General features: G+C 41.5%; 2 protein-coding genes across 13 annotated transcripts; one reads left to right on the forward strand and one right to left on the reverse strand.

Annotated features, from left to right (window-relative positions):
* The first annotated feature begins 11,141 nt into the window (after positions 1-11,141).
* Positions 11,142-131,731, forward strand: LOC119652917 (rho GTPase-activating protein 100F). 4 transcript variants are annotated; one of them, XM_038057300.1, is made up of 13 exons: positions 11,142-11,626; positions 29,610-29,838; positions 91,054-91,278; positions 105,641-105,763; positions 105,822-105,959; positions 113,282-113,555; positions 113,626-114,626; positions 114,811-115,909; positions 115,966-116,045; positions 116,113-116,335; positions 116,732-116,949; positions 117,007-117,118; positions 128,388-131,731. In XM_038057300.1, the coding sequence occupies exons 2-13, from the start codon at positions 29,755-29,757 to the stop codon at positions 129,950-129,952; spliced, it is 5,142 nt and encodes a 1,713-aa protein (XP_037913228.1). In that variant the 5' UTR covers positions 11,142-11,626; positions 29,610-29,754; the 3' UTR covers positions 129,953-131,731. The 4 variants fall into 4 exon arrangements, with proteins under 4 accessions (XP_037913228.1, XP_037913227.1, XP_037913231.1 ...); XM_038057299.1 differs by having other exon boundaries at positions 11,142-11,352; XM_038057303.1 differs by having other exon boundaries at positions 11,142-11,352; positions 116,728-116,949; positions 128,388-128,519.
* Positions 131,732-206,971: 75,240 nt separating this feature from the next.
* Positions 206,972-809,516, reverse strand: LOC119651223 (polypyrimidine tract-binding protein 1). Of its 9 annotated transcripts, none has more exons than XM_038054679.1 (13): positions 808,386-809,516; positions 779,489-779,570; positions 482,389-482,484; positions 334,554-334,674; positions 305,634-305,905; positions 291,773-292,030; positions 286,866-287,139; positions 286,345-286,538; positions 281,585-281,618; positions 249,452-249,544; positions 230,199-230,415; positions 219,795-219,872; positions 206,972-219,720 (listed from the first exon to the last, which is right to left on the reverse strand). In XM_038054679.1, the coding sequence occupies exons 1-13, from the start codon at positions 808,391-808,393 to the stop codon at positions 219,588-219,590; spliced, it is 1,860 nt and encodes a 619-aa protein (XP_037910607.1). In that variant the 5' UTR covers positions 808,394-809,516; the 3' UTR covers positions 206,972-219,587. The 9 variants fall into 9 exon arrangements, with proteins under 9 accessions (XP_037910607.1, XP_037910606.1, XP_037910608.1 ...); XM_038054678.1 differs by having other exon boundaries at positions 286,854-287,139; XM_038054680.1 differs by lacking the exons at positions 779,489-779,570; positions 808,386-809,516 and adding exons at positions 535,105-535,147; positions 589,757-591,261 and having other exon boundaries at positions 286,854-287,139.
* Between the last annotated feature and the right edge of the window lie 343,917 nt (positions 809,517-1,153,433).

The raw sequence follows: 1,153,433 nt of genomic DNA on the forward strand, positions 1-1,153,433 counted from the left end.
ATACCATATGAGTTCGTGTGGTACACGGTCAAACGCTTTCTCTAGATCCAGAAAGGCAATGTGAAGAGGGCGATGCTTCTCACGGTGTTTCTCCGTGAGTAACCGCGCAGCGTGTATTGCGTCAGTAGCTCCGCAGTTCTTGACAAATCCGGCTTGATTCACGGTTATTTCAACGATTTCGCGAATACAAATACGAATTCAAAAATCTTCATGGTATGGGAAAGTAACCGGATCGGGCGGTAATTTGAACATTCTGCTGGACTACCTTTCCTTCCATATTGGAACAGTGGTACTTTCTTGCCAGTCAGATGGTGTTCTTCCTTCCTGAATAACCCGGTTAAAGAATTCACTGAGTCACAGTGTTGGGTCCCAGCTCTTCGCTTTCCAGAGCTCAGATGCGATGTGGTCAGGTCCCGTTGCTTTCCCCGACTTCATTTGTTTTATTGCCTCCTCGATTTCAGTTGCGCTGACTAGTGAAACTGCTCCAAATGTCGGCAATGATTGTGGAAGTGGAGGATGAGCAAATTCTTCAGTTGAAATCTGCTCGAAGTATTCTCGCCATCTATCCGTTGCGCCTCGACGGTTGGTAAGCAAAGTACCGTTCTGTGTGTTCGATATCCTGTGTGCGTTCATTACGACTTTTAGCAAGTCGATACAGATCTCTCTCGCCATCCCGAGTGTCCAGTTTATCGTAAAGATTTTTGAAATGGTTGGCTCGGGTGACTGCGACCGCTTTCTTTGCTTCCCGGTTGGCATTCTTATAAATTTGCCAATTAGCAGGCTTTTTATCGTCGAGAAAATTGTGGTAGAGGCGTTTCTTTTCTCGGACCTTCATTTCAACATCATCATTCCAAAGCCAAGTATCTCGATTTCTCTTCTCACCAAATCGCCACCATTTAATGCGCGGCGGGCCAGTGCGTTCCTCACGCTGTTTTATTAGTGGCTTAATTCGCAGGACGGCAATCAACGGCCAATGTTGAGGTGCGATGGTCTCATAGGGAACGACTTTGCAATCAGTGACGGTGGCAAAATGTTGGCGTCTTATGAGAATATAGTCGATTTGCCTTTTACTGCTCCCACTATAAAATGTAGGAAGATGAGACAATGGTTTGATGAACCATGTATTCATAAGTACAAGGTCATGGGTGTCCGCAAAATCGATTATACGCTCGCCACCTTCATTGCGCGCTCCGAACCCCTTTCCCCCATGGCACCTGTTACCGTCTGCCTTTTCACCCACATGACCATTAGCAGGCACGTGACAAGTCTTTTCATCGAGAAGTTGCCCGAAGGCATCTTTCTCGCCATCAGGTCGACCTTTCTGTGGTGCATACGCGGTGAAGAAGTGAATAATGCGTTCAGCTGATATAATGGTGAGCTTCATCAGCCGATCATCAAATCGTTCGACTTCTTTAATGGCCTCACGGAAACCCTCTGAGATGGCAATGCCAACACCATATTGAGTGTGTGGATTACCAAAATAGAGACGTGTGTAGCCATTTTTACCGCGTTCGCGTTCAATGTCGCAGCTTTTGGCACTAGACCATCGGGTTTCTTTCAGAGCGCAGATATCAATGCGTCTTTTCCGAAGGGCTCTTGCGAGTTCCTTGGTCTTTCCAGCTAGGGTACCAACATTTAGCGTGCAGACACGTATTTTGTTTTGTTCGTTGTGTTCGGACTAACTTGCTTACGTCCTGATGCCGTACATGAGTCAAGAACCCTTGCCCATTTCTCGACAGGGCCGGGTCCCGTCCTGCCGCGTCGATTGAGGTGGACGCCCTAGCATTTCTCCGAGGCTTGTGACTCAATCCAATCATCATGTTTGTAACGACATTGTATGCATTTTTTTGGTCGATCTGTCGCGGGGCCTGTTACCAAGAGAGATCAGGTAGGATTTAGCACAGTAGAAAAACTTCAACTATACTCTATTTATCTCTTTCCCTGATCTCAGCATTTTATTTTTGTCTTACTGAGGATAGTACAGACTACGTTGCCTCAAACCCTCCTCCTTTACCTGGGCTTGGGACCAGTCTAATCAGGGTAATAATCTCGGGCGAGCGTAATGCTGACTACGTTGCCTCCTACAGTGTGCTGTAATGTATTGTTACGGTCTTGAATGAAGTGCTGTAACACAGTCCAAGGCGCTGATCCAATATGGATTGTTGCACCATCGATTATTATTTTTCCACGAGAAGATATTGATATCCGTATGAAATACGTAAATATTCACAATAGGAACAAAAGGAATTGTATGATTTTTGTGTTTTTTTACAAAAACGTAACGGACCGGGGTTTTTGGTACTCAAATATTATTTCCTTATCAGGACACAGAGATTTTACTCACGTGCCGTGATTCAATACTAAAAAAAACCAAACTCACCAAGGAAAATTACTCTAGTAGAGACGAAGTTTCGAGGCGGGTTGATACCACCGAAAATTTCTTCACCAAAGGAGCTAAACTGCCAAACGGCTTAATAAGAGAGGGGACACAAACCAAAAAAAAAAAACGAACGCTCGCGGGATCGATGAGGAAGTACCCCCTGAGCGATTCTGGTACCTGTGCGACGGGTGGCCCCCGTCTTCCTTTCTTCTCCATGAGGGGCCAGACAACCCTACGGCGGTCCCCCTCAACCTAAATATTTGCCCCCTGTCGCTTCAAATATAATGGGCGGAACCATAATTACATAAGAAGAGAGGAGGAGGATGGTCGAAGCGCGGCGAGCCGGCCCAAACCATCACGAAGCCCGGATTGAGAGCCAGGAAGGTTTTGCTGTGTGTTTGGTGGGGTTGGATGGGAATCATCCACTATGAGCTGCTCATCTATGTCCACACTCTCAATTCGTTCCTCTACTGTGAGCAACTCGACCGTTTGAAGCAGGCGGTTGACCAGAGGCGAATAGAATTGGTCAATAGGAGTGGTGTTGTGTTCCACCAGGACAACGTTCGGTCCCACACATCTTTGATGACCCCCCATAAGCTACGGGAGCTCGGATGGGATGTCCTATTGCACCTACCGTATAGTCCGGACCAGGCACCAAGTGATTACCATCTTTTCCGGTCCATGCAAAATGCTCTTGGTGCTACTAAGTTCGCCTCACAGAAGACTTTCGAAAACTCGCTGTCCGAATTTTTTGCAAATAAGGAGGGGGGTTTTATAGGGGGGGGGCAACAAGTTTGCGAACAAAACGGCGCATATTTGATTTAAATCGGATAATTCTAAGTATGTTAAATAAAGCGTCAAATTTGAATCACAAATACGATATTTCTTTTTCCCCAACCCAATACATACATCTTTCACTGGGCACTGGCATGGATTCGTTTAAATGTTGGACACATTCGGGTGGAATCTTTCTCCATTATTCGAGACGGCGTTCCATCAAGTATCTTTTGCTCTAAATAGGACCTTTACGAAATATATCGTCGACGTAATCCCCCAGGTTTTCACTAATATTGCGGTCCGAGTTTGGGGCGAGTTTTTGATTAGTTTCGGACAATTGAACAATAACCACATGCGCGTTTTTTACGCTTTGCGTTTCGGGTCGCAGTTTTGGTCTTTCATGTCCCACATGACAATATTCTGCAAAAAAAAAAAATTTACATTCCCCCGCATATATGGGGAGCGCACTTTCAAAATCCACCTAAATTTATGTCTATCACTGTATGTCAGTGAATCGGTTTTACACAAAACCTTAAAAAGTTACCCACTGTTAACTCACGTATTGACTTTGTCAAGTAATAAATCTAATATTAACCCAACTAGAATCTCCACTAATGTCACCAAATTGATGGGTAATGGCAAGCGTTGCCTAATATGACGATCGAATGCCCATTATACATTAGCTTGTAATAAGTTTTTAAAATCCAAAAATAAACTTGCTCTTTTGAAGGATCACAATATTTGACCCGTTTTTGCCGGGATAGAATAAAAGTTTCTATTTCAGAAAATCACTCCGTGTGTCGGATCCGCGGAATCGAATTTTTTTTGGCATCAATTGTATCTAGATATAGTCACAGTACAATATACGGGCAAAGTGATTTTTTGATATTCGCAGTCGTTCGGAAATGATAGTGTTAAACACGTAATAAGTCAAATGCCAGATTTATGTCGATCGCCGTAATGAAGCGCGTATTTATGTTATCGGTCCGAATGACGTTCGAATGACTTCGCTGAAAGGACAAGAATTGAAGCCAAGGCTGTACATGTGTTTCTTGAGGAAATCTAAGGTTGATGGATTATGTATGGCAGATTAATGGTCAGTTAAGGTTTTATGGCAAAAATCGCATCCTACTTTTTCAATGCGTTTTTCTTGAAACCGCATGTTGAAAATCGACTCCCACCATAACCCAAATTCTATCCAGTGAAATTCTTTGAAACTTTCAGGATTTATTCAGAACATATTTCTACAGTCCGCAAACTAGGATAATTGCGATTTATTTGGTAGTTTTTTTTTATTCATTAAAGAAGCCTCAAAAGAAAATCAACAAAAAAAGTTTAACACGGCGCCAAAAATTTAGTTTTTAGTATTTTTTAATAATCCTAGTTTGCGGACTGTAGTTAAGTCTGCACGTTAAAATGCCGTTTTTCTTTAAGATGATCGCAGCGCCCTCTAGCGTGGCAACAGAAGAACACCTTTTTTTGGAGATGGGTGATAAATTGCTCTGTATTTCAATAATGAGCTGTGCTGAAAAAAATTAGTATGCATGCGTAAGATATACGGTGAAAAATTCGTATTTGCATCATTACCCAGTTTTTCACAAAAAATTTCTAAAAAAGCGTAAAAAACGGCCTTCATACGGGATGACCCCCTTAAGGCAGAAACCACATTAAAAGGCCTTTTTTCATGTAATTTCTGAGATTTTTTAGTAGGAAGAATTATTTGGAATTCAATCAAATTCAAAAATTATATTGTTCATATTCCAAGCAACTTGTTGGAATTTTTTCGAAAATTTAAGCTAAAAATAAAGGAGTTATGCGACAATATTCAGCTGTGGGATGTGTAGCGACTCCAATTTTTATCTGAAACCAAAAAGCTTTTCATTTTACATCACTGACTTATATTCCAAGAATATAAACCTCAATGCAGTTCAAAATAATTAAAATCAAAAATTTTGCAGGTGTTCCAAAAAAAATATTTCGGTTTTCATCATTTTCTTCTACTAATTATGCAAAAAAGGCACCTTTAAGAATATGATATCCCAAATGTTGATTCATATTCTTGATAATTTTGTAAAGAATTATAACTCCAAATTTCACAATGATCGATTTATAGCTTTTGAGCTGGAATTCGCGCAAATATGAAAAACATCGTTTTGAGAAAAATACGTTTGACAAAAAATTGCTTGAAAAATCTTCTTTCGGATATCATCATCATCATCATCAACGGCGCAACAACCGGTATCCGGTCTAGGCCTGTCTTAATAAGGAATTCCAGACATCCCGGTTTTGCGCCGGAGTCCACCAATTCGATATCCCTAAAAGCTGTCTGGCGTCCTGACCCACGCCATCGCTCCATCTTATCTTTTTCTACCATAGATGTTGTCTTTCGGATATGAAGACATTTATCACACTTAACTCATCATCATCATCGAACAAAATATAGTTTCAATAAATACAAATTTACCGAAGCCAAGTATTTATAAATACACTATTTATATAACGCTAGCAGATTTCGTAAGAACGTAAAGGGATCACCTCCTGGGCGCGTCTACGCGGAGTTGATAAGGTTGTCTTGCCCACCGCAATTGTTTACGCGGATAACAATTCATAGGAAGCTTTTCAATTACAGAGTTTTAATTGATCAATGCTCGCAAAGCACTTATAATATATTATATACTTAAGGCGGAGTCCTACTGCCAAGCGTAAATTTCAGGCCTATTTTTGGGAATTAATTACAATGCAGCCACTGAAGATAAATGAATTTGTTTTTTATTTAATTTGTACGTGTACGGAGTCAAACTTCTCAAAAATATTTTTGGAAAATACCCATCGTTTTTCTTATGTTCTTGAAATGTCCTTGCCATAATCCTTGTCGAAATGTCATGGACAATTTTTGGGGACATGAATGGTCAATTTATCTATGCGAAATAAAAAAATATTTATAATTGACACAATCTCGGCAGATGCTGGATTTTACCTAATACTAGCACTAAGTGCCAACTATTTAGGCTCGGACGAGCCTACCTACTTAAATTATAAAGGGGCGCTGGTGGTGGTGGCCGGTAGGTCAGTGGTTGAATCGGTCGAGAACTCCCGAACACGTATGCAGAATGGGATATTTCTGCATGGTGTGAGTCCTAGGACATTAAGGGAAGCCATGAGGGAGTTTATAGGTATGAAAATCGGTAGAAAAGTCTCAGAGATATTCCATTTCGAAATTCCAATTTGGCAAGATGATCACAGGTTTGTTAATACTACGACCAAAACTGACGTCATAACTAAAATTTATTGTTAGTAATAAATTCAATTACGAACAACAGAACAGCTCAGCTCAGAAATTCAAAACAAAAAATTGCAAAATTCATTGATAACAAAATCAATCGATCATGTTTATGTTCAATAAAGAGCATAAACGTAACATAAACACATCAAATTAATAAATTGTCTTAATAATTTTTCTTTTTTTAGGGGCCGGTTGTGGAAGCAAATAATTTAGTTGCTAGCCGTTGGTCTTATCATACTCAAAAGTACTTCTGATTTTCATCCCGTCAAAAGATAAAACACACACCATTTCTTTAGTGTCGACACGGCGGGCAGTGCTACTTTTCTCTTGTATAGAAGTCTGTATGCTCGTGGTCTAGTAGAGTAAAGAGAATAGGCAGAAGAAATATCCTCACTACTCCAACGCATCTTTTTAGTCTGGTTTCCCATTTTCCGAATGTGCCCTTCCGTAAAAATATCCTTCAGTGAAGACGTCTAAGTATTTAATGTTAACTTTCTCTGTTTGCACCTCAGCGGCTTATCGAGTCGATTGAACAGACGAAATACTTTCTACTTCGCTTTGACAGTTTGAAATCTCTCCTTGGCTTTAATATAATAACCGGAAATTAAGTTTGGGTTAACTTATTTTTTTATTTGACAAGTGCATTAAGTGCACAGCAACTTGCTGTGCCACTTTTTATGCGAGGACCCCTCGTTCATGGGCAAGCACCCAACGAAAGAAAAAAAGGATAGACGGTTTCGTCCAAGAAGGAAGCCCGACGAATAAATATAAGCAAAAAGCAATACTTAGCCACTGCTTTTCGGCTACGCTAGTCACAAGATGAAGACGAGGTAGCGTCTGTTGAATTATGCCTCCATCTTGGATGAAAACGTCCATCCTTTTTATATTCTTTAAATTTCATCTTCAAATTGGGTAACATTTTACGTCTCAAAAGATGATACAGCAGTACCACCTTTTTTTATCTTCTCAGCTTTACGTTTTTAGGTGGGTCGCTTTCCTTACCCTGCTGCCGTAAATACTGACTCGGAACAGCGTCGCTCTTTAATTGTCTTTTGCTTTCTACAGTCTCCAGAAATATGTCTTGGAACTTATAATCGTCTCTCTTAAAATGTTTTCAATACACAGCATTTTTGAAGTCGATCTTCCTACACTTTTCATAAAGTTTTCTCCATTCCTCGCAAATTGTTTCATTCTTCGGAAAACGAAAGAATCTTTTGGTGCTTCCTCTTTTGTCTTGATAGTTATCGTGACCATTTGTCGCGCACCTCAATTTTTCTCAAAAAATTGTCTTAAATATGATTGATAGAAAAAACCACAAATTTTAACACTTCTCAATAAAATATTCGCAACGATTTTCAAACCGAAACGGACTAGTATAATATCACGACCCAAGTGACGTCACCAAACTCAAATATGGTGGACATGATCTTCGGATGATATTACCTAGTCTGTGTACACTGGAAAAGATCGATCTTTCAAGTTGAGTAGAATCAGCCCACAGTTTGTCTTACAAACAGTCGCATGCATGGGACTTGGCTGCTCTTTGTTATAAAAATAAGCGCCTAGCTAGTCGCCTTATCAATGACGTCAATCACACCGCTGCCTCCGATGTCACGACGCAGATTCTTTCACGCCACGGCAGAGTTTGGATGATGCATTCAAAATTTGGACATAGTAGTCCGTATCCTCTGCTGGACGTTTTCCAGATCGGTTTTGGTCCACGGCAATATTTCGAATGCATAAACCAGTGAAGAGATAGCGAATACATTCAATGCGCTTATTTTATTCTTCCCCGAGAGATGCGATTTCAGTTCTAGCCTCACACGTCGCAGGAATTCGGACAGCAGAGCATCCTTCAGATCACCAACTCGAGCATGGGTTCCTTGCAGAATACCTAAGTACTTGTAGAAGTCTGTCTAAGTCATAGCTTGTATGTGGAGGTCATCAATGCTATGTTCGGCATGCGGCTCGTGATGATCTCCAAACTCCATCCGAATATTCCGGCTGAACATGTCTACTATTCGCAACACACTTCTAAAGTGGTCGTCAGTAGTAGCATACAACTTGATGTCATCCAAGTACATCAAGTGTCTCAGCTGGCACTTAGCACATAGGTCATATTTTATTGCAAAACCAGACCACTTCATTCAAGACTGTAACGGTACACTACAGGATTACAGTGCCCTATAGGAGGCAATGTGGTCAGCATTGCGCTCGACCGAGATTATTACCCTGATTTGACTCAGGTATTCATTCACAGCTGAGTCGATTGGTATCCGACGTCAAATCATGATACAAATCCCACTGTCACCAGTGAATCGCGATCTTCCGTATGACAGCCTTGCGCTCTAACCACTCAGCTATTCGGACACGCTGTGGTATTGGCACCCTCAAATTACCGCATTGATAAAATGGTATGCCACCTTTCCACAACTAACGGCAGGAACTTTATAAGCTTCGGGTCAATGCGATACGGATGTAGGACATCGAGTAGCCAGGTATGTGGGACGCTATCGAAAGTTTTGGGATAATTGATATATGTAGGAATTAAAGAGGTTTCCTTGGCCTCTAGCTGTTAATTTGCACTTTTCTTGAACCCTTTAGAGGTTGTAAAAAATGTAACAAATTAACATTTCACAGACTGAAAACTGATAATTCGAAAAATATTTCTGGTAGAAGTCTTCTTCTTTTTCTTCAACCTTTGTCCCGTTCACAAGTGGGGTCGGCTCGTCGTGATCGGCTTCGCCATTTGGCTCAATCGAATGCCTGATCTGGGTGCAATCTCGAGGCTTTCAAATCCCCCATCTAGCGTATCAAGCCACCGTTGTTTAGGTCTGCCTTTTGGTCATTTACCATCGACTTCGATGTTCAGATCAATCTTGGCAAGTGAATTCTCGTTTGCACGAATTGCGTGACAATACCATCGAAGACGCCTCTCTCGCAACTTTTCCACGATCGGTGCAACCCCATAACGATCGCGGATATCCTCATTTCGGATGTGATCTAAACGTGTGACGCCACTAGTCCAACGTAGCATCACGTCGCCTGCTAGACATAGGGCCCCAATATCGACCGACTCCAGCTGCACCATTGTTCGCTGCTGCTTTGATTTGCCCTGATTTTTGAGTCAAGAGTCAGTCCAGTTTTGATTGATATGGGACACAGGGTCGGCATTCTCTTCTTAGTTAGGATGATTACTTCAGTCTTTTTTCAATACAAGGTTGAAACCATGGGCATCCTCTTACCCGTCGGATCAATAAGCCAAGTCAACAAGGGCCACGCCATCATCTATATAACCGACCAGGCGCGACTCTTCTGGCATTTCGAGTTCGAGACTAGCAAAGGAAGCGTTCTAGAAGTTCTGCCCTGCGCTACCTCCGACGTGACCTCCATCCTCCTCTGACTAGCTTCTGATAGAGCAGAGAACGGTTCCTTAGATAATCCCTCAATATTCGTAAGAAATAGCTCAGCACGTGGAAAGCAGCGCAGCGGAGGCAGAGAAGGGAAGCTACTACAATTAACCCCAAGCAAAGCGGAAGGAGCTAATATAGAGTTAACAGTTGCTTTGTAGAGGTTTAAAACTGGACAGGCCCGTGAAGCAGGACCATAAGGGTGGCCCCGTGGAAAGAGTGTGGAGAATATGGGAGGTTTTAGTCGATAAGCGTCCTGTATGCGTAGCCTGGATTGATTGATGGATTTCCCCCAACCCATAAAAGAGAGACAGAAGGTGGACCCATTTTAATAAGGTGTCTCGTAGCCTAAAAGAAGAAAAGAAAGAAATTATCGAGCGTGCTGATTCTCTTAACCTACTCAGTCTAGCGGGTGTCTTTTAAAAAGATTTTCTTCTTCAAAAAAAGAAAGAAAAGAGACATGAGCTTGTGACATATCTATTATTTTAATAACGTTTTGTTTTTACACAAAATTTGCAAAATCTGCTTTTGGATCGATGACGGGATGAATGGCAACTCGGTCGATTACTACACATTTACCGGCATCTAGTAGATACTCGTAGAGTGCACTCGACAGCGAACCATCCCTTCCCGCGGACCTCCACCCTAACCGCATTCTCGTACGCATGCAATTTCCATCGTCACCCCAACAAATATGTATAAATTTCATCCAGTTAGTCAATGAATCTGGGCCACCTCTAAACGGTTAGTGGTTGGATTTACCACCCTTCGAAAGCTCCTGGTTCGGCCGAGAAAAGGGGCGCCTTGTATGTGGTTAGTGCTTGCACACACAACATGAACTCAGGCAAACCTACATGACGCTGAGGCGCTTATACAGCCTGATATCGCCGCGCGCAAAATGTATCTCGTTCACTGGACATGTGTTAGCAGGACAACGGCAAACTAGGGGTGGAAGGGAGGCCCGGTCAACGGTCATCCTTGAGGTGGGGCGTGAATTCGGTGATAAGAAAAGCGGAGAGCCTTTTGGATGTTCTACGGGAAAGCATTGGAAAGTTCAGTGTATTCTCGGCAATACAAATGGGGGCTGGAAGCCTTAGGGTAGGATGTATACGAGCTCGCGTATCGAACGTGGACGCCCGCGCACTGAGTTTGCTGCCCCCACACTGCTCGCCCTCAAATCGCATAACTAAATGGCGAAAACGGAGGAGATAAGGTTTGTACCTACTTTCCCACGAGAGGAAACTCTTCCAACTTGCCTTTCGCCTGTAATCGATTGTTAACAACGCGACGACGACGACGATGTTGGAGCTTTTTTTAAAAAATCAAATTGTCGAGTATTTTCTTTGAGAAAAAGTGATTTTGGTTTTCCTTTAGAAAAAGCGTAGAAATTAGTGTCTGCGGAGTTACGAGTTTCGCAAATTGATCCGAAAATCTCGATGAAAACGTAGCAAGCTCCAGCATTAGGCGCAGCCATTTCGGAATATACACAGAGGAAGGAAAATGTGAGAAGAACGAAAAAATTACAGGAAATTAGTTTTTGAATCGGTGCGAAGGAATTTTTCCCGTGAGACATGAAAAGCGTTCAGTGTGCGTGGTTTGTGAGTGGAGAAGGACAATTTCCTCGAATTTAGAATGGCAAAGTGAACGGGGTCGATTGCCGTGGGTCCGAGGAAAATTGACGATGATTCCATTGATGCTAAGATACTATGGTGCACATAACATCTTCCAAGTGATTTCGGTTTATCTTAATTTTCAAGAAAGTTGCCTTTGCGAGAAGTGAGACTGAATTTTGTGTGTGAGAGATGTGCATTCCTTCACATCGAACTTCCGAGCGAGTCCTCGCATCGAATTCAACGGCTGAGAGCTATTTCTGTTGGCAGCACCAGGCATCGGAACCCATTTCCTGAAATCACCCAAATGAAGAAGGGAAATTGAGATCCAAGCTTGGCAGGAATCCTTAGGAAGGAAACTTTAGGTATTCTTGGCTTGAACTTTTTTCTTTGCTTCGGTAATAAAGTAGCCAGGAGCAATTTTATCGATCGATAAAGAAAAATACGAATTCCTACGATGATAGTACACGTGTATTTGTACGATTGTGATGTCATAAATTTCACGCATGTGTATTGGCTGGGGAAGAGGATTATCACCCTAGTGGCGATATAGTAGTTCGCTAGGGCTACGTAGTTGGTGCCTCTGATAGTACAAAAGTTCACACACAGGCGGGTGGACTGATAAGGCTTCCAGTAAGACGGAGGCGGGGGACCGACGGCCGGCCCATCATGGGGTAGGGCGCCAGGAAGCAAACGGGAGCAGCCGACTATCGAGAGTTGTAGAACTGGAAAGCGCTCTTGAATGCAGTGAGATTTTTCTTAATAGTACTACTGAGTAAAATTTTATTAAAATGTTGTTGCATCTCCTTGAATGCAAAGTATTCTAGAACTTATTGCCCTCTACAGTGTTATTGTTCCTGCGAAGGAGCTTAAGATGCGAAAGAATCTTATGAAACCCATTATGAATGGGCGAGAAGGGGGCGTAATGGGGTGGGGTTGGTAAATATGAGTGCATAGTTGGAGAGCTGCCGAACGAAATGAGGGGTAGTGGGCTAAGCACATTATCTAGGGTCAAAATTCTTATTGCCTTGGGTCAGGATCTACGAGCATCTACTAGCCTTTAAAATTGGTGCATGTGGAATCGGACTCAATGGGGGATTAAGCTTGCAATTTGGTTTCGTTATCCATTGAATTAATAGAAGATTTTCCTATTCCATTTTCAAGCAAATAAAGTTGGCATTATCCGGAAAATGGGATTATTCAGTTCTCGGGAACTTCTTTTTTTCGAATATTGCCCTCACGATTGTCATAATTGTAAGCACATTTTTTAATTGAAATTGCATCTTGAATCCATTCACAAATTAGGACATATGATAGGGGATAGCACGCTTTGAACTATTTTTAATTACAAAGATATGGTGAGGCTTTGCTTTTTCACTGGAACATCAAAGGAGATCAAAGGAGATATACGTCTGCAGGCGTTTTTGCGTAGTTTCATGAGAGCTAAGGTAGAACATTATAGCAACTACACAATTCGTGGTTCCACTGGACTGGCTGCTCTGTAGATACCCTTTCCCAAACTGAAATAACTTTTTTAAGCATAATCTTGAAGGCATGTTCCGGATTAAGATTTTGATAATTATTGGGATTGCATAGTGCTATTTTTAATTTACAGGGAGTAGTTCTGCTCAATTTTTCCTTTTAGCCTTTCTTTGTTTTGGTGTTTGGCAGAGCCCTTTGATAGACATTTACTATTTATCGTATGGCTAACTCTCATCGGGAACCTGATTGCAGCATTCCATGAACTAGATACCTAATCAATTTTTTTATTCAAATCTTCTATTTTAAATAATATTATTTACATTATTAATAAAACATGCGTCTTCCACGATCTTCTCATTACTATTTTACCTTCTTGTTAGATGATGTACCTGAATCGCTGTTTGAAAACGAAGAAGACAAGGTATTTCTCCATGTTGGTGTATTCGCAGCTCGAAACTCGACCATTCGGTTTTTTGTTTTGTAAGAGAGAAGAAGAATACTATATGTATAACTCGCATCGTTCAACATGATATTTGAAGTTGTTAGACCCCTATTCCATGGTTAATACATTATTGCGCTTCGAAGCAGCACTTATTATCTGTACGGGGCAACGTTGGGTTTCGTTAACAGGAAACCTTAGCCCCCATCCATCATCAACAACGGCGCAACAACTGGTATCCGGTCCTAGCCTGCCTAAAGCTCAGCATCCACGCACAGTTCGGTCAGTCAGTTACGCCTGAATAGTCCGCATTTGACCGGCGGGATAGGACCCTCTGGCCTATCAGTTTGGAGTCTTTAAGTCGAATAAAAAATGATTTCTTGTTTGTTAAGGGTGTGAACGAGAATTTTATGGGCATTTTTATCGCTAGTGAATGTTTTTGTTAAATGCTTACACGCAAAAGTACAATATATGAATTTCTCGTCTTAAGGCCGTCCATGTCCAAAGTTGAAGTAATGATATTGCGGCTTGCCAGTACGCGGACTCTTCCGGCGTAACCGACAGGCCGAACTGAACGTGGATTGTGGGCTTTAGTAAGGAGTTTTGCGCCGAGATCCCCATATTCGATCACCTTAAAAACTGTCTAGCGTCCTGGCCTCAGCTGAGGCAGGGTCTGCCACGTCTTACTTTTCTAACAAAGATATTGCCTTTATAGACGTAGTGGGTTGGATCATTCTCACCCCCATTGCAACATGTTAAGCCGAATTTTATCAACAACAAGACAATCGTGGCTAGGGAATCGTTCATGGCTAAGAATTCTTCGAGGGATTGTTTTACTAAAAATCGAAGTCTCCGAGGAATACTTGAGGGCTGCAAGATCATTGTTTTGTATAGTAAGAGCTTTGGGCCTATGGAGGGGGTTTCGAATGAAACAGCTTTTGCAGGCTGAAATAGGTTGTTGACTGCAAACAACTATGCGTGGTTTTCATCATCGTAGCTGTTAACAGTTGTGATTTGCGACTTTAGAAGCCATACGGGACGCCTATGGTGCTTCTCCAAAACTTGTGCCCCCTCTTTAATTGAAATGTATAAACGCGCATATATGGGCGCAAGCGACGCCAGCATAGAGCAAATGCGGTCGGTAGTCTTTGTGGTCGGCTTTATGTGCCTCAGATTTATCTGCAGATTTTAGCCAGGATTGACCTGGATTTCCCTCCCGAGGTTACAGCAGGGGTATCTTCTTGCATATAGTGTTTGTTCTATTATCAAGAGGGAGGGAGAACAGTGATATTTGGGAGAAGACTTTCGTTACAGAAAACTTTCAGATAGAAGTTATTTACAATCGCAGCCTTTTTACCAACTTTTGTATCAATAGGAATAACATTCTTTGGGAAAAGTGCATGTGGCAGATAGTAAGTAACCGATTTTGATAAGAATTTGCTTCCACAAAATTTGAAACTGATCGAAACAGATCATGCAAATCTTAGAAAAGTGGAATAATCGCCTCATGCAGTATTATCTGCGACTAAATATGAATAAAACAGAGTTTTTGACGACCAATCCTAGTAATATAGGCAATCATTGTAAGAGACTTGCTGACAATTGAGTGATTTTCAATCGGTACTATAAGCTAACTGCTCCATATAATTGCTTGACGCAGTGGCACAACACGTTATGATTATGCCCCGAATGAGGACACCTTTGGTCGATATGGGATTGTCCCATCAAGAAGAAATTGTGGAAAATGATGTCTTGGTGGTTGGGTTGTTTGAGAACAATGGCGAAAGTGATCTAGAGGGCCCGATTCCGGGAAGAATGTGTAATTACTAATTTGGATTGGGCGATGTTCGAAAGCCAACTTAGTTCGCCGAAGTCGACTTAGAGGAGAAAGCGATTGAAAAAAACCTGAAGAAGTTCGGAAAATAGGCTAGGCCCCTCCGCAAATACTGACATATTTTGTACGCCTTTGTGCGAGCTTGGCTCGGGAATATGGGGAGGGAGCGTCCCTGCGAATACTCCAGTATCTCATGTGTAGTTAACCCACATTTTACGTGTTCTTTCACCGACGTGTGAGATTACACCGGAATCTGAAATACAAGCAAGGAAATATCTTGCGAACCTATTAGAAAATACACGTCAAGCTAAAGTGAAAATAAAAAAATACCGGCTCAACTATGCCCAAGGAGTCTGACTGCCGCAATCGAGAAGGAAGGTTCACGACGGTCTTTGGGGTTCCCACCCTTCCTTGGTATCCTAGGGCCTAGAAAATGGGGGATGCCCATTCGTTTGCGGAAGTTAGGGACGGAAATGAGTAGAAATATAATAGAATAATATAATAAATTTAATATATTCAATTCAATATTGGCACCGTCGGATCGCGGGTGTTGTGCAATCTGTGGTTCCGGGACTACACGGGATCAAATTGTAATTAATTTAAGAACTTCGCTGCGGAAACTCCGAAAAAGACCTGCGATGCTGTCGATTGGTTTCGAACTTCTGCTTTTTTTTTCCCCTTTAAGTCAATTCCAATGTTTGCAAAAGTTTTTATCAATGATTGTGTGCCGGAACGATCAACTTGGGTGTCGAACGAACGCAAGTGTGGATCATGGCGGACATGATATCGAAAACCAATTTTCGCTGTCAAAAATTGTTTTTCGTGCGTTCGACACGCAAGCTGTTCGTTTTATAGTACAATTGATATTTATTACTTATAATTCCAACCGCTATGAAATTCCCTAAATAAATTTCGGGACACATTCTCTGTTGTTCCTCTACAATGGTCACCGAAGCAAACATTTTTTCAATTTTGATTGTTTTCTTGATTTTGTTTTCCTTTGGTCTAAGGAACTAACTCGCTTTTAATTAATAAACTTCATTTGACTCGTCACTCAATTATAAATTTATTTAACCTCTGTTTGCATTTTTGTTCGAATTAGAATGAATTTTCGGTATCGGGAAATTTAAAAGGTCTAGGGGTTTTGTGATTAAAATTTGAATAAACAATTAATATGATCATTTATTATTTAATATGTAAAATACTTTAATGTCCTGTTATAAGCAGTGAACTTCCCTGACAAAATACAGTCTTCCAGAAAGCCGAGCCCCTTGAGGGGCAGGGCAGTTTCTTCCATTAGCTTCCTCTACTTTGCGCTTTATCTTTTTGTATAGAAAGTCAAATACACGAAAGAGTGGAAAAGATATGCTAAAAGAGATGTGTTCATGTTTTCTGCAAAGCAAAGTATCATTAATATTCATTCAAGATACCAAAGAAAAGGTCCTAATAACCGCTTTATGAAAACTTATTTTCATTAAATTCCCTTTTAAGTTCATTGTTTTAATTCTGGATTAATGCCGGCGAAACGATCAAGTCAAGAGCAATTTTTTGACTAATGTTGTTCGCCTGTATAAAAAAAAACCAATTAAATTGGAAAGTTTGGTGACAGTTCTACTTTTGATACTATTATAGAATCACAGCGAGTTAAAATTATATTTCAAATGGTTTGATTTAAACATTGAATGAGGGAACTAGTGAGGCGGAACGATATACCGAAAAGTAATGCATTAACACTATTTTGAAGTGAAGATACCGCAAAAGGACCATATACCCTTTTGCCTCTGAAGTTCCACTTTGACGTTATCGCATTGAAAGTTTGCGATAAACTCTATACCATTTGATGGTGTGACAAAAATTTTACAATTAGCGGCACATCAGTAAAATTTTGTTAATTCATTTAAATGTAAGAGGTTTGATTTTTCAACAGGGTAGGGTATACAGAATAGTGAGCAGACCGTACTTACAAGCACCCAGCCTCCTATAGGTCCATTGTTTGTCCTCTACAGCATCAATTCAGACAATTACCACTCAGCAGTTATCATAGGTCCTTCGCCTAAAGACAGAGAACGTGTAGATTCTTTATTTTAAAGGTAATTATAAAAACGTTGCACACCTACATACATTTGCCGCTCCCTATATTGAAAAGCTCCCTATATTGAATACAATGAACCAATTTCCTAAGCTCGATTTTTGTAAGGTAATTGTTTAACGACAAGACAAAGAGGGAAAGAGGGGAAATCTGATTTCCGACAGAATGGGCATATTGGAGCGATGAGTTGAGTACTTAGATGAGCTACTGAACAACCAGACCATCGGCGAGTTTGAGGCCCCGCCAACTGAAGACGACGGACAAATACTGCCACCACCAAGTATAGAAGAAACAGTCCGCGCAATTTATCGGCTAAAAGTCGCCAGGAGCCGATGGAATTACAGCCGAACTGGTAAAATATGGAGGCGACCAGTCACACCAAGTGGGTCATTACTGATGCTCATGGTATGGAACAGCGAATCAATGCCTGACGATTGGGAAATATCACACAGTGCAACAATTATAGAGGTATCACGTAGCTGGGTATCATCTTTAAGATATTCTCCGCCATCTTGCTAGGTTGGAAAGCCCCATACGCCGTCAGGCAAATCAGCCTCACTCCAGGCAAATCAGCAACAGATCAGATTTTCTCTCTGCGGCAAGCGAAGGAAAAACTGTTGGAATATGGACATGAGTTGCACCATCTCTTTATCGATTTTAAAGCCGCCTATGATAGCATAGCCAGGGTAAAACTGTACACGGTCATGAGAGAATTCGGTATCCCAACGAAACTGATAAGACTGACTAGGCTGACCCTGACCAATGTGCGAGGCCAGATAAAAGCAGCAGGATCACTCTTAAGACCATTCGACATCAACAACGGTCTACCATGCGTCGTCTTTAACCTGGCCCTCGAGAAAGTGATCCGTGATGCTGAGGTAAATGCAAGAGGTACGATCCTTTTTAAGTCCACCTAACTACTGGCCTATGCTGATGATATCGACATCATGGGAAGAACCACCCGAGACGTACAAGCTGCCTTCATACAGATCGAGCAGGCAGCGCGAGATCTTGGGCTGCACATCAATGAAGGCAAAACAAAGTATATGGTGGCAACGTCAGCACCGAAAACCAACCAATCGACAACATCAAACCGCACTGGTCAAACGGGAAGAATAAGGATAGGAGAATAAAACTTTGAGACCGTTGATAATTTCTCCTATCTAGGGTCGAAAATCACAACCGATAACAGCTACGATGATGAAATCCGCGCACGGTTGTTGTCAGCCAACAGAGCCTATTTCAGCTTATAAAAACTGTTCCGCTCGAAATGTCTCACCATAATGTCAAAGCTCTTACTGTACAAGACTATGATCTTGCCAGTCCTCATGTATTCCTCGGAGACTTGGGTTCTTAGCAAGAAGAATTGCGAACTCTTGGCCGGGTTCGAGAGAAAAATCTTCCGAAGAATTTTTGGTCCCCTACATGAGGATGGACGGTTCCGTAGCCTCGAAATCTATGAGCGATACCATGACCATCAAGTTGTGGATAAAATCCGGCTCAATAGGTTACGGTGGGCGGGTCACTTAATCCGAATGGATGAGGATGATCCCACTCGGAAAGTCTATAAGGGCAATATCTATGGTAGAAAAAGAAGACGAGGCAGACCCTGCCTAAGATGGAGCGATGGCGTAGGTCAGGACGCCAGACAGCTTTTAGGGATATCGAATTGGTGGACCTCGGCGCAAAACCGGGATGTCTAGAGTTCCTTATTAAGGCAGGCCTAGACCGGATATCGGTTGTTGCGCCGTTGATGATGAATTGTTTAACGAGTAATGTCATGCGAGCAGGTTTGACGAGAATGAGAGGGGAGGAGGGTGTTTCTCGAGTCCATAGTTTTGTTTAAAGTGGGGACATACAACGAAATTAGCTAATGTGATAAAAAGAAGCCTGTATAATTTTTACCTGGAGCACAGATTTTCTTTTTATGGCCCCCTTTCTTGGAAAATCTACAAGTGATCTTCGTTTTTGAAGTAAATAAGAATGCCAATCCAGCGGGTTCAGATTTTTTCAGTAAACTTTTCGCTTGTCTCATGGAATTCAGAATATTCTATTTGTTTGTGTGAACATTTTCTAGGTCACCCCTCAGAAGAGTATTGACTGTGGATGCTATAATGATCCTCCATCCATGACTGACACGTTGCTTAAGACTATGATGTCTGGAACAACAAACTATATCTGGTCAATGGACAACGACCTTTTGTAGTTGTTATATTTTTCATGTGCTGAGCGGTCAATAAAAGCCTCTCCCTAGGAACCAGTGGAATACTATACATCAAATCGTTGATACAAACCAAAATGTAAGAGTCAAATGGAGTCAGGTCTAGACATTTTATTGGCCAGGGGATTGACCATCGCAACTTATCCAATGCTTTGGATAGTTTATCTCCATTCTTTTTCGCAATCTCCGATGTATTGATCTGAATAGCCCTCATGGTTGGAGAGCTCATCAGGATCAATGGGATGTTGTGAAAATGGTAGATCCATATTGTTTAAAGAGCATTACACACACTTTTCACCGCTTAAACGAAGGTTAAATTAGCACTAAACTCTTTTTCGTTGTTTGAAGTCAGATGACGTATTGAGGACAGTCAGGTCCATCTTCATGAATACTCACAACCAATTAACCTACTCCTTACGATAATTTATTGAAAAGAAATTATCGTTACCATTACCATTCCGATCACAAAACATGAACATGTTTACTCTCATGTGTGACAACCAAACGTATGTGTATTATTGGGGACGGGCAGGCATAGTACCCCACTATAGTCCTCCGTTTTCAACCTAATACTTGCAGACTATCAACCAAGAGAAAAATCGTAACCACATGTCGATAGTTACGAAAAGAATCATCATTCACATAAAGGCAACTGTCCCCCAGTTCCCTTACTATCGGGAACGCCACGTCACCTTTCAGTCCATAGTCGACAAGGTGTATATTTCACAGGCCCATGGAAGGCTGTCTTGTGAGAACCAAGACCTGGAACACGATTTAAACGAAGCGTAAGAGAGTTCCCAGCACATGGACGCATCATTAGAGACATCCAAGAGGATTTCCTTGTGAAGTCCACAGTTAAATTGCAAAATAATATTAAACACACACTCTAGAAAGACCATACTTTAATTGTATGCTACTCAGGAATAGATAGGGAACTCTATTTCATAAGGTGTAATGGGAATGAAGCAAAGGGATACGTGAGGAAAGGCGTGTAACCGGTAACCGGTCGCTTTTTAAGTTTGAAATAATAAAAACTTGTTGTTTCTTTTTCGTTGGTGTGAATATTTATTCTTGCAAATACCGATATTTCGGGAACCACTGGTTCCCTTCATCAGTGCTAACAAGTTTTCAGTCGGACTCCTTTTAAGGTTTTGCGTAAAACAAAACCTCCTTAAAATCGGTTTACTGTCTGTCTGTCTGTCCATCACACGCATTTTTAGCGGAGACTGTAGCTGCGATTGACACCGAAGGTGGGAACTGTGAACGCTCACTCATACAGTAAGTTACATGCTATCACGTAGAATTTAAGGGAGGGTCGCCATACATGCAAAAGGAGGGTGTAAATTTCTTTGTCATCGAATATAGTCGAATATAGTCAGGGGTATCAAATGAAAGGTCTCGGTTAGTATTTCCGAAGCTCGTCTTAGTTCCGACATTTGTTGAAAACATGGGGAGCGCGGGGGTCGAAAGTGATCATTTATTTAATGGAGCCATTCTCAGAAACTGCCTAACCGAAAAATCTGAAAAAAACCAAGAGGCTGCAACTATATGGTGCCTAGGCTCCGAAATACCTTCCATACCGATATCCCTTCAAATAATGTTAATAACAGTATATATTACTAATGTTAATAATAGTTATATTACTATAATTTTAGCAATTCGTTGGAGAACATCCCTTAAGTTCATCCTAGCAGCAATTTAGGCTATAATGTATAGCTTGATCCTACCAAGTTTGGTGGAAATCACACTATTACTAACAAAGTTATAATAGGTGAAAGTTGTCACTTCCTTGGAAATTCAATATTTTGAATGTCAATATCACCCGAGAATGGATACTCCCACAAAATATATGCGTATATTACGGGACAAATTCACACTCAAATGTCTTTATAAAGGAAATACACAAAACCTTTGACCTGAAGCGCCCAGCTTCCGGTTTTCCGACTTGTTTTTCAATGAGTGTAGATGTTGTAGAAGGCCAGAAGGACCACAGTGATTGATCATAGTGAACTCGAATAGTCATTCTAGGTAATGGTATCATGTATGAAGTCTGCAAGTCTCTAATGACTGCAGAAGTGTTGAATGATTTAACGATCATCCGAGTGGATTATTGTCAACTACGGGGTAGGGCTGTTAAACCTCTCTCGGTCGGAGGACACGTCCGTTTTCGAATCTGATCGCAAGCCGAGAGACTCCAGATATGCATTGGCCAGTTGTCGGCGCGCGCGAGGTCCGAATAAATTCTAAATGGATGCATGGCTGAAGGGAAAAAGGGGCCTTGGTGTGAGCCCGAAACTAATTTGAGTAGAGGAGGTGCCCTCGAGTGCTACTCGCAAATTGTGAGCAGAATGATACCCGTAAGTTTTCGTGTGTTTTCTCCTATTGTGGGGCGCTGCGCGCTTTTTGGACGTTAGTAGAAAATGGGCCTTTTACGAATGACGACGGAGGGTTCGTATCTTTTTAGTTTGCTGAAACAAAGAATTCGTTCTATTCTTTGAACGTTGTTCCGAAAACCATCCCGTCTTGCAAGGTCTGGAATGTTGTTCATAGACCAAGGAAGATTGGTAGCATTAGGTCGGGTCAAGGTACTTGTGGGTTGCAGATGAGTGTTTCTGTCCTGTTTCTGTCGAGGAGCTTAGCTAGCTTAGTGAAAATCAATGACTCGAACTGCGCACCTTGTATTAACGTCAGAGCGAGCGGTGAACTGAAAACACAGATTCATTCCGAATACAGGGCGTTCGCGATGGTCGTAGCTCGCTGGTCTGGTAGAGGAATTGCGAGTGGTTACCTAGCATATGGGTTGATTGTAGATAGATAATATTGTATGTACGCGTGGCGGAATTGGCTTGCTGGAGCATTGAAGTTTCAGAGGCCGTGGCGTTTGTGTCGTTGCCCTTGGAGTGTTGGCACGGTTGTCATGGTCGAAATGAGCATATTGAGGCTCTCACGCTGCGATGAGTTAGGTGACAAGGTGCGTCAAAAGGTAGAGTCTAACCTTTCGAGGCGAGTTGCCGTATATGATAGAGTGTCTGTAAATGTTCAAACGCTGGAATGTCGGTACAAACTCTGGCGATATTTGCAAGTCGAAGAGGTAGGCAAAGTGACAAACCATTTTCTCAGATTAATTTCCAGATCGTTGAGAACTCGAACATCTGTTTGTCGCTGAGAGGGCCGTGTTAGGATCTTGTCAAATGTCTTGACTTCTTGAGTCGCATTGATGGTAGCTGATTGTACATTTGCGATGATACACTGCCGAGAGCTGTTCTCATTGCAGGCTCAAGTTGAGCATCATGGACTACGTACTCAACGCGACAATCGTCTTGGCGTTGGCTGCATGCAAGGCGAGAGCCTGGCGTCGAAGTCCTCTTCTTAATAATTGTCATTGGAACCAATGAAATTGTGGTGCCTGCGTCAAATGGAACTGATGGAAGTATTTTAGCCGTGTGTTTGTGGGTGTTTTTTTTTGCGGGAATTGAGGGCTTTATCCCTGGTTGTTGATGCTTGGGGAGTATGCCGCCCTGCTGGTTCTTAGGCTGCTAGCCGTTAGTCTGATAATACCTAATAGGATAGTCCTTTTTAAGATTTTGTGTAAAACAAAAACTTATTAAAATCGGTTTTTTGTCTGTCTTTCTTTTTTTAATGATGTGGAAATCTCCAAAAGACACTGGTCTGGACACACCAGCGTGTGGGAGTTTTACCCACTAAAACCACCTTTGACTCCCTTCCTGCCACACGGAACCACCAAAAGGTATTACATCACAAGGTGGAGTCAGCTCGCTCTAGCTTAGTCATCTTTCTTCTATACGCGGCGCGCCTATCGCAGTTGAATAGATGCGATCATGCAGTTGACCGCATCGTAATTCTCTTGATGTGCTTCCATTTTCAGCACCAGATTTTCTGGTACCAGCACCTCTCCTAGAGTCTCTTCTAGATTCCTCCTTTCTTCCATAAATCTCGGACAGTGGAAGAATGTATGTTCTGGTTCCTCTGGGACTTCATCGCAATTTGGACAGTCGGGTGAGGTCTAAAATTTAAACCTGTGTAGGTATTGGCGATATCCTCCGTGTCCCGTGAGAAACTGGGTGAGATTGTAATTAATCTCACCGTGTCGCCTCTCCAACCACTCCTTAATGGCAGGAATGAACCTGTGAGTCCAGCGACCCTTTCCAGAGCGTTCTCACTGCTCTTGAAATCTATTTATGGATCTCTCCCTTCCAGCGTTCTTCGTCTACAATGAGGGAGAGATTGGTTTCGCATTGCATATGTTCGCCATCTCAACCTCCAAGATGTCAATGGGCACCATTCCAGAGATGACGAATGCTGCATCATCTGAGGCAATCCTGCAGGCTGATCATACCCTCAGGGCTGCCCTCCTGTAGACTGCACTCAGTTTGTTAGTATTTCCTGATATTCGCAACGCCTCTCTCCAAACTGGGGTCGCATAGGGCATGATTGAGGTTGCCACGGGGCTATAAGCAACCTAGAGGTATATCGTGGCCCTTCCACGTTCGGCATCATCCTTGCCAGGGCTATACTTGCAGTGGATGATTTGTCGCAAACATACTGAACTTGTTGCCTGTAACTGAGCTTCCTGTCTATCACCACCCCCAAATATTTGATGGTCGGTTTGGAAGTGGTGATATGATTCCCGATCCTAATACCGCCTGTAATTTTTCTTCCGGCGCTTAGTGATGAGGACCGCTTCTGTCTCTTTCTCCGCAAGTGTCAGACCAGAGCTATCTAGCCAACTTTTAACAGCAATTGATGAGGACCGCTTCTGTTTTTTCTTCCGCAAGTGTCAGACCAGAGCTCTCTAGCCAACTTTTAACAGCACTGATTGCCTCGCTTGAGTATAACTCAGCATCTTCGAGATGCTTTGCGACAACGAAAAGCGCGATGTCGTCTGCGTAACTCACCACCGTGGCTTCCCTCGGAACGTTGTACGTGATGTTCCATAGTAGTGGGCCTAAAACGAACCTCCTTTCAGTTAAATAACTATCGACGATAGTAGTGAGATAGGCGGGAATACCAACCTTCGCTAGGAATTTGGGTATTAGATTCCAATTGACCGAATGGAATGCATTTTTCACGTCCAAGGTTACTACCACACAATATTTGTTGGTACTACCCTTTCCGTAAATTGCATCTTCGGCCCAGCCAGTAACCAATTTGATGGCACGAATTGTTGGTGTGGCTTTACGGAACCCATACTGCCGATCTGAAACGCCGCCTTGGCTTTCAACAACCGGGAATAATCTATTATAGACTACCCGCTCTAACATTTTCCCTACAGTGTCCAAAAGACATATGGGTCTGTATGAGGATGGTTCACCTGGAGGTTTACCAGACTTAGGCAGAAGTACCAATTTCTGCCGTTTCCATGCCGCTGGAAATGTCCCCTTGGACATGCATGCTTCGAACAAGTCAGTGAACATGTCCGGTCTGGATTTCACTGCAAGCTTACGGGCCTTATTCGGTACTCCGTACAGGGCCGGCGCTTTATTGTCTCCTATTCTACCGCAGATCTTCAGCAGCTCGTCTCTGGTGACTGGAGGAATTGCCGTCTCATTCAGAGGTGGTTAGAATGTGTCGGTGAACTCCTCGCACTGGGGGAGTAATTCCGGGATGATTTTCAGCAAGAGGGTAGGACACGTGATCTGCGGAGATGAAACGTCCCATCACGATTCTATAAGCACTGCCCCACGAGTTTACGTACGCTTCTGAGAAGAACTCCGTAAAGAGTTTCTCCTTGCTCCGTTGGATTTTGCGGGCTACCTTATAACCGCACTCTTTTTGCCCCTGATCGACTCTACCAACTGCTCTCTGAGCCGCTCTTCTGGCCGATCGAAAGCCGGCCAGTTCACCATTCCACCAGTAGTTTCGTATTCTACTGGGGAATGAGCACCTCCTAGGTAGGGACGCGTCACATATCCTTGGCGATGCATTGGGTCACATGAACGGCTTTTTCTGTAGAGCCGCCTACTTTATCACGACAGCGCAGGGCTGGCAAAGGTCAGGTCTACAACTGAACCTGACCCCCCTTTTTGAAAATTGTTTATAACAACTTCCTTAGCCAAAACAATGCCTATCTGCGCAAAAGCTTCTAATAAACTGCGCCCCCTGGCATTTGGTGCTCTGCTACGTTGAAATCACCAGCAATCACTCCCTTTGCGTCGAGAACAAGATTATCCAGCTTGGTGGGGCGTAGCAGCTATATACATATGCACCACTTATTTTTGCTCACATAAAGCCACTGGCTGCCTAACTTGCAGAACATTGTATGGCCTGTCGACGCAAGCCCATATCGCCGCTCCATCAGTCGAATCTGGGACCCACATGCCACCGTGATGGTTTCAATATGGTTCACATATGATGGCAATTTCCATCTCTGATTCGAACGTTGTCTGCTCAACTAAATCCTGAGCAACCCTGCAATGATTGAGGTTTATTCGAATAAACAAAAGACATACAGCCCATCCAATCCCTACTTTTCCGGTAGCCAACAACTTCTGGGCTGCTTCCGCTGGTACTTGTATACTGCCATAGGATTTTCGTAAACCCACAACAGATTCCTCGGCAAGTTCTCCCAACTTGAATTGATTCTTCAGAGCAGTACAAATTTCTGCTTTCGATGTCATTTCATAGAGATCCATACATTGTATGCAGATCTTCTCTTTTTGGAGACGCACTGCGGCATTCTTCCCAAGTGAGATTCTGACTTGAGTGCGAAAGTAATCAGTTTTGCCTAAGCTAGATCTTTTCAGCCCGAACAAGAGGTCCTCTTTCTCTTTGCGCTCAAAGTTTTTAGGGATTAGCTTTGACCTTTCTGAGTAAGGTTATACTTCGCTTGAACACCTGCTTCTTCTGATTCAAATCACTTGTAGTATTAAATGCCAAGGTAGTGAAGTTGTCCACCATTGAGGCACTGCGGTCGAGGGATATCCACGACCGGGTGCCGCCTGCTCATTCCCAAAAGCCGTCGGTATTGGGGTTTCGAGCCTCTACAAAGTAAGTTTCTTCCTTCTCTCGTCTTCCATGGTGGTTTGATGTTGTAGGTATCCTTCCCATAGCCATTTTGGTCCGCTCACCAGAGATGAGCAAACACTACACATCAATAGGTATGCCCTATTGACCAACTGTGGTGGCGCCTGATGGGAGATCTGGGAACTCCTCCCAGGCTATCTGTCCGTCTGTCATGCCGTCCGTCACACGTATTTTTCATGGAGACGGTTATAGCTATTGATACCAAATTGGGTGGAAAGGTGGGAATTGTGAACGCTCACGCATACAGTGAGTTATATTCTCTTTCGTCGAATTTAAGGGGGGGGGGGGGGTTCCCCAGACATGCAAAAGGTGGTTGTAAAATTTTTTTCCACTAAATATACCCTTGTGGGGTATGAAATGAATTAGTACTTTCCGAAGGTGGTCTTAGTTTTGGCATTTGTTGGAAAGGTGGGGAATGCGGGGGATTGAAAATGATCATTTCTGTATTGGGCCCATTCCTTTTAAATAGAGTTAATAATAGTATAATACTATAATTTGCAGTAATTGGCTGCAATACCCACCATTTTGCAATAATATAGACGAAAACATAGAGCATAATCCCACCAAGTTTGGTGGAAATCGCACTACTACTAGCAAAGTTATAATAGTTCAAATTTGTCGCTTCTTTGCAAATTCAAGACTATGACTCTCATATAATATATGCATATACTCTCATATAATATATGCATATATTACGTGCTACTTACTAATGGGGCAAATGAACACTCAAATGCCTTTATATATGAAATATACAAAACCTTTCATACCTGTAGTGCCCAGCTTCCGGTTTCCCGACTGGTTTTCGATTGCATGTTGTCGGTCTAGAGCATTATGATAGGGTGCCTCACAAGTGGGATCTGTTGAAGATGAACTCACCTGTTAACGAGGAGGTCTTGAGAACCTCCTGCGATGGTGTGCAGCTGCCTGAGGAGCTGTGAGGCCCTGTGAAGCTGTCCTTCGGCTGAGTCTCCAAGGCGATCAAGGATCAAGTGTCGCTGCCTTAAAATGACTGGTGTCGGGTTTAGTAGACTATCGGTCATTTTCTAAATGTGTTGGAGTCGAAGGCCGAGACAACTAAGTCGTATTTGCTTTGGTCTGTCTCCGTCGGTACGTATTAGATGGCCATTTAACGTCAAACTCATCTTTTGAAACGACAGCCTAGCGTCTTCTAGGGGGGTTCCGGGAATACAGACTCAGAGACCACGTCCTATCTCTTTGCTGATCGAAGATTGGAGTCCAGAAACCAATCGCGTCTGAAGAATAAATGCGCCTGAGGTTCGAATAAGCCTTAACCGGGCACATTGCCAGCCACGAAGAAGGATCTTGGTGTGAGCTGGTGCTTTCTGCGTGAAACTGATTTGAGTGTCCCACATTCACTTCTATTTTTGAATTGATTCCTAAGTTTTTCTGAATTTCTCAGCATTATTTCTTAGTATCTAATGAAACGTGCAATTAACACTCGCTTTCATTAACTTTTGATGATGTCGGGAAAATGAAATTGCAAAATATTGTTAATGATCTCAATCAAATGAGAAGCAACGAGTAAAGGACTTCTTGTTGAGGCTAGTGGCAGTGAAAATGAAAATGTAAAGAAAATTTAAAAAAAAAAATGGTCGGGTAAAAACAAAATTGATGTTTGGACTTAAAATTTATTATGCCGTGCATTCGCCACTTGTCATTGTTGATCTGCATATTCGTCAATTGGGAATTTAGGGCAACGCTTTCAATTTTTCGCCCCCAGGAGCCTACTTGAAATAAAGAAAAGTTCCGTTTGTTTCCGAATGCTTTCATTGGTTTTATCTGGGGGACTTTCTTCATCATTTCTAGAATATTAAACGTTCCTAATATACCCCTTTCTCGACTTTCTATGTAATTGACAACTATTAACGGCTGGACTTTGCACTGTCTGACATAAACTTGCAAAATCTACATCAACTTCAAAGAAAAAGGCGGTGGAACTTTTAACTACCATTTCTAGGGAAGACTCAGTGGGAGTTCAACCTAACAACTGCCATTGTTTTCCGAAACACCTCCTCGTAAAGGGTATTGAATTTCTTTCGCTCATAATTCATCAAGGTCTGTACCAGCCACCCTAGAATAAGTTGAAGGATTTCGAGCTGAAAATACCTCCAACAATTTAGTATAATTCAATTCTCAATGAATGTAGGCTGGCTTGATCCTACGCCTGGGATAAAACTCCACGCTCTCGCCGGCGTTATGCAATACGCACATCAATACCCCCACGCTATTCTGAAATGTCGCCGGGGCAATTATAATTCGCCGGAACGAATGTGTGGGATACCACGAATCGCATTCAGGTTTGACCATCAAATAATTAACCGGTTATAGATCCAGAAAAATCTCGGTATTCTGTTTTTGAAGACAGAATAAAAGATCAATAGTGGGGACAGGAGCGGGCTGGAGGAGCGGAGACGAAAAAAGAATTTTCAGAAAAGAATTTCTATCCTGCTGTTGCCCCAATTAAAATGCATTTATGCCAAGCATAAAAATTCCGCTATATGGCAAATAATTCCAGCCCAAGGACTCAAATAGGGGGTAGCAGGGGATGAAAGCGAGTCATGGGCTGGATGAGGAAAAAATAAAAGAGACGAGGCCGGCGAGGAAGGAAAGAATGAGGCCAAATTCCCACGCCAATTGAATATGCTTGAAAAATCACCATCTTACGGTGGCATCGTTCTACCCCGGAAGGGATGAAAGCTCCCGCGCGCAGTTCTCCCCATTTCAGTCTACATACAGAATGCCGAAGATCTCCGACGGTGGGACTCGACAACTATGAGATGTATATGGACCAATGAACCTTTCCGTTATTATGACGTCACATTCACAATGAATTTTCTACTTGATATCTAGGGGGTGGGGAAAAGCAGTGAGATGCTATGCATGGTGTTGCCGTTCTGACTCAAGGGTAGTTGCAGCCGTTGAATTCGCTATTAACGGACAATTTCGCCAAAACTCTTCAATAGTTCGGTTACATTATTTTGGTTTTGAAGTTGCCCTCAATGCCTTTTTCTTTCGTCAGAATTGTTTCGCGGGCTGAAAGTAAATAAATGTGCTTGAATGTGTCGTAAAATCGATGAGAGAAGGACTTGCATTAGGCAGGCCATAGCGCCTAGTACGGAGCGTAGCGAAAGGGCCAAATCTATAACGAATAAGATTGCATACTAATGCAGTGGAGGAAGTTTACACGATTGAAAGCAGCTACTGGACATTCGCGTACGCGAAGGATGCTTTGTTGCGGACGAAGAAAGGTAAGTTTCTTTACATACATATTTGATCAAATATTAGATTTCTTCGCATTTTTGATTTTTAGGCTGCCCCAATTCCAAATATAATCCAGTTTTATTATTGTGAAAGCCTATTAAGGTTTTACCTAACCAAAAGTACCAGATTTTCTCGAAGATTTAAAAATAATAATGTCGCAGGACGTTTCAGTGTTCATAATAACGAACGAATTTAGGTTGTGATTTCATTTGAGATTATCGTCACTTTTGAAATTGATCTAATGCTTGTTGTTTTGTGCTCCGGATAGGTAGAACTCAGTATCAAAAGTTATTATAAACGCAGTCCTCTAAATCTTTCTGGAACTATTGAGTCCTTTTCGTACATAATAATAATCCTTTTGATATTGAGGTTGCTAATGATAATGATGAAATCACTCCTTCTTCACGTCGGAGAAAGATGGACCTATTTTAATCGTTTCGTAGAGGTATATGGAGTCGAATGGCTCTTAACTGATCAAGCTTGCGCTTCCTAGTGAATAGTACTGTGGTGGCCTTGGATCGAGTGATGCGCATGTTAACATATAAGGAATGTAAGGGGTTACTTGTTAGAACGTTAGTTTTAATCGTTTTTGCCCGCTATAAGAATTATACCTGGATGCTTCTGTGAATTGTTTAATTCTGCTCGCCTCCATGCCTTGATATATATCTTAAGGTTATGCTGCCCTCTAACACCCTTAGGGGTGATTGTCCTATCCTTGGCTATCGCCTTGTATAGCCTGGGTGCTTCTGTGGATTGTTTAATTCCCTCATAGAATTTTCTAAAGTTATTTTGCTTTGCTTCTCTGATCGCGTTGCTCTAGGTCGTCAGTTCGTTTTTGCCAGTTCCCCGTTTGTTTTACCCGGATGACGAGCTTTTGACCCTCTCTCTTCATTCTGGCCATCTTCCTGTTCCACTAGGGCTTGGCTGGACAGCTGGCCTTATATGCGCCAGAAACGACTCGATTGAAGCCTTCCAATACTGGCTCAAGTTTCACTCACTTCTAGATGAGCTGCTCAGGTGTCTTATATATTTATTTACTATGCTTCAGAGTTGGCCTCAATGGCGTGTCTTATTATTCTGTCATCCGGCATAAAGAGTTTATGTAACGCCTTGTAATTCCTGACTGGCCCATTCACAATAGTATTCTCTAGGGTAATGACTAGTCTCTCTTGCCTGGTGCGACTAATTGCGTTGGTGTTCAGGTGTGGTCTCCTGGGAAGTAGCTTAAGTGCTCCGATTGGCTCTTCAGTTCTGTTGTCACCTTCCAATAGAACTTGGACAGGCAGGAACTCTGAAAGACATGCATACTTTAAATTGGATTTAAGGAAGATGCAAGCTCCTGTTTTATCACAAGAGGAATCCCAAATTACCTATATGCTTCTTCGTTGCAGAACACGAATCTGCTTCTGATGTTTCCCTTGGAAATCGCTCATGCAATTACAGTATGGTTGTTTACATGGGCTATCTTGGTATTGGCTCCATTACTGCGTAATGATTTTTTCAATGTCGCCCACGAATCTAGAATTGATGTGGCATTTATGGCTTTTAATTGCATCCATGGATTTCTCAGAGAGAAAGTGATCCGTAATGATGAGGTAAATGCAAGAGGTGCGATCCTTTTTAAGTCCACCCAACTACTGGCCTATGCTGACGATATCGACATTATGGGAAGAACTACCCGAAACGTACAAACTGCCTTCATCCAGATCGAGCAGGCGGCGCGAGACCGACCAACAACATCAAACCGCACTGGTCAAACACGAAGAATAAGGATAGGAGAATACAACTTTGAGACCGTTGATAATTTCTCCTATCTAGGGTCGAAAATCACAACCGATAACAGCTACGATGATGAAATCCGCGCACGGTTTTTGTCAGCCAACAGAGCCTATTTCAGCTTACAAAAACTGTTCCGCTCGAAACGTCTCACCATAAGGTCAAAGCTCTTACTGTACAAGACAATGATCTTGCCAGTCCTCATGTATTCCTCGGAAACTTGGGTTCTTAGCAAGAACAATTGCGAGCTTTTGGCACGTTCGAGAGAAAAATCCTCCGAAGAATTTTTGGCCCCCTACATGAGGATGGACGATTCCGTAGCCCACATAACAACGAAATCTATGAGCGATACCATGACCGTCTGTGGGCAAAATCCGGCTCAATAGGTTACGGTGGGCGGGTCACTTAATCCGAATGGATGAGGATGATCCCACCCGGAAAGTCTATAAGGGCAATATCTATGGTAGAAAAAGAAGACGAGGCAGACCCTGCCTAAGGTGGAGCGATGGCGTAGGTCAGGACGCCAGACAGCTTTTAGGGATATCAAATTCGTGGACCTCGGCGCAAAACCGGGATGTCTGTAGTTCCTTATTAAGGCAGGCCTAGACCGGATACCGATGATGATGATGGATCTGTCATCCACCCCGATTATGAGGAATTTACCTTTGCCTTTCACTTTGGTTCTGGAACCTCTCTACAATCGTGTATAAATCTTCGATTTTAACGATTAAATATTCTGATGGTTATTCCGTATTCTTCACTTCGGCCTTGGTAAAGTAGGCTGCCACACATTGTGTAAGGTACTGTATTATCTGAAGCCCATGCAAATTTGATGTGGTTCTAAGCCATTCTGCCGTGTTCTCCGTCACGTAGTGTACTAGTATAAGACTTGGTGGAAACCGTAGGCCGGTGAAGACCAGCACTACACTCTACTCCTTAGGCATCTGGCGGATATTAATGTCGTTAATGATTTTCAGTTAGATGCCCTTCACTAGTGGAAGTGCGACTTTCCGACTCGAAGAAAAAAAGACAATTGTAATCATTTTAGACAAGAACGCGCCACTTGGTGCATACATTATTTCGTTTAGTATTTTCTTTTGTTTTCCTAAGCCCATCTCCGTGATTCTCATATTCTCCCTTCAACTTTGCTAAGTTCCCCTCGTTCGTTTCGGATCGTGGCGTAGCCTTCTCTTAAAGCCGCTAAGTAATATGGGAGCAATGCATGGGGTATTATCATTAGTGTTACCCGAAAGTTTCAAGCTTCAATCAATTTATATCTACGTCGCGTCATCGGGGTATTCGGGCCTGAGAAATAGGAAATGAAGAACTTCCTAGGGCGTAACACTTCTACCAATGTGTCTAGGGTTACCAGGCATTAGGAAGGGGCTACAACTCCATTGCGGATTATACATACTATATATAGAAACTACTATCCTAGAATGGCTCATAAGTGGGTCACTCTGGAGCTAAGTGGAACAAAACGTGAAGGTGTAGTTGACAACTATATATTTTGTCCATTGCAACTTTATAAACAGCACTTCAAGGTGTTATAGCTTCGTTTGCTCTTTTGTATGATATTTTCAAGTCTAGTATGACAATCCCGGTAATCTTTCTCAAACTACCGGTTTTTCCGTTTACATTTTACCATTTAACAAGGAGAGATTGCCACTGTGGATGCAGAGCAAGTTTATCTGCCAAACCGCCCCTTATAAAGAAGGTACTCTGATATGTCTGGTCGTCATTAAGTTTAACTATCTACTTTGGAAAGTGGTCTCACATTCAACGCTGGCGAGTGCGATGTTCTGGTTCGCAAAGGTAGGATTTAGGGGGTATCACGCGCCCTCCCCACTGGAATGTCCACCCCACCACGCGAATTTGAAGCATTCGAAGTATCTCAAGATTCAACTTGTTCTTATTTTCTCATTGTTTTTGCTGACAAACCAATAATAAGAGTCGATATACCTCCATATGCTTCCTTTATCTTTTCTGAGCCACGATATATTGTATATCGCTAAGATCAACTCGTTCTCCTCCTGTGAAATAATCTCATCTAGGTCCTTGTATTTGGTTGTTCTCTCCTGCTTTCAGGTTTTAACCTCAGCTTGTTCCCTCAATATCCTTCCCGTCTTATTGCAGAAACTACCCGCTGGCTTTTCACTGGATTTATTTAATTGCAGAATCAGATGTTTCTTGGAAATAATAACTATTTCCAAGTGGATAATCCTTTTATTCTTTTCCTAGTTGAGGTCATAATCAGAAACTATTGTTTTTCTTTTCCTTAATATAGGATAGCCCTAGATAGCGTGCTTCCTCTATCCCCAGAAATATTCTGTTGGAGGTAAACAGGGTGTTCATTTGCGAAGATTCTCCCAACTTTGGTTAACGTATTTTCAGGGGTCAGAATGGCTTTCCCGAGGAAACAGAAACTGTGAGTATTGCAATTTCAGCCCTTGTACAAACGAAATATTCGTATATCAGCAAACACCATCTGTCTGGTCGACGCTGGAAGGATGACTAGTGGGAAATAAATGTGTCTTTAATGTAGATACTCTTATTTAGTTTTCGAAATATTTCCTTCCAAAACATATGAAGCGGATTGGAAAAAATTAATCTGTACAAATTATCAGAAGGATCATACATATGTTTGTTTTGTGTATATTCTTCGATATTCCCTTTTTGTTCATATCATACTGTTGGGCTGAAATGAAAGTTGCGCCCTAGAACCCACAATTAACTTTGAAATTTTATTAAAAGAATATTGTTATCTCTGTCCGAGATGATTCCCAGGGCCATATTCCCAATACATCTCTAGTACTTTCTTCATTGATAATATCTAGTCAATCGTTGATTTTTCACATTGGAATCTTCCTTGATATTCACGAACAATATGTATTTTTTAAAAAGAATTCGAGCCAAGTTCTCATCTGCTCCTGCTTCATAAGATTGCTTGATTCGTTCCTGTTAATTTGGTTCTGGGTTGGAATCCTGCCGTTGTTCTTTTCACTAAGATGTACGGACATTTTAAATGTCTGTTAAAGTTAATTATTCAATTCGCAGATCTCGTCTTTTATCTGCTTGCACTGGACAAAATGCGGCCCATGGCTCAGAACCTCCTCAAGGGAGGATACAAATCAGCCGAAGGAGAACCACTGATTCCCTTTGCATTGACGCAGAAGGTGGACATTGTGACGCGTTGGGGGTTTGACACGGCATTGCGAAATGCTAAAAGTCCCGTCATGATTGATGAAGTGGATTTGCTCCTCGAAAATAGATATTTGGTAATGTCTTCCAGAAAGGGGTGTATGAATCCTAAAGCAAGAAGAAAGTGCATAAAGAAGTGCGCTTTCTCGCCAGCTTAGGTGAGAAGAAGTCATAAAAGAGAGAAAATAAAATCATAAAAGTGGTTTAGGTTCGGTAAAGCCTCGTGTGGGAAGTCAGCTTTCCAAAGACAGTGCCACTTTTCATGCAGAGAATTCATCGAATTTGTCTTTTTCTAGTGATAGTATATCATGCTAGCGACAAAGGATGGGCAGGAAAACCCTTGAGCGATATCTCGTCAATCAGGGAAGCCAGAGTAACTATCATATTTAATTGAGGATTTATCCAAAAGCTTCGCCTCACGAAGCGTTCCTTTACAATTGGAGAATGTTTTCTGTAAATTTTGCAACGAGTAAACATGTCCTAGTTTTGTGTGGTTCAAATAGAAAAAAGTAGAAATCGTTGTTATTTTTTTTCATCAACGTCAACGGCGCAAAAATCGGTATCCGGTCTAGGCCTGCCTTAATATGGAATTCCAGACATCCCGGTTTTGCGCCCAAGTCCACTAATTCGATATCCCTAAAAGCTGTCTGGCATCCTGGCCTACGCCATCGTTCCATCTCAGGCAGGGTCTGCCTCGTCTTCTTTTTCTATCATAGATATGGCCCTTATAGACTTTTCCGGTGGAATTATCCTCATTGCCTACCGCAACCTCTTGAGCCAGATTTTATCCACAACCTGACGGTCATGGTATTGCTCATAAATTTTGTCGTTATCTAGGCTACAGAATAATCCATCCCCATATAGGGGGCCAAAAATTCTTCGGAGGATTCATCTCTCGAATGCGGCCGAGAGTTCGGAATTTTTCTTGAAAAGAACACAAGTCTCCGAGGAATACATGAGGAGATCATAGTCTAGTACGGTAAGAGCTTTGACCTTATGGTGAGACGTTTCGAGCGGAACAGTTTTTGTAAGCTGAAATAGGCTCTGTGGGCTGTTAACAACTGTGAGTGGGTTTCATCATCCTAGCTGTTATCGGTTGTGATTTTCGATTCTAGATAGAAGAAATTATCAACGATCTCAAAGTTGAAGTCTAATATCTTCATTGTTGTTGGTTGGTTGGTTTTCAGTGCTGACCTTGCCACCATATATGTTGTCTTGCCTTCATTGATGTGCAGCCCAAGATCTCGCACTGCCTGCTCGATCTGGATGAAGGCAGTTTGTACGTCTCGGGTCGTTCTTCCCATGGTGTCAATATCGTTAACATAGACCAGCAGTTGAGTAGACTTAAAGAGGATCGTACCCCTCGCATTTACCTGAGCATCACGGATCACTTTCTCTAGGGACGCATGATAGGGCATCCCCTTGTCGTAGACAGTTGTTGATTTTGAGTGGTCTCGAGAGTGATTGTCCTGCTTTTATGTGGCCTCGCATATTGGTCATGGTGAGCCTAGCCAGTCTTATCAATTTCGTCGGGATACCGAATTCTCTTATGGCCGTGACCAGTTTTACCCTGGCTATGCTATCATAGGTGGCCTTAACGTCGATGAATGTCCATATTCCAACAGTTTTTCCATTGCTTGCCGCAGAGAGAAAATCTGATCTATTGCTGATTTGCCTGGAGGGATGCCTCTTTGGTCAATGATGTTCTATACGTATGGGGCTATCCGGCCTAGCAAGATAGCGGAGAATATTTTATAGATGGTACTCACCAACGTGATTGCTGCACTGTGTGATATTTCCCTTTTTATTTATGAGACAGATAATGCCTTGTTGCCAGTCGTCAGTCTTTGATTCGCTGTCCCACACCTCTTTGTCTCGGTAGGATGAGCATCGAGATGTAGAAGGCTTCATCCTGCTGATTTGTTGGCAAAACTTGCGCGCCTGGTGCGGTTGCTCCCTGTACTTTTCGAGTTCACAGACCTGTTGATTCTCCCAGGCTTCCTTTTCTCCGTCTGTGAAGTCGCTTCTCCACTCGCTGGAGTTCGTGATAAGTTTCCGCGTGTGCCCGCGTCCTTTGAGAATGCAACATTACTCGGTATGCAGCATTTTTCCTTTCCGTTGCTAGCTTACAGTCATCGTCGAACCAGCTGTTCTGACTCTTTTTGTGGCTGGGGCCAAGGATGTTTGTGGTTGTATTTATGATAACGTTCTTGAGGTGATTGTGAAGATCATTTGTTGATGCGACATCTCCAGGACCTCTGTTGACTGCGGCTTTTACGGTATCCATTTCCCTCTTATAGGTGTTGCGGAGGGCTGGATGGTGTTGTTATTGGTATTTGGAGCACCATGCCAACGAAATAGTGATCTGAGGCTATATTGGCTCCCCTATATGTTCTGACACTCATCAAGGCTGAGAAGTGGCGGCGTTCGTTCGTTCGCACAAACCAGGTACTTCCAACAGCCATTTCCTATGACACTGCTAATTAGATAATCCGCAGTCCCTTTGTATTTTTATGTAAGCTATGGGAGTCGACGGATGAATACGGGCTCCCTCCCTACTTGCCTGTTAAAATGAATTTCATATCATATCTGGGATAGGCTTCGGGGGTTTGTTCTACTGCTTCGTAGAAGGTATCTTTCTCCGACTCTGTCGTCTCATCGGTAGGGGCGTGAACGTTAATGAGGCTTATATTTTTAAATTTGCCTCGTAAGTGCAAAGTGCATAGCTGTTCATTTATGTTTTCAAAGCCGATAACAGCAGGTTTCATTTTTTGGCTGACTAAGAAACCTACTCTGAGCACATGGTTTACTGGATGGTCGCTATAATATATGGTGTAGCGGCTCTTCTCCAGGAAACCGTTCCCTGTCCAACGCATCTCCTCAGCCGCTGTTACATCAGCCTTATATTGGGACAGGGTATCGGCTAGTTGCTTGGCAGCTCCATCTCTGTACAGCCAGCGTACGTTGCGCAATTCGTTATTCTGTTGTCGTTAGCGGGTTTTTCGTTGTATTATTAGTCCAGTCCGAGGCTCCTGTTGTGGCTTTGTAACAAGTTATTTTGCATGTAGGGTTATCAGCCCTACCCAGCCCCAATCTGGAGGACCAGTTAGTACAATTTGTCACGTTTTTAGGCGCGGGAGATCCGTCTACAGCTTTTCGTTAGGAACCAGCTCCCAGCGGTCACCACGTGGATGTGGAGATAAGGTTTCGTAGTAGAGCTGTTGGTGTTGGTTCAGCAGGCGTTTTCTAGGTTTTATGCTCCATCCACGTTTCGCCCTGGGACCTATACTACCCTTTGACCACTATTTTTTTGCTCCAAAAGAAGAAGCTGGTATGGATAGTGTTAGAGCCGGCTGAGTGTCCTGTTTCGAAATACAATCCATGTATCAATGGAGGAACTAATATTATGTTCCATACTTAAGTGTATTATATATGAACGCCACATTCACCAACCTGCATGTATTCAATGAGCTGAGTTCGTCGCCAAATGAGATTTCACTGAGGTCCACCCTGGTCCGAAATTATAGAACGGTTTGCTTCATATCGTGACTAGAATACGTGAGTTTAGGTTTGTGTTTTCTGGTGACATCATAAAAATGTATAGACCGAAGGACCAGAATAGGTTTCGAATTTGTTTGAGAGCAAGTCATGAAGAACCGTTTGTGAAGTACTTCTTGAAGGGGTTGTTTGGATGGAGGGTGTTTGGATGGGTTGTTAAGTAAGCTTCCTGCATGGTTTAGTTGCTTTCTGGGCAGCCAGCGTAAAGAAGACCCGAGCCATTGTTGAAAAAATATCAGAAATTTTGGGAAAGGTACAAATTTAGTCAACAAAATGGGCGATCAATGACTCTGAGGTTCCGCAACATGTCGACCGATCGAGTTATATATAGAATTTGAAAAATCAAAAGAGAGGTATTAACACTTTAGGGTTGCATTACAGGCCTAGGGAGGATTGTTTCTGCTATGGTATCAATTCTTGCAAAAAATTGTGTATACCAAACGGGAAGTATTGAGTCTGGTGGCGGGCGTATACGATACAATCCGCTGGTTTTCCAGATTTAGTGGCTACGGCTAGGCCAGCTGAAAAAAATCATATGTACACTACATTTTTCGGTCGTATCCTGCATCGGACTTTGTACTCAGCGGTGCCTCAGGTGTGGGTGTTTCTCAATAAGATCGTAGTAAATCTGATTGAACATCGTTCCATTTAGTGAGGTCAACGTTCTTTTGTGGATTATATATATCATATATGCAAACGAAATCTATGAGTGTTTTTCCGTTCTGGTTAGTTATATTGTGTCGACTTTGGCCCTCAGTAGTTCCACGATGGTCCAGCTCTTTCGTTTAAGTCGCAGAGTTCCATCCTGACGTCGTTCGACGATAGTGAAATAAACGGGATTTTTGCGGAAAAAAATCGACTAATTTATTATTGCACAATAAAAAATATTTACAAATTTGAAAAAAAAACTCTCGAGCCTTATCTTGTAAATTGTATACAGAAATAGTGCTCAAAATTTCAAAAACATTGGTGCAGTAATTTTGGAGTTATTAGGGGCACCGACTTTGAAAGCACGACTTTTGGGAAAAACGCTATGCAGTTTTGAACACTACAAAATTTGGAATAAAACCGTCATAAGCGGGTAGTATCGGTTTAGCTCACACTGAATAACTGATGCTAGGTCCATAAGGGATGCTCCATTCATGATGTCTAAAGAATCCTTTTGCTTCAGTCTACGACAAATTCTGCTTTCTTTAGTCTGTTTTTCAGCTCCCGGTTCCGCTCGGTCTCTCACCCCCATTTATGTGCGCTTGGTCCACTATTGATTCTCACGCTTTGCGTGTAGGTTAGAAAAGCAAGGAACCTTCATTAAAGACCCAGGTTGCTGCATAAGCTGCAATATCAACGGTTATAGAGGTCCCACTCAAGTGCTTTGGAGAGATTTTCCAAATATGTTAGTTCGATTTCTCATTATTGTTGCTCCAGGAATGCATCTTTACTCAGACTTTCATAGATAGGCTTCATTGCATCCAAAACATCCTTAGAAAGGACACGTGTGTTGGAACGAATCCAATGCTTTAGCATTTGCAGCTTTTTGCCATTCGAGCTACGAGTCTGCGCTGAGTCAGGTATGAGATCTTTCTTAGTTTTGCTCCGATTTATCTCAAATTTCCTCACAATATTCTTGGAAGGTTTTCCATTCAGAACATCGAAAAGAAGAAACAAAAAAAAAAGGTTAGAAACGTTACCTCCATGATTACTCAGGTTTAGTGCAGATTTCTTCATTGTCTCGATATTCGTCAATGTTGTTTTCGTAATAAGTTTGAATTTGTCTCTCACATATGTTGCATCAAGGTAAAGTATTAGAGGAATTTAAAATCTAGAGTTTACGAAGTCGCTTTCTGCGTCCAATACCATTTCAGTGCTAAGTGAGACACTTTTGGAGGAAACAAGATAAGGAGTGCTGGACGGAAGGTTAAACATTTTATTAAATACCTACTTGAGCGACCTCTGCTCCTAAAAATTCCCAAATTAGGAAAGGGGAGATTTCCGTCAGCGCTTTAAATTGGAAGTACCAGGCTACGTCATGTGCAAGCTTGACTTCGGCATTGCATGTATCTGAGGCCTCTGTCATTCGGTAGCTGAATCCGCTTATACGTAATCCAATGCTGAGATCAATTAGGTATGAGTACGTGTTGATTAGATGGCAGAATTGATAGTGGATAGGTCACAAATTACCGCGGCAGTATTATTCAATGGAACCCATCATACGAGCCAGATTATTGAGTGGTGAGAGTTGTATATTACAGAGTAGAGAAGGAATGTAGAATTCTTGGAATGTCTTGATGACACTTGAGTAATATTGTCCAAGATCGACAGCGATACTTCCTAAGCGTGGTTGAAATACTATGCCTCACTTCCACAATTCGCTCCTCGAGTCTTTTTAAACAATAAAGTTAGATGAAATTCTCTAATAATTCTACTTACTTTCCAAACCATTTCATATCATCATATCGGTCACAATATTCCATGTTAATTAACTTGACGTGCACGCACTCATGAGTCGGCCGAACAACTTTGTCTATCGTACGTGTTCCATGCATGATGTACAGAGTTGTATGTATGTCATGGCTCTAACTTTATATTGTTCCTCTCTTATCCCCTTTTCCTATTCAGCAGGTTGCAGTCTTTCACTTGTGACAGACTAACAGACAACTGACTAATCTCGAAAAGCTTTCTCATTTCCCCTAAAACATGAGGACGGCGAGGCCTATAATTTGATCCGGAGTCAAGTTCCCAACTCTGTAACATTTTAATGAATAACATTTCAACTCAGTGTCTTCCCTCCTTCAACTCTGAACTTCTCTAATTTGTTTTTCGCCAACAATTAAAATTCATATTAAAGTTATGCAGTAGTTAAAGCACTCTCATGATAGTAAGTAATACGAATTAAAACTTGAGCCATAAAACTATTTTATTTTCAAAAAACTATTTTGCTATTTTTTCGTCCTCGTTTTTTCGCGTTGGCTCTTTCACTTAATTTTTCCGTCCTTTTGGACAAATTGAAAATCTTTTCCAGCTGCATCGGTTCACAGTAATTTGTTCTTGGGAGAACCCCCTTCGAGGCAGTAGACAGAGGCAGGCACTCAATTATGAACGAGCGAATGAAAGAGCTGGAGACGAAGAGGAATCTTCAAGTTCCTTTCTCATCGTCTTCGTGTTAAAAAATGCAGAACTCTTGAATTAATCACCCTATGGAGTGTAATAAATGTTCTCAATTAGAAGTGCAAACAAACTTAATACGTAAAGGGGGTTGCGCTAGTGGCGGTGGGAGCGCAGATAGTGCAGCACGGTGGATAAGTTTGAAGGAGGGGAGGGTTGTCTGCAATTATGCTGCTCAAGTTGAATGTAAGGATGAGAAATCTAGATTGTGGCGGTTTTTGATATACTCAGGAAGTTGATGATGGAAATTTCCCGATAATTATTTTATAGTGTCTTGCAGTGGATGTCTATCATCAAGGAGTCGCTGCAGGTGCAAAAGTAAGCTTAAGAAAATGTCAATAAAAATACAGAAATATGTAGGTTGGCGCCATCAGGGTTTTCTGGACAAGGTACATGAATTGTTGAGAAACTGAGCACCTGACATGTTTTTAATCCAGGACAGGGCAAGACGAAGTACGGAATGAAAAAAAAACTATGACAGTATAAATTTGAAAAAGTCAGACCTTTCACACCAGCGTACATCAGTTCGACAATGGCAATGATGGTTTTTTGGAATGCTATTCCCACACAAACTGTTTGGGGTACACTCTCTCTTAAGGGAACTATAACAGCGGGATGGCTACGTAGGTTAAGCGTCAGCCTTTCGATCACTTTGCCGTGTGTCCGAATCCCTATCTGTCAATGGATTATTTAGATGTGCTATACACCTCAAAGGAGTGAACAGGGGGACATCCGATACTTTGTTAATGTCACAGTTATTCACATAGTTAATCACTTCTCCCTGGTTCATAGCAGTGCCCAAATAGGAATCGTACATATGATTCCCCATTCAGGGGTTGAATTCATCAGTACCGTATTGGCGTCCGTTGCGAGGTATAATTTTTGTTAGATATGTGCTTACTCCTTACTGCCTTTTCGTGGACATATTACATGTATCTCTTGAAAATATATACACTTCGGCTTGCACTAAAGCGTAGCCCCCATTAGGTTTTTTTCTTCTTCGTCAGTTCGGGCTTTTTCGCCAGTCAAATCACCCGATCGAGGAACTCACTGTGCCACAGTGCTGGGTATCAGCACTTCCCTTTTGACAAATCGATACAAATCTCTTTTGCGGTTCTGATAAAGATCTGTGTTTTGTAAAGGTTCGCTTGGGTAACAGCGATAGCATTCTTTGCTTCTGGTTGTAAATTTGCTAATTGGTCATCGTTTTATTGTCGAAAAATTTATGACAGGGGCGTTTCTTTTCACATTTGTTCCAAAGCTAAGTATCTCGGTCGATGAACCGGTAAGCCTGAGGTCGTAAGCTTGATTTCAAGATTGTTCGACATTCGTAATGGTTGTCGATTGGGTAAGTGACATCACTTTTTTCTCGTGAAATCGCCACCATTTATCAGAGGTTTGATCCGCAAGAGGTCGCGATGGTCCCAAAGGGAACAGCTGGTAGTCAGTAACGGTGATAAAACGTTGATTTCTTATGAGGATATAGTCGATTTGCGTTTTACTGTTCCTACTATAAAATGTTGGAATAAGAGGGAAACGTGTGTATGTATTGACAAATGTAATGGTGCGAGTGTCTGCAAAATCGACTGCCACCCTCACTGCTTGCCCCAAGGCAATTGTTACCGTCTATCTTTTGACCCACATGATCATCGAGGTTGTCCACAATGGCGATATAGACATCGGCAGGTTAAAGGACTTTGTATCGAGAAGTTGGCAGAAGACTTCTTTCTCGATATCAGGTCACCCTTTCTGCAGTGCGCACGCGGTAATGAATTGCATCGTGCGATCAGCTAATATAATAGTGGGCTTCATTAGCGGGTCATCAAATTGCTCGCATTGTTTGATGGATTAAAGAGAGATGGCAATACCAACACCATATTGAGTGAGAGAAGTTTATGAGCCACCTTTACCGCGTTTGCTTTTTATGTGGTAGTTTTTGGCACCACACAATCGAGTTTCTTGTAGATTGAAAATATCAATGCGCTTTTTCTGAAACTCTCTTGCAAATTCCTCCGTATTTTCAGTGAGGGTGCCAATACTTATGTTTTGTTTGAACTAATTTACTTATGTTCTGACGCCGTCCATGCACCGAGAACCCTTACCCATTCCTCGACAGAATAGGGTCCCGTCCAATCGCGTCGACTGAGGTAAACGTCCTCCGAGATTTTAGATTTCCTCTCGACATGATCATTCTTGTTTTTAACGATATTGGTATTGATTTTGGTCGACTTGTTGCGGGGCTTGTCAGCAAGAGAGACCAGATAGGATTTAGCATAGTGAAATAACATACTAACTCCAACTATACATTATTTGTCTCTTTCCCTGATCTAAGCATTTTATATTTGTCTTACCGATGATACTACAAAGTACGTTCTCTCAAACGCTTCTCCTTTATGCCAGTATTTTCGCTCCCATTTCCAGTACACCTGATTTGCTAGGTAGCATCGTGACCACAATGTATCGATTCCTCGGTTCCTAATCACTTTTCAGTAAACACCATTTAAGCATTTCAGCGTTATTTATTACGTGAATTGCAGTTATTTTAACATCTTTATCAGATGCAGACTCTTTCATACCAATGATAGCTGTGGCATTTCAATCTATCGAACATTTCCAAAAGTCAGGATATCAATACTTTGGTTGGTTGTATGCTATGTCATACGTAAGGGCCTGTACCATGCTTATTCATATGTATCTATTTATGTCAGGGTAGATTATGTAAGTTCAAATGGCACAGTATCATTCTCTATTGTTTGAAGCATAGGAATGGATTGAATTATTTAATTTATTTTAGATGATTCTAACATCGAAAGATTGTCTATAGACACGGAATAAATTTTAAGTATTTGCGTTAAACCGTCAATAGGCAAATTATTCTTTCATCGTAAGTTCCTCGTCTATAGAAGATCTTTTGTACATCTTAAAAGGACGATATTTTGAACGTACTTTCTTCCAGTGACCTGCCTCCTAAAAGTGTAGCAATTATATCATAGAAATATCCCGTTGCTGCGTATTAAGATATTCTCCGCTATCTTGCTAGGCTGAATAACCCCATACGTCCAGAACATCATCGGCCTATACCAAATACCATCCTTTTCAAGTCTACCTAATTACGCGCGTATGCTGACGATATTGAGATTATGGGAAGAACAACCCTGCTTTCATTTAGATCGTGCAGGCGGTGTGAGATCTTGGGTTGCACATTAATGAAAGCGAGGCGAAGTACATGGTGGCAGCGTCAGCGCCAAAAACTAAAGAACCAACGACATCGAATCGCACTGGTCAAACTAGAATAAAAAGGATAGGTGACTACAACCGTTGCTAGACCGTTGCTAATTTCTCTTCTCTCTTTCAATCTTTGAGGTGAAGTCAGACAGGGCGGATCGATGAATGGAAATCGAAGGCAATTCACGATAAACATGTGAATTGACTTTGGCAGCCATTTGTGAGTTTGCATTTGTCCAACAGATAGCTGTGTGCTGAAGGGCTTTTTGCTGAGATTGGAAGATTTATGTGTGGCATCCAGGACGGCGTTATCCCCATCAGAGATTATAAAAAGCTCATAATGAAATAGCGGGTGGAGGATGTCTAGTTCGGTGTTAAAAACGTTGGACCATTTCTGCCTGCAATGTAATGACACCGATGCAATTCATGAACAGGCACAATGCTGTTTGTAAGGTGATTCACCAAAACCTTGCATACAAGCATGGGCTGATCACGGGAACATATCCGGTTTACCGATATGAGCCGCAGGAAGTACTTGATAGTTGTACTGACAATATGTATTGGGACCTGTAAGTTCCAACTGATCGCCACATACCGCTCCGCGTATCTTATTGATGTTGTTATCCCCATATTAGCAACATTAAACGGAAATACTTAGAGAAGAAGGTGAATTATAAGCCACTGGCTCGGGAAATCAAAGAAATTTGGCGTCTCGAGTAAGTGACTGTAGTCTCCACAATATTATCAGTTACAGGTATTGTATCTAAATCCCTTATGGCTTCCCTTGATGTCCTGGAATAGTCTGGTTCAAACCATGCAGAAGTATACCATTCTGCCTACGTGCTCGATGGATTCTCCCACTAACCTAACACCGGCCACCACCAGCAGAGTCCCTTTATCTTTTAAGTAGGTAGGATCGTTCGAGCCCAAATGCTTAGCATTTAGTGTCACTCGGAAAAGAAATTACTATATAAATATACTGGAAAAATCCTTTTAAGTTTATCCTGAAACTACTATATTCTCAACAATACACTATAAATCATAACTTGGTGGACAATACTAGAAAGTTTGGTTGAAACCGTAATAATAAGGCAACGTCAAGGACGTCACCGATAACAAAGAGAAATAATATTGGTGAAAAGAAGCAGTTTTGGCGGACTTTTCTTTGGACCTTAAATTCCTCCGTATATTATGAGTGTGTGGTATACAGATTTGACAATTATGCTATTTTGTTGTGATATCAACAAGTGTCAGGAAAATGTGTTTACATAGTGTTTCGTTGTTGTGTTCAATATGGCGAAATTTGCACTAAATAAGGAGTATTCGTCGACAGTTTTAATTTTTTGTTTTTATTAGAAGAAGACTGCTACTGAATCGTACCGATTACTTTGAAAGGGCTACGGTAAGCACGCTTCATCGCAAGATTCGTGTAATTGGCGATTTTGGCTCTGTTTTGAAAGTAATGACTTCGATGTTGCAGATAATGAACGTGGAAAACCGCTAAAGAGACACCGATGAGTATCACATGAGTTAAATGAGAGGCAGATGGAGAGGCGCAAAAACAACTGTGAAATTTTGTTTTCGCAATAAGAAAGGAAATCATTTGTGTCTCGCATCGTAGCAAAAAGAATCTAAGACGAAAAGGAAGCTAAGACGGAAGGAATCCCAGTACCCCACGGAAACATTGCCCCGCCTGTTGTTACTTTCGACAAAAGAGAGTGCTCGAAGCAGTAAAACAAAGCAAACTAAGTAAAAATAATGATTATGGTAACCAAATATTGAAAAATATGTATTTTGGATAGACGTAACATTTTAAATAAAGGACTTGACGAGCAAAAGGTCATAAACGAAGAAATTTTGATAAACTTGGACAATATGACGTAAAGTGATAAAATATAACAAGAAAAAAAAACGACAAAAATAGGAGGTAAAGACGCTTACGGTTTTGTTCAGGGTAGAGACAACTCAGCAGACGCTGCCTTGAGGGTAGCGTGATTGAAGCACCTCACAGGTGTTAACGCTCTTCTTATATACATATATTTATGTTCATTACTTGGGTGAACTGAGAGCAAGTTGCCCTCCAATTGGTCCGGTTTGATATGAAGTGGAAGCGTACTTAGGATCCCTCATCCACTCGCAATGGAAGGGTGCGAAAGATCAGAAAAGTCCTAGGCAACAGCTTTCACCAACTAGTTGGTTTTGCATAAAACTAGAAACATCTAGAAAATACATTGCAGCCAGGTTAATCCCAATCGAAAAAATTGACAATAACCCAATACGGCGTGTAAAATTAGAAGTGGTGGGGTCAAAAATTAAGACAAATAGCCATCCTAATAAAGTTTCAGACTACGAATTCATTGCAGGGAGAAAATTTGAAATTTGAATTAAAACATGACCGCTTAATTACGCCTTCTTTTAACCAAATGCTACAAATAATCAATGCAGTATTTGAAACCCTAGGTTATAATGCTCCCTAAAACAAAAAAGGAGCCAAGTAAAATCGAATCTTATCGCCCAATATCGCTACCGCCAAGTCGTTTGAAAGGCTACTCCTCAAGATATTTAAACAAATCATTTTGAATTTTAAATCAGTTCATCAGTTTGGTTTCGATAAGGTTTTGGCATCAGGATGTGTTGTACAAATGGCATGAGAACTCGCGAAGAAACTTTGGAGATGCTAAAATCGTATCTAACTGAGTGAAATTTATTCTTAACGGACATGATGTTTACATGCGAATGAAGTTAAATATTTTGGTATGACACTTGATGATTATCTCGGCTGGAAAAGACAGATTCTAAAAGGAGTTAAATGCCAGATGCAGACTGCTGTATCATTTGTTGGGGAGGAATGGATTTCACCATTGACAACAAGTTATTATTTTTTAAAGATGAGCCCATATGGATGTACGGCATGCAGCTTTGTGGATGTTGAATCCAACATCTCTCAAAGGTTGATCAATGTATTGAACATGAGACCAATTTGTGTAAAAATAACCGATATCCGGTCTAGGCCTGCCTTAATAAGGAACTCCAGACTCCCGGCTTTGCGGCGAGGTCCACCAATTCGATATCCTTAAAAGCTGTTTGGCGTCGTGACCAACGCCATTGCACCATCTTAGGCAGGGTCTGCTTCGTTTTCTTTTTCTTCCATAGATATTGCCCTTATAAACTTTCCGGGCTGGATCATCCTCATCCATACGGATTAAGTGACCCGCCCACCGCATCCTATTGAGCCGGATTTTATCCACAATCATGGTACCGCTTATAGATTTCGTCATTATGTAGGCTACGGAATCGTCCATCCTCATGTAGGGGGCCAACAATTCTTCGGAGGGTTCTTTTCTTGGCGCGCGGCCAAGAGATCGCAATTCTTCTTGTTAAGGACCCAAGTCTCCGAGAAATACATGTGTAAAAATAATTCCAATAGCCTTTCGAAGTACTAAATGAATGTTTTCTTTCTACTTCTAGGTTGCTTCTTTTGTTATTTTTGTTTACCTCTTGTGATCGGTTTAGAGTATATAATTGCTGGAATACTTGAAAAGCTTCAAATTACTGTAAAGGTAGCAGGACCTTGTGGTGGACTGGAAAAAAATGACCTTTTTAACATTTTGAAAATCTGCGGTCAAAATCTCAGATTAAAATCTAAAGGACTTCGAAATTTATAGCGCAAAGGACGGTGTCCATTCTAGGCTAGCCTTAATAAGAAGCAGCAAACAACTCGGTTTTACGCTGGGTCCACCAATTCGATATCTCTAATAGCTGTCTGGCATCCCAGCTTTCGTCATCACTCCATGAGACAGGGTTTGCAACGTCTTCTTTTTCTACCGTAGAAATTGGTCCTATATGACCTTATATGAGGAATGCATGCATGACTGACAGGACTGGTCGTTGTCTTTTACAGTAAGAGCTTTGATCCTATGGTAAAACGCTTCGAGCGGAACAATTTTTGTAAGCGGAAATAAGTTTTTTTGGCTACCGACAATCGTGTGCTGATTTCATCATCAAAGCTGTTATCGGGTGTGACTTTCTACCCTAGATAGGAGAAACTTTCAACCACTTCAGAGTTGATGCTGATGTTTCCACAATGTCCTTGGCCTTGCCTTCATTGATTTGTGACCCAGGTCTCGCGTCGTCTACTCGATCTTGATATAGGCAGTTTGTACATTTCCTTGGCTGGACATAGAGGATAGTGGCTCTGGCATTTACATCAGCATCGTGGTTTATTTTTTCCAAGGGCAGGTCAAAAGGGATAGTTAATTGTGGAAGGTTTAGAAAGTGATCCCGTTGTTTTTATCAGGCCTCGCACATTGTTCGGGGTCAGCCTAGTCGATCTTATTAGTTGTGTCGGCTTCTCATGGCCATGTATAGGTCTAACCTGGTTATACTATCATAGGCGGTCGATGTTGGAGTTAACGACAAGTGCAACTGATCAGCATGTTTCAACAGTTTTTCCATCGATTACTGTAGAGAGAAAATCTAATCTAGCAAGCAACGTAATACCTCTATAATCGGTGCATTGGTCCTTGTTTTGTTTTCAACAAAACTTTATTTAAATCGGTTGACTGTCTGCTAATCCGTTTGTCTATCTGTCTGCTTGTTCGTGTTCGTTTTGACATTAGGTGCCACTACCTAACCGAAAAATCTGAAAAAATTATGATGACTCATGCGCATGGTGTTTAGGCCTCTGAGTATCCTAGGTTCTGTTCAAATAAAATTAGTAATTGACAAAAGTCCTGGATAAAATTTTGCAGTAAAATAGGTTTTAACAGGGAGCATCATGTCGGAATACTGGTGAAAATCATTCTATTATTAACAAAGTTATAGTAGTCCAAAGCTGGCTCTTTCGTGCCAAATTAGCAATCTCTAAGAAATAAAATGTCAGTATCAATTCGAATATCGGCTACATTTAACATATACAGTGTGTGTATTTAACATATGCAACGTGTATAGACTAGGAAATACATAAAAAATCAACAACACGTTTCATATCTGAAGCTTGTTTATGTTTGAGGCAGAGAACGCCTCGTTGAAAGTCATTAGATATTGATTTGCTGTCCCATACCTCAAGTATAATTTGATGCACTGTTTAGTGTAGTTTGTCGGCTCATATTTTCATTCATTCATATTTGACGAATTTAGCTGTAATTCAATCGGGTCCTGGCGTCTTCAGTCGATGGAACCTCCAACTTGCTGATATTCTGGTTGTTGAGCGGTTCATTAAAACACTCAACCCATTGCTCCAGTTCACAGGTGTCGTCCGCCATGCCGAGTATCCGATTTGTCTTAAAAAATTTTGTAACGTAACGGTCGATTGACAGCATGGTTTCTGTTGCTTCCCGATGGGCATTCTTTTAAATTTGTCAATTGACCACTGTTTTATCGACGAGAGACGAGCGTTTCTTCTCACGGACCTTCATTTACACATGGTCATTCCAAAGCTAAGTACCTGGGTTGATGAGCTACTCACCAGGTTTGGTGACCCCGAGGACTGCATAGGTCGCATTTTGGATTATATTTTAAGCTTGATTCCAGGATTCTTCTTTGTTGGCAAATGTATGATTCACATCATTTCTTCTCTCGTAGAGGACGTTTAACAGTCAGTAACGGCGATAAAATGTCGGCGTCTTAAGAGGATATAATCGATTTACGTCTTACTGTTCCCACTATAAAATATAGGAAGATGAGACAATCGTCTCAATCGTGAAATCGACTATTTGCTCTACATCCCCATTGCGTGCTCCAAACCTCTCCCCCATGGGATCTGTTGCCATCTGTCCGCAATGACGAAGTAGTCCTCGATAGGTACGTTACAGGTCTTTGTATCATGTGGTTGCCAGCTCTTGCAAGATGACCCGTCTTTAAAATGAGGGTACCGATATTTTGTGTGCATCTATCTAATCTAAGAAAAAAATGGTTTTGACATTTTTCTTTGTCAAAAATTTGAATTTTTGTTATTTTTTTAAAATAAAATAAATTCGCATATTCGAGGTTTTACACCTTGTGACAAGTCTGCAGAATGAAAAGAAATAAATCAATTACGGTGAAATTCATTTTAAATTTCGTTTTGTATATTTTAAGATTCTATCAAAATCATATTAAAATTCCAGACCGTATTACTTTTTTGCTAAGAAAAAGATAATAATAACGTGGAAATTTCAGGGTTTTTCAATATCCCTCTTCCAGCACTGCTGTGAGGTTTGAAAGAACCATTCCCAGCCATATGTGTTTTCCTAAGGAAGTTATAGTAGGTTGGGGCAGGCGACATTGAATTGTAGTTGTTGGAATTAAAGAATGCAAACAAATCAAAGTCCCCACTTAATTTATTCATTCCGTACTTTTATTTATGGGGGAATGTATGTAGAAGCAAATGGTAAGTATGTACGTAAAAATCTGCATTTCTCAGTAGGCGCCCCATGCTCGAAGTTGGTCCATACATCCATGCTGACATATTTCCTTATAAAAATCTTTTGAGGAGCTGTCTGGTTATCAACTATTCCGTCTGTTGGTGACTAGGTATGACAGGATTCATTCTGGAATCACCTGCTCGCCACCGCAAGTCAAAGGAACTCTCACGCTAAAAGCTTCACTAGAATATTATATCAATGCTTTCTCATGAATTACTTATAACTGTAGCTTTGTGAGGAGCTAAGGAGCGTCACTTCAACTACACCTCGTTATTTCTGAGCACTTATCCGCTGTACCGAGGGAAGTGTTTTTTGAGCGGAGGATCCTTGGCGTAATTCACTGTAAACTCTATCAGAGTTGGCAGCCAGTTCACTTTACCGCAACTATAATATAATCGACTGCTAACCTGTTCAGAGCAGCATCAAGGATGTGAATTCGACCTGGCCATCGATTCCCCGAACCCGTTCGCTCTTCAAGCAACCCCTTCGCGAGCTTACTTGTTCGCTACTACATTCCAGCGTATGGCTGCTGCATGCCCGCCTGACGCGCTCCCTCTACAATTATCCTTCGTCCTTGCAATATGGCGGCAGGCGCTCATTCCATGTATAGTAAACGTGCGTACTAGAAAACACTACGATATGAAATACAATTCGCTTAGTATGAATGAGCGATTGCCGGATTTTCCACTTGGTATTGTCGTCGGCTACGAAGTGGACTGGCTGGACATGGAGGACATTCGTTGCTCTGACCCTGTTTTTGACGTCATGTCCTACTTTCAAAACGGCAAGTAGTTTTTAATTAAAGGAATTTGATTTGCGGAATGGTTACGCCGTAAAGTATTGCATTTAAATTGTATGGAAGTGACGTGGGCGAGAAGTTCGTTGATTAAAGTAATAACCAATTTGCCTGGCGTTATAGGGAAGTCGTGATGCCGTCATTGTGGTCGTAGAATATTCAAGTATAACAGGAATTATTGTTTTTGATAAGAATATTCTCATTCTAAGAAATAAAATAAAACCTATGTGGGCACCTAAGGACCAAATATTCACGGGGAATGGAATTGAAATAATATTTAGGTGTATTCAAATTTTCTTCAAGGCTCCTTATTGAAACTTTTTTGGATACTTGTTAATGGGATAATGTGGTAGTATTAACAGGAAAATGCTTTGAGAGATAAAAGATGTACTTCTTGACATGAACTCTTTCTTCGCTAAGTGTGGTTACCCACAATCCCTGGAAGTAGGAGATGTTATTCAATTTTGGATTTTCGAGGTGCCAAAAATAAGGATGTAAGGTTTTTCAATGACTTGCCTATAAAAGAAGTCAGAAAATTGATACTACACTTAGTTTAAGTCTGAAGGGCTATAAATGGTGGCCAGAATATTTTTACTGACCTTTCTTTCATTTTGTAGATCCTTTTATACTGTTTCAAATTTATTTTAGTAATTTTATTTATCTTCATTAGAGTTCTCTTTCCAAATCCCAGGACTGCCTTCTTCGCATGTGGTGCGATTTATGTACATTTCGTCAAATTTTCAAAGTGCCTTTCGAATTTATCGGTTTAGTTCATGCCAGAGGGGTTTAATGGGGTTCAGATCACGTACCCGATGCGCTTTTTTGACTCGTTCCAGTTCTAATAGTTTATTTTGGATCGTAGTTATTGCGGTGTTTACTCTCGATCTCGATCTTTTGCCCTCATCCATTAACGTCGCACAATGAAACATAAGGTGCTCCGAGGTCGCGAGTGTAGTGACGCACTCGGCATAGTCGGGACACTCGTCCAATATGAACTGATGTAAATACTTCCTATAACCACCGTGAGGAACTGTGTCAGGTGGTAATTCAATTCCCTATGCTGCCTTTTAACCTATGTCTTAGCATATGGGACTCGTGATTTTTAAGGTTTTGTGTAAAACAAACCCTAATTAAAACCGGTTTGCTGTCTGTCTGTCTTTTTTTTGAAAAGGTGGAAATATTCAAAAGACCCTGTCTGGACACACCAGTGTGTGGGATTTGTACCCATTAAAACCACCCCCGACTCCCTCCCTGCCCAGCGGAATCACCTTAAGGTATTACATCACGGGGCGAAGTCAGTTCACTCGAGCTTAGCCATCTTTCTTCTATACGCGGCGTACGTGACCGCGCTTTTCTCCTCTCCTCTGCTTTTTGCAGTTTATTTTGGATAGATGCGATCATGGAGTTGACCGCATACCAATTCTCTTGATGTGCTACCATTTTCGGATTATACCGTGTCGTCTCTGCAACCACTCCTTGATGGCAGGAATAAAGCTGTGAGTCCACCGACACTTTCCTGAGTATTCCCATCGCTCTTGCTATCTATTTTTGGATCTCTCCCTCTCAGCGTTCTTCGTCTGCAATGAGGGAGAGATTGGCTTCGCATTGCATATGTTCGCCATTTCATCTGCCAAGACATCAATCAACATCATTCCAGAGATGACGAATGCTGCATCATCTGAGACAGGGCTGTCCTCCTGTAGACTGCATTCAGTTTGATAGCGTTTGCTGACATCCGCAACGCCTCCCTTCAAACTGGTATCGCATAGAGCATGATTGAGGTTACCACCCGGGCTATAAGCACCCTAGAGGTATACCGTGGCCATTCCACGTTCGGCAAGATCCTTGCCAGGACCATACTTGCAGTGGATGATTTGTCGCAAACATACTTCACGTGTTGCCTGTAACTGAGCTGATGATGGTCGGTTTGGAAGTGGTATGATTTCCGATTCTCATGCCGCCACGGATGATGCTGAATATTGCAGGCCCAAGATACAGCCGCAGATTATTTATTGTCGCACTGATTCGCTTCACATTATTATAGGTGGCACTGGCCTACTGCTTAGTGGCACTAAGGATGTGCAACGCCTTTAGCACAATCTCAGGCAAGGCAGCGTGTGTTATTGCGGGAAGGGTCGTGATGCACATTCTGACAAATAAGGCATGCAGTCGGTACGAGAAAAGGCGAATGAATCTACCTGAAAAGGATGCGGAATATCGAAGGGCGGCACGGGGGAATCACGGTGGGATAACTCATAAGGGGTCATTGTACCCACATTCTGATTCCCCGTATTGAGGAATGGATTAACCGACGAGATTGACTAACATATAACCCAATTTCTATTTTGGCATGCTGGTAACAGGAAGTATCTGCATCGATTCAGGTTGGACGGTTCTCCTTTTTGCCCTGAATGTAATTGCAAATCCAAGCAGCTAAGCAAATATTGTTTTATACAAAACTTTAAAAAAAGAATATCTGTGGCTTTGTCCAGGACCGAGGCAACTGACAAGATGCTTCTACCTTCCCTTTTTTTGTGTAAAACAAAACCTTCTTAAAATGGCCTTACTGTCGCATTCTTCTCGGAAACGGCTATAGAGATTGAAAACGTGGGAACTATGAACGCTCACGCATAGAGTGAGTTGCATTATTCTATGTCGAATTTAAGGGGGGGGGGGGGGGTCGGTAAGGGAGGTGTAAATTTGTTTCTCACCAAATATAGTCATGTGGGGTATCAAATGAAAGGTCTCGATTAGTACTTTCCGAAGCCGGTCTTAGTTTTGTTAGCTGTTGGAAACATGGAGATTACGGGGAGTCGAAGTTGATCATTTCTTTCGTGGACCCATTCTCAGAAACTACCCGACCGAAAAATCTGAAAAGAATCAAGAGGCTGCACTATATAGTGCGAACTACCCTCCATACCGGTATCTGTTCAAATAAAGTTAAAAATAGAATGTAACTTAGATTTTTAGTAATTGGCTGCGAAACCCCCCTTAGGTTTATCCTAGAAGCCAATGCAAGAATTTAGGCTATGCCATAGAGCATCATACTACCAAGTTTGGTGAAAATCGCACTATAACTAACGTGTTAGGTACTAATGAGAAAGATGTCCAGTCAAAGAAATGGGTTTATATTTTCATACTTGGAGCTTCCAACTTCTGGTTTCCCGACTTGTTATATATTGCATTTGTTTCGTTTTGGGTTTAAGGGTTCTTGAGTGCACTCCATGGTGGATCGGCTAAGGTAAGCATCTCAAATAGAGAAAAACCGATCAATCAGGGTGGGAACGGCACACTGAAAAAGCTAATATTCAATATCTCTCAGGAAGAGCATGTTAACTATGCATACGCACCGTTCCTGTAGGTTTTTTGCGATATGTTTCAGCTCTTTCCAGGACATCTCAGAAAGCCTACGGTTCCCCCATACTATTTTAGGGTATAAGCTTCCAAAGCGATTGACTCGGCTATTTTGGGTCAGTGGGTTTCACTGCATAGTATAATCAACAAAGAAGTTCTCGCCCTTTTTCAAAATGGAACCTATCTATCCTCTTTTACTTTCCCTTCTAATCAATCAATATGTCTTCGTCAATCCAGCTTACACAACGACGTAGATCCTTGCTCAAGATTGTCCTAGGCTTGAGAATACCGATGGCACGAGGAAAACCAGTGTTATGAAACCTTGGAACTTTAGAGTAATAATGATGGTCACCTTCCACAGCAGGACAGAGATAATATCGACGTCAACCTTATGTTCGTTGAGAGATATCAAGTTGGATGAAGCAAACTATTCAAAGCCTTCTATAATCTGCCGTTAGAGGTATATAAATAGAGAGATGGCGATGACACCTCGTTTTCCAAACCCAGAACATTTAGGGGAATTCTTATGAATAGTAAGAAAGTAACAATCATCAGGGTGGCCGCGATATTTCAGGTATGATGTCATAGTCCAAATAGTCCACAAAATTCTGCTCCTTTTAACCGCCTTCAACGGCCAGCCCGGAATACTTCAACGGAATAGTTAAGACTAGCTAACTGGGGTCATTGTTGTCTTGAAGTAGTGGTCACTTCTAACATTAGCAGAGATTTACTTCACTTACTCTCTGAGATGCCAAATTTTTTACCACCATTCAGAGCGTGATAGCCCGGCCGACCTCCCTTCACAAGCGGACTTGGAACTAGCCTTGTGCCATTTGTTTTGTATTGTTTTGGATTGATGTTCTTAGTATCTTTTTTCAATCAAATCATTAATTTTGGATATGTCTTTAAGTGAACATTTTTTTGTGTACTTGACTCCAAATGGAATGTATCCCATTTTATATATTGATTAATTTCACCTGAAATCTAATGTCTTACTCCTGTCAAAATTGAACAGTTGGTCTGGGGAGTCTCTGCCATTTAAAATATATTTTTCATCATTTTCTATTCCTTATTTTCCACGAATCTACATGAAAATTCCACTTGAAAGATAATGTGAGAATGCTTTCATGAGAAAATATTTTTCTAGATTGCTTGTAAGCAATGCAAAGTGCTTTTAAAATTTAATGAAGACAATTTGATACAAGAAATCTTCCTAAGTTAATAATTAAGATAATGATGTCTGGAAATCTGTGAGTAATTATTTCAAAGCTCAGGAAGGATATGTGGGGAAGGTGCACAAACGTCTGTTAGCTTATTAAGTGTTTTTTGGTAAATTTAAAGGTTGTGCTGCTTCTTTGTTTTGTTCCTCTGCTTTCAAGTTGCTCACTTGACTACATGACGAGCGGATAAGGACCTAAAACTGGGTTACTATCCATAATGTCTTTACAAAGTTTATAAATGCGCCGATATTTATAATGAAGGCTTTTTACTTACAACGTGTATTGGCCTCAATTAGATTCATTCAGATGAGAAACTCTCCTTGTCGTAAATGTCAAGGTCAAGTCTTAGAGGAAGATGCGGTTTGAGAAACTGAAAGCATATTCTCTGTGATGGAAGTTACCATTAAACAATGACGTTTTTATGCGAATAATTGTTTCAGGCAGACGGCATTCCTTTTTTCCGACTTGCTTGCCGGGGAGATACTTAAACCTCCTTGCTGTTAGATATGAGTCTACCATTATAAATGGCTTCGATTTCGATCCTGATTCTTATTCCCGGGTAGACACGTTCGCAATATGTTGGGTGTTTGGAATCGGTTTATTTGGGACTAAAACAATGATGTAATTTGAGAAGTTAAATGATTTTTTTTCATATTCCTTCCTCAAATGAGTTTACTGATTCAATAAAAACGATATTAGCATATCGCCGCCATGTTATTTATATAGCAAGCTGGTCTCAAACTTAGAAGAGGAGCTTTTGAGGCATTGTACTTTGTATTATCTTCAGTAAAGCAAAAATAAAATGCTACAGTCAGGGTTAGCTCTTTATCTTATCTCAGCATTTTATATATAAAATAATAAATAAAGTATAGATGGAGTTATTTCACTATGCTAGATCCTACCTGACTTTTCTTGGTGACAGGTCAAGCGATAGGCTGAAGGCAACACATTAAATGTCGCCTCGGGTATAAAGGTTTTGTGTTCACCTTGTCTAGGAAATTTCCTATTCACATTTTTCGATTCGTACATTGCTAACAATTCAAATGGTTCCTTGATATATTCAACTCAGCCGTTCATATGAGTTCGCCTTTTATGATGATAACATGCATGTCTTAGATTGCGATAAATTCACATGAAGTACACAGTTTTGAGCTCCTATTTTAATAATAGTTGCAACTCCTTCAAGTATGTGTATTATATTAGGTTGGGGAAAAAGTAATGTGGTATTTTCTCAATAGATGGCGACATTTAACATATTTTGTGTTGTACTTATCGCATCGGGTCATACTATACGGCGATTTGAAGACGACAATCTGTGCTACAAGTGTCTCTTTGACAGTGTTGTGATCGTACGTTTCAGTCTCAACTTATAGCGCGTCAAAAGTGGAGTCCACTAAGCAAGAATTTCGTTATATTTTACGTTTTTACTATTTGAGAGGTTAAAATGCAACGAAGGCGGCCGAAAAAATTTGCGAAGTTTATGGGCCCGATACTGTAATGATTCACACAGCACAGCGTTGGTTCGATCGATTTCATTCTGGTGTAGGGGATGCCGAAAATACACCCCGTACTGGTAGGCCAATCGTCGTAGAAACCGATAAAATCGATTGGCCAGGAACTGGGTATAGACCATAAAACCGTTTGGAACCGTTTGCAGAAGATTGGATTCCAAAAAAAAGCTGGATGTTTGGGTGCCACACGAGTTGACGCAAAAAAATCTCTTGGACCGAATCAACGCCTGCGACGCACTGCTGAAACGGAACGAATTCGACCCATTTTTAAAGCGGATGGTGACTGGTGATGAAACGTGAATCACGTACGACAACCTCAAGCGAAAAAGATGGTGATCGGAGCACGGCGAGCCGGCCCAAACCATCCCCAAGCCCGGATTGACGGCCAGGAAGGTTTTGCCGTGTGTTTGGTGGGATTGGAAGGAATCATCCACTACGAGCTGCTCAACTATGGCCAGACCCTCAATTTGGTCCTCTACTGTGAGCAACTCGACCGAATTGTTCAATAGGAATGGTGTTGTGTTCCATCAGGACGACGCTCGGCCTCACACATCTTTGATAACCCCCCAGAAGCTACGGGAGCTCGAATGGGATCCTATCGCACCTAGCGTGTAGTCCGGACCTGGCACCAAGTGATTACCATCTCTTCCGGTCCATGCAAAACGCTTTTGGTGCTACTAAGTTGGCCTCAAAAGAGGCTTGCGAAAACTGGCTGTGTGAGTTTTTTGCAAATAAGGGGGGGGGGGGGGGGGATAATGGAGTTGCCCTCTAAATGGCAACAAGTTTGCGAACAAAACGGCGTATATTTGACTTAAATCGAATAATTCTAAGTATGTTAAATAAAGCGTTAAAATTTCGATCACAAATACGACATTACCTTTTCCCCAACCTAATATTATTATTTATAATGAGGCCAAATTCGAAACAGGATGTATTTGAGGTTTAGATTTTGCATAGGTCTACCCTAGTGATTTTTTTCAGATTTTCCGGTTAGATGAGAACGCGGCCTGTTAACACTTTTCGGACATAAATTTTGAGCTCTCACTCCCCTACGTTTGACCTAATATCAGAGATAAGATCAATTTCGAAAAGTACTACTACAGCCCCTTCATTTGATATCTCACTTGTGGAATAAAAGTTATACCCTTCTTTCTCGTGTATAAGGCGCCTCCCTGAATTTAACCGAAAATGACGTGACTTGCTATATACAGGGTGCGGCAGCATAACTTCCTTTTTTCAAAACTCAATAAAAACTATTGGTTCTTGGACGGTTCACATAAACACGGGATTTCAAAAAACCCCATAGAAAAAAATCACAAGGGGCCAGATCGGGAGAGCGTGCCGGCCATTCCAAATCGCCTGTAATTGAGATAAGGCGCTCTGGAAAGTGTTCCCTCAAAACAGCCATCGATGTTCTTGGAGTGTGTGCTGTTGCACCGTCTTGTTGGAACCAAGTGTCCCCCAAATCCAAATTTTCTAGCCGTGGGAAAAAAAATTCTGTAACATATTTACATACCGGTCCGAATTCACTGTCACTGTAACCTCATTTTCCTCAAAAAACCCAGGACCAATAATTCCAGCTGAGGAAATTGCACACCACACTGTGACTTTGGGTGAATGTAAAGGCTTTTGATGCAATTCTCGAGCGTTGGTGTCAGCCCAGTAGTGCATGTTTTGTTTGTTAATCGACCCACACAAATGAAAATGGGCTTCATCGCTAAAAAAACAATAGCACCCTCGGGAACGACATCAAGAAGAAGCTCACACGCGTTCATCCGAGAATTGAAGTCACGTTCTGAAAGTTCCTGCACTATCGCCATCTTATAGGGATGAAAATGAAGATCATCACGAAGAATTCTTCTCACAGAACGATCGGATAGTCGAAGGGCAGATGCGTGTTTGCGCGCAGAACGCCGTGGCGATCGCAACATTGACGCTGTCACTGCTTCAATGTTCTCAGGTGATCTAACGGGCCGAGGGACTCCAGTTCTTCCTTTTGTCGCACTTGCAGTTTGCCTGAATGTAGTGACCCATGTAACAATTGATTTGCGGTCTGGGACGGGAGCCAACGGGGCTAAATTAAAGCGATTCCGAAATGCACGCTGTGTTGCAATAACCGAACATCCGCTTGAAAAGTAAACCTCAACGGCAAAGGCACGCTCCTCACTATTCCAACGCATTATGGCGACTGAACCGTATCGGGACAAAACTTTACAGTATCCACTCTTGAATGAGACCACTAGCCCTCCGCTATGACATCAACTAACTGAGTGGCGCGCATTTTAAAAAAGGAAGTTGTGTTGCCGCACCCTGTATAAAGGGAGTTATATGTTCTTCCCAAATTTCGAGAGATCGGGTGTGATGGACGGACAGACATTGAATCGATTATAATAAGGTTTTTTTCAGAAATTTCTGCATTCCTGAACCTGGAGAAACCATTTGACCGTCTACAACCCATCTGGTATGCACTACGCCAACACCTAGTACCAGAAGAACTCATGTGCTGGTTTAAATTGCTCTACCACGATTCGGAAAGTAAAGTTTGAAATGTGGCGGGTGTATCAAAACCGCTTCGTGTCTCTATCGGTATTCATTAAAGAGTCGCCCTCTCACTCTGTTTGCTGTTGTTATGGACATTGTTACATGGGACATCCAATGTTGCTTTATGTAAATGATGTCTTTCTAGCGTCTCATAGCAAAGCCGATCTTGAACAATTCGTTCAAAAATGGAATAGTCGCTTTATGCAACACAAATTGAATCTGAATAAAACTGAATTTTTGACGCTCTCGTGAGGCACCTACCCGAAGCTGGGCGATTTAAATATCTAGCATCAATGCTCAACCAATGGAAAAGTGCATATGATATTGCTTCACGCATTAACGCAACCTGGATGAAGCGGTGTTCCACAACTGATGTTCTTTCTAATCGACGTATCAACCAACGCCTCGAATCTAAAGTTTACCGTAGTGTCGTCGACTCTGTCGCCCTGTATTCTGAGTGTTGACCGACCATTAAAGACAATAAACGGGGTCACTTTCGAAATGAGGATATCCGCGATAGACATTGGGTTACATCGATCGCGGGAAAATTGCGAAGATTGTCTATGATGGTATGGTAATGTAATTCGCGCTTCCGAGAATTCATTTGCTAAGTCGATGGGAAACATCTATAAGGCTTTGATGGTTTGATGCGTTGGAGGGGAATTTGAAAGCCTAGCGACTGCATCCAGATCATGCCTTTGACCGAAGAAAATGGCACTGGACAAAGGTTGAAGAAGAAGAAGGAGATTCTTCGGAAGGATCTAGGAAACGGGTGGAAACCACTGGTATGTTTAGTTGAAGTAATTTTAGTCCTTTGTTTAGAATAATCAATCTAAATTCTTTGTCCAGTGAGCCAGGGTTTAAGAATACAATTGAAAGGTTTCTTCTTTTTCGTTGAAACCACCTAAAATTTTTTTGTTACCGAAACATTAAAAACTCACAGCTATGGACGACGACTGGAGCGAGAACTCCAGGGATATCGTTTGGATACTGTGCTTTTCCACTCTGGAAAACCTAGTGATAACAGAATCCTGGGTTAAATTATTGCTACGGATACCACAAGGTATACTTTCTCGGCCAAGGAGCCAGTTTCGGAAGAGTCTCCACTGCGAGATACTGGCTAAAGGTCATCACAATTGTGCAACGCTACACGCGAACGGAGATTCCCCATATATATATTAAGAAATAGGCTTTCAATGAATAATTACATGCAGTTAAGGAGGTGCTTTCCTAAAGGTGACATTGTGGCTCTGACGGGAGATTGCCTAGCCATGTGATGGAGAGGCATGGTCTTAGTGGCTGTAAGAATCATTGTGAACGGTTTGTAGATTTCTGCAACTTTCAAGGCCTCATCATCGGTGGTAGACTATTCAGTACAAGTTTTACCGAAAGGTGAGTTGAACAAACGACGTAACAAAAGAGGTGCTGTTTTCGATCTCGAGATTGATCATCATCTGATAGTCGTTGACTTTGCTTGTTTGTTCCTACTGCGTCTGCTTTTAGGGAAACAGGGTGTCGATCGCCAAATTCAATAGGGGACACCCATATGGGAAAATTTTGTCGAGCAGACGATACAACTTCTGGTCAACCCACCCGCGGATATTGATGAGCACTGAGTCGCCTTCAAAAACATCTTTATCTCTGGCGCAGGTGAGGTTGTCGACCAAAAACCAAAAGGGTGTGATAAGATTTACTTAATGCGGAGACGTGGAGGCGGATCTCTATTAATGGCTGCGAGGGAAGTTGATGAAATGATTGCATTCCGCCGTAAACTATTCGATGGTCCTGTTCCCCACAAGGGTCATTTCTCATACACAATGATAAGCAACTGAAGAGGTGAAAGTAACATTTCGTTACTATTTGGAATCCAATAATATTCAATGAAAACATGCGGACATGGACCGCTCCTCCAAATGGAAACTATCAAACGAAGTAAAACGATCGGTCTTGGTCTCCCCGCGGAATTTTTCTATGCAGCCCGTACAGGAAAACAATCGAAATGGCCGTAGATTACAGATTGAGAAAGAGCAGCAGCTCCTTTGTGAGTTACGCCGTACGATAGAACTCACTAACCCTGAATGTCCGTTCAGTGGATCATTCTTGAACTGCATGGCATAGAGTAGTAATAGAAAAGGGCAACCTTTTCGGAAAAAAACCTAGTTAAACCAATCGCCAGGAAGCGGTGACGATGGCCCAGCGTTGTGTTGATGATAATGAGTTTTCGAAAGGTTTTGTCTAGATTTACCTTTTTTGTTTTTCTTCTCCTTGGGAAGGCTCTTTCTGGCTCAGTTCCTTTAGGTTTTTACGGTGTCCCGGAGTTTTGTTATCGCGTGGGCTCTATGCATTGCTGCATTTATATACTCGTAAAAGTTGAAACAACATTTTTATTAATAAATAAGGAATCCTTATATGTTAAATTGCTTACTTAACAGAACCCTTAAATCCTCACTTAATCAAAGGTCTACATCTAGAACCTACACTGATAAATTTTTTGGATCACCAAAAAAATCTCTAATCACTATTGTTAATTTAAGGTAACTGAGGAATGATTTGGGTCTGGGGTGATTATAGGTCAGATAAACTGCTTATGGCACCTGATGAAGCAGCGTTATTGAAATACAGAATGGGATACATCAATTTGAAGGCGCCGTTTTAGAATCTTATTGATGTGAAAGACAGGTTTGAATTTATAGTGATGACAAAGTGGATAACCTGGTTCACTATGGGGATTGTGAAAGTGTGGATTTTTAAGGAAAGATTTTTTTATATGAGGAAACCACTTTTGAAGTCATCTTCATTTTCACGGAACCGCTGAAGTATTGATAAAGCTTGTTTTAATATGAATTCGCACGAGCCCCGCCGCGTTTAATATTTTGATTAATGAAGTAAAAGATGAGGGACCGTCATATATCAGACTCTTAACTGGATGGCGGAAAAGACGAAGCCTTGTCGGATTCTGTGGCGCAGCAGGGTTGACAACATTCGAAGTAAATTCGTTGATGCGGCAAACAGATGCCCTTATAGATTTTTCGGGCTGGATCATCATCATCCATACGGATTAAGTGACCCGGCCACCGTAACCTATTGAGCCGGATTTTATCCACAACCGGACGGTCATGATATCGCTCATAGATTTCGTCATTGTGTAGGCTACGGAATCGTCCATCCTCATGTAGGGGACCAAAAGTTCTTCGGAGGATTCTTCTCTCGAACGCAGCCAAGTGTTCACAATTTTTCTTGCTAAGAACCCAAGTTTCCGAGGAATACATGAGGACTGGCAAGATCATAGTCTTGTACAGTAAGAGCTTTGACCCTATGGTGAGACATTTCGAGCGGAACAGTTTTTGTAAGTTGAAATAGGCTCTGTTGGCTGATAACAACGTACGTGGATTTCATCATTCTAGCTGTTATCGGTTGTGATTTTTGACCCTAGATAGGAGAAATTATCAATGATCTCAAAGTTGTATTCTCCTATCCTTATTTTCCTGTTTGACCAGTGCGGTTTGATGTTGTTGGTTGGTTGGTATTTGGTACTAACGTTGCCACCATATATTTTGTCTTGCCTTCATTGATGTGCTGCTTGTTGTAGACCGTTGTTGATGTCGAATGGTCTTGAGAGTGATCCTGCTGGTTTTGTCTGGCCTCGCACATTGGTCAGGGTCAGCCTAGTCAGTCTTATTAATTTCGTCGGGATACCGAATTCTCTCATGGCCGTGTACAGTTTTACCCTGGCTATGCTACAATAGGCGGCTTTAAAGTCGATGAATAGATGGTGCAACTGTTGTCCATATTCCAACAGTTTTTCCATCGCTTGCCGCAGAGAGAAAATCTGATCTGTTGCTGATTTGCCTGGAGTGAAGCCTCTTTGGTATGGGCCAATGATGTTCTGAGCGTATGGGGCTATCCGGCCTAGCAAGATAGTGGAGAATATCTTATAGATGGTACTCAGCAACGTGATACCTCTATAATTGCTGCACTGTATGATATCTCCCTTTTTATGCATGAGACAGATAATGCCTCGTTGCCAATCGTCAGGCATTGATTCGCTGTCCCATACCTTGAGCACAAGTTGATGAACCACTGGTCGCCTCCATATTTAACCAATTCGGCTGTAATTCCATCGGCTCCTGGCGACTTATGATTTTTTAGCCGATGAATTGCACGGATTGTTTCTCCTAAACTTGGTGGTGCCAGTATTTGTCCGTCGTCTTCAGTTGGCGGGACCTCCAACTCGCCGATGTTCTGGTTGTTCAGTAGCTCATCAAAGTACTCAACCCATCGCTCCAATATGCCCATTCTGTCGGAAATCAGATTTCTCTCTTTGTCTTAGCAGGATGAGCATCGAGGTGTATAAGGCTTGTTGGTAACACTTCCGCGCCTGGTGCAGTTGCTCCCTGCACTTTTCTAGTTCACAGACTTGTTGCTTCTCCCAGGCTTCCTTTTTTCGTCTGTGAAGTCGCTTCTCCGCTCGACGGAGTTCGTGATAAGTCTCTGCGCGTGCCCGCGTTCTTTGAGAATGCAACATTACTCGGTATGTGGCATTCTTCCGTTCCGTTGCTAGCTCACATTCATCGTCAAACCAGCCATTCCGACTCCTTTTGCGGCTGGAGCCAAGTATGTTTGTCACCGTATCAATGATAACGTTCTTCAGGTGGTTGTGAAGATCATTTGTTGATGCTTTATCTCCAGGACCTCTTTTCGCTGCGCTTATTGCGGCATCCATTTCCCTTTTATAGGTGTCGCGCAGGGCTGCGTTGTGGATGGCTTCAGTATTCACTCTCACCAGATTGTCAGAGGGGATTGTAGGTGGTGTCGTAATTCGAGGTCGCAGCACCATGCCAACGAGATAGTGGTCCAAGTCTATATTGGCCCCCCTATATGTTCTGACATTCATCGAAACTGAGAGGTGGCGGCGTTCAATCAACATGTGGTCAATTTGGTTGAAAGTGGTCTCGTCTGGAGAGGCCCACGTATGTTTGTGGACCGCTTTCCGCGCAAACCAGGTACTTCCAACAACCATTTCGTGCGATACTGCTAACTGAATAATGCGCAATCCGTTATCATTGGTATCCCTATGTAAGCTATGGGAGCCGACGTATCGCCTGAATACGGGCTCCGTCCTTACTTGAATGTTGAAATCTCCAAGTATGATTTTGATATCATACTTAGGAAAGGCTTCGAAGGTCCGCTCAACTGCCTCATAGAAGGTATCCTTCTCCGACTGCAGTCTCCTCTGTAGGGGCGTGAACGTTAATGAGGCTTATATTTCTAAGCTTGCCTTGCAAGCGCAGAGTGCATAGCCGTTCGCTTATGTTTTCTAACCCGATAATAGCAGGTTTCATTTTTTGGCTGACTAACAAACCTACTCCGAGGACATGGTTTACTGGATGGTCACTATAATATATGGTGTACTGGCTCTTCTCCAGGAAACCGGTCCCTGTCCAACGCATCTCCTGTAACGCTGTTGCATCAGTCCTATATTGGGACAGGGTATTGGCTAGCTGCTCAGCAGCTTCATCCCTGTACAGGGAGCGCATGTTCCATGAGAAAATGCGCAAATCGTTATTCCGTTGTCGTTGCCGGGTTCGTCGTTGTATAATCCGTCCAGTCCGAGGCTCCTGTTGTGGCTTCGTAACAAGTTGTTTTCCGTGTAGGGTTGTCAGCCCTACCCAATCCCCACCTTGGAGGGCCAGTTGGTACATTTTGTCCCATTTTTAGACGCGGGAGACTCGCCTTCATCCTTCTCCGTCTGCACCTTTTCGCTAAGAAAGAGCTCCCAGCGGTCACCACGTGGAGGTGGAGATAGGGTTTGATAGTAGAGCTGTTGGTGTTGGTTCAGCAGGCATTTCCCAGGTTTTATGCTCCATCGTGGGTACCAATCCACGTTTCGCCCTGGGACCTATACTAGCCTTTGACCACACTTACTTGGGACCTCCCCGCATTTTAGGAATATCGCTCATTTATCTGGTGGGGGAAATTGAGAGGATGGAGATAGGCGTGTAGGGTTACGGAAGGAGTGCATTTTTGTTCTTTTTTTTGAGAATGAACATGTTCTGAGCGCACCTACAGCTCTTGGATAAGTATAGATAGGAAGAGTGCGATTTATGCATAGCACAGAATTATGAGAGGGATTTTGTTTTTTTAATTCTGGTGTTTTTATGGAAGGGGTTAACGTAAGAGTGGTTTATGTTTGCATTGGAAGTTGGAAATGCATACTTAAGCGGGTGATGTCACGTGCAGTGAGATGTGTCGTTAGCCAGTGATGTAGTTCGTTATACTTATTATTAACATGAGTGTCCATCCAGTAGGTATGTCTGCCATTTAAGTCTCCCTTCCAAAAGGATTCCAGTGTGACTGGGATCACAACGTTGGTTAGAACAATAGAAGGGGACGACATATGGCCGGTGGTCGTGGTTTCGGGCTCGTAAATGTTCCGCCTAAGTTCAGTGGATTTTCTATCAATTTTCGATTCCCAACAAACTTTGAGACAGGCAACTTTCTTACGAGTAATTGCTCGGTATACCCTATGTCAAGAAATCAACTCATAAGTTTTTTAATCTATGTTTTAAGTATATAAGAATCAATGGTTTGCACTAGATACATGATCTTCGCTGCTGCTAGGTTTTTCTGTTCAACGGGTTCTTGACCCCTGTTGACCATCCATTAACCTTTTTACTACTAAAGCAGTCTTCCGGTGCTTGCAGCACTGTCTGATGTGAGACGTGATTCAACTTTATCCAAATAAATACTAGAGTTGACATCTATTTATCTGGCAAGCATCTTCGAGGAGTTAGACCTTAGTAGCAGAGCTATAGCCGGTGTTTCTTAGGATCTGTCTTGTGACCTGTACTGCCCTTTAGCTGTTATCCCAAGACTCGCTGTAAAGTATAAGGCCATGAGACTCTCAATGCCGAACCCCACGTTGTCCGCCATTTGTAGGGGTCCGGGTGGATCTGTTGACTACCCCAAGAAAACACATTTTGCACGATAAATTATCAGTATATGATGGCTGCTGCACATCTAGAATATTTAAAGCTACGTCGACTATAGTTCAAACACCAGAGCAGATAAACGGTAAAAGTTGAACAACAATAAATAGTAATTGACAGCGATGATGTATATACGTGACATTTTCAGTAGGAGTTTTCAAAGGCCACTCGCTGGCTTTTTCAAGCAATCAAGAACTGTCAATGCCTTCCCATGATGAGGAATGATATCTCTATTGATAAAACTAACTATCCTATGGTCCCTGGGCGGAGTTCCGCAAATCGGATCCCCTTCCATTTTCCACCGATATGTTTCTGGCAAGTCCTTCAAAGTGTGGTTACCCTTCTTTTAAGCGGATTCAATCCAATTTTGAAAGGTTTATGGTCTAACAAGCTTAAAACCTAATTCCGCAATCTCTGATTCCCTAAAAATTTCACTGTCTACTGCCCCAAATGTAAACACGATGGTGACGAGTCCATCCTTTTGTGGATGCAACGTTGCATTTTACAATTCCATTATGCGAGTAGACATTGCGACAGGGATATGATGTCGTTTGCGCGACATGAAGACAGCGGGAGGCTTATACTTACGTAGGTAAATATCTAATTTGAATTTGACCCCCGCCACATGAGAAAAAGGCTCACATGTGTGCCACTGATTATGGAGTATTGTTTGTTGGGAAATGATGGTTATGACGACGGCGTTGGCGATGGGTGGAAGTTCAAGGAGAAATAAGGACGAAATTCGCTGAGCAACAATCATGAATTGTGTGACATGCGCGCTATAACAATTTGTTGCTAGTTAAGGATTCTTAGCCCCTTGGACGAGAGTAGTACTCGCATGTCTGTCTCCCCTTAGTCACTTGATTTCGTTATTGTTTTTCCAGTTTTCCACTGTGTTTTTCTTGTGAATCAAATCAGTGGGTGAACCTTATGGCGTTGTTCGCGGAGAGGGAGGCGGTGGATGTTTGAATGTGTTGCGGGAGCTTTGAGCGTGTATGTCGGCCGCTGCTAGAAAGGATACAAAAATGTATCAAGATGACGACAGGCGCCATATTTGCGTTCCACACATCGCACACATATCGACTTCGTAACGGTCAGGACGAAGGCGACGAGACCGACACCGACGACCAGCACGAATCCTTGGCAAAAGTTGAAAGAGTTTTGCAGTAGACTCCTTAATTAGCTCTTTGGGTGAATTTTTCCTTAATTTTGGCATCGCTTCCTCGATTGAATTATTTTGTCGCCTAGCGAACATCCTTGAGTGTGTGAAAATTGCGAAAGATAAAAATGATAAGCGCAAACTAATTGGCCGTGATAGAAGTGTAGTGTCCATTAATGAAGTCGATCAAACAGATAAAAGTAGGTGTTAAGTGAAAAGTGTGTTCCTTTTTAATGCAGTTCTTGCCGTTTTTCCGATAGTGAAAATAAAATCTGTAAAATTTCAAGTAGGACGAGTAAGGGAGGAGAGTATCATGTCTGGTTTGCTCAAGAGTACCAATTTCGCCGATTTGTTCGTTCGTATGTATCCATTAATACATGGTACGGAAAAATACTGAGCCCTTGAAAAGGTTGGGAAAATTATTTCCAGACAACTTAAAGTGACATTTCGACATTATTTGTGGCTGATTAATGTGCGATAGTGCGACTACAGGGTGCTTTTTCACTAGCAACAACACTAAGAAGGTAGGGCGGCTCGGTAATTTGAAAACTTTGACTTTCAGACCAATTTAAACGCCTGCAAGAACAGATAGTTGTCTGTGCCTGGTGTAACCTCACAGAGGAGTTCTAAATTTAGGTAAATGGCAATTGTATCTGTAAGAAAGTTAGAAGCTGTGTTGTGACTCAAATACCTTTATATGCGCTTTAATTAGTCATCTGATGCTTTGTACCTGCCCAGGAATGGTAATGAAATTATACTCCATGAGCAGAGAAGATACTTACCTATTCTCTTCGACTATACATAAACTATCCAAAGACCCCTCGTATCAAGGTAAACTATCCTCTTCATTCCTTACAAGCTGCACACATTTCTTGGAACTTATTTGGAAGGATTAGTCATTAAATGAATGAGACACGGTTCAGAGGGTGCAGTGTCGACTACGACCGAGGGAGCGCTTGTTTCAGCTTTAAACCCCTTCAAACACTCTGTTTTAAGTTTTTATATGGTTTATTTCTGGATTTCCCAATTGAGTCTAACATGCTATATAGTACACAGGCGGTGAGTACGACATATGTGCTTTAGCCACGGTGCAATGGTAGTGTGCTACTCAGACGGAAAGAAGAAGTTTTTGAGTAATCCATGGAAAGCCTCTGAAAAGAAAATTAATCCGCCAGTGAGATTATGTGGGCTTTGAGGGGGTGGGACGGTCGCTTTAGTCTAAGGTGTTGGATGACGGCTTTGGGTTGGATGGGAATTGGTAGAGCGGTCTGGGAGCACATGGACTGGTACACATGTTGTACAATAATTTTTTATTCATCATTCATGTTCTGTGAAATGCATTGCAATTGAATTTGCTGCGTGAGTTATAGTGGCACGTGCCAAGATATTGAAGCGGATGAGTTATATGCTAGCTACAGATATTTTTATCGTTGATTTTTGTTGGAGGAACCGTTCTCAAATATTAATAAGAACGCGAATGTAATTTTTAAAAGCTGAAGATATTGTATAGAAGAAGGGAAAATGGTAACCGAGATACTGTATACCCAAAAGTACTTTTATAGTCATTAAAGGGAACTGCTTTCTTTGAATTATATTCATTTTCAAGGTTCTTTTTAAATGATTCAGTGGCTTTTAGATTCCCCTGGCTTTAATGCTATTAAATACAGGTCCATATAAAACCAGATACCCTTTTGGTTAAGATATATTGGTATATCTTTTGTTTACTCCTTGGTGGAGATACGACCTCCACACAGTTTTTCGTTGACATCATCATCGTGCCGTCTAGGCCTATAAAAATCGCAGTTTTTATTGACTTACTCTCAGACTTACTCTCTGATATCAAAAGATTATTGGATAGCTTTTTGCGCGATATCCTGTTTAGCACGTAAGGGCCAAATGGCTGAAAAACAACTCTTTCGTGGTGTCAACGGGAAATGCTTTTTCACACAGTATCCTGGGCAGCATAAGCTGGCTGAGGATCCACCACTGAATTACAAGCTTCTTTGTGGAATGTTGCCTTAAACTAAGCAAAGGGTTAATATTACACATCCAAGTTTCGAATCCAGAAAAGGATGATTTCTTAAGGAAATGCACTTAGTACGATACTAAATAAAATAGAAATAAAGTGCTGCAAACAGGGAAAGGGATGAATATAGTTGGAGTTAATTGATTATTCGAAATTCCGCTTGATTTCTTTTGGTGACAGGTGTAGCATCAGGCCGATCAACCAGTCCATGAAGTTTTCGGGAGCCTAGTAACAAAAACGACATCGACATAAAGAATTCTAATGTAAATTCCGACCACTGGATCGTCATTGTGGCTGATCTGATATCGTTGATTTTGCCGACATTCGTGATCTTGTATTTATCAAGCATTCTCTTACATGCAGGATATTTACCGGGTCCTGGAATATGCCCGTCATCCACACCTAGTTTCCCGTTGTACAGCATGCACCGCACTTCTTATCCTTATTGAGTTATCTCTTTTCTCCGAACTTTCTTCACCTTTTCGACATGTGGATCCTACTGCAAATTCATCAAATTCATCTCTATATGGATATCTTTCTCATGAGTTTACACAGCGATTAGTTGCGGCGCTGATTCTGCTGACTTGGATGACTTTGCCTTTTCTTCCGCAAATGACAGTCCAGCGTTCTATAATCAAACCTTAACAGCACTAATTGGTTTGTATGAGTAACAACTTAGCACCCTTCAAATGCTTTGCGACTACAACCAGTGCTATGTCGATGGCAAAATCTGCCACCATGGCTTCCTCCGGAATCGGAAGATTAAGTACATCGGTGTACACGGTGTTTCACAGTAGTGGGCCCAGACCGGGGCCCTGTGGGATACCCGCGGAGACAGTCAATTCCTTGGGCCTATCAACGGTGTCATAACAGATCCTCCGTTCTTGAAAGAAGCATTCGACAATAGCAATCATATACAAGTATGTGGAAGCGCTAATCGCGGTCAGCTACTTTCTTATGAGATTTCAAACGACCGAATTTAATGCATTCCCTACATCTGCCAAATTTTTGAAAATGTTTGTCATCAAATGGACATGGGTGTCAACTGATAGGTCTCGATTTGAACTTTTCGCAATTAGTCTCGACGTTAGTTGTAAAGAGGGAGAATGCTTGGGCTAGAAATTGAGTACTTATTTCACAGGCCCATTTTCGGAAGCGACTAACGCGAAAAATCTGAAATGAACTATGAAGCTACGTCTATATGATATTTAGTCCTCAATTATTTGATCGATTTTACAAAGTTAATAATATTTTTTAGGAATTGACTGAAACCTCATTTTAAGTGCATCCTAGAACCGTAGGATATTAGAGTAACGTAGGTACAACCTGGAAAATGTATTAGAAGGTTCGGTGCAAATCCTTCTATTATTAACAAAGTTATCGTAGATTTAATAGGAATACTTATTTGGTGTCAATTTAATATAACTAAACCTAAAGAATGCCAATATTACATTAAAGTGAATAGTGCCACTCACTAAATTCATATACATACATACCTTCGAACATTCTTTCATAAGAAATACTGACCGTTGATAAGATAATAAGATCGGCTAACGCTTTCATCCCTTCGGTTACGACCTTATCTATTCCTTCCTATTTTTTTACTCGCTGGAATTTTCAAAGTAGCTTTGCTTGTGTAGAAGCTCGCATTCCTCTGCGCCATTTTGATGTTAGTATTAACAATGCTAACCAAAGATCTTCCAACTTAAAACCAGAGTTTTGTTGGTATTTATTTTCATTTTTTCGGTAAGTTTGGGTGGAATTCAAGCACATTGCCAGGAAACTTTCCCTGTAGTACCCGGATAGCTCAGTGGTTAGAGCATAAGGCTGTCGTACGAAAGGTCGCTATTCAAATTTCTCTGGTGGCAGTGGGATTTGTATCGTGATTTGACGTCGGATACCAGTCGACTCAGCTGTGGATGAGTACCTGAGTTGAATCAGGATAATAATCTCGAGCGAGCGCCATGCTGACCACATTGCCTCCTATAGGGAACTGTAATCATGCAGTATACCGTAACGGTCTTGAATGGAGTGCTCTAACACACTTCTAGGCCATGATCCAATTGGATTGCTGCGCCAAAGATCATGCGATCCCCCCTCAAATTGTAATTGTAACCAATCTAATTTTGTTAAATCCTCTATTAGTGGGCCTCCCTTGTTAGGAAGATTCATTACTTCCTACATCTCTGCCCTCTGCAAGCCTCCCCAAGTGTCTTTTGAGAAACTTGTTTTGAGTGGGCGACTGGGGAGCCTGTTTGCCTGCGTGATTTCCACAAGTACAGGCGCTAATGGACGTGCATTATTCGGTTGTGCAGGATGTGTTCGTTGCTTTTTGGCGTTTTGAGTATCGAAATTAGGACAAGTACCTATTCTAAACTCACCATCCAATTCGTCACACGACTCTGAACGATTGCTGTCTTCAATCAAATAATATTTACTACATTTTCCTCCCGCAAAGAAACTTTGCAGGCTTAAAAGTAGGACTTGTGTTGAATGTAGTTGTCCCCAAAATCTACAAGAGCAGCTCTTCACTATTTGTAATCCGTAGCATTTCTCGCGAATGTAGAAGACACTTAAACACAAAATTCCTTTTCGCAAAACAAGAACGTAAAGTGTTGTACTACAGGCCGAAGGGAAGTTTCTTGAAAGTTGTTTATCCTGTTGCAATTCGCAAACGGCAGTGAGTACGAATGAAAAGCAGGAATCTACATATGCATGTACGTCCGCTATATGTGTTTTCATTGTTATATTGGAAAACTATGTATAAAATTATTTTCCTCACAAAAGGGCGTCGTTCACTTTGCAGGAATTTTGCGAGAAATTAACCAAAGAGTCTTGTATACGTGAAGGAAGTGTGATAACAGGACCATATATGTAATTGTTTGTATATGTGCATTTGTGTGAACGTAGCCACTATGGGAAAGATGGCTTAACTTTGAATTTACTGAAAGGAAAACTTGCAATATTTATTTATAACAGCTAGTGGTAAACCCTTGAATGCAGTTATTGTTTTTATGTTATTTTCTTTCACTTTTTTAGAGCAGCGAAAGGCAAATACTCATTCCCTTCTTTTTCATGATATTTCTGGTGCAATAGAATTTTCAGAAGAAAATCCTTTCAGGCATCTACATTGTTTTTCTTGGTGGACTTCTCTGTCAATAGAGAATGTTTGACAATATTATCCTTCCATACAATAGAGGAGCGAAGGGACAGAACCCGGGGAAATAATGGTATGACTACAGCCATTCCTTATCGAAGATGGAAGGAATTTTCAATTTACGTACGTGGAAACGTTATTGAAGACATGCTGGAACACAAGTCAAGACGTGGTACGCTTTAAACAGTTGGTGAATGCTTTTGGTTGAACTCTTCTTCAATCATCTTCCTTCCTTTTTCACTTGAACTAGTATTCCAATGAATACAAACAATTTAAAACAGTTTTTATATCTACAGAGTTTAATATAATATATATGCAGTCCTTTTGGGCCTTGGCTCCCTTCGACACTTGCCTCCAATTATTCCAGTCCAGTGACCGTGTCCTCCTTTTGCGACCTAGCAGCATTTCAGCTTTTGCAGTCGTATAACAGTTGAAATTTCTAGCTCACCATAGATTTCATAGAACTCGTCGTTGTACCTGATGCTCCACTCATCTCCGACGCGAATTGCTCTCAATATTCAGGGGAAGACCTTCCTTTCAGAGATATTCAGTACCTGTTTGTGATCTGAGTTAAGGTCCATGCTTCGCTGCCGGTACATATGAGTAGTGCAGGTCTGATATTCATCCTACTAAGTAGTTGTTGTGTCAAGGTTTACCACTAGTGGCAGAGGGATCTGGATCGTAACTGGAAGTCGGATACCAATCGATTTAATTGTGAATGAGTACCTGAGCCAAATCAGGGTAATAATTTCAGGTGACGGTCTAATTGGATTGCCGCGCCAAGGATTATTATTACCAGCAGCTCGTTTGTACTGAGGAAAGATCAACACCAAATATTAATATGTATGAAAGCATACGGGCTTGCTCGCAAATCGGAATACCTCGACTTACGCCGCTAATTGGTTCCAGACAAAGTATATGATGGCAACGTCAGCACCAAAAACCAACCAACCAACAGCATCAAACCGCACTGGTTAAACGGGAAGAATAAGGACAAGAGAATACAACTTTGAGACCGTTGATAATTTCTCCTATCTAGGGTCGAAAATCACAACCGATAACAGCCACGATGACAACACCAGAGATTATTTCAGGTTACAGAAACTGTTCCGCTCGAAACGTCTCACCATATGGTCGAAGCTCTTACTGTACAAGACAATGATCTAGCCAGTCCTGGTGTATTCCTCGGAGACTTGGATTCTTAACAAGAAAAATTGCGAACTCTTGGCCGTGTTCGAGAAAAGAATCCTCCGAAGAATTTTCGGCCCCCTACATGAGGATGGACCATTTCATAGCCTACATATCGACGAAATCTATGAGCGATACCATGACCGTCAGTTTGTGGATAATATCCAGTCCAATAGGTTGTGGTGGGCGGGTCACTTAAATCGATGAGGATGATCCGGCCCGGAAAGTCTATAAGGGCAATATCTATGGTAGAAAAAGAAGACGAGGCAGACCCTGCCTAAGATGGATCGATGGCGTAGGTCAGGACGCTAGACAGCTTTTAGAGATATCGAATTGGTGGACCTCGGATGTCCGGAGTTCCTTATTATGGCAGGTCTAGACCGGATGCCGGTTGTTGCGCTATTGATGATGATGATGAAAGTGCGTTGTAAGTCGAAAATGACGTAAGTCGAAGCGTAACAAATACTAGTATGTTGTTCATGACATGTGACATCTATTAAGAATCAATTTAATTTCAAATATTTAAACGTTTTTAGTATATACATACTAACACCATAATAGGATTTATTGTAAAGTAAACATTGATATAACATAAATATTAATATTTATGGATTAACCCTCATCACTTGATGACAAATTTGGATGAGTCGCTTTTGAGATTTATTTGTGCAAATATCGGAGCGAGACATTTTTTTAGACCTAGATTTCGTACAGACAAACGAATTTAGTTTTTTTCAGATATTTCTGTTGGATAGATTCTGAGAACGGGGCATGTTTCACCTTTCGCATGTAAAGATTCGCAGGCCACACTTCTCACCAAATTTCGTGACAATAGCTTCAGCAGTTTCCGAGTAATTTGAGTGTGCTATCTCTCTGGCAGAGAGACCGATAGACATTGAATCGTCTTAGTAAGATAGTAAGAAACCTTAAAGTAAGGTTTACAGAGGTTTATTGTCTACCTTTGAATCTCATGTTAAGAATCCATTTTGAATTTGAAATATCTGATACATTCAGTCCACAAAGGGTCGCAACGTTTAAAACGTAGTTTTGGGTAGATAGTGTGCCAAATAAATTTTTTTTTATATACAGTATTTCTCGGTTAATTGCGTCCCTTTTAATTGATTTTCCCTTTTTATTGCATTAAAAGTAAGAGCAAATTTTTGTCCCTAAGAAAATGTCCACATGTCTTCCCGCTTAAATGCATCCCTTTTTATTGCGTTTCCCCTTTAACTGCGCGACCATTTTTAGATTTTCGTACAAATGTACATTTAAAATTTCCCGGTTTTAATGCACAGCTAAAAATTGGTTGAAGAAATCGTAATAGACTTAAATGAATATTAGTTGTAATACAGAAAACCCAACAAATGTATATGGCATCACTGAAATGTTGTTTTCTTTCTGTCAAATGTGTCACTTAAGCTTCCAGCGTTTATAAAGATTCTGCAAGTTCATAAAGCAAGTTAAGTGTTTAAATTTCTTGTGAAATAACGGAAAAATCTAAAGTAGGTACGCATTTAAGAAATGTACACATGGTGATAATATCTAAAGTGCAAAACTTTGCATATTTTTCAGAAACGAATGAGTCCTAATAGACACGTAACCTTATCTTTAAAACAAAAGATCAAAAATCATTAAGGAAATCAAGTGTAAGGAAAAAACCAAATAGGAAGTGTGTGTCAAATACAAATGCTCAATGTCTACAATCAATAGAATTATCCAAAATGAAAAACACATTTTAGAAAACTCCAAAATGCATAACCTGTCAAGCAAGCGAATTAGAAATGGTGCATGTTACGATGTTGACCGAGCTGTTTCAATTTGGTTTGATCAAATGAGAGCATCGGGTGCAATCATTTCAACAAATATGATTTTGGAAAAATCAAAACAGTTTGCTGTGACATTGAACAAGGATTTTAATCCCACTACCGGCTGGCTGTGGCGCTGGCAGAAACGTGAGGGAATATCCTTGAAAAAAATTCATGGAGGAGCTGCATCTGCCGATTCGGAAAGTGCAAATAATTTCATCAACACACTTTTCCCGAATTTGATTGAAGGTTACAAATCATCAGATATATTTAACGCCGACGAGAGTGGTCTGTTTTTTAAAGCTTTACCGGTATCAACCCTAAGCAGAAAAGAAAGTCATAATAATGGATTTAAATCGTCAAAAGATCGTTTAACTTTGCTTTTCATATGTAATGCCACCGGTGATTATAAAAAAGTAATTATCATAGGTAAACCGAAAAATCCACGCTGTTTTAAAAATAAAATTGTGCCTCTTAAATACTATAATAATAATAATAATCGTTGGCACAACAATCCATATTGGATCAGGGCCTTGAAGTGTGTTAGAGCACTTCATTCAAGACCGTAACGGTACACTACAGTAGACTGTAGGAGACAATGTGGTCAGCATTGCGCTCGCCCGAGATTATTACCCTGATTTGACTCAGGTACTCATTCACAGCTGAGTCGACTGGTATCCGACGTCAAATCACGATACAAATCCCTCTGCCACCAGCGAGATTTGAACCGCGACCTTCCGTACGACAGCCTTGTGCTCTAACCACTCAGCTATCCGGACACCGGACTTAAATACTATCCCCACCAAAAAGCGTGGATGACGAGGGAAATCTGGGAAAGTATTCTAATCTCTCTAGACGAGGAGATGGCCAAACAAAACCGTAAGATTATTCTGTTCGTGGATAATGCTGCATCTCACAAAACAACAAAAATTCTGAAAAACATTAATATTCAGTATCTACCGGCCAATACTACCTCCTTGATCCAACCATTGGATCAAGGGATAATACACTCTTTTAAAGCGTATTATAGGCAAATTATAATACGAAAACAGATTTCTGCTATTGAAAGTGGAAAGACTATTGGAGAATTTGCGAAATCTATAAATATTTTTAATGCATTGCATATAATTAAACATGCTTGGTGGTTAGTCAGACCATTGTCTATAACAAGGTGTTTCCAAAAGGTAAATAATTTCAGTAAGTTGTGCGTTTGAATTAGCTAAGTATCATATTATACTTTCAGGCTAAATTCATTTCCGAATGTGACGCAGCACCATCTGCAGAAAATGAGCAGGAGGATATCACTGAAACCATCAGTGACTTATCAGGGGATGAATTCGACAACTACATCCGTTGTGACGACAATTTGGTCTGCTGTGGACAACTTACAGATGAAGAGATAGTTAAAGAAATTTCATTGGAAAAGGAAGACAATGAAGACTACTCCGATAGTGATGCAGAGGATGAAATTCCTGATGAAATTCCTAGTCTTCCGAATGTGCTAAATTCCCTAAAAACCGTCCTAAAGTTTTTATTGCCTCAAAATGAGGAGGAGCTGGAAAACATTGAGGAATATGTTTATAAAAACTATTTGAAAAAAATTACTCACTCGAAAATTACCGATTTTAAAGAAACTCCTTCCTCAGAATGAAATTTTTGACGCATTCTCCTTTATTTTATTAAATCTTCATATCCCTTTCTGTGATTTTTGAATTCCTTTATTTAATATGAATTTTTATGTCTTTGAGTTTTTAAATTTTTTAGTTTAAAATTAATGATTTGTTGTTGGATTTCTTTCCTTTTTGTTTATGTTAATTTTTTTCATAAAATAAAATAAAACACAGGTAGTAAAGAAGTGAGTTTACTTCAAATCCAGTGACCTTATTGAAAATGTTGTTTATTGCGTTAGACACGCAATTAACGAGGATTTCCATAATTGCGTCAGGTAGGCAATTAACCAGGATTTCCGTAATTGCGTTAGGTATGCAATTAACCGGGATTTCCGTAATTGCGTTCCCCGCTTAAGAGGGTTGAAATTAGTGAAATTTTGCTGGCTCAATTAACCGGGAAATACTGTACTTCGTAAAAATATCCAAAAGAAATTTTGTTCACAAATATAAGTTTTACAAAATAAAATTGTGTTTCATCAGTTTTTAAATAAAAAGTTTCCTTAAGCCACAGTAATAAGATGCTGACAGCATAAATAACGAAAATAAATGTCATACTAGTGAAATTTTAAAGCCTCATATTTGAAGCAGGTACTTTTCCCCAGATTTTTTTGGTATCGCTTTTGGTGAACTTCTTTTCACTTCCTAATATTGTGTGAAGCTTATGAAGTTGGATGTTATCGATACATTACTCTCCAGATTAAATTATTTGTGTAAATGGCGCTTGAAATATAGTGCACAATTGAAATTGTAACTATTTACAAGTCCAACATGCACTCGCGATTTTTCATATAAGGAAACAAAAATATTTCTACAGCCGAAGTGTCCAGTCAAGATTTGCGACTCGTTCCCTTGTAGTGTTGCTTGCCATTTATTGTCAAATCACTGGTTTCGTTTACGCCGGGTCTGGATATTTTTAACTGCATTTTTAATTTTCGTTGAATTTTCATTGATGGAGAAATTAAGTAAATCCTTGCTTGCCTTTGCCTTTGTCCCGTTCACAACCGGTTACGCCATTTTGCCCTATCATAGATCTGTTCTGGATGTAGTCCCGAAGCTTTGAAATCCTCATCCAGGGTGTCAAGCCACCGCTGTTTGGACCGGTCTTTTGAGCGTTGTTCAGATCAATCTTGGCAAGCGTTTCTTGTTAACGTGAATTACGTATCCATACCATCGAAGACGCCTTTCTCGCAATTTTTTCACGATCGGTACAAACTTATATCAATCCCGGATGTCCTCATTTCGGATGTGATCAAGGCTTGTGCCGCTAGTCCAACGGAATATTTTCGTTTCCATTACCTCGGGATGCCATCCATTGTCTTTTATAGTCGACGAACACTCAGAATCATAGAGGGAGACTGGGTCGACGACATTGCGGTAAACTTTAGACTTTCGTTAATACTTTGATCACAAAGAACAACAGCTGTGGAACTTCATTTCATCCGGGTAGCGCTAATGCGTGAAACAATTTCACAATGCAGTTCTCCATTGGCTGATAGCGTTGATCCGAGATATTTAAATCGCTCAGTATCGGGTAGGTCACCGCCACCGACAGTGGTAGGGCCTGTTTCATGGGAATCGTTCGTCAAAAATTCTCTTTTATTCAGATTCAATCTGACACCCTGTGACCCCGTCCCGTGTGACAGTGTCTATAACAAAAACAAAGAGGAGTGGTGAGAGGGGGTTTCCATGATGAAGCCACACTTGGAACTGTACTTTCCAGATCGTGGTAGAGTAATTGAATCCAGCGCACGAGTTCTTCTGGTACTAGGTGTTATCGTTGAGCCAGAGAAATTATGTAGATAAGAACTGAATTGATTTCCCTTTCCAGAGATAGCAGATATACGTTTGTATTATCGGTTCCTTTTTGGAGTCTAGACTGGATGACTTTTTTCCATTAGTTGTAGATATGTGACATCCATTTGTTAGTGGTCAATTTGGTTGAAGGGCTTTCCATCCAGTGATGCCCAAGCTTTTTCTGAATGTGAAGATGTTGGAAGCAATGCGGGCTACTGGTTACAAAGTCAATGTGAGCTGGTTGTTAGCAATATTCTCTCCATGAAGGCTGCAGCGTGCATCCGCCACATGCACTTTTATCAGAAACCTGTTAAAAAATTGTGGGAAAGTTGAACCTGTGGACCCCTACCTATGCTGTGAGTAGCATCATGTTGATGTTATCAGGAAAGGAGGACCCAGCCTGGATACAGCCTGCTTCAAGATTTCAAGGTTCTCGGATTATTTTATCTATTCACTCTCCGACCACTGGTTCACTCCCTGAGAAAGATCTCAAAATCCCCGGGTTTGGAGGATAGGCGGACTTAGTAATTACGCAGAAATTACAACACACGATCCGCAGCACTTTGAGGGTAAAGATGATTTCAGTTTTGGTCGGATGACTAGTTCGTATTCGCATGGTACGATGACTAGTAATTTCTTCTACTCCCACCTTTTGCACTGCTCATTATCATGAATGAAGTCCCTACCTTTAAGTTCTTGATGAAACAATTGAGATCCATGCAAGCGTCAGCAAGCTGTTTCGTGATGTGGAATGCGGTTCTGAAATAGTCATTTGTAGCAGCTTCTGCTTCCCTGATCAGCGCAATAATTTTTTATCCCATCGTACGCTAGGCTGCACTATCCGGCATTTTGCACAGTTTTGGAGCTCGAGCGCCCACTTTCACCAGTGTTCTTCAACCCACTTACATAATTCCGAGTTCAGACAGGTCTTGCGATACCTCCTCGGAGACCGTCGATTGTGGCCCAATTCGATGAACAAGATGGTTCTGCCACTGTTGAATGACAACTGGATCATGTAAGCTGTAAGTATTGAAATTGTGCGGCACTGGAAATTCTTTAACCGTACGAAAAACATCGGAGGTAAAACGCAAGCGAATGCAATCGACCATCAGGAATTGATGATTTTTAAGGCTATAGATCGATAGCTCAACCGATAAAATAGATTGGGGAACCGATAGGATAAAAACTGTCTAACTCGACTGGATTTTTCGAGTTCAATTTGGCTGTCTGCTTTTAAGGGGAAGGAATAATATTGCAATAAAGGTTCAATATTTGTAATGACCGCAATAAGAAGACGACGACGAAAAATTGGGAGCAAATTAGTGTTTTTTGAAATGTCACGTCTTCGAGACTATGTTCCCATTCAGATCTCATATCAAGATCACAAAGTTTAGATTATCTTAATTTATTCCATTAACCAGAAGTGGCTTATTGCCGATAAATTATCTATAATTGTCCCACGTCGGGTCAGGGAGTTTCCATTTTACGCAGTGGAATCCTCCCATTATGACAATTACTATATTTATGATTGTTTTTTATTGTACCTTTGTATATGCTTTCACATATTCAGTACTCCGTTGGAAGCGGAAACAGAAACAAACAGCAGGAGAACTTAGTAGTAGAGTATAAAACAAAACCTTATGAAAATCGGTTTACTGTCTGTCTTTTTCTGGGATTTGTACCCACTGAAACCACCCTTGACGCTACCCGTGTCCTGTAGAACCCCCATGAGGTATTAATTACGGGGCGGAGTCAGTTCACTCTAGTTTTGTCACCTTTCTTCCCTACGTGGCGTACGTAACCGCGCTTTTCTCGTCTCCTCTGGATTTCGTACTTTGCTGTGGGGAGAGGTGATAATGGAGTTGATCGCATCCCAATCCTCCTTTTGTGCTAGCATTCTGCGCATCACCTTTTCTGGTACCAGCACCTTTGATAGAGTCTATCTAAGTTCTTCCTTTTTTCTATAAATCTTGGGAGTGGAAGAATATGTGCGCTGGGTCGTTTGGGACGCCATGCAATTTGGAAAATCGGGTGGAGTAACCAGTTTAATTAGTTAGTTAGTTTAGTTTACTGGGGGGAACCTCAGGTACGAGCAATGACCCTAGGCTCTTTCACAAGGATTTTCGCCTGCGGCAAGAGTCCAAATTTCTCCATTCGGTTGCGTGAATCCTTGCAATTTCACCCTTCAGAGTAGACTTTACAGGAGATAGTCGGATTCCAAGAGCTGGTTCTGGCCCGACCATTGTAAATCCAGACCCTCGGCGAGCCAGTCTGTCGACTGACAGCGATGTTAGAGTGCCCCGGCACCCACATCAGGAATGTTTCGTTCAGTGGGCCAAGTTTCAGCAGCACCTGATGACAACTCCACGCCAACTGGCTTGCTATGTCGTTGTCGTTTAGTGCTGATAATGCCGCCCGACTGTCGGAACAGATTTGAATGGTGCGACCCCTTCATTTTTGTCGCAGACATTCTTCTGCTGCCAATGAAATGGCATATATCTTCGCCTGGAACATGGTCGACATTTTTCCGAGGGGTCGGGCCAGTTTTATAATCGGATTCCTCGAGAACACCCCTGTGCCCGATCCGCCCTCCATGACTGACCCGTCGGTGAAGATGATAAAGTCTGTAATCTGAAAAGACTCATGGCCATTTGTCGACCATTCTTCTCTTTCGGTGATTACGATAGTGTATGCCTTTTCAAAGGCGAATCTGAAAATCATATGATCGGTCGGCATCAGGGCTACCGGATGTTTGTCAAGGAATTTCCAGATAGACGAATGACCGTGTGATTGGCCGCCTTTCCAGGCCCCAATGGTGTCGAGTCAATATGCGTCATTGGTTGCTTTACGTTTCACCCTCAAGTGAATGGAGGGTAAATTTAGGATAGCTTCAAGTGCCGCAGTCGGCGTAGTACTCATTACGCTAGTAATATTTAGGCAACCAAGTCTCTGAATCTTCGTTAGCAGTTTTCTTCTATTTGCAAAATTCAATCTTGGCCAGAAGACGATGCATGCATACATCAAAATGGGTTTTATTATGGGTATATACATCTAGCATATCCATTTTTGTGAAAGTCCCCAGGTTTTACCTATCGCATTCCTACAGCACCAGAGCAATCTGCAGGATTTCTGATATTGTTCCCGAATATGGTGCTTCCACGTTAACTTGGAGTCGAAATGTACTCCTAAATACTTGACTGTTTGTGCCAGCTGGATTTCCGCCCCTGCTAAGGTAGGTGGCGTATAGCCGTCCGATCTGACTTTGCCAGTGAACATAACTAGTCCAGTCTTCCTAGCGTTCACCGGGAGTCCATTGCAGAGACAACAACTGTGCATTTCATGCAGATTTGGATTCAAGCGGTCACACACTGTGTTCGCAAACTTGCCGGTAATTATTATGGCTAGGTCGTTCGCAAATGCTTGCGCGAAGACTTTTTTGTCCTCCAGGAGCCACAGCAGGGTATCCATTAGCAAGAGCCATAACAGTGAAGAAAGAACCCTTCCGCGTGGGCAGCGACTAAGAGCATGTGAGTGTTGTCTCCGTGGATTTGCCTTTCTGGTAGGCGTGTTGCCTATGGTGAAGTGGCCACTTAGGTATGTGTATATCCCTTATGAACCGATCTACTACTCTTGCTAGTCCTTTAAGTAGAAAGGAACTTAGACTGATCAGTCGGAAGCTTTTTGCGTCTGTGTAGGTGGTTTTCCCTGGTTTGGGAATGAATAACACCTTCACATCAAGCCATTTAATTTTAATATAAGCATGTGCTAGGCATGCGTGATATATATTCCGAATATGTAGACTCAGGGCATCCATTCCCTTTACCATTAGCGCAAGAATGATGCCATTCGGACCTGCAGACTTGTATCTATGGAACAAGTTAAATGCTCATTTTACTCGTTCCAGCGATACTCTCGGTTGAGGGCTTTTAATTAGATTAAATTTTGGATGCTGCCTGGGAAGTGCATTTCCGTTCTGTAAACGTAAATTACTCAGTTTCTGGCTACGTTCTTTAACCAGAATCCACTTCAGCTTTGAGGTTGCCTCAAGAGAGTCAGTTTCTTTGCAAAAGCGTCTCCATGATCGTTTAGCCGGTCTTACGCTCTTCTTTAGAGCCTTCTGTGTCTCTTTATAGCGATTCAAGCTAGCGCCTGAATCACACGTCAGAGTACGATTGAGGAGCATCATTGCCGTTCTCCTCTGTTTTGCCAAATCCGAATTCTACCATGGTGTTTTAGTCTTCTTTGGCATCTTGAGTGGACAGCTTTCTTTGAAAGCTTCTCTCATGCTAGTTACGATCATCTGGATTGTCCTCTCAATTCCAACAATGGATTTGATGCACTTCCCATGGATCGTGACTCGGGCACTCAATTCTACTTTATACATCACCCAATGTGTCTTCCGCGGATCCCAAAATGGAGTGGGTGGAGGAGGATCCATGCCTATTACGAAATCATTGCGTTTGAGTTCCGAAAGTGTGATATCATTTGATACTCCACTCTCTAACCAGAGCCGCGATATCAGGAGATGCCACCGGGATATCGGTGACCTTTCGCCTGACCACGTTGAGGAAAGTGGGTTCATTACCCAAAGTGAGGATCTGAAAATCGGTTCCTACTAGATACCCCAGTAGTCTCGATCCTCTTGCATTGATGTTGGTGATGTTGGAAATTCCCCAGCATATGTGGTGAGCATTGACATCACATCCTGCTATAACCCCCAGGTCTCTACTTTTAGTATATTGGATAGCTCTGATGAATATTCCACTGGGAACATCTTCTGCTTCATAGGGGAAATATGCAGAGCACCATAGTATCTCTATTTCCCTATTGGCTTGGTTAGTTTAGCCGATGTGGTGTCGCCATTACATAGGCCGTTAACCAAATTAGCCTGGAAGTCTTTTGAGACTACCATGCAGCAGCGGGGTCGATCACTTCCATTGGCATTCAACAGGTCAGCCTGCTGGAAGACTACCCCACCAACAATCCACGGTTCTTGTATGAGGTATATAAATGTCTTGCAGCTATTGATGAGTCTGGGATCAGGAGTGCTGACAGAAGGGGCCTGCTTCGGCTCGTCCGTTAAGGACTGGGTCCCAATTAGATTGGTTCCCACCTGAGTAAGTGGAGAATCTGAATCTAGACTCAGGTTCTCCCTTGATGAGCTTACGATTGCCCTTCACTCGGGGTTGGATCGTCACGATCGAGGTTTAATTGCGTTTGCTTAATAGGTTTATGTTTTTTTCTTTTTCATAATTGGGTGCCGTGGCCTCAGATTTATGGGGGAAAGTAGGTCAATCTCATCAGAGCCCCTTTTTGCCGAGGCAAGGCTAGTTGAAATTGGGGGTCGCGTGGAACCCAGATTTCAACGTTTACGGCCACATCTTAACTCCTGTGACCATTCAGCCCTCGGCACGGTAGTCAGACTTTGGCCTACCTTGGTCTGGGGTTTTGATTACCGCTTAGCTTCAGGTCTAACCTCCCGGTTCCTGGAGAATCTTCCGTACTGAGCTCCCTCACCACGGCAAGGTAGGTAATCGTCGAGGAAGTTTAAAAATGTTCAGGTACTGGCGATATCCTCCATGCCCCGTGAAAAACTGGGTAAAATTAGAACACCATGCCGTCCCTTCAACCACTCTTTGATGGCAGGGATGAGCCCTTGTGTCTACCGACCTTTTCCCGAGGGTTTCCAATGCTTTTGCCATCTATTTATAGATCTCTCTCTTTCGGCGTTCTTCGTCTGGGATAATGGGCAGATATGCTTTGCTTTGTATTCGAGCCGACCCCGCTTGTGAACGGGACAAATGCTGAAGAAAAAGAAGAAGAAGATGCTTCGCTTTGTATATGTTCATCATTTCATCAGCCAAGCTGCCAATGGGCAACATTTCCGATATGATCTGATCATCTAAGACAGTCCTAAAGGCACAACACACTCTTACGGCTATCCTTCTGTAGACTGCAATCAGTTTATGAGCGTTAGCTGGGGTCTGCAATGCCTTTCCCCAAACTAGGGCGGCATAAAGTAAGATAACGCTACCTTGACTATAAGGAACCTAGAAGTATGCCTTGGCTCTCCTACGTTCGGCATCATCATTGCTAAGGGCACATTTGCAGTGGATGCTTTGTCGTAAACATACTGCACGTCTTACTGATACCTGAATTTCTCGTCTATCGTCACTTCCAAGTATTTGATGTCAGGCTTGGAAGTGATGATATAATCTGCAAAGTGAGTGCGAGCATAATTTCTTTTAGGGAACTTGATAATGAAAACCGAATCCATTTTTTCTTCAGCAAGTGTCAGACTCTAGCTAACTCCTAGGAGCACTGATTGCTTCGTATTCGTATAACTCAGCCACATCAAGATGTTTTACAACTAAAACCAGTGCTATGCGGTTGTCATAAGCCACCATCGTGATTTGCTCCAGGAATGGAAGGTTAAGCACATCAATAAATACAGGGTGCGGCAGCATAACTTCCTTTTTTCAAAACTCAATAAAAACTATTGTATGCATCGGAACATATTTATTTATTTTTTATAATGTAGGTACATGTCTAAAGTTTTTATTTACATTGTTTTGAAGATCAAATCTGTTAGGTGACGTCCTCCATTCTCCATACATTGCGTAAACCGATTTCTGGCATTTGTCATGACTCCTGTTAGCATAGCAGGTGTTATGTTGGCAATTTCTTCTTGGATGTTGGTCTTCAAATCTTGTAGGGTTCTTGGACGGTTCACATAAACACGGGATTTCAAAAAACCCCATAGGAAAAAATCACAAGGGGACAGATCGGGAGAGCGTGCCGGCCATTCCAAATCGCCTCTAATTGAGACAAGGCGGTCTGGAAAGTGTTCCCTCAAAACAGCCATCGATGCTCTTGAAGTTGCACCGTCTTGTTGGAACCAAGTGTCCCCCAAATCCAAATTTTCTAGCCGTGGGAAAAAAATTCTGTAGCATATTTACATACCGGTCCGAATTCACTCTCACTGTAACCTCATTTTCCTCAAAAAACCAGGGACCAATAATTCCAGCTGAGGAAATTGCACACCACACTGTGACTTTGGGTGAATGCAAAGACTTTTGATGCAATTCTCGAGCGTTGGTTTTGTTTGTTAATCGACCCACACAAATGAACAAAACAATAGCACCCTCGGGAACAACATCAAGAAGAGAATTGAAGTCACGTTCTGAAAGTTCCTGCACTATCGCCATCTTATAGGGATGAAAATGAAGATCATCACGAAGAATTCTTCTCACAGAACGATCGGATAGTCCAAGGGCAGATGCGTGTTTGCGCGCAGAACGCCGTGGCGATCGCAACATTGACGCTCTCACTGCTTCAATATTCTCAGGTGATCTAACGGGCCGAGGGACTCCAGTTCTTCCTTTTGTCGCACTTGCAGTTTGTCTGAATGTAGTGACCCATGTAACAATTGATTTGCGGTCTGGGACGGGAGCCAACGGGGCTAAATTAAAGCGATTCCGAAATGCACGCTGTGTTGCAATAACCGAACATCCGCTTGAAAAGTAAACCTCAATGGCAAAGGCACGCTCCTCACTAGTCCAACGAGAGACCACTAGCGCTCCGCTATGACATCAACTAACTGAGTGACGCGCATTTTAAAAAAGGAAGTTATGTTGCCGCACCCTGTATAATGTTCCACAATAGTGGGCCTGGTATGAAGTTTTGTGGGACACCCGCAAAGACAACGTATCCCTGGGGTCTGGCGTCGATGTCATACCAAAGCCTCCGTTGTTGTAAATAGGTATCGTTAATAGCAGAGACGTAAGCGGGAATACCAATCTTTGTTCGGCATTTCCGTATTAGGTTCCAATTGGCCGAATTGAACGCATTTCTCACGTCTAGGGCCACCACCACTGGGCTCTGGATAACCGGTAGCAATCTATTGAATATAACCTCCACCTGTATTTTCCTCACAGTGTCCAAAAAACATATCGGTTTGCAGGATGCGGGTCAGCCTGGAGGTTTGCCAGCCAAAAGCAAGAGTACCAACTTCAGCCGCTTCCATGCTGTAGGAAATATCTCCATGCAGGCTTTGAACAACTCAGCGAACATGTTCAGTCTGGATTTCACGGCAAGCTTAAGGACCTTATTGGGCACTCCATCGAGTCTGGGGACTTTACTGACGCCTATTCTATCGCAAATCTCCAGCAGCTTCTCTGGTGACTGCTGGAATCGGTGTCACACAGTTGTGCCACTCTCTTGCTGATGATTTGCGACAAGAGAGTAGGGAACGTAATTTGATAAAGAGATGAACGCCCTTTGAACTGTTCTATCACGATTCTATAGGCGCTATTCCACGGGTTTACGGAAGCCTCTAAGTAGAGCTCTTTAAGTCATTCCTCCTTGCTCCGCTCTGTTGATGGCAGCGTGGAACTCGATGTCGGTCCATGTATTGACAGCGATTAATGTCCCTCGTTAACGTTCTCTCTGTGCTGCTATTTCCGAATAACAAATGGAAAAAATTTCAACTACTACTTAAAAGTTCCCAAAAGTTTTCTTTAACACATGGAACTGAGGAAATATCAAATGAAAAAAAAATCGCATATGGGCCAAATACCCATGGACGCACATAGACATAAGCACAACACCGTTTCTGGTTACGACTATACACAGGAGGAGCAGCGTCAGTGTCAAAGGGGGGGGGGGTGTCAATGCCGCCTAGATGGTTTTCTTGTGTGTTTCTTCATTTTATCTCAGTAGGAAACTGATGCATCTGAACGATTGATCTTTGGTGCATCTACTTATTTCCTCCGGACTTCCTAGCACAGCTTCCACCAAGCTTCCCATAGGGAAATTTTGAAGCACCGGGGTCGGACGTGTGCAACAATTTTCGTCTCGATAAAATTTCAAAGAATGTGCTGGGAGTTGAATCTTCTGTGTATAGTTTCCTTGCTACCATTTCAGCACGCACATGGTCCTGATTTCTCGGGAAATCGTACGGGAAACTGAAAAATATTTCCAAGAATTCACAATGGGAGTTAACGAACTATGCTCCACTTAGGTATCTAATTATAATATGTAAGTTAAACTGGGGTTCTAGTCTGTGCTTCTTTGAGAAGTTGCAAAATGTAAATAATAGAGGGCTCAGTATATGATCTTAGGAAACTTCATAGAAGGAAAAATAAAGGAGATCGAGGTCTTCAAAAGTAATGTCTCAATTGGTGCACTTTAAGTTGAAACCCTGGTTGCGATCATGAATGTATGTGTGAGCCTTAGTACCACTGCTGTAGGTTTATCTTTTGCGTAGCAATGGATCCGTTGATCGTGAAGCTGAAGAGTAGTCTCATTAAAAATTAGCTTGGAAGAAAAAAGCCATAAACTAAAGAGTGACTATAAATAGGGTGAAGAGGAGATATAAAGAAATATTAGATTGGCTGGAAAGGTAGGAGACAACTTCCGCGTTTATCTACGGTAATGAGAAATCTTATTAACATGAATCGCAAAGCAATAACAATCGCCTCTTATTAGATAATAATAATAATCGTTGGCGCAACAATCCATATTGGAACAGGGCCTTGAAGTGTGTTAGAGCACTTCATTCAAGACGTCAATGGTACACTACAGTACACTGTACGAGGCAATGTGCTCAGCATTGCTCGCCCGAGATTATTACCCTGATTTGACTCAGGTACTCATTCACAGCTGAGTCAACTGGTATCCGACGTCAAATCACGATACAAATTCCACTGCCGCCAGTGAGATTTGAACCGCGACCTTCCGTACGACAGCCTTGCGCTCTAACCACTCAGCTATCCGGACACCCTCTTATTAGAGGGTAAGGATAATCTCGGAGACTTTTTGGGGAAGGAGAATCTAATGTAATAGAAAATGAGGCAATGTGATATAAGGTTGCCATACACCTCTATATGAAACTGTCGGTTTCTGGCAATGTGCTTCAACTACCCCACAATTTTCCTAGAAACGTATACTCCTCATCCATCCGACAACGTTCTAGGCAATTGATTTATTGCTCATCCTGAGATAGTTGATGTCATCGCGATACATAACCCTCAATTGAGGTGTCACTCTTTTTTAATGCGTGAGCTATCCATTGCCATTTCCGCTTTCTGATCAACACGTCCACACGTATTTGGCTCGTGTCTTTCCTCTTTTCCATTCTTCTTCTTCTTTTTCATCAGCCTTTGCCCGTTCACAAACGGGGTCGGTTCGTCGTGATCAGTTTCGCCACTTGGCTCTACCAGATTTTCAGGATTTACGAATGAGTGGGAGTAATTACTCTGCTGAAGCATGGAAAACGTCTGCATGGAGCAAGAAGACTACATATTTTTCTCACGTATTTACTGAACATGTGCAATGATTTTTTCCCATCACATAATTTCGAACAATGCACTGGAAGATAAATCTCTTGTATTTAGTCTTCTTGACATGGAGGGTGTTTGAAGGCTTTATTGGTAAACATAATTTCGCTTTTATTTGGAGGAGCAGTCCCTGTTTTGGGTTATATCTTATAAATAGATTGAGCGTGGACGGCAATATCAGTCGTCTGATGCTGCTAAGCAAACAGCCATTTTAAAATACGTAGAATTTTACCTTCTTTTCATTTTGATAAACGATATTATACGGGAATAGCTTTCTTTTATGTCGCTTAGATTGCGCAATTAAAATTCGTATTTTTTAATTACAGGAAAATGGAAGATCAGTTCCTGATGTTACAGCAAGTCCGGGTCGAGCACCCCCCGGACCATTACCATCTAGTCAAATGCAAACGATGCCCCAACGACAAGGTGCTAAGGAGCCTGTATTGCTGCAGGGTGATTTTCGTAAAGTGTCCGGTATTAGTTCAGAGATATTTCGACAGATAGAAGCTGTTGAAAATGATCACGACCCGAGCACAGCAGCTGCCTTGGAGGTTAGTATACATGTGAATATATTATTATAATATTGCAAGAGCGAATGCTCCTCAATGTTTGCAAATGCAAGACATTTTTAAATTGTTTCTGTCAAACAGTTTTCGTCTGGCAAATTCAATATTTGTGAAAATTATAAGAATGCTGACCTTTCTAATGGAGGTGACCTTAAATCGATGTTTCATTAGTTTAGAAATGTTAGGGATCAAGTAGGAAGAAACAGAAATAAATGAAATAGCGCCCATTGTTCCTTTCGCTAGCGTGTCTAGTTTTAAGTACTTATATTTCGGGAATTTTTGCTCTAATTTCTAACTTTAATTGCCCTCGATCGAGAAAAAGAAAAATTGGTTGCCAAAATATTGATATTTGCAACTACAAATGCCAGCGGAAGGAAACGGCAGCTGTAGTTTCATTGATCTTTAAAAACAACAAGTACAAAAAGTAGTTGTTGAAAGTAGCATGTCTTACCTTAATAGATAGGCCGTTCTATATTAGAAACGTAAAAAGGGAAAAAAAACTTTATATTGATTCGTCCAAGTTGAATTCATCCTCAAATACAATCATAATCATCTTGCCTCCCCTGAAGCTCAGTTTGGCATTGGTGTAATTCTTGTTTACATTTCTTAAACTTGTGATTTTTTGTTCTTTTCTCCCGTTCAATAGCGGGATCGGCTCCCTTGGATTCATTATTTTGCTTGGCCATGGGCTTGATCGAGAGAATTCAAATCACCATCTAACGTATTGAGTCCTCACTGTTTCGGTTGGCTTCTGGGTGGTCTTCAATCCACTTCGATGTTCAGACCAATCTTAGCTTATGAGTTCTCGTCACAGGCAATTACATGGCCATACTATCGAAGACATCTTTCTTGTAATTTTTCCATTATAGATCGCGTATATCTTTATTTTGGATATAATCATAGCGTGTTCCGCAACTGATCCAAGACAATATCTTCGCCTTCACTACCGCGAGGCTCCGTTCATTGTCTTTGGTAGCCGGACAGTACTTGGAACTATAGAGGACAACAACAGAAAGTCACTACCATAGATTTTGGATTTGAGACATTCCTTAATGAATGAAGAAATCTTAGTGCAGATCACCATTGGCTGAAAGCGTTACGTAAATAACTGACTGACAGTGATAGTGCCTATTTTATTGGGGTCGGTCATGAAAAAATTCTGTTTTATCAACATATATTCGCAGACTGTACTATATGAGATGCTAAGAAAAGATCATTTCTATAGAACAGTGTGTAGGGCGCTGGACGCTGGATGTCCATAGCAACAACTAAATATGCAGGCTACACTTCGAACATTGAGCAATGTGAAACCTATCTACTTTTACTTCCGCCTTCTGATGAGTAGGTCCACTGGTATCTCGCCCGTATGTTCACCAAGCACTTCATTTGTTATTTTCTCAACTACAATTACCCCGTTGACGCGATGCGGACATGAATTCCCAAAAGCTTGAAGCTTTGGTAATTTTTAATGTAATTTTTTATACTACTTTTCTATATGGTATTTGTATATTGACGCGAAACAGTCTTAACTTGATGTTTGTGTTGAGGTGGCTGCATTTATAAATTTTAGAAAAAGCAATGAAGGTGGATTGAGCGCTGTGAATGTGACGAGCGATATCAAATTTGATGGCCCGGCGACAGTAACAATGCTACCTAGATATACAAATTGTTCCTCCCTTCGGTGTTCTGTCCATTAATTCAAATAGGAAGAGTGCAATTATCAGTCAGACTAAGAACATTGGTTTTGCTGGACTGTATTTATCTTCAATCCTACATTACCTACATCTTTTATCAAGTCCAGAGCCATTTGGGCAAGTACAACTACTCGGAGATATAGCAAGCTGATGTCAAAAATGCAGTCGAACTGTTTGAGGAAAAATGGCATCGTCAATGAAACCTCTTCATAGTCTCTCAACCAGGGTAACATGAAGAATGTTACGGATTACGAACAGAAAAATATCGATAGCAAGAAGCAACCTTGGCGGACTCCGCTTTGGATTCCAAATCCGCTGAGATTTTATCTCGATTCAGTACGTGACATTTTGCGCCATCATATATTGGCCTGATAGCTTTTACTTTCTTTGGAATGCGTCTCTTATGTAGAACATTCCAGATGCGCTTCCTTTTCACGTTGTCGAAAGCCTTCTCGAAATCAATGAAGAGCAATTGGAACACTGATCTAAACTTCGCACACTTCTGCATAGTGTTACGAAGGGCGTTAACGTGACCAGTACAGGGGGATTCAAAGCAGAAACTAACCGGGTCTCTAATGATCATGCTTTCGAGGTCGGCGTTTTTACTCTCTTTGAAAGCGTTGTTGGAAAAATAATTTCACTTCACTTCTTTTTGGAGGAATAGTCGGTATCCAAATGATATGGTGTCCCATATTATCCGCAACAGGCAGAGCTTCACCGGATGTTATTCGATTTAGATTCGAAGTGAAGCGCTCCTTCCATCTCTTCATCGTGAATGAAAAACTTTCCGTTAACGTCTCCCAAGGGACCATCGAAAGATTTACGAGAATCTGCAAGCTCTTTCGCGATTCGATAAAGTCGTCCCTATTTATTGCAGCTTCTGTTTCCTCATCACCTTAATTTTGGAATTCTTTTTTTATGGCGCATACTACATTGCGCTTCTAGTACTTTTTCACGGCATTGTAGCTGCGGTGCGTTGAGCTCGCCATTGCTCACAGCCATTAGCTCCTTAATTGATTTTCAACATTCCCTTTTGGGGTGTAGCCGAATTTGCAATAAAAGATGACTCTATGACAGAATATTTATATTAATAACTTTGTTTATAAAATTGCACATGGACAGGTAATGATCGGTATGAATAAGTTTGTTTATACTTTACAATACAATTCACAATACAACGTTCTAAATATTGAGCATTAATGATAATGTTCGGGATCAGGTAACATCCATGATCGGAATCATTGACTATGTCCGTTCTGGCCATCTTAAATTTTGTGGGAGTTCTGTTAGGCTATAAAGGACGTAACCCTGATATCTTCATTCTTACAAGGGATAAAGACAGTTTTGATGGTGGCCAATGTTCATCAACATTCTCGTAGTTCTTCGGAGTTAATGTCGACTTCAAAGCAAGGAAGTTATCCTACTGCTTAACGAATAAGCCGAGTGATACTGTCCTCCATGCTGTTGCGAAATTCGATACTCCTAGGGTGAACTTAAGGAAGGCTTTTCAGTTAATTTCAAAAAGTTGAAAACATACTATTATTAAGTTTAGTTGAGCAGATATCGGAGTGGGACAAATTTTGAGGCTTAGATTTCATATACGGCTCGTAAGCGTATTTTTTTTCTCAATTTTTTGGTTTGGGTAGTTTCCGAAAATGTGTCCTGCCTCACTTTAAGTGTGCCTACTTCGGCTCGTTACTTAATTTTACATCCCTCCCTTAGCACGTACGGGAAGCTCCCTTTTAAACTCGACATAAAAAATGTATGCCACTCACTGTATGCGTGCGATTTGATAGTTCCCATATGTCCACTAAATTTCGTTTGAAACAGTGTAGCTGATGTCTGGATTTAAGGGGGTCATCCCGTGTGTCGGATCCGAGGAATCGGATTTTTTTGGCATTAATTGTATCTAGATATAGTATAGAATATATGGACAAAAAAGCACTTTTTAAGAACCGGCACACCTTTTCTTGAAACATATTACTATAGGATTGAGGCTCCTATGTGTTGTTAGTAGCGAATTGTTATGCTTGGGTTCTATTGGCAAAATGATCATTAAATTTTTCAACACTCTATAAAACATAAATTTGTCTTCCTAAATATGAACGAAAATATGTAAATTTCAATGTTGTAAAGATTCCAGGTCAATTTATCACCATTCTTGTCACGCCGCATAACTCAAAGTACTCTTCATGGAAACTATCGAGGTCTTCCGGCATCAATGAAGAACACTATGTACTCACACCCTAACGCCAAAGCTTAATATCTGCGATAATTTATCTATTATATTTCGCACTCACAAAGCAGGTAAATGGGGATCAGACGAGAATATTTCTGGTGTTTAGAGCGATGTTGTACTCGAATTTCATTTCGTCGACGCTCTTTGTAATTAACTACTCGAGAACCAATTTGTGGGGATTTATCGAAAATATTCGCCTCTGTTACCATGTGCATATTTAGCAGAAATGTTTATCTACTGACTGACAATACGGCATGACTGCTAGACAAGTTCTGGAGATGCTAAATGATGAGTGATGAGGCACATTTTACACTCCAAGGATGAATAAATAGATAAAAGTGCTGTTTCTAGGCACTGAAAACCATGGAGAAATGTAGGAAGAATCTTCAGGTTAACCACGTGTATATCCTTTCACGATATAATTGAGAATGTCATGTGTGGTTTATTACTCATAAATTTTAAAAAAATGTAGAAGTACTTTGCCTTTGTTTCAAATTATATACTTATTTCTGTGTGTATATTGCACTTGTAAGTTTCAACTTGCCGTTGACAATATCCAGGTTTAAGTAAATTTTCCAATGAGATCAAATGGGGTTATCCTTGGTCTTAAGCAAAATGAAACAGCCTGAACTTGGTATTCTTTTCGTATGATTGTTTGTATCCATAGCGGCGAATATTTGTAGTTATACTCTTTTGTCGCTGGATGGATATTGTATCTTAGCTCGTCTGGGGGGTTCACTGTTTTTTTGACGAAAGCATCTTTTATTTTATAGTTAATTTTTCAAATGATATTTCTATAGCTTCTAAATTCGGTTTCAGCCAAGTGGCTATAAAGTTGTAAAGCTAAAAATATAGAAATGCAGTCATACCCACCCTGAGTTCACCAAGGTACCAGTAGTGTTATCAATGTTCTCTTTATATTTCGTGATACGTTGATAGTAAATTAATTCCGTAAAAGACGACTTGAAGCCGGTTTGAAAAATTAGCGGGGATGAGTCATTCGCGGTCGAGTATGAATGTTCGGGTCATGCCCGTGGAACCCCTCCACATCTTTCATCCAGGAGGATCCAGAGCGAAAACCAGTCTGCTCTCTCTCGATAAAGACTTCGAGGTGCCTTTTCATGCGTTCCAGCATGTCTGTCTGTCACACGCACTTTTCTCTAAAACGGCTAAACCGATCCGAACGAAATTTGGTGGATAAATGGGAACTATGAAATTCCACGCATACAGCGAGTGACATAAATTTAGGTGGAGTTTAAAGGGGGGCTCCCCATACTTGCAAAGGTAGGATTTAAAATTTTTTTCACCAGATATAGTTGTCTAGGGTATCAGTCTCGGTTAGTACTTTCTCAAACTGATATCAGTTTTGACATGAACACTAAAGTGCGCGAGTAAGGAGTAAAAATGTGCACACTTAAAGTGAGACAGGGCGCATTTTCGGAAACTACCCAACCCAAAATCCGAAAAAAATCAGGATGGTGCGCTTGTATGAAATCTAGGCCTCAAAATATGTGGCATTTCGATATCTGCTCAAATAAACTTACTATTAGTATATTACCAACTTTAAGAAATTGACCGAAAAACCCACCTTAAGTTCATCCTAGCAATATCAATGCAACAGCATAGAGGGCAACATCTTGCATACACATGCCAAATTTCATGGAAATCGGGCCATTAACACCAAAGTTATAATAGTTCAAACTAAGGAATTTCGCGCGAATTTTCTGCTTCTAAAACCATGCAAATAAGATACTGATGTCATAATTAACGAGAATAATTCGCGTGAAATGTTAAAGTCACATTTATGAGGAATCTACTTCTCAGCAGCTCTTTTTAAGGTTTTGTGTAAAACACTTATGTGAAATCTAAACCTCGAAACATGTCCAATTCCGATATTTGCCCAAATAAACATACATTACCAACTTTTAGAAATTTACTAAATTTGGAACTGGCATAGAGGCATGTCAAGTTTCATGAAATTCCTACTGTTTGGAAAACAAAACTTTATTAAAATCGGTTCAGTGCCTGTCTGTCTGTCTGTCACAGGCACTTTTCTCAGAAACGGCTATACCGATTGAAACGAAATTTGGTGAGAAGGTGGGAACTGTGAACGCCCAGACATGCGATGAGTGATATCTTTCTACGTTGAGGTTAAGGAGGGGTCAATCAAAATATCAATATCACACTACAGTGAGTAGTTTGACATGCTAAATGCATATGTATAACGGACTACGTACAAATGGGATAGTTCTGCATTCAAATATGCTCTAGAAGAAGCAAACAAAACCTTTCATACCTGAAAACTTCTGGTTTCCCGACTTGTTTGTATTTGTTCTAGGTTAAGTTCTTCACATTTGTTAATAATATTAAACTCAAGTGTGACTCGTACGAGGTTGACTATTACCAATACAGTGTTTTCAATCAAATGATTTATTTAAATGGCTTTCAAAAAATAGAGAGCAATGGAATCTTTAACTATGTGCACACAGAACTGCCATGCACTCCTCGTTCCTCACATAGGGACACAACAATACCTTTTATACTTGAAGCGTATAGCTTCCGGTTTCCCGATTTGTTTTTAATCTTTTTTGCGACAATAGGAAACATGCAACTACCGCTCCAATTATCGCAGCCAGATTCGATGCCTTCTTTCGGAATATTAACATCCATTTCCTCTTAGAATGACCATTTCCGCTCATTTTTTGTTTTAAGGCGATTCGTTTTCTACCCAGAAGTTAGGTAATACAAAACCTTGCTAAAATCGGCTCACTGTCTGTCTGTCACGCTCACTTTTCTCAGAAATGATTGTATCGATTGACACCAGGGTGCAAACTGTGAACGCGCACGCATGCAATAAATTACATCGTTTTATGCGGAACCTAAGGGGTCTCCGTGTATGCAAAAGTGTGGTGTTAACTTTTTTTACCAAATATAGTCATGTGGAATATCAATATCAATCAATGCTGGCCTCAGTTCTGACATTTAATGCAAAAGAGCGGAGAACGGGGGCTGAAAGGAGTTCACTTCTTTCACGAACCGACCAATTTTAAAAAATTATAATTTCGCACTATACGGTGCCTAGGCTCCGAAATACCCTCTATACGAATGTCTGTTTAATAAAGTTAATAATAGTATATTACTATAATTTTTAATAATTGACTGTAAATCATCATTAACGGCACAACAACCGGTATCGGGTCTAGGCCTGCTTTAATAAGGAACTCCTGGTTTTCCGCCGAGGTCCACCAATTCGATGTCCCTAAAAGCTGTCTGGCGTCCTGACCTACGCCATCGCTCCATCTTAGGCAGGGTCTGCCTCGTCTTCTTGACCTACCATAGATATTGCCCTTATAGACTCTCCGGGCAGGATCATCCTCATCCATACGGATTAAGTGACCCGCCCACCGTAACCTATTGAGCCGCATTTTATCCACAATTGACTGTAAAACTCCCCTTAAATTCAATCATGAATTTTTGTAGTAATATAGACTATAATATAATGCATGATGTTACCAAGTTTGGTGGAAATCGCACTATTACTAACAAAGTTATAGTAAATCAAATTTATCTCTTCAGTGCAAGTTCTACGACTTTGAATGTCAGCATCACGCTGAAGTGAATATTCTTACATCATACACTCGTCCACAAAATTATACGTCCACCCATTTTTGAAAATTATTAGACTAATTTCTTTTATTTACGAGATTTTGACGTATTTAATTCAAGTACTTGGACAAATTTTGTATACGTTAAGCACATTATAACAATATTTTACTAGAAAAAAAAGCAGTTTTTGCAAAATGTGCCTGTACAAAATTATACGTCCACTTTGCATAACAACCATTTATTTTTATAATATTAAGAAGTGAAATTTAATAATGGGTAACATCTACTTTTCGGTTAATTATCCGAAAAAGACAGTTATGCGGATTAAGTTTTGAAACAAATTATTGTCTAATTCGCCCCAAGTAAGAGAAATTGGGATCTTAAACCCTTCAATTGTTTGGGTTTAAAGATAATTAGCGTGGGCACGTTTAACAAGGATTGTCCAATTCTTCTCAATAAGATTTAGATCAGAAATGTGTTGGTTAAGTTAGTAGAGAAATCTGAGAAGAAGAAAATTTGTATATAAACTGTTATACGCAAATTCTAATCTGTAATCTTTGTTAATGAAGGTGCTTTGAATATTTTAGATATTTAAATAATCTTCCTTTAGCAATCTGTCTTACAGTCTCAGACAGCATATCGAGTTCGGAATTCACATTCGTAATGCAACATTTACCGCGTGTTTGATGTTGAGCTGAATGCTTTTTGAACAAGGAATTACTGTACGCTTTGTTTCACTATCCTCCGACTGGAATATGTATATATACGATGACCAAGAATTTCAGTTTTCTAAACTTCACGGAGAGGTTTACATCATCCCATCGTATGCAGGACGAAAGTATATACTTCCTTGAAAGGCAATCCATACAGTATATGTATAGTATATCTAAAATACGAAAAACCATAATGGACCTATAATTTTGTGGAAGTTGTGTTTACAAAAAAAAAAAAAATCACATATCTCTGCAAACCAATATTGAGTATTTTCTATAATAATAAAGTAATTTTGCTTTAGGTACTAGTAAAATATCTCAATAAACAAATTTCAATAGTTTCCGACGATGACGTCATACAGGCTGTAGAGTGCACGAAATTCACAAAAAATGGCAAAGTTTTACCCCCTATAACTTTGTTAATAATAATTGGATTTTCTTCTGTGCATTGTGTTATACCTTATACCCATGCCCAATTTTGTACTTCTGGTAAGGGGGGTGCCCGGGTAAATTTCCAAAATGTGGAAATATACCATTATTAACTTTATTTGTGTAGATATCGGAACCGGATGTATTTTAGATTTCGCAGAGATACACCATTGTGATGTCAGATTTTTCGGTTGGATAAGTTCTGAGAACGAGACCTATTACACTTTTTGATGGTCATATTTTGGACCCTCCCCCCGTATCCGGATAGCTGAGTGGTTAGAGCACAAAGCTGTCGTATGGAAGGTCCCGGTTCAAATCTCACTGGTGGTAGTGGGGTTTGTATTGTGATTTGACGTCGGATACCAGTCAAATTAGGGTAATAATCTCGGGCGAGCGCAATCCTGACCACATTGCCTCCTACAGTCTACTGTAGTGTACCTTTAGGGCTTTGAATGAAGTGCTCTTACACACTTCAAGGCCAACGATTATTATTATTTTGAACCCTCCCCTATGTTTCACCCAATATCAAATATGGAACCAGTTGCGAAAAATGCTAATTGATTTCGTTTGATACCTCACATGACCACATTCTGTGAAAAAAAATTTTGCACCCACTATTCACATGTATGGGGAGCCCCCCCTTAAAGTTAACACAAAAACGTGTAAAGGGAACAGCAGATTACATACTCTCACCATTGTGGTTTTGTGGGAGTTGTTCATCTACACCCATACGGATTATATGACCGGCCTACTGCAGCTTATTGAGGTGGATTTTGTCCAGAACCACACGGTCGTGGTATGTCAAAAATAGGAATGGATTTAGTCACGAGCGTAAGGTGATCAACGTCACGGTCGGTGGCATGGTGTCTTTCCACAGTAGTTTGACTCGACCATTTTCCAAGATTTTCTAGTTAGCATACTTATAATGAAGGTCGTATTTGCCACAAAGTCATACCAGTTATACCAGTCGCCAGGTTTTAATGGAGACGGAACTATGACGACTGGTGCACTCAGTACTGCTCAGTATACTGCACGTAGATTTCATGTGCTAGGTGGTATCCTTTTCCGAGTTGTTTAATCTACAAGACATGAAGAACGTACCGTTGTTGTTTGCGAGAACTACACTTACTCGTCATCCGTGTTTACAGACTCTAAAATGGGTATAAAAAGAGCGGAATGGTGAAAGTATAGATTGCCATGCATTCATATTTGCCGAACACCTCAGCTTCCAGGATAAGATCGCTCAAATTCGGCGACAAATTACACTTATTATTGCTACAGCAACTGTTGTTGCTCACAATATGTCAAGGTGTGTGTATGTTATTTGATTCTATATCGTTAATTTGGCTGCCATTTTAACTATATCCTGCATTGACTATGAGTTTTTTTCTGAATAATTGTTTTCATATGACATTTCTTCAAATCCAATTGCATGTTGAGGTTCCTTCTGATCTGCAAGGTGATGTCCATCGAGGAGTCAAACTCGTTTTCATCCTTAGCTTAAAATTTAATATGTCCAATATACTCTACATTTCGTATTTGCTGGTACAACGGTTTCAAAGCCAAACAAAACCACAGCCGTCTTAGAGAATTGCCTTGGTAGATTCGACCACTTAAGGGATACCTCTCCTGATTTTTGTGAGGATCCCAATAGCTTCAAGTTCCTATTCTCCCTTGCTGTTTTTAGGAGAATTACCGCATTTGATTGATTTTGCACAAGCGCACCCTTAAACTCAACACAAAATGGCGCCACGCACTGTATGTAAAGGAATTCACTGCACACATGTTTTCATCGAATTTCGTAACAATAGCCTTAGCCGTTTCCGAATAAATCGGGTGTGACACACGAACTGACATTGAATCGATACTAATAAGGTTTTGTTTCGCACAAAACCTTAAAAAGGAGACGTAATTCAGTGCAGATATCTTGGGAATCAGAAGACCTTTATTAGAGAGTAGAAAAGGGAGATGACCGTTAAGATTGCAAAGAAGAGCACCCGTTTTAAGTGTGACATTTCGAGGTTATCTGCGTATTCCCTGCGTTGCAAGACATTTTTCGTTGAAGAAATTCTGCAACGCATTAACGAGCATTTCAAAAGGTTAATCAGTAGAAAGCAGGTACGTTTCCGCTGGGAATACTCCTGTATTGACCATATGAACACCCTACAGATAATTTGGCAACAGTGCGCGGAATTAAGATCTTCGCTTCACCTGCGCGCCATCGATTTGTCGAAAGCTTTCGATATCATGAACAGGAATGTATTTGGTATGCTCTCCGCACTAGGAGCGTTCCAGAGAAGATAATAGCTCACTGATATTATTTCTTCTTGTTACCGGTGACGTTTTTCATTTTGCCTTGTCCGAATGGCGTAAAAGAGTTCAATGGATAATGACATCTTTCCTCAAATACCTCGACTACTCTGAAGGTATCTGTTTGCGATCTCACCGAGTCATCGAACCTGGGCAAAGGCCTTTGGATTTGCAAAGCGAGGTAGGTAGATTGAGAATGAAGGTAAAGTCCAACAATCAGTTTGGCGAATCATCACGTTCTCTTTTTCTGTATTAATCGATAAAACCTCGATGGCGTCAACCAATTTTTACATCAAGGAAGCAGCTTGGTTTTTGCCACCGGTGACACCGAGCACCGCTTTCGCTGCCCTGGCTAAAACCTAAAAATGCGGTCACCTCAACACTAACATCCAGTTGACACTGTTCTGTGCTAGTGTGCTTTCTCTGTTGCTGTATGGAAGTAACACGTGGAAAGTGAACCCCACTGTTATTTAAAAACTCCAAACCTTCATCAACATTTGTCCGCATAGTATCATCGGGGTGCACTGGTCTGATACTATTTCCAGCAAAGAATTTGGTCGACGCATAATGGATAGGACCGGCTATTATGACGTACGAAGGAGTAAATCATCATCATCGACGGTGCAACAACCGGTATCCTGCCTTGATAAGGAACTATAGACATCCCGGTTTTGCACCGAGGTCCACTAATTCGATATCCCTAAAAGCTGTCTGGCGTTCTGGCCTACGCATCTTTCCATCTGAGGCAGGGTCTGCCTCATCTTCTTTTTCTACCATAGATATTGCCCTTGTAGATTTTTCGGGTGGGACCATCCTCATCCATACGGATTAAATGACCCGCCCACCGTAACCTATTGAGCCGGATTTTATCCACATGATATTGTTCATAGATTTCGTAGTTATGTAGTCTACGGAATCGTCCGTCCTCAAGTAGGGGGCCAAAAATTCTTCGGAGGATTCTTCTCTCGAACGCGGCCAAGAGTTCATAATTTTTTTTGCTAAGAACCCAAGTCTCCGAGGAATGAGGACTGGCTACCAACAACAGCGCGCGGGTTTCACCATCGTAGTTGTTATCGAGTATGATTTTCGACGCTGGATAGGAAAAATTACCAACGGTTTCAAAGTTATAGTCTTTATTTTTCCTGTTTGATCAGTGCGGTCTGATGTTGTTGGTTGGTTGGTTTTTGGTACTAACGTTGCCACCATATATTTTGTCTTGCCTTCATTGACGTGCAGTCCAAAGTCTCGCCGGAGGTAAATAGCAACCATATGTTCAGTGCGGTAGTTATGGTAGTATAATGTTGGTGACAAAGGAATACCCTATCATGCATCCTCTTTAAACTTACTCTGGAAAAAGTGATCCGCAGGGCACATGTTAATACAAGAGGTACCATCCTCTTCAAGCCCTCCCAACTACTGGTCTATGCTGACCATATTGACATTATGGGAAGAATAACCCGAGATGTACAGTCTGCCTTTATCCGGATCGAACTTGTAGGGATTGATGCATGATTTTGGGCTGCACATTAATGAAGAAAGCATTAACAACATTAAATGGTGCTAATCAAACTAGAACAATAAAGATAGGAGACTAGAATTTTGAAATTGTTGATAATTTCCCCTGTCTAGGGTCTAAAATCGCAATCGATAACAGTTATGGCGACAAAATGGATGGAAAATTCCGTAGCCTCCATAACGATGAAATTTATGAGCAATACTACTATCGCATGGTTGTGGATAAAATCCGGCTCAATAGTTTTGCAGCGAGGGGGTCACCTAATCCATATGGGTGAGGATGATCCTGCCCGGAAAGCTTATAAGGGTAACATCTATGGTAGAAAAAGAACACGAGGCAGACCCTGTCTCAGATGTAAAGATGGCGTAGGCCAGGACGCCAGACAGCTTGTAGGGATATCGAATTGGTGGACTTTGACGCAAAACCAGGATGTTTGGAGTTCCTACACAGGCTTGGACCGGATACCGGTTGATGATGTGTGTTGTTAAATGCCATCTATAGATAAGATTTTCCCCGCTATTTTACTAGACTGGGCAACTCCAGAGCATCATCGGCCAATAAAAGGAGGAGGATTGCATGAAGATAAATTTGTAACTGGCGGTATTTGGTGGGTCCTTGTAGATTTTTGGAACTAGGTGTTATACGAGTATGGATATTGGGGCACATTGCTTTATGATTAAGGATGGAATTTCGTTAGGATCAATAATTTCTCTTTTTTGGACAGCGCGATTGTTGTCGCAACGATATCTGTTCCGGTGGAGTTAATGAGGAGACTTGCTGACTTTGTTTTTCTGAGCGCATGTTTGTTTTGGTGGCAGCTAAGGTTAGAATATTTTCACTGATTGATTTGTCGAAGATGAAGACATCACTTATGAAGGGAGGGGACTGCAGAGAGTATCCATCCGTTGCACAGGGGTTATATTTGATACCATTTTATATACCAATGCAGAGTGAAAAGAGATTTCGATAGTTCAAAGAGAGAACTGGGTTAACTTCTTCTCAAACCTTGTTTGTGGTGAACTGACCTGGGTTTGTCATTTTTTATTGTTTTGATACAGAAATCTAGGATTGTCTAGTTTGAATTTCAGGCTTGAGTTCATGAATTTTCCAAATTTTGAAAGCCCGAAGCAGAGAGTTTCATTCGACGTATGATTTTGTTAGCAATTCGGACAAGATCGCCGTTGCAAACTGTTTTCAGGAGAAGATAGTTGGTTGGGTAGGTCGAGGTAGGAGTCGTCATCTCTCTCGTTGTACTCGTTCTAAGTGGCATCCGATAGGTTGCACTTTACGAAAAAGTAGCGAATGCATTCCTGGCTATGCCATATAACGGAATCCACTTTCCCAGAGTAGCCGACAAATAGGCCGCCCACATGCCACGAAATATTAGAGGACGAGTGCAGGGCTTCTAGGGAAGACTTGAGGAGAGGTGAAGCTCATTTCATCGAGCTGGAAATGGTGGCAGGTGGGCCTGGTGGATGCGTTATGCTGAATTTAGCAGATATTGGTCACCATATATTGTATTCATTCTACGTAGAAGGATTACACTGAAAGTGGCAAATTATTGCTTGTGTACGAGTTGTTTAGGCTGTTCAGAGGTTGTAGAGACGGTTTATCCACGTATAAAACTAAAAAAATCCACGTATAAAACTATTAAGTACCAGACTTATGCGCTTGTTACGTGAACCTATTGAAGGCCCAATGTACCTAGGGATTGGTTCATATATGTTAGTAGGAGATAGCAACAGACTGAGGAGGTTTTGTTTTGAATGAATCAATTATTAATATAAAATTAGTATGTATTTCCAATAATTCTAAATTGGTTTTATTTTCATGTTTCCAGGCGGTTGAGAGACGAGGTGAGATGATTGTTCGTATATTGGAACCGAGATGTATAGGTGGAAAACAAGCGGTTGAAGCTGCACAAAAATTAATGTCTAAAGGTGATGCTCGACATACTGTACAGGTAACCGTAGCTCTTGTGGTAAATAGTAAACACAACTCTAACGATATTGCCTTTGTAGTTAGTAGAAATTGTTAAACGGCCCGGACAAACGCTAGGACTTTATATTAGGGAAGGTAATGGTGCCGATCGATCAGACGGTGTTTTCATATCACGAATAGCTTTAGAATCAGCGGTATACAATAGCGGATGTCTCAGGGTAAGTAGAAATACTGTCCCGATAATCTCTGTGTCAGCATGTTTGCGTTAGATATGCGTCAATGTGCGCAGATTACATATTTTATTAGTTCTTTTTGCATACGATGCATATGCAAATGGTATTATCTGAGTGCTTCCCTCTAGTTATCAACGTTATATACGACTTATTGTCCTCCTTGATGTGCGGGTGGTAAATGCAAATTATTGGAGCTTAGGGAAAAATTTGTATCTTTGGCTCGGAACCGCATTACGTATGCAGCAAGAGGAGCTCCAATCCTCCGATATATTTTGCATAGTCTCTAATAGGATAACTGCAAAAAGTTCGTTCAATTGGAGTAAATAAACGTGTAGGTACGCTTACAGAATTCGAAGCAGCCTTACTGTAAGCCAGCCTGCAGTCGACTTATATTATTCGGAGTCAACTTATAACGAAACGCACCTAACATGTATCGTCAATATTAAATTAGATAAAAAATATTAATCCACTTGGGAACAAGCAATTTAGATCCATTTCTAATATAGGTTGATAATTTCATATTATAATTACTAATGGAAAATCCTTTCCGAAGTAAAGCCAAATCAAATTGGTATCGATTTCCAAGTGAGCAGTATCAAATGGTTGGTAATTAATACAAGAAGAGAGAAGGGTGAAAAATCCTATCACTCATTTCCTCCGTGCATTAACTGTGTATAGGAATACGATGGAAATATTGAAACCTTAATTTTTCCAATGGCAAGAATATTTCCTTCCTCTGTAATTATTTGTTCGTACAATCCATTGTTTCTAATGTCTATGTACATGCACTACAATGGAGACATCCCCGCTCCCAAGTTTCCTTTACCGGTCATCGGCTTATGTATATGCGGTTATCTATTACAGTTTAACTCAATCGAATAAACGTTGATTGGAACAATTTTTTTGACTAAAGTATGAAAGGCATATTTGTAAATACTCACATCCTTGCTATGGGAGTACTGTTTGCACATTGCGTATAAGAAAGCTAGCAGTTATCCTTTCAACATTGTTCAGCAATGAACAAATGATTAATGCAAGCAGAACAATTGCTTATTTAATGGGACACACGATAGGTTATAGATATTTTTGAAAATAATATAGAATAAGCATAACACACTTCGCCTGTCAACTTGTCTTTTCGAGTCATTGCAGCTTTTGATGTTGATAGCTATAATAGCTGCTTAGTAGCATGAATTTCCGGTACCTATAGCGCACCCCTCATTCGAATCTCATGGCTGGCTTGCGCAGCCACGGAATTGCTAATTGAAGGTGCATATTCTGGTTCTATGATTAGTGAACAAACGTTCGCCGCATTCCAACCCCACTGACATGTTAGCTTTCTCCTTATCAGATCTTCAGGTACCAGCATCTCTCCTACAGTTTCTTCTAAGCTCCTCTTTTTTTTCACTAATATTGAACAGCAAGAGGACACGAATTGAATGCATTTATCACGTCTAGGGTCGCCACCACCCAATATTTGCTAGTGCTATCCTTTTCGTAAAAGGCGCTCTTGGCCAAGTCATTAACAAATGTGTTGGCATCAATGGTTAATCCGGCTTTGCGGATAGTAAACTGCCAACATCTCTTTCTCAGGTTTGAAATAATTGCAGCCGAGCGGAAAACTGACCGCATTTACTCCTGCAGGGTACTGTAATTCTGTAGTGTACCGTCGGTCTTTAATGAAGGGTTCTCACACACATCAAGACCCTGACCCAATTGGATTGTTGTGGCAACGATTAGTACTTTTATACTGTCGATTTAAAAGGCCTCCTTGACCCTCCGAAGCCGGTATCAACTTATTGTCGATTATCAGCTCATAGTGTGCAGTTACATATGGGCATATGGGTCTACATATAGAGATGACTCACTTAAAGGTTTATTCGTTTTGGGCAGCCGTACCAATTTCTGCCGCTTCCATATTGCAGGAAATATTCTGTCGGATATGTCGAGTCTAGATCTCACGACAAGCTGAAGGGCCCTATTTGGTATTTCATTCAGGCTCTGAGCCTTGTTGACCCCTATTCTATTTACATGCGCCGGAATTGCCGTTAAAATAAGAGATCTGATGGATGATTTTCAACAAGAAAGTAGGTCACGTGATCTGCGGAGATGGCCGGCTTGTGGATCGTTCCATTACAACTCTTTAGGCACTCCCCTATGGGCTTACATTCGTCTCAGAGCAGAGTTCCTTAAAGCGTTCCTTTTACACCCCTCGATGGCGAGCTGCGCTGCCTGTGGGTTCAAGTGGGGAATCGTGCTGTAAGACTCGGATGCCGTACTCCTTAGTTACGAGAGCGATGTTGGATAGGCCTTGCATCCATTGGTATGTATATAAACGAGTACTGTGGTGCTAGTCACAGCGGGGCTCTGATTATGGTCTCCAAATCAATCCATCCTCTAAGAGGACCGTGAGATTATGTCTTCACGGCAGCACTCTTAGTTGGTTATTCTAGCCACACCTCCATGTAAGTTTGGCCATCTGAAGCTTTTGGAGTAGAATTTGATGTCCTTCTTGACTCTGGTATGCTGTTACTCTATTGTGAGGATCTCTCCATAGTTCAGGGATAATAGCCTGGTGAACGCGGTGAATATAACCTTCGCTATCGTGAACCAGTGCAAAGCTGAGCCCACACACAGCAATCTCCTTTGGACTTCATACCCTCGCATTGAGAAAAAGGTTGTCCATCTTCAAATGCAGACAATCTGAGACTGAGTGATAGATAATAGCTTTCAGATCGTTTATTTTCGCCCACAAAAGCAACTGGCCAACTGACTCATGGAGCACTGTATACCTTGGCGATCATAGGCGAATATTGCCGCTCCATCGGTAGAATCTGTGAACCATACGCCGCCGTGACGAGTTGGAACTGTGAACCTCAGGCATGCAGTAAACTATATCCGTACACGCTGAACCTAGGGAGGGCCATATACGAAATACTATTTTACCGAATATAATTATGTCGGGTATCAAATGATTGGTCCTTTTCGAAGCAAATCTGTAAAAAAATTATGGTGTTTTTAGGCCACGCACGGTGTCTGTTCAAATAAAATTAAATTTGGTATGTTTAGGTAGGTTTAGGTTTTGGTTTAGGAGATTAGGCACTAGGACTGAAGAAGGAGGCACGTGGTCTCCGAAACGATCGTATACGGGGAAAAATAAAAATATTTACAGGATAAGGAAAAAAACCTAGTTCTCATTTTTCAACTTATATGTTTTTATATTTTGTAAAATTACTGTGAACTTCCCTTGAGTTTATTTTATATCCGAAATTTTTCGCAGTCATATAGGTATTAATATGGAACAACATAGTGGAAATAATTATCAAAGTTATAGCATATCAAAATTCGTTACTAATTGGGTTGGGATGATCACAGCTTTTAACGCTGCGTGATTATCGGGAAGAATATGAATTTTGCCACGCCTGTATGTCCACGTTCAACTTTTTATATACAGGTGTATGACATGCACTTTTGTCTGGTGTTAGTCAGTTAGGGTCACTTAATCCGTATGGATAAGGATGATCCCACCCGGAAAGTCTATAAGGGCAATATCTATGGTAGAAAAAGAAGACGAGGCAGACCCTGCCTAAGATGGAGCGATGGCGTAGGTCAGGACGCCAGACAGCTTTTAGAGATATCGAATTGGTGGACCTCGGCGCAAAACCGGGATGTCTGGAGTTCCTTATTAAGGCAGGCCTAGATCGGATACCGGTTGTTGCGCCGTTGATGATGATGATGGTAGCCGTAGGGTTGTCCATATGTCATGTTTTCATTCATTTCTCTGTCCCTGCCGCATTTATTACACCGTGCACTACAATGCCGGCTCCTCAGATGTATGTTCCCAGAGGAATCCCAATCCTCTCTTGATGTGTTTACTTTGGAATCCTGGTAGAAATTTGGCAACGTAAAGTCACATATTTCTTTGTTTGAGGATTGAAAGATCCTAAACCCGCATCCACTTGATGTCGGACCGGACCAAATGGGGAGCAACTTAATCCCTCTTGTTTTGGTCCATGCACCTTTCGTTTGGGTTTAACAATCCTAGCTCAAAAAAAAAAAAATAAAAAGCGAAGACGGCTTCATGGTTTCGTACCAGGACAGAGGCAACTCGTCAGACGCTGCCTCGCCTTTGCCCAGGGAAGAGCGTGACCAAAATCACAGCCCGTTTCTGAGTTTTCGCTTTAATTTTATGGATAACTTTACTGAACCTGTGTGTTAAAGGTACTCATATGCCATTTAGTGTAGCCTTCATTGCATTCATAACACAGTGCCTATCTAGCTTTTGAAGCCAAGATAGTGCCTTTAGCGGCTATCCTTTTCTCTACTTTTTGCCATCATACCAGAGCTTCATAGATAAGCATGAGACTTGCCACAATGCCACAACTTAACATATTCAGTGTACCAAGTATAGTTTTTATTGCCTTGTTTTACCTATGGTGTTTATTGTGCCCCGGCCGCTGTTGATTATATGCTGAAGATTGTAAGTCGTACCTGCGTATATGCGGTATTCACCATGAAGTTGAAAATCAATCTCTGGGTCCGTTAGACCTTCCCCTGCTCATGGATTGTTCTTTTTCGAGGTTTTTCAAGTGCCATCAGAAAAAGAACTGGGCTTATCGCAGATTCGTGTTATTTTACCGGTCGAATTGCCGATCAGAATCATTTCAGCTGTCATGAGAGTCCGAGACGTTTCTGAAGCCACAGTAACCTACAGGTGGCCCTCCTTTAAATCGCTTTCATCTTATCAGCATTACATGTCGTATCCCATGCCATTTCGCAAATGATCACTGCCTAGAACAGTATGCAGTTTACCATTCTTCATAATCTTTGTCAAAAACCACTTTATTAGGATTGAAGTGATTAAGTCAAGTGCATTTTCCACATCGAGGATAATCACTGCTAAATTTGTAAATTCTACCTTTTTCTTGTATTGTATTTTCATCTAAAAAAGTAACCAGCTAATGGCGTCGATGATTGATCAGGCTCTACGAAAGTCAAATAATCGGTCTGATAATCCTTCCACACTCTCTATAACAGGGTGCAATCTGCAGTAGGTTATTAATCAAAATAAGCACCAATAGATTCGACGTTCGGTCGTGCGTTGTCATGGAGCAGTATCACTCCACCTCTCTTAAGCAATCCAAGCCTAACACTCAAGTCCCGATGCATTTCATCGAGTTGGGCACAGTACTTGTTTGCATTGCTCGTTTCACCATGTTGCAAAGTAATAGTGGATAACTTCGGCTGCAGACCACTGAAGAGTCACCATTATTTTCTTTGGATGAGGGTTCAGTTTTGGCTTTTGTTTTGGTGCCTTACCGATGTCTAGTCATTGTGCTGAGCTGCGACGATTGTCGTACAATATCCACTTTTCATCACATTTCGCTATTCTGTGCGAAGAGGGATACTTTCTGCTACGAGAGAGCTGAGAACTGCACACTCTACTTCACTCAAACCGCCATGTTTAGTTCTGTAAGTTCATGCGGAACCCACTTATCAAGCTCTTGACATTCTCAAGCTGTTAAAAGTAACGGGAAACTATAGAATAATGTAGGCCCTATTTCTCTGCAATATCTTTTACAGATGCATGTATGGGAGATGCCACCATCAAGCGCAGCTCGTCACTATCGATAGATGGTGCTGGATGTCCTCGTGGCTCATCTCGTGCGACCAACATTTTTCGAACCACCACTGTATGGTTCGTTCGTTTACCGTATCAGCGGCAAATACCTTGCAGATGTTTTTGGTTTATTATTATTGTCAACAGCGCTGTCTGGTGGCATCTTGACACATCAAAATCGCAGTTAACTTGACTTCCTTGTCAAATCCGACATTTCATCGGCAACAAGCTAATACATACTTTTGGCAGACCCACCTGACGTGCTCTTTATTCTTCGACGTGTAGGTTCCCAACCGCTTGGCTTGTTTTTCAAGTGGAAGATGGTTGCCTGATAATCGCGTGAACGAAATTCACATCCATAACCGAACCGGGTACTCCTTTCCAGTATGTATTAATCTGACTATGGTCAATTTGATGTCCAACTATGCGAAGGGCTCCGACAGACAAAGTTCTCTTGGATCTGCCAATATACCCCCTCATTCTGTGGCTCACGTATAAAAGTCACCGAAAATGATTTTTGGTCTGCGGCCTTTCGCGTCCAAGACACTCTGTCCAACATGTCTTCGAATTTGGATTCTCCAGCAGCAGTGAAATATGCTCTTCATTGTTTTCAAGAAGGCTTCCAATAGAAACAACGGAGAATGTACCTGGAGTGTTCTACCCAGGGAAGACATTCCAAGAAGACTAATAGTTATTACTGGAACGACATATGACCGCGCAGCCTGCTTGTAGGCGGAACTGAGGTATTTAAAGTTGAGAGTTTTTTTTACCGTGCTTCAGTCTTAACCTCAGGCTGCTTGTTCTCTCACCGAGCCAAATGTGGACATTCCTATACCTCCTCCCTCCCCCCCAAAAGTGGCAACTAAAGTCATGAGGAAGCTAGAAGTCAGCGCCTGTCTGCAATTACCTATACAGATTTCAGATAATGGATCTAGGCCTTGAAGTGTTTTAGGGGATTTAATTCAACACGGTAACGCAATCAATGTGGTCAGCATTACGATCGCCTTTGATAATTACTGAATTGACTCGGGCTCATTTAGAGCTTAGTCGACAGATGCCATATCCGTTATCCAGTCACGATACAAATCTCGCTGCTGTCAGGTGCTGCTGCTGCGATAGGTGCCTATGCCCTGGGAACTTTCATCACGTCGTAGTGCACATACACTTCCTACTTTAGAGTATGTATGGATCGCCTGGAGGTCAATCCTGGACTTTACTAACAGAAGCAATTCTAAATTGAAAGGATAATAGCTAATGACGCATGTAGCGTTGATACTGATTCCGCATGAAAAGAGGAACAATAGTACGATTTCACGTCCATCTGGAAATCCCTGTCTTTGGGAAGACATAATCACTAAAGACAAGAATGGTAGACAAATGACTACGAGTCTTTTCACCGACGGGTCAATTATGGAAGACGGACCGGACTCAGCGGAAAATAATGCTTGGAAGATCAGATCAGTTGACTATAGAAACATTGAAACTACCGCAGACAAAGGAGTTACAATTAAAGGCTTAGATACACCATCAAAGAAACTTTTATACTGTTATTTCTTTATCTTTTCAGACATTTTTTTCGTTACTTTCGTTAAAAAGTCCTAATACATATTAATAGTGTTGGATAAATTTACGTTGCTTGTCCTTGTTTATCTACAATTGTTTTCATTGCTCTTCTATATCCATTCAGGTTGGCGATGAAATTCTGGCTGTTAACCTGGTAGACGTAACACATATGTCACTCGATGATGTCGTTATAATCATGTCAATTCCTCGACGTCTGGTATTAGCAATAAGACAACGACGTGGTAGTCGTGGGGCCAATTCGCCTGGTCCACCACCACTTACACGTCCTGAACAGAAACCACCACCAGTAGTTGTGATTAAAAGAGATATCAGAGAAGAAGACTTAGATGACACGGATCGCATACCACGGTCACGCTCATCTCGTGAAAGGCGAACAGGTAAAGTGTTGATTTGATTCATTTTGACCTGAAGGAGTAGTGGACGTTATTGCTTTCTTCAAATTTTCAGGTGATGGGAGGGAAATGACCGAATCACGATCACGTCTTGGACTCGGCCTAAATAACTATAGCCCGCAGAGTGAACAACTGGATTTATACTACAACAGTCGTCCAAATACAATAAGTGAACCACCAAGCTGGGGTTACAAACCGCCACCTCCACCGTCTGTTATAACTGAACAGCCAAAGAGTCATGCATTCGCTCCCACACATGCCTACTATCAAAATGCAGGGACATTAGAAAGTTTAGCTGAAAAAGTTCATTCCTTTTATCCAACCCCGTCGCGGCGAATGTCGACGGGTACGGGTGTGGGAATAAGTCAACCGCACACACGTTTCCCGCATAGCGGGTCCGAGCAACATTTACCTCGCGTCGACTACAGTTCAGACTATTCCTCATCGTTAGGAAGACATTCATTGCTGAGATCAAGCCTGAAACCGAGTGCGATGACAACAGGGGGAACTCTGGGTCGTTATGGTCGCTACGAGCCTCCTCGGACATCGAAGTATGGAACACCGCCCAGTGGGTCAGCGAGCTTGACGCGAAGAGCACGTCCTACGTTAGACTATTCAAGTGACACTGAAGCTACAATTGGCTCACGTCCTAGCTACTATTATTACAATCGACCTGCAATAAGTAGCATTCCACGTGGTACATCTTCTGTACTTGGTGCTGCAACGGATTTGGCCAAATTCAACTCATTGCCACGAGAGCGGCCGGGGGTGCGTTTAGGCGGAATCCGCCCGAGAATTGGAGAACGTCTTATGGATGACAGTGACGGTAACTTGTCGGCTCCAGAGCTACCGGCTCGAAGGGATCGCGATCTAAGATCACGTTTAACAGCCAGCCCATCGATTTTCACTTCTGATGAATACCGAGCTTGGCTACGACGAGCACCAAGTAGTTCAGCAATCTGTGACCAAATGAGACTGACACGTGATATTTTAAGTCAGCCGCGTAGTCACCGATTTTCGTGTAGTGCTGAAAATATCCATGATGCTCTGAAAAATGTGAGTAGTTTTTCAACTATTTGTAAATTTAAACTAAGTTTGACGGGTATAATTCTCAACATCACTCAGAATACGGCCGAGTGCTATTCTGAAAGGCTTTCTTATTTTTGAAAATGTGCCTTCCATATTACTATTGCTTGAATGGTCAGTATTCAAAATGGGCACCTAATTCTCTATTTTACAGACGGAAAGCATATACAGTAGCCGCACGGGAACATTCACAGGCACCTTAGATCGCCATTTAGCTGGCGCCCCACGAGGTCTTTCCGCATTACCAGTTCGATCATTGTCATCGCAGCATATTTCGGGGCCATCTTCGATACGATCACCGAGCATAAGAAGGATGCGACAACTATTAGAACTTTCCACCGGTCCGGCAAGTCCAGCAAGTATTCTAAGTGGACATCAGAGTCCAGCACCGACACCAAGCGCAACACTTCCACGAACGCACAGACAAATTGATATCAATCCTGCTGAATTTATTAAATATAAATTAGATAAGCCAGTACTAGACGTTGGGGGAATTTCTGGAATGCTTTGGATACATCTGCTGGCTGGTCGAGGGTTGCGGTCGACACCTGAGACAGCAACACAAACAGGCCAAGGACAAATGCGGGATCTGTACTGTGTACTGGAATGTGATCGGGTCCATAAAGCGCGGACAGTAGTTCGATCTGGGGACTTACAGTTCGATTGGGATGAATCGTTCGAGTTGGATTTGGTGTGTAATAAGCAATTAGATGTGTTAGTTTATTCATGGGATCCTCAACATCGTCACAAGCTTTGCTACCGTGGTGCGATTTCATTAGCATCGCTGCTCAGACAATCACCTCTACATCAGTTGGCACTGAAAGTAGAACCTCGCGGAACCATCTACATTCGCCTTCGTCATACTGATCCTGTTACGCTCTACCGACGACGAGGTCTTCCTAGCTTACGTGCAGGTTATCCGCAACTATTCGGAGCCGATCTGGAGACAGTAGTGAACAGAGAGTCGAAAGGGGCACCTGGCAGTGCTCCGGTTCCGGTTGTGTTGAGACGATGCGTTGAAGAAGTAGAGCGACGTGGTTTAGACATTATTGGATTATATAGGCTGTGCGGATCGGCAACGAAGAAGCGCCTTTTGCGTGAAGCCTTCGAAAGGAATAGTCGAGCAGTTGAATTGAGCCCCGAACATGTTCCTGATATTAATGTAATAACTGGGGTATTAAAGGATTATCTCAGGGAACTTCCAGAGCCTCTATTTACTAGATGCCTATTCCAAATGACTGTAGATGCATTAGGTTTGTATTGGCTTCAATAGGTAATGAGATACATCTAACATTCGATTTGCTTTTAGCTGTATGCTTACCCGACGATCCAGAGGGCAACGCAAAATTAATGCTTAGTATTTTAGATTGTCTCCCTAGAGCGAATAGAGTAACTATGCCATACTAAAAGCAACATAGGCTGTAGAATATCTTTAACCATTTCTACGTTCTTTCAGGCCACGTTAGTTTTTCTTCTGGATCATTTATCATTAGTTGTATCGGCTTCAGAACGTAACAAAATGTCGGCGCAGGCTTTAGCTACAGTTATGGGGCCACCATTAATGCTACATTCATCAAATGCTCAACCTGGTTCGGAGATTGACCATGCACAACCAATAGCTGTGCTAAAGTATCTACTACAAATTTGGCCTCAACCGCAATCGTCGACCGGTGTCTCAGGTAACGTCTTCAAATTTATCGTAAACTGCAAGATATAATTCAAACAACCTAGCTAGATAGATTTCAAAAATTATAGTAAAATTAAGAATCCTCGGCGAATTACCAATTTGTTCATTTGTCTGTTCCTAAAAAAGAAGCAGCGGATTATTAATTAACGGTAATAACGGGAGGGCTCTCTTTTTTGCAATACCTCAATACCCTGAGCTGTTCTGTTTTAGGGTTGATTCATTCCATACTTTAATTAGATCCGGTGAATTCCATTCAAAATACACTGAAAATGGAACCGAATGGTATTTGACTATTCACAAGACTAAACGCAGATACTGTCGAAAACACGTTTCAAAACACTATTTCTTTAACATCCTATATGGTTAATACAGAGTCGTATGTAGACAGGTCGTCGCGGCGAGCCAATAGGGCAGCGTGGAAACAAAGCCAGTGCATTGCAAGTGGGCAAACTCCACCAATCCAGTCATCGTATATCACCTTCAATAGCCAGCAATCAATCGCCCGGCCAACTTCATCTCTCAGCCATTCCCAGCAGTCATCAGTATCAATTAGTAGTGGATCAGTTAGCTCAATCGCCTCGAGTCTCGCCACAAGTGGGCCAACAGGTAAGTGGCAGCATGCCTTTTGTAGAAAGGATTTCTAGATCAATATTGATTTTGCAGCCCCATCAATTGGCGGTCTCAGCGGACTCGGGAACGCGCGACCAATCGCCACTGCCCGGCACACCCTCCCCAGACAGTAGTTCAACGTCAACAGGATCTGAGTCAGGATCAGGTAAATCAGAATATGAAATTCTCCTTTTCGAAACCTGGAAATGAATGAAGGATGTTTTGTTCAGAATAATAATTTGGATGCGTACTATATTTTCCAACAATTACTATCTTGCATATCAGCGACTATTACCTGAATGGGGTAATGCTTGAAAGAATATCCTCTTCTCCCATATCAGTATCCTTCTGGTCAGTGTTTGTGTCAAATAGCTGTCGACCGTCGCTTGACACCTTCTTACTAGGGTTCAACTTTGGGAATTAAATGTATTTCTTACATCTAAGGTCACTACCATTGTTGGTACTATCTTTTCCGAAAATTGGGTTTTAGGCCTAGTTAGTATAAATTTCAGGACGTCAATAGTTGATTTGACCTCATGGAGACCACCCTATGGGTCTGGTGTAACTACCTGGAGCTATCAACTTATTAATAACTAGCTGATCTTGCGAACTATGCTCCGCCTTAGAGGCAAAAACTAAGCAGATTTTCGATTTTATTAAGTAAATTTTTTTATTTATCAAGTATTTCAATGATTTGTTAATAGGTGGCACTCTTTTTATTATCAGACGCAAGAACAAACAATGCAGATGGTCTTCCGATCCATGAACATGCCGTATATAATTGACCATGTGGAAAACATTGATTTTCCAGATTCAGACCGCAAACTTTCAAGGATTGACCTTGTGATTTGTTAATGGTCATGGCGAATGCAAAACGGATCAGAAATTGAAGCCTTTTAAACTCAAACGGCATATCGGTTGGGATCATCGGGATCCTCGGAATGAGAACTTCCTTACCTTCGAATTTCCCTTTGAGTATCGTCGCGTAAATCACATTGTTCATCAATTTACTTACCACCAAACGCGTACCATTGCCAAGTTTTGGTGGGTTTATGTTTCGAAGCATGATTACTACGGAGTCAAACTTTAGGCCTAAATGGTGCGGTGGCAAGCCAGGCCCATCCAAGGAGTTTAAAAATTCAATTGGTGGCTTCATCTTCGTTTGTTACACAGCCAACTGGTTTGAATAAATGCATTGTTCCAATGATATCATTCTGAATGTAGTTTAGGTCATCTACATCTTTATTCTTAGCCACTAAAATTGTTCGCTAACTCAACGATTCATTATTTTTCTAGTTAGTTATGATGTTGAGGAATACTTTGTTAATAGTTCGTCTTTCGATGAGACAATGTTACAGAAATTCTGAAGAAATTAAGTCAATCCGCTCGATTCGTCGACAGGTACTCGACCAGTACCGATAGTCAGCAATTGCTCAGAGAAATCTTCAGGAGATGTGTCATTGAGCAATGCAACCCTCATGTTTGTTGTTAGTTGAAGTTTCTTCACATAGCGCCATAGATTCGATGATTTGAGGCAAGCGTTTATTTCGTCGGCAGCCGTTGATCTTGGAATTACTGGCAGTGTTTGGCGGAAATCGCCAGACAGTAAAATCATTGCGCCTCCATTGCGCGTAGATGATATTATGATTTTCGATGCTGATAAAACTTTGGCCATTGCGGAGTTTTTTGAAATATTACATGTTGGTTCTTCAATAGTTTGAAGATTTAACGGCAATTTTAATGCTGAATGAGCCGTACGGCATCCTTCTAACAATGTGGCTGCTATTCCAGAAGAAGCAACTGCAAGCGCAATGTTGGATCTCGCACGAACAGTGGCTAAAACTACTGATATGACGAATGTCTTACCAGTTCCACTAGGAGCATCCAGGAAATATAAACCACCATTTCCATTATCAATTACCTTCATTAATGTATCACAAACTTCCTTTTCTTGGGGATTCAACAGTAGTACATTCGTTTGAACTACTAAATCTAATTCCTGGTGATCATATTCACGTTCCCGTTCCAATTGTCGATAAAATGCGTCATTAATTTCACGATTTGGCGGTGGCATTCCTAACCTGACTAATAAACTACCGCACATAAAGTAGCCCATGTCTTCGATCAAGAGTAGCCCGATTATGTATCTCTTAATTCATCTCAAGATCGGGATTTCTGGAACTGTCACGTATTTGATGTCAAATATCTTCTGACATATTATCCTTGTATTTATGCCACAGATTAGATGAGTCCGATGGAAATAATGTGGAAATGATGATAGCCAATAATTTGCGTATCTGACTTGGAGATGCAGAGATAATGGCTTCAACGATTGTCGTATCCCAATGGGTATCGTTTTCTAGTAAATTGAGTTTTTCACTTGTAGGACGACATGTTGGCAATATTGTACCATTAACAGTCCGTAGTGGCTCAAATGACGTTGGCCCACGTACATTTGCCAGCAACAACCGCACATAGAAGCATTCATCATTCTTTGGATGAACTGTAACGCACATCCGGATAACCAGGAACCGTATCGCCTTCCTTCCGTCGTTGAAAATTCTCCGATGAAGCATTCCAAGTGTAATAACATGGCACCTCCCAGTAAAGCAAAGTTCGTGCAAATGGATCGCTTTCGCAGATCGCAAAGAAACTGGTCAATGTTGTCGCTGGTGGTGTTTCAGCACGTTGAACAACATTCGAAGCCGTGAAATATATTCGTTGACCATTCTCCAGATGCACCGCCAAATGCACAACAATAGGATGACGTTCGTGAATAGGGAATGCGAATATACGCCAAATCGCTTCATTGCAATTTACATAACGACCAACTTGATAACGCGCAATTTCATCGTTCGTATTGGAGGATTGGATACCAAAAACCGCCATATCGCTGTCTCTCATGACATATTTGCAAATGTATTTTAAGAACTTTAATGAATTGCAATACTCAACGTTGCAATGTGTCTTGATCGTTTTGGAAATAAGTGTCGAATATGGAACAATCCAACTGTTGTCGACAACGAAATCCATTCTTTTCACTTTTGTTGTGACAGTTCGATCGTTATCACCGGGTGATCGACGGCGATACAGTAGATAACCATCGTTGCCAGTGACGGTCTCCGCCGTTAATTTCCATGGTTATCGTTTGGAACACTTGCCGTCGATCCTATCGAAACGCTGCTCGATTCAAATCAGCACTTGATAAATCTTTTTTTGCGCGTCGAAAATTATCTACTTGTTGATCTCTGTTATTCGCTCGACGATTTCGCATTACCAACCGAGCCGTTTCACGGGCTGCCTCGCTTTGCTGTTTTGAAGTCGAGCCATACTAACGGGGTGCCTTTCTGGGCAATTCCTTGTGCTTCTTCAGTCACTTCATTTGCAATGTTTCGTATCCTTCTTGCATTACGGCTTTGTCGGGAAAGATCCGATCGTCTTGGTCCCGGCATTGTTAATAATGATTTAAAGAAAATACAGATTACTGATGATCATATATTTCTGACAAAATTTATATTATCAAATTTTCTACTTAACCATAGACAAAATTACGTTTAGCTGTCAATTGCGTTTTGTTATTCCATGTCAGATGCGTCTTTGTTATATCATGTTTTATAGGGATTTCACGGAAACGCGGTCGAGCGAGATAAAAAGTATCCTATGTCCGCCTTCTGGTTCTAAGCTACTCTAAGCTCTCCACCAATTTTCGGCCAGATCGGTTCAGCCGTTCTTGAGTTATAAATAGTGTAACTAACACGACTTTCTTTTATATATATAGATTAATTATAACTTAGCTCTACGATTTTCTCTAGAGTACCTAATAAACATTTGGGTTCATAGGACGATGGCTAGTTTAGAACTCAATTTTAGATACCAGCATTATCTTCTACCGCATCTATAAGGCAGAAGGTATTCATTCTGATATGTATGTACCAAGTCACTGTGCAGATGTATACAGTTTACTCTTCACAGATCATCTCCAACATTCCAGATTGTTACACACTTAACCCTGTTTTACGATATGTAGACTATCTGAGGCCGCCTTCTAGCCCAAAGAACAGATTTATTACACAGTTTATCTTCAGAAATTCTCGAGTGCTCTGGCACCCACAGTTTTGTTCATTGAACCGAGTTTAGCAGCATTCGTTTCTTTTTTGATTTAATGCCGATATAGTGTCGTATACCTCCGCTTAGAATCTAATTGTTTTATTTTCGAAGGGATCTTCCCCGCGAGATATTTCTAAAACATCCCTGACTCCGAAATAATACCCCTAGATTCATTACCCACAGTTTCAAAGGACTACCTACTACTACCTACTACTACCTTGGAAGTTTTGGCAGGATTCCTTTTACATTGTTTTTTTTCGGTCGTTCGCTCAGATCTATAAAAGTAGTCGTTTTTTCTGTAACCATTGACGATATATCCTTTTGTGATTCATTCCGTATGTAAGAAGCTTCTTTCGTGGGGGTGCTTGGCAAACATGGCTCTTCTAGACAGTATTGCAGAGATTTTGTTCAAATTTTTTTTTTATGTTAGCCTTACACCTTTTTAAGGTTTTGTGTAAAACAAAACCTGTGTAAAACAAAACCTGTGTAAAACAAAACCTCATTAAAATCGATTTAATCTCTGTCTGTCTGTCACACCCAATTTACTCAGAAACGGCTGAACCACTTGTCACGAAATTTGGTGAGAAGGCGTGGTTTGTGAATCCCTCCCCCAACATTCGAAAGGGGGGTGTTATTTTTTTTCACAGAATATGGTCATGTGTAGTATCAAATGAAAGGGCTCGATTAGTACTTTATATATTGAGTGAAATATAGAGGAGAGAAGGTTTGGGCCCCAAAAAGTAAAACAGGTCTCGTTCTCAGAACCTATCCAAACGAAAGATCTGAAAGAAATTCACAGTGATGCATCTATACCAAATTTAAGCCTAAAAATATTTGTTCCGATATTTGCTCAAATAAAGTTAATAATAGTACATTATCATATTTTAGAAATTTACCTTAAAATCCCCCCTAAGTTCATCCTAGAAGTTCAAAATTGAACGTAGGCCACAACATAGGATATAAATCTAGAAAGTTCGAAAGTAATCCAACTATTTCTAACAAAGTTATTGAAAGTCAAATTCACGGAAAACTATTGTCCTCTAAGACGTGTATGAAGCCATCATCGTGTTCATCGGGGACGTTTTAGTTTTCCCTTTTATTGGTTTTTTTAGTTATTTTCATATCAGTATGAGTTACTTGAAACAGACATGTCTATGTATATGTATGTGCTAATTAATTACTTTTCTAATATGATTTGCTGCCTTGCATTCGTTGCTCTATTTCTCCAAACTAATGCCTGAAAGCCGAAACACAACAGCGGAATGGCTGCGTTCGTGCAGAGTGAGAGAGTTGTCAAATGAAATTCATTACACGGACTTATGTCAAGCAATACACAACAAGTCCGATGCGTAATGAGGCATGCAAAAAAGTTCGGAAAATTGAACTATGCGATGAGTGACAGATAATAGTTTGGCACCTCACGCCATTTGCAATATGATGACTCTTTTCGTTCTCGCCTGTTACTTTTGAATGTAATTAATTTGAATGAATTTGTTTTGAAAATTGCGGTGTGCTAATTATTGATGCCACTTGCATTAGTCCCGTCGCTTCCATTCATACAAACTGAATTTAAGCCGGATATATGTATGTGCACCCTTAGTGACATTGATTGTATGATTTTCATAACATGAAATATAGGAAGATGCATACACTAATTGCATAAACTGGAAGATTATATGTAATGCCGTGATTTTGTGGGCAGACAATCGACCTGCATGCATATTTTATGTTATGAAAATCATTCAATTAAATGCCACTAAGAGTGCACATACATACCTCTGGCTTAAATTCAATTTTTACGAATGGAAGCAATGGGACTAATGCAAGGGACATTAATAATTAGTACTTGCTACGCAAATAGTGCCTTCCGCAGTTCTCAAAATAAATCCATTCAAATTAATTACATTCAAAATGGCAACCGAAAACCAAAAGCGCTGCCAAATGGCTCATTTTCTGGTTGAGCGTCGAAGTACTTAACCATTGGTTTCTCCTTTTAGTCAAGACTTTTCTGGTATATATAGCGTCCGGATAGCTCAAGTAGTTAGATACCAGTCGACTCAGCTGTGAATGAGTACCTGAGTCAAATCAGAGTAATAATCTCGGCCGAGCGCAATGCTGACCACATTGCCCCCTACAGTGTACCGTTATGGTCTTGAACGAACACACTTCAAGGCCCTGATCCAATATGGATTGTAACGCCTACGATTATTATTATTACTCTCTGGTACGCCCAGTCTTAGCGCACCGTAGTATGACGCATTTCAGAGGTCCGGCCTTAAGATGGGTCCCGCTGACGGCGTAATCTTCATCTTCCTCTGGACGTCTACCGTCCCATAGAGTAGGGAGCGGTCTCTCAAATAATTTTTAAATATTCACAAGAGGCTGCTGGACGCGTGGAATTAATTTTTAATTTTTCGGTATCGAAGGCGAAATGAAGCGTTACGAGGGGAACTACGCATCGTGATCAATGCTGGGTACCTCAGCTCGATGAAAAGCATTCACGATCTTGATGACAGCATCCACTCTAAATCTCCCTGCTTGTAGATAATTCCCCGACAGGACGTTTCGTTTCGGCGAGTCTACTCGTCATGGACATTCTCACTCGTTTGCACGAGCTTTGCCACCTACGAAAAGTAAATATGCGTCTTTTCAAGTGAGCATTAAATGCGCGGTAGGGTTGATGGTGAACCAAGATTTTTCATATGTCCGCGGCATACCTTTTAGCTTCAGGACCTCCGTATTTTTCATAGAAAAGATTGCTTCCTTCGCCTCTTTCATAGTGAAAAGTGTGGAACCTCCGATACCTTCCACAAACATCATCATCATCAACGACGCAACAACCGGTATCCATCTTAGGCAGGGTCTCCCTCGTCTTCTTTTTCTACCATAGATATTGCCCTTATAGACTTTCCGGGTGGGATCATTCTCATCCATACGGATTAAGTGACCCGCCCACCGTAACCTATTGAGCCGGAACCGTCCATCCTCATGTAATAATAATAATAATCGTTGGCGCAACAATCCATGTTGGATCGGGGCCTTGAAGTGTGTTAGATCACTTCATTCAAGACCGTAACGGTACACTACAGTACGCTGTAGGAGGCAATGTGGTCAGCATTGCGCTCGCCCGAGATTATTACCCTGATTTGACTCAGGTACTCATTCACAGCTGAGTCGACCGGTATCCGACGTCAAGTCACGATACAAATCCCACTTCTGGATTTTTTCGCTGCGCTCCTACATCCTCTCGACATTAGGACGCCGGGTCGGATTGTTCCGTAAATAGATCCGTATCCACAACCTACATTGTTCTGGAACTTGTATGTGCGTGAATTTCTCTCCGCCCACCTTCCTCATCGCGCTCTTCGATTTTTTTGTAAACGACGTATATTTCGTGTGAAATGACAAGCACAAACTCGAGACGTAAACACAAAACTTTGGCCATAAAAGATAAATGGGACATCATTAAGAGGAGCGACTACGATTTAAAGATGCCGTGATATCGGAAGAGCAACAGTTTATGACATTTTAGAAAAAAAAGGACAAAATCGGAAAAATTGTGGGAAAACCTAGGAATAGAAAAACCCTGAAAACAACTGAGTTCCCTGACGGTGAAGATTCCTTTTACATCTGCTTCAAACAGCAAAGAAGCAGATACGCTCCGATTTCAGGTGACCTGTTGAAAAATCAAGCCAAATTTTTTTTATCAGAATATGACAGAAAAAACTGGCAATTTTCTGCAAAGACGTTCGTGAGCCAAAAGAAAAAAAAATTTTGGTAGAAAACTTCCGAAGGAACGCCTCACACTCTTAGTCTATACGAATGAATCTGGGACTCATAAATTAAAATTACTTGTTGTGGTTAAATCCAAAAAGAACCGTGCCTTCAAAAATGTAAATATTAAGACGCCATCGCTCCATGTAAGGCAGGGTCTGCCTCCTCACCTTTTTCTACCCTTATAGACTTTCCAGGCTGGATTATCCTCAACCGTATGGTCAAAGGGTAGTGTAGGTCCCAGGGCGAAACGTGCAGTGGTACCCACGATGGAGCATAAAACCTGGGAAATGCCTGCTGAACCAACACTAACAGCTCTACTACCAAACTGTATCTCCACCTCCACGTGGTGACAGCTGGGAGCTCTTTCTTAACGAAAAGCTGTAGACAGAGAAGGATGAAGTCGAGTCTCCCGCGCCTAACAACTGGACTTCCAGGTTGGAGGTTGGGTAGGGTTGACAACCCTACACGGGAAACAACTTGTTATGAAGCCCGAACAGGAGCCTCGGAATGGACGATTTGCCCATTTTCTTATGGAACGTGCGTTCTCTGCACAGAGATGGAGCTGCCAATCAGCTAGCCGATACCCTGTCCCAATATAGGGCTGATGTAACAGCGTTGCAGGAGATGCGTTGGACAGGGACCGGTTTCCTCCAGAAGAGTCACTACACCATATATTATAATGGCCATCCAGTAAACCATGTGCTCGTAGTAGGTTTCATAGTCGCCAAAAATTGAAACCTACTGTTATCGGCTTTGAAAACATAAGTGAATGGCTATGAACTCTGCGTTCTGAGATAAATTGAGGAATATAAGTCTCATTGACGTTCGCCCCTACAGAGGAGACTGTAGAGTCGGAGAAGGAGTAGAACGAACCCTCGAAGCCTATCCCAGATATGATATGAATATCATTTTAACAGCCAAGTAGGGAAGGAGCCCGTATTCAGGCGATACGTTGGCTCCCATAGCTTACACGAAAATACAAATGATAACGGACTGCGGATTATTCAATTAGCAGTGCCATACGAAATGGTTGTTCGAAGTACCTGGTTGGCGCGGAAAGCGGTCCGCAAATATACGTGGGCCTCTCCAGACGGGACCACATTCAACCACATTGACCACGTGCTGATCGAACGCCGCCACCTCTCAACCTTGATGAATGTCAGAAAATTTAGGGGGGGGGGGGCAAAATAGACTCGGATCACTATCTTGTTGGCATGGTGCTCCGAGCCCGAATAACAACACCACGCAGAATTTCCTCTGACAATAAGTGAGAGTTAACACTGAAGCCATCCACAACACTTCCCTCCGTAACACTTATACGAGGGAAATGGATGCAGCATCAACAAATGATCTTCACAATCACCTGAAGAACGTTATCATAAATGCGCCACAAACATGCTTGGCCCCAGGCGCAAAAAGAGTCTGAACGGCTGGTTCGACGATGAATGTAAGCTAACAACGGAACAGAAAAATGTCGCATACCGTGTAATGTTGCATTCTCAAAGAACACGGGCACGCACAGAGATTTATCACGAACTCCGGCGAGTGGAGAACCGACTTTACAGACGGAAAAAGGAAGACTGAGAGAACAAACAGGTCTATGAACTCCAAAAGTACAGGGAGCAACCGCACCAGGCGCGGAAGTGTTACCAACAAGTCAGCAGGATGAAGCCTTATACACCTCGATTTTCATTCTGCCGAGACAGAATGGGCATATTGGCTTAAAAATCATTAGTCGCCAGGGGACGATGGAATTACAGCCGAATTGGTTAAATATGGAGGTGACCAATTACACCAAGTGGTCCATCAACTGATGCTGATGCGAGGGGTACGATCCTCTTTAAGTCCACCCAACTACTGGCCTATGCTGACGATATCGACATCATGGGAAGAACCACCCGAGACGTACAAACTGCCTTCATCCAGATTGAGCAGACGGAGAGATAGGAGACTATAACTTCGAGACCGTTGAGAATTTCTCCTAACTAGGGTCGAAAATCATAACCGATAACGGTTATGACGATGAAATCAACGCACGGTTGTTGGCTGCCAACAGAGCACATCTCAGCTTACAAAAACCGTTCGAAACGTCTTACCATAGGGTCAAAGCTCTTACTGTACAAGACAATGATCTTGCCAGTCCTCACGTATTCCTCGGAGATTTGAGTTCTTAGCAAGAAAAATTGCGAACTCTTGGCCGCGTTCGAGAGAGGAATCCTTCGAAGAATTTTTAGCCCCCTACATGATGATGACGATTCCGTAGTCTACATAACGGCGAAATCTATGAGCGATGCCGTTAGATTGTCGCCGGCCAAGAGGTTACGGTGGGCGGGTCACCTAATCCGTATGGATGAGGATGATCCCACCCGGAAAGTCTATAAGGGCAATATCTATGGTAGAAAAAGAAGACGAGGCAGACCCTGCCCGAGATGGAGCGGTGGCGTAGGTCAGGACGCCAGACAGCTTTTAGGGATATTGAATTGCTGGGTCTCGGCGCAACACCAGGATGTCTGGGATTCCCTATTAAGGAAGGCCTATACCGGGTACCGGTTGTTGCGCCGTTGATGATGATGATACGGAATAAGTGACCCGTCCACCACTACGGAAATGTCCATCCTCATGCAGAGGACCAAAACTTGTTCGGAGGATTCTTCTCTCGAACGCAGCCAAGGGTTCGTAATTTTTCTTGCAAAGAATCCAGGTCTACGAGGAATACATAACGTACTGTACAGTAAGAGCTATTTAAAACTTCCAGCTCCGTTCTCGCCACCATTATTAGAAATTGTCCTGCCATTGAAGTTAAAGTTAGAATCCACATGTTTTGAAAGTAGGGGATTTGGATTTGGACTGTACTGCAATTGAGATGGAAGATACTTTTAAATCACTGCGCCTAGAGCGCTGTGATGAAGACAAAATTGCATATGCTATTCTACGACTTAGACAAACAAAAAACTGTTCAAACTTCTTGATCATGAGTTTTTCGAATGGTAGAACACACGATTTAAGGATTCCTGATTCTTTTAAGAAACAACGGGTGTTCAGGTCGAAACATGGAATGACGATATTATTGACCAAAGTTAAATTCATGGACTAGCTGCGATTCCCAGGACTATCAATTGAAGATTCGCATAGACTAAGCAAAACTATTAATCAGTGCGCACAATTATTGCCGTACAGAATCTTATCTTCCATAGCCATAAGCTTGGCTTGCAAAAGGTGGTAAAAGGCAATCTAAACTAAATGATTTTTTCATTTCCTAATCTTTGTAACTTACTTATATATAGAAATTCTTCGAAAAAATATAAATAATAATTAAACTTATGTGAAATTCATTTGAAATGTGAGATCACGGACTTTACTTTCGTCGTTATTAAAAACGCTTGAGAAATTAGAAATTATAAGAAATTACAATTGACCAAAACTCGCTTGTGAACATTCGCAAAAATTACATTGAAATATTGTCCTGAAGGTACTTAACTTGGTGACTTTACTCTTCAAACTACAGCGACCAAATCGTGACTGGATCTGACGATATTCTTTCTTTTCTCCAGGTACTGATACAGTTAAACGCGGTGCATCGCCAGCCATTAGTATTACGTCAACGTCAAATCTAAAACTTCAGGAGTCGACTAGCTCATATTCATTTAAACAATATGATTCAGCCGATATCGTGAACAAATCGAAAGAGAGCCTCCTCGAGAAGGCAAGAAATGGTGGAAGCAGCATCGGTAGTTATGGACCAACTATCACGTTAGATACTTTTCCATCCGTTAGAAGTGTTCTACCCCTAACTAGTGAATCAGCATCAGTAACAATAGCATCTGGATCGACTGCAGTGACCACATCATCTCCATCACCGTTATCAATTCGCTCATCCAATGGAAGTGGCTCACCGTCCCTATCCCAATCGCATTCATTTTCTACGTACTCATCGAGGACAACAGCAGCCACTAGTGAATCGAGATCCCCACAAACAGTGACGTCTGCGGCAAGTACCGCGGCAGCCACGACCGCATCAGCAGCAGCACATTCATCACTCTATTCGTCAGCAGCTTCACCAGCATCAGCGCGAGATTATCTCTCACAACTACGAGGAAACAATAATAAGAATAATTATAGCGACAGCAGCATAAGGAATCATCTAGGTAAACAATTGCAACCATCATATTCGTCGGCGCTATCGCCATCTTCATCCCCGTCAGCGACCGCAGCAACCACCACGCCAACCATTCGTACAGCAGAACCTACTAGCCATACATATAGGAGTCAGTTAAGTAGTAGCCCATCCTCCTCTTTAGGTACCTACCAATTTCCCTCGAGCAGTGTGAAGACTACCTACGGTGAATTGACCACATCTTATGGTGGATCAGCGGCAGCCACTACATCCTCTGCGTCGCCGAGTTCGCCAACGGCTTCAACATCCACTTCGTCAACCTCCGACGCCTCAGCTCCGTTATCCGATTATAGGGGGTCTTCGCCGTCTAGACAAATAACTAATACAAATAACACTATACCTACAAGCGTAGCTAGAAACCTATTATTATATCAATCAGACTCAAGCTATTGTATAAAGAATCAGCAGCAATTGCAGCAGGATCAATCCGAGAAAACCAATAATTTTGCAAGTTCAGGTCATTTGATTGAGCGCCAGGCGGGGCCAACCCCCTCCTCTTCGACGTACTCGAATGTAGGGTTTAACGGTTCGCAATTGACTAGTACAAGTATGAATATTTACGGCACATTGCCGAAGACATCGTACGGTAGTAGTAGCATTTCGGCGACACTGGCCGGTGTCGGTGCAGCTGCATCCTATTCGCATGCATCCTACTCGGATGCCCAGCAATCAGGCTCAACGGCAACAGGTACAGGTATGACAGGTAATGGTAATGGCACTAGCAGCATTAGTAGTTACGATTTGTACAGTAATACTAGGCAACAACAACAGTTTGGTACGTCGGGTAACGGGTACCACACGTTAGGTTCGTACAGAGTGCAGTATTCGTCGACAAATCCTTTCTTACCGAGTTTTGACCCACCAACGGGCGGTGATGTCACATCGCCCGTAACATCTTACAATTTAGATACGAAAGATAACGACAAATTTGATTTAAAGTAATTTTTTGATAAATATTACTGCAAAAGGATAAAATGAATATGGACACAATGAAAAACTCCAAAAATATTCTAAAATAATAAAATAACAAATAACAATGAAAAAAGCAAGGTTGAGTTGCTTGAAGCCACTCTTTGTGGGCTTGTAATGGAGAATATGCTGTTGTCGCTTGCTTTTCAGTGACATGAACGGTTCTTTTGGGGGAAAAGTTCCTGCAACACCTTTTTCTCTTTTTTTTTCTTTTTCTTTTCATTCACCATCTTCAATCCCTTCTGATTTCCAGATAGTGTGAATTCAGAAATTTTCATAGTAAAGTAAAGAAGTAAGGCGAGGACGTCGTTTCCTATTTTACTATTTTCGCAGTTTGTCCAGGAGCTAAGATAGTCACGCTCGTTATATTCTTTGGCTTTTCAGCTTCTTTCAAATTCTGCTTATTCACTGGGTTTGGCTACTTTGGTCACCCATTCGTTTCAAACTTGTTCATGGCTAGAAAGAAACTTCTATACAACGAAGATTTTATACTAACTACATTAATGGGCATTTCGTAGAAGGATCCGAGAACCAGAAGAATTCATTGATTTCCGTCTGCCACTTGTCGTACTAACATAATTTATGAAATGTATATGCATGTTCGGTTGCGCCACCGTTGTTGCAATCTTCGACGCGTATCTCAAGCGTTCACTCAATTATCTAAACGAAAGGAAATTTCAAACGTAGACACAATCGTTTTAAATGATGTTCAGAATGTGATGAAATAAATGCGCTTCCTCTGATAGAAAAAACGAAGCAGCATCAGAGTTCTTACGATATCCGTTATGCTCTGGCCTGGTGGGGGGTGCGAAAAAAGGATGACTTCTTTCAAACGGGGAGTTATTTTGGCGGCCCGGAATGGCGACTTTAAGATTAATCAGAAACATAGTTTCATAATAGAGATGGGCTCCATTCAGTCTGGGTCCGGATATTCTCTCTACGGCCTTGCTCATATATCAATATTTCGAGAAGGAATGCAAAGGGTGTTGATCCATCTGTTCGATGCCGAATTTTTGGGAATAAAGGACATACTGTCAAGAAGTGGGCCAAACATTCAAAACTTTGATAAATGTTAACTGGGACCGAAAAAAAGTTAATTTGATCGCTACCTTTTAAGAGTTCCAAGTAAATCCTGCAGGAACCTTTGCAAAAATGTATAGTTCGCGGATTAGACAAGTGAAGTCATGATATCCGCTGGATTATGAAGCTTTGTGTCTGCTATGGTTTGATATGTAACAGCTACGCTCCTCCTTTTATGTTAGCAGCGCTCGAAAATATGTCTCAGTTGTTTACTTTCTTATGCTCATCATTGCTGATGCTTAAAGGAAGCGTAGCTCGTTGTTAGGTTGTGCGCATTTGGACATGCAATTGGCCAGCGAAAAGGATATGAATAAGTATTGAAAATTCGGGTTTGCTTAAGTCTGCTGGTTGACATTTCTTAGCGCTGTTCAGGATCATAGCATGCCTTAGCAATTTTATGAAAATCACTTCCACATCGCTCCCTGTGCAATCTTAGGAAACCTAAAAACCTAACATATAGGAAACCGTCAGGTTGTTTGGCGAGAATTAGAATCTAGCAAACTTTCATAGAGGTGTGGTTAAATCAGGTAGAAACAGAGAGAGTTCTTTCGACAGAACAAAACGCCATTCATATGATTCATATTCATCATCATCATCATCAACGGCGCAACAGCCGGTATCCGGTCTTGGCCTGCCTTAATAAGGAACTATAAACATCCCGGTTTTGCGCCGAGGTCTACCAATTCGATATCTCAGGCAGAGTCTGCCTCATATTCTTTTTCTTTCATAGATATTGCCCTTATAGACTTTTCGGGCTGGATCATCCTTATCCATACGGATTAGGTGACCCGCCCACCGTAACCTATTGAGCCGGATTTTATCCACAACCTGGCGGTCATGATATTACTCATAGATTTCGTTGTTATGTAGGCTACGGAATCGTCCATCCTCATGTAGGGGGCCAACAATTCTTCGGAACGCGGCCAAGAGTTGGCAATTTTTCTTGCTAAGAACCCAACTCTCCGAGGAATTCTTGTACAGGAGCTTTGACCATATGGTGACATCTTTCGAGCGGAACAGTTTTTGTAAGCTGAAATAGGCTCAGTTCGCTGCTAACAACCGTGCGTGGATTTCATCGTCATAGCTGTTATCGGTTGTGATTTTCGACCCTATATAGGAGAAATTATCAACGGTCTCAAAGTTGTAGTCTCCCATCTTTATTCTTCCCGTTTGACCAGGGCGGTTTGATGTTGCCAATATATATTTTCTCTTGCCTTCGTTGATGTGCAGCGCAAGATCTCGCGCCGCCTTCTCGATCTGGATGACGGCAGTTTGTACATCTCAGGTGGTTCTGCCCATGATGTCGATATCGTCAGCATAGGCCAGTAGTTGGGTGGACTAAAGATCGTACCTCTTGCATTTACCTCAGTATGACGGATCACTTTCTCCAGTGCCAGGTTGAAGAGGATGCATGATATGGTATCCCCTTTTCTTAGACCTTTGCTTAGACCCATGTTGAATGGTCTTGAGAGTGATCCGGCTGCTTTTATCTGGCCTCGTACATTGATCAGGGTCAGCGTAGTCAGTCTTATCAATTTCGTTGGGATATCGAATTCTATCATGGCCGTGTACAGTTTTACCCTGGCTATGCTATCATAGGCGGGCTTAAAGTCGATGAAAAGATGGCGCAATTGATGTCTTTATTTCGATCGCTTGCCGTAGAGAGAAAATCTTATCTGTTGGTGATTTGCCTGGAGTGAAGCCTCTTTGGTATGGGCCAATGATGTTCTAGGCATATGGGACTATCCGGCCTAGCAAGATAGCGGAGAATATCTTATAGATGGTAGTCAGCAACTGCGCTTGGGACAGATAATGTCTCGTTGCTAGTCGTCAGGTATTGATTCGCCGTGCCACACCTTGAGCATAAGTTGATGAACTGCTTGGTGTAATTGGTCGCCTCCATATTTAACCAATTCGGCTGTAATTCCATCGGCTCCTGGAGTGGTGATAAATGGAACGTTAATTTATAATCAGCTCCTGCAGTATTCTCGTTACGAAACATCCAATGACAATATATTCCAGACGACCGTATTTTCCTGGTTTAGAATCTATTGTCGTTGGCAATAGCTATGCTGCGTTATTCATGCATGGAGAGAGAAGGGGGCGATATTTTATTGATGCGGAACTTTCTGGGGAACAACGGGAAAATAGCTAACGCTAATAGGGACAGTAAAGTGACCAGATAATTCTCCCCCATGGTCTGGATTTTCTCTCAACCGCCCTAGTTATGCTCTAATCAGCTCTAAGTCTTGAGTTCCCGATTATCAAACAGTGGACAGTTGAATAGAATTTATTAGTTCGCAGATTTTACGGTCACTACGGACAGCGTGGTCTTTAATCGGACAGTATCCGCTAGTATGGTGACTATCATTGGGCATTGTCTTTTAGGAACATCTATAAGCCTTGGTGCTCTCTCTGTCGTCCGATTTATGAATTGTTTTGGATATTCTGTAGTTGGTTCGGCCCTAATATGCAATTGTCTTGTTGTGTACTTGTGGTGGTGTTGGCAGTTTTACAGTTCTCGTGCAGTTAAGATCGCTTTTTATGATACCCAGTTTGTGGTGCGCTAGTAGATAGCCTTCAATGTCACAACTCTAGATAGGCCTGACCCCAAGTAATTGATATTTCTGCGACCTAGCTTCGACAGCTAGCAGCACGGATTTTTTCTTTACAATGCTGGTATTGTTGCAACGGTTATCGCAATCGATTAAAATCCATTGTTTCGCTCTATGAACAAAGACGGGATTTATCGGATCCTATATGTTTGCAGTCACCAGAGCTTTATTTCACTTGTGAGGTTATAAAATGTACCAACTTTTTCCAGAATAATTTCTTTTAATTTCTTCGGTTTATCAGAAAAGTTGATTTTATAACCGAAGATTGCTAGATGATCCGGTACGGCGGGATTTATCTCCACGGGTGAAGATTGCACAGTTCTTTAACTGCATTTCGTTTGCTCCTACGGATCGCTTTTCGAAACTTTTTTCGGGAAGCTTTGTATGTTCCCTTTCTCTGATAATAAATTGGCTTATCATTTGTGCATTGGTAATTCCTTCTTGCTTGCATTCAAGCCGCAGTTGCTTGGTTTTGTCACACGCAGATTGTTGTTGATAATTTTCCCAGAGTTTCATCTCGCTTTGCCTATTGGGCAGGAAACTAATATTCCCATACACTACGGGAACGGTTACACTTGAGTATATCAACGGAACACTCTGCAAAAATATGTGCTCCCATATAAAATCTGGGCCCCAAATTACGCATTCTGATATCTGTTGAAACGAAGTTAATAAAATAACATTAGTCAACTTTGTAAAGTGAAAAAATCCCTTGTATTCTTTAAACATTTTATCGTTATAACAGCCACAATATTGAACACGATATTGGAAAGTTTGGCGAAAATCGTACTATTATTGAAAGAGCTACATTAGACCGAAGCTGCCTCTTTTGTGTAAATTCGATGTACATTAAGCAATTATAGAGTGTCATAAGTGATACTAACACGCAAATTTATATAAATGTAACGACAGTTGCAGACCTATCGCATGCCCTAATGGTAATTGGTGGAGTTGGCCTTGTAGATCCGCCAACACCTCACTGTAGCTCTACTCTCTTGGGGCCACTTCCATCTACACGCGCTTACATGCCTTTTGACGCCTGAATTCGTCTCATATCGTTAGCATTTTGCATGTTATGCATCCAGTGTATTGAAAAATCGAGGGATGATTGCCATTCGCGGTTTCAAAAGATGAATAGGGAGAATGAGTATTTGAAGAGCCGATGGAATCCCTGACGGGCATATATGAAATTTAGTTAGAGAAGGGTGTCTGAAAAACCGCTGAGAACTTTCGATTCGTGTATTTGTGTCTACTTTCGTTCAAACAACACTTAGTTTTAGTTATCCATTTTTTGTCGCACAGATTTTGGCTGGCATAATTTGAGTTGTTAGTATTTGCAAATGGTTTGGTTAGTATTCACAATATTGTGAAAATACAGCTCAATTTATTACATTTGGAACTATCACACTGAAAAGCAAGGGGCGATATTCTACCAAAGCTATAATATAGTGTAAGATAAATCAATATAAGACTTGATTAATGCAAAGATAACAATACAACAATAATTAAAGGACAGGAACAAACATCATCACTCGACATCATCACGAACATCGGAAAAACACCCATGAAACGTTTCACTATGTAAAAGGTTTTGTTTTCCATCAACAATAATATAACACTCTATCTCTTCTATCTCTGTGTAAGTCTAAATATATACAAACGACGAAACAAGTATTATACAAGGAAACCTTTACAACAATACTATGACAGAAACAAAATATATACATCTTGAAAACACTTTGCATGTTTTTACGATAATACTTTTCGTTTATTACACTCGTTTTTATAAATACAACCTACAACTTTTTCGAATTTATATTTAAAACAGAAAGACGGGATAAATTTTTCATAATAAGATTAAAAAAAACATACAAAAACACACAAAAAGAAAATAGAATTGAAATCTAAAAAAGTGAAAAGTGCATGCATTTTTTTTAATATGACACCTTCAACTATATAACTACAACTTAAAAATATACTGTAGGAAGGAAGATTAAAATCCTATCCTGAAAGAGGACTTTCAGATAAAACATTTTTTTAAAACTAGCAAATTACTCAATCAAATTTGTATGAGTTTCATTAAATTAAATGAAAACGTCAAGAAAGAGAAAAGAAAACAATGAACGCAAAAGATGCATAACAACTACAAACTAACATGCAGAATTATGAAGAAAATAAGCAGTATTCTACCAAGGGAAGGGAAATTATCTTTAGGCTGATATTTCTATTATAATTCAATCTAATATTCGTACGTATTTAAGATTGTTTTGATGAGTTTTCAGAAAGGAGAGTTATTATGTATGTATATGGTTCCACGGAAAAGAAATGTGGTATGATTTAATGGAATCCAGTTATGTAATGTTATTAGTTTTACTACTTTAGAAATTTATTGTTGTTAAAGACAACGTTTCACCGGTTCTGAAGTAAGACATCAATTTGGAATTTTGTTGATTCTGTGAAATTATCAATTGAAATAAATAAGACACTATCATGTTATTGTGCCACATTTTTTTTCTACGATTTAACGATGTTGCAATATTTCTATATACACAAAGAATTGAATAAGAGACTTCGTATATACAATATGAGAGTGTATTAGTTTTCAAGAGAATAAGCTAACTGACAAATTTATAAATAAGAAGAAACTAGAAAAAAAAGTTTGAGTAATACAATGAAATTATACTTAAAAAAAATCAAGTCTAAAATGAACTTAGCGATACTGAACTCTAATAAATAATAATTTTTCTCTCGTTTTTGTGATCTTAAATATACATACAGCATTACACTTTGGAAGAGACGAACAACTAATACAACGGTTATAGTAAACAATAAAGAGAAAGAATTCAAGGAGTTTAATCGCGCAACTATTTACACTAGTGGGGGTTTACACGAAACTGAGTTGAAGTAATTGACGGCGAATCGATTAACTAGATATTTATAGAAAACCATAGTTGATCATCATTGCGAAATTCGTAGAATTCTTTTTGTGAGAAAGTTTAATTTTTAGTTAATAGGACCAGATACATTCTCCTCCATCACGCGTGCGTTACAAAGATACTTATGTATATATACAGGTGTAGATATTATATTTTTTTCTAAGGCAATTCCAATAGATTTCTTCCATCAAAGTTCCGTTTCCTCCTGATGTGCATTTTCGCAATGTGTGATGATTTACTTCAATATATAGTAAACAACTAACTGAGTTGAAGACGACCACCTTAGTCGTAGCAAGACTTTTGTTCCTTTGTAAAAACGAATTGTAATAACTCCCACTACGAACACACAAATAATGGAATATTTCCATACAAAAAACCTCCACAATCAGTAAATATAGGAAATCATGTCAGTAGCCTGTAAAAAGACAAACTAATAATATTATACTATACGAATATCATGTGTTTTCAACCGGCTTTACTAGATTAAAGAAAGTATTGTAGTATATACATGCGTTTCCTGGAGAAGGCAGCGGGAGCAGAATAACCTTTTGTTATACTATATTTTCCCTCAACTTGAAAACTTACGGAATAAATATGGAAAAGCCAATTCTGTTATTAAAAGTGCAATGAAAATCAATAAACATTAGATTAGTGGAGTGTTGCGCTTTATGTATACTCTTACAAAAAAATAGGAAAAAAGGAAAAAAATTTAGGCGTATTTAAGTGGCGAGAATGATTTGTTCCACTTCTCCAAAATGCCTTACACACTTTAACCAATACAAATTGAAATTTTTAATATTTGAAAGACTAATTGGCTACTAACCGATCCTACGAGATTCTAATTGGCTACTAAACGCCTCCTTATATTGTACTTCCTCATTCTCAATTTATTTTTGTCATTTGTTACTATAACAACACTTGTAGCTTGTAGAAGTAAAGTTGATTTCAAAGCAAAACCATCACGATTGCTCGTGCAATTTGTAGAGTTATTTCAATTGAATTCGAGAAAGCTTCAAAAGTCACTTAAAGAAAAAAGTGTCTACCGACGGTTCCGTTCGTCAGGGCAGAGGAAAACTCGTCAAACGCTGCTTCACCTCTCTCAGAACCTCAATTCCTACAGAAAATGGAGTTATTGCCATTTTAGGACTTTGACTCGGTGGTCTTGTCTTAGAAATTTATCACTCCTTACTATTGTCAAGCTTGTTCTTTGGACAATTTTTATAGGAATGTGAATTTCTCTAAATGATAAATTAAAAATTTTTGAAGAGTAAAGCTAAGTCGCAGTTGGTTGGCCTCTGTCTCGTATACTGTATTTTACTATTCTATGCATTTGGCGGTCATTCTGTCGACCTCTATACCCCAAATTCGAATCCGACTTCGTCATGGATGTTTGCATTCGTCCTTGTCTTGCCCCACTGTTGTAGGCTTATCACTTGCACAGCATATACTCCACAAAAGAAGTGAAGAGGAACTATACATTCTTTATAGGGGTCTTGCTCTATTTTCCCTCACGTGAGACTGCTGTGAGTTTCCGGAGTAGACCTTTACGGATGTTCACACTGGGCATCCAAGCTGATTTTGTTAACTATGAGGGCAAAACGATCCAAGAAACTGGATAAAGTGACTAATTTTTACCGATTACTTACCACTTAGCTACTAATCGACACACACTTGCAGACCACCTCCAGTTTAGGAAGGCAGATTGGGTTTGAAGTTCTTCAGTTCAAAATAACACGTCTTCAAATTCAGGACATCTGAACCTACCCCATAATAGAGCAACGCTAGCAAAGCCAGAACTGATATGACATCTTGATCGCTTTATTTACAAATTAAGAGAGAAAAAAATAAACGGTTTGACGGCGTATGAAGATTCGAACTAGTCATAATATGGATGTCATGATCCAGTCCGGTATAAACCACGACAGATTACATTGCCACTTGATATTCTCGTCTGTCTTGTTTTGTTCGTCCTTCTGAGAACCAGCCCTTCTCTGGGATCTTCTGGCCCATATGAAATGAATGCGCCTTTAATCCATGTTGATTTCCTAGTGTGTGTTCCGGTGGAGATGGCTGAAGTTGAGAATGAATGTAGTTTATTGCACTCATTTCTCTAATAATCTTGGAAGTCCTCTTGCCGGCAAATTGAAAACTGATTCCAATCTATGACTACCATACCAAACCGAAAAGTGACGACTTTCGTGACTACAAGGAATTCCGAATTAGCTTTACAAACATTAATTTGGTCGTTCGGAGGAATTTGACCACGAAGTACAAGTAAAGTACCGATTTTGTTCGTTAATACGATACCTAAAGGGTTCAGCCATGGTCGAAGCGTAAACTTTAAGCTTGCGTTTGCCCCTGCCTGCCTGTAGAGCGCACCAACGGTGGTCTCCTGCAATATACGAAAAATGAAAAGAGCGATTATCACTTTCAATCTTAATTTCCTAATGATATCACGCCGAACTTTCCTTGCATTAATTGTAAATCTAGAACTTACGAAAAGATTTGGTAAAGTCCGAGATGTATGGAAAAATTATGATATCTTGCAGGTAAACGTGTCAAGACTGTCTGGCTGGGACTAATTTGTCGGCGATCAACTGCAAGAATTCCATATCAAATAAACCTTTTCCTGCCTTGCTTTCTGGCAAATCTTTATCCTAATTTTAAACTCATCGTGGACGCCTGCTGTAGGCCTAATTAACAACCAATGGGCGACGAATATTGCTACGGAGAGGATAAGAATCCCTTTCATACCAACGTCTTGATGGTTCTAATATAAAATATTCAACAATTCTCCTTAGCCTATAATCACTGCTACCGAATTATTTGGTTTTCCAATGTCACATAAGAACTAATGCTCTATGTACTTCAGTAAAGTTGTATACACGCTGTAAATGTTCGCCCAAATTCCTCTTAATAATGGTGATTTTTCCCTGATTGTACTAACTTCTTTTCCGCTACCTTTCTATCAGGTTTCCCGCCGTTCCTTAAACCATTTTTTTCTATTTCAGCATAGCTTTTCCACACGACACCACTCTTTCACAGTTCGCCAATCAATCCCTTGAGTTCACACGATGAAACGTCTTCTCTGGATCTCTCTGGAGAAAGGCAATATAGAGAAGATGATATTATTCCATGAGCAACTGAACGGCGCAGAGAGCGTTGGTAGTACCTTTGTTTTTGACAGAACCGAGAAACATGAATAGTCAAACCGGTAGAGTTTGTGTGGAAGGGAAATATGAAATATGTAAACAGGGATTATTGAACCGTTGATAATTTTTACGATTTTTAGTGATTTGTAACATTTTTGTAGCTTCAGTTGAATGATTCCTCCAGGCACTTTTTCTCAAATAAAGTTATTTCGTATTGAGGCGTACTTCGTTCTACTTCTGCTCACGCAGATTCCAGCGATTATCATTTCAAGTCGATATTTGAACTAGCTTTAATCACTTCTAAACTGCTAACATCGATCGGTCGATCTTTGCAATCGCTTTCTTTTTATGCTTCCAAAAACGTTGCCTTGGTTTTCCAGTTATACAATATATTATATATGACAAATCTCGTATTTAACTCCCGAATGTGCATGGCACCGTCCATCTTCTCCAGTGACTTTGGGTAGACAAAGTCATCCTTACATCACTGATTTTACGCCAGCTGGTAAGTGTTCCAAGAATTATGTTTCATTAACGAATTGTTTTCTTCAGTGATCTCATCTATCCACAGAATGGAATGGTATCTCCAAACTCAATTGCGGCTTCGTAAGATGTTGGATTTTTCGTTTCCTTCAAGCTAATGCATCCTCAAACTCTTCTGTCTTAATAATGAGAGAATTAACTTCAGCGTCAGATTTCTTTGAATGCTCTTTCGAGGTACACAATTTCTTGGTTCTCGAACATGTGTTCTTGACATTTAGGGCTACATATCTAATGCAACCCATTATCTGTTCTGGTGTCTAACTTGGAAATTCGTTTTTTTTCACAACGTGTTACCTAAGATAAGGTCTTCCCCTACTCCACATTTCATAAGAAGCCCTTTTGAAGTTGTATCACTTTTTTTCGAACGTATACCGCGCTGTAGATAAGTTCAAGTAGTTTTAGGAAGCTTTCATAAAGTGTCGAGTTGACGAAACTCAAAAGGATCCTGTTGAATTTTTCAGATGTTTTCAGATTCATCCGTAGCATAGAACAAAACTCCAGTCTGTTGTGTGTTCTCAAAGGATTCAATTTCCGCCCTGTTTGTTTCTTAAGCTCTATTTACGTATGTTTCGAATAAGAAATAAACTTATTGGCATCGTTCACACTGGCAAATACATATCTACTTCCGTTCCAAATTGCCACCTTGGAGGTTTCATCCAATCTCAGCAACTGGGTTCTAGTAACTCTGTTTTCTATACGTTGCTCTTTGACGGGTTGACTCGCCTGACAAATTATTCTCGCAAGCAAGATGACCAACTTCATCGCTTCAACTCTAGTAAACACAGGACAGGAAGATTTCATAAGGCAGACGCTATATTATTATAATCGATGGGTAAACCATGCGGGGGGGGGGGCGGTGGGTTGATCTGCAACCAAACGCTCATAAACACAATAGAAACGTCTATTCTCTTCAAGGATATCGAAAATTTGCCTCATAATTCACCTCTCGAACGCGGTCGGAATAACTCTTGCTGTCAATGTTACTGTCTGCAGCGAGGCAGTTCGATGAACTTGCGCTAGGCGCTTACGGCACATCTCTTTACTGAGGGAGTTAGTCCTTACTTCGGAACAGTGGAGAATCACATACTCAACCGCATTATCAGTAAACTACGCTATTGGATAAGGGACCCACAGCATTGGCCATCAGCTGGCAAATTGCAAACATTCTATATAGCTGCAGTCTTGTCTTCGGCGTTGCGAATCTGCTCGAAAAAGTTCATCTTTGTTTCTACCATGACACCTTCTTAGTTAACCCATGCTCAGCCATCTATCTGCTAACATACCACATCACCATTCCCAGTGTGAGCTGAGCTTGTTTAATCGTACGCGCGGCAACCAGAGCCTCAACATCATCCGTGTATCCGACGAGATGCATTGTATAAGGCGTTCCGATGTGACTTTCATTTGGCACTGCCTTTCCCAGATCAGATAGAGCAGAACGTGGAGCATGGGAACGATTTCCCAGCGCCTGAAGCATGTCGCACGACCTCACAGAATTGAAGACGTATCTTGCATCGAGCGTCACAGGGAGCACCACTCGTCAAGCTAGTTTAACCGCTTGGACCACTTCTTCATTTCAGTCAAATGTGGCCCGCTCCGGCCTGAAACTATATTGTTTTGGTGAGTAGTCGCCTAGTATGTATTGTGTCAGTCAGTCTAGTCTTTGGCGTTACTTATCAGCACAAGTTTCGCAACTTTTCAGCGGGCGGTAAAACACCTGTTGTCAAACATTCATTGAATGTGCTGAATAGTAAGTCCAGCTTATACTTGCATACAAGTTTCAGTACTTCGCTGGGAAAATCATTCTTTATTGGTCCTGTTATTCATGAGCAAGGCTGCATTATCTAATTCCTTTACTGTGAAGAATTGTCATTCTTCAGTCAGGTCGGTTAGCGCGAATTGGGTGAACAGTGAAAAGTGCCTCCATGATTTCTTTTATCTTCACTACTTTCAATGAAACAGGGTGATAGATGGCCAGCGAGTTTTTTGGTAACCAGCTTATACACGAGGTGGCATGGCACCCGGTTGACATCGCTGGTTAGCTCCTGCCGGCAGTGTACTTTTTGTTTATTGATTTCGTGGCGGGTTTCTTTCCGCTCTCTTGTTTGTCTCTGCGGATCTAAGGGCTAGCTCAAGCCCTCTTTCAAGCTAAGCAATCCGGCGAAATCTGAGGCAGTTTCTTCATAGATTTGCGATTTTGGCCATCCACCAATACACAGGTATCTTCCTTTCGGGCGCCCATTCATTGCAAGTTGCAGTGATGGCGCTCATTGTTGAATGAACTAGCGGTTCAGTCGCCGTTCTTCTGTCTGCGTCCGGGTTTTGCCGCTCATTCATCCCTTTTGATGATGAAGGTGTTTGGGAGGAACCGTTGATCACTTCGAAGGAAATATATTAGTGATGGCTAGCCGTGAAATCTTTCAGTATTCTGCATCGTTGGACTGCTGACATTAAAGAGTCCGTAGTAAAACGTACGTTAGGGTTAGTGCCCTTGTGACCAGGACGTCGGAATGTCGGACTGCTAACGATATTTAGGACAGTAACATCTTCAAAATTTGTCTTCCTCGAGAATCTAGTTGGGGCATGTCTCCATTCGAGGGGTTTAAAGTCTTTTCGCTCCGTATTTCGAAACGTGTTCTCAAAGGCGCCAAGCCTATTCCGAAAAGCGGATATTTGTTAGGTGTAGACAAAACGCTGAAGAAAGTCTATTCCACACAACGAACCCTCCTCGACCATGGGTCGTACTCGCAAGTTAACCATGTCTCCAATCCAGATGACAGTAATTACAGATATACGGGTATACCACGATGGTGAATCCCTATGCGGTACTGCTTGAAGAGGAACAACAAGTCAGCTTTTCTTACTTGCACCATCTTAAATGTGGATCATGGTACTCTTCTTTTAAGACTTCGCACCGTATGAAATCGGGAACATGGGCCACATCTATTTTCTTCATCGTGGTCCTTGCAAAGAACACATAAGTTTTGGGACTTGCAAATATTGGCTTTGTGACCGGGTTCGCCACGTATGTAATACAAAGTGTTTCTATCCTACCCTTTGCAACCCACTAGGTGCCCATAGACCCAGCACTTAAAACAGGGGGTTGGAACCGCTCCTTGCCTTCTCGTATAAACATCCTCCCGATCTTTATTTTTCCGCAATGAAGAGGTTGGTTCACTATCTTCTCAGGGACAGCGACAACGTCAATTTTTGTCCTTTGGAGTTTGCGGATGTAACTTCCAAGTTGAGGTTGCTCACAATTGGATAATGCTTTTCTAGTGCTCCTATTTCAAGGAAGTACATGGGATCTAGCAGTTAGGTGGATTTGAAAACGGTAGCGCGTCTAATAGTTGCCTCAGCGTCACGTAATTTTTTCTAACATCAGGTTAAAAAGGCTGCTTTTCATAATTTATATGAATTGACTTAGGTTCTGACGTCGCTTTGCATCAAAAACTTTTCTTAGTTATCAGCACAACTGGGACTCACCCTGCCCCATTGATTCAGGTGGATTATTAGCAGATTTCTCATAGGTGCACGACATAAGTAGATATTCCAGGCGAGCCTGTCAATACGATAGAGCAGTTAAGATGTAGCTTAGTGGAAATATCCTAGCCTCTTTATTTATCTATTCTATAAAGAACGGGACTGTTAAAAATTAATATCTGGACACTTTCAACTTTTTTTTAAAATAACTTCGTTCGAGTTTTACCATTTGAAGATGACACACAAATTACATTCTTCCTGAATACTTCAATCTAATTTCAAATTATTATGGGATAATTAATTTCAGTTTCGATAATTCCAGACCGAGTTACTCGTATGACTTTATGTTCCAAAATTTATGCTGGTTCACTTGCGGAATGAACTTTACTTTCAAATCAAGTCTCAGAATATCTACATATTGGTTTTTGTTTTTATTTGAAAAATTCGATTTTTTCTCGGTTATTATTTAGAATTTGAGGATTTGTGGTACATTTAGATACTCCTTTGTAGTTTATAATGTCTTTTCATGCATAATTGAACGCCGTAATTACATCATTACTGCCCGCTGTATAGAAGATACATTTTTTTTTTATCTGAGTCCCACAAAGCTGGGAGATTTGTTTGTCCGTTTTTGCTCCTCAGTTCAAAACGCAAAAGTAAAGCTGTTAAGGCTATAAATATGTAAGTAGTTCATGCATGCGTGAACAGAAACGCGATATAGTAAACGTGGAACTCTGTTTCTTGTTGTTTTTTTATTGAAAAAGTAAAATTGGCATTCAAAGTAAGCATGCAAAAATATGCGATCTCGAGCTTTCCGTAAGCTTTTGATTGGTTTGTAAATTGTAAATTTCCATAATAATTATATATATGTCAATTAGATGCTAGGTAAATTGATGCTCTCAAGGGTCATTGGAAAGAAAATTAATTCTGTTCGATTTTATTATATATATATAGTGTTTTGCTGTCCCCAGGCCCTTAATAATTTTCAAATGATTAAATTTTTTAAAAAATGTCCTTTTGTTAAACATTGTCTTGTTTCCTTCTTTAAATTCTAAATTCTTCTAAGTTTAGGAATATTTTCAATTGTTTCGACTATTCTTCCAAATATTGCTTTAACTTAAAATTTGTGAAGCGTGTAAAAGTTTCTGGCTTGTATCTCGTACATGTCCATCCCTACTTTGCTTGTATATAGTTATTTGAAACCTCCAATCCTTGTTGTTGTTATTGTAGCTTTAAAGAGCTGAGCGCGAGCTGAATTCAATAAATACACCTACTTCTACTGTTCAATTTAAATAATTTTTTTTTTCCCAATTATGTTCCGTACTAGCAAATTCTTTAAGAAAACAAGAAATTAAAAAACATATTGGCTTTATGAATATTATTGCGGATCTTTACGGAGTCTTAACTTGAAGCAAGAAGGAGAAGGAAACTTATGAAACTTAATACTATAATGAGCTAAAAGAAATTAATAAATTTATTAAGTAGGAAATTTAGTGGATAGATATAAAGATGCCTTGTTTGGAACATATTAACCGTGATGATTTCCTTCAACTCCACATTCATCAGTTAGTAAAGGTATTATGTGTGGTTTATTTTCATTTCGTTAGTAACCATTCCACAAGAATGGATACAGATACATTTAAGGGAAAAGGACAAAAGAAAATATTCAACGAATGATTAAAAAAAATATGAAACCAATAGTATTTGTAATGTATATAAAATTTATAGATGAATACATAGCAATAAGTGTAATTGTTTGAATTTTCTTCAGTTGCGGAAATTTCACTCTTAATTGATTTTGGTCTTGAGAATGTCGCCAGTTAGCCGTTGGCGCTGAATTCACGTGAATCTTTTTCGACCAGCAGAACTGACGCATACGCGTTAGATTCGACCTAATTCAGCTTTTGGAGTTCATCTGCTTTTCAGGCTTTTCATTTCATGGCATTGTTTTCAATTAAAACTCGAACTAGGTGCTTTTTACTAGAAAATATGTAAAGTAGTGTTTATACATCGTATATGAGAATATTTGTGAAGGCATTGAAAAAAAGACAATTGAGAAAATTACCCAAATTATGAAGCATTAATAATATTTACACCATCTCAGAACCCGGAAAAAGAAATTTTCGTTTGCAACAATTAATTGTGAAAAAAAGATTCATCCTTCCTAGTAATAAGTGCAAGATTGCAAAGAGTAAGTTAATATGTTGTTATGTTCTTAGTAATTTTATTCATTATGAAACTCAAAGAACGAAGTTGTTTTTTAATTGCATTTCAGATTGATTGATTAATAAGGGGGAAATATAATTGTATATCAGAGCTGATTTATGCAAGGAAATAACAAGAACACAATCCCTTCGGAGGTTCCAATTATAATTCAATGGATGGATGAAGTGAAGGCGTAAAATACCTATGTAAACAGTATCTTAGAAAAAGGACATGAAATCATATAAAATTAGTAAATTTGTCTATGTCAATTTTATTATTACGACCAAAATGTTTTTATTTCAACACCGATTCTCATTTCTGCTTCAATTTATAAGAGAAAATACCAACGCTTTGTCATTAGTTAAGAAACGTGTAAAAATATATATTTATGTAAATTTTCAATTATTTGTAAATTCTGCCATAACGATTACTGCATTCTGTACGAAATTAGCTATTTTATGAAGTTTGTTGAAAGGAAAGTTATTAGGCGTAAAGCATAAGCTATGCTTTGAAAAGGGCGGGTTTAGCAAGGAGAAATTTGGGTTAAGTGTTACAATTTGTGAATCTAAAGCATTGCAGAATATTTTAATGAAGTTGCTGATACCCAGTGCTTTTTGCGAGTTGATTTTAAGCAATCTAACAGGTAGTATAACGAATTCAATGCTGCAATAGTAAGTACCAGCCAATTCCCCATTTTCTTGGAGCATCGAAAATACACCGTCCTAGAATACATATACGAAGAAGTTATAACTCTTGAATTCCCGATTGGAGGGATTGAATAGTAGTTTTCAGTATAGTTTTTATTGAATTTGTGCATCAATGCAGCTACCAAGTGTTGTCTATCGCGATAATTTGAAAATTTGTCAACACTCAAAGAATCTGCGTTATATAATCATGGAATGATCTATCGATTCTGTTCCTAGTATTTACTACTAAGTTATGTTCTCGAATTCGACATCTTCTATTTTTTTAAACCTTCCTCTCCCTCTTTGGTTTTTGACCCGATCAGTAGCGGGTCGGTTCGCCTAGATCGAATTCGCCCACTTTTCTCGGGAGTCGAAAGGCTCGCAAATTACCATCTAGTATATCACGCCATTATTGTTTTGATCGGCTTTTTGGCCATTTCTCTCCGACATCGAGTTTCTAGGCTGTGCGAAAAGTGATCGTGTATGAATCTGGCTGCCTGAGAGCACATGGCCAAAAATACTATGTAGAGTGGGTTCTAGGCACGTTTTTGATTTTGGTATTGCTGTGCTCTTATGTCGATAACGCCTAGATCGTTTTTTTGTGCGATGCTTTTCTTCCATCATACAAACTCAAGCAATGCGCCGGGATACGAACCTCCTGTATGCCTTCTTGATATTCATCACGGATGTCTTCATTTCGGATATAATTATAATATGTTATGGCATTTGATTAAACGCTACGTCTTTGTCTCGATTAATGTGAGACGGCTTTTATTGTCAGGGTAGTGATAATGATAATACTTGCTTGGCTTTGGACGGCTCTCAAAAATTCTGTTTCATTGACGTTTAGTTAGAAACCATGCTGTATGAGGCGACCATTCCTGTTTTAGATAAATTGCTCGAGGTCATCTGCATAGAGTAATATGTAGGACGCTGGACCTTGGGGGTCCTGTGGTGGCACTTTTTTAATGAACACCAACAGAGTTTTTATGGCACACCGCCAAACGTAATATTGAGGGGTGGTACTTCTCGCGGTGTTTCTCTATGAATAATCACGCGGCGTGTGTTGCGCCAGTTGTTCCGAGTTTCTTTTTCTATATCAGTATGGTTATGCTTTCTTGTCATTCAGATACTGTTCAACCCTGTTCAATAATGTGTGTTTACTTTTAAGAGCTCAGCTGTATTTTCATTCGTTTAATTGATTCTTCAGCTTCTGTGGCACTACCAGGTGAAATTGCTCCGAATGTGGTCAACGCGTGTTAAAGTGTTGGATGAGAAATTTTTCCGCTGAAATCTAGTTGCAGTACTCTCACCAGCTTAGCGTCAAGCTATTGACGGTTTAAACTTGGATATAATTCGCAGCCTTGTTGTGTTTTTGAAATTATATAAGGGGGGTTTTCCATCTATTGCCACTTTCGCTCACGCTGCTTCCTGGGCAGAAGTGAGGCAACGTCTGATAAGTTGCCTGTGCCCTGGACGAAACATTTAGTCTTTCCTTTTGTATACTTGGGTGCTAATGTCCCAAACGAGGGGTCCGTGGACTAAAAAACGTGGGAGTAAGTTGCTCTCTATTTAGTCCAGTCCAACATCAATCCCAAACAAAAATCTCACCATCTCTTTGTCGCAGCGATACAGATCTCCCTCGCTACCCCTGTTCAGGTAACACATCGTTTTCTTTGTCTTCTAGTTCACATTCTTATTTTTGGCCAATTGATCTGCGTTTTTTTCAACGAGAAACTCATAATAGAAGTGTTTTTTTCTTACGGATCTTAGACATGGTCGGTCGGCACTGTCGGCAAAATCGCCAATATACTTGTCACTATCATTGTGCCTTTTACCTCATGCCATCGATCACCGCCTGCCTTTTTACTCACATAACCATTAAGATTATGTGATCATCGGCAGGAGTGTTACAGATTTATGTAGTTGCCAGATGTCGTCACAATCGACATTATGTCGCGTGCTATGGTGCGTACGAGGTAAAGAAATTAATCGTTCCGTCAGTTGAGATAATCCCAACTCTTGGTATTACGACATCGAGTTTCTTCCAGAGGGTAGATATCATACACCTCCTCCAAAGGACTCACAGATTTGTGGTTCGAACTGGTGTAATTTCGTCCTAATGCGGTTCATGTGCTGAAGTTAATTCAAAAAACTGTGATGCACCGAGTAGTATGTGCGGGACAATATTAAGATTCTGCGCGAGGCGGACGAAGAAATCCATTGCTGTCCGTACTCTTTGAGTTTGTTGAAGATCCAACGACCATTCTTTGGATTTTGCAAATGGCCTGGGTTTTCCTAGAGTCTGGTGCAACACATGTTTCCGCGGGAACATGAAACTATCCCCCATTTTAGATTAGTTTGCCGCAGCTTGAACAGACCCCAAGAACAAACATGCTACAGCCCTAAATACTTTTCAGTGATGGGGGAAAATCCCCCACCGCGAAATATCAAGAACACAAGCACCTAAATATTCAAATATTCAAATTATGAAAAACTGGAACGCTAATAGCGAATTTCTAGCCAACACACTGAGCAATGCACAAAATTGAAGGCAATCTAGAATGACTAATGTAACCAAGGTTTATCATTCAGCTACAAGCAACTAAACAGAAACCCACCGTCAAATATGAACCCATCAAAATTATAACCAATTCTTTGCACCGCAACCCAAAAAAAATATGTAGAATTCTTTTCCCATGTAATCGACTACAATAAAATTAGTTGAAACCCAAAATAAATGGGAAATTTCCATCATCAACTAGAATCTAATGTTGTCAGGCAACACTGTGGTTTAAATAATTCCTAAAACTAATGAAAAAAATCAATATCAATTGAAATGGGAATGGGGAAAAGGAAACCTTACTTCATAAAGCCCGCCATCTATGTACAGTTCGCCTTGTCAGTTACTCCTGGATAGCCCGCATTTCACCGGCGGCCGTAACGTGGATGGGATGCATTTCGCTACTGCACAAAATTATCTCAAATTTGTATCCCAACGCGTTCCACGTCCAGAATTGAGCTAATGATCTTGCGGTTCGCCGGTACGTGGATGGTGCATTCAGTTCTACTGGTGGATGGGTACATTTGGGGATCTTCATGCGTAACCGGCAGGCGTAACTGCACGTGGATACAGGGCGTTAGTACAACAAACCTAAAAAGCGAATGCCATCTTTATTCCGTAAACTAAAAATGAAATTTGTAGAAGGAATAAAAAGTTTCGGGAAACCTAATGAGCTTAGGGCATCAAATTTAGGAGTCATTTGCAATGATCCGTAAACTTTCGCATTCCTTCCTTCAATACTGCACGGAGGAGAATGGTAGTAGTTCCTTTAGTCAGGATCACCTATCTAGACTTAGGGAGAATCAGTGATCAGTCGTACATCCGCTAACTATCCGCATCACCATTTCCAGTGTACGCTAGACTTGTTTGACCGAATGTGCGGCGACTAACACGACTACATTATCTTCGTTTCCCACCAAGTTAAGTTCGCCGTCCATCTCGACACACAGCAGACCATCATATGAGGTATCCTAAAAATGCCAGCCAAAGATAAAACGCTTCGACGCGATCTTCATTATCCTTTGCCCTACCTGGGTCTCGCAGAATAGGGTGGCGTACTTATACTACCAGGTGCTATTCTCCTGTGCTTTGCGCACTCCGACAATGTTACCAGAGTCCCAGCACTTTTAATAACGGGTCAGAACCGCCTTTCTCCGCATCCTGAAGATAGTTCTTATGTCTTTATTTTCCCACCATCACCAAGTTGTTTCTCAATTTTCTTGGGGACTGTAGCCAGTTCCTACCCTTTGGATTGAGGTAGGAGTGGCAGCCATTCCTTGAAATTGGTCACATCTGAATAACCTCGTCTGACGGTTTTTCCCACCTTCTCTCTGTTCCCAGGACAATCCAGTTACACTCCTTAGAATGCTCTGGATTGCTTCATGCAATATGGTTTTCCTGGCCAGTTTTCGACCTAAATTCGATCCCTACACCTATCCGGGGACTTTGGCGCCGATGCTAAATAAAATCCAGGAGTTCTATCATAGCGGTTATGCATTTTTGACGTCTATGCAGATATTTAACTGGACAGTGGCCGCTTCTATTTTCTTTAAATAGACCCGTCAACTTTTTAAGCAGCGTCTTTTAGTGACAAACTTGCGCCTGAAACTGATTGACGACTTTGTCAGTATGTTTTCCTTACAAAGGAGCATCATTCTCCCCGTTGTTCCACCTCTGGCGCAGGGGCGTCAAGGATGCGAGGATCGGTGAATGCAATATACTACTGCTCATACTAAAAATTTCGACTGTTGCCAGTTGTATCACTGTTATTGTTATTATCATTAGATCTATGGGTCCCAATTAGAAGCCACTATCTTTACTAGAGCGTGCAGTCGCCTTTGATCATCCCCATGATTGTCTATGCAAGCAAGGAGTTTGTTCTAAGTATATCAACTAAGAGGTGTGAGCCGACTTGGTTCGGAGCTAAAGTAAAACAAAATAACAAACAACGGTCAAGGCACTATACGTAAATACCAAATGACCATAGTCATACGAGCCATGCTCCGTTACGATAAAATTACGAGTATTTGTAGACCAACTGAGTTGGGGGATTTTTTAATAAATCATGGAGTTTCTATAGCTGCCAATGACCAGCCTTTTCTTATAATTTCTACTATTCCAGTTCGTTTCGAGAGGCTGCATCCTGTGTTTTTCCCGTTTATTCGTTTTGCTTACAAAAAACTAAAACTTCCTCCGCTGGAAATTTAGTTATCCAAAAGCCAATTGAATAATGAATAGATAAATTTTGTAACCTATTTCAGGAGATCTAATTTTAGTCTATAAAAGGCCGGGAAGGAAGATTCTAATATTTCTATCCATGATTTTTTAATATATTTTATTTTAGTGAGAGTTATTTCGACATGTTTTTACTTTAATCGTTAACTCAAAATATCCGAAAGAATGTACTGAGATTTTTCGCTAATAAAATAAACATGTTAATCGAATTTTTATTTTGGACTTTGGGAAAATGATGCTTCAATATTATGATTGAGAGCTTATTCGAATTTCATGGCAGGTCTTAATGCCTAGCCAAATGGTAGCATTCACAGACTTTCAAATTCTTTAGAATGAAAACTTCATTAAACAATTTTAGCTTGAAGCTGGCTTTCAGCATCCATTGCAAATTAAACAAAAATGCGGAAAATTAGTATTCATTCCCTTTCTCGTCTTGTTCGAAAATTATTTTACTTTTGCACTATCGTAAAGTTCCTTATAGAGACAAGCATCCTAGTTTTTTTCTTATCTAAAGACCTACTACCCAACCATCCCTTGCCGAAATGTGTTTGAACTTCCTTCGTGTAAACTGGTAGTGAAAAATATACTTGTACTAGAAAATATCTATTTTAATACTGATACAATATTTTGAACTAAGGTTTGTTGCAGATTTCATCACAGTATTAGTACCTCCAACTCAAAAGCAAGAAATGTATTGAATCTTAAGAAACTATAAGACACCTATCCTGCACCTTTCTATAAAGATATCATCTGACCTGGGCTTGCTTTTATATCACTGTTTCATATCGTATATTTAAAATATATTTGAAGAAAAATAAAATAAAGAAGATAGCGTATATGTAAAATTAGTTGAATGTATGCACAATTATATTTAAAGTCAAAGAAAGAAAAGTATAGAAGCGTTATGTATAACGTAATGTATTTAATACTATCAAGTTTATATAATTACAATTATAACAGTTGAGGAAGAAATAAGGTAAAAATATGAAAGGAGAACGATCAAAATCAAGTATGACATTTTTATATTATCTTTTCTCCTAAGTAAGCGTCTACCATAATTTTGTAAGTATTTCGATGTAGTTTATTTGCTTTTATGTACGCGTTATCCAAGTACTATATTTGGGTTTGTAGTTTCAAAGTGTCTCTTTTACGGGAACTCTAAAAAAATATGGAATTTACCGCTGAAAGCGAAATATGAGAATAACTTTTGTGAACATACATATGACATTAAACCATTTTGAAAGTGCAAGTTTGCATTATGTTAGGTTATTCATCATTCTATGTGCATTTGTGGTGGAGTTAATTTCATCAAATATATTTCGAGGTGCCTCGACCTGTTATTGTAAGCCTTTAGTTTTCCTTCAGCAGTTCTTCATATTTCGTCTTCAGAACAACCGTCATTATGAGAAAATATTACCAAACAAATTTCTTGAACTTTTGCTTATACTCATCTCTACATATTAAAAAGGCTGCAATTTTTCCAGCAACTTGTTATCATTTAATCAAATATTTCAAAATAATAAACGGCAAAACCATATAAAAATTTTACATAGTAAAATCCATATTATTATATATATCACAACTTAATAACAACAATGAGAAGAAATGGAATTTAATATTATATATAACAAATGAAAAGCAAACCACAAATTCTATTTAAGAATTCAAAGGATAATAACAAGAAAAGTAATGAACTAACAAATCTTTGCAATAATACACAATAAAAGCAAACCAAAAAACCTAAAACTAATCTAGAAATTTAAAGAGAGAATCTACTGCGATTGTTCTACTAATTATTATTCCTCTCGTTTTCATTTCGTTGATTCGACATGCGCGTGAAAACTTTACAAGGAAAAGAACAAATAAAAGCTTTATAAATAGTATATATCGCGGGGCAAAATATCCACTTTGATATCCTGCCCTCGATGAAATTTCTATGACTTTACATTATTACATTTATCATTTTCTCAAACGTAACTTTATTAACGACGGCTTATCTATTCACGTTTCTTTTCTTTTTACAAGAAAAAAGAAACAAGCAAATAAGATAAATGTTTACATTTAATAACAAAACAATAAATATACATTGTATGCTATTGTTAAAATTAAATATTAAAAACCTGTAACGTAAAAACTGCAAATCAACAAAACAAACGCAAAGGGCGCAAGGACAAAGATAGAAAGTATCTTTGGTGAAATTATGTATATTGGAATAAGCTAATATAATAAGGAAATCTTGGATAAACGGCGTTTCAGAAGTGAAAAGTCAGAAAAGTAAAATAAGCGAAATGAAGCGTAAAAGAAGGACAAAGGCTAAATATAATTTCTTTGAATTTTTCGTATTTTGTTTAAAAGGAGAATTTTTTTAGTAATGTAAAATGTCATGGACAAATACTCTGATTTTACCACTGCCACAATATAGTATAAATATATAGTTCTTTGGGCGAAATAAACGATGTTAATCTAAATATCGTTCGAGTATTTTCATTCACGCAAAATGTTTACCACCGCGGGAAAATTACTGTTCCATACTGCGTGGCATGAAACTTTTGTTAAGCGGGGTCTAATGTGTCATGATAAAAAAATAGATTCTTTTCTTGTTCTGTTTGATAGGACTAAAACATGTGTAGAAGACGTAAGTAAAAGGAATTTTCGAAATTCGAAGTCGTTGAAAAGTTACGGCCACCACCGCAGCAAGTGTACCGAGCGCTCTTTATATACAGAATATCAAAGTTAAGAGGGTCATCCCGTGTGTCGGATCCGAGGAATCGAATTTTTTTTTGGCATCAATTGTATCTAGATATATGGGCAAAGTGATGTTTTGATATTCGGAGTTGTTTGGAAATTATAGCGTTAAACACGTGATAAATCACATGCCAAATTTATGTCGATCGTTGTAATAAAGCTCGTATTTATCGGTCCGAATGACGCTCGAATGATTTCGTTAAAAGAACAAGAATTGAAGCCAATGCTGTACATGTGTTTCTTGAAGAAACCTAAGGTTTATGGACTAGGTGTAGCAGATTAATGGTCAGTTAAGATTTTATGGCTAAAAATCGCATTCTACTTTTTAAATGCGTTTTTCTCGAAAGTGGGGGTTGGAAATCAGCTGCCACCATAGCCAAAAATCTATCAAACGAAATTCTTTGAAATTTTCACGACACATATTTCTACGGTCCGCAAACTAGGATAATTACGATTCATTCAGTAGTTTTTTTTTTATTCATTGAAAAAGCCGTAAAAAAATGCCAAAATTCAAAGAAAAGTTTAACACGGCACCAAAAATTTAGTTTTTAATATTTTTTAATAATCCTAGTTTGCGGGCTGTAGTTAAGTCTGTACGTTAAAATGCCGCATATTTTTTTTCTTTAAGATGATCGCAGCGCCATCTAGCGTGGCAGCAGAAAAAACCCTTTTTTGGGGATGGGCGTATAAATTGCTTTGTATTTCAATAGCGAACTATGTGATCGGGCTGGAAAAATTATTATGCACGCTCAAGGAAAAATTACTATGCACGCTCAATTCGTATTTATATCTTTATCCAGTTCTTCACAAACAATTTCTAAAAAAGGCCAAAAAAACGGCCTTCACACGGGACGACCCTGTAAAATGGAAAAACGTGTATTAAAAATTTCAAAAAGGAAAAGTAAGTGAAAGAACTTATTTCCTGAAGTAATTCGAATATATTCTTGGAACTTCATTTGTTAGTATGAGAAAAGTACAAAGGGAAATCTCTAAATTTAATTTCTTCGTAGCTCAAAAAACAACAAAGTGAAAAATGGCAAAAATCAGTCTCTAGGATCAAATAGAACACACCAGAAATGCTTAGTAACTTCTACGCACATTTATCCATCCATATTGCGCCAAAGCGAACATACTCCTTCATATTTTTCCAAACTACAAGAGATACGTACATATTACAGCCATAGATATTATCTTCATCCTAAACAAACAAACCGACGATAACCGATAACCGCACATATACACGCATGTATATAAACTGATCGTACCCACATTTTCAATTTATCTCGTGCACAAAAGCATACATATGTGCATATATAGTACGTATATCGAATACCGCTGGTTTAATGTACAAATATTTTGTATCTACCTGAATTAAACACTACCCGCAAACTTCATTAGAACGTATTTATGCATACATACACACATATATCTAACTGCAGTAATTGATAACTTTTTATAATTTTGTTAGTAATGGTGCGATTTGCACCAAACTTGGTAAGATTATGCTCTGTGTTATACCCTACATTTTTCGTGGTGCTAGAATGAACTTAAGGGATCCGCAGCCAATTACTTAAAATCATAGCAATATACTGTAATTAATTTAATTTGAATATGGGGAGGGGGGATATGGAGGGTATTTTGGAGCCTAGGCGCCACATAGGAGCAGCTTCTTCATTTTTTCAAATTTTTTGATTGGGTGGCTTCTGAGAATGTGTTCGTTAAAGAAATGATCGATTTCGACCCCCCGCACTCCCCACCTTTCCAACAAATGTCAAAACTAACCGACCAGCTTGGGAAAGTACTAATCGATACCTTTCATTTGATACCCCACATAACAATTTTTGATAAAAAAATAATTTACACTTTCCTTTTGCATGTAAGGAGATACCCCCCCCCCCTTTAAATTCGACGTAAAAGGATGTAACTCACATATATTTGATTAAAACAAAATTCACACACCCTTTTGCATAATTGGGACCCCCCTTAAATTCGATGTAGAATTATGTAAGTCACTCTATGCATGAGCGTTCACAGTTCCCACCTTTCCACCGAAATTGGTGTGAATTGTTACAACCGTCTCCGAGAAAAATGCGTGTGACGGAGAAACAGACAGACAGATATTAAACCGATTTTAATAAGGCTTTGTTTTACACAGAACCTTAAAAAGTAAAACATTCATATAAGCTCATTTTGTGTGGTATTTACGAATTTATATGTAATATTAACGTCATACACGTTGTAGAATGAAATGCACAAAAAAGTTTCACCTTCAACACTTTTGTTAATAATAGTTAAATTTTCTTCAAACTTGACCAAATTGTGCCTTATGTTATCACTTACACCAATGCCATATTTTGTACTTCTAGGATGAACTTAAGGGGGAGGCGTTTGCTGGGTGAATTTGTAAAATGTGGAAGTATACTATTATTAACTTTATTTGAGCAGATATTGGAATCGGATGTATTTTGAGACCTAGATTGCATAGAGATGCACTACTGTGATTTTTTCAGATTTTTTGGTTAGATAGGTTTTTCACTTGTTCCCTTCATCACTTGGATTTGTTAGTACTGATGAAGGGAACAAGTGGTTCCCGAAATATCGGTATTTGCAAAATAAAAGTTAACACTAGGGAATAGGAAAAACAATTTTTATTATTTCAAATTTTAGTAGAGGGTTTTAATGCCGCCGGACGTGGCACCCCGTCAACATACTTTTAGGCGCTCTTTTCGGCCCAATTTGAAATAGAATTTTAAATTATAATAGTAATTCCAGCCGGCATAGTACGCGAGGAGTTGTCCTAACCCCCCAGATCTAGCAACGGGTCGAGCAAAGCAACATCGAACGTTTCAGGCTCGCAGTTACCCATGCCACCATAACTGCTGTGGTAAGAACAAAGAGACACGGTATAGTCGGATCAGATCTTCAGAGTCATACTATAAGATATACAAAGAAAAGCAGCTCTGCCACCCTGGAGCTAGAGATCTCTCTAAGGTACTCAAAGAGTAATTTACCTAGTGTCCGTAGCATGGCTCTAGCAAGAGTTGGGCAGTTGCAAAGAAGTGCTTGAGGTTTTTTTCGCAGCTTCGGCAATGCGAATTGTAGGATATGTCGAGTCTGGCGGCATGATCACCATAGGCCAGCGACGTAATCTTGTATTCATTTACACGCGTCTCACACAAGGGCTCAGGCAATCGCGTTCTGTTGTAAACGGGCCAAATCCTATTTGCCTTGGTACATGCAGGGAGCCGTCGCCATCTTAGGTTCGCGGCTACAAAGTAGTGCGAATAAATTCCACCCTTCACAGTCGCCAGCGAGATATAGATTGTACCCTCTTGGAATTCGGGTACCCTTGGCTAGGTGGTGAATAGCATTCGTTTTCTTGGTTGGATTTATACCGAGATCGCATTTGGCGATCCACTGGAACACTTTTACAAATGCTCCTTCGATATCGCCAAACCGTCGCCATATGCGACCACCTTCACCCCGCTCCTGACCAATATTCGTAAAATTTCGTCCAACACTATTAACCAAAACACTGGAGAGATGGCGCCACCTTGGGGGTGCCTCGGATCGCAGCTCCAGTCAAGTGGCTACATCCCAGATCCCAGAGAACGTTGTTGAATGCTCCCTCTATACCCAAGAAGGCAGTATCCTGCCTGTGCTGCAGTGACCACTCAACCGTGCCAATTACGTCGTGTAGAAGGGTTTCTGTAGATTTGCCTCTGACGTAGGCATGCTGAAATTAAGGAAAAGGCGTTCTCTCCATAATAGTCCTTAAGTAGATGTTCAGGACGCGCTAAAGGGTTTTCAACACGAAAGAGGTGATCCTGAATGGTCGAAAGTCCTTCGTGGTCTCACGCGCACCTGCCTGCTGTTGGTATGTCTCTAAGACCGTGGTGCGTATCCCTAAGGGATATAGCTCCGGTAAATGTCGGCAAGATGCAAGCTGTTTATTGGCCAGGCGATCTTATCTTCGGTAATTACGATTTGATAGTCTTACACAGCTGGGGCGACGGTATACCCTCCAAGTAAGGCTCTAACTCACAGTTCTCCTCAGTGGCGGGGAAGTGCGTGTGAAACAGCTCTAGGGTTTTATCTGAAGATTCCGATCTTCATGAGTCTTCGAGTGCTGCGAATTTATTTGCACTACCCTCAGCATGATCTGCTTGTGTAGGAGTTTGTCTGTCCCCGTCGGAGCATCGATCCTGATATCCTCCAACAGTTCGTTGGCGGAGTCGACTGGATCCAGCACATCGTCCGGTCTTGCGGGGAGGAACAATTTCATTTTTGCGTTCCTGATTCCGAACCGCACATTATAATCCACCTTTTCCATTTTCATCAGTACAGTCTCCAGTTATTCGGAGCAGAAAAGTTTTGCTGTTTGCCCGGGGTCGTGTCGTTGATGGGAATCCTGGATTTGGGGATTGGACGAGCTTGTACTTATCCACCCATGGTAGGGGGTGAATTTGGGCTTTCTCCCAAGTGTAGCTGATATTAACGACACACGAAGCGAGAAAGTCCCTGGAGAATTGGTCCTCGCATACTATAACGTGGCACCCGCGACCCACCTGAGAAAAATCAAAGCAGAGAATGGATCCCGTGTGTCGTCTTTGTCGTCCAGGAGATGCTTGATTACCATCTCCGACAGCCTGGCTTCAACACTAGTCCACACCTAGGGCGCTAGTTTGCCGCTAGCAAAATTGACATCGCCAGTGCATACGTTAGTGACCCCTGGTAACGTCACTGAAAGGTTTCGCAGTTCGTTGCTAGCCAGCTGGCTGTTATTGTTTATCTGTTTGCAGACGTTGCTTAGTGTCCAAGTCCTTGCACACTCTGCTCCGTTTGTGTACAGGCCTCCTTATTCTTCGCAATCTGGTTCAGAATATATGTGACCTTCTGATACTGGCTCTTGAGCAGGATACTGTGGACCTCCGCTTCTTAGCCGATTTTCGGTGACCGACATTGTTGTCAGTTTTCCTCCGGATTAAATTCGGTTTTTTGCGTGCTGCATTGCGTATCGGACTTGTTGTATATTGCTTCATTTAACAGCTCTAACTTCGCACGCGCGCAATCATTCCCCTATTGTGTTTCGACCAAAACAGGGCAACTCTGCAGAGGTGCGCGAATCGATACGGATCATACAAGACCTGTGAGAACTACCGGTAGTGAAGAGCAACTCTTTAATTTCACCGTCCATGGTCCAATGTATAGCACTAGGTGAATATTACGAGAAATGGTTCTTTCAATTTCGACAAGACACGTTACCACTTTTCTAGGGTGCAAAACCATCATCTTCAAGAGTACATATTGTGAATTCTCTTTTGCAATTGGGTGCAAAAACGGATTAGATTAATTCGTAATTTTACTAAGAATACCTTAGTCACTAATTACTACAATAATTACTGGTGGAGTGAATCGAATCCCCACATAGTGTGTAAAGTGTGTTATCAAAATCGGTGGAGTTTAAACTTAAAGGGCTTTATATTGTCCCAAGCCGACTGGCAGTTGAACGGTATAATTTCTTTTGCAGGATAATGTCACTGTAGGTGTTAGCTTCCAGTAAAATGTCCATCCGTCCTGGGGTTCCACACGTGGGGTCAACTAAATTTTTGGCGATTAACATCACTGGAGGTTTAACTAGTGCCCCGACGCTGGACATAAGTTAGTAATATTTGGTAATACTAGAGTTGGTATATTGATTGTGGAGTCGTCTGTCTCCGCTATTATTTTCAACTCCACACTGCCTTTAGTTTGTAAACTAGAATTTGCTCCTACTCCGCATATTTGGTCCTTTGCATGCCGCCAACACCCACAATCGTGGAGATTGTTGGTCTAATTTCTGCCTTGTTGAGTAGATGATCAAAAAGTCCCAATGATCCGTGTTGACACCGATGCTGTCCATGTTGGCAATGAACTCTGCAGTGACATCCATTATTTGATTGATGGAGGAATCGAATTCCTCGTTAGTCACTGGCAGTTTGTGGAATTTATGGAAGTAATTCTATGCCATTGCCTTCTTGTTGTAAAAGCGCTCCTGCAACATACGTATTGCTGCGGGGTAATTCTCATTGCTCACGTTAAGGTATCGAATCACTCTCGCAGCATCACCTTGCAGATGCGTCTTTAAGTACTGGAGTTTTTCAACCGCATATTACGCTTCGTTACGGAGAATCAGTAACGTGAACATGTCGTTGAACATGTGCCACTCATTGTACTTCCCATCACCATCGAGATCGGCAATCGCTTCAATTGTACCCGAATTGTTGTTGATAGACCACTGCTGTCTATATTGTGCCTGATGGATTCGTGCTCCACCATGCCCGTTGTTTGCAAGAATTCCCGATTGAAATTCTTTCCCGTTCATTACATAATTGACCAGCTATAACGTTCCAATATTGGCAAGGTCATAACGTTATTGCGGTAAACAGCAGCCGCATAAACAGGTATGCTGCACAATACTTCCGCTGAAGCAGCATGTTCCGTATTCCGACACACACGATCGGCGACCTTGCATGTATTTACTTCCGTATGATGTTTACATACCAACAGAAATTATAAGAGTTCATACTGCTTAATGAACTCCGTCGTCGCAGCCACAGTAGACCTACTATAGGCAGTACCCTTACAAAAATGACCCCACTTGCAAATCTGCTTGCAGGAGCTTATCTGTACACATCAGAGACCCTAAACAAGGAAAAGGCATAATCTTCGTCAAAACGTATTGGTAAGAGAGAGATCGGTGAGCTTTTGCTATTCTGGTACTACGGCGTGCTCACCCATATAGCAAAAAGTTGTTTCACGTATTCACTTATACATAGGCAAAAACTTACCAATCTCACCAATACATTGGCAAGTCCGGGCGGAATGTCAAACACAGCTGATCGGGTTTTCGGTACATCTCGTTCATGCTCAAGGGTAAAACAATTTGAAATCGTGTGTACTCGCACTGATTTCCCCCTTGAGGGGCAAGGGGGAGTGAGGTAGCTGTCTAGTATCTAACTGTGGTCGCAGCTTAGACCGAGAACGAGACAGACGAGCGGGTACCAGAGAACGAGCCAGACGAGTGAGTACCAACGAACGAGCTAATTAAGTTACGATTTTGGCAAATAAAGTAGTGAAGTGTTAATCTGTCGTTGTCGTTTTTTTGGAAAGTGCAGCTAGAGAAGTTGGTTACTTTTGGTAAGGAACTTATTCTAACGAGTCGGATCAGCATTCGTTACTTCTCCCAAACACCCGTTTTAAATCGCGTCAGCAGACCCAAGTATGTTTCCTCAGCGGTCTCATATTCCCAATGATGTCCCTGGCTAGCCTGCCATAGCTCTTTCAAACGCCAAATAACCAAGGGGATGGCGATCCTTGTTATTTCAAGAACCTTGCTATTCAAGAACGGTCTAGGCAGCCTGCTCAGACTGCTCAAGTGTAGTTACTTTTGCTTTTCTCAACGTCGGAACCTAGTATTTCGTTTGCACGAAATTAGAATTATTCTCAATTTAACCGGTGGAAAACTTGAGTTCAATAATGGCGACACAAATGAATTTCTTCATGAGTATATCCGCTAGACGGACCAAAAAATGTTGACTTTTCTTAAAATCAAACTGTGCTTAGGCAGTCTTACCTAAGCTTTAAACCAAATAAGCGACTTGTGTGCTTGAACAATATTAACTGTTTATTGTATTGAACACAGCATAGTAAACTAAATTCATAAAGTACAAAGAAAAGAAAGGCAAAGTACAAAGAACAGCGCTAAGTCAACCTTGGGTCATTGCCCAGTTTATAAATAATTTCCCATGCAATGCATTTATGCTATACGTAAATATGAGCTGTTATGTTCAGTTTTGTCTGGAATTTCTGAAATACATTTTACCATGAGGATGTGGCTCGGCAGGATTCGCGGTATTCGAAACTTATTTCGAATGTCGCGAATACCAGCGGACAGGTGACGTCACCGGCGCTCTGCACTCAGTTCAGACATCGCTACAAGAGTGAAGAACAGAGTAGGTGACGAGAAACGTCAGATAAAAAAATAATAGAATAAAAAAAAGACAGTTGGCAGTCATTGTGAGGAGAACGAATTTTGTGCAGAAAGAAAATAGTTACGGACGGAAATCAGTATAATTTCTAATATCTCGGAGTTATAATAGGAGTACTTTTTTGAAATTGTGTATTGAACTTTGTTAAATACGAGAACTTTGTTAAATACGAAAAACATGTCAGAAACCTATTTCGAATTATAAAAGAATACAAGCTCCTAAAAGTTCATTACCATCGTTGTTTACAAAATCAAATCTAATACCTTGCAAGCAAATTACTGCAAATAGATATAGATGCCGTTAAATAGATTGTAATGAGTTATTCTATGAAAAAGGACTTATTGTATGTTAAACAATTTTAAAGACGATTTTTTTTAATTAAAATGCCTGTGGCAGTTGAAGAGTTAAGAGATCGAAAAAAGTCACTTTATATTTGAGGAATCAGCTTGTATACCGTTTGTGCGGTTGTTTTGAAACACCCTATATATTCTGAGAACGAAAAAATGTTGAATTTAGACTCGGGTTTTCCCGTTTTGAAGGTTTTATGTAAAACAAAACCTTATTAAAATCCATTCTGTCTGTCACACCCGATTTACACGAAAACGACTGATGCAATTGTCATGAAATTTGGTGGGAGGGTGTGGTCTGTGAATTCCTTTACATATAGCAGGTGGCTTAATTTTGTGTTGAGTTTGAGGGGAAGCTCCCCATATATGCGAAAGGAGGGTGTATCATTTTTTCAACGAATATAGTCATGTGTAATATCAAAAGGAAGGGCTCGATGAGTATTTTTCGAAACAGATTTTTATTATCGGGTGAAATATAGCGGAGTAAGGGCTCAAAATGTGTGTTCCAAGAAGTGAAACAGGGTTCGTCCTCAGAATCTATCCAACCGAAAATCTTCCTCCTGGTAAAAGGCATCCACAATGATGCAATTATACGAAATCTAGGCCTCAAAATATATCTAATTCCGATATCTGCCCAAATAAAGTTAATAATAGCATATTATTATTATAATAATAATTTTACACGAAAACACCTCTAAGGCATGTGTATAAAGGATAATTTAAAACATAAGCAAGATAAGGCAGATGCTGTATGAGAACACCAGATTGAGTGGCTCGCTGCCACCGGTTTATCTCTTCCGAGCCTTTTTTTTTTTTTCGATGAAAAAAATGTTCACTGTTGATACGAAAATTAATTGAGATAATTAAGAGGTTGATTTGAGAGTTCTAGAAAATTCTATCAGCCCATGGATGGAAGATATTGCATTCGGAAGACCATATGTTTTCCGACAAGACGCTGTTCCGGCCCAAACGAGTGATTTATTCCAGAATTAGCTTTCAGTTAGCGTTAACATGTCCAAGGAATTCTGGCTTTCAAATTTAAGTCTTTTTGACTTTTATGTTGTTGTTATGAGCGTAGTTGAAAGGTACACTAAAAAGTTTCAGCATCCCTACAAAAGCAGAAATGGACAGATATACCTTGAAGAGGGCGTGTGACCGTTTCAGATCAAGGATAGAGGTTCTCAGTCAGGTCATCGCACTCTCTCTATCTGCATTAGTTCCTGCCGAACGCGGCACCGAACTAGATGCTGCCCGACGCATTAATAGCGCTAGATTGGCTTTCGCTGCCCTGCCTAAAATCTCTAAATACAGTTATCTCAACATTAAGATCAAGTTGAGATTGTTTTGTTTTAGTGTTCTTTCTGTGTTGCTAGATGGGAATAGTAAATGAAAAGAGAACTTCACTGTTACTCAAAAGCTCCAAGCTTTTGTCAATAACTGCCTGTGAGGAGTACCCTGGCCTAGAGTCAGGCCTCATAAAAACTTATGGCGGTTACATGGAATAAAAGTGATCTGGTTTAGATGCTATAAGAAGCATTTGGTACCACTTTTGTCAAAAAAAATTCTTCTAATAAAAAAAGGATCCCAAACATATTGTTTTTTTCGTTCAGATTTAGGTGGCGTAACCTGTATATGGTTTTCACTCTTCGTAGCATCGATTCGATCAAACGCTGAACATATTAGTCTGGATTTGTTTTCCATTCTTCCAGAAGACGTTCCATAAAGTATTTTTTACCCGAAATGGGACTTTCGTGAAGTCCATCTTCGACACAATCCCGCAGGTTCTCAAGAATATTGCAGTCCGGGGGTCGTACGGAGGTTTTGAGTAGCTTCGGAGAATTCAACACTATCCCTTCTAGTTTTTTCACGCTTTAAGTTTTAGATAGCCAAGACAATGGCTTATCTCAAATAGTGGGCAAATTCCCAAATTTTATGCGTTGACATGTAGATTTTTCAAAAATATCAATGTAGATTCGTATCCATTCTCCTTCACGATTTCCACATTTCCCACGACGTCGCCCCTTAACAGCCGGCCGGGGAAACGTAAAATCCTGTCCTGTACAGCGAAACTTATAATTCGCCTTAAGGCTGATTCATGTAATTAATGACTTAATAACCCTTCAAATCATAACTGGAAGCATGTATGTATATATATAACAACTCATCAAACGCTGTCTCACCTCTGCTTTGGGAACGTGGTCGAAAGTGACGAGTTGTGTGCCGTGTTTACGATTATATAAAAGAAGCGACGCGGCGTCTGATGAGTTGCCCTGGACAAAACCGTTAGTCATCTTTCTTTCTCTCTTTGAATACTTTGGTACTATACCTAAAACGAGGGTTCCAAAAAAATGAGAGTAAGTTGCTCTTAATTTGGTCCGGTCCAATCATCTATCAAGTAGATGTGGAATTAGGATCGCTTATATCCCAAAGGAAAAATTTCGTTTAGATCGGCTTAGGTGCTTAGTGCGGCGTCGTCGTGTTTCCGATTATATAACAAGTCGGAATACCGGAAGCTCGTGCTTCGGGTATAAAGGTTTTGTGTTCATCTTATCAACGCACATTTTTCTACCCGTATACAGCTACAAAATTACGAGACATACGTACATATTACAGCCGTAGATGTTACGCTCACCCTAAACAAACAAACTGCCTATTTTCGAATACTGTACATACGTGCATGTGTATATAAATTGATCGTACCCATATTTCCGATTTACTTCTTATATCTGAATTAGGCTCTACCCGCAAAGTTCATTAGCACGCATATACTATATACCTACATACAAACATGTCTGGTTGGAGTAATTGATATATGCAAATGACTAAAAAACTAAAACAAAATAATTCTTTGCGACCCCATTCTTAAGAACTCATTTCGTTGTGATATTGACGAATTGATATGTAATGATGACGTCATTCAGGTTAGGTGTAGAGTGCATGAAATTCACGAAACATGGTAAAGTTTTACCCCCTATAACTTTGTTAATAATAGTTGGATTTTCTTGAAACTTGACCAAATTGTGCACTATATTCTTCATTATACCCATGCCAAATTTTGTGCTTCTGGGATGAACATAAGGGGGGTGTCGGGTAAATTTCTAAAATGTGGAAATATACTATTATTAACTTTATTTGTACAGATATCGGCACCGGATATATTTTGAGGCCTAGATTTCGTAGAGATGCACTATTGAGATTTTTTTCAGATTTTTCGGTTGGATAGGTTCTGAGAACGAGACCTGTTACACTTTTTGTGGGTCATATTTTGAGCCCTCACTCCCCTATGTTTCACCCCATATAAAATATTGAGCCAGTTTCGAAAAGTACTAATTGAGACCTTTCATTTGATATCCCACATGGCCACATTTTATAAAAAAAAATTTTGCACCCTCCTTTCACATGTATGGGGAGCCCCCCTTAACACAAAATGGCGTCAGTCGCTGCATGTAAAGGGAACGGCAGATTACATACTCCTACCAATTTTCGTGACAATCGGTTCAGCCGTTTCCGAATAAATCGGCTGTGACAGACAGACAGACAGACAGACGGACAGACAGACAGACAGACAGACAGACGATAGGCAAACTTAGGGACACCGTGAAGAACAAAGTCTATTTTGAAGGCAGTATTTTCCGCTATGTCGAATAAGAAAACCCGTTCAAGAAAGAATGAAAAACAACAGCTCAGTAAAAAAAGTTTCAGTGTCTCTCCTGCGCCGAAGGCCTCGAAGCTAAAAGGAGAGTCCCCCAATTACAGCATATAATACTTGAAATGGACACTAAAGTCACGACACTGGGGGCCACACCAAACTTTTTTCACTCATTAAAGAGCAAGGGCTTAACCAATACAACCAAACTTTCATCGGATATAAAAGAAGGAAGGAAGGAAAGTGATCCGTAAAAGATTATGGTGGGACTCACCTCTGCTTGACTGCAAATTTTGTGACTAGGAAAGATAGTTTTTCTACAGGGCGAATCCCTCGTTCCCTTTTAAATCTCAATCTGGGCAAACTTTGAGCCTTTCCAATAGTTTTTCAGGTGAAGAACATTCTTCACCAAAAAATGACTATCGAGCGGATGGAACCCGTGGATCAAGTGCAGTGTTATACTGCACATTATTGCTCGACAGTGCAGAGGTGCGTGCACAAAAAGCCATCCGCCTACGAAATGCTTACAACCCCTTATGAAAGTTCATTGTTGCAAATGCGGCTAAAATAAGAACCCTATGAACTACCGCGGGTTTCTAGTTTAAAAGGAAATGATAGCCAGGCGTCCAATTAGAGTTTAAGCAGCCAACCAATGGCTTTCAAGAATTTGTTGGAGTTCTCGTTTCTAAACCCAGCTAAAGCAGTCTCTGTCTACATCAAAAGTAATTCTAAAAATGAGCAACTGGTCTATGGGTAATCTCCAGTTAAAGTTTCAGTGTTCTTCCTCGGGGGCAACTTTATATTGAGGCACACCTCCTGGAGTGATAAAGCAACCAATATACCGGCAAGTCCGAGTGGGCAGCCTATCCTCGAATGTTTCTATCTAACGAAATTAAACAAAGTTTTCAGTCTTCTCAACTACAATAGTCTTTACTACTATCAGATCTTTCGCTCACGTAGTCCCGATACATAAATGGAACCCAGCATGCACTCCAGACGGCACTGTCTTTTCTAGACTTAACGTCCACAATAAACCAACCGTAGTCTGTGTAATAGATCTACAAAAGGTTTTCGGCTTCGTATGAGTAAACGGACTTATATATAAACTTATTCAAACAGTTTCCAAATTCCGACTACCAGAGCTACGATCAGCTTCTTCGAAAATGGGGGGTTCTGTATCTATTTTCCGATCTCTTGTCAGTAACATTAGGAGTACTGCAAGGGTCAGTTTTAGGACCTACCTTATATAACACTTTTACGGCACCGGTCGCATTCCTGAGATCAGAACTGACGTTATCCAATATGCCGATAATATGCTTATCCTCGCATCAGGCCTCCGCTCCAACAAGAATGCAGATAGTTTTTAAGAAAGGAAAATGAAACCTAGCGTTTTTTTAAAATAAAGTTAACGGTTGCAACTAAAAAAATATCAAGATTGGTACATGTATACGAAATATACAGTAAGGTAAATTCACACAGAAGGGGGAGGGAGGCCACGTCAAACAATTATAATAGCAGAATTAAAATAATTACGTTCAACTTAAGCTGAGAGTTATCAATCAAAAGATGCAAGTTACTATTGGAAAATAAAAACAAAATCAATTCTTAAACGTACGCTAACCGTTCAAAGAAAGATACATCGGGTGGAAATCAACTGAGGTCCCAGTAGGAATCGGAGGAATCATAGAAGTTTATGGAGCAGGACCAAGCAGAGAAGTAGAGACCCTGGTAAACCAACTAACCAACCACCATGTAAGAACTGCATTGCAAGGTCACATTCTCCTAGAAAAACATTGGAACTGCCTGACTCAAGGACCCTGGGTATACAAAGGGCAAATTCGTGATCTGCAAAGAGGAAGTATTCAGGTAACATGGGAGTGCTCTTACGACAAACCAAGAGCTTGCATCATTATTAAATGCCACTTAGAATTTATATGTGTTTTAGAGTTCCTGACTGGAGACCTTGTGGCTGTCCAAGCTCCGCTGGAAGTCGGGAGGCAGGCAGACTATTTCCCAGGAGACGACATCTGGATCTCACTGAGCCTAGTCGCTAGATTGGTGAAGTGTTGCAAGACCAAGGTGTTACCACTTATCCCTGGCTATCATGCTACCACCCATCACGAATTCCGGGAATCAGGGACATTAATAAAAGATTGAGTACCTTTAATTTATTATGCGCAATAAGTTAGCAATATTTAGAAATACGCAATACAGGGAACACTCCAATATTCGCAACCAGCACTATATCATAGCTACTAGACATAACTCCAGGCAACATCAGCCTCGTGAACGCTCATGCTCCTACAGTGATACATTCCAATAGACATAGGAACGATCCCTCGAAATGTAATAAGAGATATTTTTGTGCCAGAAAGACTGTAGTGCAGTTAATTACATGATATGGAACATCCAGTATACGCTCAGTAAAGTGAAGGAGACCAGAAAGGTGAGAAGCAAGTTTACTAGAACTAAATGCACCCCGCGACTAAATAGTTTACAAAAGCTTGAATGGGAAGAAGATGCTGGTGACATATGGGCCGGTGCCTTCGGGAAAACTATAGTCTGATGTAGTTTTCCCGAAGGCACCGGCCCATATGTCACCAGCATCTTCAGGATGTAAGGAAGTTAGTCCGAACACAACGCACGCTAAATGTTGATACCCTAACTTGAAAGACCGAGCAACTCGCAAGAGCCCTTCGAAAAAGACGCATTGATATCTGCGCTCTGCAAGAAACCTTATGGTGTGGTGCCAAAAGCTACGACATTGAACGCGAATGCGGTAAAAATGGCTACACACTTCTCTATTTTGGTAACCCACACACTCAGTATGGTGTTGTCATTGCTATCTCAGAGGGTTTCCGTGATGCTATTAAAGAAGTCGAACGATTTGATGATCGGCTGATGAAGTTCACCATTATATCAGCTGATCGCACTATTCACTTGTTAACCGCATACGCAGCACAGACAGGTCGACCTGATGCCGAGAAAGATGCCTTCTGGCAACTTCTCGATGAAAAGACTTGTCACGTGCCTGCTGACGACTATATAATCATTGCCGGCGACCTTAATAGTCATGTGGGTGAAAAGGTAGACGGTAACAGGTGTGGCGAGCGTATAATCGATTTTGCGAACGCCCATGACCTTGTACTTATGAATACATGGTTCATCAAACATTTGATAGTGGGAAGAGTAAAACGCAAATCGACTATATTCTCATAAGACGCCGACATTTTACCACCGTCACTGATTGCAAAGTTGTTCCCTATGAGACCATCGCACCTCAACATCGGCCATTTATTGCTGCCGTACGAATTAAGCCTCCGATAAAACAGCGTGAGGAACACACTGGCGTATTAAATGGTGGCGATTGGGTGAGAAGAAAAAAGAAACGATCTCACTCATACGATTGCCGACCATTACGAATGTGTAAGAATCATGGAACCAAATGAAAGACACGATCCACATAGCGGCCTCTGCAACCCTCGGGGTCACCAAGCCGGGTAAGCGGTACATTAACCGAGATACTTGGCTTTGGAGTGATGATGTTGAAATGAAGGTTCGTGACAAGAAATGCCTCTACCACAAATTTTTCGACGATAAAACGCCTGCTAATTTGCATATTTATAAGAATGCCAACCGGGAAGCAAAGTAAGTAGTCGCTGTCACCCGAGCGAACCATTACGAAAATCTTTAAGATAAACTGAATACGCAGGAGGGCGAGAGAGATCGAAAGATCGACTTGCTAGAAGCCTTAATGAACGCACACAAGATATCGAACACTTCTGTTGCGTTAATGACAAGAACGGTACTTTGCTTACCAACCCTCGAGCCACAACGGATGGATGGCGAGAATACTTCCAGCACATTTCAACTGAAGAATTTCCTCATCCTCTACTTCGACAATCATTGCCGACATTTCGGCCAGTTCCACATGTCAGCGCAACCGGTGCTCAGAGACCTAATCAGGGTGATCAGACCCGAGTCTGCACGGGGACTCATCTGAAGTGGCAGATTGGTCACGAACCAGGGTATACTGGTACCATGGGAACCGGGAAAGCCCCTGGACTCACATACTTCGGGTGAACTCCTGTTGTATGTGAGGACAGCTCGGTTATTTGCGGTTGGCCCTCCTAGTGGGAGTTTCATGGTGGTTGTGGTAGAGATTTAGGTAATTCTTGCATCCATCAGTATGAATGCTAAGCCACAAACTCTCGGTGTACGCCACCCCAGCGATCTTTCTGTGTATGGAACGTCGCGAAAGTGAACACCGGGAAGTTTCTCGAAACTCTGGGAACAGGTGGGGCCACGCTAAAGAGTACTCCTGGGGGCGGTGGCGCCGCTGCTGACACTGTCGTAAATTCAGTTATGAACCTGATAACGACGGTCTGCGGAGCCTCCATGCCCAGGAAGACATCGAGGCGCGGCAAACCTTCCATGTATTGGTGGACAGTGGAAATCGCAGAGCTCCGGAAGGAATGTCACAGGCTCCGCCGCTTAACACAACGTCTAGGCGACCGGGAGGAGGCATGTACCACAATGATGGAGTACAAATCAGCCAAAAGGAGACTCCGCAGCGCAATAAACAAGAGCAAAGTTCGCTGCTGGCAAGACTTGATCGACGAGGTGAATGGGGATCCGTGCGGACTCGGTTACAAACTTGTAACCCGAAAAATCGGGGCACTGCGGAAACCCTGTTCACTTAAGACCGAGCAGATGGACCGCATTTTGAGGGCACTCTTCCCTGCACACCCCGCATGGGATGGTGACGTCGGCGCGGAGAGCGCAGAGGACTGTCCACTTTTCTCTGTAAAAGAGTTGGAACAGGCAGCGCTCTCTATGAAAAACAAGAAGGCGCCAGGACGCGATGGTATTCCAGCAGAGGTGTACAAACTGGTATTCGAACACCGGTCAAACCTACTGCTCGGCGCATTCAACGCTTGTCTGAAAGAGGGTATTTTCCCTGCTCGTTGGAAAGTTGCGAGGCTTGCGCTGATCCCTAAAGGGAAAGGCGATCCCGAACTGCCGTCTTCATACCGCCCACTATGTATACTTGATACTGCTGGGAAAGTGCTCGAAAAGCTCATCAGAAGTAGACTCGCTAAAGCGATACGCGCTGCCGGAGATTTATCTCTCCGGCAGTTTGGTTTTAGGGCAGGGAGATCGACAATTGATGCTGTCATGCAGGTCGTGGACGCAGTTCGACGAGCGGAGGCACATAGCCGCCGAACTCGACGGGTGGTGCTCCTCGTAACGCTTGACGTCAGAAACGCCTTCAATTCCGTAAGATGGAAGGACATTCTAGGCACACTAGAGAATACCTTCAACGTGCCGAACTATCTCTTACGGATATTGAGGGACTATCTGAGGAACCGCTCCCTGCTCTATGAAACATTAGAGGGTCAAAGGTGGATGGAGGTCACATCGCGGGTAGCACAGGGATCCATCCTAGGGCCGGACCTCTGGAACGCTACCTATGACAGTCTGCTTAAACTCGACATGCCAGAAGAGTCGCGCCTGGTCGGCTACGCAGATGATGTCGCAGCGCTTGTTGCTGGACGCACTGTCGAACAGGCGCAAAGCACACTCGGCATATTGATGCGACGGGTAAGCGGATGGATGACTACTCATGGTTTTAACCTTGCACTGGAAAAAACCGAAGTAGTCATCCTGACTAAGAAGAGAATTCCGACCCTGCGTCCCATATCGTTCGGCGAGTCGATAATCGAGTCAAAATCGGCGGTAAAGTACCTCGGGTTGACTCTTGACTCGAAGATGAGTTTTTCTGAGCAAATCCAAGCAGCAGCGAACAAGGCTGCGGCTGGAGTTTCGGCGTTAAGTAGGCTAATGGCAAACATTGGGGGTCCTACGTCTAGTAGGCGACGTCTCCTGATGAGCTCAACGCAGTCTGCCCTGCTCTACGGCGCAGAGGTATGGGCTGGCGCTCTTGACAAGGAGATATATCGTAGACGCCTCGCGCAAGTACAGAGACGGGGAGCTTTACGGGTGGCGTCTGCGTACCGCACAGTCTCTGAACCGGCCGTGATGGTGATCGCCGGAGTTATCCCCGTTGCCCTTCTTGCTAGGGAGCGTCAGGCCATATACAAGCGCAAGGGAGATGAGCCAAGGGAGGTGGTTGCTCGCGAAGAACGGCAACACACTCTAGACGAGTGGCAGCTCTCTTGGCAAAATGAAACTAGAGGCAGATGGACTGCGCGGCTCATTGGCGGTGCGTGGCTGAATCGGAAGCATGGTGAGACTGACTATTTCCTTACCCAATTTTTAAGTGGGCATGGAAATTTTCAGTCTTACTTGCACAAGATTGGAAAGGCGCGTTCTCCGGATTGTGTGTTTTGCAATGGAGTTATGGACGATGCCCACCACACTTTTTTTTCTTGTGGAAAGTGGGATGGGGTTCGTCAGCAGCTCTATTTAAACACAGGGGATCTCTCTCCAGACAACATTGTGGAAGAGATGCTGAGGACTGCTGATAGCTGGAACCGTGTTGCCTATTACGTTCGGGCCCTTCTCGTTGCTAAGAAGATAGAACTCGACCGGTGGAGGAGCCGGATGGCAGGGGGTTCCTTGAACTGACAGTTCCCTTCCTCCTCTCCCCTCCCGTTGGTGAAAGGAATTCCCTGATTTGAAGGCTCCGCAAGGCGGGAGAGTTCGGGGGCTGGCCCGAAGTAATGTGACAAACGGTTCCAGGCTAGCTCTCTGACGATGGGGAGGTGTTTAGTTGGTAGTCCGATGACGTACCGAATCGGGAGTCCAACACTGTGTGCGTAAATGCATTCACCTACCCTACCCCAACAAAAAAAAAAAAAGCCATGCACTTGGTATAGACTGGTACCGTTGTTGCTTGTCTCAGCGGGGCTCTGATTGTGGTCACAAAATCAATCCGTGTTTTAAGAGGACCGTAGGATTAAGCCTCACGACAGGTGCCTACGTAAAACACTATGGGCTTCACTGTCAGCGCATCTGGGTGCTCAGAGGTGGCGATGAGGAAGACAGGGCGGCAACCCTATCGGCCAAACCAAAACCAAGTGGCCGAGGAGAACCTCCATAGTGGTGGCACCAAGAGACGCTGTACTCACTTTGGTTCGCCGGCCGTGATACTGTAGGCGAATGCTCCAAAGGTCTAATCAGGGCGATCAGACCCGAGTCTGCACGGGGACTCATCCGAAGTGGCAGATTGGTCACGAAAGCTTACCAGGGGTATACTGGTACCATGGGAACCGGGATGGCTCCTGGACTCTCATACTTCGGGTGAACTCCCGTTGTATGTGAGGACAGCTCGATTATTTGGGGTAGTGGGAGTTTCATGGGGGTCGTGGTTATGCCCAAGCGAGAAGAGCCCTTCGGGCCTCGGCGTGGTGCTGCGTTTCAACACGGGTGCCGTACTCCTTAGTTCGGTAGAGATTTAGGTATGTCCTGCATCTACCAGTATGAATGCTAAGCCATGCACTTGCATAGACTGGTACCGTTGTTGCTTATCTCAGCGGGGCTCTGATTGCGGTCCCAAAATCAATCCGTGTCTTAAGAAGACCGTAGGATTAAGTCTCCATGACAGATACCTACGTTAAAACCCCAACGACTTAACTGCCAGTGCAACTGAAGTCGAGGAGGCAATAAAACGAATGAAATCGGGAGACGCCACAGGACCTGACGGCATCGCATCTGACCTCTGGAAAACGAAAAGCTGGGACCCAACACCGTGGCTCAGTGAATTCTTTAACCGGGTTATTCAGGAAAGAAGAACATCATCTGACTGGTAACAAAGTACCACTGTTCCAATATGGAAAAAGAAAGGTAGTCCAGCAGAATGTTCAAATTACCGTCCGATCCGGTTACTTTCCCATACCATCAAGATTTTTGAATGCATTTTTGGCAACCATATTCGCGAAATCGTTGAAATAACCGTGAATCAAAGCCGGATTTATCAAGAACTGCGGAACTACTGACGCAATACACGCTGCGCGGTTACTCATGGAGAAACACCGTGAGAAGAATCGCCCTCTTTACATTGCCTTTCTGGATCTAGAGAATGCGTTTGACCGTGTACCACACGGACTCATCTGGTATGCTTTACGACAACACTTCGCCCCAGAAGAACCTGTGCGTTGGGTTTAATTGCTCTACCACGATCCGAAAAGTAAAGTTCGAAATATGGCGGGTGTATCAAAACCGCTTCATGTCTCTGTTGGTGTTCATCAAGGAAGTGCCCTATCACCACTTCTCTTTGTTCTTGTTATGGACACCGTCACATGGGATATTCAACGTCCAGCGCCCAGCACACTGCTTTATGCAGAATATGTTTGCCTAGCATCTGATACCAAAAATGATCTCGAGCAACTTGTCCAAAAATGGAATGATCGCCGAATGCAACACGGTCTCAGATTGAATTTAAACAAAACTGAATTTTTGACGACCGATCCCCATGAAACAGGCACAATCACTGTCTGCGGCATTGATCTGCCCAGAACTGAGCGATATAAATACCGGTCAATGCTATCAGCCCATGGAGAACTACGTTCCACAGCTGGTGTTCTTTGTGATTGATGTATCAACGAACGCCTCAAATCTAAAATTTACCGCAATGTTGTCCGTCCAATCGCTCTCTATGGTTCTGAGTGTTGGCCGACCATAAAAGACAATGAACGGCGTCTTGCGGTAATGGAAACGAAAATGTTACGTTGGACTAGTGGCGTCACACGTTTAGATCACATCCGAAATGAGGATATCCGCGATCGTTATGGGGTTGCACCGATCGTGAAAAAGTTGCGAGAGAGGCGTCTTCGTTTGTATGGTCACGCAATTCGTGCTAACGGGAATTCACTTGCCCAGATTGGTCTGAATATCGAAGTCGATAGTAAACGACCAAAAGGCAGACCTAAACAACGGTGGCTTGATACGCTGGATGGGGATTTGAAAGCCTCGAGATTGCACGCAGATCAGGCATTCGATAGAACCAAATGGCGAAACCGATCACGACGAGCCGACCCCGCTTGTGAACGGAACAAAGGCTGAAGAAAAAGAAGAAGAAGAAGAATATTGCAGGAAGTTCTGGGTTTTTCAGGAAAGCATCAGATTCTCTACCTGTCAGGATATATATTTTCCTAGTTAAAATGAAAAGGATGAACCGCACATCCTCATCACAATTGAACTTATCCTTTCTCAAGTTCCGAAGCACGGATGTCATGGTGTCCTTCGCCTTACTGATGGCACTTGGGTTCTGTGGTTCTGTGTAATCTGAACAAGATCTATGAGAACCAGGACCTCCTTTTCTATTAAAGCATGGCGATTACTGTACTGTTATTTGAGGAGATCCCAAGTTAACCTCGAACATTCCAAATGCTTCATGACTTGTTTCGCATCACCCTTTAGTTTACTTTGCGGCGTCATGAGACTTTCTGCGCATCCGATATCCGAACATTCGTAGACAGAATTGAAGATGCCGCAGAACCACTCAAACTGATAAGAATTTCCTATGAGACAAGCGATGTCTGGGACTGGAGGACATAGTTTAGGCCAATAGATACTGTTTTCCATGAGGATGTCAGCATGTACTTGAGCCATGAATTCCTTTGCATTCGCATAGACCTCGATCATCCACGATCGCTAATTTTCCCTGAAGTAAATCAAATCCTGTGGAAAGTTGTGACGCAGAAGTCGCTGATGATTCGCCAAGAATAACTTCCTAATTGAGATGGTGGATTTTCTGCCATGTTGACTTGAAAAGCTCTTGTGTTCTTTTCTAAGCTTGACTGGGGCTTCAGATCCTCAATTTGATTAACCCCTTCAATAATCATCTGAATCTCCATGATGTTTCCAAGGTGACCGGTAAGTGCAGATATATTCTTGTGCACCTAAAACTCATACTTTTTCACCATAACGGAGTTCGAGCAGTTTGCACTCACGTCCGCTCACAGTTATCAACAGAACTCTCAGCTCCAAATATTCATTGATATGTCTTTACAGTGCTCATCAATATTCGGGGTGGGTTGTTTAGAAACTTGTTGTGTCGCCGGGGTGCACACCTTGTTCTAATGCAAGTTGACGCAGTAGTGATACTCAAACAAGTGTAAACGATGATGGTGGTCTTTTCGAGTCTCGCGAGTCTTCGCTTCTGAAGGTTTCTAGCCTCGTCCTTCATTTACGCAATACACTTAGTTTATCCTAACAGACGACACAAAGATTCAGATGAATAAGTACCCTTGAAAATGTCAATTCGAATGTTAATTCCCTCATAAAATCTTAGGCATACATATATGGAGAAGGGGCCTTTCCTCATCTATCTGGCATGCGAATTGCCCTTTACCATTGGCCTAGATCTACCACTTGTCTAACTAAAAGAAAGTTTGTCTGAATGTCACCGCTAAACATTTTATAAACCCTATGAGGGCATGATGTCATTCCGCCTATTCTCTGAGACTGTAACTTAGATTGTAGCGCTCTCTCCGCTTTTGCTTTTTAAACCAAACTTGAGCTTGCATCGTCAATTAAGTCCTTCGCCTTTTTTCTAAAGAACATTTAATAAAACTTGAATTCGGAGATTTCTCGGTGCTCTATGTGGACGATGCTGTCTGGGCCTCATATTCCGAATCCAATATTATTTGCATTGTACATTTATTATCAATTATCTCACTCGAATGAAACATTTTGGCGAGCGTTTTCCTCTAATGGGCAAACTTAATTTGTATCTACGCATAACAGGACTCAATTCAGTCCGTTTATGCTCTGTGGCGCGAGTGAAACTATCGTTTTCCCAAAACGTTCTTGAAAACGAATCCACCCCCACCGGATTTTCCATTTAATCGACAGCAGTTTTGTTGATACGCAAATTTAATTGGCGACCATTCAAAAGCAGAAAGGACATGTTTTCCCGGTGGTTGTATATGCATCCGCTCGTTCATTACAGTCGTTCCGAAGGCACAATTGAGAAATATTTTGGAAGCGAACAAGTGGTTGCCAATAAAATCAAAGCGCCGCGGTTTGAATGTGTGCGGCCAGCTCGAAATGGGTCGATTCGAAAAAGGTTTTATTGATAAAATTGTGTCTATTTTCATGGTCGTTCGGGAACAGTGCAAGTTTATAGGATGCGCCGAAACACGATATTCGAACTATTTAGCGGCCAGCGTTTCACTCGATTAATTTAAGGGACACCTAACCTAATTGCCGGCCGAATAAGTAATTTGCTTTTAATACACGAGCAGAGATAGCTGTTTGCTTCTGCTGCAAATGGGCCTTGCCTAATTTGATCTCAAATATTTGCAAAACAAACTGCCAGATGCGGTTGCACAGCCAACAATGCTAATACTTTTAGATTTGCTGAATAGGTTTTACCACTTTAAATGGTTTCATCGAATTCCAGGACTAATTTCATATGTAGCGAGAGGTTTTCGAATTGAAATGTTGTAATTAACTTGGGGTGACATGCAGGTACATGCAGGAACCATAGCACACACCAATTCGAATCTCTGCCAAAAGGTTTGACTTCCGCAGTGCACTTTCCAATGTCCGAATGTCGTGGTGTTACTTTTCGAAAAATTCACATTCGCCTTGGCTCCAATTTAGTGTACGCTCCCAAATATCTAGAGTCGGTAACTCCTACAGTTCTTTGCGATCACATTCTCACTCACCTTCTTCTGATCCTGTACCACGGACAACTATGGTCTGAGTGCACAGATGCTATGCCTCTTCGTCACCTTATATTGGAACATACATTTACACAGTCTCCATGATTCTTAATCGATTAATATGAGGTAAGTTTCGTCTTTCCTGGGTGAAGGTGAACTAGCAAATCATCGTAATATACGCATACAAACTCTTCCTCAAAATGTCTGCCGCCAATAACATGAAAAGAAAAAAGCTTAATCACTCTCACGCAAAACTATTCTTTGTAAACCCTGCGTTTTTGGCAAAAATGTTTCATTCCATCAGCCTAAGAACGGCGAAAGCTGAAAACTTTTATACCAATTATGGCAGTTGGGGATGATCAAAATGTGCATCCAGATTAAACAGTGTCGCTGGGTTAGAACTATAACCTGAAAAAGTGACGAAGATTTAGCTGAGAAACAGTGCGACGCAGAAACCCTGAAGGCGGAATTGCCTGCGCGCAGGTAGGGCGAAAGTTGAGGCGTGATTCTACAGCAACTGCGTGCATTACAGGGTGCCAGCATGGGGACAATTGTCGGACTGATTGTTGCATATCAAGAATCTTGGTTAAGTTCCGAATTTGATGGGGATGACGTTGATGACATGATCGGAACAACATTTCGTAGAAACATCCCGAAAAGCGGTTATTTAAAAAAAGAAGAACCCACGGGCAACTTATCCTCAAATATAACCCATGAACAGTTTTGTGAATTGCTTAAATTCATCAAAAGGGAAGGATGCCATGCGTCAAAGCCTATCTGAACCCAACCAAAAGTGGCTGCATTTTTTAAGGTAGGACATTTATTGATTTGCTATGGTATTTTCTTTTATTCAGGAATGAAAAAATAAGTGAATAATTACTTTTTACTTACATTTATTATTACTGGAAACTTATATTTTATTGCTAATTAAATAAATTGAAAATTAATAGAAAAACCATATAAGTGCTTGCAATACAAAATTAATACTACTTTTTCGTTAGAAGAACAACTATTGATGAGAATAACCAAATCGCTCTCTTCTCAGTCTACAGGTGTACCATCGCCAGTAGTCTGGCTTCGGGAAACTGGAAGCTTGACGCTTCAGGTATAAGAGGCTTTGTGTTTTCCTGTTCTCCATTGGCTGATAGCATTGACCCGAGATATTTAAATCGCTCAGTTCTGGGCAGGTTATTGCCATTGCCAGAACTGAGTGATTTAAATATCTCGAGTCAATGCTATCAACCAATGGAGAACTGCGTAAGAAAATTGCTTCACGCATTAACGAAACCTGGATGAAGTGGTATTCCACAACTAGTGTTCTTTGTGATCGACGTATCAGCGCAACGTCCCAAATCTAAAATTTACCGCAATGTCGTCCGTCTGCCGCTCTCTATGGTTCTAAGTCTTGGCCGACCATAAAAGACAACGAACGGCGTTTTGCGGTAATGGAGACTGCATTGCACTGGTGGCGTGACACGTTTTTATCACGTCTGAAATGAGAATATCCGCGATCGCTATTGGTTTGCACCGATCGTGGAAAAACTGCGAGAGAAGCGTTTTCGATGGATCAAACTTGGGAATAATATGCTTCATATTATACTTTATACTATAATACTACCAACTCTTATAACTCAGGAATAAAATTAAGGGGGGCTTTACTCAATTTCCCCAAAAATATATTAATATACTATTATTAACTTAATTTGAAAGGATATCGATATGGAGAGTATTTTGAGGCCTGTGCACCATATAGAGGCAGCTTCACGATTTTTTAAGAGTTTTCGGTTGGGTAGTTTCTGAGAATGGGTCCGTTGAAGAAATCATCACTTTCTACCCCTCCCCGGCTTTCTAAAAAATCTCAAAACCAATACTGGCTTCGAAAAGTACTAATTGAAGCCTTTCATTTGGCGCCCCATATGACTATATTTGGTGAAAAAAAATTGTACAACCCCCCTTTACATGTAAATCTCAACGTAGAAGGATAACACTCACTGCATGTTTGGTCGTTCACAGTTCCCACCTTCTCACCGAATTTCGTGTCAATCGGTATAGCCATTTCTGAGAAAAGTGCGTGTGACAGACAGACAAGCAGATGAAGCAGACGCCTCTACGGAAAAAGCCGTCCATCTGGCTCAATGCATCGTCAAAGCATGTGACGCGTCCATGTCTAGGAGTGCTCATTCCCCAGTAGAAGACCAAATTACTGGTAGAATGATGAACTGACCGGCCTTCGATCAGCCTGCCACCGAGCCAGGAGATCGACTCAGAGGACGGTAGGTAGAGTCGATCAAGAGTAGAAATAGTGCGCCTATAAGGAAGCCCGCAAAACCCTTAAGCTCGCCATCCAGCGAAGCAAGAGGAAATACTTTAAGGAGCTCTGCGGATATGGGGAGTGCTTATCGAATCGTGATGGGACGATTCAGAGGCCGTTCATCTCCGCAGATCACGTGTCCCATCCGTTTGCTAAAAATCATCCAGAGGTTATTTCCCCAGCAAGAGGAGAGCACCAGCACATTCCAACCACCGCTGAATATGATGGCAATTCCGCTAGTCACCAGAGACGAGCTGCTGAAGATCTAGAATAGGAGACAATAAAGCGCCGGGCCTGGACGGGGTACCGAATAAGGTTCTTAAGCTTGCCGTGAGATCCAGGCCGGACATGTTCGCTGACTCGTTCGAAGCGTGCATGACCGAGAAAATATTTCCAGCGGCATGGAAACCTGGTAAACCTCCAGGTGAACCATACTCATACCGACCCATATGCCTTTTGGTGGGGAAAATGTTAAAGCGGGTAATCTATAATAGATTACTCCCGGTTGCTGAGAGGCAAGACGGCCTTTCAGATCAGCAGTATGGGTTCCGTAAAGCCAGATCAACCATTGATGCCATCAAATTGGTTACTGGCTTGGCCGAAGATGCGATGCACGGAAAGGGTAGTACCAGCAAATATTGCGTGGTAGTAACCCTGGACGTGAAAAATCAGCCAATTGGAATCTAATACGGATATCCCTAGCGAAGGTTGGTATTCCCGCCTATCTCGCTGCTATCGTCAATAGTTATTTAACTGAAAGGACGTACGTACGTTGTTTCCGCGGGTGTCCCGCAGGGCTCTGTATTGGGCCCACTACTGTGGAACATCATGTACAACGATGTACTTAATCTTCACCTTCCGGAGGAAGCCACAGTGGTGGGTTACGCTGACGACATAGCGCTGGTTGTTGTCGCAGAGCATCTGGAAGATGTTGAGTTATACTCAAGCGAGGCAATTAGTGCTGTTCAAAGTTGGCTAGAGTACTCTAGTCAGACACTTGCAGAGGAAAAAACAGAAGCGGTCCTCATCACTAAGCGCCGGAAGAGAAATTACGCCTTTATTAGAATCGGGAATCATATCATCACTTCCAAGCCAGTCATCAAATACTTGGGGGTGGTGATAGACAGGAAGCCTGGCCCTGGCGAGGACGATGCCGAACGTAGGAGGGCCGCGGCATACCTCTAGGTTGCTTATAGCCAGGGTGGTGACCTCAGCCATGCTCTATGGGACCCCAATTTGGAGCGAGGCGTTGCAGATGTCAGTTAATAGAAACAGACTGAGAACAATCTACCGCAGGACAGCCCTGAGGGTACGCTCTGCCTTCAGGGCTGTCTCAGATGATGCAGCATTCGTCATCTCTGGAATGATGCCGATTGACATCTTGGCAGATGAGATGGCGAATATATACAATGCGAAGTCAATCTCTCCCCTATCGCAGACGAAGAACGCTGAGAGGGAGAGATCCATAAATAGATGGCAAGAGCGGTGTGAATGCTCGGGAAAGGGTCGGTGGACTCACAGGTTCATTCCTGCCATCAAGGAGTGGTTGAAGAGACGACACGGTGAGATTAATTATAATCTCACCCAGTTTCTTACGGAGCATGGAGGATATCGCCAATATCTGCACAGGTTTAAATTGGCGGCCTCACCCGATTGTTCAAATTGTAATGGAGTCCCAGAGGACCCAGAGCATGTATTCTTCCACTGTCCGAGATTTGTGGAAGAAAGAAGGAATTTAGAGGAGGCTCTAGGAGGCCGAAACGGATAGCACATCAAGAAAATTTGGATGCGGTCAACTGCATGATCTCTCCCCTATCGCGCGAAACGCAGAGAAGAGGAGAAAAGCGTGGTCACGTGCGCCGCGTATAGAAGAAAGCTGACAAAGCTAGAATGAACTGACTCCGCCCTGTGATGTAATACCTTATGGTGGTTCCGCTGGGCCGGGAGGGAAACGGGGTTTTAGTGGGCAAAAATCCCGCACGCTGGTGTGCCCACACCAGTGTCTTTTGAAGATTTCCACCTCCTGAAAAAAAGACAGACAGATAGACGGACAGACAGGCATTGAACCGATTTTAATAAGGTTTTGTTTTGCAAAGAAAACCTCAAAAAGTGCTGGGGAGAATTAGATTCTTCTTGAATGGAATTTTAATATTTTACTCGAATGTCAATTATTCTCGTTAATTATGACGTCAGCATCTTATTTGTATGGCTTAGGATGCTGTTGATTCGCACGAAATTGATAAGTTTGAACTGCTATAACTTTGACACTAATGCTTGGATTTTCATGAAACTTGGCATGTGTATGTACGAGGCTGTCCTCTATGTCGGTGCATAGAGTACATAGTACATCTAGACTGAACTGAAGGGGAGTTTTTTAGTCAATTTCTAAAAGTTGATAATATACTATTAGTAAATTTATTTGAGCAAATACCGGAATGGGAGATCTCTCGAAGATTAGATTTCACATAAGTGTAACCTTAAACAGTGCTGCAGATAAGTAGATTCTTCATAAATGCGACTTTAATATTTCAGGCGAATGTTAATTATTCCCGTTAATTAAGACGTCTGCATCTTATTTGTGCTTTAAAATTTAAATAAGTTAATTCATGCGAAATTACTAAGTTTGAACTGCTATAACTTTGGGGTTAATTTCCAGATTTTCATGAAGTTTAGCACATATATACGAAATATTGTCCTCTATGCCGATACAATTCGGAAGTTCTAGGATGAATTTAAGGGGGATTTTCAGCAAATTTCTAAAAGTTGGTAATACACTATTATTAATTTTTTTTGAGCAGATATCGGAATGGGACATATTTTGAGACCTAGATTGCATCTAAGCGCACCACCCTGATTTTTTTAGGATTTTTAGGTTGGGTAGTTTGCGAAAATGAGTCCTGCCTCACTTTAAGTGCGTACATTTTGACTCCTTACTCACGCACTTTGCAATTTACGCCAAAACTAATGTCAGTTTCGAAAATCACAAATCGAGACCTTTTAGTTGATGCCCTACACGACTATATCCAGTAAAAAACTTTTTTGAATCCCCCCCTTTGCATGTATGGGAAGCCCCCCTTTAAACTCCACCTAAATTTATGCCACTGCATGGGAGATATCTATAATACATTTGTTGTGATTATATTGTATACGTTGCAGGTACCTAGTTTCAGGAAGCAGCTATAAAAGTATCTGTTACGGCTATCGAATGGGTGACTGAACAGTTTCGAAAATTGTAAAACAAGTAACATAAGATAGCCCCAGATATCATGCAAACGGTTCATATGCCGGAATCGAAAAAAAAACAATGGGGGACAATTGCTCATGGTTGTGAAGAAAAGTACTACCATAAAAGTCTTGAATTGAGATTTATAATTGACCGTTTATTTTTTTTTAACTCATTGAAAAGTAACGGAAAAATCTGCAATTCGAGTCCTTCCACGCCATTATTGGAAGTAAGGCTTAAATGCAGCGGCAGCAACAAAAAAGATACGCGAAGCTGAAAGTGAGGGCGTGGTCTCCGATCGTACTGCGCGAAATTGGTTCAAAAAGCTCAGCGAGGGACGGTCAGTGTCGTCGAAGCCAAAACACGTTCAGATCGACGAAAAGTCAATAGGGGTTGCCGAGAAGTTCCTCTCGAATAGACTGAAATCCAAGCTGAACGACGTGTCGAGACCTGCTAAAGATTGCCACGAAATCCACGTGACAATCATGGAATCGTTACTTGCGGCGAAAAGGGGGTCTATGTTAACTATCCAAGTAAACAAAATCAATGGTTGGACCCCAGACAAATGGTTGGACCCCAGACAAATGGCGGAACCAGTAGCAAAACGGACACTTTGCGTTTGGCGGAATTTCGAAGGTGTAATTCACTTCGAGCGGATTCCAAATAACCGAACTATCGGCGCAGACCTCTACTACGCCCAACTTGATCAAATGTATGATGTGCTCGGCAGAAAATACGCGGGTTTGATCAATCGAAGGCGCGTTCTTTTGCAGCAAGACAGCGCAAACCACATACCGCCAGACAAACCCCAGAACAAATAAAAACCTGCGACATCTGATCACCTTTCTCGTTCCATGGCGCACTTATTCATGGCCGTAACTTCAACTACCTGGGTGACAACGAAAACGAACGCCAACTATAAAAACAACGAATGGTGCCGCAGTGATATTGAAAAACTTGCTAATGGATGGATTCGAGCCATACATTAAAATGGTCTTTACTTTGAAATTTAATCCTTTTTCGTTTGTTATAATTTTTTTAAAAAATTTTTAATGAAAAATCGGGTGCATTTCTTTTATAAAGTCGTTTGAGTTTGCATTTGTCCCATTAGTGCCTAGCACGTAATATATGCATATATTATGTGAGAATATGCATTTTCGCATGATGCTGGTTTTAAACACCAGCATTTAATTTGTAGAGAAGCAACAACTTTGAGTCATATAACTTTGTTAATAATATTGAGATTCCACCAAGCTAAGTAGGATCATGCTCTATGTTATTGCCATGTATGCTGCAAAATTTCGTGGATCTAGGATGAAACTCAGGGGGTCTTGCAGTCAATTATTAGGTTGTTGCACATGAAATGGCCAATTTGGCAATCAAGTGAAGTTAGTTGCGATTTTGCTGTATCAAACCACAACCAGTTGGGGCTGTTGGTGTTAGATAATGAAGTATAAATAAACAGGAAAAAAAGGATGGAAAAGAGCTAAGAACGTATACTTTTCCTGTATGAGTCCAAATTCGGTCATAAAGCAGCGGAGGCGACCAGGAACATTAACAGCAAATCCGGAGCTGATACGGTAAGCGAACGAATCACACGGCGGTGGTTCGAAAAATTCCGGTCAGGTGATGCAAACCTTCAAAGTGAGCCACGTGGACATCCAAGACCGTCGATTGACAACGATGAGCTGCGCTTGCTAGTCGAATCCGACACACGTCAGCCTGTGACATTGCAGAGAAACTGGGCGTACACTAGTCGACAGTTTCCCAGCACTTGCAACAACCTGGAAAGGGGAAAAAGCTCGATAAATGCGTTCCGCATGCCCTTGCGAAACAAAACATGGCGCTTCGAATGGAAATTTGCAGTTCTTTACTCACCCGTAACAGAAGCGATCCCTTTTTGCACAGAATAGTGACATGTGATGAAAAGTGGAGATTATACGACAATCGTCGCCGCTAGGCTAGATGCTAATGAGCCAGCGAAGAATGTAAAAGTGATTGTTTGGTGGTCTACAGCTGGAGATATCCACTATTCTTTTTTGGCACCTGGAGAAACGATAAATGCACAGGAATACTGTGCCCAACTCGAGGAAATGCACCAAAAATTAAGTATTCAACGGCCAAGATTGATCAACAGAGATGGTGTGTTACTCATTCAGAACAATGCACGACCTAATGTATTCAGAACAATGGTTCAAAAGTTGAATGAATTGCAGTATGAGACTCTGTCTCACCCACCATATTCACCGGACCTTCCGCCAACTCGCTATCACTTTTTTAAGCATTTGGATCATTTTTTGGAGGAAAAACAATTTAGGAACGAAGAGGTTGTCAAAATTGCCCTCGACGAATTTATCAACACCCAACAGTTGGACATCTACGAAACTGGCATAAATGCTCTTGAATCTCGCTGGGAGAAGTGTTTTGAATCGACTGGCACCTATTTTCATTAAATAAATAAATGTTCGTAAGCTTTATAGTCGTTTAAAATTTTAGTATCAAAACGGCCATTTCATTTGCAACAACCTAATACTAAAAATTATAGTGATATACTATTCTTAACTTTCGTTGAACACATATCGGTATGGAGGTTGTTTTGGAGCTTAGGCACCATATAGCGGCAGCCTCTTGATTTTTTTTTCAGATTTTGTGATGGGGTAGTTTCTGAGGATGTGACCGTTAAAGAAATGACCAATTTCTGTCGAAGCATGTGAACTAAAGAAAAGGAGCCTCGCTGATACCACTTCGCCCATATTATATATCAAGTCTACGCTACACCAATGATTCTCAGAGAAATCAAACACGAGGGGATCGAGTCTGTGGCGCTATAGTGTAGTGTACTAGTATAGTGTCATACGTTCCTAACTGTTTTCCATTACACATTAGACTAAGTTTATGTCGGAAATTATAAAGATTGGTCAAATTAACCTGCAACCCCTTCAACAAGTGTTGCAAGGTGAAGTGGAACACTGCAAAAGCGGTTGTTACCAATGAAAACGTGAGAACTTCCATACTATCCTTTGAACACTTCAAAGTACCTGGGATGAATGAAAAGTATAGAGAACTGAAAGTGATTACTAAGAGTACGTGCCTACCTCTTGGCAGAATGTTAAGGGAGTCGAAGGTAGCTTCATACCGAAGCCTGGGAAAGATAATTACTCTAATCCAAAGAACTTTAGACAGATCAACTTGACATCATTCTTGCTGAATGGTTTGGAGAGACTGGCGCTAGGATCCACCCACTAGATGAAAACCAACATGCTTCCCAGCGTGGAAAGTCGTGCAAGTCTGCTTTTCTTTCTTTGGTTTCAAAAGTAGAGGATGCAACTCTGAAGGGCGAGTACATGATGAGGGTGTTTGTGGACATTGAAGGGGCGGTTGACTGTCCCCTTTTCCAAGAACTTTTTAATGCCGCCAGATCGCATGATGTTGGTGATACTTTATTTAAGTGAATCTATGCTATGCTAACGTAGAGATTGCTGTGTGCTGAAGTGGGTGTCGATCGCTACCTGACAGGAGAAGCAACGAAAGACTGTTCCCCAAGAGGTGTGCTATCGCCACTTCTGTGTAGTCTGCTGATCGACTGACTATTATGCACATTGCAAAACTTACTTGCTGTTGATGGGGATCTTGGAACGGTTTATAGAAATGTACAACGAGGCGCTGATTTGACTGACAGTGGTGCGTCAAGCATAGACTTTCAATTATTCCAAATAAAACTACAATGGTATTATTTTCATAAAAGAGAAATCTGGATGGAATTTGCCTCCCAGAGATAGGGGCTACAACCATTCAATTCTCCGAAGAAGTCTTAGTAGTAGAGCTAAAGTTTAAAGAAGATTTTCCCTTATGCATCCGTGGTGTGGTGGATTAAGGTGGGACAAAAAATGTTGCACCGTAAACTGTATGCTACTCAATTTGCGGCCACTAGATATATTCACTTAAAGCACTACAATGAGAACATTTCACAGACTAATTCGATTAGATCTATGAGGAAATAATGGACTTGGGTGATACAGCATTTGAAGAGTTACTGACAGAACTGAATCCGGTTCTTACAATGCCTTCTGATTCTCGGGTCGGCATACATCTATTTGATAGAAGATACCAATTTACCCTGAAACGTAGAGAGAACTGAGAAGTCCCAGAGGAATATTTGGCGGGATATACGAAAATCGTTCAGGAACGCAGAAGCCATTTGAACTCTACCTCTAGATTCAATACGGTGGAACTACTCTGGGTACCTGGTCACTGCGGTGTAGAGGGAAATAAAGTCTGGGACGCCTTAGTAAAAGAGGGTTCAATCTCCCTCAAGCAGGACCCCAACCAGCAACTGGAGCATTTGCTATGTACATATATGCCCCGCTTATGGACGCATCAGATTTTGGGTGCCGATGTGTTCGAGTTGCAACGGATAGCATCACATCCACTAACGGAAATTCTGCGATACATTAACGAATCGGGGATGTTCCGTTACAGGGGGAGTCGAGTACAATGGGCCACCACGATCTGAATGCTCAGAGGCTATAGCTTCTCTCTCACCACAGATATACACACACACACCTTACTAAATATTAGGGGTCAAGCAGTGCACTGCAGGATAGACTGACGCGGAACATAGCTACCTGAGGCCAACCTATCTCTCTCTGAGGATGAGCTATCTCTCTTCTGGCGCGGTGCGTGGCTTTTCAGCGGCCAAGCTCTCGTCTATCAAGACCGTTAGTGACTGTTGATAGCCACAGCCTGTACGAGGTGACCCTACTATTAACAAAACGCTACGGATCTAGACTGGGGAGTCGAAAAAAATCTCCCCCTATCCAGGGTGTTGTGCGAACCGTGCCCATTGGATAGTATGCAGTCGGGGTAACTGACTGTATTCGAACAGAGCCTCACTAATACCAGGTCGCCTCAATGTAAGTTTGACCTTACGGTGCTACGGGGGGCTATGGCACGGCGGACCTCCTAACCGCCATACTCATGGGAATCAAATGAATACAAACAAAAAAGAAAAGAAAACGAAAACCAACAAAGCGGGGCCCCGTACCGCACAAAAACTGGTTAATCAGGCGGAGGCACATCTCCGAATAACTGAGAGCCAGGTGATTACACCCAAGAAGGGAGAAGTTGGGACGTCAAGCAGTTGTTCCAAGGTTAACATTGGTATACTGTGTGGACAACAACCAACGAACGCCACTGCTCAAAGAGCAAGGTCGCCATTAGCTACGCTGCAAGGGTCAAGGGCATTCGACTGGCCATACTTATAAAAATGTCCCCCGAGCAAATACTCACTCGTGAGGATCAGGAAACCATTGAGGAACTTGTCGTGCAACGGAGGACGCTGCAGAATAGATTAGAACCATAGTTCCTAGATTCTCAGGCTGGAAAGGTGTGGAACTGTCAACATGTGCTGGGGATGATATACCAGGAGCCCAAATGGCAGTTTTTCTGCCAAATGCCGCGACAATAGAAACGGAAGACCTTGTTGGCCTCCTAATCGCCTAGAATAAAGATCTCCATATCCGACTATGGAGAGTCTTCAGAAGCAAGGTGGAGAGCAAGGGTAAACTCCTTACGATCGGGGTAGATGATCAATCCCTAGAGGCAATCAAACGTCGGAGTTGTCATAACAACTACCGATTTGGCAACATACCCGTGGATGTGCACACATCTGAGATAATTGCAAGGGCGGTAATTCCAAGGAGAACATTGGAATAGTGCTGGCTCAGGAGCCCCTGGGTGTACCCGGAGCAGATTTGCGATCTGCAAGGAGGAAGCATGCAAGTAATTTGGGACTCCTCTTGTGAAAAACCAAGAGCTTGCATAATTCTTAAATGTAATTTAAAATACATATGTCTTTCAGAGTTCTTAACCGGGGACCTTATGGCTATCCAAGTCTCATTGGAGGCCGGGAGGAGCACTCGAGAGGCACTCCTGGCATCGGGATACTTCCCAGGAGACGAAATCCGAAGTTAGAAATATATAACTTAGAGAACACTCCAACATTTGTGACCAGCATCAGACAGGGGGTACTAGATATAACTCTAGGAAATACCCTAATGAACGGAATGGTCAGGAATTGGAGGGTGTCGGATGAACCCTCAATATCTGATCACAGGATAATCAGATTCGGCATTGAGGGTAACTCCGGAATTCCAGGAGAACGGATTGGAAATCCTACGCAACGCACTTGAGCAACAGCGTTGCCCACCTTTAAGGGGGCGGTGACATCAGGAGCGAACTGGAACTAGAAACAGTGGTGGAAAACCTCAACAAAGTCGTCATTGACGCATATGAGGCCAGCTGTCCGGCTAAGACAGTTAAGTCATCAAGGGATGTACCATAGTGGAACAGGAACCTGGCCAGAATCAGAATATTGGTACGGAAACTCTTCAACCGGGCAAAACAAACTAACTGCGTATAGCAACGTGATCAGGGAAGCGAAAAGGAACAGCTTCAGGGAATTCTGTGAAGGGATCGAACAGATCACAGAAATAACCAGGCTGTACAAGGCTGTAGCTAAAGACGGGGGAATATCCTCTGTCTGTTTGAAGAAGGAAGATGGGACATTTACCGAGAATGAGGAGGATAAGGTACACCTGCTTCTCAGAACTCATTTCCCGGGGTCCTACCCTACGATGGCAGGCGACAACATTCTGCATGACACCCCAACAACGAATAAAAGGGGAAGAAAGGAGAACTGGAAAAGAGGTATGCTCAGAAGTTAGGCTAAGGTGGGCAGTGGGAACTTCTATGGCATTTTCCCAGCACTAATCCAGAGAGGCCTATGAATTATCTTCGAGTCTCTTGTGAGGGTGGTAAGAGGGAGCATAGCACTGAGATACATACCAAGGGCATGGAGACGGACAAAAGTGGTCTTTATTCCAAAAGTGGGTAAAAACAATCCTTCTCACCCTAAATCTTTCCGATGAATTTGCCTAACATCGTTCAATCGTATTCAAAACGGTGGAGAAGGTCATAGAAAACTATATTAGAACTAACGTTCTAAAGCGTAATCCTCTACATCACTGTCAACACGCTTAGCGGGCAGGACGATCAACTGAAACTGCTCTGTATCAACTGACATAGGTACTACGGGATGCCATAGAAACAAAAGAAATTGCAATGTGCGCGTTCTTGGATATCAAAGGAGCATTCGACAACACACCGAGGTACAAGATGCCCTGAGCCGCAAAGGAGTGGGAAACACCCTGGCATTCTGGATGGGCAAAATGCTAGAAAGCAGGCAAATAGAAGTACCGACAGGTACAAATTCTATTATCATTAACATCACTCAAGGCTGTCCACAGGGTGGGGTACTATCGCCGCTGATGTGGAGTATGGTAGTGGATGAACTCCTGGACATGTTAACAAATATTGGAATACAAGTCCAGGGTTACGAGGACGACATTGTTTTATCTGTAGGGGCAAATATGAAGAAACCCTATGTGATAGAATCCAAACTGGACTAAGAGTTACTAGTGCCTGGTGCAGGAAGGTGAGACTGCGGATCAACCCAGCCAAAACCACCATAGTGCATTCACTAGGAGGCATAAGCTTGATCTGAGAGCCACAACATTACATGATATCGAGGTCAAACCAGAAACAGAGGTCAAATATTTGGGAATTACGTTGGACCAAAAATTACTCTGGAAGACACATGTCAGAAAGCCACGAGGGCTCTGATGACTTGTAGATCTATAGCAGGAAGAAAATGGGGTTGCAGCCGGAAGATACTACTTTGGATATATACTGCAATAGTAAGGCCAATGATTACCTATGGAACGGCACAAGCCAAGGAATTACATAAGCTCCAAAGGCTGGCTTGCGTGTGAATCAGTGGGGCAATGAGGACATGCCCAGCGGCATCTCTGGAGGTCCTCCTGGGATTAGCCCTCTCCACCTGCACATACAGATGCAGACAAGGAGATCAATATTCAGGATGACTGGTAGTATGAGTGAGGCGAAGGGGGGAGGGAGCTGCCTAAATCGAAGGAAGATTGATAATCTTTCTAGGCGGTATTCCGAATTACTGATACCAAGGGATAACTTGACAACGAGGTTTCACTTCGATAAGAAGTTTGAAGCACGTTGGAGTAACAAGGCAAACTGGAAGAGCGTGGCTGCGACATACGGCTTAAACCAGCAACTGATTACTTGGTACACTGACGGATCCCTCACAACAGAGGGAGCGGATGCCGGTGTCATTGGTCCAAGGAAAACGTACTTTGAGCCAATGGGCAAGTACACTAGCATATTCCAGGCGGAAATATACGCCATAAACAAATGTGCCTCCTTTAATCTGCAAAGGAACTACAGGGGGCAGAACATAGCTATTCTCACCGATAGCCAAGCAGCGATCAAGGCACTTAGGTCCAACCAGGTGAACTGTAAACTAGTATGGGAATGCCTTGAGAGACTGAATACACTCGGCTCGTCCAAAAAGGTCTGGATACTTTGGGTTCCAGGCCATGCTGGGTAGGAAGGCAACGAGTCAGCGGACGAACTAGCCAAGAAGGGAGCAGGGACGCCTTTACACGGGCCACAACGCTTCTGTGGAATCGGACACGGTTTCATGGCTATGAATCTAAAAAATGAAGAGAAACGGTTGAGGGAACTATACTGGGCGGGCCTACCAGGGATGGAGCAGTCCAGGGTGCTTATTGGGGGATACGAGCCCATGCGCACAAAGGAGTGCTTAAACCTCACCAAAAAGAACCTCCAAATCATAGGGGAAATTCTCACTGGTCATTGTCGGCTGAACTATCACCTAGGGAAGCTAGGGATATCGACGGACACTGCCTGCAAGTTTTGTGAGGAGTATGACGAAACCTCTATACATGTCCTGGGACAGTTTCCGGCAAAGTAGGTCGAGGAATCTAGGAGAACACTTAATACCAGATGCAAAGCTGAAAAATCTGGAAGTAGGGAACATACTAAAGTTCCTAACGGTTATAGGCCTGGTTGAGATACTATGATCAATAGTTACACTATAACCAGTAAAAGGGGCACAATAGTTCTTTAAGGACGCGGTGCGACTTTCTCTGAACAGAATAACGATACTAAATATTAAAATGACGTACTAATCGGGTCAATTTTTTATTGAAAATCCAGAATAAAAATAAGAAATTATTAAACGGAGCTATGGATGTGTAAAATATTGTGTAAAAATTTCAACTCGATCGGTTAACCATAATTGTAGTTGTGCTTCTTACAAATTGAAAAATATAGTTTTGAGAAAAACGCGTTTAAAATTTTTGTTGTGTATGCACGTCAATTCGGCCTGTGCCGTACACTGCCAACATATTCTGCTTTCAAAATATGTATAAAAGAAAAATCAATTTTTGGAAACGGTTACATAGGAAGGTCTCCTTGCGTCCGGCGCGCTGGCCAGTCGCATTGAAAATTATGATTATGTTGGTGTGTATATTCAGTTCGACTCTCCTTGTTCGAATCCAGTTAGCGAAGGTGCATAACTTGGTGAGAGATCAAGCTTATATTATTAGTGTTGTCGCGGTGTTTGAAGAAAGATAAAATCATTTATTAGAAGATAAAATCATCTTTTGATCGTCCTCAAGCCAAAGCAAGATGAAGAAGATGCCCAGCAACAATAAGAAATAATATCGGTGACAAGATGTAGTCCTGGCTTCTCGAGGTAGTCCGTGACATTTTGTGCCATCATATGTCACTCCGATAAAAGCTATTAGTTTTTTTCAGAATGCTTCTCCTGGGTAGATAATTCCAGATACACATGTGTTGACGCTGTCGAAAACTTTCTTGAAATTACGATGAACTTCTCAGGTGTTCTTTGATCCCTTCTATTATCGTTGAGATAGTAAAAAGCCGCTTTTACGACAGGGTGCCCTTTTTCGGAATTTTAGGGATTCTCCCCTCCCTCTACTCGTTGGAAAAGATTTCAGACAGCCAGCATTTAAGAATGAGACGTAGTATCAACTCTGCGGAGATAGGAAGGATTGCCCAGCAAGGAGGCGGAGGTAAAACCACCTCCACCTCTGTTTGATCATATTGATTGTTTGGAGAAGCAGCCGGCACACATGTCTTACGTTGGGTTTCCATATCATTGACAAGAGCTAGCAAATGTTCCTTCCAGCACTTTAACTGCACATCATCTTGGATGAGAAGCTTACCGTTAACATCCCTCACAGGACCATCGAAAGATTTACAAGAACCTGCAAGTTCTTGCGACATACGGCATTGAAATCGTTTCTATTTGAGGCAGTTTCCGCTTTCCTCAACAACGTAATGCTGGCTGCCATCCATAGAGTTCCCGATTCCTTACGTTCATCAATCCGCCAACATGTTTCTTAAGTCAGCCAGGTATTGTATAATAACATCTTTTTGAAACGTAGCCGACAACCCCATTCAGACCGAAGCTAAAGGCACACCCTTTTCCTCTATGTCGGAAATATTCGTCACAATGTTGCAGTTAATATCCTCTAACGGGGGAATCCTAGCTCAAAGCGAGCATCCTGTGGATCCTCGATTCACATTCCAAAAGGTAATCATCAATCATTTTCGATGGCCATAAGTCGTGATCCCATAATATCGCTTGGCATAGGCAGAAATTGTTGTATTTTCCATTTTGAAACAAATTAAACTGAAACATCGGCGAAGCAACAACATTTCCATCTGTAATTGACTTTGTACAATTTCAAGAATACAATTGGTAAGCTCACCATTATATCAGCTGATCGCTGATATTCACTTCTTCACCGCGTATGCACCACAGACAGGCCGACCAGATGTCGAGAAAGATGCCTTCTGGCAACTTCTCGACGAAAAGACTTGTCACGTGCCTGCTGACGATTACATAATCATTGCCGGCGACCTTAATGGTCATGTGGGTGAAAAGGCAGACGGTAACAGGTGCCATGGGGGAAAGGGGTTCGGAGCGCGCAATGAAGGTGGCGAGCGTATAATCGATTTTGCGGACACCCATTACCTTGTACTTATGAATACATGGTTCATCAAACGATTGTCTCATCTTCCCACATTTTATAGTGGGAACAATAAAACGCAAATCGACTATATTCTCATAAGACGTCAACATTTTACCACTGTCACTGATTGCAAAGTCGTTCCCTATGAGACCATCGCACCTCAGCATCGGCCGTTGATTGCTGTCCTGCGAATTAAGCCACCGATAAAACGGCGTGAGGAACGCACTGGCCCGCCGCGCATTAAATGGTGGCGATTTGGTGAGAAGAACGAAGAAACGGTCTCACTCATACGATTGCCAACCATTACGAATGTGGAAGAATCATGGAACCAAATGAAAGACACGATCCACAAAGCGGCCTCTGCAACCCTCGGGGTCACCAAGCCGGGTAAGCGGTACATCAACCGAGATACTTGGCTTTGGAATGATGATGTTGAAATGAAGGTCCGTGAAAAGAAACGCCTCTACCACAAATTTCTCGACGATAAAACCCCTGCTAATTGGCAAATTTATAAGAATGCCAACCGGGAAGCAAAGAAAGCGGTCGCTGTCACCCGAGCCAACCATTTCAAAAATCTTTACGATAAACTGGACACTCGGGATGGCCTCTCGCCAGATCTGTATCGACTTGCTAAAAGCCGTGATGAACGCACACAGGATATCGAACACTTCTGTTGTGTTAATGACAAGAACGGTACTTTGCTTACCAACCGTCGAGCCGCAACGGATAGATGGCGAGAATACTTCGAGCAGATTTCAACTGAAGAATTTGCTCATCCTCCACTTCCACAATCATTGCCGACATTTGGAGCAGTTCCACCAGTCAGCGCAACTGAAGTCGAGGAGGCAATAAAACAAATGAAATCGGGGAAAGCAACAGGACCTGACGACATCGCATCTGAGCTCTGGAAAGCGAAGAGCTGGGACCCAACACTGTGGCTCAGTGAATTCCTTAACCGGGTTATTCAGGAAGGAAGAACACCATCTGACTGGCAAGAAAGTACCACTGTTCCAATATGGAAAAAGAAAGGTAGCCCAGCAGAATGTTCAAATTACCGTCCGATCCGGTTACTTTCCCATACCATCAAGATTTTTGAACGCATTCTTGACAACCGTATTCGCGAAATCGTTGAAATAACCGTGAATCAAGCTGGATTTGTCAAGAACTGCGGAACTACTGACGCAATACACGCTGCGCGGTTACTCATGGAGAAACACCGTGAGAAGCATCGCCCTCTTTACATTGCCTTTCTGGATCTAGAGAAAGCGTTTGACCGTGTACCACACGAACTCATCTGGTATGCTTTACGACAACACTTCGTCCCAGAAGAACTCGTGCGCTGGGTTCAATTGCTCTACCACGATCCGAAAAGTAAAATTCGAAGTATGGCGGGTGTATCAAAACCGCTTCGTGTCTCTGTTGGAGTTCATCAAGGAAGTGCCCTCTCACCACTCCTCTTTGTCCTTGTTATGGACACCGTCACACGGGATATCCAACGTCCAGCGCCCTACACACTGCTTTATGCAGATGATGTTTCTAGCATCTGATAGCAAAAATGATCTCGAGCAACTTGTTCAAAAATGGAATGATCGCCTCATGCAACACGGTCTCAGATTGAATTTAAACAAAACTGAATTTTTGACGACCGATCCCCATGAAACAGGCACAATCACTGTCAGCGGCAGTGATCTGCCCAGAACTGAGCGATTTAAATACCTCGGGTCAACGCTATCAGCCAATGGAGAGCTGCGTTATAAAATTGCTTCACGCATTAACGCAACCTGGATGAAGTGGCGTTCCACAACTGGTGTCCTTTGTGATCGACGTATCAACGAACGTCTCAAATCTAAAATTTACCGCAATGTCGTCCGTCCAGTCGCTCTCTATGGTTCTGAGTGTTGGCCGACCATAAAAGACAATGAACGGCGTCTCGCGGTAATGGAGACGAAGATGCTACGTTGGACTAGTGGCGTCACACGTTTAGATCACATCCGAAATGAGGATATCCGCGATCGTTATGGGGTTGCACCGATCGTGGAAAAGTTGCGAGAGAGGCGTCTTCGATGGTATGGTCACGCAATTCGTGCAAACGAGAATTCACTTGCAAAGATTGGTCTGAACATCGAAGTCGATGGTAAACGACCAAAAGGCAGACCTAAGCAACGGTGGCTTGATACGCTGGACGGGGATTTGAAAGCCTCGAGATTGCACCCAGATCAGGCATTCGATAGAGCCAAATGGCGAAGCCGATCACGACGAGCCGACCCCGCTTGTGAACGGGACAAAGGCTGAAGAAAAAGAAAGAAGAAGAATACAATTGGTCGTTTCCCATCGATTTCAATGTTCAGACCTATCTTGACAAATAAGTTCTCAACATCACCAATTACTTGCGCACACCATGGAAGACGGTTTCCAATTTCTCCAACATAGGTGCAGCCTCACATCGATTGCGAATGTCCTCAAATCGGATGTAATCATGGCATGTACTGGTTCGGCGCAATATACTTGTCTCCATTACCATGAAGCGCCGTTCATTGCGAAGCACTCCGAACCATATTTAAGACGTTCATTAATGCGTTGATCACAAACATGCAACGCCATTTCAACCAGGTTGTGGTAATGCGTGAAGCAATTTCATAACCCAGTTCATCATCGGCTCATAGAGTTGATCCAAGATATTTAAATCGCTCAGTTGTAGGCAGGTCACCGGCGCTGACAGTGATAGGTCTGATTTATTGAAGTTGGTCATCAACAATTTTGGTTTTTCAGGGTCAAACTTAGACAATTCTCCATGTAGCGATCGTTCCATTTTTGGACAAGTTGCTTATGATTAGCCTTATTTCGACAGCAGTGTATAGGGCCCAGAAAGTTAGGTCTTCCGTGTGATAGTGTACAGAATAAGAACAAAGGGGAGTGGCGAGAGGACACTTTCTTAATGAACACCGATAGAGACAAGGAAAGTTTTTAATATACCTCTTACTCTTCGAACTTTACCCTTTGGATTGCGGGCGAATAGTCAAAGCAAGCGCATAAATTCCTCTGGCATTAGGTCAACTGCCTTCTGAAGAGCAAAAAATGAAAAGTAAAAACGGCGATGTTTTTCAAGTGTTTCTCTATGAGTAACCGAAGGGCGTGTATTACGTCAGTAGTTCCGCAGTTCCTCGCAAACCTGTTTTGGTTGACTATCCTTTGAATGATGTCGCGAATATGCTTGTCGATAAAATGGTATAGCTCGTCAATTGGGTCGAACGGTAATTTGAACATTCTGCAGGACTACCTTCCTTTTTTGATATTGGAACAGTGGTGTTTTCTTTCCAGTCAGATAATGCTCTACCCTTTACAATACCGTTGACAACAATGCCAATGTTTTGACAATAGTGCCATTAGGACCGTTTCCTGCCAGACTTGATAACTATCTTATACTAAATCAGGCAGTCCTTGCATGGGCACTATTATTTGCGGCACATTTCTTTGTGGGTCTCTCTTCAAATCGAGCGCGGCGCGAGATCTAGATCTGCACATTAATGAAGGCAAGATGAAGTACTGTCGAAGTGTTAGCCGCGCTCAAGAGAAAAACTTTTGAACATTGTTTGGTCCTTTACAGGAGGATAAACGATTTCGTAGCCTATCAAGAAGCAAATTATGAGCGATATCGCGACCATTTTATTATGGATAGAATTCAGCTCAATTGACTACGAGGAACGCGTCAACTCATCAACCCTTAGGGGCATCCAATTAAGGGACCTCGGCGGGAAAATGGGATGTTTGGATTTTATTATTAAATCAAGCTTAGATAGGACACTGTCGCTGATGATGACTATTGTTACAGTTTGGAATTTTGTGAATATGCGTATCCTTGCTTTGTCTGAGGATCTTCCACGTTCTCAAATCCGGACCCCCTTCCGTCCGCTAGTAAGGTTCTTAGATTGGTGTTACATCAAGTTAGCTAATATGCTGAAAGTCCATCTGATGTGCTTAGCAAAGGTGCTAACAAGCATTAAAACACACCCTGCTCCCAGGGCGGATGTGAGGCAGCGTCTAACGATTTGCCTTTGCCCTGGTAAGAAACCGTAAAACTATCTAATATTTTTAAAGTTTGGGTTCCAAACTCTAAATGAGGCCCAAAAAAAGAGGGAGTAAGTTGCTCCCCATTTGGTCCAGTAGTAGTCTGTAGGGCACAAAAACAGAGAGTGTTGAGAGACAGGAAGAAAGAGTCCGGTGCGTCTAAAGGAACGGTCTATCCTAAGTCAAGACGGATACGAATTGTATAGAGAACAACAACCGTGGGAAAAATTGGTTGTCGCGAGGATACCTAGAAATAAATTCAAATGTGGATATGGGCATCCGGGACTCTGTGAATTCATTATAGAGGGGCAGAATATCTACCTCTATATCAGGACTCTGATACTGGGCATTAAGTCGTCCTATATTAGGTCACTAGAGGAGAAAAACGCCTCCATTCTTGTAAATAGTTTCTTATTAACTTCTAATTGGCCGAATTGAACACATTTCTCACGACTAGGGTCACAACCAATACCTGCTGGTACTGCCCTTTCCACGAAGTGCATCTTCGGCCAAGCCAGCAACCAATTTGATGGCATCAATGGTTGGTGGCTAAGGGAGTAACCCCTTAACAAGAGATTGGGCACGTAATCTGCGGGACATGTATGTTCTCTGAACGGTTCCATCACGATTCTGTAGGCGCTTCCCTACGAGTTTGCGGACACCTCTGAGCAAAGTTCTTTAAAGCATTTCCTCTTATAAAAATAATAATCTTTGGCGCAACAATCCAATTGGATCAGGGACTTCAAGTGTGTTAGAGCAATTCTTTCAAGACCGTAACGGTACACTATAGAGTTAGGGTACTCTATAGGAGACAATTTGATCAGCATTACGCTCACCCAAGGTTATTACCCTGATCGACTCAGGTACTCATTCAGAACTGAATTAACTGGTATCCGACATCAAATCACCATTCAAATCCCACTGCCTCCAGTGAAATTTGAACTGCGACCTCCCGTACGATACCCTTGTGCTCTAACCACTCAGGTATCCGAACACACACATTTCACTTGCTCTGCTGAATGGTCAGCTTGTGGGTTTTACAGGCTTCATTAGAGGCGTGCTGTTTCGACCTCTGATCGATCCTACTTGTAGCATTTGTCTGGCTCGGTGGCAGGCTGATCGAAGGCTAGCCAATTCATCATTCCACCAGCAGTTGGATTTCCTATCAGGGAATCAGCGCCTCTTGGGCATGGACGCGTCACGTGCGTTGACGATGCATTGTGCCAGATAGAGACCTGTTTCTGTAGGAGTGCCTGCTTTATTGGGTTGGTCTAAGCAAACCTCTTATGAAGATCTGATCTTGTAAAGGTTTTGCAGGCCACCCTGACATCTTCCACGGTTTCAAGTATAATGGTTTTCTGTCCTGTAGCTCCCCCCATATTTCAGAGATAATCGCCTGTTGGTTGGTGTTTATCTTCAGTCCAACTCTACTTACGTCTCTTTCCAAATCCGGAGCCATTTGGTCAAGGACCATGCCCCGGTAAGAGAGCAAATAGATGTCACCATCGATATTCTCAGGCGCGTTACTCAGTAGATCTGCCGTTCGATCAGCAAGATAACTCTCCCACCGTCGAGCGATAGCTGGGTCGTACAAGCGGTCGATGTTGAACTTACGGTGTCGCAGCCCCGCAGCCCTGCAAGAAGTGACCATCAAATGGTAATCCGCACATGCAGAAGACAATTCCTAAATCCCGAAGTAGTCGATCTGCTTGCTCGTAGGGCATGGTTTATTTGAAACTCAACTGACCTTATGGCAGGATTTGTGCTCTAACAATGTGTCACTAATAACGAGGTGATGGAAGTTGCAGAAATCCACGAACCTCCCACCATTATCGTTATGTTCGCCAAGATCACGTTTTCCCATCTTATGTCCTAGCAAAGTGTTGTCAAATCACACTTTGGTATTCAGATTACCCATCACGATCACAATGTCACATTTAGGAAGCTTCCCCTGAACCACGTTTAATTGCTCGTAAAAAGCATTGTACAATTGTGATGCTCCTTAACCTGAATCGATATCTTACAGTTAGAAGTCTGACAGAAATCTTGCAGTAGCCGTTAGAAGCGACCAAACACAGGATTCGTGTCTGCTACCACTTGACTTTCCTGAGTACAGATTCCCTAGGGAATTCCCTTCTTTTCCCGTATTCTTTTATTAGACCGTAATTTGAGAACAGTGCAGGTAGGGGTCACTTGAGTGACCTGTAACACGGTTGGGACAGCAAGATTCGGTTTCTCCTTGGAATTCCTCTCATAGACCTCACCATATTCTTTATGACTTGGTATAAGTAGTGCTTGTTCTTGATAAACTCAGACAGCTTAATTATTTTTGCCCTGAGCTGGGTGAAGGGTAATTCTTCGGGTTTAGGGACCTGTTCTTTATGAGCCCCGATGGGATTATTCATTTTTATACGCTCTTTCAGCTTTGACTTGTATTTGACATGCCAAAGTTGACGAGCTCCTTCCTCCTTTTCTTGGTCCTGGAGTACCTCTTGTTGTCGTTGTTACCGGTTTTGTAATTCAGCGATCTACTTATCATTAACCTTTCTCGTACAAAATCAGATAAATGGCAAAAGGAAAAACATCATAGTTGCATCCGCTTATTTACCCTATGATTCTTTATATCCCCCACCCGACGCAAGATCTTAGGGATCTGGTGGCGTATACAGAATCAAGCGGTCTCAAACTCTTAATGGATTGCGATGCGAATGCTCAACATATTTGTAGGGGCAGTAGCAAATGCAATCCAAGAGGCAAGAAGCTATTTGTTTTTTTATCACTTCAGCTGGTCTTATGACTGCAACCGTAGGATGCGCCCCCACGTTCGTGGGACCGAGCAGAAGCGAAGTAATTGACCTAAGAATCTGCACCTCAACAGTGTTAGAGTTGATTACACACTGGTGAGTGCTAGATCAGGTCTCTGTCAGATACTTTGAATTCAATCTGACTACTGCGGGCAAACAGTCTGCAGTACAAAGGCGGAACCCTTGGAAGACGGATTGGACAAAGTTTAATGAACTCCTTGGCAATAAAGTACAGTTCATTAGGCGACTAAGGACTCCTCTGGCGCTGGAAGATGAACTGAAAACTCTGAATTGGCCACTTTCTGCAATGAAGAAGCTAGTCCTATTCCCCGAGGCCAACGCGGTAAAACCCTGGTGGAATCGGGAACTACAGAAACTCAGGAAATCAACCAGGCGACTTCTGAACTGTGCATGCGAAAGTAATAAGAACGAAGACTGGTTAAATTTCAGGAACTCAAAGTGTGAACATAAAAGGCTCGTTAGGTGTTCGAAAGGAAACTCCTTTAGAGCGTACTGAGAGAAACTGGAAAGTGAAAGAGCGACTCCAAGGCTATGCAGAGTCGTTAAAAGGGATGAGTTGGCCAAGTTGGACTCTCTTAGAAAACCTGACGGTATTTTCACGAGCTCGAGACTGGATTCAGTACAGACCCTCTTGGAAGTACGGGAGAACGGGTGAGAGAAGCGGCAAGGGAACGTTTAACGGTTCTTGCAACCCCTTCAACACGCAGGTGCTGCAAGAGAAACTGGAACACTGCGAAAGCGGTTGTTACCCATAAAAAGGTGAGAGTTGCCATACTGTCCTTTGAACCATTCAAAGCACAAATATAGAGAATGCAACTTTGAATGGTGAGTACGCGATGGATGTCTTCGTGGACATTGAAGGGGCTTTTGACCGTGCGCATTTTCAAAACCTTTGTGACGCCACCAGAGCGCATGGTGTTGATGATGCTTTCCTTAAGTGGATCCATGCTATGCTAACGCAGAGATAACTGTGCACTGAGGTGGGTGTCGATCGCCATCTCACAGCAGAAGCAACGAAAGGCTGCCACCAAGGAAGTGCGCTTTCGCCGCTTCTTTGGAGTATGCTGATCGACTCACTACTATGCGAACTGCAAAATTTGTTAATACACGCTCGAGCTTATGCTACACCGTGCCGTTGATTTGATAGACAGCCGGTGCCTCAGACATGCCTTTCAGTTAATCCAAATAAAACTCCAATGGTATTATTCACAAAAAGGACAGAACTAGATGGACTTTGCCCCCCTGAGATGAAGGTAACTCCCCGAAGAAGTGAAATATCTGGGAGTCACTCTAGATAAAAAAATTCTTTGGAACAAACAAGTAGAGGTAAGGATGAAGCGAACTATCACAGCTTATAGGCTGTGCAGACGGAACTTTGCCTCGATATAGGGACTCAGGCCTCATGTGGTAATGTGGATATACGTTGCTATCATTAGGTCGATGTTCGTTTATGCTTTCGCAGTGTGGTGGGTTAAGGTGAGACAAAAACGTTTTCAGCGTGAACTAGCCGCACTGCAAAGAACTGTGTGTCTGGGCATCACTAGTGCCATGAGCACTACATCCGGCGCAGCTCTAAATTCACTAAATTCAGCCCCTCAAAGCACTGCAATGAGGGCAGCTCATAGACTAATTTGATTTGATTTGAACCTCTCCATCGTAAGTTCACTCCTACTCTCGTCTTCCATGTTCTGGGTACCCTTTCTATAGCCATTTAGGTCAACGCACCAGAGATGAGCAAAAACTAGCCGATGTATAGTCGGAAAAAGTATATGAACACTTATTTACACATCAATCGGTATGGGGCGGGGGGGCGTACCTGATGGGAGATCCGACAACTCTTCACTGGTCTATCTGGCTGTTCCTTGTCTTTTACACGCACGCTCCATACAGGTAAAAGGGGGATGTAAAATTGTTTGCCCCAAATATAGTCATATGGGGCACCAAATGTAAGGTCTCAATTAATACATGACATTTAATCTAAACTGGCGGAAGACGGGGCTGGAAAGCGAACAATCTGAAAAAAAATCACAACACTACCACTATATAGCGTCTAGGTTCCGAAATATTCTCCATTCCGTTACCCATTCAAATAAGTCAAGTTAATAATATTACTACATTTTTTAGTAATTGATTGTAAATCTCCCTTAAGCCCCTCCAGCATGATCCTATCAAGTTTGGTGGAACCCGCAATATTATCAACAAAGTTACAACACGTCAAAGCTTTTACTTTAGTGTAAATTCTAAGACCTTAAATGTTAGTAGCACGCGAAAGTAAATATTTTGATATAATATATGCATATACATTAATTCACTATAATCATCAACGGCGCAACAACCGGTATTCGGTCTAGGCCTGCCTTAATAAGGAACTCCAAGCATCCCGGTTTTGCGCCGAGGTCCACCAATTCGATACTCTCAAAAGCTGTCTGGCGTCCTGATCTACGCCATCGCTCCATCTCAGGCAAAGTGTGCCCCGTTTTCTTTTTCTACCATAGATATTGCCCTTATAGACTTTTCGGGTGGCATCATCCAGATCTATACGCATTAGGTGACCCACCCACCGTAACCTATTGAGCCGGATTTTATCGACAACCGGACGGTCATGTAATCGCTCATAAATTCTTCGAAGGATTCTTGTCTCAAACGCGGCCAAGAGTTCGCATTTTTTCTTGTTAAGAACCCAAGTCTGCGAAGAATACATGAGGACTGACAATATCATAGTGTTGTACGGTAAGAGCTTTGACTCTATGGTGAGACGTTTCGAGCGGAATAGTTTTTGTAAGTTGAAATAAGCTCTGTGAGCTGTCAACAGCCGTGTGCGGATGTCATCATCGTAGCTGTTCTCAGTTGAGATTTTCGACCCTAGATAGGAGAAATTATCAACGGTCTCAAAGTTGTAGTCTCCTATCTTCATTCTTCTCGTTTGACCAGTGCGGTTTGATGTTGTTGATTGGTTGGTTTTTGGTGCTGACGTTGCCACCATATACTTTGTCTTGCCTTCATTGATGTGCAGCCCAAATCTCGCGCCGCCTGCTCGATCTATATGAAGGCAGTTTGTACGTCTTGGGTGGTTCTTCCCATTATGTCGATATCGTCAGCATAGGCCAGTAGTTGAGTGGACTTAAAGAGGATTGTACCTCTTGCATTTACCTCAGCATCACTGATCACTTTCTCGAGGGTCACGTTAAAGAGGACGCATGATATCCCATCCCCTTGTCGTATAGCGTTGTTGATGTCGAATGGTCTTGAGAGTGATCCTGCTGCTTTTATCTGGCCTCGCACATCGGTCAGACTCAGCCTAGTTAGTCTTATTAATTTCGTCGGGGTGCCTAATTTTCTCCTGGCAGTGTACAGTTTTACCCTAGCTATGCTATCATAGGCGGTTTTAAAGTCGATGATGCAACTGATGTCTATATTCCAACAGTTTCCGCATCGCTTGCCGCACAGAGAAAATTTGATCTGTTGTTGGTTTGCCTGGAACGGATGGGCCAATTATGTTCTGGGCGTATAGGTCTATCCGGCCTAGCAAGATAGCGGAGAATATCTTACAGATGGTACTCAGCAACGTGATACCTCTATAATTGCTGCACTGTGTTATATTTCCCTTTTTATGTATGAGACAGATAATGCCTCGTTGCCAATCGTCAGGCATTGATTCGCTGCCCATACATTGACCACAAGGTGGTTCATCACTTGGTGTAATTGGTCGCCTCCATATTTAACCAATTCGGCTGTAATTCCATCGGCTCCTGGCGACTTATGATTTTTAAGCCGATGAATTGCACGGACTGTTTCTCCTAAATTTGGTGGTGACAGTATTTGTCCGTCGTATTCAGTTGGCGGGACCTCCAACTGGCGGATGTTCTGGTTATTCAGTAGTTCATCAAAGTACTCAACCCATCGCACTAATATGCCCATTCTATCGGAAATCAGATTTCCCTCTTTGTCTCGGCAGGATGAACATCGAGGTCTATAAGGCTTCACTTCACTTCACTTCCGCGCCTGGAGCAGTTGCTGTTTTTGGCCGTATTTATGATAACGTTCATCAGGTGAATGTGAAGATCATTTGTTGATGCTTCATCCCCAGAATCTCTGTTGACTGCCGTTATTCCGGCATCCATTTCCCTCTTATAAGTGTTGTGGAGGGCTGTGTTGTGGATGGCTTCAGTGTTAACTCTCACCTGCTTGTCAGAGGGGATTCTGGGTGAGGGAGCTCGAACGAAATAGTGATCCGAGTTTACATTGGCCCCCCTATATGCTCTGACATTCATCAAGGCTGAGAGGTGGCGGCGTTCAATCAACACGTGGTCAATTTGCTTGAAAGTGGTCCCGTCTGGAGAGGCCCTCGTATATTTGTGAACCACTTTCCGCGCAAACCAGGTACTTCCAACAACCATTTCGTGTGACAATGCTAATTGGATAATCTGCAGTCCGCTATCATTTGTATTTTGATGTAAGCTTTGAGAGCCAACGTATCGCCTGAATACGGGCTCCTTTCGTACTTGGCTGTTAAAATCCCCAAATATGATTTTGATATCATATCTGGGGCAGGCTGCGAGGGTTCATTCTACTGCCTTGTAAAAGGCATCCTTCTCAGACTCTGCAGTCTCCTCTAGGGGCTTGAACGTTAATGAGGCTTATATTTTTAAACTTGACTCGGAAGTGCAGAGTGCATAACCGTTCGCTCATGTTTTCAAAGCCGATAACAGCAGGTTCCATTTTTTTGGCTGACTACGAAACCTACTCCGAGCACATGGTTTACTGGATGGCCACTATAATATATGGTGTAGCGACTCTTCTCCAGGAAGCCGGTCCCTGTCCAACGCATCTCATGTAACGCTGTTACATCAGCCCTATATTCGAACAGGGTATCGGCTAGCTGCTTGGCAGCTCCATCTCTGTACAGAGAGCACACGTTCCATGAGAAAATGCGCAAATCGTTATTCCTTTATCGTTGTCGGGTTCGTCGTTGTGTTATCCGTCCAGTCCGAGGCTCCTGTTGTGACTTAGTAACTTCGGTTTTCCGTGTAGGGTTGTCAGTCCTACCCAACCCCCAACCTGGAGGACCAGTTGATACAATTGGTCCCGTTTTTAGGCGCGGGAGACTAGTCTTCATCCTTCGCCGTCTGCAGCTCTTCGTTAAGAAAGAGCTCCCAACTATCACCACGTGGAGGTGGAGATAGGGTTTGGTAGTAGAGCTGTTGGTGTTGGTTCAGCAGGCGTTTCCCAGGTTTTATACTCCATCGTGGGTACCAATCCACGTTTCGCCCTGGCACCTATACTACCCTTTGACCTTCACGTACATTGATTGCTAGATATAAATGCAGCAAATGTTCACCCAAATGTTTTTGTATAAGAAATACACAAAGCCTTTCACACCTGAAGTGACCAGCTTTCAGTATTCCGACTTGTTTTTTTAGATTATCCAAGGATTAAATTAACAAATGTTTATGCACGAAGTACCCAATACTTCCACCGGGAAATGTAAAATTCAGAAAATTTTCCATTGTGCGTTTTTTCTGGCCGCTGGGTTCTTGTTTTCACGAAGAAGATTGAAGTTCCTGGGCTGGGTAGCAGTGGGTTCTTTGGATCATTCCATGGTGCGAGAAGCGATCTCTTGGGCAATATTATAATCAGGTCACCTTTCAAAGGTTTCTATCACTCCCGTCTCATTAGAAGACTCATGCAAATGAATAAAACATTGAATATTTGTTTTCTTTTTTCAATTATTATTTTTATTTTTCTCTATAGCATTTACATAATAATAATAATAGCATGACATTAATCTAAATTGATTTGTTCTTGTTACCTTCCTTTTCATTTAATGCTATTTTCTAATTGTTTTATTTTTTCTTCTTACTCTGGTTTTTAAAAGTTTCTTTTTTATTTATATTCTCTTTTTAATTACCATTAAATATTACTCGAGGATTGTCTGAAAAAATTCATTTCATTATCAGTGATTTTTTTTTGTTATTTATATTTAATTTTTTAAGATTTGTTGTTTTTCTTTTCTTTTGTTTTGTCCACAATTCACACCTTATTTGCGCTTCTACTGATCTTGATTTCTTGGCTACATATTAAATAACCGTTTTGTTTCAGTGTTTGTTTTAAAATATTCTGCATATACGTTAAGTAATGATTTCTTAAAAATAGATATTTTCCGTATGTTGATTTGTTAGGTTTTTGTTTGCGTGTAGATTTCTTTATCAATTGGTTTTTATATTTATTTATATTTAGGTTGATTGACTTCATATCTGCCCATCGTATATCGATGCACAAATAAGTTGATTGTGTTTAAATTGTTTTCTCTTGATATTTTTTCCTAAATAACAAAACATAAATATAATCAACTCTTGTTTTTTTATTTAATATTTGCATGTTTTTATCTTTTAGTACCATTTTAATCTTTATCTTTTATTTATATTTAATTTTCTTGTTAATAAAAATATTTAACTGTCTTCACAATAAAAATAATCTAAATATATTCAGTTCGAACATTTGAGCTACACGGAAAACAAATAGATAAATAATTGATTATAACAATGGTTTTCCTTTGTTCTCTTAATATAAATATTTGCTTACTTGCATTTGCATTGTTTTTGTTTGCTTGCTTTACACCGATTTTATATAATTTTTACATGTGAAATACTTTAGCGATTACGGTTTAGAGATTAAGAAGGTGAAGCTACTCATTTATAGAGTGGATTTATGAAATATTACTTGTGTAAAGATATCGTGAGAATATGAAAAATACGTTAGTTAGGTAAATAGTTGGCGAGTCCTGGTACTTTCTGTTTTCTGATTGATTACATAATGCGCGCCGCTTGGGGAGGAGGTAATCATAGGTTTGCTGGTGGTTCTGGAGTAATTTGAATGCCACCCGTTCATAATCAAGATAGAAAATGTTTGATATGTATGGTATTGTAATTATATATGTGGGTGAAGAAACCTTGCTATTGTGGACGCGGATGGAAGGACTTCATTGGATTGCCGTCTGCTATCAACATTACCATTACCTAATGAGCACTCCGGCTGATTGCACTACATTAGGTTGCAGTTTGCTCCTCCTAATTAGAAAGGGCACTTGGATAACACTTCTGTCAATTTCCGGATAATTGAAATCATTACTACTTTCTGAATAATAAATACACACGAGTACATAGGGAATCACTACTCCATTGAATTTCAATAAACGATGAACGACTAACATGCAACAGGACAATTTATTATAAACGCAGATTGGTGTGGCTTAATATATTTTACGGACAATACACTACTGCAAAGGACATCGTGGCCAAATACCACTATATAAAGTAAAACGGTTTAATTACTATGAGGTAAATTAAATTCCACATGCATTTCCGGACTGGGATGTGTGGACTTATCTTACTTGCTTATGGGTTCCGCTCTTTATATTATAAATTACAATAAAAATAAATGTTTCGAATGGAATTGAAACATTACGGACTACGATGGTCGTATTTCAGCACCATTTGGACCGAATGTATTGAGCCGTGTTCGAGTTTTTATGACAATATACATACAGTGGCCTTGAAAAAAAGGATGTAGATGGGAATTAAGCGGGGGAGCCTTATAATTATTGAAAGTTTTCTGCTAGGATGTGGATTTGACCCAACAAAAAAGGAAAAAATGGTCCCTCCTCTTGTTGGAGAAAATCTATCATCCTCGACAAATATGTATGTCCCATATTTCGGGAACTAGTTTCTTTCAGTCTCAATGCAAATTAATCCATGTTTGCGAAGGAAGCATGTACTGACAATGCATAACGTCATTATGTGTCCTTTCGCAAGTTTTTTCATGAGTAGAGCTTGTAATAATGCAATAATCGTGACATTGAAGAGGAAAACTTCCACAAATAAAGGACTCATTTTTTTTGTTAGCTAGTTTTGCATATTTACCCGACAGAACGCTATCTTCTGGAAGGAGTCCTGTGCACATGTATTCTAAACAAAGAACAGAAAACTACCAACACATCGATCCCAGCATTTAGTATATATCTACTACTATATGAAAATTTGATAGCGAAAGATTGCGGTATGAGTACAGTACGATAGAATACACAGAACGAAGTCAATTAGCAACTAGAATTTAGCGATTTTAGCACGAATAAAAGCAGATTAAGATTTATGTAGAAATGCAGGAGTAGCAGTAATATCCTATAAATGCTTGAGTGTGTTCGTACTATAGAAACTGAAATTACTCAATTTCACAACTGGTTGTCATCACCATCGTCATCGCCATTGTTACGGCCCGTTTTTACTTTTTACTACTAACGTGTTTATAATTTATTCTAGGCAATACACTGCAAATGTGTATGAAAATTTACTAGCGTCAATTAGATCCTTAATTAGTCGCGCGTCGAGAGCCCCTTGAAAGGCGCTAGTTTTAAGTGTATATATTTTCTAAAAAATTCCTTTTTGCTCCTTCTTTTACTTTCTGACTATGTAACTTTTGTAACTTAATTTCACAGATTCCGAATGGGGATTTTTCCTTTGTAAACCTATGATTGAGTTGTTCAGAATCTATTCGCATGAAATCACAATACGAAGTCGAAATGTTCACGTTTGGTAGCGTAATAAATTCTTGTTTTATAGTTTGTCTCGTTTTCGCCTTATTTTTAAAGTTAGAGTCGTTAAAATAGAAATAGAACTCAATGACTAAATTAAAGATAAAATGAAACCAAAAAATAATTAAATATATTCAATTCTAAAGTAAGGAAAATCAAAATGTGAGATATATTCCTTTCGTAGTGTTACTAATTGTGCACAGCATGTTTTCAAATTAAATATACATTTCCGAGCAATAGTCAATTGTTAAGGGGAGTGGCCTCCATGAGTTTTCATCGGGTTTCAAGAGGGTGACAACATGAACGTGTAGTAGTCAAACCATGTGGAATTGCATGGAGTTTGTTTGTTTTTAGTATTTTAAGTATACGGAGTGAATAACTGCGAATGAGATCCACCATGACGCTATCCGGGGCATGAACTTTTAAATATTACTGAAAATATTTGAAGAGCCAAAAACAGTGCGGAAAATTGAAGGGACCACCCTACCAGGTGTAGAATTTTTAATATATAAAATTGTGCGGTGGAGCAGATGAACTTGCCCCATGATATCCGAGGGGGTTGGTTGACGTAGCGACGGAAATTATCGCCAAGCCGACTCATTTCTATTTCTATCTAGGATGCAACTACTTGTGAAGTAGATTGCTGACTGATTCTATGCCGACTGCCTGATTTCTAGCAATACTCTGACGCAATGCTTTATGTAAGGTTATTCATCATAACCTTCCAGTCAAATCTAGGCTTATCACAGAGACGTGGTCTGCCAGTATGAACCACACGGAGACGATAATTCTGCTTACTCCATGTATTGGTGCTGGAAAGTTTCCAGTAGTCACCATATATCATACAATAAACCTGTCATTGTGATAGACGCTTTACCTTTCGATGTTGCTCTCTCTCATGATGGCAATATTGCACGGAAATATGTGCAGGGGAAGGGGGAATTGTGAACCATTTCCTCGAGTAATTAAAGAAATTTGGCTTATGTGAGTCGGGGCTATGTAACTAAATTCCATTTAGTTCCTCCAAATGTCGTGGGACTCTCACAGTCTGCCTCAAACCAGAAACCAGAAGAACGCCATTCTGCATACGGGTTTGATGTTGCCAGGAATTCCTAATACGTCGATTTGATAACCTATCACAGACCAAATTACGAAAAGTAGATATTTTTTTTATAGGTGAGACCATTGAAGCCTAACTGTCTAGTACTTGGTCCCCATAGCAGGCACTATTTAGACTATGTTGTTTTTAGAACGTGACATACATAAGCTCACTTAATTCCTGCAATTAGTCTTCTCTAAATTCCAGACCATGCATCACTTAATAATGTAGAAGCGGCTTAATAAACATTTGCGTAGGGTACCGGGATGAGGAAATATTTCGAATGATTGTAGGCAGGACAAACTCTTATATGTGATGCAATAATTCTCACAGGGAGGGACAAACACAATTCGTACTATGAGAAACGATAATTCCCACGATAAAAAGAAGGATGCAATCGCGAAGTTTACCAGACAACAATTCGACATTCTACGATGAGAAATGCTAAGGCATAAAGCTCAGAACCAGAATTTTGATACTTTTGGCTTCTCAAAAAACCATTTGAAGGACTGAGTTTCAATGGTGGAGGCGTTTGTGCTTTAGTAATTACATGAGCAACCATAGAATTTTTACCGCGAAGGGTTTAAAAGATTCCCAATTGGTGGTTTTCTCAGGAGCCCGGAACACAAATAAAAATAATTTTCTCACCGATCCCATATAATTTTCATCTTGGGCCCGAACTTAGATGAACTTTATGAAGTAAATCTGCTCAAATTAAATTCATAACAGTATATTACTAATTTTAGCAACTGACTGATGAAAACTGCTCTTGAATTTATCTCAGGAGCTCCAAATTTTGTAATGATGATGATCTTCAGCGGCAGATCCCAAAATTGAAATGAACGTGGTTTCTGGACGCGCCACACGAAACGCTAGGCCACACATTGAAAGTGCAAGCACTGAGAATTTGTTAGTAATTATGAAGTAGTAGGGAAGACAAAACTATGTATTTTCCGTCGTAGCGTGACCATTGATCAACCTCCTTCTTTATAAAGACCTAGAGTTAAAGTATAATAATAATGATAATTGGGGCAAGAGTGCAGTTGGATTTGGGCCTTGGAGCGTGTTAGAATACATCATTCAATACCGTTACAGTACACTACAGGACGACAGTAGGCTATTAGCATTGCCTTCACCCGTGATTATTAGCCTGATATGGGTCAAGTACTCATTCTTTTCTGAATCGACTGGCATCCGATATCTAGTCCCCACACAAACGCCTCTGTCACCAGTGAGAATTCAACCATGACCTGCCACTGTGACATCCCAGCAATCTAATCATGAAGTCATCTAGAAAACTTACAGGTTACAATATGGTGTGCAATTTTCGCACTTACCTTCATATGAATTCATTTTTTCCGATAGTAAATTTGACAAAACTGTAACTGTAGTTTTAGATAAAAGTGTGGAGATGATAGATGACCTTTCTTGTGAGGAACTATAGAATACTTTATTTGTGATTCCACCGGGACTAGTTTACAGCTCATACTGTTAATGTGTCCATGGATGCAGCGGAACAGTTGCTTTGAGAAAAAAACATATCCCGGCACAATACCATCGTAACATTGGTCACCAGATTTGATCTGTGTGACATTTTCTTATGAAGATACTCAGAATTCATCATTTACAAAACAAATCTCTTCTGTCGAAATTAGCAGGCTTTCCCAGTCGCTATGTAATCGTATTTTTGAAAATATACATGCTGTGGGGGTGTGTCAGTCCCAAGAACGGCCTTTGCTTTTTCAAAATCGAATAAATCGAATTTTTTTTGTTTGAGTCAAACAAAATATGTTAGGGAACTCGAAAGACAAGATTGGAGACGAACTTGATTTCCGTCTTTGACTTCACTGAGCCAATAAAATTTATGGAAAAAAGTCAGTAACGCTCTTCAGAGCCCTGGACACAAAATGTGTGTTAACTATGGTTTATACGCATATCAGGAGGATAATTATATTCGTTCTATAGTCAACAAAATCAAAATGCTGAGGGGTACCATTGTTTTAGATTATGGCTTAATACTCAACATTCAAAAAAACTTCATATTAATGGTGGGTTGGCATAGTTGCCAATGTCTACGCCTTTCTTCTTGATTCAGCTTCCTACAATACTCCGTAAGAATTCAGTACTCTGGGCCAGGAGGTGGACCGACGACCCATTCGTCCTTCGTTGCCGGATGATGAGTTCCACTTCTAGCATAGCAAACAATGAAATTATTCCCATTTCTTAAGGTGTGACATTTCCACTGCAACTTTCCCTTTTTCAATCGATACGCCGAACCTGTAGACCAGAGCAGATACTCGATCAAGATTGTGTCGAGCTTGGAAGCTCCGATGACGGATATTGTCTGAGACAAAGATACTGCGATGACATGTTATAGAGAATCATTGATGATGGATTAGAGCTTTCAAGTGATATGTTCATATCTTGGAAGTATTTCTATCATCATAAATTGTATATAACTGCAAAATTTACGATCAGTTTGTATGTCAGGATTGCTTCATTTTACGAAATTTCGGCAAAATAAGCATGCATGCATTTAGTACTCAGAATATTTCTCATAAAATAACCAACTGAAGAGCAAACTCAAAGCGTATTGAACAAATATTGAGATCAGCAATCAACCTGGATGAAAATCAAAAATACAAAAATAAAAATCACTTTTATTTTTCCAACCTCAATTATTTTTCCTTTCATTTATTATCATTATATTTATGTTTTGTTGTTGTGTGGTAAAATTAAACTTAACTCTTATTTCGTTCTCTCCTATCATGTTGTGTTCATCTAAGAAATATAGTAGAATATAAATTCTATAGTAATAGTAATACGAGTCGTCATCGTTTGTATTTCATAATAATAAAAATATTTTTTTTAGATATTCAATATAATAAAAGTAATAATAGTGATAAAAAACATTTGTGTGATTTATAATCTTAACTGGGGCATTCTTAAAAAGCATATTACATACATGAGATAATTTTAAAATCATAAACCATATACAAACATGATGTACGCGATTAATGAAGAAATTGTAGTAATAAAGCAAAAGTGCTCAAGGGGCGAGAAAATAAGATAAGGTGTAGTCGAGTCAAAGGCGTTTGTACAAGAAAACATAAAGGAAAAATATCAAGTTTAATTCTTTTATGAACAAATAATCAATTAACATAATTTTGCGCAACCTATAAGGTCGTGACAATTATTTGATTTTTACGCAATTTTGATTGAATTTCACAAAAAACACTCAACTCAAAGCCTATTCTCTCGTCCGCACTTACTTTTAAGCATGTTTGCAAGCACGATAATAGTTTGATGCCTTCTAATTATATTTAGCTACCGCGTTTGCTATTTCATTCTTTTCCATACATTTACATAATGTTCTGCTTTTGAAATTTGCGTATTAATATTTTTGTCTTCGTTTCTTAAATATCCTCTGTTGCGTTTTATCTTTTTTTGTCTAATTGAATCGCATGTTAGAGGCTTAGTTATGATCTGATGATGAGAGGTTTCGGATTGTATGGTTTATCTTGAATTTAATTTGTTTCTAGATGGTTTTCAATAAGCCTTAGATTCTTAGATTAGCGTAGAACAATTGTGTAAAATATAAGAGGAAAAAGTTTGAATTGTTTCTTCTTTCAAAAATAAGTTTCTTTTTTCATTTTACTTCTCAATATTTAAATAATTTTTTTTATATTTCTCTTATCACGTTTTATGATATACATGTATATATATATTTCTTAATTTTTTCACAAAATGATTAACGTTTTGGACCCTTTTTTCAAATGATTCTCACCAAAGTCTTTCGACTTGGCTTTTCAATTGCAAAGTTAAGCTTGGTTTCGTGTGAAAGAAAATGAGAATCAACGAAATTTGACACAGGGAGAATAGGGGAACTGCAAAAAGTGAATGGTAACCGACTAATACACTTTTTCCAAATGACGAGCAATCAAGTACTTTTAAAAAAAAACGAAAAATTTAGGCCACTTATTTCAAATTCAGGTTTATTTCACTCCCTAGGCATGCAATTTCTGTGCCTCTTTTCAACAGATTTTAAGTAAAAGGAAGAGCCACGTTCGAGAGACGAATTCTCCAAAGAATTTTTGGTCCTCTAGAAGAGGATGGACGATTTTGTAGCTCATACAACGAAGAGATTTATGAGCGACATCACTACCAGTTGCTGTATGCAGTTGAATAGGCTGGTGGACGGCTCACTTAATCCGTATGGGTGAAGTTGATCCAGCCGGAAAGTCTATATGGATAATATCTGTTGTCGAATAAGAAGACGGGGCAGACCCAATCTCAGTTGGAGCAACGGCATAAGTCAGGATCCCAGACATTTGCTAGGGATATCGAATTGGTGGACTTTGGTGCAAACCACGAATGTTTGGAGTTCGTTATTAAAGCAGGACAGACCGGACCTTGCCTGTTGTTCCGTTAATAATGATGGAAAGGATAGACATCATGATATTTTCGAGGCAGTTCTTGTAGATAATGTTTTTCTTCTTGAGCTTGTCCCGTTCCTGTGAACTTATCAATTGCGCAACATTAGGTGTTGTTGATTAGGACTAACTACATATAATAGGCCCACGGCGCCTTAAGTTTTTCATGACTGTATGGAAATGTACCGAGTGACCTATATTGATTCGCTCAAACTTAAGCTCCCGGGTTCAGATGGTACGATCTTATGGAAGGAGGGGTTATGTTGTTTGAGATTTTAAATTGTTTTGTCATCCTGTATTATACGATGGTGAAATTTGAATATTAAGATTCGTCCCGCTATGCTTGTTTGAGAAATCATGGCAAATACCCCAAAACAAACTAGAAATGAAACTACACCATCTATGGCCATTTGTGAAAACTTGAACGGTGTCTTAAGTTCATCGATTGAAGTTTCTGACTGGTAAGCTAAGTTCACTTCCTTAGGGCGAATGAAGGATATCTTATAAGGTGCCTTACGTCCATTATAGTTAGAGCTGTAGGCTATAAGGTTACCCAGTAACTAATTTTTTTGACAGAAATTTTAGAAATGTGAAAATGTATCCTGACGCCCATATATATTTTTGTCCTACTATAAATTAGTCAATTTAAACAGTGGCAACATTCACAGTTGACAAAGGGAACACAATTGACCAAATATGTAATTTATGCACTCGTGGGTACGGATTTGAGAATGAATTTGATAAACTTATCTGTACACGTCATAGGCTCCAAATAAGGACATCTTCACAAATCTTCGCGAAATCCTACTGGTAAGACCAAAATGGAAAAACAATTTCTGTAGCCATCCATACAGTCAAAAGTTGCTATAGAAGCCTTCACGTATTTACTAATGTGTGGGCAAAAAAGTACGGATGTCACCAATATATTGGCTACTCTGTGCGGCTGATCAATTATAGCTAATTTAAGTTTCAATATATCTAGCTCATACTCATGGCCAGAGCAATTTGAAGTCATGTGTATTCGTGTCGATTGGATTGCTTTACGCTTGCTTGGGCACAAGAAAATACTAACCCCGACTGAAGTGACATGTTTTTCTTCCGAGAAAATTTCTTTTTGTGGTTCTGTGGCGGTACCACTTGCTTGCGCACTTTCAATCATGCATCTGGGAAGCTGCTTCTCATCAAAGGGTTGGTTGAAATTTAAACGAAAGCATTGTTATCGATTGCCAGATGGCAATCCGTTACAAAAAAGCGAGAACTGGATTTGGCAGAATGACATCAAAAATCGTGACCGGCTCTGCACAGAATGTAAGCAGATTACGCCGGATTGGCCTGCACAATCATGCTAATTCAAAAATTGTATGCATTTGCAAGTTGCTTCTCTCGCCAAGCGATTATCGGCGCAGGTGGAGTTTGGACTCTTCAGTAATACCACTGCACAGTTCCTCGGAACACCTCTCATATATGCAAATATGAAAAAAAACGATTGTTGAACAATTTTGTATAACTTTTTCAATTGACTGACTATATGTTAAGGTTTAAGGAATATCGAAGTACTGAAGAAACACAGCAATAGGCAACTGGAACGAGCATTCTAAAATCAACGCATGGGGGTTGGTCGAAGTAGCTAAGCATTGACTGCCGTCCAAATTGAATAAAATAGAAATCAATTACCGTTTAGTAACTGAATAGAATTGGAAGAGATCGTTCAAAGTGTTCTCCTCAAACTTATTTTCAACAATCATTGGCAATTATTGGTGCAGTCAATATAATTGTGTTGATATATCAAAACAAAACGGCAATCCCCCAGTGAAAATGAACAAGTAGGGTGTAATCTTGCACTTTTTGAAACAATTTACATATAAATAAAACGTATAAAAAACTAATGGTGTATTGATAATTTCTCTCATCTTGAGGTCTTTGACACATTTATATATGTATATATGGTGAGAGTATTGGAAATGAAATTTCTTAAACACTGAATAAGATGCAGACATTGCAGTGGTTAAATGCATGCTTCGAATGAGTGCCCGAACAAGGCCTGATTCTCAAAATCAGTGCACAAAATCGAACTTAAAAAATTACCCGATAAAAACCGAATTGAAGCTCTTAAGGTCACACTTTTTCCTCTTGTTTGCTTGATATTTATTTGAATGTTCCATCTTCAACCATCCTGTTCTGACATAGTTTCATTAAATATACATAGACTGCTTTTCCCTTTTTACTTTACTCTCCACATTCCCTCTTCCTTCTTTTGATAAAACACCGACTAGTCTTATACTATACAAAAACTGGTCACTACGTCTGTATGTAAGGGAATACACATTTCAACAAAAATAATTATCAACTGGGAAATTTAAACATAAACACAAATTCGAGGAATAAAAACTTAAATTGCTGCCGATTTTAGCAAACATTCTGTAAACTACGAAAAACTTTCTTAGGTCAAATGTATCTCATAGTTTGATATCGATATTCTACTTCACCGTCAGATCATGAATCAATAATAATACTCATACGCGAACGAAATATATTTCAATAGCTACCTTAAGGGGAAAACACAAAAAAAACATCTTTCTCTTCCGTCCATTAATTACATATTAACGATAACACTAGAAATATAGTAATAAAATTGTAAAATTGAATAAAAATCATATCATTTTGATTTGTTGTTTTTTCACTTCATTTCTAAACTAATTTATATTTTTTATTTATAAACCTTAAAAGAGAAGTTCAAAACTTTGTCTTTGTGTCCTTTTGCGAATATGCAATAAGAAATCTAAGTAGTAGTGATAACGATACAAATATACGAATATTATTTTATAGAACAGAAATACAATAAAAAAAGTTTTAGCTAACTAGGTGCACGTTTTCGAATCTTTTGTGTTGGATAATGCTGCAGATTTGTTTGTTTGTGTCTTAGTTGTTTATCTTTCAGTTCTATTGTTACCTTCTATTGTACATAAGTGCGTTATGTGGAAAGAAAGCCGTCCAATCTTGGAATTGAAGTACGTGGAATAATTTTGAAGTTGACCCGCTCATTCCACGTTCCCTGGTTCGCAGTTCTCTTCCCACATGTCCCGTACTTAAATAAATATTGTAGAGTCGAATATATGATTGTTATTATAGCTTATTTATTGTTGCAGCCCTCACGGCTGGATGATGATATTTGTTGAAACTTTCAAGTTGTTCACATGCCTCTTTTGTCCGTTATAGATTTTAGTTTTTGAACTTGGGCTTTTTGTGTTATTTATATGATTTTTATCAAGTTTTAATGGTAAATTCATTTGTTTGTTGCAAAGTTATAAAGTTTGTGGGGTTTTGTGACTACGAGTTAAATTTATTTGCTTTCTATTTCTTCATTTTCTAAGCGTTAGATATGCTTTGTGAGAGTAGAGGTGGTGAAGAGAATAGTATCACGTGCTTCTGTGTTTGTGTCTCTCGGTTGTCCTTAATTTAGTTTCCTTTCTTGAGGAGATTAAATGATTTGCGAATCGTTGGGTTTCTTCTGTATTCTCCTCTGGTTTTTGTTAGGGTTGTTCTTCTTTCCCAGCTAAAATTCTTCTTTTCGTAATAACTAGTTTTATAATTATAATTAGATAAGTTCAATGATTAAATCATCACATTCCTATTAGGTATATTTTTATATACGATTGTGTAACTCCTAACATTTTCTTTTACTTTTTAGATCTCTCTTAATTAACTTAATTCCATTTTTATATATAAGATTTGTTGATTTTCTCCGTTCTTTCATAAAAATCTTCAAAAACATCTCCATTATTGTTTATTTGTATTTGCTTGACCCAGTTGCTTTCATGTATTCCATTCTCGTTTAGATTTCTTTGAAAGATTGTGGTTTGTCACTTCATCAATTTTTGTGTTTTTGTTGTATTTGAGACTAAGAGCGTTTGTGTGTCCGAGTGTGTCATTTCACTCAACTCTTCTAAAATATTAGCTGCGTTTATTTATACATACTCAAAGAACGTTAAATTTAAACTTTAATAATAATAATGTCTTCTTATTTACTTTAGGCTTAATCAATTATCATCTTGCTGTTGCTGTAGGTATCTTGTTGCGCATTACTTAAGTTTGGTGTGCGCGGGTGACAGTTTTCGCCACTTTGAAATTACTGTTTTTTTCTCTGCTACCTGTTTTCCTATGTAGACTTCCTTATACACAATAACATACATTCGATATCACTGTTTTTAAATGTTTGATTTCGAGAAGCTTACGCGTAAGTGATTTGATTCGGATAATTGATGATTGTGCATTTTGATGAGAGCCAGGACTGCTTCTTCGACCGACGAAAGTTGAAGTAAAGCCATTTTGCGATCTTTCCTGTAATTGTAAAAATGAACTTGGTAGGGATCCATGGAAATTATAACGTCTTTGGATGAATTCGGGGTACTTACGGGAAAAATTTGAATGCCTTTACTTCAAATCCATTTTTAGTGAATGCTTCTTTGATATCTTCTTCGGAACAGGATGATCTATGGAAAATATGAAGAAAGAGGTTAATGGAGTAACTTCTCGAATGTTTTATAAATAAGGGGAATAATTGCCGATAATCAAATTTTTATTTTACGATTTATCAAACAGTAATACCAAAACATTTTTTTTTATTTTGAAGTGTAAGTAGGTTCTGCTAGGGGGTGGCAAAAGTAAAGTCGGTTTTTAGGTAACCCAATACCCAAGGTGCCACATCCTATCATATCAGTTCCTCCTCTTGTGGAAGAAGTCGCTAGTCACCGTAATATGCGGATACGGACTGTTCCTAGAAGCAGAAGAGAAATAACTTCGGCAATAAATGCACTCAAACTGAGTAAAGGCGCTGAACTTGACGATCTCGGAGTTATTTATCGTTGCATCTGCACTCCCAGCAGATCTGCTGATTCCAATCGTACTTAAATCTTGGGAATCCCAGACCTTTCCCAGAGAGTGGAAGAAGGGATGACCGTGAAGGTCCTTAAGAAGGGGACCCGTTTTGAGTGTGAAAATGGGTATCTGCGTGCTCTCTACCGTCGCAAAGATAATAGCTAAAATAAGTCTGGAACACATCAAAGATTATCTCGAAAGCTTGATCAACAGAGAGTGCAGCCTGGTTTCCGATCTGAATACTCCTCCATTGACCACAAGAGCACCCTACGGACCACTTTGGAACGGTGCGGGGAGTTTAGATCTTCGCTGCACTTGTTCTTCTATTGATTTCGAGAAAGCTTCTGATAGTGCGAAAAGGCAGTGTATCTGGAGGGCACTACGCAGGAGAGGCATTCCGGAGAAACTAATAGCTATTATTAAAGCGACATATGATGGCACAAAATGCGCGTGCTGCACCGCGGCAAAATCTCGGAGGATTTTGAAGTCCACATCGGAGTTCACCGGGTCATGAAGAGGCCAAAGGGAGGCCACTAGAGTGGGACTGACGATAAGCGCACTCTCCCTATCTGCATTAGTGGGCAGAGCATCGAAAGCGTCGACCAATTTGTATATCTAGGAAGCGTGGTTTCTGAGGGCTTTGCACCGAACTGGATGTTGCCCGACGCATTAACAATGGCATATCCGCTTTCGCTGACTTATCTAAAATCTGGAAATGCAGATCAAATCAACAACAAGATCAAGTTGAGACTGCTCTTTGCTAATGTTCTTTCGGTGTTGCTATATGGGAGTAGCACATGGAAAGTGAGCTCCACTGATACCCAAAATCTCGAAACTTTCGTTAATATCTGTCTGCGTCGTATCATCGCAGTACGAACAACTTGGTCGGCGTACAAGCCCGCCACTCGTACACACTGTGATGGGAAGATGAAAGTGGTAGTGGATAGGTTACACTTTAAAAAGAAACAGCAATTGCATTGCAGCCTATGCCATGCAGTGGAATCCACTCTGCCAAGATGACCGAAGAGGGGGTCGCCCCGAGGGCACTTGACGCAGAACAGTAGAGGAGGAGTACCAGCTTCACGGGAAGTTGGGGGGTGTGCAGAAGGGCAACCACGAACGATGGCGCATATGTGTAGTTGACGCCCTATACCCCACCAAGGGGTGAATGGCAGCCATATAATACGGAGCTTAAAACTCGCGACGTTAAATTCAGGCTTAAAAGCGATTACAGGGAATAGATTTGTATTTATTCACTAGAACATGAAAAGAGAGTATACTTTAATGTTTTGTGTTTTAATTTGTTACGAAACGCCACGTTAGGCATAGAGCACCCGTTTTTCTTCCAATATTACAACAATTCCTAGTACACTTCCTTCCCAGCACGAGAATGGTTATCGTATAGTGCCCTATGTCGACTCTATAAGCCACCGCAAACGGTAAACCTCAACCTGCTTGAACATCTGTATAATATACATTCTCAAAAAATGATTTCCGGAAAGCATCGTAGGAAGCCGGAAACGAAATTCTCCCGATGTGATTCAATAGCTTTAAGAAGAAAGCTCAGTTTGGTTGGTTTTTAATTAGTATCAGTTCAGTTTTGTGTCTGTCTGTCTATCACATGCATTTTTTTCGGTAATGTTTGTAGCGTATTCCGGTGCGGAATTTGGTGGAAAGGTGGGAACTGTGAACGCTCACGCATACAGTGATTTGCATCATTCTATGTCGAATTCAAGGGGGTTCCCCATACATGCAAAAGAGGGGTTTACATTTTTTCCCACCAAATGTATTCATGTGGGGTATCAAATTAAAGATCTCTGTTAGTTTTTTTCCGAAGCCGGTTTGTTTTGAAATTTGTTGGAAATGTGGGAAGTGCGGTGGTTTGAAATTAAATCATTTGTTTCACGGTCCCATTCTCAGAACCGAAAAAACGAGAAGGTGCCACTATATGGTGCCTAGGCGGCAAAATACTTTCCATACCGAATTCTCTTCAAATAAAGTTAATAATAGTATATTACTATAATCTTTAGTAATTGACTGTAAAGCCCTCTTAAGTTCATCCTAGAATCATGGACCATTTTGCAGCAAAGTAGACTATAATATAGAGCGAGATCCTACCAAGTTTGATGGAAATCGCACTATTATTAACAACGGTATAATAGGTCAATTTTGTTGCCTCTGTGTAAATTCAAGACTTTGAATGTCATAATGGAGTGCAATTTGCCATTTTATAGTTTGAAAGACGCATGTTTTGATACAATCTTTGAAGTATTTAGACTTCGAGGTGATACTCGTATTCTGAAATTTCTATTAAAGTTTTTACATACTTATACATCTGTTACTGAGTTGGTCGATGATTTTGAAAAATATGTTGGTATATTTGACATTTTTTGACGGTCGATAGGCCCCTCTATACCAAATAGCGCTATCGAATAGGCAAAAACTGCCGCAGCTACAAGAGCTGGATTCCTAAAATCAAAAAGCAATGTGGAAAAGTTCGAAAGCGACACGGTCAAAGTGGCTTACAAGTCCACAATAAAGGCACATTTCGACACACTACCTGCTGTGGTGAAAAATAAGGAGTGATATCCAGAGTGCAGCCAAAAACACCCTAAGCATGCCTGCCTGGAAGCGATTAACAAAAAAAAACGCAGCTTACCGATTACTAATCGAAAGACACACGACACACTTGAGCTAGCGTGGACAAGTATCACGAACTAAAGCGATACGCTAAGAAGATCTGCAGACGAGAACAACGAAAGTCCAATAATAACGAAATTTTTACACATGACGGCAGCTTGAAGAAAATTACAAATGAGCAGCATTTAGCACAGTGAAACAAATGAGGATAGGTTGTGAAGCGCGAACCACCCTTTATAGAGATCAGAATGGCAATATGATCAGCGACGCGATTCAAATAAAAGCAAGATGGGTGCAGTATTTTTAAGACTTCTTGAACCAAATGTCTCGTCATTTCCACCCCTTTGTCATTTCAGATGATCCAAACAGAGAAAAAGCGCCTACACCTCGACTTTGTACGAAATAGATCGCATCCAAGCCGAGCTCTTAAAAAAAATCTACAAACTAATCAGCAAAATCTGTGCAATTGCTACCTGATGACTGGGGAAAGGTGTAATTTGTCCAGTGTACAAAAATGATGATCGTATGCTTCGCGAAAGCTACAGGGAGAGGTCTCATTACTGTGCACGTGCTTCAAGGTGCTGACGAATACAATCGAACGGCGACTGAGAGAGAATACCGACAACATCATAGGGAAATACCAAGATATTTTGAGGTCCAGACGATCTGACACGTTATCGATCGTGCAGTTAAGCAGGTGCTTGAAAAGTGCTGGGAATATGACATCGATGTGCACCAACTGTTCGTTGACTACTGTCAGGCAGACGATAGTGTAAATCGCAATGCTCTGTGCAAAATAATAATCGAGCTAAAAATTCCACCGAGCTAGTCCGAGCCTGGTAAAAATCCAAAACCAACTGACACAAAGCTTTTCTATAGTGTCAAAACTCAAGCAAGGGGATGTCTCGGCCCACCCTCTTTAACTTGGTGTTCGAATACATCATTAGAAAGGTGGCCGCAATTGATACCAGAGATACGCTGCAACTGGTGACGTACGCAGGCGACTTGGATATTCTTGCCCGATCGATACTTCATCCGAAGGAAGTACTCGAGCAGTTCGAGTCAATAGCGAGTGAGGTGGAACTTCGAGTCAATGAATACATGACCCAAACTCGAACGGCGGTTGCTAATATACATAATACTGCACTGGGCGAGCATAATTTCGAACAGGAGCGCCAATTTATATACCCAGGAGCCCTGCTTTCGAAGGAAGGAAATGAAAAATACAAAATCCAAAGGCCGATAATTATGAGAGCATGCGGTCCTTCCCAGAATGAGGTAGAGAAAAGTACACAAACACAATAAGCTACGCATCTACAAGATATATGTTCCGTGCTGCTACATGGAAAATTAGAGAAATTCCTCGACACTAGTTAAAATCGGGGAGGCGAAGGCTCGATTTGGGCTGCAGCGCCATCGAAGAAGGAGAAGGCCACATGTTTTCACATGTACTGCTCCTAATAGTACCATCTCTAGAACAATGCCGCGAACAACCTGACCTTAATCCAGCTGAAATAGCTGCAGGCAGAATAGCGGACGGCGATTTTCCGGCTCGATATTCTACTCGTTCATGAAAAAGCAAGATGGTTGGTCAGACAGAAAAACTTAGTGTTGCTGGTATGAACTTCAGTCTCACTTTATTTGCTTCCTTTTCCAAATTCAGAGTCATTTGGTCAAGCTCCACCGAGAAAGCAAGCAGATGTGATCAGCGCAGTCGCGGTGTTTAAGGAACAACGATATCGTCCATTCAGAGAGATTTTACCCCGATGGAACAAATGACTGATCTCAAAATAAGTAATTTATTTGCATTTTCGTTGTTCAATTTCATATTACTCTAAATAGCATTCTGTGCATCAATACACCGCTGCGGGTTTTCCAAGCTTTAAAAGTTTTCCGGAACTCATATCGAAGTGACTTGAACTTCCGCTACGTTGTCCTTCCATGTCCATGTCCATGAAATCCAGGAGAACAAGAACAGGGCGAAGGGATCCACGTCAGAACTAGCGGGGGTAGGAATGGTGTGGAAGCGCTGCTATCCTGTTTCTGGCCAAAACTTCGCGAGCAGCAGACAACGTATAAATCGACACGGTCAGTGGTCCCGATTTTTCAAAGTATTGTTCGGCAACAGTCTCTCCGCAGGTAGATACTCCACGCGAACCCCTCCCTTCGCATCGAAAAAGACAATGAAGCCTGTTCATGCGAGCCTATGTATTCCGTCTCCGCAGATTAATCGGTTTGCCCACAAGAAACTTTTTGTTTCACGTATTTCATTACGCACTTCCACACGCTGTGCCTTCTGATCGTCCGTTAGAGCTTTGCGCACCAGTTTCGTGCATATTTTTCTCATATTGAACTCTTGTACCATGACGAGTTCGTGTATTAGATTCAGTTTATCAGCCATTAACTGTCCGAATCGCTTCATTTTATTGTTCACAGTTCACAGTTCTGGATCCATTCTCTCCAGCAAACTGTGGATTTTTTCTCGCTTGGCTAGAATCGCTCTATTTGACAGTGTAGCAATGAAGGGACTATTGGTACTACGGGTTAGGATAATCAGTAATCCAATTGTCAAAACAACTAGGAAGCGAATTCTTCATTCTTCCCTGGTAAACCAAGACGTTGGGTGTCCAACTTTCATTTGCTGGAGCGAAATTCAAGGTCTCCCTCAAGCACAACTTTTCTCTTCCGCACTATGAAAACTGACTTTCCAGTAGATAACAAATGCGGAGACATTGAATAACCAGCATTTCTGATCTGAGGTGAAAGCCTTGGAAGGATCATAACTTCATGATGGTGCTAATAAATTAGGCAGGTGACTCATATAATTGGCTAGGGGGCTTGTTTCGAGTTTATCTAAGGGAACAACTTTTTCTGTTTATATTGATTATTCACAATGTTTTAAATGAATAGTTTGGCTTGTGGGAGAAATTGTCACAATTTTCTATGCAATTCGATTCATCTTCTTATCTTTGCCAACCGTCTCAGGCCGTCCCCTTTTCAATTTGCGGTTTGTGGAACAAACTTCCAAAGCTTTCAGGCTTTCTATATTTTAGCTTTCTTTCGAGGCGTTTCTTCCTTTATTACTTGCAGGAGTTCCATTGGTGAACTCAAATGTTTGCAAAGGCGTGGGCAATACAACATGATACTGATACTGATGATTTTCAACCGTCTTTAAACCAAAAAGCCACAACTACTAATCATGCAACATGATAGATATAATTCGATAGCTCTGATCGATTCCCAATTATCTTTTTACGAGAAATTCAAATCCTCAAGTTGCGTTTGGAATATGAATTGAATTTATCTAGCAAACTTGGACCTCTTTATCTTGACCTCTTTTCCATTGTGAGTGTTGACAATTTGCAACTAAATACTTGGCGTTATCTACAAGAAAACACATCACAAAACTGTCTTGTTTCACCATAGCGCCATTGTCTTCTTGCGAGCTCACACTAAGAAAGATTACAAATAACTCCACGCTGAAGGAAGCAGGAAGTCAAAGGCTCTTTACTTTTACGAAATGCTTCTGGGCGAAAAGGATTGTTACGAAGCGTATGTGTTAAGCAGTTGTGCTAGCTTAGGGAAAGCGGGATACAGAGCATAGAAGAAAGCTCCGTGTTGCATGCATTTTCCTTCCACGTATTCAACGGAAACTTGCAGAGAAAGAGAATTTACTAGCATTTTGAACGAGAAGGATTACGTCGATTTCAGAAGTCTTATAAGAATCTTTAAGCAGTATTTGCAAAGGACGGACTTTGGAGCTATCACCTAATTCTGTAAGTGGGTTTTCTGTTTGCTTCATTGTATTCGGCTTCCACGAAAAGTAGCCCTGTAAGCTTATCGTAATTTGTAATCTAGTTAGAGAATTTGCCGATGGATCCAGAGAGGTTATTATTAAATTATTAAAGTTTAAAGTCTGCTTCACGGTGACCCGCGGCTTACTTAGGCATAGCTGAACGAGATTGTTGGGGTTGTTATGTGTGCAGTGATAAAATGATTTCATACAAGTTGCAAGTATCTTAAAGTGCCAGATATCGTTCTTAATAAGCGAAGTGGCCGAATTGATCAACCTGATGGACAATATTAACTCTTTAACAAACTCGCTTTCGTTGTTCTCCCAACATGAAGTTAAGCTGTTCAATATTAGTGTTTCATATGTGCTTCTATATAGGAAACCCACTTGACAAATGATATCCTCCGCCGCATAATAGCATTGTCTCCGCAGACATGGTATAGCCACTCATTTTAAAATGCTGAAAACTGGCATCTTGATATGTAAATCAAAAATCGTACTCGCATCGGATGCAGTGGACCAGGTGAAGCAGAATAGTTAAAAAGGATAATAATATATGGTTACCAGTCGACGTAGCTCTTCGAAATTGTATCAAGCCAGAATACTCCGGTGACACGACAGAGGAAAGTGTTAGAGAAGGCTTGAAGCCTTCGAGTAAAAGTGGTCGTCTCTTTGCATTTCCATCGGCAGCAGGGTAAACAAATTGATCGATACCTTCAACGTTCTTCCCCTTAATGCATACTTGGTTTGGTTGGTATTTATCTTTAGTCCGACTATACTTGTCTCCTTCAAATCCAAAGCCATATCCCTGATTCAGTGAGAGAGTAAGCAGATGTCATCAAGGTTGTCAAGGTGTTTGAGGAAAGATATCCCCCTTCACACACAGAAGGAATCGTATCAGCGACAGAATACAGCCCTGCATGACCCCGGTTTCAACTTTAAATTTCTCTGAAATTTTACCTGAATAAGCCTCGTGACGTTTATTCCTCTATTAACATCTTTCACTGTTAATCAGCTTTTTCATTGGTACTTGTTGTTTGAACAAATTTTCTTTTAACCTGATCGGAGGCAGATAGTTTCCCTCGTGTTTTGGATTTGTCTATTTGATATACGCTAACTTTTCCCCAGTGGGGCAGCTTTTTATAATTCCTGTAAAAGCAAACCCTGCACCCCGAAGATATTTAAATCTAACATTCTCAACAAATGAACGCGCGGTCGTAACGATTCATGGACGATTGTGAACCGGATGTAATAACACTTTTAGTTAAGGAAGATATTAGATGTTTGGAAATTTTGACCCGATTTAAAACAAGGCTTAGTGATTGGAACGCTATGCAGGGAAGATTGCGACTAGTGAGAGAGGATGTGTATCGTGCCTAGATGTCGGAAGCCAGTCGACTCAGCTGTGCATGAAGTTTTGAGTCGATGCCGGGGGAACATGTTCGAGAGACAGGCGTTCAAGCAAGTCGGCGAACGAACCGGTAACGCTGGTAAAACTCCTGCGATTGTTTTTTACTGAATCGAAGTTTAACACATTATCGTTCTTCCTGGTGGCCGTAAAATGGATTTCACATTCGAATAACAAATATTGAAGTCAGTGAAGACCGCATAAAGAAACTAAATACAGATAATCCTTGTCAAGAATATTATTCTTCGCCATGAAAAAAGGAGGCATCACCACGTGATACTGACACAAGATATAGTGAAGGAAATTCAATGGGAAACCTTCAAACAACGTTCTTTCTGACTTAGACATTAGTTTCCCTATCATCAGTTTTTGAATTTTAAGAACATTTTATACATACGAAGTTATGTGATGGCTTGTTCTAAAAGTTTCTCCCCCAAAAAAAAAAGAAATTTATTAGCTATACATGGAAAAATATCCGTTAGAATTATCCGATTTAAATCAAATATGCGCCGCAAACTTGTTGTCATTTAGAAGGCAACTCCATTACCCCTCCCCCCCCCCCCCCCCCGCCCCCCCTTATTTGCAAAAAAATCAGACAGCCACTTTTCGCAAGCCTCTTTTGAGGTCAACTTAGTAGCACCAAGAGCGTTTTGCATGGACCGGAACAGATGATTATCACTTGGTGCCAGGTCCGCACTATACGGCCGGTGCGATAGGACACCCCATCCGAGCTCCCGTAGCTTCTGTCGGGTCATCAAAGAGGTGTGAGGCCGAGCGTTGTCCTGGTGGAACACAACGCCATTCCTATTGACCAATTCTGGCCGCTTGTGGTCAAGCGCCTGCTTCAAACGGTTCAGTTGCTCACAGTAGAGGACCGAATTGAGGGTCCGGCCATAGTTGAGCAGCTCATAGTGGATGATTCCCTTCCAATCCCACCAAACACACAGTAAAACCTTCCTGGCCGTCAATCCGGGCTTGGCAATGGTTTAGGCCGGCTCCCCGTCCTTCGACCACAATCTTTTCGCTTGAGGTTGTCGTACGTGATCCACTTTTCATCACCAGTCACCATCCGCTTTAAAAATGGATCGAATTTGTTCCGTTACAGCAGTGCATCGCAGGTGTTGATTCGGTCCAAGAGATTTTTTTTCCGTCAACTCGTGTGGCACCCAAACATCCAGCTTTTTTTGGAATCCAATCTTCTGCAAATGGTTCCAAACGGTTTTATAGTTTATACCCAGTTCCTGGCCAATCGAGCAAATGCTCATATGCCGGTGTACTTGGATGATTTCGACGATTTTTTCGGTTTCTACGACGATTGGCCTACCAGTGCGGGGTGTATCTTCGACATCCACTACACCAGAACGAAATCGATCGGGCCCATAAACTTCACAAATTTTTTCGGCCGCCTTCCTTGCATCTTTACCTCGCAGGTAGCAAAAACGTAAAATATGACGAATTTCTTGCTTGGTGGACTCCATCTCTGACGCGCTATAACTGACTGAAACGTACGATCACAACACTGTCAAAGAGACACTGTAGCAGAAGATTGTCGTCTTCAAATCGCCGTATAGTATGATCGGATGCGATAAGTACAACACAAGATATGTTTAAGTGTCGTAATCTATTGACAAAATACGACATTTCTAAATAAGGGCACAGAGTGATAACGTGAAAGCTGGATTCTATCAGAAACAAGCCGGTAAACCGGAAGCTGGACGCTTCAGGTATGAAAGGTTTTATAAAGCTTAGAGGTTTCAGTCTACTGGCTACTTTAAAATTGGTTTCATCAGTTGTAGCATCCTCTATTGTGGTATCGTTTATCATCAACGAATTCACGCAACCCGTGCTTATGCGAGGCATCCGGAATTGAAAAAAATAGATTCAGTCTCGGAAAGAAGCAGCATGGACCTAGCATTGATCGCATGACTGGATTTAGAGAGCAAGTTCTTCATTCCTTTCAAAAATATAGAGCAGATTGAGCAAATCATAATGGAATATAATCAAATCCTCTGACCATAAATTTCCATCCCCAAACATCCTTTCACTATTTTATTTACTAAAATGAAATTCAATTAAAACTCAATAAAATTGTTTACTTACGGAATGTTACTTAAATGCAGTGTCGCTGATGGCGGATAGATATTTTGATAGTTTTTACTGCCGGGTTTTTTGAAGCGATGCAATGGATTTTGTGAGTAGTCACGTGTAAGACCTGCATCGGGTTGTCCTTCTTTCGGTAGCTGTACAGCTTGATGTTTACTCGCCATAACACGTATCGATTTACCCCATAAGCGCAATTTATCCAGATGATTCATTGCTGTAAAAAAATAATAAAAAAGTGGAACGATAAATAATGCAGAATTCATACAGGGATAAGTATAGAATGGTGAACCTAAATTTAGGATGCAACCCACAAAAACTTTGATGTAATAATGAATAGAGCTTCAGGGCAACTATGCTTCGGGGTTGCTGGCAGTCGACTGCCGTGAACATGGCTTGGCAATAAATAAACATTAAGAGCTGTGTCGTTTTCGAGTATATCCATGTATCTACCGGAACTGTAAATAATTCAACTTGGATTTGCAAGAAATCACAAAACACTTTTCCTTCGATACACAGATTCTGTGAAAACTGGAATAAGGTAGATACTTGTGCACCGACGTTGTATTATTTGAGCTTCCAGCTTCCGACATTCGACAGGGTAGTGAATTTTCAATATTTCTTGCATTTGGAGAGGATTTCACCGTTTCTAGTTGGGATTCGTCTATATATACATCACTCTCCGCTAGGCAATGACAAAGATATATGCTGCAGGCTTTGAAATCGTTTCAATGACGGGATGCTTACTCTCATCCCGTCCCTAATGCATATTTCTGTATGTGTAGCATCCCTGCTTTGTCGCTTGGCCCCCGATTGAATTCGCAATCATTCCCGACTCTTGTTCGGTCTCGACCTTCTTCTTTTCAAAATGAAATGGATAGGAATAAATTCTAAAACCTATTTAGACAGATGCGTTCACCGTATGTTACGTCTGATAAATGTTTTTCGCTTTAATCTACTTACACCTTTTAACTAATGCTACCCTGGGCTTTTAGAGAAGCGGAAAAGCGGGAGGAGACATCGATCCGATCTGTTCTCAATACTTTGGGGCCCGGTTGCTATTCAGCAATACACAAGCGGGGATGGAAAGGACATAATTTCCTGTAAACAAGGGATTCAGTGTAGTCCCTCAGGAGCAACAGTGAGATGACTTCCAGTGTGGGATGTGAAAGGTGAATTGGGTGTGAGGAAAGATACGTCTCGGAATGATTTCTTACCGTTTTTCTGAACGGAAAAGGGATTGTTCAATTAAGGAGCAATTAGGGATGAAAATGTCAAAGATAACAAGAACATAGTCATTGATTGAACGGATACATGTCGTGGTGTGTCATTTTGATTTTCGACTGAAGAGGGTAAGTGGTGCATAAATTGTTTGGTGACAAATCTTTTTCCTTCGGTTGATAGCGTTTTCCATTAGATAGGTAAGCAATCACAATGTACCTGGGGAAGGGGCTTTGTCAATTTTGCCGTTAGAGCAAAAACAGATGATTTGAAAATGATTGAAAAAAAATTGTTCAAATATTACTAATATTAAACTATATTATATTAGCAAGTTCACTGTCTGTAAACATTTCGTTGGCACGTGAAATTCCATTTTAACGGATTATATATGCATAATTCTATTTTTATTTCCAATTCTGTTGCTGCATATTGAGCTTGTAATCCAGTAACTCCAGCGCAACATTTGAAAATAAATGCATACCTTTATGCAAAGTAGTGAAGTATGATATACGTGTTCAAAAGGTGAATTTTAATTTATATAAAAAATATTTATTTATTAATCAATATTTATGTTTTCCCTTCAAAGTAAACCCCCCAGATATAATACACCTGTGCAAACATTTTTTCAGTGCTTGAAGCATTCCTGATAAGCACTTTTTCATATAGCCTTGAGCTCTTTCACCGATGCAGTCTTTATCTCGTCAATCCTTGCAAATCTCCGTTTTTTATAGGTCTCTTCAGTTTTGGGAACAGGAAAAAGTCGCAGGGTACGATATGATCCTGAGCATATCTGGATTGTCGTTGACGTCATTCAGGAGTTCCTGAGTAATACTCATGCGACGCTTCTTTTGGTCAAAACTCAGCAGATTTGGGACAAAATACGCTGCCACACGTCTCATGCCCAAAATATCCGAAAAAATTATACGACATGAGCTGGCTGATATGCCAACATCTTCGGCAACTTCTCGTTTTCACAACGAAAACTAAAGTGAGGGAGTCATTAAGATCTGAAATACATACGCAATTCAATTTCTGCTTGAATCAATGATTAAAACTTTAATCAGTTATCAACAATAACCATTGTACACTGTATTCACCAGAAGCTCCTCCCGATGCTTTCTCCCTTTTTTCGCAATCTATCCGAGTCTTACAGCTTCTAAGGTTACCTATGATGTAATTATGTCCCGTTGTGGTTGTCAATAATAGAACCATTATGGTTACTAACTTTCAGCATTATAAAATTTTCCCCCGAAACAAGACCCGGGAAAATGATGGAAATTATTAATGACAGGTGAGATTTCTTTGCCTCATCGCCAAGAAATAATTAATGTTTTCATTAATGATAGCGGAAGCATATTTTAGGTGTCTCGCTCCCCAAACATTATTTTGGGGTTAATAAGCATTGTTGAAATTATTATTAGAAAAAATTAAATTAGGACCCGTCTTCGACCTCTCGTAAGTTTGATAGCAGATTTCTAAATAGAAGTAATTAACTGGGGGCATTATTAATGGTGAAAACTGAGCAGGATTGAAGGAAGTATAAAAGGAGAGCATTCCATTCAGCAAGAATGGGATAGGGCGGATGTAAAACGATTTCCTTTTCTTGCTTTAAGGAATGCGATGATTGGTGTGGAAGGATATTATGGTATTAGAGAATTACAGTAACAGGGAGAAAGCGAACACGGGCTTACTGAAAATTTGTCAGAACTAATAGATTCCATAGTGAAATACTAAGATGTATTTCTATGTGTATTTAGTGTTTATGTATTTTTACTTAAGGGCATCTGCCCGTTGGTTTGGCAAACTCTCAAGATTCAAAAAATAATTTTCAAAGCTTTCATAAGAATTCGCTTTCATAAGAATTCCCCTTAACAAGCCCTAGCTGTTCAGTCAAATGACTTGATTCTGTTAGCTAACTCTTTTGTTTACCAATAGTAGAAGTACTTTAATAAAGGTAACATGCGATTCTTAGACTTCAGAATCTTTGCATAACATGTGGCTTCTCGATTTGAACTTGTAGGGTTGTAGTTGTATCTACACGAGCACCAGCCTTGTCAACAGTTAAAGGACGGCCGCGGATCTCCCGGACGAATTTTCCCTCTGCAACCCTAATAAACACTATTTCTTTCTAGATTTGACAATAAGACGTTCGGATTTCATAATACGAAAGAAGTTTATGTGAGTTCCGATATTTAAATGCCGATACCCCATGTCCAGATGCGCAATTAAGGTAACTAATCCGTTTAATTTACTAGATAATTTCTTCTTTTACGTTGAAAGTTTTTATATCTTATTATTTATATCGTAGTGTAATTCAGATGCAATTTAAGATCCACACGTTGTGGTATCCGTGGTTTCGCGGCATCAAGATCCTTTGTTTGACAGCATGCATGCATTTAGAATTATTATTGTTGTGGATTTTTGGTTTGGTTTTTGAAACCGAATTAAATTAAAAATGTATACATTTATGGTAGTTCCATTAGGGAATTCCAGAGACATCATCGCCTATGAATGTGATCCGGGTCTTGGGCTTCAAGTAGGTCTAGGTCGAACTGACTTTTTTTTGCCTACATTTTCCACTTCACTTCCGATAAGTTTCATTTCACATTCCGCATCGAATGGAAGGACACGCAAAGTCTTTGATAATAAAGTGAGGGGGACCAAAGGGACAAAAGAACCCCGCCTCCACATTCCCGACCCTAGCCAGCAGATAGATACACAAGCGCGTGCCAAAGGGACACTTTAGTGACGTTGCATTATTTGCACACGGTGCTTTACGGTCAATTTCGCCATTTCTTCAGGTTTTGGGGGATAGCTCTGGCAGAACGGCCACGCATAGGTGGAGCAAAACGAGAAGGATTGTTTTCAAAGACAAGTTACTGCTCGCTAATATTGTTGATGTTTGAAGAAGATTTTATGAGTTTTTTCAATTGCGTTCTGCGTTAAAGTTGATTCCGAAATAAACTACCGAATTTATCCTCCCTACCGTGCGTCGTATTACGTGATGTGTTGTCTAATACACTATCTAAATTGATAGTTTCACTGGTAAAGGAATTCTGAAATTAGATATCATCATCATCAACAACCGATATCCGGTCTAGGCCTGCCTTAATAAGGAACTCCAGACATCCCGGTTTTGTTCCGAGGTCCACCAATCCGATACCCCTAAAAGCTGTCTTGCGTCCTGACCTACGCCACCGCTCCATCTCAGGCAGGGTCTGCTCCGTCTTCTTTTTCTACCATAGATATTGCTTTATATACTTTCCGGGCTGGATTATCCTCATCCATACGGCTTAAGTGAGCCGCCCATCACAACCTATTGAGCCGGATTTTATCCACAACCTAACGGTCATGGTATCGGTCATAGTATACGGCCAACAATTCTTGGGAGGGGTTCTCCTCTCGAACGCGGCCAAGAGTTCGCAATTCTTCTTGCTAAGAAGCCAAGTCTGCGAGGAATACATGAGGAGCTTTGACCCTATGGTAAAACGTTTCGAGTGGAAGAGTTTTTGTAATCTGAAATAGGCTCTGCTGGCTGCCAACAACCGTGCGTGGATTTCATCATTGTAGCTGTTATCGGGTGTGATTTTCGACCCTAGATAGGAGAAGTTATCAACGATCTCAAAGTTCTTCCAGTTTGACAAGTGCGGTTTGATGTTGTTGATTGGTTGGTTTTCGGTGTTCACGTTGCAACCATATATTTTATCTTGCCTTCATTAATGTGCAGCCCAAGATCTCGTGCCGCCTGCTCGATCTGGATGAAGGCAGTTTATACGTCTCGTACGTAGGTAAGAATCTAAATTATTCAAGTTCGTCTTTAAGAGAACCAAACATGTGATACTCATATGGAGATAAATTACGGCTCAACATTTTTCGAATACTTGTAGAGTGTTAAAGAGCCTTGCAACATCTTTGAGAAAAGGCAATTGATGGGTCGGCAGTGCACTTGCTCTGGCAATGTGTATACTTCACCGAATCCAAATAACCGTATTCATGAAGAAAATCAATAAAAATTGCACCTTTGAAGAAGATAGCACAAGTTACCATGTAGGATCAAAAGTCAGTTCTGCTTATAGGTGCAGTCCACACTTTTGTTTACAGAAGTGAATTGACTGGGACGAGATACTTCCAAAGGAACACTTCATACTTTTGTATTACGGCTGTTATAACGTAGTGAACGTAAGAGGAATTCGATCCACAACAGCAAGTAATAAATCATCAGTTTTAAGCATTCCATCTAATCAAATGACTAAAACCCAGAAATAATTTTCTTCTTTACAGAGTTTCGTCAGTTCTTATTTTATAATTTTCAACTTGATTCGGACAGCTTTTTACTGGAAAAGCTTGTCATTTAATTTCCGCAGGGTGAATGGCGTTTAGGTAAAATTCGCTTCATGTGACTAATATAGCCAAAGTTTTTCCAATATTCAAAAGGTTTATTTAAAAGAATATAAGCAACTTTGGAACTCGAAATTCACTCACTGACTCGTTCGATTCACGTAGCTTTTTAAGGAATATTGCCGCATTTTATTTACTTAATGAATCCAATTCAGCAGAATCCCGATATTCGTATGGTCAAAGGACCTGCGATTCGGTACGAAAAATCGGGATTACCAATTATTGCGAATGCAAAACAAAGAAAATTAACTCTGGGGACCGGCAAATTTTTACGAATTAGCCGGAAATATGATTAATATATGAACGGGTTATTGGAATTTCACTGTATTTGGATACATATGTTTGCAAACGATCGTCTCCTACTCAGTTCAGAACTGATATTACAAAAGATTGAGATCCGGAGTTGTGGAAACCACCCTTTCACTGTAAATCAGGCACATTTTCGGACATAGTCAACTCAAATTTTTATTTCCTCGTGTGAATTAAATGCTGCTCGAAAGTCCCTGACGCATGGAACGAAACTAGTGATGAGCTGATTCTATCAACTGCATACCAAAGCCCTTTCCGTGGATAATATATTTTGTTTATGATTTTAATAATTAGTGTGGATCAATCCATCGACCTAGGTGCTGTATGGCCAGGGTATAATGAATTTCCCTAATCTTTCCTTAAATGGGCTTGGACTACATATGGCGCAGTTGAGTCGAGTTAGACTAGTTCATTTCAAGATCCTAACGGCGAGGTAAATATAATCAGAAATGCGTTCGACAGTGACTATCACCCTACTCCACATCCACAGCAGCAAGATCTCAACCGCAATCTTCTTTTCCAAAAGCTTAGTGCTCTAACCACTAAAATAACAGTACATTACTATGGTAATACTAGTTTGTCAATACAAAAGTCAACCGGACTAACAATTTTACATAGGATTTTTGAGGTGTTCCCTAGTTCTTTTATTGCCAAATGAAGAGTGATGAAGGACGATAATAGAAACCTGAATCTAAGACCCTGGATCGGGTTGAAAGTCATTTTTTGGCAGATCCCATACGATTAAATGCTTCTTCTTTATAAGAATGTAACGTGTAGATGGAATAATATAATGCTAGCAACTTAACGAAAGCGGGAGACGCTAGCATTGCACCTGATATGGGGATTTCACTACAATCTCTTTGAGATAATTGGCATCTAGGTATATAGTTTGCTATTTTTCATCTGAGCTTCAAGTTTATATGATGGGATTTGGCTTCCAAATTTTAAACTTAAAGCTTCCAAAAAATCAGTAACCTAACCATTGCGTCAGTCTATTAAACTGCAGTCGCAGTCCCCAATGGGATTTTGAAAACTCTGGAAAACTGGTTTTCATTGTATTCGTTTCATTAAAACCTCAAATTTGTTTTAAACAAACGTGCATCATCCTTTCAATTCGAAACGTTTTTCTTCCGCTCAACTTCACCATTTTTCATAGCCGTTCCATTTCGAATGGATAAAATTGCAGCAGCCATCTATAGTCGTGAATTGATGTTTATATATATGTTTTTGTATGTAAAGACTGCATGCATAGGTATCTTTTACAAAGTGCTTTACATTTATATACATACATCTATAATTTATTGCATTTGTGATTGATGATATAACTTTTCAGGAGCGATTGCAGTGAAAACTTTACTTTTCAACTATTTAATTTCTCAAAAGGGAATATTTTCATGAAGGATATATGCACCGCTCCTTCTATGTGTTGGCAATGTAATACCATCATTGGAAGACTTGTCCTCACCTCTTTAACTGAGACGCCAGCTCTAACTAACAGGACGACAAAAACGACGTCAGATGCTGCTAAAATATTTCGTTTTAATTAAAATTTTCCAAAGTGATTCGAATGGGTCTTCATCAGGCGGTCCTGAAAAGTTACATCTACTGCAAAATGTGTACAAATGCTCGTATGTGAGCCTGTTTCGTCTTGTAGACGATCTTTTCTTATTGCTTATCTTCTATTCACATAGTCATTTGCATGGGCGTGAAAGTGTATACAGTTAGTTGAAAGGAAATATATACATATACTTAATATGTGTGATGTTGATAACTGCTCTGCACCATTGCTTGGGGATTTCGGATGCATTTTTATTCATAATATTGAATGGATGTGGAGATGAACTAGGACAACACTCAACAAAATTTAAGGTGTTGGAGAAGATAAACATTCGATGGACTGAAAAATCCTTGGAAAAGTGGGATCGATGTTCTTGACTTCTTGAATTGATTGAAGTTAAGAAACACCAATATGAAAGCTCCTGCACCAGTATTGAAAAATAAGGAACAAAGGTATCAATTACTCTGAAAATTCTTTTTAAAACATGGGTCCAATTTGCACGACCCCAACTTTGCACACATCTCAAAAAAATGTACAGGTGATGTCAGCAGAGACTGAGTAGTCCATCAGTAGACATTTTAAAGAAAGTACGCATATCAAGGAAGGTTCTAGGTAGGAGAAATTGAAAGTGTGGAGGCGGATTAGATAATCCTATGGGGCAAGTTTTTCTTAGAGAAGAGGGATCGGATCGAGGGTAAATCAACCTCAGCTGCGGGGAGGAGACCATATAACGGAATAATACTCAAAAACGCTTTGAACGAGAGCATCGAAGAATGTTAAGAAAGGTCGGACAGAATCAATGTCAAGTATTGGCTCAGGTATAATAAAGGGTTTCGGCAAAACAGAATGGGGGAGGATTTCACAAAGTATCACAATCAGTGGTATTTTCTTACATTTCGCGCCAACTCATCAACAGAACACTAATGAATCAGAGTTACGTTCGATTGTAAAGACACACAGTCTATTGGAGAAACTACTGAGGAAAACAGTTTAAAATTATCAGCGAAGGGAGTCATGTAATGAGTGATAGGAGAATTAAAAGAGGCGAATTCAGAAAGAAGAATCGTGTGATTGTTGGAATTAAGGGCCTCAGTGAATTCTGCGAAGATAGTGAAATCTAATTGGTAGCAGTGGATCGACGCTTCGTGTTGTTTAGCTATAAGGTAGTCAATGAGGCATTGGTATCTTTCAAGGATTTTGAAACATAAGAAGAGAGCGAAATGAAACGGTCGTTTCTGACGAGAAATAATTGCCACTTTGATTGACCTTTAGAAAAAGTAAGTTAGGAGACTGTCGAGAAGGGATCCAACATTGGCGACAATGTTGCTAATGTCCCTAAAAGCAAGATATTGCAAAAGATAGGTATACTAGATGCATTCGCGAGAAAGAAGAAGGGGGAAAAGGGGAATTATAGCCCGCGGAAAAGTAAGTAAAGTAATTTATGGGGGCCAGCAGAGAAGTTTCAGAATATGATGGAATTTGGAAAGGAATAGTGATATCTGATGAAGATTAACTGAAGACTGGTCTAGGTGTTCCTGAGGCTGTATAAGGAAAGAGAAATGGAAGGAGTCGAGAGTGTGGAACATGAAGCCACGTGATGAGAGGGTAAAGTTAACGTTACCAACAGGGGTAAATATATGTACACCGGAATTAACAGGCGGACATACGTTTGGCGGAAAAATACCTAGGATAATATAGTCCTACGTCAGCGAAAATGAGTCCGGTGCGGAAGGGAGGCTTAACAGCGATCAGGATACTTCTGCCAGTTGCTCACCCGCAAGTCTCTGTCGCACACAAAAGCCGAGAGAAGTTCAGAATTCAGAATCTCATCATAAAGCCAGATTTCAAAAATGCAAATAATTCAGCGCTGGAAAGCCAGAGTAAATCGATTGAAACGCGGCAATGTTGGTGCCTTCTTATAAATTTTTCCTACTGCAGCCTTTGACAATACCTTCCTAGTAACGGGGCCGAATGTTTTCCTTTGAGCCAGAAACTCATGGTGAAATACTGTAAAAAAAATTGAAAAATTTGCAGGCATCACTGTGGCATTTGAGCGGAGCCGTCATGCTTTTCGGAAGTAAGACTGCTTTCCCGACAAACTATAACGATTTAGCTTATCTTTCAACGCCGTATCCAAAAGTCAACTTTTCCTTATTTGTTACAATCCTTTGTATGAGCCCCGATTATGATATTGGTGCCCTTTACCTGGTTGGTAATCATGTTTGATGCAATCAGGAATCACATCTTTTACTATCACCATGGTTGAATTTGGACATTTTTAAGTGTTTTACGGTAACCAGCACAATCAAGTATTTTAGGGGCAGCCTATTGTAAACGACTATCTCTAATAGGATATACAGTTAAATGATAAAACTAGGAAAATGAAATAAGTGGGAAACTGAAAGATCAACACTTTGTTTTGTGTATTTAGTAGTTTTTATTGTCCTAGGGCGCGATGGGCAATTCTGACCTACTATAACTCTGTTAATAATTGCAGGATTTCCTTGGAACTTTCCAATACCGATTTTATACCAACCGTAGGATGAATTAAAATTTAGTACATAGCACATATCATTTATTCATTTACATTTAGACATAAAAACTGTACATATACATTACAATCATCATAAATATATTTAAAGACGCTAGCTAATGAGGAAAAGATGCGTAAACTTCTCTTTTTAAGGTTTTGCGTAAAACACAAACAGTAAAACGAAGAAATAGATAAGTTTCGAGGGGCTCTTCATAAAGGGATCAAATTTAACAAAAAGAGCTTAAAATAAGAAAGCGGAGACGTCAATCAATATCTTCCTCCTTAAGTTTAAGTTCCAATCCATGCTAAATAAACTTTTTATATCCAAGTCGGTGGATGCTGGTTCTATCTTATATCTCCGCATTTATTGGGTAACCGGCACCTAATTAAGAGAAAAATTAAAAGGTCTTCCAAGCAGTTTGGAGTTTCATCCATAGCCAGCGCAACACTCCTACAAGAAGGCTTACCTTAAATAGACCGATATTTATAAGAGTATCGAACTTCACCTTGAGGGGACACCGTGCTCCGTGAGCTATCAGACCTAGTCTCTGTTCAAGAATCTACGAACTAAACTCCGTGAAAATTACAAAGCATGCAGCACATCGGTTTTAATGTTTTTCGAAAATAACTTTCTAAACAATAGGAAACTGATGGATCTAAATATGAACTCTCCATCGCAAAACTAGCAAATTTGAAACCATCGAAAAAAACCTCAACCGTAACAGCTTAATGAAGGGACGAAAAAATCTATTTTTATCGTAAACAGAGTGTATGATAGATACACTGCACACATTTCTTTAAAATATTAATTCAAGCATTTGCTTCTAAGGCAGAAAGGGCTGTTGGTAGAACTGAAACAACATCCATTAAGGAACGAATAAATTTTACTCTTCCTTCCCAATTTGATCACCTTAAATGTAAAACCGAGAAACGGAGAAAAGCAGAGAGAAGAGTCATAAGCTGAAAATGTTCAATAAGCCTTAAAGCTAGCGTCCACAATCATCAAACCAGGAAACACTGTTTAATTTTTCATTTTATCCTTAGCTAATCTGTGCATTCCATTACGTTAATAAACTCGACGTTCCCATTATCTCGGCCAGTTCAATGTTGATGTAAAGACTGACTTGATGGTCCAATCGATGGAATGAGGTTAGTCGGTTATTCGCGCTAACGATGTGAACCGCTTAAATATTTAGCCGGTCGATGAAAAGCTACCCATTCTGTTGGATTCACCAGAGTTTCCAACGGTTCCTACTGATTCACATCCACATCCTAAGCTCAAATATTCTCCCATCTATTGTGTTTTGGTTAACTCACTTAGGCATGCAAAAACCTTTAACCTTAATGAATCCAGTGCGTTAATTTTTACTTCTCTTCATGTCCGTTCGAGGCTGCATCCTTCGCAACCCGTGTATGGCTACCTCTCTCCTAGCTGTTCCTTCCTACAAATCACTCTTTCCAATTTTATATTTCCTCGTTCACCTCTCCATACACTAATCCCCGAGGCTAACATCAGCCACAAAAACAATATCCCCTAAATCCTTATCCACCATTCCCGTTTAGGTAGCGGGTTCAGGAAACGCTGTTGCTCATTACAAAATCAACAGCGGGGATGAAGCCAGTGGCTTTCGACGGTGCTGAGACGGGGTGGATGGAATTTGGTCGCAGGTGGATGTAGCGGGCAGAGTGAACATTAGTTGAATGCTTTCTATTTTCCCCAAGCTTTCCGCCGCCGAGCGGAGCCCTTCTTCTCTCCAGTATTCGTTTTGATATTTTGCAGTTATTTGCCAGTCACCAGCGCTACCGCTTCCAGTGCAACTGAGGTGATATTTGTGGATGGCTTTCAGGAATTTTAAATAAATAATTAAATTCCATTAAATAGAAGTTTCATGACGCTGCTGCCAAATTCACTGTAACGTAAAATGAATGGTATCTCGGACGCACGGTCGCTGGCTTTCCCGGCAGCTCGCATCTTGCGCCCGTGAGTGTTACAGCTCACGTTACAGCTTTGTATCGTCAAAAGTTTAAAAGAACCACTTGCTCGTCTGCCAATCCTGCTAAATGTATAATTTTTAATAAGTTCTTCGACATCCGTTGAAGTCCTGCTGTCACTCTTTCTTTATCCGATTTCTAAAATGCCAGTAAGCTTCCCAGCCCCGACTAAGTGAAATTTGTGCATTTTAACTTGTCCTTTCCGCTACGGCAGCACATAGCCAGGTATTTTACCTATCCAAACTTATTTATTCATATTTCAATTTCTGTTTTTATTAATCCATCAGCAATGATTCTAGCCTACTCTCTCAAACTTGCAGTCTCTCGTTTTCCCGTTCAGCATTCATCCTCTGTTGACCCCTTTTCCTGTGTTCAACCCCCAAAAAGTTTCACGCAAAATGAAAATATTCTATAGATTTTTAAGCGGATATTTCAGATGATTTTCCGTAGAAGAACAGGCGTATATTGGGGTCGGAGACAGGGCATAGCGGCAATAGTGGCATGATATGCTATTTTTCTGCTGCCCCCGCTGTGTATGGCCATCGAGCTGAGGCTGTGTGGCTTATTCTCGCTGAACAAAAACATAAATTATTAATTATGATTCTACAATGGATTGTTTTAACGTTATTTACTCGTCAGTTTTAATTCGAAATTGGATATTAATACTTGAGGGATCAAGTATAAACTGATATTTGAAAGAGAATGTCAAGGCTACAACGACAACTGCCAAATGAAACCAGGCTAAAATCTGCATTTTGGCATCAATCCATTAAAGGACAATGCATAATTAAACAGGTCCGTTGTGGGAAATTGAGTGTACGCGGATTAGTTAGTTTTTACAGAGCATTGCTTAATCCCTTTCAGGGATCACTACGACACGGTTCTATAGTAATATTGTCAGGTAGGCAAGAATATAGACCAAACCAACCCAGAATCAATTGTGAGATTATTAGGCGCCCTTATGAACTTATGACCAGATTGCCACTGTATTCTTACCACGTACATGGCACAATGTTATTCAGATTATGTATATCCTTAATATAAGGGAGTTGGAAGTTCCTCTTTCGGGATTGAATTGTATCTGGCCAGAGTGAACAATCTTTACTGTTTTAAATTAAATAAGACGGTGATAATTCCCTCATAATGGAATCCGCAAGGAAGCTTGTAATTTGAATAGCATTAAGTCTATTGATATGAAACTGAAGCAGTTTCTTTAGAAGTAAAATGGAAAAAAATCCTGACAATTCTCAAAGGAGTGAGCAGGAGAAAAAGGAAACTATGAGGAGTCACGCATGTTCATTAAGAATGCATGGAAATTTTATTAAGGCGAGTTTGCTGTTAAAGACTTTCTGGTCATTATCTACACATTATTGGCCCCGGAACCTTTCTACAATCCTTATCTAACTCCTCTTTTCTGTTTCTTCGTTTGCAAAGATTTTTGAAAGTATTGTGAAAAAAATTGAAAATTTGAAGCTCCCCCAGCTTCTAAAAGCGTATCAGAGCAGGATGGATGTAACCAATAATTTTTTTTCAGAATTTGCTTGCATTTCTTACGGAATGCAATCTCATAGCCATAACTGACAAATCCAAAGGATTCCACGAATCGGGCCTCTATATCAATCGAGTATTTCAAGATTGACTGGAACGGCCCTGTCCTGAATTGGATGTAAAATTTTTGATACAAAGCGTTCACCAGTATACAGTCATTAGTCGACAGGAGAAGTTTTCACCCTTCCATACTGCGGGGAATATCTACTTCTTCCTCGAAAAGGACACAACCTCAAAGACACAATACCGATTACCAGCTTGTTGACTCTCTATAACTTCATAACATCCGTTATTGATGAAAGGATCAACGTGCACCTCGAAATTAAAAACATTTTGTCCGAGAAGCTGAAGAGCAGGTGAGTTAGATCGAGGGTTTGCAAGACCAACTCATTATCGGCAGTGGTCGGATAGGAAGCTAGAAGGTAGAGAAGCGTGATTCATTGCTATTCTCATTATGCTGAGACTTTTGACACCGGCATGTCACACATAGCATCGATGACCTCGACATCCAAGCTATGACCCAGCTGCATTTCTATAAGTATCTAGGATTCCCATGCTTAAGTTGGTGGTTTGAAGGATGCTGTGCTACAATTTCTGTGGCATACGAAGCTGATGCTAAAATTGTATCTAGAATAAAATAAACGCATCACTGTGTCCGCTTTTCCTCCACAAGCCTATGTAGTCGGAAAACTCAATTCAATTCTATGAAAATGCTCGATGCTGCGAAGGTGTTCGGTGGATTGCCTACTGATGTATTGCCGGCCTTTGCCACCAAAGACTTTCCGACTCGTCCGAGGCTTCTCGGCGCGGAGAGCTAGCGTTAGATTAAATCCAGCATCATCCAAGATTGTAACATCTCGGGAGAAAATAATCCAATCAAATTTGAATTTAACCTTTGACCTTAAACCACCAGTAGCTTCTCCCAAACTCAAATGTTTTAATTAGACCTGTAATTGTACCTATAGGTGAGAAAATGTCGGCTTACATCAAGTTTCAGAAATGGTAATATCTGTACCTTTAAAGAAACGAACTAAAGCCGGCGGTCTTGAGAGTCTTCGTGCAGAACTTTCTCGAGGAGTCCCCGCAGTTTGTAAATCCTAGGAATCTGATATCTTTTCCAATGAGTGAAAGGAATGAATCATCGTTGTATTTATGTGCTTCCTACTGTCGTGAATTAGGAAGGAATACTTCGAAAACTCAATCGAGAAAGAGCAGGCTGGACCCGCACTTGATCCTCTTGTACTGATCATATCAAAACACGCCTGATCATTGTGTAGGTGGTATGTGCAGTTTAGATCACCGCTCTACGTGTTTCTCATCGATTTCGGGAACGCTTTCGACAGCGTGAATGAGGAGTGTATCTGGAATGTCCTACGCAGAAAGGGCTATTGACTCTACTTATTATATCGCATAAGTACGACCTCAAATAGGAAGGAACAGAAGGTGAAAAACAGCCCGAACTGAGCTTCTTGAGCAGGATATGATCAAACGCTTTGGAAAAGCTAGTGTAAATTGAATGCTCGTTTTTCGTTCCATTGAGCGATTTAGCGATAAAGCTGGCAAATTCCATAAGTTATTTCTAATCCTCTTTGAAACCGACGCTTCCTTGACATATTTCTTTAGGCATAGAACAAAAGAGTGAAATGGGCCGGCAGTTTCTCGGGAAATATTCTGTTAGATTAAACAAGTCGGAAAACGGGAACTGGATCCTTCAGGCAAGGTTTTGTGTTTCCTTATGTGAGGAACTTTGAGTGCACGCGGGAACATAGTTAAAAATTCAATTACGCGCTATGAATCCATTCTAATATTGAAACAAAACCTTAAAAAGGACTGGGGAAAAGTAACATTTTCATATATGGGACTTTCAAATTTCACTCGTATGTCAGTTATTCTCGTTAATTAGGAAGTCAACATTTTATTTCTATGGCTTAAGACATACCTTTAATGCTAATAGCCAGATCTCTACGAAACTTTTTATTTGCAATTTGCTACTCCCAGGATCAATACAAGAAAGTTGGTAATATACTATTATTAAGTTTATTTGAGCAGATATCGGAATAGGACATATTTTGAAGCCTAGACTTCCTATAAGCGCATCGCCCTGAATTTTATGAGATTTTTTGGACGAACCGAAAATGAGTGCTGTATTGCTGTTAGTTTGCAATCAAGACCGAAACTAAGATCTGCTTGTTAAAGTATTAATTGAGACTTTTCATTTGGATACCCCATACGGGTTTACTGCTTGAAAAAAATTTCATCCCGCCTTTACCTGCCCCGCCTTAAGCTCCATGAAAATTGATGTCGATCTCTGTATGCCTGGGATTTCATAGTCCCTACATATGCAAATTTCATCTGAATCGATGTAGCCGTTTTGTAAGAGATAGACAAACAGACAATAAATCGATTTGAATAAGGACTTCTGATGAGGAACTGCGAGGGTTCAGAAGAGGAATAGGAGAGGGACAGGGTCAAAGAATATCGAATTTATCGGAAAAGTGAGAGGAAAGCGAAGCAAATGACGCGAAGTGATTTCGGAGACGTTCACATGCAGAATTAGGGGGGAATGGAATTCATTCATGGAATTTAATGTTGGCGACAAGCGGACCTGAAACTGTAATAGATGGGTTTAAATCCTCGTCGCTTGAGACTATTGATAGTTATTCGGGATAGCTGTTCCTGATTGAAGTTCTTGGTGACCAACATAGGACGTTAAAGTTGCCAAGATCAACTGCAAATCGACTGCAAATTCCATTCGGGTTATTATATACATTATATACATCCCCAAGGTTACCGACGAATGAGTCGTCCTAGAGTAGAATAGTGGAAGTTTGTGGAAAATCGTGGAAGGAATTGAAGCACATTATTAAGAACCGACAGGAATGATGCTACGTCCCACTTACGGATATATCGCAGCCAGAAATAAAATATGTTAAAATCAACGAATAGGAAGTGGCAAACCATATAAGGTAGGGTCTCTTAAAAAGCAATGAATAAGGATGGGGATAACTAACGCTCTTTCAAATAAAATTCCCTCCAATTATCGACGTAAAATTTAAAGAAGCAATCTTTTCCAGTTTCGTAAGAAGATGAGAGTTAATGAAGAATGCAAATTTTGGGTATAAAGTTGGAGGAAACAAAAGAGAGAAATAGAGCGTGGACTACTTATGTAGAAACAAACCATCGTTTTCTTGAAATCAAATAGCTGATTGCTACCAGGAAGTCATTCAACTTCTTTCTTCTTATAAAGCTGTGAAAATAAAGGCTCCCGTTTAGATTTGTTTCCAGTAGATGTTAGTACAGAATTAGACGACTATGATGGGAAGTTCCACTAGGTCATATTCCACATAAAAACACGAAAAGGCGCAATATGACCAAAAGAAAACTTGCAAATTTCCAACAGTCGATTAATCGCAAAATTCCAATGGCAAATTTGAAAATAAAGGAAACCACCAACTGAGATGCTCCTGCCGTTCAACAATCATTGCCCTTTTTTCACAGATTTCGGGTTTTAATTACTGTTTGATAAATGCGCTTTATTAAAAAAATCGGTTATAAAAAAAATGTATGTGCGTTTACACACTAAGCCACATGCTACATACTATAATTCATTAGGCCGGTACATACATACTACTATATGTAACTCGTTCGACATTAAGTAAACCACAAATAGGAGAAAGAGTTTTATAGTAATATATTTTCATTCAAGCAGACTTTGCTACCGGTCCCTCTTTTAAATTGCGGATGCATTACATTTCCACTTTTATGGTATATTCGTTATATCCTGGTAGTCATTATTACTTTAATGGTTAGAATTGAATGAAAAGTACTAAATAAAGGGACAAAAGCACCACAAAACAAATTGGGATTTAAGCTATGAACATTTTAGTGGTGTTTTTTTATTTAAAAAGAATTATCATTCGGCTTTTGCTATGTACATATCAATGCAATCAAATTACATATCAATAACAAAATTAATATTAAAACTCCCATCAAAATGACACCCATCATTTTACGATGGTTCGAAAGGAGTTAATTCCCCAATTTGATATACTGAAAATGTGTAATAATAATTGGATTCGCACTAAACTTGCCATTATCATTGTCTTTATGTCTCATATTGTTCCTAAGATGAAATCATTGAGCATTCCCAACTAATTTCCGACATGTGGCGAAATACTTTCTTTAACTTTATTTGAGCAGATACTCAACTGTTCTGTATGCTGCGACTTACCGACAGATTGTTCTGTTGAATTTATTCTGGGAAAGTGACATTTTACCTGTTGCATGTATTAATGAATACCACAGGAAGATGTGTTTCAGTGTCTCACCAGGTCTTCTTTTTCTAGCGTAGATATTGCCCTTATATGTATACTGTGCCGGCTGGATCATCCTCACCGATATGGGTTAAGTGACCCACCCGCCTATCGCAATTTATTGAGCCGAATTTTACCCGTAACAACGGAATCGTTCATCCCCATTCATTCGGAGGATTCTTCTCCCGAGCGCGGTCCCCGCTAAAAACCCAAGTCTCCGAGGAATACATGAGGACAGGCAAGATCATTGCCTTGTACAGTAAGAGCTTTGACGCTATGGTGAGACGTTTCGAACAGACCAGTTTTTGTAAGTTGAGATAAGTTGTGTTGACTGTCAACAATCATGCGCGGATTTCATTGTAATAGCTATTATCAGGCGTGATTTTCGCCTCTAGATAGGAAAAATTATCAATGATTTCAAAGTTATATTCTTCCATTTTTACCGTTCTTAGTTGACTTGAGTCATTTGTTGTTGTTTCTTTCCTTTTTGATGCTGGTGTTGCCAGCATGTTTTTCGTCTTGCCTTCATTAATGTGCAGCCCAAACCTCGCGGCTACTCGATCTGAATGAATGAGTTTGTTCATCTCAGATGGTTCTTCCTATGATGTCGATGTCATCAATATAGGACATTAGTTAGATGTAGTTGAAGAGGATGGTGACTCTGGCATTTACCTCAGCATCACGGATTACTTTTTTCAACGACAGGTTCAAAAGAATGTACGTTAGGGTATCGTCTTATCTTAGACTGTTGTGGATGCTGAAGAAAGGGAGTTCAGTGCCATACAGAACCAAAGAGAACTCAATGAATCCCCCTGGAAGATGCCCCTCCGTATATGGATGGGCTCTGAGATATTAGCTCCCTCAGATGTACGCACTGATAAGGTGGTATGCCACCCTTCCATGACTGTTGCCAAAAACTTTCTGTTAGTTTCGGATCAATGCGATACAGATATAGGATATCGATTAGCTAGGCATACGGAACGCTATCAAAAGCCTTGGCATAATCGATATAGCAACTAAAGGGGTTTCTTTGGCCTCTAGTTGCTTGTTCTACAACTACCGTGCGCATTGATTCTTCCACCAATAATGGACGCGATGCATTATTATTAAAAATTCTTCATTTCTTAGTTGGAAAATTGAAGAAAACAGTGACTACCGATGGGTAATACCTTAACACCTGCATCTATTTATTTCAATAAATGCCGGATTTAAAATAAAATTGGAAACTTTTCGCAATGTCAATACATATGCTGAGTTCTATTTGACTTTTTTCATAACTTGTTTAATCTAGATTTATTTTCTTTACGGATATAACTCGAACTGGGAATGTAAAAAAATGTTAAGGAAAACAAAAAGAGAATGGCCAAAAAACTGTACTTACCCAAATAAGCTTGTTGTGGTTCAGCCATTTGTATCAAAGCTGAGTCCTTTTTATTATATAGAATTTTTACACGCTGTACGTCGCCATATACGCCTGTTGATTAAATATAGAGAAAATAAAGCAATTAGATTAGACACAGTATTTGTTGGTGTGGTTTACTTGAAATGAAAAACGGAATAGTTCAAACAAATCCATTTACATAGTAAAATAGAAAAAAATACTCATCCGTCTTTAATACAGACAACACAAATATGATACACAGGAATAACAAATGGACAGACAAAGTAGAGGTATCAAAAGGATCATGCAGCGTGCGCTAGGAAATATGGTAGCAGAACGTATGTATGCAGATTTTATTCAATTTCCAGACATAGACACATCCACACTGGCACACTCTAATAATATACAAATAGAATATGGAAATCTACGACGAGATAGCTGGAATATGATAGATGCATTTATACATTCACAATTACACAAAATTGTGCTTTATCATCTGGAAGGAATGTGCTCGTGGGAGTTCATCAATGTATTCTACGGTCCACGCTCCGGGTCGCCGGATTGGTCCTCTAGTTCCGGATGTTGGGGTCGTTTACCATAGCAGTCCTGGGGCACTATTCCCGATGCTATCATTCGTTTCTGTCGACATCCTCGTCATAGGTTGCCCTTTCTTCTCTGCGCCGTAACCACCATCTACCGCCACTACTAAGGCGGCTTTAGTTAATGGAAACAGGACAAATCCGACCGTTAAAAATTCAAAACACCAGGTTTTATTTGTTCAGAGGATTTAATGCTGTTATATGTACACGAAGCAGAATTACGTGGAACTGGGTAGCCAAGCAAAAAAAAAATAATCGTGGTATAAACTTGTAAAGCAGCTTCGTCGTCCTCTTGCAATATTTATTATGCTATACGTCTTTGACGGAAGCGGGAGACTATGTTAATACTTCTTTTTGAAGGCGAATATAACAGTTTCTTTCCGATAAGTATTGAACACGGAAATAATGTTTAGTTTTCCTGTCCAAGTACTGAATCTAGTGCAATACATATAATCCGAGCGGAAGGGAAGGACTGTTTATGGAGCTGCGGAAATGCATGAATTATTTCTCGACCGGAAATGTAAAGGGGTTGAAGAAAGCTTGAAAGACGAAGGAAGGAATAGTTAAGTGATGGGTTTTATATTTAGAATATTTGAATAGACTCGGTTTTAAGAGAGAAATATAAGAATATATTGTAGCAGGGAAACTAAAATATTCATTGTAGACTATAATCATGAAAACCTCAAACCCTCATCATCATGAAACCCTCACAAACATATAGAATTTAGATATTATTACATAGTCCTTGGGTTTTGCTACCTACAGCTTCAGTTCTATCTAATAATCACTTTTTCGGTCCTCGAAACAAGTTAGATTCTTTCGGATGATAGTGAAATAATTCTTCAGAGAAACTCAGATTACAACATTTTGCAAAATCACAACATATAAACAAATTAAAATTAAACGAACCCAAACGTTTGCTATAAAAGAATGAAAATCGTTTAGTTGACTTTTCTTATGCGAAATTGAAGAATGTTAATCCTATGCCTAATGGAGGGACAAATGTCTTCGAAGTATGAATCCCGGACGACCACATTTATTGCCTCCATTTTGGTGTACCATAATGCACCCATCATTTTCTAAACATTCATTGAGATGAATTTGATAAAGATGTGAATAGTAGTTGGGAATGATAATGCCATTGAAAATTTTTTGTCCGAAGATCCTTATAAAGCTTTTAACAGCGTGTTGGCTTGATAATCCAATTTTACTTCTTCTATAGTGCGCGAAATTTGCTTAACCCCACGCAGTTTTTTATCAGTATGAAATATAACAGAAACGCATTGATAAAGTAAATTTACAATTTATGATACAATTACAAAATTTAATTTTAATAAAAAAATATGCTAACATTTAAAAAAAATCATGTTCTAATTGGAAGCAAAACAAAAATAGTAGCAATTTTTGAAAATATGAAGCAAAATTTGAAATGTGATCGATAGTTTTGCGAATTTTGCGTTTCTAGTAAATACTTGGGCCATATCTTTTGTTAATTTTTTTGAAAAATTCTGTTTGGCAGTAAATTAATTAATTTTCCAAATCAACCACCCTTGCACTCTTGCTAAAATGCCCTAAAGATATCGATAGGAATAAGACTCGGACTCCTGGCTTGCCAAAAAAAAGAGTATTGAATGAGAAGAAATTTTTTTTTACGTTTTTGCTATATGAAACTCTCATTGTCGTTCTGACATAATCCAATGTGACAACTTTGTGGAAAAATGTAGACTGGAGTCTTTTGCCAGCTTTTCCGATTTGATAATTTCGTGCTTGAAATATATTGCACTCGATGCTTTCTAGTTAAAAAAATGTTAGTGACTTTTTGCTTGAATATGTGGACTTGTCGGCGGTGTGCCTTCGTGTTTTCTGCAAATTTGAAGTGCCTATGCCATTGACAACAGCACGATACTGCTGTAATTGCGATCGGCTGCTCATCCGGCGAATTATCAAGGATTGAATTGGCAAAAGCTAAAAAACTGCAGCTAAAACTACAAGCAACGTAGCAATAGCCCAAATTAGTAAAAGCAGTTAATACTTGACTTCTACCTGGTGTTTGTAGGAGCTAGGCAGATTATTCAAATAAGAACAGGAAACTCTCTATATCCGTATTGGATCATTTATTCGTTGAAATGAAATTTTGTACCCAACAACCCAAAAGATGACAGCATACCACTGAGACGACAGGAATTTAATCTAACAAGTAAAGTCATAAACACTACTAAATACATAACATAAAGTTGTCTCCTTAAATGCTGATCTAGGTCAGATAAATCTGATGAAGGAACCTTATAGCATTGTTTCAAAAGCATGAATTGAAAATCAACGCCCAATATAACTTACTACTTTTCTGCATTAACAGCATGAGCACTTTAATTCGGGAGATGGTGATTAAATTCTACAACAAGGAACAACAAGCGCCACGATTTCGTTCTGGCTAAGAACAATGAGCCCATCTATGAGAATGCCAGGCTCAAGTGTTCAACTTTGTTACTTCCTTCGTTCAGGAATCAGAGAGCTGGACGCTTCCAATATTCACAGAATAACGACATTTTTACCCGCTAATCCTTCTCCCAAATTGACTGATCTCTGAATCTGAATATTATCAAGCTTAGAATAATTGGTCTCAATTGTTAAATCCTGCAATAATAGGAAGTTTACAGACCCAGATAAGATTGCTAGCTCAGTAACTAAACATCAGCCTGTACCAACAATGGATACTATCCAATTGAAAATTTGCAATAATGTGCCAGTGCATAAGAAAGACAAATATTAGAATCCTTACAATTTCAAGCCAATCTCTTCTATTTAAATTGAGAACAATTTTTAAAAAAAAAAATATCGAATATTGATATAATCAAATATTGCGTGCTCATCTCCGAACATCAATTCGAGTTCCGCGGTAAACACAGGATACAGCATACTCTCAAGTTCTTTCACCATAACAATCGTTCACATCAACAATAACCCCACAAACGCATGTGCACTTGATCTTCAAAAGGCCTTTGACTTCTGGACAAAATATAATAATTCTCTACGAATGCCCAGTGTCTATAATTAAACTGGTAGCATAGATGCTTCTATGTTAGTGTAGTAGAAAAAATCTGGTATCAGTATTCTGTGAAAAAATCTGGTATCAGTATTCTGTTACATTCTCAGGGTGGTATCTTTGGACCTACATTGTAGAATTGTACATATTCTTTTTTTGTTCGATGACCTTTTGAAATCTTTTGATGAGCTCCACAGGTTCTTTTCTTCGACGACGTCCTGCTTTTCGTCGTTTGAGACGGAACGTTGGAAGCAAAACCAGTTGTTTTACACATTCTTGTAAATGATCCACTTCTCATCACCAGTTATTAACCTCTTCAAAAAAAGATCGTTTTCTTGACGTTTTCGCAGAATATGACACATGTCAATTCGGAACGTCAAACAAACTTCTTTTGTCTTCATAAGGAATTCAAATATAGAGTCTATTTAAGTATCCAAATTTCTTTATATTTAGGTGAGCACTTTTTTTCATTAACTTGGGTTTGACTTGATCGCTGCCCCAATTTCGTCGCCATCAATCTCGGTGAGCTGTTATAACCCAAGAGCATATTTAATATTAAATCTCCCAACGCGAAACCAGTTTTGGCACTGACGTCTTTTTAGAACATTGTTACCGTAAGCTCCGTCAGCACTAAAATCCAAAGAACCAACAGCATCGTAACTGGAGTTCTCCTAACTACGGGATGTGTAGCGACTTAAAATTTTATCTGAAACCAAAGAGCTTTTAATTTAACATCCTTAACTTATTTTTTAAGGATATGAGCCTCGATGCAACTAAAATGCAAAATTTTATAGATGTTCAAAAAAATATTTCAATTTTGGTTTCTCCCATTAATCCGTATGGGTAAAAATTATTCAATCCCGAAAATTTATAGGGGCAATATCTAAGACAAAACTTTTAGGGTTATCGAATTGGTAGACCGCGGCGGAAAACCGGGATGTCTGGAGTTCCTTACTAGGGCAGGTCTAGACCGGAAAACGGTTGTTGTGTCAATGATGATGATGGTGATTATTACCGTAAACTTCACACCAGTTTTTGACGGGCTTCTCACCCGTTCTCCCTTTTATGGAGGAAAAAGATAAAATATGGCGAACATGTACAGTTTGGTCTTTTCAAATTTTTATGGAATCCCTAAAAACCTTTTTTCAAGTAAGAAGCCTAAACTGTCAGCTGTCGAACACGCCTGTTGCCGGAGAGCAACAATCAATATTTTTAACTCTTAGATGATTCTAACAAATTTATTATTAACTTCATTTGAAAAGATATTAAAATGGGATGCAGCTAGCTTCAAAGCTTACACTAGTTGATACTTTTCTGCGATAAAAAAGTGTACGCCATCTTACGATTATTTGGAGAGCGTCTTTCTAAACTCAATATCAAAATATGGTATTCGCTACAGACTACATACACCGCCAAATTTCGAGACAATAGAGCTGACACTTATCGAGTAAATTGGACGTGGTAAAAAAACTATTCATACCCAATAATCGACGGAAAAGAAACGGGGTTTTGGCTTCCAGTCATTGAAGCAACCAAAATAATACACGACATAATCCAAAAAATTCCGAAGTATTCCGCAGTATTGCAAAGTGGTGACACTCACAATCAAGACTGCCTTCTCTTCCGCAATTAGCACAGCTTAGAACAATTCAGCAGGTGGAGAACAAGAGACATAGGCATGGGCATTTCCTAGGAATAAATTCTCAGCCCTCTGCTACAGAACTTAATATACATTTCACGGTTGTAAGTGGCTCATCAAACCGTTAGCATTAGATTCACAAAGAACGTGGCAGTTGTCATAACATGAACATTAGCAGGAACTTTACCAAGCAAAGGTGACCCAAAGCAAAGCCGATAGCTAGCTTTACCACGAGAGGCGAAGAAAGGTTTTTCTTTAAAATGGTTATTATGAACATCGATACTAGGCACTATGGAACGGAGGTGGTTGGATACATGTCCTGTGTAGGTGCGTCGTTCTGTTTGCTACGCTCAAGATTCGATTGGATACGCTTGATCAAACCACTTTTCAGTGTTTATTATTCTCTAGTGCGCAAATGTGGACCATACCAGTATGCTAGAGAACGCCTCCTAACATTGTTTGTTGCTGAAGGCTGGCAAGTACTGATCGTTGAAACATGCTTCCGCAATCATGTCTCATTTTAATTTGAATTAGTTCCGAGATTTCGGCTTTTCGGTTTGATTTAGCTGTGCAGAGCTAGAGGAGGAAACTACGTTCTGAAACAATCTGAAATTGCAAGACAGTTAAAGTCATGCCAAATAAGTGAACCATAGGAGGAGCAGTTAAAAAGTGCCTTAGGCAAAACCTTAAAAATTGCAATCCATTCATATTTCATACAGGCACGAATCTTTCTAAGATTAAACGTGCCGCCATCAGGCTATCCATTTAAATATACAGGTATATTGTTGATATGGGATGTCCAACCCTTCACGAGGTTGCATAAATTGCTAGTTCTTTCCGCCATTCCATTAGAAGACTTTCCATAAGAGGTACTTTCAACAATAGAATGGAGACGATTTAAAGATACCTAGCGAACAGATCGAGTCGTAATCAATGACAGTTACACCCACGGAGGACATATTACATTATCATACAATGTTGAAAAAGAAAAACTGAATCCAAAAACCTGAACCAGCAGAAAAGCGGATGACATTGATGGAACCACACCAACACAGTTTGACTCTTCTTAAAACGACAAGTACTTCTAAGTTTCACACAAGCGCAATTTGATATCGGGTAGAACAGGAAGCGAATCAAACGATGACTTCCTTTGAGGGGAAGCGCTTTTTAAAGAGATTGCAATATTGCATTGAACAAGCAATATGTTTTATCTGTGTCTCACGTGAACCACTTGCAGTATTGTATCTATGCTGGTTGAAGTTATACGTGTTATTTTCTGCGATAATTCTAAATCATCAAAAACTTTCAGACGGTTGCCAAACTATCCCAAAACAATCCGTTTCAGTGAAACCATCATCTGCCCTACAAACAGAATCAACCTGGTTTTAAGCTTTCAATCTCTCCTGCAAGACCCTTATCTATTCTGTCATCGAACAAAATTACAATTGAAATTTTATTGTACCAAGTCGGCCGCAAGCCACATTACATGCTTTATCAATCCTAAAATGTGGCTTACGGTGGCAATTCCATTGGTAGTTATTCACAGCAAATTTCATGGCAGATAATCATCTGCCATTGCTAGCCTAAATGCTATAAACAAAAGTCCTTTGGGTAGTATTGTCAACTTAATAACGGAGACCATAACAGACAAATAGCAAGGGGACAAGATAAGAGGCGAAAGTTGGAAGTAAAAGGTCTTTCACTGTCGGCACATGTAGGCATTATTGTCCCTAAAATTCAATTTTCGCTCGTAGAGGAAGGGAATGCAAAGTTGTTATCTTTTATCAACCCATAAATATTTATTAGTTCCTCTAGATCATAAAATGTTAATATCAATAAGTCGATACACTATTTTGCATAGGATTCGAAGGATTCTATTAGGAGGCAAGCACAATAGGCAATACCGACTGCATTAAGTGCCACGCACGTCCTTTGCGTCTATACATCGCACATTGTATGCGATCAACGGTCCGAAGGGGATGGAAACACATAGTCTCCAGAATCACTATTCTAACTGAACCTCGTTATTCGAACGCTAGTAGCTGAAGATACTAAATACCCAGAGAAAATTCATAATCTGTAAATCCAACTAGATACAATTTAGTCTAAGGAAGATCTATGACTGCTACCTTCTAATGTCCGGGCAGGCGGTAAGTAGGCCTATCAGGCTAGGTGGAATTCGCTCCAAACGAGCTCTCGTGCAAATTCAAAAAGGGAAAGAGGGGAGCAAATCTGCTCTACACATACACTCCATATTACAATTCAGAATTCGCAGTCAATTTAATATTTACATACTCGCCGTATTAGATTTACATGATGGCTCCTTGGGGACTACTTCAGAATCAATATATGTAAAATGTATGTCTACGGCACTCCACACATGCCTCGGCAACGGATATGCATTCAACCTAGCTATCGCATTACGTACACACACAGCCGTACGCTCAAATCATAGATGGAATCATTCACGAGATCGGGGCCGATGCTGATGCTTCCAGGGCTCCAGCGGAAAAGGAACAAGTCCTATTTTAATATAAGAGGCAGGAAAACGGAAGGCCGAGAGGAGCAGTCACAGGGATGAAAAAGAGCAGAAAAACCCAGTCATATTGCTATCACAGTTTCTTTCTTTATATTTAAATGAATTATTGATCTATAAATATTTTTATGTCTGCCAATAAAATAGGTTCGAGATCCTAGGAGAGTTTTCTGTATGTGTGATCCCTACGTACATAGGGATGGACTTTCTTCATATTCATTTGGCCCAAAGTATGTTGGCCGACCTATAAGCCCTCCCAGCATCCCCCAGTACACACGAACGAGTCGGGCCTAGATTGAGCCTTCGTTATTTTTCAATTTCGATAGGTGAATTCCTTCATTCGTCCCACAATTCTCTTACGGGCAATGTTCAGCCAAAAACGATGGCGCCATTACGTAATGATTCACTCATGACTTTTGGTAGGCAATTTTTCCTTTCGCTTCTTTAGGGTTATTGTTATGTACTTGGTATGTGCGCTCAATATGGACCCTACTCAGTGATTGCGAAGATGGGCATGGAATATTGCATGCCATGTGTGTATAATTGAAATGAAATTGTGGGAGATTGGGTCTGAATTCTGATGTTCTTTTCAGGGAAGACCGTATTTGAATAGTGTGCTGTTGATTGAGGGTTCTAGTGGTTTTCAACTTCTGCAAGGTTTACAGTTTAGTAAATACCCACGTACTTAGAACTTTTCCCCAAGAGACTTGGTCTGTCTGTTAGAGAAAAACCGAAGTTCGAAAATTTTTCTGTTCTCAGTAATCCGCCGATTTCATCAATGTGTTAGGAAAGAAGCAATCTAGATCATGTACGCATTTGAGTTAGTCTGACTGTAAGTTGGCTATCAAAGAGTCTTCACCCTCGGAAAACAAAATATGTTCTAAAGTCCGTTTGGATGGAAGGTTCTCTAAGCAGGAGGAAGGCCGCTACAGCTCTGTCACCGCGATACTATACAGAATAAGGAGCAGACAAAATAAAGTAATAGTAGACAAGATTACGGCGGATAATATGGAAAGATGAGAATTAGTTCGAGAATGAATTAGAAGGCTAATAACAATAATGGGCGATGACAACGGATGAAAATTTAAGAGACTTCTTTCATGTGAGGTTCGTCTTTTATGCATCATATAGAATCCACCATTTTAGGAAGTAACTTTTTTCAAACCAACTTTTATTTATATCCTAATTGCCAAAGGCAAATAGTGCTTTAAAATAAAGTATCCTAGCATTTTGCCAACATAAGTACTTCTAGAAGATCAACATATTTTTCCAAACAAATTCATATAAAAAATTGTAGATTCTTTAAAATTGGACAAAATTGCCGAGAAGTAAAAACAAATCGGGAAACCGGAAGCTAGACGCTTCAGGTATTAAAGGGTTTGTGTATTTCTTTTATGAAAAGATTTGAGCGTGCATTTGCTCCACGTTCGCGGTCAAAATTTCACTTGTGGCAGTGGAATTTGTATCGTGATTTGACGTCGGATACCAGTTGACTCAGCTGTGAATGAGTACCTGAGTCAAATCAGGGTAATAATCTCGGGCGAGCGAAATGCTGACCACATTGCCTCCTATAGGGTACTATAACCGTATAGTGTCCTGATCCGGTCTTGAATGAAGTGTTCTAACACACTTCAAGGCCCTGATGCAATTGGATTGTTGCGCCAACAATTATTATTACTATTTGCCCCAAGTAATATGCGAAAATGCGAAAATATCCACATTTAAGCACATTCAAAGCCTTGAATTCGCAAAGAAGTGACAGCTTTGACCTATTATAACTTTGTTAGTAATAGTGGAATTTTCACCAAATTTGGTAGGATCATAGAGCATATGTCAACTTTGCTTCAAAATTTCGTGATTCTAGGATGAACTTAAGGGGGGTTTCCTGCCATATACTAAAAATTATAGTAATGTACTATTATTAACTTTATTTGAACAGATACCGGTATGTAAGGTATTTCGGAGCCTAGGCACCATATACCGGCAGCTTCCTGATTTTTTTCAGATTTTTTGGTTGAGCAGTTTCTGAGAATGGATCCGTTAAAGAAATGATCACTTTCAACCCTCCGCACTCTCTACCTTTCAAGTAAATGTCAAAAATAAGACCGGCTTCGGAAAGTATTGACCGAGACCTTTCATTTGATACCCCACACGACTATATTTAATGAAAAAAATGTACACCCCCTTTTGCATGAATGGGGACCCCCCTTAAATTCGACATAAAAGGATGTAACTCACTGTATGCGTTCGCAGTTCCCACCTTTCCACCAAATTTGGTGTCAATCGCTGTAACCGCCTGCAAGGAAAATGCGTGTGATGGACAGACGACGATTTTAATAAGGTTTTTGTTTTACAAAAGAATCGTTGTTGCTTTCTTTATGGTAAATTGGACACTCGGGACGGCGAAATAAATCTGTATCGATTTGTCAAAAACAGACTTTAACGATTTGTCAAGAGTTAATCAACACTTCTATTGGTACTTTAGTTAGAGATCGACAAGCGGCGACGAACAGCTGGCGGGAATATTTAGAATAGATTTGAAGTCATGAATTTAATCATCCGCCATTTACGCAGTAATGGCTGATATCTGGAGCATTCCATTCCAATTGAAGAGGCATATCATTTGATTAGAAAGAGAACACATAACCGTAATAATACGGAAAAAACGCAGTTCGGTTGAGTGTTCAAATTAGCATTCGATTCGGCTGTTATTCCATACCACGAAGGCTTTTGAGTAAATTCTTGATGAACGTATTTGCGACGGAGATGATACTGAGAATGCTTTCTATGAACGACGACTCGCATTCTGAGAGAAGCTTCCTAAAGATGACATTTTGATCATGAATGCTCAGACGAGCTCTTTTAACAACGTGCTCGGTTATGTGATCATAGCACCAATGGTTACTGCGGAAACGTGGGTGAATACTAAACACTAGAGCGTTATTGTTATACCATATGATGAAAGAGCTTACCAGTTTTTTGGTAGTTTCTGTGAGGGAAGTTAATGGTAGGGTTCTCATCCACGATGATGAACGATTAAGATGTGATAGGAGCACTCTACGACGAGCTTCAATCGTGTAACAGCAGGTCAAGTTCCACCTCTTGTGCATGATATATCAAGCCAACATAACATAGAAGCATGTGGGTTATGCCATGCAATGCAACTCACCATCCCAGGGTGCCTGTTGAGTGGGTCGCCCTAGAACTACATGGCACAGAACAACGAAAAAAGGATACAGCTTTCCAGGAGCGGAGGCATTGCCAGGAACGGTCATAAGCGTGCTTGACGTGGTATGCCAACAAGGTAGGCCTATGGCAACCACATATAAATATAGTATTTTATGAGGGCAGCAAGCCTGTGATCTTCAGGAAACAAGTTGGGAAACCAGAAGCTGGACGCTCCAAGTAAGAAAGAGTTTATGTATTTCTTAAATAAGGATATTTGTGTGGATATTTGTCCAATTAGTATCCAGCATATAACACATGTACGTATGTCAGAATATACACTTTTGCGTGTCACTGACATTCAAAGTCGTAGAATTTGTCCCGAAGCGACAACTTTGACCTATTATAACTTTGTTTATGATGGTGGTACAATTTTCACCAAACTTAGTAGGATCATGCTCTATACTATAGCCTACATTGCTGCTAGGATGAATTTAAGCGGTTTTTCTAGCCAATTACTAAAAACTACTATTATTAACTTTATTTGAACCCGCAGCCTTTTGATTTTTTTCGGATTTTTCGGTTGGAGAGTTTCTGAGAATGGGTCGTTAAAGACAACTTTCACACAAAACCTCAAAAAAGCAACCGACTAACTTATACTGGAACATGGAGAGCGAAGTTCCGTCAAATTGGCAACCTTGATTTTGTCTCTATTTCTCGACCTTTTCTTCAATATCCATTATTCGATAAGAAAGCAAGTACATGCGGTCAAATTGTTCAAAATCAATGTTGTCATTGTTTATTGAGCCCCATTATAGTCTTGTTGAGCTCCGTTTTCAACTTCAAGTTCCTGTATAAATTTACTTCGATGTATTTCAGAAGGCACCTTCTGAGTAGAATATGCCAATTGCATATACCCTGTTAATACTATGGATATGCTTCTCTAAATTCGAATCGAGGAGGTATTTAAGGTACGCGCATTATTCCACTATGATCACCTGGGTGTTGATGCGATCAAAACAAAAAGATACTGCGCCAAAATCCGGCGACTCTTTTCAAATCAACCCTGTTATATGTTCCTACTTTATATAACCCCCTGCAGAAACTGGCAGAAGTGCAAGAAATTATTTCAAGAATAAATAGCGATGTGCGTATTTATTTTCTTATACAGGACCTCTCCCACTTTCTCCCTGCTCCTGAGTAACTTTTCTTTCGATAGTTGTAAAGTTGTTTCATACAAAACCATAAAAAGCCCTAAGGTAAAAATACATTGCTAGGGTTTTCCTAAGAGATGCTCTTAGATTTGAACAGGCCTGAGATCGAGGCAGGTAGGAAACTGTCTGGATAGACTCACTACATAATAATACAATGTGACCTGAGTGTTTGGAACATAGCGCTCCATCTGCAGTGATTATAAAAGAATGCTTGAATTGTAATGAGCTGGCGGCGTGAAACTCATGGATGGCGTGCGAATTTAATCTAATTAATTTAAGACATTGTACAGAGAAGAAAATTTCTAATTACATATTTTCCTTATAGGGAGGAGCAAGAAAATGGCTTAACTTATGCTTAAATCTAAGGAAGGAGGCAGAACCAAGGAGAGCCAAGCTGAAGGGCGTTGTAGGACCGGCATAGCTTCGAGATCGTGGAGGGAAAGTAGATGTTGAGCTCCACGGCGGATACTTCGAAAATGTCCGCACTGCGTGTACTACGAGAGGCGATGCGGAAAATAATATTTGGCAGAACAGTCCATCAGGCAATTGAAAATGGTACACACGCGATACAGTCACAGTGGCAGAAGGGGGAGCAGATTATACAGCAGTAGGACGTTTTCGGCACAGGAGTTGAAAAGTTTTAAGGAGGGCTGAATTGAGGTAAAGTCAAAGGAGGAACGCAGGATAAAACCAGTTATTTTCGAAGCTCGATTGATGTTAATGAAATGAGAACTGAAACAAAGTTTGCCAGCGAAGATTACAACCGCGTCTTGAAAGGAGGTCAGTAGTGCAAGGTGTTGTCCGCCAAGAGATTAGGGAAAATAATGTTGCGGAGGGTATAAGTGAATGGCATATCCAGTGGCGTTTTCTGGACGGCAAGAGGGCACAGTCCAGCGGAGACGAAACATAGGCAAATAATTTGAGGTCGCTAGTGTGCAACAAACACGCACAGGTGAGGATGGAGGGGAGGCGATTGATAAAAAACAGGAATAAGAAGCGCTAAGTATGGTACCTTGGGGAACACCAGAGGGAGAGAAGGAACGGGTTAAGTGTCCATGAAAGGAAACAGGAATGGTAAAGAAAGTCAGGAGATGATTGAGGAGGGGAAGTTAAGTAGAGAGAGTTTGGAGAGGCGAACATTGACTCACAGTGGGGTGCGTAGCCTTGAAAAGGGTAAGGTCGACGCCATTCTTTGAAGTCTGAAACTTCTACCCCAACACATGTTTCAGCCGGATATTATTAAGGATCTCCATGATAAACCAAGTTAGTTAAGAACGAAGAAAATTAGCAGAAGAACGGACATAACAGGAGGAGAAAGACAGTATATTATTAAAAAGTGGCAAGATTGATGCTAAGGCTGGATTGAGATCGTCAAAGTTGGCTTTCCGGAACTTGAACTTGAACAGAACGCAGTTGTTGAAACTCTGCATCAAATTCAAGTAGAAGGTGGTATTCAAGTAAGGTGGTGAATTTGGACATAGGGCGCGAGGAAATAGAGGGAGGTGGCACTCGGGAAGATTGAAAAATGAAGGGAATAATATCAGTCCCAACTGAGAAAGCAAAGCTAATATGTATCACACTATGCCCCCACGCTATCAAATCATTGATTGTGGTTGTCACCTACTCAACGTATTCTTTAATACTAGTTTCAAACGCTAAATTTAAAAATACAATAAGGTACAGCCATTTTTGACACTGCCCCGGATATTAAAGCAGCATAAGGAACTTGGAGGATACAAACTTCGTTTCTCTTTATTTCTCCTGGCTCCAGCCTCGTCTCCCAACTTTGGGAAAAGTTAACTTTCAATTTGCATTTGGAAATTCAATTGCACTGTTATATTTGACCACTCACTTTTGTAAATATGCACCTTCTTACGTGACTGTCTTATTACAAGTGAATAAGTTGCTTGCATCAAACTCCTCGCAACGTGAAAAAAAACAACTACGCGTATTTAAGTGAATATTTGGAGTGAATGGGCTATACACGTGAAAAACAATTGTAAATTTCCCTTCGAACTTAAGTGCTTCTAAAATTCTCCTCATTTTCGACATTACTTCACAGGTCATAGGCAACTAAGCATTTAACATTTGACATTTTGGACAGGTCCACAAGAATCGAATGAGTTCTACGCAGCATCACTGTTTTCAGATATCTCAAAAGGAACGGCAAGAAAATTTTCTTTAAATTGTTTGAAGTAGTGAGGTTGCTGTAAAACCTGCCTTTAATAACCAAATCATTGGGAGCCCGAAACCTAGTTTAACGGGGAATCAATTCATTCTGAAATAGCTATTGGAGTTGATGCGATGACTTATAAGAAAACGTATTCAATGTTGTTTCTGATTATGCACGTTTTGAACAAAGAGAAAGTAAATCTTTAATTTTACGTTCCCAGTTCACAATTTATTAGCATACGTAAGTATGATTAAAGCAGTATTTAATTTTAGTAAAATGAAAAGTGAGCAAACTACCATTTATCATTGGATTAATCACAGAATGAAGAAAATATTTTACCGTTCAATAGAAAGCCTTCAAGTTTTCATGAATACCGACTCATCGTTTTAAATAACCTCTTCTTTCCTTTAAATGTTCATTTAGTCTTAGTTGCCATGAAAAGGCACAGAAAAGCAAAAAAGCAATCTACTTGAGCGGAGAAAAAACAACCCCCAAAACAATTGCAACTAAAGAATTGTCTTCACAGTTGCAGAGAAGATAAAACTAGAAGACCAGAAAATGTATATATTTAGAACTTATTTATTCAACAGCTCCCCCGACAATAGAGAACAGACCCTTCACTCAATAAAATAGTAATAACTCGGTATACATTCAAAAAACATTTGATCCCGGCTTCAATCTCTCTATAAATTACCAACAATTGAATATGAGGGTGCATGTGTGGGCAAGCTTACTTCCCATTTCATGAAATATGCATTCGCTAATTAGAAACACACATATCGTCGTCGTAGTGTATTGAAATTGAGCAAACAATTACTCTACATTAATCATTGATCTATCCTTCTCCAATCAAAAGATTTGCGTGGCTGCCCCTATTAATCGATGCACTCAGTTGAGTAGCTAAATGCAATTTAAATGTCTTATTGATTGGAAATTTGTGGGGACTTTTCCGACGGAGCGTTTTAAAGTGTCTCCATGGTATTCTAGTAGAACTTTCAGTTTATATGATTAGAAAATAATAATGACTAAATAATCCTCCCAAGAATTGACATCCTTACTTTGCAGGCTATATGTATGTTATGTTAATCCTGAATAAGAGCCGTAAGCTTTTTACGCGTTCCTTGGAGAGCAGCCACAAATCTTATGAATTTGATAGATCCTACCTTAGAAAAACAGAGCAGCAGGGTGACTCTCAAGACCATTCGACATCAACAACGATTTACAACAAGGAGATGCCCTATCATGCGATCTCTTCAACCTAGAGAAAATGATCCGCGATGCAGACGTAAATGGGAGAGGCACCATCCTCTTCAAGTTCACCCAACTACTGACCTACACTGACGATACTGATATTATGGGAAGAACAACCCGAGATGTTCAGTCTACCTTCATCCAGATCGAGGAGGCGGCGCGGTGGCAACGTCAGCATCGAAAACCAACCAAACAACAACATCGAATCGCTCTGGTCAAACGGGAAGAATAAAAATAGAAGACAACAACTTCGGGACCGTTGAAAATTTTCCCTATCTAGGGTCGAAAATCACAACCGATAACAGCTGCGACGATGAAATCCGCGCTGTTGTTGGCTGTCAACAGAACCTATTTCAGCTTATAAAAATTGTTTCGCTCGAAACGTCTCACCATAGGGTCAAAGCTCTTACTATACAAGACTATGATCTTGTCAGTTCTCATGCATTCCTCGGAAAGGAATACTCTTTTGGAGCATTCATGGGTATCGAAAGTGCTTTCAACTGCACTTTGCTTGCAGCGGTTTCGGACGCCGAAAAACAGCATTTGATCGATGTGCTATTAATCAGCTGAATTCTTCGAATACTGGAATCGAAGAAGATTCACATAGGGGCCCTTCATTTAAGTGAGCGCTTTGTAACTTCGAAAACAATACAGAGAAAACGCAAAACCACTTTATATCCCACTAGAATCCTTGAAAAGATCTGATCATGTTCAAATCCACCCTTGCCAACTAAGCCAGATTAGTCAACTGTCATACTACCGATGCTTATAGAGGAACATTGCCTCTCTAAATTTAGAGAAAGCGTTTGAAACTAAACTCATCTGGTAAAAACTGCGTAAATATTTAATGCCAGGAAAACTTGTCGACTTGATTAAATTATTTTACCGTAACATAAAATCACGCTTTGAAGCAACTCCATTAAAATGTCACTTTGCATTTGCCAAGCTCTGGAATTCTTCTTCTATTCGAACACTTCAGCCCCTCAAATATCATATAAAAAACCACGTGTCTTAAGTTATGGTGCTTCTAAGGCTCGCAAACAGCATGGATATTTGGTCCACCTACATCGGGGTAAACCGCGAAACATACCGACAGAAGCTAAAATTTGGATTCGAATGTGCGCAAGTACATAGGTGAACTTTCATAGAACCGGAGCCTCGATCGAGTGACGTAAATTCAGGATGGATTGCATCCTCTGTCTTGTACCTGTTTTATGCTACTTTTGTTCTTCAAAGGGAATCAACAACTGAAATATGTTGAAATTAGTTTGTTATTACGTTGCTATGTCAGAGGTGTCTGGATAACTGATTGGTTAGAGCACAAGGCTGTCGTACGGAAGGCCGCGGTTCAAATCTCACTGGTGGCAATGGAATTTGCATCGTAACTTAACGTCAGAAACCAGTCCACTCAGCTGTGAATGAGTACCTGAGTCAAATCAGGGTAATAATCTCGGGCGAGCGCAATGCCGACCACATTGCCTCCCACAGTGTACTGTGGTGTACCGTTACGGTCTTGAATGAAGTGCTCTAACACACGTCAGGGCCCTGTCCAATATGGATTGTTGCGCCAACGATTATTATTATTATTATATATTTCAGAGGTGAAAATAAAATTTCTGACTCAAGTATTTTGATGTTTGCCTAGGCGCCTTTTGTCTTCTGAAAGGGTTGTGGTGGACAAAGTAGTCCCATTCCACCAACAAATTTTGTGCATCAAATTACACAGAAGTAAAAATCACCGAAAATATTTGACATCATCTATCAACTCTGCAAACCCTTCCCTGACTTTAGAAAATATCCCCCATTCTCGAATTGGTGATTGGACGAATTTTCAAGTTTAAATGCCGAAGTGGGAAAAATAACCTCAGTATGATAACTTCGTTAAGACAAGTGCGACTTTTACCAAAGTTTCCAATATGATTGAGCTGTATCATCATAACAATCGCTATGCTTCCAGCAAATTTAAGGTGCAGAGAGGAGGTCTAGGCTGTGGAAATGAAACTTGATGCTTGTATACTTTGCACCGCTACATGAAAAATCACTTAAAACTGAAATATAGCGATTTTTATTTTTATTTTGAGAAACGTTTGTTGTTGTTGTTTTCCAAAAGAGACAAATAAAACTTTTTTGATCGGAAATTTGATTAGAAGCAGAAGGGTAGAATTTTTCAATCCAAAAAGTTTGCAGCCAACTGAATGCCATCGTGAAGTTAATATTCTTCGGGCGGCCAGATATTATCTGCTTTCTGTTTGGGAGGCCTTACCCAATTTGTCAATTGTAGTAAAATGGTAACAAGTCATCACATTTCGACAAAGAGGTAGTGGTAACAATTAAGAAAAATTTGCTTTTTGACGACTGAATACACTGGGTAAATAGGACTTCATACAATGACTAGGTTCACTTTAGAAACCATGGATGCAAATAGAGGATATTAATATAAGCCGATATCGATGTTTTATATCTATCTTATATGCATATAATAGATATCCAAACTTGAGGAAGCCTTAGGCTAAAAACATTTTTCAAGCCGAAAGAGCACAACAACAAAAAGAAGTTCATTTCCGAGGCACCTCTATTAAACTTAGCTAAATCACTAAACGGTTTAACTATTGAAAAATGTAAGACATCCTCTCCAAATCAGATAACATTTCATCATAAAAAGCGAAACGAAGCAGTATCACGACAGATGTTGAGACGACATATTGAAAGTGATACATATTCACTGATCCCTCTAAACTGATGATTTATATCCTTACCAAGTACTAAAAGTAACATCGACAGCGACGACAACAGCAGTAATGTCAGAAGAACATTTTGACTAGGATATGACTAAAGGATATAAGATGAAACCTTTCACCTTAGAACTTACAGAGGGGTATATTCTCAAATCACCACCTATTGCTTCAAGTCCATTCTATAGTGTGAATTCCATCTTGTAACGACTGCTCCTTTTTCGGTATCTAGTGGTAAAAAGGAAAATCTGAAAGACACATTTCTTTTCATTCATCCATCCAGTCAGTGTTATAGGGCAACGGCATTGATGACAAAATTTCGTCTCCTACGCTCGTCTACGGACATGGTAGCAGTGGAAAGGTTCTTGTTCTTTCTTACTTCTGCTTTCTCTACTGCTCCTTTACCTGTGTTCGCTTTAAATGATTTTTATGAGCAACGTGGTCGTCATTGTCATCGCACCTCTTTTGTAAATAGCATGATGTTCACAGAATACAAAAGGCTTTCTAGCAATATTTTGATTCACACCTCGGGTTTGTCGAGATAGATTACACTTCAAGGAGTCTAAATATCATCACGTGAAATGATAACAAAATCTCATTATTTCATTATCTAAAATATTCAATTTACGATTGAATTTGACATCAAATGCAACATTAATTATTATACTTACTTTGAACTAAAAGATTCACAGATTAATAAATTTCAATAAGACCCCAATTTTCCGTTGCTGCTTTCAAATTTTTGAACTGACGACAAGGAGATTAGTAGCTAGATGTTTCAGACATAAAGGATTACATTCCTACCTCTCCTCTCTGGAAATGCATTAATTCATTTTAGTGAGCTACAACGCAAAAATTCTCCCATTATGACTTTAATGTTCTGCAATTTTCTTTAAATAATTGTGGGATCTGTACCAGACTTTCCAGATTTACAATACAATTAACAGAAGTATCTAAATTCTTCTTAACAATATGGAAAAATGACATTTGCAAACTTTATGCTGTGGTATGTTATTGGAATGTGTTCGAAATATAACAGAACCACAATGGCATTCTATATATACATGACTTTAATATGAAATAAGTTTTTTGAGGATCGCATGTCTCCGCTTCAGTTCAAAATGAAGTAAGCATTAAGTACTAACAAGTTAGCAGAAAAACGAAGTGCTGTTTTCTTCCTAAACCCAAAAAGTGACCCACTAAATTCCGCTCTTCCTGTGTTCTTTGAAAATTCTAGGACACATCTACAATATTTTCAGTTCACCTGATCACGCTTTCATATGATTATCGTTAACCACCTAATCGACGTCAATAAAACATCCCTGAATGTAACCTCAAACAAATTTATAGTCAACCGTTGATGGCTGCGTTACATCCTTTCCTACTAGCAAATACTCTTTAGTCCTAGCCCATAGAAGTCCCTGCCGTGCAAACACGCACATGACATGGATAAATTTTAAGCAAATGCTAAAACATAACATATATCATCATTACAGCGATTACAAAAGCTTTTCGGCGTACGATTTAAGTGCTTGACGGTAAAATAACATTGAAATCAATTCCTTAACAGTTGCAATACGCTCTGTGCCGTCGGAGGGGATACTACCTCACGTGTGAATTGTCGTTGCTGACAGCCCTACGAGCAAAAGTCCTTTCTCAAGAAGCATGTACCACTGGATCCATCCAACTTGGTACGTCGGGAAGGTTCTAGGCACGAAATGCACGAGGATATATTCACTTTGGCGTGGTATCTTTCACGATTTTATCTTATGACTGGCTTGGGAATTGCTTCGTACAAGGATATACGATTTTTCGTTGGTTCCCTGATTCCCAGCCGGGACTGTGCTGTTGGGCAGTAATAAGGCATAGGGCATCATCGTTCCGTTTTGAGAGTGTGTAGCACCCTATTAAAAGGGATCGTAAAAGGGTTTAATCATTGCAATTTGTTTAGTGCGGTTGCAGTAGGAGTATTCCAAATATCTAGAGCGTACAGCAGTCTCGTCGTCATCTCCGTTTCACTGTCTTGTTACGCGGTCGTTTTCGGTTTCCACAACATTGTTCCGAATTGATTTGAAATTTATAACACTTCGTTAGAGCACAATTTGTGGCGGAATAAAAATAAAAATTTCTTGTTGTGTGTGGTGAGTTTATGATTTGTTGTTGCTGTTTCGAGGATTTTATTTTCGATTTTTATTAGATCGTAAGTAATGGAAATTCAATCATTTTCTTTTGAGATTTTATTAAGTCATTTGGTGGTGAGGAAGAGTAATATGCCAAAGGAACTAGTGGATTTATGAACAAATAGAAGAAAAATTGTTATTTTATAACAGCCTCCAATTAAAGATTTTCAATAGCTCCATTATCGATGAAAATCTTAACATAACAGAACTGAATATATGACGACGCAATTAAAAGTTATAACAGAAAGTTATTTTTTTGGAATTTTTAACTTTTCAAATTATGTGATAGTTTAGTTTCTTATATAGATGATCTTCTTTATTGAGGATGTAATCCAACTGAGGTATCTTTACTAATCCATAAGCCCAAACCCCGGGAGTCAAATTGATTCCAATTATCGCGACCGATGGCGACCAGAAACAAGCCGGAATACCGGAAACTCGCGCTTCGGGTATAAAGGTTTTGTGTTCATCTTATGTAAGAAATTTCAACGCACATTTTTCTATTCGTATATAGCTACAAATCCAACATAATCCTTCATATTTTTCCAAACTAGGAGACATACGTACATATTACAGCCATAGATATTACGCTCACCCTAAACAAACAAACTGCCTATTTCCGAATACTGTACATTGATCGTACCGATATTCCCGATTTACTTCTTATATCTATTTTAATTAGGCACTACCCGCAAAGTTCATTAGCCCGCATATATTATATACTATATATATATGGTGGTCAAAGGGTAGTATAGGTCCCGAGGCGAAATGTGGATTGGTACCCACGATGGAGCATAAAACCTGGGAAATGCCTGCTGAACCAACACCAACAAGTCTACTACCAAACCCTATCTCCACCTTTACGTGGTGACCTCTGGGAGCTCTTTCTTGACAAAAAGCTGCAGACGGAGAAGGATGAAGACGAGTCTCCCGCGCCTAAAAACGGGACAAATTGTACTAACTGGTCCTCCAGGTTGGGGGTTGGGTAGGGCTGAAAACCCTACACGGAAAACAACGTGTTACGAAGCCACAACAGGAGCCTCGGATAGGACGGATTTTAAAACGACAGACCCGGCAACGACAAAGGAACAACGATTTGCGCATTTTCTCATGGAACGTGCGCTCCCTGTACAGAGATGAAGCTGATAAGCAGCTAGCCGATACCCTCTCCCAATATAGGGCTGATGTAACAGCGTTGCAAGAGATTCGATGGACAGGGACCGGTTTCCTGGAGAAGAGCCACTACACCATATATTATAGCGGTCATCCAGTAAACCATGTGCTCGGAGTAGGTTTCTTAGTCAGCCAAAAAATGAAACCCGCTGTTATCGGCTTTGAAAGCATAAGCGAACGGCTATGCACTCTGCGCTTGCGAGGCAAGTTTAGAAATATAAGCCTCATAAACGTTCACGCCCCTACAGAGGAGACTGCAGAGTCGGAGAAGGATACCTTCTATGAGGCAGTAGAAAGAACCCTCGAAGCCTGTCCCAGATATGATATCAAAATCATACTTGGGGATTTTAACAGCCAAGTAGGGAAGGAGCCCGTATTCAGGCGATACGTTGGCTCCCATAGCTTACACGAAAAAACAAATGATAACGGACTGCGAACTATTCAATTAGCAGGGTCACACGAAATGGTTGTTGGAAGTACCTGGTTTGCGCGGAAAGCGGTCCACAAACATACGTGAGCCTCTCCAGACGGGACCACTTTCAACCAAATTGACCACGTGTTGATCGAACGCCGCCACCTCTCAGCCTTGATGAATGTCAGAACATATAGGGGGGCCAATATAGACTCGGATCACTATCTCGTTGGCATGGCGCTCCGAGCTCGAATAACAATACCACCTAGAATCCCCTTTGAAAATCAGGTGAGAGTGAACACTGAAGCCATCCACAACACAACCCTCCGCGACACCTATAAGAGGGAAATGGATGCCACAATAACCGCAGTCAACAGAGGACCTGGAGATGAAGCATCACCTAATGATCTTCACAACCACCTGAAGAACGTTATCGTGGATACGGCCACAAATATACTTGGCCCCAGCCGCAAAAGGAGTCGGAACGGCTGGTTTGACGATGAATGTAAGCTAGCAACGGAACGGAAGAATGCCGCATACTGAGTAATGTTGCATTCTCAAAGAACGCGGGCACGCGCAGAGACTTATCACGAACTCCGTCGAGCGGAGAAGCGACTTCACAGACGGAAAAAGGAAGCCTGGGAGAACCAACAAGTCTATGAACTAGAAAAGTACAGGGAGCAACCGCACCAGGCGCGGAAGTTTTACCAACAAGTCAGCAGGATGAAGCCTTATACACCACGATGCTCATCCTGCCGAGACAAAGAGGGAAATCTGATTTCCGACAGAATGGGCATATTAGAGCGATGGGTTGAGTACTTTGATGAGCTACTGAACAACCAGAACATCGGCGAGTTGGAGGTCCCGCCAACTGAAGACGACGGACAAATACTGCCACCACAAAGTTTAGGAGAAACAGTACGTGCAATTCATCGGCTAAAAAATCATAAGTCACCAGCCGATGGAATTACAGCCGAATTGGTTAAATATGGAGGCGACCAGTTACACCAAGTGGTTCATCAACTTGTGCTCAAGGTATGGGACAGCGAATCAATGCCTGACGATTGGCAACGACGCATAATCAGTCTCATACATAAAAAGGGAGATATCACACAGCGCAGCAATTATAGAGGTATCACGTTGCTGAGTACCATCTATAAGATATTCTCCACTATCTTGCTAGGCCGGATAGCCCCATACGCCCAGAACATCATTGGCCCATACCAAAGAGGCTTCACTCCAGGCAAATCAGCAACAGATCAGATTTTCCCTCTGCGGCAGGCGATGGAAAAACTGTTGGAATATGGACAACAGTTGCACCATCTGTTCATCGACTTTAAAGCCGCCTATGATAGCATAGCCAGGGTAAAACTGTACACGGCCATGAGAGAATTCGGTATCACGACGAAATTAATAAGACTGACTAGGCTGACCCTGACCAATGTGCGAGGCCAGATAAAAGCAGCAGGATCACTATCAAGACCATTCGACATCAACAACGGTCTACGACAAGGGGATGCGCTATCATGCGTCCTCTTTAACTTGGCCCTCGAGAAAGTGATCCGTGATGCTGAGGTGAATGCAAGAGGTACGCTCCTCTTCAAGTCCAGCCAACTACTGACCTATGCTGACGATATCGACATCATGGGAAGAACCACCCGAGACGTACAAACTGCCTTCATCCAGATCGAGCAGGCGGCAATCGCGGCGAGATCTTGGACTGCACATCAATGAAGGCAAGACAAAATATATGGTGGCAACGTCAGCACCGAAGACGAATCAACCAACAACATCAAACCGCACTGGTCAAACTCAAGCACGAACAAGAATAAGGATAGGAGGATACAACTTTGAGACCGTTGACAATTTCTCCTATCTAGGGTCGAAAATCACAACCGATAACAACTACGATGATGAAATCCGCGCACGGTTGTTGTCAGCCAACAGAGCCTACTTCAGCTTACAAAGACTGTTCCGCTCGAAACGTCTCACCATAGGGTCAAAGCTCTTACTGTACAAGACTATGATCTTGCCAGTCCTCATGTATTCCTCGGAAACTTGGGTTCTTAGCAAGAAAAATTGCGAACTCTTGGCCGCGTTCGAGAGAAGAATCCTCCGAAGAATTTTTGGCCCCCTACATGAGGATGGACGATTCCGTAGCCTACACAATGACGAAATCAATGAGCGATACTATGACCGTCCGGTTGTGGATAAAATCCGGCTCAATAGGTTACGGTGGGCGGGTCACTTAATCCTTATGGATGAAGATGATCCCACCCGGAAAGTCTATAAGGGTAATATCTATGGTAGGAAAAGAAGACGAGGCAGACCCTGCCTAAGATGGAGCGATGGCGTGGGCCAGGACGCCAGACAGCTTTTAGGGATATCGAATTGGTGGACCTCGGCGCAAAACCGGGATGTCTGGAGTTCCTTATTAAGGCAGGCCTAGACCGGATACCGGTTGTTGCGCCGCTGATGATGATGATATTATATACTTTCATACCCACATATCTGGTTGGAGAATTGATATTCATATACAAATGACTAAAAAACTAAAACAAAATAATTATTTCCGACCCCATTCATAAGAACTCATTTCGTTGTGGTATTGACGAATTGATATGTGATGATGACGTCATGCAGGTTGAAGAGTGCACGAAATTCACAAAAAATGGTAAAGTTTCACCCCCTATAACTTTGTTAATAATAATTGAATTTTCTTCAAGCTTGCCCAAATTGTGCATTATGTTCATCATTACACATAAGGGGGGTGCCGGGTAAATTTCCAAAATGTGGCAATATACTATTATTAACTTTATTTGTGCAGATATCGCAACCGAATATATTTTGAGGCCTAGATTTCGTAGAGATGCATCACTGTGATTTTTTTCAGATTTTTCGGTTCGATAGGTTCTGAGAACGAGACCTGTTACACTTTTTGGAGGTCATATTTTGAGCCCTCACTCCCCTATGTTTCACCCAATATCAAATATTGAACCAGTTTCGAAAAGTACTAATCGAGACCTTTCGTTTGATACCCCACATGGCTACATTCTGTGGAAAAAAAATTTACACCTTCCATTGGTATGTATGGGGAACCCCCCCTTAAACTTAATAGAAGATGGCGCCACTTACTGCATGTAAAAGGAACACCAGATTACATACTCTCACCAATTTTCGTGACAATCGGGCTAGCCGTTTCCGAATAAATCGGGTGTGACAGACAGACAGACGGACAGACGGACAGACCGTTCAGGCTGGATGATTCTCCCTTGTGTCCTGAATGTGGTTGCACACCTGAGGACCCGGAGCATGTTATGTTCCACTGTCCACGATTTCTCTCAGAAAGGAGGAGTCTGGAAGACTCCCTGAAAACCACTCTAAGCCCGCAGAACATCGTCGGGGAAATGTTGAAATCGGAGGAAAACTGGTGTGCGGTGAACACCGCCATCAAACGAATACAATAAGAACTGGCAAGAGCGGAGCGCGCAAGGAGGACGCGAAGAACGGAAGGCGTGGTCGCGTAAAGCACAGTCCACCCCGCGAAGTAATGCTTTGCGGCGGTCCCGCGGGGAAGGAAAAAGGAGAAAGTGGGGGTGGTTTTAGTGGGTGAGAATCCCACACGCTGCTGCAACCTGGCGCGGCAGTGTCTTTCTAAGATTTCCACCTCCATCCATAAAAAAAAAAAAAAAAAAAGACGGACAGACCGACACCGTCCACTGAGCTATCCGGACACGGATTTGTACAAAGCCAGAGTACAAGTTCAACGGTTTAGCGAGGAACATTACCTGTTGAAGCGTTGACTTATTGGCGCAGAAGATGGGATACACTGCCGAAAGGTTGCCCTAGTTAATCTCAAAGTCTTAGTTGAAGGGTAACCTTAGCAAAATAAATTACCCCCATGCAGTTCATCAAAGGGCATGGCGGTTATAGGAACTATTTAAATCGTATCGGATGTGGCAACAGTCCTCCTTGTGAAACATGCGCGGATGCTTCAAGGGCAAAATGCACCTCTTGTTCCATAACTTAAGGAAGGGGCTAATTGTTTAAGGGTGGGAGAATTTATGGCTCTCATCCGCCCCGTAAAGCGATGCCCTACGGCAGGGGCAGTCTAAAAGGAACGTTACTTCGTAATGTCTGACAATGATTCCTCAGGGAGTTCACGCTAAAAAGTTTCTTACTTAAAACCCCAGAAATTATTTCCGCTAAAAAAATACGAAGCATATAAATCAGTAATGAAATTGCACATTTACAAACTCTTTAAAACAAGGGAGGCAAGGGTTGCGTTTAGATCGTCAGTCGTGATATTACGGTAGTTGGGTTCATATCTGCGTACCTTGCGTACGCCATTGGAACGTTTCGTCTTGGTCTTTTCGGTCACTAGATTTGACCTCCACAAACTTTTCCCAATGGGAGTGCATACCTAACAGGCAAAGTTTACCTTAATGATTAGGAAATATCTAGCTGCAGGTAACAGGCCGAGTGTAGACAATGACCAAACTAAATATGTGGTGTATGTAGTGGTGAAAAAGCTCGGCAGCAACGTTTGGAATTGTTATGAAACAATGTCTGCGAGGGCCCACTACTGCCCCAGGAAAGATGAAGATTATAAACAAATCGCGCAATCTGAGTAATTGTATTGGGATCTTTGAAAGGGACTTAAGCAAGACACACAGAATAGCCAGACCTTGTGTTTTGAGGTAAATATGAACACGTGCGATACTGCTTACAAAAAAAATCGTATCACGTGCACACAGTTTTTGTCAAATATAATATTCAGGTTACGAAAGAAATAGGAAGATGGACTGATTAGCAATACGTTTTATTAATACCTGTGGTTACTTGCCAGGAACTAAAAAAGAATTGCATTAGGGATAACAGAGCTTCCATATTGAACAGAATTTCAAACGGAGCTCCCAAGCTGGTAGGATAGAGCCGGATTGCTCATTAGCACTTTTGAAGCATACGTGATAGAAGGAATGTTTTCTGCCCATTGGTAAAAAAAGATGATGATACCAAACCGCAAGTATTTAGTATTTTTCTCATATCGCTTTGTTGATTTAATATACAATCATCGGGGCCTACCTACTGTACTGTACCGTTGAGCGTAGTGACGCTGAATTATGGCTTCAATTCGGCTGAAAGCTCTGGAACCTGAGGGAAAAGTGTACATTATGATGGTGGGAGTGCCTCAAGGTTCCGTATCAGAACCTCTTTTGTGATATATGATGAAACGCTTCCTAAATTTCAAATGCCAGAAGAAGCAAAAATAGTCAGTTCTGTAGATGATTTGGCAGTTTCGAAGCAAAGTCGTCGAATTGCACACAATGGAATCAAAGAAGCCATGTAATTATGTTTACAAACAGATTAATTGGATTTGCCGGATGAGAATGCAAAGGCGAACTTTATCCCCAACCGTACGAAAAACTGCACTACCAATATGTGGGTACCACCAAGCCCTCTGGAAATCGAAGGAATGAGATTGAATTGTAGGTTTCACTTCGATTATGCACAGAGATAGCAGCATAACATATCAATTCTAAGAGAAAGAAAGATGAAGTTAAGGTTATTATTAAATTTATCGACGAAATTAACAATTGTTTGCGATTTGATAATACACCATGTACCAGCAGCGTCTATGTTGATGGTTTTGCGGCATGCAGATCACTTCGCTTCACCCCTTTCCTGTATCGAGCTAATGGAAAACCTATTTGCTTGTATACAGCATTTTTCATTTTCCCACTATTCAGCATTTCTTAATACCTCCAGTGCGCACTTTACTAATTCCTAAATCCCATCCAAACTCAACTGCATAAAAACATTATTTTACCATGAATATGCCGTTCTAGATGATTACTTTCATTCCAAAATCCTATTACCATAAAATCCCCCCTTAACCATAAAACCTATTTAACCATTTACATATATTTTTAAATATCTAAATCTTCACTGACTTCCTACCGCCTTCCGCCCCATAAATTGCATTGCTCGGACATCTGCGTGCCCATGTTCATATGCCATTTTGCATTTTTACCTAGGGGTCGGTGCAGGCAATTGCGAGACATTTATTAGGTAATGTATTCGTGTGAAACAACTGAACGCATGCAGGCTGGAATTTTTGTTGTACGTGCAATGCAAATTTTCGGGTTACTGTTTGAAAAAGGTACCCCTAATGAATTTATTTGTTTCTTGCAGGCGATCGGGAAAAACTCGGTTGAGGCGGAAAAGAGGGAGATAACGAGTTAGGGATAAGGAATGGCTGATTAGTGATGGAGCCTTTTGATTTGGACTTTCAGATTATTGATCGAGTCTTCCCAATATCGAGTGCCTCGACATTGAGCTGTTTTATATATGGTTTACGAAGTATAAGGTTATTCAAAGAAAATTATGGGTATTCCAATCCAAATCGAGGAAAATATGAGAAGTTTAGATCAAACTGACCAATTTCTGGTAGTGGCAAGATCAGATGGTACATTTCCCTCAGCGTTGAACCGCCGTTGCCATTCAAATAAATCTGAAATTTCTCGTACTACATCGCTTGGAGTGGCATCAAATTATGTGTAATGCAGACAAGTGGAATTTAATTGTTTGCGGTAACGGTCTTTCCAAACGTCTGTCTGTCCGTTTCTCTATGTGTCTATCCCTCACACCCGATTTACTCGGAAACGACTAAGGCTATTATCATGATTTCGTCTGTGAATCCCTTTACATACAGCGCGGCGCCATTTTGTATTGTGTTTAACATGTGAAGGCGGGACTCAAAACTATTTTCACACAATGTGGTCATGTAATTAGTATTTTCCGAAATTGATCCTATTTCTGATATTGGGTGAAGCATAGCGGAGAGAGGGCTCAAAATATACTCCAAAAAGTGTTACAGGTTCCGTTCTCAGAACTTATCCAAAATCTGAAAAAATTACAATGGTACACCTATACAAAAGCCTCAAAATACATCCCGTCCCCTTCCCAATATCTACTAAAATAAAATTAATAATAGCATATTACCATATTTTAGAAATTTACCCGAAAACCCCCTTAAGTTCATGTTAAAGGTACAATGGTGTCATCATAAGTAATAATGGTACACATAATTTTGGAACTATTATAAACAAAGTTATAGAAGGTCAAAATTTTGAATCCCACCTGTACCGTGTAAGACGTCGTGATCATATAAAACGACAAACGACAAAAACCATTTGTTTCATATATTTAAAGATACGAACCATTCGGACGTCTTGATTCAATTAACAACACATTAACCACTCAACTTATCATTAGCCCAGCCAGATTGGCCGATTTTATTTAAAAATTTACATTTTCATCAGTCATGTGTGTGTCTAGACGATCAGTTTGCCATAATTTTGTCATTTTGACTGACGCCAGACTGATAAATTACAGATCGTCTAAGGTCAGCCATATGAACGGCGGAGTTCAATATATCAAGGAATATTTCGAACTTTTAGCTAAGTACGAATGAAGAAAAGGGAATAGGAAATTTCTTACACACGTCAAAAAGTACAAATTGAAAGTGAGACAGTGCTCATTTTGCCAACTACCCAACTTGGTAGCCGAAAAATATCACCTGATATCTGCTAAAATCAGTCTGCTAAAGTCGTCTTCATTGCTCTTTAGTGGATTGTGTAAAAATAATGCATTATTAAATCAGTCTGCCCGTCTGTCGCACGCATTTTTCGCGGAAACAGCAGACATTTGAGATGCAATTTGGTAGATATAGTATGCAGTCTGTGAAATCCCAAGCATGAGATGAAAGGCACGATTTTTGCGCAGTTTAAGGTGGTCCTGTACAACCGAAAAGGTTATGTACATTTTTAACAAATATAGCCGTTTAGAATATCAAACGAAAAGTCTAGACTACTGCTTTACAAAACCGGCCTCTGATTTGAAAAATAGGGAAAAAATCATGATAATGCCTCAAAGTAAAATCTAGACTTCAAAATGCCGAACGCTTTTCAGATAAATTAGTTGTTAGTATACGTATTTACCATATTTTCGAATTTTACTGCAAAGCCTCCCTTTAATTCATCGTAGGATAACAAATTTTCGTAAAATCTAAAACATATTGCGGAGGATTTCCGTATATTTGGTAAATAATGTTCAATTCTTACGTTGACGTGTTTGCAGAACAAATTACTTGTGGCTCCTAAAGAATAGTGTACAACTGAATTTTCACCTTAAGGTTCCTCATATAAAGTCTTCCATGCATGAAGCAGCCAGTTTCCAGCTTCCCGATTTGTTTTTATTATTATTTCATATTTATTTTTTTGCTGTCACTAATTTCATTCGGATTACTATTTTATTTATTTATTTTCGTTAGTTTTATTTATTTATCTTTATTTTTTTTCCATTTCCAGTTTCGTTCGTATGTTAATGTAACCTCATGCGACATTCTGTGTTCGTATTTCGGATCCTGACACAATTTCGCACACAGGTTTGAGGAGTCCCGACATTTTTTTAATTGTCATAAGAGCAACTGAACACCACATCACACTCCCGAGCCTGGTTAACACACACGCGCTATGTTTTTAGGTTTTGGGTTAGTTCAGCCCCCTTGCTTGGTTCGAAATTACATCAGTCATAACAATCGGAATTCAAACTTCTTGGAGAATAAGAAAATCAAACAGCTTTCCGAGTAATTCATGCTAGTCAAAAAAGTCACGTCACTAAATCGTTAGTTGATCAACGCTACTGTTTTGAGTTTAGCTCCTTAGGCTTAACTCAAGTAGTAAGAATGTATTAATTGCATGAACTGATATCACTTGGTAATATAATCAATATTCTATGTCTATTCTTCCGTTCTGTGTATTCTTCTAACCATGCCACGTTGGCCAGACGTAGCATCTACCAGATACGGCACACCGAGCTGCCTTCGACGAGGGAAAGAAATGAAAATGACAGTCGTATAAGGAAAGCAGCTTTGCGGTCCTGGGAAGAATTAATGGTAAGGATTTTTCAACAGTCGAGTCTTCCGATTGCCCATGTCTATAGAACATATTATAAAACTTTAAACACTTTACTTCTCGAAATTTTGTTGATCGAAACGGAACACACCTTTAAAATAACTTTCCGTATTTTTATTCTTTGGGGTCATTGATAAGTTGATTGTAAAAAACTATGTTTACCTGCCAGCTACACAATAATTAATACTTTCAAAGTCCCCTACTTATTTCTCAAGCTGCATTCATGTGGATTAATATGTAGTATTATGTCTAATAACATCCTTTGAAAATTAGTTCTTTTAAAAAAAAGATCACAAAATCCCTTAACTTTAAATGAGGATGATACTCCTGAAATTATCTTTTTATGGAATGAAAAAATGAAAACCTTGTTGTGAGTTCATGTCACAGCGATTCTTTGCTTATTTAGATATTTTTAATTTACTTATGTACTTCTAAATTGTTTATCTTTTGCCTGAGTAAGAATATCTTTCAGCACAATTTGGTGAAATTGCTGAAAAAAAATTCGGTGGATAACAAGAAAGGCATGGCTCCAATACAAGAACACAAATATTTTGGCTCTTTTAAGGATAAGAGCTAAGATATTTTCAAAATTCAAGTATATCCCACATCAATTTCAGGTTCTGATAGAAACAATTATGCGATTAGATCGAAACACGGAAACACAGTTTGAAAATAATAAAAATAAATTTTAACATTAAAATAGAAACGCCTTTAAAAATACAATCAAATAAAACGCACACTAAACACGTCAAGCACACTCATCCCCACTATCTCATAGACATGAGAAAACAAACAGCTTTGTTTTATGCGTTTGCAATGTATAAACAAACAGGACATAGATTTGCCTAAGTAGTAGCGCTTTAAAAACAATGAGCAGTAAATGAGATAAACGAGTATAAAAATAGGATAAATAAAATACTGCAAATCAAAAGTAAGACGTAAATTAAATTGGTAAAATTATTTATAAAAATTAGGAAACATAAACATAAAGATAAAAACGAAATTAATTAAATAGTAATTAAAAATGTGCAGACGTACCAAAGAGGGTAAATAGAGCATCAGGCGTGACCATCTACAGAAAAGAGAAATAGAAGATCAGTTAGCAGAATTATAATCTTTCTTTTTTGATTGGTTGTATTTTTTAGTTATTATATTTTTTCTAGATTCTTTGAATTCAACACTAATGGAAACTAATAAAAAACGTAAGGGTTTACTGGAAAACTGTAGAAACGGGAAGGAAATCCAAATGAATAACTAACTTTTTGGGGTTTCAAATAAATGTTTTCGGAAAATAAATATGTCTCTCTCTTTGTTTCTCTGCTTTTGTCTATTAAATACTTTCTTCTGTGAGGACTTCTCCGAATATCATATCACAGACAATCTAGTGAACATTTGTTATCATCACTGAAGTAATTTTCTTTTCGCATAGAAAGTTTATTTTCGTTTTGTTTCCAAGTTTCGGAAGATACGAAAAATTAAATTAAATTGGGATGAAATGAAAAAGAAACGTAAAACATTATTGGGAAGAAAACTTTAGATAGGCATCTGTACACATTTTGGACTGTTGGCGTCATCTCTCCATCTGTTATCTTTCTCGGAGATTTAAAGAGGATTTTGGCGCTGTGTTTCGCCTCTTTTATCTAGTGACAAATTTAATGGGATAGATAACAGATAATGAATAGAGCTTTTGCAATGCGCGCGTTCAGAAATGTGTGTAAGAGAGAAATATCTCTAACATGAATCTTGTGTCTTTTGTATTCTGTTTCCTTGCGGAGCTAAATAAGTCTGAGACTATTGGCTTTCATATTTGCTAGGGCAACAGGTATAGAGAAAATTGATACTGATCTGAAGAAAATGAGAGTTTTGTGTTCTGATGCAACGTTTTCATGGTATTGTTGCCGATGAGTAGCTATTAGTACAGAAATATCACCGACAGGGTAGGCAGGTTTTCCAGGACAAGCTTAGTCGATTTTTATATGTACAGATTCTAACCACCCATCAGAGCAGTTTAGGCTCTAAATCTCTGTGAAATCAGAATTGAAGTGATGATCAATCAGCGCATTATATTAATCCATCTTTCTGGTACAGTTTACATAGGCAATTGCAATTAAATGCGTGTATCCATATGACAACTGCCCATCATTAAAATGCATCAAGCAAATCGAAAGTATTCTTAATATGCTCCCCGCCACAAAAAGAGCACATGTCCTTCCAAAAATAATTGGATTTTGAAGATCCCACTTGTAGAGCCCAGCCGCCAGCGGCTTTATTTTCAGGGAGTTGTAGACCATACCGACGCGACATCATTGCCGGTTTAGGTAGATTGCAATGCATGAATGAATCGTCACTTTTCCGCAAGGTATGACCTATGCCTTGCCAATGTGGTGGAGGATTGCTTCTAATGAATGGAAGGAGCTCTGGTATACTGAAGGACGATTGGGGCACAATACATCTAACTGCAGCAGCATTTGTTTGGGGGTTGTTTTAGAGCAACTTGAAACAAGTCAATGCAATTCAAGTTTTGATATAATGCAGGTGTTGGAGACAATTTTTCTCCAATTCTAACCCTTGCTTTCCCTCCAATTTGGGTAATTGTCAACTCTCGAGTAGATGACAACTGACGCAGCCATTAGGGCTAAGAGTAATTGATGTCAAAATGAAATAATACGGATAAAACGAAGCTTTCAAATGGTTTATTGCCGTATTTTGTGTGTGCGACCCAAAGTGCGATACCTACTAGAAGGCGCAAATATGCGCGGATTGAGCTAATAAATACATTTATTAGCCTTGATTGGATTTTTTCTTTCAATAGCGTTGAAAAGTAGTTTTCAATATCGTCAGAAATATTCTATTCCTTCTGGTGGGAAAGGCAGAAATCAATATTACTCATCCATGGTCTATTTGAGTGCTTGTGGATGCATGAAATATGGCTGTGGACCTAATGAAAGTCGCAGCCAGTCCAAGGTTGCCTACTGGCAACAAATAAAACGCATATTAGTCCTGAGTGATTGAAGAAGATAATCGATTGGTAGTACTACGGTACGAGCCCAAAGAGTATGTAGTCACAACGCAAAGATCGATACTAGGTCCGTCTCGGAAGATGGCATGATTGTTAGGTTTGTTTAGGACTGAGCTGTTTTTGTCATCGCAAAACAATGAACGGAAGATGTAAAGATGATGAAGTTCCGGGCGCAGAAAGCCGAATAGATGACAGAAAATGAGGTATGGGACATACGGTTACCTCGAATTCAGTCTTCGAATATTTGATGAGATATACGACTCAACATTGAGCTTTAGGAAGCTTCCTAATTTACCTCTAGAAAGGCGGCCAATACCATTACGGCATTTGCAAGAACGATGTAGATTGTCGGTGGGCCGAAATATAACAGGAAATCGACCAAAGTCGAAGTTAAATAATCTATATCGCTGTATGCGCAGCAGCATGTGATAACGAAAAGAAGATATAATTAGTTTTACCATTTGACGGTTTTAAAGGTTTGTTTTTATAATTAATACTAGTGACGGTCAGGTGTTACAGAGGTTATATCTGAGAAGGCGAATAGAGACATCTACAATGACTGCAGAATATAGACGGGCGGCAAAAAAGGGTCACTTGAAGCGCATATGTCAGTCAGTCTCTAAATATTGATGGGAGCACAAACTTATCTCTAATGTGAGAGAAACTTTTGAGCAGAGCCATGTTCCAATGAACCGACATCCTGTCTAAGATACTGATGCTATTACATATATGTAGATAACATCTGCATTACTTTGGAATGAATGAAGACCAATATATACTTCCACGCCTATTAAACGACCTTCGTACGGAAATGAGATTTCTGGACGGGGATGGTTGTTTCCATATACAAAGAGTTCAGTTTGAAGTCACATCTCCTCTCGATTTGCTGTCAAATATAATATACAGGGGAATGAGCAGCTCCACGGACTGACCAGGGACTCTTGACATCTCCTCGTTCAACGGAATCAGTAGCGTTGACACCTGCGAAGGACTGAATTTTCTCGGACCATTCACTCAGAGCTGCTGACTCCAGAAGGCTCAACATCTGCGCTCTGGAAGATCTAGATCTGGCCCTCCTCCGACAATAGCCGAACATAACAGCTTTTGGGCCAGAAGTATACTTTCGTATACAGGACTACGGAGGATTGCACGGGACCCTGCTTTATAGGGGACCATGACGTCAAACATAACATACCCTGCATTTCGCATTTTCCAAGTTGCCAAGAGGAGGTAAAGCCCCTTTGCGATTGCCCAGCTGTAGATAAAGGCAGGCTGTGAACACTGGGTAAACTGTGCTTTGGGGACCAGTTGAGTCTAGCTCAAGCTTCAAGGCTGAGAGAAAGAGAAAGCATGTTCATAAAGTGTAGTTTGTGCTATTCAGTCAGTCTCTGTAAGTGCAAAAATACGTGATCAAATTTTTTAAGGAAGCAAGAACAAGAAATGCTGGAAGAACCCTAATCATGAGGTACGGTAGGGAGCTGTAACCACCCGGGCCAGCTCAGACGCCTGTGGTAGGCAGACATGGATAGACACCAATGAAGCTCAGGAATATGGAAATTTTCTGAAAGCTTGGCTTATTGCCAACAACGTTATTAGCATTGTAAATCGCGTAAAAGAGCTTCGCGCAGCTTTAAAGTGGTATTCAACTGCCTTCCCACTTGTATTTATTGTTTCGGCGTCATAATATCCAACATGGTCATACTGTCTCTTCGTATTCTTAAGGAAGAACTTATTTATTTATAAGGAGTTCTGTATCCAGACGAAATTGATAGATTCAACCATTCACTGTTTTGTACTAGAATCGACGTATGAACACTTGTCCTGATAATAACCCTGCCATTCTAATTTCTCGCACGATCGAAAGCCAATCTTCTGTTAGGTTGATAATATATGTTATTTTTTCGCAGAAGTTAAGCGAAAATCTAACATGATCAGAATTAAAATTTCACCCTGAGCGTGTTTTAGTTAGACGTTTTTTAACTTTAGTGTGCAGAAGTTGGAAGTTGTTATTACTATCAATTAACTGTTGGAAATTTTAATGGTGAAAGTGATTGCTCAGAAGAAGTTTAGACTTATTTGACAGGCATTTGAAGAAGCAGCTTTTTTAAAGTTGTTTATTTAATTCTCGTTTAGGTGGAAAATAAGTTTGCAATGGGAAAAAGAGAGACACATGAGGATAGAGGACAAACAACACAAAACAAATAAAATAAATATGTATATATAAACAAGATATGCTGGCTTATGAAATCAACGGGAAGACATTGAATGTTAAGAAAACTCAAAATAAAAATATTGAAAGTAAATGAAAGAAATCTTGTTTGTGAAAAAAAATTTAAAAAGTATCAGAGCATAGTTTGGATTTATTTCTGAAGGAATTTTTTGTTGTTTCTTTTTAAGCTAAGGAAGTTTTTATGAATAATGCGGCTGTGAAAGAAATGTATAAGATTTTTTCTTGTTTGCAAAGGAGATTGATTAGGGAGAGAAAAATATTTATCAAAACAAACAAAAGGCCAAACAGATGAAAAGACTTTCGTCCTATTTCAATAAGAAAAAAAACTTCAAACAATTGTTAATAATGATGATTCGAAAGAAGGAAAAATGAAAAAAAACGATACTTAAGTATAACACTTTTAAGGATCATTCAGCAAAAAAAGAAATGATCCCCAAAAAAACATAGTCTCCGCTTCACTGGTCGGATATTGGGAAGACACAACCAATGAATGAGATATATGCATGTGGAAGGAAATGATTGTGTTATATGATGTTTGTTACTATTTACCTCCTCATTCAAGTTCGAAACCAGTAGTACATTGGATAGTCCTCGCAGGGCAGGCGTTGCCGTTCCTAAAGCACCTGTATTGGCTAGAGCGAAAGCTCCTAAGCTAGGTATGCCGCTGTTGTAGGCACCAGTTAGCGGGGCACCGATGCCTAACGCGAATGGCGGCAGAACGCTGGGAGCACCTAGTCCATTTACTGCAAGAGAATAATAAAATTAAAAATGCAGGATCGCCTTAATTTGTATGAGGACAATATTCCAATAAGCCAATGAGACTTTAAATTGGAGAAAATTCTAAAAATAACAAAATATTAAATTATCTTTATAATATTCAGATTGTTTTTTCAACTAAAAACAAAAAATGCAAATATTAATTGGAAAAAAAATACTTCCAGAAAACATAAATGACATAAATAACGACGTTCATTCTCCTTAGAGTTGAAAAAAATGTGACCAATATATTTAATTAAACGAAACTAAAATAAACAATAAATAAAAAACTCAAAAGTTACCTAGCCTATCACCTGTTAATGCCGGACGTTGTCTAGCAGCTATTAAAAGTAAATCATTGGTGTTCACAAGACCTCCCGCGCCTGGTATAATGTCAGCTCCAGGTTCGCCAGGTGGTAATGAGGGATTTGTGTAATCTCTTGACTTATCATTATTGTATTTCACATTTAAAGCTGTCAGTTTACTGTTATCAATTCGCAATGTACAACAGCCATTGTAGATATTTTGTCCATCTAATATAGCCTTGGCATGTTGTGCCGTTTGTGAATCAGGATATTGTATGAGAGCCTGGAAAGAAAAGCAGGAAATTAGTTTTGTGTATTATGTCGTGTACAACTAAAAGTTATTCAATGTGAAACTTCTTATACTACATTCTTAATTAGCTAAAAGATATTCCGTGATTATAAAATTAAAACAGTTTATGAAGTATAGAGCATTGGCACATGGTCATTTTATTTTTCTTGTTTGATCTTCAATGAGACTGTGCTTTTTTTTATCATCACATTTAATGCTGTGCAAATGACAAGCCTACAGCACCAGGATGACACAAAGACGATCCCAAACATCCATAACGGCCCGAGATTCGAACCCAGGGTAACGAGATGAAGAGGCTGACCCTCGCTCACACAGTCCATCGCACCGTCAATTCAGTGAAGCATGAGTTATAATTAGATTATTAGAAATGGTATCAAAGTTCGTGAGAAGAGGATGTCTATAAGTTGGCTCTTGGTATATTTACATCACTAAAAGTAATTCCGGTAATTACGCCGCCATGATTTATCGTATACATATTGTATTTCACACCTTCATTCAACTAATCATTCACGGACCCCGCCATGTTATTGACATAGCATGATGATTCCAAGCCTACATAAAGGAGGATGGTTTGAGGCATCTTGCTTAGTAAAACAAAAATATTGAGAACGAGCACAGTGCAAAATGGACAAGGGTTTTTAACGCATGGACGACGTCAGGGCGTTAATAAATTAGTCCAAGCAAAACACCGTTTCGAAATTCGATGGCATGGTGTGGTGCCAAAAGAAGCGAACGCTGTTAAAATAGCTATAAACTCCTCTATTTTGGCAGCCCACAAACTCAATACGGTGTCGACATTGCCATCTCAGAGGGTTTTCGTGACACCATTAATGAAGTGACGCGATTTAAGACCGGCTGATGAAGCTCACTATTATATCAGCCGATCGCACGGTTCATTTCTTCACCGCATAAGCACCACAAACAGGTCGACCCAATGCCGGGGAGGAACTTCTTGACACAAAGACCTGAAACGCGCCTACCGATGACTATATCGTCATTGCGGACGGTCTTAATGGTCAAATCGGTGAAAAGGCAGACAGGCAGCAACATGTCTTATTGGGAAAAAGGGTTTGAAGGATAAAATGAGGGTGGCGAGCGTGTAGTCGATTCTGCGGACACTCACGACCTAACACTTGCCAATACATGATTTTTCAAACGACTGTCCCATCTTCTAACATTTTATAGTGGGATCGGTACAACACAAGTCGATCATATCATCATAAGATGGAGGCATTGTATCACTGACTCCAGAGCCGTTTCCTATGAGCTGGTCGCAAATAAAGCGTTGGCGATTTTATGAGAAAAGAGAACAAGTCGGGAAACCGGAAGGTGGACGTTTCAGGTATGAACGATTTTGTGTATTTCTTGTATAAAGACATCTCGGCGTGAATTTGTCCGAGTAGTACGTAGCGCGTAATATATGCATACATTATATGGGAATATTTACTTTGGGGTGATATTGATATGAATCATGAGTCATGAATTTGCAAAGAAGCAACAACTTTGACTTATTAGAACTTTGTTAGTAATAGTGCCATTTGCACCAAAGTTGGTAGGATCATGCTCTATATTACAGCCTACATTGATATTTCGTGGTGCTAAGATGAACTTAAAGGGGGTTTTGCAGCCAATTACTAAAAAGTATAGTAATAAACTATAATTAACTTTATTTGAATAGATATCGGTGTGGAGGGAGCCTAGATACCATATAGTGGTAACCTTTTGTTTTTTTTTTTGCAGATTTTTCGGTTGGGTAGTTTCTGACGATGGGTTCATTAAAAAATGATCACTTTCGACCCTCCGCATTCCCCAGCTTTCCAACAAATGTCAAAACACTGAAAAGTACCAATTCAGACGTTTTATTTGATACCCCACATGACTATATTTCCACCAAATTTGATGTCAATCGCTATAACCGTCTCCGAGTAATGTGTGTGACAGACAGACAGTAATCCGATTTTAATAAGGTTAGGTTTGGTTTGGTCGGATGTCCGGACAGTTGAGCGGCTAGAGGGCAAGGATGTTGTGCGGAAGGTGGCAGTTAAAATCTCGCTGGTGACAGTGGAATTTGTATCGTGATTTGACGTCGGATACCAGTCGACTCAGTTGTGAATGAGTACCTGAGGCAAATCAGGATAATAATCTCGGGCGAGCGCAATGCTGACCATAGTGCTTCCTGCTGTAGGTACCGTTACGGCCTTGAATGAAGTGCTCTAATACACTTCAAGGCCCTGATTTTGTGCCAACAATTATTAGTATTACCATCACCATGCATTTCCACCAGCTAAAACATATTTTTCCTTTTTTTTATAACTAAACTACGAAAATCGATCACTGGAGACGGTTGAGCGCCAATCGTTACCCGGATTCAATTCTCGATCATGAACTTTCGTGTTCATCTTGTGCTGTCTCACTGCTGTAGGCTTAGTACACATTAGCACAGTGTTGGATCTCGTTGAAAACTGAGAGTGCGTGGATGCTATGTAGTCCACAAAAGAGTCCACAGGTGGGATGACTCGATTACTACTCTATTGGCGGATTGCTGATACCAATCAAAATTATACTCGCATCCGACACAGTTTGCATGGCGAGAGTTCTAACGTTAGTGCGATATTTGCAAATGTGTAGTATGAGAAACTGCTGCTATTAGGTGAGTATATTATGACAAATTATTATGACCCAGCGAAATAGAAATGAGTTGGAGAAAAGGCGGTAGAAAGTTCAAAAGAACTCCGTTGAAATCAGCAAAAAAGAAAAAGTACTTGAAAGATAGTAAGGATATGGCTAACTTAAGCGAGGGATAGGTACGGTGGACATTGTCCTAAAATTTTCTCCGCCTTTACTGGGTGAAATATCTATGTCACCCGTGACTGATCTCGCAAAATGTTTAGATTCCGTATCAAATCTAAGTAATTAAGTGCCGAAAGGTGAAAAGGACATATTTCCCCATTGCGTGATGAATAAACTGGGCGAGTTTCATATCATACAATCAGCCCCATAGTGAAGAAAATTTAGAGAAGAATTTCAAAATAAGTCGGGAAACCGGAAGCTGGCCGCTTCAGGTATGAAAGGTTTTGTTTGTTTCTTCTGTGAGTATATTTGAGTGTAAAACTATCCCATTTGTATGTATGGTAGCCCGTTAGATATATGCATTTAGTATGTCAGATTTATTATTTCGGGTTGTAAATTTACACGGTAAAGACAACTTTGAGCTACTGTAACTTTGTTACTAATAGTATGATTTTGATCAAACTTGGAGATAATAAGCTTCATATCATATTTTATATTACTACCAACTTTTATAACTCTGGGATAGACTTAAGGGGGCTTTTACTCAATTTTCCCAAAAATATGGTAACTTAATTTGAACAGATATCAATATGGAGAGTATTTTGAGGCCTGGGCACCATATAGAGGCAGCTTCATGTTTTTTTCAAATTTTTCGATTGGGTAGTTTCTGAGAATGGGTCCGTTAAAGAAATCATCTCTTTCCACCCCTCCCACTCCCACAACTCTCAAAACTAAGACCGGCTTCGAAAAGTACTAATCACCTGATACTCCACACGATCATATTCGGTGAAAACAATTTTTACATCTCCCCTTTTACATGTATGTGGACCCCCCCCCCCCCCCCCCCCTAAATCTCAACGTAGAAGGACGTCACTCAGTGTATGTCTGGGCGTCCACAGTTTCCACCGTCTCACCAAATTTCGTGTCAATTGGTATAGCCGTTTCTGAGAAAAGTGCGTGTGACACACAGGCAGACAGACAGTGCGATTAACGCAAAATACCCTGAGGATATGAAGTATTAGCGATAGAGTTCGAGAAGTCATGGAACGATCCGTGTAAGCAAGTCGCACGCCGACAGCAGCACCATCGCTTAATAGGTTAGAAAATCTCATTCTTTGTGTTCAGTGTAATTGCCTAGGGTATCTCGCGAGCGAGTATCTGCGGGGAATACGCGCTGTAGAAAGTATGGATACACCGCGGGAAGTTGGACGCAGCAGACGCACTCAGGGTCACACGCAGCAGGTAAGGCAGGTGGTTAATTTCTTTGAAGCGGCACGAACATAGGGTTTATTGGGATCATAATTTGTTCAATTGCTTGGCCTGACCGAATAGGAGCTGAGAAAAAACGGATCGCCGTCGAGTTAGGAAGTAAGAACATAGTATCTAGGATCCTCAGAGCGAAATTTTCGACGACGACGTGGAAGCAGCGTGCGTCATTGAAATTTCCACTATTGAGGATTTAAAAAGGGGTCTTTCACTCCTCGTGGACACAGGGACGGTATGTGACTTAATTCAGGAATCAGTGTTAAGTGAGGGCATAACGTTAGGGGTAGATAAATAGACTAGTATCAGTAGGAGAGTTCTTTTGTTCTTGTAGTCCTTCTCTCAAGTCTGGCTCGTAACGCAACAATAACTTCCTACAAATAAGGTCTTCCTTGCTTCCACTTTTAAATTATCAAAATCCTTCGTCGTTTAGACGTTAGCGGTTAGCCACGTTTGGAGGACCTCTCCAAATAATGTATTATGATTTATAATCACTTATCGACTACATGGCACGACTAAGTCTCTGGCCATCAATTAGAAAGTGTTCACTTACTTGGAATGAATTGTTTTTTGTAAATGTGACAATTTTCAGTACTTTTCCAAAACGTTGGAAAATTTGATGCAATATATCCAAAGACACCGGATATAATAGAGATTCTACGATAACCCTGAGTACAGTATTTGGACCCCCTTGGGAGTTCAGAACACCCTGTGATGTTGTTGTAGTTGTCGAATCTGTTACCGGCAACGGTGAACCGGATGTTGGTGATTGTATTTGAAAATCTTGGTTTTGTAGTGCAGCTGACGCATTCTGAAAATAAGAAAAGAAAATAAAAATTATTTTATATTCATATAGCCAGGAAGACATAGTTTATCAGAAAACTTGAAAACAATTTTTGTTCCTAAAACTAAAATTGTAATTTATGGTCAACCGCTGTTGATGAAATCCTAATTGCTATGTGACCCAACTACGGTAGTAGCTTGATGACATACCAATAACACGGAAATCAAATCCTATTTTATTTCCCAAGCATTTTAGTGGCAATCAAATGGACGGACCAACAAATTATCAAGCAATTCCTTCACAATAGATAAATAAAATTAGTCCATAACTAATAAAAGCAAAGAATAGGACAGCATATGTGTGCCTGTACATGGGGTGGCTTTTTTATGTTGTCCATGAATAACCATTTTGGATACCGCTTAAGACGAGAGTTTATGTGGCGATAGAACAATATTCGGTAAAGGCAGCTTAATATATTTATCAACCTTCCCGAGGTGGCGGGTATTTACTGTCAGCATTTGCCCAAGGGAGTACGTACAATAGTAAGGAGGGAGAAATGTATCATCATGAGCGAAAGACACGCAAGCCACACTACCGCTTACCTTCCACTCGGGTTTCTTTGGTAGCAGGCAGTGGCGAGACCGAGTCGAATATAGGAAGGATACGAAGAGCTAATTTCAAAGCCACTTGAATCAGACAAAAATCATATCCTGTTGCTTACATATCGCTTGGTAAGTTAAACAGGAATTCTTTGTTAATTTTAATTAAATTTAGCAGCAGCGGAACCGACTGTTGAATAGGAATCAACAGGTGGTAATTCTGGCGCGAATTGGGGGCTTAGTTCAGTTGTTCTCTTGTCCAAGCGCCCCGTCGTATTCACTTCATGGAGTCATGCTATGTAACCCTACTGCCTGGGAGCAAGCAATACTTCGTTTGACTCGGAATAAGACATTATGTGGGTATACATAGACACTCTTCCGGGGTCCCGCTCAAAACGCATTTCAAAACCAGGGTGAATTTCGCACAAGACTAATAACATGAAATATTTCAAATGGCAGAGCTAAACTCTTTGAATAAGGGCAGACCTGATTGGCTTTTGCACTCCAGGATTCCTTATTGTTTGTGAACATTCATATCATTTCAAATATTAGCTTTGTGGATTTAATTCCTTGCAGGCTATCTGCCGTCATTGCAGACCGAACAAAAGGACCAAATTGCATGCCCGGCATTCTTTCAATTGAGAGAGTCTTTATTCCGATCAGATTCGAACTGGATAATGTACATCCACTATTCAGGAAAATGCAGTCAAGAGTGACTGAGTGCTCAGAATATTCCGGAAGAGAACAGAGAACATGAGAAGCCTGTGTTGAAAAGATAAAAAGTGGATGTTTAGGCTCCAGCTTCAGGGAAGAATACATATGTATTGAGCGTAGTTTTGAGAATCCAAAATATAATACAATGTTCCCGAAAATTCCCGAAACATGAAAAGCTCGAAGCTCTGCAGCATATGATTCAGAATGCACTACCCCATATCCGACACGTGTTTGTTCTGTTAACCATTTTGAATCTTACTCTTCCATCTTAACGCAGATTATTTGCTTTCTAATCCCCGTCGGCACATTTGCCTTTTCCCTTTCGCCAAAGCAGTTCAGAGAATCAACGTTCTTTCCACCGTAGGCAAAACATACAAACCTGCACGTACATATGTGCGTATGTGAGGCCTAAACTGGTTAATCCTCGTGTTCACTTGCTACCCGGGTCCTCAAGGCGAGCTGGAAGAAGGCTCTCTTTCCTTGCCTGCATGTTTCTTCCTGTATAAGACAAAAGCCTAAGATTGTGGCGTAATCCTTTTCGTAAGTGGTGTTTTCTGCTTAGACTTGTTATTGTTGCTGCTACGCCCCTTCACGTTGCTCGTCCCCAAGTCACTGTGCAGGTATATCTAGGGGGTGTACTGCATCATTTTCGATAAGAATAGGAGCAAGCGTTTCTGGTTGCTATTCTACACAAAATCCATTTGCCTTTTTACGGTCTCTTAGCATGACACGGGCTGTTGCCATACGTTATTCAATTCCTAGACGACAGGTACATGTACACAAATACACACTTACGGAGTGTATGTAGCGAAAGTGGCAGCCCGCTTCTAGCAAGCTAGCTCGAAGATTTTCGTCGTTAAGTACGTCTGATTCCACCAATATGTGGGGGATAAAGTGCGGGAGAGCACCTTTTATTCCATTTGCTTGTAATCCTTCATCCTGTTATTTGTTTCTGGCATTAAAGTATTTTTGCTAATATGCTAACAACCTGCGGACAGATCGACCTTTTTCCCTTTTCGTCTATTTACGTTCCAACGGTGGGGTGAAACGAACCTTCAAGGATTTACGTTTAGAATCCTTTTTCGTTCTATTTGGCTTCACATCTTACAATCTTTGTCGTATTGCTTCCACCATAGCTCATGTTTGTCCTTTTTTGTTTCCTCATTCGCCTCAAGGTTGTAGTCTTATTACAGGTGGTTGTTTTCGAAAACTATCGACCGAGTAAAGGTAAGGCCACGTCCACTGATTTTAGTTCAGATCCATCTTAGATTCAGGAAGGGATGATTCAATTAAATAATGATTGGATTGAATGGATTAGTTTTTAGCTCTTTACTATGAGTCTAAGAAAGACAAATGGAATTATCAAATCGAATCAAGGTTTCAAAAAGAAAGGTGCTCGCCTGATACCGACTGACCTTAAAATATTTAGCAGTTTTGATTCCACCGAATTTCTTTGTCACCTGCCTATTATATCTCAGTCCGCGATCCTTGGCTGACTCTAACCACTAGGGAATAACCTCAGCTTTCCTGGTCCAGAACTGAACGAACAGGACAGCTTAATATTTTCGTTTGCATTTTTTCGGAGTTTGTGTACGCATCGCACTGAAAAACTCCTTTCTGGTGGAAAACTAGAACAAAACGGTCGTATACTTTGGTCCTCCCCGGTCTACCTTCCCTGCTCACCCTAGTTTGTCATCGATGTATCCTTTGGTATTGCACCGTTATCCGTATCTGCGACTCCCTTGCTGCCATCAAAATCTACAACGATTTCGGCGACAACTTCTATATATGGTATATAAGTGAAATAAGTTATAAGGCCCGAAAGGATTACGATGGAACCGTACCAAGATTACGTAGTCAAGCCATCTTTTAAGCTTCTGTCAAGTAAAATTATAGTGTTTGCAGCAACGGAAAAGTAGCAAGAAAAACTTTCTCTTGATGTGGTGGTTTAGAGTTTTTACATGACGACAAACTGGAGGATGCTTTTGCATATCTTCCTTTTGCTTTTTTAAGTACCCTTCCTTGGCATATGGGGAATGGTGATTTACGACGCGGCACAGTAAAGAGATGCGTCATAATAGTTTTGTTAATGCTCAACAAAGTTTTTCAGCGTTTGTTGTGTCGTTTTTATCACAAACGTTTTCGTCTTATTCTCATGTTGCCCGTAATGATGTCTGATGTTTGATTATTCAAGAACGTAAAAGATGTTGTGTCATTATAACTAATTCCTAGAAAAGAGTAAGAAAAGAAAACAGGAAGCTGCAGTATCCAATTAGGAAAAGCTTTAAAACTTATTCTCATACCTTTCTCCTATAAGAAACTAATAGAAAACCAGAAGCGTAGCGCTTCAGGTAGGAAAGGTCTTGCGTATTCCTAATGTAAGAATATTTGGTTGCAGGACCGGTTTATAAGTTTGTAGCTCGTAATGCATTTAGTACGTTAGACTGTCCACATTAGTGTGATAGTAACATCCGATACATGATAACTCAGTATTGTGGTTCATATACTGATGTACATTATAACGATTTCATGATATTAGGATCAATTTAAGGGGTTTTCCAAACAATTCCCAAAATTTAGTAATATATTATTGTTAACTTTATTTGAAGAGACATTGGTGTTATGACTTTTTAAGGTTTTGTATAAAACAAAACCACACCCCACACCAAATTTGGTGAGAAGGTGGTCACTGTGAACGCTCACGCGTACAGTTAATTATATCATTCTAGGATGAACTTAAAGGGGGTGTCCACATAAGCAAAAGGGGAGTGCAATTTTTTTTTCTCACCAAATGTAGTCATGTGATGTAAAAAATGAAAGGTTTCGATTAGTACTTTCCGAAACCGATCTTAGTTTTGACATCTGTTGGAAAGATGGGGAGTGCGGATAGCTAAAAAAAAACCCAAAAATCTGAAAAAAATCAGGAGGCGGCCACTATATGGTGGCTAGGTTCCGAAATGCCTTTCGTACCGATTTCTGTTCGAATAAAAGTAATAGTATATTACTATAATTTTTAGTAATTGGTTGCAAATCCCCCCTAAGTTCATCCTAGAAGCATTAAATTTTGCATGTAATGTACACTATAAGAAGCATAATCCTACCAAGTTTGGAGGAAATCGCACCATTACTAACAAAGTTATAATAGTTTAAAGTTGTACCTGATGTGCATATCCACGACTTTGAATGTCAGTATCACGCGAAAGAGGATATTCTCACACAATACATGCATACATTACGTGCTAGGTAATGGGGCAAATGTATTTTCACATATGGAATACACAAAACCTTTAATACCTGAAGCGTCCAATTTCCGGTTTCCCAAATTGTTTCAAATTTGTGAAAACTTTGGACCCAATGGGCCTCATGGGAAAACAAGATGCTGCAAACGTTACTGGCATGTTTCTTTCCGCAGGCGACTTCGTAAACTTAAATTATATTATGTTTCTAATTCAAACGAACGTCTGCGCCCCGATAAATCTGGATCATATTGTATAGAAGCCAAAACTTTCTACACGCTCTGGTCTTTACTGCAAAATTCCATGGGTTGCTGATTTGCTTCACATTCAATTTCGACCCCGCCTCCTCACGAATTCCCTGACCTATTTCTACGCTGGGACACTAACTGAAGTTGAATAAATCATATTTAAATAACATACATCTTACATCTGCACACGCTGAAGCTATAATAAAGGTCCAATATGCAGGCTTTGTAATGAAGAGGACAACACATGCCCTGGAAATATATAGGGATTAACAAACCCTTCATAAGGGGTCAATCAAGTGCATCTAGTGAATTTTCTACTTAGCCTCGACGACTTGAAGCACACTTTTTGCATACATGAATATAGATAAGATAGATAGATATAGATAAGACCCCAACATACATAACATAACCCAATTCTGAATAAAGCAGCCCCATCCATTTTTCAACACGGGTTCTCAGAAACTTAGAGGGGCAGTTAATCTAAGGAGGGAAAAGAAAAAATCAGAGATAGAAGAGGAAAGACGCTGCATTTCATGCAGATTCTTCAGACGCAAGGTGAAGACACTTTGAAAGGGCCGCTTAGAAGAGCAGACCGCGAACTTTTCTTGTTCTCTCCTTATTTTTCAGTTCAGTTTGCTTATTATCACAGTGAACGAAGATGCCGGGTTTTACTTGGTTCTAGCACCAATTGCCAAGCATTTAGGCTCGGAAGATCTTAAATGCTTTGCAATTTAGAGGGTTATGGCGACGGTGGTGTTTCGAGCACGTTTCAAGAACGATGTGAAATCCCAGAACATCTAGGGCAGCCGTTGAAACTCACCGGTACTGATACATGCCATAAGCAAAAATATCGAGCGCTGCTTCCGGCTTATATCGGTAAACCGGGCATATTCCCGCGATCAGCCTCCAGCCTGATATGTGAAATTTAGATGAACCACCTGAAATCAGATAGTCAAATGTCTCTAAAGTCGAATCCTACACTGGCTTTTCTCTTATCATCTAGCCCGGATGGTGACCATGTTGTCCAGAATGCACACATAAATTCAACCATCTTATTAAAGGGTGGGTCTACGTTTTCCAGATCGGTCTTCGTGCAGGGCAATATTCCGAAAGCATACGAGAATGAAGAGATAGCAAATATTTTATTCTTCTCCAAAAGACACGATTTCAGCACCACCTTCACACGTCGTAGGAATTTGGACAGCAGAGCAACCTTCAAATCACCACCTCAAGCATGGGTTTCCTGCACAATTCCTAGGTGGTATAGAAGTCTGCCTCGGTGACAGTTTGATGTCCAGGCAACTAATGTTATGTCCGCCATTACCTGATGACCTTTGCGGATGGCTTAGATTCACTGACTCATTTTAATTTGAGAATAATAATAAAACTTCACCGTAGCCGATCCTAAGCCCGGTAGTGAAAGGAGGAGGGATGGATAACTTCAGTCTGAATGGCTGTACGCTGTCTCAGGGGGTAGCTTAGGAATGTTCAGGAACTTAGCAGAATTGCAGATTACTCACTGAGGAAGCTATCTCCACACTTGGCAGTTAGGTATAAAATGCAAATCCACCTAATGAGAAGAAGGAGAAATTTGAGGTCCGGTACGGATAACCGGCGGGTCGAGCTCCAGTAATGCACAGCATTGCGTCGAAACCGCTAGTCGTGGGGTGATTCGACGTCTAGGCGCCACGACGGCCAGGAGCATAGCTCCGCCCGCTGCAGCTGTTTCGCCACAATCTGTGGCGACCACTTCAGCAGGTTCGTGTAGGCAGCGGATGAAATGGACTGAAGAAATTAACCTCTCCATCATCCGCTCCTACTACGAAATAACGGCGGGGGCGGGTACAACATCTTACCGCACCAGAGATTCGCCGAGTTTCCCGCAATTCGCGCACATGACTGTGCAGGGAGACGCAGACGATGGAGGCAGAGACGGCATCAACAAATTTTCGTACTCGCCGAAGCACTCTTCTCCACCGTCCAGCTGAGGTTTTCGCTGAAGTTCGGGATGAATTCCAAAGAGCGTGTATAGACTTCTCGGATATGGATCGTTTGCATAGACCAGGTATTCCCAGGCTCTATGCATTTCCAGCAACTCCGGGAGGTCTATCTCAAATCAATGATGAGATTGCATGTCAGCTGTTTGCTGATATCTCGCTGCTGCAACTACAATCACTTGTGTATTGTGGTGCAGTTGCGGCTATCAAATTGCACGGTCAGAAGATTCGCTTTCGTGTTATTGGTTTTAATGACCAAAGAGATCCACCATGGAAAATTCGTCTGGAACGTCGGCGGGACTCACTAAGGCAGGACATTGTTAGACTGATTCAGATCAGCACTGGCAATGCAAGCAGACGGGTGAGAAGTAAAGTGCAGAGGGTTTTCCGGAACTATGCCATCCCCAGTGAGACATCCCTAGTTGAAATTCTGAACACACTAAAGCAGCAATGTTCTGTCATATGCAGTCGGTTACGACGGTATGGCGAGAGTCATTCCAGACGTGTCCAGAATGCAACATACGCGAGGAACCAACGGAGCTTTCTCAGATCTCTCAACGAATTCCAACAGAGCATCCAGACAGTACAGTTTTCGGCGACGAAAGCGGAAGAATATTGGGGTGGACTTTGGGGGTTACTCGCCCAGAATATTGAGTGGATCACCCGAAGGTACCCGCCATGCCAATACGCCTGGCATGAATTTTGCGGATGTTACCGAAGAGGAAATTCGACGAGCCATAAACAGCTCGAAGAACTGAAGGGATCCAGGTCTGAATCGGGTGCAGAATTTCTGGTATAAGAAATTTACCAGCGTACATAGTCGTTTGGCACACAACAGAAATCAGGTCATGAGTCGGCCTGCGGGGGTTACCTACCTTATCCCTAAAAAGGACATGGTGCAATACCCCGCAGACACAAGACCGATTACACACTTCTACAAGTACCTAGGAATTCTGCAAGGAGCCCATACTCGAGTTGGTCATCTAAAGGATGCTCTGCTGTCCGAATTCCTGCGACGTGTAAAGCTGGCGCTGAAATCGCATCTCTCGGGGAAGAATAAAATAAGCGCATTGAATGTGTTCGCTATCCCTTCACTGGCTTATGCATTCGGAATATTGCCGTGGACGAAGACCGATCTGCAAAATGTCCAGCGGCGGATAGGGACTAAGTCCAAATTTCGAATGCATCATCCGAAGTCTGCAGTGGAGCGGATGAACTTGCCTCGTGACATCGGAGGTAGGGGCGTGGTTGACGTGGCGGCACAACATCATCGCCAAGTTGACTCGCTGTATTCATTTTTACAGCAAAGAACAGGCGAGTCCCTTGCATGCGGGTGTCTGTAACGCACACTGTGGGCTGACTCCACTTAACTTGAAGGATCGATCTTTCAATCCTCTGAGTGGCGTGAAGTCGGACCAAGAGCGGATCGATGAATCGAAGTCGAAGGCAATGCACGATAAACACGTGAATTGTCTTTGGTAGCCATTTGTGGATTTGCATTTGTCAAACAGATGGTTGTGTGCTGGGGAGCTCTTTGCTGAGAGCGGTTCATGTGTGCCATTCACGACGGCGTGATCGCCACCCGAGCTTATAAAAAGCTCATCATGAAAGAACGGGTGGAGAACGACCAGTGCAGAATGTGTGGTTCGGCGTTAGAGACGTTGGATCATCTCATTTCTGGCTGCACTGCTATGGCACCGGTGCAATTCATCACCAGGCATAATGCTGTATGTAAGGTTATCCATCAAAATCTTGCATACCAGCATGGTGGTCAAAGGGTAGTATAGGTCCCGGGGCGAAACGTGGATTGGTACCCACGATGGAGCATAAAACCTGGGAAATGCCTGCTGAACCAACACCAACAGCTCTACTACCAAACCCTATCTCCACCTCCACGTGGTGACCGCTGGGAGCTCTTTCTTGACGAAAAGCTGCAGACGGAGAAGGATGAAGGCGAGTCTCCCGCGCCTAAAAACGGGACAAATTGTACCAACTGGTCCTCCAGGTTGGGGGTTGGGTAGGGCTGACAACCCTACACGGAAAACAACCTGTTACGAAGCCACAACAGGAGCCTCGGATAGGACGGATGTTAAAACGACGGACCCGGCAACGACAAAGGAACAACGATTTGCGCATTTTCTCATGGAACGTGCGCTCCCTGTACAGAGATGAAGCTGATAAGCAGTTAGCCGATACCCTGTCCCTATATAGGGCTGATGTAGCAGCGTTGCAAGAGATGCGATGGACAGGGACCGGTTTCCTGGAGAAGAGCCACTACACCATATATTATAGCGGCCATCCAGTAAACCATGTGCTCGGAGTAGGTTTCTTAGTCAGCCAAAAAATGAAACCTGCTGTTATCGGCTTTGAAAATATAAGCGAACGGCTATGCACTCTGCGCTTGCGAGGCAAGTTTAGAAATATAAGCCTCATAAACGTTCACGCCCCTACAGAGGAGACTACAGAGTCGGAGAAGGATACCTTCTACGAGGCAGTAGAAAGAACCCTCGAAGCCTGTCCCAGATATGATATCAAAATCATACTTGGGGATTTTAACAGCCAAGTACGAAAGGAGCCCGTATTCAGGCGATACGTTGGCTCCCATAGCTTACACGAAAAAACAAATGATAACGGACTGCGGACTATTCAATTAGCAGGGTCACACGAAATGGTTGTTGGAAGTACCTGGTTTGCGCGGAAAGCGGTCCACAAACATACGTGGGCCTCTCCAGACGGGACCACTTTCAACCAAATTGACCACGTGTTGATCGAACGCCGCCACCTCTCAGCCTTGATGAATGTCAGAACATATAGGGGGCCAATATAGACTCGGATCACTATCTCGTTGGCATGGTGCTCCGAGCTCGAATAACAATACCACCTAGAATCCCCTCTGACAATCAGGTGAGAGTGAACACTGAAGCCATCCACAACACAACCCTCCGCGACACCTATAAGAGGGAAATGGATGCCGCAATAACCGCAGTCAATAGAGGACCTGGAGATGAAGCATCAACTAATGATCTTCACAACCACCTGAAGAACGTTATCATGGATACGGCCACAAATATACTTGGCCCCAGCCGCAAAAGGAGTCGGAACGGCTGGTTTGACGATGAATGTAAGCTAGCAACGGAACGGAAGAATGCCGCATACCGAGTAATGTTGCATTCTCAAAGAACGCGGGCACGCGCAGAGACTTATCACAAACTCCGTCGAGCGGAGAAGCGACTTCACAGACGGAAAAAGGAAGCCTGGGAGAACCAAAAAGTCTGTGAACTAGAAAAGTACAGGGAGCAACCGCACCAGGCGCGGAAGTTTTACCAACAAGTCAGCAGAATGAAGCCTTATACACCACGATGCTCATCCTGCCGAGACAAAGAGGGAAATCTGATTTCCGACAGAATGGGCATATTAGAGCGATGGGTTGAGTACTTTGACGAGCTACTGAACAACCAGAACATCGGCGGGTTAGAGGTCCCGCCAACTGAAGACGACGGACAAATACTGCCACCACTAAGTTTAGGAGAAACAGTCCGTGCAATTCATCGGCTAAAAAATCATAAGTCGCCAGGAGCCGATGGAATTACAGCCGAATTGGTTAAATATGGAGGCGACCAGTTACACCAAGTGGTTCATCAACTTGTGCTCAAGGTATGGGACAGCGAATCAATGCCTGATGATTGGCAACGAGGCATAATCTGTCTCATACATAAAAAGGGAGATATCACACAGTGCAGCAATTATAGAGGTATCACGTTCCTGAGTACCATCTATAAGATATTCTCCGCTATCTTGCTAGGCCGGATAGCCCCATACGCCCAGAACATCATTGGCCCATACCAAAGAGGCTTCACTCCAGGCAAATCAGCAACAGATCAGATTTTCTCTCTGCGGCAGGCGATGGAAAAACTGTTGGAATATGGACAACAGTTGCACCATCTGTTCATCGACTTTAAAGCCGCCTATGATACCATAGCCAGGGTAAAACTGTACACGGCCATGAGAGAATTCGGTATCCCGACGAAATTAATAAGACTGACTAGGCTGACCCTGACCAATGTGCGAGGCCAGATAAAAGCAGCAGGATCACTCTCAAGACCATTCGACATCAACAACGGTCTACGACAAGGGGATGCGCTATCATGCGTCCTCTTTAACCTGGCCCTCGAGAAGGTGATCCGTGATGCTGAGGTGAATGCAAGAGGTACGCTCCTCTTCAAGTCCACCCAACTACTGGCCTATGCTGACGATATCGACATCATGGGAAGAACCACCCGAGACGTTCAAACTGCCTTCATCCAGATCGAGCAGGCGGCGCGAGATCTTGGGCTGCACATCAATGAAGGCAAGACAAAATACATGGTGGTAACGTCAGCACCGAAGACGAATCAACCAACAACATCAAACCGCACTGGTCAAACACAAGCACGAACAAGAATAAGGATAGGGGAATACAACTTTGAGACCGTTGACAATTTCTCCTATCTAGGGTCGAAAATCACAACCGATAACAACTACGATGATGAAATCCGCGCACGGTTGTTGGCAGCCAACAGAGCCTACTTCAGCTTACAAAGACTGTTCCGCTCGAAACGTCTCACCATAGGGTCAAAGCTCTTACTGTACAAGACTATGATCTTGCCAGTCCTCATGTATTCCTCGGAAACTTGGGTTCTTAGCAAGAAAAATTGCGAACTCTTGGCCGCGTTCGAGAGAAGAATCCTCCGAAGAATTTTTGGCCCCCTACATGAGGATGGACGATTCCGTAGCCTACACAATGACGAAATCTATGAGCGATACCATGACCGTCCGGTTGTGGATAAGGTCCGGCTCAATAGGTTACGGTGGGCGGGTCACTTAATCCGTATGGATGAAGATGATCCCGCCCGGAAAGTCTATAAGGGCAACATCTATGGTAGGAAAAGAAGACGAGGCAGACCCTGCCTAAGATGGAGCGATGGCGTGGGCCAGGACGCCAGACAGCTTTTAGGGATATCGAATTGGTGGACCTCGGCGCAAAACCGGGATGTCTGGAGTTCCTTATTAAGGCAGGCCTAGACCGGATACCGGTTGTTGCGCCGTTGATGATGATGATGATGATACAAGCATGGGATGATCACGGGAACACGTCCGGTTTACCGATATGAGCCGCAAGCAGTACTTGATAGTTCTGCTCACAGCATGTATTGGGACCAGCAAGTTTTGACTGGTACTCTACATAACAAGCCTGACGTACTGTTAGTTGACAGGACGGGTCGCTCCGCGTACATTATTGATATTGCTATCCCCCATAATAGCAGCATTGAACGGAAATACGTGGAGAAGAAGGTGAACTATTGGCTCGGGAAATCAAAGAAAGTTGGCGGTTGGGTGGTTGTAGTTCCCATAATATTGTCAGCTACAGGTATTGTACCTAAATCCCTGACGGCTTCCCTTGATGCTCTGGGACTTTCGCACAGTCTGGTTCAAACCATGTAGAAGTACACCATTCTGCATACGTGCTCGATGTTGCGGGAAGTTCTCGACGGATTCTCCCATTAACCTACCACCGGCCACCACCACCAGCGCCCCTTTAGTTTTTAAGTAAGTAGGATCGTCCGAGCCTAAATGCTTGGTACTTAGTGCTAGTATTAGGTAAAATTCGGCATCTGCCGAGATTGTGATAACTCGGAAATAATAATGTTTGGCGCAACAATATATTGGATTAGGGCCTTGAAGTGTGTTAGAGCACTTCATTCAAGACCGTAACTATACACTACATTCAGTACAGTAGCATATAGGAGGCCACGTGGTCAGCATTGCGCTCGCTCGAGATTAATACCTTGATTTGACTCAGATATTCATTCACAGCTGAGTCGACTAGTATCCGACGTCAAATCACGATGCAAATCCTACTGCCACCAGTGAGATTTGAACCGCGACCTTCCGTACGACAGCCTTGCGCTCTAACCACTCAGCTATCCGGACACGAAAGTCCTTTTCTTTTAGTTCACAGCAAGGGAGGGGGGGGGGGGGGATTTGGCTTTTATTAACAAATGAATGATCGTTGCCGTGATAATTGGATTGGATCTGGGCTTTAAAGCGTGTTAGAGCACTTCATTCAAGAAGGTAACGGTAAATCATGATTATTATTCATATTTGACTTAGGTACTCATTCCCAACTGAGTCGACAGGTATCTAACACTCAATTACGATACAAATCCCTCTGCCACCAGTGAGATGTTACGGCGACTTTCCACTACGACAACCTAGTGCTCTAACCTTTAACGAATAAGGACACACCATTTTCAACACACCAATCCACCGTGGCTTTTCCTCGTATCGACGATGTTACCCGTTCGCGGTGCAATCATTAAAAATTTGGTTAGGATTTGGGTTGACATTGGAGTTGCGATTTGATATCCACTGACATAAGACATGTCTCATCACTTTGTTAAATTACGTATGAGGTTCTGAAGTGTTAAGGATTCCCCATACTCCCAAACATATTACCACAGTAACGTACAAGCAGATGACGTCGGACGCTTCTCTTAAACGCAGGTGCACCTTGATGATCAATAGTAGTATTGGTCTGTCCTCGGGGTTGACAAAAGTCAACTTAGACTGGGTCTTTGATCACCCGCACGCATCCATGCCAACGCCATTCGATACTTCTTTCAAAAGATATGACTCTATCGAATAATCGCCTCTTATTTGAAGGGGTGTTTGTCAAAGGAAAGATAGTTTATATGTCTATTCTGGAAAAGGTTTAAAGTTTGGTATTCATGTGAAGGAACCACGAAATTCCCACTACAAACATTTTTAAAAACACAAAACCAATTTTTTGTACTTACCACAATCGAATGACTTTGATCTGTTTTCAATTCACGATGATTTGAAAATTGCACATAAACAATACGACCTCGGACCTGTGGTGGATTATTATTGAAACATGCAACCATTGCGGTCGCAGAAACTTCATCGGCCATTTCAAGGAACGCTTGATTTTTCCCTTTCAGCACCAGGACATTTGTAACACGACCGAACGGTACGCCCAATTGTATAACGTCTGCTTCGCCCGATTCGGATGGAATGTTTCGCAGATGAATGACTCTTGATGGTTTGCCTGCAATGAGAAATCGTAGGAGAGAAAAATCAGAAATCAGGAAAACAACGATAATATGTAATAACACGTAGTCCAGCCAACAGTAATAACAACAAAAACATGGCAGCATTGGCAATGCCGATAAGACGGGAGGCAAAAACAATAATAAACACAGAAATGGCTAAAGTTGGCCATATTTTCAAAATACGTTTGGATTGGGCTGGAATCACAGGTGATTTTTCCAGGTTGAGAGTTTTCTGTGGACGGTCCAAACCGAGGAAGGTGATTGTGGTCGGAGTGGAAATGATATTGTTTGGTTTCGGTGTATTTTGACCTTCGACGGAAAGAACTAAATCCTGGCAAAGAGGCGAATCGAACCAACTGAGGAAATGTGATTGGCACAGCTCCGTGTGTTTATTTATTATGGATACAGCACCGAGTTCAATCGACGGAAGAAAAATGACGAGGGGGCAGAGTACATACCCTCCTTTCACCATGAAGTTCCCGAGTAACTGATCGATAGGAACAGGAGGGTTAGATTCACCTATGGGGACATGTTGAGTTCCCAATAGTCATCGTTGCCTGAAGCGCATTTGGCAGATTCTTTCCGAATTTGCTACCAAAATGAAAACAGTTTGCAAGCTGTCGTATTTATATCAATTTGCATTTACCGCCGCCATATATAAACAAGCCGATATCAATTAATTATTAACGTGTTTCAGGATTAAATAAGACCATTTGGACATGCAAATTCAAAACATTACAGCTCGCCTGTTCGGTGTTCCGGCAAACCCATTTCCGTCATCTGGTCCAATGCGGGCATGCTGGAATTTAGCCATTAAAAAGAGTGTCCAGGCCTCCGGGGTCACCCCGCTCCCAAGCCGGGGCAGACAAACTCGCGGGTAAATTGCCTTGTTCGAGTGAAAAGACTAATTAACTGATAATGCTGATACAATTGTTTTTCAATGTACACAGTACACACACTAATAATGTTTTCAACTTGCGTAGCAAATTTGCTGATGATACGGCTCGGTCTGCCGCGAACATTGGGGGAGTCGCAACCCTTAATTATTATTTTCAGACTAATTATTTACCTTAACGCTTCGCGGCTATTGTAATTCGGGGCTCGGTGTTTTCGCCTCTGTTTATTTTGATTTTACATTCATTTTTGAATTGGCCTTTTATTAGCAAACTCCCATCGAATTGACTAGCTTAAGGGAGTACGCACACAGACCAGGCACGCACGTAATCTTTTTGCCAACTCACCGCGCAGCAAATGCTGGTCTGAACCGATATTAATATTTATAATGAACAAGTCCCGATTTTAATGTTGTTTCATTTATTTCATTCGAATTCCAAGCGATACTGCGAGCGAAAGCCGCAAACCACTACGTGTGCGCTAATGTTATGTTTAATTAATACATAAATGTTTTGTATGTTTCATTACAGAATTCTTGATGCCATCAAGTTAATTGCAAAATGTATTACAAAAGGGTGCAATTTGAGAATATCGCTCGCTCGATGTTTGCGTCCGTGCGAACACTACGTGCAGGCATCGGGGGCAGCGCTGAACAGGAAAATTCGTTTTAATAACAAATTGCACCATTTCACCTTGTGTGCGTTATAATTTTTGATCATAAATGACGTTCTTCGGGACGCCTATAAATTTAATTGGCAGAAATTAGAAGCTAATGGTGAAAGATGCGAGCGAGGCTGATTGAAAAATATTCGTTTATGGGAAAATATTTCATTGAAAATTGCATGTGTCATTGATATTGGCCGCAAATTTCCAGTTAATGGACTATTCAGGCAAAAGGATCATGAAAACTTCCACTTTCTTTTTCCAGCCGTATTTTAACAGTCTATCTACTATGTTGGGATAAAGGGTTTGGCCCTTGGAATGAAATGGGCGGGTTATATTTATTAAACATTGAAACTGGTGCTTTTATACAAGCTATCAGAATTGCTCCCAACGAACTATGTGTCCAGTGGTGATCGGCGAGGTATTATCGAATCAAAACCAATGGGTTCCTAGGATTGGGCAAATAAGAGCAGCAGCAGACAATCATCATCAACGGTGCCACAACCGGTATCCGGTCTAGGCCTGCCTTAATAAGGAAGTCCAGACATCCCGGTTTTGCACCGAGGTCCACCAACAAAGATGGTGGCTTTTCAAAGACACCAACATTGACTGAAGGAGCCGTCATTCTTTTCGAAAAATGAGTCAAGAGGCAGATGAATTAAGTGACTTTGGGAAACAGGTCCGCAGGCGATTCGAAAACATAATGATATTGATTTGTTTCATCACGCAGCATGGGCATGATTGATTTTGGTATTACCTACTCAAGATCGATAAGGCGTATCCCCCCGAGTGTGTGATGAACGACGTAGATTCTTCGTTTTCTTGTAGAAGGGCCGATGAGATCCGTCAGCACTTATATACAGATACAGGAGTGCTCTTTCCGGACAACATTCTTGAAGATCTGATCTGATCTGTTTCTTTTTCGGTGGTGTGGATATTTATTCTTACAAATACCGATATTTCAGGAACCGCTTGTTCCCTTCATCAGTGCTAACAAGAAAGAATTTTTTTATTATTTTAGATAATTAATTGGAAACACCGCATAATTACACTCAGATAAACATATTTCTCAGCGAGATGCTGAGGTGCGCTGGCAGAAAGGGCCGTGTCATGCTTTACGTTCGAGTTTGTCCCACAAAGAAGATTGAGTTCGATCAGCGAATAGACCCGAGCTAACAATTTTCCTTCTTTCTCACCTCCCGTAGCTGCAAGGAATATCTGACTTGAAGGTACTTCAATATTAGAGACCTGAAAGTAATATGTTAAACGGCTACAGGTAAGTTATCTGATGACGGGGAAGTGTTAGGTTGTTGCATATGAAATGGCCGTTTTGGCAATCAAGTGAAGTTAGTTGCGATGTTGGTGTATCAAACCACCACCAGTTGGCGCTGTTGGTGTTGAATATTGAAGTATAAATACTCCTACATTTAATCAAGGAGTCATTTTAGTTTCGACTATCGTTGGGATAACTCCGTCCAGCGGAGAAGCGACTTCACAGACGGAAAAAGGAAGCCTGGGAGAACCAACAAGTCTGTTAACTAGAAAAGTATAGGGAGCAACCGCACCAGGCGCGCAAGCTTTACCAACAAGTCAGCAGGATGAAGCCTTATACACCTCGATGCTCATCCTGCCGAGACAAAGAGGGAAATCTGATTTCCGACAGAATGGGGATATTGGAGCGATGAGTTGAGTACTTTGATGAGCTACTGAACAACCAGAACATCGGCGAGCTGGAGGTCCCGCCAACTGAAGACGACGAACAAATACTGCCACCACCAAGTTCAGGATAAACAGTACGTGCAATTCATCGGCTAAAAAATCATAAGTCACCAGGAGCCGATGGAATTACAGCCGAATTGGTTAAATATTGAGGCGACCAGTTACACCAAGTGGTTCATCAACTTGTGCTCAAGGTATGGGACAGCGAATCAATGCCTGACGATTGGCAAAGAGGCATAATCTGTCTCATACATAAAAAGGGAGATATCACACAGTGCAGCAATTATAGAGGTATCACGTTGCTGAGTACCATCTATAAGATATTCTCCGCTATCTTGCTAGGCCGGAAAGCCCCATACGCCCAGAACATCATTGGCCCATACCAAAAAGGCTTCACTCCAGGCAAATCAGCGACAGGTCAGCGAAAGAAACACTGTTGGAATATGGGCAACAGCTGCAGCATCTATTCATCGACTTTAAAGCCGCCTATGATAGCATAGCAAGGGTAAACTGTACACGGCCATGCGAGAATTCGGTGTCCCGACGAAACTAATAAGACTGACTAGGCTGACCCTGACCAATGTGCGAGGCCAGATAAAAGCAGCAGGATCACTCTCAAGACCATTCGACATCAACACCGGTCTACGACAAGGGGATGCCCTATCATGCGTCTTCTTTAACCTGGCCCTCGAGAAAGTGATCCGTGACGCTGATGTAAATGCAAGAGGTACGATCCTCTTTAAGTCCACTCAACTACTGGCCTACGCTGACGATATCGACATCATGGGAAGAACCACCCGAGACGTACAAACTGTCTTCATCCAGATCGAGCAGGCGGCGCGAGATCTTGGGCTTGCACACCAATGACAAAATATATGGTGACAACGTCAGCACCGAAAACAAACCAGCCAACAACATCAAATTGCACTGGTCAAACAGGAAGAATAAGGATTGGAGAATACAATTTTGAGACCGTTGATAATTTATCTAGCGTCGAAAATCACAATCGGTAACAGCTAGGATGAGGAAATCCGCGCAAAACTGTTCCGCTCGAAACGTCTCACCATAGGGTCAAAGCTCTTACTGTACAAGACAATAATCTTGCCAGTCCTCATGTATTCCTAGGAGACTTGGGTTTTTAGCAAGAAGAATTGCAAACTCTTGGCCGCGTTCGAGAGAAGAATCCTCCGAAGAATTTTTGGGCCCCTACATGAGGATGGACTATTCCGTAGCCTACACAATGACGAAATCTATGAGCGATACGATGACCGTCCGGTTGTGGATAAAATCCGGCTAAATGGGTTATGGTGGGCGGGTCACTTAATCCGTATGGATGAGAATGATCTCACCCGGAAAGTCTGTAAGGGCAATATCTATGGTAGAAAAAGAAGACGAGGCAGACCCTGCCTAAGATGGAGCGATGGCGTAGGCCAGGACGCCACGCTGCTTTTAGGGACATCGAATTGGTGGACCTCGGCGCAAAACCGGGATGTCTAGAGTTCCTTATTAAGGCAGGCCTAGACCGGATACCGGTTGTTGCGCCGTTGATGATGATGATGATCGTTGGGATAACAGGGAATAGAAAGGAGGATGGAAAAGTACTAACGTATATTTTTTCTGTATGAGTTCAAACTCGGTTATAAGGCGGCGGAGGCGACCAAGAACATTAACAGCGCATTTGGAGCTGATACGGTAACCGAATGAACCACACGGCGGTGGTTCGAAAAATTCCGGTCAGGCGACATAATCCTTCAAAGTGAGCCACGTGGACATCCAGGACCATCGATTGACAACGACGAGCTGCGTTTGCTAGTCGGATCCGACACACGTCAGTCTGTGAGGGACATTGCAGAGAAACTGGTCGTAAACTATTCGACAGTTTCCCGGCACTTGCAACAACTTGGAAAGGTGGAAAACTCGACAAATGGTTTCCGCAAGCCCTTACGGAGCAAAACATGGCGCTTCGAATGGACATTTACAGTTCTTTACTCACCCGCAACAGAAGCGATCCCTTTTTGCACAGTATAGTGACATGTAATAAAAGATGGATATTATAGGACAATCGCCGCCAATCAGCACAATGGCTAGATGCTGATGAGCCACCGAAGCACATGCCGAAATCGAGCCTCCATCCGAAGAATGTAATGGTGCGTGTTTGTTGGTCTAGAGCTGGAGTTATCCACTATTCTTTCTTGGCACCTGGAAAAACGATAAATGGACAGAAATACTGTGCCCAACTTGATGAAATGCACCAAAAATTGAGTATTCAACGGCCCAGATTGGTCAACAGGGATGGTGTGATACTCCTTCACGACAATGCACGACCTCATGTTTTCAGAACAACAGTTCAAAAGTTGAACGAATTGCAGTATGAGACTCTGCCTCATCCACCATATTCATCGGATCTTTCGCCAACCGGCTACCACTTTTTGAAACATTTGGATCATTTTTTGGCGGAGAAACAATTTAGGGACAAAGAGTCTGTCAAAATTGCCTTCGACGAATTTATCAACACCCGACCGTTGGACTTCTACGAAATTGGCATAAATCTCGCTGGGAGAAGTGTTTTGAATCGACTAGCACCTATTTTGATTAAATAAATAAATTTTTGTAAGCTTTACAGTCGTTTCAAATTTTAGTACAAAAACGGCCATTTCATTTGTAACAACATAATATTTAGTTCAGTGGCTTACTGCTACAGGAATCAAACACTCGGGACAAATCGAAAACCGGAAAATCGGCACTCCCGATATGAAAGGTTTTGTGTGGACCTTATGTAAGAATGTTTCAGTGCCCAGTTGTTCTTTTGGCACATACTTTGTAATATACATATATGCATTTTGTATGCCTGGTGGCTCGCAGGTGTACGGAGAGTCTGTGGACACTCAGCCCGTTGTGGACAATTGTGCTCTGCCACCTGTCAGTATAGGAAGCTTGTTCGCAGCTTTTGATAGCTGCATTAACAAATGCTATTCGAACACCAAATGCTAATTCCGGTCACGGCATGAGTGAACATTAGACTCACCAGGTACTATTTTGGATTCCACCATATTGAATCTGAAGTAGTAGTAAGTAAGCTCAATCGGTTTCTACATTCTTTAGTGACTTTTGAGTTGAAATCTATCTAGCAATAAGTCGGGAAACCGGAAGCTAGGCATTTCAGGAATAACAGATTTTGTGTTCCCCTATTTGAGGAACCATGAGCGTATAAAAAAAAATTCAATTGCGCTCTAGTTCTTGAAGATCCATTTACGCAAATAATTTGATCTGAAAAGCACTGCATTGACAGGCAACCTCATACGCTCCACACAGCAAATGTGAAGAAGTTCACCTACAACAGATAAAAACAAGTCGAAATGCCGGAAGTTGGTGCTTCGGGTGTAAAGGTTTTCTGTTCAGCTTATCTTATATATGGCTAAAAACTTAAAATATACCTTTATATTCATATTACAAACAAACATTGCCTATTAATTATTAACTATTATATTGTTCCAACCTTCATAAATGGAAATCTAATATTTCACTCGAATGTCAATTATTCTCCTAAATAATAACGTCAGCATCTCATTTGCATGACTTAAAATGCAGTAAATTCGCGCGAAATTGATAAGTTTAAATTATTTTAACTTTACTACTAATAGCTGGATGTCCACGAAACCTGCCAGTCTTATCCGCGATACTATCCTCTATGATGCTGCAAGTATCAATATCATCAACGGCGCAACAACCGGTATTCGGTATAGGCCTGCCTTAATAAGGAACTCCAGACATCCCGGTTTTGCGCCGAGGTCCACCAATTCGACATTCCTAAAAGCTGTCTGGCGTCCTGGCCTACGCCATCGCTCCATCTTAGGCAGGATCTGCTTCGTCTTCTTTTTCTGCCATAGATATTGCCCTTATAGACTTTGCGGATTAAGTGGCCCGCCCTCCGTAACCTGACGGTCATGGTATTGCTCATAGATTTCGTCGTTATGAAGACTACGGAATCTTCCATCCTCATGTACGAGGCCAAAAATTCTTCGGAGGATTCTTCTCTCGAATACGGCCAAGAGTTCGCAATTTTTCTTGCTAAGAACCCAAGTTTCCGAGGAATACATGAGGACTGACAAGATCCTAAGATCTCGCGGCGCCTGCTCGATCTGGATGGAGGCAGTTTGCACGTCTCGGGTTGTTCTTCCCATGATGTCGATATCGTCAGCATAGGCCATTAGTTGAGTAGACTTAAAGAGGATCGTACCTCTTGCATTTACCTCAGCATCACGGAGGCTAGGTTAAAGAGGACGCATGATAGGGCATCGCCTTGTTGTAGACCGTTGTTGATGCCGAATGGTCTTGAGAGAGTGATCCTGCTGCTTTTATCTGGCCTCGCACATTGGTCAGGGTCAGCCTAGTCAGTTTTATCAATTTTGCCGGGATACCGAATTCTCTCATGGCCGTGCAAGTATGTTACTCCTAAAATGAACTTAAAAGGGGTTTCTAGTCAATTTCAAGAAGTTGGTATTATACTATTAGTAAGCTTATCTGAGCAGATATCGTAGTTTGACATATTTTGAGGCCTAGATATAAGCGCATCACAATTTTTTTCCGATTTTTGGGTTGGGTAGTTTCCGGAAGTGAGTCCGGTCTCATTTCATGTTTACACATTTTGACTCCTTACTCGCACATTTCACAATTTACATCAAAGCCAATATCAGTTTCGGAAAGTACTAATCGGGACCTTTCATTTGACTCTCCCACACGATTATATTCAGTGAAAGGGAATTTATATCCCCCTTTACATGTATTGCGAGCCCCCCTTAAACTCCACGTAAATTTATGTCTCTCAATGCATGTTCAGTTCTGCAGCCACTTTCCAAAATCCTTAAGACATTTGTCAACATCTGACTGATTACTCAATTCAGTCACCTAGCTAAAGTAGAACACGACTTAGACTTCACCGGGAAGTGACTCTTCTGCATCATAGTTTTACCCGAACGCGTCTGACATAACCATCCCCGATGACTCATTCCGCCACTGGCTTCCTACCTGTGTTACTAATCATGCAGTATTTTTTTTTAACGGTTACATATTTTTTCCCTTCCTCCTAGGACCAGATTATCGGGTAATTCTCAAGTATGCTTCCAACAAGGGAGTTGAGCAGTGTTCAGGTGGGTTGGGCAGAGTCAAGGTTAAAAGAGAATGTAATATGAAGCCAGACATTTTGGAAGGACGTTTGCTAACATCACGGCAGATTATTCTGAAAGTTACATTAAGATCTTAGGTGGATCTTTGATGCGCTGAAGGGTGGGCGTCAAAAGAGAAGGAAAACAGATCAGGTGGGAATTTTAATGTTTAGCACATCGAATGACGTTTGTGCACTTTTAGTGCCAACTCATTTACAGAACACCAGTGAAGCACGGTGTTCATGAGCTCATTCGTACGATGCTCTAATAGAAGAAGCGAAACGCAGAAATGGTATATACAAGCCACATTTTCAGGGACTCAGCAAATGGCCACTAATATCCGGATCTCAGTCCAGTGTACTAAGATATGCAGTTGGGTTTGGAGAGCAGAGCTTATTCAATTCCTCATAAAAGTTTGTTTTATTTGATTTGTAACAGAAATATCCAGTAGAGGCAGCCTTTTCAGTTTAACAACAAAGTCTGAGACAGTTATTAAAGAGTTGACGAAGCTACAATGTTTACTGTTGTGTCCGGATACCTGATTGGTTAGAGCACAAGGCTGTCATACGAAAGGTCGCGGTTCAAATCTCACTGGGGCTCAGTGGAATTTGTATCGTGATTTTGACGTCGGATACCAGTCGACTCAGCTGTGAATGAGTACCTGAGCCAAACAAGGTAATAATCTCGCGCGAGCGCAATGCTGACCATATTGTCTCTTACAGGGTACTGTAGTGTACCGTTACGGTCTTGAATGAAGTGCTCTAACACACTTCAAGGCCCTGATCCAATATGGATTGTTGTGCCAACGATTATTATTAATAATGTTTGCCCTTTTCAAAACTAGTCTCAGTCGTATTAACGCTGCGATGAAATTCAAAATTAAAAAATTCTTCTTCGATAAATTTATCCGTTGAAAAAGTCAAAAACTTCAGGTGTTATAAAAGGGACCAAGTGACCTATTTTTTTGCCATACCGTCTAAGTGTAAGAAAGTTCGATATAGCATTTTAAACTAAAAGTCTTCTTTTTCTTCAGTCTTTGTCCTGTTCACAAGCAGGGTCGGCCCGTTGTGATCGGTTTCGTCATTTTATTTTATCAAATACCTGATCTAGATGCCATCTCGAGGCTTTTAAATCCCCATCCAGCGTATCCAGCCATCGTTCTTTTGGTCGTTACCATCGACTTTGATGTTCAGACTAATCTTGGCAAGCGAATTCTCGTTAGCGCGAATTACGTGACCATACCATCGAAGACGCCTCTCTAGCAGTTTTTCCGCGATAGGTGCAACCCCATATCGATCACGGATGTCATCATTTTGGAGCAACATCTTCGTCTCCGCAAGACATCGTTCATTGTCGTTTATAGTCGTTCAACACTCAGAACCATAGAGAGCGACAGAACGGACGATATTGCGGTGAAGTTTAGATTTGAGACGTTCGTTGATACCTCGAATACAAACAACACCAGTTGTGGAATGCCACTTCATCTAGGTTACGTTATTGCGTGAAGCAATTCTCCATTAGCCGGAAGCGTTCACCCCAAGTTATTTAAATCGCTCAGTTCTGGGCAGGTCAGATTCAATCTGAGACCGTGTTGCATGAGGCGATCATTCCATTTTGCTTTTTTGCTCGAGATAATTTTTGCTATCAGATGCTAGGTAAACATCATCTGCATAAAGCAGTGTGTAGGACGCTGAACGTCGGATGCCACCGTCACACGGGACATCCGTAACAAGAACAAAGAGGAGTGGTGAGAAGGCGCTACCTTGATTAACACCAACAGAAACACGAAGCGGTTTTGATATACCCGCCACAATTCCAATTTTACTTTTCGGATCGCGTGAGAGCAATTGAACCCAGCGCATGAGTTCTTCTGGCACTATGTGTTGTCGTAGCCCACACCAGATTACCTCGTGTGGCACACCGTCACACGCTTTCTCTAGATTCAGAAATGCAATCTAAAGAGGGCGATACTTCTCACGGTGTTTCTCCATGAGTAATCGCGCAGCGTGTATTGCGTCAGTATTCCAAAGTTCTTGACAAATCCGGCTTAATTTACGAAAGTCAAACTATTTAGTTATCTGTGCAAACCCATTATTACGGGCAGTCGGTTTTTAGTGTTGAACATTTCACTGGAAATAAGGATCCTTCTTAATGCACAAAGCAAATGTACGATATCCTCTAATATGATGAATACTATCTAGCTTAGTAGCTTGCACAGAAAAATTAAGATTCACTTTTCTGGTTTTTTCTACGTGGATGTGAGTATTTGGGATGCATTTTCTCATTTGCATTTATTTCGCAACACCATTTCGATAATTATCTAGCACTGTTACAAAAAAGCCTCATTATTCTTTCATTCTGACGAAAAACTGAATAAACGGAATGCAACAACACGAATGAACGTGAGATAAATGAAAAAAAAATACCCCCTATAGATATGCCAATTCACTTGACAGCAACGAAAATGACCATTGGAGTCCCCGTTTCTGGTACTTACGAATCCAAACCAAAAAGGATTACGATAATTTGTTTGATCATCGGCACGCGAACAATTTCGAAGCACTTTTTATGCATCACATTATGCCCTGAGCATAAGCAGCTTCAATAGTGCTGACACAGAAGCAACAGTTGGGCTCTATCAGCCCCATCCGAACACAATGACGCTTTCCTGCCGTTACACAAAAGTACTTGGGAATATCCTCTGGCTGCTCTCGATTCACAACTCCACAACACCATCAGCTTCAACACCATTGCGAAACATTAATCCTTTACCAGCCTCACCCTAGTTATAATGGCGATTGGGCACAGTGTTCAGATAGCTGTCACTACACCCCATCCAAAGTGGTGCTTGTCATATAACAACAAATCGAACGAAGATAAAGATATTTTCGTTCGTTTCGGATACTACTGGCACTAGTATTTACCCAATGTTATTGCTTTTAAGTTTCATTTCCGCCTGGGAGTAATCAAAAGTGTAATTTCCGAATGACCCCGGACCAATCTGACGCTCCAAGATTTAAGGGTGCAAAATAAAACATGGGAAACCGGACTCCAGCCCCAGAGCAAGTCTATTCAAACGAATGAATTCTATCCTTCTTCCTTAAGTAAGCATAGAGACAGAGGTAGAAAAAATAACGATAGAAAAGGAATTTGATTGATTATCATCTTTTTCACTGAGGAGGGTCCTAGATATAAGGATCCTATGGAAGAATCAGCCCCTTGAGTTATCATCTCGGCAGCAACATCAGTATCATCGTCTCAATTTTTTCGGTCTATTCTTTCCTCCTTGGACTATGTTATTCTATTTTCACAAGTTATCACTCAAAAGGAAGCGAATGACGAGCTGTAGAAACGGTCAAGGAGAAGGACGAACGGCGGTGTGGATGACCGACTGATGACTGATATACCGGACGATTCAATAATCAATATGTTGAGGAATATCGCTGCAATATATATCGAGAAAAAGATGCTTTGCGGATTACGGGAGCAGGCAAATTGAACAGGTACAATGGCCTGTCTTTTCTGGGAAAATTCTCTTTCATTTGGTTTTATGTTTGGTTGGTTCGTCGAATTTCGTCGATACAAAGGACTGGTTAGCAGGGAAAAAATGTATTCACTTGGCTCTCAAGGCTTTGATTTTTTTTTCGAAAGAATGTTTTTATACAAGTAGTATCTACTCATTCTCATGATTGGCAGATTTAAGTATCTTTCTCTTTTCTTTTTGGATGGTACTTTTATTCAAGTATATTGAGAAACATTCTTAGTAACGTCCTATGTATGCATTACGCCTTAGGAAGCGGAAGAAGAATATTTTTACGGTAGAATTTTAAACTAACTCCCTTTGGTCTCAACCACATTCAGCTGATCTAGAACGAGTACAGAAACAACGATCAAGGGAAGATAGAATGTTAAGGATAGTTAAGGATATTTACATTATCTGCTTTCTGTGAACCGTAAGCACGATTTCCATTTTGTGCTTAGGAATCGAAGGAAAATATTAACATTTCACACTTTTCTAATAACAGAGTGACCTAGGACTAAAACTCATACAATTATATTATCATAACCATTTAGGGAATCTGATGTATGCACTTAGAGGCGTCAGCATTCCAGGATACTTGCACTCTATACGTTTCCATGCATGACTTCATTATATAAAAGAAATGTGAACATAAAGTCAAATTAGCCTAAGCTATTGTAGCCCTATTACAATTTTAAATAAATCTCAAGGATCGAGAAAGGTTTCGAACAAATCAATAAAATCCAAGGATGAGATGTAGCCACTGTTATCTGTAGCCATGGAACATAGAATTGGAGACAAATAGGGAAAACTGAGGAAGAGTGAAGCGATTTGAACTATTTTTGTAATCGCTTCAACATTTCTACTTTCTATGAAACAAATTAGAATACAGTCCAAATTCCTTCACAAAATTTTGGGTCATATAAAAATCTCCGCGGGTTTTTGTCACTATGCGGTGTTGATGCCCATGACTCTGGCAGAACTTTTCCAATTGCGTCAAATTGACGTGCATTTGGATGGTAACATTTTAGGATATATGAGGGTATGAAAGATCTCGATCAATACCTTCGGAAGTAAATATTAGTTTCGACACTGATGTGCAGGGGTCTGAAAGGGGTCAATTACTTTAAGGATTCGTTTTCAGAAACTACGGTGGCCCATGCACATGGTAACTAACCCAGAAAATACGTACATTGCGATATCTGCTCAAATAAAGTTAAAAATAAAATATCATCAGATTTGAAAACCTTGCTACGAAGCCCTCTTCATACTTTAAAGTTTAGTGAAAATCTTACTATTACTAACAAAGTTATAGTATGTCAAAATTTACCACTTTCTCACCAAATTACCACTCCTTGAGACATCAAATGTCAATATCGGGTATATTCAACGTCCGTGTCAGGACAGTTTAGTGGTTGGCGCTAACCTATAGTAGAAGAACTTTGTGGTTCATATCTCACTGGTGCAAAACGATTGTTTCGAGACTGGATGTCAGATACTAGTCGACTCAGCTGCGAATGAATACCTGAGTCAAATCAGGGTAATAATCGCGGCGAGCGCAATGCTGACTACATTACCTCCTACAGAGAATCGTGGTTCTGTAGTCTTCGTTACGTTTCTGAATAAAGTGTTCCAACACGTTTCAAGGCCCAGATCCAATCGCGTCAACGATTATTATTATATTCAACGTATATACACTATGATCTATGTGTAAATGAAGCCATACTGTACCCAAATAATCTTACATAAAAAATAAATAAAATCTTCCATACCTGAAGTGCCAACCTTCCGGTTTCCGATTTGTTTACTATAGAAAAGACGCTACAAAACCATATCGAGAAATGTATACGATGAAAATACTGAGTGAATGCCGGACCCAGGAGTGGTTTGCCCGATTCTGTTCCGAAAATTTGGAAGTCGAAGATGAACCTCGCTCTCTTTGGCCAGTCGCTGGAGAAGTCGATGAAATAATTGAAATGAGCAAATCCAGAATGCAAGCTATCTCAATGCTTGATCTTTGGGTGCCACATCAATTATCGGAAATAAATTTGATTGACAGAATTACCATCACTGAAATGCTCCGGAATCGTTTTTGAAACGATGAAAAATAGATTCAATGACTTTTCACGAATTACAAGGCTTTGTTTGACGACAGGCAAGATTATGTTAGGTGTCTGGTGGGATTGGAAGGGAATTATCCATTATGAGCTGGTACAACGTACCGAAACGAGGTAATCAAGAGTGACCAGAATTGGCCAACAGAAAAAGAGCTGATTTCCATCGTGACAATGGGGTCAAGCAGTGTACTGCAGGATAGACTGATGCGGAACATAGCTCCCTGAGGCCAACCTATCTTTGTCTAAGGATGAGTTGTCTCTCCTCTGGGACGGTGTGTGCCTTTTCAGGGGCCAAGCCTCTCGTCTACCAAGACCGTTAGTGAGTGGTGATAGCCACACCCTGTACGAGGTGACCCTACTATTAACAAAACGCTACGGATCTAGACTGGGGAGTCGAAAAACACCTCCCCCAATCCAGGGTGTCATGCGAACCGTGCCCATTGGATAGTTTGCAGTCGGGGGTAACTGACTGTATTCGAACGGAGCCTCACTGATACCTGGTCGCCTCAGTGAGTAAGTTAGATCTTACCGTGCTACGGGGGGCTATGGCACGGCGGACCTCTTAACCCCCATACTCGTGGGAATCAAATGAGTACTAAATTGGAAAAAAAAACAAAAACCAAAAAAGCGGGGCCCCGTACCGCACCAAAACTGGTTAATCAGGTGGAGGCACGTCTCCGAATTACTGAAAGCCAGGTGACTACACCCAAGAAGGGAGAAGTTGGGACGTCAAGCAGTGGATCCAAGGTGAGCATTGGTATACTGCATGGACTACAGCCAACGAACACCACTGCTCAAAGAGCAGGGACCAGCAAAAGCACGTCTGAGATAAACATAACAGACGTCAGGAAGGAGACAGGTCTCAGTGGCGCCGGGGTTAAATGGTACCTGCGCTATCTGAAGGAAGGCCTGAAACCAGAAGAGGCCCTTAAGAAGGCTCAGGACAGACCTAAGCCATCTCTACCGGAGCCGAGAAAGCGGGGAGCAGCAGAGATCAGCCCGCATGAAGGGAATGCCCCCAAAAAACCCAGACCTGAACTCACGGGAGGAGAAAACCCGGGCAGGTCAGGAGTGAAGGCAGGACCCAGGAAGCCCGGCATAAGCTATGCTAGTGCGGTCAAGGGCATTCGGCTGGCCATACTGCCAAAAAGGTTTCCCGAGCAAATACTCACTCGGGAGGAACAGGAAACCATTGAAGAACTGGTCGTCAAGCAGATGATCAAGGGATGGACGTCGAAACTGGTGTTCACCGGGATACGCTTTCGACCAGGCCTTATACTGGTGGACTGCGCGACGGAAGGTACCGCAGAATGGGTCAGAACCATAATTCCTAGATTGCCAGGCTGGGAAGGGGTGGAACTGTCAACATGTGCTGGAGATGATATACCAGGAGCCCACATGGTGACAGTTTTTCTCCCAAAGGCCGCGGCAATAGTAACAGAAGACCTCATGAGACTCCTAATTGCTCAGAACGAAGATCTCCATACTCGACTATGGAGAGTCTTCAGAAGCAAGGTGGAGGGAAAGGGTAAACTCCTCACGATCGGGGTAGATGACCGATCACTAGAGGCAATTAAACGTCGGAGTTGTCATATCAACTACCGATTTGGCAACATACCCGTGCATTTGCACAAGGAAAAGCCAAGGAAAGAAACCTCGGAGGAGGCATCGGGTGGAAAACTTACCGAGGTCCCTGAAGAAGTCGCGGAAGCCATAGAGGCGGAAAGAACGGGATCAATCAGGGAAATAGACCTGCTGCCCAGTGAAGAGCAGAAGCTGGACGACCTAGACCTAGGACTGCTAGGGCTCGGGGTGGACAGCGACGCGCAGGAAAGCGCCATGTCGCAGGAGGAGGGTGACACTCCGACAGTGGAGAAGAGCTCCAAACAATAACGGAGCCAATGGCCAGCACTAGGATAGCCCAGATAAACCTCCACCATGCGAGAGCTGCATCTGCAGTGATTGCAAGGGCAAATTCCAAGGAGAACATTGGAATAGTGCTGGCTCAGGAGCCCTGGGTGTACCGGGGGCAGATTCGCGGTCTGCAAGGAGGAGACATGCAGGTAATTTGGGACTCGTCTTGTGAAAAACCAAGAGCTTGCATAATTCTCAAACGTAATCTAAAATACATATGTCTTTCAGAGTTCTTAACCGGGGACCTTGTGGCTATCCAAGTCTCATTGGAAGCCGGGAGGAGCACTCGAAAGGTAGTGGTAGCATCGGGATACTTCCCAGGAGACGAGAGCCGGGCTCCACCGGAACAAGTCGCAAAGCTGACGGAGTATTGCGAGGAGAGGGCGTTACCACTTCTTCTCGGCTGCGATGCCAACGCCCACCACGTAGTGTGGGGAAGCAGTGACACTAATCGTAGAGGTGAGTACCTTCTCGAATTTATTCTTAGTAATAAGTTAGAAATATACAACGTAGGGAACACTCCAACATTTGTGACCAGCACCAGACAAGAGGTACTAGATATAACTCTAGGAAATACCCTAATGAACGGGATGGTCAGGAATTGGAGGGTGTCGGATGAACCCTCAATGTCTGATCACAGGATAATCAGATTCGACATTGAGGGTAACTCCGAAATAAAAAGAATAATAAGGAATCCCAAGAGGACGGATTGGGAATCCTACACAATGCACCTGAGCAACAACATTGCCCACCTTCAAGGGAGCGGGGACATCAGGAGCGAATTAGAATTAGAAACGGTGGTGGAAGACCTCAACACAATCGTCATTGACGCATATGAGGCCAGCTGTCCGGCCAAGACAGTCAAGTCATCAAGGGATGTACCATGGTGGAACAGAAACTTAGCCAGAATGAGAACGGAGGTACGAAAACTCTTTAACCGGGCAAAACGAACCGGGGACTGGCGGAGGTATAAAAATGCACTGACTGCGTATAGCAACGCCATCAGGGAAGCGAAACGGAACAGCTTTAGGGAATTCTGTGAAGGGATTGAACAGATCACAGAAGCAACTAGGCTGTACAAGGCTGTAGCCAAAGACGGGAGAATATCCTCTGTCTGCTTGAAAAAGGAAGATGGGACATTCACCGAGAATGAGGAGGACAGGGTACACCTGCTTCTCAGAACTCATTTCCCGGGGTCCTACCCCTCGGCGGCAGGCGACAATAACCTGCCTGACACCCCAACAACGAATAAAAGGGGAAGGAAAGAGAGCTGGAAACTAGCAAAAGAGGTATGCTCAGAAGCTAGGCTAAGATGGGCAGTGGGAACCTTTCAACCAATGAAATCTCCCGGAGCAGATGGCATTTTCCCTGCACTTATCCAGAGGGGCCTAGGAATTATCCTAGAGTCTCTTCTGAGGGTGGTAAGGGGGAGCATAGCACTGGGTTACATACCAAGGGCATGGAGACGGGCAAAAGTGGTCTTTATTCCGAAGGCGGGTAAAAAGGATCCTTTTCACCCTAAATCTTTCAGACCAATCTGCCTAACATCGTTCGTACTCAAAACGGTGGAGAAGGTCATAGACAACTATATTAGAACTAACGTTCTAAAGCGTAATCCCTTACATCACTGTCAACACGCTTACCGGGCAGGAAGGTCAACTGAAACTGCTCTGTATCAGCTGACAGAGGTACTACGGGACGCCATTGAAACAAAAGAAATTGCACTGTGCGCGTTTTTGGATATCGAAGGAGCATTCGACAACACATCGCACACAGAGATACAGGATGCCCTGAGCCGCAAAGGAGTGGGAAACACCCTGGCACTCTGGATGGGCAAAATGCTAGAAAGCAGACAAATAGAGGTACAAACAGGTACAAATTCTATTATTATGAACACCACTCAAGGCTGTCCACAGGGCGGAGTACTATCGCCGCTGATCTGGAGTATGGTAGTGGATGAACTCCTGGACGTGTTAACTAATACTGGAATACAAGTCCAGGGCTACGCGGACGACATTGTTTTAATCTGTAGGGGCAAATATGAAGATACCCTATGTGATAGAATCCAAACTGGATTAAGGGTTACTAGTGCCTGGTGCAGGAAGGTGGGACTGCGGATCAACCCAACCAAAACCACCATAGTACCATTCACTAGGAGGCGTAAACTGGATCACCTGAAAGCCATAACATTACATGATATGGAGGTGAAACGAGAAACAGAGGTCAAATACTTGGGAATCACGCTAGACCAAAAATTACTCTGGAAGACACATGTCGGAAACACTTGTCGGAAAGCCACGAGGGCTCTGATGACTTGCAGATCCATAGCAGGAAAAAAATGGGGTTGTAGCCCGAAGATACTACTTTGGATATATACTGCAATAGTAAGACCAATGATTACCTATGGAGCGGTAATCTGGGCAGAAAGAACCCAACTCAGCACACAAGCCTGGGAATTACATAAGCTCCAAAGGCTGGCTTGCGTGTGTATCAGTGGGGCAATGAGGACATGCCCAACGGCATCCCTGGAGGTCCTTCTGGGATTAACCCCTCTCCATCTGCACATACAGATGCAGGAAAGGAGATCAATATTCAGGATGGCCGGTAGCATGAGTGAGGCGGGGAGCTGCCTAAATCGAAGGAAGATTGATATCCTTTCTAGGCGGTATCCCGAATTACTGATACCGAGGGACAACATGACAACGAGGTTTCACTTCGATAAGAAGTTTGAAACACGTTGGAGTAACAAGACAAACTGGGAAAGCGTGGCTGTGACATACGGCTTAAACCAGCAACTGATTACTTGGTACACTGACGGATCCCTCACAGCAGAGGGAGCGGGTGCCGGTGTCATTGGTCCAAGGAAAATGTACTTTGAGCCAATGGGTAGGTACACTAGCATATTCCAGGCGGAAATTTACGCCATAGACAAATGTGCCTCCTTTAATCTACAAAGGAACTACAGGGGGCAGAACATAGCTATTCTCACCGATAGCCAAGCAGCGATCAAGGCACTTAGGTCCAACCAGGTGAACTCTAAACTGGTATGGGAATGCCTTGAGAGACTGAATACACTCGGCTCGTCCAACAAGGTCTGGATACTTTGGGTTCCAGGCCGTGCTGGGCTGGAAGGCAATGAGGCAGCGGATGAACTAGCCAAGAAGGGAGCAGGGATGCCTTTATACGGGCCAGAACCCTTCTGTGGAATCGGAAACGGTTTCATGGCTATGAATCTAAGAAACGAAGAAAAACGGTTGAGGGAACTATATTGGGCGGGCCTACCAGGGATGGAGCAGTCCAGGGTGCTTATTGGGGGATACGAACCCATGCGCACAAAGGATTGCTTAAACCTCACCAAAAAGAACCTCCGAATCATAGTGGGAATTCTCACTGGTCATTGTCGGCTGAACTACCACCTAGGGAAGCTAGGGATATCTACGGACACTGCCTGCAGGTTCTGTGAGGAGGAGGACGAAACCTCTATGCACGTCCTGGGACAGTGTCCAGCACTTGTGCAAAGTAGGTCGATACATCTGGGAGAACACTTAATACCAGATGCAAAGCTGAAACTTCTGGAAGTGGGGAACATACTAAAGTTCCTAACGGTTACTGGCCTGCTTGAGATACTATGATCAACAGGTACACTATAACCAGTAAAAGGGGCACAATAGTTCTTCAAGGACGCGGTGCGACTTTCCCTTAACAAAATAATAATAATAATCGTGACAATGTCAGGCGACACACATGCTTGATAACTCAGAACAAATTGGCGATACTTGATTGCAAAACTCTCTTGAGGGGGTCTTCTACCGTCGTCGTTTAAAAACATCGATTTTTTGCATATTATAAAAGTAAATGATAGGATTTCATGAAAAGCTCATCAAGTGGTGTCAGGCCAAGGACTGACTTATTTATAAAATGATTCATATTCCTGATAAATTCCAAAATAATAAAAATCCAGAAAGGAACAATTATTACTAACAAAGTATAATTTTTTTGGCTTCCGGTGCTCCGACGTTTCAATGATACAGAAAAAACCATACATAGAAAAACAATTCACCACATTATCTGCAGTGTAATTAATTCCCACAAACAGACCTGGAATTTATGGTTGTGGGTAGAAGTCTCCCTTCGTGGTAAAAATTATCGAGCGAAGAACCGCTCAAAGTCATTTGGCCAAGCTTTCGTCAATAAACCACAGCAATGCTACACCGACGGAGTTATGTAGCTACTCGGAAAATGGAAAAAGGTCATATATAATAATGGACTCGATTAAAATTTAAATTGAATATCTCACTACATCTCCACCAGCTGACATAAATAATATCTTTTCCATAATAGTTGACCAATTCCTGTTCTACAAGGAGGCACACATTTCTTTCAGTCAAGAGTACTTTTCCAAATACCATCACTCGGTTGGATAGATCAAATAGTCCTCCTTTCGTAAGGTTCTTCGTGATTAGACATTTTTTATTTTAAAGAAATGCCCTTGAAGCGATTCAGCTAAAACATTTCTTAACACAAATCCTGAGTTGATTATTGAAACCAAACGTGTGGACACGGTTGCGAACTGCGCGGTTGGTGCTGTAGGTCCTGTCCTCCCCTTTATAAAGTACAAGCTATTCATGCAGCCCCCTCTTTCCTAATATTTCTCAAGAAGGCGACCTTTACCCCCTCGCAATTCGTGCCAGCCACAGTGCACCAAGTTCGAGCGGGGGCAAAAATTCAAAAACACTTCTCTCTTCGACATTTCACAACAATTTAGAGACTGGAAAAGCAAATCTTCGGTTTGGTGAACTCTGATTTGGTTTGCTGGATTAATCGATTGGTTAAACGTTTAGGGTTGTTTAAACTGATGTCGAGCTTTCTGCTATACCATCTATACCGAGTATCGCATCCCAGACCGTTAAAAGCCTTTTTGACTGGAACACACAAGGAGGTTTGAGTGTCTGACGTCAGTGATGGGATATGGCTTTCGCTAGAACACCAAAAGTCATCGTTTAACTCCAAAATGTTATTTACATACCATGCTGGTCTCAAGCCCAGGTAAGGAGGAGGGTTACTTTATACTATCCTACTACTACTCAAGACGAATGTAAGTTAGTTCAAGCAAAACAAATAGGTATCTGCACGCTAAATATTGGCACCCTAACTGGAAAGACAGAGGAAATCGCAAGAGCCCTTCGGAATAGGCGTATTGATATCTGCGTTCTATAAGAAACCTGATGGTCTGGTGCCAAAAGCTGCGACATAGAACGCAAACGTGGTGAAAATGACTACAAACAACTCTATTTTGGTAACCCACACACTCAGTACGGCGTTGGCATCTCAGACGGTTTTCGTAACGCCATTAAAGAGGTTGAACGATTTGGTGAAACTCACTATTATATCAGCTGATCGCACTATTCATTTCATCACCACGTATGCACCACAGACAGGTCGACCTGATATTATGTTTTAATATGTCTCTGTTTGGACAGAGTTGAAGATGGTGGGGAGGGGTGTGGGTTGTGCGTCTTATGTATCTATGCGACCATAGCACTTCAACATCGGCCGTTAATTGCACATTAAATGGTGGCGATTTCGTCAGATGGAAGAACGTTACGCGATTACCAACCATTACGAATGTGGGGCGACCCAGTTACTTTCTTTTACCATGTAGATTTTTTAACCCATTCTTGACGACTATATTCGTGAAATCGCTGAAATAACCGTGAATCAAGACGAGTTTGTCAAGAACTGCGGAACTACTGATACAAAATACACTACGCGGCTGTTCATGGAGAAACACCATTTCTAGATTGAGAGAAAGCGTTTGACTGTGCGCCACAGACCTACGACACCACTTAATGCCAGAAGAACTGCGCCGGGTTCAATTGCTCTACTACGTTCTTAAAACTAAAGTTCCAAGTGTGGCGGGTGTATCAAAACTGCCTCGTATTTCTGTTGGTGTTCATCAAAGAAGCCTCTCACCACTCCAATTTGTTCCTGATATGGACACTTTCACACGTTCCTAACGTTCAGCGCCCTATACACTGCTTCATGTAGATGATGTTTTCTTAGCGTCCGATAGCAGTCAGTTGTTTGACTTGTCCAAAAATGGAATCGCCGATTCCCATCAAAGAGAACTGAGCGATTTAAATATCCTGGGTCAATGCTATCAGCTAATGGAAAACTGCGGTGTGAAATTGCTTCACATATTAGCGCAACCTGGATGATCATAACCAATCATCATCAACTGCGCAACAACCGGTATCCGGTCTAGACCTGCCTTGATAAGGAACCCCAGACATCCCGGTTTTGTGCCGAGGTCCACCAATTCGATATCCTTAAAAGCTGTCTGGCGTCCTGACCTACGCCATCGCTCCATCTTAGGCAGGGTCTGCCTCGTCTTCTTTTTCTACCATAGATATTGCCCTTATAGACTTTCCGGGTAGGATCATCCTCATCCATACGGATTAAGTGATCCGCCCACCCCCATTTTATCCACAACTGGACGGTCATGGTATCGCTCATAGATTTCGGAATAGTCCATCCTCATGTAGGGGGCCAAAAATTCTTCAGAGGATTATTCTCTCGAACGCGGCCAAGAGTTCGCAATTTTTCTTGCTAAGAATCCAAGTTTCCGAGGAATACATGAGGACTGGCAAGATCACAGTCTTGTACAGTAAAAGCTTTGACCCTATGGTGAGCTGAAATAGGCTCTGCTGGCTGACAACAACCGTGCGCGGATTTCATCATCGTAGCGGTTATCGGTTGTGATTTTCGACCCTAGATAGGAGAAATTGTCAACGGTCTCAAAGTTGTATTCTCCTATCCTTATTCTTTTTCGTGTTTGACCAGTGCGGTTTGATGTTGTTGGTTGATTCGTCTTCGGTGTTGACGTTGCCACCATATATTTTGTCTTGCCTTCATTGATGTGCAAGCCTAAGATCTCGTCCCGATTGCCGCTGCTCGATCTGGATGAAAGCAGTTTGTACGTCTCGGGTGGTTCTTCCCATGATGTCGATATCGTCAGCATAGGCCAGTAGTTGGGTGGACTTGAAGAGGATCGTACCTCTTGTATTTACCCCAGCATCACGGATCACTTTGTCGAGGGCCAGGTTAAAGAGGACGCATAATAGGGCATCCCCTTGTCGTAGACCGTTGTTGATGTCGAATGGTCTTGAGAGTGATCCTGCTGCTTTTATCTCGCCTCGCACATTGGTAAGGGTCAGCTTAGTCAGTCTTATTAATTTCATCGGGATACCGAATTCTCTCATGGCCGTGTACAGTTTACCCTGGCTATGCTATCATAGGCGGCTTTAAAGTCGATGAATAGATGGTGCAATGTTGTCCATATTCCAACAGTTTTTCCATCGCTTGCCGCAGAGAGAAAATCTGATCTGTTGCTGATTTGCCTGGAGTGAAGCCTCTTTGGTATGGGCCAATGATGTTCTGGGCGTATGGGACTATTCGGCCTAGCAAAATAGCGGAGAATATCTTATCAACGTGATACCTCTATAATTGCTACACTGTGTGATATCTCCCTTTTTATGTATGAGACAGATAATGCCCCGTTTCCAATTGTCAGGCATTGATTCGCTGTCCCATACCTTGAGCACAAGTTGATGAACCACTTGGTGTAACTGGTCGCCTCCATATTTAACCAATTCGGCTGTAATTCCATCGGCTCCTGGCGACTTATGATTTTTTAGCCGATGAATTGCACGGACTGTTTCTCCTAAACTTGGTGGTGGCAGTATTTGTCCGTCATCTCCCTTTGGCGGGACCTCCAACTCGCTGATGTTCTGGTTGTTCCGTAGCTCATCAAAGTACTCAGCCCATCGCTCTAATATGCCCATTAATAAGAGGTCTGAAGCCAGTAACGGTTTCGGGAATAACCGGCTTATAGGCGTCAACGAAATTTAAGAACGTTTGCCACTTCTATCCTTTCGCTCAATTGAAAATGAAATCCATTCTGTTGCATTTCAGCCTGGTGTTCTTTCAAGAGCTATAAGCTAAGCAAAGTGTCACCATGGAACGCAATTGAACATGAAAATTTCAAGGTGATGCAAAAGCTATAATAGCAGATCATTTCAGATCTGGTCATGGTGGGTTCACCCACTTATCCAACGTAACAGCAGTCTCCATTGCCTTGAGGCACTTTTCACTGTCTTTTATATCGGCAAGAACTAGAATCATAGAGGACTTACTGCGCCCTAACACCTAATATGCAGAATGTCTTTATGATGTGACTCTAAGTCGTCTAAAGTTTCCTGAATCAGCATCGTGTAGCTAGATAAGCCGGATTTAAGTTCACAGCGTTTGCAGATATTCTCTTCAAATTTCAGGGTAATACCTCGACAGTTGTGAAAGTGTCATCGTGAATATATCTGACTGTGTAGGTCTTTTCAATTTCTTACAAGAGAAACAAAGAGTTTGCACCAAAGTTTATGGGACGAAAATATGATTTCCATGGTTGATTTCGACTGTCTTCAGTAAAGGCAAGACGTGATAATAAACCAAATCCTGAGACGAATGAAGAGGCTGCTACGAATGAGCCGAGATTGAAAAAAAGCTATGCAGTCTCCAGTGAAAGGGAAAGATGGCGCTCATAATGTTCATCGATTACAATGGTATTGTTAGTACGAAGTATTTGCTGGCAGATAAAGTTGTAGCTAGCGGTTTTCCAGCATATCATAATAACAACTCCAAAACCCAAAGCTCGACGCTTCATGACAGGTTTTGTGTATTTACTATTACTCAATTCAGTATGATATTGATATCCAGTGTTGTGGATTGCAGTGAATTTATTCGATGTTGACCAAACTTGGAGATATCGCGCTATACATTATCATTTATGATATATTAATTTTTATGACTCTAAGATAAACATAAGGATAAGATGCTATTAACTGTGTTTGAGTAGATATCGATATGGAGGGGATTTTGAAGCCTTGACACCGTATAGAAGTAACTTTTTTCAGTTGAGTAGTTTCTGGGAATAAGTCTGTGAAAGAAATGATCTCTTTATAATTCTCGTCATTCCAATAAATGTCAATATTAGGACCGGCTTTAAGATCTTTGATATAATACCCCGCAAAACTATATTAGATGAAAAAATGTGACACTCCCTTTTCAATGTACGGAGATGTCTCTTAAATTCAACGTAGAACTATTTAACTCACTGTATGCATGTTCACAGTTCCCAGATTCCTAACAAACGATTGATACCGTTTCATCTGAGGCAGGGTTTGCCACGTCTTCTTTTTGACCATATGGTGGTATGCTATCATATCATAGAACCGCAAGAAGGAACTGTGGGGAAGCTTCATGCACAAACGGCAGCCCAGGCGTCATTCTGGGTTCACTTGCGACAGCTTCATCAGCACTCTCAGAATCGCTGCGGAAGAATACTAAAAAGTTTTGTTTATGGGAAATTGCACCCTGTCATCCAAACTTGCCTGCAATATCATTAAGGTACGTCCATCAAATACAATCAATCAATCAAGGAATGCACGGTCATCAGTTACTTGATGGTATGTTGATGAAAAAATGAGAACAAAGTAAATAGATACAGTAAAAAGCTCTGTCACTGATTAAGGCTTGCAGTAGAATTCATTCTGCCAACAAGACAGGCTGTATGACGCAGGACTCTTTACGAAATTTACACCCCCCCTTAAATTCGACGTAAAAGGATGTAACCCACTATATGCGTGAGCGTTCACAGTTCCCACCTTTCTACCAAATTTGGTGTCAACCGCTATAAGCGTCTCCAACAAAAATGCGTGTGACGAACAGTCAGACAGGCAGACAGGCAGACAGACAATAAACCGACTTTAATAAGGTTTTGTTTGTTGCACAAAACCTTAAAAATGATCTAAAAACATAGTTGTATACTATTTAAGTAGATATCAATATGAAGGGTATTTTGGCGCCTGCAGACTCCATGACTTTTTTTCGGTTGGGTAATTTCTGAAAGTGGTCCCGTAAAAGAAATGATCATTTCATGGCTTCGCCCCCACCTTTACAATAAATGTTAAAGTTAAGGCCGGCTTCAGAAAGTACTAATAGACCTTTCATGATACCCCTACATGACTATATTCGCTACAAAAAAAAGTGGTCAGTGTCATAATAAAGAACGACTTGCACTGGATTTGGAGAGGCTGTGCTGATTCCAGATCATTACAAGTTTTTGAAATTAATAGCATAGGAACACACAGGAACCAATACAGAAGAAGTATTATAGAATTTTAAATTTAGACTGTAGTAATACGCGACTCAGTTACTCAAACCTGGAAGATAAAGAATTTCGTTATTGAAACTTCTTTATTGAAATTTGAAATTTGGAGAGGAAATATTGTACTGACTTACATTTCCTTCTTAGGTCCAGCTAACTAATTTGTGGTGAATGTGTCACTTTTGTATACCTAAGTAACCATACAATACAGATAAATTTCTTTGATTTTTTTTCGACATTGTTAATAGTAGGTTTATTCAGGACCTCATGTTACAAGAGTATAACCAACTCTATTATTGTATATTGAATAATGAAACCGAAATCAAAAACAGACACGGCATTTGATTTTAGGATCCACATTCTTTTCAATTCCTTCGAACTCCCCTCAATATTCATCAGAAGTTTATTAGAAGTACTACATATTTTTAGGCTAGGGGATATCATAAAGGCCATGCCTTCATTACATCTGACGTAGAACGAAGTATAAGGTGAAAATCAGAGAGCAGGGAGATCCCTAGTTGGTGCTTATCATCGAGCATAGGCATATAGCCAATGACCTCGACCGGTGGTGCTCCCCATAACGTTCAAGGTCAGAAATGCCTTTAATTTCGTAAGGTGGAAAGACATTCAAGGCACAGTAGACCATACTTTCCACGTGCCGAGCTATCTCCGACGAATATTAAGGAATTATCTCAAGAACCGCTCCCTGCTCTATGAGACGCTAAAGAGTCAGAAGAGGATGGAGGTCACGTCGGGGGTAGCGCAGGGATCCATTCTAGGGCCAGACCTTTGGGACGTTTCCTATGATAGTCTGCTTAGATTCGAAATGCCAGAAAAATCGCGCCTAGTGAGTTATGCAGATGATGGCACGGCGCTTATTGCTGGACGCACTGTCGAACAGGCGTAAATCGATATTGGCATATCAATGCGACGGGTAAGCAGATGAATGACTGCTCGTGGTTTCGAACTTGCACTGAAAAAACCGAAGTAGGCAGAGAATTCGGACTCTGCATCCAAATTAGGGGTCCTACGTCTAGCAGCTCCTTCTGATGAGATCAATGCAGTCTGTTCTGCGCTACGGCGCAAAGGTATGGGCTGGCATTCTTGGCAAGGAGGTATATCATAAGGGTCTTGCGAAAGTACAGAGGCGGAGAGCTTTGCGCTTGGCGGCTGTGTACCCCACTGCCTCTAAAATGGCCGTGATGTTGATCACAAGAGTAATCCCCGTTGCCCATCTGGCTAAGAAGCGTAAAGCCATATAGGAAGAAGACCAATGTGAGATGGTTGCTCGTGAAAAACGGCAACTTATACTAGATGAGTGGCTACTTTTTTGGCTCATTGACAGCTTAGGTGAGTGCCTGAATCGGAAGTATGGTGAGACCGACTATTTATTCACCCAGTTCCTATGTGGACATGGAGGTTTTTTGTCTTACCTACATAAGATACGAAAGGCACGATTCCCTTGCAATGGAGTTGTGGGCGATGCCCATCACACTTTTTTTTTCTTCTGGGTGATTCGTCAACAACTCTATTTACACACACACACACAGGAGATCTCTCCAGGCAACTTTATCGACGAGATGGTGAGGACTCCTGACAGATGGTGCTGTGTTGCGCATTACGTTCCCGTTTTTTCGTTGCAAAGAAGAAAGAGCTCGACGGATCCTCTCTCCTTCCGTAGGTGAAAGAAATTCCCTGATTTGACGGTTCCAAAAGCGGAGTTGTTTATTTGGTAGTACGACGGCGTACCGTTCCGGGAGACTAACGTTATGTGCATAAATGCATTCACCTGCCCTAACTCCCCAAAAGAAAATCATCTGGGTAGAGAGATGTTCGGTTTCACTCGCATAGCTGACTCGCTGATTTTCATTTTTCTCTAGCTTTCCTCCGACGCATATTTTTTTATTTGAAGATAAGCTCTGTTCTCATGACTGACAAAAGTTAACTTTGATATTCAACTCAGATTCCCCTAAACTTCCCGATCTTTACACAGTTTAGCCAAGCATAAGTACGTTTATCTAATGATTTATTGGGAAAACCTCTTTCGTCCACACAATTACTCAATGTGGATTTGTTTTCTGTTCTCGAAAGTTATCAGGATAGGGATATTCCCCTTTTGCATTCGGCATGTTACATTTTCAGCTACAAGTTGATAAGATAAAATATAGATAACTAACAACCTGAACGCACGATCTCGTATTGATGATCACTGCGGAACCAAACGGATGAGGGAAAATACTGCATCGGTCGTTATTAAGAAAAAGATGGGATTTGTTAATATCTCTTCCCAAAAATTTAAGAAATACATTTTAAAAAGTTCGTTGTTTAAACTGAAACTGATAGTTATGTTACACTGGGTTGACAATCTAGTAAAATTAAAAACTGAGTACAAGGATAAGCTAATATTGTATAGAAAAATCAGCATTTACTTACCGACACCACCTAAGACCGAGTTCGAGTCTAGTTTAGCCTTTTTTGTGGCCAGGTCTTGATTGTTATTGTCTGATGCAGGTGCCATGACTGCTGCTTGACTTAAAAGTTCGTCACTGCCTCTCTGTAAAAAGAAAGGAAGAAGATTATTAACTAAATTGCATTCTAACTGAGTAGTTGTGAATTTCTAAGCAAAACCACGTAGGTCATCCACACACCACACAAGTACTAAAACACTAAATCACTCAGAGCATGGAGGAAAACAGAAAATCATATAAGAACTGAATGAAAAAGCAAATGAGTTAAAACACATCGTACGTGATCCCGTTTCATAGGTGCATGTTTACCTCTTCAACAAAAGTTTATTATTCGCATATATAATAAGTTTTAAGCTCAACCGAACATTTTTAACCCAAACTGGAATGGTACAAATCGGTCGGTGGAGGCTACCTCAGAAGAATCTGCTCCTTATTATCCAAGACAAGCGATACCAACATGATACGCCCAGCCAAGAGATAAAGCATGAAAAGCATCTCAAAATCACTGTTCGGTTGGTTTCTATTATCCTGTTTCCAGTGTGGTTAGGAGTACTTCCATATATGGCCAATGTACACAATTCTGATGGTACTTCTCCTGAAAATGCTACATAAGATGCCGCATTCAAAGAAAAACCACAACTCGAACCAGAAACCGCTTGATACTATGTAGCAGTTTGTATTGTACACTTGTCGAGGAACCAAGGGAAGACGATACGCAAGGAGGGGAGATTAATACTCAGGTAAAGCGAAGTTAAGTAGAATTTCGAGGAATTAAGATAAGGAGAGACAGGCAGGTTTCGAATGAGGACGTAATAATTGAAATTTCGCGTAAAATACGAAAGCTTTTTACAGCCGGGGCCCTTCGTCATCGTCAAACGGATGCCGCCTTAAACGAGTTCACTGGCTTTCGCAGGATTAAGGTGCACATGTTTTCGGCACACACAATTTATCTAATTTTAACTTTGTAGGAATATTTTTGACTAGAATTTCCTGGAAAACAGCCGCAATGAGCTTCAAGACGAGAAGAAAGGCAATAGGCCGAGTATCATCAAAAGGCAAGCATACGCATATCCCCGCGAGCATATTAGAAGACGACCTTTGAACTTCAATTAACGTAAGTAGGCATCAACAGCAGCAGTAAAACTAGGCAAGCTCGGGACCAAGCCTAAGGAAGAGGTGTAAAAAGCAGACATAAACGCACCTTCGTGATGGGAATACAATAGGAAAGGAGTCTTGAACCGGATACTTTTGAAATGACATAACCTGAGACGATTTTTTCCTCTCTGAAGTCAAATTACACAAAATCACCCCTAATCCACTGTAGATTTTTTTTTACTCTTTCTTCTGAAACCAGAAGCGAAAGGTGCCACCCATAAGCTTTTAATTTCTGCAGGAGATTATTCTCGAGCGGGCTCTTCAAATATAAGAAAGGGTGGTTGGTTGGCTGGTTGACTCCAGAAGTATGACGTGAATATACTCAAGAGGTAACCACTGTTCATGCTGTAGTCATTAGGCGAGGAGTTCTTAGTAGGCCTAATGTGTGTGCAATTAGAATATGAATATGTATATGCCCTCACGTCCTAGTTAGTCTCTCTTTCGCGAGTGGCAGTAATGGGGAAGGTGATGGAAAGTGCCGGGAAGTAGAACAATCTTAAGGAATTTTTCTGCAGGATTTTCCAGACTGAAATTAAAATTGGAATATAACTACCAAGGATTAAAATGTGATTTCAGCTAATGGAGTTATATATTATCATTTCTAGCGGTAATTAAGGATTTTGTAGTGGATTTGGGAATCTCAGCATAGCATGATGATGGGGTAAGTCATTATATCGTAATTGGATTAACATTTCGTGTTAAGGAATTTATTTATAGGGTCAATTCTGGCTATGGGAATGAGCGAACTTGATGCTGGGTCTCCAATAACTTAATTAAACAAATTCAAAGTAATGATGAAACACTGTCTGTCCTATATATTAGCTCCATTTCTATGAAATACCACAAACAAAGCGCAATGAAATGGATTTACTTGTAGAATTTGGCTGCCGTCGCGGGTGCAATAATAATAGTAATGGTTGGCGCAATAATCCATATTGGATCCGTGCCTTGAAGTGTGTTAGAGCACTTCATTTAAGACCGTAAGGGTATACTAGAGAACACTGTAGGAGGCAATGTGGTCAGCATTGCGCTCGCCCGAGATTATTACCCTAATTGGATTCAGGTACTCATTGACAGCTGAGTTGACTGGTATCCGACATCTCTCGAAATCTCTCTGCCACCAGTGAGATTTAAGCCGCGAACTTACGCTACAATAGCTCTCCTTTCTCGCTTGAACCATTTTGTTGACCTTGTTTTTCATTCCTTCTTTCTCTTACCGTGGTATTGCGTTATAAATATGATTACCAATAGTACATATAAATTTGATACGATTTACATTCACGCTACAAATGAATAAGGGCATAAGCATAGGGACAATCAAAAGAAAAAAATTACAGAGTCACAAAAACTCGAATACATAAGCCTGAAAAAGTATATTTTGCCCGAACTAAATTTCACAAGAGATCACTTTTCTAAAAACAGAAGGAAACACCAATTCCGGCAATCAAGGCTTCAGCAGCACATTGTAGTGTATATCTACCTCACTGGCTAACTCTGAACTAGTATCTCGTTAGGCATTCCCAGCGAGGAGAAAGCGCCTATAGTATAACTGTCTCGAAAGCAGAAATCAACTTCTCAGCATACATGATTTACATATATGCTGTTACCTCAAACCGCATAATACTACTGTTACAGAAGCAAAAATCAAAGAATAATGTTCCTTCGTGCCTGGTGGAGACCAATACCAAATACATAGAGACGCGGACGGGTAAGGGATCATGAATCCTCGGAATTTATTAAACTAATCAGTCTTACTATCGTTATGTTTCAAACCCACGGATTTTAAGGCTCGTTCAAAAATAGACTCTTTCCAACTGTCAAGAAATCTACCTCAAGCGCATGTATATGGAGACTGCTTCCCATGAGATAATTAGAGCCACTCAACGAACGGTGCATCGAGGTTTCAAGAGGTTCTAAGGAAAATAAATCTTGGTGTGATCCTGGGTGCGAAGTCAAATTTTGGTCTAAATATAGAACAACAGTTTAAGGTAGCCGGCATAACTTCAAATATAAAAAGTCCTTCGTGAAAAGTGTGGTCCTCGTCCGCCATACAAGACAGACAGACAAGTTTCCGCTCTTTCCTTTCATATAGACCGTTCCCGTCCTTTTTAATGTTTGACTGTCGTGAATGGAGTGTAGCCTAGTTTACCTCAAGGAAACTCCTGAAATATTACGAACGACCTACAAAAATGCTTGTGTAAAAACCCAACTCTTCCACATGCATAAATAGGGTTTCAGAAGCGATAAATAATTTATGTCAAAAAAATGAAAAACCGGGAAATATAAATCTGCAGAAGTCTATTGATGATGTTGCGGAGCTGCCTGGATTGGCTAGGAGTTCAGTTCAGCGAATTATGATGCAAGTTTTAGTTATGACAAGGGCGACTACTAAATCCGCACTTCGACTTGTGACTATATAATAAAAACAGAAAGATCTAGCTTGAAAGAAGAGTTCAAAAACAAATTCAAACTATCTTTTAGGACCATCACAGTTGACAAGTATGATGTTAGCTATGACAAGAGTCAAGTGTAGTTTGACACTGAAATAAAGTTGATTCATTTTCAATGTGAGGAATGTCATCCATTCATAGTTTGTTTCATAAAGACAAACAGCAAACCAGGGAAGCTTCAGAAATCTTTCTCAAAAGTTTGCAGCAAATTAGGCCTGCCTTATTTGAGACAGAGCGCGACTAATTTTCCTAGCACAAATACACCCTGTTCACTCAGATCTACCTACTGCTAAACTTTTTCTAAAACATGGCAAAGTTGAGACCCTGTTCCTCTCATTTGATCTTGCCATTTTATTCCGCACAATTTATTTCCGCACAATGAATAAAAAACATGGACGAGAATCTTTTGGGCACGTGGTTAAGATCTGAAGCAAAGCATTGTCAGGCATAACAAAAGGCACATTACAAAATGCGAACAATGAAATACAATTTTGAAGGATATTATGAAGAGGATGGAAGGATTAAGTTAAAAAAAAATAATAAAATAAAAACAGAACTAAATAAATGTTTGAAAAAATTAATTCGATTTTTGTAATATCGAATGATATTGGTGATTTTCGTATGCTCACTAACGCATGACACGACAATGTGTTGCGACAGGCCAATACCGTCCATGCGAACCTAAGTTTTAGATTTCGTGAAAGGCAATCGTGTGTGAAGTCCACTAAAATGGAAATAGACAAAGATTTTACATAAAAAATGTAAAGATTGCCAATCTTGCAATCTTTGTAAGTTGTACTTATTAATTGAAGTTTAAAACGATTAAAATTCCAGAAGACCCATTTTTGAGGTTTTATGTGAAACAAAATGTTTTTTCATAAAATGTGGCCATGTGGGGTATCAAACGAAAGACCTCAATTAGTACTGGTTCCATATTTGATATCGGGTGAAACGTAGAGGAGTGAGGGCCTACAATATGACCATCAAAAAGTGTAACAGGTCTCGTTCTCAGAACCTACCCAACCGAAAAATCACAGTGGTGTATCTCTACGAAATCTAGGCCTCAAAATATATCCGATTCCGATATCTGCACAAATAAAGTTAATAATAACATAGTTCTACATTTTAGAAATTTACCCGGCAACCCCCCTTATATCCATCGCAGAAGTACATGGGGCATGGATGTAAGGGGTAATATAGTGCACAATTTAGTTAAGTTTGAAGAAAAACCAACTATTATTAACAAAGTTATAGAGGGTGAAATTTTGCCATTTTGTTTTAATTTTGTGCATTCTACAATGCGTATGACGTCATCATCACATATCAATTCGTCAACACCACAAACAACAATATTTTGTTTTACTTTTTTAGTCATAGATGTACAGTATTCGGACATAGGCAGTTTATTTGTTGAGGGTGAAAATAATATTTATGGCTGTAACATGTACGTATGTCTTGTAGTTTGGAAAAATATGAAGGATTATGTTGGATTTGCAGTTCTATACGGATAGAAAAATGTACGTTTAAGTTTCTTACATAAGATGAACACAAAACCTTTATACCCGAAGCCCGAGCTTCCGGTATTCCGATTTGTTGCTGTTATCATGATACATTGATTGAAATGTAAACGATGAAATCTAACCGCAAATTATAATTAAATATAATTAATTTGCAGCTCTTCAGATAACCCGCTTAGTAAGTTGAGTACAATACCTGGATTGTGAAACTGTAAAGAGTTGGAATCTGTTAGACGGAGGTCGGGATTTAGTGATTAAACAGCCATAATCGCTGCAGCCCAGACACTGCTCTACCATATTGAAATTATCATCATTCTTTTGGTCCCCACCTTCCCCCAAGTTTCGTTGAAAATTAGCGCTAAAAAGTCTGCAGTGCTTCATTAAAGTCCCCGAAAAATGGCTCTTTCCTAAATGTCAACATTATTGCTTAACCCGCTACCCAAAGATGAAAGTAAAAAACCACTACTACCCCTATAAACACCTATTGTATAAACCCTAATTATACCACAATAAACAATAAAACAAATGGATTCCCGTGCCTAGGAGGAAGGCAGATAATTATTTAAACTGAAAAAAGTATCCGCACCCCCCGAACAGTTATCGCGGCTACGCTCCTGTCTCTTTTCCAAACCGTATTGTTCTAAAGAATTATGGTGAAATGAACAAATGAATTACGAAACGCAGCGGCATCATTGTGTGGTAGAGGCGCTGGAATTACATGACAAATTTATGCTATTTACTTCGCATCCTGGGAAAGACAAACTCTTGAATTAACCTAACCACCAATCCACTGTTTTTGCTCGTTCTCCTACAAAGTAGTCCGCGTGCTCTTCATTTCAAGAGCAGATTTTTACACAGAGCTTATTCAGTTCGAGAGGCTCTGCTTGTCTCGCGGTAGCGCAATCGCCCACCCTTCGTCTCGGCCCTTCCATCACCGCTGTCCTTGCTTCTGCTGTTTAGTATTCGATACTACCAGATCCGGGTTTAGCCGGGACCACTTTCCGTAACGAAACATCTTAGTAAACTATTTGAAATAATTTATCCTTTTGAATGACGATGACTGCGATGAGGACGACGACGATGATGAAGAGGAAATCGAAGGGAGGGATACGAAAGGACCAGAGAAACTTACAACCCTCTTTGAAGTTTGAATCTTAGAAACGACGAAGGTAAATCCTGAAATGTCAGAACATAGGCGACCGCGGTGGTGTCGAGCATCCCTTTACAGCGTCATGTCCTATTTCGGTTTCACCCTAGTTGATCCCTTCTTCTCTCATCTTTTAGAGTACCATGTTCAGTGAACCGGGTTAAAAATGTTTCGGAAACCTCAAGTTAAGGTGATAAATATATCAAAAAGCTAAAAACATCTCGGGATATCTAGAAGAGTAACTGACTCTCTATTCCAGAAAGCACACACTTCGTCATTCAAAGAGATTCCTTGTTTCCAGGCTCCTTCATTTCCCCCACCTACGTAAAAGATTGAGAAAGCCATAATTTATACGTTAAGAGTCAGAGGTGGTCGAAGCTAGTCGGAGGAAAGTGGAGGAGGGCAAAAGGGTTTCTCAACGAGATTGATGAACAACATTCAGAGTTCGAAAAGCAATACCTTCTGACCAGGGAAAGGTAAGTGACGGCTACATCACAGAACCGTAGCCTTCGAGAAATCAGTGAACGATATCAAAAGATTATCCCTGACACGCTGCTCTCCCACCACGGCCTACTATATATTCGTCATTACACCATTCCCATTTCACCTTAACGCTTTTTTCAAAACATCAAACGAATTGCTAAGCATATGTTTCACATCCTTGCGGAGCGTTCCTGTTCCTGTGAATTTCATTCGTGTGTTAGAAATGTTTAAAGGATTTTCAAAATCTCTACCCATCATCTCGTCACGCCACCTTCCATTCCCCGGGGATGACGCCAGCCAGAAAAGAGTTGAGCTGTCCTAGTTAGTAGATGATGGGAGATAACGGATAGCATTAAATTCAGCGCGCAATTTGAGGGAATCGCACGATTCTCTCCTGGTTTTTGACCTTTTTTGCGGGATAGCCTACCTTTTGCCTGTAAGTGTTGTTTGATTTCTGTTTCTAGCTAAAGCAACCACCCTCAGAGTTGCTAGCTGCCCCTGAATTCCAGTTGAATTATTACCGAAATGTGTTGATTATTAGCGGACGGATCAGTGGACGGGGATTTGGTCCTTGTTTAGAGGCCTCACTCTCTGGTGTGTTGTAGCGTTTGTTTATGAAAATGAAGCCTGGCTGAATGGTTGAGCTGGCCGGAGGGACCGAAATGCATCACTTGTAGGTGTTTGTGTGTGTTCGCTTTACAGCAAAGAAGCTTAGAAGAACATCATAATAGAGTAGCGGAAAAGCATTTTGGCTCATTGGCTTGACTTCCATTTGACTGACAGCAACCGGACGGACGGATCAGCACTGGTAATTGAAATTTAGGGAGGGGTTAGGGTCAATTTATGGATTTCTCACTTTTGAAAGCAGTCGAGCTCTGTTTGCGTCTATAATGCGAATCGATGGAATACGAGAAAAGAGAACTGCTTCCACCGAACTTTTAGCCAAAGAAGCAAAGGCTGAATTTCACACTTTAATCCACAAAGTGAATTTCCAGTGCGGAAATACTACGTTAGATGCTTCAGGTGGTTGATGCCGAAGTGCTACTTCGATGGTATTCATTCTCCTTCGAGTTTTCCACTTTTTCTTCTCAAAAGGTGGTTTGTGCTGCCTTGTTGACGGCGGAAATCCTTCCGCCCGTAATAAAATTTCATTTTTAATTTTACCTCCATGCCTCGAATCGTTGCTTTGTACCTTACATACTTACAACACATACACGTGCAAATTTGATACATGTTTCAATTTCCGTTGATTTTGTTGTTTTCCAAACAGGATAAAATATTCATGAAAATTCTCCCATATTTAATCTTCCGAATTTTCGCGTTACCCACTTTTTATAAATAGATTTCGAGGCGGAATTTTGAACTATAAGTGACGGCGTAGTGTGTGTGTGTGTGTTGCGAGGTGCTCGGGGTGTGTAAAAAATGAAAATTGAAAATCTCATTTGAATACTGCTTGTTACGTGTAGAAAAGTCATTATATAACTGCCACGTTGGCGGGTTATAGAGGGTGAGATTGAAGTTACCATGAATCTACGACAGGCAAATGGGGGCGATTGATGTGCGTATGAAAAGATACTTCTGGAGGTATGATACTCCAATAATTTCAAAGATGCTCTGCTTAAAGTCTGCAATTACTGAAGTTTCCTTTTTTGCATAAAAGTGAGTATTGGCACAATACCCTAGAATCGAAAAGGGAGAAATCTCATAATTAAACTCACAAAGTAGATTAACTCAATAAAGCTGCAGGTTCGTTTGATTTCGCCTCAAATTTCTGGGATGAAATCGACATCGAGTCCATTTGCGTTCAATCTATATGTTATATACCGGAAAAGGCAAGCGCCTAGCATTTTACTTTTTACTGTTCTACTTTATTCTCTCTTATGTTATTACCAGGATTTCGTTTGCCAAGTATCCGGCGCATTGAGACAACACCGGAACTAGGAGTGTAAAATATATATAAGTATTGTGAGGAACTTCCTATGCACGTTTTTCTTCCCGCAGGCAAGTATAAATTCAAAATATCCCTTCATATATGTATTTTCAAACTTTTAGATGTATATATGTACATATTGAAGACATAAATCTAATCCTTACCCTAAACAAACACTATCTATTAACGCATTCTGATGTTAGCATATAAACACTCGTATACGCACACAGCTATCTAGATTGATAGCACGCATCTGAAAATTTCCATTTTATTCTACAACGTGCACCAAAGACTACATATTTACAAAAGTTGAATTTCGCTGGTACTAACGTAGATACCTATCGATCTGGATGGAGAAGTTCCCGCAAAAGAGTTTTGTGCCTGCTCAGTTTCGTCCTCATCAGATGCTGCCTCGCGTCTCCACCCTGCAGAACAGCGGGACCGAAACCGGCTACAGGCTCATTTGCTCAATTTTGAGCAATTTATTAACTCGACCGGGGTATGAATTATTTTTCGAAAGCGCCAAATTTGCACTAAGACTGGTTTGAGCTAATAAACTAAGCATGCCTCTATCTGGATAAATAAATAAATAACCAAAAACAATCGGGAAAGGAAAACTAAAATACGCCCCGCGTCCATATGAGTTCACTTTATATGAAGGTGACGCCACATACGTCTTGAACTACAATGAATTGGAATACAAAAAATTGACCTTCTATGACTTTGTTAGTAATAGTTGGATTGCCTTCAAACTTTCCAGAATTGTGTCTAATATTGCCAATTATACTGATACCAAATTTTGTACCTCTACGAAGTATACAGCTGGACATAGAGATGGCGGTAGTTGTTTGAAAAATGGCACTGTATTACAAACTAGAAATTTGTAAAGCATATGTTTGAAATTTAAAGACACCATGTCGTTTACAATTTTTTTGGCAGCTATCAATAGTGACCGATCAGTCAATTTGCGAAAATGGAGAAAATTTGTGATCGTTATGTGAAACAACACAATCTGGATGAGTCGGCTCCTTCGTTTACAACAGTGAAACATTGGGTAGCAGAGTTTAAACGAGGCCTTAAGAACTGCCATGATCTCAGAAATGATGAAGAAAATCCGCAAAGCGGTACTGGATGATCGTCGATTAAAAGTGCGCGAGCCAGCAGACATAGTTGGTACTTCAAAAAGCGCAATACATCGCATATTAACTGAAAATTTGAATATGAGAAGCGCAAAATGAGTGTCGGGTTGGCTCACACTGAAGCAAAGCATCACTTTTGCGCGGTTTCATAACCATGGAGGAAACACTCAAAAGGGACTCCAAGGGCTCCAAACAAGGCGAAAACCGTTTTACTTGCCTGCAGGTTCCTGCATTGGATAATTTTCATTGACTGTCTTGGGAAAGGAATAAAAATGTACGGCGAGTATTATGCAAAATTATTGCAACGTTTGAGCGAAGAAATCAAGAAAACACGGTGGCATTTGGCTAAGGAGAAAATGTTGTTCAATCAAGACCATCTATCAGCTCACAAATCCGTTATTGCAATGGCAAAAATTAATGAATATGAAGTTTGAATTGCTACCTCATGCACCATATTCGCTAAATTTAGCTCTTATTACAAAAAGGGTATTGAACATCGCTGGGAGAAATGTATAGAGCTGAAAGAAGATTATGTTGAAAAATAAATACATTTTTTTTTACAAAATTTTTGTCTTTCCTTTGTGAGGCCAATTACTTCTGAGACAACTTAAGGGGGTTTTCGGGCAAATTTATAAAATATATTAATATGCTATATTTAACTTTATTTGAGCAGATATCGTAATGGGATGCATTACGGGGTTTGGATTTTGTATGCGATATTGTGATTTTTTCAGACTCGGTTGATTGAGAACGAAACCTTTTCAGTGCATGGAATACGCACCAATATCAAAAAAAGATCATCAAAACTAATTGAGCCCTTTTGTTGGACATCCTACATGACCATATTCTGTGAAAAAAAATGTTGCGCCCCCCCTTTCGCAAATATGGTGAGTTTTACACAAAACCTTAAAAAGAGGGAAGATTACGACGGATCGCATCCCCCACTCCCCGCCACTCTTGCCACAAATTTTAAAGAGTTGCGGCGTTTAAAATCCGCTCCCTACCTTGACATTTCAGGCTATATTTTCCATCGCTTTCCCATCTCCTGGTACGCTCTGAAGAAAGTCACTGAAGTGCCATCGCTGAACAGACGTTCTCTCCGGCATCCAAGAAACAGAATTGCTCAGAAGTTCTAGAAAATTTCGTAGCGCAGAATATCCCCAAGGCCTAGATGCAGCCTAGGCAACAGATCGAATTGTGAGCTGTCGGTTTGAGATTACCCCAACTATCGGCTTTCGCGAAATGTATGTAAAGAAACTTCAGACGCAAAACTAGTGAAGAAGATACGCAGTCCACGGCACTTTTGTCTAAAGTGCTTGCAAACCATAAGGTCAATTACTGCAAGGCATCTTTCTACTTCATCCAAGAAGGGTCGATTGTTAGTATGGCGTCAGCTTCTGACAAGGAATTAACTGTGCGCCAACGAAAACGCTAAATCTCGTTTTGATGGTTTGTTTGAAAAAAATCGGTTCACTATCTTTCTATCCGTCTGCCACATGCACTTTTCTCAGAGATGGGTGACAAGAAATTCGGTGCGAATGTGGAGACTGAGAACAATAACGCATGCAGTAAGTTATATTATTCTACGTTGAGCTTAAGGAACAGGAGGATCTCCATATACGTAAAAGATGGGTGCATTTTCCTTCACTGAATATAGCCACGTGAAGTGCCATATGAACGTTCTCCATTAGTACTTTAATTTAGTGTAATGGTCTGAAAAGGATCATTTACTTCAAGGTCCCGTTCTCAGAAACTGCTCAACCAAAAAATCCGAAAAAAATATGATGGTCCATGCACATGGTACGTAAATATCGAAATAACCTACGATACGATATCTGATCAAATAAAATTAATAATAAAATCACACTATGTTAAACATTGAACATTTTCTGTGAATCCTCTTTAAGTTCATTCTAGATCAGTATAATTGCAGTCATATAGTCTTTAATATGAAACATCATGCTGAAAAGTTTGGTGGAAATCCCATTATTGTTAACAAAATTACAGTAGGCCAAAATTGCCTCTTTCGGAAAGACCCCTCCCCTCAAGTTCAACATGGAACAATGTAATTCACCGCATATATGGGGGCTCATAGTTCCAACCTTTCTACAAAATTTCATGGCAGTAGGTATAACCGCTTCCGAAAAAAGTGCGTGTGACAGACAGACAGACAAAGAATCGATTTTAATTAGGTTTTAATTTCAACAAAACATTAAAAAGAAGACGTGCATCAAAAAGTTAATTTTTTTCCAGAAATTTATAGAATCGAGAAGAAAGTTTAAACGCTACAGTTAAGCGGACCATGAAACATTGTATGATGTTAGGTCGCACCATCATTTCTTAAGTGTTAGATCCTCTGTTAGTTTGGAACTCTATTTGCATCCTGCGTCAAACCTGAGTCAAACCATGGTAAAAATCTCGGCCGGGCGTAATGCTGACCGCGTTGTCCACTATATGATACTGTAATCCTGTAGTGAACCGTTACGGTCTTGAATGTTAGAGCGCACACACTTCAAGGCCTTGATCCAATTAGATTGTTACGCCAACGATTATTATTATTATTATATATAAATGTAATGAAAAAAAAACAAATTTAATTTTTTAGATGCCGAATAGTGCGTTTTTTATTTCTCATATACCGGTATTTCGAGGACCAGTTGTCCTCTTCCTCAGTGAGTTTTTGTCTGACAAACGTCAACTAGTCCTCGATATATCGGTTTATGAGGAATAAAAAACGCACTATTCGGCATTTAAAAAATAAGCTTTGTTTCTTTTTTTTCATTATAAAATAAGCCGAAAAAATGACACACATGATTAAAAAACTAAAACGAAATGTTTCCCTGTGACCTCCCATTCACGTTCGCTCACTTTGTTGTGGTACTGACGAATTGATATATTATGATGACGTGACACACGTTTTAAAATGCACGAAATTCACCTAAAATGTAAAAGTTTCACCTTCTATAACTTTGTTAATAATAGTCAGATTTCGTACAAACTTCTTAAAGTTTGCCTTATATTATCGCTTCACTTTATTTGTGCAAATATCGGAACGGAATGTATTTTCAGGCCTAGATTTCGTTTAGATACACCACTGTGATTTTTTCAGATTTTTCGGTTGGGTAGATTCTGAGAACGAGATCTGTAACACTTCCTGAGGGTCATATTTTGAGTCCTCACTCCCCTATGTTTCACCCGATATCAAATATGGGACCAGTTTCAAAAAGTGCTAATTGAGGTCACATTGTGTGAAAAAAGATCTCACCAACTTTTGTGACAATCGATCCAGCCGTTTCCGAATAGGCCGGGTTTGACAGACAGACAAACGGACAGACAGACATCGACTCGATTCTAATAAGGTTTTGTTTCACACAAAACCTTAACAAGCACACTCAGTGGAATATTTAACCAAAATATGAGCCGATGCGAAGCAATCAAGATCTTCGCAACCGGTCGCCTTTATAATAAAGAACTAGTTAAGCTCCAGTACTGGTGAAAATTGGACGAAAATCAACCTTTTGGCGTTCAATATGGTCTTTTGCAGCACTATTCACAAATGTACTACGGGCGCACTAATGACACTGTGCCTACATAGTGCAATGATTCTCAAAGCATGGTGACGCGATTAATTACTTTCTAATTTGCTTCTCATAAAGTTAACATGTCGGCACAAAGTCTACCGTTTAAAATATACATCACATATTCCGTTCTCTCGAAGAAATATAGGTCAGGAAGTGCATACAAAAGTACGTCAAGTTTCGCTATAGCAGTTTGCGTTTTCGCTACTACAACTTCTTGGGGTGTTCTAAATGGTGGTACTTTGGAAACTCTTAAACTAATTCATCCTTCTTTCCTCCTTTTTCTTTACGCTGAGCATCCTCATTGTCATTGTTGTCGCAACTGGAAACGCTCACATTCGGAACTTCATAAACAATCCACGGACGGCAAAAACCTAAACAGCAAAAGTTGAAATAATATGCATGAGGGAAAACGATTCGCCGCCCCTGCTACTTATTAAAGTAGTCATTGCCACGTCGGTCGGCCGGCGCCACCCTTAAAGTGAAAGACTTGCATACATCTAAGTAGAATAACACATTCCTCGTACCATGCAACCGTACAACCTTCTATGTTGCTCCTCTATTATACACAACGACCCAGTTTTCATCAGCTACATTTATTTTGCTACCTTCAATATGGCTTTTTTAAGTTTTAAAAAATAAAGTATGGAAACCACACGTCCTCGAATTCACGACCCTTATACCGCTCTTTATCGCGAGAAGGTATAAAAGCGGCAAGCGAATGTTGTAATGATATCTCATAGTTGTTCGTCGTGGGTTCTCGGTTGCAGTTCTACATAGACGTCCTCATTTATTATATTCAAAGGACAACAACAGGTGGAGGGCGAAGAGTAGAGGGAATACGGTTGGCAACGTTCCGCTGCACAGTAGAAAGACATGTCTCGGGAGACGCAGATATCTTTCCTAGCGAAATTGCACTGTCGCCACTAACTACTGTCTGCAAACAAGACGATGACAGAACTCGGTAGCAGTTGAGTTTAAAAACTGCCTTCCGGGTGTGAGATGACCTGCTTTTATTCCACCATGGTGTGGCATCCTGGGCAATGGATTTTTTTTTGGCTTTTTGTTTGATGTGTAGATTGATTGCTTTGTAAGTGGGTGGCGGGCGTTTCCTATTCCCTTTTCCTCTTCTAAGTTTTTCCAAGAGATCAACGTTCGAAGGGAAGTAAGTTGTTAGTGGGAATAGCTTTTGCGTATTGGTTGAGTGCTAATGTGAATGTTTAAGTAATAAATTGTACTGCTTTTTTGGTTCTAAGATATGAAAGAATGGCTAGTGGGATTTTAGTTTAAAAATCAAGGTTATCCTAGTAAATTTACTGCTGACCCACGCCGCATGATAATCCTCATTTACTGCATTTTGTTTGAGAAAAGAATGAACTTCAAAACTCCATTGTTTAAAACTTTTGCAATGCAGCCGACGTAAACCTGCCAAGCCTGCCATTTATGTCACCTTCCCTCATGCGTCCTGGATCATTTCATCATTTAACCAAAGCCCACTAATTTGTCAATCATCAATAAGCTCAGTGGCAAACGAAGGACCCACCCTTTAACGTACACTGCTACGACCATTGGGTGAATTTCTTTCATACGCTGTCGCTTCATTTTGTGTCCCTGCTTGAATTCATATCATCCATAACCATCAATAGCCGCCGTTGTGGACTTACACTCGTAATACACACAATCATAATCAATTATCTTTTTGAAGCTACCGGGCAAACGTTTAATTCCAAACAACTCCATTGAATTGCCATAATCGGATTGTCAAAATTTAATTGAACAGCCATTTGAATGCGAACTGAGTAGATGGCAGGAGAATGCCAAAGCGCAACGAGAAGGTAGAATGGTTAGAGGAATTGATAGAATTGACACATGCAGTTATATCATACTAAGGGTTCGATTGGCAGGAATTTGAAATACTTCGTTGTCAGTTACATATGCTTCGCATTCATCCGGCATATTATCGTCCTGCAGGTATGCGCATACATGCCGGAAGGTAATACCACAGGAATTATTTCATTATAAAAATTCCATCGTCCGCTACTACCGCTTTTAGTCTTTATGAAATTATCTGCCTGCTATTGTCATCCCGATAATCCACAGTTCTCTTGTTGATTTCAGAATAAGTTCATGGTTGGCGAAACGGGTCTTTGACGCTGAGATAATGATGACAATAATGGCAATGTAACCAAAGTGTATTGTCGCTCTGGCCGGTTGATGTACCTCCTGGCATTTGACATTTACACAAAAGATAAATTTTACCTTGTCTGACTTGACATTGCTTCCGTCATGTCGACAGCATGTCTCCTAGCCAGCTGTACTGCCACAATGCTCCATGCTCCACGCACCCTGCATAATTTGAGTCAAATTTCAGTTGAACTTTTTGTACAGAGAAACAATTTGTAGCTTTTGATGAGCAACTTCACCATAGCTCTCGGTTATCCTTCCATCTGTGAGATATTAAATTTTTGCGGTATCAGAGGAAAGGGTCTTTGTGATTTTGTTGGAAAAATTAGGAAGATGTTACCTTACATGTGACTTTTTCAGCAATAGGAGAATTTTCTCGGATTCATTTTCTACGAAGTATTGCTGCAAATTTACATAATTTTGCTGAAGTTGCTTGCAAACGAATGGCGATCTGCTTCTTAGTGCTGACTACCTGGTTAACCGTCAGATTTTGTGAGTCTGCTCATCAAATGGTGGATAGAATTTCGTTATTGAATTTCAATAACCAAAATGACAATTGACATTTTTTTTCCTTTCCTCAAATTATTGAAAATTAGAACCAGCAACTTTGAAATTTGATGTAAAGCACCGAGATAAGAATCTTATACAGTAATACTGATTTTTAACCCCGAGCCAACTCTGCTTGTCAACGGGACAAAGGCTAAAGAAAAAGAAGAAGACTGATTTGGATCCCTGAGTTCAATCAAAATTTTGTATGGACCACAACCCACATTGGGCGCTAAGTGATGAAGATTTTAGTTCGTCCATCCAATAGTGAGCCGACAAATGAACAAACTTCAGGAATACTTTTCATGTCTATTTGTCTGTCTATAGAATTCCAACAGTTACTATTCACCCCATTATTCGTAACAAATCTTCTATCCAACCAAAAAGGGCAACTAGAATTGTAACCTTTAATCCGTCCAGGAAGGCTTTTCGCTGGGAACCTCCCATTTCCCTTCTCGTAGTCCATTCTCTCTTGTCCCCATTTTGCTTTATAATAAATGCAAATAACACTGAATGGACGAATTTCAGTAAACTAGAACGTCTGGTCCATGGCATCGTCTCCAGGATTCTCGTGTGTAAACGACGAATGGCACACACCAGGATCGAGAGAAATGTCCCTGTCAAGAATCAGGAGTATACAAATCCTGAAAACGGGAGGAGGAGAAGGCTGAACCCTTATTTCCCACCAAGCCTTTTCCCTTGAATTGTCTACAAATTATTTTGTCATGGTCTAGGGAGAAAACAATTTCTGGCCAAAGGCACTTTTCCCATTTTACGCTACAACGACAAAACTAGAAGAGCTATAATGCCAATTCGTTTTGTTCATTTCGTTTGTGTGCGCTTGTTTTTATTGTACTCCTTATCGGATATGCACACACATACAAATATACACGAAATGAAGTTAAGTTATTAAATCAACAGATTGCTTTTGCTTATGTTCTTAAATTCAATTGACGTTTAAATGCGAATGGATTTCTCCATTTTCCTCCGTTTTCGGTTTCGGCATTTCATTGGATTGTGGACTCAATTCGGAATTGAATTGCTCGACAAAGTTTTATTCATATTTTCGATAATTCCCTAAGAATTAAGCTATGAAATGGGATTTTTAGGAGAGAGATTAGCAGCGACTAGCAACATCAGGTTACCCTGACTAGTAGCGAAGCAATAGAGACGACTGCCGGCAGAAGAAATTGCTAAAATGGGAGGATTTTTCCTAGGATTTTAATGTCACAGCTGGTGGCGAATTAGAAACTAATTACTCAAGTGCTTGAGTGGTTTCAAAATGAATTATTCAATTGATTTTCGCAAGATTGCTAATTTAGTTACAAGTCAAGCGTGCTAAGGAATTCTCGCTAGTCGAATTCGTTTTCCGGCAGAAGACAGAATGACAATCTATTCAAAAGTAGTAGTTAATTTCTTGACACGCTCCCTCCCATACGAAATGTCCGGAGATTGTTTATAAAGTTTTAATATAGGAAAATGTCATTTGAAAAATCCGCATATAACGCGATAGCGATTTGAAGGTCCACAAAATGGCTTCTTTGCCTCTATAGATACGAAAAGTTTTGCAATTCATTCATGGAAAAGGGTGTGATACTTAAGACTGTCCGATATTCCACCCAATAAACATAAAGAAGTTGAACTGAATTGTGTGGTCATTGGGCGGAGACAAGCAAAGAGCACAGCAAGATTTTGGTATTATAGGGAAAGATGATTGAAAAATAATAGTAAACTTATATATACAGCAGCCATAAAAAATAAGAAAAATGTTTGCATCTACACCCACCACTCACTAGTTATCAGACACATTCAAGAAACACATAAAGAAGTCGTGACTTCTACTGGCTACATTTTTTTGAATACCAATCCAGCAGGTACATTGAGAAAGAAGCAGGTAACGGCAACTTCGGTGTTCGTAATATATATATATTAAATAAGTCAGACCATTCAATTTAATGTGATAGTGATATTCATCATATTCTACACATGATGTTTACTCGTAACTGGTAACAACAGCATGATTTCTACTAAACTTTTCAGTATGATACTCTATATTATAGCCTATATAACTGCTTAAGATTCTGATATGAAGTTAAGGGGAGTTTCCAGTCACATTCCAAAAAATACCAACAACTCTATTTGAGCAGATATCAGTATGGAGCGGTATGGTATCTAGGCGGCTTCATGATTTTTCTCTGATTTTTCTGTTGTGCAATTTCTGAGAATAGGACTGTCAGAGAGGTGATCACTGTCTAACGTCATCACATACTAACTTAATATGTGATCTCAAAAAAAAGACATACTTAAAAAAGTACTAATCGAGACCTTTCATTGGACACCCCACATGGCTACATGCAATAGGGATGGTTACGTGTTGAATGTAATATCATCTTAAAGCGCGATCCAAAGATTACGCCTTCACCAAATATTACAACATCACCACATTACCTAACATTGCCGCCTTACCTAACATTAACTAACATCACCGCATTATCAAATGATGGTGATATTTTTTTTGGGATAGGTAATGGAAGAAATCATCAAACGTTATTGCTCTTCGTAGTACAAGTGGCGACGACAGTTGTCGAGTGCCGGCACCGAATATTGCTTGCCAATCTACTATTGTTATAATTGCCTGTTCTTTTGACTAATTTTAGGTTGGTTTCCCGGCTCTACGCTAGAAAATGATTTCGAGTGTATGTTAATGCGGGTATACAATATAATGATATAACATCACCTACTACAGTGGACATTTCGCGCCCCTCTAATATTCAGCGCCGAAAAAATCTAACACACGGTCCCCAGTCCTTCTGAGAGAGGAGTAGCGGAGGCCACTATAGTGTCAATCTAGGACTCAACAAATAGGTGTAGTCAATCTTATTCAAAACCCCTATTTAACATAAAACCGGTAAGTCGGTGATCCGCTTGGACGGTGACTCCCCAGTGAGCTGGGGGATTACAATCCCTTCAGAGTGTTCCCCGAGTATCGTAAAAGGCCACGAATGGGACAAATTGCCCCCCATTGTAATTTTCTAACTGCCTTATATTTCGAAAACGGAAAACACAAGTGCACAGTTACGCCCTTTTGCTTTCGACAACGATTTATGATTGTATTTGGAATGTGTGAGAAAGAGTTGCTCCATCTTCAGCGAGATTTTCAGCGATAGATGGCAGACTGCTTTCCGGTCTGGATTCCTCTTGCACTGGTCAAATCACCACCTTCAAGTTCAGATCTCCGTTTGGTCTTTATCGATTTGAAGAAGGCGACAGAGTCGCGGTTCAAATCTCACTAGTGGCAGAGAGATTGCTATCGTGACTAGATGTCGACTCAGCTGTGAATAAGTACCTGAGTCAAATCAGGGTAATAATCTCGGGCGAGCGCAATGCTGATCACATTGCCTCCTACAGTGTACTACAGTGTACCGTTACCGTCTTGGATGAAGTGTTCTAACACACTTCAAGGCCTTGATTCAATATGGATTTTTGCACCAACGATTATTATTATTATTTCGACAGAGTCACGAACGAGCGCATCTAGAATCGTTCATGCAGGAAAGGCATTCGGAGAAGCTAATAGCGACACAACGTCAAATGGTTCACGCTACCCTGCTCGGACGGTAACAAAGGCTTCAATGAACCATAACATCTCTCCTCTGAACTGAAAATAAACACCATCAAAACCGATTTTCTCAGTTTGACTAGCATTAATAGACAGAACATCGAGGGTGTCCATCTATCTTTGTGGTCTTGTTTCTGCGCCAGATCTGCCGTGGTAATAGTAAATGTAGGTACACCAGCATCAAGTTAAGGTTGTTCCACACCAGTGTTCTCTTTATCCTTATATCCTATATGGGAGCAGCAAATGGAAGGTGACCACCACTGTTATTCGCCTTAATACCAACCCAACGCACTCTTGAAAGAAAATCTGTGTCTTCGTACGAGCCAGACACCGGTAGACGTGTCGCTGAGAAAACGGAAGTGACAGTGGATAGGCGGTACTTTAAAAAACGGTGACAATTGCTGGTAGTAGTATACAATGAAATCCACTTCCGCATAATAGTTGAAGAGTGAGTCGCCCTAGAAACAAATGACGCAAAACGGTAGAGAAGTGTAGGCTTCTCGGGACATTTCCGCGAACTAACAATAATTCCACCTAGACGGGAATGATACACTGTGCCCCACTTCGAGGATAGGACAACTATATATAGTAATTATGAATGACACTCATTGCAAGGCAACATCTCTGGTAAACAATTTACTGCATAAGGATTCAACCTGGATGTGCTTTAAGCGGTATCGTAGAGAGATCCTTGCACCAAAAAATCGTTTTCAGATAGTCCAGAATGACCTTACAGAAATCAAAATAGCCAGGCTAGACAGATGGCACTTCGTTGGATGTCTGCTCTGGATCAGCGAAATTAGGACGCCTAGACACACCCATAGAAAGCTTATATATCCTTATAGACTCTCAAAGTGGCGGACACGATATTTTTAACGCTGGACGGCAGTTGAACTTTCTGAGTTTTCCATTTCTCATATCTTCGACAGGAAGTAGTGCTTTCTAAGGAAAGACATAATTTAATTCTGTCAACTTTTGTTATAGAACATCATGTAATCACTGGATTTACTTCATTCTCATCTATCTAAAAATACTTCCTTGAAAACAACCATACAATCTTTCTGATTTCGTTAACTTTACACCACACACAAAACCGCGATGATAAGACAATAACCGCGGAACAAGAGATACCCTTTCCTTTCATATCATCCACTCCAAAGCGGAATGGAATTGTACTCGACACAAAAAGCATGCCGCAATCAAGAATATGTTTTCTAAATCTATTCTCCTCCTTCCCCTCGCCCATGTTTCCTTAAATTCGTTTCGAAAATCAAATATACATACGAAAAACGTACGTATTGTTTCACAAAATAAAATTTGATAGATGATAGTCGGTTTTGCGGTGGCGGCAATGGTGGGAGAGCACTAAGGAATTCAAATTTTTGGCCACCCCTCCAGCAGAATAGGAAAGAAGCTCAAGTGACTTGTTGACTGACTGCTAGAAGAAAACTTTGTAACATACGTGTACAGCCTTTAGAGGCACATACACATATTTTCCCACACCCCACATTGTCAGGATGGCTGAAGCGACGTGAACGTGAGGGAAACTTTGCATGCTAAGCACGAATATCGATAAAATGAAGAAAATGTCAGGCGAACAGAGAATAAAATACAAAAATAAAGACGTTCATTTGGAGGCAGGCAGGCGATGAATTCAACAGGTTAAAGTGAATATAAGTATAAATGTGTCTACGTATGTATGTATCCCACTCGATTCTTCAATGTGCCGGATAAGAAAAGCAAGTTCCCATACAACGTGAAGAGATTGTGGAGGAGTGAGTGGCATGAAGTGGCAGCAGGCATAGTGGATGGCTATGATGACGACGCCGCCAGAATAGAAAGCAATGGAGGTCCTGTTTGAGAAGTAGCACCACCGAAGCATCCAAGCCGAAACCTGAAAGTTTCTTGAGAGTGTTTACCCATAAACAGTAAAAGTGAAGAGCTTTATGTAGTTAACAAAACATCTTGAGGAAAGTGCTCCTTACCATTGGCAACGATTGTCGATCGACGACGAAGTTGAAAGCGTCCAAGGAGCCCGAAGGGGATGAAATATTATAGTAGTATCTCAAGGACCGCGAATCGATAGAAGCAGTCGTATGTGTAGACGATAAGGATATGAGGGAAGGCACTTAGCCTGGCTGGCTAGCACTATATCATGCGACCATATTATCCTTTCTCTACCTCATTTTCATTCTCGACTTTATAGTCTGTTTACATTTATGCGTGTGTTTTAATGCATCCATTAAACTGGCATATTAAATTAGAAACTGTATTAGAATATGTTCCAGAGGAGGGCGGGTTGAGCTGCTCGGTTAACTGTCGTCATTATCGCCCTCGTCATCATAACCGCCGTCGGTGGAATGACTATTCTCCTCTACCACATGGAGCCGAAAGGCGTTCAACATAGACCTGTTTTAAATACACAATCTCTACCTCAGAGTGATCCAACATGTTATCCTTTCATGCATTGTCGTCATATTGTTCACTGCCTGTTCCCCGTACTTCAGCGTCTTTCACGATCCCATGGAAGTTAATGTTTAAAAGGCACAATACACGCAAGAAACATCAGAAAATATTGAACTGAATTAAGTGAATAGTTTCACATCTGCTTTTCTAGGGACTATTTATCTAAAGACTTTCCACACGCTCTTTATAAGGACACAATCTACAATTTGGCGTCAATTGAATACCAATAAACCAACCCTCCACTGAATTCTCCTATACATGATACACTTTATCCGTCATGCTCGTTGTCGTCCTTGTTTTCCCGCTATTGCCGATATTACTGTTACTGTCTTGTCTCACCATCACGATGTCTATAATCGCTAATGCTATAATTTCGTCTACAACAATTCTTCCGACCGCTAAGTACCCTATCATCTTGTTCTTGGATGATCCTTGCTGTAAAAATTTTACCGTCGCACCCACCCCTTTCAATCCCACAACTAGGAATAGGACTTTATTTTATGACCAACACCATAGACAAGCATGTCGGGGAACACGAAGATAGAAGCACCCCAATTATAGGTATGTATGTATTATATCTTAGATACACGCCAGTATAGACGCAGAACAGGAGATGCTCAGAAAGGAAGAAGTGCGACACCGACGAGAAAGCAAGCAACTGAAAAATTGATGAACACGCGGTGAATGAGATAGGAAGCAGCGGGAGGAGGGCGAAGGCGGAAAAGTGCCAACAACGAAATAGGATTTAAAGCGCTTCGGGAAGAGTGTACACAGCCATGCTTGATGCTACCCTGTAAAGAGTCGAGCCTTTTTGCGTGCCCGCTTGCTTTGCATAAATCAGAAAACTAATTGTTGTCTTGCTGCTATGAAAAACCATTTGAAAGCCGTATATTTTCCTCGGGTTTTCGGCTGGAGAGAAATCCTGGTTCAGCTCGAGATTAGCTCTTGGTGCGGTTTAGAAATAATGTTGTGCCAACACAATTCTGGAAATGGTTTGGTTTACTTCATTTTTGACTGCGTTTCGTGTTCATTTCGGTTTAAAAATCGTATTAAATTGATCATGAAGATTTTTAGGGTGTTGTGATGGAGGTGAGATGATTTTATGACAGTGAATTTTTTTAATATCAGTAAATTATGAACGTCTGCTCCTGGAATGGAGGGGGAAACGGCAAGCGGAAAGGTTTTGTACTATTTCTACGGAAAACCTGAGAGGAAGCTCTTGTTGAGCACATCTTCAGTTGCGAAGATTTCCTATAACAGAAAGAAAAACTTGGAAATGGATCGAAATCCACAAGTAGGTACATATATACCTTCGTAGAAGCAAACCGCAGTTGCGATATTATCCATTGAAGTAGAATACATCACGGTTTCATCAGAAGAATTTTTTCCGTGGCTTACGTAAAAATGAAAATTATTAGCTACACCACGATCCTTTAGTTGTGGATGTTCGTATGACTGAAGATGATCTAGCGCGGAAACTCTATAGTAGGAAAAGCCTACCCTGCCACGGTATAGGCCAGCATGGCAGACAGCCGCTAGGAATTTTTTCTAAATGTCTATAATGGAACCCTCTACCGTCCATGAGGGCAACCGATATGAGTGTCATGGCTCCTTAAATGAGGCACAGCACATCAACCACATCTGCGTGCCACCGCTGCCGCCTCTTCGAAATGTGCTTCAGCTCCCTCTAGATTTTCCCCAGGATCCTATACTATGCTACCGAATAACATAACCAGCAATGAAATTGTCACCATCCCATCACCAAATCCACGGCATGTCGACTTAGTTCTCCGTTCGCAATGGTCTCGGGCTAGAGCATACTGTTGACATGGTGGAAAAGCGGTATCAGAAGACTTGTGTCCTTCGATTAACAACGGTTCCTTTCCACGTGCTGCTGTTGATATATAGACGCAGAAAAAATTACTGGTGCGGAACAACCTCATCTTGATATTGGCGTTGAGGTATCTGCATTTCCAGATTTCGAACAAAAAGCGAAGGCAGACGTAGCGCTGTCAATGTGTCGGGTAACATCAGTAGAACCAATGCTCGCAAGATAGACAAATTGTTCGACGCTTTAGATATTTTGCCCATTAACGCAAATAGGAAGAGTGCAATGACCAGTAGACTAAGAACCTTGGATTTGTAAGTGTAAATCTCGTGTTCGCCTCTGCTTAACTCTTTCTCCAAAACTGGAGTCATTTAGCCAAGATTCAGAGTTTGGCAGGCGTTACGGTTCATTGGAGCTTTTCACATGTTCCGGACAAAGTAGCGACAACAAGACGGGATGCTATCAGCGACAGAATACAATGTGTTCGACTCCGTTGTGGACCTCAAATTCCTACAAAAATTCATTCGATACAGCGATACGTGACAATAAACTCACTCAGCACTAAATTTTTAGTAATTGGTTTAAACATCTAGGGAGTCCTAAGTGCGCCATCGACTTGATGTCGGAGCGGACCAATTGGAGAGACACGTTTTGCACTACCTGTCGTCCACGGGCCCTTTGGTTTTGCGCAAGCCTTCAATTTTTCACGCGCCCCTTCATCCTGGGCAAAACCAATTCATCAAACGTTCCTTCACCTCTGCCTTGAGAGAAACATGACTGAAGCCGTTACAAGGTCTTTCTCATTTTATAAATATGACGTATGGGTTACGTTCAGAACGCCTGTTAGGCTCACTCTGAGACGAGCTGACTTCGCTATGCAGCAGGACAAATATACATAATAGGATTAAAACCGAGTTTTTGGCGTGACAATATGGTAAAGATTCACATAGTCCAATGAAGAAATTTGAACTCCTCTCAGAAGGCCAGAAAGCTTCTTGAGAATGAGAACGAACATTGTTACTTTAACTCCAATTTGAAGAAAATCAAGTGAGATCGTTAATACACAGAACCGTGAAAATCGGTGACGAGGTATGGACTTCTGGCGTCTCCTCTCCTTGCACTAACGTAGACTTATTCTTCTTCTGCTACTGCTTTGAAATTTAAGACTGGGAATTTGAACTTGCAGCAATTAGTCATTTAAATTACAAATCAGAGGTCCCTTAATTGTGGTTCCCCTAAAAATTAAAGTTAGCCTACTCACTAAATAGGATTGCCAGTTTTAATGACCTCTAGAGAAAATATACTTGCGCTGCTAGATTTGAAGGCTTAGTGGTTAGAATGCTAGGCTTTCGCAGTGGAAGGTCGTGGTTTAAATTTCGCTGTTGACCGAATGCATGTCGGATACCCTTCGATGCAGCTGTGAATAAGTACCTAAGTCAAATCAGAGTAATAATCACGGGCGAATGGAATCTTGATAACAAAGCTTCCTACAAGGTACCGTAATCGTGTAGTGTACACGAAGTGCGCTAACACGCTTCAAGGCCCAGATTCAATTGGATGGCTGCGCTAATGACTTTTACCCTCAGAGGTGTCCGGATGGCTCAAGGGGTTAGAGTGCTGGGCTGTCATAGCGGAAGGTCTCGATTCAAATCTCAATGGTAGAAGAGGGATTTGTTACCGTGATTGGATGTAGAATACTAGTCGACTCAGTTGCGAATGAGTACCTGAGTCAAATCAGACCATAGAGAAAATATGGACGAAAAAGGCCAAGAAACGAATTACGTAGACGCGATACACAAACTGCGGAACTTGTCCTTTTTCCAGATGGTTCAAGAAAGAAAAATTATAAGCTGGGTCGTCTGTCGCATCTACGAAGCGGGGATGATTACAAAGAGCTTGAAATATTTGGCACTTGGACACTGGGCCAAAAACTGTAAAATTGAAGAGGTTTGCTCACTGCCTGTGCGCTCGAAGCATCCTGCATAAACTATTGCGAACGAGAGACGTCGCTCTAATCTGAAAGACATATAAAACTTCCGATAATGCATGGATTCAACAAGCACTCGAAGCGATTAGGGAAATTCGTCCACACTAAAATAAACGACATTTACTTTTGTAGCTGATTGGGAAAGCAACTATACCAACATTAGATGCCATAGACTACTCGAAACATTTACATATTTGGAAAAGGAATTGCGGATAACACATTTCGTAGAGCTCGCGTGAGTTTGATCATTGACATCACTTTTGCTTCGTTTTTACCTCTGCCTAGATAAGGTAATGTGCTTGGAACAATATCCCTCTATATACTTATTATAGGTACTACGTAAAAAAGCCTCAATAAAAGGATGTTCCCAAAAAAATGGAAAGCAACGTTTGGTTTTGTCATCAAAATGAAAAAAACGACCGGGAGATCCCTGATAATATGGAAGGTAATATTCTAGTAGGAACAGTTGTCAACAGATTGCTAGAAACAACTGAAAGTGAAAGAGGACTATCTGGTATGCAGTTTGAATTGGCCAGAGGTCACTTGGGAGGGGAGGTTCAAGTGTACTATAAAGTGGTCACGCTATATGTAATGAATACCTTCAACTAGTTAAACTGATTCTTCAAAAAAACTTAACGGACTGAATTCTACGCGTTTCCTTGGAAACATAGTCGTTAATTACTTCACCAACAGTAAGCTCGAATGGGGGAACAATGAAGGAATAAATCCCCACCGTGTCTGAAGCGGGGAACTTCAACATAACGTACGATAATCGTGCGTTACATCGCCTGCTTCTGCCAAAAAGAGTGCAAGTACGTGGTTCTGGCGATGATATTATGTTGCACTCTGGGAGATCAAAGCCTGTCTCGAAACTGCCAGACTAGTACTTGCAAATCAGAAAGCGGTTCTAATAATAAATCAAAAGAGCCTGGGATAAATCAAAACACGAGATGGAAACCACCCCGAACAGAAGAAAGCAGGTAGCCAATACCTTGGAGTAATGCTCCATTATAGATTAAAGTGAAGCTAGGGTTCTTAAAGAAAAAAGTGACACTGTTGCAGGCAGCGCTCTCCAGAATGCTACCAAAAAAATCGAAGCAATCAGATACGTCAGCGAAGTGTTGGTCTCTCGGGTCATTAGCTTGATCTTTATTGTACGCCGCTCCACTATACACTGCAGTATTAACCACACCCCAATATCGTGTAAAAACGACCAAGAATGATGGGCTTTCGAGGAATGATCTACAATATACCAGAAACATATAAAATTCAAAAATTAGCAGGTTGTTCAATAAGTTTTGCGGTTCGATAAGAGAGGGCGCTGCTACTAGTCCAATTTTTTTTCGTTATTCTGGTACACTCTTCATATGAACGTATGTGAAGTTTCATTTCAATCTGTCCATTCATTCTTTGTTTAGAAGCCATTTAGTATCGTCGTGTCAGAGTATGTTTTACAATGGAAAAAATCAAGAATCGTGCCGTGATTGAATTTTTATTTTTGGAAGGAAAGGAAATTTATGAACGAATGCCAATATTGAGTGTATAGATACTTTTTGCCTTCAATTAGTACAGCAGAAAGATGGTTGCTGAATTTAGACGTGGTCGTACAAGTCTTGAAGACAATCCACGTCAAGGTCATCCAAAAACAGCAACAACACCTGAAATCGTAGAAAAAATACAGGATATCGTATTGGAAAATCATCGAATGACTGAAAAAAAATTACTAGAAGCCCTAAGCATCTCATTGGGCAGCGTAAGCAATATTTTCATTGAAGTATTTGGTTTTAGAAAGCTGTGTGCACAGTGGGTGCCGCACTCGCTAATAATGGAACAAAAACACATCCCAATGCGAATTTCTCCACAACATTTAGAGCGTTCTCGAAAGGATAAAGTGGATTTTGTGGGTTGATTCATCACTATGGATGAAACTTGGGTCTATCAACATGATCCTGAATCAAAACAAAAGGCAAAGAGTGGAATGAATCTGGTTTTTCGGCCTCGAAACGAGTTCGCGTCCGGAAATCGGCCAAGAAGGTGTTATCATCAATTTTTTGGGATGCGAAACGATTTTTTTTCTGTGGATTACTTGCAAACTGGTAAAACAACAGATTCTGAATATTACTGTAACCTTTTAGACCAGCTGAAGGAAAAAAAATCGTGAAAAAAGACCAGGTTTGCAAAAGAAAAATTCTTTTTCATCAGGACAATGCACTGTGCCAGAAGAAGATTTTGTCAATGGCTAAAATCCATGGATTCAACTTCGAATGGTTGGAGCATCCACCGAATTCACCCCTAGCGACTTCACCCATTTGTTTCCAGTCGTAAAAAATGCATGCGTGGAAAGCGTTTTTCATCAAATAATGAGGTCATAGCAGCTGTGGAAGCGTATTTTCCAGCCCTTCAAGATTTCCAATTCAGGGATAGAATTCATAAATTGGAATTTCGTTGAAGCAAGTGTATTGATGTTCACGGAGACTACAATGAACAATAAAGTGTATTTGAAACCATAAATTGTGTTTTTCTTATCGAACCGCAAAACTTATTGAACAACCTCGTATATAAAGAGATGTTGAGAGACTCAATTTCAGAACAAAATTCAAATAAAATCGTGCATAGCTCTACACCTTCAGGAACTAAAGATGCGGAACATGAGTTTTCCCTGAACGATAAAGAGCGGCGTACCTTGTATGGGTAGAAGGCTTGTAGTATTTCACATTCACTTAAAAATTTTCCGGAAGAAATGTGACCCTTCGGGTATGTGTATTGAATATGGTGTATTATGGGGGATAAATGTCCCACGTTGGGCGCTATTTGTAATAAAAATGAGTGAGATCAGGATCGCTTTGTGACCACATCAGCGTCACACTTAAGTTCATTATAAGGTCTAACTTTACCATATTATGTTCTCGAAAATAGAGTTTCATCCCACACCCGCTTTCACACTCAGAAACAGTAAAGTAGTCCATAATAAGCGCCAATTAAAATTCTAGTTAATTATCTTGGGAGAGTTGCATAAAATCAGTCTCCTGTCCGGTTCATAGATAAGAACTCGCATTAGTATAAAAGCAAATGCCGCCGGACTTGGTACCCATGAGTCGAAAACCATAAACCTGAAAACAGAAAAACTTCCACGTTGAAATTCGTAATTATTGAATTTCCTATAACTGTGGTGAGATCAGCCTAACCGCGAGTTCTGATACCCTAGGCGGCTTCCACATTCCAAATGCCCCTCATCCCTGCATCTAACATAACAACATTCCTAGCCAATCATTAGTTTGTTTTAGTACTTCTTGTTTATTATCATGTGCTGTCGTTAAATTTTCAGTCCTTTCATTTCCCATCCCAGCACCACCCCCTTTGTACTTGTTCTAATTAGGGAAAATACTACAAACCAACTAACCTATCTACTACCTATGCCATCAGTTCTCCGTCTCATATTATCTCGTCTATTTTTATGTAGTGTATTCTAAACCGCTGGAAAGCAAAACAGAGAAAGCTCGAGCATCACCGTCAACAACAGGAACAGGAACGAAAATAACAAAGCAAACACACGACATGACGATGAAAGCAACATTGCCAGACATGACATTTTCCAGCCCTCAGGATTACAATATATACACGTTATCCTCCACACGACATGTTGTGTAACAACTCGTTACTAAATATTATATTTTCCAACGTTCCCACATTTAGCCACCATATTGTGGGGATGTGATGGTTACATGTTGCATTGTTAGACGAGAGGAACAAGAAGCAGAGGTCTTGTATGTTGTTGCTGTCATTATTTCTCTGAAAAAAAGAAACATTGGCTCAATTAATATCCGAGAAATATGGTACTATTGCTTCCCTTCATTGAAAGTAAGGAAATGGATAGGAAAAGCAAGTCGATGGAAGTTAAAGCTCCCAGCAATTCGTAGGATTTGCCGGCTTCATCTCGTTACGAACTCAGTTGCTACTGGAAACTCCGATTCGAAAATTGTTTAATGGTCTCTGCGGAGAATAATGTAACAAATCTCACTCACAAATTTTCTACTAGCTCAGCATTTCGTATGTTTAACTACTCCTGAAACCCAACTCGCAACATAAAAAAGCACGGCAATATGAATACTCCTCGTAATCACAGCACACCACCTTCATTCCCCTGAATAAACATTGTACACTTTTAATGAGAGTAACGCGACACATGCCTTACAATTTACTATCTTTGTATCTGACGTTTGCTCAGAATAACCCGTGAATGCAGGGAGATAGGACCATGACGCAAGCTTCCCCAGCAACGAGGAGATGTAGTTTGTGTCGTTGGCTGTAACGAAATGAGGGTTCAGGCTCTTCAAAATGAGTCAAGACAAACATCATAAAATGTAGATTTAAGCATGGAAATTTCGATTGATAAGGCATGCACAAACTTCCTTGCTTTTGATAATGAAAAAGGACGAGAAAAAATACGCTGGAAACATGCGAAATTTGATTGCGGGCAGATGTTAGAGTGCAAGCCGTAGATAGAGGAACTAAATGCAAATCAAGGAGTCTAATGAAAATGAATATTAAAACCCAAGGAAAAAAGCCCCGGGAAGTTACGCACACACAATTAATTTTAATTGTTTCTTTTTTGTCCCATCTCTCCCCCAATGCTGCCTTACTCATCCACCTCGCGTGGGAAACCTCGAATCAACAATAGTAATTATGATAAATTAGATATTTTTTACCTGGCGCCTTTACTTTATTCTTTTCCAAAACGGTTTCCATTGTGGCCACAGCCAAGCAGATGAACCGCGGCGAAGGGAGCAACCAAAGAAATTCTTCCCCATCATCTTGGCTGCTCCTAGTTGAGAAGTGTTCTCGCCCATTCTCGGTAGGGCCATAAATCTTCGTCACGTTATTACATTGTGACGAAAAGTGTAGAGTATAATATGTGGTGCTTCCCTGCTTTTATTATTCTATTAACGTAGATAATTAAAATTGCAATTACTCATATCTAGTCTGCGGTCGTCGTGGAAACGTGGAGTGGATCGTTCAGGGAGCAAAATAGAATAATAGAATTTTAAAAGAACGTTATAATTAAGATTGCGATGGTAAAGAATGGGTTTATGTTGTACTTCTTCTGAAAGTGTGGAAGATGTTTCATGTCTCGTCAAACAAAACTACTCCGTGTATAAAGGATACAATTTGCCAATATTAATATAAACCAGTTTCAATTATATTTTTCTTAAGCCTCCAAATCTTTTTGTTGAAAATCCTACAGCGAAGTCACACTGAAAAGTCATTTTTTGACCTTATCTTCTGGCGTACGTTGGACTAAATTTCTTTCGTGCTAAATATTCCACAATGGCGAGACATATCAATAATTCTGATGGTTTTCAGAGCATATAAGGCAAGCTCCAGGAACAAGTTCATCACTTTTCTCTTTAAATAAGAGAAAAGGATACGGATGAGCACATAAATAGGAAAAACATATTAAGAGACACCTCCCTGCAAAAATCTAAAAATTTTAAAAAAGTTTGGTAGAGATCGCAAAAAATTTTACGAGTTATGAGAGAATACCTAATACATATAAGAAGAAGAATATCTTATATACATATAATGACTGAGCTGGTCAAGCATTAGCCTTCATACCCCGTTTTCGAATCCTGATCGTGTCATGGATGTTTGTATCTATCTTCATGCTTATTTCGCTAGTGTAAGCTTAAAACCTCTCTTATCTTGCCTTTATTTCTTGACCATTTGAGAAAATTAACACGGTTTTAGCAAAATATAATGGCTAAAATAACACTTCCATTATGAAATGTACAACAGTGTACATTAATATGCCGAAGTGAAATAACGAGACAAATTTTTATCAAAGTCGTCGTGGACACCACGAGCATAGAATTAGGAAGCAGAGATAGCACCTGGCCCTGGCATCAATTCTGAGTCAGACCAAGACAATAAATGTGGTCCTGGGAGACAAGGCTGAGATGAGAGACACAAGAAACGAAAGAAACGAATTCAAAATTAACGAAGCCTCATGCTAAACTACTGAAAAGGTGTCGGAGAATATAATTTGTGTTAACTGCACAGAAAAAGCAAACTTTGAATATAATTACCTTTATTTGATGTATCCGAGACAATACATAAAGGAGTCGGTTCGCGACCCGGTGGCGAAGAAGATTCATCAACAATATGATTTTCTTTTGTTGTAGTTGCCTCTGCCCTGGACGAAACCGTCAGTCAACTTTTCTGCTTTTTTGAAGACTTGGGTTTAACTCAAAAAAGAGGAGTCCGTGAACTACAAAAGAGGAAGTATGTTGCTTCCCAAGTGGTTCGCTCCGTCACTAAGTGGGTGCGGACTCAGGACTCCCAGCATCCTCAATAAAAAAAATTTACTTCGGCCGGGTTTAGGTCTGGACTGATGACGGATTTCACGTGAATATAATTTGTACCCATTACGTGTTTGCGATTATATTTAAGTGGAGCAATTACCATCTGTCGTTATTTTCGGTCACGATGCCCCCAGGGCAAAGGTGAGGCAGCGTCTGATGAGTTGCCTTTGCCTTGGATGAAACCGCCAGTCAAATTTTTTGCTTTTTTTAACAATATAATTACACCATAAAGAGCACCTTTACTCAATATATCTTCCGTTGTTCTAATCATCACGGTCATTCTCGGTTTGAAGTATGCGCAAGTGTGTCACGGTATATATCGATGAATTCCGCTTCAATAGTGGCAATGATGCGACATTGAGATCTCAGTAACTCTCCACGTTAACTGACAAAGAATTCTGCCCTATGACTGATGAGTCGATTGAAAATTCACCAGAAGTACAACCTAGGTTCGTCGTAGAGGGCATCAAAAGAGATAGCGATTGATAGTACAACATTTTCAGGTATGCCTTCTGCTTGCGGCAATGGATTAAGATTGTATTTTGGAATACAAAAACGCTTCACGACGATAATATCGAGGAACCCAGAATACTCGCTTACTCCAACCTCAACGTTACTTCCTGTAATACAATCTGGACTCTTTCGGGCTAAGTGATAAAGAACGATAGAACTCTGAGGACAACTCCCCTCCCTCTTGTGCCACTGTGTAGTTCTATTTTGGTAACCTTGTTGGAGATCATGTGAATTCTGTGGCGGAATAATGTTTAAAGTACCCGCAAAGCACACTCTCATATCCAGACAAGGTATACTTGCTGAAGTGAGTGCCAATAGGTGTCAACGCAGGAGTTACATTCCGCAGAAACTATTATACTAGCTAGGTATATCAGAGGGTACAAATATCAGATGCTACATCGCTGTGCAAATTTAGAAGGAGTTTGAAGTCCAAAATGGTCGTTCTTTTCTGAAATACCTCCACTATACCGATGACTTCGGCTTGCTCTCATATTGACTCATGAATCTTGACAAATGGGTCTGAATTTAGAGAAGGGAGCATACCGTTTCGGATTGAAGATAAATACCTTCAAAATTAAAGTTTGCAGTCTAACTGGTGACTGGTGATCGCAATTTTTCAACTCGATTATTTGGCACATTAATTGATTTATCCAAAATCCGAAAATACAACTACCTTAGCACCAACGTTAAATTGGGACTGCTCAGCATCATTGTTTCCTCTGTGCTATTTTATGGAGTAATACATGAAAAGTGACCGCCACAGTTATATGGTAGCTCCAAGCTTTCATCATCTCATGCCTGCATCGTGTCATCGGAACAGTCTAGTCCGACACAGTCTTGGACGAAGAACTTCGTCGGCGTTGATTAAAAGACAGAAATGACCATGGATAGATCATACTTCAAAAAGGGCGATAGTTCCATATAGTGGAAATCGCTTTCTCTGAGCTGCCGAAATATTTATGTCTAGAAACATCTGATGCAGAACGGTGTAGGAGAAAAATGGGCTTCTGGGAAAGGCCTGGAGTGAGTTGGTCCTTCAAGACGAATGATCTATGGGACGGAAGTCGCCATCTTTGCGACTTAGGCTTCAGTCTGAAAAGTCCTGTCTGAAGAGAATATGATCTAATGGAGTCTACTGCAGTATTCGATCGTCGCATTTGCATTTGCGTGAGCTTGCACACATTATCACCATTATCGATGGCAAACATCCGATATTTGATCTAGGCCTGTTTTATTAAGACATCCCGGGTTTGCGCTGAGGTAAACTAATTTACACCCTGTACAATAAAATACATCCTCGTTGTGATGCGAGCCTTTTGAGACTTTCTTCAGGCTTCATACTTTGACTGGTGACCCGTGACTTCATTTAGACGGAAGGAAAGGTCGTAGAATTTTTGCTCGTATGTCTTTTCTTTACTCCTTCGTGGAAAAAACGATAATGCGCTCATCAGTAACTCATAACCGACAACTTAGACCCAATAAAGTGTATGATTTCTTCCCAAAATATTTAGGGGAACATTTCTGAGCAAAGTGAGACTAAAATAACTATACTCTATTTTATAAAGCCGGAAATGAGCAAGGGAATACTCCACATGAGGGAAATATCTAAGCTTAACAAACGGAAATTGAATGTTCCTGGGGGATGGGCCTGCTGATGACAAATAGTCTCCAAGCGCACCTTTACAAGATCCGCAAAAGCTTTTATGTGTTTCGATATTCATTGTCCAGTCATTTAATGTGTCCATGATCGATTATCATCAGAACCTTCTATTGCTCTAGGTTAGCATTGGATTCAATACGTTATAGAATTATATAGTCCTGAGACTACCCCATCAATCCAATAATAAGTCCATTCCCATAGCACTCTAATTACAATAAAACCTCAGTGAACTGTTCCGGAAGTTCACAAGCTTATATTATATTCTGCAAACAAACAGAGAATTTCAACTAATACACTACGAGTGGTTGCTATACATACACACGATTATTGACCAAATGAAAATCCAGCCACCTACTAGCCTTGCATTGTCGTTGACATACCACCAGCACCTGGAACCGTCCCCAAAACCTCCCCCCACAAACAGACCGTCGCGTCACCGCCAACGCCAACAATAATGGCGACAACGACCAGTTGGGTGATTCATTTAATTAAAACAATTAAAGATAAACAAAAGCGCGTGGTATATTCTCTCCTTCGGCTGTGTGTTGCGAATACTGGAAATTTTCGCTCATCATACACAGAAACGATTCGATGGTATGTGAATGTTTTATAGATGTGTACATATTTCATGCTAGATCCTGGGGCCAGCTAACAGGTCCTCGGATGGCTCGTCTAGGATGTATTTACTTTAGAGTCGGAACAAAGCTGGTCGTTCCACAGACTATGATCAGAAAATGGGCGAACTGCAGACTAGTGGACTTTTCCGTGTGCTGAGTCCTTTTTAAGTACCTATTTTTGAATGTGAACGAGGACAAAAGAGAACTCAAAGAAAATCTTAATCCTTTAACATTATTTCCGGCGTGAGAGTGCTGCCTTGAAAATCTTTTCGGTTAGTTTTTGATCCATTTTTTCTAGGAATGTAAAGGAAGAGAGAATAGGTCAACGGGAAGTATTCAAGAGGAACTTTCTTATTCCTGGACGAAGGAGCTTAATTTGGTAAAAGAACTTGCTTTACGTTTGCTTCCGACTACCGCAAAAACAACTATTAATCAATCATAAAGAAGATTCGCTAAACATCCCAAACGTCTTTTGTCTTCACGGACATCTGAACCGTATGTACCTTGCGAGAGAAATACATAACGCAGAAGCCTTAGTCGAGCTTTCCTTTCTGCTTCCTATCCCAATATTTTTTTCCACGCAAAACTAATTTTCGTTACCATCTGTTGGCATTTCTGTCCTTGGGTGTTTTTAAAAATTGAAACGTTTTCTACTTTTTCCACCTCTGTACGAGTGCGTTTAGCAGGGTCTTCGGGCATGCTTCCCGTGGAGACTGCATCACACTTGTTCTCAGCGTGGACTCATTTCTACGCTCCGCCTCTGCTCTGGCTCTCCACAGTCGTTACCTTTTTCGTTACATCGTTTCGCATATAGAAATGATTTATATATTGTATAGAAATGTAAATGCACGTGATCTCCACGAGATAATATTGAAATGGGCATTTAATTTCCGCAACTAATTAAAATGACGCCTTTTTAATTTTTCTTCTTCTGAAATCCCATTTCATACCACATATATTTTTCCGCTATTTAATTTTTCAACGTAAAATTGTTTATTTTTATATGAAATTAAATTCAGTTGAAAAATTCATAGCAAATAGGGAAGGCTTAATGTAAAATTAAAAGGTTTTTTCAACGGCGGGGCTTTATGGTAGCCTCTATCGAGAACTTTCCTATTTGACTGGGAAAAATTCTTGCTTCTCATGGGCACAATGTTTGGATCACGTGGAAAATATTCGTGCAATTTGAATAACCGCGTCTTTTAAATTTGGAAAGGATTTAATCCTTTAATCCGTTTCCATTGCTTTTACTTCACTTTGAATAAAACATATAACACATTAGTTACTTTTGCGTTAACAAGAACATTTCGTCATTGTTTGTAAATTTGTTAGGTTACTGTTGTATTTGGTGTGGTATGTTAACTAGCACTTGAATAAGATTAGTCATGGGATACACTACAACCTCAATAATTTGCTAAGTAAGGTAAATGATTTTAATTTATTTAAATTGACAGGCGGTGTATCACTTTTCCTATTGGGATATACCTAAAGTTGAATTGGGTTAATAGCTCTTGTATAATGCCATCTGCGACACGTTAGGGCGAACATCTGCTCCGAAGTAGCTGCGCCTCACGAGCATGTTTTCATTTCGTGCGTGGTCCTAGATCAGGATCGCGGATTCGTGAGAAAAGGAAGTTTGCGCAGAAGATATCAGCTAACATCAAAGCGTCGAGATCTTACGTTAAATGACTTTCTGGGAAATGGTTTATCCCCTCTGCACTGTTAGATCAATCGCTTAAGTTATTGCATGCAGTATCTATCCAATCTCAATGAGGACATATTCGGATTGGCACTCTAAAGAAGGATGTAGGATCCATATTAAGGGGGTCATCCCGTGTGTCGGATCAGCGGAATCGATTTTTTTTGGCATCAATTGTATCTAGATATAGTGTAGAATATATATATGAAGTGACTTTTTGATATTCGGAGTCGTTCGGAAATTATAGTGTTAAACACGTGATAAGTCACATGTCAGATTTATGTCGATCGCCGCAAAAAAGCGCGTATCGGTCCCAATGACATTCGAATGACTTCGCTAAAATGACAAGAATTGAAGCCTAGGCTGTACATGAATTTTTTGAAGAAACCTAAGGTTTGTGTACCAGGTATAGCAGATTAACGGTCAGTTTTTATGGTCAGATTTTATGGTTGGAAATCGCATTCTACTTTTTAAATACGTTTTTTCGAAACTGCATATTGAAAATCGGCTGCCACTATAGCCCAAAATCTATCCAACGCAATTATTTGAAATTTTCAGAACATATTTCTACGGTAAGCAAACTCGAATAATTGCGGATCATTCAGTAGTTTTTTTTTATTCATTGAAGAAGCCGCGAAAAAACGCCAAAATTCATAAAAAAGTTTAACACGACACCAAACATTTAGCTTTTTATTAATCCTAGTTTGCAAACTGTAGTTAAATCTGTCCGTTAAAATGCCGTTTACCTGTTTTCTTTAAGATGTTCGCAGCGTCTTCTATCGTGCAGCAGAAAAACACCTTTTTTTGGAGATGGGTTTATAAATTGCTATGTATTTCAATAACGAACTATGCGATCGGACTGGAAAAGTTACTATGCAATTCTTCACAACAAATTTCTAAAAAAACCGAAAAAACGACTTTCACGTGGCATGACCCCCTTAATAAAGAATGATTCCCATATTATTGGGGTGAGAATTAGGAAACTATATTCCCTCCAGTTTGATCTAAATTATAATTCTATACTACTACTAGAGATCTGAGTCCTGAAATGAATATATGTATTGCCAGGTTCGCTTTAAATTAATACACACAAAGTTGCCTCCTTTTTAGTTGAATTGAACTTAATTTTCAAGGTTTTCTGGAAAACAAAACTTTATCAAAATCGGGTCACTATCTGTCTGTCTGCCAGATGCAACAGACACACAGAATAGATTAGAACCATTAAGACAAAATTTGGTGAAAAGGTCGGAACTGTGAACCCCCACACACGCAGTGTATTGTTCTATGTATTTTTTAGCATTTTGTGGGTTGCGTGAATTCAAAAACGGTCAATTATTGTAAAGACGCATTCTACCCAATCCAAAAATTAAGAAAAAAAATATGTTCCATGAAGTAATATAGCTTTTAATATGGAACATTATTCTGGAAGTCTGGTTGAAATCCTACTATTATTAACAATTATAGTTATAATAAGTCAAATTACCCCTTTCACATCGAATTATCGCTTCTTAGGAGTTAAAATACCAGCATCACATCAAATTAATTAATTAATTAAAATTTTTCCGCCAAACTCGTTCGACTTTTGTCGCCAAATATAGATGTCGCCTCATGTTGCCCTGTTGTAAGATGACAGCTTGATATTTGGTTAATTTTGGACCTATTTTCATGGTTTTGTGTGAAACAGAAACTTATTAAAACCGATTCATGTCTGTCCGTCTGTCACACTCGATTTACTCAATTAACTTTAGTTTAAAGAAAGGATGGAGGGGTGGACATTAGTTCTGAATTAGTACTTCCTCAAACTGATTCTAATTTTGATATTGGGCGGAACACAGGTTCTGCCCCAAAAAATGAAACAGGTTCTCAGAATGATAGCCTATCAAATCGAAAGATCTGAGAAAAAAAAATCATAATGACACAGCTATATGAAATCTAGGCCTCCAAATGTATCCCATTTCGATATCTGCTCAAGTTACTAAGCTATTAATAGCATATTACCACATTTTAGAAATTTACCCGGAAACTTAAAATGTTTCGCTTTAATATGTGAATATATTTTGAAGTTTAGAAATCTATCAAGAGATGTTTTGAGCTCTTAGCAAATTACGAATTTAAAAAAGTCCTCTTGTAAGATGAACACAAAATCTTTATACCTAAATCACCCAGCGTGTGGTATTCCGATTTATTCAATTTTTGAAAAGAAAACAGAATATTATCACTCATTCGGGTGATCGAATATTGTCTTTTTCGAGAATCTCAAGATGGCTAATGGCTGTGTATAATAAGATATTAGCTTCCCAAGAATAGAGCACAGCTTAATGGGCTATTGTGAAAACGGCTGAATAATAATTCGGGAGTGATATAGCCCATTTACAACAAATCAAAAAGTCCCAGGTCTCTCCGGATCCACTACCGCTCATGGGGAAGTCGTCCACAAAAAAGCTTCTTGGCAGTATTCTGTTACTTCTGCACGTCAGCCTTTAAGTAAACAGTAGAGTTCTGATGTCCTCCTTACAATGTTTAAACGGTTCATCGAATGATGCGAATGTTGTCAGAACATATATTGTGATAACGACACAAATTTGGTAGGAAAATAGCGTCAGTTGACGGAACTCGCGCCAACGATACATTCTCACAATCCGCAGGAGAGGATTTTAAAGAAATACAGTGCAAGACAAATTTCCCACTACTTTATCTCGCCCCGAGGAATTCTCGAAACCGCACAATACGCACCGTATTTAATGCCATCTTGGTAATAGTAAAGGCGAACCGAGGGGAATGTACTCACGACAATTCTGGTCACTTCCCTGTTAGTTTTGCTAGACAAAGGAAGGAACGTCGATTTAGTCGAATTCCCCCAAAAACCAGAATTTCACCTCGAAAACCAATTCAGATTAAATCGGATATCCAGTTACTAGAAGTTGGTGGTCCTCTTTGATTTGCAAGCATACAGGTCCAAATTCTGAGTGGTGAACACTAGGATAATCCTTCAATAGCTTGGCCAGAAGCTCGTAAATAAAGATGTATCAGACTAGATAACGCTACTTATATGAAGACAATGAGCTGCTTTTTGTGAACCAAATATTTGGAAAAATTAAATTAGTTTTAATCTTACCAGCACGAGCGCATCACCTCTTTGTTCATCAGCCTCAGTTTTAGCGATTTGTCAATGAGCTTCTGTGAGATGTTGAGCTTCTTAAAGAATCGAGCCGCAAACGAGCGATTAAAGCAAGATAAGTTATCGTTTCCGATGATTGTAAATTGTAATTGTTGTAATCATCGTTTCCGATAATTGTAAAAGTATTACAAGCAGTGAAAAAGGGAGGAAGTAGCGCCCAAAATAACTACTTACTTCCGAAAATCCCTTAAACCCCCTTATAAAGGAGGTTAAAGGGAGCGTTTATCACACCTCTTTACTAGCCAGTTCGGAAAGGTGAACTGAGTCCTTTACATGTCATTAACAAAATTTATGCGCCTTACCATCAGTACACTGGACGTTGCCCCGTAAAGGGTAAAAATTCCAATCATTCGTAGACATCGTACCAAAAATTACTCACATGGACTGGACATGGAATGAATTGAATGAAAGGTGATGCAACTCAACTGCAAGCGATCAAACGACGCAAAAGCCTGATGGATTGGAATCTCGTCTTTCAGGCCCCAACTGTTCTTTTCCATGACATCTCAAGAATTGTAGTAGTGAAAAGTTCTTTTCCAATGTTTATTTGTGAAAAATTAACGTTTCCATTTTATAGGCACCCTAAATCTATTGCTCCTCAATTTGCTATTATAAATATTTGCTGGTATTTCATTCCGCTGCCTATTCTGGCTGTAGTTCAGGTGCTATATATGTCTATATGTTCAAGGCCCCACTGGCTAATACGATGGTTAACTATGCTCCTGTATGATCAATTAGTTTTGAGAGGAAGCTTGAGTGACAGCGCTTTGAGTGGTCGGTCCGCAAAAGATGATAACTTTTCCAACGATAACGCTCATAACTAGTTGAAAATGGTGAAGGAGAGTGAAATGATTTCGTAACGTATATTTAGCCTTGGCGAAAAAGGTTGGAGGTATTTTGTGAAATCTGAAACGATTAAGCGGTATTGCTAGACCTTCAGGAGCATTTTGTATGTATATCAGCTTTATGCCAAAAAAAAGATCGCTGAGGTTTTTATGAAGTCATATTTCAAGGGCCGCTGGCAGCAAGCTTTAGCCTATGGACCCAAAACCACAGAATGAGAGAGAAAAATCCATTGCATCAATAGAAAGCTAGAAAGAAAGTTTAAAGTGCTTGAAGCTGCCGATATCCATCTCAGTATGTGAGGACCCGCTAAGAAGTTGAAACCATAGGCTTGAATACATGCATGTATAGTATTTAATTATTTAATTGTCGATGCTCCAGAGCACATCCGATACTTTCCGATAGTTTCCAAAGGAATTAAACTACAGTAGAAGGCGCAAATTCCAATTTTCATTGTGGAAACTACTCAATCAATTTCGCGGCTTAAGTTGAGATAAACGCCATCCAATTGGCAAGATAATTAGAACTACAGTTCCTAGCAATCATTTTTAACCATAACAAAATATATATAATTATATTTCTTCTCTATTCGATAACTTGGATTTAGACAGGTTCAGGAAGAGGACCTTTTCTGTGGTGGCTTTGAGAACCTCCACTGAAAAACGCTGTCTTCACATTGACTTGTTGGTCGTAATACAATGCCCTAAGTCTGTAGGAACTATATATGTGATAAAAAAAGACGATGTGGCAGACAAGGACTCAAATCGAGGATACAGGCCGAGAAGCTAGCTGTCAAATGATGGAGTTCAGTGCGAAACCGGGGCGTTTGGAATTCAGAGGCAACCTTGGACCAGACATCAATTTTATGTCCTTCTTCCTAACTCCCAGTAGAACTTTAGTAATCAAGGGGTCCTTGATAAGCCCAAGGAAAAACGGAACCGGCTTCATAAACAACTAAGACCTGACAATGTATTGAATGACGATGCCGCAACATCCGGATTAATATATTTGGCTCTGTCCGCGTGGTAGACCAGATTTCTTTTTTTGTCCTTTTTATTTTGCCACCAAGCTGTTAACATTTCATCTCGATTTCGAATTTAGGTCATAAGATCGCTTTTAATGCACGAACGAAAAACAGCAAACCCTAGATCGATTTTTCTTTTATAAGTTGTAATATATCAATTGGAGAGAAACTCTCTCAAACTTTTCTGGTCCATGGGTTCCAGTTTACAAACTTTTTACAGACGGCCACCGTTTCGTTCAAGGACAGACGCTGCCTCCCATACATGCGAAAGGGAGGTGTACATTTTTTTCATCAAGTCACGTGGGGTATCAAATTAAAGGTCTCATTTAGTACTTTTCGAAGTCAGTTTTAGGTTTGACATTTGTTGGAAACGTGGGGATGGGGGGTTGGAAGGTGATCATTTCTTTAAGTGGGCCATTCCCAGAAACTACCAAACCGAAAAATCAGAAAAAAATCAGGAGGCTGCCACTATATGGTACCTGGGCTCCGAAATACCTTCCATATCGATATCTGTTCAACTAAGGTTAACAATAGTATACTACTACAATTTTTTGAAATTGGCTGGAAACCCCCCCCCCCTTAAATTGATCCTAGCACAACGCAATTGCTGTGATGTAGGCTATAATGTAGAGCATGATCTTGTCAAGTTTGGTGGAAATCGCACTATTACTAATGATACGTCAAAATTGTTGCTTCTTTGAAAATTGAAGACGGAATGTCAATATCACCCGAAAGTGGATACTCTCACATAACATATGGATATATTACGTGCTACGTACTAAGAAATACACAAAACCTTTCGTACCTGAAGCGTCCATAGTTTCTCTACTTGTTTAATTAATACCCTGAATCTAAGATTTTATTTATAACCAAGCGGGCTTTGGACTTATACTTATGAATTATCAAATTGAGAATAGAAAAAGTCAATTTTGGTAGAATAACTGATTCCAAGCAATAAAATGTCACAACTAGACTTCGGGGATCGCGACTATGACCGAGCAAAATAGCGCGACTGATCAAGATAACCCCGCTTTTTAATGAGACAAAGGCTGAAAAAAAGAAGTGAAAAGACGAACAGATAAGAAAAGGGCAAACGTAATAATAGCACTTGATTTCATAAAGGTGAAGCAGCCAAATCTTGGGCAATGTTTTAAGAGACATAGTCGTAATGGCACACTTATCCACCATTCCACACACATTCCGGAACCCTTGTCAAACGTCATTGACAATCAAGCAGACGGTGTCAGGAAACCTTTAAGGTCATGACTTCCGTCCGGTTTTTTGCAAATAGTAAATGGGAGGAAACTATGTTGGATCAACTGGCATAAATAGTGAGCTTGCATTCAGTAGGGTACCAGAGATGACATAAACTCTCTGGGGCCTTAATTAGACTAGATATTGAAATCCTTTAATCCCATGTCGTCAATTTTATCACAATTTTAACATGGAGGAAATGCGTTACCAGCTAGAGGGTCTCTAGACTTGATATTGTTATATGGTTATCCTACTATTGAGCGTTGATAAATATATATCTAAAATTACTCAAGGTCAAACATGTAAATGGAATCGAACTACTCTTTTACTTTATTTATTGACGATTAAATAAACTGGTAAAGTTAAGTGAGGGTGCTCTCGAAAAATTGATGATGCTGTGTGAAACCAATTCCTTTCAAAGTACTTTTTTAGTCGATTTTCAGCAATATCAAAAAGCAATTACACAGAATTTAAGCAATTTCCATTTTCAAAAAATAAATAGTCATTGCTCAAGGAAGGTCTCTCATTTACCCATCACAGTTCCAAGAAGTCTACGTATATCTATCAAGCCAGAAAAAACTTTGTTTGCATTTAATTCATTTTATTCCACTCAATCGGGCAGGACGAAAATATAATTTATCGACAGAGCCACGAATTAGTGTTCGAAACCGAATTTCAATTAGTTCAATTTTATGATTTTTTCCACCCTTCCTTGGGCCATCAGTAAAAAAGCGAATTCGAATGAATGCAATGAAAAAGTGAACCCAGCAAAAAGAGTTCCAGAGCTGAAAAGGACTTTTTCGTTTTGGTTCTTTCTTCCACTAAGTCAATAGGACATACGTTATGGTTTTTTTCCTTTTTGTTCCCCCATTGTTGAGCAGACGTGACTTCGCGAAGGTGAGGTGGTTGATAAGAACAACGTATTATGTGTACAAAAATATGAAAAGCCCTGTTGCGTTGGAAGATTGTAATTCGGAAAATAAACCGAAACCAGTCGGTCAATTTATAGGAGCTATTTTTCAATTTCCGTTGTGACCTCGCTGTGTCCTATTCAAAATTCGCATTCTTGGCAACGGGCTGCCTGGATGCTTTATGATTTTTCTGTATAGATCCGCTATTAAAAAGTTATGACAGTAAGACGCAGGTTAAAGGCTAATATGAAACATTGTAAGGGCGTTTCGAATATGTAGGTTCACCGTTTCTCCTATTCCATTTTGAAATACATTTGGACACGTTCGTTTGTTTCTTGTGTACAGCCAATTTGAAATCTGAGCCCTAACCAAGTCGCAATATTGCCTGTTTTTACAATGAAGGATGAGTGGCATGATGGGGTAAAGGGGAGGGGCGGCATATGAAAGAATACAATAAGGTATACGTATGTAATCGCTTTCAATGCCCACTACGAACCATTAGTCCAGAAAAATATGTGGTCTGGCATCACAGGAGTGAAGGATATTTCTTAAGGTTTTTCTTTTTTGATTTGATATATGCCTTTTTTATGTCACATTACGAATTTTCTCCCCTGACTTTGCCATTCAGTTCAGAAGGACACAGGGTGTGGGTGATTTTTCTTATGTTTCAGCGTAATCCCTCTTGCCTTTCATCGGCTGCTGCTATGATGCTGGTGAATTCAAACGAAAAAGGGCTTGGAAATGTATAGGGAAGAAATGCTTAAATGCAAAGAATGAAAATGCATACGTTGGAGGTTGAAACTGTAATTATGGGAAAAGCTGCAACAGCAACAACTGTGACAACAGCGTTTATGCGTTTTGTTTAAAGAAATGAAGAAACTGGATTGATTCTGGAAAGGGTGTAAGGGTTCATATGCCCCCAACAGGCAGGAGTTATTTAGCCGTAAAATGTCTGCTCACGTATTAATCAAAAATAATCTATTTGAAGTGAAGCCATCATTTCTTTCATTAAGATCGACAATCATTTAGGAAAGAACGACGGTCTACGAAGAAAGGAGTATTTAAAAGTGCTTATTTGCATTTATTTACTAAGTAAGCACGTAATAATGATTCGTTTCATTAAATTGTTTTTTTTTTTAATTAAAACTTTTCAAGCCAATCGACCAACGTTTCAAAAGAACTCCGATCATCCCTAATTGTCAGGTTCTCTATATTTGCACTCCATAAAAAAGTCGGGGAACCGGAAGCTGGGGACTTCAGGTAAGAAAAGTTGTGTGTATTTCTTTTATAAGGGCAATAATTTTAATAATTCCATTAAAATCTTTTTTTATTTACTCCTGGTAGAGGAACGTTAATTACAATCTCGTCATCATCATGACTTAATGACTTAGAGTCTGAATAGGAAATTAATCTACTATCATACTAGCGAAATTTCCTCTCAAAATGAACTCAAGAAATCTACTCCCGAACAATCAACCATAGACCTTGTTACCTCAACAGAAAGATAAAATTGCCCAGAAAAAATCTAACGTCCGATATTGAGGAAATTGAAGTCAACCAAATATGTCTAGACTAACGTTATTTGAACGCCGTGTCTACTACAACGGATATTCGGCTCGAAAGCAGGCTGATATATTCAGTTGGTTTCGGTTTTTCATCAGTGATAAGTAGATCAACAAAGTATACCACGGACACACAAAAACTCACACTTTGCGAACGACAAAGTTAGATACGAATTACAAAGTTACGTGACAGGAATTCATTGCGTAAGTAAAACAGTATTTATATGAAGGGCACAGACTTTTTGACTTCGCGCGGCCCTGGGATAAACTTTTGAGGTCGACATTTATTGAATTTTTGTCTTCCTCGAACCACAGGGGGATTGAATTACTCTTCCAGCTTGTCACGATCTCCGAAATTGAAAAAGAAACCCAGATAATCACTGCCAGTATAAGAGAAGCAGGTGAAAAATGGTGAGACACCATTGCGAACAAATGACACCGACCAGCTGGACACCTGAACCTAGGCGCTTTAGGTATGAAAGGTTATGGGTATTTCTTATATAAAGACATAGGAGTGCACATTTGCCCCATTAGTACGTAGCACGTAATATATGCATATATTGTGTGAGAGAATTCACTTTTGGGTGATATTGACATTCATAGCCTTGAATTTGCAAAGAAGCGACAACTTTGCCTTATTATAACTTTGTTAGTAGTAATGCAATTTTAACCAAACTTGGTAAGATCATGCTCAATAACTCTATATTAAAGTCTACATTACTGCCAAATTCCGTGGTGGTAAGGTGAACCAAAGGGGAGTTTTTGAGCCAATTACTAAAAATTACAATAATACAGCGGTATTGCGGAGCCTAGGCACCATATAGTAGCAGCCTCTTAATTTTCCGATTTTTCGGTTGGGTAGTTTCTGAGAATGGATCCTTTAAAGAGTTGATTAATTTCACCCACGCACTCCCCATTTTTTCAACAAATGTCAAAACTAAGACCGGCTTCGGAAAGTACTAAATGAAACCTTTCATTTGAGACCCCACATGACTATGTTGGGTGAAAAAAAATGTATACCCTCCTTTTGCCATATATGGGGACCCCCCCCCCCCTTAAATTTGATGTAAAATCGTGTAAATCAATGTATGCATGAACGCTCATGCATACTTTTCCTACTTTTCCGCAAAAAATTGGTGTCAATCACTATAACCGCCTCCGAGAAAAATGCGTGTGACAGACAGACAAACACAAAACCTTAAAAATATATCAACTGGGGACTGGAAACGGCACAAAGAGGAGCAGGAGGTGAAATGAAAGCAGCAAAATATTCATTAAAGGCTCTGAAGAGTTCACAAGGGCAACGAGGAAAATTTGAATTCAATTCCCTAGGATGACTTTAACGGGACATTGTTGAATACGCTGCCATATGCAGAGAATCACAATAATGGTTTCTGATATACACAGCCAATGTGAGGAAGAAGAGGTGATCCTGTATTTCATACGCAGCAATCCGGCTTCCTCTGATCTTTTTCAGCGAATAATTCGTGCACTTTTTTTGCGGGGAGCGACCACAGATGCGTAAAAGCTGCCAAGCAAGAGCTCTCAATCACACATTGAAGAGCAAAACAAGGGAGCCACCAATTAAATTCAAGAGAACTTAGGTGATATGGATAGTAGTCACTGAAAGATTCTGAAAGCTAAGACTGATTTCTAGCAAAGACCTGCAGGCAATAGATGAGAGGCTTGCAAATAAATATTGAAGAGAGAACTAAATAAGAATTACACTAACCAAACTAGTGCTTCTGATAGATGACATGAATGGATTAGCTTTAGTATCTTCGGTTCAAGGATTTTTAAGTTGAATAACACGTGAGTAAATCGAGATATTCCGAAGACGCTATGCTATTTATACCAAAAAGAGGCAGTAAGTAGTAAGGGCCGGTGCACTCAGGGTGGGGAATGCATTGAAAAAGGGAAAATATATATATAACACCTAAAGAAGTTTTCGAAAAGCCATAACATTTGGATTGAGGGCCCAGCGCCTCAAAAGCCCCAACTAAAATGTTGGACGGTAACCCTTATAGGAAAGCCGTAATTAAGATACTGCTTCATTGATATTGAGGACAAAACTTCCATCTCACTAGCTTGAAACAGAGATGTAAACCCTTTTTAAAACCGGCATTGTGCTGATTAAAGAATTCTTATCATGTTCTATCGACTCATCCACTTTATATATTTCTGAGAAAAATACATCTTCATAAAAGAATTTGAGCAAGCTAAGATGATTGATACCCGATCAAGGTACAATAGAACGATCAATCTACTACGCATACTAAGTTCGCGCATCAAATACATAATTTATGAAACAGATGACGGTAGAAAAACACAATTTTATTTTTTAACTGCCGAACAATGAGTTTTTATTGCTCATATACCAGCATTTCGAGGACAAAAACTCACTGAGGAAGAGGACAACTTGTCCTCGAAATACCGGTATATGAGCAATAAGAACTCATTATTCAGCATCGAGAAAAAAGTGTCTTTCTAATTATTAAAATCGGTTTACTGTCTGTCTGTCTGTCCGTCACACGCATTTTTCTCGGAAACGGTTACAGCGATTGACACCAAATTCAGTAGGAAGGTGGGAACTGTGAACGCTCACGCATACAGTGAGTTATATCCTTTTATGTCGAATTTAAAGGGGGTGTAAATTTTTTTTCATCAAATATAGCCATGTGGGGTATTAAATTAAAGGTCTCAATTAGTACTTTTAAAAGCCGATCTTGGATTTGACATTTGTTGGAAAGGTGGGGAGTGAGGGGGGTCGAAAGTGATCATTTTTTTAACGAACCCATTCTCAGAAACTACCAAACTGAAAAATTTGAAAAAAATCAAGAGGCTGCCACTGTATGGTGCCTAGGCTCCGAAGTACCATTCATACGGATATCTGTTTAAATAAAGTTAAGAATAGTACATTACTATAATGTTTAGTAAGAGGCAGAAAAACCCCCTTAAGTTCATCCTAGAATCAAGAAATTTTGCAGCAATATAGGCTAGAGTATAGAGCACGATCTTACCAAATTTGGAAAAAAGCGCACTATTACTAACAAAATTATAATAGGTCAAAGTTGTCGATTCTGTGCAAATTCAAGACTTTGAATGTCAATATCACTTGAAAGTGGATATTTTCACATAATATATGCATATTTTACGTGCTACATGCTAATGGGACAGATGTACACCCAAATCTCTTTATAAAAGAAATACACAAAACCTTTCGTACCTGAAGCGTCTAGCTTCCGGTTTCCCGACTTTTTTTCATTATCAAATAAATTGAAAACGACAAGAGATTACGAAATGATTGCCGCTTTTGCCTAAATAGGCCATAGCGCGTCAACCACGTCCACTCGCAGGTTTACATTGGTTGTCAGAGATTGCCCAAATATTCAGACAAAAAAAATAATGGAAAAAATAGTGGTTGACAGTTTCATCCAGGAGACCTGTCTCATCTCGGGACGGGGAGCAGCATGACCGAAAGCGATTCTCAAGTGTCGGTTCTCTATATAAGTTTACAAACACATATGAGTGTGAATTATATTGGCCAAAACCCTCTAGTTCGGATTTAAGCTGGACGAAAACAATATAATTTCCACTCATGTTGAGTTTAAATACATATCTATATGAGGAAACGACCAGCCACTGGCAATGTTAAGTACTATCTCAAAAATGGATGGTTTGCCCAAAATGAGTTTGCGACCATGAGCCAAAAAGTAAAAGGCAGTTTCTTCCTAATTGGTGAGGAATCAAACAGATCATCAAACAGATAGAAGCTCATTCATTGCACAAAAAAAAAACAACCGGAAGAGGGTTGTATCATCCTGACGAAGCAAAATGATTCCCTTAAGCACAGGATCACGAAAGCAATGGCTAAAAACAGCGAGATGACAGAGAGTGTGTGCTAGGTGGTAACCAGTGTAGATTGAACGTTTATACCGCAAGTAATATTGTTTAACTTCATTTAGACCAACGCCACATCTTCCTCTTTACGAAAGCATATCAAATTTAAATGCAATTCCTGGTCTGAAGAAAACTGTTCGGTCATTTATTCCCACAAAAACTGACAATGCCCTGGAATTTCCGTAGCAAAAACAGTAGATTCCAAGTTATGTTAAAAATTCCCTGTTTTGAGTGTCTTTTAACCGTCAAATTTGTTCCATTAAAAATCGTTCTGTTGGATAAAAGTTCAGACTGAAATTTATTCTGTAACTGACGGTTACCAAGGGACATTTCAAAAGTTTAGTCCAGTGTCACTCATCCCTGTTCCTCTATTCCTGGAAGCTTAGATAATTATATATTAGTGAAAGCTGAAGCTGTACGAAGACATTCCAATCTTCACAAAAAAGATACTCTCTAATTTATTTACTACTTCCTAATGACTGATTGATTACGCACGCTGCAATTTTGGAGAGAGCTCCGCAATTGAGATGTGAAAAAAGAAAAAAATCATATATTTCCGCATCGACATGACATTGATAAGAACTCGATATCAGTTTGGAACACGGCTGTGCGTCACCTTGATGATATGCAATGGTGATAAAACGCCACCATATGTACCGATACCGGGTCTTTGTTGGCACAACTTTACACCTTTTTTTATGCGCAAAAGATAGTTTAAATGACTACAGTGACTTCCGCCCGCTAATAAATGAAATGTAAACGCAGCAGAAAGTTGATGTCAAGATAATAAAAAACGAATATTTAAAGGATAGGATGAGAGGAAAGAATGATTTCGATGTCCACGAAACGAAAGATAAATTTCAGATCACCCTCATTCATTCCGGATGACGGTTCCTTGTCCCCCGGAGAAGAACAAAAGTCAGGAGGCCAACAAATGCCCTAGGAACGGAAGTGAACTTCTCTCAAAAAGAACGAATAAGCAACATGTCACAAATTAATTAAAGCACGTCAGACATTGGTAGTAAATTGAAAGAAAAAGTCTGCCGGCAGTTGAAGATTACCAAGAAATAGAAAGTTCAAAGGCAGCAACGCAGAATATATAAATAGGATACACGATCCTGTTCCTGATTTTTTCTATGTTGCGAAAGTCCACCTGACTCGTCACTTGGCCAGGTGTGTTTGGGTGATTTTACCTTCATATAATGTCCGGGTTGCCTTTTGAAATTCATTGCAGAAACGTGAAGGACTTGCTCTCACACGGATAACAAGGACATCAACAAGAAAAACTGGCACGGAATTTTCAAAAGAGTTTTTGACGGCATCGGCTAGCCACAACTTTGAAACATACCACACGATAACGTGACAAACGTGTCAGGGCTTTTGTTGAATGGCTGCCGCTTTATGCCGAGGAAATAGCGACAAGGGAAAGTAGTGGGTATTGTGCAATTCTAACTCGTAGCAAACTCACCACCCTTGACTCGATATAATAGTGAAGATGACGCCATAAAGAGAACAGCGTCTAAACAACAAAATAACAGGTGGATTGTGGATTGCTCTGGCGAACTAAAGGCAATGAAAAACGAGATGACTGAACATGGCAGAGTTCATGATTAGGTATGGGTTAGAGCTCGTTTGTGTTTATTTTTGCATCTTTTATCTTTTCAAGTCAGATAAATACAAAGTGTCTATGGGATTACACACACAACAATGAATCGTGGAGGCTGAACTTTCTGGTACTACTGGTTCATAAGTGCATTCGGAAATGCAAAAAAGATTTGAAATCAACTTGAAATGTATTTTCGGTGAATATATTTGGCAAAACTTCAGACTTTGTTCCTGACATATTAGGCCCATAATACCTACATCTCCATTCTCGTGGTGTTTAGCCATTGGGATTGTACCACAAGGAACGCAAATTAACTATGTAAAAATTAAGATATATTGCCTTCTGCCTGGAGCATCCTCTGAAATTCGACAGTCACCCTTCGCTCTCTGCTCTGCCCCCCCCCCCCCGCCCCCCTTCTTTCCCCATCGCAATGACTCTTGATTGCAGAAAAGAACACTCTCATTCTTCTCGCCTCCTAATCATGTCAAGTTAACGAAAACAATTTGTTTTATGGATTGTGTTCAATTTGCGGCCTAACCGAGAATCTAACACGTCATGTCACCCCAAAGTAATTATTTGTATAATTCAAGTGAGTATGTGTGTATTTTACCTTCGCTTACCTCCTTGTAGTACCAGCCCAGTCTCACCGGCGCAAAGATATCTGGGAAAGAGGCCCTTGCCTAGTAGATACACATGTACACATAGAGAAAAGAGTGCAGATGGGGTGTGGGCCGGCGTACATAGTTTGAGCTTCAAGTGAAGCGAAATGCGACCAGGAGAACGCAAAAATCGATTCTATTACTAATTCATTAGGATCCAGGTACGTGCTTATCTAACGTTTGCACCTTCCCAACAACAAATAAACAAACGGAAATCAGCCAGCGTACAGCACAGAAAGCACAAGCATTATTTAAGCGTATTGTACTTTTTCGGGCATTTTTCGGTAGGCATAATGTTAAAGGTAATCTGAAGCCTATGTAAATGTAATACTATCTGCCGAAAGTCTAGTTGGGCTTGCGGAGCCACGTGAGGCGGGAGGAAGCGAATGGGTTAGTGAGCCTTCGTGTGTAAATAAATCAGTACCAGTGAAGGTAAATTTAAATTTCATTAGTCCCAAATTGGCTTGCGTCGTTGTATATTCCGCGAAAGATTTGAATCTGAAAATTTGGGTGCCATGAGTTCAATATCCTTTAAAAGTCTATAATGGGTTAAATGGAATGTGTGTAGTAAACATGAGATCCTAGATCAATAAACACCATAATAAATAAATTATTTTGAAATTTTTGGTTAATAGGATTGTCTAAAAAATATTGAAGTTGATCAAGAAAAATTTCCCAAGGTACAAAGCCTTAATATAATAAGAAGACCTTGAGATTTCAGCAGTAAAGAAAATTAAGTTTTTCAAAAGAAATTCTCTAGAAACCAGGAACAGTGACTGGTATAATAATAATAGAGATTGTGACAACTCGGGAAAAATATTAGTAGTTGACGCAACAATCCATATTGGATCAGGGCCTTGAAGCGTATTAGAGCACTTTATTCTAGACCATGTGATGGTACACTGCAGTGCACTGTAGGAGGTAATGTGGTCAGCATTGCACTCGCCCGAGATTATTACTCTGATTTCACTCAGGTACTCATTCACAGCTGAGTCGACTGGTACCTGACATCCAGTCACTGAAGTGAGATTAGAACCGCGACCTTCCACTGTGATAGCCCAATGCTATAACCACTTGAGCCATCCGGACATCCTCTGTCAGCACAGTTTAAACACAACATATCCGTTTTTGGCTACGATTAAATGTACGAGTTGAAATTGGAGCATATCATTAAACCTTACCTACGAACCGACATGGATAACACATGAGCGCAACTAACAATATGTCTCAAAAAACATACTCTTTCTGCAACACATAACGAAGCAAAAGAACATGCATATTTTGAACATCCGATGGCCCCTGAACCTTTCATGGTTCAATCTCTCACACTGAAGAAACTCCTTAGCGCCCTTAATTGGCACTACACTTTTATACAGTGGTCCCATTAAGTCCCATGACCAAAAACTCAACTCAACTCAAGAATCACCACTGCCATCTCATGCCTTAACCAGCTTCTATTACACATCTCATTAGACAAGAGCTAGAAAAAACACGCCATCGCAATGTGTGTCGACATAATTAAAGCGCATGAGGTAGTGGATCTGTTCCTTCTCAAAGGCACGATCTCGGACTACAGCATGCAAACCAAAACCATAATGTGGATTCAGACGCTCATGTGAATTATAATTAGATGATTAAACGGGATCAAATCATAATGAACAGTAATTTCTGGTCATCGCTGCAAGACAAAATCTTAGAAAAGATGCGAACGACTCCACCTGGTTCCTATGGGAATTTGATGAACTGAAGTCGACAGTGAACCTGCAAAAGTCAAAAAACATCTTGCAGGAGATTCCGATTCTTTCAGGTTGACCATCAACTACACGGTCGTATATTCCAGATTATGACCTTTCTGCGCACAATTGCAGAAATGCTGTCTATAAACGGCCACGTTGATTCTGTTACGAACAAGATCCAGAAATACCTATAGCCTAAGCATCTTAAGAAAAAAAAACAATCTCTCCTTACTCCTTCATAAAAGGTGGCTATCTCACGAACAAATAAATATATAACTAAATAAATAAAGACCCTCAAAGTCTTCACAATTTTATCGGTCGAACATCATTATGGAAATGCGCATTCCTATAACATAGCCATTCTCAAATCAAGATCTCAGTCTGGATACAATATTGAATTCCACAAACTTTTCTATTCTGTCGGTAGAACAACCCACCAACTGGCAAATTGACCAGGGACAACAATGGTCGCCAGATAGTGATCATCTCTAACTCTCTTCATGCTATAAATACCCATATCAGCGAGCATTCGCGCGCCGATGTTATACGAAAAGTTCGCGTGACGCACATGATCACTCTATGGTGTCCCGGGCATAGTGGTTACTACCACAATAAAAGGGTCAAATAGGCAGACCCACACAGTCCTATGTCAGATCTATTTGCTGCCCTCAAAAGCTCTGAGATAACTTGTACCTGGTTTAAGCCTGGCATGGTAAGGAACTTCAGAAATTTCGACTATGCACCGAGGGCCACTCTTTCCTGGACCTAGAGTGTTAAGAACGCATTGCACTGAATTGAGCACAATCCTTACGAATCTTGATGTTGAAAATCCATAGGAAATTACGTGAATAATTTAGCAAAACTCTCAAAGTTATTACTCAACACAGATGCTTTCCACATTTAAGGGGGTCAACCCATGTGTCGGATCCGCGAAATAGATTTTTTTTTTTTGGTTTAGAATCTATGGGCAAAGTGATTTTTTGATACTCGGATTCGTTCGGAAATTATGTTAATGTTAAACACGTAATAAGTCAATGTGTTTTGCTCGAAACTGCATATTGAAAATCTGCTGCCACCGTAGCCAACGTAATTCTTTGAAATTTTCATGACTTATTCAGAACATATTTCTACGTTCCGCAAACTAGGATAACTGATATTCATTTTGTAGTTTTTTTATTCATTAAAGAGGCCTTGAAAAAACACCAACAATCACAAAAAAAAAGTTTAACACCCCACCAAAAACTTTGCCGTTAATATCTTTTAATAATCCTAGTTTGCGCGGACTGTAATTAAGTCCGCACGATAAAATACCGTTTACTTTGTTAAGGCTTTTGTGTGAAACAAATCCTTATTAGAATTGATTCGGTGTCTGTCTGTCTGTGACACCCGTTTTATTCGGAAACGGCTTGACCGATTGTCACGAAAATTGGTAAGGGTGTGTGATCTGTTGTTCCCTTTACATACAACAAGGGGCGCAATTTTGTGTTAAGTTTAAGGGGGGCTCCCCATACATGTGAATGGAGGGTGCAAATTTTTTTTCAACAGAATGTGGCCATGTGGGGTATCAAGGGCTCAATTAGTACTTTCCGATACTGGTTTCATATTTCATATTGGGAGAAACATAGTGGAGGGGGGCTCAAAATATGAAAAACAAAAAGTGTAACAGGTCTCGTTCGCAGAACCTATACTACCGAAAAATCTGAAGAAGACCACAGTGATGTATCTCTACGAAATCTAGGCCTCCAAATACATCCCGTTCCGATATTTGCACAAATAAAATTAATAATAGCATATTTCCACATTTTAGAAATTTACCCGGCAACCCTCCTTATCTCCATCCCAGAAGTACAAAATTTGTAATGAATAACATAATGCACAATTTGGTCAAGTTTGAAAAAAATCCAACTATCATTAACAAAGTTATAGGGGGTGAAACTTCGCAAATTTTTGTGAATTGCGTCCATTCTACAACCTGTATGACGTCATGATCACATATCAATTCTACAATGCCACAACGAAATGAGTTCTTATGAATGGGGTCGGCAAGAATTATTTTGTTTTAGTTTTTTGTACATGAATACCAATTACTCCACACAGACATGTGGGTCTGTAGGTATATAGTATATGCGTGCTAATGAAGTTTGCGGGTGGTGTCTAATAGATAGATATGTTTGTACATAAAACCACCCGTATTTAATGTACGTATTATATATGTACATATGTATGGTTTTGTGCACGAAGTAAATCGAAAATTTATATATGTATTCGGAAATAGGCAGTTTTTTTGTTTAGGGTGAGGATAATATCTATGGCTGTAATATGTGTGTACGGCTTGTAGTTTGAAAAAATATGAAGGAATATGTTGGATTTGCAGCTATATACGGATTGAAAAATGTGCGTTGAAGTTTCTTACATAAGATGAACATAAAACCTTTATACCCGAAGCGCGAGCTTCCGGTATTCCCACTTGTTTCCTTTAAGATGATCGCAGCGCCCTCTAGCGTGACAGCAGAAGAACACCTTTTTTTTGGAGATGGGTGTATGAATTGCTCTGTATCTCAGTAATTAACTATGCCATCGGGCTGGAAAAATTACTACGCATGCCCAAGATAATAGTAAATATATGGTGAAAAATTCGTATTTGTATCGTTATCCAGTTCTTCACAAAAAATTTCAAACAAAAGCGAAAAAAAACGGCCTTCACACGAAGCTAGGAAATGAGCATTCAAATCTCAAAATCGATCAACTCCGCCCATACAAATTTCATTTCAGCCGGTGGTTACTCGTTACGTTCACGCGGAGATGAAAATATGAATAATCTTGCCAATTCCTAAATTCTATCACTTTCCTGAGGTCACAATGAGTAAAACATGCGATGCAATTAGAAACGTTCATTTGCAGAACATTAATTCTGAGCTGAAGGACACTTCACAATACTTGCTCTACCGTTAGAAGAACACAAAGTGCGAAATTTACCAACAAGGAAAGGTAACTTCACTTGGAAAATACGTTCGGAATTTGACAGAAAGTTTCCCAGACAAAAAAAGGGAATCATTAGATATCTTCATTTCAAGCTAACACGTGTTAGGTAAAATATATTTAAGGAAAGGTAAAGGGAAAAGAAACGGGAAAATAAGTAAATTTTTTAAAAAGAGTTTGTCCCTTATTTTTTCCTGACACTGAAGACGTGGGTTAAGAGTTTTCTATTTTCGACTTATCGCATTAATCCCCGGGGAGTAATAAGATATCAATTGATACAAATGCCACAAAACTGGAAATTGAAAAGAAGAATACCTTTTGTAACGCAACTAAGCTAGGACTGATGGGAGAATTAAAGCGACTTTTTTTAGAGTAGTAGACAAATAAGTGTTCTATTTCATTTAGTTAATAGCTAACTAAAATGTAAAAAGAATTGTGAATACTTTTGAAATTTTATGAACTCAATTTCCAACTGATCCAACGTTTGTATGTATTTATTTTTTTGAGCACTTAGCCCAGGCTGAAATGAAAATGCGATTGCAATCTTGCTTTTATACTAGAGGGTTCAAATCCTGATTACCTCCTCTCTATCCTTATAAAATAAGGAAATTAGGGAACACACTGTATAAACGCACATTTGAAAAATGACATTTTCCAGACTAACTTTTAAATATTATAAAAACTGAGGACGAATTATTTTTAGCTTCGAATTTATATAGTTTCCGGTTATAGTTTTAGATTTTTAACGAACAAAAATATTTCTATATTTTTTATATAAGTTTTATAAATTTTTGTACTAAATTAGGCCACATACATATACATACGTTTAAACGCAATTACGAAAAGACAATGAGCAGGTTTACCATTTTCTCAGATAACTTCAAATATTCGGTTTGGCATGGATTTCGCTGAAATTTGAAGAAAACCGAGATCTGCTTGATCCTATGTTTAGTTTCAGTTGCGTTACAGTACAGAAAATGGAATTTTGTGTTTTCTTTATATAAATATTGTGTTGCATGTAAACCCACTGATTTGTCCTGGGATTCAAATCCAAATTGCATGCTTCCAAATGCAATATTGGTATTTTCCGTTTTTTAAACCACAATTGGCGTCTTAAAAACATTATGCTGAAAAACGCAGTCTTCACCCATTTTCTCGTCTATGACGCGGAATTAATTTTTAGGGGAACAAAGCAAATAGTCGCTTTTTCAGGTGCTGAAAATGCTTCCCAAACCATAATACTTCCCCCTCGACGAATAGAAATCCGCACATCTTCTCTTATGTCATGACAATAATAGGTGGAGGAGCCAGGACTACAAACTAATTTTTTTCATTTCAGGAAAAATGTTCCCCTCTGTAGTCCTTGAAATGTGCTTTTTGCCAAATTCAAGTTTAGCGTCTCTAGGTTGACGTTGAAGGAACGACGAACGAATTGATTCTAAGGCGTGTGTAAGGTAGATCTAATATTTTCTGTATTTAAATTTTTATGCATAACGTCATATCTACTGACATTCATTTGCTCATTAGACAAAACTTTTGCCTCCCTTGCTCGGAATTTTCAATCCCATAATTTGCTCCTTTTTCCAAATAATTTAACTCCACAATTTCAAAACATCAAACAGGATTGATGTCCTGCTTCTAGGCATGTAAAAATTCAATTTCGATTTTTTCTGGATCCATGAAGTGCTTCCCCTTAAACATATTCAAAAGGTAGGAAAATATTTCAAAACTGATCCACGTAAAACTTATTATTTTTAAAAAGTACTAATTTTGTGAATAGTATTGCTTAAAAACTGCCCAATCGTCAAATAAACAAAAAAAAAAACAAAAGAAAATTATTATTCGCATTCAAATAATATAACACAAACATCTTTTCGAGCCATAAAATGTGTCCCTTGCATATCAGATAACAAAAATGGGAAAACTAATGAATACATTCTGAATCCTATCCCCACCAAGTTTTGCGATAGCAGTATTGTTATCGCCAGTTAATGTGGAATTCGCATTCGACTTAATATTGGGCCTAGAAACTATTTCTTGGTTTTACGTAATTTTACCCGGTATAGTAGAAAAATCAATTCATTAAGCATTATGCTTGATGATTAGAACTAAAGTTTCGCCATTTCTCGGTTGGGAGATAGAGCGAAAGCGTTAAAAGAACCCTGTGCTGAGTCGAAAAACTAAATCAGGTGGTTTTCATAAACTTCTTTTGCAGCCAGAGGAGTGGGGGTGAAAGTCAAATAGTGCAATTTCTGGACTATGCGGGGGATGGCTCAATACAATTTTTTGCTCAATGTCTGCTTCCATAAAAATATCGGCACTGGCAACATTTTAAACAAGTTCATCAATTACTTCTGAATAGAAGGATGTGAAAGATCAAAGGTTGTTACCAGAATGAAGCCAAGCAAACTATTTCTATACAACTAATTGTAACAGAACGCCTTCGTCATAAGAAAACTCCAAGCTTACTCTATCGTATTTAAGTAGAGAATTTTAGAATTGTCGAACGATTTTAGGTGCTTCCCAACCTCCTATAACCAGTTACAAATGGAACCCATTTGAGATAATTTCAAAGAATCTTATATACAAGAAATAGTTTAGCATTAGCGAACAAAGTAACTTAATTCCTGATATTATATTCAGTCTATTTTCGAATTGACATTCGAAATTCCTTCAAGTTTATGGTTTTAACATTGATTTTCTCGGAGCTGTCAATCTCAACTTTTCCCTGCTGCAAATTGTCTAAACCAATAATGTGCGACCTACTCGTTAAAATATTATTAATTACCATAGAAATAGTTCCGCGACTTTCATTAACGCTCCCAAAATATTTCATTGACACTAATAAATACTCTCCTTCCATAACTCCTCGCCACGACGCTGCTTACTGAATAAGGAATAGTAGGTGTACCTTCACCTAATTCATAAGATCCCATAACTTTGCAAGGCCGTCGGCGAAATTCGAAAACTCATTATGAAACCTAGAGATCGATGGTAGCTTTCTGCCACCAACGAGAATACGCTTCACCCTGAAGTCAAGTTGTAGGTATCCAACTTTCCCGTGCGCCTCAAATACTATGTATATTCTACCGTGACTTTCCAGGAGATTAGAGCTTGCTACTTTCGTCTGTTTTACACTCTATTTTGCTAAGGATTATCCGTGTAGTATTCATAATGTTTTTGACTTAAAACACAGGATAGAAATTAAGACGAGGAGAATTTCATTGTACTTGACGAGTTCCTTCTTTACGACGGGTGCCGTAACTGCAGGGATGTTTATGAGAGTAGCACATTTCCATATTTCAAGCCGATTCCTCCTCTGTTTTGTCCATCATATAAACCTGAAAACTGGGAAATAGCAACCAGGCAGGAAGCGTGCAGAGCAGCCAATGGTACGAGGAAAAAATTAACTTTCTAAAAGAAGGATATATTTAATTTGCCTAATGGTAAAAATTAAAAACGAAAGTTGTAAGGCGGCCTGGAGGGAGCTCCCAGTCAATATGCTTGCAGCTACAACTTCACACCGGCCGGGTATGAGGGAAATGAAGAGAAAATTTTCATCAGGCAACTGGCCAACCGGTTGGGCAAACGACGGAGGGCAAAGTTTTAATAAATGAAATGTAATGAGTTTAAAGTCCAACCAATTAACTGACTCTACACAAGTACTTTGCTTTGTTAAATCGAGAAAGCCCTCCCCAAGCCCCTGTTCGGATTCGTTATTCCCGTCTATGTATTTAGACTACTCTTTATGGGAACTTATGCAAATATTTCTGAAGAAAAGTAGGAAAGTAAGGAAGGGGTTGAAATGCTGAGCTGCGACGGCAAGGGTAGATGTTGAAAGAGTATGTTATCAATACGGTTAAGCGCAATTTAATGAACTTATTTCGAGTGGATTTTAGAATTTTGCAGGAACTTTTTGGAGGTTAAAATTCATGGGAGAAGGAAACAGGTTTAGTTAGGTAACTTTGTGTTTGAATGTAAATTGAATTTAGTTATGAGAGTCGAATTTATCGCATGATTGATGACTTTTTTGATAAGTTTCTATTAGCTGAAATGTGGGTGCATTTGGAATATTATGACGAAAGCAAAACCTGCTATTCGCAATCAAAACCACCATAAAGTTTTTGAACGGATCAATGTGCAATAGCTAATTGGAGGTTTGCATTCTTTAGACATGCATTTTTTATAAAAGGAAGTATTACTCTTTTGGATCCCGCTCCTTTGGCCGAAACCTATTTTTCCAACCACCCAGAAACCCCCAGCAAATATTTTAAGATCTTAAAATGAAACCTTATGTTTGTACTTTTAGGGCATGATCATATCCCCATCAGTAAAAGTTCCAACCAATGTGGTTCAAAAGTATTGTATATTTCTATTAAATAGGACCTCTGATCTGCATACGAATGCCTGAACGAACAACCCAGAAGTTAGTGAGAAATAAAATGATCCCCGCTAATCAGCCATTGACATTTTACAATAAAACTTGTCCAGCAAGGTTAGCTCATCTAGATCGGGCTCGTTCGTGGAGTTACTTGGGTATTTCACCTCGGAAAATTGTCAATAATTAAAAATTTATTTATGGGTTGTTGAGATTTTGTATAATAATTCGTTAATGTACTTTTATTTTTTTCAAACAAAACAAGAATAACCAACCATTGGGTTGAAATATACTTCAAATTGATTGGGAACTTGCTATAATTTTTTCCTAGAAATGAAAAGAAATTATAGTCATATTGACCATACCATACAGTATGATATTGGCAAGTTTAGTGGACCCCCTACCATTACTAACAAATTTATAGCACGTGAAAAATGTTTTATGTTTTTTTATGTTTTTTATATGGAATTACGGCTTTTAAGATTTTCTGCACGTCAGACGATTAAAAAATGGCTGAACGTATTGACAAATAGTTATGCATACAGTAAATTAACTAATTTGGTTTCGATTTTAAATTAGGCACTTTCGCCTAAGGTCTTTAAAGATCGGAAAAAAAATTATTGTGCTGCTTCTACATAAAGTCTAGGTCTTAAAATGCAGCCCAAGTAGACATTTGCGCAAAGAAAATTAGCATATTTTATTTCTAAGTTTACAATAGTTTCGTGCAAATTGTATTATATGATAATTAACAAAAGTACAATAGATTAAATTTGTACTTTTTGCGTGAAATTACTCCAGCTTAAAACGACAAATGTGTATTATAGAAACAGTTAATTTTATCAACGTAAAATAAAACAAACATGCTTTTATTTTGGTAAACATTGTACTATATATATGTATGATTCACTATACATTCCATTAATTTATTAAATTCATAATTTCGAGATTTGCACGTTTGTAGTAACCCAGTAAGTATAGATAGCAAGAGTTGTAAGATGGAATATCACAATTTTCCCCAGATTTCTTTCTGAAGTAGTGAAGGTTGGCGAGGTACTCACTGTCGTCAAATTATCTATAAAATCTAACTCTACAAGCGTCTCTCAAGGGATTGACATAAAAACATTGTCTGTTCAATATTCAATGAAAGAGATAGACTCTGTGATATAAAGGAATATTTTTTTGATACTTGTGCTAGAAGAATCTAAAGAAAATGGTTGAACATAAAGAACAGCTCAACAATCAAACAAATATCAGAAGTGTTGGAAATACAACATTGAATAATACCAACACTTGGAGTTAATTTTCGTCCATAGGGTCCTTAAATAATCTTAACTTCATTTACATGCAAGTTCTATCATGTCCAACCGAAATTCAATTGGAATTTGCTGAAAATTTCTCTGCAGAGGTAGGCTTCATCTTTACTCTTTTTCCATCCCCTAATACTTTCACGTTCTGGTAACGGGCCAGAGTACTCCCCAGAGCATTTAACTCGAGAAACTAAACGAGAACTTATGAAAGCTTATAGTCTTTGTGTGATATTTGTTCATTTTGGGTATGTTACTGTCACGCGTGAACCAGAGAGGCTTCATGATTGGTGTTATCCAATTCGATCAAGGCCACCTGGAACGAAAGCAAACCCTAGTCGAAACAAAATAGAAGTTAAAACAGAATTATAATACGAAGTGTGTACTGAGGTAAAAGCGTTTTCCGAAAAGCCTGATCAATTTCTACCTGGAAAGGGGGATCCTTCAAGTAGCTCATGCACTCATGTGGGTGGGACGTTTTGAACCACCCCTGGCTTAGTCCATTCGAATTACCACCTACCAACTTCCCTGAAGGCACACATGAGTGGAAAAGGGCTTTTAATCAACGAAAAAATGAAGCGAGAGGAAGTGAAATGAGTGAAGGAGCAACTTCTTACTTCTCTCTTTGTATTTGCCACCGAGAAACGGGTCCACCTCAATCCCATTTTGACGGCATAAATCAGACAAAACAAAAAAAAAACCTTTTTTAAAATATAATTTTCTCTCTTAGTAGGTGAAGTGACACCACATTACTTTTCGATAAAACTGATGAAAGTCCTGGGGGTTTTACTTGAGTACCTCCCATGTAGGCATAAATCCCACGGTCGTCTTCGGACACGGATTGATTTTGGGACCACAATCAGAGCCCCGCCATGACTAGCTCAGCGGTACTGGTATATACTAAGTGCAGTCTTAGCATTCATACCAGTGGATGCGAGGCCTATCTAACAACTAAGGGGCCTATCTAACAACTAAGGGGTACGGCACTCGAGTTGTATAGCGCAACTCCACGCTTTAGCTCCGAGGAGCTCTGCCCGCGATGTAGGCATAACCACAACCACCATGAAACTCCCACTAGGGGGCTAACCGCGAATAGCCGGGCCGAGAACACATCCTCCAAGAATTTTCCTGGAGCGTATGCTCTCAGAGGACCATCCCGGTTCCCATTGTACCAGATAACCTCCGGTGAGGCTTCATGGCAGAGCCAATTCAGATGAGTTCCTTGCAGACTCGGGTCTGATCGCCCTCCTCGAGTACGTGGGTCGATAAAACTGATATTACGACGAATATCACAAATATCAGTTTTCATTACCGCAACCATACAGTTACATATCACTAACATCACATATTACATTCAGCAGCCGATATTACCAAATATTACTAGAGTGACATGCCCGGTATTTATCACATTCGCAGCGTAAAATTTGCGATGGGTGAAGGAATAAAATCGTCCTTCAATGATCTATGTAAGTATAGTAAATCCGTCAGATAACGAAAAGATGTACTATATGTAGAAAATGTTTGAGCGCCAGGGCTGGTATGCGATGAAATTTCCGCGACCATACACTTCTTCCAATTCGTTATCATGGAATTATTATGTCGATTCATTAAACTACCTTGCCGCTTCGAAAATAGCCGAACTAATGCGTCTGAATACCTTAGCGAGTAGTTCATAGACGAACCTTTGAAATTCCAAGACATTACGCATCGCGTCTTTATTTGCGTCAAGCATTGAGTATCCTGGAAATAATGTAACGGACAATTGACACCGCATTCGATGTCGAAGGCTAGGCTTAGGTTATGAAGGATACATGAAGGACAGTTCCCTGCCTCTGTCGCAAACATGGAAATGGATGTACCAAAGCTAAGAATGAAGCATACCACGGAAGTGCTACTTACTTTGAGCAATCCGATTGATGGATTTCAACCGAGCTCCACGTGTTTTTTCAAAGGAGTTTGCAATATTCTCTTTAGCTTCTGGAGGCGTAGGGGTTAGTGCATACGGACATAATATGGACTCTGCAAAACGCATACTGTGTGATGTTAATTTTACACTTCACTCCAATTTTCTACCACTCTTTGTAAAATGTAAAAATTGGTTTATTCGTTGCCAATCACTGTCAATCATTAAACCTTGAAACGTTTTTTTTTATACTTTTACATTTATTTACGAAACTTGTAGTTCCCAGTTCTCATTATTTTCAAACGCTAAGGACGACATTTGGAATAATTGGTACACAGATTACATAACTGCGCCATAAATTTTAATAGTAACTTTCCCATATGTGTTCAGACAGAATTGCCATGCATACTTTATAGGATCCGTAAATTTGTGGGCATTATTCCCTAGTAGTGCCGCACATGATATTCTATATTTTCCTCTTAGTCTCACCTAAAACATTTCCCTAATTACTCCATTCTTTTCCTAAATGCACACATGGTTTATGATTAGTATTGGAATTTTTGCTCAATAAACAGGGGTCACTGCTTTGAAGCCATAAAGTTGTTTTCTCTCTTTCACCAGCGTGATTTTTCCACACTATCTATTAAATACTGATATATACATATATAAAAATGTTTTTTGATTTTATGGATACAAGTTTTTATTCGTGAGATAAACGAAAACCACTTTTTTGTTTAAATTCGAGGTAAATAAAGAAGCTACCAAGAACACATCAAATACTTCTTCATCAGCTACTTTTCCAGCAGAACTAAACACATGAAATATCGACAGTAAAGTGCGAGAAGAAGCGCAGAAGAGATTGGCAGAAGCCACAACGTACATACTAACCGCCAGTTGTAGTTGATCAGCATTTAGGAGTCATGTGGCTGGTCATGTCCAGCTCAATTCTTTTGTGATTTTGACAAGTGACTTATGCCCTAAGTAGTGAACGTCCAGAATTTCTCTTCTTAGGGTTATGTAAAACAAAACATTATTAAAATCGACTCACTGTCTGTCACACACATTTTTCTCCAAACCGACTAAACCGATCCGAATGAAATTTGGTGAACAGTTGGGAACTATGAAATCCCACGCATACAGCGAGTGACATAACTTTAGGTGGAGTTTAAAAGGGAGTTCCCCGTACATGCAGAATGGGAATTTAAAAAAATGTTCACCGAATATAGTCGTGTGGGGTATCAAATTAGAGGTCTTGGTTAGTACTTTCTGAAACTAATATTAGTGAATTGCAAAGTGTGCGAGTAAGGAGCCAACATGTACACACTTAAAGTGAGACAGGACTCATTTTCGGAAACTACCCAACCCAAAAAATCAGGAAAGTGCGCTTAGATGAGATCTAGGCCTCAAAATATTTCCCCTTCCCGTTCGCAAATAAACTTACTAATAGTATATTACCAACTTTTAGAAATTTACTGAAAACCCCCCTTAAATTGATCCTAGAGCTACCAAGTACCATTCCGGTCCAGCGTCAAGTTGATGCGGACTTAGGACCCAACAATTCTCAAAAAAATATAATTAACGCGAACGTTATAGCAGTTCAAACTTACCAACTTCACGCGAGTTTACTCATTCTAAAGTCACGCAAATAAGATGCTGATGTCATAATTAACGAGAATAAACGACATTCGAGTGTTGTAGGTTAAGTTCTTCACATTTGCTAATAATAATAAACTTCGGGTGTGAAGCGTATGAGGTTGACTATTATCAATACAGAGCTTTCCATCAAATGGTTTATTTAAATCGTTTTCTAAAAAATAGAGGGTAATGGAATTTTTAATGTAATCAGGAGGCTTTTAAATCCCTATCCAGCGTATCAACCCACCATTGCTTCGGCCTGCCTTTTGGTCGCTTACCATTAACTTCGATGTTCAGAACAATTTTGACCATTGAATTCTCGTTAGCGCGAATGACTTGACCATGACTTGACTTAACGCCTCTCTCGCAGTTTTCCCACGATCGGTGCAACTCCATATGGATCGCGGATATCCTCATTTCGGATGTGATCAAAATGTGTCACGACACTAGTCCAACACAACATCTTCATCTCCATTACCGTAAGACACCGTTCATTGACTTTTATAATCGACCAACATTCACAACCATAGAGAACGACAGGACGGACGACATTACGGTAAATTGTAGATTTGAGACGTTCGCTGATACGTCGATCACAAAGAACACTAGTTGTGGAATGCAACTACAGCTGCAGGCAAATATAAATCAGTATTTTTTTTTTTTAATGTAGGACCCAACTCATGGGAAATGAATCTTCCCAGCTTACGTTTATCTCATCCTTCTGAGCTTACAATATTATCAGAAACGATTTGGATACGCGAATACCACTTCTACAGCTTTGAACCCAGTCAATTGTAGCGCTTAGCCATGATCTAATATGGCAATGGGGAAAACCTCGGAAAACAAACTTTCTCGAAATAGTGAATGAATTGGATGTGGAATTTTGTTTTTTCTAATCGGGTACCCATGCCCACAAATAACAGGGTCTGACATAGATCAGTACAGCACAGACGACTCCTCTGCTCTATCATCGGTTCATTTTTGAGCGGTGGAATTGGGATTTAAGTAGGAACCGAAAAATCTTTCCATCTCTTTTTCTTTGATTAACTTAATTTCTGCATAGGCGACACTATAGTATAGTTTTCTCGGGATTGCCTCATCGTGTCGGATTGTAGTCTATGCTGAAAGAAGCTCGATATTCTTGTGTTGCGTTGTGTACTGTGTTACATCAAAATAGTAATCGCGAGATACATGACTATAGTATCTTATTTTAATAAAAGATCTGATATTTGATTGAGATTAGAAGGTAATGAAGTCGCAAAATTACTAGCAACAAAGAAGAGGGAACGTTACTCCTGGGGTCAAAAGCCTTCTGTAGAATTAGGAAGTGACTCTTTGTAGAGAAACTTAAGAAGGAGAAGGACGAGCAATGAAGCGCCCAGTTTGGCAGAAAACTCCTATGAACGTATAAGCCGAAGCGCTCGCGAAATTCTCTAATCCTTAAACAAACGAACTTTGGAATTTCAGGATACTGCAGGCTAAATCAAAGCCATCGAAACTGGAGATATCCATGGACACGAGGAAGGCAGTAAAATCTTCACCCTTGTTGATGTTGATTTCATGAACAGCAAAAAATTACACATGGGGGACTAGGGTAGGTGACATTCTAAAATGTCTACCATTTGAAGGACTTAACGACATAATATAATTGAGATAGTTCTTCTTGGCATGGTGCACGTCCCCCGAAGAAAATTTGAGACATCCTTAACAGAATAAAGTGAACTCTACTACTTGAACTAGCAGATAATACTGCCGTGAAAATCATATAAAAATCGTTTTTATAGACTCATTGCATTAACGAATTTACCACCTATCCGTAAACCTAATTATTTAAACATGATTCCCACAAAACATTCACTTTCAAGCCATTGGTATTATCAAATCCTACAAAAAGATACTTTTTCATCTCTTAATGAATCTCATTACACTTTTTGTATCTTATGTTTGTTTGGGATGCTTGTCTCCTTGGCCTTACTGGATTTTTCTCAAGCGTCGTTTCATTCTTCATTCCATCATTGTCGTCAATTATATAAAAAAGGAAAAATGTAATAATATGCTTGAGATACCATCATAAATATAAAGTTTGTTCTGCCCTGTTGCCCCTCTGGAAAGCGAGGTCCACGAGTCTTCAATTGTATGGTATACGAGCTCCGCAGACTTGTGGAGGTGCTTTTAGTTAATTTCCCTTGTTTTATCTGTTTTTGTTCTTTCTTTGACTGAGACGACTTTGCCTTGTTTTTTACGCTTTAAGTTTCGTCTAGGTTCTATTTAAATTTTCCGCGAGAAAGGAAGGCTTCGGTAGAATAGAAGAGGAATGAAGAACATCGGAAATGGATGGTTTTCAGGTCAGTCATCTTCATAAGCAATCATCGCATTTTTCCCAGTGGAGAGTGCAAGAAGGCAGGAGAAAATAATTACAAATTAGTCAGAAAGCAGATATTTTAACCCCTTTAACATTTGTATTTGGCCAAGGTTACCCGAGAAGTCATTCATACTTGCATTGTTGTAATTCATTTTTTTGGAGGTTCAACGGTTATTGGTGAGAAATAGACAACAAAAATCTGGTTCAACTTTTTCCAAGTCATTAAAGGCAACGATAATAAGTGAAAATCCCTCCGAATTTACGATACTTATATTTAAGTTCAAGTCTAAACTTAAGAAACCAAAGTGACACAACGGATGAAATCCCTTCACAATCACATGCTTACTTTGCACATTAAAAGTTTGCCTACTCATCTAATAAAATCTAACAGAAAATGACAAGGTGTTCAAACACATGTAATCACACGTAACCGAAAACGACCCTTCGTCTTCCCTTCCTGTAAAAAGCACAAACTCATGGTAATTAACCTGAGAACTACCTGCTGTTGCTGCTGCCACTATTTGCGTTTATTCTCAAATAAAACTCGACATTTAATGCTTAGATATTTCCACACAGATTTCCTTACGGGTCATTACACTCATGGGAGAAAACGAGCAAACTACGCAGATGAAAGGAATAGAACCAGGCAGGACAAACAGCAAACAACGTTACAGCACATTTACTTGTCACATTCATAAATCATAGTCAGAAAGAGCTTTAATGGACTTTTTGCATCGATTCAGATGAATCTCTTCCTCAAGTGGCAGTTCTTCTTCGTCTTTTCACCGTCCTTCCATCTATTTCTCTCCAGCATCCTTGCATTGTCGTACCGTCTAAAATCTCATCTACACATATGGAAAAACATGACATATGTACGCTCGCTTACGTGATTGTATCAAGCGTGAAGAAAGAAAGAGCTGGGTATGATCCATCTACGGACAATTCATATGTGACATTTAGGTACAGCATGTTGGATGCGTAAAAGCTCAAAGTGATCCCCTGAGAAAATGTAAACAAATTTGTTGTCATCCTGGCTCTGCATTCAGGGACGAATTGCGACATTAGCCGTAGTAATAGGATAAGATGGACACAATCACATGATGTGGCGCTCCGACGCCCCTCTTTGCCGATATATGTATGTACTTGTATAAAAGACGAATCTCCTTGGGGCCAACTAGGACGAACCCAGATAAAATCAACAAAAGGCGTGCGACTAACGACTCTGCACGCTCTGTTCGGATACTCTTGTGGGCCTAAAAGCCATTTCTAATGAATGAAACCTGAGCAGCAACAGAACCAAATGCCACCACAGAATCCCAAAGTGGAAATATCCTTCAATAAGGAGTTGGTTTGTGGAAAATGGACTCGGCGCGCACTATTCAAACGTGTGCCCTAGTAATGCGTCGTGTGTAGCGAGTTCGTTGATGAAGTGCCTTTGTACGAGCGACGAGCGGTTCGAGGTTTTAGTTTATTTAAAATTCAATTACTGAGGCGCTACTTTCATGACGTCTCCTTTAGACGAACTCGACCTGTTAAAGGTAGTAGCAGTTCCATTACAAGCATTACAAGAACGGGATAAGGTGAATTTGCTTAGCTCATTCAGTGTATGCACATATGACCCTACTTTTGCACCCTCACTTACTTCTGAACCTTTCCCTTTAGCTTTTCGACGCCACGTAGAGAACGGGTAGTTACTCTATTCAGAACGAAATGCTGAATGTGTGTAGGAAGGAAGGAAGGAAATGAACGAAGGGTTTGAAAACGTTTATACTATGCTTTGAAAAGTGAATATCTTGTCGGACTCGTAAGTGCACTCCAGCGATATCATCAAGGAAATATGTGACTAACATACATACAAGTATGTGTGTGGAAAGTTCTGCACTATGGAAAGGTGCAGGCACTGAAGGTAATACACTCTCCGTCGAAAAAAATTGGTTAGCTATGTCGGAGGTAACCGATAAGAATGACATGTACGTGTATGTAGCCAAGAAAAGTCTCAGTAAATTCATGTGAAAACGGAAATTTATTTTGCCTGCGACGTATATTACCTATCGAAATAGACTCTACGAAAGAACGGAATAAGGAAGTGGTGCTTAAAACTACTCAACTTGCCGCTTCCTCTGCCTTCAACGTTGGCTTAGTCAAAAGTGGTTTCACACCAGAGAAAATACAATTCTGGCGGAGACGAAATTCCAGGGTATTGGTATACGACACAGGAAGCGGAAGAGAGATATGTATATGTTGACAATTTAGACAGTCCTAGAGCTCATATCAACACCTTTTATATATACCTGCTCTATATGATCAATTTAAAATTGAGTTTGAATATAGAAAATTTCAACTGCTTGCCTTTACGTTCAGAAATTTGGATAGATATCTGATGGACAACAAAAATATTGATCAGCTGGACAAAAATCTATCTTGAACTAATCTTTCCCATTGCATGTACGCTTCTGTGAATACTGTTTAGCAACATATCCTAGAACACCCCAACGCAAGCTCCCCACTATATTGTCAGTCTTGGTGCCGGAAATCTGGCCTACTAAAAACTTCTGTGTGTAATGTGCATGCGCTGAACAAAGTGAACTCAAAAATCACCTAGGATGGCCCGAATATGCAGAAGATACTACGTTTCTAAATGCAGTTTTGATACCCGTTACCACGCTGGCTGCAATTCCAACATTTAAAATGATGAAATCTCTGTATTCGACGTCGGTAAGACAGAAACTACAGTTTCAAGGCATCTTAAATGTGAAGGAGAAAAGGAACAGACATTCTAGAATCGCGACACCAAGCGATCCTGTTATCACTTTCAAATTTACGGATCCACATTTCCAGCCTTGCAATTATATAAGGGATACTGGAAGCAGAACTTGAGCCTATACACCAGTTCGTTTTCAAGCATCCCGATCTGGTAATCTATCTCGACATTGCTCACAGATCCGCTCAACGTCCCTTTCCTCGGAGTCGACTAGCGCCCAAAACCAAATTAGCTCGTCATCCGTACTAGTGGTCGCCAGTATCCCCGAGACTGCAGAGCTGAGAATATTTGAGGTGCACTGCGGTTTTTTTGTCTCGCTAAATGAGGAGCGAGGTAATTTTGAAATGACTACTCGGGGTAGACAACTCGAAGCGGTGTTCTGTAATTCAGGGTACAATAAGTAACTCGAACTGTAACCATATCAAAATACGCGAAAATATCGTGTGTTGCTACAGAATCGAGAATTGTTTCAGGCGTCTGTCTTCCATTCCATTTAACTCATAGGTTCACTTACAGCAAAGCATTACAAATGAAATATTACCGCCATGGGGTAAGAGAAAAAACACACCAGAGACAAAGACGAAATGAGAGAGTTCAACCCTTTTCGGTTAAAATCAGAGAACAGGAAGAGGATAAAACAACGACGGAGAAGAAATCACCATTCCAAAGCCATTTATTTCTTCTTTAGGATGAAGAAGAATGAATATACAGCAATCAATTCTTTAACAAGAAATACTTATTTACACATAAAGGAGAATACACTCCTCTGGATTTCAGACGACAATATCTTCCAGCCTGTAGCCATAAAGCCATGTTTTTCCAGAGACTTCTGGGGAGACAATTACCTACGGAACTTAAAGTCACAAGGGGAATGACAGGTTTCCTCCTAATGAAGGAAAGGATATGTGACAGATCAGGGTGAGATAGGAAAGAAGCATAGGAACACTTGCTTCACAAGGAGGCGTGAAACTGAAAACTAAGCCAGGAAACGAGCTGAAAGTAAATATTTGTAACTTTGGGACGAATGTAAGATCCATTGACCAGTCTTCTCATACTAATAAACCGCACTGGTCTGTTTCTTTTATCAAACCCATAAGCGCACCCTTGGGTAAATTGTATACTCGAGTTGGCAAGCAGGATTACGACCCCCACAACCCCGTGCCAAGACTTCATCATAAGCACATTGTTGCATCTGATGAGAATGTGATTAAACATCGATTTTCTCTCCCTCGGTTGCGGCTATAGGACTGAGTTTTCAGGCTGCTGGTGCGATCGGGTTGATGTTTTTTTAAAAGTTTTGTGTCAAGCAAAACCTTATTGAAATCGATTCACCGTCTATCTGTCTGTCACATGCACTTTTCTCCAAAACGGCTACACTGATCAGAATGAAATTTCTTGGACAGATGGGAATTGTGAAATCCTATGCATAGTCATTGATATAAATTTACGTGGAATTTAAATTTATAAAAAAAAAAATCATATAGGGTGTGAAATGAAAGGTCTCGATTATTACTTTCCGAAACTGAGATTAGTTTTTACTTCAAATGTAAAGTGCGCGAATAAGGAGTGAAAATGTGCACACTTAAAGTGAGGCAGGACTCATTTTCGGAAACTACCTAACCCAAAAATGGTAATTCTGAAACTACCCAACCCAAGAATAATGCAAATTCACGCATGATTAATGCACAATATTACTGCGTCAAATGGCCTTCTCGAAGGAAAAGAAAGGTGCGTGTTAGAAATTTCAGCCCTTCAGCATACTCGACAATGTTGCGCCTTATTCAGCGAACGTCTAAGGTCACTTTGTGAATTCCATTTTTCGGGGCCCCTCAAAACTCATTGAGGCCCAGTTTTTCGCCAATGAAATAAAATGACTTCCTGATCCCCGAAAAATAAATGATTCCGCTTGACCTAGCTCAACAATTTAGTCCATGTTGTACGAAGCATAATACTTGGAAAGCAATGACTCTTTCATTAATTTAAACAAGGGAGTATAGAGCACAGTTTTGAAAAGCAGAGCCCTTTATCTTTGTTTCAGAAGCCACTGGAGGTGTCAACTACCATTGGAAGTAGTTTAGCCCGCAGAGAACGGAGGCAACAATATTCGCCAAAATCTTGGTTGTCACCTATGTGTAGTGACCTGCTTCCTCTTTGGCGCTTGTCCCGTTCGGTAGCGTGATTGGCTTGCCTAGACCGAGTTCACTTTCTTGATTGGCCTTTGGTCGTTTCTCTTTAACTTTGATGTATTGATCTTAGTGACGATGCCGCCGAAAAAGCCTTTCATGCAATTCTGCTACGATTGGTGAAACCAAACAAAATCCACAACTTTCAGTCAGTCGACAGTCGAACAGAAATGTTCTAATCACGTCTACGAGCTACCATGATCAGGTTCTTCCCGAGAAAAGAAACTTATTGGTCTATAGTTCTCTATTATTGCATTTGGGGCTAAGAAATTCGTTTGTTATATGCCAGCTTAGAAATCAGAGCTCAAGAAGCTTATGTTCCTCACTGCCACTTTCCAAAGAGAGTTACCTTCCCTTCCTTGGATTTCACTGTTACACATTAGTCTCAGAATATACGAAAATGGATGATTAGAGTTTGTCTGTCTATTTGCGCAGACAGTATTCTCGAAACCAAACAAAGTTAAGCAATGTAAGCGTTCATTAACACTAGCAGCAGGCTGGCAACATCTTTCAAGCTTAGCTTCACATCGTCGCCGTTTGTGAGCGCCAAAGAATGAAGACTTTCGAAAGTCATGAATTCCAAAGAGGTTGAATGTTCCAAAGAGACATTTTTTTCTGGAAGATATGTTGATACCTGGGTAGAACCGTAGTATGTACTTGCTACTACGAAAAGTTTTAAACTTATCTTTCTGCATTAATAAAATGTGTGGCTCTGAAATGCAAAACAGTTGTCGGGCCCTACACCGGAATTTGTTTCAACCTTAGCTTAGCGCTAGGGATCAACAGAACGTTTAAAATTAGTTGTTTACATGGTAATAAACCCTGTCAGGCGGCGAATACCGAATTTCTGACTAATGATTGATCATTTGCTATCTCTAGATAGCTAACAAATGAAAGACGGTGTGACGTTTTTGACAAAAACAAGTTTCAGCAACAGAACAAGACGTGATACACTTAGATACCTGAAAACTATCAAACAAGTCAAATCACCCCATTGTAATCGCTTAATTCTAATCTACGATTCATCATCCTTGAATGCACATTTCACCGATGACTGTGTACTTTTCCGACAATTTTGGTATTCAGCACTTGTTACACGTTTCGGCGGTCATGTGTGTGGAAATCATAAGAAAAGCTCAGTGGAGAATAAACGCTCTATTTGGGAGCAATCTTTCAGCTGTCTTTTCAAATTTTCCTCTCGCTTATTTGCCCTGTCGTTCCCTACCTGATCCCTTCTCCATCACTCATTCAGTCATACTATTCTGCTCCTTTGTAGACTATTCAAATCGCAGAATTTCATAATCATTGCAAGTAGTTGTACGTATTCACACTTCCGACTCGTCGTCCTCATCCATCCGTTGGATGCATTCAGGTATGAATATATCACTTAATACGATTAAGGATTACATGATGTGTAAGCGTGTGTATGTAACGTTCGGAGCCTGAAATGCCACCTATTTGAGGGCCAATGAGAGTTGATCGTTCGAGATAGAGTGTTAGATGTCCTGCGTTGTGTGTGTATATGAACCATGCATACGTCCGTTTTCCTTACATCCTTCCCGAGTAGGAGATTGCCGTAAGAATCCTTACCTGGAATGAAGCATATAAGGGTATCATCTTGGATGGAAAGATGACAACGTCAATGATACAACAAATTCACTTCGAACTATTGCGGAAACTTGGATTTATGACACCGGGGGAATTGAATTCAATCTAATCCTGTGATTCTTGACATGAGGGCATCAACGAATCTACCTTGCCAGAACACACGCCACACAGATGCTTGTATAGCAGTTGACTGTGGATAACATTAGGATGAATTGATTTGGATTGTACGTTGAAATGTGATTTTCGGCAAATCAGTTTCGGAGTTGTATATGCATTCAGTGTGCACTCAGCATCCTGACGAAGAGTGTCTTGTATCCCAGGCAAATAGTGTTTATGCCACAAGATACATGGTAGAAAACCATAAACAAATGCTCAAGTTATTAAGTTATTATTATATATAATATTTGCATGAAATCTTGTACAATTTCTAAGCAATTAACACCCTTCACCAAGTAATATAGTACAGAAACCAGCTTTAGATGCAAGGAAATTATCGAAGGGAGGGCAAGCTTTGAGTAATCTCATTCATCGCCAATCTAAGAATCACTCTCCAAGTGTAATAATCTTTTATTTGAATAAGTAATCAGTGTTGATCGAAAGCATATTCTCTAACATGCTAGGGGACGTTAACATTCGGAGCTGCAGGGATAGTTGGTCCAAATCAACTAATGACCTAAGATTTTTGGTGGGGGATCCATTTTGTAACGAGATAAAGGTTAAAGTAAATGGAAATCGATTTGAAGCGCTAAGAACCAAACATGGGCCACACCATTCAAACCAAAACGCTACTACACGAACGAAAGGGAAGGATTCAATAAATTCGCGAAATAGATAGGATAGCAGCAGCTATGATCGCTGTTCTTTTCCTGGACTTGAAGGGAATCATTGAGAGTATAAACACACAAGCTGTGTGAAAATCGTGTATTAATTGAGTGAATGACCTTTGATCAAAAATAGACTTGGATCACTACTTCGTTGGCATTACAATACCGCCAAGAATCCCCTCTGACAATCAGGTGAGAGTGAATACTGAAGCCATCCACAACAAAGCCCTCCATAACACCAACAGGGGAGAATGGATAACCGCAACTAACAGAGGTCCTGTAGATAAAGCATCAACAAATCATCTTCATAGCCACCTGAAGAACCTTACCATTGATAAAGTCACAAAAATAGTTGGTTCAGCCGCAGAAAAAGTCGAGACGCCTGGTTCTACGATAGATGTAAACTAGCAACGGAAGGGAAAAATGCTGCACTTTCAGAGAATGCGGGCACGTGCAGAGGTGCATCACCAACTCCGTCGAGTAGAGAACTTCACAGACAGAAAAGGGAAGTCTGGGGGAACCAACAAGTCTGTCAACTCGAGAAGTACAGGGAGCAACCGCACCCGCTAAGACAAAAAGGGAAATCTGTTTTCTGACAGAATAGGCATATTGGAACGAGAGATTAAATACTTTGATGAACTGCTAAAAAATTATATCATATTTTATCGGCCAGTTGGAGGTCCTCCAATTAAAGACGACAGACAAATGCTGTCACCATCAAGTATAGAAGAAACAGTCCGTGCAATTCATCGACTTAAAAATCATAAGCCGGCACGAGCTGATGGAATCATATCCGAATTGATCACATATAAAGTCTACCCAAGCGGCTCCTCAACTGATACTCAAGGTGTACGGCAGCGAAGCATTGCCTGACGCCTGGCAGCCAGCATTATCTGTCACATACATAAAAATACATCACGTTGATGAGCATCATCTATAAATATCCTCCGCTCGGATAGCCCTACACGACCAATTCGATATCCCGACCAAATTCGTGCGAGCCCAAATACAAGCAGCAAGATCACTCACCAGACTATTCGACATCAACAACGGTCTAAGACACCCTGTTATGCGTCCTTTTTAATCTGACTCTGGAAAAAGTTATCCATGATGCAGATGTTATTGTAACCATCCTATTCTAGTCCACATAATTACCGGCCTATACTGATCATAGTGATATTATGGGAAGAACTACCCGAGATGTACAGTCTGCCTACCAGATCGAGCAGACGGCGCCAGATCTTGGGCTGCAAATTCATGAAGGCAAGACGAAGTACATGGTAGCACGTCAAATGAGAACAATGAAGATATGAGACTACAACTTTGAAGCCGTTGATTATTTTTCTAAGCTCCAAAATCACAACTGATAATAGCTATGACGATGAAATCCGCGCAGGGTTGTTTGCTGCCAACAGAGCCTATTTCCGCCTACAAAAACTGTTCCGCTCGAAACGTTTCACCATAGGGTCAAAGCTCTTACTGTACAAGAAAATGATTTTGTCGGTCCTCATGTATTTCTCGAAGACTTGAGTTCTTAGCATGAAAAATTGCGAACTCTTGGCCAAGGTCGAGGGAAGAATCCACCACAGAATTTTTGGATCGCCCTACATGAAGATCGGGGATTCCGTAGCCTCTATAATGATGAAATTTATCAGCGATACCACGACCGTCTGGTCAGGGTCAGGTTGTAATGGGCGGACCAACTAATCCTTATGGGTAAGGATGATGCACCCGGAAAGCCTTTAAGGGCAATATATATGGTAGAAACAAGTCGGGAAACCGGAAGCTAGACGCTTCAGGTATGAAAGGTTTTGTGTATTTCTTTTATAAAGAGATTTGGGTGTGCATTTGTCCCATTAGCATGTAGCACGTAAAATATGCATATATTATGTGAAAATAGCGACTTTCAAGTGATATTGACATTCATAGTCTTGAATTTGCAGAGGAGCACAGATTTGACCTAGTATAACTTTGTTAGTAATAGTGTGATTTTCACCAAATTTGGTAGGATCATGATCTTTACTGTAGCGTACATTGCCGCAAAATTTTGTGATTCTAGTGTGAACTTAAGGGGGTTTTTCCTGTCAATTGCTAAAAATTATAGTAATATACTATTATTAACTTTATTTGAACAGGTATCGATATGGAGGGTATTTCGGAGCCTAGGCACCATATAGTGGCAGCCCCCTGATTTTTTCCAGATTTTTCGGTTGGGTAGTTCCTGAGAATGGGTTCGTTAAATAAATGACCACTTTCAACCCCCCGCACTCCCCACTTTTTCAATTAAAGTCAAAACTAATACCGGCTTCGAAAAGTACTAACCGAGACCTTTAATTTGATACCCCACATGACTATATTTGATGAAAAAAAAATTTAGACCCCCCTTTTGCATGTATGGGGACCCCCCTTAAATTCATCGTAAGAGGATGTAACTCACTATATGCGTGAGCGTTCACAGTTCCCACCTTTCTACCAAATTTTGTGTCAATCGCTATAACCGTCTCCGAGAAAAATGCGTGTGACGGACAGACGGACAGACAGACAGACAGACAGACAGACGGACAGACAGACAGACAGTAAACCGATTTTAATAAGGTTTTGTTTTACAAACAAAACCTTAAAAAGAACACGTGGCAAACCCTGACACAGATGGAGCGATGGAGTAGGGCAGGACGCCAGAAAGGTTTTAGGGATATCGAATTGATGGACTTCGGTACAAAACCGCGATATTAGGACTTCTTCACTAAGGCAGGCCTAGACCGGCTATGGGTTGTTGAACCGTTGATGATGATGATGTCATAAATATGACGTACATCTAGTGGTCCTAATTTCCCTTCACCCCAAGATCTTAGTCTCTCTACTCCCTATCAGAATTCATAAAAAATTATGTTTTGCTTTCGGCGAGCATTTATTTTAGCAGTTAATTCCGATTTCCTTTTGTTGTTGTTATTTTTATTTTCTATTGCTAGCAGTACGCTCAACTAAGATCAGCCCTACCTGATCATGAGGGCAACTTGCATCAGTGATTGTTTTACGTAGGTGGCCGAGGCAGCAACTCGTAGGGAACAACTGATCCGCGTGAAGTCAACGATCAACTAACTTAGTAATAAACAAACATCAGAAACAGCAATTTTGCAAGGATTTTAATTTTACCTATTAGCTAAGTAGATGCCGTTTTGAAGCAACAAAATCGTAAGATCGTGACTGCTATGGAAGGGACATGGGGATGAGGACGTAGCCAGCACAGATCGTTAGCGCCAACCCAGAGAGACAAAAATGGTTTACTTAGTGTCGGTAGAGCTTGGCAAGCGCAAGCGCTAGTGCTGGAAGGAATGGAAGGGTATGGCGACATGGTGTCCCTTATTAGCACAGGTTGAAGGATTTAATTTCCGAATGTTACAAACCGCGGCTAATAAATAAAATATTTGTGTTGTGTGGTTATGATATTATCTGCATTGGCATATTAGAGGAAAATTGGGCGTCAAACGTAAACGTTACAAAAGAGAAGTCAGAGTTAGAGCTGTTGATGATACAAGAAACAAACCGATTTTGTGTCGTTGTTGCGCCAATGATTATTATTATTGACTTTTCATAAACCGATTTCAATATTCATTTTCGATTCGATTTTGTGTCGTTGTTGCGCCAATGATTATTATTATTGACTTTTCATAAACCGATTTCAATATTCAGTTTATTGGAAAATCGTTTTCGACAAAATTATGAAACCAACCATATTCCAGGAGTGGATTGTGTAAAATCAGCTTTAAGACCGCACCTTTCTCAAAGGATCATGTAGAATATTTCACTTGTTATACCTGCTACTGATAAAGAAATCATACGTAACTTGTTTGATAATTTGGAGGTAAAGTTAAAAGGTATTCCTACGTGTAATATGTCGAACTATGATAAAAGTAATATTGTCGATGAACCAGAACAGGAAAAAATAATAACTAAAAGAGAAACAAAACCTTGTACTTCTTTAAGAACATGACCCCCATAATGGCAGACAATTGCTCCAGCCACTCGGAGTGGCCTATGAAAGAGAGCAGCATCCTTTATATTAGACGACAAATTTCCTAGCCTTCTAAAAAATCTGCTGAATCGCTTGCAAGTTGTGACAATGTGAAATCAAGATTTAGAAAGGCAGAATTTTTTTTTAGACCGGCAATAAGTATTAGACCATTTATGAAATACAATGCATGCAATCAAATGAGCCCGTTTTTTACTACTTTCGCGTCGCTGAACTTTTGATTTTCTGGCCTTTTATAGTTATCATTTGCACTTGACCGATCACAAGGATAATTTAGCAAGTGTTTCTCCTCGAAATTCTCCTCAACACTGCTATTAACTTGGCGCCTTGGTCACCCAATCATGATTGACAATGAAATTGATCGAGTCGCAATCAATGATCAATATAAATAACAATGCTCAGAGTTGGACGAAGTAAAATTCTTGGAGTGATGCTGATCTGGCCATTTCCATTTAGATTCCAAATTCTACAGCCTGACATGTCATTATTCGTTGAGCGCCATCAGGGACAAAATAGAAATTGCAAATCACTAAACGCCGCCCCTTGCTAGATCGTAGAAATTGTTGGGCATAGCTCCTCCTTTAGAACTCCGCCCCTGAAAGTTTTATAATTTTTATAATTAAAAATTGCAAAGCGTTTTCTTCCTCCATTGTCTTAATGCTTTCTATGTGAACCATAAAATGCTCAGTAGCATGCCATGTAATATGAATTATTGCCATAGAATCGTTATTTACCGTAATCATCTTAAATATATGTAACTTATTGCAATTAGACATTGATTTTGAAGTCCTAGAACAAGCAGCTGCACTTTCCCTTCAATGAAGAAATGTAGTTGTAGCGAAAGTTGGAAAAAGTTTTCAAGAAAATTATTATCGAGCTGAAATGTTTGAGAAAATTGGCAGAGAATACCCGTTTTATCAATCAATCAATTAAATCCTTCGATTTATCAGTATCATTTCTCACATGAATTCTTGATGAAGGTATGATAGAATGGCCTCATTCTAATTGTATTAATTATTGCATTAGCGGCTCATTTGTAGTCGAATAAGGCTTGTGTGAGGCCAAAAATTCTGGTAACACCTGTTAGGTTGATTGGTAATGATAGTTTATTGCTATTTTATCTCTGGTAAATGTCGCGAACCGTTCAGCACAATGCAAATTTAATGCATGGAGCAGCTCCAGGATACGATATCGCTCCCGGATTCGAATCCCGATTGTGTCATGGATCTTCGTGTTTGGCTTGGGTTCTATCGCAGCCTCAAGTGTGTCGTTTGGTTAAAGTTAGGAGCGATAATAGTGAAATTAAAGCAGTCTCATTGAAAATGAGGTATAGAAAAACTAGTAACAAGAGAACAACAACTGCGTTCTACATCCTAGAAATAGTAGAATAGACCTACTAAGGCGATGATTTTTGGAACTAACAATGCCACCAAAAAGAAAAGGAAAATCATTTGGAGAATATTTCCCTTTTTGGCTGCTTTTCTCTTCCCAGGCACACTGTTATAACTGCAACAAAAAATTTAATCAAAAACAGAAATTTGCTCTATTTTTTTGTCTTTTGTTCAATCGCTGAACTGAAAAACTGCCCATTGAAAAATCATGGCCGTAACTATAGACGATTTATGCCTCAAAATACCATTCATCCAGATATTGAGTTCCTTTGTTGCAAAATCCCTCGTTAAATTCATCCCATAACCAGAAAAGTAATATAAAAAATATAAATATAATATAGGCCATAATATGGAGGACCATAATGGAAAGTTTGGTGGAAATCCCTTTTTCTCTTGGTATGAATTTCTAGCACCCTAACATAGAAAATGTCGCAAGTTGATATTTGAACGTTCTCAATGCATGCATTTGAGTATGAACAATCTGATCGCTACGCAGGTGCAATTCGTTACAGAACATAGAAGCAGTACCTGAAGAATTTACCAGGTGGTACTCGATGAATTCCGCAGATAAATATTTTTACTCGGCATTCTGTCTGAAATATCGAGAGGCGGCGAAGACGGCTTACGGTTCCGTATGCCCTGGTCCGAAATTGTAAGCCGTCTCCGTAGCGTCTAAATTTTCGACACTAGGATACCAATCTCGAAAAGATCGGTGGACCAACACAATTTTTCAGTAAGTTTCTCTCCATTTGACGCGGTCCGACATCAAATGGATGCGAATTTGGGACTAACTCCCCAATCTGTAAACACAACAATATTTGTGATTACAGCCTACTTTTGCTAAACTTCAATTTGACAATAAATGAGACACTCGATTTGGAGGGGCTCTAGTTGAACCTGCGGCATTTCTTCGATATTGAATTTTAACTCGCCATCTTTGTTTTTGAATGCGTTCAAAAATAAGTGGAATTAATTTCGGGCAATGGTAGGTACTACATTATAGCCAGGACTTTTGTAAATCTTCTGGTAATCTCAAGGGCAAATGGAAACGTTGACAAAATTATGTTTCTTGTGTGTTAAGATTGTGAGCCCATCGAGGAAGAGTTGAATCTGGTACATCGTTGATCATATGTTCACTAATAAATTTAGTATAACGTAAATATGTGCAAAAATGGCCCTAAAAATGCTAACGGGCTGAAAAATATCAGATTCGAGAGTGTTTTGACTTCTCAGAATGAGAAGCCAAATGCATTCTGCTTTGAATATTCGGTAATTACGGACCCTCAACGGGCAATTAAAAAACATCCAAAATGCTGTAATTGACCCGCGGAAGTCTATTCCAGCATGCGACTTCAATGGGGCTACTGAAGTGATAAGCCAACAGCAGCCAGGCAGCATAAAGATGAACCGAGCTTCGCACCCGGGGCCACGATGTCGAGAGTTTGTCGCTCAGCTAATTCGGATATCGTGCCGTGATATGATATGTAGAAATACAGAGCAACACATGTAGGATGATAGTCAAAAGTTTGGTGAAAATCCTACTATTATCAACAAACAGTAACAGTAAGTCCAAGTTGTGTTTTGCTTGTGAATTTACTGCTACATACACATGGAGAAGCTACCTATAAAGGAGTATTGAAATATAGTCCAAAGAAGAATTTTTAGCTGCGTGCACATGGAACAGTCCAACAACCGAAGGATCTTTGACTTCTAAGGTCTCCACTTACTGCTTTTCTTTTTTTTATTTCTACAAATTTTGTATTACAAAAATTTTTAATTTCAAAAGTGGGCCTAATTCTGGCCAGAATATTTACGTCCGGTTCATTTTTGGCTTGGACGTAAAGTACTTAATAATTTTGAAGTACAAGGCTCAACAGACTCCGACTAAATACGCGAGGAAACCCTGTGGATCGGAATGGTACTACAGTGTGGGCGGATACCTTTATTGCAGTACGAGCTTAGAAATTGGGGTCCCCTCTCAGAATGATTCCAATTTTAAAATTAGAATATGTATCGGATCTAAATACGCCTCGAATATAAATTGAATGTGAATAAACTTTTTCATAAGAATTATAGAAAGGGATTCTACGAGTGTTGAGAATTGATTACGAAGTCTGCGAGTTTCTCATAAAGGGGGAGTGGTAAAGTTCCGTTGGGGTAGAGCAGAGCTGATGTTATCATTGGGGAACGTAATTTACAGTGTGGTCGTGCATGGGCTATTTAGGGTCGTGAGGAAGTAGCAGGAGCGATGGACAAGAGAAAAACTTTCAGGAAAGATTTAAGTTATCATTTGAAGAACTGAGCGAAATCACAAGGAGAATCGAGTGCCGAAATTCAAAACCCCTATTTATGACAAAACAAAGTTGTTTACTATTTCTGAACTTTTACTGTCGTCTCATCATAAAAGTGACGGCGATTAGTGAAGCCCTAGAAGATACAGCAGCAGAAGCATTGCGGGTGGTTTTAGAAGAGGAAGTAAACAACCGTCATAGCAACAGTCCAATCCAAATATGGAGACGAACATACAAAACAAGTCCTCCAAAAGGAAGCAAGGAGTAGAAATAGTGGGAGAAGCACTGCAGGACCTTGAAACAGAAATAAAAAAGTTTGGCTCATATGGCATTGGCAAACCGCTTACCAGACTATATCCAACGACGATGGCGTTTGCAAGTGGATTATCGTTAGAAGTATTTGCCGTAGTCTGTCGAGATTGCCGGAAAATATCTACATTACCGAAACCACAAATTGGAGGAGTTGAAAGAGAATCCTTAGACAAATGCGAAGCTAAACCGTCGACAAACTAGCGAAATTCTATTTGAGGGAGTATGTGTTGACTTCTCAGAATATACACAGGCTAACGGAAGTGTAATTTTAAGAGGACAGAGAGACTGTGTGAAAAGGGTAAAGTATGAACATGCCGATTTGGAAAGGAAGATTCAAAGAATTGTAAGTTTAATACGAGCCACCATTTTTGTAGATAAATATTACAAATAAAATAGGGAATAACCTATAAAAGATACAGGCCCCCAGCAAGGACAAACGAAAAGGAAAATGAATGGCTTTTAAGCAAGTGGACAATACAATACAAATGACAGAACTCAAGAAAAATTAGTTTGTGGGTGACAACCATTGACGTTCATTTATTGCGAATAAGCCAACATTGGGGCAAATGTGCAAGATGAAAGAAATGATCAGAAGATAGCGAACGTTAATAATCCAAGAAAGCAACATCGGAGAAAAAGGACAAATGGCATGAAAGCAGCAACTCAAATATCGAGAGGTTGCTGATCGGAATAACAGTGTGCACGACTGGAGGATGGAAAGATAGAGAATATTATTATGAAAAATCCCAAAAGAGGAAGCAAAGAGCATTTGAGCATCACTAACTCTATGGGGATGCAACGGCAGTTATATTTGACGGGATAGCAGAGTAGAGGAAATCCAAGACACGGAGGCATCCTGATATTCTCGATTGCTACGTTGGTTCTCTCGTGTAAAAGAACTTTGAACGTCCCAGGTCTATACGAAACGATAACGAGTTCAGATAAAGAAGTTTTGTTATCCACGTAAAATTATACTTATAAGATTCTTTACTAATGAGAAGACAATATATTAAAGTAACAAGTAGGAGGAAAACAAATCACTGGATTGTTCACTACAATATTTAAAACTTAGTCTGAAAAAAGTGGCGCTATCACATATGAAATCATTGAAAATTGTCTCCAGGATATTCCATCTTCAGGAATAACTCCAATTTTGGAATTTGATAAAACAGGAGCATTTGATAAGGAAAAGTGAGCGCAAAACGGGGAAAAATCATCAATTAGATCGTAGAAAGAGTCGCCTGACTTAATCAGTATTTGATCTAGAAAAGCACCTCCCAAAAAGGAAGAAACTGATGGTAAACATAGATACTGTTTGTTAAGATACTCAACTATTTAAAAACCAAAGAAAATGACAAGCAAATCATCTACTGCGATTTCAGATTGCCAGTGGATGATCAAGTTTAGAACCCTTCAAAAATAGCTGCTTCTTTTCGCATCAAAAAAATAATTTTTATTTGGATTATTTGAAAGAACATTCTTATTTTCCCAAATGTCGCAAATAGACGTTCACTACTCCTATGTCCATTACACAAGCCTTTCATTTTGTAGCCAATATTAGATAATTCCTCGAGACCTTCAGTTGTCCTCCTTAGAAATCTTCACTTTCTGTTTACTTTTCAAGGAAAGAAGAGTAAAGTTCTCAAGAGAGATTTTGTATCAAATTATATAGGCTGACGTTGCTAACTGGAGGGCAGAAGAAACTGTCGTGATAGTATAAGAAATCTTTAGTTCTGATGTGTCGAAAATTAGACTTTCACATCTGGCTTCTTTTTAACCTGAACCTAGGAATTTCCAATTCAATTTTGCGCAATAAGTGTGACCTGACAGCTGGGGAAAACTTATATAATTCATAGGTATAATGTACCTTATGAATTGGACACTGGACGCAACCGGTAGATAGGATACCTTTTATTCAAAAGGATCTGAAATTTGAATGACAAGATGATCACGGTCTAAGAAGTTACAAATCGCAGCCCTTCGATACCACCCGAGATTTTCCATCATACTGATTTATTATAGTTGATAGCCAACACATCATCAGTTGTTTACTTAAAAATAAGCTAAACTACCTCTACACCACATACAACATCGAGGAAAATGAACTTAAGGAAAATAGTAAAATTAATAACGAAAACCACCGAAAACACCTAAAAGTACGCCAATCAGAGCAAATCAAGACAACAAAAATGGAAGAAAAACGGAAATATACCTTGTTAGAAGAGGATAGTTGGTGAGAACAGGATGTCATTGAACAATCAGAAGTTTCAGATGCAGGAGTAGTAGATGCAGAAGAAAATGTTGTAGCGGAAAATGTAGTAAGAGCAGCTGCAGGCACTATAGCTATGAAATTGTTATTAGAATATTTTAACAGTGTAGCATTCATGTTCATATCGTAACTCGGCGATATATTCATTTGTTGGTGAAACTGTTGTCGAAATCCTTCTTGTTGGTGAACCGATTGCAACTGATGATGTCTCCGATTCGGATCAAACGAATGTTGATATTGCTGAAGGTTTTGATGTGATTGCTGAGTGTATGGATTGTGAAGATGGTGGTGATGGAGATGCAAGGATTGATGATATTGACGCATTGATTTTAGTTTTCTTAGCTTCCTGAGATACGGCGTTTGGAAGCCCTTTTCAGGTTTATCTTATTCCGACGAATTCAGCAGAGCAAACAGTTTAACCTTGGGTTACTTCGCCAGCAGGACTTTCTGAGTTTGCACTGGTCTTTCTTAGTGTAATAAATGGAGGAACTCAAACAACTCTTACCATAATTTCTTTGTAGTTTAGCGAGTGTGTTGTCGCGTAGTTTACGCCGCTTGAGTTGATCAGCTGCTGATGGTGTTGATTATGGAATTGATGTTGCTGTTGTTGCTGCTGCTGTTGAGCTTGGTGTTGCTGATAGTTCCTCAACGAGATTGTATCACACAAATTAATTTCCGTGTAACGACTTAGTATCAGCGTTGGCGTAACGGCACCCACGAGTGATGGCGGCGGGCAACAATGTCCACAATAGCACAAAGCAGGTAACGCGGGATTATGGTGGGGTTGATGGTGTTGCAACTGAATGTTAGCGGTTGCGGCTGCCGTGTGGGGGTGATACTGATCTTGTCCGCTTAAAGCACTGGCCGCGTTTGTCGTTGGAAGGAGGAAATTTGATGCGGGAATCAGAGAATGTGATAGGAGCGAAGGATTGTTGGGATTCAAGTGTTGATGAAGGTTTGTATTAGTTGGTGGCAGCGATGAGGAAGATGATGTTGATGTTGTTGTTGAAGATTGAAGTGTTAATTGATGTGAAGGAGGAGCCAAAAAGGGGGGGCAAATTGCGAGGCCCGGTTGGAAATACGTTGTGGATAGAATTATGTATGATTTTTGTTGTCTTCAGTTATAATTGAGAGAAAAACAGTAGACGACCAACTTTTTAAAAAATAAACAAATATTTTTTCTTTCTGTTTGAGTTATAAATATTCAAAATTGCACTCTATATTTCACTCTAAAACAGTTAGAAAATTGTTGTCTTCCACATATGTGGCTTTACTTTACCTAGAAGTATCTATATTTTCTTTAATTATATGTACAGCTTCTCGATAATTTTCTACGCGTACTAAGAATAAGTTTTATGATGAGTTTATAGATTTCTATACCGAGTAATACGCTAAGATACGATCTAATAAGCTACTCAGTTATCCAGTGTAGATGATTGTTTCCGATAGAATCACATACGACAGAGAATGTATATCTATAGCGCAATTCACTGCTTGTCGAAGTTAAATGGTATTTGATATTTCAGTAAATACTTTTGAAGTATAGAGAAATAGATAAAATGTATATATAGAATGTGTAGAGAAAAAAGTATCTACGTCTTTATGTGTATATATATTTATATATAATATATTGTATTGTACAGAGTACCTAATTATATACTGATTTGTCTAAGAAGATTGTCAAAGATTGAAATTCGAAAGTATCCCCTGCACTACTACATGCGTCGGCGATGATATTTTTACAGGAAGATTAGGGCAGACGAAAAAAATTGAATTTTTTCCGAGAGCGAATAAGGTAGAATAGAAAAACTTGTAAAATTTTCAGATAGATAAAGTATATGTAAAGATTGATTTGATTGTTTCAGTTTCTTCTACAGTTCTAATACTTTTGATTGTCAAAACGCTTATTCTCGTTTTAGATTTTAAATTTTCATTCACGTAATCTTAAATCTTTTTTGATTATTTAATTCCTTTTCGCTACCTTAAGGTAAGAAAAAAAAACCGAGATAATGGAAATAATTGTCTGATGTTTCTCTTTCTCAGAATTCCCTAATTTTAGATATATAAATATATTGTTTTATGTATATTTCCTTATTTCTTTGATTCACTCAATATCCCTAAATGATTGTTCTATATTGTTTGCTTCCCGAATAGTCGTTGAAACAAAACAAAGTTTAAATAATTTGAGGACTTGCTTAAATTCTCATTGATTATTATTATTTTCAATATTTTTATTATTGACTCTGTTTTCACGACTTTGATTGTTCTCTTGCTCTAGTCTAGTTTGCTTTTATGCTGAAGTTGTTACGAAATCACACATTTACCTACGATTTTTACACAGTTACTTCGAAAAAGACATGAAAAATATATTCATAAAATTATTTTTTCTCCAAATTTGATTGATATGTAGACGGTAATTGCCTATTTTTTATATATTTATTTTCTCACGAACTTACAACTTTATTTCTACCCAAAAATATATATACATATATATTTGTTCATATATATAGAATACTTTTATTTATATTAAAAACTTCTAGATGGAGTTCGCGCTTCGCTTGTTTCCTGTTTGCAAAGATATTTATCTTGTGGTCACGAATTTGCACTGTTAGCTAATTTCCCTTCTAGCCTAGCTTGTATACGAGGGCGAAAAAATATTGCACAAAACTGGATATTTGAAGTTAATTTCTTTGGTACAAAAAACAACGACTGTCCTGATTGTCGAATTTCGCTAATTTAGAGAAGTTGTAAATATTAATAAAACTAATATCCGTTTTTGCTCCTTACGTTAAGTTTCAATAAAATGTTACGATTTTTAAATATCTCTTTTTTTTATTTTAAATAAATGTCTTTTTTGTGCCTGTAAAATTGTGCAGAATGTGATTGACGATTTCAAGTCTTTTTGATTGCAATTTGTTTTAGGTCTGTTTGTCTCCCGCAGTATCTGACAAAATTCACTATTCGCATTAAATTAAAGATTCAAAACGACATAATAATTTGAGGTTAATTTATTATTTTGCAAATGGACTAAACGATAACAATCTTAACAAAAGACTCGATTTCTTTTGTTGTTCTTTTAAATTCTATCAGTTTGGGAAACAACCTTCACTGCCTCTAATTTCAAGTGCCTTTTGTTGATTTTCTAATTGTATCTTTTTGCTTCCTCGTTTTAGGTTCATTAATAGAAAAATTCCAATACAATTCAAACTCCCTTTTCTAACCTATTTAGAGTGCTTTTTCTGTAACTTACGTTACTTTCTCTGGCCTGTTTTCATTTAAAAACAAAAACGATATAACAATATCTTATAAATATAAATTTATTTAACTTTTAGATCTTTCGCTAGTTTCTCTAGGTCAAGTTACCTGTTACCTCTTGCTCTAGCCTAAGTTTAACTTTTAAATATTCTCTCAATGCTTAGAATACCCAAGTAATACTGATAAAGATTGAACACCGAGTTGGTCGCCTTTTTATCTTTCCTCCGGAACAATTAGAACTTTTTTTTTATTTTTTCTGTTTTCAATGGGAATTTTCGGTTGTAAGGAATCTTGACTTGGTCAAGAAGGATGAAGAGGATTCTGGCTCGTCTTTCTTTTCAAATCTGAAGTGTTGTTATTGTGTCCAAGTTACTAAGGAACGGGTGGAGCTGAGGAAGGTGGATGTGCCGGTACTTATATTTTCCGCAAAGTTTATGGCCGCCGTTTCAAGATGAGAGGGAGAGTAGTTCCAAGCGAGATAGTTGGAAGAGAATTCACTATACGTCACCACTACGTGTAGCACGATAACAATACACAAATATATATATTTATCTAAAAAAAAGTCACCACACACCGAGAAACTTTTTTGTTTGTTTGTTATTTTTCAATTAGACGAAAACTAGAAGCGCTTTCAAGGTAGTTGCTGTTTACCCAACTTTGGTTTAAGCCACCAAAGTCCTTATTTATTGACGTTTAATATTTCTAACGCAATCGAGAGGAGGGAGGACGAGTGCTGTTGCTGAAGTTCCCGTTATTGTTAGCCGTATTCTGGTTAAAGGTATTATTAGAACTGGGAGCTTAGTGGACACGATACGAGTTGCTTCTTGTTGCCGCTAAAACTTTGTTATTTGTCGCTTCGTTACTTCTGCGGTCGGTGTTGATTCATACGGTCGCTCGGGGTTTCTTAAGCTGAGACCTTGTACACAGAATGCCAGCGAGAAACTTCTTTGCCGAAAACTTGTTTGCGTGTCCCAAGACCAGACAACAGATAGAAATGTTGAAGCAAAGTTTCATATATTCGAATCAGATAGAGCAAGTGCCTGACTCAGAGGTTAGTCGAAACTAAAAGCAGAGATGACGCGATATGCTGCTTTTCGAATTACGATGATGTTTGTTAGGATTTCGTATGTATACTTCCCGAGATTTTATTTATTTATGCTTTTTATATAAATGTTATTATTATTTCAATAAATGTGTGTTACAAGAGCGGCGGATAGAATTGGAACGGGTTAAAGCAAAGACTGTACGAAGACTGAAGTGAAATCGACTGGTATTCGAAGGTAATATACTAAGACTGCTTGGGTGTTTTTGGAGAATATAGGCAGCAGGCCACACTTGCAAGAGGAGAAAAACCATAGCCATATATACACAGTCAACACAGGAACAGAACACTGAAGACCCGTAGAACGAATGTATGAACGAGCCAACAAACGTAGGAACGAACTTCTATAAGATTCTTGAACCTGGCGGATGACTAGCTGGATGCCAGGCACAAAATATGTATCTTTCTATACATAAAGTTCCACTATAGCGAGTCAGTGAACAACAAAAGCCAGGCAGAAGCTTGGACAGCGCGCGCGAAACGTTGGGATCGAAAAAAGGGGAGCGCGTCGTGGCCAAAGGTGTGCGAAAGAAAGGTGAAGAGTGTAACAGAGAGATGATATGGAGCTGGAGCAACAACCTAGCCAGCTATATCTAACTATCTATCGGTATAAGTAGGCCTGCACACGTAGAAATTCTTTCGCCCGATTCCCCGCATTGTAACCGCGCAAAGGTAGCATGCCAGGCCCGAGTCGAGTCTCACGGTCAGAGTCAGAATTGTAGTCAACTGAATTCCTCCTGTCTTTCCGGTCTTCTTCTCCAGACTCTTCTCCTCGTTTCTCGTTTTTGCTATCTGTATTACTACTACCTCTTCTTTGAAAAAGTCGCAAGCGAGTATCATCAGAACGTACTCCACATTTCACATCGAGGAGAAGATACGAAGGAACATTCCCTCTGCGCCGAATCGCACTAAAGACGCACAGAATGGGAGCCTATGATGCTTGTAGTGGTATTGTTCCGAATGAATAACCATCAGCCTTCGCGTTACCCTATATTCGACTGAATCCAGTGCGCAATGTCGTCCCATTTATCGTTCGTCATTACTACGACGGTGGCTGGCCACCCTCGATGTGAAGTAGTCGTGCAGTGCACATCATGACCGCAGTATATGCTGTTCAGAACTGTCGCAAAACTATACGCAACACAGGACACTTTATTCCTAGCATTCACGGCCAAGTGCCTCCCAGTCACTAAAGACCGAAGTCAATAGTCTTGATGTAACAAAAATCTTTTTCTAATGTTCCCGAGTTCAACCACGGACACTACACACAAGTAATGCCGGCAAAATAAAACAAACTTGATTAGAATTTCCATATTCAATCGGAGTTCTCAATCGGACTCGTCCGGCCTCTCTCTGATCCGCAGCTCGTTCACCAATTGAGCCTCATTCGAAGCCTGTGTATCTTTGCACGGCCGGTGCACCAAACATATACCAGTTGTAGCCTATCTACATTCGATAACCGGCAAAGATGCACACCATGTGTGACGTCCACGGTGTCGAAGCAACAGCATGAATGCCTGCCTTCCTCAAACAACATTGTGGCGTCATTGTGGGACACATTATGGCCAAAAGCAACAGATTGCTCCCGCCATACATTCGTATGCGTGCCTCTAACAAAAGCCTCTGGTTCTTTTTTCTCTGAAATAATAAACGTGCACATAGACGAAACACAAAACAGAGAGGTGTGATTCGAAAACACACACTATCGCAGGCAATTGCCGTATGTCATGCGACGTGAAACCAACCCCGCGGTCGGATGGCACAACGCTGCTTCGAAATCCCACTTGCTTAGCTAGGGCAAGAACCTCACACCATGAGTGTAACAGGTTGGCAGGCAACCAGGTAGCAAGTGGCCAAAGCAGCTTCGAACGCAACTAGTGATCACATGGATGTAACCCAGAAGCGTATTCACATAATATGTTCATACACATAAGACTGGAACCGCGCATGGAGTAATCAGCGTTGGAGTTGTTCGGAACATTGGCGGAGAATCTGCACAACCGAGACCATGCGCACCAGCGAGCACCTGTCCATGTGTTGGAGAAGTTACCTGGCGGAGGTGCACAAACACATGGTTCGCAGTGAGGAGGTAAGCAACACCTGAGCGACATATCCCAATGCTACCTGTTTGCTGAACCGTCCCGCTCGCACAACAATCCGATAAAACATTGAGGAGTTGAGAGCTCATTGTCGAGCCGGAGAATTCACCTGCAGCACTATGATAGCCACTGCCGACGAGAAAGGTAAGTTCAAGGCAAGCCACGAGTATCTATCAGACGGCGGCAATTTTATAGACTGAATCGGGTTTAAGGTGAAAATATGTAAACATTGGGTGATAACATTGAAAGCTTACACAAAGGCCCAAGTAACCAAGCAAAGAGGTGTTGTTTGAAGTGAAACATAAACTATTATCGAAACTCTTATCAAACATTTCATTGATTCTGACTTTGAGTTTTATTTGTAACACAGATTCACTAGATTGCAAGCATCCTCACCAACTCTGGGTGTCGAATTCTCCTCTATGTGATAAATGGAAGGAATGAACGTCCTGACATGTGACTAATGATGTAATACTAAGTGCAAACAAGTTTGAACGATTATTACGAAAAGGAATGATCTGCTAAGCACGTACATATATTCCAATTAAAATATGCCCCCTACAGAGCTAGCTCAATTATTTATCCATAACTCAGGTGATAACAAGGATCCATGCTGATGGAATTCTTGTATGTTCTGAAGCAATACTAAGATTATGATAATTCCAGAATTCTACAGCGGCAGCGGTACCTGAAATCTCTGTGTTCTAAGAAAAAGTTGTAGGAAAATATCTGGTCGTCTTTAATCCTTCAAGATCCTTAATTGTTTTTTTTTGTAAAATTAGTGATGCCTTGAGCTAAAATTGCGTTTTGACTGCCGGAAGTCCAAACGGAATTGGAAAGCTGCTTTAAACTCATGGATATTGCGGCGGCTGTAAATGATTATAGCTGCCTCTCTTTCAAAACGAATTAATATTCTCGTCGTTGGCCGTACTCAACGGGGTACGATCATTTGAACATCCCTAAACTCCCTTGATCTTTATAAACGGCACCTAATATAGGACCGCGAAGCGTTCAGTTTCACGAATGCGAAACTCTCAGACCTAGCGTATTCAGGCTCCAAGTTTTGCTTTTGAATCGTCCGGAAGTGATGACTAGAGGCTCTCAAAACTCCAATTTAGGCTAGACATTATGTTCACTCGTATTTAGACCAGTATCTTCAGAGATTAACGGATGTACGTTTTATTACCTTAGGAAGCAAGTGTGTTTTAGTCATATTTCCTTTCCCGCGTTTCAAAGTAATCTTTCCTGTCCCCTCCCTTCCTTTATATAAATTAAAAGTTCGCCACTTTTGTGTTACACAACATCTACCCGTGGTAGTGGGCGTAGACGGGTTATATTTGTCCACTTCATACTACGAATACGCTTCTTGCAACTGCAGTGGCAACAGGCGTTGGCCTGTTCGGTACAAGGGACCAGGCTAAAATAGGTAAGCGCAAGTTTCCAATTATGTTGATGATAAGTATGGATTAAGCTGATTCGTTGCCTACATTATAAATATCGCCCTTTATTTTGGCTCGACGAGCGAAAGGAGGAAATCGCCCCTAGAGGAGACTTCATCCAGTCAGAGTCAAACAAGTCGGGAAACCGGAAGATGGACGCTTCAGGTACGAAATGTTTTGTGTATTTCTTAGTACGTGACACGTAATATATCCATATATTATGTGAGAGTATCCACTTTCGGGAGATATTGACATTCAATTTTCATAGAAGCAACAATTTTGACATATATTGATATTTGACATATTTTGTTAGTAATAGCGCGATTTTTATCAAACTTGGTAAAATCATGCTCTACATTATAGCCTATTATTTTCAGATTTTTTCGATTTGGTAGTTTCTGAGAATGGCCCCTTAAAAAAAAATTATCACTTTTAACCCCCCGCACTCCCCACCTTTCCAACAAATGTCGAAACTAAGCCCAGCTTCGAAAAGTACTAACCGATACCTTTAATTTGATACTCCACATGACTATATTTGATGAAAAAAAAATGTACACCCCCCTTTTGCATGTATGAGGATTCCCCCCTTAAATTCAACGTAAAGGGATGTAACTCACTGTATGTGTAAGCATTCACAGTTCCCACCTTTCTACTATTTGGTGTCAATCGCTATAACCGTCTCCGAGAGACAGGCAGACAGACGGACAGACAGTAAACCGATTTTAATAAGGTTTTGTGTTTACACCGTACCGAAAGGACATGGTCTGACTAAAGGCGAAGAAAGGAAAGAGGACACTCCCACAAAGTGTACAACATTCGGGTATGGGCAGCTCCCACAAATCTTTACAAATCTTTGGATTATGGGCACACATCAACAAAATGCCGAGGGTCTGAACGGCGAGCAACATGTCCTAGAGGTGGGCAGGTAGTGAAACCGAACCGAAGAAAAAAGGCCAATCGCATGCAAAGATTGTGACGGGTCTGGTGAAGGCGCTGCACAGACTGCAGGCTCGGAGGGATATCCAGTCTTCAGGGCTGTTGGACTAGGGCGCATCTAAAATACAAATTACAAACCAACATACACCGAAGTGGAATCATTCGCAAATTGTCGAGTTCGTAATTCTAAACATTGGATCCATGCTAACGTTGTAGCACTCAAGCTACAAAAGGAGCACTCTAAAAGAAAAGTAAGTAACTTTTTCATCGGAATCACGACTGTCGTTGATAGTCTAGAGGAAAATGGATTTTGAAGATGGCGGCAAAGACGGGGCTCGTAGTCTTAATCATCAGATCCAACTAGGCCGTGAAGAACCTTCTATGTATTAGGTAGATAGCGGATATTGCTGAAAATTGGAGTGTCATAAGCTCCGCCGTTTGGCATAACGTTCAAACGACCGGGAGGTGGCATATACCATAAAAAATTAGCTAAAAGATAAGCGTAATAAACAAGGGCAGACTTCGATGCTGGCAGCAGTTCTTGATGAGATCGATGGGGTGTAGTCAGAATCCTCTTCACTTTATATGGAACAGAAAGACTGCATCGTACGGCCATTATTCCCTAACTATCTTATTCAATTTAATGTCAACAGCGTGGAAGCTATCAAGGAATACCGTTTCACCAGAGCTGCAAGAAACGTCCTTTCCTATGAAAAATGAGGAGGCGCCAGGTCCCGACGGTGTCCCAGCAGAAGTAATATATATAAACCGGCATTCCACCATTGACCGGCGTATCCAATGCTGAATTGAAGGGTTTTTTTCTTTGACGCTGGAAGACAATAAAGGTAAAGCAAAACCCTGAATTGTCGTCTGCATATCAACCACTCTGTATGTTTTACACACCTTCCCAGGTGTCATCAAGAGTACAGCCGTCTAAGCAATATATGGTGCCGGCGGGTTATCTTCAAGCCAGTTCGGTGTCAGAGTAAGAAAATCCACAGTAGGTGTTGCCATTAAAAAAGAGGATACGGTTCGTGGAGCTGAGGCCAACACTCGCTGATCTCGATGGGTAGTGCTCCTCGCAACGCTCAAGCTTAAGAAATATTTAAAATATCGCAAGATAGATAAGTCAGGCACACTAGAAAATTATTTCCATCTTCTGAGTTACTTTTGCAAATATTGGGGATTACATCAAATATCAAATTAGGTAATAGAACTCTTGGCACATCAAACTCACAACACTGTGGGATTCCATGTTGGTATATTTTTCAGATCGAAACGCTCGCTTGCAGTCCTTTATAAGAGAAAATGACACTAGTGAGTCAAAATAATCACATGTTGTTTCCTTGGAATTCCGCTATTTAACATTGTTGACATTACCCGAGTTGGGTTGGTCCGCTTTGTACTCTGTACTGCAGACCCAATCAAGGCATCAAGTTTTGGACACAAACTGTAAGTTGAAGGTGTTTTGAGAAGTTTCGGATAGCTGAGTGGTTAGAGCACAAGGCTGTCGTACGGAAGGTCGCGGTTCAAATCTCGCTAGCGGCAGTGGGATTTGTATCGTGATTTGATGTCGGATACCAGTCGACTCAGCTGTGAATGAGTACCTGAGTCAAATCAGGGTAATAATCTCGGGTGAGCGCAATCCTGACCACATTGCCTCCTAGTGTACCGTTACGGTCTTGAATGAAGTGCTCTAACACACTTCAAGTCCCTGATCCAACATGGATTGTAGCGACAACGATTATTATTATTATTAAAACCGAGGTTTTTAGTCGGAGAATGAAGTACTCCCTATTAACATTAACAGCAGATTATTGAGCCGTTGAACAAATTCAAATAGACCACGAAGGCATTGAAACCTAAATGAAAATTTGGAACTTGGAACAAATCAGGTATCTTATATAGGTACTGTAAAAAACAATAGTTCGATGAACACCAGAATCTTTAGCGCTGATTTCTACACACTATTTCTACTGAGTCCACATTGCACGTGATATAGACCCTTAAAACAAATCTGCGTACAATCGATGGTCGTTTTTGCCTTTTGCTTTGTTATCTACCATTTACCCCTCTATTGAGAGTATAGCGCGTCAACCACATCTATGCGCCTGCTTTCACGAATTGTGGAGACACCCGCACTCTACCCCTACTGTTCTGTGCCAAGGATCCTAGGATCTAGGAAGAGTGAATTCCACTGTATCACGTAGCCATCAGTTCAATTGCCGCGCCTCCTTCATATGTGACTCATCCACTCCCACTTCCGCCTTTCGACCACAGTGCATACTAGTGTCAGGCCTTTGCGCCGACCAAGTTCTTTGTTGCTTGCTTTGTTGTTGATGATACGATGTAGACAGGTGTTGACGATTCCATATAACAACACAGAAAGAGCACTGGCACATAACAGTTTCCACCTGATCTCAGTGTTGAGATAAGAACATATGCAGGCTATAGGCAGGGCAGCGAAAGCGGCTCTAGCGCTGTTAATGCGTCGGGCGATATATAGTTCGATGCCACCTTCGACAAAAACCACGCTTCCTAGATATACAAATTTATCAACGCCTTCGTCCATTATATAGGGTGAAGGAATAGTAAATTTTTGGCCAGGGCCTATGACCCGGTGATAGAGCAAACGGATGTCATGAGCGTAGTCGAGGTGTTCAAGGAAAAATGTCATGGTCCACTGAATTCCTCAAAGTCCTCCGGATAAGACAGCGTGTAGAATGTCATCGATAACAGGAAGAAATAATACCGGTAACAGAATGCAACCCTGGCGAACTCCGCTTTGGACCACAAAATCTTACGAGATTTTACCTTGGTGTGTCACGTGACATTGTACGCCCTCATATGTCGACCTGATAATAGCTATTAGTTTCCCAAGAATACCCCTCCGGCGTAAACCACTGGATACACTCTCTGTTCACACTATCGAAAGCTTTATCGAAATCGATGAATAGGAGGTTCAACGAAGATCTAAACTCCGCGGACTGTTCCGAAACGATCCGTGTGATATTGATGTAGTCAAGACAGGAGACTACAGAGCGCCCTCTGCCGTTGAAGCCTCCGAGTTGTTTTTTGATGGTTCCGAGATTATTTTAGCTATTATCTTCGCGACGGCAAGGACCACGCAGATACCTCTCCAATTGTCGCACTTAAAAGGTGTGCCCTCCTTGGACTCTTAACGATCATTCCCTTCTTCCACTCTCTGGGACTCTGGGAAAAGTTTCGGATTCCTAAGATTTCCGTACGCGTCGAAGCAGAAGTAACTGCAAGCGCAACGATAAATAACTATGCGATGAGATCGTCAAGCCCAGCGACTTTATACCCTTTGAATGGATTGGTGGCCGAAATCATTTATTTTTTGTTTGGAGGAACAGTCCCTATTCGCATGTTAGAGCGACTAGCCATTGCATCCGCAAAAGGAGGAAGGAGGTTAAGAACCATAGTGGAATGTTCTTTCGACCTCGTCAGTTGCTCGTCATCGTAGATGAGAAGTCGATCGCTGACGTCCTTCACAGGACCATCGAAAAGTTTGCGACCACATGCAAGCTCTTTCATAACTCCGCCATGCTATTAACATAGTATGCTGGTCCCAAGCCCAGGTAAAGGAGGAGGGTTTGAGGCAACGTACTCTGTACTATCCTCAGTAAAACAAAAATAAAATGCTGAGATCAGGGAAAGAGATAAATAGAGTATAGTTGGATTTATTCTACTATGCAAAATCCTACCTGATCTCTCTTGGTGACAGGCCCCGCGACAGGTCGACCAAGAAAATGCATAGAATGTCGCTACAAACATGATGATCGGATTAAGTCAGAGGCCTCGGAGAAATGCTAGGGCGTCCACCTCAGTCGACGCGGCAGGACGGGCCCCGGTCCTGTCGAGAAATGGGCAAGGGTTCTTGACGCATGGACGGCGTCAGGACGTAAGCAAGTTAGTCCGCACACAACGAACAAAACAAATACGTGTCTGCACGCTAAATGTTGGTACCCTAACTGGAAAGACCGAGGAACTCGCAAGAGCCCTTCGGAAAAGGTGCATTGACATCTGCGCTCTGCAAGAAACCACCTCAGTCGACGCGGCAGGACGGGCCCCGGTCCTGTCGAGAAATGGGCAAGGGTTCTTGACGCATGGACGGCGTCAGGACGTAAGCAAGTTAGTCCGCACACAACGAACAAAACAAATACGTGTCTGCACGCTAAATGTTGGTACCCTAACTGGACACCCACACACTCAATATGGTGTTGGCATTGCCATCTCAGAGGGTTTCCGTGATGCCATTAAAGAAGTCGAACGATTTGATGATCGGCTGATGAAGCTCACCATTATATCAGCTGATCGCACTATTCACTTCTTCACCGCGTATGCACCACAGACAGGTCGACCTGATGCCGAGAAAGATGCCTTCTGGCAACTTCTCGATGAAAAGACTTGTCACGTGCCTGCTGATGATTACATAATCATTGCCGGCGACCTTAATGGTCATGTGGGTGAAAAGGCAGACGGTAACAGGTGCCATGGGGGAAAGGGGTTCGGAGCGCGCAATGAAGGTGGCGAACGTATAATCGATTTTGCGGACACCCATGACCTTGTACTTATGAATACATGGTTCATCAAACGATTGTCTCATCTTCCCACATTTTATAGTGGGAACAATAAAACGCAAATCGACTATATTCTCATAAGACGCCAACATTTTACCACTGTCACTGATTGCAAAGTCGTTCCCTATGAGACCATCGCACCTCAACATCGGCCGTTGATTGCTGTCTTGCGAATTAAGCCACCGATAAAACGGCGTGAGGAACGCACTGGCCCGCCGCGCATTAAATGGTGGCGATTTGGTGAGAAGAACGAAGAAACGGTCTCACTCATACGATTGCCAACCATTACGAATGTGGAAGAATCATGGAACCAAATGAAAGACACGATCCACAAAGCGGCCTCTGCAACCCTCGGGGTCACCAAGCCGGGTAAGCGGTACATCAACCGAGATACTTGGCTTTGGAATGATGATGTTGAAATGAAGGTCCGTGAAAAGAAACGCCTCTACCACAAATTTCTCGACGATAAAACGCCTGCTAATTGGCAAATTTATAAGAATGCCAACCGGGAAGCAAAGAAAGCGGTCGCTGTCACCCGAGCGAACCATTTCAAAAATCTTTACGATAAACTGGACACTCGGGATGGCGAGAGAGATCTGTACCGACTTGCTAAAAGCCGTGATGAACGCACACAGGATATCGAACACTTCTGTTGTGTTAATGACAAGAACGGTACTTTGCTTACTGATCGTCGAGCCGCGACGGATAGATGGCGAGAATACTTCGAGCAGATTTCAACTGAAGAATTTGCTCATCCTCCACTTCCACAATCATTGCCGACATTTGGAGCAGTTCCACCAGTCAGCGCAACTGAAGTCGAGGAGGCAATAAAACAAATGAAATCGGGGAAAGCAACAGGACCTGACGACATCGCATCTGAGCTCTGGAAAGCAAAGAGCTGGGACCCAACACCGTGGCTCAGTGAATTCTTTAACCGGGTTATTCAGGAAGGAAGAACACCATCTGACTGGCAAGAAAGTACCACTGTTCCAATATGGAAAAAGAAAGGTAGCCCAGCAGAATGTTCAAATTACCGTCCGATCCGGTTACTTTCCCATACCATGAAGATTTTTGAACGCATTCTTGACAACCGTATTCGCGAAATCGTTGAAATAACCGTGAATCAAGCCGGATTTGTCAAGAACTGCGGAACTACTGACGCAATACACACTGCGCGGTTACTCATGGAGAAACACCGTGAGAAGCATCGCCCTCTTTACATTGCCTTTCTGGATCTTGAGAAAGCGTTTGACCGTGTGCCACACGAACTCATCTGGTATGCTTTACGACAACACTTCGTGCCAGAAGAACTCGTGCGCTGGGTTCAATTGCTCTACCACGATCCGAAAAGTAAAGTTCGAAGTATGGCGGGTGTATCAAAACCGCTTCGTGTCTCTGTTGGTGTTCATCAAGGAAGTGCCCTCTCACCACTCCTCTTTGTCCTTGTTATGGACACCGTCACACGGGATATCCAACGTCCAGCGCCCTACACATTGCTTTATGCAGATGATGTTTTCCTAGCATCTGATAGCAAAAATGATCTCGAACAACTTGTTCAAAAATGGAATGATCGCCTCATGCAACACGGTCTCAGATTGAATGAAACTGAATTTTTGACGACCGATCCCCATGAAACAGGCACAATCACTGTCAGCGGCAGTGATCTGCCCAGAACTGAGCGATTTAAATACCTCGGGTCAACGCTATCAGCCAATGGAGAGCTGCGTTATGAAATTGCTTCACGCATTAACGCAACCTGGATGAAGTGGCGTTCCACAACTGGCGTCCTTTGTGATCGACGTATCAACGAACGTCTCAAATCTAAAATTTACCGCAATGTCGTCCGTCCAGTCGCTCTCTATGGTTCTGAGTGTTGGCCGACCATAAAAGACAATGAACGGCGTCTCGCGGTAATGGAGACGAAGATGCTACGTTGGACTAGTGGCGTCACACGTTTAGATCACATCCGAAATGAGGATATCGGCGATCGTTATGGGGTTGCACCGATCGTGGAAAAGTTGCGAGAGAGGCGTCTTCGATGGTATGGTCACGCAATTCGTGCAAACGAGAATTCACTTGCAAAGATTGGTCTGAACATCGAAGTCGATGGTAAACGACCAAAAGGCAGACCTAAGCAACGGTGGCTTGATACGCTGGACGGGGATTTGAAAGCCTCGAGATTGCACCCAGATCAGGCATTCGATAGAGCCAAATGGCGAAGCCGATCACGACGAGCCAACCCCGCTTGTGAACGGGACAAAGGCTGAAGAAAAAGAAGAAGACATGCAAACACTTTCATGATGCGGTGTACACTTCTGAAACCGTTGTGATCTGCGACATATTCCGCTTCCCTGACCAGCACAATAGCAAATTTTCTCCTGTCACGCCGTATACTACTCTGATTTTTTCGGATTTCGTTTGGCTTCAGAATCGGGAGTGTCACGCCCATCCCTCGCAGTGGTCAGTAGAGACTTCATGTCTTAAGATGCCCTTTCGGCACGTGGCTGACGACCTGTGCAGTGTCCGAGAGAACAGCATTTTTAATGTCGGCTTTTGTATTGTGCACATTCAGGAGGCAGCTCCTAAATTTACTGCTGATTGGGAACCTTTCGATCGGATTACTCATACGGTGTCAGTCAATTGAAACCCAACTGACCTTATGATAGGCTCTGAGCTCATGGTAAAGTGTCTTTAATTAATCAGTTTCGAAGAGTTCTTAATAAACATCCTGGAACTTCTCAATTATAATAATCGTTGGCACAACAATCCATATTGGATCAGGGCCTTGAAGTGTGTTAGAGAACTTCATTCAAGACCGTAACGGTACACTACAGACCACTGTAGGAGGCAATGTGGTCAGCATTGCGCTCGCCCGAGATTATTACCCTGATTTGACTCAGGTACTCATTCACAGCTGAGTCGACTGTTATTCGAAGTCAAATCACGATACAAATCCCACTGCCGCCAGCGAGATTTGAACCGCGACCTTCCGTACGACAGCTTTGTGCTCTAACCACTCAGCTATTCGAAACTTCTCAAAACACCTTCAACTTACAGTTTGTGTCCAAAACTTGATGCCTTGATTGGGTCTGCAGTACAGAGTACAAAGCGGAGCAACCCAACTCGGGTAATGTCAACAATGTTAAATAGCAGAATTCCAAGGAAACAACATGTGAATATTTTGACTCACTAGTGTCCCTCGGTCTTGCACACGTTTATCTTCTGATTCTGATTACCTCCTTCGCCCGATGCCGTCCGATGAGTCATTCGGTCAAGGTCTATAACGTGGTAAAAGAGTAAGTAGATGTCATCAGTGTAGTCAACGTCTTTTCTTCATCATCGTAAATGAGAAGTCTATCCCTGACGTTCTTCGTAGATTATCGAAAGGACGTGCAAACTCTTTCCTGATGCGGATACGGTACCGAAATCGTTGTTGGCGTTGTTGGCAGATTTTACTTCCTTCCGATGATGAAGCAATAAAAATTGCAGAAATTGCGAAGCCTGTCATAGTTATTACGTCCATCAAGGCCACACCTCCCCATCACAAGCTCAAGTAAGATATTATCAGGGCCATTCTTGACATTAAGATCACCGTTCACAATTTTACTTCTAGGAAGCTTTTTTTGAATCAGAGGGGCATTCTATATTCTGCAGGCTGGTTTCATAAGTCCGACTGTTGAGACCAGCTAGGAGGCGGCGTTAAAGCACAGACAAAGACAGTTTTTGATAGTGGTTTCGTGAGTAACGACGAAGCTCATCTCAATGAACGTAACAAGATGCCCGATTGATCAGCCGAATGAACAATTAGAAGTAAGGCTGATTCGGTAATGCTTAGGGAAATTTGTTCTATCGTAAAAACTTCAAGGTCGGTGAAAATGTGAAAACCGTTGCCAATTCTACGGTTATCAATCAATCTTATTGACGAAAATGTGGTACATTTCCTTGATTTATAGAATTCCGACAGTGAAATGAACATGTGGATGATTGAGAGAGAACTCAACTTTCGAATTGCCGCTTTGCATACCATCATGACAAGCGATCTTAACATATTTCAAAAAGCGAAATAATTTTTCAGACAATATTATTACCCGGCACGCAGCCATTTAAGGACAATCTGTAAAAGAAGTGCCAGAGTCTTAAATAGTACAATCAGGCATTCTTCGAAATAAAAAATAAGAAAAAGTGTTGGTCTCTCTGCAGGTCGGCTTTTTTAAGCATAGAACTTGGCTTTATAGGACGCAATACTTTTAGGCACACCCATCTGTGCGTTCGTGAGCCTTGATGAAACACAACTTACCAACAAGGCCCCAGCGCTCTTGGCGCGACTGAGCTCCGATAGCAAAACGACATCAAAGACCACCATTTCGACGAACTTGCCCTACCGGTCAATCTGGACGAGGCTGCTGCCAAGGTGTCCTAGGATACGAATTGTGCATGCGAGAAAATGTATATATGCACATATATAATATGTACATGAATAACACTTGAAACTACATAAGTATACTAAGTTACTTTTCGAAGAGAATACCTGCATACATTATGAACAGTTGTAGCTTATGTGGTAATATATTCCAGGAATAGCAGGATTCCCACATACAATCGAAGAGCAAAGCCACGTCATTAATTCAAACAAAGGAGGAATTAAGTCATTTATACTATTACTAATTGCCAGATCTGGCGGGGTTTACCTCTCGATAAATGCTGTTACTGGTAGCAATCCACTTACAAACTGTTGCTCAATTACGCACAAAGAGCAACCTTCATATTCAGGAGCTGCACATCACATGTGTAGAAACGTTTTGTGATTAATATTTTTACTGAGGGTACTTAGCGATACGCCTCAACAACTGATAAATCAGTGTTTGCTGAGTAAATCGATACGCGGATCAAATCGAAGACGGTCGTTCGGGTTACAATGTTTTATCTGTTATTCACTTTTGATAGAAACTATATCATATTCCTCGCTGTGAACTCAGTAAAACACTCCCGTGTACGGCATGAGTATATTACCGCCACTCAGGCACAGAAACCTCTATCTATCCGCACTGCCCACATAAAAGTAAAAAATATTGTTTTAACTTTTAGCGCTATTACAACTCGTATGTCATCCGCTAAATACAATAGAATATCTCCGAAGGTAGAACGTGGGGCGAAGTGCACGCAAAAGAAATGAAGGGGTGTAATGGCCTCATCGCGAAGGTGATGGCGATATAGCATTAGCCCCGGCAACCGGTAATGTATTCGCTCTTTATTAAATATTTATAAACATTTGCGATGGTAGTGGTGATGGCAGTAGTGAAGCGCGAAAGGTAGTCATTAAATGATGCATAAGGCAGGTAACGTCAGCGAATAAGAATTTTTCTTTTCTGAGAGCGACGTGCATAGAAAGTATGCATAGGTTAGAAGCTAGAAATGGAGTTAGCACTGCCAGATGTATTCGAAGCCTCGAAATGTGGAATGCTATTCGCTGGAATGACGGGAATACTTAAGTGTTTCGTGATAGTCTGTAAGAAATAGGTTTAAAGGGAAGGATTACTCATAATCGACTTCAAATGAGAGCGACCTTCTCAAAAATATGCACAAAATCTTCCTCCAGAATAAAAAACTTCTGAACTGAAGAAACAAACAAGATGGATACCTGTAGCAATGCCGAAGGAAGGAATCTAGTTGGCTCTCGGACTCAGTGTGGCAGAAAAAGCTCAAAGACGCCGAGGCGTGCACCCGAGTCATAAATAGATCCAAAACATGGATACAATGGGTCGACTTGATATGTATGCATAATTAACCTTTATGATTTAATCGAGAATCGTGCAGTTGCAGACATGACCGGGTAACAACGCTCCTTGTCGTGTTGTTCGTTTTTGTGCTTTATGTTGCCAGTAGATCTTCGAGCACTCAATTTATGCATGTAAGGTTCGTTCCATGTTCTTTAGGAAACCTGTTTCCCAGATTCACTTTTGCATGAAATTTTTGGAATGAGTATAAGAAATGAACGGGGGAATGTTTCTATCTAGTCAGACGAAAAATTATAGTCAAAGAACTTTGTCGTGCAGTTTATGAGAAGAAGTCATACTTGAAGAGTTTGACAGTAAGAGCAAATACGTATTCACATGCTAAGCGCGCATTAATTTGTTAAAATTGTATAATGGTATCATGAAGCCCTTTGCCATCGAATTGCTTTAAACCTTTCAGTCAAGGTTCAAAATGTTTGCTAGTTAGTTGAAAGTCGGCCGGTGTGAACGGACGACATCATCACTACTATTACCATTTTTAATTCATTTCGATTTTGGTAGTACTGACCCCGGAGTCTATAAACACGTACTTCCGTCTACTCCCATCGGACACAACCTTGACATGGTGGTGTAGCCTGAAGAAGTTCAATACTATAACTGAGGTTGTCCACAACATGTACTTTGCAAGTGGCAAAAATTCACAAATTTCGAATTTACCCTAGACATCGAGCATTCAAGTCGGGGTCAAAACACAGATTTTGGAGACCCCACCAAGTGGAAAACTACTTCAATGGCAAAAATCAGCCAGAAAAAAAGAGCACAACAATCCTCATAATAGACTAAACTGCAAACTGCGGTCTGTCTAAATTTTCCAGAAGATAGAGAAAGATGCGGCAGATTGAAATTTAAGCCATAGGGAGAGGGAGACTGCGGGTTAAGTCTTGCCTTCCTCTACCTCTACTAGGAAAATTGGTCTAACACCGATATGCAAGTAGGGATCTATACGCCCTCGGACACGCCAATCTCTGCAGGCGAAAGAAGAAGCCATTGCGAAAGAAGGCAAAGCTCCTTCGGAATAAGAAGGGAGTTGCTGCACCTACACTTAAGGGTGGCGTGTGTTTGAGGTGAGGGAGAAGCATAGCCTCTGAGCACTCAATCCCTAATGGTCCATTGTACTCGATTCACCCGTCTAACGGAATGTCACGGATTCGTTTATTTATCGCAGGATTTCTATTAGTGGATGTGATGTTATCAGGTGCAGTTGGAGCAAATAAACATAACAAATTTGATTTTCGATGCGTTCATAGGCGGGGCATTCACATTGAAAATCCTCCATGGATTCTGTTTCCTCACTACAGGAGGGCCACGTATCATCTTGAACAATTTCTATTCTGAACATATGTTCAGCTAGTGGACTATGGCCAAGCAGCTTGCCCACAACACTTCTGTGAGTCTTCCTGCTTTTCCAAAAGATAAACTTTGCCAGATGTTTGTTTGGTTCTGACAAAAAAAGAGTTTTGTGTATTTAACAGCTTATTCCCAGTTTTCGGTGTAACTGACACTCCAATTGCTGGTTCCGGTCCGGGTATGGGGGAAATTGAACCCTGTTTTGCTAAATCATCCGAGATTTCATTTCCCGCCACAATGAGCGGATATCCAAAGTAGTGCCATTGAATTGAATCTAGAAACAGAGTTCAAACAATTTTTAGATTCCTGAACGATTTTTGAAGTGATCGAAGGACTGCTCAACGTCGCAATACAGCTTGAGTGTAGATTGGGATGTGCCTGACCTTTAACCGCTCGTCAATCGTTCACGTTGCAGCCCTTACGATCGCATACACTTCAGTCTGAAAGACCGTCGTCTTTTGTTCCAAGCGAAAAGTTTTATTCGAAGTAAACTCCTGCTCCAATTCCTCACAATACGCTCGACAGGAATTTCATTTCGACCGTTTTACGACCCTCTCCTTATACTGGTGGCAGAAGTATTTGTTGTCGTGACTGGATCTCGGATACCAGTTGACTTAGCTGTGAATGAGTGCCTCAGTCAAATCAGTTCAATAATCTCGGATGAGCACAATGCTGACCACATTGCCTCCTACAGTGTGATGTAGTGTATCGTCACGGTCCAAATGAAGTGCTCTAACACACTTCAATGCCCTAATTTAATACGGATTGTTTCGTCAACGATTATTATTATTATATTCACGCTGTGGGTTCCGGTATTTAAACCAGTTGTCGTTCTTATTGCTTTTGCAAGCACGATTTAGAAGTTATCTGATTGATTTGCTAAGTCTTTTTAGCACTCTGATCAATTCTAAGAACTTTGAAGTGCAGATTGTTGGGTTAATTACTTCACTTTTCCTTTGCCCCACGAACGGAGGGTGCACTCCCGCAGAGACTAGCTGAAGTGATATAGTCAAACAGGATTGCATTTGCTACTATTCCCACAAATATGCTGACCGTTCGCATTACAAACTATTAAAAGTTCAAGGCCACTTGATTCTGTGTACACTACCGGATCCCTTGACGTGGCTTCCTCTAATAATTTTTATATCAGGACGCATGCTGTCGATATCGAGGATCTCTCTTCGAAGAAGATCCTTATCGCCTTTACTGATCCAATGTTACAAATTTTGTTAAAACAAAACCATGTCTCTTGGCATTTATATGAGGACAGACCTGCAGCAGTGCCAGATGACGTCTCCAACATTCGTGCCACGGCGACAACTTGATTTTTCAAAGTAGTGGATGGGTTCGAAGTGTATGATCTCTTACCATTAGGAGAGTTACAATTCGTTGCTTTCATCTTCATGTATTTTTGGACACCTCTAGTGTAGTAGTAAATTACCACAAGCTCCTCTACCTAGCGCCTAGCTGTGGTCATCCCACAATACCAATTTCATAGCAAGAGGAAAAATATCATAGTTTTCTCAGCAAATACCTTGAATCTAACTTACGCGGAAGATTATCAAAACGAAAACCAACAAAGCGGGGCCCCGTACCGCACAAAATCAGGTTAATCATGCGGAGGCACATCTCCGAAATGCTGAGAGCCAGGTGATTACTACCAAGAAGGGAGAAATTGGGACGTCAAGCAGTGGATCCAAGGTTAACATTGGTGTACTGCGTGGACAACAACCAACGAACACCACTGCTCAAAGAGCAGGGATCAGCAAAAGCACGTCTGAGATAAATATAACAGACGTCCGGAAGGAGATAGGTCTCAGTGGCGCCGGTGTTAAATGGTACCTGCGCTACCTGAAGGAAGGCTTGAAACCAGAAAAGACCTTTAAGAAGGCTCAGCCATCTCCACCGGAGCCGAGGAAGCGGGGAGCAGCAGAGATCAGTCCGTATGAAGGGAATGCTCCCAAAAAATCCTGAACCCAAGGGGGAGAAAACCCGGGCAGGTCAGGAGTGAAGGCAGGACTCAGGAAGCCCGCCATTAGCTACGCTAGTGCCAAAAATGTCTCCCGAGCAAATACTCACTCGTGAGGAGCAGGAAACTATTGAGGACCTTGTCGTCAGGCAGATGTGCAAGGGATGAACTTCGAAGCTTGTATTCACCGGAATACGCTTTCGACCAGGCCTTATACTGGTGGACTGCGCGACGGACGACACTGCAGAGTGGATTAGAACCATAGTTCGTAGATTGTGAAACTGTCAACATGTGCTGGGGATGATATACCAGGAGCACACATTGTGACAGTTTTTCTACCAAAAGCCGCGACAATAGAAACAGAAGACCTTATGGACCTCCTAATCGCCCAGAATTAAGATCTCCATACCCGACTATGGAGAGTCTTCAGAAGCAAGGTGGAGGGCAAGGGTAAACTCCTCACGATTGGGATAGATGACCGATCCCTGGAGGCAATCAAACGTCGGAGTTGCCATATCAACTTCCGATTTGGAAACATATCCGTGCATGTGCACAGGGAAAAGCCGAGAAAAGATACCTCGGAGGAGACACTGAGTAAAAAACATACCGAGGTTCCCGAAGAAGTCTCGAAAGCCATAGAGGCGGAAAGGACTGGATCAACCAGGGAAGTAGACCTGTTGCCCAGTGAAGAGCAGAAGCTGGACGACCTAGCCCTAGGACTCCTAGAGTCAGGGTGGACAGCGATGCGCAGGAAAGCGCCATGTCGGAGGAGGAGGGCGATACTCCGACAGTGAAGAAGAGCTCCAAACAATAACGGAGCCAATGGCCAGCACTAAGATAGCCCAGATAAACCTCCACCATGCGAAAGCTGCATCTGCGGTAATTGCAAGGGCAAGTTCCAAGGAGAACATTGGAATAGCGCTGGCCCAGGAGCCCTGGGTGTCCCGGGGGAGGTTCGCGGTCTGCAAGGAGGAAGCATGCAGGTAATTTGCTACTCCTCTTGTGAAAAAAAAGCTTGCATAATTCTTAAACGTAATTTAAAATACATATGTCTTTCGACAAGGGGATGCTCTATCATGCGTCCTCTTTAACCTGGCCCTCGAGAAAGTGATCGGTGATGCTGAGGTAAATGCAAGAGGTACGATCCTCTTTAAGTCCACCCAACTACTGGCCTATGCTGACGATATACACATCATGAGAAGAACCACCCGAGACGTACAAACTGCCTTCATCCAGATTGAGCAGGCGGCGCGAGATCTTGGGCTGCACATCAATGAAGGCAAGACAAAATATATGGTGGCAACGTCAGCACCGAAGACGAATCAACCAACAACATCAAACCGCACTGGTCAAACACGAAGAAGAATAGAACTTTGAGACCGTTGACAATTTCTCCTATCTAAAATGGCCCCCTACATGAGGATGGACGATTCCGTAGCCTACACAATGACGAAATCTATGAGCGATACCATGACCGTCAGATTGTGGATAAAATCCGGCTCAATAGGTTACGGTGGGCGGGTCACTTAATCCGTATGGATGAGGATGATCCCACCCGGAAAGTCTATAAGGGCAATATCTATGGTAGAAAAAGAAGATGAGGCAGACCCTGCCTAAGATGGAGCGATGGCGTAGGTCAGGACGCCAGACAGCTTTTAGGGATATCGAATTGGTGGACCTCGGCACAAAACCGGGATGTCTGGAGTTCCTTATTAAGGCAGGCCTAGATCGGATACCGGTTGTTGCGCCGTTGATGATGATGATGATGATATATATCAAGGGCATGGAGACGGGCAAAAGTGGTCTTTATTCCAAAAGCGGGTAAAAAGGATCCTTTTCACCCGAAATATTTCAGACCAATTTGCCTAACGTCGTTCGTACTCAAAACGGTGGAGAAGGTCATAGACAACTATATGAGAACTAACGTTCTAAAGCATAATCCCCTACATAGGTGTCAACACGCTTGCCGGGCAGGACGGTCAACTGTCTGTCTGTATCAGCTGACGGAGGTACTACGGGATGCCATAGAAACAAAAGAAATTGCACTGTGCGCGTTTTTGGATATCGAAGGAGCATTCGACAACACATCGCACACAGAAATACAAGATGCCCTGAGCCGCAAGGGAGTGAGAAACACCCTGGCATTCTGGATGGGCAAAATGCTAGAGAACAAGCAAATAGAAGGTACAAATTCTATTGTCATGAACACCACTCATCCTCTGTCCACAGGATGGGGTAGAGTATGGTAGTGGATGTACTCCTGGACGTGTTAACAAATACTGGAATACATGTCCAGGGTTACGCGGACGACAATGTTTTAATCTGTAGGGGCAAATATGAAGATACCCTATGTGATAGAATCCAAACTGGACTAAAGAGTTACTAGTGCCTGGTGCAGGAAGGTGGGACTGCGGATCAACCCAGCCAAAACCACCATAGAATCACTAGGAGGCGTAAGCTTGATCGCCTGAGAGCCATAGTATTACATGATATGGAGTCAAACGACAAACAGAGGTAAAATATTTGGGAATGTCGGAAAGCCACGAGGGTTCCGATGACTTCTAGATCCATAGCAGGAAAAAAATGGGGTTGCAGCCCGAAGATACTACTTTGGATATATACTGCAATAGTAATGCCAATGATTACCTATGGAGCGGTAATGTGTGCGGAAAGAACCGAACTGTGCACACAAGCCAGGGAATTACATAAGCTCCAAAGGCTGGCTTGCGTGTGTATCAGTGAGTCAACGAAGACATGCCCAGCAGCATCCTTGGAGGTCCTTCCGGGATTAACCCCTCTCTATCTGCACATACAGATGCAGGCAAGGAAGGCAATATTAAGAGTGGCCGGTAGTATCAGTGAGGCGGGGAGCTGCCTAAATCGAAGGAAGATTGATATTCTTTCTAGGCGGTATCCCGAATTACTGATACCAAGGGATAACATGACAACGAGGTTTCACTTCGATAACAAGTTTGAAACACATTAGAGTAAAAAGGCAAACTGGGAGAACCTGGCTGCGACATACGGCTTAAACCAGCAACTGATTACTTGGTACACTGACGGATCCCTCACAGCAGAGGGAGTGGTGTCATTGGTCCAAGGAAAATGTACTTTGAGCCAATGGGCAGGTGCACTAGCGTATTCCAGGCAGAAATATACGCCACAGACAAATGTGCCTCCTTTAATCTGGAAAGGAACTACAGGGGGCAGAACAGTGCTATTCTCACCGATAGCCAAGCAGCGATCGAGGCACTTAGGTCCAACCAGGCGAACTCTAAACTTGTGTGGGAATGCCTTGAGAGACTGAATACACTCGGCTTGTCCAACAAGGTCTGGGTACTTTGAGCTCCAGGCCATGCTCGATTGGAAGGCAACGAAGCAGCGGACGAACTAGCCAAGAAGGGAGCAGGGACGCCTTTACACGGGTAAGAATCCTTCTGTGGAATCGGAAACGGTTTCATGGCTATGAATCTAAAAAATGAAAGGGGAACGATTGAGGGAACTGGGCGGGCCTACCAGGGATGGAGCAGTCCAGGGTGCTTATTGAGGGATACGAACCAATACGCACAAAGGATTGCTTAAACCTCACCAAAAAGAACCTCCGAATCATAGTGGGAATTCTCACTGGTCATTGTTGGCTGAACTATCACCTAGGGAAGCTAGGGATATCTACGGACACTGCCTGCAGGTTTTGTGAGGAGGAGGAAGAAACCTCTATACACGTCCAGGGACAGTGTCCGGCACTTGTGCAAAGCAGGTCGATCCATGACATGCCTTCAAGAGACAAGTATCAAAGCGAGGAGAGATAGTACCCTTATTTTTGCTGATTAGCAGCTACTTTTAGCAAGTATATTAAGTTTTATCTAAGAGAGAGAGGTGAACATCTTCACAAGCACGGCCTGGAACCTAAGCGCTCAAGCCCTCATTAGCTTTTATCAGCAAAACAAACCCACCAGCGGATATAATCACAGGCCTCACAATGAAGCACCTGAATTTGCGTACAGGTTTTGATCAAAAAAGCCAAGGCTCCCCCTATGCTTTCAACGCAGTCTCAATCGGTGCTATTTATTATTACTTCCAGACCCACTCTGGGGTACAAAGTGAAGTACATCCTTGATCAGAGGACCACTCGTCATAAAGCCAGGAACATAACAAGTGCATTGTCACAAATGGTAGAGTTTCGAACTTATTTCCGGGATATCCGGCGTGGATTTTCCCTTTCTCGATTGTGGCAATTGGGTAGCGAGATGTTTGACTCCATGCAGGCGAACAAGTCATTAGTTATCAAAGTATTGTCTTCTGTCCAAGCATGATTTAACGTGATACACTTCCGAAGACTGTGATCGCAAACCCAGTCCGGTGCAAGATTCAACGCACCAGGCTAAATTTTGGAAGACTAGTAAAGAAGGTAGATGTCAAGGGGTACTTCGGAGAAGTTACATTTAAGTGGGGGCAGATCCGAATGAGTCCTTTACTCACTTTGTTTGAAATACTTGACATTGAGCTAGTTTGGATTAAATGCTTTTTAACACAGAAAAGAATGAACTTAATGACAGATGGAAGGCGTTATATGGCTGCTAGCAATTCTTGATATTTTTTTTGCCAAGCGCCTAACACTTTAATCTTTTTTTTCATATCATTATTCGAAAAGTCATACATCTTTAGACAATTTGTGTGAGCCTCGAATGTGGTAGAAATTTAGAAATGATAAATGAAAAATAATAAATCACAAACAAATAATTCAAACTGAACCAATCGCATGGCTTGCTAAATTGATTCATCTCAAAATATATTATTGCCAAATTGATTATGAGTGAATTTCCTGGTTATGGTAAGCGCTTTAGTCCTTAACGTATACGAATCAAGTATCATTAGGATTATCATGTGATTATCGTTCAAGGGATGCCAGAAACTGAATATCGTGGAACAATGTTTGCTCCCCGCTGTAACTAATCTAAGCTATCAGCATGAATTCGGTTAAGTGCTACTTTGTGGTATTTTCAGTTAATTGAACGAGATAATTTGATAATACTCGTACTGTTCTCATGTATTTAAAGTTACATGACTTGCTAACCAGGTTTCCTCCGTCATCTGATGTGAATAGAAACTTTTAGGAAGTACATCTACCCTAATTAACGACTTTATCATTTATATGATACACTTTTTCGAAAATGTTATTACAACATGAAGAGGATAAGAAAGACCGACCTGTATGCATAATCTTTTATTTATCTTACCAGATTTTTGTTTAGAAAACTAACTTTACTTCTTTCGCCAATATCCAAGTTTCCACATAATTCGTCGAAGTCAATCGACACAGAAAATATCCTTGAATGCTTACCTGCAAAAAAGAAAAATAAGACATTTTAGTAGTTGAAAATTTTGGAATCTTAGTGATTTTATTATGGTTTGGATCTGTCAGCACCTATGTCCAGTTCTACTGAAATGGATGCCAAATTATTGACGCACAGGACATACTGACTTATGATAAACCGAAGTGCCAAGGACTCTGTTGAAGATCTGGCTAGAAAAGAAAACGAAAGGGAAGACATTTGCAAGTAAATTTTTGTGCGGAAGGAGAAAGGAACACTAAAATTTTGAGCAACTAACAGCTACGTCAAAAACAAAAAGAGTCACGGGTGAAAGTAGGTTTACCGTATCACAATCAATGCGGAGCATTTTGATATTTGATGGTCAGGACGTTGAAAATTTTTGAGCTAAATACCGTAGAACCAAAGAAACTCTGAAGAAAACACCTTCTAGGCTGAACAATAAAACGTCAAGACGACACGAAAGGGAACATTTCTATGAGGAAAGCGCCAGAGTAATAGTTCCTTAAACCAGATGTTATTTTAAATACGGTATTGAATAAAATATAATAATATAAACAGGATTCATTCTAGTAAATTTTTATTATATTTCTGTTTGTTTATGAAAAGGAAAATTATTGTGACACATAATGCAATATGCACAACCACAGTTTTTGTAAGCTGAAATAGGCTCTGTTGGGTGCCAACAACCGTGTGCGGTTATGATTTTCGATCCTAGATAGGAAAAATGTTCAACGGTCTCAAAGTTGTGGTCTCCTATCTTTATCGTTTTCGTTTGACCAATGCGATTCGATGTTATTCTTTGATTGGTTTTTGGCGCTGACGTTGCTACCATGCACTTCGTCTTGCCTTCATTGATGTGCAGCCCAAGATCTCGCGCCGCCAGCTCGATCTGAATGCTGCTTTTATCTGGCCCCGCACATTGGTACCGACAAATCAGCCGTTCTTACCAATTTCGTCGGCATACTGAATTTTCTCATGACCGTATATAGTTTTACCCTGGCTATGCTCTCATAGGCGCCTTTAAAATCGATGGAAACATGGTGCAACTGATGTCCATATTCCAACAGTTTCGCTTGCCGCAGAAAGAGAATCTGAACTGTTGCTGGTTTGCCTCAAGTGAAGCCTCTTTGGTATGGGTTAATCATGTTCTGGGCGTATGGGGTTCATCAAAGTACTCAACCCATCGCTCTAATATGCCCATTCTATCGGAATTCAGATTTCCCTCTTTGTCTCGGCAGGATGAACATCGAGGTGTGTAAGGCTTCATACTGCTGACTTGGTAAAACTTGTGTGTCTGGTGCGGTTGCTCCCTATACTTTTCGAGTTCACGCACCTGTAGGTCCTCCCAGGCTTCCTTCTTCCGTCTGTGAAGTCGCTTCGACGGAGTTCTTGGTGGGTCTCTGCGCGTGCCTGCGTTCTTCGAGAATGCATCATTACTCGGTATGCAGCATTTTTCCGTTCCGTTGCTTGCTTACATTCATCCTCGAACCAGCCGTTCCGACTTTTCTGGCGGCTGGTGGCTGTGAAGATCATTTGTTGATGCTTGATCTCTGTTAGCTGCGGTTATTGCGGTTAGCCCTCAATTTCCCTATTATAGGTGTTACGGAGGGCTGTGTTGTGGATGCTTCAATATTCACTTTCACCTGATGAAGAGGGGATTGTAGGTGGTGTTGTAACTCGAGCCTGGAGCACTATGCCTACGAGATAGTGATCCAAGTCTATATTGGCCCCCCTATATGTTCTTACATTCGTCAAGGCTGAGAGATAATGACGTTCGATCAGCACGTAGTCAATTTGGTTCATACTTGTCCCGTCTGTAGAGATTCACGTATGTTTGTGGACCCCTTTCCGCGCAAACCAGGTATTTCCAACAAACATTTCATGCGATACTGCTAACTGAATAATCCGCAGTCCGCTATCATTGGTATCCCCATGTAAGCTACGGGAGCCGACGTAACATCTGAATATGGGCTCCGTCACTACTTGACCGTTGTATGATTTGGATATCACACTTGGGACATGCTTCGGGGGTCCGCTCAACTCCCTTGTAGAAGGTGTCCTTCTCCGACTTTGCAGTCTCCTCCGTAGGGACGTGAACGTCTGTGAGGCTTATATTTTTAAATTTATCTTCCAAACGCAGAGTGCATAACCTTTCGTTTACATTTTCAAAGTAGGTTTTTTTTTGGCTGACTAAGAAACCTACTCCGAGCACATGGTTTAATGGATGGCCACTATAAAACATGATGTAGTGGGTTTCTCAAGGAAATCGGTCCATGTCCAACGCATTTCCTGCAACGCTATTACATCAGCCCTATATTGGAACAGAGTATCGGCTAGCTGCTTGGCAGCTTCATCTCTGTACAGGGACTACACGTTGTAGCTTCGTAACATGTAGTTTTCCGTGTAGGGTTGTCAGCCCTACCCAACCCCAATCTGGAGAACCAGTTTGTACAATTTTTCCCGTTTTTAGGCGCGGGAGACTCGCCTTCGTCCTTCTCCGTCTGCAGCTTTTCGTTAAGAAAGAGCTGCCAGCGGTCACCACGTGGAGGTGGAGATAGGGCTTGGTAGTACAGCTGTTATTGTTGGTTCAGCAGGCGTTTCCTAGGTGTTATGCTCCATCATGGTTACCAGTGCACGTTCCGCCCTGGAACTTGTACCACCCTTTGACCCCCTGGTCAAAAACACAATTACGATCCGTTGTCTCACGGAAGCCTGAACTTCTTTCTTGCTCATAATTTTCTCAATAGTCAGGAGACCCAATAGAAGCGGAGAATCAATTTCACTTAGTTTATAACAGTACTGACAACTTGCAAATCAGCTCATATCTCAAGTGCAGACGCATAAAACGGTTTACTGGTAAAATCTAGAACTGCAAAAATAAGGAAATCAATCATATGGCTTCTGGATCCTGCTTGTACAAGCACGGGTTTTCAGTAGGTCCAAGCAAAACGACAACGGTATTAACAAGTCTAAGACCTGGAGCTACAAGTTTCAAGTATGAAAGGTTTTGTGTATATTTTAGTGCAGACCTATTTGGTTTGTATGTATCCAGTAATGTATATCCATTTAGCATGTAAAATTATTCACAGTGTGATTTTAACACTAAGTTTTCTACAAATCTAAGTGACCACTTTGAGCTAACGTAACTTGAGCACTTATAACTTAATTTGAGTAGTTATCGGTGGGGAAGGTATTTTAAGGCCTCGACACCAATACTGCCTTTAAGTTCACCCTAGGAGTACTAAATTTTGCAGTAGCATAGAGGACAGTTTTACTGAAACCCGTCTATTAGTGTTGAAGTAATACCAGTTCAAACTTATCACCAATTTACACCAAATTTGCTGGGAGGGTGGAACTGTGAACGCCCACGCATGCAGTGATTTACATCTTTCTATGTGGAACTTAAAGGGACCATATACGCAAAAGAGGTATGTACATTTTTTTTTTCATCGAATATAGTCATGTGTTGTATTAAATGAAAGGCCTCTAATAGTACTTTCCTAATCAATCACGAGGGGGAATAAGGGGGTCATAAAGAAAACATTTTCGGAAACTACCCACCAGAAAAATCTTAAAAAGATCATGATGATGCCTCTATATGACAACAAGGTTCCGGAATCCCCACCATACCGATATCTGCTAAAAATACAGTTAATAATTGTATTATATAATATTATAGTATTTTTAAAATCTACTGCGAACCCCCTTTAAGTTTATTCTAGATCCGAAAGATAGACTTTAATATGGAGAAACTTACTGGAAAGTTTGGTGAAAATCCTACTATTACTAACAAACTACTCCGAAAGAGATAAAATGTCAATATCGAATTGAATATCGACTATGTTCAATGTATTACGAGTTATGTATAAATGAACACATCGTTCACCCGAATATTATTACATGAAAGATCAACAAAATTTTTCATACCTGAAGCGGCGAGCTTCTGGTTTCCCGACTTGCTTGCATATATTGTAGGTGAACTTCTTCACATTTGCTAACAATATTGAACTCCTAGTGTGAAGTGTTTGAGGTTGACTATTATCAATACAGTGCTTTCCAGGTCAAACTATTTGTGTAGGGTCTCTTTAAAAAATAGAGGGTGATTGAATTTTTAACTGTTGAACTATTTTAACACACGGAACTGTCATGCACTCATCGTTCTTCACATAAGGAAACATGAAATCTTTTATATCTGAAGCGTCAAGCTTCCGGTTTCCTGACTTTCAGATTTTGGCGTAATTCCTGAGGTCGGGCCCGTTAAATAAATGTTCAATTTCCAACACCCGCACTCCCTGCCTTTTCTCCAAATGTCAAAACTAAACCTGGGTTCTATTATTAACTTTATCTGAACAGATATCGGTATGAAGGGTATTTTGCAGCGTAGGAATGTAGTGGCAGCCTACTGATTTTTCGGCTGGGTAGTTTCTGAGAATGGGTCCGTGAAAGGAATTTTTACACCCCCCTTTTACATGTATGGGGACCCTCCCTAAATCTCAACGTAGGAGGATATTACTCACTGCATGTCTGGGGGTCCACAGTTCCCACCTTCTCACCGAATTTCGTGTCAATCGGTATAGCCGTTTCTGAGAAAAGTGCCTGTGACAGACAGACGGACAGACAGACATTGAACCGATTTTAATAAGGTTTTGTTTTACAAACATCAGCATCGTAAGCAGAAGAGACTTAGGCGATAATCACGGCTCCATCGTAACGTGTGTGGTTTGAGTAAACATTACGCTCGAAGTGATCACCAGGCCATTCACTTCGACACTAAAAACAAAGGATCGACAAAGGAAACCCCTTCCTCTTAACTTATTTGGCTCGTATGCCAGGATTTTTTTTCATGGCCTCAAATTTGATGATCTGCAAGGGTCATAATTTACCATAAGCGATGACATAGGAAAAGGTTGATACGAATCCATGAAATAAAGGGAATGCCATTACCAACAGGTACATTTTCCGCAGCAAAGGGAGGATGAAGCTTTAGTTTCTGACGAGCTCCTATGAGGCATCTTTGCGAACATGTTAGAAACTTCTTCCGGTATTGGACAGAATTTCGAACAGAGCTTGAAAAGAGACTATTAAAACTACGTTCAGCTGGTTCACTGCCAAAGTAGGTGGAAGGTAGGTTTCCACCAAGTGGAAATAATCAGAAAAGAACATTCGAAGGACCCTTATTTATATTATATATTATGAGGAGGAACTTGGTGAAGAAATCGGTGGTTTGAATGGTAACACGGAGCACAATGTACAATCAACGCAATAATAACAGTCGCAGATTTAGTTCGGAATATAATATACTTCAGCAAGGCAGGAGCTAAACTAAGTGAACTTTGCTAAAGCTAGATGGTTACAGTTACTTAACTAGTTTAATCGAGAACAATGGTTAAGTTATTAAGTAGACGTGAAGCTATTAATATTAACAAAACAAGATTACGAACGGTCAAAGCTGGCAATAAGATGGAGGCCGTCATTTTCAATAACCCCTAAAAAATAACCTTGTTAACCTCTGGGCTGATGACCTTGCATTCGTCTTGAATGAATAAATATCTAAATCAATGATCGATGACAGGCTGAGTATCAAGGGACACTTGAATTGTGCGCGGGAGATGGCGACAAGGGCTAGCTCATAATTCGTCAAGACGATGGTAAAAGTCAGGACAACAAGGTGACGGCACTGCTGGTGCCTGGAGTAATCTAACGTCCTTAACGGCAGTGGCACACTTCCTGCCTGGATAGGAACATTGATCAGCGCCGGCAATCGCAGAGATCAGTCTAGCATATCGTATAAGTGGGTGATAGTGTGCAGCACATTCAGGACATTGCGAAGATGATGCATAGATATGTGCAGTGGTTGAGGCGCGCTATGCTTGCAAGAAAAATCGGACAAGTCTATCTGAATATGACTGCTGACTTGAATCGTATAGCAGATGGCAGCAACAGTGGGATGATTGTGAAAAAGGGCGGCAGATCCATACAAGATCTGGTATATTAAGAAATAGATCGAAGAAGACCACCGAGAAATAAATTACCAAGTGACATTCACAGATCACATATACAGGTTACAGCTTATGGATGAATCTCTTGAATATCCTGAATGGACTGCTAAGTCCGAGTGTTATGTTCCATAGTTTGAATTTCACGGTGGGGGGACAAGGTTCAGAAATCATGAATGTCGACATATGATTCTATAATCTGATAAAAGAAATGTCGTAGTCACAGGAGAACCAAACATGAGTAATGACGCGCACCGAAAGCAAGGCATGACACTAATGTCGCACTGCTTCAAGCTAGAGCAATCCCCGTTAACTAATATTTCCTGATGGTCGCACAGGAAGAGCAGGAGAAAAATGGAAGTGAGAGGGGCTTTGAGAGTTGGGAACTTCGTACAATGTCTGTCTTGCCAAACAGCAACTATAATTTCAACTCCCTGTCAAAAGAATAGGATAATCACTGTGGGAAAAATCGTTTAGGAGGATAGAATAAACTTAGAGTCTTTTAATCCGTCTATACTAAAACCCTTTACTTTCTGGTAAATTACAAAACAATCTACTACTCCAGTCATATATCAGGTAATATGTGAAAATGTATCTATGCCTTTTCTATTTATATATAGCTTCCCTCAAATGGTAGAAAATGCAACTCTCACTGACATAATTTCACTGCTCTTTCAGAGCATATAAAGGCACTCCACCTACCTACTTCGCATAATTTCCAATTGAAATGAGATGAAATTAGAGAAACAGCAAAGCGAAACTCAACAGATCCTTAACCTCGACTTCATAACATCTTCATTCGCTCCCTTGGTCGCCAATAGTCGTGAAAGCATTTTTTTCACGCTAATGTATTAACACTCATCGTATTAAATGAAACGACACAGTAACGAATGGATTCTTCCATCTACAATAGGAGCAGCATCCCCAGCATCAGCAATAGCAAGAAAGTAATAGAATAAATTCAGGCACAGGGAACACAGGAGACACCTCCATACAACAGCATAGAGCGTTAATCATAAATGTTAAATCAGAGAGAATAATAGATCACATGACAAAATTATTCTCACTGCCACTAAGTAAAGTTGTGCAAAAGGAGGAGCAGAAGCCTTGGCAAGGACGAGCTCGCCCCCTGGAAAAGTGCCGAGAAGCTAACATTACGTTTGTGAGGCAAAAACGAGGAGCAAGGCCCGAATGATGAAGTGAGAAATGAGAAACGTAGCTCAGATTAAGGCAAGTATGCGACGTCCTGGGATTAACATTTTACCTTTAATCTGGTTGTATAATGCGATATAGCTTCTCGACTAGGCCGTATTACATGATTGCTTTTCTCGTCCTGTTCTCTGGGTGTTTGTCTGCAATCTAGGTGGATCCTAAGTGAAAATCTTCGAAAAAGACTATAATCCCTCGTTCTTGTCGAGTCATCATTAAATATTTAGTTCGACTGTGCGCTAAATAACGGTCCCTTGCTAAATTTTCTCTCTTCTCCTTTATTTTTGCTTTTTTCGCCTCAGAACCAAGCCAGATCCAATATATACTTTCATCCCCTTCGCCACTTAGTGCTGGAATCAAACGCCTATAATTTTCAACATATCTTACGGACATTCGTTACAGCAAATACAATTCCCTGCGAGATGCGAGAGGCCATGAGGTGTGGATGCGGCGCAACAGGGATACACCCGTAGCTGTATAGACGAACATGTAACGAGATACAAACCGTTGCACAGTTACTTATGTTCTCAATCTATACTAGGAATGAATTTTTCAGCGAATTCATTTCAAATACAAACTACCCTGTTGTCGGCCCTAATGTATGGTCGTATTTCTCAGCCAGTTCAGTAGCGCAGAGGCAATTATTTTTGCACAAGTAGCACTGGAATTAGGATGGATTGTACCGATTAGACCTCGCATGGCGTGTTTTATTTATTTGTAGGACGTTCTACATTTCGCAGAGGAGGGAGTTGTACTGACATTTCCAAGATTACCAACGAGTGGATAAGCTGCATGATCTGGAGTTTATTGAACGTGAATTAAACTTGAATTTGACCAGGAATCCAACTTAATCTGTATCGACTTTTGAGGAATACTTTTGCCAAAATGGAACTGCATATGGTAGAAGATTACTTAATACTACATTCAATATTCAGCGTAACCCGTTCCAATAAATTCCAGAGAAAAATAATGAAACTCCATAGATCACTTTTTTTAGTAGAGAACAAGTCGAGAAGCCAGAAACTGAACGCTTCACGTATGTAAGGCTTTGTGTATTTCCTGTATAAAAACATTTGAGCATTCGGCCCATTAATAAATAGCACGTAATGTATGCATATACTATGACAAAATAGTCACTTTCGCGTGCTACTCATATTCAAAGTCTTAGACTTGGTAAGATTTTTCTCTATATTATAGCCTATATTCATGCTTAGGCACCGTATAGCGGCAGCTTCGTGACTTTTTTTAGGATTTTTCTGAAAATGTCCACTTTTTAGCCCCAGCCCTCCTCTCCTCACTGTACAGGTGGGCGTTGACTGTTCTTTCCAATCAATCGGTACAACTGATCTTGAGAAAACTGCGTGCGACAGACAGGCGAACAATACACCGATTTTAATAAGGTTTTGTTTTACACAAAACCCTCACACAAAACCTTAACAATGACGGTTCCAAGATGTTGAGCGTAAATCTCTTGATCCTAGGTCCGAATTTAAATTTTGAGTTAACTTCTCAAACTGAGAAGGTAATATTCGAGAAGAACCTGCAAACATAAACGTACAAAGTAGCATTGAAGTGATCCAGTTTTCATTATAAGTTAGAATGGGCAGATCTCCGGAATATTATCAGAAGGAAGCCCACAAATATTCAGGTTCAAGAGGATGGATTTTTCGCTTGGTCATGGGAGCTTGCGTTCGACATCTTTTCGCTATTCTCCAAACTGAATCTACACTGGATTTCTTCATATATTTAATTGAGAACCAATCAAATTGGGACTTGGTTCTTAACGGTTAGCTAAGAAAGAAGCTGGAGAAGATCCCTTACGTTAATGCTTTTGATGAAAGGGCGAACGATAGATAACTCTTGTATGATGACACCAATTCACCATTCTACTTGTGAGGACTCCGTCATCACACGGCAAGTTTTGCTTTTAGTCTATAGGTCTATACCGAAGAATGTAGCAGTTAAACTTTTCCGAAGGAGAAAACGAACGACTGATTTAGAAAGCATTCCTCCTCTCGTAGTGATGTGGGGAAGAAAACGCGATTAATATTAAAGAGAACTGTTCAACAAGAGGTCCTGTGGCTTTCAGTACACCAAATATCTTGGGCACCTTCGATTTCAATTAAGCACTTATCCTGATGGCCGCGTTAGCCAAGATAAACTTTTCCCGGGATTACTCCTCGAACCAACTCATCAACTCAAATTTTAAAAAAGCGATGACGATAGAAAAAGGGGAGATGCTGATGCCAAACGCATTCTCGGAAGACGAAGGCATTATCGGGTGCCAGCCAGCAGGAAAGCGCTCGAAAGCGACTACAAGCTATAATATACCTGCTCTACTAATTCTCCTTTGCAAAACCAGCAGAAGACGAAACCTACCGCTCTCAAATTCCCTCGTTCTGGTATGGTATGGAGGGTATTTCGGAGCCTAGGCACATATATAGTAGGAGCCCCCTGATTTTTTTCAGGTTTTTTCGGTTGGGTAGTTTCTGAGAATGGGTTCTACATGACTATATTTGGTGAAAAAAAATTCACCCACCCCTTTTGCATGTGTGGGGACCTTTTGTCAGCCCTGCACTGGCACGTGAAATGTCCCGGCAAGTTAGCGAGGACTTCACGCACAGCGACCACCAGGCAATCACCTTTGAACTAAGCACGGAGTCACAAGCCAAGATATCCGCACCCCGGAAGCCGAAAACCAACAGAGCACCAAGATGGTCTGTAAAAGCTATGGATGAGCAAACATTCATGGAGGTGTGGCTAGACTTGCCCAGCAAAGCAGGCACCTCCACGGATAGAGCTTTCCATGTTACACAAAGCATCTCTAAGGCATGTCACGCGTCGTTGCCTATGAGATGGTCATTCTCCATTAGAAGACCCAATTATTGGTGGCCAGCCTTCGATCGATTTGCCACAGAGCCGGACGAACGGCTCAGAGGGCAAAAGGTAGGATCGATCAAGGGCAAAAGGAGCATGCCTATAGGGAACCTCGCAAGAACATCAAGTTCGCCATCCAGCGTAGTAATAGGAAATGTTTTAAGGAGCTCTGTTTGGAAGCGGACATAAATCCGTGGGGTAGCGCCCATATAATCGTGACAGGGCGATTCAGAGGCCGATCATCACCGCAGATCACGTGCCCTATGCTCTTGTTGAAAATAATCCAGGGGTTATTTCCCCAAAAAGAGGAGGGTACTGACACTTTCCAGCGTCCCCTAAACGTGATGCCGATTCCACCAGGGATGAGCTACTGGCGATCTGCAGTCGAATAGGCGACAGCAAAGCCTCGGGTCTGAACGGCTTACCGAATAAGGCCCTCAAACTTGTCGTCAAATGTAAACCGGATATGTTCGCGGAGCTGTTCGAAACGTGCATGTCCGAGAGTATCTTTCCAGCACCGTGGAAGCGGCAGAAGCTGGTGCTGGTGCCTAAGGCTGGCAAACCTCCGGGGGAACCGTCCTCCTATAGACCCCTATGTCTTCTAGACACTATGGGGGAAATGTTGGAGCGGGTTTATTTATAATAGACGGGTTTATTTATAATAGCCTTTCAGATAGGCAGTATGGGTTCCGTAAAGCCAGGGTCAACCATTGATGTCATCAAAATGGCTACTGGCTTGGCCGAAAATGCAATTCACGGAAGGGGTTCTACCAGCAAATATTGTGTGGTGGTGACCCTGGATGTGGGGAATGCATTCAACTCGGTCAATTGGAACCTGATTCCAAAGTCTCTGGCGACGATTGGTGTTCCCACCTATCTCGCTACTATTATCGATAGCTACTTCCATGAGCGAACACTCTGGTATAATACCGTTGATGGATCCAAGGAGTACGTTGTCTTCGCGGGCGTCCCACAGGGCTCTGTACTGGGCCCACTACTTGGAACACCATGTATAATGATGTGCTTAACTTTCCGGCTCTGGAGGAGGCCACGGTGGTGGGTTACGCCGATGATATAGCACTGGTCGTGGTCGCAAAGCATTTCGAGGATGCTGAGTTGTACTCAAGCGAAGCAATCAGTTTTGTTAAGTCTTGGTTAAAGAGCCCTGGACTGGCACTCGCGGAGGAAAAGACGGAAGCGGTCCTCATCACTAAGCGCCGCAAAACGAATTACGCCTGCATTAGAATCGAGAATCATATCATCACTTCCAAGGCGACCATCAAATACTTGGGGGTGATGATGGAGGGAAAACTCGATTTTAAGCAGCACATAGAGCATACTTGCATAAAAGCATCCACCACGAGTATGGCTCCCGCAAGGATGATGCCGAACATAGGAGGACCGCCGGACACTTCAAGGCTGCTCATAGCCGAGGTGGTGAGTTCTATCATGCTGTATGCAGCCCCAGTTTGGGGAAACGGTTTTAGGCAATGCACATAAACTGAGTGTCCTGCCTTTAGGACCGTCTCAGACGATGCAGCATTCGTCATCTCGGGAATGATGCCGACTGACATCCTGGCAACCGAAATGGTGAACATTTATAACACCAGGTCCATCTCTCCCTTATCGCAGGTGAAAAAAGCCGAAAGAGAGAGATGCATAAGCAGATGGCAACAGCGATGGGATGGGGTGGTTTTAGTGGATACAAATCTCACACTCAAAATCTTAAAAAATGGAGGAATATTTTGGGTTTTTAGCCATGTACGAATGATAAAATGTGCGTAGAGAGGCCCGAATACCGGAACAAATCATCATGGACAACAAAGTTGAACCAAGAGGACGTATTCTTTGATTAGATCCCGCGAATATCACATCGTAGTATGCGAGCACCAGTTCTCCAGGCGTTTTCTAAGTTCTTGCATCGCTAAGATCTGTACACCTGGGAGAGCCTGAAGCTCCAGGATATGCGTTGAAATTCCTAGGAGATCTCACCCTGCCATTGAATATGTAAGTGGAGAAGAGGCAGTCTTTCTTATTTCCATAAATGGACAGTGCATGAATGCACTGGAGAAAGCAGACTACGAAAAGCGATTTGGAATTAAGTCAAAGTGTTCCACAGTTCATGCTGCCGATGATCGATGATCTGATAAACCTTTACATAAACAGAACACCCTGAGTAGTCCGCGTCGACTAACTTGCTGGAGCAAGTTGCATGAGAAATCATCGACATTACGCTAATGCAGGAGCTTTGGATCGGACGAGGCCAAATCATCAAAATGGTTCAAAACGCATATTACAATTTATTCCAGAAGGCGGTTCAACCAGGTCCTCAAAATCAAATTTACGAATGCCCTCACTTGTAACGTCCGCATGACAGACGCACTATAATCAAATGTCGAGGCCCTAGAGGCGACATTTGAAATTATCGTTTGGCTCTCGTGCCCAGTCAAGTAAAGTAGAAAAACATTGCCGCCATTGTGAAGACCTGCCCAATTCCAGAAAACTGACTAGAAAGGTCCTTAACATCTGATGCAGAAAGAAATCCTAGTAGTCACACAAGGACAACCTGAAGCGGTGTAAAACGGCCATAATGACGCCTTGGATGAGGACGATCATAGAGAGGTCGCACTTTTAGAAATTTCAACAAGTTTACCTTATGCCACTTTTACAGTATACATGATACATGATGTCCTACGAAAAGAATTCAACACACATTCAACAACGTAAGCTAGATTTTTTTTTGTTTTTGTAGGGATTTAGTTAACTCAGGTCCACTTGATGTCGGCCTAGACCAAATGGACCCCTTTTTTAAAGTTTTATGTAAAACAAAACTTTATTGAAATCGGTTTACTGTCTGTCTGTCCATCAGACGCATCGGAGACGGTTATAGCGATTGACACCAAATTTGATGAAAAGGTGGGAACTATGAAAGCTCACGCAGAGGGGAGGGGTCCCTCTACAATGGAGTGTGTAATTTTTTTTCACAAAATATACTTATGTGGGGTACCGAATAAAAAGTCTCGGTTAATACTTTCGAAAGCCGGCCTTAGTTTTGACATTTGTTGGAAACGCGGGGAGTGCGGCCCATTCTCAAAAACTACCCAACCGAAAAATCTGAAAAAATCAAGAGGCGGCCAATATCCTTTCAAATAAAGTTAACAATAGTATTTTACTATAATTTTTTGCAATTGGCTACAAAACCCCCCTTGAGTCCATCCTATTACCATGAAATTGCAGTAATATAAGCTATAATATAGAGCATGATTCTATCAAGTTTGGTGGAAACCGTACTATTACTAACAAAGTTATAATAGGTCACAGTCGTCGGTTCCTTGCAAATTCAAGACTATAAAAGTCAATATCACCCGAATGTGGATACTCTCACATAGTATATGCATATATTACATGCCCCATACTTATGTGGCGAATGCACACTCAAATGTCTTTATATAAGAAATACACAAAACCCTTCATACCTGAAGCATACGGTTTCGAATGTGAAAGGATCGTAGATCCAAGTTAAAGACAGAATTCACAAAACGGCCTATGCAATCCTCGAGACCCCCACGCCTATTAAGCGGTTCCTCAGCCGAGATCAGTCAGAATGAAGGTCCGTGAAAACAAATGTCTCCAGCTTAAATTTCTCAATGATAAAACTGTTACAAGAATACCCACCAGGAAGGACAGAAAGCGATCGCTATTACCGAGCGGCCTATTACAAAGATCTTTACGATAAATTGGACACTCGGGACGGAGAGGAGGAGATCTGTGTCAACAAGTGAAAAGCAAGCACCAACTCAGACAGGATATCGAACACTCTTGTTACATTAATGACAAGAATGGCACTTTGCATGTGCATCGACGACCAGCGACGGATAGTTAGCGGGAATATTTCGAGTAGATTTTAACAGAGGAATTTGCCCATCTCGCACTTCCAAAAGCACTGCCGACATTTGGAGCAATCTGTCAGCGGTAGTGAAGACGAGGAAGCATCAAAACGATTGAAATCGAGGGAAGCAACAATACCTGGCGACTTCGCGTCGGAGCTCTGGAGACCGAAGAGCTAGAACCCAGTAATGTGCTTCAGAGAATTCTTTAATTGGGTTATTGAGAAACGCAGAACACCAAGAAAGCATGAACGATTCGATATAAAAAAAGAAAGGTAATCAAAAGCAATGAAAGCATGTTCCAATATGAGAAAAGAAAGGTAGTCGCAGTACAATATTCAAATTAAAGTCCGATCCAATTGCTGAAGATTTTTGAATGTATTCTTGATAACCGTATTCGCGAAACAAGCCGGATTTACCTACCCAGAACTGAATGATTTAAATATCTGGAAACAATGCCAATGGTGAACTGCGTTATGAAATTCCTTCACACATTAGCGTATCATGGATGAACTGGCGTTCTTTGTGATGGATGTATCAACGTCGGCGTCCACCTCGTCGCCCACTATGGTTCTGAGTGTTGGCCGATTATAAAAGACAGTGAACGGCATCTTGCGGTGATGGAGACGAAGATGTTGCGTTGGACTAGTGGCGAAACATGCTCTCACATTCGAAATGAGGATATTCGCGAGCGAAGCGTCAAATTCACTTGCCAAAATTGGTCTTCTGAATATCGAAGTCGTTGGGAAATGATCACAAGACCCGCGGAACCAACGGTAGCTTAATATACTTCATGGTGATTTTAAAGCCTCGCGAATGCATCCTGATCAGCCGTTTGAACGAGAAAGATGGCGCAACCAACGAAGATGAGCCGACCCGCTCCTGAACGGGACAAAGGCTGAAGGAGACGAAGATTCTGACGTTTTCCGGATGGCTGGGGCATAATCCGAGTCGCAGGCGTAACAACTAGCCCGCCACCAACACCTTTTACAAAATGGCGACAGTCGCCAACCGCCAACCGATTCGACGACACGCTCAAAGTCACACCCTCTGGGTTCCCGATGTAGGAACAGCAGGCCGACGGACTGGTCAAGAGGGACTTCTTTCTTGACTTTCTCTTGGTCGGCGTAGTTTCCACTTTATTGGCGACAGTGAACGCTGAGATGTATTCATACTAATTGATAGCCACTGTCTCCAGCTAGCGAAGGCTGAGCAGCTGTCCATAAATTACAAACTGTAGATAACAAAATGGAAATCACGTGCAAAATGTTCATTTTGTACCATAATATAATATGTCTGAACGTATTCTAACGACTTTTTTAGAAGGCGGAACATAGCTATTCTCACCGATAGCCAAGCAGCGATCAAGGCACTTAGGTCCAACCAGGTGAACTCTTAACTGGTATGGGAATGCCTTGAGAGACTGAATACACTCGGCTCGTCTAACAAGGTCTGGATACTTTGGGTTGCTGGGTTGGAAGGCAACGAGGCAGCGGACGAACTAGCCAAGAAGGGAGCAGGGACGCCTTTACACGGGCCAGAATCCTTCTGTGGAATCGGAAACGGTTTCATGGCTATGAATCTAAGAAATGAAGACGAACGATTGAGGGAACTATCCTGGGCGAGCCTACCAGGGATGGAGCAGTCCAGGGTACTTATTGGGGGATACGAACCTATGCGCACAAAGGATTGCTTAAACCTCACCAAAAAGAACCTCCGAATCATAGTGGGAATTCTCACGGGTCATTGTCGGCTGAACTATCACCTAGGCAAGCTAGAGATATCTACGGACACTGCCTGTAGGTTTTGTGAGGAGGATGATGAAACCTCTATACACGTCCTGGGACAGTGTCCGGCACTTGTGCAAAGTAGGTCGAGGCATCTGGGAGAACACTTAATACCAGATGCAAAGTTGAAAGATCTAGAAGTAGGGAACATACTAAAGTTCCTCACGGTTATAGGCCTGCTTCAGATACTATGATCAATAGGTATACTATAACCAGTAAAAAGGGCACAATAGTTCTTCAAGGACGCGGTGCGTTATCCCTTAACAGAATAATAATAAATAACGAAATAAAGAAAAAATCTTTATTGGGAAATGGGCTAAAAGAAAATTTGGTTACGCTGCTATTCTCATTAGAAATAAGCGTTCATTATTCTAACCTTTTGAGCTTCTTCTCGTTTAATTTTACTGCATGGGTGACGTAGTATTGACATGATGTTATCTTGAATAAGTTTTATGTTGCCTACATTGCCTCATTTTCTAGATGTTTACAAACTTAAAAATTTCCTCCCGTTTGGCCTGTGCTAGAGGGCGTCCATTGGTATATCCTTTTATTTATAAAATCAACCCTCTTCTTATTGGATACTTCAATCAACCCCGAACCATTGCTCACCTGTCGAATTGATTCGAATTGGCCTCGCTCCCTCCGTTCGCTATACAAAACCTATTACTCACATTCCCCCATCAATTTTTATTATTATATTTTACGCTTTAGCAATCATCTTCAAAACTGCATATCTGGTTTGATTTTTTACAATATTTGATTCAAGACGTTCGCTACCATAAAAAACCCAGTTATTGAACTTTGTCCGTATAATATATCTTCCGTGGATAGAGTAGCTTCCATACAATGGCAAATGGCCGTCATAGTCTAATAAATTTTCATTGAAAGGTCATTTCAGCGAACACAATGATAGCGAAAGGAAAGCATCCGTGGCGAACGATATGCTCAGATACTCTTCAGGAATTATCGGCAAACAAATATAACAAAGGAAAGTACGACGACATCGACAACGAGGCAGGAAAGAACCAGGTGAAATCGGGAGCCTATCTGACCTCCTTCATACTGAAAATATATAAAAGGATATAATACCGCTAGCACGGCTGCGAGTAAGATAGGAAAATATTTAAAATTCCAGCTACAGATAATCCACGTAATAAATCAGTCGATATTGAACGATTTTGTGACTCTTGTCATCCCGTCCCACCTCTGGAGTTGCTTCCGGGCGTAGCGATCCAGCAACAGGCTTGCGAGGCGAGTAAGTTCCGGTGATGCATCTCGCACCTCTTCCCGCACTCCAGGACTTAAAGGCATAACGGTAAGAACGCTAACCGTAACATAAAACCGTGCGTAAATAAAGCTCTTGTGTCTTACATTTTTTATTTTTATTAGCGTTTTATAGGTGCATAAATCTTCGCGGGCGAGCAACAACAATAATTTTCCATGCGAATAGAATAGAGAGACTTATTGTATTGTATTGCATGCAATGGCCGTAATATGTATTATTGCTGTGTAGCCAAACGTAACATCTGGAATATAATGCCTTGTGCACATAGTCTAATGCCGGCGTGTATCCGCAGAAGGGGGTATAGATCTTAATACCCTTCAAATGTCAAGGGACATGCGATTGCTGAGATAGGGAAAAGAACGGCACCTAAACCAAGCACCACAACTGATCCGATGATAAGCCTTTTCTTCGCCCCAAAAAGGATTTGTATTGACAACTGTAATGACAAATATCGTACGAGGGGCCTATGAATGTCCTCCGCATTTCAATTTATTCATTTCTAGAAGATTACCGAGATATACTTAGTGACAATGGGATGAAGGCAACGTCTCAGGACCGGCGAGGAGGGGATCAATTTGTTAGCAAAAGATTGTGCGGAACCGGTAATAACTTCAAATCTTAACGCTTTAGTATACAAACTGCAGGCTTTCTGGTATGTAAGCTCCTGCCTTATATTTGTACTGGCAACTTACTTATGCCTCTCCACAGTGGATTCACGACACTATTTCCTTCTTGAACCTGCTGAACATTCACAACCCTTTGCTATTACATTTATCTCAGCTATTGACAGAATGTCAGTCAACAAAAAAATATAATAAGCCTCAAAAGGATGTCGTCACCTTTTGAAATCAGTGCGCCGGCAAGCTCCCTGGCAGGAAAGAAGAGAAAATGATGAACGAATTCGCACATAATGGGCACCTATTGTAAGCAACCAACAAGTATTGTGAGTGATCTTAAGTATTCCGAGCCTAGAATAAATATCCTATCATATGGGGAACGTGCGAATTGAAAAGTTTCCCAACGAGGAGGGATGGGAAATTAACTTTTGCGTTTGCAAGGATGCTAAGCCGGAAAATTCAAGAGGTGCCGATCTAAGAGTACTTTGAACATGCAAACCCTTCTACTCGCGCCCTAGAGTCTTTCCTTGCTTCCTAGCGAGGTCCTCCCCCTTAACCATCGAGAATTCTTCTGATGCGGCGGGTAATTGTGTTTAGGAATTTTTCCTGAGATTCAAGTTTATCTGCTGTGATTCCAGTGATTCTACTTTCAGTTTTTTTGCGGGTGTGCACGCTTGCTCTGCTTTGCACGGAACAAACTTTTTTCAAGTTGGTAAATATTTCAGCATATCCAACCGCTAAGCATCGCACAATCGTGCTTTATGCGTGCAATAAGAGCGTCTACGTACCTAGTGCAGGCGTTTGTGCAAAGTTTCTGTTTGTTGTTGCCTAAAAATCCACAACATACGACGGCGGTGAACGGAAAGCACCACATAATCATCATCGTCACCATCATCGCCATCATCATTGCCACCATCGTCAAACAAAGCGATGACAACGAGTACAAACTTTTGAATTATCCCATTGACTCCTCCTGTTTTGTTGCTGCTGCTATTGTCGTGGATGTTGTTGTTGCGCTCGTGAAAACTTTCACAGCAATTGTCTAACGTGCGAGATACTTGTATATGTATCTTTGCAGAAATCTAACAAACAACGTGCGGGAGAGAAAATCAAATGTAAAATTTCAGGAAAACATTTTGTTTGGTCGCTTGTTCCTTTATTGACATTCAAAATACAAACGAAAGGAGCGCTTTTTGCCAACCCTTGGTGCTCTAATTGAAAAGTTCGAGGTGTTCTGATTTTTCTGACTCCCCCTTCCAAGTTAGGCATGAATAATTTACGTAGAATCGGTAGCTACATAGGAAGCAATTATTGAAAGTTTCAATCCCTAGGCGCTAGGTAAATGCCACGAAAAAAATCATATCCTTGGCACTTTGTTATTAAGTCAGTTGCCATGGAGAATTCTATAGACAGGAAGAAGATTTCAGATAAGTGCTAGATTCGATTAACCCTTAGCATCAGCATAACGAACGCCTTCCGCTCAAAAATACCATTGCCTACTAAACCTGCTGCAGAATGACTGCTGATTGCTACTTTGATGATTCATCACCTTCCATGTGGTCGCTATGTGATAAATTGAACATTTTCCATTTGCTTCAGAATTAATATTCGCTCTATATTTCACATCCAGGTTGCTTTTTTAAGTTTATTGTTTTTTCCAAATAAATTCCTTTCAGTCGTAGCGTAGCCAAATTGCAGGCTACATTACACGTTTGGGAATATAAGGAATATGATAAACCCTGCAAAAGCATTACACATTTTAATAGAAATAGAAAGCCGCCCAGCAGTGACTATTACCATACATCCCCAAGGAAAAATGAGCTGCAAATTGGGAAAGATGCGGGCATATTAGCTCTTAGTTCTTTTTCACCATAATTGAATCCTTGGCTTGTGCTATTGCTATCACTATGGACAACTAGGTGGACGGTGAGTGGAATTAATGATTGCAATATCGATAGTTAGTGGTGTTAACAATTTTAACATAAATGACATACACAGAGGAAAACCAGACGAAAAGTTCTAAAAGGCCGAATTTAAAACGTACCTAAGGCTACGTGAAGCTCCATGTAAAATACCACAGAATCATTAGAAGGTAGTCGAGCAACTGCTTCCAGCTGTCTACACACACAGCAAAGATTTAGAAATAAAGGAAAGTAGGTACCATACAAATCGAAAAACAAGCTGAAAGATACCTTAAAGGCCACTTCTTTTCTTTGTCGAATTCTTACAGGAGGTGAAAAATAGATTCACTGCATAATCCTAAGCAAAAAAAATCCATGGGTTGATCCAACCAAGCATTACCATCCCAAGTTCAATGTCAATATCCGCTGATGCAGTTAGATCGGCTGGTGTAATATTCCACGTAAAAAACTGGCAAAATAACAATTAAAGATAGTTAGTTATAACAAAGGATATTGGACGAAAACTTGTAGAATGAGCTAATAGAGATGACAAATGATGCAAGACTATAAAAAGCCATGACCACATACTGCGAAACCTGTCCAGGAAAACAAGGTGTTAGGTTATGACGGCCCCTGGAAGGAAATATTATAACTGAGTATCCAAGTTGACTATTGACTAAACCATCTCGGACATTAGCTTCCGCCCTGCTTCTGACAACCCACACCGCGGATATCTTCGAGATTTCCCTAATGGAGCCTGATATTCTCGTTCAATCAGGAGTGGCGAGATTACTCCGGAAGTACATCACTTTACAATTTAGTTCCTTTGACTCTCTTTGTTTTCCCGTGAGTGACAATACATAACTGAAAACGCAATCTTTCAAAGAAGAACGCACTGACATGCACATGGTGATGAGTGACCTAAGGAGCCATCACTTCTCTCCTGCACCTTCTGGCCGAACGTCAGAATTGAACATAATTTAGCATTAATCACGAAATATTACTTTCCACAGGTAAACTTCGCGACATTGACGAACAATTCGGGCGTAGCTATTTTTTAAGCTTTATTGAGAATGAAATCCGAACCCGTGCAGATGTTCCATATGCAACAAGTACTGCTGAAACTTGCACCAGAAAGTTTCTTGAATGATATTCTTTTTGTTCTTGGCATAGCTTGCTTATGTTCATCCCCAATGCGAATGTATGCATGGTTAGTGCTCATCCAATGTCACTTATATAATGTTTAGTATATGTACTGAATCCGGTCAACAGAGACCCTGGAGATGATCAATAAATGACCTTCACAATCACCTGAAGAACGTTATTATAAATACGGCTACAAACATACTTGGCCTCAGCTGCAAAAGGAGTCGGAACGGCTGGTTTGACGATGAATGTAAGCTAGCAACGGAACGGAAGAATGCTGCATACCGAGTAATGCTGTATTCTCAAAGAACTCGCGCACGCGCGGAGAATTATCACGAACTCCCGTGAGCGGAGAAGCGACTTCACAGACAGAAAAAGGAAGCCTGGGAGAACCAACAGGTCTGTGAACTCGAAAAGCACAAAGAACAACCGCACCAGGCGCACAAGTTTTACCAATAAGTCAGCAGGATAAAGCCTTATACACCTCGATGCTCATTCTGCCGAGACAAAGAAGGAGATCTGATTTCGACGATGGGTTGAGTACTTTGATGAACTACTGAACAACCAGAACATCGGCGAGTTGGAGGTCCCGCCAACTGAAGACGACGGAAAAATACTCCCACCACCAAGTATAGAAGAAACAGTCCGTGCAATTCATCGGCTTAAAAATCATAAGTCGCCAGGAGCCGATGGAATTACAGCCGAATTGGTTAAATATGAAGGCGACCAATCACACCAAGTGGTTCATCAACTTGTGCTCAAGGTGTGGGACAGCGAATCAATGCCTCGCGACTGACAAAGAAGCATTATCTGTCTTATACATAAAAAGAAAAATATCACACAGTGCAGCAATATATATATTCTCCGCTATCTTGCTACCCAGGATAGCCCCATATGCCCAGAACATCATCGGCCCATACCAAAGAGGCTTCACTCCAACCAAATCAGCAACAGCAACATCTGCGGCAAGCGACGGAAAAACTGTTGGAATATGGACACCAGTTGCACCATTTATTCATCGACATTAAAGCCGCCAATGACAACATAGCCGGGGTAAAACCGAACATGGCCATGAGAGAATTCGGTATCCCGACGAAATTGACAAGGCTGACTAGGCTGACCCTGACCAATGTGCGAGGCCAGATAAAAGCATCAGGATCACTCTCAAGACCATTCGACATCAATAACGGTCTACGATAAGGGGATGCCCTATCATGAGTCCTCTTTAACCTGGCCCTCGAGAAAATTATCCATGATGCTGAGATAAATGCAAGAGGTACGATCCTCTTTAAGTCCACCCAACTACTGGCCTACGCTGACGATATCGACATCATGGGAAGAACCACCCGAGACGTACAAACTGTCTTCATCCAGATCGAGCAGGCGGCGCGAGATCTTGGGCTTGCACATCAATGTAGGCAAGACAAAATATATGGTGGCAACGTCAGCACCAAAAACCAACTAAAAAAGCAGCATCAAACCGCACTGTTCAAACGGGAAGAATAAAGATAGGAGACTACAGCTTTAAGACCGTTGATAATTACTCCTATCTAGGGTCGAAAATCACAACCGATAACAGCTACGATGATGAAATCCGCGCACGGTTGTTATCAGCCAACAGAGCCTATTTCAGCTTACAAGAACTTACAAAAACGCTCGAAACGTCTCACCATAGGTCCAAAGTTCTTACTGTACAAGACAATGATTTTGCCAGTCCTCATGTATTCCTCGGAAACTTGGGTTCTTAGCAAGAAAAATTGCGAACTCTTGGCCGCGTTCGAGAGAAGAATCCTCCGAAGAATTTTTGGCCCCCTGCATGAGGATGGATGATTCCGTAGCCTACATAAGGATGAAATCTATGAGCGACACCATGACCGTCAAGTTGTGGATAAAATCGGGCTCAATAGGTTACGGTGGTGGGGTTACTTAATCCGTATGGATGAGGATGATCCAGCCCGGAAAGTCTATATCAGCAATATATATGGTAGGGAAAGGTCAGGACGCCAAACAGCTTTTAGGGATATCGAATTGGTGGACGTCGGCGCCAAACCGAGATGTCTGGAGTTCCTTATTAAGGTAGGCCTAGACCGGATACCGGTTGTTGCGCCGCTGATGATGATGCTGATATGTACTGAATTCACTCCTCGGGAATTTATCTATATTTCTCTCTTCGTCTAACTCCGTGAATGTTTCCAACAGATACTCATACGGATAATTTTCAACGACTTTTGCTGAGCTTCGATTCCTCGCGTCTACCGTTTAAGTACTCGGCATCTCTGGACGCTGTAATAGTGTTGCTCAAGGAAAAAATGTAAATCTGCACTCCGTCCACTTGCTTCCTTATGATATCGACTCCAAAACGCCAAGCTGATATGATAGAGCTTAACGCCGGATATAGACTGCATTGTGTTTCGCTTCTCCTCAGGGCCGTAGAGACAAAATCCGGGTCCGAGGTGAAAACTATTCGGCGCCCCTCTATTTCCTGAAATTCCTACTCCGACCCCACGAGAAAACTCGGGTCCCCCGGAAATGAATCAATGTCGTCAAGCTTAGTTCTGAGAATATTCGATGGTATGACAATACGCAGCCCTGTAAGTGCATGACATTCTCGATTGCAGCGGGGACTATTTTCAGAGCATTTCGTTGCTATGTGACTAAATCGAAGGCTATTATCAAGACTTTAACACTCCTCCTTTCCCAATAAAAAATGAAAAGAGGAGACATACCTATTTACCTTAGTAGTTAAGCCATACTTTCGTTTAAAGTCAGAGTTGACTCCGAGCTTAGATATGGCCAAGCTTCCGCTTTGGTAATTCTGCGGCGACGAACATGCGACTGTTCACGTAAAATAAATACTCCAATGAGTGTATAATTACTGTAACTTTTGCTTTCATCTTATGCCCTCATAATATTGTCATTACTAAATTATTGAGCAGCAGCAATCAAAGTACAAAATTCATCAGGACTCCAGTTTTTACAAGTAAATATCTACGTAAAAATTGATTTCGACTATTTCGTCTATTTCGATCAATGGAAATATAATGTTACAGTGGAGGGGGCAGTTAATTTTGATGACCAGTATCAAAGGTGAAACTGGCATGAATAAACGATTATAAGTTGAATAGCTAAGGTTTTTAGGGCGTGAATGGATATGCACTCAAGATTTCGGATGGTGTTATGAACGAGAATACAGGGCGTCATTTTGGGAGGTTATACAACAGCCATTATTCGCAAAAAGTTCAAGCTTAAGATAGGCTAAAGCCCACTTATACTCAAACAATCGGCAATTTTAAGTTATAAGAGTTATTATCGCTGCATCTGCAGTTTCTGGACACGACATCTGTTTACTTTTCCACCAAGTCATGTACATTGGCTAAATGATTTACATTTGCATAGGGAAACAAGTAGAGTTGGACGAAGGTCACCAAAACCAAAGTTCTCAACCTCACGGATCATAGTACTCTTCCTTTCTGCGTCGATCAATTTCTAGCTGGTGTGGTTTTTGATGTCGGTTGCACTGAGCTGGATGTCGTTCGACGCCTTAACAGTGCTACATTTTCTTACTCTGCCATGTCTAAAATCTGCAAATGTAGTTGTCCCATCGCTAAGTTCAAGTTAAGGCTGTCCTATGCTAGTGTTCTTCCTGTGTTGTAATATGGGAGTGGAGCATTTCAGCCACTCAACACTCCAAGCATTCGTGAACGCCTATTTGCGGCTTATCATTGGTGCACGATTGTCTGAAACTATTTCAAACGAAGAACTTGGTCGGCGCACAAGTCTGTTCCCGTATGCGATGTGATCGGAAGGCGAAAGTGATGGTCACACATTAAGGAAGGGCGACAATACCATGCGGTGGGACCTACTCTTCCAAGATGACTGACGAATGGATCGCCCCAAGAGCACTTGGCACAGAACAATAATGGAAGATGCGAGCGTCTCGCGAAGTTCTGGTGGAGCTGCAGCGTATTTCAACGAATCGTGGACGACGGCACGTAGGTGTGGCTAATGCGTTATACCTCACCTAGAAGTGAATAGCAGCCATATACATATTAAAAATGAAATCAGTACGGCAATACAGTACTGTGTTCATAAACACCGCATATTACGGTTCGATGACATCAAAAAAAGCCAGAGAAAGCCAGTATTAAAAAAGATGAACCTGAAATGCACATTTACCTCACGAGCAAAGCACCGAATGGAAAAGCAGATGTGGAAGGCATTAGTGAAATCTGCTGACTAGCGGCGCCCAAAGTAGTTATGGGACCAGATAACCTAATCACCTGGAATACTTCACAGCAGACAAATTGAAGACCATGTAGTTTTTCTGACACCCTTTTGGAATATTTAACGATGTATAAAAGATCCTTAATTAAATGCATAAATATTGTACGAAAGATGTAAATGTCACAATTCGAATCACCGAAATTTTTCAACGAAAACCGTTGTTTACTATCCGTGTTAAAATTGGTTCATATGACTTAACAGTGGTAATTTTGACGTAAAAGGCAAAGCACGTTGTGGGTAGCTAAAAAAGGTCCACAATGCAGAATCGCAGGCGTTACTTGAGGAAGACTGGACCCAAACATGAGAAGACCTCGCAGTGCCATTGGAAGTTACTCGCCATGCCATTTCTAAGCGGTTACATTCACTAGAAACCAGAACCTAATTTATTTGTCAACATGATAACGCTGGACCACTGGTTGCGAGCCCAGATGGGAAGAGAGAAATCCTACCCCTCCCGTTGTATTCACCAACAATCACTTCATCGGGCTCGCTTATTTCAATCGATGGCGAGTGACGTATGTGTATATGGCAGTACTTCTATTTATGTGAGCAAATAAAAAATTGGGTCGATACACCGATAATGCCAAAGAACCAAGCCTTTCTCCAACGTGGCATCTGCATGCTGCCAAAAAATAGGAAAATTTAGTAGCTAGCGAGTGATTTATTTATAATTATTTTTAATTTCATTAAAAAATACGCAATTTTTAATATGCGCAAGTAATATATTTACCAGCCTTAAGAACTGCTTTTGCCGGTTCTACAGGAACCTAATTTTCATGGTACAAAGAGACTTCAGCCGTGATTTCCAATTGAAAGTGTGTAGCTAAGCTTCCAAGTCCTGATGTGTGCGTGCTGAATAAAGGACTGTTCACATCCCTCAATATGCTTGCCTCACTACATCAAAGCAAACAAGTCTCAGAGTTGTTGAATCCAATATACATATTTACTGAAACAATTTTCTTAGGAACAGTAACGTTGAGCTACCCCACTCAAAAATTCTACAACAAAGAAATATTTGTTGACCATTTATTCTGTTTTTATTTAGTCGTTTAAATCAGAAAAGAGGAACAAACTAAAGAAAGCAGAAAAACCTTCGTCAATGTCATCGGATCATTGATATTATTCTCCTTCGCAGTCGACTCTATAAATTTCCGTTCATAAATATTAAACGGGTTACTAGGGGTTATTCTCCAACGTCCATGTTTTTACACACAATAGACTCAACTGAATTGGACTGAAGTGAAATCGAGCTACGGAATCAATCATTTGTCTGGTCGTCGGGGGCCCAGCGGGCAATGTTTACGTTCCGGGGTACTGAGGAAGAAATTAGCTTTTCCAACGAAACAATAAAAAGAAGTTTTAAAATAACGTCCATCTGATTGTAAATTTTATATCCTAGATCATAGAAAAAAGTGGATGTTCAGATAATGTTATTCAATCGTACGGTGCACACGCAACCACCGCCGGGGAGGAAAATGGATTCGGATATAAAGCGGGAGGTATAGCCAGTTGATTTATGTATTTTTGGGCCAGCTTTTCCTTGAATATTTCAAGTTAAATTTTATTCAACATGTAACATATAAATACAGAGTTGATAACACGCTGGATCCCACGTTCAGATGAGGCCAGCTACCGATTTTAATTGGCACTTATGGAAGTACAAGTTACCCAATTGGCCCAATAGAAACTAGAAGTACTTGTTAACAAAAAACGGCAGTATGACAACAAGCTGAGCGGCATTTACAACCCTACAACCCTCTATCAATACATAAACATTTCCTCTTTTGCCGTCATCAATAATCCGTAAATAGTAAAACTTTCTGAAAACTAACTTTCCCGTGCTGGTCGAAAGAGCAGTCCGCAATAACATCTTCTGAAATAAGACGCCGGCATACCCCGCTCCGCATCCTCCTCCTTCCATGATGCGACCAACGGAAAACTAATAAAATGGCCATCAAAAGAACGACATTTTAGTTTTTCCATAACGACGGGCGGTAGTACGGAATCAGCTTGAATAGACGAGAACCGAAGGACTTCTGAACAAGTTTTGTACAACCACATCGTGGCTAAGGAGCTTTCTTCTTACAGTTTTGGTTTTTGGTGCTACTGTCGGTTATTTTTGGTCGTCCCAGTTCCTGGTCTCGGTCTTTTAGATACTTCTGGCCAAGTGAGCTCAGGAAAACTTTAAGTTAGGGATCTTCCGAGAGAGTAGTCAACATACATATGGCATTATAAACAAAATATTCGGGCAATGGAAATCTACTTAAGTTAGTTGTCTTTTTGCGATTTTGTCTGGTCAATAGTAGAAGCAAGTTTGGAGAAGGGAGTGCAGGAAAATTATTCTTCTATGCTGTTCATATCCACATATTTGTAGATATAATTCAGGCATTAATAAATTAAAGTAATTAATTGAATCAGTTTCTCTGCAATCTAAAGTCGCTAATTCCATTAATGGTCATCTAAACGTAGATCACGACGGGGTTCAGATGAATTCACTACAAATGTGTTTTTTTAAGATATTTCACTCCTTCTTCAATAATGAATGCATACCAACCATGTACTTCACAATGCAAAAAAGAATACTTGGTAACATCATCAGAATGAACAATGATAAATTTGGGAATTATAGGACGACTCCTTAAGATGGTTTTGATGATATTTACATATATTTATTATGACCCTATTCACCTTCTTTTCCAAATATAGAATCAATTGACAAAGTTCGTATTAAAAATAGATAACTTGCTGTTTCTCCAGCCCTGAGATCGTCTTGACTGGAATGGTTAAAAGTTGTTGTCTCGTTATTTGCATTCGTAAGCGCGAATTAGATTCGGAGGAAAAACCACCACCAGCTTAAGCTGGCCAAAGCAGAACTAAATTTTTATTCAGGGATTGACTGGGTCAATATCTATGGTAGAATAAGAAGACCCGGCCTAGACCGGATACCGGTTGTTGCGCCGTTGATGATGATGATGCAAGCCGCCCACTGTTATAAAAATTTAGTGCTAGCCCAAAACATAGGGGACAAAAACAGTGGAAGAAAGTTTTACCTAATTGGTTAGGTCCGGTAACAAGTACACGATGAACTCAAGAATTACTCAATTACCAACAAAAAGAATAAAGTTCGTGGTGTTCGACAGATAATGCAATACAAATTCAGGGTACTATATAACGAGCCAGGATAGAATCGTTTACGCAGAGCCAAATCAGAAAAAGTTAAGAACAAGTCACAAGCGGGAAGATTTATTAGACACAAACAGCTTGCTATCTAAACAAATTTCGGGAGCATCTTTTCGTGTCCCTTGGCCAAAGTTTGAAAGGTGTGACACATATTATTCTTGGCAGTGGGGGCATATCGCATCAATCGCATCCACCCGCTATCGCTGTAGATTTTCCAAAAATGCACTTCAACTGCCTTAACGACGTACCGAGAAGCTTTCATTGCTCCTAAATTTCTACGGTAAGTCTTTCTAGGGCAACCCACTTGTCGGTCATCCTGGTACAGTGTCGCCTTCCTAAATATGTGATCTATCTATTACCACTTCCGCCTTTTGATCAACACGTCTACGAGTATCTGGATGGTACACAATATATTCATTCGGACTCTCCTTACTCCTTTTCCAGATCCAGAACCACTACGTCGAAATTCATGACTCGGAGAGACAGCAAGCAGATGTCATCAGTGTATTCGCGGTGTTTAAGGACAGATGACACAATACCAACGGGTGAGCTGTCAACCCCGCGAATGGATGGCACTGATACTCGAGTCTGGTAGTGTTCACCAAGGAAGAGGTCTTATGACAACTTAGGTATCGTCGTTCTTGTCATGGCGCGGAAAATCCAACGTCAAATGCCCAGTGCTTCACGATCGAAAACATTCGTAGTATTTAACAATAAAGCAACAAAATTCCAATCTGAGGAAAGCTAAACTTCTGATTATCGACCCTAATGAAACCTACAAGATGAATGGCAATGTTAGGCTTGAAATAGCAATCACCACGCCAGAATTCGGCTTACAACTAAGAACCCAATCCAGGGCAAAGACTAATAAGTCGGGAAACCAGGAGCTGGACGCTTCAGGTATGAAAGGTTTTTCGTATTTCTTTTGTAAAGATATTTGAGTGTGTATTTGTCCCATTAGTACGTAGTAGGTGATGTATTCATATATTATGTAAGAATATCCACTTGCACGTGATACTGACATTCAAAATCTTGCAAGAAGCGAAAACTTTGACCTATTGTTACGTTGTGGTTCTACTACAAACTTAAGGAAAGTTTTGCAGCCAATTGCTAAAAATTATGGTAATATACTATTAGCAACTCCATTTGAACAGACATGGGTATGGAGGGGATTTCGAAGCCTTGGTACCAAATAACCTCTTGATTTTTCAGTTGAATAGTTTCTGGGAATGGGTCCTTTAAAGAAATTATCATTTTCGACCTCAGCATTCCCCACCTTTTCAACAAATATCTAAACTAAGACGGACTTTGGAAAGTACTAACCGAGACCTTTCATTTGATATTCCACATGACTACATTTGGTGCAAGAAAAAATTATACCCACCTTTTGCATGTATGGGGACTCCTCCTTAAATTCAACGTAGAAGAATGTATATAACTGTATGTGTTAGCGTTCACAGTTCCCATCTTTCCACCAAATTTAATTTCAATCTCTATAACCATCTCCGAGAAAAATGTGTGTGACAGCCAAACAGACACTAAACCGATTTTAATAAGGTTTTGTTATGAACAAAACGTTAAAAACATGCCAAAAAACAGTAGGGTTAAGCTTCCACGTTCGGGCGGCTGAAAACATAGATTATATGCAGCATATAAGGAACTTGTCTGAAATCCCATCATAGACTGTTCGATATCATAGGATCGGGGGTACTGCTCTGAAAGCCTAGGCTCTGATTTGCAGTTGGGTCCATGCTGGGAGTTTTATATATACATACATATATATTATCTTCGCGTCACTTTGTGCGGATAAGAAAACGCTTGGCGGATGCGCTATGGGCATGCATATATACGTTAAGAAGATGACCGCGAATGGGGGTACTGATGCGCAAGTCGGGTAGGTGAGAGCAAAATGCCCACTCGTGGATAAAAACTGGCTATGGAAAATAAGGGTGAATAAACAGGCTTCGCCCGTCGATATTCAGCGTCCGGAGTGCCCCATTTGTGGGGAACTTGCCTTCTGTCGCACCTAAGAATGGACTGGAAATGAGATCTACACCGTTAAAAGATCATTACCGAGAAAAACAATGTTGAGATTCGTTGGGGAACAAAGAGAAGGAAACGGAGAGTCCCCCGATCGAGGACAATGCTTTTGAGGTGAAAGGGGAATGTGGAAAACATCAAACCGGAACAGCATCTATTTCAGTAGAAGAACGCATAAATGAATTATGTAAGTTCGTCAAGGTAAAATATCTTACAAAAATCATCATATTGTTTAAATTGTCGCACAATAAGTCACTGGAAGACAAAGCATCAAGTAGCAAAGTACCGTGGGAAATGCAGGGGACACCTTCTCAAGATAAAGTAGGTGAAAAACGGGGAAACGGAGTAGGGACAGCATTAGTGGGTCCTCTAAGTCCAGTCAATCAATCCCGATGAATGGGTAAAGGTTAACAGCAAAAGTTCGTCCTAAAACAATAATAATTTCAAAGAAAGGAGATATGTACTACTAGCCATCGTCTTTCGAAAGATGAAAGCCAAGAGGAGCTTAACAGTAATTAAATTGATTACCGTGGCCAAGGTGGAAAACGGTAGGGTTGTGTGGCGTCCCAAGAAGCAAGTATCTCAAAGGGGGTGCTTCAGATGCCTATTTCCCAACCATTTTGCAGCAGCATGCACCCTTTAATAAGATAGATCGAAACGATGTAGGAAGTGTGGAAAAGAGAGGTATCTTATCAAAAATTATATTGAAGATCCACAATGCATGTTGCGTAAGGGGAAAGAGGATGTGAGCAACCGGTACATTGTAGTGGATGCATATGGGAGGGAGCCGAATCTAACAACTATGATAATTAGGTTGACACAATCGCTCGAGCTACTAGAATTAAGGTTGTGCGCTGCTCTACTGGGCCCAGAAGAAGGCCCCGGCAGGATGGGGACTATAATGAAAAAGATAAGTCTGCTTTCAACAAACGAGGCATGTGACGCCACAATGTCATAAGAGCGTTTCCGCCTCAGCTTTAAACCATTTTTTTTCGCAACAAAAACTATGGAAAAGTCGTTGGAAATAGTAATGTACAACAGGCTGCTCAAGCTCATCGAACTAATAGGTAGTTTATCGGTACGGTAGTACAGGTTTCGGGGAATCTGTTCTACTCTATTGCGATAGCAATGGTCGTATATCTGGCTCGTTAAATGTTGGCGGTTGGAAAGTACTGCGCAATAGTGCCGCCAGATGTCAAGAATACCTTTCATTCAGCCAACGGGGATTGAATTGAGGACACCACTGGTTGATCCAGGTTATTAAGTTCTAATATGAAGTGGATGACGAGCGTATTGAGATCTCTGTTATGACTCCACGTGCAGGAAGAGGTGACCCTGATTGTTTTTGCAGACGACTTAGTGGTGAAAATTAAAGCATTCATAAAATGTTAGATATTGCCTTCTGTTTGTAGTTAAGTCTAAAATTGATAGACCAGTAGCTTACTCCAAACTACAAATTTATTTTATTATTATATTATATTTCGGGAGCAACTTACTCCTTTCATCAGTACAAAGCTACTGAAAAAAAAAATTTTCAGGAGCTTTGTACTGATGATGGGAGTAAGTTGCTCCCGAAATATATATATACATAATAAAATAAATTTGTAGTTTGGAGTAAGCTACTGGTCCATCAATTTTAAAGCATTCATGCCGTCAAATTATGGTTGCAAGTGTTCAAACTGAAACTGGCGAAGAAAGAGCGGTTTTTATTATAGATCGTAGAAAACAAACAATTGTAAAAATCACGCAATCGTTTCAAAATCTGGGGGTCATTATCTTGAAGGGCACTTGCACTGTGCATGAAATAAGGCAGAAAAACGACTCCATCTCTAACAAGGATGATGCCTAATATCGGCAGTCCATAATATATCACCAGAAGCTGCTTATGGTAGGGGCAATGAAATTCATCCTACTGCGGAAATACAGTGAATGCTAAAGGTGTACAGTACATATACGGCAGAATCGGATCATTGCGGGAGTGATCATTTTAGCCGTCCTAACGAACTATGTCGACCAGAGACCGAGGCCGAACCTGTCCCAGGTGAACGTGTACTTCCAAAAAAACACTTTCATTTTAAGATTTCCACTGCGATTGCAGCAGATATATTGGCATTCTAACCAGGTGTTTACAGCGAAAAATACTCGATCTTCCGACCAGCGCGAGTTTTATCCTATGAAACTGAAAATGCTTTTTAAAAAAATCATGCCTGAACATTGCACTAGAAAACGTGACCGTAAATATATATACATGAGTTTAATCGCCACAATTACAACCTACCCCACACTTCCATTCTCCAGAGCATGCAAACACCTAAACTCCAACCATCCTTCACGATTTCAGATAATAGCGCTAATAATAGTGTGTTAACACACTCAACATATAACACATTTTACCTAAAAGACATAAATTCTACATACGACAGCAAATTACCCCAATAGCTGGAACGTAATCGGGACGACTTCCCAGCATACGTGCCTGTCCCTACGACAACCTTTTTTTCTCTTCTGCAAATTTTGCCTAGGCTCGAATTGCAGATGAACCTGAGAACTGAAGACGAAATAAAACAGGGGATGCGTTACGCGATAACTACACGGAATATTTTATCCCGGGAGTAATCAAGAATGGATGTGACCGTCGGAGTAGGACGAGCGTCACACAATCTTATTTGCATGATAGAGAAAAGGTTGGTCTTCGCTAGCTCATCGCCACCGTTGTCAGCCAAACGAGCCTTGATTACGGCCATTTATCCCGTACATCGTCGTGTCCCTTTTCAGGTGTGATGCTATTTGAATGTCCTTTTTCCATGGTCCCATTGCTAGTATTATGTTGTGTCCCATTAGTCTTTCATTCCGTTGACCGTTTTTTCTGTGGAGTCGTCTCGCGGGACAATTGCAATGGCTGCAAGTAAGAAAACCATGCGATGGAGCAATGAGGCATGAGACGAAAAGGACGTGTTGATGACGATATTAGGGAAAATTCTTTCATTTTTATAGTAAAACAAATTAAAAAGTCATTTATCCTCTTTAAGAAATGCTCATGGGTATTATCAAGATGTTTTTCCATAGAGAAAATAATGATAAATGCCTGAACGCCCCGTTCTTTAGCTATCGTCCAAGTTGGAATGGAGTCGTTGCGGAAATGGAGCAATACTTCGACAGATAATAGATTTGTTTCAAAAGGACTAGCCCGCCTCGGCCAAGTTAAGGAAGATAGGCAGTGAGAGCCAAACTACAGTTATATCGAGGATATTTTTTAAGAGAATTTTTACTGATGATAAGTAAGCTGAAGATCCAATACGCCCACTAGGTTTGCTCCTCCGTTCTGCAAAATATTAAAGGAGGAAAAATTATCATAACGCAAAAAATGAATCTTCTATGTCGCTACTTTCAACAGACAAGGAAATTCGATATTTGGTTACCATGACTAATTTATTTTTGAAACCCTCAAAGTCATTTATTACACAAATGAATAAGAACCCAAATTTTTTAATGAACATTGAAAGGATAGCAGACGCCTACGTGTACAAAATCTGTAATCGAAACTCCTTTTTCAAGGTTATGACTCCTGAGCCCACAACTGAGTGGCTGATCTGATGTGTATGAAAAAATGTCATTCTGGTCAATTTCGAAGATGATACATATCACAGTGAAAATGACTAAGGAAATCTCGAAATTCTGTTTCGGCAGTCCAGACTGCTGACCTGACTAGGATAAAAATCACAAAATGCTCTCAAGAAAAGCAGAAATTCATCCCACGCCTCTCGAGCTTCAATGAGAAGCAAAAAATGGGGCCCACGAAAGTGAGAAAAAAGTAGCCACGCCAGACAAATCTGATGGGGGTTGAAGGGCGCTTAGACGATTTCCAACCGCAACACAAGAAGATGCTGCTACCCTGCGTGGCCCATTCATTCAAATTTATGTGATGTAAAACTTACCTTAACACCGATGTGAACTGGAGGAAAGTCGCCGTGAAGTGTTGAAGGAAGTAGTGGTAATGGCAGGGGAAGGGGGCAGGTCATCATGGCCGCTACCTGTAACAATAAAAAACAAGCAAATAATAGATATAATAAAAGTGAAATATTGCAGGCAAATAAATATAAAAAAACATGGAATGTGCGCGATGCAAAAACTAACCAAGCCAGAATTAATTTACTTTTAATACACTCGCTGAAGAGCAACTACCCGTTACACGGCGTTTTGTTTTTACTACAGGCAGTCATACATAGAGTTTTGTATCCGAAGGATATAATCAAACGAATGGGCGTGTAGTCCCGACCATGAAAATTTCGTGCGCGAAAAGTAACGAGAAAGTTGATAAAATTTATGGGTTTATAACAACGGGAATTTAGGAAATATTTACAAAATGGATGGTGGCATATTGAAGTGTTAACAGGACAAGGACACGGTGGAACCCATAAAGTCTTAGAATTTAACTCAATATATGATACTAGTGATGACGTTCCATAGCATGGAGACGTGTTTCAATTATATTCGGGAAAGCATTGAGAGGGAAAGATCAGTACCGATGCGAAAAAGCGGAGATAATTTGAAAAGCTCTTGACTGACTTTCCTACCGAAATGTAAAATGCACAATCTTTAAAGAAATCACTCAAATATCACACGAATTTACGCGGAACCTTTCTTTCTCGATGGCTTTCTAATTAGAATGAATGTTTTACAGGGCAGTAAATCACGCGGAAGATTCGTCTTCCGAGCGGTACTTTTCGTTTTACGTTTGCCAAATCGTGCGAACTCTTATATTTTTGGGCATCTCTATCTGTTGCTGACGAGCTCGTAATTCAACTAAATGACCCTTTTTATATGGAATAAGAGCTATTAATGTCCGATACTACTCCTTGAAGTGTAATGGGTAGCGAATTGTAAAATATGGTGTTATTGAAAGCTTTTTCGAATCAGAGGGAGTTTTCGGAAGTGCATTCGACCATTTGAGTTAGAAGTCAGGTTAAATAGAGGACACCCAATGAGGGTCAATAGAAAGGTATTTAACTTTGACGAATTTCAGGTTCATATGTTAGGTACCATATGAGTGGTTACACTACTAAATACAATAAGTGGGTGCAAACTAGTTCAAGAAATTCATTCTCCGGGTTATTACAATCAGCGCCCTGGAAATAAGCGTAAATCTTCTTTGTGGCGGCTTTCTTTTAAGTTGGTGTGGTTGTACTATCAAATATTTATTTAATACGCATTTTCAATAAAGAAACTCACGGATAGCATAATTTGCAAGTCTCTACCATGTAAGGGCAAAAATCCAAATGCCCACTGTGAAACAAGTACTCTCTATCTACAACAACGGCTATGTGTTAAGGGGGGACTATAGTCGTGCAAGTCTAAGAGAAGCACTTTTTGGCGTTTTTGAACTTTCGCGAAAAAATGACAATGATATTTAAGCGAAGGTCATGTGAAAAAAGGCGTTGTGCACTGTCCAAGATTACTCGGCAAATGGTTGGAAATAAAGATTAAGTTGGAAGTAAATCTAAGCCGCAATGGCCTCCTCTTTTTTAATTTTTTTTTTATTTTTGCCAAGTGGTTGAAGTAAAATCCACGAATTTGACCCTAAAAATTCCGCCATTTCGTATCTGTGAAATCAGTTTAAAGCGAAAAAAAGAAATAAAAGACCGTTTTTACCTAGCAATGTATTTTAAAATTGTGTTCAACAAAGTTTTTGGGAAACCGAGTCCACTGACTTGAAAAAAATCGTTTCAAGAGAAAGGCTTTTAAACTATGGATGCGACTGTACGCACGTGTTAACTAAGCGGAGTTTGCAGTCCTAAATCTTAGTGGGTTCTACTCGAAATAACCTGAAGTTTGGGGAAAATATTATTTGTAAGATGTTGAACTTTCAAATGAAAAATTTAAAAAAAAATGATTTTTTCAAGTTGCAAGATTGTAACCCCCCTTAAATTACAATTGATTTTTGTTAATGATATGATCGAAGCTGAAGTACGAAGAACTGGTATCTGCGGACGAACCTGAGCGGTCAAATCTCACCAATTTATCAAATTGTCTTACGCTATTGTTTGTAGTTGGCAGTTCTGTACTGTAGTGTCGTTGTAACTGCACACCAGCGATGTCATTCAGTGCACAATGCATAAAGACTTATATCAATCCGTACATCATCTTTCATATGTGGTTTGTATGTTTTCTGTTCGCTTCTTTACGGAAAATAGGGCATTGACAGTCTCAATTTTTAATGAGAAAATCCTAGAGTTTTATTTTGATCACACTTAATGCTGTGCCTTATAACCTTCACATCGAAACAGACGAAAATGTACCCCAACATCCGTGACGGTGGATTCGAATCCGGTCAAGGCGCAAGAGAGGCGCTCCACCATCTTGACCGACTTGTCCTTATTTGATAAGCGCCCAAAATTAAGTCAGAATCCTTTGAACTTTAGACAAATTTCGGTGTTCCATCTGCAATAACACTCATCCAGATCAAGATTTCAAACGATCGAAAGCAATGATAACTGCAATCGGTTCTAATGCTTTTCACAATTTTAGTAGCCGATAAATAACTCCAATATCCCAGTGTAAACATGAACTCGGCCACCGAGGCAATAACTCACGGGAAACATAATATGCATTCGAGTGTCATGATTTGTTTGAAAAAAAAAACAAGAAACTAAGAACACGGTGACATATAGTGCACTTGCTGGAAAAGACCCCGCTCAGACAGAATTTTCCAATCTGCCTGTCTTTGTCGGAACCCCGCTGTTCCGTTGCAACTCCAAATTCCAGCTTCAACCCCGTCAGCGCCGCTTCAAAATCTTTTCTTTCGTGCTTGTTCACTAAAAGCCTCATAAGCGTAATTCTGGCTTTACGCGTAGCTTTGCTTGCTCCAAAATTGCGTAGCTAATAGCGCATCGTATTTCAGGACAAAATCTAATGTGGATTGTTATACAAATAATTCATTCCATCGATGAAGTAAAGTTATTTAAACTTCATTTTTCATTCATGCAGAACCGAACATTTTAATTCTCGATGCGGCTGAGGTTTCATCTTACCTGATATACGCCAAAACGATAAACATATTATCCACAGTAGGCAGATGTTTCGGGATTCAACGACCATCTCTTTTTAAAGTTTTGTGTGAAATCGATTCGATGTCTGTCTGTCTGTCACACCCGATTTATTCGGAAACGACGATTGGTGAGAGCATATGATCTGCTGTTCTCTTTACATATAATAGGTTGCGCTATTTTGTGTTAAGTTTAAGCTGAGGCTCCCCATACATGTGAGGGTTCAATTTTATTTCACAGAATGTGGGCATGTGGTGTATCAAATGAAAGGGATCAATTAGTACTTTTCGAAACTGACACATTTGATAACGGGTGAAGCGTAGGAGAGTGATGGCTCAAAATATGACCCCCAAAAAGTATAACAGATCTCGTTCTCAGAACCTATCCATCCGAAAAATCTGAAAAAAATCACAGTGATGTATCTAAATGAAATCTAGGCCTCAAAATACATCCCGTTCCGATATCTGCACAAATAAAGTTACTAATAGTATATTACCATATTTTAGAAATTTTGCCGAAAATCCCCCCAACTACAAAATTTGGCTCTAGCATAAGAGATAATACAAGACATAACTTTGGGAAGTTTGATGAAAATCTAACTATTATTAACAAAGAAAATCCAACTATTATTAACAAACTTACAGAAGGTGAAACTTTTACATCTATCCTGGAAGAGGCCTACACAAGGAACTACGCTTTCATTAGGTCAAGATACCAATTTCATTTGTCTTGGACATTGCTGGAATCTACCGCAATCGAACGAATATCGCGGAATGGATCACTGAGAGCGCCCACTTCCCTAAGAGATGAAAAAACTACCAAAACGACTCGGACGCACCTCCCGCAAACAGTAATGTGCGAGTTCGCTTAACAGGTGAAAATTCCATTGAAAAATGAACAGGGTGGTAGAATGCCAGGGTTATTGGCGAGACCGGAAGAACTTGATGGGATCTACGATCCGACGCAGGTCGTGTTTTCAGGGTAGAAGTCTGTTGCTCCTCCTTAAGAGCAATAACGCACTGCACATCAAACTAAAGAACAGCATACATAAAACCTGCTTGATACGAAAAATCATATAACGCACAACCTAAAAGATAAAGTCAAATGGACGTAGAGGTTAGCCCAGAATAAAGTTGAGAGACAACGAGTAGCGGAGGTATTATTTGAGAGCTAAATAAATATTATTTTGGGTGTAGTGTTGTCAACATAAGCGTTTAATTTAGTTATGCGTATCCATCAGAAATCGAACACCCACAGATACGGAATTTCATCTCACATGGTCGAAATATATTGAGCACATTTTTGTGCGTAACGACAAGAAATGCAGTAAAACTTTGCATACTTGACAACGCCAGCGAATAAAAAATGGAAAAGTGTTTAAGACCAAATAAAGGTCGAATACGTCTCGGGTATCAATAAAGAGCGGCCTCATTAGTTTCGAAAACCATGTACATCCTTTTATCATCATTTGTAGAACACGAATAACATAAAATTGCTGTTAAAAATCAGTAAAGAAATCACCCCTGCTTTAATTTCACACTTCCCCGTATAATCAAAAAATAAACGCGACAGGAAATTACACCTCTTTAATTCGAATTCTAGCTAACGCACTCAAGTATTAAATGGAAACAAAACACGTCAATCAACTAATAACACTACTCTGCTTACCCTATAAACATGCTCCTACACTTATCCCCAAATAAACCTGAATTCCTGAATGCCTACGGTGGCGGAACACGCTACCAAGCAAAACAACAAAATACCAATAATACGCATTGACATCTATGAATAAATAAATTGAAAGTTTTACAAATTGTCCTCCTTTGAATTGATAAATGGCCACGAGGAAAACAGAATGTCCCGGAAAATTTTTCAACGAACCGGAGACACATTCTGGAATCCGGTGTCAAAACATGAAGCCCATAGCTTCCGGGCCCAAAGTTGCGTACCAAATTTCATTTGCGTGACAAACACACATTTCCTAACCATAAATTCCATTTTCACGACTGACGCTGTTAGGGGATGTATACAGAGGCAACTAACTGTTGATGGGAAATAGAAAAAATATTATACAAAGAGCAAGTAGGTGAAACAGTAACTAATTTAATTAGTTTTGACGTTCGACTAATAACATAACGAAATTCATACACGAAAGCCATTTTTGGCTAGTTCCATGGTTAAGAGCCATTAAGGCTTTTAGAGGAAACAAGGGTAAAGGGTTGACGGTGCGATGATTGAGTTGATTTTACGTCAACCTCTTAATCTCACTACTCTAGGTTCGAATCGTGGTTCATCATGGATCTTTGGGTTTGTCTTTGCACTATCGTGCTGCTGCGGATTTCTTACCTGTAATAAAACTGAAGCATATTCTTATCGAAAATTAGGATTGTGCGAATACCCCGTACTGTCGACATATAAGGGGAAGAACATAAGTTTCATATTCAAAAAGACACTCTGGATTAACCAACTAAATTTGATAACGTCTATGAAACTGAGCAAAAATGATTCACTGAATAGTGATTAAAACTTTTTCTACCCAAACGTGGAGTGGATATCCTGTAGATAAAAGTACGACAATTGCTGTCCCTATGACCAAATAAGGACGTTTAATATAGCGGCTCTCAACCAGTTTCAATTTATAGGAAAAAAAACAGACGAACAAAAAATTAGAGGTTTTTCGTTTTGGCCATGACTTTTATAAATTTTAGTCCTTTGTGCTCATACCTTTCTAAGCACGACCCCATTTTTAACCCAAGTGTTTTGGTACAGCAACTAATACTTCTTTAACAAAATGAAGCGAAAATATCGTTTTCGCTCCAATTTTCACTAGAATATTCCTCAAAGTTGCCTTAAAGAACAGAAGATTAGACGACTAGAAAAATTATTGTTAACAAACATAATGACAGCGACTTGCTCTAGTTGTATATCGTGTTTTCACATCTTTTTCCTGGTTTTCTTTACGGGCACGTTGCCTTAAGTTTTACTGTTCAGTGCACTTGGGGATTCTTGCGTTACCCATACGCTCCATATGGTCTATCCAGTTTAGTTAACGAAGAACTGAAGAACTGAATAAACTGGATCATTAAAAAATTCCTACAACTAAGTGTTGATTTTAGAATGGAGAAAACCGAATATCATCAGTTATTTGCCTCTGAGTTTCGTAGTCTTCCTTGCTCTCCTTTCTCAGATGTTCTTGAAGTTATCTGAATCTCTCTCTACTTTCAAGGTTGTGTTCGCCTAGTGTCATGTCCTGTCATCGCTGGTTTTTTGAGTCATAATCTTTTTTGTATCTCGATGACCTTTAAACCATGCCATGGTAATATCATCCGCGTAAGATAACTAGGTTGATTTATTATAATTGAGCGTTTGTGTCCATAGGAAATTTTCAGATGACTCGTTCCAGCGTTCTAGTGGCGATAGTGAGAGCAGTACCACCGTCCTCTCCTTGCTTCAAACTCGAGTTTGCGCTGAAGCTTTACGAGAACTATCCTTGGATCTTGACCTGAGAATGTTTCTTGCGTCATCTATCTTTGGCTGTTAAGCTGAGATTCTGTCTTGTACATGATTAGGTTCGCCATTCATTCCAAATTCCGTGGGATTTTAAACCAAGCAAAACCATAAAACTTCTTCAAACATTATTCATTCATTATTCAGAAACATTTTTTAAGATAGACGAATGACCATTAATCTTTTTAAGGTTTTGTGTGAAACAAAGCCTAATTAAAACTGATTCAATGTATGTTTGCCACACCCGATTTACTCGGAAACGGCCGAACTGATTGTCACCAAATTAGGTGAGAACATGTGATCTGTATGATCAAATCAGTGTTGTATTTATACGAAATGTAGGTCTAATACATCCCGTTCCCATATTTACACGAATAAAGTTAATAATAGTATATTATCATATTTTGCAAATTTACCAGCCGATCCCCCCTCCTCAAGTTCATTCTAGAAGTACAAAATTTGGCATCATCTTCTAAACGATAACATAGGACATAGCTCTGACAAGTTTGACGCAATCCAACTATTATTAACAAAGTTATTGAAAGTCAAAATATTGTATTTCTCGTAAATTGAGCGCACTCTAGGATATGTATGACGTCATCACTATATGTATAAAGTGAACTTTTATGAACGGCGGGATCCATGGAGACATTTGCGTTTTTGTTTTAGTTTAGGAAACGTGTCAAAATGCATTAGATCAATTTACATATATGTGTATGCATCAGTACACGGTAATAGGCAATGTTTCTTTGTTTAGGATGAGCACAATATTTATGTCTTTAATATGTATATTTTGTTTGGTAATATACGATTCGCATTCTTAGCTATGTACGAATGTGGATAGAAAGTTCCTCCCATGAGATGAACACAAAGCCTCTATACCTGAAGCGCCAAGCTCCCGGTAATTCGACTTCCTTGTTCTTGTTTTCCCTATATTTTGTATGGCCTGGCCATTTATATGTATATGACAACGCTGTATGTTAGCGACTGCATTTTTTGTAACGATATGTCTCGGGAATACGAACGATTGGCATATTTTCGATTGCAGTGAAATAGCTGATCAAATGATGCGTGAAGGATGTTTGTAGGTGTACCTGCGAGGCCTGCTCGATGGAACTACCTCTGAGCCTTTCTTTTTGGAGTCTTTGTTCTTTGCCGGGCGACCGGCGGATTCGTCTCCTTTTGGATTTGTGGAAGTGGATTGAAGACTAAAATTTTGTGGTTAATAGAACGGAATCGCTTTAGTGGAATGGGGAAAGGGCTTATGGAGGGACGAGATAATCACCCTCTTGCAGGAACTAGAGAAATTGGATCAGATATTAGAGGTGTGAAATAATAATTTGTGCGAGGAATATCGTAGTTTCTCGATTCATTGCGTCATGACACATCACATCATTAAATGTGACGATATTGGAATTAAAGCAGTTTCATTTAAAAATACACAAATATGAATACGAAACGAAAAACAGGCCTCACATATACCATAATCTATGTACCCTAAGACGCTTTCTCGAAATGCATCTAACATGTGAGCGCCTTTTTTATTCGTCGCATGAGAAAGATACTGTAAATGGATAATTTTGCTAGAAAAAAGCATACCGCCTAAGTGTCTAGCATTCACTGAGGAAAACCGCCAGTTACGGCAAAGGAAATCTGCAATCAAGTTAATTGCGTTGATTAAATCATCTAGGACAGAACATCATTAATAATAAACGGCTTAATGAGCACACGATCACGGTCCTCTCTCGCACGTCTCCATAATGTGCCGCCTAAGAAGTTAACGATATAAAAATTGAACCTGATCGTGACTAGATCTGCAGAATGATTTACTTACATACATTTGCCTGTAAATATGTTCATGTAAAACTTTTTCCGTACTCCAATAACTGATGCGAAACTTAGTAAAACAAGTGCTGCCACAAACGGCGTCATAATACGGATAGTTAGCTATCCACAAACGCTTCAGATGGCTGATCAAATTACCATCACCAGAGCCCAGCATCTAAAAAGAGCGTTGGTACAAGATTGCTGCTCCCATTGTTCCGCAACCCTCGAGCTTTCAACCTTATCCAAGTTATTTTCCTTGTTCTTCTGGTTCCGTTTTTTTTCTGGAACAACTTCTCTAAAATGCTCCGGCGATTAAAAGAAACGCACGAGATCGTGCTCAAATCTGCAAAACCAACAAATGCACAAACCTAGAGTGATCAAGCCTCGAAAGTTCCACGCCATAGAAGAACCAGCACAAGAACCGACTAACCAATTTCAGCAGCAAAAAGTATGAGGGATCATCGCGGCCACTTTACTGGTATTGGTCTGAAATAAATGCGGCACTTCGTTGCGTGTGAGCGGTCACCATCCAGATACGGATTGAAAAAAAATCACTCTCGCTAGTATGTATGCCCCTTTGCCAAAACCACACCGTCACCATCACCTTCACTTAAAATTTTCTCAAAAGTATTCACTTTGCTTGACCTTGAACGTGGTCGACGTCTTGAAAAATAAGACATGGAGCTGAAACGTGGAAGGCGACTACAAAGCCAATCCAGCAGTGATGTAAGTGGGAAATGGGATGACTTAAGAAGAAGCCAAAAACCAGTTTGGGATCTAGTATGCTCTTGAATTGTTGAATTCGAGTCAGCACGATGTGGACGAATTTTTTAGTTGTTTTCGTTGGGCTCTTGGTTGCCGCTTATACATGTGTGCTGTGGCGGGTTAAACCAATGTCGCTCTTCTTAATACAGTTTCGTAGAGGGTCGGAAACGTGTTAAGCCAATGGATATGATTAAGACTCAATCGCGCTACATTACCGTGAAATTCAATGAATCTTTTCAGAGTGAATCTATCAAAATGGGAATGAATTCCTCCAATAAAAAGAACTATTCCATCAAATTGACATAGACCAACGTCCTAGATAAAAACATAATAATTTAAAAACTTTCCATCCGACCCATCCCTTGTTCTTCTAAGAATTACCAGCACTCCATGGAACAACAAACAAAAGCAAAATTTATTCAAGAATTACAAATATAAACAAAAAAAAAACATAAATTTTAAAAACTCTATAATAAATATATACATGTGTATATGTGCGAAAACGTTTTTCTGCATTTTTGACCCAAAATATAGGTTAATATGAAGTATGAAGTAGGTGGTCAAAGGGTAGCATAGGTCCCAGGGCGAAACGTGGATTGGTACCAAAGATGGAGAATAAAACCTGGGAAACACCTGCTGAACCAACACCAACAGCTTTACTACCAAACCTTATCTACGCCTCTACGTGGTGACCGCTGGAAGCTCCCTGTACAGAGATGAAGCTGTTGAGCAACTAGCCGATACCCTGTCCCAATATAGGGTTGATGTAACAGCGCTATAGGAGATGTGTTGGACAGGGACGGGTTTCCTGGAGAAGAGCCGCTACACCATATATTAAAGTGGCCATCCAGTAAACCATGTGTTCGGAGTAGGCTTCTTAGTCAGCCATAAAATGAAACCTGCTGTTATCGACTTTGAAAACATAAGCGAACGGCTATGCACTCTGCGCTTGTGAGGCAAATTTAGAAATATAAGCCTCATTAACGTTCACGCCCCTACAGAGGAGACTGTAGAGTCGGAGAAGGAGTAGACCGAACCCTCGAAGCCTGTCCCAGATATGATATGAAAATCATACTTGGGGATTTTAACAGCCAAGTAGGGAAGGAGCCCGTATTCAGGCGATACGTTGGCTCCCATAGCTTATACCACAATACAATATGTGTCAGACGAAATGGTTGTTGCAAGTACTTGGCTTGCGCGGAAAGCGGTCCACAAACATACATGGGCCTCTCCAGTTGGAACCACTTTCAACCAATTTGACCACGTGTTGATCGAACGCCGCCACCTCTCAGCCTTGTTGAATGTCAGAACATATAGGGGGGCAATATAGACTCGGATTACTATCTTGTTGGCATAGTGCTCCGAGCTTGAATAACAACACCATCCAGAATCCCCGCAGACAATCAGGCGAGAGTTAACACTGAAGCCATTCACAACACAGCCCTCCACGACACCTATAAGAGGGAAATGGATGCCGCAATAACTGCAGTCAATAGAGGACCTGGACATGAAGCATCAACAAATGATCTTCACAACCACCGACTCCACAGACGGAAAAAGGACGCCTGGGAGAACCAACAACTCTGTGAACTCGAAAAGTGCAGAGAGCAACCGCGCCGGGCGTGCAAGTTTTACCAACAAATCAGCAGGACGAAGCCTTATACACCTCGATGCTCATCCTGCCGAGACAAAGAGGGAAATCTGATTTCCGACAGAATGGGCATATTGGAGCGATGGGTTGAGTACTTTGATGAGCTACTGAACAAACAGAACATCGACGAGTTGGAGGTCCCGCCAACTCAAGACAATGGATAAATATTGCCACCACTAAGTATAGCAGAAACAATCTGTGCAATTCATCGGCTAAAAAATCATAAGTCGCCAGGAGCCGATGGAATTACAGCCGAATTGGTTGAATACGGAGGCGATCAGTTACAGTGGTTCATCAACTTGTGCTCAATGTAAGGGACAGTGAATCAATGCCTGACGACTGGAACGAGGCATTATCTATCTCATACATAAAAAGGGAGATATCACACAGTGCAGCAATTATAGAGATATCACGTTGCTGAGTACCATCTATAAGATATTCTTCGCTATCTTGCTAGGCCGGATAGCCCCATACGCCCACAACATCATTGGCCCATACCAAAGAGACTTCACTCCAGGCAAATCAGCAACAGATCAGATTTTCTCTGTGCGGCAAGCGATGGAAAAACTGTTGGAATATGGACATCAGTTGCACTATCTATTCATCGACTTTAAAGCCGCCTATAACTGATACGACTGACTAGGCTGACTCTGACCAATGTGCGAGGCAGCGCGAGGATAAAAGCAGCAGGATCACTCTCAAGAACATTCGACCCTGACAAGACCATTCGACATCAACAACGATCTACGACAAGGGGATGCCCTACCATGCGTCCTCTTTAATCTGGCACTCGAGAAAGTGATCCGTGATGCCGAGGTAAATGCAAGAGGTACGATCCTCTTTAAGTTCACTCAACTACTGCCCTATGCTGACGATATCGACATCCTGGGAAGAACCACCCGAGACATACAAACTGCCTTCATCCAAACCGAGCAGGCGGCAATCGCGGCGAGATCTTGAGTTGTACGTCAATGAAGGCAAGACAAAGTATATGGTGGCAACGTCAGCACCAGAAACCAACCAACCAACAACATCAAACTGCACTGGTCAAACGGGAAGAATAAAGATAGGAGAATACAACCTTGAGACCGTTGACAATTTCCTCTATCTAGGGTCGATAACAACCGATAGCAGCTACGATGATGAAATCCGCGCATGGTTGTTGTCAGCCAACAGAGCCTATTTCAGCTTACAAAGCTCTTACTGTACAAGACTATGATCTTGCCAGTCCTCATGTATTCCTCGGAAACTTGGGTTCTTAGCAAGAAAAATTGCGAACTCTTGGCCGCGTTCGAGAGAAGAATCCTCCGAATAATTTTTGGCTCCCTACATGAGGATGGACGATTCCGTAGCCTGCATAACGACGAAATATATGAGCGATACCATGGCCGTCGGATTGTGGATAAAATCTGGTTCAATAGGTTACGGTGGGCGAGTCACTTAATGCGTATCGATGAGGATGGCCAAGCCCGCAAAGTCTATAAAGGCAATATCTATGGTAGAAAAAGAAGACGAGGCAGACCCTGCCTAAGATGGAGCGATGGCGTAGGTCAGGACGCCAGACAGCTTTTAGGAATATCGTATTGGTGGACCTCGGCGCAAAACGGGGATGTCTGGAGTTCCTTATTAAGGCAGGCCTAGACCGTATACCGGTTGTTGCGCCGTTGATGATGATGATTTCGTTTGCTAGAAATAACTTTTCGTGGCCTTGATAGCATTGAATCAATTAATGATTTTGGGAGATTGTGACCAATTATTCATCATTCGTACTGGAAAGCAACTTTCAAATCCTTTAAAGTAACAAACTGACCTCTATTTTCGAAAAATTGTACTGATAGCACACTCCACAAATTTTCGATTGGATTAGGTCTAGGCTTTGGCTGGACACTCCAGTACGGGTACATTTCTGAACTTAAAAGTGTCGTTAGTGACCTTCGTTTTGTGAATGGCGATATTTTCTTGCTGAAAAGTCCAATTATCTCTGTAAATTGCTTCAGCATATTCTGCTAACAAGATTGTCAAATTGTTCTACGTACACATTACTTAATATAAGGCACAACAGTGGTTGTCCATTACGTTCAAATACAGCGCAAATCATTACTGATCCCCCACCAAAATTTCATCGATACCGAGTCTCTCTGGGACACCGTAAATCACACCGTCGCAGTTATCAAAATATTTTTTTTCATCACCAAACATAACTTGATGGAATTCCTGCCTCCAAAATTGATGTGTTCGGAATCGCTCTAATATTAATTGGTTTCAACGTAAGTCTCCGTATCCGCGAAGCACATTGAATGTTTCGATTGCAATGTTTGGCAAATCCTATTCCTTGTCGCATTAAGGGGATCATCCTGTGGGTCGAATCCGCGAAATCAAATTTTTTTTGACATCAATTTTATCTAGATATGGTGTAGAATATATGGGCAAAATGATTTTTGGAGCTGTTCAGAAATTATAGTGTTAAAACACGTAATAAGTCACATGCCAGATTTATGTCGAATGCGGTAATAAAGCGAAACTGCATATTGAAAAACTGCTGCCACCATAGCCCAAAATCCATCCAACGAAATTCTTTGAAATTTTCACGACTTATTCAGAACACATTTGTACGCAAACTAGGATAATTGCGATTAATTCAGTAGTTTTTTTTTATTCATTTAAGAAGACATAAAAACGCCAAAATTAAAAAAAAAAACAGTTTAACACGGCACCAAAAATTTAGCTTTTAATATTTTTTAATAATTCTAGTTTGCGGACTGTAGGTAAGTCTGCACGTTGAAATGCTGTTTACTTTTTTCCTTTAAAATGATCGCAGCGCCCTCTACCGTGGCAGCGGGAAAAACCTTTCTTTGGAGATGGGTGTATAAATTGCTCTGTATTTCAATAATGTACTATGTTATCGGGCCGGAAAAATTACTACGTATGCTCAAGATATTAGTAAATATATGGTGAAAAATAGTTATTTGTATCTTTATCCAGTTCTTCACAAAAAAATTCTAAAAAAAATGAAAAAAACGGCCTTTACACGGGATGACCCCCTTAAACATTAGTACTGCCTTTATTTTCACACAACTCATTCTCTTATTTACTGGTAGACGTCGAATAGCCCGCTTGTGCCGGTCGTCAATTGACGTTTTTCTTGCATTTGACTTGACAGTCCCATGATTATTTGGATCTTCTAGGAAATTCGTAACAGTAGTTCGATAAGGATTAAGGTTATGAGCAAAAACACAAATGTAGCAAACAAAAAATAATATATGAACAAATAAGGGAAAATGGGGTAAAAAGAGGTTGTGCGCACATTTTTATTTAATAGAGTGTATCATTAGTTATTAACTGAAATAGGAATCTGAGAAGACTCTCATAGATACCAATAATAAACACTTCACAGACCACATTCGGGGCCAAAATTGTATTTTTCAAAGTAGTATAAAAGGAGGAACGACTACCCGGTAATCGATCCCAAATCCGAAAGTGAAAGAAAGAGAAATTGCTGAAGATCACAATTAAAGGATCAAGTGCGGAAAGTGCAGACACTCCATACTCAAGGTAGCTGCATCTATGCTGTGATAGTATCCGTAACACTGAAATAAGGTGATAAGTCGGAACTACAGAGACGGTGTTCCCATTTCATACCTTGGAATCTCCAATCGTTGACTAGAAAAACTTACGGAGCGCAAACACGTTAAAAAGAGATGCCATTTTTTTCATCAAATATAGTCATGTGGGGTATCAAATGATAGATCTCGATCACTACTTTTCAAAGCAAATATTAGTTTTGACATTGGTTGCAAAGACGAGGAGTACGGGGTCCGAAAGTGGTTAATTGCTTTAAGGACCCGTTCTCAGAAAACACTCATCCGAAAAATCTTTAAAAAGGTTCATGTACATGGTATCTAGACTTCAAAATGCTCTTCGTTGCAATATCTGCTCAAATAAAGTTAATAATAGTATGTGATTATATTTTGAAAAATTACTGCGAATCCTCCCTCCGTTTTAGTTTAGTTTGGTGGAAACCCTACTATTGGTAACCAAGTTATAATAGGTCAAATTTGCCTTTTTTCCGCCCGAAGAAAAGCGTTTCTCATCCACTGTTCAGAAATTACATGGAGTGTGAACAAATTCGAAAAATCCTTTAGTTGCTCACGTGTTCGTTAGGATGACCGTTTTAGAACACCAGCTACCAGAGATGGAAACCGATTGGCTGCTCCCAAGAAGTATCGAAATTCTGGGTGTAGATGTGGAAGTGAGGTTCAGTGGCTGAATTGTTTGGCGGAACAGCGCCACTACAGATGCGGGGCCCCTAATATTCTCTAGCCATAATACTTGCCATCCGAATAGCTGAGTGGTTAGAGCACAAGCTTGTCGTACGGGGGGTCGGTGAAAAACATCGCTCGCTAAATATTCCAAAGAACTTGTAATCTTTAAAACTAATCATGTAAAATCGACCGTCAAAGCACTGCTGATTTGGTTTCTCAATGCAAATTAGCGGTTTGTTCAGGTTTGGTTTTCATCCTTCTCGTTGTTTCACTTTCTTCTTAAAAGCTCCCATTGTCCTATTGAACCCCATCTTTCGCGATTTCGTCCAGTATACACCACTCCCGGCCAAAACTACATCTACTTTCCATCCGAAATAAATGATTGTACATTTTCTCACTCCCTTTTATTTAAAATCTACCTACTCCACTCTTAAAATATCGGCTGACCACCACTCCCAATTTTCCCTACTCTCGACATCACAGAATCCGTTCAACCTTGTCAATAGCCTAATCGACAGCTCCACTGGAGGAGGCAACCGTCAAGTTCTCATCAGAAAGATTAATAGCTTCACATGCGAAATACTTTTCAATGACACTGAGGCTAAAATCAAGGGTGGTCCACGAAGAAGTTCAAAGGGTACAATGTTGAACTGTGAACATGTATATTGACGGAAGGAATATCAAAAGTGCTCAGAAACTTCGAAAGGAATATGCCAAGAATGATCTGATTAAAGTGTTCTAAACCCTAGTCAATCTCAATCTCTTTGTAGCACTTGTAGCAAATTTTCTAATGTGCCGTGCTGCAGGGATAATCTGAGAGATCGCTCCTTGCTATTTGAGACGCTTTAGGGCTAGAGGAGGATGGAGATCACGTCGGTAACAGCAAAGGGATCGATTTGAAACCAAATGTCTGGAACGCTTAAGAGACTTCATCCGGACATAGGTCTGTATGATACGGAAAATTTTCAGTCTTCATTCTTTGCCGGGATCATTGTCATTTGAGCTAATTTCTTAGGATCCTTCTAGGATCTATTGTAATTTTGTATAATCTTAGACAGTTGGAGAATTTTAGAACGGTTTGATTTCAATTCAGCAAAGGCGAACCTTTTCCTAAACTCAGTTAACGTTTGGTAATCAGTCTGATGTGTTACTTCTCTCCATGAGAAATAGTACGAACTTGAAGACATAATGGCTATATTTATATAAGGTAAAATCCTTTAGGCAACGGATAGAAATATGTATATGAAAGAAGTATACTTCCTTCGAAAGTGAATGTAGAGGGCTTATTATTTTCTATATTGATTAGCTCTCTATGTACTAGCTGGCGAAGTATCAAAAATGCGATTTCTTGAGAATCAAGGCCTAAGTATAGCCCGGACAATATCTAGGCAGTTAAAAATTTACTTTACTTCTTTACTTTCTCTCTAATCAGTGACATCCTATATCAAGTGGATGCGGACTCAGGACTGCCTCAATCAACAAAGTCCGGGTAATTTCACATTTGCCACCTTTTCAAGGACTCGTATATGAAATTGTAAGACTGCATCCATTCAGAAGCCCTCGAATGTGTGTAGATAACATATATCATAGGACCCTGAAGATACATATTATGAAAACAAATCAAGCCAGCAAAGATTGTTTACGTGCAGAAATGCATGAAAATTTCAAGGAAAAAATGTGAGAAATTGCAGCACATTTCCTTGAAATTGATTAATCTATTTGCAGGAATCACAGAAGTATTTTAAGTTAACCGTTACATCTATAAATAGTACATGGTATTCATTGTGAACCCTCGTAGAACGATGGGGAGCACTTTCAGGCGAAAACTGTGGGAAAATTCTAGTTGCACTTGGACACGATTAATGATCCATTCTATGAAAAACAAATAGCGATATCACGAATAAATTCAGTAAAGAGCGTTGAAAATTTGTTTACGGACATTAATTCGGTCATCCAATGAATCACTTAGAAATCTTTAAAATCTCTTCTAATCTGCGGCACTAGGCCCGCCGCCCACTGCTCCAATAGATATCGGGGCAATCTGTCTTGAGACTTGCAGCTGCCTCTAAACGAACGATTTTCCGGCCAATTTTGAAGGCTCCATGTTCTCGGCCAGCTACTCTTGGGAAAAAATAATTCGAAATTCCGATTAACAAATAGCCCGACTATAAAACTTAACGAGCATTCGAACGTGGCGGCTATTAAAATCACGCTTTGAAGTCATCAGGTGAAGTATACCGCGATGACTTCCCTCCTCTAGCATCCGCTGGTAATAGCGCAATTAAACGGCGTTTCCGAATAATTGCGTGATACAGTGGATGGTGGTGAAAGATCTAATGATGATCTGGAAATAAAACGCACGCCAAGGAGCGAAGATGAAAACAATAATCATGCTTAGTATCAATGCGTTAATTACGCCGCTCATACGAAATATCCCATGGCTCCGCAAAATGAGTCTGCCCCATCTCCCAATAGGCAATCCCACGGCCTTCGCGGAGCAAAAGATTTTTCACAGGAGTCCGTTTGAATTTTATTGGCGTGATGCTATCAACACCACATCGATTTCATTATAATAAACACAATCATTTGTTAATGCTAAAATGTCACGGTAACTTTGTTCCTTTCCGGCCTGCCAGCCCCATTGCGGGGGTTGAATTAGGTGTGGCATGTTCATGATTGTTGTCGACATCGTTAAAAGTGATATATTGTATGCAGGGAGTAAGGATGAAAGGTGTTGTGAGGGCTTTAGGCGACGTACGCCGCTCACCATGGATTCGGAGTACTGCCTATTGCATGTTATATTTTTCCTCAGTTTGGCCTTAAATTAGATTTTGCCCGGATTTTTCCTTTTCTTTGCAAAATACGCTTGTCGTTGAATATTGGAAAGTGAAGCGAAACAGGAGAGTTTGTAATGGGGTCGCGTAAATTGGATGGGCTAATATTCATGTAGTTAGGGACGGCTAGATATGGTCGATGTTTTTGGTACACTAAAACTAATCGTAATCCTCATCTGGGTGACCTAATGTAATTCGGATTAGGGAAGATAGCAAAATTTACATAGGGACAAAAACAAGAACAGACGAAATGTCAGCATCCTAACATTATCAATTATCACATATGGTTGACCCTGACAAAACGTCCCTTCCTTTGAAACGTGATGAGAAAATAATTAGAATTGCAATGAGCTAGGTTGCAGATGGTGGCATTGAATTTCTACTCGAAACCCTTTCTATATATGTTCAGATTCAATTAGGTCCGGGTGTTTTGTATTGATGCGAAGCCACCCTTTTCGTTCCCTACCGCCGGAACACGGCACATAGGAGGGTGGCGATTTAGCTTAACAGCGTACTAGTATAAGCCTACATTGTGGCAGGAGCAACTTGAGGAATTAATTCCTATTATTAAAAATAAGATATTAATTAGATATATTTGATAAAACTTTCTAACGAATTCTACTATGGGTGGATCACATAAGTTAAAGAACATTTGCAGAATTCAACTCAATACGCTAATCAAGTGTAAATGTGCCTCTAGTATACTGATACATTGTCCGGTACTTTTGATTTTAATTCGTTAATAAATTCAACATACACGTGAAAGATGGATACAAATTTTTTTCCAGCGAATATGGCTATGCGGTTGTGTTTCAATTAGTACTTTTACAAGTAAATATTAGTTTCGAAATTGGTAGCAGAGGGAAGGAGTGCGGCGCTCCGAAAAGCATTAATTACTTGAAACTGTCCAACCGAAAAATCTTAAACAAATAGAATGGTCCGTGCAGATGGTATGAGACCTAGATACTCCCCGTGACGATATATTATTATTTCATTTGGAAAATTTACTGCGAACATACCATGCTGATCCCAAGCCTAGGTAAGGGAGGAGGGTTTGAGGCAGCGTACTTTGCACTATCCTGAATAAAACAAAAAAAAAATGCTGGGATCAGGGAAAGACATAAAGTATAGTTGGAGTCGTTCCACTATGCTCCCGCAACAGGCTGACCAAGAAAATGCATCCAATATTCTTAAAAACAACATGATCGGATGGAATCACAAGCCTTGGGAAAATGCTAGGGCGTCCAACTCAGTCGACTTAGCAGCGGGTCCCGGTCTTGTCGAGAAATGAGCAAAGGTTCTTGACGCATGGACAGCGTCAGGACGTAAGTGTGTTAGCCCGAGCAAAACAAATACGTGTCTGCAGGCTAAATGTTGGCACCCTAACTGCTGATGACTATATCAACATTGCCGGTGATTTTAATGGTGGTGAAAAGGCAGATGGTAATAGCTGCATTGGGAAAAGCGGTCTGGAGCGCGCAATGAGGGTGGCGGTGACCTTGTACTTATGAATACATGGTTCATCAAACGATTGTCTCATCTTCCTACACTTTATATTGGGAATAGTAGAACGTAAATCGACTATATTCTAATGAGACGGCAACATTTTACCACCGTCACTGATTGCAAAGTGGTTCCTTATTAGACTATCGCACCTCAATATCGGCCGTTGATTGGTTTCCTGCGAATCGAACTACCGATAAAACAGCGTGAGAAATGTACTGGCCCGCCCGAAATAAGCTCACTTACGTGATTACCAACCATTACGAATGTATACAAATCGTGGAATCAAATTAAAGACACGATCCACAAAGCGCAAGCAAAGAAAGCGATCTCTGTCACCCGTGCGGGATTGGTCAAGAGGCTCTTGCAGCTACAAAGGCACAATTGCAATCAACCACTGAAATAGGCAAAATAATGACGATGCGATGGCCAGACTTATCATTTGGTGGATGATAATTGAACCGAATCACAATCTCGATGGAAACGAAATGGGAGAAAAAAATGAGAAGAAAGGTAAACATATAACAGTTGCCATGCACGCCACCTATACCTAGTTAGTGAATGTGATGTTACCAACCGCAATATCTGATGCGCGCATATAGGAGCCGTCCCGTGAATTCTGGTTCCTCATTACAATATAGACTTGCTTCATCCTGTAAGTCGCGCATTTTGAACATACGACCAGTTAGTATGCCCGACCAGAATATCGACGATATTTTTGCATATCTTGCTCGTTTTCGATAAAATAAACTTTGCTGTATATTTCTTTGACTAGGATATGAAAAGTTTGATGTGTCTACTGGCATTTTGTCCTTGTCCTTATGGGAAACCTCTTCCCAGTTTTTGATAGAATATTCCAATTGAGTTCAAATGAGTTTTGCATTACTGAACGATTTTGACAACGATCAGAGGAGTTGCCCGATGCCTAATCAAATTCAGAAAGTGCAGGAGCTTTTGAGGATCCTGACCCCTCGATTGAAATCAACTTTCGAATAGTTTTTTTTATCATTCCTTAAAGGACAAGCTCCATTAAAGTTAAACGACATCGCTAGTGAAATTGTTGGACGGAAAAAGAAATGAAATCGATATTAAACAGAACTTTTTTGCAAGTAGGCTTCCCACGAAAACAAAAATGGCCAGACTCTAGTCAAACTAATGCTGAAAATCAAGGTAGCGGGTTGTTATCCATTAAAAACTAAATTTATTCCTTAGCATGTACCATTAAAAAAGAGTATTTTTTTTTTATGAAATTTGTTTCAATTTGGCAACAAAAGTGAGAAGATAATTTGACAAGGTGACCAGTTGGCCTAGGCTACTCTTAAGACTGAAGAGGATTTCCCCCGTCTTTATCTGCCGTCCACAAAATTTATTCAGCTGTCCACCTCCTTTTATTTTCTCCCCCTTTGTCGTCTCTTAATCAGAAATTCTTAGTTTCTGTACTTGCTAAGCTGCCCGAACCTGAATCCACAATTATCGAAGTCTATTTTCGACATTTGACCCCAAAATTAATTCTAAATTATGTTTCCTTGATGCACTATTGCCGTTAATTCAAAGATTGTTACAAATAAAATCATTTATTTGCTTTCTAATGTGCTATGTATTTTCATATTACGTTACATATTGTCATAGTGACAATTAGGTAGACGGTGTGTAATTACGATAAATGGTCATGTTGCCATGAAATTAGTTGTGCTGGGACGGCAGAAATGAGAAACTACGAGAAAGTGTTAGGGTCGAAAGGCTGGAGGCGAGGCGTAGTATGCTTGACAGAATTCCTAGTGGCGCAAATTTGCATCTAGCCGTCTAGAATTAGAGACAAGGTTTTAATGTGACAGGCAATATGAATTTTAGGGAAAATACAAAAAAACGCTTATCAAAGAAAAGTTCTCAAAAAGGTATGAAAGGTTTTGTTTGCTTCTTCTGTGAGTACATTTGCGTCCAGAACTATCCTATTTGTACGTAGCCCATTATGTATATGCATTTAGTATGGCAGACTACTCACTTTAGTGTGATATTGATATTTAGTTGCAGTAAATTTACATGGTAAAGTCAACTTTGAACTACTGTAACTTTGTTAGTAATAGTATGATTGTGATCAAACTTGGAGATAGCATGCTTCATATTATATTCTATACTATTTCCAACCTTTATATCTCTAGGATAAACTTAAGGGGGGTTTCCACTCAATTTCCTCAAAAATACGGTAATATACTATTATTAACTTAATTTGAGCAGGTATCAATATGGAGAGTATTTTGAGTCCTGGACACCATATAGAAGCAGCTTCATGATTTTTTTCAGATTTTTGGTCGGTAGTTTTTGAGAATGGGTCCGTTAAAAAATCATTACTTTCCACCCCTCCCACTCCCCACTTTTCTAACAAATGTCAAAACTAAGATCGGCCTCAAAAAGTTCTAATCGAGGTCTTTCATTTGATACCCAACATGATCATATTTGGCGAAAAAAAATTGTAAAAATTATAGTCTGTGGGTTGGTCCAGTAAATACAACTAATTCGACTAGAATTTAATCTGTCGCTCCAAAATATGTACATAGCTGTGAAATACTTCTGTTCAGGAAACAGGCTTGTCGATGAATTTTCGACTAGGGTATTAGGTACTCTGAAGAACATGCTATCGGCTGATAACTGATCAACATTAGTACTGCACCTGGTGGAACCGACATCGGCGTGTAGGCAATATGCTGAAACTTATGTGTGAGGACAATGCTACTGAAACGAAGCGAAAAATGCACTAAGTGGACTTTCATGAACAAACTAAAAGGGTTTGTCGACTGCTCAAATTGAAGGCCACAAGAGGCGCTGGAATGGACACATTCTTCGAAGGTCTGTTTCTTACTGACCTTACTGCATAGCAAAGCAGTCTATAAAGTGGCTACTGATTTTCAAGGATCATGTGGATGAGATGAATTTGTAGAATGACCAAAATATTTTTCTTGACTTTGTTAAAAATCCAAACCAGAAGACATCCGAAACCATGAGTCCGGAGTCGGTGTAACGGTCAATGGTCACACTCCAAGAAACTCTTTGCACGACACACAGCTAAACAAATACACTTCTTTTATAAGACACAACAGAAATGAACTTTACGTACAAAACTATGTACTTTACTATTTAGTTGATGCCAAAGTGAAATTTCTGGTTCCTGTCAGTAGAGTTTACTAACGTGCAAAACAACGCCCCTCGTTATATAGATACCAACGTTTGTTAGGTCCACCCTGCTCAAAATCTTTGATTGCGCATTTTTCAATATTACCGCCCATGTGTTTAAATCACCAGTAAACATTGCAGAGCTATAATCTCTAGGGTGCAGCACCAATTGACTTATCATGCCCCTTACTATATTACGCTCTTAGCGTGCCCACAACACCGGCCGCCAAGAACGCTATGGCTTCCGATATACTCATAGCACGGTATTGGTCGATGTATCCTTACCCCTTTCTTTATAGTACGGTTCGCAGATTACTCCCTCGCCACTACTAGACTTGACTCGCAGTGATTCAGGTTGATTTGTATTAGCCTTTATTTTATACTTATAATTTAGTTTTCTCGGGCTTAAAAAGCCCATCATTAAAATGTTATATTATGAAACTGGAAGGTGGAAATTTCGCTTAGATAGAGTTTGTAGATATTTTATGTATGAGTATTTAGACGCTCCATCGTACGATTTGTACTAAACTCGTAATGTATATGTGTTGAAGAAATCAGACCATTTACCCTAATGTGCTACTTACATTCTGCTTACATATGACGCATTAGGGTGCAGATTTATGCAAAACAGACAATTTTGAGTTACTGTAATCTTGTGAACAATAGTACGATTTTCATCAAACTTTTTAATATGATGCCCTGAGTGGAGATCTATATTACCACAAAATTTTGTGTTTCTAAGATCTCCAGTAAATTCAGAAAATATGGGACCCCCTTACTCATACTCATATGGCCGCTATAAATATATAGTGCCTCTCAAAACTTGTAGCTATCGCAGACTTACATTCTGGCTGACTAACTAGCATCAAATAATTAAAGTACAGAGAACCTCAATCTACTAAAAACTGCAAGACCTATTGTATCTAACGTCTGATATCTTACTTCTTTGATGTTGTGATGTGTAGAATACATTCGTCCTATATCTTAGAAGACCCTTGGTAGTGTCTTTATACACTTTTTGAAAACTTGCCAATGTCAATTTACACACCCCCTTAGAGAAAGACGATTATCACAGAGTCCTGCCATGCACCTTCCAACGTGAGCCATAGAATTTGACGAGAATTAACTAAAAACTTAAAGAGTTGCAACGATCTGCTAAAAACGTTGGTTGCTTTCCAGTTTAAACTCGAATTTTCAACAATCCAACCTACATTGGGCCCATCCACACATATGACGCTCTATGAGCCTGAACAGAAAAAGTTCTTCAAAACTCCACATTAATCCACTTAGCTTTGTCGTTAGTCGAGCTGATGGAGACAACCTCAAAGGCAGAATAGACACTGTCGATTCGAAGAGGCATGTCGCTTCAACAGAAAAAAAAGCTGATTGCTGATAATCTTCGACGATAAGTCACCATTTATTTCGATTCCTTCTCTGCCCAACACAGTCACAGCAGGGCACTGATTGTGGTCTCCAAAGCAATCCATATTCGAAAAAGGCCGTAGAATTACGTCTACACGGCAGATACTCACGTTAAATCCCGAGGACCTTCTAGCCATCACAATCCCAAGGCTACGAATATGATGTCAGAAACAACCAATAACGGTTACCAACCAGAACTCCGATCAAAACGCCAGCTACATGGAATCACATGCTCGAAAATTTTCGTAGTTCAATATATATATCTTGACTACTGTATTCTTCTCATCTACTGCCAAATACGGATAACATCCTTATCCTCTCAAAATTAGGCGAAATAAACAATAAAATTGTTAATTTCGGCTGAACGTTATCGATCAAAGGCCTAATGTTTCAGAAACTTAGACTTTTTCTCCAAGTTGACATTCATAGAGCATCTCTAAACCATTATGTTATCCTAAGTTATCTTCTCTGCAACACGATGAAAATACATTAACGCCACGATAAAGAAAGAGGTCTCTGAACCCTCAGGCTGTATTGGAAACGGACTTAAGTTTCTTTCAAACCCAGTTTTACTAGAAGTTATTTGGAGTGCCTGCTATATTGTTGGCGTTGTCAGTGATTCATCTCTATTTTCTGAACTTTATTCCCATCAGCTTATATTTCTACCGGAATCTAGGATGAAAATAGGAATAGCAAATCCACTCCCTAAATAAGAGCCAATAAATTCGCGTCTTAGTTTTTGGTATGTAGAATCAATCAGTAATTGCGCAGTACGTGTCAAATGAGTCTTCGTTCGTAGTAAGTAGTGGCAATATTATCCAAATCCACGTTATTTTGAAAGAAACGGAAATTGCATATTCCAAATCCCCACGCAATGTGGCGGATATCCGCGGACGATATAATTTCCTGATTTGTCTTTGAGAAGACTATTCTTTTACAATCGTCCAGAGAGAAGATATAAGAAGAGGAAACTCATTGGGGGTAACGCACATAATTATCTTCACTAACGGGTTACCTATTGATGAGGAATCGTGCTGGGTGCTATTCTCGGAACATCTAAGGACGAAATTGACTATTGAATAAGACGACTACAATATTCCACGTGATTTCCGCATTACGGAACTCATTCGTCCGCTGATCGCTGACGGTGAACATCCTAGCAAGATTGGTAGATCTTTCCATTGTAATTTCCTTTGATAGACAGATTTTGATTGTCAATTAACGACAATAAAACAATGAAACAAAGTGTCAAATGGGTTCTTTGCAATTCGTATTAACATCGCTCAACTTGTTGCCTTTTTACTAGAGACACTAGAAGAAACAGGCAAATAAATTTGAAACGGCCAATAAATACCAATATTTTGACCAATTGAACTTTTAAAAAAAGTCTAAAATTTCGAAACAATCAATTCCGCATTTGAGTTGAAGCACTCTATAAAGTAGAGCTTTCTAGGAATTCGATGAGAATGTTTGACTAACAAAAACGACTTTCAGCCGGGGAAGTACTTGCCCCATGTAAATATTGTGAAATACTTGTCGCCATCGAAAATGCCACTGCAAATACACTCGTTCCCCCAGTAAATCCCACGGTCGTCCGCTGAAGCTTTCGGCTTACAAAATATGCAAAATATTCAAGTCAATTTAGTAATTTCAACATCGAATATACAAAATTCGAAATAACATCGGGAAATTGCTTTATCAAATGTCTCTTTGAATTTTTGATGATTTCATTCTTTCCGTAAATTGTCGGAACGTCTGTTTGTCTGTCCATCAGCCAGTCCGTCCGGTCGTCCATTCGTTTTGGACCAATGCCAACGTCGCTGTTTCAGTTTTGCCGAGAGCGGGATCAACAATTTTCAATTCTCGTGGTTTGGCCGCCGTCATAGAACTTAATTAGCACATGTTGTACAGATTCTATGCGTTTACAAGACGTGTCAGTCATAGTTTCGTTTGCACGAGAATAAAACAAGACAAACGACGGGCGAACTGTAAAGAAGAAATGATATTGTTAGCTTACCCACCCCTGGGGGACTGCCTCCTTCCAAGTAGCGGAATCAGAGAAGACCAGCATTTACCATATGAATTCAGTTTGGCGTTTTCTTAGGGATGTACGGGTACAACAAAGGCGGTAAATGAAATTTAACATTCAGATTCCTGTATACATCCTTATATACATATGTTACATGAATACAAGCAAACAATTTCACGGCATTGAATTACAAAATATCGGGAGAGTACATAGCATAAAAGTCTGATTTATGTCAGACGTTTACAAATGCCACCATCAAAATCGGATAAAGTTGAGTCGTTATGGTGCCGAAAATAGTTTTGCGATTGGCTCAACAAGCTCGACTGAGTGTTAAATACAGCCGTCGTGGCTGCGACTTTTGTTATGGCTGAACGTTTCCCTATGGGCTCATAATACTACGCGGAGAACATATGAATGAAGGAAATAGATCGGCATTATTTATTTGACCTATCGCCACAAAATCAAAACGAGAAGAGAGGTAAGTGGATTATAAGGTTTCTTCTTTCATATCAGTTATTTAGCCTGAGAAATCCAATAATTGTTATTTATGATAAAAAAAATTTCTCCCTGTTTTACTTGTTGCTATGCTGTTGCTATCGGTATGGACAACTAGATAGGCGGTGGCAATACTGGGTACTCGGATGGATAGATGTGATCCAAGGAGGATCAATTGTGTGCCAATGAAATTCGATGCGAGAAGAAAACTTTTTTGGCGTTAGTGGAAAAGGAGGGTAATGCAAATTTCAGAGAAAAAAATGTTTGTAGACTGAAGAATTAGAATTCGTTTTGCTTTTGGCAAACGAACATTTCTTTTTGGCAAGCAAAGAGTAAAAGAGTTTTGAGAAGAAAATGAGCAATAAAAATTGAAGAAAAAAGAAGAAAAGTGGATACAAAAATTAAAATATTCTGGAAAATGAGTTCGATAGTTATAAAGCAGCTCTCTTATGACGAGCAAGGAAATATATGTATGAATATAAAGCAAACGAAAACTTAAAGCTGATCTGCTTCAGAGTAAAATACATAGGGCAGATAGACAAGAACAAAAAGTCAACCTCCGTAAGAACATGAAACGAGAAACGATAGGACAGGAGAAACGCTGTGCCAATTTCCTGCTGAACCTGAAGTTCTGCTGTACAACCTGAATCAGATTGAAATATGGAGTTCGATCAACGTTGAAACCGGCTTAGTTTGATACTTTTCTCATGACATATTTATCCATCTCCTAACCGTATCTCGAAATCGTCGTCCTGCATTTCGAAGCACATTATCTGCAGTATTCTGCATAGTTTTCATATTTACTTTTTTAATATAGTAGTCAACTCCGACTGATTATTTCACCATTTACCAACCTCCATGTTCATTACAAATTGGAATACGAATATTCGAATTTGAGCAGAAAACTAGAAGGTGATTTGGGGCCTTTGTACAAAGAAAAAGTTTGAATGACAAAAAGCATACATAAAAAAATATCCTGTTTACTTTTGATTTCATGATATATCGACATTTTGTCACAAATAAGGAACAAAACCTTGAGTGAGAAGAGGTTTCCTTTTTATTCTGTATAAAGTGATTAATTCGAAATGCCCTGCATATCGGGAAAACCCACTTCTTCCATTTTCCTTTACTTTTCAGATGAGAGTTGTAGGACGCCATTTCATCCAGATTGCGCTAATGCGTGAAGTAATTTCTCAACGCAGTTCTCCTTTGGCCGATAGGCCCCAGATATTTAAATCGCTCAGTTCTGAGCAGGTTCATGCCATTGATACTGCCTCTGTCACTAAAATCGGTTGTCAAAAATTCAGTTTTATTCAGATTCAAACTGAGACCGTGTTGCATGATACGATCATTCCATTGTTGGACAAGTTGCTCGAGATCATTTTTGCTATTAGACGCCAGGAAAGCATCATCTGCATAAAGGAGTGTATAAGGCGCTGAATGCCGGATGTCTCATGTGTGAGTGTTCATAACAAAAGAAAAAAGCAGTGGTGAGAGGGCACTTCTTTGATGAACACCGACAATCTCATGATCCGGCTTGATTCACGGTTATTTCAATGATTTCACGAATACGATTGCAAAAAATGTGTTCAAAAATCTTCATGGTATGGGAAAGTAACCGGATCGGGCGATAATTTGAACATTCTGCTGGGTTACCTTTCCTTTTCCATATTGGAACTGTGGTCCTTATTTGCCAGTCAGATAGTGTTCTACCTTTCTCAATCACCCTATTAAAGAATTCACTGAGTCACAGTGTTGGGTCCCAGCTCTACGCTTTTCAGAGCTCAGACGCGATGTCGTCAGGTCTTGTGGCTTTCCGCAATTTCATTCGTTTTCTTACTTCCTTGAGTCCTTGAATGTTTTACGTGGGTATCTGTCGTGGAGAATTTATCTCACGGTCCGCTGTGATAAGCAACGACGGTACCAGTCTATACCAAGTGCATGGCTTAGCATTCATACTGGTGGATACAAGACCTACCTAAATCTCTACCGAACTAAGGAGTATGGCACCCGTGTTGAAACGCAACACCACGCCGTCTCTTCTCGCTTGAGCATAACCAACAAACCCCATGAAGCTCCCACTAGTGGGCCTACCGCAAACAATCGGGCTGTACTCACATACATACACCCGAAGTAAAAGAGTCCCGGTTCCCATAGTACCAGTATACCCCTGGTGAGGTTTTGTGACTAAATAGCCACTTCAGATGAGTTCCCGTGCAGACTCGGGCCTGATCGCCCTGATTAGGCCTTTGGAGCATTCGCCTACTGCATCACGACCGAGAAGCCAAAGTGAGTACAGCGTCTCCCGGTGCCACCACTATGGAGGTTCTCCTCGGCCACTTGGTTTTGATCTGATCGACAGGGTTGCCGCCCCGTCTTCCTTACCGCCTCCTCTGAGCACCAGTTGCATTGACAGGTGGAATTGCTCGAAATGTCCGCAATGCTTGTAGAAGTGGAGGATGAACAAATTCTTTAGATGAAATCTGCTCGAAATATTCTCGCCATCTATCCGTCGCGGCTCGATGGTCGGTAAGCGAAGTACCGTTTTGTCATTAACGCAACGGAAGTATTCGATATCCTGTGTACGTGTGTCGACTTTTGATAGGCCGATACAAATCCCTCGGACCATCCCGAGTGTCCAGTTTATTGTGAAGATAGATCTTTGTAATGGACTGCTGGGGTGACAGTGATATCTTTTTTTGGCTTCCCGGTTGGCAATCCTATAAATTTGCTTGCGTTTCTTTTTACGAGCCTTAATTTCAACATCGTCATTTCAAAGCCAAGAATCTCGGTTGATGAACCGCTTACCTGGCTTGGCGACCCAGAGGGTTGCATAGGCTGCTTTGTGTATCGTATCTTAAATTTAATTCCACGATTCTTTCACATTAGTAACGGCTTGTAATCGCGTAAGTGAGATCATTTCTTGTTTTCACTTGCGAAATCGCCACCATTTAATGCGCGCGAACAGTGCGTTCCCCACGCTGTTTCATCGGTAGATTGATCCGATAACTCTACAGACGTTTAGTTTTAAATAGATGACCAACCAAATGCAATAAAAACATCGCGAACTATAGTCTTAATAACCCATAACAATGTCACAGCACGGCTGTCTAAAACCACCAAGTGCATGGGCTTACTAAAGGATGCTAAATCCAATCAGCAATTTCAACCTCAACAATGTTCATGATTTCTTCAAGAAACGCAGAAGCAGACTTACGCCATGGTTAGCTGGCCCTTGAAATCATTTTCTTAAGCTAAATATGTCAATATCCTTCGATTGTTTACTTGCCCCTCTTCAAAAATGTGGTCGATTTTTCTTTAAAAATCCCGAATGAAAATAAGAAATTATTAACGAAAATACATAACCGTTGCTTGCACCAGAGCCAATGGAATGTGTGGAACGATATGTAGAAACTTCAGTCCGATCGGTTTAACATAATTTTAGTTATAATATTTAGAATTTCCTTTTCCTTTCAAAATATATAAAAAAGAAAAAAATCGATTTTTGTTAATATGTTACTCTATTTACTTCAATCTAATATTGGCAACATTCCATGTTTTGAATTACAGCAAATATCTACGAGGCAGACTGTGGCCCAATATAACCCTGTTAAGAATGGTATGATTTCAACCAAACTTTCCAGTATTGTCAACCATACTTTGATTTATGTTATTGCAGAACGGGTTTTGGTCAATTTCCAAAAAATATAGAGATATAATATTGATAATTTTATTTGACTAGATGTTGGTATGGAGGGCATTTTGACTCTTAATCTTCATATCTAAACAGCTTCACCATTTTTTTAGACTTTTCGATGGAGTAACCACGTGAAAAACTCTGCTGAAAAGAAAGGGGAAGATTGGTTTTGTTTTTTTGCATCTGATTCTGCCATCGAACCTAGATACAAGTGCAAAATTTCAAAATCCGAAAAACATTAATAAATGAATAGCAAATGAAAAATGAAAAGTTCCTCCAAGAAACCAGCACAACTCAAATGTTAAATTCAAACCTATTCTTTACCACTTGCATTCTCTATCAACTCAACTTGCCCACGCAGCCCTTTCGCTGCATCTCAGCAGATTCTTAAGCATCATCCCAAAACGCCAGACAAAATAAGAAAAAAACCTGAATGCAACAATGACTCTACTCGCTGAAATTTAAAACCGGTTACAAAATAATTACTTTTCTTACTCCACAAGACGTTCGTCTGCATTGTCTGAGGTCTTGCATAGTGCAGGCACTTGTATAGCCGTTTCTTCGCGAAGAGTTGACGCATTGTTGGCTTATTTTTCAAGAGTTCGGTTCATTTTTACGACCACAGAGAAACCAGTCCATCTACTTGTCCATACTGAACCTCGTCTTACTCGGCCAGTTTCCTATTGGGAAAATATATTTTGGCCATATATTAGGGATTCACACAGATACAGAGGGAAAGAACTTGTAGCGACAGCCATGCGGTAGACAACCTGTTGACTCCCTTGACGTACCTTGAAAGCACACACGTCTAGAGGTCTAGAAGAGTCCACTCGGTATCTAGATTTTCTTATGCACGTGCTGTATTGTCAGTGAGAGATGTGACTCCACCAACACATCTTCGACAAGAAGAGCCATAAAGTGGAACGCTGGCTCAAGTAGTGCAAGCAACTCTCAGTGTATTTCCACAAAATGAGCAAAATTTTAGTTTGCTAAAAAAATTTGGAGGACCATCCCATAAGCAACAGAACCAGTTTCTTTTGCTTAAAAAAATTATTATTTATGGAGCTATACAGGCAGAAATGTAATCTTCAAGTGGTTAGCACTTTGTTGACGATGATGCCACTTGTTCCACTGAATTTTTGCCGCTCACAAGATGAGATCATTTGCAGATTTTGGCAATTTCGATTTGATAATTAATCATTTTGTCATGGAATTTTAAACTCGCTTCATCGGAATTTAATCGGATTCATTCAATATTTATTGAAAAACTGTTTCCAACAAAATTGAGGAATTCCGAAAGATATTCATCGATTGAATAGCATTAAGGCCTACAATCCACCTTTACGCATTTAATAGTAATATTCAAATGAGAAGTGGCTGAAGCAGTTGCTAGACCTTGTACCATAGTATATTATTTCAACACAACACAATGGCCATTTACTGCAATTGTCTAAACCAGCTGACATCTCTTAGAGAATTCCTACGAGCAGTAGCGAAATTACTTCCTGAGTTTATCCGGACACAATTCCACACATACTCGCTTTCTGCGGCTTTATATTATTGACGTTTCAAGATTTCAATATCATACCAAGGTATATATGTCAAACAGTCATAAATTTCCATTATTGATGACAAACACGCAAACATTAAAATGACTCTAGACAAACAGATGCAAATCGTTCCGTAATGCTTTTATAACCGAAGACGAGACATCGTTTTGAGAGAATGGGGAGGGGTTGCCTGCTTCCCTAGTCTGACATGCCAAATGACTGTAAGATATGTGCTCTTGCAAATATCTCTGCATACTTTATTCTGCTTCCTTTTCACTTCGTAAACAATAAAGCGTTCAAGTATATTTTTAGTTGTGAAGAAATGTTATGTGGTTTTATTTATTGAGCCCGGGAAAAATACTTGCGGTTCCGGCATTATAGTTAGGAGTGGGTGGGCTCCAATTGAAGAAGACTTTTTTAAGCCCAATTCGAACCCAGGGCGGTTATCATATTAATCTCAGCTAGAAATATAGTTCTCCATTTTGGTAATGGGTAAAAGTGACCCCAGGATAATAGCCAACGACCACAATAACTAAGCAGCTTGAAGTTCAACTCCTTTCGAAGCTACTATTATGGGATATCATTAACAGTAGTTTCTATGTACAACGATTCTATTGAAAGGGATTTCAATGTTGGAGAGTTGTGGGTCGTTAAAGACTGACTGTATTTGAATTATAGTTCAGACATGATCGATTAAAAAATGGAAACACACAAATGACAGCTAATAAGTTACCGCTGCCATCCAAAGAATATCTCAAATGTGTCCAATTCGACTACCTCGCAGATAATTGAAGATCTATGGTGCATATTACGCGGTTAACTCTATACCAAGGAGTAGCACATGGAAAGTGATCACGACTGTCACTGGCTGCAAGTCTTCGTAAACACCTGTTGGAGAGTACTTTGCCCAGAATAGTAGAAAAATACATCTCAGGAAGTCCAGCTAGTGAACTATAATTCACTGCACTACAACCTTCTTGTTTCCGAAAAGATAAACTTACCAGTATGTTTCTTTGCTGTTTGCTGTTTGTTGCTTGGTGTGTCTAGTGGCATTTAAAGTCAGCTGCTTATCCTGTCACCGAAACTCCAATTGCTCTTTTACTGAGGCGACTGAAATTTAATTTTCCTCTATACCACAGCGAGTGGTCCCTCCTTTTGGAAAAAGATATCATCCTTGCCTCAACTATCCATCAAATTAATGGCGTGTTGTGTATCGGCCAAAAGACACAGCAACCACGTAATTCGCGTAAGCTTAGATTTGTATTAGACCTTTCAAAGTGGTGTCCACTAACTTGGAGACCAAGGAATATGAAGCGAACTCGAAGAACTTTCCACGCTGGAAGGTATGCTCCTTTTCCTTTATGTCGTATCCGTTCGAGATAGCACCTTTCCGCAAATGTGACGCTCAACCAGCTTCCCCATGCGTTTCAATCAGAGGGATAAGCTAATTTATCTTTGGGTTTGAACACTCATCCTTTTCAGTTTTCGGCATGAAAACTAGCGCAACCACCTTTCAGGTAGTAGGCACGTAACCCAAAACAAAATATTTTCTAGAAGGCATCTTACGTCCTCCTTCGAGAAGGTAAAGAGCGTAGACATTCGTTGTATTGTAGCGGAGAATTCAACCTTAGCCATCGGAAAGTAGTACAGCGTTTACTCTTGCAGAGGAATTAGATATTGATCATACAAGAATCAACTATCGACGTAATGCCGGCCTCGAGGCTCGATTTGCATATGAAATATACAGAGGTTCGAATTCATAATGGTGAAAAAAACCAATCCATTCATACAGCTGCTGCTGATATAAAAATAAAAGAATATAGCTAGATAGAGGTATATCTGTCCCAGCATACATCAGCCTTCTTAGCGAAATTGATGAACTGTTACAACTATTTACAATTGGGTATGTCAAAGCAGCCATACCATACCAAAAACTCATCAAACCCTGGAAAAGTTTTGTCTCTAGCAGAGGACTTACATACTTATTCTAAGCGAGCCTGGTTCCATTAATATAGTAAAAAGGTAAAACACTAAGCAATATCCAGGAGATATCGAGCGCGAATGACATATATATTATGGAACGGACCAGGACCGTATATACGCAAAATAGGAAAATTTTACCAATATAATTTATTCAGTGTCCGATTGAAATTGTCATCCAGCTTGTTCAAAGCTCAACAGGGAAACTACTGGGAGCAAGCGTGTAGACCTATTTGAAAGGGCTTCAAACAAAATATACGAAATAATAAACTGGAACTGGAATACTACAAAAATCCTTCCTTCAAAAAGGGGCCAAAAGACACACCGATGCCGGAAACTGGGTGCTTCGGGTATAAAGGTTTAACAGAATCACACATGCCTGTCCGTTGCCTCTTTATAATGTTAAATGTTTACCATTGCAAGAACATGCTAAAATGAAAAAGGCATGCACAAATTGCTTTCTTCCACCGAAGAAGTATGAATTTCGGCGAAATTGTCATACTCGATCCAAGAACATGGCATTGGAGCGCACTGCTTGGTTGTCGCGCTATACGTTATAAGTGGCTTTAATTCATCTAATTCGACGGTTTTATCACGAGGTATACCCATTTCGGAAGAACAGATGAAAAGCGAAAAAGTGGATTTTTAGGGCTAGGGCGCTCCAAGGAATTTCGTAACAAAAGAAGCAAAAATAATAGGATTGGCGATCTCGCGATATGTACTGACAAGAACCAGGCAAGTTGATAATATCAGGCTGATGGTGAAATTGCCGCAAAATCAGCAATAAAGTACGACCACAGGAAAGTGATTGAATTCAGGCTGAATTCCAAGTAGTAATTGCATTAGTTACATAAAAAAATAGAAAAGGGAAGCTCATCCTTCGGAAGGCCTAACTTACTACGCAATGATTCTGTTATAAGGGAAGGAGTCAAGCATTGATTAACGGCATAAACCAGAGAGGGGCCAATTAGTCACGCTATCTATTCGGAAAGCAATAATAATTACAATCGTTGTCGCAATAAGGAGCAGGGCTTTGAAATGTGTTAGAGCACTTCATTCAGTAACAATACACTACAGTACACTGTAGGAGGTAATGCGATTAAGATAGCGCTCACCTGTAAATATTACTTTAGCTTGACTCAGGTACTCATTCCCAGCTCAGTCCCGATACAAACCCCTCTGCCGCCAGAGAGATATGAACCGTGAGCTTCCGCTACGACAGCCTAGTGCTCTAACCATTGAGCTATCCGAACACATTCGTAAAGAAGGCTTGTCATAACTGAAATTTTCCAGTCGAATGGATTTTGAAAATAAGCCTTGCTTCGCTTTCATATATAAACAATTTAACTTTTATTCACCTGGCAGGACTTTCGAAAAGTAATAGATATGACTGAAAAAAGTGTCAAATACATAAGCCCCGCAAGTCTATAGTCTACTGGCCATAGGATATGCTGTTAGGCTTGACTTCGTTATTAGCGACCTTACGTAGAATTTATCTCCAAAAGGAAACAGCCAAATGTAGGGCGTCGTGTAGACGGCTTATGATTCTGTACCGGGATAAAGACAACTCATCAGAAGATGTCTCACTTCTGTCCTGGTAGCAGCGTGATCAAATTCGCGAAACACAAAGTGAGTGCGAATTATATCAAACATAGATGGGTCCACACTTCAGGCCACAGTTAGAAGTTTTTTGTTTAGGGATTGAGGAATCTTAAGATTGCATCAACTTCCTGTATGACTGGATCAAATGAATAGCAACTTACTGTGTGATACTTGGTTATTAATCCCGAAAAAAGAGTCTATGGGCCAAAACAAGTAGGAGTAAATAAAAATAAAACTAGGTAGCTTGCTCCTACTACAATATATTTTAATAGTTAGTAAATACGTATTTCGAAAGCTACTTACTCTCTTCCTAAGCTACTGAGGAAGAGAGTAAGTAGCTTACGTATTTACTAACTATTAAAATATATTGTAGTAGGAGCAAGCTACCTAGTTTTATTTTCATTTAGAAGAACTACAAGCATCGGAACGATAACTATTTTAAGTAGGAGTAAGTTGCTCTCCATATGAATCGGCCCGGCATCTCTAAACAAAAAAAAATCTAGTGATGTTATTGTCGCCTCTTCAACATCAGTTTCCTAGGCTACAGAATAGACTTTATTTAGAGTTAGATTCTCGCTACTACTCCTTCAGAACGGTTTGAGACTGGGCTACTATCGTTATCGACAGAGCATGCATATTTTTATTTCTTTAATGCTATATTCCTTCAATTTGGCCCTTTTGTTGTTTTTTTGTTGGGGGGGTTATATTTATGACTTTAAATAATGCGTCCCAGAGTGTTCTCGTGTGCTATAGAGCTAGTGTGCAGCGCTTAAGGAAAATTCGAAGCCTGTTAAATAAAATATCGACTTGACAGTAGAGATGTATGTCATGTCACAAAAGCGATTATCATCATCAAAGGCGCAACGACCAGTATCCGGTCTAGGCCTGCCTTAATAAGGAACTCTAGACATCCCGGTTTTGTGCCGAGGTCCACCAATTCGATATCCCTACAAGCTGTCTGGCGTCCTGGCCTACACCATCGTTCCATTTCAGGCAGGGTCTACCTCGTCTCCTTTTCCTACCATAGATATCGCTCTTATATACTTTTCGGGGGGGATCATCCTCATCCATACGGATTAAGTGACCCGGCTGCTGCAACTAACTTATAAAGCCAGATTTTATCTACAACCTGATAGTCATGATATCGCTCATAGATTTCGTAGTTATGTAGGCACAAAAGTGATACTACCCAAAATTATCACACTACCATCACCGAACGCGATCCAAACATTACAACATCACTTAACATTACAACATCATTTAGCATCACAAAAATGGTGAAGATATTACTCTTGCGATAAGTAATCTTTCCTTGTTTCAGCTACAAGATGTCATCGTTCTTCCTAGCATATCAGTTGCACATGTCAGTGGCGCTGAACGGAGTGGGAAGGGTCGGCGTTTTGATGAAACTTGAGTTACTTACTAGTACACTTTGATGACGACATTAACAAGAGGATTTTTGTGTTGCCAAGAATCTGAAGCTGGAGTTTTTTTTCTTTATGGATATACCAAATATGTACATATATCCGTTTTTTGAGCACACACAAATTATTGGCTTCATGGCTCAACAGTTAACTTTGATTTTCCTGCTTACAACTTTGGGAGCATATCATTTTTTCTTGGATTAGAAGAATTTGTCGCATTAATGTGTGAAAAATATATAATAATCGTTGACGCCACAAACCAATTGGATTTGGGTCTGAGCCATCACATTTGCTATAGCTTCAAACATTAAAAGAGAATTCTAAAGGCATTTTCAGCTCGAAAGGATTCTCCAGTTTAACCAAGTCTACTTGCTAATAACTAAAGCTTTGCTGCCATCGGTGTTATATAGATCATGGAGAAAGGTTGTTCTATGAATGAATACTGAACGAAATAGAAAAATAGTAGATGACATGCTTTCGCCCGATATTCGCCATTCTCGAAAAACATTGGAACACTTGAAAAATATCAGGTTACACATTTTCCAATTCCTAAAATTGTGATGTCCCCATTTTATTATCACATTTATGTACATGGTCCTTAGAGACTGGGATAACAATTTTACTACTTTTAGATTTCATGCTGAAAGCTACGCGTCTGTTTGCACCAATATTTTATTCCTTTTACTTTACACCTTTTACGATGATCAAAGTGTGTAGAAGAAAGCTTATGGTTACGTAGCGACCAAACATATTTTTATGGCAGAATTTCAGGTTTTAAAACGCCTACAATAAATTGCATACCTTTACTTCAACATTTTCAAATTTAATGCTGCTACATAAAACCAAGCCAAGTGCTCCCGATATATTCTAAAGTATAGATGAAACAGAAAATAATTGCGGTGGACTAATAAAGTATCGAGTTCTGGCATGCAGCAGAACCGCAGAGAGATCCAACTGAGCAACATTGTTCCTAATTAGGACTAGGAATACCAGCAACTTTTCTTTTGTTCCACGTGTTCAGGAGAGAACTGGCGCAGGTAGAAACCACCCTAACTGCTTCAGCTTATTCCATATTGATTTTACGGATTTGTTCCGGACAAAATCTATTCGACGAAACCCATTCAGTATCCGTTAAAACTCAATTTCTAAAAGATTTCAATTATTCATTGACTATAACACTCGCCCTCGCCAGCCACCGGGGGAGGACTAGCTCCTTAGAAACCAACAAAGAAGCTATATCGTTACTCCTCACATCTTTCTAGCTCCGGGGCCAAAGCATATCATAGAGAAGCAAGTCTTGAGCAGCATAAACCTACCACTCTTTCTTGCCTACGAGTTGTGTACTCCAAGGGTGTATGTGTGCTGGGTAGCCGTCATAGGCAGAAATAGCATTCCAGGCACCCAGGCATGTATATCCCATGATTTTATAAGGTTAGAGCGTAATTCAACTTTAGCCTATTAAAGCCAGCATCTTTTTTACGATTTTAGAATAGAAGGTAATGGCGAAGCTTCTAGCTACAACATTATATTTTTTGATCCTATGAATTTTACAGCCCAGGATATTTTGTTGGATGTACCACTGTTGAACTCGTATTGCTGACATGCTTGGCTCCAATCCTTCCCAGTGCCCGTTCGCGTCCCTCGCGGTCTTGTGTCCTTTTATATTTCGCGCCCTTCGAAATCAGGAGCGAATGAATCATGAAAAAGCGTAAATTCGCTGGGACTCACTCCTAGACCACGGCCACCATAACTGATCTCTCCTCTTCGTCTATTCGCGCGTCTCGCCTGGAGCTCCACGGATTCAGGTTAGCCGGTTATGATGCTTATGTGTGCGGTGGGAAGAAAGGCAAAAATCGTCCGGTTAAGAAAAAAATATGCTTTTGAAAAATTCAAGGTGGCAGATCAAATAACTAATGGATAAATGTGAAATTCTAAAATCGATACTATAATTTCCGAAATGTGCGTATGAAAATGGCTTTTTGAAACGGAACTCTTTTCAGGAGAGGCCGATTATATGTATTTATGGATGTTTCAGTATGAAAGGCTACGATTTTCGACGTAATATGAATCCGCGAACATAGGAGAGAGGAAATATGTGGGTGGAAAGTTCAAGCCGAACATACTTGTTGGATGCATATTCTTATGAGTGTATCACAATAACTCCAGGGAATAATTTGTTGTAGACATTTATGCATTTTTGGTGAACGGTTAATGAATGGCATACGAAGATAGAGTTGAAACCCAATAAATGAAATGTATCGTAAAAATATGTTAAATATTTGCCTATTTCAGCGATGAGCGGTCAACGCCTCATTTTAGACTTAAGTTTCACGAGAATTCCTCATGACCTCATAAATTTTCTACAGTTCTAGCAGCTATTTCATTTTATTCTTGGCAATGAAGAATATTTTGTCAAAAATCATTCTTTAAGATATTTATCTAAACCTTGATCTTGCTCCATTCCAAGAAAGATACTTGTATTAGATACAAACATGCTTGATGTATTTTTACTTTGGCAAATTTTGTCTCTAATTTAAAAAAGAAATGAAAACTCATATCCGCTGTGGAGGTTTCTTGTCCAAAGAATTTCATCCAAGCAAGAAAAAATAATAAAAGCACAAAAAATCATCATCCGGCTATAAAATGGAGCTTTAGATCGTTTTAATGGCCTACACTACACTGAAAATAGTAACGCACAACATAAACACAAATTTCATGTGCTTTTGGATTTGGATAGACGAATTCATCAAATGGTCGGTTGTGGGGCGAATGCGTTGAGTATATGAATTTTATTGTAAATTATATTTCCAAAGGAATACTTCGGGTTTCTTTTTTAAGTCGATGACATCTGAATTTTCGGCTTCAAATAAGAGAAAAATTTGGAATATTAAGCAACGTTCTAGCATCCTAGCATCTGAATCGCTTTCAAGCGAAAAATTAAATTTACGACTAAGATACACACTTCTTTAAAAGCATGTAAATAAATACAACTGGCTATGCTTTAACTAATCTTGAGTAAAATAACTACGACAGATACAGACTCTGCTATCGTTGCAAAAGGGAGAACTAGACTGGCCTGCAGGCGGTGACTATACCAGCATTATATGAAACACAAAATGCCCAGTTGAAATCTATTTGGGAAAATTACCACGACTGAGCCGAGGACCATAAAAAATATATAGGGTTGGGGAAAAAGAAATGTCGTATTTTGTCAATAGATGGCAACACTTAAACATATATAGTGTTGTACTTATCGCATCGGGTTATACTATCCGGCGATTTGAAGACGACATTCTGTGCCTGTGTCTTTTGACAGTGTTATGATCGTACGTTTCAGTCTCAAGTTAGAGCGCGTCAAAGATGGAGTCCACCAAGCAAGAAATTCGTCATATTTTACGTTTTTACTACCTGAGAGGTAAAAATGCAACGAAGGCGGCCCAAAAAATTTATGAAGTTTATAGGCCCGATACTGTACCGTTAACTCGATCGATTTCGTTCTGGTGTAGTGCATGTCGAAGATGGGCCAACCGTCGTAGAAATTGATAAAATCGTCGAAATAATCCAAGTAGACCGGCATGTGAGCATTCGCTCCACTGGCCAGAAACTGGGTATAGACCATAAAACCAAAAATTCCAAAAACAGCTGGATGTTTAGGTGCCACGCGGGTTGACGGAAAAAAATCTCTTTTAAGGGGGCGGGGGATAATGAAGTTGCCTTCTAAATGGCAACAAGTTTGCGAACAAAACGGTGCATATTTGACTTAAATCGGATAATTTTAAGTATGTTAAATAAAGCAACAAATTGCGATCACAAATACGACATTTCTTTTGCTCCAACCCAATATATAGAAAGTTTTGATGGATCAAAAAGAAGTTCATCCAAATTCTTTACAGGGATCTGGAGAAATCTTTCCTCACCCTACTCAGAAAAAAGAATGAACTATTTAGATTTGTGGGAGACTAGTTGCAATTGATCCCTGCTATCAAACCGTATTGTTACATTATTATTTCATCGTCATGCCGCCTAAGAAAAACATATTGGCTGCCCCTAGGTTGGAATATTCAATTTATTCATTCGCATCACGGGAAGAACTATCAGCGCCTTGTAATGGAAAACTGCAGGAAGTAAGATAGGAACGAAGATAAAGAGGTTAGAATAGGCCTATGTCGCGATATGAGGTCGCGACTATATCAACAAAAATTTACGCTGAATGATTTCGTCGCAAATATTTTCGGCGCTAATTGAAAAATATGTTCACACAAATACTTTTACCGTGCCTAGTGGACGGACTGACGGACAAACATCAATCAATAACGGCGTTTTTAAAATGAACTTTGCGCCGTGAATACCTGAATGGAAATTTCTCAAATGAATTAAAACCAGTGTCATCTTTTTTTAGAAATAATCTACCAGAACAAGGAAGCGATATCATAAAGAATGCAATCAAGGCAATAGTACTTTTGATCTAGAAGCCGTGAATGTTAAAGGACGTAAGCCGAAGATCACGTCAACTACGTCAATGTATGTCATGATAAGGAATGAATCACTGCCATACCTTTTGTAAAGTAAACAAGTCGCCAGTAGAAAAAATTTGATACACGATGACGGTATTTATATGTGACTCGTAGCTCGCAGTTAAGGTATATGTACTGATGCTCTACAGTAAAATACAGTGCAGTAGCTTCGACCTGTATAACTTTGCTAATAATAGTAGGAGTTTCAGCAAACTTTATTTTCTCCAGCTGTATAATATGACATATATTTTTTTGTATTTTGTACTTCAAGAGGACTTTCAGTAAATTTCAAAAATATATATATGAGCCTCTCACCCCTTTATAAGTAATATAAAAAATTTCTGTTCTTTGAGAAGTGCTAATCGAGTCCTTTCATTTGATAAGCCACATGACAATATTCGGTGGAAGAAAAATGCATTATCCTGCTTTTGACCCTATCCCGTTTAACCTCAACAATATCATTAATAGTATGCGTGGGAATTCACAATGGTGGTAAAGAAGCGATTCTGCTTGGAGGAGCAATCTGTATGCACATGTTACTTTGGCTTATCACATCACCCAAAAGAGATGGGACTTCTCCGGATGTTATATAGGACCGCCGAAAGATTATACGACCTCGTTGTCCCATCAGGCAGTTAAGTAGGTTATCAGTTCCTGTACCCACTTTGTGCAATACTATCCACATCTGTTGTTTTTTCGTCCATTGTGGTTTTCGATGAGTGCATTTTTTTTGTGTGGTGACTTCTTTTCTCCAATATCTTAATGTCACTGAGTCGTGGTCTAACGTCGAATTGCTACTATTTTGTCAACGCAGAATTGTGATGTTGTGTTTTGTTGGTTGTATAATAATCATAAAAAGCACTGATACATAACTAAACGGGATAGAATTGCATTAGCTTAGAACTATAGTATTTTTTGCAGCACATTTTGTTTCATCGAAACGATAACAATTAGCCTGTAAATCCCAGCAGAATGTCTAACACCATCCGATTTTTTAAACACATCTCCATATTCTTTGATGTTCTTTGGACCTCACGGAGTATTCAGTGGATGTTTGGAATGAGTGACTTTCAAACTGTCAGTCTCGCAGAAGAAAAATTCTCAATTACTACTAAATAGATATAGATCTCTAGATACAAATCTGAAGAGTAATCCTTAAATCTTCCACAATGGCCAAATCTTTGAGCTACGAAGTGTTCAAAAGGCTTCTAATCAATTACTGCTGGTCCTCTGTAAGTGTTAGGAACCACCACTTTAAGATTCAAGAGTGCTCTTTTCAGGTGTGAATTCTCTATTTCGTTGGAAATGAAAGGTTGGCTCATTTTAAAAAAGAAAGAAAGCAGCATCAAAATGGAAAACAGATTAATGATGCTCTTTGCATTTCTAATTAAGGGGTTAACCCCATTTGTTGCGCAAAAATAGACCATTTCCAGGGATTTAAAAAAAAAACTACGGAGCAATCTTCAGTATTTTTATTGAAAAATATTACAGTTATGCTACAAAAGGCCGTCCAAAAAATGCATTTTTTCCATATTTTACAGCGACCAAAATTATAGCAACCTCAACATTTGAACCAAAAAACATCAATGGCCTTAGTTAGATAATAGCAAAAACTAGTATTTGATCGAGGGATTTAAAAAAATATGCATTTTTCCTAAAATGGCGGAAAGTCAAAGTTAAGGTTCCATAGGTCATTTTTCATAAAAAAAAACAAAGATTAAACACTAGATTTTCATGTATTGAAGAAGCCTGACAATAGTAATTTAGATCAACGTTTTCAAACATATCGTTTTTAGAAAAACCAGGGCCGTAAAGAGAAAATTCGCGCCCGGGGTGAAAATTATACGGAAACTCGGACCCTGCGTAGAAATCAAACGGGCTTGGAGTAAACATTATGTGGGCCCAACTGTTATCAATTTTTCCCATTAAAATTTCTATTCCGAGCCCCGGGAAAATTCTGGGCCCGGAGGGAAGCCCCCTTCTCATCAGGTTTGAGAAAAACGAGTTACAATGCAAGAAATTTGCACACAAATAACACATTGGACCTATTGTAACTCTGTTATTAACGGTGCGATTGCCACCAAACTGGTAGAATCGTGCTCTATAGTACAGCTTATATTACAGCAAAAGTTGATTCGAGGATAAACTTAAGGGGGTATACTCAGTTGATTTCTAGAAATATACTTATAATAAATATGGTATTGTACTATTATTTAAACATGTATCCGTATTGAGAGTGTTTTGGGCCCGACAGACAGGCAGATAGTAGATTGCTTTTAATAACACAAAACCTTAAAAAAAGCTGAGGAGAAGTAGACTAGAATGGAATTTTAATATTTCACTGGAATGCCTATTATTCTCGTTAATTATGAGGTCAGCATCTTATTTGTATGGCTTAGGACGCAACAAATTCCTGGGAAATTGATAAGTTTTAACTGCTATAACTTTTACACTAATAACCGGATTTCTATGAAACTTGGCACGCATACACGCGATACTGTCCTATTCCTAGGATGAACTTAAGTGGGGTTCTTCAGCCAATTAATAGAATCTAGAAAAATTAAACAGATATCGGAATGGGACATATTTTGCGCCCTGGATTTCATATGAGCGCACCACCGTGACTTGTCAGATTTTAGGTTGGGTAGTTTCCGAAGTGAGTCCTGTCTGACAGTGAATCGATTTTAATAAGGTTTTGGTTTACATATAACGATAAGGTCATTTTACACAAAACCTTAAAAATGCAATAAAAAACCGATTTTTTTCAAAGTCAAAAGTGAGATTAACACTTTAAATGTGTCAATACATGAATGCACATATGTGAAATGCAATAAGTGCAAAATCAAAAAAACCAAAAAACAGCACTTTCCGGCTAGTCAGTAGCTCTAATTTCTTTTTTCTTAAAAACCAAGTCTTCTGTTTAGACCACCTTTCTGGGTTTTATAGGGCTGTTTCTCTTGCAGTCAATTACTCGGAATAGACTTAGAAGGAATTTTGGTTAAATTTCACCTTTTACTATATATCCCGACCCTTGACAAAAAGCGTACACTTTTGGTAACCGAAGTCAATTTATTGCGGCACAGACTCACCGAGGTCTTGTAAGTAGTCTTAAGAATCAAATGGGAACCGTACAAAAAGCTGCACCTTGAATAGTACAAACCGGTGAGTTATTGTCTAAAGGTCTAAATTACAACTCTTTTTCCACAGCAGGAAGAAAGTTGACATCAGCCACCAGTTTAATAGGACATTTTTTGATTCCCGGAGCTACTAAGGAACAACTATACGATCAGAGTGAAATTATGCAAGTTCTTGTTTGCACTGATGAAGGGAACAAGTGGTTCCCGAAATATCGGTATTTGCAAGAATAAATACCCACACCAACGAAAAAGAAACAACAAGTTTTTATTACTTCAACTATACGATATTTGTGAAAATAATAAGAATCTGTGATTAGAAGGGATTCCGAATAAAGCTTTCCAGTTGGTTACTTAGACGAGGCTATTGACATGCTCTGCATGGTGGAAGCAGTGTTTCCCGGCCAATGGAGAGAGAAAATTCGGTATTGCTACGGCAGCTTCAAAAACCACTGGGAGTATCTTTTAAAAAATATCGTGAAGACCTTGTGATCTATCGGAACAACCACCCGGCGGTTAATGTGATAATGACGATTGCGGACCGGGCTCTGTACGATGGTTTTTGGCAAGTTTTGTGCGATGGCAAAGCTAGATGCTAGAGGCTGGACTTATTACTAATCGGAATAAAAGCAATCGTGTCAACCTGGAGCGATGATCAATATCAAGCCAAGCTTCAAGAAACATTGAGAAGTCGAAGTGTAGTCCCAAATTGCTTATCGAAAGGGAACTTGTGATTCATTCTGGCATAGACGGCTTCTGACTGCGCAGGAGTAGTATATAATTCTGAGGACTGGATGAAGATGAATTGAGTTGGAAATATACAATGTGTTTAGGATAACAGATCACTGGGTGTACATAGCACGAAGTGACTACGAACGTTAGGAAAACAAGTAAGAAGGAATTATGCAAAATAAGGCAGCAATGGGAAAATAACCATGAAAAGTACCGCTGAACTCATACATATAAAACCGTTATAGAAAAATGATTAGTATGAATATACGGAGAATCACTTTACGGAGTGGTTTAGATAAAACTGTCCCGAATGTGCCGCCACATGCGAAAAATCGGCGCAGGATATATTCCACTTTCTAATGTTTACTGAGGAGAGAAGGAGATTAATCTTGGCCTTGAACGTGATATCGGAAACCACAATTTCTTGTAGAATATGATACGGTTAGAGGAAAAAATGAATGCGGTAAACGCCACAACCGTCGCTCTACAAAACAAGCCCGGGTAACTAGATCTTGCCTAGAAAGCACAGCGGACGCGCGATATGAATACTCGTGCTGCCCCAGACCATACCACTCGCCGCAAAGCAATACTCCCCGGATATGAGCAAAGAATACCAAACTTGTGATGCGCTGACAATTCTAAATAGAGCATACTTATATGTCAAGTCATTGCATGGCTATAATGCTTAAATTAATGTAAAAACAAATCAAAAGGCTTGTTAGGAGTGCTATTTTCGTAATATCTCCCATTAAACTACTCATTTAGCTCATAATTTTGTTACCTTCCTGTGGGTACTACACATATTTGGCTAACTTCCAAATGATACCTGTTTCATGAGTGGAAAATATGATGGAAAATTGTCATCCTCTCACTCGCAAATCAGCAAAATCTGATACGCACACATGCGCACAGATCAGATACATCTAGGAAGCAATGATGAGACCAGCACATATCTTCACAGATCGTAGACATCTTAAATATGCTCCGAAAGGTTTAATTGGTCATCATAAATTTCCTAATGATAAATTACCGTCTGCCACAGCCATACATCTTCACCGGTACATCTTGCACGGTATGCCTAGTAATCCATGCTGCCGTAGCATTGCAAGATGTGTTATAGAGCAGGGAAAACGCACGCCACTGTATAATTTTCAAAAATATCAGAAAATCTGCTTCTTGATCAAAATTCACGCTGGCTTGTCGAGATAATTATTAGCGGTTGCGAATCGCAAATCTCTAAATCAGCCGAAGCACGTTCTAAGATAAACTGTTCTAGTATCTTATTTTGCGGATACCCTAGCAGCGCACTTTGCATCATATGCGGAATGATTGACTGTAATAATGATGATGCCGGGTTTGTTGCTGTCTCGAGCAGATTGGATAGATGTAGCGTCGCCGTAGATGTAGTGAAAAGATAGGAAAGCACAACAAAGACCAAAGTTTCATTCATGGTTTTTCTTTTCATCAACAAAAACTCTGTTCAGCTTTTCTTTTCGCCGTTCCTGCTTCCCCAGAGTTTCTCGTAAGATGAGGAGAATTCGCAAAATTCAAGCCTGCATGCGATATATCAGAGGACAGTTATGACATTTGTGGGATTAAAGCGGATAAACTAGAGAATTTCTAGTACCGTTTATTCTTAGCCTACATTGTGGGGGTGCCAGTCTGGGGAAGAGGCGTCAATACGTTTTTTTTATTAAGGGAACAAAGAAATTTCATATGTTCGTACGAGATTTCTGATGTCACTTTAATTTATCATTTTACATTTTTAGCATCCGAGTTCACACGGAATGTACACGTTCTTCCCTACATTTCTATTGGGATTTCACTTTAATTTGTTACTTTTCGGCAATAATTTACCCCGCTCCAAACTGTCTAAAACAAGCAGCAATCAAATGTTCTTACGTTCATCCACAAAGCCCCCGACCCGGAAAGGTTTCACGAAAAAAAGTGTAACGCAAAATGAATTTTCAAAAATGAAATTTCTCTCATTTCCACCGAATTAACCTGACCACCTGTCAACGTGCCTTCCTTTCTACTATCCAGTGATTTTTTTATGTTTCATCCTTCACCTTATTTTCTTGCTTTTTTCTATGCTTTCCTCCTCCCCCAACTAGTCCTTTTGGGATAGATCTTTGCGCTGCCTTTCGTGAACCCACCCCCGAGTGAGGAAACGCAGCAGCATTGTATTATAGCCAACAGATGTAGAACGGATTTAATCACACACCGTTGAACATCACTTCTCCCTTTTTAAGAAAATATGAAGTCATCACGCGTTTCTTCATATTTTTCTTTTCCTTGTATTTTACTTAAAAGTCGACGAGTGGATGCTGGAGGTCTATCATCCAACAGCATCGGGGGACGAAGGGTTGGGAAACTGCCAGAACAATATCTACATGGCGGCAAAATCTTAGCTTCCTTCAATCGGTTCGCATCCGTTGGGCTCAGATTTTTTATTTTGGTTTTATTCATCTAAAATTTCTACTAGTCTGGGCCTGCCCCGACGAGACGCTGGTCCGATCGGAAGAGGGAGAGTGGTGAGCTCAGTGCTAGTAAAAGTATGTCATGTTTTCGTGTGCTTTGTCTATACTCACAGACATAATATTGTATATCACAGAAGAAAAGATTCCAGGAGTTTCCCCCGTACATTTCTGCTTGCTTTTGCTCCAGTCTTACTCGAGGATGTCAGAGCTCTACTCGCCGCTCTGTATCTCACTCAGCAAATACTTTCTATTTAATATAAAAAAGTATTAATAAACAAGGAAATTATAATACAAAGGACAAAGCGTGGAATACCTGCAGACAAGCTATTTGATGGGAAAGAGAACAGCGTCCGGGGAGATGAAGAAGCTGGTGGAAGCCAAGCTGCCTACAGCAACAAAAAAGTTCGGAAAATCCCCCAAATTAAAAGTCAGAGCACATGTGTTTGGGAGATACACAACCACCGTCACTTGATCTGTTCCTCCATATTGAAGTTTTTCTTTGATTCTTCCCTAATTTCGTCGTCCAATGTTATAGCCTAAGTGTCTTTATGTCAGCATATTGTACAGAATTCCTGGACTTTTTGCAGTCGTCTCGTACGGCCGATTAACCATTTTGCGGCGTTACCTCCGAAGTCGTCTCCCCTTATATTTTTTAGTTCGGATTCTCTTATTTTATTATGAGTTTGTTTAATTTAATGTCAATCTAAAAATAATTTTTTATGAGAAAGTTGGGACGTTTAGTAGACTTGAACGCGTAACGTTGTCTCCTTTTGATGTTTTCTGCTCAATGAACGGAAGTATGAAATTTTAATGGAATTTATTTCCGAAAGAATGAGGAAAATTGGTCAGGAATGTTTTAAAATCAACATTTTCACACAAATGAAACCAACAATTCGATTAAATGTTTTCATTGAGTTTCTGCTTTTTTCGCTGCGAAGTAGGATAACGTAATTGGGCAACGATATACCCAAAAAAATTGGGAATTAATATTAGAAGATTGTTAGTAGAAATAACTAACTAGTAACCTGCATTTGGATTGAATCTGATCCGACTCGAAGGACCCCAAAAATATCAATTTTTGAGTCGCAGCGCGCACTTCCTTCCTTCGCCTGTTTAGGGAGTTCCGTTGAAGGCAAACGGTGCACCAACTCCATCGGCTGAGTCAACACCAACCCCGAAGGGCAGCACCGGGAAATGCTATATGCACATTGATTTGATGGTCGTGATGCAGTTGGCGAATACCCCGAGGTCTAGCAGGGCGATCATACTCGCGTTTATAAGGGACTGACCAGGCTCGGGCCACGAAGCCTCACCAGAGGTTATTTGGTACCTCGGAAACCAGAATAGCCCTTCTAGGAGGCGAATTGTGTTCTCGGCCCGTTTATTTGCGGTTGGCTCCCTAGTGAGAGTTCCATGGTCCATGTGATTGTACGCACATCAAAGGCGGAGCTCCTTGTAGGATCAAGAATGCAGTCGTGCTGTACAACTTGGGCGTCGTACCTCTTAGTGCGGTAGAGGTTTTATATGGCCCTTGCATTAACTGGTATGAATGCTGAGCCCGGGCTCACTCTAAGCAGGTATCGCTGTTCCAGTCACAGCGGCCTCTGATTGTCCGAATAGAATAGTGGGGTTAGGCCGAAACGGCGAGTACTCACGTAAAACCACCAATTGCGTGTGAACGCTGAACCCGCACTCAGTATAAACCAGAACTGCTGTGAGGCTGTGATTGTCGTGGTTTGATTTGCCTTGTCCGAAGAAGACCGTGGGATTATGACTACACAACACGTTGAAGCTCCAGGACCTTCATGTAGCAACCGAATAGGCTTAATGAATATCGGTTGACTTTCAATATTGCTTGACGCTTATTAAGTCGCTTGTATTATACATAGTAATCGATTGAGTAAAAAGTGATTGCGTTTCTCATTTTAGCGCCACTCGGGTGCTTTATATATATATTTGTCATATGTCGTTCCCACAGCTGATGGTTTAGGTTTTCAGAATTAAATTAATTTTCATTGCTTAACTATCCTAGAATACGCTGCAGACATTTTACAGCGAAATTCGCGTTCCTTTAGATTTTACGGCTATGCAACCGAGCAATTATCGGGTACAGGCTCAGGATCGAGCGCCCAGGAGGTAGTCGCTTTATGCCCTTATGAAATCTTGTAGCACAATGCAAATAGCGTATTTATAATTACTTCACGTCAGTCGCTTGCACCAGTTCATTTGTATTTGTTGTAACTGTACTGTCGTAATTAGGGGTGATAAGTGTCTTCATATCCGAAAGGAGACTTTTCACACAATTTTTTGTTTGTCTCAAAATGACTTACATTTTCGGGAATTATGACTCTAAAAGTAATAAATAGATTATTATGAAATTTGGAGGTGAGATTCTTTATAAAATTACGAATAATATGAACCAACGTTTGGGATTTTTTCTAAAAGTGCCTTTTTTTGTATAAAAAGCAAATATTTTTGATTTTGGCTATTTTCAACTGCAGTGGGGCACATATTTTCAGAGAATAATAATGAAAAATTAGAACACTTTTGGCTTCAGATGGAAATTGAGGTCGCTACACGTCCCGCAATTAGAGAACTCTAGTTGCGACTTTCATCAGAATAATATCGCGTAACTGTATCTGAAATATGACTAACATAATGCTCAAATTTTATTGAATTCTAATTAATTCCCCACTAAAAAAATCCCAAAAAATAAGCTTCATTTTTTAGGAGAAATTGAAGGTTTTATAGATTTTTCATAGATTTCATAAGAAGTTGCAAATGGAGGACTTACTGTGCTTCTTCGCAATATTCTATTTTTGAATGCTCCTCGGTCACAACATTATACGATACGAGACACTGCGGAAGCATTAAAGGTAAGCCAAAAGAGTATTCACTTGCACTGAAAGAAACTATTTCGATATGTGGATTTCCCAGGATCGCAAAGGAATTCATTTGTCGGCACATATTAACATCTGCGATATACTGCTGAAACGACAAGAAAGCGATCCTTTTTTGAAAAGAATGATAACAGATGTTGATTAAATGAAGTGTTTACAAGAACGTGCAACGCAAACATTCCAATTTGGCTGTATATTGCACGATTTTGGAGGGCAGTCTTTCTTGACTCGAATGTTCAATAGGAAGAGATCGATCGTAATTCTTAGAACAATTAGGTTAGCATCCTTCATTATTTAGCTTATTAGAATAATATTAATAATTGTTGGCGCAACAATTCAATTGGACCAGAGTCTTGAAGTTACTTCATTAAAGAAGGTAACGGAACACTATAGTACACTCTAGTAGGCAATGTGACCAATATTGCACTCGAGGGAGATTATTACCCTGATTTGACTCAGGTACTCATTCACAGCTGAGTATATTGGTATCCCACATCCAATCACGATAACAAATCCCTCTCACACCAGTAAGATTTGAACCACGACCCTCCGCTACGACAGCTGAGGGCTCTAACAACGTGAGCCATCTGGGTAGTAACGTATAGATTAGAAAATTCCTTAACGGAAACTAGGGTGAAAAAAATGCTTGTCGCGAATGATATTGATAAGACCTTCGTTGCCAGCAAAATTTATGAATTGCTTAGGGTTGCGAAAGAAAGAAAAATTTTGGGGAAATGTCCTTCAACCCAGCATACCACAATATTTTCCAGCTTTCTTATTGCGGCACATTTCAAGGAACCAATATTACAGATGAAGTTTCTGGCCTTATTTTGAATGCTGGTATCCGGTAATTAGATATTCGAAAGACGGGTTTTTGGGTGCACTACGAGTGTTCTATTATAGTTACTGACTACTCAAAATTCATAATAAACAATGTTCAAATTGTCGAGATCTGGGGTCCCATTCCAGTCACGAGTGCAAGTGGGCGTTGGCACCCCAACTAGGTTCTATATAGTAATACGGAAAGTTACGGTATAGACGAAATCTAATATGTCAAATAATCTGTAACCTCCATTAGCTTTCCAGAATAAGTGCATGGAGATAAGAGGATTGCCGAACCGAAGACAAAAAACAACCAGGGGTTCATATAACCCATAAGCTGAGTTGATATAAAATTCGGTTCATTTCGCTATGGAGGTTCAAAATAAAGACAGTGACAGCTATTTCATTTGCTACAGTTCCCATTCAATACATAGAGAATGAGAGGTTGATATCCATTACTCAACCAACTCAGTATAACATAATGGGAAAAATAGTAACTAGTCAAGGATACTATGAAATATTAGGTTGCCCAAGAAGTCGTTGTTGATAATTCCTACATTTTTTGGTACATATTTTTTTTTTTTAAAAAGCCTTAGGGTTTCGAGTGTATCGATGTACAATCGTTTTTAGATTTGATAGTCCTTGCCAACGGAATTTTTACCCCCTAAAACCACTGCGCTCATAAAGTGATTAATATAAATTCAATTCTAGGGAAGTATACGTAAGCGTAAGCGGACCCATACGGCTGCTTCTTCAATTGTGAAGTATAGTTTTGTCCCTATGATTGGGAGAAACTAATTTTAGATCATTCAATCCCCTGGCAAATACAGATTCATTACAATTGCTTACCGAACGAAACTCAACTTTCAATAAGTCATCCCTTTCTGGTGAGAAAAGCTTTCGTCGTTAAACTGGATGTTACATTATTTATAAATTTGCACAATGGCCGACCACAGACCTCCAAGAGACATATCTCCCCAGGTGAGCTTGGACTATACCCATAAATCATTTTCAATAATTTCAAAAATTATTTTTGGCTTTTACTTTCGAGCCCCAATCGCCGAAAAGCAGATTCCATGTGGACCTAGTTTAAATGCGTCCATAGTCCCTGGCAGTCTCCATCCGCACTTATATTCTTCCTTACCCGCAGAAACTGCAATTTCTGGGTTGCGCATCACCTCCACCAATCTCAAACCTCCTTAAGAAATTCACTCTCTCCAAGATATGCTTTATTCCAAGATATGTAAACTTCATTATGTTTAGCATGTAGATCTTATAGTTTTATGAATTGAAAATCAATCGAAACCTACTTCCGCCTCGCCTGGTCGATGATTAATACCGAACTCCATTCGACTGAAAAAGTAAATTTTTTCGATTAAATCAAGCATTTACGAGTAGTTGGAATAAGGCAGTATACAGACTACAAGAAACAAAATCATTTTAACTCTCAATTTATACTTATTAACCGTAGGTCATAAGTGTCATATTTGACAGTTTGGTTCAGCCAGAGTCACAGAGCGCTTACTTTATGCGAGAAGTCTATCCTTAACATTTCCCAGCATTCAGAAGATTTTGAAGATAGATTACATACTTTCGAGATGGCGCTTTTGAACAGCAAAAAGGATTCTTGAATCGAACTGTCAGCGGAAGTGGTGTGAAAATGGATATACAAGTATTACGAAATTCTATGCATTGAAAGTAATGGAATGAGTTCAAGTTAATATTTTATATTTAGTAGGATACGAACGATGATATATAATATGGGACGCCAAAGCCTGATGAAAATGATCATCAGCGTAGGTGTCAACTACAATTGATAAAATTGGTTTGAGCATTGAAGTGAAAACCGATGAGAATAAGAGCAAAGACATAAATATAGCAATTCGCCAGTATAAAAATGTTCGGTCGTAAGTTGGTAGGTAAATCGGGTGACATCCTCTCCTCCTTTTTTCATCCTCTGATAGCATGGCCACATCCAACTTGCTCCAACGTAAGCAAAGTGATTTCGTCGACACTGGTTGGTTTTATTTTAATCGAATATACGAAAATTGGCTCGATTTGTGGGTTATTTCGATAGACAAGCATGGAATCCGTAAAAGTCAGAACAATAGGTAATATTTCTAAATTTTATAGCTTTTGATGGGCTTTCTTTTTGTTGACTTAAAATTTAATCACCTTTAAAGCATAAACCCATCCTGCATATGCCAATCAGGAAATATCCAATGTTCCGCTCAACCTATTTTTACTCATGTGACAATTTCACATTGGTGTGCAATAAAAATGAAACTGCATTTGATGGAGGAATGGTTATGTCCCACAGTTCATTTCGCTCATTTTATAATTGTTTACGTCATCGCCAACGCCATCATCGTCAGCTGCAAAATTTTACGCGAGAATGCTTTAACAATGTTTGAAATGCGGGTGTACAATTTAAATTTGTAATCATTCGTAAATACTGCATACCAGCATTGTTGTCCCAATAGAAATTAATCATTTGGAAAAATCCACATTTTTTCAACTACAAAGTGAACAGAAATTGCTAACCGGAAGCTAAATAATTGTGGTTGCACTTTAGTGCTTCCTATTGTTTGTTTATCCTAAATTAATTAATCCGTTTGTATGCATTATCTTTTTGAGCTAATTTCCAAATGGATGACGGAGAAACATCAGCCGAATATAAGCTGATTGGATCGAAATGTGCAGGACGATATTAGGGAGAAAATCTTTGTTCCAATAAGCTTAGTTTCGAATAACAGATAAGGAGTTCCAAAGTCTTCATCAGTTGCCATTGGGTTGGATTTGGTATGATTACCATTACCCTGACATGGAGTATATCGCGCCGACCTGGCCTACGTGTCATCGTTGCCGGTTCCTGTCAATGCGCTTCCGTTTCCACAAGGTCTTCCCGTGAAGCCTACATTCTTCCTCTACTGCTCTGCGTCACGTGTTTCTAGAAAGACCCAGAAAAAACTATTCATCACTTATCCCGGGATAGTAGATTCCATTACTTGACATTCCCCGCAATGAAGCTGTCGCTCTTTCTTAAAATTCCGCCTTCTAATCAGCATGGCTACGAACACCTCGTCGTCATCGTGGATGAGAAGCCTACCGTTAATCATCGGAAGACTTGCGAACATCTGCAAATTGCTTCGTAATGCGGTGCACTGTACTGAAGTCATCATTGTTGCGGCAGCTTCTGCGTCTCTGACTAGCGCAATGATAAACTGGCTTTCGTCACAACACATGCTGACCTGCACCACTGGAAATTTGCGGCGGTATCGGTTGAAATACTTTTAACTGTTGTGTTTCATCGCTTATGGTATCAAAAGGGATCATCAATGAAAGCACGAACCGCGATTGCAAGGACATTCAATTACTTTTAGCTTATTGAATTTTCATACTAATTGTTGTCGATTCCTGCATAAATTTCTGAAATTTCTTCTTAGGGCACACTTTCTCATCCGTTCCGAAGATTGATTGCTACCTTATTCTCCACAAGACCCCATAGTTCATACTACATAGAAGATCAAAGTACTGGCAATTTGAGTTGCAAAGTTTTTAGTCCTAAAAGACCGGAAAAAAATGTGTTAATATTCGAGGTGATTTCGACACCGTCTTTATGTATGTTAAGCTTTCAATTTCCCCGCCTTCCCGAATCCGAGGAGATGGGCGCGGAGACAATTGCTTTATTAACAAGTTTATTTTCGATATGGAAAGGGCTGCACTTTGGAGTGTCGTAGCTTTTAACAGAGAATGATCGGCGTTTTAAGGGGAAACCTCCTTCCCCTTCTGAAACTAGAGTTGGAAAATCTCACCTTCCTCCGTTTTCCGGAATGGCATAAGTATAGTAACCGCCGCGGTTTTACATTGGTTTTTTTTCCATAATTTCCGGATTACTTTTCTGAGTTAGGTTGAAAATTAAACCATTACCGAACGCAGTACCCCAGTTAGGTCAATGAACTGCATCACCATCAAACACCTGAAGATTAGTTCGAGGCTCTCTTCGTAGATTGGTGATGGCACATACAGCATTAACAAGATTTAAATCAGAGAGCCGATAAGAAATACTCTTCAAAATTCGATTTTATGGCAAAACAAGAATCTACAGCCCATTGCATTTGACTAACAAATATGGAATGTGTCAAAACTAAAGAAAGCTTTCCTTGAAATTCAGTAATAAACGAAATATATAAGATCTCCGAAATTTGTATTTGAGAAAATGAGGCAATAATATTCTGGTCCAGTTATTGGAATCGGTCGGCAGCTCACACTTGAAAGGACCTTGGTGTAGGAAATAATGGCTTCAGAAATATGCAGCCAATTGCACTCTTAGGTGAAGCTGTTGTATCTGACAACGGTACGTAGATGTTAAAAGGTTTCCATTTAAGAGGAATTTCGGGAGATAATCGGTGAACTTATGGGATTGCGAGTTGAAACTTTTGAATGGCTTTTACCTGTTATCTAATGGTGCGGAACAAGGACCCAAACCGAGGGCCTCCAACAAGAGTCTCCAAACGGTTACAGTCGTTGAAACAACTTACATTACGTTGAATGGGTAACTAGCATGACAAACCAGACAAAATTGGAACCTTCAGTAAACGTAAATCAAATAGAATTAACATTTACAGATATCTTTATCGGAAAATCATCTTGGGACTGAGCGCTAAGGATATCACTGCTGGTTTGGAATCTCCATCGCAGGCAGATTACGAGACGAAAGTAGGACAAACCTAATCATTGCACCCCGGACTGTGACGTAGTGTTTGATGTGCTGTCTCTACCTTGTACAAAGCCGTTAGTCAAGCTTTCTTAAAAATACTTAGGTGATTAGCCCAAAATGAGGTGTCTGTGGACCAAAAAAATGTGAGAAAGAGAGAGAAGTTTCTCCTCAACTTATCTGGTTTGTAAATGCCAAAACAGATACAATAAACCTCCTTTGCATTTTTAATAAATTATTTTGAGGCAAAATCAAGAGCCAAGACGTCTAATGGTTGCGCTTAACGTTAGCGCAATTCGCTGCCAAGCCAACTTCAACATTAAGCCACATAGAGGAGTAAATTCATAAAACAGTGTCTACTACACCAGACATTGCTCATCAACCAAGAAAAAACAACATTAGAATCCCCACTTAAATCCTCATTCAATTTTCTAAAAATATCGCAGTGGTAGTTACAGAAACGGAGTTTATCGTGAAGTTTATGCCCAAGGTTCCACGAGAACTTAGACAAATATCGAAAAAAATAGGTGAATATACCTGATAAGATATTGCACGAGCAACACATCAATTGGTATTTACTGACGTTCAGGATTAACTTATCTACCCAAGGTCAAAGCACCGAAGTGTCTAAGTAGGACGTATTATCTGCAAGGCACGGAATAGATGCAGACAGGAACTTCAACTTTGGGCAAAGAGGGGAGAAATGAGAAAATGAAAGAAATACTTTGAAGGAATAGGGAATCTAAGGAGATACGCAATCATAAAATTTTACCCTGTAGAATTGATAAGAAAATTAGAAGTCAATCTATTGGCGGGCTTACGTATAACTAGTCGAACCAAGGAAATCAAAAAATCAGCGTCTTTGACTTGCACGACCGTAAATTGTGAGAAGTTACAAGGTAGGGTAATTGCAGCGAGCGAATGTTAAGGAAGAATAAGGATAGGAGAATACAACTTTGGGACCGTTGACAATTTCTCCTATCTAGGGTCGAAAATCACAACTGATAACAGCTACGATGATGAAATCCGCGCATGGTTGTTGTCAGCCAACAGAACCTATTTCAGCTTACAAAGACTGTTCCGCTCGAAACGTCTCACCATAGGGTCAAAGCTCTTACTGTACAAGACTATGATCTTGCCAGTCCTCATGTATTCCTCGGAAACTTGGGTTCTTACCAAAAAAAAATGCGAACTCTTGGCACACACAATGACGAAATCTATGAGCGATACCATGACCGTCCGGTTGTGGATAAAATCCGGCTCAATAGGTTACGGTGGGCGGGTCACCTAATCCGTATGGATGAGGATGATCCCACTCGGAAAGTCTATAAGGGTAGAAATAGAAGACGAGGCAGACCCTGCTTAAGATGGAGCGATGGCGTAGAGCAAGACGCCAGATAGCTTTTAGGGATATCGAATTGGCGGACCTCGGCGCAAAACCGGGACGTCTGGAGTTCCTTATTAAGGCAGGCCTAGACCGAATACCGGTTGTTGCGCCGTTGATGATGATGATGATGAATGTTATTAAAGTCATATCGCTCGTCTATTTGGGAATACTCATAATGTGCACCTAACTCGTCATTAACTTACTTCTCAAAGATTTTGGAACAGACTAGAGCAAAGCGGCAATTCTAAGTGAAAGTGGTAAGTCTGGACTTCTGGCCATAGTTGAGTTTACTGCCCCGAATGATACTAATTCGAATGGAGTAAGCGATACTTTTGACGATCGAAGAGGCCATAGGTAACGCAATATAAGGACGTCTATTTAAGAAAAAACCATAACTGCTGTCATAGTCACAAAATCATCTCTTCCAAAAGTAATTAGATGGCGCAATGGTTAGTTAAGCGCTACCTTGTCGAACTCATTGCCGTGACTCGCTATGGATGTTTGGGTTCATCTTTGCGCTATCTCACGGCTGTAGGCTTATCGCTTATACAAGATTAAGTGTAATGATAATGAAACTGAAATCAACCTTATTAAAAAAAAACAAAAACTGAGACTGGGTGGTTGTCCTATCCTCTAAAAAGGACTGGATAGGAAATTTGCCATCAGCAACTGTTTTTAATGACCGGCTTAAAGCGATATACTGCTCATCTTCTTGATCCGAAGTTAAAGACCGTGAGGCTTCAAGCAGCAAAAGTGTGGAAGCACTTGTACAGTACAAAATTGATCAAGTAAAACTACTTTTTAGCATCGAAGGGATTCAATAAGTAAAACAGTAGACGTTTATTCTATTAAGACAAACACAAAGTCCGCAGAGATCACCATTCAAGCTCTGTATTAGTTTGATAAAAAACCATTCTTGGAATGGCCGCACATTTATTTATTTTTGTGTGCAGGCATCAAAGCCACAGGAAAAGTTTAGGAAACATTTTGTAGAACCATTTGTGAAATCCATAAGTCATACTTTCTTTAAAGGGGGGTCTTAGGTCTTTTAGGGATATCGAATTGCTGGAACTCGCGCAAAACCTAGATGTCTGGAGTTCCTTATTAAGGCAGGCCTAGACCGGATACCGGTTGTTGCACCGTTGATGATGATGATGATTGGGTCTTGCAACAAAATTCAGCGCCTTTCGACAAGCGAAACTAGACTAGCAAGTTGTAGAAGGAAAATGTTAAGAACTGACCTCAATGAGTCGCTATAGAACACGCCTAGTTACGATCTTTGGATTATTTTGGCGTAAATGCTTGTCGAAAACTGTCGCGTCTCTGAAGCGAAGCATTGTGGATGAACTGCTGAAAATTCCATTAGAAACGATTGGTGCTCATTCATCGATCGCTAATAGCCACAATGTTTTCTTTATGTATCGAGAATGAAGGAATGAATTTTAGATAAAAATTAAGCCATCCAAACTCTAAAACAATCGTCTAATTTTTTGGATTTTTTCTTCGTTGGATTACAACAATATAAAATAGTGGCGGAATTTTTGGGTAGACTCGATATATCCTGCAAGCCGTTATAAACATACCGCATGTTCGGAATCTCTCCCGACATGGCCTAAAATGGGCTGCAACGAAACGGTTCGCACCCTACAATTGCACAAGTTTTTATTTCCAGGTTTGAATAACAACGGCCTATTCATTCCATAAGGCAAACAGGCAAAATGAGAGCTTACGCACTAAGTGACAGCTGGGTGCAAAAGAGGAATGTCTAGTCCTAGACTGAACTTCTATGTAATATTTGTATGTGTAGTGCGAGGAGCCTTCTGGATAACATTCAGAAAATTTAGTCCCAGTCTGTCAATCCAAGTTAAAGTTTGAAATCAAAGTTACTTTTTGAATATGTCCCTTGTAATGACATAAAATAAATTCAATTTTCGAAGTCGCACTGTTATCGGAATAGAGGAATATTTCAGAGAAAAGCTCAAGGTTTTTCAATCGTAGACGAAGGAGGGACGTCCTACGACAGTCGTTACTCTTCACGTACATATTTGCTAGCTAGTTATTAATAAGAAATTGTATCCCTGACCATGTTGGACGAAACTAATGCCCTGGTCTATCTTATGCCCTTATTTTAAAAAAATCAATGGTGTGTTCAACGCCCGACTTCTTTCATGGCCGCAATACATCCGAATCTATACAAATGTACATAATTGCATTGGAAATAGATAATCCTACTGCAAACCCGTGTATCCTACTTTACTCTAACTGAAGTCTAAAATGAAATAACCCTCAATATAATCATATTGTTCGGGCAACTTGCGTTTCTATCAGCTCAATGATGCGAATAAATTCATCTCCATCTCGAGGACACGCAGCTCGACTTATGGAAGTGGCTTACGGCAGTCTGTACGCTCCAGTAGACCATATTCATCTTTCAATGGATCCAAGAGAAAACACATGAACCGTCCTTGCTAAATATTTCGAACCAAATCCCTGCATATATGGGTGATACACGCATACATATGTGGTTTGATGATGTCGCTAGACCATCGAACGTTGTCATATCCTGGTATGCTCTGTATCGTACAGGCTGAACGCTATTGTTATCTTTATAGCAACTACAGGTGTTTGCTTCTTTTCAATATTATTAAATGAAATTTAAGTTCCATTGTGTCTTCCTATTGTTGCCACAATGAACGCTTTCTTGCTTACCTTCTCCGTGCACGGACCCGAAGTTATGGCTTCACTTTTGTCCATTATCTGGCATTTTATTATACATAAAGATTGGTATGAGATTGGATGGAAATATTTTTTACTAAGCTCCCTGGCAGACTTTGCTTGAAGAAGCGTGAATCTAGCAAAAGGTACCCAAGGATAAAAATTCTTAAGACAGACTTTGAATACTTGCACCTGTTTGAAACCTGCGGATACGTAAAGCTAGCTTCGCAATAGTCAGAGTGCACCCAGCTTAAACCTCTGGCGCGTGAAGCTATGGCAATTACGCACACTATATCCGAGTTCAGATGCATAAAGCTTGCGACCCTCCAAATCGAAAGAGCCACATATCTAGAACCTTTCAAGCCGCTTCTAGTAGTGTGCAAGCCTCCATTATCATCGGCTGAATAAATTTGAATTTCAAATGAAAGTAAATTCCGTGACCATTATATAAAACTGGTTCCTCGGTTCCTCGCTCGTCGTTGTGCGTGTCTTAAATCTTAAGAGCACCAAAAAAGCGAACCTGTCTGTCGGTAATTGTAGTCGAAATTAACAAAACGAATAAGAGAGACAACAAAACCAAATTAAATGAGGACTGAAAATCAAAAGCGGGAAGACGAATCAAAGAAAGATATTTGTGTATCTGAGGCCTTAACGTGCTTGACGCTTATATACGAACATGTATGCAAGAAACTCAGATATAAAAATGGCTGAAAGCAAAAGTTATCGACACCAAAACGTTTTCAATGTCAAATTTTTTGCGTGTTGAAAGCCAAGACTCTTTTGGACTCACAAGTCCAAGAGTTATGAAATACTTTGCCGGGTTGCTGAGTGAATAATTTTTTTTCCGGGATTTAGAGTCGAAGTAATTTGTTGATGTAATCTTGGTTTCGGTTACATTTCTCATTCCTCTGGTAATTTTTTTGAGCCGTTCTAAATTTCATTGAAGAAAAAATTATAAATTGAGTAAATAATTACTGGCAAAGTTTTTTGGCAATTATGTAAGGGAATGCATGGTAGATTTGAGATACTTTCAAAAGTAAGGCCATCAAAATTAAAGTCTTAAGGGTTTCCGCCATCAAACAGCGCAATCGAAAAGAAGTAATGACCATGGAGTGACCATTCACCATTTCTATCTTTTGCTGGGAAATTTCCGAAGGGTTTCATACATCCGCATGGTGCAACCTGAGACTGTTTTCTAAATTTCATAATTCGGAATATGGTTCCCAATAATTTCTTTTGTAAGAATATCTTCTTCATTCTACGCAAATTGCGTTTTCAAGTATAAACGGAAAGCATTGTGTACGCAAACTTGGTAGGAGTATAATACCGGAAAACTAATCCGCCATTGGTCTTTTGTTCCAAGGCTTCGAAATTACAGACAAGATAGAAACTGGGTGCTGAACGCTTTAAATATGACAGTTTTTGTGACTTCTTTTATAACAATTTCTGAATGCATGACTGTTAGGTGTACTGTGGGAGACGCCCTCATTACTTCTTCTCATATTTTTCGTTTACAAAATATGATCTTTTCAGGATTCTTGGTTTGAGAATGAGTCCTGGTTCATCTCCCTTTCTTATTTCATAAACTAATAATCGAAACCCTTGATCTGACACTCTACACGACTATATTCGATGAAAAAAGAAATGTTCAGTCATTCGTCGCAATTAAACTCCACCGAAGATCGTACCAGTGATGGAGGTTTGAGGGTGCACTTCGGTAATGAAATCTCAATGCATATAGCAAATAGGAAGGATGTGGGTCAGAGGAAGACCCTAATCACGATGAAAGGGTATTCGTGGAACAAGCTGGTATGGCGGTCCTGCATTTAAAAAGTACCTAGTAAAACTAGTACCTAGAAAATTCAATTCACACTGTGCTTGGAGCAAGAATTATCTGAATTTATCAAAAACAAACCATTGGAGGACTTTATAGGAGACGAATAAATAAAAATAGAACGAAAAGCCTGATACTGCTTCCCGCACAGTGAAGCATTCAGGAGGCGATCAACAAAAAGGCGGGTCGTTCTCCTCCGGAAAACCATCCAAGTACTCGCTGTCGGCTATAGTGCAAGTACCCACAAACGAGCTGATGCTCAAACAAACAGTACATGTCGGTTTTACTAATATTGAGCCCAGAAGGAATACGCTAAAACAGTGAAAGGGAATGCAGATATAAATGGAATGTTAAATTTGAAGGAACCAAAACAAGTCATGAACGGTTCGGCGCTTTAGATATGATAAGTTTCATTTCATATCCGGCCAACCACATTTGAATCCGAAAAATCGGGCCTCTGCGGAAATCCTGTTCCCTTAAGGCCGAGCAGATGAACCGCATTGTAAGGACACTTTTTCCTGCGCACCTCGTATAGGATGGTGACGTCGGCGCGGAGAACGCAAAGGACTGTCCACTTTTCTCTATAAAAGAGTTGGAACAGGCAGTCCTCTCAATGAAAAACAAGAAGGTGCCAGGACCCGATGGTATTCCAGCAGAGGTATACAAATTGGTATTCCAACACCGGCCAGACCTACTGCTCGGCGCATTCAACGCTTGCCTGAAAGAGGGCATTTTCCCTGCTCGTTGGAAAGTTGCGAGGCTTGCGCTGATCCATAAAGGGAAAGGCGACCCCGAATTGCCGTCTTCATACCACCCACTATGTATGCTTGACACTGCTGGAAAAGTGCTCGAAAAGCTCATCAGAAGTAGACTCGCTGAAGCGATACGCGCTGCCGGAGATTTATTTCCCCGGCAATTTGGTTTTAGAGCAGGGAGATCGACAATTGATGCGGTCATGCAAGTCGTGGACGCCGTTCGACGAGCAGAGGCACATAGCCGGCGAACTCGACGGATGGTGCTCCTCGTAACACTTGACGTCAGAAACGCCTTTAATTCCGTAAGATGGAAAGACATTCTAGGCACACTAGACAATACTTTCAACATGCCGAACTATCCCTTACGGATTTTGAGGGACTATCAAAGGAACCGCTACCTGCTCTATGAAACACTAGAGGGTCAAAGGTGGATGGAGGTCACGTCAGGGGTAGCACAGGGATCCATCCTAGGGCTGGACCTCTGGAACGCTACCTATGACAGTCTGCTTAAACTCGATATGCCAGAAGAGTCGCGCCTGGTCGGCTAAGCAGATGATGTCGCAGCGCTTGTTGCTAAACGCACTGTCGAACAGGCGCAAGGCAAACTCGGCATATTGATGCAACGGGTAAGCGGATGGATGACTACTCATGGTTTCAACCTTGCATTGGAAAAAGCCGAAGTAGTCATTGGGGGTCCTACGTCTAGTAGGCGACGTCTTCTGATGAGTTCAACGCAGTGTGTCCTGCTCTACGGCGCAGAGGTATGGGCTGGCGCTCTTAACAAGGAGGTATATCGTAAACGCCTCGCGCAAGTACAGAGACGGCGAGCTTTACGGGTGGCGTCTGCGTACCGCACTGTCTCTGAACTAACCGTGATGGTGATCGCGGGAATGATCTCCGTTGCCCTTCTTGCTAGGGAGCATCAGGCCATATACAAGCGCAAGGGAGATGAGCCAAGGGAGGTGGTTGCTCGCCAGGAACGGCAACACACTCTAGACGAGTGGTAGCTCTCTTGGCAAAATGAAACTACAGGCAGATGGACTGCACGGCTCATCGGCAACTTAGGTGCGTGGCTGAATCGGAAGCATGAATGACTGACTATTTCCTTACCCAATTTTTAAGTGGGCATAGAGGTTTTCAGTCTTACCTGCACAAGATTGGAAAGGTGCGTTCTCCGGATTGTGTGTTTTGCAATGGAGTTGTGGACGACGCCCACCACACTTTTTTTCCTGTGGAAGGTGGGATGGGGTTCGTCAGCAGCTCTATTTAAACACAGTGGCTCTCTCCAAACAACATTGTCGAAGAGATGCTGAGGACTGCTGACAGGTGGAACTGTGTTGTTCATTACGTTCGGGCCCTTCTCGTTGCTAAGAAGATAGAACTCGACCGGTAGAGGAGCCGGATGGCAGGGGGTTCCTTGAACTGACAGTTCCCTTCCTCCTCCCCCCTCCCGTTGGTGAAAGGAATTCCCTGATTTGAAGGCTCCGCAAGGCGAGAGAGTTCGGGGACTAGCCCGAAGTAATGTGACAAACGGTTCCAGGCTAGCTCTCTGACGATGGGGAGGTGTTTAGTTGGTAGTCCGACAACGTACCGAATCGGGAGTCCAACACTGTGTGCGTAAATGCATTCACCTACCCTACCCGAAAAAAAACGACATTTGAACTGTTAAAACTTTGCTAATAATGGTAAGATATCCACCATGCCCCAACTAAGACCTGCTTCGAAAAGGTTTTGCAAGACCATAATTTGAAGTTGTAAAGACCCTGTGAGAGTAAGGTAAAAACTTAGCCAAAAAAAAAAAAATTACTGGTAAGAATGCCGTGGTACCTGTTCAAAATCTCTGAAATCGCCATCCAATGCAAGGACATAAACAAAGTCCAAACTGTGCGAACAGGGGCACATTGCCAAGAAGTGTAACAGATCCTGGATAGCAAGCAAATCACCGGTTGTTGTAAATGTCCGGAATTTAAAAAGACATTGACACTATCGATTCGTTCTAACAGACCACCTGCAAACCAGGGGTACAAATTACCATACCAAATGAGCCCCACAAAAACCTTAACACCAATGCATGGCTAACCTATTCGAAAGGCAGAATTACACTATAGACGTTCAGTAACTAAGTCACACAGGAATTTATGGGGAAGCCAAGAATTAGCTTCGAATAGGCAAATAAAGGCTGCATACTCATTTACTATGCCTGGTCTATAATTAACATTGATTGAGTTTCGGATGAGAATGAACGACTCGGTCTGGATCGCTAGAGGACATACACTTCGGGCTACAGAATATATAAAATAAGTGAGGTATGATAGGAAACATTACCTGCTAGGTAATACAGGTTAAATAAATAATGATAATTTTATAAAAATCGTAGGTGCGACAAATTAATTGGATCTGAGCCTGGAAGCGGATTAGATCACATTATTTAAGACCGTAACGATACACTACAGGATTATGGTACCCTGTAGGAGGCAATGTGGTCAGCATTGCGCTCGCCCGTGATTGTTATCTTACAACGTAGCGCTCTAACGGCTAAGCTATCCGATAAAACAAATACCTAAAAGAAAGAGTTCAATTCAGCGTTTGACCTAATTTTTGTTAGTGCTTTGCTAGCTCGTGATATATCTTGGAAAGTTAAGGGACGACTAGATCTACGCTACGCGACGGGACCCACAGCGACGTTGCGGGTTGGGATGCGGCCGAGTTGCGCGCCAGAGAATATGCTACGATTTCGTCGATTTTGATATGTATCCACCTGCTAAGATGTCAAAACATGTAGTTGCTTGTAACTGGCTGCACCTTTCTGGAATATGGGGATGACGCCTTGCGTAATTTGTGCTGAATGTGTATCGCGTAGATGCGGTTGTACCTTTATGACCTCTAAACACACAGCCATTAACAAGCATTCGGAATCCTCATATGAAAAATTGCACCGCGAATCGTTAATTTCAAGACGATATGCATTCCCAGCAGAGGCCCCACTACTGGCGGAAAAGTAAATTCTTTGCTGAGTTGTTCGCAGAATATTTGACGAATGGAACCTTTTCTGCGTCATGGAGTCTTCAGAAGATACCTAAAGCTAGTAAAACTCTTAGCCGACCATCGTCTTATAGACACCAATGCCCTTTAGACACTACGACAATTGAAAAAATACGACAACGCAATTTATTAAAGATTCTCGCCGCTGAGTCCCGATAACTTGAACCAGCTATATCCCAGGCGATGCAATCCGAAGCAAAGTCGGTTGCAGTGGTTATCAATGGTAAATCGAATGTTACTCAAATGGTACCTGATCATTAGCACAGGAAACAGGCTGGCCCATTGGAAAGAGATTTTCGAATCCTCCCTTGTTTGAAGTTAGCCAGTTTAGGAGAGTTTCTTGCTTAAGCAGCTGAAGGACATTGCTTCTTCCTATTGTTCAACTTTTTTATGAGTGGAATGTGAGACCCTTCGGTCGGAATTCAGTTTAAATTCCTCTACTTCTATGATGTCTCCCCTGTTAATACAATGTTATGCGGAAAACCTCCCAGTAAACAATCACGTTTTGGCCACTAATTGCCTGCATATTACGCTTCAGATGGATAGTGATGAATCCACAGATGAGTGTACCACAGAGTAACGTTCTGCCCTTGTAGCATAACAGGTCAAAAGCTTCTGGCAAATATGCAACTCTTCTGATATAGAGAAAGAAGCCCTTATCGCAATGAGATTTTTGGAGAACCTATTTTCCCTTTGATTTTCGAAAAGCGCCCTCGTGATCTACACAAAAAAATTGTCAATGGTGAGGCAAACTGCTGCTTTCGAAATATCCTTTGTTGTCAAGACGTTTTCTTCTGTATTGAAAATTTGAGTACGCCGGTCTCTTTGATTCCCGACCAACAATAAAGCGGTTGGATTTTACAACTTCCTTCATAAAAAGCTTTATAATCAGTCGTTGTGCAACATATGTAGGATTTTTTTACTTACTACTACTGCTCTGGTATCGACTGAATAGTATTGACATTATTTTCATTTGCATTTCAGGGGTGATGCATTGCTTCCTAATCCGGAGACAAAGAAGAAACGTGAAACTAAAGACAAAAGTCCTGAAATAACAGGAACTATTGCATTCAGTAAAGGAAATTAGAATTTCGAATGGGATCCAGCTTATTACCTTCAATCACCTTTTTAACTGAAATGTAGAAATATTTCAGTGTTAGATATAACCGCAGCAGTTCACTGTACGCTGAAGTTCAGGAATGGAATGCGGATGCATAAATATAATGCAGAGAAGCAATCTCGTAACATGCTGACATTTTTGAGAAAAGATAGGTGATTCTACAAATATGCAAAGGAATACTGGTGACAATGACCTATGCTTTTCCACGGTATTTGTAGTCAAATTAAATTGAATTCCCATTAGAAGATTGACGAGGGATTCACTGTTTTCGGATTCCAGACATGACAGAGAACAACACACTCGAATAAACTTTAATATTATGTATAATCATTATTTATGGCTTTGAGAACCAAAATTGTCCAAACAAAACAATATTCTAACTATTGAATCGCGGTGAATTTGAAACCATCTATGCATATCCAATGATTTTAATCCCGTAAAAATAAAGAAAGGTGATTGCACAAGCACGTTGAACGTGGTGGCATGTTGGCGGTTTAGAAACAATGCAAGCGATGAAAATGGAACAAACGAGGTTGACAAATTGATGAAAAAGGACAAAGGACAGAGATAGCTTTGCCAATAGCGATTTCTGGGCGGAATTGGGTTTAAATGAAAATATTACAGGTTGTTTTGGGCCTGCGCTCGTTAAGGCGGTTTTTTTTCCCTTTTTTTTAGAATTTTTTTGTGAAGAACTGGTTTAAGTTACAAATACGAATACACCATATATTTATTAATATCTTGAGCATACGTAGTAATTTTTCCAGCTCGATAGCATAGTTCACTATGGAAACACAGAGCAACTTATACACCCATCTCCAAAAAAATGTTTTTTCTGCTGCCACGCTACAGAGCGCTGTGATCATCTTCAGGAAAAAATGTAAACGGCATTTTAACGTGCGGACTTAACCACAGTCCGCAAACTAGGATTATTAAAAAATATTAAAAACTAAATTTTTGGTGCTTTGTTAAACTTTTTTTTGTAAATTTTGGTGTTTTTCAAGGCTTCAATGAATAAAAAAAAATTAATGAATGAATCGCAACTATCCTAGTTTGCGGACCATTGTCCTAGAATGCGATTTTTAACCATAAAATCTTAACTGACCATTAATCTGGTATAACTAGTCCATAAACCTTAGGCTCCTTGAAGAAACACATGCAAAGGCTTGACATGTGACATTTTACCTATTTAGCACTGTAATTTTCGAACGACTCCGAATATCAAAAAATTACTTTGCCCATATAGTCTACACTATATCCAGATACATTTGATGCCAGAAAAAAAATCGATTTCTCGAATCCGACACACGGAAAGACCCCCTTAAGATGAAAACAAACCTGCAGGATGTAGTTCGGAAAAGTAAAAACCGTCATAAATCTGGCATAATGCGAGGATAGAGATGCCTTAAATTCTTATGACACTTAGTGCGTTTGTTCATGAATTATGTAGGCTTTTGAGAAAAAGACATCTCCCGAAGACCCAGTGATAGAGAAACAAGGGAAGAAGCTACGAAGAGAGTCATTTTAATACCCAGTGGATCCTAAAAGCATACGATGTCACCATACCCAAAAACTGATTATTCCTCATGACATTGCAGCGCTGCGAACCACATTCTTTCATGTTAGGCGGCTTATAGGGAGAGGAGGAGTGACATGAATTGAGGGGGTAAACAGCTACGAGGAAAAAGCCCACTGCAGGTATGCTGTCCACATTTCCTCGAAGAAATAAAAGTCACCCTTTTCCTTCACAAGGCAATTTTCAGAAAGCAAAGACCGACAAATTCAAGGAGTATAATAGTAAGAAGCATAGCATTCCTAAGAAAGATTCTGGTAAAGAAGAGTAGGCCCAAACATTCCCGAAATACCTTCAAAGGGTATTCCCTTCCTTGTAATAAAACAAGAATTGGTACTGTCATCCAAGCGATATACTTTACCAGGAAGCTCATTGTCATATCGTTCTATCTGCCCGCTGAACACAATATGGAAAGTGTGACCAAAGGACCATCTACAACAAATTTTCAACCAATGCTTTGAATATTAATGGCTTGATCGACCATTATTACGGGTTTCAGTTTGCCAACCCACGGTGGATGCATAAATAGGATTCGGTAGCTGACAAGTGGCATAGTCAGGTTTGGGAAGTGCTGCGTCGGGATGATGCTGCATGTGAGAAGTTCTTTCCGCTCCGCAACCTGGCAAGACTTGCCGAGAATTACCTTTCTAGTAAGGAACAGACCACTGACCTTAAGATTTGGTACAAGGCCTTCTTACTAAGGAATATGATGTGTAATGAAGTCCTCATACTTCCGGCCCAAGAAATAGCAGCGATGTTTGGCTTTGCGGAAGACATTGCTCTCAATTGCATGCAAAATAGATAGTAAGAACGATGTCCTAGTCGGTAAAGTGTTAGTTTGACCACCACGCAGGGGAAAACTCAAGCAGTCAACGTCTTAAATCATAGGAAAAGACTACCAAAGTGGAAATCAGAGAGTTATCAAATAGCTAGAGGTGATGATCGAGACGAGTTGGGAAACTCAGACACGAAGACAGTACATTACTTGGATTTTCAAATTAGAGGAAATGGTCGAATGCTGATTAAACCGTTTACACAAAACCTTATTAAAATCGGTTCAATGTCGACTGTCTGTCACGCCCTCAATTTTCAGCAAACACGAGCCTGGAAAATTTAAAAATTCCTTTTTTTTAAACTTTAATATTGTGAAAATATATATGCAAAATTTCATCTAAATATCTGCTTTTTTTCTCAAAAAAGAAACCGTTTGAAAAAAATCGAAATTTGAACCCCTCACATCTCCTTAAGACAGAAGCGACTTAAAACTTAACACTTAAAAATTTTAGCTAAGAGAACTGTCAGTGGAGATGAACTTCAGGACAAAAAAATCTCAATGACTTTCTTCCGTTGGGGATATTTCACTTCGCAAACTTATCTCCTTATCCAATTGTTTTCCCCTGGACCTTGAAGGAACACTCTGTGGGCTAGGAGGACATTCCACCTAAGGTACCGTTGCGACTCCAATTGAGGAATTGACCTTAGTGAAATTGGGTCATTTCGAATTCAGATTCCCTCACCACATATCAAATATTGGATATAAAATTGATTACTGTTTTAACGAGGACGTAGTGCTGATATCTAAATAATTTTCCATAGACTCCTTTCATCTACAAGTCCCGATATTACCTATACCAAACCTATAAGCTTATTCAATAAATCATTTCGCAAAACTATTTACTTAATTACTTAATCGTGGGATTGTTAAATTGGCTTGGATATCTTTGAGCTAATACGAGATCGCAAATAAAGGTCCATTCGAGTTTTTTAGACCTCATTAAAAATTAGCAAGGTGGATCTGCCACGCCACCAAGTGAGGTTAGACGTAAGCTTTCATTTTTCGGTTAGAACAATTATTGAGCCCCATTTATCGCATCGTATTGCAGTTTCCCTTTTAAGATTGCAGAGAAAGTCAGCATCTTCTTCTTCAGCCTTCGTCCCGTTCAAAAGCGGGATCGGCTGTTTCTGATTGGTTGCGGGATTTTGCTTTGCCATACGCCTAATTTCGATGCATTCGCGACACTCTCTCTTTGGCCTTTTCCCATCGATGTTAATGTTCAGACCAATCTTGTAAAGTGAATTCTCGTTAGAGTAAATAACATAATCATACCAGGGGGCGGTCACTGCCACTGCCAGTAATAGTTTCATTAGGATCGGTCGTCAAAAGTTCTGTTTTACTGAGATGCGTTCATTCCATTTTTGAACAATTAGCATGGAACATAAATATCTAAGCAATTTGACAGGATGAAGATGGATTTTTAGGCATCATTCAAAAGAAGGTTACTTCGATTAATGTTAGTGTTTTTCTTTCCTCCAATTCTGAGCTATTCAATGCTCATAAGCCTAGTGTCCAAAATGATACATTCTAGAGTCTGATGCAAAAGGGCAACTCCTGGTGCAAGTGACTTGGCAAAATGTTTGGCCGTCACACCTTGCCTATTCTCGGAAAACATTATTCTGGTTTGTAACCAAATGTGTTACTATCTACTCTTCTTAACCCTTGAATAACTACTAACTACATTATCGAAGATGATTTAAATGCGGGCTGTTCCTGGTCATGAGTTTTGAGATAGTACCAACCCATAATGTTAATATACCTTATTCCAAAATTGCCCTCTCGAATAAGCATGGGAATCTATGCACGTATATGATGCAAACTTATTTCATTTGCGTCCTAGGTGGAATTCAGGCTAGAACAATTCAGTCCAAGAGAGCTTTTAGCACATATATTACCTTAGTTCCGTTTTGATTCAAGCCCTATGGCAGATCCTACAAAATGAGATGCGAGAAGGAGAAGCTATGGCTGCCGAAGCTTTTTGGCTCAGCACACAGTTTAATTGAGTGGGATAGATGCCCAGTCGATCAAATTTCGGTTTGTCATGAATGTTTCTCTTCGTCTTTGTATTGTCCCGCTGCTGTAGACTTATTCCTTCCATGAGATTAATCGGCGAGTTGGAGATCCCGCCAACGAACAAATGATGTCACCACCAAGCATAAAAGAAACAGTCCGTGCAATCCACCGGCTTAAAAACCATAAGTCGCCAGAAGTCGATGATATTACAGCCGAATTGGTTAAATATAGAGACGACCAATTACCCCAAGTGGTTTATTAACTTATACTCAAGGTGTGGAACAGCGAATCAATGCCTGACGACTGGAAACGAGGCGTTATCTATCTCATACATAAAAAGGGAGATACCACGCAGTGCAGCAATTATAGAAGTATCACGTTGCTCAGTACCATCTATAAGATATTCTCTGCTATCTTGCTAGCCGGATAGCCCCATATGGAAAAACTGTTGGAATATGGCCATCAGTTGCACCATCTTTTCATCGACTTTAAAGCCGCCAAAGACAACGTAGCCATGGTAAAATTGTGTATGGCGATGAGAGAATTCGGTATCCCGACGAAATTAATAAGACTGACTAGGTTAACCCTGATCAATTTGGCCAAGCAGCGGCACAGTAGCGGGATCACTGTCGAGACCATTCAATATTAACAACGGTCTAAGACAAGGGGGTGTGCTATCATGTGTCCTCTTCTACCTCGCCTTGGAGAAAGTGATTCGTCGAAGTCCACCCAACTACTGGGCTACGCTGACCATATTGACATCGTGAGAAGAACAACCCGAGATGTACAGTTAACCAGATCAAGCGTTAATCAAGGCAAGACGAAGTACTTTGTGGCAACGTCAGCGCCAAAAACCAAAGCACGAACAACATTGAATCGCACTGGTCAAACGAAAGCAATAAAGACAGAAGACTACAACTTTGAGACCGTTGAAAATCTTTCCTACCTAGGATCGAAAATCACAACCGAAACCAGCTATGACGATGAAATCCGTGCCCGGTTGTTGGTTGCTAACAGGGCCTGTTTTAGCCCTTACTATACATGACTATGATCTTCCCAGTCCTTATGTATTTCTCAGAAACCCGTGTTCATCGCCAAAAAAAAAAGGAAATGCCAACTTTTGGCCGCGTTCGAAAGAAGAATCCTCCGAAGATGAGGATGGACGATTCCGTAGCCTATATAACGACGAAATCTATGAGCGATACCACGACCGTCTGGTTGTGGATAAAATCCGGCTCAACACTGATTGTGGTGGGCGGGTCACTTAATCCGTATGGATGAGGATGATGCAGCCCGGGAAGTCTATAAGGGCAATATGGTAGAAAAAGAAGAGGCAGATTTTGCCTGAGATGAAGCGACGGCGGGGATCAGGACACCAGGCAGCTTTTAGGAATATCGAATTGGTAGACCTCCGCGCAAAACCGAGGTGTCTGGAGTTCCTCAGTTAAGCAAGTCTAGACCGGCTGCCGGTTGTTGCGCCGTTGATGATGACGTTAATTGTAATTAAAAATAAAATAGGAAAACAATGAAAACAATATTTCAAAAACAGATTGTGTAATGCCCTGCTCCCCACAATATAGGAATGCCTGCTTCTTAGTGATAAGTAATATGTAGTAGACGCAGATTTATGCAACTTCGTTAAAACTTTATGAAAAATTTGTGAAAAGTAATAGAAGCGTAGATGATCACTAGTGATCCCTTGAACTAGGAAAAACATTGAACACCTACGAAAGCGGTTGTCATATCACTGAATTTGCCTCGCTTATACATAGCCACTGTCAGATAGTAAGGCTTAAATTTTGGAGTAGTTCGCAGAAAAATTGTAGGACTATTTATTAGGTCATCGATAGGTGAAGGTTATAGTTATCTGCTGTAACCATTGGACAATCAAAATCAAAAAAAATCACAAAAATTTCAGCATAACACATGGTACCTTACATTGTCAGTGTCTAACAGACAGATTCAAGAGATATTTCCAGTGCTTAGGAAAATCATAGTCCACAAGGTTGCATGTAAGAGGGTGAAAAATAGAAAAAACCTCCCTTATTTCCTTTGTCATCACTCAGCTCTACCGAAGGACAAATATTTGGCAGCATTTGATTGATGGACAACCTCAGGCTGCTAACAGTGTATAGAGGCAACGCTCAAATTCGAAGCGATTGTTAGGGTTTCAGTAGAAATATAAATCAGTTAAAAAATAAAAATAATATGGTTCCCACTAAACTAGGGACGTGGAGAGGAAGCAACACTGTTTTCTCTATTTTGCTATTCCATCACAATATGATGATGAAACTGCTTCGAAAAGGGCACAGTTGCCAAGCATTCAAACTCCACCTAACCTTCTACGGCTTATCAGTTGACATCATAAAAGTATTACCTTTTATTTGAATTTCTAGAAGGCGGTTCGCTATTATATCATATAGTATGTGTGGGTACTACACCCACTAGGCACTTCAAAACTGACGTAATTGTTTATCAGTGCAATTAAGATACCACCTTGGTAGAAAGTTTTACCATGCGTAGATGCGCCGGTAATGGTAGCGAGGAAATACACAGTCGCAAATAACAAATTTCGTAATTAATCGCATAGTTTTCTTTGTGAATCAGAATGTGCTCAAGGAAAATTGTGTTTATTGAAATCATTTGCCAAAAGTTCTCTTAACTTCAAACATTGCGGGGAAAAAGTAATGGCCAACGAATATTTGATCGAAGTAATTCCGCTTTTTGCCCAGATAAGAGTTGATGCATAAAAATCAAAATTTCATTTTAGAGAGAGAAAACAAAAACAATGAGAAAATTGAAAGGTAGGAATCTTTTTATAGTGACAACATCTCCATAGTCACCAGCAAAAACCCGAACGTTAGAAGTGTCATTCAGGAAATTCCTGCAGGTCTAGTCAGCTCAGAAAGAACGAGTCATTACCCTCCGGGAATCGTGCTTCTGTAAAAATGTACCTGACGTGAAATCATCTTTTCTCCCAATGCACGAATCAAATGTGGCTGTGATTGACATCAATAAAATGACATCATGCGCTTCTCCAATTTAGCGCTCAATCCCTAAATAGAAAAGTCAACAATAATCTGAATGGTTGCGCCCATACATTCGCCACTCCGCAGTGACAATGAAAAATACACTTGCGGATTAGTTGGATTTGGTTTCGCACAATAAGCATTTCCCGAGGAAGAGTGGAGGCTCGAAGGGGGACTGAGAGTTCGATTAACGTCTACACGAGTGGAGGAACATGAATTATGGCGACAAAATAATAAAATAGTTAGTTGCAAAAAAGAAAAATTTGATACCACACTTTTCCATGGTCAACTGGCTGACACTCGACTCTACCATGCGTTGCATGGGAGGATTATCGGGAACTCATTCCACACCACCCTCTCCATTTGCACGGCATCAAGGGATGCAGCAAAAACCCTGCCGATTACAGATCAAGACCATCATCAACGCACTCCCGAGAATGTTGGAAAAAAGAAACAGGGTCACTTCATCCTCGGCCAGACTGTGCCATGTAAGTCTGCCACTTGTTTGCTCTCTCGACTCTGCCATGTCACTTCGTCGGAAATAAATGGGCAATTGCTTCAAATTACCGACAGTTTATTTCTATTAAAGCTAATTGGTAAAATGACGCATACAATCAGCCACTCTCTCAAGGGGCCATGGATTCGGATTCTTTGTACGTTGCTGATGGTTGTTGGTCCCCTCTCGGTCTCTGGTAATGGACACACAATCAAGAAACAGTGGCAACTCATGGTCGAAGCAGAACATGGGAGACATCTGTGCAGATACTGTATCATTCGAGTATATTGTATCTATTTGTAGAAGAGTCAGTTAAGATGGAATCAAAGCCTTCACAATCTTCACACATCATGAAATAGTCTTAATTCATTAACCGATAGATTGGGGAAGGAGAAAAATCAATGCTACTGTCAAGTACCATAAGAGCCTACAAAATTTGATCGTACCAAATTACGAAACCGATTACTGGGCGAACTCAGGGGAAGGCAACACAATGAGTTCGATGTCAACTGAGTTGAGAGCACAAATTACGATAGAAGTAGAACAAGGGGTAAATTATGAATTGGAATTGGTTTATGGGTCGTTGAAGTTCAGAAGATGGAAATTACTCATCTCGTTTAGTTGGCGACCAAAAACAAGAGGAGAGACAACATACAAAATAAGGACTGAAAAGTATGCGATTTTTGCAGGAAGGAATTCTGGGCTTGATGATTTTGGCTATTAAGTCGTTCAGTAGCTTATACTTTTTAATTCGACGAATGTTTTCATTTGGACTAGTGCTTTTAAAGATTTTTAGCTGCCGTTTCTCGATGTAGTCATTGTTCGATCTTTACTAGGATCTCGAAGCTTTGAAACGAATTAATTTTTTAATTTTTCCAAAGAAATAGAAGCAAATTTCATTCAAACATCTGCGAGCCGCTACGGTCACGCTTCTCCCAGGGCAGAGGTGAGGCAGCGTCTGACGATTTGCCTCTGCCCTGGTAAGAAACCGTAAAGCCGCCATCGCTTAACTTAAGGGGGTTCTGCAGCGAATTACTAAAATTATAGTGATATACTATTATATTATTATTAACATTTTTTGAAGGGATATCGGTATGCAAGGTATTTCGGAGCATAGCCACTATATAGTTGCAGCCTCCTGACCTTTTCAGATTTTTCGATTGGGCAGTTTCTGATAATGACCCCGTTAAATGAATGATCACTTTCGGCCTTTCTAACAAATGTCAAAACTAAGACCAGTTTCGGAAGGCACTAACCGGGACCTTTCATTTGATACCCCACATGACTATATTTATTGAAAAAAGTGTACACCTCCCCTTTTGCACATATGGGGACTTCCCCTTAAATTCGACGTAAAAGCAATTTACTCACTGTATGCGTGAGCGTTCATAGTTCCCACCTTTCTACCAAATTTGGTGTCAATCGCTTCTACAGTTTCCGAGAAAAATGCGTGTGACGGACAGACAGACAGAACGGAGTATAGATCGCTACTCCAACATCGAAGGTAAATATGACCTCCAATGGGCCTTTCGTCTATATTGACAGTTCTACTAAAAATTCGCCGACGACTAATAGCGAAGATCCATTCAAAAGAAGCACGAGAATAATAAGATCACCACCAAGAACCGGTAGAGAATCAAACCAAAGAAAGAGTTCCACTTCCAGCGTACCAAATGTCCCAGAAGAACCAACAGGAGAAACCGACACTAGGAAAAAAGAAATAACTCGGCTAACGTGCGACATAACCAACACCAGCGTGATCTCAACCAAAATGGATGAATTCACCAGGCTGAGTTTACTAATCATAGAGTTGATGGAATACGCCAGCCCCCAATGTACACCATGCCATTAACAATCAGGTGTGGGCCATACAGACTTCTTATAACAAAACCCGTGAGGAACTCGGCAATGGTTGCCTTACATTACCAAAGGAGACGACGGCCGATAGAGCAACACAAACAACCTAACGACGTTGCTCCACAGAACGGATCTGACCGAAACCCGGCTTTGAAAGATTGTTTCACAGCGAAAACACGAAACGCAAAAGGGTGTCAGGAACCCGTTGACGATTCAACCATACACCAACAGATACAAAAAAAATTAGATCCATGGTGCCGTAGATTATTGTGGGAGATAGTTTCGACATGGTTCCCCCAACAGCTGGAAACAATCTTCCCAATGATAGCAATGAGCGCCGAACACATACCTCCAGTAACCACAGACGAAGTCTTGAACGTAGTGAAAAGAGTCCGGGATGCCGCAGCCCCCGGCATTGATCGAATCCCCAAAAAGGCGCTGCTTGTATTGATCCCGAAGACAGGTAAGCCGATAGGTGATCCAAGATCCTATAGACCTATCTATCTTCTGACTACAATAGGCAAGGTCCTCGAGCGGGTAATCTATAACCGGCTATATCCATTAATTGATAATATCGTTTATTTATCGAATAGGCAGTTTGGCTTCCGGAAGGCTCGCTCAGCAGTTGATGCTACCACAGTGGTTTGTTAACTAGCCAGAAAAGCCTACGACGAAGGAAAATACTGCGCACTGATGACTCGTGACATCTTCCGACAGCGGAAGCTATTTTATGATACGGACGAAGGGTCGAAGATGTATGTAATACCGGTAGAAGTTCCGCAGGGGTCTAATCTGGGCCCTCTGCTATGGAACTTAATGTATAATGGCGTTTTACGGTTTCCAGTAGCTAAACAAGCCGTTGTCATCGAATTCGCAGATGACGTTGGAGTCGTGAAATTTGCATCGGGGCGCATGTTGTAAGCTCTAAGCCATCGATGAAATACCTGGGAGCAATATTCGACTCAAAGCTGAGCTTTAAATCCCACTTAAAGCTCACTGGGCAGAAACACTGGCAAGGATGCTTCCAAAGGTAGGCGGCCCGAAGCACAGTCAACGATTACTGTTATCGCGAGTTGTCAGCTCTGTACTTTTATACGCGGCACCAATGTGGGCGTCGGCAGTATAAATCGCGCTCTGCGAACATGTTGCGCCTACAGAACAACATCTTATGAGGCGGCATGCGTGATTGCGGGGTAGATCCCAGTAGATGTTCTAACCGATGAGGTTGTGCGAAAATCAACAAGCAAAGCGAGCGTATGCAATCATTGGCTGCATGACAAACAGCATGGGACCAGGCGGAGAATGCCAGTGGACACACAGGCTTATCCCAGATATAAGCATGTGGACTATGCGGAACCACGGTGAGACGAGTTACGTTCTGACTCAGTTCTTAACCGGACACGGTGGATACAGGAATTCCCTCTATAGGTTCGGTCTAGATGAATCGCTCAATTGTCCTACGTGTGAAGGTGCAGCCGAAAATGCAGAACACGTTTTCTTCGCCTGCCCAAGATTTAAAAGCTCAAGGAGAAAGCTTGAAACAGAGCTAAATACCCGTTTAATGGTGGAAAATCTGAGCAAGTACGTGGTGCAATCAAATACGGCATGGGACGCGGTAGTTGCAATGGTGAAACGGATCCACCAGCAGCTAAAAGCAGCAGAAGTACAGTGAAGACATAGAAGAGAAGCTACTGCAATTAACGCCACGCAAAGCGATAGTGATTAGAACACAAGGCTGCCGTACGGAAAGTCGCGGTTCAAATCTCGCTGGTAGCAGTGGTATTTCTATCATGATTTGACGTCGGATACCACTCGACTCAGCTGTGAATGAGCACCTTAGTCAAATCAGGGTAATAATCTCGGGCGAGGGCAATGCTGACCACATTGCCTCCTACAGGGTACTGTTATCCTGTAGTGTACCGTTATGGTCTTGAATCAAATATAGATTGTTGCACCAACTATTATTATTATTATTATTAAAGCGGTAGCAGCTCGTTTACAGTGAACAGCTAAGAACTGAACAGCCCCGCGAAGCAATACCGGAACGGTGGTCCCGCGGGGAGATTGTGGAGAAAATATGACAAGTTTTAGTTCGTAAGAGTCCGGCATGCGTGTCCTAGATTCCAAATGTGGACCCATGATGGATTTCCCCCAGCGAAAAACAAAAAAAAAGACAAACAGAGGGATCAACAGACAGACAGTAAACCGATTTTAATAAGGTTTTGTTTTACACAAATTCGAGAAGCTTATTTCCTTGCTAGGAATCTGAGATCTGGAAAGCAAAGTTCAACCGGAACCTTAAGCACCGTCCAAAGGCGGGTAGATAATGATCTGTTGATTTCGAGCGGACGTTTTCTCAAATTCACATAGCATGAACGAATCGTCCAGTCTTCCAGGATATACCTGCATATTTTAGGCGTAAATACTTATGATAGAAAAAGTATGTCAACGGTTGAATTGTGACCCAACTCTCCAAAAAAATAAATTGATTTTGAATAGCAGCCAAGTCAGCGTCAAAGCCTTACTATGGGTGCTTTTCCAAATTGACGGGTAACTACCGACCATGACAAAACAGTTTGAACACCGGTGGCAACTGTAAATAGAGAAACCTACTCTCACTGCTTGTCAGTTGCTAACTCCAGATAGCTCAGGCTATGTGGTCACACAACATAGTTTAAATTATGACAGTGTATGGATTTTGACGCCTATTTATATGGAGAGATTTGGAAATGACTAACGAAACAAACGTAGTTACAGCCAAACGCAGCCACAACAGCCAGGACCATGCCAACAAAAATCATTTAATACGTTGACTTCTGGAATTAATCCACAAATTTCAGCGGTAGCAGAGTGAGCATATTTTTGATAATCAATATTGGCGCTCCTATTTTGCCTTGAACGAGATTCAGTGATAGCACCTATTTTTGAAAGCCTGACAGATAGATCATTCAACCAGCAAACTCACTCAATTGTTTAATTCGAATTGCGATGTAAAATGTAACGCATCGGGTTTTTATCAAATAACGGTATTTTAAGACAACTTTATATTTTGCGAATCCAACGAAGCTCCTCCTGTACCTTTCCGAAGCATATTGTATTAATTTTAAAGCAAGAGACATGATTTTTAAAAAAAAAAACATCAATTGGAATGTTTTCAGTACGCACGTTCTCGGAAGTGCGAAAACATCCCGAAATGTTTTCCTTCTCAATGTACCCTGTTCCTCTAGGACAAACTCTACAATTCTACATGGAAATCTAAATATAGACCCGTACGAAGTGATGAAGGAACAGAGGTTGAAAGAAGAGATTTTGTCAGCAGAAGAGTTTTCGGAATCATTATTGGAGGAACTGAAAGATAATTGAACGACTTTTATTTCTCGGAAAGTGTCTATAAACAGAACTTTAGATATTTTGCAGAATATATCTCTCGTTTAATTCTTCTGAGTCCATTAGCAACTATTTTTCATTTATTTACTTTTCGAATCATCATCATCAACAGCGCAACAACCGGTATCCGGTCTAAGCCTGCCTTAATAAGGAACTCCAGACATCCCGGTTTTGCGCCGAGTTCCACCAATTCGATATCCCTAAAAGCTCTCTGGCGTCCTGGCCTGCGCCATCGCTCCATCTTAGGCAGGGTCTACCTCGTCTCATTTTTCTACCATATGCCCTTCTAGACTTTCCGGGCTGGATCATCCTCATCCATACGGATTAAGTGACCCGCCGAAAATTCCTCAGAGGATTCTTCTCTCGAACACGCCCAAGAGTTCGCAATTCTTCTTGCTAAGAACCCAAGTCTCCGAGGAATACATGAGGACTGGTAAGATCATTGTCTTGTACAGTAAGAGCTTTGACCCCATGGTGAGACGTTTCGAGCGGAACAGTTTTTGTAAGCTGAAATAGGCTCTGCTGGCTGACAACCGTGCGCGGATTTCATCATCGTAGCTGTTATCGGTTGTGATTTTCGACCCTAGATAGGAGAAATTATCAATGGTCTCAAAGTTGTAGTCTCCTATGTTTATTCTTCCTGTTTGACCAGTGCGGTTTGATGTTGTTGGTTGGTTGGTTTTCGGTGCTGACGTTGGCGGCATATACTTTTTCTTGCCTTCATTGATGAGCAGCCCAAGAGAGTGATCCTGTTGCTTTTATCTGGCCTCACACATTGGCCCGGGTCAGCTTAATCAGTCTTATCAATTTCGTCGGGATACCCAATTCTCTCATGGCCAGGCACAGTTTTACCCTGGCTATGCTATCAAAAAGCAAGAAAGCCGTTTTCTCTCATGCTACGATTTCGCTCCGAAGAAACTATTTAATTGAGAGCAGGAAAGGAGAATTTTATGAACTACCCAGCATTTAATACGAATTTTTTGCTTTTGTAGCTCTAATAATCTACGAATATTTACTTTTTTAATTACGAATTCCTTCCTGCCGTTATTTTCCCGAAAATAATATTCCGGGCAACCGCTTTCGCCACTGCATCCTCGAACCTGTAGACCCCATTCCATCCATATTTAACATGCATGCAAACATGCTTCTATCATATTATCCACGCCAATCCACATATTATCCGGAAAATTAATTAAAATCCATTTTCACAGTGGAAAAATCAACAACCGATGTCGAAACAATGCAGCGAAAGTATTAGTCTGAAGCAACTGCATGAATGAGTGGAAGGAATCCGGTGCAAGGAGCAGTCATAGGTAAAGCTACATGCGGTGGCTAAAAACGGATTTTCATCGATAAAAGCTATTTTCATCGTAGTCATGCGGAATGATGCATTACCTACCTGTATGCAATTTTCTTTACTTCCCTCTCAAGTCTATTCGCCCAAGCCAGCCGTCTCGCACGCTCTTCAGAAAATATATCGTGTAGCGTGGAAATTGAGAAAGATAGCAGAAAAATTCATCAAGAACAGCAACAATAACATGGCGGCTGCCACGCTGATTGTTTAAGGATAACATGCACCGAACGTGCCGTAACGTTTCATAAATAAATTGGATTTTCTACACCGTTGTTATACTTTTCAAGATGAGCCCCGTCTAAGGAAGAGAAAAGTCAGGGAATGACGTCTAAGAATATTTTCGATGTCTTGTTAAAAATTTCGTTATTTGATTTCCTGGTAAGAAATACGAAAGCGTACCCAGGGGCTTTAACCCTAAGAAGGAGCGAATTTAGAAGCAGGCCACTTTAAATCAATTTGTCAAATCTGTTCATTAAAGGAACAATGAGAGAAATTGCAGGGATTGCATTGCTTAGATTGTTCAAACTAAAGCAGAGGTGAAAATGAAGCTTTCTGAAAATTCATTCCTGTAATGAAGAAAAATACTGAACACACAAGTCTCTAGGGGTTAAAACTTCAATCTCACCCCTTCCATTCCGTTTATGATATCTGTTTCACAACAGAATGACACAACATACGTTACATCCCTGCCATGTGCTTCCATCTAAATCGCATATCTAATATACGAAATAAGAAAAGGAATTCCTATATCTGAAAGATACATAACACCAAAAATGTCTATTAGGCACGCTTCAGCTCTATTCTATCTTTTCACACGGTAGCAAATACATACGCATCTCGTCCCGAGCTCCTTATTGCCGGTGTCTCGTGTTCCAGGGATTGTGGCCAACGAAAACAAATGTTCGAAATTCTTAGCCCAAGGCAAGGATCATATTTCACTCCGATACTGACAGGAAGGAAGGCTTGACAGTACAAATGAGCTCTGGCGGCCTACTTGAAATTTAGCCAAGAAGAGAGGACAGTGCGATCCAAATCTCCCCTGGGGGCTACCAGAACAAACCACTAAATCGCTCTTGGTTCCCATTCCAGCATCCGCCCGGATGACTCCCTATGATTCTCCTGGTTACAAGGGCGTAAGAGTATCTCTTCAATTTTCCTAGAGAGCCTAGAGAATGGAGTTATCTGGCAGGACCTTTTTCAATTGTGTGTTTCGCTCGTCCGTCCGTCCGCACTTCTGTCCGGGTACCACCAGAGAAAAGATGTCCACTTCGTAGGAAATAAAATGTCACATCATAGGATATTGGGCAGAAACATGGCACTTGTTGCCCGTTTGTTCGCAACCCTTATATGATGGCATAGGCGTGATAGAATATTGTAGATGGATTTGCAGGACTTGTGCCATTTTTTTCGGAAAGCATTTGACATTGTGTGCATTACGGGGGAAAAGAACAAATTCGCTGTATTGTTGGTCTACTCTGTAGTGAAATATGTTTTGACTAATCTCGATCATAATATTTCATTAGGCGATTTTTCATACTGCCAATGGAATGGAGGTTCACTTGTTTAATTTGCTTTCCTGAGGGGTTTAAACTACAATCGACTTTTCAGAAAGGAAGTGTGGTGAGGTGATTACGACTGCGGAAAAGGTTCGCGCAGGACAAATTTGTGGGTAATACTTTTTAGCAATTTAACTTTTGCGGATCTGATGATAATGGCATAGTCCCTAAATGCGAAAATTTACATTATTTGCCTGAGTCATTATTATCATTCAGATAGAAATCGTAGTGAAATAACGAGAAGCAAATGAGAGTAAGAGCTGCTTGGAAACGAGACAATCATCGATATGCTTAGTTTTTTATCAGTAAATGACCATGAACCCACAAAAGAAGCGTATTTCGGAAGAAATCTTGCGAAGGCGGAACTATACTCATTTTACTAACCTTGCTGAGATTTGAAGAAGCTAGGATATCATATATCATATCTAAGCGTATGCATAGAAGAAAACTACGAGCAATAGATCAAGGTCGTCCTATCGTCTCTCTTAGCTAAGAGTTATTTCTATTTTTAAAATAACTGCAATTTTGACTTTAAGATCCATTCCAATCCTTCGTGAGGGACTTGACTTATACCAAGCCAAGGTAGCTTTATCCAGAAGCATGATACTGCTGTATGATGTGAATATACACAACTTAAACAGGCACGGACATCACATTCGAAATCAACAAACCTAAAAGGTGATTTGATAACCTCCCGACTCCGTCCAGACCAAGCCAGTGATCGGGAAAAATGGCGAATTCGATCTATATGCGTTCGTAAAACCGTTGCCAACTATGCAGTATGTAGATATTTGCTTATAGAGAAAAGAGCCAGCTAAGAAATATGCAATACCTCTCTGATGAGACAGTAGGCGTTTCTAGTTGGCAACCAAGCTAGTGGTGGCATAGAAAAATCGTTCAATTATGGTTGACGTAGTATCAGTGACGACGCTCTATCAGCCGAATAGATTGAAAGCGAATCATGGAAACATCGAACAAGGACATAAAGAGGTTCCGAGTATACTGCAAAACGGAGAAAATGAATCAAGCATCAATATGCAGAAACAAACATCAACCCCTAGGGGAAGGCGTACAGTATGACGAAAGTAAGACGACATGGCTTCTCCTAAATAACTTACACAGATTAAATTAAAATAAATAAAAAGAAATGTTCCCACACATTATCGGCTTTTCTTAATATGAAGTGCAGCATAGAACCGCCGAGAAAACAACTCTAGTCCTTTATAATCTGCTACTACTTATACGCTAAGTCGATTTTCATCGAGTCGGCAGGACAAGCCCTATACTTTGTGGAATCATGGAAATGAAACAAATTTCGACGATAGTAGCAGCATCGAAATAGTCGTTAACAGTCGGCATTCCACAAGCACTTGATCGCCGGGTGGCATTCTTAAAAAAATTAAACAGAACATCTCCCTTCCCCTTACTATCATTTATAACAAGAGCTTGTCCAAAGGAATTTTCCCGGATATGTAGAAGGAAGCTCATAGGCCAAAACTACCGACTTATATCCATCCTTTCCTCATTCTCCAAATACAAATACAAATTACAAATACGTAAAAGACCGTCTTTCGTCTCGTTTTGGTCACCTCATAGTGAAACAACAGCATGTGTTTCAACAATTTGTTGGAATTCACCAACTTTGTTGCAAAGTCATTAAATACACGACGTCCATGCAATCTGCACTGACTTTTCCAAGGTTTCGACTCCATTGACCCTGCTTTTTAGCAAACACCGATCGCACGGATTTCCGAGAGGTATTCTCTCCTGGTTAAGATCTTACTTAGAAGGTAGAGTAAATCGTATCTTCTTCAATGGTAGTACCTTGTCTCCATTTGTTCCCTCATCGAGAGTCCCCCAAGGCTCCATGCTCGGTCTATTCCGGTTTTTATTTTTCGGGAATGATCTTCCTTCCTTGTTTATCTGTCCTAGCATTTTATATGCAGGCAATTTATTGTTTTCTGTGGTCGGTTCGCCTACCGATCAGTGCAGCCTTCAGTCAAATCTTGACACATTTTCTCAGTGGTGTGTTCGTAACAAGTTGCCACTCAATGTGAAGAAATGCCACTCTTTACGCTATTCACTAAAAACTTCACCCCCGACACCCGTTATTATCTTGATGATCAGCCCTTAGTCGTGATTGCCTCTTGCAAGGACCTAGGTACAACCTTTTACAGCAAACTCCGATTTAATTTTCTTTATGTCGATGTACTTAGACGCGCTTTCAAACTGTACGGCTTTATTCTTCGTTCCTCCTATCAATTCCTCAGTCATCCTGTATAAATCTTTCAACCGTAATATTCTTGAATATGCTTTGTAGTGTACTCCCCTAACCGTAATTGTGATTGCGATGCAATTGAATCTGTACAAAGGAGATTTACTCGGCTCCTAACTTTTAAAAAGAACGCTTCCTACTCGACATACTGAACATTTGATTTTCCTTAACCTAATATCTCTAAAATCTCGTAGACTTTTGACTGACGCATGTGTCCTTTTCAAACCTTGTAATAGCTTGATGGACAACTCTGTAGCCTCCGAAATTCATTACCGTGACCGATCATATAATATTCGCAACCATAATAAATATTTTTGAGGTTCCTTTCGCTCTTGTGCTACTTCAACTCCCCTTTGCCCAGGAGGCTACTGGATTACAACCGTTTGTAGCTTGGTCCTCCAGCTTTATCCCTAGCCACTTACAAAAATTGAGTTATTGACATTTTGTAATTTTAGTTTTCCTTTTATTTTCTATATGCACTTATATGCAATATGTAATTGGTGTATTCCCATTGCCCACCTCTTCAGTCTCGCCCACAGCATCTGTAATAGAGAGTTCTCAATTTTCCCGAATCATGGTTGAGGCTCGACCTTGCTTTCACACAAAAGCAGGAGGAAGCTCTCCTTATCAACAGGAATCGCTGGCCGCGTTACCTACCACAAGCATTGCTGGACCAATGGCAGCTGCGACTCAATTTGTGACTCCCTTGGTACCGACAACAACCAGGAGTTCCATGACATGGAAAGTTGCAAAAACCACAATGAACAGAAAAATGCGCTTCCAGCAAACGGAAATTGATTCGCAAAAACGCCAAATTTAGGACTCTATTATGCATCCCACCTACTATTATACTGACACGTCTTCACCAAAAATTCATGTTCGTAACCAATGTGTTCCCATTCTTCATGTATTTGTGCTTCAACATTTCGAACTAGCACGGCCAAAAACTCACTCAAATTGTGAAATTTACACAATATTAGAAACGAAAGCATTTTCAGTCACATGGTTCTGACATAACTATGACCTACATAGATTTGTGACCAAAACTTTCTGATTCCAATTGAAAATGAAAATTCGCAATTCCATCCGCCTTTGCTTCCTAAAGCTTCAGACTTTAGAGAACGTTGTCTATCAAGAAGTTCTACCGATAAACTTTTAAATGCAAGCTCGTTCAAGCTAGCTGAATACGCACATGCTTTCCTCTTTTTTATCTTCTTTATCTTTATCATTTAGTGTTTATTAATCCGGCGAAGTCATAGTATATGAATCTACTACTGGGTACCCCAGAGTTTACAGCTTGAACAAGACGCCACGTTTACTAGATGCTACTTTTCTCAAAAAAGCAGGAATCTTTATGTTCTCATTTCGTGATCCGCATGAACCGTTGTGTCCAAAAAGTGATCAAAGAGGGTTTTTCTACCATTTTCTGGAGACATCATACGACAATGTTTGGATGGAACTCACGACAGATCTCAATAGCATCGCTGACTCGCAGACTTCAAGGAGGAATACATTTTTACAATTTATGGATACAAAAAATTATCTCTCGTACTTCAGTTATTCAGGATACCTTTGAAACAGCATAGTCACCAAACGTTGCACACTGGAATAGAGGTTTCAAAATATTCACTAAATGGACTCATTCATCTTCGCAATTTTCTGTCTCCAGCTGCATCGTTGTGTTAGTTTCATAGACCTTCATAACAGCAATGTCTAGTCCTATTAATGCCTTGAATCCTGGTTGGTCAAATTAAGAACAAGAAGGGATACTTTTCTAATAATTTAGATCCACCATATCACTTCATCGTCTCGCTTAGATAAACAAAAGATTTTACAAGGGATTTTATGCCAACAACCGAGACATCCACAGGAACATTACAATTCTGACGATTAGTGGAGGATTCTTGCACTAAATCCCTGGTCACAACCAACGGCTAGTTTCTGTTCCTAACGCCTTGGCCTGAAGTCACCGTAAAAATATAATACTGGTCGTCTTAGACAATTGAGGGTTTTTTACGAATCAGAATAATGCGGTGTTCGAGCAGTGCAGAACAAATAATGGGTAGTAGTAGGTACTGAAAGAGACTTCGAAATTTCCAAGGATAAAAAATAGATTTAAATTCCATCGATGTAACGATGGTTGTATAGAATCAGCAGCGATCAAGCATTATAGAAGACAACTAAATCCTAGAAGTCACTATACCCATATATTGTAAACTGGATCAATTGGAGGCTAAATTCTCAATTCAGAGGATGATAATTTGCCTAACCAAAGGCGCCTGATTCACGTGGGATAGTCCCACCCAAAGAAGAGGTAAATATAGGGTAGACATATATGCCTGAATCAATAGGTTTCAACACGTCATGGACAAATAGAAAAAAAGAAAAACATTTCCGAATCATATAATACCACATCAAGGATATTCCAGATTCCATATTTACACAATCACTTTTCTAGCTGAAAAGGCTCCGAAGCGAAAATATCATCTCCAAACACTCGAAGGAATCTAATCTGAGAAAGTTATCTAACCGCATCCTATAATCTCGACCACCATAATCCGAACATTGAACTGCAAGTATATTTCTTGGGAATTTTCAATTGGAATTTTTTGATGAAAAAAAATTTAATGACAAATTGAGAGCATACCGAATAGCGACAACAATAGGGATGGACGTTGACCACGCGAGCGAATAACACAGGAACGAGGAGCGGCGCAAACCTATATACCCACTGCATGTCAATACAGCTACAGCATCGACCGGAGGATGAGGTTGAAAGAGTGTCCAGAACCCATAAACAGGTGTCAGGATGGCAGACGGCCAATTCCCCACCCCTAAAATAATAGCAGAACGAAATGGAGAAAGCGCTCAATGTTGAACAATAGCTTGTGACAATGGCCAGTTGTCACTAGGACCTTCCACACTTCCCTCTCTACATAATCTACACCTTTTGTTCTCGTTTTTTTATTCAAGGCATGTGCGAAATATTGGCAGGAAAAACTATATCACAAAAATTATGGAAGAGAAGAAATTGCAAGGACACGAATCGAATTGAAAATGAAAGGAAGAGGCAAAGTCCGACAAGTCACCGGCTAGGTGAGCGGAGGTAGTATTAGGTATAGATCAGTTCGGTCCAACCCAGTCAAGTTCTATTCTTGTCGCATTGTCTATTCTTAAGTGTGCTCAACGGTACAGTGCTTATTTTACGTCCGCTTTCATTTATTTTGTGGACAAGGAGATAGACGGAGTCTCGCTAGGGATGTTGGTTGAATGCTTTTCCTTCGTTCCGTCATACAATAGAGAAAAAATAGAAAGCAGGATGCCATATCAATTTCATAATTTCATGGGCGACAAGTTTTCCGAGAATAAATGATTCCTAACTGTTAGTTTTTGTAGGAAGGTTGAAAAAACGTAACTTGTTGCGATATTCGATATCTTGGTGGATTTTGGTCCAAAGTGAACTTGAGATAACGTAGATCTTTTGAAAGATGACATTTGCTAAAACTGTATCCAAGGCGGACAATAATGTTTAGTAGTTAACATTACAAACACTAACTTGATTAAAAAGTTCCCGTGTATTACTGATCCAATTTAAGTTCTCTTTTTTTTATTAGGTTGCCAAATTTGCTACTGTCATTCACTCAAATCTTCAGGATTATATCTCAACAGTTGTGAAATAGATGCCGCACTTAATACATCTGACTGCGTGCATGTCAAATTTTAAGATTTTTAAAAGTAGAATTCGATTGACTGCAACGAGTTTGTATAAAATTTTTTGCGAAACATATGATTTCCATGGCTGAATCCAACCAAATGAGTCATCACAATAGGCGAAAAATGAGTTTCTTCAGACGAGCCAGACAAGCTACAAGTGAGTGGAGACCCAAAAAATATGTAATTTTCAGTCAAATAAGGAGGCATGTCCACGATTTTTATCCATTAAAACGGATGATCATATAGTCAAAAGGTGTATTATTTGGCGTGGCGAGAAGTTTGCGTGAAGTAATTCATTAAACCAAAAGAATTTATGAACAAACAACTCACGGATTTTTAACCACGGTAACGCGTTGTTAGACAATGCTATCATCATTAGCTAATTGTTGAAGAAACTCACAAGGAATCCTATTCAATAATCACGTATATAATAAAACAAGTCGGGTACGCTTCATGTATGAAAGGTTTTGTGTATTTCTTTTATAAAAACATTTGAGTGTGCATTTGTCCCTTTAGAACCTAGCACGTAATATATGCACATATGGTGTAAGAATATCCACTTTCGCATGATACTGGCATTCAAAGTCTTGAATTTGCAAAGAAGCGAGAACTTCGACCTACTATAACTTTGCTAGTAATAGTGCGATTTCAACCAAACTTGGTAGGATCATGATCTTTGCTATAGCCCACATTGCCGCATTTCGTGATTTTAGGATGAACCCACTAAGGGGGGTTTTGCAGTCAATTACCAAAAATTATAGTAATATACTTCTAAAAAACTTTATTTGAGCAGATCATAGGCATCATACAGTGGCAGCCTCTTGACTTTTTTTTCAGATTTTTCGGTTGGATAGTTTCTGAGAGTGGGTCCGTTAAGTGGTCATTTTTGACCCCCCGCAATCCTCACCTTTCCAACAAATATCAAAACTAAGGCAGTTGACTACATTTGGTGTACACCTGCTTTTGCATGTATCAGTACAATCGTTGCCCTGAAAAATGCGTGACAGACAGATAAACGGACAGACACAGCCGGACAGGACAGGACACAGAAATCTGATATGGCTTTCATGGATATATCCATCGTCGAGTATAATTGAAAAATCTGTATTTGGCTTAAATCAGCCTAGTAATTTCCAGAGAAAGGGGACCAGAAATTCTTCTTCTCCTTAGACTATCCCTTGATGAAACCTTCGTATAAGGAAGAGAAGACTGGGCATGCCTAACTGTTTGTACGGTCACGTTTAACTAATCTAGCCAAGTGGAATGAGGTAAAAATGAATTTGACAAAAGCCTGGCGGCGAGAGAGTTGTATTTGCCGCATTTTGGACCGTAATTTTGCAAATGATTCCGTTGAATAATACATGAAATTTCAAACTAAAATATACAAAACTTATATGGTTCATGTAAAGAATTAGATGCATATACCGATATGCCTCAATTGTATGTTTCGCAGAATACTCCGCCTGATCGGCGCTACATAGTTGCTTGAACAGTGCACTTAATAGACATCCTTTTACCGTTGTATTGCTCCATAATGGTCATAATCGTCCTCATTTGTTCAAAACAAGTCAGGAAACCGGAAGCTGGGCGCTTCAGGTATGAAAGGTTTTGTTTGCTTCTTGTGTGAGTATATTTGAGTGTGGAACTATTCCATTTGTACGTAGCCCGTTAAGAATAGGCATTTAGCATATCAGATTTAATACTTCGTTTTTGAAAAAAGTGCCTGTGACAGACAGACAGACATTGAACCGATTTTAATAAGGTTTTGTTTTACAAACAAAACCCTAAAAAGCCAGCAGAAAACTGCACATGCAATAGCTATGCAGGGATCTAATTACTATGAACAATTATCACGAGATTATGATTTAACAGATTTTAAACTTTCCATACCCTAAGTACTAAATTGCCTTTTATCGGTTAATTTTTGAAATGTTCACATTAAAGAAACGCCTGGAAAATTGTGTATTCAATAAAGAAAGCAATTTTGAGTAATTGTTTCGCATTAGTTTTGGTTCGTCTTTTAATTTTTCACTACATTTTCCGTGGTGTTCTTTCTGATGAAAATTGCATGTAAACTTTTACCAAACTAAAAAATTAGGAAAAACCTCCAGGAGTTCGACATCTAAAACTATTGTCACAAAATTTGGTCAAAGTACACAGTCTGTGAGGTCATCTGTATGCAACGAGTAGTCCCGAGGGGGGGGGGGGACAAATTATACCATCTTGGGTTGCACTTCAATGAAGGCAAGACGAAATATATGATGGCAACGTCAGCACCAAAAATCAACCAGCCAACAACATCAAATCTAACTGGTCAAACAAGAAGAATAAAGATAGGAGACTACAACTTTGAGACCGATGATAGTTTCTCCTATCTACAACCGATAACAGCTAGGACAATGAAATCCGCGCACGGTTGTTGTTAGCCAACAGAGCCTATTTCAATTTACAAAAACTGCTCCGCTCGAAACGTCTCACCATATGGTCAAAGCTCTTACTGGACAACACAATTATCTTGCCAGTCCTCATGTATTCATTTGATCGCGTACATCTGGGTGTTGGTGAAACATGAGCAAAACGATCCTTTCCGTCCCGGGTTAAACAACTTAAACGACTTCAAAAGGATTTCAACAAAAAAAGGTATGCTTTCAGTCTATTGCCCAACCTGGATAATTGCTTGACCTTGCGCCGTCAGACTTCCACTTCTTTCGCCCTCTTCAGAACTCTTTGCATAAAATAACATTACATTCAGATGGGGCCAATCAAGGCAAGTTTTTCTACGAACGGAGAATTAAGAAACTCACCGAAAGAAGGCCAAAGTTGTTCTTTATATAAATAAATGACCAAATGAAATACGCAATGACTTTTACCCAAATTATTAACATCATTAGAATATAAAAGTAAAATAATTTTCCAATACTTCAAATCGTTAGCAAATGACAGACGTAGAATTGTTGTTGTTGCTGTTTCCTTTTTAACTATTTCGATAATAATAATATGCAAAAATGCAAACTTAATTTTCCTTCCACTTCATTGCTGCTCCTTATAATCCAAAATCCTCCAGAAAATCTCCGCTTAAAGAGCTAGTTGAACTCACTTTGGATGTTTCAACCCAGTTTTTGCCGCTTGTTCGCAACTACTTTTCCACAGCAAATTTGGAGAAGGGGAGCCGGGAAACAAACTTCCGAAATGGCAAAATCTTTTGGATTAATTATTAACCGTCAAACAACCGACGAAATAGAGGAAAAGAGGTTGACAATTTTTAATACAAATCTAATAGTAGTTAGAACGAAACTTCCCTAGTAAAAATGTTGCATTGGAAAACACAGACTTCTGGCCATTGTTTGAAAGCAGAAATTTATAGCGTTCTGAGTCAAGAAAGACAAAGGAGATACATCGACATTTTCATTCTCTTTTTCGTTAAACATTTTTAAACTTTTCAGGTGTCTTAAGTTCATGCGTGTACCATTGATCCTGTGGGATACCAGAGCGAAATGTTTTAAAATAAGAAACTACAGTTAATTGTTTTCTTTTTATCTCCAATATTTGATTCTGCTCTGCATATCAAAAGCTATAGAACTCTTCTTTCGTTGTAAATTAGCCATATTAACTTGATGGTTCCTTGTCAGCATATACATATAAACATTAGATCACTGTACAATCAATTCTTGCCCATTTCCAACGAAGAAAACTTGAACTGAATACATTTAGACACTTCTCTTGTCGAGTTTATTTCCCATACCATCACCGCCTACTTCACCCCTCTTGGAGTTTTTTTCATTTATTAAACTGCTTTTAGTAGTCGACATAAATACCACCCGAAATAACGATGGCTTGACACATTGAGGAGGAGGGTGTACCCTCTTCATGCTTGTCCGTCCATAGTCTAGGCAATATGTTCGTAAGCTTTTGTGTTTTTTCTGTTGCTGTGAAAAAAGCAGCACCTTCAACATTTGCTGTTTTGGCTTTTCATCGAGGTCAAAAAGTTACTGCAACTGCTCCGGACATTACGTCATAGGCGAGTCAACAGCACAATTCCGACTTTCATCAGGGAACGTGTTCGACTTGAGGTCACCGCGGAAACTGGTGACCAAGAGGCGATGGGAGCAGAGGCGGCGGCATCAACAACACCACGCCGAACTGCAGGCAACAGCTTCAGTACTCGCCGGAGCACTCATAGACCGGGAATTCCCAGGCTCTATGCATGTCCAGCAACTCCGCAAATTCTATCTCAAATCAATGATTTGATGATGATGTCGCTGCTGCAACTACAGGACATTGCTATACTGATTCAGATCAGCACTGGGATGTCAGCAGATGCGAGAAATAAAATGCAGGGGGTTTACCAGAAATATGTAGTAGTTCAAATTCTGTACACACTAAAGCAGAAACTTTCTGTCATATTCAGTCGGTTACGACGGTATGGCGAAAGTCATTCCACACGTGTCCAGAATGCAACATACGCGAGGAACCAGCGGAGCTTTTCAGATCTCTCAACAAATACCAACAGAGCATCCAGACAGTACAGTTTTCAATGACATAAGCGAAAGGGTACTGGGCTGGACTTTGGGGTTACCCGCCCAGCATGCAGAGTAAATCACCGCCGAAGGCATCCGCCATGCCAATACGCCTGGCATGAATTTTGCGGATATTACCGAAGCGGAAATTCGACGAGCCAAAGAGCCGAAGAACTGGAGGCGCCCAGGTCTGGATCGGATGCAGAATTTCTGGTATAAGAAATTTACCAGCGTACACAGTCGCTTGGCACACAGCATAAACCAGGTCATGAGTCGGCCCGAGGAATTTCCACCCTTCTTCACTGCGGGGATTACCTACCTTATCCCTAAGAACTACATGGACACAAGACCGATTACTTGCTTGCCAACCCTGTACAAATTCATAACGTCCATTATTAGTAGAAGGGTCAATGCGCACCTCGAGACCAAGAACATTCTATCCGAGGAGCAGAAGGGCTGCCGAGTTAGGTTGCAAAGAGTAACTCATTATCGACTCGGTAGTTGTGGGACAAGCAACTAAAGGCCAAAGAAACCTTTTTAATTGCTATATCGATTATGCCAAAGCCTTCGATAGCTTCCCGCATACCTGGCTAATCGATGTCCTACATCTTTATCACATTGATCCGAACCCTTGACTGAAGTAACTCTTTTCAACTCTTTTCGAAGTTGAATTGTGAATTCATTTGGTTCATAGTGTTCTCATATATAAAGATCACAGCAAACTTCTCTTATCAATCTGAGAATACATTTACCAGGTATACTGGTTAATAATTCAGATTTTTCCGCGAAATGGAAGTGAATTATAACAGAAATGACAGTGTACAACTGCGATAGTAGCCTTCCAAACCCCATATCTATTGGACATTTGCCTCGAGCCAACTAAGAAGCATACGCGAGTGAAAGCATTGGATGCACGTGCTAGTGCTGGACACACGCTGCGTTTAATGGTTTCTAGAGCGCGACTTCGCCTTTAAGGGCACGGTATACCCAGGCAGGAAGAAAAATTTGGAGACACCGCGTTGCAAGCATTACTGGACGACTATCACACCAAGTCAGCAGTAACTGACGAAAGAGTATCGCGTCGATCAGCAAACCATTTCCGATCATCTACGGAGCGAATGTCTAATCAACTGAACAAAAAGCATATGGAGAAGCGAAAGCAGTGCATGACTTATTGCTACTCCGACAAAGTCGCTTTTGCGTGTGATTGGTGCGAGGATGAGAAATATATCCACTTCAAGAGTCCGAAACGTATGAAATCATCAGTGAGCTCCCTACATCGGCACCAAGATCCAATTCCTTCGCCCAGAAGATAATGCTGTGATAGGTCCAGTGGGAAGAGGTAGAGCTCATCTAAAAAAAGGACAGAATAGACATATGGCGGCAAAGTAATTTTATAGGATAATAATGTTCCAGACCACTCAACTACTTTAGCCCTTATCCGGAAACAGTTGCCACGAGTTAGATCAGTTCTAAACAAGAATCTTTCTTCTAGGAGAACATTCGTATTTTGCGCGATCGACGGCGGAGAGGGATGGCAAGCTCACGAGCAGAAAGTATGGTACTGATTGTCTTTATGTAAGATAAAATGAAGTTTTAATTTCCAATTCAGAATTATTAAACGGTTGAGCTGTATAGTTACTCCGTCCATATATGTAGGTCGAAAGCGTTTAATGCTACCATAGAGGTAAATCTTAACGACCCTATATTTCCCAGGCAATCCATTTTCTGGACTTTGTCTAAATTAACGCTGTCTCGATTTATGCAGTAGCATGACACATATACATATACTATAATATATTAACCTTACGTATATTTCCGTATGCATGCTTCGTCTTTTCGCAGGAAAAGTACAGCTGTTTTAGCCGGTCTCTCCTTTTTATTCGCTCACACTGAGAGCACAGTGAAATATATTAGGTTGTTGCATATGAAATGGCCAATTTGGCAATCAAGTGAAGTTAGTTGCGATTTTGCTGTATCAAACCACCACCAATTGGCGCTGTTGGTGTCCGATAATGAAGTATAAAAACTCCTACATTTAATCAAGGAGTCATTTCAGTTCTGCCCATCGTTGTGATATCAGTGAATAGAAAGGAAAAAAGGATGGAAAAGAGCCAAGAACTTATACGTTTTTCAGTATGAGTTCAAACTCGGTCATAAAGCAGCGGAGGCGACCAGGAACATTAACAGCGCATTTGGAGCTGATACGGTAAGCGAACAAACCACACGTCGGTGGTTCGAAAAATTCCGATCAGGCGACGTAAACCTTCAAAGTGAACCACGTAGACAACCAGGACCATCGATTGACAACGACGAGCTACCTTTGCTAGTCGAATTCGACACAGGTCAGTCTGTGAGAGACGTTGCAGAGAAACTGAGCGTACACTGTTCGACAGTTTCCCGCCACTTGCAACAACTTGGAAAGATGAAAAAGCTCGACAAATGGGTTCCGCAAGCCCTTACGGAACAAAACATAGCGCTTCGAATGGAAATTTGCAGTTCTTTACTCTCCCGCAACAGAAGCGATCTCTTTTTGCACAGAATAGTGACATGTGATGAAAAGTGAATATTATACGACAATCGTCGCCGATTAGCACAATGGCTAGATGCTGATGAGCTAGCGAAGCATATGCTGAAACCGAGCCTCCATCCGAAGAAGGTAATGATGACTGTCTGGTGGTCTACATCTGGAGTGATACTCCTTCACGACAATGGACGACCTCATGAATCCAGAATAACGGTTCAAAAGTTGAATGAATTGCGATATAAGAGTCTGCCTCATCCACCATATTCACCGGACCTTTCGCCAATCGACTACCACTTTTTTAAGCATTTGGATCAGTTTTTGGCGGAATAACAATAGAGGAAAAAGAGGTCATCAAAATTGCCTTCAACGAGTTTATCAACCCCTGAAAATTGGACTTCTACGAAAGTGGCATACATGCTCTAATATCTCGCTGGGAGAAGTGTTTTGGATCGACTGGCACCCATTTTGATTAATTAAATAAATTTTTGTAAGCTTTGCAGTCGTTTCAAATTTTAGTACCAAATCGACCATATCATGTGCAACAACTTAATACTACTCAAAAGTATTGAGATTGTTCGAAATTGTGGACATTTGCGAAATTTTTTGGAATCTGATCCAGTTAAGTCGAATCCACAAAAAAAGACTGCCACAGAATACATTTAGTATTATTAGCTGGAGCCAGACTATAATCCCATTACTTTTATTATGGTATATGCTAGCAGCCGAGTACTTGAGCAGAATTTCATTGAAAGTTTCAGACGCCTTTCCCCTACACTAACCTTCTGCATATTCCACAATACTCAACAAATTAAATATTAATGTACGAACATATACTCATTTTGTAAAAAAATCTCATCACCAGCAATAGCTACCTCGATAACAATATTTGTTACTGTTAGTCACCGAGAGCTTGAGCAAGCTAAATATTTCTTTCATGATGACACTCAACACGATATACTGGGTTCACATATGTGCGCACACTATATACGCAAGCTAGGTTAGAAAATGCGCTATTACAGTGTTTACTTTTAGATTTATCTTTTTTTGGAATTTTCTATTTGCCGAGAATTACCAGTTTTAATCGCCGTAAAGCACGAGCTGGGGTATACACTCAGTAGTAGATATAAACACGTATACGAGTACATGGTTCTAGGTTTATCAACGAAATGGGGGTTCGGGCATTTAACAATATTCTGTAAATTAACTTCATTGCCAAGAAGTTAAGTTTAGATGTTTCACTTAATTTGTTGGTCGTGAATTGCAAGCTATAGTAGATTTCATAATTAAATAGATTAAATAATAAAAGTCGTAAGGGGAGTGGCGGATATTGTTCAAAATCCTTCTAATTCTGAATGATTTGATTCGTTTATTTAGCCCCTTTTTATTTGCAACGTGTTGGCGCTGTCAACGAAAATTAGGAATATTGCGATCCGAGGAACTGAATAATGTGAATGTTCGTCACTTGTACCCTGAAAATTATTTAGTTAAAATCAAAGTCAAATCAATCAACACAATGAAGCTGTGAAAGGAAAGTTAGTCACTTGTTTCCCTAACTTGCACTCAGAGATAAATCATAGCCATAGTGAGGTATTTTTCATACTCGTAGAGTACCATCGAAAAGTGCTGAAGTAGAAAGTTTGATTACTAAATCTGGACTGGTGTCAGTTGATGAGCATCAATTGAAACCGGTCCAGTATTCTAATCATGAAGTCTTTTTTTTCGTTAACCACAGTTCAAGTTTATAAATTATATATGACATTGAAAATGAGACAAAAATCCTTTACCTAAATCTAAATTTAAAACTGTTTACATAATACTGAAGCAACCATCACACATTCCCATTCTACTATTCACAATCGCGAGAAAATCAACTTTTCTGCATCTAGAAACAAAACTACTTTTCAATCACATTGCAAGCAGATGATCTCACCTTTCCAAATGAAGCATCTTACATTTAGCACAATTGTATTTGTTTATGGCAGGGGGAAAAGCGGATAAGAAAAAGTGAACTATGTAAACCTTCAATTAGCTATGATTATTCGACAGATTTGAAAGAAGAATATTTTTTGCATAAACAGGAAGGTGAGCGAGTTGCTAAGCGAGAAAGTATCTTTCAGAACTTTTGCGAAGATGAATGTGTGAATATTTTCCGATGTTTGTACTCCAAATGCTTTAAAGTATAACTAGTGAAACGAGCTCATGTTTGCATTTTATTAATTATTCTTTGATTCTAAAGGACTTTAATTGGCATCATTTGTGTATGCACTGAATCAAAAGAAATCAGGTTCCTCGATTCTGGGAACTCATATGAACCGCATTTTAAAAGGCACGTAGAATGACAACGAAACTTAGCAAAATCATAGTGAGTCAGTCTGACGAAACCTTAAGGGGTCAACCCGTGTGAAGGCCGTTTTTTGGCTTTTTTTAGAAATTTTTTGTGAAGAACTGGATAAAGATACAAATACAAATTTTTCACCATAGATTTACTAATATCTTGAGCGTTCATTGTAATCTTTGCAGCCCGATCGCATAGTTCGTTATTGAAATACAGAGTGATTTATACATCCATCTCCAAAAAAAGGTATTTTTCTGCTGCCACGGTAGAGGGGGCTGCGATCATCCTAAAGAAAAAGAGCAAACGGCATTTTAACGTTCAGACTTAACTACAGTCCGCAAACTAGGTTTATTAAAAAATATTAAAAGCTAAATTGTTGGTGCCTTGTTAAACTTTTTTTGTGAATTTTGGTATTTTTTCACGGTTTCTTTAATGAATAAAAAAAACTACTCAATGAATCGGAATTATCCTAGTTTGCGGACCGTAGAAATATCTTCTGAATGAGTCGTGAAAACTTCAGAGAATTTCGTTGGATAGATTTTGGGCTATGGTGGCAGAAGATTTTCGACATGCAATTTCGAGAAAAACGCATTTAAAAGTAGAATGCGATTTTTAACCATAAAACCTTAAGTGACCATTAACCGGCTACATTTAGTCCATAAACCTTAGGTTTCTTCAAAAAACACATGTACAGCCTTGGCTTCAATTGTCCTTTTAGCGGAGTCTTTCGAACGTCATTCGGACCAAGAAATACGAGCGTTATTACGGGAAACGACATAAATCAGGCATGTGACTTATCACGTGTTTAACACTATAATTTCCGAACTACTCGGAATATCAAAAAATCACTTTGCCTATATTCTACAGATACAATTGATGCCAAAAAAAAAATCGATTCCATGGATCCGACACACGGGGTGACCTCCATAACAGAATATCGCCCACTCGCACAATAGTGTGATTTCCACTAAACTTCGTAGGATTATGCTCGATATTATAGTATATATTACTGGAATCAACTGGATCAACTTAAGGAGAGTTTAAAAAGATATTAATGTACTATTAGTAACTTCATTTGAATATGTATGAATATTTCGAAGCCTCGGCATCGGGTACTGGCAGCTTTTTCAGATTTATCGGTTGGGTATGTTCTCAGAATGGAATGGAGATATCAAAACTTTTCAGCCCCGCTCTCCCCCCTTTTACCTTAAATGTCAGAAGTGCCACATGAATATATTATATTTGGTGAATAAAATTTTGCACTCCTTTTTGCATGTATGGAGACCCCCATAAATTCCACATAGAACGATAGAACTCACTGCGTGGGCGCTCTCAGTAGCCACCTTCGCACCAGATTTGGTGTCAATCGGTGTAACCGTTTCTGAAAAAAGTACGTGTGACAGTCAGACAGTAATAAGGTTTTGTTTTACACAAAACTTTGAAAATTGGCACTGGGTAGATTGATTGACTGGAGAAAAGATAGCGCTGTTGGCTAACATATCCCAGACGACCATAAAGTAACCCATCCTAGCTCCAGAGCATTACACTTGAGATGTCTACAAATACTTCTTTAAACAATACATAACCACGACTTCCATAACACCACGGCAGGATTCTGAACCCAGGCTGAATCCAGGAATCAGCAAACATTCAAATAAACAAATAGATACACCGGCTAGATATATTGGACTCAACAATAAAAAGCAAATAATATTAATTCAACCGAATTCGCAACTAATGAATCACCAGAAATTCTTGATGATTTGGAACCGATTACCACTACTCAATGAGCGGTTGTGAATGCACCAAAAATATGGGTCAACTGATACTATCTCAAAATGTAAGTTTAGACTCAATCTGGATTATACGTGGCGATGCTATCCAGTTCTTACAGACAGTGTGAAGTTTAACATAGCAATATATTAAGTGGTCGGAGTGCTGCACCGCGCGATATATCACCGAGGTCCGTGAAATAATTACAGAGTTAGTGACAGAAGGCTCATACAATGCGTATGTGACCAACTGATAAAGTGGTTGTGTGCCAGTCACAAGTTACAATCGAGGCAACTCATAAAGAGCACTTCCATGAGGCATAGAAAATACTCCCAGCTTCCACGCTTCCCGTCCTTCCTTCGACGCCAGACAACATTTTCCCTCTCAACAGCAGAAACACGCTTACTGCAGATAATTCAACCAAATTGATACGAGCTGATACAGAAGGTTCACTTCGTGAATAATTCGGATGGAAATGTCCGCGCTCTCGGCAACGATTATGTACTTAGTGTAGGCCCAAACGTTTTCGTCACCAAAGCATATGTAGGTACTACTGCAGGTTTAACTCTGAATGTATCAAATGTACGAAACCGTGCAACTGGACTAGGAGAAACGCCATGCGCAATGCGATTAATCCTGCTTTATATCCTTGACATCGCCTATTTACCCGACACAAATACGCAAACGCGCTTCATCATAGACACAGGGCCCGCGCTCCAAAATCCAATCACCAATATTTTGCCAAATGGTTAACAACGCTTATCCTCCTCAAATCTATGAATCATGTTCCTGCATTGCTCAGAGGAACGACCGACCAAATGTATAGAATCAAAAAAGTGCGAAATTAGTCAATGGATAGACTGATTAAAATTGTGCTTAATGCTCTGCAGGCGATCCAAGGTAATCGAATATTTACGCAAAGTTCAAAACAACAATGTAAGGATCTGTCATTGCCTAAGAATGATTGGCCTCAGACACATTAAAGACAACGCAGGCAAAAAGCCAGGTTCAATGACCAAAAGCGGTCCTCTACAAGGCTATATTGAATAGCATTAGTAGATACAACTCCGAGGCATAAGTCACTTTAAAGCTTTCTACTTCGTCGGCTAAGGCAACGAGATATGAACCGTAGAGCTTCATATTATTTAAGGGCTTCCTATTATTTACGATTCTATATAACAATTAAAAGATATTGTCACAGGGATCGTTTCCATGCCTTAGTTGTAAGATTTAATGCTTGCCCTATGTCAGCTTATATCTAGCATACCTTTGAAGCCTATCCTCCTCATACCTTATCGAATTTAGTGACTCCTCCTCATATTCTTAAATCGGATTTCAAATCAATCAACCAGGGTGGCCCGGAACTGAAAATGCTTTTCTGAATCGTAACAAATAATATCATGAGCGTAATCTACCATACATCAAGATAGCTTCCCTCTCGTCTGTAACAAGATTACATAATAGATTAGTTCAACCACTTAGGTAATGCAATCTGCTCCAGCAAAGATAAGCAAGTCGGCCCTTCGCATATAAAAGACTGCGGATTTTTTATTGAAGAATATTTAAGTGTCTGTTCATAGCTGATAGTGAATATCCATTGAATATGCCAGCTTTAATGTTATACTGGCACTTTATAAGGCAGAGGCAACCTTAACCTATTACAACTTTATTGGTAACCCTACGATTTGCACCAAGTTTTCCAGTTTGAAGTTCCATATTATGGCCTACACACGGCAATATTTAATGCTTCTAGGGCTTAGCCATTTTCATTCAAATCACTACTGCGAATCATCGGTTGTAATAGTACAGCTGATTCTACTGATTCGCAGTAATAGTAGGCCATAATATGGAGCTTCAAACTGGATACGACAGAATAGTCGCTCACTATCCGGCAGTAAATGGTATGGTAGAATGTCTACACCGAACATTTACAGCCGCCTTGAAAGCTACGAAACCAAGCACTGGATAGAAGCAATGAAATGTTCAGGAAACTGAGTCCGGCGGAATCATCCAAACATGCTGTGGAGCTTGGCACTCTCAGCCGGATCTTGGTAGCATCAGGACGTTTTGTGTTCTATGTTGTTTTTAGTTGCAATTATTATAATAAACGTGTTGTTTAATATCAGTGGTTATTATTTGTTCACGGAGATTCTAACTAGCGGAATCTACATCCGAAGCGCAGAACGCTGTACAGTGATCGATATTGGCGCAACCACTTCATCACATAACGATTTATCAATTTCGAAATTTTATATTCGATCTCCGCGTCGCAATCCCGCGACAAATGGAAATTTCATTTATGACATATAAGAAACTGCCGTCTGTAGATTTCGTAGATGCCTGGCTAGCACAAAACCTTGCAAGCGTGTGTCAAGCCACACTTATGTAGGCGGACCTACACGGCCAACTTCGCATTGTTTTTTGGCTTAGCTCTTCCCTTGTGGTCAAATGTGCTCAACGCAGATAGATTCCGGCCACTGTGACAACTGTGTTACAGCCATTACAGTCTCACATTAACGAGCATGAATAACAAGCGTGCATTTGTGTATATCAAAGTACTTTGACGATAAGTCTCACCTTTAGTGTTTTTGGACCAATAATGTTGGGCAAAGCTAGGTCTCTTGGGTAGGAAATCTCCGAAACCAATTTCCATCTCTATTTACCTGAATGATAAGTTTCGCCATTAGTCGTTTGCAGGTTTGTATTTTACTAATGGAATTCAATGTCCGAGAATGGCAAGAGCCCATCATAGAATTCACTACAAGGAACCCATATACCTAAAGGACCTGAATGATTTGACGAAAAGTCGTCCTGTTTAGAATATAAAGCCAAGTAGAATAAGTTTTAGCATAAGATATGTAAAACAGATTAAATGAAAAATACGCTGTTCTATGTCCACAGTATAATGTTAACTCGCAGTGATTTTCATGCAACAGTATTAGCTCCATGTGACTCAGTAGTTAGAGCGCTGGGCTGTCGTAGTGCAAGGTCGCGGTTCAAATCTCACTGGTGGCGTGAGATTTATATCGTGATTTGACGTTGGATAACAGTCGACTCAGTTGCGACTGAGAACCTGAATCAAATCAGGGTAATAATCTCGGCCGAACGCAATGATGACCATATTGCAACCTACCAAGCCAACATTTTTGGTAAGTCGGTCTTCAGACAGTCAGTTTCTATTGCGGGGGAAGTCGACTTTTAAGCGCAGCTACAATCCATACTCTCCAAAGACAAATTGTCTTACTACAATTTGGTACAGACAGGTAGCTGGCTCCTTTAAAGAACGAACAACAAAGTGGCCGGTAGAAACCCAAGCCTTGTGAAATACATTGAGGTACGGTTAAATTAGCAATATTCAAAAGGGATATAAACCGGCATTAAAACAGCCGCAGAAGCGACGCATAGCAGGCATAGCAGGAACCAGCTAGACGGTTAGTGATTCCAAAATTCCGCGGAAATTACAGCCAGTGACGAACTTTTAACCACTTATTCACGTCAATGGTGGATAAGAACCAGAAGTTAGATGCGGTCAAGAAGATGCAATATCTGAAGATACATTTAAGCAGCACGCATTATCAAGCATATTAACAATAGAACAGAGGCAAGAAGCGGTAAGGAAGCAACGTCTATGCTATAACTGCTTATACAAAGGGTATACAATCAACAATTGCCAACTTGAATCCAGATGCCGCACATGTGCTAAACGCCACTATACCTTACTCGATACTCGATACCAACTATATGGTGCAGCCAAGCGAGATTCCCTTAGCACTAGTCGCAGAGACACTATTAGCTGAGTCAATTAACTCAACTGCTGGGTCTGGACAGAACAAGCTGCATCACGACACTGCAATTAAAGACCAGAATCGGAGGCGAATTTATCAATGTGGCAGCTTTGGGGTAGCCAATGTAATCAACATTCGTCCAGCAATCCCGACGAAGATCAAGTTGCGTCAAACATTATCACGCAGTGATTTAGCTTATCCATCATGTGACACGCCTGAACGCATCGCAGGTATATTCAGTTCGTTGGTGTCATCGGGTATCATACGAGGGGTTCTTTGCGGATTTGGATTGCCGCCACAGCCAGCTCAAACCTTGTCAAATCCTTTATCGGCACGGAAGAAAAAACAGAGCAGCTAGTACGACGATTCTTCGAATGCACCGAATTACCAGTCAATCAACCTTGGATCTCGGAATGATATAACAAAACAAACACACGTGAAGAATCCGAATCCGAAACAGAGTACAACTTCGAAGCTCAGGGTGGTTTTAATGCATCCCAAACAACGCCATCAGGGAAGACCCTCAACGACACTCTGGTGATTAGCTCAATCGTTCAAAACAACATCTCTCATACTCTCATAAGATGGGGAATTTATCGATTGCGCACAGCGGCAGACATCGAAAAGATGTATAAACAAAGAAAATTGGATCCTTGCGTTACAGGCATTGAGACAATTAGGTGAGGATGAGAAGTTTTTGCTATCCTCAGGCCTGCAAAACCATTCTACGTAGACGACATGGTGATGGGAGGTGACACCATTGACCAAGTGGAAGGTCTACAGCAGGACTTACAGGACTGGTAACAGCCATGTATAGTGTTCGGCAAAATCATTATGCAGCCGTTGTGGCTCACAGGAATTGAATGGGATGATCCGATACCACACGAATTAAAAGCAAATTGGCACATGTTCTGAGTTAGTGACACTCGCGAAATTGATAATCCTCAACTACTCAACTATCAACTCAATTCAGATTCACGGTTTTTGCCACGCGTCCGAAGATGCGTAGGTCGCTATAATTTATTTACGACTGGAACGACGACCGAATGACGAACGAATGACGTCGAAATGCGAAGTCGCGAAGTCATCAGTCAGTCAAAATACAATCGATCCCACGTCTCGAATTATGTAGAGCAGGGCTACTAACCGACCTGATGACGGGCATTCTCAAGGCATAAGATTAGAGTCACATCATACCTCATTACTGGACTGACAATCGTATAACAAAGGATTGGGTGCGATGCAGCCAAGTGGAAAGCCTTCCTGGCATAAAGAATCAATCAAGTTCAGTCCAACTTCGACATACGCCAATGGGTGCACGTAGGTAGAAGGATGAACCCCGCAGACGGTGTATTCCGAAGATCACTTCCCCAAGCATTGATCGACAACAAATTATGGTGGAATGGCCAACAGTGGAATATCGAGCAGAGCTCCAGGTGGCCTTCGACAAATCTGATGGCTGTTAACGCTGAGGCTGGCATCGAACAAAGGCTCAATGCAACATGCTTCTTCAGCATCGACAATAATAGAAAGGACAACATTTTGCAAAAATTCTTATTCTTCCCAAGACTCGCACGAGTTGTTGCCTACTGCCTGAGATGCATAAGGAAACCCAATAGCACCTTCTTAAATTCCAAGGAACTAAGAGGACCAGAAACCATTTGTCTTCTCTAAACACAGCCTAAGTCCACATTTTACAGGTATTTGGGAAGCAGCCGTGAAGTTCATGACGCGACATCTACTAAAAATAATCGGAGCACATTTACTGAACGTGGAGGTGATGCACACCCTGGTAGCGCATTGAAGTGTGTCTCAATTCCAGACCACTGACCTCCGTTAGCACAGACACAAATGACCTTAACGCTATAAGACCAGGACAGTTCCTCACTGAGGAAAACCTATTCAAACTACCTGTTAGAGCCGCGAAATTTCAAAATTTGGCTTTTATTGCAATTTTGCTGATCACCCGAAACCCTATTTACTCAAATATACACAGTCTTTGGGAGGCCATTTGGCTGCTTCTTCAGTGTATTATCAACGCCAAAAATATACCAAAGAAGTAGGCGGGTAGCTTGCAAAATATTGTGTTTGTGTGAAAACTTTCCTGTGGTCAAGAAAAATTCAAATTTGCTTCTTTCCCACGAATCTTTGCAGTAAAGTGCACCCAAATTGTCATGCCGGAAAGACATCGTGTAGAATCTAAAACTTGATGTGAGATTTTTTAGGAAGTGGAACTTTGACAACGTAGACTAAGTACATCTGCCAGCGTGATCCTTGTCTGACATCCTTTCACTGATATTATAATAAAAGCAACCGTAGAAAGCGTAGTCGACCGTTTCGATCCCCGGCCGCCTGAACAGTCAAAACTGACTGACCAACTGCATCACATCCCGATTACGGCCGTCGTTCAAATGTGGACTCTTTATGCGTAATTGACAGGCCAAAGTCAAAGTGGGTGGTGGGCTTTACCCACAATCCTGTTGCTATCCTTATACGCAAGACGCCGATATTTAGGGGGAGCTTTGTGAATCTTGCTCCCAGAGATCGACTAAATCTTTCATGATAACACATGACCACATACCACCTGTGTAAACTTCATATATGGGAAAACGTAATCGCGTACGCCGGGTTATTTGGGCACGTCGTGAAGGTAACGTTATCAGATTTACTGAATATTGAAATTTTTGCTCAGTTGTTTGATGTCAATAAGAAAGTTGGGAAATATTCCCCATTCTCTTAACCTTTGAACGCTTTTCATAAACAAGCCCCTACCACTCTTGCATGTAATAATCTTCCTTTCGGAAACGCCCTTTTGACATTCTGAATAAATCCTTGCAATAGTTGCTTCTTTTAGACATTTTCCATATTTGATTTGGGTCTTCCTCCAGCGGCAATTTGCATTTGATCTCCAACATAAAAATCTATCAGAATATCATAGGGATACGGATAGCCTCCTAGAACACCCCCAACTTCAGAAACTAGTTCCGCAAATTGAGTAAGTCAAGCATGGTCCTTGCCTTATTACTTTTGGTCATTCTTCCATTAATATCAATCTGAAAATTTAAATAATCTTGACGAAAACCTGTGAAGCGAAACATCCCTCGAACCGCACCATGTAACTGCCTGGCTACATTCTATCTTGACTGCGCCAGGTAAGAACAGGTACGTGAACCCAAAGCGAATTCCTATAAGGAAGAAGGCAACTACCTGCGTGAAGTTTATGGCAGCGAGCAATCTGGGCTGCGACGAAATTTTAAATCTGAACTATTATCTCAGGTGTGTGTGTGTGTGTGCGTGTCTGGTTAGATTCAGTGTGGCCTTAGCGCATCAACCCTTAACATACAAAATCAATAAAGATCACTTACTTACTTAGTGAAAAAGATGCGTGGTCACGCCTGTAAATCCAACTTGGCAGGAAATTCCAAAGGAAGCCGTGAGGACACTGTATCGCGCGAATCCCGGCAAGGACGATGAGGGCGCAAAGGGCGTCGCGAAGGGCACCAACACTGCACGGATATCTGCAGGCAGGGTTGCAACCGGAGAGCTGAGTAGGGCTCGGCGTTGTTTATTCAATGACCGTATCAGATAGCACCGCGGCGATTAAACGAACGCGATCGCAGCCAAAGTACACCAGCGGAAAACGGCCGCGAATCACTGAGAACTCTTTCTGGATTGTGTACAAAATCACATTCACCAATGACTGGATAATTAATGCCTTCACGTGGAAAGGGCGAAATATAATTTTCGCAATTGTGCAATATCAGATGGAAACTGCAAACGGCGGGAAATTCGAGTGGCTGAGGTAGACTCGCGGGACGGCTGGCGGGTGTGCTCAGGTAGGGCTCGAATTCGCGTCACTTCACTCGTGGTATTCTGCGCAATTACCTTGTTCGGAGCCTCCGATGGGATTCCGGCACAACCGGACACCAGTTGAACATAAACAAAAACAATTACACAGACCCGGATGCAAGCGGGCAACTGCACAGCACTGGGTGGGTATGACTGCGACTGTAACAGAGACCGAAACTGAAATTCACCCAATTTAGCGGATCGCGGCAAGGTCGGTCTGGGGCTGGCTGGCAGCACGTGAAGATCTCGCGGATCTCGGGCAGACTTTCTGGATACAGAGGGCGAATGCTGCACTGGCAGGGGCACTCTACGGCGATCTGCTCGCTTGGCGGAACTCCCAAATCTGGACTGCACTCCTGGACGAGACGGACGGGGCTGGAATCAATCAGAACTCGCTCGCAGGACGAAATACGTGAATAAAACACTCGCCGTCGACAAAGCGCGCATCTAACAACAACACGACCAACTGTGTACTAAGCGTTTTTTCGAAAACGCAGACGACAGCGTCGCGCCGCAAGCGAGCCGAGTCGAAGCGGACGCACGGCGGAGGCAATTCAGTTGGTTCTCCGCCTCTCCGGTGCGTCGTCATCCGCGTCCCAAGTTGTTTTTCGTGTTTCCCTCCTCATCCGCGCCCCCCGACCATTCATTCCGACAAATTACATTGTCTGGCATCTGATCGACTGCGACGCAGCCACACCGCCGGAGCGCCCCTCCAGCAACCAACGAATTCTGAACTTGTCCCAAAAACCACTGCGAGCCCCGAAAAATGCTTCCAAAACGCAGCGTGTACTGTCCTGGTGCGCAGCACTGTAGCCAAGAGCATGGCACCGCCGCTTCTCGGCGGCTCTCTTTCACCTGAGCGCCCAAGACTTTTCCGGTTTTCTTAGCCTTTCCCTTTCCTCGGGCAGAGTGTCTTCGTCGCGGCAAAGGTAAAGGTGCGTTTGATTGCTCTGCCTCTGCCTGGCGCAGCGCTCGAGCCCCGCACAGGCCCGAAGAGGCCTAAACAATTGAAACTACCCCGGCGATCGCTCACATGCGAACCATACAAACACACTGACCCATTGCTTTGCCGGGAAAATGTGGAAAACTCAATCTGCTCAGCTTGGTTCAGATACAAGATACATGCAAGAGACATTGAGCCTGAGCATTGCCAGATGTGTTAAACGCTCTGCGATTCTGTAGTCTCTTGAGTGTGAATTATAAAAATATTTAGTTTGTTATTCTTCTGGACTGCAATTGAAATAGTTTAAAACTAGAACAGAACAAAGTAACTCTTGTGAGTTGCAGTTAATAGTACAGATTCGATCTTTTGAGCTCTACAACAATTTTAGATTATGCAAGCTCTTGACCCTTTCGGTCCGGCTTCTGAAGCAACTTTTGGAATTTTCCTATGATTTCTGTAATTATTATGCCGGATCGATACGTTTGCCAAACCTCACAAGCCGTCGCAAATTCAAACGCGTGGATAGTGTTTGGCTTGGTTTGTGTAGGTTCGAGTGTCGGTTTTTCGATGCAAATCACAGGAAATTGCCTGCTCAGGAAACATTAACGCAATTGTAAAAATGTGTAGGGCGATGCTTTGGTCCCAAAACTAAGCCAAAATGGATCGTGTCAGATATCGACAGTTGGTTATAAGTAATTTTCGGCTGTTGAGAAGTCGGGAAACCGGAGCTGGACGCTTCAGGTATGAAAGTTCCTGTTGATTTCTTTTGAAAGAATATTTGGGTATACGTTGGTTCCACTTTCAATGAACCAATTTAAAAGCTGGACAGTTACTGCAACACACTTTGAAGTCAAATATCTCGGAAGTCAGTTGATATTTTTAAATAACATATTGGATTGGTCAAAGGGCAGTACAGGCCCCAGGGCGAAACGTGGATTGGTACCCACGATGGAGCATACAACGTGGGAAACGCCTGCTGAACCAACATCAAAAGCTCTACTACCAAACCCTATCTCCACCTCCACGTGGTGATCGCTGGGAGTTCTTTCTTTATGAAAAAGTGCAGCCGGAGAATGATGAAGGCGACTCTCCCGCGCCTACAAACGAGACAAAATGTACCAGCTGGTCCTCCAGGTTGGGGGTTAGGTAGGGCTGACAACCCTATACGGAAAACCGATGCTACTAAGCCACGGAAGGAGCCTCGGACAGGATGTATTGCAAAACGACGAACCCCGCAACGACAACGGATAAATGATTGGCCATCCAGTAAACCATGTGCTCGGAGTAGGTTTCTTAGTCAGCCTAAAAATGAAACCTGCTGTTATTGGCTTGGAAATTTAAGCGAGCAGCTATGCACTCTGCGTTTGCGAGACAAGTTTGGAAATATAAGCCTCATAAACGTTCACGCCCCTACAAAGACGAATGCAGAGTCGGAAAAGGATACCTTTTACGAGGCAGTTGAGCAGACCCTCGAAGCCCAAGTATGATATCAAAATCATACTTGGAGATTTCAACAGTCAAGTATCAAAGGAGCCCGTATTCAGGCGATACGTTGGCTCCCATAGCTTACATAGGGATACCAATCATAACGGAGGCGGATTATTCAGTTAGCAGTATCGCTCGAAATGGTTATTGGAAATACCTGGTTTGCAAGGAAACAGATCAGATTTTCTCTCCGCGGCAAGGGATAGAAAAACTGTTGGAATGTGGACATCAGTTGCACCATCCTTTCATCGACTTTAAAGCCGCCTATGATAGCATAGCCAGGGTAAAACGGTATTATGACGAAATTGATAAGACTAACTAGGCCCTGACAAATGTGCGAGGCCAGATAAAAGCAGCAGGATTACCCTCAAGACCATTCGACATCTACGACAAGGGGATGCCCTATCATGCGTCCTCTTTAACTTGGCCCTCGGAAAACTGATCTGTGATGCTGTGGTAAATGCAAGAGGTAGGATCCTCTGTAAGTCCCCCCAACTACTGGCCTATGCTGACGACAATGACATGGAAGGAACGACCCAAGACGTACAAACTATGGTAAAAAAAGAAGACGAGGCAGACCCTGCCTGAGATGGAGCGATGACGTAGGTCAAGATGCTAGACAGCTTTTAGGGATATCGAATTGGTGGACTTCGGCGCAAAACCGGGATGTCTGGAGTTCCTTGTTAAGGATACCGGTTGTTGCGCCGTTGATGATGATGATGATTGGAGAAAATAAATGCATTTGTATGTACTCTGTCTACCGTTATTATCATTTGATTAATGTTATTTTACACAGAAAAGGAGCGATAAAACAAAAAAAGAGCGTTTTGCGAAGCTAAGAAAAAACTTGGACACTGCAAATTTAATACAAAGAGGATAAATTTATGATAACAATTGAATAAACTATTATTTTGTCTGACGACCATTAAGTTTCCAAATGCGAGAGGTCTTTTTTCGGTTACTTCTGCAAGGATAAACCTTCAGATATCCTTTATGTGATTCTTCAAATTCTTTTTGCCTCCCTTTTGCGTAACTCCTATTCTAAGTGTACCCGCAAAAGTTTTATGAGATTTAAGTCCAGGCACCGAGGTGGCTGGGCAAGAGTCCTTTTGGCATTATAATGATCTAACATTATATCAGATGGCAAGTCTAATATAGCAAGCATAGCTGGAATGTATTGGTTTGGTATGTCAGCTTAACCTATTTTAGTGACGTTTTCTTGGAATATATGCACTAATCCCGTTCCTGGACGTCATAGCACTCCAGATGATGATGCCACACCGCCGTGTTCAACTGTTGGCTCGAGATTACGATCGTCTGAAGCAGTGATCGCTCTTCTCCACCCCAACTGCAGGCCCCCGGAACCAAACATGTTGAATTTTGAATCGTCGCAGAAAAATAAAGGTTTCCCAAAGCTCTTCTGTCTTATTCTTTGGAAAAGCAATGACTTGTTCTTTGGACGGACCCTCGAAGCCTATCCCAGGTATAATATCAAAATCCCACTTGGAAATTTCAACAGTCAAGTAGGGACAAAGCCCATATTCAGGCGATACGTTGGCTCCCATAGCCTACACGGACTGCGGATCGCTCAATTAGCAGCGTCACACGAAATTGTTGTTGCAAGTACCTGGTTTGCGCGGAAAGCGGTTCACAAACATAAGTGGACCTCTTCAGATGGGATCACTTTCAACCAAATTGACCACGTGTTGATCGAACGCTCAGCCTTGATGAATGCGATCACTATCTCGTTGGCATGGTGCTCCGAACTCGAATAACAACACCACCCAGAATCCCCTAGGACAATCAAGTGAGAGTTAACACTGAAACCATCCAAAACGCAGCCCTCCGCAACACCTATAGAGAGAAATGGATGCCGCAATAACAGCAGTCAACAGAGATCCTCGAGATGAAGCATCCACAAATGATCTTCACAATCACCTGAAGAACGTTATCATAAATACGGCCACAAACATACTTGGCCCTAACCGCACAAAGAGTCGGAACGGTTGGTTTGAAGATAAATGTAAGCTAGCAACGGAACAGAAGAATGCTGCATACCGAGTAATGTTGCATTCTCAAAGAACGTGGGCATGCGCGGACACTTATCACGAACGCGAAGAAGCGACTTCACAGACGGGAAAAGGAATCCTGCGAGAACCAGCAGGTCTGTGAACTCGAAAAGTACAGGAAGCACGCGCACCAGGCGCGCAAGTTTTACCAACAAGTCAGCAGGATGAAACCTCACACACTTCGACGTTCATCCTGCCAAGACACACAAGGAAATCTGATTTCCGACAGACGGGGCATATTGGAGCGATGGGTTGAGTACTTTGATGAACTACTGAACAACCAGAACATCAGCGGGTTGGAAGTTCCGCCAACTGAAGACGACGGACAAATACTGCCACCACCAAGTATAGAAAAATGCAATTCATCGGCTCAAAAATCATAAGTCGCCGATCGAATTACAGCTAAATTGGTTAAATATGGAGGCGACCAGTTACATCAAATGGTTCATTAACTTGTGTCCAAGGTCCCATAGCGAATCAATGCCTGATGACTGGCAACGAGGCATTATCTGTCTCATATCACACAGTGGAACAATTATAGAGGTATCACGTTGCTGAGTACCATCTATAAGATATTTTCCGCTATCTTGCTAGGCCGGAAAGTCCAATATGCCCAGAACATCATTGGTCCATACTAAAAAGGCTTCACTCCAGGCAGATCAGCAACAGATCAGATTTTCTCTCCGCGGGAAGCGATGAGAAAACTGTTAAAATATGGACATAAGTCGCACCATCTCTTCATCGACTTTAAAGCCGCCTATGGTAGCATAGCCAGGGTAATTCGGTAGCCCGACGAAATTGATAAGACTGATTAGGCTGACCCTGACAAGACCATTCGGCATCAACAACGGTCTACGACAAGGGGATGCCTTATCATCCGTCCTCTTTAACCTGGCTCTCGAGAAATTGATCCGTGATGCTGAGGTAAATGGAAGATATACAATCCTCTTTAAGTCCACCCAACTACTGGCCTATGCTGAAGATATCGAGATTATGGGAAGAACGGGATGTACAAACTGCCTTCATCCAGATCGGAGAGGCGGCAGTCGGGGAGAGATCTTGGGCCGCACATCAATGGAGGTAAGACAAAATATCTTCTGGCAATGTCAGCACCAAAAACCAACCAACCAACAACATCAAACCGCACTGGTCAAACGGGAAGTATAAAGATAGGAGACTACAAGTTTGAGACCGTTGATAATTTCTCCTATCTAGGGTCAAAAATCACAACCGATAACAGCTACGATGATGAAATCCGCGAGCGCTTGTTGGCAACCAACAGAGCCTATTTCAGCTTACAAAAACTGTTCCGCTTGAAACGTCTCAGCATAGGGTCAAAGCTCTAACTGTACAAGACAATGATCTTGCCAGTCCTCATGTATTCCTCGGCAATTTGGGTTCTTAGCAAGAAAAATTGCGAACTCTTGGCCGCGTTCGGGAGAAGAATCCTCCGAAGAATTTTGGCCCCCTACACGACGATGGAAGATTCCGTAGCCTACATATCGACGAAATCTATAAGCGATACTATCACCGTCAAGTTGTGGATAAAACTCGGCTCAACAGGTTACAGTGGGCGGGTCTCTTAATCCGTATGGATGAGGATGATCCAGCACGAAAAGTCTATAAGGGCAACATCTATGGTTGAAAAAGAAAACGAGGCAGACACTGCCCGAGATGGAGCGATGGCGTAGGTCAGGACGCCAGATAACTTTTAGGAATATCGAATTGGTGGAACTTGGCGCAAAGCCGGTATGTCTGGAGTTCTTTATTAAGGCAGACCTAGACCGGATACAGGTCATTGCGCCGTTGATGATGATGATTTATTTCAGCAAATACGGGGGAATATGTTGAGGTGTAGATATTAATCCGCTCATTGAAGCCGAAATAGTTTCTGCGGAAATGTGTAGACATGTGCCGAGTTGCCAGTTCTCCTACCAGGCACGTCCCTGCGTCCGAATAAGGGAATGCTCGCGGATGCGTATGAACATACAGTTTCATGCATTTGGAGATGTGCGTGGGCACGTTTATGCCTAAGAGGCAGAAAATCAGACTATTCACTTTAGTATGACATCGACATTCAAACTCTTAGTATGCAAGAAATTTGCACAAAAGTAACAACTTTGACCAATTATAACTGTGTTGATGTTGATAATAATGCGATTTCCACCAAACTTGGCAGTATCGTGCTCTATAGTATTACCTATATTACTGGACGATTCTGGGATAAACTTAAGGGGGGTTTCCTGGCATTTTCTAAAAAAATATGCTATTATTAACTTCATTTAAACAGGTATCGGTGTGGAGAATATTTTAAGGTCTAGATACCATGTGCATTTCTTTTCAGATATTTCGGTTGGGCAGTTTCTGAGAACGCGTCATTGAAGTAACTGACCCTTTTCTCGCCTTCTTATCGGGGGCGATCTCAACTCAAGGCATCATTCCTGGGACGACAAGGCAGTCAATTTAAAAGAGGAAACCTTGCTAAAGTGAATCTTCGATCCTTTTTCGTTCACCAATATTGAGATGGTTTTGCCAGATACACCGACAACACCGAGTAGTCAGTCTATCCTCGACTACTTCCTGCTGTCTGACGAAACCAAACAAAGTTTCTAGAGGAAATCCTGTAAAACATCCTCACTTTGCAGTTGAACTCCAACTTTCCTCGTCTTTTCAACTGGAAAAGCGAGTCCTAACGACTATCAGATCTTTCGTTCACACAGATTGGGACAAATTCAAGTTACATTTGGTGCTTAATCTGAACTTGAAAAACTCGTTATAACCCGAAACTTGTCAGATAAAGAAATCGACGAAGTAGGAACTTCTGGCGGACTTTTCATAAATATGGAAATAAAGTGACTGCAGAATACAAAGTATTGCTTTTCCGGGTTAATTGCCTTAGTTGAATTATTCAACAAATAATAATAATAATAATAATCGTTGGCGCAACAATGATGAATTTCCACAATCAAGAATTAACCCGGAAATTAGAAGACATAAAACTCGGGTCTAATATGTTTCAGAATATAAACAGGTTGACGGGTAGACATATGTCCCAAAACTTCGTTGTTACTAAGAACAGGGAACCAGTCTGCCGTGACGTTAGAAAAGCGCAAGTTCTTGCGGAATCATTTGAGGCTCAGCTCAGTTCCTCTCGGCCTCGAAATAACCCGGTCTTAACTGCAACTGTTGAAGCGACAATTAAAAATTTCCCTTCCAAACATTCCAATAAGTTAGTGACTTTTTCGGCTACGAACACCGCATTCAAACCAGTGAATTCCCAATATTTTCTGAGTCTTCCGCAACTCACCACCTTGGCCCACAAGCTAAACAGTAAAAAATCAGCATCTATGTCAATGTGGAAAACTAATTTTCCAACCTCTTGCCAGTAACATCAGGAATACCGCGAGGATTCATTTCGGGGCCTACCTTATATAACATTTTCCCGGCTGATGTCTGTCTACGACCGGCACTGACATTATGCAATATGACGATGACACTCTTACCTTCGCGTCAAACTTCCGTCCCAACCAGGCCACCAAAGCAATGGAAAAATACTTAGTACTTCTCTGCAAATACTTCCGCTATTCGGGCATTAAAATAAATGAGGCAAAAACGCAATTGTGTACTTTTAGGAGACAATCTAGATACTCAGGTTCTAGAAGTATGCATAAAAATGCTAAACGCTTGAAAATTAGAATCGGAAATACAACAGTGAGCAACTCACAGACGATCAAATACTTGGAGTTAAGTTTCACGAATTTCAAAAATTTAATACGCACTTGGAGCTCGCTATGAATACGGCACTCAGGGCAGGTAGTAAGATCTACTATCTTCTTCATAAGAAAATAGGTCTTAGTGCCAAAGCCAAACTGATTCTTTACAAGATCAGTCTCTTGGCCATCTAAGTTCTCAGACATTGTTAGCAACGTCATCGACTATAGAACTGTCAGCTACTTTATCATTATGGAAGGCGACGCTACCATGCCGATTAATCCACTAAAATCAGTCCAATGCCTGCCTGTCTGTTGAGGTCTACTCTATAAATCGCTACACGTCCAAGGAGTTACATCATTTTGTGTTTGCTTTAAGGGGGAGGGGGCGAGAAGAGAAGAGGTCATGTGAAATATCAAATGAAAGGGATTAGTACTTTTCAAAAATGGCTTTGTTTCTGATATTGGAAGTGGAGGAGTGAAAACTTAAAATGTGTGCCCCAAAAACTGAAGCAGATCTCGTTCTCAGAACGTATCCAACCAAAAAATCTGAAAATCACTGTGGTACACAAATTAGATTAATAAGAGAATATTTCCATATTTTAGAAATTGGATGTTCATTTCATTTGGTCAGCTTGTCCTGTTGAATTGAGTTGCTGGAATCGTAGCGATATTAGCAAAGAAATCTATCAGCTAACCTTTTATTTGTAAGAGGTGGACGGTCTCCGATCGGAAGAAAATTTTTCTTCATCTTCGTAAGAAAAAACTACGGAAAGTATTGGTAGCCTACCTTACCGCGGTGTTTATATGGATATCCATCGAAACTTACCTGCAAAGAAAAGAAAAAGGAAATAATGCAGTTATTGATCGATAATATAAGCTATAAAAACTTTCGTCAGGCAAAAGGGCCTTAAGGATTAAAACACCCTGCAGACCTAATTAAACCAAGAAACTTGAACAAATATTAAAAAGGTTTTAGCAAGTCTTTTCGGTGACCTTAAGTACCTTTCCTGTTGTTGTTTAGATGCTGTTTAAAGCAAAGATCTTGTTATTTTTCTTTTTTAGCCTTTGTCCCATTCATAAGCGGGGTCGGCTCGTCGTGACCGGCTGCGTCATTTTGTTCTATCAAAAGTCTGATCTGAATACAATCGCGAGACTTTCAAATTATCATAGAGTGTATGAAGCCACTGTTGTTTCGGCCGGCCTTCATTGTCTTTTATAGTCTGCCAACATTCAGAACTATAGAGGGCGACAGGGCAGATGACATTGCGGTAAATTTTAGATCTAAGACATTCGTTGATATATCTATCACAAAGAACACCAGTTGTGGAACTGCACCTCATCGAAGCTCCGCTAATGTGTGAAGCAATTTCATAGCGCAGACAGCATTGATCCGAGATATTTAAATCGCTTAGTTCTGGGCAGGTTACTGCCACTCACAGTGATGGTGCCTGTTTTATTGCGATCGGTCGTCAAACATTCAATCTGATATCGTGTTGCATGAGGTGATCATTCCATTTTTGGATTAACTTTTTTTCCATATTTGAACTGTGGTATTTTCTTGCCAGTCAGATGGTGTTCTACCTTCCTCAATAACCCGATTGAAGAATTCACTGAGCCACAGTATTAGATCCCAGTTCTTCGCTTTCCAGAGCTCAGAAGCAATGTCGTCAGGGCCTGTTGCTTTCTTCGATTTCCTTCGTTTTATTGCTTTCTTGACTTCAGTTGCGCTGACAGGGGGATTGCTCCAAATGTCGCTTACCTGATGTGGCGATCCCATAGGTTATAGAGGCCGCTTTTTGGATTGGGTCTTTAATTTGATTCCACGATTCTTCATATTCCAGTATGTAGGCTTTTTACCCACTAAACCCACCCCTCCTGTTCTCTTCCTGTGGAACCACCGCAGAGTATTACGTCGCCAATCGATTACATTCACAACCGCGCCTTTCTCGCCTCCTCCGCCTTTCTTAACCTGCAGGGATTCCGGTGGTACTGTTCCTTTCAATGGCTCCCCTAGACTCTTTCTTCCTTTCCTCTGGGAATCTAGGACGGTGGAAAAAAACATGCTCCGATTCCTCCGGAATACCATCGCAGCTGGGACAGTTGGGTGAGGTGTGTAGTGTGATTCTATAGATGTATTCGCCATGTCCCATGAGAAACTGCATGGTATCATAGTTTATTTTAGTATGTGTTCTCTGCGTCCACAGCTTGATGTTGGCGATCACTCTATGGGTCCATTGGCCCTTTTCCATCCGTTCCCACCGTTGTTGTCACGCGATTAACGAGTTCTCCCTTTCAAGATTTTTAACGTGTTCTAAAACTGCAGCATTCCCTTAAGGCGGTTCTATAAACCGTTCTCACCTTGTGGGCATCATATGTGGTATGCAATGTAGTTGTCTAAACTGGCGTTGTTTGGAGTAGTACAGAGCTCACCACTCTAGCGATAAGGAGCCTACGGGTATATCACGGTCACTCAACGTTTGGCACCATCTTTGCTAGGGCGTTGCTAACATTGGACGCCTGAGTGCGAACATGTTGTGAGTGCAGCTTGAAATTCAGCCTCGCATTTAATATCACTCCAAGGTAATTGAAAAATGATTTGCGTCTCCATTCTAATATGAGCAGTGGTTCCCTTACGTCGCTCCACCATATATACCGCCCCTTTTTATCCTCTACGAGTGTAAGAACTGTATCAATCAGCAACTTCCGTATATCTGTCATTGCTTCGGATGAATAGAATTCCACACCCGCGAGATGTTTTGCAACAACAATCATCGTTATGTCACTGACCATAACCAACTATTGTGGCCTCGCTAGCAACTTGGAGTTTTAGGATATTATTATACATGATGTTTCAGAATAGCGACCCCAGAACAGAGGCCGGTGGAATACCCGCCGAGATATTGTATTGGCTGGGCCCATTGTCTGTGACGTACCAGAGCATTCTACCTGTCAAATAGCTGTCGACCAGCGCAATTAAGTAACTGGGAACATCAACCACCCCCAAAAGACTTCCCCCAACTGGTCGAGTTGGACGAATTCACGTCAAACGTAATCATTGTGCAATACTTGTTAGTGCTACCCTTTCCATGTATCGCATGTTCAGCTAAGCCAGTTATCAGTTTGATCGAATCGACGGTTGATCTGGCTATATAGACGCCGAATTATCGGTCTGAGAAACCTTCCAGATTCTTCACAGTCAGAAGCAATCTGCTATAGACTATTCACTCGAGCATTTCCCCATAGTATTCAATAGGCATATAGGCATATAGGGAGATGGTTCATTTGCTCACCAATTGCTTTCGGGGTTCTACCTGACGTTCTCCTTATTCTTGGACAAGCAGTCTTCCAACCGCTTGGCTTGCTCTTCAGGTCAAAGACTATTGTCTGGTGATCACTGTGGGTGTAATCCTCATTTACGTTCCAGGAAGTATTGTGAGCTAGTGAAGGGCTAACGAAAGTCAGACTCACAGCCTAACTGGGCCCTCCATTTCGGTAAGTATTAACCTGACCGTCGTTAGCCAATATGAAGTCGAACTGCACGAAAGTGTCTAAGGAACAACGCTTTCTTGCATTCTTCAGTGTCATCGCGATGACTTTTGGGCTCAGCCCTTTTGTGTCCAAAACCAGTCCCTACAACTTGTCCCCGAATTCAGCCAACGTCAGGCCCCAAGTAAATTTTGGTCTTGACCGTGGAACCTTTTCAGTTCCAGCATTATATCTTCCTTCTCGCTGCATCTTGCCCACATTTCCCCTAAGCCCTTAAGATCTGGATCAGCTTTCATCCTTCTTGGTATGTCTTCGTAGGACACACTACCTGTGGTTGAAATAATGATCGCCTTGGGATGGATCTCTCTCTTCTCTCCTTCTTCTTTTTTGGTTTTTTTAGTTCAACCTGGATCTAACCGTCGTTTATTTTTTGATCAGACATCGGTCGTGGCGGCATTAATGTTTTAGGCACTATTTTCCCGCCCACCGAGGTTTTAGGTCCCTTCCTCAAAGCGGGTGATGCGGGTTTTTGGGAACCTGCTGATTTCCTGGATGCACAATAGTTCTTCTAGGACGCAGTTGAACTTCCATTAATAGCATTGTGATTATTATTATTTCATTAATTACATTTTAGTACGACAGATACTTTCCTAGCATGTGTGTATGTGGTGGGGGAGAAGCTATAGCTTCTGAGCACTCAAGCCGTGGTGGCCCATTATACTCGACACCCCCATCTAACGGAATATCCCGGGTTCGTTAACGTATCGGAAAGAGAACATCGGCACCATAGGCGGGATATTCACATAGGAAATGCTCTGTGAATTCCGCTTCCTCATTACTGGAGGGATACCTATCATTTAGAATAATTCCTATTCTGAACATATGTTCAGCTAGTGAATTATGTCCTGTCAGAATGCTTACAATACTCAAGTCCTCCTGCTTTTCCACAGGAGAAACTTTTCAATACGCATGTTTGGTTTTGGCAGGAAATTTTGGTGTGTCTAGAAACATTCAGGCTTTGCCACCTGTCATTGTGGGAAGCTTGTTCCCAGTTTTTGAAGATAGCCTTAACCAATCCCGCTGGTTCTGGTTCCGCTATGGGAGAGATTGATCTCTCTTTTGCTAAAGCATCCGAGATTTCATTTCCCTCTACGCCGCAGTGATCAGGTACCCAGAATAGTTCCACCGTATTGAATTTAGGCTAGTGTTCAAACGGTTTCTACATTCGTGAACGAATTGATCAGAGGACTACTCAACGCCCTCAGTGTAGCCTGGCTGTCACTGCAGATTACGATAAGCCTGCCTTTCAACTGCTCGTCAATCACCCAACTTACCGCCCTTAGGATCGCATGAATTTCTAATCGGTGTAGAAGACTTCCATGTATTCCGCCATGCATTCCTCTGGGTCTTCCCAGGTTTTTCTACGCTTCAGGGTAACTTCTTATCCTCTATCAAATAAATGTATGGGGACGCGAGAATCGGAACGCATTGTAAGAACTGGGTTGAGTACTCCGAGTAACTCTCCCAATACTCTGTGCCGTTGTTTCCCGTAGATCTAACCGAATTAGTCTATGAGCTGCTTTGATTGCAGTACTTTGAACAAATATATCCAGGGGCTGCAAATTAAGTAATGCATTTAGAGCTGCACCGGATGTCGTGGTCATGACACTGATGATACCCAGCCACACAGTTTTCTGCAGAGCGGCTAGTTTACGGTGGAAACCTTTTTGTATCTCTCAACACAACGCATTCCGGAGTCCCCATGTCAAAGCAAAGGTCCGTCTGCACAGCCCATAAGATGTAAGAGCTCGTTTCAAATTTACTTCAACATGTTTGTTCCAAATTTAGTACCTTTTTGTCACATTTTCAAATACCATAATTTTTTTGACTTCGGTAACATTGACTCAACTTGATATAGGTGTTGAAAGCCGCGATTTTTAATATTTTGAACATAACACCGAAGGCGGACTTAGAACCAGCTTCTGCTTAGAGGGCAACCAGCGATTTTAAATTGGGGTGAAAGGCTCGTTCTAGGTCGTTCATCATTCCCTTACACCACCACCGAAAGGTAATAAGCTAATGTTTTACACAAAACCTTAAAAATGAAGAGCTGTGAGAAAAACACATTAGAGAAAAGTACATAACAATTTAGCTCCATTGTAAATGGGCTAGATGACAAAAATTTCTAAGAGGAACTGACCCGATCTTGAAAACAAGAACAGCATTTAAGAAAAGAAAGGCAGAATCGTCACCAGAAAGCGAAAAATGCCACGAAATTGAAAGTGTAACTTTTCCCGACGATTACTTATAGCGGAATCGATACATACTTAGCATGTATGGGGGGACACCCCACTCCCAACGTAGAAAAACGTTAGTTGTTGCATGCAAGAGGATTTATAGTTGGTTAATTTAAATTAGTGGGAGGAGTCGCAGCTTCAAGCACTCAGACCTTTGTTAGGCCCATTTACTACTTCCGGAGATCGCCTACGGCGCCGACGGCGTTCGCAGACTTTCGCGAATCTGAGAAAATTCTCCAGAAGCAGAGAATGCGCAGACACTTCGTTGAAGAAAACCTTTCCAAGGTATCTTCGTCTGAGGTCTGAGGAGGCCGGGTAGCTGCATTCGAAGTGCAGGGCCGCCTCTTCTTCCTTCTCGCATTGGCCACCACCATTGACCACCACTCCGATCTTTTCCATCTGGTAATTTAAGTTGTAGTGTCCCGTTAAAAGCCTTGCTAGGGTTTTTATGTTCCATTTCTTAAGGGACAAGGAAAATGCCGACGGCCCCAGGTGCTTTCACAGAAATGTTCACCTGCCGGCAGAAGTTCAAATTTCTCCATTCGGCTGCGTGAATCGTTGCCATTTCCCCACTTGAAAGTAGACTTGACAGTAAATGACCAACTGCCAAAAGCTGGTTCTCGCCGCATTGTGGATTTAAAAGCTTGGCGAGCCAGTCTGTTAACTTCCTCATTACCAGCGATGTTTGAGTGCCCTGGCACCCACATCAGGAATGTTTCATTCAGTCGGCCAAGTTTCAGCAGCACTTGATGACAACTCCACACCAACTGGCTTGATATGTCATTGCTGTCTAGTGCTGATAATGCTGCCCGACTGTCGGAACAAATTCGAATGATGCGACGCCATCATTTTTGTTGCAAACATTCTTCTGCTGTCAGTTCTATAATCGGTGTCCTGAGAACACCCCTGCGCTCGATCTGTTTTCCATGACTGAAAATTATTAAGTCTAATCCCAAAAGATTCGTGGCCATTTATCAACCATTCTTGCCTTTTGATGATTACGATAGAGTGTCTTTTCGGAGACGGATTTAGGAACCATATGAGCATCGGGTATCGGAGCCACACTGTTTCGCCGCGTCACAAATTGCTACGAATGAGGCACAATTGAACTCGCCTTTGATGGCCATAAATGCGGTTAATCGTATTTTTTTATCGGACATTGCCTACTCAATTCATAGTTCCCACCTTTCCACCGAACTTCGCATCAAAATGAGTATAAATTTCTGAGAAAATAGGCGCGATAGACAGATGGACAGACAGTAAACCGATTTTAATAAGGTTTTGCTTTATACAAAACCTTAGAAAGCGGCCCGATAAATCAGAATTATCCTAGTTTGCGAACCATAGAAATATGCTATGGTGGCACTCCATTTTCGATACGCAGTTCCGAGAAAAACGCATTTAAAAAGTAAATCTGATATACCTGGACATTAAACCCTCCGTTTCTTAAAAAAAATCATGTAAAGCCAATTATTGGTCCTTGGCTTCAAATCTGGCTTTTTTAGTGAAGTTATTCGAGTCTCGTTTGGACCTGTAGTTTCGCGCTTCATTTCGGCGATCGACATAAACCTGACATATGATCCCTTACCTGTTTAATATTGTAATTTGCGAATGACTGGGAATATCGAAAAATAAGTTTGCTCAAATATTCTTCTATAATTGATGGCAAATTATTGTGGATCGATACCCGAATGAGGTTAAATAGTTAGGTATGACACTCGACGCTAACCTCAGCTGGAAAGCGCTCATCCTAAAATAGAATGAAGAGGTAAATGCCAAGTAAAGGCACAGATAAACTGGCTTTGGGAGGAATTCCCAGCTCATTGATAACAAATTACTAATTTACAATCAGATTCTAAAGGCCATATGGATGTACAGCGCTAGGGCTGTGCAAATGCCAAGGATACCAACTTCGAAAGTTTGGTACATTCGAAATGAGGATCTGCATAGGAACCAGCGATTGCAGCAAACAATTAAGTATAACAAAATCTAAAAATAGACAGATATTTGAAGTGTGTCGAGATGATTGAAAAAAAGTAAAATCGAATGGCGTTCAATTTAAAAAAAAAACCGAGAAGTACAGCATAGCATGCTAAGTGACAAACGGCTAGAGAAGCAGAAGCTTCTGCACATAACAATGAGTGCGGTGCTGTTAGTTGCATTACCAAATAGTTTCCAGATTCCTTCAAGCTTTTGGTCATTTAAGTCATTAAATCATGAGCAACATAAGAGGTCGAAAGAGGGCAAAACGGGGGCTTTTAATGTGGGCCAGGTGAAAAACTTATTATGTAAGTAAAACCGAAAGATCTGTTGACCACATTTACCGAAGATGGTTTTGAACTGCAATTAAAATTGTAGAGCTGACTGTTAGTTGACATACATACATATTTAATCGACACCTCTTTTTAAGGTTTTGTGTAAAACAAAACCTTATTAAAATCGGTTTACTGTCCTTTTTTTTTTGTAGGAGGTGGAAATCTTGAAAAAACTCTAGCCTGGGCACGCCAGACCGTGGGATTTTATCCACTAAAATCACCCCTGACTCCTGACCCCACCCCCAAGTATTTAATGGCCGGCTTGGAATAGCGGCGAGGTAGGTGGGAACACCAGTCGTCGCCAGAGACTTCCGTATAAGGGTCCAATTGGCTGAGTTAAATGCATTCTTCACATCCAGGGTCACCACGACGCAATATTTCCTGGTACAACCCCTTCTGTGAATTGCATTTTCGGCCAAGCCAGCAACCATTTTGATGGCATCAATGGTGGTTAATCTGGCTTTACGGAACCCATACTGCCTATCTGAGAGGCCCCCCTGGCTCTCGACGACTGGAAGTAATCTATTATAAATGACCCGCTTCAACATTTTCCCCATAGTGTTTAGAAGACATATAGGTCTATAGGAGGACGGTTCTCCTGGAGGTTTGCCAGCCTTAGGCAGCAGCACCAGCTTCTGCCGCTTCCATGGTGCAGGAAAGATACCCTCGGACATGCACGTTTCGAACAGCTCCGCGAACATATCCGGTCTACATTTGACGGCCAGTTTGAGAGCCTTATTCGGTATGCCGTCAAGACCCAAGGCTTCACTGTCACCTATTCGACTGCAGATCTCCTGCAGCTCGTCCCTGGTGACTGGTGGAATCGGCGTCACATTTAGGGGGCGCTGGATGGTATCAGTACCCCCTCTTGTTGGGGAAATAACTCCTGGATTATTTTCAACAAGAGTATAAGGCACGTGATTTGCGGAGATGATCGGCCTCTGAATCGTCCTGTCACGATTTTATACCCCACGGATTTATGTTCGCTTCCGAACAGAGCTCCTTACTCTGCTCGATGGCGAGCTTGAGGTTCTCCCTACAGGCATGCTCCTTTTGCCAGGACATGTCAAGTGCTAACTCAGGGCTGACAAAAGTCAGACCTATAATTGAACCAGTTCCCCCTTTCCGATAAGTGTTTATATCGCCTTCGTTAACAAGAACTACATCCAACTGGGCAAATGCTTCTAATAAGCATCGCCCCCTTGCGTTAGTCTCTTTGCTGGCCTACTCGATAGCCCACGTATTAAAGTCACCGGCTATCAGCTTTGGACCTCGTCCCCTTGCGTCGTAAACAAGATCGTCTAACAGGTCTTCAAACTCAGGCAGTGTGCGGCTCGGTGGAGCGTAACAGCTATATACGAATGTACCGCCTATTTTTGCCCACACAAAGCCACTAGCCGCCTGACCCATCCTATATTGTATGGATTGACGACCTACACCAGTCGAATCTGTGACCCATTATTATTATTCTGTTAAGGGAAAGTCGCACCGCGTCCTTGAAGAACTATTGTACCCCTTTTACTGGTTATAGTGTACCTGTTGATCATAGTATCTCAAGCAGGCCTGTAACCGTTAGGAACTTTAGTATGTTCCCGCACTTCCAGATGTTTCAGTTTTGCATCTGGTATTAAGTGTTCTCCCAGATGTCTCGACCTACTTTGCACAAGTGCTGGACACTGTCCCAGGACGTGTATAGAGGTTTCGTCCTCCTCCTCACAAAACCTGCAGACAGTGTCCGTAGATATCCCTAGCTTCCCTAGGTGATAGTTCAGCCGACAATGACCAGTGAGAATTCCCACTATGATTCGGAGGTCCTTTTTGGTGAGGTTTAAGCAACCCTTTGTACGCATGGGTTCGTATCCCCCAATAAGCACTCTGGACTGCTCCATCCCTGGTTCACTGTTGTTAACGCCTTCCTAAATTCTGGGCATTTAGCACTTCAATATGCCGGTTATCCCGTCACTCCTTTTCTTCGCACAAAATGTATTTGGGGTCTCTATTGCACTCTTGGCAATATGTCCTTTTTCTCCACACCTTCGACATCCATCGGACCGATCGATGCCGCTAGTGCATGTCTTCGCGAAGTGTCCAAACATTAGCCATTTGAAGCACCTTTTTAGAGAAATCTGTTCCCATCCCATCCGAACCTTCCCCACTGGCAGTCGCATTGTGGCCGTTTTAGTACCGCTATAAGCTTTTCTTAGGCGATGGATTCTTCTCTGAATTTCTCCAACTTGAATTGTTCCTTCAAGGCAGTGCAGATCTCTTCTCTGGATGTTACCTCATCGAGATCCTTGCACTGCACACATTTCTCCTGGATTTTTTCAGCTCAAACATGAGATCCCCTTTCTGGGTCCTCCGGATTTTGCTGACATTTCCGCCTAGGTCTTTTAGGTCGGGGTCAGATTTCACCTTCTTCCGTATCTCCGCATACGTTAGATGTCCTCCGCTGGAGATTACAATTGCCTCCGGGCGAATTCGCCTCTTTGGTTTCTTATTTCTTTTTTTATTCACGACCTTAGTCCAACTAACGTTCTTATTTTCTTTTAGTTTGGCTTCGCTAGCCGGCTTTCCTACTTTGGGTACTTTGGGCCGTTCTGAACTTTTAGTTCCGTTTGTTGGACTGGTCAAGACCCTTTTTATCCTTTTTGGGGCCTGTTGATTCCCCAAAGTTTCCCCTCCCTGTCTCTCACTCTTTTACTTGAGCGAAGGCCGATGGCTTTCGTGTCACTTGGGTCGCCTGTGACACTGTTGAGGCTGGCATGTCCGGCTTTTTCTTAGGCTTTCTTATTTCTTCCTGTGACCTATTGTAAAGAACCCTGATGGCTCTGACCATGTTCTTAATGGCTTGGTACACGTTGTGCTTGTCCTTGATGAATTCGGACAGCTCAACTATTTTAGTCCCAAGCTGTATAAAAGGTAGTCCTTCTGGGTCAGGGCTCTGTTCTCGGTGAGTCCTGGCCAGATTACTCCTTTTACTGACTGCTTCATGCTCACGCATACAGTGCGCTACATACTTTTACGTCGAATTTAAGGGGGGGAGGGGGGGGGGTGTCCATACATGCAAAAGGGGGTGTGCATTTTTTTTTTATCAAATATAGTCCAGTGGGGTATCAAATTAAAAGTCTCGATTAGTACTTTCAGAAGTTGGTCTTAATTTTGACATTTCTTAGAAAAGTGGGGAGTGCGGGGGGTTAAAATTGATCATTTCTTTAAGGGGGCCATTCTCCGAATCTACTAATCCGAAAACTTGCTTTATCTTTCAGCCTAGAAGCAAAATGGCTCCCTTTTAATTCATTTCCCACTTCTTCATATCTTTCTCATCTTGTCCTATTTCTTTCAATCGGAAGGTGCATGGTAATTGGTGCATATGAAATATTGCAGACTTGATTCTGGCAATATTGTTCATAAAGTTTTTGTTTTTATATATTGCTCTGCGATCAGTGCATAAAATGCTAGTAAAGAGACCGCAATTAGTCAGATTTTTGCTGAGTAAGATTTTAGATTCATTGGAAATGTTTTCTCTGAAGGGTCGCGATGAAGGCAATATCAGCCACTGACGTAATGGTGCTGCCGCCACCTTTATACGTAAATATGCCCGTTCGAACTGTCGTTATAAATAATTGCTGGAACCCTAAGCCTATGAAACGTTCATTGCTTCAATCGAATGCATCTGTAGAACCGAGAACTCGCACAATTTGCCTTTACTCTTTAAACGCTATGGGTTACGAGACAGCCTATACTAACCGACGTGGAAGCGTGGTGTCTCTGAAACGTAAACAGTTACAATCAAGATTGCTATCGGAGCACGTAGCAAGCATTATTATCTGCGCAGATGAGCCGCAGACAAATTACCGAATACACGTTCTCATATATTGTATGAATTATATTCTAGCGCTGACGTGGGTCTTCCCTACCTACATAGAATTCGCATGCGCTGGGAAATCCACTGGATCGCAATCTTTCTGGGGTAGGTCTACCGTTAATGTTCATCAATGGAAGCGTTCAGGCTGTGTGGTGGTTCCGTTTATTTGAAAAGTTAAAAATGTATGGAGGATATTAGGCGCAGCTATGCCACCTGTCTGTACAGATACACTTACCGTAGAACTTTTATGTCGCGAAAAATATATGATGAGAGCCCCCTGGCAGGGGTGCATTTGGAGGCTCGCATTTAAAGCTCAACCTAATGAATGTCAGTGAAATAAAGCCTCACTAGGTCGTCCTATAGTAGTGACACATTTTAGTGGCTTTTGGTCTCAACTTGCAGAAATCTGATCTTTGGCCGGGAAGGGTAGCGCTTTGGAGTTCTGCTACATAGCCTGTAGCAAATGGAAAAACCGTGTCGATATATCATATGTACATACATATGTTATGTTGGTATTGTGTGCTCTGCAGATTATCCGCAAACTGTGCCATTTGATCAGAATACTAAATACCCATTTTTTGCCAGTCCCCATCCATTTACAGCCACCCCACCCACCAAGTCCAATATAAAAATCAAATTTACAGCATTTCTGCGAATCTGATAAACATGTCGACTGTCGTGTAAATATTTGTCCGTTCTTGCCGCATTCTGATGCCTCCGTGGGTTTCATATTCCAAAAATTCAGCGAGAATGTAAACTCCTCTTTTACGGTCGTTGGGTTGCATCCACGCCGGGCCAGCACGCCGCCAGTATGTTTCCGGGCCCAACTATCATTGCGCCTTTGGCGCTGTTGTCGGTGCTCTTCTAGTTCTATTTCAGGCGGCCGTGGTCTAGCTTGCTTGCATTCAATTGCAATAATATCGCGATGCAATTGTTATTGGAGTAAACAAACAAAAGTGCAATATGTGTAAATGCTTGCTCGGGGTGCATTGGTAGCCGCCACTGCTGAATAGAATAAGTTAGCGCGGCTGGTGTTTAGTGCATAAAAGAAGCAGCGAGAATTCGTGTGTTGCGATTTATTGGGAAGTTCAGGGGAACCGTTCCCAGAAGTAAATTCTCCTTTCATCGATAAAATATCATTCGATATGAGCGGGAATACCGATATTGGGGAACCAGTAAAATTTGTTTATTTTCCTGGGTAAACTACATAAAAACTTTTGGTATTGAATAACACTGAAAGCAGAGGTGGATGTTTACCCAACAAATCAATAAATGGGGAATTTGTTGAAGCAAATAAATGTCAACATTTATGTCGATTAGTCCAGATTGGATCTACCGATATATGGCATTTCTGCTATTGTAATTTAACACTTATATGAAAAACGTGATCTTGTAGCAACTGCTAGGTAAGCGTCTTTATTTAAAGGAATCGGGATCGCTGTAGGTCATGTTGCTTTTTTTCAGAATTTTGTCTAATACCAAACTGCATCACAATTGGTTTACTATCTGCTGTCTATCACACGCCCTTTTCTCGGAGACAGGCTACATCGATTCAAATGAAATTTTGTAGACAAGGGATCACGCCTACACTAAGTGGTATGGAATTGTGTGGAATTTACAAGGGGCATTCCAGCAGCCAATCATAGTCTGTTTTCGATAGCTAATGCTGTTGGCTATGAGGCCAATCCCTATCCGAGGTGTTGTTGACTTTGGTAACAATAAAGTTTCAAAATCTGCAGGTTGCTACCCCACAAATTTCTTTCCCTTTTATGATAGTAGCTTTTTACGACAAGCAGGGAAGGCTTTGTCAATAAAAATAAACAAGTCGGAATACCGGAAGCTCGCGCTTCGGGTGTAAAGGTTTGGTGTTCATCTTATGTAAGAAACTTCAACGCACATTTTTCTATCCGTATATAGCTACAAATCCAACATATTCCTTCATATGTTTCCAAACTAGAAGACATACGTACCTATTACAGCAATAGATGTTATCCCCACCCCAAACAAGCAAACCGCCTATTTCCGAATACTGTACATATATATGCACGTATATAATTGATCGTCCCCATACTTCTGATTTACTTCATGTCCAAAACCATACATATGTATATATATAGCACGTATATTAAATACGGCTGGTTTACGGCACAAATATATTTATATGAATTAGACACTACCCGTAAACTTCATTAGCATGCATATACTATATAGCTACATACATACATACATACATGTCTGTTTGAAGTAATTGATGTTCATATACAAATGATTAAAAAACTAAAACAAAATAATTCTCTCCGACGCCATTCATATGAACTTAGTTCGTTGTGGTATTGACGAATTGATATGTGATGATGACGTCATACACGTTATAGAATTCATGAAATTCAAAAAAATGGCGAAGTTTCACCTCTTATAACCTTGTTAATAATAGTTGGATCTTCTTCAAACGTAATCAAATTGTGCATTTTGTTACCACTTACACCCATGCCAAATTTTATACTATCATACTACTGGGATGGACATATACTATTATTAACTTTATTTATGCAGATATCGGAACTGGATGTATTTTGAGGTCTAGATTTCGTAGAGATGCACTGTGATTGTTTTTTTCAGATTTTTCGGTTGGATAGGTTCTGAGAACGAGACCTGTTATACTTTTTGATGGCCATATTTAAGCCCTATGTTTCACCCGATATCAAATATGGATTCGAAAAGTACTAATTGAGTCCTTTCATTTCACACACGGCCACATTTTATGAAAAAATTGTTCACCCTTCATTCACATGTATGGGGAGCCCCCCCTTAACCTTAAGGCAAAGTGGCGCCACTTGCTACATGTAAAGGGAACAACAGATCACACCCTCTTACAAATTTTCCAGAGAATCGGTGAAGCCGTTTTCGAATAAATCGGGTATGATAGACAGACAGACACCGACTCGATTCTAATAAGGGTTTGTGTTTACACAAAACCTTAAAAAGGGGGCTTAATGCACTCGTATCACATGAAATTTCTGAATTAGTTCTTCCCTGAGCATCTTAGTTTTACTATCGGATACAGAAGAGGGGAGTCAGGGATCAAAAAGTATAAGCTAATGCAACTGAAAAATCTTAAAAAATCAGGAACACCAAAGGGGTAAACGGGGTCGTACATGCAAATTAGGATCTAGCATTTGTTTTCATTAAATATAGTCATATGTGGCATCACATGAAAGGTCTCGATTAGTACTTTCCGAAGCTGTTGACATTTGATGTATAGGGGGTGAGTGCTGAGCTGGAAAGTGATCATTTGTTTCATGGATCCTTTCTAAGAAGCTACTTGTTTTTCCTCAGATTTTGTCCCTTTTACAAGCGAAGCCGGCTCGTCGTGATCGGTTGCGCCATTTTTATCAAAAGCCTGATCTACAATCACGAGGTTTTCCATCCAGCGTATCAAGCCACCGTTGTTTCGGCTGGGTGTTTGTTTGTTTTCGATGTTCAGACCAATCTTAGCGATCTTAACTTGCAATGCGCCTCACTCGCATTGGTACAACCCCATATCGATCGCGTATATTCTCATTTCGGATGTGATCAAAGCGTGTCACGCTACTCAACCGAAGAATCTGAAACTTACAAAGCTACCACTACACGGTGTTTAGTGTTTAGTGCCTTTAAGCAGACCTCAAGTAAACCGCTGCATCATTCTTGCGGGTTAGCCTTAAACGTGCAGAACATCACGGCCCATACTAAAGAAGCTTCATTCCAGGCCAATCAGCAACAGATCAGATTGTCTTCGAGGCAAACGATGAAGAAATTGTTGGAATGAGGCTATCAGTTGCATCAACTTTTCATCGACTCCAAGGCCGTATATGACAGTATAGCTATGGTAAACTACACATGACCATAAGAGAATTCGGTATCCCGACTAAAGTGATAAGATTAACTGACCAACGTGCAAGGCCTCGTAAAAGCAAAAGGATCACTCTCGAGATCATTCAACATCAACAATGGTCTAAACAAGGTGATGCAAGGGATCTCTTTAATTCTGGCTCTGGAAAAAATGATCCATGATACAATAGTACATCGGGGACCATCCGTCTCGGGTCCATCCAACTACTATGACGACATCATGGGAAGACAAAAACGAAATATACAAACTGCCGTCATTCAGATTGTGCTGCTCGTGGAGCGAGATCTTGGGCTACGCATTACTTAAGGCGAAATATTAGAGGCTACTGTCAGTATCAAAAACTTCAGAAACAACAGCAAGCAGCACTGGCCAACTGACAATTATAAATTTAGGAAAATATAAGTTGGAAATCGTTGATAATTTCTCATAACTAGGGCTGAAAATCAAAACTAACAGCAGCTATAGCGAAGAAATCCGGACACAGTTGTTAGCAACCAACGGAGCCTATGTCAGCTTACAAAACCTGTTATGTTTGAAAACGTCTCACCAAAGGGTCAACGCTCTTACTGTAGAAGACAATGATTTTGTCAGCCATGTATTCTTCCGAGACTTGCGGAGGTACTAGGCTTCACCAGGCACTTCCATATAAGATTCCAATTGGCCAATTTGAATACATTCTTCACGACAAGGGTCACCACCCAATAGCTGCTGGATGCTCGTACCCTTTCTCTACTCTTCTGCGCTGGGGAACCCATTCGTTAGCTATCTTCGGACAGTAGATTCCACTGCAGCGAAATTGTTATTCTTCCTTACTGTATGACCTATGGGTGTCAAGCCGACCAGGTTCTTTGTTTGAGAGAGTACCAAGCCACCGACTTCGACCCACTTTACATGTGCTTCACTCAAATAGCTATACAAAAATAATGCTAGCATAGAACAATCTCAACTTGAAATAATCCCATTCCATCCTTTAGACAAGGCAGCGAAAATTCATTTAGCACTCCTAATGCGCCGAACGGCATCCGGTTCGGTGCCATCGTCTGCAGACATCATGTTTTATAGATGTTCATATAAATTGATCGCCATCCATGCTCCACCCATTAATGCCGGTAAAATTTCACGTGTCCTTTGACTGTTGCGTGGGATTGCATCGAAACATGAAGTACAAACAAGAGAATATCGCGCAATGCTATTGCAAAAAAAAAAAAAAAAAAGAAAAGCTCAAAGTGCAGGAACTTTGCAGCCTTACACATTACTCACTGAGGAAGCTATCACTACACCTGGCAGTTACGGATAAAATGCACCATCAAAAATGAGGAGAAGAAAAATTTTAAGGTCTGGTACGAATAACCGGCGAGAGTCATTCGACCTAGTGACTGGCTCGAGCTCCCGTAATTGACAGCACAGCGTAGAAACCGCTAGTCGTGGTTGGGTTCGACGTCTAGGCGCCACGACGACCAGGAGGACTGATCCACCTGCTGCAGCTGTTTCGCACAATTTGTGATGATCACTTCAGCAGGTTCGCGTAGGCAGCGGATGAAGTGGGCCGAAGAAATGATCCTCTTCATCATTCGCTCTAACTACGAAATAACGGTAGGAGCGGGTACAATATCTTACCGCGCTTGTTGCACCAGAGATTCGTCGAGTGTTTCTTGCAATTCGCGTACGTGACTGTGCTGCGAGTGGCAGATCAGTATCGCTGTATACTCGCAGCGATACAATCCTGGCCACCATTAGGGGCGTGTTCGACTTGAGGTCAACGGGGAAAGTGATGACCAAAAGTCGATGGGGGCAGAGGTGACGGCATCAACAACACGACGTCACAATGCAGGCAACAGTTTCAGTACTCGCCGAAGCACTCTTTTGCACCGACTAGTTGAGGTCTCCGCTGAGGTTCGGAACGAATTCCAAAAAGCGTGTGTAGAATTCTCGGAAATGGATCCTTTGCATAGACCTGATATTCCCAGGCACTATGCACCTCCAGGAACTCCAGGAATTCTATTTGAAATAAATGATGAGATTGCATCTTGACTGTGTGCTGATACGTCGCTGCTGCAATTACAATCTCTTGTGTATTGTGGTGCAGTTACGGTCAGAAGATTCGTTTTCGCGTTATTGGTTTGAGTGACCAAAGAGATCCACCATGGAAAATTCGTCTGAAACTTCGGCGGGACCCACTAAGGTAGGACATTGCTAGACTGATTCAGATCAGTATTGGCAACGCCAGCAGACGGGTGAGAAATAAAGTGCAGAGGGTTTACAGGAAATATGACATCCCCAGTGACACCCGTAGTTGAAATTGTGGACACATTAAAGCAGAAAGTTTCAGTCATATGTCAATGAATTCCAACAGAGCGCCCAGACAATACAGTTTTCGGTGACTGAAGCGAAAGAATATTGGGGTGGACTTTACTGAGTGGGTCACTGCCAAAGGCACTAGCCATGCCAATACGCCTGGCATGAATTTTGCGGATGTTACCGAAGAGGAAGTTCGACGCGCCGTAAACAGGTCGGAGAAATGGAGGGGCCTTGGTTTGGATCGGGTGCAGAATTTCTGGTATAAGAAATTTACAAGTATACAGAATTACCTTCCTTACCGCTAAAAAGAACACGGTGCAGAATCCTGCGGACGCAAGACTGATTACTTACTTGCCAACCATGTACAAATTCATCATGTCCATTATTAGTGGAAGGGTCAATGCGCACCTCGAGACGAACAACATTTTGTCCGAGGAGTAGAAGGGCTGCCGAGTTGGGTGAAGGGGTTGCAAAGAGTAACTCATTATCGACTCGATAATTGTAGGACAACAACTACAGGCCGAAGAAACCTCTTTAGTTCCTCTATCGATTATGCCAAAGCTTTCGATTGCATCCCGCATACCTGGCTAATCGATGTCCTGCATCTGTATCGCACTGATCTCAAACTAATAAAGTTTTTGACAACAGTCATGGTAAGCGCAAAGGAGGTCCTCGAAGTTGCGGATAAAATTGTTGGAAATAAAGCACCTGGCTTGGATAGCATCCCCAATAAAGCTCTGAAGGCAGCAGTGAAAATAGCTCCAAATATGTTTGCCGAGCTGTTCACCACATGCTTTAAAGAAGGAGCATTTCCTACACAATGGAAGAAGCAGAAATTAATTCTAGTCCCCAAGCCAAACAAACCTTTGGATGAAGCTTCGTCCTACAGGCCGATATGCCTTCTAAATAATACTGGCAAACTATTCGAACGAGTAATCTATAACAGATTAATTCGAATTGCCGAAAAGGATGGCGGTCTCTCCGAAAATCAGTTCGGTTTTCGAAAGGGGAGGTCTACAACGGATGTAGCTAACACAGCTAAGACGGCCCTTGACGAGGGCAAATGTAGTAGGTTTCGACCTAACTCAATTCTTGAGCGGACACGGAGGCTATCGAGCATATCTGCATCGATGTGGGCGTGATGATTCGCCATATTGCCCACAGTGTGCAAACATTCCAGAGGACGCAGAACACGTCTTTTTTCACTGCGCCAGATTCGAAACCCAAAGGGCTACATTAGAAGCTACAACCGGGGAGCATTTAGGATTCGATTTTCACAATTCTGTTTTGCAACATATATTTCCTTTCTGATAAATATATGGGAATGTATTCTTCAGTATATTATGTAGAAGGATTTAAAGAAAAACCGTAGCTAAAGTAACCAACAAATGCACGAATTGGAAATGCCGGAGATCAAGAATCTACTTTGAACGTTAGCAATTTGACGAATTCCACGAGAAATTACTGTGGGATGATCACGGGAACATGTCCGGTTTACCGATATGAGCCGCAAGCAGTACTTGATAGTTCTGCTTACAGCATGTATTGGGACCGGCAAGTTCTGACTGGTCGACATACTCTACACAACAAGCCTCACGTACTATCAGTTGACAAGACGGGTCGCTCCGCGTATATTATTGATGTTGCTATTCCCCATAATAGCAGCATTGAACGGAAATATCTGGAGAAGAAGGTGAACTATGAGCCATTGGCTCGGGAAATCAAAGAAAGTTGGCGGTTGGGTGGTTGTAGTTCCCATAATATTGTCAGCTACAGGTATTGTATTTAAATCCCTCACGGCTTCCCTTGATATCCGGGACTCTCACACAGTCTGGTTTAAAGCATGCATATTTCTGCGTGCTTTTAACATGCATTTTACATAAGTGCTCGATATTGCGGAGAGTTCTCGACCGACTCCGCCTGGATAATTTAAGTAGGTAGGATTGTCCGAGCCTAAATACGTGGCACTTAATGCTAGTATTAGGTAAAATACGGCATCTGCCGAGATTGTGACAACTTGCAAAAAGAGATAAGTAAAGTTGAGAAACTAAAGATAAAATACAAATAAGCAAGTTAAATGTGATAGATAACTATAGATGAAATAACAAAGAAACACATCGGGAAACCGGAAGCTTGACGCTTCAGGTGTAAAAGGTTTTGTGTTTGCCTATGTGAGAAGCATAACGCAGTTCTCCATTGGCTGACAGCATTGGCTCGAGATATTTAAATTGCTCAATGCTGCCAGCTTTAATAACCTGCCCAGAACTGAGCGAATTAAATATGTTAGGTCAATGTTATCAGCTAATGGAGAATTTAAAATTGCTTCAGACATTAATGCGACCTTGATGAAGTGGCCTTCCATAACCGGTGTTCTTCGTGATCGACGTATCAGCGAACGTGTCAAATCTAAAATTTACTGCAATGTCGTTCGTCTGCCGCTCTCTGTAGTTCTGAGTGTTGGCCGACTTTAAAAGACACTAAAAGGTGTCTTGCGGTAAAGGAGGCGAAGATGTTGCATTGCACTGGTGGCGTGACAAGTTTTGATCACGTCCAAAATGAGGATATCCGCGATCGATATGGGGTTGCACCGATCGTGGAAAAACTGTGAGTGAGGCGTTTTCGATGGTATGGTCGCGTAATTCACGCTAACGAGAATTCACTTGCCAGTTGCCAGTCAATATCTAAAAGTTGGTAATGTACTACTAGCGAGTTTCCTTGAGCAGATATCGGAATGGGGCATCTCTCAAGGCTTATATTTCACATAAGTGTTTTACATAAAACCTTAAAAAGGGCTGGAGAGAAGTAGATTATTCATAAATGCGACTTTAATATTTCACGCGAATATCAATTATTCCCATTAATTATGACGTCAGCATCTTATTTGCATGGCTTTGGAAGCAGTTAATTCGCGCGAAATTGCTAAGTTTGAACTGCTATAACTTTGGCGTTAATGACCTGAAATTTGGCACGTGCATACGATATTGTTCTCGATGCTGGTACAACATTTGAAATCCCTAGGATGAATTTAAGGGGGATGTTTCAGTAAATTTCTAAAAGTTGGTGATATATTATTAGTAAGTTTATTTGAGCAAATATCGGAATGGGGCATATTTTGAAGCCTAGATTTCACCTAGGGGCACCAACCTGATAGGCGTGGGATTTCGTAGTTCCCATCTGCCCATCAAATTTCGTTCGGATCGGTTTAGCCGTTTGGGAGAAAAGTGCGTGTGACGCACAGACGGACAGACAGACAGTGAATCGATTTTAATAAGGTTTTGTTTTACACAAAACCTTAAAAATGGCTGGTTACTCCAGTCATACTGTTAATGAAGATAGGCTGCTAGATTAAGGGCAGACTGGTTCATTTTGCGCTTTTAAATGAAGCTAGTAGAAACCTACCTAAAGGTTTCACAACATTGCTGGAAATAAAAAATCAAATTAATTAGTAATATTTTATAGATACAATACCCTTTTTTCGAACATAAATCCGTGGCAGTTCGCTCCTGCAAAATCGCCAACAATTGTAAGTGTTTGCAGTTCACAAGACAAACTTCAACAGAATGAGCTGGGAGGCTGGAGCTGATAAATTTAATAGAGAACAGGCCGCAGGATGGCACATTGTTTTTTTTTGTTTAAAAAGCAGGGAATATCGGATTTACCTAGCCCTGTCCTGTTTGCGTGGGATATATTCCGAGGTGAATGGATGAAGAAGCAACCGCCAGAGATTGAAAACACTTTGCTGCTATCTTACGGAACTCTCGCTCACGTTCTAAAAATTGCAATAATTCTGGTCAGACAAACAAAGTGCAGAACTGCTTCATTTATGTATACATAACTTGTAAAGTATATGCATTTAACATGTCAGACAACTTTAGGTTGAAGTAAATTTACACGGAAGAGGTAACTTTGAGCTTCTGTGATTTTGACAGTAATAGTACGATTTTCAACAAACTTGGGAATACCATGGTTTGTATGCTATATATACATATTACTGCACATTTTATATTATTCTAGGGTTTTCTAGTCAATTTCCCAAAAATATATATATGTTATATGGTTGGCATTCACCCCTTGGTGGAGCATAGTGCGTTAAATAACACCTACACGCCTTTACCTGAAATGCATTTCAGTTCCCACAAATATATATTAATATCCTGTTATTAGTCTTATTTGAGCAGATATCCGTGTGGAGCATATTTTTAGGTAGGTGGGCAGCCCTCGCCCATCCTGCCTTTACAACAGATGTCAAAAATAGGACGAGAACCGGTAAAATATTTTCATTTGATACCCCACAAGACTATGTGCATTTGGTGAAAAAATAGCCCTCCCCCTCCTCCTTTAGCCTGTTTAGGGACCCTCGATGTAACTCACTGCATACGTGGGTATTGGCATGTCATTCATAAAATGCAATAGACTAGGATATGGAGCATGAAACTGGAAAGTTCGATGAAGTCCTACTATTAACAAATTTATGAGATGATAAAAATGGCTCTTTCGCGTAAATTTACTTGACCTTAAGAAGATTTGTAATAATTTGGCCAAGCTCACCGAATTGTTGTGCGTGCAAACATCAACAGCAACAGCATAGTAGAGCTGTTTAAGAAATAATTGACCACTGTTGACGGAAGCTGGCAAATTATGGCATTAAAAATGTGGCGAAAAAGTAATAAATAGTACGTTTATATGAGCGTAGCAAGATTCAAGCGGAAAGAGAAGATTTTCAACTCTCCTATTATTGTATTGAGTGTCATACCCAGATATATCTTATAATGTCACAACTAAAATATTGTTGTGGTAAACATGGTACAATGAAAATTAAAAACCAACCAAATTCGAACTTAAATTTTAAAGTTATGTACGCAAAACATGCAAACAATGCATCGAATTGGAAAGGTATTGAATCATATCGGAGGAAATTACTTTTGTCGAAACCCCGAACTGAACACCTAAATCTCAAAGATTATGATAATACCTTCTCTCAAGAGAGAGATTCGGGATAAAGGGTTTTTTTTCTGATCGGCCAACTATAAAACTTCGCTACTTGCAAAACTGTGCGTATGCTTTAGAAACGAACCTATCCACCCGTGCAAGTTGTAACTTCTTGTGTGAATTGCGAATGACGTCTGCTTCCGCAGTGGATCGTTCCACTTTATGTCCAACTTAGTGGGTTATGTTAAACCTTTTATGATGGGATGGACTATATTCATCGAAACTGCTACTTTTTTCGATTTTACAGATATTTTCATTTATTTTACGACAGTCACCGAAACGTTAGCAGTTCAACTTGTCGATCATTTTGTTACTCAGCAAAACGTGATTTTGACAAACATTAACTTCGTTTCGAATTCTGTTGAAAAGTACCCATTTGATTAGAAAAGTACTGAAAAACGAAAAAAAATTCGGAGGTACCAATGGGCTTTAAGAGGTACTAAATTTAGTACCTTTAGTACCAAAAAATGAACACCATACATGACCCATTGAAGAACGTCACCGATAACGAGGACCAAAATTATCATTGACCTGATTCCGGAAAGGGACTCTCCCGATATCAAACTACTTTCTCCCATAAAACAGAGGCCATGGCAAAGATTTATGAAATCTCTGATAAAAACAAAAGAAACAAGAATAAAAATAAGAACTAGACTTTGACAGTGATGATTTAACATTTAGTGAAGGAACACCCTGAGCTCATCGATAGAAGCACCTAGTTTTAGACGTAGTAGCCGAAGCAGGACTAGGCCAAAACCTAAGGGAAAGTTAAAAAATATAAACCGAAGCGAAAGCTGTGCTGCGATGATCCCAACTCATTAACTTAAATGACAGCGGTAAAGTAGCGGTAATGGTCACTGCAATCATAAACAGACAACTGGGATGTTAGATATTGTCTTCTATTTGTAGTTAAGTCTAAGATTGATAGACCAGTAGCTTACTCCAAACTACAATTTTATTTTATTATGTATATATATATTTCGGGAGCAACTTACTCCCTTCATCAGTACAAATATATGTATACATAATAAAATAAAATTGTAGTTTGGAGTAAGCTACTGGTCTATCAATTTTAGACAACTGGGAGCTGAGAAGATTCTTTGGTACTGTGCTTATTTCCCTTCAAATAGAATGAAGATACTAGTGGAGCATTCGCAAGAGCTATCAAATATGCCAAGCCTAACAGCATATTTATTTATTTATTTAATTAACGGACAACAAACAGAGAAAATTCCAATTAATTATTGTTCTCAGGAGGAGGAGAAAGCAAAAAACTTATCCTACGTTTAAAACTACTTAAAGTAGGGAAGTTAAAAGGACCAAGCTGTTTTGCATTATAATTTCGGCAAAGCCACGAGGGAAGTTTTTCTTAAAGAAGTGGGAACGGGTGAATTTACGTTGCACATTTTCAAGGGCAAAACAATCACAGTTACGGGAGGGTGACCAGATCACGGAGCAATAGTCGAGGGTATTCCTCACGAGGGAAGAGAGCTAAGATGGATGGATTCAAAATCAGAGGAGGAGCGAAGAATAAAGCCTGACAATTTTGCTGCTCGATTGATGACATCAAGGCAATGGGTATCAAAGCGGAGCTTATTGTCGAAAGTGACTCCGAGGTCTTGAGTGGAATTTAAACAGGATAAGGAATGTCCGTTAAGCGAGTAGGAGAAAGAAGTGGGTGAGGATTTTAGGGAGTAGCACATAGAGTGACACTTTCTGACGTTTAGCGCTAAACCATTAGTCGAGCACCAACGGACCGGAGTGTCCAGGTTATACTGAAGGGGAACACAGTCCATAGGCGACGATATAGCGGAAAACAGCTTAAGGTCGAGCAAACAGCGACAAGTAAGGAGGGGAGGAAGGTCGTTAATAAGAAATAAAAATAGCAAAGGAACCAGAATAGACCCCTGTGGAACGCCAGAATAAGGGGAGAAGGAGCAGGAAGTACAGCCGTCAAAAGAGACGCGGCAGGATCGGTTGGAAAGGTAAGAGGCAAGCCATAAACCAAGTGGCATGGGAACGTTTAGGGACGAGAGCTTGGATAGAAGTATGTTGTGCTTTATAGTGTCGAAGGCTTTCGCGAAGTCAGTGTGAATGATATGCACTTCTTGCTGTGAATTTAGACATTTGGCGACAAAGTTGGTAAAGTCAAGCAGGTTGGAGCAAGTGGACCTACGTTTAACGAAGCCATGTTGCTCTTTCACTATGTGTTGGCCAAAGTGGGCGGACAAACAGTCGCTGACATGTCTTTCCAGGATTTTGGAACAGGAGGAGAGGAGGGAAATGGGACGGTAATTCTCGGCAAGCGAACGATCGCCACTTTTGTGAATGGGGATAATGAGAGCCTCTTTCCACAAGCTGGGAAAATGATTCTCTTCCAGGCTTTTGTTGAAAATAAGAGATAGGGGAAGGGAGATGGACTTACCAGTTTTGAGCAAAAAGAGGTTTGGAAGCCCATCGTAGCCAGGTCCGACATTGGCATCAAGTTTGCCAATGAAGTATTCGATAAGGATAGGGGTAAGAAGGGGAATGGTAGGCGATGCAGGGCAGGCTACATCTACTATCGGGAGGGATTCGGAGGAAGGGGAAGGAACATAGACTGACGAAAAGTAGCAGCAGAGTAAATCACAAGATAGTTGGGGGAGTTAGCTGAGAAGCCATAGAATTTAATGGACGGAGGGGATAACTGGGCAGGGCAGCGGGAGTTTCGACTGTGGGACCAGAAAGGTTTCAGATTTCCGCGCTTTAGTGAGTCTTCCACGCTGGACAAATATTCATTTCTGGACTTACATATTAAGGATTTGACCGAGGAACGAAGGGATTTGAAAAAAACTAAGTTAGCAACGTTTCAACAAGACAGGAACTTCTTTTTCGTAGTCTGTTTTTGGCGTAGTTTTTTGTGCATTCCGGTGGTGAACCAGACGGGGTAAGAGCGGAAGCCCTTAGGAGAGGAGGGAACGTAACAAGGAAGAAGATCAGATAAAATGGTATAGAAAGTGTTGAGTGCTTGCTCACACGTAAATGGAGAGAGCAGGGGGACCCAGTTGATAGATGCCAGGGCTGAGTTCATACCTTCGAAGTTCGCCTTACGAAAGTTGAACTTGGTAGGCTTGCGAGCGACAGGAGAGTGGAGTCGGGATATCTGAACATCGAACTCGAGAGCAGGATAATGGGCGTCAGGGGCAACATAAGACGGAGCATGAAGGGATTGGGAAAGATAACATACAGGAAGGTTAGAGAGGATAAGGTCAAGAGTGCGATCTAAGTGGTTTCTAGAAAGGTTAAATTGGAGGGCGCCACAGGTGTACATGAAAGTGGGTAGAGGAAGGGAAAGGTGGGTCGAGTTATTAGGGAGGGAGGGAAGGCCAGGAGAGCATAGGAAGATTAAAGTCACCACAGAGGATGAAAGGAAATGAGGGAAACAAAACGATTAGGACCTCTGATAATCTGTCGAAGAAATCCTCGTACAGAGAAAGCGGGCTTAGGCAGTGAAAATATACACACGATATCATAAAGGGACATACGTTTGGTGGAAGAGCACGTATAGTAACAGAATCGCAGGAGGAGGAGGAGGAGGAAAAGATGATTTCGGCACGGAGAGGGGACTTAACAGCTATTAGGGCACCTCCACCAGTTGTCTTGCCAAGTGCAACGCAGTTTCTGTCACAATGAAAGACAGAGTAACCTTTGAGGAGCTCAGAATCTAAAATCCTGTCATCCAGCCAGGTTTCAGAAATGCAGATGACATGATGTTAGAATGGTAAGGCAGACAGTTTAAAATCCGACAGCTTGGTCCTTAGACCCCTTAAATTTTGATAAAATAGCCTATAGTTATTGGAATCATTCAAGTTCGGCAAGGCAGCCGGGCGGGCCGGAAATTTTTACGAAGCTGATAAGGCTCAACGAAGACCCCCTGTGGCCAAAAGGAAGATTGGACGATAGCACGAACGAACTTTGGCATGCAAAGAAGCGTGTAAAATGGGAATTTAACTCCTTCTATGGACACGAATCCGCGGGCCAAGTTAATGACGCTTCTGCAATGGAGAATGTAAGTCTTGGGTCTACATGCATTCGGGGAAAACCTGGGCCCATGATGAAAAATACAATCCATTTTAAAATTTTTTCGTACCAGCGTTGATGTGGGTGTTATTATTATTATATTTACTGATGAAGATTATATCCATTCTTGCCGGGAGGAAACCAACGATGCAGACGCAAAAAGCTTCTAACCGATCAATCTAGCCTCTTTTTTACTAAGAGGATTTGAAAAACTAGTAATTCGGTATTCTTAGGTGGCCGCTTAACTGCACACCAAAAAGGCATATCCCTGGAGGCAGCACTACACGAGCTTCCGCAAAAGTTCAGAAAGTGATATGCGAAGAGCAGTACCACTTGACAGATTGGGCTTAGCAAGAGAAGAATATTTGCAACACGGACCACACAAATCTGTTGCAATAATCAAGCAGAATTAGCAACACTAAATAACAACGCCATATAAAGCCAATTGATATGGAGTTAGCACCAGGTACTATTAAAGCTTGGGAACCAGAGGGATTTTAAGGGGGAGTAGAGTGGACCTAATAGAAGGTTTGCATGTTTGGAACTACGACTGCACCCTCAACGTAGCTTCCATATAGTGGCGAATTTTAGTTTCCTTTTGGTTCAGTTAGGCAAATGAGGGACCTTCTTGGCATTATTTTTCTTGAGAGGTGCAAGTGTGGTCGAAATTTGGTTTTAAGGATTTCACCTCAAAACGGCGCGAGAAACGATGAAGCAATGGTAAAAAGGCTTACGGCTAGGGGTACTTGAGCTTGTTTACGCCGTGATACATGGGACATGGGAGCTTCAAAGACTCACTATAAACTGTTGGGATTTGATCTCATTCGGTTGCAGCAATTGTCACTAACCACTACATATTTTCGTTTTTTTATATTTCATAACTTTAATTGAAGAAAAAAGAAAAAAAACCTCTAAAAGACTTTTGAAGCACCAAGATATATTACATCACCAATTCAATTCGGGGAAAATGTGATCTTTGTTTCCCTTGGGGATTTTGCATAATTTCGAGACTTCTATCAATTGTTTGCCAAAACTGTGAGTTTTTATCACTTTCTCCGCATTCGCGAAAAAAAATGAAAATTACCTCCTTGACAGGGGCAGTGTGGAATTAGCGGAAATAATTCCATCAACACCTTTAATTTATTGAGTAAATGTCTGCCAATCCGAAAAAATATGATCGCGATTTCCTTAACGCGTGGGGGCCCGGGCCCGCTTCTGTGAATTATTTTCAAATGCGTTTGCTGATAGCGTTTACACAAATCGTAGCAGAATCCAAGCCACTCCATTAACAACCACAGACCATGTTTCCTAAATATCAAAAAGTTATGCTCCTGAGCATCTCTTAGGTGGCTCAAAAAGATTGACAAAGCCACATAAATCTTCGCTTGCCATCACGTCTACTTTTCAATTTGGCGTGTTCCGTAGTCATTGAGATTGTAAGAGTCGTCCGCGGCGACACGCTGAATATTTGGGTACATGAACTATTTATTAGGGGTCTATGTGGACGAAAGCATGCAGAAGAGAAACCCTGGTCCAAAAATAGAGGCGATACCGCGGAAGGAAGCTTCACGCTAATATTATTAGTGTGCTAGGAGTTCATCAGTTCGCTTCTATCATTTTTCTCAGATGCATCTAAAAATAGTCTTTTTGTCTGCGATTGGGTAAGATCAAACACGGCATGCCGGGTAACACGGGAGCGCAGCTGCATCTTCTGTATTGGAGCCTTTCGAGCACGTACTATTTTGGACCTAATTTTATTTTTACGCTGACTTTGATCTCGATTCGGATTCGAGTCCTCCAGCAGAATGCACACCGGCATCAGCCCATGAATTGAGTCTTAATCCTCATTTCAAAATTTCAAGAGTCGCAGACCACATATTCCGCAATCATATCGAGAAACAATTTATCATCTTGAAATTGTCTATTGCCTTCGGTCTTGGCAAAGATACAATTTCGCATGTCATATTTTGCATATGAGTCCTGAGAATGTTCCTTTCTTTTGCTGAATACGAACCACTCGCACTCGAACTTGTGGGCCATTAATTACTTCCAATTTAGATGTTAATCGCAGCAGTACATATGTGACATTTTGGATTTGTCTCTTACGAGGTATTTTTGTATTTTCACTTGATGTGATGAAATGATGGGCTGAGCCGGGAGTATATCAGTGAGACAACATTGTCATTGATTTTTGACAAGCTGACACCGATTGACAGCCTACATTGTCGGAAATTTGTTACTTGATGACATGCTTGTGACAAATTGGAAGAAGAAAGACATAAGTTCATGACAATTGAAACAAATGATGGGTGTCGCTCGTGACAAAAGTTCGAAATTTTCGTGTTGATTTGCGCTCATGAGGCTGTGATTGGAGCAGTCGCCAAGCACTTTTGAGGAAAGAGTGGGGACGAATTCAAATTGTAGACTAGTTTGACACCTTCTTTCAATATCATATTTTTGTTTGTTGAAGTTTGTGATCCGGGGAGTCCTACTCTGAACCCTTCAACGGCATGGGCCTTGGCTGAATGACTTAGGGAGACTAATTCCAGCAAAATCAAGGTTCAACGAAACTGGTAATCATAATTTTCCTATACGCATTGATGAACTGGTAGCGTTGTTTCGGTCGATAGAAGCGCCGACTTTATTATTATTTACGCATTAGCAATGCAAATTCGCTTTTGATATTTGGATCAAATCAGGAGATGTGACCTTTTTGGGACAATTTCAGTTTGAAAATCTCGCAGCCTTCATGGAAAGTGACCATATCTGGCATTCGCTATAGCTTTTCAATAACACCCGTGTGCGACATTTTGCTGAGGTGCTCTGCCTGATATTTCCAAAGGGGGAGTTGACACATGTTCCGGGCAGTGACATGTGGAATTATAAGAAAGAGCGGCAATTTATTGTTCGCTACGTAATGAAGTTGAAATTTTTACTACAAATACGCCAATGGGTCGTGCTTTAACCACATACAGAGGAAAAGGACTGCACACCCAAAAGTAGTTGACTATCCCGTTGCAGGACAGGCGCTGCTTTATCTATACGTAATCGCTATCTAAGCTCTGACAAATATTTTAATTGAGGATGCAAGTTGGACTTGACTGATTGGTCAATCACCATCAAGCGTGTCATTAGACCAACGTTTGTGAGTGAGTTCTCGCCAGAGCGAATTGTGTGACCATAACATCTAAGGCACCTTTTAGGCAATTTCCGATGATCGGTACAACGCCATATCGATCGTCCCCATTTTGGATGTGGTTATGCCGTATTAATCCACTGGTCCAACGTGTCAGTCTATTACCAAAAGATACCGTTCATTGTCCAGCATTCAGAATCATAGAGGGCGAGATCGTGAACAATAGTACAACACCAGTTGTGGAAAGCCACTTCATCCCAGTTGTGGTGGATTTTATTGGCTGATAGGCTGATTCGAGATATTTACATCGCTCAGTTCTGGGCAGGTCACTACCAGTGACGGTGGTAGTGTCTGAACAAATCGCTAATGATCAGCTTTGCTATGAGATGCTAGAAAAACGTCATCTGCACAAAGCAATGTGTAGGACGCTGGGTGTTGGATGTCTCGTGTGACTGTGTCTACAAAAAGAACAAAGAGGAGTGGTGAGAGTGCGATTTTTAACGAACACCAACAGAGACGTGAAACGGTTTTAATATACCTGTCACACTGCCAACTTTTTTTTGGAATCGCGGTGTAGCAATTTAACGCAGCGCACAAGTACCTCTCGCACTAGGTGTTACCACAAAGCATACCAGATGAAATTTGTAGGTTCGTCCAGGGCAGAGACGGCTCATCAGCCACTGCTCCGCCTCTGCAGCGAAGTGGCTACAAGGTGGTATTTGCTCCCTTATGTAAATGTATATTATAAAATTATATTGTCCGGATAGCTGCGTGGTTAGAGCCCAAGAATGTCGTACGGAAGGTCGCGGTTCGAATCTCACTGGTGGCAGTGTGATTTGCATCGTGATTTGAAGTTGGATACCAGTCGGCTCAGCTGTGAATCAGGGTAATAATCTCGGGCGAGCGAATGCTGACCACATTGCCTCCTACAGTTTACGGTAGTGTATCGTTAAGGTCTTGAATGAAGTGCTTTAACACACTTGAAGGGCCTGATCCAATATGGATTGTTGTGTCAACGATTATTATTATTATATAAATTAAAAAACATGACATTTATATAAATTATATTGAGGAAGAACCACTGAATAAAAATTTAAGCCTGAAATCAGCCGAAGCTAGACTAGATTTTGTTAAGAAATTGAGGGAGTCCCAAGTCCGCCATCCACTTGATGATACCAAATCCACGGTCAAACGCCTTTTCTAGATTCAGAAATGCAATGTAAAGAGGTCGATGTTTTTCATGTCCTTTCTGCATGAGTTACTATGTAGAGTGAATTGTGCAAATAGTTCCACACTTCTTGACAAACCCGGCTTGATTCCCTGTTATTTCAACAACATCTCGAATAAGTTTGTCAACAATGCATTCAAAAATTTTCATAGTATGAAATAATAACCGGATTTCACCATTCTCCTGGACTACTTTTCTTTTTTCATATTTGAACTGTGATGCTTTCTTGTCGGCCAGATGACGTTCTATCATCCTCAGTAACCCGATTGAAGAATGCACTAAGCTACAGTTCTGGGTCCCAGAGCTCAATTGTCTTCAGGTCCTGCTGCTTTCTTCGATTTCATTCCCTTTCTCGGATAATGTGACGCTGACATAAAGGTTCTGGGGGTTTAAAATGAGTACCTGCCGTGCAGCCATAATCCGACGATCCTCTTCGGACAGGGGTTGATTTGCAAACTAGTCAAAGTTCCGCTATGGCTGATTTATATTGAGTGCAGGCTCAGCATTTATAACGATGAATGGGAGGCTCATTTAAGAACTCTGCCGCAACTAAGGAGTACGCAAGTAGCTTTGGAACAACGACCACCTTTCATTCATTTCCGATTCCCACAAAAAGCCAATCGAAAATTACCGGACTGATAACACATCCTCCAGGGATTCTCCTGGAATATATGCTCTCAGCGCGCCACCCCGGTTTCCATAATACCAGACAATCTCTGGTGATATTTGCTGTGCTGGTAGGTGGGATTGCTCCAAATGTCGGCAGTGCTTTTGGAAGTGGGGGATGAGCAAATTCATCCGTTGAAACTAGTACGAAATATTACTTCCATCTGTCCGCCGCGGTTCGTCAATCGGTAAGGAGAGTACCGTTCTTGCCATTAACGCATAGAACTGGGCGAAACTTGCTATCCCGAGTGTTCAGTTTATTGTAAAGATCTTTATAATAATACCGCTCGGGTAATAGCAATCGCAGGTGACCAATGTTTTATTGGCGAGAAACTTATGATGGAGGGCGTTTTTTACACTGGCATTTACTTGGACATCATCATTCCAATGTCAAGTATCGTATTTGATGGGCCGTTCTCCAGCTCTTTGTAATCACGAGGGTTGCATAGCCCGTTTTTGGATCATATTTTCAGCTTGATTTCATGATTCTTCGGCATTCGCAATGGTCGGCAATCGCGTCAGTGAAATCATTTCTTCTTTTCTGTCAATAAACTGCGGTGTGCGCTCCTCACTTTGTTTTTCCGGTGGCTTGGTTCGCGAAACAGCAACCAATGGCTGATGTTAAGGTATGGTGGTCTTATAAGGAACGGCTTTACATTCAATGTCGGTCCAGTGGGGGCCGTGACTGTCCGCAAAATCGAATATACGATCGCCACCTCCATTCCATGCTCCAAACCCCTCCCCTTCATGGTGTGGGTCACCAGACAAGCATATAGCCTAGTGAATACAGTTAAGAACGGTTATTAACCCAGGAATATCCTCTGTAACAGCATCAACAAGGGCTGAGCGTCCTATTTTGAAGAGTTTCTGATCACCAGGTGTCAGACCCCATACAAGTAGCCAAAATCGATGTCCCATTGGCAAAAAGGGATATATATTGCGTTGTGAAAACTACAGAGGCATTTCACTAGTCTGCCCGTCCTATGAAATACTGACGAAAATTCTGGAGAATAGATTAAGACCATACGCCAAATGACTTATTGGCGATTATCAAGGCGGTCGCTCCACAACCGCCCAACTTTTTACCGTTAAACTAATCCTGCAAAAGTGCTGAGAATATTACGTCGATGTGTACTAAATTTATATTGACTGCAAGCAGGCATACGATAGTATAGATCGAGGAGTACTGTACAACATAATGTTGCGATTTGGTATACCAGATAGACTAGTACGGCTGACGAAGATAGCTAGGACCAACTCGTTACTCATTAAGTCGACGCAGTGCCGTTAGCGTATGCAGATGACATCATGCCTCGAAAACTGAGCGACACAGAGGAACTTCCGCATAGTATTGATACTGCTGCGAAAGTTGGACTACGCATTAATGAAGACCAAAAGAAGTCAAGAAGTGGGACGCGAGCTCATTCGAGCATCAACGTAAAGGACCTCAACACCGGTCAAGCAATGGATCCAGCTAGCGAATAAAACTTTCTTCTTGGTCCTTCCCAAAATGAATTCGAAGCATGTGTCCAGAAACACGAAGCTCCGTATATACAAAACCATAATACGACCGGACCAGACCTAACCTAAGCCTCCGAAAATTTTCTAAACACATTCGAAAGAAAAGTCCTTCGCAAATTTTCGGAGCAGTTTGCGGCCGTTGGTTGACGCATCCGCTACAATCATGAGTTGTATGGACTCTGCGATCAGTCTCAAAATTCATTAAACTACTAAGTGGGCAGGAAATGTCCAACGCATTAACGATAATCGCATACCTAAAAAGGTTATGAACGGACGACGTGTTGACGGAGTGAGACTCCGAGGAAGGCTGAGAGCACGGTGGGAGAGCACAATATATACGGACGCCGAGCAACTACTGGGCTTCCAACAGTGGAAGACGCGGTCACCTGACCGAGATAATTGGGGGACAACGATCCAGGCGGCCAGCGTCCGACGTCGGGCTGTAGTACTACAATGATGATGATTATATATAAGACACGTCAAGTTGGGACATGATGAGGAGAGGATTCAAGTTTTTAAAAGGACTTCTCTATACACCAAAGCCAAGCAGCTGCACGTCAGCCAGGAAAATAAGTGTATGCATTTTCTACCCACTAGAAATTTATAATATATAGATGGCACCCTCTTGTCGTGGTACTCTCCGGACAATCATTCAGATCGTTTTAGTAAGTGAGCATAACCTTACAGCGTAAGCGACGGCTTGTAGCCCCCACAATCCTTGGCATGACGCCATGGAGCACGCAAACTGGTAGATCAGGCGGAGACACATCTTCGCTATATAGATAACTAGGTGATAACACTTTACCTTAGGGTCAAAGCTCTTACTGTACAAGACAATGATCTTGGCAGTCCTCATGTATTCCTCGGAGATTTGGGTTCTTAGCAAGAAGAATTGTGAACTCTTGGCTGCGTTCGAGAGAAGAATCCTCCGAAGAATTTTTGGCCCCCTACATGGATTCCGTAGCCTACATAACGACGAAATCTATGAGCGATACCATGACCATCCGGTTGTGGATGAAATCCGGCTTAATAAGTTACGGTGGGCGGGTCACTTAATCCGTATGGATGAGAATGATCCCACCCGGAAAGTCTGCAAGGGCAATATCTATGGTAGAAAAAGAAGACGAGGCAGACCCTGCCTAAGATGGAGCGATGGCGTAGGCCAACGCGCCAGACAGCTTTTAGGAACATCGAATTGGTTGACCTCGGCGCAAAACCGGGATGTTTGGAGTTCCTTATTAAGGCAGGCCTATACCGGATACCGGTTGTTGCGTCGTTGATGATGATGAGGTGATAATACCCAAGAAAAGAGAAGTTGGCGGAATCAACTTCATCATGCTGCGAAGGTAATAGTTAACTAAGTTCAATGATCAGCAGCCAGCGATTACCACCTGACGTATGCTAATGAAGGTGTCAAGAAGGATACAGACTTCAGTGGTGCAGGTGCTAAATGTTATTTGTGCTATTGTATATCGAAAAAAACCTGGCACTGTAAGAAGTACTCAAGGAGGTCTAGGATAATTAGAAAGAAAGAAAATGCGAATGGCTGATATTAGCCCGCAACTCTTTGCTCAAGATTATAGAGCCTATTCACAAAAAAAGAAGGAGATAAAGGCTATTGAGGAGAAAAAGCTAGAGTTGAGTCTCCTAAGGTTCAAGGTGGAAATCGAGTCACGCAAAAGCAGAGGTGGGAATCACAAGAGGGAGATGATGATACTAGGAAAATGGAGAAGAGTTCCAAGCAATAATAGAACCATTGGTTACCACTAAGATATCCCAAGCGTTTCTAGATATAATCCCAGAGAATACCCGTACGAATAGGCCCTTTTACTCCTTTTAACATTTCCTTCCATTTGCTTTATTAATTTTTGTTTGTTATTTTCAGGTATGCATATTGTGCATATGCCGGAGGCAGTGCTCGAATCCTAGCCTTGAGCAAGGCGACAATTAGTCGCTGAAATATAAGTACCTGCAAATAGAATAAGAATAAGAACCTAGCCATTATGAGAACAGAGGCACGACTCTTCAACCGGGCAAAACAAACCGGGGACTGGCAGAGGTATAAAAATGCACTGACTGTGTGTAGCAACGCGATCAGGGAAGCGAAACGGAACAGCTTCAGGGAGTTCTGTGAAGGGATCGAACAGATCACAGAAATAACCAGGCTGTACAAGGCTGTAGCCAAAGACGGGGGAATATCCTTTGTCTGCTTGAAAAAGGAAGATAGGACATTTACCGAGAATGAGGAGGACAGGGTACACCTGCTTCTTAGGACTCATTTTCCGGGGTCCTACCCCACGGTGACAGGCGACAACATTCTGCCTGACACGCCAACAACGAATAGAAGGGAAATGAAGGAGAGCTCGAAACTAGCAAAAGAGGTATGCTCAGAAGCTAGGCTAAGCTGGGTAGTGGGAACTTTTAAACCACTGAAATCTCCCGGAGAAGATGGCATTTTCCCAGCACTTATCCAGAGAGGCCTAATAATTGTCTTAGAGTCTCTTCTGACGGTGGAGTGGGGAGTGGAAGGAGGAGTGGGAAACACCCTGGCATTCTGCATGGGCAAAATGCTAGAAAGCAGGCAAATACCGACAGGTACAAATTCTATTATCATGAACACAACTCAAGGCTGTCCACAGGGTGGGGTATTATCGCCGCTGATGTGGAGTATGGTAGTGGATGAACTTCTGGACGTGTTAACAAATACTGGAATACAAGTCCAGGGTTACGCGGACGACATGGTTTTAATCTGTAGGGGCAAATATGAAGATACCCTATGTGATAGAATCCAAACTGCACTAAGGATTATTATTGCCTAGTGTAGGAAGGTGGGACTCTGGACCAACCCAGCCAAAACCACCATTGTACCATTCACTAGGAGGCGTAAGCTTGATCACCTGACAGCCATAACATTACAAGATATGGAGGTAAAACGAGAAACAGAGGTCAAATATTTGGGAATTACGCTAGATTAAAAATTATTCTGGAAGACACATGTCGGAAAGACACGAGGGTTCTGATGACTTGTAGATCCATAGCAGGAAAAAAATGGGGTTGCAGCCCGAAGATACTACTTTGGATATATACTGCAATAGTAATGCCAATGATTACCTATGGAGCGGTAATCTGGGCAGAAAGAACCGAACTCAGCACACAAGTCAGGGAATTACATAAGCTCGAAAGACTGGCTTGCGTGTGATGCTCAACGGCATCCTTGGAGGTCCTTCTGGGATCTGCACATACAGATGCAGGCAAGGAGGACAATATTCAGGATGCCCGGTAGTATGAGTGAGGCGGGGGCTGCCTAAATCGAAGGAAGATTAATATCCTTTCTAGGCGGTATCCCGAATTACTGATACCAAAGGATAACAAGACAACGAGGTTTCACTTCGATAAGAAGTTTGAAACACGTTGGAGTAACAAGGCAAATTGGAAGAGCGTGGCTGCGACATATGGCTTAAACCAGCAACTGATAACTTGGTACACTGACGGATCCCTCACAGCAGAGGGAGCGGGTGCCGGTGTCATTGGTCCAAGGAAAATGTACTTTGAGCCAATGGGCGGGTACACTAGCATATTCCAGGCGGAAATATACGCCATAGACAAATGTGCCTCCTTTAATCTGCAAAGGAACTATGGAGGGCAGAACATAGCTACTCTCACCGATAGCCAAGCAGCGATGGAGGCAGTTAGGTCCAACCAGGTGAACTCTAAACTGGTATGGGAATGCCTTGAGAGACGGAATACACCTGGCTCGTCCAACAAGGTCTGGATACTTTGGGTTCCAGGCCATGCTGGGTTGGAGGCAACAAGGCAGCGGACGAACTAGCCAGGAAGGGAGCAGGGACGCCTTTACATGGGCCAGAACCCTTCTGTGGAATCGGAAACAGTTTCATGGCTATGAATCTAAGAAACGAAGAAAAACGGCTGAGGGAACTATACTGGGCGGGCCTACCGGGGGTGAAGCAGTCCAGGGTGCTTATTGGGGGATACGAACCCATGCGAACAAAGGATTGCTTAAACCTCACAAAAAACAACCTCCGAATCATATTGGGAATTCTCACTGGTCATTGTCGGCTGAACTATCACCTAGGGAAGCTAGGGATATCTACGGACACTGACTGCAGGTTTTGTGAGGAGGAGAACGAAACCTCTATACACGTCCTGGGACAGTGTCCGGTACTTGTGCGAAGTAGGCCGAGGCATCTGGGAGAACACTTGCTACCAGATGCAAGGCTGAAAAGTCTGGAAGTGGGGAACATACTAAAGTTCCTAACGGTTATAGGCCTGCTTGAGATACTATGATCAATAGGTACACTACAACCAGTAAAAAGGGCACAATAGTTCTTCAAGGACGCGGTACGACTTTCCCTTAACAGAATAATAATAATAGAATAATTAAACTACCATTGCTTCACTCAAGCAAGATCTGGTTAATAATTGAGGGAGAATAGTAAGGAATCCCAAAAGAATAGTTTCAGATTCCTATGTTAGACACTTGAAAGTAAAATGACTCATGATGACAAGAGGAGCGAACTGGAAACAATGGTAGATGGCCTCAACAGAGCCACCATTGAGGCATCTAGGGCCAGCTAGCTATTCGATAAGCTACAACTGTAAAGCGTCCGAAAACTTGTCAACTGAGCACAACGAATCCGGCCTATACAGTACACGACACGACAATATCTTCATAAGCTTCAAAGCCTGTGTAACTGGGTATAACATCGGGGCAATGAGGACATGCCTAGATATCCTTCTCGAGTGTGCTCCGCTTCATTTTCACATACAGATGTAGGTAGGAAGGGCATTCTTCGGAATGGTATCGGCGTTTTATTTTGATAAAAAATTTGAAATATGAAGCCACACTACATTGACAGATCATTCATACCAAAGGAAGTGCTTCAACGATACGACGCAGATAGGTATTAACGAAAGCTAGGAGCTTTTGACTAACAGTGCAGTTCATTTTCCATCTGCTATTTCCATATTTTAGACAAGGTGGTGAAAGCCGAATTAGTGCTGTCAATGCGTCGGGATACATACCGTTCAGTGCCACGTCGGCAGAAAGGGCAGAAGGCTTCCTAAATATATAAACTGATCGATGTCTTCGATGCTCTGCTCATTAATACAGATAGGAGGAGTGCAAGGACCCGTCAGGCTGAGAATTCTAATTTGGTTGGTATTTATCTTCAGTCTAACTCCAGTTGTCCCTCTTTCCAAATCCAGAGCTATTTGGCCAAGGTTCATTACGCGGTGAGGGAGCAAACAGATGTCGTCAGCGTATTCGAGGTGTTTAAGAAAAAATCCTCCGGACAAGGTAGCATAAAGAACGTCACCGACAAAAAGAAGAAATAATATCGGTGATAGGATGCAACTCTGGCGGACTCCGCTTTGGACCACAAAATCCTCCGAGATTTTATCTCGGTGCAGCTAGTGACATTTTGCACCACCATATGTCGCTCTGACAATAGCTATTAGTTTCGCCGGAATGCCCCTCCTGTATAGAGAACTCCAGGTATACTACCTGTTCATGCTATCGAAAGCTTTCTCGAAGTCGTTGAAGAGTTGTAGTCGATGTAGGAGGATCCCTAGCTTCCTGTCGATCAAGGCTTCGAGTTGTACTTTGATGCGTTCCAGGATTATTTTAGCCATTATCTTTTCCACTGCAGATAGCCTCTCCAATTGTCACAGTCAAAATGTACCCATTTTTGGAATCTTAACGCTTCCAATCTCTGGGAAAGGTCTCGGACCCTCAAGATTTCAGTACTGATGGAAGCAGGAGTTCAGTAGTATCTGCAGGTGCAGCGATAAATAACTTTACAAGCTCTTTCGTGATGCGGTATACATTTCAGAAGTCATTGCGATCTGCAGCATCGTCCGCTTTCCTGACCGCGCAAATTTTCTCTTGTCATGGCGTACACTACGCTGAACTTCTCGGGATTTCCCTCGTAGTTCGAGCGCGTCACGGCCGCTATTACTTACAGCGATCAATTCAGCCTTCAATCCCTTTCGTTGACCGTTCCGCAGTTAGCACCGCGTTTAATTGCTCGTAGAAAGCATCCTTCGCTACTACATCGGAAGTCTCCGTTGGTGCGTAGCATTGTACAATTGTGGTGCGATTTAGCCTGGACCGAAATCTTGCAGTTAGAAGTCTGTCAGAAACCTGCTCCCAGATCAGGAGGGCGCGCCTTGTGATATTCTGAAGACCTTCGCTATCGTTGTCGAAGAGCGTGGGCGCATTCCAGCAGCCAATCATAGTCTGTTTTCGATAGCAAATGCTGTTGGCTATGAGGCCAATCCCTATCCGAGGTGTTGTTGACTTTGGTAACAATAAAGTTTCAAAATCTGCAGGTTGCTACCCCACAAATTTCTTTCCCTTTTAGAAGCTTTTTACGACAAGCAGGGAAGGCTTTGTCAATAAAAATAAAAAAGATCATAGTGGGAGCATCCGCGGGTCGGTGCAGGCTAAACTGTGAAATGAATGTGTATCAAAGTAGAAGGCAAACTCGGAAGCCTCTATCAGCAAACCATTGAAAGACGGCGCGATACGAGATACCGAAAAGTGGTTACTGAATTGACTGCTCCATATTCCATCTGAGGACTGAAATGGACTTCCACCTGAGCTGTATAGAGTTTGGTGTCTTTTCTAAAAATACTTGTGCTACCTGGGGTTCGATGATAGTCCAGATGGATGGAAATGAGCACAAGTATTGAACTGAATGCGAAATACATATTATGTAATTGCGATTTTTAATTGCCAAGTGGAAACACAAAAATATCCAAAATTCAAAATGTGAAGGAATCTTTAAAGTTGCGGGAAAGGGAGTACAAGCATTATCTGCCTCATAATGGAATAAAGTGACAGTGCCAGGGAACGTGGAGCTGAACCCATCCAACGAAACAATTCCAAAGATGCGAAGTATTTCACAAAAGATAAATTTTTACAAATGATAATATTTGTCAAAATAATTTAATTTTTCCTCTTCCGAGAGTTGCAGGCCTCAAATGAAATTTATCATTCAAAATATTTCCATGGGGCCAAAGTTATTTTTTGCTATCCCGGAGAGCAAAAGGGAGTCGTGTCTATCATATCATTAATAATTCAACGGACGATTGTAGAACAAAGGCGTTCCTGACGGCGAGTGACATGCGAATATCATCATCATAATTCCGTGGCATCATTTTGTATAATGTGGGCTTCCTGTGTGCCTCTGCATACATTCATCCTGCCACCCATGCTTTTCAATTTGCCTGCTCCCACGTAGGGTTCTGTTCACCGTGTAATAGCGGAATAATTCCTGTTCAGGTTCAGGTGAAAACCACATATACTCGTGCAATACAAAGCGGTGGTAATGAGTGTGATGTGTCATGTGTATTCAGGGCATTGTATCCTTTTTAGCGGCATTTTCGATCGGAGTCACCGTATAGATAAATTCGCTTTGTTTTTAGAGCAAAATACCAGGGTGGTAGGGGAATATGATGCAAAGGGTAGCATAGGTACGGAATATATCTTTAGGAGGAGACCCTCATGGATAACTTAAGAGTGCGAGAACTTTCGATCTTTGTTAATGAATGTAATACGACAGTAATGCCATAATGACCTTTTTTAATGAGTCCCTTGAAGTCGAAATTTGCATTCAGTTGAAAAACGCTTTTCATAGATACATACGTACGTATATTGAGCATGATGTCTCATCAGGAAGGTTATGTCGGTGTACAATATCTATTCGATTCTAATGGTCAGCTTCATTTATTTGACGGAGAAGTGATTGGTCTGTTCAGCACACTTCTTCAAATTTTACCTACAGAATAGTTTATCTGGGGTAAAGATGACTCAAAGCCAAAGATAACAAGCGACAAATAAACAAGAAGATCAGTAAGGATATTATAAACCATCAAAAATATAATAAGTACATCAAATAAATACAAAAGGGATAATATATTATAGATGGGAATGGTAGAACTTACATGAAAAAGATGCACATAAATTTTAGAACTGCTACAACGAAAAAATATAGAGTTAAGAGTTTGTTTGGATATTTGATAGAATGTGATCAGCCCGAGCTTGTAGATAGGAAACCTAACCTAAATTTGACTTTTGTCAATTACGAGGATAGACACAAAAGAGCACATTGCCTACGCTGTGGCCCTAGATCTTGCAGTTGTAATTCATAAAACCTCCCTTAGCCAAGATCTTTTATTTCCTTGCCAATCCCGTACCCGAAAACGGAGCAAGTTGTTCAGAATTTGAGCGACAGTTTCTGCAGACGGAAGTGAATACCATTTGGTCAGCGAAGCTTCTTGTTAAGATGAGTCAAACAGACAGGGGCGTTTGGCTTTCGGTTCAAATGGCGGCCAATCGGATTCAAGTTTTGGGAAGCGCAAGTGCACTTGGAAACACGGTACCTAGTGTGTCACCTCACATGTTCCATGATAAAATTATCCATAAAGTAGGACTAAAATCAAAGGGAAGTAAGCTAGTTTCAAATCTCACGACTAGATACAAAGAACTGTTAAAATTCGGAGAAAGAATATCTATTCAAATGCATATCAGAATTCCGAATGCTCATGAAAGTTGAGACCATCACTTACAATTTCCATCTCCTCATCCCAGTTTTCAGCAGGTTTTTTCCGAAAGGACTTTTTACATATTTGAGAAGGTCTCAAGCTCATTTGACAGGGGAGAATGTGGAGAGTCACTCTAGGCAGAATGGTCCTAAAACACTTGAATGTTTTAGGGAGTGGGTGGGGCAAATCTCACCAGGACTAGTATTATTTACTATTTTCCTTGCAAGGTTATTATTCACTTCGGTTCCGTTCACAAAAACAACGCTTCCTAGATTTGGAATTTGGTTGACGCCTTCGATGCTGTCCATCAATGCAAATAATGAGAGTTCGATGACCCGTCAGATTTTACCTCGATTCTGTTCTAATACACTCCCTGTTCCGCTGTTCACATTTTCGAAAGCTTTCTGAAAAGTATAGTGAAGGCCATGTGGTGCAGTGATTTCCATACATTGCTCCACAATGACACGCAGATTCTTAATCTTCTTTTTCTTCAGCCTTTGTCCCGTTCACAAATGGGGTTGGCTCGTTGTGATCGGTTTCGCCATTTGGTTCTATCGAATGCCTGATCTGGATGCAATCTCGAGGCTTTTAAATCCCCATCCAGCGTATCAAGCCACCGTTGTTTAGGCCTGCCTTTTGGTCGTTTACCATCGACTTCGATGTTCAGACCAATCTTGGCAAGTGAATTCTCATTAGCACGAATTACGTGACCATACCATTGAAGACGCCCCTCGCAATTTTTCCCACCATTGGTGTAACCCCATAACGATCGTGGATATTCTCATTTTGGATGTGATCAAAACGTGTCACGCCATAGCTCAACACAACGTCTTCGTCTCCGCCGACGCCGTTCATTGTCTTTTATAGTTGGTCAACACATAGAACCATAGAGGGCGACAAGACGGACGACATTCCGGTAAATTTTAGATTTGAGACGCTCGTTGATACGTCGATCACAAAGAACACCAGTTATGGAACGCCACTTCATACAGGTTGCGTTAATGCGTGAACCAATTTCATAACGCAGTTCTCCATTGGCTGATAGCGTTGATCCAAGGTATTTAGATCTCTTAGTTCTGGGCAGATCACTGCCGCTGACAGTGATTGTGCCTGTTTCATGGGGATCGGTTGTCAAAAATTCAGTTTTGTTTACATTCAATCTCGCATGAGGCGATCATTCCATTTTAGCACAAGTTGCTCGAGATCATTTTCTCTATTAGATGCTAAGAAATCTAAACCTTCGTGATGCAGTATACAGTGGCGAAATCGCTGCCATTTGCAGCCATTTCTACTCCACTCCGCATTGGCGTAATTTTTCCAGTCGTGGCAAAGGCTCGTATTTTATTTCTTTTAATTATGGACCTTCAGAAGACAACTCATAAATCACCTGCTGATCACGATCTGATAAGCAGTTTGTATTGGAAATCCTACTGACTTTGTGGCACGATGAGGTGTGTGTGGTCCAACAGTTTCCTGCTGATGAGAAGCCAATGAAATATCCAGAAGTCTACAACATTTCGCCATTGCTGTTACTTCATCAAGCCTAAGCCCTCCATCACATGCCTGGACAAAGTATTATTAGAATCCACCTTGGCATTCAGATCATTCAACGCAATGACAATACCACCTTTAGGAAGTCTCTCCCGAGTTGCGTATAATTGATCTTAGAAAACATCCTTCTCCACTTTATAGGAAATCTATTTTGGTAAATAGCACTGTACAATCGTGATGCCTCTAATCAGCCCCGGAATCAAGGATTTGTCAGAAACCGGCGCCAAGCGAAGAGTCGTCAATAGCAATCCGACACCGGACTCGCGGCTACAACCAGTAGCCTTTACAGAGTATAAAAACATAGCGTCATAAGATGGAGGTAAGTACTCTCCAGAGCTCCCCTATTTAGGCGGAAGGCAGATCAGCTGGGCCCTTCAAGTATAAAGGTTTTGTCATCATCTTAAGTGAGGAACTTTCTATGCACGTTTTTTTCGCTATAAATTCTTTCAGATATATGTATTGAAGGCGTTAACACAGTAAGCTGGTCCCAAACCCAGGTAAAGGAGGAGGGTTTGAGGCGACGTACTCTGCACTATCCTCAGTAAAACTAAAATAAAAATAAAATGCTGAAATCAGGGAAAGAGGTAAATAGAGTATAGTTTGAGTTATTCCACTATGCTCAATCCTACCTGATCTCTCTTGGTGACAGGTCCCCAACAGGCCGAAATTGGATACAATGTCGTTATAAACATGATAATTGGATTGAGTCACAAGCCTCGGAGAAATGCTAGGACGTCCACCCCAGCCGACGTGGCAGGACGGGCCCGTATGGACGGAAAGGCCGAGAAACTCGCAAGAGCCCTTCTGCGATCTGCAAGAAACCCGATGGTCTGATACCAAAAGTTGCGACATTGAACGCGAACCCGGTAAAAATGGCTATAAACTTTTCTCCTTTTTTGGTCGTCAACACACACCAATATGGTGTTGGTATTGCCATTTCAGAGGGTTTCCGTGATGTCATTAAAGGAGTCGAACGATTTGATGATCAGCTCATAAAGCTCACCATATCAGCTGATCGCACTATTCGCTTCGCGTATGCACCACAGATAGGTCGATCTGATGCCGAGAAAGATGCCTTCTGGAAACTTTTCGATGAAAAGACTTTTCACGTGCCATTGCCGGCGACCTTAATGGTCCTGTGGGTAAAAAGGCAGACGGTAACAGGTGCCATGGAGGAAAGGGGTACGGGGCGCGCAATGAGGGTGGCGAGCGTATAATCGATTTTGCCGACTCCCATGACCGTATACTTATGAATACATGGTTCATCAAACGATTGTCTTATCTTACCACATTTTATAGTGGGAACAGTAAAATGCAAATCGGCTTTATTCTCTCTCAAAGGACGCCGACATTTCACCACCGTCACTGATTGTAAAGCCGTTGCCTATAAGACCATCGCACTTCAACATCGGCCATTGATTGTCGTCCTGCGACCAGCGTGGGGAACGCACTGACCCGCGGCGCATTAAATGGTGGCGATTTCGGGAGAAAAAAAGAAGAAATGATCTAACTCACAAGATCACCGACCATTACGAATGTGAAGAATCGTGGAACCAAATTAAAGACACGATCCGCAAAGTGACCTCTCAAACCCCGGGGTCACCAAGCCGGGTAAGCGGTACATCAACCGAGATACTTGGCTTTGGAATGTGGATGTTGAAATCAAGGTCCATGAAAAGAAACGCCTCTACCACAAATTTCTCGACGATAAAACATCGGCCAAATTTATAAAAATGCCAACCGGAGAGCAAAGAAAGCGATCGCTGTCACCCGAGCGAACCATCACAAAAATCTTTACGATAAACTGGACACTCGGGATGGCGAGAGAGATCTGTATCGACTTTCTAAAAACCGTAATGAACACTTCTGTGGCGTTAATGACAAGAATGGTACTTTGCTTACCAACCGTCGAGCCGCAACGGATAGGTGGCGAGAATACTTTGAGCAGATTTCAACTGAAGAATTTTCGCATCCTCCACTTCCACAATCATTGCCGACATTTGGACCAGTTCCACCTGTCAGCGCAACTGAAGTCGAGGAGGCACTAAAACGAATGAAATCGGAGAAAGCCACAAGACCTGACGACATCACATCTGAGCTTTGGAAAACGAAGAGCTGGGACCCAACACTGTAGCTCAGTGAATTCTTTAATCGGGTTATTCAGGAAGGAAGAACCACATCTGACTGGCAAGAAAGTACCACTGTCCCAATATAGAAAAAGAAAGGTAGTCCAGCAGAATGTTCAAATTACCGTCCGATCCGTTTACTTTCCCATACCATGAAGATTTTTGAACGCATTCTTGACAACCGTATTCGCGAAATCGTTGAAATAACCGTGAATCAAGCCGGATTTGCCAAAAACTGCGGAACTACTGACGCAATACACGCTGCGCGGTTATTCATGGAGAAATACCGTGAGAAGCATCGCCCACTTTACATTGCATTTCTGAACCTAGAGAAAGCGTTTGACCGTATACCACACGAACTCATCTGGTATGTTTTACGACAATACTTAGTGCCAGAGGAACTCGTCCGCTGGGTTCAATTGCTCTACCACGATCCGAAAAGTAAAGTTCGAAGTATAGCGGGTGTATCAAAACTACTTCATGTCTCTGTTGGTGCTCATCAAGAAAACGCCCTCTCACCAGAAGGCGGTGAGGAAGACGGGGCGGCAACCCTGTCGGCCAAACCAAAGCCAAGTAGCCGAGGAAAACCTCCATAGTGGTGGTTTAATCACTTTAATCACTTTTCCATTCTTTACAGATTTAATCAAATAATAATACTTTAATATAATAAATTTTCTTTGATCTTTACGAGTGTTACTCGCCGCGGTCGGATACAGAAGAGACCGGCTTATTTCCATGCGGTCTTTTCTGTCCCAACCAACGGCACTTACTCACCGCTAATTCTCCACTCCCGTGGCGAGTTCTAAGCGAGTTCTAAAGTGAGTGGAGTTCCGCGCCATCTACCCGTCCGCATCCGCAACATTCCAAATAAATTTTGAATGCTGCGGATCCTGGCGCGCCACAGTGGCACCGGGAGACGCTGTACTCACTTTGGCTTGCCGGCCGTGATGCAGTAGGCGAATGTTCCAAAGGCCTAATTAGGGCGATCAGACCCGAGTCTGCACGGGGACTGATCTGAAGCGGCAAATTGGTCACGAAACCTTGCCAGGGGTATACTAGTACCATGGGAACCGGGATAGCCCCTGGACTCTCATACTTCGGGTGAACTCCCGTTGTATGTGAGTACAGCTCGGTTGTTTGCGGTTGCCGGCCGTAACTGTCAGCTCAACTGAAGTCGAGGACGCAATAAAACGAATGGAATCGGGGAAAGACACTGGACCTGACGACATTGCACTTGAGCCCTGCAAAGCGTTGAGCTGGGACCCAACACTGTGGCTCAGTCAATTCTTTAATCGGGTTATTCCGGAAGGAAGAACACCATCTGACTAGCAAGAAAGTAAGTAAGTAAAGGTAGTCCAGCAGAATGTTCAAATTACCGTCCGATTCGGTTACTTTCCCATACCATGAAGATTTTTGACCGTATTCGTGAAATCATTGAAATAACCATGAATTAAGTCGAATTTGTCAAAAACTGCTGCAATACACGCTGCGCGGTTACTCATGAAGAAACACCGTGAGAGGCATCGCCCTCTTTACATTACATTTCTGGATCTAAAGAAAGCATTTGACCGTGCGCCACACAAACTTATCTGGTATGCTTTACGACAAGACTTAGTGCCAGAAGAACTCGTGTGCTGGGTTCAATTGCTCTACCACGATTCGAGAAGTAAAGTTCGAAGTATGGTAGGTGTATCAAAACTGCTTCGTGTCTTTGTTGGTGTTCATCAAGGAAACGCCCTCTCACCACTCCTCTGTGTTCTTGTTATGGACACCGTCACACTGGACATCCAACGTCCAGCGCCCTACACATTACTTTATGGAGATGATGTTTTCCTAGCATCTGATAGCAAAAATGATCTCGAGCACAATCACTCTAAGCAGTAGTGATCTGCCCAGAACTGAGCGATTTAAATATCTCGGGTCAATGCTATCAGTTATGAAATTTCTTCACGCATTAACGTAACTTGGATGAAGTGGCATTCTTCAACTGGTGTTTTTTGTGATCGAAGTATCAACGAACCGCTCTATCTAAATCTAAAATTTACCGCAATGTCGTCCGTCCTGTCGCTGTCTATGGTTCTGAGTGTTGGCCGACTATATAAGACAATGAACGGCGGTTTGCGGTAATGGAGACGAAGACGTTGCGTTGGACTATGGCGTGACACATTTTGATCACATCCGAAATGAGGATATCCGCGATCATTATGGGGTTGCATCGATCGTGGAAAAGTTGCTAGAGAGTCGTCTTCGATGGTATGGTTCACTTGCCAAGATTGGTCTGAACATCGAAGTCGACGGTAAACGACCAAAAGGTAGGCTTTAACAACGGTGGCTCGATATGCTGCATGGGGATTTAAAAGCCTCGAGATTGCATCCAGATCAGGCATTCAATAGAGCCAAATGGCGAAACCGATCACGACGAGCCGACCCCGCTTTTGAATGGGACAAAGGCTGAAGAAAATGAAGAAGAGGTATTGAAGGCATGAATATAATAATATATAATATAACTCCGCCGAAGCCGGTCCCCAGCCCGGTTGTGAAAGGAGGAGGGATAGATAGCTTAGATAGGTGGTCAAAGGGTAGTATAGGTCCCGGGGCGAAACGTGGATTGGTACCCACGATGGAGCATAAAACCTGGGAAATGCCTGCTGAACCAACACCAACAGCTCTACTACCAAACCCTATCTCCACCTCCACGTGGTGACCGCTGGGAGCTCTTTCTTAACGAAAAGCTGCAGACGGAGAAGGATGAAGGCGAGTCTCCCGCGCCTAAAAACGGGACAAATTGTACCAACTGGTCCTCCAGGTTGGGGGTTGGGTAGGGCTGACAACCCTACACGGAAAACAACCGTTACGAAGCCACAACAGGAGCCTCGGATAGGACGGATATTAAAACGACGGACCCGGCAACGACAAAGGAACAACGATTTGCGCATTTTCTCATGGAACGTGCGCTCCCTGTACAGAGATGAAGCTGATAAGCAGCTAGCCGATACCCTGTCCCAATATAGGGCTGATGTAACAGCGTTGCAAGAGATGCGATGGACAGGGACCGGTTTCCTGGAGAAGAGCCACTACACCATATATTATAGCGGCCATCCAGTAAACCATGTGCTCGGAGTAAGTTTCTTAGTCAGCCAAAAAATGAAACCTGCTGTTATCGGCTTTGAAAGTATAAGCGAACGGCTGTGCACTCTGCGCTTGCGAGGCAAGTTTAGAAATATAAGCCTCATAAACGTTCACGCCCCTACAGAGGAGACTGCAGAGTCGGAGAAGGATACCTTCTACGAGGCAGTAGAAAGAGCCCTCGAAGCCTGTCCCAGATATGATATCAAAATCATACTTGGGGATTTCAACAGCCAAGTAGGGAAGGAGCCCGTATTCAGGCGATACGTTGGCTCCCATAGCTTACACGAAAAAACAAATGATAACGGACTGCGGACTATTCAATTAGCAGGGTCACACGAAATGGTTGTTGGAAGTACCTGGTTTGCGCGGAAAGCGGTCCACAAACATACGTGGGCCTCTCCAGACGGGACCACTTTCAACCAAATTGACCACGTGTTGATCGAACGCCGCCACCTCTCAGCCTTGATGAATGTCAGAACATATAGGGGGGCCAATATAGACTCGGATCACTATCTCGTTGGCATGGTGCTCCGAGCTCGAATAACAATACCACCTAGAATCCCCTCTGACAATCAGGTGAGAGTGAACACTGAAGCCATCCACAACACAACCCTCCGCGACACCTATAAGAGGGAAATGGATGCCGCAATAACCGCAGTCAATAGAGGACCTGGAGATGAAGCATCAACTAATGATCTTCACAACCACCTGAAGAACGTTATCATGGATACGGCCACAAATATACTTGGCCCCAGCCGCAAAAGGAGTCGGAACGGCTGGTTTGACGATGAATGTAAGCTAGCAACGGAACGGAAGAATGCCGCATACCGAGTAATGTTGCATTCTCAAAGAACGCGGGCACGCGCAGAGACTTATCACGAACTCCGTCGAGCGGAGAAGCGACTTCACAGACGGAAAAAGGAAGCCTGGGAGAACCAACAAGTCTGTGAACTAGAAAAGTACAGGGAGCAACCGCACCAGGCGCGCAAGTTTTACCAACAAGTCAGCAGGATGAAGCCTTATACACCTCGATGCTCATCCTGCCGAGACAAAGAGGGAAATCTGATTTCCGACAGAATGGGCATATTAGAGCGATGGGTTGAGTACTTTGATGAGCTACTGAACAACCAGAACATCGGCGAGTTGGAGGTCCCGCCAACTGAAGACGACGGACAAATACTGCCACCACCAAGTTTAGGAGAAACAGTCCGTGCAATTCATCGGCTAAAAAATCATAAGTCGCCAGGAGCCGATGGAATTACAGCCGAATTGGTTAAATATGGAGGCGACCAGTTACACCAAGTGGTTCATCAACTTGTGCTCAAGGTATGGGACAGCGAATCAATGCCTGACGATTGGCAGCGAGGCATAATCTGTCTCATACATAAAAAGGGAGATATCACACAGTGCAGCAATTATAGAGGTATCACGTTGCTGAGTACCATCTATAAGATATTCTCCACTATCTTGCTAGGCCGGATAGCCCCATACGCCCAGAACATCATTGGCCCATACCAAAGAGGCTTCACTCCAGGCAAATCAGCAACAGATCAGATTTTCTCTCTGCGGCAGGCGATGGAAAAACTGTTGGAATATGGACAACAGTTGCACCATCTGTTCATCGACTTTAAAGCCGCCTATGATAGCATAGCCAGGGTAAAACTGTACACTGCCATGAGAGAATTCGGTATCCCGACGAAATTAATAAGACTGACTAGGCTGACCCTGACCAATGTGCGAGGCCAGATAAAAGCAGCAGGATCACTCTCAAGACCATTCGACATCAACAACGGTCTACGACAAGGGGATGCGCTATCATGCGTCCTCTTTAACCTGGCCCTCGAGAAGGTGATCCGTGATGCTGAGGTGAATGCAAGAGGTACGATCCTCTTCAAGTCCACCCAACTACTGGCCTATGCTGACGATATCGACATCATGGGAAGAACCACCCGAGACGTTCAAACTGCCTTCATCCAGATCGAGCAGGCGGCGCGAGATCTTGGGCTGCACATCAATGAAGGCAAGACAAAATACATGGTGGCAACGTCAGCACCGAAGACGAATCAACCAACAACATCAAACCGCACTGGTCAAACACAAGCACGAACAAGAATAAGGATAGGGGAATACAACTTTGAGACCGTTGACAATTTCTCCTATCTAAGGTCGAAAATCACAACCGATAACTACTACGATGAGGAAATCCGCGCACGGTTGTTGTCAGCCAACAGAGCATACTTCAGCTTACAAAGACTGTTCCGCTCGAAACGTCTCACCATAGGGTCAAAGCTCTTACTGTACAAGACTATGATCTTGCCAGTCCTCATGTATTCCTCGGAAACTTGGGTTCTTAGCAAGAAAAATTGCGAACTCTTGGCCGCGTTCGAGAGAAGAATCCTCCGAAGAATTTTTGGCCCCCTACATGAGGATGGACGATTCCGTAGCCTACACAATGACGAAATCTATGAGCGATACCATGACCGTACGGTTGTGGATAAAATCCGGCTCAATAGGTTACGGTGGGCGGGTCACTTAATCCGTATGGATGAAGATGATCCCACCCGGAAAGTCTATAAGGGCAATATCTATGGTAGGAAAAGAAGACGAGGCAGACCCTGCCTAAGATGGAGCGATGGCGTGGGCCAGGACGCCAGACAGCTTTTAGGGATATCGAATTGGTGGACCTCGGCGCAAAACCGGGATGTCTGGAGTTCCTTATTAAGGCAGGCCTAGACCGGATACCGGTTGTTGCGCCGTTGATGATGATGATGATGATGATGATAGATAGCTTCAGTCTGAATGGCTGTACGCCACCGCAGCGTCTCAGGGGGTAGGTGAGGAAAGTGCAGGAACGTTGCAATCTTGCAGATTACTCACTAAGGAAGCTATCTACACACCTGGCAGCTAGGGATAAAATGCACCACCAAAAAATGAGAAGAAGGAGAAATTTAAGGTCCGGTACGGATAACCGGCGGGAGTCGTCTGACTTGGTGACTGGGTCGGGCTCTCGTAATGGACAGCACGGCGTCGAAACCGCTAGTCGTGGGGCGGTTCGACGTCTAGGCGCCACGACGACCAGGAGCACAGCTCCGCCTGCTGCAGCTGTTTCGCCACAATCTGTGGCGACCACTTCAGCAGGTTCGCGTAGGAAGCGGATGAAATGGACTGAAGAAATGAACCTCTTCATCATCCGCTCCTACTACGAAATAACGGCGGGGGCGGGTACAACATCTTACCGCCCCTTGTTGCACCAGAGATTCGTCGAGCGTTTCCCGCAATTCGCGCACGTGACTGTGCAGCGAGTCGCAGATCAGTACCGCTTTATTACTCGCAGCGACACAATCCCGGCCACCATCAGGGAACGTGTTCGACTTGAAGTCATCGGGGAAACTGGTGACCGAGAGTCGATGGGGGCAGAGGCGGCGGCATCAACAACATCACGCCGCACTGCAGGCAACAGTTTCAGTACTCGCCGAAGCACTCTTCTCCACCGTCCAGCTGAGGTTTCCGCTGAGGTTCGGGACGAATTCCAAAGAGCGTGTATAGAATTCTCGGATATGGATCCTTTGCATAGACCAGGCATTCCCAGGCTCTATGCATCTCCAGCAACTCCGGGAATTCTATCTCAAATCAATGATGAGATTGCATCTCGACTGTGTGCTGATATGTCGCTGCTGCAACTACAATCACTTGTGTATTGTGGTGCAGTTGCGGCTATCAGATTGCACGGTCAGAAGATTCGCTTTCGTGTTATTGGTTTGAGTGACAAAAGAGATCCACCATGGAAAATTCGTCTGGAGCGTCGGCGGGACTCACTAAGGCAGGACATTGCTAGACTGATTCAGATCAGCACTGGCAATGCCAGCCGACGGGTGAGAAACAAAGTGCAGAGGGTTTACCGGAACTATGCCATCCCCTGTGAGACACCCGTTGTTGAAATTCTGGACACACTAAAACAGAAACTTTCTGTCATATGCAGTCGGTTACGACGGTATGGCGAAAGTTATTCCAAACGTGTCCAGAATGCAACATACGCGAGGAACCAGCGGAGCTTTTTCAGATCTCTCAACGAATCCCAACAGAGCGCCCAGACAATACAGTTCTCGGTGACGGAAGCGAAAGAGTATTGGGGTGGACTTTGGGGGTTACCTGCCCAGCATGCTGAGCATGCTGAGTGGATCACCGCCGAAGGCACCCGCCATGTCAATACACCTGGCATGAATTTCGCGGATGTTACCGAAGAGGAAGTTCGAGGAGCCATAAACAGCTCGAAGAACTGGAGGGGCCCAGGTCTGGATCGGGTGCAGAATTTCTGGTATAAGAAATTTACCAGCGTACACAGTCGGTTGGCACGCAGTATAAATGAGGTCATGAGTCGGCCGGAGGAATTTCCACCTTTCCTCACTGCGGGGATTACCTACCTTATCCCTAAGAAGGACACGGTGCAGGACCCCGCAGACACAAGACCGATCACTTGCTTACCAACCCTCTACAAATTCATCACGTCCATTATTAGTGGAAGGATCAATGCGCACCTGGAGACCAACAACATTCTGTCCGAGGAGCAGAAGGGCTGCCGAGTTGGGTCAAGGGGTTGCAAAGAGCAACTCATTATCGACTCGGTAGTTGTAGGACAAGCAACTAGAGGCCAAAGAAACCTCTTCAGTTGCTATATCGATTATGCCAAGGCTTTTGATAGCGTTCCGCATACCTGGCTAATCGACATCCTACATCTGTATCGCATTGATCCGAAACTAATAAAGTTTTTGGCGACAGTCATGGAAGGGTGGCATACCACCTTGTCAGTCCGTACATCTGAGGGTGCTAATACCTCAGAGCCCATCCGTATTCGGAGGGGCATCTTCCAGGGGGATTCATTGAGTCCTCTTTGGTTTTGTATGGCACTGAACCCCCTTTCATGGCTACTGAATGATGCTAGAGGGCATGGTTTTGCAATAAAATATGGCCTACGTGCTAAGTGCGAACTGACACACTTGATGTACCTAGATGACATCAAGCTGTATGCTGGTACTGACAACCATCTTAGAAGTCTGTTGAGAATAATAGACATGTTCAGCCGTGATATTCGGATGGAGTTTGGATTAGACAAACGTCGAATCCAAGCCATCCGCAAAGGTCATCACGAGCCGCATGCCGGACATAGCATTGGTGACCTCCACATCGAAGCTATGACCGAGACAGACTTCTACAAGTATCTAGGAATTCTGCAAGGAACCCATGCTCGAGTTGGTGATCTGAAGGAAGCTCTGCTGTCCGAATTCCTGCGACGTGTAAAGCTGGTGCTGAAATCGCATCTCTCGGGGAAGAATAAAATAAGCGCGTTGAATGTATTCGCTATCCCTTCACTGGCTTATGCATTCGGAATATTGCCGTGGACGAAGACCGACCTGGAAAACGTCCAGCGGCGGATACGGACAACTATGTCCAAATTCCGAATGCATCACCCAAAGTCTGCCGTGGAGCGGATGAACCTGCCTCGTGACATCGGAGGTAGGGGCGTGGTTGACGTGGCGGCACAACATCATCGCCAAGTCGACTCGCTGCGCGCTTATTTTTACAGTAAAGAACAGGCGAGTCCCTTGCATGCGGCTGTCTGTAAGGCAGACTGTGGACTGACTCCACTTAACTTGAAGGATCGATCTTTCAATCCTCTGAGTGGGGTGAAGTCGGACCAGGAGCGGATCGAGGAATGGAAGTCGAAGGCAATGCACGGTAAACACGTGAATTGTCTTTGGCAGCCATTTGTCGATTTGCATCTGTCGAACAGGTGGCTGTGTGCTGGGGAGCTCTTTGCTGAGACGGAGGGGTTCATGTGTGCCATTCAGGATGGCGTGGTCGCCACCCGAGCTTATAAAAAGCTCATCATGAAAGAACGGGTGGAGAACGACCAGTGCAGAATGTGTGGTTCGGCGTTAGAGACGTTGGACCATCTCATTTCTGGCTGTACTGTTATGGCACCGGTGCAATACATCACCAGGCATAATGCTGTATGTAAGGTTATCCATCAAAACCTTGCATATAAGCATGGGCTGATCACGGGAACATGTCCGGTTTACCGATATGAGCCGCAAGCAGTACTTGATAGTTCTGCTTACAGCATGTATTGGGACCGGCAAGTTCTGACTGATCGCCATACCGCACACAACAAGCCTGACGTACTGCTAGTTGACAAGACGGGTCGCTCCGCGTATATTATTGATGTTGCTATCCCCCATAATAGCAACATTGAACGGAAATACGTGGAGAAGAAGGTGAACTATGAGCCATTGGCTCGTGAAATCAAAGAAATTTGGCGTCTCGAGCGGGTGGTCGTAGTTCCCATAATATTGTCAGCTACAGGTATTGTACCTAAATCCCTGACGGCTTCCCTTGATGTCCTGGGACTTTCGCACAGTCTGGTTCAAACCATGCAGAAGTACACCATTCTGCATACGTGCTCGATGTTGCGGGGGGTACTCGACGGATTCTCCCACTGACCTACCACCGGCCACCACCACCAGTGCCCCTTTAGTTTTTAAGTAGGTAGGATCGTCCGAGCCTAAATGCTTGGCACTTAGTGCTAGTATTAGGTAAAATCCGGCATCTGCCGAGATTGTGATAACTCGGAAATAATAATCGTTGGCGCAACATTCCAATTGAATCAGGGTGTTGAAGTCTGTTAGAGCAGTTCATTCAAGATCGGAACGGGACATTCTAGGGTTATAGTACCCTAATGAGGCAATGTGGTCAGCATTGCGCTCGCCCGAGATTATTACCCTGATTTGGCTCAGGTACTCATTTACTGCTGAGTCAAATGGTATCCGACTTCAAATCACGATACGCACATGTTTGTCGAAAATGCGCGGATCTGAATATTTTTCGCCTCCGCAGCGTGCCCGAAACAGGGGGTGGCATTTTTCTTTGTTTAATTTAAAATCCGATAAGGGTATGAATTATTGTTCGAAAACGCCAGGGTTGCACCTAGACTAGTTTCAGCTAATACAACAAATACATCTGCGCCCGTCATCTATTTAAATTGGTGCGGCCTGCCGTTAGTATATGACGGGTTCAGAAACATTGAAACATAATGAATTCACATGGAATTCAAAATTGACCTTCTATAACTTTGTTAGTAATAGTTGGATTGCCTTCAAACTTTGCAGAATTGTTTCTCATATTATCGCTTATTCTGATGCCAAACTTCGGGGTAGTCATATGCTATAATTAACTTTATTTGAGCGGACATCGCTATGGGCTGTATTTGGAGGTGAAGACTTTGTATCGATGCATTACTGTGATTTTTTTCAAATTCTTCTGTTGTATAGGTTCTGAGAACGACACCTGCTTCACTTTCTGGGGCACACATTTTGAGTCCTCACACTTCTGTATTTCACCAAATATAAGAAAGCGAATTTTCGAAAAGTACTCTTTCGTTTGATACCCTACATGACCATATTCTGTGGAAAAAATTTTGTTCCATCCTATTATATATATGGTAAGTCCTCCTTAAACCCAAAACTGAATGATGCCATCCGATGCATGTGAGTGAGAAAGTCCGTAAGAGAAGTATCCACGTCTCTCCGCAATCAAAGACAGATGTTTCCACATCCTGATACCTATTCTATCGCGATAATACCTAACTATGTAATGAATAAATCCACAATCAATGAACTAAAACTATTGAATAACCACCACCCCCATCCATATAGACTACAATAGTGAACAGAGAAGATGAAGTCGAGCACTTCGAAACCACGACCAAGTAGAACATATGCCGCCAAGTGGCAAAAATTATAAAGACTAACCAAACGACTGGCAATACCCCACTCCGAGAGCTAAGCACGATCAAATAACTTAACAGAAGACGTGCTTACTACCTAAAAGCTGGCAAAGGCAACGCAAGAGTAATCATGAATAAAAGGGATAACAATGAACTAGTTTTCAAAAAGTTAAGATCGGGAAACTTCTTCGAATTAAGGAACGATCCAATTCCAGAATCCATTAAACGCGTAGAAAAGATGCTGAAAGGATGTAAACCCATTGTTCCAAATCTTGGAATGCCTAACCCGTCCCTTCCGTCAATTCGATGCGAACCAAAATCCACAGACCATGCAATGAAATGATGTAGATTATTGCCGACTCCAACTCACCCACAACAAAATCGCTAAATGGGTAATTGAAGAAATAAATAAATTAGGAAACATCTATAGGGAAACATTAGTGAAGAATTCTAACGAAGTGGTCAATAAACTTAAGAATATAGAATTACACAACGATGAAGTAATAGTTTGGAACATCGCAATGGCACTATTCCCCAGTATACTTATAAAGGAAGCTGTTTAGAATCTAGAAGATTGGGTAGTCTCATTGGACATAACACAGGGAGGGGTAAAAAAGGCCAAACTACAGAAGAAAGTGGCAGCTATATGCATGACTGCAAATTACTTCACCTTCAAGCATACTTCTATAAAACAACCAAAGGGACAGCCATGGGTAATCCATCATTACCTCTCCTAAGTGAAATATTTATGGCTAACCTAGAGAAGAAAGTGGCAGCCAACAAGATAGGGCCTAGGGTATGAAGACGATAGGTGGACGATATACTTGCTATAGTTAAAGATAGCGAAAAGGCGATAGGTTCGACAAAATATAAACCAGCTACACCCCAACATCAATGAACTATGCGGGGAAAAAATAAAAATATTTACAAGATAAGGAAAAAAACTAGTTCTCATTTTTCAACTGATATACCAACTGTAAAAAAAAACATGGACACTAATTTCAACAACAAATTTCTTTAGGAAAGATAGTTTGATGCAAAAGACTATCATTAGTACATTGAACCATTCATACCAACACAAGGCGGCCGCAAATTATTCAATGATACACCGTCTCCTAACGCTACCCCTAACCGAGGGAAGATGCAACAAAGAAAGAACGTTCATTACAGATACCGTAACAAAAAAACGGTTTTAACCCGCGGATGATAGATCAAATGATAAAGAAAAACCAATCTTCATTATCGAGAAACAATACACAATCCTATACGAACCACCTACTCCAAAGAAGTTTTCAACGAAAAATGACATCGAGGTAGGTAGCTCCAGCAGGGAATATACACTCAGATGCCGGTTAACTACAGAAAAGAACCAAAAACAACACAAAGAAAAGAGCGAAATATACCAGATGAAGTGCAGTAACTGCCCCAAAAGATAAAAGAACTGGTTCATGACGGGGTCAGAGAGTACCTAAAGGAGGCAGAATTAACCAAACCCTTTCATTTGATACTCCACATGGCCCTATTCAGTAAAAAAAATTTTTCACGCCCTTTCGCATATATGGAGAGACCGTTTTAAACTCAAGACAAAATAGCGTCACTTGCTATGTGTAAAGGAATTTACAGGCAACATGTATGAATAAATCGAGTGTGACAGACAGATGGACAGACAGACATGGAATCGATTCTAAAAAGGTTTTGTTTCACACAAAACCTTAAAAAACAGCTCGATGAATCGCAATTATCCTGGTTTGTGAACCACAGAAACATGTTATGAATAACTCGTGAAAATTTCAGAGAAATTCGTTAGATAGATTTTAGTCTGTGGTAGCATCCGATTTTCCCGATGGTGTTTCGAGAAGAACGCGTTTAACAATTAGGAAGTGGTTATTAACCATAAAATCTTACGGGGGTCATCCCGTGTGTTGGATCCGCGGAATCGATTTTTTTTTTCTGGCGTCAATTATATCCAGATATAATGTAGAATATATGGGTAAAGCGATCTTTTGATATTCGAAGTCGTTCGGAAATTATAGTGTTAAACACGTAATAAGTCGCATGCCAGATTTATGTCGATCGCCGTGATAAAGCGCGTATTTATCAGTCCGAATGACGTTCGAATGACTTCACTAAAAGGACAAGAATTGAAGCTAAGGCTGCACATGTGTTTCTTGGCGAAACCTAAGGTTTATGGACAAGGTATAACAGATTAATGATCAGTTAAGATTTTATGGCTAAAAATCGAATTCTACTTCGTTTGTGGGCGATCCTGCTGATTTTCTAGGCGTTTGTTGTTGTATTCCCAGCCAATCGTCTTATATTTAGCGAGGTCCTTTCGTCCTACTCGCGATAGCATCGCCTCCTTATTCTTCGCAATCGCGGTGCTGGCTTTTGAGCAGGACTGTAGCGGACAACCTTTTCTTTCCTAGCTTCCGTTAGCCGGCATTCTTCTATATCTTGGTCCCATGAGTATTTCGGGAAAAAATGTCCACACCGAATAGTCCGGCCGCGGTCTTACTTGAAATTAAAGTTGCCGGAAGTATTTAGACATTGCATTCCAGAAACTAAGTTTCCTCTTGGACATGGACCGATATATGTAGCTCCATCTTGGTTTGGTGTCCTAATAACACCTCTCCTAGCGCAAGCAGGATGGCCCTGGGCTGCTGCTTCGGTTCATCCCCTACAAGATACGCCTATCTCTGAAACATGGCAAGAAAGCAAATCCATTGGATGAATCCCTACCCCCTGCTTGTCCGAAGACTGTTTCCAGCGGCGGTCACCACGGGAAGTTCGTATGAGAAGTTGGCCCATTATTCAGACTTAAATCGAAGAATAATCAGTGTGGATCCCTTTTAGACTACACACAAAGTCATGCCTTTCACTCCATAGTCAACCATATATTCATCAGATTTCATTTTTCAATGTAGGCTTTCGTTTCCGGTAGCAGTGGGTGTAACAGACAACCAGACAAACTGTTAGTAAGCCGGTTTTAATAAGATTGAACCTTAATACAATATATGATAATAATGCAGTGAATTTATGTTTTGTTTTGTTTTTCAAATAAGTGGCAAACATTTTGAATCCAACAGAAAACGGTTTATTCAATTGTGTACTGTGGGAGTTGAATAATAATAATCATTGGCGCAACAATCCAATTGGATCAGGACCTTGAAGGGCACTTCATTCAAGACCGTAACGATGCATTGCGCTCGCCCGAATCGACTGGTATCCGACCTCAAATCACGATACAAATTCTACTGCTACCAGTGAGATTTGAACCACGACCTTCCGTACGACAGCCTTGTGCTCTACCCTCCAGCTATCCGGACACATGAGAGTTGAAGCTTATCTTGAAGGTAATATTGCAATATCTCACGCCTTTTCAAAAAGCAAAAGTTCAGCATAGTCTCCAGCGTGTTGTAACCATACACGCAGATTCAATTTCGAAGCCATTACTCTTGGAATGTTAAACTCTAAAACAACTCCTTATTTTCATTATTATCAACGGCGCAACAACCGGTATCCGGTCTAGGCCTGCCTTAATAAGGAACTCCAAACATCCCGGTTTTGCGCCGAGGTCCACCAATTCGATATCCGTAAAAGCTGTCTGGCGTTTTGACCTACGCCATCGCTCCATCTTAGCCAGGCTCTGCCTCGTCTTCTTTTTCTACCATAGATATTGCCCTTATAGACTTTCCGGGTGGGATCATCCTCATCCATTCGGATTAAGTGACCCGTCCACCGTAACCTATTGAGCCGGATTTTATCCACAATCTGACGGTCATGGTATCGCTCATAGATTTCGTCATTGTGTAGGCTACGGAATCGTCCATCCTCATGTAGGGGGCCAAAAATTCTTCGGAGGATTCTTCTCTCGAACGCGGCCAAGAGTTTGCAATTCTTCTTACTGAGAACCCAAGTCTCCGAGAAATACATGGTTAAAGAGGACGCATGATAGCGCATTCCCTTGTCGTAGACCGTTGTTGATGTCGAATGGTCTTGAGAGTGATCCTGTTGCTTTTATCTGGCCTCGCATAGTGGTCAGGGTCAGCCTAGTCAGTCTTATCAATTTCGTCGGGATACCGAATTCTCTAATTGTGGTGTACAGTTTTACCCTGGCTATGCTATCATAGGCGGCTTTAAAGTCGATGAATGGGTAGTGCAACTGGTGTCCATATTCCAACAGTTTTTCTATCGCTTGCCGCAGAGGGAGAATCTGATCTGTTGCTGATTTGCCTGGAGTGAAGCCTCCTTGGTATGGGCCAATGATGTTCTGGGCGTATGGGGCTATCCGGCCTACCCTTATAGATGGTACTCAGCAACGTAATATCTCTATAATCGCTGCACTAATTTTTTTTTTTTTTTTTTTGTGCGTACACGGAGGTGGAAAATCTTAGACACGTCCGCCGCCCGAACGGCGGAACAACAGCGGGCGCGTGTGGGATTCACACCCACTAAAAACCACCCCCGGTCTCTCCAGCCCCAGCCCCGCGGGACCACCATTGAGGTATTACTTCGCGGGGTAGGTTTGCTCTTAGGCACTCATCCTTCTCCTATTTGCAGCTTTCCTCCTTCTTTGTTCTTTCAGCAACTCCTCCTGCATTTGGATGATTGCGGAGCTAACCGCAAGCCACTTCTCCTCGGACTCCAGCATCTCAGTAACCAAGCTCTCCGGAGTCCCGCTCCTGCCCAGCACCTGGTTTAAGCTCCTTCTCTCCATCGCAAATCGTGGGCAGTGAAACATCACATGCTCTGGATCCTCCGGTATGCCACCGCATCTGGGACAGTTTGGAAAATCATCCAAACCAAAGCGGTGCAGATACTGCCTGTAGCAACCACCGTGTCCTGTGAGGAACTGGGTAATGTGGTAGTTGGTATCCCCATGTTTTCGCTCAAGCCACACCCTAATGTTGGGAATGAGCCTGTGCGTCCACCGACCTTTCGCAGACTCGTCCCATCTGCGTTGCCAGAGATCAAGCGACTCTGACCTTGCAGTATTTCGACGCTGTGCATGCCCCTCCATATGTCTTGCATTGTACAGGACACTCATTTCTTTGGCCAGAATGTCAACCGGGATCATGCCTGCCACCACCAATACTGCCTCATCTGATGTGGTTCTAAAAGCACTGCAAACCCTCAAAGCCATCCGCCGGTAAACCGAGTTCACCTGCTTCCGCCTCTGAGAGCTTGCAAGCGCCTTTGCCCACACAGGCGACGAGTAGAGCAGGATGGAGCGCACCATTCCGGCTAGCACCAACCTCCGGCAATGTTTCGGCCCACCAATATTTGGCAACATTTTTGCAAGTGCCGTGGTGGCACTGGCTGCCTTTTGGCATGCATACTCTAGGTGCTCTCTAAAACTCAATTTGGTGTCAATTATTACCCCCAGGTATTTGATAGCCGGCTTTGATACGACCGTATGTCCACCGACCTCCACTTTTACAGTATTATTTTTCCTGCGTTTCGTTATCAAGACCGCTTCCGTTTTCGCGTCCGCCAAGGTCAGCCCGGCCTTTTCTAGCCAGGACTTTACCGCTCTCACCGTTCCCATTGCGTAAACCTCCACATCTTCTGGGTGTTTTGCTGCAACAACCACAGCTAGGTCATCAGCAAAGCCGACAATAGTAGTCCCCTCTGGGACGGGAAGAGCAAGCACCCCATTATACATGATATTCCACAACAGGGGACCAAGTACGGATCCCTGTGGTACCCCGGCTGTGACAATGTACTCTTTGGGGCCCTCATCCGTCCCGTACCAGAGTGTCCTCTCTGAGAGGTAGTTTTCCACCAAATTCGCTAAGTATCCGGGGACACCTATGTCAGCCAACGCCCCTTTAATTCTATCCCAGTTGGCCGAGTTGAATGCGTTTTTCACATCCAACGCCACCAAGGCACAGCAGCCGCCAGAAATCAGTGCACCTTTTGCCAGGTTTACCACCATGCCAATTGCGTCCACCGTAGAGTGGGCGCGTCGGAAACCAAACTGGCGTTCCGACAAACCATTGCTGGCTTCGACGATGGGCAGGAGTCTGTTATAGATGACTCTCTCCATCATCTTCCCCATTGTATCCAACAGGCAGATAGGACGATACGACGCTGGGTTTCCAGGTTGCTTGCCAGGCTTCGGAAGCAACACCAACTTTTGCTTTTTCCACTGGGCAGGGAATATTCCTTCTTTTAGGCACGCCTCGAAGGTGTTGACGAAAAGGTCGGGGCTAGTCTTCACTGCCAGTTTCAAAGCTCGGTTGGGGATGCCATCCAAACCTGGGGCCTTGTTGTCACCGAACCTACCACATATTTCCCGCAGCTCCTCCACAGTCACAGGCGGTATTATGCCGTCATTTGGCTGGACAAAAACTTGCCTTCCCCTATTTTCGTGGTGAGGGAACAGAGTGGTAACAATCTGTTTCAGGAGGCGCGGACAGGTCACCTGGGGTGATGTCCGCAGCTTTTTCATCACCACTCTGTAAGCCTCGCCCCAAGGGTTTATGTCGGCATGGTCGCACAGCTGTTTGAAGCAGTTCTTTTTGCTCCTCCTTCCTTCCTTTAGGCGGCCACGCAATTGCTTGTGTGCCTCCTCTCGACCGTGGCCACCGGGTTTTCCCCTGAGCCTCTGGCAAAGCCTCCTTGCCCGAAAACATGCGGCTCGCAAACTTGCGATTTCATTGTTCCACCAGTAGTTGAGTTGCCTACTGGGGAGCAATCGCCTTCTGGGCATAGTAGCATCGCATGCTTGCGTCACCCATCGAGTGATCTGGGTGGCTTTCTCTCCAGCCGTACCATTCAGGGATATGTCGGATTTGAGCACCGCGGAAAACGTGTCCCCCTCGAACGCTTTCACTGTCCAGCCAAGCATACCACCCGGCATTTTGCGAAAACTCTTTTTCGAGCTCGATCCGCCCTTGATCTCTATGCAGATTGCCTGGTGGTCGCTGTGAGTATAGTCCTCACTGACATGCCAAGCGATTCTACTGGCTAAAGTGGCACTCACGTATGTCAGGTCCACTATAGACCCCAGGCCCCTTCCCCGGAAAGTGTACGAAGACCCAACATTCGCCAGTACCACGTCCAGCTCCGCGAATGCTTCGAGGAGAACACGTCCCCTCACATTAGTTATCCGGCTGCCCCATTCAAGAGCCCACGCATTGAAATCGCCTCCTATTATGATCGGCCAACGTCCTCTTGCATCCAAAACAAGAGCAGCAAGCATCCGCTCATACTCGACGAGTGTAGCGCTGGGTGGAGCATAGCAGCTGTAGATGTGGATGCCCTTCACCTTCGCTCTGATGAAGCCCTCCTCCGGGTGCTCCATTATTTCCTGGAAGGCTTGTTCTCCACAAGTCCACAGCGCTGCTTGGCCCGTTTGGTCCCTGACCCAAACGCTACCACCGCGGTTTCGGTATGGTTCACTTAGTATGGCCACATCGATGTTTTTCTCGCGGATGGTTTGCGCGAGTAGATCCTGCGCCGCCTTGCAGTGGTTGAGGTTGATTTGTATCAACCTCATCTGCGATTTGTGCTAAGGGCTCTCCTGTATTCCGGGCACCTGCTGCTGCCCGCAATGTGCCGATGGTCCACACCTTCCTTTCCTTTGCACAGTAGACAATTTGGGTCAGCTCCGCAGTCCTTGCTGATATGGCCTTCCACTCCGCATCTCCTGCATTGCTTTGACCTGTCATTTGGGTTAGTGCATGCCTTCGCAATGTGACCAAAGCCAAGGCATCCAAAGCACCGTTTTAACGCCACCTGTTCCCTAAGGCGACACATAACCCAGCCTATTCTCACTCAACCTGCTGCTAACAGTTTGAGTGCATTCTCCACTGGTAGGCTGATGATGGCGGTTTGTGTTCCCCCATAGGCTTTCCTTAGAGTTTTCACCGCTGACTCTTGTAGTCCGGGAAGATCGAACTGTTTCTCCAACGCTTCGCGAACCTCCTCCTTCGTCGTGATTTCATCTATATCTTTGCAGATTATAGTGATCTCCGGCCTGCTAGCTCTAAGTCGGCTTCCTGCCCTAAAGTCTTCCCGATTTGGCTTAAGAATTTGTCCGCGGTTACATCCTTGGATTTCTTAAGTTCCAACATAAGATCTCCCTTCTGCGACCGTCTAATGCGGCTGACGTTGTCTCCCAAATTGGTGAGTTCGGGGTCTGCCTTCACTTTCCTGAGAATGTCGGCGTATGACCCTTCGCCTCGTTTGGAAATGAAAATCACCTCCGGTCTAATCTTCCTCCGATAATTTCTTTTCCGCGGTTCTACCTTCCTCCAAGCTTCTGCATCCCCATTTGAAGGTTCGATCCCTTTTCTCGAGGTAGCCACTGCAGTATTTTCCCTGGTAGCTTCAGACGTACTTTTCATGAACTCCGCCTTTTTGGGAGTTGAGTCCTCTTTTCTTTTCGGGGTTTGCTGGCCTATTGAGTCATTCAGCTTCTCGCGCAGCCTCTTCCCCGGTTTCTCCCCTTTTGTGTTTTGAACCGGCGTTACTTGAGTTGCCTGGTTCACTTTTCCAATCGGCGACTTCCCTGCTCGTTCATCCTGGGCCTTGCCGTACGTCAAACGGATGCCTCTTATCATGGCCCTTATATTTTGGTGAATGTTCCTGCGCTCCTTTATAAACTCACACAGCTCCATGATCTTTTTACCGAGGGCAGTAAAGGCAGCTCCAGACTGATCATTGCCCAAACCATCGCTCGGGTGAATCGGCTTCAGCGATTCTTCCTCATCGAAGACTCCCGCTATACGCTTCCCACTGGGGGTAGCGATCGTGGGGGCTTGTGCCCGTGTGGGAGGGGATCTGCGAAAAATCGAGCTCCTTCTGAACGGATCCATCACTGGAGCCAGTTCAAGTTCCTCCCGTACGCTTGTAACATTAGATGCCACAGTAGCCAAGGTTCCCACTACTGAGGCACTGCGGTCGTTGGATATCGACGGCCGGGAGCCCGCTTGCTCACTCCCAAAAACCGCCGGTATTGGGTTTCCGAAGTCCTGCAAGGTAACTTCATTCTTCTTCCGCTCCTCCATGTTTGCTTTTATTTCTGGGTATCCTTCCCATAGCCAATTTTTATCCACGGGTGGGCGTTTACTTCCCACCTACCCGGCCTGCGCATAAACATGCTCATACACGCACATCTCCGGATGCGTGCATGTGCATGGCCATGACACATTCGTCGAGCATTCCCTTATCCGCACGAAGGGACGCATCTGATGGGAGATTTGGCAACTCCACACAGGGCTGCACTGTATGATATCTCCCTTTTGGTGTATGAAACCGATAATGCCCCTTTGCCATTGATTCGCTGTCCCATACCTTGAACAAAAGTTGATGAATCACTTGGTGTAACTGGTCGCCTCCATATTTAACCGATTCGGCTATAATTCCATCGGCGCCTGGCGACTAATGATTTTTAAGTCGACGAATTGCACAGACTGTTTCTCTTATACTTGGTGGTGGCTGTATTTGTCCGTCGTCGTCAATTGGCGGGACCTCCAACTCGCCGATGTTTTGGTTGTTAGTAGCTCATCAAAGTACTCAACCCATCGCTCCAATATGCCCATTCTGTCGGAAATCAGATTTCCCTCTTTGTCTTGGCAGGATGAGCATCGAGGTGTATAAGGCTTCATCCTGCTGACGTATTGGCTTGGTGCGGATGCTCCCTGTACTTTTCTAGTTCACTGACTTGTTGTTTATCCCAGGTTGCCTTTTTCCGTCTGTGAAGTCACTTCTGCGCTCGCCGGCGTTCATGATAAGTCCCTGCGCGTGCCCGCGTTCTTTGAGAATGCGACATTGCTCGATATGCAGCATTCTTCCATTCTTGCGGCTGGGGCCAAGTATCGTTGTGGCCGCATCAATGATAACGTTCTTCAGGTGGTTGTGAAGATGCTTGTTGATGCTTCATCTGCAGGATCTCTGTTGATTGCGGTTATTGCAGCATCCATTTCCCTTTTATAAGTGTCGCGAGCTGTGTTGTGGATGGTTTCAGTATTCACTCTCACCTGATTATCAGAGGGGATTGTAGGTGGTGTCGTAATTCGAGCTCGGAGCACTATGCCAACGAGATAGTGGTCCGAGTCTATATTGGCCCAATTTGGTTGAAAGTGGTCCCGCCTGGAGAGGCCCATGTATGTTTGTGAACCGTTTTCCGCGGATACCAGGTACTTCCAGCAACCATTTCGGGCGATACTGCTAACTGGATAATGCGCAGTCCGTTATAATTGGTAACCCTATGAAAGCCAACGTATCGCCTAAATAAGGGCTCCGTCCCTACTTGACTGTTGATATCTCAAGAGTCCGCTCAACTGTCTCGTAGAAGGTATACTTCTCCGATTCTGCAGTTTCTTCTGTAGGGGCATGCACGTTTATGAGGCTTATATTTCTAAACTTGCCTTTCGCTTATATTTGCAAAGCCGATAATGGCAGGCTTCATTTATTGGCTGACTAAGAAACCTTCTCACAGCCCATGGTTTACTGGATGTCCGCTAAAATATATGGTGTAGCGGCTCTTCCCCCAGGAAACCGGTCCCTGTGCATCTCTTGCAACGCTGTTACATAAGCCTTATATTCGGAGAGGGTATCGGCTAGCTGCTCAGCAGCATTCGGTCTCTACAGGAAGCGCACGTTCCATGAGAAAATGCGAAAATCGTTAATCCGTTGTCGTTGCCGGGTTCGTCGTTGTAAGATCCATCCTGTCCGAAGCTCCTTTGGTGGCTTCGTAACATCGGTTTTCCGTGTAGGGTTGTCAGCCCTACCCCACTCCCACCCTGGAGGACCAGTTGGTACAATATTTTCAGGTGAACTGAAGTAACAATGCATTTAAAACGATAAACTCAATAACCTTTTCGATAAAAATCTATTCTCTTTAAGTAATTATCCGTTTAAGCAGTTTTTTCTATTCCAATTTGCGGATTCCCTAAAAAACCATTCGGAAACAACATGGCCGTGGGCAAAAATACATAAATGAAAATAATGCTTCACGTAACATGGAGAGTAATCAAATTGGTACAGGTATGCCTGAAGTGCATATTCCGTAACAATGGCATCATATTGTAAAGGAGGGAGAACTTCATTGAATTTCAACATGAACTGGGTGCCTCGAAACTGAAATCGACAGATAGACATATCGACAGGGGAACGTTGAAATGCCTTTCGGCTGAATATCTCTGCTTGAATTCATCATACATCATTCCTCGCCACATAGCTGGTCTTCTGCAGCACACCGCCTCTCTATTTCCCGCACGTAGGATAACGAATACTAGCCTTAGCGCAGCATAGCTCCGAAATTCGGATATTGAACAAGTACCTCAATTACCCTCTTATTAAGGTATGTACGGGGAGCGCAAACCTTCACCCCAAAACCACTCATCCCTGGTCGGCGCTCCGAAATATCGTTGAGCAGTTATCATCCTTGAGGCGAAACACATATGCAATTAAATTGCCTTTGTGCGTATGTAACTGGGTTACAGCACTTCTCTCTCCTTGCCGGAACGCGCCAGTGAATGGACAACCGCATATTTTGCAAAATGAACCAATGCATTCTCGGATGAAGTCCCTTTTTGGTTCATGTTTGATGTGGAAACTTTTTCTACTCATTGGGATGGCTACAATCGCTTTTGGCTTCACTTCCTAGGCTTTGCTTGTCTCCTTCTGGCTCTTTACGAAATTTTCTGTCTTATCTGTTCGCCTTACTTTTGACATGCATATGAGACTGTACAGGAAAGGATGCAAACGGATGCATGCTCCGTGCCCTCATGACACTCGTTGCGCCCTATTTAGCTGCAAAGCGCATTATTACATGTCGGAAAAGCGATTTTCCACCGAACAGATTATGAGAATACACCTTGCAGTAAGACATGGCCGCTATACCCATACTAATGTCCCTCAGACATAGTTGTTCAGTGGGAAAATGGGGTAACGAGTGGGAGGGAATGACTGGTTTTATGATGAAGGAAGGTCGGCTTTCCAGCCATATGTGCTCTCATGTGAACCTGTTGAAATTGAGAAAGGATGGGAAAGGCAAACTATTGATGCAGCAAAATAGATAAGTAACCTTTCACCGAGCGTATTATCTTCAACAGATACAATTACAAGTGCATATGCATTACATGCACTGCTTGGAGGGATGACGAACTTTAAGAATTGAGGCGTTAAATGCGATGCATTAGAATGCATTACGTTGCAATTTAAATTCTCCTTTCGTGGAAGAAACCATACATCCAGACACCGTCCATTGTAAAAAGTTGTTTGTTTGTTGCTTTTGTTTAAGCTATTTTGACGCTGAACCTAAAACTTAGTAACTCATTACAAGAGAACATAAAAATAAAATTTACATAAAATGGAAGTCGTATGTTGGTCTGTGGTATTCCCATTACCTTTATTTTGCTGAAGTCCTTTAGCTAGCGATAGGCTATCATTCCACGAAGCACTGTCTTATTAACTTCTGGTTACTGGCTTCATGTAAATCGCTGTAGAAAATTTTCTAATTAGATACATCAAATTTGCTGCAGCCAGAAATCCAGATCGATATGATATGATGTGAGAAATTTTGAGCCTTACTTTAGGGGCATTTTTTAGAATTTTTCTGTGAAGAACTGGGTAAAGATAGAAATACGAATATCTTGAGCATGTGTTATAATTTTTCCAGTCCGATAGCTTAGTTCATTATTGAAATACAGATCAATTTATAGACCCATCTCCAAGGAAAGGTGTTTTTCTGCTGCCACGCTAGAGGGCGATGTGATCATCCTAAAGAAAAAAGTAGTAGTAGTAGATAGTAGAGTTTTTGGTGTTGATTAGGCAGGCGTGTCACAAGTTTTTGTGCTCCATCGTGGGTGTCAATCTACGTTTCGCTCTGGGATCAATACTACTTCTAGCCAACGGCCACTTATGTAATCATTCGTTAATAACCATCTGCATTCAATTTGGAAACAATTTGGGTCGTCTGGGATTCTTGAAGAAGAAGGAGCCCTTGCAACTTCATTTTAACCTTCCAAAATGTGTTATACCCTGAAATTTGAGTTTCGTGCATTCTTTAGAACATTTTGAGTTGTAATGCCAACTAGGAGGCATATATACAAGTTTGGTGGTACCTTTAGGAACCATTGGGCACACAAGCAATTAAAACTTATATTCGGCGCTGTGGATTTTTTATTCTTGTTTGTATTGCCTTTGTGCGAGCAGATTCCTGATTTTTTTGTATTTATTGGTACCTATCATTGTTTGAAACATCCTGTTCTTCTGCTTTAATTCAAGCAAATCAGCATTAATCTCTGTTTCGTGTACCTACCATTATGTTATGGTTCATTTGCTTACCTGGCCAAATTTATGTCTTGCCTAATTTCTATGCAAAACAAATATTTTTTTTTTCTGGGGGGCAGGGAAAGTGAGACGGTTGAAGACGCCATTAATTATCAAGCACTAGATTAGTCCTTCATACAATGTTTTGAGAGGATGCTTTCTAGAAACTTGGCTCATAATTGATGAAATTTTTCACTTTCTATGCACTTAGACGAAATGAAACACTAAATGTAACTCAAGAAGAAATTAAAGTGCTCATCTCTATTCTTTTTTCCGATTGACTACGCCACTCCCGAGAATATTAGGATATTCTGAGAGCCAAGGACTGACAGTCTTAGTAAGTATGAGAAGAAATCGATTTTTGGACATAAAACGATTTCTACGTTTATTCAATAATAAACAAGTCAGGAAAAGGTTTTGTGTATTTCTTTTATAAAGAGATTTGAGTGTGCATTTGTCCCTTTAGTATGTAGCACGTAATACATGCATATATTATGTGAAAATATCCACTTTCAAGTGATATTGATATTCATAGTCTTGAATTTGCACAGAGGCGACAGCTTTGACCTATAACTTTGTTAGTAATAGTGTGATTTTTACTAAATTTGGCAAGATCATGCTCTATGCTGTAGCTTACATTGCTGCAAATTTCGCGATTCTAGGGAGAACTAAAGGGGGTTTACCTGTGAATTACTAAAAATTATAGTAATGTACTATTACTAATTTTGTTATCGATTGTTTGATTGATTGATTGATATCGGTATTGAGGGTATTTCGGAGCCTAGGCACCATATAGTCACAGGCTTTTGATTTTTTTCAGATTTTTCGATTGGGTAGTTTCTGAGAATGGCTCGTTAAAGAAATGATCACTTTCAACCCCCCGCACTCCCCACCTTTTCAACAAATGTCAAAACTAAGACCGGCTTTGAAAAGTTCTAACCAAGGTGTTTAATTTGGTACCTCACATGACTATATTTGATGAAATTCACAGCCCCCCACACACAAAACCTTAAAAACTGCCGAACGATTTGTTAAAGTGAGGGAGTACCTATCTCCCTTCAGAAAATATTTTGAGAATAATTGTGAACACATTTTAATTGACGAGATGAGATCCTTCATTATGGAAGCCGCGAAGCGAAATAACACTTGAAGGGGGAACCGTTTTTTTTGGAAGGAAAATCGGATCTATGGTAAACCGGTATGGGTGCCTTCTGTCATTATGGAAAGCTTGTTTCCAGTTCAAGATTGCAGGATTAGCTGGTTCCGGTTCAGGTATGGGGGAAATTGAAACCTCTTGTGTTAAAGCATCCGAAATTTCATTTCCCTCTACACAACAGTGACCATGTACTCAGAGTAGTTCCATCGTATTGAATCTAAAAACAGAGTTCAAAGCTACATCAAAGTAGCTTTGTAATGATGAAGGGAGTAAGTTGCTCCCGAAATATATACATACATAATAAAATAAAATTGCAGTTTGGAGTAAGCTACTGGTCTATCAATTTTAGACTTAACTACAAACAGAAGGCAATATCTAACATTTTAAAGACTATTCAGTTTCCTCCTTGCGTAAAACAAAACCGTAAAAAAAATGTAGTCTAAAACAAAACCTTATTAAAATGGGTTTGCTGTCTGTCTGTCTATCTCACGCATTTTTCTCAGAAACGATTGACAATAAATTTGGTGGGAAGGTGGGAACTGTGAACGCTCATGCATTAAGCGAGTTACATGATTCTACGTCGAATTTAAAGGGGTAGGGTCCCCATACATGCAAAAGAGGGGTGTAAATTTTTTTTTCTCCAAATGTAGTCACTTCTTTCACGGACCCATTCTCTCGAAAAATTAAAAAAAAAAAATAGTAGGCTGCTCTATTTGATGCCTAGGCTCCGAAATATCCTCCATACCAATATCTAAATAAAGATAATAATAGTATATTGTTATAGTTTTGAGTATTGGATTACAAAACTCCTTCTAGATGCACGAAATTTTGCAGCAATATAGACTGTAGCATAGAGCATGATCCTAGCCTAGTTTGGGGGAAATAGCACTATTACTAACAAAATTATAAGAAGTCAAATTTGTCGCTTTTGTGCAAATTCAAGACTTTGCATGCGAGTTTCACGCAAAAGAGGATATTCTCACATAATATATGGATATATATAGTATGGTCACGTCATCTGCATAAGTTAGACGTTGTATTGACAGATTCTGCATTTCACATATAATAGTTCACATGAATCGAATTATATACTCCATAAAAGTGGTGATAGCACCCCTACTTGGGATAGCCGCCTCCGCCGCTAGATAGCGATGGACATTGCATTGATCCACTTAATCAAGGTAGGTTTCATCAACATCATGTCCTCTAGCGGCATGACAGAACTGTTGGAAGAGCACACATTCAAACGCCGCTTCAATGTCGACGAACACCCGCATTGCCTGCTCGCCTTTTAAAGTTGCGTCCTCTATCTTCGAAACCAAAGAAGGAAGAGCAGACTCACAGGCATGTTGGTTTTCGTTGAGTACATGCGACCTTAGCGCCTTCTCATGAATGTGAGCCTGAAGCAGTCTCTCTAGACATTTCAGCGAAAATCATGTTAAGCTGATTTGCCTGAAGTTCTTTGGATTAGCCATCTTTCCCAGGCTTAGGTAGGGCGCATAGCCCAGAGCTTGACATCCTCAAAAAATATGTCTTAGAAGTTGCTGAGTGATCTATATCCTCCTTTAGCATTTGTGGATAGACGTCATCCATGCCAGATGCTTTGGAGTTTTGAAAAGATAGTATAGCGCTCTTGCAGCATCTTAATTGCCATTGCAGCACTTTCTTGTGGAAAGGTTTGCTGAAACCGCATATTTTCTCCCTCCCATTTCTATCACCTGTTTTTCCGGGTGGTATACTTCTAAGAGAGTCTATATTGATTCAACTCTGGGGTTCGTGAAAGTCCAAGCCGGTTTTCGGAGAGAGTCATCCGCATTAAAGGACTCTGCAAAGCCTGGAGGTCTCCCCTTCTTTTTCCAGTTCCTCGTACTTTGCTCTAAAGGAGTCTCGCTTCCAACGTTGGGTCTTTGCAGCTCTTGATTCTATCATGGGCCCGTCTTACCACGTTGACCACGGGAAATAGGACAAGCTTATTCAAAGCACTCTTGAATGATTCAGAGTTTCCAAGTGATCTTCTATCGTCAGGTAGTACATTGAACTTTGCCCAATTCGTTTTCCCAGGATTCCGCCTTTGTATTGCATGCTGATGGTTAGATGAAATTTTAAGTAACCCTGTTCTAAGCTTCATCTAGCACCCACCAGTCTTTGATCAACTCTAAAGACTTTGTACTGCAGATTGATAGGTTAATAACTTCACTTTTTCTTGGTCCTACAAATGTTGAGGCACACCTTACTTTGGCGGTCACTAGGCCAGCTGAAGTGATAAAATCAACCACCCCTTTTAGGGTTACATTTGCTACTGCCTCCACAAATGCATTAACTGTTCGCATCACAGCCTATTAAAGTTTAATTCGACGTGATTTTGCATATTCTACCAGATCCCCTTGTTCATGCCTCGGTGGAAGACTCGAAGAATTATAGGGTGAGAGACAGAGGCAACTATGACGTGTCATTAACTTGGTGTTGACGGCAACCAGGTTCTGGGAACAGAATTGTCCTAGCATGGTGATCACTAACAATTTTGACAAGCTCTCGGTCTCGAGGATCTCTCAAGAAGAAGATCGTAGTGCTCTTTACTGATCCAAAACCACAAATTTTGTTACAACGAACTCATGGCTCTTAGGCCAGAAATATATAAGGACAGTCTTGCAAATTTGACAGCTTTGTGCCAGTAGATAGGATGAGGCTTTGGGATGGTGCCGGTTAATTTGACTAACATTAATGTCTGTAGACATAAGCGTAGTCTAATGTGAAAACCGACGCTCACTGAACAGTCTGCTGCATCCAGTGTGACTCTAACCGGGGTTATCAACTTGTCCTCACCTTCCGCCGGGAGTTCCGCTTCATTCCAAATAAACTTCCGTAGAAAATATGAATATGGTGAAGTCTCCCAAAATCCGTGCCTCGGTCGCGACCTGATTACTAAAACCCGAATGGATTCGAAGTCTGTGACTCCTTGCCACTTGGACAGTTACGATCCACTGATTCCGGCGAAAAAAATCGTGACCGCCGTTTCAGTTCCAAAGACACCCCGGAGTCGATCAGGTGCGAGTTCACACCACAAGATGGTTGCCATAGGAGGACGCGATTCATGTGTAGAGATTGTGATGTTGGGCTCCATATTCACTGTTGGTATGATCACCACGTTTCCACTGCTAATTTTCGAGATTCCTTGCTTTAGTTGACCTATAAAACCGATTTATGACCATTTCTGAATAAACATAAATTGTGAAAGCGTTCGTGTTCATATTATTTGTAAGTTTCCGATATTGGAGGGTTGAAGATTTGAAATAAGTTTTTCTTAAAAAAAGTAGCAGTTCATTCAGTGGTGGTGGTAACGAACGCTGTTTTCAAAATCTGAAAACTTATTATTATATAAGTTTTCCGAGTAAAAAAGATGTAATGAATCGATCTAATGCGATTCAGAGATTCCTATTGCTATCTTCTTGCTAAAGAAGAGTTAAACATATCGGTAATACAATATTTACTACAAAAGTTTCTTTCTGGCACTTGTTTTCTCAAAGAGGACAGATAATTTCCTCCAAATTGTAACGTATTGATATAGACAACAAATTGTATCTACATTTGCATTCGCACATGCAAGTCTATGTACATGTTGTCGCATCCAACCAACTTTTCGCCAGATTTTCAGATCCAAGATAAGATGCTCACACCATATAATGCTGCACCACGAAGTCAATTCCTCGATTGATTTTTCCTTCCTTTTGGTTGGGTCACTTTTACAACAAAAGAAGCGAAGGGAATGCAAAAGCAAACGTTGCCAGAATCCTGCTAACCTCATACATTCTTCGGATGTGCCAAAGGAAATTCTCTTTCCTTGCATGAATTTAAGGAATTTTCGTCGCTTTACAGGAATTTCTGCTATGCCTGCAATTTGTTAAAATGTCAATTTATTTTGCAGTTCGAAAAGATTTTTACCATTCGTTCGCTTCCCTTTTGATTTTATTCAGTTCTGTCTTGTGCTCTTTTGAATAAGTACTTTTGATGAGGCGGGGAAGGAAGATGCGAAAATTGAAATGTATGGAATTGGATGATTCGGGTTTTATAACTGATTTCAAAAAGGATGCAAATTTATATTGGGATCATTAACAAAATATATTTTTGAGGTCTCTACCTCGTTAGGGCAGGTAATGCAATACATTCAAACAGATATTAAAAGTAAGCCACTTGAATCGTTTCAAAGTTCAAAGCGAGGAATTTTACTGATTTTGTAGGAGCAACTAATTACTAGGCGCCATAAATCGGTAGAATTAATATATTCTTCCATTTACAGGTTCTCTCATTCGATTTGTTTTCTTGTATTGGAATGAAGACTACTCCGACTGTAAATTCTGAATCCTTTCAGTTGTCAATTGCTGATGGTCTGGACGCTTGTGATGCTTTGCCTATATTCAAGTAGATCCTCCATATCAAGTTTCTACTCCATGAATTCATGCAGGTCATAAATTTATCGATTTGTTTTACTAGCAGTTCTTAATTATTCTGACCTCTGACTAAACCCGAATTGCATCTTGAACCTCATTCCTCTTACACTATATACTATTACACATCACACTATTTACGGGGTTTCGCATGTCATGTAATATCCGCAGTGTGTCAAATTCAAAGAATAAAACGACTATGCACGTTAAAATTAGCGCCTAAAGTGGGACGTCAAAGTTCGGAAAGTGAACCTAAGGGAAATAGCCTATGCCGGCTTTTAAGTTTGATTTTGGTTCGCCGGAAGGAGGTGATCCCAGTTTCCACTTGGCTTCGCTTCTAAGCCAATATTTCTGTGCTGCATTCTAATTCTGCCTAGTATATCACACAAATATTCTCATGCCTGTGCGGGGGTGGGTCTCCATAGATGCAAAAGGCGGGTGTACATTTTTTATCACCAAATAAAGTCATGTGGGGTATCAAATATCTCGGTTAGTACTTTCCGAACCCGGTCTTCGTTTTGACATTTGTTGGAAAGGTGGGGAGGGCGAGGTGTCAAAATTGATCATTTCTCTAAAGGAACCATTCTCAGAAACTACTCAACCGAAAAAACTGAAAAGAATCAGGATGCTGCCACTGCTGCCTAGGCCCCAAAATATCTTTCATAGCGATATCTGTTCATATAAAGTTAATAATAGTATATTGCGATAATTTTTAGCAATTGGCTGCAAAATCTCCCCTTAAGTTCAGTGTAGAACCCCGAAATTGCAGTAATGTAGGCTTTGATATAGACTGTAATCCCACCAAGTTTATTATTATGCATATATTACGTGCTAGGTACTAATGGGACAAATGTCCACTTAAATGTTTTGATAAAAGAAACACACAAATCCTTCCATACTTGAAGTGCCTAGCTTTCGGTTTCGGGACTTGTTTCCTTCCTTCTTTTCCTCCTTCAAGCTTTGCACAGTATTGCACGATAGGGTGAATTATATTCTAGTTCAAATTAGTCCGAGTAGTTTACTAAATTGCATAGCATCGAAAATATAATTAATTACATATATCGGGTGGAGATATTAAAAACATCAACGTTTCACTTTCCATATTCTAACTAAATATATTCATATCCTATTGGGAAGTGATGCTGCGTATTGGTTCTGGGAATGCCATCAGTCCAAGCCAAGATCAATTCAGGGAACGGTTGACGATCATACACCCCTAGCAGCGGATCTGGGGTTGCATATAAAAAAAGAATCGTTTAAATACAATTACCGAGATATTAAAAAATTAGTTTCATATCAACAGCAGAGCCACGCCGCTATGCTGAATTCTACCTAATCTCTCTTGGTTCCGCGACAGACTGAACAAAAGATTTATTCAATATTGTTAAAAAAATGACCGTATTGAATAGAAAGTCCCGGGAAGTGGCAGTGCGTTCACCTTAATCGACAAAGCAAAGCCGGCAAAGCCGTTTTCTATAAGACCATCGCACTCCGTAACTTCGGCCTTTGATTGTTGCTTTGCGTATCAATCCATCCATAAAACAACGTGACGAAAACACATGACTTGTCACGAACTCCGCCTAGCAGAAAAACGACTTCATAGACGAAAAAAGGAAGCCCAGGAGAACCAACAAGTCTATGAACTCGAAAAGAATAACCGTACCAAGCGCGCAACTTTTACCAACATGTCAGCAGGATGAAGCCTTAGACACTTTGAGGCTCTCCTGCCGAGACAAAGAGGAAAATCTGATTTCCGATAGAATGGGCATATTGGATGGGTTGAGTATTTTGATGAACTGCTAAACAACCAGAATATCGGCGAGTTGGAGATCCCGTTAACTGAAGACGACGCATAAATACTGCCACCACCAAGCATAAAAGAAACAGTCTGTGCAATTCATCGACTTAAAAACCATAATTCGTCAGGGGCCGATTGAATTACATTTGAATTGGTTAAATATGGAGGCGACCAATTACACCAAGTCGTTCGTTAACTGATGCTCAAGGTGTGGGACAGCGAACCAATGTCTCATGACTGGCAAAGAAGTATTATCCGTCCAGTACATAAAAAGGGAGTTAGTCACTATAGAGGTATCTCGTTCAGAATATCTTATAGATTATTCTCCGCTATCTTGCTAGGTCAGATAGCCCCATACTCCCAGAACATCGTTGACTCATAACAAAGAGGCTTCACACCAGGCAAAGCATGCAATACATCAGGCAAGCGATGGACCGGTTTGGACTGTTGGAATATGACCATTAGTTGCACAATCTTTTCAACGACGCCTATGATAACATAGCCAGGATAAAATTGTGCATGGCTATGAAAGAATTCGGTATCCCAATGACTAAGCGGGCCCAGATAAAAGCAGCGGGATTCTTCTCTTGATCATTCAACATCACCAAACTCTATGATAAGGAGATGCCTTATCATACGTCCTTTTTAACCTGGCCCTGGAGAAACTGATCTGCGATGTTGAGGTAAATTCGAGAGGCACCAACCTCTTTAAGTCCATCCAGGTACTGGCTTACGATAACGATGTTGACTGTATGGAAAGAACAACCCGTGACGCACAAAATGCTTTCATCCAGATTGAGCAGACGGCGTGAGCTCTTGGGCTGCACATCGATTAAGGCAAGACGAAATATGTGGTGGCAACATCAGCACCAGAATTCAAACAACCATCAACAATAAGTCGCAAAGCGGGACGTCTGGAGTTTCTTTTTAAGGCAGGTGTATACCGGGTACCTATTGTAGCGCTGTTGATGATGAGGAACGCACTGACTCGCTGCGAATTAAATGGTGCGATTTCGTGAAGAGAGGTGATCTCACTTACGTGATCGACGATTATCACGAATTTCTAAGAATCGAGTAGCCAAGCTAAATACACAATCCACAAAGCGACCTATGCAACCCACGGTGACATTAGAGCTAGTTTGCGGCTCATCAACCAAGATACTTGGTATTGAAATGAGGGAAGAAATGTCTCTATAATACGCGGCGAGAGAGATCTGTATCGATTTGTCAAATGCCGATCGCAGAGCATAGAGAATACTATAGATTTATGTTGCGTTAATAATAAAAACGGTACTTTGCTTACCAACCGAAGAATTGTGACGAACTGGAGTCGGCAACATTTCGAGTAGATTTCAACACAAGAATTTGCCTACCCGCCGCTTGCACCAGCGCTACAGAAATTTGGAGTAATTTCTCCAATCAGCGTCATTGAAGTTGTGGAAGCAATCAAGCGAATGTTATGGGGAGATAGAAACAAACCGGACGGAATCGCATCTGAGCTCCGGAAGACGAAGAGTTGGGCGCCGACACTGCCGCTCAGCGAGTTGTCCAATGGGGTTATTTAGAAGTGTGGAGAATCGTCTGACTGGAAAGAAGCACTACCGTTCTAATAAAAGAAAGGTAGTCCAGCAGAATACTCAGATTTTTGTCTGATTCCCTTGCTGACCAATTACTGAATTACTGACGGAATACACGCTGAGCGGTTCGTCAAACAACTTATCCAAAATGGGAATGATCACCTCAAGCAACATGGCCTGAGACTGAATTTAAATAAAGCAGAATTTTTGACGACCAACAGGCACCATTTCTGTTAATGGCATTGCGCTACCGAGAACTGAGCTTTTTTGTCGTCCGGATCAATACTATCACTCTGTCATGTTATTTGGAAGGGATGCTTGTCCCATCCCAAGTAAATGAGGAGAGTTTGAGGCAATGTACTTTGTACTACCTTCAGTAAAACAAAAATTAAGTGCTGAGATCAGAGAAATAGGTAAATAAAGTAGTTGGAGTTACACAATGCAAATATCTATTTGTTTTCTCTGCTACATAAAACACGAATGTGAAATGGAACGCCTCTACTATAAGTTTCTTGGCGATAAAATACTGGTCAATTGGCAAATTTACGAGAATGCCAACCGGGAAGTAAAGAAAGCGATCGCTTTCGCCCGAGTGGTGCATTATAACTGGACACTCAGGATGGTGAGAAAGTTTTGTATCGACTTGTCAACAGCCGATACCAACGTACTCAAGATATCGAACACTTCTGTTGCATTAATCACAAGAATGGTAATTTGCTTCCCGACCGTTGAGCCACCATGGACAGATGGCGAGATTATTTCGAGCAGATTTCTTTTGAAGAATTATTTCATCCTCCACTTCCACAAGCATTGCCGACATTTGTGGCGATTCCACCTGTCAGCGCCACAGATAGGTGGTGGGGAGGAAGGCGGGGCGGCAACCCTGTCGGCTGAACCAAAACCAAGTGGCCGAGGAGAACCTCCACGTGGTAGAACCGGGAAACGCTGTATCACATTGGCTTGCCGGCCGTGATGCAATAGGCGAATGCTCCAAGGATTAATCAGGGCGATCAGACCCGAGTCTGCACGGGGACTCATCTGAAGTGGCTTCGGCCGCGAAACCTTACCAGCGGTATACTGGTACCATGGGAACCGGGGTAGCCCCTGGACTCATATACTTCGGGAGAATTCCTGCCGTATATGAGTACACCTCGGTTGTTTGCGGTTGGCCCCCTAGTGGGACGACTTAACCGTCAGCGCCACTGTGGGAGTTTCATGGGGGTTGTGCTTAAACTCAAGCGAGAAGAAAGCTTCGGGCCTCGGCGTGGTGTTGCGTTTCAACACGGGTGCCGTACTCCTTAGTTCGGTAGAGGTTTAAGTAGGTCTTGCATCCACCAGTATGAATGCTAACCCATGTACTTGGTATAGACTGGTACCGTTGTTACTTGTCTCAGCGGGGCTTTGATTGTGGTCACAAAATCAATTCGTGTGCTAAGACCGTGGGATTAAGTCTTCCAGGCAGGTGCTCACGTAAAACCCTCAATTACTTAATTGTCAGCGCCACTGAAATCGAGGAGGCATTAAAACAAATGAAATTGGGGAAAGCAAAATGGCCTCACGACATCGAATCTGAGCTTTGGAAACCAAAGAGATGGGACCCAACACTGAGTTTCAGTGAATTCTTCAATCGGGTTATTCAGGAAGATAGAATATCATCTAGCTGGCAGTACCACAGTTCCAATATAGAAAAAGGAAGGTAATCTAGCAGAAGCAGAATTACCATTCGATCCAATGGCTGTTCCATATCGTGAAGATTTTTGAACGGATTTTTAGCAACCGTATTCACGAAATCATCCAAATAACCGTGTGTCAAGCGTAGTTTGTCAAGAACTGCGAAACTGCTGATGCAATATGCGATACACTCATGCAAGACTAAATTTTTGACGACCGATCCCCATAAAACAGGCACTATCACTGTCCATGGCAGTGACCTGCCCAGAATGAGCGGTTTAAATATTTCGGATTATATCAGCATATTTCTATATATGCTGGGGTTGTAAAATTGCTTCACACATTAGCGCAACTTGGATGAAGTGGCTTCCACAACTGGCGTTCTTTGTGGTCGAAGTATAAACCAATGATTCAAATCTAAAATTTGCCGCAAGGTTGTTCGCCCTGTCGCCCTCTGTGATTCTGAATGTTGGGCGACTATAAAAGTCAATGAAGGGCGCTTGGCGATAATGGACACAAAGATGTTGCGTTGGGCTTAAGGCTTAACACGGCATAATTACATTCAAAATGAGGACATTCGCGATCGATATGCGGTTGCACCTATCGTAGGAAAATTACGAGAGCGGTATCTTCGATGATATGGACATTAAATTGGCGCTGACTAGAACTCACGTGTCAAGATTGGTGTAATACTCGTAATCAAATTCGATGGGAAACAACCAAAAGTTCAAATGAAACAAGGTTAACTTGATACGTTGGGTGGGGATTCAATAGCTTCGCTACTCCATTCAGAGCAGGCGTTTGACCAAGCAAAATTTCGCTACTGATCAAGACGGGATGACCCCGCTTCTGAACGGGACTAAGGCTTAAGAAGAAGAAGCGTAAGAAGTTAAGAATACCTACATAATTAAGGTCGCAAAGGTCCCCAGTATCTTTTTCTTTCTTCCCTCCTATGTACTCACCAGCAGAGGCAGATGTTTTGGAGAAAACCATAAACATTGCACATATTAATTTCGTTTCTCCACATGTTCAATTATTCGAACGCATTAGCAGAATCCCTTGCAGTCCGGATAGCTGAGTGGGTAGAGCACAAGGCTGTCGAAGGTCGCGGTTCAAATCTCACTGGTGATAGTGAGATTTGTATCGTAATTTGACTTCGGATACCAATCGACTCAGCTGTGAATGAGTACTGAGTCAAATCAGGGTAATAATATCGGACGAGCGCAATGCTGGCCACATTGCTTCCTAAAGTGTACTGTAGTGTTCCGCTACGGTTTTCAATGAAGTGCTTTAACACACCTCAAGGCCCTGATCCAATATGGATTATTATTATTAGCAGAATTCCACCATATGTCTTGCAATATGGAATATTGGTATACAAGTGGAGCAATCATGCTAGAGAAGGAGAACTGGCTATGGATTTTGCAGGAACTAACGACGCAGATGATCGCCCATACCAACGATGATCCCTTAAGTGCACATGAGAGGTCGATAAAACCTTGGGTAGCCTACCGTTTTGGTTCGGTAGGCCGAAAATGATTTTCTATGTGGAGGACTACATCCGCAACTACAAAAAGTAAAAAAAAGTCAGTCCTATAACCAAACGCTTTGGGCTCCAATGGGTAAGATGTTGTTTCAGCCCTTATATATTGATTTGGTTGGTCTAAACTCCAAATTTTTTAGATGAAATATTGAAACAATAGCAATTCTCGATTACCTCCCGAAGTTTTCATTAAAACCTTTTCACCGTGGACGTGCTGACCGAATACTTAGAAAAGAGAATTCTGTTTTTCGAATCCCTCAGTCGATAACATATGGCACAGCAATACGATTTAGGTCTGCTACGTTTATCGATCTGTTGGTTACTGAGTTAGCTTCGATTAGTCATAGCCAAAAGAATTGGAATACTATTGAATAATAAATAAACTCTGCACTTCGCTTGGCGAAACATGTGTCAATGCAGACATTTTAGACTATAGCGATGTTTTGTAGCAAAGTGTGATTATTCGTGGTAGCGTTAACGCTCGCTGGATCAGCGGGTTGCCCGATGCTTACCTGGACGGGGTCCAGAGGATAAGTGCATTTCCTCAGCAGGGAAAGGGATTCAATTTCCGATCCTGTGAGTTTCATATAGGAGATATTATGCACAAGCGATTCTTCAATCAAAGTAGTGGAGTTTTTCTTTCAACCAAATTCAAAGGGCCTCATCTCGGTAAAACGAAGTCTGTTGATTGTAACTTAATTTATCTCGCAAAACTACAACCACGGTAGCCATATGGATGAACTTTAAGCAGAAAATAAAACAAAATATCAGAAGAAGTATCCTGATTAAAGCTTAGAACCAAAGTAGACCTACTCAATGAGCATAACTGGCACAAGCCCACAATTTACGATGCCTGCTGAGGATAAAGTCTTACACAAGGGTACTTTGGAGCACCTGGAATTTCCAAGGGGCAAACCATAACGGTCAGGTCCTGCCAAAGCTGTGGGGTCTGAAGGGTCCTTCCGAGAGCTCTACAGCCAACGGTAGATGATCTTCTGATAATTTCAACTTGTCAACTTAATCGACATCAATCAAGGATTGCCGTCGAGTGTAACAGTAGTCAAGGGTATTAAACTTGATGAATTGGTGCTAAATGATGATACAAATTTATTAGGTTACAATAGCAAGCGATGATCAAGGAAAAATTTCTTTCAAGTATGAAAATTGAAGTACTATACTTCTCTTAGATGCGGCTCGGTAAGGTGACTAACGAGAGCAAGAATGAGCTGTCGATCAATAAGTGCTTTCCTTGACTTCCAGATGACTAGTTTATAGGCTGTAGAATTGGTGTTCAGAGGAATAATAATAAGGCGTCCACGTGAGAGCTGTTAGGCAGTAGACGTGGAGATAAAGTTGATGTAGGCCGTGAGTTTTTCTGGCTATCGGTGTTCCGGAAACTCGTCCGCATAAGGTCCCCTAAATAAACAACTTGACAGCTCAAGGCAAGGCAGGCAGACAGACAAATACGTAAATGAAGTGCGTTGAATATTTTTTTCTTTCTGGTTGAAGCGTAAGAATCTCTAAGCACCCAAATTCTACCGAATTTTGCCACTTATTTTCAACTTTTTCAAAACGGTTATTTTCCAAGCGGTGTGTGGTTTACCCACATTTCTGTTCTCCTATGGTGGTCAGTTTAGTACCTGCCTTACCATGTTGCTTGATGAATTATGCAGAATGTGCCCAATCCTGCGTCACTTACATCTTTCATTGTGCTCTTATCGCTTCTCCTTTTCCTTTTTAGCCTTTCCATATATCTTGGTCTTCATTTCGTCTAGGAATATTTTGTTTATAATAGCATCCTGAGTGAGGCTTGCTGCCTATCGTATAATAGGATTGTCTTTACATATGAATTGTCCAATCGCAGTTTCGTATTCCTTGTTAGAGCAAAGATCTCCAGACAGTTTTTAATCTACTTGTTATGGATCATTCTGTTTTCAAAAAAAAAAATTATGTGCTATTGTGTTCAGGGATACGCCGAAACCATATTTCGACAAAACATATGTTGAGTACTATCCGCACTAACCTTACATCAAATATTAAACTTATTTCACATATGGAGATTCAAATGTAAAATATAAGATACACGAGAGCTAATTTTGTTGAACTTTGCCAACCGTTAACCGGAGAACTACAGTTTTACGTGCATGAAATTTACAACTTAAGCAAATCAATAGACTAACAACCCTCTGTCAAGGTATTAAAGTACATTATATGTACGATGTGAATAATAACTAAGTAACCCATTGGTATATAATTCGAAGCCAATGCGCCTGAAAGGAATGGGACATATGAAGTCACAGATACTTCCAAGGATGAGCGTCAAACTTCGGATTTTCTTCCTCACATCGTGCTTGCACAGCCGTCATGGACCTTTGATATAGCTACTTGGAATACTTGTAAAAATATCAAACCGTCTGACCTAAAGTTCAACGGATCGAGACGAGCTGATATGGTTATATCAGCAGTATGTAACCATTAGAGCTTGCGCTACTTTAAAACACTTTAATTGGTCATGAGGACATTTTTTGGCACATACTGCCTACACAATGTATGAACCCTTAGAGCGCGGTGGGGTTTGCGCAGGCATTATAAAAGTCAGCAGCGCAGCCCAACAAGGCAAGTTTTATTATTGCGATTTGGACTGCCAAATTCATATTCAAGGCGCATATACAGATGAAGCTAGATTCAACTACAAAAGAGGGACAGGCACTTCCATCTGATTTGGTGGAGGGAAAACGCTATGAATTTTGTACTATAACTTATGGAATTTTATCCTCACCATTTTTAGTTACATGGTCCCTTGCATCTGCTTGCATCTGGATACGAATATCTTCGGATTTTGTAGTTCTCCAAAGAGATTTTTATAATGTGTGTATATGGTTTGATGGATGGTTCAACAGCATTACGATCGTGAAGTAAATTCAAAACAATTAGTGGTCCTTCTAAACACGAACAACACGAATTCGGGAGTGGTATTGATCGTTTAAAGCAACAACAAAGAGTCGACAAGAATAGTGTCCTATTCGGACTTCCTGCATTCCAGACGAGAAAGGTTTATTACGGGTGAAAGGAAGGTTAGAAGTATCCAATATTTCGTTCCAAGTCAATCATCCTATACTCTTCCTTTACGCCAATTTGTTTGAAAACTCTCTGATCGCCGATTTGCATTAAAAGTATATATACGTAGGACCTCAGACGTTACTGGCAGATAGAATGAAAAAATAGAGAGAATAAAGCAACGCACCTATTGCATAAAATGAAATTACCTTCCATTCTGTCATTCCCACACATTTTGGGGGTTCATGGTAGGCTGCCGTCCAGTGAAATATCTGCTGCAACAGAAAATTGCCTCAGACTCACTAGTTTACGAAGAACTATATACATTGACCATCGAGGTAGAAGTAACTCTCAATTCTAGACCATTTCCAATACTCATCACAAAGTAAAAGCTGCTTTCACACATTAGCGAAGAATTCTGACAACATTGGTGGCAAGAATATTTGGCAGAACCTCACCATTGTAGCAAATGGTAAACAATGCCAAGAAACATGGAAAAATACACAATAGTTTTATTCAAAGAAGATTTGCGAAGTTCAGCGGGGATGTCATATATTCCCGGCGGCCTGCTCATTTTTTAAGGTTTTGCTGTCCACATCATCGTTACTAACATCGGTTCACTATTTCTCGACATCATGGGGAAAACCACCCGAGGCGTACAAACTGCCTTCATCCAGATCGATCAGGCGGCGGGAGATATTGGGCTGCACATCAATGAAGGCAAGACAAAATATATGGTGGCAACGTCAGCACCGAAAACCAACCAACCAACTACATCAAACCGCACTGGTAAAACAGGAAGAATAAGGATAGGAGAATACAACTTTGAGACCGTTGATAATTTCTCCTATCTAGGGAATGGAGCATATGGTGTGGTATGGTATCAACATTCAGAAAAACGATTTCACTACAGATAATATGCTTATCAGCAAGTCAAACCTGGGAGAACAGTACCTCACCAGCTGAAAGTAAAAAACGGCTTAAGACGCAATCATGGATATGGAACGGCCTTGCAGTTCAATTACGACTCATTCGTTTCCATTTATGATGTGGCAAGAGGTACTGAAGAGATCCATTATTGATCGGCTGAACTCTTCGCTAGTTAGTATTCGGAAAAGTTGATTGAGGCAAATTGTATTAGGGACTGCCTAGAGGAAAGACTTCTCTCACCCTTGTTATGGTTCCTTTAATAGATAATCTGTTATTGCTACTAGAGGATACAAGGGTCTTAACATAAGCATTTGCAGGCAGCCTCATCTTCATAACTATTGGGAAGCTTGTATTTATTGTGTAATGCGACTCATCCATATTTTGTGTTTCCAAATCCAACTCACCATTTACGCCAGGAAAATTAGATTACCAATGGTAAAGTTAAAGAGAAAGTTATATAACATTCAAACTGTCGTGGGAGGAAACCTAACTAGCTATTCCAAACTACTTCCAGGAACAAAATCAGAAAGTCTACAGATTGCTATAATCGTATAGAATTCAGATGGATATGATCTGGGTAGGGAGTGGGAATATTCACCATAATAGGTCCGCCGAAACGAAGTGTCAGTATACATCGTCTAGAGGCTGAAATAGTCTGAATCCAAGTCAAATTGGTGAAGATTCATTACTACAATGGAAACTTCGTTGGCCGCGACACTTGGAGCTAGCGTAAATCGACCTGCCTTTCACTTGTAGCATATATAGCATCCATGCACTTGTGGTAGTATTCGTATGTTATATGAAGACAGGTTGTATATGCACATTTATTCGAAAAAGCTTTCGGTTGGTAGCCTCCTGCTAAACACCAATAGGTCTTGCCATCAGCGCAGTACACTATTGTATTCAATAATCACTTCAAAACCCTTTCAAGGCACTTTGAACCCTCAGTCGTCACTTACAGAGCAAGGCTTTATTGAATAAGGAGGGGTGATGTAAATTCAAGTTAAGTGAATGGAAGTCCTGCATGGAAGGTACACTAATTTCTAGGTCGTTTGTCCCGTCAATTATTCCCAACCACCAACGTGTCCGATGATTCTCTAGACAACGAATATTCAGCAAAATTCAATTACCAAAAACACATTTTTCCGTTGAATAATTCATGTTCAATTTCAAAAATAGGATACAACAGAAGCCTTCATCCCCCCTCGGACAAATGGGATGGACCAATTATGGTTATTATTTTCGCCCCATCCTTGTCCCACACATACATTCCCTTCACGGACGAAGCAGGAGGCGGAAATATTAGCCGGTAAACTGGGGACCCGGTGTCTAGGACCGGAGAGCCTATGGTCATGGTATAATTAATTCTCACGAGGATTTAGGTTTCGCCAAATATTGTGCATAATTACATGATTTATGGATCCGGCACTATTGTTTATTGTACACTAACCGTACATCCTGCTTTAATTAGTTATAATCGAATGTCCCCATGCATTATCAACTTCAATAATAATTTATACATTTCGGATGGAGTAATTCTGTTCGGTAGACATACCACACGTGGTGGAAGGGCAATTTTAAAGGACTGACATTAATACCATGTAAAGTGGGGTGGCGGACATCACCACTGTGTTATTTTGTGTTTCAACTTCAAAAGTGGAACCGGACTGCATCAGAAAGGACGATTGACTTGATAGAGCGGTTGTACCCGGAAGGAAAGATACACAGATTAGCATTCCGGGGTGCACCGCGTTAATCATGACCTGCGGCGGACTTTGTCCGGACAATCCACTTTAAGTTCCGCTTTTAAATAGTTACTTTTAATTTGTTGCCTTCAAAATTTCGATGGCTCTGCATATTCAGATCTTAACATAGATTGCTCGTTGAAATCCAGGATTTTCAAACCGGTAAATGGCGATTAGTCTAACCGGTTTCCCGGGAGGGAGGTAACACTGGTACAGTAAGGATTTGCGTATCGAAGCGCAGCACTAATTTCCGCTGTTTCTGTGTAATCCTTCGATACTTTGTTTTGGTTGTTTTTTGTTTCCCTCGATGTAGCGAGAGGCAGCCAGGATAGGCTTAAACAGATTACATACAAATGAATGGTCTTTGCATGTTGGCTGGGCCGGAAATAAACTACGAATATGTAATGCTTTCCCCATCGGGTGCCGGCATAAGCACTCACAAAAAACGTCTATTTAGGGAATTAAGCAAAGCACGAAGAGGATCCAACCTGTTACACTTTAATTATTGTGTTTTGGGGGTTGATGCGGGGTCTGTGCTGTACGGCGGGAACATACTTAAATTTTATGAAAATTCATATGCGGTGCTGGTGAGGATATTAGTTGATAGTGGGTGTCACGATTTTCCTTAGTTTAGTCTGAGTTAAGTGTAATAAAAGGAGTGTGTTGAATTGAAGCAGACCTGTGTTGCTTTTATCTTATAGGTTTTGAAGTTTGAAATCCACCGATGGGTGGAAAAGTTTCTAGTTGTGCTACAGACATTACAATTTGGGCTTAATGCATTGTTGTCATCAACCTTGATGACGCGTAGTAGATAAAGACTAGAGAGAGGCCACCAGGGTAGTGCAATTTCGCATAAGTGATTAAAACCTAACTTATTCCCACCTAAAATTATATCAATTGCTGAGAATATAAATTTAACGTCTTTACTTTGCATCCACTTTTCCAACTAACGTTGACGGGATGACGCATGTCAAACTTGACTCTTCTAAAAAAGATGTCTGGCTACTGGGAAGCACATCTCCGTTTGTAGTTATCTGGAACTAAAATTCAAACGTATACTGACGTATCCAAGCCACTATTACAACTTTTCCTTATTAAGCATTGAAATGGCGGAGTTGAATAGATAAATTTTCAAAAATCGTGTCTATTTTCTTTTGAAAATCCATAGTAAAGACATTATTAACGAAAATGTATAATCATGGTTCGGACCAGAACCACAGATGGGTAGATTCATGTGTAAAAATTTCAGCCGGATTGGTTTAACAGAATATGTTGCGCGGCCTTCTATTTACTGTAACTCGGCAAATTGAATTTCGGTCCAAAATCTTGAGTATACTCTCAACACAATCTGCTTTCAAAATATATACAAAACAAAAAATCGATTTCTGGAAACTGTCACGAAGGAAAAACCTTTAAAAAAATGGGGAGAACAAAACCTTATTTAAAATGGGTTCTGTCTATTTACCTGTTACACGCACGTTGACCTATACCTATTAACAAGAAATTTGACCAAACTGTGAACCACCTCCAAGCATGCGAAAAATGAAATTTTATGTTTCCCACATTTTATACATGAACATGCAACCTTTTTTGATCCAATATAGCCATGTGGGGTATTAAGTGAGAAGTCTCGATGAGTACTTTCCAAATTAAGTCTTACTTTTGACATTAGTTTAAAAAATGGCCACGTAAATCAAAGGCTAATTTTCAGAAACTGTGGTTCCTACATATGACATCTAGGCCATCACAACACCCCCACCTTAAAATCTGCTCAAACAAGGTCAATAACAATATATTATTACATTTTGTAAATATACTGAAAATCGAATTAAGCTCATCCTAGGGCCATATATTGTGCAGCAATTAAGGCCATAATACGATGCAAGATGCCGGGAAGTTTGGTGGAAGTTTTATAATTATTAACAAAGTCATAATATGTAGATCAAAATTAAAAGTTAAAAATTAAAGTGAATAGTTGGAGATACTCAATGAATATACAAACACTGTAACCCATGTACCGTGAACGGTGAACTCAGGGTGACACCCCGTTTCAACTAGCCTTGGCTCGGGAAAAATAGAGTCAGCTGGAATCGGCTTATTTTCCGAAGTAGTCTTCTTCTGTTAGCACTCCTGACTCCGGACTCCATTCAACGTCACCTGCTGAGTCTAAAGTCTTGCATACAGGAAAGCATCTGTCTTCGGGCAGCAAATAGTTTCCGAACAAACCGCCTCTGAGCAAAACACAAAGCTCCTCACTATCGGCGTCCCTGGACCGGATATTAAACGCCGGTTTTGGTACAGGGTTGGGACCGTCAAATTACAAGTGTGGGCGACTGCACTTATCAGTCGTCGGATCAATAGCTACAAGACATGTAACACATATACCTCATTCAAGAACCATGAGTTTTTGGTGGGGAAATTTGGGGCATACACATGCTGACTTGTTGTATGCAAATGGAAATGATAGACCCCGCTCCTGCATGGCAATTTCAAAAGACCTCCTAGCTATCTTGGTTAACGACCTATGTGATGGCGATACCACAACGATCAAATTGACCATAAAAAGTAAACAAGGAGATAAGGAGTTCATATGGTGCTCTGCTTATTTCTCTTATGATGTAGAGGAAGTTCCCAGTGGAACATTTATCAGAGCTAAACAACATGCCAAAACTAAAAGCAAGGGAATAATAGAAGTTCCAAATCAACGCGATAGGATCGAGACTACTGGAATATCTGGTAGGAACCGGAATGCAGATCCTCAATTTGGGTAGTGGACCCACTTTCTTCAACGTCGTCAGGTGAGAGGTCATCGTCATAATGGTGGCATCCCCTGACATTGCGTTTCTTGTTGGAGAGTGAAGAGTATCAAACAATATCACGCTCTCCGATCACCAACGCATTGATTTTATAATGGGGATAGATCCACTTCCACCCACTTCATTTTGGAATCCACGTAAGACAGATTGGGTGCATTACAAAGAACAACTGTGCGCTCGAGTAATGATGCCGGGGAGACGCATCAATTCCATTACTGGAATTGAGAAAACAAACCAGATGATCATCACTAGCATGAGAGAAGCTTTCGAAGAGAGCTGTTTAATCGGGATGTCAAAGAGGGGTAAAACATTACTCTAAAGAAGAGCATAAGGTCGACTAAATGATGATCATGCAGGCGCTTTTGCGAAGAGACCAAATCTCTTGTGATAACCTCAAAGCTGAAGCGGATCCTTGTCAAAGAACGTAGCAGGCAGTTGGGTTATCTACGTTTACAGAGCGGGAGGTAAACAGAAAGCGATGAAGAAACGGCAAACCATTTCCTTGAAGTGCACTTCCCAGGCAGCATCCAAAATTCCATCTTGGGGCCGAGATTTGCATACAGCCCTCAAACGAAACGCATGTATCACTGAAACGAAGGAAATGGGAATTTAACTCGTTCTAAAGATACAAATCGGCGGTTCCGGGTAGTATTATTCTTGCTCCAGTAATAGAGGGAATGCATATTCCGAATGTATATGCTCGCATAATACACACTGGGGTTGTCCACAGGCAAGGATTCTCTCTTTTGTGTTATGGCTTCTAGCTATAGTTCTGGAACCTTGCTGAGGCTCCTGGAGGACACAAGTGTCTTCGCACAGCAGGAAGCTGTTAGCGCAGATTTAGAAGCTCGGTTGCCTAAGTATTTCTGATGAGTAGGACGCCGACCACGGCATACGGAGCTATCCTAAATCTGCCCCCCATTCATTTGGACATGAAACGGAAAGCAGCTAACCGCGCATATAGTCCTAATACTATAAGCGCGTGGAAAGGCGGCTAATCATACGGTCATGCGTCCATCTCAAGATTCCTTGGTAAACCTCAAGTGGCTCTGATGCCCACTGATCATATGGCTTGCAGATTCGTCTTCTTCGTGGTAATCACGAATCTTTTGGGATTACAGACGTAATAATCTCTACCGACGAATTCATGGCAGACGGGAAATCCGATTATGGAACTGGCTTGACCTCTCGGATAAATGACGTCCAGATTCCAGGCGAAGATATATGTAGTTCATTGGCAGCAGAAGAATGTTTGCGACCAAAATGGAGGGGTCGCACCATACGAATCTATTCCGACAGTCGAGCACTATTATTAGCACTAAACAGACTTGGTCGACAGACCGAAACATTCCTGATGCTGGTGATGAAGAAGCTGACCTAGGGCCTGGATCTACAATAATGAGACCAAAACGTGTCACGCCACTAGTCCAACGTTACATCTTCGTCTCCATTACCGCAAGACGTCGTTTATTGTCTTTTATAGTTGGCCAACACTCGAACCATATAAGGCGACAGGACGGATAACATTGCGGCAAATTTTAAATTAGATTAATGCGTGAAGCAATTTCATAACGCAATTCAGATCACTGCCGCTGGCAGTGATTGTGCCTGTTTCATGGGGATAGGTCGTCAAAAATTCAGTTTTGTTTAAATTCAATCTGAGACCGTGTTGCATGAGGCGATCATTCCATTTTTGGACAAGCTGCTTGAGATCATTTTTGCTATCAGATGCTAAGAAAACATCATCTGTATAAAGCAGTGTCTAGGGCGCTGGACGTTGGATATCCCGTGTGATGGTGTCCATAACAAGAATAAGGAGGAGTGGTGGGAGGGCGCTTCTTTGCTGTTGTCGTAAAGCATACCCGATGAGTTCGTGTGGCACACGGTGAAACGCTTTCTCTAGACCCGGAAATGTAATGTAAAGGGGACGATGCTTCTCACGGTGTTTCGCCAAGAGTAACCGCGCAGCGTGTATTGCATCAGTAGTTCCGCAGTTTTTGACAAATCGGGCTTGATTCACGGTTATTTCAACGATTTCGGGAGTGCGGTTGTCAAGAATGCGTTCAAAAATCTATACTAAACTAACTAATTAACTATATCGGCCCAAAGACAAAATTGTTCTGGGACAGTCTCAACTTGATATTGCGCTTGTTCAATTTTTTGTCCATTCTGTTTAAGTACATCATTCCATGAGAAAGCAACTGATATCGTAAGTGTAGGAGAGGTGTTTTGGGTAAAGAGGATATGGGCCATTGTACTCCTCCATGGTTTCCAGCCAAAGCAGCGTGAAGGGTGACACAATGACAAGGAACATAGTGTTGGGGATAGGATGCAGCTCCGTAAAACTCCGTTTTGGATATCATATTTCTCTGAGATTTTTCCTCAAACTATCATCACACTAGTGTCAGATTTTATTGAATAGCAGAATGTCGTCCTAACTATTGTCTTTTATAGTTCTGAGTATTGGCAGACCATAAAAGATTATGAACGGCATCTTGCGGTAATGGAGATGAAGATTCGTTGGGCTAGTGGAAAATGAGGATACCCGTGATTGATATTGGGTTGCGTGGGTAAATTGCGAGAGAGGCGTTTTCGATATTAACGAACGAGAATTCACTCACAAAGATTGGTCTAAACATGGAGTTTAATGGTAAGCGACCAAAAGGCCGGCCGAAACAATAGTGGTTTCATCCGCTGAATGAGGATTTGAAAGCTTCGCGATTGCATCCACATCAGGCTTTTGTAAAAAAAATGGCGGAACCGATCACGACGAGCCGACCCAGTTTGTGAACGGGACAAAGACTAAAGAAAAAAAGGAAGTTATTGGCTCCTTCGGAAAGCCTGAGATACGCTTCCTTTTGACGTCATTTAAGCATCATACATTATCCTACTAGAGCCAACATCGGGTTGCATTTTCTTACCGATATTATTTCTTCTTGTCCTCGATAACGTTCTTCATGCTGCTTTGCCCGAACGTGGGGAAGTTGAGTGGATCATGACAACTTCCCTCAAACACATCGGCTACGCTGCTCTCTTGCCTGGTCTGGAAAGTTGACGAAATGGCTATGGGTTTATAAAGAAAGGCAAATAGAATCTGACTGAAGATAATCACCCACAAAACTAAGGTTCTCGATTTAGTGGCACCGAACCGGATGTCGCTCGGCACATCAACAGAGCTAGTTCCGCTTTCGCTGTCTTTTCTAAATTGTGGTAATATAGTTATTTCAACAGAATGATCAAGTTGATACTGTTGCATGCTAGTGTTCTTTCTTATGAACTCCCACTGATACTAAAAAGTTCTGAACCTTCGCTAATAAAATAGTTATCGTTCCGATGCTTGTAGTTCTTCTAAATAAAAATAAAACTAGGTAGCTTGCTCCTACTACAATATAAGTAGCTTAAGTACTGAGGAAGAAAGTAAGTAGCTTTCGAAATACGTATTTACTAACTATTAAAATATATTGTAGTAGGAGCAAGCTACCTAGTTTTATTTTTACTTCGCTAATACTTGTCTGTGATATATCGGCGAAGTACGCTGGCCAGATGCTATTTCGGCTAGTGGGCAATGTGATCGGAAGGCGGTGGATAGATCACACATTAATAAGGTGCAACAGCTTCTACGTTATGCAATGAAATCCACTCTCCCAAAATGACCAACGAGCGCAGTCGCAGAACAGTCGACAAGGAGTGCGGGCGTCTCGGGAAGTCCTAGGGAAGGTTGAAGTGCATTCCAGTGGACCTACTTAGTAACTGATTTAAAAACTCATAACAAATATTGAAAGGGGGCGGTGGACTTTACCAACGAAAATATTGTTCGACATCTGCGTTTATCGAGCAGGGGCAACCAAGAAGACGCTGTAGAAGGAAACTACTGTAAGGAAAGGTTGACACCTTTCTGTTTGTTTCTGTTGTATTCAAACCACTAACCTTTACAGTCAGCCGATGCTTACCTAAGATTTGTAATGTTTGAGTTAGTAAAGTTTTAGTTAAATCCACGAAATGGACTAAATCGTTTTTTGAGTAGTTTAAAACAATCATAAACTTACAGAAGAATTTCAAGAAAATGTGAAATCGTAGGTTAGGTTTGTGGCGCGAAATAAATTTCGAATGCCGCGAATACCAGGAGGCGGACAGATGACGTCACCGGCGCTCTCCACTCAGTTCAGACCTCGCTACAAGAGTGAAGAACAGAGTAGGTGACGAGGAACGTCAGATAAAAAAAATGATAATAATACGAAAAAAAGACAGTTGGCAGTCATTATGAGAAGAACGAGTTTTGTGCAGAAAGAAAATAGTTGCGGACGGAAATCAGTCTAATTTCTAATATCTTGGAGTTATAATAGGAGTACTTTTTTGAAATTGTGTATTGAACTTTGTTAAATACGAGAACTTTGTTAAATACGAAAAACATGTCAGAAACCTATTTCGAATTATAAGAGAATACAAGCTCCTAAAGGTTCTATTGTATCATCACAGGCATAATATATTGTGATTATCTAAATACAGTATAGCGCTCACCGCTGCACGCGGTTTAAAATTAGTTTGGAATAAATTCAGAATTTCCAGATGGTTTGAACACGGCTAAGGATAAGTAAATTATGAGTGCAATTTTCGGTTCATATCAAGCTTCAAACCTAAGGTCAAAGGTTGATAAGATTTAAGGTTGTTGTTGGTTATAATATTCTTTTTTCTTGGGCGTACTTAGGAAAATTAAATTAATTTTTCAAGGAGGGACCTCAAAGTCATCATCATCATCATCAACGGCGCAACAACCGGTATCCGGTCTAGGCCTGCCTTAATAAGGAACTCCAGACATCCCGGTTTTGCGCCGAGGTCCACCAATTCGATATCCCTAAAAGCTGTCTGGCGTCCTGGCCCACGCCATCGCTCCATCTTAGGCAGGGTCTGCCTCGTCTTCTTTTCCTACCATAGATATTGCCCTTATAGACTTTCCGGGTGGGATCATCTTCATCCATACGGATTAAGTGACCCGCCCACCGTAACCTATTGAGCCGGATTTTATCCACAACCGGACGGTCATGGTATCGCTCATAGATTTCGTCATTGTGTAGGCTACGGAATCGTCCATCCTCATGTAGGGGGCCAAAAATTCTTCGGAGGATTCTTCTCTCGAACGCGGCCAAGAGTTCGCAATTTTTCTTGCTAAGAACCCAAGTTTCCGAGGAATACATGAGGACCGGCAAGATCATAGTCTTGTACAGTAAGAGCTTTGACCCTATGGTGAGACGTTTCGTTGCGGAACAGTCTTTGTAAGCTGAAGTATGCTCTGTTGGCTGACAACAACCGTGCGCGGATTTCATCATCGTAGTTGTTATCGGTTGTGATTTTCGACCCTAGATAGGAGAAATTGTCAACGGTCTCAAAGTTGTATTCCCCTATCCTTATTCTTGTTCGTGCTTGTCTTTGACCAGTGCGGTTTGATGTTGTTGGTTGATTCGTCTTTGGTGCTGACGTTGCCACCATGTATTTTATCTTGCCTTCATTGATGTGCAGCCCAAGATCTCGCGCCGCCTGCTCGATCTGGATGAAGGCAGTTTGAACGTCTCGGGTGGTTCTTCCCATGATGTCGATATCGTCAGCATAGGCCAGTAGTTGGGTGGACTTGAAGAGGATTGTACCTCTTGCATTCACCTCAGCATCACGGATCACCTTCTCGAGGGCCAGGTTAAAGGGGACGCATGATAGCGCATCCCCTTGTCGTAGACCGTTGTTGATGTCGAATGGTCTTGAGAGTGATCCTGCTGCTTTTATCTGGCCTCGCACATTGGTCAGGGTCAGCCTAGTCAGTCTTATTAATTTCGTCGGGATACCGAATTCTCTCATGGCCGTGTACAGTTTTACCCTGGCTATGCTATCATAGGCGGCTTTAAAGTCGATGAACAGATGGTGCAACTGTTGTCCATATTTCAACAGTTTTTCCATCGCCTGCCGCAGAGAGAAAATCTGATCTGTTGCTGATTTGCCTGGAGTGAAGCCTCTTTGGTATGGGCCAATGATGTTCTGGGCGTATGGGGCTATCCAGCCTAGCAAGATAGTGGAGAATATCTTATAGATGGTACGCAGCAACGTGATACCTCTATAATTGCTGCACTGTGTGATATCTCCCTTTTTATGTATGAGACAGATTATGCCTCGCTGCCAATCGTCAGGCATTGATTCGCAGTCCCATACCTTGAGCACAAGTTGATGAACCACTTGGTGTAACTGGTCGCCTCCATATTTAACCAATTCGGCTGTAATTCCATCGGCTCCTGGCGACTTATGATTTTTTAGCCGATGAATTGCACGGACTGTTTCTCCTAAACTTGGTGGTGGCAGTATTTGTCCGTCGTCTTCAGTTGGCGGGACCTCCAACTCGCCGATGTTCCGGTTGTTCAGTAGCTCATCAAAGTACTCAACCCATCGCTCTAATATGCCCATTCTGTCGGAAATCAGATTTCCCTCTTTGTCTCGGCAGGATGAGCATCGAGGTGTATAAGGTTTCATCCTGCTGACTTGTTGGTAAAACTTGCGCGCCTGGTGCGGTTGCTCCCTGTACTTTTCTAGTTCACAGACTTGTTGGTTCTCCCAGGCTTCCTTTTTCCGTCTGTGAAGTCGCTTCTCCGCTCGACGGAGTTCGTGATAAGTCTCTGCGCGTGCCCGCGTTCTTTGAGAATGCAACATTACTCGGTATGCGGCATTCTTCCGTTCCGTTGCTAGCTTACATTCATCGTCAAACCAGCCGTTCCGACTCCTTTTGCGGCTGGGGCCAAGTATATTTGTGGCCGTATCCATGATAACATTCTTCAGGTGGTTGTGAAGATCATTAGTTGATGCTTCATCTCCAGGTCCTCTATTGACTGCGGTTATTGCGGCATCCATTTCCCTCTTATAGGTGTCGCGGAGGGTTGTGTTGTGGATGGCTTCAGTGTTCACTCTCACCTGATTGTCAGAGGGGATTCTAGGTGGTATTGTTATTCGAGCTCGGAGCACCATGCCAACGAGATAGTGATCCGAGTCTATATTGGCCCCCCTATATGTTCTGACATTCATCAAGGCTGAGAGGTGGCGGCGTTCGATCAACACGTGGTCAATTTGGTTGAAAGTGGTCCCGTCTGGAGAGGCCCACGTATGTTTGTGGACCGCTTTCCGCGCAAACCAGGTACTTCCAACAACCATTTCGTGTGACCCTGCTAATTGAATAGTCCGCAGTCCGTTATCATTTGTTTTTTCGTGTAAGCTATGGGAGCCAACGTATCGCCTGAATACGGGCTCCTTCCCTACTTGGCTGTTAAAATCCCGAAGTATGATTTTGATATCATATCTGGGACAGGCTTCGAGGGCTCTTTCTACTGCCTCGTAGAAGGTATCCTTCTCCGACTCTGCAGTCTCCTCTGTAGGGGCGTGAACGTTTATGAGGCTTATATTTCTAAACTTGCCTCGCAAGCGCAGAGTGCATAGCCGTTCGCTTATACTTTCAAAGCCGATAACAGCAGGTTTCATTTTTTGGCTGACTAAGAAACCTACTCCGAGCACATGGTTTACTGGATGGCCGCTATAATATATGGTGTAGTGGCTCTTCTCCAGGAAACCGGTCCCTGTCCATCGCATCTCTTGTAACGCTGTTACATCAGCCCTATATTGGGACAGGGTATCGGCTAGCTGCTTATCAGCTTCATCTCTGTACAGGGAGCGCACGTTCCATGAGAAAATGCGCAAATCGTTGTTCCTTTGTCGTTGCCGGGTCCGTCGTTTTAACATCCGTCCTATCCGAGGCTCCTGTTGTGGCTTCGTAACAGGTTGTTTTCCGTGTGGGGTTGTCAGCCCTACCCAACCTCCAACCTGGAGGACCAGTTGGTACAATTTGTCCCGTTTTTAGGCGCGGGAGACTCGCCTTCATCCTTCTCCGTCTGCAGCTTTTCGTTAAGAAAGAGCTCCCAGCGGTCACCACGTGGAGGTGGAGATAGGGTTTGGTAGTAGAGCTGTTGGTGTTGGTTCAGCAGGCATTTCCCAGGTTTTATGCTCCATCGTGGGTACCAATCCACGCTTCGCCTCGGGACCTATACTACCCTTTGACCACAAAAATTAATTCAAACATTCAATAAAGGTTGACTAGTGTGGGTTCAAAGTTTTTATAAGTCATTGTAAATCCATCCGCGAGTGAGCTGCCCTATTATGGTATTGTAGGTTTAATTACGATCACTTACTTATAATCTTTTCCCATTTCGGATAATTTGCATTTTGGAAGCTTATTTGTGGATAAAAGAAATTGATAAAATAATCAAACTGTCAGAATCGTTTTCGAAGAATAATTACATTGTAGGTAAATAAATAACCATATATATGAGAGTGTCTTCATAAATACATGCACTACTATCTAAATACAGTATAGCGCCAGAACTGTTGATGGCCGATTTTTTAGAATAACCCTAAATGAGCACTGCAATCTAACAGGGTAAGCGGAAGCAATGCCCCCATATACCATATTACTAAGCTTAGGATTAGTATGTCTCGTCATACTTCTATGGCTGGGAAAATCAGTTACTCGTTGAACGAGCAAAACACTTACAGTGTTGCTCGTGATGGTTGACCAGCAGGGGAGGGGAAGGGTTCGGTTCGGCTCCCAGTGGCCTTCGATGTTCATCTTTTATTCATGCTGTCTCTTTGCTGTAGGCTTGAACTGAAGTATAAGCTCATTAAAACCTGCGGCTTTCAAACTGTGGGGATGCCCTAAGCTTCACAAACTTCATATACATACAAACATAACCTGTCGTACCAGCGCAATCCTGACCTGTGTTGAAGACGCAGAGTTGCATCCGACGAGGAGCGTGTCGTAGGTTGCAGATAGTGACATGATCCACTGGATCAGCTACGAATAACGCAAGATAATCTCGAGTTGCTCTACTAACTAACCAACAAATTTTCCAAGAAGTTTCTCCTGAATTTGACGTGACGTCGTCATTTTACCAGACCGATCAAAGGAGGAACTCAAATACTCCAGCTGTAGGCACCCTATGAACCTAATAGTTAAGAGAAGCTTAGTAACTGGGGATGTTGACTCAATTTATAATGAGGCTTTGACCGCAATTAAGATCGTATCCAAAAAATATGCCGATATTCTCCAAAACGCTGGGCGAGAAATCGCAGAACTAAAATTTACTTCGCAAACTAGCAACATAGTTGCTGCCGTCAACAAAATTTTGGCTGGTCGTTTGGCTAGCGAGATTATTGTGACAGAGGCCTCAATGTTCGACATCTCTGGATGACACAGGTATATGCAGTAGGACTTTAGCGTTCTGGGTGTTTCCTGCTGGCCTTCTCACCTGCCATTTCTTACGTAACAGAAGTCGACGTTCAAGCAGCCTTTGAAAAGGCAGGTAATTAGAAAAGGCCAGGAGTTGATTTACAACTTCTTGCTGGAGCGGTTTAAGGGTATTGGCAGATCATTTTAATCGGATGATTACCCATCCGAAATTAGTTCCACAATTTTCCACCAAGGGGATAACTTTCCTTATCTCCAAGGAACAAGGTGCCTCTTCCTCTTCAAAATGCCGACCAATAATTTGTTTTCTAACAAGGTTTTCACTTCAGTTCTCTGCGCGAACATCTAAACAGATCTTCAAAAATTTACAGCTGAAGAGCAAAAAAGGATGCGCAAAAATCTCCCGAGATTGTAAAGTTGTAAAACCAGCCTTTGATTTCATATCACATTGGTGGTTACTACAAGTGTTACGCTTGTACAAAATCAACCTGAATATCGTTTTTCTCCTGAGAACAGTGACAAAGAATTGGATCGCGAAGCTATCAGTACCCTCGCAAACATCAGGAGAGATACCAATAAGGCATGGCATCTTCCAAGGCGACTCTCTAAGCCCGTTGTTGTTTTGTTTGGCTTTAAATACGTTATCCTATCTTTTGCATGAAATCCAATACGGGTTCCAAGTCAAATACGGTATATTATCGAAACGTACATTGAGTCATTTAATGTATATACATTGACGACATCAAATTAAATGCTAAGACGAGAATCAACTTCGCTCCTTGTTGGACATCACTATCCATCTGAGTGTAATTATGCGGTGTTTCCAGCGATTAATTATTTGAAATAATAAAACAACTTGTTTTTTCTTATTCGCTGGTGTTGATATTTTTATTTTTGCAAATTCCGATATTTCGGGAACCAATTGTTACCTTCAGCCATGTGGTTCCCGAAACACCAGTGAATAAGAAAAAATAAGTTTTTTGTTATTTCAAATCACTATTCAGTTCAGGAGGGATATCGGCATGCAGTTGGGTTCGTAGATATGTCGCATGAAAGCAATTGTTTGGGGAAAACAGACCAACAACAAAGAATACATCCAAAATGATACTCAAATTGAGAGTATGGATTGGAATGACGTCTACAAAAACTACAGCATGTTGCACGTAACAACATCTGCTGTGGCAATAAATCAATTGAAGTTCCTGGGGGAATTTGAGCGGCGTCTGAATCTGGTCCTGAAAACAGAGCTGTTTGGGAAAAGTAAAATTATGGGAAACAACACCTTGGCAATTCCTGTCCTTCTATATTCATTCGGTGTGATACTGTGGAGTAATACGAATTTATAATCTGTCTATTCCGTGCATTGACAGGGTAGTTCTTGGATGGAAACAACGACATGCACAATGGAGCTACCGAAAAATTGTGGATCACTATCCCACGTTATCAGGGAAGTAGGGGGTTACTTTATATAAAAACATTGCACCAAAATCAAGTGTACTCGCTTCCTATGAGAAACAATCCTGTAGCCAAACATCAGGGAACATTTTTCGTTACCAGGCAATGACATCGAAGAAAAAATTGCAAACGGTACGTTCGTCACGACTCCTTAATCACCAACTCCAGTTGTAGGTTATGCAACTGTGAAGAGAAGACGCACATAACATCTGTGTACAAGATGTTGAGCAGTACCGAGTTCATCAGCCTTCATAACTCTGTCTGCAAGATTCTCCATCAAAACCCGGCGTTGAAATATAACTTACTGACAGCATCCTTATTATAAGTATACTGCGCAAAAAATTTTGGAAAATGATCGGGTTAAACTACTGTGAAATCACATTGTTACATGATAGACCCGATCTAGTTCCGCTTCGCAAGCGAGAACGAATGTACTTCATAATCGATGAAGCCAACGGTACGTTGGACCGGAATACTGTTGAAAAACACCAAGAAAGAATCCGGAATTATGGACTCTTGGCAAACGATATGAAGCAGGCTACAAAAGATCGAAGTAGTCGCAGTCGTAATTTCAGCGACGGGATTAGTCTTGTGAAATTTATATAAAGTGCTGAAACCGTTCAATCTGAGGGCAGAACTATACATGGAGATACAAAAAGCTGTTACTCTTGCAATCTGTGCTATAGTCCGACGAATTCTGTCCACTAATAGTTTGGCCTAGTGGACGCTAGCCTTGGTTCCGAAAGAGTGATAGGATAGAGTGGTCCTGGGTTCGTTATTAACTTGATGGCGACCCGCAGTAATTTTGAAAACCAACTTACCCCCTCCTCCTGATGGACGGACTACACTTCTTGGGTAAATATTCAGCTTTTCAAAAAAAATCGTTCACGGTCTCATTCCTTAGGGTAGAGATGCTGCCTCGTCTTTGATCTGGGGAGCAATTTGGTACAAAGCGGTTAAAGCCTCAGAACTGCAACCGTGGTAGAATATCCGATCAGTAGAGTGATTGTTATTCTCGAAAAACCCAAAAGAGGATGTGGAACGGATAGCTAATTAATGTAATAGTGGATTTTCTAATGAAGAGCAAGACAATGTCAGCGGTAATTAGCAGGTGAAGGAAGAGGGAAATTCACAAAATCAAAGTTGGGGAACATCTGATTTCATGGCAATCCTCAACGAAATATCCTGGGATAGCAGCCGATGAAGGACTAATATTTTAAAACCAATTTTTGAACGAAATGGCAGGAATGGCAATCGCAATGAAACTGAAGCAACTATTTTCAACTACGTTGTAGACGAAGTCCGCTTATGAGTAATGGAAAAAAGAGTCGTTAGACTAAGAAAGAAGATGGAGCAAATCTGATTCAGAGCTATAGTACAAGTGTATGTATTTACTATAAATTCGGCAAGTCGGTAGTCCGCCGGGGTAGTGACTTGACTTGTCTGTGACAGTTCACTTGAAGTGTTCCGTGTTTGCCGTAAAAAGGGACTCAAAGGGATAGAGATTTGTTGGCTATTAACCTGCAAATCTTGAATCTTATAATGATTGGATTCTGAACACAAAGTTCCATAAAGTTTTATGTGAGCCCACGCGAGACCTTCTTGCAATAGTTGAAATTTTTCGAAAGAGTGGAGATGGGGAAACTGCTTATTACAAAGTAACGAAAAGAGGAGCTGAGTTAAACGGAAATCACTTCTTCCAGAATTCCGCAATAATGCCAATCCAGAAGACGCTGGGGTGGAAGTCAAACCGACGGTATACTTGTGGAATCTCAGGTAAAGACCGACAGAAGAAGAATACGCTCTGCAAGACAGTCCAGAGCATTCTAAGCACGAAAGCAGTGGTTTCTGGTTTAGAATTCATGTACATCTCGAAATAAATAATATAAGATTGTTTCGCCAACAAGAAAGAGGTAGAGTAAGGCCTAAAAAGGGATTTCCCTTATATGAGCAACCTCAAGGTGGGAGTTACGTCTGTCAACTACAGAGGGCGTGATTAGTTTGATCATTATCACTGTCACGAAAGCGGTACTAACTCTTTAATCGCGGATAGATAAAGATCGGGTGCATTATTTGCAAGATAAGGTGAACTGTAATTCTAACCCACTGCTTAAGTACCGAACCTATGGGCACATTGCAGGGAAGACAAAGCACTTCCAGTTCCATGAGGTGCTGGTTCTTCAAAGAAAAGTGAAAAGTTGAGCGTCATAATGCAGAGGAGTACAAATTCTGACGATCTGACGGGGCCGATGGTCCAAGAAAGAAAAGCTGACCTGCTGGTCCCCAGTGAGCAGTACTGAGATGGAAGTTCACCATCCAAGTATTCTGATATATCACGCAATGGTCTCTGCTGAGTGTGGGGCCACTCTATGTCTATTTTTTGCAATAGGCCCGGCTTCTTGAAAGATAAGATTCGAAACATGGAAGGGAGAGTTCTACTTGCCAAGCCTCAACGAGATTCTCGGGATTGAGAAGGTGGGCGACATTTCAACGACTTGGCTGCTAGGGCAATATCCCTGACGTTAGCTGCCTTAACGATGGAGGGTACTGGAAAATGTTCCGACGTCCGACAAATACCTACCGGGTGGAACATTTGCCGAGGCTCTATCAAGAGGGGCGAGCGAATCACAAGACCTCGGCAAGTACAGAAGAATTGTGATGGTTTGCTTGCTTTGTTTGTTTGAGATGCATCGACGCCAAAAGAGAGACTCCGTCACAGAAAGTCACCCATCTACTGGTAGCCAGCTGAAATTGCAAGTCAACGAATGAATTGCGAGCAGACTTTGGTGGAGGGCAAAATGAGGCAACCCTTAGACCCGAAGAGGGCGAAAAAGGAAAATAACGCGGTGCCGGAAGGAGCTAGTTAGTGTCAATAATAGAAATCTATGGGACTTCGGGTATAAATTGGTTTCCAAAAATTTCGATGCCCATCGATGATCCCAACGAGGTGCTGAAACTTGTATTCAAGTGTAAGCTGCTTGATAGCGAATGTTTTCCTCTATCGCTGCTAGTTTGTTTAATTCTTTGCAAAATTGTTTCCATGTTCTATCTTTGATGAATATTGAAGGACCGCACCCTGCTCTACGAGATCCAGGAAATACAGCACATACTGAAGGTTGAATCGGAGGCGCTCAAGGAGCTATTTATGGGACGTTTTATACGATAGTCTGCCACGACCCGAACAGCTTGATAAATCGCATCTGGTCCGACATGCAGATGATGTTGTCTCTCTGTTTGACGGACGCACGATTGAACAAGTCAGCGGAGACTGGGAATGGTGATGCGGCGAATCAGCAGATTGATCGCAAAGTATGAACTCCCCCAAGCTCTAGACAAAACTGAAGTGGTCGTCGTGATCAAGGTTCCCCTAGTCGCCTTTATTCAGGTTGGTCAAACCGTGCTGTTGTCGAAATCCGCGGTGAAATACTTCGGCATAATGGTAGACACGCCGAGTGGATTCGTGTTATCATAAACAAAGTTGTAACTGGAATATTTGCGATTGGCTGGTTGATGAGATCATCGATATGAGTCTAGATTCAGATTCTCTACTGCTTCAATTGGGGACCAATGCAATTGGTGCACGCCAGCCGCTACCTGCTAAAGCTAAAGTGTTACCCATGGGTAAGCATTTGCCTTTGGGCAGAAAACAACTTCCGGGCAAACCAGATACAAGGTTGTGGCCCAACGGGCATTGGCCACTTAGGATAAACCAAAGCAGCAGCGATCCACTGATGATCCAATTTCTCAGTCTAAATGGCGGCAAACAAGGCTCGGTCGGTGGCCTCAAAGTCCTATTTACAGACGATGGAGTGATCTTGCAAGACGGAATCAATTCGTCCAATTACAATACTGGGTAATGCCAACAGCTTAGGAGAAAACTGCTCCTAGCTGTAAGAACTGGATCTTTTCAAGGCATTAAGATCTGCTTTGAGTAGGTGTATATCGGAAAGTATTACCGCTAAACTTTGTCGACGAAGGCACAAACGATTGGCCAGCAAATCAGGACAAGAGCGGTAGACTAGGAGCTTTCCTTACCGTCGGGGTTCTTGAACCGGGTATTAAATGGACTGCAGACTCTACTAGGTGTTTGGGATTGCCACGTAACAAGTATCCGCTCATAAGACCAGTGAAAGGACATACCGCCCACGAGGCCTTCATCAGAAATCTACATGAGGCTCTATATTTCTCAAATAAATTTGCAGCATTGTAAAGCGAATGAATAAAATACGCATTTAATTCGTTCCATAGATACAAGCCCGGATGGCATATAGGCAATAGAGGGAATCGAGGCCAAATTTTACAAATTCGCTTATATTTCCATTAACTGGTCCGATGTGAAGGTGGTATTTATAGCTAAAGCAGGAAAATGTACCCACACAAAGGAAAAAAAGGACTGGAAAGACTAGTAGATTGAGGTAGGATATGCTAGGAGCTGTCCACACTGTTATGGATCTTGCTACTGGACTGGAAATCCAGTTGATGCAAAGGTATTAGGAGTGCACATCGATTACAAGCTAACGGGAAAGCACCATATCCAGGAAGAATATCAGCAATCCTGCAACTGCTCTGGTGCTGCAAGACTGAGATAGGTAAGATATGGGGACTTTTACCACAACGGATTAATTAGATACATACACCCGCAATAAATACTCATCTCTTACAGGCCAATATTATATTCAGCTCCACAAGGATTTAAATGCGGATGTACCGCTGTATGTCAAATATTTCTGTTGCGAAGCACAGATATGATAGTAGGTTGACATTTGTAGAGAACGGACGTGTCAAATTAATATTATTAGAATTTAAAATTGAAATTAAATTAACTTTTATCAAGAATATAAAAAGATATTTATATTACTTAATTAATAATATATAATTTAAAACTTAATTGAAAATTAAAAATTTTGAGAAAAAATTCGTTTCTTTGGCTTGGCGGAAATGAGCGGCGAGCCGCGGACGGGTGGCGGACCAGGAAAAAAGTGAAGCTTTCTTCGACTACTTCTGCAGCCATGGAGGAGCCAGGTTGCCTTGAGGGCGAACAAGTTTTCGACAGCGAATCTGTCTGTATGGAGGACATAGAACAATAAAGCTGACGATACGAGAGACAGCGACAACGGTGGCGATGGAAATGTCCCAGAAGAGGGTGCTAACCAGGCAAGTTGCAGTAGTGAAGAGGGAAAACTGGGTGAGTTTTCGCTCTATGTTTCTAAAAAATTAAAGAAGAAAAACAAAATTGAAGAAAAAATATTAACTAATGTAAAAATTTAAAAGATGCGACCGGGGATGCAGTTAGCACCCGAAATAAAGAATTAGGTGGTAGAGATTTAGCCACTCTACTTAATGGGAGCGCGGGGCTCTCGAATTTTGTTATTAAAAAGACGGGGGCCGAGAGAGTCCAAGTCAAATGTAACAAAATTGCAGATTACAAAAAAGCACGGGAGGTCCTCGAGCGAGTGAAGGCTCCTCACTTCACCTACACTACAAAGGAAGAGAAGGTGCAAACCTTCCTTCTGAAAGGCTTGGATGCGGAGGAAGAGCCCGATGAGATGCACAAAATGCTCCGAGAGACGAGAACTGAGGTCAAGTTCCTCTCAGTGTCACGCTTTAGTACGAGGAGATCCTGCCGCACGTCCTGGCGCAGATAAGCCCGGAGAGCCGGGAAGCGATCTGATCGGTATCAGGTCGCTAAATTACCAGGCCATTCGTTTTAAACGCCTGCTAAGGGGTGAAATAGTCCAGTGTCGAAGATGCCAGCGCTATGGCCACTCGGCAGTGAACTGTCAAATGACCTTACGATGTGTAAAATGCGGGAAAGACCATACCGCAGCCGAATGTTCGCTGACTGAAGCAGAGGGCAAGGAAAAAACTTTCTGTGTCAACTGCGGAAGCGGAGGGCATCCGGCTTCGTACCGTGGATGTCCTGCATACCGCAATGTTAAGATCACAAGGCAGCAGGAACCGAGATCGGCCCAAAGGACGAAGGTGTCAGCGGCGTTGAATGGTACCGTCCCTTCGGCATCAATCGTCTCGGGGATCCCATTTGCAGAAGTAGTTCGACAAGGGGGAGTTAAGGAGCCCCAAAAAGATTCATGGCCATGGCCGAATGAACACCACCCTCAATAAAATATTAACCATGTGTGAAAACATGCAGCATACACTACACGTACGCAATACAAAACTAAACAGTATAACAGAATATTTACACAAACAGCATACCCGCCGTTAGGCCTGCATTCACAGCGGTGCCACTGGATGGTCTCCGGATCATCGCGGTTAACACGATTTACATCGTAGGAATCCATCGAAGAGCGGGGCTCCTTGATTTCGCTGCCAGGCAACAGCCTGACATAGTCTTGATTTCAGAAACCCACCGAGGCATTCGATAACATTCAAGGATTTTGAATTCGTGAGGAACGATAGACGAAATTGTGATGGGGGAGGTGGTACCGGAATACTTGTGGGTCGCCATTATCGTTTCAAGCATATTAATAGGCCTGAATTGTATCGAAGTCTCATGTATTCTTTTTTCACTGCCTAGAGGAGGGAATTTATACATTCTGTCAGTCTATGCAGTGGGAAACAATCGAGCCAAGTTCAAGGAGCAATTCCATTCTCTGTTCACGATACTCGAACTGAATAGGCTGCATAACTATTGTATTATAGCTGGCGACTTGAATGCTAAGCATACCTCATGGCTAAACTCCACAAACAATCCCAGAGGGGTATTCCTTAAATCTTGGATAGAGCAATACCAGATAGAGTAACATATAAATGCGAATTATATGGGTCAGAGAGTCCAACCTGGCCCAGGGCAAATCCCTATCTGGATTTGTGCACTGCTGACGCGCGCTTAAACTTTAATTTTAGGAATTGTCAACGGAAACTACAGACTCTTCCTTACGATAGCGACCATAACGCTTTTCTTATTGAAGCTCTGTTTGATGGACGTTCGCCTTCTGCCGATGGACAGTGGCGTATACAGGCTGAACTTTAAACAAACAAATTGAAAGAAATTCGAGAGGTTTATTCGGGGATATCGAGAGGAATGCCCACCTCTTGATGGGGAAAACGACAGTACAATTGCACCAGGTGACAGGAACTTGAGCAACGAGGAAATACTTCAGTATCTTCTCAAGCTGGAAAACTTGACGCTGGAAACAATTGAACAAGTCGTCCCTAAGACTCAATCTCGCAATAATATGGAAGGATATGAACTGCAACCATAAAACAGTTGAAAAAATTGAAAAGCTTTCTGCTCACTCCCTTCAACAAAATCTATCGGAGATATGGGGACTATCATCATCCCATATTGGTTGAGTTCAAATCACTTCTAAAGATCGCGCGGGATCTTATCCGTCAACATTACGTAAATGAAGTGAACTCCTAATGGCGGGACAAGTTAAAGGGTATTTCACCAAGCAATTCAGATTCCATGTTTACTAAAATAAATACGTTATTCCAGAAGAAGTCACGAGTAACTGTGCCGAGAATTAAAATCGGTGGCAGCGAGATACAAAACCTTATTGAGTCAGGTATAGACACCAATAGTGTAACTGCTGATGCGCAATGCAATTACATCGTGATGGATGATGCTCTGAAACACTTTGAATCGGTGCATCTACCCAGAAAGGACTTAGAGCCAACACGACTTGCGAAAATTATAGAACGAGATGTCCACAATTTCAAATATAGCCTGAACAGCACCACAGTTCTCCAGTTTAGCTCTACGTTGCAGGCTGATTTCATACCGAGTGATAATCTGCTTGATTACTTTGTCTCGTCTGTGGAGTTAACTTCCATATTTAGAAGGGTAAACAATACGAGATCATCCAGTATGGATGGCATTCCCAACGTGGTCCTCAGGCATTTACCAGACATTGCCAAGGTAACGTCTGATATTTGTTGGCGGATTTACAATGGAGTGCGTAGGCGCTTGCCTTATAAACATGGAGAAAGCTCGACCTGTCGAAGACCAATATATTCTTACAGGACAAATTTTAACAGTACTACATTTTTCCTATTACCTTATTAACCCACTCATTACTAAATGATGAGACAACCTTCTAGACTAGTTAATGAGCTTGAATTAAGCTTATGTTTTGAAAACATAGGATAGAAATATAATTTTCTATTAACTTTACTAAAATTTCTGGTTGGATGGGCTGATTTTCAGGCTCCTGAAAGATGAGTTTCCCAGCCACCTCGTAGCGATGATGTGTAGTATGCTGTATGGCATGTGCTTTGTCCTTACGGACGGAAATCTCACTTTCATGTTCTCAATGGATTACTCAACTCTTTCGATTTTAATAAATCTCCTAAAAGGTCTTCGGTTGCCTTTGCTGACGATTTGATAGCCTACACGGCACACAAGAAGGTAACTGAGGCGCAAGTTGAACTTCAGAAGATGTTCAATGATATTAAGTTCTTCACGAACAGTTGGCGGATGAAAATCAATGCGCAAAAGTGTGAAACGATTCTGTTTCCGAATTCCTTGGCATACGCCAGTAGGAAGCTGAAAATTAATTGGAGATATTTCCACATTGTTGCGAACGAGGATAGTTCTGAGCGCATTCCTCATAGGAAGTGCGTTAGATACCTGGGTGTGCGTCTTCACGTCTTCGAAGCCTCTTTTATATTCCACATCTTAGCCGGAAGGTTAAGATTATTTGCTATCTTACTTTGGTTAGACCGGTGCTTACCTACGGGTGTGCTATATGGTTTAATTTGAGTGCTAGCCAAATGGAGAAAATAAGGATCTTTGAAAGGAAATGTCTGCGTGCTTGCACGGGGCTTAGTAGGACTGCTTCGTCAAACTATGAGCATTATCTGACTAATGAAGTGATGTATGCAGCTGCTGCTGTGCCAAGAATCGACACAGTTATCGTCAGATTGATTCGGAATCATATAGCGCGATCTGCTTCGCATGGTGAGAACCCTTGGGTTTCGCAGCCGTTCTACCCAAATGATGGGTATTTTGAGAAAACTCTCACGAGAGGCTTCATTCTTCCCGAAGCGTTCGTGTATCTTGACAGGAATGGTCTAATTCTTGATTCTGCTGGTGATCCGGTTATGTATCATATACATAGACGGGCCACGGACAAAAGGATAGAATACCTCGCGGCTCGGGGATTCGACTGGAGATACTCCAGAGCGAGAGCAATTGATATTAAGCGGGATGAAAAAGAGAAATCCTGGTACTGGTGGCTGCGGGATGCCGGTTAGCGGTGGCCGTGCTCAGTTCTGCCATTTGTTTCTTGGTGTGGCTTTGTAAAAATGTACATATTGAACGGGTGCTGATTTTGCCTCCAGTTGTAACTTAAACATACATACGTTATTATTATTATTCTTTGTTTCTTTGTAAATATTACAACTGTTATTATTACTTTCCTCCCTATCGATGTTATTGTAAAAAAAGGAAAAAATATATAGTATAAAATATATAATTATGATAGTTTTAAGAACAATAATTTAAGTTAAAAGTATCTTTTGAAGCGATGAAACATTTATTATTACTTTTATATTTCTTTATTTGTCACTAAGGCCAAGTGAATTCTGTCGGGAATTTGACCATTTCCCCACAATTTATTGTAAAATTGGATTTTTATTTCTTAATGTTTCTCTTCTCTGCCTGTAAATTGTTATTCGAAAATTTTGAGAGCCCACAGTGGCCATTAGATTTAAGTTATTTTTGTTATTTTAAAAGATTGTTTCTTTGTTCATTTTTCCAATCTATATATTATTGTTACCTATTTCTTAAAAATAAAAATGATTTTAAAAACTAAACTAAAAGTGAAGCACAGATGTATCTTAGCGAGGCGACGTAATAAAGTCCATATTATAAACTTTATTCTGCGCTGTTCGTTGGTTTTCACTTCGCTAGATTTGTATTTGGGTCCGTATTCACCAGACATTTCCTTTAATAATATGTCTCATATTTTGAGAACATCTGCGAGCCGCTAGGGTCACGCTGCTTCCAGGGCAGAGGTGAGGCAGCGTCTGACGATTTGTCTCAGCCCTGGTAAGAAACCGTAAAGCCGTCATCGCTTGACATAGGTCCCTTGCTTAGCTCGAATTGTGCCCTTTGTAAGGTTTTGTGTAAAACAAAACCTTATTAAAATCGATTCAATGTCTGTCTGTCTGTCTGCCACACGTATTTTTCTCCAAAACGGCTAAACCGATTCGAACGAAATTTGGTGGACAGATGGGAACTATGAAATCCCACGCATACAGCGAGTGGCATAAATTTAGGTGGAGTTTAAAGGGGGGCTCCCCATACATCTCTTTTGCATGTATGGGGAGCCCCCCTTTAAACTCAAAAATTTTTTTCACCGGATATAGTTGTGTAGGGTATCAAATGAAAGGTGTACTTTCCAAAACTAACATTAGTTTTAGCATAAATTGCAAAGTGCGTGAGTGAGCAGTCAAAATGTACGCATTTGAAGTGAGACAGGACTCATTTTCGGAAACTACCCAACCTAAAAATCCGAAAAGAATCGGGGTGGTGCGCCTAGATGAAATCCAGGTCTCAAAATATGTCCTATTCCGATATCTGCTCAAATAAACTTGCTAATAGTATATTACTACTTTTTAGAAATTTACTGAAAAACCCCCCTTAAATTCATCCTAGGACTTCCGAATTTTGTACCAGCATAGGGGACAATAAATGTATATATGTGTTAAATTTCATGGAAATCAGGCAATTAACGCCAAAGTTATAGCAGTTCAAACTTAGCAATTTCGCGTGAATTTACCGCTTCCAAAGCCATGCGAATCACATGCTGACGTCATAATTACTCGGAATAATTGACATTCGCATGGAATATTAAAATCGCATTTATGAAGAATCTATTTATCTGCAGCCCTTTTTAAGGTTTTGTGTAAAACACTTATGCGAAATCTAATCTTCGAGAGATGTCCCATTACGGTATCTACTCAAATAAATTTACTAATAGTATATTATCAACTTTAAGAAATTGACTAAAAAACTCCCCTTAAGCTCATCCTAGGTGTACCAAATTTTGCCAAGTTCCATGAAAATGCAACTATTAGTGTCAAAGTTATAGAAGTTCAAACTTATCAATTTCGTGCTAATTAACAGCATTCTAAGCCATACAAATAAGATGCTGACGTCATAATTAACAAGAATAATTGAAATTCGAGTGAAATATTAAAATTCCATTCAAGAAGAATCTAATTCTCCCTAGCCCTTTTTAAGGTTTTGTGTGAAACAAAACCTTATTAGAATCGATTCGATGTCTGTCTGTCCGTCTGTCTGTCTGTCTGTCTGTCCGTCTGTCTGTCTGTCTGTCTGTCTGTCTGTCACAGCCGATTTATTCGGAAACGGCTGAACGGATTGTCACGAAAATTGGTAGGAGTATGTGATCTGCCGTTCCCTTTACATGCAGCAACTGACGCCATTTTGTGTTAAGTTTAAGGGGGGCTCCCCATACATGTGAAAGGAGGGTGCAAATTTTTTTTCATAAAATGTAGCCATGTGGGGTATCAAATGAAAGGTCTCAATTCGTACTTTTCGAAACTGGTTCAATATTTGATATTGGGTGAAACATAGGGGAGTGACGGCTCAAAATATGACCCCCAAAAAGTGTAACAGGTCTCGTTCTCAGAACCTATCCAACCGAAAAATCTGAAAAAAATCTCAGTAGTGCATCTCTAGGAAATCTAGGCCTCAAAATATATCCGGTTCCGATATCTGCACAAATAAAGTTAATAATAGTATATTTCCACATTTTAGAAATTTACTCGGCACCCCCCTTATGTTAATTTCAGAAGTACAAAATTTGGCATACGTATAAAGAAGAACATAGTGCACAGTCTGGTTAAGTTTGAAGCAAATCGAACTATTATTAACAAAGTTATAGGAGGTGAAACTTCACAATTTTTTGTGAATTTCGTGCACTTTACAACCTTGATGACGTCATCATCACATATCAATTCGTCAATACCACAATGAAATGAGTTGTTATGAATTGGGTTGCAGAGAATTATTTTGTTTTAGTTTTTTAGTTATCTGTCAACCAGACATGTGTGAATGTAGGTATATAATATATGTGTGCTAATGAACTTTGCGGGTAGTGCCTAATTCAAATAGATATAAGAAGTAAATCGGAAATATGGGTACAATCAATTTATATACGTGCCTATATGTGTGCAGTATTCGAAAATAGGCAGTTTGTTTGTTTAGGGTGAGCGTAACATCTACGGCTGTAATATGTACGTATGTCTCGTAATTTTGAAGCTGTATACGGGTAGAAAAATATGCGTTGAAATTTGTTAGATAAGATGAACACAAAACCTTTATACCCGAAGCACGAGCTTCCAGTATTCCGACTTGTTTATATTTGATGTTGGTTAAATTGTTGGTATTTGCTAATAATATTAAACTCAGAGTGTGAAGCGTATGATGTTGACCATTATCAACACGGGGCTTTCCATCAAATGATTTATTTAAATCGCTTTCTAGAAAATAGAGGCCAATGGAATTTTTAGCTATATTACACGGAGCTGTCGTGCACTCGTCGCTCCTCACAACTTTTTCTTTTTCTTCAGCGTTCAGGGTAATAATCTCGGGCGAGCGCAATGCTGACCACATTGCCTCCTAGTGTACCGTTACGGTCTTGAATGAAGTGCTCTAACACACTTCAAGGCCCTGATCTTACATAGATTGTTACGCCAACGATTATTATTATTATTCAGCGTTTAGTTCGCAAGCGGGGTCGGCTCGTGGTGATCGGTTTCGTCATTTTATTTTATCAAATGCCTGATCAGGATGTAATCACGAGACCTTTAAATCCCCATCCCGCGCATCAAGCCACCATTGTTTTGACCGGCTTTTTGGTTGCTTACCATTGCTTTCGATGTTCTGACCAAGACTGGTTGTTGAATTCTCGTTAGCGTGAATTACGTGACCACACCAGCGAAAACGCCTCTCTTGCAGTTTTTCCACGATCGGTGCAAACCCATATCGATCGCGGATGTTCTCATTTCAGACGTAATCGAAACGTGTCACGCCACCAGTGCAATGCAACATCTTCGTCCCCATTACCGCAAGACGCCGTTCATTGTCCGTTATAGTCGGTCAACACTCAGAACTATAGAGAGCGGCAGACGAACGACATTGCAGTAAATTTTAGATTTGGGACGTGTGCTGATACGTCAATCACAAAGAACACCAGTTGGGGAATGCCACTTCATCCAGGATGCATTAATGCGTGAAACAATTTCATTACGCAGTTCTCCATTGGCTGATAGCATTGACTCGAGATATTTAAATCGCTGAGTTCTGACAATGGCAGTAACCTGCCCTTCGAGATATTTAAATCGCTCAGTTCTGGCAATGGTGAACTGAACGATTTCAATATCTCGGATCAAGCCAATGGAGAACTACGTTATGCTCCTCACATAGGGAAACACAAGAACTTTTATACCTGAAGCGTCAAGCTTCCGATTTCCCGACTTGTTTTACTTTTGGTGACTTAAATCCTAGCTCCAGGGATAAAACAACAAAGATTTAAAACAAACTTTCCTGTTTATTTTTCGTTGCTGGTCTTTTATTGGCCAAAAACTATTTTAACCTGATGAACACTCTTTTCTTGTTTGTTTTTCCCAATTTTTCTCATGATATACGTTACGTGTTCAACAATACTTTTGTGTCACAACCCATACAGTGCTCATTATATCTGGTGGAAGAAAGTTACTCATGACATACGTCCGACTCTTCATGTGAGAACATGCGACTAATAACCAAAAACAGTGTGCATCACTTTAGCCATTACGATGACCTACATAAGAAACTTGCTACCACAAGACTATCCCGCCACTCAGTCCAGCTTCCAAAGCCCCCGGAAGCTACCCCCAAAGAGACAGAGTTCCAATTGACACAAGAAGAACCTACCGTGCGGCCTTCTTTGCTTGCATGCACATCAGCATCACCTGTACTGTAATAAAAACCAAATATTTGCCATCATGTAGAACGATTATAAACATGGAGACAAGGGAGGACTCAGGCCGAGAGTCTTGTTAAAGATATTTCGCAGGATGTTTGCATTTCGGAAGGTTTTCCCTTCATTCGGCACACAGAAAAGTTTTCTTGTCATTCGACAGACGCTTTTTGTGTGGAGAGTCCTGTTACTTTTCGTCGTTCCGTATCCTAGATTCCTGCACGAAGAGTGTGCGACGAAATGATGCCGGCTTGCTTCTTTCAGCTTCATCTTGCTTGACGTCCTCTGTTTTACATACTTTGTGGGACCAAGTTTTATTCACCCAAGACTTCAGTTGACGCTTTATAAAGAACAGGGGTGTACACTGTACTCTTTTAATCCTGTTCAAACAGTTTGAGGAGGATCGGTTCCGTGCCGTAGTCGTCGGTCGTCCGTTCTCTTTGTGTACTGAGGACTTGTCACCCTCATTAGAGAGTTCTAAAAATGACTCCCGACTATTATCATTGTGGTGATAGGAGCTTGTCTACATAGTGTAGTCATGTTCAAGGCAATTGCAGGTCACGTTTTAGGAGGACGAAAACACTAATAACTATCCTTGGTTGGTTTAAGCTTAAGAAGCTCGAATTGAAGTTAAAGAGAAACTACTCGAGAAATCGAGGGAGATCCGTTTTCCATTACAGCATATTTCCATGCCTTAAATCTAAGAAAGTTTCATATTTGCAGAGCAACTTGGGAGATCCTAATTCAAAACAAATAATCAATTTCTGACATTATATCAACTTTCCCCTGATTTTTTTTCTATTGAAATATGTAATATAATCTGAAGGCGTTCTGAAGAGTGGATAAGGAATTAACATTTCCGTTCGGCATAAAAAAATGATTTCCTTTCGGATCGATGCAAATCAAATTAAAGGTACAATTGTAATTGTGGTCGTTCACGTTTCAAGTTCCTCCCTGTGCATCGAAAATAGGCAATCAAGGCGAAGCTGGAAATTTCTTCCTGCTATAAAGGACTTGAGGGGGGGGGGGAGGGTTGATTAAGAATACCTTTTTAGTGGCGGTAGTTCGATAATGACGCAATTAAATACAAGAGGTTCTAGAAGAGGGAGCTCAAGGAAGGTGAGCAAGCTTTGTCGAAATGTATGGTAGATGATTAGTATTTAGGGCAATTTCAGCAGAAGGATAATATTGATGGAGGAATGCAGTTTACTCTAATATTTGTTGCTAAACACCCAATTCGGCCTTTTTAACACTGTATGGTATAATTTACCATAATATTAATTTGCTGGCTCATATATTATTCTATCAATGGTCACTGTTTAGTGCTAGGACTCCTTGCTAAAGCAAATTAATGTGCACAGGTAATCACTATAATCGAAGTCAATCAGTACTACTCTCAATAAATTGACAAAATTTTATTTCAGTGGTAATGACCTCTCGTAATTTTCAGATAATCACTTAGTCGGAGCCGTGATGGTGAAGACTAGTAGATTATTTCTAAGAATATTTCAGCAACAGCTACTTAGCAGAGAAAGGTTGGCTTTCGAATTCAATGATAGGACCATTATGCGTTGCGAAGACAACAACAACAACAACGAAGACAAAAGTGGAAGAGAAAATACTGAATCTTCTGCAGATCTCCATCTATATAGTCATCATCTCTCACGATTTGAAGGCATTCCAGGGTAAGGAGAGGACAGTGGGTGGCAGCCAAAAGGATATCGTTTTGGTGTTTAATTACTCGGTAGGATGCAATACCAAAGCCAGAGTAGATTTCATTACAATCTTACTTTTACCGCGTTAATACCGAAACTCCTAAAGCTCCTCCGGGTACCCTCTTTATATCGCCCTATCTGACCATCAGGTACTATGGGACGGATAGTGGAGAGTACAGTACAGTAGGCTGTTTCAATTCGCCCGAGTAGCTGTCCGAGTTCTGCATGATGGGGTCAAAGATGTACATCGTTGTGGTCGAAGTTCCTCAACATTTCTTAGAAAGGTTTCCTTTTTGGATTGTAGTGTATGACGGCTCCGAGTTTCCTACGGAAGATGTTAACGATCATGGATCATGGTTGACCTGTCAGTAATTGTATTGTGCTATGCGAAAACCTCTGCGCTCTTCAAATATGAAAGGTTTTGTGTATTTTTTTTATGCACAACAGATCCCCCTTAAACAAATTGTAGAATGATCTTAATTGATGTATGTAATCTTCCCACCAACTTTCACATCAATAGGTATGACCGTTCCCAAATGGGACTTACACACAGAGGGACAGATAGACAGTAACCCGGTTTTGAAAATGTGTAAATCAGGTAACGACCGCCAAGGATTTGAAAGTGGTTCATTTGCAAAGAAGATGAACAAGTGAGGAGTCCGGCGTAGTTCTTTGACAATTCAGAGTGTGATATTTTGTAGGGGAAACAACACAAGGGGAAAGATAAAAGAGGATATATTAGGTTGTTGCATATGAAATGGCCGATTTGGCAATCAAGTGAAGTTAGTTGCGATTTTGCTGTATCAAACCATCACCAGTTGACGCTGTTGGTGTCGGATAATGAAGTATAAATACTCCTATATTCAATCAAGGAATCATTTTAGTTTTGACCATCGTTGTGGTAATAGTGAATAAAAAGGAAAAAAAATGGAAAACAGTTAAGAACGTATACTTTTCCTGTATAAGTTCAAACTCGGTCATAAAGCAACGGAGGCCACCAGGATCATTAACAGCGCATTCGGAGCTGATACGGTAAGCGAATGAACCACACGACGGTGGTTCCAAAAATTCCGGTCAGGCGACGTAAACCTTCAAAGTGAGCGACGTGGACATCCAGAACCATCGATTGATAGTCGAATCCGACACACGTCAGTCTGTGGGAGACATTGCAGAGAAACTGAGCGTACACTAGTCGACAGTTTCCCGGCACTTGCAACAACTTAGAAAGGTGAAAAAGTCGACAAATGGGTTCCGCATGCCCTTACCGAGCATAACATGGCGCTTCGAATGGAAATTTGCAGTTCGTTACTCTCCCGTAACAGAAGCAATCCCCTTTTGCACAGGATAGTGACACGTGATGAAAAGTGGATATTATACGACAATCGTCGTCGGTCAGTATACATGCTAGATGCTGATGAGCCAGCGAAGCATATGCCGAAACCGAGCCTCCATCCGAAGAAGGTAATGCTGACTGTTTGGTGGTCTACAGCTGGAGTTGTTCTTTTTTGGCGCCTGGAGAAACGAATGCACAGAAATACTGTGCCCAACTGGAGGAAATGCACCAAAAATTGAGTATTCAACGGCCGAGATTGGTCAACAAAGATGGTGTGATACTTCTTCACAACAATGCAGTTGAATGAATTGCAGTATGCGACCCTGCCTCATCCATCATATTCACCGAACCTTTTGCCAACCGACTACCACTTTTTTATGCATGTGGATCATTTTTTGGCGGAAAAATTATTTAGGAATAAAGAGGCCATCAAAATTACCTTCGACGAGTTTATCAACACCTGAAAATTGGACTTCTACGGAACTGGCATACATGCTCCTGTATCTCTTGTAGCTTTTCTCTGGGAGAAGTGTTTTGAATCGACTGTAGTTTAGTGGGGTTGGGAAGCATCAGGAATGTTTGTTCTGGATAGGGTTGCTCACTTCTTTAAGTACAGGTCGAAAGTGTTGGCGATAAGATCAGATATTATTCTCACTACCGCATTTAAAGCTTTGTTGGGAATATTGTCGCCTATGTAAATGCTAGCATCCTCACATATTCTCGCATATCCTTTTCAGTGAATGGAGAAATTGCGCATTTCTTGGATTGGAACATCATTTTCCTTTTGATCCTTTTAAGAGTGAGAATGTCAGCAATTACTTTTATACGCCTTTCCATTAACACTTTGTCAGCCCCATCTTCACATAGCTAGTCGAGGCGGTTTTTTCCATGTTTGAATAGCCTTCTTTCTCTGTCTCGCATTTGCCTCTGTGGTTTCCATCGATTGTTGTTACCTGGTTTCCTTTTGAACTTCTGGTAAAGTACTCTTGTTCGAAGGGTTTGCTATAGATCCACTACAAATCCTTGGCACCTCCTGCGTAAAGCTTATAAGGACCCAACATTAGCTTAAACGTTGGATTCCCCCGGTAGGATTTTCTTTCCGTGTTGAATTCGGAACTCATCTTTATATATAATTAGGCCTTGGCCTACAGAATAGAATCTGAATTTCGGTTTTCTCCTGTGACTTTGTACATTGCTATTCTGGAATACTTGGATTCAATCCAGCATAAACCGTTGTATAACCATGTAAACTGTTATCACCAGTTGCACTTTAAGTTACAAAAAGATTAGAAGGTAGGGAAGGAAAATCAAATTCTAAGTAAACAACAGTCGAAGGCGTAAAATGGCAAAAGGGTCAAACCCTCATTCAGTGTAGGCGACCTAATCCTGGTACAAGTAAGAAACAAGAAAGGGAGACTCAAGCCTGCTATGGAAAAAGCCCGACCGTGTAACAGGGAAGAACACCTACATCATCTAGCAAATACGCGTATGACATAATTCACCAGTCCACAAGTGCCCTGGACGGCATTTATCAACAAATCGAGAAAGACCTTCATGGACAGAAGCAACGAGAGAGACGGGGAGACGTGGCCGAAAGGATATCCCCACTAAAGGCACTGGCTAACTTGTTGAAGAATTGGAGGAGTCGTACCCCCAGCCTCCGGTTACCGAGGCTATCCGGGAGGGAGGGATAACAATAAGCCATAATAAAATAAAATATAATAATACCCTCTTCTTTGTTCTACCTCGTTCTTGGTTTAAGAGTAAAAACAAGTTTAGTTATGGAGTAAAATCTTAGATGGGACTGGGCATTATCCCAATTAAGACAAGCTAGGAGGTTAGGGAAGTAATTGTACTACCGCACTTCATGAAATAGGTTTCAAGGAGTGCATAAGAACGAAACAAGAAAGGAATACGAAAGTTGGCAGGAGCACAAGAGAAATTCTGATTCAGCCGAGCGACGTAATTCCATATAACAGTCCCGTGGGGAAAGCTGAAGGAGAGGGAGGTAGTTCTAGTGGGTAGAAATCCCACCTAACCATCTAGTGAAGTTCCGGACCACCCATTAGTAAGAAACAGGTAGACGGTAGCACTGATTTTAATAAGGTTGCTCCCCACAAAAATAAATAAGACACAGAGATAATCTAGATGCCCTATGCTCCATAAAACAATGGGGAGGAGACCTATTTAACTGTGGGTAGGCATAAGTTGAACTGCGTCCAAAATTATATTGCTCCCTAGCTCGTTGCAGCGAATGCTATTTTACTAGCTAAACATGTGTCTACAAAACGGATGTCATTAATGGCTAAGGATAGCTGCCTATAGGGATTAAATCAAGAGATACGAATTGGACTGTTTGTGGTGTTTGTGGTTAAATTAACTAACGACTGACAGGAGTTTTGCTGGACAAATCTTAGACAGAACGATATATCTACGTTTGAAACGAAAAGAAAAGGTTTCGTGTCAACTTTAGTTACCTGGTACGATATAATTGATTTCGATACAATAAGTTTAGATTCTACCGTTTCACTGTGAATGAGCAGGTGAGAGTGTATACAAAGCAGATTGGGAATTCGATTCTATGGTCCATTTTGGGAAATTACATGCACTTCGGGCAAATCGGATAATAAGTGCGTAACATATAATAGTATCTTGAGATTGCTTAATGTTAATGTTAAGTTGCTTGCTGATGAGAATTCAATTGACCTACAAAACTACTACATACTTTATGCGTATGACTTATTTCCTGGTGGGGTTAATTCTGCCAATGAAATGGTATATTCTGTTTTAAGATATGTAAATATGTATGAATACCATTTTCATGCGAACACAACAGAACGTCTTTAAACTGTCCAAACGTGCAAATGCACTACGACAAAATTCACCTACAAATGGTCCAGTGCAAGCATCATGGAGATCCCAAAATGGCAAAATACCTTCTTCACCATGATGTAGGTGTACCCTCAAATTGTTTGAATGGTTTGTAGTTATACATATGAATGGATTTCCTGTATGACCAATGGTCACCACTTTGGACAACAATGTCTAGTGAATTAATAATTATACGGCGGCCAGCGGCAACAATAGAGCAGGTTATTGTTTGCCATCTGAGAAAGGCTAGCACCAAGTACAATCGTCCACTGTTGTATGCATGCTCGACTCTAATATTGGTTCCAATTTGGGAACATGGCTTCCGGACGGCAGAGAATAAGTTTCTCGCTTATTTTAGTTTGTTTTCACAGCTTGAGTTCAGGCTTAAATTAGCTTTTGTGCAATAAGTTCCAAGTTTATTTTTGGGAGTTAGACTGATTTAATGACTTTACTGCTTTGATTGATGTCGACCTTAACATTTAGAACACACATCGTACAGGTAAACATATATGTAAGTGTCAATAGGCTTACAAATTGCAGCAAAGATACATTGAATTTGTGCTATAGAGATGCCTATGTTTACTTGCAAATTAGAAACTAGGCTGTGCAAGTAATATTGTTTTTAGTGGGTTGTAGCGCGGGGTCGTCTTATCGTGATCTGTTGCGCCACTTTGTCTTATCAAAGACCTGATCTGAATACATTCGCTTTAATTATCCCAGTGAATGAGTAGTGTAAGATCTTTGAAAAAAGTAAGAATGCTTACAAGTGCACTTGAACTTGGAAACTGATTGAAGTCTGCACAACATAAATGAGAGTAGGGAAGCTCAGGAGCCGAGAGCTGCTATCGAGAAGGAAGGACCTACGACGGATCACATCCTCATCCGACGTTTCTTTTGCTTTTAAATGTTGATGGCCTTTTAGATTCCCTCCCTACCTTGCCACCTTCCATATAATTTTAAAAAATTAGCAATATATTTTCATTGAGTTTATGTGAATTGAAGTTTGAACGGACTACATTTAAGATCCCTGCATCATGAACAGTGGAATTTTCCGATTGGGTTTTTTCCAAAAACAGGCTTCGTCTGACGACAAACCTAAGATCTGTTTGTGAAAGCACTAATTGGAGAAAAAAAAGGAAACCCTCTGCTTACATATATCGGGAACCCCTTCAAATTCCGCACAAATTCAAGTGACCGACAGGCACTAAAGTAATTTTAATAAGGCTTTGTTTTACACATGTTTGTAACAGATTTTTTTATAAGATGAAGTGGTAAGTGTGTGTGATGAGTCAGGCTTTTAGGATAAATTGCAATTATAGTAATATTTTTCTAATCATTTTTTTTTTGTCAGGCTGATGGCGGTTCTAATTTCCGCTCTGGCATAATGTGCCTCTGGCAGCGAACAACATTAACAATTCATGCAAGGAAACAGACATTGGTTAGTTCCTTCTCTAAAACAAACTAGAACGATAATTGACCACAATTTGTTAGATGCAGCAAGAAAAAACAGAACCTGACAATATACCTTTCCACATGACCACAAGTCAACACCTATCTTTAATAGGAAAAGCAAGGAACTGGAAGGGTGGGTGATCTATGAACGACCCGGTTAGAAATCTGTGCATCATTGGCCAAACTTAGGGCTCCAAAATACGTATAATGAAAACTGGATTTTGGATTACAACTACAGCTTCCACGGCTTCCCGGAATATGTAATATTACGTTCATTTTGTCTGATGATAAGCTAACGAGAAAATTCATTTGCTCCATATACACAATTTTTTTTACGTCTAGCATCCCTTAACTTCTCCAATAAAGTTCCTGCAATTTCCTAGTTCCCATCCCGACATTCATCATCATCAACGGCGCAACAACTGATATCCGGCCTAGACCTGCCTTAATAAGGAACTCCAGACATCCCAGTTTTGCGCCGAGGTCCACCAATTTGATATCCCTAAAAGCTCTCTGGCGTCCTGACCTACGCCACCGCTCCATCTTAGGCAGGGTCTGCTTCGTCATCTTTTTCTACCATATATATTGCCCTTATAGATTTTCCGGGCTGAATTATTCTCATCCATACGGATTAAGTGACCGCCCATCGTAACCTATTGTGCCGGATTTTATCCACAACCGGACGGTCATGGTATCGCTGAGAGATTTCATCGTTACGTAGGCTACAGAATCGTCCATCCTCATATAGGGGGCCAAAAATTCTTCGAAGGATTCTTCTCTCGAAATTCTTCTTGCTAAGAACCCAAGTCTCCGAGGAATACATGAGGACTGTCAAGATCATCATCTTTAAAATGATCATTTCTATTTTCTATTTCATAATTTTGACCATAAAACTGACAATTCGGTCGCCCTTGTACACATGTAGTTAACATAGTACTGCTGGATAGATGGATACGTAGTTGCCAAAATTGATTTCGAGTCGCGAGGATTTCAAATCACCATCCAGCATATCTAACCATCGTTGTTGCGGCCTATCAATCCATCGTTGTTTCCTATCAACTGCGATGCTCACACCAATCTCGGCAAGTCAATCTTCGTTAGCGAGAGCTAGATGTCCATGCCATGGAAGACGTCTCTTTCGCAGTTTTCTCTGATCGTTACAACCTCATATCAGTCGCGGATTTCCTTATTTTGAATGTGATCACGGCATGTTAAGCGACTACTTCCAGCTAACATCTTCGCCTCCATTACCGCGAGACACCGTTAATTGCCCCTCATAGTTAGCCAAACCCAGACCAGGGCGTACAACCCTGCGGGAAATTTTGGATTTGAGATGTTGATACGTCGATCGCAAAGAACGCCAGTTGTGGAACGCCATTTCATCTAGGTTGCGTTAATGCCTGAAACGATTTCGTGACGCAGTTCTCCACTGGCTGATGGTATCGACCTGAGATATTTAAGTCGCTCAGTTCTGGGCAGGTCATTGCCGCTGACAGTGATAATGCCTGTTTCATGGATCTCGGTTGATAAAGATTTATGTTTTGTTGTTATTTAGATTCATCCATGCATACAGAAGTGTATAGGATGCAGGACGTTGGGTTTCCGGCGTGACAGTGTCCATAACGAAAACAAAGAGGAATGGTGGTATCATTTGATGAATCAGATCACAGAAAAAATTTCAAGTATACAAAACATTTTATGTGCACCTCGGATATTTTATACATATGTCAAGAAATATCAATATAAAAGCTCTTAAAGGCCTTTATTCCATGCGTAAGATTTGCATTTTTTAAGGTTTTGTGTAAAACAAAACCTTATTAAAATCGGTTTACTGTCTGTCTGTCTGCCTGTCTGTCACAGGCATTTTTCTCGAAGACTGTAACAGCGATTGACACCAAATTACTATAATTTTCAGTAATTGGCTACAGAATATAATATAATTATATAGAGCTTGATCCTACCAAGTTTGGTGGAAATCGCACTATTACTAACAACTCATTTCTTTGGAAATTCTAGATTTTGAATGTCAATATCACTCGAAAGTTGATAATTTTTCATAATATATGCGTATATTCGTGTTACGTACTAATGGGACAAATTCACACCCAAATGTCTTTATAAAGGAAATATACAAAACCTATCATACCTGAAGCGTCCTGCTTCCGGTTTCTCGACTTGTCTTTAAGATATCTGTTCGAAAGAACCGTAGCAGAAAATATTGATCTTATCGGGGATTAAGCGAAGAATAGGATGTAGTGATTTGAAGACGCCGTAATAGACTGAAACTTTTGAGTGTTGAGAACTAATTTTGACCTAGAAAAGAGTCCGTAAAGTTCGTCCAAATATGAATTTAGACAAGTTCAAAGGCATGCTTTGTCCTTCGTGCAGGAGTTAACGGGAGATCATAGGCATATTGAAGGGTCTTGAGGGAAATGTGAGTGGGAGTGAGATTAGGGATGTCTGCTATAAATAGCGAACGAATGCGGCCCGAAAAGGATGGATGTCTGTGGGATTCGTAGAGCGATTTTGTTGAATTTTTATTTGGAATTGTCGAGCATCTCTATAAAGTAAATAATAGCTGGTAGAGATACGATTTACAAAATTACTGAGCATGTGGGCTTGTCTGAATTAACATACGCAGGAAAAAACTTCCTTTATGTCAAAGAAGCAAGCTATTGTAAGTGCCTCATGGTTAACCTCGAGCAAGATTCCGTTTTGAGAATTAGGAGTGCGTGTTCAATGAATAATCTATTCAGTTGCTAAGCTAGAAATCTAGCATAGTATTGTTCATCAATGATTTATTTGACGCTCCGCTCGAAGATTTTGGAGGAAACTGCAAAGATGTGAATAGACCTGCAGCTATCACGAAAGGAACGATTTATCATTCCATTTAGGAATAGAAGAAATTCCAACCCCAAGCTCGTGGCAACGGTTAATTAAGGAGTAGAAAGGACTATCATTTGTGGACCACTTTCTTAGGATCATGTGTTAAGCCCGGTCGTTTTTTCGTTATTAGTCTATATAGTGTACTCTGGGATTGCTTTGCGCTCGACGAAATTCATTGGCGGGGTACAGTTAGTATACCCAATTGAAAAAAGGAATTGGATTGACTTACTTACTCATACGATGGCATGGATGTAATGCAGGTGATTCATGTATTGACTTCGGCTGCAAAACTCTGGTTACCTAAATGGCTCGTCAAGACATTCGTTTTCCCTGGAGGGGAGATGTTTTGGAATAAAGTAGAGTTGCAATTGTGGATACCCTGTTCCAATATAGGGGTGATGTAATAGCGTTGCAGGAGATGCGTTGGACAGGGACCGTTTTCTTGGGAAAAAATCGCTACACCATATATGATAGTATAGCGGCCATCCAGTAAACCATTTGCTCGGAGTATTTTTCTTATTCAGCCAAAAAATGAAACCTGCTGTTATCGGCTTTCAAAACGCAAGCGAACAGGTATACACTCTGCGCTTGCGAGGCAAATTTAGAAATGTAAGCCTCATTAACGTTCACGCCCCTACCGAGGAGACTGCAGAGCCGGAGTAGGATACCTTCTTCGAGGCAGTAGAACGAACCCTCGAAGCCTGTCCCAGATATGATATCAAAATCATAATTGGGGATTTTCACAGCCAAGTAGGGGCGGAGCCCGTATTCAGGCGATACGTTGGCTCGCATAGCTTACACGAAAATACAAATGATAACGGACTGCGGATTATTCAATTAGCAGGGTCACACAAAATGGTCGTTGGAAGTATCTGGTTTTGGCGGAAAGCGGTCCACAAACATACGTGGGCCTCTCCAGACGGGACCACTTTCAACCAATTGACTACATGTTGATCGACCGCCGCCACCTCTCAGCCTTGATGAATGTCAGAACATATAGGGGGGTCAATACAGGCTCGGATCACTATCTCGTTGGCATATTGCTCCGAGCCAAAATCCCTCTCTGACAATCAGGTAAGAGTTAGCACTTAAGCCATCCACAACGCAGCCTTCCGCAATACCTATAAAAGGGAAATGGATGCCGTAATAATAGCAGTCAACAGAGATCCTGGAGATGAACCTTCAACAAATGATCTTCACAATCACCTGAACAACGTTATCATAAATGCGGCCACAAACATACTTGGCCCCAATTGCAAAAAGAGTCGGAAGGGTTGGTTTGACGACTGAACGTAAGCTAGCAACGGAATGGAAAAATGCTTCGTACCGAGTAAAGAACGCGGGCACGCGCTGAGACTTATCACGAACTCCGTTGAGCGGAGAAGCGACTTCACAGACGGAAAAAGGAAGCCTGGGAGAACCAACAAGTCTGTGAACTAGAAAAGTACAAGGAGAAACCGTACCAGGCGCGCAAATTTTACCAACAAGCCAGGAAGATGAAGCCTTACACATCTCGACGCTCGTCCTGCCGAGACAAAGAGGGAAATCTGATTTCCGACAGAATGGGCATATTGGAGCGATGGATTGAGTACTTTGATGAACTACTGAACAACCAGAACATCGGCGAGTTGGAGGTCCCGCCAACTGAAGACGACGGATAAATACTGCCACCACCAAGTATGACAGAAACAGTCCGTGCAGTTCATTGGCTTAATAATCATAAGTCGCCAAGAGCCGATGGAATTACAGCCGAATTGGTTAAATATGGAGGCGACTAATTACTCCAAGTGGTTCATCAACTGGTGCTCCAAGCATGGGACAGCGAATCAATGTCTGACGCTTGGCAACGAGGCGAGGCTTTATCTGTCTCATATCTAAGAAGGCAGATATCACACAGTGTAGCAATTATAGAGGTATCACGTTGCTGAGTACCAACTATAAGATATTTTTCGCTATCTTGCTAGGCCGGATAGCCCCTTACGCCCCCATACCAGTTGCACCATCTATTCATTGACTTTAAAGCCGCCTACGATAGCATAGCTAGGGTAAAATTATACACGGCCATGAGAGAATTCGGTATCCTAACGAAATTGATAAGACTGACTAGGTTGACCCTGACCAATGTGCGAGGCCAGATAAAAGCAGCAGGATCTTTTTCAAGACCATTCGACATCAATAACGTTCTACGACAAGGGGATGCCGAAATATGCGTCCTCTTTAACTCGGCCCTAGAGAAAGTGATCCGTGATGTTGAGGTACGACCCTCTTTAAGTCCACCCAACTACTGGGCTATGCTGATGATATCGACATTATGGGAAGAACGACCCGAGACGTACAAACTGCCTTTGTCCAGGTCGAGCAGGCAGCGCGAGATCTTGGGCTGCATATCAATTAAGGCAAGACAAAGAATATACTGGCAACGTCAGCACCGAAAACCAACCAACCAACAACACCAAATGGCACTGGTCAAACGGGAAGAATAAAGATAGGAGAATACAAGGTTGATAATTTCTTCTATCTAGGGTCGAAAATCACAACCGATAACAGTTACGATGATGAAATCCAAGCACGGTTGCTAGCTGCCAACAGAGCCTATGTCAGTTTACGAAGACTCTTCCGCCCGAAACGTCTTACCATTGGGTCAAAGCTCTTAATATACAAGACAATGATCTTGCCAGTCGTCATGTATTCCTCGGAGACTTGGGTTCTTAGCAGGAAAAATGGCGAACTCTTGGCCGCGTTCGAGAGAAGGATTTTACGAAGAATTTTTGTCCCCCTACATGAGGATGGACGATTCCGTAGCCTACATCACGACGAAATCTATGGGCGATACCATGACCGTCCGATTGTAGATAAAATCCATGAGGATGATCCAGCCCGGATAGCCTATAAAGGCAATATCTATAGTGGAAGAAGAAGACGATGCAGATCCTGCCTGAGATGGAGCGATGGCGTAGGTCAGGACGCCAAACAGCTTTTAGGAATATCGAATTGGTGTACTTCGTCGCCAAACCGGGATGTCGGGAGTTTCTTATTAAGGCAGGCCTAGACCGGGTAACTTTGCGCCGTTGATGATGATGACCTTATAGTGGAGAGCGGTTAAAGCACTTATTTTGAAAATAGAAGCAAAAAATATTATACGAAGCCAAAACGTGGCTTCTATTGAGGCAATGATTACCCCGAGGAATTTGAGGACATTGGTGGTTAGGAAAAGTTACGTAGTGAGAAGGTCGTCGTTAATTGATATTGGAATGCATCTGACATGTTTTGTGGTCGATTGATTAGAATGATGTCTGTCATACCAAGAGGTTAAAATTGAGAAATTAATATCTGGTCCCATACAGGAGAATGATTTGCAGATTGTACTCGCTGAGAAACAGTTTGAACAGTCTATAGACCTGCAAGACTATATAGTTGATGTTCACCTCGGTTATGCCTGCATACATGTTTGAATACCAGAAATGTGAAGATCGTAAGTTACCGGGATTGCTCGGTAGACTACAGGAAATCCGAGAGTATTCGGTTAGTGGGTGGTTGTGGAGTCTGGATGACCGAAAGAAGAAGTTGGCAATACACAGTGGTACTGGAGGTGATATTTCGGTGCCGCTTGACCGACCCGTTGCAGTTTTTAAACTGCTGAATCTGTTTGTGCATGCGTTTTATTGTTTGAAACTAGATGATTGCATTGATGTCAAAATATGCACGAAAAGTGACTAGTCCAAAGTTTATTTAACGATCTCCTTGCTTCGCTTTCTTTATTATGAAGAGTTATGATAAGGAGATAAATTCGCAAGGCCGCAGATGCCTTTGGGCTTTATCTCCCCATTAATCTTCACAGTTCACTTTCCCTAGTTCTTCAGGAGGAGATTCTTGGTTTCTCTTTATTTATCTTCAATTTAGAGGAATATATTTTTTAACGAGAAAATCCATAGTAACGGAACTAGAAATATATTTTTGCACAAACCTATAATTTTCAACTGTGGAGCTGTGTAAAAGAGAAGAGAAACGTCGAGCGCGAAGAAGGCCTTGGTAACCTAAAGCACAATAACGCTTTGATTTTGCTGGTCCTTTTTTACAATAGCCAGTCGAGGATAATGAATTAGGTTGGAGAGCAAAAAATGAATGCTTCCGAAAGTCGAGTCCTCAAAACCATTTTATTCCCAGAGAGTGTGGACGAGGGATGGGAATGAGATACAACATTGAGTTGCACCTATTATATGAGGAACCAAACGCTATCATCCATATTAGCATTGGAAAGCTCCGGTGGGCAGGCAATATATTTACAGTGGAAGGTAAAGGGCCACGGGAAACCCCTAAGAAGTAAGAGTACTCAGCGAGCAACCGAAGTTACACTACTTGGTTTCCGAAATTAGACGATGCAGTCGTTCGACTAGGAGAAAATTGTGGCGAAGGGAGACCGAGGAACGACATACATAGGACTGTAATCCCCATATAAAAGAAAATTAAAATAGTTTTGTGCAAAAGTTATCAATTTCGCGCGAATGTACATTTTAATACAAGACATAACTAGAATAATTGTTATTCCAGTGAAATATTCAAGTACTTCTTTCTCCCCAGCCCTTTTGCCCTTTTCCGCTATTAAGTGAGCTTCTTTGAGGTTTCGTGTAAACAAATCCTTATTAGAATCGATTCAATGTTTGTTTGTCCGTCTGCCTGTCTATCTGCCTATCTACCACACCTGATTTATTCGGAAACGGCTGAGGCTATTGTTACAAAATTTAGTGAGAACATGTGGTCAAAATGTATGCCCCGAAGAGTGTAACATCTGAAAAAATCTCAACCTTGCATACAAAATCTAGGCCTCAAAATACATCCCATTTCGATACCTGCGCAAATAAAGTTAATATGATAATAGCATATTACCATATTATAGAAATTTACCCCCTAAAGTTCATCCTAGGTATAAAATTCGAGTGATAATGTAATACACAATTTTGTAAAAAATGCAACTGTTGTTAACAAGTTATAGAAGATCAGAGTTTTGTATTTCACGTTTTATGTTTTCACCTCATTTGTCGTAATCTAAGACGTATATGACGTCATGATCATATAAAGTGAACTCATATGAACGACGGAGTTGGATAAATCAAGGAATATTTTGAATTTTTAGCTATGCACGAATGGGAAAACGTGCAGAGGAAATTTCTCACACAAGATGAGCACAAGGCCGCTATACCCGAAGTACCCAGCTTCCTGTATTCCGATTTGCTTTGTATTATTTTTAGTACACTTGACCTTTTCTTCATTAAAGGAGTCCTGCATCTTCATTCAGTTGATTGGCGGATCGAACCAGTTAAGCCAAAGCCTCTATATTCTTTTTTCTTTGTGTATGGATAATTCTTTTTGACAAAATGTACCTGGGTATCACATAGGGCTACTCTGCTCCCAACGCAGATGAGAGGCAGTTTCTCTAGACCTCATTTGTCTCATTCATTGATAACAGATTTTCCTTTATTTTGATTTCATTTGCAATTTAATTTTTTACCATATCGATCAGTTACGATATAATTTGACCTTTACTCCAGATTAGCAACAAGAGGGTGACTCCCCATAGGCTTGCGCGATTTTTTAAGAAGTTACCATCCCTTTTCCGGATGGATGCACACGTAAACGATTATTTCACTCTTGATATGAACTAGTCGCCTCCTGTCGAGTCTCTTACTTGGGAAATTTACGTGCACTTTCAATAATAACAGAAAATAAATGAGGGATGAAATGAAAATTGAAAGCTATATATGTGAACCCTTGCAATTCACTATATCTATTTTGGGGCAAACATTTTAAAAAATACCTGACTTTCTTCCCTCAAATTGTCATATTTCAACTGGTTGGCTATACCTCTTAGGTTTGCAGTGATCACAAACTGAAGGAGGAACTGTGTGTAATTGAAGGGACTATAATTGAATTGGGAAGAGCTAGTCGAGGGTATCATCGAATTTTAATGTAGAGCGTTGAAGTTCATTTTTAGGAATTGGGTTGTAAAATACAACAATTTATTAAGATTTCAATTGAACGAGAATCTGTAAAGATTGTATTCTTTTATATCGTTCTACGTTATGTTTCGAGCTTTTTGGGAAAGGCTATATCTTTACATTTTCCCCTAACTTGTTGGATCTTCGTTGTTCAAGAAATCTTCCTGTTGCATTCGAAATCCTCAATTTGATGATTTAGTTTGTCTTGTTTAGGACGAGAATGAATTTACGGAAGTGTAGTATTCACTTCTCCTGCAGGACTTCCAAATTTATCTAGCAACGAACTGCCAGCATTACATCGAGTCATGACTTCAAACAAAGAAGCTACAAACCAAGTTTTATGTTTTCCTCAAATAGTCGGTTTTAAACTTTATGCTTTCCGTTATTCTTAAAAAGCAATCCACCTCTATGTAAAATAAATCCGGTTTCCATAAATTTCCTGGGAAAGCATAACGGATGCAGGCGAAATAAAAGTGCTCACCTGACTTGACGAAAATCAGTGGTAACTACTAGCATGTGCACCGCTAGCACAAGGACGACAGGAATGACGACGAAAAGTAAGCACCCTAACCAAAATTTAACGATTCTTAAATCTTTTCTACATTGTATTAAATTAAATCATTGCTTTCCTGTAGGGATCAGGAGCGGAATGCATCGCGAGACGTTCACCAAGAAGAGTGTGAAACGCATTCAAGCTTGCAGAGCTAAAATTTCATATATAGAAAAAGTCACCTTTGCTAAAACCAGAAGGGTGAGTTCCACTGGAATTAGCATGGACCGTCAAAGGACTGTTTTGAGAAGAAAAGTCCTTACCTTCTTAAGGTTAAATGCAGACGTCGACGAAAATTTGAGAACTTGTCGTTTGATTCAGTAGAGCTTCAAATATTCGAAAGTTTACTTTAACAGTTTCGAAAATGTTTTCAAAGTTGAATCGCATCGAAGCAGGTGATGGAAATGAGGTAAATGAAAATTCAAGGGATTAGAGATTTTTTTGTCAGACAAAATTTTAGTTTTTTTGGTCCGTTCTGTTATCTAATTTTAATGATTGCATCCTTCTGCATTTAATTATAGCTTTGATGAAATATTAATAATAATAATTGTTGGCGCAACAATCCATATTGGATCAGGGCCTTGACGTGTGTTAGAGTACTTCATTCAAGACCGTAACGGTACACTACATTACACTGTAGGAGGCAATGTACAATGCACATATCCTTTTACTTATTAACTTGCAGGGATCTTCGCTTTTTAGAAGGCCTTTTCGGCTTTTACGAATTGTAGATCCAGTTGACTAAATAAGATGCAAGCGGAATCTTACTGGTGCCAGAGGGATTTGTATCGCGACTAGATGTCGAGTACCAGTCGATCTAGCAGTGAATGAGTCTGATTATTATCAATTTACATATGTATATGTCCCCCCCCCCCCCCCCATGGACCATGACGCGCCAACTACAAATACGTACATCGCTCACTTCCAGAACTTTCCTAGAAGCTTGCATTCTCATCAACTGTCCTGCAATATGCGATTCAATAGCGACCCCTTCAGCGGTCATCTTGGGATAATCGATTGCTCTACATGGTCTAGGCAGCAATGCAGTTGTCGCCCATCCTTCACGTGTGACTTATCCGCTCCATTTCCCACTTCAGATCAACATGTCCACAGGTGTCTGGCCTGCCCGCCGACGAAATTCTTCTTTATAGAATATCCCGATGACACGTTGTATACAAGAACTGAGAAAGATTCGCATGTAGCATCACAGAAAGAAAATTAGCACAGCCCAGTCTCAATATTAAGTTGAATTGATGTTGACTTATACTTTCAGACTTTGAAAAAAAATAGTAAAAGCGGATCCAACGCAACAAACGACATCCAAATAATCGATGATCTGGCATTAATGCAGAATGAAGTAGGCGACGACTCCACAGACTGAGAACCTTGGTCTTGTTGATGAACTTCAGTCTTCCCAATGAAAATCATGCCTAGCTGCTCTGATTCCTCTTGCCCGTTTGTCACTGTGCACACTATGGGAAGCTGAGACTTGCTGCTTTGCTCTTGAACAATATACCGTCAATGATGAGCAGTAGAAAACTGCAGAAATCCACAAAATAGTATCCTTACCGGCGCCTCTAAATGAAAGTAAAATCATCTTGGCCACCAATGCACTCAAACAGATTGTTTTTGTGGGTAAGGAGGTGAATGCGTTTACGTTCAGGGTGTTCGATTTATGCAACGGTACACGATCGGACTACCAACTAAGCACCTTCCCGTCATCCGAGAACCAGGCAGAACTAGAGACAGTTTGTCTAACCCATTTCCCCGGCTAGGGAAGCCTTCAAGTCAGGGAATTCCTTTCACCAACTGGAGGCAAGAGGTGGAAGTAGATTCTTAGTTCAAGCAACTTCTTGCCATCCGGTCTCTCTAACGGTCGAGTTTAATCTTCATCATAACAAGAAGAACCCGAAAGTAATGCGAATCATCCCTCCATCTGCTAGCCTCTTGACTCATTTTGCTAGGATAGCCACTCATTCAGTGTACGTTGCTATTCCGCACGAACAACAATCTTCTTTGAGTCTTCTCCCTTGCGCTACGCGGTCAACATCTCAGCTGGTTCTGAGACTACTTTAGGCAGACGCACTCTCTACATACATAATTAATATAATAAGGGTATCAAGTCATACCTATGCGCAATACAGCAGAACGGAGTGCTGCATTCATAAGGAGACGTCAACTCCTCAATGTATACTACTAATGTTCGCATAACCGACCAAATGTGACTCTTCTGGCATATCGAGTCTTAGTAGCGAATTGAACTCTGTGCTACCCCCGATGTGATTTCTATCCTCCTCTGGCCCTTTAGTGTCTCAAAATCTAAGGGGCGGTCTCTCATCTAATTCCTTAATACCACCAAGAAATAGTTCAGCTCATGAATTAATTTTTGGGTGTGCCAAGCATAATTGAAGCCATTTCTGAAAAAAATTACGAGTAGCTCCACCCATTCAAATCGGCGACTGTGAATCACAGCTCAATGAACAGCATCCACGAGGTTCATAACAGCTGCTCTTAAACTGAATTGCCTTGCGCTTATTCCCGTGCTTCTCCCGGCAGTACATATCGCCTCAGCCAGTCTACTTTTGATGGGCCTTTCGGGCATTTTCCCGGGCGTGTCAAGCATGTATAGTGGTCGGTAGGCAGACGGCAAGGCAAGGTCTCCTTTCCTTTTCGTGATTATCGCAAGCCTCGCTACCTTCTAGCGGCAGAAAAATTATTATTATTTTTCGTATTGAGAACTGCTTCATTGAACTTTTCATGGTGGAAAGGGGGCAGTTCTCAACGCCTTCGGGGCTTTTGTTTTTAACCCGTACGTGAGTGAACAAGGTGTCTGTAGAGCCTCCGATTTCCCGAATGAAATTTACAACCGCTTCCTCATCACCATGTTCATCTTTTCGACTGGGATCTGCCTTTCCTTTGTTTATAGCGCTTCATAGTATCTTTTTAGTTGATCTTTTTTTTGTCATTGAGGTGTATGACTCCTTCCGGGTATTTTAACGCTGTGCCAAATGGCGGACGTTATGATACCCTTTCCGCAAGCCGATAGTTTTCTCTGTTCACCAATACTTAGATGACGAGTCACGAAAAGGTGGCTTTCGGGGCATAGACACTCCGCATTCGATCGTTATTAGATTAATTATTGAATTTACGACAGTGTCAACTGTAACGCCATCACTTTCCTAAGCGTCTTCCAGCGCAACTCTGCTTGTTCCAACAGGTTCGAAGATGATGCTCAGCTTCGCGATGTTCCATGCGCAATAAGAGCGCCGGGTTAGTACAAGAAAGAGCGCGAACCACTTCGTTCCCGCCCACTGACGGCGCCAATCATTTCGCTGCAAAGGTTACGTTAGCGTAGGTCCATTATTTAAAACTACTACCCTCGGATTCCTTTCCTATCAAGATCCGCCTTTCCGTGCTCAAAACGGCGTCCTGCAGAGCATTAAATCCTCGTTGAAAGTTCGGCATCTTTTCATTCGGTGTTAGATAAACACTAAAAGACATTATTCCTAAACATAAAATCCAGACAAGGCCATCCTCCAAGTATTGGATAGGACCCCGGAGTCGGATGCCGTTCCCGACCTAGATAGCACCCGTATGTGGTAAGTTGTGGTTCTATGAAGCTGATTAGCTTTTACTCCTACATCACTCATGAGTGGTTGCGCTCCGGTATATCTTAATTTGTAGAACGCGGATTATTTCTCCGGAGTCTTAGCCCTTGCCAATTTCACCGTGAAGCTTCAATATTGACCAGAGGCCGCCGTGTGTGCAATGCTCTCAGCAGAAGCGGAACGACCGCTGCAGATAATGCAGTTTTCATTTTCATTGCAGATCGTTGCTTTGTAAGCTACCTAGCCGCACTTGCTACATGCAGCCCTCCTGCCGGATCCCCGGGAGTTTGTAGACGTCAGTTCATAGTCTAAGCACCGCGTCAATTGTTGGGCCTTTGCTAAGGTTTTTCTGAAAAGCGTCTTCTCTTCAACTCTATCAAGGACAGTCAACTGCGCTCGAACTTGGCTTATGCCGCTTTTTTTCCGTACAGGAATTTTGCAGGGTCCTGATGTCGCCGTGCTGGAGTGGCGTATGCCTAATTTTACGACTGTTCCTCTTTATTTAGCCGTGCGCGTCCCGCTGTCTCATCGGGTGTTGTTGGCGCTGCCATGAGCGACGCATTTTTGAATTGCGGCCGAACGCAGCCAAGAGTCCGCAATGTTTCTTGCTAAGAATCCAGATTATTGTCTTGTATAGTAAAAGCTTCAACATTATAGTGAGACGTTTAGAGCGAATCAATCTTTGTAACTAGAAATATGCTCTGTTGACAGCCTGCAACCGTGCCTTCATTAATGTGCAGCCCAAGATCTCGCTCCGCCTGATCTACGAAAGTAGACTGTTCATCTCGGGTTGTTCTTCCCATAATATCAATATCGTCAGTGAAGGCCAGTAGTTGGGTGGACTTGAAGAGGGTGGTGCCGCTTGAATTAATATGTGCATTGCGGATCACTTTTTTCAGAGCCACGATAAAGAGGGTGCATGTTAAGGCATTCTCTTGTTTTAGACCATTATTGATAAGCAATGGTCTCGAGAGTGATCCTGCTCCTTTGATTGGGCCTTGGACGTTGGTCAGGGTCAGCCTAATCACTTTTATCAATTTCGTCGGGATAGCGAATTCTCTCATGGCCGTGTATAATTTTACCCTGGCTAAGCCAATGAAAAACAAAGATGGTGCAACTGATGGTCATTTTCCAACAGTTTTTCCACCGCTTGCCGCATGGAGAAAATCTTATTTGTTGCTAATTTGCCTGGAGTGAAACCTCTTTCATCATCATCATCAACGGCGCAACAACCGGTATCCGGTCTAGGCCTGCCTTAATAAGGAACTCCAGACATCCCGGTTTTGCGCCGAGGTCCACCAATTCGATATCCCTAAAAGCTGTCTGGCGTCCTGGCCCACGCCATCGCTCCATCTTAGGCAGGGTCTGCCTCGTCTTCTTTTCCTACCATAGATATTGCCCTTATAGACTTTCCGGGTGGGATCATCTTCATCCATACGGATTAAGTGACCCGCCCACCGTAACCTATTGAGCCGGATTTTATCCACAACCGGACGGTCATGGTATCGCTCATAGATTTCGTCATTGTGTAGGCTACGGAATCGTCCATCTTGATGTAGGGGGCCAAAAATTCTTCGGAGGATTCTTCTCTCGAACGCGGCCAAGAGTTCGCAATTTTTCTTGCTAAGAACCCAAGTTTCCGAGGAATACATGAGGACTGGCAAGATCATAGTCTTGTACAGTAAGAGCTTTGACCCTATGGTGAGACGTTTCGAGCGGAACAGTCTTTGTAAGCTGAAATAGGCTCTGTTGGCTGACAATAACCGTGCGCGGATTTCATCATCGTAGTTGTTATCGGTTGTGATTTTCGACCCTAGATAGGAGAAATTGTCAACGGTCTCAAAGTTGTATTCCCCTATCCTTATTCTTGTTCGTGTTTGTGTTTGACCAGTGCGGTTTGATGTTGTTGGTTGATTCGTCTTCGGTGCTGACGTTGCCACCATATATTTTGTCTTGCCTTCATTGATGTGCAGCCCAAGATCTCGCGCCGCCTGCTCGATCTGGATGAAGGCAGTTTGAACGTCTCGGGTGGTTCTTGCCATGATGTCGATATCGTCAGCATAGGCCAGTAGTTGGGTGGACTTGAAGAAGATCGTACCTCTTGCATTTACCTCAGCATCACGGATCACTTTCTCGAGGGTCAGGTTAAAGAGGACGCATGATAGTGCATCCCCTTGCCGTAGACCGTTGTTGATGTCGAATGGTATTGACAGTGATCTTGCTGCTTCCTTGGTATGTGCCAATGATCTTCCGGCTTAGCGAGCTACCGGAGAATATCTTATAGAATTCGTCGATATTTTGGTTGTTCATCAAAATAATCAACCCATCTCTCCAATATCCAGATTCTATCGGAAATCAGATTTCCCTCTGGTAACTTGTTAGTAAAACTTCCGCGCCTGGTGCGATTGCTTCCTGAACCTCTCGAGTTTACAGACTTGCTGGTTCCCCCAGGCTGCCTTTTGCTGCCTGTGAAGTCACCTTTCCCCTAGACGGAGTTCGTAATAAGCCTATGTGCGTACCCGCGTTCTACGTTCGTTCGAGAACGCAATATTGCCCGGTATGCAGCATTCTTCCGTTCGGTTGCTAGCTTACATTCAACGTCGAATCAGCCGTGGCGCCAATTGTGTTTGTCGCCGTATTTATGATAGCGTTCTTCTGGTGGTTCTGAAGATCATTTGTTGATGCTTCAATTCCAGGATTTCTGTTGACTGCGGTTATTTGGCGATCCATTTTCCCCTTGTAGTCCGAATAGCTGAGTGGTTAGAGCACAAGGCTGTCGTACGGAAGGTCGCGGTTCAAATCTCGCTGGTGGCAGTGGGATTTGTATCGTGATTTGACGTCGGACACCAGTCGACTCAGCTGTGAATGAGTACCTGAGTCAAATCAGGGTAATAATCTCGGGCGAGCGCAATGCTGACCACATTGCCTCCTGCAGTCTATTGTAGTGTACCGTTACGGTCTTGAATGAAGTGCTCTAACACACTTCAAGGCCCTGATCCAATATGGATTGTTGTGCCAACGATTATTATTATTATTATTTTCCCCTTGTAGGTGTTACGAGAGTTGTGTTCGGGATGTGTTTAGAACTCACTCTCACCTAATGGTCAGAGGGGATTATAGGCGGCGCTGTAACTCGCTTTCCGCGCAAATCAAGTGCTTCTAACAACCACTTCGTGCGATACCGTTAACTGAATAATCCACAGTCCGTTATTATCGGTATCCTTATATAAGCTATGGGAGCCGACGTATCGCCGGAATATGGGCTTTGTCCTTATTTGACTGTTGAAATCTCCATGTGTAATTTTGATATCATACCTGGGATAGACTTCGAGGGTCCGCCCAACTGCCTCATACAAGGTACCCTTCTTCGACTCTGCAGTCTCCTCTGATGAGGCCTGTAGTTCTAAATTTGCCTCGCAAACGCAGAGTGCATAGCCTTTTGCTTATATTTTCAAAGTCAATAACTGCAAATTTCATTTTTTGGCTGAACCTACTCCGAGCACATGGTTTACTGGATTGCTGCTATAATATATGGTGTAGTAGCTCTTCTCTAGGAAACCGGTCCCTATCCTGCGCATCCCTTGCAGCGCTGGATAGGGTATCGACTAACGGCTGAACAGTATTTGGTCTGTACAGAGAGCACACCTTCCATGAGAAAATGCGCAAATTCCATCCTGTCCTAGCTTGCTTGAGTAGAACTCGTGGGACGCTCGTTTTGGAATCACGTTTATTCTTAACCTTCTTAGTATTATATATAAGATATCCAGAACTGGCTACCACTTATAATGGCGTGCCTTATGTTTGCTTGAAACGTTAATTCACACGCCTGGAAATTACTCCGCATTCTAAAAGAGGAACCTAGTTTCCAGAAAATATCAATTCATGTTCTCTATCGGATAACATTAAACATATCACTTAAGATTTTTTAGGTTTTGTCTAAAACAAAATCTTATTAAAATCGGTTTACTGTGGGTCCGTCTGTCTGTCACACATATTTTTCTCGGAGGGGTTATACCGATTGACAACAAATTTGGTGAAAAGGTAGGAACTGTGAACGCTGACGCATACAGTGAGTCATATCCTTCTACGTCGAATTTAAGGGGAGAGGGGGGGAAATTTGTTTTTTACCAAATATAGTTATTTGGGGTATCTCGGTTAGTACTTTCCGAAGCAAGCCTTAGTTTTTACATTTGATAGGAAGTTGGGGAGTGCGGAGGGTCGAAAGTGATCAGTTCTTTAACGAACCCATTCTCAGAAACTACCCAACTTAAAAATCTGCAAAAAAAATCAAAAGTCTTTCTCTATATGAGACCTAGGCTTCGAACTACCCTCCATGCCGAAATCTGTTCAAATAAAGTTAATAATAGTATATCGCTATAGTTTTTAATAATTGGCTGCAAAACCTCCTTTAGGTTAATCCGAGAACCACGAAAGCAATGTAGGCTATAACATAGCGCACGATCCTACCAGGTTTGGTGGAAATCGAACTATTAGTAACAAAGTTATAATAAGTCAAACTTGTCGCTTGTTTGCAAATTCAAGACTTTAAATGTCAATATCACGCGAAAGTGGATATTCTCCCATAATATATACGAGTACATATATTACGTGCTAGGTGCAAATGGGACAAATGCACACTCAAATGTCTTTTTAAGAGAAATAAAACCTTTCATACCTGAAGCATCCAGCTTTAATCTTTTCTGGTTGCAAATTTACACAAACTTTGTAGTAATATGTGCACCGATGACAAATTCGGAATATATGAAGGTCATTATATGAGGATCGATTATAGTCAGGTTTAGTTTCACATATAGCATATTCTTTTGATAATAAATGTGTAGAATGGTAATGGTAAGTTGTTTCTATGGAAAAAAATCCAACAATTTTTTTGACAATTTCCATTTGAGATTTTGGATTTCCATCTTTTCAAACCTTGGCTTGGATAAAATATCAGAAGTTTCTACATTTCACCTACTTTGATCAAACAAAGACGATCCACAATAAGCTCAGTTCCCTTCCATAGCAGAAAGCGAAGCTGCCGTCTTCACCAGCATGTACAATAGGCTCATTCATGGACCTATCTGTGCAGCAAATCAAACACTAAGGTAATTGAACTCACCTAGCTTTTGAAAATAAAGAGGGTAAAAGAGGATACAGGTAGATTGGCTTATTGCCGGGAGATTTGTTGTCCAATCAACCAAAGTAGCAAAAAGAGGACTGCACGTGTTGCGCACTATTCGTTTCCCCACTGTTACTTTGAAGAAATAAATATGTATATGGAGGCTAAGAGGCATTGTCGCTACCGCAACTATCAGGGTGACAACATACACGTAGGCCAGTAGGCATTGTTGCTACCCCAACTTTCGGGGTGACAACACTGAATGAAAGAGAGTCTCCCTCTTCTTTCTTACACTTGCCCTTCCTTGCTTTCTAGCAGATTTGCTGGAATTCAAGTTGGGTCCGCATCTGTCTGTGTGTCACTGCATGTGCTTGCTAACTTCCACTTCAAATACTCGAGAACATGGAATTTACGAACTCTTTGGCGACAATGAAGATTTCCCGCAAGAGCTGTATATCATGAAGTTGAAATCAAAGTGGATAGAAGGATGGGGCCACAAGCAAGAAAGGAGCATCAGGCGCTTCTCGGTAAGGCAACAGGTTATTAATGATTTATTGCAGGCTCTCGGAATGTGTATGGTAGGATTGTTTGTTCCTACTCAGGAATGCTTTGCCACGTCCTTGCCGCCAACCCACCTTTCCTTCTTGGCGGATAGAAGCAACGTGGAAAGTAGCCTCATATCACTTACGTAGAATTGAACAATGAGTGGAAATTTATTTTCATCTCTTAATTGTAAATATAACACGCTGCAAGTGCACTTTATCATGTTGACATGATAATTGATGAAATTCCAAAGGGAGTGCGTTCTGAGTGGCGGAAAAATGTGAAAGTAAGCAGAACTATAATTGGATTTCAGTCGGTTCTCGTGATGTTGATAAAGCGGGAAGATTTGCGGTAGAGTAAAATCCGATTCTTTCAGATTGGTAGGTCATAATGGCTGACTTTGAAATTTCTGAAGACAAATCTGTTGAGCCGTTGAGTAGGGCACCCTTCCGATGACCATTAATCTCTGACCATATTTCAATAAAATAACAAAATGCTGTTATTCTCATAAAAGATGTAACTGCAAAATAGATATGTTACTTGACAATTAGTGCAGGTGTTTAGAGCATATTGACTTCACAGGTCTATTTCCATGTGGTGTTCTTAACCCTAATTTTAGCTATAAATCTTAAAGATACAAAAAAGTCGAAATCCGGAAGCTTGGTATTCCAAGTACCAAAGTTTTGAGGACTTTTTATGTAAGAATATTTGAATGCCCGATGGTTCCATCTGTTATGAGTCCGTACTGATTATGTACTGAGTATGTCAGACTATTCATCTTAATATGATACTGACATCCTATATACATACATATGTTGTCTTATGATGCAGTAAGTTTACGGAAAACAGCGAAAAAGACAATTTGACCTATTGTAACTTTGTCAATAATAGTAGGATTCCCACCGAAATTGCCAGTATGATACTCGATATTATAACCTATATTACTGCGTTATGTGTCCGCGTCCGTTGCGTATGGAAGGTCGCGGTTCATATCTCATTGGTGGCAATGGAATTTGTATCGTGATTCCACGTCAGATACCAGTCGATTCAGCTGGAAATGATTACCTGAATCAAATCAGGGGAATAATCTCCGGCGAGTGCAATGCTAACCACATTGCCTCCGGCGGTATTATTATCAGGGTACCGTTGCGGTCTTGGATGAAATGCTCTAACACATATCAAGGCCCTGATCCAATATAGATTGTTGCGCCAACGATAATTATTTCCGAGTTATCACAATCTCGGCAGGTGCCGGATTTTACTTGATACTAGCACTAAGTGCCAAGCATTTAGGCTCGGACGATCCTACCTACTTAAAAACTAAAGGGGCGCTGGTGGTGGTGGCCGGTGGTATGTCAGTGGAAGAATCCGTCGAGAACTCCCCGCAACATCGAGCACGTATGGAGAATAGTGTACTTCTGCATGGTTTGAACCAGACTGTGCGAAAATCCCAGGACATCAACGGAAGCCGTGAGGCATTTAGGTACAATACCTGTAGCTGACAATATTATGGGAACTACAACCATCCGCTCGAGACGCCAAATTTCTTTGATTTCTCGAGCCAATGGCTCATAGTTCACTTTCTTCTCCCCGTATTTCCGTTCAATGTTGCTATTATAGGGGATAGCAACATCAATAATATACGCGGAGCGACCCGTCTTGTCAACTGACAGTACGTCAGGCTTGTTGTATAGAGTGTGGCGATCAGTCAGAACTTGCCGGTCCCAATACATGCTGTAAGCAGAACTTTCAAGTACTGCTTGCAGCTCATATCGGTAAACCGGACATGTCCCCGTGCTCATGGGTGGCGGCGAGGAAGATGGAGCGGCAACCCTATCGGCCAAACCAAAACCAAATGGTCGAGGAGAACCTCCATAGTGGTGGCACCGGGAGACGCTGTAATCACTTTGGTTTGCGGGAAAGCCCCTGGACTCACATACTTCGGGTGAACTCCTCTTGTATGTGAGGACAGCTCGGTTATTTGCGGTTGGCCACCCTAGTGGGAGTTTCATGGTGGTTGTGGTTGTGCTCAAGCGAGAAGAGACCTTCAGGCCTCGACGTGGTGTTGCGTATCAACACGGGTGCCGTACTCCATAGTTCGGTAGAGACTTAGGTAATTCTTGCATCAACCAGTATGAATGTTAAGCCATGCACTTAGTATAGACTGGTACCGTTGCTTGTCTCAACGGGGCTCTGATTGTGGTCACAAAATCAATCCGTGTCTTAAGAGGACCGTAGGGTTAAGTCACACGACAGGTGCCTACATAAAACACTATGGGCTTCACTGTCCCCGTGAACAGCCCATGCTTGTACGCAAGGTTTTGATGGATAACCTTACATACAGCATTATGCCTGGTTATGTATTGCACCGGTGCCATAACAGTACAGCCAGAAATGAGATGGTCCAATGTCTCTAACCCCGAACCACACATTCTGCACTGGTCGTTCTCCACCCGTTCTTTCATGATGAGCTTTTTATAAGCTCGGGTGGCGACCACGCCATCCTGAATGGCATACATGAACCCCTCCGTCTCAGCAAAGAGCTCCCCAGCACACAGCCACCTGTTCGACAGATGCAAATCGACAAATGGCTGCCAAAGACAATTCACGTGTTTACCGTGCATTGCCTTCGACTTCCATTCCTCGATCCGCTCCTGGTCCGACTTCACCCCACTCAGAGGATTGAAAGATCGATCCTTCAAGTTAAGTGGAGTCAGTCCACAGTCTACCTTACAGACAGCCGCATGCAAGGGGCTCACCTGCTCTTTACTGTAAAAATAAGCGCGCAGCGAGTCGACTTGGCGATGATGTTGTGCCGCCCCTACCCCCGATGTCACGAGGCAGGTTCATCCGTTCCACGGCAGACTTTGGGTGATGCATTCGGAATTTGGACATAGTTGTCCGTATCCACCGCTGGACGCTTTCCAGATCGGTCTTCGTCCACGGCTATATTCCGAATGCATAAGCCAGTGAAGGGATAGCGAATACATTCAACGCGCTTATTTTATTCTTCCTCGAGAGATGCGATTTCAGCACCAGCTTTACACGTCGAAGGAATTCGGACAGTAGAGCATCCTTCAGATCACCAACTCGAGCATGGGTTCCTTGCAGAATTCCTAGGTACTTGTAGAAGTCTGTCTCGGTCATAGCTTCGATGTGGAGGTCACCAATGCTATGTCTGCTGTGCGGCTCGTAATGACCTTTGCGGATGGCTTGGATTCGGCACTTGTCTAATCCAAACTCCATCCGAATATTATTATTATAACTCTAGAAAAATACATGGGGGTTTACAGTCAGTTTCAGAAAAAATAGTAATTTACTTTCATTAACTTTCTTTGAGCATACATTGTTATGGCAGGCATTTTGAGACCTAAGCGTGTCGTCACGATTTTTAAAAAATCTTTAGGTTGACTAGTTCCCGAGAAGTAACCCCTTTGAGATCCCCTCGCTCGCAGATAGATAAACTGATAGACAGACGGACAGGCAGGCAGTCAACCCAAGTCTTAAAACGATTTAGAGGCAGTTAAGACTCTCACGAGTTTTGAAAATGAAAATACACGTTCCAGTCACAAACAGCTAATGGATTAATGTTGACTCGGCATTGATAACTACCTACCAGGTGCGTGGCAAACCTACGAGCTTTCGGCTTACTAATATTGGTGCCTCACAACATGAGCATATTTTCCCCAATTTGATGCATTCTTCAATTTATTAAGGTCATGCTTTACAAAAGGGTGTAAATCTGATGGTGTTATTGCTGAAACCCAATTCTATCCTAAAGTTTGTCATGCCAATTACTCAGCTGTTTTTTTAATCTTATTAAAATCGATTCAACGTCTGTTACACCCGATTTATTGGGAAACGGCTACACCAATGGTCTTGAAATTTGATGAGAAAGTGTGTTCTGTGAATCCTTTTACAAATAGCGAGTAGAGCCATTTTGTGTTGGATTTGAAGGGGGGCTTCCATACATGTGCATTTTCGCAGAATATGGTCATGTGCGGTATCAAACGAAAGGGCTCGGTTAGTATTGAAACTGATCATATTTCTAATGTTGCGTGAAACATAGGAGAGTGAGGGTTCGAAGTGTATGATCCGAAAACTGTAACAGGTCTAGTTCGTTATCGAATCTATCTAGCCTTAAAATCTGAAAAAAAATCACAATGGTGCATCTATACGAAATCTAGGCCTGAAAATAAATCCCATTCTGATACCTGCTCAAATAAAGTTAAGTGTTGATCTGTACATATATATATATATATATATATATATATATATATATACGCACATACCTACCTAAACTGGTAGCACGTATGTGAATATTTCCACTTTACCGCATACACCAAAGCATAAAGGTTAAATGACGCTTGTACTAACGTACATATAATCCATCTGGATGCAACACTACCCGCAAAATGTTTGGGCTGGTCGGCGAGGCGATGTCATCAGACACTGCCTCTACCCTGAGGAGCAGCGTGACCGAAACCCGATACAGGTGGCATTTTGCTTTAGTTTTGTTTAGCTCAAAACCCTATGAGGTTATGAATTGTTGTTTGCAAGCGCCACCTAGACTGATTTCAGCTAATACCACTACTTTTTGTTTAGGGATGAGGGGGGCTAGCACAGAGGCGTGCAAAAACGTGTCAACCTAGCGCTTTGCAGGAGCTTCAGTTTTTGCGAGCAGACCTTCACGGTCAATTCCGCCAACTTTCTAGGTTTCTGGGATAGCTCTTCTCTCTAGGTCGTTCTCGGTCCATTAGGATGTTCGGTTGATCATCCCCTTTCCTTTAAGTGAATTACAAGACGATAGACATATAAACATACGCACAGACAGAGAGTGAATCGATTTTAGTTATTTTTTGTTTTACACCAAACGTGCAATTATTACTATTTTATCATATTTATGTTATACAGAAATATAGCGAAGCAAATCGGGAAACCGGAAGCAGGTATGAAAGGTTTTGTGTATAGCTTATATAAGAATTTTTGAGTGAACCTTTACCCGTTTTGTACCTAGCTCGTCACGTTTATGCATTTAGTTTGCCAGATCACTACGTTTAGTGTGACATTGACCATCAAAGTCTAAGAACGCAAGAAATTAGCACGAAAGTGACAATTCGGACCTATTACAACTCTGTTAGAAAAAGTGTGATTTCCACCGAACTTAGTGTTATCATGTCCTATAGCTTTTATAATTACAGAACATGATGATTCAGGAATAAAAATAAGGGGGTTTCCCAAGCAACTTCTAAAAAATATAATTATAATGAAAATGGTAATACACTATTATTATGTTAACTTTATTGGAATAGGTATCGGAATGGAGAATATGTTGAGGTCTAGACACCATGTGACCGGGCCTCACATTTTTTTTCAGATATTTGGGTTGGGTAGTTTCTGAGAACGGGTCCTTGAAGTAACTGGAACTGTTCGCACTGTTCCCCTTTGCAATCAACTTCACAATTAATACCGGCTTCGGAAAGTACTAATCGAGATTTTTTATTTGATACCCCACAAGACTATACTCGGGGGAAAGAAATTACACCCTTTTTTTGTATGTATGGGGTCCTCCCCTTTAACCAACGTAGAACAATGTTACATACCGTTTGCAGTGGAATTCAAAATTTCCCCCTTTTCCACCAAATTTCGTATCAATAAAAGTAACTCTTTCTGAGGTAAAAGTTGAAACAGATAGACAGACAGTAAACCGATTTTAATAAGGTTTTGTTTTACACAAAACCAGTCTAAATTCAATATTTGCGATTCCGATAGCGGTTACTATATTGGCCTTTCCATCTGAAAAGACAACCATGGTTGTTAAGGAATGTCAAAAAGGTTCTACCTTATGCACCTCGGAGACCAGAATCAAATCCGATAGAACACCAGTGGGCACACGTCAAAAAGGAACAAAAGTGAGGTAAGAAGCAGAAACGGCTTGGGGAATTACATAAAAGATATCTGGAGGTTTATTCCTGCAGAAGTTACCGAAATAGCTAAATAACACCCACATAAAATATTAATTTACCCAATTGCTGGCACAAATTTGTACCTTTTTAAGGTCCCCATCCATATAAAAGGGGGTTTAAAATTTTTTTTCACAGAATATAGTCATGTGGGGTATCAAATGAAAGGTCTCGATTAGTACTTTTTGAAGCTAGTCTTAGGTTTGAGAGTTGTTAGGAAGACAGGGAGTGGGAGGGATGGAAAGCGATGATTTCCTTAACGGAACCGTTCTCAGAAACTATCACCCCCCATCTGAAAAAATTCATGAAGCTGCCTCTATATGGTGCTCAAGCCCCATACTCTCCAAATCTGCTCAAATTAAATTAATAATAGTATATTGCCATTTTTTTGGGAAAATTGAATAAAACCCCCTTTAGTTTATTCCAGAGTTATAAAAGATTCATTTCATTTTTAATATTTATTAAAATCGGTTTACTGTCTGTCTGTCTATCTATCTGTCTGTCTGTTCGTCACACGCATTTTTCTCGGAGGCGGTTGTAGCGATTGGCACCAAATTTTGTAGAAAGGTGGGAACTGTGAACGCTCATGCATATAGTGAGTTACATCCTTTTACGTCAAATTTAAGGGGGGGGTCCCCATACATGCAAAAGGGGTGTGTACATTTTTTTTTCATCAAACATTGTCATGTGGGGTATCAAATGAAAGGTTAGTACTTTTCAAAGCCTTAGTTCTTAGTTTTGACATTTGTTGAAAAGGTGGGGAGTGCGGGGGGGTTGAAAGTGATCATTTCTTTAACGAACCTATTCTCAGAAACTACCAAACCGCCATCAGGGGGCTGCCACTAAATGTTGTCTACGCTCCGAAATACCTTCCATACCGATACCTGGTCAAATAAAGTTAATAATAGTCCATTACTATAATTTTTAGTAATTGAAAGGAAAACGCCCCTTAAGTTCACCCTAGAATTACAAAATTGCAGCAATGTAGACTACAGCATAGAGCATGGTCCTGCCAAATTTGGTGAAAATCGCACTATTACTAACAAAGTAATACTAGGTCAAAACTGTCACCTTTCTGCAAATTCAAGACTTTGAATGTCAATATCACTTGAAAGTGGAAATTTTCACATAATATATGCATATTTTACGTGCTACATGCTAATGGGACAAATGCATACTCAAATCTCTTTACAAAACAAATATACAGAACCTTTCATACCTGAAGCGTCTATCTTTCGGTTTCCCAACTTGTTTAGTTCTATCACTATTTCTTCGCTTAAAACAAATGTATTATTTTTCTCCCAATATTTTATTTAAAATATAATCTCGCTTTAGAGGTATTTGACTTCAATGTGTATTGTACTATCTGTCCAACTTTTTAATTAATTGACTGTAGATGAGCAACAATGCAGGCTGGTTCTAAATATTATGTTCTTAATGTACTTGGCAGGGTATGGTGAAGGTGCGGCTACATAACCAAATTAAACTTTTTTGCTTACTTGGGAAGATGTGTTCACTTAAAGCGATTCATTGAAATAATATTATTTATAGGGTTTTATGTGAAACAAAACCTTATTAAAATCGGTTTAATGTCTGTCTGTCCGTTTATCAATCACACCCGATTTACTCGGACTGAACGATGTCAAGTTATTGGGTGAAAACATGCAGCGAGTGACATCATTTTGGACTAAATGTGAAGAGGGGTTCCCCATATATGCGAAAGGGATTTTTTCACAGAATACGGTTATGTTAGATATCAAATGAAAGGGCTTGATTAGTACTGATCTCATTTTTGTTATTGGGTTAAACGCAGGGCAGCGAGGTGTCAAAATGTGTACCCCGCAAAGTGAAACAGGTCTCGTTCTCACAATCTACCCAACCGAAAAATCTGAAAACGAAATTTACACCTCAAAATACATCCCGTTCCCATATCTCCACAAATTAGTAATAGTATATTTCCACATTTTGGAAATTGGCCGGTAATTTAAATTTCTCACAAAATTTAGTAGCAGTATAGGCGATAGTATAGGAGATGATTCTGGGAAGTTTGAACGCAATCTAACTATTATTAACAAAATTATAGAAGGTCAAACTTTTCCGTTTCACAAAAATTTATTGTTCCCTAAAACGTGTATGACGTCATCACTATATAAAGTGAACTTGTATGAATGTCATGTTCCATGGGGACATTTCAGTTTTCCTTTCTTAGCTTGGTTTTAGTTATTTGTATATCAGAAACAATTACTGGAGACAGATATGGGTATAGGTAACAGATATGGGTAACGTACGGGGTAAAATGGAAATATGTGGAGATGCGTTAGATCAATTTAGATGCGTATACTATAATATATGTATGCAACAGTGTACGATAATAGACAATGTTTACTTTTTTAGGATGACGAAAATATTGCTATCTTTAATATGTATGTCCGCATATATTTATATTTTGCAGTTTGTCAATATATGTTACATTCTTACCTATGGAGGAAAAAGGTCCATAGAGACTTTCTTGTATAAGATAAACACGAAAACTTTATATGCGAAGCGCCGAGGTTCCGGTATTCCGACTTGTTCCTGCTAATATCGTGGCACTCAAGATATTCTTATTTTCTTGACAACTCTCTTTGTCTAATCTAGAAATACCGTCTTCTTCTTGAGCGTTTGTGCACTTTCTTAAGGGTCTGTTCATGTCAAGCTATTGTTGCCTTCCGACTGTTTGCGTCTTCGCCGCGTCTCTTTTTCCAACTTCTTATGCAGATCCAGTTTACATCACTGTGCCACTGAAGACGCCTGTTTAGTTAATTCACCAACAAGAGTGTAGTGAGTATCAATCGCGAACGACCTTATTACGGATTTAATCATGGCGTATTACGTCAATAATCCAACATGACATTGTCATCTCCATTGCTGCGAGGCTTAATTGTTGGATTGTCATTGTTAGCTAGCCACTACTTGGTAAATTTCGGATGTAAGATGGATTTTTGCTCCGATATCGCCATTTTAAAGGCAAATATTTCAGTTTATGAAACACTCAATAGGCTTACTGACGCCGAGGATTGCCAAGGTTTTTTTATGGTTATATTCCATGTTTCTTCAGTGTTGGAAATAGTCGCAATAGTTACGTGAGATCACCACTTCACCCTTACGAAATTACCACCATTTACTATGATGTTGTGATGGACCAGTGTGATTCACGCGTGGTTTGGACAGTGACTTGATCCTCAGGACACCAATCGTCGGTCGATGTTGAGGTGCGATGGTTTGAGAACATTGTTAAATCGCTTGACTGCTTAAATGGCGTCACCGAAATTGTTTGACATGACATTGCTGATAATAAAATAGTGAGTGCATGAACACTCAGACCAGAGTTTTCTGCCATTTCTACCATGTTCAGATTCTATGACGCTCTTATTTGTGCCTCACCACCAAGTTTCTTGTAGAGCGCATATATCGAGGCGTCTCTTGAAGTTCCTCAATCTCACTGGTGAGGCTAATAATAATCTAGCGTGCCGACATTGATTTCTGCTGTTCGAATTAGTTTATGTCCAGGCGACTTCCATGCGTCAAGAACACTTGATGATTTCTCTACCGGGTTAGGGTCCGAGGCTTGTTAATCAGCTCTTTCTTCAAGATGTCGTACGTGATTTCTTGATCGGAAGCTGTGACCAAGAGAGATCGGAGAAATCTGAGCATAGTACTCAATGTAAGTAACTTAAACTACGTTCTATTAATTTTTTTCATGTGATCTAACTTCTAGAGTTTGGCATCCCTGAGTTTCGCCTTCTATTTTCTAACCAGTTCAGTTGCTAGAGGGTGCTTTGGTAACCTGTTGTGTGATTCTATACTGAGTGCAGGCTCAGCATTCATACCAGTGGATGCGAGGCCTATCTAACACCTCTGCCGCAACTAAGGGGTACGGCACCCGAGTTGTACAGCGCAACTCTACGCTTGAGCCCCGAGGAGCTCTGCCCGCGATGTAGGCACAACCACAACCACCATGAGACTCCCACTAGGGGGCCAACCGCAAATAACCGGGCCGAGAACACATCCTCCAGGAATTCTCCTGGAACGTATGCTCTCAGAGGGCCATCCCGGTCCCCATGGTACCAGATAACCTCCGGTGAGGCCACTTCAGATAAGTCCCTTGCAGACTCGGGTCTGATCTCCCTCCTCGAGTACGTGGGGACGCATAGCCAAGGACAAGAAGGTCCTATCAAATGTCTGATATTTAAATCGCTAAGTTCTGGGCAGGTCACTGCCGCTGAGAATGATAGTGCCTATTCTATGGGGATCGGTCGTCAAAAATTCAGTTTTATTATTATGATAAGGTCTTTGGCAGGATGAATAGAAAGATACAGGGGCAACACACCTAAATAAGGTATGAATCTATTTCGATCTTGAGCACGCTTCTCTAACCGGATGGTCATTGCACCAATTTATTGATACAGTTAAGACTTCAACATTTTCTAAATAACCAGCATTGTCCAAAAAAGAAAAATATTAACTAGGCCTACCATGAAATGTTGACCATATCATACATAAATATAGTATGTACATTAACGAGGGCAGAACAATAAAGTACTTGCTGCACAACCCTAAACAAAAAAAGGAGGAAACATTTTCCCAACCTACAAAATCCAATTAAGCAAAATTTATCGTACAATAAATCCAGAAACTTGAGAAACATGTTATCGCAGATTTAAGTTTGCCACCATGCCGTTCCCTTTTCGCCCTCAATTACCTTTAAGTGGATTTATTCCCTGCGCATCCGAAATTATAATTCGGATCCGCATAAAAAACAAGGCAGTTCTAAACGTTTATTTTATGTCATCCCATTAAACGTAGTTTAAGTAAATTACACGGTCAATAATGATCTGCTAACAACAAGTCATCAGAAAAACAGGCCCGAAACATTGCCAAGCTTTCTAAAATCACTTTTAAACTTCATCTTTCATCATCATAACTCATGGCCACCTTGACTCCCCTTTAGGAGTGGGGACAACACTTACTACCATCAACTTGCATAGGGCACCGCCTATCGCCATTATTGAGGGAGACGGTCGGACCCGTAATGGCCCTGGTCACAAAGCAGATTTACGGATAATAATGAAAATGAAGACGCATCATTTTCCCAGTTATAGCCAAGGAACAAATTTTTCTGTAGATTATTAGGCCTAGAGATGATGACTTTTCGCCTTATCCTCATAACCTCGTTTGAAAGTCATAACGTCCACCCGAAATATGCCCTTAATTGCCATATTTATCAGTGCGGCATCAGATTCGAGTTCCGGGTCGTCAGTTGGAAGGCAATCTCTATGGTTCCCCATACGTTTCAGGCACCTGAGTGATGGACGTTCGTTTAGCGTCTTTCTCGTGGGTGAAATTTATCTTAATCACTACGCATCCTAGAGACGAAGACAAAAACCACCTGTATCTTCCTCAATTGAATGATAATCGCGACGCAAGAGTCAGGTAAATCATCCCTGTAGAGGCCACCTGAGCAATACGGCAGCATTAGGACTCGACGGAGCACACGGAGAGCAGACAGTGGAAGGTCTACTGGTCCGGGTTATCAAGTCTGAATATTCTGGGCATTATTTCACAAAGGATGATCTGAAATAGGCGATGAAGCTCAACCGATTTATTCACTCTGGTCTGGTCAGTTTCTGATTAATTCCAGTTAAGCTGAGTCCAATTTGGGTTTCACTTGAGTAGAAATGTCACTAGTTCAGCAACCCTGTTGTGGCGCCCAGCTCCCGCCACCTAGTCGGATTACTTTCTAGAATACCCCTGTAGCATGTCCTGATTGCAGATGATATTTTAATTTAGTGATTTTATTATGCGACGTAAGGATACTTAAAAATGAGCAACCAAATTGGACATTTATATGAAGATGACTGATGGCAGATGTAAATAATTGCCAGGACTTAGCATTGCCTCTCCCATGCTAACGCAGCGGCTATTCGAACCTGGTCTTCAATACTCCAAAGGAAGAGATACCAACAACGAGCTAAGGAGAAGCAAAGGGAAAAATAAATAACGGAAAAAACGGCAGGGACAAATATGCGAATAAGGACAGTGCGGATTCAATGACTGTAAAATTTCGCTATTGTAATGGGAGACAGGTTCATGGCCTACGACGATGCGAAGGATAATGGATGGTACTAAGAATATTATGATTATTATTTACTTAGAAATTTAATGTCTTTTGAAAATGTGCTTCAAATAGACACCGCCCCGAGCGGAGGGCCCGGTGGGGGAATTTATGCGATGAACCTGTAGAATAATTAGAGTTTCGCGTTTTATTTGTTACGGATGGGTAACAGTAGAAGTTGATCGTTATTTAAATAATGATGGACAATTTCAGTTTGCACTGATGTAAGCTATTGGGGGAGGAACTTTTTCTATGGATTTCAGAATTTAATGAGGGGGAAGTAGATAAATAATGTTGCGATGGACTTAAGTAGCTCTGGTTGCTTGCCTTGGTTACCTATAAATCGCTGCAACATTTTTCCTCAGATTTATAAAGAAAAGTATTCAGTGAAGCAAATGTGGATTAAGCTAAGTTTAAACTCGTGAAACATTGACCAAATTAAAGATAAAGTTTTCATTCTGGAATTCTAAATAGAATTAATTTATCCCTTAATTGTTTCGAAATTCTTTACAGAAAGATGTTACGCAATTGCAATTCGTTCATAAATTGAACCGGCAATGGTAAATTTTCGACAAAAGGATTTCTTGTAGTGTCTGCCACCACATGCCTCTTGAAATCACTTTTCTCAGGGCAAGATTACAAAGAATGCAAGTCTTGGACCATGGTTGATGGTGAACAGAATAGGGAGTATTGCTTGTATTTGGCGGAATAAATCGGTCTGGACCAGCTTAGCCAGTCTTACCAATTTAATTGGGATACCGAATTCTCTTCTGGTTGTCTACAGTTTTACCCTAGAGATGATGAGATGGTGCAACTGACGGTCATAGTTCAACAATTTTAAAAATCTGTTTCTGATTTGCCTGAAGTGAAAGCTCTTTGGTATGGGGCTACCCGGCCTTCCCGAATAGTGGAGAGTACCTTATATGTACGAGTATGTGGCCGTCAACACAGCTCTATAATTTCTGCAGTGCGGATGTCCTCCTCCTTTTTAAGGTTTTGTATAAGAAACCTTGCAAAAATCGGTTCATTTTTGGTCTCTCTGTCTGTCTGTCTGTCATATTAATTTTTTTCAGGGGGGGTGTAACATTTTTTTAACCAAATATAGTTATGTGGGGCATCCTAATGAAAGATGTCGATTAATGCTTTTCAAAGTTGGTTTCAGTTTTGACAATTAAAGCACAAAATGGGGGGGCTAAAAGGTGGTAATTTGTTTCACGGGCCCATTCTTAGAACCTAATCTGTCGAAAAAATCTGAAAAAAATCACCAACCTGACACTATATGGTGCTTAAGCTCCGAAACACCCCCTAAACCGATGTCTGTTCAAATAAAGTTTATAATAGTATGTTACAATAATTTTTAGTAATCGTTTACAAAACTTCCTTATGTCGATCTTGCCAGAATGAATGTAATATGGGATTATAAAGCATGATCCTACCAAGTTTGGTGGGAATCGCACTATCACAATAAAAGTTATAATAGCTCAAAGTTGTCGCTTTGGTGCAAATTCTAGGACTTTGAATGTCAGTATCGCGCTGAAGTGAATATTCTAAAATAATGCATGTATATACATTACACGTTTGGTACAAATGTGATGAATATATTTTTATATAAGAAATACACAAAACTTTTTCTTCAGCCTTTGACTCGTTCAGAACAATCTTGGCAAGTGAATTCTAGTTAGCGCGAATTAAGTGACCGCGATCGCTGCATATCGATCACCGATATCCGCATTTCGGATGTGATCAAAACGTTTCACGGCAATAGTCCAACACACCATCTTTGTCTCCACTACCCCAAGATGCCATTCATTGTCTTTTATAGTTGGCCAACAGTCAGAACCATAAAGAACGACAGGACGGACGACATTGTGGTCAATTGTAGATTTGAGATGTTCGTTGATACGTCGATCACAAAGAACACCAGTTTTGGAATGCCACTTCATCCAGGTTGCGTTAATGCGTGAAGCAATTTCATAACGCAGTTCTCCATTGACTGATAGCGTTGATCCGAGGTATTTAAATCGCTCAGTTCTGGGCATGTCACGGCCGCTGACAGTGATTGTGCCTGTTTCATGGGGATCGGTCGTCAAACATTCAATTTTTTTCAGATTCAATCTGAGTCCGTGTTGCATGAAGCGGTCAATCCATTTTTGGAAAATTTGCTGCAGACCATTTTTGCTATTGGACGCTAGGAAAATTTCATCGGCATGAAACAGTATATAGGACGTAGGATGTCCAGTATGACGGTGTCCATAACAAAAACAAAGAGGAATGCTGAGAGGACACTTCCTTGATGAACACCAACAGAGAAGCAAATTTCATTGGCTGATACCGTTGACCCGAGGTATTTAAATTGCTCAGTTCTGAGCAGATCACTGCCGCTGAGAGAGATTGTGCCTGTTTCATGGGGATCCGTCGTCAAAAATTCAGTTTTATGTAGATTCAGTCTGAGACCGTGTTGCATGAGGCGATCATTCCCGTTGCTCGAGATCATTTTTGCTATCAGATGCTAGGAAAACATCATCGGCATAAAGGAGTGTGTAGGGCGCAAGACGTTTGATATTCCGTGTGACGGTGTCCGTTACAAGAACAAAGAAGAGTGGTGAGAGGGCGCTTCCTTGATGAATACCAACAAAAATACGAAACGATTTTGATACACCCGCCATACTCCGAACTTCACTTTTTGGATCGTGGTAGAGCAATTGAACCCAGCGCACGAGTTCTTCTAGCGCTAAATGTTATGTAAAGCATACCAAATGAGTTCGTGTGGCACACGGTCAAACGGTTTCTCTAGATCCAGAAATGCAATGTAAAGAGGGCGACACTTCTCACAGTGTTCCCCCATGAGTAACCGTGCAGCGTCCTGCCCATGAGTAACCGGCCCGTCCTGCGGCGTCTACTGAGGTGGACGCCCTAGCATTTTCCCAGGCCTACTACTCGTACCGATCATCTTATTCCTAACGACATTGTATGCATTTTCTTTGTTGGCCTGTCGCGGGACCTGTTACCAAGGGAGATCAGGTAAGATTTAGCATAGTGGAGTAACTCCAACTATACTATATTTATCTGTCTCCCTGATCTCAGCATTTTATTTTTGTTACTCATGGAGAAACACCGTGAGAAGCATCGCCCTCTTCACATTGCATTTCTGGATCTAAGAAAGCGTTTGACCGTGTGCCACACGAACTCATCTTTTATGCTTTACGACAACACTTAATGCCAGAAGAACTCGTGTGCTTGGTTCAATTGCTCTACCACAATCTGAAAAGTGAAGCTCGAAGTATGGCAGGTGTATCAAAACCGCTTCGTGTTTCTATTGGTATTCATCAAGGAAGCGCCCTCTCACCACTCTTCTTTGTTCTTGTAATGGACACCGTCACACGGAATATCAAACGTCTTGCGCCCTACACACTCCTTTATGCCGATGATGTTTTCCTAGCATCTGATAGCAAAAATGATCTCGAGCAACGGGAATGATCGCCTCATGCAACACGGTCTCAGATTGAATCTACATAAAACTGAATTTTTGACGACGGATCCCCATGAAACAGGCACAATCTCTCTCAGCGGCAGTGATCTGCCCAGAACTGAGCAATTTAAATACCTCGGGTCAACGGTATCAGCTAATGAAATTTGCTTCACGCATTAACGCATCCTGGATGAAGTGGCGTTCCATAACTGGTGTTCTTTATGATCGACGTATCAACGAACCGCTCAAATCTAAAATTTACCGGAATGTCATTCGGTCTGTCGCCTTCTATGGTTCTGAGTGTTGGCCGACTATAAAAGACAATGAAGGGCGTCTTGCGGTAATGGAGACGAAGATGTTGCGTTCGACTATTGGCGCAGGAGTGACTCCGATCCTTCTCCATGCTGCTGAGGGGAGGTTTATATGCCTAAGAAAAGGTGATGGAAATAAAGATGCCGTCAATTGTGACGAGAAAGCCCGCACTCACAGCACATTATTAATTATTTACTTCAGATAGGCATTTGAGTGCATGCAGTCACTCCCGGACTATAGGAGCCAAAATCCCACTCCTTTTTTCCTCGAAGAGAGCCTTAAAAGCCTTTCCCCCTTGCTGCTGGCGCGAAGCAAATCGAAGGGGATGCCTGAAAGCAGTAGATCAGCCCCAGCAGGCACCAGACCGAGGCCAATCACTCTTGGGGAGTACTGGGCCTGTCTTCAAGCACGGCCTCCAAAAACGGAAGCATGTACTGCAGTCTCGCAAACCATAACATAATATAACAATTTGGTGGAGAGGCCAAACAATCAATAACACAAACATAACAACGATGAGGTTCACTATTACCTAACCCAACCGCTTAGCGGACACACAATCGGGATCGGGGGTGATGCCTGATACACCTTTTCCTTTTGCAAGCAAGCAACATCGCCATCGTCTGCCGTCGGAAGGGTGCTAAGTGTCTTCGAATACCGTAGTAGCCAGTAGCTGAGGCTCTCTGCGTCACAGGATTGGCTGCTATACGGACTAGGCTTAGCCTGAGGTTATGTGAATTACATGATCTCCAAAATCCTAAATTGATGAAAATAAGCCGGACCAGGTAGAATAATTCGCCTACCAAGAGACCATACTTAAAAGACACTCGATTTGTTAGAAATCATAAATGCTTTGTTTTGGAGACAAAATATCCCTTTCATCAAGTGTTCTTCCTCTCTCTTTTAGATAAACAATACTGTTCCAGTTGGTTCTCCAAAAGGTTTTTGTGTTTTCTAGCGAATAATTCTAACCAAAAAAGGAGAGCTCTCCCCAATCTTGTCTTTGTGCTCTCTCATTGAGAAAAGGGAAACTTCTATTAGGAAATTCGATCTCGTTATGAGGGAAGTAGGCAGTCCTCCACATGACTTCCTTACCTGGTTTTTGACATGATTTCGGTGGCTATATTGTTGTTATGTATGGTTGTTAATGAAGGTAGTCTGGATCTCTTTAAAAAATCCTCCACGGAAGATCATGTATAGCATTTTTCAAACCTGAATTTTCCTACCAATCCATATACTAAAATGGTTGCGGTAAAGTGAATAAAGTTATTCGAGCAGCAAGGTTAATTCCAAGTATGAGATCTGTTGTACTTTATAGTTCGACCAGAAATTCAACCGACTATTCACTCATTCCACTCATTTCTACTCCTACTCTGGATACTTTATTTAGGATTCAATGTAGAGGCATTTGAAAAGAAAACAGTTTGCTCTTTAAAAAATAAGTTTCAAAATGTCAACTATTCTTTTGGCTCAAGTGGTTAGGGCGCTGGGCTGTCGTAGCGGAAGGTCGCGGTTCAAATCTCGCTGGGGGCAGAGGAATTTGTTATCGTGATTAGATGTCGGACACCAGTCGACTCAGCTGTGAATGAGTACCTGAGTCAAATCAGGGTAATAATCTCGGGCGAGCGCAATGCTGACCACATTGCCTCCCACAGTATACTGTGGTGTACCGTTACGGTCTTGAATGAAGTGCTCTAACACACTTCAAGGCCTTGATCCAATATGGATTGTTGCGCCAACGATTATTATTATTATTATTCTTTTTTTGAGACGGTAATGTATTTCTCATAGGGCTCGAAATAACGATTCCTTTCGGAGTCACCATATTATAATGATTTTTCTAATTAAATAGGTACTTGTCAAAAGAAGCCGAAACGAAGCTAATATTTGGCAACTTCACGTTTTGTTGCATGACAAATGACCGAAAAGTTGAACTGGTCACGTTTCGCTGTCTGTCGTCACTTGTGAAATGGGTCACAATTTCCGTAAAATCGGAAAAAAGCACTTGCTTCGGTGAATGCAGCCCACCATATCATAAAAGGTATAAAATAACCAACCGCCTTGATGGTTCAGGGGGTAGAGGGTCAGTTCCACAATCTGGTTGCTCGGGGTTAGAACTCCGGCCATCATGGTTGTCGGTGTTTGTCTCGCTGCTGTGAGCTTACAACATGCAAGCGTCAAGTGTGATGATAGTGAGGCTGAAGTACAGTCTAACTGTGTGGATGGCCTAGCAAGTTGAACGACCCACTGCGGAAGTTGGCCTTTTGCAAACAATGGGATATCATTCACACTTCAGAGAACAGTCCTTTAAAAAGTGCCACGCCACTGGAAGATGCCGCGACGGGCACGTGCGAACAGGTTCACGTGAACACGTGCCGAGTATTGTGGGTAGTGAAGTTTCATAGTCACCCAGCCAGAAGAAAACCGTTCACCTCCGGAAATACTGCAATCATCTCCGGAAATAATCAAGAAAACAGCATGCCTTTGCGAGCGAGCGTACTATCAAAATTTCTGATTTAGTTCTGTAGTCTGCCAAAAGTAAAACCAGATTTTTGTAAGCGACCAAAGTACTTGATATTTATTGACTAGAACATGAAAACGAATTATACTTTAATGTGTTGTGTTTTAACTTGTTACGAAAAGCTACCTTAGGCATAGAACAGTCGCTTGCTTTCCAGTAGGACAACAACCCCAAGTAGACTTTCTCGGCACGAGAATGGTTATTGTATAATGTCCCTCACGGACTCTCCATTTATACAGTTATACAGCCGCCATTTTGTAAAAATGTCAATAATACATTTTTTCCTCCTGCAGAGTTGTTTAATTCAAAAAGTACTCACAGAAAAATCTTACACCCTTTTCTGGGGCTCCAAATAAAGGTGATCCCTTAAAATATGTCATATGTTTCAAGTTTCGTGTATACAAATTGACATCTCTAAATCAACTGTTACTCAAATTAGAAAATAGCTTATGACATATTTTTTGCAACTCAATCAATCGAGTCGCATTTCATAGAAAAATATAATCGACAATTGCATCAAACGGACAGAGAGCCAGATGGGCAGACATTGAAATAAATTTTATTAACTAGACAGCTCTGAACAAACCAAGAGGACTGCTTTAAGAAACTCAACTTTAAAGCCAATCATATTATCTCATCATGCAAATAGAAAAAGAACACTTGAAGCACTCGCTGGATGGCAACGTCAACATTTCTCGCGACACAAAAGCCACTCTCCAATTTTTCAATTAAAAAAGCCATTCCACCAGTTTCCACGCAACAGATGAAAATAGAGCATGGATGAAAGCGGAAAAGGGAACAAGCAAAAGGAGGTTGAGCGAATATCCTTAAAGCCAGTTGTAGAGAGAATGGGGATATTTTCTCCTTTTCGCCTATACTCCCACCCTTGTTATTTTGCCCTAGCTGAACCGCCTCTACTCTTATCTATCATGTGACTCTCAAGAGTAATTGATCAAATTTTAATCTGCCTCGAAAGCCGCGTACCTAATTGAAATCGACGAACAAACACTAGTCAATCCTCCGCAAAGCGAACCGCAGAACCAGGGACTTGCTCATACCAGCCGGGGGAATTCGCTCAGAGCAGAATACACAGGTTTGCCCGGCTGTGCCTATGAAAGTCGTGGAATAGATGAGGAAAGTAGGCTAGTCAGAAGAAGGTGAGTAAGCCAGAAAAATTCGGGGCAGTTCCAATGGCAATTGTTCCGGCTTATCTACTCCTAGTCACGTTTTGTCCAGATATTAGCTTTTGTTCTGCTGCCACCTTTGCGTCCAGCAAGTCCTCCTCCCCACGTAGCTTTTATTCTTTGCCCTGGAATGCTTTGTGTTCAATATCAATTCGAATCGAACTGGCCTCCAGTTCCTTCTCCTGCCACTCACCCCCTGCGAGGTGCGAAACTTTAGTCACACTTTGTTCGGCTCCTTCCACCCGCTTCGACACTTTGTCATTTTTATCGATTTTCAGTCAATCGTTTTTTTATCATCGCCATAAAGCCTAAACCTAGTCCTCTCGAGGATGCATTGAATTAAAGCAAAGACGACAAGGACACGATTCGATAACACAAAATGGAACAAAGACGCCAGCCTGTTGAATTCGCCAGGAGTCGTCGTACACTTTGTCGCTGTGTCGCTGGTGGTGGGTGAATCAACAGGGTCTTGACTCCCCGGGCTTTGCTAGCGAACGAGTGCCTTCCCCCGAAAATCGCCTGTAGTCACAAACATAGCTAACATTGTTGCGCCAGACACCATTCCCATTCAACCCTGATTCCCTGGCACTTGATGCATGGCGTGGTGAAAGCACAGGCGAGCACGATTCCACTTTCCTCGCGAAATGAACAGAGATTAGCGGAATCGCGTTATCGTCATTAAGAGAATTTGATTGGCGGCGCACAACGATATGCGATGCGGTAACTTACCAAGGTAGTTGGCAATTAATTATGGCGTTAATTGTAACCCCGGCAATTTATTAACGAAATCGACTTAATTCCAGCGAGTCTTCACGCAATGAATTTTTTTGTCGTCTATTTCGGGGGAATTCATTATCGACGGTTTGGGAAAAGAAGGTGAATGGGCAGAATCTCACTTAGGGGGTTGTGCCTATAAATCAGATTGTTTTATGGGCAAAGAAAGGAAACATAGCTATTTGCACATACATACATCAAACTTTGTCTGATTTGTGTGTGGACAGGAACATATTTACCTTTCGGGATTGAAATATCCTCGCCGAAGAAGTGTCGCCTGTAAAACTTCAGAAATTGAAACATGTTTTTCTGTCGTGGATCTTTCTGTCTGCGCAGATCGAGCATTTCGCGATGCACGTCCCCTTTAAGTTTTGTAAAATTCGCATAAAGTTCAGCCATGCCATAGCCATAATTTGCTGGACCAGGAAATTCATTCAATATCATTAATGAATGCGAGGAAATTTATTAAAATAGAAATGAGCTGCAAGGGATTAAGTTGATAAGGTTTCATTGCAACTTCGGGTCATGCCTTGTAAAGGTTTTGCTTGTTATAATGTTAGAGATTTAATAAAATTTCAAATGAGTTTGAGTTTCAAGGAGACTATTGTTAATGGAAAGATAAGTAAATTGTAATTAAACATTTAATGTTTATATGTGAGTTGAGGTGCAGTAAGGCGAAAGACAGATAGGGCCATTAATGTTATGTAAAGAGGGCGTCGAGTTTTAGCCAGAACCAATTGCGGTTACTTTACTTACGATCATCAAACCCCAAGCCAAGGTGTAACTCGGATAAGCAGACTCTACACAGGAGATTCAACTCCCAGAACATTCTTGGAAATTTTATGAAGATGGGAAAGTCTTGCGCACGTTTGACCGCGGCGGGAGTTGCGCGACCCGAATCTCGCACATAAGAGCTGGTGTTAGCGACATGCGTGCCGTCTATATGATGTTAGCATGTGACCCAACCCAGCCGGAACCAAAGGCAGAGTTTCCTTAAAGATTCATTTCGGATTAGTATGGATTGGCAATGGAATTGCTGAGCGAATGATGCTTCAAAATTCCCCTATGCGAAGTTTGGTAGAAGCAAACTCGCACAACTTTCTCGGCAATAGATCGATGTTTGCTCTCCAAGGAAGTGAGAAGCAAGATCAATCATTCTGGTGCAACCGTTTCCTGCTGGGATAAGATGAAGAAACACACACACGAAAACTATCTAGGCTACAGCGACACAACGACACGCCAACACCACTGGTCTACCTCGTGTATAATGAGATTCCGTGCCCCTTTGTCGCTGGAGTTGCTCTTCCTGTGTACAGCCTTTTTGAACTGGGGTTAAGATGTAGCCATGAACGCGCTCCACAGCGTCCTTGTGCAGATCTAAACCAACCAACTTACATGCTAATAAAGAAGTCTGAGCTGGCAAATGCTACGGCCCCATTTGCATCTAAAACTATGAAACACAGAATAATAAGTCTCATATAACAACACTAATTCATCAAGTTATGCGGGGAAAGCCTTTTGTCAGTGTGGTAGACGGATAGGTATAAAAAACTGGTTTCTTGAGGATTTGATGTGATTCCGAGTCCGCTATCTTTTTAGTGGCAGACCGCACTAACTTGAATCAATTTAACAACGAAAATAAAAGTAGCCGTTTTCGGTCACGCTCCTAGCGCAGAGATGGGGCACCGTTTTTTGGATATGCACGTTACCGTGGGAATTTGTCAAAAAGGGTATGAACGAGATGGTCAGGCACTACTTTTTCATCATCAACGCCTGACCACTCTGAAAATGTTAGTGAGTTAACAATATTCAAGGAAAGTTTCCCATAGTTGAAAAAAGGGAGCAGATTGTTATTGAGTTTCTGAAACATTTTCACACACTTGACAATCACACTATATCGATGATATTAGGTAGTAGACCAGCAGATGAAGCTGATCTTCCGAGGGATTTCCTGGCTATCGGTGATCCTGAAATTCACGTCACGGAGGTTCGTGTACAAACGGTAATCAGGGCGATCAGACCCGCGTCTGTACGGGGACTCATCTGAAGTGGCAAATTGTTCACGAAACCTTACCAAGGATATACTGGTACCATGGGAACCGGGATGGCTCCTGGACTCTCATACTTCGGGTGAACTCCGGTTGTATGTGAGTACAGCTTGGTAATTTGCGGTAGGCCCCCTAGTCGGAGTTTCATGGGGGTTGTGGTTATGCTTAAGCGAGAAGAGACATTCGGGCCTCGGCGTGGTGTTGTGTTTCAACACGGGTGCTGTACTCCTTAGTTCGGTAGAGATTTAGGTATGTCTTGTATCCATGAGTATGGATACTAAGCCATGCACTTGGTATAGACTGGTGCCGTTGTTGCTTGTCTCAGCACAAAATCAATCCGTGTCCTAAGAAGACTGTGGGATTAAGTCTTCCAGACAGGTGCTCACGTAAAATGTTCAAGGACTTAACTGCACCTTACACAAGCAAATGGAATGTAAAATTTGCATTGATTCAAGTTTACTATTATTAAGAAGGAACATAAAGCTATTTAGTATCTATCTGGTTTAATTCATTGTGACGGATAGGATATTCACCTAGTCTTTTTCGTATCAATTTCCGCTGGGAGAGGAGAAAACGCCATGGTGAGTGTTCAATTCAATATAACTTTTATTTCAATTAGCTTTAATCGAAACTATCCTAAATGAACTCAAAGCATTTACTCCACGCATGACTTCCACTTAGCATTTTACTTCTACCTTCAATAACTCATTGATACTTTGTCAATCAAAATATTACTGCTCCCACCTTAATAACCGTCGCCTCATTCGCCTGTTTATCCAGAATAGCAATAACCTTTTAACGGACCAAGAGCTGAACGCGCTGCGCTCTCTTTACAAATTATTCACATGGTCTAATCGGCCGTGGGGCTTTTTATCAACACACGGCAGTGATAGTAACTTTACCACTTTCAATGTCACACAAGTTGATGACTTCGATTGACTTAATTATATATTGTTCGAATACCACCATAATCAGTCATGGATTTCCCATTTGAAATACGTGGATATTTCATTTTTTTCCGCATGAGTAAGTGCTGGGTATACTGAATAGATCGTGCGTCCAAGAAGTTACAAACCATTTAGCACGACCGTCGTCACTTTGGGTATGTGAACTAATATTCACTCCTCAAGGCTCCAAAAATAGTAAATTGACATGTTGAAACCATTCTTTAGTGTTACCTAACTTTCGAGGAATTCATTGGCATATAATACAGGAAGGTCATGACGCCTCCATTTTATTTTTCCCCGATATATTATGATAATTTTGCTGAAAAATTATCAAAAAGCAGAAATGAAATTCCCCAACAACTTTGCAGCTATGTCTACGTATTTATCTAAATATATCATAAGAAATGGCGCAGTCGTGAAATTTGATGTAAAGATTCTGAATGTTAAATTGGCAGCTAACTGTGTAAAGAGAAGGTTACAATGTTCGTCCTGGTTAAGATGGTTTACCATGAGAAAATCCCATTTCTGAGAGGAGATATGGAAAGTAGGAAGTGTGAACAGCGCTCCTGTAACCTTATCGTTTTCTAGACCATCTCAGTGGTGTTGGGAGGTCAGTACCCTGACAAATATTTCTCAAGAAGCTTAGCGGATTCGTGGCCTGCATGGAACAAACATGCAGGTAGTTTGGAACCACTCTTGCGAAAAAAAATCATCAGTCTTCAGTCTAAATTAAAATATACATATTTATATGTCTTTCAGAGTTTCTGAATGGAGATACAGTGGATGCCCAGGTTCCGTTGGAAGCAGGCTGGAGTATCCAAAAGGAAGTTGTAGGATTGAGGTACCTCCCTGAAGACGCCGTCGGAACACTACTGAAGTATCGCTTGAGGAATGGACTAGCAGTTCTCTTCGGTTACTATGCCAACGGACAACGAGATCTGGAAAAGCAGCGACGTCAATTCAAGAGTTGAGTACCTTCTTGAATTAACAATACGTTAGAAGTACATAATTTAGGGATGTCGTCAACATTTCTGACAATCAACAGGCAAGAGGTCCTCGACATAACGCTATGGAATGCTCTTGAAATATCACCAATAATGCGGAAAACACAATTTTCTGTGAAAGCTAATGGGTAAATAACAGCCCAGAATTAGGGTGAAGATAACTGGGATTAAAAATTACAAGCAATTAGTGCAGAAGTGCGCGGAACCTTGAGCGCCTGATCGTTATCAAATTCCATAGCATTAAAGTTACGAAGGAAGCAAACGTTAGGGTAGGTATGCAAGAATTAGTGGCCGTTCCGAGGAGCCCACCCCAGCTAAGTTCCTGGTTTATCTGGCGTAATACCTCGATTTCCCGAGGTACTTCATGTATAATGTTACTTCGGCCATAGGGCTTCGCTGTCCAATTTGTGTACCCACGAAGTCTGAAGGTACGGCACGCTACCGCGTATTTAATCTGTATGTCTAGGTAGAGGGGATGTAGGAATACACAGAGAGCATCTGTTGGGCAGGACCGCAGGGCCCTGGTAGCGCCTGCACACGAGGTTCTCTAAATCTCGCTAAGAATGGTTCTATTGCACTATTTGCTTAGTGTCTGGCACGACACAATAGAACCGAATGTTGTTTTTTTTTTTGGGGGGTAGGGTAGGTGAATGCATTTTCACACACAGTGTTGGACTCCCGCCTTGCGGAGCCTTCAAATCAGGGAATTCCTTTCACCAACGGGAGGGGAGAGGAGGAAGGGAACTGTCAGTTCAAGGAACCCCCTGCCATCCGGCTCCTCCACCGGTCGAGTTCTATCTTCTTAGTAATGAGAAGGGCCCAAACGTAATGGGAAACACGGTTTCGCCCGTCAGCAGTCCTCAGCATTTCTTCGACAATATTGTCTGGAGAGAGATCCCCTGTGTTTAAATAGAGCTGCTGACGAACCCCATCCCACCTTCCACAAGAAAAAAAAGTGTGGTGGGCGTCGTCCACAACTCCATTGCAAAACACACAATCCGGAGAACGCGCCTTTCCAATCTTGTGCAGGTGAGACTGAAAACCTCCATGCCCACTTAAAAATTGGTTAAGGAAATAGTCAGTCTCACCAGGCTTCCGATTCAGCCACGCACCGCCAATGAGCCGCGCAGTCCATCTGCCTCTAGTTTCATTTTGCCAAGAGAGCTGCCACTCGTCTAGAGTGTGTTGCCGTTCTTCGCCAGCAACCACCTCCCTTGGCTCATCTCCCTTGCGCTTGTATATGGCCTGACGCTCCCTAGCAAGAAGGGCAACGGGGATAACTCCCGCGATCACCATCACGGCCGGTTCAGAGACAGTGCGGTACGCAGACGCCACGCGTAAAGCTCCCCGTCTCTGTACTTGCGCGAGGCGTTTACGATATACCTCCTTCTTAATAGCGACAGCCCATACCTCTGCGCCGTAGAGCAGGACAGACTGCGTTGAACTCATCAGGAAACGTCGCCTACTAGACGTAGGACCCCCAATGTTTGCCATTAGCCTACTTAACGCCGAAACTGCAGCCGCAGCCTTGTTCGCTGCTGCTTGGATTTGCTCAGAAAAGCTCATCTTTGAGTCAAGAGTCAACCCGAGGTACTTTACCGCCGATTTTGACTCGAACATCGACTCGCCGAACGATATGGGACGCAGGGTCGGAATTCTCTTTTTAGTCAGGATGACTACTTCGGTTTTTTCCAGTGCAAGGTTGAAACCATGAGTAGTCATCCATCCGCTTACCCGTCGCATCAATATGCCGAGTCTGCTTTGTGCCTGTTCGACAGTGCGTCCAGCAACAAGCGCTGTGATATCATCTGCGTAGCCGACCAGGCGCGACTCTTCTGGCATGTCGAGTTTAAGCGGACTGTCATAGGTAGCGTTCCAGAGGTCCGGCCCTAGGATGGATCCCTGTGCTACCCCTGACGTGACCTCCATCCACCTTTGACCCTTCTAGTGTTTCATAGAGCAGGGAGCGATTCCTCAGATAGTCCCTCAAAATCCGTAATAGGTTCGGCACGTTGAAAGTATTGTCTAGTGTGCCTAGAATGTCTTTCCATCTTACGGAATTGAAGGCGTTTCTGATGTCAAGCGTTACGAGGAGCACCACCCGTTGAGTTCGGCGGCTATGTGCCTCTGCTCGTCGAACGGCGTCCACGACCTGCATGACAGCATCAATTGTCGATCTCCCTGCCCTAAAACCAAACTGCCGGGGAGATAAATCTCCGGCAGCGCGTATCGCTTCAACGAGTCTACTTCTGATGAGCTTTTCGAGCACTTTCCCAGCAGTATCAAGCATACATAGCGGGTGGTATGAAGACGGCAATTCGGGATCGCCTTTCCCTTTTGGCATCAGCGCAAGCCTCGCAACTTTCCAACGAGCAGGGAAAATGCCTTCTTTCAGGCAAGCGTTGAATGCGCCGAGCAGTACGTCTGGCCGGTGTTGGAATACCAGTTTGTAAACCTCCTGGCGCCTTCTTGTTTTTCATAGAGAGGACTGCCTTTTCCAACCCTTTTATAGAGAAAAGTGGACAGTCCTCTGCCTTCTCCGCGTACATGACTCCCCCCGGTCGCCTAGACGTCCTCTCCTTCCGGAGAGGAACCGAATGTTGGGACCACCAGCTGTGTACATCCAGACAAAGACCCCATTTCTTTGTAGAGGTGCTGTTGCAGACGCATGTGATTAAACACATTAGTTTATTTTTAACAAATTTTTAACATTTATTAATTCTTCATTATAAATATAAAACATAATTACAAATCTTTATTTTCAATTCAAGAACCCTAAAATCTCAATGCCACTTTTTTCTCTGAAAACTTATTCTAGACTAAAGTTCCACGATTGCTTTGCCGGCCTCGTGACTGTCACCCCGCTACCAACAGGTAGGTGAGCCACTTAGTGAGTGGGTTGAGTTTCACTTCGTGTTGAATTATATTATTCTGGTCCGGAGCTCGAAAGAATCCTCGTTAATGAGCTCTCGCCTCCACACGTAGAAGACTATACAGACGTTCCTAACCCTCAGTTCTCCAATTTAACTTATATAGGATTACACTAGATACTTCACATTGGTGGAATCAACTAATATTTGTTTAAGGGTATATTGATCGTTATGAGTGATGGTGGACGTAACACGCTTGAACGTTAAAACCGAGAAAAAACCCGGAAGTTGAACATAGTGTGCGCCGTGACAAAAAGGAATTTGTAATTGCGCTGGTGAGGGAAGCAGAAGATCGCAGATCTTTCAATTATCCTGTGAAGGACGTTAACTGACGAGGTGGGAAGAACACTTCCCTACGGTTTTTAACCGTATCATATCCGCTGAAATTCCTTTTCTTGTAGGTGAAATGGCTAATCACCGTTACATGGGGATACAGACAGTTACTCTAAACAGAAGAGAGAGAGTGGAAGATGGGGATGATTTTTAAGATCCCTAAGAAGGAAACCCGCTTTAAGTGCCACAATTGAAGTGGTATATATCTGCTATTGTGTGAATCCTTCATTAAAAACATCTCAATACCTCGATCGACAGAAGGCAGGACAACTAGCCTGCGGATCCTCCTGTGTTGACCACATCATTACGAATCATTTTGGACCAGTGCACGAAGTTTAGATTTTCACTTCACTTGTTCTTCATCGATTTTGAAGAAGTTTTCGATAGTGTGAACAAGGAGTGTATTTGGAGTGCTGTGCGCAGGAGGGACATTCCGAAGAAAGTATGGGGTAATGGTTGTCAGGGTGACATATGACGGTTGTATCCATTCATCCGATATGATTTCTTCTTGTTATCGGTACCGTTCTTCATCGATGGACTACGGCAACTTTCTTTAAACGCTCCGAATACGTTGATGGCATCTCGATAGCTCTCGATTTGAAAAAAGGGGCAAGTAGACTCGGACTGAAAATGGAGACCGACAGAGTAAAGGTTCTGGGCAGAACATCGGAGGCGTGTATCAACTTGGACATGTAGGAAGCGTGGTTTCTTCCGACGATGGCAACTGAACTAGCCTTTGCCCGATGCATTAACAGCGCTAGATCCGCTTTGGATATGAAAATCACGAGCGCGCCATGTCCCCGAGAATGTGGTACGTATCCCAAGATATGCAGCTACGGTAAATCTCGACAAGCTGACAAAGCCCTTTCGTGTCCTTTTGTAGCATGACTAGCATTATGCCATCTGGACCCGGAGATTTATATGCGGAGAAACTGTTAACAGAGGTCAAGTATTAGGGAGTTACCCTGGTTCAAAAGCGTGTAGGGAAGTTGCAAGAACTGTGCTGGAATCATAGCGGGAATACTCACTGGTCACTCTAGGTTAAGCTCCATATATCTGCTGATCCTGTAGGAAGAGCGATGAAACTTGGTATCTGGAAGAGCACTTAATACCCGAAACAAAGTTAACATTCTTCAAACCATCCTGTGTACAGTTAATTAGGAAACTTTAACCATTAAAGAGCCACAATACTTCTTTTGGAACGCAGTATAAGTTTGTCTTTGCTTCGGAACACCGATTCACCATGTTTCGGAACGATAATAACAAGGATACTTCCAATCAAAAATATGAAAAGTTACCAAGGCTGCTTGTAATTTATTTGTGAGAAAGTGATACTTGACTCAAAGAATTGGACGTACTAACTCCTTGCCAATGAGGCAACGCGCCTGAGACGAAACTCATAGTCCGGTTAAAAGTGTTACACTTTCCTACTTAAAAGTAGTAGAGCCGCAAACTGGCATAAATCACCTAGACTCTACTGGAAAAGGATTTTACGATGCAGCCAATTTTTAATATCAGAAATAGTAACAAGGTGTTGCAACCTTTCTTTAAAAAAACCCCTGAATTGAAGAAGTTGGGAAATCGGACAAATCACTTTCTTTCTGGAAGAGAATATGGTCTAGAAATCTCTTGTCCGATAATGCGTTTGAACCACTATACACAAGTCTCGTCTCTTTGTAAAAATATCTGGCTACGGGTGAATTTGTAAGTTAAGTGAACTCAATATTCAGGTTTACTGACTGTCATCAAATTAGACAAAAAAAAAATCTTGAGTGATTCTACATTCTGGAAAGCAAGAAGCTAATGGAATTTGTCACAATCATTACAACAGTGGACTCCCGTAGCATTCAAGGATAATTCATGGTTCGCTCAAGCTTCGGTTGTAATTTCCCTTATTTTTGGTCCATAAGGCAGCCTTTCTCTTCTGGAATCTTCGAATGCGGCACTCCATTTGGTTTCCGAGCTCTAAATTCGCAAACTTCACCGAAACATTTGACACTACAACCGCAGGAAAAATTCATTACAATTTCATCCTTGCGGCTCTACTAAAAATATAAAAAAAATCAAAGGAATATTTCGTGAAGTGAATGTTTCCTGAATGCGAGGTGGAGCTAAGCATTTCCGTTTCGAGGTTTCCCTCGCTATCCTGCCATTACCACTCCGGCGTCAGCACTCCTAATTAATATCAACAATTAATCGAACAACAGGTAAGAACACCTGCGGTCTCGACATTGTTCATTTTCACCTTTTATTTTATTGTATTGTACTAAATTGGAATGAACGGGGATATGTTTTTCTCGGGATAATGAATTGGTTAGGTTTGCCGTACTATATTTCAGACAATGGCTGGTGGCGGACATAGAGAATGTTGAAATTCATTCGGACTAATTATCCCCAAAGAAATTTTTCATTGTTGCGCACAATGCCAGCCGTACGAAACGAAAAATGATAGTCTCTCAATCATCCCATCCTGTTCCGTTTTTTTCTGGCCGTATTCCGTGCCTTCCGTTACATGTGCCTTTTGCGTAGAGTTCGTAGATTTAATTCTATTCTATTCCGTTCAATAGGGTCTAGGGGGCGCTATAACGATGGGGGTGTGATGGATTCGGTCACATTGTGATAAATATAACAATCAATTTCACAATTGAATGAACTGAACAATTTTCAGTGGCCTGACTATTAAGGGTTGATCTAGAAATGGTAATCGGTTTATTGATGGAGATATACGTACACCTTAATGACTCTGTCAGCAATGATAGGTTTCCGAATACTCAGTGGGTTAGAAGCTAGCGTTGCGGATTTGCGATTGGGTAAATTCCATGAAGTGAGTACCTACGGAACACGAGGAGCAAATTATAATGTCTGGCTTTTCTGGGAATCAATATGCCGATGAAATATGTTACCATCGTCGCCCTTCCAAATGAATAGCTGCGTTAGTTTGAGATGGAGGGCATCAATTTAACACGAGAACCCAAATTTGTTACAGGCGACAGAAAAGTAAAAGGCAAAAAGGACCAAGGGGGATTATGTGCGCACACATAAGCCAGCAGAATGAACTTCTGCTTTAAAATATTGAAGCAGATCAAACTACTTCAAAAATTTGGTTGTGGTTATTTACTCTTACTTTCTGATAAAAATATAAACTTATTACTCACGTGTTAACTTAGCATTAGCCTTGTGATAAAGAAGCCTTTTGTATAAACCTGAGTAGAGCGATGGGTTGAGTACTTTGACGACGGACACATACTGTCTCCACCAAGCATAGTCCGTGCAATTCATCGGCTAAAAAATCATTAGTCGCCAGGAGCCGACGGAATTATAGCCGAATTGGTTAAATATGGCGGCGACCAGTTACACCAAGTGGTTCATTAACTTGTGCTCAAGGGATAGGACAGCGAATCAATGCCTGACAATTGGCAACGAGGCATCATCTGTCTCATACATAAAAAGGGAGATATCACACAGTGCATCAATTATAGAGGTATCACGTTGCTGAGTACCATCTATAAGATATTCTTCTCTATCTTGCTAGCCCGGATAGCCCCATACACCCAGAACATCATTGGCCCATACCAAAAAGGCTCCGTTCCAGGCAAACCACCAACAGATCAGATTTTCTCGCTGCGGCAAGTGATGGAAAAACTGTTGGAATATGGACAACAGTTGCACCATCTATTCATCGACTTTAAACCCGCATATGATTGCATAGCCAGGGTAAAACTGTACACGGCCATGAGAGAATTCGGTATCCCGACGAAACTGATAAGACTGACTAGACTGACCCTGATCAATGTGCGAGGCCAGATAAAAGCAGCAGGATCACTCTCAAGACCAGTCGACATCAACAACGGTCTACGACAAGGGGATGCGCTATCATGCGCCCTATTTAACCTGGCCCTGGAGAAAGTGATCCGTGATGCTGAGGTAAATGCAAGAGGTACGATAATCTTTAAGTTCACCCAGCTACTGACGATATCGACATCATGGGAAGATCCACCCGAGACGTACAAACCGCCTTCATCCAGATCGAGCAGGCGTCAATCGGGGCGAGATCTTGAGTTGCACATCAATGAAGGCAAGACGAAGTATATGGTGGCAACGTCAGCATCGAAAACAAACCAATCAACAACCTCAAACCGCACTGGTCAAACGGGAAGAATAAAAATAAGAGGCTTCAACTTTGAGACCGTTGATAATTTCTCCTATCTAGGGTGGAAAATTACAACCGATAACAACTACGATGGTGAAATCGGCGCACGATTGTTGTCAGCCAACAGAGCCTATTTCAGGTTACAAAAACTGTTCCGCTCGAAACGTCTCACCATAGGGTCAAAGCTCTTACTGTACAAGACGATGATCTTGCCAGTCCACATGAATTCCTCGAAGATTTGCGTTCTTAGCAGGAAGAATTGCGAACACTTGGCGGCGTTCGAGAGCAGAATCCTCCGAAGAATTTTTGGCCCCTTACATAAGGATGGACGATTTCGTAGTCTGCATATCGACGAAATCTATGAGCGATACCATGACTGTCCGGTTGTGGATAAAATCCGGCTCAATAGGTTACGGTGCGCGGGTCACTTAATCCCCATGGATGAGGATGATCCCACCCGGAAAGTCTATAAGGGCAATATCTATGGTAGAAAAAGAAGACGAGGCAGACCCTGCCTGAGATGGAGCGATGGCGTAAGTCAGGACGCCAGACAGCTTTTAGGGTGGGATGTCTGGAGTTGCTTTTTAAGGCAGGCCTAGACCGGATACCGGTTGTCGCGCCGTTGATGATGATCAGTAGACAGCAATATGTTCTTTCAAACAACTCTGACTCATGTGGTACCCAATCGCTCTAACCGTGCAATGCTCCTCAATCGAATGGAAACGGAATAGCTTGACCAATACAACTGTCAATAAAACCAAGGATTTCCAAATGATGGACGGTCTTTTTGTTTGGTGTACGTTTTTCTGAAGATTTTGAACAGTATGTCATCCTAGACGGAAATCGAAACCAAAGGACAATATGTGTCGCTGCGCCCGAGGTGAGAGCTTTTGGATGGGTTAATTCTATTGCTCCCCATCGCGAAACTAGATTTTTCTTTAAATTTTATTGATAACCATGTTATATCCTCTTTTTGCCTTTGTAGGGACATAAAGTGATGCAATTTACTGAATGGGCGGGATTCGTAGTTCCAGCATTTTCACCAAATTTCATTTTAATAGGATTTCATAGATTACGAGGACTGGGTGGTATGTTTTTGACTTGATTAAGAAATAGCGCTAAGAGGTTAGATCGCTTCCTGCTATTCTGCAAGTCTATCCCTGATTAGTCTGTACGCCAACTTTCACTTTGTTATACTTTTAAGAGATTCTTGAAGGAAACGCCTCCATTGTGTAGGCGAAAATGGAGAAAACAAGGAAATGTGCTGTGATCAAATATTTCCATTTGAAAGGTCAAAGGTCCATCAAACAATCAAAGGCAAGACGAAAACCAGAAACTCGACGCTTCAGCTATGATCGCTTTTGCGTAAGGATATTTGAGTGAGTACCATTTGTACTTAGCTGATAATGTACATGCATATTTTATGTCAGACTGTCCACTTTAGTGCGAAACTGATATTCAATCTTTAGATTGTAATAAATTCCCACCAAGGCTTACCTTTGCCTGTTATAACCTTCTTGCTAATAGTGCGACTTTTATTACAGTTGGTAGGTAAGGAATGCAATGTTCTTCTTTTCTCTACGAAGTGGGTGCCACGTTTGTTAAGATCGGTCGGAAGTTGAACCGAAAAGCTATTTTGATTGCGATTTTGGCAGTCTACAAGCGAATTTTTGCATAGTTTTATAGCTTTGGGTGCAACTTGGGTTCATCATTACACTTCTGAAACTAACTCACAGCAAAACAGTGAACTGGACAGATAAACACCAAAAGAATTTTTTCGACCCAATATACCTATAGAAAGGGTGCAATTTTTGAAAGGTCTCTATTGGTACTTTTCGAAACTGGTATTAGTTTGAGAGACGCTGATTGCAGAGGGGTGGAGTGCGGGGATCTGTAAATGGTTCGTTACTTGAAGGACCCGTTCTCAGAAATTACTCGACCAAAAAATCTGAAAGAAATAATGACGGTCCGTGAGCAGATACCGTGCCCACGGACTGAAAATACTCTCCGTTACGAATCGAAGTATATAATAGTATATTTTTATATTTTCGAAATTTACGGCGACCCCCTTTAAGTTTATCCTAGATCCGTAAAATTTTTCAGTAAGATAGATTTTAAAAGGAAGAACTGCACTGAAAATCCTCTTGTTATTTACGAAGTTGAAGTAGAACAAGGTTGACCCTGCGCATCAAATTACTACTCCCTAAGAGAGTAATTGCTACATCGAATTGAATATCGGGTATATTCAACGTATGTATACACCTATGAGCTATATATGTGCGTACCGAAAATCCTAACATAAAAAATCTACAAAACCTTTCATACCTAAAGCGCCAAACTCCCGGTTCCCGACTTGTTGTATTTGGTTGACACTGTATCTCAGCTCTGAAGATTTAGACGAACAAAATTCAAGACGGTTATTGAAGTATAATAAAGACATACCAGAATCAAGAATTTTGGGTAAAAAAAACACAAAATGGCGCATGGCAATTTTTTATTATTTGGAAGATTGAAGGTTGAGGAATAAAAAAATAGTCTGTGTGTATGTGTGACTGTCTGTCACACCCTATTTATTCGAAAACGGCTGAACCTATTGTCATGAAATTTGGTGGGAATGTGTAGGCTGTGAATTTTCTTACTTATGGCAGGGGGTGTCATTTTTTATTATTGAGTTTAAAGGGGGGCGCTCCCCATGCACGTAAGAAAAGGTGCAGATTTTTCCTTCATAGAATACGGTGATGTGAGGTATCAAATGAAAGGCCTTGATAAATACTTTTATAAACTGATTACTAGGTGAAATGTAGGAGAATGAGGATTGAAAATTTGAGCTTTAAAAAGTGAAATAGGTCTCGTACTTAGAACCTGTCCAATCGAAAGCAATTTGAGAAGAAGACGAAAACTGAGAGCTGGCCGCTTCAAGCATAAAAGGTTTCGTTTGTTTCTTGTGTAAGTATCATATATTTAGTGCAGAACTATATCCTTTGTACGTAGAGCATAACATATATAGAGAGAGAGAGAAAAGGAAGAACCCTCTTCCACCCCAATCGGATCGAGGGACGACCAAACTAAGGATGGGCTGTAGGCATATAGCGATGATGCGTTTCAACGCAAAGTGTGTGCAACCATGAGAAAATATATTGCTACATCACGATTGTCGCAAACACTTCAAGCAGTGATGCAGTGGTTCTAAACTACACAGCCACAGATTCTCCTCTATTGTGATTAACACTGTGATCGGAGGCAATAGTGTGATCCCACAGTAGTTTTTCCCGATCTTTTCCCAAGGTTCTCTGCGGAAGATACTACGCAAGGTTTTGATAGAGAATCTTGCAGACGGAGCTATGAAAACTGGTGTACTCGGTACTGTTCAACATCCTGCACGCAGATATTATGTACTGTATGGTCTCCTCTTCACAGTTGCATAATCTACAACTGGAGTTGTCGATTGAGAAGTCAGGAGCGAAGGCTCCTTAAATGAAGTTAGGAATACTACAATCTCATAGAATAGTACACCGTTAGTCAACTATTTGTTGGAGGTTTCGATGCCAATGCCTGGCAACAACAAATTTTTGATATCACCTCCGTGAATGTTTCTCTTTCCACATGTCGATCTTCTGTTGGACGGAAGTAACATTCGATATGGGATCCCAGTATCCGCTTCTCAAGTTCAAAGGAGATAATTTATTATCTACCATGACAGTAACCTGATGTAATCGACTAGAGGATTGTTTCTCGAAAAAAAACTCACGGAGAGAATGCATTTTATTGCAATGTTTTAAACCAAGTACCCCCCTTTCTCCCTGGTGACGTGGGATAGTAATCCTCAATTTTTCGGCATCCCTATAGAGCATGTTGTTGTTTGCAAGAACTACTCTTATCCGTCTATTGACAGATTCTAAATCCAAATTACTCCACTGTATCACAGCGAAAGTATATAGAAGGACGAGAATGGCGAAGGTCAGTTTTCAGTACAAGATCCACACGCCGCTCAAATTCCCTCAGCAACTTAGATTTAATTATGGCCACTGCAGGTGTTGTTGGTTCGCTGTCGACTATTTTCCCCAAACAATTGTTTTTAAACGACATATCTCCAAACCCAAATGCATGTCGATATCCCTGCTGCCCTCTCGTCTTTGACATACAATTTGGTGCCGTCAATATACATTAAATGACTTAATGTTCATTTCGATATTATGTCATGTTTGACTTGGAACCCATATTTGCTTTCATGCAGAAGATGGAAAAACGGTTCAAAGCCAAGTAAAATCACAGCGGGCTTGAAGAGTTACCTCGCAATATGCCACGTCCGATCTGTATCTCTCCTGATGTTTGTGAGGATACCGGTAACTTCAGGCTCCAATTCTTCATCACTATTCTCAAGAGAAGAACCACATTGGGGTTGATTTTGTACAAGCGTGACACTTGTAGTAATCAGGAATGAGATATGAAGTCAGAGGTTGATTTATAATCGATATAGGTTGTCGAAATATTTTGCTTTTGGTGGGCAGCCTGCTTTACAGCGACCGTATCGATTATAAGCTGTTCTTTACAGCCTTGGGAGCCTTTAGTGCATCCTTTTTGCTCAACAGCTATCAATTTACGAACATTAAGATGATTTCAGTGCTAGCGCACAGAACTGATCACTTTGTAGATGGTATGAAGACAATTAATTTGCCGATATTTTGAAGGGCAAGAGCTACCCTGTTCCTTGGGAATGAGGAAAGTTTGAACAAAGTGATCAAAATAATTTGCCAATACAATGTGAGTGCCGTTGAACTCCTGGCGCCTTTCAATTACTTGCCTTTGCAGGAGCTGTTTCAACATCAACTTCAGTTACGTCAGGCATGGTCATTTATGGGAGGACCTTGCATGAACGTAAAATATGTGGGAGCCACGCCGCTTCTAAATTGCAACGGCTGGGTTCGCTCCACTCCTCCAGAAGTCTTCTACCTGATCTAGACCGAGGTTATTTTCGCGATCTGAGTTAGTGAGATTTTTATAGAATGCCCGTTGGTTTTGAAGGAACAAGGTGTTGTCTGTGTTTTTCTGAACACTCTTTTGATACCTACCGCAAGTTTCTACTTCAGAACGTCGAGGATCCAGAAACCAGACTGTGAATCTCTGCCGCAGTATCTCGACAGCCAAACGATCAGCCAAAATTCTGCCAAAAGACAGTAATGATGTTGGCAGTTGCCGAAGTAAACTTTGGTTTTGGGGTCTTTGGCCTAGCATCTGGGAGAATCTCCCGACCGAGCTCAAGTGAAACCTCTTGGAAGATTTTTTGCCCAGTTGGTAGGTCAACTCGGTTGTTATTCTCTATTACCCAGCACTGGTTGACGACGTTCTGTTCCGGAGCACGACTGGAGTCGGTGTCTGTACTCGGATGGAATCCATTCCAAATCCAAATCCGCGACACGATAATAAACGCGACGATGAATTCGTTCAGTTAATTCGTCCAAAGGTCTAGGCCTAGATCTTCAGTACCTGGCGGTTGACGGCATAACCGCTAAAACATCCCAGAGCAACTCTTAACCATGCTGGGTACCATTAGAATTATTTCGAACAACCGCAATTTTTTTTCCTGCGAGTATTCGGGAAGCACTCAAGCCCTAAATTTGTAATGCTCCATGGTTACCTCCAAATGTAGGGACTGTATTTGGAGGACAGCCGCTGAAGCGTCACTGCAGTTCATTCGATAGGCGCACCGATTATTTTTTACCCGGATTACGGATTTTTTTAATAGGTTTACTCTCCCTGAAAAAGAAGAATAGGTCAAGGAAGACGAACACAAAAGGAAAGGTTCTGCTTGTCCGCGGCTACTTATTTACAGGATTACCCTGCGATATTTGTAGCTGCCCCAGTGGGTCATGTCATTATCCGTAACACATTGGTCGCATGCAACTCTGCGTTTACAATTCAGGTCAGAATTAACCTGGTATGCCAATATATATATATATATATATATATTTATATTTTGTCAAAATACTCACTTTGGTGTCATGTTGATATTTATTATTTTGAGTTGCAGGAAAAGAAAAACTTATACCTTTCATTTGCATGTATGAGGACCCCTAAAAGTGCAAAGCATAAGGGATAATATAAGCCATAATTACTGAAAGTTTCAAGCAAATCCAGCTTTTAATTTAAAAATTATAGAAGCTCAAAATTTTGCATTTTGCATGAATTCAATGCGCTCTGAGGAGTATTATCATCGTCATAGAAAGTGAGCCCGCCAGAACGCGGGGCGCATTGGAACATTTTAGTTAGACTATTTTTGGAGTTTTGTTTTACAAATGAAACCTTATTAAAATCGAATCAATCCCTGTCTGTCTGTCACACGCACTTTTCTCAGAAACCACCATATTGATTGGTATGAAATTTGGTAAGAAGCAGAGAACTTTAGAACGCCCACACATGCAGTAAGTTTGATATTTCTGCGTTAAGTTTAGAGGGGGGGGGGGCTGTCATACATGCAAAAGGGCAGTGCAAAATTTTTGTTCCACCGAATATAGTCATGTGAAGTATCAAATTAAAGGTCTCGATTAATATTTTTCGACCCCAGACTAAGTTTTGACATTTGTTAGAAAGAAGGGGAGTGCGGCAAGTCGAAATTGATGATTTCTTCAACGAACTCATTTTTTGAAGTTATCTAACCGAAAAATATGAAAAAAAAAAATATGAAGCTCCCTCTATACGATGTCCAGGCCTCAAAATATTCTCCATATCGATATTTACTCAAATTAGGCTAGTAATATTATATTATTATGTTTTTGAGAAGTTTACTAAGTAACTATGGAACTTAAACTAATAAAATTTTATTGAGTTGCTTGCAGTTGATGGGCTGCACCTGGAGGGAAAAGATTCTCCAATCACTGTAGCTCGTTTATTTGGACGGAGGGAAAATGAGGAGGAGTGTGAAGGATGAAGTAGGATTTGGGAAAGGGAATTTATGGTCCTGGCCTCACAAGCCGACTGAAAAAACCTTTCATGAATTTTCCAATAGAATTTCATCTGTCGAAAAGTTTTTTTGGAAATGGGATTGGGCTTTAAGCCTTAAGCGTCAAACTTCAACTAAATGGCTCGAATAGATACTTTTAAGAAAAAAAGAAAATCCACGGATTCCAATCCTCTATTCGACGCATGTTTTCTAGGGGCTGCAGATTTTAAAAATATCCATATATTCCACTATATGAGGCGACGACTCGTTTTGGCAGGGATTTGTTTAACTTGTATTGCGCAAATAAGTGTCAACCCGTATCCTATAGTTCAATTCACCCATCCGGTAGTTATACTATCCAATGGTGAATATTTCTATGTAGTACTGACCATAAATTAAAGAGGAATATTTTTTAACACAATTCGAAAACACATTTTTTTTCGGTTGAAGATTAAAAATATCAAATATGGGGAGAACTTACAATCTTAGTGTTGAGTAAATGTGATAGATAGGTAGAAAAGATAGAGATAGAATAAGAATACGGACTTCATGCTGAGTAGAAAAAGACTTTAGTCAGGCCGTAGGAGTGCCGGAAAAAACTAGGAAAAGTACAAAGATTATAGCAATACTTGACTTGTAGAAATACCTTGTGCCGTAGCCATGTTGCTCGCTCACTGGAAAGGACCTTTGTAACTTGAGTGAAGCCTACCATGCGATGTTCACTGCCACTAAAAATAAATGAGATTACCTGGTAAATAGCCTTATATTGCGAAAATTTCAAGAGCTAGTCTAAAGAAAGTAAAGTAAATGACATTTTAAGAAGGTCAATACATGATAAATTCCTGGAACTGATGTAGTGGCACGGAAGCACTCAGTTTGAAACTATAAAAGACATCAATTTAAAGTCAAAGGTGAGGCAATTAAAAAACATTTGCAAATTAGGTCAAAGATGGATGAATACAAGAACCATTTCTGATCATCAACCGAGCCACTTGGAGAGTAGTTTACTCTCATTTTTTCACAGAACTTCTTCTTGGGAAATGCACCCAAGTTTTTCAAAGAGGAGGAAGATGATTTGTGCTTTTGTCCACGACAGAGGCGACTCATCAGATGCTGCCTTACCTTTGTCATGGTAGCTGGGTGACCACAAACATATCATGTGTGCAAGTTATAACGAATGCAAAAAATTCTTTGTTCAGGCCCCATCTAAGCCAAAGCTAGTTTTTTGTTTAAGGACGTGAAGCAGCATCTGATGAGTTGCCTCTGCAATGGGGGAAAGAGCAGAAAATTTAAAAATTTAGTGACAGATGCTTTCACTTCACTAACCATCATAGTTCCACATCAAACTAGTTCGTTCCAAATTATTCTAAGTATTTTTAAGGAGGGCTCGCAGGAGTGTAGCTTTTAGGCATCCCCGATGATTTAAAAGATATATTTCATTAGAATATGATGCATGCATTTTTTGACCTATTAGGATTTGTAATGATGGTCTTTTGGTTAGCCCGCAAGCCAAAGACGAAAAAAACATGTGTGTTTAGAGCGAATGAAACTTTGGAAGGGCTTTTAACAAGGCACTGTTTGTTAAACTACTACATGGAAAGAATTAAGTTGGTTGTTTCAGATCTAATACAAGGAGATAAACTTCGTCCTATCTTATTTAATTTAGCCCCGAAATTGGTAGTCAAAAGAAAAACTATTCGGCATTACTAGTACTCTATTATTCAAAGCCTCTGTTTCTTTGTAATACCTTTTGGTCAGCCACTCAAAACAATTCCCAGACTATTCTAAATGAAAATTAAGCGTTTTCAAGGTTAGAGTTAGACATGAAAAGCATTGAATTGAAAATTAACATTAGTAAAGGGAAATTCGTGAACTAAGCTAATAAAATAGGTGGCAATTAGACTAAATCTCACAACTTGATTTTACGGCAAGCCAATCTCGATAACTTTATTTATTTAGCGGGCATGCTTGAAGATGCTCAAAATGAACATCTAAATTGACCATTGTCAACAATTACGGTATTTTATAGATCAGGTCATTCAATTCCAACTCCAACAAAGCATTCCTCCAGGCACGCTGTATTGCCTTTTTCTTAACCAGTTGAAGTTTCGAGGCCAATGTCACCCTCTATTTTTTGAAGAACATTCAAAAGGCAACTCCCAATCCTATTATCGCTGATTGCGATTTGGTCGAACTGATTTGAGAGCGAACATCGTAGTAAGCGTTAACAGCTGTTTCACATCGAATTCGCAGGGTGCTGTAAGAAGAAGGGGATATGGTACTCCCTAGAGTCCTACAATCTCATTTCTCTTAGGCTTAGAATATCCAGCTTATATCGAAGTAATTGTGTGTACTTTCTAGAATCCAATTATAAACGGATTTCGATATCCAGAGTCGAAGCTCCAATTCCAATGTTTCGGTAGCAAAACCAATGAAACTCCAGGCTCTTTTGGAGCAAAACATACCAGCAAGTCGATACGAGTTCGGATTCGGGACACGTCTAAGATGCCTCTTTTATTATTAATTTTCTGTAGTCGAGTGTCCGGTTTCTAGGCCTATTTGTTGCCCCTTTGTGCGTTGTTTTAACCGCTTTATGCAATTTCTGAAAAACAATTCTGCAAGTAATTTCGAAGATAATAAAGCGCACAATGTTTCAAGGTCTTCCCTATATTTACATCGAATAGTATGATTGGTTGTCAAAATGCTGAGGTGAGGAAAGGGGATAAGATAAACTATAGTTGAAGTTACTCCCCTTTCCTACCGAATACTACCTAATTTCGATTGACAGATTTTATGAGAAACCAACCAAAAAACGTATTGATGTCGCGTAAAAACACATCTCATGCCAATTAAAAGACACGGAAAGACAAGCGGGCGTCTACCTCAGTAAACGCGGCAGGGCCGTTGAGAAATGAGCAAGAGTTTTTTTAGATATGAACTTGTCGCAATCCAAGCCATGTATCACGTCATCATCATATAGGGTGAATTCACATTACACCCCACCTGTTGACGGGCCGCACTGTTTTGAATAGCAACTCGCTCCGCTTCGCTCTTCAGTAAAGCGCTTATAGAATTGAGCAGACATGCGTAACTTAAAACTCTACATAGGAGGACCCGAAATTTAGGAGGAAGAGAGGGGGATCTATAAGATCACTTCACAGGATGCACCTGTATATATATAGACTAGACTAAGCGGTTGGTAAAAACACGATTCGAAGAACATACTAAAGAAGCGGAGCTAACATAGCGGCGAAAAAACCCATTATCGCGTGTCAAGTCAACAGTCGCGAAACACGTAGTAGAGAGCGGCCATAACATTTCCTGGGACAACGTGGATGTTATTCAAAAAATACAGAATGTTCACAAACTAAACGCCGCAGAAAGCCAGGAAATATTTAAACAGACCAACACCAAGTTTTTGAATACCGATATGGCCAACTGTTCATCCAGCTTATTCCAGGTAATTAGGTTAAGTAATTAAGGGGGAATTACATTTTCAAAAAAATAAATAAATACTAGTTATCACCTTAATTAGTTTAATAGGTTAGGGTATATAAGGCTATAGAGTTAAGAGAAATAAATTATCACAAAACCAGCACTTATGTTCTGTGGGGGCAAGGAGAAGAGTGAGCTTAATACAAATGATATCACTCCTGCGGAATATTCAATCGGTCCCAGGTTCGAATCCTACGCCTCCGAATCTTCCAAAAACATAAGTAGGTTTTATCGCCAACCAGGTAAAGATGCGAGTATCAATTATGTAGTAATATATCGGAGGTAGCCTTAATTTAATTTCTGCCATTTGTAAAATAAAAAAATATGTCTGAAGCCATCCGTGGAGTCATATATTCGCGTCAACATCACAATAGTATTATTCGAATTAATGTGTGCGGATATTGTCGGTCTTTTCACGTAAGCACGTAATATTTTCAATCCTTTTTGTTAAAAACTGAATGATTACTTGAAAAGTCGGAAGTAAAAAAACACTAAAGCTGTATTCATACGATCCAGCAGCAGCAGGCGTCCTGGATCCACCACGGAGCGTGTCCAGCACAGTACATACAAGTGCAAGTGTACAATTTCGCAAAGATAGTGGTGCTGTTACAAATTCTTTCTGTTTTCTGCTGAGAATTTATCATCAGCTTGGATAAATTAACAAATGATATCATGCAAAAAGAACGGTAGTTGCATTTGTCAATACTAATTTTACATGCGTTCATTTTTCATTGGTATGCATTGACGAAGTTATTGATGTAAGGACGAAATAGTTACACAAAGTCCCATTGGGATGCGCGGACCGGGCTACATGCGCAATTATTTTCTTCCGCCATAAAATTCAGGCGGGAGATGATTTTTCTTCGCTTCTGCGGCATGCTCCTTGCTGGATGTGAAACACCGCCTGCTGGATCGTATGAACATATTCATATTAAATGTATGGAACAATTATTTTGCCTCTGAAATGTGCAGTTTAGCTGGATCGTATGAATAGAGAGTAATGGTATGCTTCCACTTACCTAAGATTTAAACTACTCGCCTAGTGACACCACATGAAGAGTCAACTGATCTCCTCCCCTTTCCCGCCCTATGAGAATTCGATTTTTAAACCATTGTAATTAATAAATGAGCGTTCCGAACCGCAGTCTATACTATTTGGAGGTTGATTTTCTGTTATAAGTGCCTTCTAAGCATGATACATATAACACTTGTTGATCTCCCAAAGAGCATGATGATGCTGGATGACTGAATACCGAGTTCTAGTGAAATATTTACGACCGTTGTTACATGTCTTCTTATTGATGACAGAGCGACTTCCATCCTAACTGAATGTCGGATAGTAGTGACTCTACTGAGTGAATACCTGAGTAAACCTAAAGGGTCCTATCAAGCGCATTGTTGACCACATTAGCTTTTAATGCACCGTCGCATTCTTGAAATGAAATAACAATGATAATAGCCGTTGGTGCAACAATCCATATTCGATCAGAGCCTTGAAGTGTGTTAGAGCACTTCATTCAAGACCGTAACGGTACAATACAGTACGCTGTAGGAAGCATTGTGGTCAGCATTGCGCTCGCCCGAGATTATTACCCAGATTTGACTCAGTTACTCACAGCTGCGTGGACTGGTACCCGACGTCAAACCACGATACAAATCTCACTGCCACCAAGTACGCTACGAGCAAATAAATGAAAAACAAACGAAAAAATACATCACAAAAGTCTTCACATAGCCGTAAAAACATAATAACTTTCTTTTTTTAAGCTGCGCAAAATTATTAAAGTAAAATTTTGTTGCATTTTCATTGTTATCACGGACACACTGTAGACAAGTTGGCATGTTCAAAATAATCGTCGGTGTAATAAAGTCGTTGAACTTCCACGGACACGGTCGTCAAATTCATCGGGAGGCTGGGGCGGCGTTTTCACGACTTTCGGATAATTGTACAAAAGTCATTCTTGAACTAATCGGGCTTTATGCTTCGGGGCATTATCATAGTAAAATTGGAAAGTCCGCCGAATTCCCACTTTTTCCGCACTCGTGGTCAAATTCGCCTGTAATATATTTAAGTATAAGGTAAAAGTCATAGTACTATCAATAAATACTAATTCAATAACACCAGCTGCCGAAATACAACCCCAAACCATGACGCTTCCACCGCCATGTTTTCCCGTCGATTTAACGTTTCCGGCTGTTGATTCAACTTTCGCTACACCACCCTTCCGTCGAAGCCGATAATATTAAGTTTTGATTCATCACAGAAAATGATATTTTTCCAGAAAGTTTCATCCTTAAATCTATGCTTCCGGGCAAATTCCAAACATATTTTACGGTTGAATTCACTAATAAATGTTTTTTTTTCGCGCACCCTTCACTTCTGATCACACGTCTTATCGTTTCGCTGCTGCACTTCTTTTTAGTAATGTATTTTTTTCGTTTGTTTTTCACTTCACTTTCACTTATATTTATTGTTTATCGTCTAGTCTCGACATTATGTAGTCTTAGTTTATAGTTTTGAAGATAATATATATACTTTTTTCCAACTGCTTTCTTTTCATTTTGACGTTAACATTAGTTATTAAAAGAAAATGTTTTAGGAATGTAAAGACTTTTGGGACCCACTGTACACATAGAAAAGCTAAATAAAGCATTGGAGAGTATTTAAAATGCTACAAAATGATTTGATGGATATAACATTTTTCTGAATTCAAAAAATATTAACGCAAAACCGAAGATCCAAAGAACTTTAAAATGAGAATAATTATCGAGTTAGATAGGTGTTATTTCTCCGTTATTATGGTGCAGAGAGACATCAGCATGTCTAAAGGGGTCAAAATGAAAGGTTACCGGAGAGGATCCATAATGGTTTGCCGGGGCACCTTTTATGAGGCTTGTACAGATCTTGTTGCGTTTGATAGAGGTGTGTGAACACTCAGAGATACGTGGAAGATGTTCTTCAAGACAATGTCAAACCTTTCGCACCATTCATTGGTGACAACTTTGGATTCATATATTACAACGTACGTTGCTCTACCGTAAGATCCGCCACTGAGTACTTTAATGAGGTCGAAATTCAAGTTTTAACATGGCCGGCACGTAGTCCCAATCTTAATCGAATTGAACGCATTTGCGACAACCTCAAAAGGCGTGAACGAGCAACGCTACCTGCCCCGATGACCCAGACAGCTGTGATAAAGGAGTAGTAAAATATACCCCAACCGGATATCCAACATATCATGAAAGGATGGCCAAATCAGCTAAAAGAATTCATAAGAGCCATAGGTGGCAACACACATTATTAATATATTTTGTTTAACTGGAACACTTTTCAAAAATCCTTTTTTAAGGTTTTGTGTAAACACAAAACCTTATTAAAATCGGTTTACTGTCTGTCTGTCTATCCGTCGCACGCATCTTTTTCGGAGACGGTTGTAGCGATTGACATCAAATTTGGTAGAAAGGTGGGAACCGTGAACGCTCACGCATATAGTGAGTTACATCCTTTTACGTAGAATTTAAAGGGGGGGGCCCATACATGCAAAAAGGGGGTGTACATTTTTTTTCATCAAATATGGTCATGTGCGGTATCAAATTAAACGTCTCGGTTAGTACTTTTTGAAGCGGGTGATGAGTGCGGGGGGTTGAAAGTGATCATTTCTTTAACGGACCCATTCTCAGAATTTACTTAACCGAAAAATCTGAAAAAGTCAAGAGGCTGCCACTGTATGGTGCCTAGGCCCTGATTTACCCTCCATATCGACACCTGTTCAAATAAAGGAAATAATAGTACATTACTATAATTTTTAGTAATTGGAAGGAAAACCCCCCTGGAGTTTCTCCTAGAATCACGAAATTTTGGAGCAATGTAGGCTACGGCATAGAGCATGATCGCACCAAATTCGGTGAAAATCGCACTATTACTAACAAAGTTATAATAGGGCAAAGCTGTCTCTTCTGTGCAAATTCAAGACTTTGAATGTCAATATCACTTGAAAGTGGATATTCGCACATAATATATGCATATATTACGTGCTACATACTAATGGGAAAAATGCACACTCAAATATCTTTATAAAACAAATACAGAAATAAACCTCTCATACCTCAAGCGTCTAGCTTCCGGTTTCCCAACTTGCTTTCAATTTTTATAGAAGATATCCACAAACTCGATTTCATAACCATCCTTTAATAGCTATTTTTTCTGCAAGACTTGTTTTTTATGGTTTTGTGTCAACACAAAACCTTATTAAAATCGGTTTACTGTCTATCTGTCTGTCCGCCTGTGTGTCTGTCTGTCTGTCCGTCACACGCATTTTTCTCGGAGACGGTAGTAGTGATTGGCACCAAATTTGGTAGAAACGTGAGAACTGTGAACACTCACGCATACAGTGAGTTACATCCTTTTACGTTGAATTTAAGGGGGCCCCTTCTCAGAAACTAGCCAATCTGAAAAAAATCAGGGAGCTGCCACTATATGGTGCCTAGGCTCTGAAATACTCCTCATACCGATCCTTGTTCAAATAAAGTGAATAATAGTGCATTACTATAAATTTTAGTAATTGACAGAAAAACCTCCCTTAAGTTCACCCTGGAATCACAAAATTTTGTAGTAATATAGGCTATGGCATGGAGCATGATCCTACCAAATTTGGTGAAAATCACACTATTACTAACAAAGTTATACTAGGTCAAAACTGTTGCTTCTCTGCAAATTCAAGACTATGATTGTCAACATCACTTGAAAGCGGAAATTTTCACATAATATATGCATATTTTACGTGCTACATGCTAATGGGACAAATGCACACTCAAATCTCTTTATAAAAGAAATACACAAAACCTTTCATACCTGAAGCGTCTAGCTTTTGGTTTCCCGACTTGTTTAAGGTTTTGTGTAAAACATATAGTCGTGTGGGGTATCAAATGAAAGGTCTCGGTTTGTACTTTCCGAGACTGACATTAGTTTCGGCGTGAATTGCAAAGTGCGTGAGTAAGGAGTCAAAATGTGCGCACTTAAAGTGAGACAGGACTCATTTTCGGAAACTAACCAACCTATAAATCCGAAAAAACAGGGTAGTGCGCTTAGATGAAATCTAGGCCTCAAAATATGTCCCATTCCGGTATCTGCTCAAATAAACTTACTAATAGTATATTACTAACTTTTAGAAATTTACTGAAAAATCCCCCTTAAATTCATCCTAGGACTTCCGAATTCTGTACCCGCATAGAGGACAATATTTCATATATATGTGCTAAATTTCATGGAAATCTGGCAATTAACGCGAAAGTTATAGTAGCAGTTTCGTGCGAATTAACTGCTTCCAAAGCCATGCAAATAAGATGCTGACGTCATAATTAACGGGAATAATTGACATTGGCGTGAAATATTAAAGTCGCATTTATGAAGATTCTACTTATCTGCAACCCTTTTTAAGGTTTTGTGTAAAACACTTATGTGAAATCAAATCTTCGAGAGATTTCCCATTCCGGTATCTGCCCAAATAAATTTACTAATTGTATATTATCAACTTTTAGAAATTGGCTAAAAACTCCTCTCAAGTTCATCCTAGGTGTACTAAATAGAGGACAGCCTCGTGCATACACATGCCAAGTTTCATGAAAACCCAACTATTAGTGTCAAAGTTATAGGAGTTCAAACTTCAATTTCGTGCGAATTAACAGCATCCTAAGCCATGCAAATAAGATGCTGACGTCATAATTAACGAGAATAATTGACATTCGAGTGAAATAATAATAAAATTCCATTCAAGAAGAATCTAATTCTCCCCAGCCCTTTTTAAGGTTTTGTGTCTGTCTGTCTGTCCGTCTGTCTCTCTGTCTGTCTGTCACACCCGATTTATTTATATTTGATATAGTTTACATTCTTGGCATTTGCTAATAATATTAAACTCGGAGTGTGAAGCGCATGAGGTTGACTATTATCAATACAGGGGTTTCCATCAAATGGTTTATTTAAATCGCTTTCTAAAAAGTAGAGGGCAATGGAATTTGTAGCTATGTGAGACAGAGCTATCGTGCACTCTTCGCCACCAGTGCAATGCAACATCTTTGTTCCCATTACCGCAAGACGCCGTTCATTGTCCTTTATAGTCGGCCAACACTCAGAACTATAGAGAGCGGCAGACGGACGCCACTGCAGTAAATTTTAGATTTGGAAAATGCAGGTCTCGTTATACATATCAACCACATGGCGATGGACTGTTTTCAAGAGTTGGAAATGTGGTAATTCATGCTCTCCGGTTTGCAAGGTTGATAGTAGTCTGCTTTCTGCACGCAGGGGAAACCGAGTGAGTTTTTCATCTGTATTCTGATGGGGCTATTATAAATTTAAGGCCCTCTCCTTGCTGCCTCAATAAAGCAACATATTGAGCAATATTCCGTAGCCATAGATTGCAATAAATTGTCTTCCATAGCGGTCACGTTAATGTCAACATTTTTAGTATGCGCTCCTAAAAAGTGAATAATCGTTGCTTTGGCTGATTCAAATAATATGTAGTCGTAGGGGGTGTAGTTGTTTATTTATCATGACTATAACAAATCTACCTAGTTTCAAGGGTTTTGTTTAATTTAATTGAAGTGGATATAGTGTGCTAATCAAAAAGATAGACTTTCCATCGATTCTCATTCACGTTGATTAGATCCATAATCAATCCTCGTGTTTGTATTGACATGGAAATAATGTATTTCAATGACATTATTCAGTGTGGGCAAATTACTTTCAAATAATGATTACAGGCGCGATAAGAACATACATAACTTCGAGTGGCTACTCGTAATATCCACCGCTGCCAGCATGTTGAAGCGAACCACATTGGACTCATGTGTAGATAGAGTAATTTCAATCCCCAAGCCTTGTAGCCTGCAATTAGAAATCACCGTAATTGGGTTTCGTACTTATGCGTATACAAAGCACCCCAAAATGACTCTTCGATGATTACCCTCATTCAGACAGAACAGCCGAATTCACCTACATTAGGTCATAAATCTATCAAATATTGCTTTTACCATTTAATTTCTAGCGCCACCACAGCAACATTTGCCAGGTGACACAAATTCAGTGCGGCAGGGTTGGTTCAACCCCGACAGTTGGGTGCTTAGGCCACTGGAACTGTACATTCGCAATGATGGCTTCCAGAGACTAGTGATGGCTGGTATGGTGTTAATTAATTCTATTTGATGATATTTCTACTGCGAAAATGTCAGTTTGTTTATTTGTTTGTTTGCTTATTTATCTATGAATATTTGATAAAAGGACCTAAGTGCTGCCAGCGCTTTATGAACATCAACACATAGAAGGCAAACAGTCAGCCTCCCTCTTTCGGGGGATTTCTAGTGCATTATTCATATTTATGCATGTTCTTCTGCGGTCTGTCATACTGGAAAAAGATAAATGTGAAATTCTGGGAAGCCATGTCATACGCATTGGATAATGCAATATGTTTCACTTCCCAGCTGAATTTGGAATTTGCGGTATTGTATCCAACTAAAATATGACTTTTCGATTAATATTGATTCAATTTGCATAACGAAACAGAGCGGATACTACATGTACAATAACGAAACAACTGAGGATTTTAAGTTTTGCGACGACAATCTTTTGACTTATTAGTTTTTGCTAACTAGGGGCAACTGAGCTAATTAGGTACCCTGAATTATCAAGAGTCAATAATTCGGTAAACTATAAAAAACTCTCCACTTTCTGGAATCCTCATCTTGAGCCGTGTGACTTTGCATTGTTTCTGACCTACCATTGTGAGTTTTTTTCACCGAATATAGTAGTACTTTCCGAAGCAAGTTTTAGTTTTGGTTGTGAAGGGTGGAGTGCAGGGGCTATAAACAAAAGAAAGAACTATTTAAGGAAAAACAAAGAACTAAGGATCCAACTATCCAACTGAGAATATGAAAGTGATTTTTTGATATTCGGAGTCGTTCGGAAATTATAATGTTAAACACGTGATAAGTCACATGCCAGATTTATGTCGATCGCCGTAATAAAGCTGGTATTTATCGGTTCGAATGACTTTCGAATGACTTCACTAAAAGAAGAATTGAAGTCACGGCCGTACATGTGTTTCTTCAAGAAACCTAAGGATTATGGATTAAGTATAGCAGATTAATGGTCAGTTAAGGTTTTATGGCTAAAAATCGCATTCTACTTTTTAAATGCGTTTTTCTCGAAACCGCATGTTGATAATCGGCTGCCACCGTAGCCCAAAATCTATTCAACGAAATTCTTTGAAATTTTCACCACTTATTCAGAACATATTTCTACGGTCCGCAAACTAGGATAATTGCGATCCACAAAAAAACATGAAAATTCAAAAAAAAAGTTTAACAGGCACCAAAAATTTAGTTTTTGATATTTTTTAATAATCCTAGTTTGCAGCCTGTAGTTAAGTCTGTATGTTAAAATGCCGTTTACTTTTTTTCTCTAAGATGATCGGAGCGCCCTCTAGCGTGGCAGCAGAAAAAACCCCTTATTTTGGAGATGGGTGTATAAATTGCTCCGTATTTCAATAACGAACTATGTGATCGGGCTGGAGAAATTACTATACACGCTCAAGATATTAATAAATCTATGGTGAAAAATTCGTATTTGCATCTTTCTCCAGTTCTGCACAAAAAATTTCTAAAAAAAGCCAAAAAAACGGCCTTCACACGGGATGACCTTCTTAACTAGAAATTTCAAAGCGAAATTCGTGGTCCTTTAGATTTTACTGGCTTTGAAGGGGATAATTTTTGGGTACAGGTCCAGGTTTTACCGACCAGGAGGTATTCGCCTTATGTCCTTACGAAATATTGTAGCATTGTGTAAATAATGTATTCATAAATACTTGGGGTCAGTCCTTTGTATTGGTGTATTTGGTTTTGTTTTAATCATATTTTGTCCGTAATTAAGAGTGATAAATCTCTTCATATCCGAAAGGGAATTTTTCAAACAATTTTTTGTTTTGGAATGAACTTTTCTCAAAATGACGGTTTTCAGATTTGTGGGAATTCTAGCTAAAAAAATAATGAATCGATCACGATCACATAAAGTTACGAAGAATATGAACTAATATTTGGGACAAAATCATATTTTTAATGGTTCTTTTTTCTGCGTATTTTTTGAAAAAAAAGTGGTGAAAATTTAAAATTGGTTTTACAATAGCTGCAAAATTTTTGATTTTCATTATTTTCATATTCTTAGAAAATGAGTTATTAATGTAAAATTAAAAGCTTTTTGGCTTCTGGAAAAAATTGGGATCGCTCCACGTCCTGGAGCTGGAGAACTCTAGTCACGACTTTCAGTGGAATATTATTCCGGCTTTTTTATTTTTGGCTTAACTTTTTAAAAAAATCTCAGAAATTCTTGGGAATATGACTAATATAATGTTAAAATTAGATTGAATTCCAATTAACTTTTCCCACTAAAAAACATGTCAAAAAGTGCGTGATAAAAGGCCTTCTAATGTGGTTTCCCCCCTAAGTTCAGCACAGAAACATAATTGTAATGCAGACTTAAACATGGAGCACAACACTGGAAAATTTGGTTGAAATTCTATCATTATTAACAAATTTATAGTAGGTACCCCTCTCGCGTCATATTACTACTCCCTGAGAGATAACATGGGTATCATATTGAATTGTATATTGAACATAATGAACACATTTACACTGCGAGCTGTGTATAAATCGAAGTTTGGGGTACGTGTATAAAAATAACCCTCCATACCTGAAGTACCGAACTTCCGTACTGACGCGACAAACACTTTTCAACCTGCACTCCACCAACACCCGCTGATAACAAAAAAATATATGATGGTTCTTGTGTTGCACTAACGCTTCATTCACAGAAAACGTTTTAGGTAGGAATAGTGATTAAGCCCAAAAATTTTTTATTTTAAAACGAAAAAATAATTTTAAAAATTTTTTTTTAAATATCTCAAAAAATAAAAAGATGCAAAGTGCAAAAATGCTAAGTACAAACATATGGCTTTCCTCTCTTTGGAAAAATAAAAAGAAAGAAAATGGGGTTAATTACATTTTTTTGAAAGTCTGTATCCACAAAATTTTCAGAATTTATTGCAAGGGGTTAAATACAGTAAACTATCAAAGAATTCGATTTACTTTCAATTTATATGTGAAAATCAGGTTTTGTGTTTATTGATTTTTATATCAAAATTTCAGGTTATTATATTATTTTGATCATGGTGCCGTTATTATTTATCCCACCGACTTCTACTATATTTCACTTTAAAAGCATTTGGAAGCTCTTGATCCATTTCCACTGAAAGTTATTGATTTTCTGTTATTTGATCTTGAAAGTATTACTTTGTTTTGGAAATTACGAATTTACATTTGAAGAGTCATAACTCCGTCCATATTATACCAACAAAAAAATGAAACGATCTATTTTTTTGTTTTTGTTATTTAATATACTTCATACGTGTTTAATATCATTTCTACATGAAATGCATGATTTTCCAGTCATTGGCGAAAAACCGTTGAAAAACATGAATAACTCGAAAACTACTACTTGCACGAAAAAATTTTCACTAAACATTTTTTGCTTGGAATCGACCATTTGACTGATTTCCGTGGTTATTTCGAAAAATAAATTCCAGGGGAGAGGGGTGTGGCGCACATCGGCGCTATATAACTTTTGCTAGTTTGAACGGCTTTGGCCATTCAAGAAATTTTGTAGTATTGAAGAAGCTATCACCAGACTTGGCAGTTAGGTAGAAATTGTACTTCCATAAAATGAGGAAGAGAAGAAACTTAAGGTCCCGTAGGGATAAAAGACGAGGGTGATCTGATTTGTTGATTGCTTCAGCGTAGACAGCACATGAAGTGGATGATTACGGGATAATAATGGTGGAGCAAAAATAGCAGCTTATTGCACTTTATTGCACCAAAGATTCACGGAGCGTTTCCCGCAATACGCACATGTGAGTTTGTAGACCAGTACAGCTGTATAAATCGCAATGACACAATCCAGGCAATCATCAGGCAATGTCTTTGACCTGAGGTTATTGCGGAAACTGGTGAACAAAAGTCGATGGTGGGAAAGGTCGCAGCATTAACATTACGCTGCAGTGCGGACGACGTCCGGCCGAAATCACCGGAGATTTTTGTGCCAAATTCCAAAAAGCGTGTATAGAATTTTTGATACGGGATCTTTTACATCAGTCTGGGAATACCTGGCTTTATGTATATCCAACAACTTCTATCTCAAATCGATGGTGAGGTCGTCTCGACTAAGCACTGATATATCGCCTTCGTGTTATTTGTTTGAGTGAGCACATGCAAAATTCGTCTGGTACATTAGTGCGACCTATTACGAGAGGGCATTGCTAGGCTGAATCAAATCAGAACTGGTAATATCAGCCGACGAAGAAAGTAAGGCACAGAGAGTTGCCAAAACTATTTCACCTTCACTGAAACACCTGGAATTGAAACTCTAGACAAGGTCTCAAGCAAACTATTTCTTCGTATGCAGATGGCTACGATGGTATAGCGAAAGCTACTCGAAACTTGCTCAGCATGCAATTTACGCGAGGTGCCAATGGAGCTTTTCAGATCACCTTACCTGTGCGATTTTCGGACGGAAACAAAAGAACAAAGCAAATGCTGAGTGAATTATTTAAATTAAATTAATTAATTAAAGCAGGCACCACGATACTATTCCGGATATTGAGGAGGTTATCGGGTGCAGTCACCAGTACACCTGGTCAGTTGGTATCTAATATATTATATAAAAATGGATGTTGGTATACCGTTTGTGACTGACAGATTCCGAACCCGTTCAACCGATCACCATGAAAATTATTATCTATTTATATTTTTTAATGGGGAAGGTTTTAACCCTATATAAGTTGTCATAATTCGCCATTAGATGGCGCTACAGATAAACTTTACACCATTTATCCGACCGCGAAGAAAATTGGAGTATATATGCATTTTTCAATGGAAAATATTTTGGACCAATCCACGTTGATGTCACTTGCATCTAGATGAGGCTTATACACTTCTCAACTAGTCTTCATGATAAATAATGGCTACAATTGAAGAGACAATAAATTTTGGAAATTATTGAAGATGCCACCAGCCAATTTCAGCTTTAGAATCAACCAGGCATGCACGGCGACTGTCAGCCAGCAGAGCTGCTGACATATCTGAAGAACGAAACTCGGGACTGGAAAAAGAACGAATCAGCCCTTTGACTTCAAAACCTGCTGAAACAGGAAAAAAATTAGACCCACGCCGAAACTATGACCGTACCAGAGCTTCTAACGCATTTCAAGAGTTGTTGAAATGTCAGAAAACGGAAATGCACGATTTGGCGACCTACGAGTTTGAGCTTCCTCTTCAAGAGCTTGCTTGATATGTTTCATCTCCAGAACATTGTGCACGAATTACGAATCTTCGAAGAAAGTACCTATTTTCGGAGCTACTGCAATTTCCTAAGTCAACAACATAGGTCGTGAAGCTGAGCGCTCATGACAGGCTTGATCAACATTGAGAACCGATCCAAATAAAACCGCATTCAGATGCTATAAAGACTACATTTAAAAAGTGCATCGATCGAGTGCATTGATCTAATGGCTATAGAGTGTGTGTTGTTTCATTGGCGAGGTCAACTTTCCACCATTGCCTGAGCCACTTTTAACTTTTTTTTGCTGGAGCTACTCTACAATTTTAACACTTTTCACAGTACATTTGGAAATATAATGCTTGCTTTCAGATGGCATCGTTTGGAGCGACGAATATTGCAAACTATGGTGTTCCACACATTCAAAGTGCACAGACAACCCTATCATCAGATTGATTCAATTCTTTTAGTACCTGAAGAAAATCCCCAGTTTTTGCATATATATATATATATATACACAGGCAGAACAAAAGGCATATCATTTTGTCAGTGCGTTCGATATTAACATTTCGGAGTAGAAATGCGCGAAACATCATTTTAGTAGGTAATCTGCTTTGTGCGAACCAGACATAGCATTGCTGGCCTCCACATTCAAGCAGTGAAGGAGGCAGATTTCCTTCCTCAAGAAACCCCGAAAATCGATGTGAAAAGCTTCCAGCGGCGGTTATGAACTACTATGTCCAATTTTCGAATGCATCACTCATATTCTGTAGTTGAGCAAGGGGGTGGTCGGACCTAGTTCATGACATCAGGCATCAGACAAGGGCATGGTCGAGGCTGCGACATAGCATCACCATCAAGTTGACTCCTTGTGCGCTAATTATCACAGAAAAAAGCAGGGCAGTCTGTTGCATGCGATTATTTGTAAGGCACATTGCAGGCTGACTACACTCAATTTGAGCGATCGATGTTCCAATCCGTTGCGTTGAACCAGGAGCGGATCGATGACTGGAAGTCGAAGGCAATGACCACACATGTATTGTTTCTGGTAGCCATTTTTCGATTTCAATTTGTCGGAGATGGCAGTTTGCTGAGGATTTTTTTGTTGAAATGGAAGGAGGGATTTGTCAGCTACCGACAGTGTATATAAATCCCTCAGGGCTTCTCTAAATGTCCTGAGGCTCCCAGACAGGCTTACTATCTGAAAGTATGTTTCCTGACGGTTCTTCCCATTAATCCAACAACGGACGCCACCACCAACCACTAGTCTTGTTAAGTAAATTGGATCACCGGAGCGGAAAGGAGCGCCCCCACTGGAAACAACACGACACGACAGTTTTGCTAACGCCCACTGGGAACGACGCGACACGAAACGACAGAATATTGCGATGTATACATATTGAAAACACTATTATTGTCTTATGTCTGCGTAAGCGAACTTCCCCCGCTGTCTCAGACAACAGACATATCAATATCTGTGCTGTTTCCGACATCAGACAGCCAAATGTCTGTGTCCGTGTCAGACGATTGTCTCTCTAGTACAAATGAATGTCTTAGGCAAACATATGCGGACAAATGTCTGCGTCTGCCTCACATATTAGAAAGACATCAGTCACACAAATATCAGCACAGTCTTTTCATCGGATTGCGAACCCATGACTGAAACTGCTTCCCATTGCTTGGGAAAAGGACGTTAAATTTTGTGCCTTTTCGAAATAATAATAAATAAACTCCGCCGTAGCCGGTCCCAAGCCCGTTAGTCGTGGGGCGGTTCGACGTCTAGGCGCCACGACGACCATGAGCATACCTCCGCCTGCTGCTGTGGCGATCACTTCAGCAGGTTCGCGTAGGCAGTGGATGACATGGACTGAAGAAACGAAGCACTTCATAATCCGCTGCTATTACGAAATAATGGCGGGGCGGGAACATCTTACCGCCCCTTATTGCACCATCGCATTGGTTATCTCCACATTGAAGCTATGACCGAGGCAGACCTGGGACTTTCGCATAGTCTGGTTCAAACCATGCAGAAGTATATCATTCTACATACGTGCTCGATGTTGCGGGGTGTACTCGACGGATTCTCCCATTGACCTACTATCGGCCACCATCACTAGCGCCCCTTTAGTTTTTAAGTAGGTAGGATCATCCGAGCCTAAATGCTTGGCACTTAGTGCTAGTATTAGGTAAAATTAGGCATTTGCCGAGATTGTGATAACTCGGAAATAAATATTAAAATATAATAAGTAATAATATAAAAATAATTATAAAAAACGCTCATAAACAATATTGTTTCTTTTTCTCAAGAATTTAGTGAAAAATATCATCGAACTTTCGAGATATTTGACTTGAAAATGAATTGCCAAAACTGTTCATCTTTTTAGTTAGTTGACTGTATGCACTCGTGAGAATTGCGCTTTTCGCCTTTTATAAAAGTTATATTTATATCAAAGAACAGTTAAAAGTTTCAATCCAAAAAGAAAAGAAATGAAATTACACGTCTTTGTCATTAAGTGTGAATTTCAATAGATTGATCAATCAATTGTCAAGGGAGAAAATGTCAAAGGCAACTACGTATCTTTGGGACAATATATGGCAAATAACTAGCTCATACCGTATTTTTTATACGTCTAGTTCATCAGCGCCATGCAACTATTATAAATAGATGTACTAGAAAAATCATATTCAACCCTCCTACCTATTCCGCAAGCGAATGTTCCTCGGAATATTCCAAGGACGCCTAATTAAATATATTCCTGGTGAGTTTCAGGTGTGAATCCATGAACATTGAGAAGCAAACAGCAGGAAAGCGACATGAAGACGACGCCGACGACGACCATCGTCAACGGGGGGTTCACTGGACGACTTCTAATAAGAATGCCAGTTTAGGTGGACGGTTCTTGAAATTATTGATGAAACTTTGGTAGCCATTCGTCCACCGTCTTGCTCTGTTCATTGGGTTGCACAGGGCAGAAACGAATTTGTCCCTTGACAGATTCATGCTCGTTAAAAATTCAGACCAAAACTCATAAACTGAATGATCTAATCAAAGGGTTTCATGCTGAGCTATTGACACCGTCCTTTGATGGTGGTTCCTGAACGAACCAGGGGTTCTGGCTGGGTATGGCATTGATGGCATCAGGCTCGTCTATGTTACATATTTATTGTGTCAAGCGAGCCAACAAACGACGTACACACGACAAACGGGTCGGAATTCACGTCACACTGGGAGATTTCCACCCGCATGACCTTCTTCCGAGTTCACTTTAACTCGACCCAGCAGCAAATGTACTGCTCCTGAGCTTCGGGACGAAGGAGGGTGATTCATGCTGTGCTAGCTCCCCTGTACTGCGTCATGTTTTACTTCCTTTGCTCAGGGCGCACGACCCCTACCACTATCCGTTGGTTCAATTGAAAGAAGAAAATGCATGCATGATAAAAGTATCCGAGCAACAGAATCCCAACCGTAGTATTCTGTCCTGGTTCGCATCCGATTTATTCCTATGTTAGGCTCATATACGTATCGTCCGTGGAAGTGTTTCATTTATTGTTCCATATCATTCTACTCTGACTTGGTTTTTTATACGGTTGCTTACCTGTGGGAATTGTCCGAATCAATCTAGTTTTCTGTGTCAATCAGGACGAGGCAAGTTATATGGAAGTCTGCGTGATGAAAAGAAAATATGCAGAAGAGGGAAAAGGCTTTTGATCGGATGAGATGGTCGTTAATTAGGTAAAGGCTTTCAATGGCTAGGGGTTGTTGTTGGGGCTGGGTGGTATTACAACTGGTGGCTTTCACTGGTAATAACGGAATGCAGGAAATTGCTGTAGTATTCATCCCATAGTTCAGGAAGTGACAACAGGTTTATTTAACTAACGAATGTATGTATGTTGTTTCATCATTGATTATTTAATACAAATCATTCGTAACTGTTACATATGTACGTATATACAGCCGGTATGTGGCGCATAGTCAGGCAGTCACTAAACTTCATATATGCGCCATACCTGGGGGTTTTTAAGGTTTTGTGTAAAACAAAACCTTACTAAAGTCGGTTTACTGCCTGTCTGTCGGTCACAGGCATTTTTCTCGGAGTCGGTTATAGCGATTGACACCAAATTTGGTGAAAACATGGGAATTATGAACGCTCATGCACACCGTGAGTTACATTATTCTACGTTAAATTTAAGGGGGGGTCCCCATACATGCAAAGTGGGGTGTAAATTTTTTTTCACCAAATATAGTCATATGATTAAATGAAAGGTCTCGATTAGTACTTTCCGAAGCCGGTCTTAATTTTGACGTTTGTTGGAAAGGTTGGGAGGGGTTGAATGTTATCATTTTTTTAACGGACCCATTCTCAGAAACTACTCAACCGAAAAATCTGAAAAAAATCAAGAGGCTGCCACTATATGGTGCCTAGGCTCCGAAATACCCTCCATACTGATGTCTTTTCAAATAAAGTTAATAATAATATATTATTATAATTTTCAGTTATTGGCTGCTGAACCGCCTTTAAGTTCATCCAAGGACCACGAAATTTCGGAGTAATGTAGTCTATGATATAGAGCATGATCCTGGTGAAAATCGCACTAGGAAAGCTATAATAGTTGAAAGTTGTCACTTCTTTGCAAATTCAAGACTTTGAGTGTCAATATCACTTAAAAGTGGATATTCTCTCATAATATTTGCATATACTACGTGCTACGTCCTAATGGGACAAACGCAGAATCCAATGTTTTTATAAAAGAAATACACAAAACCTTTCATACCTGAAGCGTCCAGCTTCCGGTTTCCCGACTTGTTTAAGATACGTTGCCTCACTTGCTATAGATTATGTATTTCTAGGGCGACATACTTATCGGTAATCCTGCGATAGTTGACTCCACCGCATGAAAGTACTAGCAATGGAGCTGCTGTTCTTTCCTAATGCGCTTATAACTCCTTCTGAATGCGTGCGAAGTTCATACGCCGACGCGATATTGACGAAAACTGGTGGTCGGTTTTAAAGTGCCGCCGCCCTATAGTTCCATCGAGAGAAAATTTACAAGAATCAACCTCAATTTTATATTGGTGAACATCTACATTTACAGTTTAATCCGGCCGAAGTCAATAATGGTACATTTGCTGATCATTATAATGAAGAACTTTAGAGTTGCATTACATCCAAAGATCGTTCATCTCTCGTGTTAGAGGATAGATATACAATGTCGCAGGCCGGAAAATTTTAAAGGTTGTTCAGATTATCATAGTTTTGTTGCTATTTGTCTTCAGTCTCTCTTCCCCTCCTTATCCTAATTCTGATCTATTTATCCAGGGAGTTTGACTCAGCGGAGAAGTAGATATATATCCATCGGGAATTACCTGTTTTGTGCTCGAATAGTACTTCGTTGCTGTTACAGTACCCAAGACACTTTCTTCCCATCGCTTGCTCAAGTACCTTGTAGATTCTGTTAGCACTAATCTTATAGTGGATTCAGGTCTGCAATTGGGTACATGGAGAGGAGCGTTTTCCAGGATCACATCAAAGTTTGTGCTTAAGGATGTGATACAGTCCTGAGTCCGCCATCTATTTGATGACGGATTGGGCTAATTAGAAAGAAATTTTTATCCTTTGGTTCTGGCGTAGCGACCACTTTATTCCGGCTAGAACCCAAATTTATACAAAAAAAGGGCAACAGTTTCGTCCAGAGTAGAGTCTACTCATCCGACGCTACCCCACCTCTGCCCTGCGAGCTGTGTGACCGAAGTAGTGGCGTTTACTCCCTTATATGCAATTCAAAGTTCGACATGAGTATGAATTATATTCAAGATAAAAACCGTTTAGGCCTAAGCCGGCCAAGGCCGATTGCATACAAGAGGCAAACAAAATTAGTATATATTTGGGTAACACTGCCCCCAAGTTAGAGGCGAGGCGGCGTCTGATGAGTTGCTTCTGCTGTGCACGAAACTGTTATTTATTTTTAAAGATTCGCATCAGTTTATTTCGCTTTAACTTAGAATTTTGGATTAGCACCGCTGGAATTGTCGCATAAGTTGGTCGATTAACATTGTTGAGGAATGTATGCACATTCAAGTAAATTAGAAATGGGAAGCTCGATTCTTTAAGTATTCTGTGTTTTTAGGTAAAAATACATGGAAGGACGACGTTTTTTGTCGTACCTAGCTTTTAGTTCCTAGCATATATGCATTATGCCATACTATTCACATTAATGTAATATTGACATTATGTATATGATGATTAAGGAAAAAAAAATTGTAGGAAAAAGTAGTCACTTTAACTTGCTATTAGGAATAGTGGATTAGTAAACTCTCGAGTATCGTTTTCGGATAAGTAACTCTTTGATTCAAATATGCAATTTACTTCCCACCCGTGTCGTGGAAGCAAGACAAAGATTCAAAGAAAAACCACAAAGCGCGGATCAACAAAACAGTACGAGGAAAAGAAGAAGATAATTTAGCAACCAACCCAAAACCAAAAGGTGTGTCGCTAACTCTGAACCAAAGAGCAAGTGCCTTCCAGAGAGTGAACGCGCACCCCAGAAATTTGACAGGTTATTCAAGGATGAGTCAAAAAGGTTAAGGAAAATGAGGAGAAAATGAAAATTAGCCCTGAGATAATTGTCTTGAGCACCAGCAGTATGTCTTTCGCAGATATATTGTATTAAGCAAGGTGATCCTGATCTGACTTGCGACGAAATATGAAAAGTATTCAGAGGGATAAAAAAAAAAATCTCATTTTATAGCTGGAGAGATCCAGTGAGAGTGTAAACGCACTGTAGTGTGGAGGCGCTTAGCGGAGATTCACCCGAGCTTCACACCAAAGTAGTGCATCACAACTTGACATGACTGAGCAAATCGAAACTCATCCGCCTGAGTAACCCTCCTACCTGGTGGTAGCAGGATGACAACCACAGGGCCGGTGTAGGAACCAGGCTGGTCAGTCTACAGCCAGCTACAGACTGAATTAATTAAAAATAATCCCCGAAAATAATTAAAGATTTTTGGCGTCCAATTTGTCCTATTGATATATTTGAACATCTGAGGCTTGCTGGCAGGCATATGGGCTGAAGCAGCAAGTGCTCCGAATTTAAAATGGCCTCAGAGTAACCTCAACCACTATAGAATCTCTCGCATAAATAAAAAAAAATATTTATTGCATATTTTTTAAATACATTGTTTCAAAAATATTCTCACCAAATTTCATAACAATCGGAACACTAGCTCCGAACGCACTACCTCACGGCTCCAGCGTAGGAAGCGTACATTTGAAAATTTAAATCTAAATGTAAAAAAATACGTTAATTTTCAAAATGGAAAACATAAACTTGAAACTTTAAACGCGACTATCTTAGTAAGGAACTCCAGACATCCTAATTTTGCACCGAGGTTCATCAATTCGATATCCCTAAAAGCTGTCTGGTCTTCTGACCTACGCCATAGCTCCATCTCAGTCAGGGTCTGCCTCGTTTTCTTTTTCAACCATAGGCTTTCCGAGTTCGATCATCCTCGTCCATACGGATTAGGTAACCGGCTCACCGTAACCGTGGTATCGCTCATAGATTTCCTCGTAATGTTGACTACGGAATCGTGTATCCTCATGTAGGGGACCAAAAATTATTCTGAGGATTCTTCCCTCGAACGCGGTCAAGAGTTCACAGTTTTTTTTGCTAAGAACACAAGTCTTCGACTAAAATATAAGGACTATCAAGATCATAGTCTTGTATATTGAGAGCATTACCCTATGGTGAGACGTTTCGAGCGAATCAGTTTTTGTAAGCTGAAATAGGCTCTGTTTGCAGCCAACAACCATGCACGGATTTGGACGTCATAGCTTTTATCGGTTATCATTTCTCAAAGTTGCAGTCTCCTATCTTTATTGTTTTCTTTTGGCCAGTGCGATTCGATGTTGTTCATTGTTTGGTTTTTGGCACTGACATTACAACCATGTACTTCGTTTTGCCTTCATTAATGCGCAGCCCAAGATCTCGCGCCGCCTGCTCGATCTGGATGAAGGTAGACTTCCCATCTCGGGTTGTTCATCCCATATTGCTAATATCCTCAGCGTAGTGCAGTAGTTGGGTGGACTTGGATGATGCCTGCATTGGCATCTGTATCACGAATCACTTTCTCGAGGGCCAGGTTAAAGAGGACGCATGATAGGGAATCCCGTTTTCTTAGACCGTTGTTGATGTTGAATGCTCTCGAAAGTGATCCCGTTGCTTTCATCTGGCCTCGCACATTGGTCAGGGTCAGGCTAGTCAGTCTTATCAATTTCGTCGGGATACCGAATTCTCTCTGGACTGTGGCTGGCGGCTTTAAAGTCGATGAAAATATAACTAATGAACATATTCCAAAAGTTTTTCCATTGCTTGGCGCAAAGAGAAAATCTGATCTGTTGCTGATTTGAATGGAGTGAAGCCAATGATGTTCTGGGCGTATGGGGCTATCCGGCCTAGCAAGATAGCTCACATAGATCACAAATAAACAAACTTTATTTATTACGAAATCATTTAATTCTTTTTTTTTTGCTTATCACCTCTGCAATGAGCTAATAAACACATCACAATAAATTCTTATTTTATTACTTCTGGTCTCAAGCAAGGTTCTCAAAGGTGGAGAGATAGATAGATTCAGTTTGAATAGCTGTGGGCCATCGCAGCGTCTCAGAGGGTAGGTAAGGAAAGTGCGGGAACTTTGCAATCGTGCAGATTACTCGCTGAGGAAGGTATCGCCACACCGAACAGTTAGGTATAAAATGCAAATCCAAAATTGGGAAGAAGGAGGACCTTAACGTTCGGTACAGATAATCGGAGGGAGTTGTCTGACTTTGTGACTGGGTCCAGGTCCCGCAATGGACAGCACGGTCGGAAACCGCTAGTCGTGGGGCGGTTTGACGTCTAGGGGTCATAATGACCGGAAGCGTCGCTCGCCTGCATCTCGACTTTGCGCTGCCATGTCATTGATGCAACTACAATCACTTGTGTATTGTTGTGCAGTTCTGGCTGTCGGAATGTACGGTCAGAAATGCGCTTTCGTGTTATTAATTTGAGTGACCGAAAACTTGTTTGGAACGTCAACGTGACTCACTAAGGCAAGACAATGCTAAGTTGATTCAAATCAGCACTGACAATGCCAGCAGACGAGTGACGAATGAAGTGCACAGGAACAGGGGTATACAGGAACTGTGCCATCCGCAGTGAGACTCCCTTATTTGAAATTCAGAACACTGTAAAGCAGACGCTTTCTGTCGTATGCAGTCGGTTGGGACGGTATGGCGAAAGTCACTCCAAAGGTGTCTAGACTGCAACGTACGCAAGGATCCAGCGAAGTTTTGTTTAGTTCACTCAACGAATTCTAATGGAGCGTCCAGACAGCATAGTTTTCGGTAACGGAAGCCAAAGAATATTGGGAACGCCACTAGTCTTGGCATGAATTTTGCGGATGTTACCGAAGAGGAGGTTCGACGAGCCATACACAACTATCTCCGCGTACTATACAACTCCATACTAACGCAACTACTGCGGAGCATCATGTACAATATCTATGGTTGCCATTCACCCCTTGGTGGGTATAGCGCGTCAACCACATCTACACTGAAATGCCTTTCAGTCGCCAGCTATGCCATTGTCTACCCTTCTTAATGTGCCACTTCTGCCTTCTGATCACAATAAGTATGAGTGGCAAGCCTGTGCACCGACCAAATTCTTCATTTGAGATAGTGTCAGGTCAGCGCACTCCAATGATACTACGCAGGCACGTGTTCACGAAGGCTTTGGGTAACAGGGGAGTTCACTTTCCATGAGCTACTACGCTGATAGCAAGAAGAATTAATATCGGTGACAGGATGCAACCCTGGCGGACTTTGAAATTGAAATTTTGCCTCGGTGGAACGCATGAAATTTTGCGCTATCAGATGTGGCTTTGATAACGACTATTAGTTTCCTCCTCCTGCTTAGAGTACTCCCTGTTCACCCTATCGACAGCTTTTTCGAAATCAGTGAATAGTATCTGCAGCGAAGATCTAAACTTCGCACACTGCACCAAAATGATCCGTAGGATGTTGATGTAGTCAGTGCAGCGGGATCCGGAGAGGAAAACAGGTTTTTTTCTGTGTATCAAGCTTTCGATATGATCTTTGATGCGCTCCAGGATTATTGTAGCTATTACCTTTGCGACGACAAGGAGCACAAATACACCCCTATAATTATCATAATCAAAAGGATCATCCCCTTCTTCAACTCTATGGAAAAGTCTCGGATTCCCAAGATTTTCGTACGAATAGAAGCAGATCTGCAGTAACTGCAGGCGCAGTGATAAATAACTCTGCGAGGAGAAGCCCAGCGGCTTTCTTCAGTTTGAGCGCATTGACGGCGAAACGATTTCTCTTCAGTTTGGAGGTGCTACGATGGCTAGTCATTTTATCCACAGGAGGAGGAACCACCGGATGTGATACGGTTAAGGTGGTGAAGTATTGCTTCCATCTTTTTAGTTGCTCGCCATCATGAATGAGAAATCGACCATTGACGTCCTTCACAGGACCATAGAAAGATTTGCAACCACATGCAAGTTTTGTCGTGATGCGGTATACTTCAACCGCTTCCATTGATCGATCCGCTTCCACGATTCCACAGGCAGCCATATATTATAACGCACTTTCCGGACGAGGCCGGCGACCTGCGACCCAAAGAGGACTTTTGATGGAAGCTCAATATTAATGATATTCTTTGGCGGGTTACTCAGTGTGTCTTTCCTCCGATCAGCAAGATAGACTCTGTCACTGTCGAGCGACAGCTAGATCATACCAGCAGCCGATTTTTAGCTTGTGGCGTTGCAGTTCTCCAACCCTACGAGAAGTGGTGGACGCAATACGCACTAGAACGTAAGTGATGATGATCCTTTTCGAGGTCCATGTTAACGCGCTGTCTTGTTACGCACATCCAGGACATAACTCCTAAATCTACTGCTGAAGTCGTCGATCTGACTGCTCATACAGTTTCGGTCAGTTGGAACCCAACTGACCTTATGGCAGGTTGTGTGCTCAAAAGAGGTGCGGGGCGGTGGAAGTTATAGAAATTTACAAACCTTTTGCCATTATAGTTACGGTCGCCAAGCCCGCGTTCCCCCATAACATGCCCAAGCAACGTGTTGTTAGAGTTCATCTTGGTATTCAGATCAGCCACCACGATCACAAAGTCACCTTTTGGAAGTCTTCCCTGAACTGCGTGTAATTCCTCGTCGAAATCATACTTCTAAACTAGAACGGAAGTCTGCGTTGGCGTGTAGCATAGTAGACTTGTGATGCTCATTAATTCGGGCCGAAATCTTGAAGCTAGAGGTCTGTCAGAAACCAGATGCCAAGTCAAGAGAGCACGCCTTGTGGTAGCCGGCAAAAGCAACCCGACACCGGATTCGCATCTCCTGTCACTTGGATTTTCAGACTACAAAAAAACATTGCCATAAGAAAGAGAGAAGTACTCTCCAGGATCCCTTTACTTGGGCCCAGAATGTCCAGCTTATATCGTTGGAATTCCCGGTCAAGTCGGAGAAAGCGAACATTTTGATGGAGCATTCACAGTCTGTTTTCAATAACCAAAGCTCGTAGCCGTGAAGTCAGTTCCTATCCGACGTTGTTGTCGATTCGGTATCAGTAAAACTTCAAACTTTATATGTCAATAGCCCACAAATTTACGCCTCTTACGACAAGCACGGAAAACTTTGAGTGTATTCTTAACCCCCAACTCACAGGGCTGGTGTATCTAATCTTTCGATTTCGAAGGAAACCACGATAGTGGGTTCCGTCAATGACATTGCATTGATTATAGCCGCGCAGCATTTGAAAGATTTTGAGTTATACTCATACGAAGTTAGTGCTGTTGAAGCTTGCTTAGAGAGGATGAGGACATCATCAAGTACAGTCAAAAAAAATCGGCCTCATTAAATTTGGGAATCATACCATCATTTCCAAACAGGCCATCAAATACTTAAAAGCGATGAGGGAGGGTGTCGCGGTTGATTTCAGTGGATAAGAATTTCATACACTGACATGTCTAGGCCAGTGACTTTTAAAGCTTTCCATTTCTTTAAAATCAACTAGTTTAAGACTGGCAGCAAAGTTCCATTTGTCTGACATATAAAAAAAGAAATAAACTCCGCTGGGACAATTACACATATAACTCATTATTCTGTACGTAATATCAGTTATCGAAAGAAAATTGAAGCCATATGCAAAGAAATAACTATCGAACACCAAGGTTAGATTAAAATATTTATTCCGTGCGGATAACCAGAAGCGTAAAAGGTGTTGGAAACTTTATATTGCCATACACCAGGCCTTAAGTAGAGAAATGGGTCCGCCCAAACACCGTTTAATCCAGCGAGTACGCGATCAGGCCGGTACTAATCAAACCCACCTAAGTGATGACATACGCTGCTGATATTGACACATCGAGCTGATAATACCGATAGCGATTTTCAACTCATAGTCAGCAAAGGAGGCTCGTTTGAGCTTTAGCCAGGGAAACCGAGATTTATGACTAAAGCCGATACAATACACCAGTAACATCATTGACTGTGGTAAACCACAACATTAATTACATGAATAGACTAACCTTCCATACAAAACAGTACTATATGACGGCTATGAGATTACTCACCCCTACTATACTTGCTTGGATTAAAATGGAACGGTATGATATTTCTTCAGAGGATGAGATGATCCCAGGTTGAAAATTTATTCATCTGCACTAACTTAAACTCCGGAGTGCTTAGTTTAGACTAATCGTTAGAGGGGCTAGGGTTACCAATAAGCCAATGACCAATGAAAATCTAGATTTTGATTTTCTACTCACAAGACCAATCTAACCTATTTTGCTTGTACGTCATATACATATTTCATTTAGTCCCTACTGTCCAGGAGGGGTGCAAATACAAATATCATGTTTTCACTTCTTTCAATTCTCAAACATTTCATTTCTCCCTCCCCGAAGAGAAAACTAAACTGCAATTAACGCAGCAATCTGGAACGATTAGCTTCGCGTGGCTCATGATAATTTAACAACCAAACAATTGGTCCTTAGAGGCGCAGTAATTACGACAATCTCTACAGGTGAGCATTTGTATTTGAATTCACCCTTCCACTCTTTGGACATAACAGAATAGTATGTATTCCCGTTTCCTTATCCTCATGGCACTTTTTCGGTTTTTGATATCTATTTCCTCTCGCTGTTGCCGGTTCCATTGTACTGGCCTGTAACTGTCCAACCCAGGATATACGTTGACCCACTTCTCATTTTCGAGTTGGTTTATCTTTGTCAGTTTTCCAATGCAGCTGTCCACAGTTCTGGCTTTCCTCTAACTGTATATGTGTGTATACATTTCAAATGTCTAGACCTAGAGAGTATGACAGATTCGGGATAAAAAATTGCTTTGTTGTGTCAATAATATACGCCGGGGAAGTAAAAAGTATTTCCTGCATACAAAAGCAGTTGAGAAGTTTGCTAGCTGGTTTTCATCTGCCGCCCTTCCAGCTCTATGGGGTTGAGTACAGAAGAAGTTTGTGATAGTTTGCTCTATTTTTGGAATCCGAATCGGATATGAAGGACCTAGAGCTCCGTTAGAAGGTATTTGGGTTATCTGGATGATCTGAACTTCTTTGTGGATACTTACCCGAGCATTCTCTGTGTGACGCAAGTCAGAAGTCGTATTGTAACAATACACACACACAGACACGGATCACTGACTATTGTCCCTCTTGCCGACAGCGGTCTATAAAAATAACAATGATGCACGTGTATGAAAACTGCGACGGCAATCTATCAACAGTTTGAAATTCGGAGGACACCAATTCCTTTCGAACTGACCAATAAATCCACTAATTCCATCGATATGATTGTTCTGATATGATGTCAGGTGACAATGCCAATCCCTTGTTCACCCCCAACAGGAAGTAGTGGTTTATCTGTCGGTTGATATCGACAGCGGAAAACAAGAACGCAAAAGAAAGGGAGAACTCAAAAAGTCCACACGATGTCGCGTTACGGTAGGCGAACAACACTCACAAAGACTCGCGTTGTCGAGCAAACAATAGATTTACAGCCGAAAAAAAAATCGAAAATAAAAGGCAACCGCACTACTGTCATCGGGGTGCAAACAAAAAGGACATCAGCCCACTAATATATCTGCTTGTTGCTTCTTCACACTCCCACACACGTGACGAAGCTCCACACAGACTCACTGCCAACAGTCTTTTGGGTACATGTCCCGGCAAATCATGGGCTTGGCAGTGACTCGCGCTCGCTGGGGGCTCGCAGGAAGAATGATTGTTTTCAACCCTGTGCACCTGACGAGAGGGGTGGATTAATGCGAATGTATCTGCTAAGACGTATGTGTTGTCTAACAAGTGGTCGACTTCAGCAATATGGCGAATATCTATGATATATGGCACACCGTTTTGTTTTTTTTCCGTTGGGGGTTGCTAGCAAAATTCAGTTAGATTAGAAGATCTCCGCGAATTAACTAACAGAATGTTAATACTATCACCGGTCCTTGAACACTTTACCTGAAATCGACTGAGGCGGTATTCAAAACACTTCGCTTTTACGCCGGATACCGTGCGAAAACCGTTTTTCTCAAGGACTCTGCCGTTGCGACAAACCATCTAACCGACACTCCTTTGGAATGGCAAAGGGTTCACCACACATTTGGGAAAACACACCCAATTAGCTGCTATTAAAAGTCAATTTTCCTTGCACTTATCTCACGAACAATGCGAACTTTTTTACTAGCGCGCCGACTGGTCAAGGGTGAACATAATTTTTTTGACAGAAACCACTCTGTTGCGCCCTTCACTACATACAACCCCCAATTTCGGTTCGCTATACGTGCACGAATCTGCAAGCATGCGCAAAACATTCGCCGCCCGCATGTGTGGGTTTTGTATCTGTTGCACCACGAAATTACTTCAGCGGAAATAGGGACGCACGTGGAAAGTTGAAGCGACCGGAACCCCAAATGAATGGCCCTCCTATTCTTGGTACTATATCCGATGGAGGGTGAATAGAAGAACTTCAGTTGCTTGGGGGTTGGAAGGTGGAATGGGCGCATACGGGGACTACGACAACTTCAATCCTGAGTTTCAAGTACGAAATAGTCCTGGATTCGCGTGCCACCTGGAAGTGAATAGCTGGTAATATAGTAAGTCATAGAATGAATATAAATTGAGACTGATACTTGGTGGAGTATTCGGGTGACGTCTTTAGGTGAGCTCCATGTAATTTGTTCTGGGGATCAATTGATTCAGGTTTGTAATTAAGTAAAGTGCTTTGAATTTGCACTCTTCGTATTTTGAAGTGACCCGAAATCTTCGCTGTCTGGCTCCTCATCTATATAAGAGAAACATTCTCAAGGAGAATTCAAATTGCTTTTTCCGGGATTTAGGCACTGTCATTTCCATGGATAACCACTTCATAATCGTAATATCCCATATCGAAAGCGTTGCGCTGTTCGTTGTTTTCAGGCATGGGAAGAAAAGGTAAGAGCTTGATAAGAAATCGGCGACCGAAGAAATGCGGGCAATCTTAACGTTTATGTAACGGCGACTAATTTATCAATTCTTAAATATGACGTCTGAAAACCGCAATGAAAAGGCTCAACCTATATTGACACGATTTGCTAGCTTCGGTTATAATTCGGTATATCCTTAACTCAAAAATCGTATATAGCCCATATTCTCTCACTGGAATTTAATTCCTTATTTATGGGCCTTTTTGTAAAATGCTAAAAGAAAGAAAGAAATAATGTAGCCATCATCACCCCAGCAAGGCACCATCGTCTTTACATTAACCTAGAAAAGCTGCGAAAATTGAATCTGGTCTGTCAGTACGTGACTGCAGCTCAAATGCAGATGCTTAGCTCTGGGCTCGCCAAGCTCGGGAGTGTGGGGGTGCTCTTTTTACAAAAAGCCACCTGCCTAATATCCGAAGCATTTGGGGCTCGTACGGACAGACAGGAATCTAGAATCAGCATATTATAGAAAATCACCAAATATAGGAACGAACTTCGAAAAATGAAAAGTACATTTCGGGTTCGAAAGCGCACGAGGACGCGCGCTATTTGAGGAAAATTCGTTGCGGATTGCATCCACAAGCTCATCCTTTATCAAGCGCCACGTGGTTATGAGGTTCAACCTACGGAGCTGTCGCCATACCTAGCTGTTTCCTGGCCGAAACGTAGGCAGATGCTCCTTATTTGTTGAATTTTTATGGGGAGCTCGGGGCGGTAGAGAGGGATAAGGACTCAAATTATACACGAGATTTTAATAATTCAGACCCATAGTTATTCCTTTGGTTGGACACATAGTTTTTTGTAAACTCAGTGAGAAAACACTGTCATAATGATCGCAGCTTCCACCGCTTCGTCATTGGCAGGACATTGTTTGAGAACAGTTGCGATCAGTATTAAATTTAGGACGCTGGAATTGGCCTCGAAAAAATCATCACCTGATGGTGGCTTGTGTTTGATAGATATCTTAGATAGTCAGCCTGAAAATATAGATGTCGACATAAAAATGTTTTTTTCTTGGACGTTATTTGGCTCTCCGGCCACGTTCCGATGTGACGTCACAAAACTTGGCTGGCTGCAGAATCGTGAGGGCAAAACGATGAACGTCAAGGATTGTAGGCTCTTCCGATCACTGCGAGTGGTGCGACTGTGACAGACTCGAACTCCGATACTGCGAAATTTAATATTGCGCTGGTCAGGAAAGCAGAAACTGCCGTAAACAAATACGATTTCGTGTGTTCCATCCCGAAATAGTTTGCAGATGGTCTTTCGATTGTTCGAGAAAAACGTTGACGTTCGGATCATCATTCGCGATGATGAACAGCTGGTGTGGTGGAAGGATCACTTCATTACGATTCTCAAATGTACAACATCCAGTGAAGTTCCACCGGTGGTGGATGAAATAGCAAGCCACTTTACCGGCCGGAAACGACTTTCCCTTCCAAATATGCTTCAATACGATCATACAGAGTAAAGGCACCGGGCTCGGTGATCTCCCTGCGGAATTGTTCATCGCAATTCCTGCAGAGTTGCTGCCTCCTGCTCGGAGGTGCCAAAGAGCCCATAGAGAGTTAGATCGATACAGAGGAGGTTAGTTTCCACTATGCATCCTTCCGCTATGACCACATCAACACACTTCCGGTGTGCGGGATTTAAGACCCTGTTTCATCATCAATTTCGGTTCGGATTTTGATACTAATAGCTACTACCATAGCGACGTACGACGCGGCCAAATGTCACATGCTGCATCAAGATAAAATCTTAAAGGAATCTGAAGCCCTAGTCAAACCTAGGTTGGGTTTTGTCGATGAGTGACGTCCTCCATGTTTCCTTTTCCTGAGGACGTTAAGGGGTGCAGTGTACCATCGTATCTTTCCTCAAACACCTCAAAAAGCATTTGTAGTAGTAACCACTTCGGTCACGCTGCTCGTAGGCGAGGTAGGGTCTAATGAGTTTCCTCTGTTTATGAGGAAACCGTACGGCGACAACCATGAGTTCGCTGATACCATCTGGTCGTTTTTTCATCGACCATGACCAAATGTCACGGGGACTTTGACGGATGAGTTAACCAAAGTCGGACTAAGGTTCTAATGATAAATGATTCCAAGTATGGTGGATGATCACATTTCTCCGATCCACATTATTGAGTACAACATTGAAGGCGTTGAGGGATTTTTTATACCCAATAAGTTGATTCTGCCGAACGTAACATTGAACTTGATGTCGCTGAATGCATTACCGGCGTCAGATTCGCCTTCGCTGTTTTGTCCAAACTTTGGAGAGGCAGTTATCTCAACATTTCAAATTGAGACTGTTGTATAAGTATTGTTGTATGTGAATAGTCTGTGGAGTATTTACCCCAGCATAATTTTGACCAAAGAACTGCCCACGGCCCAAGTACCGGTTGTGATGAAACCGAAAGTAGTAGTGGATGGATCATACAGTCTATTGATTGATTGAATTGAATTGATTGAATGTGTTAGAAGCAATGGTGCAGAGATAATTCTGTGCGCATGACCTTGCTACAGTCATCTTAAAATAAGATGTTATTGCCCATTCTGATGTTCCAGTGATAAGAACACTAAGTTCTTGCTGTGGAAGGTAGCGGTTCTCATTATTTCCAGAGGAATTTGTATTATGACTGGATGTCGAATAGCAGTCAGCTCAGCTGTGAATGAATACCAGACTCAAATCAGGCTAATAATCACGAGCGAACGCAATGCAGACCACATTGCCTCTTAGAGTGTACTGCCGTTCTGTAGTGTAGTATTACGGTCTTGAATGATGTACTCTCATACGATTCAAGGCCCTGATCCAATTAGATTGTTATTGGCAAGAAGAGAATCATAATAACCTCTACGTAACTACCATTTGATTTTCCTTATCCTCCGCCAATGCAAGAACTAAGGAAACTAATGGATTGTTGAAGTTGAAGTTGAATCAAGTGGTCAAGAACTCTTAAGGGGGCCATCCCGTGTGTCAGATTTGCGGAATCGAATTTCTTTTGGCATCGGTTGTATCTAAATATAGTATAGAATATATGGGCAAAGTGATGTTTTGATATTCGGAGTTGTTTGGAAATTATAGTGTTAAATACGTGATAAGTCACTTGCCAGATTTATGTCGATTGCCGCAATGAAGCTCGTATTTATCGGTCCGAATGACTTTCGAATGACTTCGCTAAAAGGACAAGAATTGAAGCCAAGGCTGCACATGTGCTTCTTCAAGAAACCTCCATTTATGGATTAGGTATAGCAGATTAATGGACAGTTAAGGTTTTATGGCTAAAAATCGCATTCTACTTTTTAAATGCGTTTTTCTCAAAACTGCATATTGAACATCGGCTACCACCATAACCCAAATTCTATCCAGCGATTCTTTGAAACTTTCAGGACTTATTCAGAACATATTTCTACGATCCGCAAATTAGGATAATTGCGATTCATTTGGTAGTCTTTATTATTCATTAAAGAAACCTTGAAAAAACCCCAAAATTCAAAAAAAAAAATGTTAAAAACGCACCAAAAATTTAGTTTTTAATATTTTTTAATAATCCTAGTTTGCGGACTGTAGTTAAGTCCGCACGTTAGAACGTCCTTTACTTTTTTTCTTTAAGATGATCACCGCGCTCTCTGGCGTGGCAGTAGAGAAACATATTTTTATGGAGATGGGTATATAAATTGCTCTGTATTTCAATAATGAACTATGCTACGCATGCTCAAGATATTAGTAAATCTATGATGAAAAATTGGTACTTGTATCTTTATCCAGTTGTTCACAAAAAATTTTTAAAAAAACGGGAAAAAAACGGCCTTCACACGGGATGACCCCCTTAATACGTTGGGATGCGAAGCCTCAACATCTTTGGTCAGGGTAGTAAAAAGTGTCATTCTGGAGAGAAGCTACTTGGTTTAGTCAGCCTGTCTCATCACTAGGGCTAATCTTCTCTTCAAAGATGTTAAAATGAATTAGAGACTAGCGGAGTCTTGACAAACTCTCGCTATCAGCCCACCGTTATCAGTTTAAATATAACGGGCTAACTGTAATACAAAAACGGATTCCGACAAAACGGATTGAGCGCATGTCAATGAACTTCAGTGCAGCTCGTTAGGGTGATGGCACCGCAACTGGAAGCTGAAATCATATTACTAGAGATGGATCAAGTCATATTACTAGAGAATAGACTGACATCATATTACTAGAGATCCATGACAGAAGAAAGAACTCTAAAAGATGTCAAGCAGTTGGCTTAAATTTCATTTGTAAAAATGACAAGAAGGAAGACTGGCTAAACTACCAACAGTCTTATAACAAAACTTTTAAGAAGTTGCAGAGCCCTTCAACGGGAAAAGTCGATTAATTTGGGTTCTCTTGAAACCGGATGGTACTTTTGGCAAACCTTACAGTTGAGTCAGTGCATACCCCTAATTTGGCAGCAGAAAATCAAAGGCCAACTATTTTCAAAGGCTTCTACAATGGAAAAGCAAGAGCTGCTATACTATCCTTTCCGAATAACATGCGAAGGGAGGCTATAGAGCACCTAGCCTGGAACCCGAAGAACTTCAGACAAATTAGATTAACATCATTCTCACTGAAATGATATTGAGATATTACAAGAACTTAAACCATACGTATGCGTAGTACGAAATATAAAGTCAGCCTAAAGCGTTGAGAAAACTGGGAAAAACTCAAAAACAGAACAGGATGATGGACAAGCAGCTGAAAGGCAGGCACATTGCGATTTACAACGATGGCCTGGAACACGTTAAATAATCTTTGATCACCTTAAAAATAGTTCAGGAATACAGAATTCATTTAGACTTAATATCTAAATTTTATAGAGTGGAATTACTCTGAATAGGCTGGATGGCTTATATGAGAGTAGAGAAAAATAATCTTGTACGCTTAGTAAAAAAGGTCCAGTTTACCCAATATCGGGACGGGTAATTGCAATTGGATTGTCAATAGCATTGACTAATGTAGCAGGCTTTCGATAAGGATAAGTGACAGAGCCTAAGTGCATGGATATTCAGCTAAACAACCGGAGAGGCATACACACTTACCGACAAATAGACAGATAAAAAGATAGATTGTATTAAAACCGAAATTATTTACTCAAATATTTTTAGCTATTGTTATTTTTTTAGACAAAAAAAAAACAAAATTGGAAAACACAAAAAAAGTTGTTGATAAACAATCCAATTTTCATTATGATAAACAAAATTTCAAAAGTACATATACATACATCTATTCATTTCAACTCTATGCCGCGAAGTCAACTGCCCCAGTGACGTTATTATAAATACTTTTTTCATTTACAAAACAACGTTGAATTTTTCGTTGCGTAAACGGCTCACGTCCGAAATGTTTTCGATTATTAATTTGGATTCAAACAAGCTATTCACTTGCATCATAAAGGCGGGTTTTACATTCCTCCAGCTTGGTTTCTATCATGGCAATAATAATCATCACTGTTGGTCAATTGGCCAGATCCATGCCTCGGTTAGAGGTCAAGTAAATATCATGACGGTAGTAGAGGTATTTGAAAAAAGATGGCATGATCCATTCAACCCCGCAACGTCACTTGGTCAAATCAGCACGGAAGGCGTCATTGAGTTTGAAAAGAAAACCTTCACTCCTTATGTACGCTGTGAAAACTTTGTCGAAATTCTCAAAGCTATCGTTGTTTCAGTCGGTCAGTCTTTTAATGTTTTCCCATCTACGTCGATATTCAGGTCGAACTTATCAAGTAAATTCTCATCAGCGCGAATTACGTCCATATCATCGAAGACTCCCCTCTCCCATTTTTCTCACGATTAGTCCAACCCTATATCTATCGCGAATGTCGTAATTTTGGCTTTAATAATGCTACGGCACTGGTCCAATGCGACATCTTTACCTCTATTATCGCGAAACATCGTCCATTGTCTTTGATAGTCGGCGAACATTCAGAACCATAGAGGGCGACAAGGCGAAGGTCACGCAGGGAAGTAGAACACCACTTCATACAAGTTGGCAGTGATAGTGCCTCTTTCATTGAAGTCGGGCGTCGAAAACTTTGTTTTGTTCAAAATCAGTTCCGGACCGTACCGCATGCAGCGATTATTTCACTTTTGGATAAGTGACCCGAGATCAGCTTTATTATCAGATGTTAGACAAGCATCATGATAGGACGTTGGATGTCCCGTGCGATAGTGTCCATCACAAGAACAAAGAGGAGTGGCGAGAGTAGCTTTCCTCATGAACACCGACAAAGATACGAAGTGTTTTTGATATACCTTTCAAACTTTGAATTCTGCTCTTCGCATCGCTGTAGGTGCCAGATGAATTTGCAGGCCACTGTTCAAAGCCCTCTCTACATTCAGAAATGCAAGGTAGAGAAGTCTCGCCCATCAGGTTGCGTTAGTAGTCCCGCAGTTTTTTGCAAATCCGTTAAATAAGAATGCGTCAGAAAAATCTTAATAGTATGGGATTACAACCGAATCGGACGGTAATTTAAACATTCTACTGGACTGCTTTTCTCTTTCCATATTGGAATTGACGTGCTTTCTTGCCAATCAGGTACTCCTCAATGCCGCGATTGAAGAACTCACTGAACCAAAGTGCTGGGTTCCTTTTAGAGCGTAGTTGTGATGTTGTTAGGTTCCGATTTCACACCATTGATCTTTGTAATGAAAATAATAATAATAATCGTGAGGGCAACAATCCATATTGGATCAGGGCCTTGAAGTGTGTTAGAGCACTTCATTCAGGACTGCAACGGTACACTACAGTACACGATAGGAGACAATGTGGTCAGCATGGCACTCGCTCGAGATTATTACCCTGATTTGACTCAGGTACTGATTCATAGCTGGTCGACTGGTATCCAATATCCAATCGCGATAATAAATCAACTATTGTAACTGTAATGAAAGCTCTGAATTTATCATCGAGAAACTGGTAGAGGACTTTTTTCTTAAGGACTTTCATTTGGATATCGTCATTCTAAGGCCGGTGATGAACGGATTGCGCTTTTAGCTTGTTTCTATGATTCTTCGACATTCCTAATAGTCGGCAATTGCGTGAATGAAATTATTTCTTCCTTTTTCTTACCAAACCGTCACCATTAAATTTGTGGCAGAATAGTCTGTTTTTCACCTTGTTTTGTCAGTGGCTTGATTACAGGACAGCAATCAATTGTCGATATTTGAGACGCAAGGGTTTCATAGGGAATGACTTTCCAGTTCGTTGTGATAATAAATGTCGACGTCCTATATAAACATATATAGTCGATTGGGGTTTTTCTGTTCCCGCTAAAAAGTATATGACGATGTGGCCCCCATTTAATAAATCAGGCATTGACCAATACAAGATATTGAGGGTCCGCAATCGACAATACATACCTTCCTCACCTAATCAACCCGCTCCTAATGCCAACTGCTACCGTCTGCTTTTCACCCACGTAATCATGAAGACCGCATGCGATGACGATATATTCGTTTGAGATAAGTCACAGGCCTTTGCGTCAAGCAGTTGTCAGAAAACATCTTGCTCGGCATCGGGTTGCGCTGGCTGTGTTGTGTATGCATAGTGAGCTTCATGAGACGACTTATTTAATGATATCGGAGATGGCAGTGCCAAATAAATAAAAAAAATAGATGAGCTACCAAATAAGAGCAGCTTATAGACATTTTTACCGCGTTATATGTCGCAGCTTTTGGCAACACACAACCGGGGTATTCGTAAAGTGCAGATATCGATGCGCCTCTTCTAAATGACTATTGGGAGTTCCTCCATCTTTCCAGTGAGACTACCAATATTTAGCATGCAGACATGGATTAGGTTCGGATGAACTAATTTTCTTAAGTCCTGACGGCATGTACATGTTACATGTCAAATTCTTTCTCTTCTTCTGGACTTGCGACCAAATGTTATGTAAGTAACATGACGAAATCGGTGATCTAAGTTCATCATACTACCCCACAATAAGCCAATGGCTTACCTCTGGTGGCAAAAATTATTTCGCATGCTGGCGGTGAGGAGGCGGTGAAAGTCGCAGAAATAAGCTAACGTTTCACCAGTCATTCCTCATCGGTTTCGTGTGCGAAATGTTTTCAGAATCGAACTTAGCTTTCAAATGAACCTATCAACTATCACAATATCATGTCTAGGAACCCTTCTCTGATCTCAATACAGTTGCTTTTCCATTAAATTGGAAATCTGCATTGAAATGTAACACAGCAGAATTATGGTTCTCCTTAACTTGGACAGGAATCTCGCGGCTAACATCCTGTCAAAAACCGGCTCCAGATCATGAGAGCGTTTTGCACTAGTTGTCAGTATGACAGTGGTTTTACGCCTGCTACAACTCGGCTTTACACAAACAAGTAAATGTCCCTCCTTTCAGGATATTTACTTCCCAAAATACAAAATGTGCAACCTGATTACAAAAGATTCAACCTAGAAGCGAATTTTCTTCTACATATTTTGCCCGACATGTGTAACATTTGCTACACAGTAATGTTTCATGACCATGGAGACGTTTAAGTCGATTATTACTCTGAATATTACCGATAACGTTAAGTGACCTATATAACATTCGAGGAATATAATTCACAAATATGCACTAATATATTCACTTAAAAATTTAGTATGCATGTCCAATTAACGAGATTTCTTAATGAAATAAGGAAGAAGGCGCATACCGTATCGTGTACTTACAATAAAATTGCAGGAGACACCGTCGTGCTGAACTACACGCCAATTACTTACCTCCTTTATAGAAGGATTAAGGGCCGATAATTGGGACAATAGACTTTCCTCAGTCATAAGAAGCCAATTGTCGTGAAGAATAAATGTTAGCCTTTCTCATTGATTTTTGTTAATCCAACAAATAAATTGCTGTTGTGGGAAATTACCTGTTGCTGGCCTTCGGTTGGATGAAAGCATTAGGACTCACCCCATTAAACTTTTCCCACCCACCAGAAGCCCAGGCCCACGGCAAAAGCATTTTCACATGTACTACTGGCTTTCTACTTGATGGAAAGGTATATCATAACCAATGCACCGCTGCACATATGGCGGAGTACGCAGGAATATATTAAACCAATTTACTTGAATTGAGTCGCCTGATTTTTTAATTCTGTTTAAAAGGGAAACACGCCTTTATGACAGGTATCCAATTAATATTTTCAAATCGTTTTATCACATTACGTCAGAATTTATTGATGGCTTCAAGCTTTAATAAGGTTTGTGCACCGGTAATATTGCTGGAGCGTCCTTAATGGATAGTTTCTTATGCATGAGGATTGCAATTTTGCGAATTTAAATAAATATCCTCATTGAAAAGTTTGTAAATATAACCTTGTAAACATTGTCCACATGGTCATGCATTAATATAATTGCGTAATAAATACAATGTATGATAAATAAATTAAAAAAAAACTTTATAACTAAAAAATCTCCAGTAGTGCTAACGGCATTAAGGAACCTTTCAGGGGATGTAGTGGCTTAGATGCCAATCGGCTGGGAAGCTAAGCTCAGTTCTAATGAAATTTGGGATTCCAGGCCCAGATGTGACCATCGTGGTCATCCAGTAAACCATACACTTGGAGTATGTTTCTTAGTCAGCAATAACCGCATATTTAAGTTTCCAAAAACTGTTTCGCTCGAAACATCTCACCAAGCGGTCAAAGCTTTTACTGTACAAAACAATTATCTTGCTAGTCCTTATACATATACTCGTATTCCTCTGAGACTTGGGTTCTTGGCAATAAAAATTGAGAACTCTTGGCCGCGTTCAAGAGAAGAATCCTCTACATGATGATGGACGATTCCGTAGGCAACATAATGATGAAATCTATGAGCGATACCACGACCGTCTGGTTGTGGATAAAATCCGGCTTGTGAAGGACATTGGCGGACTATTCATCATCCATGATGACGAGCAGCTGAAGAGGTGGGAAGAATATTTCTCTACAGTTCTTAATCAGATCACATCCGATGAAGTTTCTTCCCTTGTACACGAAATGACTTATCATTGGAACATGCGTATAAGGACTGTTCCTCCACGCAAAAGAGAAATCATTTCGGCCATGAATGCACTCAAACGAAGCAAAACCGCTGGGCTGCTGGGCTGAACCTGCAGTTAACGCAGATCCACCACTTCAAGTCGCACGGAAATTCTGGATTCCGAGACCTTCCGCAAATACTGGAAGAAGTGGATGACATTGAGATTCCAAAGAAGGGCATCTTTTTCGAGTGTGACAATTGGAGACCCCTCCTCTCAAAATTTATAGCTAAAATAATCCTAGAACGGGTCAATGAAAATCTTGAAAGTTTGATCTACAGAGAACAGGCTGGCTTTCGTCTCGGGTACTGCAGATCATTTTGAAACAGTGCGGGGAATTAAGATCTTTGTGGCATTGATTTCGGGGGAGCTTTCCATATCGTGACCAGGGAGTCTCGTGGGTACCATCAATCTCATAGGAATTAGCGCTGCAATGTGGAGTCCGGCCGAGGTACGTCTGGTCACCGATATTATTTCTTCTTCGCCGTTCTCCATGCTGCCTTGTCCCGGGAACGTGGAGGAATTAAGTGGATTATGACATCTTTCCTCAAATACCTCGAGTACGTTGATAACATCTGTTTGCTCTCTCACCGGGTCATGGACCTTGGCGAAATGGCTCTGTATTCGGAAAGAGAGGCAAGTAGATTTATTTTGAGGATAATAATAATGATAATAATCGTTGGCACAACAATTCATATTGGATCGGGGTCTTGAAGGGTGTTAGAGTACTTCATTCAAGACCGTAACGATACGCAATGAGGTCAGCATTGCGCTCGCCCGAGATTATTATCCTGATTTTACTTAGGTACTCATTCACAGCTGAGTCGACTCGTATCCGATATCAGGTCACGATAACAAATCCCTTTGTCGCCAGTCAGATTTGAACAGCGAAATTCCGCTATGATAGCCCAGCGCTCTAACTACTTGAGCCATCCGGACGCATTTTGAAGATAAACACAAAAAAAAACCAAGGTTCCTAATCTAACGGGTCATCGCATTTTCCCTATCTACATTAATGCACTTCTCGCCGCTGCTCTATTCCCTCACCCTTCATCCACCCGTGCTAGTGGTCCCGGGTTAAAGGTGGCCTCCCAACCTAAAGAGCTATTTATCTCCAGACTAGCGTTCTTAACTTCTACGGATGATGCACTGGAGTACATAGAGAGCAAAGTTGGTTTACTTTCTCCTCAGTTCTATGTCAAACTGACAAAGACAGCAACACTGGCCGAGAGATAGCGTCTCAAGGTCACTTATCCTCACGAATTGGACATCTTCCGCTATCCTTCCTCTGGCCTGAAAGTGTGTTCATGAAGCCATATATGCGCATGAATTTGCTGGTAAATTTCAGGAGCACTCGCCTTGGTCACCGAGCAATGTGACTGGATTCATGTTTACTGTCCGCCTGTTCTATCAGAATGTTATGGATCTAAGAACCAAGCTGGGGCCCTTCAATTTATCCACACTGGCTCAGCAATTCCATGCCATCTGTATCTCCGAAAGCTGATTGGACGATGCCGTATTAAGGGCCCAAGGGTTATTCCACTTTCCGCTGCGACACGGACCCGGATGCATCTCGTAAGTCCAACGGCGGTGGAGTCCTAATTGCAATAAACGATACACTCTTTTTGTTCATTGTATCTTTTATATGCGTCCCACCCCTCTTCCCTCTTAACTGTGAAAAAAAAAAACATTTGCATCCCCCTGTGTATAATCTACAATAAAAATCTAAAAGAATACTACTTTTACCATCTCTGCAAATAGGCTCTTATCAAACCTATCTGGAAAAGCGGGGACCCTTCCCTTGACGTGAACTGCTGCCCATCTCTCTTCCATCCTTTTGCTCCAAAATCCTCGAGAAATGTATCAACGACCGTAGATCGCGTACTTCGGTCACCTCATTATCAAAGAGCAGCCTGGTTTCGTGAAACATGGATGTATGGTTTCAAGCCTTCTGGTCTTTATCAACTTCGTTGCAAAATGCTTTGATTTACAACAGGAAGTACATCCTATTCATACTGATTTCCCCAAAGCCTTTGATACCGTTGACCATAATATTCTGCTCTCCAAACTCTTTCTACTCAACCTGCCTCCCTCAATCATTTCCTGCCGTTCTTCCTATCTCTCATACCGTTACTGCACAGCTTCTTTTCATGGTTATTCATCTTGTTCCTTCTCTCCTTTCTCCGGTGTTTCCCGAGACTCTATATTCCCTACCCTTCATGGTTTTTATCAAAGATCCCGCATCCAAAAAATTATCTGCCTCCATTTCGTCTCCACTGGACTGTGCTATCATGCAGTCCAACTTTGATGTTGTGGTCCATTGGTGTTCGGTTAACAAGCTGACACTGAATGTTAGCAAATGCCACTGTGCTATTCGCGTAAATCCTTCCCAACATCCTTTTTCTATCCTCATCGTGGACAACTCCTTTCACCACTGACCTCCTCCCAAGACCTGGGTGTAATATTCGATGACGAAATTCGTTTCAATTTCCACTTCGTTGACACCATCAGCAGAGCTTCCAAAATGTCTGGTTTTATCATTCGTTCCTCCTCCGACTTTACCTCAATTCAGCCCTCCTTAAAACATTTCAACTCCCTTTGTTAAAAATATCCTTGAATATTGTTGTATCGTCTGGTCTCCCTACCGCATCCGTGGCTGTCGTATTCTTGAAGCTGTACAACGTATATTCACAAAAAGAAACTTCTGCAGGTTGACTATCCGTCACGGCTGCGCGCCCTCAATCTCTTTTCCTGATATGTGTACCCATGAGATTTGTATCCTTTTCAAACCCTGTAGTTGGCTGATGCACTGCTCTGCCAACTATTATATTATTATATATTATTTTCCGCATCGCCTATGCCAGTCCTACAACGTTTTACGCTTTTAAGGGTAAGGGAAGCCACTTCCTTGCTCCTCCCTCTGAGGGCAATAAGTAACAAAGAATTTGTTTCCTGTATATTATCTTAATTAAATAAATAAATTAATGGGCAGAATATTGAAGGCGTTCATCAATTTGTATATTTAGGAAGCGTGGTGTCTGCCGATAATGATACCGAACTGGATGTTGTCTGACAAATTAACAGCGCTAAATCCGATTTCGATGTTCTTCGAGAAACAAATTATCAAACATTTTCCGCTCCACAGCAAAATATCCCAAGGATTTTTGCTCTACTCCGATACCCAAGATCTAAGATCTGCAAATTCAGTTATCTCAACACCAATACCAAGCTGAGACTGCTCTGTGCTAGCGTACTTTCCGTGGTGCTATTTGGGAGTAGCACATGAAAAGAGATCCCCTCTGTCTCTAGAAAACTCCAAGCCAGAGTAAACTGGCCTGATACTATTTCAAACGAAGAGCTTAGTATGCACACAGACCTTCCACCGCTATGCGATGTAAGGGGGTGGTGCAGTTAATAGGTGACAAAGCGTGTAATCTGTTGTTCCTTCTACATGCAGCAGGTGGCGCCATTTTATGTTACGTTTAAGGGGGGGACTCCTCATACATGCGAATGGAGGGTGCATTTTTTTTTATAAAATATAGCCATGTGGGGTATCAAATGAAAGGGCTCAGCACTTTTTGAAACTAGCTCCATATTTGATATCGGGTGAAACATAAGGGAGTGAGGGCTCAAAATATGACCAAAAAAGTGTAACAGGTCTCGTTCGCAGAACCTATCCATTTGCATTTGTCCTTTTAACTTGCTTACTTTAAGTAGTTTTAAATGTAGGATAAGTTTTTTGCTTTCTCCTCCTCCTGAGGACAATAATTAATTGGAATTTACTCTGTTTTTTGTCCGTTAAATTAAATAAATAAATAAATATCCAACCGAAAAACCTGGAAAAAAGCACAGTAATGCACCTCTATGAAATCTAGGCCTCGAAATACATCCGGGTCCGATATCTGTACAAATAAAGTTGATAATTGTATATTTCCACATTTTTGAAATTCACCTGGGAACCCCCCTTAGGTCCATCGCAGAAGTACAAAATTGGCATGGATATAAGGGATATCATAGTGCATATTTTGGTCACGCTTGAAGAAAATCGAACTATTATTATCAAAGTTTGCTATTTTTGTGAATTTCGTGCATTCTATAACGTGTATGACGTCATCATGCCATATCAATTCGTCAATACCACAACGAAGTAAGTTCATATGAAAGGGGTCGAAAAGAATTATTATGTTTCAGTTTTTTAATCATTTGTACATGAATATCAATTACTCGAAACAGACATGTGTGTATGTAAGTATAATATATAGTATATGCCCAAGCTGGACCTGGCGGACGAAAAGACGGAGGCGGTCCTCATTACCAACCGTAGGAAGAAAGACACGGTTACCATTCAGGTTGGTAATCGTGAGGTCGTCTCAAAATCGGTTGTCAAATACCTGGGGGTCATGATCGATGCCAAGCTGAGTAGGGACACTTGGATTATGCGCGAGAGAAGGCAGCAAATGCCAGCTCATCCCTTGCAAGAATGATATCTAACGTGGGAGGGCCGAAGTATAGTCGCAGGCTACTCATCGCGGGAGTGGTGAGGTCGATCCTGCTATACGCGGCCCCTATCTGGGCGGGAGCGTTGAACCGCGCTGTCAACCGGAGGAAGATATGTTCGGCATACCGGCCAATTGCGCTAAGGGTGTGCAGCGCATTTAGGACGGCGTCGAGGGAGGCAGTGTGTGTTATCGCAGGAATGATCCCTATAGATCTTCTAGCGAGCGAGGCACACTGGCTCTACGAAAAACGGAAGGCAAATCCAGCCGAGGTGAATGCGGATTTCCGAAAAGCCATCAGGAGAGAGTTGTGTGGCAAGTGGCAACAACGATGGGATAACTCCGACAAGGGCAGGTGGACCCATACATTGATCCCGTGTATCGAGAAATGGGTCAACCGAAAGCACGGAGAATTGAATTACCACCTGACACAGTTCCTTACGGGACACGGTGGCTATAGGAAGTACTTGCATCGCTTCGAGTTGGACGAGTCTCCCAACTGTCCTGAATGTGGTGCTACACTCGAGGACCCGGAGCACGTTATGTTCCATTGTCCCAGATTTCTGCAGCAGAAAAGGAGGTTGAACAGCATCTTGGGGGCGGACATCGAGCCCTCCAACCTGGTGGAAGAGATGTTGGAGTCGGAGGAAAAGTAGCCGTGGTGCAGACAAAATAACCTGGAGTTGGATCGAGCTCGGAAGGCGGCGCGACGGAGACGTGACATGGACGAGCTGGTATAGCGAACCAGAGCCTCCCCCGGGAAGTAATACTTCACGGTGGTCCCGGGGCGGAAGAGTGGGGGTGGTTTTAGTGGGTGTGAATCCCACACACTGCTGCAACCTGGCGCAGCAGCGTCTTTCTAAGATTTCCACCTCCATCCATAAAAAAAAAAAAAAATATATAGTATATGCGGGCTAATAAAGTTTGCGGGTAGTATCTAATTTAGATAAATATATTTGTACATTAAACCAGGCGTATTTAATATACATACTATATATGTACATATGTATGCTTTTGCGTACGCAGTAAATCGGAAATATGAGTAGGATCAATTTATATACGTGCTATATATGTACAGTATTCAGAAATAGGCAGTTTGTTCTTTTAGGGCGAGGATTATATTTATGGCTGTAATATGTACGTATGTCTTGTAATTTGCAAAAATATGAAGGAATTTGTTGGATTTTTAGCTATATACGGATAGAAAAACGTGCGTTGAAGTTTTTTGCATAAGATGAACACAAAACCTTTATATCCGAAGCGCGAGCTTCTGGTATTTCGACTTGTTTTTCATTCGGGGAAATTCCTCATGGATATGCATAATAATAATTATAATCGTTGGCGGAACAATTTATATTGGGTCAGGGTCTTGAAGTGTGTTAGAGCACTTCATTCAATACCGTAACGATACGCAATGAGGTCAGCATTGCGCTCGCCCGAGATTATCACCCTGATTTGACTCAGGTACTCATTCACAGCTGAGTCGACTGGTATTCGGCATCCAGTCACGATAACAAATCCCTCTGCCACCAGTGAGATTTGAACCACGATCTTCCGTTAGGACAGTCCGGCGCTTCAACCACATGAGCCATACGAACTACCGCTCTGACATTGCTTAATGGGGCGGGTTCCGCCTTGGACTACTCATCTTGCTCCCTGATGAAATGGGTTGCGGTGGTGAGCGTTGGTGCCTACGCTGGCGCGGCGTACCAATGAGTTGAAATGAAAAATCGTGATACAAGCGGCCACCGACTTTGCGTTCGATTACCTATAATTCGGTAACAGTCTTCCTAGTGTCAAATTCATAGCCTACGCTCTATGTGCAATATCTTTCAAATTCGGTTTTAAACTCAGATTTGAGTCGAACATTACGTTGAATTGTTTTGAATATTATTGAGAACGAGCAGATATACTCCCACGAGAATACTACTACGTATTCTGCTCGGTGAGTTCCCTGCGAATGTTTCGTAGTCAAGGCTTAATTGTCCAGATGGTCTCGCTCGCGTTGATTTCGATTTCATCGGGCTAGATAGAGTATATCGCTATCCTGACGGTATTGTCAAATCCCAAAATAAGAGTAATTGCAAGATATAATTCTACATAATCCTCCATAGCAAAAAACAAACCACTGACTCCTGTGAAGCACTTGCCATTATATTATAGGTTTCCGATCCTTCATCAGTACCGCTGTTCATTTTTAGGTGCCGGAAGTAGATCATGGTGATACTTAGGAGGTAGCCCGGAATTTTTACAGCAATGAGCGAAGGACACAGTACAATAAACACCTTTTCAACTGCATAAACTATGGATCGAGCCTTCCGGAAGCCAATCTATCATTTAAAAAGTAACCGCCGCCGCACTCAATTATTGGGTATAATGGAATCTAAGTTATTCTCTCGAGAAACTTGCCTATTATACTGAAAAGGTAAATTTGTAGAGCTTTTGCTACATCCATAAGATGAAGAAACCTTTTCTTAGATAATGCATGTGATAACATACTTGGTGCTGCTATAAGGGGTGATATACATTTGTGATGACCTCGGGAATTGAAAAAAGCATCTTCAAAAGGCTAACTCTAGGGTTCAAGATTCTTGGAAGTGTGCGATTTTTATCCACTAAGACCACCTAAGGCCAAGCTATGACTGAGATTCCCCATTCAGCAGATTGCTTTGCATATTTAAGTTCCGTTTTTTTAAGTTTCGGTGTTATTGGCTCTAATGTTTTCAGTCGTCTCATTACGTTAGAGATATCAGTCAATATTCGGAGTTGGTTATTTTCATGCGATCGTCGGTGGTTATGCTTAATTCTTTGGTCTTTGATGGCTTCATTAACCAACTGTATTTGCACATCCTCATTATAAATGAACGTGGCAATGTATACTATTCTTCTAAGCACTTCATGTTGAAACGTTTTAATGACTTTGAGATTTGATTTACGACTTTCAGATTTGATTTACGACTTTCAGATTTTATTTACGTTCTTATGACTTCCAGATTTGATTTACGCCCTATGACCTGCTTAGAAATTAGCAACTTGTTGTCGACGGTCAGCTGAGGATTCCTCCCCAACAGCCAGTGCATCTGTGTGCATCAGGCGTTTAGCTCACCCTTCTTTCTTAGGATGCATCTTTTCCAGCTGAGCTTAGCATTGAGTGTCATACCTTTGGCTTCATCATAGCAAAGTATATCGTTGGTATACAAAAGACACAATGTTGGGCCCAACACACTGTCCTGCGGGACACCAGCTGCAATTTTTGTTCAGTTCAGGATAGGTTCCCTCAGTATATAGGCTTACCGTTACAGTGAAAATTGCGCTTTTGTGCACTTCCTGTTTCAAATAATGGTTTGCTACTTTATGTTATCAACCTAGAGCTCCGAAATCCGAAATAAATGCGTGAAAGTCATCTCCTGGGGGATCAAAAGTGATCATTTCTTTAACGGACCCATTCTCCCATACCCAACGAAAAATCTGAAAAAAAATTAAGAAGCTGCTATGGTGTCTAGCCTCCGAAATACCCTCCATACCGATATTACTATAATTTTTAGCAATTGATATATAATAGAGCATGATCCTACCAAGTTTGGTGGAAATCGTACTATTACTAGGTAACTTATAAAAGGTGAAAGTTCTCGCTTCTGTGCAAATTCAAGACTTTGAATGTCAGTATCACGCGAAAGTGGATATTCTCAAAAATATATATATGCGTATATCCCAAGCTAGGTACTAATGGGACCAATGTCCACTCGAATGTTTTTATAAAAGGAATACACAAAGCCTTGTCTTGTGTTACCACCGGCGAGCGTGCGATTTTCTCGGATCCAACAACAGGTTGTTTTTGCGTGGCTCAGATTGTTGTTTTTCTGGAGCAGCCAACTTCGGCCGTGGTGGTCCTTTACATCTTAGCTTCTGTAATTCTTTCGCTACTTCACATATTGGTTGAGTGTTGGAACTTACAATTTCTACATATTGCCGGGGAAGCTCAGTTGTTTGGATATTTTGATGATTCATGAACACCAGCATATTTAACAAAGCTTGGAGTTTGATTAAAATACCTTTGAATGTGATTGAAATCTTGGCATTTTTTTGCATGGCGGTTTAGGTCGTTGACTTTTCCCAGTCCTTCTATTTTCACCTTTATATTAAGGATAGCTCTTAATTTGTGAATTTTGTTTGGGTCTTGACTATTGACGAACGAAAGCATTAACAGTGGTAGCCCTTGCTTTCTGATTATTGCTTCTCCTCTTCATTGGCATTTTTCTTTTTTCAGTATATTCAAAATATCTGTTAAATAAAGTTAATAATAGTATATTACTACAATTTTTTATAATTGGTTAAAAACCCCCCTTAAGTTCATCCTAGTACCATGATGCAGTGATATAGGCTATAATATAGAGCATGATCTTACCAAGTTTGGTGGAAATCGCACTATTACTAACAAAGTTATAATACCTCAAATTTGTTGCTTCTTTGAAAATTGAAGACTATGAATGTCAATATCACCCGAAAGTGGGTACTCTCACATAATATATGGATATATTACGTTCTACGTACTAAGAAATACACAAAACCTTTCGTACCTAAAGCGTCCAGCTTGCGGTTTCCCGACTTGTTTTTTTTTTAGACGCTCTTCTTGTAAGATCCAGCCAATTTCTCTGGCCAATTCTTCTCTATCTATGTGGTGTCCATTTGGTTAACTTACTCTAGGGCTGGGGCACTTCGCTGAGAGTGAACTAACACTAGGTGTTTCCTTGAAGAGTTCGTTTCCCTCTATAGTTCTTTAATTTACGAGCTAAGTTAGAATGCAAGTTTCTCCAGCTTGTTGCGCTTTTCGCGCTGTTCCCCATTTTCCATTTCCTGAGAAGATTTTGCTACATTACTAGATGGTTTTATAGTTTTGGTTTCTCCTGCCTTTGGTGTTAGTGGTATTTTTTTTTGTTATTTGGATTACGTTTTTGATCAATGTTGGTGATCTTGTAACCTTCGAATTCTTACTAGTAAGGTCGACCAAATGCAATAAAATGTCATCCTCAGAGTTCATAGGACCGACTTCCTGAGAGGGCGGATTTTTTTATACGGCTGGTCTGACACATGAGGTATATATTCCATTGTGATTTTTCATTGCATAAGGGTGGGTGCAATTTATACTTCAGGTTTAGCGGTCTCTGTAGTAGAGTTTGCGCTGGAACACCACTCATGTTTGTTCACACACGACGTTGGTCTAATAGTTATGCAGGGCCACCACTGGGAACTGTGAATCAACTCCAGATCGTCACAGGCCTTTGCCGAGTCAAAGGCGATCAGGAATGTGACTTCGTTTTTCTGTACATATTCAAGCCCATATGATAAACTAACAAAAATTTCTTGAAATTCAGGTTTCAGATACGCCGTTATCGTGTACACCGCAAATCATTCCCAAAAGAAGCACTCTTGGAAAACAGCTATAGACCCACCATTTATTTTACCTTTTAGATTTTCTCTAAAATATGTATTCAAAATAAATAAAAAATTTCTTCATATCACTCACTGCTTGTCCGGATAGCTGAGTGGCTAGAGCACAAGGCTATTGTGTCGTGGTTCAAATTTCACTGGTGGCAGTAGAATTTGTATCGTGATTTGACGCCGGATACCAGTTGACTCAGTTGTGAATGAGTATCTGAGTCAAATCACGGCAATAGTTTCGGGCGAGCGCAATGCTGCTACCTGCACCTTTCCTTATATAGTCTGCTGTATATGGCCTGCGGGTCACTAGGTGTGTATTTTTGCTGACATGCCAGTCTATTTATTTATTGGCAGAATTGAATCAAGTTTTCATAATGTCTTCTGATTCTCCGGTCCCCATGCATCCGTTCGATAGAAGATATGAAGTTATCCTGAAGTTATCCTAAAGCCGTGGGAAAGTGCAGGGTTTAAATTTTTTGTAGATGGTAGCGATTTCCTTTTCATAAACCGTCAGCGACTCCATATCTTGAGCATCTTGACAGTCATTTAAATCCAGTTTGCACATCTTTGTCATATTGTAGTCTCTATGGCTTTACGGGATGCGTAACATTTTGTTCGCCTTGCTATCATGTTTAGTTTCTTCAACTTCCAATTTCCTAATCCCCATCTCGGCATTCACTTATGTTAAAATTTTAATTTTTAAAATGTACCCCCCCCCCCAAAAAAAAAACTCTAAAACCCATTTCCAGTTAAACATTTCAAATTGCAAAATAGCAATTTCCTAATATGGCGAAGTGGTCATTGACCTCTTGCTTTCACATAGGCTTGCCCATGCTGCATATTATTATATGCAATCCTAATGTTTGTTTCAGTCTGAGAAGAATGGGAATTTGGTTTTGTAATATTATTAGAGTTATTGCTATATACGCAGCCTATGTAGAATTTCAAGCTTAAGGTAGTTGTTGTTGAAAATTTCGTAGGGGTGAGTTTCATATTTAGAGTAGACTCTTTGCTGTCATTTGGGTGTCTCATTTTTTTACGCTTAGATTTCTTGACAATTAACATCATGTGATTGGGATTGTGTGTTCCTGTTTCATCAAAAGGAAGATGCTGAAAGACTTCATCATGTTTAGAAAATTTGAAAGATGACAAAAGGATATGTAGTTTCGATTAGTATCGGTTTGTGGTATGTAAATTGATCCGGGGTTTACCTAGTTACGTCTCTGTGGTTTGACGTGGGTACCTGTCTCGGGGAATCAATCCCACGGTCTTTTCCAGGACAATGCTGATTTTGTGACCACAATCGGAGTCCCGCTGCAGCAAGCTACAACGGTACCAGTCTATACCGAGTGCATGGCTCAGCATTCATACTTGGGGGGGCAATCGGCAGAACTCCAGACAGCCCAGTTTTTTGTCGAGGCCCACCAATTCGATATTCCTAAAAGTTGCCTGCCGCTCCATCTCAGAGTCTGCGTCGTCTTCCTTTTTAAGGTTTTATTTGTAAAACAAAAGTTTTGAGATTTGTTAAGATGGCGGGGAGTGGGAGGGGTGCAAAGTGGTGATTTCTTTAACGGACCCATTCTCAGAAACTACCAAACCGAAAAATCTGAAAAAAAGCATGAAGCTGCCTCTATACGGTGCCCAGGCCCCAAAATATTCTCCATATCGATATCTGTTCAAATTAAGTTAATAATAGTATATTACCATATTTTTGGGAAAATTGGGTAAAACCCTCCTTGAGTTTATCTCAGAGTTATAGAAGTTGGTAGTAGTATAAAATGTAATATGAAGCATATTATCCCCACGATCACCACGTGCAGGTCGAGATAGGGTTTGGTAGTAGAGCTGTTGGTGCTGGTTCAGCAGGCGTTTCCCAGGTTTTATGCTCCATCTTGGGTACCAATCTACGATAGTCCAGTCTGGTTTAGTTGTCTTAATATTCGTTTAGCTGTCGGTTGGAATAACAATGTTCTGTACCTTATAGTTACTTTGGAGATTGAAAGAGGCACTATGCCGTATATTTTCGGCTGGAATATGCATGCCCATTGGTTCAAAGTATGTTTTCTTTGGGTTAATGACCCCGGCGCCTACTCCCTCTGCCGCGTATTAGCCAGTCAGTTGTTGGCTTAAACCGTATGCCAATGCCACGCTCTTCCAGTTTTTCCTGTTACTCCGACGTGTTTCATTCATTTTATTGAAATTAAACCTCGTCATGTCATCCCTTGGTATTACCGCCTTGCAGGAATATCAATATTTCTCCCATTTAGGCAGCTTTATGCCTCATTGATAGTCCCAAAAATTTTGAAGTTCGCCCTTGTAATCTTTATCTAATCTGTATCTGTATGTACTACAAGAATCTTTAGGGATGCCGTTGGGCATGACCTCATCCCCCCACTAATGCGCACGCAATGCTGTCTTTGAAGCTTGTGTAACTCCCTGGCGGGGTGAAGCACTGATACCGGAAAATGCGCTCAACTTCATAATCGATGGTTTCTACTCTGACGAATCTAGACCAGAGTCTTTTGAAGATTCCAACCACCTTACAAAAAAGTACCTGTTGTGTGGTGCTGGTCACGAATCTTGCATGTTCTCTACATTATTTATTTCTAACCTATTACTATAGATAAATTCCAGAAGGAACTAACCTCTTCCATTGATGTCGCTGCTTCGCCCTTGGTATCGCAGCCGAGAAGTTGAAACGCCTTCACTCACAGAACTTCACCAATCTAACGCCTCACTTCAGTGGGATTCGGTTGTCACCGCCTGGGAAGCTACCACTGTTTCTCTCTTCTTGCTTTCTTGTATATATTAAATTTCTTTTGAGAAAGACTCAAACCCTTGGTTTTTTCACAAAAACAATCCCAAATGTCCTGCATCCTTCCTCCGCGAATCTGCCCCGGGTACCATGTTTTCCATGGAACTTGCCCCTGCGGTTCTTCCAGAAGCAGTTTAAGTGTGGTGCAGACTAACGTGGGTTATTTTAGTGCTGGCCATCGGCTCTGCTAATGTTCGGAGCATTTCTACAATGCCGGAAGCCTCTTGTGTAGACAGCATCACCCTGCTGGGTGTTGTTTTTCCAGCTTCAATTGCCTCCGCGAATCCTTCGGGGACCTCAGGCGTCCTCTCAAGTGTCCTTCCTTTTTTTATGTATGCTAATGAATCTATAGACGACGAGGCAATTACGACGTTTAATTGCCTCCAAGGATAGGTCATCTACCCCGATTGTGAGGAGTTTGCCTGTGCCTTCCTCTTTGTTTCTAAAAACTCTCCATAACCTTGCATGAAGATCCAAGCTTTTAGTAATGATGAGATGTAGAAGCTTCCTCCCCCCACTCAATGGTTGTGGCTTTGGGAAAGTAGACTGTCACCAGGTGTGCCCCGGTTATATCATCTCCAGCACATACTGACAGTTCCATTCCTTTTCATCTTGGAAGTTTATGGACTATAGTCTTAAGTCAGTCCGAAGTATCCTCCGTCATGCAGTCAAATAGTATAACACCTGCCGTTGAGCATGAGCTCCAACTTCATCTGTCACACATTTCCATGACTCTGGGGTACTTAATTATTTCCTGTTCCGCACGAGTGAGTATGTACTAGGGAAATACTTTCGTCAGTACGGTCAGTCGACTCTTCTTTACCGCATTTGCGTTGGTAACGGCGCTCCTGGCTTTCGTCTTCATCTCTCTACCTCGCCAGGATTTCCTCTATCTTGAGCTTTTATAAGGGCCTCCTGTACTTTAGGACTTCCTTTCGTGCGTGGAGGTTAACCTCGAGAACGATGTTAGTCACTACATGTGTGTAGGTTCATAGTTCATTTTGTATCTGTGGGTAGAATATGTTTGAGAAAGGGGATTTCAACAGAAAGGCAGACAGATATCTATCTGTCTGAGTTGACTAACAGAGAGGGAATCGATTTTAATAAAAAACCTTGAGAAGAACAAAACCGCACGCAAACAAAATCAGAATTTCGGACAACTCGGAAATAAGATAGAAAATAAGAAATATTTAAGTTAAAAATTTCACTAGCAAAAGAATGGCATTGTTGAAATATTGGAATATGGAATGGAATATTTAAGTAAATACACAGGTTTTCCGTATATTCAATCGGGAAGCAATTCCATACATAGCACTGGAATCTAGTCTTCAACAGTCGAGGGAAAGTAAGACCTCCTACCAGCGGAGCAGGCATGAGGGAATCGATTCGAAGACATCAACTTCAAGGGTAAAGTGAAACCACGGCGATTTTCTGGTGACCCAGATGATGACTTACATTGAAAAGGGTCTATCTATCTAAATAAACGGATGCCTAATCCGTGGGATTATCTTCTAAGGTATGAATGTGTTATAGAATCTTATTTTTCAATTAATTTAAGGCCAATATACGCTGGTTTATCGTACGCTAACAGAAGTATTTGTTCCCCTCCTTGCATGGCCGTTTTGGAAAGCCTTCCGGCTACATGGTTAACGATTCGTTTCTGATGCCTTGAGTTATGCTAAAGAAGCAGTTCCGTCCTAGTTGTGATCTCCCCTACAGTTAGGTTATGAAATCTCAATACACGAAGATGTAAACTACTAAAATATCTGGTACTAACAGAACTACAAATTTTCAATTCTGGTAAGGAACTCACTTTTATCAATGCAGTCATCGGAATCCATCTATATTGCAGTGGTATTCCTTCTTATGGTGTGTCCGGATAGCTGAGTGGTTAGAGCACAAGGCTGTCGTAGCGGAAGGTCGCGGTTCAAATCTCACTGGTGGCAGTGGAATTTGTATCGTAGTTTGACGTCGGATACCAGTCAACTCAGCTGTGAATAAGTACCTGAGTCAAATCAGGGTAATAATCTCGAGCGAGCGTAATGCTGACCATATTGCCTCCTACAGTGTACTATAGTGTACGGTTACGGTCTTGAATGAAGTGCTGTAACACACTTCAAGGCCTGGATCCAATATGGATTGCTGCGCCAACGATTATTATTTTTTCCTTCTTATAACGATATATGCGATCAAAGGAATTATACTCTAGAACGCTGAGTTACCTTCAGCTTCAGCATTCCGAAAGCAACGGATTGGACAATGCATAAACTTGCGCAGTGTTCCTCACGATCCCTCGGACAACATATTCATTTCTGACTGATTTCACTAAAAACGTGAAATATGGATGGGAGGCAACTTTCTCAGTACTTCAAAGAAGGAGAAGAAGCTCTGCTTAAATTCCAATTTGATAAAGCACAGAAAAACAGTAGAGGGGCTATGAAGTCGTGGCGAAGCGAACAACTTGCGTGTTGCACGCGCGAATCGAGTTGGCCACGACATCGAAAAACAATATTTGCCAGCGAAAATTGTTTTTCAATGTCAGTTCGAGACGAGACGAGCCTAAGGAGAGGATGGATTCCTCACTAATAAATTTAAATAACGTCAATTGAGTTAAATTATTAAAATTAAAAATAATTAATAATTAAAGTCTTTAATTTACATTAAATAACAATAAAAAAATAATTTTATCACAAAGTTAAGCTCTAAAGACTAAGAAAACTGAAAACCGGTGTTGATGCAGCGAAGCTCACAAATATCTGAAGAAGAAATGAACTCACTCTAGTCAGCAAGCAATGAGCAAGCGCTGAGTAGAATCCGAACACAAACCACAACCCAAATAGTGAACCTTGGCATTCCAAATTATATCCTTGCACCGGGATAAATGGGCATTTAGTTCTTTCATTTCTTCTAGAAGATTATTTTGTGAGGGATGTATGGCCAGTTCACTGAGGCAACACTTCTTCGATAAAAGTGGCGAATCTACTGAGAGAACCCTCCACAACTGATAGGAGAAATCGAGAGGACTATGTATATCTCGACAGGAAGTGCCTCATTGAAGCAACTTTCACATTACAGTCGGAAGGAAATCGATTGAGAATTTGTAGTTGTTTCTAGAGAATGAGCATTTTCGAATGATCTACATACTTCTGACGATAAAAACATTGAGGTTTTGGCGGCAGGCTGAAATCTTTGGAAACGAATGTGTTGCCAATGGAGTGGCCATCAATAGGACTGAAAGGACAGGAGTCAAAGGATGGATTTTAAGATTATAATCAAAAATACTTGTAAAGCAATTTAGTCAGCTAACTTACTAGCCCCAATCTTTTTCTCAACTTGGCCACTGTCCTCGGGGTTGTACTTTATATGGCCAACAAACACAACATATTGTTCGTCTCCTTTCAACCTCGACAACAATAACAAATTAGCGCAGTGGTATGAAAAATACCCGCCCAAGTTATGAATTTTAACTCCGTCGCTGGAAGCGAGCTGAACCACACAATTTCGGAACACTGGAGCCAAATATTAGTGCCGCCGAATGGAGCATTTTTGTTTAATTAATGGCGAAAATGTATTCAACCCAAAATATGGAAACTACCATGGTCCAATAAACATCATCATCAACATCGCCAGCGTCATCATCACTGTGAACAATCAGCTGGTCGTAGTGTTCTAGCGTTAATAAAATATCCTTTTGCATGGCTGCACTTGTATGAAGTGAACCCTCAAGGCGACTGTTGCGTTGTTTATTTTTGAGTTCATAATGCGTTACGTAATTCCCAGCAACGTGAAACTTATGACATGAATAAATGCGTTTATAAATAATGTAATATTTTTGGGGCAGTAGACAGTTGTTCCCAAAGAAATCCTTGGAATAAAATTTGTTTTAACATTTTTTTCGGAAATATTGTGTCCCTTGAGAAAATCGCAAAATGCGCCCAATGCGGGTTATTACTCAATAATTTAAACTGAAAAGTTTTGTTTTCTTTGCAAACTGATCTCGACCACAGTATTTAAACTATAAAACGTTAGTGGTTTTTTAAGGGCCCATTCGCGTATTTGCCAACCCTTAAGAACGTGTGGATAGGGATTGGCTTCCAGCCGAAGAAACGGGCTGTGAAGCGCCGTTAAGCGACTGCAATAAAATATTGTATGCTCTGCGTCTTCTTCCTCGCTTGGGTAGGTTGGACATATTGGCTAGCCGTCATGTCCAAACCTGTGTAGATATTTTCGGTACCCACTGTGATCGGGTAGAAACTGTATTAACTGGTAACTACAGGCTCCTTGGTGACGATTAATCCATATATGGATGATCGGAATCAACTTATGCGTCCATCGGCCTTTCGTTGAGCTATCCCATCGGGCCTGCCTTCTGACCATTGATGATGCTCTTCTCTCGCTCTTGATCAACTGTACAGCGTCTTGGGCTGTCGTTCCCCTGATATAGATTCGTGACATCTCTTCTACCAAGATGTTTACCGCAGGGAGTGCTGCCTGCAACAGTGCTGCCTTTTTCGACGTATTCTACATGCACTTTGTATTTGAGCCCATGGTCGAGTATCACACCTAAGTATTTAACCACCTCTTTGCTCCTTATGGGCTTTGGAATGGAATATAATTTTGAAGTATTCCAGGACCTTGTTATCAAAACCTGTTTTGTTTTGTGACCTACAAGGCCAGTCCGGCTGTTTCCAGCAAACTCTTGATCTTTCAGATCGCTTCATTGGCTGCTACCTCAATCTCATGGATGTGATTTGCAGCTTCAACAATAGCAATGTTATCGGCGAAACCTACTTCTTTTACTCCTTCTAGTAAATGCAGTTGGAATACTCCATCATATATAATGTTCCACAGGGTAGACCCCGTACCGAAACCTAATGGCCTCCAAATGGCACACGGTAGTAATTTGTCCCTTTGTCGCTCTTTGTCTCTAAAGTAGTTAGACGTTATGTTTCTCAAGTGGAGTGTTCATTCGGATAAGGGAAGTTTTGATGGCTAACTAGTTTACTGAGTTAAAAGCGTACTTCCTCATACGCCCAACGTGACCGCCATCGCCATCTCTCACCTTCTATGGCAGTGGCTGCGATCACTACTATCACTACCGTTATTGCATCGACGCTATTTGCATGTAGCTATTAAAAACATGGTAAGAGCCATTCGGGTCCTCTATAGTGGGTCGCAGGAAGAGGAAAAAGCACACAAAAGCTGAAATTGCTCGTCCAAACAGAGTCACAGGCGACCCAAGTGACATCGACCTGTCATCAAATAAAAGAGCGCAGAAGAACAATGATGGTTCTCCGGGGAACCAGCAGGGGCCTAAGAGGAAAAAAGGCGTACTAGTAGCTCCGAAGAATTAGTAGTTCCGAAGAGTACGGAAAGGAGGAAGGCCTTATCGCGATCGTCGCCAGCGAAAGCGGATGACTTCGTAACCAAGTTAAGAACATGAGATTTATATACAGAGCCAGGATCTCGACGAAGTAACATACAGAGGAGAAATTTACGCTGGGTTGGAAGAACAATTTCAGTCGCAGAAACAGGATGAAGAATCCATTGTGAGTCTGAGAAAAGCCTATGGTAATACTCAAACGGCTACAATACCGCTGCCAGTAGAGGCATCGCAGAAGCTGATTTGAGAGAGCAGGTTTCATTAAAGAGGTGCTTTAAGTGCTTCATGTTTGTACACTTCGCGAAGGCATCGAGCTTGAGGGCATGTCGGACAGCCTTGTTCATGATGCAAAGAGACGAAGTCTGAAGCTGATTGGCAGTGAATCTGATGCGAATGAAGCAGAGAGAATAGCGCAAGGGGCCGAAGCCTATTGGAGGTTTTTGCCCAGTAAGATATTGATCACACAGGTCTAGGCCTGCCTAAATAAGGAATTCCAGACATCCCTGTTTCGCGCTGTCTGGTGTCCTGACCTACGCCATCGCTTTATTTCAGGCAGGGTCTGTCTCATCTTCTTTTTCTACCATAAATATTCCCTTATAGACTTTCCGGGCTGGATTATCCTCATCCATATGGATTAAGTGACCCGCCTACCGTAACCTATTGAGCAGGATTTTATCCACAACCTGACGGTCATGGTATCGCTCATAGATTTCGTCGTTATGTAGGCTACGGAATCGTTCATCCTCATGTAGGGGGTGAAAAATTCCTCAGAGAATTCTTCTCTCAAACGCGGCCAAGGGTTCGTAATTCTTCGCGCTAAGAACCCAAGTCTCAGAGGGATACATGAGAATTGGTGAGACGTTTCGAGCGGAACAGTTTTTGTAAACTGAAATAGGCTCTGTTGGCTACCAACAACCGTGCGCGGATTTCATCCTCGTAACTGTTATCGGTTGTAATTTTCGACCCTAGATAGGAGAAATTATCAACGGTCTCAAAGTTGTATTCTCCTATCTTTATTCTTCTTATTTGACCAATGTGGTTTGATGTTGTTGGTTGGTTGGTTTTCGATGCTGATGTTGCCACCATATACGTTGTATTGCCTTCACTGATATGTAGCCCAAGATCTAGCGCCACCTGCTCGATCTGGATGAAGGTTGATTTTCCATCTCAGGTTGCTCTCAGGTGTCGATATCGTCACTATAGGCCAATAGTTGGGTGAATTTAAAGAGGATCGTACCTCTTGCATGTACCTCAGCATCACAGATCACTTTTTCCAGCGCCAGGCTAAAGAGGATGCGTGATAGGGCATCCCCTTGTCGTAGACCGTTGTTGATGTCGAATGGTCTTGGGAGTGATGCTGCTCCTTTTATCTGGCCTCGCACTTTGGTCAGGGTCAGACTAGTCAGTCTAATTAATTTCGTCGGGATACCAAATTCTCTCATGGTCGTGTACAGTTTTACCCTGGCTATGCTATCATAGGCGGCTTTAAAGTCGATGAACAGATGGTGCAACTGTTGTCCATATTCCAACAGTTTTTCCATCGCTTGCCGCAGAGAGAAAATCTGATCTGTTGCTGATTTGCCTGGAGTGAAGCCTCTTTGGTGTGGGCCAATGATGTTCTGTGGTTATGGGGCTATCAGGCCTAGCAAGATAGAGGAGAATATCTTATAGATGGTACTCAGCAACGTGATACCTCTATAATTGCTGCGGCGGTCACTACTTCTAATATTCCGCATCAACACCTTCTGACCGATGAAATGTGTCGAATCTGTTGCACTCTTTTTACCGTCTCCATCGCAGGTTTAGACAAAGCAGCCGAATTTGAGGCATCTCTTTATTATTTAGCGATTATGTTTTTCCTTATTTCTACGTTTAATATCCTTTGCTTCAGGTAAGTAATATCGAATTGTCCTTCGAATGTTGCCATTTTGAAAATACCACAAATTAAAAGACAGGGGTTGCTAATTATAACCATATATTCCAAATGCAACTTTTAATAGTTATATCAGGACTTTTACTGAGCTTTTATAATTTATTTTGTTATAATGCACTTTCCTTCTTTCTTCTGTTCTTCTCCTCTGGCCGGCGGTCGAGACTTCCTTCTAGAACGACGTGTTTCTTTTTACTCAGTATCGAGAAGGCAAGACCCACCCGAGACGTACAAACTGCCTTCATCCAGATCGAGTAGGCGGCGCAAGATCTTGGGCTGCACATCAATGAAGGCAAGACAAAATATATGGTGGCAACGTGAGCACCAAAAACCAACCAACCAACAACATCAAACCGCGCTGGTCAAACGGGAAGAATAAAAATATGAAAAGACAACTTTAACACCGTTATTAATTTCTCCTATCTAGGGTCGAAAATCACAATCGATAACAGTTACGAGGATGAAATCCGCGCACGGTTGTTGGTAGCCAACAGAACCTATTTCAGCTTACAAAGACTGTTCCGCTCGAAATGTCTCACCATAGGGTCAAAGCTCTTACTGTACAAGACAACGATTTTGCCAGTCCTCATGTATTCCTCGGAGACTTGAGTTCTTAGAAAGAAGAATTGCGAACTCTTGGCCGCGTTCGAGAGAAGAATCCTCCGAAGAATTTTTCGCCCCCTACATGAGGATGGACGATTCCGTAGCCTACACAATGACGAATGATGAGCGATACCATGACCGTCCGGTTGTGGATCAAATTCGGCTCAATAGGTTACTGTGGGCGGGTCACTTAATCCGTATGGATGAGGATAATCCAGTCCGGAAAGTCTATAAGACGAATATCTATGGTAGAAAAAGAAGACGAGGCAGACCCTGCCTAAGATGGAGACAGCTTTTAGGAATATCGCATTGGTGGACGTCGGCGCAAAACCGGGATGTCTGGAGTTCCTTATTAAGGCAGGCCTAGACCGGATACCGGTTGTTGCGCCGTTGATGATGATGAAGATATTGTTCTGGCCAGCGAAGGTAACGTAGGTCCCTTTCAAATGCGGAGGTCTGCTTAATCGTACACCTGACCTTTGTTAGCCCTGCATTGGCGCGTTGTATTATCTGACACTTTAGCGAGGACTATGCCCACATCGATCATCAGGCGGTTATCTTTGGGCCAATCATACAGGAGGATTTTTTGTTTTAAACGTATGTATATATTTTGGGAGCGACTTAACTCTTGCCTCAGTACAAAACTACTAAAAACAATTGCATGATTACTTTTAAGATTTGTAAACTTTTAAACTAATTACCTGCTAATTACCGCGGCGAGTATTATTAATTTCGAGGGCATTACCTGAATATATGTTTTATAATCGTGTTGCATCGCGTCTCTTGTTGAAAATCATCCAACGGTTCAACCAGCATAAGAGGGGCGCTACCACTATCCAGAGAATTCTAGATGTGATGGCAATTGCGATGGTAACCACAGACGAGCTGCTAGAGATCTGCAACAGAATAGGTGACATCGAAGCTTCGGGCTTGGATGGAATACCAAATAGGGTCCTTAAGCTCGCCGTGAAATGCAGACCGAACATATTCGCGGGGTTGTTCGAAACGTGCATGTCCGTGGGGATATTGAAATTGGTATTGTTGGCTAAGACAGGCAAACCTCCAAGTGAGCCATTCTCGTATGTCTTCTAAATACTATAGAGAAAATGCTGGAGCGGGTAACCTGTAATAGACGGTTCGCGGTCTTTGACAGCCAAGGAAACCTTTCAGATCGGCATTATGAAATCAGTAAAGCCAGATCAACCATTGATGCCATCAAAGTGGTTACTGACTTGAACAAAAGGGAAATTCACGGAAAGAGTGGTACCAGAAAATATTGCGTGGTAATAACCTTGAATGTGAATAGGAGCTGTATATAGTGGACAATGAGTTATGAGAACGAACGCTCTATAATACCGATAATGGACTCCAGGAAAGCGTTGTCTCCGCGGGTGTCCCGTGGGGCTAATCCCTGGGCCTACTACAGTGGAACATCTTATATAAGGATGTTCATAATCATCTCGAAGATGCTGAGTTGCACACAGGCGAAGCAATCAGTACTGTTAAGACTCGGTTGGCTAGCGTAGGGCTGGTACTTGCAGAAGAAAAGACGAAAGCAGTCCTTATGACCAAGCGCCAGAAGGGAAATTTCGCTCGCGTTAGAATTGGCAGTTATATCATCACTTTCAAGTCAGACAACAACTACTTGGAGTGATGACAGATGAAAAGCAGCGCGCGGAATAAATTTGTGAAAAAGTATCCATCGCCAGTATGGGCTGCGATATATTGGCAGGCTGCTGGTAGACAGGGTGGTGAGTTTCATTTAACTGTATGCAGTCCCAGTTTGGGCATCAGCGCTGCATATCTTATGTAGCACACATAAACTCAGTGCGGTCTACAAAAGAACAGCCCTAAGGGTTTGCACTGCCTTCCGGACTGTTTCAGATGATGCGACGTTCGTCATCTCAGGAGTGGTGCCGATTGACATCTTGGCAGATGAGATGACGTACATATATAACATCAAGTTTATTGGAGGCGAAAAAAGTTGAAAGTGGGTGATCCATAAGCAGATGGCAACAGCGATAGGATCACACAAGCAAGAGTCGTTGGACATACAGGTTGATTCCTAAAATCGGGGAGTAGCTGGAGAGAAAACAACCTCACATAAATGCCCAAACTGCGATGGGGCCCCGAAGGACCAAACGGCCGTATTCTTCCAATGGACGAGGTTCGTGGAGGAAAGTAAGAAATAAGGGGAAACCTTCGGTGAAATGTTATCACCGGAAAATTTTGCCCAGAGAATGTTAGCTTGCCAGAAGGTTGGGAATGCAATCAACACCATGCCAAAGTAAACTGCAAAAAGCGGAAGAGTTCAGGGAGGCACAGTTACGATTGTAGGCGGGTAGATGGAAAGAGACCTAGCTAAATTAAGGTAACTCCACCCTGTGATGTAATACCTGAAGGTGCCCACATACTGACGTGTCCAGTGTCTTTTGGAGATTTTCACCTCCTCAGAAAAACAGACAGACATTGAATCGATATTAATAAGGTTTTTTTGTACATAAAACCTTAAAAGTGGGAATAATAGCGCCCCAGCTGAAAAATGTTATGCAACGTTAGCATCTCCAATGCATTTCTTACACTTTTTCGAAAGTCTGAGAAATCGAAGCCTTTCCTATAAAGTTGCTTAAGATCCTTGGTACTGGCAACGATAATAAATACAGGTATGATTTGAAATTATGATTCGTTCTGTATCGGAACACAACAATCAATAAAGCACAGCAGCAGATAACGTATCACAGTTCATCAATGCTAGGCAAATGCAAATGCTTCCTGATTTTCATTGATTCCGATTACCTTGACAAGTGGATTGTGGTAAAATAGCTATTGACGGTGAAAAATGCACCGAGATGTTAGGCTTGAAATGAATATTCCTAAATTTGATGAACTACCGTTCAAATATCGTTATCGTAATTCTACCTCTATTTCTTATCAATTTTAAACAAAAAATATTAATGCATTTCTTACTTTTAGATTAAATATGTATTTTAGATTAGTGCAACAAACAGTCCTCCTTCATAATTTCTTATTTAATTTGAAACCAAAAAATCGTATTATACCAACTCAGTAAAAGAAAACAAAAGGTGAATTACGGGGAAGATTGAGGAAAACGTATTCAGGCCTGGGGTCATAAAATGTTTAACCACATTGGCATTAAGGACAATTTTGCTTGAAAAGACCAAATTCAATTGTATTTCCAATTAGGACAACCAAAACATGCCCCCCGCAAGATGTCACAACCGCGACAGGGAGAGCGTCAGTGACGTACAGCGGGAGAACTGCGACAGAAGCCTCGAAAAATCTAAAAAGAAAGGGCAAATATTAAGTACATAACTCCCAGTCACACAGAGAAAGAGAATATAAATTTCTGGTTTGAATTCTGTTTGCGTTGCAAATTAAATGGATGCCTGGGGCTATTTATGCAAACTCTAATGGAATTTCGCGAGCATATGAGCTTCAAGGTAGGAAAAGCATAACAGGGACCGCGAGGAGTACGCCGGTTACCCTCCCCTGCTATTGCTGCCTTGCTTTCCCTTTTAGACGAACCCGGAGCTTGCTATCCTACACAAGATACAATTCACCCGATTCAGGGATATCGCTGGGACCACTTTCCTCCCGATTCCTCCCTCCTGCGTTGCACTGCGACTTCACAAATAATTGAATGTCTGCGAATTCGGTTTCGTTACCCGTCCTAAACGGTATTGTTATTACAAGTTTTGGACCGTTGGCGTTACCATTATTGTTACCCTTACGCGCGCAATATGACCCCTCGTAATGCATCGCGAGTTTACAAATTAAAACTCAGCCACCCTAAACAATGTGCATGACTCTGTCTACGTTAAATTAAAAACAAAAGGTCCCTCCATCCAGTTTAATAGCTCGCGGCCAGGGAGTGTGGAGTCGGAAAACAGATTTTGCCACATTTGATAAAAAATTTCCCAGAAGAGAATTATTTATTTTTGTTTTTGTCCCGAGAAATGAAAACTAATTTTTAATTGTACCTTGCAGGGGACTTGGAATGGTTTTGCGCAAGTTTTACTTTTTGTGGGTGACACTTTTGAAAGTAGAGTTTTATTCCTACTTCAATGAAGGGAAGGGTGGGGTAGTTATGTGGCTAGAATTACGCTGTCAATCCTTAGCTCCCCACAAATTTTTAGTATCACTATCCTAGCTGAGCAAGACAACACCACGACAAAAAGTCGATAAACCATATTACCGGCAGTCCCTCTTATTACAGATGAAAGCGTAATGGGTGAAATTAGATAATATTCGATAAAAATCGAAATAATAGCCAATTCCAGTTGCCCCTCTTGAGTGCTGAGTGCATAGTGTCGTTTCGTCATTTCACCTCACATAACCATACACCGTGGCCTCGGGGGTTGAAACCAAGGAAAATGTAAATTTTTGTATGAGCGTTCTTTCTTGAAATTTCCCTTTTTGCATGCAAACAACCTTTCGCCCCGTTCACATTTTTCTTCCATTTCGTGTTATCATTTAATTTACGTGTGGAAATTTGATTTCAACTGGGCCCCGCAAACGTGTGAGGTATACACTCTAAAATATTCTTAGACATACATGTACACATCTGCATACATATATCTATCCCTTATTTTTTACTGAACGACTTCAGAGTACCTTACCATATTTCGCACACATAAATGTGAGGATGAAAGGTAAGGGTACCATTCTGTAAGGGTTACTTAATTCTATTTAAGAAAATTTGATTTTTTTGTTTGCAAATTTTCGATTTTAACCGTTATTTGGTGTGGTAGCGAGAAGTGTTCTTTGACACAAAAGGCCGTTGAAAAATAAGGAACCATTTCATTTCACTTTTAAAGTAATATAACCAATTTAGGGCCTTACTACTGTACCCTAGAAAAGAAATTTTCACTGGCTCATTAGTGCTATAAGACTCGAAATTTGCATAAATATGTATGTTGAAGTAAAATGCACAATTCAGCCTAATTTTTAACTTAACACTAGCAGAATACTTATTAACTTTCACGCAGATACAGATACCAGATAGAATACAAAGATAAAATCTGGATTTCATAAAATTCAACCCAGTTCCTGGTAACTCAAACAAACATTTCCTCTTTAGAACAACGACTACAGAACTGTCACTCCTTCAACGACGCAAGCAGTCACTAATGGGCTAAATTAAGAAAGTGCAAATCAGAAAGCAAACCAATCTCGCAACTAAAGAAAAGGCGAAAAAACGTAAGAGGACGAGACCGACAAGAGAGCAAGACCTTTGCGGAAATCTTTCGCGAGGTCCCGCAGAAGCTCAAGTCCGACGACAGTGGAGCGAAAGTGCCTTCTATACGAAAAGAGAAGTCTGTAGTACCTTCAGTCAGGCGGTCAAGGGTTACTGGAAGAAAAGACTCTGATGTCTAGCTTAAAGCCTATGGGTCAGAAACGACCAATACCTGAATAGGCATCACCTCTACGAATTTTCGGAGCCGAAAACTCGCTAGGTTGGAAGTTATAATAATAGTCGTTGGCGCGACAAACCAATTGGATCTGGATCTTGACGTGTTCCAGAGCAAGTTATTCCAGACTGCCAATATATAGTATAGGATTTCGGTACACTACTGTAGGAGGCAATGTGGTTAACATTATGTTCCTTTTATTATTACCGTAATTTGATTCAAGTACCCATTCAAAACTAAGTTGACTGGTATTCGGCACCCAGTCACGACGCAAATGAATGACGAACGCCCCATTGAAATATCTAATGCTAGCCTGGCTTTTGGGTTCCCGTTCTTCTTTAGCATCCTCAGGCTATAACGATTAAGGATGCACCTTGTATTTGGTACGACCCCCTGGAGAACTAGGGAGGAGTGGGAAGAGATAATCATCAAATTAAAAACTACACCTCTTGCACCATATATGCATGTAACTAGTTGAAAAATTTGTAAGTATTAAGTGCATAAGAGTTGCAGTTTACAGTAGAAATCATTTCAAAGATGACCTCCCACATCATCCACGGGGCTAATAGGCCAACAGTATTCGTATGCTCTGCGACATATTTACGAAAATGGTTGCATAGCACTTGGCTCTCATTGCTTAATTTACTATAGTAGAGAGCACTTTGGTTTTCTAAGAAAATGCAGTTCCAAATAAAGCTTCAGTAACATCAGTTTTCTCCTTACATGCCGATGAACTTAACGTTTAACCCTTGGCAAGCCACCTAGCACACCACGGGGCTCGTTGGGGGAACTTTGAACGCTCGCACATACAGTGAATTACATCGTTCTACCTGGAGTTTTAGAAGAGGGCTCCATAGGTGCAAAAGGGGGTGCAAAATTTTGTTCACCAAATATGGTCATGCGGGGAACCAAATGATCTCGATTAATACTTTTCAAAATTGACCTTAGTTTTGACAATTAAATGACAAAAGGGAGGAAAGGGATTGGAAAAGGGTCATTGCTTTCGCGGGGCCATTCTCAGAACTTACCCAACCGAAAAATCTGAAAATAATCAGTAAGCCGCGACTTAATGGTACCTAGGATCCGAAATACCCTGCATACTGATATTCGACTGTAGAACTATTACATTGTTACTAACAAAGTTATAATGGATCAAAGTGATCGCAGTGAAAATTCTAAGACTTTGAATGTCAGTAGTATCAAAAAGCAGATATTCTGACATATATATGTATGACGTCCTAGGGGGAAGGAGATGTTTTTATAAAAGAAATACACAAAACCTTCCATACTTGAAGCATTTAGCTTCCAGTTTCCCGCCTGAAAATGTTAACGGTTTTCGATATTTGTTAGCTTTACGAGGGTAAACTACATTAGAAGGGTTTTCAGAAACGACTTCTATCATTATATAGATTGCCTTAGCTAGCGAGAATATTCTGGGAAAATTTCAAAGCGAAATTCGTGTTCCTTTAGATTTTATGAGCGTAAAACTGAGCTTATCTGGTATGAGTTCAGGTTCGAGCAGCCAGGATGTAGTCGGTTAATGTCCTTACGTAATCTTCTAGTTCAATGTAAATAGTGTATTCATTAATATTTGGCGTCAATCGTTTCTACGAGTACATTTGGAATTGTGGGAACTATATTTTCTTAGTAATTAAGAATGGAAAATATCTTGATATCCTAAGGACGAGTTTTCAAACAATTTTATTCAAGCCGGTTTCTCAAAATGACGTTTTTCATTTTCCAAGGAATTCTAGTTTGTCTAACTTGTCGGTATGATTCTCTCTAAAATTGCCAAGAATACCAATCAACATTTGAGATGATATAATTTTTTAAAAGCGCCTTTTTTGTGTTATTTTAGTGAAAAGTAAAATTTTTTGTCTTTTCAGCAGCTGCAAAATTTTTTGTTTTGATTATTTTCACCGGCGCATTCAGGTTCTTGTTCTTAGCAAATAAGTTACTAATGTAAAGTCAAAAGCTTTTTGGTTTCAGATAAGAGAAGGAGATGCTACACGTCCCGCAGTTGCAGAACTTTAGTTATAACCTTTAGCGGAATAATGTCGCGTAACTTTTATATTCGAGGCCTAGATCTTTCAAAATTCTCAAAGTAGTTCGGAATATGGCTAGTACAGGGTGCGGCAGCATAACTTCCTTTTGTCAAAACTCAATAAAAACTATTGTATGCATTGGAAAATATTTATTTATTTTTTATAATGTAGGTACATATCTAAAGTTTTTATTTACATTGTTTTGAAGATCAAATCTGTTAGGTGACGTCCCCCATTCTCCATACATTGCGTAAACCGATTTCTGGCGTTTGTCATGACTCTTGTTAGCATAGCAGGTATTGTGTTGGCAATTTCCTCTTGGATGTTGGTGTTCAAATCTTGTAGGGTTCTTGGACGGTTCACATAAACACGGGATTTCAAAAAACCCCATAGAAAAAAATCACAAGAGGACAGATCGGGAGAGCGTGCCGGCCATTCCAAATCGCCTCAAATTGAGATAAGGCGCTCTGGAAAGTGTTCCCTCAAAACAGCCATCGATGTTCTTGGAGTGTGTGCTGTTGCACCGTCTTGTTGGAACCAAGTGTCCCCAAATTCAAATTTTCTAGCCGTGGCAAAAAAAAATTCTGTAGCATGTTTACGTACCGGTCCGAATTCACTGTCAATGTAACATCATTTTCCTCAAAAAACCAGGGACCAATAATTCCAGCAGAGGAAATTACACACCACACTGTGACTTTGGGTGAATGCAAAGGCTTTTGATGTAATTCTCGAGGGTTGGTGTCAGCCCAGTAGCGCATGTTTTGTTTGTTAACCGACCCACACAGATGAAAATGGGCTTCATCGCTAAAAAAAACAATAGCGCCCTCGGGAACGACATCAAGAAGAAGCTCACACGCGTTCATCCGAGAATTGAAGTCACGTTCTGAAAGTTCCTGCACTATCGCCATCTTATAGGGATGAAAATGAAGATCATCATGAAGAATTCTTCTCACAGAACGATCGGATAGTCCAAGAGCAGATGCGTGTTTGCGAGCAGAACGCCGTGGCGATCGCAACATTAACGCTCTCACTGCATCAATGTTCTCAGGTGATCTAACGGGCCGAGGGACTCCAGTTCTTCCTTTTGTCGCACTTGCAGTTTGTCTGAATGTAGTGACCCATGTAACAATTGATTTGCGGTCTGGGACGGGAGCCAACGGGGCTAAATTAAAGCGATTCCGAAATGCAATAACCGAACATCCGCTTGAAAAGTAACCTAACGCATGATGGCGACTGAACCGTGTCGGGACAAAACTTTACAGTATCCCCTCTTGAACGAGACCGCTAGCGCTCCGCTATGACATCAACTAACTGAGTGGCGCACATTTTAAAAAAGGAAGTTAAGTTGCCGCACCCTGTATAATGTCCAGATGTTATTGAAATCCAAATATTTTTTCCTATTGTGGTAGTCAAAGGGTAGTATAGGTCCTAGGGCGAAACGCGGATTGGTACCCACGATGGAGCGTAAAACCTGGAACACGTCTGCTCAACCAACACCAACAGCTCTACTACCAAACCCTATCTCCACCTCCACGTGGTGACCGCTGGGAGCTCTTTCTTAATGAAAAGCTGCAGACGGAGAAGGATGAAGGCGAGTCTCCCGCGCCTAAAAACGGGACAAACTGTACCAACTGGTCCTCCAGGTTGGGGGTTGGGTAGGGCTGACAACCCTACACGGAGAACCGGCAACGACAACGGATTAACGATTTGCGCATTTTCTCATGGAACGTGCGCTCACTGTACAGAGATAAAGCTGATGAGCAGCTAGCCGATACCCTGTCCCAATATAGGGCTGATATAACAGCGTTACAAGAGATGCGATGGACAGGGACCGGTTTCCTGGAGAAGAGCCGCTACACCATATATTATAGCGGTCATCCAGTAAACCATGTGCTTGGAGTAGGTTTCTTGGTCAGCCAAAAAATTTAACCTGCTGTTATCGGCTTTGAAAACATAAGCGAACGGCTATGCACTCTGCGCTTGCGAGGCAAGTTTAGAAATATAATAATAATAATAATCGTTGGCGCAACAATCCATGTTGGATCAGGGCCTTGAAGTGTGTTAGAGCACTTCATTCAAGACCATAACGGTACACTAGGAGGCAATGTGGTCAGCATTGCGCTCGCCCGAGATTATTACCCTGATTTGACTCAGGTACTCATTCACAGCTGAGTCGACTGGTGTCCGACGTCAAATCACGATACAAATTCCACTGCCACCAGTGAGATTTAAACCGCGACCTTGCGTACGACAGCCTTGCGCTCTAACCACTCAGCTATCCGGACACAGTTTAGAAATATAAGCCTCATTACGGTCACACCCCTACAGAGGAGACTGCAGAGTCGGAGAAGGATACCTTCTACGAGGCAGTAGAACGAACCCTCGAAGCCTGTCCCAGATATGATATTAAAATCATACTTGGGGATATTAACAGCCAAGTAGGGAAGGAGCCCGTATTCAGGCGATACGTTGACTCCCATCTCAAATACTGCCGCCACCAAGTTTAGGAGAAAGAGTCCGTGCAATTCACCGGCTAAAAAATCATAAGTCGCCAGGAGCCGATGGAATTACAGCCGAATTGGGTAAATATGGAGGCGACCAGTTACACCAAGTGGTTCATCAACATGTGCTCAAGGTGTGGGACAGCGAATCAATGCCTGACATCGTTGTGCACGATGTTGCACAGCAGTGGGCCCAGTACGGAGCCCTGTGGGACACCCGCGGAGAAAACGTACTCCCGGGCACTGTCATCGGTGTCATATCAAAGTCTCCGTTCTTATAAATAGCTGTTGACAATAGCTGCAAGATAAGCGGGAATACCAATCTTCGCCAGAGATTCCCGTATTAGGCTCCAATTGGCCGAATTGAAGGCATTTCTCACATCCAGGGTCACTACTATGCAATATTTGCTAGTACTGCCTTTTCCTTGGATTGCATCTTCGGTAAAGGCAGTAAACATTTTGATGGCATCAAGCTATGATCTGGCTTTACGGAACCCATACTGCCAATTTGAGATTATAGATTATTAGATTAGTCGCTCTAGCATTTTGCCCACAGTGTCCAAAAGACAAATAGGTCTGTAGGAGGTTGGCACACCTGGAGGTTTGCCAGCCTTAGGCAGTAGCACCAACTTCTGTCGTTTCCATGATGCAGGAAATATCCCCTCGGAAATGCACGCTTCGAACAACTCAGCGAACATGTCCGGTCTGATTTCGTGGCAAGCTTAAGGGCCCTAGTCGGAACGCCATCCAGACCCGGAGCTTTGTTATCTCCTATCCTAGCACAGATCTCCAGCAGCTCGTCACTGGTGACTGGCGGTATTGCCGTGTCGTTCAGAGGTAACTGGAAGCTGTCTATGCCCTCCTCTTGCTTGGGAATAACGCCTGGATAATTTTTAATAAGAGTGAAGGGCACGTGATCTGCGGAGATGATCAGCCTCTGAATCGCCCCATCCCGATTCTATCGCCGCTCCCCCACGGGCTTACGTCCGCTTCCGAACAGAGCTCCTTAAAGCTCCGTTGGATGGCGAGGTTGAGGGTTTTGCGGACCTCCTTATTGGCGCACTCTTTTTGCCCTTGGTCGATTTTGCCTACCGCTCTCTGAGGCGCTCTTCTGGCTCAGTGACAGGCTGATCGAAGGCTGGTCACTTCAGTATTCCACCAGTAGTTTAGTCTTCTACTGGGGAATGAGCACCTCCTAGGCATAGACACGTCACACGCTTTGGCGATGCATTGGGCCACATGGACAACTCTTTCCGTAGAGGCGCCTGCTTTATTAGGTTGGTCTAACCACACCTCTATGAAAGTCTGCCCATCCAGAGCTTTAGCGAACCAGCCTGACACGTTACTCGGTTTCGGGCATGATGGCCTTCCGCCCGGTGACTTCACCCATAGCTCAAAGATGATTGCCTGGTGATCGCTGTGGGTGTAGTCCTTGCTGACGCACCAGGACATACCACGTGCCAGTGCAGGACTGACAAAAGTTAGGTCGATGTTTGAGGCGGACCCCCCTTTCTGAAAGGTGTTTACATATCCTTCGTTGACCAGAATGATATGCAACTGTGGGAAAGCATCTAATAGACTGCGGCCCCTTGCATTTGTCTCTCTGCTACCCCATTCAGGCGCCCAAGCATTGAAGTCACTAGCAATCACCCTTGGACTACGATCCTTTGCATCAAGAATAAGACTCTTAGGCATTCGACCAGTGTCAGCTGTACACATATACCCCGTTTATTTTCGCCCACACAAAGCCGCTGTATGTCTGACCCCCAGTAAATTGTATGGCTTGTCGAACGCATGCCCATATCGCCGCTCCCCCAGTCGAATTTGTAACCCATACGCCACCGTGACGGTTTCTATGCGGTTCGCCAATGATGGCAATTTCCACCTCGGATTCGTAGATGGTCTGCTCGACTAAATCTTGAGGGATCCTAAAATGATTCAGGTTTATTTAAATAAGCCTCATTTTTTCATTGAAGTTAGCGCCTTCTTAAATTCTGGGCATTTACCACTTCCGGCAATATGCCGGTAATCCCGTCCCTCACTTCCTTCGCAGAATAAGCAGTTGGGGTCCCTATTGCACTCCCTGGCAATATGGCCCTTCTCCCCACACCTTCTGCATCGATCGGACCGATCATTGCCGCTGGGGGATGCCTTCGCGAAATTACCAAACGCGAGGCACTTCAAGCACCTTTTTAGAGAAATCTGCTCTCTCAGGCAGTAAACAACCCATCCGATTCGAACCTTCCCGGCTGCCAACAACTTCTGCGCTACGTCCACTGATAACCGCAATATGGCCATTTGAGTACTGGATGTCACTTCATCGAGATCCTTGCACTGTATATAGACCTCATGTTTTTGGGTCCGTACTCTGATATTCTCCCCAAGTGAGTTCTTAACTTGAGTTCGGAAGCCATCAGGTCACCCTTTTGGGTCCTTCAAATCTTGCTGACATTTCCACCTAGATCTTTTAGTTGGGGGTCAGCTTTGACCTTTTTCAGTATCTCCGCGAAGGACAAACTTCCATTGCTGCAGATTACAAACGCTTCTGGGCGAATTCGCACTTTTTCTTCGCCTTTTTCTTAATTATCTTGGTCCATCCACCGTTTTCATTCCCCTTGGATTTTGTCGATCGATTGTCGGAGCTCGCACTTTGGGGACCTGCTTTCTCTCTTCGGTGCTTTTAGTTCCGTTTTTCGGAACTATTTGTATTCCCTTTTTCCTCTTAGAAGCCTGCTGATTCCCCAGAGGATCCACATCTCTTTCCCGCAATCTCTTGTTTGGTGGCAGGTTGATTGCAATACGATTAGGTGTTACTTGGGTCACCTGTGATACCGTTGCATGCATTAGATGCAAGGTGGCCAAGTTGTTCACCACTGAGGCACTTCGGTCGAGGGATATTGACAACCGGGAACCCGCTTGCTCACTCCCAAAAGCCGTCGGTACTGAGGTTCAGTGAGTGATATCCTTCTACGTTGAGATTTAGAGGGGGTTCCCATACATGCAAAAGGGGGGTGAACACATTTTTTTCACCGAATATAGTCTTTTCTTACTTTTCGATGCCGGTCTTAGTTTTGAGATTTGTTAGAAAGGCGGGGCCGTGGGAGGGGTGGAAAGTGATGATTCCTTTAACGGACCCATTCTCAGAAACTAATCAACCGGAAAATCTGAAAAAATTATGAAGCTGCCTCCATATGGCCTAGGCCTCAAAATAATCTCCATATCGATGTCTGTTCAAATTAAGTTAATAATAGCATATTACCATATTTTTGGGGAAATTGAGTAAAGAGCTCCCTTAAGTTTATCCCAGAGTTATAAAAGTTGGTAGTAATATAAAATATAATATGAAGCATATTATCTCGAAGTTTGATCAAAATTATACTATTAGTGACAAAGTTACAGTAGCTCAAAGTTGACTTTACCGTGACTTTCTACACAGGTTTTTCTTTTCGCAAATAGCTGTAAATTCAATATATAAACAAACATTTTCTATTAACGCGCACTGATGTGAGCATATATGTACCTATATACGCACATACCTATTCAAATTGATAGCACACATCTAAATATTTCCACTTGTGCATGCATCACAGTATACCGCGACTTATCATACTTCGACTTATATCATTTTGACTTATAACGCTCGAAAAACTACGGAGCATACTTCGAGTTAACACGTTTTTCCTTCGACTTATCACCAATTTTTAGCACTATGTGCATACATATTTTTAATTCTACACACTTTCATTGCAGGAGGTCGTCCGCTTAGATAAAAGGGATTGGAGACAACGTGCATAATATGTTCTATTTCTTCTAATTACTGACGCCGTTTGGGCATAAGTATTGAATATAGCTCTGAATGTCCCCACAAGTGGTCGGTGTTTTCGATTATTAGAAAAATTTGGGAGGTGTGAATGTGTTTTATTGATTCCTTGTTTTCTGGATCCTTAGTTACGTATTAACATATAATATTTCTTGAAAGGGAAGAACTTGATGCAAGTGAACCAACTTCGATGGTTGTGGACAAAAGGAACCATCAGACCAAATTATTTTGGTTTATTATGGTTGGTTTGCAAGTTTACATGAAAGCGGAAGGACATTAGAAGATTATTCTTAGATAAACATTGAAAGCGAGTTAGCTAATTACACTTTCAGATAACGCTGGATAAGGATCCGTTGCATGTAAGCAATCTGTTCAAATAAAGCCTGAAAGGATCGGATGCTGCTTGTTAGTTTTAATTCAATCTTGGTAGTAAAACTCAAGACTAAAGGACGCCTAATGCGATATTGCTTTGATTTCGAGTAAGAAATTAATGACTAAAACGACAAAACTGTTTTTACCAAAAAAGGATCAAAACCCGCATAGCAGTATGGATCAAGGAAACAGCTCCTCTAAAAAGAAGAGGCAGAGACAAGTTATTAATTTAAAAACAAAAATGGAAATAATGAAACGTTTGGACGTGCGAATTGCTGTTTCCTTAGGATTGAAGGCATGTGCTATCAGACAGTTAAAAAGGAATGCGGAAAAAATTCGCGAGCGTATTATGGCGGGCATTTTTCACCAGGAAGTACCATAATAAAAAAACACCGACCCTTTGTATTAAAGAAAGCGGAGAAATTGCTGTATCTGAGTCAAATCTTTCCAGTTAGGGTACCAACATTTAGCGTGCAGACACGTATTTGTTGTGTTTGTTTTGTTCGGACTAACTTGTTTACGTCCTGACGCCGTCCATGCGTCAAGAACCTTGCCTATTTCTCGACAGGACCGGGGCCCGTCCTGCCGCGTCGACTGAGGTGGACGCCCTAGCATTTCTCCCAGGTTCGTGACTCAATCCGATCATCATGTTTGTAACCTCAAACCCTCCTCCTTTACCTGGACTTGGGACCAGCATACTATGTTAATAGCATGGCGGAATTTTTCTGGGTATCATATGTTTTAATATAATGCGTAGACCTTAGTCCGTTTACTATATAACAATGAAAGATCGAGGGTATTGTACAGATGGGACGGAGCAGCCGCTATCGGTTAGTTGATCATTTTTATACCTACTGCGACGTGATCCATTCTTTGCACTATAACCTTAGAAGTATTTTGAATTTGAAATGTGATCTGAGATTTTAGTAGTACATTTTCAATATGTTATATTGTCGAAATATATAAAAAAAAACTGTAAAGACTGTACTAATACTTCTTAAGATATATAATTGTAATAGCACTAAAGCATCGAAAACCACATTGTGGGATTTTTTTCGTAAGCGCTCTAACCTTCAAAGCTGCTCCTGAATACAGCTTATGGTGACACTAACTGCATTCCATATTTGTTGGGCTTCGATGATTTGTGCAATGATCGTCTTCACTTGTAGGGATCTCTTCAAGAGAAGTTGAAGCTGTTCTCTCGCACTTGCAAATCTCGGACACACGAAGGTTATATACTCTGGGTCCTCGTATTCGTTTAGACATTCAGAACAGATGATGAGATGATTCTTCCATCATCTCCAAAACGATGTAAACACCTACGGTATCCTCATGCCCAGTCAGAAACTGGGTCAAGTGGTAGTGGACATTTAAATGAATGCGCATGATCCAAAGTTAGATATTTGGAATCAACCTCTGCGTCCACCTCCCTTGTGAGAATTATCCCCAATTTCCACACAGTGAGTGTACGCGTTCTCTACACCCGCCATCGATCTACGGCATTATGGTCACTGCCTGCTTATAATCTGCTGTATAATCTTCGCATCCCCTCAGCCAAAATATCAATAGGCACTATTCCCGCGACTACGAAAGCTGCTTCATCTGATGTTCGGAATGCGCTAGCGACTTTCAACGCGTTCAGACGATATACTCAGGATAATTTTTTCCTACACGCCTGAACATAAAAAGGCTTTTGTTCAAACTGGTGCTATGTACAGCAAAACGGATGGACACCATTTGACTAGCAATACAGTCCTCGATATTGGACAATGTTAGACATCATGTTAATTAACGCAGCTACAACCTTCCCTGCTTTCTCACCCGCCTAGCTCAAGTGTTCCTTCAAGCTAAATTGATGATCCAGCGTAACGCTGAGGTAATTGATGAAAGGCTTGGACTCTATCACATGCTGTATCACACGAAAGCATAGAATTTCTTTCAGTTTATGGCTGCTAACCTGTACAGTCACGGTGTGTTCCGCCAAATCTAATCCATGTGATACCAACCAATCCTTAATCAACCTTATCGATGTCTAACATGCTCAGAAAGCACCGTCCAGGTTTTTGTTTACTACATCAATTGCACTCCGCCAGTTACAAAATATTCAACTGTGACTACGTTCTGACTACATTCCGAGTTGAAAACATTCTTCATGTCGAGGGTGGTGATGGCACAGTATTTTTTGGTACCACCCTGCCACCTTATACCTGCAATTCCCTTCTCTTCCAGATTGACCAATGCGTTGATAGCATCTGCCGTTGATAGGCCAGTAAAAAACCGTATTGTTGTGTAAACATGCCTTCTGATTCCTCTAAAACTGTTACATATAACGCGCTTCGACAAATTTCGCATACTGTCCAGAAAACAAATGGGACGATACGATGATGGCGCACCAGGTGGGTTACCACTCTTTGGTACAAGCACCTGCATTTACTTTTTCCACTGAGTCGGGAAGATGCCATCTTCCAATCAGATATTAAAAGTGGAAATTAACTACTCCGGTCTTGCTTTTCGTAGGCACGTCTGGGATGTCCTTTGAGTGCTGCTTCCTTTCAGCCGTAATAGTGTATTTGCTTTGTAGAGTTGTTTAACTGAATCTCTTCGAACACGCAACAAACATCTTTGAATGCCACTGCTTCTTTTGGTATGACTTTATATAATATCTCTCGGATACCCCATTTACCAGTTCTCCATTACGCTAAACACTAAAACTTAGTGGTCGCTATGCATGTATTGTTCACTAACTGGCCAGGTAATCTTCTTCATCAACGCACTGCTTACAAAGTTAATATCTCTCTCTGCACCTAATCTCCCTTTACGGAAGGTGTAGGTACTTCCGGTATAAACAAGAACAATGTCCAGCGTAGAAAAAGCTCCTAGCACTATGGACCTCCTGTTATTAGAAACCTTGCTTCCCCACTCGATAGACCGCGTGTTGAAGTCTCCCGCAATGACAATGAGGGATGTCATATCAATGCGTGTTGTCTTTGGCGGAGTGTAGCAAGTAAAAAAATGTTCACCCAGGCGTTGTGGTTATTACTGTCTAGGGGTCTAAATTGCGCACTTTCCACTTTTGCTGATGGTTTATACCGCGACATCTATTCCCCTGTATGGTTCGTTAATAATGGCCACGTCAGTAGTAATAGACCAATCATGCCTTTGGACTTCAGTAGGTGCGATAGGGATAAGATGCGTTGTTAGGCTTGTGGGGTTTGTGGGGTGGGACCGTGCTATGCGATTGGTATGATTGGTCATAAGGGTGATTTTGCAGCGTGTGTTCGGGGTTCCGACTTGGTGAGGTATGGAGAAAATTTTGGTGTGAGTTTTACGGGATATGTTTGGAAAAGTGTTTTTGAGTTAAAGAGTTGTCTGTTGAGGTGTGGCTTTTTCGGCTTTTCGTGTCTTGTAAAATTTACACTTTGATGGTAAACCTTTTTATTTAATGTTTTATGGGGCATCAAGATTTGTTTTGCAAACAAAACCTTATGAAAATGCTTTTTGCTAACTTATGAGCCTTTCATCAATATTTAAATGAATGAAAGTCTTCAAACGATCGTATTCACTTTTAAGGTTTAATATTTTGACTGAGACGGATAACATTATACAACGTCTTTTATATTAATTCAATCATTTTAATGAGAATATTATCCCCTGGTCTTTTTAAAAAATGTTCAACAAGGTATACATCGGGGTACTTACTTTTACCTCATGCACTTTAAATACCTCTTGGAAGTACTAACGTCTAGAGGCCTCATCTTGATAGCTCGATCTTGGGTTGTGTTATATTTTCGTACTATTATTAAGGTTTTGTTTGCAAAACAAAACCTTATTAAAATCGGTTCAATGTCTGTCTATCTCTCCGTCCGTCTGTCCGTCTGTCACACGCACATTTCTCAGAAACGGCTATATCGATTGACACGAAATTTGGTGAGAAGGTGGGAACTGTGAACGACCAGACATGCAGTGAGTGATATCCTTCCACGTTGAGATTTAGGGGGGTCCCCATACATGCACCAAATATAGTAATGTGGGATATCAAATGGGAGGTCTCGATTAGTACTTTCCGACGCCGGTTTTAGTTTTGAGATTTGTTAGAAAGGCGCGGAGTGGGAAGGGTGAAACCTGATGATTTCTTTAACGGGCCCATTCTCAGAAACTACTCAACCAACTCTTCATATCGATATCTGTTCAAATTAAGTTAATAATAGTATACTACCATATTTTGGGAAAATTGAGTAAAACCCCCCGTAAGTTTATCCCAGAGTTATAAATATACGTTGTGTAGTGATTTATTTCTTTTTTTTTCATTAACTTCATAAATTTTTCGTTGAAGAATTCTTTTCTGTTGTGTGTCTGTACATTTCTAGGAACACGTTTTTAGTATAGGGGGGATTATAGATTAATTACAACCGATGACGAATTAACCCAGTATATCGTCCCTGCGGAAAATTAGTCCGGATGAAGTAGCCAGTGCTATGGAGAGGTTGGAGGAAGGCGACCGGGGAGAATATAAAAGCGATCCGAAGAGAGTTATCAAAAAGAGTACCTTAAAACCTTCACGGTTAAAGCTAAGTGGTTAGAGCACAAAACCCGTCATACAAAAGGTCGCGGTTCAAATCTCATTGGTTGCAGTGGGATTTGTATCGTGATTTGACGTCGGATACCATTCAACTCAGCTGTGAATGAGTACCTGAGTCAAATCAGGGTAATAATCTCGGGCGAGCGCAATGATGACCACATTGCTTCCTTCAGTGTACTGTAGTGTACCGTAACGGTTTTGGATGAAGTGCTCTAACATACTTGAAGGCCCTGATCTAATTGGATTATTAAGCCACCGATTATTATTATTATGAATTAACGTGATAAGACGAGGTATGCCTGTATATATATCTACATATATATATAAGTACGCAAATTGAATGCCGCTGGTACTAACGTAGCTGGATGCAACACTACTCAGAAAAAAATGTGAGATTTTTAGTTTCGATCGCAGGGTGGAGGCGATCCCATCAGACAAAGCATCACCCTTACACTCTGAGGAGCACCGTGGTTGAAACCCACAGGTGGCATTTTGCTCTAGTTTTGTTTAAACCAAAACTCGTCAAGGGTATGAATTATTGCTCGAAAGCGCCAGGCTTCAGCGAATACAACTGGGGCCATCATCGACCGAAAAGCTGAGTGAGCTGCCACTAAAATTAGCGTGGCTGCCAGTAAATGACGTCTGATGTGAGTCACTTTACGTGATGATGGCTGGGGGCACAATGAATTCACGCAAAAAAATAGTTAGTAATAGTTGGATTGCAGTCACACTTGTCGTAGACCGTTGTTGATGTCGAATGGTCTTGAGAGTGATACTGCTGCTTTTATCTGGCCTCGCACATTGGTCAGACTCAGCCTAGTTAGTCTTATTAATTTCGTCGGGGTGCCGAATTCTCTCCTGGCAGTGTACAGTTTTACCCTAGCTATGCTATCATAGGCGGTTTTAAAGTCGATGAACAGATGGTGCAACTGTTGTCCATATTCCATATTCCATCGCTTGCCGCAGAGAGAAAATCGGATCTGTTGCTGATTTGCCTAGAGTGAAGCCTCTTTGGTATGGACCAATGATGTTTTGGGCGTATGGGGCTATCCGGCCTAGCAAGATAGTGGAGAATATCTTATAGATGGTACTCAGCAACGTGATACCTCTATAATTGCTACACAGTGTGGTATCTTCCTTTTTATGTATGAGACAGATAATGCATCGTTGCCAATCGTCAGGCATTGATTCGCTGTCCCATACCTTGAGCACAAGTTGATGAACCACTTGGTGTAACTGGTCGCCTCCATATTTAACCAATTCGGCTGTAATTCCATTGGCTCCTGGCGACTTATGATTTTTTAACCGATGAATTGCACGGACTGTTTCTCCTAAACTTGGTGGTGGCAGTATTTGTCCGTCGTCTTCAGTTGGCGGGACCTCCAACTCGCCGATGTTCTGGTTGTTCAGTAGCTCATCAAAGTATTCAACCCATCGCTCTAATTAGCCCATTCTGCCGGAAATCAGATTTCCCTCTTTGTCTCGGCAGGATGAGCATCGAGGCTTCATCCTGCTGACTTGTTGGTAAAACTTGCGCGCCTGGTGCGGTTGCTCCCTGTACTTTTCTAGTTCACAGACTTGTCGATTCTCCCAAGCTTCCTTTTTCCGTCTGTGAAGTCGCTTCTCCGCTCGACGGAGTTCGTGATAAGTCTCTGCGCGTGCCCAGGTTCTTTGAGAATGCAACATTACTCGGTATGCGGCATTCTTCCGTTCCGTTGCTAGCTTACATTCATTGTCAAACTAGCCGTTCCGACTCCTTTTGCGGCTGGGGCCAAGTATGTGGCCGTATCCATGATAACGTTCTTCAGGTGATTGTGAAGATCATTTGTTGATGCTTCATCTCCAGGTCCTCTGTTGCCTGCGGTTATTGCGGCGGCCATTTCCCTCTTATAGGTGTCGCACCATGCCAAGAAGATAGTGATCCGAGTCTATATTGGCCCCCCTATATGTTCTGACATTCATCAATCAATTTGGTTGAAAGTGGTCCCGTCTGGAGAGGCCCACGTATGTTTGTGGACCGTTTTCCGCGCAAACCAGGTTCTTACAACAACCATTTCGTGTGACCCTTCTAATTGAATAATCCGCAGTCCGTTATCATTTGTTTTTTCGTGTAAGCTATGGGAGCCAACGTATCGCCTGAATACGGGCTCCTTCCCTTCTAGGCTGTTAAAATCCCCAAGTATGATTTCAATATCATATCTGGTCGAGGGTTCGTTCTACTGCCTCGTAGAAGGTATCCTTCTCCGACTCTGCAGTCTCCTTTGTAGGGGCGTGAACGTTAATGAGGCTTATATTTCTAAACTTGCCTCGCAAGCGCAGAGTGCATAACCGTTCGTTTATGTTTTCAAAGCCGATGACAGCAGGTTTCATTTTTTGGCTGATTAAGAAGCCTACTCCGAGCACATGGTTTACTGGATGACCGCTATAATATATGGTGTAGTGGCTCTTCTCCAGGAAACCAGTCCCTGTCCATCGTATCTCTTGTATGGCTGTTATATCAGCCTTATATTGGGACACGGTATCGGCTAGCTGCTCATCAGCTTTATCTCTGTACAGGGAGCGCACGTACCATGAGAAAATGCGTAAATCGTTAATCCGTTTTCGTTGCCGGGTTCGTCGTTGTAAAGTCCATCCTGTCCGAAACTCTTTTCGTGGCTCCGTAACATCGGTTTTCCGTGTAAGGTTGTCAGCCCTACCCAACCCCCAACCTCCAGGACCAGTTGGTACAGTTTGTCCAGTTTTTAGGCGCGGGAGACTAGCCTTCATCCTTCTCCGTCTGCAGCTTTTCCTTACGAAAGAGCTCCCAGCGGTCACCACGTGGAGGTGGAGATAGGGTTTGGTAGTAGAGCTGTTGGTGTTGGTTCAGCAGGCATTTTCCAGGTTTTATGCTTCATCGTGGGTACCAATCCACATTTCGCCCGTGTTGAGTGCATGGTGGACGAGCTATTGTATTTGTAGGAGTTTCATTACGAAGGGGTTGCAGATCTAAGTACAAGTTGGTAAGGATGTGTTAATCCTTGAAAAGACACAAGCGCGTTGTTACCGGAATGAGTCGTTGTCATTGATAATATACCATATCAATTAGGAAGATTTGACAGTGGGCAGTACTTCATTAAAAAGTCGTAAGAATTGTCGGTCTTGACGTTGATTCTAATTTATGCCGCTCGACAATTTCGTGCTAATTTATCGTTGGTTCGACTGCGTGTCGGCTGAAGCTGCGGCGTCTTCGTCACGAGTAGTAATTATTTTATTCGGCATATATCGATATTTCGGGAACAACTTGTTCCCTTCTTAAATGCACAGATGTACACGGGGGGATGTATACAGTATGTGTATATAGTATACACCCGTGCACTGAAGAAGGGAATAAGTTTCTCCCGATATATCGATATATGCTGAGTAAAATAATCACTACTGGCGACAAAATACTCTCCAGATCGATATCTAGTCAAATTTGTAGCAGTATAGAATATAATATAAAGCATGTTATCCCCAAGTTTGATCAAAATCATAATATTACTAACAAAGTTACAGTAGCTCAAAATTGACTTCACCGTGTAAATTTTCTGCAACTGTCAACATCGCACTAAAGTGAGTAGTCTGACATGCTAAATGCATATACATAACGGGCTACGTACAAATGGGATAGTCCTGCACTCAAATATACTCCGGTTCCCTACTAGAACATATGAGGCAGAAGGAATGATGATCGAGAATGTTGTCCTCGGTGGATTTTCCCCTCGCGATCGCGTTCGAGACACTTTCTTTTACTTCCAATTTACTTGCGTGTGGTTATATCGTTAGGTTTAGTCGAATCCTTGCGTTTGTTTTGACTATTTTTCAGGATTCGGTGCGGACCCACGCACCGGCAAAGACACGTGAATTTTGACACGTGAGGAGTCGAACCATTCAAGAGGGCCCCCCACATTCCCGAGTCTGGCTAGCACAGATGCGTGTAAACACGCATCGACGGAGCTTCAGTATTTTGCGGGCAAACCTTCACGGTCAATTTAACCAATTTCTTTTAGGTTTTGGGATAGCTCTTCCCTCTAGGTCGTCTACGACCATTCATGATAGTCGTCTGACCATGAGTGCCCCTGGCTTTAAAAAAAAAAGTATTTATCTTATTTAAAAAGAGAATCCCGGGGAGGTCCTAACTTAAGTAGGAAAGGTTTTCCCATGAGCGTGATGGGGTGCGTTCTACTCTATAGCGCGGAGATATGACTTAATACCCTCAACAAGGAGATGAATCATTAAGGTCCTGCGCAGAAGAAGAGATCCAGCCAAGCTATTAGGAAAGGAGTCCCCACAAATTCGAAGAGTGCGACCAGACCGGACTCTACGATTTGGCTTATCTGAAGCCTCATTGAAGGTTATCTGGTACCATGGAAACCGGGATAGCTTTTTGAGGGTATATGTTTCAGGGGTATTCTTGAGGGGTGTGTTTCGCCCCGGTTATTTGCGGTTGGCCCTCTTATGGGAGTTTCATGGTGGTTGCGCCCATGCTGCGAAAGGAGCTTCTTGTGGGTTCAAGCGTTAAGCTGCGCTGCACAACTTGGGGTCGTAAACTTTAATTGAGGCATAGGTGTTCGATAGGCCTGGCATTCACTGGTGCAAATATTGAGCCTGCACTCAGTATAAATCTGTGCCCAAGCCAATCCACGTCTGAAGAGGACCATAGGGTTATGCCAAATAGTACGTACTCACCGGACCTACAAGTAGAAGGAAAGATGGACTCGTCTGCAATGCAATGCAGACAGAGGCGGTCACTTTTTGGACAGCATTTTCAGGTGGCGACGACCACTGACAAACAGAGCTGTATAGCACTGAAGGTTCGGATTCTTCTTCTCGTGGAGAAAATTGAGTTCTACCTTTGGAAAGGCAAATGTCAGGCTTTTTTAGGAATACCTTGACTTGAAATCTTCTTAAGATGAAAGAGCACGACGACTAGCCCGAAAAAATCCACTAAAAGCACACTCAGCGCCAATACATAGTTTATTAAATGACTGTCTCATCTTCCTCCATTTTATAGTGAAAATATTAAAGCAAATCGACTACATCTTCATAAAGTACCGATATTTTATCATCACCATAGACTACAAAGCCATTCGTTATGAGACCATCGCACCTCAATATCGGTAAGACGGATAGGTTTTGTTCGGCCAGTGGCGTAACATGCTATAATCGCATCCGAAATGAGGATATCCGCAATCGAAATAGGGTTGCACTGATAGTGCAGAAATTACGAAGAAGGCGTCTTTGATGATATAGTCATGAAATTCGCGCTAAAGGGAAATAAACTTACCAAACAGGGGTGAACATCGAAGACGATGAGAAAGAACAAAAATACTATACGCTGGATACTGATTTCAAAGCCTCGCGATTGCATCCAGATCAGCCCTTTGCTCGGCAAAATGGCGTAACCGATTAAGGCGAGCCGACCCCGCTTGTGAACGGGATAAAGGCTAGAGAAGAAGAATAAGTGCGTAAAAGTAATTTACCCACCCTACGCAAATCCAAACAAATGAAGAGTAGTTGGACGTCTCTGGTACGAACAGTTTTGTGTTTTTCTTATATGAGAAACTTCGTATTTTGCTACCAATTCAAAATATCACTTTATATATTTCGAAACTCCTTGTAGATTTGTTTGCACAAATTTGTTTATTATTGTATCTTCTGTTTTTACTGAACTAACAATAAATGATCAAATCTTACAGACTAGAGAAAACATAAATTCCTCTCTATTGTTAGAATAATCAATATCCTATGGTTAGTTTGAGCGGTATTCGAAGGGTGAATTATGACCATTAATTATAAAAATGTTAATGGGATTATGCAGCAAGTTCCTGGCAAGAACATTTGGATGCACTTTGACATTTTCTCGATAGTTTTTAACTTGACAAAGCATTTCGTCATCTACGAAAGGAGTATTTAGATTTCAATGCAAACTAAAGTTTTTGATGAGCCAAGGTGTATTTGCTTTCATTCGTAGGATCTTCGACTACGGTTGGTGGGTTTGATATATCATAATTTTCGTTTTACCCCATTATCGAATTCCACTGGTCCAGATAGATTTAACTAATAACTTGTACAAAAGTACCTGATTTATTAACCAGTAGATACTTTTCACCTTTAATTTCCCTTGCGTCCTTTTAGCATCGGTATGCCTTCTTCCAGTAAGACGTCGATCGAGGTGGAAACCAAGATATCTGGCATTGATACTTTGTGGAATGTTGATTCCATTTAACGAAATGGGCGGGACCGTTTTCCGATTTAGAGTAAATGCAACATGACAGCTTTTGCTTTCGCTTGCGCGAATTCTGCCGGTAGCCATTGCTCTAGCTTTTTGATGTATTCCAAGGACCTGGAGGCATTTTCTGGGTTTTTGTAACAAATAAGGATAGCCGAGTCATCCATAAAACTAAGCAGGTTATGGTCAACTGGTATGTCAGAAATATATACCTGATACAGTAATGCTCCGAGTACGCTTCCTTGGGGGACACCTGCTTTGATAGAATGGTCTTTGGATGTGAAGCTTCTGCATTTTAATCGGAACAACCGACCTGAGACATAGGATTTCAAAATATCGTACATGTTTTCCGGTTGGAGTTTCTTACTTTTTTAAAATAGTCCTTTGTGCCTGGGCAATGTCGAGAAAGACGGCGGAGCAATATTGCCCACGAATAGAATTTGCTCTGTTGCGCTATATTTTTTTTGGATACCGAATTGATGCCCGGATATTATATTGAGAATTTCTAGCAACGGCAGATCTTCAACTCTAAGTCGGAGGTTTGCTTCAGTAGATGGTAGTAAGCATTTCGGAAGTTCAACTTGGTTTTTCGCTGAATTTGGTATAAAAATATTTTCCAAATGGGCTGTAAGTGCAGAATCTGCTTTAGTGCCACTATAAGCCCAGTCACCATTTCCTAGGTATAAAGGTGGTAAATGTTGTTTCGGTCTTTTTAGATTCCTACAATAATAATAATGACAATCGTTGGCACTACAACCCATATTGGATCAAGGCCTTGAAGTATGTTAGAACACTTCATTCAAGAGCGTAACGGTACACTACAGTGCACTGTAGGAGGCAATGTGGTCAGCATTGCGCTTCTTCTTCCTAAAAGCCTGGGTATTATTAGTCAGAACTTTCTGCAGGCTTTTTGCCGCCTCGGATAGTTTAAACTTGAGGAACGATGTGTTTGCCGTTCACGTCTCAGATTTCATTTTCCGTTGATTATTTCTAAGATACGCGTTGGAGGCATGTATTGATTGACTATCCTCTGATTTGGATAGTCGTGCAACCAGGTATGTAGAGGGTGTTGTTGAAACTTCCAAAAGCTAGGTCGCTGTCCGCGGCGGCCCGTCGGCCAGTATGTTGGGTGTCCAGAATGGGGTTGGGTGCAATGAAATTTTTTGTACTATTCAAAAGTGTGGTTAGTGGTTAAATTACAAGGCTTTCGTACGGAAGGTCGCGGTTCGAATCTCACTGGTGCCAGTGGGATTTGTATCGTGATTTGGTGTCGGACACCAGTCGACTCAGCTGTGAATGAGTACCTGAGTCAAGTCAGGGTAATAATCTCGGGCGAGCGCAATGCTGACCACATTGCCTCCTACAGTATACTGTAGTGTACCGTTACGGTCTTGAATGAAGTGCTCTAACACACTTCAAGGCCCTGATTCAATATGGATTGTTGCGCCAGCGATTATTATATATTTTTCGGATTGACTAAACGGGAGCCCAACTGGGTTTGTTTTGCGTTATAATCTCCCGAATGAACCTGTTGCCCAGATTCGAGAAAAGGCCTTGAAATTGTTTGGCAATAATTTTGTATTTTTGAACGAATGATGATGATGAAGTTTGTTCATCGCACATCTTACTCGCATATAAGTTGCTTGCATATAACTGGCATAGTTTTTAAGGACATAACGCTGTGGACGTAATTTTATCACCACGAGCCTTACCTTCAGGGTTTTTCGTATCGTGTAATGTGTCGAAGTTATATTTATCCGTTAAGTGTGTTTAAAAATGCCGCGCATTCCACCTTACACAAATTATTTCGTTCGAAACGTCTCACCATAGGGTCAATAATCTTACTGTACAAGACAATGATTTTGCCTGTCCATATATATTCCTCAGAGACGTGGGTTGTTAGCAAGAAAAATTGCGAACTCTTCGCCGCGTTCGAGAGAAGAATCCTCCAAAGAAGTGTTGGCACCTACATGAAGATGGACGATTCCGTAGCCAACATAATTACGAAATCTTTGACCGATACCATGACCGCACGGTTGTTGACAAAATCCGGCTAAATAAGTTGCGGTGGACGGGTTACTTAATCCGCTTGAATGAGCATAATCCCGCCCAGAAAGTCTACATGGACAATATTTATGGTAGTAAAAGAGAAAAACCCTGAGATGGAGCAATGGCATAAACCAGAATGCCACACAACTTTTAGGGATATCGAATTAGTCGACCTGTTTCTTATTAAGGCAGGCCTAGACCGGATATCAATTGTTATGCTGTTCATGATGATTGGCTTGTTCATATCATCATCATCAACGGCGCAACAACCGGTATCCGGTCTGCCCTAATAAGGAACTCCAGACATCCCGGTTTTGCACCGACGTCCACCAATTCGATATCCCTAAAAGCTGTCTGGCGTCCTGACCTACGCCATCGCTCCATCTTAGGCAGGGTCTGCCTCGTCTTCTTTTTCTACCATAGATATTGCCCTTATAGACTTTGCGGGTGGGATCATCCTCATCCATATGGATTAAGTGACCCGCCCACCATAACCTATTGAGCCGGATTTTATCCACAACCGGACGGTCATGGAATCACTCATAGATTTCGTCATTGTGTAGGCTACGGAATCGTGCATCCTCATGTAGGGGGCCGAAAATTCTTCGGAGGTTTCTTCTCTCGAACGCGGCCAACAGTTCGCAATTTTTCTTGCTAAGAACCCAAGTTTTCGAGGAATACATGGTGAGACGTTTCGAGCGGAACAGTCTTTGTAAGCTGAAATAGGCTCTGCTGACTGACAACAACCGTGCGCGGATTTCATCATCGTAGGTGTTATCGGTTGTGATTTTCGACCCTAGATAGGAGAAATTCTCAACGGTCTCAAAGTTGAATTCTCCTATCCTTATCATAGGCCAGTAGTTGGGTGGACTTAACGAGGATCGTACCTCTTGCATTTACCTCAGCATCACGGATCACTTTCTCGTGGGCCAGATTAAAGGGGACGCATGATAAGGCATCCCCTTGTCGTAGACCGTTGTTGATGTCGAATGTTCTTGAGAGTGATACTGCTGCTTTTATCTGGCCTCGCACATTGGTCAGGGTCAGCCTAGTCAGTCTTATTAATTTCGTCGGGATACCTAATTCTCTCATGGCCGTGTACAGTTTTACCCTGGTTATGCTATCATAGGCGGCTTTAAAGTTGATGAACAGATGGTGCAACTGTTGTTCATATTCCAACAGTTTTTCCATCGCTTGCCGCACAGAGAAAATCTGATCTGTTGCTGATTTGCCTGGAGTGAAGCCTCTTTGGTATGGATCAATGATGTTCTGGGCGTATGGGGCTATCCGGCCTAGCAAGATAGTGGAGAATGTCTTAGAGATGGTACTCAGCAACGTGATACTCTATAATTTCTGCACTGTGTGATATCTCCCTTATTCTGTATGAGACAGATAATGCCTCGTTGCCAATCGTCAGGCATTGATTCGCTGTCCCATACCTTGAGCACAAGTTGATGAACCACTTGGTGTAACTGGTCGCCTCCATATTTAACCAATTCGGCTGTAATTCCATCGGCTCCTGGCGACTTATGATTTTTTAGCCGGTGAATTGCACGGACTGTTTCTCCTAAACTTGATGGTGACAGTATTTGTCCGTCGTCTTCAGTTGGCGGGACCTCCAACTCGCCGATGTTCTGGTTGTTCAGTGGTTCATCAAAGTACTCAACCCATCGCTCCAACATGCCCATTCTGTCGGAAATCAGATTTCCCTCTTTGTCTCGGCAGGATGAGCATCGAAGTGTATAAGGCTTCGTCCTGCTGACTTGTTGGTGAAACTTGCGCGCCTGGTGCGGTTGCTCCCAGTACTTTTCTAGTTCACAGACTTGTTGGTTCTCCCAAGCTTCCTTTTTCCGTCTGTGAAGTCGTTTCTCCGCTCGACGGAGTTCGTGATAAGTCTCTGCGCGTGCCCGCGTTCTTTGAGAATGCAACATTACTCGGTATGCGGCATACTTCCGTTCCATTGCTAGCTTACATTCATCGTCAAACTGGCCGTTCCGACTCCTTTTGCGGCTGGGGTCAAGTATGTTTGTGGCCGTATCCATGATAACGTTCTTCAGGTGATTGTGAAGATATTCAACGTTAATGTGCTGATCCGTGTTAGTTTTCGCGGGAGTAGGTTCATTTTTGTTCGATGTTGAACTTTACGGCGTTGTAAGGACGTCAAACATTAATTTTATTTAGTTTTTTACTGTCATAATATTAAAATTAAATGATAATGTCACATTATTCAGGCTAACCCATTGGTACCAATGGCTCTTCTGCAACCTCTCAAAAATGGAATTCACAATGCTCTCTTTACTTCTCCTATCATAAAAAAAACTGAAAAAATGCTTGAGAAAAACGATTATTCGGTTATATTCTTCCGTTGCAGCGATTAATGGCAATCAAAAAAACAAATATCCCAAAGAACATTGGAGTGTGATAGGAAAAGGGTCCGTTTATATTGTTTGCACTCATATTTAGACAATCGCCTAATACCTTTCCAATCCCTGCTGATGATTTTCCATCCTTTGGACGATATTTTTTCAGTTTCTGTTGTAAGTTTAAGAGGATGCCAATAGATGTCATACTTTTCCGTTGAAGCTGTTCGGTCACCATTTCCTGGGAAGGCTCATTAGAGGGAAACTTCTCTCTCTCCATTGACTCAAAACCAATACCAACGTAAATAATTTAAGGATTGATGCCACTTACGTATATTCAAAATGACGAGACATTGAATGTAGACCACATTTTGTCAGCAGTCCCTACCCCACCTTTAGTTCAGTGAGTAAAACGTAATAATTTCTGGTTTGCCGATATTACCTGAACCTGGACCGATTGCTTTGTCGTTATGAAGGGTGGACAGAAGAATAATATTTTTCTGACTGCTCGGAACAGCCAACACAATTGTTAATTTGTAATTGAAGCCAAATACGCTAGTATTTGACTTTCCTCCCTTTGTAGCAACAAACGCACGGAGCAATTCTCTTTTCTTCTTCCTCACGTTGCCAACGTATGACATCGCTGGTTCGCGTGCAAGATTTACATTAGAGAAGTAATTCTCTGCCATTATATTGGGTCCAGATCCAAACAAGAATTCAGCTAGTCTTCTCGTCACATTTACTGGCTTATTACTTTGTGAGAAACGCCTTTGAACTTCGAAGTTGTGACAATACGTCATTTTTGCATCTACTAAAGCAAAAATGTTAATACCGTATTTGAATGGTGCGATAGAAGCATTTCATCAGTCCTCAGGCTCGTAGCAGGGGAATAATTTTTTGCCATTTTTTACAAACTATTCGAAATGGTCGTAGATTGGAACAAGACAGCCTTCTGCTTTTCCAACGAAACTAGTACCCCCACCACTAAGTCGTAGGTACTGAAATTTGATGGATGATTTTTGGTCCCGTACTGGACGATTCCGTAGCCTACATATCAACGAAATCTGTGACCGATACCATGATCGTCTGGTTGCGAATTAAAACCAGCTCAACAGGTTGCCGTGGGCGGGTCATCTAATCTGGATGGATGAGGATGATCCATCCCGGGAAATCTATATCTATATCTACGGTAGAAAAAGAAGACGAGGCAGACCCTGCCTGAGATGGAGCGATGGCGTAGGTTAGGACGCCAGATAGATTTTGGCGGGGTGGGTCTGTTTGGAGTTCCTTACTAAGGCAGGGCTAGTCCGGATATCGGTTGTTGCGGTGTTAAGGATGATCATTTCATCGGTGAATAAATCGTTCCAGAACACTACTGGCAATTTTGCTATCTTGGCACTCTCTATAACTGCAGGGAGCTTGGTAACAACATTATGGGGTATCCTGCGAACATTTATCGTCGGAATAGTATCTCTCAACTTCGTAATTTTGTCATTTCCCAGAAAACATTGTTACGCGAATATCCCGACGGAAGTTAACAAACACGCATTGTGCATTACTGATTACTAGTGTGTGTATTTTTATATGTTTTCTATATAATTAATTGTGGGCACCTATACATTTCGGCCTTATTTCGTACGCAAAAGCGAATATGGCTGAGGAAGGAGAGTGGACGTAACGCCTGGATATCTTCAATGATGCTACTGTCCAAATCAAGCCTTGGCCTCCCGAGTGCCTCGAATTGTCTCGATCCAAAGACCACGTCGTCCAGTTTGAAAAACCTAGAATGATCTGTAATCTGCGTCTATTGGTGGGCTACCATCGGTTTTGCCTTTCAGTGCTCGTTTTAGAATCCTTTCCTCGTGCATTTGTTTGATGTGGCCTGCTCATTGCAATGTCCGGATTTTGACTACCGTCGATACTGGTGGATCGTTAAAAAATTCATACCATTCATGATTGTATTTGATGTATTACCGCCGAAAATCGTTCGGTGGACTTTTCTGTCGAAGATATCGATCTCTTTTACCAACATTTATGTCATGGTCCACGTCTCGCACGAGACTAATTAATATCTTGTAGATGCGTAGTTTATTGGGTTTGTGTACATGTCTTGATCTCATTACGGGGAGGACGTTCTAAAATGCTTTATGATTAGTAGTAATCTGCCTGGATTGCATGTTTTTCGTTCCCGTTCTTCGAAAGGTGGTCAAAGGATAGTATAGGTCCCAGGGCGAAACGTTAATTGGTACCCACGATGGAGCATAAAACCTGGGAAATGCCTGCTGAACCAACCCCAACACCTGTACTGTAATAATAATAATAATCGTTGGCGCAACAATCCATGCTGGATCAGGGCCTTGAAGTGTGTTAGAGCACTTCATTCAAGACCGTACCGGTACACTAGGAGGCAATGTGGTCAGCATTGCGCTCGCCCGAGATTATTACCCTGATTTGACTCAGGTACTCATTCCCAGCTGAGTCGACTGGCATCCGACGTCAAATCACGATACAAATTGCACTGCCACCAGTGAGATTTGAACCGCGACCTTCCGTACGACAGCCTTGCGCTCTAACCACTCAGCTATCCGGGCACACACAGCTCTACTACCATACCCTATCTCCACCTCCACGTGATGACCGCTGGGAGCTCTTTCGTAACGAAAAACTGCAGACGGAGAAGGACGAAGGCGAGTCTACCGCGCCTAAAAACGGGACAAACTGTACCAAATGGTTCTCCAGGTTGGGGGTAGGGTAATGCTGACAACCCTACATGGAAAACCGATGTTACAGAGCCACGAAAGGAGCCTCAGACAGGATGGACTTTACAACGACGAACCTGGCAACGGAAACGGATTAACGATGTGCGCATTTTCTCATGGAACGTGCGCTCCCTGTACAGAGATAAAGCTGATGAGCAGCTAGCCGATACCCTGTCCCAATATAAAGCTGATATAACAGCGTTACAAGAGATGCGATGGACAGGGGCCGGTTTCCTGGAGAAGAGCCACTATACCATATATTATAGCGGTCATCCAGTAAACCATGTGCTTGGAGTAGGTTTCTTAGTCAGCCAAAAAATGAAACCTGCTGTTATCGGCTTTGAAAATATAAGCGAACGGCTATGCACTCTGCGCTTGCGAGGCAAGTTTAGAAATATAAGCCTCATTAACGTTCACGCCCCTACAGAGGAGACTGCAGAGTCGGAGAAGGATACCTTCTACGAGGCAGTAGAACGAACCCTCGAAGCCTGTCCCAGATATGATATTGAAATCATACTTGGGGATTTTAACAGCCAAGTAGGGAAGGAGCCCGTATTCAGGCGAAACGTTGGCTCCCATAGCTTACACGAAAAAACAAATGATAACGGACTGCGGATTATTCACTTAGCAGGGTCACACGAAATGGTAGTTGGAAGTACCTGGTTTGCGCGGAAAGCAGTCCACAAACATACGTTTGCCTCTCCAGATGCGACCACTTTCAACCAAATTGACCACGTGTTGATCGAACGCCGCCACCTCTCAGCCTTGATGAATGTCAGAACATATAGACGCGGATCGCTATCTCGTTGACATGGTGCTCCGATCTCGAATAACAACACCACCTAGAATCCCCTCTGACAATCAGGTGAGAGTGAACACTGAAGCCACAACACAACCCTCCGCGACACCTATAAGAGGGAAATGGATGTCGCAATAACTGTAGTCAACAGAGGACCTGGAGATGAAGCATCAACAAATGATCTTGACAATCACCTGAAGAACGTTATCATGGATACGGCCACAAGCATACTTGACCCCCGCCGCAAACGGAGTCGGAACGGCTGGTTTGACGATGAATGTAAGCTAGCAACGGAACGGAATAATGCCGCATACCGAGTAATTTTGCATTCTCAAAGAACCTGGGCCCGTGCATAGACTTATCACGAACTCCGTCGAGCGGAGAAACGACTTCACAGACGGAAAAAGGAAGCTTGGGAGAATCGACAAGTCTGTGAACTAGAAAAGTACAGGGAGCAACCGCACCAGGCGCGCAAGTTTTACCAACAAGTCAGCAGGATGAAGCCTTATACACCTCGATGACAAAGAGGGAAATCTGATTTCCGACAGAATGGGCATGTTGGAGCGATGGGTTGAGTACTTTGATGAACTACTGAACAACCAGAACATCGGCGAGTTGGAGGTCCCGCCAACTGAAGACGACGGACAAATACTGTCACCACCAAGTTTAGGAGAAACAGTCCGTGCAATTCACCGGCTAAAAAATCATAAGTCGCCAGGAGCCGATGGAATTACAGCCGAATTGGTTAAATATGGAGGCGACCAGTTACACCAAGTGGTTCATCAACTTGTGCTCAAGGTATGGGACAGCGAATCAATGCCTGACGATTGGCAACGAGGCATTATCTGTCTCATACAGAATAAGGAAGATATCACACAGTGCTGAAATTATAGAGGTATCACGTTGCTGAGTACCATCTATAAGATATTCTCTTCTATCTTGCTAGGCCGGATAGTCCCATATATCCAGAACATCATTGGCCAATACCAAAGAGACTTCACTCCAGGCAAATCAGCAACAGATCAGATTTTCTCTGTGCGGCAAGCGATGGAAAAACTGTTGGAATATGGACAACAGTTGCACCATCTGTTCATCAACTTTAAAGCCGCCTATGATAGCATAGCCAGGGTAAAACTGTACACGGCCATGAGAGAATTCGGTATCCTGACGAAATTAATAAGACTGACTAGGCTGACCCTGACTAATGTGCGAGGCCAGATAAAAGCAACAGAATCACTCTCAAGACCATTGGACATCAACAACGGTCTACGACAAGGGGACGCCCTATCATGCGTCCTCTTTAACCTGGCCCTGGAGAAAGTGATCCGTGATGCTGAGGTAAATGCGAGAGGTACGATCCTTTCAAGTCCACCCAACTACTGGCCTATTCTGGCGATATCGACATCATGGGAAGAACCACCCGAGACGTACAAACTGTCTTCATCCAGATCGAGCAGGCGGCAATCGCGGTGAGATCTTGGGCTGCACAGCAATGAAGACAAGACAAAATATATGGTGGCAACGTCAGCACCGAAGACGAATCAACCAACAACATCAAATCGCACTGGTCAAACACGAAGAAGAATAAGGATAGGAGAATACAACTTTGAGACCGTTGACAATTTCTCCTATCTAGGGTCGAAATTCACAACCAATAACAGCTACGATGATGAAATCCGCACACGTTTAGGGGGGGGGGGGCAGCTCTTACTGTAGAAAACTAGCTCTTACTGTAGAAAACTATGATCTTGCCAGTCCTCATGTATTCCTCGGAAACTTGGGTTCTTAGCAAGAAAAATTGCGAACTCTTGGCCGCGTTCGAGAGAAAAATCCTCCGAAGAATTTTTGGCCCCTTACATGAGGATGGACGATTCCGTAGCCTACACAATGACGAAATCTATGAGCGATACCATGACCGTCCGGTTGTGGATAAAATCCGGCTCAATGGGTTACGGTGGGCGGGTCACTTAGTCCGTATGGATGAGGATGATTCAGCCCAGAAAGTCAATAAGGGCAATATCTATGGTAGAAAAAGAAGACGAGGCAGACCCTGCCTAAGATGGAGCGATGGCGTAGGTCAGGACGCCAGACAACTTTTAGGGATATCGAATTGGTGGACCTCGGCGCAACACCGGGATGTCTGGAGTTCCTTATTAAGGCAGGCCTAGACCGGATACCGGTTGTTGCGTCGTTGATGATGATGATGACGTCAGTGTTAAAAATGCAAAGAGTTCGCTCACATAAAAGAATATTGCATGTTTCTAAGCGCTTCTGTGATCTGCGGCGATTTGCATTCAACATTAAGCTGCAAAACAAACGGGGCTGATGCAGGCGTGGTGAAGCACATGCATACTACCAACTATAGAGGATTCTCAATATCCACAATCATGGCTATTTATCTCGTGTAAGCATTCCAGACCACAATCCACCCACCACGAACAGAGAACCCAGTGTTAGAACATCAGAGAAACAGCTATATTCGCAAAAGTTGTAAAATCCAATGCTCAAGAAGAACATTTCGATAATAGACAACAGCAAAACCAGGGAGGAACATGTCACTCTCGCAATCTCTAAACCAATTTGAAAACTCTATGCACGTAATTATGCAGAAACGCGAATTGGTATGTCTTGTGAATAATAACGAAACAGATGTCGTGCTCACCTCTGAAAGACATTTAACGGGCAATTATAAGTCCGGCATCAAAGGATTCACATTGTACGATACGAAACATCGTAAAGGTAAGGCTAATGGTGGTATCGGCATTCTTATAAAAGCGCATATTAAGAATTACGCCGTTGAAAACTATTATCTGCAAGCGATTTCCATTCGTACCAGAAATGTCGGAAGAAATAACTTCCACTATCGCTGTACTGCACTCCAAAATTAAGGCTTAAAGCCAACAATTTAAAGATTTTTTTACTGTGAGCGATAGGTTCATAGCTGCGAGAGCATGCAAAGCGAAATTTACCGAGGCTTGATTAGTCAATCGGGAAGGTTAGATGCTTGGAACGAACGATACAGAGGAACATAATTAGTTGGCAACTGAGTGGTCGACTCACGGCCGAAAAAACCCCATTTTATCCATTTCTGAATTACAACAAATATTCGTCTAGAAACGATTTCAGCTGGACCATGGACCTCTCGTGCAAGCACTCTCCTGCCATCATACAAATGCTCAAACAGCTTTGAATGAAAGCAAAACGGAAGCTCTAACGAACAAATCTACAAACTGGTTGAAATATCGGAAATATTTGTAATAATTTCTTACCTACCTAATGGTACACCTTTGAATATGGTGGGAGACATTGACCTAGTTATTGAAAGTTTCAACAAAACCTCCTACCTGGTTACACGACTATCCACAAAGTAAAGGGTAGTCAATATTAAGTCTTCAACTCATATCCTAGAAATGATCCAAAGAAAACGAAATCAGCATCTATTGTGTATGGCTGTTTGCCACCATTCCCCCAAGGTTAAAAGCTGAACTGTCAGAGGTGATCAAAAGCCTGCGAAAAGATCTGAATCATAAAACTATACTATACCATGTATAGTTTTAAACTAGCTTAAAATGTTTCTGACAATTCGCAATCTATCATAATACCCGACCATTAATTCGGCTTCCGACAAAAGCATAGGATAAAAGAAGAGGCTCATTTTATCGCTTCTGCAATAAATATTGCTGCCTCGCAGATGTTGGCTAAGAAAGCGTATTATAGCCTATATCCTATGATCGAAAAGTCCCGCGAATTTTTAATTTTTTTTTTCATTCAAGACCGTAACGGTACACTACAGTACAATGTAGGAGGCAATGTGGTCAGCATTGCGCTCGCCCGAAATTATTTCTCTGATTTGACTCAGGTACTCATTCAGAGCTGAGTCGACTGATATCCGACGTCAAATCACAATACCTTCCGTATGACAGCCTTGTGTTCTAATCACTTAGCTATCGGGACACATTAATAATATAGATCGAGAACACGAATGAAAAAACAATCTTATAATCTAACAAGGAACAAGTCGGGAAACCGGAAGCTGGGCGCTTCAGGTATGAAAGGTTTTGTTTGCTTCTTGTGTGAGTATATTTGAGTGTAGAACTATCTCATTTGTACGTAGCCCGTTAAGAATATGCATTTAGCATGTCAGATTTAGTACTGTGGGTTATAAATTTACGCGGTAAAGACAACTTTGAGCTACTGTAATTTTCTTACTAATAGTAGGATTTTGATCAAACTTGGAGATATATGCTTCATATGACATTTTATACTACTACCAACTTTTATAACTCTGGGATAAACTTAATTAGGGTTTTGCTCAATTTTCCCAAAAATATGGCAATATACTATTATTAACTTAATTTGAACGGATATCGATATGGAGAGTATTTTAAGGCCTGGGCACCATATAGAGGCAGCTTCATGATTTTTTCAGATTTTTAGGTTGGGTAGTTTCTGAGAATGGTTCCGTTAAAGAGATCATCAATTTCCACCCCTCCCACTCCTGGCCTTTTTAACAAATCCCAAACTAAGACCTGCTTCGAAAAGTACTAATTAAAACCTTTCATTTGATATCCCACATAACTATATTTGGTGAAAAAAATTTTACACCCCCCTTTTTCATGTATACATGTATGCATGTAAATCTCAACGTAGGAGGATATCAATCACTGCATGTCTGAGGGTCCACGGGTCCCACCTTCTCACCAAATTTCGTGTCAATCGGTATAGCCGTTTCTGAGAAAAGTGCCTGTGACAGACAGACAGACAGGCAGACAGACATACAACTCGTCCAGATGCGATTGTTATCTCCAGTAAGGGCAATCTGTCCTACGCGGAGATACTCAAAATGGTCAAAATGTGAACAGAATCCGAAGAACCCAGAAAGGAGATCTCATGTTAGAGCTAAAAATATCCAGCGTGGGCAAAAGTGATGACTATCGCACTCAAGTGAAAACTCACTTGGGGAGAATGCTGCAGTGCGTGCCCAAAAGCATGAGATCTATACACAATATAAGGATCTCGATGAAGAGATATCGAAAGGAGAAATTTATACCGCTCTGAAGGAGCGGAAAATTCAAGTTGAAAGAACTTACAGAGGAGTCTGTTGTTGGCTTACGAAAGACCAATGGTGGTACTTAAACGGCCACAATACGAGTACCAACGGAGGCAGCGCAGATGTTGTTAGCTGCCGGAAGGGTTAAGAGAACAAACTTCACTAAAGAGGTGCTTTAAATGCCTCATGTTTTGGGCACTTCGCGAAGGCATGCACCAGCAGCATTGATAGATCCGATCGATGCAGAAGATGTGGGGAAAAAGGCCATATTGCCAGAGAGAGAAATAGTGACCACAAATGCCTATTGTGCGAAGCAGAAGAGGGACAGGATAACCGGCACATTGCCGGAAGTGGCAAATGGCCGGAATTTAGTAAGGCGCTCACTGCAATGAGAAAATGAGGTTTATTCAAATAAACCTGAATCATTGCAAGGTCGCTCAGGATTTACTTGATCATACCACGTTAGAATCTGAAATGGAAGTTGCCATCATAAGTGAACCGTATAGAAACCGTCACGGTAGCATATGGGTCACAGATTCGACTGGTGGAGCGGCGATATGGGCTTACGGTCCACATGTATTGCAAGTCAGGCAGCCAGTGGCTTTGTGTACGCGAAAATAAATGGTGTATATGTATACAGTTGCTACGCCCCACCAAGTTTGACACTGTCTGAATTCGAGCAAATGCTTGATAATCTTGTTCTCGACGCAAGGGGACGAAGTCCAAAGGTGATTGCTGGTGATTTCAATGCTTGGGCCCTAGAGTGGGGTAGCAGAGAATCAAATGCTAGGGGGCGCAGTTTATTAGAAGCTTTTGCGCAGATGGACATGGTCTTGGCTAACGACGGTGCTGTAAATACCTTTCAGAAAGGGGGGTCAAGCTCGGTTGTAGACCTGACCTTCGTCAGCCCTGCGCTGGCACGTGGTATGGCCTGGTGCGTCAGCGAACGCTACACCCACAGCGATCACCAGGCAATCTTCTTTGAGACATGTGTCGAGCCACAGGGCAAAGAGCTATCATGCCCGAAGCCGAAAAAGATTTCAGGATGGTCTGCCAAATCTTTGGATGAGCAGACCTTCATAGAGGTGTGGTTAGATCAACCTGATAATGCAGGCGCCTCTACGGAAAGAGCCGTCCATCTGGCTCAATGCATCGCCAAAGGATGTGACGCGTCCATGCCTAGGAGGTGCTCATTCCCCCGTAGAAGACCAAACTACTGGTGGAATCATGAACTGACCGGTCTTCGATCAGCCTGTCACCGAGCCAGAAGAGCGGCTCAGAGGGCGGTAGGTAGAGTCGATCAGAGGCAGAAAGACTGTGCCTATACAGCAGCCTGCAAAACCCTCAAGCTCGCCATCCAGCGAAGCAAGAGGAAATGCTTTAAGTAGTTCTGCTCAGAAGCGGACATAAACCCGTGGGGGAGTGCTTATAGAATCATGATGGGACGATTCAGAGGCCGTTCATCTCCGCAGATCACGTGTCCCACCCTCTTGCTGAAAATCATCCAGGGGTTATTCCCCCAGCAAGAGAAGAGCACCGACATATTCCAACCACCTCTGAATGTGACGGCAATTCCTCCAGTCACCAGGGACGAACTGCTGGAGATCTGCGGCAGAATAGGAGACAATAAGGCACCGGGTCTGGACGGAGTACCGACATGTTCGCTGAGTTGTTCAAAGCGTGCATGTCCGAGGGAATATTTCCAGCAGTATGGAAGCGGCAGAAGTTGTGAAGAAGTTCTGCCTAAGCCTGGTAGACCTCCAGGTGAACCATCCTCATACCGACCGATATGTCTTTTGGACACGGTGGGGAAAATGTTAGAGCGGGTAATCTATAATAAATTACTCCCGGTAGTTGAGAGCCAAGGCGGCCTTTCAGATCGGCAGTATGGGTTCCGTAAAGCCAGATCAACCATTGATGCCATCAAATTGGTTACTGGCTTGGCCGAAGATGCAATCCACTGAAAGGGTGGTACCAGCAAATATTGCGTGGTAGTAACCCTGGATGTGAAAAATGCATTCAGTTCGGCCAATTGGAACCTAATTCGGAAATCCCTAGCGAAGGTTGGTATTCCCGCCTATCTCGCTGCAATTGTCGATAGTTATTTAACTGAAAGGAGGCTCTGGTGCGACACTGATGACGGACCGCAGGAGTACGTCGTTTCCGCGGGTGTCCCGCAGGGCTCCGTATTGGGCCCACTACTGTGGAACATCATGTACAACGATGTACTTAATCTTCCCCTTCCGGAGGAAGCCACAATAGTGGGTTACGCTGACGACATAGCACTGTTTGTTGTTGCCAAGCATTTCGAAGATTCTGAGTTACACTCAAGCGAAGCAATCAGTGCTGCTAAAAGTTGGCTAAAGAGCTCAGGTCTGACACTGGCGGAGGAAAAAACAGAAGCGGTCCTCATCACGAAGCGCCGGAAGAGAAACTACGCCTGTATAAGAATCGGGAATCAAATCATCACTTCCAAGCGACCATCAAATACTTGGGGGTGGTGATAGACAGGAAGCTCAGTTATAAGCAACACGTGCAGTATGTTTGCGATAGATCGTCCACTGCTAGTATGGCCCTGGCGAGGATGATGCCGAACGTGGGAGGGCCACGGCATACCTCTAGGTTGCTTATAGCCAGGGTGGTGACCCCAATCATGCTCTATGCGACCTCAGTTTGGAGGGAGGCACTGCAGATGTCAGTTAACACTAATAAACTGAGTGCAGTATACAGGAGGACAGCCTTGAGGGTATACTCTGCTTTCAGGACTGTCTCAGATGATGCAGCGTTCGTCATCTCTGGAATTATGCCGATTGACATCTTGGCAGATGATATGGCGAATATATACAATGCGAAGCCAACCTCTCCCTTATTGCAGACGAAGAACACTGAGAGGGAGAGATCCATAAATAGATGGCAAGAGCGGTGGGAACGCTCGGGAAAGGGTCGGTGGACTCACAGGCTCATTCCTGCCATCAAGAAGTGGTTGGAGAGACGACACGGTGAGATTAATTATCTCATCCAGTTTCTCACGGGACATGGAGGATATCTCCAATACCTTCACAGGTTTAAATTGGAGACCTCACCCGACTGTCCAAATTGTGATGGAGTCCCAGAGGACCCAGAGCATGTATTCTTCCACTGTCCGAGATTTGTGGAAGAAAGGAGGAATCTAGAGGAGACTCTAGGAGAGGTGCTGGTACCAGAAAATTTGGCGCCGAAAAATGCTAGCACATCAAGAGAATTGGGATGCGGTCAGCTCTATGATCGCATCTATTCAAGATAAATTGCGAAAGGCAGAGGAAAGGAGAAAAGCGCGGTCACGTGCACCGCGTGTGGAAGAACGGTGACAAAGCTAGAGTGAGCTGACTCTGCCCCGTGATGTAATACCTTATGGTGGTTCCGCGGGGTAGGGAGAGAGTCGGGGGTGGTTTTAGTGGGTAAAAATTCCATACGCTGGTGTGTCCAGACCAGTGTCTTTTGAAGATTTCCACCTCCTCACAAAAAAAAAGACAGACAGACGGACAGACAGACAGACATTGAACCGATTTTAATAAGGTTTTGTTTTGCAAACAACACTTAAAAATGAAATAAACATCATGGCCACTGAGGACACTGAAAGTTTTTTTTAATAAATAATAAACTATAATTAATATAACAAACTTCATTACATTGAAAAATAATATGTAAGTTATCGGGAAATGGTCAAAAACCCGACAAGTTTAGCTTTTTTTTTCCTTAACCTAATTCTGCACTTTACATCTTAAAAAAACTGTTTCTGAAGTTTAAATTTATTCTTAAGGCTAGTACAAAAATATGTACAATTTATTTATCTTAAAGCTAATAAAATGAAGGATATATGTATTTGAAGATATTTTTATATTTCACAATTTTTTTTTCTTTCTCGATGAGCGAAATGAACATAAAAATACAATACAAGAATACAATATAATAACAAAAACAGTAACAATTTATATTATTTACATAGTCCCACCAAGAAACAAATGGCAGAACTGAGCACGATCACCGCTAACCGGCATCCCGCTGCCATCAGTACCAGGATTTTTCTTTTTCATCCCGTTTAATATCAGTTGCTCTCGCTCTGGAGTATCTCCAGTTGTTCCCGGAGCCCCCACTGTCAAGTTCGGGGGCTATTTTATCCTTTTGTCCGTGGCCCGTCTATGTATATGATACATAGCGGGGACACCGGCAGAATCAAGAAATATTCCACCATTCCTGTCAAGATACACGAACGCTTCGGGAGGAATGAAGCCTCTCGTGAGAGTTTTCTCAAAATACCCATCATTTGGGTAGAACGGCTGCGAAACCCAAGAGTTTTCGCCATAGGAAGCAGATCGCACTATTAGATCCCGAATCAATCTGACGATAACTGTGTCGATTCTTGGCACAGCAGCAGCTGTATACATCACTTCATTAGTCACATAGTGCTCATAGTTTGACGAACCAGTCCTATTAAGCCCCGTGCAAGCACGCAGACATTTCCTTTCAAAGATCCCTATTTTCTCCATTTGGCTAGCACTCAAATTAAACCATATAGCACACCCGTAGGTAAGCACCGGTCTAACCAAAGTAAGATAGCAAATAATCTTAACCTTCCGGCTAAGATGTGGAGTATAAAAGAGTCTTCGAAGAGACATGAATGCCCTGCGAGCACTTTCTAGCGCGACTTACCGTGCTCGTTAAATTGGAGACGCTCGTCAAGATGCACAACCAGATATTTAACGCACTTCTTATGGGGAATGCGCTCAAAACTATCCTCGTTCGCAACAATGTGGAAATATCTCCAATTCTTTTTCAAGTTCCTACTGGCGTATGCCAAGGAATTCCGAAACAGAATCGTTTCACACTTTTGCGCATTGATTTTCATCCGCCAACTGTTCGTTAACAACTTAATATCATTAGATATCTTCTGAAGTTCAACTTGCACCTCAGTTACCTTCTTGTGTGCCGTGTAGGCTATCAGATCGTCAGCAAAGGCAACCAAAGACCTTTTAGAAGATTTATCAAAATCGAAAGAGCTAAGTAATTCGCCGGCAAATACTGCAAAAAGTGTAAGCGCAGTCACTGTCCCTTGCTGTAATCCACTGAGAACATGAAATTCTCTGCTGGTAGTGAGATTTCCGTCCGTAATGACAAAGTACTTGCCATACAGCATACTACACATGATCGCTACGAGGTGGCTGGGAAACTCATTCTTCAGGAGCCTGAAAATCAGTCCATCCAACCAGACGGTATCAAAGGCCTTCTCCGTGTCTATAAGGCAAGCGCCTACGCACTCACCATTGTTAATCCGCCAGCAAATATTAGACGTTACCTTCGTTATTGCATGTATTTTCGAATGTCCAGATGGAAATCCGAATTGCCCGTTGGGCAATTATACCTTCTTCTTGATATGCCCGTTCAAGGCTTTCAATACCAAAATCTCAAACACCTTGTTGATGTTAGGCAGCAAACTGATTGGGCAGTAGCTTTGAGGGCTGGATGAATCCTTCCCTCTCTTTAAAATCGGGAATACTGGGGCTTTCTTCCATTGTTCTGGAAAGAAAGAATTGTTCAATAAGTTGTTGAACAAAATGCAATAATTAAGAACGGCGATGTCTGGTAAATGCCTGAGGACCACGTTGGGAATGCCATCCACCCGGATGATCTCTTATTGTTTACCCTTCTAAATATGTATAAGTTAACTCCACACACGAGACAAAGTAATCCAGCAGAGTATCACTTGGTATGAAATCAGCCTGCAGCGCAGAGCTAAACTGGAGAACTGTGGTGCTGTTCAGGCTATATTTGAAATTGTGGACACCTCGTTCTACAATTTCAGAAAGTCGCGTTGGCTCTTAGTCGGTTCTGGGCGGATGCAACGATTCAAAGTGCTCCCCTATAAGTTCGAGTTTCAGAGCATCATCCATCACGATGTAATTGCCTTGTGCGTCAGCAGTTACATTATTGGTGTCTATACCTGAGTCAATAAGGTTTTGTATTTCGCTGCCACCGACTTTAATTCTCAGCACAGTTACTCGGGACTGGTTCCGGAATAACGTATCTATCTTTGTAAACATGGAATTTGAATCGCTTGGTGAAATACACTTTAACTGGTCCCGCCATTGGGAGTTCACTTCATTTACGTAATATTGACGGATAACATCCCGCGTGATCTTTAGAAGGAAGTGATTTGAATTCAACCAATACGGGATGATGATAGTCCCCATATCTCCGATAGATTTTGTTGAAGCGAGTGAGCAGAAGGCTTTTCAATTTTTTCAACCGTTTTATGGTTGCAGTTCATATCCTTCCATATTATTGCGAGGTTTAATCTTAGGGACGACTTGTTCAATTGTTTCCAGCGTCAAGTTTTCCAGCTTGAGAAGATACTGAAGTATTTCCTCGTTGCTCAAGTTCCTGTCACCTGGTGCAATTGTACTGTCGCTTTCCCCATTAAGAGGTGGGCATTCCTCTCGATATCCCCGAATAAACCTCTCTTGGAATTTCTTCCAATCTGTTTGTTTCAAGTTCAGCCTGTGGACGTTACTGTCCATCGGCAAAAGGTGAACTCTTCGTCCATCAAACAGAACTTCAATAAGAATAGCGTTATGGTCGCTATCGTAAGGAAGAGCCTGTAGTTTCCGTTGTGGGTTCCTAAAATTAAAGTTAGAGCGCGCGTCAGCAGTGCACAAGTCCAGATAGGAATTTGCCCTAGGCCAGGTTGGACTCTGTGATCCATATAATTCGCATTTATACCCTATCTGGTATTATGTATTATGTATTTTGGACTATTTCGCCCCTCAGCAGGCGTTCAAAATGAATGGCCAGGTAATTAAGTGACCTGATGCTGATCAGATCGCTTCTCTGGTTTTCGGGGCTTATCTGCACCAAAACTGATCTCCTCGTACACTGACCGTGACACTGAGAGGAACTTGACCTCAGTTCCCGGCTCCCGGAGCATTTTGAGCATCTCATCGGGCTCATCCTCCGCATCCAAGCCTTTCAGAAGGAAGGTTTGCACCTTCTCTTCCCTTGGAGTGTAGGTGAAGCGAGGAGCCTTTACTCGCTCGAGGACCTCCTTTGCTTTTTTGTAATCTGCTATTTTGTTACATTTGACTTGGACTCTCTCGGCTCCCGTCTTTTTAATAACAAAATTCAAGAGCTCCGCGCTCCCATCAAGTACAGTGCCTCCCAATACTCCTCTCCTCTCCACCTAATACCTACCACCTAATTAACGTTAATGGGGGACACCCTTCCCCCCTTTTCCTTATTTCGAGCGCTAATTGCATCCCCGGTCGGACCATTATTAAAATTTTCAATCGTACTTGTATTTTTTTTTACATTAGTTAATATTTTTTCTTCAACTTTGTTTTTCTTTTTTAATTTTTTAGAAACATAGAACAAAAACTCACCCAGTTTTCCCTCTTCACTTGCCTGGTTAGCACCCTCTCACCCTCTTCTGGGACATTTCCATCGCCACCGTTGTCGTTGTCTCTCGTATCGTTAGCTTGAAGGTTTTCTATGTCCTTCATACGGACAGATATGCTACCGGAAACTTGTTCGCTCTCAAGGCAGCCCGGCTCCTCCATGGCAGCAGAAGTAGTCGAAGAAAGCTACACTTTTTTCCTGGCTACCTTTGGAGACGGCGGGCCTGCCTCCCCAGCCATTAACTGCTCCGTAAGCATTCCATTTTTCTTGATCAATAATGTCATTTGGCGGTTTCTGAGGACATGATTTCTGAAGCGAATAATGACCCGGCTTTCATGAAATACATAATTACTGATGATGAGACGTGGGTCTAGGAATTTGGTAATGAGAAGTCCGAGTGGCGCTTCGAAGACGTGCCGAAGCCAAAAAAAAACAGGTTGCGGTTGTTGCAGACTATCTGCGGTGCATGAACAGGTGGGTGAAACGCTGGAACGCATGTGTTGCTCCAGAGGGATATTACTTTAAAGGAGATAAAACAAATTTTAGAACCACTCACATTTTTTATCTGATATAGTTAAAACAGCCCATGACCCTCTTCCCGCCCAACCGGACCGAGGGGCGACCAACCTAAGGATGGGCTGAAGGCAACATCCAAAGGCCCGCATCACAGCGATGATGCGTTTTAACGTAAAGTGTGTGCGACCATGCGAAAATGTATTACTACATCCCGATTGTCGCAAACACTTCAGCCAATGACGCGGAGGTTCTACATTACAGAGACATGGATCTTATATCGAAGACAGTGCGGATCAAGACTGAAACCCATTAGGTCAGATTGTTACCGGACAGGACTCTTCGGACTATAGCACAGGTTGCAAGGATAACCGCTTTTTGCATCTCCATGTATAGTCCAGCCCTAAGATCGAGCGTTTTCAGCGCTTTATGTAAGTTCTGCGGGACTAACCCCGGCGCTGAAATTACTACTGGGACTACTTGGATCTTTTGTAGTCTCCAAGTCTGCTTCATATCGTCTGCCAAGGGGCCGTAGTTCCGGATTTTTTCGTGCTGTTTTTCAACAGTGTTCCTGTCCAACGTTACGGCTACATCGATTATAAAGCACGCTCGTTCTTCCTTCAGAAGCAGAACTAGATCGTGTCTGTTATGATTAACACAGTGGTCGGTGGCAATAGTGTGATCCCACAGTAGTTTGAACCGATCATTTTCCAAGATTCTCTGCGGAGTGTACTTATAGTAAGGATGGTAGTTTGCTATTAAGTTATACTTCAACGCAAGGTTTTGATGGAGAATCTTGCAGACGGAGATATGACGATTGGTGTACTCGGTACTGCTCAACATCCTGCACGCAAATGTTATGTGCTGGATGGTCTCCTCTTCACAGTTGCATAACCTACAAATGGAGTTGGTGATTGAGGAGTCGTGAAGAATGTACCGTTTATCATTTTTTGTTGGGTCGAAGCATCCTGAATTGAAGTTAGGAATGCTTCGGTCTCATAAAAAACTGCACCATTTGTCAACCATTTGTTGGAGGCTTCGATATCAATGCCTGACAACAACAAATTTTTGATATGGCCTCCGTGAATGGGTGTATCTTTCCACATTCGATCTTCTGTTGGACTGAAGTAACATTCGACATGGGATCCCATTCTCGGCTTCTCAAGTTCAAAGGAGATAATTTATTATCTGTCATGACGGTAGCCTGATGTATTTGGCTAGAGGATTGTTTCTCATAGAAAAACTAACGAAGAGAATGCACTTGACTGTAGTGCAAGGTTTTTAAATCAAGTACCCCCCTTCCTCCCTGATGACGTGGGATAGTAATCCTCAATTTTTCGGCAGCTCTATTGTGCATGTTGTTGTTTGCAAGAACTACCCTTACCCGTCTATTGACAGATTCTAAATCAGTATTACTCCATTGTATCACACCGAAAGTGTATAGAAGGACGGGAATGGCGAAGGTGTTAATTGCCATGATTTTATTTTTCGCCCACAGCTCAGTTTTAAGGACAAAATCCAGACGCCGTTCAAATTCCCCCAGCAACTTAGATTTGATTATTTCCATAGCAGGTGTTGTTGCTTGCAATATGCCGAGGTATTTGTAGACGTCGTCCGAATCCATACCCTCAATTCGGATGTTATTTTGGCTGTATCCTTCGTTTTCGGTATTTTTTCCCCGAACAATTGTTTTTATGCGACATTTTTCCAATCCCAACTGCATGCCGATATCCCTGCTGAACTAGATGGTGATGTCCAGCAAGGAGTGACGTTGGTTCTCGTCTTTTGCATACAATTTGATGTCGTCAATGTACATTAAATGGTTTAATGTACATTTCGACAATATGCCATGCTTGACTTGGAACCCGTATTTGCTTTCATGAAAAAGATGGAATAGCGGATTCAAAGCGAAACAAAGCCACAGTAGGCTTAGAGAGCCGCCTTGGAAAATGCCACGCCTGATTGGTATCTCTCTTGATGTTTGTGAGGATACCGATAGTTTCGTGCTCCAATTCTTCATTACTGTTCTCAGAAGAAGAACTGAAGTGAAGACCTTGTAGATGGTGGGAAGACAAGTAATTGGTCGACATTTTGAAGGGCAAGAGGCACCCTATTCCTTGGGGATGAGGAAAGTTATCCCTTTGGTGAAAAATGGTGGAACTAAATCAGGATCGGCAATCATCTGATTAAATTAATTTGCCAATATCCTGTGAGTGCTCTTGAACCGCTTCAGCCAGAAGCTGTGAATCTTGTCAACTCCTGGCGCCTCCCAGTTACCTGGCTTGTCAAGGGCTGCTTTAACGTCGACTTCAGTTACGTCAGGCATGGTCATTTAGGGGAGGGCCTCGCATGAACTCATAAGGTGTGGGAGCCACGCTGCTTCTAAATTGCAACGGCTGGATTCGCTCCAAACACTTCTCCAGAAGTCTTCTGCCTGATCCAGATTGAGGTTACTTTCCCTATCTGAGCTGGTGAGATTTTTGTAGAATCCCCGTTGGTTCTGGAAGAACAAGGTGTTGTCTGTCCTTCGCTGAAAGCTTTTCTGATACCTGCGGATGCGATTGGAGCATACCGCAAGTTTCTGCTTCAGCACCTCGAGGATTTCTTCGATTGGCATATCATTGGACAGATGGTAGTTTCCAATGATGTTCGCAACGCATCTGTGCACTCTTGGTGATGGATTTCCAAGGAGTGCTTGCGTCACACGACCAATCTCCTTTCTCAACTTTTCGACTCTTTTGTTGAGTCGAAACACCCAGAACGGTAAAGTCCTTCTGCGCATACCTCTGTTATTCGCTCTAAGATGTTGGTTATGGAGACGAATAACCGTGACAGCTGCAACGTAGATCAGGCTGTGAACCTCTGTAGCAGTAATCTCGCTAGCCAAACGATCAGCCAAAATTCTGTCAACGGCAGCAATGATGTTAGTAGTTGCCGAAGTAAACTTCAGTTTTGGAATCTTTGGCCTAGCGTCTGGGAGAATCTCAGCATACTCTGTGAATGCGACCTGGAATGCGGTCAAAGCCTCATTATAAATTGGGTCGACATCCCCAGTTACTAAGCTTCTCCTGACTACTGGATTCATGGAGTGCCTTACAGGTGGAGTACTTGTGTTACTCCTTTGACTAGTCCGGTAATTTGATGACTCCAGCTCGAGCTCAAGTGAAACCTCTTGGAAGATTTGTTGCCTAGTTGGTAAGGCAACTCGGTTGTTATTCACTATCACCCGGTACTGGTTGACGACGTTCTGTTCCGGAACATGACTTAGCTCCGGAAATCGGGTTTTGAACGCGTCATGTAGTCGATGTCTGTACCCTGATGGATTCCGTTCCAAATCCGTGACACGGTAATAGGCGCGGACGATAAATTCGTTGAGTTGGTTCGTCCAAACCATACGGCGCCTAGGTCTCCCATCCCTGGTGGTTGACGGCATAACCGCCAAAACATCCAAGGGCAAAGAGCCGCTCTGATGTTGTTGAACGACCCTTAACCGTGTTGGGTACTGTCTTCGTGTCCCTGGGGTCCCATTAAGAGAATTTAAATTGTTTTCCCCAATTTTATTCCCACGAGTATTGGGGAAGCAGTCAACCCTGCAACAGAGCCCCAATGTTGCAATGCCCCATGGTTACCTCCAAAGGTAGGGAAGGTATTTGGAGGGGAGCCGCTGAAATACAGTGTAACGTCACTGCAATTCATCCGATAGGCGCGTCGATCCCTTCACCCCGGATTACGGATTTGTTAAGGAGGTTTACTCCCCCTGAACGGGAAGAATCGGTAAGGGAGGACGAACAGAAAGGGAAACGTTCTGCTTGTCCGCCGCTACTTATTTACAAGATATTCGTAGCTGACTCGGTGGATCATGTCGTATTCCGCAACCCATGACACGCGCCTGGTCGCATGCAGCTCTGCGTTTGCAACTCAGGTTAGGATAAACCTGGTTCGCCAGGTGTATATATATATATAGATATTTTTCTATCTATATATACAGGGTGCGGCAGCATAACTTCCTTTTTTAAAATGCGCGCCACTCAGTTAGTTGATGTCATAGCGGAGCGCTAGTGGTCTCATTCAAGAGGGGATACTGTAAAGTTTTGTCCCAACACGGTTCAGTCGCCATCATGCGTTGGAATAGTGAGCAGCCTGCCTTTGCCGTTGAGGTTTACTTTTCAAGCGGATGTTTTTTTTAGCTATGAAGCCCATTTTCATTTGTGTGGGTCGGTTAACAAACAAAACATGCGCTACTGGGCTGACACCAACCCTCGAGAATTGCATCAAAAGCCTTTGCATTCACCCAAAGTCACAGTGTGGTGTGCAATTTCCTCAGCTGGAATTATTGGTACCTGGTTTTTTGAGGAAAATGAGGTTACAGTGACAGTGAATTCGGACCGTAAACATACTACAGAATTCTTTTTTCCCACGGCTAGAAAATTTGGATTTAGGGGACACTTGGTTCCAACAAGACAGTGCAACAGCACACACTTCAAGAGCATCGATGGCTGTTTTGAGGGAACACTTTTCTGAGCACCTTATCTCGATTTGGAATGGCCGGCACGCTCTCCCGATCTGTCCCCTTGTGATTTTTTTCTATGGGGTTTTTTGAAATCCCGTGTTTATGTGAACCGTCCAAGAAGCCTACAAGATTTGAAGACCAACATCCAAGAAGAAATTGCCAACATAACACCTGCTATGCTAACAAGAGTCATGACAAACGACAGAAATCGGTTTACGCAATGTATGGAGAATGGGGGACGTCACCTAACAGATTTGATCTTCAAAACAATATAAATAAAAACTTTAGACATGTACCTACATTATAAAAAATAAATAAATATTTTCCGATGCATGCAATTGTTTTTATTGAGTTTTGAAAAAAGGAAGTTATGCTGTCGCACCCTGTATATATAGAGATTTTTTTCATATTAGGTATGTATCATTTGGCTACTTTTATTGCTGTTTTAGAGATATGTGCTTCTACTATATTTTGTTGTTATATTATGTTGTTATATTTTTCCAATGATCTTGTGACATTTTTGAACGTAGTTTCTTGCGACCACTGCTATTTTCATCATATCAAACACTAAAAGGGATGGCAAGTGTGGTTGAAAAAGGTTAACTTCGCCTAGAGATGAAAGAAAAATAAGTGAAATTTGTGTGCAAAAAATTAAAAAGGTTTGAAGGTTTCTTCGATGGATGCCAGCACCTCCATATCGGTGAGCTCAGCTTAGAATTGGGCTACTCGTGTCGACCCCATTTAATTAACATAATCAGCCATTTAGCTTCTATGTAGTCTCTGTTTTGCAAACTCCAAACGCAGCCATATTCTCCGAGTTTACCTTTTTTACGAAACGTCGGTATATGCATTGACTGATAAATCAGGTTATGTGAGAAGGAGACCTGCTGAAAAATTTAAAGAAAATTGCATCGTAAGAAGCGTCTAGCATCTATTCAGTACTATGGCGTGGTCAATGATTGGGAACACAAGTATAGGGCGTCTAGAAATTATCGGAGAGAGAATGAAGCAGGACCAATGTATAAAGGTCTTCGGAACGAAAATGATTCTCAAAGTACATGAATGGTTATCAAATGACAATTTTATATTTGTATGCAACTCTGCTCCAGGACATAAAGCCAAAAAAGAACAGATTTTTTTTAGAAAAAAACCAGGCAAGTGCTTATGATCGCCATGATAATTCACCGGAACTTAACCCCACTAAAAGCCAGTGGGGATCAATGAAACACACAGAATTTTCAAAAACAAATATAATGAATAAGTTACAGATGGAAGCTCTTATCGTGGCTAAGCATGGAAGCAATTAGATAAAAAGAAACTGCTTTAAATGTATTGAAAGTGTGCCGTGAAAAGTAAAAGTTATGATTCCAGCAAAATACAGCTTGACAAAATGCTAAATTTTTATTTTATTTTTAATGTTATTTAAAGTATATTTCTACTCAATACTGTTAAACATTGTCACATTTCCTTGCATATAAACTGACGTTTTCTATTTTTCCAAAGATGGCTCTAATAATTTGGCCACCAACTGTAAGTCGCTTTTGTTTTGACCATATACTATGTATGCATCAGTACGTGCTAATAGGCAACGCTTGTCTGTTTAGGGCGAGCTAAATATTTCTATTTTCAATATGTACATATATCTGAAAGTTTGGAAGTATGTGCAGAAATATTTGAAATGTTTAGCTATGTATGAGACAAAAAACGAGGATAGAAAGTTCTTTATACATATAAGCTATACACAAATCCTTAACATTTGAACGATCCTGCTTCAGATATTCCGACTTGCTTTAATGATTAGTCCGTGGTGATCACCGTTCATCAGCAAAAAGTGAGCTTACCATTCATCAAATAGAGCCTCGGTTAGAATATCTTTATAGTCATTATCGTAAAGGAGAATCTACAGTCCCCGTTAAAGATTCCTAAAATTTCTTTTACCGCGTCTCAGCACTGCACAAATCTAACTTGGAACTTTCTCTGGACGAGGATTGCCCGTAATTATGTAGTTATGCAAAAGACAAGAGATTTTCAACGCTCAATGAATTTTTTTTGTCGTCCGAACAAAAAGCTGGCCTGGCTCTCCGGGTTCATTTGGACCGGGAAATGCGAGAGAATTCGTTTCTCCAAGATAGATCCTCCGGTGATTAATGTTGACACAGAGGCAGAATGAGTCGCCCAAGATTTTGCGCGGAGAAATTTAAGCGCCTCGCTAAACCCTCAGGAGGAAGGTTTGGACCCTCTCACCTGTAAGTGTAAACGTGATGTTACTGAAGTAGTCCCGTGGTTTGTGTTTTTCACCCTATTGCATTTTATGCAAGTTTCTCAATCCCATTTCTTTTTACTACGAATTCGAAAACTCCTGCTTCCTCATTTAATTATTTAGTCCTGGAGGAGCTACTTCCGTTCCAGGTCGGGCCAATTGTTGCATTTTTACCTTTCAATGTTGTCTCCGTTAATATAGCCTGTGGCTTCAATTTAATGCGTCAAATATGTAGTCCTTTTATCCCTGTAAACTTCAATGTTATGATCTTCTTTACCTTGTAAGTTTCTTTTCTATATACAAAATTCGACTTTTTTTGCCGTTTGACGCGTTGGTGCTAATAGACAAGACAATGCAGCTGCCACTACTGACATTCCACTATTTGCACTACCAGTCGTCCTGTTTCACCACCACTATTTGGAAAACAGTCTCAGGCCTCTTTAAGAAAGATCAATTTGTCCATATTAAAGGACGTATTTGGTGCCATCCCACCTTTCATACGGTCGGCTTAAAAGACGATGTCTCCACAACCCTGAGTCGTGTTTTTAAAAGTAGCTCTAATTCGAAATTAAAGATCCTAATGTTCTTCTCTTAGGTCGTCCTTTCTTCTTTCTAATTTAGCGATATGAACTTTCAATCTTTGTTGTTCCGTTTCAACAGCCTCACGATTCGGTTTTGATGTGGATCGTCGGCGGCAACTGCCCAGCACTCCAAAACGCTAACCAACTACAAACAAGTCGGAAAACGGAAGCTCGGCGCTTCATACTCGAAAATTGTAAAAATTGTAAAAAGACATAATGGCTCCACTTATATAAAGCTCGTTGTTAATAATGGTACGATTCCCACCAAACTTTCCAGAATGACGCTTCCTATCAAAACTTATCCTATTGCATTTTACAGGTCTAGGATGAACTTAAGAGGCGTTTGCAGAACTAGAAAAATATACTATTATTAACTTTATTTGGGCATAAATCATAACGGAGAGTATTTTGAAACATAGATACCACATGCTGTTTCTGAGAATAAGTCCTTGTAGTAATTGCCCCTTTTCGGTCCCCCGCACTCCATCCTTTTGCCACTAATGTCAAAACTAATACCTGATTCGTAAGAGCTTCAATACCTTGATACCCTACATGTCTAAATTTTACACCGCTCATTTAAGTGTATGAGGACCCCAGAACGTGTATGGAGGTTTCGATATACGCACAGAACCTGTAGCACCCAGGTATCCCTACCTTCCTCAGGTGATAATTTAGTCGGCAGTGAGCAGTGAGTATTCCCACTATAATCCGGGGATCTTCTTGGTGAGTTTTAAACAGTCCTTTGTATGCTTGGGTTCGTATCCCTGCATAAGGACCCTGGACTGCTCCATTCCCGATAGGCTCGCCCGTATAGTTTCGTTAGCCATTCCTTTTAATTTTTTAATTTCTTTAATATGATCCCATTTCCGAGCCAACAGAAGAAAACTTTGATTCTATTTTATATATTTTTTGGCTTATTTTTGTTTAATTGTAATTCTTTTTTGTTAACGGAAATTTTGATATTTATATTTTAAAAAATTGACATCTATCAATTATTCGATTTATTTGTTCTTGCATTTGGGATGGTTCGATCCCTGATGTCTCTCCTAAGATTAAACTGAAATTGACAGAGAGTTATTGTTATAGGTTTAGCAATCTACAACAAATTAGGGAAAGGAATTGTGAAGCATTTGTGAAGTATCTTGCACGTTGTGATTATCCAGCGTGAAAACTGCAGACAATGTAACCTTTTAACCAAGAACAGCATAGAACACCTCATCAAATTCCCATTCAAGTAAAGATTTTTCAACAAACAAGAGATGCACTCGTTATAATTGGTAACCCGTTCCCTGATTACCCAGGAGTAGTGCAGTCAATTGTAACGCTGGTCTTGCCTTTTAACATAAATTAATTCTATTGTCGAAATTCTCAAATCAAAACAAACTTTTTGTAAAGATTTCCTTGGGGAAAGCTAAGACTCATCCGGGGGATTCTCACCCCAACCCTAAACCACGGCTACCTTGTATACTCCGTTGAATACCCCCTTGAAAGCCATCTCAATTAAAACGGAAGAGCATCTCGTAATAAGGAGAGATCGCCTAGATAATAATTTTCTAGCTTCTGGAAGATTAAAGTCAAACTTCTTCATAGATGAATGGCCCCTTGGTCCCGTCCCTCGTATTTCGATTTCAAAAATGTGTACACAGAAGCCGCTACTCTCTAAAGCACCAAAAGGTGTACCAGGCAAACAAGGAGCGACATAGTCGGCCGGCGTTTCGCATAAGTGGGTAGAAGGTAATTTATCTGGAAGGTGCTTTACATTGCTTTTAGGTCGTCTAATTGCGTCCATTCAATAGCTTCTTGAACGTAAATTGAATCTCGTATTTTAAAATGCTTGTCCTTCTAATTGAGTTAATTTGATTAGGAGTTTTCTCATTAAATATGAAGGAGACTTAGATGATGATGATGACGACGATAAGTCGGAGATAGAGATGTAATGCACGTGCTGGTCGGTGACAACTTCAGGAAAATAGATAAGGATCTGCACGGAGGAAATGAAAAGAAAAGAAATGCTAAATTGAAAAGTTTGCTAAAAGTCAATTTCATACAAGACATTCTTCTCTATTTGGGTTCACGACGTCGTTTGTTATTGGTAACAAGATAACATAACTTTCTCGGAGAGATTCAGCCCCTTGCATTCTCTTTCTTTCAGTTTCCCCTAGAAACGTGAACTTTTAAGTGAGATTTTCTGTTAATAATCTTGAGAATAGATTATTCTTTTACGGAGATTTGAAATATCTGAACAGAAAATCAAACGTACTTCTTGGTTTATTCCCTCCAGTTTATCCTCATTTCATGCATTTCATTTGGGTCAATATTGTGTGGAAATAAGTCAAATACTTTTAGTGAAAATTGAATTTTTAGAAATTCCGTGCTATTAACAATTGTCTGGGTTAACTTAAATCTAATGGAAATTAAATTATTTGTGTCGGAAATACTCTCCTATTCATCAATCTTGTAAAAGGGACGAAAAGGGATAGATAGATCCTTTTCGATTACTACACTTTCAATTTCGGAACTCTCTTTTCACCGAAACTTCAACGCCTCGGTTAGAGATTAACCTCACGGCTATGGTCTCTGAAATCGCCCCTCCAATGTTAAGGAAGTCATCCAGAATGCTCGCTTCTTCAAACTTAAGTAAGCATGAAAAGCCTAGTGGGAGCACACATGAATCCGGTGTCAGACGGTTGCAGCAGTCACCGCAGGGTGAACTGTCACGACCTAGAAGCCGAATTTGGACAGGACCGCAACTGCGATATTCCTGCGATATGTCAAATATATAGTTGTGCCATCGTTGCCGTTTCATCGAAATGTACTTCAACATTGCCCAGGTTTTCCCGAGAAGCCTACCCTCTTCTTCTATTGACGCAAAGCGATATCCGGTCTAGACCTGTCTTGGCTGTCTGATACTGACCTACGGCATCGCTCCATCCGAGGGAGGGTGTACTACGTATTCTTTTTCAGATATTGTCCATCTTGACTTTATGGGCTAAAATATCCTACATTATGTAGATTCGGTGACCCCCCAATGCAGCCTGCCCTTGTTCTTCTTCAGCGTTTCTCCCAATCAGAAGTACCATTTGGCTCAGTCATACGCCTGATGTAGGTGGAGTCGAAGGGTTCTTAAATCAAAACCTAGCCTATCAACATTGTTTTGTTCAAATTCAATCTCAGATCATGTTGCATGAGGCCATCATTCCACTTTTGAACAAGTTGCTCGAGATCAGCTTTGCTATGAGACATTTGTAGTCATCTGGAACATCTGCATTGAGCAGGGTGTAGGGCGCAGGACGCTGGATGTCCCGTGTTACAGTGTGTATGACAAGAAAAAACGGGGGAAATGGGATGCCGCTTCCTTGATGAACACTAACAGAGACACGAAGCGTTTTTGATATCACGCACCCTTCGAAATTCTTCTTCGGATCATGGTAAAGCAATTTAACCCCCGGGTTCATCTGCTTTAGTACCAGTCAGATGGTGTTCTAGTCCGATTGAAGAACTCACTGAACTCGCTTTTTCAGCGCCCAGCTGCTCTGTCGTTAAGTTTTGTTGCTCTCCCTGATTTTTTCGTTTGACAATTTTTTCATCTTCGATGACTGACAGTGGAAATGGTAGATGAGCAATTTTTCCGTTCAAATCTGCTCGAAATATTCCCACCATCTGTCCGTTAGAAAGCAAAGTACCGGTTTTGCCATTAACCATTAAGGCATTTTGTGTGCGTACGTGTCGGCTTTTGACAAGACGATATAGGTTCCTCTCTTTTCTCCTATGGCAGCTTACGGACCAGTGATGATCGCTTTCTATGTCCAACTCACATACAAAAGCATAGAGACAATACTGGCACTTTGTTTTGATATTATGGTATTCGCATTTTCCGGCTTTAGACGAAACCGCACCGCACTGCACTGTGCAGTAGTGATGGACAGCTTGAGAGGTGAAAAGAGCACTTCATCATAATCCTGAATTACATAGAATGCGATGAACTTACCATCTCCCCGAAATAGGTTGATATGCCAAGCTACCGTAACATGCGAACAAAAGCCGATCCTTTACTGCGGAACTTTTCGTGCAGCTTCACCAGCTCTGCGGAGTTGTTAGTTTCACTTATTCATAAATCCTGAGAATCCGGGATATTTTCTAATGGTAGGAAGAAGAGGATGATCCGAGTACTTCATGTAGGGTATCAAATGATAGCTTCCTGAATCAATTACTTCAAGAACCCGTTCTCAGGAACTAACTAGCGGAAAAATCTCAAAAAATTATGATGGTCCATGCAAATGGTAGTTAATAATAGCGTATTGTTATTTTTTGAAAATTTACTGCGAACTTCATGCGAAATGCGAAATTCATCGTAGATCCCTACAATTTAGCAGTAACATTCAAAGCATAATACTAGTAAGTTCGGTGGAAATTTTGTAGTAAGTCAAAGTTGCCTCCCTATTGTCAGTACCACGACGAACAGGATTTCAGGTATATCCAACGTATATAAACTACGAACTTTGTATGAATGAAGCCATCGTACTAGTTTAAAAATTCAACAAAGCCTTTCATACCTGAAGCGCCGAACATCATCGACTTGTTTCCGTTTATATGAGTGGATCCTTTTTGCCACCTAGTCGTTTTTTGACCGCAATATCTCTGCTGGTACCGATCACTTTTTTCCGATCCATAAATGTTTTTACTTTATGGAGCTTCTGGGACATTGCTACACGGATCTATTTCTGCGTCTTTTGTGTTCGTTTGTTTAACCAATATTGGAATGATCTATTGGCTTCCATTTACATAGTACATTGAACTTTGGGTTCACATTATTCCATAAATGAATATAACTAATCTAGTCTTCCTAGTGTTCATCGTGAATGCATGGCGGAGGCACCAACTGTGGATTACTACCCTGCTGCTGCAGAATTAATGGTATCGCAATATCGTATGTCAATCTCTTATTTGGTTATCTTCCTTATCTATCTCCGCTTGACTTCTAGTACTTGGTCATGATGGGATTAGGAATTTAAAATTTATGATGTCCTTGAAGATTTTCCTTGTTTCTTTTAAGGTCGAGTACACGCGTTTTATGGAATCGGGCTTTAGGTCCTTTCGCAATTCGAAGAAGTTTTGTAGACACGGCATCGCCGTATTCGATTTTATCCATTAAGACTCCATAGACTATGCCATATTTCCTCAAACACTTCAATTATGCTTGCTTTCTCACCGAGGCATGGACCTTGATCAAATGGCAAGGATTAAGGAAGAGAAGCAAAAAGATCCGAAACACCTCTAAGGCTCTTAGTTTGCGGGCGCTCCGATTTGCATTAATGCGCAAAACATTGAGGGTATCGAACAGTTTGTGTGACTGCCGACTGGAAGACCGAACTTGATATTGCTCTACATGGTCCACCTTCGCAGTTTTGTTCAAGTCTAGAAATGCATCAACATCAAATTGATTCTGTTCCGTAGCATTGTTTTGCTTGTTACAGTAGACCAAATATTGCAACAACAACAGCACCGACCTCGGTCCTAATAATTTTGGACCTGGAGAAGAAAAGCCTCTGGGCGGCTCTATAAGCAGCTTTTAGGTGGATTCTTGATTATTATGTACAGGGATGCTTTCAAATCAAAAATTAGATACATGAAGGCAGTGATCAAGGTCAGGCTTACAAGTCATCATAATCTTACTGGAGAGACCAGGGCATAATCCCAGTAAGGATCAGCCAATAACTTTAAATGCCTATTTATAAGGGTTTTGTAAGATTGAAATCGGTTCAATATATGTCTGTAGCATTTACTATATTTGTCAATTACTAAGTCATGGCGGCGACCCCACACCGTTTCAAACGTGATCATAGTGCGATCCAATAATACTAATATATTTTCTTGCCCATTGCGACGTGGCTTTCATTGTATTTGGTCGCTGGCCAGCACCTGAAACCATAGAGACAGGACTGACAACAATTTGATAGATTTTATGACAGTGCTTGTTCCATTAGAATTGACCGTCAAAACCTGTTTTAGTCAGATCCAATCTCAGACTGTGTTGTTTGACTTCTACTATCTACTTGGGGTTTGGTCTAATAATCAGGCACAATTCTGGTGTAATGCAACGGTGCGTTTTCGTCGTACAAAATCGATGAATTGTAGCCCCCAATTCTGACCGCATGCGACGTACAGTAACCCTCAAACGGTTAAAAACGGGGAAAAAAATATTCTTTATTGACTGCCTGCTCTTGTGGGTAGATACTTGCAATGCACTATTCCTTTGTAATAAAAAACAAGTCGGGAAACCGGAAGCTGGATGCTTCAGGTACGAAAGGTTTTGTGTATTTGTCAATAAGTAGCACGTTATATGTGCATATATTATGTGAGAATATCGACTTTCGGATGATATTGACATTCATAGTCTTGAATTTGCAGAGAAGCGACAATTTTGACGTATTATAACTTTATTAGCAATAGTGTGATTTCCACCAAACTTGGTAAGGTCATGCTCTATGTTATACCCTATATTGTTCGTGATGCCAGAATGAACTCAATGGGGTTTTGCAGCCAATTACTAAAAATTATAGTAATATACTATTACTAACTTCATTTGTACAGATATCAGTACGGAAGGTATTTCGGAGCCCAGGGACCTTGCAGTGGCAACCTCCTGATTTTTTCCAGATTTTTCAGTTTGGTAGTTTCTGAGAATGACCCCCTCAAAGGAATGAACAGTTTCAACCTCTCGCACTCCCCACCTTTCCAACAAGTATCAAAACTAAGACCGGCTTTGAAAAGTACTAACCGAAACCTTTAATTTATATTTGATGAAAAAAAAATCACACCCCCCTTTTGCATGTATGGGGACGCCCCCCCCCCCCCTTAGATTCGTTGTAACAGGATGAAACTCACCATATGCGTGAGCGTTCACAGTTCTCAGCTTTCTACCAAATTTGGTGTCAATCGCTGTAACTGTCTCCGAAAAAAAATGCGTGTGGCGGACAGACAGACAGTAAACCGATTTCAATAAGGTTTTGCGTTTACACTAGGATTAGGGAGAATTAGATTCTTCTTGAATGGGATTTTAATATTTCACTCGAATGTCAATTATTCTCGTTAATTATGACGTCAGCATCTTATTTGCTTTGGAATCAGTAAAATTGAACTCCTATAACTTTCGTGTTAATGGACAGATTTCCACGAAATTTAGCACGTATATATAACATATTGTGCTCTATGCGGTACATAAATTCGTAAGTCCTCGGATGAATTTAAAGGGTGTTTTTCAGTAAATTTCACTTCTTCTTTTTCTTCAGCCTTTGTCCCGTTCACAAGCGGGATCGGCTCGTCGTAAATTTCTAAAAAGGAGTAATATACTATCAGTAAGTTTATTTGAGCAGATATCGCCATGGAACATATTTTGAGGCCTAGATTTCATCTAAGCGCATCACCCTGATTTTTTCGGATTTTCAAGTTGTGTAGTTTCCGAAAATGAGTCCTGTCTCAATTTAAGTGCGTACAGTTTGACTCCTTACTCATGCACTTTGCAATTCACGCCAAAATGTCAATTTCGGAAAGTACAAACCGAGACCTCTCATTTGATACCTTACACAACTATATCCGGTGAAGAAAATGTTTGAATCCCCCCTTTGCATGTATGGGGGAACCCACCTTTAAACTCCACCTAAACTTATGCCACTAGCTGTATGCGTGGGATTTCATAGTTCCCATCTGTCCACTAAATTTCGTTCGGTTCGGTTGAGCCGTTTCAGGGAAAAATGCGTGTGACAGACAGACAGACAGACAGAAAGGTAAACAGACATTGAATCGATTTTAATAAGATTTTGTTTTACACAAAACCTTAAAAACAGTCAACAAAATCATACTTTGAGCGGCTTTGGCGCCGTTTTTCCGGCTTCGCTTTGTTTTCGAAATGGCACTCGGATGTCTCATTGTCTGCTTAATTCTATTTTGTCCGTTGCCCAATTTATCTTCCGCGGCTTCTCCACACTATGGCAAAAGACGCTATGTTAAGTGATACTCACGGTGACATTATCTAACATGTCATGTTGATAAGTTAACGCCTGACATAAAAGAAAGTGGGCTCTTTGTCGAGGTCAAGATGCTATGGTTCAGTTCCGACGAGATACTCGTAGTGGCCGTTCATATCGCTTCCAGCGATTGCCACCATGTCTTTACTCTTGGCCACTGGGAAGTTACTCCTCGTCACAGGAAAGACAAGCAAAGCACCAAAGACTCCTTATCTTTCTGTTCACTTTCACAAGACAGCTTGAAGGTTCTCCGCAACCACCATCGAGGAATGGGCCCTAGCAGTTCCGTGGGCATAGAACATGTGGGCGTGTAGAAAGTTCAAGCCCCTTATTTTACCTACCAATAATCTATGGTTCCTGCATGAAGTATATAAATGTTTTGGAGCTATTGATCCTGCAGATTAGCGTAGTATATTTATTCTATTTGAGAAATATTGTACCTCATTTACGCTTTAGATGAAGAAATCGTTTGCTGCATGTCTCCGTTGCTGATCTAAGAATCTAACACTTGTGGCGCGACCGTCCCAAGCACACAGTACAGATAGCAGCTCCTTTTCCCGGCCCATCGGCTTTTTGTCATGCCCTACTGCCTGTTATTTTGGACATTCTCAACGTGCAACCAAAGAAAACACTTTTTTGAAAGATGGTAACTGAGAGATGCCCTTCAGGGTTAGTCGCGCAACCTCCAGAATATCGTTGAAGGAGGAGCATCATTGCATTAGCCAATCGTTTGTGCTTTCGTTGGTAAACTTTAACCAGAACAAATTAAGGTATACATCTACACAACTAAAAGCTTGGTGTCTTGCGATAATGCAGTCCTTACTGCTTGAAGGAGTTTCTTTCTTAGCCGTTTAGCTCACTATCGTAACCATGATGCAAAACCTTTCTATTGATTTCGAAAACGTTGGCTGCAAATGAAGACTTAGCCGTCGGCCGAACCCTCCTATGTGTGGAATAGTTTAGATCGTCAGATGACCGCTACCCCTTAGATTTTTCCTTAGTCACAGATGCCCCGAACGATGCTTTTCCCATCACCTTGGCGCAACCAGGATGTCATGGTTTCGTGGTTTGCCCGGAAGCGATTTACTCGAAGGCAGTTTCCTAGGAAACATTGTTTTGCTGGAAGGCATTGTTATGCCAAAAAGTGGTTTGGCCGGATGTAAATGCTCACCCGTTGGTAAGACTTTGGCTTCAGTATTTGGTGCGGTTTGAAGCCCAGGGTTAGGAGCGTTTACAGAAGGAGGCGGCTTTGCTAGGTCCGGGAAAAGCTGAAATTGAAGTGAAGTTTCGATAGAGACGATCCAAGCCAAGTGAGGGTAACTGAATTGGTCATCAAATTCTAGGCTCAGGTTCTTTATCGTCGAGCTCAGGATTGCATCTCGGGCTTGGATCATTCATTTTAATTTCTTTTTGTTAAGAATTTTATCCTGGTTGCTTGCATGTCCGTTGTTTTACTGGGGAAAGTAGGTTGATATTACCAAAGTCCATTTTGCAGAGGCAGGGCTAGTTCAAATCGGTCACCAGGTACTCACAGTTTACCGTCCACAGTTATACCTTATCCCCTGTTATCATCCTTTCCACGCATGATTGTGCCTTTGGGTTTTAGATTACCGCTTAGCTTCTTTCTTACTGAGTTCTTTACCCGTGCCAGGTAGGAAATCGTCAAGCAAGTACAGTAGCTCAACCAGAATTTTAACTACCCCTTTTCCCGACGACCGTGCTTCGTTTTTATTATACTAAAAATAACTCAGATGACATTGCCTCAATCACTCAATTTTGCGACTATGGATTTTGAATAATCGTCAACCAGCGGTAAAATATTCCCCTCTTACTTTGTACAGAATATCGAATGCTGGAATAGAGGAGATATCTTTTAGCATAAAATTTGGTGATAGGTACTTTGAAGTTTCCACAGGTGTGAGCTTAGACCAAGAGAGGGAGAAGAGAAAAGTTGCTTGAAAACAATACTTATTCCTTCAACTTTGATACCAGTGTCCATGGTAAAGTCTCAGGAATAAATACTTTGTTTAAACATTTGTTTTTTTTTTTATTTTTTGTGGTGTAAGTAAGCAAGTGGCAACTTTTCTCTCCGTTTATTTTTTCAAAATTTTATCAACCACGATCAGTGGTCATACACAAGCTCATCAAACTCTTCTGAAGCTTAAATGCCAGTAAACGAGTTTCTGCACGTAAGACTTAACTGACACACTGCCACTTTTAGGAAGTTTCGGCTGAATTGCGTGTAGTTTCTCATAGAAAGCAGGGATCTGTACTAAGCTAGAATCCTAGAACGTGACCTTCATAATCCATTGTCCTTCCCAAATTTCGTAAGGTGGGTTCCGTGCCTGCTATCTCTCAATATCGACAAATTAATTTATATTCAACTTGTCTGCGCGACAAGCAATGTAAAAACTGTTGCAATATATCCATCAGTTTCTCTTCGCAACATAACCAGGGTAAAACTGTACATGGCCACGAGAGATTTCGGTATCCGACAAAACTGAGAAGATTGACTAGACTGACTTTGACTAATGTCCGAGGCCAGGTAAAAGTGAAAGGATTACTCTCCAGATATTTAGCCATAAACAACAGTCTAAGACATGGGGATACTTTTCAGTCAAAGGCATGGGGTACTTTTCCATACATCCCTTCTAGCGTGGCCCTGGCAAAAGTGATGCTGACATTATGAATGAACCATTTACTTCAAGTTCATCCAGGCAGTGGCCCATGCTGGCGATATTGACATTTTTGAAGAACAATTCGAGATATTCTAACCGTCTTAATCTAGGTCGAGCGGGCGGCGCGAAAGCTTGGACTCCACATTAGTGAAGGCAAATTGATGTAATGATGGCAGCGTTAGCACCAAACGCTTGGAAAGTCTCTAAAAAAAGACATTGTACATCCCACCTCAGATAGAACGATGGCGCAGGCTAGGACACCAAGCAGCTTTTAGGGATATCGAATTCGTTGACCTCGGCACAATCGAGTTGTTCGAAATTCTTTACTAAGAGAGGCTTAGACCGGATACCCGTTGCTAAGTTGATGATGATGATAACTTATAAAGTAGTTTCCGAATCCTTCAAATATTTTGGCCCACCTGGTACAACTCGTCCATAATAACGACTCATGTCGTTTAATCACTTTGGTCACTTCGTGGAAAGTATTAATTGTGAATTGTCCTGATGTAAAGCCAAACAGTTTTGACGTTCTCCTTACTACATTTTGATATGATAATTTATCCCTTTCTGAGGATAGTTCGCCTCTAACAATAATTTGAAGGTTTTTGTTAAGATTAATAAAATCCGATGGCAGGGTTTGCTGAAATAAGGACCATCAAATTAAAGTAAACTTCTTCACCGGCTTCATTGAAGGAATTGTTGTTCCAAGTGCCCTCTGTTCGTTAGAAGAACAGGAGCACAATGAAGAATTAAAACTTTTATGTTCAAGGAGCCTTGTATTTGAGGGAACATAAAGGTGGCCAATTAAGTGGAGTAAAAGGTATTCACACGGAAAGTGGCTTCTTGTATTTTTACTCTAGATAATCCTCGTCTATTCATACTTGCAATAATCTACCTGACAATGTACCTTTTTAGGTTTCACCGAACAATAGTTATCCCCGGGCTTCAGTAGAATACAAACTGAATGAAAGCGGCAGAGAGGACCAGAGCATGGAACGAGGTCGGACTGGTAACATAAAAACAGCCGAACACGGAAAGTTCGAATTATGAAGTGCAAGGGAAGCTGACGTGGAAGGAGCGAAATGATGAAAGTAGAAAATGAGCATTCTTGTTAGGAGAGCAGCCACTTGTTGGTGACAGAATCTATGAACAGAAAAGTTTAACTTTATATCTTTTACCTTTTCAAGTGGGGTCTTCACTTTTATGCTACCCAAAAATATTCCTTAGTACCTTTTCCACTTCTATGCGCTGAGCAGCGGCAGGGTGTCATGTTCAACCAACTTCTCCATAATGTGTTTAATGAAACTTTTCCCTAAATTTGGAAATTATTCGAACAGGCAGACAGGGACGCGTGTATTGCTGAGAGGTAGGAGGAACAGCTCACGACAAAGAATAATGAAAGAAAACCAAAATTCAGTGTTTTGGAATTTTGCTAAGTTGATGGTGTTTTTGTCGGATTTTAGTTGGATTTTCCAACTGATTCTCGAAAAGAGCTGCTTTGAAATACTATATGAGGGTCTGCTTTTATGTTGGAGTTAATTAGGAGGATAGTTTTCGTTCCTTTGAGGGCTTTCGGGTAGAAAGTTTTGACATACGAATGTATGTAATATCAAAGAAATAGAGTTTGAGTTTTACGGTGGTCACAGGAAAGTTCATGCAAATTTTCCGGAAAAAAGTTGTTTTCAGTTTCAACTTATGAGTGAGAATTGAAAACTGAGGGCATCCATTTCTGTATATGAATATTTGTGAATATGATGAATTGTATTGCCAGGGTTTAATCTGCTTTATCGCGTTAAGCACCTTATTGAACAATTGGTTGGTGTTGTAATATATGTATTACGTAAAGCTGTCAATGAACAGAGATACGCACTGGCATTGGGTGGTACCTGTGTCCCTCCTCGCACCGGCGATTGGCGAGCTACCAATTTAATAACAGGTCAACCCGCGAGTGTAATGAAAAATCTGAATTTAGATTCCGAATTTTCAACGATCAATTGGGAGCAAGTTGGTCTGCGGTATAAGAAATAATCCCTGAAGGGGTGGTTTACAGTTACACCATATTGTCATCATAGTTGCCACGGTCTTGCCTTTATCTGTCAATAAGTACTGTAATATCCACACATAATTCAATATAGTCAATATAGTAGTTCCTGAAACGCTTTATCTCTTACTTTGGACAAATTTTCGCCAATTTGAATGGCTTAAGAGTGATCTTTCCTTTAAGCGGGGTTTGAGAATGCAATCAAAGCATTCACTCATCATCATCAACGGCACAACAAACGGTATCCGGTCTAGGTCGGTCTAGGAACTTCAGACATCCCGGTTTTACGCCGAGGTCCACCAATTCGATATCCCTAAAAGCTGTCTGGCGTCCTGACCTACGCTATCGCTCCATCTTAGGCAGGGTCTGCCTCGTCTTCTGTTTCTACCATAGATATTGCCCTTATAGACTTTCCGGGTGGGATCATCCTCATCCATACGGATTAAGTGACCCGCCCACCGTAACCTATTTTATCCACAACCGGACGGTCATGGTATCGCTCATAGATTGTGTAGGCTACGGAATCGTACATCCTCATGTAGGGGGCCAAAAATTCTTCGGAGGATTCTTCTCTCGAACGCGGCCAAGAGTTCGCAATGTTTCTTGCTAAGAACCAAAGTTTCCGAGGAATACATGAGGACTGGCAAGATCATAGTCTTGTACAGTAAGAGCTTTGACCCTATGGTGAGACGTTTCGAGCGGAACAGTTTTTGTAAGCTGAAATAGGCTCTGTTGGTTACCAATAACCGTGCGCGGATTTCATCATCGTAGCTGTCATCGGTTGTGATTTTCGACGACAGATAGGAGAAATTGTCAACGGTCTCAAAGTTGTATTCTCCAATCCTTATTCTTCGTGTTTGACCAGTGCGGTTTGATGTTGTTGGTTGGTTGGTCTTCGGTGCTGACGTTGCCACCATATATTTTGTCTTGCCTTCATTGATGTGCAGCCCAAGGTCTCGCCGCGATTGCCGCCTGCTCGATCTGGATGAAGGCAGTTTGTACGTCTCGGGTCGTTCTTTCCATGATGTCGATATAGTCAGCATAGGTTAATAGTTGGGTGGACTTAAAGAGGATCGTACCTCTTGCATTTACATCAGCATCACGAATCACTTTCTCGAGGGCCAGATTAAAGAGGACGCATGATAGGGCATCCCCATGTTGTAGACCGTTGTTGATGTCGAATGGTCTTGAGAGTGATCCTGCTGTTTTTATCTGGCCTCGCACATTGGTCAGGGTCAGCCTAGTCAGTTTTATCAATTTCGTCAGGATACCGAATTTTCTAATGGCCGTGTACAGTTTTCTCCTGGATATGCTATCATAGGCAAAGTGTATAAGGCTTCATCCTGCCGACTTGTTGGTAAAACTTGCGCGCCTGGTGCGGTTGCTCCGTGTACTTTTCTAGTTCACAGACTTGTTGGTTATCCCATCGATGTGCAGAAGGCTTCATCCTGATGACTTAAACTTGCGCGCCTGGTGTGGTTGCACCTTGTACCCCTCTAGTTCACAGACTTGTTGGTTCTCCCAGGCTTCCTTTTTCCGTCTGTGAAGTCGTTTCTCCGCTCGACGGAGTTCGTGATAAGTCTCTGCGCGTGCCCGCGTTCTTTGAGAATGCAACATTACTCGGTATGCGGCATTCTTCCGTTCCGTTGCTAGCTTGCTTGCTTGCCTCATCGTCAAACCAGCCGTTCCGACTCCTTTTGCAGCTGGGGTCAAGTACGTTTGTGGCCGTGTCCATGATAACGTTCTTCAGGTGGTTGTGAAGATCATTTGTTGATGCTTCATCTCCAGGTCCTCTGTTGACTACGGTTATTGCGGCATCCAGAAAGTATCCTTATCCGACTCTGCAGTCTCCTCTGTTGGGGCGTGAACGTTAATGAGGCTTTTATTTCTAAACTTGCCTCGCAAGCGCAGAGTGCATAGCCGTTCGCTTATGTTTTCAAATCCGATAACAGCAGGTTTAATTTTTTGGCTGACTAAGAAACCTATTCCGAGCACATGGTTTACTGGATGGCCACTATAATATACGGTCTAGTGGCTCTTCTCCAGGAAACCGGTCCCTGTCCAACGCATCTCTTGTAACGCTGTTATATCAGCCCTATATTGGGACAGGGTATCGGCTAGCTGCTCATCAGCTTCATCTCTGTACAGGGAGCGCACGTTCCATGAGAAAATGCGCAAATCGTTATTCCGTTGTCGTTGCCGGGTTCGTCGTTATGTAATCCGTCCAGTCCGAGGCTCCTGTTCTAGCTTCGTAACAAGTTGTTTTCCGTGTGGGGTTGTCAGCCCTACCCAACCCCCAACCTGGAGGACCAGTTGGTACAATTTGTCCCGTTTTTAGGCGCTGGAGACTCGCCTTCATCCTTCTCCGTCTGCAGCTTTTTGTTAAGAAACAGGTCCGAGCGGTCAGCACATGGAGGTGGAGATAGGGTTTGGTAGTAGAGCTGTTGGTGTTGGTTCAGTAGGCATTTCCCAGGTTTTACGCCCTGGGACCTTTACTACCCTTTGACCACTAGATAGGGGTTAATCTCACTGCTCTGACGCACGTTTACCGACAACGGTATTTTTGATATTGCTCGTTTTCTTCAATATGAGCGAGACTTCCGGCGGTATTTGCTGGACATTATGACCCTAAGCGAAGTGAGATGGTTGAACACTGGACAATACTAGCCACCCACCTGCGCACTGTGCTGTGAAAGGTTCATTGGCAGGTAATCAAGATATACCTTCATGCACTGGTTTTTGAAAAGATTTGGATTGGTGAGTATTGGTGAGGGAAACAAAAGCCGCCGAGAATAGCAACGGTAAACTGAACGACGAAAAAACTTGAAGATGGTCTTAAATCATACGATGGTCCTGTGAGAAACGATAACGGTAAGTTTCACATCGACGCCAATAAACAGTTGAAAAGGTGAAAAGAGCGCTTTACTACGATGCAAGCCTTCGCAACAAACGGATGCGGAGTGTTCCTTCAAGCAGAAACGAAATCATCTTTACCATCGAAGTAAAGTCGACGTTCTTCACGGTCTCTGTTGTATACAAAATAAAGGAATGCAACTATCACAACACAAACTTCGGGCTGAGGCTGTCCCGCGCCGATATTTTGTCTGTCCCTCTATAGGAAAGTAGTACATGAAATTTGGCCAACACTGTTACCTTTAAGCCTGAATCTTTCGTTAGCTCTTGTATACGCTTGAAGACACTGGGCCCAGGTGCCAGTAAACGTATTAAGGAAAATGTAGAACTACTAATAGATAGGTCAGACATTGAAAATCAACTGCATTGCAAATTATGCCATATAATGCAATAATGCTACCTCAAGATAGTCGGTGAGAGGGTCGTCCTCAAAATATGTGGAATAAAACCATGAAGTTTCACGGAGCAACGTAGGGCCGACCACCGACAACTAAGGTGCGTGTGTGTGGCTCACGCACTATGCTCCACATAGGGTTATTGGGAAACTCCTCCAAACTACCAGTTTTTTGCTTGTGTTTTGAGATTTTCTTTGGCGATCTGTGGTCGTTGAAATGTTTTTAATATTTGGTCCTTTCGTTTAATTATTTCCGGTCTTCCTATCGATGGTTCTATATATTTGACATTAATTTGATTTTTATCCCACTCGTACTCGCCTCTTATCCAAAAAGGTAGTATTTGGTCAAACGTTGGCCTATTGATGGAAAAAAATAACAAATTTATGGAGCGCCGTCTGCTAAGGTCCCCAGGAAGGAATTGCGATCAATTCCGGATACTTCCATGAGTATCTGGCATCAAGATTTGGCAAGTGATCTAACGACTCCTGAACAGAAATAACAGGCTCCTGCTTTACGCTTCAGGTAGGAAAGGTATTGTGTATTGAAGACTTGACTGCAGAACTATCATATTCAATAGACTATTCAGGTTAGTGTGGTATTAATATTTGGTATTTTGGTTTGGAGTAAATTTACAGGGAAGGGACAACTGTCATTCTATAGCCCCTGAACCAGCCTTTCCAGCAAATATGAAAACTTCGGTTTCGGAAAGCACTAATCGAGACCTTTCTTCTGATATCTCACCACGATTATTTTTGGTTAAGAAAAAATTACCCTCACCTTTTGCATGTATGGGGACCCGCCTTGAACTCAACGTAGAACAAGGTTACGTAATCCACGTGTGAGCGTTCACAGCTCGCACTTTCCCATTAAATTTCGTGTAGATCGACACAGCCGTTTCTGAGAAAAATGAGAAAACAACATGTTACAGACAGACCAACATTGAACTGATTTTAATGAGGCTTTGTTTTACACAAAATTCTAGAATGCAGAGGCGAAGGCAAATCTGTGCATTAATGACGCGCATTTAAACTTCAATTTTAGGAGAGTAAAACGACCTACAGATATTTATAGTAGAGGTCACAACCCTACGAAAGCGATGGTACCATTGCAAAATATTGAAATATGCGAAACTCTAGCCACAAACACGCTGAAAAACTCTCGGATCAGGGGATATGGGGACTATTATCGTCCCACTTTGGCACTGGTTCAAAATTCGGTCCAGGACTCCTTGGATTTGTATTTTAATTTTTATGTTTCGCGGTGACCAAAATTGTGACGAACAAGATCATCTGAACCAAACAATGTCGATAGCTCTAGTTAAATAACAGTAAAAACTAGTGTTTGATCTAAGGATTTAAATGGCGGACGATCGAAGTTAATGGTTCGATTTTTCACTAAAAAACGGTCGTTGGAGGACTATAAAACCACAATTTTTTATCGAAAAAAATCGAATGAATACACATTAAATTTGTATGTACTGAATAAGATTGTTAAGTTTAGCTCCGATACAGTTTTCGAGTAATTTTGATCACCGTTTAAAATTTCAACTTCATGTAGTTGGCGACGGTTTCTTCTCTCAAGGATCATACTCTCCGTCAATTTTATTTGGCTTGAAATTCTCAGGACATATTTTCAGGTTATACTTCAGAAAATGCAATAAAAGCACTGATCCTTCCGAAAGTCTCAAGTAAGGTTAATCCCTTAATTAGGAGAATAAATATAAATAATGAAAATCTAACCTTTACGTGATGCATAATAATCAATAGTTATCCAGCTAGACACAGTTACGATTACCTACCTGGTCAACCGTAAGCGAAAGCCCTAAGATCATCGATAGAGAACCTGATCCCAGATTCTCCATTTATTCAATTGGAAATGAAACTAACAGGGACTCAGCCCTTAACGGACGAGCTGAAGCAGATCAGTTTCTGGAATTCGGCTGAGCGCTATCCACAGGTAAACATTTGGTTTCAGGCAAAAACTATTAGTTTGTTGCATATGAAATGACCGATTTGGCAAACAAGTGAAGTTAGGTCTGATTTTACTGTAGCAAACCATCACCAGTTGGCGCTGTTGGTGTCGGATAATGGAGTATAAATACTCCTACATTTAATCAAGGAGTCATTTCAGTTTTGACCATCGTTGTGATAACAGTGAATGCAAAGGAAAAAAGAATGGAAAAAGCCAAAAACATATACTTTTCTTTATGAGTTCAAACTCGGTCATAAAGCAGCGGAGACGACCAGGAACTTTAACAGCGCATTTAGAGCTGATACGGTAAGCGAACGAACCACACGGCGGTGGTTTGAAAAATTCCCGTCAGGCGACGTAAATCTTCAAAGTGAGCCACGTGGACATCCAGGACCATCGATTGATAACGACGAGCTGCGTGTGCTAGGCGAATCCGCCACACGTCAGTCTGTGAGAGACATTGCAGAGAAACTGGGCGTACACTATTCGACATTTTCCCGGCACTTGCAACAATTTGGAAAGGTGAAAAAACTCGACAAATGGGTTCCCCATGCCCCTACGGAGCAAAACATGACGCTTCGAATGGAAATTTGCAGTTCTCTACTCACCCGCAACAGAACCGATCACTTTTTGCACAAAATAGTGAGATGTGATGAAAAGTGGATATTATACGACAATCGTCGTATAGCAAAATGTTGATGAGCCATCGAGGCATGGTGGTCTACACCTGGAGTTATACACTATTCTGTTTTGGCACCTGGAAAAATGATAAATGCATAGAAATACTGTGCCCAACTCGAGGAAATCCACCAAAAATTGCGTATTCAACGGCCGAGATTGGTCAACAAAGATGGTGTGATACTCCTTCATGCAATGCACGACCTCATGTATCCAGAACAACGGTTCAAAAGTTGAACGAATTGCAGTATGAGACTCTGCGTCGTCCACCATATTCACCGGACCTTTCGCCAACCGACTACCACTTTTTTAAGCATTTGGATCATTTTTTGGCGGAAAATCAATTTAGGAACGAAGAGGCTGTCAAAATTGCCTTCGACGAATTTATTAACACCCGACAGTTGAACTTCTACGAAACTGGCATACATGCTCTTGAATCTCGCTGGGAGAAGTGTTTTGAATCGACTGGCACCTATTTTGATTAAATAAATAAATTTTTGTAAGGTTTACAATCGTTTCAAATGTTAGTACCAAAACGGCCATTTCATTTGCAACAACCTGATACTTCCAAGCAAAAAAATGCCTCCAGCCAAGTCGCCTTCAGGCAAATTACTTTAGAGTACACCGGTTTGTGAGAAAGGCGGATGGAAATAAGGTAATGGGTTTCAACGGGACTTCTTACCAGAGGGTAGCGGGTTTTCAACGACAACATGCTCTTAGATCACAAGCGCATTGATTTCGTAATGGGAATGGAACTGCTCCATTTCGGAATTCATGTAAGAAGCCGGATTAGGTGACATAAGTGGTGCATCAAATTTAATCCGATTCTACAGAGTAAAACGTAGGTCCTCTCCACCATAATAAAGTTTACTCTGTATAAAGCTCATGTTAGACCTGTTATGTGCTACAGACCACCAATCTAGATGAGTTGCTTCGCATCTATTACGAGAAAAGGTGAAATTTTTTATCGTCGCATGCCAACATGATCCTTCCTTAAACCTACCTAATAATGAACCACGGCTTGCTATTCGCACCTCCACCACTTTACTATTACAGCCTCTCAAGAGGTGAGAGCATGGTAATCTGCAGTCCTCCGTTGTAGATTTAGCACTTTAAATTAACATTAGATATGGTTCTGTTCTCTGTGTTTAATGGTTGTTCTTAAGGTGTTCTATTACTTGGTTCAACGTTTTTGGTGATGTAAGGACTGTACTTGTCCGGATAGCTGAGTGGTTAGAGCACAAGGCTATCGTACGGAAGGTCGCGGTTCAAATCTTACTGGTGGCAGTGAGATTTGTACCGTGATTTGACGTCGGATACCAGCCGACTGAGCTGTGAATGAGTACCTGAGTTAAATCAGGGTAATAATCTCGGGCGAGCACAATGCTGACCACATTTCCTCCTACAGTATACTGTAGTGTACCGTTTCGGTCTTGAATGAAGTGCTCTAACACACTTCAAGACCTTGATCCAATATGGATTTTATTATTATATTATATTTATTATTGTTATTGTAATAAGGACTGTACTTTAGAATGTTTGCACGAGGCAAGCTATTTCACTGTGCTACAGTTACGTATGCTAGTCTTCCTCAACAACTGAGAACAGGTGGTCCTCCACTGTTTCTATCTTTAGGCTTGCATCATCCTTTTTTTTCAGCTATATGTTGAATCCAAATCGGTGAATGAATTCTCGGCGTTCTCGACACTGGTGTGAGCTTAGTTATTTTCAAAGTTCTTCCATGATTACTTTTCAATGGAGAAGACGGAGATTGTTAATTGGATGTGTATAATGGGCTTCTAGCATGCGATTGGATGGTTCTAATTCAATACCATTCAGACGCTGCAGAACTACGGTTTGATTCATAATATTGTAGATAGAATTGACGATAAACCATTACTACAGAGTGATTTTTACATTTTATTTGAGTCTACGGCAATCTAGATACCTTTTATAGTGATCGTTAATTTTTTGCAAGCTTGCACTCATTTTAGTGTCTGCCAACTACGTGCAGTCTTAGTATTTCTTTTCCCGCTATTCGTTTTCCTTTCCCGTTCCCCTTCCTCCTTTAGTAGTAGCTAGTTGCTAGACTGGTGAACCACTGTGAGGGGCGCTATCACTTCTCCGAAGTACAAACTGCACTAACTGCATGTAGCAATGGAGTTAGGGAAGCAAAACGGAACAGCTTCAGGGCATTCTGCGAAGGAATCGAACAAACCACAGAAGAGTCACTACACCCTATACTATACCAGCCATCCCGTGAGCCATGTGCCAGGAATAGGTTCCCCTACAGAGGAGACTGGGAGAAGAAGAAAACCTTCTATTAAGCAGGAGGGCCGGTCCTCGAAGCCTGCCCCAAGTATGATATCAAAATTATCATCATCATCATCAACGGCGCAACAACCGGTATCCGGTCTAGGCCTACCTTAATAACGAACTCCAGACATCCCGGCTTTGCGCCGAGGTTCACCAATTCGATGTCCCTCCAGCTCAGGCATGCTCTGCTTCGTCTTCTTTTTCTACCATAGATATTGCCCTTATAGACTTTCGAGGCTGGATCATCCTCATCCATACGGCTTAAGTGACCCGCCAAGTGCAACCTATTGAGCCGGATTTTATCCACAACCTGATGGTCATGATATCGCTCATAGATTTCGTCGTTATGTACACTACGGAATTGTCTATCCTCATGTAGGGGGTCAAAAATCCTTCTCGAACGCGGCCAAGAGTTCGCAATTTTTCTTGCTAAACTTTTTTTGTAAGCTGAAATAGGCTCTGTTGGTTGCCAACAATCGTGCGCGGATTTCATCATCGACGCTGTTATCGGTTATGATTTTCGACCCTAGATAGGAGAAATTATCAACGATCTCAAAGTTGTATTCTCCCATCTTTATTCTTCCCGTTTGACCAGTGCCGGTTGATGTTGTTGGTTGGTTGGTTTTTGGTGGTGACGTTGCCACCATATATTTTGTCTTGCCTTCATTGATGTGCAGCCCAAGATGGCGCCCCGATTGCCGCCTGCTCGATCTGGATGAAGGCAGTTTGTAGGTCTCGGGTGGTTCTTCCCATGATGTCGATATCGCCAGCATAGGCCAGTAGTTGGGTGGACTTGAAGAGGATCGTACCTCTTGCATTTACATCAGCATCACGGATCACTTTCTCCAGGGCCAGGTTAAAGAGGACGCATGATAGGGCATCCCCTTGTCATAGACCGTTGTTGATGTCGAATGGTCTTGAGAGTGATCCTGCTGCTTTTATCTGGCCTCGCACATTGGTCAGGGTCAGCGTAATCAGTCTTATTAATTTCGTCGGGATACCGAATTCTCTCATGGCCGTGTACAGTTTTACCCTAGCTATGCTATCATACGCGGCTTTAAAGTCGACGGAGAGATGGTGCAACTGTTGTCCATATTCCAACAGTTTTTCCATCGCTCGCCGCAGAGTGAAGCCCATGGTGTTTTACGTAGGCAGCTGTCGTGAGACTTAAATCCTATGGTCCTCTTAAGACACGGATTGATTTTGTGACCACAATCAGAGCCCCGCTGAGACAAGTAAAAACAGTGCCAGTCTATACCAAGTGCATGGCTTAGCATTCATACTGATGGATGCAAGAATTACCTAAATCTCTACCGAACTATGGAATACGGCACCCGTGTTGATACGCAACACCACGTCGAGGCCCGAAGGTCTCCTCTCGCTTGAGCATAACCACAACCACCATGAAACTCCCACTAGGGGGGCCAACTGAAAATAACCGAGCTGTCCTCACATACAACAGGAGTTCACAGGAAGTATGTGAGTCCAGAGGCTTTCCCGGTTCCCATGGTACCAGTATACCCGTGTTAAGGTTTCGTGACCAATTTGCCACTTCAGATGAGTCCCCGTGCAGACTCGGGTCTGATCGCCCTGATTAGGCCTTTGGAGCGTTCGCCTACTGAATCACGGCCGGCAAACCAAAGCGATTACAGCGTCTCCCGGTGCCACCACTATGGAAGTTCTCCTCGGCCACTTGATTTTGGTTTGGCCGATAGAATTGCCGTCCCATCCTCGCCGCCACCTCTGAACATCCGCTTGCCGCAGAGAGAAAATCTGATCTGTTGCTGATTTGCATAGAGTGAAGCCTCTTTGGTATGGGCCAATTATGTGCCGAGCGTGTGGGGCTATCCGGCCTAGCAAGATAGAGGAGAATATCTTGTAGATGGTACTCAGCAACGTGATACCTCTATAATTGCTGCACTATGTGATTTCTCCCTTTTCATGTATGAGACAGATAATGCCTCTCTGCCAGTTATCAGGCATTGATTCGCTATCCGATAGCTTGAGCACAAGTTGATGAACCACTTAGTATAATTGGTCGCCTTCATATTCAACCTATTCGGCTGTAATTCCATCGGCTTATAGCGACTTATGATTTTTGAGCCGATGAATTACACGAATTGTTTCTCCTATACTTGGTGGTGGCAGTATTTATCCATCATCTTCAGTTGGCGGGACCTCCAACTCGCCGATGTTCTGGTTGTTCAGTAGTTCATCAAAGTATTCAACCCATAGCTCCAATATGCCCATTCTGTCAGAAATCAGATTTTCCTCTTTGTCTCGGCAGGATGAGCATCGATGTGCAGAAGGCTTCATCCTGATGACTTAAACTTGCGCGCCTGGTGTGGTTGCTCCCTGTACTTTTCGAGCTCACAGACCTGTTGGTTCTCCCAGGCCTCCTTTTTCCGCCTGTGAAGTTGGTTCTCCGCTCGCCGCAGTTAGTGCCCGTATCCTTTGAGCATGCAACAATACTCGGTATGCAGCATTCTTCCATTCCGCTAGCTTACATTCTTCGTCAAACCAGTCGTTCCGACTCTTTTTGCGGCTTTTGGTTTACTGGATGGCCACTATAATGTATGGTGTAGCGACTGTTCTCCAGAAAACCAGTTCCTGTCCAACGCAACTCCTGTAACGCTGTTACATAAGCCCTATATTGGGAGAGGGTATCGGTTAGCTTCTTCGCAGCTCCATTTCTGTGCAAAGGGCGCACTTTCCGTGAGAAAATGCGCAAATCGTTATTCCTTTGTCGTTGCCGAGTTCGTCGTTGTGTTATCCATCCTATCCGAGGCTCCTGTTGTGTCTTCGTAACTTCGGTTTTCCGTGTAGGGTTGTCAGCCCTACCCAACCACCAGGAGGACCAGTTGGTACAATTTGTCTCGTTTTTAGGCGTGAGAAACTCGCCTTCATTCTTCTCCGTCTGCAGCATTGCGTCAAGGAAGAACTGCCAGCAGTCACCACGTGGAGGTGAAGATAGGGTTTGGTAGTAGAGCTGTTGGTGTTGGTTCAGGAGGCGTATGAACGGTTTTATGCTCCATCGTGGGTACCAATCCACGTTTTGCCTGGGACCTATACTACCCTTTGACCATCAAAATTATACTTAAGGATTTTAACAGTCAAAGAGGGACGAAGCCAGTATTCAAGCGATACATGTCCTCCTATAGCCTATACGTATAAGGACACCAACGATAACGGACTGTGGATTATTCAGTTAGCAGTATCGCACGAAATGGTTGTTGGAAGTATCTGGTTTGTTAGGAAAGTGTCCACAAACATACATGGGCCACCCCAAACGGGACCACTTTAAACTAAATTAACCATAAGTTGATTGAGCACCGCCTCCTCTCAGCCTTGGTGAATGTCAGAACGTGGAACGTGGCATTGTGCTCCAGGCTCGAATTACAACACCGCCTACAATCCCCTCTTACAATGAGGTGGGAGTAAATACTGAAGATTTTCACAACATCATAAGGGGAAAATGGATGCCGTAATAACCAGAATTAAGAGGCCCTGGAAATGAAGCATCTGCAAATAATCTTCACTACTACCTGAAAAACCTTATCATTACCTAATTTTATCATGCGGCCAAAAAAATACTTGGCCCTAGCAAAGGTCGGAACGGTTGATTCGACGATGAATGAAAACTAACAAGGGAACGGAAGAATGCTGCATACCGGCAAAGGCTGTGTTCTCGAAGAACGCGAGCTCACGCCGAAGCGAATTACGAACTCCGCCGAGTGGAAAAGCGACTTTATAAGCAGAAAAAAGAAGCATGGGACAGCCAGCAAGCTTGCGAACTCGAACTGCAGGAAGTTTTATCAAAAAGTCAACTAGAGGAAGCCTTATACAACTTGATGCTTATGCTGCCGGAAAAAAGAGGGAAATGTGGTTTTCGATAGAATGGGCTTATTAGAGCGATGGATTGAATGCTTTGATAAACCGCCCAAAAATTGAAGTATCGGCCAGTTGGATTTCCTGCCAACTGAAGATAAGGCACAACTGATGCCACCAATTATGGGAGAAATAGTCATCAACTTAACAACCATAAATCGCTAGGAGCCGATGGAATTATAGCCGAATTGTTTAAGTATGAAGTCAACCCACTGCACCAAGCGCTTCATAAACTGATGCTCAAGGTGCGAACTCTTGGCCACGTTCGAGAGAAAAATTCTCCCTAGAATTTGTGGCCCCTTACTTGAGGATAGACGATTGAATCGCCTCTACAACAATGAAATTTTTTAACGATACTATGGCAAGCTGGTTGTGGATAAAATCTCGTTCAACAGGTTACGGTGGGGGTTGATTTCTTCTTTGTGGGTGAAGTTGATCCAGCCTGAACAATCTATAAAGGCAATATTTAGAAAAAGAAGACGTGACACACCCTGCCTGAGATGGAAGTGGATAATGCAGACAGCTTTTGGGGATATCAAATTGGTAGACCTCCGGCCAACACCGGGATGTCTGAGTTAGGCCTACACTTAATAGGAATTTATGCGTCGTTGATGACGATGATCATTCATAATTTTAACTGCGTTTCCTGCTAATCCAGCGTACAGGAAGTCAAGCTGTCGGTGCTATTAACCAACCTGTTTGGGTTATGAATTATTCTTTGAAGGATATTGTCCACTATATTCACGAGGCAAATAGCATTATTAGATTATAGTTTCCCCAGCAGCTTATTCAGCCTGCGAATCAGCATTACCTTTAGCGGTTCCATGCTATAGAAAATTCTTTTAGGCATCTTTCTTCTAACAGCCAATTTCAAAATCTTGGTAGGAGCAACGTTGCCTCTGACTCTGCTTGCTGCACTCAGAATTTCATAACCACTTATTAGTAGTCTATCCTCGGTAGATACGTTTACTGTCTGAAGGATAATGCTTCGGCTTCCAGAATACATTGCATTCAAAAACCTCGTTCTGCTGACTATGTCCTCCATTTGGCGAATCCCAATAGCGACTTGTTGTAGTTGTATATCCTGTCTCCCCATATTTTTCGTGATTTTCTGTGTGTTCGCTTGCCCCAAACTTCACATTTCAGCATGCACTCGAGATTCTTCCGTCATTACAACTTCAGCAGTTTGATTAGAATGGATACAAAGAATTCGCATAACTCCGCCCTGTGCCAGATTCTTCAGACCAATCTCTCTTTTACAGGCTTCACGTCAGATTAGATGATATGTGGATGATCAGGTCTGATAATATGTGGATGGAATTTGCTGTTCCTATACACCTTTTTTGATTTTTGAATGGAGAAGGCTAGTAAAAACTAAAACTCAATAATCCTAGTTTGCAGACTGTAGCTAATTCTGTACTTTAAAACGCCGTTTACTGTTTTCTTTCAGATGATCGCAACGCCCTCTAGCGTGGCAGCAGAAAACCACTTTTTTTTGGAGATGGGTGTATAAATTGGTGTGTATTTCATAAGGAACTATGCGATCGGGCTGGAAAAATTACTATGCATGCTCAAAATATTTCACAAAAAAACGGCCTTCACACGGGATGACCCCCTTAAAAAAGTTGTTTCGGCTTTGGGTTTTGAGGGTGCCCTGGTGCTAATAAATATTAGCTACTATTAGCTGGGTTGATTTTACTAGTAGTGCCTCCTTTGTGTTGAAGGAAATTCTTCGGATAATATACTCCAGTGCTATATTGAAGAGAGTGGGAGCGACATCATTTCCTTGCTTCAAGGCCGAAATTGTGCTTAAATTTTATGTCAATTCTCTTTGAATCCTGGCCTAAGATTCTGTGCTGTCTATGGTCAGTTTTATCATTCATATCAGTGTCAGTGGGATTTCTAAACCGAACATTGTTTTTATAGTTTGCAACGATCTAATCCCGCACGAACTCTACAAAGATCTGGTGTAGATAACGAACACCTCTGCAGAAGAGGATGCTCCGCCTTTTTCTGTAACTCCGCCGATATACCATCAACAACAGGAGCTTTGTTAACCCTTTGTTCATGTAGTATTATGGCAACCTGACTTAATGCCTTAAAGGTGATGAACTTTCCATTTTCGGAGGTCATGGGATGCTCCGACGGAGGTACCCCCTGGAGTAGAGCTATGCAACATTTTTGTCTCAATATCTTCTGCATTACTATTAATTGTTCGTTCTTTCTTGTATCGCTGAACAGCTATTTACTCACTTTGTTTCGTTCCACTCGTATGTTTGCCTCCATCAATGGGATATTTTCGAAATATGTTGCAAGTTTTGACGCACATTCCGTTGCTGCCAAGTTTTTCTTATGTTGTACGCTTCGAGCTTTTCCGTCTTTCTTTTCTTATAGTTACCTTATAGCAAAACGTGTCACGTTTTGCTATAAGGTAACTATATTTCGTCGTTAGTAGAAGGGTCTCAAACGTAATTTACTCAACGAAAATTCCTGACATCCAGCAAGCGACAATTTGAACATAATCTGTTTGGTTCAAGGTTCAACTATCCTGCGAGTCCCACGTTCGTGTGTGTATATCTTGAGGTGGAAATCATGTTAAGTTTAAAGTCAACTTTTTACTGTTAGCAAAGTCGATCCCCACCCGCAGACCAGTTTCATTATTTATTTCGGGGTGGCTGTCTCTCTAGCTACCTCCTCAGCTCCAACTTTTAAAGCCTGTTAAAATGCCTTATATTAGTAGCAATGATATGGCGTTGTAATGCAATGTAATGCATCGTATGCTTGTTCTAGATTACATCCTTGGTTCTCTCAAACTTATCGTCAGTTGCGTATGACAATCATCATCAGCCACTCGTTAAACAATTTTAGTTTCAAGAGAATCGGGTCTCGCGAAAACAATGTCCGACAGCACTTCATTTCTATTCTATCCAAGCCATCTCCTTTCTAAGACCGCCAGAATATTGATGTTATATCCTGTTCAGTTGAGCGTTTGTACATTCCAAGAATCATCGAGTGCACTGCGATTGCTCCGATCCTATCTAGTAGAGCCCGCCCCGCTCCAAATCATATCTTCGCTTTTCAAACCACCTTACGATATTGAAGCGATCTGCCTTTTTCGAGGCAATTCTCTTAAGGTAATAAATAACTCTTTTCCTAGTACACGCGAGTAACACTTCATCTTCTTCAGGCTTTGTCGCATCCCGAAGCGGAATCAGCTTGCCTGTTTCGGTTGCTCGGGTTTGTTCGATTATTGGCCTAATCTGGATGGAGCCGTGGGGCTGGCAAATAAAAATTTAATGTGTCAAGTCAGCCGGGATCTGGGTCCTTTCCCACCAACTTCGAAGTTCAAACGGATATCAGATGCAATCATGGTGCATTACGCCAGTATCCAGAACCACTACAAAGAAAGACAATTGTAGAACCATCCTAGTTGGGCGGATGCGTAAAGAAATTTCATAATGCAGTTCACCTTTGGCTGATAAAATTGATCCGAGATATTTAAATCTTTCAGTTCTAAGCAGGTCACTGCCACTGACAGTGGTGGTGCCTGTTTGATGGGGATTGGTCGACAAAAACTCTGTTTTTTTTCAGTCTGAACAAGCTTTGCTATCAGACACAAGGCAGGCATGATCTACATAAAGCAACGTACAGGGCACTGGTCCTTGTATGTCCCGTGTGACATTATCCGTAACAAGAAAAAAGGGGAGTGGTGAGAAGACGAACTCCAACAAGGATAAAAAGCGATTTTGATAAACTTGCCACACTTCGAATTTACTCTTCGGATCGCGGTAGAACAATTTAATCCATCGCAAGAATTCCTGTGATAGTACGTGTTGCCACAAACCATAGCAGATGAGTTTGTGATGCACAGGGCACGCGTTCAGAAATCTTCATGCTACGGAATATCAACTGGATCAAACGGCAATTTGAATATTCTGCTGTATTGATTTTCTTTTCTATACGCAGACAGCAATATCAATGAGCTATACATAACATGAATTAACCAACCACTCCATCCATCCTTTTCTGATTGCAACAAGTACAGCTGCGTTATTTTCTCCATAAAATATTACTTTTCATTCAAAGCCAAAATCTTTTCCACTCAGCAGAAGCTAAGACTTCGAAATCTATTATTTAAACAACTTACAAATGTGTTAGAATGCCATTTTAAAATTGACTTCAACAATCGCTTAACTCCAAGACAACTCAATAACTTTGCACCAGAGCAATTGAAAAACTTTTATCCGGTTCTCGTTTGTCTGTACCAGAGTTGGATGCTGGGATAAAAATTGCATGGCTTCCGAAAAAATAGTTGCATACCGTTTATCTACAGACACATGCTGCAAGGAGTGGGGATGGGTGAAGTGGTGCAAGCATCCCATCAAGAAACAATCTAAAATACATTGTTGAACATTTCATGGTGCTTTTTCCTACTTTAAAAAGGGACAATTTCAGTGGAGCGTCGTTTCGGTGAAATGCACGCTGTTCCTTTGTCGTAGAGGATGCATCCACATTTTGAAGAAAGATGGCGTAAAGAATTTGCTTAGCGAAGTTTGATATGAAGAACGTCCAAGAAATGACGGAAATGTTGGGAGCTCCGGAATGGCTATGATTAATGACAGCGGTAAGTTATAAATCGTGCTCACCTCTAAGGTATGAACGGAACAATAAACAAATGGGGAAAAAGTGAACAAATAATCAGCATAATGGAATGGAATAGAATTAACTTTTCCTAAAGCTGCTACTCACATACTCACAAACACATATATATGCCAAATGAATATTTCTAGGTGAAATTCTAGAAACGAAACAGGCGCAGTCTGGGGCGTTGAATGAAGTCGTTATCACCCCCATAAATTAACGAAATCTGGTCCACCACCACGTTGCACTCCTTGACACGACTACCATCCCTAAAGGATGTTGTATCATAGTAAATTAAGTTCGGATGGAGATCCCATAGAAATGATTGCAAATCAGAATACGTCATACAATGTAATTGAGATAATCAATCCTTATAGCCGATTTGAAATCTTGAAGTGACTGTAACAGATAATTAATCTGATAATTGAATACATATACAGACATTCCCCTTCGAGTGTTGCACTTTCGCAACTACCCACACTCCAGAATAATATATAAGAGTTACGCAAGCAACCATAGGCCTTCAACAACCTTTCACAATAGGCTCCATATATCTCATATATCATATCTACAAGCTGAAGCTGTGCACTATATATAAAGCAACATATAATATGATACACAACTTCATCAGTATCAAAACTCCCTCCCACCGGCATGCATTAACTAGCGGTTGTGATGGTAAGGGTTGAAATTAGTTGAAGAAAGGAACCGCAGAGTATGAGCTTATATGGTTGCAAGTCAAGTAACCTCACCTCTTACAGACAGTTTTAAGTTTCGATCAAATATATAGAGATTCTAAAATGGTGCTTTGAACCTGGTAAGACAAGTTTCAAGTCTGCAGAAAACTGTAGCTAAATAACGATACAATCCATGAAATAGAAAGTGGTATATTTTTGGCGGCTTTACCAATTTCGCATAATCCAATGGCTTATCATTAACTTCCTTATTTGTTGCCTTTCACAGCAAATATACATACTTTCAATGGCCTGTGACACAAAGGCTAAACATTTCGTTAAGTAAGCAAAACATTTGCCAAAGTGATACACAAATTAATCACAGCCTGCAATGCAGGTAGAAAGGGTGCGGTGACTAGCCAGACTGGACATTGAACTGAGGCTCTGTCGGTGTTTATCTTCCATCCGACTGCTGGCTCCTTCTCCAAATTCAGAGCCATATGGCGAAGGTGCATGACTCAGTAAAAGAACGCGCAGATGTCACCAGAAAAGTCGTGGTGGTGGAGGACAAACATCATGGTTCATTAATGACTGACACGTCCTGTATTTTGCAATTACTAGATGGACCGTCCTAAGTAACCAGAGGAGACCAAGAGGGTAGAGCTATCCTAAAAATTGAAAAGGGTAGTTTTTTTTATTCATTAAAGAAGCTTTAAAAAATACCAAAATTCAAAAAAAAAGTTTAACACGGCACCAAAAATTTAACTTTTAATATTTTTTAATAATCCTAGTTTGCGGAGTGCAGTTAAATCAGTACGTTAAAATGCCGTTTACTTTTTTTTTAAGATGATCGCAGCGCCCTCTAGCGTGGCAGCAGAAAAACACCCTCTTTTTGGAGATGGGTGTATAAATTGCCCTGTATTTCAATAACCAACTATGCGATCAAGCTGAAAAAATTACTATGCACGCTCAAGATATCAACAAATTTATGGTGAAAAATTGGTATTTGTATCTTTATCTACTTCTTCACAAAAAATTTCTAAAAAAGCGAAAAAAAAGGCCTTCTCACGGAATGACACCCTTAAAGCCTTGAATTTGCACAGAAGCGGCCGTTTTGACCTATTATAACTTTGTTAGTAATAGCGCGATTTTCCCCAAATGGTAAGGTTATGTTATGTGCTGTAGCCTACATTGGTGCAAAATTTCGTGATTCTAGGATGAACCTAAGGGGAGTTTCTTTTCCAATTACTAAAAATTATGGAAATATACTATTATTAACTTTATTTGAATAGGTATCGGTATGGGGGGTATTTTGGAGCCTGGGCACCATACAGTGGCAGCCTCTGCGCCTTTTTTCAGATTTCCAGGTTAAGTAGTTTCTGAGAATGGCTCCGTTAAAGAAATGATCACTTTCAACCCTCCCCACCTTTACAGCGGATATCAATCGCTATTACGGTCTCCGAGAAAAATGTGTGTGACGGACAGACAGATAAACAGTAAACCGATTTTAATAGGGTTTTGTGTTTACACAAAACCTTAAACAAGTCGGAATACCGAAAGCTCGCGCTTCGGATATAAAGGTTTTGTGTTCATATTATGTAAAAAACTTCTATCCGTATATAGCTACGAATCCGACGCGCACGGTTGTTGTCAGCCAACGGAGCCTATTTCAGCTTACAGAGACTGTTCCGCTCGAAACGTCTCACCATAGGGTCAAAGCTGTTACTGTACAAGACTATGATCTTGTATTCCTCGGAAACTTTTTCTTAGGAAGGAAAATTGATCTTGCCAGTCCTCATGTATTCCTCGGAAACTTGGGTTCTTAGCAAGAAAAATTGCAAACTCTTGGCCGCGTTCGAGAGAAGAATCCTCCGAAGAATTTTTGGCCCCCTACATGAGGATGGAAGATTCCGTAGCGTACACAATGAGGAAATCTATGAGCGATACCATGACCGTCCGGTTGTGGATAAAATCCGGCTCAATAGGTTACGGTGGGCGGGTCACTTAATCTGTATGGATGAGGATGATCCCACCCGGAAAGTCTACAAGGGCAGTATCTATGGTAGAAAAAGAAGACGAGGCAGACCCTGCCTAAGATGGAGCGATGGCGTAGGTCAGGACGCCAGACAGCTTTTAGGGATATCGAATTGGTGGACGTCGGCGCAAAACCGGGATGTCTGGAGTTCCTTATTAAAGCAGGCCTAGACCGAATACCGGTTGTTCCGCCGTTGATGATGATGATGGATCCGACATATTCCTTCATAGTTTTATAAAATACATACATATTGCAGCCATATTTATTATCCTCACCCTAAACAAACAAACTGCGTATTTCCGAATACGGTACATATATATGCACGTATATAAATTGATCGTACCCATATTTCCGATTGACTTCGTGCACAAAAGCATACATATGTACATATATAGTACGTATATTAAATACCTCTGGTTTAATGTTCAAATATACCTATTAGACACTACCCGCAAACTTCATTAGCACGTATATACTATATGCCTACATACACACAATCTGTTTGGAGTAATTGATATTCATATACAAATGACTAAGAAACTATGTCAAAATAAAAAGTCATTTCGTTGTGGTATTGATGAATTGATATGTGATGATGACGTCATACACGTTGTAGAATGCACGAAATTCACAATAATTAGCAAAGTTTCACCCTCCTATAACTTTGTTAATAATAATTGGATTTCCTTCAAACTTGACCAAATTGTGCACTATATTACCCCTTACACCCATGCCAATTTTGTACTTCTGGGATGGGCATAAGGGTGTTCGCGGGTAAATTTATAAAATGTGGAAATATGCTATTATTAACTTTATTTGTGCAGATATCGGAACCGGATGTATTTTGAGGCCTAAATTTCGTAGAGATACATCAATGTGATTTTTTTCAGATTTTTCAGTTGGATTGGTTCTGGGAACGAGAACTGTTGCCCGATATCCAATATCAAACCAGTTTCGAAAAGTACTAATTGAGCCCTTTCGTTTGATACCCCACGTGGCCACATTTTATGAAAAAAAAGTTTCCACCCTCCATTTACATGTATGGGGAGCACACAAACACAAAATGGCGTCACTTACTGCATGTACAACAGATCACATGCTTCTACCAATTTTCGTACCAATCGCTCCAGCCGTTTAGGAATAAATCGGGTGTGACAGGTAGACAGACAGACAGAGACGGTCAGACAGATACCGACTCGATTCTAATAAGGATCTGTTTCACACAAAACTTTAAAAAGGGATGTTAAGAAGTCGATTCTTCATGAATGAAATTTCAATATTTCACTGGAATGTCAACTATTATCGTTAATTATGACGTCAGCAGCTTATTTGTATGGTTTAGGATGCGGTAAATTCGCACAAAATTGCTATAACGTTGACATTAATAGCCGGATTTTCATGAAACTTATCACGCGTATGCACGATACTGTACTCTATGCCCATACAATTTGGTACTCTTAGGATGAACTTAAGGGGGTTTCCAGTGAATTTCTAAAAGTTGGTAATATATTAGTAACAAGTTTTATTGAGCAGATATCGGAATGGGACATCTTTCGAGACCTAGATTTCACATAAGTGTTTTACACAAAACCTTAAAAAGGGCTGGGGAGTAGAGTCTTCGTGAATGCGACTTTAATATTTCACGCGAATGTCAATTATTTCCGTTAATTATAACGTTAGCATCTTATTTGCATGGCTTTTGAAGCAGTAAATTCGCATTAAATTACTAAGTTTGAGCTGCTATAACTTTAGGGTTATTGGCCAGATTTACATGAGTTTGGTATGTGTATACTGTCCTTTATGCTGTTGCAAAATTTGGTAGTCCTTGGATGAATCCAAAAGGGGCTTTCCAGCCCATTTTATAAAATTTGGTAATATCATCTACACACATCTTCCTGATTTCTTTTCGGATTTTTTGGCAGATTTGGTCAATTGGGAATGTACTAATTGACAACTTCCATTTGATACCCCACATGACTATATTCGATGAAAAAAGTTTTTACATTCCAACTTCACATGTATGGGGAGACCTCCTTTAAATTGCGCGGAAATTTATGTGACTCACTGTATGGGCGGGATTGCACAGTTCCCATATGTCCACCAAATTTCATTCGTATCGGTTTAGCCGTTTTGGAGAAAAGTGCAGACAGACAGACCGTGAATCGATTTTAATAAGGTTTTCTTTTACACAAAACCTTAAAAATGTACATTAATAGGAAATTTTATGTAGTTCCCGGAAATGGTATCAAATTTGGAATTAAATTATTAAGGGACTGGAAAATTATGATTTCGTTGGAAAATTCAAGACTTTTGACACTATTCACAAAAAACGCTATAACTCTATAGCGGTAAAAGATATGGTGTCCATTCGATGGTCCAATTTCCCTCCAACAAGTGGTATTATCTACCATTCTGCACGTAAGTATTTAATCGCGGTGACTGCGATGAGTTAAAAAGGTGCATACAATGTAGCATAATGTAGAAATGAGGCTAATACAAATCGATCTAAAGCATTGCAATCAGTTTCATAAAATTCTATTAAACGATTCACTTTTATATGATACTGACATTCACAGTCTTAGAATGCAAGATATTTCTACCTCTGTTAGTAATAGTGCGATTTTTACCATGAGAATTATTCCAGGATAAAGTTGCCAGTCAATTTCTAGCAAGTATACACATAATAAATATATCAAATACTATTATTAACTTTACTGAAACAGGAATCGGTGTGGAGAGTATTTTGAGGCCTAGATGTTCATGTTCATGGACCACTATATTCTTTTCAGATATTTGGGTTGGATAGTTTCGAAAAACGGATCCTTGAAGTAACTGGCTTTTTTCTGACCCCCATACTCCTCCCCTTTGCAGCCAATGTCAAAACTAACATTTGTTTTAGAAAGTAATAATCGTGTCCCACTTTTCTACTAAATTTCGTATCAATAGGAAAGATATGTGTGACAGACAGGCAGACCTTAATTTCTACAAGGATTTGTGTAAAACACAAAACCTTAAAAAGGTAGCTTAGGGAAATCAACAAGTCTGTGAATTTGAGAAGTTCATCGAACGATAGCGCCGGGAGTGCAGGTTTTACTAACGAATTAACGAATAACACCAAGCATGGAAGAAACGGTCCAGTAATCTATCCCTTAAGAATCATAAGCCGCAACGAGCTGATGTAATTAAAAATGAATCGGATGGCGGCACACCAAGAAATTCATCCACACATGCTCTACATTTGGGAATCCATGCTAGATGATTAGCAATGAGGCCCTACCTGTCCCACACATAAGCAGTTGGAAACCGAAAGCAGGCTGGCTTAGCTGACATTAGATTATTAGATAAAGGGGAACGTTTCACCATCAGTAGGAGTCTAAGAAAAAAGAATGCCATTCATTTTAATCTGGCCCTGGAAAAAGTGACCCACAGCGCTGATGTAAATGCAGGCGGTACTATCCGCTTCATGCCCGCCTTACTACTGGCCTAGCTAACAATATTTATATTGTATAATAGGAAGCAGAACTTGGGATGTACCAACTGTCTTCATCCAGATCGAACCGGCGCACACTGGGGCCTTTTCTTCGAAAATAGCGCTCAAAACCTCAATTTTAATTTCACGTTATTTTGAACTTATTATATGACTGAAACAATGTATACATTTCGGCAAATCATGAGGTAGATGGGTTTAGTCCCAATTGTTTACTTTCACCACTTTTAGTCCTTGTCATTTCCCGTTGGTATTAGACTTAATTATTACATATATTCGAACTGGCACAAGCAAATATTCGTCAGTTGCCTATCTTTCGCAAGTTCTTCTTCAAATTACTATGGCGAGTTCTAGTAATGGTATGTAATACATTAAAATACAAAAAACACATTTTAATGGCGAAATTAGGGAGAAATTTGCATTCAAATCTGACCAATGAATTTTATTTTTGAATGTGAATATTTCAATTTTTCGCAAGGGGATTTCAAATCCGCCAATGTAGTGTTACAATAGAAGGTTCAAATAAATTAAATGTGAAGGAAAAAGTGAAATCCCCTTGCGCAAAATTTAAAAATTGAAAAAAATAAATTTAGTGTGAAAAATTTGTGCAGTGGTTTTGCTCTATTTTAGATGATTCTTGCACTCAAGTTTCCATGACAAGGAAGAAACTGTGCGAAATATTTTTCCAAACCAAACAAACATCATTTGAAGATACTTGGAAGGTCATTTGTCAAAAAGTACCGTCACAAATTAATTGCCTGAATCCGCACAACATAACTTCAAAAAATTTTAAATCGAAATTAAAGTGGATATGTAGACAGAAGGACCGATTTTTCCATACAGAAAAGAGATGGCTAGAAGGGTCCTGAATACTTTAAACCAACCGACATTCAAGAGGTGGTTGCGGTCAGCCGCTGTTAGATTTCCAAGCAAGTAGCGTGCAGACGAAACATAGGAAAATAGCAGCGTGTTGAAAATCACCCGGATGTTTTAGCTTATGGTATGTAAATGCAATTGAGGGCGAGCGGTAGAAAATTTGCAGCATACGTGATGAAGAAAGTAACCGAACTACCAGGATTTGCTCAAAAACATATAAAAGAAATATGTCCAAAAGTCAAAATATTTGCCAGTAACTGATGACCTGTCTATGATAATTACAGCTGAATTATCCAAAAAACAATATAACGTAATCCGAAGTTATGCGAAGCAAATATTCCCGCCTTACAAACTTGTCCAAAAAGAAAAATAAAAATGTTATCCAAAAAACATTTCGTTAAAAGAAAGTGAAGCTGAGGTACCGATACAATCAATTTTAGACCATACTGCCTGCCGGCTACTGTCAGCTCAAAAAGATATCATTAGAAGTTTAGATCCTCGGATTCTCTAACCCTACTTCTAAAGTCGAGTTTCGATGGTAGTTCCAGTCATCCCCAGTACAAACAAAAATTCGTATCCAGATCGAACCGGCGATGCGAAATCTTGGGCTGGATATTAATAAATTATGATGAAGTACATTATGAAATAGAACCGGTAAACTGAAAATCACAATCATAACAAAACACACAGCTATGGTGATGAAATCCACGCACGATTGTGGCAGACAATGCCTATTTTGGCTTACAAAAACTGTTCCGCTCGAAACGTCTGATCATATCTGAAATGATAAAAAACTTGTTTGTTTCTTTTTGTTTGGTGTAGATATTTATTCTTGCAAATACCGATATTTCGGGAACCACTTGTTCCCTTCATCAGTGCAAAGCCCTTCTTCTTTTTTAAGGTTTTGTGTAAACCTTGTGTCTGTCTATCTGTCCGTCTGTCAATCACACGCATTTTTCGCGGAGATAGTTATAGCGATTGACACCAAATTTGGTAGAACTGTGAACGCTCACGCATGTAGTGAGTTACATCCTTTCACGTTGAATTTAAGGGGGATCTCCACACATACAAAAGGGGGGTGTAATCATCAAATATAGTCATGTGGGGTATAAAATAAAAGGTCTGGGTTAGTACTTTTGGAACCCGTTTGTAGTTTTGACATTTGTTGGAAAGGTGGGGAGTGCGGAGGGTTGAAAGTGACCATTTCTTTAACGGACCCATTCTAAGAAACACTCAACCAAAAAATCTGAAAAAATCAAGAGGCTGCCACTGTGTAGTGTCTAGGCTCCAAAATACCTTCCATACCGATGCCTGTTCAAATAAAGTTAATAATACTACATTACTATAATTTTTAGTATTTGGCAGGAAACCCCCCCCCCCCCCCTCTTAAGTTCATCCTTGAATCACAAAATTATGCAGCAATGTAGGCTGTAGCATCATCCTACCAAATTTTGGGAAAGTCACACTATTACTGATAAAGTTGTAATGGGTTTTGGGCGGGTCACCGCGCATGACACTGACTGTGTCTGTTTCATGGAGATCGATCGTCAAAAATTCAGTTTTATTCAGATTCAATCTGAGACTGTGTTATTATCATTATTATTCTGTTAAGGGAAAGTCGCACCGCGTCCTTGAAGAAGTATTGTGCCCTTTTTACTGGTTATAGTGCACCTATTGATCATAGTAACTCAAGCAGGCCTATAACCGTTAGGAACTTTAGTATGTTCCCTACTTTCGGATCTTTCAGCTTTGCATCTGGTATTAAGTGATGTCTCGACCTACTTTGCAGTGCCGGACACTGTCCCAGGACGTGCGTAGAGGTTTCGTCCTTCTCCTCACAAAACCTGCAGGCAGTGTCCGTAGATATCCCTAGCTTCCCTAGGTGATAGTTCAGCCGACAATGACCAGTGAGAATTCCCACTATGATTCGGAGGTTCTTTGCGGTGAGGTTTAAGCAATCTTTTGTACGTATGGGTTCGAATCCCCCAATAAGCACCCTGGACTGCTCCATCCCTGGTAGGCCCACCCAGTATAGTTCCCTCAACCGTTCCTCTTCATTTCTTAGATTCATAGCCATGAAACCGTTTCCGATTCCACAGAAGGGTCCCTGCTCCCTTCTTGGCTAATTCGTACACTGCCTCGTTGCCTTTCAACCCAGCATGGCCCGGAACTCAAAGTATCCAGACCTTGTTGGACAAGCCGAGTGTATTCAGTCTCTCAAGGCATTCCCATACCAGTTTAGAGTTTACCTGATTGGATCCAAGCACCTTGATCGCTGCTTGGCTATCGGTGAGAATAGCTATGTTCTGCCCCCTATAGTTCCTGTTCAGGCTGCAGTAAAAAAAAAAAAAACCGTCTGCACGCGCATTCGGTGCATGCAAAAATTATTTGCATATCCAAGGTGAATATTTTTCGCATGCACGCATATTTAGCATGTAAACAATTTGTAATTTTTCTCATAGCAAGTAAGCATTTTTGTACCCTTTTTGATATTAGCGTGTAAGCACTTTTGTTCCTATTTAAGCGAGAACAGTTAATAAAGAATTTAGTGTATTTTCAAGTCCCGAAGAACTAAGTCTTTTATTCTTCTCCAGTGAGGCTGCTGGAGACTTCGAAGATTTGGAAATATACTCTACTGGACTAAACTTGATTCGGTGTTCCACCCAATTAAGAAAGACAGACTCATTCGGTGTTTCACCCAATAAACATACTGACAGACTTGAAAACGAACTTTACTTGGTTTTGACTTGAGCAGGTGTTTCACTTGATCAAGAAGAAAGACTCACCCGGTGTATCACCGAGTGGACCTATCAGGATTAAGACAGTTCCTTTGCAGATTAAAGGAGGCACATTTATCTATGCCGTATATTTCCGCTTGGAATATGCTAGTGTACCTGCCCTTTGACTCAAAATACATTTTCCCTGGACCAATAACACCGGCACCCGCTCCCTCTGCTGTGAGGGATCCGTCAGTGTACCAAGTAATCAGTTGCTGGATTAAGCGTATATCGCAACCACGCTCTCCCAGTTTGCCTTGTTACTCGAATGTGTCTCAAACTTCTTATCGAAGTGAAACCTCGTTGTCATGCTATCCCTTGGTATCAGTAATTCGGGATAACGCCTAGAAAGAATATCAATGTTCCTTCAATTTAGGCAGCTCCCCGCCTCACTCATGCTACCGGCCATCGTTAATATTGCCCTCATTGCCTGCATCTGTATGTGCTGAGTGTGCTGAGTTCGGTTCTTTCTGCCCAGATTACCGCTCCATAGGTAACCATTGGTCTTACTATTGCAGTATATATCCAAAGTAATATATTCGGGCTACAACCCCATTTTTTTCCTGCTATGGATCTGCAAGTCATCTGAGCCCTCGTGGCTTTCCGACAAGTGTTTCCGATATGTGTCTTCCAGAGTAATTTTTGGTCTAGCGTGATTCCCAAGTATTTGACCTCTGTTTCTCGTTTCACCTCCATATCATGTAATGTTATGGCTTTCAGGTGATCCAGCTTACGCCTCCTAGTGAATGGTACTATGGTGGTTTTGGTTGGGTTGATCTGCAGTCCCACCTTCCTGCACCAGGCACTAGTAACCCTTAATCCAGTTTGGATTCTATCACATAGGGTATCTTCATATTTGCCCCTACAGATTAGAACAATGTCGTCCGCGTAGCCCTGGACTTGTATTCCAGTATTAGTTAACACGTCCAGGAGTTCATCCACTACCATACTCCACATCAGCGGTGATAGTACTCCGCCCTGTGGACAGCCTTGAGTGGTGTTCATGATAATAGAATTTGTACCTGTTTGTACCTCTATTTGTCTGCTTTCTAGCATTTTGCCCATCCAGAGTGCCAGGGTGTTTCCCACTCCTTTGCGGCTCAGGGCATCCTGTATCTCTGTATGCGATGTGTTGTCGAATGCTCCTTCGATATCCAAAAACGCGCACAGTGCAATTTCTTTTGTTTCTATGGCGTCCCGTAGTACCTCTGTCAGCTGATACAGAGCAGTTTCCGTTGACCGTTCTGCCCGGTAAAGGCGATGACAGTAATGCTGGGGATTACGCGTTAGAACGTTAGTTCTAATATAGAGGTCTATGACCTTCTCCACCGTTTTGAGTACGAAGGATGTCAGGTGAAAAGGATCCTTTTTACCCGCTTTCGGAATAAAGACCACTTTTGCCCGTCTCCATGCCCTTGGTATGTATCTCAGTGCTAAGTTCCCCCTTACCACCCTCAGAAGAGACTCTAAGATATTTCCTAGGCCTTTGTGCTAAGTGCTAGGAAAATGCCATCTACTCCGGGAGATTTCAGTGGTTTAAAAGTTCCCACTGCTCATCTTAGCCTAGCTTCTGAGCATACCTCTTTTGCTGGTTTCCAGCTCTCTTTCCTTCCTTTTATTCGTTGTTGAGTTGTCAGGCAGAATGTTGTCGTCTGCCACCGTGGAGTAGGACCGCGAGAGATGAGTCCTGAGAAGCAGGTGTACCCTGTCCTCCTCATTCTCGGTAAATTTCCCATCTTCCTTTTTCAAGCAGACAGAGGATATTCCCCCGTCTTTGGCTACAGCCTTGTACAGCCTGATTGATTCTGTGATCGATCCCTTCACAGAATTCCCTGATTGCGTTGCTATACGCAGTCAGTGCATTTTTATACCTCTGCCAGTCCCCAGTTGAAGAGTTTTCGTGCCTCTGTTCTCATTCTCGCGAGATTTTCCACCACCGTTTCTAATTCCAGTTCGTTCCTGATGTCATCGCCCCCTTGAAGGTGGGCAATGTTGTTGCTCAAGTGCGTTGCGTAGGATTCCCAATCCATTCTCCTGGAATTCCTTATTATTCTTTCTATTTCGGAGTTACCCAAAATGTCGAATCTGATTGTCCTGTGATCAGACATAAAGGGTTCATCCAACACCCTCCAATTCCTGACCATTCCGTTCATTAGGATATTTCCTAGAGTTATATCTAGTACCTCCTGTCTGGTGCTGGTCATAAATGTTGAAGTAATCCCTACGTTGTATATTTCCAATTTATTGCTTATTGCGGGCTTTTGGCTGAAAAACCATGTGGGCTCCTCGTATATCATCCCCAGCACATGTTGACAGTTCCACCCCTTCCCAGCCTGGGAATCTAGGAACTATGGTTGTAACCCATTCTGCGGTGTCTTCCGTCGCGCAGTCAACCAGTATAAGACCTGGTCGAAAGCGTATCCCGCTGAACACCAGGTTCGAAGTCCAACCCTTGATCATCTGCTTGACGACAAGGTCCTCAATGATTTCCTGCTCCTCACGAATGAGCATTTGCTCGGGAAACCTTTTTGGCAATATGGCCAGACGAATGCCCCTGACCGCACTAGCATAGCTAATGGCGTGTTTCCTGGGTCCTGCCTTCACTCTCCACCTACCCGGGTTCTCTCCCCCCTTGGGTTTTCTCCGCCTCGGGCTGATTCCAGTTAGCCCGTTAGGGAGTTCCGTCCCGACGTACTCGAGGAGGACGATCAGACCCGAATCTGCAAGGGACTCATCTGAAGTGGCTCTGCCACGAAGCCTCACCGGAGGTTATCTCGTACCATGGGAACCGGGACGGCCCTCTGAGAGCTTATGCTTTAGGAGAATTCCTGGAGAATGAGTTCTCGGCCCGGTTATTTGCTGTTGGCCCCCTAGTGGGAGTTTCATGGTGGTTGTGGTTATGCCTACATCGCGGGCAGAGTTCCTCGGAGCTGAAGCGTGCAGTTGCGCTGTACAACTCGGCTGCCGTACTCCTTAGTTGCAGAGGTGGTGGCAGAGATGTTAGATAGGCCCCGCATCCACTGGTATGAATGCTGAGCTTGCACTCAGTATAAACCAGGACCGCTGTGCCTGCATGGCGGGGCTCTGATTGTGGGCCCAAAATCAATCCGTGTCCGAAGAGAACCGTGGGATTATGCCTACACGGCAGGTACTCACGTTAAACCCCCAGGACTTTCCCCCCTTGGGTTCAGATTTGGATTTTTTGGGAGCATTCTCTTGATGCGGGCTGATCTCTGCTTCTCCCCGCTTTCTCGGCTCCGGTAGAGATGGCTTAGGTCTGTCCTGAGCCTTCTTAAGGGCCTCTTCTGGTTTCCATCTGAGACTGTATTTCATGAGGCGATCATTTCATTTTTGGACACGTTGCTCGAGATCATTGTTGCCATTAGACACTAGGAAAACATCATCTGTATAAAGCAAAGTATATAGAGCACTGGACATTGGACGTGCCGTGTGACAGTGTCCGTAAGAAGAACAAAGAGTAGTGGTGAGAGGGCACTTCATCGATGAACACCGACGGAGACATGAAGCGGTTTTCATGCACTCGTCACACTTCGAACTTTACTCCTCCAATCGTGGTAGACATGGCACACGATCAAATGATCCAGAAATGCAATATAAAGAGGACGGTGTTTCTCACGATATTTCTCCATAGCCTGCGCGGTTACAGTGTGTATTGTGTCAGTAAGTCTACAGTTATTGGCAAATCCGGCTCCATTTCGCGAATACGGTTGTCAAGAATACGTTCAAAAATTTTCATGGACGGGAATTTGAACATTCTTCTGGATTGTCTTTGCTTTTCAGTATTAGAACTATTGTGCTTTCTTATCAGTCAGATCATCCGATTGATGAACTCACTGCGCCACAATGTTGAGTTCCGTTTTTCGTTTTTAAGAGCTTAGATGCGATGTCGTCAAGTCCTGTTGCTTTCCGCGATTTCACTCGTATGAACAACTATCGCTCGTGGCTCGACGGTCGTTAAGCCAAGTACCGTTCTTGTCACTAACGCAACAAAATTGTTCGATATTCGGGTTGGTATCGGCTGTTGGCAAGTCGATACAGATCTCTCTCTCCATCTTGACTATCCAGTTTATCGTATAGATCTTTGTAGTGTACCGCACGGATGATAGTGATCGCTTTCTTTGCTTCCCGGTTGGCATTCTTGCAAATTTGCCAATTAGCCAGCGTTTTGTCGTCGAGAAACTTGTGGTAGAGGCATATCTTTTCACGGACCTTCATTCTGAAACCAGTATCTCGGTTAACGAGTCGCTTACCTGGCCGCTTTGTGCATCGTGTCTTTAACTTGATTCTTCCACATTTGTAATGGTTGGTAATCGCGAGTGAGATCATTTCTTTTTTCTTCTTCTTTGCCCCATAGCATCTAGTGCCGTCTGCTTTTTCAGCCACATAACCATTAACATCGCCACCAACGACAACGTCAGCGGGAAATTCATAGGTATTTTTACCGTATTCGCGTTTTAAATCACAGCTTTCGGCACCAGAACGTCAGGGTTCTTGCAATGTTCCTTTCCGAAGGCCTCTTGCGAATTCCTGACGCCGTCCATGTGTCAAGAACCCTTGCCCGTTGCTCGACAGGACCGTGGCCTCTCCTGCTGCGTTGAATGTGTTGAACGCCCTAGCATTTCTTCGAGACTTCTGACTCAATCCGATCATTTTGTCGCGGAATCTGTCACCAAGAGAGATCAGGGAGGATTTAGCATAGTAGAATAACTACAATTATACTTAATTTATTTCTTTCCCTGATCTCAGCACTTAATTTTTGTTTTACTGAGGATAGTATAAAGTACGTTGCTTTAAACCTTCCTCCTTTATTTGGGCTTGGGACCAGCATTCTATGTAACTAGCAATATCTGTGGTAGAAAAAGCAAACAGTGGCCGACTCTGCCTCAGATGGAACGATGGCTTAGGCCAGGCAGGCATGATTAATGATAATATTGGTAATGGGCAGCGAGGAAGACAGTTGCTTTGAAAGCAAAACAAGACGCGAAACCGGAAGCTGGACTCTTCAGGTGTGAAAGGTTTTGTGTGATTCTCTTATTACGCCTGTGGGCATTTGTGCCGTTAGTAATTAGCACGTTATATATGCATATATTATGTGAGAATATACACTTTCGCGTGATATTGACATTCAAAGCCTTGAATTTGCACAGAACCGATAACTTTTACCTATTATGATTCCGTTAGTAATAGTGCGATTTCTCCCAAATTTGGTAGGCTCATGCTCTATGTTATAGCTTTCGTGGTCTTAGGATGAACTTAAGACGGCTTTTGCAGCCAATTACTAAAAACTATAGTAATATATGTAATATACTATATATTACTATATTTGAACAGATATCGACATGGAGGGTATTTCAGAGCGTAGGCACCATATAGTGGCAGCTTCGTGACTTCTTCCCAGATTTTTCGGCCGAGTAATTCCTGAGAATAGTTGCGTTAAACAAATGACCCACTTTCGGCTTCCCGTACTTCCAACAAATGTAAAAACTAAGACCGGGTTCGAAAAGTACTAATCAAGGCGTTTCATTTAATACCTCAAATGACTATATTTGGCTTTACACAAAACCTTAAAAATTAGGTACACATTGGCGAAAAAGGTGACGAAAACAACTCTCTCTATATCTAACTCATTTTGAATATTCTCATGGATTCCGCATAAAGTATTAGATTTTCAAGAAGGTTCTTTCTAATTTTCGCCGCTTTAGTTAAGTAACAACACTTAGTGTGCATTTGTTACACAGTTGTTTCTTTTAGTACTTCCGTACTGTGATATAGAAACAAGACTATTGTAATATCGAAACAAGACTGAGGTTATTTCTCGGTCACCTCGTATTTATATTTCCTTAAAATAGTTTACATAATATACATATGTTCCCTATCTTCTATGAAACTATCTAATACATAACACATATTAACATATGTTTCTTATCTACGTAAAATCCTTCTTATCTACGTAAAATCCAATCCTTTTATTAGGGTCATTCTGAGTAGCGAGGATATGTTGTGAAAGAAAACATTTGACCTAAGTCGGGTATGACGAGATATGGCAAATGATGAAGACCGAAATATTTATAAGGGTCATACGGAGGAAAGGAGATGCGCAGATGCATCTTCATTTATTATTATTTAGATCCAGGATTTATGCTGGTCGTTAGAAGATGCCGACAGTGCGGACGGCTCCATATCTGCTTTATCTTGCATTAGTTCCGAAATGTTTAGTATATCATCCGTGAGACTGTCTTTCCTAGTTTCTATTCATGTCTCTCAGTTTTTAATTTTTCTGTTCCGAACGTTCTATTATGATTCAGAATATCTGCCAGGATGAGTGTATGCTTCTTTCTACATCGGAATCCTCCGTTGGCGTATAATATAGTACAAAAGTAGAATAGGAGAATACCGAAAACTTTGTGAGATGTAAATGAAAAAAAATACTATCAAAGATCCAGAGTGATCAAACTGGACGTCCTGAACCTCTAAAATATAAGTATTGATGAAATCTTGCATCTTGTTGTAGCGAATATCGAATAAGATAAAGCAAAGCAAATATCATGAACCACCATGAACACTAAAGTATCATAGCACCCTTAACAGCTGGGGAATAAATTTGTATTGCTTAATGTCCAAACATTTTCGAATTCTCTCTTATATCCGATTACATATTATTGCAAACGCAATACCATCAACAATGCAGACAGTGCGCTTGTTTCCGAGAAACGGAAAATGCAGAGCACTATTAGCGTAAACTAGTGTTTCTCTGATAACTATGTATTTCCTAAGCCATTGAAATATATGTGCATATCTGCAAACATAATGTAGCCTAGCCTTTTCTATCCAACGTCATGTGTGTACATATATTTCAGTATAAGCACGTTTCACCTGGAGGGAAAATCCCAACAATTTGCATCGAAAAACGCTGGCGGAAGGATAATTGCAAATTGACACAGATTGTCATATGTCTAGCCCATTGGCATATATGGGGTGGACACTTTTGCTTCTTTCTGCTCAACTGCAAGGCGGAAGCGAATGAATGGGCACAAGCACAAAAAAGGAATTCCTTTTATTCAAACACCATCGGTATAATTGCATACCTTGCGAAGACTGGAATGCATGTCAGTTAACAGTCACATTTATGGTATAATTAATAATTGGCCAGAAGAACTTTGGTCCAAGAAAGGCTAAGCAAATCAATCGGCGAAAAAATGGAAATGGGTTTGAGAGAAAGCCAAAAATTCGCTATTTTCGAGACGTATGCAATATTCTGCATATGTTCTAGCAAACCTGAACAATTATTATGGGAACTGTCAAAAGCTTGGGAACTAAGAAGCAAATCCATATAACCTGTTAACAATACTCGCAATAAGGGAACTGACCAGCCCTAGGTGCTCTTAAATTTCAAATGCAATCATCTCCACTTTTATACCAATTTCGCCAGAAAAATAACAATTAAAGCGAATTCGAGGACGACAGAATATTGTTCTTCCTTTGCAAGAATAATTAGCCCTTAATTACGCGAAATGCAGAACGTCCATCCAGCAGACGTTCGTTTGAACGTAGACCTGTAAATGCATGTCCAAAGGTGAGAGAACAATATGAGGGCATTCATTATGACACGAAAACTCCCGGAAAGGAGGATTCCGTTTCCACAACCACAGCTCGGTGCTACATACGTGCATGGTAGCTGTGCGCTTCATTGAATTTTCATATCAATTTTTTCCTTTCAACCGCTTTTCCGTTCATAGAGTGTATCCCGCACGGCTCTGCCGACACATGTTACCCTCCCACGAATGCGAATAATAACACCTGGAAAAGGAAAACTAGAAACAATGCCAGTCGCTCAAAGCGTACTCGTCGCCCTTGTTCTGAGCTAAACGGAATTTATTATGGAAGTGTGATTGCTGGTAGTTAAAAGCTGGGTGTGGGAATTCGCTGCAACCATGCTCATATGGAGGAACATATAAAACGCTCATATTTTTTATTTAGCTCCCCACAAGGTGCAAAATGTAACGGGCGAATGATTGCGAGTACGAAGCGCTCAAGCCCTGTTGCTTTGGAATAGAGGTGCGCTCACTTAATCGGAGCAGGCCCCAAATTAACTGAGGGAATTCTTTTAGGCGCCTGAATATGAATAAAGCAATATTCGGGAATAGCTTGCCAAATTCAATTGTTTGGCGGGCGGAATAGGGAACGAGTTGATAAATAATTGAAAAGTTCATTTCGCTGTTAAAACATCCTAGAGGAAATCAGACATGAACCATAAAGTGAAAATAGTGTGTTAGAATTAAAAAGGATGCAAGTAATTACCGCTCGCGGGCAAAAGGGGGAACCATCATCATTAGCTTTGCCTATGTTAAACAGCTGTAGAGGGGGCGTTTTAAAAACCAAGAGATCTTGCCTATAATTTTCTTGAAGGTCGTTTTATATATTGTTTTTTTTCATTTAAAAGTCCATTTTCAACCTTAAGAATATTTTTTTCAATGTGATAAGTTCAATAGACATTCTAAAAAGTCCCTTACAAATGCTGACAAACCCGAGTGAAATGGAGACGTAATAAACATTGTATAATGAAGATACATTACCACACACATCCCTCATCCCTTGTCGTCGAATGTTTATGCTTCCAGCATTGCATCGATCACCATTTCATTGCACTTGAACCATATAACGCAGGATGAAATCGAATTTAAATGCGTGCTCCAATACGCTGATTTGTAGATCCTTCCGCGCAGTATCTCAATCAGTCAAGTAGCTAATTTGCAGGATCCAAAGTGAGATGATGAAGACGGAGAAAAGTGAAGGCGAGTCTCCCGCGCCTAAAAACGGGACAAATTGTACCAACTGGTCCTCGAGGTTGGGGGTTGGGTAGGGCTGACAACCTACACGGAAAACCGATGTTACGGAGCCACGAAAGGAGCCTCGGACAGGATGGACTTTACAACGACGAATCCGGCAACGACAACGGATTAACGATGTGCGCATTTTCTTATGGAAAGTGCGCTCCCTGTACAGAGATAAAGCTGATGAGCAGCTAGCCGATACCCTGTCCCAATATAGGGCTGATATAACAGCGTGACAAGAGATGCGATGGACAGGGACCGGTTTCCTGGAGAAGAGCCGTTACACCATGTATTATAGTGGTCATCCAGTAAACCATGTGCTCGGAGTGAGTTCCTTAGTCAGCCAAAAAATGAAACCTGTTGTTATCGGCTTTGAAGACATAAGCGAACGGTTATGCACTCTGCGCTTGCGAGACAAGTTTAGAAATACCCTACAGAAGAGACTGCAGAGTCGGAGAAGGATACCCTCTACGAGGCAGTAGAACGAACCCTCGAAGCCTGGCCCAGATATGATATCAAAATCATACTTAGGGATTTTAACAGCCAAGTAGGGAAGGAGTCCGTATTCAGGCGATACGTTGGCTACCACAGCATACACGAAAAAACAAATGATAACGGCCTACGGATTATTCAATTAGCAGTGTCACATGAAATGGTAGTTGGAAGTACCTGGTTTGCGTGGAAAGCGGTCCACAAACATGCCTCTGCAGACGGGACCACTTTCAACCAAATTGACCACGAGTTGATCGAACGCCGCCACCTCTCAGCCTTGATGAATGTCAGAACATATAGGGAACATATAGACTCGGATCACTATCTCGTTGACATGGTGCTCCGAGCTCGAATAACAAGACCACCTAGAATCCCCTCTGACCATCAGGTGAGAGTGAACACTGAAGCCATCCACAACACAACCCTCCGCGACACCTATAAGAGGGAAATGGATGCCGCAATAACCGCAGTCAATAGAGGACCTGGAGATGAAGCATCAACAAATGATCTTCACAATCAACTGAAGAACGTTATCATGGATACGGCCACAAACATATTTGGCCCCAGCCGCAAAAGGAGTCGGAACGGCTGGTTTGACGATGAATGTAAGCTAGCAACGGAACGGAAGAATGTCGCATTCCGAGTAATGTTACATTCTCAAAGAACGCGGGCACGCGCGGAGACTTATCACGAACTCCGTCGAGCGGAGAAACGACTTCACAGACGGGAAAAGGAAGCCTGGCAGAGCCAACAAGTCTATGCACTCGAAAAGTACCGGGAGCAACCGCACCAGGCGCGCAAGTTTTACCAACAAGTCAGTATGATGAAGCCTTATACACCTCGATGCTCATCCTGCCGACACAAAGAGGAAATCTGATTTCCAACAGAATGGGCATATTTGAACGATGGGTTGAGTACTTTGATGAACTACTGAACAAACAGAACATCGGCAAGCTGGAGGTCCCGCCAACTGAAGACGACGGACAAATACCGCCACCAGCAAGGTTAGCAGAAACAGTGCTTGCCATTCATCGGCTAAAAAATCACGAGTCGCCAGGAGCCGATGGAATTACAGTCGAATTGGTTAAATATGGAGTTGCACCAAGTGGTTCATCAACTTGTGCTCAAGGTGCTAGACAGCAAATCAATGCCTGACGATTGGCAACGAGGCATTATCTGTCTCATACATAAAAAGGGAGATATCGCACAGTGCAGCAGTTATAGAGGTATTACTTTGCTGAGTACCATCTATAAGATATTCTCCACTATCTTGCTCTTGCATGGCCCCATACGCCCAAAACATCATCAGCAACAGATCAGATTTTCTCTGTGCGGCAAGCGATGCACCATCTATTCATCGCCTTTAAAACCGCCTATGATAGCATAGCCAGGGTAAAACTGTACACGGCCATGAGAGAATTCGGTATCCCGACGAAATTAAGAAGATTGACAAGGCTGACCCTGAGCAATGTGCGAGGCCAGATAAAAGCAGCAGGATCACTCTCAAGTCCATGCAACTACTGGCCTATGCTGACGATATCGACATCATGGGAAGAACCACCCGAGACGTACAAACCGCCTTCATCCAGATCAAGCAGGCGGCAATCGCGGCGAGATCTTGGGCTGCACATCAATGAAGGCAAAGCAAAATATATGGTGGCAACGTCAGCACCGAAGACGAATCAACCAACAACATCAAACCGCACTGGTCAAACACAAACACGAAGAAGAATACGGATAGGAGAATACAACTTTGAGACAGTTGACAATTTCACCTATCTTGGGTCGAAAATCACAACCGATAACAGCTACGATGATCAAGTCCGCGCAGGGTTGTTGTCAGCCAACAGAGCCTATTTCAGCTTACAAAGACTGTTCCGCTCGAAACGTCTCACCATAGGGTCAAAACTCTTACTGTACAAGACTATGATCTTGTATTCCTCGGAAACTTTTTCTTAGGAAGGAAAATTGCGAACTCTTGGCCGCGTTGGAGAGAAGAATCCTCCGAAGAATTTTGGCCCCCTACATGAGGATGGGCGATTCCGTAGCCTACACAATGACGAAATTTATGAGCGATACCATGACCGTCCGATTGTGGATAAAATCCGGCTCAATAGGTTACAGTGGGCGGGTCACTTAATCCGTATGGATGAAGATGATCTCACCCGGAAAGTCTATAAGGGCAATATCTATGGTAGAAAAAGAAGACGAGGCAAACCCTGCCTAAGATGGAGCGATGGCGTAGATCAGGACGCCAGACAGCTTTTAGGGATATCGAATTGGTGGACCTCGGCGCAAAACCGGGATGTCTGGAGTTCCTTATTAAGGCAGGCCTAGACCGGACACCGGTTGTTGCGCCGTTGATGATGATGATGAAAGTAAGATGCTATTCAATAGCAAAAACCTAGAGGAGGAAGAGACAACAAATCGTAACCATCGTTCTGAGAACGAGACATATTTAATTCTTTTGAACACTCACTCACTTAGTATTAGAAATAAGATCAGTTTCGAAAGGCATTCGGCAAGAAACATTTTCCTTCCGCTATACATGAGGAGCCCGTATCATACTCAACACCCCTTCTCTTGAACGCAACAGAAAATTCCGCCATTTGCTATATACAAAGGGATTCAAATCCCGTGACAATAAGTTCAGCCGTTTCCGAGTAAATCGGGTGTAACAGACATTGAATGAACTTGGATCACGTTTCGTTTCTCACAAAACCTTAAAAACAGAAATACTTGCAAAACAACTGCAGTTCAATTCTTCTTCTTTCTTCTTTCTTTCTGAAGCATATGAATACCAAAATAATACAGTCGATATTTTAAAGAAAAATAGTAGGATATGTTAAGAAAACCAGAGTGGAATGCTAGAAACCTTAAAATAAGTGTGAACATCGGAAGCTTGACGCTTCAGGTATAAAGATTTTGTGTTTATCTTATGTGAAGCTAAAAATTGAGAATGGTCCTTCATGAATTTCTAATTTGCCAGATATACACATGTTCATATTAGATCCTCAAATATTATATAACAATGATCGTTGGCGCAACAATCCAATTGGACCCGGAAGCGTGCTAGAGCACTTCATTCAAGACCGTAACGGTACACTACAGGATTACATTACTCTATAGGAGGCAATGTGGCCAGCATTGCGCTCGCCTGAAATGACTACACTGATTTGACTCAGGTTCTCATTCACAACTGAGTTGACTGTATCCGACGTCAAATCATGATACGATACTACTGCGACAGCCTTGTGCTCTAACCACTCAGCTATCTGGACACAAATATTATGCTCATCCTAAAGAAAAAACATTTCCTGTTATCGTAAATTGATGCATACACATGGATATATGCACGAATCTATGTAAATCGATTGTATCCATCTGAACATCACCGAATTACCCCGCCCGGATATTGAATTGAATATCGCTGGTGCTAACGTACGCAGATGTGCATACAATATATCTATTTAAATTTTTCACCACCCGCAACTCCATTAGCATATACATTTCCATCTTCTTCTTTTTTTTTCAGTCTTTGTCTCGTTCACAAGTGGGGTCGGCTCGTCGTGATCGGTTTCGCTATTTGAGCCTATCAAATGCCTGATCTGGATGCAATCTCGAGGCTTTTAAATCTCCATCCAGCGTATCGAGCCACCGTTTTTCGATCTGCCTTTTGATCGGTTACCATCGACTTCAATCTTGGCAAGTGAATTCTCGTTAGCGCGAATTGCGTGACCATACCATCGAAGACGCCTCTCCCGCAGTTTTTCCACGATCGGTGGAATCCCATAACGATCGCGAATATCCTCATTTCGGATGTGATCAAATATGTCACCTCACTAGTTCAAAGCAACATCTACGTTTCTATTACCAACATTCAGACCCATAGAGGATGACAGGACGATCACAAAGAATACCAGTTGTGGAACGCCACTTCATCCAGGTTACATTAATGCGTGAAACAATTTCATAAAGCAGTTTTCCATTGGCTGATAGCGTTGACTTGAGATTTAGATCGCTCAGTTCTGGGCAGGTCGCTGGCGCTGACAGTGATTGTACCCGTTTCATAGGGATTGGTCGTTAAAAGCTCAGTTTTATTCAGATTCGATCTGAGACCGTGTCGCATGAGGCGATCCTTCCATTTTTGGACAAGTTGCGCAAGATCATTTTTGCTATCGAATACAAGGACAACATAATCTACATAAAGCAGTGTATGGGGCGCTGGACACTGGATGTCCCGTGTTACGGTGTCCATAACAAGAACAGAGAGGAGTGGTGAGAGGGTGTCTCATTAATTAACACCAACAGAGACACGAAACGGATTTGATACACCTACCACACGAACTTTACTTTTCGGAACGTGGTAGACCGATTGAATCCAGCGGACGAGTTCCTCTGGCACTAAGTATTGTCGTAGCGCATATCAGATGAATTCGTGTGGCATACAGTCAAACGCTTTTACAGAGCCAGAAAAGCAATATAAAGGGGACGATGCTTCTCATGGTGTTTCTCCATGAGAAACCGCGCAACGTGTATTGCGTCAGTGGTTCCGCAGTTCTTGACAAATCCGGCTTGATTCACGGTTATTTCAATGATTTCGCGGATGTCAAAAATGTGTTTGCCTCGAGTAATTGATACTGATATACAAACATCTAAACAAAGCTAAAAATCAAATTTTCAAATGCTTCCTGCCGTTCAGATAAATCGACTTTGTATGATGATGACGTAATATACGTCTTTTTACTCTATATAACTTTGTTAATAATAACTAGATTTCCTTTAAACTTCTCAAAATTATGCTTTATACTGTCATTTATATTGACACCTTGTAGTACTTCTGTACTTCTATGAACTTAAAGGGGGTTTGGAGTAAATTTCTAAAATATAGTAATACGCCATTATTAGCTTTATTTGAGCAGATATCAGAATATGTAACAGACAGACAGACTGACTTTGAATCGATCTTTGTTTTGTTTCACACATAACCTCAAAAATATGCAAGCAGCTTACCTAAATTAAACAAATGTTTAGCTTAAAGTAAAGGTAAAAAATATTGAGTATACACCAAATAGTCATTTTATATCATGTATATATGTATGGTTGATCAAGTGCATTCTCTTCGTGAGTTTTTCTATATGAAACAATCCTCTAGCCAAATACATCAGGCTACCGTCATGACAGATAATAAATTATCTTCTTTGAACTTGAGAAGCAGAGAATGGGATCCCATGTCGAATGTTACTTCAGTCCAACAGAAGATCGACATGTGAAGAGAAACCCATTCACGGAGGTCATGTAAAAAATTTGTTGTTGTCAGGCATTGACATCGAAGCCTCCAACAAATGGTTGACAAATGGTGTACTTTTCTATGAGACCGAAGCATCCCTAACTTCAATTCAGGATGCTTCGCTCCCAACAAAAAATTATGAGCGGTACATTCTACACGACTCCTCAATCACCAACTCCAGTTGTAGGTTATGCAACTGTGAAGAGGAGACCATCCAGCACATAACATCTGCGTGCAGGATGTTGAGCAGTACCGAGTACACCAATCGTCATAACTCCATCTGCAAGATTCTCCATGAAAACCTTGCGTTGAAGTATAACTTGATGGCAACCTACCATCCTTACTATACTATACTCCGCAGAGAATCTTGGAAAATGATCGGCCTTTGGAAGTTGCCTTCAGCCCATCCTTAGGTTGGTCGCCCCTCGGTCCGGTTGGGCGGGAAGAGGGTCCGTGGGTTTTTTTAACTATATATATATATTCAATTTGAAATGATATTTGCAATAATGAAACTGTTTCACTTTAAATTAATCGTGCTAAATCGGTCAAAAAAGAAGTTTAATTAGCCAATTTTGTACCTATTCTAATGTTTTGTCGGTATACAGTAACTCCCTTCAAAACTTTACCATTTACTCACAAACAATTCCCTATTTACAGCCGAATGCCGCACGTTCATATAGGCCTTAAGATAAATTAACAGCTTGTTGTCGATGCAACTGGGAATTCCTCCTCATTATGTATCTGTCTATATATCTAGCATTTAGCTCGTCCTTTTTTCTTAGGATATGTCTTTTCCAGCTGAGCTTAGCATCGAGTGCCATACCTAAATATTTGACCTCACTCACGTGTGGCACATCTTGCCCGTTTATGATGACTTTAGCCAGCTGTTTTCTTATTAAAATCGGTTTACTGTCGGTCTGTCTGTCTTTTTTTTCAGGAGGTGGAAATCTTCAAAAGACACTGGTCTGAGCACACCAGCGTGTGGGAGTTTCACCCACTAAAACCACCCCCGGCTCCCTCCCTGGCCCGCAGAACCACCATAAGGTATTACATCACCGGGCGGAGTCAGCTCATTCTAGCTCAGTCATCGTTCTTCTCTACGCAGCGCACGCGACCGCGTTTTTCTCCTCTCCTTTCGCAGTTTGATTTGGATAGATGCGATCATGGAGTTGACCGCATCCCAATTCTCTTCATGTACTACCATTTTCAGCACCAAATTTTCTGGTATCAGCACCTCTCCTAGAGTGTCCTCTAGTTTCCTCCTTTCTTCCACAAATCTCGGACAGTGCAAGAATACATGCTGTTCTATGGGACTCCATCGCAATTTGGACAGTCGGGTGAGGTCTCCAATTTAAACCTGTGCATGTATTGGCGATATCTTTCATGTCCCGTGAGAAACTGGGTGAGATTATAATTAATCTCACCGTGTCGTCTCTTCAACCACTCCTTGATGACGGGAATGAGCATGTGAGTCCACCGACCCTTTCCCGAGCATTCCCACTGCACTTGCCATCTATTTATGGATCTCTCCCTCTCAACGTTTTTCGTCTATAATAAGGAAGCGATTGGCTTCGCATTGTATATATTCGCCATCTCATCTGCCAAGATGTCAATCGGCATCATTTCAGAGATGACGAATGCTGCATCATCTAAGACAGTCCTGTTTGCCGAGCATACCCTCAAGGCTGTCCTCCTGTATACTGCACTCAGTTTGTTAGTGTTAACTGACATCCGCAACGCCTCGCTCCAAACTATGGTCGCATAGAGCATGAGTAAGGTTATCATCCTGGCTATAAGCAACCTAGAGGTATGCCGTGGCCCTCCCACGTTCGGCATCATCCTTGCGAGGGCCATACTAGCAGTGGATGAACTATCGCAAACATACTGCACGTGTTGCTTATAGCTGAGCTTCCTGTCTATCACCACCCCCAAGTATTTGATGGTCGGCTTGGAAGTTATAATATGATTCCCGATCCTTATACAGGCGTAGTTTCACTACCGGTGCTTCGTGATGAGGACCGCTTCTGTTTTTTCCTCCGCCAGTGTCAGACCTGAGCTCTCTAGCCAACTTTTAACAGGACTGATTGCCTCGGTTGTGTATAACACAGCATCTTCGAGATGCTTTGCAACAACAACCAGCGCTATTTCGTAAGCGTAACCCACCACTGTGGCTTCCTCCGCAAGGGGAAGATTAAGCCCATCGTTGTACATGATGTTCCACAGTAGTGGTCCCAATACGGAGCCCTGCGGGGTACCCGCGGAAACAACGTACTCCTGGGATCCGTCATCAGTGTCGTACCAGTGCCTCCTTTCAGTTAAATAACTATCGAAAATTGCGGCGAGATAGGCGGGAATACCAACCTTCGCTAGGGATTTCCGAATTAGATTCCAATTGGCCGAACTGAATGCATTTTTCACGTCCAGGGTTACTACCACGCAATATTTGCTGGTACTACCCTCTCCGTGGATTGCATTTTCGGCCAAGCCAGTAACCAATTTGATGGCATCAATGGTTGATCTGGCTTTACGGAACCCATACTGCCGATCTGAAAGGCCGTTTTGGCTCTCAACAACCGGGAGTAATCTATTATAGATTACCCGCTCTAACATTTTCCCCACCGTGTCCAAAGACATATGGGTCGGTATGAGGATGGTTCACCTGGAGGTTTACCAGGCTTCCATACCGCTGAAAATATTTTCTCGGCCATGCACGCTTCGAACAACTCAGCGAATATCTCCGGCCTGGATTTCACGGCAAGCTTAAGGGCCTTATTCGGTACTCCGTTCAGGCCCGGTGCTTTATTGTTTCCTATTCTACTGCGGATCTCCAGCAGTTCGGGGGGAATAACCCTTGGATGATTTTCAGCAAGAGAGTGGGACTCGTGATCTGTGGAGGGGAGCGGCCTCTGAATCGTCCCATCACAATTCTGTAGGCCACCTGACGGTTTCTATATGGTTCACTTATGATGGCAATTTCCATCTCAGATTCGAACGTGGTCTACTCAAGTAAATCCTGAGCGACCCTGCAATGATTCAGGTTTATTTGAATAAACCTCATTTTCTCATTGCAGTGAGCGCCTTTCTAAATTCCGGACATTTGCAACTTCCAGCAATGTGCCGGTTATCCTGTCCATCTTTTCCTTCAGACAATAGGCATTTGGGATCCCTATTGCATTCTCTGGCAATATGGCCTTTCTCCCCACACCTTCTGCATCGGTCGGATCTATCAATGCTGCTGGTGCATGCCTTCGCGAAGTGCCCAAAACATGAGGCATTTAAAGCACCTCTTTAGTGAAGTTTGTTCTCTTAACCCTTCCGGCAGCTAACAACATCAGCGCTACCTCCGCTGGTACTCGTATTGTGGCCATTTGAGTACCACCATTGGTCTTTCGTAAGCCCACAACAGACTCCTCGGTAAGTTCTTTCAACTTGAATTGCTCCTTCAGAGCAGTACAAATTTCTCCTTTCGAAGTCACTTCATCGAGATCATTACATTTTATATAGATCTCATGTTTTTGGGCATGCACTGCGGCATTTTCCCCAAGTGAGTTTTTCACTTGAATGCGAAAGCCATCAGTTTTGCCCACGCTGGATCTTTTCATCTGGAACGTAAGATCTCCTTTCTGGGTTCTTCGGATTCTGTTTACATTTCCGCTCAGATCGTCTAGGTCGGGATCAGCTTTGACCATTTTGAGTATCTCCGCGTAGGACAGATTGCCCTTACTGTAGATAACAATCGTATCTGGACGAATTCGCACTTTTGCTTTTCGCTTTTTTGTTGGTAACTTTAGTCCATCCATCGTTTTCGTTCTTCCTGGGCTTCGCAACGCTGGTCGATTTTCCTACATTCGCTGTACGCTTTCCTCCTTCTGAACTGTTGGTGCTGGTTTTCAGAACCACCTCTTTTTCTCTGAGGCGCCTGCTGATTATTTGTAGGATCCCCCGCTTTATCACGTACTCTTTTATTTCGCCGTGATTCGATGGCAGTACGATCAGGCGTCACTTGGGTCGCTTGTGAAACTGTTGGCACAGTGGGGTTCGGCGTATCCTTATTATTCTTTTCCTCCATCAGCGATCTATTATAGAGGACTCTAATATCCCTAACCATATTCTTTATGGCTTTGTGCACGTTGTGCTTATCCTTGATAAACTCGGACAGTTCAGAAACTACCCATCCGAAAATTTGAAAAAGATCGAAAGGCTGCCACTAAATGGTGACTATGGAATGGGTTCCGAAAACCTTATATATATATATTGCTATCATTTTCAGTAATTGGCTTTATCTTCGTACCAGGCAATTTTGCAGCAATGTAGGCTGTAATATAGAGCTTGATCCTACCAAGTTTGGTTGAAATCGCACTATCGCGAAGAAAGTTATAATAGGTCAAAGTTGTCACTTCTTTGGAAATTCAAGATTTTGAATGTCAATATCACCCGAAAGTGAATATTCTCACATGATGTATGCGTATATTACGTGTTACGTACTAATGGGAAAAATTCACACTCAAATGTCTTTATAAAAGAAATACACAAAACCTTTCATACCTGAAGCGTCCAGCTTCCGGTTTCCCGACTTGTTTGATTTGCTATCTGGTAAACTCTCCCATGTTAAATTTTATCCTTATATTCCAATTCCATCGCTACCAATTATTCCTAACTAACCGCATCAACCCCACTCCTAATTCCAAGTCGGCCTGACAGAAAGATCTGAAAGCTTTAAAATACTACAAATTCCTTGGATTCCAGCTAATGAATCTATTAACAACCCTTAAATAGAAATAAAATCTCGCACGTGGTATCTCCAAACCTGACAACATAATTACCATTCGTAAACGAAATTTACTCAAATCCGTCGAAATTTTCCATTCACAACCCCCATAGCATGTACCTAAGCACACTTAATCAGAGAAAGTTCATGTGTGTGTGTGTTGGACTTAAAGATGAAAAGTTCTAAGTTCTAATCGAAAAAGGATTATCGCCATTGTGTATCTAGACAAGGAGTCCTTATTATCTATAGCCACTTTGTACGACGTTCATGGCTCCAGCGGCGGTTGATTTTTCGAAGCAAGGAAGAGGGAGGGGCGGATAGGACCTTCACCTGGCTGTTCGCTTCGTGCAAGCTGAAAGCTTCAATACCTTATCCTTTCTCATCTGGGCCACAGAAGAGTGGAGCTTGGGGGCCTTGAGCTCACTTGTCTTTCGTTGAATTGAATTGAGTTGAAAAGCATCTCGAGGAGCCATTGAAATTAAATCGAGCAATATACCGATTTGATCTCATTACCAACATCTAATTACTATGAAAGAGTTGAGCCGAAAGAAAGGTCGAGCTGGATGTACCCGGATACTGGAATTATTTAGGGAATGATTGAAATGATGATATTGAAAATATGAGGGATCCCCTTAGTCAGAAATCTACTGATGCTTAACAGCAGGTACAAGTTTCGGAAAGTTTGGAGAGTCACAAGAAATTTGGCTTATCCGGATGTACATCATATGGGTCAGAGAACTGATATACGCAATGGTTTCTGAACGAGCTAAGAAAATTGAAATTTTCATTTAATCCTTTGGATTACTCCACATGATTTGATTTCAGTGACGGAATACATACATTTTCTAAGTGCGATAGGGCGCACTAAAGAGCGCTATTAAAAGTCCCTTTTAAATTGAACTTCTTTTTATCTCTTTTCAGATCTTTCTTTACATGAAAATAAGTACGTAGGTATCTATGTATATGCATACAATTCTGTAAAAATGTACCACTAATAACAAAATTCAACTCAGGTAGGGCTTTCCTTTTAAAATTTGATTAAAAGCAAATATTTGTAAGGTAACACCGTACTTGAACACAAGGCAGAGAGTCCTCTTTACGGTTCATTGAATCCGCGCGGATTGAAGCGGAGCTCTCTTATCCTTGTGGGTAGTATATGACAAGTCTATTCGCAATTCATTATAGCTTAAATGGAGTTCGCAAGGGAAAGACTACCGCCGAAGTTACTACATACCATGTTTATTTTTAGGTACGGTTTCAAGGGATCTTTTTAAATATGCAAACAAAGGTTGGGTGCGTACGATTTCCAAGAGTTTTGGAAATCCATGTAGTACACGTTTACATCATGTAAAAAGTTTTGCCCTTTTTGGTTATTCTATTGTAACCTGCAGAAATGATCGCGTGCGTCAGAGTACATCTGATTTATATGAAGAATTGGCAATATAGGTACCAGTGCTGGGCGGAGGGAACCGAAACACAATACCAGTTTGTCACCTCAATTTAATTTTACTCTTCATCATCATCTCTTCATAAGTTATACTACTTGTTTTTGAATGAAATTGCAAATTTGCAAATTTGAAGTCTTTTCAGTTCCAATTTTCAAAGTTTGCACAATTGAGTAAGTACTAACTGATTAAATATACACTTTCTACTGCAGTTGAAGCCTTTCTAAATTCAGGACACTGTTTCTTTCTGCCTGTGCACATGGTTCCAATGGGCACAATGTCTACTTTACATACTGTTATGTGGATGGAGAGACTCCCGTACTCGGGCTGATTATTGCCATATAAAATACTGAAACTGCCACAGTTCCATTTGAGCGAAATCTCGAGCCTTCCATAGTCGCAATCAAGCAATTCTAAAGATTGGTATGCGTTTTTCCGTGGATCTGTATTGCTGGATTCTGTGAAGTACTAACTAGCAAAACCTTGGGCGGAGCATGGAATTACTTGATGTACTCACAGCTGTGGTTGTGGCCTGCCTTTCGAAACAGCCCTTTTTCACAAGGCTACCACACACTTCTTCTTCTGAGTTGGCATTTGAGTAAATCAAGAGTAAAGTTAACTCACTTTCAGTTTCATGCGTTAAACTTACAAAACCAACACCACAAAAGAAACTTTGTATATTACTGTGGATCTCTTCAATCCCAACATGCCCTGAACTAACCAACCTTGACGCTCTCAACTTCGTTTTAGCGTAAATCAACTGGGGTCGAATCCTATCTAACTTAGCGTGCGTTTAATCTTTTGGTAATTTTTACAAAATCCATGCCAATTTCCTCCCCTGTTAACTTGCTATTTCTTTAAAATATCTGCGCTCTTATCAACTGAAATACGCTCCACGGAAGAAGTTTCTATCTTCCAAAAATGCCACTTTGTGCACTCAAAGATAAAATTAGCGCACAAGTAATACTTGGTGAGCATCACGCTGATTTGAAGCCGCTTTAGTTCCACAATCGCAATTCCCGTAGCCTCCTTCTTTCCTTCCCGCTTCCGCTAATATTGTTGATTGCATCGCCAAATGCCCATAATAATCTTGTGACTTAGCCTGTTCTTACTTCTCTTATGTGTTGACTTCCTTGCCCGCCACACCCTCAGGGGCCATCAGCGATCTCTAACGGGTCGTTTACGATACGGGGAGTGGCATCCCCGAGTTACTCGAGCAAGTAGTTCTGGCCAGCAAACGCGTGAAAAACGGGCTAATGGAACTGGACAAGCTCCGGGACAGAATTTCATATTATAGAGAAGAACACTACGAGCACCAAACAGATCGCAGAGCGAAATGGGGAAAAATGAAAGGAGAAAGGGACTTCTGAAGAAGACTTCATTCATGTACTCTCCAGGGCTCAAAAGAAGAAGGCGAAGAGGGACAAAAAACTAAACACGCCGCGTGATCAGAAAAACCTCTGGTTTAAATTAATGCAGACAGGAAGGACGGAACACCAAAAGAAAAGGTGGGGAGACGAAGGAGGACTAGACCGCCATCTCTACTTATGAAGCCGACAAAAGGCAAGACTTTTGCGGAAGTCCTCAGCGAAATCCGATACAAGATCAAACCCGAAGATAGCGGGGCAGAAGTGTCTTCATTCGTAAAACGAAGGATAGAGTCCTAGTCGACGAACTAAGCCAGAGGACAACAAATAAAGTTAGGTTCTGTGTAGCAGTCAAGGAGCTCTGGGAGAGAAAGCTTTGGTTTCCAGACTAGAACCCACGTATTCTCTGGAAATTCGAGACCTTGATTGCCTCACAGAAAAGAACGAGGTAAAAGAGGCCATCCCCATCCGGAGGTAACCAACGTCCAGATTGGTATCACCTCTGCGAACTCCCGAAGCTAAGAACCCGCTGTGGTGGAAGATGCCGAGCAATATGCTAGGAAACTTCTTAACAGCGGGAAAATCAGAATTGGTTGGGTAGTGTGTAGGATACGAATTCGGGCCGCCCCAACCAAATGTTACAAATGGATGGATTATGGCCACACATCTGCAACCTGTCGGGGACTTGACTGAAGGGCAACACGCCGAAAGTGCAGTCAGTCAGACCATAAAGCGAACACTTGCAATGAAAAGGAAAGCTGCGTCCTATGCAGGGACCGTAGCGCGTTTGTACACTGTGGGCTAGGGGCGGTGTCCAGTCTTCAGAGCAGAATTGGAAAGAGCTAGGACGCGGTCAACATGATTCGCATCCTACAAATTAATATCCACCGGAGTTCCTCCGCTCACGAGTTCCTACCGCAGTTCGCTGCGGACACCAAAGCTGATTTAGTCCTCATCAGTGAGCAGTACCGAAACAAGAACCCAGTTTCATCGCACCCTGACATATCAGGTACCGCTGCCATATGGGTCCGGGTAGGTACCCTTCTTAGGGTTTTTACCCCGAGGGGACGGCTTTGTCTGGATTGGGTGTTCAAGGATAACGTTTCTCAGTATCTATCTTACACCGAAGGAGACTATGCCGCCACTATCTTAGGCATATATGAACGGATCCTGGTCGGGGGTGACTTCAATGCCAGGACATTTGAATGGGTTATGCCTCACACAGACTCCAGAGGGAAACGAATTCTCGAAATGGCGGCGAGAACAGGACTGGTAGTTCTAAACCTTGGATTCACCCCAACGTTCCGATGCCCAGGCTGCGAAGGAAGCATTCCAGAGGTAACCTTCACGTCGGAATCACTGGTATCGCTGGTGAACCGATGGTGAGTTCTTATCGAAACTCTTAGAACAGGTGGAGCCGCTTTGGAGGGTACTCCTGGAGGCGGTGGCGCTGCAGCCGACGCTGTGGTAAATTCAGTTATGAACCTGATAATGATGGCCTGCGGAGGCTCCATGTCCAGGAGGGCATCGAAACGTGGCAAACCTTGTATTTATTGGTGACGTCTAAGTGACCGGGAGGAGGCATGTACCATTATGACGGAGTACAAATCAGCCAAAAGTAGACTCCGTAGCGCAATAAACAGGAGCTAAGCTCGCTGCTGGCAGGAGCTGGTCGACGACCCCGGGGGACTTTGTTATAAAGTAGTAACTCGAAAAATCGGGCCTTTGTGGAAACTGTGTTTACTTAAGGCGGAGCAGATGGACGGCGGATATATGGTGGCAACGTCAGCACAGAAAACCAACCAACCAACAACATCAAACCGCATTGGTCAAACGGGAAGAATAAAGATAGGAGAATACAACTTTGAGACCGTTGACAATTTCTTCTATCTATGACTACTACATCTACATCTACGATAATGAAATCCGCGCACGGTTGTTGTCAGCCAATAGAGCCTATTTCAGCTTACAAAAACTGTTCCGTTCGAAACGTCTCACCATAGGGTCAAAGCTCTTAGTGTACAAGACAATGATCTTGCCAATCCTCATGTATTCCTCGGAAACTTTGGTTCTTAGCAAGAAAAATTGCGAACTCTTGGCCGCGTTCGAGAGAAAAATCCTCCGAAGAATTTTTGGCCCCCTACATGAGGATGGACGATTCCGTAGCCTACCTAACGACGAAATCCATGGGCGATACCATGACCGTTAGGTTGTGGATAAAATCCGGCTCAATAGGTTACGGTGGGCGGGTCACTTAATCCGTATGGTTGAGGATGATCCCACCCGGAAAATCTATAAGGGCAACATCTATGGTAGAAAACGAAGACGAGGCAGACTCTGTCTAATATGGAGCGATGGCGTAAGCCCGGACGCCAAACAGCTTTTGGGGATATCGAATTGGTGGACTTCGGCTGAAAATCGGGATGTCTGAGTTCCTTATTAAAGGAGGCCTAGACCGGATACCGGTTGTTGCGCCGTTGGTGATGATGATGAGATGGACGGCATTGTACAGGTACTACGGGATGATAACGTCAGCGCGAAGAGCGCTGAGGACTGTCCGCTTTTCTCTAGAAAAGAGTTGGAGCAGGCCTATCTATGAAAAGCAAGAAGGTGCCAGGACCCGATGGTATTCCAGCAGAGAACGCGGGATAAATTGTTTTCTTTATTAATAAACATAACAATGATATCGGACTTGGTCCCGATGGACTTCCTAACCTTTTCCTAATTAACTGTGGCTACCACCTTCTGTCTATGCAGGGGTCTGTTAGCCGGGTTTCAGATCCTCAGATCCACCTTACTGTTCTTTGGGCATAATATCACATATCATATATATTGCCATTGATGAATTCTCACGGGAGGCTGTAAAAAACTTTGCTACCAATTATAAAATAAAGCAAATGCTGCTAGTATCACCAATTCAATACACAATTTTCTAACTAATTAGAATTAACTTGCATTTACTAATTGTGTTATTTTACTTCCCCGTGCACTTCGGTCACCTCATAGCGAAAGAGCAACATGGCTATGTGAAACACCAATCTACTGCTTCTAACTTTCTTGGCTTTACCAACTTTCTTGTCAAATGATTTAATTCACGACAGGAACTGCACACGATTTATGTCTCTAGAGCCTTTGATTTCGTCAACAACAATATACTTTTCTCCAAATTCTCTCTATTCGACTACCTCATAGTTCGCCTCCGTTCCTGCTGGTTTTAAAATCATCCAAAACTGTTTATTAGGACCCATACTATTTCTATTTTTTATTAATAACCCACTCTCACCATCCACCCAGCTAAGGAACAGCAACTCCGCAAACAAACTTAAATTATTTGCCTCTGCTCCGTTTCCACTGGACTATATCCTCTTGCAATCCAACCTAGATCAGTTGGTGGGGAACTCTTGCAATTTCTGAACTCCTTTGACGATGTGGGTGTAACCTTCGAAGAGAAGCTTCGTTTCAAATCTTACTTCGACAATATCATCAACCTCGCTTCCAAAATGTCCGACAGATCTTTATTAAATTCATTTCAATGCCTGTTTGCCTGTCAGTCCGTCACAAACAATTTATTCCAAAACGGCTAGATCAATGAGTGTCAAGATTTTGTGATAAATTTAAGGAACTGGGGACGGGCTCCTCATACATGTGAAGGAGTGGTATACATTTTTTTGGAGTATGAACATGAAAAGTATCAAATGAGGGGGCTCAGTTAGCACTTTTCAGAATAAGCCTCGACTTCGGATATTAGCTGTAAGCCAAGGTAACTAGCATCCAAACTGTTAGTACTGGAAAATCGAAAAAGAATCCAACTGAAAAATTTAGTCTTTAAAATACATCCTTTTCTGATATTTGCTCAAATAAAATTTATCTTCCCCTTCAAGCTTTGTCCTGTTCAGAAGCGCGATTAGCTTGTCTTGATCGGTTGCGCATTTGGCTTTGTCAAAGGCCTCATTTGGATACAGTCGCGAGGCCTTCAAATTACAATCCAACGTATCAAGCCATCGTTATTTCAGTCTTTCGGGATTTTGGTTATTTCCCGTCGATGACCAATCTTGTAAAATGAATTCTAGCTAGCGTGAATTCCATGACCATACCATCGAGGACCCCAGTCTTGCAATTTTTCAAGGGCCGGTTCAACCCCATATCAATCGTGGATATCCTCATTTTAGCTGTGGTTCGTTATTTGCCTTTTATAGTCCATCAAGATTCAGAACCATAGAGCGAACGACGCTGCAGTAAATTTTCGGTTTAAGCTGTTCGTCTATAAGTTGACTACCAGTTGTAGAACGCCACTTCATCCAGGCTGCGCTGATGCGTAACGCAATTTAATAACACAATTCTCCATTGGCTGATGGCATTGACTCGAGATATTTAAATCGCTCAGCTCTAGTTAGGTCAATTCCACTGGCAGTGATAGTGCCTGCTTTATTAGGATCCGTCGTCAAAAATTGTATTTTATTCAGGTTTAATCTGAAACCGTTTTGGTTGAGGCGATCATCCCATCTTTGAACACGTTGCCCTTGATTAGTTTTGTTAAGCGACACTAGGAAAACATCATCTACATAAAGCAGCGTATAGGGCGCTGGACATTGGATATAACAATGTAAATAAAAAAATCGCCTGTCCGATGAACATCAACAGAGACATGAGGCGGTCTTGACATACACGTCACATTTCGTGCTTTACTTTTTGGATTCTGGTAAAGTAATTTAACTTAGCCCATGAGTTCCTCCGCAGAGCATACCAGATGTTCATGTTGCACACGGTCAAACGCCTCCTCCAAAAATGCAATATAAAAAGGGCGATGCTTCTCACAGTGTTTCTCCATGAGTAAACGCGCTGCGTGAGTATATCTTGACAAATTCGGCTTCATTCACTGTTATTTGAACGACATTGTAAATACGATTGTCAAGGATGCGTTCAAAAATCCTCATGGTATGGGACATTAGCAGGACCGGACGATAGCATGAACGTTCTGCTGTACTACCTTTCGTTTTCCGCTTTGGAACAGTTGTACTTTGCCAGTTGGATGATGTTATAGTCGTCTAAATAACCCTAGTAAAGAACCCATCGAACTACAGTAAAGGGTCCCAGCTGAAAGATCTGAAAAAGGTCCACTGGTTCCTTGCGTATATTGCATTCTGGGCAAGTCTGGAATCGCTTTCGCTATACCGTCATAACCGACTGCATATGACAGAAAGTTTCTGTTTTAGTGTGTCTAGAATTTCGACTACGGGTGTTTCACTAAGGATGGCTTAGTTCCGGTAAACCCTCTGCACTTTATTTCTTACCCGTCTGCTAGCATTGCCAGTGCTGATCTGAAACAATCTAGCAATGTCCTGCCTTAGTGAGTCCCGCCGACGTTCCAGACGAATTTTCCATGGTGGCTCACTCAAACCAATAACATGAAGCGAATCGTCTGACCGTGCAATCTGATAGCCGCAACTGCACCACAATACACAAGTGATTATAGTTTCAGCAGCGACATATCAGCACACAGCCGAGTTGCAATCTCATCATTGATTTGAGATAGAATTCCCGGAGTTGCTGGATGTGCATAGAGCCTTGGAATACCAGGTCTGTGCAAAGGATCCATATCCGAGAATTCTATACACGCTCTTTGAAATTCGCCATGAACCTCAGCGGAAACCTCAGCTGAACGATGGAGAAGAGTGCTTCGCCGAGTACTGAAACTGTTACCTGCAGTGCGGCGTCGTGTTGTTGATACCGCCGCCTCTGCCCCCATCGACCCTCGGTCACCAGTTTCCCCGATGACCTCAAGTCGAACACACTCCACTCCCACTCCCTGATGGTGGCCGCGATTGTGTCGCTGCGAGTAATAAAGTGGTACTGGTTTGCAACTCGCTGCACAGTCACGTGCGCGAATTGCAGAAAACGCTCGACGAATCTCTGGTGCAACAAGGGGCGGTAAGATGTTGTACCCGCCCCCGCCGTTATTTCGTAGTAGGAGCGGATAATGAAGAGGTTCATTTCTTCAGTCCATTTCATCCGCTGCCTACGCGAACCATTTCGGGAACCACTTGTTCCCTTCATCAGTGCAAACAAGTTTCTTGTATCGGTATTTACAAGAATAAATACCCACACCAACGAAAAAGAAACAACAAGTTTTTATTATTTCAGCTATCTTTTGCAATTTTCCTGCCCATGGCTCTTATTGTGCTCATGCTTAAATCCTTTTACAGAGACATGCTCAGCACATGCACGCTTCCCCACTGCAGTTTCTTATCAAAAAATCTCGTTAACCATTTATTAGAAGGCTTTTTATCTCCTAAATAATTCCCTTATGCACAACTAACTACTGAAAAATGGAATACTTCTTATCGAGGTCCCCACTTCTATCAATAATTGAGATACACGATATGTGCACATTAACAGCTTCCCATCAGCTAATCTAGAACCCAACGCAAAAATTCCTTCTCATATTTCTCGTCAAGCATAATCATTTGAGACAGCGAAATCCCCTTGATGGCAAAAGCTAAAACCTCCAACGGAATCCTGTCGTATTTGTATATGCCTTTGTACCTGACTTTTGTTTTGAACTCACACACAGAATATGCCTCAAATGGGACTCAGGCAATATAGTAGTTGGTCGTTGTGGTCCATGAATTTTGTATCATCCGGAAGGACTTGGCCGTAACCATTGGTTTTCGCTACAAAATCCGGAACTGTGTGGTGAATGTCATTAAGGCGTCGTATTCTGTTGCCAGTTCATTTTTGATGACCGGAATTATCTCCGAGTCCTGGAAATTTACTAGGCACATCAGCCATAGGCAAGCATGAATCTAAATTCCTAGGAAAATACAGGTAGGGAGCGCCAGCGAGATGATCACTTTAACAGGCATGTACGTACTTACGTGCTATTATCAGCAAATAGTAGCAGCAATCCTTCAAATGTCCTCCACCTAGAGCCTGTCTTGCTGGCAAGGAATCGACATCTCACCTTCCCGCCGTTGTAGAGCAAGTCGAATTCTCGGGACTACACTGTAAATGTAGCCGAGGCGGAAAATGTGCTTCCTTCCGTACTTTCTGGCCCGGCAGGGGAGTGCATAATTTATTCGGTTGTTTATGTTTTCGTTTTTAGTTATCAAGTGGTCAGCATTAATGTAAATATTTAAGTGGTACAAAAGATAATTTCGTCAAGGGACGGTCATTCATAACTACCGGACCCGGGTAAATGGAAACATTTGTACGTATAAATGTAGATACACTTCGTTGGGTTCACATTACTTCCAAAAAGGTCAAAGGTTTACGCTCCACATTATCATCCACTAAGAAGCTTCATGCCTGCACCCGCTTCGCCTCGTTCGAGGGTATCAGAAACAGAGATTTCGCCCTTAACAGGGATCGCTCACAGACTTCACAAAAACCTTTTACCAATCCCCCACAGAAACACTTTGTACGATTTTCATAGTTAATGCATAAACAATTCCGAGTTGATAACATCTTCGCCTGCATCTCGGCAGATGCCTTCTTATATTTAGTATGTTTAATTTTTGAGTCCTTGCCGTCATGCATTTTGTAATGTGCGCGATACCTGAGAGTTTAATTAATGTGGATTTCGTTAAGGCAAAAGTTTGTTCAGCGTAAACTTTGAGAAGTTATCCGATTAATTCTGGTAGAATGAGTGAGCGTTTCACTTACAGAATTTGTAGGAACGCTCATGAGGTGCTCCTTGGTAGTTCCTCTTGGGCGCAGGAGACGTTAAGCTCCGTACATACATATATGTACACAAGTAGCTCCCAAATATTTCTAGTTGAAAGATATCTTGAAAACTTTGATTTACTTCAAATTTCGCGTAAGTCTTTGCCTTTTGACTATTTCCCAAATTGAATTTAGTTTTTTCACTTTGCATATGAACTCGCGACAGAGGACCTGGCATCGAAACGTCCAATGGCATCAAAGATGATCTGACTCGCCGCCTTAGAGGTTATATTTACGTCAAAATAGGTGATTATCTAGAAAAGCAACACAATATAGGGTGTCCAGTTCATAGGATCATTTAGAGTAAATGTATTCAAATGGAGTTTTTTTGGACACTGTTCTGAAAAGGTGACAAGGCGCGAACTTGCATCTCAACAATGAGTAAACGAAAGTTGTAGTGACAAGTCATACGAATAGGTCACCTTGGAACTACATAGAGCAGTGGAGAAGGAGTGTAAGGTTCTCGGTAAATGGTGATGGGTGTTGAAGCATGTTGCCGGGAACTGACAAGTTTAGTTGACGCGCTACGCCCGCCCTCCGCGGAACTATGGCGACCACAATGACACAGCATTTTAACTGAAAGTGCACGAGTACGATGACTACGATGCAACACAGTGGATATCCCACATGACTTTAGTCGATGAAAATAAATTGTACACCCTTTTGAACTCAACGTAGAACGATGTTACTGACTACATCTGTGGGAATTTACATGTCCTACCTCCCGATGGTAATTAGGTTTCGTTGTACACCAAACCTTAACAAGCCGGGTTAGATAGGTTCTGAGAATTGATCCGTAAAAATAGTCACTTTTAAGCGAACTGTCAGAATCCGACTTGAATGAAAAATTCATGGTAGGAGAACTTGCGGAGGAGTCTATTGTGAGTTTGGGAAGAGCCCATGGCATCCAAACGGCTACAATGCAATTACCAGTGGAGACAGTGCAGAGTCAAGAGGTGTAGGGGAAAGCCATATTTCTAAGGAGTGCAATGGAGACCCTAAATGCCTGTTTTGCAAGGAATAGGAGGGACGGGATTGTCGGTATATTGCCGGAAGCGGTGAATGCCGGGAATTCAGGAAGCCCCATAGCCTGCTATGAGAAAATGAGATTTGTTCAAATAAATCTCAACCATTGCAGGGTGGCTCAGGATTTACTTGAGCAGAGCACCTACGAATTGGAGACGTTACTGTGGCGTATGGGTTACAGATTTGGTGGAACGGTGACATGGGCGTGCGACCGACAAGCCGTATAATGTATTATGAATCAGACAACTGGTGGCTTTGTGTGGGCGAAAAAAAGGTGGTGTATATGTTTACAGCTGCTACCCCCAATCAGTCTCACAATGCTTGAGAATCTTGTTTTCCACGGAAGAGAAAAAGTCCAAAAGTGATTTCAACGCTTGAACACTTCAGTGGGGTAGCAAAAAAAAGAGGGGGCGTAGTCCATTGAAGGCTTATGCGTACGTGGATATAGTCTTCGAAAGTGAGATTGATGTAAAGACCTTTCGGAAGGGAGGGTCTACTTCAATTATATAGCTGATCTTTGTCAGTCCTGCACTGGTACATGGTATCAACCGGTGCTTCAGCGAGGACTACACCCACAGCGATCACCAGGCGTTCTTACAATTATAGGGGGAGCCATTGGGTACAAAACCATTATGCCCGAAACCAAAAAAGATGTCAGGCTCAACTGCAAAAGTTTGGTATGAGCAGACTCCATCTGGCATATTATATCGCCAAAGCATGTGACTCATCCATGCCTAGGAAATGCATATTTCCCAGTAGAAGACCCAACTCCTGGTGAAATAGAGCTTTTTGTCTGGCCTTTTTCCAAGCCAGACAAATGGTTCAGAGGGTGGCTGGAGGCAGGATCGACCAGAAGCGAAAAGTGCACGCCTATAAAAAAGATCGCAACATCCTGAAGCTAGCCATTCAGCGGAACAAGAGCAAATATTTTAAAGAGCTCTGTTTAGAGACGGACGTAAACCGGTGGCGCCTATCGTGATGGGACGGTTTAAAGACCGTTAATCACCGCTTGTTTATTGTTGCCATCAAGGGGTTATTCCCTAGCAAGAGAGGAGCAACGGTAACTCCCGGCGATCTTTGAATGTGACGGCGATTCCAACAGTCATCAGAGAGGAACTACTAGAAATTTGCGCAGAATAGGCTACAGTAAAGCCTCGGGTCTGCATGGAGTGCCGAAGTAGGCTCTTAAGCTTTCATAAAATTCAGACCGGACTTGTTGGAGTGGATATTTCCTGAAGGTAAACCTCCACGTCAATAATCCTCTTAGAAACCCATAAATCTTCTGGACACTACAGGGAAATTTCTGAAGTGGTTTATCTACAATAGATTGCTACCGGTTGTCGAGAGTGAAGCAGGCGTTTCAGATCGACAGTATGGGTTTCGTAGAGCCAACTCAACCACTGATGCCATCAAATTGGTTACTGGCTTCAGCGAAGATGTAACTCAAGGAAACCGAAGATGAAACTCAAGGAAATATTGCGTGGTGGTGACCTTGAACGTGAGAAATGCTTTTAATTGGGCCACTTGGAACCTAATACAGAAATGCCTGGCAAAAATTGGTATTCCCCCTTATCTCGCTGCTGTTGTCATCGCTATTGTCGATAGTTATTTATAATAACGGAAGGGCTCTGGTATGACAACGATGCTGGACCACAGGACTACGTTGTCTCTGCAGGTGCCCCATAGCGCTCCGTACTGGGCTTGCTGCAGTGGAACATACACATACACAAAGATCTGCTTAATGTTCTGCTCCCGGAAGAAGCCACGGTGGCGGGTTATGCCGATAAATTAATCAATGCTGTTAAGAATTTGCTAGAGAGGTCTGGTCTGGCACTTGCGGAAGAAGAAATGGGAGTGGCCCTCACTAAGAAATATCCGGATAGCTGAGTGGTTAGAACACAAGGCTGTGGTACGGAAGGTCGCGGTTCAAATCTCACTGGTGGCAGTGGGATTTGCATCGTGATTTGACGTCAAATCAGTGCACAGTAAGATACTGGAGCTGGTCACTAATAAAAGAAATAGAAATAGGAAGAAATAGCATAGGTGGGGAAAATTTAGAGCGATATCATTTATCATCGAAACAGTCAACACGGTCATGGTCACCAGAGCTATTATTGAAGGACCACGAAAGAGCAGCAATGCTTAGTATCTGCCCTGAGTTCAGCTAGTTGGAACCAAATAATGGGCACATTTTATAAGACGGACCCAGCGGACCCCAATTATCAGAAAATTATACTACAACACAAATGAGGGCACTGTGAACCACAGTATAGCCAAAGTGCCGTAGAAGATAGCGCTGGGGCCATTATTGTGAAATATTATATATGATGGTGTAATGTACCTGAAACTCTTCTTGTGGCAACCGAAGTGGAATAGGACAACATGGCTATTGTGATTTCAGAAAAGAAAAACGAAGAATATGTAGAATAGATACCTAATAAATTTGTTCGAATTAGTACCTCCGATGGAGTATAAAACCCGACAAACGCCTGCTAAACAACAACCAATAACAGCTCTACTACCAAACCCCATCTCCACCTCCACCTTCTCAATGAAAACTGCAGACGGAGAAGGATGGAGGCGAGTCTCTGGTGCCTAAAAACGGAATAAATTGTTCCAACACCAAAGTTACGAAGCCACAGAAGGAACCTCGGACAGGATGGAATTTAAAACGACGAGCCCGGCAACGAAAACGGAATAACAATTTATACATTTTCTCATGACATGTGCGCTCCCTGTACAGGCCGAACGCTGCTGAGCAGCTAGCCGATACCCTGCCCGAATTAAAGGCTAATGTAACAGCCTTGCAAGAGATGCGTTAGATAGGGACTGGTTTCCTGGAGAAGAGCCACTACAAACCATATGTTCGGACTAGGTTTCTTACTCGGCCAAAAAATTAAATCTGGTGTTATCGGGTTTGAAAATATAAGCGAAAAGCTACGCACTCTGCGTTTGCGAGGCAAATACAGAAGAGATTGCAGAGTCGGAGGCAGTTGAGTGGACCCTTGAAGCCTGTCCCAATTATGATATCAAAATCATACTTGGAGGTTTTGACAGTCAAGTAAGGACGAAGCACGTATTCGCTCGATACGTCGGCTCCCATAGCTTACATGAAGATAAGAATGATAGCAGACTACTAACAACAGAACGGAAGAATGTTGCATACCGAGCAAAGCAGTTCTTTGAGAACCCGGGCACGCACAGAGATTTATCATAAACTCGAAGCGGCTCCACAGACGGAAAAAGGAAGCCTAGGAGAACCAACAGGTCTGTGAACTCGAAAAGTGCAGGAGCAACCGCACCAGTCGCGGAAGTTTTTCCAACAAGTCAGTAGGATGAAGCCTTATACACTTCCATGCTCATCCTGCCGAGGCAAAGAGGGAAATCTGATTTCCGACAGGAACGGCACATTGGGGCGACGGGTTGAGTATTTCCTTGAAGTGCTCAGCAACCAAAATATCGTCAGGTTGAAGGTCTCGCGAACTGAGGACGACAAACAAATGCTGCCACCACCAAGCATGGAAGAAACAGTCCCTGCAAATCATTAACTTAAAAGCCATAAGTCTCCCGCCGAATCGGTTAAATATAGATACAACCAATTAGACCTAGCGGTTCATAAACTGATGCTCAAAGTGTAGGACAGCAAATCAATGCTTGACGACTGGCAACAGAACATTATCTGTCCCAGACATAGAAAGGGGGACATCGCGCAGTGCAGCAATTATTGAAGTATTACGTTGCTGAGTGCCATCTCTTATACCAAAGAGGCTTCACTCCAGGCAACTCTGCAACAGATCAGTTTTTCTCTGTGACAAACGATGGAAAAAATGCTGGAATAATGCTAGCAGCGGCACCATCTTTTCATCGCCACTTCTTACAGCATGTGTCTAGATAGCTGAGTGGTTAATGCACAAGGCTGTCGTACAGAAGGTCACGGTTCAAATCTTACTGGTAGCAATGGGATTTGTATCGTGATTCGACGTCGGATACCAGTCGACTCAACCGAATGAGTAGCTGAGTCATATCGGGGTAATAATTTCGGGCGAGCGCAATGCTGACCACTTTCCTCCTACAGAGTACTTTAATTCTGTAGTGTACCGTTACGGTCTTGAAAGAAGTGCTCTAACACACTCCAAGTGAATTGTTGCGCGAACGATTATTAATATTATTATGCCAGCATAGCCAAGGTAAAACTGTACACCATGAGAGAATTGGGTATCGCGACGAAATTGGTAAGACTGACTAGGCTGACCCTGACCAATGTGCGAGGCCAGATAAAAGCAGCAGGATCACTCTCGAGACCTTTCAACACCAACGACCGTCTAAGACAAGGGGATGCCCTATCATGTGTCCTCTTTAACTTGGCCCTGGCTACAATGATTGGCGATGCAGATTTAAATGCGAGAGGCACCATCCTCCTCAAGCCCACCCAACTACTGGCCTACGCTGACGATATTGACATCATGGGAAGAACAACCAGAGATTTACAGTCTACCTTTATCCAAATGGCACAGGCGGCGCAAGATCTTGGGCTAGACATTAATGAAGGCAAGACGATGTACATGGTGGCAATGCCAGCGTCAAAGAACGTAGAACGAACAACATCGAATCACACGGGTCAAACGAAAACAATAAAGATAGGAGACTACAACTTTGATACGTTCAAAATTTCTCCTATTTATGGGCGCAAATCACAACCGATAACAGCTATGACGATAAAATCCGCGCAAGGTTGTTGGCTGCTAACAGAGCTTATTTTAGCTTGCAAGAACTGCTCCGCTCGAAAAGTCCCATCATTGGGTTAAAGCTCTTACTGTACAAGACCATGATCTTGCCCGTCTTTATGTATTCCTCGGGGACCAAGGTTCTTAGCAAGAAAAACTGGAAAACTCTTTGCGCGGACCACAACGGTCTGGATGCGAATAAAATCCGGCTAAACATCAACGTATGGATGAGGATGATCTATAAGGGCAATATCTACGGTAGAAACAAAAGACGGGAGAGACCCTGCTGAGATGGAACGATGGCGTGGGAATATCAAATTGGTGGACCTCGGCGCAAAACCGGGGACCGAATACCGATTATTGCACTGTTGATGATGATCAATCTTTTCCATACAACATACGTCTAAGAATTTAGCCTTTCTGTCTAAAAGATGTGTTTAAGGTTTTGTATGAAACAAAAAGCTTTGTGTGAAACAAAACATTGTTAAAATCGATACAATGTCTGTCTGCCCATCTGTCCGTCTTCTTTTTATGGTGGGTGGAAAGCTTTAAATCCAACCGCTTCTGCCATAAGACTATGTGGAACTTTTATTCTTTAAAACCATCTCCCTCTCCATCCACTCTCACTCCCCGCCTGCTCCCATATGATATTACGTCCCGAGGCTGGATCAGTATTTAACTGTTACTCGTGATGGTGATCCTCTCCCCATTGTCTCCTAAACTCCTCCTGGGGCAGGATATTTCTTACTGCGTATTCCATCGCTTTCCACACCTCAATCGAACTCAACATTTTCTCACCATTTTTCTGCTAATGAGTGGATAATTGTAACCGGTTCCATTTCCGTTCTGTGTGATGCATTGGGCAACAGAAGAGTAAATAGAAAGTCATAGGTCTGAACTTCGACGGATTTCACTTCAATATAATTAGTTCTCATGATTTGAGATTCTGTATAAATGAAGCGATTACCACCTATCGTAACTTTCGGCCACGCTGCTCCCAGGCAGAGATGAGGCAGCATCCGATGAGTTGCCTTGGACGAAACCGTCTTTCAACTTTTTTTGTAAATTTATTTGTTTTCCTCGGGCGTAATAAAACTAGGACTGCACCAACCTTCGTTTTCGGTCTTGATCCAATAACGAATTTCGTTGAGGACTAACGCAAATGTCTCTAGTCCTCCTTCATCTCCCCACCTTTTCTTTTGATGTTCCACACGTCGTCTCCGCCTTAGTTTTAGGCAGAGATTTTTATGAAGCGCGGCTTGTTGTTGCATCTTGTCCCTCTTTGCTTTCTTTTTCTGAGCCCTGGAGAGTACCTGAGTAAAGTCTGCTTCAGATGCCCCTTCCTCCTTTTGTATTTTTTCCAGCTCGCTCTGTATCGGTCCATCTGTGATAGGCATGGCGCTGGCGATGTTCTCAAGGTGGAGGCAATTGCTTCTTCTTTTCACGAACCTCTGTTACTCTCATGGTCGCCGGTAGTACGAAATTCGATCTAGGAGCTCCCCCATCCCCGTCATTAGCAGTTCGCTTTTCACCGAGAAACTATCTCGAGACTACTGCTTAGTAGATCAGAACTAGTTGCGTATACGAGCCGTTAAGGATTGCTGACAACCCCTGAAGAAAAGGAATTGCTAAGCATATACATATACATGTATTCTGTACATATTTCTGTCTAGAGTAATTGATACTGTTACACAAACAACTAAAAAAATGCGAAAAGAAGATGTTCTGTGGGGTTCCCCGTTCATATTAGCGTTTTATTGTGGTATCGTTGAATTGATATATGATGATGACATCATACATGTCTTAGAGGGCAAAGCATTCCCATGAAATGGAAAATTTCGCACTTTTTTCACTTTCCTCTCCTCGAATTATGCCCCATATTATTTTTAATATTGGTGTTAAATCTTATACTTCTATGTATATATTTTGAGGCCTAGGTTGTACGGAAACTTGTTTTACTTTGGGACAGAAATTTTGAACCCTCACTCACCTAAGTTTCCATCAGTATCAAATATAGGATCATTCTAAACCTGTAATTGAGCCCTTTCATTAGATATTCCACACAGCCATATTCAGTGGAAACAATTTGTGCACCTCCTTTCGCATATATGGGGAACCATCCTTAAAATTTACATAAAATAGCGCACGTATATAGCATACATATATTAGGTTGTTGCAAATGAAATGGCTTACAAAAATTTATTTATTTAATCAAAACACCCCGAGCGAGATTCAACAGCATTTATGCCAGTTTCGTAGAAGTTCAACTGTCGGGTGTTGATAAATTCATCGAAGGCAATTTTGGCAGCCTCTTCGTTCCTAAATTGTTTTTCCGTCAAAAAAATGATCCAAATGCTTAAAAAAGTGGTAGTCGGTTGGCGAAAGGTCCGGTGAATATGGTGGATAAAGCAGAGTTTTATACTGCAATTCGTTCAACTTTTGAACCGTTGTTCTGGTAACATGAGGTCGTGCATTGTCGTGAAGGAGTATCGCACCATCTCCGTTGACCAATCTCGGCCGTTGAATACTCTGTGGCGCGGCAGGATTCGCAGCATTCGAAATTTATTTCGAATGTTGCGAGCGAATAGATGGCGCGGATCTATCCACTTTGCGTGGCACACCAAGGGAGTGGAAGATCGCAGTAATTATGTTTTTCATTTGCAAATTTCCATTCGAAGCGCCATGTTTTGCTCCGTAAGGGCATGCGGAATCCATTTGTCGAGTTTTTCCACCTTTCCAAGTTGTTGCAACTGTCGGGAAGCTGTCGAATAGTGTACATCCAGTTTCTCTGCAATGTCCCTCACAGACTGACGTATGTCGGATTCGACTAGCAAATGCAGCTCGTCGTTGTCAATCGACGGTCCAGGGTGCCCACGTGGCTCACTTTGAAGGTTTACGTCGCCTGACCGGAACTACCGCCGTGTTCATTTGGTTACCGTATCAGCTATACGTTCTTGGCTCTTTTTTATCCTGTTTTTCTTTTCTATTCCCTGTTATCCCAACAATGGTCAAAACTGAAATCACTGCTTGATTAAATGTAGGAGTATTTACACTTCAATATTCAACACCAACAACGCCAACTGGTGATGGTTTGATACACCAAAATCGCAACTAACTTGATTGCCAAAACGACCATTTCATGTCCAACAACCTAATAGTAAATTCTTCCGTTTCCGAGTAAATCAGGGTGACCGACAGACTGACAAATAGACTTCGAATCAATTTTAATTGGGTCTTGTACCACACAAAACCTTAACAAGTCCGAAACTGGAAGTGCGGATTTCAGGTATGAAAGGTTTGGTTGATTTTTCATGCAATAGTATTGGCTACACGACGGTTTCATTTATACATAGCTGGTAGTGCATATACGTTGAGCATACCAGATATTCAGTTCGATGGGGTACTGACTTTTATCTCTTATGGAATATCAATTTGACGCAAAAGAGGCAATTTTGATCCACTGCAGTTTTGTTAACAATAGTATGATTTCCGCCACACTTTTCAATCATCTTATATATTAAGCCTATATTAATGCATTTTTACGGATTTAATTTAAACTCAACTAGCATTCGCAGTAAATTTTTAACTTTGTTTTAGCAGATATCATCACTGTTACATTAAAAGAAATTTTTTTTGCATCCCTCTTCTTTCGTTTTAAATTTCTCATATGTCCACCAGAATCGCTGTTATCGCTTTGGAGAAAAGTGCTTCTTGCAAACAGACGGATCAAGCAACCAAACAGATAATAAACCAATTTCAATAAGGTTTTGGTTTATACAAATGTTGAACGTATGGATATCAGATGGTAAGGTGCACGATTAACGATCGCCAAGACCGATATCGGACTGTGGTGCCATAGAAAAAAGAGGGGTGATGATTGACGCGAAGTCAAGGCACCTTCGAAGTATATCTTCGAGAAAATGGAAAATACCAAAGTATCGCTAACATGAATGATGCCCAATGTTCATTGGAGGCAGATTACTCATGCCTAGAGAAGCTTAGTCGATTCTATAATATCGTTCTGGGAATAAACACGGACATACAAAAATTATCAGGAAAAGGTTAATATAATTTATCGTTTAGTAATGTGAAGGATATGCAGCGCATTCAGCGCAACCTCATCGAGGCAGGATTTGTTATTGCAAGGATTGTCCCTATCAATCTCCTGGTAAGTGAAATGCGTTGCCTGTAGAAAGAAACAACGAGTGAATGAATATCCATGAATACCGAAAAGTGACAAGACAAGGACCATTGAAAAGGGAACAACAAAGGCGGACGATTGATGAGGAGCGAATTCGTCGACATGTCGAAATTAATTACTGACTGCGACAGTTCCTCACAGGGTATGGTATTTACACGAAGTATCTATACCGATTCAGTTTGGATGTATATGATTGCATACCTGAGGACGCAATACGTGCAGGCTCTACTATCCTCGATTTTAGTGAGGGAGAAGGGATTTTGAAGATACTCTAAATTTATTTATTTATTTATTCATTTATTTAATGAGGACAATACACAGAAAGCAAATTTCTTATTACATATTGTCCTCAGAGGGAGGAGCACGTAAATGACATATTTTGCGCTTAAAGCTAGAGAGGGACATAGAGTCAAATGAACCAAGCTGTAGGGCATTGTACGACCGGCAAAACCTCGGGATCGGAGAGTGAAAGTAAATCTCGAGCTCGGCGAAGGGCACATCAAAAATGTCCGCATTACGTGTGTCATGAGACGAGGCGATACGGAGAGTAATATCCGAGTTGGCGGAGCAGTCCATCAGACCATTGCAGAGTTTGAAAAGAGTACACATATCAAGGAAAATACGGCGTTGCTGTAGGGAGGGGAGATTGAGGGTGCGGAGTCGTGACGGATAATCAACCCGTGGAAGGTTCTTTTTGTAAAAGAGGGTCCGGGTGAATTTACGTTATACAGCTTCAAGAGCGCGGCCGTCACGGATGCGGTAGGGGGACCAGACTACAGAGCAGTATTCAAGGATGTTTTTGACAAGGGAATTGAAGAGTGTTAAGGAGGGCTGGATTGAGGTAAAGTCGGACGAGGAACGTAGGATAAAACCAGACATTTTGGAAGCTCTATTGATGATGTCAACGAAGTGGGAATTGAAACGAAGTTTATCGTCGAATATTACACCCAGGTCTTTGAAGGAGGTCAGTAGTGAAAGGGGTTGACCACTGAGAGAATAGGAAAAGGATGATGGGGAGGGTTTCAGGGAATAGCGCATCCAGTGGCATTTGTTGACATTCAGTGTTAGCTTGTTGACCGAACACCAACGGGCTAAATTATCAAGGTTGGATTGTAAGAGAGCACAGTCCAATGGAGAGGAAACAGAAGCAAACAATTTAAGGTCGTCTGCGTAAAGCAAATACGGACAGGTGAGGATGGAGGCGAGGTCATTGATAAAAAACAGGAAGAGTAGCGGGCCAAGTATAGAGCCTTGGGGAACACCAGAGAAAGGAGAGAAGGAACGAGATGAGTGACCATGAAAAGAAACTTTGCAGGAACGGTATGAGAGATAGGAGGAAAGCCAGGAGATGACTGAGGGAGGGAACTCTAGCGAAGAAAGTTTAGAGAGGAGAATGTTATGGTCAACGGTGTCAAAGGCTTTGGAGAAATCAATATAAACAGCATGTACCTCCTGTCGTGAATTCAAGCGTTTAGCAACAAAGTTGGTAAAGACCAGAAGATTTGAAGCCGTTGATCTATGTTTCACGAAACCATGCTGCTCTTTGACAATGAGGTGACCGAAGTGCGCGGTCAACCAGTCATTCACGTATCTTTCTAGGATTTTGGAGCAAGAGGAGAGAAGGGAAATGGGGCGGTAGTTCACAGCAAGGGAAGGGTCTCCGCTCTTGAGGATAGGAATGATAAGGGCCTCTTTCCAGAGACGGGGAAAGTAGCATTCATCTAGACTTTTGTTGTAGATTATACACAGGGGGAGGGAAATGTGTTTTCTACAGTTAAGGAGGAAGAGATTAGGAAGCCCATCGGGGCCAGGTCTGACATTGGGGTCAAGGTTACCAATGAGGAACTCAACCAAGGAAGGCGTAAGGAGAGGAATGGCTAGTGATTCGGAGGAGTCTGTGGTTCTGAAAGGTGTAGAGGGTGAAAGGCTCGAGGGAGAAAACACTGAAGAGAAGTAGGTGCAGAGAAGGTCGCAGGATTGTTGTGGGGAGTTGGCAGTGGAGTCAGCGAAGCTGATAGAAGAAGGGACAGAATGAGTTGGATTACAAGAGTTGCGAGCGTGAGACCAAAAGAGTTTTAAGTTACCGCGGGCAAGGGCGGCTTCGACGCTCAATAGGTACCTTTTACGCGCCTTTCTGACCATTGACTTCACAGTGGATCGTATAGCTTTAAAGTGAGCAAGGTAGGCGTCATTTTTAGAAGCCCGAAACTTCTTCCTCAGTGTATGTTTCAAGCGCATGTTAATATGAAGTTACGTTGTGAACCAAGTTGGGAAAGAACGTAGCCAGGGAGGGGAAGAAGGGACATAACAGGAGAGGAGATCAGAGAGGATATTGTAGAAGGTGTTAAGAGCTTGATCACACGATGAATTACTTAATAAATGAACCCAGTTGAAAGATGCTAAAGCTGAGTTCAGACCGTCAAAATTGGCTTTGCGGAAGTTGAACTTAGTGGGTTTACGCTTGGTTTTGGGTTTTGAACGAGGGAGCTCCGCTTCAAATTCAACCGCGGGATGGTGAGCGTCGGTTTTTACATACGGAGATGTGCCAGGAAATAAAGAGAGGTGGCGCTCGGGGAGGTTGGAAAGGAAGAGATCGCGAGTGCGGCCCAAGGAGTTTTTGGTGGTATTGAAATTCAGGGCAGAGCAAGTATACATAAAGGAAGAAAGTGGGAGGGAAGAATGGGAGAGGTTGTTGGAAGGAATTGGAAGACTAGGATGATTAGGCCAGTTGAGCATGGGGAGGTTGAAATCTCCACAAAGGAAGAAAGGGACGGAAGGGAATCTGACGGTAAGGAGTTCAGATAAACTGTCAAACAATTCTTCATACAGGTGAGAAGGGCTAGCACAGGGGACATAAACACAAAAGACAATGAACGGGAGGAAGTTGGGCGGGGAGACACGAAGAGCAACACAATCAAAAGGAAAGCCAGAGGAGGAGAAGACGAGTTCAGCGGGGAGTGAATCTTTTATAGCAATTAGGACTCCACCGCCAGTGGACTTACGAGAAGCATCCCGGTCCCTGTCACAACGGAAAGTGGAGTACCCTTCGGGGAGCTCGGAGTATAATATGGCATCGTCTAGCCAGGTTTCGGAGATACAGATGGCATGGTGTTGCTGAGCCAGCGCGGATAAATTGAAGGCCCCCAGCTTGGTTCTTAAACCCCTGACGTTCTGATAAAACATACGGACAGTGAACATGGATTCAGTTATATAGCTCGGCGAGGCAGGCGGGTTGCCCTGAAATTTACTCGCGAATTGGGGCGCTTATACGGCTTTATGAATACACCTTCAGGCCAGAAAGAAAGGTTGCCGAGGACATCAACTTCGTGTGGGTAAGTAACCTTGAAAGATGCAATGACCCGGTCGGTGTTGTCGTCTTTTGTGAGTTTAATCCAGGACAGAGGAGAAAGTAAACCAACTTTGCTCCTTATGTACTCCAGAACATCGTCCGTAGACGTTGTGAACGCTAGCCTGGAGATGAAGAACTGTTTAGGTGGGGACGCCACCTTTAACTTAGGGCCACTGGTATGGCTGGTTGAAGTGCCAGGTCAACATAACTCTGTGAAACACTTTCGTATTGAAGTCCCAGTCAACTCCGTAGCAATAGGGATGGAAAAAATGGCCACTTAAAATGCAGTTCTCCTCGCGAAGTGATGATTTGCAGCGATTTGGCGAGGTTGGAAACGAATGTGGTGGCTGATTTTAGTGAGTGAAAATCCAACACATTGTTGAAACCTGGCGTTGCAACGTCTGTATAAAATTTTCGCCCAGCCGTAAACAAACAAGTCGGGAAACCGGAAGCTAGACGCTTCAGGTACGAACGGTTTTGTGTATTTCTTAGTACGTAGCACGTAATATATGCATATATTCACTTTCATAGCCTTGAATTCGCAAAGAAGGGACAACCTTGACGTATTATAACTTTGTTAGTAATAGTGGTGAGATCATGCTCTGTGTCATACCCTACATTGTTGCGAAATTTCATGGTGCTAGCATGAACTTAAGGGGGGTTTTCCAGCCAACTACTAAAAATTATAGTAATATACTATTATTAACTTTATTTGTACAGATATCAGTAGGGAAGGTATTTCGGAGCCCAGCTTCCACATAGTAGCAGCCTCCTGATTTTTTTCAGATTTTTCGGTTGGGTAGTTTCTGAGAATGGCCCCACACCACAACTTTCTAATAAATGTCAAAACTAAGACCAGCTTCGAAAAGTATTAATCGAGACCTTTAATTTGATACCCTACATGATTATATTTGATGAAAAAACAATTTAAACCCCCTTTTCTGCATTTATGGGGACCGCCTTAAATTCAACGTAAAAGGATATAACTCACTACATGTGTGAGCGTTCACAGTTGCCAGCATTCTACCAAATTTGGGGTCAATCGCTGTAACCGTCTCCAAGAAAAATGCGTGTGACGGACAGACAGACAAACAGACAGACAGGCGGACGGAAAGGCAGACAGTAAACCGATTTTAATAAAGTTTAAGCCACACCAACAGAGAGATAGTTTGCTCAATTTAATAAGATTTTCTTTTCCACAACACCGCAAAACGCATCCAACATTCAACCAATGCATGTTGGTTTTATATGGCTTAACGAGTTGTCTTTTAAAATCTTGTGTCAATAAAATTTCTAAAATCTATTTGGCTATTCATCTGCGTATCTGCCTGTTTGTCACACGTACTTCTAATTAGGCAAATAATCCGAACCGAATCTACAGAGGTACTTAATGTGTTCACTAAGAACTGAGTGACATCATAACTATCCGTCTATCCGTCTATCTATCCCACTCTGCGCCTAGTTTATTCTGTTGGTCATGCAACTGATGACTTCGTTCTCTCAGTTTTTAAGGTTTTGTGTAGAACAAAACCTTATTAAAATCGGTTTACTGTCTATCTGTCCGTCTGTCTGTCTGTCTCTCTGTCCGTCACACGCATTTTTCTCGGAGACTGTAGGAGCAATTGACACCAAATTTGGTGGGAAGGTGGGAACTGTGAACGCTCACGCATACAGTGAGTTGCATCCTTTTAAGTCGAATTACATAGGATCCATATGCAAAAAGAGGGTGTAAATTTTTTTTTCACCAAATATAGTCATGTGGGATATCAAATGACAGGTCTCGGTTAGTACTTTCCGAATCTTGACATTTGTTGGAAAGGCGGGGAGTTCAGGGGGTCGAAAGTGATCAGTTATTTAAGAGGACCATTCTCAGAAACTGCCCAATCGAAAAATCTGAAAAAAATCTATATGGTGGCTAGGCTCCGAAATACCTTCCATACCTATATTCCTTCAAATAAAGTCAATAATTGTATATTACTATAATTTTCAGTAATTGGCTGCATCCCATCACCGCGGAATTTTGCAGCAATGTAGGCTATAATCGAGAGCTTGATCGTACCAAGTTTAGTGGAAATCGCACTATTACTTTTATAATAAAGTTATAATAGCTCAAAGTTGTCACTTCTTTAGAAATTCGAGATTTTGAATATTCTCACATAGTATATGCGTATATTATGTGTTACGTACTAATGGGATAAATTCACATTCAAATGTCTTTATAAAAGAAATACACAAAACCTTTCAGACGTGAAGCGCCGAGCTTCCGGTTTCCCGACTTGTTTTACTTGCGTTCATTCATTGCTCCTCATGCTAGCGGCTCCCCTCATCTACTAAAATATCCAACCGGATCATTCCCGCAGTTCCATACATATTTAGCCTCGTACGATATTGATATGAAGCGTGTGCGATTTTCAAAAATGTTTAGTGGGAGAATAGGGCTGACGACTCTCGATAGAAGTAATCGTCGGCTGTGTTTCGTGCAGCTGATTTTTGAAAGCATCCTTGCCGAGGTTGAGCTGATTGTGGCTGCCTTTTGCCCAGTCCAAAGTTAACTGGATAGTGATTGCAAGCGAATAGCATAATCATCGAAGCAAATTTAAAGTTTTCGGTTGCCAGTCCTTGTTAAGAAGGTCCACCACAGCTTTGTGTTCTGCCGATGCCAAGATTTGTCCGCGCTGATAGTCTCGCTGTCATGACTTCCGCATGACGATTTGCTTAGGTACTGAGAGCCGTGGAACACCATTATACAAATGGAAATCAATTATGCTTTAGAAACGGCAACCACGCCAAGGAATCGAATCTTTCAGCTACGACATCAATAGTTTATGATTGGATTCTGGGATATGTAAACGCTTCTCGACAACAGTTTCACCATTCATGCTGGACATACTGCGGCTAAATGAGATAAGATGCCACGCTCTGCTGCGGAATTCTGACAAGTCTGCTGGAAGTAAACCCGAATCCGGTTTCGGATTAATGCTTACCGCATTCGCTAGTCGCGCCCTGGGAACTGATATCAAGCAGAATATTAACATCGAGATGTAAGATCCAGGATGCGAAAAATCTCGATAGTCACGTGTTGCACGTGTTGCACCAAGGGAGACTTCCGATACAGAGGAGAAGGAAGATTTCAATGAGCAACTCAACAGAGTGTATGGGACATTGTGATCGTGATGGGGAAACACCGTCTTTGGGATCATAGTGATGATGATGCAGCTTCCACCCGCTCGCTCAATATGCTCCGCTTACGTGACCTGGCTGTCATTTAACACTGGGAAAACTATCTTTGCTGATCGTACAGCCCTCTGAAGCATATCAAGGAGCACTGGGCCTCCATCAGAACTGCTCTTCTCTCCGAGGCAACCTCGTGGCGCTATAAGGTCTGAATGAATGGTGGAATATTAAACCGGATTGAAGAGCATAGGTAACTGAAGGCTCTTATTGCTGCGCCGTATGTAAATGAACGTGATGCTGTTGGAGTCCGGGACGGCGGAAAATCTCGAGAAATGAAGCTTAGTATGTGCCGTGACGAAAGGGAATTCATTAATATATTAACCAGGGAAGTAGAAATAACCCCAAATAATTACGATTTCATTACCATATCACAAAGGAAATTGCAGGTGGTCTAAAGTCTCTCAAACATTTCACCACCTGAATGAAATTACTGATCACAAAAATATGCGGATATGGACTACTAATTCAAATAAAATGATTTGATCATCAATGCGCATGGAGGGTTGCCTTCGGAACTTGAGCTGATACCGCTGGGAAACTAGATTCTGGATGCTGAACATCAATCTAGGTCACGTAATATGAGGGAACCTTTTAACTCCGCCGAAGCCGGTCCCAAGCCCGGTTGTGAAAGGAGGAGGGATAGATAGCTTCAGTCTGAATGGCTGTACGCCATCGCAGCGTCTCAGGGGGTAGGTGAGGAAAGTGCAGGAACTTTGCAGTCTTGCAGATTATTCACTAAGGAAGCTATCTCAACACCTGGCAGCTAGGGATAAAATGCACCACCAACAATGAGAAGAAGGAGAAATTTGAGGTCCGGTACGGATAACCGGCGGAAGTCGTCTGACTTAGTGACTGGGTCGGGCTCTCGTAATGGACAGCACGGCGTCGAAACCGCTAGTCGTGGGGCGGTTCGACGTCTAGGCGCCAATCTGTGGCGACCACTTCAGCAGGTTCGCGTAGGAAGCGGATGAAATGGACTGAAGGAATGAACCTCTTCATCATCCGCTCCTACTACGAAATAACGGCGGGGGCAGGTACAACATCTTACCGCCCCTTGTTGCAATAGACATTCGTCGAGCGTTTCCCGCAATTCGCGCACGTGACTGTGCAGCGAGTCGCAGACCAGTACCGCTTTATTATTCGCAGCGACACAATCCCGGCCACCATCAGGGAGCGTGTTCGACTTGAAGTCATCGGGGAAATTGGTGACCGAGAGTCGATGGGGGCAGAGGCGGCGGCATCAACAACACCACGCCGCACTGCAGGCAACAGGTTCAGTACTCGCCGAAGCACTCTTCTCCACCGTCCAGCTGAAGTTTCCGCTGAGGTTCGGGACGAATTCCAAAGAACGTGTATGGAATTCTCGGATATGGATCCTTTGCATAGACCAGGTATTCCCAGGCTCTATGCATCTCCAGCAACTCCGGGAATTCTATCTCAAATCAATGATGAGATTGCATCTCGACTGTGTGCTGATATGTCGCTGCTGCAACTACAATCACTTGTGTATTATGGTGCAGTTGCGGCTGTTAGTTAGAAGATTCGCTTTCGCGTTATTGGTTTGAGTGACAAAAGAGATCCACCATGGAAAATTCGTCTGGAACGTCGGCGGGACTCACTAAGGCAGCACATTGCTAGACTGTTTCAGATCAGCACTGGCAATGCCAGCAGACGGGTGAGAAATAAAGTGCAGAGGGTTTACCGGAACTATGCCATCCCCTGTGAGACACCCGTTGTTAAAATTCTGGACACACTAAAACAGAAACTTTCTGTCATATGCAGTCGGTTACGACGGTATGGCGAAAGTTATTCCAGACGTGTCCAGAATGCAACATACGCGAGGAACCAGCGGAGCTTTTTCAGATCTCTCAACGAATCCCAACAGAGCGCCCAGACAATACAGTTCTCGGTGACGGAAGCGAAAGAGAATTGGGGTGGACTTTGGGGGTTACCTGCCCAGCATGCTGAGCATGCTGAGTGGATCACCGCCGAAGGCACCCGCTATGCCAATACACCTGGCATGAATTTCGCGGATCTTACCGAAGAGGAAGTTCGACGAGCCATAAACAGCTCGAAGAACTGGAGGGGCCCAGGTCTGGATCGGGTGCAGAATTTCTGGTATAAGAAATTTACCAGCGTACACAGTCGGTTGGCACGCAGTATAAATGAGGTCATGAGTCGGCCGGAGGAATTTCCACCTTTCCTCACTGCGGGGATTATCTACCTTATCCCTAAGAAGGACACGGTGCAGGACCCCGCAGACACAAGACCGATCACTTGCTTACCAACCCTCTACAAATTCATCACGTCCATTATTAGTGGAAGGATCAATGTGCACCTCGAGACCAACAACATTCTGTCCGAGGAGCAGAAGGGCTGCCGAGTTGGGTCAAGGGGTTGCAAAAAGCAACTCATTATCGACTCGGTAGTTGTAAGACAAGCAACTAGAGGCCAGAGAAACCTCTTCAGTTGCTATATCGATTATGCCAAGGCTTTTGATAGGGTTCCGCACACCTGGCTAATCGACATCCTACATCTGTATCGCATTGATCCGAAACTAATAAAGTTTTTGGCGATCATGGAAGGGTGGCATACCACCTTATCAGTGCGTACATCTGAGGGTGCTAATACCTCAGAGCCCATCCGTATACGACGGGGCATCTTCCAGGGGGATTCATTGAGTCCCCTTTGGTTTTGTATGGCACTGAACCCCCTTTCATGGTTACTGAATGATGCTAGAGGGCATGGTTTTGCAATAAAGTATGGCCTACGTGCTAAGTGCGAACTGACACACTTGATGTACTTAGATGACATCAAGCTGTATGCTGGTACTGACGACCATCTTAGAAGTCTGTTGCGAATAATAGACATATTCAGCCGTGATATTCGGATGGAGTTTGGATTAGACAAATGTCGAATCCAGGCCATCCGCAAAGGTCATCACGAGCCACATGCCGGACATAGCATTGGTGACCTCCACATCGAAGCTATGACCGAGACAGACTTCTACAAGTACCTAGGAATTCTGCAAGGAACCCATGCTCGAGTTGGTGATCTGAAAGAAACTCTGCTGTCCGAATTCCTGCGACGTGTAAAGCTGGTGCTGAAATCGCATCTCTCGGGGAAGAATAAAATAAGCGCGTTGAATGTATTCGCTATCCCTTCACTGGCTTATGCCTTCGGAATATTGCCGTGGACGAAGACCGATCTGGAAAACATCCAGCGGCGGATACGGACAACTATGTCCAAATTCCGAATGCATCACCCAAAGTCTGCCGTGGAGCGGATGAACCTGCCTCGTGACATCGGAGGTAGAGGCGTGGTTGACGTGGCGGCACAACATCATCGCCAAGTCGACTCGCTGCGCGCTTACTTTTACAGCAAAGAGCAGGCGAGTCCCTTGCATACGGCTGTCTGTAAGGCAGACTGTGGACTGACTCCACTTAACTTGAAGGATCGATCCTTCAATCCTCTGAGTGGGGTGAAGTCGGACCAAGAGCGGATCGATGAATGGAAGTCGAAGGCAATGCACGGTAAACACGTGAATTGTCTTTGGCAGCCATTTGTCAAACAGATGGTTGTGTGCTGGGGAGCTCTTTGCTGAGAACGGTTCATGTGTGCCATTCAGGATGGCGTGATCGCCACCCGAGCTTATAAAAAGCTCATCATGAAAGAACGGGTGGAAAACGACCGGTGCAGAATGTGTGGTTCGGCGTTAGAGACGTTGGATCATCCCATTTCTGGCTGCATTGCTATGGCACCGGAGCAATTCATCACCAGGCATAATGCTGTATGTAAGGTTATCCATCAAAATCTTGCATATAAGCATGGGCTGATCACGGGAACATGTCCGGTTTACCGATATGAGCCGCAAGCAGCACTTGATAGTTCCGCTTACAGCATGTATTGGGACCGGCAAGTTCTGACTGATCGCCATACCGCACACAACAAGCCTGACGTACTGCTAGTTGACAAGACGGGTCGCTCCGCGTATATTATTGATGTTGCTATCCACCATAATAGCAACATTGAACGGAAATACGTGGAGAAGAAGGTGAACTATGAGCCATTGGCTCGGAAAATCAAAGAAATTTGGCGTCTCGAGCGGGTGGTTGTAGTTCCCATAATATTGTCAGCTACAGGTATTGTACCTAAATCCCTGACGGCTTCCCTTGATGTCCTGGTTCAAACCATGCAGAAGTACACCATTCTGCATACGTGCTCGATGTTGCGGGGAGTACTCGACGGATTCTCCCACTGACCTACCACCGGCCACCACCACCAGTGCCCCTTTTAGTTTTTAAGTAGGTAGGATCGTCCGAGCCTAAATGCTTGGCACTTAGTGCTAGTATTAGGTAAAATCCGGCATCTGCCGAGATTGTGATAACTCGGAAATAATAATCGTTGGCGCAACAATCCATATTAGACAGGGCCTTGAAGTGCACTACATTCAAGCCCATAACGGTACACTACAGTACTATAATCCCCTGTAGGAGACAATGTGGTCAGCATTGCACTCGTCCGAGATTATTACCCTGATACTCATTCACAGCTGGTATCCGAGGTCAAATAAAGATATAAATTCCGCTGCCAGTGAGATTTGAACCGCGAGCTTCCGTCTGACAGCCTTGTGCTCTAACCACTCCGCTGTCCAGACACTGGGAACCTTTTATTGCCGGCATTAAAGACTGGTGCGCATCTTCTCACAGGTCAAGATTTGCCTCCTCGCAAAGCCGTTTGAAACAATCCTTTTTAGGTTCCACGATGGCCCACAGCAACGTTTTGGAGGAGCGTTTATACTCGAAAAGTCGTTATTCATACTCAGATGGGTTTCTTTGTCGTCTTTGTCGCCTTCTCGCCCGCTGTCACGCTGTTTTATATTCCAACAGTAGTTAGCGTTAGGAGCATCACATTTTCGATATATTTGTTAGAAGAACTGTGACGCCCTGTCTGCAGCTGCTTCAGTAAATTCGGCGTTGGACATCAGTATGTGACCAGCCTCTTTCTGGTTTTTTCAGGTTAAGGTTTGTTGCTCTGTTTTGCTTATCAATCGTGCTAATTATCGCGTGCTGGTCACTTTACGTATACTCTTCGCTGGCATGCCAACGTAGACACTTGACCAGTGAGTCATTTAAGAAAGCAGGATTGACAACCGAGCCGAATTCTCTGTTTACTTTTCTAACATTGTCCCAAGTGATGTTAATCTGGAGAATAATAATAATAATTATCGTTGGCGCAACAATCCAATTGGATCAGGACCTTGAAGTATATTAGGGCACTTCATTCAAGACCGGATGGGTACACTACAGGATTACATTACCCTGTAGTTAGTAATGTGGTCAGCATTGCGCTCGTCCGCAATTATTACTCTGATTTGACTTAGGTATTCATTTACAGCTGATTGGACTGGTATTCGAAATCAAATCACTATGCAATTTCCACTGCGACCAGCGAAATTTAAACCGGGATCTTCCGTACCACAGCCTTGTGCTCTAACCAATCAGCTATCTGGAGAATATCTGAACCTCCTTTCACTTGCATCTCATCCTGACCTGTCCCGCACACTGTAATACTCTACATAGTGTCGCCGTACTTGATGCGGCATAATAGCTGTAAATTTAGAGGATATAGATCTTAACCCTCATCCAACCTTCGGTATCCGCGGACCCAAATCGCGGCCTAACAGCCTTAATAATTAAAGGAGCTAGATGTTAAAATGGAAATGTATTACTGGGTTATAAGACAGGCATAATACGTGGTACATGAACTAGTCAAAAGAAAGCTCCTAGCTTGCACATTTTCAACTCAATTTGCCTTATTAATATGCATATCACCGAATGTTTACAAATTTTCAATTTTCCATATCTCATGTTTTATTCAAATAGCTTACTAGTGTCCTGACTATAATCTACAAAATTTTCTAAGAATACTTTTGTGCATAATTCATAATGCCCTTGCATATCATCGTAGCCGCTGCGCATTAACGATGCCCAACAGTACTTAGTACCCATCCTAAAAAAAGAATTGAGAAGGATCTAAAAAGTACACATTAAAAGTATCTTTTTAGGTTTTCAGGTTTTGAAATATCAAAGGAACAAATATAGCAGATAATGCCTACGTATGAGTTCTTCAACAATGTGAAGAGTGATATATTGGCGTGTACGTGTTTGAGAATTTCATGTTCCAGGTTTGAGGAAGGACTCGGTTTTTTCGAGCTTCGTATTTGAATCGTTTCGAGTAGCACGTGAAACTGGTGACACTCATTTAAACGGAAGTTGTAACGGTAGCTTGAGTTACTCACTAGCACTGGTTTCTATAGCCAGCTTGCGACCTGCGTGACCAACACGAAATAAAGGGCAGGGAAATTATTAAAAGGCTGAGCAGTCCTCGAAAACGTAAAATCATTTAAATGTACTTGTTCAGTTTGTCTCACTGATTTTAATTCTGAAAATTATGAATAAGACATCAGCAATCTCCCCCAGACACAACCCTCCCCTACAGCAGAACGCACTTACGTAAGTATAATCTTCGTCCGTACGGAAATTTCCCAAAGCCTCCCTCCAACCACTACCATCCGCCCCCGGTGAATGGAGCTCGAGGGCATTTTATCTTATGTCGGTGTTTCATGTGTAAATTTTAATTTCAATTTCAATCACAACCGCCGTGCTCCAGTTACTAAATTATTCATATGCGAATATTAGGGGGGAATATGGGAGTCGAATGGTAGTGGATGGTCGAGAATCTTTGTATGCGAATGTAAAGTACGACATTTTACAATATAATGCAGCAGTCCCTGCTCCGTGTTCAGGAAAGATACAGGTAGCAGAGCGGATCCTGATATACGAGGGGCATGTACGTCGAGCCAACTTACTTTGGGTACAGATTGTGCTGAGGTCCCACTTCCGCTCCGTAAGCGGGTGGCGGCACGGAGACTATGAATGTCTTTCGTCTGAATTATTTTATGCTGGCCCGCCACACATCATATGCAAATCCTCCTATTTTGAGGGTTTAAAGCTTTTCCGAGGTCTTTTAATGGTATTAATTATAAATTCAGTTCAAGTTTGGTTATGTAGTGTCGAGAGTTACTTAAGCTCGTTTTCACATTTTGTATACCAAAACTCCATTCATACTGGTACCTTGGAACCAGCTCCGATGCTTGCAATAGCGTTTCAGGGCTAGAGGTGTGTGCATGAGCAAATATTAACTTGAGCGTATATTGAGGTGAAAGGATACAAATATGATGTACATGCACAACTGGGGTTGGTTATGTTCGAAGCTTTTGAATATTCTTGGAATGTTTAAAGTTGGATGGACCTGACCAAATTGGTCTGCTTTAGGAGATAATGTAACGGAAAGCCTTTTAGATTTGCTTTTGAATGGATGAAAATGGAAGGTTCGTTGGTAAGAACTGTACGAATTTCCTCTTATCGTTTATGCAGATTTGCTAAATATGCCAGCATCCATAATATATAAATCCTGCACAATAAGCCAGTAGGAAAACAAATGATTCCGCATAGCTACGGGAGGAGCAGCAACCGCAATACAAACCACTGCAGTCTATTACCAAATCCATTTGTTATTTTCTTTCGTGTACTCTCCTAGCCACTCAACCTGTGCAAAGAATTCTCGACAGATCATAGGATATCCAAATTGTAGTTTTTCCCCTGTTCCGCTCATTGTTTGTGGCGAATTTAATCTTTCAATGTTCATTTAATCTTACATTCCTCCACACCCACTCGATCCCCCTCCCGCCCCCAACTTTCTCCTATAGCTCGGTATAGCTCAGTTTTAAGAACAAGATCCAGACGTCGTTCAAATTCCCCCAGCAACTTAGAGTTGATTACTGCCACAGCGGGTGCTGTTGCTTGCAATATGCCGAGGTGTTTCTATACGTTGTCCGAATCCATACCCTTAATTCGGATGTTATTTTGGCTGTATCCTTCATTGTCGGTGTGTTTTCCCCGAACAATTGTTTTTATGCGACATTTTTCGAAACCTAGCTGCATGCCGATATCCCTGAACTGTCATTGCAATTCATCCGATTGGCGCGTCGATCCCTTCACCCCGGATTACGGATTTGTTAAGGAGGTTTACTCCCCCTGAAAGGGACGAATCGGTAAGGGAGGACGAATACAAAGGGAAACGTTCTACTTGTCCGCGGCTACTTATTTACAAGATTAAGGTCGTAACTGTCTCAAGGAGTTGGACATTAAGGATAATGGCATCATGGTCAGTGATGCCAGGAACGGTTTTATGGAATCGCGACACTTTTGGGCAGGAATTATTTGCGCGGAAAGATCTGATAGTGCGGAAAAGAGAAGCAAATTAGATTAAGCTGAATGTTGGTCCAATAAAGCCAATAATTATCTCGAGGTATTTAAGAGAATTAGCAGAAAGGAAGTGGTAAGTAGCGAGGAGCTTGTCAGAGACTAATATTGTGGTACTTCTTGTGAAGCGTGTTGCAGTGTGATTTAAAGAATTAAAATTGATAAATGAGGGCATATGACGGTGGCATCATATACGATCATATATAGTAGGCTGACATTTGTAGAGAACGGACGTGTCTACAAATTGATATTATTAATAAAAATAATTTAAAATTGAAATTAAATTAACTTTTATCAAGAATATAAAAAGATATTTATATTACTTAATTAATAATACATAATTTAAAACTTAATCGAAACTAATTTACTTTTGAGTTATTATCTAAGTTACTTTTCCTTAAAAAGTTTTGAGAAAACATTCGTTTTTTTTGGCTTGGCGGGAATGAGCGGTGAGCCGCCGGCGGGTGGCGGACAAGACCGGCCCCCCACCATAAGGTCTAGGGGCACTCGGATCGGTCGTGGAGTCCGCAACGAGGAGGATCCAGACTTGAAAATAGCCAAAGTGAGGATAGCCAATCTTGAAAGGAGAAATGGCGAGCTGGCGAAGACGCTCGAAGATTTCAAAAAGCAAATGACAACATTGATAAAAAAAATGAAAAGCTTTCAGAGCAGCTAATGGCTGGGGAGGCGGGCCCGCCGTCTCCAAAGGTAGCCAGAAAAAAGGTTAAGCTATCTTCGACTACTTTTGCAATCATGGAAGAACCGGGCTGCCTTGAGGGCGAACAAGTTCTCGACGGCGAATCTGTCCGTACGGAGGACATAGAAAGCAGTAAAGCAGACGATACGAGAGTCGGCGACAACGGTGGCGAGGGAAATGTCCCAGAAGAGGATGCTAACCAGGCAAGTTGCAATAGTGAAGATGGAAAATTGGGTGAGTTTTTGGTCTATGTTTCCAAAAAATTAAAGAAAAAAAACAAAACTCAAGAAAAAATGTTAAATAATGTTAAAAATAATGCAAGTACCAGTGAAAATTTAAAAAATAATGCAAGTACGAGTGAAAATTTAAAAAATGGTCCGACTGGGGATACAATTAGCACCCGAAATAAAGAAAAGGGGGAAAGGGTGCCCCCCATTAATGTTTATAAATTAGGTGGTAGAGATTTAGCCACTCTACTTAATAGGAGCGCGGGGCTCTCAAATTTTGTTATTAAAAAGACGGGGGCCGAGAGAGCCCAAGTCAAATGCAATAAAATTGCAGATTATAAAAAAGCACGGGAGATCCTCGAGCGAGTGAAGGCTCCTCACTTCACCTACACTCCAAAGGAAGAGAAGGTGCAAACCTTCCTTCTGAAAGGCTTGGATGCGGAGGAAGAGCCCGACGAGGTGCTCAAAATGCTCCGGGAGACGGGAACTGAGGTTAAGTTCCTCTCAGTGTCACGGTTTAGTACGAGGAGGTCCGTTTTGGAAAAACAAATCCTGCCGCACTTCCTCGTGCAGATAAGCCCGGAGAGCCGGGGAAGCGATCTGATCGGCATCAGGTCGCTTAATTACCAGGCCATTCGTTTTGAGCGCCTGCTAAGGGGCGAAATAGTCCAGTGTCGAAGATGCCAGCGCTATGGTCACTCGGCAGTGAACTGTCAAATGACCTTACGATGTGTAAAGTGCGGGAAAGACCATACCGCAGCTGAATGTTCGCTGACTGAAGCAGATGGCAAGGAAAAAACTTTCTGTGTTAACTGCGGAAGCGGAGGGCATCCGGCTTCGTACCGTGGATGTCCTGTATACCGCAATGTTAAGGTCATAAGGCAGCAAGCACCGAGATCGGCCCAAAAAACGAAGGTGTCAGCGGCGTTGGATGGTACCGTCCCTTCGGCACCAATCGTCTCGGGGATCCCATTTGCAGAAGTAGTTCGACAAGGGGGAGCTAAGAAGCCCCAACAAGATGCAAGTGGCGGGATGAACACTATCCTCAATAAAATACTAACCATGTGTGAAAACATGCAGCATACGCTACACGTACACAATACAAAAATAAATAGCATAACAGAATATTTACACAAACAGCATGCCCGCTGCTAGGTCTGCAGTCACAGCGGTACCACTGGATGGTCTCCGGATCATCGCGATTAATGTGAATTCCATCGTAGGAATCCATCGAAGAGCGGAGCTCCTTGATTTCGCTGCCAGACAACAGCCTGACATAGTCTTGATTTCAGAAACCCACCTCAATCCGAGGCATTCGATAACATTCAAGGATTTTGAATTCGTGAGGAACGATAGACGAAATTGTGATGGGGGAGGTGGTACCGGAATACTTGTGGGTCGCCATTATCGTTTTAGGCATATTAATAGGCCTGAATTTGAAACCTTTGAGTGTATCGAAGTCTCATGTATTCTTTTTTCACTGCCTAGAGGAGGGAATTTATACATTCTGTCAGTCTATGCGAGCCAAGTTCAGGGAGGAATTCCATTCTCTGTTTACGATACTCGAACTGAATAGGCTGCATAATTACTATATTATAGCTGGCGACTTGAATGCTAAGCATACCTCGTGGCTAAACGCCACAAACAATCCCAGAGGGGTATTCCTCAAATCTTGGATAGAGCAATACCAGATAGAGTATAAATGCGAATTATATGGGTCAGAGAGTCCAACCTGGCCCAGGGCAAATTCCTATCTGGATTTGTGCATTGCTGACGCGCGCTTGAACTTTAATTTTAGGAATCCTCAACGGAAACTACAGACTCTTCCTTACGATAGCGATCATAACGCTATTCTTATTGAAGTTCTGTTTGATGGACGAAGAGTTCGCCTTCTGCCGATGGACAGTGGTGTCCACAGGCTGAACTTTAAACAAACAAATTGGAAGAAATTCCAAGAGAGGTTTATTCGGGGATATCGAGAGGAATGCCCACCTCTTGATGGGGAAAACGATAGTACAATTGCACCAGGTGACAGGAACTTGAGCAACGAAGAAATACTTCAGTATCTTCTCAAGCTGGAGAACTTGACGCTGGAAACAATTGAACAAGTCGTCCCTAAAATTAAACCTCGCAATAATATGGAAGGATATGAAACTGCAGCCATAAAACGGTTGAAAAAAGTGAAAAGCCTTCTGCTCACTCGCGTCAACAAAATCTATCGGAGATATGGGGACTATCATCATCCCATATTGGTTGAGTTCAAATCACTTCTAAAGATCGCGCGGGATCTTATCCGTCAACATTACGTAAATGAAGTGAACTCCCAGTGGCGGGAGAAGTTAAAGGGTATTTCACCAAGCGATCCAAATTCCATGTTTACTAAGATAAATACGTTATTCCGGAAGAAGTCACGAATAACTGTGCCGAGAATTAAAGTCGGTGGCAGCGAGATACAACACCTCATTGACTCAGGTATAGACACGAATAGTGTAACTGCTGATGCGCAAGGCAATTACATCGTGATGGATGATGCTCTGAAACCCGAACTTATAGGGGAGCACTTTGAATCGGTGCATCGGCCCAGAACGGACTTAGAGCCAACGCAACTTTCGGAAATTGTAGAACGAGATGTCCACAATTTCAAATATAGCCTGAACGGCACCACAGTTCTCCAATTTAGCTCTGCGTTGCAGGCTGATCTCATACCGAGTGATAATCTGCTTGATTACTTTGTCTCATGTGTTGAGTTAACTTCCATATTCAGAAGAGTGAACAATAAGAGATCATCCGGTATGGATGGCATTCCCAACGTGGTCCTCAGGCATTTACCAGACATTGCCATTCGTAATTATTGCATTTTGTTCAATAATTTATTGAACAATTCCTTCTTTCCAGGACAATGGAAGAAAGCCCGAGTATTCCCGATTTTAAAGAGAGGGAAGGATTCATCCAGCCCTCAAAGCTACCGCCCAATCAGTTTGCTGCCTACCATCAGCAAGGTGTTTGAGGTTTTGGTATTGAAAGCCTTGAACGGGCATATCAAGAAGAAGGAATTATTGCCGAACGCGCAATTCGGATTTCGATCTGGACATTCGACAATACATGCAATAACGAAGGTAACGTCTGATATTTGCTGGTGGATTAACAATGGTGAGTGCGTAGGCGCTTGCCTTATAGACATGGAGAAAGCCTTTGATACCGTCTGGTTGGATGGACTGATTTTCAGGCTCCTGAAGAATGAGTTTCCCAGTCACCTCGTAGCGATGATGTGTAGTATGCTGTATGGCAAGTGCTTTGTTATTACGGACGGAAATCTCACTACTAACAGAGAATTTCATGTTCTGAATGGACTACAGCAAGGGACAGTGACTGCGCCTACACTTTTTGCGGTATTTGCCGGCGAATTGCTCAATTCTTTCGATTTTAATAAATCTCCTAAAAGGTCGTTGGTTGCCTTTGCTGACGATCTGATAGCCTACACGGCGCATAAGAAGGTAACTGAGGTGCAAGTTGAACTTCAGAAGATGTGCAATGATATTAAGTTCTTCACGAACAGTTGGCGGATGAAAATCAATGCGCAAAAGTGTGAAACGATTCTGTTTCGAAATTCCTTGGCGTATGCCAGTAGGAACTTGAAAAGGAATTGGAGAGATTTCCACATTGTCGCGAACGAGGATAGTTCAGAGCGCATTCCTCATAAGAAGTGCGTTAGATACCTGGGTGTGCGTCTTGACGAGCGTCTCCAATTTAACGAACACGTTAAAGTCGCGCTAGAAAGCGCTCGCAAGGCATTCATGTCTCTTCGAAGACTCTTTTATGCTCCACATCTTAGCCGGAAGGTTAAGATTATTTGCTATCTTACTTTGATTAGACCGGTGCTCACCTACGGGTGTGATATCTGGTTTAATTTGAGTGCTAGCCAAATGGAGAAAATAAGGATCTTTGAAAGGAAATGTCTGCGTGCTTGCACGGGGCTTAATAGGACTGCTTCGTCAAACTATGAGCACTATGTAACTAATGAAGTGATGTATGCAGCTGCTGCTGTGCCAAGAATCGATACAGTTATCGTCAGATTGATTCGGAATCATATAGTGCGATCTGCTTCGCATGGTGAAAACCCTTGGGTTTCGCAGCCGTTCTACCCAAATTATGGGTATTTCGAGAAAACTCTCATGACAGGCTTCATTCCTCCCGAAGCGTTCGTGTATCTTGACAGGAATGGTCTAATTCTTGATTCTGCCCGTGATCCGGTTATGTATCATATACATAGGCGGGCCACGGACAAAAGGATAGAATACCCCCCGAATTTGACAGTGGGGGCTCCGGGATTCGACTGGAGATACTCCAGAGCGAGAGCAATTGACATTAAGCGGGATGAAAAAGAGAAATCTTGGTACTGGTGGCTGCGGGATGCCGGTTAGCGGTGGCCGTGCTCAGTCCTGCCATTTGTTTCTTGGTGGGGCTTTGTAAATATGTATACATTGAACGGGTGCTGATTTTGTCTCCAGTTGTAACTTATAAATACATACGTTATTAGTCCGGTGGTCCGGATGGCTCAAGTGGTTAGAGCGCTGGGCTGTCGTAGCGGAAGGTCGCGGTTCAAATCTCGCTGGGGGCAGAGGAATTTGTTATCGTGATTGGATGTCGGACACCAGTCGACTCAGCTGTGAATGAGTACCTGAGTCAAATCAGGGTAATAATCTCGGGCGAGCGCAATGCTGACCACATTGCCTCCCACAGTGTACTGTGGTGTACCGTTACGGTCTTGAATGAAGTGCTCTAACACACTTCAAGGCCCTGATCCAATATGGATTGTTGCGCCAACGATTATTATTATTATTATTATAATTCTTTGTTTTGTTTTTTGTTTGTTTTTTTTTTTGTATGGATGTTATTTTAAAAAAAAAGAAAAAATGTGTAATATAAAATCTATAATTATGATAGTTTTAAGAACAATAATTTAAGTTAAAAGTGTCTTTTGAAGCGATCAAATATTTATTATTACTTTTTATATTTCTTTATTTGCCACTAAGGCCAAGTGAATTCTGTCGGGTTTTTGACCATTTCCCGACAACTTATTGTAAAATTAGATTTTCATTTCTTACTGTTTCTCTTTTCTGTCTGTAAATCGTTATTCAAAAATTTTGAGAGCCCACAGTGGCCATTAGATTTAAGTTATTTTTGTTATTTTAAAAGATTGTTTTTTATTGTTCATTTTTCCAATCCATATACTATTGTTACCTATTTCTTAAAAATAAAAATGATTTTAAAAACAAAAAAAAAAAAAAACAAAAACATATACGATCATTGCTTACATATTGTACTGAAGAAGGGACAATTCGGACTCATGTCTACGAGCTCGACCGAAGAAACAGTTTGTGTTCAATTCGGCGATCCTCGCATCCGTAATTAAATACCAAGAGGTTTACCATCTTGTTAAAATCATCACCAATTGTCAGTATTGCGTAGCAAACTGATGAAGGCCTGGAAGCTTTACCATAGATGTCGGTGTTTAACAAGTCGATATAGTTGGATTGCTGCTTATAATTGCATCAGTAAAACAAAGGGACGACTGATACTATGATCTCCTTATTTGGCCTTGTTGTGGCGAATAGTATGATGTAAAGACACGCTTGAGATTCGAGATATATGTGATCTACGAGACGAATGATAAGGGATGCCAGTTTCTCCAAGAGAAATGAATAGGTGGCAATCTTGGCTTTTTAGTAGCAAAAGTACTATACCTTTGGAGTTAATCAGTGCCGCATTGCCTTTTTAATTAACTAGCTACTTTTCAGTACTTTCAAACAGAAACCTAAACGAAGTTAATATTTCGCAATATCACATTATGCTGAATTACAAAATGACCGCGAAGCTGAATTGGTAACGTTACGGTACCTATGGTCACTTCGTAAAATAGCTCAAAAGTCTAGTCGAATCGCGAAAGCAAAGTAGCGGTTTCGGCAAATGCAGTTAACGACATCATAAATTGTCAATACCTTATAACACACTTAGTTGTATCATTTACATAACGTCCGTTCAAAAGCGCCCCCACCTTCAAAGAAGATGTTACGACATGGGATATGGGTGGACAGGTTCACTTTTAGAATATACGCAGAATACTATGGGTGCCAAAGTTTCATAGTCGCTCAGCCAAAAGAAAAGCGTCCTCCTCCGAAAATAACCAAGAAAGCAGTTTGTCCTTGTGAAAGACGGTGCTATAAAAATTTGTTGTGGTCTGGCAAGGGTAAATGCAAACTATTTGGGTTCTGTAGGTAAGCCTGCTTAAAACACCTGGCATACATGCAACTTTTAAGCATGGTGCCGAGAGCCAATTAAATTTGGACTTCTAAGTGCCCAGAGTGAATATATCGGTATTTATTGACTTGAAGATGAAAAGAAAGTCTACTTTAATAGGCTATGCTTTAATTGATTAAAAACAGGCCCCGCAGGTATATTTATGCAAGTGGCCGTTATAAAAATCTTAGACCTGTGGTACTCAGTTCTGTGGGCTAGTGAAAGTAAAATGGTACTGTAGTATGTCTGTAGGAAAGCCAAACGGAGTTTAAAACTCGCGACATGCATCCAATCGTCGAGCTTGTTGTCGCGAATCAACTTGTAGCGTCAAGGTTTCAAGTAAATAGATTGGTATTTACTGACTAGAGCAGGAGAAGGAAGTCTACTCCAATATGCTGCGCGCTCATTTGTTTCAAAATGTCACCTTAGGCATAAAGCAACGGTTTTTTTCCCTATAGGATAACACACTTCCTTCCCGACACGAGATCAGTAAATCTTAACTGGTTGAAAATTTGTTGCATTTCCTCGAAGTCCATATACGGCACATCTCATTAAAAAAATGATTTCCGAAAGGCATTATACGAAACTGGGAACGAAATTCCCCGCGATATGATTCAATACCTTTCCAGTTTTATCCGTCGTCGGGACGAACAATCCTTTTATTTTGCTTGAGCCTAAATACGCTCATAAAATAGTACTATTTAGTACCTTTTAGTCAATTTTTTCAATGCCATTATTTTCCGCTTCCGACATCACTGGTAGATGGAGAACTTCTGCTAGTTCGCTGTGTTTTCGAGGATGATCTGGTGGTTGGAACTTTCTAATTTTTTAACCAAGATGTCCTAAATGGCGAGTTCGTTATGATTATCTGGGTTGTTCTGAAACTTTCGGCGGGCTATACTACTGGGGACGAAATTCCTAGGGTATCAAATGAAAGGTCTCGATTAGTACTTTTCAAAGCCGGCCTTAGTTTTGACATTTGTTAGAAAGACGGAGGGTGGGAGGGGTGGAAAGTGATGATTTTTTTAACGGACCCGTTCTCAAAAAAAAATAATGAAGCTGCCTCTATATGGTGCCCAGGCCTCAAAATGCTCTCCATATCAATATCCGTTCAAATTAAGTTAATAATAGTATATTACCATATTTTTGGGGAAATTGAGTAAAACCCCCCTTAAGTTTATCCCAGAGTTATAAAAGTTAGTAGTAGCGTAGAAGATCATATGGAGCATATTATCCCCAAGGTTCATCAAAATTATACTATTACTAACAGAATTACAGTAGCTTAAATTTGCCTTTACCGTGTAAATTTACTGCAACTAAATATCAATATCATACTAAAGTGAGTAGTCTGACATGCTGACAGGCTACGGCCAAATGGGATAGTTCTGCATTTAAATATACTGACAGAAGAAGCAAAGAAAACCTGAAGCGCCGAGCTTCCAGTTTCTCGACTGGTTTAATTTGTTCTTTTGACAGTTTTATTCACTTTTGTTTGGTATCGATTCTCGGTTTAAACAAGTTCGTTCTTCTCTACAATTAGTTAAGTGCACATTTGACTTTAAATTTCGATGCATATGACATATTATAAGATATATCTATACATTATATGTATTAAAGATATAAACAGTATGCTCATCCTGAACAGACAAACAAAATGTGTAAATGTATATAGCTAAATTGATCATAAGCAAGTTAATATTTCCGATTAACGCCCTCTTCAAAAAACATTCATACATATATATGTACTAAAATTAAATATTGCTGTTAAGGTACATAGTCCGGATAGCTGAGTGGTTAGAGCGCAAGGCTGTCGTGCGGAAGGTCACGGTTCAAATCTCGCTGGTGGCAGTGGAATTTGTATCGTGATTTGACGTCGGACACCAGTCGACTCAGCTGTGAATGAGTACCTGAGTCAAATCAGGGTAATAATCTCGGGCGAGCGCAATGCTGACCACATTGCCTCCTAGTGTACCGTTACGGTCTTGAATGAAGTGCTCTAACACACTTCAAGGCCCTGATCCAACATGGATTGTTGCGCCAACGATTATTATTATTATTATTATTAAGGTACATATATATCCACCTGAGTTAGACACACAGTGTGGTGCTAAAGTGGTTCAATAATTTGAAAATGAAACTGTAACAAATAATGTTTACACTTTCTATATTAAATTGATAAACACTTTATACTTTGAATTTTTGAGGTTGTGTGTGCAACAAAACCATATTAGAATCGATTCGATGTCTGTCTCTCTGTCTGTCTGTCTGTCACACCCGATTTATTCGAAAACGGCTAGACCGATTGTCACGAAAATTGGGGAGATCGTGTGGTCTCTCATTCCCTTTATATGCAATAAGTGCCGCCATGTTGTGTTAAGTTTAAGTGGGAAGTTCCTCAACGGCTCCACAACCGGTATCCAGTCTAGGCCTGCTTAATAATCAACTCCAGACACGCTGTTTTGCGCCGAAGTCCACCAATTCGATAGCCCTAAAAGCTGCCTGGCGTCCTGGCCTACGTCATCGCTCCATCTTAGGCAGGGTCTGCCTCGTCTTCTTTTTCTATGATGATGGCCCAATGCTCATCGATATTCTCAGACACGTTACTTAATGTATCTACTAATCGATCACCAAGATAACACTCCCATTGTGGAGCGAAGGTCGAACTAGCGGTCGATATTGAACTTAAAGAGTGGCAACTCTCCAACCCTGCGAGTTGTGACGAACACAACACGCAGGCGACCGTGATCCCTTTCAAGGCCGATTTCAACGCCTCTCATGTTACGCGCATCTAGGAGACAACTTCGAAACCTACTGCTGATCGCGAAATGGTCGAACTGATTGCTCGTACGTCGTCGATCAGTTGAAATCCAACTGACCTTATGGCAGACTCTGTGCTCGATTAATGTCCCATCAATGACGAGGCGGTGAGAGCTGCCACAAATCTCCCATCATTATTGTATAGTAAGAACCCATCTTGGCATTCAGATGACCCATCACGATCTTAATATCACCTTTAGGAAGTATCCCCTGAACCGCGTTTAACTGCTCGTAGAAAGCATCCTTGTCCAGTACATCGGAAGTCTTCGTTGCTGCATAGCATTGTACAATTGCGATACTCCTTAACCTGGACCGAAATATTACAATTAAAAGTCTCTCAGAAACCGGCACCCAGCCGGGCCTTGCGGTAGCCGTCAGCAGCAGCCCATGCCGGATTCGCGTCTGCTACCATTTGCCTTTCCAGAATATAAAAGCATATTGCCGGAAGACAGAGAAGAGCACTCTCCAGAGTCCCACCATCTTACTTCGCTTAGGCCCAGAATGTCCAGTTTCGTTGGAATTTCCGCTCACGTTTGAGAAAGCGAGCCTTCTGAGGCCCTGGCCACCGTTGTCGGGGAGCGTGCGCACATTTCAAAAATCAATAATAGTTCGTTTTCAATAGGCCATCAGTTTCTATCCGAAGTGTTGTTGATGTTTCGGTAGTAATAAAGTTTCAAAATGTGCAGGTTGTTAACCCACAAACTCCCTTTTAATCGCCTCTTACGCTTTCCAAAAAGAATGTGCGCTGTTGTTGCAAATAAAGGAGGTTCATCTAAGAATTAGTGTAGAAATAAAGACAAAATAATCTTATATTTGAATTTTATTCCTTATTTTCTCGGGATTTGCTATCTTTTTGTAGCACCTAAAACTTTTTTTTTTCCTCCTACAATTTTTGGGAAAAACGTAATTATTTTCAGCTAGAAATGTGTATTTTAGTCTAGCTCCCCACTTTGTAGAACATCTTACTACCTTGCATAGTTTAGGAAATAATGAGAAATTTTCAGGTGTGCTATCTTATTGTCGTGCTCAGGCCATTACATTGGAGGATGCCAAGGCAGGGAGGGAACTTCGAGGACCGCGCCTAATAATACATTGAGGCAGGGGAAACATCGATCAAGGATGTGATCCGTCATGAATCCTGGTTCCATAGTTTTGTGGCTCCATGCGCGCGGTCACGATGTCTGGTCCAATGGAATTATATTTAAATTTCAAATTAATTATGTATTATTTTCTCGTTCAGACAAAATAACGAAATAATGGTGAAATTATAACTCTTCTTCTTGTGTTTACATACTTATATTTGGTTTTATATGAATTTGAAGTTTCGGCCAAATTGCTCGTCTTTTTCCTTAACGGTAGGGATTAGGCGGTATCAAATCGAAATCGACTATATTTATTAGCCGTGGAATTAGCAGGAAGTCACAAAGAAGAAGGTAAGCAAAACAAATTGGCTCAAAGAAGCGTTCCAAAGGCACTTCGAAAGAAGCGTAAAGGAGAGGCTTCCCGCCAATGACAAACAATACTTTGAAAAATTAGAAATGAAACGAAAAGGAAACGCCCTGTGCTGTTTTGGAACTTCTTTTTCTGTTAAAGTAAGTATGGCCCAGAACGAGAATCGCAGCAGTAAAAAGTAGATGTAACAAAATAAAAAAATACTCAGGACCATCTGCACGATAAACTCAAAGACGGTCTGTTTCTCAAAGTGTTATCTTCTTTACTCGATTGTACTGCAATCTCCTTTTTGAATAGTACCCCCAAATCCCGACAAGACATGGTAATATTCATTATTGCACACTCTCTCTTCCCGTTAAATGTTAATTTTCCGTAAGTGAATTGAACAAAGTAATCGTACAGAAGCGAACACACATCAATGCTCCATCTGCAGATAGGAACTCTCTTCTTAGCCGCAAGGAACAATATGCTAGTCACGTTTCATATCCAAGCTGTTATCGTTAATAGAGAGTATTCTCCTCGAATAGCGTAATATTATGAATCCTGGATTCCTAGATAAATATCGATATGTAAGACAGAAGCAAGAGGTCTTTTGGTTGCGCCTCGTTCAGACGGAACCATCGTTTCAATAAAGCTTCTGCTGGACACGAATGAGTCGAGCCAATTGAGCGAAGAACAATATCACCTTAGGCCAGACAAATGATAGTCGTTGTTCATATTGTTCATACTTTGCCCCGTTTTTACTCCTAATGTTGTTTTAATCCACACATGCACACCCCTCCCAAGCGGGCCAGCTGGATCTCCAGCAAGCAAGGAAGGAGCCAAGTCAATTTCAGAAACATTTATCTTATCAAAATACGTTTAGATTCAATTTCCAGCTACACAGTTACAAGTTGGATATTGAAATTTTGTTTATCTTGTGGACGGGAGCGAATATGGGAATGTTTCTGCATATGCGGCTGCAGGGGAGCAAGATAAGTGTGTGACAAAATACCGAATGTGTAGGGTGGATAAGGAACAGCAACTGGATATTTAGGTAAGAGATGGGATCCGTATTTATTTGGAATATATGACGTTACGGAAGCTCTGAATTTTCCCTATAAAATAAGATATTCTATCCGAACTTTCCAGTAGAACTGAGTGCTACACTCAGCATCCTATGCGTGGATCCTTCAACTTAATTCAAACACTCTTCTCTACTTGTTGTTCCAATAGATTTTTGAACGAGCGAACAAGAATTCTAAGACATGTCTTCCACATGCTTACATTTCAACCTCAATTTGCTGCCGGTGCCTATATTTTGATTAAGTTAGCTGCTGAACTCCATTTCAATTAGAAACTTTCTCGGCAAGCACCTGAGGTGTTCAGTTAATTTACATGGCTGTACTACAGTACTTCTACAATAAAGTAGATCTCATTTCAGTGTTTTTGTTTGGGGGAACTTCCGGAAACGTGTAGACCGCATTCTCGCCCTTTCCGTGTACCCCCAGGAATGGAATCGTGGAAAAGCCCGTCGGGTTTTCCCTTTTCGTAACGTTTACGTTTACACTATCGTCAATAACTGCCCACTTCAAAATTGTGGACCTGCTTTTACCAAGGAAGAATAATGGTCGCTGTCTTAACCGGAATCGATCCAAGTAAATTATTAATGGTGGCAGAAGATGTAACAGTTTAATTAGAAGACCGAATTTTAGATGGGAAGGTTAAGTTTTTTAAGTGTTCGACTTAACATCTGTGCGTTAATTCGTAAGACTGTGGTAGGAGTTGAGTGGTAAAGACTTGATTTACGCAGAATGAATTTGGAAGCTATTAACAAGTATAGCACCAACTCAAAAAGAAATTAAGCAATTTAGCTTTACTAGTAACGTAGCGGTGATTCTTTACAGTAACTTTTGGCAGAATTCTCGGTTGTTGATTTGTCTTCGTCCGACACTCTCAATCTTCAGCGACTGCGACTGCGGCATTTGTTTCATAGTCACGAAACGGACATCTCCTTTGTTTTTAGCGGTGCACACGGTCCCCGCTTGGTCTAACAATGACACTATCGCTTGTAATGACTAAATGGAACTTAGTGGTGGTCAAAAACCATCGTAGTTTAGTTCAGTCATTAAAGCTTTCAACCTCCGAATTCTTTCAGTCAAAGCCGATTGACATGGAATTTGGGGTGGGGTAGAGGTCGGTATAAGAAACAAAAGTTATGTAGCGCCGATGTGCGCCCCCTTTTCTCGCCAAAATATTAAGTAAGCAGTTTTTTACTATCGTCTGGAATACAAGTCCAGGGCTACGCGGACGACATTGTTCTAATCTGTAGGGGCAAATATGGAGATACCCTATGTGATAGAATCCAAACTGGATTAAGGGTTACTAGTGCCTGGTGCAGAAAGGTGGGACTGCGGATCAACCCAACCAAAACCACCATAGTACCATTCACTAGGAGGCGTAAGCTGGATCACCTGAAAGCCATAATATTACATGATATGGAGGTGAAAAGAGAAACAGAGGTAAAATATTTGGGAATCACGCTAGATCAAAAATTACTCTGGAAGACACATGTCGGAAACACTTGTCGGAAAGCCATGAGGGCTCAGATGACTTGCAGATCCATAGCAGGAAAAAAATGGGGTTGCAGCCCGAAGATACTACTTTGGATCATCATGATCAACGGTGCAACAACCGCTATCCGGTCTAGGCCTGCCTTAATAAGGAACTCCAGACATCCCGGTTTTGCGCCGAGGTCCACCAATCCGATATCCCTAAAAGCTGTCTGGCGTCCTGGCCCACGCCATCGCTCCATCTTAGGCAGGGTCTGCCTCGTCCTCATTTTCCACCATAGATATTGCCCTTATAGACTCTCCGGGTGGGATCATCTTCATCCATACGGATTAAGTGACCCGCCCACCGTAACCTATTGAGCCGGATTTTATCCACAACCGGACGGTCATGGTATCGCTCATAGATTTCTTCATTGTGTAGGCTACGGAATCGTCCATCCTCAAGTAGGGGGCCAAAAATTCTTCGGAGGATTCTTCTATCGAACGCGGCCAAGAGTTCGCAATTCTTCTTGCTCAGAACCCGTCTTCGAGGAATACATGAGGACTGGGAAGATCATTGTCTTGAACAGTAAGAGCTTTGACCCTATGGTGAGACGTTTCGACGGGAACAGTCTTTGTAAGCTGAAATAGGCTCTGTTGGCTGACAGCAACCGTGCGCGGATTTCATCATCGTAGTTGTTATCGGTTGTGATTTTCGACCCTAGATAGGAGAAATTGTCAACGGTCTCAAAGTTGTATTCTCCTATCCTTATTCTTCTTCGTGTTTGTGTTTGACCAGTGCGGGTTGATGTTGTTGGTTGATTCGTCTTCGGTGCTGACGTTGCCACCATATATTTTGTCTTGCCTTCATTGATGTGCAGCCCAAGATCTCGTGCCGCCTGCTCGATCTGGATGAAGGCAGCTTGTATGTCTCGGTTGGTTCTTCCCAGGATGTCGATATCGTCAGCATAGACCAGTAGTTGGGTGGACTTGAAGAGGATCGTACCTCTTGCATTTACCTCAACATCACGGATCACTTTCTGGAGGGCCAGGTTAAAGAGGACGCATGATAGGGCATCCCCTTGTCGTAGACCGTTGTTGATGTCGAATGGTCTTGAGAGTGATCCTGCTGCTTTTATCTGGTCTCGCACATTGGTCAGGGTCAACCTAGTCAGTCTTATTAATTTCGTCGGGATACCGAATTCTGTCATGGCCGTGTACAGTTTTACCCTGGCTATGCTATCCTAGGCGGCTTTAAAATCGATGAATAGATGGTGCAACTGTTATCCATATTCCAACAGTTTTTCCATCGCCTGCCGCAGAGAGAAAATCTGATCTGTTGCTGATTTGCCTGGAGTGAAGCCTCTTTGGTGTGTGCCAATGATGTTCTGTGGTTATTGAGCTACCGGCCTAGCAAGATAGTGGAGAATATCTTATAGATAGTACTCAGCAATGTGATACTTCTATAATTGCTGCACTATGTGATATCTCCCTTTTTATGTATGAGACAGATAATGCCTCGTTGCCAATCATCAGGTATTGATTCGCTGTTCTACACTCTGAGCACAAGTTGATAAACCACTTGATGTAACTGGTCGCCTCCATATTTAACCAATTCGGCTGTAATTCCATCGGCTCCTGGCGACTTATGATTTTTAAGCCGATGAATTGCACGGACTGTTTCTCCTAAACTTGGTGGTGGCAGTATTTGTCCATCGTCTTCAGTTGGCGGGACCTCCAACTCGCCGATGTTGTGGTTGTTCAGTAGCTCATCAAAGTGCTCAACCCATCGCCCTAATATGCTCATTCTGTCGGAAATCAGATTTCCCTCTTTGTCTCGGCAGAATGAGCATCGAGGTGTATAAGGCTTCATCCTGCTGACTTGTTGGTAAAACTTCCGCGCCTGGTGTGGTTACTCCCTGTACTTATCTAGTTCACAGATTTGTTGGTTCTCCCAGGCTTCCTTTTTCCGTCTCGACGGAGTTCATGATAAGTCTCTGCGCGTGCCCGCGTTCTCTGAGAATGCTATATACTGCAATAGTAAGGCCAATGATTACCTATGGAGCGGTAATCCTGGCAGAAAGAAGCCAACTCAGCACACAAACCAGGGAATTACATAAGCTCCAAAGGCTGGCTTGCATGTGTATCAGTGGGGCAATGCGCACATGCCCAACGGCATCCCTGGAGGTCCTTCTGGGATTAACCCCTCTCCATATGCGCATACAGATGCAGGCAAGGAGATCGATATTCAGGATGGCCGGTAGTATGGGTGAGGCGGGGAGTTGCCTAAATCGAAGGAAGATTGATATCCTTTCTAGGCCGTATCCCGAATTACTGATACCGAGGGACAAAATGACAAGGAGGTTTCACTTCGATAAGAAGTTTGAAACACGTTGGAGTAACAAGGCAAACTGGGAGAGCGTGGCTGCGACATACGGCTTAAACCAGCAACTGATTACTTGGTACACTGACGGATCCCTCACAGCAAAGGGAGCGGGTACCGATGTCATTGGTCCAAGGAAAATGTACTTTGAGCCAATGGGCAGGTACACTAGCATATTCCAGGCGGAAATTTACGCCATAGACAAATGTGCCTCCTTTAATCTGCAAAAGGAACTACAGGGGGCAGAACATAGCTATTCTCACCAATAGCCAAGCAGCGATCAAAGCACTAAGGTCCAAACAGGTGAACTCCAAACTGGTATGGGAATGCCTTGCGAGACTGAATACACTCGGCTCGTCCAACAAGGTCTGGATACTTTGGGTCCCAGGCCATGCTGGGTTGGAAGGCAATGAGGCAGCGGATGAACTAGCCAAGAAGGGAGCAGGGATGCCTTTACACGGACCAGAACCCTTCTGTGGAATCGGAAACGGGTTCATGGCTATGAATCTAAGAAACGAAGAGAAACGGTTGAGGGAACTATACTGGGCGGGCCTACCAGGGATAGAGCAGTCCAGGGTGCTTATTGGGGGATACGAACCCATGCGTACAAAGGATTGCTTAAACCTCACCAAAAAGAACCTCCGAATCATGGTGGGAATTCTCACTGGTCTTTGCCGGCTGAACTATCACCTAGGGAAGCTAGGGATATCTACGGACACTGCCTGCAGGTTTTGTGAGGAGGAGGACGAAACCTCTACGCACGTCCTAGGACAGTGTCCGGCACTTGTGCAAAGTAGGTCGATACATCTGGGAGAACACTTAATATCAGATGCAAAGCTGAAACATCTGGAAGTGGGAAACCTACTAAAGTTCCTAACGGTTATAGGCCTGCTTGAGATACTACGATCAACAGGTACACTATAACCAGTAAAAGGGGCACAGTAGTTCTTCAAGGACGCGGTGCGACTTTCCCTTAACAGAATAATAATAATAATACTATTGTCTTTATTTTTAGAGATATTTAAAAAAATAATTTTGTTCGGGAGAATTAAAATTTTGTTTTGTGTAAATCACATTTTTTTCGAAACTGCGCACTTTATATCTACCGAATTTTCAGAATTTATTGCGAGGGCTCAAATATATGAGAAAACCACGCTTTGTTCTTACTGATCGGGTAATTACATTATTTTCATCACAGACCCCTTATTATTTATCCTATTGTTTTCTATCATACTTCACTTTAAACGTTCTTTCAAGCACTTTACAGGAACTTTAGATCACTTTCCACTAGTTTTATGGTATTTGATCTTGAAAGTGACTTTTTAAAGATTATGAATTTACGTTTGACTAGCTACAACTCAGTTACTTATAAGAAAATAAAACAAGTCGGAATACCGGAAGCTCGCGCTTCGGGTATAAAGGCTTTGTGTTTGTCTTATGTTAGAAACTTCAACGCACATTTTTCTATCCATATATCGCTACAAATCCAGCCTATTCCTTCATATTTTCCCAAACTACAAAACATACGTACATATTAAAGCCATATAATATCTTACTCACCCTAAACACACAAAATGGCTATTTCAGAATGCTGTACATTTATATGCAAGTATATAAACTCGTACCCATATTTCCGATTTAATTCGTGCACAAAAACATACACATGTACATATATAGTACTTAATATACGTACGGTTATCGGTTATCTGAATAAGACACTACCCGCAAGCTTCATTAGCACGCATATGCTAACACAAAATAATTCTTTACGAGCCCATTCATAAGAACTGATTTCGTTATGCTATTGATGAATTGATATGTGATGATGGCGTCATGCAGGTTGTTGAATGCCCGAAATTCAGAAAAAAAGGCCAAGTTTCACCCACTATAACTTTGTTAATAATAGTTTCATTTCAAACTTGACCATGACTTATGTTATTCCTTCCACCCATGCCAAATTTTGTACTTCTGGGATGAAGGGGGGTTGCCGGGTAAATTTCTAAAATGTGGAAATATACTATTGTTAACGTTATTTGAGCAGGTATTCCGACCGGATGTATTTTGAGGCCTATATTTCGTAGAGATGCACCACTGTGATTTTTTCCAGATTTTTCGGTTGGATAGGTTCTGAGGACGAGCCCTGTTACACTTTTTGTGAGTTATATTTTGAGCCAACTTCCCCTATGTTTCACCCAATATCAATATAAGTTTTGAAAAGTACTGATTGAGACCTTTCATTTGATAACCCACATGGCCACATTTTCTGAAAAAAATTTTACACCCTCCATTTACATGTATGGGGAGCCCCCCTTATACCTAACACAAAATCGCGTCACTTACTGCATGTAAAGGGAACGGCAGATCACACACTCTTAGCAATTTTCGTGACAACCGGTCTAGCCGTTTCCGAATAAATCGAGTGTGACAGACAAACCGACAGACAGACCGACAGACAGACCGACAGACCTGTGAGGAGTTGCCAGATCTCCCATCAGGCGCGACCCCAGGTGCCCTATCCGCCACCATACCTATTGATGTGTAAATATGTGTTCATGCACTTTTCTTTTCTGACTGTGTATGGGCTAGTGTTTGCTCATCTCTGGTGCGTGGACCAAAATGGCTATGGGAAGGATACCCAGAACATAAAACCACCATGGAAGACGAGAGAAGGAGTAAACTTACGGTGCAGGGGCTCGGAACCCCAGTACCGGCGGCTTTTGGGAGTGGGCAAGCGGGCTCCCGGTCGTCGATATCCCTCGACCGCAGTGCCTCGGTGGTGGACAACTTGGCCACCTTGGCATATAATGTTACAAGTGATTTGGATCTGGAGAAGGAAGTGTTCAAGCGAAGTACGACCTTACCGAGAACACCAGTAGCAAGAACAACCAAGGATGAACTGAAGATGGATCGTTGGACGACAAAAATTGTAACAACACCCACAGCATATGTTCAAGATGCGCGACAGCAAGAGGTGCTCCAGGAACAAGACAAGGATCCATTCAAAAGAAGCTCATCAACTTTGAGATCTCCACCAATGCTAAAGGCGATGAAGGAAAAAGTACAGGCAAGATCAATGACTGGCAAAAGTGAAACAGCGTATAAAAGGAGTAACCCTGTCGGGGCTTATAAGGAGCGGAGTCCCGATCCGGAGGAATTACCCTTCACCCAGCTTGGGGCAAAGATAGTTGAGCTGTCCGAGTTTATCAAGGACAAGCACAACGTGCACCAAGCCATAAAGAATATGGTGAGGGCCATTAGAGTCCTCTATAATAGATCACAGATGGAGGAGAAGAATAATAACAACACGCCGAACCCCGCTGTGCCAACAGTATCACAAGCGACCCAAGTGACGCCTAACCGTACTACCATCGAATCCCAGCGAAATAAGCGAGTACGTGAAAAAGAGGGAGATCCTTTAAATAATCAGCAGGCACCTAAGAGAAAAAAAAGCGGACAGGATATCCTGAAAACCAACACCAACAGTTCAGAAGGAGGAAAGCATACAGCGAATATAGGAAACTCGACCAGCGTTGCGAAGCCCAAGACGAACGAAAACGATGGATGGACTAAAGTAACCAACAAAAACGCGAAACGAAAAGCAAAAGTGCGAACTCGTCCAGATGCGATTGTTATCTCCAGTAAGGGCAATCTGTCCTACGCGGAGATACTCAAAAAGGTCAAAGCTGATCCCGACCTAAAAGATCTGAGCGGAAATGTGAACAGAATCCGAAGAACCCAGAAAGGGGATCTCATGTTCGAGCTGAAAAGATCCAGCGGTGGCAAAACTGATGACTTTCGCACTCAAGTGAAAAACTCACTTGGGGAGAATGCCGCAGTGCGTGCCCAAAAACATGAGATCTACCTTCAATGTAAGGATCTCGATGAAGTTACATCGAAAGGAGAAATTTGTACTGCTCTGAAGGAGCAATTCAAGTTGAAAGAACTTACAGAGGAGTCTGTTGTCGGTCTACGGAAAGCCTATGGTGGCACTCAAACGGCCACAATACGAGTGCCAGCGGAGGCAGCGCAGATGTTGTTAGCAGCCGGAAGGGTTCGGATTGGATGGGTTATTTGCCGTTTAAGGGAGCAAACTTCACTAAAGAGGTGCTTTAAATGCCTCATGTTTGGGCACTTCGCGAAGGCATGCGCCAGCAACATTGATCGGTCCGATCGATGCAGAAGGTGTGGGGAGAAAGGCCATATTGCTAGAGATTGCAATAGGGACCCCAAATGCCTATTGTGCGTAGTCAAAGACGGACAGGATAACCGGCACATTGCCGGAAGTGCCAAATGTCCGGAATTTAGGAAGGCGCTCACTGCAATGAGAAAATGAGGTTTATTCAAATAAACCTCAATCATTGCAGGGTCGCTCAGGATTTACTTGAGCAGACCACGTTCGAATCTAAGATGGAGGTTGCCATCATAAGTGAACCGTACAGAAACCGCCACTGTGGCGTATGGGTCACAGATTCGACTGGTGGAGCGGCGATATGGGCTTGTGGTCGACAAGCCATACAATGTACTGCAAGTCAGGCAGCCAGTGGCTTTGTGTGGGCGAAAATAAGCGGTGTATATGTATACAGCTGCTACGCCCCACCAAGTTTGACATTGCCTGAATTCGAGCAAATGCTTGATAATCTTGTTCTCAACGCAAGGGGACGAAGTCCAAAGGTGATTGCCGGTGATTTCAATGCTTGGGCCCTGGAGTGGGGTAGCAGAGAATCAAATGCTAAGGGGCGCAGTCTATTAGAGGCTTTTGCGCAGCTGGACATGGTTTTGGCTAACGAAGGTGCCGTAAACACCTTTCAGAAACGGGGGTCAGGCTTGGTTGTAGACCTGACCTTTATCAGCCCTGCGCTGGCGCGTGGTATGTCCCGGTGCGTCAGCGAACGCTACACCCACAGCGATCACCAGGCAATCTTCTTTGAGACATGTGTCGAGCCACAGGGCAAAGAGCTATCATGCCCAAAATCGAAAAAGGTTCCAGGCTGGTCTGCCAAATCTTTGGATGAGCAGAGCTTCTTAGAGGTGTGGTTAGATCAACCTGATATAGCAGGCGCCTCTACGGAAAGAGCCGTCCATCTGGCTCAATGCATCGCCAAAGCATGTGACGCGTCTATGCCTAGGAGGTGCTCATTCCCCAGTAGAAGACCAAACTACTGGTGGAATGATGAACTGACCGGTCTTCGATCAGCCTGCCACCGAGCCAGAAGAGCGGTTCAGAGGGCGGTAGGTAGAGTCGATCAGGGGCAGAAAGAGTGCGCCTATAAGGCAGCCCGCAAAACCCTCAAGCTCGCCATCCAGCGAAGCAAGACAAAATGCTTTAAGGAGCTCTGCTCAGAAGCGGACATCAACCCGTGGGGGAGTGCTTATAGAATAGTGATGGGACGATTCAGAGGCCGCTCCTCTTCGCAGATCACGTGTCCCACCCTCTTGCTGAAAATCATCCAGGGGTTATTCCCCCAGCAAGAGGAGAGCACCGACATATTCCAACCACCTCTAAATGTGACGGCAATTCCTCCAGTCACCAGAGACGAGCTGCTGGAGATCTGCGGCAGAATAGGAGACAATAAAGCGCCGGGCCTGGACGGAGTGCCGAATAAGGCCCTTAAGCTTGCCGTGAAATCCAGGCCGGACATGTTCGTTGAGTTGTTCGAAGCGTGCATGTCCGAAGGAATATTTCCAGCGGCTTGGAAGCGATAGAAGTTGGTACTTCTGCCTAAGCCTGGTAAACCTCCAGGTGAACCATCGTCATATCGACCCATATGTCTTTTGGACACGGTGGGGAAAATGTTAGAGCGGGTAATCTATAATAGATTACTCCCGGTTGTTGAGGGCCAAGGCGGCCTTTCAGATCGGCAGTATGGGTTCCGAAAAGCCAGATCAACCATTGATGCCATCAAATTGGTTACTGGCTTGGCCGAAGATGCAATTCACGGAAAGGGTAGTACCAGCAAATATTGCGTGGTAGTAACCCTGGACGTGAAAAATGCATTCAATTCGGCCAATTGGAATCTAATACGCAAATCCCTAGCGAAGATTGGTATTCCCGCCTATCTCGCTGCTATCGTCGATAGTTACTTAACTGAAAGGAGGCTATGGTATGATACTGATGACGGACCCCAGGAGTATGTTGTTTCCGCCGGTGTCCCACAGGGCTCCGTATTGGGCCCACTACTGTGGAACATCATGTACAACGATGTACTTAATCTTCCCCTTCCGGAGGAAGCCACAGTGGTGGGTTACGCTGACGACATAGCACTGGTTGTTGTCGCAAAGCATCTTGAAGATGCTGATTTATACTCAAGCGAGGCAATCAGTGCTGTCAAATGCTGGTTGGAGAGCTCTGGTTTGACGCTTGCGGAGGAGAAAACAGAAGCGGTCCTCATCACGAAGCGCCGGAAGAGAAATTACGCCTGTGTTAGAATCGGGAATCATATCATCACTTCCAAGCCGACCATCAAATACTTGGGGGTGGTGATAGACAGGAAGCTCAGCTATAAGCAACACTTACAGTATGTTTGTGATAAATCATCCACTGCTAGTATGGCCCTGGCGAGGATGATGCCGAACGTGGGAGGGCCACGGCATACCTCTAGGTTGCTTATAGCCAGGGTGGTGACATCGATCATTCTCTATGCGACCCCAGTTTGGAGGGAGGCGTTGTGGATGTCAGGGAATGCTACCAAGCTGAGTTCAGTCTACAGGAGGACAGCCCTGAGGGTATGCTCTGCCTTCAGGACTGTCTCAGATGATGCAGCATTCGTCATCTCTGGAATGATGCCGATTGACATCTTGGCAGATGAGATGGCGAATATATACAATGCAAAGCCAACCTCTTCCTCATCGCGGACGAAGAACGCTGAGAGGGAGAGATCCATAAATAGATGGCAAGAGCGGTGGGAACGCTCGGGAAAGGGCCGGTGGACGCACAGGCTCATTCCTGCCATCAAGGAGTGGTTGGAGAGACGACACGGTGAGATTAATTATAATCTCACCCAGTTTCTCACGGGACACGGAGGATATCTCCAATACCTTCACAGGTTTAAATTGGAGACCTCACCCGATTGTCCAAATTGCAATGGAGTCCCAGAGGACCCAGAGCATGTATTCTTCCACTGTCTGAGATTTGTGGAAGAAAGGAGGAATCTAGAGGAGACTCTAGGAGAGGTGCTGGTACTAGAAAATCTGGTACCGAAAATGCTAGCACATCAAGAGAATTGGGATGCGGTCAACTCCATGATCGCATCTATTCAAGATAAATTGCGAAAGGCAGAGGAAAGGAGAAAAGCGCGGTCACGTGCGCCGCGTATAGAAGAAAGGTGACAAAGCTAGAGTGAGCTGACTCCGCCCCGTGATGTAATACCTTATGGTGGTTCCGCGGGGCAGGGAGGGAGTCGGGGGTGGTTTTAGTGGGTAAAAATCCCACACGCTGGTGTGTCCAGACCAGTGTCTTTTTGAAGATTTCCACCTCCTCAACAAAAAAAAAAAAAAAAAAAAAAAATGACAGACCGACAGACAGACCGACAGACAGACCGACAGACAGATAGACAGACACCGTCTCGATTCTAATAAGGTTTTGTTTCACAAAAAACCTTTAAAAAACGATCTATTTGTTACTGAATATTCTTTGCTTCTGTTTAATATCATAATATCAAATCGTTGAAAAACATGCAATTTTTCAATGAGAGAGGAAATGACATGTTTGAACATGTATAACTCGAAAAGTACTGCTTGTCCGAACAAGTTTCACTAAACATTTTTTGCTTAGAATTGTACATTTAATCGATTTCTGTGATTATTTCGAAAACAAAAATTTCCATCTACGTGGAGGTGCCACACCCCCCGAATGGAGGCACATATCTCAGTCAGATTCGGATCTGACTACATGTTTCAATATGGCCAATCAGACAATGACGGCTTGCGTTTAGGGTGCCAAGTACGACCGGACAATTTCATCTCAACAGATGGTGTATTTTACAGCAAAGGAGCTCCTCTGAGCAGGTATTCTGATCAGGTACTGGTACTGAGTCTGGGGAGGAGGTGAACATTCAGTGCATCTTAGGAAATACTCAGCCAGAAAATCGAGATAATATTTAGCCTGCTGGTATGAAAGTGGTTTGGATTACCGGTTGCGGGCTTCTAAACACGCCGAAGCCCCAGTGCTCAAAATGTCGTGTTCTGGAGCCTTCCCACCACCATCCTCAGTTATCAAAGCGCTTTTGTTTCGAAGATACGGCGAACATTTTTTTTGTAGCGTCTTTCATAGTAACACAGAAAAGATCTGAGAGTGTTGAGAAGATCTGATTCTACAGCAAACACAGATTTGCCCCACCGTCAATTATTTCAACGAGATTGTCGTTTTCGATTCTGCAGTTGCACAAGAAAATGCAACAATATCATGCTGTCTGGCAATCTATTCAAATGAAAATATCTAGAACGTCATCAGTTGATGGCACACTAGCGAGCAAGGCAATGTTATCCTTGGCAGTTTTTTGTCATTCGAGGCCGATGGCTTACGACGTTCAAATCTCATGACACACGTCATCGATCCGGGAGGCAGTAAAACGGTTAAGTAAAGACACTTTTCTATCTCTTCCGTCATTGAGAAACCTGCGGGCTGGGAGTCAGCGAGGAATCACAATGAGCTTGGAATTCGACGGTTATGGTTATGTTGAACCTTGGCAAAGTGAGGTTTTACCCTGATGTTCGTAAGAGTAAGGCAGTATTCACAGTTCCAAGGCCGTCGTTCTATCATTTCGTGACCATGCAATTTAGGCTTTGAAATGCACTTTTATATTAATTCAATCGGCCTATACTCTATATCTCTTGTCGAAAACTTTGGTGCAATGTTCTCGTTCGAAGCTGCCATTCATTGATTTACCGGGGACGTGCTAACAGAATACTTCATATGTTCAGAATCCAAGAAACAATTCTCCAAGCACGGGAGACATCAGAAGTGTTACAATTTGCGATCCCGAGCTCGTGATTCAGTCGCAAATATCGTGCATAAGCGGCTCTTCAGTCTAAATAGTACGCAAGGAGGTGTAATGCCAAAGACCTCAAAGTCTAAATCAGCATCTGGGATCTTAGTTGCCTTTCCTCGAGCAGGTCTCGAAAACACAGCTTTGATCTTTTGAAAACTTTAAATAATTCAACTTTAGTTTTTGTGAAAACGGGAAGACTACCAGACATTCCATATAGTCCATCGTCTACAGTTATTTTCCCCCATCCGAACAATTTTTAGCTCAGCGAAGAAACTGTTTGTAATTATACAGTATCAAAGGTGGACGAATTATTGTTATAATTTGGACGGTGCGATGGTCAGCTTAACGATTTCGATGTCGTACCCCGGGTTGGAATCATAGCTATAATCATGGATGTTTGTGATTGCCTACAAAAGTTAGGACAATAGGCCTACTAAACATTCACATATCTACGGTTCCCCCTTAAAAAAAGAACTGTCACAATTACAATTCTAACCTGGTTTCTATTTACGACCATTTTATTCATAACTTCACTTGAATACAAAAACCTAGATGTAATCTTTTTGGATAGTATGGCTGAATGCGCTTATGCGTGTAGAATTCCCGCGCCTTTGGGCTGCGAAATAAACACTTAGCCGGCATCAGAGAACTGAACTGAACTGAACACTTAGCCCGGGACCGTTTAAAACACTCCTTCATGTTAGCCCTTCAGCTCTCCTGCTCTAGAGATGCTTTATTTACGAGGTCTCTAGTAAAATTTCTCGGTTCTTAACAGTGTTATTCGGAGAGAGCTTTATTTGCATAGAGTTGCTGATCGATCCCATCTTGTTCAAAAATTAAACCTAAGATCAGCGTAGTCTAAACCCTAACATAGCATGAAGATGGTTCATTACCAAACTTGTGCAGGTAAAACTAAAAACCTCCATGCACGCTTAGAACCAGGATAAATAATCAATCTTATTACAGTTCAGTAAAGCCACGGACATAAGTTTATAATAAACCTGCACTCCATCCTACTCTGCAATCCCCTTTCTTGCGCTTAAAGATAAACTTGCGTTTCTTAGCAAAAAGTTCGATTCAGTGCCAGTCAGGTAAGTAGACGTCATGCACAAAGCTCCCTGTTTCTACACTTGCGCAAAGGAATTATAATACAACCTGTCGCTAAGAGTACCTATGTGCTGGTACTCTTCGTGGACTTGAGAAGCCGTCTCTTACTGAAGGTAGGGCTCGTAATATTTTCTAACACTCAACATAAAACCGAAACGCAAGGTCGGGTTTTTCTTTGTAACTACTTGGTTCTTTATCCAGCACTACCCGACGAGGGCGACGACTGTCCACCTCAGAACCTCAGATCGGCAAACCACATCGGTGACGTCCCTGATAATAGTCACCATGGATTTCTCTACTCTAAAGCCAAACTGCCTTTACAATCAATCCCGGGAGCATGTATCGCTTCAGAATACTGCTGGTGAAGTTTTTAAGCACGTCCCCCATCCGTATCAAGTATATAAAGTAATCGTTGGGGCAGGTGGCAGGTGATCAAAGGGTAGTATAGGTCCCGGGGCGAAACGTGGATTGGTACCCACGATGGAGCATAAAACCTGGGAAATGCCTGCTGAACTAACACCAACAGCTCTACTACCAAACCCTATCTCCACCTCCACGTGGTGACCGCTGGGAGCTCTTTCTTGACGAAAAGCTGCAGACGGAGAAGGATGAAGGCGAGTCTCCCGCGCCTAAAAACGGGACAAATTGTACCAACTGGTCCTCCAGGTTGGGGGTTGGGTAGAGCTGACAACCCTACACGGAAAACAACTTGTTACGAAGCCACAACAGGAGCCTCGGATAGGACGGATTTTAAAACGACGGACCCGGCAACGACAAAGGAACAACGATTTGCGCATTTTCTCATGGAACGTGCGCTCCCTGTACAGAGATGAAGCTGATAAGCAGCTAGCCGATACCCTGTCCCAATATAGGGCTGATGTAACTGCGTTGCAAGAGATGCGATGGACAGGGACCGGTTTCCTGGAGAAGAGCCACTGCACCATATATTATAGCGGCCATCCAGTAAACCATGTGCTCGGAGTAGGTTTCTTAGTCAGCCAAAAAATTAAACCTGCTGTTATCGGCTTTGAAAGTATAAGCGAACGGCTATGCACTCTGCGCTTGCGAGGCAAGTTTAGAAATATAAGCCTCATAAACGTTCACGCCCCTACAGAGGAGACTGCAGAGTCGGAGAAGGATACCTTCTACGAGGCAGTAGAAAGAACCCTCGAAGCCTGTCCCAGATATGATATCAAAATCATACTTGGGGATTTTAACAGCCAAGTAGGGAAGGAGCCCGTATTCAGGCGATACGTTGGCTCCCATAGCTTACACGAAAAAACAAATGATAACGGACTGCGGACTATTCAATTAGCAGGGTCACACGAAATGGTTGTTGGAAGTACCTGGTTTGCGCGGAAAGCGGTCCACAAACATACGTGGGCCTCTCCAGACGGGACCACTTTCAACCAAATTGACCACGTGTTGATTGAACGCCGCCACCTCTCAGCCTTGATGAATGTCAGAATATATAGGGGGGGGGGGGGGTCAATATAAACTCGGATCACTATCTCGTTGGCATGGTGCTCCGGGATCGAATAACAACACCACCCAAAATCCCCTCTGACAATCAGGTGAGAGTTAACACTGAAGGCATCCACAACACAGCCCCCCGCGACACTTATAAGAGGGAAGTGGATGCCGCAATAACCGCAGTCAACAGAGGACCTGGAGATGAAGCAACAACAAATGATCTTCACAACCACCTGAAGAACGTTATCATGGATACGGCCACAAATATACTTGGCCCCAGTCGCAAAAGCAGTCGGAACGGCTGGTTTGACGATGAATGTAAGCTAGCAACGGAACGGAAGAATGCCGCATACAGAATAATGTTGCATTCTCAAAGAACGCGGGCACGCGCAGAGACTTAGCACGAACTCCGTCGAGCGGAGAAGCGACTTCACAGACGGAAAAAGGAAGCCTGGGAGAACCAACAAGTCTGTGAACTAGAAAAGTACAGGGAGCAACCGCACCAGGCGCGGAAGTTTTACCAACAAGTCAGCAGGATGAAGCCTGATACACCTCGATGCTCATCCTGTCGAGACAAAGAGGGAAATCTGATTTCCGACAGAATGAGCATATTAGAGCGATGGGTTGAGTACTTTTATGAGCTACTGAACAACCACAACATCGGCGAGTTGGAGGTCCCGCCAACTGAAGACGATGGACAAATACTGCCACCAACCAAGTTTAGGAGAAACAGTCCGTGCAATTCATCGGCTTAAAAATCATAAGTCGCCAGGAGCCGATGGAATTACAGCCGAATTGGTTAAATATGGAGGCGACCAGTTACACCAAGTGGTTTATCAACTTGTGCTCAGAGTGTGGGACAGCGAATCAATGCCTGACGATTGGCAACGAGGCATTATCTGTCTCATACATAAAAAGTGAGATATCACACAGTGCAGCAATTATAGAGGTATCACGTTGCTGAGTACCATCTATAAGATATTCTCCACTATCTTGCTAGGCCGGATAGCCCCATACACCCAGAACATCATTGGCCCATACCAAAGAGGCTTCACTCCAGGCAAATCAGCAACAGATCAGATTTTCTCTCTGCGGCAGGCGATGGAAAAACTGTTGGAATATGGACAACAGTTGCACCATCTGTTCATCAACTTTAAAGCCGCCTATGATAGCATAGCCAGGGTAAAACTGTACACCGCCATGAAAGAATTCGGTATCCCGACGAAATTGATAAGACTAACTAGGCTGACAATGACCAATGTGCGATGCCAGATAAAAGCAGCAGGATCACTCTCAAGACCATTCGACATCAACAACGGTCTACGACAAGGGGATGCGTTATCATGCGTCCTCTTTAACCTGGCCTTCCAGAAAGTGATCCGTGATGCTGAGGTAAATGCAAGAGGTACGATCCTCTTCAAGTCCACCCAACTACTGGCCTATGCTGACGATATCGACATCATGGGAAGAACCACCCGAGACGTACAAACTGCGGCAATCGCGGCGAGATCTTGGGCTGCACATCAATGAAGGCAAGACAAAATATATGGTGGTAACGTCAGCACCGAAGACGAATCAACCAACTATATCAAACCGCACTGGTCAAACACAAACACGAAGAAGAATAAGGATAGGAGAATACAACTTTGAGACCGTTGACAATTTCTCCTATCTAGGGTCGAAAATCACAACCGATAACAACTACGATGATGAAATCCGTGCAGGGTTGTTGTCAGCCAACAGAGCCTATTTCAGCTTACAAAGACTGTTCCGCTCGAAACGTCTCACCATAGGGTCCAAGCTCTTACTGTACAAGATTATGATCTTGCCAGTCCTCATGTATTCCTCGGAAACTAGGGTTCTTAGCAAGAAAAATTGCGAACTCTTGGCCGCGTTCGAGAGAAAAATCCTCCGAAGAATTTTTGGCCCCCTACATGAGGATGGACGATTCCGTAGCGTACACAATGACGAAATCTATGAGCGATACCATGACCGTCCGGTTGTGGATAAAATCCGGCTCAATAGGTTACGGTGGGCGGGTCACTTAATCCGTATGGATGAAGATGATCCCACCCGGAGAGTCTATAAGGGCAATATCTATGGTGGAAAATGAGGACGAGGCAGACCCTGCCTAAGATGGAGCGATGGCGTGGGCCAGGACGCCAGACAGCTTTTAGGGATATCGGATTGGTGGACCTCGGCGCAAAACCGGGATGTCTGGAGTTCCTTATTAAGGCAGGCCTAGACCGGATACCGGTTGTTGCACCGTTGATGATGATGATGGGGCAGGTTAGGTTCTCCTTTGCCTTAGCTAATCAGTGGAAGGTTTGTCATTTTCCAATGATAAGGGCAGATATATCATATAAGTGGCTTCCCTGTGTTATTGATACTTCAATTACTAGTTGCATTTCCAGCATGAGAGAGCCCTCCTTTGTTAAGACATCTGAGATGCACTTCAAAGAAGAAAAGAAAAGAAAAATTTACTTATCCGTACCTAGCACTTCACTGATTGATCCAGAGGTTTTTAATCGGTTTCGAATACAGTTGCGCTGTTAGCATCTCGGGGATGCCTGTTGTGCATATATACACTACACTGTCCACACTGTAGAGATCCGCATACTACTCTATAATGATCTGAAGGGTATTAATGTGGTCGCTACAGGAAGATCAACAACAGCAAGTAGCCTTCTCGACTGTGCAATGACACAAACAATCCTCTCGTTGTTAACTCAAAAAGGGTGCCTTTTGAGAATCTTTACGATCATTCACTTCTTCAACTGACTAGCATTATTATGTTTTGGGGAAGTCGGACCGCGTCCTTGAAGAACTATTGTGCCCCTTTTACTAGGCTATTAATGATAGTATCTCAAACAAGCCTATAATCGTTAGGAATTTTAGTATATTCCCTACTTCCAAATCTTTGTGACCAGTGAGAATTCCCACTATGATTCGGAGATTCTTCTTGGTGAGATTAAAGCAATTCTTTGTGCATTGGGGTTCGTGTCTACCAATAAGCACCCTCGACGACTCCATTGCCGGTAGATCCACCCAGGATAGCTTCCTCAACCGTCCCCCTTCTTTTTAATGTCATAGCCATAAACTCGTTTCCGGTTCCACAGAAGGGTTCTGGCCTGTCTAAAGGCGTCCCTAGTCCCTTCTTGGCTAGTTCGTCCGCTTCCTCATTGCCTTCCTACCCAACATGACCTCGAACCCATAGTATCTAGACGGTATTGAACGAGTCGAGCATATTCAACCTCTCAAGGCATTCCCATACTAGTTTAGAGTTCAACTGGTTGGACCTAAGTGCCTTGATCGCTGCTTGGCTGTCGGTGAGAATAGCAATGTTCTGCCCCCCGTAATTCCTTTGGAAATTAAAGGAGGCACATCTCTCTATGGTGTATATTTCCGCCTGAAATATGCTAGTGTGCTTACCCATTGGTTCCAAGTACATTTTCATTGGACCAATGATCCCAGCACCCGCTCCCTCTGCTGTGAGGATCCGTCAATGTACCAAGTGATCAGTTACTGGTTCAAGCCGTTTGTCACAGTCGCGCTCTCCCAGTTTGCCTTGTTACTCCAACGTGTTTCAGACTTTTTGTCGAAGTGAAATCTTGTTGTCATGTTATCCCTTGTTATCAAAAATTCAATGTCATGGAAAGTTACGGCTCTCAGGTGATCAACCTTACGTTTCCTAGTGAATGGTACTGTGGTGATTTTGGCTGAATTGATATGCGGTCCAGGCATTAGTAACCCTTAATCCAGTTTGGATTCTATCGCATAGGGTATCCTCATGTTTGCCCTCACAGATTAAGGCAATGTCGTCCGTGTAACCCTGAACCTGTACTCCAGTATTTGTTAGAACGTCCGGGAGTTCATCGACCACCATACTCCACATAATGTTGTCGCCTGCCGTCGTGGGGTAGGATCCCGAGAAATGAGTTCTGAGGAGCAGGTGTACTCTGTCTTCCTCATTCTCGGTAAATATATCATTTTCCTTCTTCAAACAAACTGTAGACATTACCACGTCGTTGGCGGCAGCTTTGTAAAGCCTGGTTGCTTTTATGATTTGTTCGACTCCTTCACGGAATTTTCTGTAGCTGTTCCATTGTACTTCCCTGATCGCGTTGCTATACGCAGTCAGTTCATTTTTGTGCCTAATTTAATCCTTTTTTCGTACCTCTGTTCTCATTCTGGCTAGGTTCCTAATCCGCCAGGGTATGATGATTCTCACCACTGTTTCACTGAGGTTTCTCACCACTGTTCCAGTTCGCTCCTGATGTCACCGCCCCCTTGAAGGTGAACCGTGTTGCTTCTCAAGTGCGTTGCATAGGATTCTCAATCCTTTCTCCGGGGATTCGTTACCATTCTTTTCATTCCCAAGTTGCCCTCAATGCCGCATCTGATTATTTTGTGATCAGACATAGAAGGCTCATCCGATTCCGACTCCAATTCCTGACCAGCCCCTTCATTAGAGTATTTCCTAGATGTATATCTAGTACCTTTTGTCTAGTGCGGCGTCTCCTCCGAGGTGTCTTTCCTCGGCTTTGCCCTATGCACGTGCACAGGTATGATCACAGCTTCAATTCTCTGAATCGACAGAAAATACAGCGTAGTGTACGTCGTGACAAAGGAAACTCTTTCATTGCGTTAATGAGAAAAGAAAAGGATGCCGAAAATAGCAGTTATTTCGCTACCATGTCAATGTGGTATACATTGACATTATTAACTTTATTTGAACGAATATCCGAGTGGGATGTACTTTGAGACCTAGGTTTCATATAGATGCAATATTGTGATTTTTCAATTGAATAAGTTCTGAGAACGAAACCCGTTACATCTATTAGGGCACACAAGGCAAAATGATTATATGTAAAGGGAATCGCAAACCACATGCTTTCACCAAATTCACTAAGAATAGGTTCAACCTTTTGCAAGAAAATCGAGTATGATAGACAGATGGACATTGAATCAATTTTAATCAAGGTTTGTTTAGCACAGGTCCGGATAGCTGAGTGGTTAGAGCACAAGGCTGTCGTACGGAAGGTCGCGGTTCAAATCTCGCTGGCGGCAGTGGGATTTGTATCGTGATTGAACGTCAGATACGAGTCGACTCAGCTGTGAATGAGTACCTGAGTCAAATCAGGGTAATAATCTCGAGCGAGCGTAATGCTGACCACATTGCCTCCTACAGTGTTCTGTAGTGTACCGTTATGGTCTTGAATGAAGTGCTCTAACACACTTCAAGGCCCTGATCCAATATGGATTGTTGCGCCAACGATTATTATTATTATTGTTTAGCACAAAACCTTAAAAGTGGAAGTATGAATTGATGAATTGAATTGAATTGGGAAGAGAGGATATGCGTAATTTGTGTTATGGTGGTGGTAGCTGTAGATGCGGTTTGGCAGAGTGCGTTGGGTGTGGACCCGGACTCTACTTCTTACACGAATTCGACAAGGCATTTACAGTTTCTTTTGAAGAATTGAGTCTGCAACACGCTTTAAATTATGAAAACTGGTCCACAATTCAGAATTCAAGAAGGAGATTAGCCTGTTGGGCTACAGAGGAAAGTATAGGGTGCTGCTTTTCGATCCTCAATAGTTTATACTTATTTGTTTATCCGACGACAATTGTTGCATCCTCTGAACGTGGTCAAGGGTTCCTTAGGTCAAGTGTGAGGTAACTGCATACTCCACCGATACTCACTTCAACCAATTGGAATGAATCAATACTCCACGAAAACAGCAGATTTCTCAAAAACCGCTGCTGACAGACAACTTCCTCTCAATCTTCTCTGAAATACCGTTAAATGAGATGTTTAGTTTAAGCATATACAGGCATTGGCGGTGTTCACCATAATCCGTGAGAAACTGCGGCTATCTCGTAGGCGTTTTATAAATGGCACTTTTAGTTTAAGCATAGGATATGGTATACGATGGAATTCCCCAAACTGACGCTGAGTAGAGCAATATAAGCTCTATACTACTCCAACATTTGACATTATCCTTACGAGGCCCGTACTGACATTAGACGCCTTACTTTAAGCAGGTTGTAGACACTGCTTTAATGTGAACTTATCATCTATCTTCACTCCAAGGTATTTGATTGTTGGTTTTAAAGTTATGATGTCGCTTCTCATTTTGGCACGAGTAATCGTTTTTTACAAATCTTCGTAATAAGCATCACCTGCATCGAAATAGAAAACAACTTGAGTAAGAAGAATCTGCATCGAAAGATTACCCTGGTTGCAAAAGCAAGCAAGAACAAGGAAAAACAGGCGTCGTGCTTTATTTGGATCGGTGGATTTAGGGTGCTTCGATGCCTGAAGTTACTGCAGGGTCAAAGTAAAATTGAGATGAAACTCCATTATTGGATTTGTATTTTCTGTGATCCTCGTAAATTTTGAGAGGGAGGAAAGGTACCTCAGGTAAACCCACCTGACATACGAAATTTGTCATGGACAGAACTAAATGGCAGTCCACCTTGTTGATTTTATGCAGGGGAAGCCTCCTTTAGTATGGAGCACGGTACACTATGAAAAATATTTGACCAATATGGCCCACTCTAATACCATTTTTGCCACAGTAATGATCAAGGTTATGGCACCTGATAAACATGTTGGTTTAGAAATTGTATATAAAGAGCAAAAGAACAAATCTGGCGGTTTCAAGGGCATGAGAAATATCGACAGGGAATATGTCATCAATTGTTGGCCTGGCCTCAGTTGGAGGGCAGATCGAAGAATGAAATTTAGGCACTTGTCGTGCGGTGTATAATTCAAGTGGCGCTTCCTCGTTTGCGAGACACGCGGATCAGTTAATTATTCTCAGGCAAGAAATTAAAGTCATTGAAAGATGGATTGCTTGCTCAGATCACACGCCTTAATAGGGTGGTATCCTGTCCAGCTGAGGCTGGTTGCTCCTCTGCACGCATCGCTGGAAGGGTTCGAACAGAAGCTACGAAATTCCTGGGATATACCGGCCAACAAAGAAAACAGCACTGAAATTGAAGGGGGGGAGTCCAAGAATTTGTATTAAGGTACTATCGTGAAAAGGGTGGCCACTATGGTGTGCCCACGCCATGGCGTTAGGAAAACCTTCACGTAGGAAATTCCTTAATCAAATTTTTATGTTCGACATCGTTACATTCTCCAGCAATATAACGAAAATGTAACTAAAAATTCCATTAAATTGCATATTATGCGGAAGAGATCACCTATGAGGTGAAAATCATCACTTCATAATCATCAATTTCAATACATCATAGAAATGAATTAGTAAACAGCATTCGCAAACTAGTGTGGGAGGACGACTTGCTAATTTGAAAAATACATGAAGCGAATAATCATTGTGAAGTAAGACTGAAATAAATCTAAAAGAATATTATATTTCGACATTGCACGAATAGGTCAAGGAATAAATCAAGAAATGTACAAAGTGTGTCCGATTCAGAAGGCAGGCAGGCCGGTCGCTCTCATTGTGACTGGCCTTCTTGAAGACAGGAAGGAAGGCTTGGGAACGTAAGCACTATGCTTCGCGGTCCGTTCCAATTCAAATTCTTAAGAATGAAGGCCTGGACTTTGTAGCAAAGAAAGTTACAAAGATGGAATTCCAGGAAAATGGATCAGAGGAAAGATCAATGAACTTTCTGGCACTAAGGACTTCATTGGCATTAGAACCTCTACTGAAAATTTTGAATTATTTACTTTTCGAGTGCTTTGAAAGGCGTAAATATGATGAAGCAGTTGCTTGATGGAATCGAAAACTGGAAAACTAGCGAAATCAATCAAAATATGTGTGGTATACCTCTCAATCTACTGCAAATCTCCAGTGCTTTTTTCATTGTCATTAGGGATATTAATGCCACACCTGCCACCATTGAAGGCTTTTAACCCGATTGCCCTCCTTAAAATATAACCCTTAACAAGTTTCAGGAGGAGACCGGGACATGCAACTTGCGAAGCTTCATAAATTTTGAACCTTCCCATTACAGCGCTGTGAGCGGTTAGCCGGCGGTTTATATCCGGTTCTGTACAGAGTTGTTCGAAACAATCCTGCTCACTTTGCTGAATAGCTATCTTGAGGTTCCTTTGAACACATGTATGTAGGCACACCCCTTTACTTCCTGGTCAATTCTACCCATTTTCTCTGGGATGAACGAAAATCAAACAGTTCACTGTACCAAGCAGTTAGACTTTCTACAGAAAACAGTTTGGCGTTTCATTATATGGAAGGCCCTTTCCGATTGTGTGTCTCGTATTGCGTCCTGGCCCACCCACACATCGTTCTTCAGATCAGAGATGATTCCTGTCCTGCCTAACTGCTCAAAGACCTCTAGAGGATAACGCCCTCGTGCATTTGTCAGTGAAGTTTCCCATTCTGTGAATCTCCTGAATCTCTTAGGCCCCACTTTACATCACAAGGATACACTTGGCCTGTCACATTCCCAGGCAATGTGATCCTCTTCTCCACACCGCCCGCATCAGTCAGACCGATTAACCATACTTGGACGTGCCTTCGTCAGATATTCATATAAGAGACGCTTAAAGTCGTCTTGAAAAAAACTCACTCTTTAAGGCGACAGATTACCCATGCGGATCTTTCAGACGTCCAGAAGCTTGGACGCTGCCTTTGCTATTGCTCGGATGGTCGCCGTCTGTGTGCCTCCATACACCCTTCTGAGGAGTCGTTCCTAGAGCCTGCCAACTTGAACTGCTCTGTTAAGGCAGTGCGAATTTCTGTCTTTTAAATGACCTCATCTTTTATGCCTTTGAATACTTACGGCAGCACTTTCATCAAGTAATTTTTGACTTGGGTATGGAAAGCTTCAACTATACTCTTGCCGAACCTTCCAGCTACTCTTTTTGGATTATGCGGATCCTGCTGACAGTTTTTAAAGGTCAATTTTCGTCTCAGAATAGATTTTCATTTTCTCCTTCTTCTTTTTAGCCTTATCTCGCTCATCCTAGGTCGAACCATTACGCACGTTTTGACAGCTCCCTTGGCGGCACTCTCGTTTTGGGCATTGTTTCCACACATACAGAAATTTGTTTTTTAAGAAAGAACATCCTGATTTTTTGGGTGCTCCTCCTCCTTTTTCCAACCTCTCTTGCTCTCCGTCCATCCGCGAGTACACGGTTGGGTGTCACCTGCATTGACCACGTAACTGTTGAGGAATCATCATTATTAGGGATGTAGGGGATCCTAAGTCCGCACCAGCTGGAGTACAATTTACTCCCACTACCTTGACACACGGACCCCTCGTTTGGGCACAGCACCCAAGTATTCAAAAAATTGAAAAAGTAACTAACGGTTTCATCTAGGGCAGAGGCAATTCATCAGACGCTAACTCACCTCTGCGCTGGGAGCAGTGTGACCGAAAGTGACGGTTTTAAGTGGAATATAATTCGCACCCTTGTCGTAGGAGAGTGAGGGCCCAACACGTATGCCCCAAACAGTGTAACAAGCCAATGCAACCGAAAAAAATAACTGAAAAAAAAACACAACTGTGCACACAAAATCTAGGCCTCAAAATACATTCTGATATCTGGCCGAATAAAGTTAATAATTACAAAAAAACCCCTTTAAATTCATTCTAGAAGTTGCTAGTATTATAGGTAAAGATTTTGGATATATCAGGGAACACTTTGAATTTTTAGCTTTGTGCGAATGGAAGAATGTACATAGGAAATTTCTCAAACAAGGCAACACAAAACCTTTTTACCTGAAACGTCCAGCTTCCGCTATCCCAACTTATCCGTACCTGCTGTATATATACATACATTTACTATACTAATAACGTATAAGGTTGATTATTATCAACGCAGTGCTTTCCAGGTCAGATTATTTATGTAAACGGCTCTTTAAAGAATAGAGGGTAATTGAATTTTGAACTACATGCACTCATCGATTCTCACATAGGGAAACACAAAACCTTTTATACCTAAAGTGCCTCGCTTCCGGTTCTCCGACTTATTAGTATTTCAAGTGCTGTGGTGCCTCGCATCAGCTAGAGGATATATAACGTTTAGGTTAATGCCTGGCAAGCACAAAGAGGTACTAGCTACTATCGACAGGACACCTCAGCAGAGCTTTTGTATTTGTGGGCAAATCTTCACTGTCGATTCATAAATATTTGTCATTTAACCTTTGGCGGGGTGTAGCGTGTCAACCACACCTCCACGCCATCGTTCGTAGTTCGCTGAAATGGGACTCAGCTCCCCTCAGGACTTCCCGGGATGCTCGCACTCCTTTTATACCGTTCTGCGTCAAGTGCTCTTGGAGTGACCTACTCGTCGGCATTTTCGGGAGAATGGATTCCACTGTATGGCGTAGCCAACAAGGTAATCGTCACCCCTTCTTAATGTGTGACTTACCAATTACCACTTCCGTTTTCCAAACACATCGCCCACGGGTGACAGCTCTGTGCACTCAGTGCATATTTGCAATAGTATCAGGCCAAAGTACCCCAATGATACAACGCAACCAGGTGTTCACCAATGCTTGAAAGTTTCGAGTAACAAGCATTAGCAAGAACAGTCTCAACCTAGTCTTGGTGTTGCGATAAAAACACTTCCAAATTTTTTACAAGGCAGCGCGAACGAATATAGAGCTGTTAATGCGTCTTACAAAATCCAGTTCGATGTCACATTCGTTTGGCAAAGGTCCATGACCAGATGAAGCGAAACTCTGAACTACGCCAACTATTCTAAAATGCAGGGTGCATTCCCAGGATATCCATACGAATGGAACTCCCAGATCTACAAAACTGCAGGTGCAGTGATAAATAACTATGGGGGAGACGGTCAAACCCAGCAGTATTTTCTCCGTTTGAGTGCATTTATGGCCGAAATGATTTTTCTTTTGGTTAGAGGAACAGTCCGTATCCGCATGTTATGGCGACTAGCCATTTCATCCACAGGAGGATGAACTTTTCCGGATAAAATACGGTTAGGCACCATCGTAAAGTGTTCTTTTCATCGTGGATTGGAAGTTGACCTTTAACGTCCTCCTTAGGACCATAGAAAAATGTTCGGCCGCCTGAAAGGACTTTCGTGATGCGGTATTAACTTTAAGAATAATTGCGTTCTGCGGCATTTTACGCTTCCCTGACCAGCGCCTAACCATGAATTCACTCTGTTGAACTTCCCGCCTGTCACGATCGCCCTCACTTACAGTTGTCAATAGAGCGTTTGCACGATTCCGCAGTCAGCCAGATCTTATGGCGCCCAATCAGGACATGGCCGACGACCTGCGTAGCACCCGAGAAAAAAGCACATTTGATAGCGGCGCAATGCTCATCGATATTCTCAGGCGGATTTCGCAGCAGCTCTCAATCGTTCGATTAGCAAAATAGCTCCCCCACTCTCGAGTAACAGCCGAACCATACAAGTGGTCGATGTTGAACTTAAGGGTTCGCAGCCGTGGCGGACGCAACAAGCAAGCGAACGTTAAGCGACCATCGGAAGGTGCTTTTTGCCGAAGTGGATGGCAGCACATCTCTTTCGTTGCCTCCTAAATGTGCATTTAGAAGGCAGCGGCTACATCTAGGCTGAACAGAATGTGGTCAATCGTAAGTTTCTGGGATAGCACTACACCCTTGGTTGACCAACTAGGACGGTCTATTGGCCATTCTTCATTTCTTCAGTCATTACAAGTATTTTGGAAAATAATACAGAATTGATTTTGTCACATAAGAAAACCACCATGTTAGATAGAACTCTGGTCTCATCATTGACAGAAGCCAGCTTTGGAGGGATTCTGTCGACGACAGCCTTTTACAAATTTCCCACTACTATCTCCGTTTTAATAATAATAATAATCGTTTCACCATACCTTGGCATTAAATATGGGAGCAGAAATAGTAGCGAATCGTTTGCGCGTACATCGTTTTCGAATGGCAGTTATTATTCTTTAAGCCACTGAAGGCAAACGAAGCATATCCTCAACTCAAAATGGCAACGAAATGGCTCTCATAAAAAACTTAAAACATTTTCTTGGAAAGAAGCGGAAAGGAAGAAAAAGCGTAACTAATTACTCCCAGTTACACTCAACGGTTTCTTCCCGCTGATTATTCGTATCTCTCCTGACAGGAAAGGGGGACACCATCTGGTTGATGACTGAAGAATGGGTTGAAATCTGGCGCCAGTTTTTGCAGGAAATAGTGCTTGGGTTCATACCTGTAGCTTTATTGTATCCACAGTAGATACTCAACTACGTTTTAATGCAGGCGCTCAGTCGCCACTCCGATACACGGGCAAGGATCATAAAGAAGAAAATGTCTTTTAAATGTTTTATTCATTGCTGTAATTTGTTCTGAGTTGTCTTTGGAAACTGTTGGACGTTCTCATTGTAGACTTTACACTAACACATTATCCGTTATTGCATAAATAAGTATGCCATTGCGTACGAGGTAAGGTACGAATGGATGTCCTTTTGCTGGGAATTGAATACGTTTTGTGGATGGACTTAGAGTTATACTTTATCCACGGCTTATGCTTGCAAGAGTGTAAGTATGAAAGGACATTTTTTTTGCGGGAATGCTGATACATGTAAATATGTATGTTTGCTTGTAGATAGAGGGTAAATCTACACGAGGAGAAACCATCGTCCTATAAATGCAAAATGGTACGAGTCATAAATCTTCACTTCTTCATCTGAACTGAATACCTTTACCGAAAGGCTTCGTGTCCTGCCTGGATAGTGCTGAGTTACCATTTACTTTTAAATTTCTTTAAATTTTCTTGTTGAAATATATATGTTGCTAGTATGTACACATATGTATGCACATCAATGAGCACATCTCTTTATAAGAATTTCAGTGCATTTGTGCCCTTCTTAACGCACAGACCCCCATCACCCCATTGCAAATTTAAATCGCACCTTCCTGTCCTCATTGCATCCCATGCCGAGCGAAATTTATTGCCCCATAACTTTTTATCAGAACACAAGCGATATCTATGTATCTTTTCATTACAGCCTGTGTATCACATGTAATGATGCGTAAATACGATTTGCACCGGACTTGCAGATACTCGGGAGCAGGAAAGTGGACAATAACGATTACAACAGTACTTAGTTACCTTGTTTTTGTTTACGGGCTACTGATGGCTTATTGCAGCCAATATATCCAGTCCAGGCAATATATAGGCAAAAATCCTATTAAAAGAGAGAGCTGCACTCCAGCAAAGGATGTTGCAATAGAAAAATTGTTTCACTGCTCAGTGCAACTAACGATCCTTGAAAATTTATTGCATTTGGAGTGAAGGAATTCGCATGATTTTTAGAGCGAGTGCTTCAATAGAGATCAGATTCAATTAAACAAGATGTATTCCAATCAAATCCTTTACTTAGAACACAGCTGGCAAGTCTGTGTTATAGAGTTATCAAATTACCAGTTAAATAAATTTGTACCTGCAGGTAATGTTTGAGTTAAGCTGAAGACTTTTAATTAGACAAGCCTTTCATTCTTCTTATTCTAAGCATCTACTTAGAGCTTTCAGATATAACTAAACTGCGATGGCAGGTGGTGAGCTAGGAATGGCTCCAGATAGCTTCGTCATGACGGCACAAATGTACAGTATACACGGTGTCCTGTTTATGATGATACAAATTTTAATGGTGGATAGTGCCACTTGTTTGAGGAAAGTTGGTCCATGGAATATGTACTCTATCTTTTACCGTTATAGAGTTATAGCGTTTTTCGTGAAAGGTGTCAAAAAATTTAACCTTATTAAAAAAAATGACAATTTCCCCCTCCTTCAATCAGTTAATCCCAGATCTGATACCATTTCCGCAAACTACTTAAAATTTCTTATAAATGAGTATTTTTTCAATTGCAGAGGTCATCATCACTTCGAATATATAACTGTTTAAATGTTAAAGAAATTTCAAAATCGTCTTTTTATCTAAATTTCAATATGCATTTTTTAACGGCACTTTAAACCTACAAACCTACAAAGTTGATAAAAGTTGTGTCATGATGTTAGCTTCTATATGACATATAAAAATGATGAGCTTAATCATGGAAAGTTTAGGAATATTACACATTAATTGCGAGAAAACGTAGTCCTGACATGGAACAAATTCACTTAAATATGTTAATTTTAAATGGGAACAACACTAAAACAGCATATTTAAGTCAAATTGCTCCATATCAAGACAACGTTTTCTATTTGGACGAATAAATCATGGAGAGCTTCACAGAAATCCTGGCTTGGGTATAAAAGGGGCTGCATTACCTCGAGACTTTTTACAGGTGGTTTCTCGTGCGAAACTCTTCAAATTGAAGTTCCTCCAGGAAAATCCCATGGATTGACGAGACTATATATAAGAAGCGGCATAATCAATAAGAGGCATAACAAAGTTTTGATACACAAAATCCGCATGCGGTTCGCACTTCTCGATTTCAACATGAGTTCAGCGTGAATCCTGGATAGGTCTAGTAGGCGATGAGCTACTTGATCTTATCATTTTTCCTCATTGGCTCAATTTAGTTGGATTTCGCTATTGAGAGGATGAAGTCCAGTGGCGGAAAAAAATGCGCTCAAAATTTTAAAAATGTTTTCTGTTAAAAAAAGGATGCAGTTTTAATCTTTATGTTGTATATTATATATGATTTTGTGGCATATTTTATTTAAAATAAGATGTGTAATTTCAATTTTAGAAAAAAACTGTCCTAAAATAACCACTTTCAGTATTGCCATTTTCTTCATTTTTTTCCGTCTACCCGTCTCTCTGCCTTTTTTCTTTCAGGAGGTGGAAATCTTCAAAAGACACTGTCTGGACCCTCCCTGCCCCGCGGAACCACCATAAGGTATTACATCACGGGACGGAGTCAGCTCACTTTAACTTAGTCACCTTCGTTCTATACGCGACGCACGTGACCACGCCTTCCTCCTCGCCTCTGGCTTTACCAGTTTGGTTTGGGTAGATGCGATCATGGAATTGACCGTATCTCAATTTTCTTGATGTGCTAGCATTTTCGGCACCAGATTTTCTGGTACCAGCACCTCTCCTAGAGTCTCCTCTAGATTCCTCCTTTCTTCCACAAATCTCGAGCAGTGCTCTGGGTCCTCTGGCAATCCCTCGCAATTTGGACAGACGGGTGAGGTATCCAATTTAAACCTATGCAAAGTATTGGCGATATCCTCCATGCTCCGTGAGAAACTGGGTGAGATTATAATTAATCTCTAATCAATGCTGCATCATCTGAAAACCCTCAAGGCTGTCCTCCGGTAGACTGCACTCAGTTTGTTAGTGTTAACTGACATCTGCAACGCCTCCCTCCAAACTGGAGTCGCATAGAGCATGTTTGAGGTCACCACCCTGGCTATAAGCAACCTAAAGGTATCCCGTGGACGTTCGACATCATCCTCGCCAGGGCCACACCAGCAGTGGATGATTTATGGCAAACATACTGTACGTGTTGCTTATAGTTGAGCTTCCTTTTTATCACCACTCCCAAGTATTTAATGGTCGGCTTAGAAATGATGATACGATTCCCAATTCTAATAGAGTCGTAATTTCTCTTCCGGTGCTCATCAATAGGACCGCTTCCGTTTTTTTCCTCCGCCAATGTCAAATCAGAACTCTCCAGTCAACTTTTAACAGCACTGATTGCCTCGCTTGAGTATAACTCAGCATCTTCGAGATGCTTTGCGACAACAACCAGCGCTATGTCGTCAGCGTAACCCACCACTGTGGCTTCCTCCGGAAGGGGAAGGTTAAGTACATCGTGAGACGATGATGTTCCACAATAGTGGGCTCAATACGGAGCCCTGCGGGAAACAACGTACTCCTGCGGTCCGTCATCGGTGTCATACCAGAGCCTCCTTTCAGTTAAATAACTGTCGACGATAGCAGCGAGATAAGCGGGAATACCAACTAGCGTAGGTTGGAATTTCCGTATCAGATTCCAATTGGCCGAATTGAATGCATTTTTCACATCCAGGGCTACTACCACGCAATATTTGCTGGTACTACCCTTTCCGTGGATTGCATCTTCGGCCAAGCCAGTAACCAATTTGATGCATCAATGGTTGATCTGGCTTTACGGAACCCATATTGTCGATCTGAAAGGCCGCCTAGGCTCTCAACAACCGGGAGTAATCAATTAAAGATTACGCAGTCTACCGTGTCCAAAAGACATATGGGTCGGTATTGAGGATGGTTTACCAGGAGGTTTACCAGGCTTAGACAGAAGTACTAACTTCTGCCGGTTCCATACCGCTGGAAATATTCCTTCGGACATGCACCCTTCGCGGAACTTAGCAAACATGTCCGGCCTGGATTTCACGGCAAGCTTAAGGGCCTTATTCGGTACTCCGTCCAGAACCGGTGCTTGATTGTCTCCTATTCTACCCCACATCTCCAGCAGCCCGTCAGATTCAGAGGTCGTTGGAATGTGTTGTGGCTCTCCTCTTGCTGGGGGAATAACCCCTGGATGATTTTCAGCAAGAAGGTGGGACACGTGATCTGCGTAGATGAACGGATTCTGAATCGTCCCATCATGATTCTATAAGCACTCCCCCACGGCTTCTGAGTAGAGCTCCTTAAAGCATTTCCTCTTGCTTCGTTGGATGGCGAGCTTGAGGGTTTTCTGAGCGGCTCTTCTAGCTTGGTGGCAGGCTGATCGAAGACCAGCCAGTTCACCATCCTACCAGTAGTTTGGTCTTCTATTGGGGAATGAGCACCTCCTAGGTATGGACGCGTCACATGCTTTGGCGCCAGATGGACGGCTTTTTCCATAGAAGCGCCTGCTTTATCAGGTTGATCTAACCACACCTCTATGAAGATCTGCTCATCCAAAGATTATGCAGACCAGCCTGAAATCTTTTTGGGTTTCAGGCCTGTGCCTCGACACATGTCTCAAAGAAGATTACCTGGTGCTCGCAGTGAGTGTAGCGTTTGCTGATGCACCAGGACATACCACGCAGGGCTGACACAGGTCAGGTCTACAACTGAGCCTAACCCCCCCTTCTGAAAGGTGTTTACAGCACCTTCGTTAGCCAAAACTATATCCACCTGCGCAAAAGCTTCTAATAAGCTGCGCCCCCTAGCATTTGATTCTCTACTACCCCACTCAAGGGCCCAAGCATTGAAATCACCAGCCAAAGGTGATTGGACTTCATCCTTCGCGTCGAGAACAAGATTATCAAGCATTTGCCCGAATTCAGACAGTGTCAAACTTGGTAGGGCGTAGCAACTGTATACATATATACCACTTATTTTCGCCTACACAAAGCCACGGGCTGCCTGACTTTGTAGTACATTGTATGGCCTGTCGACCACAAGCCCATATTGCCGCTCCACCAGTCGAATTTGTGAACCATATGCCACCGTGACGGTGTTTATACGGTTCAGTTATGATGGCAATTTCCATTTCAGATTCGAGCGCGGTCTGCTCGACTAACTCCTGAGCGACCCTGCAATGATTCAAGTTTATTTGAATAAACCTCATTTTCTCATTGCAGTGAGCGCCTTTCTAAATTCCAAACATTTAGCACTTCCGGCAATATGCCGGTTATCCTGACCCTCTTTTACTTCGCACAGTAGGCATTTGGGCCCTTATTACACTCTCTGGCAATATGGCCCTTCTCCCCACACATTATACATCGATCGGATCGATCAATGCTGCTGGGTACTCCGCGAAGTTTTGCCTACGCTGGATCTTTTCAGCTCGAACAAGAGATCCCCTTTCTGGATTCTTCGAATCTTGTTCACATTTCCGCTCAGGACTTTTAGGTCGGGATCAGCTTTGACCTTTTTGAGTATCTCCGTATAGGACAGAATGCCCTTACTGGAGATAACAATCGCAACTGGGCGAGTTCGACTCTCCGTCTGTCTGACAGTCTGTCAGCGTGTCACGCCTGATTTACTCGGAAACGGCTGAACCGATTGTAATAAAATATGGTGAGAACATATGGTCTGTATGCCCTTTTACATGTAGCGATTGGCGCCATTTTATGTTTAGTTTGAAGGGGAGCTCTCCATACATGCGAATATGGTAATTTAGTATTGTACGAAATTGGTCTTATTTCTGATATTGAGTAAAACATAGGGTAGATAGGACTCAAAATGTGCACTGTAAAAAGTGAAATAAGTCTCGTTCTCTATCCAACCAAAAAATCTGGAAAATATCACAGTGATGAATCTATATGAAACTAGGCCTCAAAATATATCCCGTTTTGATATCTGCACAAATAAAATTAAGAATAGTACATTTCCATGTTTTAGAAATTTACCGGAAAACCCTCCTACGGTTCATCCCAAAAATACAAAATTTCGCAACAGCACAGGCGCTAATATATGACATAATTCTCAGAAGTTTGATGGCAATCGAGCTATTATTAACAAAGTTATAGAAGTTCAAAGTTTCGCAGTTCAGATAAATTTATTGCAAACTTAGACGTGTATGACGTAATCATCATATAAAGTGAACTTATATGAAGGGCGGGGTCCATGGGGACATTTTAGTTTTCCTTTTTTGGGTTTTTTGCATGTCAGCGTCAATTACTCGAGAGAGACATGTGCGCATTGTAACCAATATAATAGACATGTGTGTACCTGGTTACCAGCGGTTTTTAATTTACGTATATGCTTTTGTGCCCGGAGTAAAGTGAATACGCATGAAGTGCGTTAAATTAATTTATACAATAGACAATGTTGGTTTATTTAGGATGAACACAGCATTTATGTTGTTGGTATATATCTACATATGTGGATCTTAGAGTTTCGAAAAATATTGCGGAATATTTTGGATTTGATATGTATTTGATGAACACAAAACCTTTTACTTGAAGCGCCGAGCATCCGGTATTTCGACTTGTTTTAGTTTATTGTTCATTTATTCTGTTGTTAGAAAACACCCTTTATAGTTAAAGTGATGTAAAAACTTCTAGTCGGAGAGTAGTGCTAAGGATTTCAGCATCTCGGAGTGCAAATCCGTAACATGAACCGCGGTGCCAAAAAAAATGGTAGCGGACATTGGAGGAAATCAACTGAGTCGCACTTCCGTCTGTAAGTTTTAATCAGAAACTGTGCTAGTTTTTTCTTGCGACAGTTGGGGCAAATTGGATAAATTTATACATGTCAATAATCCGAACCTTTCAATTCGAATGCCAAAGAGTTAGTTGGACGACCATCATATAAACTCCCTTCTATGGTCTGCACAAAACCCTCACTTGAATTCGATCGAACAGCTGTGGAAAATCATTTGTGCGCGAATAAAGAGTGGAAACGTACACCCTTAAAGTGAGACAGAACTCATTTTCGAAAACCACCCAACTCAAAAGTCCGAAAAAATCAGGAAGGTGTGCTTATATGAAATCTAGGCCTCAAAATATGTTCCATTTCGATATCTGTTCAAATAAACTTACTAATAGTAGTAGTAGTAGTATATTACCAATTTTTTTAAATTGACTGAAAAAACCCTCTTAAGTTCATCCAAATTTCATTGAAATCCCCCCATTATTGCCAAAGTTATAGCAGTTCGAACCTATCAACTTCGCGTGATTATACTGGTTCTAAAGCCATGCAAATAAGATGTCGACGTAATAATTAACGAGAATAATTGGCATTCACGCGAAATATGAAAGTCGCATTTATGAAGAATCTACTTCTCCCCAGCCCTTTTTAAGGTTTCGTGTGAAATCTAAGCCTCGGGATGTCCCATTCCGAAATCTGCTCAAATAAACTTACTAATAGTTTATTACCATGTTTTATAAATTTACTAGAAAAGTTCATTCCAGAAGTGTAAAATCCGGCATCAGTATAGATGACAATAATAACTCCGCCGAAGCCGGTCCCAAGCCCGGTTGTGAAAGGAGGAGGGATGGATAGCTTCAGTCTGAATGGCTGTACGCCACCGCAGCGTCTCAGGGGGTAGGTGAGGAAAGTGCAGGAACTTTGCAGTCTTGCAGATTACTCACTAAGGAAGCTATCTACACACCTGGCAGCTAGGGATAAAATGCACCACCAAAAAATGAGAAGAAGGAGAAATTTAAGGTCCGGTACGGATAACCGGCGGGAGTCGTCTGACTTGGTGACTGGGTCGGGCTCTCGTAATGGACAGCACGGCGTCGAAACCGCTAGTCGTGGGGCGGTTCGACGTCTAGGCGCCACGACGACCAGGAGCACAGCTCCGCCTGCTGCAGCTGTTTCGCCACAATCTGTGGCGACCACTTCAGCAGGTTCGCGTAGGAAGCGGATGAAATGGACTGAAGAAATGAACCTCTTCATCATCCGCTCCTACTACGAAATAACGGCGGGGGCAGGTGCAACATCTTACCGCCCCTTGTTGCACCAGAGATTTGTCGAGCGTTTCCCGCAATTCGCGCACGTGACTGTGCAGCGAGTCGCAGACCAGTACCGCTTCATCACTCGCAGCGACACAATCCCGGCCACCATCAGGGAACGTGTTCGACTTGAAGTCATCGGGGAAACTGGTGACCGAGAGTCGATGGGGGCAGAGGCGGCGGCATCAACAACACCACGCCGCACTGCAGGCAACAGGTTCAGTACTCGCCGAAGCACTCTTCTCCACCGTCCAGCTGAGGTTTCCGCTGAGGTTCGGGACGAATTCCAAAGAGTGTGTATGGAATTCTCGGATATGGATCCTTTGCATAGACCAGGTATTCCCAGGCTCTATGCATCTCCAGCAACTCCGGGAATTCTATCTCAAATCAATGATGAGATTGCATCTCGACTGTGTGCTGATATGTCGCTGCTGCAACTACAATCACTTGTGTATTGTGGTGCAGTTGCGGCTATTAGATTGCACGGTCAGAAGATTCGCTTTCGCGTTATTGGTTTGAGTGACAAAAGAGATCCACCATGGAAAATTCGTCTGGAACGTCGGCGGGACTCACTAAGGCAGGACATTGCTAGACTGATTCAGATCAGCACTGGCAATGCCAGCCGACGGGTGAGAAATAAAGTGCAGAGGGTTTACCGGAACTATGCCATCCCCTGTGAGACACCCGTTGTCGAAATTCTGGACACACTAAAACAGAAACTTTCTGTCATATGCAGTCGGTTACGACGGTATGGCGAAAGTTATTCCAGACGTGTCCAGAATGCAACATACGCGAGGAACCAGCGGAGCTTTTTCAGATCTCTCAACGAATCCCAACAGAGCGCCCAGACAATACAGTTCTCGGTGACGGAAGCGAAAGAGTATTGGGGTGGACTTTGGGGGTTACCTGCCCAGCATGCTGAGCATGCTGAGTGGATCACCGCCGAAGGCACCCGCCATGCCAATACACCTGGCATGAGTTTCGCGGATGTTACCGAAGAGGAAGTTCGACGAGCCATAAACAGCTCGAAGAACTGGAGGGGCCCAGGTCTGGATCGGGTGCAGAATTTCTGGTATAAGAAATTTACCAGCGTACACAGTCGGTTGGCACGCAGTATAAATGAGGTCATGAGTCGGCCGGAGGAATTTCCACCTTTCCTCACTGCGGGGATTACCTACCTTATCCCTAAGAAGGACACGGTGCAGGCCCCCGCAGACACAAGACCGATCACTTGCTTACCAACCCTCTACAAATTCATCACGTCCATTATTAGTGGAAGGATCAATGCGCACCTCGAGACCAACAACATTCTGTCCGAGGAGCAGAAGGGCTGCCGAGTTGGGTCAAGGGGTTGCAAAGAGCAACTCATTATCGACTCGGTAGCTGTAGGACAAGCAACTAGAGGCCAGAGAAACCTCTTCAGTTGCTATATCGATTATGCCAAGGCTTTTGATAGCGTTCCGCACACCTGGCTAATCGACATCCTACATCTATATCGCATTGATCCGAAACTAATAAAGTTTTTGGCGACAGTCATGGAAGGGTGGCATACCACCTTATCAGTGCGTACATCTGAGGGTGCTAATACCTCAGAGCCCATCAGTATACGGCGGGGTATCTTCCAGGGGGATTCATTGAGTCCCCCTTGGTTTTGTATGGCACTGAACCCCCTCTCATGGCTACTGAATGATGCTAGAGGGCATGGTTTTGCAATAAAGTATGGCCTACGTGCTAAGTGCGAACTGACACACTTGATGTACTTAGATGACATCAAGCTGTACGCTGGTACTGACGACCATCTTAGAAGTCTGTTGCGAATAATAGACATGTTCAGCCGTGATATTCGGATGGAGTTTGGATTAGACAAATGTCGAATCCAAGCCATCCGCAAAGGTCATCACGAGCCGCATGCCGGACATAGCATTGGTGACCTCCACATCGAAGCTATGACCGAGACAGACTTCTACAAGTACCTAGGAATTCTGCAAGGAACCCATGCTCGAGTTGGTGATCTGAAGGAAGCTCTGCTGTCCGAATTCCTGCGACGTGTAAAGCTGGTGCTGAAATCGCATCTCTCGGGGAAAAATAAAATAAGCGCGTTGAATGTATTCGCTATCCCTTCACTGGCTTATGCATTCGGAATATTGCCGTGGACGAAGACCGACCTGGAAAACGTCCAGCGGCGGATACGGACAACTATGTCCAAATTCCGAATGCATCACCCAAAGTCTGCCGTGGAGCGGATGAACCTGCCTCGTGACATCGGAGGTAGGGGAGTGGTTGACGTGGCGGCACAACATCATCGCCAAGTCGACTCGCTGCGCGCTTATTTTTACAGCAAAGAGCAGGCGAGTCCCTTGCATGCGGCTGTCTGTAAGGCAGACTGTGGACTGACTCCACTTAACTTGAAGGATCGATCTTTCAATCCTCTGAGTGGGGTGAAGTCGGACCAAGAGCGGATCGAGGAATGGAAGTCGAAGGCAATGCACGGTAAGCACGTGAATTGTCTTTGGCAGCCATTTGTCGATTTGCATCTGTCGTACAGATGGCTGTGTGCTGGGGAGCTCTTTGCTGAGACGGAGGGGTTCATGTGTGCCATTCAGGATGGCGTGGTCGCCACCCGAGCTTATAAAAAGCTCATCATGAAAGAACGGGTGGAGAACGACCAGTGCAGAATGTGTGGTTCGGCGTTAGAGACGTTGGACCATCTCATTTCTGGCTGTACTGTTATGGCACCGGTGCAGTACATCACCAGGCATAATGCTGTATGTAAGGTTATCCATCAAAACCTTGCATACAAGCATGGGCTGATCACGGGGACATGTCCGGTTTACCGATACGAGCCGCAAGCAGTACTTGATAGTTCTGCTTACAGCATGTATTGGGACCGGCAAGTTCTGACTGATCGCCATACCGCACACAACAAGCCTGACGTACTGTTAGTTGACAAGACAGGTCGCTCCGCGTATATTATTGATGTTGCTATCCCCCATAATAGCAACATTGAACGGAAATACGTGGAGAAGAAGGTGAACTATGAGCCATTGGCTCGTGAAATCAAAGAAATTTGGCGTCTCGAGCGGGTGGTTGTAGTTCCCATAATATTGTCAGCTACAGGTATTGTACCTAAATCCCTCACGGCTTCCCTTGATGTCCTGGGACTTTCGCACAGTCTGGTTCAAACCATGCAGAAGTACACCATTCTGCATACGTGCTCGATGTTGCGGGGAGTACTCGACGGATTCTCCCACTGACCTACCACCGGCCACCACCACCAGTGCCCCTTTAGTTTTTAAGTAGGTAGGATCGTCCGAGCCTAAATGCTTGGCATTTAGTGCTAGTATTAGGTAAAATCCGGCATCTGCCGAGATTGTGATAACTCGGATATAATAACACCGCCGCAGCCGGTCCCAAGCCCGGTTGTGAAAGAAGAGAGGATGAATAGCTTCAGTCTGAATCGCTGTGCGCAACCGCAGCGTCTCAGAGGGTAGATGGGGGAAGTGCAGGACCTTTGCAGTCTTGCAGATTATTCACTGAGAGAGCTATCACTACACCTGGCGGCTAATACCTCAGAGCCCATTCATATACGGAGTGGCATCTTCCAGGGGGATTCATTAAGTCCCCTTTGGTTTTGTATGGCACTAAATCCCCCTTTGTGGCTACTGGATGATGCTAGAGGGCATAGTTTTTCAATAAAGTATGGCCTACGTGCTAAGTGCGAACTGACACACTTGATGAACTTAGATGATATCAAGCTGTATGCTGGTACTCACGACCATCTTAGAAGTCTGTTGGGAATAATAGACATGTTTATCCGTGATATTCGGATGGAGTTTGGATTAGACAAGTGTTGAATCCAATCCATCCGCAAAAGTCATCACGAGCTGTATGCGAACATAGCATTGGTGACCTCCACATCGAAGCTTTGACCGAGACAAATTTCTACAAGTACCCAGGAGGGAGAAAGGAACCCATCCACGAATTGGTGATCTGGAGGATACTCTGCTGTTTGAAATCTTTCAACGTCTAAAGTACAAAAGAAGAGCGTTGAATATATTCGCTACCCCTTCATTCGGAATATTGCCGTGGACGAAGAACGGCCTGGAAAACGTCCAGACGCAGATACAGACAACTATCTCCAAATTCCAAATGCATCATCCAAATTCTGCCTCATGACATTGGAGGTAGGCTCATTGTTGACATGGCGATGCAACATCATCGCCAAGTCGACTCGCTGCGCGCTTATCTTTACAGCAAAGAGCAGCCGAATCCCTTGCATGCGGCTGACTGTAAGGCAGACTGTAGACCGACTCCAATTAACTTAAAGGATCAATCTTTCAATCCTCTGATTGGGGTAAAATCGACGTCAAATCACGATACAAATCTCACTGCCACCAGTGAGATTCGAACCGCGACCTTCCGTACAACAGCCTTGTGCTCTAACCATACAGCTATGCCAACACCATGAGATGAAATAATGCGATCATATTTTAGAACAGAAGAAGCTATGGCAACGGCTTTGTCCTAGACTCCAGTGTAATCGCAAGCAAGGGCTAATGATGGTAAATTTAATCTCTTTCCTTTTTTGAAGCGACGAAACCTTTTGTTTCGACTGTTCTGGCCTTCATGGACAGAACTAGAAGTAGGAGCAATTAAAGTATCGCATGAGTTGCAGCTTTCTATTGGTAAATCATCAGTTAAAGAACTATTAACATAGTATGCTGGTCAAAAGCCCAGGTAACGGAGAAGGATTTGGGGGCAACGTACTTTATACTGTCCTCAGTAAAGCAGTCGGGTTTATTCCATTGTGCTTGTGTTCTACCTGATCTCTCTTGGTGGCAGGTCCCGCGACAAGCCGGCAAAGAAAATGCATCCAATGTCATTAGAAACAAGAAGATTGGATTGAGTAACAACCCTTGGAAAAAGCTAGGGTGTTCACATCAGTCGACGCGGCAGGACGGGCCCCGATCCTGTCAAGAAATGGGCAAAGGTTCTTGATGCATGGACCGCGTCAGGACGCAAGCAAGTTTGTCCGAACAAAACAAATACGTTTCTACACGCTAACTGTTGGCACCCTAATTGGAAAGACCGAAGAACTCATACGAATCCTTCGGAAAAGGCGCATTGATATCTGCGCTCTGCAAGAAGCCCGATGGTCTGGTGTCAAAAATTGTGATTTACAACGCAAACATAGTAAAAATTGATATAAGCTGATACCATTAAAGAAGCCGAACGATTTGATGTTCAGCTGCTGAAGCTCACCATTATATCAATTGATCGCATTATTCTCTTGTTCACCGGATATGCATCACAAACAGGTCGACCTGATGCCAAGAAAGATGCTTTGTGACAAGTTCTCGATGAAAAGTCTGATGACTATATCATCATTGCCGGTGACCTTAATGGTCTTGTGGGTGAAAAAGCAGACGGTAACAGATGTTATGGGGTAAAAGGATTTGGAGCGCGTTCATCAAACGGTAGTCTCATTTTCCTACATTTTATAGCGGGAACAGTAAAATGCAAATCGACTATATTCTCACAAGACGCCGATATTTTACCACTGTCACTGGAAGCTGTTACTGTGCTACTTCAACATCGGCCGTTTATTGTAGCCCTGCAGATTAAGCCACCGATAAAACAGCGTGAAGAACGCACTGGCCTGCTGCGCATTCAATGGTGGCGATTTTGTGAGAAGAAATGGTCTCACTTACTCGATTACCCACGCTCGCAAATTGGCAAATTTATAAGAATGCCAGCCAGGAAGCAAAGAAAGTGATCGCTGTGACCCGAGCGGACCATTACAAATATTTTTACAATAAACTGGACACACGGGATGGCAAGAGGGGTCTGTATCGACTTGCCAAAAGCCGAACCGAACGCACACAGGATGTCGAACACTTCTGTTGTGTTAATGACAAGAACGGTACTTTGCTTACCAACCGTCGAGCCGCAACGGATAGATGGCGAGAATACTTCGAGCAGATTTCAACTGAAGAATTTGCTCATCCTCCACTTCCACAATCATTGCCGACATTTGGACCAGTTCCACCAGTCAGCGCAACGGAAGCCCTGGGAGCAATAAAACGAATGAAATCGGGGAAAGCCACAGGACCTGACGACATCACATCTGAGCTCTGGAAAGCGAAGAGCTAGGATCCAACACTGTGGCTCAGTGAACTTCAATCGGGTTTCTGAAGAAGGTCGAACATAATCTGACCGGCAATAAACTACCATTGTTCCAATATGGAAAAAGAAAGATAGTCCAGCAGAATGTTCCAATTTCCATTCGATCCAGTTGCTGTCCTTCCCCATGAAAACTTTTAAAAGCATTCTTGACAGTTGTATTCGTCAAATCGTTGAAATAACCGTGAATCAAGCCGCATTTGTTGCGCAGTTACTCATGGAGAAACACCGTGAGAAGCATCGGCCCCTTTACATTGTATTTCTCGATCTGGAGAAAGCGTTTGACCGTGTGCCACACTGACTCATCTGGTATGCTTTACGATAACACTTAGTGCCAGAAGAACTCATTCGTTGGGTTCAATTGCTCTACCAAGATCCGAAAAGTAAAGTTCAAAGTGTGGCGGGTGTATCTAAACCGCTTCGTGTCTCTGTTGGTGTTCATCAAGGTAGCACCCCCTCACCACTCCTCTTAGTTCTTATTATGGACACCGTCACACGGAACATCCAACGCCCAGCGCCCTACACACTGTTTTCTCCAGATGATGTTTTCCTAACGTCCAATAGCAAAAATAATCTCGAGCAACTTGTCCGAAAATGGAATGATCACCTCCTGCAACACGGTCTCAGATTGAATTAAAAAAAACTGAGTTGTTGACGATGAATCCCCATCAAACAAGCACAATCACTACCAGCAGCGGTGATCTGCCTAGAACTGAGCGATTTAGGTATCTTGAGTCTTGAGTCTGCGTTATGAAATTGCTTCACGTATTAACGCAACCTGGATGAAGTGGCGGTCCACAACTGGTGTTCTTTTTGATCGACGTATCAGCGCATTTACCGCATTGTCGTCCGGTCTGTTGCTCTCTATGGTTCTGAGTGTTGGTCGACTATAAAAGACAATGACCGGCATCTTGCGGTAATGGAAATGAAAATTTTGCGTTGAACTAGTGGCGTGACACGTTTTGATGACATCTAAAATGGGGATATCTGCGATCGATATGGGGTTGCCCCGATCTTCGATGGTATGGTCACATAATTCGCGCTAACGAGAATTCACTTGCAAGATTGTTCTGAAGATCGAGGTCGGTGGTAAGCGACCGCTGCATTGGGATCACGATTGCATCCAGATCATGCATTTGATAAAATAAAGTGGCGAAATCGTTCACGACGAGCTGACCCCGCTTGTGAACGGGACAAAGGCTGAAGAAAAAGAGAAAGAGTTAAAGAACGGAAACAACAAAGTTCGTCAAAATAATTCATGCCTCTGTTGGGCGATAAACTTTTTCTTCTTGTTGTCTTTTCTTAGTCTTTATGGTTGCAGCAACAACCACACCACGTATCATAATTTTTCTCGTTGTTCTTTGATATATCAAACAATTTATTTCCACTTTAGGAACACGACTTCTTTTTTGCACAAGTACAATTGGAGATAAGTTTACATTTACAGCTGCAAATATCAAACAGTCTGTGGGACTCTCCTATGAATGTCTTAATCTTTTCTTGGTACTTTTTGTTGGTTCGACGGCCTTGATATGACTTCATCAAGCCTCTATATTTGTCGTGGTAAGAACGAATAAGTTGTAGAATTCACCAGTTGGCAGCAACGCTTTTTTTCTAAAACTTCGCGAGTCAGTCGTTCAGACATGTCATAAACTGTCGACTCTTTTATTGTGCTGTCGGCTTTAATTCATGTTTGATGAACAGATAATATCTCATAACATCGTTATAAGCTAGCAGCTGAGTTGCTGGTAACTTCTTCGGCAAACCAAACAGAACAGCTCGTTATTTGTCGTGTTTTGAGACATTTTATTGTAACCAAGATAAATAATATATACTAAAATATAACAATAATTATTCAATTACGAATAGAGAATATAAAAAAAACTTACATCTTATATCTCGATCTTAGCCGTAAAATTCAAAGCGTCAAACAAGTGAACTGCTGTATGCACGCGAGTTGACTAAATGTCATTCGATCAGTGTTAGAGCGTGAAGGGCGAAATTAGAAATCATCCCCCACCTTGCCACACGTGGGTCTAAGCATGGACGTTTCAAAGTTATTCTTACTTATCTTACACTAACACGGCATCCCTCAGGATGTAGTTCAGCGTTCATAAAATATTTGTGGTTCTACCAGAAAATTCCTAACTTTTTCAAAATTTTATTATGTTGGGGGCACCTCTAAATATAGCACGAGCCAACTGATTTTTTGTGTTGGGTTAGTAACACAAAAGGGCAGCTGTTTACAGATATTGCGGAGAAATCATATTCAATATTCGCAGTCATTCGGAAATTTCAGTATTGAACAGGTAATTTGTCATATATCAGGTTTATGTCGATCGCCGTAATGAAGCGTAAGTTTATCGGTCCGAACAGCTCTCGAATGGCTTCGCTAATAGAGGTTAGATTGAAACCACGGAGGAATAATCAGAGTAACCGCTATTATGACTTATTCAGAACATATTTCTACGGTTCGTAATCTAGAATGATTGTGATTCATCGGCCACTTTTTTTACATAATCAAAAAACCGTGAAAAAACGGCAAAATTTTCAAAGAAAAGTTTAACAAAGTAATTTATCTTTGGTTATTTTTTCAAAAAAAAAAACGTAGCTCCCGAACCAGAATATACTCCACGCATGCCGTTAATTTTTTTAGGACGAGCACAACGCCCTCTAGCATCGTACGCGAAAAACTCTTTTTCAGGAGACGTAGCCGTGTACTTCAATAATAAGAGATGATATCAGGATGCAAAAAAAGTTATGTATGCTTCAGAGACTAGTAAATATATGGCGAAAAATTCACATTTGTATCTTTATTTAGTTCTTCAAAAAAATTCTCAAAAGTGTGACAAAATGGGGTTTGCAAGTGGTGGCCTCCTTAAACTTAATAAGGTTTTGAATTTCGAATAGTCGCAAACATCTTTTTATTTATAGTTATCTTCTAAACATTTGGACGCGCTTTTCTATTCCCGATATTTCTTTTTCTGTTTTGGAAACTTGTTCAGCTCGGCGGTTTAGGTATGAATGCTTTTGTTGAATTTTTATGGAGAAATATTTGGGTACTTAACGTTTCATTTACACATAGCTCATAGTGAATATACGTCGAATACACCTGAAATTCAGTTCAATGTCGTGCTGACATTAGATTCCTTCGGTAGTAGTAATTTCTCAACTTTGGCCTACTATAACTTTGTTAATAATGGTACGATTTCCACCAAATTTTCTAAGCTTGTGCTTGATTTAATATATTTTTGCAAATTTACGAATCAAGGAGAGTGCCCGCAATAAATTTGGAAAATTTAATAATATACTATTAAATATCGGAGAGGAGAGTATTTTGAAACCTAGATGCCATGTGTTCAGATTATTCGGGTGAGTAGTTTCTGAGACCGGGTCTTTAAAGTAATTGACATTTATCCGTCTACATTTTCAAAATCATTTTTATTTAAACCAAATGTTGAACATTAATAATATAGATCGAGAAAAATGAATGAAAAAACAATCTTACAATCTAACAAGGAAAATGGAATAAACATTATGGTCACTGTGGCCACTCAAAGTTTTTTTTTAATAAATAGCAAACTATAATTAATATATAGTAACAAAATTCATTACATTGAAAAATAATATGTAAGTTATCGAGAAATGGTCAAAAACCCGACAAGGTTAGCTTTGTCTTATTGACGAACAAAAAAATTTAAAGAAATTCCCTAACCTAATTCTGCACTTTACATCTTAAAAAACTACTTCTGAAATTTAAATTTATTCTTAAGACTAGTACAAAAAGATACAATTTATTTATCTTAAGGGGTTATATACAGTTAGAATTTTCAAAAAATCGATTTTTTTTTTAATTTTTTTCTCTTAATGTACATATATTTAAGAATACACACAGAAAATTTCATATCGTTCCAGTGAATATTTTCGAAGTTACACGCAAATTTTAAAAGGCGTTTCAGAACGGTTGGAAGCGTAAGGCCGGAGCGGCAGCGCTTACCTGGAACGCTGTTCCTTTTGTGCACCTACCTATTCTAAATGTTCCCTTCTAATGTATTTAGATGGGTAAAACATCAGTGTGTTATTGTCGTTTTTATACCTGAAAGGTAAATTTTAATTTTGCTCTCCGCAAACTGGAAAATATTTAAGAGTGGTAGTCAGTATAAGCAGCTAAGCCAAGCAGTAAACTTGTGAGTTCGTTAAAATTCTATTTGTAATTTGAAAATGAAGGCTTCTAGAGAAATGAGAAAATCTCTTAACATACGTAAGTCGAGACCAAAAAAACGAAAAAAATGTTTTTAATCCAAAAACAGCCGAAACGGATGAAAGTAGTTTCAGTGCCTCGGCAATAAAATTTAAAGAACAAGAGGTAATCTCAGTTCCGCGTGATCCGTTTGTTGAGTATCGCATTTTAAATTTTATAACAGTGAGTTATTAGAAGCTGCCGAAGCGACGGAGGGTTTACTAGATGGTCCTGGAATAGACGACTCCATGTAAGTTGAAAAAAAAAAAATTTTCATCTTATGTAAAGTGCTTTTCAAACTTTAAACGTGTTTTTCTCAAAATGGTGTTTTCAAAGTCGGTGACCAACTCAAAAACGGCTAAACCGATTGATCTAAAATTTTGACACAAGCTTCTTAAATATATTTTTTAGTAATTGATCGAAGATTTTATCTTACCGATTAATACTTTTTTTTTTATAAACAATTTAAGGTCGAAATTTTGACCGAAAATTAATTTTTTTTTCTAGAAACCACCATTTTGTCAAAAAAATTTATTTTGCTTATTCCTTCGATTAATTACTAGATTTAACATTACTTTAACGAAATCTGTTTGGTTTTTTAATTTCAGAGGTCCCAGTTCAGTGATATAGTGGTCACCGCAAAACGTCTTTTTTGAGAGAAGCTTCCGGAGATTAGCTGTAGCTCCTGTCCAAATAAATATTTTTACTAATTTTAAGTCTGAAAATATTGTTAAAAGATACCATAATATAGGTTCAAATATTTAGATCAATAACTTTAAAAGGTTTCTCAAAAAAAATTCTGGAAAATTCGCTTTTTTTTCGGCCTTCTAACTGTATATAACCCCTTAAAGCTAATAAAATGATGGATATATGTATTTTAAGATATTTTTATATTTGAAAATTTAAGATAGCAAATAATCTTAAACTTTCAGCTAAGATGTGGAGCATAAAAGAGTCTTCGAAGAGACATGAATGCCCTACGAGCGCTGTCTATTCCGACTTTAACGTGCTCGTTAAATTGGAGACGCTCATCAAGACGCACACCCAGGTATCTAACGCACTTCTTATGAGGAATTCGCTCAGAATTATCCTCGTGCGCGAAAATGTGGAAATCTCTCCTACTGGCGTACGCCAAGGAATTTCGAAACAGAATCGTTTCACACTGAAGAACTTAATATCATTGAACATCTTCTGAAGTTCAACTTACACCTCAGTTACCTTCTTGTGTGCTGTGCAGGCTATCAGATCGTCAGCAAAGGCAACCGACGACCTTTTAGGAGATTTATTAAAATCGAAAGAGTTGATTAATTCGGCGGCAAATACCACAAAAAGTGTAGGCGCAGTCACTGTCTCTTGCTGTAATCCATTCAAAACATGACATTCTCTGCTGGTAGTGAGATTTCCGTCCGTAATGACGAAGCACTTGACATACAGCATACTACACATCATCGCTACGAGGTGGCTAGGAAACTCATTCTTCAGGAGCCTGAAAATCAGTCCATCCAACCAGATGGTATCAAAGGCTTTCTCCATGTCTATAAGGCGCACGCACTCACCATTGTTAATCCGCCAGCAAATATCAGACGTTACCTTCGTTATTGCATGTATTGTCGAATGTCCAGATCGAAATCCGAATTGCGCGTTTGGCAATAATTCCTTCTTCTTTATATGCCCGTTCTAGGCTTTCAATACCAAAACCTCAAACCCCTTTGTTGATGTTAGGCAGCAAACTGATTGGGCGGTAGCTCTTAGGGCTGAATGAATCCTTCCCTCTCTTTAAAATCGAGAATAATCGGGCTTTCTTCCATTGTCCCGGAAAGAAGGAATTGTTCAATAGATTATTGAACAAAATGCAATAATTACGAATGGCAATGTCTGGTAAATGCCCGAGGACCACGTTGGGAATGCCATCCATACCGGATGATCTCTTATTGTTTACCCTTCTAAATATGGAAGCTAACTCCACACATGAGACTAAGTTATCAAGCAGATTATCACTCGGTATGAGATCAGCCTGCAACGCAGAGCTAAACTGGAGAACTGTGGTGCCGTTCAGGCTATATTTGAAATTGTGGACATCTCGATCTACAATTTCCGAAAGTCGTGTTGGCTCTAAGTCCGTTCTGGGCAGATGCACCGATTCAAAGTGCTCCCTATAAGTTCGAGTTTCAGAGCATCATCCATCACGATGTAATTGCCTTGCGCTCAGCAGTTACACTATTGGTGTCTATACCTGAGTCGATAAAGTGTTGTATTTCGCTGCCACCGACTTTAATTCTCGGCACAGTTACTCGTGACTTCTTCCGGAATAACGTATTTATCTTAGTAAACATGGAATCTGAAACGCTTGGTGAAATACCCTTTAACTTCTCCCGTTATTGGGAGTTCACTTCATTTACGTAATGTTGACGGATAAGATCCCGCACGATCTTTAGAAGTGATTTGAACTCAACCAATATGGGATGATGATAGTCCCCCATATCTCCAATAGATTTTGTTGACGCGAGTGAGCAAAAGGCTTTTCACTTTTTTCAACCGTTTGGCTGCAGTTTCATATCCTTCCATATTATTGCGAGGTTTAATCTTACGGACAACTTGTTCAATGGTTTCCAGCGTCAAGGTCTCCTTTATCAATTTTACACCTCTCTTTTAGGTGTATGGCAACTCTCCTTCAGGTTTAACATAGGTTAACAATGGATGCCTGGTGGGTTCACAGTTCCCACCTTTCTACCAAATTTCTTGTCAATAGGTGTGACCGTTTTTGAAAAAAGCGCTTTTGACAGACGGGCAGATAGGCACTGAAACGATTTTAATAAGGCTAAGTTTTCGACAAAATCTTAAAAATGAGGGCGATTTGGTATTCAGACAGTTTAAAACATGCAAACATCTATTTTCCTACCAATTATTTCTAGCTGGGGCCATAACTGCATGTGTTCTAAACAAAACTAGATTTACAGTTCCTTCTTCAAGCTCACGGTTTGGCCAAAACGCAGAAGAAGTTGGATCAGATCTTAAACAAGTCCAGATATCGAAAGCTGGGCACTTCGGGTATAAAGATTTTGCGTTCATCTTATGTGAGAAACTCTATGCACAATTTTCCATTCGTACATAGCTAAGAATACAAAATATTCCTTCATATTTTACCAAGTTCAAAGATGCATATGTACATAAATAACAAAAACATAGATACTGTATTCATCCTAAAAAATAAACGTTGCCTATTACCGCATGACGATACATACATATGTGCGCATCTAAATTGATCTTATGCATCTTCACGCATTTCTACTTTAATCCGTGCACAAAAGCATACAAATATACATACAATTAAAAACCGCTGTTTGCAACGTATTCACATATGTATTCTGTGGGTTACTATCTGCAAGTTTGATTAGTACATATTTATATACGTACACGTGTCTACCTCGAAGAATTGACACTGATATGTACATAAATAAAAAAAGCGAAAAAAGACAATTAAGGCGTCCCCATGGACCCCTCCGTTCATATTAGGTCACTTTATATGAAGTTGACGCCATACACGCCTTAGAGTGCAATAAATTTACTTGAAATGTGAAAGTTTGACGTTCCATAACTTTGTTGATAATAGTTCGATTGCGCTTTACATAGTTATGTACTATGTTATCGCCCATGCTAATGTCAAATTTTGTATAATACTTCTGGGATTAAATTAAGGGGGATTCTCCGGTAAATTTCTAAAATATGGTTATATCATCACCATCATCAGCGGTGCAACAGCCAGTTACAAGCATCCCTGTTTTGTGCCGAGATCCACCAATTCGACATCGCTAAAAGCTGTCTGGCGTGGGATAGTTCCACACTCAAATATACTGACAGAAGAAGCAAACAAAACCTTTCATACCTGAAGCGCCGAGCTTCCAGTTTCCCCACTGGTTAACTTTTGTTCTCTTGGGAGTTTTCTTCACTTTTATTTGGTTTCGGTTCTCGGTTTAAATAAATTCGTTCTTCTCTACAATTAGTTAAGTGCACATTTAACTTTAAAGACCGAAAATACTAAAAATCCTTCATCTAACGACTAGCATTAATAAATATTAATTAAGCAGTACATAGAAACGTGGTGCCGATTGGGCGGTCGTGTTTTTAGAATCGTGTCCACGACTTTAAGTTTCGAACTTCTTTCTTTCTGCAGTAATAATTTATTATTACTTCGGACATAATGCTCCGATTGATTGAAATTTAGTAAGTATTCTTGAAATAATGAAATATCATACATGCAATAAAAAACAAATCGGAATATCGGAAGCTGGACTTCGGGTATAAAGGTTTTGTGTTTATTTTAACTTTCAAAATTTCGAGACTTTTCGGGCTGAACCATCCTCATCCGTACAGATTAACTGACCCCTAAACCGTATCGCTCATTGACTTCATCGCTAGGTTACGGAATTGTCCTTCCTCATGTAGGGGGCCAACAATTCTTGGGAATACATGAGGACTGGCAAGATCATTGTCTTGTACAGTAAGAGCTTTGACCCTATGGTGGGACATTTCGAGCGGAACAGTTTTTGTAAGCTGAAATAGGCTCTGTTGGCTATCAACAGCTGTGCGCGGATTTCGTCATCATAGCTGATATCGGTTGGATCTTCGACCCTAGATTGGAGAAATTATTAACGGTCTCAAAGTTACAGTCTCCCATCTTTATTCTTTCCGTTTGACTAGTACGGGTTGATGTTGTTGGTTGGTTGGTTTTTGGTGCTGGCGTTGCCACCAAATATTTGGTCTTGCCTTCATTGATGTGCTACCCAAGATCTCACGCCACCTGCTCGATTTGGATGAGGCCATTTTGTATATCTCGGGTCGTTCTTCCCATGATGTGGATATCGTCAGCATAGGCAAGTAGTTGGGTGGAATTAAAGACGATCGTACCTCTCGCATTTACATCAGCATCGCGGATCACTTTCTCCAGGGCCAGGTTAAAGAGAATGCATGATAGGGCATCCCCTTGTCTAGATCGTTGTTGATGTTGAATGGTCTTCAGAGTGGTCCTGCTGCTTTTATCTGGCCTCGCACATTGGTCAGGGTCAGCCTTATCAATTTCGTACACTGGCCGTGTACAGTCTTACCCTGGCTATTCTATCATAGGCGGCTTTAAAGTCGATGAAAAGATGGTGCACCTGATGTCCATATTCCAACAGTTTCGCCATCACTTGCCACAGAGAGAAAGTCTGATCTGTTGCTGATTTGTCTGGAGCCTCTTTGACATGTGCCAGTGCTGTTCTGGGCGTATGGGGCTATCCGACCTAACAAAATAGCGGAGCCGATGAATTACACGAACTTTTTCTTCTATACTTGGTGGTGGCACTATTTGCTCGTCGTCTTCAGTTGGCAGGACGTCCAACTCGCAAATGTTCTGATTGTTCAACACTTCATCAATGTAATCAACCCACCGCTCCAATATGCCGATTCATTACTCGGTAGGCGGCATTCTTTCATTCCATTGTTAGATTACATTCATCCTCGAACTTGCCGTTCCAAATTTTCTTGCGGCTGGGACCAAGTATTTTTGTGGCCGTATCAATGATAACGTTCTTCAAGTGATTGTCAAGATCATTTTGTTACATCATCTCCAGGACCTCTGTTAGCTGCGGTTATTGCGGCATCCATTTCGCCCTTATAGTTGCGGAGGGCTATGTTGTGGATGGCTTCGGTGTTAACTCTCACCTATTTATCAAAGGGGATTCTGGGCAGTGTTGTTATTCGAGCTCGGAACACTATGCCAATGAGATAGTGATTCGAGTCTATAATGGCCCCCTATGTTCTGACATTCATCAAGGCTGCGAGATGGCGGCGTTCGATCAACACGTGGTCAATTTGGTTGAAAGTGGTCCCGTCTGGAGAGGCCCACGTTTGTTTGTGGATCGCCTTCCGCGCAATCCAGGTACTTCCAACAACCGCTTCGTGTGCCACTGCTAATTGGATAATCCGCAGCCCGTTATCATTTGTATGTCAGCAATGGGAGTCAACGTATTACCTGAATACGGGCTCCGTCCCTACTTGGCTGTTAAAATCCCCAAGTGTGATTTTGATATCATATCTGGGCCAGGCTTCCAGGGTTCTACTGCCTCGGTGAAGATATCCTTCTCCGACTCTGCAGTCTCGTCTGTAGGGGCGTGAACATCAATGAGGCTTATATTGCTAAATTTTCCTCGCAAGTTCGATAACAGCAGGTTTCATTTTTTGGCTGACTAAAAAACATACTCCGAGCACTTGGTTTACTGGGTGACCGCTATAATATATGGTGTAGTGGTTCGTCTCCAGGAAATGGGTCCTTGTCCAACGCATCTTCTGCAACGCTGTTACATTAGGGACAGGGTATCGGCTAGCTGCATGGCATCTCCATCTCTGTACAGGGAGCGTTCCATGAGAGAATACGCGAATCGTTAATCCGTTGTCGTTCCCGCGTTCGTCGTTGTATATCCAGTCCGAAGTTCCTTTTGTTGCTTCGCAACAGGTTGTTATCCGTGTAGGGTTGTCCGCCTTACCCAACCTCTAATCTGGAGGACCAGTTGGTGCAATTTATATTCTGCCCTTCAACCTTATGGTTATATATTATTATTAATTTTCTTTGTGCAGATATCGAAACTGGATGTATTTTGAGGCCTAGATTTCATTTACATGCATCATGATTTTTCAGATTTTTGGTTGGATAGGTTTTGAGAACGAGACCAGTTTCATTTTTGGAGCACACGTTTTGAGTCCTCACCGCAACTGCATTGTAAAGAGACACACTCGATTCGTGTAAAGAAACACATACACCAAGTTTCGTGACAATTGGTTCAGCCGTTTCCAGGTGTGACAGACAGACAGACAGAGAGATGGATAGACAAACAACGAGAGTTGCCAGATGATGTATAAATATGTGTTCATGTACTTTTCTTTTCTGATTGTACATGGGCTAGTGTTTGCTCATCCCTGTTGCGTGAACGAAAATGGCGATGGGGAGAATAACCAGAAAGCCTAACCCCAACCCAACCCAACATGAACAAATTGAGAAGGACTGAAGTTACGTTACAGATACTCGGAAGCCCAGTACCGGCGGCTTTTGGGAGTGAGAAAGCGGGTCCCTGTATAGGCGTGCGGTCGTGAAGCCATATAATATAGCATGGACCAGGCGGCTAGTAGCTTTGTTTGGGCAAAAAGAGGCCGTATATTCGTATAGAGCTGCTACCCTCCACCGAGCCTCACACTGCCTGAGTTTCAAGACCTGTTAGACGGTCTTGTTTATGACGCAAGGTAACGAAGTCCAAAGGTGATCGCCAGTGACTTTAATGCATGGGCCATCGAGTGAAACAGTAAAGAGTCTAACCCAAGGGAACGATGCTTATTAGAAGCATTCGCCCAGTTAGATATAGTTCTGGCCAACGAAGGTGATGTAAACAATTGTCGGAAAGGTTCAATTGTAGATCTGACTTTTGTCAGCCCTGCGCTTGCACGTGATATCTCCTGGCACGTTAGCAAGGAGTTCACGTGCAGTGATAACCAGGCAATCACCTTTGATGTAAGGACGGAGCGATAAGGCAAGGGACCCGCGCCCCGGAAGGTGAAATCCAAAAGAACACCAGGATGGCCTGCAAAATCAATGGATGAACAAATATTCATGGAGATGTGGAAGTGCGAAGTATGAATAGTGAACTTGCCAGCCTTCGATCGAACGGCTCAGAGGCCAATAGGTCGGATCGATCGAGGGCTATAAGGACTATAAGGAAGCCGGCAAGAACCTTAAGTTTAGCATCCAGCGGAGTAAGAGGGAATGTTTCAAGGAGCTCTGTGCAGAAGCGGACATAAATCCGCAAAATCATCCTAGGATCCCTCCTAAGAGAGATGATGGACAGCATAGTCTTAGGATAAATACCAAGAGCATGGAGACACAAGAGTGGTCTTTACTCTGAATGCGGGTTAAACCATTCTGCCTGACATCTTTTCTACTTTTGACGATGGACAAGGCCATAGACAACTGTATTCGAACAAGCGATGTAATACGCAAACCCCTACATCCATGTTAGCACGCTTAGCCGCCAGGGCGGGCAACCGAAACTGCTCTGCAGCAGCTGATGCCATAGGATATTTCCTGCACTGTGTGAGCATTCGATAATACATCCCGGACAGAGATACGAATGGAAAACACCTAACACCTTGGCCTTCTGGACGGACAGAATGTTAGAAAGTAGGCAAAGGGAAGTACCGACACGTACAAATTCTGTTGCCATGAGCACTACACAAGGTTGCCCACAAGTTGGGCTATTATCACCATTAACGTGGAGCAAGGTAGTTGATGAAATCCTAGGAGAACTAACAAAGACTGGAATATAGGTTCAGGGTTACGCAGATGATATTGTTTTAATCTCTGGGGGCAAATATTAGGATACCCTACGTGACCAGCGTTAGCGGCCGCGAATGAATAGCGCACCGAGAAAGAGTTGTAAATGCAGAAAAGGCCATTTCCCAATTAAACTATCAAGTGATTCGCAGCGCAGATCAATTAGAAAGGCCTAAAAATTTCTTAGAAAGTTCTAGCGAGAGTTACTGTACATTGTGGGAACGTCAATCTATCTATCTACATAGAATTAATTTAAATTGTTTAGCGTCACCATCATAATCATCGATTCGCTAAATGAAGACTGCGCTACATAAATATGACACCAAAAGTAAAGCTGCCCAAGTATCATGTCAGTCTTTAAGGGTTTATATATAGTTGTGACGGCCGCGGAAATCGAAAATTTTTCTATTGCATTTTCTTTAATTGCATTATCTCAAGAATATTCTCACAAAATTTCATAACGAAGAATTATATCGGAAGTTATAGAGATGTACAACCTCGTTGTTCCAGCGTAGTAGTTTTCCATAGACTTTTAAACTTTATCACCGTAGAAGCAGCCGCGTTGAAGCTTTAATAGCTTGTAGCCAGAATCAAATCGATGTAGAAGAATACTTAATGACCCTGGGCTCGACGACCTAAATCGGTAAATAAGTTAGTTTGTAAAATGAAAAACACAAACTTGAAACTTTAAACGCCATTATCTCAGAATCGTGAAGTGCCTTTGCGGTGGACACGATAACTAAAAATCTACTAGTCCAATCAATGGCAAATTTCTTCTACTTATTTATTATGATAATAGTCGCTGAACGAAGGATTTTCAATTCTTTTGAAAAATATTTTTTTAAGGAACAAAAGTCGAAAATTTTACTTGAAAAAAAGTAAACATTTTGTGAAAATCGACCTCAGTTTTTTAAAAGTTTACCATATACAAAGGATGTTCTGTTAAAATACTAATTTCGAAAGAACCATTATCCCGTTACAGTGTCCACCACAAGCCACTCTAAAACAAGCCCGGAAACCAGAAGCTGAGCGCTTCAGGTATGAAAGGTGTAATGTTAAAAGTGGATAGGAAGATCAGATCGATCATCCTAAGTGGCCGACAACGACCTAGAGGGCAGAGCTATCCCAGAAACCTAAAAAAATTGGCTAAGTTGACCGTGAAAGTCCGCCCGCAAAGATTGAAGCTCCATCAAAGTGCTCGGTCGACACGTTCTTGCACGCCTCTGTGCTAGCCAGGCTCGGGAATGTGTGGGGGGGGGGGGGGGACCTTTGAGCGTTTTGATCCCTCACGCTTCATTACTACAAATCAACGTGTCTATTCGTCGATGCGTGGATCCGCACCGGATTCCAAAATAGACATTAATAGGGGCTTTGCGACGGCCTATCGAATGATAATCAAAACGCGAACTAAAATTGGAAAATAAAAAATCAAAGAGGGGAAGATCCACGACGGATCACGGTCCCAATTATTGTCTCTTCTGCCTCAGATTTTCGGTGAAGCGCTGCCCCTTCCTCGACATCCTCAGGCGAGTTTATCATTTTTGAGGATGTCCCTTTTTAGAAGTTCTGCGGGAGTAAGGAGGAAAAGAGAGGGAGGAAGTCCTCAAATTACACCAGAATTACTCAACCATCATTATATATTATCATTCAAACAAAAAAAAAAATAAAAACAAATGTATAAACATAAATAATAACAAAAATAAAAATAAAAAAATAATTAAATTTAATTCAAGAAATAAAGAAAAAAACTAAAGGAGAAAACCAAAAAAAAAATCTATCGAAAACAAAAAAAATTAAAAGATAAAAAAAAACTTACCCAGGTCGCCACTCCGAGCTCGGGATGATTCTGGTACAAATTCTAAAATATTTTATAAATAAATTTATAAAAAAATTAATTCTTCTGTATTTATTTATGTTATTATAACTTGACGATTTCTTCTCGAGAAAAATATGAAACACTTGGCACCAAGCAGGCGTATTGCTTAAATTCTTACAGAAACGATTAATATATTATGCTAGAATCCACACGTTTCTTAGCTGTTCAAAATCTGTCTTTTCTTATGAAGGCAATTTTTCCGAATTTCCACCAGCGTTCGAAACTTCCAATCACCCCCGTTTCTTCTCCGTTCCCTAAACTCTAGTCCTCTACCAACGACAATTTTTCCGAATATCCACCAGAAAGCGAAATCACTCCTTTGCTTCTTCACAAGCCAAAAAAAGGAAACTCCACTCCTTTGCTTTATCACAAGCCAAAAAAGAAACTCCACTCCTGGCCCTCGACCTTTCGTTTTTTTCTTGTTCAGTCCCGCTTCGCCCTCCCTTTGTTCTCCTCACGCACCGCTTCATTTGCCGCCACATAGCCTTCAATTCTCTCTCGGCAATGTTGCGGAAACATGCGCATACGCCTGCGGATGTGGCAAATCATTCGCCTCTTGTCAAGATCAATTCGCTCGAATGCATTCAATAATGTGCAATCTGCGGCGAACATTAGGGCAATTGCACACTATTAAATGCATTGTTTAAGCAAATTAATTAAGAAAGAGCCGAATGAGATTCCGCACCCCGTCGCGCAGCCGCGGTCACTACAGGGCAGCTGGGTTTTCGAGACTCGCTCGAGGAAAGACAGCTGAGGACCAGTGAGGCCATCACTGCTGATAGCGGCTGAGTGTTGGCGTGCTTACGAGGAAAGGCAGCCCGAGATCCAAACCTACGTTAGGCCTTAAGGTCCTTCGCGTGAGCGACGCCCAGGTTTCGACCCTCCATGTCCTCCAGCTCGTATTGAACCGTTCCGACTCGACCGATGACCTTCGCCTTCACGAACCTCTGATCCAATTTGGCATTGTACCGCTTTGTTGCACTGCTTAAGTTGTATACACGACATCTCCGACCTGAAATTCACGACCTCGGGATCGCAAGGTGTAACCCCTTTCCTGTGTCTCTCTTGCCTGGAGGATGCGCCCCTGAACCTCTGCTCTCAGAATAGCAAGTTTATCCTGAGAACAGACCTCCAAGGTCGCATCAGGCAAGGCGTTCAGGCGTTGTAAAAGGGCGTAGGTACTCCCATGGGTGACCATGCTTTGCCCAAAAACGACGTGATAGGGTGAAGTCCCTATCGAGACGTGTTTCGCTGAACGCAAGGCACAGTTGATGGATGACAGCTTGTTATCCCAATCTCTTTGATCAGGACCGATATAAGCGCGTATAGCAGCCAACAGTGAGCGATTTACTCGCTCCGAGGCGTTTGCCTGCGGGGAGTATAAAGCGGTATAAATGTGTTGAATGCCATACTGGTTCAGAAGATCGTTGAAAGCCACGGATTTGAACTGTACCCCATTATCAGACGTGATCGACTCAGGGATTCCAAACACATGAAAGATTCTCTTCTCCAAGTATTCAGTCAGCACGTTCGCGGTAAACCGTTTAATCGGCTCCAGAAATGAAAACTTCGAGAGAGAATCGAGAACGACTATTGCTCCGATATTTCCGGCGCGAGATCTGGTTTATGGGCCGATCAAATCGATGTACAAACGTTGAAATATACGATCGGAGATGAGCGCTTTTCCCATTAGAGGTCGGAGCGTTTGGTTGGGAGCTTTTGACGTCTTGCCTTGAAGCTTCAATGCCCATCTGGCCAGTCTGCCGTGAAGGTCGGACTGGTTCATCAGCCATTTGAGCGAAGCGTGGTCAGTTACCACTTCGAATGTGGTGCCTTCAACATACGCTCGGAATTTGCGCACTGCCTCCACCGCTGCCAGACATTCTTGTTCAGTGACAGTGTAGTTTCGCTGAGGCTGTGTACACTTCTTCGACATATACGCTATAGGAACTTCATGTCCCTCCTCTGTCTTCTGCATCAGCACCGCTCCTATACCATGTTGACTTGCGTCACAGTGTATGCCGATAGGCTTGGAGAAGTCGGGGCTATACAGAACTGGAGCCGAGGAGAGACTCGTTTTCAGAGCGTCGAAGGCCGAGATAGCTTCCTCAGACCAGCAAAACTGACGCTTCTTCTGAAGCATGTCTGTCAATGTATCCATCAGTCGCTGCATGGTTTGAGGTGCATTGCAGAGCCCAAACGGCATGGTCACAAACTGATTGAGTGGCCGACCTGGGACGGTGAAGGCAGTCTTATCCTTGGATGCCTCATCCAGAGGAATTTGCCAGAACGCATCCTTCAGATCCAGACCGTTAACGACGGGATAAGGAGGAACGACATCGATTCCGTCCGATCACGAAATGCGATGTCAGCCGACACTCTGCCTACTGTCGAGTGGCTAGTCCCGTCAGCTGTCCTGAGATCGATGCGTAATCTCTCCCACTTGTACCGACCGTCGTTAATAATTTGCCGGGCGAAATCCGAAGCTAAGCAACATGGCTCCGGTATCAATCAGTCCTGAAACACGCTCACCCAAGACTGTGACATCCGCATACGGGCGAATATCATTATTGGGCGGACTCGTGAGAATGGCAGAGTAGCAAAGACGACGGGTGCGCATTATTCGCATCCAATATTGGCGTAAGCGAAGAGTTGAGCGCTTCGGTTTTTTCGTCGCCATCTCTGCTACTCCGAAAATCCGTTCTCTGGCCACTTGATATTGTTGCAGTCTTACGTGCAACGGCCTCAGAACCGAAAGCCTCGGTTTTCTTAAAATAATTGGTGGTGGGATCAAATTCGGGTAGGTCATATCTAGTGTATCGGACCGCTTCAACACGAAAGGCGGACCGAGAGTCGAGGAGACTAGTGTTGAGGTGGCAAATGAGGTTTGCGGCTCCCTTCCCCGAGGGAACGATTTGTTCAGTTTTTTTGCACTGAGCAATGGGGACATTGTGGCTTCATGATATTAGAAGTTCCGCAACCATAGCAAAACCGACGCAACTCCCCCATACAATCCTGCCATTGGTGTCCTAGATCCTCACAGTTCCAACAACCCCTGGGCTGTACCGCTTCGACCTCTGCTTCGAGCATGTCATGGCGACTCGGGCTGCCGCGTACACCAGAAGGTTCGGTAGCGTCCACTTCTGACAAATGTCGCTTTGGACCCGAAAATTTAGCCACCTGGCGTACGGCCAAGCGGTCCTGCTGATTTTCAAACTTTTCGACCCATTCACGCAACTCACGAATTGTAGCTATATGAATAGGGAAAATTGCCCGCATGATTTCAGGTCTGAGACTGCGCCGAAGAGTCTCCACCAGTTCAGCTTCTTTAGGCGGTTGCTGGAGTCGGGACACCAAACGTCGGATGTCTTTATAAAATTCAATGAAGGGTTCTCGATCTTTTTGAGTCCGGCTCCGAATCCGCTCCCAAAGATCAATGTCCGGCAAACGATCTCGGAGAGCGTCCTGCAGATCCGGCCATTGAACGTCAGGGTTGCCTTGCCGATACTCCCAGTACCAGTCTGCCGCTTCTCCAGTGAACAAAGTGTAGGCGAATTCCAAGAGAATAGAAAAGTTCCCCTGCAGAGTCGAATCAGTCAAGGATTCGACTCGGAAAAAGAACTTCTCTATTGGCAGCGATCCCTCGGAGCCGTCATATTTTAAGCCCCAAGAGTTCACAATGTGCGTTATTTTGTCCGGGGACATCACGCTGCGTAGCCGTCCCGATGAATTGGATGGGAGTGTTAACGGGGGTAATGGCGATGAAAGAGAAACAGGTGCCGGGGGTCGATCCACTCTCGGAGGATTCTTAAGCGTGGAAGAACGCTGTTCCTCGTCCAGCACCTCCTTTACATACTTAACCTCGACATTAATCGGGCTTCTAGATATGACATCGATGGCGATTCCGGTGTCACATCATATGGTCCTCTAGCTTGAGTCACCGTGCTAGAAGTTCCCTGTTGGGTATTGTCTGTCGCTGGATAGGCGGAGTCTTCGCAGGTTGGCGAAATCCAACGCTGCTTTGTTCGTACCCATCGATTATGGGTCGACGCCCAGGCCCCTGCCTCTCGTGCGTTTCCATTCGGCATTGGGTCACTTTCGTTCTCGGACATTTTGAATGAAATTATTGATTACCCGAGAGATGAAAAAAAAAAAATAATAACCAAAAAAAAAATTTATCAGCTAGAAAATAAGATAAATCGCAGCCAAAAAAAGAAAATAATAAGAAAAGAAAAGAAAAACGAGAGCAAAGGAAAAAAAAAAAGAGAAAAAAATAATAACCAAGCAAAACCAAAAGTGCAGTAAAATGTATCTTGAGGACTCCCCTCTCTCTAAATGTTCAAATCCTGTAATTAACTCCCGCAAAACTCTCGGATGCCCAAAAAGCCATCCCAACCTCATAAATTTTTTCCATCTGTGTGCAGAAAACTTCCACACACAGTGTTTTCTTTTTCATGAAGAGACAACACTCGAGTTGCTTCTCGTCAAACAAGCAAAAAGGTATCGCGAGAATTCAATCTTCCTCGTCTGGAGTCAGAGAACAAAGTGGAGATGAATCATTGAGGACGGAACGGCACAGCATATAGCCGACTACCTCCGTATTCCATCAAGGATCCATCTCACCCGTCACTTCATCCCTACGAAGAAGAAAGAATATTTAATTTCACATAAAGGTAAGGAAGGACACTCCTCAGAAGCTCGGACGGCAATACCTTTCAGCTTATAGCCGCAAAGGCCCGTAGATCCAGAGGCTTCTGGGAGGCAATCACCTACAAGACATATCTCAAGAAAAACACAACAAACGACTAGCTCTTATGGTATTCTACCCAGGATAGGACAGGAAACTCTACGTTACAAGGTGGGAAAGGAAATTGAGGCTTAGGAACACTTGCTTCCGGGGAAAAAGGCGTGAAACCTAAAACTAGAAATCTGAAGGCAAGTGTACGTGGAGCCTAGCCGGGAACAATATTGAGAATCTATTGATTCTCTATCCGACACCACCAAACGAAGTTGTGAGCCGGAATAGGCTATCTTCCACTTGATTCAGAATACCTGCAAATAAGAAATTAGGCCAGAATCTAGGAAATGTTGGGCCCCGCTTTGGGCGCCATTTGTAATGTTAAAAGTGGATAGGAAGATCAGATCGATCATCCTAAGTGGCCGACAACGACCTAGAGGGCAGAGCTATCCCAGAAACCTAAAAAAGCTGGCTAAGTTGACCGTGAAGGTCTGCTGACCGTTCTTGTACGCCTCTGTGCTAGCCAGGCTCGGGAATGTGGGGGGGGGGTCCTTTGAGCGCTTTGATCCCTCACGCTTCATTACTACAAATCAACGTGTCTATTCCGATGTGTGGATCCGCACCGGATTCCAAAATAGACTTTAATAGGGACTTCGCGACAGCCTATCGAATGATAATCAAAACGCGAACTAAACTTGGAAAATAAAAAAAAACGGCTCGACCGCGCGCGTGGAGCCGTAAGTCTCCGGACCCGAGGGCCGCGATCAAGGAGGGGAAGATCCACGACGGATCACAGTCCCAATTATTGCCTCTTCTGCCTCAGATTTTGAGTGAGGCGCTGCCTCTGAGGTTCCCACCCTTCCTCGACATCCTCAGGCCAGTTTATCATTTTTGGGGATGTCCCTTTTTAGAAGTTCTGCGGGAGTAAGGAGGAAAAGAGAGGGAGGAAGTCCTCAAATTACACCAGAATTACTCAACCATCATTATATATTATCATTCAAAAAAAAAAAAAAAAATAAAACAAATGTATAAACATAAATAATAACAAAAATAAAAATAAAAAAAATAATTAAATTGAATTCAAGAAATAAAGAAAAAAACTAAAGGAGAAAACCAAAAAAAATCTATCGAAAACAAAAAAAATTAAAAGACAAAAAAAACTTACCCAGGTCGTCACTCCGAGCTCGGGACGATTCTGGTACAAATTCTAAAATATCTTATAAATAAATTTATAAAAAAAATTAATTCTTCTGTATTTATTTATGTTATTATAACTTGACGATTTCTTCTCGAGAAAAATATGAAACACTTGGCACCAAGCAGGCGTATTGCTTAAATTCTTACAGAAACGATTAATATATTATGCTAGAATCCACACGTTTCTTAGCTGTTCAAAATCTGTCTTTTCTTATGAAGACAATTTTTCCGAATTTCCACCAGCGTTCGAAACTTCCAATCACCCCCGTTTCTTCTCTGTTCCCTAAACTCTAGTCCTCTACCAACGACAATTTTTCCGAATTTCCACCAGAAAGCGAAATCACTCCTTTGCTTCTTCACAAGCCAAAAAAAAAGAAAACTCCACTCCTTTGCTTCTTCACCAGCCAGAAAAAGAAACTCCACTCCTTTGCTTCATCACAAGCCAAAAAAGAAACTCCACTCCTGGCCCTCGACCTTCCATTTATTTTCTTGTTCAGTCCCGCTTCGCCTTCCCTTTGTTCTCCTCACGCACCGCTTCATTTGCCGCCACATAGCCTTCAATTCTCTCTCGGCAATGTTGCGGAAACATGCGCATACGCCTGCGGATGTGGCAAATCATTCGCCTCTTGTCAAGATCAATTCGCTCGAATGCATTCAATAATGTGCAATCTGCGGCGAACATTAGGACAATTGCACATTATTAAATGCATTGTTTAAGCAAATTAATTAAGAAAGAGCCGAATGAGATTCCGCTCCCGCCGCGCAGCCGCGGTCACTACAAAGGTTTGTTTGCTTCTTCTGTGAGTATATTTAAGAACTATTCCATTTGTACGTAGCCCGTTATGTACTTGCATATAGCATGTCTGGCTACCCACTTCAATGTGATATTTATATTCAGTTGCAGTAAATTTACAGGGGAGAGTCAATTTTGAGATACTGTAACTTTGTTAGTAATATATTGATCAAACTTGGGGATAATATGCTTCATATTGTATTTTATACTACTACCAACTTTTATAACTCTGCGATAAACTTAAGGAGGTTTTATTCAATTTCCCCAAAAATATGGTAATATGTTATTATTAACTTAATTTGAATAGATATCGATATGAAGAGTATGTTGAGGCCTGGGCACCGTATAGAGGCAGCTTCATGAATTTTTTCAGATTTTTCGGTTGGGTAATTTCTGAGACTGGGTCCGTTAAAGAAATCGTCACTTTCCACCCTTCCCACTTCCCACATTTTTAACAAATCTCAAAACTAAGACGGCTTCGAAAAGTACTAATCGAGACCTTTCATTTGATATCCCACATGACTACATTCGGTGAAAAAAATGTTTAAACCCCCCATTTACATGTGCGGGACCCTCCCACCCTAAGTTCAACCTAGAAGAATATCACTCAATGCATGTCTGGGGGTCCACAGTTCCCATCTTCTCAGCAAATTTCGTGTCAATCGGCACAGCCGTTTCTGAAAAAAGTGCTTGTGACAGACAGACAGACAGAAGGTAGAACACATTATTAAGGATGTTCTTCTGTAAACCGTACTCAGGTTATGCGTATTGCCTAAACTAACTTGGGGGTGATGATAGAGGGAGGACTTAATTTGGAGCAGCACATAGAGCATACTTGTAAAAGAGCATCCACCACGAATGTTGCTCTGGCAAGGATGATGCCGAACGTAGGAGGCCCGCGGCATACTTGCAGGCTGCTCATAGTCAGGGTGGTGAGCTCTATCATGCTGTATGCAGCGCCAGTTTGGGGAAAAACACTGCAGGTTTTAGGCAATACACATAAACTGCGTACGGTTTACGGAAGAACTTCCCTAAGAGTGTGTTCTGCCTTCAAGACCGTTTCAGACGATCCAGCGTTCGTCGTCTCAGGAATCATGCCGATTGACATCCTGGCAACCGAAATGATGAACATTCATAACACCAGGTCCATCTCTCCCTTATCTCAGGGTCAGAATCGGGTCGTTGGACTTACAGGTTGATCCCTTCCATCGGGGAGTGGCTAGAGAGAAAGCATGGGGAGATCAATTATAATGATCAATTATAATCTCACCCAGTTTCTCACCGCCCATAGAGGATACCGTCAATACCTGTACAGGTTTAAATTGGACACCTCGCCTAATTGGTTTTAGTGGGTGAAAATCCCACACTCTGGCGTGCCCAGGCCAGAGTCTTTTGAAGATTTCCACCTCCTTGAAAAAAACAAAAAAAAAGACAGACAAACAGGCAGACCTGTGAGGAGTGGCGAGATCTTCCATCAGGCGCGACCCCAGCTGCCGGATTGGGGCATACCTATTGATATGTAAATATGTGTTCTTCCACTTTTGTTTTCTGTGCATGGGCTAGTGTTTGCTCATCTCTGGTGCGCAAACCAAATGGCTATGGGAAGGTTACCCAGAACATAAAACCACCATGGAAGACGAAAGAAGGAGGAAACTTACGGTGCAGGGGCTCGGAACCCCAATACCGATGGCTTTTGGGCAAGCACGCTCCCGGTCATCGATATCCCTCGACGGCAGTGTTTCGGTGGTGAACAACTTGGCCACCTTGGCACATAATGTTACAAGTGATTTGGATCTAGAAAAGGAGGTGTTCAAGCGAAATACGACCTTACCGAGAACACTAATAACAAGACCAAACAAAGATGAACTGAAGGCAGATTCTTGGCCGACAAAAACCGTGACAACACCCACTGCATATGTTCAAGATGTTCGACAGCAAGAGGTGCTCCAGGAACAAGGAAGGGATCCATTCAAAAGAAACTCATCAACTTTGAGATCTCGACCAATGCCAAAGACGATAAAGGACAAAGTACAAGAGAGGTCATTAAACGCCAAAAGTGAAGGACCATGTAAAAGGAGTAACTCTGCCGGAACTTATAGGGAACAGAGTCCCGATCCGGAGGAATTACCATTCACCCAGCTTGGGGCAAAAATAGTTGAGCTGTCCGAGTTTATCAAGGACAAGCACAGCGTGCATCAAGCCATAAAGAATATGGTGAGGGCTATTAGAGTCCTCTATAATAGATCGCAGATGGAGGAAAAGAATAATAAGGATACACCGAACCCCACTGTGCCAACAGTGTCACAAGCGACTCAAGTAACGCCCAACCCTACCACCATCGAATCGCGGCGAAATAAAAGAGTACGTGAAAAAGAGGGGGATCTTATAAATAATCAGCAGGCGTCTTAGAGAAAAAAAGACGGACAGGACATTCTGGAAACCAACAGCAGAAGCTCAGAAGGAGGAAAGCGTAGAGCGAATGTACGAAACTCGACCAGCGTTACGAAGCTCAAAACGAGCGAAAACGATGGATGGACTAAAGTTACCAACAAAAAAGCGGAACGGAAAGCAAAAGTGCGAACTCGTCCAGATGCAATAGTTATCTCCAGTAAGGGCAATCTATCCTACACGGAGATACTCAAAAACGTCAAAGCTGATAATAATAATAATAATAATCGTTGGCGCAACAATCCATATTGGATCAGGGCCTTGAAGTGTGTTAGAGCACTTTATTCAAGACCGTAACGGTACACTACAGAACACTGTAGGAGGCAATGTGGTCAGCATTACGCTCGCCCGAGATTATTACCCTGATTTGACTCAGGTACTCATTCACAGCTGAGTCGACTGGTATCCGACGTCAAATCACGATGCAAATTCCACTGCCACCAGTGAGATTTGAACCGCGACCTTCCGTATGACAGCCTAGTGCTCTAACCACTGAGCTATCCGGACAAAGCTGATCCCGACCTAAAAGATCTGAGCGGAAATGTGAACAGAATCCGAAGAACCCAGAAAGGGGATCTCATGTTCGAGCTGAAAAGAAAGAAAAACTAATGACTTTCGCACTCAAGTGAAAAACTCACTTGGGGAGAATGTCGCAGTGCGCGCCCAAAAACATGACATCTATCTACAATGTAAGGATCTCGATGAAGTAACATCGAAAGGAGAAATTTGTACTGCTCTAAAGGAGCAATTCAAGTTGAAAGAACTCACCGAGGAGTCTGTTGTGGGCTTACGAAAAGCCTATGGTGGTACTCAAACGGCCACAATACGAATACCAGCGGAGGCAGCGCAGATCTTGTTAGCTGCGGAAAGGGTTCGGATTGGATGGGTTCTTTGCCGTTTAAGGGAACTAATTTCACTGAAGAAGTACTTTCAATGCCTCATGCGAAGGCATGCACCAGTAGCATTGATCAATCCGATCTGATGCAGAAGGTGTGGGGAGAAAGGCCATATTGCCAGAGAGTGCAACAAGGACCCCAAATGCCTATTGTGCGAAGTAAAACAAGGACAGGATAACCGGCACATTGCCGTAAGTAGTAAATGTCCGGAATTTAGGAAGACGATCACTGCAATGAGAAAATGAGGTTTATTCAAATAAACTTAAATTATTGCAGGGTTGCTGATGGAAACTGCCATAAGTGGACCGTATAGAAACCGTCACGGTGGTACATAGGTCACAGATTCGACTGGTGGAGCGGCGATATGGGCTTGCGGTCGACAGGCCATACAATGTACTGCAAGTCAGGCAGCCAGTGGCTTTGTGTGGGCAAAAATCAGCGGTGTGTATGTATACAGCTGCTACGCCCCACCAAGTTTGACACTGTCTGAATTCGAGCAAATGCTTGATAATCTTGTTCTTGTTGCAAGGGGACGAAGTCCAAAGATGATTGCTGGTGATTTTAATGCTTGGGCCCTAGAGTGGGGTAGCGGAGAATCGAATGCTAGGGGGAGCAGTTTATTAGAAGGTTTTTTCGCAGATGAACATAGTTTTGGCTAACGAAGGTGCGTGTTCAGAAAGGAGGATCAGGCTCGGTTGTAGACCTGACTTTTGTCAGCCCTACGCTGGCGCGTGGTATGTTCTGGTGTGTCAGTGAACGCTGCACCCACAGCGATCACCTGGAAATCTTCTTTGAGACACAGGGCAAAGAGCTATCATGTCCGAAACCGAAAAAGATTTCAGGCTGGTTTGAAAAATCTTTGAATGAGCAGATCTTCATAGAGGTGTGGTTAGATCAACCTGATAAACTCCGCCTCTACGGAAAGAGCCGTCCATCTGGCTCGATGCATCGCCAAAGCATGTGACGCGGCCATGCCTAGGAGATGCGCATTCCCCAGTAGAAGACCAAACTACTGGTGGAATGATGAACTGACCGGCCTTCGATCAGTCTGCCACCGAGCCAGAAGAGCGGCTCAGAGGGCGGTAGGTAGAGTCTATCAGGGGCAAAACAGCGCGTCTATAAAGCAGGCCGCAAAACCCTCAAGCTTGCCATCCAGCGAAGCAAGACGAAATGCTTTAACGAGCGCTGCTCAGAAACGGACGTAAACACGTGGGGGAGTGCTTATAGAATCGTGATGAGACGATTCAGAGGCCGTTCACCTCCGCAGATCACGTGTCCCACCCTCTTGCTGGAAATCATCCAGGGGTTATTCCCCCAGCAAGAGGAGAATGCCAACACATTCCAACCACCTCTGAATGTGACGGACATTCCCCTCGTCACCAGAGACGAACTGCTGGAGATGTGCGGTAGAATAGGAGACAATCAAGCACAGGGCCTGGACGGAGTACCGAATAAGACCCTTAAGCTTCCCGTGAAATCCAGACCGGACATGTTCGCTGAGTTGTTCGAAGCGAGGGAATATTTCCAGTGGCATAGAAGCGGCAGAAATTAGTAATTCTGCCTAAGCTTGGTAAACCTCCAGGTGAACCATACCGACCCATATGTCTTCTGGACATGAAGGGGAAAATGTTAGAGCGGGTAATCTATAATAGATTACTCCCGGTTGTTGAGAGCCCCTGGATGTGAAAAATGCATTGAATTCGTCCCCCTAGCGAAGCTTGGTATTCCCACCTATCTCGCTGCTGTCGTCGATAGTTACTTAACTGAAAGGAGGTTCATGTATGACACTGATGACGGACGCCGAGGGCTCCGTATTTTCTGTTTTTTTTTGGAATAGGGTAGGTGAATGCGTTTACGCACAGAGTGTTGGACTCCCGCAACAGCATGCTGGCGGACTACCAACTAAACACCTCCCTGCCATCAGAGAACTAGCCTGGAACCGTTTGACACATTACTTCGGGCTAGCCCTCCCGCTCTCCCGGCTTTGGGAGCCTTCAAGTCAGGGAATTCCTTTAATCAACGGGAGGGGAGGGGAGGAAGGGAGTTGTTTGGCTCCGTATTGGGCCCACAACTGTGGAACGTCATGTACAACGATGTACTTAATCTTTCCCTTCCGGAAGAAGCCACAGTGGTGGGTTACGCTGACGACATAGCGCTTGTTGTTGTCGCAGAGAATCTGGAAGATGCTGGGTTATGTCCAAGCGAGACAATCAGTGCTGTTAAAAGTTGGCTAGAGAGCTCTGGTCTGACACTGGCGGAGGAAAAAAGAGAAGTGGTCCTCATCACTAAGCGCCGGAAGAGAAATTATGCCTGTATTCGAATCGGGAATCATATCATCATCTTCCAACCGACCATCAAATACTTGGAGGTGGTGATAGACAGGAAACTCAGCTATAAACAACAGGTTCAGTATGTTTGCGATAAATCATCCACTGCTAGTATGGCCATGGCGAGGATGATGCCGAACGTGGTAGGGCCAGGGGATACCTCTAGCTTGCTTATAGCCAGGGTGGTGATCTCAATCATACTCTATGCGACCCCAGTTTGGAGTTAGGGGTTGCGCATCTCAGTTAACACTAACAAACTGAGTGCAGTATACAGGAGGATAGCCCTGAGGGTATGCTCTGCCTTCAGGACTGTCTCAGATGATGCAGCATCCGTCATTTCTGGAATGATGCCGATTGACATCTTGGCAGATAAGATGGCTATATATACCATGCGTAGCCGATCTCTCCCTTATTGCAGACGAAGAACGCTGAGAGGGAGAGATCCATAAATAGATGGCAAGAGCGGTGACATCGCTCGGGAAAGGGTCGGTGGACTCACAGGCTCATTCCTGCCATCAAGGAGTGGTTGGAGAGACCACACGGTGAGATTAATTATAATCTCACCCAGTTTCTCACGGAGAATGGAGGATATCGCCAATACCTGCACAGGTTTAAATTGGAGACCTCATCCGTCTGTCCAAATTGCGATGGAGTGCCAGAGGACCCAGAGCATGTATTCTTCCACTGTCAGAGATTTGTGGAAGAAAGGAGGAATCTAGCGGAGACTCTAGGAGAGGTGCTGGTACCAGAAAATCTGGTGCCGAAAATGCTAGCACATCAAGAAAATTGGGATGCGGTCAACTCCATGATCGCGTCTATCCAAACCAAACTGCGAAAAGCAGAGGAGAGGAGAAGAGCGCGATCGTAAGCGCCGCGTATAAAAGAAATGTGACTAGAATGAGCTAACTCCGCCCCGTGATGTTATACCTTATGGTGGTGCCGCGGGCAGGGAGAGAGTCAGGGTGGTTTTAGTGGGTAAAAACCCCAGACGCTGGTGTGTCCAGACCAGTGTCTTTTGAAGATTTCTACCTCACCTCAAAAAAAAAGAAAAAAAAGACCACCAAACAAAACATTGACTGGCAAACAAAACCTTAAACAAGTCGGAATACCGGAAGTTCGCGCTTCGGGTATAAAGGTTTTGTGTTCATCTTGTGTAAGAAATTTCAACGCACATTTCTCTATCCGTATATAGCTACAAATCCAACATAATCCTTTATATTTTTCCAAACTACGAGACATACGTACACATTACGCTCACCCTAAATAAACAAACTGCCTATTTCCGAATACTGCACACATATATGCACGTATATCAATTGATCGTACCCATATTTCCGATTTACTTCTTATATCTATCTGAATTAGGTACTACCAGGTACATTAGCACGCATATACTATATACCCACATACACACATGCCTGGTTGGAGTAATTGATATTCACATACAAATGATTAAAAAACTAAAACAAAATAATTCTTTGTGACCCCATCCATAACAACTCATTTCGTTGTGGTATTGACGAAATGATATGTGATGATGACGTCATGCGGGTTGTAGAGTGCACGAAATTCACAAAAAATGGTAAAGTTTTACCCCCTATAACTTTGTTAGTAATAATTGGATTTTCTTCAAACCAAACTGTGCACTATGTTCTTCATTATACGCATGCTAAATTTTGTACTTCTGGGATGAACATAAGGGGGGGGGGGGGTGCCGGGTAAATTTCTAAAATGTGGAAATATACTATTATTAACTTCATTTGTGCAGATATCGGAATCGGATATATTTCGATAGATTTCGTAGAGATGCACCACTGTGATTTTTTTCAGATTTTTCGGTTGGATAGGTTCTGAGAACGAAACCTGTTACACTTTTTGGGGGTCATATTTTGAGCCCTCACTCCCCTATGTTTCACCCAATATCAAATATTGAACCAGTTTCGAAAAGTACTAATTGAGACCTTTCATTTGATACCCCACATGGCTACATTCTGTGGAAAAAAATTTGCACCCTCCATTCACATGTATGGGGAGCCCCCCCTTAGACTTGACAGAAGATGGCGCCACTTACTGCATGTAAAGGGAACACCAGATTACATACTCTCACCAATTTTCGTGATAATCGGTCCAGCGGTTTCCGAATAATTCGGGTGTGACAGACAGACAGACAGACAGACAAACAGACAGACACCGTCTCGATTCTAATAAGGTTTTGTTTCATACAAAACCTTAAGTAGCACTTTTTGAGAACAGCCTCATTTTTAAAATCTTTTTTTTTAGAAAAAAACGTACAAGTATAATACTTCACAGTATGTATTAATTAATGCTGGATAATTATAACGCGGAATGTGCTAATCAAACAACTTCGTCGATGAGTAGCATATTGCGCTAGGAACATCATCACACATTTTGGGAAAATGATTGCTATGAGTCAGAGCTGCGCAACACCAGCACCAATCTTCCATAAGTAACATATTACCCAAATCTTGCAGCTTTACAATTTCAAAGTATCCCCAGAGCTAGATTATCTCTCAAGGTCGAAGCATCTATTTACGTTTCCGCTGTTCATTTAATAAATAGAAGATAATGAATCAATTTTAGCCACTGACTGGGACTTGGAAAAATTGACATGCCAACTATACACGTAGCGCCGGTGGTTTCTGCATAAAGAATAACAATCAAAATATTGTATATCAACCGACACAACAGAAAAAAATATGTTAAGGCGTATTTTGCGAACACAACATTCTCACAAATAATATTTTTTTTTAAATTGGTTTACAGTCTATATGTCAGACACACTTTTCTCTAAAACGTAGCGAAGAAAAATTATCCCCCGTAGTACATCCATGTACCGTATCGCACCACAATTTTCACTTAATACTTTCACAAGCAGATTTTAGTTTTGAAGTAAATTGCGAGATAAGGAGTTAAGAGTCCAAATGCCCAAACTTAAAATAAACCAGAAGGGGAAACTACCCAATACAAAAATCTGGAAATTCAGGGTGATGCACCTCGCATTCCGATATCTACTCAACTTCACACGTCAGATTTCGATATCTACTCAAATTTTGCCTAAATTAACCAAAACATTTCTATAAGTTCATCGTGCGAGTATCAAATTTTGGACTGGAAACTGGTATCGCGCATAATACTGCAAAGTTTCGAGGAAGTCCCGCTATTAGCATCAATTTATAGCAGTTCATTGTTATCAATTTCGCGCGAATTTACTACACTTTAAGCCATAGAAATAACATGCTGACGTAATGGTTAACGAGAATAATTAAGATACAACTAAAATACTAAAGTCCCATCTTTGAAGATGCTACTTTTTCCTTTTTAATGTCTCCTTTTATATTTTATGGATAGAGGCGAAAATCTTGGTAAGACATTGCCACGGCAGCTTGCAGGAATGAGGGAGATTCTGACCTACTAAAACGCGGAGTCGCCACAAAGAAATACTTCGCGGAGAAGACCGCATTTTAAGCGACCACGCCTCCCGCTTTTCCCGCCCTCCTCCTGCGCGCTCCACTTTTCCACGCTCTGTCTGAATGCTTGTGATTGCTGAATTCGCCGCGCTTCAGTTTGCTTTCACCACACACTTAGTATTTCCCCAACGATGTTATGAGAACTTATGCTCATTTTCAGAGAATCATCCAGTCACCCCCTATATGAACAAAATCGTTGACAATAGAACAAGACATGCTCGGAGTCCTCAGATGTGCAATCACATTTATTGCAAAAGGGAAATATCCAACCTGAATCGGTGCAGATACTCCTTGTAACTACCATGCCCTGAAAGAATCAAAGTGTCCAACGACCACTCTGCGTGTCATCCCACCATTGTTGTCACTTTCTCAGTGACTTCCGCGTTGCCATCTTACCTATTCTGCATCCTTTTCAGGTAGATTAATTCTCCTTTTCTCACATACACTGCCTCCCCTGAAATTGTTCTCATGTTCTGAAGGCGCTGCATACCCTTAATGCCACTAGGTGATCATCTTCAACCTCCTCCTATTGCTCTCACACGCTATGTAGTGCTTCCTCCAAGACGGTGGAGCCTATAACAGCGTAAATCAAACCACTCTGGTCATAAGTAATCTGCGCCTGTATATTGGGCCTCCAATGTTTGGCGTCATCTGTGCTAACGATAAGCCGGCATTTGCACAAACATAATCGAGTGCCCCTTGAAATTGATTTTGGCGTCAATCATCACTTCCAGATATTTAATAACCAGCTTCAAAGTGATGTTATGGTCACCAACACGAACACTAATCATATTCCTTTTGCTACGAGTGGCAATCAAGACTTCCTCCATCTTTTATTTTCCAAAGTCAAACCGAAACATCAGCAGTCACGCTTTAATGGCGCTGATGATCTCGTTAGCATACACTTCAACACCTCCAGGTTTTTTCGCGACTACAACCAAGGCGAGATCATCTGCGAAACTAATTATCCTGGAAATATTTTTTTTTGAGAATTGCGGGGTCCTAAGTCCGCATTAACTTGATGCCGGACTGGACCAAAGCTTACTCCCTCTTTTTTTGTCCATGTACCCCTCGTTTAAGGCTTAGCATCTAAACGGTTTCTTACTAGGGTAGAGACAAATCGTCAGATGCTGGAAGTAGCGTGACCGAGCGGCTCGCAGATGTACAGAAAAAATGTCCGAACTTCGTGTGTTATGAGAGGCGAGATTGAAAGGTGAAAGGTTCTTTTTATAAAAGAGGGTCTGGGTGAATTTGCATTGTACAATGTCAAGAGCGCGACAATCACGAATGCGAAAGGTGAAACAGACCACACAATAATATTTAAGGATGTTTCTGACAAGGCTATTGATGTGTGTTAAGGAAGGCTGAATTGAGGTAAAATCGGGGGAGGAACATAAGATGAAAGACATTTCCGAAGCTCTATTGATGATGTCAACGAAGTGTCAATTGAACCAAAGTTTGTCATCGAATATTACACCCTGGTCTTGGAAAGAGGTCAGTGGTGAAAGGGATTGTCCACTTAGGAAATAGGAAAAGGATGTTGGGGAGGGCTTAAGCGAATAGCACCTCCAGTGATATTTGCTGACATTCAGTGTTAGCTTGTTGACCGAAAACCAACGGACCAAATTATCAAGAATTAAAAAAAATCAAAAAATAACTGACGGTTTCGTCCACGGCAGCGGCAACTCATCAGACGCTGCCTCACCTCTGCCCTGGGAGCAGTGTGACATTTGGTCCGGTCCACCATCATGTGGATGTGGACTTAGGATCCCGCATATCCTAAACAACCAAATTATCAAGGTTTGGGCTGCAAGAAAGTATAGTCCAGTGGAGACAAAACAGAAGCAAATAATTTAAGGCCGTCTGCCTAAAGCAAACACATGCAAGTGAGAATGGAGGCAAGGTCATTGAAAAACGGGAAGAATAGGGGGCCAAGTATAGCATCTTGGGGAACGCCAGAAGAAGTAGAGAAGGAACGAGATGAGTAAGCTGGAATTCTCCACATTTGAAGATTTGTCCTTCCTGACAGTCATGAACTTTAACCTCCAGTGTCTGAAGTCCATGTCTGGGTTCTGCTCACCCAACATGCGGATGAGATCCGCTGCCTTCCTTCGAGAGTCAGGTAACCAACATCCGACAAGTTCTGTCCTACGCAGCTCTGTGTTCACAATAGTCGACTTGCGCCGACTGCCGAACTCAAAGCCGGGATTACCTGCTGGAGCCACCATAAGGCAGCCTCATCAGTGCACTCCAAATGAAGAAGCCCATCGCGAAAAGCTTCATTGTTAAACCTTTTTTTTCCACAGGCATTCCCGGAAGATGGTAAATTCTCCCTCTGCTATCTTGCCATCCTTGGAGGAATCTCCTACATTAGCAGCCAGAAATGTGGCTGCAGCCTGCGCCTCTCGGTTCCCGAATTCGTGTCCGTATTCCTATGAGAGGACCTAGCCGTTTTGAGATCTATCTCGCTGATTTGATTACCTCCCGGCACATCGGTCCTAATCCCCACGGGGCGCGCGAATTTAGGCCCTGGTGCGCATAGCATAGTAAAACGTTTGCCTCACTTCTTGCGCGCATTGTCGTTGACAGAAGAGTCTGGTGCGTGTAGCTCTCAGCTGGGTTACCAGTTTATCCCCACCTTCCGCCAGAGATTCCGCTTCCTTGCCTCCACTTTCTCTGTACATTACCGCCCCTAATGGCACAGCCACGTCCATGTCGTTAATCCAGTAGCACCTACGTCACCAGTTTTCCTTTCTTCCGCTCTTTCCGATAAGGGTGAAGGAGATGGTTCTGACAGACAAAATTCAGCCTGTAGTCCCCCCTCCTTAGCGGTTAAAGTTCCTTTTTGTCGAGCCTTCCTCTTCTTTTTGCGATTAGATTTGGGCTTTAGTACCGCGGACGGGTCGGCCGTAGTGGGATTTCCAGTTTCTCCAAAGTTGAGAATTGCTATAATTTTTATGAATTGCGCGGAACACACAATGCCGCGTAGTGGTCAAGATCAACAAAGCAGTTTTATGTATACCGGGCACGATTACCATACAAATTGTTCAGTGAAGATATTAACGAATTTCAAAACCTAAAATACAAAAGCGAAGAATCGAATATTACTGATTCCAAACAATACGATGACAGTATAAGCTCCACCCTTAGGATCGATGACAAGAGTCTGAAAGCGCTTAATGCCAAGGAACGAAAAAATTGACCTGCTTCCCCCAGTTAATAATTAGGAACATCATCAAGCAGCAAACGAAAGCTGAAACCAGCTAAATGTCTGGATATAGTATTAACCTAGAAACCTTGGCTAGAGGATGGAAGAGTAGCCAGAATTCAAAACGCAATTAGTAAATTAATATTATATTACTAAATTCTAAATTCAAACAATACCATTAAATAACTTTATTTCTAGGGACCTAGTAACTATTCCGAGGCCAATATCCTCCAGATTACCGAAGCACCAATAGCAACAGAACTGTTGAATTCCTTTACAAATATAAGCACTATATATTATATAAAACAAAGAACTGAACCAACTTGCATGTTATTTGATGTGGTGCGATGTTATTTATTTACTGGTCACAGATACATTTACTTGGAGTCGGCAGAAGCATACACGAAACGAAAGCATCTCCACCGAATCCTTAAGGTTGAGATGAAGAGCGTGTCTTCACATTCAGGTAGCTAAAACTACATACGATGTCAAGGTGTTTGTAAATTACTTTCATAAGGCGATCGCTATGTAGAATCAAGTTCTGGTGGTTGCATAAAGTTTACCACGAGCCGTACAGACCACAACTTATCGGCTTAAAAATCATAAGTCGCCAGGAGCCGATGGAATTACAGCCGAATTAGTTAAATATGGAGGTGACCAGTTACACGAAGTGGTTCATCAACTTGTGCTCAAGGTATGGGACAGCGAATCAATGCCTGACGATTGGCAACGAGGCATTATCTGTCTCATACATAAAAAGGGAGATATCCACAGTGCAGCAATTATAGAGGTATCACGTTGCTGAGTACCATCTATAAGATATTCTCCTCTATCTTGCTAGGCCGGATAGCCCCATAACCACAGAACATCATTGGCCCACACCAAAGAGGCTTCACTCCAGGCAAATCAGCAACAGATCAGATTTTCTCTGTGCGGCAAGCGATGGAAAAACTGTTGGAATATGGTCAACAGTTGCACCATCTGTTCATCGACTTTAAAGCCGCCTATGACAGCATAGCCAGGGTAAAACTGTACACGGCCATGAGAGAATTCGGTATCCCGACGAAATTAATAAGACTGACTAGACTGACAATGACCAATGTGCGCGGCCAGATAAAAACAGCAGGACCACTCTCAAGACCATTCGACATCAACAACGGTCTACGATAAGGGGATGTCCTATCATGCGTCGTCTTTAACCTGAACCTCGAGAAAATGATGCGTGATGCTGAGGTAAATGCAAGAGGTACGATCCTCTTTAAATCCACCCAACTACTGACCTATGCTGACGATATTGACATTATGGGAAGAACCACCCAAGACGTACAAACGGCCTTCATCCAGATCGAGCAGACGGCGAGAGGATCGGTTCAACCAGATTCTAGCATTTCTCTGAATGTGAAACACCTGCTCCGAAAGCTGCAGGCATGCTGAATGTACAATCTCGAATTATCATCGAAGGTTGGGTATTCAACAGGTCATATGCTAAGAAGAGGCTGCACTACGCAAACGAACTGATTTTTCCATCGTAGCGATGGTATGGTCTTACGACACATGGGGGAGAATTGCGAATATCTCTGATAGCAATACGAAAGTATGGCTATGCCGTATATGCCAGCTACATACTATATGTATGTACATAGAATAGAACAGCAGATTGAAATGATATTGGAGTATGCAAAATCTTCACATCTTACCACCGTAAAAGTACGACTATCTCAAAGTGAGTTTTAATCCACATTATGAGTTGTGCAGCACAAAGCCCAGATTCGTAGACCTCTTCCAGCCAAGAGCTTTTAGGTTGTATTTATATTTTAAGAAACAATACAGTAGATAATATTATAATTAATGGCATTATCGCTCGATTCTGTAAAGTGGTTGCAGTAAGGCGTTGCTGCGTAACATTATTCTTAATCGTAGTCAATTCTTAAAGTGCTTTATGCTGAGCGGCTACAAAGGTCAGGTTTATTCCTCAGAGTAAATGTGTGCATGTATGTATATAAATATGTCAAACAATTAATTAAACAATAGAGTCTTTTACTGAAATTAAATATTGTCTTTAATAATATTGTATAGTGCATGGTGCATTTAAATCCGACAATTTTGCAAGACACAAGGCTTTTGCACCGGATATTTTTGGTTAAGAAAGGACATAATTTCTCTGAAATTATATGCAAGTGAGAAAAATCATGCTGCTTATGTTAAGGGGCACATTTTCTAATAAATCGTCCGGTATATCCCGCAAAAAAGATGTCATGTAAGTAAACAGCGGGTGAAGTTCCTCCTCTTATCGATGGAATAGCTGATCACCGTAACATGTGCATACAGAGTGCTGCTACAAACAGAAGAGATGTATAATAATACACTCAAACAGAATAAAACCGGTGAGCATGAGAAGAGTTATTTACCACAGCACCTGCAGTTACTGCTGATCTTCTACTCTTCTACTCTTATGGAAATCTTCGAAAGCCGAGACCTTCCTAGAAACTTTAAGAAAGAAATGACACAGACAGCTTTGGATAGCGTGAGAAGGAAGTGTATCTGGAATGCCCTACGCAAGAGGGGCATCACGGAGAAACTAAAACATGTTACTTAAAGAATATTTGATTGCGTTGCTACACCGACGTAAAATCTCACAGGATTTTGAGGCCCATAATGGAGTTCGCCAGGGTTATCTTGTCACCGAAATTATTTCTTTTTGTTATCGGTGCGGTTCTTCATGCTGCTTTGCCCGCAGGATGTGAATTTATGGTGACATCGACTACGCTGATGATATATGTTTGCTCTCTCATCTAATGGCTCCGGATTTGAAAAGAGAGGCAAGTAGAATTGGATCGAAGATACATGCCAACAAAACCACGGTTCTTAGTCTGACGGGCCATCACAATATCCTTTTCGGCATTGATGACAGAGCATCGAAGATGTCAACCATTTGTATATGTAGAAAGTGTGGTTTCTATCGACGGTGGAAGATGTTGACCGTGCCATAGACAGCACTAGTCCGCTTTCGCTGCCTTATCTACAATGAAATGAAAATACAGTTACTTCTGTTACACCAAGATCAAGTTGAGACTGTTGTGTGTTTCTTTCTGCATTGCTATGTGAAAATGACACCAGGAAAGTGACCCCCACTGTGAACACCTGTCTCTGTCGTATCATTCGGGTACGTTGGCCTACTACTAGTACAAACGGGCAGGTTGATCGGCGCATAGACCTGGCATTCATGCGCACTATTATCGGAAGACGAAGCTGACAGTGAATTTTTCACGGATTACGGAGAGGCAACAACTGCATTGTCGACTACGCAATGCAGTGGAATCCACTCTCCCAGGATGGCTGACGAGGGCCCAAGAGCACTTAACGCAGAATAGTAGAGAGGGAGTATGAGCCTCTCAGGAAATCGGGGGTGGCGCGTAGGTGTGGTTGACACGCTGTACCTCACCAAGAGTGAATGGCAACCATATATGTAAGCCAAGTTGGCCACAGACGTGCAACCAAATTGGTCATCGTCGTGAGGTTCATTACTTCGCGAAGTCTCGAAAAGTGCTCATCCTCACGTGGTGAGTTTCATTACGCTGTGAGCTCACGACACGTTTTTGATACAAAATCCTTGTTATAACAGTTAAACAATCTTTGTGAAAGTGTCATTCGACTTACGGAAGGTAATAATGCCCATAGAGGAACTGCAGATGTAAGCATGCAGATATATCTATGCCATTTTTCTTTAGTTCATCAGCTTATTATTTTAATGTGTGCACAATTTTCCTTGTGGTCATAACAAATATTATACTGAAGTTGCAAATTCCTAAGTCTACTTAAATGTTCATTGATTCATATAATTAATTAGCACAGTGTAGTGATTTATTTATATACTTTGAAACAATCTTTTCTAAATTATTAGAGACTGCGAAATTTAATAAAAGTATTGGGAATAGGAAAACCATATTTAAAGGGACTTTTCACACTCAGTATTTTTGTTTTCACGTTTTGTTTACTATTTTAATAGAATGTAGTCTCAAGAATAGTGCTGAGCCCGCCATCTACTTATTAGCGAGCCGCCCTAATTTGAAAAACAACTCATTTCTTCAGTTTAATGAACAGACCACTCTCTTCTTGGGCATATGCCCGATGAGATCGCCTCTACCCTGCGATCAAAACCGACCAGCCATACAAATGCTTCCTCAACAATAATACTTGAATGACATTTAAAAAAAAAAAGAATTGAGTGAATTCAACTCAGAAAATTTGATATTTATAAGCATTAGCTAACATGATAACACAGAACAGCACATTTTTCATATGAATTTTATTAACATTTTTTTGCGATACCACGTTTTTCCTGATGCACAGTTTTTTCCACGATATATAGCCATGATGGATATCAAATGAAAGGTCTCGATTAGTACTTTCCGAAGCCCGTCTTCTGATCATTTCTTTAAGGGAGCCATTTTCAGAAACTACCCAACGGAAAAATCAGGAAGTTGCCACTATATGGTGCCTGGGCTCCGAAATACCGATACCGATATCTGTTCAAAAAAAAGTTAATAATAGTATATTACTATAATTTTTAGTAATTGGCTGCGAAATCCCCTTAAATTAAGTTATGTAGGCTATAACATCGAGCATGGTCCTACCAAGTTTGGTGGAAATCGCATTATTACTAACAGAGTTATAATAGGTCAAATTTGTGGTTTTTTTGCAAATTCAAGACTATGAATGTCAATATCACCCCTCTCCCATAATATATTCATACGTTATGTGCCACGTACTAATGGGACAAATGCACACTCAAATGTCTTTGTATAAGAAATACATAAAACGTTTCATACCTGAAGCGTCCAGCTTCCGGTTTCCCGACTTGTTCTGTGGTTATCTGGACTTGTCTTCAAAAAAACTGCATTTAAGCTTAACCTGATATCACATTCAGTTCTGCCAATAACTAAGTTCTGTGTCTCCCACGTCAATTGTTTGCCAATACATCTAATCGAATTAGTCTAAAAGATGCTTTCATTGCAGTGGTCTGAATAAACAAATCAAAAGGTTGCCAATTGAATAATGCATTAAGAGCTGCGCCGGACGTCGTGCTCATGGCACCAGTAATACTCAGACACACAGTTCTTTGCAGTGTGGCTAGTTTACATCGAAAGTTTTTTATTTCACCTTAACTCACCACTAATGGTAGCAACATATACCCACATTACTACCTGAGGCTTAAGTCCCTATGTCTAAGCAAAGGTCCACCTACGCCTCCTATAAGCTGTGAGACCTCGTTTCATCTTTAAGTCTACATGCTTGTTCCAAATAGCTACTTGTCTTGAGTAACTCCCTTAATCTTTTGCCAAGAAGACGGTACGATATGTCATCCCTGCCAGGTGCTTTGAAATTTTCAAAGGATAATATAGCGGCACTCGCTTTTTCATTGGTAATAACTGCTCTCCCAGCATTCCAGCTTGAAAGGTGACGTGTTGAAGGGTTTGCGGGAACCGCCAACTCCCCCCTTTCACTTCTCTCAGCAGTTCTCCGTGATGGTGTTCTAATTCTGTCTGAATTTCAGTCTGGAGCTCGTGAACGTACCATGGGGTTTTCTAGGAGAGTCAATTCAAGGATTTTGCGCAGCTTTTCGTTTTCCAATTCCTCACATTATGCTCTAAAGTAGTCTCGTTTCGAACGTTTTACGAGCCTCTAGTTCCGGAAGTTTAACCAGCTTTCATTCTTATTACTTTTGCAAGCACGATTTAGACGTCCTCTCCTTGATTCCCTGAATCTTTGCTGCCCTCGATTTAACCATTGAACCGTTTACCGCATTGGCCTCAGAAAATAGGACAAGCCTCTTTTAAGCTCTCTAAAAGCATGCAATGCAGAGTTTCCATTTGATCTTCTATCGCCAAAGGAGTCCTTAGTCTCCCAGGAAACACCACTTTCTTGCCAAGAAGTCCATTTAATTTTGTCCAGCTGTTTTCTTAGGATTCCGTCCAGGTATTACAGACTGTTGGAAATAACAAAAAACTTGTTTTTCCTTATTCGCTAATATTGATATTTTTATTTTTGCAAATACCGATATTTCGGGAACCACTTGTTCCTTTCATCAGTGCTAACAAATCTGCTCAACAGGAGGTTTATTAGCTATATTTAAACTAATCTAAATCTATACTATATACTATACTATTCTAATTATAGCTAAATTAGTTTTTAAAGTCTTATATCTAAATCCTGTACCCCATCCATGCAGAGGGAGAGTGTAAAATTTTTTTCACCGAATATGCTCATGTGGGGTATCAAGGCAAAGAACTCGATTAGTGCTTTCCGAAGTCATTATTAATCTTGACATTGGTTGCAAAGGGGAGGAATGTGAGGGTTCGAAATGGGTCATTTACTTCAAGGACCCTTTCTTAGCAACTACCCAGCTCATATATTTGAAAGGAGACCTAGATGTCCATGAACACCATGTACGGCTAAGCGATAAAATACTTTCCAGACCGATACCTGTTTTAATAAAGTTAATATACTATATATAACCATATTTATTATGCGCACATTTTTCAAAAATTTCCGGGAAACCCCCCTTAAGTTTATCCTAGAATCAAAGGGGGCACGACGAATAAATATGAGCAGAAAACAATAGCTGGCAGCTACTTTTCGTTGCTCACAAGATGGAGGCCAGGCAGCGTCTGATGAATCATACCTCCATCTTGCATGAAAATGTCTAGTCTTTTTCCATTTTTGAAACTTCTTAAACTCATCAAATTGAATAATATCTTACCTCTCAAAAGATGATACAGCATCTTGTACCGATCGATCTCTCGCTTTCGTTATCTTGCTGCTGCAAATACTGACTCAGAACGGTGTCCTCACTTAACCGCCTTTTGCTTTCCAAGCCTCCAGAAGTATGTCCTGAAGCTTAAAATTGTCTTGCACATAATGTTTTGAACACACACGAGCATTTTCGAAATCGATCTTCTTATATTTTTTATACTTTTCCCCGATCTTGGCAAATTGCCTTATTGTTCGGAAAACGAAAGAATCTCAAGGTGCTTCCTCTTTTACCTTGATAACTTTCACAGCCATTTATCGTGCACCTCACAATTCAAAATTTTTCACTAAAATTTCCCTGAAACATGGTAGACAGAAAAATTAAAACCACAAATTTTAACACTTCTCAATAAAATATTCACAACGATTTTTAAACCGAAAAGGACTACTTGATAATGAGGACTCAAGTGACGTCCCCAAATTCAATAGCAATATGCTTCACGTTTCAATTGACCGGTGACTTTTGCGATAATTAAAAGTCCCTTATTGGGTAAAATGGCATTCATCGGTACATAACATATTTTTAGTGCAGTTACGATTTGATCTAATTTGCTCTTGCACCCAATCGGAAAAATGTACTCCACTTTAGCCTGAAATATATTCACAACGTTTCAATTCTAATGGTTTATTGTTGAGATTGCTTCCGAGTTATGCTTGTTTCACCTTACGATGGTTTTAGTAAATAGCAGTAACACTTAGAATGGCGGCCGAGTTTATTACGATTTTTTTTCTATTAATCTAACTTTTTCCCAAACCCTAGCAATTTAAAACCAATTAAATTCAAGTGTAATTGATTTCTTCCAGTCAACTGGAATTAACAAAAATGAATTTTCATCAAATCAGTTTTCATCTGTTGCAGAGGTTGATAATCGCTCAGAACAACGCAAATCTTCAACCACTTCTCTCCTTTCTTTGAATGCCTTGCACTAGTCGCAGTCTTCCGTTCTTGATAAAACTGAATCACCATAAGCTATTTCTGGCATTTTTAATGATTCCGGATACAGAATTCCTTTGCATCTCAAAATTTAAGGCAAACTCCTTGTTCAATCTTCATATTCGTTATAAAAATAGTGACCCACTATTGATATGTCCTTATTCAATCAACTGCTGCTAAGAGATTGACAGATTGTTTTCACATGCATAACTCAAAGAAAACCAGATTATGGCAATTCGCGCAAAATTCAGTTGGCGTTCTGCGCACGACCTCAATAAGGTACCTAAAATCAGCTGTTGAATGTCAAACCTTTGAATTACAAGACAGTGAAAAGGTATTTGGATGAAGTAATTGCCGAGTAATACGATAAGAAACACAAAACGAAGAGGAAAGACGTTCATTTTATTTTCCACAATTTTCTTTGATTTTTGCTATTATCATTAACGCTCATTTATGTGTATATAGTGAACTCATTTTACCATGCTACCATGTTTTCGGCCTAAAGCCGATTTCTTAATACTTTGCTGTTCCTAATATTCTTGCTTAAGTTCACCAATTAGTTGAAGTAATTGCTGCATGTAGAGAAGGGTTAAATTTAAACAAAGAATACCTCTCATTCAAACCCTAATCGAGTTAGATATTCTTCCCTTCAACAGCTAATCCCACCGTTCTCACTCGCTGAAATTCATAATTGCACTGATAACTATATATAGTTAAATAGTAATGACAATAGCATCAAAGCATGTAGCTTTGTACTGATGAAGGAAGTAAGTTGCTCCCGAAATGTATAAAACTATAAAATAAAATTCTAGTTTGGAGTAAGCTACTGGTCGATCAATTTTAGCATGGAAGCAGTTAAGGACGAAAATCAAGAAGCCATATTAATTGCAATCCTTGACAAAAAAAATTTATGTAGTTAAACCGAATCGGATTTCGAATTCGAAAAAATCGATTTTTTTTGGCAACAATTGTATCTATTATAGATATAATGTAGAATATATGGAAATTATAATGTTAAACACGTGATAAGTCACATTCCAGATTGATGTCGATCGCCGTAATAAAGCGCGTATTTATCAGTTCGAATGATGTTGGAATGACTTCGCTAAAAAGACAAGAATTGAAGCCAAGGCTGGATTAGGTATGGCAGATTAATGGTCAGTTAAGGTTTTATGGCTAAAAATCGCATTCTTCTTTTTGAATGCGTTTTTCTTGAAACTACATATTGAAAACCGGCTGCCACCATAGCCCGAAATCTATCCAACCAATTTTTTTGAAATTTTGACTATTTATTCAGCACATATTTCTACGGTCCGCAAACTAGGATAATTACGAATCATTCAGTAGTTTTTAAGGTTTTGTGGAAATCGTCAAAAGACTCTGGCCTGGGCACGCCAGAGTGTGGGGATTTTACCCACTAAAACCACCCCCGACTCCCCCCCCCCTACCCCGTGAAACCACCTTTAGATGTTACATCACGGGGCGGAGTTAGATTACTTTACCTAGGCCTCCTTCGGTCTACCCGCGGTGTTCGTAACCGCGTCTTCCTTACTTCTTCGGCTTTTCGTAGCTTATCCTGGCTTACGGCGATCATGGAATTGATCGCATCCCAGTCTTCTTGACAAGGCACCATTTTCCGGACAAAATTTTCCAATTATAGCACTTCACCTAGAGTTTCCTCTAGGTTCATCTTTTTTTCCACGAACCTAGGACATTGGAAGAATACGTGCGCTGGGTCCTCTGGGACCCCGTCGCAGTTTGGACAAATAGGCGAGATGTCCAATTTAAACCTGTACAGGTATTGACAGTATCCTCCATGGCCGATGAGCAACTGGGTGAGGTTATAATTGACTTCCCCATGCCTTCTCTCCAGCCACTCCCCGATGGAGGGCACCAACCTGTAAGTCCAATTGCCATCTGCTTATGGATCTCCCCCTTTTGACTTTTTTCACCTGAGATAAGAGAGAGATAGACCTGGTGTTATAAATGTCATTTCGGTTGCCAGGATGTCAATCGGCATCATCCCCGAGATGAGAAACGCTTCATCGTCTGAGACGGTCCTGAAGACAGAACTCACTTTTAGGGATGTTCTTCTGTAAACCGTACTCAGTTTTTGTGTATTGCCTAAAATCTGCACTGCTTTCCTCCAAACTGAGACTGCATACATCATGATAGAACTTACCACCCTGGCTATGAGCAGCCTGCAAGTATGCCGCGGGCCTCCTACGTTCGGCATCATCCTTACCAGAGCCATAGTCGTGGTGGGTGCTCTTTCGCAAGTGTGCTCTATGTGCTGCTTAAAATCAAGTTTTCCGTCTATCATCACCCCCAAGTATTTGATGGCCGGCTTGGAAGTGGTGATACGATTCCCGATCCTAATGCAGGCGTAATTTCTTTTGCGGCGCTTAGTGATGAGGACCTCTTCTGTCTTTTCCTCCACGAGTACCACCACTCGCACTCCCACAGCGCTCTCTAACCAAGCCTTAATGATACTGATTGCTTCACTTGAGTACAACTCAGAATCCTCGAGATGCTTTGCAACCACAACCAGTGCTATATCATCGGCGTAACCCACCACCGTGGACTCCTCCGGAACCGGAAGGTTAAGTACATCATTATACATGATGTTCCACAGTAGTGGGTCCAGTACAGAGCTCTGTGGAACACCCGAGGAGACAACGTACTCTTTGGATCCATCATCGGTATTATACCAGGGTGTCCGCTCTTTCAAGTAGCTATCGATAATGGCAGCGAGGTAGGTGGGAACACCAATCGTTGCCACAGACTTTCGTATAAGGTTTCAATAGGCCGAGTTAAATGCTTTGTTGTGGCCTATTCGACTGCAGATCTCCCTTGGTGACTGGTGAAATCGGCGTCACATTCAGGGAGCGCTGGAAGGTGTCAGTATCCCCCTCTTGCTGGGGAAATAACTCCTGGATTATTTTCAACAAGAGTATAGGGCACGTGATCTGCGGAGATGATCGGCCTCTGAATCGTCCTGTCACGATTTTATAATGAATTTATGTCCGCTTCCGAACAGCGCTTCTTAAAATATTCCCTCTTACTCCGCTGGATGGCGAGCTTGAGGTTCTTGCGAGTTTCCCTATAGGCATGCTTCTTTTGCCCCTGATCAGTCCTACCTATTGCCCTCTGAGTCCCTCTGTCTGTCTGTCTGTCCGTCACACGCATTTTTCTCGGAGACGGTTACTAAATTTTGTAGAAAGGTGGGAACTGTGAACGCTCACGCTTACAGTGAGTTACATCCTTTTACATCGAATTTAAAGAGGAGTACCTTACATGTAAAGGGGGGGGGGGTGTAATTTTTTTTTCATCAAATTTATTCATGTGGAGTATCAAATTAAAAATATCTGTTAGTACTTTTCGAAGCCGCTGTTAGTTTTGTCATTTATTGGGAAGGTGGGGAGTGCGAGGGGTTGAAAGTGATCATTTCTTTAAGGAGGCCATTCTCAGAAACTGCTCAGCCGAAAAATCTGAAAAAAATCAGGAGGCTGCCACTATATGGTGCCTCGGCTCCGAAATACCTTCCATACCAATATCTGCTCAAATAAAGTTAATAATAGTATATTACTATAATTTTTAGTAATTGGCTGCAAAACCCCCCTTAAATTCATTCTAGCGCCACGATGTAGACTACAATATAGAACATGACCTTACCCATGTAGGCTATAATATAGAACATGACCTTACCAAGTCTGGTGAAAATCGTATTATTACTAACAAAAGTTATAATACGCCAAATTTGTTACTTCTTTGCAAATTCAACACTATGAATGTCAATATCACCTGAAAGTGGATACTCTCACATATGCATATATTACGTGCTACGTACTAAGAAATACACAAAACCTTTGGTACCTGAAGTGTCCAGCTTCCGGTTTCCCACTTTTTTTTATTGACTGAAAAACCCCTGAAAACACACCAAAATTCGTAAATAAACAGTTTAACACGGCTCCAAAAATTTAGTTTTTAATAATTTTTAATAATCCTAGTTTTCGGACTGTAGTTAAGTCTATACGTTAAAATGCCATTTACTTTTTTCTTTAGGATGATCGCAGCGCCCTCTAGCATGGCAGCTGGAAAGCAGGAGGAGGGAGATAGGTTTATAAATTGATCTGTATTTCAATAACAAACTATATACGCTCAAAATATTCATAAATCTAAGGTGAAAAATTCGTATTTGTATCTTTATCCAGTTCTTCACAAAAAAATTCTAAAAAAAGTAAAAAAAAAACGGCCTTCACACGGAATGACCCCCTTAAGTCGTAATTTTGATCATTTTATTTCATACATTTTCAGAGCACGTTTCCTCAGATCATTAACTTCACCATTTAATTAAAATGTTTCCACTCCAAGTTGACACACACACAAGGCTGACTGCTTTAATATTCGCGTATACAGAGAAATAAATCAACTTTTCCATTTCTGGCAAAATTTAAATTTGAATTTAATTTTTCAAAACGAAAACCAACTCTAAAATGTTTTACAACGTACCAGAAAGTTTGCTGTGAAATATTCACAGTAGATTCGAGAAATAGATACATTGAACATGTACTTTCTGCTGTATCATGCTTACTATTTATTGCTATTAAGTTAACTTTTTGGAAAGTAAGAAAACCGTATTTCCTTTCTACTTCGCTTGGAATTTTCTTTGCAATTTGACTATTATGCATGTACCCCTTACACAATATACTTTCTTAAATATTTTTCACAGGATTAACAATTCAGTTGCAAAAATTAAGCATGAAATACATCAAACAAACAATTTCTTTGCTTATTTCCGCCACTTTAATGGATATAACCGGCAAAAGGTTCTTAATGACGTCCGTGCAATTCATCGGCTTAAAAATCATAAGTCGCCAGGAGCCGATGGAATTACAGCCGGATTGGTTAAATATAGGGGCGACCAGTTACACCAACTGGTTCATCAACTCGTCCTCAAGGTATGGGACAGCGTATCAATGCCTGACGATTGGCAACGAGGCATTATCTGTCTCATACATAAAAAGGGAGATATCACACAGTGCAGCAATTATAGCGGTATCACGTTGCTGAGTACCATCTATAATACGCCCAGAACATCATTGGCCCATACCAAAGAGGCTTCACTCCAGGCAAATCAGCAACAGATCAGATTTTCTCTGTGCGGCAAGCGATGGAAAAACTGTTGGAATGTAGACAACAGTTGCACCACCTGTTCATCGACTTTAAAGCCGCCTATGATAGCATACCCAGGGTAAAACTGTACACGGCCATGAGAGAAGTCGGTATCCCGACGAAATTGATAAGACTGACTAGGCTGACCCTGACCAATGTGCGAGGCCAGATAAAAGCAGCAGAATCACTCTCAAGACCATTGGACATCAACAACGGTCTACGATAAGGGGATGTCCTATCATGCGTCCTCTTTAACCTGACCCTGGAGAAAGTGATGCGTGATGCTGAGGTAAATGCGAGAGGTACGATCCTCTTCAAGTCCACCCAACTACTGGCCTATGCTGGCGATATCGACATCATGGGAAGAAGATCAAAGCAGCAGGATCACTCTCAAGACCAGTCGACATCAACAACGGTCTACAAGAAGGGGATGCCCTATCATGCGTCGTCTTTAACCTGAACCTCGAGAAAGTGATGCGTGATGCTGAGGTAAATGCAAGAGGCACGATCCTATTCAAATCCACCCAACTACTGGTCTATGCTGACGATATCGACATCATGGCAAGAACCACCGGAGACATACAAACTGCCTTCATCCAGATCGAGCAGGCGGCAATCGCAGCGAGATCTCGGGCTGCACATCAATGAAGGCAAGACAAAATATATAATGACAACGTCAGCACCAAAAACCAACCAATAGCATCAAACCACACTGGTCAACCAGGAAGATTAAGGATAGGAGAATACAACTTTGAGACCGTTGATAATTTCTCCTATCTAGGGTGGAAAATCACAACCGATAACAGCTACAATGATGAAATCCGCGCACGGTTGTTGTCAGCCAATACAGCCTATTTCAGCTTACAAAAACTGTTCTGCTCGAAACGTCTCACCATAGGGTCAAAGCTCTTACTGTACAAGACTATGCTCTTTCATCTTGCCAGTCCTCATGTATTCCTCGAAGATTTGGGTTCTTAGCAAGAAAAATTGCGAATTCTTGGCCGCGTTCGAGGGAAGAATCCTCCGAAGAATTTTTGGCCCCCTACTTGAGGATGGACGATTCCGTAGTCTACATAGCGACGAAATCTATGAGCGATACCATGACCGTCCGGTTGTGGATAAAATCCGGCTCAATAGGTTACGGTGGGCGGGTCACTTAATCTGTATTTATGAGGATGATCCCACCCGGAAAGTCTATAAGGCAATATCTACGGTAGAAAAAGAAGACGAGGCAGACCCTGCCTAAGATGGAGCGATGGCGTAGGTCAGGACGCCAGACAGCTTTTGGGGATATCGAATTGGTTGACCTGGGCACAAAACCGGGATGCTTGGAGTTCTTTATTAAGGCAGGCCTAGACCGGATACCGGTTGCTGCGCCGTTGATGATGAATGACGTCACTAAATTTTAACACATACACGTGTCACAACCTCTATTTCTTTGATTTATGGTTTTTACATGATGGACGGTAATTATTCGTAACTACAGTGTAGCTAGCCTTTACAAAAAATATTTTACAAATTATTAGCGTGGCTTATTTAAATTGCAAATTCCTTTACGTTTTTGGCAGAATGTATGTATGTATGCCAAAATGCGGAAAAATTTTGGATAAACCGGAAAATCTGAGGGGAAGAAGCAAAATTTTTGCGTTTGAAATGCTATTACTTCTACACAGCTTACTTTATTTTCACAAGTAACCGTTTATATTTTAGGCTGAAGTTTTAGCTACGTCTATTCCAATACTGTAGCTATCGTAGATTTTAAATTATTACAATTTGAGTGGCGAGGCGGCGAGTTTTTGAGGAATCAAAATGCCTGTGGCAGCTAAAGGGTTAAATAAAAGAAAATCAGTACCTAACACCACAAGACGGGTATATAAGTGTACTTGCTCGACTCGTAACTTATGGTCTCGTATCAATTAATTTAATTCAAACCAAAGCCCTTCCCTTCTGTAGGCTTATCACTTGCACTTTATTTCGCTTTAAGTGTGATGATAATTCATAGTTCATTGAAAATAAGATGAGGGAAGCAAAGTAACAGCAGCAATGGAGAGACTGTGTGAATGCCCTATACTACACAAAGGGGGAACCAGGAGACATGCATAAATGTCAATATTAGTATGAGCCAGACATCATATTTATAAATTACAGAAAAGTGCGTGGTGGTGAAAAAGGAATTGAGAATCTTATGAGGGTTTTTTGAGATATGGCCGAAGTGATCACTTTCTCACCCTATAAAGCCAGTCAGTCGCAATAACTGCTCAGTGTCGTTTCTAAGTGACCAAAGAATTGCAGATTCCGGGACACTCCTAAAGGTTTTTTCAAAAATGCGGCTGCTTTTATTTATTGCATTTTTTGCATATGTCGAAAGTTGGGTGGACGAGAGGGAAGATGTGGATTGTCACTTTATCTGCGTCTTCGCTGATGCACCCGTTTGTGGAAAGATTTTGGGCAAATACTACACTTTCCGACATGAATGTCACTTGGAGATAATCATGTGCATGCATAAATTCGGTATGTCAAACTTCATACTCATAATATATTCATTCATATGAGGTTTTTAAAGTGATAAGTGATTTGCCGTTTTAGATGCAGAATACTCTTACCGGGGACCATGCATTGGACTGGTCGGTCAGTTGTATGATCTAATTATACTTAAAATCACTTAAAAGTGTAATTCAAAATTGTAAATTTTTTATAAATAATATTACACTAGACATAAGTGAACATATTTCTTTTCAATTTTCTTCATTTTTATGAGAGATTAGATATTGTCTGCTATTTGTAGTGAAGCCTAGAATTGATAGACCAGTAGCTTCCTGATGAGGGGGATAAGTTGCCCCCGAAATATATATCTACATTGGAAAACAAAAATTGCAGTTTGGACGAAGCTACTATTCCTTTTTATACTTGAATTATATTCGGTTTATTACTACACTGATTTGTATTTTATTTCGCTCTTAAATTAGTAAATAATTTCTTACGCCTTCAAACCATGGTGCAGTGTGTATAAAGTAAACTGTAAAAACTTCTTCATGATAAAGGAAGTTAACGGGGTCATCCCGTGTGAAGGCCGTTTTTTTTGGCTTTTTCTAGAATTTTTTTGTGAAGAACTGGATAAAGAAACAAACACGAATTTTTCGCCATAGATTTGTTAATATCTTGAGCGTACACAGTAACGGTTGGGTGATTATTGAAATACGCATTTAAAAAATAGAGTGCGATTTTTAACCATAAAACCATAACTTACCATTAATCTGCTATACCTAGTTCATGAACCTTAGGTTTCTTCAAAAAACACATGTACAGCCTTGGCTTCAATTCTGGTCTTTTTAGCGAAGTCATTCCAACATCATTCGGATTGATAAATACGCGCTTTATTACGGCGATCGACATCAATCTGGCATGTGACTTATCACGTGTTTAACATTATAATTTCCGAACGACCCAGAATATCAAAAAATCACTTTACCCATATATTCTACACTATATCTAAATACAATCGATGCCAAAAAAAATTCGATTCCGCGGACCCAACACACGGGATGACCCCCTTAAGCGGTCTAAACCTATGCATAGCTCACTCTGTTAGACGACATTACACCTTCCACCTACCGGACGGAACAATGTTGACTGGAGTCCCAAAGCGAAAAAATAGTAGAGAATTTAAAAAGGGAACCTATTCAACAGCATAGGTGAACTTCCAATTACGCGAAGAGCAAAACAAGAAAAGACACTGCTGGCTGATTACTCCCAAACTCCCTTAAAACGACCGAACAACGACGTTCTATAGGCATGCGCTAGCCTGTTTCAAGATAGCCGAAAGAAGAGGCAAAGGTCAAACAAACCATGACGGTAAGAAGGACTACTCTCACTGAGACGTCGATCCTTCATTGAACCTGCGTCGATGAGCACTTATTTGGACAAAGGAGCCTTAATTATAGTCTAGGGAAATCAGCGAGGTAAAGATTGCTTCCAGCCCAGGACACCATTTGCCATATCGTAGAGTGGTAACATTCTGCGGGTTGGGAAAGCGAGCGTGATGGTCAAAACCAACTAGGTGGCCGGATCCAGGAAAGTTGTCCACTCCATTAAAGAATCAAAATCGGGGACTCAAAAGTAAAGAGTGGAATGTGTATTTGGGTGGCAGTAAGCTTGAATACAACCGAAAACACATAGTATGTCATGTTTCTAGACGAACTTAAATTGTTCGAGTTTGCTTCATAAATGCCACGTATTTTCCGAAATCTAAGCGAGCTAATCACTCTCGTGCATGAATTCCAGGGGAGGAATCCAGTAGATGATAATTTTTATTTTCTTTAATTTTATTTTATAATAATTTTATCTTGAGAATAGGTTCGTTAGTATATGATATAGTAAATTCAATGATCAGTAAACAAACTGCTTTCTGTTTTCACATGACCTAGTTAGCAGTACTAACTATGCGCGGTTCAGCTCCTTAGTTATTACATACTCGGTAGCTAAGTTAGGAGAAACTCTGTAGATGCCTAGCATTTATAACGAGCAGCGAATCCTCCGAAGAATTTTTGGCCCCCTACATGAAGATGGACGATTCCGTAGCCTACATAAGGACGAAATCTATGAGCGCTACCATGACCATCCGGTTGTGGATAAAATCCGACTCAATAGCTTATGATGGGCCCGTCAATTAATCCGTGTGGATGAGGATGATCCAGCCCGGAAAGTCTATAAGGGCAATATCTATGGTAGAAAAAGAAGACGATGTAGACCCTACCTAAGATGGAGCGATGGCGTAAGCCAGGACGCCAGACAGCTTTTAGGGATATCGAATTGGTAGACCTCGGCGCCAAGCCGGGATGTCTAGAGTTCCTTATTAAGACAGGCCTAGACCGGATACCGGTTGTAGCGCCGTTGATGATGATGATGATGATGGTCAAAGGAGTGTTTCCCGCTCAGTGGAAAAGAGACTGGCTCTGCTACCGAATTCCCAAAAACCACCCGAACACCCACTTCATATCGTCCTATTTATCTTTCAAACACTATGGGGAAGATGTTGGAGAGGGTAATACACAAGCGACTGCTTCCGGTTTTCAAACTAGCGGGTGGTCTATCGAATCAGTAGTATGGGTTTCGCAGAGCGCCGTCCACGGTCGAAGCCATCGCAACGGTCGTAGACCTGACCCGGGAGGTATCAACCGGTAAGTGCGGCACGGTAGTGGCCCTCCATGTAAGTAATGCCTTTAACCCATTAAGGACACCCTGGCTAAACTGGGTGTCCCTGTCTACTTAGCGTGGATAATCGAGAGTTACTTTTCGAAGAGACTTCGTTGGTACGAGACGAACGGCAGGCCGAAGGAATATGTTCCCCAAGGCTCCGTATTGGCGCCCCTGCTGTGAAACACAATGTATGACGGAGTGCTCGGCATCCGCGTGCCAAATGAGGTATCATTGATTGGTTTTGTAGACGACCTGGCAGTGGTAGTAGTTGTGAAACACCACCAGGAGGTGGAACTGTATGCAAGTGAAACCATCCTTGCCATCAAAGGATGACTGCAAATTGTGAAATTGGGCGTCCTGAAAATGAGACGGAGGCGGTCCTTATTACCCATCGCAGGAAAGGATGATGCCTAAGATTGGAAGGCCTGCTTATCGCAGGTGTGGTGAAATCCATCCTGCTATATGCGGCTCCTGCCTTTGAGCAAAATTATTACTATCTTATAACCAAAGTGGCAGGTGTTGTACCATTTAGAAGTCTCCATTAAATGATTCCCTTTTCGAGGAACTTTCCTAAAGTATTTTAGGACATCTCTGAAAAGATAAAGTGTCAAAGTTAGGGGAATTTCTTTTTAAAAATACGATTCAAACAAACTTCTTTTTTTAAAAGGCCAGCAATCTTCCCAGATTAGTTAATTACTACAATCAACATGGTGATTATTCAGGATTGTAACAAAAAAAATAACTGCAAAGTTAGGAAATTTTCATAAATGTACCTAACCAGTCGGAATATCGGAAAGTGGACGCTTCGGGTATGCTTTCACCCAAAATGGAACCAGTTTCGAAAAGTTTCAAGGAGCTCTTTCTTTTGATACGTTTTTAATATCAACGGAACATGGTCCCATATACAATATGTAAACGGATTCACAGACTGCACATTTCGTGACAATAGCTTCAGCGTTTCTGAGTAAATCGGGAGTGACAGACAGACAAGAATATCTGTGAGGGGTTGGCAGATCTCCCATCAGGAGCGACACGAGGTCGCGGTGCATACCTATTGATGTGTAAATATGTGTTCAGGTATTTTCTGAACGTGCAATGGCACGTGTTTACTCATCTCTCGTGCACGCACACTTCGCGAGGGGATGCACTAGCGACACCGACCGATTCAATCCATGTTGAAAGTGTCGATAGAAGTACAGTACAGTAGGCTGCTTGTCGTCAGGCCAAAATTTCCTTAAAATTAGAAAGCAGCGGTCTCGATAAATGTCCTCCACGACGTCAAAGAAGTTATAAAGTAACCCACTAACTCAGACATAAAGTGGAACAACTCCGTGCGGAAATAGGCGGTACGGAAACAACGTGACCTTATCCACAAATCACAAGAAAGTTCGTTCAAAAGCGCTAAAACATTCGAGGAAAAAGTCGCTACACCCACGGACTGATAAGCTCACTTTAGAGCAGAGTAGAGTGGGTAGTTAAGTTTCATAGTTGTCCGGCCAGAATAAAACGTAAATAACCGCACTATAAACATTTTAGATTTTCATTATTCATTTCGGTGGTCTGTTCAAAATAAGGTTAATAGCACGGACATAATGTCCAACAACAGAGATGAAAATATTTTTTTTTGTTGCTTAAGCCTAAATACATTCACATAAAAGTAGCATTTAGCATCTTTTTGTCACATTTTTGAAAACCATCACTTTGCCACTTTCGGCAACACTGTATGGGTCGCAGATTCGACTGGTGGAGCAGCAATATAGGCGTGCGGTCGCCAAGCCGTAAAACATACTATGGGTCAATCGACTAGTGACTTTGTTTGGGCAAAAATTAGCGGTATATTCATATATAGCTACTACGCCCCATGCGTTACATTGTCCAAGGGTGATAACCTGTGGTTTTCATGCGTGGGTCATCGAGTAGTGTAGTAAAGAGACTAACATAACGGAGCGGAGCTTATTAGAATCATGAAAGTGGGTCCGGTTCAATTGTATAACTGACTTTGGTCAGCCCTGCCCAGGAGTGCAATATGTCCTGACAGATTAACGAGGACTTCACGTATTGCGTCCACCAGGCAATCACCTTTGAACTTGCTACAAAGCAGGAGACCCGCACGCCGAAAAATTAAATTTAAAAGAACTATAGGATGATCTGCAAAAGCAACGGATGAGCATTGGTGTAACAAAGCAAACACCTATACGGATAGAGCTCTCCTTGCCATAAAATTATTCTCCAAAGCATGTAAAGCATCCATGCCTAGGATTTCTCATTCCCCACTTGAAGAACTAATTACCTGACTTGCTACTGCGCCATACAAACGGCTCAGAGATAAGTAGCTAGTATCGATCAGGGGCAAAAAGAAAGTACCCACAAGAACCTCACACTCTCCATTCTGCGCGCGAAGAGAGAATATTTTAGGGAGCTGGGCTGGTGGCATGACGGCATACCGCACTAAGCCGTGAAGCGTGATCATCATGGAAGCGGAAGTGGCTGGTAGCGCTGTCTAAGACTGGTAAATCTCCAGCGGAACTATCCTTCTATAGACCCATATTTCTTCTAAACAATATGGAAAAAATGTTGCGGTTGTTGTTATTAGACTACTCCCGGTTGTGCAGAACCAAAGAGGCCTTTCAGATCAGGACTATGAGTTCCGTAAAGCCATAGCAACCATACCATCAAAGTGACTACTTGCGAGAACCGAAGCTATGGTATGACACCAATGATGACCCCAAAAAGTATGTTGTTTACGCGGGTGATCCACAGGTGGAACATAGCACAAAGCATCTCGACGATGCTATGTTGTACTCAGGCGAAGCAATCGGTGCTGTTAAGGCTTGGTTAGAAAGCACTGGACTGGCACGTGCCGAGGAAAAAGCGGAAACGGTCCTCATCATCAAGCGGCCCAAAAGAAATTACATCCGCATTAAAATTGGGAATCAGATCATCACCTCCAACTCGGCTTTCCAATACTTAGGAGTGATGATAAACGTAAAACTCAATTTTAAATAGCACATAGAATGTACTTGTGCAAAAGCATCCATCCAAAGGTATAGTTCTGTCAAGAATGAAGCCGAATGCAGGACGGCCACGGTTTACTTCCAGGCTGCTCATAGCCCGGGTGATGAGTTCTGTCTTGCTGTATGTATTCCCAATTTGGGGACAGCGCAACATGTTCTAGGAAATCCACATAAAATGAGGGCGGTCCACTGAAGACCACCCCTAAGGGTACGTTTTACTTTCAGGACCGTCTCCGTTGATGCAGAGTTCGTCATCTCGGGAATGATGAGATAACGAATATATATAACGTCAGATCTATCTCTCTCTTTTTGCAGATGAAAAAAGCCGAATTGGATAGATCCATAAGAAGATGGCAACAACGTTGGGACCAGTCAGAAAAGTGTCGTTGAACTTGCAAGTTGACTGGAGAGAAAACATGGGGAGAACAATTATAATCTCACCTAGTTTTATCACGGGTCGCGAAGGATGCGGACAGTACTTCTACTGGTTTAAATTAGACACCTCACCTGAGTGCCCGAACTGCGGGGGCCCCGAAAGGCCCAGGACACGTATTCTTCCAATGTCTAAGGTTCGTGGAAGAAAGGAGATACCTAGAGGAAACTCTAACCCAGGATAAACTGCAAGAAGCGGAAGAGGTCAAGAAGGCAAGGTTGCGACCGTCGCGAATAGAAGAAAAGAGATCTAGTTAAAGTAGAGCCCCGTGATGTAATACCTAATGATGGTTCCATCTGGCTGGGGAGGAGTCGGATGTGGTTTTAGTGGGGGAAAAACCCCGCACTCTGGCGTGTCCAAACCAGAGTCTTTTGAAAATTTCCTCCTCCTTAAGGAAAAGCCGAAAGACAGTCATTGAATCGATTTTAATAAGGCTTTATTCAATATTCAATTCAATACTTTTCAAAAAACACCTTATCTCGGTTTTTTTCATTTTTCGAGGAACTGTTGTCAGCTGGCCTCTTATGTTGACTTTCAGGACACCCAGCGTATACATATATGTACATTTGACTCAGTGTATTTGGTAAACTTGACTATCTTGTATAAGGATAGAGGGATCCTAATTCCGAATCCATTTAACGTCGGATCGGACCAAATATGGAGAAACTTACTGTCTCTTTGGCCCAATGTATGGTACAATATTATTCGCACTCACGTCGTGTTTTATGGTATAGTTTTATTATTATTATATAAAAGAACGTTTAATATCTGCAGACCGGTGTGGCCACGCTGCTCGCAGGGCAGAGATGAGGCAGCGTCTGACGAGGTGCCTTTGCCCTGGTAACAAACCGTACAGCCGCCTCGCTTACTTAAATTTACTTAACTTCAATTCAACCCTATATTGTATATTTGCGCAAATAGTTCCAGCCATTAAAACAGTTCACCTGCCCGTTCCACTCTTTCGAAAAAAAGGAAATTGTCCTGAATAGCAACAGATGCTTAACTCATGACACGAGACTTATGTCTTCTTCAACTAAAGCCTTCCACCTACTCGACAGCAACAAGTTGCAAAATATTGTCGAGTAAACGCAATTAACACAATAATCCATGTCTGCACTTCGACAAAAAGAATTTTTAATGAGCTTGATGACTAAATGCATTTGCGGATGTGTGTATTCCAATATGCTGGCAGCTCCACATGCGAGAAGAGTTATTCACAGCGCAAACAGCTTGAAATTTGTTTGCATACTCAGATGCAAGGATCCTTCTTGGGATTAGTTTCAAGATATTCTGAGCATATATGCACATATTGGGCGCACTAACATGCTGCCATTCAGAATAGTAGATCTGTTCATGAGTTAAAATAGAGTTGAAGGATTTAAGAAAACTGTGGAAGACTTTCAAGAGAAACCAGTTATCCCCTCATTTTTTCATGGAATTCCAGAAATTATGCGAGGAAGCCTGAACGGCCAAGCTTAGTGGAATTCATCGAAATGATTTTTGCCAATTAGCAGGATTACTGGAAACGTTAGGAACTATGTATATTGGCGGAACTGTTTTAATGCGAAATCGATTTGAAGAATGTCGACTTTTAATGGTGGGACTTGTGGTTGGGGATAAGCAATACCTCATCCCCGTCAAGAGCCATTGTTTTGGAACCGGCTGCATTTGACGGCAAGGACTTGAGCGAAGCGAAGCAGTTTTGTAGTGTAGTTTCATTCGTCTTTTTCTGGGTCCATTTGACCAACTAATTCATTCGATAATTTACACCCGCAAATGCATTTTGTCTTCAAGTTCACTAAAAATTCTTTTTGGGGGAGTGCAGACGATGGATGGATGGCCAAACGTTCGTTGACCCTCATGACTTACCCATATTGCAAATTGCTGAATGCAGGCAGACAAATTGATCGTAGCTGAGGAGAATTACCTGCCGCACCTGTCAACACAACTGTGGGCGTTGATGTTGACGCTGACGAGGTTTAGTGGGACCGAGACCAATTGACCAGTTGATAGCTTCACCGGAACTTTCAATTTTGAAGCGATTCTCGAAGATTGAAGTGTATTTCTTAGAAAAAGTGTCCACTGTTAAAAAAAATTGTAAAAAAGAATATAATATAAAAAATAGAATAATCATTCGTAACACACTAATTGCGAACTCTTGGCCGCGTTCGAGAGAAGAATCCTCCGAAGAATTTTTGGCCCCCTACATGAGGATGGACGATTCCGTAGCCTACATAACGACGAAATCTATGAGCGATACCATGACCGTCCGGTTGTTGATAAAATCCGGCTCAATAGGTTACGGTGGGCGGGTCACTTAATCCGTATGGATGAGGATGATCCCACGCGGAACGTCTATAAGGGCAATATCTATGGTAGAAAAAGAAGACGAGGCAGATCCTGCCTAAGATGGAGCGATGGCGTAGGTCAGGACGCCAGACAGCTTTTAGGGATATCGGATTGGTGGACCTCGGCGCAAAACCGAGATGTCTGGAGTTCCTTATTAAGGCAGGCCTAGACCGGATACCGGTTGTTGCGCCGTAGATGATGATGATGAACACACTAATAAATGGTCAAAAGGGGCGAAGAGGAACGCAGTGGGCCTTTATATGAATCGGCTTCTCCAAACCCGCTAGTGCTTGGTGATTTCACTTATCCGTAAATTACCGACCGTTTTCGTTTTTCAACCAAATATCGGAAAAGCCGCTTACGGGAGACATTAACAGGATCCATAATTAAAACACGCAATGGCATGTGTATGCAGGAGTGGATCATTTAATCTCAAATGATATTAACTGTTCTGAGTTTGGAAAATATTAGAATTTCAGAGTTGTTAAAGATTTTATGAGCCATTGTCGAACCGTGAGACCTTTTAGAGGGAAAGTTTTATTATCGGATAAATGGTCTAAGAGCGCGTGTCGGTTGCATTGCGAGGAGCTGAAATTGTCGTCCTTGGGAAGCGGGCTGGCGGGACAGCGGATTCAAACTGTAAGTGAAAATTCGGGAAACAGCTAGAGCAAGTTGGCGATTTGGAAATTAGTAGTTGATTGTGCTTGAGATGAGTATCGGCATGTAATATTAAAGAAATATATTCTTAAATTATAAAGCGGGAAGTGAAACGTTAGAATAATGTTGTGATGGGGCATACAATACAAATGCCTTTGACAAAGCGGTCTCAAATTAAATCTAAATAAAACAAGCACAACCACTGTCAGCGGCAATGATCTGCCCAGAACTAAGCGATTTAAATAACTCGGATCAATGCTATCAGCCAATGGCGAACTGCGTTATGAAATTGCTCCACGCATTAGCGCAACTTCGATGAGGTTGCGTTCCACAACTGGTGTTATTTGTGATCGACGTATTAGCTTCTTCTTTTTCTTCTTCAGCAATGTTGTCCGTCCTCTCGCTCTCTATGTTTCTGAGTGTTGGCCGGCTATAAAAGACGATGAACGATGAACGAGATTGATCTAAACATCGAAATCGATTGTAAAGGACGAAAAGGGCCGACCGAAACAACGGTCACCTAATAAGCTGAATGGGGATTCAAAAGCCCGCAATTGCATCCAGATCAGGCATTTGATAGCGCCAAATGGCGAAACCGATCACGACGAGCCGACCCCGCCTGTAAATGGAACAAGGCTGAAGAAAAAGGATATTTTTCTCTCTTTCTTTATTCTTCCTCGGCATGATTTCTTTTAGTAAGATTTTGTGTAAACACAAAACACAAACACCAAACCTTTCAATGTCTGTCTGTCTGTCGGACACGATTTACTCAAAAACCATTAAATCACTTGTCACGAAATTGGGTAAGAAGGTGTGGTCTATGAATCCCTTGATATATAGCGGTGGTGCCATTTTGTGTTGAACTTGAGGGGGGCTTCTCACACATGTAAAAGGGGGTGTAAAATTGTTTTCTAACAAATATGTGAATTTGGATAAAAGAATCAATTAGTACTTTTCGAAAATGATCTTGCTTCTATTACCGGGAGAAACATAGAAGGGTGAGGGCTCAAAATGTGAAGAAAGTGAAGCAGGTCATGTTCTCAGGACCTATCCAACCAAAAATCTGAAAAAAAAATAATAGTGATGCATATCTACGAAATCTTGGGCTTAAAATACATCCGGTTCCGGTATCTGCACAAATAAAGTTAATAATAGTATATTTCCACATTTTAGAAATTTCGCCGCGCGTAGAATTTTCTGACATAAGATGAACACAAAACCTTTATACTCGAAACGCGAGTTTCCGGTATACCGATTTGCTTTCTTTTAATTCTGTTGTATTGATTTATGCATTTATTTTTTTTCTTTTCTACTTTCATTTAACAAGAATTCACATGATTTTTTTATTGGTTTCATTTTTTTAATTGCATGAGTAAATAAAATTTTATTATGAAATAATTTTCTTGTAATTTGAGGAGTCCCTTCTTCGCTCTTCCTCCTTACCACCCGCAACACTCTTATAAAAAGAGACATCCTCCAATATATCCTGAGGATGTCAAGAAAGAGTGGGAACCTCAGAGACCGCGCTTCACTAAGCATGTGACGCAAGAGAAATAATAATCGAGGATGTGATCCGTCGTAGATCCTCCTTTTCGATTGCGGCACTCCGGTCCGGAGATTTTTTCAACTTTTTTCTAGGTTTACCACGCCTGTGTTTATTACGTGAGGTACACGCGAATCCCGCGTTTTTTTTAACATTTTTCAGGATCCGGTGCGGACAAACGCATTGGCATGGACACAAGAAAATTTGTATAATGAGACGTGAGAGATTGAAGTGTGTGAAGGACCCACCCCCCCTTCCTTCCTTCTGATCCGGCCCAAAAACACAATAAAGACAACTGCAGAGAAACCATCGGACACGATTTGACGAAGTACAGCAGCAGGCCATCGATGAAAGAAATGTTGCATGCAGACAACATCAAAAGCGATCCACAAGAGGCAAACGAGACCAACATGTACAGTTAAGATGTACCCCTGATAGAATCAGCAGGAAAGGGAGACGCAACCGTTTAAATTAGGATACCTGCAGATTGCAAAACAACTTTAAGAGACATCGTTTAATACCGGTTTCAACACAGATTCTAGGTCAGAACAACATTTTGCGAAGATGCAGCGGAGAACCTTATTGGAGTCGATTAAAAATCAATGGACCCAACAGAGTGTTCTATCCTCGCCCCTGCATAGTTAATGAGGAGAAGAAGTATAGAGCTGGCGACTAAGCGGCATGAGCTTGGTCTGATGAAACTATGACAAAAGATTGCAAAGTGTCATTTATCCTATTTATAAAACAAATCGGGAAACCGGAAGCTGGACGCTTCAGATGTAAAAGGTTTTGTGTATTTCTTATATAAAAGTATTTTTTTATTTTAGCTTTTGTCCCATTTGTGCCCAGCTCGTAATGTTGATGTGTTCAGTTTGTCATACTATTCACTTTACTGACATTCAAAGTTTTAGATTGCAATGAATTGGGACTAAGGAGACAACTTATAACTTTGTTAATGATAGTGCGATTTCCACCAAGCTTGGTGGTATTATGCTCCATAGTATGACCTATACTATTGAAAAACTAGGTGATTTTAAGATGAACGTAAGGGGGTGTGTCCAATAAACTTCCAAAAAAATATACTAATGGAAAGTGTGGCTTCTATATACTACTGCGGGTTTTTCGGTTGAGAAGTGTACGTGAATGACTCCGTAAAGTATTTTTGGACATCAAAAATGAGGCCAGCTTTGGAAAGTACTAATCGAGGCCTTCCATTTGATGCCATGATTATATTTTGCGAACAAAAATTTACATTTCCAATTTTGTATTCGTCTTCTTCTCTCTGTGCATGTTTCTCGATTCCTCCATAGTTATGAAAAATATTCCTTCATATTTTCCAAACTCCAAGATATAAATATGCACATACATATTAAAAGCATGAATAATCCTAAAGAAACAAAATTGCCTATTGCCATATACTAATGCATTCATCTGTATATATGTACGCATCCAAATTGATCCAAGGCATCTCCACATATTTCGATTTTACCTCGTAGTCAAAAGCAAATACATGTGCAATTAAATTAAATACCACTGGCACTAACGTGTACACATATCCATCTTATTGTACACTGTCCCCAAACTTCATTACCACATACACACAAATTTCGTGACAATCGGATCAGCTGTTTCCGAGTAAATCAAGTGTAACAGAGAGGCGCATGGACAGATAAATAGACAGATAGACAGACAGACGAACAGACGGACATTGAATAGATTTTAATAAGATTTTGCTTCACACAAAACCTTTCAAAGGCTCAAATCCTGCTAAAAAACGTATTCGCAAATACCAAGAAGGCTTTGAACATGTTTAGTCGATGAGAGATCAGATGTCCTCAGTAAAGTAGTTACTGTATAAGTGTGGGATTATAACACCAATTGGCTTTCAGTGGTCACACGGCAATAGCCATCGCTCATTACTACACAAAATATTGTCTGAATTTGAGGTCCTAGCGGAACTAGTCGGATTCATTAGGCTGAAAATGAGCCAGTCTAGTGCTCAAAACGAGCTAACAAGATTTTTGAAACACGCTTTGGTTTAAAGCAAAGCGATGTGGTGGTCCCAACATCGCTTCGGAATATATATTTCTAGGGATGGTTGACGAAGTAGCGAAGGCAGGTGAACGAAGAGAATACCAAGCTTATGGCACAAATGAGGTAATTGAGGTGCAAGTTGAACTTCAGAAGATGTTCAATGATATTAACTTATAAATTAAGAAAAGAACTAGGTATTGTTCCTTATACTGTAAATGTTTTTATTTTCATTCCGCATACAATTGTTTCGGAGACCACGTGCCTCGTTCCTCAGTTCTAGTACCTAAATTAATTTCTTCATGAACAACTGGCGGATGAAAATCAATGCGCAAAAGTGTAAAACGATTCTGATTCTTGGTGTACGCCAATACAAAGTTGAAAAGGAATTGGGGAGATTTCCACATTTTCGCGAACGAAGATAGTTCTGAGCGCATTCCTCATAAGAAGTGCGTTAGATACCTGGGTGTGCGTCTTGACGAGCGTCTCCAATTTAACGAACACGTTAAAGTCGCGCTAGAAAGCGTTAACAAGACATTCATGTCTCTTCGAAGACTCTTTTATGCTTGACATCTTAGCCGGAAGGTTAAGATTATTTGCTATCTTACTTTGGTTAAACCTGGGCTCACTTACGGGTGCCCTATCTGGTTTAATTTGAGCGCTAGTGTGAGTGAATGAAGAAAATAAGGATCTTTGAAAGGAAATGTCTGCGTGCTTGCACGGGGTTAATAGGACGGCTTCGTCAAACTATGGGCATTATGTTACTAATGAGGGTGATGTATGCAGCTGTTGCTGTGCCGAGAATCGACACAGTTATCATCAGATTGATTCGGAATTATATAGTGCGATCTGCTTCGCATAGCGAGAACCCTCGGGTTTCGCAGCCGTTTTACCCAAATGATAGGTATTTCGAGAAAACTCTCCCGACAGACTTCATTCCTCCCGAAACATTCGTGTATCTTGACAGGAATGGTCTAATTCTTGATTCTGCCAGTGATCCGGTTATGTATCATATACATAGGCGGGCCACGAACAAAAGGATAGAATACCCCCTGAACTTGACTATGGGGACTCCGGAATTCGATTGGATATACTACAGAGCGAGAGCAATTGATATTAAGCGAGATGGTACTAGTGGCTGCGGGATGCCAGTTAGCGGCGGCCGTGCTCAGTTCTACCATTTGTTTCTTGGTGGGGATTTGTAAATATGTACATATTAAACGGGTGCTGCTTTTGCCTCCAGGTGTAACTTATATATACATATGTTATTATTCTTTGTCTGTTTCTTAATATTACAACTATTATTATTACTTATGGATGTTATTGTAAAAAAAAAATATATAAAGCGCAAAGTAAATAGTTTTAATTATGATAGTTTTAAGAACAATAATTTAAGTTAGAAGTATAATTTGAAGCCTTAAACATTTATTATTATTTCTTTATTTTTTTTTTTATTATATTTCTTTGTTTACCAGTAAGGCCAAGAGAATTCTGTCGGGTTTTTTACCATTTCCCTACAACTTATTGTAAAATTAGAATTCTATTTCTTACTGTTTCTCTTCTTGTTAACCCAAATTTTTGGGAGCCCACAGTGATTTGAGTTATTTTTAATAGTTTAAAAGATTATTTTTTTTTCTACCATTTTACAATCTATATATTATTATTACCTATTACTTAAAAATAAAAAATGATTTTAAAAACAAACAAGCTTCAGGTATGAAAGGTTTTGTGTTCCCCTATGTGAGGAGCATAACGCACTTCTCCATTGGCTTATAGCATTGACTCGAGATATTTAAATCGCTCAATTCTGCCAATGGCAGTAACCCGACCAGAACTGAGCGATTTAATTATCTCGGGCCAATGGTATCAGCCAATGGAGAATTACGTAATAAAATTGCTTCACGCATTCTACAACTGGTGTTCTTTGTGATCGATGTGATCTATGTCGTCCGCCTATCCCTCTCTATAGTTCTGAGTGTTAGCCGACTAGACAAGTCAATGAACAGCGTCTCGCGGTAATGAGGACTAAGATGTGGCATTGGACTAGTGGCGTGACACGTTTTGATCACATCCGAAATGAGGATATTCGCGATCGATATGGGTTTGCACCGATCGTTAAAAAACTGCGTGTGAGGCGTCTTCGATGCTGTAGTCACATAATTAGCGCTAACGAGAATTCAATTACCAATATTGGTCTACACATCGAAGTCAATGGTAAGCGACCAAAGGCCGGCCGAAACAACAGTGGCTTGATTTGCGGAATGGGGATTTAAAAGCCTCTAATCGCGAGGCATTTGATAAAGTAAATGGCGAAACCCAAAGAAAGCGATTTAAATAAATCATTTGATGGGAAGCCCTGTATTGATAAGAGTCAACCTCATGCGCTTCACACTCTGAGTTTAATATTATTAGCAAATGCGAAGAATTTAACCTACAACAGATACAAACAAGTCGGAATACCGGAAGCTCGCGCTTCGGGTATAAAGGCTTTGTGTTCATCTTATGTAAGAAACTTCAACGCATATTTTTCTATCCGTATATAGCTACAAATCCAACCTATTCTTTCATATTTTTCCAAACTACAAAAAATACGTACATATTAAAGCCATATAATATCTTACTCACCCTAAACATACAAACTGGCTATTTCCGAATACTGTACATTTATATGCACCTATATAAACTCGCACCCATATTTCCGTTTGACTTCGTACACAAAAGCATACATATGTATATATATAGTACGTATATTAAATACTGCTGGTTCAAAGTACAACTATATCTATCTGAATTAGACACTACCCGCGCACTTCATTAGCACGCATGTACCATACACCTCTATACCCACATGTCTGTGTGGAGTAATTGATATTTATATACAAGCGACTAAAAAACTAAACCATAATAATTCTTGGCGACCCCATTCATAAGAACTCATTTCGTAGTGGTATTGATGAATTGATATGTGATAATGACGTCATGCACGAAATTCACAAAAAATGGCAAAGTTTCACCACCTATACCTTTGTTAATAATAGTTGGAACTCAACCAAATTGTGCATTATGTTATTCCTTACACCCACACCAAATTTTATACTTCTGAGATGAACTTTAGGGGGTTGCCGGTTAAATTTCTAAAATGTGGAAATATACTATTATTAACTTTATTTGTGTAAACATCGGAACCGGATGTATTTCGAGACCTAGATTTCGTACAGATGCACCACTGTGATTTTATTCAGATGTTTCGGTTGGATAGGTTCTGAGAACGAGAACTGTTACACTTTTTGGGGGTCATATTTTAAGCCCCCACACTCCTATGTTTCACCAAATATCAAATATGGAACCAGTTTTGAAAAGTACTAATTGAGACCTTTCATTTGATATTTCACATGGCCACATTTTATGAAAAAATTTTTGCATCCTCCATTCACACGTATGGGAAGCCCCCCTTAAACTTAACACAAAATGACGCCACTTGCTGCATGTAATGGGAACAGCAGATTACACACTCTTACCAATTTTCGAGGCAATCGGTCAAGCCGACAGATTAAAAATACATATTAAATATAATCTTCTATTACTTCCGACAGCGAAAGCTACTTTATGATACGGATGAAGGGTCGATGATGTATGTAATAACGGTGGCCTCTGCTATTGAACTTAATGTATAATGGCGTTTTATGGCTTCCAGTAGCTAAACAAGCCGTTGTCGTCGGATTTGCAGATACGTTGGAGTGGTCATAACATCCAATCACCCCGACGAAGTACAGATATATGCGAACACAAGACGGAGTTGGTGCTCTTGACAAAGCGGCGGAAACAGAAAACTGTTGAAATTTGCATCGGAGCACATGTTGTTAGCTTTCAGCCGTCGTTGAAATACCTGAGAGTAATATTCGACAACAAGCTGAGCGTTAAACCCCTCCTACTGGGCAGAAAGCGGTCACAATCAGCTCAACACTCGGAAGGATGTTTCCAAATGTAGGCGGCCCGAAGCACAGTCGACGATTACTCTTATCGCGAGTCGTCAAGTTTGTGCTTTTATACGCAGCAGCAATATGGGGGTCGGCGATAAAAATCGGAGAAAACCGTAGACAGCTTCAAGCTACATACCGATTAAGCGCTCTCCGAACATGTTGCGCCTACCGAACAACATCTTGTGATTGCGGGGATGATCCCGGTAGATATTCTAACCAGATGAAAAGTCTCTATGGAAATCAGGAAGCAAGCCTAAACAAGCAAAGTGAGCGTTTGCGGTCGCTGGCTGCCTGGCAAACAGCATGGGACCAGGCGGAGAATGGCCGGTGGACACACAGGCTTATCACAGACATAAGCATGTGGACTATGCGGAACCACAGTGAGACGAGTTACGATCTGACTCAGTTCTTAACCGGACACGGTGGATACAGGAGTTACCTTTATAAGTTCGGTCTAGATGAATCGTCGGATTGTCCTACTACGTGTGAAGGTACAGCCGAAAATGCAGAACACGTTTTCTTCCCCTGCCCCAGATTTAAAAGGTCAAGGAGAAAGCTTGAAACAGAGCTAAATACCCGTTTAACGGTGGAAAATCTGATAAGATACATGGTGCAATCAAATACAACATGGGACGCGGTAGTTACAATGGTGAAACGGATCCACCAGCAACTAAATGCAGCAGAAGTACAGCGGAGTCATAGAAGACAAGCTACAGCAATTAACAGCTTGCAAAGTGATAGCAGCTCGTTTAGAATGAACAGCTAAGAACTGTAGAGCCCCGCGAAGCAATACCGAAACGGTGGTCCCGCGGGGAGAGTGTGGAGAAAATATGGGAGGTTGTAGTCGGTAAGAGTCCGCCTCACACACAGTAAGACACCGTCTCGATTCTAATCAGGTTCTATTTCATACAAAACCTTAAAAAGGGGTAGTGATAAGTAGATAATTCAGGAATAGAATTTTAATATTTCGTCGAATATCAATTATGACGTCAACAACTTATTTGTATGGCTTAGGATGCGGTAAATTCGTAGAAAATTGAAAAGTTTGAACTGCTATAACTTTGACACTAGTAGTCAGATTTCCATAAAACTTGGTATGTGTATGAACAAGACTGTCCTCTATGTGGTGCAAAATTGAATACTCCTAGTATGAACTTAAGGGGGTTTTCAATAAATTTCTAAAAGTTGGTAATATACTATTAGTAAGTTTCTTTGAGCAGATATCGGAGTGGGCCTAGATTTCATCTAAGAGCACCACCCTGATTTTTTTCGGATTTTTAATTTGGGTAGTTTCCGAAAATAAGTCCTGTCTCACTTTAAGTGCGTATATTTGGACTCCTTACGCGTGTACTATGCAATTCACGTCAAAGCTAATATCAGTTTAATCGGGACCTTTCATTTGATACCCTACCCAGAGGAAACTGCAAGAACTAGAATGCGACTGAAACGACACACATGAAAATAGGACGAACGAGAAGCGGATCGCTATATTAGGATTCGGAAGCTTGAATGGACAGACTATGTAGAATATATACATGGCAGAAGAATTCCCAGGTGCCTATTCAAAGATGAGAAAATAAACGCCAGCTGGAAAAACATATTGGAGAACTCATTAGATAGTGCAAGTTACACCCTGCTCGATTGCCGAAAGTGGAGGACGCGGTCGCTCAACCGGAAAGGCTGAATACGAAAACTTCGGCGGGCCAATTACTGGACTTCAGCGCCACATAAAAAGAGAAAGAATGATGTTGGTACTTTTCATTTGATAATTCGCAGTTACTCTAAAAAATTACCTTCAATATATTATATATACCGCTAATGATTCATAGTGTGGTATAGTTTTCACCATACTTTACAGCGTTACGAAATTGTCATTCACTGCGTACATAAGGCTTTATAGATTCCATATGTGCCCCAAAAGTCCGAGAATAAGTTAGTGTGTGTGATAGAAAACCATACAAACCGTAAGTTGATTTACATATGTAAATAAGTTTTGCTCTACATAAAACCTTAATAATGAATTTTCAACCTGAAAAGTAGGACTCATTTTAATTTAATTAGATACACACATTTTTTAAACCGCAGAAAGTATCCGAGCTCATCCAATTCTCTCTTCTATAATTTACCTATTTGAAATGGCGAAGTCTATGCTACTAAATTGCCCATTAAATGAGCGCATCTATCTTTCCAATCCAATCTCCATTCAATAGTATCACACAAGGCACGTCGCATCAATCTTGGCTTTGCTATCATATCTCCTTCTTAGATATGACCCACGTTTAGTCCTACTTTAGTTAAGTGATTAATCTATTAACCCATTTTCAACTAACCGCTATGGAACTTAGTTGCCAAAGGAGTTGTAAGCATTTGTCTTACAGGAATCATATGCGAAAGGCAAATTACTCGGCAATATCAACATAATAGGGAAAAATTAATTCAAACAGCATTAATCCTCTAAGAAAGATGAACATACTCCTTACGAACCAGATAATTAATTTGATTGTGAGCGGTTAAACGCAGAACGACTGGTTCGAATATTACAATTAACTTCGGTAGTTACATCGTCCCAAACAAGGAGTATTATTCCAAGTCATTTAGTTCACGCAATGTTGACTCTTGCATCCCATCGTTGTCTTCAATGTTGATCCACACGCATCAACAGAAACATATCGCCCCGACCGGAATGGCCTTCACGCTAGTTTGGACGACCCCCCTTAAAATGAAGCTTATGAAAATATTTAATTTTAATTACCATTCAACCAAAGAAATCATTCCACTTGTTGACTCGTCTTTGCCGCTATCGAACGCAACATGTTAAACGGACCATTAACTCAAGGTATTACCTTGCTTGATCCCTTTTTAAGCCCGTAGACACGCACAGGGTATTCGTGCAGCCGAGCGTCGAAGGCACCCCTCCCTGGCGCCCGGTCTATTATTTCTTCTAACTTTCTATGCAAGGCTGCCTCTACGTGTACTCCAGTGAATTTTATGCCCTGTGTCTCTTATGTGTTGTTGCCTAACACACATTTAGTTTAACCACCCGAAAAATCAGCTTTTAAGCTCCGGAAATAGATAGATACTGTCATTGGATGGATGGAAGGACAATCAAGCAGAAAAAGGAATCCGGTTTGTCATGTCAGCTCATTAATTTTTCATTCCAATAAGTCAAGAGGAAAGGATGTTGTTAGCAAGTGATTTGCTAAACTCGGGCTCTGTCTGCATATCCACACACAGAAACAGGTCGAAGGGGCATTAAGTAGCGGCAGGATTAAATTATTCATTGATTAAGGATACTAAAAGGCTAGAACGGATTGCTTAAGCATAAGAACGTACGCACACAACACATTCTCGACTCTTAATCCACTAATTTAGCGTAGGTGCTTCTGGAGCCATAATCAGTCCTCTTAGGAGGTGATTGAATGGCGGTACCGGCTCGTAAAGAGCCGACTCGTGGGTAATCGCATGAAGTACGGTTCTGCGAACTTGAAAGCAGCCAGGCAATTTTTGGTTAGAATGAATAGAAAGTTCTACAATGAGACTGGAGGCTCATAAAGACTCAACCCTCGTGAAAATTGTATAGAAAATGAATTTTTAATATGATGAAATGCTCCTTGCCCGTGCCTTTAAAGGGTATGTATCCGAGCAACTTCCGTTTTTCCAAGGAAAATCAAAACGATATTAGCAATACTGAACATAAATTCCTGTATTCTTTGCAGGTTGTTGGTACCATACTCACTCTATTGTATCTTCCTGGAGAAAAAGCTGATAATATCTCTTCTATCTTAAAAGAAACTTAAGATGAATCCCCGCCAAAAACACAGAACATATTGTTTACAAAGTAAAATTATGGTGGTAGTCTTTTTTAGTCTTTTAGTCTTTTATATGCAATATTTTCCAATTTCCAATTTTCCACTTTCGAGGGTGTTCCTCGATGCGTTTCAGGATTATTTTAACTGTTATCTGTGCAACGCAAGCAGCACTCAGATATACCTTCTGTTGTCACACTTAAGACGGGAGCCTTTCTTCAAAATATTTCTGACCATCCCCTTCTTCTACTCTCTTGGAAAGGTCTCGAATTTCCAACATTTCTGTACGAGCGAAAGTAGCAGATCTGCAGAAACGACGGGTGCAGCGATAAATAACATGCAGGCGATAAAGCCTAACCGCTTTCCCCAATTTGAGTGTATTGATAACCGAGATGATTTCTCTTCTGCTTGGAGGAACAGTCCGTGCCCGCAAGTTGCGTCGATTAACCATTTCATCTGCACAAGGCTGAACTTCTCGGGGTTTCGTTTGATATAGGACTTCGCACGCCACACTGCCAGCACTCGCAACGATCAAAAGAGTCTTCAACCACTTCCATTCATCGATCTGCTTCTACGATTTCGCGGTCAGCCAGATTCTGTGACGCCCTTCGGCAGGTGGCCGACGAACTGCGTGGCCGAGAAAAGAGCCTTCTTGATGAAGGCCAATGCCCAGGCAAGTTGCTCAGAGTATCTACCGTCCGATCAACAAGACAATTCGCTCACTGTCGAGCGACAGCTCAATCATAGGAGCGGCCGGTATTGAACTTGGTGGGTCCCAGCTCTTCAACCTTGCGAGAAATGGCGAACGCAATAGTGAAGGAAACGTAAGCGACCATTAAATGGTGATCCCAATCGAGGCCGATGTCAGTGCCTCTTTTGTTGCGCAGATCCAGAGATCCCAAATCTATTGCTGATGCAGAGATTCACAAACTTCTCATCATTATCCTTACCGCCGACGAGACCAGATGTTGTCAGAACCCACCTTGGCATTCAGTTCACCAGTCACCATTTCAATTACTCATAGAAAGTACTGTACAGTTCTGATGTTTCATAACCTGGACTGGAAACTATAATAGCAGTCAGAACCCTGTTAGAAACCGGCTTCCAGGTCAAGAGGTTGCTATTTCATGTCTGTTACCATTTGGCTTTCCAGAGTACAAAAGCACGCTGCCTCAATAGCGAGAGTAGTACTCTCCAAAGTCCCATCATTATACTTCTCCAAGACCCAAAGTGTCCACCTTATGTCGTTGGAATTCTCGCTCAAGTTCGTTTTCGATCGTCAAAAGTCTGCGGCGCACGGTCAGTCTCTATCCGAGGTGTTTTTGACGTTTCGGTAGCAATAAAACTTGGAAATTTGCAAGTTGCTGGCCCACAAATTTCTAACCCTTGTAGTCGCAGTTTACGACTAGCTGGGAAGATTTTGAATGTATTCTTAAGGCGCAACTTTTAGGGCGCAGAAGTTATCACGTTAGTGTCAATCAGTAGATCCGAAATGTAATAATCGGGTTCTGAGGATCTCTAGCTTGGGTATAGTGTCCACGAGACATGAAGCTTTTGTACTCCAAGCAGCAAAATAAAAGATTCCAAAATTCCATGCAACTTTACTAGGATTAACTATTCTCTTTATTTAAAAAAAAAGGCCGTCGAGCCACAATCTGTCGGAAACTTACGTCACTTTCTAAAAATGACGTTAGGATCGTGATGGGTGATATGAATGCCAAGCTGCGCTCTGAGAATACCTTGCTCGGACATGTGATTTTTAAACACGGTCTTGATGACCGCAACGTTTTGACAAGTAGGTAGATTTCTGCAGCTTCCATCGCCTAGTCATTATCAGAATTCAGAGCTTGCCATTAGGTCAGCTAGGTTTCAGCTTGGAATCGTCAAAGAAGCTCGATAAACGTCAAATATTTAAAGTTCAAAGGATCGTTGCAAATTATGGCGAACATGACTCGCAGAATTATGATTCAGAACCGCACGCCGCATCACGAAAGAACTTACAGGTGATCTCAAGTATTTCAGCAGTCCTATGTGGGGCGATAACGTTCGGCTCCTCTTTCAAAATGATGATTAGCTGAAGTATAGTCGATATTTTAAAAAAGGACACCCGGTCTGACTGCGACAATTAAAGGGGCAATTGCGTGCACCTTGCCGTCGCAAAGATAATGGCTAAAATAATTCCAGGATGCATGAGGGAACATATTGATCCCCTGATCGATGGAGAGTCAGTTTGTAGCACCGACTTAACTTGCTCCGTATCACTTTCGAGAAAGCTTTCGACAGCATCAACGGAGAGAATATCTGGAGTACTCCACCAATGAAGTACCTGTGCACTCTTCTCGAATGGCCTTTTACACAAGCGGGGATTTGCTAAAAGAAGTTCTTTAAAAAAAATCCACAGAGGGCACAAAATGGCACATGCCGCTTCAAGATAAAATCTCAGAGGAATTTTAGGTTGACACCGATATTATTTTGTCTTGTTTTTGTTTTGTTATCGGTGACAATCTTCATGCAGCCTTGTCCGAAGGCTTCTATAGACCATGACATCTTTGCTCACACACCTCGACTACACTGATGGATGACTTACAAAAAGGAGAAAACTGAGTGGTCTTTCCCTGCCCGAGATGAAGAAGGAACAAACATGTAGAGGTAATAATGAAACAAAAGAGTTTACATTGTAAGCTAAACGTTCTACAAAAAACTCTATATCTGGGTATTACCGGTGTCATGACATCCGGCGCAGCTCTAGGTATATTACTTAATTTGCAACCCTAGGATTTGTTTATTCAGAGCATTGCAATGAGAGCAGCTGATAGACTAATTCGATTAAATCTATGGGGAAATCTATAGAGTAACATTTTCATGTGGGATATCAAACGAAAGGACTCGATCAGTACTTTTCGAAAATGTATATTTTTCTGATACTGGGTGAAACAGAAAGGGAAAAGAGCTCAAAATGTGTACCCCAAAAAGTGAAGCAGGTCGCGTTCTCAGAACCTATCCAAGCAAAAAATCTGAAAAAATCACAGTGGCGCACTGTATGAAATTTAGGCCTAAAAATACACCCAGTTCCGATATCTGCACAAAAAAATTTAATAATAGTACATTTCAACATTTTAGAAATTTACCCGGCAACCCCCCTAAAGCTCAAGAATACAAAATTGTTGGCATTGTTCTAAGGGATAACATAAGGCATGATTTGGTCAAATTTGAAGAAAATCCAACTATTTTTAACGCAAGAAACATTTTGTTTTGGTTTTTTAATCATTTGTATGTCAGTATCAAATACTCCCGACAGATGTGTATATGCGATGTGAAGTTTGCGGGTAGTGTCTAATTCAAATAGATATATTTGTACATAAAGCAAGCAGTATTCAATATACGTGCTATATATGTACATATGTGCACGAAGCAAATCGAAAATCTGAGTGTGAGTATAACATCTATGTCTGTTGGAAAATATGAATGTAGGATTGGTAGCTATATACCGATACCGAAAAATATGCTTAAACGTTTCTCACATAATGATGAACACAAAACCTTTATACCCGTACCGCGAGCTGTCGGTATTCCGACTTCTTTTATTTTCCATCAGACCTTCACTTTTCCCCTGTTGTGGTTGTCCTTAATAAACTTGAACCGCGCAAATAGCAGTTCTCCACATAAATACATATATAACGGACCCTCTATCAGTTGTTCTGAAGACATTGTTCTTTACCTATTTCTTAAAATTCCTGAGCTTCTTTGACAAGGGACCAAACTCAGAACAGTTTCCGCAGAAGCGGTCGACCACTTGAATGAAACTTCTCTTGTTTCAATAACTGTTCTGAAAAACCGTGCATACAATTATTGGGAAGGAAATGCTTTACCAGTTGAAACTAACTTTTCCCCCCTCCTTTTCGGTCTTGATTGAATTTAGATAGAGGTAAACCCTCCCCCCCCTGAATATTCGAAGTAAGGATACTCAATAACATTCTGAAGAGAAACTCAAGGAAGCGTTTCATTGGAGAATGAATAAAAACGCGCTGTGCCAAGGAGAAAATAATTGCCGGTAACGTGATATGTGTTAAGCCGCTCACAGACACCTTCATTCCGACCCATTGAATCCACAAACAAAATCGAATCATATGAGCGGAAACCATCAGAGAGCATTCCCCTTCCCCCACCAAGCAAACGAGAAACCCCTAAAATTCTTTTCAGAACAAATCCAATTAAGATGATTTCATTGAGGTGTCACTAACGACGGCCCCATTTACAATGTGGCTAATTATTCGGAACTAATTAATTTAGGTATATATATGGCGTTACGCAGCGCTCCACAATCATCCCACCATAGCGGCCTCCACTACCTTTCATGAAATTAATTTTCTGATTGTATTTGATGCCACTTGAGTACCACTCAGGATGCCTTCACAGTTTATTACACGCCGAAAAGTTGAAATCTGTTTTCAGCTGCTTTTCTTGTGGACCTGGGAAGAGACGCTTGCTACAGCACGGCCTCGTCGAAAGATGGGTCAAGACGAGACTGAGAGCCGAAAGTGAGAATCTTGGAGCTGGTCCAAATTTGTTGAACGTGTGTAGAAACGCTGGGCCTTATAATTCATACATCGTGTAAGAGGACGAAACCATAAGTGTGTAACCATACTGATATGTAGAACGCAGCAAGGATCATGACGCCGAAAAGTGGGGGGACTTGGAGAGATACCATTTCGGGTTTTTGCCATTGGGTCAATATATGACCATCAAGCATCCCTTATATGTTTACTCTTAAGTGCTCCATAAAATACCCTCAGCATGGTCCCCGGTGGCTGATGAACTGTTTTCACTAAATTTGTGAGTCACGGTGAGGTGAGATAGACTCCCGCGTAGGTGGGATGTCTGCTGCCATTGCTGAGAAAAGCAGGCGAATTTGCCTATTTCTGACTGTTTCACAACCTAACAGAATTACATGAAATATGTTCTTTCTATAAATTTGTCCATTGCCTGGAAACTCAACTACCTACATACATATAATTCGTAGAAAGATGTGTGGATATGTAAACGCTCCGTCCGTGGACATTTGGACTTTGGTTTCCTCTCCGCTTTTACGTACTTTCGGTGAAATTTTGATAAGTTTGTGCCATTGATAGACACGCATGCTATCGATGTGAGTATCTGACGGTCCTTTTTGATTTAAGCTTGAAATCGGCATCACGCTTTCTGATGAAAAGAGCTCAGTAAAACAAACAACGAAAAAAGGCAGCAATAGAGCTTAAGCAGTCTTCGAATCTATAATTCAACAAAGCAATGAAACGAGCGCTTAAAACGTTCGAGCTGAATGACAAAAAGGTATCAGCCTCGATTGATTTCCTTTCCACTTTGTTTTATGATATTTTATGTTCACTTTAGCATGCTTTTATTTGGATATTGCTTTGCTTCCGTATTCCCTTAGGGAGAAATATTGTACCGGAAATGGTATCCGATGGTGCGAAAAAGAAAAAATTGATGAGATCTTTTCTCAATATCCTTAGTCCCTAAACTGTCCGTATCTCTTCAGAAAGAATAAGTTGTTCGTCCTTAATAGAGGCCCACCCACCCACAAAAATCCGTGGTGCACGCGTATGTCCATATGTACATATATTGGCATGATATCAACTGCTTAACACTCCTTCTATACATTTCTGAGTAGAAACAGTTCTAACAAAAGTCACAAAAAAAGTACTTTCTAGATGCCATTTTATTAGACCCTAATTGAAAGGAAATATATCTTCAAAAGGGGGAAGGTTTGAGATAACGTATTTTGGACTATCCTCAGTAAAACAAAAAGATACCTGGAATTACTGCACTATGCTAAGTCCTAATTTATCTCTCTTGGTGGCAGGACCCGCGATAGGTCGTCCAAGAAAACGCAGTCAATGTCCGTGAAAAACAAAAAAAAAATCGATCGAGTTGAGTAAATAGACTCAAAGAAATGCTAATGCCCCTTAGTCGACGCGACAGGACGGGCCCCGGTCCTGTAACGTGCCTGCCGATGACTATATCGTCATTAAGATTGATCTTAATGATCATTTGTGTGAAAAGAGAGGCGGCAACAGGTGTCATGGGGAAAACGGTTTGGAGAACGCAGTGAAGGTGGCGGTACGGATGCTAACAATGTTGTACTTGCTAATATATGGTTTACCAAACGATTGACTCATCTTTCTACATTATTTAGCGGGAACAACGAAATGCAAATCGATTATATCCTCATAAGATGCCCGCATTTTATTACCGTTTCTAACTATAAAGCCGAGGTCATCGAGCCTCAACATAGGCCTTTGATCTCAGTCTTGCGAATCAAGCCACCGATAAAAGAGTGTGAGGAACGCGCTAGCCCGCCCAGAATTAAATAATGGCGATTTCGCGGCAACAGAGAAGAAAGGGTCTTACTTGCGCGATTGCCAACCGTTGCGAATATAGAAAAATCGTTGAATCAAATTAAAAACACGATCCACAAAGTGACCCATTCAACCCTCGGGGTCACTAACCATGGTAAGCCGTGTATCAACCCAGATACTTGGCTTTGGACTAACGATATTGAAATTAAGGTCCGTCAGAAAGAACACTTCTATCATAATTTCTCGTCAATAAAACGCTGGCCAATTGGCAAATTTATAAAAATGTGAACCGGGAAACAGAAAAGACAATTGCCGTTGACCGGGCAGACCATTACAAAGATTTTTACGAGTAGGCACTCGGGACGACAAGAGAGATTTATATCGACTTATCAAAGGCGACATTAACATACATAGGAGATCAGACACTTCAGTTGTGTTAATGACAAGAATGGTACTTTGTCTACTAATTAACGGACCGCAATTGATAGATGGCGGGAATATTCTGAGAAGATTTCAACGGAATTCGTTCATCCTTCGCTTCTTCAAGTACTGCCGACTACCGTATATCCATTCAAAGGTGTGGACACGTGAATGTACGTTTCAAGCGTATTTATACACATCATCATCAACGGCGCAACAACCGGTATCCGGTCTAGGCCTGCCTTAATAAGGAACTCCTGACATCCCGGTTTTGCGCCGAGGTCCACCAATTCGATATACCTAAAAGCTATCTGGCATCCTGACCTACGTCATCGCTCCATCTTAGGCAGGATCTTCTTTTTCTACCATATTGCCCTTATAGACTTTCCGGGCTGGATCATCCTCATTCATACACCTCACGGTCATGGTATCGCTCATAGATTTCATCGTTATGTAGGCTACGGAATCCTCATGTAGGAGGGCCAAAAATTCTTCGGTGCATTCTTCTCTCGAATGCGGCCAAGAGTTCGCAATTCTTCATTCTACATGAGGACTGGCAAGATCATTATCTTGTACGGTAAGAGCTTTGACCCTATGGTGAGACGTTTCGAGTGGAACAGTTTTTGTAAACTGAAATAGGCTTTGTTGGCTACCAACAACCGTGCGCGGATTTCATCGTCCTAGTTATTATCGGTTGTGATTTTCGACCCTAGATAGGAAAAATTATCAACGGTCTCAAAGTTGTATTCTCCTATCCTTATTCTTCCTATTTGGCCAGCGCGGTTTGATGTTGTTGGTTGGTTGGTTTATACACGTCATAGCCTCGAAACAAGGACAAAGTTTAATTTTCGTCAGATTCTATTGTTGGGACAGATATGAAAACAACATAACAACTACCAACTGGTCACTCATTCAATTAAAAGTAGGTACTAACGCCTCCTTGCACGCTTTAATACATAATCGAAAAGGCGCCGATCTCACCAGGCCTGCCAATCACAACTGATTCCATTTTCCGTCGTCATGCTCGGAACATTTTGAAATCGTGCATACTCGCATTGATTTCAGTGGTTTAAGGGACAAAGAGGAGTGTAGTAACCGATTTTAGCTAACAGTGCAGCTAACATTTAGAGCAATTCCCCTTCAGCCGAAGAAACAATGAAATCGGAAAAAGCAACAGCACCTGATGACACTGCATCTGTGCTTTGTTAAAAGAAGAGATGAAATCCAACATTGTGGATTAGTGAGATCTTCAACCGAATTATTGAGGAGGGTAGAATATCATCTAATTGGTAAGAAAACACCACCTTTCCAATATGCAAAAACGAAGGCAATCCAGAAGAATGTTCAAATTACCGTCCCACCCAATTGCTTTTCCATACCAAGAAGATCTTTAAACGTATTCTTGGCAATCCTATTCGTGACATCGTTCAAATAAAAGTGAACCAAGGCGAATTCAAGACCTGCAGTTACTCATGAAAGCATCGCTCTCTCCAGACAAATTATTTAACCGAGTGTCATATAAACTCATCTGGTATACTCTGCGGCAACACCAAGTGGCTCAAGTCCTGGGCACAGTTAGATACTAGACAGCTACCTCACTCCCCCTTGCCCCTCAAGGGGGGAAATCAGTGCGAGTACACACGATTTCAAATTGTTTTGCCCTTGAGCATGAGCGAGATGTACCGAAAACCCGATCAGCTGTGTTTGACATACCGCCCGGACTTGCCAATGTATTGGTGAGATTGGCAAGTTTTTGCTTATGTATAAGTGAATACGTGAAACAACTTTTTGCTATATGGGTGAGCACGCCGTAGTACCAGAATAGCAAAAGCTCACCGATCTCTCTCTTACCAATACGATTTGACGAAGATTATGCCTTTTCCTTGTTTAGCGTCTTTGATGTGTATAGATAAACTTCTGCAGCACATACGCAAGTGGGGTCATTTTAGTGAGGGTATTGCCTATAGTAGTTCTACTGTGGTATGGCAGGCATATTAACATCGTCTCGTACCTCTGTCAGTGTGCATCAAGAAAGCCCGCACTCAACACTCCTCTTTCTTCTTGCAGTGAACTACCACACTGGACATCAAGTGCTCAGCACCCTAAACACTCCTCCATGCAGATGGTGTTTTCCTAATTTCTCATAACAAAGTTGATCTCAAGCAACTTATTCAGAAGTGGAATGATCGCTTCATACAACACGGTTTCAGATTGGATGTGAATAAAACAGAATCGAATCTAAACCCTCCGCAAAAGCCATCACGAGCCGTATGGCGGACATAGCATTGGTGTTCCACATCTAAAATGAACTAGACAAACTTCTACAAACACCATTAAATATTAAATAATTAATTAAATAAGCGCATTGAATGAATTCACTTTCCTTGGCATATGCGTTCGAACTATTGCCGTGAACAAACACCGACCTGGCGTTGACGTGGCGGCACAACATCAACGCCGAGTCAGCTCTCCAAGCGTGCTGGTTGCCCGCTGAGTCTACTTCACTTGATCTATTAATCTCGAAGTGGGATGAAGTCAAACCAAAAGTGTATCGATGAATGGAAATCGAAGGTAATGCACATTAAATATATAACTTTTCTTTGTCAGCCATTTGACAATCTGCTTTTATCGAAAAAATGACAGTGTGCTGGGTAGCTATTTGCTGAGGCGGAGAGATTTATATGTGCCATCAAGGATTGCGTGGTTGTCACTCGTTCTTATAAAAAGCTCACAACGAGAGAGCGGGTGGAGAACGACCAATGCAGAATGTGTGGTTTGGTCATTTCTGACTGCACTGTTATGGGATTATTGATGCTGCTATCCTCTATAATACAAGCTTGAACAGACATACGTGGAGGTAAAGGAGGTGAACTATGAGCTACTGACTCCAGAAACCAAAGCAATTTGTAAAAATTGTAGTTTTCATAATATTGTCAGTTACCGGCATTGCACTTAAATCCCTCATGACTTCCCTAAATGTCCTCTAGTTTGTCAAATCATTCACTCCACCAAGGGAGGTTCCCAGTTAGTTTCTAAAAAACCTACTTACTATTGATATGTTAATATACTATTATTAACTTTATTTAAACAGGTATCGGTATGAAGAGTATTTTCACGCCTAGATACCATGCGCATGGACCGTCATATTTCTTTTCATTTCTTCATATGTGGGTTATGTCGTTTCTAAAAACGGGTCCTTGAGGTAACTGACCCCTTTCGGACCCCCGCACTCCTCCCCTTTGGCCACAATGTTAAAACTACTGTCGGTTTCGAAGAGTACTAATCGAGTCCTTTAATTTAATATCCTACTTACTTGACTGCACTCGGTGGAAAAAAAATTGTACACTCCCGTTTTGCATGCGTGGGGACCTTCACCGCCCCCTCCCCCCCTAAAACTGAACTTGGAACTATGTTACTCACTGAATGCAAAGGAATTCACACGTTCCACCTTTCCACCAAGTTTCGCATCAATGGAAGTAAGCGTTTCTGAGGAGAGGGCTCAAAATATGACCCCCAAAAAGTGTAACGGGACTCGTTCTCAGAACCTATCCAATCGAAAAATCTAAAAAAAATTACAGTGGTGTACCTAAGCGAAATTTAGGCCTCAAAATACTTCCCGTTCCGAAAACTGCACAAATTGAGTTAATTATAGTATATTAGCACATTTTAGAAATTTTGCCAGAAGTTTTGGGATTGATTTGTACATTAAACTAGTGATATTCAATATACGTCCTGCATAAGTATATTAATTCCGCCATGCTATTAACATAGTACGCTGGTCCCAAGCCCAGGTAAAGGAGGAGGGTTTGAGGCAATGTACTCTGTACTATCCTTAGTAAAACAAAAAGAAAAGGAAAAAGAGATAAATAGAGTATAGTTGGAGTTATTCTACTATGCTAAATCCTACCTGATCTCCCTCGGTGACGTGTCCCGCAACAGGCCGACTAAGAAAATGTATACAACGTCCTTAGAAACATGACGATCGGATTGAGTCACAAGCGGAGAAATGCTAGGGCATCCACTTCAGTCGACGCGGCAGGACGGGCCCCGGTCCTGTCGAGAAATGGGCAACGGTTCTTGACGCATGGACGGCGTCAGGACGTAAGCAAGTTAGTCCGAACAAAACAAATACGTGTCTGCACGCTAAATGTTGGCACCCTAACTGGAAAGACCGAAGAACTCGGAAGAGCCCTTCGGAAAAGGCGCATTGATATCTGCGCTCTGTAAGAAGCAGCGACATTGAACGCGAACGCGATACAAATGGCTATAAACTTCTCTATTTTGGTAACCCACACACTCAATATGGTGGTATTGCCATCTCAGAGGGTTTCCGTGATGCCATTAAAGAAGTCGAACGATTTGATGATCGGCTATTGAAGCTCACTATTATATCAGCTGAGCGCACTATTTACTTCTTCACTGCGTACGCACCACAGACTGGTCGACCTAATGCCGAGAAAGATGCCTTCTGACAACTCATCGATGAAAAGACTTGTCATGTGCTTGCTGACGACTATATTATCATTGGCGGCGATCTTAATGGGCATGTGGGTGAGCGCGCAATGACGGTGACGAGCGTATAATCGATTTTGCTGACACCCATGACCTTGTACTTATGAATACATAGTTCCTCAAACGATTGTCTCATCTTCCTACATTTTATAGTGGAAACAGTAAAACGCAAATCACTATATTCTCATAAGACGCCAACACTTTACCACTGTCACTGATTGCAAAGCCGTTCCCTATGAGACCATCGCACCTCAACATCGGCCATTGATTGCCGTCCTACGAATTAAGCTACCGATAAAACAGCGTGAGGAACTCCCTCGCCCGCGGCGCATTAAATGGTGGCGATTTGGTGAGAAGAAAGAAGAAACGATCTCACTCATACGACTGCCGACCATTATGAATGTGGAAGAACCAAATGAAAGACACGATCCACAAAGCGGCCTCTGCAACCCTCGGGGTCACCAAGCCGGATAAGCGGTACATCAACCGAGATGCTTGGCTTTGGAATGATGATGTTGAAATGAAGGTCCATGAAAAGAAACGCCTGTACCATAAATTCTTCAAACAGATTTCCACTGAGGAATTTGCTCATCCTCCACTTCCACAATCTTTGCCGATATTTGGAGCAGTTCCACCTGTCAGCGCAACTGGTGCTCAAACGTGGCGGTGAGGAAGATGGGGCGGCAAGCCTGTCGGCCAAATTAAAACCAAGTGGTGGCACCGGGAGACGCTGTACTCACTTTGGCTTGCCGGCCGTGATGCAGTAGGCGAATGCTCCAAACTCGACCCGAGCCTGCTCGGGGACGCATCTGAAGTAGCAAATTGGTCACGAAACCTTACCACGGGTATACTGGCACCATGGGAACCGGGATAGCTCCTGGACTCTCATACTTCGGGTGAACCGTTGTATGTGAGTACAGCTCGGTTATTTGCGGTAGGCCCTTAGTGGGAGTTACATGGGGGTTGTGGTTAAGCTCAAGCGAGAAGAGATCTTCGGGCCTCGGCGTTGCAACACGGTTACCATACTCCTTAGTTCGGAAGAGATTTAGGTATCTCTTGCATCCACCAGTATGAATGCTAACCCATGCACTCGATATAGACTGGTACCGTTGTTGTGTCTCAGCGGGGCTTTGGAGGATTACGGGGATTACGTCGCAAGACAGGTGCTCACGTTAAACCCTCAAGGACTTAACTGTCAGCGCAACTGAAGTCGAGGAGGCAATAAAACCAATGAAATCGGGGAAAGCCACAGGACCTGACGACATCGCATCTGAACTATGGAAAGCGAAGAGCTGGGACCCAACACTGTGACTCAGTGAATTCTTTAATCGGGTTATTCAGGAAGGAAGAACACCATCTGACTGGCAAGAAAATACCACGGTTCCAATATGGAAAAACAAAGGTAATCCAACCGAAGGTTCAAATTACCGTCCGATCCGGTTACTTTCCCATATCGTGAAGATTTTTGAACGCATTCTTAGCAACCGTGTTCGCGAATTCATTGAAATAACTGTGAATCAAGCCGGATTTGTCAAAAACTGCGAAACTACTGACGCAATACACGCTGCACGGTTACTCATGGAGAAACACCGTGAGAAGCATCACCCTCTTAACATTGCATTTCTCGATCTAGAGAAAGCGTTTGACCGTGGGCCACACGAACTCATCCGGTATGTTTTACGACAACACTTAGTGCCAGAAGAACTTGTGCGCTGAGTTCAATTACTCTACCACGATCCGAAAAGTAAAGTTCGAAGTATGGCGGGTGTATCAAAACCGCTTCGTGTCTCTGTTGGAGTTCATCAAGGAAGTGCCCTCTCACCACTCCTCTTTGTCCTTGTTATGGACACCGTCACACGGGATATCCAACGTCCAGCGCCCTACACACTGCTTTATGCAGATGATGTTTTCCTAGCATCTGATAGCAAAAATGATCTCGAGCAACTTGTTCAAAAATGGAATGATCGCCTCATGCAACACGGTCTCAGATTGAATTTAAACAAAACTGAATTTTTGACGTCAGCGGCAGTGATCTGCCCAGAACTGAGCGATTTAAATACCTCGGGTCAACGCTATCAGCCAATGGACGGTGGCTTGATACGCTGGATGGGGATTTAAAATCCTCAAGATTGCACCCAGCCGACCCCGCTTGTGAACGGGAAAAAGGCTGAAAAGAAGAAGAAGATGCATAAATATATTTGCAGCACCTTCACGGTCAATTTCGCTACTTCATTAGGTTTTTGGGATAGCTCTGCCCTCTTTGTTTACTTCGGCTAATCCAGATTGTCTTTTGCCCATCGCGTAATCCATTAGGTCAATACACCTATTGAACCTTCTTACATTACATACAGAAAGCTTAGCGGACTTCAATTTCATTATCATCATTTTCGCAACTCCTCATTGCACTAAGTTACTAAACTCAATAAAGCAGAGTACATTTCGCTTCACCATAAAAATCGCATTATAATTATGGCAATTCGTTGATTGTTCGGGATCGATTTCTGAAAGGGAGTAAAAATGGCCTCCAAAATGGTGTAATTCGACTGAAATCATCAAATTCGTAATGCACTGCATAGCATGTCCTTAGAATTTGCCGGAAAACGCTTTCGCAGATTATAGGTGATGTACTAAAAGGCTCGATACAGTAATATGTTTGTGCACTCATGCAATTGTATGATTTTATTGGAATGGGCATGTTATTCACGAAGTTACGACTATCGCTAATGCTGTGCGAGGGATTCGAATGGTCAAGCGAAAAATAAAAGCACAAGATTGATGGGCAGTAAATTGAATTTCATTGGAAAATAAATTGGTTATTGGGGAAGTCATGCAGAGCTACTGAAGCAAAGGATCATAATCAAAGCTCGTGAAGAATTGTAAGGGAATAACTTCTTTCTAATGGTCAATGCATTTAAGCGCCTTTACGGACACTTTTCATTTGTAAATATTTCACTAGTTCCATCAGAGGGAAAGTTTGACTACAATGAAAGTTTACGATTTTTTTGGCTTCAGTCAGTCCTGAGAAATCAACTTCAAATCCTTAAACAACGTCTAACCATTCAAATAAGCATATGTACTTTTTTGGACAGTAGCAGTAGAAAGAAAGGATTCCCCGGCCCGGAGTATGTATAATCATAATCTTTATCCCAGGATCGAATTTTCTCTCCAAGGCCTAGTATCGGCTACCTCAGTGAAAGTAGTTCTACCTGTTGCTATCAATATACCGATATTTCTTGGAAAAGGGATTTGAACATCAAGAAGAAAGTACTGACACTACGAGTGTAGATAAGGAATCATAACAAATCAGAAGTAGGAAGCTCGGTACTTCAGGTATGAATGGTTTCGTGATTTTCTTATGTCCAAAATGTTGCAGGCACCGTTGTGATTGTTCACTTACATACTACTTTGCAAAACCCATTTACACGACAAGTTCGTTCTGGAGACCATTGGACTGCATAGTCTAGTCACGTTAGAATCTGCCTGAACAATAAAAGTTAACCAGAAACTTTCAGAAATTCATTGAATAGATCCAAAGCAAATGGGAAACGGAAGTTAGGCACCTTATGTAAGAAAGTTGTTCTGTATCGTTTACCTCTGCCCAGCTCCTCCAATGTTAGACTGATATTTTATCTTCAAGTGGATGTGGACTTAGGATCCCTCACTTATCCTAAACAATATTGGAATGAGTATTATTCAGCAGGCTGCTCGCTGTTGCGGAAAAGGAAGGAGGCCTATCCGACAAGCAATTCGGGTTTCGTAAGAGGAGATCAACCGTCGATGCAATCAACATGGGGACTGGCCTGATGACACATGCTTCGCAGTGGTGATATTGGATGTAAAAAATGCATTCAACACTGCAAAGTGGACGAAAATCGTAGAGGCTCTAACGACACTACAGGCTCCGAAGTACATTGTACGCATCTTTGTTGTATTTCTTCTTGGAAGAAGATTATATTGCGACTCGGACGATGGACAGAAATTATTCCCAATGGGGTGGGGCGTACCACAGGGGTCTGTCTTAGGTACCTTACTATGGTTAATTATTTACAATGGCGTGCTGACACTACACTTTCCTAACGGCGTGACAACCATTGGCTTTGCGGACGATATGGGGGTAACAGCAGTTGCAAAACGCTTAGACGAAATCGAAATCTACGCAAATGAAGCGATATGGGATATCAATTCCTGGTTGAAAATCTGGCCTACCACTTGCTGAACATAAAATGGAACTAGTGCTAATCAGCAAAAGAAGGAAAGACACGACCGTGAAAATTAAAGTTGGTGAACAAACAATTTACTCCCAAGGGTCGCTTAAATATTTGGGAATAATGATTGACAAAAGGCTCAACTTTAAAAAACACATTGAGTGCGCTGCAACTAAAACGTCTTCCATCGCTGTAACGATCTCGAGGATACTACCGCCGTCGTCTTATTTCATGGGTAGTTAGTTCCGTGCTACCCTACGCAGCTCTAGTTTGCGCAACTGTTCTGCAAAACAAATCAAACTGCGGAAAAGTAGGAATGGCGTGTCGACTAAGTGCACTCCGGGTATGCTTATCGAACAACATCAGGAGAAGCAGCATATATACTGGCAGGGACAATCCCCATAGACATCTTGGCGGATGAAGGTCGGCGTCTCTAGGACAAAATGTATGCAATCGGGGAGTCTATTGTACTTCAACGGCAACTAGCACGGCGGGAATCCATCGCAGAATGGCAAAAGAGTTAACTGGCCGTTGGACCTACCGTATCATTCCACACATTCGGAGATGGATTCAAAGAAGCCACGGGAAGCTAACACAGTTTTTAAGTGGACATGGAGGTTATTGGGCTTATCTACATCGATTTGGAAACGACGAGTCACCATGCTACCCAAGATATGGTAACGTAGCTGAGAATGCGGAGCATGTTGTATTTGAGTGCCCAAGGTTTACAGCACACCGAACTAGGCTGGAGGCGAACGCAGACAGGCGCTCAACACATAGTGGATACTGGAGTTTATGTTTGAATCAACGGAGGCTTGGAATCAAGTGATAATTGAGCTGAAAATGATTCATCAACAGCTAAGGCGTGAAGAACTGCCAAGAAAAAGAGCGAACAATAATGAGCCGCAGTTAAGAACTGATCCAGCCCTGCGATGCAATACTTATAGCACTCTCGTGGCGAGAGTGGAAGAAGAAAGAAGTGGTTTTAGTGAGTAGGAGTCTCACATAACTGCATGGCAGAAGCTAGGAGTAGGTTTTGAACCTTTCCACCTTCCAATGATGAAAAAAATGGTAGACAGACAGACAGACACGGACTCAATTCTAATAAGGTTTAGTTTCCCACAAAACCTTAAAAAGGAAAGGAGCGTGTTTCTTTTAAAACATCAGTAAGTTTGTGAAAAAAAAAATCGTGAATTCAAATAAGGGAACATATTCACATTCAAGATTCAAGTTACATTAAAAAAGAAGCTTCATCAAAAGAACTTGTGTCCTAGTGCCAGACAGTAAAGTAATGGCTTCCTGTTTCTAAATTTTCCTGTTGTCAGAAAGAGCTAAGCGTGCGGAATTTAGGGGAAAGTTGGAGGATCCATTTTACCACCCTCGAGAATGTGCCGCTGGAAGGGTTCGTGCCTGCACCTGCTTGTGGTTGCTCGACTATTCCGTGCCCAGGACAAACCGCCCTCGGCTCCGTCCAGGACCAGAACAGATACTTACTCGACGGAGCGTATCTCCAATATATTCATAAATAATCTACACATGCTTATTCATTTTTCAGAGCCACAAGTCGTGCGTACTGTATACTGCGCATTGCATACCACTGAAGTAATCGGCCCCACCAAAGAACTCGCGAGGAATAGTTTAGTTCCGCTAAACCCATGCAACGATGTTCCTAGCGGGGCTGCTTCGCGTCCCCCGAAATCCGGGATTGAACTATTTCGGTTGGATAATTAACAAATCTAAGTGTTTTCATGGATATTTATTGCCCCTCAGAGATTTTGACAGCATTGCGGGCTCCGGTCTTCAACGGTTTTCGTGGTTAGTTTTGAATCAGACGACAGAAAACGCCTTAACACACGCCTTAACAAATTTAGCCCCAAATTTTAGCTAGGAAGAATCGTTTAAAAACATTTTTCTTATTTGGGAAATAGGTTAAGGTTAACAAAACGTTATTTAAATCGGTTTACTGTCTGTCTGTCTGTCTTTTTGTTTTTTTTCTCGTTTTTTTATGCCGGTGGAAGATGTAAAAGCTACCGCTGGCTCCTGCCACACGGTTATGTGGGGCTCTTACTCACTAAAACCACCTCCTTCTGCTTCCATTCTTTCCGCGGGACTCCTATATGATATTAAGTCGCGGGGTTGGATCAGAATTTACCCTGCGCTCGTTTTTACATTCGTGTTTCTCCCTCGTTCATTTTTCCGGCTGACTTCTTCCTGCCTAAGCTTCTTAGCGATGACTTCAATCACCTTTTCAACTTCGGTCCATATTCATTTGGTTTCACCATATGTTCCACTATATTTTTGGTTGTAAAGTGTCCACCAATTGTAGCTTCCAATGCAGCCCTCTGGGCTCGGGCAATGATACAAAACGTGTTCTGCGTCCTCTGCAATATTCGGGCACCTTGGGCAATATGGCGATTCATCATGCCCAAATCGATACAGATATGCTCGATAATCTCCGCGTCCGTTCAAGAATTGAGTTAGGTCGAAACTTACTTCGCCGTTGGGTCCCTCGATCCTTTTTCGGACATCCCATATGATTCTGTGAGTCCAGGAGCCTTTTTTTTGGCTCGTCCCGCTTCTCCTGCCATTCCGCGATAATTTCAGTTCATGCGAACTGTCGACGACGGGCAGGAAATTCTCCGGTGAGATACGCCCGATCGTAAAGTAGTTCTCTTTCTTTCGTAAGAATCTCAATCGGTATCATTTCTGCAAGCTGTTTCATTGTTCAGAGTGCACTTATGCAATATGCAGCTTCAATCGTTCTCCTATTTATTTTATTTTTCAATGCAACTGCCCGTACTCGCGCTGCATACAGCAGGATCGAACTCACCACCACTACCCTTGAAATAAGGAGTCGACTGCTCGGCCTTGAGCCACCGATATTTAGTAGCAATCTCGCAATCAGCGCTCCGATGTGACATGCTTTGGGTGCTGCACCCTCCACATACGATCTGAAGTTTAGCCTCTGGTCAATCATTACGCCTAAGAATTGACCGTAGGCTCCGCTCCAACTTTGATCTTCATGCACGCGCACTTTCTGCGCGAGGTAAGTACTACTTCCGTCTTAAGTTCTGCGAGCTGTAGACCAGCATTCTTTAACCAGGATTTAATGTCATGGACTGCTTCATTTGCGTAAAGCTCGACTTCTTCGAGGAGGCGTGCAACAACCAATGTAGGCAGTCCAAGTAGAAAAGTTTTGCGTCAGTACTCCGTTACACATAATAATCCATGCCTAGTGCTTTATTTCCAACTATTTTTTCCAGAGCTTCGAGGACCTCCTTTTCACTTACCTTGGAAACTTCGGCTGTCTGTCTGTCTGTCATATGCACTTTCAGAAACAGTTATAGCGATTGACACCAAATTTGGTGGAAAAGTAGGAAGTGTGAACGCCCAAGCACGCGGTAAGTTACATCATTCAACGTCGAGTTTAAAGGGGGTTCCCATACATGCAAAAGGGAATGTACATTTTTTTCGCCAAATATAACCACATAAATAAAAGGTGGTGGTCAAAGGGTAGTATAGGTCCCGGGGCGAAACGTGGATTGGTACCCACGATGGAGCATAAAACCTGGGAAATGCCTGCTGAACCAACACCAACAGCTCTACTACCAAACCCTATCTCCACCTCCATGTGGTGACCGCTGGGAGCTCTTTCTTGACGAAAAGCTGCAGACGGAGAAGGATGAAGGCGAGTCTCCCGCGCCTAAAAACGGGACAAATTGTACCAACTGGTCCTCCAGGTTGGGGGTTGGGTAGGGCTGACAACCCTACACGGAAAACAACCTGTTACGAAGCCACAACAGGAGCCTCGGATAGGACGGATGTTAAAACGACGGACCCGGCAACGACAAAGGAACAACGATTTGCGCATTTTCTCATGGAACGTGCGCTCCCTGTACAGAGATGAAGCTGATAAGCAGCTAGCCGATACCCTGTCCCAATATAGGGCTGATGTAACAGCGTTGCAAGAGATGCGATGGACAGGGACCGGTTTCCTGGAGAAGAGCCACTACACCATATATTATAGCGGCCATCCAGTAAACCATGTGCTCGGAGTAGGTTTCTTAGTCAGCCAAAAAATAAAACCTGCTGTTATCGGCTTTGAAAGTATAAGCGAACGGCTATGCACTCTGCGCTTGCGAGGCAAGTTTAGAAATATAAGCCTCATAAACGTTCACGCCCCTACAGAGGAGACTGCAGAGTCGGAGAAGGATACCTTCTACGAGGCAGTAGAAAGAACCCTCGAAGCCTGTCCCAGATATGATATCAAAATCATACTTGGGGATTTTAACAGCCAAGTAGGGAAGGAGCCCGTATTCAGGCGATACGTTGGCTCCCATAGCTTACACGAAAAAACAAATGATAACGGACTGCGGATTCTTCAACTAGCAGGGTCACACGAAATGGTTGTTGGAAGTACCTGGTTTGCGCGGAAAGCGGTCCACAAACATACGTGGGCCTCTCCAGACGGGACCACTTTCAACCAAATTGACCACGTGTTGATCGAACGCCGCCACCTCTCAGCCTTGATGAATGTCAGAACATATAGGGGGGCCAATATAGACTCGGATCACTATCTCGTTGGCATGGTGCTCCGAGCTCGAATAACAATACCACCTAGAATCCCCTCTGACAATCAGGTGAGAGTGAACACTGAAGCCATCCACAACACAACCCTCCGCGACACCTATAAGAGGGAAATGGATGCCGCAATGACCGCAGTCAATAGAGGACCTGGAGATGAAGCATCAACTAATGATATTCACAACCACCTGAAGAACGTTATCATGGATACGGCCACAAATATACTTGGCCCCAGCCGCAAAAGGAGTCGGAACGGCTGGTTTGACGATGAATGTAAGCTAGCAACGGAACGGAAGAATGCCGCATACCGAGTAATGTTGCATTCTCAAAGAACGCGGGCACGCGCAGAGACTTATCACGAACTCCGTCGAGCGGAGAAGCGACTTCACAGACGGAAAAAGGAAGCCTGGGAGAACCAACAAGTCTGTGAACTAGAAAAGTACAGGGAGCAACCGCACCAGGCGCGGAAGTTTTACCAACAAGTCAGCAGGATGAAGCCTTATACACCTCGATGCTCATCCTGCCGAGACAAAGAGGGAAATCTGATTTCCGACAGAATGGGCATATTAGAGCGATGGGTTGAGTACTTTGATGAGCTACTGAACAACCAGAACATCGGCGAGTTGGAGGTCCCGCCAACTGAAGACGACGGACAAATACTGCCACCACCAAGTTTAGGAGAAACAGTCCGTGCAATTCATCGGCTAAAAAATCATAAGTCGCCAGGAGCCGATGGAATTACAGCCGAATTGGTTAAATATGGAGGCGACCAGTTACACCAAGTGGTTCATCAACTTGTGCTCAAGGTATGGGACAGCGAATCAATGCCTGACGATTGGCAGCGAGGCATAATCTGTCTCATACATAAAAAGGGAGATATCACACAGTGCAGCAATTATAGAGGTATCACGTTGCTGAGTACCATCTATAAGATATTCTCCACTATCTTGCTAGGCCGGATAGCCCCATACGCCCAGAACATCATTGGCCCATACCAAAGAGGCTTCACTCCAGGCAAATCAGCAACAGATCAGATTTTCTCTCTGCGGCAGGCGATGGAAAAACTGTTGGAATATGGACAACAGTTGCACCATCTGTTCATCGACTTTAAAGCCGCCTATGATAGCAAAGCCAGGGTAAAACTGTACACGGCCATGAGAGAATTCGGTATCCCGACGAAATTAATAAGACTGACTAGGCTGACCCTGACCAATGTGCGAGGCCAGATAAAAGCAGCAGGATCACTCTCAAGACCATTCGACATCAACAACGGTCTACGACAAGGGGATGCGCTATCATGCGTCCTCTTTAACCTGGCCCTCGAGAAGGTGATCCGTGATGCTGAGGTGAATGCAAGAGGTACGATCCTCTTCAAGTCCACCCAACTACTGGCCTATGCTAACGATATCGACATCATGGGAAGAACCATCCGAGACGTTCAAACTGCCTTCATCCAGATCGAGCAGGCGGTAATCGGCGCGAGATCTTGGGCTGCACATCAATGAAGGCAAGACAAAATACATGGTGGCAACGTCAGCACCGAAGACGAATCAACCAACAACATCAAACCGCACTGGTCAAACACAAGCACGAACAAGAATAAGGATAGGGGAATACAACTTTGAAACCGTTGACAATTTCTCCTATCTAGGGTCGAAAATCACAACCGATAACAACTACGATGATGAAATCCGCGCACGGTTGTTGTCAGCCAACAGAGCCTATTTCAGCTTACAAAGACTGTTCCGCTCGAAACGTCTCACCATAGGGTCAAAGCTCTTACTGTACAAGACTATGATCTTGCCAGTCCTCATGTATTCCTCGGAAACTTGGGTTCTTAGCAAGAAAAATTGGGAACTCTTGGCCGCGTTCGAGAGAAGAATCCTCCGAAGAATTTTTGGCCCCCTACATGAGGATGGACGATTCCGTAGCCTACACAATGACGAAATCTATGAGCGATACCATGACCGTCCGGTTGTGGATAAAATCCGGCTCAATAGGTTACGGTGGGCGGGTCACTTAATCCGTATGGATGAAGATGATCCCACCCGGAAAGTCTATAAGGGCAATATCTATGGTAAGAAAAGAAGACGAGGCAGACCCTGCCTAAGATGGAGCGATGGCGTGGGCCAGTGGACGCCAGACAGCTTTTAGGAATATCGAATTGGTGGACCTCGGCGCAAAACCGGGATGTCTGGAGTTCCTTATTAAGGCAGGCCTAGACCGGATACCGGTTGTTGCGCCGTTGATGATGATGATGATGAAATAAAAGGTCTCAGTTAGTACTTTCCGAAGTCGGACTTGTTGGAAAAGTGCGAAGTGCAGGGAATCGAAAGTGATCATTTCTTTAACGGTCCCATTCTCAGAAGCTACCCAACCCAAAAATCTGAATATAAATCAAGAGACTGCCACTACATGGTGTCTAGGTTCCGGAATACTCTCCATACCGATATCTATTCAAACAAAGTTAAGTATAGTATATTACTACTATTTTTAGTAATTGGTTGCGAAACCCCTCTTAAGTTCATCCTAGAAACGTGAAATTTTTCAGCAATGTAAGCTATAAAACAGAGCATACCAAGTTTCGTAGAAATTGTACTATTATTAACAAAGTTATAATAGGTCAAAATTGTCAGTCTTTACAGGTACTTTTCAAAACTGGTCTCAGTTCTGGCATTTAACGTATAAGGGGGGAAGGGCGAGGGGTGAAGAGTGATCACTTCTTTCACGAACCCATTCCCAGACTCTCAACCGAAAAGTCTCAACCAAAAAGTCTGAACAAAATCACGAAACTGCCATTATACGGTGCCTAGCCTATGAAATAAACACAATGCCGATATCTTTTGAAATGAAATTAATAATAGTATTTTACTATAATTTTAAATAAATGATTGCCGAGCCCGTGCATTATAGAATCATGAAATTACAGCAATATAGCCTATAATATAAAGCGTGGTCCTATCAAGTTTGGTGGAAATCACACTATTACTAACAAAGTTATAATGGGTCAAATTTGTCGTTTCACTCCAAATTCTTAGACGTTGAATGTCAGTCGTAGGCAGAAGTGAATATTCTGACATATTATATATACTACATCACGCGCTAAGAGACAAATAAACAAAACCTTTTATACCTGAAGCGTAATTTGCTCTGCAAATTACTCTATCGATTATGGTTAATTCCACACGCTTCTCACATGGAGCTCAGCATTATTAACAAATGTGAAGAAGTTCACCTAAAGAAGGTACAAACAAGTCGGGAAACCAGAAGCCGCACCGTTCAAATATGAAAGGTTTCGTGTATTTCTTTTATAAACGCATTTAAGGCGACATTTGTCCCATTGGTACCTCGCACGTCATATATGCGTGAAACTAACATTCAAAGTCTTGAATTTGCGCGGAAACGTCAACTTTTACCTTGTAGGGTCATTTGCTATGCTATAGTCTATATTGTTGCAATTTCGTAGTTCTAGGATAAACGTAAGGGGGTTTTGCAGTCAAAAATTATGCCAATATACTATTATTGACTTTATTTGAAAAAACATCGCCATCGATACCTTTCCAGAAAATGTCAAAGCTAAGACCGGTTTCGAAAAATACTAATCGAGACCTTTTATTTGATACCCGACATAACTATATTTAGTGAAAAAAAAACTTCCACTCCCTTTTGCATGTATGGGGACCCCCTTAAATTCGTTGTAAAATGATGTAAATCACTGTATGCATGGTTCACAATTCTCAACTTTCCCCCAAATTTGGTGTCAATCGCTACCACCATTCCCGAGAAAATGCGTGTGACAGAAATACGAAGTTCCATTGGTAAGTGGAAAGGAGGTTCTCGAAGCTGCGGAGAAAATAGTTGGAAATAAAGCGCCTGGCTTGGATAGGACCCCCAATAAAGCTTTCAAGGCAGCAGTGAAAATACGGCCAAATATGTTTTCCGAGGCGCACACACACACATTCACCATATGCATTAGAGAAGGACCATTTCGTACAGCACGTTTTCAAAGCCAATAACAGCATCATTTTTCGGCTGACTAAGAAACCTACCCCGGGCACCTGGTTTACAGAATGGACACTATAATATATGGTGTAGAGGCTCTTCTCCAGGAAACCGGCCCCTGTCCAACGCAACTCTTATAACGCGGTTGCATGGGCATTGGGACAAGTTAAAGGCTAACTGTTGGGCAGCATTCGATCTGTACAGGGAGTGCATATTCCTTGAGAAAATGAGCAAACCTTTCGTCTGTTTTCGTTGCCGAGTTCGTCATTGTAAAATGCATTGAGTCTGAGGCTCCCTTTATGGCTTCATAACAAGTTGTTTTCCGTGTAGGGTTGTCGCTCAAGAGTGGGAAAACTATAGACATCTTTCCTGAAAATATTGACGAGTATAGTACCACCAAAGTGTCCTTTTTTTGAAACAAATTCAGTTGTTGACCACGTCCCGAAGGGGCGCCGTAAATGCACATGGCACGTCGTGAGAAAAGTAATTCTACAACTGCATTGGCGGTTTAACTTCAGTATACCGCATCAAGATAGAATTTGCAAGTGGTCATGAGCTTTTCCGTGATCCTGTGAGAGACATTAATAATTCACTTTTCATCCACGATGATGAGTAGCTGAACGGAGCACATCACAACTTTTTTGAGTTCTATAACATCCGGGGAAGTTCCATCTCCTGTAAATGATATGACAACTCATTAAAGATGTGAATACCTTCAAAGTACCGAAGCCGAGCAAAACCACCTGTTTTAACGGTCTCCCTGCAGTGCTTATTCGTGCAACCTAGAATCTGAGATCCTTCCCAGGGAATAGAAGAAGAGGATGGATTCCGAAGATGGGCACTTGTCTTTAGTATGACAAATTAAAGAGTATTTGCGTACTTCCTGCCCTCCCAACGACATTAACCAAAGTCATTCTGGAACGCAAGTTTAATAGAGAGAGCTGGCTGGTTTCCTTTTGCGATCCTCATACACTGATCAAATCAACACCTTTCGAATCATTTATGAGTTACAGAGTTCATATTTTCGTTTCATTTGCTCTTAGTCGAGCTCAAGAAAGCTTCCGAATGTTACCTGCTACATCGAAGTAAATCCTCTGAAGAATTTGACGTTGAAACGGAAGTCGGTTAAAGTTGCATTCAGTTGCTGATTCTTCACCTTATCATTGTCACCGTCTTGCTAAACTTGACTAAATGGCTTTATATTTGGTAGAGTAAGTGGACAGAGTCCTAGAGAACTGAACATGAATACGAGCAAAGACTGACTACTACACTATTCTTATCTGGATTAATTACCATGCCACTATCCAAGGGTGGCCGATAAGTGGGTTGTCCCAAGACCACATGATGCAAGAACATCAGAGGAGGAGTCTAGGCTTCCAAGGAAAGCTTAGACGCAGCTCGAGCATGTTTCAGCGAATTGACATCCTTGACACGTAGGCATAGTTGTCATGAAATTACGAATATATAAGGACCCTTCCCAAATTAAACTCAAAATGAATGGTATTCATTGTACCGTTTCATAACGTTCCCATCTTTTTAAATATGGATTCAATTGATGCAGTTATTTTCATAGGAATTGTAACAGACTTGAAGATGGTGTATTAAATAAACTCCCTTAAAAAATAGAAAGCAGAAGAAACGCTACTTGTTTTACATATGGCACCAGAACCCGTTACTTATACATACATATTTGATATAAAGTTAACAGTTTCAAGTAATCATGAAAACTGCATCCAAGACCATAAAGGTGAGGATTTATTATTAATGACTTAAAAAGTGTATTTCCTCCAGGTCGAATTTTGAGCCTTACGTAATTTGTCCGATAAAAGCAATGAAATTGAGCAAAGCTCTGGGACGAATAGGTCAGTCGCTAACCACACATCGGCATACATACGAGTGTAAGTATGAAGTAAAGAATCAACAAAGGACAAGCATGTCGAACCCCCAACTCCAAACTGGACGTGTCTAGTCTTTCGAGTTTCAGAGGATCAAACGGTTTGACGAATGCAAACGACAGAGACCGTATTCCACAAAGATAGAGTGCGTAACCCTCCTCCACAAAGATACAATATTTACCAATTGTGGTGTATGTGAAGTGGTTTCCTACACTGGCCGTGATTTTGTTTGTAAATTTAAATTTCTCATCGAACAATGCGGTCATCGACGATAATGGTCATTTCAAACATCGTCTCTTTTAGGCTAATGCAATACATCCTAAAGGACACCATCAACATCATCATCATCATTAGGAAATAGGCAAGCCCAAACGATGCACACATACCTTCATATATGAATCTCATTAATCAACTCAACAAGAGTGATGCCAGGCACGGAAACAAATTTGACCAAGGACCTGGTTCGACGAGGACTGCATTTATAACATGGTCATTGGTACAACATGGTCCAGCTTGCGCTGAACAGGATCGTGGAATCATCGTTGCCGTTCCTCAGGTCGTTGTGTGCAGTGTCCTCCAGCATTAAATTAATACCCGAAACTCGAGCACTTAATATCGTAAAATGTGAATCCTCGAACAGAGCCGATGATATGCGGCTTGTTAATAAGGATTGAAATTTACCAATTACTGGCCGAACGGTACCGAACGTTGGCTCGCCCGGCTCTGTTGTGTGAGGTCGGGATATCCCCCCAGGACAGTGAATGTGCAGCACATATTGGGCTGAAAGTTGTCTGAGGCTCCTGCATATGGTCACAATACCAAACAGTATCGGCACATCTATGGACTGGACATAGAAAGTAACACAAAACGGCAGCCAGAGAACCCTTGAGGGGGAGATTCAGCTGGAGAGACAGCACTGCCCTCCAGCGCAAAACTGAACTGAAATCAAGAATCAACCAGAGATTTCTGACTAATTGGCAAGCATTGTGGAATACAAATTAAACGATTTGTGCATTCATTACGTAAACAACCTGATAAGTGGGCACAGAAGATTCACTCGAATATATAGTATAAATTGATACGTACGTATAGTGTGTGCAGGCAGGAGACGAGCTATTGTGCAGTTGCCAGTTACGAAGTGAGTAAAGCCTACAATATATTACATCTCGAGTTATTGGTTACTATAATACATATTTATCTTTAAAGGAGATACTATTTCAAAAATAGTAGTAAGTTTAGACTTTACTGAAATGATGTTATCGCGGAATCTCTGATCAACATGTTTTAATGTTTTAAGGCATCCAATAGAGATAATTCTTTAGGAGAGAAACAAAGCCTTATTCAAGTCGAATGGCCGCAGAAATCTTTGAAAATGGATTGGACATTTACGAGTAATATTAACGTGTTGGGTTTTTATCCGCATTCTAAAAACCGTTTAAAAAAAACTTTTAAATAGATGTAAATGACCATGTAAAAATAGATTGCCCAAGCAAAATTAGTGTTTTAGTGTACACTGATTATTTATAGGGTTTTGTGTGTTATTATCGTAGAATCGGTTTAATTTCTATCTGTCCGTCTGTCTGTCTGTCTCTCCGCCTGTACACCCCATTTATTATGTGGTATGTGAATCCCCCAATTCTAGCAAACAACCAAATGTGTGTTCACAAATTACGGCTACCCAAACTAGCATAAAGTGTGCACTTGAAGCAACATAAATTCATGCCAAGTTATCCAAAGACTACCAGACTAATATAATGAGTAGCCGACTAATACCTCATTCCACAGTGTCAATCGATCTTTTCTTCCTACCATAGATGTAGTGACCGCGGCTGCGCGACGGGAGCGGAATCTCATTCGGCTCTTTCTTAATTAATTTGCTTAAACAATGTATTTAATAGTGTGCAATTGCCCTAATGTTCGCCGCAGATTGCACATTATTGAATGCATTCGGGCGAATTGATCTTGACAAGGGGCCAATGATTTGCCGCATCCGCAGGCGCATGCGCATGTTGCCGCAACATTGCCTAGCGAGAGTTGAAGGCTATGTAGCGGCAAAGGAAGCGGTGCGGGGAGAACAAAGAGAAGGCGAAGCGGGACAGACTGGAGAGTTGAAAAAAACGAAAAAAGGGGAAAGCTGTGAAGTTTTTGGTTTTTTTTGGGTGTTTTTTTTTTGGCGGAAGAGTGCAAAAAAGTGAGAGTTGGGTGGAAGAAAGCCAAGTGGTTATGGTTTTTGTTTGGAAAAGGAGAGAAAAAGATCTTCCCGAGGAAAAGATTGTCTCGAGGAAAAACGGAAGGTCGAGAGCCAGGAGGAGGTTTTTTCTTGTTTGGCTGGTGAAAAGATTGTCGCGAAGAAAAACGGAAGGCCGAGGGCCAGGAGGAGTTTCGAACGTTGGGGAGAAATTCCGGAAAGGTTGTCGTTCGTAGGAAACGGCAGACTTTGAACAGCTAAGAGACGTGTGGATTCTAGCATAATATATTAATCGTTTCTGTAAGAATTTAAGCAATACGCCTGCTTGATGCCAAGTGTTTCATATTTTTCCCGAGAAGGAATCGTCAAGTTAGAATAACATAAATATATGTTATAATGATGAATTAAGTTTTCTTATAATTGTTTTTATAAAAAAATTTTAGAATTTGTACACCAGAATCATCCCGAGCTCAGAGTGACGACCTGGGTAAGTCTTTTTTAAGGTTTTGTGTTTACAAATCGGTTTACTATCTGTCTGTCTGTCCGTCTGTCTGTCTGTCTGTCTGTCCGTCACACGTATTTTTCTCGGAGACGGTTATAGCCATTGACACCAAATTTGGTAGAAAGGTGGGAACTGTGAACGCTCGCGCATATAGTGAGTTACATCCTTTTACGTCGAATTTAAGGAGGTGTCCCCATACATGCAAAAGGGGGGTGTAAATTTTTTTTTCATCAAATATAGTCATGTGTGGTATCAAATTAAAGGTCTCGATTAGTACTTTTCGAAGTTCTGACTTTTGCTGAAAAGGTGGGGGGTGCGGGGGGTTGAAAGTGGTCATTTTTTTAACGAACCCATTCTCAGAAACTACCCAACCGAAAAATCTGAAAAAAATCAGGGGGCTGCCACTATATGGTGCCTAGGCTCCGAAATACCCTCCATACCGATACCTGTTCAAATAAAATTAATAATAGTACATTACTATAATTTTTAGTAATTGAAAGGAAAACCCCCCTTAAGTTCACCCTACAATCGCAAAATTGCAACAATGTAGGCTACACTATAGATCATGATCCTGCCAAATTTGGTGAAAATCGCACTATTACTAACAAAGTTATACTAGGTCAAAACTGTCACTCCTCTGCAAATTTAAGACTATGAATGTCAATATCACTTGAAAGTGGCTATTTTCACGTAATATATGCATATTTTACGTGCTACATGCTAATGGGACAAATGCACACTCAAATCTCTTTATAAAAGAAATACACAAAACCTTTCATACCTGAAGCGTCCAGCTTCCGGTTTCCCGACTTGTTTTCTATTTTTAAGGTTTTGTGTAAACACAAAACCTTATTAAAATCGGTTTACTGTCTGTCTGTCTGTCTGTCTGTCTGTCTGTCTGTCCGTCACACGCATTGTTCTCGGAGACGGTTATAGTGATTGACACCAAATTTGGTAGAAAGGTGGGAACTGTGAACGCTCACGCATACAGTGAATTACATCCTTTTACGTCGAATTTAAGGGGGGGTCCCCATACATGCAAAAGGGGGGTGTAAAATTTTTTTTTATCAAATATAGTCATGTGGGGTATCAAATTAAAGGTCTCGATTAGTACTTTTCAAAGCCGATCTTAGTTTTGACATTCTTTGGAAGGGTGGGGAGCGCGGGGGGTTGAAAGTGATCACGTCTTTAAGGGGGCCATTCTCAGAAACTACCAAACCGAAAAATCTGAAAAAATCAAGAGGCTGCCACTATATGCTGCCTGGACTCCGAAATACCTTCCATGCCGATATCTGTTTAAATAAAGTTAATAATAGTATATTACTACAATTTTTTGTAATTGGTTAGAAACCCCCCTTAAGTTCATCCTAGTACCATGAAATTTTGTAGTGATATAGGCTATGATATGGAGCATGATCTTACCAAGTTTGGTGAAAATCGCACTATTACTAACAAAGTTAAAATACCTCAAATGTGTTGCTTCTTTGAAAATTGAAGACTATGAATGTCAATATCACCCGAAAGTGGATACTCTCACATAATATATGGATATATTACGTGCTACGTACTAAGAAATACACAAAACCTTTCGTACCTGAAGCGTCCAGCTTCCGGTTTCCCGACTTGTTTTTAATTTCTTTTTGTTTTCAATACATTTTTTTTTTGTTTTCTCCTTCTATATAATTCTTGCATTCAATTTAACTATTTCTTTTATTTTTATTTTTTATTTTTATTATTTATGTTTATAAGTTTGTTTTCATTCTCTTTTGTTTGAATGATAATATAATTATAGTTGAGTAATTCTATTGTAATTTGAGGACTTCCTCCCTCTCTTTTCCTCCTTTCTCCCGCGAAACTTCTATTTAGGGACATTCTCAAAATGATAAACTGGCCTAAGAATGTCGAGGAAGGGTGGGAACCTCAGGGGCCGCTCCTCATTCAAGATCTGAGGCGGAAGAGGCAATAATTGAGACGGTGATCCGTCGTGGATCTTCCCCCCCTTGATCGCGGCCCTCGGATCCGGAGACTTACGGCTCCACGCGCGCAGTCGAGCCGTTTTTTTTTTCTTTTCTATTTTCCAATTTTAGTTCGCGTTCTGTTTATCATTCGATAGGCCGTCGCGAAGTCCCTTTTTATGTCTATTTTGGAATCCGTTGCGGGCCCACGCATCGGAATAGACACGTTGTTTTGTAATAATGAAGCGTGAGGGATCAAAGTGCTCAAATGACTCCCCCCCCCCCACATTCCCGAGCCTGGCTAGCACAGAGGCGTGCAACAACGTGTCGACCGAGCACTTTGATGGAGCTTCAATCTTTGCGGGCGGACCTTCACGGTCAACTTAGCCAATTTGTTTAGATTTTTGGGATAGCTCTGCCCTCTAGGTCGTTGTCGGCCACTTAGGATGATCGACCTGATCCGCCTATATCCACTCTTATCATTACAATGTTGCCCCGTCGACTTAGATTATCCTCACGCATATGAAATAAATGACTACAATATGCTAAGACATCAGAGGCGTGTATTCCGGTGAAATGTTCCGCTTCTTATGGATGAAATGGTTAGCCCAGTAACATACGTATGCCAACTGCTCCTCCAAGCAAAAGAGAAATCATCTAGGCCATCAATGCACTCAAAAGGATTAAAATCGCTGGACTCAATGGTCTCCTCGCAAAGTTATTTGCCGCTGCACCTTACCGCATATCTGCTACTTCTACTCGTATGTAAATCCTGAGAATTCGGGACTTTGCCCAGAAAGTCGAAGAAGGAGATGATCGTTAAAATTGCGCAGAAGACCACTCGTTTTAAGTGGAGAGGTATTGGCGCGCACCTTGCCATCGCAAAGGTAATAGATAAAATAATCCTGGAACGGTTCAAAGAACATCTCGAAAGCTTAATCGAGAGAGAGTGCAGGCTGATTTCCTCTCCGGAATCTCTTGCATTGCAAGACGAATCAACCAACAACATCAAACCGCACTGGTCAAACACAAACACGAAAAAGAATAAGGATAGGAGAATACAACTTTGGGACCGTTGACAATTTCTCCTATCTATGGTCGAAAATCACAACCGATAACAACTACGATGATGAAATCCGTGCACGGTTGTTGTCAGCCAACAGAGCCTATTTCAGCTTACAAAGACTCTTCCGCTCGAAACGTCTCACCATAGGGTCAAAGCTCTTACTGTACAAGACTATGATCTTGCCAGTCCTCATGTATTCCTCGGAAACTTGGGTTCTTAGCAAGAAAAATTGCGAACTCTTGGCCGCGTTCGAGAGAAGAATCCTCCGAAGAATGGTTGGCCCCCTACATGAGGATCGACGATTCCGTAGCCTACACAATGACGAAATCTATGAGCGATACCATGACCGTCCGGTTGTGGATAAAATCCGGCTCAATAGGTTACAGTGGGCAGGTCTCTTAATCCGTATGGATGAGGATGATCCCACTAGGAAAGTCTATAAGGGCAATATCTATGGTAGAAAAAGAAGACGAGGCAGACCCTGCCTAAGATGGAGCGATGGCGTGGGTCAGGACGCCAGACAGCTTTTAGGGATATCGAATTGGTGGACCTCGGCGCAAAACCGAGATGTCTGGAGTTCCTTATTAAGGCAGGCCTAGACCGGATACCGGTTGTTGCGCCGTTGATGATGATGATGAATCTCCTGCATTGACTACACCAACATCCGCGAAATTATTTTGGAATAATGCGCGGAGTTCAGATCTTCGCTTCACCTGCTCTTTATCGATTTGGAAAAAGCGATCAACGGCGTGAACAGGCAGTGTATCTGGAGTAATCTCCTAAGCTATTATCAGAGTGATGGTGCAAAATGTCAACTGCTGAGTTTCCAATCAAACTCGGACAGGAGGTTCGACTCCCATTAATGGTTCTCTGGATTTCGCGATCATTTTAAAGCCAGTGAGGCACCCAGATATAGTCTCCCGTATAGTAGTCTCCAGTATTTTAGTCATAATGTGGTCAATAGTGTTGGAAGATAAGCTCCTTGAGTTAGTAACTTCGCTAACGTCCCTTTTTATAGGATCGTAGGAAGCTTAATTTCTTCCGCCCATCCTGAATATACCTTTAGTAGTGATCCAAGGCAGAATTGATTTTAAACGTGTATTGTTGCACCAAACGTCTTTTGTTGTTCCCGTTGGATACATCTGTTTTATGTCATGAGGAAGCTTCGGCATTTGAACGTGGAATTTTTAGCATTATAATAGGTGCAAACCTTAAGCCATGTTATATAAACATCATACTGGTCCTAAGCCCAGGTAAAGGAGGAGGGTTTAGGATAGGGTATTTAGTACAATCCTGAGTAAAAGAGCCAGTGATCGGGGGAAGTGAGAAAAAAGGGGAGTTACACGAGCAGTTTAGTTGAGATAACTTCGCCATTCTGCATCCTACCTAATCGCACCCCTTCATCAAGGGGTCTAACTCAATCGACATGGTCCTCCAAGCTAGGGTTTTCGAGCGTTGGGTCCACAACCCGTCATCCATTAAAAAAATTAAACATCATGTACACAAAAAAAGGATAAATTGCCTCGGACAGGATCGATATCACGGAAATGACAGCGCAAACGAATAAATAACTGCGTTCTTGGATCGTGGAATGTTAGATCAGATGCTTACTTCAACAATCCAGCAGGTACAAAATTTGGGTTTTAGTCCGGGAAACGAGATAACCACTCGCACACTCTTCAAGAGTGGGAAGTTATCTGGGAGACGTGAGTTTGGAGTCGCTTATATCATGGATAGGGACTTCAGGGTAATTCCTATCGAATTCAAACCCATAAGCGCAAGATGGTGTGCGCTTCCCACCAAAGCAAAGTTCTTTAATATACGGTTAACCGAGGAAAAAGATAACGAAGCCAAAGAGCAATTTAACGATAGCTTGACTCATTGTCTGTGAACGACGTCAAGATATTGCTCGAGAGTTTAAACGCCAAGGTTGGGAAAGAGGAAACGCATCTAGGATCGACTGGAGGGCACAGTCTCCATGACATATCAAATGAAAACGGCCAACGTCTCATTCGCTTTGCAAGTAGCAGAAAATTAGTTGAAAAATCGACATGCGTATTCACAAAAAACTATGGACGCCCCCAAATGCCAATACCTTCAACCAGATAGACCACGTTTTCATCATTTTCATCACAAAAAGATGGTCATCCAGCATCCTCTACGTGAAATCATATCGAGGAGCAAATTGTGACTCCGACCACTACATCGTAAAAAGCGTCTACTGGTGTCGAATCTCCAAGTCATGCGAAATAAAAACTAACCCACTTAGACAATTTGGTGTGGGAGAGCTAAAAAATTATTTAATAGCGGAGGAATACAGGACAAAACTGCAAGAATTATTCGGTCCTATGCTCCGGAATCACACGGGGAAGCCCATTGACACCGAATATGGCCTAAAACGCGCTATCAAAATAACAGCAGAAGAGGTGGCCGGGATGCCGGCACGGGAGAAATGATTGGTTTGAAGAGTGCTTGACAAGGAACGGGGGCATAGGGGGCATACTGACAACATACAGAGCGACATAATGACGAAAAGAGATTATGGGAAACTACGACGAGCAGCTAATAAAATATTGAGGCAAAAGAAGAGAAAATAGTTTGACGATAAAGTGAGGAAAATTGGGGACAACATCGCAAGCAGCAATACAAAGCCAGCCTACAAAGTAAAGAGGAGAGTAAGGTGTGGAAATGAAATCAAAAACACCCTTTGTAAAAACAAAGAGGAAGCAATCATCGGTGACGAAATTGAATCACGTGAGAGATGAGCGTCTCATTTCAAAGGACTCCTCAAGCCCTCGCATACAACGCAATAGGAACATCGAACCGGCAACTCTGGAAAAAATAGAGACAGCGATCAAATGTCAAACAAGTCGGAATACCGGAAGCTCGCGCTTCGGGTGTAAAGGTTTTGTGTTCATCTTACAATATGTGAGGAACTTCTACGGACATATGTACATATATAGTACGTATATTGAATACCGCAGGTTTAATGTGCACATATATCAACTCCGCCATGCTATTAACATAGTATGCTGGTCCCAAGCCCAGGTAAAGGAGGAGGGTTTGAGGCAACGTACTCTGTACTATCCTCAGTAAAACAAAAATAAAATGCTGAGATCAGGGAAAGAGATAAATAGAGTATAGTTGGAGTTATTCTACAATGCTAAATCCTACCTGATCTCTCTTGGTGACAGGCCCCGCGACAGGTCGACCAAGAAAATGCATAGAATGTCGTTACAAACATGATGATCGGATTAAGTCACAGGCATCGGAGAAATGCTAGGGCGTCCACCTCAGTCGACGCGGCAGGACGGGCCCCGGTCCTGTCGAGAAATGGGCAAGGGTTCTTGACGCATGGACGGCGTCAGGACGTAAGCAAGTTAGTCCGCACACAACGAACAAAACAAATACGTGTCTGCACGCTAAATGTTGGTACCCTAACTGGAAAGACCGAGGAACTCGCAAGAGCCCTTTGGAAAAGGTGTATTGACATCTGCGCTCTGCAAGAAACCCGATGGTGTTGGCATTGCCATCTCAGAGGGTTTCCGTGATGTCAATAAAGAAGTCGAACGATTTGATGATCGGCTGATGAAGCTCACCATTATATCAGCTGATCGCACTATTCACTTCTACACCGCGTATGCACCACAGACAGGCCGACCTGATGCCGAGAAAGATGCCTTCTGGCAACTTCTCGATGAAAAGGCTTGTCACGTGCCTACTGACGATTACATAATCATTGCCGGCGACCTTAATGGTCATGTGGGTGAAAAGGCAGACGGTAACAGGTGCCATGGGGGAAAGGGGTTCGGAGCGCGCAATGAGGGTGGCGAGCGTATAATCGATTTTGCGGACACCCATGACCTTGTACTTATGAATATATGGTTCATCAAACGATTGTCTCATCTTCCCACATTTTATAGTGGGAACAATAAAACGCAAATCGACTATATTCTCATAAGACGCCAACATTTGACCACTGTCACTGATTGCAAAGTCGTTCCCTATGAGACCATCGCACCTCAACATCGGCCGTTGATTGCGGTCCTGCGAATTAAGCCACCGATAAAACGGCGTGAGAAACGCACTGGCCCGCCGCGCATTAAATGGTGGCGATTTGGTGAGAAGAAAGAAGAAACGGTCAAGGTCAACGGTGAGAAGAAAGAAGAAACGGTCAACCATTACGAATGTGGAAGAATCATGGAACTGTGGCGCGGCAGGATCTGCAACATTCGAAATTTATTTCGAATGTTGCGGATGCGGACGGGTAGATGGCGCGGAACTCTCCACTCACTCATTTTTAGAACGTACCAAGGGAGTGGAGAACTAGCGGTGGAAAAATGCCGTTGGTTGGGACAGCAAGGACCGCATGGAAATAAGCCGGTCTCTTCTGTTTCCAACCGCGGCGGCGTACACACGAATTTCAATAAGTGAGTAAGTACTGTACGCGCATCTTGTGATAAAGTTAAATAAAGTAAATTTGTTGTGTTTTAAATATACAAATTTCAATTTATTGCTAAATTGGTTTAAAATATTACCAAAGAACCACATAAAAGACACGATCCACAAAGCGGCCTCTGCAACTCTCGGGGTCACCAAGCCGGGTAAGCGGTACATCAACCGAGATACTTGGCTTTGGAATGATGATGTTGAAATGAAGGTCCGTGAAAAGAAACGCCTCTACCACAAATTTCTCGACGATAAAACGCCTGCTAATTGGCAAATTTATAAGAATGCCAACCGGGAAGGAAAGAAAGCGGTCGCTGTCAGCCGAGCGAACCATTTCAAAAATCTTTACGATAAACTGGACACTCTGGATGGCGAGAGAGATCTGTATCGACTTCTTAAAAGCCGTGATGAACGCACACAGGATATCGAACACTTCTGTTGTGTTAATGACAAGAACGGTACTTCGCTTACCAACCGTCGAGCCGCAACGGATAGATGGCGAGAATACTTCGAGCAGATTTCAACTGAAGAATTTGCTCATCCTCCACTTCCACAATCATTGCCGACATTTGGAGCAGTTCCACCAGTCAGCGCAACTGAAGTCGAGGAGGCAATAAACCCAATGAAATCGGGGAAAGCAACAGGACCTGACGACATCGCATCTGAGCTCTGGAAAGCGAAGAGCTGGGACCCAACACTGTGGCTCAGTGAATTCTTCAACCGGGTTATTCAGGAAGGAAGAACACCATCTGACTGGCAAGAAAGTACCACTGTTCCAATATGGAAAAAGAAAGGTAGTCCAGCAGAATGTTCAAATTACCGTCCGATCCGGTTACTTTCCCATACCATGAAGATTTTTGAACGCATTCTTGACAACCGTATTCGCGAAATCGTTGAAATAACCGTGAATCAAGCCGGATTTGTCAAGAACTGCGGAACTACTGACGCAATACACGCTGCACGGTTACTCATGGAGAAACACCGTGAGAAGCATCGCCCTCTTTACATTGCCTTTCTGGATCTAGAGAAAGCGTTTGACCGTGTACCACACGAACTCATCTGGTATGCTTTACGACAACACTTCGTGCCAGAAGAACTCGTGCGCTGGGTTCAATTGCTCTACCACGATCCGAAAAGTAAAGTTCGAAGTATGGCGGGTGTATCAAAACCGCTTCGTATCTCTGTTGGAGTTCATCAAGGAAGTGCCCTCTCACCACTCCTCTTTGTCCTTGTTATGGACACCGTCACACGGGATATCCAACGTCCAGCGCCCTACACACTGCTTTATGCAGATGATGTTTTCCTAGCATCTGATAACAAAAATGATCTCGAGCAACTTGTTCAAAAATGGAATGATCGCCTCATGCAATACGGTCTCAGATTGAATTTAAACAAAACTGAATTTTTGACGACCGATCCCCATGAAACAGGCACAATCACTGTCAGCGGCAGTGATCTGCCCAGAACTGAGCGATTTAAATACCTCGGGTCAACGCTATCAGCCAATGGAGAGCTGCGTTATGAAATTGCTTCACGCATTAATGCAACCTGGATGAAGTGGCGTTCCACAACTGGTGTCCTTTGTGATCGACGTATCAACGAACGTCTCAAATCTAAAATTTACCGCAATGTCGTCCGTCCAGTCGCTCTCTATGGTTCTGAGTGTTGGCCGACCATAAAAGACAATGAACGGCGTCTCGCGGTAATGGAGACGAAGATGCTACGTTGGACTAGTGGCGACACACGTTTAGATCACATCCGAAATGAGGATATCCGCGATCGTTATGGGGTTGCACCGATCGTGGAAAAGTTGCGAGAAAGGCGTCTTCGATGGTATGGTCACGCAATTCGTGCTAACGAGAATTCACTTGCCAAGATTGGTCTGAACATCGAAGTCGATGGTAAACGACCAAAAGGCAGACCTAAGCAACGGTGGCTTGATACACTGAATGGGGATTTGAAAGCCTCGAGATTGCACCCAGATCAGGCATTCGATAGAGCCAAATGGCGAAGCCGATCACGACGAGCCGACCCCGGTTGTGAACAAAGTGCAAAGGCTGAAGAAAAAGAAGAAGAATGTGCACATATATCCATCTATATTAACTACCTGCAAACTTCATTAGCACGCATATGCACCTACATACATACATATATGACCGAACAAATTAAAATGAAATGTTTCTTAGTGGCCCCCCATTCATATAAGCTGACTTTGGTGTGGTATTGACGAATTGACATGGGATGATGACGTCATACACGTTGTAGAATGTACGAAATTCACAAAAATGGCAAAGTTTCACCCGCTATAACTTTGTTAATAATAATTAGATTTTCTTCAAAATTGACCAAATTATGCCTTATGTCGTCCACAAGTACACAAGTGCATTGTAGTTCTGGCTTGAACTTAAGGGGGTTTTCCTGCTAAATGTCTAAATTACGCTAATATACTATTATTAGCTTTATTTACTCATCGGAACCGGATGTACTTTGAAGCCTAGATTTCGTAAAGATACACTACTATTATTTTTTTTCCGATGGATAGGTTCTGAGAACGAGTATGAGACATGACCACATTTTATGAAAAAAAATGTTGCACATATATTCACATGTATGGGGAGCCCCCACTTAAACTTAAAACAAAATGGCGCCACTGCTGTATGTAAAGGAAACAACAGATCACACGACCTCACCAATTTTCGTGCCAATCGGTTCAGCCGTTTCCGAGTAAATCGGGTATGACAGACAGACAGACAAACAGATAGCCGAACAGACAGACACCGGCTCGATTCTAATAAGGTTTTATTTCACACAAAACTTTAAAAAGGGGTGTGAAGAAGTGGATTCTTCATGAATAGAATTTCAATATTTCACTCGAATGTCAATTATTATCGTTAATTATGACATCAGCATCTTATTTGTATGGTTTAGGGTGCGGTAAATTCGCATAAAATTGATAAGTTTGAACTGCTATAACGTTGCCACTAATACCCGGATTTTCATGAAACTTATCATACTTATGCATCCCCTACTTTGCACCCGATATCAAATATGAAACTAGTTTCGAAAATTTTATGGAATAAAAATTGCACCCTTTATTCACATATATGGGAAGCCCCCCTTAGACTTAACATAAAATGGCGCCACTTGCTGCATGTGAAGAGAACAGCAGATTACATGGTCTTAACAATTTTCGTGACAATCGGTCTAGCCGTTTCCGAATAAACCGCGGGCGACAGACAAACAGACAGACATCGACTCGATTCTAATAAGATTTTGTGTTTACTCAAATCCTTAAAAATGAACAAGCCGATAGACAAAGAGGACATCCCCGGTGAACCCATCAAACCATGGACAATGGAACCAGGAACAGATTCCGCAAGAGTGGCAGTGTGTAGATTGTGATATTCCCTATCCACGAAAAAGGTGACAAGTTGAAATGTGACAATTATAGCGTAAATTCTTCACGAAAATTCAAGAGAGAAGAATTACACCGTACGCGGATAACATGATTGGTGAATACCAAGGCGGTTTTCTGACTGAAAGATCGACCATTGACCAGCTATTTACGATCAAACAGGCTGGGAATTTAACATCGATGTCCATCAAATATTCGTGGACATCAAACAGCCGTACAACGTAGAAAATGTAAATAATTTTACATACTTAACGGGTTCATCCTGTGTGTCAGATCCGCAGAATCGAACACAAGATAAGTCACATGCCAGATTTATGTCGATCGCCGTAATAAAGCGCGTATTTATCGGTCCAAATGACACATGTACGCCAAGGCTGTACATGCATTTCTTCAAGAAACCTAAGGTTTATAGAATAGGTATAGCAGATTAATGGTCAGTTAAGGCTTTATGGCTAAAAATCGCATTCTACTTTTTAAATGCGTTTTTCTCGAAAATGCATATTGAAAATCGGCTGCTTTGAAGTTTTCGCTTGCTCAGAACATATTTCTACAGTCCGCAAACTAGGATAATAGTTTTTTTTATTCATTGAAGAAGCCGTGAAAAAATACCAAAATTCAGAAAAAACAGTTTAACACCAAAAATTTGGGTTTCAATGTTTTATACTGCCTGCTGAACCAACACCAACAGCTCTACTACCAAACCCTATCTCCACCTCCACATGGTGACCGCTGGGAGCCCCTTCTTAATGAAAAGCTACAGACGGAGAAGGATGAAGGTGAGTCTCCCGCGCCTAAAAACGGGACACACTTACCAACTGGTCCTCCAGGTTTGGGGTTGGGGAGAGCTGACAACCCTCCATGGAAAACACCTTGTTACGAAGCCACAATAGGAGCCTCGACTGGACGGATTACACAACGACGAACCCGGCAACGACAACGGAATAACGATTTGCGCATTTTCTCATGGAACGTGGCCTCCCTGTCCAGAGATGAAGCTGCTGAACAGCTAGCCGATACCCTGTCCCAATATAGGCCTGATATAACAGCATTACAGGAGATGCTTTGGACAGGAACCTGAAATGAAACCTGCAGTTATCGGCTTTGAAGACATAAGCGAACGGCTATGCACTCTGCGCTTGCGAGGCAAGTTTAGCAATAGCCTCATTAACGTTCACGCCCCTACAGAGGAGACTGCAGAGTCAGAGAAGGATACCTTCTACGAGGCAGTAGAACGAATCCTCAAAGCCTGTCCCAGATATGATATCAAAATCATACTTGGGGATTTTAACAGCCAAGTAAGGACGGAACCAGTATTCAGGCGATACGCTGGCCCCCATAGCTTACACAAAAATACAAATGATAATGGACTGCGGATTATTCAATGAGCAGTGTCACACGAAATGGTTGTTGGAAGTACTTGGTTTGCGCGGAAAGTGGTCCACAAA

This window comes from Hermetia illucens, chromosome 3 (assembly GCF_905115235.1).
Source record: "Hermetia illucens chromosome 3, iHerIll2.2.curated.20191125, whole genome shotgun sequence".
In the NCBI taxonomy this organism is placed as follows: Eukaryota; Metazoa; Arthropoda; class Insecta; order Diptera; family Stratiomyidae; genus Hermetia; species Hermetia illucens.

Bases quoted from the DNA above. Each gene is read 5' to 3' on its own strand.
- LOC119651223 (XM_038054678.1), bottom strand. The intron at 287,140-291,772 runs GTAAGTGAACAC...TTTTCTTTCCAG, and splicing joins CAAAAAACAATTCATTCCAA to GCTCTCATACAATATCCTGA. The intron at 249,545-281,584 runs GTACGTCTGCAC...TTTAATCAACAG, and splicing joins TGCTCTATTTACCCTCTTTG to GCGTATATGGCGACGTACAG.
- LOC119652917 (XM_038057300.1), top strand. From the start codon at position 29,755: ATGCAGTGGAGGAAGTTTACACGATTGAAAGCAGCTACTGGACATTCG. The intron at 116,336-116,731 runs GTAACGTCTTCA...GTATGTAGACAG, and splicing joins ATCGTCGACCGGTGTCTCAG to GTCGTCGCGGCGAGCCAATA. The intron at 117,119-128,387 runs GTAAATCAGAAT...TCTTTTCTCCAG, and splicing joins AGGATCTGAGTCAGGATCAG to GTACTGATACAGTTAAACGC.